Source organism: Gopherus flavomarginatus, chromosome 5 (assembly GCF_025201925.1).
Source record: "Gopherus flavomarginatus isolate rGopFla2 chromosome 5, rGopFla2.mat.asm, whole genome shotgun sequence".
NCBI classification, from domain to species: domain Eukaryota; kingdom Metazoa; phylum Chordata; order Testudines; family Testudinidae; genus Gopherus; species Gopherus flavomarginatus.
In genome coordinates, this window is record NC_066621.1 from 94,737,389 (window position 1) to 95,890,821 (window position 1,153,433).

The 1,153,433-nt window shown below is 42.7% G+C and overlaps 16 protein-coding genes, 4 long non-coding RNA genes and 1 pseudogene across 79 annotated transcripts in view; 10 read left to right on the forward strand and 11 right to left on the reverse strand.

Moving 5' to 3' along the window:
* Positions 1-20,436: 20,436 nt before the first annotated feature.
* PAPLN (papilin, proteoglycan like sulfated glycoprotein) lies at positions 20,437-86,093 on the forward strand. The gene is made up of 28 exons (XM_050957125.1): positions 20,437-20,466; positions 25,442-25,504; positions 42,288-42,403; positions 46,159-46,219; positions 47,025-47,127; positions 47,832-47,962; positions 48,326-48,449; positions 49,297-49,377; positions 50,555-50,727; positions 51,430-51,553; positions 52,970-53,096; positions 54,196-54,261; positions 59,206-59,413; positions 61,742-61,918; positions 63,463-63,619; positions 64,914-65,000; positions 66,088-66,358; positions 66,493-66,610; positions 67,368-67,497; positions 69,185-69,899; positions 71,078-71,215; positions 72,117-72,241; positions 76,304-76,442; positions 81,775-81,912; positions 82,624-82,751; positions 83,299-83,407; positions 84,742-84,917; positions 85,775-86,093. The coding sequence occupies exons 2-28, from the start codon at positions 25,448-25,450 to the stop codon at positions 85,933-85,935; spliced, it is 4,140 nt and encodes a 1,379-aa protein (XP_050813082.1). The 5' UTR covers positions 20,437-20,466; positions 25,442-25,447; the 3' UTR covers positions 85,936-86,093.
* On the reverse strand, positions 68,033-68,133 carry LOC127053010 (uncharacterized; annotated as a pseudogene).
* Positions 86,094-89,719: 3,626 nt separating the features above from the next.
* Positions 89,720-220,081, reverse strand: NUMB (NUMB endocytic adaptor protein). 8 transcript variants are annotated; one of them, XM_050957131.1, is made up of 12 exons: positions 220,021-220,074; positions 208,801-208,902; positions 149,836-149,978; positions 124,950-125,024; positions 117,455-117,487; positions 104,813-104,887; positions 104,073-104,213; positions 102,246-102,447; positions 99,206-99,508; positions 96,373-96,522; positions 95,306-95,449; positions 89,720-91,652 (listed from the first exon to the last, which is right to left on the reverse strand). In XM_050957131.1, exons 3-12 carry the CDS (start codon positions 149,959-149,961, stop codon positions 90,952-90,954), a joined length of 1,950 nt encoding a protein of 649 aa, XP_050813088.1. In that variant the 5' UTR covers positions 149,962-149,978; positions 208,801-208,902; positions 220,021-220,074; the 3' UTR covers positions 89,720-90,951. The 8 variants fall into 8 exon arrangements, with proteins under 8 accessions (XP_050813088.1, XP_050813089.1, XP_050813093.1 ...); XM_050957132.1 differs by lacking the exon at positions 208,801-208,902 and having other exon boundaries at positions 220,021-220,081; XM_050957136.1 differs by lacking the exon at positions 117,455-117,487.
* A 12,460-nt stretch (positions 220,082-232,541) lies between these two features.
* On the reverse strand, positions 232,542-294,995 carry HEATR4 (HEAT repeat containing 4). Of its 5 annotated transcripts, XM_050957129.1 has the most exons (17): positions 294,931-294,995; positions 282,200-283,183; positions 279,648-279,835; positions 277,987-278,130; positions 275,586-275,786; positions 275,067-275,210; positions 274,143-274,325; positions 271,650-271,810; positions 269,140-269,244; positions 261,352-261,470; positions 260,054-260,234; positions 258,996-259,065; positions 249,281-249,470; positions 247,691-247,769; positions 244,095-244,266; positions 241,382-241,440; positions 232,542-234,049 (listed from the first exon to the last, which is right to left on the reverse strand). In XM_050957129.1, the coding sequence occupies exons 2-16, from the start codon at positions 283,135-283,137 to the stop codon at positions 241,403-241,405; spliced, it is 2,913 nt and encodes a 970-aa protein (XP_050813086.1). In that variant the 5' UTR covers positions 283,138-283,183; positions 294,931-294,995; the 3' UTR covers positions 232,542-234,049; positions 241,382-241,402. The 5 variants fall into 5 exon arrangements, 4 of the variants coding, with proteins under 4 accessions (XP_050813086.1, XP_050813083.1, XP_050813085.1 ...); XM_050957126.1 differs by lacking the exons at positions 232,542-234,049; positions 241,382-241,440 and having other exon boundaries at positions 243,509-244,266; XM_050957128.1 differs by lacking the exons at positions 232,542-234,049; positions 241,382-241,440; positions 294,931-294,995 and adding an exon at positions 284,497-284,589 and having other exon boundaries at positions 243,509-244,266.
* Positions 239,429-241,357, forward strand: RIOX1 (ribosomal oxygenase 1). The gene has a single exon (XM_050957140.1). The coding sequence runs from the start codon at positions 239,449-239,451 to the stop codon at positions 241,309-241,311; it is 1,863 nt and encodes a 620-aa protein (XP_050813097.1). The 5' UTR covers positions 239,429-239,448; the 3' UTR covers positions 241,312-241,357.
* LOC127052971 (acyl-coenzyme A thioesterase 1-like) lies at positions 294,851-302,198 on the forward strand. The gene is made up of 3 exons (XM_050957142.1): positions 294,851-295,579; positions 297,313-297,515; positions 301,218-302,198. Exons 1-3 carry the CDS (start codon positions 295,120-295,122, stop codon positions 301,818-301,820), a joined length of 1,266 nt encoding a protein of 421 aa, XP_050813099.1. The 5' UTR covers positions 294,851-295,119; the 3' UTR covers positions 301,821-302,198.
* Positions 302,199-302,275: 77 nt separating this feature from the next.
* LOC127052970 (acyl-coenzyme A thioesterase 5-like) lies at positions 302,276-311,868 on the forward strand. Its single transcript, XM_050957141.1, has 3 exons — positions 302,276-304,422; positions 310,236-310,438; positions 310,877-311,868. Exons 1-3 carry the CDS (start codon positions 303,861-303,863, stop codon positions 311,450-311,452), a joined length of 1,341 nt encoding a protein of 446 aa, XP_050813098.1. The 5' UTR covers positions 302,276-303,860; the 3' UTR covers positions 311,453-311,868.
* An 8,890-nt stretch (positions 311,869-320,758) lies between these two features.
* Positions 320,759-338,436, forward strand: DNAL1 (dynein axonemal light chain 1). Of its 2 annotated transcripts, none has more exons than XM_050956050.1 (8): positions 320,759-320,867; positions 324,442-324,480; positions 329,560-329,669; positions 330,695-330,750; positions 332,695-332,750; positions 334,260-334,386; positions 334,821-334,967; positions 336,674-338,436. In XM_050956050.1, the coding sequence occupies exons 1-8, from the start codon at positions 320,865-320,867 to the stop codon at positions 336,718-336,720; spliced, it is 585 nt and encodes a 194-aa protein (XP_050812007.1). In that variant the 5' UTR covers positions 320,759-320,864; the 3' UTR covers positions 336,721-338,436. The 2 variants fall into 2 exon arrangements, with proteins under 2 accessions (XP_050812007.1, XP_050812008.1); XM_050956051.1 differs by lacking the exon at positions 320,759-320,867 and adding an exon at positions 321,362-321,406.
* Positions 338,437-350,107: 11,671 nt separating this feature from the next.
* Positions 350,108-436,932, reverse strand: MIDEAS (mitotic deacetylase associated SANT domain protein). 9 transcript variants are annotated; one of them, XM_050956034.1, is made up of 14 exons: positions 436,828-436,932; positions 392,527-392,635; positions 375,560-377,246; positions 372,598-372,912; positions 370,416-370,761; positions 369,839-369,905; positions 365,713-365,855; positions 362,078-362,181; positions 360,733-360,808; positions 359,609-359,697; positions 355,763-355,912; positions 354,775-354,933; positions 354,144-354,352; positions 350,108-352,280 (listed from the first exon to the last, which is right to left on the reverse strand). In XM_050956034.1, the coding sequence occupies exons 3-14, from the start codon at positions 377,018-377,020 to the stop codon at positions 352,079-352,081; spliced, it is 3,321 nt and encodes a 1,106-aa protein (XP_050811991.1). In that variant the 5' UTR covers positions 377,021-377,246; positions 392,527-392,635; positions 436,828-436,932; the 3' UTR covers positions 350,108-352,078. The 9 variants fall into 9 exon arrangements, with proteins under 9 accessions (XP_050811991.1, XP_050811988.1, XP_050811987.1 ...); XM_050956031.1 differs by lacking the exons at positions 392,527-392,635; positions 436,828-436,932 and adding exons at positions 402,773-402,894; positions 403,041-403,291; XM_050956030.1 differs by lacking the exon at positions 436,828-436,932 and adding an exon at positions 402,773-403,291.
* Positions 436,933-437,027: 95 nt separating this feature from the next.
* LOC127052435 (uncharacterized) lies at positions 437,028-439,470 on the forward strand. The gene is made up of 3 exons (XR_007774743.1): positions 437,028-437,162; positions 437,540-437,673; positions 439,285-439,470. It is a non-coding gene; the product is annotated as an uncharacterized LOC127052435 (long non-coding RNA).
* An 18,499-nt stretch (positions 439,471-457,969) lies between these two features.
* PTGR2 (prostaglandin reductase 2) lies at positions 457,970-493,152 on the forward strand. 4 transcript variants are annotated; one of them, XM_050956049.1, is made up of 10 exons: positions 457,970-458,115; positions 478,849-478,925; positions 482,010-482,128; positions 484,096-484,287; positions 485,324-485,494; positions 486,974-487,183; positions 489,129-489,250; positions 490,793-490,880; positions 491,556-491,595; positions 492,570-493,152. In XM_050956049.1, exons 2-10 carry the CDS (start codon positions 478,889-478,891, stop codon positions 492,632-492,634), a joined length of 1,044 nt encoding a protein of 347 aa, XP_050812006.1. In that variant the 5' UTR covers positions 457,970-458,115; positions 478,849-478,888; the 3' UTR covers positions 492,635-493,152. The 4 variants fall into 4 exon arrangements, with proteins under 4 accessions (XP_050812006.1, XP_050812005.1, XP_050812004.1 ...); XM_050956048.1 differs by lacking the exon at positions 457,970-458,115 and adding an exon at positions 458,135-458,220; XM_050956047.1 differs by lacking the exon at positions 457,970-458,115 and adding an exon at positions 461,695-461,778.
* LOC127052437 (uncharacterized) lies at positions 476,201-483,482 on the reverse strand. The gene is made up of 2 exons (XR_007774745.1): positions 482,522-483,482; positions 476,201-477,313 (listed from the first exon to the last, which is right to left on the reverse strand). It is a non-coding gene; the product is annotated as an uncharacterized LOC127052437 (long non-coding RNA).
* Positions 485,308-490,263, reverse strand: LOC127052436 (uncharacterized). Its single transcript, XR_007774744.1, has 3 exons — positions 490,166-490,263; positions 489,560-489,653; positions 485,308-485,398 (listed from the first exon to the last, which is right to left on the reverse strand). It is a non-coding gene; the product is annotated as an uncharacterized LOC127052436 (long non-coding RNA).
* Positions 493,153-499,683: 6,531 nt separating the features above from the next.
* Positions 499,684-549,394, reverse strand: TMEM62 (transmembrane protein 62). Of its 9 annotated transcripts, none has more exons than XR_007774740.1 (15): positions 549,011-549,394; positions 541,965-542,076; positions 540,174-540,311; positions 535,829-535,874; positions 531,697-531,838; positions 525,604-525,728; positions 524,142-524,264; positions 521,237-521,392; positions 516,390-516,549; positions 513,064-513,177; positions 511,769-511,853; positions 508,292-508,396; positions 507,276-507,394; positions 504,001-505,134; positions 499,684-500,109 (listed from the first exon to the last, which is right to left on the reverse strand). XR_007774740.1 is itself a non-coding variant. In XM_050956040.1 (15 exons), the coding sequence occupies exons 1-14, from the start codon at positions 549,284-549,286 to the stop codon at positions 504,808-504,810; spliced, it is 2,028 nt and encodes a 675-aa protein (XP_050811997.1). In that variant the 5' UTR covers positions 549,287-549,394; the 3' UTR covers positions 502,837-504,487; positions 504,796-504,807. The 9 variants fall into 9 exon arrangements, 7 of the variants coding, with proteins under 7 accessions (XP_050811997.1, XP_050811996.1, XP_050812001.1 ...); XR_007774741.1 differs by lacking the exon at positions 499,684-500,109 and having other exon boundaries at positions 502,837-504,487; positions 504,758-505,134; XM_050956040.1 differs by lacking the exon at positions 499,684-500,109 and having other exon boundaries at positions 502,837-504,487; positions 504,796-505,134.
* A 3,460-nt stretch (positions 549,395-552,854) lies between these two features.
* UBR1 (ubiquitin protein ligase E3 component n-recognin 1) lies at positions 552,855-719,175 on the forward strand. 6 transcript variants are annotated; one of them, XM_050956026.1, is made up of 48 exons: positions 552,861-552,948; positions 553,978-554,041; positions 574,010-574,266; positions 578,421-578,499; positions 586,790-586,900; positions 591,341-591,471; positions 592,740-592,878; positions 596,763-596,825; positions 597,306-597,429; positions 598,720-598,827; positions 600,233-600,321; positions 602,136-602,234; positions 603,830-603,987; positions 606,416-606,515; positions 606,805-606,933; positions 608,071-608,251; positions 609,722-609,783; positions 614,090-614,200; positions 621,026-621,091; positions 621,736-621,837; positions 622,729-622,792; positions 627,275-627,399; positions 628,971-629,023; positions 630,323-630,425; positions 633,213-633,261; positions 635,088-635,242; positions 636,702-636,801; positions 643,213-643,322; positions 644,982-645,074; positions 647,974-648,161; positions 650,100-650,305; positions 658,668-658,761; positions 661,384-661,536; positions 661,966-662,063; positions 664,341-664,434; positions 671,692-671,840; positions 690,295-690,350; positions 690,657-690,753; positions 691,276-691,343; positions 691,725-691,875; positions 692,738-692,825; positions 694,185-694,318; positions 700,304-700,412; positions 703,964-704,020; positions 704,591-704,668; positions 706,315-706,485; positions 715,504-715,605; positions 715,954-719,175. In XM_050956026.1, the coding sequence occupies exons 3-48, from the start codon at positions 574,091-574,093 to the stop codon at positions 716,093-716,095; spliced, it is 5,115 nt and encodes a 1,704-aa protein (XP_050811983.1). In that variant the 5' UTR covers positions 552,861-552,948; positions 553,978-554,041; positions 574,010-574,090; the 3' UTR covers positions 716,096-719,175. The 6 variants fall into 6 exon arrangements, 5 of the variants coding, with proteins under 5 accessions (XP_050811982.1, XP_050811983.1, XP_050811980.1 ...); XR_007774739.1 differs by lacking the exons at positions 552,861-552,948; positions 553,978-554,041 and adding an exon at positions 565,303-565,630 and having other exon boundaries at positions 715,954-717,965; positions 718,094-719,175; XM_050956025.1 differs by lacking the exon at positions 553,978-554,041 and having other exon boundaries at positions 552,855-552,948.
* LOC127052434 (uncharacterized) lies at positions 559,084-687,628 on the reverse strand. The gene is made up of 3 exons (XR_007774742.1): positions 687,317-687,628; positions 562,907-563,748; positions 559,084-560,594 (listed from the first exon to the last, which is right to left on the reverse strand). It is a non-coding gene; the product is annotated as an uncharacterized LOC127052434 (long non-coding RNA).
* A 16,285-nt stretch (positions 719,176-735,460) lies between the features above and the next one.
* On the reverse strand, positions 735,461-744,257 carry LOC127052727 (photoreceptor outer segment membrane glycoprotein 2). Its single transcript, XM_050956649.1, has 3 exons — positions 743,677-744,257; positions 739,204-739,450; positions 735,461-737,014 (listed from the first exon to the last, which is right to left on the reverse strand). The coding sequence occupies exons 1-3, from the start codon at positions 744,255-744,257 to the stop codon at positions 736,748-736,750; spliced, it is 1,095 nt and encodes a 364-aa protein (XP_050812606.1). The 3' UTR covers positions 735,461-736,747.
* A 20,358-nt stretch (positions 744,258-764,615) lies between these two features.
* On the forward strand, positions 764,616-967,548 carry TTBK2 (tau tubulin kinase 2). 5 transcript variants are annotated; one of them, XM_050956638.1, is made up of 17 exons: positions 765,457-765,476; positions 780,138-780,194; positions 810,911-811,070; positions 820,581-820,728; positions 847,829-847,902; positions 865,107-865,247; positions 871,380-871,484; positions 901,125-901,190; positions 902,535-902,627; positions 904,368-904,493; positions 914,236-914,393; positions 915,155-915,371; positions 916,915-917,126; positions 919,260-919,857; positions 929,433-929,681; positions 958,895-960,183; positions 961,255-967,548. In XM_050956638.1, exons 3-17 carry the CDS (start codon positions 811,002-811,004, stop codon positions 961,721-961,723), a joined length of 4,014 nt encoding a protein of 1,337 aa, XP_050812595.1. In that variant the 5' UTR covers positions 765,457-765,476; positions 780,138-780,194; positions 810,911-811,001; the 3' UTR covers positions 961,724-967,548. The 5 variants fall into 5 exon arrangements, with proteins under 5 accessions (XP_050812594.1, XP_050812592.1, XP_050812596.1 ...); XM_050956637.1 differs by lacking the exons at positions 765,457-765,476; positions 780,138-780,194 and adding an exon at positions 764,616-765,251; XM_050956635.1 differs by lacking the exon at positions 780,138-780,194 and having other exon boundaries at positions 765,414-765,476.
* The window catches only part of STARD9 (StAR related lipid transfer domain containing 9), a 321,608-nt gene continuing 47,425 nt past the window's right edge, over positions 879,251-1,153,433 (reverse strand). The window contains exons 4-35 of one of the 9 annotated variants that reach the window (XR_007774876.1): positions 1,130,953-1,131,069; positions 1,128,577-1,128,609; positions 1,128,418-1,128,479; positions 1,127,611-1,127,723; positions 1,115,925-1,115,994; positions 1,106,786-1,106,858; positions 1,105,815-1,105,882; positions 1,104,273-1,104,370; positions 1,103,643-1,103,840; positions 1,103,171-1,103,268; positions 1,102,884-1,102,961; positions 1,101,936-1,102,010; positions 1,100,623-1,100,802; positions 1,085,485-1,085,536; positions 1,084,385-1,084,522; positions 1,081,529-1,081,611; positions 1,080,676-1,080,785; positions 1,078,105-1,078,155; positions 1,067,433-1,067,623; positions 1,060,857-1,061,343; positions 1,046,712-1,058,150; positions 1,045,702-1,045,899; positions 1,044,056-1,044,239; positions 1,040,516-1,040,662; positions 1,039,910-1,040,018; positions 1,037,819-1,037,961; positions 1,036,786-1,036,850; positions 1,036,484-1,036,689; positions 1,035,334-1,035,413; positions 1,032,294-1,032,452; positions 1,029,467-1,030,472; positions 879,251-879,276 (exon numbers count right to left, since the gene is read on the reverse strand). Coding sequence is in view for 7 of the 9 variants with exons in the window: in XM_050956627.1 (XP_050812584.1) it covers positions 1,030,371-1,030,472; positions 1,032,294-1,032,452; positions 1,035,334-1,035,413; positions 1,036,484-1,036,689; positions 1,036,786-1,036,850; positions 1,037,819-1,037,961; positions 1,039,910-1,040,018; positions 1,040,516-1,040,662; positions 1,044,056-1,044,239; positions 1,045,702-1,045,899; positions 1,046,712-1,058,150; positions 1,060,857-1,061,343; positions 1,067,433-1,067,623; positions 1,078,105-1,078,155; positions 1,080,676-1,080,785; positions 1,081,529-1,081,611; positions 1,084,385-1,084,522; positions 1,085,485-1,085,536; positions 1,100,623-1,100,802; positions 1,101,936-1,102,010; positions 1,102,884-1,102,961; positions 1,103,171-1,103,268; positions 1,103,643-1,103,840; positions 1,104,273-1,104,370; positions 1,105,815-1,105,882; positions 1,106,786-1,106,858; positions 1,115,925-1,115,994; positions 1,127,611-1,127,723; positions 1,128,418-1,128,479; positions 1,128,577-1,128,609; positions 1,130,953-1,131,069 (15,207 nt within the window). In the remaining 2 variants the exon portion in view is untranslated. Of the gene's footprint in view, positions 879,277-1,028,334; positions 1,030,473-1,032,293; positions 1,032,835-1,035,333; positions 1,035,414-1,036,483; positions 1,036,690-1,036,785; positions 1,036,851-1,037,818; positions 1,037,962-1,039,909; positions 1,040,019-1,040,515; positions 1,040,663-1,044,055; positions 1,044,240-1,045,701; positions 1,045,900-1,046,711; positions 1,058,151-1,060,856; positions 1,061,344-1,067,432; positions 1,067,624-1,078,104; positions 1,078,156-1,078,352; positions 1,078,372-1,080,675; positions 1,080,786-1,081,528; positions 1,081,612-1,084,384; positions 1,084,523-1,085,484; positions 1,085,537-1,095,829; positions 1,095,846-1,100,622; positions 1,100,803-1,101,935; positions 1,102,011-1,102,883; positions 1,102,962-1,103,170; positions 1,103,269-1,103,642; positions 1,103,841-1,104,272; positions 1,104,371-1,105,814; positions 1,105,883-1,106,785; positions 1,106,859-1,115,924; positions 1,115,995-1,117,530; positions 1,117,583-1,127,610; positions 1,127,724-1,128,417; positions 1,128,480-1,128,576; positions 1,128,610-1,130,952; positions 1,131,070-1,153,433 lie in introns of those variants that run through there. The other 8 variants (XR_007774877.1, XM_050956627.1, XM_050956628.1 and 5 more) reach the window with 8 other exon arrangements.
* LOC127052726 (uncharacterized) lies at positions 973,992-977,314 on the reverse strand. The gene is made up of 2 exons (XM_050956648.1): positions 976,748-977,314; positions 973,992-974,906 (listed from the first exon to the last, which is right to left on the reverse strand). Exons 1-2 carry the CDS (start codon positions 977,202-977,204, stop codon positions 974,248-974,250), a joined length of 1,116 nt encoding a protein of 371 aa, XP_050812605.1. The 5' UTR covers positions 977,205-977,314; the 3' UTR covers positions 973,992-974,247.
* On the forward strand, positions 977,721-1,075,827 carry CDAN1 (codanin 1). 12 transcript variants are annotated; one of them, XR_007774878.1, is made up of 29 exons: positions 984,067-984,886; positions 987,226-987,450; positions 988,221-988,414; positions 988,948-989,067; positions 991,231-991,309; positions 991,806-991,926; positions 992,978-993,087; positions 993,791-993,880; positions 996,129-996,204; positions 998,404-998,612; positions 999,482-999,596; positions 1,001,334-1,001,477; positions 1,002,196-1,002,362; positions 1,003,041-1,003,122; positions 1,003,800-1,003,889; positions 1,005,265-1,005,319; positions 1,006,448-1,006,581; positions 1,007,444-1,007,547; positions 1,008,342-1,008,491; positions 1,009,280-1,009,343; positions 1,009,904-1,009,982; positions 1,011,160-1,011,317; positions 1,013,257-1,013,364; positions 1,013,747-1,013,810; positions 1,015,361-1,015,563; positions 1,018,987-1,019,094; positions 1,019,943-1,020,460; positions 1,071,711-1,071,885; positions 1,073,824-1,075,827. XR_007774878.1 is itself a non-coding variant. In XM_050956642.1 (28 exons), the coding sequence occupies exons 1-28, from the start codon at positions 977,749-977,751 to the stop codon at positions 1,020,066-1,020,068; spliced, it is 3,987 nt and encodes a 1,328-aa protein (XP_050812599.1). In that variant the 5' UTR covers positions 977,721-977,748; the 3' UTR covers positions 1,020,069-1,021,827. The 12 variants fall into 12 exon arrangements, 7 of the variants coding, with proteins under 7 accessions (XP_050812599.1, XP_050812600.1, XP_050812601.1 ...); XR_007774880.1 differs by lacking the exons at positions 1,071,711-1,071,885; positions 1,073,824-1,075,827 and adding exons at positions 1,036,925-1,037,124; positions 1,037,878-1,039,717; XM_050956642.1 differs by lacking the exons at positions 1,071,711-1,071,885; positions 1,073,824-1,075,827 and adding an exon at positions 977,721-977,844 and having other exon boundaries at positions 984,171-984,886; positions 1,019,943-1,021,827.

The following is a 1,153,433-nucleotide window of genomic DNA, read 5'->3' on the forward strand; positions in this document are numbered from 1 at the left end:
TAGCAAACAGGGCAGGTGCTCAGGGACCCAGGAGCCTTGCAAAGCTCAATTGTTCAGGCTTTGGCTTCAGCTCCAGGTGGTGGGGCTTCAGCTTTCTGCCCTGGGCCCCAGCAAGTCTAATGCCAGCCCTGCTTAGCAGACTCCCTGAAACCTGAGAAAGGCCCCCCAGGGGACCCCAGGCCCCTGATTGAGAACCACTTTTATACACCATAGCTCCTTCTGTAAATCAGCAATGAGCTGAGGCAGCATACAGAGCTGAGCTGAGGTAGCTTTTAGGTGGTGGGCTGAGGCAGCTGACAGTGCAGAGGCAGTGCTGAGACAGGTAACAGCACTGAGGTGGCTTGGGCTGAAGCCAGACAGCACCCCAGCTTAGCTAAGGGACTCAGGTGTGGACTTCCCTATCCAGCAATGAAAGCTGAAATCACTTCAGCTGGGTCAGGTGGTAGAGTTCTTGGGACTGCACTGACAATACTTCCCATAGAGGCTGGAGAAGGACCTGCCTGAATTTTGGGCTCTGCCTATCCTGGACAACAAACTGTGAGTGAGGGGGTGGGGAGAAGGAGGGAAGTGGCTAGAATAGTGGTTCTCAACCAGGGGTCTTCACGGGGGTACATTAACTCATCTAGATATTTGCCTACTTTTACAACGGGCTAGATAAAAAGCACTAGCAAAGTCAGCACAAACTAAAATTTCATACAGACGATGACTTGTTTAAACTTCTCTATATACTATACACTGAAATGTAAGTACAATATTTATGTTCTAAATGACTTATTTTATAATTGAGATGGTGAAAATTAGACTAAGCAATTTTTGAGTCATAGTGTGCTGTGACACTTCTGTAATTTTATGTCTGATTTTCTAAGCAAGTAATTTTTAGGAGAGGTGAAAGTTGGGGGTACGCAAGACAAATCAGATTCCTGAAAGGGGTACAGTAGTCTGGAAAGGTTGAGAGCTACTGGGCTAGAAGGTGTTAGCCACTCACAGCTGTGAGAGGAGGTTAAGACTGTTGCTCGGACACCCTGCAGAACATGGTTGATTAGTTTATAGCTGGCTTTCCCAAGTTCATTCTGTGTCTCCTTTTCCCCACCACTAATAAAAAGATTTTGTTTTATACCCCTGGACTTAATGCTTGCAGATTGGGAATTATTGCCTGCAGTTGAGACCCAGGGGAGGTAATTTAGCTTCCCAGGTGTTTGGCGGGAGCTCAATCTGGTGTTTTGTTTTCAATAGGAACCTCTAGAAAACTGTACCTGGCATGTTTTTGCTGCTGACAATACATAAAAAAAATCCAACTGGAAGGAAGTAGAAGGCATAAACCACTCATAAGGATCCTAACTGTGGAATACAGTGCTGATACTCTTAATAATTAAGGTTGTATGGATGTCATCTTGGTGACTTGGTTGATTACTGTTGTTTCTTGTGGTAGATAAGGGGGGTGAGTGTATGAATGAGAAGGAGATGTGTATGGCTTTACTCCATATTTCCCAGGTTTTGTGTTTTGAGTTGGGTTGTGTTTGGCTTTAATATCCACTGTCATTAATGGACTTTTTTGTTTGGTTGGTTGGTTGCAAATTTAAAAGTCTATTTTCAAGTTGCGCTCCCTGCAGTGTGGAGGAATGCCTGGAGATAGTGTGAGGGAGCACATTGACTTATCCCAGGGGTGTCTCCTGTGCCCCTTTGAAAGAGCCCAGAAACTAAAATGCCCAAGGTACAGTCACTCTAATGGGAGATGAAAGACCTTTGTGCCCCCTTCTTCCAAGCACCCTCTTCCAAGCACATACAGGTATGTGTTAGGTGAGCTTGTGCCTTGGAATCATCTGTCTCTTAGGTGCCCTTCTTGGTGATCCCCTCCCTCCCCCCCTCCCCCCCCCTTGCCTCTGGGGCTGAAAAGGTAGTATGGCTGAGTGTACTGCTGCAGCCAATAGTGGCAGTTCCCAACCAGTACGGAAAACCCCAAGAAGTCCCTTCCCTCAGTCTATGCTAGTCCCTGTAATTTTCTTGCTCCCCTTCTCCTGCCTCTCCTATCCTTAGCACTAGTGCTGCCCATCTCTTGACATCTCTTTCTCAAACGTGCACTCTCCTGTGTGGCGGGGGTTGGTGGTCATTTAGGAGTTGAGGTCTTTGGATATAGTGTGTCTAGAGCAGCCAATGAGTGGCTTAACTCAAGCCTTCTGATTTAGTATGACCTTGACGTGACTAGACTAGCAGCCACTGGTTGTAAGCAAGCCCGTTCTTTAATAATGCGATGGAAGCACTTTTTTGTACTAATCATCTCCCCAGAGCACTTGGGGATTAGGCACGACTGAAAAACAGTCTAAAAAATGTTTTGGACCATGCAGTTATTAACCTTTCCTCATCAACCAATCCTTGCAGCCCACTGATCATTTATGTTGCTCTTCTCTGAACACCCTCCAATTTGTCAGCCCCCTTCAGACAGTGAGATGCCTAGAATAAGCACCAGGTCCTTGGAGTGGTTGTACTGGATCAAACTTCATTGCACCACGACCCCCTTCTGATAACAAAAATTACTACATGATCCCAGGAGGGGGGACCCAAGCCTGAGCCAGCCCAAGCCCCACTGCCCCAGCATAGGGAGGCCCAAAGCTAACGCCCAAGGGCTTCAGCCCCAGGGAGTGGGTCTGTAACCTGAGCCCCAATGCCCCGGGCTGAAGTCCTTGGCCTTTGGACCCGGCAGTGGGGCTTGGGCTTTGGCCCTGGGTCCCAGCAAGTCTAAGCCAGTCCTGGTCACCCCATTAAAGTGGGGGTGCAACCCACTTTGGGATCCTGGCCCATAGTTTGAGAATCGCTGTACTAGAGCTTTAAAAGGAATGATATTAACCTTGCTGATTCATGACATGAAGCCTGTAAGTGATGCAGCTCAGCACTGCTTGATTATTTTTCTCTTCCATACTGAATCTCCAACTCCTGTTGAAGTTGTGCTGTCCCATACCATTCCCCCACATCTTTTTTTCTGCACTGTTGCTAGTCAGTTCCCTCCGCCACTGAATAATTGTGGTTTGAATTATTTTCTCCCAGAAACATTAGCCTGCATTTTTCTAAAAAAAATTTTCATTTTGTTGTGTTTTGCCCATGTCTCCAATTCCTCTGTAAGGGCCCAACCCAACACCTATTGAAGTAATGCCCAAAGTCCCATTACATTATTTCTCTACCCTCTAGGGTATTTGTAGTTCCCTCCCAGTTTGGTATCACCTGTGAATTTCATGAACACACTGTTCACTTTTTCTTCCAGATCATCAGTGAAAACATAGAATAAGACCAGAACTAAACGTGATTCCTGCTTTTCTCCACTACAAACACACACACGTGCACGCATGCGCACACACACACACACACTTCAATTTAATGTTACCATGGTCTTTCAGGAAGTCTTTAGTTCCCAAAACAGTGTCTGTATCCAAGTCAGTTTGAATGAGTTTTGAGAGTAAGATTGTGAGAGACAGCGTGTTTACATGCTGTACTAAAGTCCAACTAAATTACCTCTCTACTGCCTTCTCTATGCATTGGTGTTGTAATTCTATCTGCATTAAATTGTGTAGGGCTGCTTGTGTACGTCTCAGTGCTGGCAGGGATAGTTCCTCACTAATAAAGACCTGCAGTTTTGTAATGCTGTTACATGTTCCAGCCTATTCCATTGCCATGTGTGTCACGTGGGGTCTGGGCTGGAAGCCAGTGCAAATGTTTCTACAAGGACTTTAGGACATATATTTTAATTATGTTTATACTCCCCTCTACCCTCCTTCCCTGTTGTACATAGTTTTCCCTCTAGCCTTTGCAAAGTGCACTGGTCCACCTGCCAGTGCTAGTTTCTTGTATGACTCTGGCCCCTTTAACTTCCCATCATGAGAAGTTCCAAGGCTCTGGCTTGAAATACCAATACTGAACACTGTCAGGCCCTAGCACGATTCCATCTTCCATTGCTGCCTTCAGCTTAAGCTGGCATGGGAGGAGAGGAGCCACTCCCTGCATGAGGCAGCTTTATTGTCTCTGCATAGTCAGAGCTCGGGGGAGGGGGATGACTGTAAAATGAACACCTAAAATTTTCCAAGATTAGAGAGAGAATGTCCTGATCTGAGGCCAATGGATGGAGGGAGAAGGTCTCTGTGGGAATGATGTGTGCACATGGCCTGTCTCTTTCTAACTCAGGCTGGCATTTAACACAAACAGTAGTGCCACAGAGGCCACTTAAGGCTCCCTCTTAAGCAGACCAATTGTCACTAAGCATACAAAATAAGGTGCAATACAAAGAGTTGTGTACCAGAGCATAACTAGGCTAGGGGTGGGTCTGAGGGAAACATTCTCTCTGTCTCGGCACGCATGCTCTGTTGGGTGAATGGGGTTGTGCATGTCTGTGTATGTAGAACACGTGTGAATAGAATGGGTGTGTAGAGGCATGAACTGGAGTAATATGTTATCAACCTTAGAGGGGCTGCTTTTTGTCTTTACTTTGCAAAAGGTATCTTTGCGCCTGTCTCCCAGTTTCTGTGTAGACTGATCAGATGGCCAGTACTAACCTACAGTGAGTTTCCTTCCTATGGAATTGTATGCGACGTCCCTGTTTTAGCTGAATGACAAGTATCAGAGGGGTAGCCGTGTTAGTCTGGATCTGTAAAAAGCAACAGAGAGTCCTATGGCACCTTATAGACTAACAGACGTATTGGAGCATGAGCTTCCATGGGTGAATCCCTACTTTGTCAGACGCATGTTCCGAATGAGTTTCTCAGGGTTAATGTCATTACACTGGATCCCAAGCAAACGAATGATCCTTACTATTTCGGCAAGTTTATTATTAAATTAACGGAATTTCCAGGGAAGTACGCATCATCACCCCCCACACACACACATCGCCAAAGAGTGGGCAAAGTGCTCACAGGCTCCAGTGACTGATGGCATCAGCCCATTGCCCAGGGGAATCTGAGCAGTGTATAGGTAGATTGTTTTTGTGTCATTTATGTGGCTGGCATCATTGGCAAAGCTGAGGTAGCAGGGGGTGGAGGGTGGGACCAATAGGATATTGGGTTTAAGCTTCAGGATGGTGTGAAGGTGAGCAGGGTATTTTGTGCAAGAGTGAGAAGTTTAAACTTGATTCACTAGCTCCCCCTTACCCAGAGCAGAAATAGCTTGAATCTCCTCTTGCCTACGCGTGTTTTATACAGCTGTATGGCTCGCTTCATTGGAGCGACTCCTGATCGACACTGGTGTCTGTCCACAGGGTTGTTGTAGCCATGTTGGCCCCAGGATATATGAGAGACAAGAAAGATAAGGTAATACCTTTTTTTGGACCAACTTCTGCCAGTGGAAGGTGTGACGGGTGAGGCAGGCCATGCTCTTAGCAGGAGCTGAGGAGGGTGCTGGCTTGCAAGAGGCTCAGCTGAGTAATAAGTGCAGTTAGTCTATGTGAGTGATGAGCACTGCAGAGAGCCTCTGTGTGAATCTCCATGGCGAGTGATGGGCGAGTCTGAGAGACTGCAGAGAGGGAGTGTTGTTGGGCCTTTTGCTACACAGCACATATGTTACTGTTGTCAGCACTTCAGCAGATTTCTACAGTGCAGTGAAAATAAGTAGATTAACACAGCAAAGAAGATTAGAGATGCTTTGAGGAAAGGAAAGGGGGAGGATGAGCAGAGGAGAGTATAAAAAGAGACAGCAGGAGTGTGAGTGCCAGGCTTCCTAGTGTGTGTTACTCAGGGTACCTGTCTTTGGCCCCTTCGGTTTCGGGATAGGCCAGCTGAACGGAACTGTACCAGGCACGATGTCGAAGGAGAAACTGGAGTCGCTGGTAAAAAACATGGAGATCATGCTGTCGGAGGTGGAGCAGCTGAAGATCCACTGCACTAAGCAGACAGAGGAGGTGAACCAGGTGGTGCAGGAGTTGCGCCGGGAGAACAAGGATCTGATGCAGAAGTACGAGCGCATCTGCCAGGATCTGAAGGAAGCCAAGGAGACCATTGCCCAGCTTCAGGATACAAAGTTTGCCTTTGAGGCAAAGGAACGACAAGCACAGAAGCTCAACAGACAACTGTGAAGCACTACAAAGGAGATGCATGAGATTTTCCAAGCAGACCTCAAACCAAACCAAAACCTTCTACCACTGGAACCAGAAAACACTGGACTGAACTGGACTACATTATCCCCAGACCAAAGGGACATGGTGGGGAAAAAAGTCACCTATTTGGGGGTGTGAGATCTCAGAAAGGCAAGAGAAGTGCAGCTTGGATTCTTTCCTGTGGGGTTCCTTAGTAATGACTGCACACTTTATCATTCTGGGAGAAGATCCCTAACCCCTATCCTGGATCATAGAGATCTAAATCATAGTTGTAGTGGAGACCACCAAAACCTGAGCATGGCACCATCATATCTGCCATGGAGTTCACACAGGGACAGAGCTGGGGCAAAGGAACTGGACCCACCTTGAGTTTGCTGGAGGGGACTGGACTGTGTGAATATATAGAGGAGAAAGAGAGAGCTCATCTTCTCATCACTCCACTTTGTTGCAGTGTATGCAGACTTTTTTGTGCTGGCATTAGGCTTCAATACAGTCATGGCTTTTGCTTGAGATATAAATTTTCTTACTGCCTGACTGAAATACACTTGCAGAGGTGGCATTGTCTCAGCCTCATGATTCCAAGCACTAGCTACTAAAGGCATGGCTGGCCAGAGGATATTAATGCTATTACAGTCATTCTTGTCCTTTTCCCATTCCAAGCTGAAATGTAAAGCTTTCAGGGATTTCTGTCTAAATTTCTATTTCAGTGTAGTCAGCTCATGATGATTTGGAGTGTTTGGTGTGTTAGAATTAAATCTTGGCTGACTTAAACACTTTTTAACTGAAGGGCTATGTTTTGGCACCAGATTTACATTTATTAAGTCTCAGTAACTGTATATTAATGGACCAAGAATTAGAGGAAAAAAAATGGAGGAGGGGAGGTGGAAAGTACTATCAGGAGGCTGTTTTGCTTTCACTGTCTTTCTGATACTGTCTGTCTTGTCACCAGCACTGCAGTGGATGTTCAGTGCTGAATGTAGCTAAGAACAAGTGACTTTTGACCATACAGTGAATAGCAGGAGGGGTAGAAGGTGGGAGTGTGCGTGGGAGAGGCTGGTTAGAGAAAACAGCCTCAGAGCTTAAACAGAATAGTTGGAGTGGTTCCAGGAGGATCTTTCTTCACATCAACTGTGCTATGATCGGCTTCCTTTTATCCTTCAAAACTTCTCTTTATTATTCTTTTGCAGCAAACTCAAACACACAGTGAGGGCCAAAGGGCAGGCGGAGAGGGGAAATTGAAAGGGAAAACTAATTCTAAAACCCGCAACATCAAATCGTCACCTCTCATAGTCAGTGTGCAGCTGTTGGGTGTGTTTGTTTTTCCCAGACGATTAGCTATCCTGTAAAATATTATAATCTTCGCTTTTGAAGGAATCGGTGTCACTTTTTGATCAGCAGAACAAGCCCCTAGAGCATTGGTTCTTAACCCATGGCCCAATCAGCACACAGCTGCAGCCCATGTGCCATCCTCAGATCAGTATAGGTAGTGTATATAGTGTGTGGATGCAGCCCACATAACACATAGAGAGCTATGCATGTGGCTCACAATGGAAAATAGGTTAAGAGACGCTGACCTGGAGGCTCCGGACAACAACTAATGCTGGGAGTCCTTAGAACCTGTGTCTGAAGAGAGAGGTGGAGTTGCTTAGTTGGCTGCTTTGGCTTCCCAGTGAAAACCCTGTGTTGAAAGATGCAAAACCCCTCCAACACAGAGATTTTCAAAATGTGGGGGGTGCAGAGGAATGTTTGAGGGGGAGGGAGTGGTGATGCCAGGAGGCTTGGGCCAACCCTGTGCAGGGGAGCTCGGGAAGGGCGCATCACCTCCACCTTCTGTCTCACCTAAGTGGGCTACCTAGGCTGTGGGTTAGTGTCAATGCTTCTGCACCCAGTGCTAGCTCCGCCCCCAGAGGCAGTCACACACAGCTTCCCCCACCCTGAAAACAGAAGGCAGGAGGGCAGGTATTGGGGGTGAGGGCACAACCAAAAATTGAAACTCAAAGTGGGGGGAGGGGCTCAGCTAAAAAAGTTTGAAAACCACTGTTCTACTGGGTCCCCATCCAGCACAAGTGATGCCAAGTGGAGTTCTGCCATTGGCTTTAAAGGGTGCAGAGTCAGGCCCAGAATGAGGTTAGATGCATTTTTCTCCTCCAAGACAACCTCAGTTTTGGCCTGATCCAAAGCCCATTGAAGTCCAGAGCATCTTTCCATTGATTTCAATGTTCAGGCCTTCTGAGCAGAGTCACTGTGTCTGAACTGCAGTCAGTACCCTGGGATTTTCTTTCTACTTCACTTTGAACAGATTTCACTCTAGAGCTTAGTGCAAGCAGGATCTATTCCATAACAGTTTGTTCCATTTGTATCATCTGGGCCAGGGTTTAGCTTTAGCTCTTCTGTTCTGGGTGGGGCAGACTAGAATATTTGAAAAACACTTTGGAGATAAGAGATTTTTCCTTTACATTTTAAAGTGTAACCTGAATAGAAATGTCTGGGCCTGACCCTGCATTCCTTGCAGTCCAAAGGAAGTTTGCAGGGCACAAGAAACACAGGATCCAGAACTAAGTTTCTTATGTTTTGTTCTTATGAATCTTTTCACTTCAAATAAATTTTCTAGCCCAAATCCACCTTTGCTTTGTTTTTCTACTTTTTTTAAACAATTAAAATTTAAACCAATAATAAAAAGGAAAACAAATGTTATATGTACAGCCATAGGAGCTTCTGTTCTGCATAAGGTAATTTCTCACTTCATTCATATCCATGGTGTGTGTGTGTGTGTGTGTGTGTGTGTGTGTGTGTTTACTAAAAGATAATTATTCCAGTTTCAACTCCGTGGAACAACAAAGGGTCTAATGGAGACCATGCAGATTACTCAGTGTTCCTAGGGTAATCACTCTAAATAAGATTCTCTCTCTGGATGCAAGCTTCACTCTATATTTAAATCCCTGACACTGGGAGGAAAAGGAAATTTCTATAAACCTGTGATCAGTTTCTTGGCAATTAAGAGAATTCTAAGGCCTTGTCTACACTGCCATTTTACCAGCGCTGGTAGCTACTCCCCTCATAGCGATGAGTTTTTTACAGTGCTGGAATTGCTCTCTCCCAGCGCTGGTGCTGCGACTACACAGCCACGTTAAAGTGCTGTCGTGGCAGTGCTTTAACGTTGCTAGTGAAGACGTACCCTTAGTGTCTGTCTGTCTTTAGGAACAGGGCCAGCCCTAGACCAAATGGCACTCCAGGCCAGGAGCATCTTTGGTGCCCCTCAACCCATTTGTTAAACTTTTGAATACCTTATTTTGTATTCCATTTGTAGCCAATTTAATGGCTTTGATGAATGATTTGCATGTATGATTTCTCTCTCTTATATAAGATGATAAACATGTGGAACCTTCCAGACTTTTTGAGAACTACAAGTTTCTACCAAGGTCCAGAACATTCTAGGAGGTTAGTGGAAAAATGAATCCACACACAAAATACCTGAAACATTTTACCTGAAATATTCCATTTTCCCTTTTGTTGCTAACAACAAAAACAGCACTCTAACCCTGGCACCTCAGCAGTCACCTGACCGTAAATCCTGCCCTGTTTAGGAATGGTGAAATGACTATATATAAATATCCGAAAACAGTGGGTTTGGGATGTGAAATGTATCCCAATGCTTTAAAAACAAAAATGGAATTGAAAACATGCCCAGTGATCTTGGTCTTATCCTGATCTCTTGCTGGTATAACTCAGGAGTAGCTCTGCTGATTTAAAACCAGTGTAAAGGACATTAGAACTGGACCCTTGGTTTTTATATCCAAACCTTCAAATGTCCATCTCCAGCAGGTCATTTCCCCAACTCCACTCTATTTTGAGGTTTCGTTTTCAGAGATACTCTCAGATGCAGAATAGTATCTTCTGTTAAAATTAGTCATGGACTTTGGAAGATTTTAATATAAAAATTATACATACATGTTTCTCCTCTTCTGTTTTAAGGTAAGGACAAGAAGCTTGTGCTTGATTTTTCTTATCTCACCTGGCCTGGAGTCTCCAGGAGATCAGGATTTTAATCTCAACTGATCGGAACTAGAGTAATAGAGTTTAAGGCCAGAGAGGACCAGATCATCTAGCCTGACCTCCTGCACGTCAAAGGCCACCAATGGACCAAATGGACCAAAAATAATTAGAGTGACAGGCTGATCACTTACCTGGCAATGGAGAGGGGCAAGGGCAACTGCCTAACTCTGAATACAAAAGGCCAGTTCATGTACTGTCCCTCTGGGGAAATGCAGCACAGGAGTCAGAACCCAGCTGACAGAAAGGGCTGAAGAAAGGGACAGAATCTGGCTCAAGGACACTAGAGCCCAGGCTGTGCTGTGCTGTGCCTGAGCAGCAGCCAGAGAAGAAAGTAGTTCTACCCAATTAGGAGAGGTGTGCCTCTGCTGCTGCATGTGAGTCCTGCAGGTTACTACAGTGGACCGTTGAACTCATCACCTTCCTAGTCTATAGGTGGCAGCTCTACCACATTAGTCAAGAGAGAACCTCCTGCGGCCTGACCTAGTAGGTGCTAGGCTGAGATGATCTCTTTACATCTCTTATATACCGCTCTTCCCTGGTGGTGCAGGCAGTAGCAGGGTGCTGACTGATTTCATTGGCCTTCACTGAACTGTCCTGTCTTGATGTGCTTGAGTGAAGGATCTGAATGGGAATGAGAGCGGCACCTCCAGCTGCAGGCTCTGCACTGAGATTTTTACGCACAAGCCCATTTGTTTACTATTGATCAAGGCTGTATTTTGAGGGGGATGTACCATAAGCGGATGTATGGGGATCTTGGGCTGGTAGCTCATGTCATTCAGCAGTCATCTTGCTGAGACTGAGTGTAGGATTTTGCCAGATGCTCCCAGCCCCTCAGGGGCATGAATGAACAGGAGTATAGATCTGTTTGGGAGCACTCACCCCTTGCATCTTAGCAGTAAGCCCAGAGCATCCATCCAGTACTGGCCTTCTCTACTCGGCCAGCATGCTCATGCATGGGGAAGAACTCCCAAGGGAAGTGGTGGGTTTGGGATGAAAGCTCAGCACCCCCTAGAAAGCCTGGCCTTACAGTCCCTTGCATCAAGAGGCGAAATAGCCCTAGCTTGTATCCACCCTGGGCAGGATGAGCTAGAATCCCTTATTCCCCACCTCTGCAAATGAAAAACAACCATATGAAAATTTAATTTTAAAAAATGCTGAGTGCCCAACAAGTCTCTCTTGAGATCAGTGGTCATTCCTGGGTATTGACAGTTAGGCCCTAAATATTAACGTACCAGCCCAACTTCAGACTTCTGCTTTGGGAATTGTTAGGCAGAATTCTTTCTGTTTCATTCCAAGCCTGTGTGTCAAAGACACTATAATAATAGCATGACTCACAGATTATTGATTCTTGTGGATGTAGCCCTGGCTAATACTGGGAATTATTTTTCATGTACTTTACCCCATCCTACTCAGATACTATTGCCCCCTCTCCTAACCTGACCAGGCTCCTGCTGAGCCCTATACCCAGGTGCCACAGAAAGAACATATCTGCTAATAATTGTAGTCATACAAAAGTTCTGTTAATTCATCTGATCACATTGCATTGAGTGGGCCAGTCCTCAGCACTCCAGGAGAGAGATCACAGGAGTGCGTAGGTGACCAGAACCCTGGAGCAGAGAGGCATTTATGGAGCAGTGCAAGAATTCCTGGTAAAAAATAACTATTGCAAGTAACTTGTTTGGTATAGTAAGTTATTTCAGACCTTGCTGTAGTCACACAGCAGAGTCCATCTACAAGAGAAGTCTCATAATACTTTCCAGCTTTCATCTGAGGGGCTCAAAGTGCTTCATGAACATTAACTCCTCCTCACAGGCTAGCGCTCCCGGGGGTAGGCAAGTACACCTCTACGTCGATATAACGTGACCCAATATAACACCAATTCAGATATAACATGGTAAAGCAGTGCTCTGGGGTGCAGGGCTGAGCACTCCGGTGGATCAAAGCCAGTTCAATATAATGCGGTTTCACCTATAACACAGTGAGATTTTTTGGCTCCCGAGGGCCATGTTATATCGAGATAGAGGTGTATTGTCATCCCTGTGTAAGAGATGAGGAAGCTGAGAGTCTGAGGGATCAGGTGACATGCTCAGGATAATAAAAAGTGAGTCATGGCAGAGCTGGGGTTAGAACCCAAGTCCCTGACTCTCAGTTCCCTGCTGGAAGTACACAGATATTCCTGGATCTTGCTAAAACAATGAAGGGAACCTTAAACAGCAACAGCCTGTCAGTCATGTGAAGCTTGTCAGGTTCTGTATTCTTATATGAATCAGTCCTTCTGAAAGGAGAAAGGGATCTCCCTGGCAATAAGGGAGTCTGGTGGTTCCTTTCCATCAAAAGTGTTCTGAGGGCTTGTTGGAAGAAAATCTGGTATTGCTGCTGCCAGGACAGACTGCTGCCTAAGAGATCAACAGCACAGTAGAAGGGATCTCCTTCATAACATGCTTTGTACCAAAAATGTTTCATTAACAATATAAAACAGGTGACCTGACTCACCCAAATTCTCCTCCTGATAGTGGTCACGCCTGTGACACTGCCCTTGCCTGCCAATGCATCCCCTGGATGAAGCAGGCTGGTGGAGAGGGTGAGTGTTCTGTGTGTCTGACTAGACTTGCTGCACTGTAAAGCTCGGGTTTGCTGTCAAATTATGAGAATGACCTTGGTGCGTTGTCACCTTTTTTTTTTTTTTTTTTCATTCAAAAGTGTTTCCAGGACTTACAAGGTACACAGGGATCACTTCCTCTTTCACAGAAACTGTGTACACTTTAACTACTTACAATAGCAAGCATGGGATCACCATGCAGAAATTTGTTGCACACTTATACCCAATCATTTGATTGCTTAGAATGTATCCTTAGGGCTCCACTTTGGCCTGGAAATTTTGCAATTTCAAGCTGTCTTGTGAGACCCATAGTACAGATTTCCTGAGATGAGCTGGGCCTGGACTAAAATCCCACAAGAACAGCCTTTGTTTTTCCCATGTTCCTGCCCTCCTGTTGGAATCAGGAAGTATGAGGTACAAGGACTTTTTTGTTTGGCTGGTTGGGGTTTTTTGATGAAATGAACTTCACCAAAGTTTCAGATTGTTTGAGTTTGGAGTGAAAGTTCTGGTCAGTGCTGATTTTATTTCAACATCCCCAGGAAACATTTAGTAGATCTTTATGGTTAAAAGTCTCCAGATGCTGTATGCAACCAGGATCTGCTTTAGCAAAGTAGGCACAGCTGTTTCTTGGCTGTATCCTGGCCAAATTCCAGTGTGGGCAATTACATTCCTCCTCCCAAAATTCCTCCTGTCATTGTCACAAGAGCAGCAATGCCAAACCCAGGCTTTCAAAAATCATGAGATCTCTAAAACAATGCGTATGGAGTTCTGTTGATTTGCCTGCTGGCTTTGGAAGCTTTAAGGATCATGTTTACAAGCTTTTGTCCACAACTGTGAGGGCTAGAATTTACTTTAAAAAATTACAAGCTGAGAGGCTGGTATATTCACACAATGCCAAGGCCTGTGGGGGTTAAGAAAAACATCAGCTAACACAAGACTTGTTATAAAATCATGAGACTTGGCAACACAGGTTTCTGGTAGGCTTGAGGCTGGTTCTCCAGCAGGGCCTTGGGCTGCTACACCCACAACATCTTGTATGCTGGGTTGCTTGGGAAGCGCTTGGTCTGGCCGCAGCGGAGACATCCAGTGCCAGTTGCGGCATCTTCTCTGGAGCACCATGGAGCTGACATCAGGGACCAGGAGGGCCGAGCAGGATTTGCAGATGGTTCTCTTCACTGACAAGTCCTGTCTCAGGATGAGCCTGTGACTGATGCTGCACTGCATGTGACAGTAGAACCGTGCCAGCTCCTGGTTCTCAGGATCTGGGCGAGGACGCAGTGAGCCGCCTGGTAGAGGAAGCTGAGCCTTTGGAAAGCCGCCTTGTCCTTCACCTGGGCCGACATCGCTGGAGGATGAGTGTGTCTTAGTCACCTGGAGACACCAGCAGCTGCAGCCTCTTCCTGCCCAATCCCCAGCTTTGTCAAAGAAGAATTTGGATGGCTGTGTGGAGAGCAGTTTCTGTTGTGACAGGACAATTATTTTTATGTTATTAAATGAATAATTCTCTTATATAACGTGCTGACAAGGGATGGATGAGAGGAACAGCTATTTGGTTGTGTAACTGATGCATTGGTTTGTGTACTGCACCTTTAAATCTACAGAGTTCTGCAGTCTACAGGGACAGGAGGTCATTTTGCTTTCATTGCTGTACAGACTGACACAGAGGAGAGACACACTAGATGCTCTCTCATAGAGACCTTACTGTTTTCTCATGTTTTGTTCACGTAATAGTAATTTAGAGGGAAAGTATAGGGTTGGTTTTTTGTATCTGGAAAAGCCAGAACCATAACTTGGCATTTTAGTGCCTGGGGTGAGCAAGTATATTTGCACCCTACAGTTTTTCATTCTTTTTCTATCTCCCGCAGCTTTGCACACCAGGCATCTTCCCTGCTCGTGCCACCCTGGTTACAGCCCTGGGAAAAGCATACCTGGGTTCTCCTGTGGCACCCATCAGCTTTGTATCTGAGCACCATGCATCATTTGAGATTTGCTTGTCAGTAGATATGCCTCATGGGCAAAAATCTCTGCTGTAAGATTATCAAGTACAGAAGCAGTGTTACCAGCTCTCCGGATTTTGGGGGAGTATTTCCTAAAGCCCCAGCTCCTGGAATCATGTGAACCCATGAGACCCTCAGCTCTCATTTAAAAGTAAATTTCTTTGGGCTAGTCTACACTACTGCGCTACATCAGCACAGCTGCATCACTGTAGCACATCTGGTGAAGATGCAGTATGTTGATGGGGAGAGCATGTCCTGCTGACGCAGTGCAGTATAGACATCACTTTAAGTCTATGTAATTTACATCATTGCTGGTGTGGAACCCATTTTGTGGACCAGTTATCTGGATTCTTAAAGTTATTTTGCCCTGGATAGGGGCCCAAATCAACAGGTGAAAGAGGCTCTGTTTTCAAGATCAAAGAGGGAACTACAAGCAAGAACTCACTGTCATCCATTAGCTACACTGGCATTCTGTCAGCATCTTTCCTCCTGAGCAGTTTTTACTGTTGCTACATTGTTCTCCCAGCTGGTTTTTCACAGAGGATGTAAACTACATGGTGCATGTTAAAGGAGAAAAGAGCATCTCAAATAGAGATGGGCCTGAGCTGTAATATTCATCTCTGGATATAGGGCTAACTCCTCCAAAATGCTGGGACCTTCAGATCTGACAATCTGGTTAAGCCCATCATAGAGATGGGGCCAGCTGTGAACTGGATTTGGATTCAAATTTCCCCCAGTCTAGGGGCTGCCTTGTTGATGACTTGTGGCTCTGGCCCATCTCTAATTTCAAAGGAAATGTGATTACATTCAATATTTTGTTATTTAGACTTGGGAATTTATTGAAAATGAGGAACAGTGAGTGGAACTAGGAATTACTGTATCTGTCTCTTGATATGCTGCCCGCAGCTACAATAAAACTAGTTATGAAGGGCTCCACCCAGACAATAACTTGCAGCACAGTTTTCAATTAAAGCACGCACACATTCAAAGGGAACTGGAAATCGTCCTAAATCAGGCTTTTCCATGTGTGCATGGTTACAACTCTGGCTTTCAAAAGCAAAACAGGAAACTCATAAAGAAACTTTGAGGCTGAAGGGGTTAAATGAAATCCAACTCTCTCCTTTTCCTGTGCAGTAAGGATTAGTAACCAAACAGAAGCTGGGGAGAGGAGAGTGTTGGAGCCACTGATTGAGCTACAGAAGTGGGGAAGTGGACACGCATCTGGGCTACAGGGTGGCTTTAGTGCCTCTAAACCTTACACTCACCTTCAAACAAACTGAGGCAGAAGGTAAGAGTTAGTTTTGCATTATGGGTCCCTTCTTTCCTCTCCTCTTCATCTCATTTGCCACTTGTCTATTTGTCTTTCCTTTGCTGTTTATGGGCTTTTTATTTCCAACTACTTTTTATCAGCCTGGCTACAGTTTAAAGGACAAGAGAGATGTTTGCTGAATGGAGTCCTGTGATTGCAAAATCAGATTTCCTGGCAGAGAGGGAAGAAGACACTCTATATATTCAGTGAATGTTAATCCCTGCTGCTCCCCATTCCCAAGTTAATTAGTCCAGGGGTTAATATAATCAAATAGCCATTACTAACATTCTTGGGGGAGAGGGAAGAGGTATCAGTTAATGTTGGATGAGCCCAGGGGCTTGGTGCCTAAACAGATCCTGCCAGCATAAGTGTAGAAAGCAATATAAGTTTAGCAGGGCTTGTTTTGGTTTGAGAACTGTTACCAGTTTGTGGGAAAAGTAAGCCCAGTGATTAGGACGGTTAAGCTGCAGAACCAGTGGATCCCTGTACCTATTGGCAATTAATACTCAAATAACCATTACTATGGGAGACAGCTGTATGGATTGAAGGAGCACCTGCCTATTTCCAGAGGAAGAGTGTGTCTATAGTGATCATTACACACTCATTTCACCTGTCCAGAACATAGACCTGATCCTGCAGACCTCTTCTCAAGCAAGTAGTCCCACCAAAGCCAGTGCAAGGAAGGGTTTGCAGGATCAGGCCCCACTCTGACATCTTTTGTGGTTTTCCTGTTGCTAAACAAGTGAACATGTCAGCTGAGAAGGCTACTTTGGGAGCTCACTCTGAAAAAGAGATGGTAAAAGGATGGCTAGTGTTGTGACAAGTGCTGTGGTAAATCTAAAGGCACAGGATTTACAAAGTGCCCTGGTATTCTCTGGGGTGAGGCCAGCTCCTCTAAAGGACTTACACAGCTCAGAAAACCCGCATGGCTGTCACCATGGAGTTCCCAAGATCAGGAGGTACAAGACTTGGTATAGGAACATGGAGAGGGGGAGGAATGCTGGCAGAGGTCTGTTTGTAAAGCTTGATTAAAAGTTTTTGTACCTCTGTACTCAGTGATCTTGGAAATTTTTGCACTACCTTTAGATTGTACACTCCCCATTTCTACATTGCAACAACACAGAGCCCTTCAGCAAGATTGTCTGTAGACAGCCTTGGGATTCATACTCCCCTTCCTCTCTGTACTTTGATAGATGTGATCCCTCTCTTTCTGTAATGCTTTTTGATCCTAGAGTGTTTCATAAATGGTATAGACACAGGTCCAGTGAAATGCAGCTGTTTCTGGAGTGGAGGGCAGCAAGCAAGAGCACAGCCCACTGTACAACAGTGTGTATGGTGGGCAGTGTTGTCCAGGGATAGCAGGACAAACACTCTGCTCTTATAGAAAGTGCTCGGGGATTTTTAATGCCTACCAAAACCATACAGGGCTATGGATTTTAAAGGGATAGTAACTTAAATATCATTTAAAAAGAGAAATTGCTTTACCTACATTACTAAAACAGATTAAAATGAACATTAAAAAAATTAAATGAAAATTTCCACTATAGATGTTCTGTGTTTACTTTATTATTTCTCTCTGGCTGGACAATGAAGAGATGTTAGATCCCCCCCCTTTTTTTTTTAAAGTCATTTTCATTCTCAGATTTTCATGCAACAGCACAGACCTGTGCTGATGACACTGCAGGGAGATGTTTTGTTTCTAAAATCTGATTCCATCAGATTTGTAATGTTTCTGATGGTCTTCAGTTTTGTAAAAGTACCTTTTTTCCCTTCCTCCCCAAAAAAGCCTCTAACAACGAAAAGTTTGGGGCCAAATTTGCTTTTACAATGACCCTGTAAGGTTGTACTGCCTCCATACAGTAAATTGTGTGGAACCTGATATACATACATCAGATGGATAAAGGCCTGAGTTAACCCCCCTGATATTGGAGACTCTGATTCTATAGAATCTACACATTTCAAACCTTCAAACCTTATTACGACTAGGCTAATAAGACATCCCCTGTAAATGTAACCTGTGAGACAGAACTCCTGTGTGACCCAAGTGATTTGTGGCAAATGCCAAGCAGGGGTGCAAAATTTTGTCGCTAGGTCTCTCCACATTCTCTCTCTCTATCTCCTCTTAATAGTTTTAAAAAAAATTGAATTTGTTTGCTTTTAAAAATAAGCTGTAAATGACTCTTTCTCTCTAAATAGAAGGACGGCAGCTCTGAGGCTGGGATGCAGCATCAGACAGAAGTTAGAGAATGGATAACCTGAAATGTTGTTGTTTTATAAACTAGGTGCCTTCTGATGCAGTCTGTGTGTTTCTGGTTTTGGCTCACCCCTTTTTGGGTCCAGGTGTTTATCAAGTGTGATGCAAGTGTTCTGCAGTGTCAGTTCATCTAGTCATTAAAGGGTTAGCTATCTCATAAGATATGAACGTGGACTCAGCTGGAGTGCATGTGAGTAGCTGTGTTCCAATTTGCTTGATGTGCTAGAAAAGGTGATACTTTGTTGCTGCCTTTGTGTTTTAGTCTAGAGACCCAGCTGCTCTGTAGAGGAATTTGGGAATTTTTTTATTATTATCAACACTTTAATTATGGTATTGCCCAAAGGCGCTAATCTGGATTGAGGCCCTGTTGTTCTAGGTGCTGTACAAAACATAAAAAAGAGATAATCCCTGTCCTGAAGGGTTTACTCATTAGGCTGCTGGTGGTTCTCTCACTCTTTAGAGTCCTTGTGTAAAATGATAAGCATTTCGTTAAAGAAACCAAGCCTGTGCCTTGAGATTCTTCAGAGCACAGCGTGTGGAAATAGTAAGTCTCATAAAAGAATGAGCTGTTTCTGTGAATAAGAATAACATCTGGTATTACAGTACCTAGGATGGGATTACAAGCTTTATCAATCCTCTCCTTTTAGGCTGTAGGCTCATCGCCACTTGGGATCAGGAGGAATAATTTTTCTCCCAGAGGCATAATACTGCTTTAGCATGAGCTGGAATGGTTTCACTGCAATGTTATAGCCCTGTAACCCGAACCAGGGGTGTGGGCAGGGTGGCCATGGTCCTCCCACTTTTTAACATGGGCATACTAGTCTCAGGCAGGCTGTCAGAGGCTGCACTTTGCGGCAGGGGAGCTGAGAAGATGATCAGCTCCCCTGCCAGTGGCACCTGCCTCTTCCTGGTGGAGGGGCTGAGGTGGGCCTTAGCGCCCCGCCCCCTCATGGGGACCTGCCTCCTGCTCCTCCTCTTCCCCTGAAGCCCTGGCCAGGCCAGAAGCTGAAGCTGGGCTGTGGTAAGAGCTGCCCAGGGAACCCAGGCTGCTGTGGGGAGCCCTGGACCCTCCACCTGCCTTGGGCAGTGTGCACCCAGGGGCAGGGACATGAGCTGGGGGCTGCTCTCCAGCCCCCTGCCCAGAGCAGGTGGAGGATCTGGGGCTCCCTGCAGTGGCACTGGCTCCCTGGGCAGCTCTTACCATGGCCTGGCTCCAGCTATCTGGCCTGGCTAGGGAGTGGGGCCTCAGGGAAAAGGGGAAGAGCAGGTGGTGGCAGGACCTTTGGGGGAAGAGGAGGAGCAGGGTTGAGACATAGTTCTGGCTCTGGTGGTCAGCCCACTTCTATGCAGGTTCCAGCACTCCTGACCCAAGCCCTGTGGCCTGAGTCAGTTGGCAGCTGTGGGTCTTTTATTACAGTGTAGACGTGGATTCCTTTGAAGCATCCAATACTGGTTACGGTTAATGGCAGGATACTGATGCTAGATGGACGACTGGTCTGAGCCAGTACATTCATTCCTAAATCCTTAAAGGTGTCCCTTAATCCTGAGGGATTTACACACTGTTCTGTGAGGGTCTCAGAGCCGTCTCCCATTGTAATCTTTGTTCTGCAGGAGTTCATTATGTGTATATCCACCCACAGTTTGTCTCTTATTTGACTCCATTATTGGATTATACCAATAGTCCATCTAAATCCAGTATCTTGTTTCTGGCAGTGACTAAAAGGCATCTCTGGTTTCTGAAGAGGGGTATATATGAATGGAACTGGATGCTTAACTACACATGTGCTCGTGCATATGTACACACCATGTGGTTCCTGCTCACTCACGCAAATGCACAAACACACTCAACATGCAAACATATGATGTTGTCTGGAAAAACTGTACCACCCATGGATTGTTTGTTTTGCTACTTAGTTCTCAGAGCAGTGACTGCTGTGCTCTGGCTGCTACTGGGGAAGCATGGTGATGGGTCTTTGCAGAACAAACAGCAGGTTTATTTTTAGATGACACAGTTATAATTTTTCTCTGATCATACAGTCCCACATGCGCTTCCTTTCATATCACACTGCAGTGCCAGGAGTGATCACACACTCATAAAGCTATTTTTTTTTAAAGCTAATTTTTAGCAGCTGCTGAAAGGTGCTGGGCTGGCAGCCCTGGAGATGGAAGCTGTTTCTCCTAGCACAGGTACTGCCTCTTAACTATTTTTAGTGGAGTCAAAAGGATTTTTCAGTTCTGCTAGCTTTCATCTCCTCCCACTTACACAGCAATGTAAAACTGGTGTAACTCCATTTACTTCATCAGACATACTTCTGATTTACATCACTAAGGGAGAGGAGACTTGGGCCCCACAGGTGCAAAGAGAGAGAGAAAACTGTGAAGATTATTTTAAAGTTTACACTTAAAGTACTATTACAATACTTGTATGGTTGAGAAAATTGTCTTGTTGTTGGGGAGGGAGGAATAGTTTAATTGGAGGTAATTACCCAGCATCTAGACTCCGGTTAGCTTCTCAATAAGTTTCCTAAAGTTAAGTGTGTTAACCAGAGCCAGCTAACAAGTTTTTAAACATCACTGTCTTTATCCACATTCAGTGCTAGTGTTTAAAATCATGTTAGTTAATATACATAAGCTAAAACTTTTAAAACACCACTCATTTTCCTAATCTATCCAAACCCCAAATTAATGACCCATAGCAGTATTAGAATATAAATGCAAGTCTTTAGCTAGTCTTTTTCATTCTTCTTTTTAATGCTTAGGATTTCTTAATTTTAATTCTCATCATGTATGTTCTGTCTGTCTGTTCTATTGTGGCTTGTGGCAACATTAGCTTTCTAGATTTTTTTTACATGGGGCAATGTAATAGAGACTTAATCAACATTGTGTAGTCAGTGAGATTACTAAACTACAAGTTATAATTAAATCTTTAAAAAAATAAAGGTTTGTAATGGAACCCTGGTTACAACCTTAACTATGGAAGGCTTTCTGCAGAGGGCTAAATCTGAACAGATAGCTTAGCGTCTGCCTATTACTATCCTCATGAAATATTGCATTTTTCCTTGTAATGGAACATTACAGGCTGGGACAACCATCACCTCTTCTCTGATGCACAAGACATATCTACAAATGTGTTCAATCTACATCACTAATGTTACTGTGCTATGAATTTCATGGGGTGGGAAAGACACAGATGTGCAATTTCTGCAAAGACATAGCCTCATCTCGCATTGCCATCCCACCCCTTGGCTGGATGTGGGAGGGTGAAGGCTCACTGTAGAATCCTCTTGGTCAGGAGGTGCCAGAATCTGACCTTGCTGTTGTAGTTGATGATTTTTCAGTTTCTCTTTTCACAATCCCTACGTGGTGGGATTGAAACAAGCTTCTTATCTGCCTGTCCACCCTGGTTCCTGACTCACAGGTCCAACAGTGTCTGCCATGAGTTACTCTTGTTAGATTCTCCTAAAGTTCTGCCAAGCTTGGCATTGTTGTAAGAGTCCCTTGTGATAATAGGGCCCACCCAAGCTGGCCACGTCAGTGATCTAGATATGATTATATGTCCGTAATGAACAGTGCCCCAGATCTCACCATCTCTCTCTCCCAAATTACAGGGGACTTAGGTGTCAGAGTGACAGGGTAGTGACTGGAGACCTCAGTACTAATTGGATCAGAAGCTTGTCTAGGTGTCTTGATTTAGTCCTTAATGCAAACCACAAACATAGCTTTACTCACAGGGCTGAAATTGCCAGGCATGGTTCAGATCACAATAGAAGTGCATTGGCATAGCTGTAGGGGCGGACCGGACTGGAATAGCATGAGGTGCTGCAGGTCAGGATTGAGGTGTGTTGGCAGAGCTGGACAGGTTCCCGATTGGAAAAGCAGGCAATGTTGCAGGTTGAAATTAAGTATGTTGAGAGCTGTGCAGGGGAAACTTACAACGCACCTGCACTCAACCATGAAGTAAGAGAGTGCTCTTACTGTTACTTCTTCGTCAATGTCTTACTTTAAGGTCAGAATTCACCTCAAATCTAAAAACACAACTTCATTTAAGAAAAAAGTTACAGCTGAAAGCATGTTTCAGTGATGACTAATACAAAAATAAAATTACTTTCTTAGAATCCTGAACCTCTTTACAAAAGGTCAAACATTAACAAGTATGGAAATGAAGAGTTAGGGGATCCAGCCAGTTCCCCACTGCCATGTAAACCTTTCTCAAGCACCCAAGTCACCCCACTTTTTATCCTCTGGTCTCCTAGTCATGCTCCATCCCTCCATTCTCTCCTAGCATCTCCAGCCAGTTTATATGTATAGACATTTTAAAATTTTAAACGTTGCTTTGTATTCAGATTAAAAATAGCTCTGTCTGAGTGTGTCCCAGGACTTAGCTGCAGGTAACAGGAGAGTGGGGAGGGAAACACAATACAACATCCTGCCACTTTAACACACGCTTGCTTGTTTTCTATACAGAGTATTTCTCCATCTTGGTTCAAAGGGAGTCAGGACCAGGGCTTGCTTCGGCTTGGTCAAAAACAAAGAGAGAAATGTCAACCGAAGTACAGTTGGCTTTAGGCAGGGGAGAAAAGAAACAGCCATTAAGTTAATAAATCTCTTGGACCCAGTTTAATCCTCCTGTCTAAGGCAGAGGATCAGTTTCTCAGTGCTTCCTGCTTGGTCCTCAGACCTTCCCAACCCTCTTTCCAGCCAGGGGAGAGCTAACCCTCATAGACCTTCTCCCAGCCTCTTTATATCGCTGCTGTAGTGAGCCCCTAGTTGCCTACCTCTGTATAGGACGTGTTCACCCCATCTCATGCTGTTCATGTTATATCTCTAATTCCTATACTAATCCCACCATAAATCCTAAAAAAGGAACCTGATTCTCCCTGGCAAGGCCATCAAACCAAAAAATAAAATAAAATGTGGAGCTGAGCCATATTGGAGATAGGGTGAGTAAAACAACAGTTAGGAACATTTTAAGAAAATAAACAGGGAAACTTTTAAGACATCATGGGCCAGATCCTCCGTTTATGTAAACTTTCAGCTATGACTAAACCACCTTAGGAATCAAGGTCCATAATTTAAAAAATCCCTTTCTGATTTGTTGGTTGGTTGGTATGTTTCTTGGTTGTAGGTTTGGTTTTTTGGTTTTTTTTCCTTCTCCTCCGTCCCTCTTCCAGACTTCCCAGAAAATCTGTCCTTGCATAGAATCTTCAAGGGACCTTGAGAGGTCATCTAGTCCAGTCTCTTGCCTCAGGGCAGGACTAAGTATTATCTAGACCATCCCTGACAGGTGTTTGTCTAACCTGCTCTTAAAAATCTCCAGTGATGAAGATTCCACAACCTCCCTAGGCAATTTATTCCAGTGCTTAACTATCCTGACAGTTAGGAAGTTTTTCTTAATGTCCAACCTAAATCTCCTTTGCTGCAATTTAAGCCCATTGCTTCTTGTTCTGTCCTCAGAGGTTTAGAAAAACAATTTTTCTCCCTCCTCCTTGTAACAACTTTTTATGTACTTGAAAACTGTTATCATGTCCCCTTTCAGTCTTCTGTTTTCCAGACTAAACAAACCAAATTTTTTCAATCTTCCCTCATAGGTCATGTTTTCTAGTCTCTTGTCTGGACTTGTACCATGTAAAGCAGAACCAGGCACTGCTGTCTGTCCAATGATTTTTTGAAAGGACATAGTTTAAAAAAAGAGAGAGAGAGATGGGGAAACCATTTTGAAAAGCAGCTGTCTAAATTGTGTCAGCCATTTCCTCATGTCCAAAAGAGCATGATGTGCAGTGACCCATCCTGAGCTCCTATGGCCTCATTTGCACATGCAGATATGATTTTTGAACAAGCAGTTTAGGCACCCACAGAACTGGGTAAAGGTGCCCAGGATTCCACATGAAGCTATAAATTGGACCGAGGCTGTGTTAGAACATAGACCTGAGCTCGCTGAAAGGTTTGAGTTTAGAGTTTGCAATAAAATGAGATTCACTGAGTTTCTAGTTTCCATTGCCACAGTGTCACACTGATGTAGTCAAAGCTACTGTGGAGGTACAGCTACAGTGCAGACTATCAGCTCTTTCCAGGCCTCCTAAATGCTAGCACTGGGCAAACCTCAAAATCTTCAGTGTTGGGTAGTTCAATATTAAACCTGAGAGTCTGGATGCTTATCCCAGCATTCCTGGGACTGCACAGCTGGGCTGCACATTTCACCAGTGCTTCTCTCATGAAATTGGTGGGATCTCATTCTGGCTAGGCTGGATTCAAACCAAGGAGCCCCTCCTAGTATTCTGGCACTTCTGCTTCCAGGCCCACCCTTTCAAATCTCAAAAAGGGTCAGGTTGGGGCTAAGCTTTCCATATTCGGCCCTTCACTCAAACTCTTGTATCCTGGTGCAGCTGATATGGGGCAAATTTTTTAAACTTGGGTGCCTAACTCTAGAAACCTGATTCCATATGAGGCATCTAAATAAATGTAGGCACCTGACAATTTCTGTTGACTTCAAAGGCAGCTGCAGGTGGTAAGCACCTCTCCAAAATCAGGCAAGATCTTTAGATGCCTAAATATGGATTTTAGACAGCCAAATTTGAAGATTTTAGACATGCAAGATCACCTCCTGTATTCTAAGACCCTGATCCTGAAACTCCTCCAAATCAAACAGGGTGAGTCAGATGCAGAAAGAATCTTTAACCTGGGAATTTCCTGGTTTTGATTGGCTGAAGTCAGAACATTATTATTTTAAATACCTTTTTTAAAAAAACCCTATATATGTTGTATGGATAAATAGGTGGATGGGAGGACAAGAAACAGCATGTGTTTCCCTCTTCTGTCCCCTCCCCTCCATGCCCTGTGATGGTGTTCTCATTATGCCAAAGGCAAGCTTAGGAGAAACGCTGGGGATCAGTAATTACATGCTGGCTTTCTGTGGAGGATAATTTCAGTCTTTAAGTTGCCTTGATTTGTCTGGGATACGTAGTGACAAACTACCTTTTACTTGCCTTTGGTTTCAGTCCATCCCCTTTTCCTGTTGAGTCTCTCTCACTCCATGGTCCCTTCCATCAGATCTCTCACCAGACCAGCTTGCCCCCTCCATCCCTGACCTGTGCTCCACAGAGAGTTCTAGCCAGGAAGGAGCAAGAACCCAGCAGTTCTGATCAATGTTCTCTTTATTCCACAGAGGAAGATGAAGAACTTGTTCCTCCTGCTCGCGCTAACAATGATGTCACTTCCTGCGTCTTCAGTAAGTTAAGCACCTTTTCTCAAAAGTGGCTGCTACCAGGGATGGCACGAAACTTGGGGTAGAGGGTTTCAACTTTTGGCAGCCAAAGTGTTTGTAGAGAACTTGGGGTAATGGGTGTCCTGCTTGAAAATGACTACATACATGCACTTGAAGAAGTTACTACTTGACTGACGTACACTTTATGTTGTATCTGTCCTCCCTGTCTCCACCAAGGAGATAGTGGTACACACGCATGCTAGTCATTGCATTAGAAAGTCTATGAGCTAGCTGAGTGTGTTACACAATCTCTCCCTGCTAGCTGTTAACACAATATGGCTCAAAACCAGCAGCCTTGGCCAAAAAAGAGCCAAAAAAGTTCATCCCATATGAGCAATGCACCACGCTGTCCTATGAAGCAGGAGAATCTCTGGAGGATGGCTTTATGCTGCTTGTCTCTGATATTAGACACTGTGTCCTAAAGTCAGTAACTTCTATTGGCAGAATGTGTAATGAATGGAAATGGTGGTGCATCTGTAGAGAAGGGGAAGTTTAACAATCTGTCCTTAAGTGCCTCTGTGGTGTGAGAGCCATATTGGATGCTGGAACTGCCCAGCTAGGGAGGTGTGAGGAGATGCAGTTTAACAGTAGAGAGAGGAATGGAAGCACCCACGCATTCAGATGGGTTATTCCTAGTTCCTTCCATGACAGATTAAAGGCATGACTCCTCATAGTCATAAAGGGAATTTCATACTTAATCTGCCTCACATGACATTAAAAATGTCCCTCCCCCATTTGTGATTCCTGTAGTCACAGAGATCAGTGAGAATTTGAAAATATCTGTATTGGAAGGTGCACTTAAACATTTTGCAGGAGGGACAGTTTTTCTTTTATGAGAGGTATTGTGTCTTTAAAATGGTGGAGCTCTGTTACTCCTCTTCTGATGTAGTCAGAGCAGCCCTGCTGTTGAGGCAGGAACCCTTGTTTTGTGTTCACTGTCGAACAAGTTGCATGTAGCATAGAAGTCAGGTGAGATGGTTGTATTTGAATAAAGGTAATTCACCCTTCAGCCTTGCCAGAGCAGTATGGACCTCTGGAGTCAATGGTACTCCAAAAGGGGCTTAAGGGACTGTCCAGTGACATGGCAGCATGAAAAAAAAACTAACCGTCATGTGTGGGCTTCACTGTAGACACAGTAACTCTTCTGTTGTAAACTGTTCTCAACCTTTTGCCTAGAAATACAGAAGTTTTTCTGATGAATCAGAGCATAGGCAACTGTCATTGCTGGAGGCTATGACATTTTGTGTTATACAAACACACAATGTTCTGTCCAGGGTTGAGTAACAAACCAGGGCCCTTGGACACACATCTGGATAAACACCTCTAATCACTTCTGTCAGGCACATCTCTTCCAATGGGCCATAAAACAGCTAATACTGCTAATACTGCTAATGTTCCTTCTTCTATAGAAGCCCCAGGTCAAAAGTCCATGCTGTTCCAGCTGACACTGGGTTTTTGCTATTCTAAAAGAGCCCAAATTTAGAACATTTCCCTATTAGGTGCCAGAAAGATAGAACTTTAGGAGTTACCTTCACATTTGCTGGAAATCTAACCAAGGAAATGAATTAAAACCTCTCAATGTGTAGCCTTTTGGAAGGAGCTAGCTCACAGAAAGTAAATCCCCAATACATAAGCATACTTTTGCTGCTATATAATTTAATAATAATATTTTACTTCTTGAAACCTATTTTCATGCTTCACATACATCATAAGTGACATGTATGTGTCCTTACCTAGTCTCAAATCCAACATGTCCATATTATTGTCCACTCTGCTCAGAATAAATGCAGGATTGGAAGAGATGGTATACTGCAGGGCAGAACTGAGATATATTGACAAAACTCTGAGAGGACCCAGAGCTGGAATAGCAGGGGCATTGGCAGGTCAGCTTGATAGGAACTTACAGATATAATATAAATATAAAATGGAGATATATCTATCTCATAGAACTGGAAGGGACCCTGAAATGTCATCAAGTCCATCCCCCTGCCTTCACTAGGCAGGACCAATTTTGCCCCAGATCCTAAGTGGCCCCCTCAGGGATTGAGCTCACAACCCTGATTTTAGCAGGCCAATGCACAAACCACTGAGCTAGCTCTTACAGAGCTACTTATAGAGTTCCTACCACTGCTTAGTGAGAAATGTGCTAAGACTGAAAACATTGTTGGGGTGTCAAATCAGTAAAGAGGTCCATTGCCAGAGTTGTGTAGAGGATTGAATAATAGGGATGATGCAGCTCAGCTGGAGGGGCTCTGGGAGAGCTATATGTAAGAGGCTTGCACTGTGCCTGCCTGCACTGTATTTGCCTTTAATTCTTTCATGGATGATAAAATGAATAAAATTAATTCCCCTGCCTCCCACACCAGTGCCCAAAAAAGAATCTACATGTCCTGCCCTGCTCCCACAGTGTCATTGGCTGATAGCTATGATTCCCCACCTGAATGGGCTAGTATATGACAGTAAACCCCTTATGGCTTAGTGGATTAACAGTATGAGGAGAAGTGCATAAGGAGGATGTGTGCAGGGGTGCTGAAAAGGGTATATGCGGACACAGGGATTATGCCCCCACTTCCCTTATTAGTAGCTGTGAATGTTGTGGAAAATGCAGCTGTCTCAGCTCTGAGAACAGCGAGTGGAGGTTGATGAATCACATCATGGGGCCGAATCCGCTCTCACGGAAGTCAATGAGAGTTTGAACACTGACATGATTGAGAGTAGGATTGGGCCCAGTGTATTCCAAAATTGAGCGTGTGCACACACAAATTTACAAAACATTCTACAGAAGGTACAGTCTGCTGGCTTCTGAAATTCCCTGCCATCATTGAGTGGGAGGGGAATTTGGGAAGAAGACCTTCTGATAATGAACCACGTGCCTCAAAGGACACATGCTGCCTGGCTACACTGATTGGGACCGCTTCCATGTGATGACATTGCCTTAACAGACTGCCTTCAGTGGAGGTGGCTCGAGAGCATGGACTTTGCAACGATACAGACTGATAATGATAATGCACATATAGAAATCAACTGGTGTGAGCTGCAGGCAGGGGTGTGTGCATATGTGTGTGTGCCTGCTTGTGAACAGGACTCCTTTAAACTAATTTGATTGAAGGGTGAGTCCTAGTGGCTGCTCTTTTCCTTCTCCTCTCCCTTTTTGTGTTCCTGTTTTAGTCTGGAGTGGGCAATTTTTTTTATTTTAATGACATCAACTGTCAGATCAGGGAAAGCCCAGATAACTGAGTGGGGAGGTGCTGGCATAGGTGAAAACTGAGAATTTTGTCTGGGTCCAGCCTCAGCAGGGTGTCAGATTCGTGGCCAGAGTGAGCTGCAGATTTAGCTGCTGCCTGCAATAGGCAGCACTGAGGAGGAACTCAGATGCACTAACTGCCTGCAGCACCCAGCTGGCTGATATGAGTTTATCTCCCAATGCTCCATCCTCAGCCGCACCTGCTGTCCCAGGCTTTGCCTCCCCTCCTCGCCAGCCAGAACATGCTGGTACAGTAGTTTCCCCAGGAACTGAAATTAGTGGGAGTGTCAGGGCCAATGAGATATATAAAAAAGATATGAATAAAGTAAATGTTTTGTTAGGATAATGCAAATTTAACATGAGGATAATGCAAGTTACACATAACAGGTCTAGATTTCTAAAAAATATATACTTTTTTAAAAATGTATTTAATTTAAATTTACTTTTGAAAAGTAAACCATCATGGGATAAGAGGGAAGTCTTCTCATGGATCAGTAACTGGTTAAAATATGGGAAACAAAGAGTAGGAATAAATTATCAGTTTTCAGAATGGAGAGAGATAAATAGTGGTATCCCAGAGGGGTCACTACTGGGACCATTACTGTTCAACATACTCATAAATGATCTGGAAAAATGGGTAAACAGTGTGGTGACAATTTTCAGATTATACAAAACTATTCAAAATAGTTAAGTCCCAGGCAGACTGCAAAGAGTTACAAAGGGATCTCACAAAACTGGGTGACTGGCCAACAAAATGGCAGATGAAATTCAATGTTGATAAATGCAAAGTAGTGCACATTGGAAAACAATCTCAACTATACACACAAAATGAAGGAGTCTGAATTAGCTGTTACCACTCAAGAAAGAGATCTTGGAGTCATGGATAGTTCTCTGAAAACATCCACTCAATGTGCAGCAGCAGCCAAAAAAGCAAACAGAATGTTGGGAATCATTAAGAAAGGGATAAATAATAAGACAGAAAATATCATATTGCCTCTATATAAATCCATGGTATGTGTACACCTTGAATACTGTGTGCAGATCTGGTTACCCCATCCCAAAAGAGAGAGATTGGAAATGGAAAAGGTACAGAGATGGACAACTAAAATGATTAGGGGTATGAAACAGGAGGAGACATTAAAATGATTGGGAATTTTCAGTTTAGAAAAGAGACGACTAAGGTGGGATACAATAGAGGTCAATCAGCACAGGCTAAGTATACTTCTACTGACCTTTACTTATACAATAAGAACAACATTTCATTTCCCACGCCCCGCATTCAAATGATTTGTAACCCAACCCCAGCCAAAATCTATCACTTGAGCAACACAGCTCTGTTTGCTGGATACCTAGGTACATTAGGTGTGAATGTAAATACAATCTGGTCCTGAAGCCTTTCTCCCCCAGCTTCCAGCTCATCACTAGCTATCAGGGAGAGCTCATTTAGAATTTGCTTACAAATCATTATTTGAAATTATTAGGTTGGCCAACATCACCGAAATGAATGCACTGACATTGTCATAAAAAATAACAGTGGTATAAGGAAGCTAGTCTATGTTCATACTTTTGAAATCTATTATACTTTTTCAGCTCTATGTATTTTATCATACACTGTATATGCTTTTAAAGTGTGTATTACTGTTTCAGTTTCAATTCAAATTTCCAAACAGTCACTAAATTGGCATGTTTCAGAGTAGCAGCAGTGTTAATCTGTATCCGCAAAAAGAACAGGAGTACTTGTGGCACCTTAGAGACTAACACCTTTATTTGAGCATAAGCTTTTGTGGGCTACAGCCCACTTCATTGGATGCATAGAATGGAACATATAGTGAGGAGATATATATAGATACAGAGAACATGAAAAGGTGGGAGTTGCCCAACCAACTCAAAGAGGCTAATTAATTGATGACCCATTTAAGATAGTTTGACAAGAAGGTGTGAGGATACTTAACATGGGGAAATAGATTCAATGTGTGTAATGGCTCAGCTATTCCAAGTCTCTCTTTAAGCCTAAATTGATTGTATCTAGTTTGCGTATTAATTCAAGTTCAGCATTTTCTTGTTGAAATCTGTTTTTGAAGCTTTTCTATTGCAAAATTGCCACCTTTAAATCTGTTACTGAATGGCCAGAGAGGTTGAAGTGTTCTCCTACTGGTGTTTGAATGTTATAATTCTTGACGTCAGATTTGTGTCCATTTATTCTTTTGCATAGAGACTGTCCGGTTTGGCCAATGTACATGGCAGAGGGGCATTGCTGACACATGATGGCATATATCACATTGGTAGATGTGCAGGTGAACGAGCTCCTGATGGCATGGCTGATGTGATTAGGTCCTATGATGGTGTCACTTGAATAGATATGTGGACAGAGTTGGCATCGGGTTTTGTTGCAAGGATAGGTTCCTGGGTTAGTGTTTTTGTTCTGTGGTGTGTGGTTGCTGGTGAGTATTTGCTTCAAGTTGGGAGGGCTGTCTGTAAGTGAGGACAAGTCTGTCTCCCAAGATCTGGGAGAGTGAGGGATCATCTTTCAGGATAGGTTGTAGATCTCTGATGATGCGCTGGAGAGGTTTTAGTTGAGAGCTGAAGGTAACAGCTTAGTGGCGTTCTGTTATTTTCTATGTTGGGTGACTTCTGGGTACTCTTCTGGCTCTGTCAATCTATTTTTTCACTTCAGCAGGTGGATATTGTAGTTGTAAGAATGCTTGATAGAGATCTTGTAGGTGTTTGTCTCTGTCTGAGGGATTGGAGCAAATGCAGTTGTGTCATAAACAGATAGTTAAGGGTTAATGCCTTTTTTACCTGTAAAGGGTTAAGAAGCTCAGTAAACCTGGCTGACACCTGACCAGAGGACCAATAAGGGGACAAGATATTTTCAAATCTTGGTGAGGGGAAGTCATTTGTTTGTGCTTTTTGTTCTGGGGGTTATTCACTCTTGGGACTAAGAGGGACCAGATGTCAATCCAGGCTCTCCAAATCTTTCTGAATCAGTCTCTCATGTTTCAAACTTGTAAGTAATAGCCAGGCAAGGCGTGTTAGTCTTATTTTTGTTTTCTCAACTTGGAAATGTTCCTTTTTGCTGATAGGATTTTACCTCTGTTTGCTGTAACTTTGAACCTAAGGCTAGAGGGGGTTCCTCTGGGCTATATGAATCTGATTACCCTGTAAAGTATTTTCCATCCTGATTTTACAGAGATGATTTTTACTTTTCTTTCTTTAATTAAAAGCTTTCTTTTTAAGAGCCTGATTGATTTTTACTTATTTTAAGATCCAAGGGGATTGGATCTGGACTCACCAGGAATTGGTGGGGGAAAGGAGTGGGGGGGATGGTTAAATTCTCCTTGTGTTAAGATCCAAGGGGTTGGATCGGTGTTCACTAGGAACTTGGTAAAAAAGCCTCTTAAGGCTGCCAGGGAGGGGAAGGTTTTGGGGGGACAGGAAGTGTTCCAGACACTGAAATTTCTGAATGGTGGCAGTATTACCAGATCTAAGCTAGTAATTAAGCTTAGAAGTGTCCTTGCAGGTCCCCACATCTGTACCGTAAAGTTCAGAGTGAGGGAGGAACCGTGACAAGTTGTATCATAGCGCACGTCCAGACTAACCCGCGGCATCGGCGGGTTAAAATCGATTGCTCGGGGATCGATATATCGCGTCTAGTCTGGACGCGATGTATCGATCCCCGAGCGCGCTTACATCGATTCCGGAACTCCATCAACCCGAACGGAGTTCCGGAATCGACACGGAGAGCCGCGGACATCGATGCCGCACAGTCCAGACGGTTGAGTACCTTGATTTTAGAAATTCGACTTCAGCTACGTTATTCCCGTAGCTGAAGTTGCATATCTAAAATCGATTTTAATACCTAGTCTGGACGTGGCCTTAGAGCTTGGCTGAAAACAGTGGATCATGTGGTGAGTCCAGGATGGAAGCTGGAGACATATAGGTAAGTAAAGTGGTCAGTGGGTTTCTGGTATAGGGTGGTGTTTATGTGACCATTGCTTATTAGCACAGTAGTGTCAAGGAAATAGATCTCTTGTGTGGATTGGTCTAGGCTGAAGTTGATGGAAATTGTTGAAATCGTGGTGGAATTCCTCAAGGGCTTCTTTTTCATGGGTCCAGATGATGAAGATGTCATCAGTGTGGAGTAGGGGCATTAGGGGACGAGAGCTAAGGAAGCGTTGTTATAAGTGAGCCATAAAAATGTTGGCATACTATGGGCCATGCGGGTACCCGTAGCAGTGCTGCTGACTTGAAGGTGTATATTGTCTCCAAATGTGAAATAGTTGTGGGTGAGGACAAAGTCGTAAAGTTCAGCCACCAGGTTTGGCATGTAACTAGTTCACAAAACTGGGTGGGGGGGGGTTGGGGAAATTCGGGAAATTCAGGGGAGGTGTAGGGAAATAACTGTGCTGGTACCAAGCAGAACTGACAGGATCTCTCTCTCTCCTCTTCCCAACACATGAGGGACCCCAGGCTCCATAGGGGAGGACCCAGGGAGGGGACCAGCTGAGCTGCCAGCATCTCCTCTGTTGTTTGTATCAGTAGTGCCTAGGTGCAGGATACGGGCTCATTGTGCTAGATGCTCTACAGACAAGTAACAAAGATGACAGTCCCTGTCTCCTAGAGCTTACACACTAGGTGTCGGACAAGACAGGACAGGTGGACAACACAGACAAAGGCCTTATTGTAGACAAGCCCTAAAGCTGCTTCTGTTCTAGGAAAGTTGGAATTCATGGTAATGATGGTGGAGGCTAGGAGTGAGGCATTTTTTATCATTGAGACTCAGAGCAGAAGGAGATAACACAACAGTAAAACTTCCCAAACTCTGTCTACAGTACAGCTCCACCGCTGCTACTGCATGTGGAACTGTGCTACGGGAGACGAGTGAATTTTCCTGCTGTAGACAAAGCTTCAGATAAAAGCCACTTTCTCAAGGTCTTGCACATGACTAATCCTTCCCTCTTGGCTATGGAGATTTTGATTGTTTGGTACATAATGGGCCTGATTTCCAGCCAGGCCTTGTCCTGGCTTCCATTTGTGCAAGTGTAATTTTGTGCCTCAAATAACTGCACCCTGTATGTTTTTGCCCCTTTAGGGCCAGATTACAAACCCCTTCCCCATGCTGGTGGCAATCCCAGTCATCAAAGCAGTCCCACTGAAGTCACTCAGCTTATTCCAGTGTGTAACTGCTCATCATTTTAAGGGGGACATGATCTGGCTGTTCAGGTAGTTAGAGGATGTCTAATTTGCCCCCACTCTGAATAGCAAAGGGAGGCTGTTTTGAGGCCTGGTTGAAAATCCTGCCCAGTGTGTGTTAATCTGGAGACTCCTGCCTTCCACTGGTATCTCTACATTTACACTTACATGAATAGGTTAATGTGATGTTCTTTAATATGGTGCTCACTACTTCTGCACCATTTAGTGTTTCATCTCCTGCTGCCACCACCTTGTTTTGTTTTAGTTGTTCCTGTTTTGTTTGAATGCATTTCCTTGATGATTTTTGTATTGTTCATAATAATGATACTTAGCACTTTTTGCCTTTAAAGATCTTTACCAACGTGTGTCTCCGAGGCAAGAATAATGAGGAATTAAGAAAGAATTACTGGAAATGATTGCCTGAGTCCAGCCTCAGCAGAGTGTCTGAAACTCATGGCCAGAGTGAGCAGAGATTTAGCTGTAGCCTGCAATATATACAGGCAGCACTATAAGGCAGAAGATGGACTCCTACCTGCAGCACTCTGTGTTGAGGGTTTTTCTTTTGCCTTATTTATATAGGACATCCATTTATTTCTCATTTGTTTTGTTACACCAACAGCCTAAAATGAGTTGCATATCCAAAAGCAATCCATCTGCATATACCCAAATAACTGCACTTGTCATGTTTCTACAGTGAGATGCTGAGCGCCATCAACTCCCCTTCATCTCGATGGGAGTTGAGGGATCAGCACCTTGTAGGATTGAGCCTTCACTCACTCAGGAAAATGACATGCAGATTATTACTACTTAGATGATCATAATGCACCACAGATGCTAGGATTTTTCCACATAGAATCTTAGAAAATCAGGGTTGGAAGGGACCTCAGGAGGTCATCTAGTCCAACTTCCTGCTCAAAGTAGGACTAATCCCAGATAGATTTTTGCCCCAGATCCCTAAATAGCCCCCTCAAGGATTGAACTCACAACCCTGGCTTTAGCAGGACAATGCGCAAACCACTGAGCTATCTGTCCCCTCATTTTAGTCCAACCCCCTGCTCAAAGCAGGACCAATCCCCATTTGGAGGATGACCTGGTCCAAGACCATTAACACCATTTTTTCTCATTCATAATTGCTTTGTTTCTCAGCAAATTGGTTTGCAAACACAATCAGTCACATTCCTTGCTGAGGACTCCATGCACCTCAAGAGTGGACTCTCTGTCAATCCATTATGAAATAAACTGTGATCAACCCGGAAGAATCAGAACATTTTTTTTTGTGTTGAAATAACTGTTCCCCCAACCCCACAATCACATATCTCAACAATGGCCAAATGGAAACGTTTGCCCTTGATTAGACCTCAAGGATGCATCAATACAAAAATAAACTTGATGCCATTAAACAGACTTAGCAAATAAAAGCATGGAAAGTTATCTAAGAAATGCAAAGTACTGTAAGATCAAACTGGATATGAGAAATGACCTATGCAGTCTCTGGGTATGATTGTAGTTTTATGCGACAGATGTTCTACGTGACTTGACAATAAGACATAGGGAACCAAGTCCACATTAATCTTTTATCACTGAAGTTGACAGTCATACCTTCTCTTCCAGCAGGTAACATTGTGCAAACTCTTGTAGCTAGTCCTCCAATGTGGAGGCACTTTTCATCACCACCTTTTTTTGGAAACAAGCTTGTGTGCCCAAATAAGCAAGGTTTGTACCAGATCTATGTAGAGTCTAATAATTGGATTATTGGGTTCAGTGAGCCCCAGAAATGCTAATTATGGCTCAAGTAATGTGTTTGTTTTTTTGAGGAATTTCCAAGGAGTTTTGAACAGCAGTTCACAATATAAAGTTGCCAACTTAGTGGAGAACAGGGCTGATTAGATACAGTGCCCAGTGCAGTTCTTTGGGAAACTTCTGAAGGGGCTGATTCAAAGCTCTTTGAAGCCAATGACATGGATTGGGCCCTAAATGCTGAAAAATAGGACCTTAGAATGTAAGTTCCTTCTTAACCATAAAGTGGTGCTATAATTATAAAACCATTGTGTCTCCAACAGGAATTTTATGCCTGATACCTGCCAGTGCTCCCTCTATTTGCAATATGTAGTGTAGTTGTAGCCATGTCACTCCCAGGATATTAGAGAGACAAGGGGGTGAGGTAATATCTTTTATTGAACCAATTTCTGTTGGTGAGAGAGGGAAGCTTTCTATAAAGTTTTCAGAGAAGAGTTCTGTGTGGCTCGAAGGCTTGTCTCTCTCACCAGCAGGAATTGGTCCAATAAAAGATATTACCTCATCTGCCTTATCTGTCTGAAATACCCAGACTTTTCTCTTTACTTATCTACTTGTCTGTCTCCCTGAGCGGCTGAGAAATCCCCAAAGGGCCTTCTCTAACGCCACACAGGTACTGCCAACATTCTCTACCCCTCCCAGTTGGGTTTCATACCTCCTCCCCGCAGTACCTTGTACTGTAAGTTCAGTTTGTATCCTGCTTGGTTCATGGGCTCCTTAGAGCACTGTGTATATTGGAATCACTCTCAAAGGCAGGGTGTGAACCAATCCTCACGGGAGCTGGAGACATCCCTTTTACACCACTAACTGGTTACTCTGGACACAGTTGTCTTTGTAAGCAGAAGATGCCACAAATCAGGTCAGCAACAGCTTAACCCAGGAGTTACAAATGTTACACTAGACTTAGAAATGAGACCATTGACCTTAAAAAGTTCCACTTGGTTCAGAGCACCACTGTGGGGGTGCTAGCCCATTAGGGGCCATATGCAGGAATGTTTCCTCCCCCTCATATTAAAACATAACAAAAAGCTAATAGGTGGCCCCTTGAGCTGCCCCTAAAGCACTTGCTTAGTCTGCTTATGCCTAATGTTGGCTCTGGAGCACAGCAGCCTATTTACTCTGCCACACTGACCACGGAGAGCTGAGCATGTCACATGAATATCCCACTCTCTTGAGTAATCTTACTCTTTAAAATCCTCCATGCACCTGGAGTACAAGACGTCCAAGCAGAGGAGAGAGTCAGCAAGGGGGGGCATATGCCATTCTACTGCTTTAACCATTCCCACAATGGACGGCTGCCTAGTAAGGAGAGCTAACCAGAGCTTGTGTTTCTGATGCCTTTGTGTGTCAGGCAGGGCAATTCTGTACCCTGTGGTGCTTTCTCTGACATGTTAAAACATGCTCTCCTAGGCACACCCATGGCAAATTAGAGAACTCTGTGGATGTGTGTTGCTGAAGGCAGGAAAATGGAGCTGGGTGGTACACTAATAATGAACGTTGAGGATTCTGCTCGAGGGTCCAGCAGGGACAGGGGTTTAGTCATCATGGCTGACACTAGATGAAAGCATACCAGAGGCTGAGCAGAGCAAAGGAAGGCTGTTGGGACAAAAACTGGATAATGGCGTCTAGAAACAGCTTATTATAAGGATCCTGTAATAATAGATTTTGTATCTATCATAAATACACAGACCTATAAAATAGCTATATATTTATGCAAGTCTGTACACATGCACATAAGACAAGCCCAGTGCATTGTTTTGAATATATGGGAGTAGTGAGCCCAGAATGGAAATTCCTCTGTCACTATACTGCTCAGCAAGGGCTCTTTTGCTGAGATATCCCTTTTGTGCTGTGGCTAAATGAAGTAGTCACAGCACAAAAGTTGAGTCGATGGTTGCCTGGGCTCTGCAGGTCCATACACCTCACTGTGAAGAGTCCATGGGGATGTCACTCTGTGTACAGAGAAGAAAGAATGACAATACTTATATAGCAGAAATGCCTGAATATTTATCACACCAGGCCATGTGCTAAGGGAGGGCTTGAGAGCAGCTGCTGCCTTTCTACCCCCTCCCAGTTATCTGATTCTCAGCCACCTTGAGTCAGGATTTGATCTAGGTGTTTTCTTCTTCTTTCTGCTGACTGAAAGATCCTGTGTTTCCAGAATGAATTAATGCTGCTTCTGAATCAGCCAGCAGGTAGAAAGGAGAAACACCGCAGAGCAACAGATCTGTATCATGTTTCTTTCGTCTGTGTATAGGGACAGAGGATGAAGGAGGAGAGAGAAGGCATATACAGATTGATACCAGTTCAGAGGACAGGAGTAGGGGGCTGGAGGATCAATTTAAAAGATTGAGAGGCCCAAAACTCCACTGATGGGACCATTCCTAAAATGGCGAGGTGGGAAGGAGAGACAGACATCCAGCAGGTTATTTCTGACCAAGGGGAAATGCATGACTGAGTGAGACAGACTGATTAATAAGAGTTCAGCTTTGGGCCCTATGCACCAGCAATGAGTGCTCTGGCCAGGAAGATATTTACTAGAAGGGGAAAAGTGCATGGACGTGCCTGTAATGCAGAGAGAGCAGTTTCGCTGAGTCAGGCATGCTGTAGCTAGGATGAGCATAGGCGGCAGGTTATATGGGCTCGAGGTGCCCGGGCTCCAGGAATATTCAGGGCTGGGGGCCCTGCTCCAGCAATATTTGGAGCTGGGTCTCTCGCCCGGCCCTGCCTGGCCTGGGCTCTGGCCCCCGCGGGTCTTCCCCCACCGTCCCGCCCCACCACGTCCCTGCCTGGAGTGGGTCCCGGCCTCCGCCTTCTACCCCTCCCCCTGCATCCCTCCTCTGCTGCGTCTTTGCCTGCTCGTGCTGCCAGAGAACTGCTCCTGGCAGAACTGCTGTCTGCTGCCCCAGGGTCCTAGCACCTGCCATCCGCTAATGGCAAGGCAGGCTGCCCTTACCCTGCTCTTCTGCCCTAGCCCTGAGCCTCTCCAATGCCCCAAACCCCTCATTCCCAGCCAGAGCCCTCATCCCTCTGCACCCTGATCCTCTTCCCCAGCCAGAGCCCTCATCCCTCTGCACCCTAATTGTAATTCCCAGCCAGAGCCCTCATCCCTCTGCACCCTAATTGTCATCCCGAGCCAGAGCCCTCATCCCCCTGTACCCTAATCCTCTGCCTCAGCCCTGAGCCCCCCCGCAGCATGAACCCCTCATCCTCAGCCCCAACCCTCATTCCCCTGCAGCCTGATCCTCTGCCCCAGCGTGCACCACCTCCCCCTTACTGCACCACCTCCCCCTTACTACACCCCCACCCCCAGCCGAGCCTCCACCCAAACTCCGTCCCAAAGCCTGCACCCCTCACCCCCTCCTGCAAACCCACCCCCTGCCCCAGCCCAGAGCCTGCACCCAGCACCCAAACTCCTTCCCAGAGCCTGCACCCCTCACCCCTTCCTGCACCCCCATCTCCAGCCCAGAGCCTGCACCCAAACTCCGTCCCAAAGCCTGCACCCCTCACCCCCTCCTGCACACCTGCCCCAGCTCAGAGCCTGCACCCAGCACCCAAACTCCCTCCCAGAGCCTGCACCCCTCACCCCTTCCTGCACCCCCATCACCAGCCCAGAGCCTGCACCCAAACTCCATCCCAAAGCCTGCAGCCTTCACCCCCTCCTGCACGCTCACCCCCTGCCCCAGCCCAGAGCCTGCACCCAGCACCCAAACTCCTTCCCAAAGCCTGCACCCCTCCTGCACCCTAATCCCCAGCCCAGGACCTGCACCCCGGACCTCCCCCCATGAAGCCCCACCCAGAGCCTTAGGCAGGTGGAGGTGGAGTTTGAGGGGGCGGAGTTGGGGGGCAGGTTCTGGGCACCACCAACATTTCTACAAACTTGCCTCCCATGAGGATGAGAGAGATGGTCAGCACCAAGGGATTCATCTCAAGGGGTTTGGATTGTAGACTTGTAGTGTAAGAGGTTGAAGAGGGTTGTACATAGCTTGTATAATGCAAACAGGACATCAAAGTGCAAGGAGAAGGAACGACTTCTTCCAGTGCATCCTTACAAATGCTAGGGCATCACAGGAACTAGGTAGGAAGAACTCATGGGGATGTTGCAGAAAGACATTCATGAGTGTGATTCGGTAGCAGTTACAGAAATATAGTGGGATGATTCCTGTGACAGTTGTATCAGCAAAGGGAAACATTCTGTACAGGAAGGAGAGAGGAGGAGAGACAGCTGTGGGTGTTACACCAAGGACTCATATACAAGCAAGGAAATATATATAGAAAATAAAAAAGCCATCTCCAGAAGACAGGGGGAATGTACACACTGTTTTCTGGAGGAGGACTAATTTGATAGTTTACAAGGGCCAGGCCAAGCTATGGCTGGGCCAACAGTCGTACTGGAGATCTGAAACAACCATTTTAGGATCAGCCTGACCCGACCCAACCCAGCAACTATTCTGTTACAACATAAGATCACAATGAGTGATGTCATCATGCTGTGCTGCCAGCCTGCAACAGCTTGTTCTTCAGCAGGAGACCATTCCCGGAGTGCAACTGGAAGATGATGTCTGGGTGCAGGAGAATGCCAGCTTTATCCAGAACACATATGCCTTCATTACACAGGGGTTGCAGTGGCAGTCAGCACACAGGAGGTTAATAGCCTTTGGCTGCTCTTTTCTGCAAGGTTGTAAATAGTGTAAGATTTGACTATTACATGAGTTTGTATTTAAAGTACCAAAGAATGTTTAGGGAAGCTCTGGATATGTTCCAAAAGACACAGTCACCTTTGCACCCCTCCCTTCCAGAGCTGTACCCAATACAGCTTGGATGCAGTCCAGGCTCTGGGCCCTTGAGATTGATGTAACCATTACAGTAGACATCCTGGGTTCATAAATCCTGCCAGATAAACTCAATTGCTTTTTGGATAGAATTATAACATTAAAGGGCAAAGGAAATGGAGTGGTTGTAAAGACAGCTACTGGCTCCTGTTGCAACCTTTTATATCTCTCAGCTCCATCGTCCAGGCAGTAGCAACGTTGGCTTGCTGCCCAAGCAGACACTTAGCCCCTCTCAACTGCAGGATTTGCAAACAGAGCCCTGTGGACACAGACACACAACTCTAGTTACAAGACTTATTTTCAATTACCATTCTAAATCCAGGACTCCTATCTCTCTCTGGGGTGCACTGTTTTCCCCCCTTCTTTCTTCCAAATAATCTCATAGTAAATAATCTCCTTGCCTCCCTGCAATCATTATTCCTTCTCAGACTATCTCCCCCCTCCCCGAGTTCCACATCCTTCTCTGTACTGATCGTGCTGACTGCGATGAGCCAGGTTTCCCCCAGCTACAATATTTTACACCCTTCCGGGGCAATGTTCTCTTACTGATAGCATTGCGCTTAGTACCAATATTTTATCCTAGTCTTAAATGTATCTGTGGGTTCCCTTGACGCCCATACCTCAGTTGTATCATCTAGAATACAAACATGATTAGGACTATCAATGCTGATGCCCAGAGCATGTGGTGACCACCAGGGATAGTCAGGAAAAAATGTTCCTCCCTGGAATCATATTGCAGATAGCTGCATTGTAGGTGTTTTATGCCTTTCTCTTAAGAGTCGGGCCTGGAGACAGGATAAAGGAGTAGATGGCACTGTTGATCTGGTCTGGGATGGTGATGCCTATGTCAGCATATCTTTTTGCCTAATCTGGGAAGTAGTGCTTTGTGTCTAGACCAAATTTCATTGCACTGCAACCCCCTTTTGACAACAAAAATTACTACACGACCCTGGAAATGGGGACTGAAGACCAAACCCCTCCGCCCCAGGCAGGGGAGCCAAAGTAGGAGCCTTAGGCCCACCCCACTAGGTTGGAGGGCAAAGTCAAAGCTTGAGGGCTTTTGTCCTGGGCCGGTGGGAGCTGTAACCTGAGCCCCGCCGCCCAAGGCTGAAGCCCTCAGGTTTCAGCTCCAACTCTGGGCGGTGGGGCTCAGACTTTTGGCTTCAGCTCCAGGTCCCAGCAAGCCTAATACCAGCCCTGGTGACCCCATTAAAAAAGAATCACAACCCACTTTGGGGTCCTGACCAACAGTTTGAGAACTGCTGGTCTAGAGTGTTGGGAGAAACATCCCAAGGAACTGGAATCCTTTCTTGGAGGCAATCGAATCGATTGAAGGTGAATAGAGTTGGCCCATATGTTTAGGCTGCAATAAAAGACTTGTGGCACAGCCATGGTGGGCCCAGATCAGCTGGCTCAAGTTCACAGGACTTGGTCTGCAGGGCCATAAAACTGCAGTTTAGATGTTCAGGCTTGTGATCCCGTGGGTGGGTGGGGCACTGGATGCTTTTTCTAGTACTTAAGGCTTTTTGTTCTTGGCTCTTGTCCTTTTCCCTGTATCTCCTTACCCATTAGCTAGGGAGAGGGAATGGTAACACCTTTGCTTGGTACAGCATGATGTAGTTGGTTCAATTTTGCTGCTTTTGTTCTGTCTCAACGTGTTCACTTGAATGTTTGGTTTTCACAGGCCCACAAGGCAAAGCGGCAGATTGATTTCTGGGGGGGCTGGGGAGAATGGAGCGGGTGCAGTCGGAGCTGTGGCGGGGGCATCAGCTTTCGGCAGCGACGCTGCTACTCGCAAAGGTGAGGGCTCTCTCTTTTTATATTACCGTGCTCTTTCTCCTCCCATAAGAGGCATCACCAGGTAGCTCAGGGTAGCTTTCTAATTTCTCTTGGTGGACTGAGCTGTCAATCACCTACCAAAGAAAGTTTGACCTGTCACTCTTATTCCCTGCATGGAAATAAGGCTAAATCTGTTTTCTGGAAGGCATCTCTAATAAGCAGCTCTCCCCCAAAAGAGTTCATTTAGAGATGAAGTAGAATGTAGTGTATATAAATAAGATGAAACTGAGAGGCAGAGTTTGGCTCCAGAATGGGGCCAGATCCCCAGCAAGTGTAAATCAGCATTGCTCCATTAGCCTCAATAGAGCTTCAACAATTTACACCAGCCTAGGAGCTGACCTTAGGTTTCTTTTATTAGGGTTTAGAGTGTGGCTTCAAAGCTGAACAAGGCTAAAATTTGATTTTGGTGATGCCAAAATTGCATCAGCTTTTCTGTCAAAATTTCAGCCCAAATATCTTAGATCTTGAGAAACCAGCTGTTGCCACTGGATCCAGAAAATAGGCCTTTTCCAGTTTTCAGCCCTAGACACAGCTAAAATTATGGTGGTGGGTTCAGATCCAGGGGAACAAATCCAAACTGACCCACATTCAAGGTGGATTGAGTGGGGTTCTTATCTGAGGTTACAGTTTGGGGCCATCTCTAATATATAATGGAGTCACAGTAAAAACTCTATTATATAGGAAGCTTTTCACATAGTTTTTGTTACAAACCTGATGGAGATTTTCCTCTAACTTTCTGAACAGGCTGGGCTCGCTTCAGTCTGAAATGCCCATGCTAGAGGAGAATGGCATTGTTGGAAAGTTTGAGGTTAATTGGACAAGAAAAGTTGTGTTTGGGGCACAAGTTTGATATGGCAAAATGGTGTCTTTCTGGCCAGGATTATGGTGCCCTGTGGGGGAAACATGCACACCACTGTGCCTATCATTCTCCAGCAGGCAGAAAGCCAAGTCTGTGCTAAGATCTTTCAGACCAGAGCTGGTGGAAGTTTTCCACTGGAATGATTTTTGATGACACGATGTTAACAGTGCCTAAGATATGTCCACATGACAGCTTCCTTGGTGAGGCAGCACTTAATGGGAATCATGGGTGTGAACTATCTGGCCAGAAAAGGGAAACCCCTTTCTGCAAATTTTTTTTTCAAATTTCCAAAAAACATTTCATCTCAAATTGGGACAAAGTCAAAAACACTCCCCCCACCCCTCCCACCCCCCAAGGAAGGGATTCCCAGAAAAATTCTGATTGTCCATCAGGAAAATTAAAACAACCTCTCTGCCAAAGAGGTTCTTGTAAGTTTCATTTTCTGCTTCAGGGAAAAGGTAAAATTGACAAGAGCCTTCCAGGCAGGCTGTTGGTGGCTGAGTGCGCAGGTGTTCCTTTTTCCCAGTGCTCAGCCTTCCTGCCACCTGCCTCACCTGGCTGTGTCTCTGGTGGGGAAGCTGAGCTGCCCTGGTTCTCTTCTCCCTACTGTCTGGCTGCCAGAGAGAGGAGGTGGTGAGGCTATGAGCCAGGAAGTCAGAGAACAGGGGCACTTGGCCTCTGGCAGCCTCAGTCAGATTCTCTTAGATTAAATCCTTCAGTTCTCCCCGAATGGAGTTGTTCTGGAAATCCCTTCCCATGAAGAACTTTGCATTTTTGATACTGGGACAATGTTTCCCCCCAAAAAATGTGATTTTTCACAGGAGGGGATTTCGTTTTTCTGGCCTCTATTTCAGACCCATGTGTAGACGTGCAGACTTACCCCTGCAGCATCTCCTGCTGGTCTGTTCCAGGAATTAGCTCATTCCAGCTCTAGAGCACCCTCTGCAGGCCAGTGATCCTCCTGTCCTCTGGCCCCCATGTCCCTCCCTGGACCCAGTGCCCTTTATTCCCACCTTGCCTCAGTATATGGCTACTGCCTGTCATTGTCTATCCCCCATGCCCTGGGGCAGACTGCAGTATCAGCCTACTCATCACTGGCAAGGAGGGTTTGGATCTGCTGCCTTGGCCTACTTCTGGGCTGCCCTCTGCAACCTCCAATACCTGTTAGTCCAATGCTAGGCCGCAGCCTGGAGCTCCCTGGCTCCTCAGCCTTTCCCCAGCCCTGCTTCACTCAGGTACCCTGTGTCCGGCTTCCTGCAGCCAGGCCCTTCTCCCTCTACAGGCAGAGGGAGACTTTGGGCTTCTGGCTCACAGCTTCTTATAGAGGCCATCTGGGCCTGACTGGGGCATGGTCACAGCTGAGCCTACTTTCCCCAATCAGCCCAGGCTTCTTGCCCCAGCCACAGCCCTCTCCTGGGCTGTTTTAAGCCCTTCAGGGCAGGTGCAGGGGACCACCCTGTTACACCATGATTCTCAACAGGTGCTGTTCTACCAGCAGAAGCCATAAGGTAACAGTGCCTGAACAATGGTCAACATTGTTCTCCCTTCGGCTCCTCAATATCCTTTTAAAATAGGCTTTTTATAAGAGTTCTGATTATTCTGCAGTATTAAAAAAAAAAACAAAATCTCCAAGCATACCTCTTCCCTTTGCTTCATGATCTGGCCTGTCTCGCTCTGTGTTGACTCAGCATTCCGGGAGACCCGCCTTGCTGTGTCACAAGTGTTGAGATGACGGACCGAGAGAGTAGGAGGAGGGGTACAACCAGTGGCAAATTAGCCACTGGGCCAGTAGTCTGTGTCCAGAGACCCTGGCCAATTTGGGGGCCCCCCAGAAAAATGGGCACCCCCACATCCTGACCTGCTTCACCTGCCTGCCAGGTGGGCCCAGGGGCTTGCCCCACTCCACCTGCCCAGCACTCCCACTGGGAAGTGAGGTCAGGATGTGGGGACTTGCCCTGCTCTGCCCACCTGGAGCTCCTGCTGGGGACCTGGGGATGCCCTCAGGCCCAGACCCTGCTCCCCGGCAGGAGTGCCAGGTGTGGGGGGTTAGGGCAGGGCAAGCGCCTGCACCCCAACTCCATTTCCCTAGCAGGAGGGCTGGGGGGGCAGGGTTGGGGAACTGCAGGGTGGGGGGTGGAGAGAGGCCTCCACTTGCTCAGGCCCAGGACCCCACAAATCCCTAATCCACCTCTGGGTACAACAGATGGCTTTTTCAAATCCAATTTCTCCCTGGATATGAACTTGTCAGGCATTGAGCTGTATCCCTCTCATTTTGAAGAGTCAGCAATAGAATCAGGGAAGATGGTTACCTCCCTTCCCTTTGGCCATTCTGTTCTTCCAGCTAATGAGTCCCATAACAGGAGGAATGTGAATGGCAGGGTAGTTTGAAGTGTGCACGTACACTGACTTCATATCCATTGCCACTCCACCCACTCTTCCTACTCACCCCCAGGTAGACATGCTGTATCACACAGGTGCTGTTAGAGACATCAAGCTTTGTGTTAATAAAAAGCCTGACAAAGAATAAAAAAAACTGCCTGCATTAATTGGTGGGGAAAAAATGTTGCCCCCAGAAAATTTAAAAACCACCCTGTGACAATACATAGTGTATATACTACCTGTATCTATAACAAGATTACAGCAAGAGAATGTGCTGAAAGATGCCAGGTTCAGTACTGTAGGAAAGAAATGGGCTATCTTAAGTTGTTAGCTCTTTGGGACAGGGAACGTGTCTTAGTGCTGCATGCTGTGTGCTGATAAATTCACTGTGTTACCTGGGAGATTATTAATAAATAGCAATGGGGATGATATTTACAATCTCTTCAGAACTACTTCACGTTGTTTCTCTGTCTTTCAGGACAGATGGTGGGTCTAACTGTATTGGACCAACTCGAAACTATCACTTGTGCAATATTCAGGTACAGTGCTCAGTATATTCTCTCCCTGCTGCTTCCTCTCCTGAAGGAGCTTAATTTTCTTCAGAAGCCGTGTGCTGAGCCCACTCAGTGCCAATGGGATTCTTCTCCTCCCAGGAGCACCAGAGCCAGTATTGCTGGTGAACACTGTTTGCTTGGGGACGCTCACAGGTGACTAGGCCCCAGGCTAGAATTTGTGCCCTTGTGCAATAGATTCTGGGCACATACCAACTCTGTTTGGTGATTGCAGCATGTAGCTATTAATGTAAATACAATTATCTCACCCTCAGTTTTCTGAAAACCCCAGTATCTGCTCACTACACTGAGAATTCCTTCTACTATCCAGAGCCTATTCAGAGATTCCCAACACATACAGAGCATCAAGGTTGCATTTGAGAGACTGTGGGGAGCAGAGAGAGCAGGAAGACAATATGAGAAAAGGTTTAGGGCTCTGGGTCTGAATTCTTTGACTATGAGGCGGGTCTGGTTTATTATGGACAATGCCATGGAAAGAAATCAGGGAGCACTCATACTGTTGATGTTCATGGTTATAGCTTGGTAGCCATCCAAAGACCTTCTCTCTGGGAAGAGGCAGTTCCCTAATCACCTGCTTTAAGAGAAGAATGAAGCTGGCCTGACCTGGAGACAGCTTAACGCGCTGTCATGTGTCAGAGCTGCATTCAGGAGTGACTTTGTCATTGCCAGTCTGTGAGGAAACTGTGAGGAACACACCCCAGTGAGATCCTTTCCTTTACCTCCATCCTGCCTGTGAAAACGTTATGCGACTGGGTCCTCTCTTCCCCCACAGAGCTGCCCTGAGGGCTCCAGAGACTTCCGAGCAGAACAGTGTGCTGAGTTTGATGGGACAGAATTCCAAGGAAAGAGATACAAGTGGCTGCCTTATTATGGAGGTAATGAATACAAGGTTTTAAACTTGTTTGATTTGGGGGTATTTGGCTTTTCCTGAAAGTAGGGGGTCTCTGTCTGGAAAGAGTCCTAAATGCATAGGTGTCTGTTCGGAGGGGTCCTCTTCTGGAACAGCTATAGGTGTCTGTTGGAATGGATCATCTTCCAGAAAAATTGCATAAGATCTCTGGCAAGGGCTGCCTTCAAGGCACAGAAATCTATAGCTCCAGCAGCTGTTCAACATCTTTGATAATCAGGCAAAAGGTATCTCAGATTGGATCCCCCAAAATCCAAGCTCTTCATGTTTGCTGCCAAAAATCTTGCTACATGTGGTTTGCTCAAGGACACTCAGAGAACCAAGTGCAGAAGCAGGAATAGAAATCAGAAGTCCTAGCTCTCTGCTCTACCCACTGGACTCTACTGTCTTCCATATTCACCCAGCCAGCTCTGAGTTATTGGGGTTTTTTAAGCTTACTTGAAGAATTTCATTCTTTGTTGATATGTTACTGCTGTTCTTCTGTCTTAACATTTGTTCAGTCTCTCCGAAAAGCCTCGTACTACATGGGAATGCATTCTGCAGGAACCAGTCATTAATGTTAATAGCAATCCACTCCTCAGGGCCTAATCCTACATTTCAGGTTCAGGCTCATGGTGTGTTTGTAAGGGATTAACCATGTCACATGACACCTGCTATTTTCTTCCCTTCCAGCTCCCAATAAATGCGAGTTAAACTGTATTCCCAAGGGAGAGAACTTCTACTACAGGCACAAGGAAGCAGTGACTGATGGGACACCCTGTGAGCCAGGCAAACGGGATGTTTGTGTCGAGGGGGTCTGCCAAGTAAGTCATCCTACCACCTCATCCCTTTTCTGTGAGAGAGAGTGGGTGTATGTCAGTCTTCTTGGCATTTCCCTTTGTCCTATCCAGCACTTCCCAAACAATGCCCTTGTCACCCAACAACACAGCAAATGCATTTGGTTTCTAGGGAACTGAAGGGAGAGTGGGGCGCATGTACATACGTTTCTGTGGACTCCTGGGGAGAGTTAACCACCAGCCCAGTCACCCACCCTTTCTACTGCACCCCGGAGCTATCTAGTTTATCCTCCTCCTAGTGATCAGTCTAGGCCCTGGCCTTTTCTTTCTCCATCCCACCCCATGCTCTGGTTTTGGTTTCAGCACATTAATGCCATTGTTTTCTGACAGGCTGTCGGCTGTGACAACATGCTCAATTCTGCCAAGAAGGAAGATAAGTGCCTGCAGTGTGGAGGGGATGGCAGGGCCTGTTACGAGGTGAAGGGTACTTTTGATGTGCTCAGCCTCCCCAAAGGTACAGTAGTAGTGGATTTTCTAGAAGGGTGAACAGGGGAGAAGGACAGAGTAAGCCTAGCCTCATTTTGACCCTTCGCATGAAGCTGGTGGATTTATCTGCTCTTTCTGTTTACTGGAGCCATTAGACCAGTGCACTCACCCAACCCACCCATACAGTAGGCTAGAGCTAGAAAACATAGTGATCACCTCTATGTGGGGGTCCCCTCCTATTTCCCACTGCAGCCCTAAGGTTCTCCTGCTCCCCCTCTCTTGTAGATGCCACAACTCTTCTAGACAAGAGACACTCCATTAAACTATCCCTCAGAGCATGCCTGCTGGAAGTGCTCTTTGCAATGGAGCTGGTTACCCAAGGTCTGCAGAACCTTTCAAAGGAGTGGGAGACTGAGACCAGGACTTGGAAGCTGGCTCTCCCACATTTATCTGGCTCTGAACTACTTCTTCAGCCTAATGATTGCACTGGGATGAATCTTTGTCTGCGGAGTTGCAATCTGATGCATTTTGAAATGTCAGAGATAGGAAACACTGAAAATTAGGGTTTATAATGGAAGCCCAAACAGGCCCCTGACCATATTGTTTTCAGGGTGCGATGCTCTGATAACGCTGCTCTCAGATGTATTTTAGCCATGAAGTGGGTGGACTAAACCATGAGTGAAACAAATCTGGGTGCAGCCATCCTAAAATCAAAGAAGCTGCAACAGCTGGATTGAGTTCTTTCCAGTTATCTCCAAACTCATCCATGCAGCCACTAGTGCAGTTGGGCACAGCTCCCACACACATAGGTGAGCCTCTCACATCCTCCATCACTGTCTGTCAGTACCTTGACCAACTTCCTTCATTTTCTTCAGGTTACAATCAAATCTTCATCATTCCCATGGGAGCCACAAGCCTCCGCATTAAGGAAGTTATGCCCAGCAGGAACTTCCTGGGTAAGACAGACATTGTAATGAATGTATTACGACACCAGAAAAATGGACTCAAGCCACAAAATTCTATTCTGACTTTCAAACACACCGGATTTCAGGGGCATGTGGGGCTGAAGCTTGGGCCTGCCCCCTGCAAAGGGAGGAGCTGGGCACAAAGTTCAATTCTAAATCCAGGTTTGGATATTGAACACCATTGGAGAACTAGGGGTGCTCAGACCTGGGACTCGGACTTGGCCCAGCACCACTACTGTGACTCTACATATGTGAGGATAAAAAGACCAAGCCCTATTTAAACCTTCTGCCTGGAACTTCTAAGAGTCTGGCAAACATGGCAAAGTTTGGGTTGGGATTTATCTGTTTGCCACAAAGCTTGGTAAAGTCAAATCCAAACTTCTGCCACCTCTGCTTTCAGGATGGGCTCTCAGCACACAGGCCTCTTCTGGGCTGGCCAGTTCCTTGTACATTAGGCCCTATCTTCCCTATGTTCTATGGATGGACTCCTGACATGCTCTTGTACAGTACAAACATGGCAGGGTTTTCATTATGGTGTCAAAATGTTCTATGCCACATTGCAACACAAACACCTTTGCCTACCAAACAGAACATGCAATAATCAGATGAGGAATGGAAAGTACAGCAAGGGCTGGAATGGAATCTGTGGCAAAAAGTTGGACCATGCAGTGAAAAAGGCTCACAGTGCAGAAAAGCAGAGAGCCTGAGCAAGACAGTAGGGAGCATCAGTGGGGCTAGAATGTTGTCACAGGATAATGATTTCCTACAGGGACTTGATTTGACTTGGCATTTATTGAAAACAAACACCGAAGGGAAACACAGCTGTTTATCTCCAGTGCAGAAGGTACTGAACACAAGAGGGCATTCGTTTCCCGTGAGTTACCATGTTTGATGCAGCCGTTGCCACTGTCTAATGGACACTGGTATGTTAGCCCAGCAGTTACTCTCAGCTTTTAGGAAGGTTGTGGTGCTTGTGTGAGGAAGCTGGGTTTCAAGCTGTTGAACTGAGGGCTTTGTGAGTTGCTGATGTCCTGTGAGATCTAGAGCAGAGTGTAAAGCCATGTTATATGGCATCTGGTTGAAGTGGTGTCAGCGTATCATGTGAATAGTGGATCTTCCAAATCATTCATCCCCCACCTCCTCTCTTGTGCCCTGTGGCTTTGTCCAGCCATCAAGAATGTGCAGGGGGAATATTATCTGAATGGGCACTGGACGATTGACTTCAGCCGAGACCTGCATATCGCTAGCACAGTTATGCACTACGATAGAGGCTCTGAAGGGGACCTGGCCCCTGAGCTGCTTCACTCCAGGGGTCCCACCACTGAGCCCTTAGTCATTGAGGTAAGCAGCTGTGTTTATCCTCTCTTAATATCGTCCTGCTCTGTTTGTAGGTCTTGGGCTGCACGTCACATTTTGCAGAGATGATGTGCTTGGTTTCTACAGGATAATGTCAGAAGATGGCAGGGGAGGTGATACACCTATACTGAGCCCAGTGAGCAGGGAGATCACCAGGGCCAGCCTTATGATCTGTGGGGCCTTCCCCTGTAAGAAGGGGAACTATCAAGCCATGTTCACACCACTGTCTGCTCTGGTTCTGTTGCCAGAGAGGCAGCAGGAGGAGACCTGCTAGTGACTAGCTGTCTCTTCTTTCTGGTAAAGAAGCTAAAGAAGATAATAGGGGAAGCTCACGATTTAAAGATCTGGTATAGGATGGGGGCACCCAAGTAGCTATTCATTATGCTTATGCGTAAGGCCAGCCCAGGATACCACCTGCTGCCTATTAGAGGATCAGCACAATCAACCAGCTCTGAGAAAGATGCATGCTCTCTCTTCCCTGGAAAAAGTGCTCTAAGTCTTAGAGTCTAAGATGTATTAGGGAGGACACAAAGCACAGAAAATAAATGGCCAATGAACAGGGGGTGCAAGGAGCAGAAGGAGGAGTTTACCTTGCATGGATCCTGAGATAAGGACGGAAAGCGTGGCCAGGAGAGAGAAAATACTGTTTTGTTTTCTGGCTCTTACTTCATTCTCTTTCCTTTGCAGCTCATCAGCCAGGAGCCAAACCAGGGGGTGCTGTATGAATACTACCTGCCCATGCAAGGGTACAGCTCGGGCTACAGCTGGAGCTATGGCTCTTGGAGTGATTGCAGCTCGGAGTGCGGTGGAGGTGAGAGGGTTGGGGGCACCCTCACCAGTGGCAGACAGTACCCAATGCACAGCCAGTATCCAAAAGGGAAGACACTATGTACTGCCATCTGAAAAGCTGTCAGCGGCCCCTTCCCCAGGGCTGTCCCACAGAGAGATTAAGGAGCATTGGCAGCTGCAGTAGGCTATGAAGGGTCTGTGAATCAGAGGCCAGGCTGGGGGTCACTTCAGGATTGTTCCCTGCTTTCTGTTTTCAATGCTTTGTCCAGTCTAGTTTTCTATGTCCTGAGTGATGGTGCTCCCACTGCTTCCCTTGGGGACAGTTTTCCAGACCAATAGATCTCTTTGCCAAGGATTTCTTTCTGACAGGCAGCCTAAGTTTTCTTTGGTTTAACTTCAGCCCTTTACACACAGTTTTGCCTGCTCGAGCCACCCAAAACACATCCTCACCAAGCCCAGCTCCTTGCTGCTCCACCCCCATGTGACTCAGCCTGCCACCGCTAGTGCCTCCATATGGAGCATCCATCCAGCAGAGAGGCTGCCAGAGCTCCCCTGTGGTCACGCTATGTACACATTAACACACTCATGGATTCTCAATGAAAACCAGTTTCACAGTATGCTGAGCTCCTGCCTGCCCTTTCTCACCTTCTTTGCTAGTGGCTGCTGCAGTGACTTACCACTCTTGCCCATAATATGAGTTCAAGGATGCCTCTGTAGAAGGTGACATCACCTCACCTGCTGTTATAATCCTGGAATAGGGATGCAGAGTTGCCCCTTTCCCCAGGGGCTGATCCACTTTCATCCTGGCTTAAACCCAGCCTCATTGGGCTGACCCTCAGCTCTGCTATTGTAACAAGTCCATGTGTTGCAGAAAACAGACACAATTACTAGATAAATTATGTTTGGCCGGGAACACCACTCAGGAGCCAGGATTAGAATCCTGGTTCTTCAACTTCCAAAACACAGGGCACCGCCACCTGAGCTAAAGGAAAATTCCTTCTGGGTCTCTCTTACCCTTCCAGTGGGCCCAGCCGCTATCTAGGGTAGGTACTTCTACAGCATCTTTCACCAGAGTATTTGAGCACCTCACAATTGTTCGTGTGTTTATCCTCCCAACACCACCCTGGAGTAGGATAATACTAAGATCCACATTTTACAGTTGGGGAGCTGAGACACAGAGAGTCCATGGAGAAGCAGGGAATTGAACCCAGGTCTCTCAGGTCCTAGGCTACTGCCCTAACCACTGGACAATTTATGGGGGAACAGATTGTATAGAGACTCCTGGAGGTGCACCTGGCCCAGTTCTCTCGGCAGCCTGCAGATGCTGTGAGGGCTCCAGACTACCTCAGAAATGTGCCATTCCCCAAACCATTGCATTTAAATCCCTTTTATGGAGGGGCCACTTTGACCAGAATATTCTTTTCCTCTTCTCCTTTAGGTTACCAATCACGCCTGGTGTTCTGCACCATAGACAATGAAGCCTATCCAGACTATATGTGCAGGGACAAACCAAAGCCAGCCAATAACCGGACATGTGGTCTTCAAGCCTGTCCTCAGACAAAACGGTGAGACTTTCGTTTTCCACCTCTCTGGATTCTTCAACCCCTTTGTGAAGTATCTTGAGAACCAGGAAAAAGAATGCTGATTGCCTTCAGCTTCCCCCACTGCCGGCCCAGTCTGAAGCTGATGAAAAACACATACACTTCACATGTCAGTGGAAACAAATGTCTCTAGAGCACCCAGGGGTAGGTGATACCTGAGCTGTGACTGGCAGAACAGTGGTCAATGGGATTTAGTGCCTTAGTCACTTTAGAAAGTGGGATATAGGCTGCTAAGTTACTTAGGCTATGTCTACACTACTGCGGTAAGTCGACCTACGCTACGCAACTCCAACTACATGAATAACTTAGGTCTGTACCACAAGGGGTCGATGGGAGAAACTCTTCTGTCAACTTACCTTACTCTTCTCATTGGGGGTAGAGTACAGGGGTCGACTGGAGAGCGATCTGCTGTTGATTTGGCAGGTCTTTGCTTGACCCGCTAAATTGATCTCCGTGGATCGCTCTCAGAGCGTCAATCCTGCTGTAGTGTAGAAGTAGCCTTAGGCACTTTTGAAATGTTTTATCCAAGATGTGAGAATGGATTTCTGTGCCCATAAGGAATGGATCTACATGGCCTGAGTCTGTGTCCAAAACCAGGGGCTCTCACTTTGCCTAGATAGAGTTGCTGGAGATATTATCCTAGCCGAAGTAGGGGAAGGAGAAGGATTAATTAGTGTTCATTCTTCCCTTCACTTAGAGCTGCAAATATAAGAGCGAAGGGAGTTAACTTGCTGCATTCCCCAGGTCCTGGCCCTTTCTGAGAGGGCTGACCTGCAATCCTTCCTCCTATTGGGCTGTCAAGCTCCCCCTTCCATTGCACTTACAGTTGGCTGCCACATGGCTCCAACTTGGGTATCTGTAGCATGTACCATTTTATCACCCTGGGACACCCTGGTGTCACCTCTTTGCATATCCAGTGGAATTAGCGTGAGGCCTGTTGGAGCCCCTGTGTTTTGAGGGCACCTGGAGACCTGGGAACATTTCTGCCTACACAATAAGCTGTAGCTCTAGAATTCTAAATATTGCTTAAAGTCCTTTTAAAACCTTTGTTCTGTGTATAAAGGATATCTTACATCTATCTGCCGGGAGTGTGGAGCCACAGCGGAGCCTGGAGCTCTCAAATGAAGAGGTAACAAGAAGGAGATAGAGATTATAGAAAGCAGAGCTTCCGCTATTCTCTGCCCACTTCCCACCTAGAAAATCTAGTTGCTTGGTGAACCCCACTGGGTGTTTTCATCCTTGGTGATGGTCTAGGCTGGTGCTTTGCTTTTGATTCTCACCCCCTACAGATGATGGTGGAGGGTCCTGAGTACTAGAAAAAGGGAAGCTTTGCTCAGACACTGGTGAGCCCTACTGATTATTTGTTCTTCTGATGTGACTGTTGGAGGGGACACTTCTTTGTATCTTTCTGTTTCTGACCCTGAAATAAGTATTGCCATTTCCCTTGGGCAAGGTGGCTGCTTTTGAAGATTTTGCTCAATTTGTCAAGATGATAAACTCATAGAAACAGAAATGGGGTAGGACTGCAGTGAATCAGATTATTTAAGAACTAGTCAGAATGCCAAACTTCCTTTTGTTGCAACCTCAGGTTTCCTCCGAAGCTCTTCTCCCAACAGTGTGCGCTCCAGTTCAGGTACAAAAGTGCCTGGATGCAGTGTTTACTGTGATGATATGGCTCTCCACCATGGCACTGGAAGCAAAAAAGAGAAAAATTGTCCTCCCAGCAGACCACTCTACTAATGGCTGAGTGGGACTTACCACCACATTGCCCTCTACTGTCAATAGGGTGGTCCTTAGGCATCTTTTTTCATGGCTTCAATCTCACAGGTCACCTCGGTTTACAGATGGCCTATGATGAAAGAAGTGAGGCAGAAGATGCCTTGAGTACCAGTTGCAAAAGCCTCTGGTTGAATTTGGCCAATTATCATAAAGACCTTTTAACACAAGAGCAGCCATGCTGGGTCAGACCAAAAGTCCATCTAGCCCAGTATCCTGTCTTCTGACAGTGTCTAATGCCAGGTGCCCCAGAGGGAGTGAACAGAACAGATAATCATCAAGTGATCCATCCCCTGTTGCCTATTCCCAGCTTCTGGCAAACAAAGGCTAGGGACACTCTCCCTGCCCATCCTGGCTAATAGCCCTTGATGGACCTATCCTCCGTGAACTTATCTAGTTCTTTTCTGAACCCTGTTATAGTCTTGGCCTTCACAACATCCTCTGGTAAGGAGTTCCACAGGTTGACTGTGCGTTGTATGTGTGTTTCTTTTGTTTATTTTAAACCTGTTTCCTATTAAGCATATTATACTGTGGCTTTATGGGAAAAGGAAGAATTGGTTTTTTAACTCCACTATAGCATCTGCAAAATCTTGAACAGTGAGTTTTTGTGTGGTTGGCAGCCTGATTAATGTGACAGTCTGTGCCTGGCTGCTGATTCTTTTTGTGAGGGAATTTCTAGTTATTTTGCAGATTTAGACTGAGTTATTTAAATTCATGGCAGCACAGAATTATATCTTGTGGGGAACAAACACCAGGTCATCTTTGCTCAGATTTCATCATGTGGCACTCACTGAGGTACTGGAGGTGTTGAGTGAATTTTTAACCACAGTCTGTGACTTAGCTCCATGTCCCTCCTGTTTGCTAAAGGCCATTTGGGAAGAACTAGGTCCATTGTTGGTGAAATTGTCATTGCCTCCTTTGAAGAGCACAAGTTGCCATCTGCTTTGAAGGACACTTGCATATGCCCTTTGCAAAAGAAACCATTGCTTGACATTAACTATATGAGCAATTATTTAACCATTTTAATCTTCCCTCTTTTGGGTATGATAACTGAAAAGGTTGCAACAAGATGCTCTTATAGTATCTAGGTGCCCCAGATCTCCTTGGCCCTTGTCAGTTTGGTTGCAGACTTGTGTACGGTACAGAAACACAACTTGATGGATAATGAATGATCAGGTATCCACACTAATACTATTAGATCTATCAACTGCCTTATTTGCAGTTGACTGTGAGTTGTTTATGACTGGCCTACAGTTAGGATGACCAAACAACAAGTGTTAAAAAATCAGGACGGGGGTGGAGAGGTGAGGGTAATAGGAGCCTATATAAGAGACCCAAAAATCAGGACTGTTCCTATAAAATCAGGACATCTGATCACTCTACCTTCAGTCATAGGTAGGAATTGAGTGTGTCTGTTCCTTCCTGGCTGAGAGAATCCAGAGTTATATTGGGAAGTTGCTCATTGACCTTGAAGGCATTCTTGTACAGGATTCTATTGTGTCGCTTCTCTTGCTCAGTAAATATATGGGACCCTTAGTGGAGTTAATGAGGAGGATGGGCTGAGGACTCAGTCTGATTAAGATGAAGGTGATGATGACAGGCTGGGGGAACAAGTAGAAGGAGATGGCAAAGATTATATCTGCCCTCTTGACTAATCAGTGGAGCTGTTTTAGCTGGAGCTCACTTGATTAACTGGAAGGTAGCTGACAGCAGGAAGTTCTCCATGAGCACCCCCTACCTCTGACCAGGGCCGCCCAGAGAGGAGGGCAAGTGGGGTAATTTGCCCCAAGCCCCAGGCCCCGCAGGGGCCCCCATGAGAGTTTTTTGGGGCCTCTGGAGAGGGATTCTTCACTCGCTCCAGGGGCCCTGGAAAACTCTAGCGGGGCCCGGGCCCCTGGAGCTTCTTTTCTCCGGGTCTTTGGTGGCAATTTGGCGGCGGGTGTCCTTCGGCTCCAGGACCCACCACCAAAGTGCCCCAAAGACCCGCAGCAGAGGGTCCTTCCACCCCAGGACCCGCCGCTGAAGTGCCGGGTCTTTGGTGGCAGTTTTGCGGCAGGGGCCGCCAAAGACCCCAGGCCCCCTGAATCCTCTGGGCGGCCCTGCCTCTGACTTTGGGCTCCACTGGGGTCCAAAAGCATAGGCGCCAATGTTGTAAGTGCTCTGGGGCTGGAGCACCCTTGGAAAAAAAATAGTGGGTGCTGAGGACCCACCGGCAAGCCCCTCCTCCCCTAGGGAGGCCCCTGGTGGGCCTCACCAATCAGCTCCTCCCCATCCCCCCAGCACCTCCCTCCTGCCACGATCAACTGTTTGGCGGTGTGCAGGAGGTGCTGCGGGGGAGAAGGAGGAGTAGGGGGCAGGAAGAGGCAGGGGAGAGGGTGGAATGGGGTGGGAAGAGGTGGGGTGAAGAAGAGGCTGGGTGACATCATGGGAGATTTCTCCAGATGCTGGGAAGTGGAAGGGACCAAACCCTTCCGGATTCTGGGACACTGCTCTACAGCATGGTGGGCTGGTTGCTGCCTGAGACAGCCTGGCTGGGGAGGTTGCTTCCACTCCCTGCCTGGGCTTGGGTGCCAAGGATCGGGGATGAGTGAGCTGGAGGCCCCCCCCCCCCAGCACGTTTCCAGCTCTCTCAGCTGTGGTCCCTGGTGGCTGAGCCTGGGCAGGGAGCAGAAGCCACCTCCCCAGCCAGGCTCTCTCAGGCAGCTGGCGGGCTGCAGGGCAGCAACCAGGAAGAGGTGGCTTTAGAAGTGACTCCCTTCTGCTCCCCGCCCAGGCTACCTCTTGCCAGGGAGAGCAGCAGGACATGCAGGGGGGCCAGGCACAGTGGGAGGACAGAGCGCCCCCTTCCTGCAGGTAATGTGCAGCTGGGAGAGCACGGTGGCCCAGGGTTGAGCACGGAGGGGTGGTTGTTCAGGGGGACACGTGCCCTCCCTTTAGATCATGCCTCCCGGTATGGGGAGGCACCAGTTGTCCATGGGGCTCCCTTCAAGGCATGCTGCAAGGCTCATCTGTGTTCCCAGGGTTGGAGCATGGGTAGAAAGGGCTAGGGCAAGGGTTTACAAACTTTCATAATGTAGACCTCATCCTAACAGTGGGATTATCTTGGGGAGCCCTCCTCTCCCAACTTGGTGACAACTACTGCAACTGCTTACATGACAAAGGGTTTGTCTAATGAATGTTTAGCCTTTTTTAATGCAAGTCAGTCGTTGGAAATAAGGACCTAAGCCAGCACCATGTGACAAGGAAGCTGTCCACTGACCGCCAGCAAGGGGTCACCACCCACACTTTAAGAATTGGCTTTGAGACAGAATGGGGTTTTGGTTTGTCTCTATACTGTAGCTTGTGGCTGGAGTTTAAGTGGTCGGGCTGATTGCGTTGCTAGTCTTCTGTTGTGCAGTCCTGTATGTGATGTTTTCATGGATAGGGACCTAGTGTGATAGAGAGATGCCTTTTGTCCCTCTTCCTTTTAGAATAAATAAAAGTGGTGCTCTAAGGGCATGGCTACGCTATGGGCACTGCAAAGGCACAGCTGTAGACACTTCCTACATCGATGGACATGGTTTTTCCATTGATGTAGGTAATCCACCTCCCTGAGGGGCGGTAGCAAGGTCAATGGAAGAATTCTTCCAGGGACCTAGCCTCATCTACACTGGGGATTAGGTCATCTTAACTATGCCACTCAGTATGAATTTTTCACACCCCTGACTAGATCACTCTAAATTTTAACAGTAGACCAGGCCTGAGAGGTCCCCATGCAGTCAGAAAGCCATGTGGGTTGCACTCACAGATTGGTTCCACAGTGCTGCTCCATTGCCCTTCTATGCTATGCAGCAATTGTTCCTGTTTAAACTCACCTGTAACTTTATTCCAGCTACATTTGAGTTTCTGCCTCTGGTAATATAATGGCGATCAGCTCCACACAGACTGTTATGGTGAAATTCACTTAATATATGGTCAGCTTGTGTAGGCAACTGTTAGTTTCATGGCTGCCTCCTGGACATGCAGGTATTATGCACTCTCTCAAATTGCCACCTTCACCAATTTTCTTGAGTGGAAGAGTAAAATATGACCCTGTGATGTCCTGTCATGCTGTGATGGCCCTTTGTGTCTTCCTTCCTCTCTGTTGCTGATGTCACAACACAAAATGAGATTTTTCCCTAACTAGTTGAACTGGGGATTTCAGGGTTAACCTTGGCCCTTTGGGCACCAGCTGTGATACAGCAAGCCTTAAGTACAGAGACTTCCTTGCTAGCCCTCTTTGTTCATTGGTTCTGTGATGGCTTTCTGTTACCTACAGCTGGAAAACCGGGGAGTGGGGAGCCTGCTCAGCCACCTGCGGGGGAGGTACCCAAACTCGCTCAGTTTACTGCATGTCATACGATGGACAAGGCTCCCCTGGGGTGGTGGATGATGCCAAGTGCATGGCCTTTGTGGAGCAACCTCGCAGCACGCAGCCCTGCAACATGCGACAGTGTGCGACGTGGAGCACAGGGCCCTGGTCAGAGGTGAGTTCACACATTGAATGCAATGTACATATCTGACAACCACCCTCTGAGCTAACACACCAGGGATTGAACCAGGGACCTTCAGAGCTAGAAGTGTGAAATGCTACAGCTTGAGCTAAAGAGACAGGTTATCCATCTAGGGCTGCAACAGACTTAGATCCTGTGCAGATGGGGCAGAGAAAGGGACTTGTAGAACATACTCTGTGTAGACGGAGGACCAAATCTGCCTTGGTCTTTGATCTACAAAGGCATTGCACTAAGCTGTATGTCTGGGCAGAGTTCAGCCCATACATGATATTGCAAGTTGGATTGTTGGTGCCTGGGTATATTTGTGTCTCCACAAGGGGGCAGTCTTTGAACCACTTACATGCAGGCCAGCCAATGAGGAGGACATTTGAAATCCTAGAAACATAAAAAGGGGAGAGATGGAGGACACCTATTAAGTCCTGTCTAGTCGATCTTCAGTGCTGGGCTGAAATTTATTCTCCAGAACTTACATTCAGTCCAGCAGTACAGCCTGGCAACATTTGTATTGCTGTGTTGAGACATTGCACTGCCTGAAAAGGTACAGCACCATAGAATCATAGAAGATTAGGGTTGGAAGAGACCTCAGGAGGTCATCTAGTCCAATCCCCTGCTCAAAGCAGGACCAATTCCCAACTAAATCATCCTAGCCAGGGCTTTGTCAAGCGGGGCCTTAAAAACCTATAAGGATGGAGATTCAACCACCTCCCTAGGTAACCCATTCCAGTGCTTCACCACCCTCCTAGTGAAATAATTTTTCCTAAATCCAACCTTGACCTCCTCCACTGCAACCATTACTCCTTGTTCTGTCATCTGCCACCACTAAGAACAGCCTGATTCCATCTCTTTGGAACCCCCTTTCAGGTAGTTGAAAGCTGCTATCAAATTCTCCCTCACTCTTCTCTTCTCTTCTGCAGACTAAATAAGACCTGTTCTCCTGCCTTTCTTCATAAGTCATGTGCCCCAGCCCCCCAATCATTTTCATTGCCCTCCGCTGGACTCTCTCCAATTTGTCCACATCCTTTCTGTAGTGGGGGACGGGAGGCAAAACTGGATGCAATACTCCAGATATGGCCTCACCAGTGCTAAATAGAGGGGAATATCACTTCCCTCGATCTGCTGGCAATGCTTCTACTATAATGCAGCCTAATATGCTGTTAGCCTTCTTGGCAACAAGGACACCCTGTTGACTCATATCCAGCTTCTCGTCCACTGTAATCCCCAGGTCCTTTTCTGCAGAACTGCCACTTAGCCAGTCGATCCCCAGCCTGTAGCAGTTCATGAGATTCTTCCATCCTAAGTGAAGGACTCTGCATTTGTCCTTGTTGAAACTCATCAGATTTCTTTTAGCCCAATCCACCAATTTGTCTAGGCCACTCTGGACCCTATCCCTACCCTCCAGCATATCTACTTCTTCCACCAGCTTAGTGTCATCCACAAACTTGCTAATGGTGCAATCTATCCCATCATCCAGATCATTAATGAAGATGTTGAACAATCTAATGTGACAGTGTGGCATAACATCATGGCGTTACAATTCCTGAAACAAATTCAGGACTCTACATTTGTCCTGAAAGATGGAGAAAAAAATATATGAATATGGTGACTGCTACAGATTCCAGAATGGTTTGGATACTAGGAATCATGACAGTGAAATTAAAAGAGGAACGTGGCATTGAAAAACACTAAAAATATATGTAAAATGTAATTTCTAGCATAGTGATCACAACACAACCCCACAGCCCCACCCTGTGAAAAAACAGGGAGTTCCTCTTCTCCCTCTGTCCTCAGGAGAAACAGATTAGGAGCCAGACTGTGGATCACTTGAGTGGGACAAGGTCTTTGGGCCTGGGATCTGGAGAATGCAAGAACCCATGTCCTCTTTCCTGCTCTGAAATCCTTACCTTGTGCTGATTTCTGGCAGGAGCCACTAACATAATAACCTGTAGCTTGTGTGTATCACTTTGCATCAGTAGATCTCAAAGCACTTTACAAAGGTCAGTATCCTCATCAATGGAGAAACTGAGAGGTGAAATGACTTGCCCAAGTCATCTAGCAAGCTAGTCATAGAGTCAGGAATAGAGCCCAAGTCCCAGGTCAATGCCCTGTCCGTCAGGCAACTCTGCCTCCTATACAGCCTAAGAACGATGGCATCCCAGTAACATACGCGTTAGGCTGCTTCTCCGGTGGTTGTTCGTACTATACATTTTCAAAGCTGATGTCTATTTTGAAATTGGGAGCAGAGCCAGGAAACTTGGAGGTACCTGACTGCATTCCCTATAACAATCAGGGTCCTTCTTGCAGTGCTCAGCTAGCTGTGGAGAGGGCATTCAGACCCGAACTGTCACCTGCAGAACTGAGTTGGGCTCTCAGACTCAAGACTTTGCCTGCCTGACAGAGCCTAAACCACTCCTCAGCCAGCCCTGCAGCAAGGAGAATTGCATCCAGAAAATTGGTTGGCACATTGGAGCCTGGGGCCTGGTGAGTGTCGTTTCCTCATGGTGCTCACTTAATCAATTAACTTGTGCTCATGCAGTTTCTCTCACATATTGTGCTGTAAGTGAATCGGTCCACATGTTGATTGTTGAGGCCAGAAACACATACTCCTTTGTTATCAGCTCCATGGCTTACTGTCACAGCTTGTGTCTGCTCCAAAAACAAGCCCAAGGGAGGATTAACGTTTCAGTGACTGTGGCCAGGACTGGCGCTAGGGGTTTGAGCGCCCTAGGCGCATGGCAATTTTGCCGCCCCGCGCGCTGGTCCCGCGGCTCCGGTGGAGCTGCCGCAGTGGTGCCTGCGGAGGGTCCGGTGCTCCGCAGCTCCGGTGGAGCTGCCGCAGTGATGCCTGAGGGCGGTCCACCGACCGTCCGCAGGCATGACTGCGGCAGCTCCACCGGAGCCGCAGAGCACCGGACCCTCCTCAGGCACCACTGCAGCAGCTCCACCGGAGCCACCTGCCGCCCCCTCCGGCAAAACGGCACCCACCATTTATTCTGGCTCCCTAGGCGATTGCCTAGGCTGCCTAAATGGTAGCACCGGCCCTGACTGTGGCAGCATGCAGCTGATACACTGAAACAATCCACTCCTGTTGCTTTTGTTATTCCCATTTCTGTGACACCACTATCAACATCACAGCTACCCATTTGAATGTGACAGACGGAGTATGAGGTAGGCTCCATCTCTATTGGGCTGGACATCAAGTTTGGTGAATTGAAGTATGTTTCTGAAAGGGTTCAGGGTAACCCAGTTTAAACAGAGGGTCGTCTGCCTAAAATTTAGATAGAGGGCCAAACTGTGTTTAGCCTGACTTGTGGTCAGGATCAACACCAAAGCTAGTAGGCAATTTCCCAAACTCAATTTTGCCCCATCTGTGCCAGCTGAGTTAGCCTGGATTGGCTTAAAAGATGCTAAGCACAGTTCGTGGCACCATGTAGATGGGGTCTCAACAAGGCTAGGTGAGCCCTTACACCTTAATCTGGTTCTGTCTGATGTGTAGGATTCCAACAAAATGAGGGAATGGGTGCTTGGTTTGAGTGCTTAATTTTGAAAATGATGTCCTGTATCTGATTAAAGGCGAGAAGTTTCTTGCTAGGGCAGATGGTTTTTATACAGATACTTGCTCCCCATTCCCCGACTAACTTGCCTTCATTCCTGGCTGCTGCCAATCCCTCCTTGCCACCCCCACCTTACTTCCTAGCAAAGGTGCCAATGCCAGTCAGCTATGCTACCACAACCATCAAACCTGGTTTCTCCATTGTCAGCCCCATTGTAATTTGGTACCTGGCCACAGAGAAGGGGGACTTTAGGACTGTGCCTAGCACGGCTGTTGGACCCCAGTAACAGTTGAATTGCTTCTAGGCATGTTCAACACTTCCATGTTGGTCACACCGTCATTCAGCAGGCTGTCATGGGCTATGCTTTGACATGTTTTGCCAGCTGCTAATCATGTTCCTGGTCAGCATGCCAGGTTCATAGGGTTACTGTGTTCTGTCTTCCTGCTCTCTCTCCTCATCTTTCTGCCCAAGTGTTCGAAGAGCTGCGACTCAGGCATCCGAAAACGCCAGGTCATCTGTGCTGACGGCGATTCCAAACTCTACCCCCCTGAGACATGCAAGGCCAGCCAGCCGCAGACCCCAGCCATGCTGGGAAGCTGCAACACTCAGCCCTGCTATCTGCCACAGCGTAAGTGACATTACTAGACATCTGGATTTTCCTAGGATGTTCCTGCTTTTGAATAAAAATTCTCAGTATCCCATGCCAGCAGGGCTGATTGTTTTGAGGCCTCTGCCTCTTGCCTGCCCATTCGTGCAACTTTCATAGAGCAGCTAGTTTGCTCCATCTTCCTGCAGTGTCTGGAATGGGTTTCCTGCTACCTATGCTGTCTGAAACATGTTCATCAGGCATGTGAGCAACACCAGTGCCTTCTCCTTTTGACACTGATGCTTTTAATTCCTGTATTTCCCTTACCTGTCTGATGGCCTCTGTTTGGCTGACACTGAGGATTGCATTAGGGACCACCAGAACAAAAAGTGTGAGTCTCTGCAGCTTGGGCATGGATCTGTAGCCTAGGGCTGTAACAGTCTCATCTTCTGTGGATCAGGTATAGATGGGGGCACACAACATGCTGACCAGAGTGTTGTTACAAACGCTAGCTCTCCATACCTCTCCCTCCAGCCATATAGGGGAATCAAACCAAATGTACCAAAACCTGTCCTCCTGGGTGTATCGCCACAGAACTAGGGGTACTGTTTTGATGTTCCATCCAGTCCAAGCTGTCCCTCAGCATGGATGCTCTGAGCAAACAAAATTTCTCATTGGCTTCAGGAGCTTTGAGGTCTCCTACTGGCCACATTAATGCTATGGTTCCACTCCCAAAGCCATAGGACCCACTCCTGATTGATAAATGAACCACTTCTTGGCTTCAAGCAACAGCAACCTAAAAATGGGCCCCAGAATTAGTTACCTGAAGTTTTACATGACAGAGCAGACAATGTTTCACCATTGCTTAGCAGTGCTAACCATAGGTATCTTTGTTAATCCATCTTACTGTCTCACTAGCCCCTGCTGGGCAATTAATTTTTGGCACACTGTGAGAGATGGATTCTGTTGTCCAGAGTTAGGATATTGCCCCTCCTGGCCTGAAAGCTAAAGGCTGCAGAGATGCTGGTGTCCACAGCTGGGTCATGGCAGATCCACAGTGTGACATTTTCAACATGTCATCTGGTTGGCTAGGGGCTTTCTGTCCCTCTTCTTGCCTTATAGGAATGTGGCAGTGGATTATGCAGGTTGACAGAGAACAATGCGAAGCTCCTCTCACACTGCGTCCCCCCAGGAGTTGAAATAATTCTGGGGACACTTTATCCCAATCTGAATATTTCTTCTCCTGTCCAGTCCTATGGCACAGGTGACTACAGATACCTGTATTCACTAGTCCAACCCACTGCCTATATTCTGTCATTTTTCCATCTCCTTGCAGAGGTTCCCAGTATGCAGGATACCACAGGGTATGACATCAGCCGAGAGTATTTGCTGACCCGCTACTACCCAGACAGTGGCACAACAGGTTTGGAGGTCTTGTGTTTTCTTTTATGATGCCCTCTTCACTGTTTTCTTTATTATCTTCCTTTATGTGGTTTCCATGAGCTGCCAGGAATCCTAGGGTGAGGAACAATTTATGGATCCTTTTATATCTATATTGAGTTGTATCTAGATACAAATTCACAAAGGAATGTATATATGTATGCATAAATCCTAGACTTCGATATGGGCGGCATTAGGCATAGGGTAAATGGAGTGCCTCCTTGGCAGTCGCGTCAAAGAGGTTGCCAGGAGAATAATAAGTTTACTATGGTCCCTTGCCAGCAGGCCAGTCCCAAACCTTTCTTCACCACCTGCAGACTTTCTCCCCATCTCATCTCTAGAAGAGTTCCCCTGTTTCCACTCAGTTTTTTGCTGCAGGCATCTTTAAGTTTCAAGTCTGTCCCAGAATCTTGCATTGGCAGCTGCAGTGCCTAATTTTGAACTACTGCAGCTGATACAAAAGATATACGGGAACTAAAGACACCCAGAGGATCTGAGAGAACAGGGAACCCCCATTTGGAGGAGGAAGTGAAACAGGTGGGGGGTGTCTCAGGTGTGTTAATGAGCTGGTAGAAGAAAGGGAGTAGCCAGCAAGTGATCTGAGGTGACTGATGCCATATTCATTCTTCACTAAGGTCATCATTCCTTCGAAGGCCAGTCCCTGTGTATTGAGAAACCTGCTAAACACTTGCCCTCAGTCACTTTATAATTGGCAGTTTTGCCCCTCAAATAGTCCTATCTGATGTAGCTAACAGTGTCACCTGAACTAGTGTGAGGACAGGAAGAATATTGTTAGAGACCATTTCTTAAGGGTAATAGGTTATCTGGTAGCACAGTAATCTTAAGGAACCAGAATTCTCTGTGAATGGGAACCAAAGCTTCAGTCAGGAAGTTTTCTGTGACTTTCTCCCAGGTGAAAAATGTATGTTAACAAGTCTGGACTCAGAGTCGGACTGGTAGAGGACTCCTTTCATCTATCTATGTGCTTTGAACAGACGCAGAGGAAACAGAGGCTGGATTTTGATGCCCACCTGAAATGGGCTGCATGCATTAAGGATTTTTCTTTTCAGTTTATAGCAATGAAAGAACAGTCCAAGGTAGCGCCACACACCACCAGTTCCAGCCCAGTGAAGATCATAGCTCCAACTTCTTGCCTCTTCGTTGGGAATCTCACTCAAGCTCTTCAGGATCCCGGCAGTTCAGCTCCCATCAGGATATTGCCACAGGAACTGGCCCTCAGGACTGCAGCCAGAGCCCTCATGGCTGCTGCTCAGATGGTCACACTCCGGCTTCTGGCCCCTTTGGGCAAGGCTGCCCTTTCAGCACATGCCGTCAGAGCAGGTTGGATAAAACAGTGGGGTTTGGGCTGGTGGAACCACCCTCTATGACTGGGTTGATGTTTACAGACTACATTTGTTGGGTCAGGGTTCCAAATAAGAAAGATTTTGCTAAAACCCTTTATCTTTTCCCTGCAGGTATGGATGCTGCCCTGATGGAATATCAGCTGCCCAGGGCCCCAACAATGTGGGTTGCACTCAGTATTACAGTGATGATTATGTGAGCAGAAACAGGCCCACTGCAGCCTCCGCAGCGGTAAGTAAGTGCCAGAACTCTCTAGAACTTTTTGCTAATAATATTGAGATCTGGTTGAAATAGTCCATTGTTTTCAGGGTTTGGCTCTGGCCCTAGAGATTGATGTTTTTGGCTCCTATTCTGCTCTTCCTTTATGTCTCCTGACAATAACTCTGGGGAATTGATAGAGGGAGGATGCTAGATGCCCACTAAGTCAACATTCCTATCTGCTGCCACTCAGTGAGCCCCAGTGGAATTCCTTCGTGACATGGGTCTGGGTGGCGGAGTGGCAGCTGCAGCTTGTGCTGCCAGGTTGACGAGTGGAGCATCCTCGTTTGGGGAAGACTCAATATTCCTCATTGTAGGATGCTGAACCAAACTCTTTCTCTCAAGGCAACCAGAAATCAGCAGCACTGCATGAAGAGAGGGAAGTATTTGATTGTTGTGCCTGTGTTTGACATATGGTTCCTGCCATTCTGAGGCTCCCTTGGATGTGATTGTTTTTTTCTGATAATGTCAGTTGATAGGTCTTTGCAGTGGGAGATGCTAGGTTCCAGGACTGTGTAGAGTCAGTTTGGGCTATTAAGGTGGTCTGCAACAGGTTAGTGGGGCATGCCAAAATGCAAATAGGGGCTGGATGGCTTAGGAGATATGGAGAGTTTCACACTTCAAAGTTGCCCATTTTAACCTAGCCTAAGTGAATAATGACTGACATTCCATATCATACCATACCTGGTGCTGCAGCAGTAACTTTTGGCTTTGAATTCCTTTCACTAAGGCAAGCCAAGCTTTGTCCCAGCAGAACCCGTCTGATGAGTGTCGAGGTTCTTTGTATGGCTGTTGCTATGACAACATTGCTTCAGCTTCGGGACCTCAAGGGGAAGGATGCCTCAACAGACCCAGCCAACGTAAGTGATGTTTTGGCTCCCTGCTTTAGAAATGTGCCTCCCCTGAAAGGAAAGTCCTGCAGAATGTAATAGAAAATGTGAAGCTTTGTATAGAGTGTTTCACCTATCCTGTAAAATGTAATAAAAATAATCTCCCTGCAATAGGATTCTGTATGATGGTTGGAAAAAAAAATTAGAGAAATTCCTATTAACCCATATTAACTTCCTATTGATTTCATCTCTGTTGGAGTCTATAGGACTTCCTCATAAGGGCCACTCTGCAGGCCAGGACTCACTCATGGCATCTCTGCTTGCGTTGATCCCCTGTCATTTGCCTTGATCCATAATATGGAGATATATGTATCTCTTAGAACTGGAAGGGACCTTGAAAGGTCATCGAGTCCAGTCTCCTGCCTTCACTAGCAGGACCAAGTACTGTCCCTGACAGATTACCCCTGCTGCAATCCCTAAAAGGCCCCCTCAAGGCCTGAACTCACAACCCTGGGTTTAGCAGGCCAACCCTCAAACCACTGAGCTATTTCCCCCCCCCACCCCCAAAATGGAATGCTTCACGAATTTGCAAGTCATCCTTGCACAGGGGCCATGCTAATCTTCTCTGTATCATTCCAATTTTAGTATATGTGCTGCCGAAGACAAGCTAGGAATCATCCCATTATCAGTGGGACATATCCCCCCCCCCCAAAACAAGCCTATTGACCGCAGTATGGTTTCAGGGCTATAACTAGGGGTCAAATGTGTCACTTAGGGCTTCAATTGAGGATTTTAAGCCACATCTCTGAGTAGGGGCATTGCAAAGGCATGGTGCCCCAGGAGGAGCTCCAGGGAAATTGTGTCACTCAGTTTTGTTTCTTTAGCTCAGAGAGCTTGCCAAGTGCCCCATTCTAGGATAGAGCTGCCCGATCCCCCAGGACACCAGCTGTACTTGGCAGAGTAGTGTCAGGAGTGTGCTTATTACATCACCTTCCCCAACCCCCTTCTCAGAGCTCAGGGACAGCCACTGGGAGCATTTCTGCCCAGCCACCCCCAGGAAGGGACAATTTCTTGCTCACTCCTCCACATCCCTACAGTGGCCACTCGTAATCTGGGCTGTAACATCTGAAGCTGTTTCTCCGATTCATCGTGGCTTTAGGGAGTCAGAACAGTGCCTGTGAGCCAGCAGAAAGCCCAAGGTTCATAGTGCCACGGAGTTACATTTATTCCTCTGTCCTAGTATATGGGGTCCAGAGCACCTTGTGTTACCCTAGGTTTTGTGACCAGTTCTGGTTTCAAGCCTTGGGCTGGATGAACTTGGAATGACACCCTCCCTCCCTTCCTCCCTCTCCAGTCCTATAGCAGGAACCCCCGAGTACAAGAATAACTCACAATTGTGTAACACTGTGCTGGGCTATAAAACCTAAATTAAGACCAGCAGCTCCTGGGAGGTAGGTGGTGTTATCTCTATTTTACACATAAGGAATTGAGACACAGAGAGGTGAGCGTGTCTTGCTCAAGGGCAGAGTTAAGAATAAAACCCCAATCTCCTACTGCCTAGCTGGGTGTGCTACCCATGAGATCATTCTCTGTCCATGGACAGCAGCCTTGGGTAGCATGGTGATGAAACTATCGGGGCTATGTGCTCAGTAGAAAGAAGATTCCAGGAGTCAACTCTCACAATCAGGTCTCTTTCTTTTCTGCTGTTTGTTGGTAGCATATCCTGTCAAGTGTCTGCTGCCCAGTGCCCAGGGCCCCTGCACAGACTGGACCACTCGCTGGTACTTTGTAACTGCTGTTGGCAAGTGCAACCGGTTCTGGTATGGTGGTTGCCATGGTAACACAAACAACTTTGCCTCAGAGGAGGAGTGCATGAGGGCCTGCCAAGGCTCCATGGGAACAAGCAGTGTGGGGCACCAGCACCACAGGGGGACTTCATACATCCACTCTGGCTCTCACCCACGAGAGGGAGAAGCCCAAGGACACCTGCAGCCATCTGCAAGAGGAACTGAGAGTCATAGCCGAGAAGGAGGAACACGAGGGTCCTTCCACATTGACCAACCTGGGCCTGATAGCCATACAGCATGGCAGGGCACAGGGCTGCACCACAGGGAGAATGGTTGGAGAAGGACCATGAATGTGGATATACTGCCAGAGTCTTCACAGAGGAATGGCACATTGGTTAGCCAGCACTGGGGTTCTCATCACTCTGCAGCTCCTGGGGGAAGAAGGACGGACCAATCAAGCCGGCTGCATGGGAGAGGGGAAACAATGGTGTCTGGGCACTCAGAGAGGCAGCTAACTGTCAATGGGCAGGTGGTGCAGCATGAACATGAGCAGTGGCGGAGTTCCTCTGGAGCAGACACTCCTGGGGTGGATGGATTTGGGCATCAAACCTCGCCAGGTTCCACCTTGCAGCGAAGCTTGTACAGGTGACACTTTTATACTACCCCACTGTGATATCGAAGCACCGAGTGCCATCTTCTACAGGGGGAAATGTTTTTCAATGCACAACTAACTCACTTTTCTGAAATGTCCCACTACAGATTATTTACAATAGTGTGCCTGTGGAAAGCCAACTGTCCATGTAATGGGGATGTCTAGTACCCACTTTACCTCTTCTGGAGCCCAGTCCTGCACATCTCATACAGCCATTGACTTGAGTGGAAGTATTGGGTGTGTAAGGAATGCAGGATTTGGCCCTTAATCTCCATCCTTTATATCAAGTGGGCACTTCATAGGGATCCTTGTTGGCCAGCTGTGGCTCCCATTTAAATCAACAGGAGTTGTGCTTGCTTACACCAGGGTTAAATTTGGTCCTGTCTGCGATTTCAAGACTTTATTTTGGCATGGTAACAGAGCAGCAGTAGGTTAATACTAGAGATGGATCCAGATCCAGCTGATGAACACCCCACATATCAAAGGCATTTGGATTTCAGGATTTAGTTCAATTGTAAGTCTAGAGAAAACACTAGCTTAGTGTCTCCAGGGACCTGGATTCAGATTTGATTTAGTTCTCCCAAACTAAGGGGTTTTAACGGTCTCTGCCTCTACCTCATCAATTGGTTATCCACAGCATTCAACTTCTCAAGATCCGTCTTCTCCCTCCTAGGAGAGGTCTAGCCCTGGATTGCCGAGTGCAGGCTCTCAAGCCTCTAGTCTCTTACAGAGCTGTATATAACAGACCTCTGGGTTACCTTAGCTCACTGTTGTGCAACTCTCATCCTGTCCTGAAAGGCTACCTTATGGGTATGTCTACGCTGGAGCTAGAGGCATGATTTCCAACTTGGGTAGACATACCTGCATGAACTCTGGTTGAGCCAGTGTGCTAAAAATAGAAGAGTAGCCACATCAATGAGAGGGCATAGCTGTCCAAGTATGTACCTATGATTTCAGACAGGATCATACATGGGTGGCGAGTCCCTCCTGCCAGTGTGGCTACACTTCTCTGTTTAGCACAAACGCTCAATCAGAACTAACGTGGGTATATCTACTGAAGCTGGAGATTATGCCTCCAGCTTCAGTGTAGATATACCCTTAGAGAAACCAGAGAAAGGATGGGGGAGCGAGAGATGGACACAGGGAGTGAAATCATCTCTCTGTCTGTCAGAGTCATCCTGGAAGGAGCTGAGTCCTCTGTAGTGGAGGCAGCCTTGGGACAGACCATTCATCTTCTCTGCAAGGCTGGTTCTTCTCCCTTCCCCAGAATTGAGTGGCAGAAAGATGGGAAGCCACTATCATCTGACAGGTAAGTCTGGTCCCATGTTGCAATTCCTGTTCCAACATCACCAACCCCTCCCTCTCCCCCATTACAGTTTGCAGAATCTTTTTTCTAGAACGTTCTCAAAAAACAAAATCACTAGGTAAACTGGAAACGCCTCTCCTAACTGAACCCCACTATTAGGTGATACCAGAAAGACCTAGGCATAGCAATAACAAATAGGACATTAATTGTTCGATGTGGTGCAGCTGAACACTTATGTATTATCAAGTAGAAAAGGATTATCACATGGCCAACATTCAGCAACAGCACCCAATTCACAAGTGGTTACACAAGTGAGTTTTGAGTGCAAAGTCCTTTTCAGTGTTGTTGGAAGACAGTAGAGTTGTCCAGGAAGTGCATCGATAGCCTACCATGTATACCTTGGAGTGCCTTAATGCTGTCAGATTGTGGCCGCTCATCCCATTTAAAATTTAACCGTTTCGAGAAACCCTTCTTAAATCTCAGCTTTACAGAGTTTTCTGGGAGGTCTCCTGCGGCAGTTTGTTGCCCAGTAGTCACCTTCTATTGTAGAAACTAAGGTGGGAACATTGAACAGTTCCAAGTCTTGTTTTACAGTGAAGAGCCACACACTATGGCTGAAAGGGCAGCTCGCGAGGGAGGGGACAATTTAAAACAGTCACTGTGTCTCCTGCCTCCCCTTTGTTTCTCCATCTCAGCTTCCTCTTGACCTCTGTCTCCCCTCCTCTCACCCATTCAATAGCCTGAGGAGTTTTGTATTCCAGTGATGAGGACTCAGCCATTCACCCCAGGAAGGTCATTGCAGTTGTGACATAAACAGGCCCAATTGGCCCATCAGAATGTGGCTTTAGACAATCAGCATCCACAGCCAGGTTCTCTTACGTAACTGCATGTGTTCTATCTGTAGGCATGCCTACCAGTCTGACAGTTCCTTGGTGATAAGCCGTGTCAGAGCTGAGGATGCTGGGATGTACACATGCATAACTTCAAATGGGAAGACGGAGAGCAGACAAATTCAGCTAAGCATCAAAGGTGACTTATTATCTTCCATTTAAAACCAGAATATTAATTCTTTTCTGCCCCTTTTTAAGAGTCATTGATAACAAGAACAATTAAAGTCAGTTGCAGAGGCAACTTGTAATGGAACTTCGAGTAGACACAGCTGTGTATTCTGCTTAGGTATGTGCGCGCCCAGTGCACTGGCATTGGAGAACTTTGCCTGGCAACACTCATAGGAACTGCACTCGCCCCCTGATGTCTTAGCCCCTCCTTTGGCCATATAAGGGCAGCACCACCCCAACCCCCTCAGTTTTTTCGCATGACCTGTGGCTAGATTTGAAGCTCCATCATCACTTGATAATTGCCTGCTCTGTTCATTCCCTCTGAAGCACCTGGCATTGGCCACAGTCGGAAGACAGGATACTGGGCTAGATGGACCATTGGTCTGACCCAGTATGGCCGTTCTTATGATGTTATGTGGTCTTTTTTACCTTGCACTCTTGGTCTTGGTCTGAGAGACTTTTTCTTGTATGTAGTAGTTAGTAGTACCTTAAGTCCTTAAGTTAAGTTTAGTGTTAGTATAATAATAATTGGAGTAGTTGGCTGCCCTCACCAGGGTTCAAGCATTGTCCATCATGTGGGAGAGCCATTTTACAGATTATTTTAAAGTATATCAGGACTTGCAGAGGCGTGTGGCCACTACCCTGGGTATCCAGGCAGAATTTCTGTAGGAGAATACGTTTAAGCTGCTGGATATTCTCCAGTCATCAGCTCCAGAGAGAGTAAGCATCCCAATAAACAAGGCTCTTCTGAAGCCTGCAAATGCACTCTGTTGCCTCCCACAGTGAAGCATTTGGAGAAGCAGGACTTCACTCCCATGCAGGATTCTGAGGGTTTCCACTCCCACCTGGACCCTAACACTCTGGTGGTAACTGAAGCGAATGACAGGGCACGGTAGGGGAGGTATAAGTCTAGCCCTAAGACCAAAGAGTCCAAGAGGATTGACTAATGGGAAGGAATATTTATCTCCCCTCTTCCCTGCAAATGCGCATCGCGGACTAGCAGGCGTTACTCTCTAAATATGACTTTGTCAATTGGTTGGCTGTGTCTGTGTTCAAGGACAAGTTGCCAGAACCCTCCAGGGAAGAGTTTATGGTACTCATTGTGGAAGGCCGTATAGTGGCCACGACCTCGTTGCAGTCAGCTCTGGATGTGGTAGATGCTATGGCCAGAATTATGACATCAGCTGTGACTACGAGGGCCTCAGGGCTGCAGAATTCAGTCATTGAGCCCGATGTGCAGCAGACCGTTGATGAATTACCATTTGATAGACGGGTTTTGTTTTCAGAAAAAAATGACAAAACCCTGTGCTCTTTTAAAGGCTCCTGAGCTACTTTACATTCTTGGGGAGTTTGTACTCTTGCCGTGAAGAGATGCCACTGTAGTGGGCAGCAGCAGCAATACCACCCACAGTATTTTTTCAGACAATCCTTCCTTCATTTAAGGCAGCAGGACTATTCCCAGAAGGGTAGTAGAATCCTCTGGTTCTGGGTTTAACCAGATGGCTCCCCTTGCGCTGCACCCCTGCCCCGGCATCCAGCAAGTACCTATTTTGACTCATGTGTCCAGGACAGCAATCTAGTGGTGTTCTCTTCTTCCCCATCCCCTCTGTTTGGGGACAGGCTGGTGCATTTTTACGGTTCTTGGGAATCGATTACCAGAGAACTGGGTCCAAAGCACTGTCAGATCATGTTATGCCATCCAGTTCTTCCCCCATCCATGTTCCCCCTCCCCTTTTCAGGGACCCCTCTCACAAGATACTGCTCCTTGAGCAGATTCAGTCCCTAATGGCTCTGGGGGCTGTAGAGGAGGTTCCCTTGCGGCATTAGGGGCAGGGCTCTACTCACAGTCTTTCCTGGATCCCAAGCCCAAGGAAGGGGTGAGACCTATCCTCGACCTCTGTGACTTCAACAAATACTAAAGTTGGCTTATATCCAGAATATCTTGGAGTACGTGTTACACCTTCAATCTTAAGGTCTGGCACTTATTTCATTGAGAGTCCACCTGGCAGCAATTCCAGCATTTCATCCATCCATCCATGGGAAGTCAGTGTTTTCAAACTCCATGGCAGTGAGGTTCTTGAAAGGAGTCACTCATCTCCATCTGCTGGTTAAAGAGCCAATTCCTTTGTGGGACCTTAATACTGTCTTAGAGACTTTTATGGGGCCTCCATTCGAATCTCTAGCAACTTCTTTCACCCTTCCGTGTCAGCAAACTGCCTTCTTTGTGGTGATGTCTGCAAGGAGGGTGGCTGGGTTATAGGCTTTAACGGTGGAGCTCCCTTACACACAATTTTTGGAAGACAAAGTAACCCTGCAGCCACACCCTAAGTTTTTATCCAAAGTGGTTTCCCAGTTTCATTTGAAACAAGCTATATACTTACTAGTGTTCATTCCTAGCCACATTCCACCCCAGAGGAATGTCTTCACACACTGGGTGCCAGGTGATGTTTAGCTTTTTATCTGGATAGGACCAAAGCTTTCTGCTCCTGATCTCATTTGTTTGTGTCACATGCAGGTCACATGAAGGGTCAAGTGGTCTCTTTGCAAACAATCTCCAGGTGTCTAACTTCCTGTATCATGACAGCATGCAAAGTAGCCCAAGCTACACCACCTCAAAGGGTGCAAGCTCATTCCATGAGAGCCCAGGCAACATGGACAGCATTCCTAACTGCCATTCCAAGATTGGACAGTTGCAGGGCTGCCACTTGATCCTCTGTGCATACTTTTACAAACCGCTCTGGCCTTACTGTTGCACTCAGATCAGATGCAAACATTGGGAAGGCAATTTTGCAGTCCTTGTGTAAACAGACTCCAAGCCCCACCTCCTATGAGTACTGCTTGCAAGTCACCTGAGTAGAATGCACAGCTGCATCTGCTCCAAGAAAACAAGAAAAATGTTTACCTACCTGTAACATTGCTCTTGGAGGTGTGATGCAGATATGTATTGTATGCCCCACCCTTTGTTCCCTCTGCATTGGAGTCTGTGCTGTACTTCAGATGTTCAGTGCAAAAGAACAGAGGAGGTTGGGACAGTGCTGCCCTTATATGGCATGGGGATTGGGGTATGGCTGCAGGGTGTGTGCCCTACCCTTACAGGTATTACTAGGCAAAATTCTCCAGCTCCAGCGCACTGGGTGTGTGCAAACATCTAATTAGATTACATGGCTGTAACATGTCTATAAGAACAACAGTTACAGGTAGATAACATTTTTTTTTCTCCACTGCAGTGTCTTGCTACCTTCTTCCATGGCAGTGGCCACAACGTGCTGAGAGCTAGCCATAATCCCAGCAATATGTTTCCTCAGCGCAGTGACTGCTGAGTGTTAGCCCTGACACAAGCAGTGAGAAATGCTGCAGTGCCAATCATAACTGGAGCAGTGACTTGCCCAATGCTAGTCACAGCTCCAGCAGGACAAGCTGCCTCAGTACATTTTATCCTGGAGTGTCATCTTCTCTCCCCTAACATTTTACTGGGTGCAGAGAGGGCTCTAAAGAAGGGGAATTCTGCAGGCCTTGGTCCGAAATCACTGTCATGGCTACCTGTCCTACATCACGTCATATTATATGCTCTGCTGGGACGGACAACTCCACTGGGAGGTGCTGGAGTTTTGCCCAGAATGGACCTTCTGGATAGCGAATTATTTACCATGTTTTTTTAAAAAGTGCATTATAAAAAAAGGACTATTTTAATAAAAGAAGGCTAAGCAGCCTCCTCGCACCTCTCCAGACCGTGCCCTCATGCCTCCGCAGGGGGATGGGAAATATCTGGCATCTCTCTGCTATTCTTTTGTGTTAATGGCAAAAGGCTTCCGTGCCTAACAGATACTCCTGCATGCCCATTGATGGAGGAAAGGAAGGAGTCTAATATCCACTGCCTGCATGGTTGTAGCTCTCAGTAATAGGAATCACAGGCTTACAGCACTCATCAGTCAGAGAACAGATGCTTTAACTCCCCCAAGTTCACAGCAACTCTACACAAGAGGTCACAGTGGATGGATCATATTATTCACGTATAGCATTTTATTTCAAATAGAGGACCGTGGATCTCCTCTGACAGAGGGTATTAGAGGTTGGCTCCTTCATGGTCTGAATCACCATCACAGAGATCTCAGCAGAGGAGTTAATACTGTACAGTCACCTGGTTCCTCTGTACACCAGCCGCTCATGTACAGGTAAGGCCAGCAACCATTCTCTGGTATGCCCAAGTGACATCCACCTGGTATCCATGTGAGGAAGATCAAGGTGAGAGGTGCCCTCTTGCTTTGGGGGGCAATGGGAGGTGGTGGTTAGGAGTGCTGGATGGGTGAAAATGGAGTTTAGCAAAGGTCCCAGTCACACTACTCTGAGAGTGACAAACTGTTCCATTCGTAACAACCATGTTCCTGGCTGGGCAGTATCTGGTGGCTGGCAGTAGAGAAGGGTTTAAATGACAGAACACCTGGGCTGTGCTAGCTAACAACTGAATTAATTGCCATAAGGAAAGAAAACAAAACAGGACTATTTTAAACAAGCACAAACCAGACCCATTGAATACAAAAGCACAGCCCCACTCATCTAGAGTCTTGTGAAAACAAACTGTCTTGTGATCCTTCTAGTCCTGCCTGGTTCCCAACAGCTGAGCTGGGTGTTAGGCAAGAACAGCTGCTTACGTGGTACTTGGATACTTCTGGGTCTTGCGGTAAATAGAGAAGGGAGAGAACTTTTTATTCACTTTAACCACACAATTTGGTGGCTCAGATAAAATGGGACCAGTACCTGAGCTTTCCCTGCTTTCAAGTTTGCAGATCCAAACCCCAGTCACTGAGGTCTGCTAAACCCTGTAAAACCCTTAGCCAAACTCTGGCTGCAAGCAGGAGGCAGAAGATGAAGGTATTAAGCTTTTCTGAAGCTCAAGAAGGATTTGGTTTGAATTTTGAGTAAAGGATGGGGGCTGGTGTTTTTCCTTTACTCTAGCCTAGTTTGTCCATCCCAGCATGGCTCATCACCCATCCCAATAGAATAAAACAGGGCCGATTTAGTCCCATCTGAAATGATGTTTGGCTGCAACACCTGATCTTTATGCAGACTGAAGAGACAAATATGTTACTGTCACAGGACCCCAGCCAGTACAGCAGAGTAGGGCTTGATGCAGACATTCCCTAGGAGATGAGGTTCTATGGCTGTTGCTATGGAGAGCTGGTGATCAGAGTGTAATAATTATTCCTGTCTGCCTTTAAATCTATGAATATATTCAGTTGTGTGTGGTGGGCAGGCACTTGAGGGTGAAGCTCGTTTAGTTCCCTGATCCGCAGTGCCTAACATCACTCAGGGCTTGGCTACACTGGAGAGTTAAAGCGCTGGTAGTGGCTTTCCAGCGCTGCAACTCACTCACCATCCACACTTGCAAGGCACATACAGCGCTGTATCTCCCTGACTACAGCGCTGGTTGTACCCCACCTCAGCCTGGGGAATAACGACTATAGAGCTGCTGATGCAGCGCTGCTCCGCCAGTGTGGCCACCAAAAGCGCTGTTATTGGCCTCCAGAGGTATTCGGAGGCATCCCAGAATGCCTACTCAGCCACTCTGCTCATCAGTTCGAACTCTACTGCCCTGGCCTCAGGTGACCCGCCCTTTAAATGCCCTGGGAATTTTAAAAATCCCCTTCCTGTCTGCTCAGCCAGGTGTGGAGTGCAATCAGTGCCTCTTTCCAGGTGACCATGGCTCCACGTGGCAAACGAGCCCCAGCATGGAGCAATGGCGAGTTGCTGGACCTCATCAGGGTTTGGGGGGAGGAAGCTGTGCAGTCCCAGTGGTGCTCCAGCCGTAGGAATTACAATACCTATGGGCAGATATCAAGGGCCATGCTGGAAAGGGGCCATGACCGGGACATGCTGCAGTGCAGGGTTAAAGTGAAGGAGCTGCGGAGTGCCTATTGCAAAGCCTGCAAGGAAAACCACCGCTCCGGCGCTGCCCTCATGACCTGCTGTTTTTACAAAGAACTGGACGCGATACTTGGGGGTGACCCTACCACCAATCTGAGGACCACGGTGGACACTTCGGAGCGGGGGGGGGAGGAGGAGGAGGAAAGCGAGAGTGAGGGTACTGGGGTGGGGGAAGACACCCTGGAGTCCCTGGAGACATGCAGCCAGGAGCTCTCCTCAAGCCAGGAGGAAAGTAGCCAGTCGCAGCAGCCAGTACTTGGTGGAGGACAAACAGAGGAGCGGGTTCCCGGTAAGCAGCTTTTATTTTCATGATGGAAATTTTTCGGTAGAGGAGGGAGGGTTAGGGCTGCATGCCTAGATGCGGAATAGCACATTGATGTGGTCTATCACATTGCAGTAATCTGCCTCGGTAATCTCTTCAAAAGTTTCAGCCAGAGCGTGGGCAATGCGCTTGCACAAGTTTATTGGGAGAGCCACCGTGGTCCTTGTCCCAGTTAGGCTAACGTGTCCGCGCCACTGTGCCGTGAGGCGGGGGGGGGGGACCATTGCTGCACACAGGCAAGCTGCATAGGGGCCAAGGCGGAATCTGCATTGCTGTAGAAGACCCTCCTGCGCTTCCCAGGTGACCCGCAGCAGCGAGATATCTTCCAGGATCAACTCCTGTGGAAAATGTTGGGATAGTGTTCAATGTAGGTGCCCGACAGCTGTTTGCTTTCCCCAAAGACAGTAGAGCCCTGAAGCAAGCAGTCCCCCTTACTCACCATTTCGGGGGTCCTGTGGGTTATGTGCGCTCTCTTTGGGATGGGAAAATTATGCTATTGTGAAGACTTTTACACTCCTTAACTGTGTGGGAATAACTGTCTGATATAAACAATGCTGCCTCTATTAAGTGTTGCATTTTTTGCCTTTACAAAAGCAACCTTGAGATCTCGACTGCCCATGTCATCAACGTCTCAAAGACTACAAAACCTCCCGAAGAAGCTGTCAAAAAGCAAAGAAGACCTGCTGCAAGCAGTTATGAAGCACTCTGTCACAGAGAATCAAAAAGTGCAGGACTGGAGGGAAAGGGAAAGCAGGATCCGCCAGAAAAATGCAGCAGACAGGAAGAAAAGCACAAAGCAGCTGATAAGCATCCTGGCGCGCCAAGCGGACTCTATCCAGGCGCTCGTAGCCATGCAAGCATAGCACTACCGCGCCCGCCCCCCTCCCCTCCGTCCCAAAGCTCTTTCCCTTGTGCCCCAATGTCAGCTCAAAACCCCCTTCCCCAGCATCCAGGTTCTTACCACCAGCTGCCTCCAACACCTGTATGTTCACCAACCAGCCCTGAGAACTGTGACCCTTACCCTCTGCACTCAACCCCCATCACCATGCAGTACAGCCATCCTGAAGTGCAGCAGTCATTGCACAGCACTCCAGACAGGACATATTCAAACCTGTGACTGTACAGTTCCCCACCCCACCCCCCTGCCCTTTTAGGTTCCCAAAAAGTTGTGTGTCTGTCAATAAATAAATTTTCTTTTCAATAAATGAATTCTTGGCTTTGAAACAGTCTTTATTATTGCAGAAAGACAAAGATTCTTTCCTGGGCTAAAGTAACAGGCACTGCAAATCAGCTTAGGAAACACAGATTTCTAACAACATTATAACCACTGCACTTCACTCCCATGCAAGGCACCAAACATTACTGTTGGTGTTCAGCTTCAAATTCCTCCCTCAAGGCATCCCTAATCCTTGCAGCCCTGTGCTGGGCCTCTCTAGTAGCCCTACTCTCTGGCTGTGCAAATTCAGACTCCAGGCGTTGAACCTCGGAGGTCCATGCCTGACTGAATCTTTCAACCCTCCCTTCACAAATATTATGGAGGGTACAGCATGTGGATATAACTGCAGGGATGCTGCTTTCCCCCAAGTCTAGCTTCCATACAGAGATCGCCAGCGCCCCTTTAAATGGCCAAAAGCACACTCCACAGTCATTTGGCACCGGCTCAGCCTGTAGTTGAACCAGTCCTTGCTCCTGCCAAGGTTCCCTGTATATGGTTTCATGAGCCGAGGCATTAATGGGTAAGCGGGGTCTCCAAGGATCACAATGGGCATTTCGACGTCCCCTACCATGATCTTCTGGTCTGGGAAAAAAGTCCTGGCCTGCAGCTTCCTGAAGAGGCCAGTGTTCCAAAAGATGCATGCATCATACACCTTTCCGGGCCAGCCTGTGTTAATGTCAATGAAACACCCACGGTGATCCACAAGCGCTTGGAGAATCATGGAGAAATACCCCTTCTGATTAACGTACTCGGATGCTAGGTGGGGGTGGTGCCCGAATAGGAATATGCGTCCCACCTATCGCCCCTCCACAGTTAGGGAAACCCAAAACCATCCACAATGTCCTGCACATTCCCCAGAGTCACAGTTCTTCTTAGCAGGGTGCGATTAATGGCCCTGCAAACTTGCATCAACACGATTCCAACGGTCAACTTTCCCACTCCAAACTGGTTCCTGACCGATTGGTAGCTGTCTGGAGTTGCCAGCTTCCAGATTGCACTAGCCCCCCGCTTCTCCACTGGCAGGGCAGCTCTCAATCTCATGTCCTTGCGCCGCCGGGTGGGGGCAAGCTCAGCACGCAGTCCCATGAAAGTGGCTTTTCTCATCCGAAAGTTCTGCAGCCACTGCGCGTCATCCCAGACTTCCATGATGATGTGAGTCCCACCACTCAGTGCGTGTTTCCCGAGCTCAAAAGCGGCGTTCCATGGTGCTGAGCATTTCCGTGGATGCGACAAGCAATTTCGTGTCGTATGCGTCATGCGACTCACTATCATCGTCAAACTCCTCATTACTTTGGATCTTAAGGAATAGCTCAAATGCCAAACGTGATGTGCTGGTGAGACTCGTCAGCAGTTCGGGCTCCATTTCCCACAAAAATCGTTGAGGGTGCCAAACGTGAACAGAAAAACAGGGATTGCTGGGATGTGAAGCGATGAATCACAGGGTGTTGGGACAGGAAGCAGAATGACCCGCACCCTCCGCCTGCTTCCCACAACCCGTGGCGCCAGAATGGGAAGAGGTGCTCTGTGGGCTAGCTGCCCATAATGCACCACTCCCAACACCGCTGCAAATGTGGCCACACTGCAGTGCTGGTAGCTGTCAGTGTGGCCACACTGCAGCGCTTTCCCTACACAGCTGTACGAAGACAGCGTTAACTCCCAGCGCTGCACACCTGCAAGTGTAGCCAAACCCTCAGAGTGACCTCTTGAGTTGACTAAAGCCTTATGAAAACTGACATTTTCTAGTCCGACAGCCAAAGGAATGCTTAGGAGGATGTGTATGTAGGTCTGCAGTCTCCCAAGCTTTAATGTGGAGACAATCCATTTCAGCAAGTCACACTCAACCTCAGTTTAACCAAGAGCCAGCTATTTTTTCCAGAGGGAGAGGAGGTCGGGAGCATCAAGATTCTGAGGAGAATGTAGAGGTTCTCATTTCCTCCCCAGGGGGACAAAAAAAGCATGTAATACAACAAAGCTGGATTGATTTGCAAATACTGAACTAGGCTGTCGCTGTATTTCTCTGTGTTTGTGGGGACCTGTATTGCAGATTAATAATGGATAAGAATGATCCTTCGGTGGTGGATGCGAACATTGGAGAGCGAGTCAGACTGCCCTGCAGAGTAGAAGCCTCACCTGCTTTAACTATAGAGTGGCAGAAGGATGCGCAGCCTGTTTCCTCTTCCAGGTGAGTTCATGTGGCTGTGTTGTCATCACAGGCAGCCCTTGCACATGCCAGTGCTGGGACTCCTGGCAGATAATGTATTCTCTACCTGAGAGAATCAAGGCTCTGGAGGCAGGCCTTGCACTGGTTTATAACGATTATGCCATCCAATCAGGGAACAGAAACAATACCATGTGATTTTAGGTGGCATGGCCCACCGTTTAAACTGTGAACATCATTCTGAAGTGAATAGCTGTGGTGAATAATTCACCAGTGATCCAGAGGCTGAAATTTATTCATATGCAAGATTGCCACATGTTGTCATTTGATCAACAAAATTAGTGTAAAAAAAAATCACATTCTGTGGAGAATTCACAGAGAAAGGGGATAAATTTACCTGGTAAGTACAAGGTATTAGAACATTTAAGGGGAACATCAAACGTTACTGAGGTCACCTTGTAGTAGCTTTCCCCCAGAGGGTGGATCTGAGCATTCTCTGAAGATCACAGCACTAAGATATATTTTTGTGTAATGGCTGAGTGATTTGGTGGCACAGTTCCCCTTATTGCTAATTGGTGTATCAGCCCACTTAAATCTTTGTGTTGCTGCTGAATGTTTGCCCAGAGGGTGTTAGCAGAAAAGTTGCTTAAGACCTCACCTGCAGAGCTGCTGCTAACACCATGACCGCAGACTCCCTCCCCAAAACTCAGGGAAATTTGTGGCTTTTGTCCCCAGGCACAGGCAGCAGTCAGATGGTGCCCTGGTGATCAGTCGTGTTGGCTCTGAAGATGCTGGCTTCTACACCTGCATCGCTTCGAATGGCCGTGACCAGAATCAACGGCTGGTCCAGCTTCGGACTCTAGGTATCAAAAGGAGGAAAACGCCCCATTGTATTTTTAGATTATTAAAAGAAGGGAGAGGGAAAGAGTGTAGAGTACCGCAGCTGAAGTCATGGATTTGGCCTCTATAGACTCTACCCTGTGTTAGTCATATCACATTCAGGACTAGGCTAGGAGTAAAGGGGTAGTTATATTGACTGCTTTGCCAATGGCTGTAAAGTCCATATGTGACTAGAGTAGCTGTAGCTACGGTGTGTAATTATGCTGCTGCTGAGTTCTGAGAAGAGCTGCTGACTGTAGCTTCACAGCTGTACCCTAGTGGTTCATTGAAAGGATGGTAGTATGGACAAGATTTCAGCAGGGGTGCAGAAGAGAAATCAAGGGGATTCCCCTTCTCCACCCCTGTCCCACAGGCTAGTGCCCAGCTGGAGGAACAAAGCTGGCTGAGGGCTCAGGAGCCTGCCCAAGTGTTGGTTGAGCATTTAAAGCCACAGTGGAAAGACTTTTGATCCTACCATCAGTGGCAATATAGAAGGGTCTTCCTGCTATTGATGATCTTCCCCCTGCCCAGGAGAGCTGAGGATCACGGGTCTGCTGCCAAGCCTCACTGTGTCTGAGGGAGACAATGCCCAGCTCCAGTGCATGGTGGCAGGCAACAATGTGAACGTAAGATGGTCAAGGTGAGCAGTACAACCCTTGGTAACAGTATTTCCTGTCCCCCTTTCCTCCCTGAATGGTATCATTTATCCCCCACTCTAGGCAGCGTCCAGAACCTCTATGAAATATTAACACAGGGCAGCCAACCAGGCTCTCAGAGCCTCCTGCTATATCTCATACCCCTGTGATTGAGCCTTCCCCAAAGTAGGACAGGAACATCCTGCAACACATCCAGGCTCTGGTGAGCCATGGAAGAAGGCAGATTCTAGAGCTAAGGACCGGTTGCAGAGAAGTTCAGAACCCGGCTAGATTGAAAGACTCTATGATGGATAATAGTGATGTTTACCTCAACAAGAAGTAGAGGCTGACGAACTGAGAGTTTTTGCCAGACCCTTTAACACCTTAATGTCCAGTAAGTCTCCTAGCTCCACTGGAAGGAGCCATTCCATGCCCCATCTTCCTCCATTCATGCCCCTCCTAATTATGGGCAGGGAAGAATTAAAGATCAGTTAAACAGGGAAAAACATTCTTCCCGCTTTTTTTTTTTGCTACTTTACAAGGTGCATTTGAAAAAATAAATTTTTGTGTTTTTTTTCTGCTTAAAAGCCAGTATCACTGTGCTGGTGTTCTTGGTGGAGGACCTAGAGAAGTGGCATGGCCATGAGCTTGGTCCTTAATTGAAGGGGCAGGGCTCTTGAATCTATAACAAAGATTTTCTTCCATGCGTGTTAGGTATTTGAATTAACTAAACAAGAAACAGTGTTGAAGTCTGAATAAAACACCCTTTTCAGTGAATCGGGTTTCATTTAGTTTGTAACTGAGTTTGTAACTCTACTATTCTCCAGTCCAGCATAGCGTATTCCAGGAGAAACAGCTTAGCCAATATCTGACTTTGTGCTTGTTTTCTACAGTAGAGGCTTTTGGATCACCTTGAAAAAGGGGCCAATACCCCAATCTTCTACCCCCTTTACTGGCCACCTTTAAGGCCAGCTGCCTGGGTCTCATGCTCAGAAGGAGCCTTGAGAGTATGAGATAGCAAGCTGCAGGTACCACAGCTGATCACTGCTAGCCAACCACTTAATGCCATTTGAGAATGGAGAGAAGCAGAGGTTTTACGGAGTATGCTGCTGTCTCCTCCTCACTTTGGTGGATTTAGGCTTTAAATATACCCATAATTATAGGGCCCCTGGCATGGCAGAAGAAGTGTTTACCTTAATTCGCTATCTTAGCTTTTCAAAAGAAAAGATTACAGGGATTCTATCATTCACCTGAAAAATTAGTCAGTTCATGTGCCAAAGGAAGCTTAGGCCCTCAAACTCTTATTATAGTAACTGGCAGAATGGGCTTCCCACTACAGGAATGGAGTTCCAATGCGAGCAGATGGTTACCGCATCCACCTGTCACAGGATGGAAGCCTGATTATAAACAATGCTCAGGCCAGTGATGAGGGATCCTACACATGCAATGCCTACAGGGGGAGCAACTCTGTCAGTGCCAGCTCTGAGGTGAAAGTGATCAAGAGCAGGCCTGAAGGTAAGACCAGTTCTTCCCCTCTTCTCCCCCAAAACATCACCAGGCCTTGTGTGGTTGCTGTCTGGATTCATTAATATATTATTGTTCCATTTATAGGCCTGTTTTACTTTGAAAGAGACTGATAACAACAGTTTGGGTACCTTAGAAAAAGCTATTTGTTCACTTCCCTTTGCAGCCCTCCGATCAGGGTTCTGTGCTGGCCCATCACCCACCTCTCCCTCCCCTAACTGCTCTGAAAGGGGGGGAAGGCAGCAGGACTGTAGGTTCTGTTCCAAACTTTGCCACCAGTTTGCTGCTGAACTCACATCAGACCTGAGCATCAGTTCCCCCAGCTGTGAAACAAGGTTGATTAATTTCAGGAGGGAACTGGGAGGCTTAAATCATTAATGCCAAAATGTTCAACTTGGGCAACTAGAAGTTGGCTCTGAAATCCATATTCAGGCATCTATACATGACATGCCTGATTTTCAGGAGGTGCTGAGCACCCACAACTCCCTGTGCTTCTGGTGGGAGCTGCAGGTGCTCAGCAAACCAGGCCACCTACTTTGGTATCTAACTTTTGATTTCTAGAGCCCAACTGAACAGTTTTGGAAGGTAGCGAAGACCTGCTTACAGTGTCAGCATGGGGAAGGCAGGAATATGCTCTCTAAGTGCTTATGGTGTTTAAAGACTAATTAAATCCTGACTCTAGCCAAAGCTCAGTTTATGTGCCAGGACCTAATTATGCATTTAGAAATATAAATGTGTTTGTCAGAAATTATGCTATTAATGTGAGGCACTAAACAGGTACTGATGCTCTCTCCTTCTCCTCCCCCATTTTACCTGTCATTCTCCTCCTGCCATTTGTTTTGCTGCAGCTGTGAACCTGAACAGCGAGTGTGTTGACCAGCCACACCTTGCCAATTGTGATCTGATCTTGCAGGCCCAGCTCTGCACTAATGAGTATTACTCCAGCTTCTGCTGTGCCAGCTGTTCTCAGTACCAACCCCAGGCCAACCCTTCTCACCACCAGGGATGAGAATCAGCTCTAGCCCAGCTCCCAAGAGAAGGCAGCCTAGGACGATTACTGGACAGAAACAGGGACTTTGTCCTTTTTACTCCCAAAACAATCTAGGAGCCTCGCTCTGATCATAACTCAGGTGGGCTGTTCTGCCAATATACGAATGCTACTCAGTGTAATTGGGACAGTGGAGCTTCTGCTGCCTCTGAACAAACACATCACATCCCCTTGTTTTTACACATGCTTTGCTGTAACAGCACCTGCCTTCATTCACAGAAGAAATGCTAAGAACCAAAGAATCCTGTTAGGCTTCTCTAAAGTGACAGGCAGTGTGCAAGAGAGGGAGACACACTTCATGCAAGAGAAAGCTTTCCTAAAAACAAAATCTGTGAGCCACATGGAGAAAGACAACTGCCATCCAGCTAATGCCCTGAACAGCGAGGCTGCATAGACAGTGTGGTGGGCACTGAAGGGGCCAGAACATATTACATGTAAACATGGTGTTCCAATCCCATGACAGCCTCCAATGTTTCTCTAAGGCTATTTCTTTCATCTTAACACACTTTACAAACAGAACTCTAGGCACAGGTCATTTCAGCCTCCACTGAAACATGGCCAGTTTTGGGAAGAAACAGATATTACTTAACTGCTTACAGCAACAGGGGCATTTCAGGTGGGCCAAGTCCCTGTACTTTAACCATCCCTGCACTTAGAAAAGCAGGGTCCTGGTTTTTATAATTCATCCAACACCACAGCACCATGATGGGGCTTAGTGCAAACACTACTTTCTGCCAACTGACTCACTAGTGCTTTAGAGCTCTGTCCTTGCTTAACTGCCAGGAGACTACATGTCCTTTAGGACTCCACCCTCTCTGAGCTGTGGAGGAAGTCATTCCATCAGTGTGGTATTACAGGTAAGGAATTCCACTTACAGTGTAAATAAAACAGAAGCATTCATCATTCTGTGACCAACAAAGGATGCCACCACCAAATGCATACACAGGACTGTGAAAGAAAACTGAGGTGCCTTACTTAAGCCAAGACAGGGCAACATCCCAAAACAGAATTACCACCTCCTATGCTAGTGTATTATGTTTAAAGCTTCCTCTAGAGAGTTACAGGCTTATACAGCACCCTCTCCTTGTTCCAATGTGCCTGCTGTAAGTTGAGTGAGTTGGTCAGCTACACCACTACACAGTATATTCCAGCATGTGTAGAGGCCCAACCTACTCAGTGTTACTCAACCTTTGGTATCTTCTTTTTGATTCTATGCTGGGCCCTGAGGCACTGCTATTCCCTCCCATCCAACTGTCCATACTCTGTGCTGCTGAGACCATTTTATTAGCATAAAACCGGCTTTTGGTCAGTTCAATGGTCAATGTGGGTTGTAGTGAATATAGGTGAATGTGTGCTGGGTGCATGCTGAGGTCTAAACTAGTCAATTCACCTAATAATCCATAATTTGCTAGGAAAGAGTCTCTATTTTCTACTCTTTAACAAGGCTGAGCAAAATTTTACTGTAGTGTATCTATCTCCTCCCATGCAGGATACTAAGCAAAATTGGACATTCTTTGCTCCTGTATAAGGCAGCAATGAAGTCTGCATTCTCTTCCTAGCCTTGTTCTGTGACATTAGGCAAATCCAACCTCTTCTCTGCCTCACTTTCTCCATTAGTGAACTAGGGATAGCACCTGCCACACAGGAGTGCTAAGCACTTTAATTCACTCATGTCTGTAAAACACTTTGCTGGTTTGCAGTCAACAAGAAAACATGCAGAGGAATATAAATTAGTGAAATTCAATTCCTAAAGCTCTCAATATTTGCTGGCTGTGCATGTGCTCTACAGAGCAGAAGCAGGAGAATAGCACTAGATGCTAGCCCTGCCCCTTCTGATTTACCATTGCAATGCCCTGAAGCAAACATATAAAGAAAAGTGAATGAAACACAGTTATAGTGATGGAACTTGATCCGAAACTGAGCGATCACCACATTTCCCACAGGCTGAGTTGAGGAGGATTTACCAGTGTAACAATTTCTACAGTATAGTGTTTAAAACACATTAGCAAGAGTCAACCGTTGGTTAAGTTATATGATTTTGTAGCACTTATGTAAGTGGTCAGCTCCTGCAGCACAGGATTGGTGATAAGATCCACTTGAAGTAAAGGCCTTTTTGCTGGTGAAAGCAGCTGATGTCACTGCATCTAGTTTTGATGAAGTGGAGTCAGCTACATGAAGTTGATCATACTCTCTCTTCACTGTGTAAAGATGGATGGTGGTCAGTTTCAGTATAGCTACTTGGAAGCAGCTGTCCAGATTTGATTTTTCAAATACAGTTTTATACTCTGGCTATTTTCAAATGGATTCCTAAATACACCCGTTACTTCACACAGTTTTAAAAAGACATATAACTACCTTACAAAATGAATGAAGATGTCCTTTCCCCTACCCATTTTATTCTCTATTTGAGAAGTATGAGATTTTGCTGAAGCTTTAATTGTATAGTAACCAAATCAGCAGGCTGTTTAATTTTTTGGGCTGTCTCTAGAAATTATGAAGTAAAATATGTTCACTGTTCAGGGAAGAATGTTAGTGCACTGTAGGAAGATCATATTCTGCTTGGACTGACATCAAAGGGTAGGTGTAGCTGTATCAGCCAAATCTGAATGTTGTATTCTCCTTGATTGTGGATATCTACAAGAGGAGTGAAAAGTTACATGCATGACAGTATTTGTATTTGATGCTGCAGAAAAAGCTGGGTCACTGTTTGAGGAATGGGAATGCTCATGGTATTAGACAACGCAAAGACCAGAGTTAATGTTGCACGTCCAGTCTTAAACTCAGCATTGCCTGACTTGAGAGCTTAGCCATGCAACTTTAAAATAACACGATAAACAGACTTAGCAAGTGCTACTTTTTTTTTGTTTCGTGTTAAGAGAAAAGCCAAGTATTGAGGAACATGGCCTAGAGCTAGGGTGGGTCTTACCCCAGGGTCACATCAGGTTGTAGCAGTCACAGAAAGTACCAATTTATTTCAGTGGAAAAATGAAAGCACAAGTTCCCTTTACCTAGCGTTAGTGTTTGAGACAATCTCTCATCATTCAAGATACATATTATTGGATTCAACAGAATGATGGACTTTTTAGAAAGGGAAATAAGAGCCACTGTTGTATTTTGCTTTCCCTGTGCAGAGAGGCTATGCACATTCACCAGCTCCCTTACTGCATCACCACTCACCTTAATAGCATAGGTAGCAGCTTACATATTTGTGGAATATAAAGAACCTCAGAAAAAAATGGAGACTAGTAAGAGCAGCAATTGATTGCTTTCTCCAAGGGCTGCCAGGATCTTCATGTCTTTACATTGGGAAAGAGAAGAAAAGGTGGTTTTTCTCTTAACGACACATCAAGACTAATAGCTTTGGACATAACTGCCATGGAACAGAAGGGTGTCATCACCGCTGAGTCCACAGCATGGAAGCAAATAAGCACCTAAGACATTTACTCTGACATGTCAATCAGTGATGCAAATCAAGGATCTCACCAGGCAGTGAAAAATACTATCAGTCTGATTTTCAAAATACTCAAAACTTCACATTTAAAAGTCAGGTCCAAGAGGTCTAGGTAACCACTTTTAATAGTATGTAGTAAATATGAGAAAAGCAATTTAGCTGTTGAAAGAATCAATATTTTGTTTGGCTTCCAAGCCTATCAGGCAAGTAAGGGTATGAACTGAGTGCATAGGCTACAAAGAAAGTGTGCAGAGGGAGAAAGGGTATGAAAACAAGGAAAACTTTGCAAAATGCAACCTTTCTACCACCAACATTTATTTCTGTTAAAGCAGATTATAAATCATCATCAGTACAAATATATAACTTACTTTTGCTTGTAAGGCCAAAGTTTAAAAGTAAAGTTAAAACGAGATGGATTTCACAAGTCACCAGAGGCAGAACTTGGAACAGCTGCAGCCCTAATCACAAGGTTTCACAAACAAACAAAAGTTGAAAAAAAAAAACACAAAATGGGTTCCTGGGTAGCCCCAGATTGTAGATATGGTTACAGTAAATCACAGTAGTGTTAAAATTGATAGAATTAAGACAAGGAAACTGCAGCAATACATGAAAGAAAATATACATATTATATAATATTTAGTTTGATTCCATTAAAAAAAGACAATAGAATTTCCCCATGGTTTTCAAACCATGGCAATACTGTTCTTTAATTATTATTTTTTATTTAAAACTACTATATAGTGACTTTATTGGTCATGACTCATGATTGTTGTTGCAATATGCCACTTACAAATGAACTGATACAAGAACAAGCTAGGGACCCATCTCCTCCCTCCCCCCATATTACTTACAATAAGAATCAGTGATAAATCAATCTTATGTACAATTTCTTACATCCCACCCCTTTTCACCTTTGGCAAGATTACTTACAACTCATACAGCTTTTAATAGCCAGAACTATTTAAAATATTCTAAATGCATAAAAATAAAGATTTTGGCTTTATTTTATTCTTTATATATATAATATTTGCTCTGTTCCATTTTGAGTAAGTTCAACTTTTTCCACAAACAGCTTTTGCTGGGAAGTTGACAACTCCACCCTCTCCTAGTACATCCGACAACTCCTTTCCCCATCTTAGAAAACTTTGCTTCCTCTTTCCTCGAGGGGAACGTTCACAATTTACAGAAAAGTAGAAAAATCCTAAAGACAAAGTTGGTTCATTTGATTTTCATCATACAAGATCTCTTGATGTTCGAGCAAATGGGCTTCAGGGCCCAAACCCCACCTCTGATCTGTTACATTTCCTCTGCCATTTAGCTTTCCAAGGGGCGAGGGAGTGCAGAAAGGGGTGTTTCCATGATTCCTTTTTAATAACTGCATAACGGGTTCCTCAACGGTTTCTCCTCCCCATGACTGCTTCCTCTTCATTTGTAGGGATCTTTTGGGTTTATCAAAATGTACTGATTAGAAATAGTCCTCTGTTCCCTCCATCCTAGCACACAACACACCCAAGCCACAGGACTGTTTAAAGTTCAATCTCAAACGTCTTCTGTAAATCACTTGAGAAGGGGTTAGTTGGAGATGGGTTAGTGCGCTGCTTCGACTTGCTTTCTAGTGCTGCCCACTGTGCTTCAAATGGATCTACCTGGTGGGCAGATGCAGGAGGCTGTAACTGCTTGTCCTCAGTGGCCCATTTGCCACTGTCAACTCCATTGAAAGCTGCGGAGCCATTGTGCTGAGCAGGAGATTTGAAGAAGGGGCTGGCAGTAGCATTACTGGTTTCATACTGGGGGAATGTCGGCTGTTTGACAAGACTAGGTGACTGATGGGGATGGGATGCTGGAGTGTGACTTGCCGTTCCAAAAACATTGGCTACCATCTGAGAAGGAGTGATTCCAACCACAGGCACACTGGGAGCAGAAAAGGTCATTCCATTTGCTACAGTATACGGCTGAGCAGGCATAAATGCTGGCTGCATTGGCGGTACCACACCAACTGGCACTGGCTGAGGTGCAACAAAGGTGTTCACTGGAAAAGGTGTTGCTGGCTTGGAAGCTGCAAGGGGAGGCTGTGCTAGCGGCTGTGGGGCCGCTGGTGGTGGCTGCTGGGCTCTGACAGTCTTTGATACCTCTTCCAACCAGCGGTCTGCCTCTGAGGGAGTGCGTCTGTGAGTCATCTGGAAGAGACTTGGTGAAGCCGCACCTGAGGAGGTGCTCCATTCAGTACCTGGAAAGGAAAACATGGTGAAGCCATTAAAACATCAGTTTGCCAGCTACATTCATCTCCTTATCAGAGCTAGTCAAAGGGTTCCAAAGATGTGTACTCAAAAGCAGCCCCAGGCTCTCAACCCCCACAGCTTGTGCGGATGCTGCAATCTTTGCAAGCACATTTTCGTACCAACATGCGTGGCCAGTTGGCTCTACTATGTTCAACTCAAGTGGAAACTGACCTCTTCAGGAACTGGAAAGTAGGCCCTGGGCAAACAAAGGCTTGGGGGTGGTGGGAGTGGGGAGGAGAAGAATTCTCTTCTTCCAGAAGAGATTTTATCTAATAAATTTGCCACTAGCACTCCCATCTCCTCCATTCAGGAGGGGACACTGGCAGCACCAAAGCAGCCTTTTACAGTAGAGCTCTGATGTTGGTTATCTAACACAGGGGAGAGAAGGAAGGTGAGAGGCAAGCAGGAAAATGTAGCACTACCTTCCCTTACTACTTGCTCCTACTTTGGTATAGGAAATGGCAATTTAAGACTTTGCCATGTTCAAAAGCTATTCGGCTCTGAAGAGGAGTCAGGCCTGGTGGACTCTCAGACCTTGTCTACACTACAAAGTTTTGTCAGCAAAGGTTATGCTGCTTTAATTAAAAGCTCTGTTGCATGTCCACACTAATTCCTTGGTTTGGCTGAGTGCATCCACACTAGCAGCTCTTGCATTGACACAGAGAGAAGTGCACTGTGGGCAGCTATCTCACTGTGCAACTGGCCACAGGGTGTGTTGGGAAGGATTTGCAATGCCTCACAGGGCAGGTACAGCATCACATGATGCAGGTTTCTCCATCTCATCATTCCAGAGGCATCCTTCTAGATTGCCAGCCACTTTTCAACTGAAGTGTGTGCGTGGGGAAGGGGGAGGAGGGGAGAGGAGAATGGCTGACAGACCTATCCTGAGGCAGGGGAAAGGGGACACCCCCCCCGCATTTGCCCCTGACTCCGCTCAGCACAGCACTCTCTTCTGAAGTAGTCCATTCTACCTATGGTTCTATGATTCCCACTGAGTTCTCCTACAGCCTCCTCGGCTGCCAGGAGTGGCATCTAGCTCTGTGAGCTCTCTGTGCTGAGGAATGTCAAAGCAGCACAGTGGTCCCTCCCTCCCTCCCCACCCCCAGCAGCAGTCTGCCTGCACCTGTGCTCCTAGTGTAGGACAGAACAGGAGCATCCCAATGATTTGCTCTTTGTTCCCTAAACGGAGCAACATGCTCAGTTGTCAGATACTTCCCCTTTGAAATAAGGGGTGGGGAGGAGGGCACATGCCTGCAGGGCAACAGAGTTCAAAACAGTGAGCAACGTGGTCATGGCAGGTATTGTAGGATACTGATGCAAGCCAGTTATGTCGACAAAAAAAAACAACAGCGTCTACACTGATGCTTTGTCACTAACTTTGCCACAAAAAGCCCTGTGCCTCTTGTCAAGGTGGTTTTGTTTTGTCAGCAAAACAGCAGCGTTTTGCTGCCAAAAATAGCTCTGCAGTGTGTACGCCTCCCCTGTTTTGTCAGCAAAAGCTGCCTTTTGCTGACAAAACTTTGTAGTGTAGACAAGGCCTTAGAATTCAAGCTGTAGCTGCTACGGTGGTAGCAACAGTATTTTTTTTTTTTTTTTTTTTTACTTAAATTAGCAGGATCACAAAATTTCTTTCCTATTCTTTATCTTGTCCCTCATTTTCCAAAACTACTTAAGTGATTGTGAATAGTGCTAGATTGGAAGCCTTGGGGACTAAAGTCCTATTCATCAACAGAACATGTAGATAATGGGCAACTATATGAGTTCTCTTGACTGCTTATGAGCCCTGGGCTGGGAGGAACCATTCCAGTTAGAAAAAGATGGTAAGTCTGTCGCATAGCCAATTCAAGCCTTGGTCTTTCTATTTACAATCCACAAGGGTGCGGATAACCTGCCTACTAGAAATCCTGGCCACTCAGACCAACCACCAATTGCACACAGGGCCAAGGTTTTTAGATGTCAATAAAACCTTAGCATTATAAACTGAGGCCAGATTGGAATCTGGGACCTAGCAACAAAATGCTCTGTCCCCCAGTGACTAAGACTGAACTTGTAACAAATTGCATTATTTAGGGGAGGGGAATATTCTTGCCCTGATGGATTTCAGGATTTTTACAGGAGGCTGGATCTGATGGGACTAGGAACACTTTAGAGGCCTCCTAAGGTACTCATTTTCCATTACCTAAATGTGGGATTGCACATGTATTTTTAAAATAGTAGACAAGATACACACACTTTGTATTGCAAATATACACTCAAACCTTTGGGATGTGTATTTAACAATTTGCAACATTCAATAAAATAGTTAAACTGTACTTACTATGACACCCTTGTTTGTTCTTCCTTCATCTCCACTCTTCCTTTACTTTTTTCTCACATAATTCAGTCTGTTAACCTCTGTCTAATTTTTCTGAAATGTTCAGTTCTCAAGATTTCAGTTTATTTTCCCTGGCAGTTCAACTTTTAACTCATTTCTCAACACAGTTTAGATTCCATGTCATTTCTCCCTCCTCCTATGTTCTTTCTTTCTTCCCTTCTCAAGCTCCCCTCAACCCCTTCTTCCTCTCCCCATGCCAACTTTCCAACCATGAAGGAAAGGGGAACCAGAAAGGCAAGGAGGCAGTACTATAGTTCAAATGCTGCTTAGTGTTTTGCTGAAATAAAAGAGAATCTCTGTGAACAATGAACTATTAACTGTCTAATCCCTAAAATCAGGCAGAGACAGAGCTCTCTGACTTTGGCCAAAATAAGTGGAGACACGGTATCCACAGATCAAGAGTCTACTGCTGTCATTACATGTGAGCTCCGCTGCTGTGTAGGGCCTGGATTCAAGGATCAGTGGTTATTGCTGGATGGGATGCTAAACAGTTGAAAACATTTGAGTGGCAAAATTAAACCCTTGGCTGCCTGGGAAGCTATCAGAGCAGGAGTTTAGGGCCTGTCTGCTAGGAAAGTTCTACAGGTAAAACAACCCTCCAATCCCATGTAGACATTTACTCTGATATAAAGATGGCTTTTTCATTTAGCTTAAACCCATTCCCAAGCAATGTAAGCTGTATCAAAAAGTCACTGGAACAGGAGTGCCCACATGTGGGGTAGTTATACTGGTATATCTATATTAGTTTAAATTCACACCACAGCTTATACCAAAAAACCTTTCCCATGTACACAAGGCCATGGCTAACTCAAGGGCCAGATCAACTGCTCAGGAGCAGCTTTAGTTTCCAAAAGGGTCAGATCATGAGCACTAAACACTGTACAGCACCAGATAAAAACTCCCCTTATTAATGCCAATAAAAAGGGTATTTTAGGTACAGAAACAAATGCAGAGTTTTCTTTGCTCTAGATTTCCATGACTTGCCTTTCTGGCAACTTAAGAAAATCATCAGGTGCTAAGACAAAACTCACAGTACAACCTATAATCCCATAGCCATCCAGTTCATTGCTTCCCTCTACCACCTGGGAAAAAACCTTCTATTTCCAGCTATTGTCACTGTCCCTTCCACTCCTTCAATGAGACAAATCTGTAGGCGTCCCAAGGGTTCAATCATACTTCTGACCCTAAGTTCTCAAAAGAACTCAGAGGACCTATACCCAATCTTACCAGAGAATGTGGCTGCAGCTCCAGTATTAGCAGCAGGAGCATGAGCCCAAGGATTGGTTTCACGAACTGGCATAGCTGCGGGTGCTACAGCAGCTTGGGATGGTTTAACAGCAAGCACACAGAAGGCAGAGGCAGTGCCATTAACTAAAATGGGAGCAGACAACATCATTGCAGTTAATTCATGCAAGGCGTGCAGGTGATTGGAGGAAAGGGCCTTGTCATTCCTGCCAAACATACACCACTTTTACAAATACACATGACAAAAGCTTGTGTAAATTAGCTCAGCGTGGAATAGTGACTAATTTCCAGCCCATTCAAACTTTATAAAGCCAGTTATTTTAATTGTACCAAATCAACTGTTAGCTACAAAGTTGGACTGTGGATTTTCTAAAATCCTATCAGTAAATAAGAAACTAGTTTTATTAATAAAGCTGTTTCAAACTGGCTGAAATAAAAGCAAGTATGCAGAGAGAATCAGAATGAAAGTCAACAGAATACTCAAATGCAACTGATTTTGTTTTCTCTGTGCTTTAAAAAAAATGAAGTTCTCCCATAATAATACTTGATTCCATTCACATGATTTCATATATAATAAAAATCAGTAACACAATTATTTAACTCCTATTCATCACACTTCATGTTAAAATTTCTCCATGTTTTAGAACAAATTGATGATTTGGTGTCTTATGCATGCTTCATTTGTGATTTCCAGTTTGAGGGGCCCTCTGCATCAGACTTGCATACACTGGCACCACATTTAAAACCACTCTGCAATTCAGTAGCCAGAATAGTAAGGTAGCCATTGTCTCTCTCTCCCTCCAACCCCTGGACATAATACAATTTGGTGATGGTGTATGAATTTTTTTTGGAGATTAAAAACAAAACAGAGGAAACAGCTATATGCACATGAGATGAATAAAGCAAAATGTGTCTTCGAAGAGCAGATGATATAATGGTTGTGCAAGAAGAAATCTAAGACATTACAGTGATGGCATGCTACTGGAAAGCAACATTACATATATACAAGCATCATCCAGCATGTCCATGCAAGCTTAAAAGTTACAAACCTTGAAAGGCAGGAGACTGTGGTGCAACTACTGTGACTGGTTTTGTCATAGGAGCAGAGGAGAAGGGATCCTCTGACGGTGTGCTGAAAGCATTAGTAATCTGGGAGCACAGGGAGCTAATGCTGTCCACTTCCCCTTCCATCTCAGGGACTGAAAATTAAACACAGATCATTACTCATGGAAAGTTAAGGGATACAGGAAAGATGAACTAAATATTAAAGCAGTTAAACATGTGCCCAAGTTCCTTATCTCAAGATATTCCTTCTGTTGACTTAGATAGCCTTATATGTAGATTGGGTTTACCACCCTCTCAATCCATGGTGAAGACTGGGCAGTAGAAATACAAAGCCATATCCAGCATATTTGGGGAGTTTTATCCTTGAGAGAAAGTGGAGTATTTGTAGGGTGACCAGACAGCAAATGTGAAAAATCGGGACAGGATGGAGGGTAATAGGAGCCTATGTAAGAAAAAGACCCAAAAATCAGGACTGTCCCTATAAAATCGGGCCATCTGGTCACCCTAAGTATTTGGTTTCCAGTTTTGAAGTGAGTTTCTCACAGCCTCTCTCCTGGTTGATAGGACAGGCCATCCGTTTTTAACATGTAATTGTATCAGGTTTTGTTTCCAGGAAGTTCTGAAAACAAGTTCTTACACAGCCTTGTTACAGACATAAGACAGTTGTACATTATATTGTCTTATGCAACATATCAATGGCTCACAAGGCATCTGATTCAAGATGTAAAATGGATGTTACAATTTAAATGATATGCTTCAAACTGCAGGACAGCAGCTCACAGGGGCTAATAAGATGTAGCAGTAGGTGTAGTTGTCATTCAGGAAATGATCAAATACTTTGCCCTCTAAAAAGGTATTTTGTGGGACGGGCTTTTCTGAAAGTGAAGTTGTAAGGAACACCACTGACAATTCCTTACTTATATGGGGTTACAGCTGTGACAGTTAAAAGCCAGGAAACACAAAGTGAGGTTGACACTTTCTCAAACTGCCGAGGCATTGCAGCTCATGTAGTATAATTCAATATCATCATTTGTTATGGGCCCATTTGATGTACAATGGGAACTCACTTCGATTGTGCCACATCCTTACTACTCCGTCAGCTTAAATTTGTGCATATTTCTTTAATAAAACCATGACAGTTAAGCTTTTATATGTCTATCCCGTAACTAGACTTGATCTCATTCCCCCTGTGTCAGTACGTGTGTGGAAACAGTGAGAGGTACTTTTGGCAAATGGTGCTGAAATGTCAGATTTTCCAGATATTCCAACTTGTATTGCTCTCCAAAAATGCCTCTGGATATCAGCCCCACACCATTCAGCAGTACATGGAAGCAAAACAACAGGAGCGCAGAGATTACAAGTGACATGAAAAATTCATGAAGACTGGGCAAAAGTGAATGGAGTGTACACCACTGAAATGGGACATGCTTACTCAAGATAGTACGTTATCAGGACACCTCCCACAGAACCCATTTAACTGGATACTGAATGGAAAGGACAAATGCAAAAATGGGACAGCAATAGAATAAATTCTTAACATGAATGTATTTAGCTAGTACTAAGCTGTTCATTACCAGATGTTAAACAGATGTGAAACTAGTTGGCAACTTCTGCTTTAACATCAGAGCTTAAAGATGAAAAGATTAAGAATGAATGAAGACATGTAAATACTGCCTGTTATTTTTGCCGTTATTCAGTATTATTTTTCATAACTTTAAGGTTTCAGATTTTTAAAATGGGGCTATAAGAATATAAGCCATGCAGCAAGATATCCTACTTACTGGGATTCTTGTGTGTGTATATATATATTCTATTAATATGTTGCATAATCGTCACTACTTACATTTGTATTGGGATGATTTAGTGTGAAAGCTTCGAAGTTTTCTAGACACGGCACCACACACTACTGAAATACAGCTACTTTGCACCACTTAATACTAAACAAAGTTGTTTTAGTTGGGGGAGGCAAAAGCAGCTCATGTAACTGTTCTGAAGAATTTAGGGAGGCAGAATTTGACAGGGACCTCTAGGATAACACTTGTGAAAAAGGTCACGGGATCTTTAATGATCACAAGTGGTCAAGACTTTAGTGTTTTACATCTGAAAAGCCATTATGAGTACAGAGCCCCCTACCACCACACTCAGCTTTGGTTTAATGACAGAGGGAAGAGTGCCATTTACTAATTCACCAACAGCTCTTCCTGAGCTTTTCTTGGAAGTCTCAAACACCAAGAACAAGTCAGTTTACCTTGTGCTGATGATTTACATATGAAACCCTAATCTCTTTCCTGTCAACATAGTTCTTCTGAGGTGTGACACTTTTGTTAGCAGCAGGCCATCTGAAGTGAAGTGGAAAGAAGGAGCTGGTACATTCAATAGCACTCAGCAAGTTAACTGCCTGGTTAAAACCAGGAGGTAAGAGGCACGCAGGGAAAGGAAGCTTTTGCCTTCTGCACTTGCAAAGGACAATGTTACGATATAGGGGTTCTCAACTTTTTTCTTTCTGAGGCTCCCCCCCCACCAACATGCTATAAAAACTCCACAGGCCACCTGTGTCACAACCACTGTTTTTGTGCATATAAAAGCCAGGGCTGATGTTAAGGGGTAGCAAGCAGGGCAACTGCCTGGGGCCCCATGCTGCAGGGCCCCCCTGCGAAGCGACAACGCTAAGGCTTCAGCTTCAGCCCCATGCAGCTTTCTGCCCTGAGCCTCAGCGAGACTAATGCTGGCCTTGCTTGGCGGACCACCTGAAACCTGCTTGTGGCCCCTGGACCCCTGGTTGAGAACCACTGTGGTAGAACACACTCTTGCTTTTACCTGAGTTCTTCATGGGGAAGTCGGTCTTCCTTTGCACTGTTGAAGGCAGCTCATTTATTCGCAACGACAGCTGGCGTTTAAAGGGGGACATCTTTTGGCTAAGGGCAGGGAAACCTCGGAAAGAGCCTTGCCTAGCAAGTTGCTCTATAGGGGCATGCCTTCGTGGGATAGCATGGGGATGGTTCATCTCTTTATCTAGAGAGGCAGTGAGGTCAGCAGTGGGAGAGGCTGGGGAGCCAGGAGATGGGGTAGTATTACTGGGTGTAGCACTGGGAGCTGCTGTTGTTTTCACTTCTGTTTCAGCTGTGAAAAGAAACAGGACATAAGTTTAGGAAAGCGAAGCACTGTTAAACACTTTTCCTGGGTCAGAAGTATTGGTGTTTTCAGAGGATAAACTTGCTGTAATTATAGTTAAAACTGTCTTTGTTGATCAAAGTGTTAATATTACAACAGAAAAAGCAGCTCTCTACAGCTTTGTTTCACCATTGGCAACTGTTTGCAAACACTTGTATCTAACATTAACTAAGACTATGCAGGTGCTGTGTAAAATGTATATTCCTTTTTAGGTGGTGGTATGTCAAGTGTTCCTAAACCAATAGCAATTCAGTTTTACTTGTGGCTCAAAAAAACCCCAACCAAACACAAAACCTTGTGAGATTAAAAATACAGTCCCATACTTATTTTGTAAATTCGTGCAAAATTGTGAGGTGAACAGCATAGGGACAGAATTGTTAGTGTTACTTCTACACAATTAAATCACTAAAAAGTTTACATGTCCCAGAAAGTAAGCTCTGGTTTATCTCAGAACACAATGAAGAGGCAGATTCTTCAGTTGTATTTACCTTTCCAGACAGAGCAGCTGCCAGTCACTAGTTATATTTACACCAAAAGCTGCTCAAAGAAAGAACTAAAAATTAAGCATCTTTGCTATGTCACTTGAAACCTACTTCCTGGTGATGCAGTGGACCAAGTTTAGTTTTGGACATGTAGAGGTTTAAGCCCAGATTAGGTCACGAGTGAATGCACTTACAAACTAATGTCCACATATCAGATTGATAATACTCTATCACTACAATAACAATTCCTGCCTAGGAGGCACCTCTTACTAGAATACTAGATGTGCTACAACTCATAATGGATGGGATATGGTATAAAAATGCACCTCTCTAGCTGTGGAATAAGTCATTCATGTTTAGGAGAATTAATCACTATTTAAGTAGAGAAACCAATGTGCACAGAACCCTCCCAACTGTAGAATGCTGCTGCTTTCCAAGCATCTCTAAGGCCTGGTCCACACTACGCTGTTAAACCGATTTTAACAGTGTTAAATCGATTTAACGCTGCACCCGTCCACACTACACTGCTCTTTATATCGATTTAAAGGGCTCTTTAAATCGATTTCTGTACTCCTACAAAACGAGAGGAGTAACGCTAAAATCGATATTACTATATCGATTTAGGGTTAGTGTGGACGCAAATCGACATTATTGGCCTCATTCTTTTACAGTAGTTACCCACAGTGCATCGCTCCAGAAATCGACGCTAGCTTCGGACCACGGACGCACACCACCGAATTAATGTGCCTAGTGTGGATGCGCACAATCGATTTTATAATATCTGTTTTATAAAATCGGTTTAAGCTAATTCGAATTTATCCTGTAGTGTAGACGTACCCTTAAAGTCAATTTTTTTTCAAGAGACATCAACAGAACAAATAGAGATCTGAAAGGCAAACACCACTCTGGAGAATCAATATAAGGCTCAGTAGGATAGATAGCTATAAAACTATTAGAATAAACGCTTAAAGGTTGAGTATATCCAACAGTTTTATTAAAAAGGGAAGCAGGCTTTTGGAAAGAAAATAAATAGGTATTAAAAGAAAACTTACTGGGCTGTCCTGCCCCCATCAATTCCTATTAGCCACAACTACTCAGGATGCTGCTCACTCAACTGAAAAAACTTTAAGTCTTCATTGAGAAAGATTTCACACCTTAGAGACGGTATTTTCTATGATTCATTCCCTGGAGTGACATTGACTTCTGAGTTAAAGCTTCATTTAGTAAGTTTTAAAATTAATGTATTGGGAATAATGAATGGCTGATGAAGACTACAAGATATATCAAGATTAAGGTTTAGCAAGATCAGAGTTGAAGTATGAAACTTGTTATGGGACTTTTTATTAGAGATAATCTACTGAATTGTCAAATAGCCGATGGAGAATACTATTTTGTAATATTACTAGGCTACTACAAAATACATAAGGCCCCAACTCATTTAATAGTTTATTTATTTGACAAAAAAATTGGGGTCTGAAGATGGAGCCACCTTTACAGAAACCCTAAAACATTCGAGAACCTTTAACACCCTTACTTCAGATCCCTCATTCTGACTGTGCAACCCTGTATAACCCCATTATCACTTATTCATCAGACTAATGAAGAAAAAGCAACAAATACAACTGACTCAAAGGATACCTTTACATCTCCAATATTTTCTCTTTGGGTATAAAGCCATCAGTTTTCCAGTAAACTGGACAGTGTCATCAACATCAGAAAGATATATATATTTTTGGTGTAAAGCCAGAGTTTAAAACTCTTATAAAATCCAGCCATTTTTGATTTTATCCTTACTGATTTTTTTTTAAAAGCTTTTTAAAAGTTCCTGGACCATTTTTATTGTAAATCCCTTTATCCTGGGACCTACCATCTTCCCTCTACAAGACACCTTTTAACCTACCTTCTAAAAAACAAACACAAAGTAGCAGCTTTTTCTAGTTGCATTCACACATGGATCAGTGCCTTCTGATTTTCTAGGGGCATTTAGGGAAGTGAAGGTAGTTGGGATCATATTTCATATCTTTACGCTGACATTAAATGTTCAGTGAATGACAAGTGTGCTACACCATGTGATTGGCTTTGTTTTGCCCAGAACTGTAGGATTTTGTGAGGAAGTAAATCCTTTATTCTCTGCATAGACTGTGAGTCAGACTTGTACAGATTGTCCATGGTAAGCAAAAATCACACAACTTGCAGTCCTTTACCTTTAGCATCCTGTATCTGTCTCATTATTTCCTCTCTTTCTGCTTGTTCAGTAGCTGTAGTGACTCTGAATGATCCCTCTCTTGTGAATGTGGTTCTGCTGGCATCAAAGGTGGCAGTCACTCCACACTCCTTCTCTCGTTTCTGCTTTCGCTCCAGGCATGCTGCAAACGCACAGCCCACAGCATGACTCAACCGTTCCCCCTGTACAAGAAGACATTGCATCATATAGGAACTGGCACAGACATGTGTTTCATGTATTACTCAGTGATTAGATTCTTCTTGGGGAAGGCACCTTATTAAGGAGCCTCAGATAACTGCTAGGCCTAGTCATACTGCATGGGTTTAAATTAACCCTTTATGTACAAAGACTCACTTCTGTTACTACAGGAACATTGCTGGAAAAGCCCAGTGTAAGAAATTTCCAGATATGCTGTTTAGTTCAACTGCTACTAAGATACTAGTGGAACAATTTGCCTTTGGGTTCAACTGTGCTCAGAGGAACTCTGTAAAGCCATTTTTTGGAGTAGCAAGCACTCAAGGTTGCCACTGTTACAGAGGTAGAAATTTTTCAGAGGGCTCTGACTCACAAATCTTGAGTACTTGTTCCTGTAATGACCCTGATTGCAGGCCTAAACTACTACTTAGAGGCAGACTTTCTGAAAAATGGCTGTCCGTAATATTCTCAAGATTAAGATTTACAATGGTTCCATAATGACCCCAGCTTTAATAAACAAAGAACAAGGCTACTGTGATACAAAAGGGAGCTTCCCCACATCTTATCCCCCCATTTAGAAAATGAGAGGCCAGGAAGGGAGGTTCATCACAACAGCAGTTAAATGCGAAGAATCTTCATGACTCAGTCTAGTTTGACCTTGGCTGGCCTGGGTGTAGGCACACAAAGTGATTTTATTATTGTATAAAAAGCCTTCAAGCCTTCTAAAAAGATAACTCCAATATTACTGCTGATGTCTGGAATTCAAAAAGAACGTACTGTCCTATAAGTACTGACAGAAGTAACCAGCTTCCCAGTCTCCTTTTAATATTTAAAAGCTAAAAGGTGATACAATTTATGCAGTTTAATTTTAATTCTGAGGATTAGAATGTCTTTGTCTTTTATGTGTGTTTGCACACAAGAGGCCTCAAAATCAGGGCTGCCCAGAGGATTCAGGGGGCCTGGGACAAAGCTGCAGCACTTGTACTCACCTGGTGGTGGTCCAGGTCTTTGGTGGCATTCCGGGAGAGTGGGCCCTTCAGTCGCTCCATGTCTTGGGCAGCACTGAACGGCCCCCCACCGCCAAATGCTGCCAAAGACCTGGACCGCCGCCGGGCCAGGGCTTGCGGGGCTCCTGCGGGGCCCGGGGCAAATTGCCCCACTTGCCCCCTCCCCCCAGGTGGCCCTGCTCAAAACACTCACCAGGTCTATATTTAATTACCCTCTATAGATTTTTTACCTCAGAGACTGTCATTTCTATTTCAGTTTTCAGCTGTACACATTTTCAGATACAAGTATCTTCTGTCTTTATTTTTAAATGTGTAGTTCTGTTCTGACTGCCTTCCATTTATACACCGTGCTGGGTACCATCTCTCTCCATAAGATGACTAGGCTACCACAAATCAGGGAGCAAACAATTCAAACAAAGAATTAGAGTTGCAGCCATTCAAATAGTTATACAGTACTTTGGTTTAGGGTAAAAAACCTTTGGAGCATATTCTCTAGGTAAATTTAAATTTTATTACATATAGATTTCCAATATCTGCAGGGTGCAGCTCTTCCTGCTTCTAGCCACAGCAGAAGCTAAATGCATACACTATCACACTCAACTTACTGTGTCCTTTACAGCCATGAAGCAGTGACATATCCAGCGCCGGGTAGTGCCATCTCGGCAGATATAAGAGAATGCCCTGTCAAAATTTCGGTCCGGAGCACAGAAAGAAACCTTCTCTATTGTCTGATCAACTATAAGATCCTAAAGGAAACCCCCCCCCGCAAAAAAACCAAGAGTGTAAAGAGGTGCTTACTTAAAAAAAACCAAGTCATTTTCAACATTACCTACCTAAATCTCAGACAGATGAGTCTCCTTACTGTATGTTTTATTTAACTCCCTTGCTGCATTTTTGGAAGCTTGCTCATAAGATATAATGATCTGGAACTTCAGATGCACTGTAATCTGGACTGATCAATATAAATTTCTTTACGCATTAATCTCTCATGTATCTCTATTAGTACATAAAGGGCATCAGGGTCAGGAGAACTCTGCATGTACTATGTGGACAGAAATGATTAGGCAAATGTGCTTTCCTGGCAGATAAAACAAAAACAGGATTCCAGGCTCACATTAATTGCAATGTTTAGTCAGATGAGCACAGGACACACTGCAGAATAAGACAATAAAAATAAGCATTTCAAATGGTTCACTGAAAATTTCAGTTTATTTTCACTAAGTAATGAATAATTAAACTGGTCATGTGCATGTAGGCCTCTCTTTTAGAGACCTGTACTTGTCCAAAAAAGAACAGGCTACCAAAGATTAGAGGCATTTTGATACAATGTAAAATCAAGTCTCACCTTAGTTTTCTCATCTACAACTCTGAGTCCATCTGCCGAAACCCAAAGGACTGCCTTGACTGCCTTCCTTCCAGTCTTTCAAAGGAAGAAAAGAGAAAAACACAGTATTACAGCGATGTTATCAGACTGTACACCCACTTCCGCTTTCCGAGAACCACAATAGTAAGTGCAGATGAAGTCCAACTTCAGCAGAGATGCCCAAAGCCAGATACTCAAATCAAACTGCAAAACATTCAGAGAACCAAGCCAAAGCCAGTCTTTCAGAAACACAATGCAAATGGGGAGAGACAGGGAAAGGGAAAGGAATAGAACAGGTGAAGTTAAAGACAGGTTAATACATTCATTTATAGGCAAAGAATTCAAGATTGAATTGTTCACCCATTTTAAAAGGTCAACCAAGAAAATTAAAAGTCAGATAACACTAATGCATAAGGAGTTACACCACAGGTAGCTTCTATGGCACAAGTTTAAACAATGTAAGAACTCTTACCTGGTCTTTCCACCACCCTAGCCCTCTTCCCCAATAATTGTGTGGCAGAATCACGGCATCACCTTAAATCATAGTATTAGAATCACCTGCAAAACGTTATTAGTGCTATGCACCTTTAATGCATAATATCTGCACTGAGCATTAACACTAAATGTTTTTCATCTATTAGCTATGCACTAAACGTGCAGTGAGACAAGGCAAGTAGGATATACCTTTATTAAAATGTTTAATATGTCTACAGAGCAATGTGTTACAAGATGAAAAGGTTAATATTTGTTATGGAGCACTTTGGCAAGCATCTAAAATTTGACTGTGGGAGCTTCTACCTGCTGTGAGTGGAGAACAACAAACATGTGAAGCTGAGAGGAAGAACTTGAAAAGCTAAAAGTGCCATTTATTTTTTGGATAGTAAATTTTCATTTAAGAGAAAATTGCAAAATAGTGCATAACACCCATCATCAGATAAAACAATTTTTGAAGAATGACATCTCACATTAGAGATGGAGCAGTTTTTTAGTTTAGTTAAAAATACCATTTTGCTGGTTGTTATTCAGAAGTGCAGCTAGAAAAAAAATTCTTTTCCAAAGTATTGCATTTTCCTACTCATGACTGTTTAAAAAAAAAAATCTATACTTCAGGTTTTCATGCCTGCCTACCTATTCTTTTCACATCTAGGCCCGATAAACAATTTCCCTTCTCCCTGGTTTGTTTTATACACTAGGCTTCCATCACACCACAACGGTCCATACTGTAAACAGCCGTCTCAGTGAGATCTTTGGGTATCACCCCTCAGGCTACAGTGTGGATGAATGAGTGATCGCTGGTGGCTTTCCTGTGTAAGAACTGCGGTTTTTAAAATGGTTCCTCTGTGGCTACATCACTCATTTCCATGAGTTACTTAACCTAATACACAAAGGACTGGAGCACTGCTGAAGTCCACGATTCATCCCAATTTAAAGCCAATGAATGTTCCATTTATGCAATACTGATTTTAGAATTACAGTGTAGGGATAGGATATTTTATTGTGTGCTGGAGTGGTAAGCCTTCACTGGTATCACAGTGGTTACGTTATCAGAGGAAAGATGAAGGGGTGGGAGAGAGGACTTTGCAGTTGGTTGCAACTGACTGTCCCTGATTTCTGAATCAGTGAGATACAAGGGAAGACCAGCACATTAAGATAAACACTGATAATGGTACCTGGAACTGAACTGTAAGGAAGATTCATTTAAAGGAGGACTTTAGGGAAGAAAGCTATGGAAAGGGGCACAGTTTTAGAATGTAGGTTATCAACCAGGGTGAACAAACAGGAAATACTGCAATATATAAATAAAGTGATTTCTAAAATTCTTTGTTTTAGAAGGCAGTAAATATGGGATAGCCACATTCTTTGGGCCTGTGCTCCCAGCTCTCAATCAACAACTTCCATAACTTCAAAATTCTTCACAAATCTAGATGTGCCTCCTTTGACTTGTTTTAGAACAGGTACCAGTTTCTTTTAAACCATCCATCATGTTAATCAAGATCTTTGTTTCAGCAAATATAAAAATCAGGAAAAAACAAGGTCTGTGACGAAGCTGGGTGGGAAGAATAAGGAAAACATAACTTTCTCCAAACAGTAAATACAACCTCATTCCAGGAGAGTAAAGCTTCCAGGAAGGGTCTTTTCAAGAACTACTAAAGAGGGAAAACTTGTTACAACTGTTTTTAGAAAACAAACTCAGCCATGTGCTTCTAGAAGCAAGCATTAATCCCAAGCAAAATATATCCTCATCCTTTCCTCACATGTCACCAAATCCCAATTTAATGAAGCCATGAAACTCTACCACAGATTTCTCATAATGAAGAAACTGGAAGATGAGAATATGTATGCCACTTCTTGCACAGTGCAAACCCAAGCTTGCCAGCATAGGACTGTCACCTCCTAAATCAAGGACTGAAACTTTCCTACCAGAGCCCACCTTTAAGGCTTGCTTCAAAAACAAATTCACAGAATTCTTACTATAGTCCTTGCAGTTTGTATTCCAAATGTAGAGAGACAGCCTGCAGTCTCATAGTACAAGATGTTTGTTTTGCTATTTTTTATACTAAGTTTAAAATTCTTATAGAGGTCCTTGCACTCTTATTCTATCACCTGGTCAAGAATTAGGTAAATAACGAAGCCCAATTATTAAGACTTCTGCAAGGAACTCCCATTTTCACTGGAGATTCTTGATAGTTTCTAAATTAAATGGGAAAGTTTTGGTTATCCTTTTTGCACAGTCCCAGATCCTCTAAAATTCAGCAAGTGACATTTTCCTTTTCTGTCCCCTTAGACATGTGGAATTTCTACAGCTCTTCCATCTGCTGAATCCTTAGCCTACCCTTCCCAGCTTGGTTCAAGATACTAAACTGTGTGAAGGGAATGCTGGCAGCCTGACAAGGCACAAAGCGCAAAGAACAACTCCCATAATCAGTGGAGCAAAGTGAGAGGATTGTGCCAATGGTCAGAATGGAGGCATGAGTATCTGTGCATATGGCACTTACTGTGGTAGCAATATTTGGGGCTGCCAAGACATACAATGCATGAAGTATTGACTCCACCATGACAGAAGATATTCCATTCACCAGGCTATATAGATTAAGTTGTGCCAGAGACCCCAGTGTATTACATAAAGTATAATCAACAGCGTGAGTGAGCAAAAGCCAAAAGTTATAGGTGCTGAAAGTATCAGACATGCAAATGAACAAGCTGGACCAAAATAGTCTCAACCTATGTTATTAGGGAACTCCATCTTGATTTCCACCAAGGATACATGCAGAGACTACAGCAGCCCCTCAACTCCATACAGGTAGCTTTTGGATTACTGTATATCAATGCTGTTAAAGTGCAGGCTTCATAGCCATGCTAAATCAGATCTGCTCTAATTCAGTCTGGAATCAGCCGGAACATCTTACTTCTGAACATACTCTTATGACGAGTTTCTAATCTGTGCCAGTGTGACAGCCACCATTTTGATCAATATTGGAGGACTGAACCAGGTACCTCCAGAGCTAAAAGCATGAGTCTACAAGACGAGAGCTATAAGAGATTTGCATTCTCTGTGGACCAGGCACAGAGGGGATGCATGACACACACTGATCAGTCGGTTACATTAATGCCTAAAAATGGACATCAGTAAGTAGAAGAAAGCAGCAGACTGAAGTTCAAGTTCTTTCCTAAAGAATAGTGTTTCTCATGACAGTTAAGATGTTAAAATTAAGAGGCAATGAGGAATTACTAAGTTACATGTCTATATGCAAGTTTTGTGACATTAAAAGCTTTAAAACAGCAAAGTAAAACAATCCTGACCACTATGCATCTAGCTGACTACTGAGACTCAGATACTGCAAAATAAAATATTTCATTTTTAAATACAAAGTTTCTAGCCAGTTAGATTAAGACAGATTTCTGAATGTCAGCCAGTTAGCACTGCCTTAAACTAAAATAGCAACTCAGGCTACATCCAACACTTGGAGCTGGTGGCGAGACACTCAGGGTAGCACTCATTGAGCTAGCACACGACAAATAGTAGTGTAGCTATGGCACCAGAGGCAGCAGCGAGCAGCAGCATGGGCTAGCCACTCTGAATACAAACCCATCTGGACCCCACAGATTTGTCCGTAGTGTGGCTAGCCCATGCTTCTGCCCATCGCTGTCTGTGGTGCCGAGGGCACACTACTATTTTTAGCATGCTAGTTCAATGAAAGTTAGTGCATGTTTATGCGAACCAGGAATCACACTCCTGGCTCCAAGTGTAGACGTGGCTTAAGGGAATAGCAGTTAGACACATGCGGCTGTCCTGCGCCAGCTGCCTCGGGCTCACAGGGCTAGGGCTAAAGGGCTGTTTAACTGCAGTACAGATGTTTGGGCTTGGGCTGTCAGGATCCTTCCATCTCACCGGGTCCTAGAGCCCAACCTCCAGCCCAAGCCCAAACATCTACACAACAATTAAACAGCTCCTTCCTGAGCCAGTTGGATAGGTCAGCCGCAGGCTTTTAATTGCGATGCAGACACATACCTTAAGAGGTATGAGCTGTTTCCATTCATTTTGTTGCTGTGTCAACTCTGAAGTCTGAACCCTATACAAAAACACACAGATACATTTATAATTTCTATGTATATATACACAGAGACTTGAGAATGGCCACGCTGGGTCAGACCAAAGGTCCATCTAGCCTAGCATCCTGTATTCTGACAGTGGCCAATGCCAGGTGCCCCAGAGAGGATGAACAGAATAGGTAATCATCAAGAGATCCGTCCCATTGCCCTTTCCCAGCTTTTGGCAAACACAGGCATATGTCCCTGACATATGCATGCCTACATTTTACAGATAAATACATGTGCCAGTGGTACACATGTGCTGACCATCTCACCTGAGCTTACTCATCACAACTCCACCACAGACAAGTTTTATTTTAAAAAAATTGCACCCTTCCATCTATAAAGGCAGGACATACATTTATGTGTTGCACAGGGCTCAGAAAATGAAGCTTTAGGAACTTTTAAATGACCTTTAAATAGAATTTTCATACTTAATTTTATGATTTTAAGGTGTACTACCTTGGAACCTTTCAAAGTTAGCCACAAGTGATATCTCCCATAGAAGCACAAGCCTGGATGGTTGAAAGATAGATCTATTAATATGTCACTGGTCCAGGTCTGATTTCTTATCACATCAAGCAAGTGTTTTGCTCAGGTGTTTTTTTTTTTTTTGTTTTTTTTGTTTTTTTTTTTAAAACACTTGTGGTAGTTATAAGCTTCTAGAAGCTTTGGAACACCTGAATTAGTTTCAGTGGAAGCTGATCAGTAGGGAACGTATAGATGAAATAGCCAAAGGTGCATGTTAAACACAATTTATTACAGATATTCCTGGTAAAAGCTATACTTTATTATATGAAAGACAGATTTCCCCCCTAGATTTGCAAGACAACTTCAATGTCTTAATTTAGGCAATTAACATACCAATTTCTTAAATGATACCTCCACTAGTAGTTAGGATAACTGTTTTTAAATGCTGATTGAAAACTTAACGGACTGAAAGGGAACCAAATCTTTTTTTTTTTTGGAAATTGCAAAAAAACAAAGAGCAAGATGAGAAAAAAAATTGTAGCAAAATACTGCCTATCAGAAAAAGGAGTTGCTGAGTCTTATAAGTTCAAGTATTTAATACGCTCTCTTTCCTGAAAGTGTGTGCAAGATATTGCTCTTTAAGAGTTGCTGTGTGTAATTTATGTTCCTGTACCCAATCACATATCTACTTTTTAGCATGACACTGGATAGGAATGCCAATATATAGTAAAGACAAAGCCAACATCTCATTTAATGTGATAACTCTGGTTTCTCCCTTCGCCATTAGGTAAGAAACATCTTTAATTCTAAGCTGTAAACAGCACAAACTTCCAGTCAAAGTGTTGTAGCTGTTTTAGGCAGAGTCTTCTCTAAATGTTGCTTTTACAACAAAGCAATCTAATTAGATCTGTCCTATAAAACACATCTCCCAAATATGATACGTGGGCCTTGAGTCAAAGCCTCTCACTTCATTATTTGTACCCATCACAGCAGAATGTGCGTTTCCCAGCTTACAGGAATATGGATGGAGATGTAGCTGTTTCTCTATGTGGCATGTACTGTAAAGACTGTTACTTACCTCTACTGTAACTGTTCGAGACGTGATACAGAGGTACATTCTTTGTAGGGGTATGTATGTGCCCAGCAGCCAGAGAATCTCGCCTAGCAGTACCTCTATGGTTGTACTCATGGCTGTAGCTCCTCCCCCAGCTATATGATGGGGGAGGAGCCCCAGCCTCACTCAGTTCCTTCACACCAAAGGTCAAGTGCATAGACTGATGCGGAAGGGAGAGGGAGGATTGCGGAATACCCTTCTGCATCACATCTCAAAGAACAGTTATAATACAGGTAAGTAACTTTTTTCTTCTTTGAGGAGATGCAGCCAAGTATGCCATGTAGGTGAAACAAGCAGTACTCACAGGAGATGTGGCTTGGAGCCTATTTAAGCAAGGATTGCAGAACTGCGTTCCCAAGTTTGTCTGCTCTGCATGCTGCGGTAGTGGCATAATGGGTCAGAAACATATGTACAGCTGACCAAATGGCAGCCCTGCAGACATCCAATATTAAAACAGCATTTAAGAATGCCATCAACATAGCATGAGCTCTCCCAGAATGAAGTTGCACCTTTCGTGGGTGTGTTGACAGACCTATTTCATAAGCTGTTTTGATACAGGACGTTATCCACCTAGAAATCACCTGCGAAGAGACTGCTTGTCCTTTCATTCAGTCTGCACATAACACAGATATGGAGAATCATGAAGAGGTTTAGTCCTGTCCAGGTAAAAGGCTAGGCATTACCTGACATCCAGCATGTGAAGACAGTGCTCTGCCAGGGCTGAATGTGGCTGAGGAAAGAACATAGGTAAGCACACCACTAGGTTAAAATTAATTGAAAAACCACTTTAGATAAAATCTTAGTGTCTGGCCACAAGGTCACTTTGTCTTTGGAGAGCTGCGTGTAAGGAGGCTCTGCCATCAAGGCCTACAACTCTCACACGCTCCTTGCACATGTTACTGCTACCAGAAATGCAATATTTTGGCACAAGGAGAGAAAAAAAGATGCTAGAGGCTTAAATGGCGGTCCCATCAGAGCCACTAAGACTGTACCAAGGGTCCACAAAGGACTCTCTCTCTCACTGGTGGGTGGAGATGAGATACTCCTTTCAAGAACCTTGTTACCATAATATTCAAAAATACCAACTGCCCCTGGAAACACCAAAATCGCTGCCAGATGTGCCTCAACTGGGCTTCTGAGACCACTCATGATTCAGAGAAAACATTTGCTAAGACAATCTGCAAATCACTTGACCTGGGGGTAAAGAATCAATCGGCCACCAGAGTAATGTTCTTTCTGATGCAAAACCGCCAGAGCAAGATCACCTCCTGACACAGAACACTATGTGCCCCTTGACTGTTTGCATAATACCGACAATACCACCACGATGTGAGTATGTGAACCACTGAGCCCTTGGTGTGACCTTGGAAAGTGTGACAGTCATTGAAGCTGGAGGATGTTGATATGCAGTGAAGCTTCCTATTCTGACCACAGGCCCTGAATTTTCAGTGACCCCAGATGTGCTCTCCAGCTTCTTAAGGAACTGTCATTGACAATAATCCTAGTCGGTGGGGGCCAAGCAAGAAGAACGCCCTGGCATATATTGCCCTGAACCTCCAACACCATAAGGCATCCCGGATCAGTAGAGGAAGTTGGACAAGTCTGTCCAAGGGATGATGGGTCGGATGATCGACTGACTTCAGCTGCATTTGGTGGGGGCAAAGATGCAATCTGGCAAAATGGATCATTTGTGTGTATAGTCATGTGATCCAGCAGCCTCAGGCATACTCAAGCTGTGGTAGAGGGTTGAGCTCCAGACAAAGGCAACGAATCATCTGAAAACATCTCGGACTACTAGAATCTATTAGGGCCCCAAGGAACTAGATTTTTTTAATGGTGATCATTGCTGACTTCCTGTTTAGGGTGAGGCCCAAGCAATTGAGTAAGTGTACTGAGATGTACACGTAAGAGAGGACCTCTTCCCTGGACTTGCCTCTCAGCAACCAATCGTCCAGATATGGAAGATATGAATTTCTTTTTTCCTGAGTATATAATCACCACAACCATACACTGAGTAAAGATCAGTGAGTTTGGTGTATTGATAGTGCTAGTTCGACACAACAAACCATAGGAATTTCCTGTGGCTTGGGAAAATCGCTACGTGGAAATAAGTATCTCGATGGTCCAGGGCAGCAAGCCAGTCATTGTGATTTAATATGAGGATAGTTTTTAGGGTGAGCGTCCATGAACCTGATATATTTGTTAAGATTGCAGGTCTCACCCCTCCCTTGGACTTGGGAACCAGAAAGTACCAGGAATAAAACCCACAATCCTCTTGCTGCAGAGGAACCTATGCCACAGCTCCCAAATCTAGCAGAGACTGAACCTACTTGAGGAGCAGTGTCTCACAAGAGAGGTCCTTGAAAAGGGATGGGAAGGAGGGAAGGGAAAAAGGATGGAAAGGAACTAGATGGCATAAGCAATATCAGATTGAGTTAGGACCCAGCTGTCCATGGAAATCAAGTTCCAAGCATCGTAAAAATGAGTCATCCTGTCCTCAAATGTAAAAATCATGACTGGATCACCGCCCTGGATACGCAAGACAAAATTGGTGCTTAGTAGATGCCAGAAGATGGGGACAGGGAAAAGTCAGACGGAAACCAGAACCAAAAGGCATTTGCCTCCAGGACATATGACCCTTTCCAGGGTAGTCCTGCTGCCTTGTGGAAAAAGACTGCCCAGTGAAGTGCAGTGAATGGTGCTGCTGCTGACTGCCATAATAGCGCCTCCGCACCACCAGAGTAAACCAGGAGTCATAGCAGGTCACAAGCTAAATATGAGTGAATAGTGTAACACCATTGCAAAAAAAGCAAACATCATTCTGCGATGTATTAGCAGGAGTGTTGTAAGCAAGCCACCAGAAGCAGTTCTTCCACTCTGCTCCGTGTTGATTAAGCCTCAGCTGGAGTAGTGTGTCCAGTTCCATTTCAGGAAAGATGTGAACAAATTGGAGAAAGTCCAGAGAAGAGCAACAAAAATAATTTTAAAAGTCTAGAAAATATGACCTATCAGGAAAGACTGAAAAAAAATGGGTTTGTTTAGTCTGGGGAAGAGAAGACAGAGGGTATATGATTAACAGTCCTTGAGTACTTAAAACAGGGGTGGGCAAACTTTTTGTCTCAAGGGCCACACCTGGGAATAGAAATTGTATGGCGGGCCATGAATGCTCACAAAATTGGGTTGGGATGCAGGAGGCGGTGAGGGCTCTGGTTTGGGGTGCGGGCTCTGGGGTGGGGCCAGAAATGAGTTCAAGGTGCAGGAAGGGGCTCCAGGCTGGGGAAAGGGAATGGGGTGTGGGCTGAGGAGTCTGGGGTGTAGGAGAGTGTTCTGGGCTGGGATTAAGGGGTTCAGATGGCAGGACAGGGATCAGGGCTGGGGCAGGGGGTTGGGGCTCGGGGAGGGGCCCATGGGTGCAGGCTCTGGCAGTTCTTACCTCGAGCGGTTACCAGAAGGAGCAGCATTGCCCCTTCTCCAGCTCCTATGCAGCGGCGCAGCCAGGCAGGTCTGCATGCTGCCCCATCCACAGGCACTGTCCCTGCAACTCCCATTGGAGCAGTGTCATTGGAGCATGTAGGACTCGGAGGGGGGCCATGCCGCTGCTTCTGGGAGCCACATGGAGTGGTCCCTGACCCTGTGCCCTGGCTGGAGTGCCTGAGCAGGGCAAGCCCCAGACCTTGCTCCCCAGTGGGAGCTCAAGGGCCGGCTTAAAATGGCTGGCGGGCCGAATTCAGCCCGAGGACCATAGTTTGCCCAGCCCTGACTTAAAAGGTTGTTATAAAGAGGAGAGAGAAAAATTGTTCTTGTTAATCTGAGGATAGGACAAGAAGCAATAGGCTTAAATTGCAGCAAGGGTGGTTAGGTTGGACATTAGGAAAAAATTCCTTACAGAGTGCTTAAGCATGGGAATAAATTTCCTACAACGATGTGGAATCTTATTCACTCTAGATTTTAAAGAGCAGGTGAAGCAAACACTTACCAGGGATGGGGTCTAGATAATACTTAATCCTGACATGAGTGCTGGGGACTAGACTAGATTACCTCTTGAGGTCCCTTCCAGTCCTACGATTCTATGATCCCTAAAGAATGCAGTGAGACTCGTGGGGGAAGCAGACAGACAACAGTACTCTTGCCAATGAGGTATCAGCACAGCCAGTACTGAATGTGTGTCACCCACTCCCGGTGCTGGGGAAAGCATTGGTAAACAGGTCAGCAGCAGTACAGAAGCAGAAGACAGGATTTCCTATGGACACAACATTGGTGCTGAGGAGTGTACCGGTGTCAACGAATTCCTTGGTGCTGGGCCTGGCACTGGCCTCAATTCTATAGGCCGCAGCGTTGATGGACCCTGTGTCTCTACGACACGACCGATGGTGTTGACTAGACAGTGGAGGCTGTGGCCTCAAAAAAATGCTGGATGAGTGTAGAGTTTGTTCCAGGCAGAGTAAATCTGCAGCCACTTTGTATGCCACCAGCATGGAGACAGTTAGTGTTGGCATTTATGTTGTCAGTACCAGACTCAATGGACACTCTAAAGCCGGAACTGGAATCAACTATAGAGGTTCTTGGTGGTCTCAGCCGGGTACCAAGGAGTATTTGGTGGACCTGCTCAAACCTGTGTGCTGAAAGTGGTATGGTGCTGGCCTGTACCCTTTTTAGAAAAGAAGGAAACTCCACAAGGCCTGAGATGGTCCTGATTAGTTTTATGGGACTTCTTCCTCAGTACCTGCAGAGGCTGAACAGCTCCTCCATCTCTTGGGGGAGACGCAAGCACTGGAATGGGGAGAGCCTCAATCACCCAGTCTGAAGATGACCACCAATCAGATGTGGCCCTCACTGCCAAAACAGGACATATAGCATGCTTGAGAAAGTTCTGCTTCACGCTTAAGTCTCTGGCCACCTTGGTCCTTTTGGTAAACAACTTACAAATGGAGCATCACTCCTTAGCATGTCTCTCACCTAAACCCAGCAAGCAACTCGTACAGGGATCGCTATTCAGCATCCCGCTCCCCTCAACAGGCAGTGCTTGAACACTGGTGAGGGCATAACGCAGGGCAGTAAGTATCCTAACTTCACTAACACTATCTATAGTATTACTGACTATATATACGAAGAGGCGGGGAAAACTCAGAAAATTGGGTGGTAGAAACCGTGAGGTAACCACCACACAGAACTTTGATTCCAGCCATGGGTGGTGAGAAGGAACTGGGGGAGGAGAGCAGCTGTGACAGCACAGCCTCATAGCTATGGGAGTGACTACAGCTACAAGGCATGAGTGCCACCCCTACAGGTACTGCTGGGTGAGATTCTCTGGCTCCAGTGCCCTGGAATACCAGGGGCACCTATTCGAAGAACTTTAATTTTCTCCAAAGGTCTACTGAAAGTACTTCTGCTTTTACTCCCCAAGCAGGGTGGAAGAAACTTCTGATCAGAGAATCTGTCATAAAAGCTTTTCCTCTTTAAGCAGTAAATGTAATAAAAACATTTTAAAATTCAAACCACTAACAGGTGTTTAAGCTAAGCTTACACTTTATAAGATATTTCAAAATCAAATCCTCTCATTTGTCCTGTATAAGTTAAACCATTTTAAAAGGTTTTAACTTTGCTTTAACACAGCTTCCGTTCCCCATGTACAAGGAAGGCACAGATTACTGATGTACTAAAGGAATGCAATTTGATTTGTTAGAGGAGTACAATCTTTGCCCTATAAGAATGTGTGCCCACGCAAAATAACTTGGTACAGTACACCAACATGGAGAATTTATATTCACACACACACACACACACACACACACACACTCTCTCTCTCTCTCTCGCTGACTAAGAGGGTGCTTTCCTGAATAGCATTGCACTGAAACGAAATATCACAGACAGCAGGTTTCTAAGTCCCACAGTGTTATGCATTATCTTAACTTTGGTAAGAAAAATATATAAACAAAACCTAAGTTTTTGCCCCATCCTCATATGGTCTTAATTTAATTTGGTTCTCAGGAAAGGAAGGTGTAATATGGATAGCACTGTGCCTACCAGTATTTTCGCCCTACACTATCGAAAGCTGTAGTTCAGGGTCAACTCTGCAATGATTTCAGGATGTGAACAAACTTCTAATACATCAGTCTGTCTTCCATATGACCTAGTCCAAATCTGAGCTCAGGAGACCAGAGGGGAAGTACTAACAGCATTACCAATCTAGTGCTGCGGTTTTGTCAGGAAGACCAAACCATTTAAAAACTGGAATTTTGCATACCATCAGCCTGTCAATAGATCGTTATTTTGGGCTGCCTTTTACCCAGATTATTTTCTTGACAAGTGTCATTCCAGGTCATCTCAGTCAGAAGTAGACACATTCTGAAATGGATTGCTGTGGCTTCTATAACACTCTGATCTATGACAGTGCTATACCAGGGATGTAACTCCTTATAGTGCAAGCACAAATGAGGCATTAAACTTACTTTTCCAAAGAAGCCTTTGAAGAACTTCCTTTCCTGGAGGAACAGGGGGGACAAGTCGAGTGCTATTACTGTAGGTAGCTAAAGTGTCCCAGAGTTTCAAACCAACAAGTACATACAAGAGTTGGGAAATGGAGGGAAAGTAAGGGGTGTTTAGAGTTAGCCATAGAGAATGCGACAGGCAAATGTGAAAAATCCCATGAAAATGTAGATAAACAGGTTGTACATGGAATGCTAATAAGATCAGAAGCTACAGCCCCAAAACAGGTGAAAAGAGGGAAATGAGAACTGAACTGAACCTGAGACCCAATTCCATGCAAAGTGGTTATTTTGTTTGCAGCAGTCTTCCTGTTTAGTTCTCTTTAGTAAGGTTATAAATCCAACTTGGCAGCAGGCGTGGAGATTAAACAATCCAGATTCTGTAGTTTAAGACCACTGAGAAATGTAAATTTTTAATTTTTATCATAACAAAGAGTTTGCTTCACATGAAATGAGGATTCCCAAAACAAATATTTGCAAACTGGAGAAACATCTAAAATTGCCGGAATAGCATACAGTTAAATACAGAGACACACTTTTGGGACCCCATTTCCACTATAATCCAGTTTTTGGAATTTAGAACTCAGCCATAAAAAACTTGCTCTGGACCAGTGGTCCCCAACGAGGTGCCCGCGGGCACCATGGCGCCCGCCGAGGCATCTTTGTGTGCCCGCGTACTGTCCGGCGGACGAGTATCCGCTGAAATCCTGCTGAGAAGCAGCGTCATCCAAAGGCATCGCCGCTGAAATGCCGCTGATTTTTGGCGGCATTTCAGCGGTGACACCTCTGGATGACGCTGTTTGTTGGCGGCATTTCAGTGGCGACGCCTCTGGATGCTGCTGCTTGTCAGCAGCGACGACTATTGACATTGCCGCTTCTCAGCGGCATTTCGGCAGATGCTCATCCACCAGCCACGGTCCTTGGTAGCTTGTCGTCCGGCGCCTGCCAGACGAAAAAGGTTGGGGATCACTGCTCTGGACTGAAAGTTCTGAGGGTCTGCTTCTGTGTGCTCTCTCAATTTCCTCTGAAAGCAAAGGAATTGTTGCTGTTTTTGAAGTTGGTTTCTTTTTTTATTGTAAATGCCAAGAAGTTCACTTGTTTCAGAAGCCTGTTTTTTAAATTGAAGCTGTTCAAGCTAAACAAAGAATTAAGCTTGGCAAGTACTCTACAATACAGATCATTTTTGTGCCCACCCTTCTCATGCACTTCCCTATGTCCTAGGGTCCTATACCCCCTAACAGAAATCTTGAAGATCCTCTTTATCTGTGCTTTAACTGTCCCACTTTCAAGATGAGTTTCCTCACAAAAATCATTTTGAAGCCTTCCAATGTTACCTCTTTACACAAAAGAGGAACACTAGGCATTCATCGCACTTCCCAGAGCCTCAGGATGAATAAGGGATCTCTGAAGTATATCCAACAGAAGTCAGCTAACAGAGGGAAGGTGATTCAGTGAAATAATTGAACGTGAGTGCTCTAGATAGCTTCACACCATGGGCTTGATTTTGGTGGTGGAGGTGTTAAACAAAAATGGACAAGTTAATTAGGTAAGATGTGCAAATTTCAAGTGTATTTACCATGCAATTTCATTCATTCATATTTTACTGGCTTCACCTTTGGTGCCAAAGTTTAACAAGAGACTAAACACTCAGATATATCTGAGGTAGGTAAAATCTTCTTGAGTTAGAACCCATACACCTGCTAACTCATACCCCCGCTAACTCATACCCCCATGTCTATATGCATGTCCATTCAGTAATTAATGGCAGGCTCCTAAAGAGCATGATGCTGCCTTTGCTATCCCTCCAAAGTATTTGCAGAGGTGGCACACTATGCCACAGTGTCATAGAATTATTCAAGTTAGAGATAATCCAGCTCATCTCTCTGCCAGTGAAAGACAGTAAATCATCCTGTAGGAAACAATCTAATGGTATAGCAGTAACCAGCAGAGGATCTCTCTACCCACAGCAGGGAAAAATCTCATCTCATTCCCCACTGCAGTTTAAGACACCATCTATACCAATGTTCCAATAGTTAAGCCTTTTTATACTAAAGATCTGCATGTTTATACATATCCTGAGAGTCAAACTGATTGTTAAATACAAAATTCTATATTTAAACAAAACTAAGGCTGACACCAGGCAAGCAAAGCCAGGAAACTCAAAAGGGACAAGGGATCATCAATCTTAACCTTGCATTTCCTGACTTCTCCCCACCCGCCCTTCATTCTCAGCCTGTAATTCTTTTCAGATGTAATTATTTCATGTTTACTACACATTTTCCTATCTAAACATACATACATTCTTTAAACTTAGAGATGTTCTTACATAAGGTTTATATCAGCAGAGAGGCTCCAAAGAAAATTTTTTAAAAGCAAGAGCTCCTCTACTTGGACAGGACATACTGAGTATTAGTTGGGGAACTAATGAATTAATCACACTGTGAGGTACCTAATAAGAAGGGGCTGGATGCTGCTGCCAAGTTGAGTAAAATCTATTGTATTAAACTAAGTAACAGCTTTTAAAAGATGTAGCAAAAGCTAAACAGATTCACCAGAAGTGACCTCATTTTTACAGGGATGGTTAATCATTAATTTTGCTCTCAGCAAAGCACTTGTTAAACATGAATTTCTTTGAACAGCCCAGGAAAAAGTTAACTGAAAGACAACATGCAAAATGTTTTTTAAACAGCACTAAGAGTTAATAGTTTAGAGATAAATAATGTATGTTTTAAAAACAATTAAATTATGTTTCTTTTACCTGCTAAAACAAGAACATATATTAAAAGAAATGCATCATTTTTTAAAAATGAACAACAAGTTAGAAACTGCTAGTACACACTAAAGCAACTTAAAACCAAAACAGATATGACATGAGACAAGAAAGTACAGTCTTGTCTTTGTACTGCCTCCTTGCACAGGAGTAACATACAACAGACCTGTAAGTTTAAATCCTGCATGAAGCTAATGATTTTGCAATATACATTTCTTTAATTGACAATAAAGTGGCTTCAAAAAATACATCTATAGTGTCTGAGTATAACACTAATATATGTGCAATTTAAATCCAACTGGTAATGCAGCCAACCAATAGAAAAGCGCAAACCTCATTGTTCACATCAAGAAGAATATTAATACGATGACAAATGGATGTAATGACCCCTTAACTACAAACAAGATTGCTGTGCCACTGCATCAAAATAGGACAAAGGGCTTCAAAAGCAATGAAATTCTAATGTACTCTAAATGTCTATTCTACCGGGGAGACATTGTAAGTACAATTAGCATCCTGACTCTATTAACCTGCAGTAATAGAATATGCTACAGTTATAGATATTTCGTTGACAAATCTACACAGTGCTCACTTTGAAATTTTTTCTTCAAATTAATTTTTCTAAACTTCCAACATCAGAACATGAAAGTACATTTTTAGTTAAGTACCACTCAATCTTAGCTGGCAGGCAACCAATGCTGTAGTACTGCTTTATCTTTTTCTGGCTACAGTACATCTTGTTGACTACTCATGGGACGGAGATAGAAATTATAATCATATGTTTAGATGCAGTCTATTTCTGCATCCAAGTGCAGTTTTAAACAGCACTTCAGATTCATTATCTTAGTGCAATCATTTCATAGGCCATGACCTCACCCATGCAAGATTAATCCTGCATTGTATTTATACTGGGATCTTTGATGTGACACATTCCTCATGTATTTAAGTTTCAAAATGAAGGAGTTATTACTTATCAGTCACAAACTAAATGTTTGGCACAGTGCAGATATCAGGGTTAGCAGGGGCTCACTATCCACAGCCTTTTTTTTTTAAATACACCTCTACCCCGATATAACGCGACTCAATATAACACAAATTTGGCTATAACACAGTAAAGCAGTGCTCAGGGAGCAGGAGGGGCTGCATGCTCTGGTGGATCAAAGCAAGTTCGATATAACACGGTTTTACCTATAACACGGTAAGATTTTTTGGCTCCCGAGGACAGGTAAAGGTGTAGCTGGAGTGGCTCTTTGAAGCTATTCTACTGCAATTAGAAGTCAGACCTGTGAATTTAGTTGTGCAGGATACACTGGTCAATATGCTACAGTCAACTAATAGGTGACAACAAAACCCTCTAAAAATCAGGGGACATTTCCCATCAATGTGTTGGAGAAGTCAATTTGTATTTATTTTTTTTAGGAGGATACTGAGAAAAAGGATTAAAAAGTTATTTTCTCAATGAGATTCCTGTTTTACACTCTTCCTGAAGGATCCCATAAAATTTTGTTTGGACTGATGAGTCAGGCCTAAGAGGTAGAAGACGATGCATAACATATTTGCTAGATTCTTCTGATTGCAGTCCAGAAAACTGGAATTTGGAAAAATCCTACACTATTAAAATAAATTAGGAAGAAAAAATAAGCATAACTACTTGATGAGCTACCAACCAAGCAAGTGTTTTGACAACTCTAGACTGCTATCACCTAGTCCCTCCTGCTTGTAACTAGATATATCTTATGTCCATTCTTCCTGTTGACTGGATTTTGAGAAAACAATACATTCGCTGAAAAAAAGTCAAAGTAGCATAAAATCAGAACAGGCAACATAGATTTGAAGGCATTGTAACCATACGAGAAGTAAACCTTCTCAAGGTCTGACATTCCCTAAACGAAGTCAGAAGATTGCAGCCTGAACTGTTATATTTGGTTATAGGGAAGAAGATGAGCAGCTCAATTTACCAATTTAGGATGAAAGCTAGAATCCCTCTTAAGGATGAATTCCATTGTTGGATGTCAAAATGCTGCTGCTGGAAAAAAGCCTTGTATTTTAGTAATCTTGCACATGGCAGACAAACACAAGAGCCTTAAAAAAAACAAAAAAGGAAAGAGCTTCAAATAATCTGATTTCTAAGATATTAGATGGAAATATTCCAAAAACAAAACCCAAATGATAGTGTCTTAAATTCTAATGACAAACTCCAAATGAACTTCAATTTCATGGAGTTTCACCATTAAAAAAATCCCTGCCAAAAGTAGGCTCAGTAGTCTTACAGTAGGTGGCATGGCTGAGAATTTTATGTCAGTTTCTCAGGTTCCAAGCTGGGAGATAGGACTATGAAGACAGCAATCAGAATAGGCATGTGCCGTTGTCATATTTTCTGTATCTGCCTCACATTAATTAATTCAAATACCTCCTTTAGATTCTTACAAGCAGAAAAGCTATCTCCACCTTGAATGCTGCATTAAGTTTGGAAACTTAAAAATCAGCTATCAGGCTATTTAGGTAATTAAACTATTTACAAGGAATATATTTAGCTGTCCACAGGAAAAGCAGGTAAACCTTTAACTTTTATCTCAATTTAAGTTTGGTATATGAATTGGTAATTCAAGCAAGCTAAATCAGATATCTGCTCTTATATGGATTCCAAAGAAATAGTATGCACTGTGCTTTAAGAACTTTTAATGTTTACATATTTCACTAGTTGTAAGTTTAGCCATACTTAACTGGCTTCTGGGCTTCACGTTTTTTAAAAACTACCAGAACAGAACACTCCATTCTGCACACAATTTTCCCCCTGGGGAGAGGATAAGTAGAAGAATAAGCTACACAACAGATGTTAGCCATGTCACTTAATATACTAACAGAAGGAACGTAGACACTACATCAATGAGGGAAGTATAAGAACCTATATAGAACGGGATAGGACAAAAATGAATGCAGCTTGATTGTGTGGTCAGTCTATATTTGCGTTTTTAGCTACATAAAAAACTAAATCTGATAAAGGACAAAGTGCCTCATTTATATCATCTGTAACCCTGTTTGCAAAAATAGGGACCAATCACTGCTACACTGAACAACAACAGATGGGGTGTAGCTTTAACCTGTTGCTATAAATTGGCTGGGCCAGAAATGAAAGAAAAGATTTAAGATGAAGTTTAATCAAAGTACTGAAATCAGTTCAGAAATTTTATAGTGTAACATGAGGAGGAAAAGGAAATCTAAAACAACCCTCTGTTATGTGTGCCAGCAGAGAAGAAACAAGTGAGAAGCCACGTGACTCGCTAAAAATGAAGTCTGGCAGCAGATGCCTTAAAATTTGCAAAGGTGCAGCAACATCATCTACTTAAAGTAATTTTGCTGCACCACTGAACAGAAGCTCCATGAACTGCTTCACTGAAGAGCTTACACGGCCAAGATGTGCAGGGGAAATGATAAAAGGGACTGGAGTTCTGTATCCATCATAGTTAGCATTATTCCTGTGCTGAATTTTATTTTCCCTTCTAAGCTTCAAGATTGGGTCAGGGAGATAGCTCAGTGGTTTGAACATTGGCCTGCTAAACCCAGGGTTGTGAGTTCAATCCTTGAGAGGGCCACTTAGGGATCTGGGGCAAAAATCTGTCTGGCGATTAGTCTTGCTTTGAGCAGAGGGTTGGACTAGATGATCTCCTGAGGTCCCTTCCAACCCTGATATAATTATATGATTTTTGGAGCCTGATTCCTTGATAACAAACCAATTGACTGGACTTCATTACTTTCACAGGATTTTGTGGCAACAGCACTACAGGATATAGATGACACAATCTCCAGGTACGTCTACACTACCCACCGGATCGTCTAAACTAGACGCGATAAAATCGATGCCCGAGTGCTCTCCCGTTGACTCCTGTACTCTACTGCCACAAGAAGTGCAGGTGGAGTCAACAGGGGAGCAGCAGCAGTTGACTCACTGCAGTGAAGACACCATGGTGAGTAGGTCTAAGTATGTCGACTTCAGCCACATTATTCACGTAACTGAAGTTGCGTAACAGATCGATTCCCTCCCCAGTGTAGACCAGGCTTCCTAAAGTGAGATGCAGGAGTAGAAAGTATTTGAACAAGTGCTGTTCACAGGAGCAAATGTTTATAGAAGCCAAACTAAGAGCAACCCACCATACTGACATCGCAACCAGGTAATCTTTTAGGCTATTTTGAGCAGATCCAAGCTTGGCATGCATGAAGTAATGCTACTAGTCTATTTTGCATAGGAAAGAGGAGCCCAAATCAAGCAGTAGTGCTGTGTGTAATAAAGAATGGATTAAGTCCCCTGTTTAAGGGGTGTAATAGTACTGGCAGACTCCAAAGGGAGAGGCCATTCTTCAAATCTAATCAATATCAGTAAAATAAAATCTCTTATGGACAACAATTCAGTATGGGTCACTGTTGTCTCCATTTTTCTTTATCTAACCCTTGTTTGAAAATATCTACTAGCTACTACAACTAGGAAGAATAAACTTAACTCTCTCCCTTCCCACTCCCAGATTACATGTGCCTCTATAATCATATGCAATGGGTCTTATAAATGATCCAACTTTTTCTTACATAAGGTGAAAAGTGCACAACTTGAAACTGGAATGCTATTGCAGAATCAGCAACTTCTTGGCATAACATTCACAGCATGAGCCAACATTTTGATGAAACGGATATACATACAGCTTTCAATCTCTTCACAGCATCTTCACAGACATGCATTCCTCTGGATTCATCCACTTCCACATGACCCAAGTACTGCAAGGAAAGAGAAAAAAAAAAAGTTAGATTTCATGGCAGCCCCTCTGAATACTTACATGCTTACAGAAAGCCACACTCACCTCCAACCCATACCAATCTAGATGAGATGCTTGATAGAAAAAAAAAATACTGGGTGAGCTGAGACTCAGATTTGCATTGCTACTGTATATGGCACACGAATTAGTGATCAGGTGCATAAGTGGCTTTCTGTATCACTCAGGCCTATACTGGATAGTACTTCTAAGGTGACCCAGCACCAAGAAGGCAAACATTTACTAACCTCAAACCATCTCAGAAAGACACTTGCACTCTGGTAAAGAGCCCTACCCCTTATGTTCTTCCTACTGTGGTTAGAGTACTTTAAGATCTCATACTGCCATTGCAACATAAATTAAAATGTTCAGAGAAAGCACCCAATATGAGACGAGGCTTAAGTTTACTTCAATAACCAAACCTAAAAGTCTTAAGCAGCAAAGAATGTGGGAATGCTGTATGATACTGTTAACACAGGTTACCATATCTTTCGCTTCAGCAATCCATTCTCTCCATTTAATATTCTATTGCAAGGTATCTTTAAAACCTTCAGTTGTAGAATGTTTTGCATAACACAAGATAGAAGTTGGCCATTGAGCTACACAATCAGAAATTTAGGCGTTTACTATTTCACAGGGCATTAAGAAAAGAAAGACATAATACATTCAACTCAGAGGAAATTTTATATTTAAAAACTAAATACTTTAACAAATTTTAAACTGGACATCAGAATTATTTTAATCTAGTACTACAAGCTCCTCAAGATTTCTCCCTGCTGAAATATCACGCTCTAGATGTTGTGAAACTATTAAAGATTTAACTTTAGAGTTACCCAAACAGTGCTGTGAATTCATGATGTTTGGCATTTTTAAAGCCCCAGCTCCTGAAAACAACTGATTAGGCAGGAATCTCAGCTTTCATTAAAAAAAAGTTATTAATCCTTATGGTTGAGGAGAATGTGGGAAAATAAATGAAAAATGCAACCCAAGAAATTCAAAAGCCAGAAGACAAAATACATTTTTTAAAATTTAGTTTTTATGTCAATCCCACACCCAACCTGAGATTTTTGATTGAGGCTTTGTCTCCACTAGTAACTTATTGTTGATATAACTATGTTGCTCAGGGATGTGGAAAATCCATATCCACAAGCAACAGTTATACCAATCTAACCTCCGTAACAGATGGTGCTACATCAACAGAAGTGCTTGTCCCGTCGACATAGCTACTGCCTCTCAGGGAGGTGTATTACCTACACCAACAGCAGAAGCTCTCTCGTCAGCATAAGTAGCGTCTTCACTGAAGCACTACAGCAGTGCAGCTGTGTCACTACAACCTTTTAAGTGTAGACAATCCCTTACAGACGGCAATACCACAATTATGCTCCTCACTTGGCCTTTGTGGAAACTTATCCAAGAAGGGAGAAGTGCCCTGCATTCATAAAACTCTAACTAGAACAGGAAGTTTAATTACTTAAATATGATTATATTTCTTTAAAAATGCATTCAAACAGCAATTACAATACATTTTTAGTAGTTATAAATGCATGCTTCCAGGCACAGTTTTGTATTGCAGCTCTATACAGACTGAGCTTCCAACTTAATCACGACTTGTATGACAATAGTAAAAATGCCTGAGCCCTTCTATGCTTTGCTTTCATGTTTTCTACCACTGGTGGAGCTGCAACAACAGAGAATTATGATCTGAATTTTGTAATTTGACTGACCAAACTGTGTTAAAAATAGGTTAGGACATAATCAATCTTTATAAGCAAGATTAGAAACTATTTCAGTTCTACGTAGAAGTCAGCATAGCCAGGATCAAAAGTATGCCAACATGGTATCAGAGTTGAGTTAGTAAAACCACATCACATATTCATGGATTTTGGCCAATATATTATTTCCAAGGAAACGTCCAAGCTGCACTTATGGGTACAGAATAGTTCAAAAAAATCTTGGAACTATTTGTGCATCTCATTTACAGTAGTGTAGGCAGAATGTTTCCATCTACATAGATCCAGTCAATTCAGTCCCTGTACTTGGCAACTTGTTTATCCTACTGAACTTCTTTCTGAGCAATGGACATTGCCTCATTTCCCACTACAAAAAAGACAGCCATTTTCCAAAATGTTGCCAAACTTCTCCTTGAGAAGTCACATGTTCTGATTTTCACCAGCTCTGTTGCTGCTGTTTTGAACATGAGTTTCAGCAACAGTTTTCAACAGCACTTTCACATCAATGAATGGGACATTATTACATATCAACTGCATCTGCTCACTCCACAAGAGCACAATCCAGACTTCATTCGACAGTCAATGAATTATAAAAAAAGGAGAAATCACACAGCTGTGCCTTCCTCCAAATGTACTGGGGAAGGGACAGAGAATGCATTTTTTCTACACTTGAACTTTGAGATCTTTGGATGAAAGACACAAAGTATTATTTTCATCCTATCATTTTGACAGAAGCCAAAAGATAGCATCTATTGACTTCAACGATGAATGTTACAAGTGAAATTTAAAAAAAAAACATTTCTGCAGTCTTTGTTGTGCTCTACAGAACAAGATTTTTAAAAGAATCTGTCTGCAAAGAACTTTCAACAACGTAGCTATTGTCTTGTTAGCTCAGCCTTGAAGAAAACAGTTTCCAACTGAACAGTAGCAGCTGGTTCTCTCCATTCATTTATCTTTAGAAACCTTATTTCCAACTCTTAAAATGTGGCTTTCACCTCCAGCTCAGAGGAGAGGCATATGACTCCCATATTTAACCAATGCTAAAAACTACATCATGTATCACTGATTTAGGCTATCATGCAAGCATAAGGCTTCAATTTTGCTTCCAGAAACGTGGAAGGTACACCTTTACAATTCCCAGCACAGAGAGAGAGAGAGAGAGAGAGAGAGAGTGTGTGTGTGTGTGTGTGTGTGTGTGTGTGTGTGTGTGTGTGTGTGTACACACTTCAGATCTGAAAAACAAAGTTTACCTTCCTGTCTGATCTTAGATTTGAAATGTTAACAGAAACGGTCAGATACACCTACTAATGAAGCAACAATTATGGTTCTGTAGACCAGTATTTCACTTTCTGATGAAACAGCTAATTAGGTTCCAAACAGGGATTCTCAAACTGGGGGGATGGGACCCCTCAGGGGGTCACGAGATTACATGGGGCGTCGCAAGCTCTTAGCCTCCACTCCAAACTCTGCTTTGCCTCCAGCATTTATAATGGTGTTAAATATATAAAAGTGTTTTTACTCTGTGTGGGGGGGGGGTAGGGAGGAGGGGTGTTCGCATTCAGAGGCTTGCTATGTGAAAGGGGTCACCAGTACAAAAGTTTGAGAACCACTGAGTTAAGACATGGTCTGTTCCCTAAAATTTATGAAGGAAAGTTAATCTACAAAGTTCAGCATTGTGGGTGAAAGGCAACAGAATTCACTGAAGTTCTGTTGGCACTGCAGCAATATATTGTGTTAGAACCAACTAAATTCAGGGGGCCACACAAGAGTCTACAAAACTGGAAGAAGCCCAACAGTCCTCTGCCCAATCTTTCATTGTCCCAAAAATGACCATTCTGGGAAACACACAGAGGGAGAAACATTCAATTTAGATTGTCAAGTCCTTTGGCTGAGGCTTGTTCTTTGTTACACAGCACAATAGGTCTGCATGGTGTTTTACAGAAACACAATGTTCCATTGACATTAAAAGCCTTCAGGAACGCAAAAAGTGTTGGTGGCAAAAGCTTAATGTGCTTTTGTACAAAACAGGTACATGTCTTCTTCATACCAAAGTCTACACAGGGTGAAAGATTTTTTTGACAGACAGCAGAGAGGCAGCAAATTCATTGGTGAAAGGCAGTCACTGATACAAGGATCATGGCATCTCTAACCTCTCTTCAAAAACCTGGATTTTTTTTCCCAGTAGTATGTAAATAGTAAGAACACAGTACTGAACCTGTTTCCATTTAGCTTCCAAGACAACCAAAACCAGGAATGAATGATACTACACAATCACCAACTTGCAGCCTTAAGATGCTCAACAGATTTCACTTTTACACCAGGATTTCACTCACAATGCCTTTATAGGAAGCTAAAATCCCTGTAGACAGAGCCCAGTTCAAACAGGATGTTGTGTATAATACAGGTTCCTAAGATGATACTGTGATGGGTTAGATCACAAAAACCCCCTGGGAATGGTCACCTGATGTGCTGAGACTACCTCTAAGCTCATTTTCCCAGGCAGCTTGGGACTTCAGAACCCTGCCTGGTTGTGCCAGACATGCTAGCCTACTACAAAACATACCCAGGTCTGAACTACGTCCCCCAAAAGCTGCAGGCTTAACTGAAAACAGATTAAGTGCTCCTGTCTCCAGCACTCAGATACCCAACTCTCAATAGGGTCCAAACCCCAAATAAATCCATTTTACCTCGTATAAAGCTTATACGGAGTAAACTTAAATTGTTCGCGCTCTATAACACTGATAGAGAGATATGCACAACTGTTTGCCCCCCAGGTATTAATACATACTCTGGGTTAATTAGTAAGAAAAAAGTGATTTTATTAAATACAAAAAGTAGGATTTCAGTGGTTCCAAGTAATAAGAGACAGAAGTAAATTACCAAACAAAATAAAAGAAAACACATAAGTCTAAGCCTAATACAGTAAGAAAGTGATTACAGATGAATTACACCCTCAGAGATGTTCTAGTAAGCTTCTTTTACAGACTAGCCTCCTTCTAGTCTGGGTCCAGCAATTACACCCCCCCCTGTGGTTACCGTCCTTAGTTCCAGTTTCTTTCAGGTATCCTTTGGGGGGTGGAGGGGCTACCTCTTCAGCCAGATGAAGACAAAATGGAGGGGTCTCCCAGGGCGTTATATAGTTTCTCTCTCATGGGTGGAAATCCCTCCCTCCCCCTGTGTAGAATCCCCTCTACAAGATGGAGTTTTGGAGTCACTTGGGCAAGTCACATGTCCATGCATGACTTAGTTCTCTACAGGAACCTTCCCAGGAAAGCTCAGACATGGATTCGCATCTATCAAAGTCTATCATCATCTTAAGTATTTCTTGATTGGGCACTTACTGAGAATAGTCTTTTCTCAAGAAGCTGACCAAATGCTTCACTGAGGCTACTTAAAAATCAAACAAGTACACAGCCAATATTCATAACTTTGAATACAAAAATGATACAGGCATACAAATAGGATGACTATATTCAGTAGATCATAACCTTTCCAGAGATGTGTTACACAGCATATGTAGCATAAAACATATTCCAGTTATGTCATACTTACATTCTTAAGCATATTTCTATAAAGCATTATGGGGTGCAACATCACAGATACCACTGAAGGTTGTCCTAATAACTGGCCATCAAAATTTTATTTTAACCAGTGTATCTGAACATTTTCAGAAACCAATCTTTATGGGATAGATGATGGAGCAAGTTATTACCCTGAGTCTTCCAATCTAGAGAAGGAGATTTAAACCTTGGCCTGTATCACAGGTGAAGAGGAGTACAGCGGTATCAGGGTAAGTAGAGTTTCTCCCCAAGATTAAGATAATGCTGAGGCAAGTCAAACTGGGTCAGTTATGCCTTCAGTGTGAAAAATGTGAGGCTTGAACTCTTCAAGGTTGGGGGGTGCTTTCAAGAAGGGAATATGCGGGGTAGGATATGAAGTATAGTAAACTGCTACCCGCATGAGATATTGGGGATACAATCCTACTGCTCCCATCGAGCACATCATACCCATTACTTTTGAAGTCTCCACTTGGAAGAGACCTGGGGATGGAATGGCAGGTGGGTTGCAGATCAGAACCAAGATGATTGCAAAGCCCATCCATTTGCAATGTAGTAGGCTCAAGCCAGTGCTATAAGTCCCTAGCTTTTTCCATAAATAAATCCATTTATTCTGGTCTGAATATTGGTGACATCACAGCAGAATTTTTGGAAGCCTTTACAATCCATCACTAATTGCCACCACTCAATAGATGGCCTTCCAGTGATCTGCCAAACACCATCAATCCATCTCCTGGATGTTTGTCCCACACTGCCATGACCCTCAACCTTGAGAAAGTAATGGAAGGAATAGTGATTCCATTCTCTACACCTAGTATGATCAAAGTACATACAGTTTGAGTCTGTCAATTTCCAACATCAACTACTTCTCTCCAATAATATTTCCTTGTCTTTTTTCCCACATCCAGGATATATGTAAGTCTTCACCAGCACCACATTTCAAAAACTTCAATTTTCTTTTTGTCAGCACTGACATCCCACGATTCCCATCCATAAATCACTAAGGAAAAAAGTCACAGGTTTGTAGATTCTGAGATGCCATGGTTTTTCCACACTTTAAGGAAGGCTATAGCTGAGTGAGTCCGCCCTAGTTTTCTAGTTTCTGAATTCTTTGGAACAGTCTCCTTGATTGGATATACATGATCTCGGATTATTAAAATTAATTACTGCCTCTACAGCTTGTCCATTAATTGTGATGTCTGCTTGCACCCTGTTTTTGTTAGTTAGGTCAACATGCATGCATTTTCTTTTCAATCATATTCAGGAATAGTCCATATTCCTCACTAACTGTTTTTACACAGACTTCCATATTTGTTGCATTGCATTGGTGGTTGTAGAAAAGAGCATCGTTTCATCATGTTATCTGAGGCCAGTTAAGATATGTTCATCAATGGACATCCCAGCTCCTTCCACTCTGTCAAAACCTTTGAAGATTTGTCTCATAATAAATTCTGTGTCTATGGTAAAGGTACCTGGGACAAAATCCACCCTTGTCTCTCATTCAGCCCAGTGCAAAACCACTCACTGTGACCACTGCCATTCTCACCATGATCTCTTGGTGGTAGTGACTTCCAATATGAGGCTTTAAACCCTCATGTCTGCCAGCACCCTACAGAGATGCTTGTGTCAGACAGTATCACACTTTAAAGTAGTCAATGAAGCACATGATGAATGGGTGATTGTACTCTTCAGTGATTTGACTAGGGCCGTCAAACCATTAAAAAATAATTGCAATTAATCACGAGATTAAATAGTCACAATTAATCGCATCAACAATAGAATACCATTTATTTAAATATTGGTGGATATTTTTCTACATTTTCAAATATATTGATTTCAATTACAACAAGAATACAAAGTGTATGCTGCTCACTTTATATTTTTGATTATAAATATTTGAACTATAAAAAAAGTGGACTGACAGGTCACACTTTGCTGCACTCCCCTGTCCTCCTTTGGATCCAGGGAACATCCCCTCTTGGACCATTGCTTTTTGTGCTTCTTTCTTGGCATCGGTGAAGGGGAACAGTGCAGAAAGACACATGCCACCAGAGGAGAACTTCGCACAGATGCCGAGGTACCTTGTGCTGAGGCTGACTGGTTTGGCTCCGACGTTGGTCTGAGTGCTGCTTCCATCAGGATGAATCTTAGTCTACCCTCTGTCCTTTTTACATATGAGACTTGAACTGGTGGCAGATCTGGCAACGCTCACACCACATGAGCTTCCCCCAGACAGAAGGGATGAGGGTCACCCACCAGCATGGGCTTGCCACAGGAGACACAGAGTTTGAAGCCTGGAGACCAGGGCATACCTGGTCCCAGGGGAAGAGGATGTCTCTCTAAACAAATGCGAGGGTCTAACTATTTACACTACTACCAAAAGAAAAACTGAAGGGAATGAAACTTGGAAAGAAAGCAAGAACAACAAGAACTACTGATGAACGCCTTGCCGAGGCAAGATAAGCTGTTTTTACAGGCAGTAAGAAGGAACATAGTGTGGTAGGCTGGTCAGGCCCCTTATAAGGGCACGTGAGCGCACAGCAACAGAAGGTGCTAGAGCCAGCCCAATGGATATCACGGAGAGAAAAATCTCTGGCAACTGTGCACACATCGCGCACGCCCCTAACATGGAATGGAAAATGAACAAGCACTTGAAGAAGAACAGATCAGTTTCACTTGGGAAGTCCAACATCTAGGAAGGTAAAAATAATTTGGGTGTAGAGAAGAAAACCATCGAGTCCTTATAAGATCTTATAAACTCTGCATGCTTCCAAGCACTTGACTCTTATGTGACATTCTGACATACCTAATTCAGCATAGGCTAACTTTAAAATATGATTTTCAACATATCAAGTGTTACCAGCTCTCACAATTTTATCGTGAGTTTCTATTCAGGTTTTTACCTCCCCTTAAAGCCCTCAGCTCCTGGAATCTTGTGATGAGGCAAGAGAATCTCAGCTTTCATTTAAGAAAGTAAGTTTCTAGCTCTCCTGGTTACAGAGAAAGGCTTGAAAGCATGACTCCAGGATAACCTAAAGGCTCAAAAACCAAAAGGCCAATATAAAAAGAATCTCGGTTTTAAAAAAAGACCGTTACTCACCTTTGTAACTGTTGTTCTTCGAGATGTGTTGCTCATATCCATTCCAGTTAGGTGTGCGCGCGCCTCGTGCACGTTTGTCGGAGATTTTTACCCTAGCAACACTCGGTGGGCCGGCAGGGCACGTCCTGGAGTGGCGCCGCTATGGTGCCGGATATATACCCCTGCTGGCCCCTCTGCTCCTCAGTTCCTTCTTGCCAGCTACTCCGACAGTGGGGAAGGAGGGCGGGTGTGGAATGGATATGAGCAACACATCTCGAAGAACAACAGTTACAAAGGTGAATAACCGTCTTTTCTTCGAGTGCTTGCTCATATCCATTCCATTTAGGTGATTCCCAAGCCTTACCTAGGCAGTGGGGTCGGAGTGAGATGTTGCGGAATGTAAGATCGCTGAGCCAAAGGCGGCATCGTCTCTAGACTGCTCGACCAGTGCATAGCGGGATGCAAAAGTAAGGACAGAAGACCAGGTAGCTGCGCCACATATTTCCTGGATGGGAACGTGGGCCAGGAAAGCGGCGGATGAGGCTTGAGCCCGAGTAGAGTGGGCGGTGAGATGGCCAGTCGGAACGCGGGCCAAGTCGTAGCATGTCCGGATACAGGACGTCACCCAGGATGAGAGCCTCTGGGAAGAGATAGGCATGCCTTTCATGCGCTCTGCGACTGCTACAAATAGCTGAGGCGAGCGTCTGAAAGGTTTGGTCCCCTGAATGTAAAAGGTGAGGGCCCGGCGGACATCCAGGGTATGTAGCTGTTGTTCCCGGCGCGATTCGTGCGGCTTCGGGAAGAAGACTGGTAGAAAAATGTCTTGATTAATGTGGAAGGCAGAGACCACCTTGGGAAGGAAAGCTGGGTGTGGTTGCAGCTGTACCTTGTCCTTGTGGAATATCATATACGAGGGGTCTACCATCAAAGCACGAAGCTCCGATACTCGTCTGGCCGAGGTGATAGCAACGAGGAAGGCTGTGTTCCAGGACAGGTACAGCAGCGAGCATGTGGCTAATGGCTCAAAGGGAGGGCCCGTGAGCCTAGCTAATATGAGGTTGAGATCCCAGGTAGGGGAAGGGCGCTTAACCAGAGGGTAGAGTCGCTCCAAGCCCTTAAGGAACCTGGAAACTATAGGGTGAGAGAAGGTCGAACTGCCAGATTCCCCAGGATGGAAGGTGGAAATCGCGGCCAGATGCACCCTTATCGAAGAGAGTGCCAGGCCCTGCTCCTTGAGGTACCATAAGTAGTCCAAGATAATGAGGACCGATACGCCTTCGGGAATAAAGTTACGCTGGGCGTATCAATGGGAGAAGCGCTTCCATTTGGCGAGATATGTCGCCCGCGTGGAAGGCTCTCTGCTTCCCAGGAGGACCTGTTGCACCAGGGTGGAACAGAGCAATTTGGATTGGTTTAACCAGACAGCAGCCATGCTGTCAAGTGGAGGGACTGCAGGTCCGGGTGGTGAAGTCTGCCCAAGTCCTGCGTTATAAGGTCCGAGCAGAGTGGCGGAGGTATCGGGTCCGCTAGAGATTGGTACACCATGCTGCTCGACCTGTGCTGCCTCGGCCACGCCGGAGCGATCAGGATTAGCCTGTCCCTGTCCCTGCGGAGCTTGAGCAGGACTCTGTGGACTAGGGGAAAGGGCGGAAAGGCATAAAGTAGACGACCTTCCCAGGGAATTAGGAACGCATCCGAGAGGGAGCCTGGGGAGCGACCCTGCAGGGAGCAGAACACCTGGCATTTCCTGTTCTCTCGGGAGGAAAAGAGGTCTATCTGGGGAAAGCTCCACTTCCGGAATACTGAAAGGAGGATGTCCAGACAGATGGACCACTCGTGGGACAGGAAGGACCTGCTCAGGTGATCCGTGAGAGAGTTCCAGACTCCCGGGAGGAAGGAGGCTACCAGGTCTATCGAGTGGGCTATGCAGAAGTCCCACAGTAGCATCGCCTCTTGACAAAGGGGGAAAGATCGCGTCCCTCCCTGCTTGTTTATCTAATACATGGCCGTTGTGTTGTCTGTGAAAACTGCAACACAACGGCCCTGTAGGTGATGCTGGAAGGTCTGGCATGCCAGTCGGACCGCTCTCAGTTCGCGGACATTGATGTGAAGCGCTAGCTCCTGAAAGGACCAAAGGCCCTGGGTGCGAAGGTGCCCTAAGTGAGCACCCCAGCCGAGAGAGGAAGCGTCTGTTGTCAGAGACACAGAGGGCTGTGACGGATGGAACGGACGACCTGTACACACCAGGGAGGGCGTCAGCCACCAGTCGAGGAAGCCCAGAACACTTGGTGGAACCGTGATCATCATGTCTATGGCATCCCTGCGTGCATGATAGACTGAGGCGAACCAAGTCTGAAGAGGACGCATGCGCAGTCTCGCGTGCTTCGTAATGAAGGTGCACGCAGCCATGTGACCGAGGAGGCCGAGGCAGGTGCGGACAGAGGTTGTTGGGAAGCTTTGTAGTCGTTGTATAAGGGAGACTATAGCCTGAAACCGCTGTGGGGGCAAACTGGCCGTTACAAGATTGAAGTCCAGCATGGCCCCTATGAATTCTATCCTCTGCATAGGTAGCAGAATGGATTTGTCCAGACTGATAATCAGGCCTAGACGGGTGAATAGGTCCTTGATGACGTTTACATGAGCGGTGACCTGAGCCTCGGAGGTCTCTCGAATAAGCCAGTCGTCGAGGTATGGGAAGACATGTATTCGACAACGGCGGAGGGAGGCGGCGACTACCGCCATACACTTCGTGAATACCCGAGGGGCCGAGGAGAGGCCAAAGGGAAGGACCGCAAATTGGTAATGTTGACGATTCACCACAAAGCGTAGGTACCTTCTCTGCGGAGGGTAAATCGCAATGTGGAAATATGCGTCTCTCATGTCGAGAGCAGCGTACCAATCTCTGGGATCCAAGGAAGGGATGATGGTTCCCAGGGACACCATGCGGAACTTGAACTTCCTCATGAATTTGTTCAGTCCTTGCAGGTCCAGAATAGGCCGGAGGCCCCCCTTTTGCCTTGGGAATTAGGAAATATCTGGAATAGAACCCCTTGCCCCTTAATCCATCCAGAACCTCCTCTATAGCTCCCATCGCAAGGAGCCTCAAAACCTCTTGCAGAAGGAGTTGCTCGTGAGAGGGGTCCCTGAAGAGGGACGAGGAGGGAGGGTGGGAAGGTGGGGTTAAAACAAACTGAAGATGGTAGCCACACTCCACCGTGCGGAAGACCCAACGGTCCGAAGTTAGCTGGGACCACGCAGGGAGGAATGCAGCGAGGTGGTTGGTGAACTGAAAATGATCCTGGGAGGTCACTGGTACAGTGCTCTCGGACGCACCCTCAAAAGTTTGGCTTCGGGTCCCGCCGGTGGCTTGGTGGGACCGGAACTGTTACCCCCCGGAGGTCCAGACTGTCGTCTGCGAGAGGTACAACCTCGCCCTCTGGTGAAGTCTTGCCTTGGTCGAGGCGGGGGGTAGGGGCGCTGAGGCTGTGACCGGAAAGATCGTCTTTGAGTCTGCGGCGTATGCATTCCCAGCGAATGCATAATTACGTGATTGTCCTTCAGACTCTGTAGCCGAGGGTCCGTCTTCTGGGAGAAGAGGCCCTGGCCATCAAAGGGTAGGTCCTGTATAGTGTACTGAAGTTCAGGTGGCAGGCCTGACACTTGCAGCCATGATATATGCCGCATGGCAATTCCAGAGGCGACTGTTCTAGCTGCCGAATCGGCGGCATCCAGCGAGGCCTGGAGGGAGGTCCGCGCAACTTTCTTCCCTTTCTCCAGGAGAGCTGTGAATTCCTGGCGGGAGTCCTGTGGAACGAGCTCTGCAAACTTCCCTACTGCCTCCCAAGTGTTGTAGCTGTACCTACTCAGGAGGGCTTGCTGGTTCGCCACCCGGAGTTGGAGGCCACCCGCGGAATAGATCTTTCTCCCCAACAAATCCATTCACCTGGCCTCCCTTGATTTAGGAGCAGGGGCTTGCTGGCCATGGCACTCCCGTTCACTGACAGACTGTACCACCAATGAACAAGGAGGAGGGTGTATATACAGGTACTCGTACCCTTTGGAGGGTACCAAGTATTTACATTCAACCCCTCTGGCTGTGGGCGGTACGGATGCCGGGGATTGCCAGATGGTATCCTGGATTGAGCGGATGAAGGGGAGGGCCACCCTGGTTGGGGCCTCCGCCGACAGTACACTGACAACCGGGTCGTCCACCTCAGGAACTTCCTCTACGGGCAAGTTGATATTGAGGGCGACGCCGCGCAGAAGGTCCTGGTGTGACCTGAGGTCGATTGGGGGCGGTCCAGATGTAGACATCCCCGGCACCGCTTCATCCGGGGAAGAAGAGGATGAAACCCCGGGGACCAGCATGTCTTAGATCGACTCCTGGTCTTGGGGGATGTCCTGAGGTGGCGGATCTTGTGGGTCGGAGATTCCTCCGTACTCGCCGGTGGGAGGTCTGCTCACTGTGGTCTCTGGCGCTTGATGTTCAGAATGGCCGGAGCGCGATGGTATATGCAGATCACCTTGGGTTTGGTGGTAGGCCCAAGGTGTTCAAAACGGCCACTGAGGAGGTCCCTGGTGGTTATCCGAATCCCCATATGATGCAGTGTCTGCATGGGAGGAGCCATCGACGGATGACAAGACGGCCACGGGGGGGCAGAGACCGTTTGATGTGGGTCTCTGCGTCCACTCGAACCATCCCTACACGGTGCCGGAGAACGGTACCAAGAGTCATGATGGTGCCAGGAGTGGGAACGGGACCTGCGACCAGCGCGGTGCCGGGAGGTCGACCGGTGCCTGGAATCGCCATGCAGAGATCGGCTGCGAGAAGTACGGTGCTGCGAGTGGTGCCGAGATCTGGAGCGGTGCCGGTAGTATCTGGACGGCAACTGGGACCTCACGCGACACCACGAGCACGACCGATACCTTGATGGGGAATGGTACCAGGACTGCGAGCGGCCGCTGGACCGATGGCGGGACCGGGAGTGCCTGTAGGACCTGGATCGGGACCAGCGATGTTCCGTGGTACTGGGCGAAGAAGGTCTCATGAGGGCTGGCTTGCCTATGGACTGAGGAACCCGCACCGGCGGCACTGGGGGTTGAGGCAGCTCAGGCTCCGTCAAGGCAATCAAGTCCCGTGCTGTGGAGAACGTCTCTGGAGTGGAGGGCATGATAAGCTCAACCACGGCGCGTGCCGGGGAGCTGGTAAGCACCGGACTCTACAGCTCTTGCGAGGCCGGAATCAACAGTGCGGAGGACGTCGGTGCCGCAGCAGTTGACGGTGCCGGGTGGTCCAACTTGGCTAAGCGCTCAGACTGCGGTGTAGATATAGCAGCCGCAGGAGGCTTGTGCTTCTTGCTCCGTGGTGAGAGCGAATGGTGCCGGGTGGGAGCTTGGGCCGGTGATGGCTGATGTCGAGGAGCCTTCACTGTTGACGTGCGCTCCGGTGCCGAGGAGGCACTTGTTCCCGGTGCCGCTGACGGTGCCGAGGACTGGGGAGTCAACGCTGCCTCCATCAGAAGTTGTTTTAGGCGAATGTCCTGCTCTTTTTTAGTCCGGGGCTTGAACGCCTTACAGATGCGGCACTTGTCCATAAGATGGGATTCACCCAAGCACTTAAAACAGGAGTCGTGAGGGTCTCCTGTGGGCATCGGCCTATGACAGGCCGAGCACAGTTTGAAGCCTGGTGAACCGGGCATGGGCCCCGGTACCAGGCGAGGGGAAGGGGCTAATCCCCGATCCCTCTTAACTATCTACAATAACTACTACAAAACTAATAACTAAACACTAACTATACTTGAAGAAATCCAACTATATACACAATTACAATAGAAACGAGTGAATCGCTAGGGAGGTGGAGATCAGCGAAGCTGCGCTCCACTGTTCCAATGACCGACACGGGCGGTAAGAAGGAACTGAGGAGCGGAGGGGCCGGCAGGGGTATATATCCAGCACCATAGCGGCACCACTCCAGGGGGCGCCCTGCCAGCCCACCGAGTGTTGCTAGGGTAAAAATCTCCGACAAACGTGCACGCGGCGTGCGCACACCTAACTGGAATGGATATGAGCAAGCACTCGAAGAAGTAGTAATGATTTTGGGGGGCCTGAACTCATGACTTTTGATGTTCGTGATACTGGATCTCATTCTGTGCACTAAAAATGCAATGACCTTTCATACAAACTCTCCATTTAAAATCTCAAATAAGGAAAAAACAGGAAGAGGGTTAAAATGGAAGTTGAAATGAACACAGCAACATGAGGACAGTGGCTGATTTGCTACTGAGGTCAAGCCCACTGGGGCCATATAAGTAAGGCTGTGATTTAATCACTGGTATTTTAGTAAACGTCATGGACAGGTCACAGACTGAGTTCTTATTTCTTGCCTGTGACCTGTCCATGACTTACACCATAAATACGCGACTGAATTTTAGGGTGGGTGCGGGGGAAGGGGAGGGAGAATTCCAGTGGGCCAATGGGAGCCCTGGGGGGTCAGCGACGGCCCTGGGACCGCTGCTTGGGCAGTCCCCGAGGCCAGAAACCCATGGCTGCCAGAGCAATGGCTGCAGAACTACTCCAGCCGTGGCCAGTGTGGCTGTACCTCAACCCCCTGACCCAGGCTCAGCCCAGAGTCCCCTCTCACACTGCAAACCCCTCTGCCTCAGCCCAGAGCCCACACCCCCTCCTGAACCCCAATCCTTTCTTCCTCCCTCCTTGTTTTAGGGATCACTGAGCATAAAATGATAAAATTTCATCTCAGTCTCCCACTAAATTGAGGGCTAGTTAAAAAACTGAAGAAAAACATTTACTCTGAAAATTCTGATATATTAATGATACAAATGTAATTAGAAAATGTATAAATTGTCATCAACACTATGTGGAAAATCAAATATTGATGGAAAGCCTAAATCATTTGACACTAGCAGTATAGGATCCAATGTGAGAATGTAAATCCATTCTGCTCTCACTTTTATACAAAAGTTGCACAAGTTTTGCATGTTTCTTTCACTTGGACCTTGCTGGTGAATATATCCTGTATTCCATTTGAAGACTCTAGAATCTGAACACTTCTCTTCGATTGCTCTTGGAGTAAGAGCAACCAAAAGCCTTCTCAGGTGTGTTAAAATCAGAAACGAGTCTCACCACAGAAAAGGATATAGTACAAACGATGGATTAAACCCAGATATATCAGGCTGCTGAGCATTCTAGATTTACAAGTAGGAAATCATTTATTACTGTCCTGTTTGACACATGCAATTGGATAAAAGCACTAAGAACTTGCAAAAATCTGATATGTTTAGTTATGTAGGGAGGGAAATTACCTAATTTTTCTGATATAAATTTCACAGATAAGTTACTCCAAAGTGCACTTGTATGAATAAAAACTAGTATCAGAGGGGTAGCCGTGTTAGACGTTTTGGAGCATGAGCTTTCGTGGGTGAATATCCACTTTGTGCATCCGACGAAGTGAGTATTCACCCACGAAAGCTCATGCTCCAAAACGTCTGTTAGTCTATAAGGTGCCACAGAATTCTTTGCTGCTTGAATAAAAACTACTTACCCAGAAAGACCTTAGAAAAGGCATTTCAGAAAGAAAAAAAGCCATAATGTTGAATACTTTAGTCATTGAAACAGAAAACAGCTGCAAATTCTGTGAGGTAATGTCTGCAGCATGAAAGCCTGTTTTTAAATGTGCATACATAAATTAATTTCACATTTTGTAATGGACATAAGTTTATGGAGCATGTATATAAATATATTTGATGAACTCTATCACTAAATTAGACGGTTTTTTAAAAAAAGCTACTACACTTCTACATTTTAAACTAATGAGAAGTGAGTCACACATGAAGTGAGTTTGTCTCTCCCTGGCACACTGCATATGTTTGACAGTTTTTCCTCTGCTCAAAGGTTAGCTTCACTGTTGCAACATAGCATTCCTGTTGTACCTTTTCCATTTCCCTTCCCCTCCTACAGGATAGCCATCTCTGTAGGGGGAAGTTTTGCACACATTGGCACACAGACTTCCAACAGCTGAAACAGCATGTGGATTTAGTATTAAGGAACTTTAAAGAGGTCTACGAATCAAATGACTATTCCATTCCAAAAAATATTAATAGGATGCAAAGGTTGCGTGTCTAAGGAGATAGTCTGAAAGTCACGTTTGTCTGAACATCTGGCACAATGGAGTCTTTATCCCTGACTAAAGGCAGTAAACCTTCCTGTATAATATACTCAGTTAATTTTAACACTTGTGTACAAAGTAAACAAGTTGAAAGTCAATCTTTCAATTTTAATAATCTTGACAGTACTGTGTTCAGTTACTCTGTCCACTACCATAATACCACTCATGCACCCACCCTCCCCCTAGGGGCCCTTAATTGACAACACTGACAACAACATGTCCTTCTGAACAGGAAGGACTACCTTGCCCTCAGTGGACATCCACTACAAGCACAAGCACCATGCTCTCTTGGGCCCAATGTGGAGCTATAATAATAATAATAATAATAATAATATTTTGGTCGATTTTCCTCGAACATTCCACCAGAGCCAGGAGGTAGAAAGGAACAGGTTCACAGAATTGAGACTCTCTAATAGTTCCATTACCTGCTGAAGGAGATAGCTTTACAGATTCCTATGAACAAATTTCGCAGATGGGCCTACTGGGTTACTAAAATGCAAAGATGATCACAGAACTGAAGGGACCTAGAAAAGGTCATCTAGACCAGTCCCCCGCACTCAAGGCAGGACTAAGTACTACTGACAGGTGTTTGTCTAACCTGCTCTTAAAGATCTCCAATGATGGGACAACCACCTTAGGCAATTTATTCCAGTGCTTAAACATCTAGACAGTTAGGAAGTTTTTCCTAATGTCCAACCTAAACCGCCCTTGCTGCAATTTAAGCCCATTACTTCTTCTCCTATCCTCAGTGTTTAATGAGAACAATTTTTCTCCCTCCTCCTTGTGACAACCTTTTATGTACTTAAACTGTTATGCCCTCCCACCCCCTAGTCTTCTCTTCTCCAGATTAAACAAATCCATTTTTTTCCCCCAATCTTCCTTCATAGGTCATGTTTACTTGACCTTTAATCATTTTTATTGCTCTTCTCTTGATTTTCTCCAATTTGTCCACCTCTTTCCTGAAAATGTGGCACCCAGAAATGGACACAATATTCCAGCTGAGGGCTAATCAGTGGAGTCATTCTTCCAGACAGATCCTCTGTTAACTGAGCTAGTCTGTCTATATGTTCAACGTCCCTGAAATACAAGAGCTCAAGAGTGTGATTATACAGTATATGATAAACCCACCTGAACAACAGACTCATGCAGTAAGTATTTGCTTGTTATCCTCTGACAATTTACAAAGGCAACACTTGTGTGAACCATTCTAGAGAAACCTGTTAATGAATGCCAGCAGGACCAATCTGCCTTCACTTCAAGAAAAATCTTTAAATATTGTTCTGCGTTGGATTCTCTGTGGGCATCACCTCCCCAAACTATAAAACCTGAATGTGCTTTCTTCAGTAGCCACTAATCCAAAGACTTTCACTTTAGAGGTGATTAGGAGTTGTGTATCAAATTTTAATTAAAATCCAAAGGACAGAATGAAATACTGACAATGTGTTTTTCTGCATTTTATTGAAATAGTTTGGTCCTTGATTAACTTAATTATGTAGAATGTTTTGCATTCTCTGAGATATGGAGAAAGGATATTTTTCTTATCACCTCCTTCAAAAATATTTCTAGCCTTGTTCACAAAAGCATATCTACACACTATGAGCATAAAAACAACTGAGTATTCAAATCCATTTCTAAAAACCAATACACGCAAAAGGAATAGATTAGTACTTTCAATGGAATTCACTTTTATATTCATCTCTGGATCTAAAGTCACTCCAATCAATAGTGTGAATATCCCTACAGTTTTAATTATTACAGTCCCAAATGAGCAGATCCAGAGTCTTGAGATAATATCTTCTTAAAACATTTATGTTTGGCTGCTTCAGGTTGTTTCTGGAAGAACATATAATTAATGCTGCTCTTCAACCCCATGGTCACTTATAGTCCTCCCCAAATTCTTGCCCTTAACTATGTTCCCTACCACTGTGCTTATAAATAAGGTTATGATTTAATCACGGGTATTTTTAGTAAAGGTCATGGACAGGTCATGGGCAAGAAACAAAAAAATAAATCACACCCATGACTGTCCATGACTTATACCAGAGGTTCTCAAACTGTGGTCCACGGATCACCAGTGGTCTGCGAGCTCCACTCAGGTGGTCCACGGATAGTTCCCTCTAAGGTGCCTGCCTGGGTGGCTGCACACTAGAGAATGAAGGGCCACCCACCTAATTAGTGGAGCCACGCAGGCATGGCTCTACTAACCAGGTGCCTGGATCCAGGAGAAGATGCACATGTAAGGTGAGGTGGTGACCGTGGGGTGTGTGTGTGGGAGGAATATGGGGTAGGTGGGAGGGAGCAGTGGGGTAAGAAGAGGGGTGGGAGGAATTTGGAATGCGTAGGGTTGAGGTGGCCAGAGAAAGAGGTGATTTTCCCCAGCTCCAGGGCTGCGGCTGTCAAGGAGAGATGGCTCTCCTTCCCAGCCTCAACTCTGTGGCTGCTGGAGGGAGGTGAGGAGAGACCCCCCCCTCCTTCCAAGCCCCAGCTTGGGGGCTGCAGGGCATATCCATCACATTAGAAAGGTAAAACTACTGATATTAAAAGATGAGTTGTGCGCTTTTATTTGTAAAACAAAAAAACATTTATTCTTAAGGGGTTTTTTTATATAGCGCTTTTATCCAAAGAGCCTTACAATGGTTAGCTAACGGCACAAACGACATTTGGAAAGATCCTCAGCAATTTAAGTGGTCCGCAAAAAAAGTTTGAGAACCACTGACTTATGCCATAAAGAGACAGGAATGGGACACAGGGGACCCAGCTGCCGGGAGGTGGGGCTCAGCCACCGCCTCTCCGGCAGCTGCCAGGGGGAGGAGCCCTGGACGGCCCTCTGCTGCTCCATCCACCCTGGGACCACTGCTGGGAGCCACTGAGCTCAGGCTGCTCCCACCGCCCCCGGGACCACTGCTCAGGCAGTCCCCGGAGCCAGCCTCATCGGCTGCTGCTCGGGCAGTCCACAGGGCCATCTACCAGGGGCCACCAGAGCAGCAGTTGGTGTGGCTGGCTGCAGGACTGCCCGAGCGGGCGCCTGAGTGGCTGGCACCAGGGACAGCTGCTTGGGGTGTTGCAGAAATCACGGAGCCCTACTTATAAGTATGGAAACTTATATTATCCACTGTCTGCATGTATATGTCAATACTGAAGACTATACCTGTGATTATAAATATTACAAATCTGGGTGACTGGGCAACAAAATGGCAGATGGAATTCAATATTGATAAATACAAATTAATGCATATTGGAAAATAATCACAACTATACACATAAAATGATGGTGTTTAAATTAGCTGTTACCACTTAAGAAAGAGAGCTTGGCATCATTGTGGATAGCCAAAAAAGCTAACAAATTTTGGGAATCATTAGGAAAGGGATAGATAAGACAGAAAATATCATATTGCCTCTACATAAATCTATGGTATGCCCACATTTTGAATACTGTGTGCAGATCTGGTTGCCCCGACTCAAAAAAGATGTTTTGGAATTGGAAAAGATACAGAAAAAGGCAACCAAAATTATTAAGGGTATGGAACAGCTTCCATATGAGGAGAGATTTACAAGACTGGGACTTTTCAGCTTGAACAAGACAATTAATGGGGGGATATGACAGTGGTCTATAAAATCATGACTGGTGTTGAGAAAGTAAATAATGAAGTGTTATTTGTTCCTTCTTGTAACACAAAAACTAGGGGTCACCAAATGAAATTAATAGACAGCAGGTTTAAAACAAACAAAAGGAAGTATTTCTTCACACAACACAGAGTCAACCTGTGGAACTCTTTGCCAGAAGATGTTGTGAAGGCCAAGACTATAACAGGTTTTAAAAACGAACTAGATCCGTTCATGGAGGATAGGTCCACCAATGGCTATTAGCCAGAATTGGCAGGGATGCAAAACTGTGCTCTGAAGTGTCCCCAGCCTCTGTCTACCAGAAGCTGGGAATGGATCACTTGATGATTACCTGTTCTGTTCACTCCCTCTGAAGCACCTGGCATTGGCCACAGGATACTGGACTGGATAGACAATTCGTTTGACCCCGTATGGCTGTTCTTATGGAAGGTTGCTGGAATGCATCTCTCACCAATGTAATCCATAGAAAGCAACAATGTCAAGTCATTCAACATCCCATCTCCATTCTATTTATCTGAAAAAGCAGCACCTGCCCCTGGAAATTTCCATTACATGCATCTGAGGAAGTGGGTATTCACCCACGAAAGCTCATGCTCCAAAACGTCTGTTAGTCTATAAGGTGCCACAGGATTCTTTGCTGCTTTTACAGATCCAGACTAACACGGCTACCCCTCTGATTCTATTTATCTGTTTCCCTTCTCAGTCTCAAACTGCCTCCTTTCCCTTACCCACAAGGGCAGAGATAGCAATGGTGGGAGCTTTAGTGTAGCTAAGGTGTCAGCTGCCACCAGTCTTTTCTTTATCATATTGCCTAGACTTGCTCTGAACAAGGTGAACAGTGATAAAAGCCAACAGCAGCTTTTAGCTTCTGAAATTGCAGAAGTTTTAGGAAAAGAGACTAGTGTAGCTGCAATTAACTACAGATTTAAGAATTTTAAATCTGACTACAACATTTACAAGAGGGTTCAGAGAAAGCTAGTGCTTTTAAATTTTCTATTTCCCTCTATGCAGTTCCCCATTCCAGAGCAAAAATGACTGCAAAGTAAGCAGAATACCACACTAACATTAGGTAAAAAAGCAGAGCCTGATAGCTACATCTTACCCCTCCTCAATCTCTACATTTCATCCCCTTTACAAAGAAAAGGTAGACATATAGCCAACACTTTAATTGACTTTAGTTAGCCTTTATGCTAGCAATAGGCTCATTTCCAAAATAAAGCTCAGTGATACAGGTTAAATAAATTGTTTAGTACTAATATTTTAAAAATACTAAGCTCCACATAGCTTCAAGTTCCAAGTGTATGTTTTACTTCAGCACAGGACATTTTACAGCCTGTTGTAACAACATTACATGGATGATTCTCAGCTCTCTGCCAATTAGACTAGTAAAATAAGCCTAATCCTTTTAAGACTCTGAATCCATCATCATAATTGTTCAGTAACCTTTTGGGCATCTCAAAACAACAGCTAATGGCAGACCAAGGCAGCAGTATTGTCTCCACAGCATAAGTACACTTTAACACAAATGCTCTCTCTCTCTGCAACATCCACTTATGGGTTATTGAAATGGAAGGTCCGGTTTCTATTTTCACAGTGTATCAGATTGTTGGGATCTTTGGAAAAAAGTCAATTTTAAATGTTTTGTTCTCCACTGATGTTCATCAGGAAGCAGGAACACCCATTTAGATATAAACCCATACACAACAGCATGCTTTCCTGAAGTATAGTGCATTATTGAACAGCCCCAAGAATTGTCTGACAGGATGCGCTCCTTCAACAGGGCAAGGCTATATTCCTCTAAAGAACAAAATATAATTCCACCCACCAAACTAACAATTTCAAATTTGGTTTATCTTGTTTGCTCATAATGGCATACTTCCTCCCTGTATCTGTTAAATACTGGTCACCATCCACTTTAAATCCCAAAGCTAATAAACCATTTTCCATTACTGCCCATCTCAATGCATAGTGTACTGAGACACAATCAGAGCAATTTGCTATCACCATCAATAGGTCTGGTTAACTTCTGCAATTAGAATTCAACTTCTCATCTTAAATCTGAATTCAAATATGAACTCCATTATACACCAGTGGAGCAAGTAAGCCTGCAGAGGGGAACCTACCTGCACAAGTAGTATATTTATTCAGTCATTTTTTCCAATAGGAACACCAAAAACCGACTCAATTCTACAAGTTAGTTACAGCATAGATCAGGAAAACATGGCTTTGATAAAGCTCCAGCAACAGTACATGATGTAAAGAATCATTTATTTGCTTACCTTTTTACCAGAGGATACTCATTTACTGTTGCATTGTTTTTAATCTTTGGGAACACATGCCCAAAGATAGGTGCATCTTACAATTCTATGAAACAAGCATCTGCCACTACAACTGAAGATCCTAACTTGTAGCATAACACTTATGACATGTGAGAAGCTATTCATGCCAGTTCAACATGTACTGATCACAGAAGCAGTTTCACTTTGAGTTAATCCAGATGCCCAATAGACTAGAAGTTAGGAGAGATCCTAGCTTTTATACCTAGCCTCTTACAACATCTTATTAGAACTTTGAATCATGCATATTCTATTTATTACAGCCCCTCCCTTCTAGTCTAAAGCTAAAACACAGTATTTACATAGAAAAGCTTAACAAATAGCCAACATACATGTGCTTCAGAAGCCTCAGTATTTGGGGATACTATATATTACAGTTTTAAAGTAGCAGAAAACACCTGTCTCTCTGAAAGGAGCCTTTAAAATGTCATTTTCCTTTCTGTGTACTGGCATGTAATCCTTTGGTGTCCAACATCTTAGAAGCTGACCAGTTTCTAGAGATTATTGTGGAGCTACTCAGGGTATGTCTATACTGCAATAAAAGATCCATTGCAACAAAAAGACTGACTGGGTTCATAGGGCTGAAAATGTCAGTATACACATTTGGGCTTGGGCTGGAGCCCGGGCTCTAAAATTCTGAGAGAAGGAAGCGCCTCCAAGCCCAAGCCTGAGACCTCTCCCCTCATGGGGCTTCAGAGTCTAGTCCAAAATGTCTACACTGCTATTTTTTTTAGCTCCGCAGCCTGAACCCAAGTCAGGTGACCTGGGTTCAGAATCGCTGCCATAGGTCTTTTACTGCAGTGTAGACACATACTAAGAACGATGTTCCTAGTGGTGGTCAGAAATCCTCTCTTGAGGTAGGGTAGAACCAGGAAACCTTCTTGCAAGTCATCCTAACCATCCCAGCCCCCCCTATATCATGAAGCACCTGCATATCCTGGCCTACCCAACTTGTTCAGCCTAGGAACAGTCAGGCAGGCAGAGGTGGCATATGAGGCTGACTGGGCACTAGAAAAAAAAAAAAAAAAAAAAAACTCTTCACCAGCATTTTGAGACAGGTAAGAAGGAGGAAAAGCCAAGAACTGAGAATACACCTCAGTCAAGGAAAAGCAGGGACCAGTAAAGGGGAGCGAGAAAAGAAGGGATAGAAGTAAAATCTGCTTAGGGTCCTCAGACAGACTGTATTTACAGTACTTGTTCTGAGGGTTCAAAAAGGTTAATTCCAATTTTAAATATTTATATACTTGATCCACTCATTAAGTCGCTGTGCATACAATCTACACATCCTAATATAGCAGCATGTCTTCCCAAGACTGAACATCTGCTCACACACCAAGAACTTGAAAGACTATGTAATACCTGCCACAACAGTAATGAAGAGTTAATACTAGATCTGGAGGCTAAATTCACTCAGTAAGTGTCAAAGAGGGGTTTAGTATTGCTGTAAGTGCAACTCATAGTTCAGTCTTAACATTTGAGTCCCTACTGATGCCTCCATAATATTTTTTTTTAAATAAAACATAGCACTTTCCTGAACAGCCTACAGGTACGCTTGGAAGAATTAGATTTTTATTGTTAAACATCAGTAAACATTGGTTTGTGTGTACCATTGCAATCAATGAAAAAATATTTCCATCAATCAAAATTTACAGATAGGCTAAAAGAAAAACTATGTTTGAGAACTTAAGAGATTGATTTAATGTTATTTACTTTGCATATTTTGACATGCAATGTTGATAATCTGTTTTAACCACTATACAGCTTTAACTCTTTGAATCTCAACATTTGTTATTAAACTGTCTGTCCAACAGGATTTCCCACAAAAGTTTTAAAAAAATAAAAATAAAAAAAAAGTTTTAAACCCATAATTTGTGCATCAGAAAATTTTAAAAAACTGCTTAAAAATTACCAATACTGTCCATTGAAATTATAAAAAAGTAAAAATCGAATTCTGCCAAACCAGTCTACAAGGTTTGCAGACACTTGTATTCAGCCAGAGAATAAAAGCAAACATATTTCCCTGCCCAACTAGAAGACTTCTTTCACTCAGGTAATATCCATACAGAAAACTCCCGAGCAATCCATTTTCCAAGGCATTTGTTGTACAATTCTTTTTAAAAGACTGCATCTAATCACACGAAGAGGTTTGACCATGAAATAGGTCAATATGTAATAAGGAACTCAGTGACTTATGCCTGCCAGAAAAAATGTTTGCCTAGTAATGCATGGCATGAATGGCTAGAATGAGAGAAAGGCACAAACTCTTACCTTAACTGGAAAGCTGCATTTTCCAGTGCGAACCCCTTCTTCATCTGTCTGCCATTGGTGTGGCCTACTAGCCTCTGGGACGTAAACATCTTTCTTTCTCCTAAAACTCTGCCGTAGTTTGTTCATTTCTCAGTTTTCACGTCCTAGAGAAGAAAAATATATTTCAGCAGGTATCAAAATTAAGTTCTTCCACAGTTCAGGCCACCAATATCACCATATGCTATTTTGTGGAGAATCTGGGCTTCTACAAAAATAGAAGGAAGTCTCTCAAAGGAAAGCAGCTTAGTAAACAAGGAGCCAGCTAGAGATGGGATCTGAGAAGGCTCTGCTTGTAGAAGGGTATTATACTCAACTAGCCAACAGCAACATCAGATGGGATAAAGTAATGGTAATCTAGAAGGAACAAGCTTGACAGCCCCCTTCCATCCTGAAATTTCTAGACACTTCCAAAATGAAGTCTCCCTTTTGACCAGGAGGTTTTAGAATGCAAACAAAACCAAAACAGGCAAGCCAGGTGACACTTGCACATGCCTCTTTAGATCAAGGGGTGATTCCCAGGAAGCATGGGGATTGTGTGTCCAAATATGTGAGCTGCAGGGCTTTGAAAGCTCGTTTCAAAAGCAATTTGAAAAGAGTACCATATTAAAAACTTACATGGAGAAAATTTCACAGCTGACATTTTTGCTTTCCAAATAAAACTATCAGACACTGAGCTACATGGAAAGTGATTCACTTTTGTCTGTGTTTACAATTCCTGACATCTCAGCAGCTTGAAATCCTCAAAGAACACAGCTATCACATAACTGAACACAGGCAGGGATTAAAAAAGTTAAAGAAACTTGCTACCAACCTCGCTCCTAGTCAACCTAGTTTTCAGAAGAAATGTCAACCCCTTTCCATCTGCCATCACTAAAGCACTCTGGTGATTCCAAATGACAAAAGGCCTGAGGTTTGTCATTAACTCCCCCCCTCAAGCTTTGTGCAGCTGTCACTTTTTGTTATAAATTAATATGGTAATTGGGCAGAGCCGTTCTCCATTGTTTTACATGGGTGTGGTGATATTAATGAACCCAGACAAAGGAAATGAAATTTTGGATTGCCAGTAAGTATGTTTCCCTAGCATTCTTTATTTTCCTATAGCCTATTTTAAAAAGTGACACTGTCAAAATCATCATTTAAAGCTCTCTTTACTTTTTCGTCTTTATGATTCAAGCAATAAGGCATCAAGCAGTATGCTTGTTCCTGGAATAGGGAATAGGAACGCCTTGCCAGAGAATGCTGTGAAGGCCAAGACTGTAACAGGGTTCAAAAAAGAACTAGGTAAGTTCATGGAGGATATGTCCCTGGGCAATGCTCTGGAACTGCTCCCCACAAAGCCAGTCAGGACTTTGGGGAGCCTCCTCTCCCTTGGAGCAGACTTTTTCAGGGCAAGAAGCTCACACGTCTTCACCTCCTGGGTCTCTCCTTGGAGCATTCAGCATCTTCTGCCCCTCCGTGTGCTTCCCACAGTGAGCCCGCCCCAGCAGGGTCCTGGGGAAGCCAGAGGGTCCTGCACCCCTACTTTGCAGTCAGACATGACTCTCAGCCAGCCAGTAAAACAGAGGTTTATTAGATGACAGGAACATGGTCTAAAACAGAGCTTGCAGGTACCGCGAACCGGACCCCTCGGCCGGGTCCATTCTGGGGCCCAGCAAGGCAAACCCACACCTCTGCCCTCACTCCTTGTCCCCAGCCAGCTCCAGACTCAAAATCCCCCTCCAGCTCCTCCTCTCTGGGCTGTGTCTCTGTCCCAGGCCAGCAGGTTACCTGATCTCTGTCTCCAACACATTTAGCATCCCCTTGCAGGGACGGGGAGGGGAGGGCCTGACCATTAGTTGCCAGGCGACAGAGGGTTGGTCAAGTCCATCAATGGTTATTAGCCAGGATGGACAGGGATGGTGTCCCTAGCCTCCATTTGCCAGAAGCTGGGAGTGGGCAACCAGGGATGGATCACTTCATGATTACCTGTTCTGTTCATTCCCTCTGGGGTACCTGCTATTGACCACTTTCAGAAGACAGGATACTAGGCTAGATGAACCTTTGGTCTGACCCAGAAGGGCTATTCTTATGTTCTCCCCATAACAACGTGCTGCCCCCTAGGGCAGTGGTGGATGGAGGAATCAGACTTGCACCCCAAGATAGTGGGATAGAGTGGGATTGTCTCCGCAATTTGTGATTCCTCACCGGCAGCTACTTGAAACAATATTGTCCTCATTGCTCTTTCCTCTCCCAAAAGTCTCCTTAATTTTAATAAATTTGCAAGGGTTAGTAGTATTGGGCTTATCAAACACGTTGGGAGTAAGCACAGAGCTCAAACACCAGATCAAAAGTGATTTAATCCTTAAAGAATTTTGTAATGGGGGTGACTTGATTTTTGAATTTGTGGTTGGCAAAACTGTAAAGCAGTTTGGTAGTAAAAACAATTTTAACAGACGAGGAAGTGTAAAACTAGTATGTGATATAACTAGAGCAACATCAAACATGGATTTGATTAACTAAAAATAAATAGGATGTGAAAATGAGAGCACCCTCAGCACCTGCATGCAAAGAGATCACATTTCTTATCACACACTCCGCTGACGACTGACAAAGTTAATCACGCCAAACAAGTAACTCCTCCACATTCATGAAGTCCTAACTAGGTAAGTTCAAAGTTCTTTGAATAATAAAAAAAATGCCGAGTGTGCAAAGCAAACTGCAGAACAGTTCTAAAGAGGATAGAGTAACATTAAGTTTGAATTTTGCTTTACCCATGAAAAACCTCTTTAAGATAAAAACATGCAGATTTTAAGAACTGCAGCCTCAAGAGCCTTAGGGAATATGAATTTCTATAGGAGCTGGGCACTTAACTCCCACAGGGTATGTCTGACCTGCAGCCAGCCCAGGTCAGCTGACTCAGGCTCACGGTGCTCAGGCTGTGGGACTATAAAATTCCATTGTAAACTTTCAGGTTTAGGTTGAAGCATTGGGACCCTCCACTCTCCCTTGTGAGGTCTCAGGGCCTAGGCTCCAGCCAAACCCAAATAGTTACATTGCAGTTTTATAGCCCAAGTCCAAATCAGCTGATGGAGGCCAGCTCTGGCTGTGCCGTGGGTCTTTTATTGCAGTGTAGAGGTTGGTCTCTTCTGAAAATTGCAGCCTTCTATTTTGTCTAGGGATTATTTTATACTAAGAGGCAGAGTTAACCAATAACCACAGAGTAGGACTGGTTGAAAGTTTTCCACCTCAACTGTTACTAGAAGATCAGTTAAAAACCCAAACACAATTTTTCGTGAAAGTGTCTTTCTGTAGAAATTTTAATTTTCTGTCAGAAACCCAAATAGGCCAAACCCCAAAATATTTTGGCAAAAAACAATTTTGTTTGCTACATTGCCTCATGGAAGTTGTACTTCGGTTACCTCATCTCCCCCATTCTCCTCTATGGATCAGGCTCCCCACCTGAATTTCTCCCATCTTGCCCCACAGCTATGGGACTCCATGATGCACTTCCTCCTCCAAGATGGGAGACTGATGCATCATTCCAACCAGATTTATTTCAGCCAGAAAGCTCAGCCTACAGAGGAGAAAAGGAACATCAGAGACCCCTGAAGTACATCTTCCATGAGGAACTATGGTAGCATTTTCACCAAAATATTTTGAATTTTCAGCAAAAATATTAACGTTTTGTGCAAAAGACAAGCCCATTTCCCAGGGAGCTCTAGTTATGACGGTGTGCTTTCACAACTTAGTTGCCGGAATTGAAATGGACCCTCTACAGCAATAGAAGCTATTACCTACTTAGGATTAATTTCTGTCCAACTAGTCAGAACAACCATTTGCCGCAACAAAGAAAAACAATGGAGAACTGAAAGAAGCTGAACTGTTATCAGAATCACCTGACAGCCCAAAGTAGTTTGTCCTACAAACAGCCACCTGATTGGCAATGCACATCATCCCTGTCCCGTCAGATTTAAAATTTTAAACAAAGCTAATGTTAAAAAATTATATAGTACACAGGTTAAGAAAAGAGTGTCTGTACATCTGGATAAAGTGCTTAGATTTACTCAGATGTTAAAATAAGCAATTCACACTGGATGTATATCTGAGATTCAGGAAACAAGGACATGGATTGCTGTCACTGTGACAAAATGCTCAAATTCGCATGACAATGTTCTCTAAATGATAATTTAAAAACCCTAGCATAAAAAAAATAGAAACTTAGTGTCCCTCCCCCCTAAGTCATTTGCAGATTCTTGGCACTTTCATATAGTTGTAACAGGTATCCAAGAACATTATTGGAAATCCTCCTAGTCTAGCCCAGGCTAGTGATTTATTCTTTCTGTACCAAATAGATAGACACAGACATATCTATAGAATGGTTTCTATTCCCTCTCAGGGGCTATCATGGCTAAAAATCAGCTACTGATTTCTGTACTTATCAAGTTTAGTGTTTTGCAATTTTAGAGTTTTATACGAACATGAAATCAGCCAATTTCCACCTGCTGGAAGAAGGAAGTATCCCATTTGTCTGGGCCAGGACAGGGAACTATGGAGAAATTAAATTTTATATTGTTCAGAGTTCTGTTTAAGAGCCCAGATGGAAAACTTCCAAGTTTAATGCACATAAATATACTGCAATTTGTTACAAAAAGCTGAAAGCTTTGAGGGAAGCAGAACCACTTGACTTAGGACTTACGTACTTTATAAAAATCAGTCATAACAGAGGAACTATTACAAGAGGTACAGTTCAGTGTGTAGATGACTTTGCCCACTGCAGAAGTAATGAGAAAGGAGGGCAGAGAAAAAAATTCTTAAAAATCAAGGTGATTACCCCAAAAAATAAACAGACCAGTTACCCACTAAATCCCAAATTTCTACAAACTAACCAGAGGTCAAATTAAAAAGTTATCCAAGAAGATGAGCCAATTTAAAAATTATTTAATTTTATTTTGTGCACTTGGCATATAGTCAGTTTCACAGTTATGTATTGTCAGTTAGCCTGTAAGTTTCCCCTTTGTGTAGGTCTTTCACACAGCAACAGAGAAGAGGAAAAATCTCCAAAGGCAACTACAAAAATTAAAGAGTTGGCAGAGGGACTCTGGCAAGTCTGGTGTGGGCACCTGAAACTACTTTTAAACTTTACTAAAGTTTGAAATTAGCAGCAGTACAAGTTTCCTCATTCAGAGAGCTACTAGTTAAATTCTCAGTCTGAAGGACTACACAGCCAACCACAAATCTGAAGACTTAATCTAATGAATTTTAAAGTGAACCGGGGTAGTCAAGCCACATACAAATACACAGCACTTTTTCCAGTTGGACTGGAAAGGGATATGATCCATTTTAGACCAAGTCTTGGATTGTGGGTATGGTTTGTGAAACTGTTCAGGGTGCGTGGTAGCACCTGTTGCCCCACCCATGGATTAAACAAATACTGAATGTTTTCCAGCTCCCTTTGATCAAAAAACAAACAGGTCATATAAGGGCACAAAGCACCAATGAAATCTTTAGCCAACAGAAAAGTAATTAGGAAGATCATGAGAGAGGAAGCTCCCTGTGCAATCCTCCTGTTTTGCAAGGGAAAACAGCCTTTAAGTATAAGCCCCTCGAAAAAAATAGGTCAGATTCACTCATCTGACTCCAAAAGTAAACAAATTTCAAAGTAATGGAAAAAACAAGGTTTAAAAAAAACAATTTTTATTGAAAAGATTCTTCTAGAACTGCATAACTAGTCTAGCCTCCACATTACATTGCAAGTCAGTGCACATTTTATGATAGGGCTCTCTTTAAAACAAGTCAAGAAAAAAAAACCTGCAGTTTTGGCTACACCTATTTTAAAGTCATGCCCATGCCCAGTAAATAAATAATATAGCTGCCACCTATCAATGGATCTTTTTTAATAGCTAAATTAATATACACCATCTCTAGCACAGAGTGACAGGTACGCTGCCCCAGAAATTAAAATCTAAATAAGAGTTGGAGCAACAATCATTCTCCATTATTCTGTCTGTAATATGCTTTGTACCAGAGATACTCCATGTTAGGTGTAAGATATTTCCAAACTTCTGATTAGCTACTTTTTGCGGCTTTCTTTCACAGTCTTCTGACATTTCTGAGCTAAGAGGAGATACAAACTGTTGCAATCTCATTGGGAATCTGGCAAGGGGTGGTTGTGTAACTGATTTACAAGGGAAGTAAACACTTGAGACACATTCTTCTACATTGTTAGGAAGATTTGCATCCCAACACAAGGCTTGTGGTCTGTGTTTTTGCCTGTAATAAGGTGTTATTTGATATCTCAAGTTTCATGGAAATGATACTTTGACTCCACAGAGCTTTCACGATTTTACTATGCAATCAATATTGCAGAATAAGTAAACATGAAAAAATATGCACGTATTTCTGGTTTTCCAGACTTCACATTTTAATCTACAAAGAGTTTATGAGATGACGCAACAACCAAAAAGAGTGCTATATATAGTCTCTTATAGAACCTAATGTTTATTGTTGGTGCTTTAATATTACTAAAGTATTAATTTAAAAGACTTGGTTCATAACAGTATTTCTGTTCATCACAAATGTGTCAATATTAAAGGCACAACAATAAAATGCTTGTTTTGAATATTTAAATACATATACATACATATATAAAAAAACTGAGGTCAATTTAATAATTTCAGAACTATTTAAGGGGTATCATAAAACTTTTTTTTCCGGTAAGAGACAGATACAGGCTAAAGAAAATGTTATAACCAGGTTAGTTTGCCTCCAGCCACACTAGGCTACTAAACTGTTTTTTCCCCTGTTCAAGAGCACTTAAGTCACTCTTAAACATCGTTGGGATACATGGTGGTTCTTAAGCTGAGTCCGTAATGGAGTTTAGTGTGGGAAAAACTGACACTATCCCTTCCCCAGACCTACTGGGAAAGTGAACCCTTATTACATTTTATCAGCATCACTGCAATTATTCTTCAGTGTAAGAATTGTGTGAAAGAATCTGTCCTCGCTTTTTATACTAAAATCATACTCTGTATGCTTTTCAGTGCAGAGCTTTGTTTTGAATCAGTTTATTCTTTTTGGAGGCTTGGATGCTATAAAATCTAATGAAATCCAGCTCTGTTCACACTGATGGAAATGGAAGAATGCACCATATGAGCACTCGTTTACTGAAGCATTGCAGTCCTACTTACGCATCACAGTATCACTAACCACATTATACATTACAGGACTTTTCAACCCATTTACCCTTTCATTACCAAATTAAAATCCAATAATGTACATACTGGGGCAAACTTTCTCCTCTAAGATGACAAAACGTTTGCCCTTCTCTCCATTTTAATAGTATATTGGTTTAACAAATCTGGATCAACTCTTTTAGTATGTTTTGTATTTGGCTTTGAGATAGTCAAGTACTTTTGCTTTTCATTTGGGTCGAGGTGGGAGGAAAACAGGGACGGAAGCAGTAATGGGTACACAATGAAGAGAACAATCCTAAGTAACAGTTTTGGTAGTAGCAGGTTGCATACAATGATTTTTGGGAGACCTGTCAGAAATCAGCTCTGTGAGAAGCAAGAGAGTCCTGAGGTTAAGATTGCACAGGTTGCAGAACTACATTCAGATCAAAGGAATGGGGGGTACTCTGGCAGAATACCGCATGAGACTACTCATGAAAGAGTATCAAGCACCCCAGACACCAACATCCACATATGAATTTTGGAAACAGCGGAAGAGTAAGTGAACTCTGTCCAGGCAGAAATGGTTCAGTTCAAGCCAGAACTGAAGAACCTATGCTTGAAGTCTCACTGTGAACACAGAAATAGATGGTAAAGTAACACAGTTGACTGGTCTAGTCTCATTTCCTTTATGACATACCAAATAATTGAACATTACCTGAACTTTACAAAATGCTAACAATGGCACTATGTGTAAAAATAAATTTATTCTTTCCTAAATTTTTACGATTTTGTTATTAGGTTATTAAACATTAAACTAATTCAGCATTAATGGCAATGCAGTTAAAATACCTGTAACTACTTGGCATCCTGCCCCCCCAAAAGGAAGGTCATACTCAGTATATATCAATAGCCATATAAGCATCCATAGATTGTCAATCTGTAGGTGGAGCAAGGAATGGGTTGGCAGATTCAGATATACATTCAAACTCAACATTTAATATTCCATAAGAGCGATACTTTGAAAATGTTGGCAGTGACATAACGCAAAAAGTTACTCCAGACCTTTGTCAAAAGAAATACAGGTTTACAAGAGACCTTTAATATTCTTCTTGCAAGATAAAGATAAAGGATTAAATGCACTGTAGATGTAACAACTACTTCATTTACATATTGAATCCAGTTGCCTACTTGAACTTGTGCGGAAAAAGGAGTTCAGCCAGTGAGAGAGAAAACCCAAAAGCTAGCCACAAATTACTATTCTGAAGCAATGTCCCAAATTATCACATTCCACTATTTTCGTAAACGCAGTGACATATGGTCCTGTATGACTCACTCCCATTTCTAAGAGGGAATTATTAGAGAAGCAATCCCCTTGTTATATATGCTCAACCTGAAATATACCTAAAATATTTTCCAAGACAGATAGCTAGCTATACAGCAGGGGTAGGCAACCTATGGCACGCATGCCAAAGGCTGCATGCGAGCTGATTTTCAGTGGCACTCACACTGCCTGGGTCCTGGCCACCAGTCCGTGGGGCTCTGCATTTTAATTTAATTTTAAATGAAGCTTCTTACACATTTTAAAATCCTTATTTACTTTATATACAACAATAGTTTAGTTATATATTATAGACTTATAGAAGGAGACCTTCTAAAAATGTTAAAATGTATTACTGGCATGCGAAACCTTGAATTAGAATGAATAAATGAAGACTCGGCACACCACTTCTGAAAGGTTGCCGACCCCTGCTATACAGGGTGCTGTGGAAGCTGCCAGACCCATCAAATGTTAAAAAGTAATTTGGTTTTAATTAACAGTTTATATTATTCTAAAATGGATGTAAAATCTTACCTCTGACCTTTGCTTAGCCTTTTGGGAAGCAGTAAGAGAAGTGTTCCTGCTTGGCTGCAATCATGCATGCATGGAATGCTAACAGATCAAACTTCCCTTTCCAACTGAAGGCCTTCTCTTTTAGCCAGATTTATTTTATTTTATTTATTTTATTTTTATTTAATCTCATGAATCAGAATTGTTTATTAAATTTCAATTATGTAGACCCATGGAATACCTTTGAAGGCAATGGTGTTGTATAGGTGCCACAAACAGCATAATTTGGCCTGCCAGAACCATTATTAATGTGAAAAGATGGAAACAACCCAGCATGAATCAAGAACCAGGCCATGTCTACACTACGAAAAGTTTTGTATCCATGGCTATAAAGTCAGGGTGTGAAAAAAACTACATAAAAGCTGACGTAGCTATGACAGCAAAACACCCACTGTAGACACAGCTATGCCAACAAAGGAGTGCTTCTGTCAGCAAAACTGATGTTGTCCAGGGAACAAAACCTTTCTGTTAGCATACTCTGCATCTACACTAAGGGGCTCTACTAAAGCACAGAAAACACTGCTTAAAGTGTAGTGGCATTCGAAAAAAAATACGTTAGGAACCATTAGGAAAGAGATAGATAAGATGACAGAAAATCATCATACTGCTACTATATAAATCTGTTGTGCATCCATACCTTGAATCAGTGGTCCCCAACGCGGTGCCTGCGGGTTTCATGGCACCCACCGAGGATGTGTGTGTGCCCGCCTACTGCGCCCTGCCGCTGAGAAGCGAGGCTGCTGGACAAGCAGCCACTGAAATGCCGCCGAGAAGCATCATCATCAAGAGGCATCGCCACCGAAATGGCACCAAGAAGCAGCGGCATTTAGGCGGTGACGCCTCTTGATGACGCTACTTCTCTGTGGCATTTCGGCAGCTGCTTGTCCAGCGGCCGCACTCCTCGCCAGCATTTTGGCAGCTAGTCATCCGGCGCCCGCCCACACTCAAAGGTTGGGGACCACTGCCTTGAATAGTGCATGCAGGTCTGGTTGCATCGTCTCAAAAAAAGATTAGAACTGGAAAACATACAGAAAAGGGCAACAAAAACAATCACGGGTATGGAACAGCTTCCATATGAAGAGGGATTAAAAAGACTGGGACTGTTCAACTCAGAAAAGATCACTAAGGGGAGACATGAGAGAGATCTATGAATCATAAATGGTGTGGAGAAAGCGAATAAGGAAGTGTAATTCACCCCTTCATATAACATGAACCAGGGGTCATCTAATGAAATTAACAGGCAGCAGGTTTAAAACAAACAGAAGGAAGTACTTCTTCACACAATTCATTGTCAACCTGTGGAACTTGTTACCAGGGGATGTTGTGAAGGCCAAAAGTACAACTGGGTTCAAAAAAGAATCGGAGAAGTTCATAGAGGATAGGTGGGTCCATCAATGGCTATTAACCAGGATAGTCAGGGATGCAACATCATGCTCTGGGAGCCTCTGAACAAGTGACTACTAGAAGCTGGGGTATATCATTTGATGAAGTGATCTGTTCTGTTCATTCCCTCTTAAGAAAACAGGATACTGAGTTAGATGGATCATTGGTCAGGCTGGGTCAGACCATTCTTATAGCTATACCAGTACAGCTCTGTAAACTGAATCCGTGTTGATTAGCCCCTGATTGAGCTGGCAGTTTGCAAATCCCACATTTAAATGTGATGACTCAAGATGCTAAAAAAAAAAAAATCAGGACACTGGTTTAAAAAAATCAAAACAAAAATAAATTGTCTTCTTTTTATTTGCTTTTTAGTTTAGGTCTTTAGGATGTGTTCAGGTAATGTTGTTCTACATTTCTCTAAAGCTGTAAGGGAGATAAGTACATTAAATGGAAGACGAGAGACTCCCAACCACAGGATTCAAGGAATTTGGGCTTTAAGAAAAAAAATCACCAAATATGGCAAGCCTCAAAATCAAAGCACACAAAAGTTAACATTGATTAAACCCACTTTTTACATGTAAATTAAGCACATTTAATTTGGATATCAATCACTGAGAGAAACCAAAAGACCCACAATGCCATTTTTACATAGTTATTTACTGTGATCTCACTTTAAGTGCTTCCTATCCAATCTTAACATTCAGGCCTTGTCTACTCTACAGAGTTTTGTTGACAACAGTTATACCAACATACCGCAACTGCTTTAAAGTGCTGTTGCATGTCTAAACTATGCTTCTTGTGCTGGCAGAGTGCACCCACACTAGCAGCTCTTGCATTGAGACAGAGCAGTGCACTGTGGTAGCTATCCCACTGTGCAACCGGACATAGGGTACTTTGGAAAGGGTTTGCAATGCCTCACGGGGCAGGTACATCACCACATGATGCAGGTTTCTCAATCCCATGGTTCCATGTGCATCCTACTAGATTACCAGCCAGTTTTCAACTGAAGGGGGAGGAGAGAGAGTGTAAGAGTGAGCATGACCATGCTGACACTCAAAGTTCAGACAACAACTAGAACCAACCAATCTTGCGGCAGGGGGAAGGGGTCACCTCTACAGCTACACACACATTAGCCCCCACCTCCCTCCCCGGCTCTGCACGACACAGTAGTCTCTCCCTCTCTTCCCTCCCCGCAGCAGTAGCCCGCCCTGCCTGCCTGCCGCTGTGTTCCTAGTACCCTCGAGTTCTCCCATATCCTCCTCAGTCCACAAACCAACGATCAATCCCTCCTCAGTACTCCAGGCAGGAGAGCGTGTTGTTGTTTTCCTGCGGGCATGTTCAGCATATGAGCTCTCCATGCAGAGGAATGTCAAAGCCTCCTGGAGCTTTGAAAGGGAAGAGGTGCATGCCTGCAGGGCAGCAGAGTTCAAAACAGCGAGCAGAGCTGTCACCGCAGGCATTGTGGGATTCTGGAGGAGGCCAGTTACATTGACGTAGCAAATGACAGCATCTACACTGACACTTTGTTGCTTTAACTTTGCCACAAAAAAGTCTGTGCCTCTCATCAAGGTGGTTTTATTTTGTCGGCAAAACAGACAAGTTTTGCCACAAAAAGTAGCATTGTAGGGTATGCACCTCCACTGTTTTGTCAGCAAAAGCTGCCTTTTGCCAACAAAACTGTCTAGTGTAGACAAGGCCTTAGGAGCTTTTTGTACGGAATACGAAAACTTTACTCAGTGTGCCAAGTTCTTTGCTCCTCAGAGGCTCAATCTGATTAATGACTTCTTAAAATTTATCTTAAATCCCATGTAAAATTTTACTCTCCACTTTTTTGACCAAATGAAGTTATTCTGTATTTTCAAACTTCACAAAAAGCTTTTGATAATAGGGAGATTTTTTTCCTCCAAAACAGCAACTCCATCAAAGCATGCCTCCCCTCATATGTCCTTGCACTGCTTGTCAGGTCAACATTTTTCAGTTTGAGCATTTGCTTCAGAAATGAAATGATCATCCAAGGTCTTGCTGAAGCTCTATCCTAAGTGAGAGCTCACTGGTACAAATCCACACAGTCTGCAGCATTTTAAAGTTTTATAAAAGGTAACCCATTCCAACCAAATTTGGAATGTGGTGGTTTCAGTGAACCGAAAGAAAAATTTATTTGCACAGTGAGCTATATGCAGTTTTAGTTTCACATGTAGAAAATAGAACTAAATTCAAAGAGTAAGAATTCCCATTCCTTGGAGCAGCCAACTGAACTAGCAGCAGTGGCTGCAGCACTACTCAGGAGGCCCAGAACCCAGTGTACTAGGTCCCCAAACAGAGGCCAACTGAGACAAGAAATAGTATCCCCATAGATACAAGTGTAAAGTACAGCCACAATGGTCTTCAAGAGAGTTTTATTCAATTCTTAGATCACGAGACTGATTAGAGGAGAGAAAAATCTGGGAGCAACAGAAGGGGCACAAAGCAGTTTTACCTATAGTCAAAATAACTGAAGATAAATTGACTCATTTTCCAAGAAGACTGAACATCCAGTAAAAACTGCAGACTGTGTTACTAGGTTTTCATCTCAATTATGCTAGGACAGTGTCCACACTGTCCTAGGCACTTTCCAGATATGACAACATAGTACCTGCCCTGAACAGTTTGCTATTTAATGTTTAAACAATAATTTTATTTTCTGGACACATTAACATTTGTAGGCCTGTCCGCTTCATAACTCTTTTTCAGAATACCTCTTTTTGGAAAATTTACCAAGAACCTGACAATATTTCACAAGTCTGTTTCCTTTAACAAAGGAAAGACAATTGGCTAATTAATTTGAGATATCATAGTTATACCTTCCTCTACAGCCACAACTAACAGTAGAGAAATATGACAGGTTTCAGAGGAGCAGCCATGTTAGTTTGTATCCGCAAAAAGAACAGGAGTACTTGTGGCACCTTAGAGACTAACAAATTTATTTCAGCATTCTGTCTGTATCTGTACGAGTTTTTTCATGAAGTTGATGGATTTCCACTCCATACGGCTAAATGCAGTGCCCTGCATAATGACAGGTTCCAGAGTAGCAGCCATGTTAGCCTGTATCAAGTTTTCAGGTCCCCACAGCAGCAGAAAGATAACGTTTTCAGTGGTAGGAATCTAATTCTGAAAACAAGATTAGAGGTTCTTAACAACCGTCTACACAAACTTAAAAATGAAGTTTCCAGTAAAGGTATCCTTATTTAATAAGATTAAACCCTGGACATAATATTCACCACTTTCAACATTAGGCTACATCTCTTAATAAGTTTCATATAGCCTCAACATGTATAGTAATGATACACATTACATTCTTCATGACTGCACTAGAACATAAAACCTAAACTCTGATCTTAAACTTAACATACATGTCAGCCATATGCGCACTGGTGAAGTGCATTAAGTCCCCCCACCCATGCAGAAGTTATGGGATCTGAATATAACTATAGGGAGCCGGTGCTTAATTTTGAAAGTCATGTCATTTATTGATGTGCCTAAGTAGTATTTGAAAGACTAACTTTAAGAACGCTTTATTTATTGAAGTCTTGACCTAGATGTTTTGTGGCAGGAACTGAGAGATATTTCCAAAATGTCAAGTATGGTATAGGAGAAGTTAATATGCATTATATTGGTTGTAGGAAGTGATGTCAGCTTTTGCAATTTTGTCAGTCTTGCAATATTAGCTGTTTTTCTTAAAATCCCAGCTCCTTGATTCACTTGATTTTATAAAGAATCTTAGCTTTCATTTAAGTTGATAGCTCTCATGGTTGTAGAGAAAGGTTTGAAAACATTAACTATAAAGGCTCAAAAACCCAGAATGCAAGCAAAAATTCAAAGTGTATCCTTTAAGAGTTCCATGATTATTGGGGCCTGGATTATGATTTTTGACCACTGATCAGGAGAAACATTCCTGCATCATTCCCAACCCAAAGTTCGCTGCCCCCTCTCCCTACCTGACAGGGATGCCAATGCTGTTCTCTTCCCAGTTCTCTCTCTCTCTCTCTCTCTCTCTCTCTCTCTCAACCTTCAAAACAATCCCAATTCCTCCTAGTAAGGCAGCTGCTTTTATTGCATCTAGCCAACGTTTGATAGAGTAGGCAAAGAAAATACATATTTCTCCACAATTAGCCACCCAATTTCCATCCATAGCCATCCTGAACAGGAGAATCAGAGGTTTCTAAACCCTGGATTCTCTCGCTCTCAACACAGAGTTGCATCCAGTGAGCAACTAGTATCACTTTAAGAATGGATATCCACATTGATAGCCACAGACACTTATACTTAAGACTACTACTACTGCTTCATGAATACTTAGATGACTTTCCCCAAAGAATTAACCCAATGGAACATAAAGCTGTCACCTAGAGGAGGAGGATCACTCATAAGCCATCCTTCAAAGTACAGATGGAGCAGACTGATTAAAAAAATAAATAAATAAATAAATAAATAAAGCCCTTTCAAAATGGTAGTTCAACTACAGAATAGTTAAGTGGTAAGGTTTCAAATGCAACAAACAATTAATAAGAGCATGAACCGCATAGCCTTTTATATGCTTCTCTGGAGAATCTACCCAGAGTTAGAATTAATTTATTCTTTCTACAAGTCTGTCATGCCTTCATCTGTTTGGGGCTGAATATTCTTTGTTTAGAGGAAATTTATCAGAAATCAAGAGATACTAAAGGCTCATCTCAGACCTAACCAATTGCCCAAGACACTTATCACACTTATTTTTGTATTTGTATATTAAACAACTCCTTAAAACACTGGAGAAGAGACCTCAATTAAATTGTGGAAGTTTCTGAAATAAAAATGAAAGGAACGTGGAGACAAGGCAATAGATACACATTTGATTGATAGAGTTCTTTAAAAATCAAAGTTCATAGACTTTAAAGTCAGAAGGGACCATTATGATCATCTAGTCTGACCAAACAACTTTGAGACAGGAGTGTGGAAAACAAGCACAGCACCCTCCTGCCACCCCTCCCGTATTTAAGTTTATTGATTATAATAAAATCATAATAGCTCTGTTTATGGTGGGAGAGAACAAAAATTTCAATTGCTATTGATATAGCAAGTCCCAAGGCATCAGACTTTCCGGAAATTGGCATCCCTTCCTCAGTTAATTCACTTCATACAAGTAACCATGACAAAGGTTTATTAGTTATATTACTAAAATTAACAATGTCATTACACCTCTGCAAATCTAGCCTACTTCATTGTTTCTGGTGATTAGTCAAGTAATTATGTCATATAGAACAGAGAACTCAATCCCTTTTACAATATGAAACTTTTAATATGAATATTAATCAAAGCATGGGAGGAATAGCCAAAAGGTAGGTAGATAGTATATCAATGGACGTAGTTTCCATAATTAGTCATAATAATTTTGCCTTTGCATCATCATGGCAACAAAACTGTCTCAGGTTTTTGATCAGTTTTATTATACTAAATTGCAAATAGGGCTTATTTAACATTTAACTAGCCAGTCCACATTAGTTCATTAATAAAATTACACCAAAAAACCTATGATTAATCTGTTTTTCCCAGTAACTGAACCAGACTGTTCTGATCAATAGAACTGAACTATACAGTAAATTGCACCAAGGCACACTTCATTGTGTCGGCTTTCAGACAAGATTTAATCTACAGTTATTTGCACTGTAGTAACCAAGTCCTTGAACTACAACTGCTACAGGATCAGCATCACCTGCTGAGAGAGTAAGCGCCTCACCTTTGTTACAGTATTTTTCTAGCTGCATGAGTATATAAACTTGATATAAAGTAGTTCTGTTCCATCAGTATTGTCTTTCACATATTTTATTTGAGACTTCTGGCCTCCTACATTTAGTATACCTCCTGCCCATCTCCCATGTCAATAGCTCCTTTTTTCATGGCAATACAAGTAGTTGTGTTAATTTTACCTCTTTCTAATAAAAGAAATCTTAGAAATGAACACTTCATTAAATCAGTGCAGGTCTTTGCATATATTTCCCTTGCAATACTGTACCCAAATATCTCAAAGCAAGTCTTTCAGAAAAAACCCATAATGTTTTCAGACAAACCCTATAACGAATACATTTAAATTAAATCCTTAATGAAATTTAACATTGATTTGCAAATTTAAATGACCTTGCATTATTCTGCAAAAAGCAGTTTCAATTAATCTAGAAACTGATGAAGCTGCAAGCATTATGCAACCCATGTCCAGCGGTGCCTCCAGGCACCAGCGCTCCAAGCGCGTGCCTGGGGCAGCAAGCCGCGAGGGGCACCCTGCCAGTCGCCGTGAGGGCAGCAGTCAGGCTGCCTTCAGTGGCATGCCTGCGGGAGGTCTGCCAGTCCCGTGGATTTGGCAGCAATTCAGCAGCAGGTACGCCGAAGCCACGGGACCCGCAGACCTCCCACAGGCAAGCCACCAAAGGCTGCCTGACTGCCGTGCTTGGGGCGGCAAAAAAGCTAGAGCCATCCCTGCCCATGTTATAAGTGCAAATACGACAATGAACATGTTATCTAACTAGATTTTAATTTTCCATCAAAACACTACTTGGGGAACACTAAAGTTGATCTGTACACTCAAAATCAGGAAACGCCAAAGTTAAGGTTGCACAAACATTAATGCTGTGTTTTTGCGTTATGATACAGACACTATTTCTGAAACAATTTATAGGGTTGTTTTTCATGGGATTAAAGTAAAGATTAAGAGAATTCTTTGATCACAGCGAGTGAACTGTTTACGATTATCGTTTTTGACATCAAGAATCAGCAAACATCAGGACATACTCAAAGACTGCTTTCCATTTCAGTATGACACTGCAAATCATTTGCATCTTATCACAACTATTGAAACAACCTTCGTTCACCTGTGAACGAACTGAAATACCCCAAGCCACTTGGTAAAGCAGTTTTTAATCAAAAAGCATCAGGTCAAAGCTACAGAAATACTGTATGCTGCTGTAACACACCAACTAAGTTACTGCATCTAAATGCCAATCATTGCAGAATGAGTTGTTGGCTGAACTAAAGATCTCAGAAGGAGGCCTGCAGAGAAAGGCGATGAACATTTGCAGTTTTTTTCCAGTTATAAAGTTACAATATATTTCATACAAAGCATGCCATGTAAGATGATATATGAAAAGTCATGATCTGTTGAAACTCACTGTTCTGCCTAAATACGTATACTGTTTGTGTTAGGACTGCCAGGTGTCCAGGTTGCAACCGGATCACCGCTCAAAAAGGGACCCTGGCAGCTCTGGTCAGCACTGCTGACCGGGCCATTAAAACGTCTGGTTGTGGTGCAGGCAGGCTCCCTACTCACCTCCTCACAGCTCCTGGACATGTCCCTCTGGCTCCTAGGTGCAGGGGCAGCCACGGAGGCTCCAGACACTGTACCCTCGCAGCTCCACAACTGTGGCTAGAACCTGGAACCACCTGAGGTGAGCCCACACCCCAACCCCCTGCCTCAACCCAGAGCCCCTATCCACACCTCAAACCCCCTCATCCCCAGTCCCACACCAGAGCCCACACCCTCAGTCGGAGCCCTCACCCCCCCCCCCCGCACACTCAACTCTTCATTTACGGCCCCACTCCAGAGCCCGCACCAACCTTCCCCAGCCCCCTCCCACACACCAAAGCCCTTATCCCTGGTCCCACCCCCAGAGTCCTCACACCCTCCCGCACCTGCCCCAGCCTACTGAAAATGAGTGAGTCAGCAAGGATGGGGGAGAGCAAGCGACTGAGGGAGGGAGGATGGAGAGAGTAGGGGGCGTGGACTTGGGGAAGGGGCAGGCAGGGGTGGGGCAAGGGTGTTCAGTTTTCTGCAAATAGAAAGTTGGCAACCCTAGTTAGTGTGTATGAAGTTATGAGATTTTTCTGTATGGTTGTTACTGAAATATGTTGTAAATTTGAGAGTCTCTACTGCCACTCCCAGGAGGGTGTTAAGCAACCATTAATCAGCAAGGGAGTTGCAAACAAGGGATTTACAATAGAAGAGAGCTGCACAAGCATCACACAGTGTGGGACTGCTCAACTCTGATTCAGGACAAAGCCCACCAGGACAAGCCTAGGCTAATGTTTTCCAGGCACATGAATTGAGGATCCAAAATAGGGGACAGTGGCATCATGCTTTTACCTTTCTCCTCTCCCACCTATGCTAAAAGCAACAAGAATGCCAGGAAGACAAAGACTTTAACTGAAGAGTTTGGTCCCAGGCTTAAAGGGGAAGCCTGTGTATTAAGAATTATAACCTACATTCAACGTCCAGTGGGGTGAGAAAATTGCTTGACTCAAATACCACCTAATCTAATAAGTATCAGAGGGGTAGCCGTGTTAGTCTGGATCTGTAAAAGCAGCAAAGAATCCTGTGGCACCTTATAAACTAACAGACGTTTTGGACGCATCTGAGGAAGCAGGTATTCACCCATGAAAGCTCATGCTCCAAAACGTCTGTTAGTCTATAAGGTGACACAGGATTCTTTGCTGCTTTTGCTAATCTAATAAGGTTTAAGATTTAGACTGTGCGCTTACCTTTTATTTTCTTTGGTAACTATCTCTGACCTTTTGTGTCGACCATTTATAATCACTTAAAATCTATCTTTCTGTAGTTAATCTGTTTTATATTTTACCTAAAACAGTGTGTTTTGGTCAAAGTGCTTGGGAAATCTCAGTTCAATTTACAAAGGCTAGTGTGTCCTCTCCACACAGAGGGAGGAGTTGACTGGGTAATAAACTTACACTGGTCAGGCTTCTGACCAGGAATGACTACTCAGACACTCCCTCAATTTTATGACTGGATCAACAGTGAGTAGTATATGGACTGCATTGCAGCTGAGATTTAAACCAACAGCTCAAAACCACAAGGCTCCCAAGTTAAGGCATTAAACCAGTTTTTCCTATTACAGAGTATATTTCTCAACTTCATCTACTTAATGTAAGAATTCTCACCAGCTCCCAAAAATGTAAACTAACTCCAACTTAACCAATCCCCCCTTCATACAATTGATTCCTATGGTAAAAGCATTTTCGACTTACAATGCAATTCTGAGGAATGAATAGTATCGTAAGTCCAAGAACTCCTTGTAATACACCTTTTTTGGCTTATGTATATGAAGCACTGGGGGCAGACTGTGGGCACGCTGAAGTCCATTCACTCAACGTCCAGAGTTACTTTGGGAACATTACCAACCTTCATCAGCCACAGATAAACCAGAGCTGTAATTTCCTTGCAAATTTCCATTACCACAGCACTGTCAGTTGATGTGCTAACTAACGCCAAACTGATACATAGTAGGCTGGGGTAGCCAGCTTCCAGGTGGCAACAGCAACCCACATGCGCACTAGAAGACCTTTTCTACTACGTGACCTTGCACTGAAGGCCTGGGGCAAATGCCTCATGCAGCTCCACAGAAGTGGCCTTTTTCATACAGAAGTTCTGGAGTTATTCCAGGTCTGCATGACAATGTAGTCCCACCACTTCGTGCTTGCGGTCCAGAACTTCAGCCATCACAGGGGCATTCCACAGCTATTAAAACCTCCATCATTAGTATCTATTGCTCCACATCCACTCACAGACTGCAATTGCTGCTCAGGAAGGCATGGTGCTGCCTTCTCAGGGTGAAAAGCTGATATGGAAATATCCTCTAGCTCCCTCTTTTCTTGAAATGTGACTTGAATTAACAGATGGAATAGATTAGATCCATGCCTTGCCACCAGTGATTTAATTTACTGAATTTGCAGGCTAAGAGCATTTTCACACAGAAGCTAAAAAGGAAAGACAAGTTTTCCCATCTTACATTCAAAATTAATTCACAGAGCAGTGCAACTTGGCATTGCACTAAGGGCCATGGGATACCCCACGAAAAGTCCAGCCAAGCACATGGGTTAGTACACCACCAGTGTGGATGCGGCTCCATGAGTCTGGCACAAGAAGGGCTTCATAGTGGGCCCACTTCACTAGGACTAGCCAATCCTGGGCTCACTCTGCAATGAAGACACACCCATAATATTACTGTTCACTTAATTTTGTTTGAGCGCTGCTCTGGAAATCCTTTTCACAGAGATGATCTGCACAGCAATATCTTCTCTGTATGGTGCTTGCAGACAAGTATTTGGACTGATTTTTACTTCCATGCTCATGTTCAGTAATACAAGGGCAATGGGGAAGAGAAGAATTTAAGCCTTATGTGGAGATGCATAAATCACATTGAAAAGAGTACTATTACTATGAAGAGAGATCCCTCTTCTAAAGAGCATTGGGTGAGCTTTTTTCTTTTTTTAACGCTACCTGCTGAAGTATGGGAACTGGGGAAAGCACTGACTCGCATGTAGCAATATTAAAAAAGAAAAATAAATCACAGCAGCCTAATTTACTATTGCAGATTAAGAGATGCTTGAGAATTATATTAAAATATCCTATTTAAATAGAAATGGACCAACTTACCAAGTATCAAAGTTATTGGCATTTAAAAACAAAAGTCTCCTTTTCAAACGCTGCAACTAAGTCTGAACACTGACTTTACTTCATCAACTTTTCCACAGCATCGAAATGACAAGTATGACATAACTACAGGCTCAAAGAGGAGAAGTTGCATGGTTCTTACTCAAAAAGGTTGCAAGAGAAAGCCAGGTTACAAAAAAAAAAAAAAAAGTTACATGTATGGTTCCTCAGTAAATTTCCTCTCAATGAAGGTTGCTAAAGTTATGCAACCAACAAAGCATTTGAGATCTTGTGCCTCTGCAAGCCACAAACCATTTATGCTTCACATAAAGCACAGCCAGGAATTCTGCCAAATTGATTGTTTCCAGTGGTTACAAGTGGGAAATTCATGAACATTGCCAGAAAAGACTATTCATGTAAGGAGCAACAAGACATCAAACTATTCTAAAATCAGAAATATTTATACTAAACTAACATTTCCTAAATTAAGCTCATGAAGCTGCAAGGAGACATTTTGAAGACTGCATTCTTTTCTGGTGAACTAGTCTGTCCTTAGAAAAGTTTGATTTACCAGTTATTCAAGAGTTTATATATTTGATAGATGAACTGTATTTAGTATGAGATGGTAGGAGTGGGCATAGTGGTATAAAATTAGGAGTAGTGGGATTCAACCAAGGAAAGCAACATGTAGACTTAATATCAGACAGGCTTCCTGACAGTGACATGAATTTAACAGTGGAACGGTCTCCCTAAGTAAACCTCATCTCTGATTTTTAAAAGTCACAATGGACAATGTAAGAAAGCGTATCTTAGGAAAAATACTGCATTGTCGAGATGGACTATGATTTAACAGTCTGTGATCCCCCTGAGCAGCCATCTTACTTCTATAAGGTACACCACTGAATAATACAGAGGGGGAAGTATTATCTTGAATGTTGTTTCTCTGTACTGGCAAAACTAGAGTTCAGAAGCACATTCTGAACTGACTCAGACACACACACACACACACACACTCAGTCCTGATAAGTCTTGGAATCACAGAAAAGCCATACTCATAGGTACAATGGTGCCCAACTACTTTTGTTAGCATTTCCCTTGTCACAAGATTGGTCGATAGACACCCTGTGCCTGGTATCCTCCCCCCCCCCTTTTTTTGGGGGGGGCAGAGGTTACTTGTTCAGTAGCCTTTTGAGCCTGTAGATCTGTTCACATGACTATCCCTGTAATTAGGCACTGTAGCAGAAAGAAGGAAGGTGTATGTCAAGGAGCTTCTCATAACAGGGAGTTGGAAGAAGAACTGGTTGAGAATTTGACAAAAACTGCTTTTCACTGGAAAAAATGCAGATTCATCAGAATCAGAACTTCGTGCAGGAACGTACCACTTTCAACAACAAACAACAAAATCAATCAGGAAAAAGATCTCAGGTCCAGGATGGAATTTTTGGTAAAAAAAACAAACAAAAAAAACAAAAACAAGACAACGATGACGATGACACTTCCCCCTTGAATATCCAGTAGCCTTGTTGGTGATCAGGGCACTCAACTGGGAAGTGGAAGACTCAGCTTCTGTCCAATTCAGACCAAGGACCAGAACTGGATCTTGTGCATTCCAGACGAGTGCCCTTACCACCAGCAAATTGGGGCTCGGGTGCTCCTTTCTAAAAGTTTTAGTCTCTAGTCGCAATGAATCCTGGCCTCTCTACTATGCTCTCCACTCTCCCGCCCCGGGGTGGCAGGGGGGATTCTGCCCTGCAGTTAAAACTATTTTATTTGCAGTTTGCAAACCCGCTGTAAAGTCTTACACGACAGAAAAGGCTGGATTTTGTGTGTGTGTGAGAGAGTGTGTGTGTGTGTGAAGATGTGAGGCAAAAAAGGAATGTAGGCTCACACTAATTTCATATTCTGGAATGAAAAGCTTTTTCATAGCCTACAATTTGGATTTATAAATTGTGACTGATTGTTGTAATGGAGCCAAGATGACTGAAGCTATCTGCCTCCTCTAGAACTACACTCGAGTATAACATTTGCCAAAATTCAACAGTAGGTCCCTGTCCTGGGCTTGACAAGAAGGATACTAGGTACAAGATCAATTGTTTTGACCATGAAATTGTGCCCTTCTGGTGACTCATTTGAAGGAAATCTGTAACTGTATAGAAACAACCATATGGCTCAATATCTGTACATAAGCTCAAAGAACAGTTGTATATAAAGCAATGTGAGGCAGTAATAAAAAATAATTAAGGCTGAAGAGAAGATTTGGGAGGCAATTGGTTTAGTCATCTAGGGGCAAAACTGCCTTACAGCACAAGATATCTGAATTAGAGTACAGCTTCCTAGAAACTGTATGTGGGGCTAGGCGAGGGTGATTGGCAGTCTCTCAAAGACTAAGTTGTTTATTTTTATTATAGACCCAATTCTGCAAAAATAAAAGGTCTTAATTCTCTTGTCTATCCCAGAGTGGGACTAGGGCTGCAACATGGAAACAGAAGATAACTATTCTACTATTGCAATAAGAAATCCAAGTATGGGTTGCTGAACTAACAATGCACTAACCTTCTGGCAATTCACCTGAGTCAGTGGTTGCCTGCAAGAGTTTAGGGTTGAGTTACTGTTAATATTTTGCAACATGCCACTTAGTCCTTTAGTGCAGTGAATCTCAACCTTTCCAGACTACTGTATTGGTTTCAGGAGTCTGATTTGTCTTGTGTACCCCCAAGTTTCACCTCCCTTAAAAACTTGCTTACAAAATCAGACATAAAAATACAATTGTCACTTATACTAAAAAATTGCTCACTTTCTCATTTTTACCATATAGTTATAAAATAAATCTAGAATATAAATATTGTATTTGCATTTCAGGGTACAGTACATAGAGCAGCATAAACAAGTCATTGCATGTATGAAATTTTAGTTTGTACTGACTTTGCTAGTTCTTTTAAAGTAGCCTGTTGTGAAATTAGGCAAATATCTAGCTAAGCTGATGTACCCCTAGAAGTCCTTGACATACCCCCAGGTAAGTTCTTATAAGATGCATGCAACAGTAAAAATTTGAACAGCAAAAGCTCAGAATCTAGAGCTTAAGAAGATCAAAATGCACAGGACACAAATTGTAAGACTTTTTCTTCAGAGGAAATATATAGAAAATTCAATTAAGCACAAAAACCTAAATGTACTTTTGTGAAGTTGGTAAAAATTTCACAGAATTAGGGCTGTCAAGCAATTAAAAATAAATAAATGGCAATTTAAAAATTTTATCACAATTAATCATGCAATTAATCACGCTGTTAAATAAATGGTATTATATTGCTTATGTATTTTTGGATGTTTGCTACATTTTCAAATATATTGATTTCAATTATAACAGAATACAAAGTGTACAATGCTCACTTATTTTTATTATAAATATTTGCACTGTAAAAAACAATAGTATTTTTCCAATTCCCCCATTACGAGTACTGTAGTGCAATCTCTCAGTCATGAAAGTTAAACTTACAAATGTAGAATTATGTACAAAAATAACTGCATTTAAACATAAAACAATGCAAAACTTTATAGCCTACAAATCCACTTAGTCCTACTTCTTGTTTAGCCAATCGCTCAAACAAGTTTGTTTACATTTGCACAAGATAATACTGCCCACTTCTTGTTTACAATGTCACCTGAAAGTGAGAACAGGGTTTCACATGGCACTGTCATAGCTGGTGTTGCAATCATGCCAGATGTACTAAAGATTCATGTGTCCCTTCATGCTTCAACCACCATTCCAGAGGACATGCGCCCATGCTGATGAGTTCTGCACAGTAAGAATCCAACAGTGTGGACCAACGCATGTTCATTTTCATCATCTGAGTCAGATGCCACCAGCAGAAGATTGATTTTCTTTCTTGGTGGTTTGGATTCTGTAGTTTGTGTCAGAGTGTTGCTCTTTTAAGACATCTGAAAACATGCTCCACACCTTGTCCCTCTCAGATTCAAATTCAAATTTTTAAACCTTGAGTCGAGTGCTGTAGCTATTTTTAGAAATCTCACATTGATACCTTCTTTGCGTTTCGTTAAATCTGCAGTGAAAGTATTTTTAAAATGAACAACAACAAGTGCTGGGTCATCATCCAAGACGGCTATAACATGAAATATATGGCAGAATGTGGGTAAAACAGAGCAGGAAGCATACAATTCTCCCTCACGGAGTTCAGTCACAAATTTAATTAATTTTTTTTACAATGAGTGTCATCTGCATGGAAGCATGTCCTCTGGAATGGTGGCTGAAGCATGAAGGGCATATGAATATTTAGCATGTAAATATCTTAAAATGCCAGCTACAGAAGTGCCATCTGAACACCTGTTTTCACTTTCAGGTGACACTGTAACTAAGAAGAGGGCAGCATTATCTCCCGTACATGTAAACAAGCTTGTTTGTCTTAGCAGTTGGCTGAACAAGAAGTAGAACTGAGTGGACTTGTAGGCTCTAAAGTTTTATACTGTTTTGTTTGTGAGTGATTATGTAACCAAAAAAAAAAAATCTACATTTGTAAGTTACACTTTCACAATAAAGAGATTGCACTACAGTACTTGTATGAGGTGAATTGAAAAATATTTCTATCATTTTTACAGTGCAAATATTTGTAATAAAAAAAGTGAGCACCGTACACTTGGTATTCTGTGTTGTAACTGAAGTCGATATATTTGAAAATATAGAAAATCAAAAATATTTAGTAAATTCCAATTGCGATTGTTTAACAGTGCAATTAAAACTGTGATTAATCTTGATTAATTTTTTTAATCACGATTAATTTTGAGTAAATCATGCGAGTTAACTGCGATTAATTGAAAGCCCTACATAGAATTGCAGGACTGGAAGGGACCTCAGTAGGCCATCTAGTCCAGTCCCCTACACTCAAAGCAGGGTTAGAGTAATAACTAGACCAGGACGTGCAAACTTTTTGGCCTGAGGGCTGCATCTGGTTTCCAAAATTGAATGGAGGGCCGGTTAGGGGAGGCTGTGTCTCCCCAAATAGCCAGGCATAGCCTGGCCCTGCCCCCTACCCAACCCCCTCGCTTCTCGCCTCCAGAAGGCCCCCCTCCCGGACTCCAGCCCCATCCAACCCCCCGTTCCCTGTCCCCTGATAACTCTGACCCAAAACAGAGTACTAACAAATGCTCATCACACCACAATTTAAGGCCAGTAAATCTAGGGCTTCAAAAATAAACTCGATGGTAAGTTTTAACTGGCAAGTGTGAGAGCTAGTTTATCAGTTTCTGCTGAGTTCAGCCTGTCATTTAAAAAAATGCTTCTAACTTTGGAGTAGTAAAAAGACAAAAAACTTTTCAATTAACACCTGACAAATCAACACCAATACCATGCACTTTAAAGAATAAAATTCAACTAATGTAATTCTTTAATGTGTAGCAACATAAAAGAAATGACCTCTGTAATAAAAATACTTCGGGTATAAGGCAGGCTAGCAATCACAGGCTACATATTAGGCAGATTAGTAGATTTTGGGAGTGTCTTTTGAAGTGTTTGGTGCTTTGGTACAAACAGAAAACCAGAATACAACAGGCATATATCCTGCTGCACCTAGGTTCCCCCCACCACCATCCGAGGGGCATGCCTTGCTATTTGGAGTGACCTAATACTTTTAGTAGTATGAAAGGAATTGATGATGCTGTTCCCAAGCAACACTTTGGTTTAGCCTTGCCAATATTTTAATCTGCAAGATTTCTTAAAAATAAGTTCACTAATAGACTCCAAAGCAAGCAAACTCACCTGTCATATCAGAATGCTGATGTTAATGCTTTACAGGAGCTCAGCGAGTTGACTTCTCTGTCAAAGAGAAGCTAACTAAGCTCTTTTAAAATGCTCTTCTTCCGCACCTTGACCACAAGCATTCTAGACAGATGGATATATTTACCCACTTTCATGAACAAAAGAGCAGTGGCTTAATACTATGTGCTATAAACCTCTACCAGCAGTGGAAAGGACACCTGCACACTGCCTGAGTTTGTAAATTAGGTATGTCAGGATTTGGAGCACCTGTCAACTGATCTTTTCTAAGTGATATTTACGGACAAAGCCATTAGGCAAAATACAGAAATACACAAGCTCTCCCAAGAATTAATATGTTCATCTTCCAAAGTTATCAGCTCTCTCAAACTTCCTCAAACCCAGTCTAAAGTACGCTATACAGTACACATCATTTAGAATGAAATCCCAACTTCCTAATGATTATTATACAAGTCACCTAAGAAAAGACTAGGATATGGTAACGTCCATCTGAGGATCGAAAAGCAATTTAAAGTAGCTGAATTTAGCCTTCACCTTTGGAAGCAGTCAAGTCTTTCCATTTTACAATTGGAGAAGTGTCTTATCCTACAGGTGTGTGATCTTGGGTAACAACAAACACCTGTACATGACCGCCAGTTCTATTCTAGCCACTAGACCAAGATTCCATTAAAAGCAAATGCCTCAGAGCATACTGTTGACACAGACACTGGGTCAAACACATTTTAGGTAACTGCAATAAATCAACTCTAGGTTAGGCATTTCCTGGTCAGTAATGACTGACTGGATTGAGAGCACTTAATTCTAGCCCATCATTAAATAATCAGGAAATACCATTGCTAGCACCAATTATTATTTAATTGCATGCTAAAAATTGCATTTCATATTGAAGTCTGAAGATAATTCATTCATAGTGAAATGTCTATAAGAGATAATGGAAACAGGAAGAAAACTTTGCAGGATATTCATAAACTGTTCTAAGTACAGCTCGGAACATCCTTCCCATCTCTGTGTAATGATCCACAGCAGCATTAATTTATTTCCCAGACATCTTAAAGATAGCCAAGCACTTGAGAAAGAAAGCAAGTGATTTCTATTGAATGAATCCATGCAATTAAACAACATTGAGATGGAAACATGAATGATACCACACTAGCAATCCAAAACAGGTAGAAACCAATATTGCTCATTTGTATCTGTATCCTAGAGGGGCTACTTAAATATAACTTTGGCTTTTTGGAGCATAACATCTAAATACTCAGATATAGATTATTATGTAAACAAAACATTAAAGGATCCTTGGCTTCTGTGTCAGCAGTGTTTATACAGAATAGACAAAGTAGGTTTTGGTCAGAAATATATCCATGCCATGTGGACTGATAACTGAGGATGTCTTCACTGCAGTTAGAGCTCTTACCTGTGTATTGCACCTAGCCCTCCTTCCATCCACACACAAAAAACATTTACTGGAATTAAGTGGTGCTTTCAAACCAGGCTAGCTAGCACAGGTGGAGATCTGGGTTAGTGGCTGGGATACCAGTGTGAGTGAAAGTGTAAGTCACTCATGTTGCAGTGAGGACACAGGTTAAATAACTCATGCAGTACTAGTCCTCCAATATCATCCCAAAATTACCCATCCCTGCAGTGTGACCAAAAAGTCAGACATGTTCTTCCACAATTCACTGGGAAAGAATCTAAATGCCTCAGTTTACTGCATAACAATATGCCCCTAAAAGTCCTGGAAACATACACAGCAGAATGCAGCACCAGTGAGGAAGCAAAAGCAAAAGCAGTAACTCACGTATGGCCTTGCAGTGCGGCTGCTCACACCCAGGATAGGTTCAGACCCAGCTGCCAATCCACCCAGGTTCTCTCTACAGCAGGGGTCTCAAACTCTCGGCTGGGCTCCCGTCTGCGGCCCGAAAACCTTCCCAATGTGGCCTGCGAGGCTCAAGCAATTTTGGGGACAGGTCTCTCCCTTGGCTTCACCTACTGCCACCTGGGGGGGGTGGGTTCTGGGCAGCATGAGTGATATTATTGGCCTGCTGGGAGGATTTGAGGACTGGCACTGGCCCTAAGGTAAAATTGAGTTTGAGACCTCTGCTCTACAGCGAAGATATACCATGGAAGGCATGCACCAAAGACAAGCTCCGAGCCTGGAAAGACGACGCAGGTATTTGATCATTTGAAACATTTGCCTCTCAACCTTAATTTTCATTCAGGATCAGTGGGAAGAGTAGTTGATGGTTTCGGAAAGACTGTCTTTAGCCAAGAATCGGTATCAATCCAGTAAGGAAGAGCCAACATTTTACTTATACGTTTAAGAAAGGCTCACTAAAAGGAGAAGATGGTGTCCTCTTCCCTCTTGCACGAGCCAACAAAGTCATTATTTCCTTCCAATGGGAAATCACAACTATAAACCCCCATCAAGTGACTAACAGGATTAAGATTCCATCAGTACAGACAACACTTCACTTAACTAGAAGCTGTATTGTAGAAATAATACTTAAGTCTGAAGGAGTGTTTTGAAAGATTGCTTATAGTAGCCTAAAGAAAGTGTAATAAAATATTACTGGAACAGTTTCCTGAAAATGCAAAAAAAAGATTGCCCAAGGTATCCACTGACACTTTCTGCTTAGTTTTATTAGTAAAACTCCTAGGAAGTGTTCTGGGCCAAAGTATAGCATATGCATATAGCCATGTCCAGGGTAAAAGGCTTTAAATACATTATAGTCTAATATTTGCAAGCTAATAGTCACATAATTTATTAAAAGGACATTGTGTCACTGATTTCACTATTTTTGTAAGCATTCACCACGTATTTGTTTACAAAAAAAATCAGCTGAGTGTTTCAAAATGGATTGCAGGAGCCTTATTTTAAGCACCCACGTTTGAAAATTTTAGCTTCAGCTTTTAAATATATAAAGCGATAATACTTCTTGCTGCACAAATGTGTATTTTTACACTAAGCAAAAGAGGTGAGCAGCTCTCTTTCAAAAATAAATGGCTAGCTTACAGCTGATCCTTAGTTTTGTATCAGCAGTAAGTGGGTCAGTTTTCTGCTCCAATGGACATTTTGTCACTATGTTCTGCTGCCTGAATGGAGTAGCTGCTCCTTCTGGTAAAGGCATACTACTTTGTACTTTCCCTTATTTCCTTCTAAGGTTTAACATTCATGGCTATTCAATCATAGGACATGCCAGTATGACTAAATGTACTACACCATAGTGTTTTATATCACTGCAAGAGAAAAGAAAGCTCACCACCTGTAAATTTTGTTTCTGATGATTTAGATACATAAATCATTCAAAATTCCTTCATCTGAGTTTAGTTAAATTTGTATAAGGCAGCTCCGCTCTATTTGTCTGAAATCCTGTTTCATTAGGGCAGTCACCTTATCATAGGCAGAATATGATTAAGCTTTCTTAGGCCATGTCTACACTAGCACTTATGTTGGCAAAACTTTTGTCACTCTGGGGCGTGAAAAAAAACAACACGCACCCCTGAGCAATGTATCAGAGGGGTAGCTGTGTTAGTCTGGATCTGTAAAAGCACCAAAGAGTCCTAACAGACGTATTGTAGCATTAGGTTTCATGAGTGAATACCCACTTCCTCAGATGCAACCGACGAAGTGGGTATTCGCCCATGAAAGCTCATGCTCCAATACGTCTGTTAGTCTATAAGGTGCCACAGGACTCTTTGGTACCCACGAGCAATATACATTTTGCCAATACAAGCGCTGGCATGTACACCACTATGTCGGCAGGAGACGCTCTCCCACTGACATAGCTACCGCTGTTCGCTGAGTTGGTTTTATTATGCTGACAGGAGAGTTGTCTACCATCGGCATAATGCAGCTACACAAGTGATCTTACAGCAGTACAGCTGTGCCACTGTTAAGTTTTTAAAGGTAGATATGGCCTTAGACAACATTTTCAAGCCATTATGTGGAAGCCCATGCACACCATAATACAGCTACAACTTATTTGTGTCAGATAGCTCCCAAAATATCTTCTCAGAAGTCTTACTGAAAGACTCACTGAAATAAGACTAGTATTCCACTCAGCTGCAGAAGTGAGAGAATTCCATTAATCAAGTAGCAGCATTATTTAGTAATCTCTCTCATCCTACCCAACTGAAAGAAAGAAGATTCCCAAAGGAAGTGGTGAGTTGCTGTTACAATTCCAGCACATAAGAAAAGTATCCTGATTAGAGCCCAAATCCTCTCATTCAAAAAAGTCTGCCAGAAGAATCCTGACATCACATTTCTTCAGATTACTTCCGGTCTTCCCTGAAGAGCTGTATTCTAACATCAAGTTACAACTTATACATCCAAAGCCAAAACGTAGTTATAAAGCCAGTAAGTCTTACTATGCAGAGGTGAAGGATGTAAAACACTACAGAGAATCTGAAAGACTGACATGCTAGTTTATTTTCATTAGGTTGGTTGCTTCAAACGGAGCAGGCTAAACATGTTCTATAATACAGCTACATCCACTAAGAGGTGGGAGGTGTTGAACTGAACAGGACAAAGGTCGTCTTACAGAAATTTTTTTGAGTTCTGCACACATTCCACATTTAGTGGACTTTGAGATGTTCACAATGATACCTTCTGCTGCTTAATTAGAAAGCCATTTGAGGAAGTGTGCCTGTTACTATCAACAGGCAGTTACATATCAGTGTTGCAACACTGTGTAAAATGTATAAGATCTTCATTCCTAGTGCAAATACCAGCGTTTCCATTAAAAAGTCACACCCTTAAACCTACAAAATAGCTTGCCAGGAAAGTAATAAAGGTGTGGAAGGAGAGGCAGTAAAAGGGGGCAGAGGTGAGTAAAAGAGGAGAAGAAATTCACATTATTCTGTGCCTATTTCTTTTGTCCAGACAGATTATTATGGGCTGGGAATGTGGGTACATTGCTTAATCTGATGCAACTTGTGGAGAATGCTCTTGCTTCCTGCTGCTGAAGGGAACCAAGAATGGTATGCCTCTTAATTGTGACACTGATGTTTGTTTTGAATACAGTAGACTAGCAGAATTACAAATTGACCAGTCAACCACACACCTCATTTGGAACCAGAAGTACACAAGCAGGCAGCAGTAGACACACACAAAAAGCAGATACAGTACAGTACTGTGTTAAATGTAAACTACTAAAAAAATAAAGGGAAATTTTAAAAAGATTTAAAAGTTTCCTTATCTTGTCAATGCTTTTCATTTAAATTAAGATGGTTAAAAGCAGCATTTTCTTCTGCATAGTAAAGTTTCAAAGCTGTATTAAGTCAATATTCAGTTGTAAACTTTTGAAAGACCAACCTTAACATTTTGTTCAGAGCTATGAATGACCTCCATTGCCAAGGCATTCATAACTCTGAGGTTCTACTGTAGTTATATATTTCTTGGTCTTAGTTCAGCAAAGGAAAATATTCTATATTGATTATAGTCTACTATTTATTCCTGTGTAGTGCTGTACTATAGAAGAACACCAATGAGGCTGCACCCTACCCTGACAGCACAAGGACCACGTCTGCCTCAGAAACATCCCAGGACCCTGGCCCCTCTGTGCCAGGTGCACCAGATGTTGGCATGCAGGCTCAGCAAAGCAGGATCCAACTGTGGAGAGGCTTGGGGCAGGGGGATCCAGGTGTGGGTTGAGAGAGTTCTGTATGGGGAAACCTGGGTGCAGGCAGCTCAGGGGGGGATCTGGATGCACAGGGACTTATGGGGGGGTTCTGGGTGCAATGGTAAAGGGATTCTGCAGGGGGGCCCAGGTGAAGGTGATTGGGGCTCAGCAGGGGGTGGCTGGGTGTGGGGGGCTCAGTAGGGGGTCCAGATACAGCTAGTTGAGGCTTGGCGGGGTGCGGATCCGGGTGGCATGTCAGGGTAGTCCGGGGTAGTAGGGCTCATTGGAGGGGTTAGGCTCGACAGGAGGGTCTGGGTATGAGGGGGTCTGGATACACAGGGCTTGGCCGGATGGGGGGGAGCAGCTCCCTGTACAGGAATCCCTCCCCTTGTAGCTGAGGAGTGATGGGTGCAGGAAGTGGGGGCAGGGGGAGAAGTTTGCAGAGCTTCCTTCAGCTGGGGGAAAAAAATCTGGGGGTTGGTCTGACTCAGCCCTGGATGCCGTGCAAAGAAGAGGAAAGTACTGTCCTCCCAGCCCAGCTGGGACTAGCAGCTGAGCCTGGCGCAGGGTAGGAGCCACCAGCCAGGTCTTCCCCAGTCCAGCCTCCTGCTCCACAGTGATTTACCTCTCCGCTGGCTGCCCTGGGCTCCCGAAACTTATTGCTGGTGAGGGTTGCATGGCTGCTCTTGTGGCTTCCCTTTGCTTCCCTGTCAGAAAGTCATTTTTCTGCAGAGAAGCAAATAAATCTACCGTGGACATAAATTGTGCGCATGCGCAGTGGCACAGAATTCCCCCAGGAGTAACAGATATTCAAGGGGCCAACCTAGGCAATTACCTTTGGAGCAAATTTTCAAGAATTTGTTGCCTAGAGTGACCATTCCACTCCCAGATGCCTACCAAACTTGGTCAAATGCCTGCTACCCTGACATCACTGCAAGATTTCTTTCCAGCCATTGTAAGTGGAAGCCTAATTCAAATAGGACAAGCACCAATTTATGTTCATAAGCCAGTAGAGGTGCCTCTTTGATGAATACATACAAGCACCTGAGATGCCCGAAGGGTAGAAGGCAATCTCAAAGCAATTTTAATCCTAACAAAATATATAATTGGCCTGATTTTGGAAGTGTCAAGCACCTGGCTCTCCCAGCATCATCCATGGAGTTGCGGTTGCCTATTACAGTGGAGCACCATTAGTACAAATAGCAGCTATGTGAACCTAGACATGAGTGCTGCTACCCTAATAGTGGACGTAAATGGCTGCCATCAAGGCAAAACCCCACCAGATAATGCTAGAGGTTTAAGAGTGCCTTATATCAATTTAGCTTAATTCAGTGAACCAGACTAAGACAGACAAATTGGTTTAAAAGTAGCAAATATTGACCTAAGACAAATATTGCTTTAACAGCATAACACAAAAGTGTTCACAAATTTAAGTAAACTGATTTAGAAACAGAATTAAACTGGTGCAATTTCTGTATTTAGACAAGCACTGGAAAAAAAAAAAAAGCTCCGACTAGAGAGACAACCTTCTCCTCAGCTCTCACCTGATATAGTACAGATCTTGTTGGGAAACAAAAACAAACAAACATACATACATTCTCCCCCACCCCCTGGCCACCCCCTCAAAAAAAAAAAAACACACTTTAGACCTGAGAAAGGACAATTTACCATTACATATATAAATCCTACAGCAGATACTCAAAAGAGACAAAAATCCAACTCAGTAGTTTGAGTCTTTGTTCCATAATCAAATGTCTCTAAAATACATCCCTACATTGAAGAGTATTAAAATCCCAGGACCAAATTACAGCATCTACTTTAAGGAACAAATTGGTATATTAAGTGTACATATCTAAAAAGTGACTTCTGAAGCATGGCATGATCTGAGATGTAGTGTTTTGACAGTTTCTTTAACTGTCATGGATCACAAGGTGTGCTACTCTGTGTTCCTCTGCAGTTTCATGATAGGCCTGGGCCCTTGTTTAACTCAAGAGGGACCTAGAGACCTATAAACGGAATCCCTAAGCTTCAGCTCTCATTTTTCACCATGACTTCTTTAACAGGGCCAGTTTGGCTTGGCTCCATACAGAAGCCTTCTCTCTTGGGAGCTTTGTAACCAGAAAATATATGCAGCAATACAGTTCAGCTTTTTCAAAACATTTATTCATCAACAGGAACACAGCAGTCAGAGAAATGGGTTAAAAACAACAAAAAAGGCTTACACAATAATCTTGCCCCAAATTTGCAAAAAAAGAATGAAGTTTAAGTAACTTCCACTCAGCCCAGATACCTGTACTGCTTAGCTTGGAGAGATAAGACAACCCTGGCAGGATTCTCAGTGTGATCAAATCTCACCTCCAGTCATTGTGGTCTACTCACCTCCTTCCTCTCTAGGACAGAGTACTTAAAAGTTTAGTGTCCCCTTTGATCCTAGGCTCAAGCTTGGGGAAAAATAAGCAGGAAAGCCTGGCTAGACCAAGGCAGATGGGCATTTCCCAAATAACAGCTCTCCCCCTGTTCTGTTGAAGACTCTACTCTCCCTAGAAGTATCTTATCTACCCTCACTGCACCACTGGTTGAATAGAATCAATACTGATCCACTGGGTACAGTTCTTGCCCAGACTCAGGAGCCCTGGGTTCTAGCCATAAACTGTGCCACAGACTTCCTGTATGACCTCGGGCAAATTATGTCACCTCTTCTGCCCTTCTCTCTCATTCTACTTAGATTCTAAGATCTTTGGGACAGAGACCATGTCTTAACATGTTGTACACTGCTTACCACAATGAGCCCTGATCTCAGTTAACGGTGGCGGGTCTCTAGGCACTACCATAACACAGATGGTGTCACCACTAAGTTTTACCTACATGTCAAAGCACAGTTATATGTATTCTGTTCTCCAGAGAAAGGAAAGGGAAGGAGGAGGATCTGGGGAACTACAGGCCAGTCAGCCTCACCTCAGTCCCTGGAAAAATCATGGAGCAGGTCCTCAAGGAATCAATTCTGATACACTTAGAGGAGAGGAAAGTGATCAGGAACAGTCAGCATAGATTCACCAAGGGCAAGTCATGCCTGACTAACCTAATTGCCTTCTATGGAGAGAACTGGCTCTGCGGATGAGGAGAAAGCAATGGATGTGTTATTCCTTGACTTTAGCAAAGCTTTTGACAAGGTCTCCCATAGTATTCTTTCCAGCAAGTTAAAGAAGTATGGGCTGGAGGATTGGACTATAAGGTAGATAGAAAGTTGGCTAGATCATTGGGCTCAATGGGTAGTGATCAACGGCTCCATGTCTAGTTGGCAGCCAGTTTCAAATGGAGTACGCGAAAGGTCGGTCCTGGGGCCAGTTTTGTTCAATATCTTCATCAGTGATCTGGAGGATGGCATGGACTGCACTCTCAGTAAGTTTGCAGATGACACTAAACCGGGAGGAGTGCTAGATACGCTGGAGGGTAGGGATAGGATACAGAGGGATCTAGACAAATTAGAGGACTGGGCCAAAAGAAATCTGATGAGGTTCAACAAGGACAAGTGCAGAGTCCTGCACGTAGGACGGAAGCATCCCATTCACTGTTACAGACTAGGGACCGAATGGCTAGGAAGCAGTTCTGCAGAAGAGGACCTAGGGGTTACAGTGGACGAGAAGCTGGATAGGAGTCAACAGTGTACCCTTGTTGCCAAGAATGCAAACAGCATATTAGGCTGCATTATAGTAAAAGCATTGCCAGCAGATCAAAGGAAGTGATATTCCCCTCTATTCAACATTGGTGAGGCCTCATCTGGAGTACTGTGTCCACATTACAAGAAAGATGTGGAAAAATTGGAAAGAGTCCAGCGAAGGGCAACAAAAATGATTAGGGGGCTAGAGCACATGACTTATGAGGAGAGGCTGAGGGAACTGGGATTGTTTAGTCTGCAGAAGAGAAGGATGAGGGGGGGATTTGATAGCTGCTTTCAACTGCCTGAAAGGGGGTTCCAAAGAGGATGGATCTAGACTGTTCTCAGTGGTAGCAGATGACAGAACAAGGAGTAATGGTCTCAAGTTGCAGTGGGGGAGGTTTAGGTTGGATATTAGGAAAAACCTTTTCACCCAGAGAGTGGTGAAGCACTGGAATGGGTTACCTAGGGAGGTGGTGGAATCTCCTTCCTTAGAGGTTTTTAAAGTCAGGCTTGACAAAGCCCTGGCTAGGATGATTTAGTTGGGAATTGGTCCTGCTTTGAGCAGGGGGTTGGACTAGAGCTCCTGAGGTCCCTTCCAACTCTGATATTCTATGATTCTATGAAAGAACCTCACAGAAACAGGTTTAGTTCCTCTAAGGTAGTGAAGTGCTCCTCTTTCTTCAGGGGTTGAGCACCATACCTAGCCACAATCTGAAAGTGACCTATGAAAAAATGGCTTCCACTATCATATCTTATCATCCTGGTGCCATATTTTACTTTAAACCCCCAGCTCTCAAAAAATGTCTATTATGGGGGTTCACTCTCTCAATACACACACTGTGATTTAGCAATACTTCCCTGAAAAAAACAAAAACATATGGGAGTCATGCTTGCATCCTCCCAAGAGCCTATAGCAGTCAACTCCAATAGTCTGAAACAACCTCCAAAGCTGCTCCTGACTCTGTGATTCCTGAATTACATGAAGACCACCGGCCTGGTGTCATTTTTCTACAAACCCAGCTAGAAACTATACCCCCATCCTGTTCCAAACTGAAAACAAATGAAATAGCAATTAAAGATTACTGACACGCATACTATGTTCTATTTAAGTACTCTATAAGCATCTGCAACACAGCAAGAGCATGTCAAAATAATCTGTAATCAGCCAGTGGTATAGCTGGCACTAAATTAGGGGTTATCAAACTGGGGGTCGGGACCCCTCAGGGGGTCATGTTATTACATGGGGGTCGCAAGCTGTCAACCTCCACCCCAACCACACTTTGCCTCAAGCATTTATAATAGCGTTATATATAAAAAAGTGTTTTTAATTTATAAGGGGAGAGGGGTCACACTCAGAGGCTTGCTGTGTGAAAGGGGTCACCAGTACAAAAGTTGGAGAACCACTGTACTGAGTGATTTGTGTAACCAGTTCAGCACATTTTTTGCACCACAAACAGGCAGAATACACAAATAAACACTGTTAGGTAGCCGTGCACATGTGATTATTATGGCAAAAATTCTACTGTTTCTGAAAACTGAACTGTTACTTTTAGCCAGCTAAGGTAATTATTAGGGCTGATGATTAATTGCAGTTAACTCACAATTCAAAAACACTGTCATTAAAAATTAATAGAAATGAATAGCAATTTTAATCTACTGTAAAACAATAGAATATCAACTGAAATTTATTAACAATTTCTGCATTTTTTTTACAGTTTCAAATATATTGATTTAAATTATAACACAACACAAAGTGTACAGTGCTCATGTTATATTTGTATTCATATTTGCACTGTAAAAATGATAAACAAAAGAAATACTATTTCAATTCACCTCGTACAAGTACCATAATCTTTTTACGGCGAAAGTGCAACTTACAAATGTAGATTTGTTTTGTTACATAACTGCACTCAAAAACAAAACAACGTAAAACTTTAGCACCTACAAATACACTCAGTCCTACTTCTTATTCAGCCAATCGCTAAGACAAACAAGTTTACATGTACGGAAGATACTGCTGACTGCTTTTTATTTACGTCACCTGAAAGTGAGAACAGGCGTACACATGGCACTTTTGTAGCCGGCACTGCAAGGTATTAATGTGCCAGATATGCTAACCATTCATATGCCCCTTCATGCTTCGACCATCATTCCAGAGTTCACGCTTCCATGCAGATAACATTCATTAAAAAAAATAATGTGTTAATTAAATTTTGTCTGAACGCCTTGGGGGAGAATAGTATGCCTCCTGTTCTGTTTTACCAGCATTCTGTCAAATATTTCATATTACAGTAGTCTCAGATGATGACCCAGCAATGTAGTTCATTTTAAGAACACACTCACTGCAGATCTGACAAAATGCAAAGAAGGTACCAATGTGAGATTTCTGAAGATAGCTACAGCACTCGACCCAGGGTTTAAGAATCTTAAGTGCCTTCCAAAATCCGAGAGAGATGAGGTGTAGAACATGTTTCAGAAGTCTTAAAATAATAGCACTCCGACGCAGAAACTATAAAACCCAAACCATCAAAAAAGAAAATCAATCTTCTGCTAGTGATGACTCAGATGATGAAAAGCGAACATGCATCAGTTTGCACTGCTTTATCGAGCAAAACCAGTTATCAGCATGGACTGGAATGGTGGTTGAAGCATGAAGGGACATATGAATCTTTAGCACATCTGGCATGTAAATATCTTGCGATTCTGGCTACAACAAGCCATGTGAATGTCTGTTCTCACTTTCAGGTGACACTGTAAACAAGAAGTGAGCAACATTAGCTCCTGCAAATGTAAACAAACTTCTTTGAGTGACTGGCTGAACAAGGAGGAGGACTAAGTGGACTTGCAGGCTCTAAAGTTTTACATCTCACCAAGACCTCTTAATCCTTGTCAGGAGTAATTTGATTTAATCAGCAGCCTTGGCCAAAAAGTCAGAGACCAATACTAGCAATACCCACTCCCCTATCAGTTATTTCTGATCAAATTACCCTTGTGATCATCCAAGCCAAACAGGAACATAATCAGATAACTTAGTACTTCCTCTGTCTCAATGAATCAGCTGTGCATGGACAGGACAAGTGGCCTCAGTCACATTAGAAAAATTTTAACTGCATGAGTCAAGTTTCATGAACGTCTACAGGAAACATTTTTATCACTTTATCCCTCACAAAAGCTCTGTCTTGCAGTACTAACGTGAGAGCATTTGTTACGGTATTAAGATATCCAGAATCGATTTTACAATCTGTGCAAAAATCTCTTTATCAGTCCTAACCAGCACAGTACTAAAACCCATATGTGCCAAGAAAAAACATTTACTTTGAAAGGATTAAAAGCATCTATACCTTTCAATGATTGGTATTAACCAGTGGTTTAAGAGATGCATAGCTTGAAAAATAGAAGCACTTGTACTCTGTTAATAAAAAGATTCAAGTAATTTAGTTTAGCATCCATGTTAGTACCAACTGGCCAGCTTAAAAAATGTTTAAAAACAGTATGTAAATTTGTTTTTATATTGTGGATGTGAACAGCCTTGCAGCATTACATCTCTTTCAAATAAAGAAGTTTATATGTAGGGACCTCAAGCGACCCAGAATACTTCAGCTATAGCAAATGGCCAGCATCACAGAGAGAAAAGATTCATCCCTCCCACACATTTATGTTACAGGACAAAGAAAAAATGAAAAACTAAGTTAAAAAAACAAAAAAAACCCCACAAACTTCTAGAGAATGGGTTTCATTATTTCTGCTACTTGTCTTTACTACTATATTGCTGATAAAAATGTCACTCAGCAAATTAAGATTTAAGGGGCCCCGCAATAGTTCAGTCATGATGTATTCATGATGACTCAAGATGTGGCATTAATGAACATTTGTTGATCCTGAGCATTTCTATATTTTTAGTTATAGTAGAAGTATTCTGAACTGCAGCTTCCCTCGAGAGCTGGAAATGCAATAAGGTTGTGTGTCCCCGCCACACACACTGAAAACAACCCAAATAGGCTATCAGGAATGGCATTAATTAGGCAATGAAAACTTTGCTCAATTCTTCGAGTCACAGAATTCCAGCAACGAGAGGCTATATTCAGAGAGTTGCGTTTTACCATATGGCAGCAGGTAGTCGCTATGGAAAGATTCAGACATGGCCAGGACACCCTACCGTAAGTATTTCAACTTGTGTTCCCACTAGGTTACCTGCCTGTATTAAGGTAAAGTCACAATGCACTCATCTGGAGTGAAGAGGTCAAATGGAAGAGGAATGGCAACAGAAATTTGCAGGGAGGAAAAGAATTAAAGATCCTAGGCTGCCTAATACATGGAGTTCACTAGAATCTCTCCAGAAAAGTACTGCTGGTTTTGTTTTATAGTACTGTTTAAAAGTCAAAAGGTGCATAAAGGAGCAGGTGGTAATACATAATATACAAGTCTGAAGAATTAAGATAGGCAGTTTACATTATAATATAGTGCAGAGGACAGGTATAAAGAAATTTGGATTCCGTGTGATTCTCCAATGTAGTTTCACAAATAGAAGTACAAAGTGGGGGGAGAAGGGGGAAGAAGAGTGCACTCAGCTTTACAATTATGTTAGTTTCTATCAAAAAAAGGTCTATCATGTTAGTGTCAATATTTAGCATGTTTATGATACAGTACTTGAGGCAAATGACAACGGATCACAAAAATGGAGGGAGTTTACATGCCAATTTTCTTCGTATTTGTGATGGGGTGGATTAGGCCCAAAAGCCTCCTGCTGGACGCTTCATGGCCCTGCCATCCCCCGCCCCAGAAAAGGGCAGTGGAGAAGTCATTCAACCTGTCTCGAGCAGTTGTATGGGATGCAGTCAACCATGAAAGAGGCTGCAGGGAGCAGCCAATCAGGGCTCAGCAGGCCCATATAAAAGGAGCTGCAGGGATAGAGTGAGTTCGTCCGCTGGCAGGGACCGAGGGAGCAAGGGTATAGTTCGCCGCTTCACACAGCCCCCATTGGCCTGGAGCGGCGAACCGTGGCCACTGGGAGCTGCGATCGGCTGAACCTGCAGATGCAGCAGGTAAACAAACCAGCCCAGCCCGCCAAGGGCTTTCCTTGAACAAGCAGAGACCCTAGTTAGAAAACCACTGGTTTAGACAAGGCCTTATTGTATTCCTCTATTCCACCACACAGGTATTCAACATGGACTACTGAGAGTACACAGCGTCTTCCAAGGAGTACATTAACTCATCTAAATATTTGCCTAGTTATATAACAACAGGCTACATAAAAAGCACTAGCAAAAGTCAGCACAAAAAAATTCCATACAGACAATGATTTGTTTATACGGCTCTATATATGATACACTAAAATGCAAGTACAATATTTATAGTCCGTTGATTTATTTCATAATTACGTGGTAAAAATGAGAAAGTAAGCAATTTTTCAGTAATAGTGCGGTGTGACACTTTTGTATTTATGTCTGATTTTGTAAGCAAGTGAGGTGAAATTTAGGATATGCAAGACAAATCAGACTCCTTAATGGGGTAAACAAGTCTGGAAAGGTTGAAAGACACTGGTCTACATTGTTAGCTGAGACATCAGTCTCAAATTTGGAGGTTAACCAACTGTAGTCTTCCACATCAGCAATGAGAATGGTTTCTCTTAATCCATAAAAATGTATCTACATATACCAGATCAGTTAACCTATACTCTCCAGATCTCATCATACTTGCATCAATAGTTTTCCTATAGCTCCTGATTTAATTTTGAATATTTCACTTTCTATTTAACAGAAATAGAGCTGAAATGTAAGGATTTTGCTGTTTCTGGAATCTGTCATTAAAAGAAGAAATTTAGGCCTACACCAAATTGAGATCTGGGTGATGTGTTCATAAAGATTTGAGAGCCTAACACTATTCTCTTTTTAGATGACAGGTGCATGGAGACAATGGGGGAAGCACTGTACAGGGTTACAGCTTGCCAAAGATGTTACTGGACATCTTATAAGGTTAGTAATTTCCATCCATATGAACACTATTAATGCATGCTGTAGTTTAGATGTAGAATAACTCTTTTCTGAGCCCTGTTTCCCCCAACCAAACTTCTGGGGCAAGTAATATTACAGATAATGCTTTGAAACTAGTTTGCTTCACTATTACTTTTAATTGAAGCATGCTTATTGAGGGTTTTGGTTTGTAATGTTCCCAATAAAATGTTTTCAGATGTAAGAAATGACATGTTATGTCAAATTTCTTGGTTTGCTGTTTTTTGCTTAATTTTGAAACAGACTGGAATGCATTTTGTGCTTTAACTTTGATTTTGACATAGCCCTGTCTACTTCTGGAAGAGTGAAATAAATTGAAAATTTGTAAAACAGTTTTGCAGAATACTGCTCAGTTCTATTCCTCTTAACCCTACCCCACAAAAAAGTTTAACCAACTTAGGTGGATCAGTTTGAACTGTACACTACATGAGATTCATAAGATACACTAGACATGTGGTAGAAGCACTCCTTGAGTAGACTAATTGGTGAACACAATTCAGCAAGATCTGCACAAGCTACTTGGTAAGCTGACTGAAAAACTGGTTTTCAAACACCACTTTTTCTGATGTATATAGAACGTTACATTTAATGAGAATGAAATATACAATAAGATGGAGCATTCTACAGGTTCATATATTTGCTTCATATTTTTGAAGAGCTCCTGTAGCAACATATTAGTACTATTACACTATATTCAATGTGTGTCAAATAAAGAAGGTGCCTATTTTTACATTTGTTTCTCAAGGTAATAGTACCAGAATCAACAAAGCCATGTGTTGGCAGGCACCAAAACACTTTTTTGTTTTCCTCCTATACCCCTCACAGCCTCTCCTCCCTGCACCAGCCAAAGAACTCTATCCAATGCACATCTGCCCTAGCCTACAATTTTGCTATTCTTTTAATCGTGAACAGAAAGTCCTAGAGATTTTTGAGGCCAGAAATGACCATCATGATCACCTAGTCTGACATCCAACAACGCACAGGCCATAACATTCACCCAGTAATTCATGCATCGCTTCTTATTCAGCTAGATCATATATCTTTTAGAAAGACATCCAACCTTAAAGACTTAAACTGAAGAATCCACCACATCTTCATGTAAATTGTTCCAGAACAGCCCATATTAAATGGTTAGACACTGGTTAAGTGACAGATTACAAAAAAGTAATTGTAAATGGAGAACAGTCATCTGATAGTTCTTGGTCCAATGCTATTCAATAGCAATCAATGATCTGGAGTACAGAATTGCTATTAAGATTTGCAGATAACAAAAACTGGAAGAATAGACAAGGGGACAGATGAGTCATGCTGACTAACCTGGATCACTTCCTAAATGTATTCATTTGAATAGCATGCATTTTAATATAGCCAAATGTAAAGTTACATGTCTAGAAACAAATAATGTAAGTCACGCTTACAAGAGTATCCTGGGAATCCAGTGACAGTACGTAGGGGAAACGATAGATAGCCAACTGAATATGAGTTCCCAATGTGATGCTGCAGTTAAGAGAGAGAACAAGATCCTTTGTTGCATTAAGCAGGGGAACGTCAAGCAAGAGCAGGAAAGACAATACCTCTGAATATGGTATTAGTGGGACCATTACTGAAATGCTGCCTCCAGTTCAAGCATTCATGCTTCAAAGAGGATGTTGCAAAAGGTTCAGAAGACAGCTACAAAAATTATTCAATTTCTGAGAAATATACCATATTACAGTGAGATCTAGATAAACTAAATTGAGTCCCTTAAGAACAACAAGCAACTTGATCATGATCTACAAAGTTTCCACATGAGGAAGGGGTTTCAAATAGTAGGTGGCTCTTTAATCTGCCAGAGAGAGGCATAATATGATCCCGTGGTTGGAAGTTGCAGCTTGACACAAATTTTGCACTTTATTTTCAGTTTGAATTTAACAGTGAGGGAATTAGCCATTGGAACAACTTATCTGGGGATGTAATAAAATCTCCTTCTCTTTAAGTCTTTAAATCACAACTGGAGGTCATCCTAAAAGTATGCTACAGCTCAAGCTACGGCTTTGATTAATGGGTGATGTACTTGGCTTTGTGTTATACAAGTCAATCTAGTTCAATGGTTCTCTGCCTGAGCCTCCAGGCCACTTGCGGCCCAATCAGCACAGAGCTGAGGCCCATGTGACATCCTCAGGACCATATAGGTAGCACTGGATGCAACTCAATGATAAATAGATTGAGAACCATTGGTCTAGATCATTGTGATGAACCAGAGCTGCTCTGTAATAAAGTATAAATATATTGGTTCAGTTTAATATGGGATATCAGGGAAAAAACATGCAGGAAAGAAAGAGATAAGCCATGTCTCCCCAAACACTTGAAGGACAAGAGACAATGCCAAGACAGAAAGAGACCTGTGCACCCTGGAGAACAACTGTGGCAGGTTTAAAAATCCTCTTTAATTGTTTTGGTCCTACAGTTAAAACCAAAATACTCTTCTCTTAAGAAGACTGTTTTGTCATTGACCATCTGTGACACTCTGAACTTCGGGGGAACGCCCTGCATCCCCATGTTTATCCTTATAATACGACTGTATGGTATCCAATGCAAAGTTTGTCATGTCAGGTGTCTTCGGAAGGCTCATGATGCACTGAGCATTGTTGCTACCGTAAAGTTATGGGTTGTAATTTCATGTATATAATTATGAGGCTGAAAATGTGTCCTCATGGCTTAAAATAAGCCCGGGCAAAAAACTTTCCAGGAGCAGAGGGGCAGTTCACACCTCATCAGGGCATGTACGGAACAAACCCAGCCCAGCCTCACAGGAACAAAGGACACTGGCCAAAAAAGGATCTGTTGGACTCTCGAGTGAGTCATCCCCCTTCCCTTGCTCAGTTTGGGACTACGATGAGGTAATGTTCACCTGACTCTGAAAGAAGAGAAAGCCAAGAAGGAAGAAAATATGATAAAAGGGAGAGATGTTTGCCATGCTCTCTCTTCCACCTCCATCTACAGACACCACCACCAAGCGACTGAAGCGCTGATCAAAGGGGAGCGCCTGGCTGAAGGGCAACCAGCCAGCCTGCAGTGAGAAGCATCTAAGTTTGTAAGGGCACTGAAAGTGTGAGGTCAGCTTAGAATGCGTTTTGCTTTTATTTCATTTGAACAAATCCAACTTCTTGTGCTTTGACTTATAACCACTTAAAATCTATCATTTGTAGTTAATACATTTGTTTGTTTATTCTACCTGAAGCCGTGCATTTGGTTTGAAGTGTGTCAGAGACTCCCCTTGGGATAACAAGCCTGGTACATATCAAATTTCTTTGTTAAATTGATGAATTCATATAAGCTTGCAACATCCAGCAGGCATAACTGGACACTGCAAGACAGAGGTTCCTAGGTTGTGTCTGGGACCGGAGATATTGGCTAGTGTCATTCAGTTGAACAATCCAAGCAACGGCTAGCCAAAAGTGCTCACTCGAGTAGCTGGGAGCAGCTTACATACCAGAGCCTGTGCGTGAACAGTCTTAGAGTAGGGGTTCTCACAGGAGAGCAGAGTAAGGCTGGCTCCCAGAGTCGAGGATGGCATGACCTAGCAGATCACTGGTCCAGATAACACCAGGGGAAAGTCACACCACCACTAGTCCCAAATGGAAGAATCCAAGTGCCAAAGTTCAGTCAAATCTGCTGGGTAAGCATGATGAATACACAAATACTCTAGCCAAGAGCTTAGCGTAAGAGTGGAAGAACTATGGAATTCTGTTCCAGGATACGTGAGGGTACACTCAGAGACCAAGAGGGGGACAGATGCAGCGAGCCTTGCAAACGTGACCATCATAGTGATTTTAATCTACAAGCATAGGAAACTTTAGGAAAGTAGTCAATTATGTCAATTTTTGCAATATAGGACAATAATTCTCTAGGATTTATGAGATGCCAGCCCAAACTCATTTTCATCTGTGACCAAAGCTATGGATTTGAACTGAGAAAACCCTGCATCAAAAAACTGATTAGAAAAAGGATAGTTAACTGAAAGTTTCCAACATATTATAAACAGAATATTGTTCATTAAACTTTTAAAAGCTAGGAATTAGACAAAAATCTGTCAACATGTTCCATTATTCAGTGAAAAACACACTCCCCACCATCTCATTCCACTGAATTGGAGAGGAGACCACAACACAGAGATTTTTACAGTCTGACAGAAAGATGATGAGAAGGTAACTCCCTACATTGCATAGTCAATAGGCTTTGATATATTTAAACCTCCAATAGCCTAATATATCTGGAATGAACAGCAATTTAGTTGGATCTTCTCAGAAAGCAGGTCAGCTCCATACAATAGCCACAAGCCTACCAGTCTTGCAAGTTACACTCGGACTAGACCAAAATGTCCATGCACAGTGTCAAAATGAGGCTGAAATCCAGCATTGTTCTCTGGATTAAATATTTTCCTGCTGCAGTCTGAACCTGCCTCACTTACAGCCTGCAGAATATTGCAACCCCAACCATAATTGGGCAAACTTTGAAGCCAGGGTGAACTGCTCTAGATAGACAAAGCTGCTATTTGCACTATTCTAGCAGTTGGTCCAATAGAGCTACATAGATATTGACGTGATCAAGGCAGATCCTCACAGTAGAGAAGAAGTAATAGCTGTTTAAGATATTTGGTAGTCCTTCTCAGTTCGGTGTTTGAAAACTCAGCACTAGTCTCAGGAAACAATTAGGTGAAATTTACAAGACATATTATACCATTTAGCACAGAGAGCAGTGCAGATCGCATTGTGGGAAATTATTTTTTTTTGGTTACATTATCAATGCAAGCCTTTCAAAAATTAAACTTGAATACTACTGTGTTACTTGGTTTTAGAAAAATCCATGTCAAATAAATTAAAGGAAATGAAGGGAGAAAGTTAGATGGAAGACTGCATTAGTGTGCCCATGAAGCTGGATTAAAGTAAATGAGACTTCATTCCTTTTATTGTGTTACTAATGCTATTTCTGAAACTTAACCTACAGTGCAACTGTGCTTAAGTAGGGTGTAGCTTCCAATATCCACCTGAATGAGGCAAATGAATGGAACTTGCTGGAGATGAAGTAGGAAGAACTGGGGAAATTTCAACTGCCTTTAAATTAGGTAGCATGATGAAAACCCTGATTTGCAAAATGTGCACACAGAGTTTTGTAACCCACTTTGCCAGTGGGTTACATTTCCCTCTACATATGGGTGCACAGAGGTTATGTCTACACTTTGAGCTCAGGGTGCAACTCCCAGCTCAAGGAGACACACTCAGATTAGCTCTCAGACCTAGCATGCTACAAACAGAATGTATCCTATGGCAGCACAAGCAGCAGGATGGGCTAGCGGCCCCAAGCATGTACTCACCTGAGACCCTATGCATTTATTCGGAGTAGCTAGCACGTCCCACCAGTGCAGCTACACTAGTTTTACCATGCTATCTTGATGAGAGCTAGAGGGAACTGCACTCCCAGCTTGAAGTGTATACATACTTATATAGGATAAAGAGCCTGCTTCTACTACCAAAAGGAAATGGGTCCATACTATAGGTCTGCAGGTTCAAAACCTGCTTATGCCCATCTCCTCCACCAAATGGGGAATTTTTATGTAAGTCTCTCTCTGTAAAATGACCCCTAAGTGTAAAGACCCTGTAATAATAGTAATTGTTAGTAACTTTACATTGAAAACACTTTAAAATGAATTAGGATGTTGTGTTCAACATTTGTTTTAGTGTATTTTGAACGGTTTGTATTGTTAGCAAGCTGTCCCTTTGAGAACAGTGTGAGCTACTTAATTGTATAGTGTGATGGAAGCTTTGCCCATACGTCCAGAGAAGAGAAGATCCTGTGCATGTAAGCTCCAAAAAGACAGACCAGAATTTAGTAAGCTTGTCTTTCCAAAAAGCAAGTCTTATTCTTGAAGAAGAAACATTAGCACTTATCAGGGACCTGGATCCCTCAGGATGCTACTAACAAGTTACAGCCTCTCTCCTGGAGATCACCAATCCAGCCCAACTCAGAAGGATTCAAAGCTGTTCCCATCTATAGGGCATTTGGTGGGTCTCAATTATACCTCCTCAGTTAAACTTTGTCCCATGTCACCACACTTTGTAATAACTAGCAGATTCAGACAGGTAAAGTCCTGCAAGGGCCACAGAGACTGAACTGACCCAAAACAAAGTTGCCCTGCCAGCACCACCAACTCACAGGAAGTTTGTCCTGCTGCCAAGTGTTTTTTATTTTACCAAGGCTGTCAAACAACCCCTTTCACAAGCAGTAAAGCCACACTTTGAAGATGAAGTGTCTATAGCTATATGCAAATTTACCAATATGAAAGTTAGGTCATTAATTTTCATAAATTTGTCACACATGGAGCTACTCAAAACCTGGTATCTATACTTCAGAAGGTGAGAGTTTCCTCCTAAAAACCTAGCTAATTCTTTTACATTCTGGATATTTTCAAGAAATCCCCCATCATTGCACCACTAAGTGGCAGTAATGGTAGAATCACTACAGCAGACTGGTGGCCACTATTTTTACTACCATCATACAGACCTGCTCAGAATTAGAGGGCAGTGGAGTAAAAATGCAATCAGCTGGTCTGTACTAATGCTTATCTCATTACTGCTACTTGTAGAACTGCACAAGTGGGAAGTTTCCCCAAAAGCTGCTGTGTTAAGGAATCTGAGGTCCTAAAATAAAAATACTATTTTTGACTCTTTCTAAATTCTAGGACTCAGTAATCTTTTGAGATAATGAATATCACAAGTTTTAAAACTTATTTCCTTTTATTATTTTTAAACTTTCTCCCTGTCTGAGTTGAGAGGCAACATTTATTTATATAAGCAGGACTTAAAACAAGGTCTATTGCACTTTCATATATGAAATTTCAGATTGAAAAAATGTTGCCAATTTACAATTTTGATTCCCCAGCATTCAAGAACTACACCACTTGTCTGGATGGTCCTAACCTCGATGTCAGTTAAGCCATGGACTGTCAAACTTTCTTTCTGAGGCCCCACTCAACATGCTATAAAAACTCCAGAGTGGAGCAGAGAGACTCAGGGCTCCAGGCCGGGAGGAACCATTGGGTATATGCACAGTTTGACTTTATTTTGGGGGGTGAGGGGCACGAGAGCCGGTGGGACTCAAGCCAACTCCACACAGTTAGGTCCACGAAGAGAGTGCCACCTTCACTCCCTGACTCACCTCAGCAGGCCACCCAGCCCATTTGAGTTGTGTGGGGAATGCAACCGAAAAAATACAACTCAAAGGGGACTCAGCTCAGAAAGTTTGAAAACTACTCGGTGCAGGCAGGAGGTAGCTATGGGCTGTGCGCAGCAAGGGGAGGGGTTGCTAGAGGCTGTGTGCTGGGAGAGCTCCTGTGTTGGCAGCTCCCCGAGGGCTCTGCCAACCACCAGAGTCAGGTTTCCCCACCCCCACCACCCCAGCCAGGTAGCTCTTACTGGCTGCCTGAGCAGTCAAAGGGGGCTGGGAGCTGAGAAGCAGCTGCAACACCGGGCACCAGCAGCAGATGGGGGAATGCCAAAGCTGCACACTCCATGGCACCAGCAGTCAGAGGAGCACCTGTCCTGCACCGCCTGGCTCTGGTGTACCCCCTATAACCCAGCCAGAGGACTTGCCTGAGGGGAGCTGGGGTAGAGGCAGAGCTCTCCCAAGACTGCCCCACTCTGGGTAAGGCACTTCAGTTTGAGGGGGCAACACCCTATGCTCCCCCCCCCCAACCCTGCCCATGGGCTCAGGGCTTCAGTCCCTTGCTACTCCCGGCTTCAGATAGAAGGGAAGAGGGGGACCACCACGGCTCCCGGGTTCAGCCCCACAGGGAAAGGAGAGGCATTGCGGCTCGGGGCACCGTGTTTCATTTGTGGGGCCCTGCAGCCTCCCTGAAACGGCTCATGGACCCCCAGTGGAGAACTGATGAGTTAAGCCGTAATTGCAGCGGAGTTTGAGTTTCCGACATACCTTAACCTGATGATACAATATTTTAGGAATTTTACATGGTTAATCATGCACACTTAAGTTTATTGGCTTAAAAAGCTTCAGCTGACATGACTTGAACTAATCACAAGAGTAAACTTGTATGTAGGTTTCACAATTAGTCTTGACTCAAGTAATTTCTCCCATTTGTGATCCAAAACACAGATCTTAAAAGCATCAGGGTAGATCATGACTTCTGTATCCATTAACCATGATCTGCAAAGCTTTATTGAAATAAAAGATAACCCTTATGTGTCAACATTTGTTCAAGTCACCCAAATAACTGTCTTTTTTTTTTTTAACTCCTTGAAGTTTGCATTTTGTATACCCCTTTTTACGCTCACAAAATAGAAATATCAAAGACCTCATAAACACATTAACCACAGAATAGTAGTCAGAGTTCCTAGAAGTCTGAGATTTTGCCTCCTATCACATTCTGGGTATGTCTTCATTTCAGAGGCAACTCAGATGACTGACACGCAGGTCCGAGCACTCAGACCAGCCTAGCCCAGGTCTGAGCAGCCGTATCTAAATTCTGCATCCTGAAATGACAGGACTTCTGGGCTCCTATCCCATGGTTCGTGTCACAGTAACCTGAGCCACTCTGATTCTTTCCCAGTGAATTGTGGGAGAACTTGTCAGTCCTTCTGGGCACATAGGGGAATTGTGGAAAGGCACTGGAGGACTATCAGCAGTCAAGTGATTTAACCTACATCCTTGCTGAAAATTCAATGGGCAAGTTACCAACCCAAGTGAAAGGAGCACCGAAGCTTTACCTAATGCCCCATGATGGGCCAGACAGCTCAGATTGAAAGCACCACTAAACTCAGGTGAGACGGTTTTGTGCATGGACAGGAGCGAGGTTAGGAGCAACATTCAAATAAGAGCCTGAGTTAACTCTGTAGACAAACACTTAAATATTGCTACCTCTCAGTACAGGTTTAGTAAGCAGTGACAGTCCCTCAGGTTTCCCTAGGAGTTTGGGGTTCAGAACCACTGTTTAAATTAAGAATAATAAAGATGAGGGTTTTGACAGTGGATTTTCATGGGTGATGAGTCAAGCTGAAAACATTAATAAATTTAAAAAGCTTTGCAGGTTACCTTTAATGAGTATTAGACATTGTCAGGACTGTTGAAAAACTGAACAAGATAGAGGAACCCCCCAAAAAGTTCAAAGATCCTTCTAAGTTTAAGTTTTCATTTTAAAGGGTCTCTAAGCTTTTATCATTTCAAACTTTCCATTATAAACTTGGACACATTTTCATCTTGCAAACATTTTCCAGATCAGCACAAAGGTGTAATCCTTAACCACAGTCTGACTCACCTAAGAGGTGCTGCAACCTGAACCAGAATTTCAAATTCATGTTTTTAAGTGAGACACTTTGAAAAATGAAACTGGACTCAGTGTATTTTTAAAAATTAATTGCCTTGATATTCACTGCATTCTTCGCTACCTCAGATAGTCTTTTTACCTATCCATTCTTTGAAGTGGGACATCTGGCAAAGATGTCTTAACAACAAAATTTAGATCTATCCACCACCACGTTATCCTTTCAATTTGTCCTTTGCTTAAATTGCTGCTCAAAAAGTTATAGCACCTGCACCTTCCCCCCGACATCTGGCAGATCTCTGTAATTCTCAAACTTTAGAACATCTGTAAAACTAAGCTCAGGTCTAACTGTGGGTTTTCTGTTTCCCTGTCCAAGGTGGCTTGCACTGGTACAAATCAAAGTACACCTCTACCCCGATATAACTTGACCCGATAAAACACAAATTCGGATATTTCACAGTAAAGCAGTGCTCGAGTGGGGAGGGGCCAGGGCTGCGCATTTCAGTGGATCAAAGCAAGTTCAATATAACACAGTTTCACCTATAAATGCAGTAAGAATTTTTGGCTCCCGAGGACAGTGTTATATCGAGGTAGAGGTGTACCTCCTTTTGTGCCCAAGCATACGCTATTTTACACAGTAAACACCTTGCTGACTTAAGTAACTGAGTTATATGGTAATGCAGAATTAACTGGATAAATTCAAGATGACAATCCTGGTTTTGGCTCCTATGCGGGGGAACATAGCTAGAGTTCTATCAAACTCAGTCCATTTTGATCAATTTCACAGCCAGAGGGTTTTTAAATCACCAGTAATCAATTTCACATTTTCAGATCTTTACATCTCAAATGTCATGGTGTTGTAACCCTGAGGGTTACAACTCAAAAGGAGGTCATGGGGGGAGCTTGTAAAGCTGACATGGGGGGTTGTGGGATTGCCACCCTCACTTCTGCGCTGTCTTCAGAAAGCAGCAGCTGTGGAGCTCTCTGCAGCCAGGAGAGATTCCTGGAGGTGGAGGTGGGTCTGATCTCCCCTGTGCTGTGGGGAGCCTTCAGCTGCTGGGAGTCACGGAACTTCCTGTGTACCTTTCCTGGCTACAGAGTTGCGTCTGATCTCCCCCCACAAGAACAGCCTCCAGAGGAAGTCCCATCCTTCCCCAGCCTGGCGGAGAAGCAGCTGGAACCCAGTTAACAGTAGGTGGTCTCCGGCTGGCACACCTCCACCCCGCCCCAATCCTTCAGTAGCTAGATTAGCAAAATATCATCACCCTCTATATCAAACCAATCTACTTCCTCATTAGGAATATAATTAAATATAAACCCTGTCAGAATTTCTAGATCAGCTGCATTCACAGCAAAAAATGTGGAAACAATTAAAAAAAGAGTGAAGCTACACATTTCAAATTTTGCTTTTTGTGCAATTCTGACTTTCCCAATATGCAGCTAGAGTAATGACTAAGCATTACTCTTTAGAAAATAGACTATGAACTGTGTTAGAAAATATAATGCAAAACTATGAAGGATAAACAACTAAGTCTATAAATAGGCAAAGAAGCAAATGCAATTAACACGTAAACATCTTGAAGTTTTAAAAAACTGATTCAACCTGATAAATGTTTGCTTCATACAACATCAGAGCAGAAATTTGTCAGGAGTACAGATTGAAATTAAATGCTTCTTTCGCACCTAACACACATGATGCACACTCTGTAGAGTGTGCAATTATGATGTATCATACTTCTGCTTCAAGTGCTAAAATTGATTAGCACCTCAAGAAAGACATTGCCAACTGCTCCACTAATAGAGAAGTTAAGCCTTGAAAGTTTCAAAGCTAATTAAAACCAAGTAAGCTCATTTTTGCCTTATGTATCCATGCCAGAGCTGTTTAAAACTAACAATTGCTATGCATTTCAGAAACTCTGTCTCTACTGGCAGGTCTTATTGCCAAGTAACAACCATGATATAGTCTACATCACATTTGCTACTAAGATAAAAGTTATTTGATAATGATGCCCATGCACTACAGAAAAAGGGCTATTACATCAAGTGTTTACCTGTTGCTAAAGACCAAGAGATAACTTAGGAGAATCTTACAAGATTTGATGCAGTCATTTGTTATGCTTACAAAGCGGTTATTTTTCCATCTTCTGTCTAATGAATTGGAGGTCTCAGAGTTAAGCATTAGTTTGATTAGCTGTGGCACTTACAACAACAGCTTCAAGACAGAAAGGAACAGAGAAGGACTCCAACAGCTGACCCTATGTAGATGGGCCAAGACTAGAAGAAGAATTAGAGTTTATTATCTCTAACAGTCAAATGGATGCAGCAATCTGAGCCATTTTATGAACTGACTGCAACACGACAAAGTGTGTTATACCCATATATCCTTGGGCACATTTGAGACTTTCAATTGCTGGCTGCTAGCCTTTTCTAAGCAGAGCTCTGACTCAGCTCCTGTATCCATAAAGATTGATTTCAAATTGGGGGGAAAGGTTTTAAGATGAAAATTAAGATCATCAGTAGTATTAGGATAGCACCTTGAGGCTCCCGTTGAGATCAGCACCCATTGTGCTAAATATTGTACAAACACAAAAGAAGAGGCAGTCTCTACCATTAAGAACTTTTTTCTACTCAGACATAAGAAAGAAATGAGACAGACAATGGAAGAAAGGATTATCTCCATTTGCAGATTGAAGTGACTTCCTCCCAGGGCTTGTCTACACTTAAAACATTACTGTGGCACAACTGTAGCTGTGCCATTGTAGCACTTCAGTATAGATACTGCCTATACAGACGGGAGGAGTTCTTCCATCAGTATAGGAAATCCATCTTTCTCAGAGGCAATGAGTAGGTCAATAGAATAATTCTTGTTCGATATCTAGTTTTGATGCACTCCAAATAATTGTCCGGAGCAAGTATTTAGACACATGAAACTTCAAACACAAAAACATGACATTTCAGTGATCATACCAGGCAGGGTGAATAGGTCAGGCAGTTATTTTAAAGCAAACCCATGGACCACCTCTGTTCGGTCTCATGTGTGTCAAGTCCAGCAACTCCTTACATGGCAAAATGGTATTAAGGAAGAATTTATTAATTTTTAGCTGTCAGTGCCAATTTAGGAGAATGAGGAAAAGCCATCTGTGACACCCTGACACCCCAATATTCACCACTGTCATGTATGTAGGATATGTCTTATACAAAGTATGCCTTGTGAAGTATCATTCTAAAAGTCTTGATCTGCTAGATAGTAATATCTCGTTAGATTGTATGTACTATCGTTGTATGCGAAGTTATGAAGTTTGGGTAAGTATGTGTTACTGAAACACGTGAGGTTGAAAATACCCACAAGCAGCCTTTCAGGTACAACAGTAAAAAGGCTAGACAATGTTAACGGCTTATTGAGAAAATGCACACAAGCACAAGGATTACTCCAGGAAATGTGTACAACAGAAACCTCTCAGAAATAGCACTACACAATGGAAACAGCTTGACCTACGTCACAGCAAAACAGCTTTCCAGCAAGTGGAAAGATATAAAAGAGGGGAAATGATGACATGGGGGGAACCTCACTCTACCTACAAAAACATACCTGGAAACACCTGAGAAATAAACTGGGGCAACTGATGATCCTCAGGCTAAAAAGATTCCTAGCCTGTAAATGAAAACCTGGGAAACCCACGCTGAAAAGCCAAGGCATCTTATGCCTTAAGAATCTGCCAGCCTGTTTATAACTCAGGGTGAGAATTTGCTAATTCATATCTTACCTATCTAGTATGTTAAGATCAGTTTGAGGTTTTGTATATTTACTAAGTAATCTGCTTTGATCACTTATAATCATTTTAAATCTATCCTTTTGTAGTTAAACTTATTTTATGTTTTAATCCAAACCAGTGTGCATTTGATTAAGGTGTCTGGGGAAAATCTCAGCTTGGTTATCACAAGTGTGCATGGTCTTCTTTGTATTGAGGGAGAGGCGGATCAGGTGTTAAACCCACATACTGGCCAGATTTGACCAGGGCAGGATAGTACTGCTCTGAGATCCTAGGCTGGCGGTTAGATAGCCCGCATGTGACTGCAGCTGGGTATATCCCTGTGTGAATGCTGGTGAAAGTGAAAGCTTGGAGGGCTTTGCAACTTGTCACATCGGCACAGTGTGAGAGGGAGCCCAGGCTCATGGTTCAGAGGGCTCAGTGGCACCCCACTTCCAGGTGGCACCACCCGGGGGAACCTGTCACACCATCATTAGAAAGTGGAGCACCACTTTAGAGTTCAAAAAAGCCTGTTTTAAATTAGGGGTATGTGTAAAAAGTGATTACAGTTTGTGTTGCACGATCAATATTAATATAACTTGTAACAGCTCGGTAGAGTTTTGGCTGAGTATAGTTTCAGTGAACCATGTCCAATATAGGTCCAGTAGATGTGATATTAAATACATCCTGTACTTGCTCTCAGCCATATGGTTCATCCCAAAGTAATAGAAAGAAAATCTCTCTTTGCTGTATACCAGTGGTTTTCAAACTTCTTTTCTGGCAACCCAGTTGAAGAAAACTGTTGATGTCCATGACCCAACGGAGCTGGGGATGAGGGGTTGAGTGTGGGAGGGGGATCTGGGCTGCAGTAGGGGTGCAGAAGTATGTTTTCATTCTTGCATTCTTGTGCATTTGGCAGCATGAGGTACCTGAGATTGCTTAAATCCAAAGAGTCAAAGGAAGCTAATCTGTCTTGCAAAGCAGTTTGTTTGCAGCCAAAAAACCTGAACCAGAATCGCTGAATGGGTTGGTCACAAAGGAGTACTGAAGGAAAGAGTTTCCCTCACTGAAATTATTTTCAAGATTCTCTGAGAGGATAGTCAGGTATTTGGTTAGAGCTAAGATGACCTTTCACTGCACATTCTCATCCTGACAGCTGAGGAAACTGACCAAGCTTGTTAAAAAAAAAAAAAAAAAAAAAAAAAATGAAAAAGTCCTGTTCTTCTCATAGATGCAGGACAATGTCAGCAATTGTCATTCTGAATGTATTAAATATTTCAATATTGTCAAATATCATTTGCTGAGGTTTCTGAAGCTCTAGATTCAAGGAAGCAAGCTTTAGTAGAAACTCTTTCAAAAGGAGCACACAACCATGTACTTCTGGATCTTGCAGCTTTTGGGACAGTTCCAGTGAAACTATGTTAAAAACCTCAACGAGCTCTTCCTGGAGCTCAGCCAGCCTCTGTACACTGTCATTAAAATTAAGGCAGCAGATTGGATTATAATTCAGCAGCACCTTGTATCTCGCAGCCAGATTTGTATCTCCCTTTACTGACACTGCTGGCTTTGACAGCATTGATGCACTTTTTTACTACGGATTCAACCTCATTCATACTTTTCATTGAAGCCTTGCTGGCAAGTACTTCCTGGTGGGCAAAACAGTATAACAAAAAAAAGTTTGAGCTTTCTTGGAAGCAGTTTAGCACCCCTACTCATGTACCTTGCAAAACCACTGCCCCAGCAGCTGTCAAGCTGTACAGATTGTCAAAGTGAATGGGGGCACTCCTCCACTCTCGCCTGAAAAATCCATTTGCCAGTTGGTCTGTCACTGAGATTCAACTGACATAAAACACCTTCAGAAAAACCAATGGCAATCACAGTAAAAAAAGAGAGCGCATACAATTATCTTGGGATTCCTCGTGACATTAAGGCTCTCATCCAAGCACAGGCTGTAGAAAGGCTCTCAGACTTTTTCAGCTATTTCATTTTGTAGAAGATTCACTAGATCTCTTGTGCTCCCTCTGTAACGTGTTATTGCTCAGTGGTATCTCTCTACAAGCATATTTTCTGGTTGTATGGCCAGGACAATTTTCTTCACAAATTCTTCGTTGCTGAACGGTTTCCTTGCTTTCCCCAAAAGTGATGCAACTTTAAAAGTAGCCATTTGTATATAATCTACTTTACTCAAAAATCCAAGCCATTATTGTCTTTCAAACTCTGTTTTTGCATCATTTAACAGCTTGTGCCTCTGAAATGCCCCATAGTAATTCTGTTCAACTTCTCCTGTATGAATGCTATAAGGACATTGCATTGTGTAAATTTTAATTTGATGAATTTCTTTCTTACAAACTTACTCAGAAACTGAATCAGATGGCTTCAAAACCACGAAACTGCATTTTCCACTGGTCCTAAACGTTTTTCTTCTTTCCATGTTCTGCTTTCTTAGCAGCAGGTGGCTCCCTCTGGGACAGTCTCTGTATTACGTTCAGGGTCATTTTCTGGTACTGATATTTTGAAAAAACGTTTGATACCCATTCATGTTTTTAACTCTCTCACCTTCTACCACGAACAAATCTCAACCTACCCTAACACCATGCAGTGATCTTGCCAACGATGTTGGTCTGTAGTTGCCTACGAAGCTACAGTAGTATGAGATGTAACCAGTAATCAGCCAATGAATACGCTCTGTGACTTGAAAGAAAGTCTGTGTAGTTCAGTTCTGCCTGCACTGTACCATAATACTTAGAAGAGAATGAGTGCGTATTATGATTTATGGCATTTACAAGACATTTTTAATACTTCATGTCTCAGCAATTTTGGGGGCACTTTGGAGACTGTGGTGGCCACACAAAAAAACTGCTGGGGCCACGTTTGAGAAATGCTGCTCTAGTGGCTAGACTATATTAAGAGTTTTGCCATCTTTGCCAGTCTTTACCACCTTTGAACCAATAGGACTGGTCTTTTCAGTTCAAGCAGTAGAAGATCATACGGGCACTACTACACCTGCACGATCATTAGTCTTCATAATTTTCTCTGACAGAGAAAGAGAAAATTGATCCAGCTCTGTAGAATAGGCTGGGTAGCCCACTTTTGTTCAGACAGGGAAACTAAAGTACTCTACTCTACCAAGGACTCTTAAGGCTAAAGCATCTCCCCTCTCAGCCTCAAATCTGATTAACGTATGTACATCCTTTTCTCCAAAAGAATATTATTTTCCTTGTAGAATTAGACATCTTGAACCTGTCCCCACAACAGACTGGTATCTGTATTCACTATACACAAGTCATGTTCCAGAGACCCCTTTAACGGGTGATTCCATCAGCTTCCTTGACAGAAGAAAAGATGCTTCAGGTGCATATTCTCCAGAAGTGAAAAAAAAAAAACAGAAAATTCCAGACTGTTAAAAAGTTACAGGCCTGGCCTTTAGATAGGTTAGTGGAAGACCCCTGTAAGTGCAGTGATCCTTTTGTACAGTGCTGTTTTTCTGAGAGAGGTCCTAAAAAGATATTCAGAGCTTGCCATTCTCCTAAATCAAAGGCTGCCTTTGACCATTTTGACTCAGACTAAGAAGCCATGTAGTAACTAGGGACGTAAAATTTTAAACCATAAGAATTATCTTACTGGTTAACCTGCCTTAATCGTTAACCCCCAGCTGGGAGGAGCAGCCCTAGCCGGCCTTTAATCAGTTAACCGTTTAAACAAAATATTTTGTAATTGTTTAAATGGTTAACTTTTTAAACATTTACATTCCTAGTAGTAACCAGGATTCTCTATTCCTTTCCACAAAGCTAAGACAATAACAATAACCAGGTCAAACGGGGTAGGTCTAGAACCCATGAAATACTCAACATATTTAATGAGGCCAAGCAAAGGTGGAAGTAGGGCTACATCTAATAAGTTACAGACCAAGAGTTTCCTACCTCTTCCGTGGACTTGAGTGGCCCAGACAGGTTTGTAAACTGCAGGAAGCGCAAAGCACAGGCACTAGTTTCTGAGATTGTCTCACCTGATGGCTCAAATTCCTGTGAGTAGGAGACACAAACAGACCCAAATAGCTCTCTGCAATTTAGAAACTCCCTCCCTTTCCCTCACCTCTTGGTTTATAATATATGGAGATACTGGAAGGGACCCTGAAAGGTCATTAAGTCCAGCCCCCTGCCTTCTCTAGCAGGACCAAGTGCTGATTTTGCCCGAGATCCCTAAGTGGCCCCCTCAAGGATTGAACTCACAACCCTGGATTTAGCAGGCCAATGCTCAAACCACAGAGCTATCCCTCCCCCCACCTCATCTTCCTTCCCTCATATGTAAAGTGACATTCTAATCTCTTTCAGAGAGACAGAAATTATACTTTTGTAATTCAGTCCATGGCAAGACCAACCAGGAGACAAAAAATGGTCTCATGGTTAAGGGAAACACTCAAGAGATCAAGGTTCAGTCCCTGGTTCTGTTGAAGACTGTGTAACCTTGACCATGTCTCTTAACCTCTGTGCACACATCATAACCATCTGTAAAACTGTGAACACTTAGTTTACATGGATTTTGGGTGGCTAAACTGGTTAGTATTCGAGAGGTATTCAGATATTATAGTGATGGCATCACACAGACACACTGAAGGTTTAGGAAGAAAGTGGGTATGACTGAGCTCTACAGCACCAAAACAGTTCTGATAGATCAGCACTTTCATTTATCACTTACATGGAACGGACTCAGTTTGATTTATCTGAAACTAACAAAAATACTGCTTTCTTTGAAATCATATTTACTGCACTGTCTCCTACTTTTAAAAAACATGGCATTGTAAATAAACTTAAGGCAGATATAAACTATACTAAATTTTTCAGCATGAGCAAAGTACACTAGTGTAGACAAGCCATTAGTGTCTTGTCTGTCTGGATCCTGATTACTTTGAAAACCTTTTCTCTTGCATGTAAGTGTCATATCCACAGAAGCAAGAGTCCGTTATCTACAGAGTAGTGGAATACAAGCAGTATTTTAATATAATTAATGTATGTTAATTTAATTTTCTGCTTCTGACAGTGTGCAGTCATGTGAGGACACTGTCAAGAAGTTCAGTCACGCCCATGTCAATAACTTTATCGAAAAATAGTTTTCAAACAGCAAGTGTCATTTTTGAGAATCAGACTTTGCATTTTTAAAGTTAAAAATTATTTCTGTTGCATTATGCATTCATACAGCAGACAGACATGTTCCCTACCTGAGAGAGTTTACAGTTTAAATATTTTTAAAAAAAAAAATCCACCATTTCACCTAAAATAAATTTCTACCAAATTAATCTTACAACCTTTCACTTTGCATTGATATTTTTCCTTGGAAGGCCTTGGGCAATTTTGAGTCTTGGTACTGAAAGAAATTCTAGTGACCTTTCATTACCTGGACACCATAACCCACAGACAACCTCTGGAGTTTTCTTTACTACAACTGGATCCATGGTGAAGTGCTGAGGCTGCTCAAATGCAAAGAGAAAAACTGAAGAATTCTCATGATGCAGTACTTGCCTATGATCTCAACATGTATATGTTGAAGACGTGTCTTATGTTTTAGGTGGGTTTACACTAATATCTCAGTTTAATGAGGAATAGTCTAAATTTCCCATTAACCCATTCAATATAGACTATTCACAACGGCAGTTCTCAAATTGGGGGTCAGGACCCCTTAGGGAGTTGTGAGTTTATTACATAGGGAGTCGCAAGCTGTCAGCTTCCACCCCAAACCCCGCTTTGCCTCCAGCATTTATTATGGTGTTAAATATCGAAAAAAAAGTGTTTTTAATTTATGGGGGGGGGGTCCCACTCAGAGGCTTGTCTGTGAAAAGGGTTACCAGCACAAAAGCTTGAGAACCACTGATTTACACATTGCCATGGGGCCTAAAGGCCCAAAGTCAGATCAGAGTCTGGCCTCATACATACTCAATTCCAGCAATATATTTAATCTAGAGCTGCTATGCTGTACTCAGTTATTCCAGTTTTCCTTTATAATATTGCCTGTATTTACCAATTACACAGTGTAGGTTCCAATTTCAGTTTTAACAAACACCGAAGTGTATACAGACCGGGAGAGTACTTGATCTGATCAAGTATGACAGTGCTGAAGAAAATTAGGCCTGTTAGAGATGATTATTCAGGATGTTTACCTGAATGCAACATTTTTTTATTATTATGATCATAGTTCCACTAAGATAAACTCATAAGCATACAGTAATAAAAATCAGAATGTTAAGGCCTGGGAGAGCCTTGGAATACATACGGTTGGCCACCTGTTTGAATAAACTTTTCTAACTTATTTAGATAGCAAAACTAACTTTAACTGGCCCACTCTCTCATGGCACCACTACATTCAAGTTAGGCACTATGTTTCTCCACTTCTCTGGGAAAGTTCTTTTATGTATTAAAGTTAACTTTAATAAAAGTGATGATTTCTGGATGACTACAACACAATAAATACCTAATTTATATCCATCTTTACAGACAACTTTCCTAACAAAAAGATTTCCATATGAATGACAATGTAGGAAGTGGTTTGACTAGACAAATTACTCCAAGAGGAATGGGAATAAACGCACAAGAAACTCTGGTAAAAAAAGATTTTATGCATATATAGTGGACATATATGCATCAGCGGAGTACTGCTGTGATCTGTACCAGAGACTACAGACTGTGGGATAACACAACAAAGCATCCTTTGGTAATCTACCTGGGGCTTCTTTGTGGAAGTGGGTACACCCAAGAAAAGAATTATTATTTATTCAGTACTCAAAGTACACTCACCTAAAAAAAAATCAGCATACCTGTCCAGTTTTTAAATATTGATAGACACACCTGGTTTAGTAAATATGAGCAGTCAGTAGTTTCACTCAACTTAATAAAATTAACAGAAATGTGCTCTGGATAACATGCTGTAATATAACACCACCATGTTAAGCAGAAAGATTGGATTATGGTATATTACTGCACAATGTTTCTCTTTAAAAAAAGGCTTTGGTTGACATTTACTTTGCAGTGATTTTCAACCTGTTAAAAGCTTCTAAATAAGCTGTTACAAATATAAAAATCAGTTTAAGTGGATGAAGTAACAGTGATCTAATTATAGTTGGAGCTCACAGGACAAATAATTGTATATGAAGATGCCAGTTTATGAAAAGGTACAATGACAGCATGTAAACAAACTAAAACAACTACCTGTACAGTAGGAAAACACAATTCTAAATTTAAAAAAAAAAAAAAAACAGTACTTAAACATTTGCTAGAATAATAACAGCAAAAGGCAATGCTGCAGTCACTGACTTCCTTCAAACAGTAGTATTTATGATCCAAATATGTACATTCTGATCATATACTGAGGCTTAAACTCAAACACAGCTTATAAGTCATTAGACAACTAACTACAGAACCATATGGAATTCATGTATGTGTTCATTTTTGGTCTCTAAACTCATCCCTGGATGTGTCAGATAGTTACCTACATAAAACAGATGCAATTTTCTGTACGCATATTTTGAAAGAAACAAGAAACATGAACGGAATTCTAACCTAAAATACTAGTAATACTCCCATACTATACAAACAAAATAAATTCTCTCTAAAGTACTTACTTCTACAGTATACTTACTGATGTTTAGTAAAGTCATTTGTCACATCTTCTCACAATTGAAAAATAGATAAGAGAACAGAAAGTCTTCTAAAGCTGACTTGCAAGTTAGCCACAAAACATGGCAACTCTGCAATAGGAAATCTACACATCTACCCTCATATAATGATAACACACCAAGGATATTGCCCATCAAAGTGATTCAAAAGGATTTTAAATCAAAGTTAAGAAAAGTGAGCAAACCACAAACGCAACCTCCTCCCCTGCCAAAAAATACCTTACGTGAGAAATACTGAACCCTACAGCCACAAAACCACAGAAGTCAGTACAAGTCAAATACATACGAATCATGTTTGCATGAGAAAAAAGAATCAGTTGATTTAGTGATTTTTCCACAGAACTTAGTTCAAGCTCTTTCTGAGGAACAAAAGTGAAGCGGGGAAGGAGTGTAGCAAAAAGTCAATAGCAACCTGATCTGAGGAAGTTGTTTCTTACTTGGCAAGCCACATGCTTCACCTACATATTCTAATGATAGTAAGCTCAAATATCAGAAAAGTCCAAAACAGTTAAAACTATACAGCTAAACAACTACGAGGGACCTAAACTCCTTTTTTTTTTTTTTTTAAGATCTTGAGGAAAAAGTAATACTATCATGAATTAAATAGGTACAGAAGTAAAACATGAAAGTACCCTCGAACTCATGTTTCTATTGCAGCTTTTAACAAAAACAGAACTGTAGCGAGGGGGCCTCACTCCCCCGCGCTCCTGAGGGACATAGGCCAGAGAATGTGTGGCCACGGGCAGAGGCCCCGTCGCCTGTCCTCGCCCCCCCGGAAGCCAAGGGGCGGGACAGGAAGTACAAAAGCCCGGCCCCAGGGCTCAGTTGGAGGGAGGCGGCCAGAGAGAGCAGATGCTAGGGCCTGAGCTCCTGCTGGGCCCAGCCTACCCCGTGCCAGGTACCCGGAGGCGTACTGGTCTGACCTCCCCTGGGGCCAGCACTGAGAGGAGCCGACTGAGCAGTCCGATGCTCGGTCTGTGGAGGAGCTGCCTGGACCTCCCGACGCCCGGTACCCCGAGGAGTGGATCGGACCTTCCGACGCCCAGTACCCCGAGGAGTGGACTGGACCTCCCAACACCAGACACCCTGAGGAACCCATGGTCTGGGACGCGCCGGACGACGCTGGAAGAGGGCAGGTACCCAGTGAGGGGGAGGTTGGAAGTGGCCCAGGGGCAGCTGACCCCAGTCAAGCTGCAGGCTCGCCTGAGCCAATGGCAGTGTGCTTCGGTCAGGATTCCCCACTGTCAGCAGCGTTAACCGCTGCTAGGGCCCCGGGCTGGAACGCAGTGGAGTGGGAGGGCCTACGTTCCCCCTGCCACCCCTCCAAGGGTGGCAGACTCCCCCTGACCTGATGAGGCCGTCTCCACTTGCCTGTTGCTCAGCCCCTGCTGAAAGGCCTGAGCCTAGACTGTGTGTGTTGCCCCGCCCAAGGGCCGGGGTGTATTTGTGTACTATTCTCTTGTGCTCAACCCCGCAGCAAGGGACGGGCCTGAGGCCGAAGGAGTGAGGCAAGCCGGTGTGGCTCCCCTTCCCCCTCAAGGAGGGTCGAGCTCCTGCAGTGCTCTACTACAAGAACCAACTCACCAGTTGTGCAACAAGAGGCAATTTTGTATCATTCCTTTGTAGTGGGAAGAGAGGAATTTCTTAAGCCTCTACACAAAATTTTACTTTTGAAATGAATGGAAGAATGCCTCTGCAGACAGGCTATCTTCCCTCTGATCTCAGGAAAACTCCTCAAAGAAATTCACTTAGCATCTAGGTTAGCCAGAGCTACAAGTTGTCAACTGTTACTGGAAAGACTCAGGCCTGGCCTACACTAAAAAGTTAGGTTGACCCTGCTATATCGCTCAGGAGCACAAAAAATCCACACCCAAGTGACATAATTAAGCTGATGTAACCCGTTAGTGTAAACAGTGCTAGGTCAATGGAAGAATTCTTCCACTGACCTAGGTACCGCCTCTTAGGGAGATGGATTACCTGCACCAGGAAGAGAACCCCTTCCATTGGCATAGGTAATGCATACTCTGAAGCACTGCAGCTGTGCCTCTGTAGCTAGACTATGTTTAAGATTTCCAAAGGGGTCCGCACCTCCATTCAAAAATTTTATGGGTCCACAAACAAAAAATAGGTTGAAAACCACTGCTTTGTTTTCAAGTGTAAACAGGCAGTAGCACTGATTAGGCACAGGGAATGAGAAAAGCTGGGTTCCAAACCTCTCTCTGCTCTTGACTTGGCATGTAGCATTTGGAAGTCATAACCTCTCAGGGTCTGTGTGGATATGGGGAAATGGAATTTTTAAGAGTTATCTACCTAGCATGGAACCAAGGCTAACTTGATTAACAATTTAACACCTTTAAGACTGTTTAACTTTTTTTTTTTAAAGCATCATTTCTCTCCACCTACCCTCAATCTATTTAGTTTGTTTTGACTAAGAAAAGTGGTTGCATTGAGGTCACAATTAGCTGATGTGCTAGAAATTGCTTCTGGCCCAGTCCATCAATATAGAATTTCTTTCTGCCTGATGATGTTGTTTGTGGTTTCTAGATCGCAGCTGGCACGGAAGCCCAAGATAATTGGATATTATACAAAAACAGCTCAGTTTAATAGATTATCTTGGCATACAGACCAACACAGATTAGTGAACAGAGAAGGGCTGTGTTTAGGACCCAACACACAAAAAATCCCTACTTTAATTCTTCAAGAAAAGGTATGCTACCTAGGAACAATTCTGAGCTGTTTTATATATTTTTGCTGATAAACTTTTAGGCTAAGATTTGAAATTACTTAGATTTCACCTGGTAATCTGAAGACTGGTGAATTTGACCTTGAAGTCAGATCCAAAACAGTTTTCCAGCAATGCCCTAGATTTAATACTCTAGAACAGTGACTCTCCAACTTTCCAGACTACTATACCCCTTTCAGGAGGCTGATTTGTCTTGCATACCCCAAGTTGTACCTCACTTAAAAACCACTTGCTTACAAAATCAGGCATAAAAATACAAAAGTGCCACAGCACACTATTACTGAAAAATTGCTTACTTACTCATTTTAACCATATAATTGTAAAATAAATCTACTGGAATATAAATATTGTACCTCCATTTCAGTGTATAGTATATAGATAGAGCAGCATAAACAAGTCACTGTATGGAATTTTAACTTGTACCGATTTTGCTAGTGCTTTTTATCTAGCCTACTGTAAAACTAGGCAAATATCTAGATGAGTTCATGTACCTCCTGGAAGACCTCTGCATAATCCCAGGGGTATGCATACCCCTGATTGAAAACCATTGCTCTAGAATAACTAAGGTTTGTTTCCTCTCTAGAGTCTCAAGGAAGATAATTGCTTGGCTTCATACCTTCAACAAGAGAATTTAGACTGTGGCATTTGCAACCCCAATCAGTTGTTGGTGTACAGAGCATTTGTCCTCCACTACAGAAACTGCTTCCTCAGACATTTTTTTACTCACAATGCTCCAAAACAATGGGCCTGAGGGAGTGGACATAAGTCACTGCCCAGAATCAGCTTCTGCAGACGAGGTAACTCCAAGACATCAGAACTCTTCAGTCTGTTACATATTAAGGATAAAGGCTGACCAGCATATGAATACAAAATATAAAAGATGAAAAGCTTTTCCCAGATTGTTGACAGCTGACTCATGTTTTCATGGACTTAAAGGTCTGCTAAACAGGGAGTACATCAGAGAGTATGCTGTGCAAGTCCTGTAAAGTTACAAGCTTCTCCAGATTCCATGAAATGCCAGATGACCCCTAGAAACCTCACAAGTGTTAGTAACTTATCAGAACAAACTCTGAATCAATTAAAGTAAATAGGGCTGTGTCTCATGCAGGAAATCAAAGCAAGTCAGAAGTTAAAACTGGAAGAAAAATCTTTTCTAATTAACATCGGCTGTCTCTACTGCAACAAGTTTCAGCCCTAAAGTGGTCCCCGATGCACTGTGGAACTAGTTTGATCAAACATACTGGTCTTGTCTTCACCAAACATTAAGATCCTAGCAGACAAAGCAGTTATAGTTTTAATGTTAGAATGTCATGGTAAACCCTAGAATTCACCTACACAAGCTAACACAAATACTTTTGTCCCCTAGCATGGACATGGCTGTTACCTGCCTGGACCATAGGTTGTGCCCAAAGACAACTTACCAGATTTAAAGGGATATTTCAAAATACTTTACTTGAGTCCTTTTTCCAACTGACTGGATTTTCACAGAAGACTGAAAATGAACTTCAGACATTCTGCAAACCTACTATTTCAAAAAGGCAGAAGACTACATTAAGGCTTTGTCTACATTAGGAAAGTACTGGTTTTCCAGTACTGCATCAGTGCTGGATATGGAATGAGTACAACTGTACGCAAGATTCAAGAGATCTCACCATCACAGTGTTGCCAATTCTTGCAGTTTTAATCACAAGACTCAGAACACTGAGTGTTTTTAAGGCCCTAACTCCACAATGCAAGTGATTATACAAGAATTTCAGCTTTGGTTAAAAAAAAATTCTAGCTCTCATAACTGTAGAGAAGAGCCTGAAAACACAACTTGAGTGAATCCCAAAGGCTCAGAAACCAGAAGGCATATCAACATTTGCCATTTCAATCTTAGGATTTTTTTTTAGGGACCAGATGTGATTTTTGAATGCCTGGCGTTGGCAACTGCTACCATAGTACCATGAAAACCTTTTTGAGACATAGTGGCAATAAGATATCTGAATGCTGTTTACCCTATGACTAGAAAACAGGACTAGATACTTTCTAGCTTAGATGCACCATTTTCCACCTTTAAATTGAAAAGAGATGAGAAAGAAAAATAGTATAAAGGTCAAGCTAACATGCTAAAAAAAGCATGGACATTGCAACACAGGCTAGTGAACAGAGTACAAGAGCACATAACCCCCTGGGTCTGTAATCAGGTGGCTAGCTAGATCCTGCAGGCAACAGCCACAGAGCTATTTTTAGAGCACTAGCTCAAGCAGAGCAAGTTCATGGCTTGTCTCTGCCACCATGTCCAGGCTGAGCTAGAGTGCTAAAAATAGCAAACAGAGCTAGCAAATGTCTTTCTACCTAGGCTAGGAGGCATGCTCCCAGCCGCAGTATAGACAAATGCTAACACTGAGGGTTAAGTCAACCTAACTGCATCACACAATCCTGAGCAATATAGCTAGGTCGACTTAAGTTTTAGGCATAGACCAGGCCTAAGAGTTCAGGAAATAAAACTCTCAATGTGAAAAATGTATTTTGTGCAGGAACTGCCAATATAAACAAGTTTAAATTGTGAGTTCAATCTTTGATGGGGCCATTTAGGGAACTGGGATTTAAAAAAACAAAACAAAAAAATGGGGATTTGTCCAGCTTTGAGCAGGGGGTTGGACTAGGTGATCTCCTGAGGTCCCTTCCAATCCTGATATTTTATGAGTCTATGAAGTGCTTGATGCTAATTGCATTTCTTACTTAAATGCTTGAAAAAGCACTCTGTTATGTGATCTTTGAGTTTTGTTATAGCATTGTTCTGCAAATCAGAGGTTTCACTATTTTATTCAGTTATAGATTAAAGTTCAATATAGGAGGAGATAAGCAAAACTGTTCAAGGATGATTGATCTCCCACTCCTAATTCAACTTGTTTAAATTTTGTTCACATGATTTGATATCATTCAAATGCTTCTTTGACAGTTTCCACAGAGAATGGCCAATAAATGAAGGGATGGATAACCTATTTTGAGTGGGAAAAGTAACAAGAGTGCTGCTTTTCTCTGGTAAGTCGGTTAACCCATTTAAGTTTACATTTTATGCTATAAGCAATACCCAGAATAACATTGTAGCTGGACTGTATGAACTTGTTTCCCATTATAACTGTCTCTGTGCTGATGACAGGTAAAAGCAGGAAGACCACGAAACATTTAAGCAACCATTTGTTATAATCAGATAGTTAACAAATGACAGATTTGCTACACTAGGTTCCTGAATTAGAGACACTGAAATTAACCTTGGAAAACATGACAATGCACACATTAAACAGAAGAAATATAACCAGAAGCTCCCTTACAGTTTTCATAAAACATTAATGAGCAGGTTACATAAATCTTGAGGATTAGCAGAGTTTTAGATGACAGCTGCTGCAAGACATGTTAACTGTAGCTAGGGAGACATATCCTTTCATTCTTCAAGACTGTTCACTTTCATTAATGCCACAAAAAAATTAATTAATTCCTTGAAACAGAAGCTGCATTTAAGCCTTGACAAAGTTTCCAGTAGCTAACTAGTTAATAATCAAAGACATTACATCAGAAAATGGTGTTCATTTCAATATAGAGTACTTAAAGAAATCACAAATATTATGCACTTTGTACCTCAATTTCTGTTGCATTTTGCATTAAAAATAAAAATACCCTGTATTTGATTCTGCACTACTTGCAGCCTATTTATTACTTGCACACAAACAGGTGGCAGAAAAGAGTTAATGAAGTCAACAGCAATGCTCTCCCTTACAGGGGGACACACATTTTGAAATCTAGTCAGTTTTACATTATCTCACACACCAATATTTTTGTATCCCTCTCACCAGAAGATTTTAATCTCAGATTTATCAAAGCATATTCCAACCTCACTTCTTACAACCACAACCGCAGTAAGAGGAAAAGGGAGAGAGAATAAAAAAACCCAAACCAAACCAAAACAAAAACAACGTATTCATCTAGATTCAAACACAAGCAAGTTACTCGCCTTTTCTCTCCCCCCTACCCTAGACCTCCAGAGTCCCAAGTCCTAAAACTCAGAATCCAGAAACATTTCACACAGACACCACACACTGTGAGTGCCGGGCATAATAAGCACAAACCCTAAGAGGCGCCCCCCTGGGTAATCTTGCTGGAAAGCCCCCCCAGCCTAGAGATGGGCAGAACTCAGGGCCTAAAAGAAAGCCAAGTGCCAGGCAACCCTAGGAGAGTGAATCAGGAAGTTGAAACACTCCCAACTGGGTAACTCTTCTAAATAAGCTGATGGGTTTGGTGCCTGGGGACCGGAGACCGCGGCTGCCCTCCCACCCCCCTCCACTTCCTCCCTATCTCCAGGGGGCTCAACGCCCCTCTTCTCCCCCAAGACTCTCGTTCCCTCCCTCTTCGATCCCCCCCTTTCCTCAGGCTCACCCCCATCCCGAGGATCAGGCGCTTCGCCCCCTGCGCTGGAGCGCAACCCTATGCGCCCCCCGCCCCCGGGTTTTCAAGCCAACCCCGCCGCTCTCCCTTGGGAGCTCAGGCCCTCACCTCCCCCAGCGACTCTGGCCAACCTGCCTCGGAGTCCGGCCCTGAGCTCCCGGTCCCCGGGGCACCCCTGCCCCTTCCCGGGGCTCGGGGCCTCCCTCAGCGCCCCCGTCTCACCCTCCCTTCTCACCTCCGGCTTTGGGGTCCGTTCCTCACCCCGAGCCCACCGGCCCCTCCCAGTTCCTCAGGCCCTGCCGCTCTCACCTGCCGCCCGGAGCCTCCTCCCTTGCGCGCCGCCGGTCGCCACCAAGCAGCTCGGCCGCCCCCTCCCGCCCCTAACAACCAGTCCCGCCCCATTGCCCTCCGCGCCCATCCTTACATCCCATTGGCCTGCCGCACTGCAAATCCTGACTGTGATTGGGGAAAACATATGTCTGTCAAGGTCTCGACCCCACCCTACCCTCAGTATTTTATTCACTCTAGCGTTTGGAAAGCCCTACCTCCCTTCGCCTTTCTGATTGGCTTAAACTGTAGAGGCTGAGAGTTAGGATAGGATGGTAGGGATGACAGCTGTTGCGATGCACCCGCCTTCCTCCCTCCCTTCTCCGCAGTAGAGGTGCATGTGCTTGCCCCTATGCTGAGTTTGGTTGCACAGTAGGGAGGGACAGGGCGGGAGGAGGAAAGAGAAGAAAGTACCTGGACAGAATTAACTATCTGTTTGCTGGAGATAATTCTCTCAAGCAATTCCTCTGTCCCCATAGAGCTATGGATGCCCATGGAGGTTTTAAGTATATTAATATGCTCCTGGATTAAATCTCCAACCCGCTTTAATTGCGTCATTCGGCGGGCGGGGATGTCGAGCTCTAGATGGGTTTCAAATTCATTAGGCAAGGTCAAACTATTAAAATATTACGGGTTTCAAATGTATGAACTCAACAGCCCATTTCACCCAAAACAATTTGCAATCTGTCTCTAAATTTTCACTCTGAAAGGGGATGCGTGTCCAGCAAAACGGGGCTTCAGATCTGGAATTTTAATACTCACCTGTTTTTGATACCAAATTGTGTAATAAAATTAATTTTTTGAGATGCAAAAGGTCTGAAATGAAACTGATCACCTGCATATTACATTTCACAGAAAATGTTGCCCATTTCCTACATTTCTACTTGTAGTTGTATTTTTCTCAGAGTACAAATCACCATACCTGACTCAGCATGCCCTAGATAGCAGCCACCTTCATCCTCCTCAGAAAGGCAAAAGGGAGGTTTGTATTGTGCTTTAGGCACAGTACAAGGAGGCAGGGTACCTGAGTTCTATTCCTATCTCTACCACAGGCTTCTTGAATGACAGTTTACATAAGTGGTGTCTCCATTTCCCCATCTATAAAATGGAGATAAGAAGACTTCTCTACCTTAAAGGGACATTATGAACTGTTTTGATAACACAATAACAAGTTATATAGAATACTTTTAAATAAAGAAGCCATTAATCCAGAGGACAGAGCTTGACATACAGCATGACCAGAACTGTATGATCAAGAGGGAATACTACATATTCACCCCAGTCACTGGGGTGAACGTAACTTAAAGAATATACCAGTAAGCCAGAGTCCTGGGCAGGGGGGTGAGGCCTCAACCAAAAGAGGCAGGGCCTTTAAATCCCCACCTTTAAATCACCACCGGAGCCTCAGGCTGCCACTGCTACCCCAAGGTTCCGGCAGTGGGGTTCTGGCGGCCATTTAAAGGCCTGAGGAAGCAGTCCACTGCATGTACGGTCGGTGGTGTAATGGCTCTTGCCAGTATGCTGTACCTGACTGTACCGGCTTATTTTCACCGCTGCCCCAGTGGTAGATTAACCCTTTTGATTCTGCATTTTCAAGACTGTTCTCTCTAGTTTCTCACCTAAATTGAGGGAGCAAAAACCAGTGTCCCTCCCTGCAATCTTCAGTTGCTAAATTCAGCAAGGAGACAAAAAAATCAAGCAGAAATGACATGGTAATGTTTTGCATGCAGTGTCCAAGTGACACACCCACTTGGGAGGGGTATGGCCAGAATACATTGTGTGGTATTCTCATCTACTAAAGGCTTCTATTCCAGCCAAAATATAAATTACAGCAGCCCAGAGCCTCCAGTTGCCCCAAGAATAGAAGAAGTGCAAAAGCACCTCTCCCACCATTTTTCTGAGCAAAGTATAGGACTGGAGCAACAGAGAATCAGGCCCTCATGGTCTCAAAATGGGCATCCAAAAATAATTAAAATTAATGATGGTTTATGAAAATTTTGTGCTAAATTAGGTGCCCACAGTCAAATAGGAAGTCTGTGGAAGAAGTGAGACGTGAACTCGGACTTCCTGCCCTCAGTGCAGTGCATTAACCACAACATTATTATTTTATTAACATTAATCATTATTATATAATAACATTATTAACAGTTTTCAGTATTAAGCCTGAAAAAGGTCTTATTTTTTCACTATCCCTTTGCATATCATTCAGCTTGGAGAGTGAAAACAAGCTAGTTAGTTCATTTCTTTTTACTGTCAACTTCTAGTCACTTTCACATTGCAATTCTGATACACTAACACAATAAACCAATGGTTTGGATTCCAAAAGCATATGTTAACATATATTTTAGATGTTTCGGCTGAAATGTTAATAAATCATGGAAACAAATCTATTGATCTTAATTTTTTAAAAACCTTTTTACAAAATCTAAAGCCAATTCTGACCTGACATGTCCCTCAAATATGGTATGTTCCAAGTGGCTTTGGTTGAGTTCTACATCCTATTGACTGAAGCTAGACTCTGGACTCACTATCACTAACATAGAATTTGAGATTAAGCATTGAGCTTTAAACCTTCGGACTCCAAAGGAATGTATTATCTCTATGTCATGGAGTGACTTTCACTTCCATAGATGATGTCATACTTAGTTGGTAAGTATAAACCAAGGGTATTGCTATCAGACGTAAAAAAAAAAAAAAAAAAAAAAGCCCAAATATACATTATGGTTATATTCAATTTATATAGCTATTTATCTTGAAGCCAGTCTTTAGATTTTAAATTAACTCACTGATGCTTCTCTTCTTGGCTCTGCTGGTGCCACCAGGTGCTGAACTGTGCTCCCCTAGGTAGTGTTTTATGACAGAGAAGGGGAAGAGAGGATATGATGGAGAAAGAAAGATGGCTGTAAAGGGAGTCTTTAACTGAATTTCACTTTTGCTCACTGCAGTGGTCCAAGAGCAAATTCCTTCAGCATGTAGCCAAGCTTTATACAGAGGACTTCCACAGATGAAGGAGAAATGAATTAACCCTCAAAGTCTCAGGTTGGGAACAAAGTTCTGAAGCTGCAATTGCTTATGCTTTCTAGGGAGAATTAATGACTGGTAGAGTCTGCATAGCAGAAGATCTAAAAGCCCAAACCCTAGTGTCCCCTGTCCTGTCCCCCAAACCTCATTCGAGGAGTAATCCCTACAGAACAGGGCTCCATGTGATATGCAGGTGATGTGGTCTTGGCACTCAAGTCTTGCCCTTTTCTACCCAGTGGAAATGCTTTGATTAAAATCCATTCCAGGCAAGCCCCTCCTTGGTTACAGAGGAAGAGGTAAGATTTGTACCATCTCCAAGGTCTTTAGAACATTTGCACAAATTTATTATAACTGCATGAATATACTGTACAAGCTTCATATTCTCACTGCAGTATGCCAGATGCCCAGATGGCTCACCTCAGTATAGTATATAGTAGTATACTTGGTCCTGCCTCAGTGCAGAGGGCTGGACTAAATGACCTCTTGAAGTCCCTTCCAGCCCTACACTTCTATGACTCTGATTCTAAATTGTTACTACATAAATCTCAATTATTTAATCACATTATGAATGGTGTAATAGGGCAAGGACTTAAGCGTATTTCAATAAGGAATAATGTAACCAATGAAAACACTTTTATACCAGTATAACTGTGTCCATGCTAGGAGGTGAGCAGGGGGGAATGTTGTACCACTTTGACTATGCTGGTATTGTTCAAGGGGTACAACTTATCTGTGTGGATGAGCAGTGAGAATTTTTCAAAATTTCTGACTATTCCTCTAGTCCTAGAGCAGCTCCACTGGTGTTAGCAAAGGTGTAAGCATGGTGTAAGCAGGCATTTTTGCCACCATGACATCAAACTGTGCTGTGAGCAAATCTAGATGATATGATGGTTAAAACACTGTCATCCCATTTATACTGCTATCACTGGTGGAGCTGCACTGATGGCAGAGGGATGGTGGGAGGATTTCAGAAAATCCTTGATGTGTGCAAGATCTTATAGTCCAGCAGTCATGTCAAACAGGGATCACTAAAATCATAGGATGTTTTCTTCTTCAGAAACTTGCTTAGAGAGTGAATGACAAATTGCTATACAACAATTGGTCACTGTTAATACAAACGGAATTTGAATAATTCCTGTGCCATAAAACATTGCTTAAGGCATGAACAACACTTTTCTATCCTTGTTTATCCTGGGCTGCTTTTTGCATGTCCTCCATGGGATAGGATAAAAAATGGTCTGTGACAAATGGCCAGAAAGGGTTAAGCAGCTTTCAGGCTAATTGACCCAGATTCAATCTTTAGGGACATATTAGTAGATAATGTTTGTGGTTTTGTTTACATATATATTATTAGAGGTTAACAATGTAATCGAGCAGTCCCTGTCTATGCTGTATTCTGTTAATTCAGAGATCAAAAGGAGATCCTAACATCTAAATGAACTGTAAAAAGAGTGAAATCACTGTATTCATCCCTCTTTGAAATGTATAGCAAATCATCTACGAATGGTGGAAAACAGGCAATTGCCTTATGTTAACTCCTGTAGCCAATTACCGGTGATGCTTAGAAAATAGATCTACTATGAAGTCTCCATGATTGCCTATTGTTTTCCTAAGGACTCCAAGTGTCAAAAGAAGGCCTGAAACTGTATAAAAACCCTTGGGTCCTGATCCTTTTTACCTCAGATCTGCTTGATGCTTCATGCAGGGGAAGCTTAAGTTGTAAGGCTGAGATCTCCAGTTCTATCTGGATCACCTGAATATGAACATTGGACTATAACCTATGGATTAATTCTGAAAGAACTCTTTGCAACTACTATGAATCTGATCTCAGAACTGTATGCATGTCAGTATGTATACTGATCTTTTAACCAGTACTCTTTCTCTTTTCTTTTGAATAAAACTTTAGTTTAGATAATAAGGATTGTCTGTAAGCATGTATTTGGATAAGATCTGAAATATTCATTAATCTGAGAGGTAATGTGTCTGATCTTTTGGGATTGGTAGAATTTTCTTATAGGATGAATAAAATTTTCAGTAATCCTCATCACATTTGACTTGGCTGTCTGGGTAGGGGCCTAAGGCTGGGTTGCTTTAAGGGAACTGTGTTCTTAGCTTCTGGGTAACCTGTGAGGTATTATAGAAGCTGTTTTATGCTGGCTTGCTAAATCTAAGTATTGGAATATTCACCAGCTTTGGGGATTGTCTACCCCATTCTTTGCAGTTCACCCTAATTGAGCAACCTCAGCATGGCTCCCTGGGACCCCCGTTACATGGTCTGAAACCAATACCTTTAGCATAGTTATTGGGAGAAAAAGCATTGCCCAAATAGCTTGTCAAGAACATCCTTTGTGCACATTAAAAGTCTATTGTGCTGATACTAGATGTGGGATGGGGGTGGGGTCAGCTAGATTTTTACCTTGTGTCTCAATTGTGCATACACAAGGTAATCCTATAGCACAATTACTTCTTCCAGCTTCTCTTCTCTTTCATTGTATTATGTGGATTTTCCCACTCAGGCACACCTACTCCTCCTCCCTCCCTTGAAAAGCAAGAAGGCTGGAGTCTGGGAGTCTGCAGCTTTGTGTTTATACACTGGCTACAGAGACACTGTGGATGGTATCTGTTCAATATTACCAAGCCTTGGATGATCTGTATTGTGAGCATAAAAATAAACATAATAAATCCCAATAAAATAGACTGCAGGATCCCACTGGGAATGAGATGTGACAACTCAACTGGGGATCCTGCTCACATCTTTTGCACAATTTCAGTTTTATCTTGCAAGTTTTTATGTATTTTCTTTTGATACAGGGAAAGAGAAGTTGTTTAGACTTCTCTCCTCTTCAGTCTGATTATTTCACAGTGACCCTGGGCCTTTTAATTATTTGTATTAATTTATTTTAATTGGACTGTTCAAATTTAGGGAAAACTTATTTTCTTGCTAGGGCTCTGTGTACAAGATAACCAGGATTACAGACCACAAACAGAGGATAAGAAAAATCACTAAGAGAGAAATGCAGCTGGAGATAGGCCAAGATTACTGGCAAGAGATGCTTCATTGAGTGAGTGCATTCATATGATGGGGCGGGATGGGGGGAGGGGAAATTACTGAATAGCTCTTGAGAAACTGGCTTGTGAATTAGCTCTTAGTCTTGTTATCTGGCTGTGGACTTTACAGCAACAACAATAAGGAACAGATTTCACAATCCTGTCCAGTGTCCTTACAGTGCTGACACAGCGGGTGTCATTGGGTTGAATGGAAAGGATTGTCAGGGCTCTGGTTTATGGAAACCTACTGCAGCAGACTTGAAATGCTCTTCTTCCATAGTGGGTGTTTCTTTTGATGCTAGAGCATAAATGATAGTGTAGGGTGCAGGCTGCTAACAAAGTAAGAATGAGAAAAAGAATGTAACTTAATTTGACTTCCTAAAAGTGACTGGTTGGTATTAAATGCTTTGCCAGAAACAGAGAAAGTGCCAGGCCATTTGCTCTATAGTGAGCTGAGTAGGGCTTTTATGGAGTGGAAAAATAAAGCCTACTTTGGGCCCGTCAAATGCATTTCGAACCTAAAGAGGATGCTCTTCCAACGTATAGAGAAGTGAAAATAATTAGACTAATCATGACCCCAGTACTGCAAGGTACCAAGCATTTTCACTTCCATTAGAGAAGGGCACTCATGCCCTGGCATGATCAGGATTCCTGGGAGCTAAGTGTTACATTTTAAAACTCAAGATTTCAATTCTCAGGACAGCGCATTGAATAGAGTTTTTAAAAGACCTAAATCTCTTTGAAGTGTCTTTTATTTCACTGTTCAGAAGCCACTTGTGGCTCTTCAATAAGTAGCTACTCAACATGCTTTAATGTCCTCTTAACTAAAATGTGTGTGGCTCTTGGCAATGTGGCTGATATGCTCATAAAATTGGAGTAACGTTGTGCTAAGCTCTAATTAGAATGTTTAATTGAAACTTCTGTTGCCAGTATGTATGTGCAAGCAGCAGCTGAGGACTACCTATTCATTCACAGGAATTCTATGCTCCTTTCCCTCTATTTATTTAAAAAGCTTTAAGTTACATTATTCTTCCCCTTTAACCACTTTTCTTGAAATATCAGCATATGAATGAAAACAGCAACACAACTCTGAGTTTATGGTTCTTAGCCCCTGATACCTACATTGGTACTAGTGTTTGCAGCTTTTGTGACTGGTTCTCTAGGCTCCCTTTTCCTGCCTGAAACCAAAATGATCTCTCCTTCATTGAGTCATTCAAAGGCTGTCTAGTTGCAACCACTCTGGTTGTAACCACTCTCCGGCTGCAGAGTCAAACTCCATAGCAGTGGATTATTTAGTCCCACTCCTAATTCTTATCTGGCTCATTCCTGTTCCCACCCAAACCCTGCTGCACAAGAAGAAAGGGGATATCCCCACAGAAATGAGCTCCACACCATAGTGAGTGCAAATCCCTTAGTGACCTCCATAAACTCCGTCCTCCTAGATAGCCACTGGTTCTGCTGCATCTGAAGCTTTCCATGACACAGAGGAGAAGTAGGCAGACTTTAGTCCTTAATGAGGAGCCTCTGTGATGGACCTTGTGTTCCTGCTGTCCACCTATTATGAAGCCAGGGCTACTTCAAGCCCTCATGTAAGACTAGTTCTGGAGCAGCACAAGCTCATTTGAAGATATGAGTGTGCACAAATGATGCATAGGATGCTACTGAGTGATACAACTGAGCTTTTTTAGGTGAATTGGTATAGTTGTTTGTAAAGGTTGCCAGAAATACTGGGCCAAATTCATTCCAGATGAGTATGGACCACTATATCTACATACTATATCCAGCATTAAAACTATATGGCATTTAGTCATCCTGAAGATGCAGTAGGTTAAACTGAGCCTCAACTGAGATTCACATTTTCCTCTGTCCCCTAGAGAAGTAGTTGACTCGCTCTTTATTTCTGTCAGTTATTGACATCAGAAAGGCAAAAATCTTGAAACCAGGTCATAGAAAACATTACACCACTAAAGACAAGAGCTCCCTATCAATTCACGCTTCCATTCCATTATAGCCCTCATTTTGGATCTTACTCATATATAAAAAAGGCCCAGGTTAATCAGTTTGAGTGTTGGAGAGTTGAGAGCTATGGTGATAGAAAATGACATACATTAATGTCAGAGCAGAGAAGCTAGGTTCTCATCTCAATTATAGTGGTATCCAGAGTAACTTCAATGTAGTTATTCTGCAGAAGAATCAGTTGCACTAGACTAATTCCAGCAATAATTGCCATATAATAAACTAGGTGGTGAGATTTTTAAATGTCCCCCCCATTGATCTATACTTAGCTGTCATCTACATTCAGTATTCAACTTGCTATAAAACAATATAATGTTACACACACACACTGCTTTCACCTTCATGACACTCGATTCCAAGGCAAACTATCAGTCCTGCCAAGAAAGTTTAAATGCATATATGTAGTCTAAGAATTGTGTTCAAACATTCTGGGAATAGACTATCAAAAGAAGTGTGTGAAATATTATTCTTGATCTGCCACCTAGAGGCAAGGCCTCAAACACCCAGAAAATTAACAAGCCTACAGATAATAACTAAGGCTTTGTCTACACATAACAATTGTACTGCTTTAGCTATAAGAATATAATTAAAGCAGTACAACTCCCCTGGAATAGATACAATTATGTCAGTATAAAGGATCTTTATACTAGTACAACTATTCCTGTTTGGGGAGAAGAATAAGGGTATGTCTACACTACGAAATTAGGTCTAATTTATAGAAGTTGGTTTTTTAGAAATTGTTTTTATACAGTCTATTGTGTGTGTCCCCACACAAAATGCTCTAAGTGTATTAAGTCGGTGGACTGCGTCCACAGTACCGAGGCTAGCATCGACTTCTGGAGAATTGCACTGTGGGTAGCTGTGAGTAGCTATCCCACAGTTCCCACAGTCTCCATTGTTCACTGGGATTCTGGGTTGAGATCCCAATGCCTGATGGGGCAAAAACAGTGTCGCGGGTGGTTCTGGGTACATGTCATCAGGCCCCCCCCTCCCTCTCCTCCTCCATGAAAGCAATGGCAGACAATCGTTTCGCGCCTTTTTTTTCCTGGGTTACCTGAGCAGACGCCATTCCATGGCAAGCATGGAGCCCACTCAGCTCACCGTCACCGTACGTCTCCTGCGTGCTGGCAGATGTGGGACTGCATTGCTACACAGCAGCAGCTCATTGCCTTTTGGCAGCAGACGGTGCATTACAATTGGTAGCTATTGTCGTCATATTCCTGGGTGCTTTTTTAGCCAACCTCGGTGAGATCGGTCAGGGGTGCCTGGGCAGACATGGGAGTGACTCAGCCAGGTCATTCCCATCTTCTGCTGAGCACCCAGGAGATGACGATGGCTAGCACTCATACTGCACCGTGTTCTGGTGAGCAGCCAGGAGATGATGATGGCTAGCAATCGTAATGCAGCATCTTCTGCCGAGCACCGAGGAGATGATGATGGCTTGCAGTCGTACTGCACCATCTGCTGCCAGCCTAAGATGTAAAAGATAGATGGATCAGAACAAGAAATTGACCCGATTTGTTTTGTGACATCAATGGCCTACTAAACCCAGGGTTTTGAATTCAGTCCTTGAGGGGCCATTCTGTGTGACAGTTGTTTGTGTTTCACCTTGATGCACAGCCACCCTTTTTGTTGATTTTAATTCCCTGTAAGCCATGTCATCAGTCATCCTTCCTTCTATCAGAGCAACGGCAGACGATTGTTTTGCGCAAAACCAGGTGAGGAGGCAATGGCAGTGCGGTGACGAGAGGGACATGGTCATACACGTCTCACAAAGTACGGGCTGGGCAACGTGCCCCAACAATGTGCACATCATGCTGATGAGCTCTGCAAACACGCTGACCAAACAGGAAATGAAATTCAAAAGTTCACGGGCCTTTTCCTGTCTACCTGGCCAGTGCATCTGAGTTGAGAGCGCTGTCCAGAGCGGTCACAATGGAGCACTCCGGGATAGCTCCTGGAGGCCAATACCGTTGAATTGCGTCCACACTCTCCCAAATTTGACCCGGCAAGGCCAATTTCAGTGCTAATCCCCTCATCGGAGGTGGAATAAAGAAATGGATTTAAAGAGCCCTTTAAGTTGAAAAAAAAAGGCTTCGTCGTGTGGATGGGTCCAGGTTTAAATCGAGGCAACGCTGCTAGATTCAACCTAAAGTCATAGTGTAGACCAGGCCTAAGGCACCTCTATACCAGTATAACACTAGATATTGTATTGGTATAACCACTTTGTAAAAAATTACACCCCTAACCAAAATAATTATACTTGTACAAAACCTGTGTCTAGATCTGGCAAAATAGACAGATGAGATCTTTTCTAGTGCTGTAAGCAAATACCACAATTGCCTACCTCTGATCTCCTCACTTCTCTAAAGCAGCTTTATTACCCACTTGGTCTCTTATTTGTCATTTCTATTTCTAGAATGGGATTCTTGTTTCTGCTCAGTTCACTGCTGCCGGTGTCTTAATTCTCAAATACACTCCAGATTCCTTTGGGCTGGTGTAGTGGGGTGACAACTCACTGGTACAGCACCTCCTGCTGGTCATCTTGGAATTAGCTCTTAACAGCCCAGAGTGTCTCTGCAGGCCAGTGGCTCGCCCGTCGCTGCCCCCCGCCCCATGTCCCTCCCAGACCCAGTGCCCCTCCACTTCAGGGTTCTGCCCCCAACAGCAACCTGCTGTCTCTGGGTGTCCCCTCACAGGGGAACCCCCCAACCCTCTAGCCCCATCTTGCCTCAGTGGCTACTACCAGTCATCATCTAGCCCCCACTCTGTGGGGCAGACTGCAAACCACTCATCATCGGCAATGGGGTTAGGACCTGCTGCCTTTGCCTATCTCTGGGCTGTCTCTCTGCAGCCCCACTACCCTTTTGAAGGCTTTTAACTAGACCTGCAGCCTGGGGTTTTGCTAGGCTGGAGCCCCCAGCTCCCTCTGCCCTTCCCCAGCACTGTTTTACTCTAGGTACCCTTCTCAGCTCCCAGGCAGCCGGGTCCTTCTCTCTCAGATAGCTAGAGAGAGAATGTCTCTGAGTGTCTGGCCCTCAGCTCTCTTATAGGGCCAGCTGTGGCCTGATTGGGGCCACCTGAGGCTGCTTCCCCCAATCAGCCCAGCTTTCCCCCCCCCCACAGCCCTCTCCCAGGGCTGTTTTAAGCCTGTCAGGGCAGGAGTGGGGTGACCACCCTGCTACAGCTGGTCAAAGGAGCACCTAGCACAAGGCCTTCCAGGGCACTTCTGAAATCACCAATGTCTGCTATAAATGATAAACAAGGGCAGTTTCTTGAACTGGTGGGACTGGGTAGTCAGAAACATCCCAGCTGAAGTAGCACGGTTTGGGACTAGCCATTGATAAGTGACAATGGCATTCACGGTGCTATCCTACAATCACACCTGACATAAATTTGTTGGTTGACATTTGTTTTTCAAATAACAAATATGTATTAGAAATTATGCCTTTACTGTTCACTGCGACAGAAGCTCCTTGTGGATACTAACTGGCTTCATTGTACAATGACAGAAACAAGTCAGGAACTTTGCAGCATGAGATGAACTTAAGCTGAAAGTTCCCATCATTTGACTTTACACACCAAAATAAAGCACAATTTGATTTTTATATGTATATTACTAGTACAACATATTGCAGTCTGTTATGATTAGAGAGTGGATCGAGGGTTTTGATTCAGTCCTAACAACCCTGAATTAGGAAGAATTTTGGATCCAGATCTGGATTTAAATGTTGCACCTAGATCTCATCTTGTATTGGACTAAATAATTATTACTGCTCTGAACATCCCTGAAATTTGGGGAAGTGTGGTTCTGGATACAGATCTGGGGTGCAGTCCTAGCCCAACTGAAGTCAATGGCAAAAGTCCCACTGACTCCAGTAGGGCCAGGATATCACCCCTGATTTTTTGTATATTGGGCCTATCTCTCCTGATAAGTATCCTACACAAGAGTCCTGTATACTTTTATGAACTTTAGCTGTTTATTGTGTATGTGAGTAACTTTGGTATTCATGACTGCAAGACGCTAATAAAATTCTTTTAAGCCAGATATAGTGTAGGTGGGTGCTGAGCAAGTTTCCCCCACCAATGATCTACTCAATTGTCTAAATCCTGAATTACAACAATCTCGTGCTATTGGAGTTACGGATCTCTCTGCCACAGAATGTTTCAGCATGCCAAATCGAGAAGGACTTTTGTGGTGTGGAACAATTAAGCCTACATTAGGCCTGTTAATTGTATTTAGATCCAAAAAAGGATTTGCACTGAGCTCTTCAAAAATACCAACCTAGTACACTTTCCCTCCGTCTAAGTGAGCTGCTCAAGAAACTGTTCTCATAATAAAACTATGCCAGAGGGGTATTCTCATATTGAAATTTGTTATTGACCAGAAGGGCTTTAATGATTCACCATAGTAACACACTGACATTTATTAAACTTGTTAGCCTTGTCCATTTGAAGTGAGTCTTGATGGCTAAAATAACAATTGAATTGGAGGATAAGAGAGTAAAGTTCCCTTAGCGTAGAATTAACCTTGTGTAATTGACATTTCAGAATAGGCAGTATTCTCTAAACTTGTATAAGTTTACAGTAATTTATATATCATCATTCTGGGAAGCATGAAGTCCTAGGAGAGAACAGACAAGGATGAGTGGGATGGGGGTACTTATTTGGCATAAAATGCTATGTAGCCCCACAGTCTTTGGCTCTTGGAAGTCCTTAAGAGGATACAGCTTGTCACCTGGTGTCTCCCATCTCGATTATAAGCAGAAGTTTGGGTCTGAATAGAAATATACGGGAACGTGGATCCTACCCAACTCAAATGCCATTCCTGGTGTAATGTAACCTTGTAAAGTAAGTCTGCCCACATCAGGCTGTTTGGGTACAAAGTAACTGAGCACAGCCCAAAATAATACCTGATGATACTTTGAAAAACCTTTCATAGAGCTCGTATAACACATTAATAGGAAGGTGGTTCCCAGCCAGGGAATATATACTCTCTGAATACCTGAGATTGAGTCAAGTTTATGACTCACCTGCCTTAGCCTTCGTCTCTTAAATACCTTCCTCTGTTTTACATTATTGGTGGAGGTTATGGTAAGACATTATCCAAGATCAGACATGAAGCCATACAAGGCACTATAAGCATAACAATCAGAATCTCTGTGTGAAGCCCATTCAATTAAAGAGACCCATAAGTAGAAATGCAGTCATTCCAGCTACATGCCAAGATGTTAGTCTTCCTGGAAATCTTGTGTCTGGTGTTATATTAGGCTGATGATGTTTCCTGCTGAGCCTAATTCCACCTATGCATTTTAATTAGGAGATATGCAGAAGGATACTTGGTAGGTAATAATTCCTTTACACTGGACCACCATATTTTCAGATGAAAAAGGTTTGAGCAAATCTTTTTAGCTCCAAAGTTTGTGTCTTATATATGTAAAAATAATTTTTTGGTCCAATAAGAAATATCCCATTGTCTACCATCTCCAATGAGATAGACACTGATAGCAGTAATAAAAGAAAGTGTGTATATTCTTCAGCTGCAGAGCAGGATTATTTTACAGATAATCTAGTTATAGAAAAAAATTCCTGTTAGCAAGACAGATTTCATGCTTCCAGCCAAAGGTCATACACAGCTCCCAAAGTCTAACAGGATGTCTTTATGACTTTGGGGACCAGCCAGAATTCCCATACCTTCTTCCCCACAAGGAATATGTGAGGTTAAGCTAAGTAACAATCTGGTCTCTTGTCATGGGCCAAAGAGGTCCGATGGATTCTTCTCCCTACAAAGTGATCCTGATGAGTGCCCCCTTTCCATAGGGTTTAACCATTTATTCATACATGATGACACATCACTGTGGTGAGATCCCAGTGTTGATAAGATGGCTTCTTGTGTCCAGGGCCTTGAAGAGATTTTCACAAATGACTGAAATAAAAGAATTGAAGTAAAATTTGAACTTTAATATACTGAAATGGATAAGAACCGAGTGGCTGCTTCTTTACACTATCACTGCAGAAATATTTTGGATCAAATGCCCAGATAAATATTTGGTACGAATTAAAGTCTGAGTTGATCTAATTTGAGTCACTTTTTTTACTGGAAAGTAATAACAATACAATAATACAAGTAATAATACTTTGCCCTTCTGCAGCATTTTTTATCCGAGAATCTGAAAACACTTTCCATACATTGGATGTTAAGGTCAGAAGGGACCATTATGATCATCTATGGAGCAGTTTGGGAGCTCATATCTTCTTTATAAGCTATACCATATACTTTAGAAAAACATCCAGTCTTGATTTAGAGACTCAAGAATCCACCATACCCTTAGGTAAGTTGCTGCAATGGTTAGTTGCCCTCACTTTTCAAAATTTATGCCTTATTTCTACTCTGAATTTGTCCAGCTTCAGCTTCCAACCATTGGATCTCATTACACCTTTTTCTGCTTGATTAAATCTCTTCCCCAGGGGGTACTTGTAGACTGTGATCAAGTCACCTCTTAACCTTCTCCTGGATAAACTAAGTAGACTAAGCTTCTTAAGCCTCCCATTATACGATATGTTTTCCAGACTTCCAATCATTCTTGTAGCTCTTTTCTGAATGCTTCCTATTTTTTAACATCCTTTTTGAAGTGTGGACACCTGAATTGGACACAGCATTCCAGTATTGGTCCCACTAATTCACACGAAAGATTGAACTGAACTCAGTGGGTTTTCTCATGTGAGTAAGGCAAGTAGGATTTACCCAGCCGATTCCACCGATTCCCCAGAATCAGGCCCTGCACTGAAGAGGGCCCCGCACCTAAGGGGGCCCCACTCTGGGGGTCTTTGGCGGCATTTTGGTGGTGGGGGGTCCACTCCAGGGGTTTTCGGCGGCATTTAGGTGGTGGGGGGTCCACTCCAGGGGTCTTCGGCAGCATTTCAGTGGCAGGGGGTCCTTTGGTGCCGCGGAAGACCCAGAGTGGACCCTCCGCTGCCGAAGTTCCGCCAAAGCTCAGGACCGCCGCCGAGTATTCCAATCAGGCCCCATGGGTCATAAAGCCGGCCTGCCTGTTAACTATTCCTACCTCCATTCATACAATAACACAATCTAATTTATTCTTTAGTATCTTTCATACAAACAAATCACTTTATAGTTCATAGTTAATTACAGTCTTTAGATACTACTGTAAACAAACAATACAGATTTACAACTACACCTGGTTGAATTGTTAGTTAAAAATAACTGATTCAGTACATCCTCCACCCCTTTTATTTTCTTTTTGCAAATTATCCTTGAACAAGGCATGACTTCTACAAATTTGTTCACTACTGCATTTTTTTATGATTAGTTGGTGCAAACAAATTTTAATCTATGGTTTGTTAATGAACTGGTCACTATAAGTATTAATTAATTCACACTACATGTTTGATCATCTAAGTCACATGGTATTGTTTTCATTCCTTGCGCAGTGGAAAATCCAGGCTTGGTGGAAATGCCCTATGTGGTAGTGTGGAAGGTTTCTTGGGTACAGAACAAGGAGGTACAACCAATGGAGACATGACTATGCAAATTTACGAGTCACTTCTAGCCCCATGTGTAGCACTTGCAGTAGTCATGGATTGGTTCTGCTCATCTTCAACATCCTCGGGGAAGGATTCTGTTCCACTAGCCTATGTTGTCATAAACAGATAGCTAAGGGTTAATGTTCTTTTACCTGTAAAGGGTTAACAAAGGGAACCAAACACCTGACCAGAGGACCAATCAGGAAACAAGACTTTTTCAAATCTGGGTGGAGGGAAGTTTTGGGTGTGAGTTCTTTGTTCTTTGTCTTGGTTCGGTGACCCTCTCGGCTCTGAGAGTGATCTCTCTATCTCCAGGCTTTCTAATCTTCTGTTTCCAAGTTGTAAGTACAAGGATAGTAAGACAATAGGTTTATATTGTTTTTTTGTATTTATATGTGTGTAGTTGCTGGAATGTTTTAAATTGTATTCCTTTTGGATAAGGCTGTTTATTCATTTTTTCTTTTAAGCAATTGACTCTGTATATTGTCACCTTGATACAGAGACCATTTTTATGTCTTTTTCTTTCTTTTTATATAAAGCTTTCTTTTTAAGACCTGTTTGAGTGTTTTTCACTGGTTAAGGCTACGAAACGAAGGGAGGGGGAAAATCTCTTTGTGTTAGATTTACTAAGCCTGACTTTGCATACCCTCTGGGTGAGTGGGGAGAGAGATTTGATCTCTTGGTACTTGTGTTTCAAGGACGTGAAGCAGGGAATATCCTAGAATACCCACGGCGGGGAAATCTGGGAGGAGGTAAAGAGGGGGAAGGGAAGTGGGTTATTTCCCTCTGTGGTGAGACTCAGGGCATCTGAGTCTTGGGGTCCTCCAGGGAAGGTTTTGGGGAGACCAGAGTGAGCCAGACACTGGAATTTTCTGGCTGGTGGCAGCGATATCAGATCCAAGCTGGTAATTAAGTTTGGAGGTTTCATGCTAGCTTCTCATGTTCTGAACTCTAAGGTTCAGATCTGAGTAGGAAAGTTGACATATGTGCAGAACCCTTGTTTAAATTAGTTCTGCACAGGAAAAGATTTGGCCCTTAGTGATATTGTTTTGGTCTGTTTCCGCTAATCATAGAAGAATAGTGCCTCAAGTTAAAGGCTGCAGGTTTTCTTCACAGTTAGTGTAACTAGAAAATTAATTTCCTTCAATGAAAAGTTAGATTTTAGGGAAAGCGGTAAAAATCATGGAAAGACTCTAAACATGGCATTTGAGGATTATTGTCCCAGCCCATGAGTGTAAGTGGGATTAATCATGCCTCATAGGCTCATCATTTTCAACTAATCACTTTCCTCTGCAGCATTAGGCGCAGGTCACTTGGTAGGATTATCTCATATATTAATTCCCTGCTATTGCAGGGGCCTCATGCATTGATGCATCTTGGTCCCTCCTGTTCTCTGCCTGTGGCAGACAATAATTTAGTTTCCTGAGGACTTTAATACTTTGGTCTGGTTCTGGTTACTGTCTTGGTGACTGGCCTGTGATATACAGGTAAGACTAGATGAGCTTGTGATGTTGCACCCATAATGCTTTATAGAAATATGCTTATGAGTGTAAATATGACATAACTGGAATATGTTGTATGCTAGATATGCCATGTAACATATCTTTGCAAAGGTTATGTTCTTCTGCATAAATTCATCCTATTTGTATGCATGTATCATTTGTATATCTGAAGTTATGAGCATTGGCTCTATGCTTGTATTTAAAGTGTTTGCTGTCAAAAGCACCTGAGGCAGATTTGGTCAACATAGTGTGAAGGGGTTATTCAAGTACTTGGGAGTGCTTGGCTAACAATGAACCTTGATAGATGCCAATCCACACCTGAGTCATGCATGGACATGTGACTTGCTCATGTGACTCCAAAACTCCATTTTATAGCTGGATTCTACACAAGGAGAGAGAGTGGTTTCCACCCACAAGAGAGAGACTACATATGCCCTAGGAAAACCCCTCTATTTTGGCTTCAGGTGGTTCAAGAGATAGCCTCTCTACCCCAAAGAGATGCCTGAAAGAAACTGGAACAAAGGACAGTAACTACAGGGGTGTGAGTGTTTGCTGGACGCAGACTAGGAGGCTAGTCTGTCAAAGAATCTTATTGGAACATCTCTGAGGGTGAAATTTACTGCATTTAGCTTCCGGCTGTATGAGGCTTAGACTTGTGTATTTTTGTTTTATTTTGCTTGGTAATTTACTTTGTTCTGTCTGTTATTACTTGGAACCACTTAAATCCTACTTTTTGTATTTAATAAAATCACTTTTTACTTATTTATTAACCCAGAGTAAGTATTAATACCTGGGAGGGGGGGACAGCTGTGCATATCTATCAGTGTTACAGAGAGTGACCAATTTATGTGTTTATCCTGTATAAGCTTTATACAAGGTAAAATAGATTTATTTGGCGTTTGGACCATTGGGAGCTGGGTATCTGAGTGCTGGAGACAGGAGCACTTCTTAAGCTGTTTTCAGTTAAGCCTGCAGCATTTAGGGGACGTGGTTCAGATTTGGATCTGTGTTTGCAGCAGGCAAGCATGTGTCTCGCCCAAACAAGGCGAGGTACTGAAGTTCCAAACTGGCAGGGAAAATGGGCTCAGAGGTAATCCCAGCACATCAGCTGGCAGTCCCAAAAGGGTTTCCGTGACCCAACCCATCACAGAGCTAGTGATCCCTTCTAGCCTTAAACTCCATGGCTCTGCATAAAGACATAATTCCAGCCAGGAATATTATAAAAAGACTTGCAAAGTGTTCACAATTCACAAGTAATGGTGTGCAAAACTGACAAAAATTATATTGCAAAATGACGCAAAATAATATTGGCATACTAGTTCTGCACATTATCTCCCTGATGCAGCAGCACACTATTGGGGGCCAGCCAGGTTTCCCCATCTTCCCCTCCCTTACAGGGGCTGAGACTGCACCACTCAGCAGGAGCAGCGCCAGGGTTTTTGGCACCCTAGGCAGGGGTCCTTCCGTGCTCCCGGTCGTTGGTGGCAATTCTGCGGCGGGGGGGTCCTTCCGCGCTCCCGGTCTTCAGGGCACTTTGGCGGCGGGTCCCAGAGCGAGTGAAGGACCCACCGCAGAATTGCCACGACGACCCAGAGCAAGGAAGGACCGATCCCCTGCCGCTGAATTGCCACCAAGGGTGGCAAAATGCCGCCCCCCCCCCCAAATCCTAGCGCCCTAGGCGACCACCTAGGTCGCCTAAATGGAAGCGCCGGCCCTGCCCCTCAATGCCTACAGTCACAGGCTGACCAAGGACCAGACACACCACCTGTTTGTGTGGCTGCTTGAAGTTCAGATTTCAGCGCCACACACACACAACCACCCGGAGACTGCGGAGCTTTTCCTATACAACATGCAGGTTCCGGGGCGGCTGAGGAGGCAGGATGTGCAGCACTGCTGTCCCCTGCAGTCCAGGGGCGATCACTGGAGAACCTGGGAACCTGAGTAAACACATCCCGCCTCCTCGGCCGCCCCGGAACCTGCATGGCACATAACAAGCAAAAATCCGGGGAAGCCCCGCCTCACTCCCAGCCGGGACACACGGCAAAGCCCCACAGAACGCGGAGCTGCGAAAAACAAGCCCCCAGCGCCGCGCAATTTGAAGCAGCGTTTAAACCAACCCCGAGATTCCGCTTGTCGTCAGGCCACCTAGCAATCGGACCCTGGGGCGGGGCCCGGCTCTGGGGGCGGGGCCAGAGACCCCGTTCCCGGGCGCGGGCTGGAGAGGGGGAGGCGACGTCTCTGGCACGAGCGCGCGCAGGGCGAAGGGAACGGCGGAAGCATGGAGGGGGGCGCACGTGTCTCTGCGCTCTGGGTCTATCGCTCCGCGGCGGGCCCCGGGCTCTCGGTCTCCCTGCGGAGCAGGCGCATAAAGAAGCGGCCCAAGCAAGGCAAGAAGGGGGTGTCCGGGGATTGTCCCGCTCCAGCGGGGCCTGGGAAGGCGGAGCAGCCCGGAGGCTCCCAGCTCGGCGGAGACGCAGCAGCAGGGCCCGAGAAGGGGGAGCAGCCCGGAGCCGCCCAGCCCAGCCGAGGCGCAGCAGCGGGGCCCGGGAAGGCGAAGCAGCCCGGAGCCCCCCAGCCCGGCCGGGGCGCAGAAGGAGGGAAGCTGGGAAGGAGCCGGAAGGGGAAGCAGAGAGACGGGTATCCCATGCAAAGCCAAACTTCAGGGCTGCAGGATATCCCCAGGCCGCATCTGGCAGGGGTGGCACCGGTGGGAGTAGGAAGGGGGGCCAGCAGCCCGCGGCCCCAGGAGCTCATCACCGGCCCCTCTCTGCCCGACCTTCTCCAGGAGCTGGGTCGGGTCCAGCACAGCAGGCACCGGGCAGCCAAGCTGTTTGAGTGGCTGATTACGCCCATCTCCCCACAGCAGTTCTTTGAGCAGAGCTGGGAAAATAAACCTCTCCTCATTCGGAGACACAACCCAGCATACTACCAGGGGCTCTTCTCCACGGCCACCTTCGATGCAATCCTGCGGGACAATGATGTCCAGTTTGGGGTAAACTTGGATGTAACAAGCTATGTGGATGGGACGAGGGAAACCCACAATCCTGTTGGCAGGGCACTGCCTGCTGTTGTATGGGATTTCTACAGGAATGGCTGTTCCCTGCGGATGCTGAACCCGCAGGCCTTCTCTGCCACTATTTGGCAGTTCCTCTCCATCCTACAGGAGCAGTTTGGGAGCATGGCTGGAGCAAACACATATCTGACACCCGCGGGCACACAGGGCTTTGCTCCACATTACGATGACATTGAAGCTTTTGTGATCCAGCTTGAAGGGAAGAAGCACTGGCGGGTTTATGGTCCTAGGCATGATACAGAGGTGTTGCCCCAGTTCTCAAGCTGTAACTTTGCTCAGGAGGAGATTGGAGAGCCCATTCTGGAGACAATACTTGAAGCTGGGGACCTGCTTTATTTCCCCCGTGGATTTATCCATCAGGGGGACTGTCTTCCTGATGCACACTCACTCCACATAACTGTTTCTTCATACCAGAGGAACTCCTGGGGAGATCTGCTGGAAAAACTCCTACCAGCAACCTTGCAGATGGCCATAGAAGAAGACGTGGAGTACAGGCAAGGGCTCCCTATAGATTACTTAGAATATATGGGGGTCGTGAACTCAGATGTGGTTGATTCTCGCCGAGGTGCCTTTATAGAGAGAGTACAGAATTTGATAAAGAAACTGGTGGACTATGCACCAATTGATGCTGCAGTGGATCAGAAAGCTAAGTTGTTTCTTCACGACTGCCTCCCTCCCATGCTAACTGAACATGAAAGGGCACTGAGTATACATGGTCTTCCAGCCAGGTGGGAAGATGGAGATGTTCGTGATACTGATATACCGATAAAGAAAGGGACTCAGGTACGGCTGCTCCGTCACGGCATCATTAGGTTGTGTAATGAAAGAAATGGTGTGCTGCTCTATTACACAACAGAAAACTCAAGAGTGTACCACAAGGAGGAGCCCAAGTACTTGGAGATAGATCCTGAGTTTACAGATGGTATTGAATTTCTGCTTTCTTCGTATCCAGAATATGTCTGTGTGGAGACCCTTCCATGTGATACCTTGGATGATAAGATCTCCTTAGCTACCTTCTTGTTTGAAAAGGGCCTGCTGATTACCAAGAAACCTCTGGTGCCCATGTAATTTGTTAAATTATGATCAAAATAAATATACTGATCGTTTAGAAAAATTCTGTTTGCTACGTTACACTTACTGGTAAATTTGAATCGGGGGTTCAGATCTGAGAATCCATCCTGGTGGAACAGCTTTGACCTGGGTAGACAGATTAAACACTTTCTAAGGATATGTACACAAGAAGTAGGTACGTAACCTGTCCACAATAGCATAGAATTAAACTTTGTTTTCCCAGCCATATTAGTGCATCTGCAATACCCTCTGGAAGTTAGTTTGATATGTTCTTTACCTTTTATGCGATAAAATAAGGTGTAGCAGCCGATGATTCCTGGCACTTGCTGAGTGGGGGGCATAATTTAAAGGTTCGCTCCCGCCAACAGCTTGAGTCACACCTCTCCGTGCAGCTCCCAGGTGTTAGCTCTGCATGGAGGCAGTGGCAAACAGCTGGGAGCTGCAGGGAGGGGATGCTGCTTAAGCTGCATGGGGAGAGGCAGCTGCAGCAAAAGCGGCTCTCCCTGCAGCTCCCAGCTGTTTGTCCCTGCCTCTCCCTAGGATCCTAGTTTGCCAGCTCCAGCAGCTGCCATGCAGGGATGGGGTCTGGCAGCAGCATGTGACTGAGTGGGTCCAGCAAACCCTGGTAAAAATCAGGGGTCACATTCCCCCCCGAAGCATTGCCTCTGGCTTCTGCCCAGTTTGTGTGGGGTCTCTCAGAGCTGCAAGAAGATTGAGATATTGGATTATATACACAGTTTAATACCGTAATTGCACTGATGTAGTCTCATTTACATCTACTGATTGACTTATGCATTCCTTATGACACTACAAAGGCCCTCTGAATTTCGTCTGGTGTGTGTAGCAGACTATTGTAAATGTGCACAAGCTTGTAACCTTAGATGTTAACAGTAAGAGGATACTATCAACTTTTTGTTTTAGTCTTACTCTGCATTATCTGTAAAACCTTTAGAAATTTGATTTCTTGATATCTCTCCTTTTTCTATTTTGTAAAGAAATACTCCCCTTCTCCTCTCACCATTGTTAAGAGTGGAGAATTTGTTCACACGGTAGCATCTTGACTGATGTTTGTGCAGTACTGGAAATAATGTAGTCAATAGCTGCTGCAACACCAGTGGGAGGTGCTCAAACTTTTTGCGGGTGTTAATAGAATGATGGATTTTGGAAATGACAGAAATTAATTCTTTGTGGTGATATATTTTGTGCCTTTTTTTTTTTAAATGATTAAACATTTTGAATCCAGATAAACCTCCCCATTAGTTCAAATGTGGAGCCCAAAGTACTACAGTTTATAAATTTCCTATTGTTGAGTGAATTGGTTAAGCAATGTTTGGGTCTAGCAAATGTGAGTGCAGTCAAATCTATTTCACATAAGAGGTAGAATTGAAACAGCTTAACATAAGCATTAAAGTAATGTAAACACCTAGAACATGCTGCTGATTATGATGATTTTTAGTACTGAAATGACAAAGACCAGACCAAATTCTTTTCTCAGGTACTGTAATGCTGGTATTATACTAGTGTAATTCAGAGCACAGGGACACCCCCATTTACCTAAATCTCATTTTTGTTTGCCCTCTAGCGCCCACATAAAGATGTTGTTGTAAATTGGGAGTGATGGATTTCTCAGACTGGTAAGTTTCTGGATTCTGTTGATCTTGTGGTCAGCACTCTAATGGCAAGCCTAATACAGTCATTGCAGGGAAAAGGGTCATTGGGTTAGGGGAAGGCACCCACATTTTATTTCCTTGTTAGCACCATGAAAATTGTGGGACTTTGAGTTTGTCTCCTTAATCTAGGACATCATTTGGGTCTTGTCAGGTGCTCTGATCTCTCTGACCCTTTCCCTGTCCACGATGTCAATCTTGGCCCAGTCCTTAAACCCACCTACTCAGCAATACTCAGATATGAGCGAGGAAACTCTTGACAGATCTATGTTCTGTTCCACGTTCTGTAAAGTGGGGGGATAGTGAAGAAGCCTCACTATCAGCAACTTTTTTTCTATGAGGAAGAGATTTATAGGGATGGCTCCTTGGCTTCCTTCCTAATGAGACTGGCAGTTTCCTCTGCAGATACCAGAACTCTTTTACACAGCACACTCTACTCTTCTGACTGAGAAGTGCTTCTGTATGTGTTCTACCCAACACCGCACCAGCGAGTTGTAGTAGGAAGTCAGTGTTCTTGCACCAGTGGGTAGGGAAACAGCTGTGGGTCTCCAGCCCACAGCTGTAGCTCCAAGTCTCCATATGGAAACTCTGAATACACTTCTAAATGACAGCCATTGCAGATACTTAATACTTGGCCATAAGGAAGTTAGACAAGCAGGCGACCTACTCCTACTTGCATCACTGGGACAAGCTCCAGGACAGACTTTGACAATGTGGAGTATCATTCTCTGTCCATGCCAGAACATGGCCTGGCATCCCCTGTCACATCATGGGTAGGAGCGTGGAGAGCAGCTAGCATAGTGTAGCTAGGAGATGAATGAGAGTTTCCTCTATGCAAGGGGAATACTCTACTGATTTAGTTCCAGCCATTTTAAAGCCAAGCAGTGCAAGGTAGCCTTAGCAGCCCAGAGAATTTTTTAGTGACAGAAATCAAGTTTTATATCCTTTGCATCTACAACTCTCCTATCCTTTGAATGATATGCAATATCTGCTGGGAGAGCTATTGAATGATATAACCTCCCACTGAATAAGTAACTCAAAAGACTGGTATGATCTCTTCCAAAAGGAAGTGGTCCATGTAACGCATCCCTTCTAATCCATGACACACATTACCAGAGAGTGTGGATCCAAGGACAACTATGAGGTTCTCTAGAATATCCTTGTGGGCAGACCTATGCTCCTTTGTGCGATAGATCCTGTTGGCTTCCTGCCACAGATAGCCTATAATCTCTTCGAGTTTCAGCAGTTTCTGGGTCACCAAGTCCTTTTGGCTTAGCCTGGAAATCTGGATAAAAAGTGTGGAACAGGAGACCAGTTAGTCTGATGATAAATCTTAAAATTCGTAATTGCAAAATTTGCCTTGAGTGGTATGAGAAATTTTGGGCGGCAGCCAAATAGCAATTCGTTTTTTTTCCATTATTAATCATTGTAAAGGGGTGGACAAGTATATATATATATTTTTTTTGGCTGAAATGTTAAATCTTGCAAGGTTATTTTCATTAAATCCTGGAGCCAGCAACTTGTGACTAAGCACAGTGGATAGTTCTAGTTATGAGTATCTTTTGAGAAAGTGTGAGTGCCACATTTTCTTGCTCATAAGAAACTCAGTTGCTCAATCTGAAAAATAAGTGTATTAAATATGGGGTAGGGGACTGCTATAATTGCCATGGCCTACACGGAAAATCCAGAAATGATAGTTTTTGCTCATTTGAATGGAAAAGCTAAAGATGCAAATTTTGCTGCAGTGCCTTGGTTTCTGTGGCATACTGGGCAGCAGACTGGAATTTCTGCAGCAACTCCAGATTAAATTAACAAAAATGTCCATTTAAAACTTAATATGAAAATGAAAACTAAACCACACTGCTGTCATCTTTCTATTGTTTCTACTAATTTCAGTTTTTTGCTTGGTCTTTAATTTTTCAATATGCAAAAAGTGTTTTGTATTGCCAAAGCACAGCTGCTTTGTGGAATTTGTCAGGAGGAGTTGCATAAGGGACAACTGGCGGGCTTTGACACTTAGGATATTTTAGGAGGTGGTTGGGGATTATGGAATAAGCACACTGGCACTTCTGCAGTAACATCCTGCTAGACTGTGATACACTAAGGCTATGTCTACACTGGCACATTTGTCAGTAAAACTTTTGTTGGTCAGGGGTGTGGAAAAAAAACACACTCCTGACCGACAAAAGTTTCACCAATAAAAGTGCTGGTGAGGACAGTGCTCTGTCGGCAGGAGACACTCTCCTGCTGACATCGCTTCTGCCACTCATTGGGGTGATTTAATTATGCCAGGGAGAGAGCTCTTTCCCACTGGCATAGAGTGGCTACACAGGAGACTTTAATAGTAGTGCATCTGTAGCAATACAGCTGTGCCACTGTAAAATCTGCAGTGTAGACATAACCTTAGTGAGAGAGGGAGAGAATATGACTCTAGCCTGGTGGTCAAGGCAGCCACCTGGGAGACTCAGAATCTAGTTCCCCTGCTCCTATGATTCTATAATTTATATAATGAGGGAAGCCTTGTAACAGAACATCTCAGTGGCTAGTGCACCCTCCTGAGAGATGTGGCAGACCCCTAATGAAATCCTCTCTCTTCTGGCCGAGGTGCGAAATGAACCTGAGTCTCCTACATCCATGAGGAGTGTTCTAACTAGTACTGGGCTGAAAGTTATAAGATGGACATCACCATTGCTGCCTACTGGATCAGAGCCTAGTAGAGAGAGGCATTCCTCTGCCTAGCTGGTTAGCTAGGAGATAGGTGTCTGGATGCCTATAGTGAGATAGCACTGTGCATGCCCAAAGGCAGCTGGGGAACTTTTACAGTGAGTTTAGATGCTTACAGGGTTAGGCAGCGGCTGAGCAGGAGTTTGGTGGATCACAGTAGCATCAAAACTTGAGGCTTAGGTGCTTAAACCTGGGGTTTAGGTGCCAAGTCCCTGTGTGGATCTGGGCATTACTCCCCACTTAGTTTTGTTGACTTCTATAGACTTACTCATGCTGTAAGTGTAAGGTACTGTTCAGCATGGGTAAATTTATGACAGTCTGGCCCAAACTGATCAGTAGTGGAACAGCCAACAAAATTGTTTAAATACCCTAATGAGATGAATGGGGCAGCTCAGACTTTTCTTAGAGCTATTTGTGCAGGCTGGCTACAGCCTCAGGAAGAAAACAGTGCATTGTGTACTTTCAGTAGACGTTTGAAAGATTTTCATTGCAAGTTCAGATTCTGGAACACATCTGCAGAATACAGCAGTGGTATAACTAGTAGTGGAAATTTGGGTGGGCTCCGACTTTTGCGTGGATGGGCAATGACAGACTTTGCTAGTTCAGCTTCTCCCCTGACTCCATGCCCTCTTTGTAGCTGTGGTGCCCCCAGATACAGGGCTTCACCTGCCGAGCTGGGCATGCGTATGGTGCGGCTCAGAAAACGGAAAGGCAGAGCTGCCGGAGCGTAGCTTTCTGAAGGGTGGGCACATAGCTCTGTCCTGGATTTCAGGTGCCCGAGTGATGCTCCGGGCCGCTGTGGCAGCACTACACCCTTGCTTAGATTTGGGTGGGCCTGAATGCTGAGTGGGTGGGCCACAGCCCACCCATGGCTATGCCCGTGGAATGCAGGGGGAAAAGATGGAATGAGGCAATACAGCCTCATATTACACAGGGCCCTGAATATATGCTGAACTACATATATCTAGGAGAAAGCATTATTTGACAATTTAAAAAAAAATCCCTATTTTTAAGGAGGAAAATGAGAAATATTTTATATTCAGTTCTTTCTGAATGTGGTTGTGCCTAACATTAGATAAAATGCTGTATAGTGCACATAGTATGAGTGATCACATGCATGTGGGACAGAGACTTGAAATTCCTCTCTATGCTGACTTCTCCCTGAAGCAATATTTAATATTCCAGTTCTGAGAAGCTGTCAGTAAATTAATCCAAGGCTGCAGTGTGATATGATAACAAAAAAGGCCAGTGCAGTTTTGAACTGCAGATGTAGGGGCATTATGTCACAGTGAGACTTTATCCACATTGGATCTTATTCCCCCACCTAAGTGATGTCATTTACTATCTCTTGACCAAGCTCTAATGCAGGAGTGGCCAATCTCTTGACCAAGCTCTAATGCAGCGGTGGCCAACCTGAGCCTGAGAAGGAGCCAGAATTTACCAATGTACATTGCTAAAGAGCCACAGTAATACATCAGCAGTACCCCATCAGCTCCCCCACCCACTGGCAGCCCCACTGATCAGCACCTCCCTCTTCCTCCCCACACCTCTTGATCAATTGTTTCATGGCATGCAGGAGATTCTGGGGGAGAGGGGGAGGAGTGACGGCACGGCAGGCTCAGGGGAGTGGGCAGGAAGGCGTGGCGTGCAGGCAGGGCCTGTGGCAGAGCCAGGTTGAGCAGTGAGCATCCCCCGACACATTGGAAAGTTGGTGCCTGTAGCTCCAGCTCCAGAGTCAGTGCCTGTACAAGGAGCCGCATGTGGCTCTGGAGCCACAGGTTGACCACCCCTGCTCTAATGGAACATCCATCCTCTAGCTGAGATGGTGACACCTCCTTCCCCTCGAATTTATTAGCTCTGTGTGCGGGGGAGAGAGATCAGTTGCCTTCTGGCCACCTCCAAATATGAAGTTGTATTCCTCTATGTTCCAACAAAAAGCCCTGACCACATTTCCTCTGTGAGCTGGGCTCTCAGTGTCTCGTCACCTCATTCTTGATCTTCTGAATCATTTCCTGTTCCTCCGTATGTTGAAAATTGAGAACCTTCACAGCTTTATTCATTTCCCTAAACAGAAGTGATAGAGGACTTGTTACTTATGCACAGCAGAAGCTTGAAGGAAAACCAAGAGCCACAAAGAGCAATGAAGTTAATGTGCTACCTGGGAACCAGCCAAGTCCTCCAATCTGTGCTGCCTTCTCTCATTTACCTCACATACATGTGTGAAGCAGCAGCTATCACTATGAGCTGCTGAAGGACTGGATAGTGTTCCCACATGGCATGGCCCACCAGTTGGTCTGGGCTTCAGATGACTGGCAGGGGAGTGAGAACAGTATTGCACAGAGGTAGCAGATGAGATAGGGGAGCAAGGAGGCAAGATAACCAGCTTTAATGATTTGCTAAGTACTGCTGGAAGCAGAGTTAGTAACTCAATACATAGGTATTTAAAAATGTGATTTAACAAACATATTTAAGGATCGCCCCAACCCCTTGTGTTGGTACTGAAGCAATGCCATAGCATGTTAGGGGACATGAGGCTGGGGCACACTTTCAGATGAGAAGTAAAACTGAGGATCTTGACCACTTGTGGCCAGATCTCAGTTACATAGGTATAGCTATGGTGTAACTATTGAAGCCAATAGAGTCATCCTAATGTAAAACTGGCATCAATGAGAACAGAATAGGACCCTGGTCTTTAATGATCTGATAACATCTTTCATCAGGAGAGAGATGTGATGGTCAATTTCCAGTTAGGGCAAGAATCCTCAAATGTTTTCCATAGCACAGAGCATAACTTAATAGAGAGCTTTTCCTATAATACTTACCTTCCTGTTTGGGCCCTCAAAACATACCAGTGACTACTGTGACAATCATTTATATGGGAAAAAAATCATTGGGAAAATCTTTTTTGCTTCATTTAATGTTGGACAAAGACAATAGCTGACACCATGTGACTTTCCAACTCTCCTCAAACCACTAGCAAGTGGTCGATGGACCACAGTTCAAGAATCATGGAATTGGGGTATTTATATTCTGTCTCCCTTGAGAAGTTATGTTCAAATAGAAAAGTCTGCCCAATCCTCCCTACTTTAGTATGACATCCAAGATCAAGTGTGGAATGGGCTGGCCAAGCTGAGTGACAGGAGGGGTTTAATTATGGTACCCATGGAACTATCTCCAGAAGACTTGGTGGATATTGATTCTAAGAGCTTCATGAATAGTGGTGTGACAGAACACTTGTGCCTCCTTCCATCTTCCCCCATCTCCAGCGGGCAAACGTCAGCTACTTTGAAAGGTAGGTTTTGGAGACAGAAAGGGGTTAATGTGGGGGGTGACGAAATTAATCTTTAGAAACCCCTTAGCAATTGACTCGAGCATCCTGGGAGGAAATTGTATGTTCCACCATCCCTGCTATGTTGTGAGCATGCAGGGTTTATTAGGAAAGAAAGCATTCCTCGGAAGGAGAGCACACTGCACATGCTCAAGAGCCCTGGCGAGTATCCACTGACAAAATCATAATAAGAGAGAGGCTTTATTTTGCCCTGAGCATGTTTTCCTTTTGAAGCCTAGCTACTTACTCTCTGACCATCTCATTTGGCTCCAGAATCAACCTCTCCAATAAGATGGCCTGAACACTTTCATCCTGCAGCTGGAGTGTGACGATGCTACGACAGGCCTCTCTTCGTACTCCAGGTTCCTCCTCATGATGAACAGCCCAAAGAAGATGATGTTTCAGCTGGGGGGTCACGTGGCCTATTTGGCCCAGTGCTGCCATAAAAGGGGAAAACAAGCACTTTCTTTGAATTTTTTCATGCCGGGGTTTGGTCGTGTTAACGGATGTGCTTCTTTCTATTTATTGAGATTGCTAAGGGCTTCCTGCTATAGAATCTTAGGAACACGGCATTTGCCAAACAGGGCAGAAGAAACATCCAACAAGTACCTAATATCTCATGCTACAGACAAAGGATAAAAAACAAACAAAAAACCCCAATGTGTTTTGTCAATTGTGCAGTGTTGCTTGGGAAACAGGAAGCGGTGAGGATTCTTTGCTTACCTCTGTAGCAATCCACTTATATCCTGAAGCATGGAATTTGATTACACCTATTTTAGCCTTACACTCATCTACAAATATCACCATCCGCTTCTGTGGCAATCTGGAAGCCTACTTTCGCCGTCTCCGACTCAAAGAGTACTTCCAGGACAACACTGAACAGTGCACTGATACACAGGTGCCCTCCCACCAACAGCACAAGAAGAAGAACTCCACATGGACTCCTCCTGAGGGTCGAAATGACAATCTGGACCTATACATTGAATGCTTCCGCCGGCGTGCACAGGCAGAAATCGTGGAACAACAACATCACTTGCCTCACAACCTAAGTCGTGCAGAACACAATGCCATCCACAGCCTGAGAAACCACCCTGACGTTATCATCAAAGAGGCTGATAAAGGAGGTGCCGTTGTCATCATGAACAGGTCTGACTACCAAAAGGAGGGCGCCAGACAACTCTCCAATACCAAATTCTACAGGCCACTTCCCTCAGATCCCACTGAGGAATACACTAAGAAACTACAGCATCTACTCAGGACACTCCCCACACTAACACCAGAAGAAATCAACATACCCCTAGAGCCCCGACCAGGGTTATTCTATCTACTACCCAAGATCCACAAACCCGGAAATCCTGGACACCCCATCATCTCGGGCATTGGCACTCTCACTGAAGGACTGTCTGGATATATGGATTCTCTACTCAGACCCTATGCCACCAGCACTCCCAGCTATCTCCGTGACACCACTGATTTCCTGAGGAAACTACAATGCATTGGTCACCTCCCAGAAAACACCATCCTAGCCACCATGGATGTAGAGGCTCTCTACACAAACATCCCACACACAGATGGAATACAAGCTGTCAGGAACACTATCCCTGACGATGCCACAGCACAACTGGCTGCTGAGCTCTGTGCCTTTATACTTACACACAACTATTTCAAATTTGATGACAATATATATCTCCAGATCAGTGGCACTGCTATGGGCACCCGCATGGCCCCACAATATGCCAATATCTTTATGGCCGACCTGGAACAACGCTTCCTCAGCTCTCGTCCACTCACGCCCCTTCTCTACCTACACTACATTGATGACATCTTCATCATCTGGACCCATGGGAAGGAGACTCTGGAAAAATTCCACCACGATTTCAACAGCTTCCACCCCACCATCAACCTCAGCCTGGACCAATCTACACGGGAGGTCCACTTTCTTGACACCACGGTGCAAATAAGTGATGGTCACATTAACACCACCCTATATCGAAAACCTACCGACCGCTATGCCTACCTTCATGCCTCCAGCTTCCATCCCGGACACATCACACGATCCATTGTCTACAGCCAAGCACTGAGGTACAACCGCATCTGCTCTAACCCCTCAGACAGAGACCAACACATACAAAATCTCCACCAAGCATTCTCAAAACTACAATACCCGCACAAGGAAATAAGGAAACAGATCAACAGAGCCAGACGTGTACCCAGAAGCCTCCTACTGCAAGACAAACCCAAGAAAGAAACCAACAGGACTCCACTGGCCATCACATACAGCCCCCAGCTAAAACCCCTCCAACGCATCATCAAGGATCTACAACCCATCCTGGACAATGATCCCACACTTTCACAGGCCTTGGGTGGCAGGCCAGTCCTTGCCCACAGACAACCTGCCAACCTGAAACATATTCTCACCAGTAACTGCACACCGCACCATAATAACTCTAGCTCAGGAACCAATCCATGCAGCAAACCTCGATGCCAACTCTGCCCACATATCTACACCAGCGACACCATCACAGGACCTAACCAGATCAGCCACACCATCACTGGTTCATTCACCTGCACATCCACCAATGTAATATACGCCATCATATGCCAGCAATGCCCCTCTGCTATGTACATTGGCCAAACTGGACAGTCTCTACGGAAAAGGATAAATGGACACAAATCAGACATTAGGAATGGCAATATACAAAAACCTGTAGGGGAGCACTTCAACCTCCCTGGCCACACTATTGCAGACCTTAAGGTGGCCATCCTGCAGCAAAAAAAACTTCAGGACCAGACTTCAAAGAGAAACTGCTGAGCTTCAGTTCATCTGCAAATTTGACACCATCAGCTCAGGATTGAACAAAGACTGTGAATGGCTTGCCAACTACAGAACCAGTTTCTCCTCTCTTGCTTTTCACACCTCAACTGCTAGAACAGGGCCTCATCCTCCCTGATTGAACTGACCTCGTTATCTCTAGCTTGCTTGCTAGCATATATATACTGCCCCTGGAAATTTCCACCACATGCATCTGAAGAAGTGGATATTCACCCACGAAAGCTCATGCTCCAAAATGTCTGTTAGTCTATAAGGTGTCACAGGATTCTTTGCTGCTTTTACACCATCATAATGTTATCCCATTCTTTTTAGAAATCCAGTGATAGTTTGATTTGTGCACATCCTATGGCATCAAAATCTACAAGACTCTAGGGTGCTGAAAGTAACATTTACAAACATTTTGTTCTAAATATATTGCTTTCTAATCTTATTGAGTGACAGTGTATTGGGAAGGAAGCTCTAATAAAGTAATACAGGATGTAAATAATAGGCTGCCAAGATACAGAAAAAGGAGGTGTTCAGGGATATGTAAATACACCATTCTGACATTGAAAATAGTAGTCAAAAGCTTAGCATCCTCCATGTCTAAAAATTGCATCTATTGCAACCATAACATTATAACTGTGTTATACATTCCCCAGAGAGGAAGGCTTTTCCAGAGGTTAGGCCACTAGCTGGGATTCAGGAGATCTGGGTTCAGTTGCTTGCTCTGCCACAAACTGTGTGTCTAACTTTGGGCAAGTCACTTAGGCTCTCTGTCTGTGTTGTGAGGATAAATACATTCAAGATTGTGAGGCACTCAGACACTATGGTAATGGAGGATCACTACTCAGGAGAGATAGATGTATGCGCCCCAAATCACTGCCAGCCCATGGAAAAACCCAAAGTTATCCTGGAACTGTCCTCTCTGGTTTGAAGGACTGTACATTTTTGTTCCCTTGCAACTCTATAGATCTATGGGGGCCACATAAGGAAGGGACCCTGCTTCAGTGTGAAAATAGGACTTTGCCTACAGGGACTGCTGCTGCTCTCTGGCTCCGTCCCTGACAGCTGTCATTGCCCCAGGGTGATGTGCTTTTGATGGCTGGAGTTAGATAATCTGCTGCATTGAAGATTAGTTGAAGCTTTAAAAAAAAAAAAAAAAGTTTGTGGGCTCATCTTCTATCTAACTTTAGTGACCTGCAGTAAATCCAACCTGCACTGTACATCACACAAATGTATGGATCATCATGGCCAAAGGATTGAGTGCAATCTTCTAACTAGCCTGAGGTAGAAGAATGCATTTTTTGCAGCTGTAGCTCTTTGAGCCTCTGATATTAATAAGGAGCCCAAGGCTTCAAACTGATTTGACAATCTGGAGGCAGACAGCTTCAATAGAGGGGGATGGGATACTAACTCTTCAAAATGTTTCCTCCTTCCATGCAATATCACCTCCATCTTGCCTGGGTTCAGCTTCAGCCAGCTTCCTTTTAGCCAGGCGCTGGGATAGTTGAAATATAGTGTTATTTGTATCCAGGTGAAGGAGATGTAGAGCAGGGTTCTTTCTTTTATTGTTGGCATTTGAGACCTGAGACATAGATCCTCAGACTTCCCCTCTTGGCTTCATGTAATGATGAAAAAAGAGAGAGGTGGGGAATAGAACTTTGAGGAACTCGACAGGTGAGCATTCTAGAAGGGTACATCTACACTACGGCATTATTCCGATTTTACATAAACCGGTTTTATAAAACAGATTGTATAAAGTCGAGTGCACGCGGCCACACTAAGCACATTAATTTGACGGTGTGCATCCATGGTTCGAGGCTAGCATCGATTTTTGAGGCGTTGCACTGTGGGTAGCTATCCCGTAGCTATCCCATAGTTCCCGCAGTCTCCCTCACCTCTTAGAATTCTGGGTTGAGAGCCCAGTGCCTGATGGGGCAAAAATCATTGTCGTGGGTGGTTCTGGGTACAGCCTCACCCCTCCCTTCGTGAAAGCAGCAGACAACCATTTCGCACCTTTTTTCCTGGGTGAACTGTGCAAACGCCATAGCACAGCAAGTATGGACCCTGCTCAGATCAATACCGCAATAGTGAACGTTATAAACACCTCGCACATTCTCATGCAGTCTATGCTGAACCGGGACCTGCAAAGCCAGGCGAGGAGGAGGCGGCGGCTACAGCAGCGCAGCAACGAGAGTGATGAGGACATGGACACAGAATTATCTCAAACCGCGAGCCCCTGAACTTTGGAGATCCTGCTGGTAATGGGGCAGGTTCTAGCCATTGAACGCCGATTTTGGGCCTGGGAAACAAGCACAGACTGGTGGGTCCGCATAGTTTTGCAGGTGTGGGACGATTCCCAGTGGCTGCAAAACTTTTGCATGCGTAAGGGCACTTTCATGGAACTTTGTGACTTGCTTTCCCCTGCCCTGAAATGCCATAATACCAAGATGAGAGCAGGCCTCACAGTGGAGAAGTGAGTGGCAATAGCCCTCTGCAAGCTTGCAACGCCAGACAGCTACCGGTCAGTCAGGAATCAATTTGGAGTTTGAAAATCTACTGTGGGGGCTGCTGTGATGCAAGTAGCCAAAGCAATCATTAAGCTGCTGCTACGAAAGGTTGTGACTCTGGGAAACATGCAGGTCATAGTGGATGGCTTTGCTGCAATGGGATTCCCTAACTGTGGTGGGGGGCGATAGATGGAACCCATATCCCTATCTTGGCACCGGAGCACCAGGGCACCCAGTACATAAACCGCAAGGGGTACTTTTCAATGGTGCTGCAAGCACTGGTGGATCACAAGAGACGTTTCACCAACATCCATGTGGGATGGCCAGGAAGGGTTCATGACGCTCGCGTCTTCAGAAGCACTGCTCTGTTTAAACTGCTGCAGCAAGGGAATTACTTCCCAGACCAGAAAATAACAGTTGGGGATGTTGAAATGCCTACAGTTATCCTGGGTGACCCAGCCTACCCCTTGATGCCATGGCTCATGAAGCCATACACAGGCAGCCTGGACAGTGGTCAGGAGCTGTTCAACTACAGGCTGAGCAAGTGCAGGATGGTGGTAGAATGTGCATTTGGCCGTTTAAAGGTGCGCTGGCACACATTACTGACTCGCTTAGACCTCAGCCAAACCAATGTCCCCTTTGTTATTGCTGCTTGCTGTGTGCTCCACAATCTCTGTGAGAGTAAGGGGAAGACCTTTATGGTGGGGTGGGAGGCTGAGGCAAATCACCTGGCCGCTGATTACGCGCAGCCAGACACCAGGGCGATTAGAAGAGCACACCAGGAAGCAGTGCGCATCAGAGAAGCTTTGAAAAAGAGTTTCATCACGGGCCAGGGTACGCTGTGACTGCTGTGTTTGTTTCCCCTTCATGAAAGACCCCCCCTTTATTGACTCCTTCCCTGTAAGCAACCCCCCCTCCCTCTTCGATTACAGCTTGCTTAAGGAAATAAAGTCTCTATCGTTTAAAAATCATGTATTCATTATTAAAAAGTAATTATAAAAAGAGGCAGAGAACTAACAAGGTATCCCGGGTGTGGTTTGGGAGGAGGATAGGAGGGAAGGAAAAGGCCATTAAATACATTTCAATGTAATGACAGCCTTTTGGTTGGACTGTCCACTGGGGTGGAGTGGGCGGGTGCACGAAGCCTTCCCCCACGCATTCTTACACGTCTGGGTGAGGAAGATATGGAACATGGTGAGTGGTAAGGGTGGTTACACGGGCTGCAGCGGCACTCTGTGACCCCGCTGCTCTTCCTGAAGATCCACCAGACGTCGGAGGATATCAGTTTGATCACGCAGCAGCTCCAGCGTTGCATCCCGCCACCATTGATCTTCCTGCCTACACCTCTGATCTTCCTGCCGCCACCTCTCATCTCGAGCGTCTCTCCTATCCTCACGTTGGTCCCTCCTGTCCTCACGTTCACTGGCATCTTTCCTGTACTTTGCTACCACGTCCTTCCACTCATTCAGATGAGCTCTTTCATTGCGGGTTACTTCCATGATTTCCGAGAACATTTCGTCTCGCGTCTTCTTTTTCCCCCGCCTTATCTGAGAGAGCCTTAGGGATGGAGTAGGGAGGCTTGAAAAATGTGCAGCTGCATAAGGGAGGGAAAAAAGGGAGAGAAGTATTTAAAAAGATACATTTTACAGAACAATGGTTAAACTCTTTCACAGTGAACAACACTGTTCACCTTACATAGCACATGTGATTTCACTACAAGGTTGCATTTTGCATCTTAATATTGAGTGCCTGCGGCTCTGGTGTTACAGATCTCACAGACGCAGGTCCGCATCAGAATTCAGCTTGCATGCGGCCATGGTAAGCCATTGTCTTTCGGCTTCTCCAGCCTTCATATACACAGTGCCCTCTGATGCTTCTTTCCTGTTAACATGCAGCAGCAGAAGCCAACCCCCCCATCCAATTCTCTAGGATGATTGCTTTATCCCTCCCCCCACCGCATGGCTGGTATCATGGAAGATCACTGCTAATCACCCCCCTTTCCGCCCCCCACCGCGTGGCTGGTAGCTGGGATGATTCCTGCTAGCCAAACGCAAAAAAGCTTAGCGCTATCCTTCCTCCCCTCCCCCTGCTTGGCTACGTGCAAGGAAGGATTTCTTTTAAGTAACAGCCCAGTAGGAAAATGGCCATCTCTGTCCCCTTACTTAAAATTCCTGAATTTCAAGCAGGTTACCATGAACGATATCACTCTGCTGAGGATAACAGAGCGAGATAAAGAACGGATGTTTCTTGAATGCCAGCAATCACCGGGACCATACGCAGCTATGCTTTGTCATGCAATGATACCAGATTACTTGCTACATGCATGGCGTGGTAAAGTGTCCTACCATGGTGGACGGAACAAGGCTGCCTTGCCCAGAAACCTTCTGCAAAGGCTTTTGGAGTACCTCCAGGAGCGCTTCATGGAGATGTCCCTGGAGGATTTCCGCTCCAGCCCCAAACATGTTAACAAACTTTTCCAGTAACTTTACTAGCCGCGAATGCATCCCAAGCCCTCATGGCAAATCAATCATTAAAAAACGCTTGTTTTTAAACTATGTTTTATATTTACAAAGGTACACTCACCAGAGGTCGCTTCCATGGCTTCACTGTCTGGGCTAGTGGCTTGGGAGGGCTGGGAGGGTAATTCTGTCTGAATCACAAAAAGCTCCTGGCTGTTGGGGCTAACAGAGTGCTGTGTGCTCGTTGCAAGGTCGTCGTCCTCTTCCTCCTCCTCCTCCTCATCTTCCCCCTCCACAGAATCCTCAGCCATGGTTGAGATTACAACCCCTACCTCAGAATCCATGGACAGGGGTGGGGTAGTGGTGGCGCAGCCCCCTAAAATTGCATGCAGCTCAGCATAGAAGCGGCATGTTTTCGGCCCTGACCCAGACCTTCCATTTGCTGCTTTGGTTTTCTGGTAGGCTTGTCTGAGCTCCTTAACTTTCACTCTGCATTGCACTGAGTCCCTGGTGTGGCCTTTGTCCATCATAGCCTTGGAAATTTTTTCAAATATTTTTTCATTTCATCTTTTGGAACGGAGTTCTGTTAGCACTGAATCCTCTCCCCATATAGCGATCAGATCCAGTACCTCCCGTGTGGTCCATGCTGGAGCTCTTTTTTGATTCTCAGGAGACTGCATTGCTACCTGTGCTGATGAGCTCTATGTGGTCACCTGTGCTGATCACAGCTCCACGCTGGCCAAACAGGAAATGAAATTCAAAAGTTCGCGGGGCTTTTCCTGTATACCTGGCCAGTGCATCCGAGTTCAGACTGCTGTCCAGAGCGGTCACAGTGGTGCACTGTGGGATACCGCCCGGAGGCCAATACCGTCGATTTGCGGCCACACTAACCCTAATCCAATACGCTAATATCGATTTTAGCGCTACTCCTCTCGTTGGGGAGGAGTACATAAACCAATGTAAAGAGCTCTTTATATCAATATAAAGGGCCTCGTAGTGTGGACGGGTGTGGCGTTAAATCGGTTTAACGCTGCTAAAATCGGTTTAAATGCGTAGTGTAGACCAGGCCGAAGTTGAGGCACAATCACCCATCACCATTTTCTGGGAGGTGTCTGGAACAAAGGGAAGCCACATAAGTTCTCTTTGTTTCCCCATCTACAATATGGAAATAGTACTTGCCATAGGGTTGCAAGACTTAATGAATGTTTGTTGTGTACATTAAGGATTTGGGCCTTAAAAGGTATTTAACTTCCTAACTTCCATTGACGTCGATAGAAGTCAGGAGCCTAAATACCTTTGAGGATCTGGGCCAACGCTCCTCAGAGGAAAGCTGAGGTAGAATTATGAAGGATATTATCATTCATATGATTTTTTTAGACTAATGCTTTATGACCCTGGCACATGCACAGTTTAAAATTCTCAGTCAGCAATAATATTGTTGTGAGTCAATGTATTTTTAAAAACCAAAATAAATCTATCCAAGTCTTCTCGTGATGTTCTAAACCACTTAAAAACTTTCACAGAAGGGAGAGAGGGAGGATGCAAAGCCGATTGAGTTCATTTACTACGTTGGACCCTGATACTTAAAAATTGGTTATTAAGGAATTTGGAGAATTGGAAGGATTGTTCCTCTTAGTGGATTGAGAAGTTTGGGGTTACAACGGTGCCTCATTTGCAAATCCACCAGTGAAGGAGCTTTTTCTCCTGGTATGGGATCCATGGAAGTAGTTACATTTAAAATGTTAAAAGCTACTATTTGCTGGTCATGTAGCAGAGGTTCAGAATTTGTGTACTTTGTTAGACTAGTATTCTATTTCAAAGTTGCTGCTTTAGTATTTCTATTACCATTAGAACTTTCTGTTCACATGTGCCATGTCTGACATTAAACTTGCAGATTTTGAAATCTTAAATATAATTTTAAAAAGTAAAATATTAAAATCCTCACAATAAACAAAGTATCAGGGGGGTAGCCGTTTTAGTCTGGATCTGTAAAAAGTGACAGAAAGTCCTGTGGCACCTTATAGACTAACAGACGTATTGGAGCGTATTCACCCACGAAAGCTTATGCTCCAATACGTCTGTTAGTCTATAAGGTGCCACAGAACTCTTTGTCACTTTTTACAATAAACAAAAAATATCCTATTAAAGCAATAGGTCTTCAGCAACTAACTACAATACCTCTGATGGCAAAAGCCTTGATTTTCCAATGAGGGTCAGTCTGCATCATCTTAAAGAGGCACGTTAGGACCTGAGGTGGAAGGATACAGCTGTTAGTAGATATTATCATCTTGCTTTATTATTTATATAGCATCATATAAATGTGTGATACTATACAGGATGTGACACACACCAAATAATGAACAAATCACTGTCCTAAAGAGCTAACAGCCTAAAGGCACAAGTCAAAAAATACAGTACACAACACACACACACAGTCATAGAGGGTAGAGATGGTGATTTGGAAAGAAGAACCAGAAGACCCCCTCCAAATGGGTTGTATTGCAGGGGCACACCAGGTTTGTGTTCATGAGCAGTTTGGCCTCATGAGTGTTAATTTCTATAGGAACTCACTTATTCTAGCAAAAGCCCCCTCGGCCCTCCAGATAGGACACTGCTTCCTGCAGAATCCAGTACTTGCCTGGATAGTGCTAGAATTACCCATCTGGTTTCTTTTCCCTGTTTTAATTTGCAACTGAAGGCCACCACCTGCATTTGATTTTACAGTGGGACACACACATACTGTACCAAGAGCCTCAGTTCCAGGCTTCTGCTCTGGGTCTAACCAGGGACTGCAGAGTTAATCAAATTTTTCCAAGCCTTATAGAAGTTCCCGTTTGATTAGTGTTCTAGGTGAAGGTTTGTTTAAGTGGGGTGAGAGGAGGCAGTTCTTTTTGGCACAAAGAGGTTCATTGTCCACTAGATCCATTTTATGTACCTGTGGGTAGATTCATAACATTCATGTTCCTGCCTAACATTTTGGAGATACATAATTTTCTTATTGTGTATGGGAAGAAATACTCACAACCCACAATAATTTAACTCTTTAGTACCATCAGTCCCCATCATTTTGTAAGACAGAAACTATCAAAAGTGAATGATGTACATAAGTGCATCCCATTCTGAACAAGGGACACAAAAATTAGAATTAGCAATAATAAAGGAAAAACATCTTGTTTTTCCTTTGTGTTCAGGATCTTTATCAGGCCTTTTTTTTTTTTTTTTTAACTACTACTTACCATTTCATCTTTGATCCTGAGTGCTCCAGCTGTAAGGCAAGCTTCTCTTCGGACTGCAACAAAGTCATTGGAGAAGCACTGAAGGAAGCCTGGGAGCAACTTCGCTGTCATAAGCCGTAGCCAGCCAATCAACGAGAGAGCTTCCACCTTCATCCGGCAATCACCTCTGTTCAGCTTCACCCTGAGAGCACAGAGGAGTTTTGAATAAACAACTGCTGGGCCTGGTCTGCCTGGTCCAGATAGATGCACTCAAAAATGGAAGGATTATCCTGACTGGGCATTATTATTCATTACATCCCTATTGGAAGGTTCCTCTCCTGTTCACCACCCATTAAAAAAAACAAACAAAACTCAGCCCTTTAGTCCCACTGTAATGAGTCCCAGCACTCCAGGGGTCACTCTGTGTAACAGACCTATATTTAACATGTCATATAGGATCAGGCCTGTTATAGCACTGGTTATGCCCAATGTGAGCATTCAGAGACTCCTTACTGCTGGCAAGCATCTCCTCTGAGTATAGAAGGGCTGCCTGTGAATCCTTACCAATATATTCACATATAAGCTAACCCACATATAAACTGGACAGAGCCCATCATTTTGTAAGACAGAATCTAACAAAAGTGAGTGATTCATATAAGTGGGCTCCACAAAACTTGCCCCAAAGTCCTCTCTCTTTTCAGCTGCTGACCCATGACTTGTCTGGCTTTCAATGTTGCCTTGGGCCCCACAGTTTTCTTTTCAGCCACTGGATTAGTTATTCCCCAACTCTGCCATCACCTCGCTCTCTCATGCTTACCGATTGGGGTGGTAAGTGGATTAATATAATTGATCTACAGTACTGGGCCCCATTCTAGGCTGAGCCCATGTTAGTGGGCTGAAATTTTAATGTAAATATCTTATGCACAAATATATACAGTAACTGCTTTCCCATGAGTGTTTCTAGGTCAAGTCAAGAACAGACGTACACATGCAAAGGGATGCGCTTGCAATTATTATGGCTGTAATTGTAAATAAAGAAGCCCCTAAATACAGTATGTATTTGAAAGCCTGGTTACAGTCATAGATTACGATTACAGAATATGCCATAATTCCAAACTATATAGTGCTGTAACAGCCCTGTGGGTAGTCCATTGACAATCTAGTGTCTAACTAGGTTCCACCATTTAGCAAAGGAAATACTAGTGCAATTGTTGCTAGGTAGTGCTACACTGATGGCAAAAGTGACCAAGAAATTTGGGTGATAATAGATCAGATCTCCATTTGCCCACAGCAAATCTGCCAAGATGGTTAAATCTCACCTGAGCTGGTCGTGGACTTCTTTCCCAAGCTTCATCTGTCCCAGTGCCAGGGCAGCTGCCTGGCGCACCTCCAAGTTCCAGTCATTCCACATCAGCTGTGCAAGCTTGTTCTTCAGGTCCTATACACAAGATCATCACAAAGGCTGAGGTTGACTCACTTCAGCATTAATCAGCCATTGGCTTTAATTCCAAAGACACTACTTTAGGATGGGATTTTCAAAAGGGCTCAGCACTGACCTAATTCTGCTGCCATTGAAGTGAATGGCAGAACTCATATTGGACTAACTTTGTTCCCTTTGAAGTCAGTAGGAATTTTACCATTGACTTCAGTGGAAGCAAAATTAGGCTAACACTGATTGCTTTGCAAATCCCACCCTTAATGCACTGCCTTCCAACGGTATGTGGTGAAGACTGAGTCCATCCAGGCTCACTCAAGCCAAGAACCCAAGGGCCACACTTGGAACTCAGTCTTGCAAGGTGGTGAATGTCCAGTTCCTACTGACATCAGTGGGCACTCATCACCTTGCAGGATCAGGTCTCAAGTTTGCATTAAAATGATTGTGTCAAAAATAAAACCCCAATATGTTGGGAAACATTAGGAAAGTAATAGATAATAAGATAGAAAATATCATATTGCCTTTATATAAATCCACGGTACGCCCACATCTTGAATACTGTGTGCAGAGCTACTCGCCCCATCTCAAAAAAGATATTGGAATTGGAAAAGGTACAGAAAAGGGCAACAAAAATAATTAGGGGTATGGAACAGCTTCCATATGAGAAGAGATTAACAAGACTGAGACTTTTCAGCTTGGAAAAGAGACGACTAAGGAGGGATATGACAGAGGTCTATAAAACCATGACTGGTGTGGAGAAAGTAAATAAGGAAGTGTTATTTACTCCTTCTGATAACACAAGAACTAGGAGTCACCAAATAAAATGAATAGGCAGCAGGTTTAAAACAAACACAAAGGAAATATTTCTTTACACAATGCACAGTCAACCTGTGGAACTCTTTGCCAGAGGATGTTGTGAAGGCCAAGACTAACAGGGTTAAAAAAAGAATAAGATAAGTTTATGGAGGATAGAGTCCATCAGAGGCAATTAGCCAGGATGGACAGGGATACAAAACCATGCTCTGAAGGGTCCCTAGTCTCTGTTTTCCAGAAGCTGGGAAAGGTGACAGGGGATGGATTACTTGATAATTATCTGTTCTGTTCATCTCCTCTGAATCACCTGGCATTGGCCATTGTCGGAAGACAGGATACTGGGTTACATGGACCATTGTTCTGATGCAGTATGGCCATTCGGATATTTTCTAGCACTTGATTGATGACTAGAAACTTCTGGTTAAATTCTACCACCTCGCCCCTCAAAAAAACCCAAAACAACCCTCAGCAGTTGATTGCCTTGTTCTCAATTATACAGGCAGAAACAGGGCTGTGGCCACATTTTATTTGTTTACCAGTTTTGAAACCTGTGCCTATCACATAAGTCCCTAGGCATTGAGTAAAAGACATAACAGCATATTAACTAAGTGCCTGAAGACAGACTGTGCACACCTTTAACATTCGCTATAGCTGGTCAGAAATTTTCCAGCCGAACATTGTTTAAATCTATAAGTAAATAAACTATTATTGAAAAGCCATTATAACTTGCTTTAGCAACACAATTCACCATGTACCAAACACTGAAGAATTAATCACTATTCTTGTTATAATGAACATGAGTTTATAAAGTTAAATCTGAGTTCTTCTAGTCAATGGATTGCATAAAAAATAAAAAGGGTTAGATGTACAAATAGCAGTACCGTCTCAGTATGGAATAATTATTTATTTGTATTACGCTAGTTATTATTCATGGACTAGGACCCCATTGTGCTAGGTGCTGTACAGACACAGATCTCTATTCCTTCGTGCTAATGCAATCATTCAGCGCAGAACTGCAAAGCCTTTCTTATGCCATTAGTCCCCCAGCTGGAGGAAAAAACATCAACATTTTTTGTGAAGTTGTGTTGAGGAAAGTCATAACAAGAAATGATGCCTATTTCATAACAAACAAGGAAAACAATTGCTGGTTTTTGGGTTTTTTTGTTTTGTTTTGTTTTTTTACTTCAGTGCTTCTGTTGAAGGTTTTTTTGTTTTTGTTTTAAAATGCCAACAACAGTTTCTGAGTGGAAAACCATCCATATCTTGGCATCAAAGCAGGTGTTTTCCCTCCATATTTGATAACAGTAGCATATTGGGTATTGTTGGTTTGGCATCAGACATGCTGGCTTGTTGCCAGAATACACTAGCTAGGTGATCCTTTAACAAGAGATCCCATCACCACCATTTTGCTTAGATTAAAACACAATTAGTTGATATTTTCTACTCTGATATGTAAAACCTTCCATTTAGAGGAACATAAATAGAGGGCTGCTTCCTTTAGCAGCACCTGTCAGGAAGAGCAGTGTCCTGACTGAACTGTGTAACCTGCAGCTGAGAAAAAAGTACTAGGAGCATGGGCAATAAGAAGGCCCAGTCCTGCTCCTACTGAAGTCAGTGAGAGTCTTGCCACTGACTTTAAAAGGGAGCAGGATCAAGGCCATACAAATCTGTGAGTAGTCAGTACACAAGAGTCAGAAATGTGTATCTTTAACTTGCCCAGAAGGTGTCACTACAGGACAACTCCTCGGTTGTGGAAGGTCAAGAAAAGGGTCCATTTCTTCTATATCTAAAATACACTCTGGTCACAGCAAGCCAGTTCCATTAGGACCCAATTAAGATATTGGGCACCTCTTGAGAGCAGCTGAGCACCCTCCACTTGACTGACTTCAGTAGGAGTGGAGGGTGCTCATCCCCTTCCAGAATCAGCCCCTTCAAACCACCAGGAAGAATTAAACTTTCCTTTTTCTTCCAAATATATTGGACAAAGGAATTATTTTAATCTAATCTTATTTGATGTTCATATTTGTATATCACCCATTCCAAATCTTCTGTGGAATCAACTGTTCCCAACAATGTGTTTTTAGTGAAACACAATGAGGAAGACGGGCCTGGGGAAAATATTGATAAGGAAAAAATATTAAGTTAGTTGGGTTCAGCTATTTCCATTAACATGCCTTTCTCAGGCTTTCTAGGCCAATTTGGAGATCCCCTCTTCCAGGTTAGTGAGGAGGAACTGGAGCTTCATAGACACTGTCCTTTGTGTGTGTGGTGTTGGCAGGAGTTGCAAAAGAAGGTATCAGTGCGTATTTGGATAATCAGGAAGGGGCTTAATCAGGATAGGTCATCCACTGGACCCTCCTGATTAGAGGCAAATCCAGCCCTTCCTCCATGAGTGTGGAGGGCTCCCAGGCTGTAGTGTAGCACTACTGTGCAAGAGAGGACTGGATGTGTGGGAGGGAAGGCGGGGCGGGGGAGAAAGAAGTTGGAGGCGCAACTACCCTGCAGGCAGCCCTTGCATTCCAGCACACTGTGTAGCCATGTGTAGGACGGGATGGGGCATGGAAAGCCCAGTGAAGGGCTACATGGGTCCTTCCATTCCACCTTGGCAGATCTGCATGAGAGGGTCAGAATCTACTGCACAGAATGTCTGTAAAGTTGTTCTGGAGACTGGGGAAGGGGATCCCTCTCCCCAACCCCACATCTCACAACAGCCACCTGTGTGTGAGAAGCCCCAGAAACAGGAATGGCCCAAATCTGGAGACTGTCCACATGCATGAGGAGGCGGATTTAAGGACTAATGTTAACTCTTAGAGTTTGGAATTTTTTGTCTTGCTAGTCCTTGATTTCTTGACGCTAATACTAGTTTTTGCATATAATTTAAGTTATAGATCCTCAGAGACAGAACTGATCTGATTGGTTGAAATACATAACAAGTTAGTTCTCTAGGCTTAGTTCTAAAGGCAGAGCTGAGCCCTTACCTTGCTGCTCTGAGGATATGTCTACACTATGAAATTAGGTCACTATTATAGAAATTGATTTTTAGAAATTGATTTTATATTGTCAGTTGTGTATGTCCACACTAAGCGCATTAAGTCGACAGAGTGCATCCTCACCACCATGGCTAGCACTGACTTACAGAGCAGTGCACTGCAGGTAGCTATCCCACAGTTCCCGCAGTCTCCGCCGCTCATTGGAATTCTGGTTAAGCTCCCAATGCCTGATGGGGCAAAAACATTGTTGTGGGTGGTTTAGAGTATATGTCGTTAGTCGCCCCTCCCTCTGTGAAAGCAATGGCAGACAATCGTTTTGCACCTTTATTCTGCGCAGACATCATACTGCAGCAAGCGCGCAGCCCACTCAGCTCAGTTCAGTTCACCAACACCACTGCTGTTGCGTCCCGGGTGCTGCTGGCAGCAGACGGTGCAGTAGGACTGCTAACTGTCATCATACACCATCATACACTCTGCTCTGCTGCTCTTGCCTCAATAGCAAATTTCTCCATGTTGTCTGTTATGGGCTCCCGGGTACATGTGTTCTTCCTTGGGAAATGTGCACAGTGCTAACTGTCGTCCTCCACCGCTTCTGCTGAAACTCTGCTCTCCTGCAGACGCCATACCATGGCAAGCATGAAGCCCACTCGGCTCACTGTTGCTATTGTGAGCATTGCAAACACCTCATGCATTATCTCGCAGCATGTGCAGAACCTGCATAAGCAGGTGACGAGGCGACAAGAATGCAATCATGATAGCGATGAGGACATGGACACAGACTTCTCTCAAAGCACGGGCTTGGCAATTTGGACATCATGGTGATAATGGGGCAGGTTCATGCCATGGAACACTGATTCTGGGCCTGGGAAACAAGCACAGACTGGTGAAACCACATAGTGTTGCAGGTCTGGGATGATTCCCAGTGGCTGCAAAACTTTCGCATGTGTAAGGGCACTTTCATGGAACTTTGTGACTTGCTTCCCCTGTCCTGAAACGCAAGAATACCAAGATGAGAGCAGCCCTCACAATTGAGAAACGAGTGATGATAGCCCTGTGGAAGCTTGCAATGCTAGACAGCTACCAGTCAGTTGGGAATCAATTTGAAGCTGGTAAATCTACTGCGGAGGCTGCTGTGATCCAAGTAGCCAACACAATCACTGAGCTGCTGCTGTCACGGGTAGTGACTCTGGGAAATGTGCAGGTCATAGTGGATGCTTTGCTGCAATGGGTGGTGGGGAGATAGACGGAACGCATATTCCTATCTTGGGACTGGATCACCTTGGCAGTCAGTACATAAACCGCAAGGGGTACTTTTCAATGGTGCTGCAAGCACTGGTGGATCACAAGGGACGTTTCACTAACATCAAGGTGGGATGGCCAGGAAAGGTGCATGATGCTCGCATCTTCAGGAACTCTGATCTGTTTGAACAACTGTAGGAAGGAACTTACTTCCCAGACCAGAAAATTACTGTTGGGAATGTTGAAATGCCTACAGTTATCCTTGGGGACCCAGCCTACCCCTTAATGCCATGGCTTATGAAGCCATACACAGGCACCCTGGACAGCAGTAAGGAGCAGTTCAACTATAGGCTGAGCAAGTGCAGAACGGTGGTAGAATGTGCATTTGGACCTTTAAAAGCACGCTGGCGCAGTTTACTGACTCGGTTAGACCTCAGCTAAACCAGTATTCCCATCATTATTACTGCTTGCTGTGTGCTCCACAATATCTGTGAGAGCAAGGGGGAGACGTTTATGGTGGGGTGGGAGGATGAGGCAAATTGTCTGGCTGCCGATTACGTGCAGCCAGACACCAGGGCGATTAGAAGAGCACAGCTGGGCGCCCTGCGCATCAGAGAAACATTGAAAACCAGTTTCATGACTGGCCAGGCTACGGTGTAACAGTTCTCTTTGTTCCTCCTTGATGAAAACCTGCCCCCCGATTGACTCTACTTCCCTGTAAGCCAACTGACCTCCCCCCTTCAATCACCGGTTTCAGAGACAATAAAGTCATTACTGTTTCCAAATCATGCATTCTTTATTAATTCATCACACAAATAGGGAGAAAACTCACAAGGTAGCCTGGGAGGAGTGGATGAGGAGGGAAGCACCGGGTGGGGTGGTGGATGAGGGAAGAAGGGAGCGCCAAGGCCTCACTACAGTTCAAAACTTATTGAAGGCCAGCCTTCTGTTGCTTGGGCAATCCTCTGGGGTGGAGTGGCTGGGTGCCCATAACCTCCCCGCCGCATTCTTGGGTGTCTGGGTGAGGAGGATATGGAACTTGGGGAGGAAGGCAGGCAGTTATACAGGGGCTGCAGCGGCAGGCTGTGCTCCTGCTGCCTTTCCTGCAGCTCCTCCACAAGACGCCTGAGCATGTCAGTTTGTTCCCCCATTAGCCTCAGCATTGCATCCTGCCTCCTCTCAGGGCCGGTGCAACCTATTAGGCGACCTAGGCAGTCGCCTAGGGTGTTAGGATTTGGGAGGCGGCATTTTCTTCGGCAGCGACCGGGGCAGCCGGATCTTTTCTAACAGTGGGGATGTTGCCTGAATACTACCAATGCCCGGGCCCATTCGCTGCAATGTTTTGTTCTTCACTGATTCCAGACTAGTTGCTACTGGCTTGGCGTGGCAAATTTATCATTAAACACACTTGTTTTTAAACCTTGTATTATATTTACAAAGGTATACTCACCAGAGGTGCCTTCTCCGGCTTCGTGATCCAGGAGCCCACCTTGGGAGGGTTGGGAGGGTATTGGCTCCAGGGTGATGAACAGTTCCTGGCTGCCGGGGAGAAGGGATTCTCTGCTTTCTTGCTGTGCGCTATCCTCAGCCTCCTCCTCCTCTTCCTCATCCACAATATCCTCATCCCTATTGCATGAGACTCCAGTGGTGGGGTAGTGGCAGGGGCCCCCGGTAGAATTGCATGCAGCTCATCATAGAACTGGCATGTATGAGGCTCTGACTCAGAGCAACCGTTTGCATCCTTTGTTTTTTGGTAGGCTTGCCTGAGCTCCTTGACTTTCACGTGGCACTGCTGTGTGTCCCTGTAGCCTCTGTCCATCATGCCCTTGGAGATTTTGGCAAATATATTGGCATTTCATCTTTTGGAATGGAATTCTGCCTCCACAGATTCTTCTCTCCATACAGCAATCAGACCCAGTACCTCCCGTTTGGTCCATGCTGGAGCTCTTTTGCGATTCTGGGACTCCATGGTCACCTGTGCTGATGAGCTCTGCATGGTCACCTGTGTTAATCAGCTCGCCATGCTGGCCAAACAGGAAATGAAATTCAAAAGTTCCCGGGGCTTTTCCTGTCTACCTGGCCAGTGCATCTGAGTTGAGAGTGCTGTCCAGAGTGGTCATAATGGAGCACTCTGGGATAGCTCCCGGAAGCCAATACCATCGAATTGTGTCCACACTACCCCAAATTCAACCCAGTGAGGTCGATTTTAGTGCTAACTCCCTCACCGGGGACACGTACAGAAATCGATTTTAAGAGCCCTTTAAGTCGACAAAACAGGCTTGGTCATGTGGATGGGTGCAGAGTTAAATCAACCTAATGCTGCTAAATTCTACCTAAACTCATAGTGTAGACCAGGGCTGAGTTCTTGATCTCCATAGCACAAGATGTGCAACACCAGTGTCTGGGGCCTCTTTGGAGACAGGCATTTGCTACAGAAATTGACAGTGTTACACAGATATAGGAGGCAGCCTCTCCAGCTTTTGAAGGAACAATTTGGGAAAGGCTTAGCCAGGTTGCTAGTAGAAGACACATTTTGTTGGTGGGAAGGAGAGGAACTACTTTGAACAGCTGCAATATGATAACATTCTTTGAAAGTCACTTATGTCTAGGAAGCTTGAGGCAAGACTTACCTGGCTTACATACCCACGGATACGAGAGAGCGCTCTGCAAGCCAAAATCCGATCTTTCCACTGACAGCTGTTCAGTTTGGCTGCCAGTAGGGAGTAAACTAAGCTCTGGAAGAGAGGTAAGTTGTTTACAAACAGTGCAGGGTAAAACAAGCACAGTATGAACTGGCATAGCATCTAGATCACAAAGGAGGAGCTCGTGGAGAGGGCTCAGGCTCACCCAGAAAGATCAAGGGCTGTCCACAGTATTTTATAGAAATGTTGCCTTATGCTACTTTGCCTAAGGGTATGTCTACACTACGAAATTAGGTCAATTTTAAAGAAGTCGATTTTTAGAAATCGATTTTATACAGTCGATTGCGTATGTCCACACTAAGCACATTAAGTCGTTGGAGTGCATCCTTACTTCTGTGGCTAGCATCGACTTACAGAACAGTGCACTGTGGGTAGCTATCCCACAGTTCCCACAGTCTCCGCCACCCACTGGAATTCTGGGTTAAGCTCCCAATGCCTGATGGGGCAAAAACATTGTCGCGGGTGGTGTTGGGTACATGTCGTCAGTCACTCTTCCCTCTGTGAAAGCAACGGCAGACAATCGTTTTGCACCAGACACCAGGGCGATTAGAAGAGCACAGCAAGGCATGCTGCACATCAGAGAGGCTTTGAAAACCAGTTTAATGACTGGCCAGGCTTCAGTGTGACAGTTGTGTGTGTTTCTCCTTGATGCAAACCCACCCACTTTGTTGATTTTAATTCCCTGTAAGCCAACCATCCTCCCCCCTTCAAAATAAAGTAACTAAGCTGTGCTCTATCAGTGCGGAAGGGCTGCATGAGCTCGGAAAACATGTAATCGCGAGTGCAGTTTTTTTTACTTCTAATCTGCAATAACCTCAGGGACGGAGATGATACGGGGAGCATAGAAACATTCCACGCTCTACGATTCTGGGGGGACTGCATGGTCACCTGTGCTGCTGAGTTCGCCACGCTGAACAAACGGGAAATGAAATTCAAAAGTTCCCAGGGCTTTTCCTGTGTACCTAGCTAGTGCATCAAGAGTTCAAAGTGCTGTCCAGAGCAGTCACAATGGAGCACTCTGGGATAGCTCCTGGAGGTCAATACCATCTATTTGCCTCCACACTACCCCAAATTTGACCCAGCAAAGTCAATTTTAGCGTTACTCCCCTCACCGGGGAGGAGTACAGAAGTCGATTTTAAGAGCAGTCATTTTTAAATCGACCTAATGCGGCTAAATTCAACCTAACCCCGTTGTGTAAACCAGGCCTAAGACTACTAACTGACTCTTGGTTGGCTAGAGAGGGAAGGGTTTTATGATACACTGTATAGAAAAACCACCTTATAAAAAACCCCAATAAAACCATCATGACAAATGAGAAGAGGATTTTGGCTTCTTCAGAAAGACCAAAGTGAGGGTGATGAAAGACGGTTAGAACTCTGCTAGAATCTCTTTTATTATAAAGGAAGCATCATGGTCATGGCTCACAGACAGTTGGGGGAAGGAAAAGAACCTTTGTACCTTTTAGGGCCTGGGAAATGAAAGCAGCAGAAACTCTTGCTGTGGGGAGTGACAGATGGATAAATAGCAAAATTGTTTTTTCAATTTAATTTACTTTTATTTTATTTTTTTTACTATATTTTCCTATCCAATAATAAATTACATTAAATGCAGAACCAAGAGACAAGTTGCACCTGCTCTCAAATGACTGAGGCTATGTTCTACACTGCACACCTCTTGAAGCGGTGTGTAAGGTATGTGTAACTGCACGCCGCAGTGAAAAGCAGGCTGCATCCAAACTGCGGTATGTAGCTACACGTGTCAGTGAAAGGCTCCAGCAGCGGGCAGGTAGCAAGGAAAGGCTCAGCACTGAGGAGCTGCCAGAGCCTCTCCCCACTGCCTCTCCTTGGCCAGAGCCTTTCCCTGCTGCCAAGTCTTTCACTGTGGCAGGGAAAGCTGTCACGCTGATGGATCCCTGGGTGGAGAAAGACTCCAGAAGTGGGGAGGCAGCAGGACACTACACTGCTAAAAATAGCCATGTAGCCAGTGGAGGCACTGCTTGGGCAAGTAGAGAGCCCTGTAGGATACATACCTGGGAACTTACTTACAGGGTTCAGGCACGTCTTTACTTGCCTAAACAGTGCCTCACCTTCTACACTGCTATTTATACCCACGCTTGGGGAGGGCATGGATTGTATGTATTCTACACACCGCTGAAAGGAGCATGCAGTGTAGACATACCCTGAGAAGACCTGAGATAGAGCTTTGAATAAAGTAAAAAATAAACCATAGCAAAACAGACTCTGCCCAATCATTTCTTGTAAAGTGTGAAAGTCACCCCTGTGCAGAGGTTCAGGATAAGGTGTTAAGTTGTGCTAGACCTCTGCATGGGGTGAATTTCACCCAGAGAGACAGAGCCAGAAGGCAAGGCTGATCCCAGCCACACAGATCCTTCCTCTCTTTCTGTGGTCCTTCTCTCCTCCCCAGCAATGGCACCTACCGAGCGTTCGCTAAGTTGAGTTAATAGAAGACATGCTTGCTCCTCTGTGGTGCCGTCGTTCTTATCAAACATCTGGGAAAGGATCTTTTTTACTACAGGGAAAGTGGCAGTGCCCTCCAATGCCAGGCACTGTGCTGCTGCCCAGCTGTCTGCAGAATTACCTACCAACAAGGGGAAAGAGAGAGGAAGTTACTGTACTGTGCAGGATATATGATGTCAATGCTCTTCCCATAGCACTTTCTTTAGTACATCTCAAAGCACTGAGAGTTCAAACCCGCCGCTCCCTTCAGCACTAATGTCCCATACTGCGTTGTACAATACCCCAAGTTTGGGCAAAGCCCCAGGCTCTCACCACCCAGGTCCTGCAGAGTTGGCAAGTAAGTCGTGATGAGGGCGGAAATATCTTATGCCACTCAACAGTGACCCCATGAGGCTGACTAAGCAACTCTGATGTGCTCCCAACGGAGATATGCCCATGAGGTACAGTAAAATGAGGCCTCTTATTAGGTGGCAGGAAGTGTTACTGAGGTTACAAGAAGTTGTGGTGTGAGGGAATTGTATGGGATCCTTTGTGACCCTGTTTCTGATGTGAAAACTCACAGTAAAAGGGAGGGAAGGAGGGAGTTATGCCACACAGTGTAAGTCTAGCCTTCTAGAAGTGATGTCATGATACCTAAGATTAACCAGGACCAACCTTAAATGAATCCTTGTTGCTAAATACTGTTGCATATGATAAATCCAGTAGTAGGTCTACATGTTAGGCCCATACAATAAGTTTTCCATCAATGTCAGGGGGTAAGCAACATTAATGTTTAGCGGGGGAGATGCCTAACTGCTCTGCTCAGCACCAGGAAGGAGTGTTTAATGACTGCACTAGGAAATTGGTAGCCAGGATTTCCCATTTCTATTGCTGACTCTGCCAGTAACTTGTTCTGGGCCCTTGTACTCGATGATTAAGTTATTTGCCTCTGTTTACTCTTAAATAAAATGGGACTGATACTTACCAACCTCAGAGGGGTATTGTAGCCTGTAGTTCATTAATGTTTGTAAAGCATTGGGAGATCTTATGATTAAAGATACTAGACAAATGCAAAGAGCTGCTATGGATTGGGCTAAACCTTGTTATGGGTCAGGCATTGCTGCCGCCTTCCATTCAGAATAAATGTAAAGAAGCCATTGTAACCTGGTAACTGAAACAATAGCAGTAGCATCCAAAACACAGGCACATGGAACACTAAGGAGAAGCTGAGTCATGTAACCCAAGGGTCTTAAAATGCCAGGACTAGGCTTTGATTGGTGAAATTGTGTGTGTATGCGCGCACATGCACACCAGATTGAGACTCAAGATGAACTGAAGCAAGACAAACTGGGAGAGACAGAGAGACCTCAAGGACAAGCACAATGTATGACTCTAGGAGGAGCGGGGAGGGGACATGCTTGGGGGAGGGGGCAGAACTGGGTGGGAAAAGGGACCTGGGCCAGAGTGAGGCCAGGAAGAGGTGGGATGGAGTGGGGGCAGGGCCTGAGGCAAAGTTGGGGGCTGAGCACCCTTGAGGCCCGGAGGAAGCCGGTGCCTGTGGTTCCTCATGTGTTTGGAGAAGCAGGACTTTGTACATTACTAGTAAATAACAAGATTAAAAAAAAAAACACCACCAGAATCCATCATCAATTTCTACTCCCAACTGAAACACCCTCAACGCTCCAAACTGTGACTCATGCTTGAGTCAACAGAATTATTAATAAAACATTAGTCCAGAAAATGGCACCAAGCGAGTGCCACTGCTTCAACTAAGCCTCTTAGAAATGATAGAGCATTAACCACAATATCACCTTTGAAATGTGATGTGTGTGATGCACCCAGACTCCTGAGATAACTAATTTAAAAGGAGATTCCTCTTTTCCTAGAGCAAAACTAACAAATACCAGACACCTGTTTCTCTTCATAGGAAAGTCATCCAAAATATCTGCAATTAGTAGTTGGGGCCACAAACTTCTTTCCAAAGTATCTCTGCAGGGTATCAGCCGGACACAGTATTCTTCACTTCCTGCCTAAAATGTAATGTAGTATTGCTGTGCACAGCGGAACAGCTGCGAAGCCCCAGCCCAGGAGGAACTGAATGTCTTTCAAGGATCAACCAGATCACCTCTCTTTTGTCTTGAATCAGAATGACATGAAATGGGTGCATGGAAGCACTGGTGGTTTAGCACATTACACTATCTTACAAAGGTTATCAATTCCAGTACCAGGCTCCTGAGGGCTGGCAGGGCATGTAATGTTCAGAGGCAGTGCATTCCAAACTGGGACAGGCCCCCTTCCCTCACTTTCCGGTAACCCACTCTGCTAAAAAACTGAATGGCTCTGGCTGGTTCCACAGGGAGCTGCATCTGGCCTTCTCAGACTGAAGTGTGTAGCTGCAAAGCAGGGATTTTTAAGTTGATGAAGGTGCAGGAGAAAAGTAAACAACAGAGGGAAGTAGCAGTAAAACCACCTACCATGTACCAGTGCTTCCTTCATGATCATTTGTGCCTCATCATTACACATCCCTATGGTGTAGTGGCACACGGCAGCCGCCATTCTCACATGGGCATTCTCATCCCTCAGAGTCTTTCTAAGCAATGGCTGTAGTTCCACAGGCACATCCTGAATAACTGGGGCCTTTCCAATGCCACGTAGTCCTACAACTCAGAAAATAATGAGCTCTGAATAAGACAGCAGCTTCTCTTTCTCTCCCTCTATTACCCATACAGAAACAGCAACAGATTTTCTATACATTTGCCATATGGAATGTTTGACTAAATGTTCGATTTACAAATATACTGCAGTAACAATACTCTGCCTTTCTCAAACACTCCCCCATCTCTCCCCCGAGGATTTGAAAGCATTTCACACCAATAATGAATTAAGCTTCACAACCCACGGAATGGGAGCAAAGTTGATCATCCCCATTTTACAGATAGACACACAGGCAAAGAGAGGGCATGTAACTTGCCCAAGGACACATCAAGAAGTCTGTGGCAAACCTGGGGAGGCCAATCGTATCTCCTCACTCCCACCCATGTGCATTAACCATGAGACCATGGCGCCTCTCTTATTTCAATATATGCAAGATATCACATCTGGAGCCGAGGGGACTTGTTCAGAATTTACATATATTTGAAAATAAGAATAATCAAGCCCTTTGAATTTAGGGCACTTAAAACATGTCATTTATGAAATGGCTTTAAAAGACTAGGCCCAAATGGAGCATTCTTATTGTCTGCCAGTGATGTCATATAACACAGCTTCCAATAATATTCAGTAACTTCAAGGGTCAGGCCATTCCCCTTGTTTTCATTCATAAACTATATTTCATAACAACAATCTGATTCCTCACATTAATAGTGTAAGTCAATAATGTCAAATTAAGCTTCTCTCACCTGACTCCTGACTGTCACTGTCTAGTCTGGGTCGCTCCAACACTGCAGTGGCACAGGTTATTAGAGCTGTGACCCGAATGACTTCATGTATATCTGTAAGGGCCCTCATTAAGCCTTCAATAGTTGCATTCTGCCACCGGGGAGCTGAGCAACAGAAAGGAAGGAGACAGAATAAAATGTGTTCTGATAACAAAGAACTGGAATCTTTAACAGATCTACCAACTGTGAAAAAGTCTCCCAAGGGAATTGGTGGAAGCCTCATCTCTGTTCATTTTGAACTGGACAAAGCATTGGAGAATATACAGGAGAGAACAATCCTACACTGCGGGGACTGGATTACATGACCTCTTGGAATCAAAGATATTATTTATTGTTAAAAGACCTATGAATAGGAAAGAGTTTAAGAAAGGTGATCAGACACTGCCAGTTACTCTTGTGTGACCCACCAAGCAGACTAATGGCTACCTTCAGCCACTATACACTAGAAAGACTGGAATTTCAATAAGCACATCTACTCACTCAGCTTCCAGGCGTTCTTCCACTGCTCCAGCATAGTTCTGAGGATATGTACATGCTGAGGCAGGACTTCTTTAGGTTTCTTGTGCTCATTTCTCCCTCTCCTGGCCTTTGCAGGAGATGACTCCTGGCCCTTTTGTGCAAAGTCATCAGCAAGGGTAGGCAGAGCAATCCAATGGAAGGCTCCCCTCACAGGCCTCCGAGCTGCTCAGACAACATTATTAGAAACAGATTAGCACTAGCCCACTTTATCCCTTGCCTAAAATAATCAGCTAAGAAAGACCACAAACCTCAGTGCTTTTGAATCAAATTGTACGATCCACTTTTTGTACCTAGCCTTCTCTCACTAGCCTCACTGACATTAAATATTTTAAAAACAAAAAAATCCCTTACAGAATAGGGGAGATGAGGAGAAAGAGAGAAATCTTGTGTTTACTTCAGTAAATCTGTAGGGTGATGAGACAAAAATCTAAGTGGATGAAGAGATATAAAGGCAGGACACTGGATACTTTAACACAGGGGATTTAAGGATGGATGAAGACTTGGAAGCTGCCCCCTTAAGTAGAATGAAGAGTTATATCTCAAACAGTGTGTTTTCCAAAAACGTAGATAAGGCATTTTTCTAAGAAAAAAAAGGTGAATTTGTTCAATAGCTCGGAAGACTGAACCCTCTATATACTCATAGAACAGGTACAGCACAGGTCAAAGCAGTGCAAGGGACACTTGTGATTAGAGAGGTGTTTCCTCTGCCCCATGAAAGCTTGTCCATATTTGGCCAAGTTACAAGCCCCTGAAAATTGCCAGTTGCATATGTTTAGTAGAACTTGTTCAAGACTTGTCCTTAATTTTATGAACATTCCAATTGCACTACACGTGCTTCCAGGCTCCAATGAGCCTCCTGCATCATTCTGGAGGAGTCTCAAAACACTATCTCCCTCCAAATAAGACAGAAAAAAAACCCTAACCCTCCTTCTTCTCTTCTTACTACTTGTCCCCCTTGAAATATTCTTTGGCACAGGAGAGGATTCAGTGAACTGTCCAGAAAACCATAAGTTCTAGATCCACCTCTTCTGCTGACTGATGTTAATTTTTCAAACTTCAATTTTTATTGAGTATGGCATCATACCTCTACTGTAAGAGAGAAGTCTGTATCAGTGCCTTTTCATTTTATGGAGGAAATGTGAAAGATTGCAAAAGGTCACAGAGCAGGGAAGGAACGGAACTCAGGTCTCTAATATTCAGATCCAAGTCACATCCACTTAGTCGCACTGCCTCTCTGAAAGAATCTGCCAGATCTATGTATTTGGGTATGCTGGCTGTAACAGGGAGCTACTCCTGCATATATAACCCATTCTTTCAGGTGCTTAAATATCCTCCTCAACTGGCTATTTCATGGAGGATAACAGTCTACTGCTGCTTCTAGCTAAGGAGTTATTCCTTTAGCTTCAATTATAGAGATCTGTGCTGTGAATCTAAAGGTCCTAAGGTCCAAAGTCTGCTGATGACTCTTGTGAGGGCTCATTACAGTTGCACATAATATAATTTATTGTGGGTTCCTCCTCCATGCTTTTTATTATTACATTAAAAGAAAATTATTAAGGTTGCAAACTTAAGCACTCAAAAGTTAGGAAATGTCTGTGTAACCTTAATACTGCTCCTTTGTGGGTCTGCATACAATTTTCAATTACACGATAATATATTATTACAGGACTTGATACAGGGACAGGGGTCTTGCTGTAAAAGAGTGGATGAGTAAAAAACTCTTGCTGAAAGGAACCCTCCACTTCAACAGACTCTGGCTACAGAAAGCCAAATTCTCCGCACAAAAGACTGTCACCTCAGGAATCTATATTTGACCTGTGGAGGTTCCTCAAAAAATCAAATGGAATTGAGAAGTCTAACCTACAGCATGAGTACTCATCAGGGGTGGCTCTAGGGATTTTGCCGCCCCAAGCATGGCAGGGAGGCTGCCTTCGTCGGTTTGCCTGCGGTTTGCCCACTGAAGCCGCGGGACCAGTGGACCCTCCACAGGCAAGCCTGCCTGCTGCCCTCGCGGCACTGGCAGACCACCCCCCGTGGAGCCGCCCCTGGTACTCATCCTCTTTCATATCTTGATCTCACATTCAGCTTCTCTCAACTAATACTGCTCAAATGTACCCTAGAATCCTTGGCACTAGCTCATTTGGCACTTCAAAGGCTATACCACAAAAGTCACCACATTGCTTTACATGGTACTGCTTAGGAGGACTCAGTTGCAAGTAACCATGCAAGTCTACTTCAATGGAAAGCCAGAGACAAGAAACAGGAGTGATTTCCCCTAAACTATCTCCTTTGAGAGTCATGGTCTACTTGTTAAGAAGCAGTTCTCTATTCAGTGTCCCCCAGGCTGGCACAGGTCTCTTACCTGCCCCTTTCTGTGGCTTGAAACTCCAGTGCTCTGGAGGTCTCGGAAAGTGCTGCTGGAGGTGTTTGTAGTACTGATCGTGATTCTCCAGGATGAAGTGATCCTTTCCCCTCTCAGCTACCTGATGGACAATCTTGACTGTCCCTAAATGTACACAGGCACAAATAACTAAATCGGAGAGCTTCACTGTCTATATACACTGTCAGGCTTTGTAGATCAGAAACACATATCAAGAGAGGGATAAATCCATTATTTCTCCCAGTACTTCTGAGAATGCTCTGGAACAGCTATTGTTGCTGCTGGGAGGACCCTCACAATATAGCCTAGGGAGAGTTGTAGGAATCAGTTACAATGTAGCTGTGGCTTTGGAGCTGTTGGGTCCATTTCAGCAATGAATTTTACAACTTTGACCAGCATATCAGCTTTGCAACAAAGCCAGTCCAGAGGTCAATTGACCAGGGGCATTCCTGAAGCTAGATCTCTCTCCAGCAACACACAATTAGTAGACTATCTACCCACTATTTTGTCTCCTTTAAATATGGTTGAAGCTCTTTTTCCACTGAATTCTCTTATCCTGTGGATGATGGGGCAGATCACAACTTCACAGGGTCTAAACAGATAAGAGCAAGGGCTCATATGTTAGCAATACCAGCATGAACTTGGCAAAATTATTTAATGGAAGACTCTCTATCAACCCCAAAAAACAAGTTAAAAATAGTTTCAGGGACTGCCCCAGTGCCCTGCCCTCACCAAATCCTTTAGCTTTACAATCACATTTTTCTTGTTTCTTTAAAATGCTTTTCTCCCCACTGTTGCTGTGTGAAAGACCCACACAAGCTGCAGGGGAAACTAACTAAACATCCATAGGAAACACTGCATCGTACTATTCACAAAATGCTGCCAAATACACACCATGAACAAATTGAAGAGAGAAAACATTTTCTTCAATCTCTTTTTGTTATAGTGATCTTCAGTATTACTTGTAACCATAATAGGGAGATTTTGGACAGAAGTCTGGTTAAATTGATGGTGCCCCTCTAACAACTTCCTACCTCAAGCTCTAGGCACTTGTTCGATTATTTAAAATACACACAAGGAACAACAAACATCCAAACAAACAACTTGTCCATTCAAATCTGCCTCAATTGCCAAATGATAGAATATTAAGGAATATAATAAGATTATCCCGATTCTTAATACTTTCTGTCCTCCACCTTTTCCCATCCCCAAAAGCCCAGAAAAATAGACAGACCTTTCAGTGTATCCTAAAAAAGTCATCTGTAGGACCAATGAAGCGAGTGAGTTCCAGAGTCAAGGACCCCTGATGGTGCAGAGAGCTCTCTGCGTGCAGCAGCAAGCAAGCAGGCTGTCGCATTCTATGCTAACAAGTTTTCCAGATGGGCTCAAGCTGTGGCCCACATAGAGTGCACTTCATTATGAGACACTAGTCCTTTGGGATTAAAAGTGTTAATATGGTTAAATCAAGAAACTCCTACAGCTTTTACAACAGTTGCCCATATTTTTTAGTTCATAACACTTGATTCAAAGTCACTAATCCTCCTGGTTCCAGGTTGCTTCCTGTGTACTCGGGCCTGGCCAGATCATCCATGCACCACATAAAACCATGCATAGGAATTGGTAGGAGTTTTGGTTCACATTACCAAAGTAGAGCTCCTGCTCAAAGGCATTCTTAGTGGAGTAGGAGTATTTCCCAACACGGGAGTTCAGTCGTTCCCGGTTCTTCAAAGAAGACGCTGGTCTAAGACACTTCTTTCCTATTATATGAGCTGTACTGTTGGTACCAACTGGGTCATCTGTCCAAAGCACCCTCGGGCAGTAAGCAGGTACCCTGACAGAAAAGAAACATGCTGTTAGCCTAGCACTGGCTTATAGAGGGAGCAATTAGGGGGAAAGGGGACAGTATGGGCAGGAGTGCCCTTTTGCTGTATTTATCAAAAATTGCATTTAATATCCATTGTCTGCTGTTCTAAAAATATTCAAATAGCTCTCAACTTGGCATTCCAGGAATGCTTACATTACCTTAGTCATTACCTATTTCATCTTGATATGCTGCTTCATTACACAAATGCTTTATTTTTGCCACAGCTCACTCCTCTTTGCTTCATTCAGCACTCACTTCCTTGCCTTCTCACAAAGAAAAAAAAATTCCCTTATGTCTTGGGAGGAGAGATGGGGATACATTTATCTTCTGTGTGCACTTCACAATTTTGAGAGATGCTCAGATAGGTGATAGGCATCATATCAAATACACAGATGTAAGGCCATGCTAGCCACTCTGGGGGGAACGAAGAGATCTCTTTAAGACAGATTTTAAATTAAATCCTTATCAGGATACCTATGCATGTTGGGGCGGAAAATGACCATAAACTGCTGGTCAGGATGGCTTCTTGTGAGTGTGCACTATCACTACACTAGATGAAAGGCCAACCTGTCGCAAAGACTACGAGTATCGCTTTAAACATTTCTGTTCCCTGGAGCAACTTCAAGATCATCTGCGTCACTCCACTGACTATCTGCCATCACAGCACTTTACCATCATCTGAGTAGAATCAGTGAACCCATTTCCCTCTGCAGAGTACCTCTGTATGGAACTGCCAGCCAGGCTGAAAGCACCTCTCAGGGGAGGCTAGCTGAGCATCTGTAACAGACCTGGTCCTCAGTAAGCCACCCAAACCTGCTAGAACTATATGTGTCAGAGCAATAACCAGGTTATATGATTCATGTGGGACCCCATTCCTTGACTGAGGATCTATAATGGCATCAGAAGAAGCCATGTTTTACCCCTCCATCTCCCAACATAAGGAAAAATACTATGCTGGCAGTCACTATTAAATGAGAAGTCTTGCATCTCAGTTACTGCAACATGCTCTTCTCTGGCCTGGACAAATGAAAACTTCTCCTGCTCATATCCATTCAGAATGTTGCTGCAAAGATCATTTTCCTAGCCTGTCACTTTGACCACGTCACCCCTCTCTTTGCATCCCTACACTGGCTCCCCCTTCTCTACTGAATCAAACATAAGCTACTTGTCTTCACTTTCAAAGCACAGTCAATCCCACCCTTTCTATCATCTCTTATTTGCTATTGAGCTGTTGAGGCATGCTTCTGATTGGCCTGTGAAGCCAGCCTCCATTGCCCACTGATTAAATTTTCAAATAAACACTTTCATGCTTTTTCCCATGCTGCCCCTCAAATCTGGGAGAAGCTCCCCATAAATATCTGCAAAATTCTCTCATTGACATCTGTCAAGACCCTCCTCAAAACTTTCCTTTGCCACGATGCATACAAAAAAACTTATCCCCAGTTAGGCTGTTGGTGTGCTGAGACTACTGCCTATCATGCTGGCCAATACTGTCTTATTGATTCCTCACAGTCTCCCTCCTCCCCCCTACACCTGTCTATATCTGTTGTCTCTTGTTTTATATTTAAATTATAAGCTCTTTGGGACAGGGCTTGTCTTTATGTTCTGTGTTTGTGCAGTGCCTAGCACAACGGGGTCCTGGTGCATGACTGGGGCTTCTAGGAGCTATGGCAATATAAATAATAAGATAAGGAGATGGGAGAAAGGGAAGGGTAATGTTAGCCTGACAATGAAAGATGTGGGTATTAGCTCACCTTGAAAAGCCTAAGTTGAGCTAGCTGGGAATTTTCCAATGGAGCATTTTTCGGTCAAAAAATGCTGATTTATTGAAATCAAAACATTTTGTGGGAATGTGTCAATTTTGATTAAACTTTCACAGAAACCTGCTTGTTTCCTCCCAGCTAGCCTGCCTCCCTGGTTCCTGGGCAGGCTAACTGGATGACAGCAGGGCAGCCTGGCCTTTTAGGGTTCCTGCTCTGCAGCAGCCTGGCTGATGGCTGCCAGACAGACAGAAATCCCAGGGCTTTCAGGACTTCCTGGCTCCTGGACAGCCCACCAGGCAGGCATCTGAGGAGCTGGGAAGCCCTGAGAGCCTTGGAGAACATATTGTGTTTTGGAAACACGAATACATTCCTGTTTCAGTGTTTCTGAAACAAAACAAAATGCACTCCCAGTTCCTCAAAGAATTTCTTGGTTTTGGATTTTCAAAGCATCTTCCAAAACGTTGACATTTTTCTACAGAATTGGGAATGTGTTTGCCACTCAGTTCTAAGCCAAAAGAGGGAATTGCATGTACTGCACTATTACACCTGTTGAATGAGTCCTTCTTACCTGTAATAAACTGGAAGCAGTGTCTCTGGTTTCTTCTCCACATGGCTCTGGGGACTGACTTCCATAGCATCTTCTTCTGCTTGAATTGAATCCAACAGTCTCAACTCGCTTTCAGAAGAGAGTTCATCCCTGATTCTGTTCCAGTCAAACTTTTGTTTCTTGAAGCCATGAACATTCTGAATCCAACCACCCCAGGCAGTCTGCTGATTCACAATCCACTGAGCTGTGGACCTATTCAGCTTCTCCAATAGCATTTGCTCCCATCCCAGGGCCTCGCTCTTTGATTCTTGGATGTTATCTGTGGGTACTCTCTTTGCCTGTCTTCTGGTCATGGAGGATGATAATATTTCATAGGATTCTGTTAGGAATGTCTGTGAGGCAGGAGACTCACAAGGAAGAGAAGGAGTAATAGGTGGCAGAGATGACTCTCTGAGTGAGCTATCCAGTTTGGCGCTCGGCAGTCTCTTTTCCATAGTGACTTTAATCCTGGTGTCCTTAGGTGGGGAAAAATCCAATTTCATATGGCAAGGTGGTTGCTTCAGAGGGCAAAGCTTGAATGGTTGTTGCCCTACTTTCTTAGCCATGGGTTCTTTCCTTTTTGGCTTTTGGATGATGTCAGAAGTACTGTAGAGATCCTTGAAATCACACTCTTTATAGGGCAGGCTTTGTAGTCCTCTGTGCTTCACAACTTCTTTGGAGAACTTCAGATCTGTGGCTATATTCAAGAAGTATTTTTTCTGGTAGAGCCTATAGTGCTGCTTGGAAAGGCAAAAGTCTTGCAAGGGCATGGAGGCCTTTGTAGTCTGAGAGCTCACAGTAGACCCGCTGTGCAACACCAAGCGCCCAGCTGGGTCATCACTGTCCTCAGAGACTGTGACCCTCAGTTCAGCATCAAGAGGGAATGGATTATTGCTGTTATAAAAGGCTGATATTTTCATCCTGCCAGCAATGGTGAAACGCCTCAGTGCTGCTGCTGACAAAACACTTTAAAACATAAAGATCAGTTTGAAGAGCTATGTTAATACATCAGCATCTCATAGTTCTCCAAGGCATTGCTGGAGTCCATCAAAATAATGAATGTTACAAAGAAGAAGGCCACCCCAGTTTATCCCATTCCATCATGCAGGAAAGGGGAGCTCCACCATAGCAACTTCCCCTATTGCCAGTTGAAGCATCTTTTAATACTAAAGATGCATTGAGTTTGCATTTCTAGAAGACACACTTTCCTAGCACCAGCTGGTGTGAAGCTGATTTGGCATGGGAACAGGACAGCAGGTCAGCAACAGTGCTGATAGAGCTGGTACAATTAACTCCTTAGCCAGGTTCAGCAAAGCAATTAAATACCTGCTTAAACTCCACTGAAAAGGATCTTAAACATGTGCTTAAGTGCTTTGTTGAACTGGAGCCTACACTTCTGTGAATGATAAAGGAAGGACAAAGGAGAAAAGGAACGGAGAATGGAACAAAGAATAAGCGAGAGAAAAAGAAAATATGCAAAGATCCACTCTTTCCCATTAACTTGTTCTCTTTACTCTCTGATACAGCCATTCCACATCACAGGCAGAGCACAGGCAGATGAAATTCATACTACTCCCACATCATCCTGCCCTGACAGAGAGGAGCACCCATCTAGGAGTAAAAAAGACAAGTTCCATCTACATTATTCATTCAGTCCTACCATATTTTATTGCCCTTCCTCCTGCCCCACCCCTCAATCAACACTGCTCTTCCATGCTGTAAGAGTCCCACAGACATATCTTTTGACTTTTTTAGACCTTTTATAGGGAGTTGTTCCTGCTTGCAAAAGTTGCTGGATTGATAGCCTTGGAAAATGAAGGGCTCCCTTTGTCCACAGAACATGTGGGAGTCATGGAAGCTTTCCCACCCCATCAGGATGCCTCACCCAAACCAGAAGGGACCACTAAGTTCCCCACTCCGTTAGCCTTTCTGCCTATACTTCCATTTAGAAAGGTGGCTTTGTAACAGACAGTTGTCCAATAGGATCTCTGGCCTCCAAATTCATTTCATACAGTTGACTTCATCCACCCAGTGGTAACAACAACTTTTGTTCACTACTACTCTCAGCGGGATTTGAACCAGAAACATTGAGATGAAACACTCAATGCATAACCAATTCCCTGATCCCATACCCCATCTGATTTATTTTTCCTATCAGTCAGCACTTGCTGTTTGACTCATATGCTGTACGATTCCACTAATATCATATATGAACTCTACTGAAGCTAGCAAAAAACAAAAATCACCACCTAGAAAGGCAGGAAAGACTTTGTATTTACCTTACAGAATGGCTCCTACAGTCTTGGTCTTGTACAAACAGCCACAATCAGCTATATCTTGCATGCTAAATCTCAGTTTCTTTGGATCTCAAAGGCCCACCCCCAAGCTGTTTACAGTAGTTGCCTGGCAACTGGTGATGTACTTCAATTCCACCAAGTGTCATTTGTCCCTATAGACAATCAGTTATTCATTTTTAAATAAAGCTCTCTATTTTTAAATAACAGAAACACTTACTTATTATTGAGAGTTACCTCATTTTGTTAGGGATTTTTTTTAATCTTCAATTTTACATTAGCTTTTATTAATTGTTGTTAGAGCCTTTTATGCAACACTATATAAGGTCCAATCAGCATTCCTACATAAATCTGATTTTTTTATGGGACAAATACTTGTGCTTAGCATAAACACAGTGTATAAGTTCTCATTCAGAGACCATTATCTTTGGCTCTCCACTCTCCACAGTATTGTCTTAAATTTTGATCCTACGACAGATCATAAGTTCTGCAGGGAAGAGATTTTTTATATTATGTATCTTGTGTAGTGCCAAACATGTTGTCAGCCCTTAACAAGTGAAAAAATAAGATGGGAATAACTGTTTGAATTTTTTTAGACTAATTTCAAGATGGGTCTACTTTATTTTGAAACAAAACTTGCCTCACTTTTGTTATTACTTTTTATTTGTGACGTTTCAACAGTTTACAAACATTTAAAAATAGAGGGACAGCCCCTTCCTTTAAGTAGGTTACAGTCCAAAAGATCAGCAGAAAGAAGACAAAAGTACATTGGGAAACCCAGAGGACAGCAATAACTTATCTAAGAGAGATAATACTAGAAGAGATTTGTCCAGAATGAATACAACTATATAACCGCCTTTCATTGCAAAGGCACTGATCTCTCACTTACACACTTACTGCAATTTCAGTGGCCTGACAGTCTGTTTGCTGTCTGTAAATAGCCTGAGAACAACATGCTCCAGTCACATCCCCAGCATGCCCCACTCCACACCCCCAACACACACTTGGCTTGTAGAGGTACCAGCACAGAGATATTCTAGCAGGTCTGCTCAAGCCAGGCAACCCCCTTATGCCGGTTTCTGCTCCCTTAATGCCACTCGAGAAGTGTAAAGGGGGACAGGGCAGAACAGAGAATCAGGCCTTCAACCTTCAAATCTTTCCTTTAAAAAAAACACATTTCTTTCAATTTTCTGACCTCCACTTCAGTGCTATCCATTTCTCCTCCTTTGCCCTGCCTTGTTCTCCAGTGTAAAAATGTGTTCACTCATTCAAAACATTTCATACGTTGTTTGTTGGTACTTCCCCTGTTCCTTCATTTGTTCTTCGTCTGTTGTTCATTGTAAGATCTTTGGGACGTGAACAGTGACTTTATTTCTGGAAAGCACCATACAAGCTTTTGTAGTGCTATATAGATATTTCATCCTCCTCATGCAGGCTGACCAGCTCCATTTCTAATAGAGCAATGAACACATAGCACCATGAAATCTCTTCCCCACCTTAACCTGGGTCTCAATCTGCAAGAGATTGCTTTTCCGCCATGATCAAATGGAAGAAGTTTGCTTGAGCAGAATACAGTAAGGATAGAGTCAGGATGGAAAGGAAAACAAGGCAATTAATGCATTCCTACACGCTCAACCCTCCCCGGGAAACTCTTGTGGTTTGTCTACATGGTCAGTTACCTCAGTTTGCCATGCACTATAATCTACAGTGTGTTGCAGGCTAGAGCACTAAGTTGCCATGTGAGCCCTGCTACCTCACACTAGAAGTTCTATAGTGTGCTTTGACCAACTGGTGCTTTACACAGCAGTACATCAAAATGTACTGAGGAACTTTTAGTGCACACCCTGGGTTGCTGCATACTAAGTTCCTGTGTGGACAAGTCCTGAGTTTTTCTAACTCAGCAATTCTTCCTGTGTGTTTTCCCAGTCTGATGTGGTGAAGGGCTCCTTCCCAGTGTTATACAATCACTAATCTGCCTATCAACAACAAGATGTTTATTTCCAATTTTAGTTTCTTTATTAAGGCTATTGGCAAGTGCTTTGGAAATACCAGTTTCAAAACCATCAGGACACTACAGTCTACAATTAACTTAATTGCTTTATAAACTCTGGTCCAATACTTGCCAATATAAAAACCCACCCAGTAATGGGCAAGGCAAGCCACATCCTCTCCAGCATATGCAAGAGGCAGCACAGTTTACAGTATCTAAATTTTGATAGTGTTCCACAATTTCAGTCAGCATTTTGTTTTGTTTCTGAACAGGAAGGAAAAACAGCAATCTTTTTAGCAGCCCATGAACTTGTCTAAACCCAGTTTGAGAATCAACCTCCTGGTTATCACCACATAAGAGATGCAGAGCCTTGAGGTGGGTACTTGGAGACTAGAGCTTCTCCCGCTCAATGAGTACATTGAGGGTATGTCTACACTGCAATTAAAAACCCATGGTTGGCCCATGTCAGCTGACTCAGGCTCATGGGTGTTGGGCTAAGGGGCTGTTTAATTACAGTGTAGAGTCACTTGGCTAGGAAAAAAGGGTATGAGAGTGACTGGGTGGATGGAGAATGTGATTTCTATCAGTAGCTTAACAGAAGGCATATTGCTCATAGAACCATTATTAGGTGACATACACTTCTCTCAGCATGCCAGAAGCACATCCGCACAGCTTATTGGGCCCCCCACCCCAAACACTGCTCACCCGCTGCATCTGTGCCATTCCTGGTATACTTACATACACCACTTGCTCTAGGAGTCTGATTTGTCTTGCGTACCCTAAGTTTCATCTCACCTAAAAACTACTTGCTTACAAAATCAGACATAAAAATACAGAAGTGTCACAGCACACTATGACTGAAAAATTGCTTACTGTCTCCTTTTTACCATATAATTATAAAATAAATTGATTGGAATACAAATATTGTATTTACATTTCAGTGTATGGAGCAGTATAGGCAAGTCATTGTCTGTATGCATTTTATGCAGCCTGTTGTAAAACGAGGCAAATATCTAGATGAGTTGATGTACCCTCTGAAAGACCTCTGCACACCCTCCAGGGGTATGTATACCTGGTTAAGAACCTCTGCTCTAGTCAACAGCCAAGGTCTGTTTCCTCCTGGACCTTAATGCCTTTTTCCTGAGCCTTTCCTTACCTTCTGGCTCTCCCCGCTTCTTTGGGTTTGTCAACCCCAGAATTCCCTTCTTCCAGGGCGTAACTGTAGGCTACCTGCCTCTATAGCCCCTCTTCTGCTGGGTTGGCAATTTTGGTTGGATGTATTTCTTGAGGTTTCATCACAGGACATAATTTTTAATTAAAGATTAATCTCTAATTCCTGGAGACTCCAGGGCAATCCCGGAGGGTTGGCAACCCTATCTGCTGTTCTGTTCCGTGGCTTAATAGACGCCCCACTGTTCCCATACAGATAAGCTTCCCCTAATTAGGTCTTTCCTCTCAGCCCTAATTCTCCCATCTTGTAGCCTAATAGTTTTATTAGCCCATCTCGTCTCCATTAACCCATCTGGGGAAAGTGTGGGGTGAACACCTCTTCAGATCCTCAGTGCTGGTTCACTCCTTGTGCAACCACATTCATAAACACTTCTCTGTGCTCTCCGACACCTACATGATGGCTGCTTGCTCTGCATATCCTATGTTCCTCCCACCACATGTGACCCCATCACTATACAAATGCACATCACTCCTGGAGTCCACCAAAGGGGTGGCAATTTAAATACAGTTGTTACTAGGAGCACAACTTCCCTGAACAATGGGGACAGTGATGTGTGTTTTGTTTCATTGAGTGTCATGCTAGCTAGTCAAATTGTAATTCGCTTATCTACCTTCTCTGATAGCTTGAACTATAGTGGAGATTATAATGGTTCCCTCACTTAGGCATCTAGAGTCCATACAATACATGGGGAGAGTTAGGCGCCTAACAATGAGCCCCTCAAAGGTGCCTAAGTCCAGGCTGGAAGGAAGTGCCTATCTCTGGAGGATGGCATGGACTGCACCCTCAGAAAGTTTGCAGATGACACTAAACTGGGAGGAGTGGTAGACACACTGGAGAGTAGGGATAGGATACAGAGGGACCTAGACAAATTAGAGGATTGGGCCAAAAGAAATCTAATGAGGTTCAACAAGGACAAGTGCAGAGTCCTGCACTTAGGATGGAAGAATCCCATGCACTGCTACAGACTAGAGACTGAATGGCTAGGCAGCAGTTCTGCAGAAGCAGACCTACGGGTTACGGTGGACAAGAAGCTGGATATGAGTCAACAGTGTGCCCTTGTTGCCAAGAAGGCTAATGGCATTTTGGGCTGTATAAGTAGAAGCATTGCCAGCAGATCGAAGGACGTGATCATTCCCCTCTATTCAACATTGCTAAAGCCTAATCTGGAGTACTGTGTCCAGTTTTGGGCCCCACACTACAAGAAGGATGTGGAAAAATTGGAAAGAGTCCAGCGGAGGACAACCAAAATTATTAGGGACCTGGAGCACATGACTTATGAGGAGAGGCTGAGGGAACTGGGATTGTTTAGTCTGCAGAAGAGAAGAATGAGGGGGAATTTGATAGCTGCTTTCAACTACCTGAAAGGGGGTTCCAAAGAGGATGGATCTAGACTGTTCTCAGTGGTAGCAGATGACAGAACAAGGACTAATGGTCTCAAGTTGCAGTGGGGGAGATTTAGATTGGATATTAGGAAAACTTTTTCACTAGGAGGGTGGTGAAGCACTGGAATGGGTTACCTAGAGAGGTGGTGGAATCCCCTTTCTTAGAGGTTTTTAAGGTCAGGCTTGACAAAGCCCTTGCTGGGATGATTTAGTTGGGGATGGGTCCTGCTTTGAGCAGGGGGTTGGACTAGATGGCCTCCTGAGGTCCCTTCCAACCCTGATATTCTATGATTCTATGATTAAGAGCCATGAGCTCTCTCCTGAAGTTAGATGCTTAAGCCAAGTCAGCCCTTTCTTACACAACATGGAGGAGCTGGCTCCACTTGTACTCAATAGTCCAATGATTAGCGCACTCACATACGATGTGGGAAATTGGGGTTCAAGACCCCAATTAGAATTAGGCAGAATTGGTAATTGACTCTTGGTCTCCCACAGTCTGGTGAGCATTCAGACTGCTGTGTGTAAGCAGGGCACCTCTCACAGCCAGCAGGACTTTGGCAGCTTTGTGCAGAGCCACGAGATTAAAGGTGGCACCTACAAAGTAAGATTAGTTTTTTGAGGATCTAAACCAGGGGTCCCCAACACAGTGCCCATGGGCGCCATGGCGCCCGCAGGGGCATCTAAATGTGCCCGCCTCCTGGCCGGCGGTGGAGCATCCGCCAAAATGCCGCCGAATTTCTGCGGCATTTCAGCAGCAACGCCTCTCAATGACGCCCCTTGCCGCTGACAAGCGGCATCATCAAGAGGCGTCGCCCCTGAATTTCTGCAGCATTTCAGCGGCGACATCTCTCGATGATGCTGCTTGCCACCGGCAAGTGACGTCATCAAGAGGTGGCGCTGATGAAATGCCGCAGAAATTCAGTGGCATTTCGGCGGATGCTCCACCACCCCCACGGTCCTTCATCTGGTGCCCACCAGACAAAAAGGTTGGGGACCACTGAGTCATACTGTACCGTATGCCATCCGCAAGGCAAGGGAAGGGAAGGGGATGCTGCTGTGTAGCGCTGCAGCACCGTGTCTGCCAGCAGCATCCAGTAGACGTACGGTGACATTGAAAAAAGGCGAGAAAGGATTTTTTTCCCTTTTCTTTCACAGAGGGAGAGGGGTGGGGGGAGACGACATATACCCTGAACCTCCCGCGACAATGTTTTTGATCCTTCAGGCTTTGGGAGCTCAGCCAAGAATTCAAATGGTTTTCGGAGAGTGTGGGAACTGTGGGAAAGCTACAGTCATCAGTTGCCCCTCCCTCTGTGAGCATCCATTTCATTCTTTGGCTTTCTGGTACGCTTGTCTCAGCTCCTTAAGTTTCAGCACTGTGTTGAGTCCCTGTTGTGGCCTCTGTCCATCATAGCCTTGGAGATTTTTTTCAAATGCTTTGGTATTTCATCTATTGGAACGGAGTTCTTATAGAACAGATTCATCTCCCCATCAGAGATCAGATTCAGTATCTCCTGTACAGTCCATGCTGGAGCTCTTTTTTGATTCTGGGACTGCATGGTCACCTGTCCTGATCAGCGCTCCATGCTGGGCAAACAGGAAATTAAATTCAAAAGTTCCCAGGGCTTTTCCTGTCTACCTGGCCAGTGCATCTGAGTTCATATTGCTGTCCAGAGTGGTCACAATGGTGCACTGTGGGATAGCTCCTGGAGGCCAATACTGCCAAAATGCATCCACATTACCCAAATTTGACCTGGCGATGTCGATTTCAGCGCTAATCCCCTTGTCAGGGAGGAGTACAGAAATCGATTTTAAAAGCCCTTTAAGTTGACAAAAATGGCTTCATTGTGTGGAGGGTTCAGGGTTAAATCGATCTAATGCATGGCTTAGAGACCTTAACTGCACTTTGTTGGCAATGATGACACATTTTTCTCATATACTGTCTGACAATTTGGAGACTAATTTAGTGTGGGAGATCAGTCTGGAGTCCAGGGGTTAGGATGTTGTAACTGTGAGATGCTAAGTGAAAAGTTGCTAAACTGTGTGGTAACACTATGGGTATCTCCAAAGGGAAGTGAATCTACTTCAGAGCTTCCTGATAGCATCCAGTCATTTGCAAAAACTTACAGTTTTGCAACACTGGAAGGACTAACACCAGCCGGAGAGTAGCGGAATGTTTGTTAATTGCATATTAACATATCTTCCAGGACACTTAAGCCACCAAATGACCACATGGGCCAATAAAAAGGGAAATTTCCAGTTCTGTAGTGAAAGTTCAGGTAGAGAGAAACTTGCGAGACTCACCATGGGTCTGACCATGGAATTGTGGTTGCCAAAATCTAGAGAATTTCTAGTATTAGAGTTAGGATCCCTTTTGCTTTTGGAGAAATCAGAATACTTTTGACCAGTTTAAAATCCTAGAACCTTCTCTCGGACATTGTTTACACCTCAATTATGTTTAGTTGCCAAAGTTGCAGATTGACAGCAATGATAAAGACGTAGCGAAGAAGAATCACACACCCCAAATGAAAAAAGAATTTCAACTTCTTCAATGTCATTCAGCTTCCTTCTTTACACATAGGAATTCTGAGAATGTTTTTTCTATCTTCTTAAGAATACATCCAGAGATATTCAGTGGCACCATATCAAATCAATAATTTATCTTGGGATAATGTTCATTTCTACAATGTTAACACGTCCCCACAGAAAAAGATTTGAAAATGTTTACATATTTTGAAAGAGTCTCATGCTACATCTAATGTCAGTAGAGTTTGTGGGGTAGAAAGAGGTGGTTTAAATTGTTGAGCCAAGTAATTTTATTCCTAAAAAAATTATAATCTAAAGAGACAAAAAATGGTTGGCCAAATCTTAATAATTACCTCTCAATGTCCATTTAGGGACGTAAAGTACTCTGTTTTAGTCACATACTATGTCTTAGGGGACACCACAATTATGAACAAGCAAAAGGATTTCAATAATTAACTATTTTCTTGTTAAAGAACAAAAAGAAAATAAAAACAACAAACAATGGTTACTTTGGTTACAACCTCTTTTGTAAATCTCTCTGTGGAGAGCTTTTAACAGAGATTACACCTTTTGACAGTGAGCCCAACTTTGTTAGAGCTGCTCCTCCCTAGATAAATTAAGACCAAAGTATATTATTTCCAAAATGAGTAATAAGTCCTGCTTTATCACAAATAACTAAAATAATTCATAGATGCAGAAAGGCATTTCATTTAACGGCAGGTGAGTCTTGTTTGGTATCTCACGGATAACCTAAATAGTTCATTAATGAGCAAAGGTAAGTGATCTTAACTGAGTCTTTTGAAACAAAGATGATATTTAAATTCAGTTAGTTAAAGAAAGTCATTCAAGGATCCACCTTGAGACAGAATAATTAAAGAATATTAAGAATCTTCATATTAAAATTAGATCCACTATTTCTTTGGCTATGTCTACACTAGAGACCTTACAGCTGTACCACTGCAGCTGCACCGCTGTAAGGTCTTCCGTGTAGCTGCTGTATGCCGACGGGAGAGAGTTCTCCCATCAGCATAATTAAACCACCCCCAACAAGCAGCAGCAGCATGTCGGTGACAGAGCATCTTCCGCCTACATAGCTGTCCATACTGGCACTTCTGTCGGTGAAACTCATTTCACACTCTGATTGAAAAAAGTTTTAGCAAGAAAAGTGCTAGTGTAGACCTAGCCTTTGTTTACAAAGATTAGCAAATATCTCCTTTTCAGCAATACAGTAACTCCTCACTTAAAGTCATCCTGGTTAATGCTGTTTCGTTGTTACGTTGCTGATCAATTAGGGAACATGCTCGTTTAAAGTTGTGCAATGCTCCCTTCTAATGTCATTTGGCAGCCACCTGCTTTGTCCACTGCTTGCAGGAAGAGCAGCCCATTGCAGCTAGCTGGTGGGGGCTTGGAACCAGGGTGGACCGGCAGCCTCCCTATCAGCTCCCTGCTCCCCTAAGTTTCCTTTGCTGCAGCTGCCCAGCAGGCTATCAATCAGCAGTTCAGCTGTCCCAACCCCCACTGCCATGTGCTGCTCCTGCCCTCTGCCTTGGAGCTGCTCCAGAGACTCCTGCTTGCTGTGCAGGAGGGGAAGCAGGGGGGGCTAATGTCAGGGTGTCCCCCTCCCCCTTGCTCCTGCACTCCGCTTACCTTCTCTCTATATAGAGCAGGGAGGGGACACTGACGGAGAGAGACAGAGAGAGCTTTGGGCAGCAGCTGCTGTCTCAATTTCCTGATCCCCTTAAAAAGACAATGCACTTAAGAGTGGTTCAGTTTACATAAAGGGGTAGCGTGCATCTCTCTCTCTCTCCTATACACAAGGTGTATGTCTGTCTCTGTCTGCTATGCTATCTCACCTCCCTCCTGTTCGTGCTGCCTTGATGAGAGGCTACATTAACAACAATGTGTGCTAATTCATCATTTAGCAGCAAGGCAGTCCCTGGGAAATATCCCTCCCTCTTCCACCCTCTAACTTCAACACCTCAACTAAGCTTCACAATCATCATAGCTGTGAACAGTATTAAATGGTTTGTTTAAAATGTATACTGTGTGCATATCTATATAATATATAGTTCAGGGGTTGGCAACCTGCAGCACGCATGCCAAAGACGGCACGCGAGCCGATTTTTAATGGCACACTGCTACCTGCCACCTGCCAGGGTCCCGACCCCACTCAGCCCCTCCGCTCACCTCTCTCTCCTGCAGGGGCAGGAGGCAGAAGCTTGGTCCTGCCAGCAGCCAAGCTTCCCCCTCCCCCGCTTCTTCTCCCAGCATGCTTTCCTGCCCCATCTCCTCTCCTTCCCTGCACCAATCAAATTCAAAACAATTTTCAGAACATCCTGACACTTTTTCAGTATCTCCATAACCACAAATGCAGACGGACTCTCTCAGGAGAAATTACCTCTACTGATCTTTTTCTAGGAAGCGCTCACAATTTGGAATGTGTCAGAGGGGCAAGAAACAATGAGGTGTAGTTACTTAGGGTATGACTACACTTGCAGCTGTACAGCACTGTGAGTTAAACCTGTCTTTGCACAGCTGACTAGGGAAAGCCTTGCAGTCTGTCCACACTATCAGCTGACAGCACACTGTTGTGGCCACATTTGCAGCTACATTGGGAGCAGTGCATTATGGGCAGCTATCTCAGCATTCAAGTGGCTGCAAGGGTGCTTTTCAAAAGGGGAGGTGGAGTGTGACAGGGAGCACGGGAAAGAGACTGGGTTTTTGGGGTGCTGAGAGTGCATAATAATGTTACTCCCCATTTACACTGGAGCAGCAGCATCTCAGCCACTAGGCAACAGCTGCTATTCCTCTGGGGAGGTGGAATACCAGCAGCACTGTACCTGCCTTGCCAGTGTGGCTGGGGAGTGAGGTACAGCGTTGTGGGTGGCTTTATTGCGCTGTAACTCTCCAGTGTAGCCAAAGCCTTACTACATTATATAAAGACCTTTTCAAAGGACACATTTAATTCAGTGTTTAAACTACTTACGTTAATTCATTTTTAATACTATAACACACTTTAAAATAAAACTTTTGACACATTTGGTAAAAAGAAAAAAAGAAAATAATGCAATGTAATTCAGAACAGATCAGAATGACATGGTATCACAGCAACCGCAAGAGAAATAAACAACAGGTTTCAGAGCCAAGGGTGGCAGGGGCCCAGTTGTAAAAGAAAGATCCTGTTGTGACCAACACAAGTCCTCCTTCCTACTGGCTCTTTCGCAGCGGAGAGAGGAAGGGGGAGGGGCCGACAGTGCTACTCTAGAGCCAGTCCGCGCCTCCCGAGCACTCACCCAAGCGCACCCCCTGGGTGGAAGGTGGGCGGCGCGTCAGTCTCCCCGCGCGGCGGCCTTGAAGCCGCCCGGGGCAGACTCCGCGGGGCTGGCACGTTGTGCGCGCAGACGCTGCTGCTCCGATGCCGCCACCGCTTGCTCAGGCGCAGCCCAGCCCGGGCACTGGGAGCCGCCGCCGCCGCCTCCTCCATGGCGCCCAGTGTTCAGTTCTCGCCCGCCCAACGCAGCCTGTTCGATGAGCCGCTGGCCATCGTGGTGCGGGGGCTGTGCCCGCAACAGGCGGTCACTCTCCGCCTGTCTCTGCAGGACGAGGCGGGCGAGCTGTTCCAGTCCTGCGCCCGCTACCAGGCAGAGAGCAGCGGGGAGCTGGACCTCACCAGCTCCCCGGCGCTGCCGGGAGGCAGCTTCTGCGGCCTGGAGCCCATGGGGCTGCTCTGGTCCCTTCAGCCGCAGAAACCCTTCCGGCGGCTGGTGAAGCGGGATGTGCAGAGCCCCTTCTGCCTGGAGCTGGAGGTGTTCGAGGGCCACGGGCCCCTCCCCAGCCGGCTGCTGGCCAGGAGTGCCCACGAGCGGGGCTTCCTGCGGGACGGGGTGAGGAGAATCCTGGTGCGAGAGGGGAGGATCCGGGCCACACTCTTCCTGCCTCCTGGTGAGTAACCGGCTACTGCCCCTAAACCTCCCTCCTCGGGGCTTCCCCCGGCAGCCAGGCCGGGCGCGGCCTCTCAGCCGGCTGAGTCGCGCGTTCCACAGGGCGTCGGGATTTCCCGCCTCATTTCCAGACCGAGTCCCTGTTGCTGAATGTTACACACAACTCAGCCCCGCGCCAAAAGCGAGTGGCCCAGAACCATTCAAAAGCGGGCTTCGCATTAAAGTGCAGCCCCCTCCCGCCTCCAGAAGCAGAACTCCCCCCCCCCCCCCGCTCCCGCAAAGCCTCACATAATGTCACTCCACTAGACCTCACTCTTCCATTCCACATCAGTATAAACACCACACACACAGGAATTTTCATCTTCCAAAATAAACCTTCATACACCCCGGGGGCTCTCAGAGAGTAGCACATTAACTGCCCTGTGGCCCACAGAGCCCCTAACCTAGGGGACACACCCATCGCTATAGTATCTAAGGACCAATGAGGCTGAGCCAAGGATGCAGTCCTCCAAACGCCTTCATAACTTCATTCACTCCATACCCTGAGCATAGCTAACTCCACACAAAATAACAGGGAAGGGAGGTGGTGCCGACAGCAGCAGTGGTCACCTTTATCCTGTGGGTTCTCACCTAAGATGTCGGAGACCCTGGTTCAGTTCACCCTTCTGTCTGATAAGGGATTTGAATCGAGATCTGTCATCTCTCTGAGTGTCCTAACCACTGACTATGGCAGAGGTCCTCAAAGTGTGGGGCATTTACCTTTACTTGTGACTGTAACGTCTGAAGGGTGGGCACCAAGGAGGGCTGCCCCAGTCGGACAGGACGTCCCAGCAGGGGACAGGCGGGGTGGAGGTGGTGAGAGAAAGAGGGCCCTCACACCCCAAAACCCACCTGAGGTCCCTAGGGGTGTGTGGAGAATGTGCAATAACAAATATCCCTTATCAATCATCCAGTTTTGTTTATAACATACTTCTGTAGACACTTTTAGTTGTTTGAGGGCTATTGTCCCTGGACATTCATTCATCCATTTATAAATATATGTAGGGCAATAAATAGATACACAGAATAAAAATGCATGTAATAGAATTAAGCGTGTTTAACTTACAAAAATGATAAAAGTTAATATTTAATAACACATGAGGGACTCCAGCTAACACTCACCACCTGATTATAAAAGGAAGGTAACAACATGTTCTCAGTGAAGTCCAAGACTCTGAAACTTGTCTTCTGCTTTGGTGCACTAGATCTTGGATTTGATTATCTGCAGGACCCATTGCAAGAACCACCTGTTTCTGAGGCCTTCTCTAAGGATGGGGCAAGGTGGAGTCAAACTGAGAGACTGATGAAGGTTTAAAGGAATTGGAGACTTGTATCTGTGATGCGATTGAATTTTTTTTCTTTTTGTTAAATTTTGTTGAATAAATAAGATTTCTGGCACCTAAATCATAAGATAGACATGGGGGAAATCGCAAACAATAATGGCTTGTCAAATAATCTTTGGTTTCTTCAGTAATTGCAAGAATATGTATTATTATCCAGACTGGCACATGGCATAGCAGGTTTTCTATTCTAATCTCTGAAGTATTTAGTAGTTTATGGAGAGCCTAGTGAACCTTAATCTTCTAGTTTTTCTTTACAATCATTTTAGAGCAAAGTAGGTCCAAATGGTTTGAAATTTGGAATGTAAAGGAGGAATTTACAGCTAATTGCATCCCTTTATTTGGTCTCCTACAGAAGAGGGCCCCTTTCCTGGAATCATTGACATATATGGTACTGGAGGGGGACTTCCTGAATATAGGGCAAGCCTGCTGGCCAATCATGGCTTTGCCACACTGGCTCTGGCTTACTATAGCTATGAAGATCTCCCCAAAGATATGAAGGAATTCCATCTGGAGTATTTTGAGGAAGCTGTGAACTATATGTTGCAACACTCACAGGTCAGTTTATTCATGGGTGTTCCCATGATACAGGAACCTCTCATCATAAGGCTGTTGTAAAGCAATATTTGATACACAGCTGCTGTGCTTAAAATCTCATCTCTATCAAAGTCCATTGTAAACAACTTGTATTAGTAATCCTCTGTGACTGGTCTATTTGAGCTTTGCATTTTAGCTGGTACCATTTCCTGGGGCGTGTCTTACTGACACTCCCCAAACCCACCCACCTACACATTATTATCAAATTCTACTGAAGTTGTGTCTGTTTTCTTTTTGAGGGCTGCTGCCGGAGAGTCTCGAGCTTCCAAGGTGGGGGGTGTTTTATTTTTTCTGTAGATTGGCCATAACAGAGTATTTTTATGCATGGCAAGCTTCTGTGATCCACAGCTCAAGGAAGTCCACAAATACTACGTTATCGCCTCTTAGTTTAAGAAGATGTTATGGTCACTACTAAATGTTAAAATTTTGTATTCTGGGACTGCATTTGTTTCCAGTACCTGGTGATGGATATTTTGAGGCCTTGTGTCATAAACAGATAGTTAAGGGTTAATAGAACAGGAGTACTTCATGTCTCTTTTGCCTGTAAAGGGTTAACAAGTTCAGTGAGCCTGGCTGTCACCTGACCAGATGACCAATCAGGGGACAGGATACTTTCAAATCTTGAGGGAGGGAAGTTTTTGTGTGTGCTGTTAGTTTTTGGTGGTTGTTCTCTCTGGGTTCTGAGAGTGACCAGACGTGCAACCAGGTTTCTCTCCAATCTCCCTGATACAGGTTCTTATAGATTCAAAATAGTAAGTACTAGGTGATAAGGCGAGTTAGGCTTATGTTTGTTTTCTTTATTTGCAAATGTGTATTTGCTGGGAGGAGTTTAATTTGTACTTGTATACTTAGGCTGGGAGGGTATTCCCACTGTCTAAAGCTGAAAGACCCTGTAACATATTCCATCTTAAATTTACAAAGATAATTTTTACTGTTTTTTTCTTTAATTAAAAGCTTTTCTTGTTTAAGAACCTGATTGTTTTTTTATTCTGGGGAGACCCCAGGGGACTGGGTCAGGATCCACCAGGGAATTGGTGGGGAGAAAGGAGGGAAGGGGGAGAGAGAGGTTAATTTTCTCTCTGTGTTAGGATTACTTTCTCTCTCAGCGAGAGTCTGGGAGGGGGAGAGAGAAGGGGGGGGAGGTGGATTTTCCTCTCTGTTTTAAAATTCAAGGAGTTTGAATCACAGTAATCTTCCAGGGTAACCCAGGGAGGGGAAGCCTGGGAGAGGCAACGGTGAGGGAAAGGGTTTACTTTCCTTGTGTTAAGATCCAGAGGGACTGGGTCTTGGGGGTCCCCGGGCAAGGTTTTGGGGGGGACCAGAGTGTATCAGGCACTGGAATTCCTGGTTGGTGGCAGCGCTACAAGTACTAAGGTGGTAATTAAGCTTAGAGGAATTCATGCTGGTACCCCATCTTTTGGATGCTAAGGTTCAGAGTGGGGAATTGTATCATGACACTTTGTCTTTGTACAATTTATAATAGCCACAACCACTAGATCCACTCTAATCTACCCAAAAGTCTATTGGTAAAATCCCCTTTCTCTCCCACCATACTGAGCACAGGATGCCCCACCCTCTTTGAAGGCTATCAGTGCCTCCCTCCCCCATTATATTTTATATCATGTTAAAGTTCCATGCCCTTCATCCTTTGAAGGCCCTGCATAATTTTACCCCTACTTCCAGTTCTTTGAAGCCAGTGGAGTTGTAGCTAGTGTTGAAACAGGTGGAGAAGGAGAGTAATCTTAGTAAATTATAGCACAGTCTTTAGTTAAGTGTTCATATTTGAGTGTCTTACACTTGAGCACTCTGCAATCATTATGGAATTAGCCAACCCGGTTAAAATATTTGTAAAGGATTTCATCTATCTCCAAAATCATGCTCCAAATGTAATGAATTTGCATTTATAAATGGGAAACTATATAGGAAAGTACACTGGAAGCACCAGCCACAGTTCAATAGTTATGGTTGAGTATTTTGCACTAAAAGCAGAGGTTCAACTACCAGTATTTGAAGATTACAATGTATCCTCAAAATTACAGCACTTATTCTTTGAGTAAATTCTTATACATTTCTTTCTTTACAAGTACATCATGAGTAGTTTGAGATAAAAACAATAATTTAAATGGGCCCTTCTAAGAATTCTTTTTCTATGAAAAATTATCTTAATAGAATAATATGGACTCTTCAAACTTTCTGAATAGTTAAAACTCACTGAAATTTTGTGCATCAGCTGCAGTTGAAGAAATATTCTCGGGATTAATGTTAATTTTTAGCATTATTATTAACTTAACATTTCTCCTTCAGCGGCAGTAGAATAATAATGATGTTCTACATAGAATTCCATGAAGAACTGGCCCCTTTCAAAATAGCTGCCCTCTCTCATTTTCCCAGGGAGAGTGAAGCCAAGCTGCTTTCACATTGCTGGCCAGGGCAGAAAACATTCCCCTAAGCAACTGAGAAAGGAGGGGCGGGGGGAAGGCCAACCAATCAGCAAAGCAAAAACGGCCAACCAATTGGAGTGGAGGAGAAAAAAGCCAATCTGTGCCAGTGCCCCCTGGAAGAAAGTGCCTAGGGCAGCTGCCCCTAAAACCGGTCAAGGGTGGCTTCCACCAATGACCAGTATGAAGGAGGACAAATTGAATGTACAGTATCTTTAAAAATTGGTTTACTCTCATCTGGGGCTGCAAACCCAATTGAACACTAATTATAATTGTGTGGTTTTTGTATTGCATCAATATAGGCTGTAGTTAAAGTTGTTTGGGTGCCTTAACTGTGTTTTACTATATCTTAATATGTTTGGATTTCTTTAAGTAGAACACTAATTCTGAATTTCCTGGGCTTGAAATACTTGGTGTGAGGATAATTAGTGTGACAACAGCCATCTTACTTGACACCAGGATTCAACTGGGGACCTCCAGAGTTCTAAGCACAAATCTATCTACTGAGTGAGCAAAAGAGCCAGGTTCCATAGCTGGGAGTTGTAAACAACTTGCATCCTCTTTCCCTTAGGCACAGTGGAGGAAGTATAACACACGTCCAGTGTGTACAACAGCATTCTTGAAATGCTTTTCTTTCAAATACCAATACGTACTCAGTCTTAACACCAGTTTATCATAGTTTCTATCTGGGAATTAATATTCAGTACAGATGTCTTCCTCTTCCCCTAACACACTAGATCTGAAAACAACCTAGAATATAGTTGTTTTAAAATGTGTGTATCTGTTTGCAAGGTTTTGTTTTTTTGTTGTTGAGAGTAAGCTCAAACCCAGCTAAAATGCAAGGGACACCCTCGGTGAGCTATAATTAGAAGTGAAGTCGAAGCCATTCCTCAAGCTGTGATCTCAAACTATGCAGAATTGGACTGAGCTAATACATGGATGGAAGAATTAAAGGAAAACCTAGGCAACTACAGGAAAGATTATTGCTGATTCAGTAAGTGGCTTTTCTCCTAGGAGTTATCTGTAATACCATCAATTCGCAATGTAAAAACAGTCACTCCACCCCACTTCACATGTGGCAGCATTCACTAGAGGGTGAATAGATTTCTATTAAGTTCATACAGTTACCAGAGTTTGAGCCCTTTTATCCATTTGGATCTCTATAGAAATGTGAGATTATTAATTTCCATTCAGTGCTAACGAGCTCTCTTTCTCTCCCACTCAGGTTAAAGGACCTGGAATTGGGTTACTTGGAATCTCCAAAGGTGGTGATCTATGTATCTCCATGGCTTCCTTCTTAAAAGGCATTACTGCCACGGTCACCATCAATGGCTCTGTGGCGAATGTGGCTGCAGTGCTTCGTTACAAGGATATTACCATTCCACCTCTTGGCATCAATCTGAAGCGCATCAAGATTGACAAATCTGGGATTGCAGATATTGTGGATGTCTTGAATAACCCACTAGAGGGGCCTGATCGTCAAAGCTTTATCCCACTGGAGAAGGCTGAAGGGCACTTCCTGTTCATTGTTGGCAAAGATGATCATAACTGGAAGAGTGAATTCTTTGCCACTGAAGCCTCCAATCGTTTGCAGGCTCATGGGAAGGAAAAGCCTGAGATAGTCTGTTACCCTGGAGCAGGGCATTATATTGAACCTCCCTTTTCCCCAATGTGCTCAGCCTCAATGCATCTGTTGGTTGGCAGCCCTGTGATGTGGGGAGGTGAGCCCAAAGCTCATTCTGTGGCACAAGTGGATGCTTGGCAGAAAATCCAAGCCTTCTTCCACAAACACCTCAGTGGTAAACAATGTGTAAGAAGCAATCTGTGACACACCTGGCTATAAAGGGCATTTTACAGATAAAATTACTAGTTGTTAAAGTTTACTTGGGTAAAAAAATCTTTCAGGGAGTATAAAAGGGAATTTGAGTGAATAGATCTTTAAGCTGAATTTTTTTGTTCCTCCTCTCCACTTCCCAGGTTGCTGCTGGACCTTAGAGGACCAGAGGGTTTTCTGTTTTCTCAGCCCATGGGACATGACCCACTTGCAAGTCACACCCCACCAGTTGAGGATTAGTGCACAGTAGAGTCTACTGTGAGGGGATTTAGCCATTACATATGATTCTCATTCTAGTCTCATGGCTCGAATTATAAGCAACTGAATTGAAATATCGTCTGTTACTTCTGAATTAAATTTACTTAAACTGTTTGATAAGTTTCAAGATCCAGTGCCTTTCAAATCCAAGCTAAAACTGATTAACTGTAAGACCAAGCGTAGTGTTTTATGGAGACTTTTTTTCATTATCATTAAAATTAAATACATATTTGAGGATTTTCATGCAGTTGTACTATAGGAAGTGCTGGCAGCGACACAGGTTAAGATTGCCTAACGTATTCCATTATAAGGCCCTATATTCAACTGATTGTAACTTTGCCAGACTTAAACTGTTTGGACTGAAATTTTCTGTGCCAGTCATCTGCCTCAGTCTGATTTTGTTTCAGCTAAAATGGGTCAGCCGTTTCCAAGAAAAAGTAGGGAAATTTTTGGTTTTCCTGTGTTTAAAATATTACAACTACTTTATTCAGAAGTTGTAGTGCCTCAGGGATTTGGAGCAGGGACTCAAAATTTGGCAGGTGGATCACCTTAGTATCATGTTGATTTGTAAAAATCTGCCCAATTTAGCTAAATTATAAACCTCTAGAAATTGAAGTTTGCACATGCTCATTAGAGGTTTGTTAGAGGCTGACAGTATTAACCTTTAAAGATTCTCGCTGCAGTGAGCACACCCCTTCCCCATACAGCTCCTCCTGCTGACCAGACTGAGCATGATCCATTCCAAGATTGCATAGGCTGAGCAGGACTTTTCCTGAAATTGCTACTCCTGCCTGCTGTAGCACTAAACGCAAGTACAGAGAGCAGGGAGTTTCAGTCCTTTGATCTCAGTGACACCCCTGCTGGAGCCTTGGCTGTGTAGAGGGAAAGGAAGGTGCAGCCCGAGTTGCTCAAATGCAGAGGGATGAGAAGAGAACACAATCTGTGGGAAGAGATGGAAGCAGGGGAGATAGAAATATAAGGGGCCAGGCTGCGGGAGATGGAGCAGAAGGGTCTATAACCACTAGAGATACTGTGAATGGCTTTCAGGAGCTGTCTCACAGTGCCCTACCCTGACAATACAATCAATCCAAGTGCTGCTGCTGAGGATTATGCTGCCACTACAAGGAGCTAATACTGCGCGCACACAAGTGATGTAACAACTGTGGCAGCTGTATACTGACCTCTCTTAGGTCAACATAATGTTGTAATGTAGCCGTGACTTGGGGGTGGGCGGGTTGCTTTAGCAGTGCTTAATTTATAATGAAATACGTGCAGGGACTCAATTTTTTTCTTTAATTTCGGACGTGGCAAGCCTGGAGGTACCAGAGCTATGAAATGTCAAGCCTAGCGGTGGCTGGGCTCAGCGTGGGCACAAATTAACACTGTTCCTAAGCTCCTAGCTGTTGTGGAGGTGGTCGGTTACGCCTGGCCGGGGGCGATTTTTCCCCTTCTCTTTTTCAAATCTCCCCCCCTCCCCGAAGATCTTCCCGCCCCGTCTGGCGGCTTATCTAGGCTGCGGTTTCACCTTGTCTTCTTCTCACTGCACTGGCTGGGCGCGGGCGCGCTCCCCTTCCGCCCCCAGCTGCAAGAAGCGGCTTCCCTGGAAGAGCCTCTGCTACGGAGGCAGCGCTGTGTCTCTGCGATCGATTGAGGCCGCCTTGGAGGTCTCCCGGCCCGGCCGCAGCGGGGCAGGGGTTGGCGCGTAGTGCCGGCTCCGGGCGGCCCCGTGGCTGGTAGCGCGGAGAGGAGCGGCGAGCGGGGTTGCCCTTGCCCGCCATGTGGCGAGTGGCCACAACCAGGGCCTGGGCCGCCTGCTTGCGGCCTCCCAGACAGTGCCGGCCCCCGGGGCCGCGCTCCGGCAGCAGGGGGGCGGCGACCGTGGCTGTGGAGCCCGCGGCGGGGCTGGCGGACGAGCCGGTGGCGACCAAGGTGCTGGGGCTCGCCCCGGGGCAGCGGGTGACGCTGAGGGGACTCGTGGCGAACGAGCAGGGCTGCCTCTTCGACTCCTGCGCCCACTACCTGGCGGACAGCCGCGGGGAGGTGGATCTGTCCAGGGACACCTCCCAGGGAGGGGACTACACGGGGGTGGAGCCCATGGGGCTGTTCTGGAGCCTCTCCCCTGCCCGCATGGAGAGACCATACCAGAGGCTCGTGCCGAAGCAGATTAAGACCCCCATGAAGGTGGAAGTGTCAGTCCACCAAGGGCACAGTCCTCCTGGCACCATCCCGGGGCAGGTCCTAGCCAAGGCCAATGTGGAGAGATGGTTCACTGCCCCCGGTGTGCGAAGGATTAGGCTGAAAGAGGGCAGCGTGAGAGGCAGCCTGTTCCTACCCTCAGGTGAGTGAGGGAAGCTCTGCCTTTTGTGGGCTGAGGCATTGAATCTCCGGCGGCTTCCCTTTTCTTACGTGTAAAGTGGAATGATGACAATCACTCGCCTCTGTAAAGGGCTTTGACATCCACTGACAGAACGGTGCTTCTACGTGCGAAGTGTTGTTATGCAAAGTACTATCTCATCTGATTAGTGTGGATGTGAGAGAGTGAAAGCATATTTCTCCTGACTCAGAGTTCAATAGAGGTTTACAAGATTGGGCTTTTCATTGTGTAAAAATCTAGAAATTGCTGTGAAGCTTTTATGGTTATTCCAAAAAGGCTGATTTAAATAATTGGAAGACATGATATAGGTGCAAAATATAATTTATCTGAGGACAATCACACACGATTTCTGTTTGCACAAAACAAGACTGTAAAATAGTCCATGTCCTCACACACATACTCCTGCAGCAATAGTTTACTTTTTATTTTTTTAAGTTCACAAGAATAAGATGAATGCTGAAAATGAAAAGGACTAACCTGTGATATATATTACTATAAATAATCCTGCTGTGTATCTTAGATGTTTATTATAACAGTGGTAAAAGCAAAAGATGACAATTAATTAATGCATAACAGAGCAAGAGAAAGGTGGTTGTTATGGAGTGATGATGAGCTGATCTATCTGCATTTGGGATTCCCCATAACTCTGAAGTAAGGTAAAGTGTGGTGGAGTTCCCAAAATTTGTAGAAGAGTGATTGAATTAGTGAGAAGTCATGTTTTCTTCTTAACTGGAGATAGTTATGGGCCCATTTCTTTTACCATGCTAATCAGGGGAAAATCCCCCATGCATTCCAGCGGGAGTAGGATTGTGCCCTATCCGACACTTCTCTTCATCAAATGCATATAAATATGCAGGGCATCTGACGAGATTATAGCAAATACATGCATTTTATACTATAAAGGAAGTATTTTGCTAGATTGAGGCCTAGATCATGATCTCTGGTTAATTTAGAGGGTGATTCAAGGTCCATTGAAATCAGCAGACAGACTCAGATTGATCTGAATGGACTTTGGAGGCCCTTAGTCAGCACTCTCGATTCACCAATTGAAACCAGGGTATTTTGCTAAGAGCCACATCCACTTTACAGGCATGCACAGGGTTTCCACTGAACTTAGTGGTAGCCACAAATCTGCAGCCTAGAACTAAATTTGTCTCTTTAAACATTCCTGTTTTGTGATACTACCATATGTAGCCTAGATAGTACTTTTGTTTGAATTTTATAATGCCCTCAGTCACAAACAGTGGCAATGGAGTATCTTATTCATATACTCAGACCTTCAAGAGTTTCCAAAATGTATAATACAAAAACTTGTAATGCATCTAAAATGTTTTACTATATCCTTCATCTTCCCTCCCAATGGGAACATTCTGTTATATTTCACAAGACACACTTCATCTTTAACTTCTGTTTTTATTAAATTTGTCATTAGTACCGGTATGGAATAGGAAAAATCTTGCATTTAACACTTGTTCACAGAAGCAGAGGCAAAATGTTTGCCAGCCCTCCTGAAAACTACATCCAAATGTACAGGTTTACTATTCTATTTTGATTTCACATTTTCTGCATCCAGATGGAGCAAGGAGGTCAGCTACACATTTTATAAAAAGGTCTGCCTCTCTTGGAATTTGTCCTGCTGTCATCAACAGTAGGGTATACTTTATTAAAGCCCCAATTTTGCCCATTGAAATCATTATGATTTTTTTCTGCCATTGAATTAAATTTGAGCAAGATCAAGACCTAAGATTGTTGTTTTTTTTCCTGTATTTTCTGCAGTCTGTATGTGGTAAATTGGCGATTCCTTCTCTAACTGAAGAAAAACTATATGTTTCTTTGCTGCGATCAATAAAATTGGAGCTAAATATATTTTGTTTAGAGTTGTGTTCCATTCAGTTTGGTACACAACCCAGTCTACTGACATTTATCAGGGCCAAAGCAGATTCCACCTGCAACCTGTGCTTTCTTCAAAGAAATCCATGGCCAAGATTTTCATATATTGATGCCTGAATTTAGGCTCCTAATTCCATACTTAAATACCTATATGAGGGCTTGTCTACACAAGGAAATTGACTGACAGCTTCCTGTGAGGACACCATTATGAAATAATAATCACTTTATTCCAGAATAATTACTGTGTATCCAAATCAGTGTAATAATTTTGGAATTAAAATACTTTTATTCTGGAATAGAGTGGTATCATAACTCTAGTCCCAGATTTGGACCTTAGCGTCCAAAATATGGGGGTTAGCATGAAAACCTCCAAGCTTAGTTACCAGCTTAGACCTGTTACTTGCTGCCACCACCCAAAAAATTAGAGTGTTTTGGGGCACTCTGGTCCCCCTGAAAAACCTTCCCTGGGGACCCCAAGACCCAAATCCCTTGAGTCTCACAACAAAGGGAAATAATCTTTTTTCCCTTCCCCCCTCCAGGTGCTCCTGGAGAGATACACAGACACAAGCTCTGTGAATCCAAACAGAGTGACTCCCCCTCTCTGTTCCCAGTCCTGGAAACAAAAGCACTTTCCTCTTCACCCAGAGGGAATGCAAAATCAGGCTAGCAAATCCAACACACACAGATCTCCCTGATTTCTTCCTCCCACCAATTCCCTGGTGAGTACAGACTCAATTTCCCTGAAATTTCCCAGTAAAGAAAACTTTAACAGGTTTTAAAAAGAAAGAAAAATACATACAAATGGTCTCTCTGTATTAAGGTGACAAATACAGGGTTAATTGCTTAAAAGAAATGTGAATAAACAGCCTTATTCAAAAAGAATACAAATCAAAGCACTCCAGCACTTATATTCATGTAAATACCAAAGAAAAGAAACCATATAACTTACTATCTGATCTCTTTGTCCTTACACTTAGAAACAGAAGATTAGAAAGTAAAACTACTTCTCCAAAGCTCAGAGACAGCAGGCAGACAGACAAAGACCTCAGACACAAAATTCCCTCCCCCCAGAGTTGAAAAAAAAATCCTGTTTCCTGATTGGTCCTCTGGTCAGGTGCTTCAGGTGAAAGAGACATTAACCCTTAGCTATCTGTTTATGACAAGTGGCCACACATGGAGCTATACTGGAATAGTTATTAGGTCAATTCCCCTAAGTGGCCTGACTTTCAAAAGAACTGAGCACTCAGAAACTCCCATTAAAGTTACAGTAAAATTAATGTTTGAGTCAGAGAGATGCTTTGTGCTCAGTGTTTCAGAAAGTCAGGACATTTATGTAGGCCTCAGGAGCCTCAGTTATGGCTCCCATTTATCTTGGCCTGTAATTTTGGGCCAGAAGCTATGTAAATTTGCTGTTATCCTGCTGCATTCCTCTCATACAGCCTAAAAAAAAAAAAAGTCCCTTTTGGTCAGACAGAAGCCACCTACAACTTACCTTTTTTTTTTTTTTTTTTAGTTTCTATTAAGGCTTCTGTGATTACCCATGGCTTGCACTGTGAGAATTCCAGAGGAGTTGGACAGAATACATTAAAATGAATTAGACTTCTGTTAGGTGACTAACTTCACTAGCAAAAGAATACTATGAAACATAGGGGGGAGGTTCTAGGGGAAACATCTGTAGAGATGTCATAAACAGATAGCTAAGGGTTAATGTTCTTTTACCTGTAAAGGGTTAACACAGGGAACCAAACACCTGACCAGAGGACCAATCAGGAAACAAGACTTTTTCAAATCTGGGTGGAGGGAAGTTTTGGGGTGTGAGTTCTTTGTCTTATGTCTGTGCCCTCTCGGCTCTGAGAGTGATTTTTCTATCTCCTGGCTTTCTAATCTTCTGTTTCCAAGTTGTAAGTACAAAAATAGTAAGACAATAGGTTTATATTGTTTTTTTTTGTATTTACATGTGTGTAGTTGCTGGAGTGTTTTGAATTGTATTCTTTTTGGATAAGGCTCTTTATTCATTTTTTTCCTTTACGCAACTGACCCTGTATATGGCCACCTTGATACAGAGACTATATATTATGTCCTTTTTCACTCTTTTTATATAAAGCTTTCTTTTTAAGACCTGTTGGAGTTTTTCTTTAGTGGGGACTCCAGGGAATTGAGTCTGCAGCTCACCAGGGAATTGGTGGGAGGAAGAAGTCAGGGGGAAAATCTCTTTGTGTTAGATTTACTAAACCTGACTTTGCATACCCTGTGGGTAAGGGAGAAGAGATTAGCTCTCTCGGTACTTGTGTTTCCAGGACTGGAAGCAGGGAATCTCCTAGGGTCGTCCAGGGAGGGGAGCCTGGGAGGAAGTAACCAGGAAACAAGGGGGGGGGGGTTATTTCCCTTTGTTGTGAGACTCAAGGAATCTGAGTCTGGGGGTCCCCCAGGGAAGGTTTTGGGGAGACCACAGTGAGCTAGGCACTGTATAATTCCTGGCTGGTGGCAGCTTTACCAGGTCCAAGCTGGTAACTAAGCTTGGAGGTTTTCATACTAACACCCATATTTTGGACGCTAAGGTCCAGATCTGGGAAAAAATGTTATGACTAGGGCCTTAGCTGTTTATGTTTGATTTCTCATTCCTCAAGCAGTATCGGTGAAATTGACATACTAGTCTGTTTCACAGCTGCTCAAAGGGCTGATAGTAGCAGCAATGAAACTGCTCAGTGATTTCCATTTCAATCTGCTGCTTTTATGAATAACTTTATTGCTGAGGAAAAATGAGAACTGTTAGAATCATAGACGCTGGAAATGAAAAAGAGAACTAGCTCATCTAGTCCAGCCCTTGCACTGCCTGATTTTTCCTTACAATATATTTTCAGTGCTTGTCTAATTTTAAATGTTCTAAGCAATGGAGCTCAGCGCTTCCATTTCCAAAATTCCTTAAGAGCCAAGAGGTCTGTTCTTCCATCAGTGCATTATGTTAAGATGCATTCACATGAGAATAGACCTGTTCCCTCTCTCAGCTGTAGATCATTGCAGCAACCTGGATTTGAATGGATCAACCATGCCATTTGATGGCCAGTCAGAAAAATACGAAGATAGCTTGTGCTTCTCACAGATCCAGGGGACAGTATTCTCAAACCTAGGCCAAAGTCTAAACTAGAGGTCGGCAACCTTTCAGAAGTGGTGTGCCGAGTCTTCATTTATTCACTCTAATTTAAGGTTTAGCATGCCAGTAATATATTTGAATGTTTTCAGACGGTCTCTATAAGTCTATAATTAAACTATTGTAAGTAAAGTAAATAAAGGTTTTTAAAATGTTTAAGAAGCTTCAATTAAATTAAAATGCAGAGCCCCCTAGATCAGTGGCCAGGACCCGGGCAGTGTGAGTGCCACTGAAAATCAGCTTATGGCCACCTTTGGCACACGTGCCATAGGTTGCCTACTCCTGGTCTAAACTCATCAGGTATCCATTCTCTACCATGCTAGCAACATGACTAGAAAATAAATGCATACCATTATGCAGTAATTGTGACCCAGATCCACAAAGGCATTCAAGCTCCTAACTTCCATTGATTGCCTAAATACTTTTGAGGATCTGAGCCAACGAAACTGGCTGCAGCAACACATTGGTTTAGCTTATGAGCTGCTTCTTCAGGATGAGAAGGCAAAGCCTTTGGCAAGCACATTTGGGTGCAGTTAAAAAGTACGTTTACTTGTTTGAGCAGGTGCACCATACAGCTGAAATGGGAAATATCAGTAATACTGATAATATCTTGCCAGTGGAAAGGTAATAAAAAGTTTTCTATTAATTGTGCCTCCTGTATTTTGCAGTTCATTCTTTAATATATTCCCTTTAATATCTTGGCCTGATAATATTGTTGTTCTTTTTCTCATTTTTGTAGGGGACGGTCCCTTTCCAGGAGTGATCGACATGTTTGGTGATGAAGGTGGATTGATTGAGTTCAGATCCAGTCTCCTAGCCACCCGTGGCTTTGCTGCTCTTTCTCTGCCCTATTTTGACTTTGAGGACCTGCCCTCTGTCATGAAGGATTTGCACCTCGAATACTTTGAGGAGGCAGCTAGATTTCTACTGCGTCACCCAAAGGTGAGTGTAATGAGATAAATTCCTGTAGACACATTTGTCTGGATGTGGGAACTGGAGAGAAGACTCATCAACAGTTCTGTGTTGGTAGCAATATGTGACAGGGGGGAAGAACAATAGTACATTAATTTCCGTGGTACTCTAGGAAATAGTAATTTCTGCTGGCCCGATCTGAATGGTTATACCCTAGAGTGCAAGAATTCACAATATTTTACCTGAGTTAGCACGTTTTGTGTTCTCTGAAAAATTGGACACAAACAGGGAAAACTGGATTATGATCCTGGTCTGCATTCACAGTTCCCATTTGTAATTTTCCAACAGGAACTTAAATTTTGTACAGTATTCCTGGAAGAATCCACTCTAAACATATTTGATGTCAGTCTCATCAATGCATGTGCTTTTCTTTGCCACCACTCCCTTTCTCCCTCTCTTTGTCTGCAGGTGAAAGGGCCAGGGATTGGAGTAATCGGGACAGGGAAAGGGGCAGAACTGGCATTTTCCATGATTACTTTCCTGCCACAGGTGGTGGCTGCTGTCTGTATCTCTGGCTGTAGCTCCAATACAGTTGCTGCTCTTCACTATGGTGAGCTGACTCTGCCTGGGCTGCGGTTTGACATGAGCAAGATCAGCATTTCTGAGACAGGTGTGTTTGATATTTTTGATGCTCTGGATGACCCAATGGATCCAGCTAATTCCCACTGCCTCATCCCCATAGAAGAAGCAGAAGGTCATTTTCTCTTGGTGGTAGGAGAAGATGATCGCAATTGGAAGAGCTCTTTATTTGCCCAGATGGCAATTGAGCGCCTGCGCCAACATGGAAAAGACAACTTTAAACTCTTGAGTTATCCAGGAGCAGGCCACCGAATCGATCCACCCTTTTTGCCATTTTGCTCAGTAGCCCTAGACTGTGTCCTAGGGTTGCCCATTCTGGGTGGTGGGGAGAGAAGAGCACATGCCCATGCACAGGAACACTCCTGGGGGAAGATCCAGGAGTTTCTGCACTTACATTTGGGATGAACATCTCACTACCTGAAAGCTGACACTAAATTGCAAGGAGCTGAGGAGATGAGCCACCCAAGGGAGTAGAGGACTGGAGGGACAGACTTAGAAAGACAGAAGAGTTAAATATGCATTTCTTGATCAAATGACAACTCAGTGGCAGTGTAAACATGGAGATGGGTGAGGATTTGTTTAAAGTGGTGAAAGGGGCTATAACTAGGAGTATTGAGGAGACATGGAATAAAGGAAAACTTCAGGGTTCATGTTAGTAAAAGTTTCCTGATGCCAAGATCACTTTAGACTGGGAAATAATCACCCAAGGAAAGAGGTAGAAGTCCCCTCACTTACAGCATATAAAGGAGCCAGCAACTTGGCCAGGCCTGCAGAGAATGGCAGTCGAGGAGACTGACCTGCATCTAGTGGAATGATGGCAGCCCAAGATAAGATTTTGAAACAGCCATGCCCTGTGAGCTGGACCTGTTTGGCTCATCCTTTGGGACTTGAATCCAGCTAGTTCAGCCCAGATGTCTTCCACTAGCATGTGTCCCCACATAGAGCACTCTATTTTAAAGCTGTGACTGTTTGCTCTGCCTGCTTTGGAAATCTTTTCTATTTGAATTTTATCTGGGGTGCCTACATGGATACATGTGTCTAACATCTTGATATTGGTTATCAGCTTTCAGCAAGCACAGTTCTTTACACAGCCAATTGGTTGCAGAGAAGAAAGATGAAGTGTTTTCAGTGCCTGCTAGTGAGAGGGGTAGTGCCAGAAGTAATTTACTAGCTGGGTATTCGAGACACTCCTCTCTATCCGTGGTGTCATAGGCTCTTAAGCTGGCATTTAATAGTTGGCTAGTGGATATTATAGTTCCACTGGATAGCTTGGTTAAGTGCAGTTTTGTTATATGCATTGATATATTTTCTTCTTTCTTCCTGCAGTTCAGTCTTCTAACTGCCTGTTTTTAAAGTAATAATGACTTGTTAAATGAGGGATGTGAGGAAGCCAGTTTTTGGAATTGCCTAATAATGGATAGTGGCTGTCAGTAGCCATTGGATATTGAATGGCTGATACTGATAACCACTATCGAGGGGAGCGGAGGAGCAGATGGATGATTTGAAATGATGGAGGGAGCCTGGCCAACAGAAGGCAGTAGAGTCATACGTTAAATAGCTGTCGTAAACAGGGTCCTGCTTAAGTATCAGACAACCAAAAATGAAAAAATCCTAAGATAATTCTCCTGTTACCTGCCCAGGAATGAGGGAGCAATTGTGCCCACACCTGCCAGGGGATTGTTTGATTAATTTTAGGCTAGTGCCTCCCATCTTGCCTGCATATGAGGCCTGCCCCCTCCCCTCATCTTCAGGGAAAGGAATTACAATTTCTTCTTTAATATTTCAGACCTCAGCTAGTCCTCTGAAATAGTGGTAGTGCTGGAAGCCTGGCTCCCAAGTGCCACTGCCAGCACAATTCCCTTTCCAGGGTCCCTGTTGTCAGAGCAGCTTAAAAGAGCTGCCCAAGAGGAAATGGAGCTTTGGCTTGTGACCTTGACTTTTATTTAGTGTTATGGAAACTCCCTTCCCTTTTCTGGTCTGCTGTCAGCATGCTGGTTCTTGGTTATGGTTGAATGGGTGTTGCAGAGGGCTTTGGTGCCTAAAACTTCCCTGAAAATAAGTAACAGTAGCACAGGCCTGCAGCCAGCTCTGATAAGCACAGTAGTGCTTCCTGCACTTATGTAACTTCCTCTTCACCAAAGCTACTCCAGGTTGTGACCAGAGAAGGAGAGGTTGTCTACTGGTTTCCCATGTCTGCACTATCTAACACCCCTTCTCACATGTACCTCCACCAATTGGAGCCAGATGCCCAATTGCCTTAGGTTGGGTAGTGCTTCCTGCCAGCCTGTTGTGTTGCCCACTGCATCTCCATGGTGTCATCTTACCTATGCAGATCCACTACTGCAAGTTCCTGGGACAGGTTTCTAAAATCCAGTGCAATTCTGGTCAAACTGGGCCAGTCAGAGGTACAAGTCCAATCAAACTTCTGGGTTCATGTATAAATGGATTCTGAATGTAGGTATTGTTAGATTTCTCTAATTTTAAATGAATATCACATTTGTCATTAATGATCAAAAAGCCAATGTCAACAGTTGTAAAAAAAAAAAAAAGGAGAAAAAAAACCAGGTGGTTTAAAATACCCTCACTTTATTCATAAAGCAAAATCCTTTAAAAATTTCATTTTAAATTTTAAAAACAGTAATTGGGGAGGAAAACCAAATATTAAAACATTTAATATTGTGTGGAAATTAGGCTTCTGCTTTATTTTTTTTTAAATTGTTCAGATTTTTCAAAGGAGAGAAGGAAGAAACCTAAAAGCACTTAATACTGCAATTTGATTGTGTAAATACATCTCACACTCAGAAGATATCAGTGACCAAAGAACACACACAATGATCTGTAGCAAATTGGTTGTTTATACAATTAAATTTTATTAATTTACAAAAACACATTCTAAAATGCATTTTATTTACCGTGCAGAATGGAATACCATTATAAACATACAGTATGGGTATGTCTACATCTACAATTTTGCAGCGCTGGTTGTTACAGCTGTATTAGTACAGCTGTATAGGGCCAGCGCTGCAGAGTGGCCACACTTACAGCAACCAGCGCTGCAAGTGGTGTTAGATGTGGCCACACTGCAGCGCTGTTGGGTGGCTTCAAGGGGGATTCGGGGAACGCAAGAGCAAACCGCAGGGAAGGAGACCTGCTTGCACGGGGGTTCGGGGAACGCGAGAGCAAACCGCAGGGAAGGAGACCTGCTTCCCCGCGGTTTGCTCTCGCGTTCCCCGAACCCCCCTGCAAACCGCAGGGAAGGAGACCTGCTTGCACGGGGGTTTGGGGAACGCGAGAGCAAACCGGGGAAGGAGACCTGCTTGATTACCAGAGAGGCTTCCTCAGGTATGCTGCGATACCTGCTTATTCCACGGAGGTCAAGAAAAGCGCTGGTAAGTGTCTACACTTGATTACCAGCGCTGGATCCTCTACACCCGAGACAAAACGGGAGTACGGCCAGCGCTGCAAACAGGGAGTTGCAGCGCTGGTGATGCCCTGCAGATGTGTACACCTCCTAAGTTGCAGCGCTGTAACCCCCTCACCAGCGCTGCAACTTTGTGATGTAGACAAGCCCTATGCCTTAAAACAGAGTACCTGGTTATGGCCATATTTAAGACCTTATTTTTAGGCCCTGAGTCTACATTCTTTACTCAGGAAAAACTCCCAAAGAATTTCAGTGGCAGTAGTGTCTCAGTTACAAATGCATGATCAGGGATTTTGGGATCCCTAGATCAAGAAATTAATATTGGAGTTGCAGAATTGTTTTGGAATTTCATTATGTGCAAGAGTGGCTATGGTTCAACCCTTTCACTAGGTTGATAATGCCATAAGTATCCTGCTTCAGCTCTGCTGAAGTTAGTGGCCAAATTCCTATTGACTTCAAAAGGAAGCAAGATCAATCCCAAGGTGTCATATCAACTCAGCTGATGGTTATGCAGTCTGACAAATAAACTACATTGATCCAAATAAGGAGGTTTGTTCAACAAATTACTAGTGATTTGTTTATTTGCAAGTGGGATGATGGAGCCTGTTTGTGTGAACTGACTTTATTTGCAATATTTTATCTTTTTGCCTGTTTTCATGAATAGCTTACAATAAATTTCTAAAAATGTGTTGCTAAAGTGTTTTCTTCTTTTAAAACAAAGGTTTGTGGGTAGGAGGAAGTGAAGGTACTCTGCCAATGAACCTATACCAAATATGTTTCTGCTAAAATGGTCAGCAGTAAAATAGTTAAATGATTATATGAATTTTGTCCCCATGAGGCTCCAGAGATGAATGAGGCAGTTCATACTTCTTGGAGCTTCGGCATCTCTCGTCAGTCTCCAGCCCAAGATAACACTGCCTCAGTTACAGTTCTGTTCCCTTTCGCAGAGATTTTCTAATTTCTAGATCCTTCCAAACTTACAGAAATCCATCTTGCTTTCTGCCTCAGAAGATTCTGGGGGATCCAAGCAAAGGTCCCTAGTTTCTGTACTACTTAATCTATGTTACAATGGTTGATTTTTATTGAGATGAGCTTTACTCTTGTCAGTTTAAGATATCACTTTACTGTTAGATGTCTCTCAGTGCAGTTTGTGTTCAAAGCACTTGAAAATATTACCATATTAACCACTAGAGACGCTGAACTTGCATGACAATAGGATACTCTAATCTATATACTTTTGAAGTGATGACATGCAGAGGGAATGTCACCAAACCATCAAATTCTGCTGCAGCAAATGAGCTGAAGTAGGAGACTTGCAGGCCTCCCCCATAAAGAAACCAAAAGCCACTTTCAGAGGTACCAGCACTGATAAGGATCCCATGTAGGCACCATTTGTTTAGAGCAAGTGCGTGGGGCTGTAATATGCCGTGTGCCTGAATGAGTCAGTCTGTCACAGGCAGCACGTGTATTAGCAGACAGAGAGCCCTGTCCTCTCCTTTCTACCCACTTTAAGACACAGCACCTGAAACTGCTGCCAACCCAACAGCCATACCTGCCAGCATCCTGTCTTGGCCACTAGACACGATAGCAATGTCAGCCAAGCTGGGTGGGGCATCACTAGCCTGTGCCCCAGAGAGGCTGCAAGTGGCAAAGTGAAGGAGACCCAGCAAAGTGCACAGGGCCTGTCAGGATGGGCAGACAACAGCCATCTGACATCCATTGCACACTCACCACAGAGCGCAGAACTGGAACTGGAACTGGAAAGACAATACCTGGTATTCCACAACATGCTGTGCATACCCAGTGAGAAAAAAAAGCAGCACTACATTTCAGAACAAGCCCAACCCATTTCAGAGGAGGTGTTTTTATACAAGTTCCATGAGTTGTTTTTTTTTAGTACTCATAAGTCCACATAAATGTATGTAACCCTTCTCCAGGTAGAGTCAGCAGCAATCAGGACCAGGTTCAATATCTAGTTTTCTTCAAGCCCCTACCCAGTACCTGGGACAATTACATGCTGTGGGCTGCTGCTCCTGATGCTGTGTTACCTTGGTCTGGACAGACAGACAAGAGAGATGCAAAAGCTTAAACAAACAAAGTAAACTAACTGGAGAAGTAGCAAAAAGAAAATGCTCTAAACTCTCCCTTACATTAATATGAACTGTAATCAGTTAAAATAGGCAAACAATTTTCAGAAAATGAGATTTTTTTAAGTTCATAATGCCCCTTTAAATTTGTTTTGGTTAAAAAATAAAAACAAAAAAACTTCTCTTTAGAATAGTAATAAGTATGAATGTGAATCTTCTGTGTTATCTTAACAGGGAGATTTGTGAAAGACGGGTGTGTGTGTCTGTCTGTCTGTGTTTAACCAGGTATGCTATGGCAAAGAAGAGAGTCTCCTGAGATTGTGGGAAACAACTGTTTGTCTGTGCAGAAAAGCAGTTTGTAAGTAGAAGGAATTTCTGAATGTCCATCTTATATCTCAAATGAATGTGGAATTAGATGAAGCACAGGAAGAACTCACTGCTCAGGAAAATATTTCTTTAGAGCAAATTAAAGTTAATAGTCACGTTAAAGACCTAACTGAGGAAGGGAAGGGCAGATTTTTCTGTGGGTGATGGAATGCTGACAAGTAAAGCTTGTGCAAGCAGACCAGAATAAAATAGAAATAATTTGCTTAAAGTAGCTCAGTATGATGAACCACTGTTTGTGGTAAACAGCTGTTTATCTGTTGAGGGAGACACTGGCCTTGGCTACACTTGAGAGTTACAGCACAATAAAGCCACCAACAGCACTGTAACTCACTCACCGTCCACACTGGCAAGGCACATACAGCACTGTATCTCTGTGGCTACAGCGCTGCTTGTACTCCACCTCCTCAAGAGGAATAAAGAGTATTGCTCTGCGGCTGCTCTGGGGCGCCAGTGTAAACAGGGAATCATCTTAGTACGCTGTGCCTGACCTCCGGAAGCTTCCCATAATCCTTTTAAGTGAAGGTTCCGCTCTTTGTTTTGTTGTGATGCCTCTCTCTGTTTTGTTGTGAACTCAGGGAGCTGCTTATCAAACAAACAAACACAGCTCCTGTTTGATGTGAATGAGCAGAGGCGGGGGGGGGGGCTCCCTTTGGAACACCCACAGCTAGTGTTTGCTTGAAGAGAGGGGGAGGGAGGGGGCTTGAGGAGAAAAGCCACGGGAGGGAAGGGGGGGGGTCCGTTTTGGCAGCAGCTGCTTATCTGGTCTGTGAGGAAACAAACAGCTGCTGTTTGCTTTCAGTGAGTGAGAGGGGTGGGGGAGGGGGTCAGAACTTGCAAGGCAGGGAGCAGACACAGTGTCGGCTCCAAAAATCCACTCACTCTCCACCCCACCCCTTTTGAAAAGCATGCTGCAGCCACTTAAACGCTGGGATAGCTGCCCATCATGCACCACTCCCAATGCTGCTGCAGATGCTGCAAATGTGGCCACGACAGTGCGCTGGCAGCTGTCAGTGTGGACAGACTGCAGCGCTTTCCCTACTCAGCTGTAGGGAGACAGGTTTAACTCCCAGCACGGTACAGCTGCAAGTGTAGCCATACCTACTGTCTCCAATTGTTTGTCTGTTGGGAGTGGCAGCTTGCCTGTTAAGAAAGCCTTCCCACTCTCCCAGTATTTATGTCTTTAGTCAATCAGAGGTGCTGGGATAAGGAGAGAAAGGCAAAGAACGTTTAGGGAGCCTAGGCAGCTTTGTCTAAACAATTTGGGAAGGCAAGGTTAGTGAAACAGGAGTATCTCTTGTTGTCAGATGCTACCGGAGTGGTGCTCTGCTCTGTTCAATGTTGATATCAATCGGCTGCGTGCATGTGTTCCCTCTGTGTGCTGCCCCAGCTCTGCACAGATAGCTGATACAGCAGATCCCAAGAGAACCCCCAATGACCACAGACTCTAGTAAGGTACGAAGGCATGTCGGCCAGGTTTATTGTCGAGGAGAAACAGTCTCCAGCTCCCAGGCAAACGAAGTCCAAGGTGCTGATAGCCAGTACATATGTGCCCCCTGGCAATGGACTCAGCTCAGTCAGTGGCGGAACTTTCCACTGCCCTCTAGGCTGGACAAGGACATCCACTCAGGGATGCATTCTTATACAGAGGTACAAAAAAGTTACACATCACTCCTGACGTACTGAGGTGCAACCCCTCTACATAGCAAGGTACAATCCCTCTACGTAGTAAGGTGCTGACTCTCACCTTGTACATATTGGTTTGAACAAAACAACTCTATCATATTACCCTTTTGGCCCTGTTGTTGGGATGGGTCAGCCTGTTCCTTGTTATCTGTGTGGAGTGTACAAGTATGCAAATGTTCTGATATCTGGTGTCCAGTACCTTTTAGGTAGGTCTCTTTTTCCAGTATCAGCCCTTTCCTTGCCAGCTTCTGTGAGCAGGGCCTGCCTCTGGCTCACAGCTTAACTTTGCTTTATGTTAGCAAAGTCTTGACCATTACTTTAGTTCAGGCCTCATACCGGGCCTCCGACAAGGGTTTATGTTTCAGGGCCTCATCTTACTATATCTCTATGCCTTACCTGTTACAAGTGTGAAGAGTTGTGACAATGAAGGAAATGTCCCTGTGTCTGTTAGGTAATGACTCGCCTATGGAGGGAGCTACCCCAATTTCCAAGCAGTTATCTGTGAACAAGCACGTGTGCTGGGACAAGGGAAAGGAAATCCCAAATTGTTTGTCTGTTGAGAATAGTAGCATGCCTGCTGAGGGAATGTTTGTCTCCACTCAGGGCAGGCTTTATTAACTGCGGGGCCCAATTCGAATACCCGGCAGTGGTCTGGGGCGTCAGTGGCACTTCTGCCACAGGGAGGTCCTTCAGTGCCGTGGAAGACCCGGAGTGGACCCCTCGCCGCCAAAGACCTCGGGAGCGGACTGCCGCCGGGTGAGTAAAAAAAAAAAAAAAAAAAAAATTAGAAGGGTCCTAAGGCACGGGGCCCGATTCCAGGGAATTGGGCAAATCGGCCTAAAGCCGGCCCTGTCTCCAGTCTTTTGTCTGTGTAGTTGACAGAAAGTGCCTCTCAGCTTATGCTGGTTGTGGAGTTGTCAGTTGTCCCAGAGTTGGTTATGGACTTAAATGTCTACTTCCCTCCTAGGTTTCAGTTGTCTATGGTCTTAGCATAGGCATGTGCAGCACATTTCATTAGGGTGTGCACCCCAGGGAATTTTTTTTTTTTTTAAAGGCAAACACTTAGTGGATACTCAGTCATAAAGAACGTTATTTTTATTCATCAAATGAAAGAAACCAAAAAACTTAATTTTTTTAAATTAACTTTAGTTAACAACTAAACTTTACTTAAAAAATACAAACTTAAAAAATAACACAGAAAATACCAAATTTTTGCTTTAGTGATAACCAGGCATATACAAAAGATAATGAAAATTGACTCCCTTTATTTTGAACCACATAATGAGCTAACCCAAATTGACCAAAACAAATTAAGGTTTCTTGGGGCTCAAGGCTAATTTCAGCATATCAGGAGACTGTCCCAAGGGGATCTCTGTGACTGAACCCATCACAGGGATCCCCACCAGTATCAGGGGACAGCAGACCCAAGGGGGAGACACGCCAGAAACTCACTGGGGCCCACAATGCCCTCCCTCCGGGAGCAAAGGGTCAGCATAGCAGGGTACGATCCACACAACCCCCGCCCCCCCCCCACACCCCAGCAGCACCCAGCTGTACCACCCCCCTCACAAATCCTAAATCAGGCAGCAATCGACCAACAAACACAACCATGCTGCCTCGCACCCACAACACCCCACCCCACCCCACCCCACCCCACAGCCGTATCTCTGCTCCCCGCAGAGCCCCGAGATGGGCGGCACCACCGCCGCCCCAGGCTGGGATAGCTATTACACAGCCCTCCACGACCCCTCCTCACCCCCAGGCCTGCTATGCCACCCCACAGCCCCACCCAACCCCCTCCCTCAGACAACCCCCCACAGCCCCTCCTGCAGCCCCCACCCAGCTGTGCCACCCCCCAGCCATGCTGCTGCCCCTCCTAGCCCCCATCCGTGCCAGCGCCCCCTCCACCACAAACAGACCCCCACCGCAGCGTAGCACCACGCACGCAGCCGCGGTGACCTACCGCACCGTGCGGGCTGTGCCGAATTCGCGAGAGACCGCGACCCCGACCGCGTCCTCCCATGCACCACTGCGCTCAGCGACCCAGCACCGCTCTGCACAGCGGAAGAGGAGAAGAGTGAGCGCAGAGGGGGCGGGAAAGGTCATGTGATTTCCGGGCTAGGGACTATCTAGTTGCCTGGTGTCTCTATGATCCCCGGCTCCTCGCCTTTACTGCAGGTGAGCATGCGCAGGAGTCGAGCGTGCCATAGCAACCGGATCAGCGACAGTAGCAACCCTAATGGTGAGTCAGTTGAAAGGCGAAGCGGGGAGCTGGGGGAGGGGGCGCTGAGGGGCTGGATGGGGTAAGGGGAGAGGCGGGGCCTGGCCGGCTGGGGTGGCTGAGGGAGAGAGGAGGTGACTTGGCTGGCGGGGGCAGCGAGGCGGGATTGAGGAGACCTGGTTGGGGTGGGGGGAAAGGAGGAGCTGGGGGACCTAGCGGGCCCTGGCTATGGGAAGGGGCTTGAGGGGCTGATTTGGCTATTGGAGCATATTTCACTGAACGTGGTAATGATGGGCCTGACTCTCCGTGTTTCTCGAGAGGAGGAGCTTTGCCCCTCCTGTGTTCTGGGCCCCCCAGCATAAGTTAGAGCAGTCTCAGGGTTATTCTAACTTGCTCTCAGCTGTAGCAGCATCCTAGAGGGTGTTTTTCAGTCCAGAATAGCCAGAGAGCAACTTACTGTTGCTGTCCTCCCTTTCTCCTTGACAGGCCCCTACAGTGGGAGCTGCAAGGGGTGTTGGTGTGGAGTGAACTGCTTGGTAGCAGAGCCAACCCCTGGAGAGGTATAAATGGGCCATAGGGCAACACACAAACTAACTCACTATCTAGGACCTTGAGGTTATTTCCTGCAATTGTGAACGGTTCTTATAAAGAAACAAATAAACCAAAAAAAAAGGTCGTGTCTTGGAAAGAGAGTTATTCCAGGGTTAGATCAGAATAGTGGGAGCAAATGATCTTATTCCTCATCCCAGAGCTGCTTGAGTGCCAGGAATCACCATCATTAAAATGCTGAATTAATAGATGGTTTGAAGACTGTAGTAAATACACAATCTACTTTGACTAGCCTGATTACAGCTCTCTTTCCTATGAAATTCCATGTGGTTTTATTTGACTGAAATGGCCAAGAAGAATTAAATGCATAAAAATGAGGATGAAACCCAGTTATCTATTTTCCCCCTGGGAACATTGCTGTGTGTGTTGAATTTTTGTAAATATCTTGTATTGATTGTAAAAAATTATTCCATGGATGGGGCAGAGCATTGATTATTTAATATTTTTCTGTTATATTTTACCAATCCTCTGGGTGTGCAGATTTTTATTTTTTCCTTAGATTATTTTTTGTTATTCTTGTTCCTGTAACATCAGTGTGAGCTGTCAAGGGTGACATTTTCAGCCCTTGATGATTTGGCATAATCAGCGGTACAGCATTTTGATTACTTGTCTTTCCTTTCGGCAGTCTAACCTCCTTTAACCTGAGTCATTCTGGGAAGACAGGCAGTTCCCAGGTGAAGGATGCCTGGTATTGGACTGGTTCATGTGAGATTTACAGCAAAGCTAGTTAGTGCACCATGCCTGGGATCAGTGAAGCCTTCCTGTATAAGCAGGCAGGCCATATTGGTATTCTTGTTGGAGTGAATTTGAACTCACTCTTAGAAACCCTGATCTCTGATCTGTGCTACCCAGATGACCTATTTCCCTGCTTCTGGTTTTCACCATCAGCATCAAGCCAGGTGTCAGCAATGGAAGAGGCAGGACAGTTATGGGTGCAAATCTGAAGAAGTCAAGAAAGAAACTGGTCACTATATTTAAATTATATCACATGGATTATTTAAATTCAAATTCAGTAAGTTTTTAGGCTAGAGTATGGGAAAGAAACTGTACTAGTCATCTTTTTGTTTAATGGTGAGTGATACAGATCAAGAGTTCATGCTGATTTTATTATATCTGTCACCTCCTTTTGAACCAGTTATTTAATATTTATTATTACAGTAGCATTTGCATGCTGCAATCAAGTTGGGCCCCATTGTGTTAGGCATCGAACAAACATATAATAAATGACACATCATGTCCCAAAGAGCTGAAAATCCAAAAGATATGTACTTTTGTTGGCTCATCTGTGATCCTTCACAGGGATTGATAGAGGTGTGAGAATTTAGTGAGGGAAGAAGAGATGCAGTGTTCTTAATTCGAGAATGATTCTCAGCCCTATAATGCTCTTGGTGTTTGATTCAGCTAGTGTGATGGAACAAATTACCAAATGTCTTTTAGGTGACTGGACATAGATGGCTAGATGGCAGTAACTTAATCTAGATAAGATTGTGTTGATGGTGGAAGGTTGGGGAAGCAACTGGAAGAATTGGTGAGGTTTATATATGTATCCCCAAATGAGGAAACATGCCTGCCAGTTGAGACATAGGTTCACAAGTTTGGAATTTTGTTAGATTCTGGATCGCTTTGACCACTCAGGAATTTTAGCTATGTATATGTTCTGTAGTCTGGCAAAAAGTACATGTACTTTCCTTTTGTATCTAGAGCTGCTGCTGCTGTTGTTTTTATTCTTATCATTATTAGTTATTTGTATTACCATAATGCCTAGGAGTCCTAGTCATGACCAGGACCCTGCTGTGCTAGGCTGTGTACAAACACAGAACAAAAAGATGGTCCCTGCCCCAAGGGTCTTACAATCTAACCTTTCTTCTATTATACATGCTTTGCCACTTTGAGATTGCACTAGCGTAATATACTCTACATGGGGGTTACATGATGAGACCATTCAGAAACTAAAGTTAGTGAGAATGGGGTGACTCTTGCTGAGTGGAGCTTTGGACATAAAGTACATAACACTAGTGTTCTCTGATCTGTTCAGCTACTAGGAAATCTCTCCCTGTGCTGTACTGTACAGTTAAGATCAGCAGAGGTGTTCAAGCTGGAGTCCTCTTGATTTTGAAGTGAGGAAGCAGGTTGTTTGCTCTGTGAGATCCTTGACTCTGAAACATTTCTCCCTCCTTTGTCCTTTAGAGCCTTGATTATTTTTTTTAAGTTTTTGGGAATGCTACAAAATTTCTTTCTTCACTGGCAATAGGGTAGAAATAGGTAGAGGATTTAGTGGAGTTTTGCAATGGGCCTCAATATAGTGGCTGAGGTATTGGAGTAAGATATACCAAGATTCTACTGTTATTGTGGGTCAGTCCATTAAGTGAATATTGTATGGTAGCTTTTATACTTCTTTTTTTAATTGACCACAGTGTGACTTTCAATTATTTGAGGTGCCTAGAAGCGTAAGGTAGTTGATGCAGAAATCAAAATAAAATAAGAAAATCCCACAGGCTACACCTGACCCTGTGCAGGAAGGACAAAGTTTTCCTCAGTATGTTTCAAAAAGGCTTAGCAAATTTCCACATGGGAAATCTCTGTGATAAGCGTGATCTGCTAAGGGCATTAACCCAAATTTCATCACTAGTACAACTCCTTTGGCTTCAATAGAGATTCACCAGAGATGCAGAGAACTTGGTCCAGTAATCCAAGCCCTGTGCTATCCATGCCTACAGAGAGCAGGCAAGATCAAGAAGATGATGTGCTTGGTCTCCCGGGGAAATTGTGCATATATGTATGTTCAAACTTACTGCACCACCTCTAAAATTGCTATTGGACCACTCTCTGAATGAAATTAAAAGCAGCTTTTGGAAGGGGGTTCAATTTCTGCTTCTTAGGATCAGTTATAGGAAGAGAGACCATGGAACTTAAGGGGAAAAAACGCTCTACAATGAACAATTGAGCCAAAAAAATTATAATGATTCTTCTTTTGATTTGTGTTTAGGCAAAAGCAACAACTATTAAAGAAGCTCTAGCCAGATGGGTAAGTACAAGAGAAGTATCTGCAGTTGTCTCAGTGATTCTCTGGCCTGGATCTCAGTTGTAAATAGGATGGCTTCATCTAATTTGATGAATTCATTACAATAATGTAGAAAAAATAATTTTCTTGAAACATCTGTCACTAAAAGAAGCTTCATGAAACAATATTATTTTATTAGTATCTCACTGAAATCAATTTCATTTGAACCCCTGTGTTCTATTCCTAGTAAATTTTCCTGACCACAAAAGCTCTATTTTAGTTTCTGGTCCAATGCTGTCAGACTGTACATTGACAGAAGATCTGATACTACAAAGAGGTTTTCTCTGCAGGCTGTCTTTTGATTTTCTCTATCTAATTATACCCTGTTCAATCTTGATCACCTAATTAGAGTTTATCCATAGCACAAAATAATCAAGGATGAAATCCTGGCCCCATTAAAGTCAATTGGAGTTTTGCCATTGACATAGTTGAGCCAAGTTTTTATCTGAACAGTGCATGAAGCAAAAACTCCCAGAAATAACTTAAAAAAAAAGTCTGAATTCAAAACTAAGTCTCTGTTTAAAATATTTTAACAGTGTAAAGGTTAAAGATGACTTATATCAGTATCATCCATAAGTGTTTTTCCCCATGCATGCAGATCCATTATCCACTCTGCAAAGTTTAAATGAGCAACAAGTTTATTATATATTATTCTTTTTCAATTAAACTTAGTATAGATCTCCATTTTTTGGGATGTGCCTATGGCCTAAGTGCCTTCACACTTATAAACTAGGAACCTTCTAGAAAGCTCTTTTTGTTAGAGATCACTCAGTTCTGATATCAGACAATGGTATGGAAAGTAGTCCAGAGACCTGATCTAAAATCCGTGGGAATTTTTCCACTGACCTCAGTGTGCTTTGAATCATGGCATAAGTGTGAGACACATGCTCAATTCCTTCCAGATACTAGAGAAGGTATTTATACTGTTTTACTTTCTAGAACAGTGGTTTTCAAACTTTTTTTCTGGTGACCCAGTTGAAGAAAATTGTTGATGCCCGTGACCCAACGGAGCTGGGGATGAGGGGTGTGGGAGGGGTTCAGGGCTGGGGCAGAGGGTTAGGGTGCAGGAGTGAGGGCTGCAGGGTGGGGCTGAGAATGAGGGGTTCAGCGTGTGGGGGGACTCTGGGCTGGGGCAGGGGGTTGTGGTGCAGGAGGAGGTCAGGGCTCTGAGCTGGGGGTGCAGGGTCTGGGCTGGAGCTGGGGATGAGGGGTTTGGGGTGCAGGAAGGGGCTCTGGTTTTGGGGTGCTCAGGGCTGGGGCAGGGGATTGAGGCCCAGGGTTGGGGCACAGGCTTACCTTGGGTGGCTCCCAACCAGAAGCACAGTGGGGAGGCTAAGGCAGGCTTCCTGCCAGTCCTGGCACTGCTTACCGCGCTGTGCCCCGGAAGCAGCCAGCAGCAGGTCCAGCTCCCAGGTGGAGGTGCGCAAGCGGATCCATGCATCTCTCACCCGCAGGCGCTGCCCTCTTTAGCGACCAATGGAAGTGCGAAGCCGGTGCTCAGGACAGGGACAGCACGCGGAGCCCCGTGCCCCGTCCCGTCCACCTTCCTCCCTGCTTAGGAGCCGGACCTGCTGCTGGCTGCTTCCAGGGCGCAGTGTGGTGTCAGAACAGATAGGAACTAGCCTACCTTAACTGGCTAGCAGAGCCACCATGACCCAGTGCTTTACTTTCAACGACCTAGTACTGGGTCTCAGCCTGCAGTTTGAAAATCACTGTTCTAGCAGGTTCAGGACTTGATGTGGAGTGTATAGGCACAACTCAAGAGTAGGATAATAGAGCTTTGTTACCATATTTGGATTTTCAGTTCAGGATACTCCTTTTTTCTTAACTATTCTTCTCTGTACTCCCAACCTGTATCCTTGGGAGATGTGATAGAATCTGACTGAGTCCCTCCTGGTTTCAACGTGTTTCTCCTTTTACATGCAAGTTTCTTTCGTTTACAATATAAATATAAACTCTTCAGAACAGGGGCACTGTCAAAATAGCTATGCACATGAACATTCTGAGACTGGGCTAACATCACTATAGCAGCAACAGCAGAAACCTTTTACGGCAAACGCCCAGCTATAGCAGTAGAAGGGGGGAAAGAGAGACAGCCTGTGTTTTCTCACACCCCAGGACCTGGCATGTGGACCAAGTGGCCAATATACCTTTCTGGAGGCATCCATGGGAGAGGAAACATGCCAGGCTCCCCCCCCTCCATAAATGCCTACCCAACAGCCCTAGCACATGGTCCAGCATCCCTTTCCAACCTCTCAGGGCACTACATGGGCCTGAAGTTCCTGGAGGAGAGTGAGGGGAGAGAGCTGGGCTAGTATATCCTCCATCTGCTCCCTATGACCTGCCCCCAAGACCTAGTACTTGGACCTAATGGTCCTTCTTCCTCTGGAATAAATGCCTACTCCTGCTTCTAGTATGTAGTTAATCCAGTAACTCAAGTGGTGAAGGTCTGTGGTTCAAATCGTGATGCTGATGGCATTTATAACTTCTTGTTGCATGTAATTAAACTTGGTTTTGCCTTTTTCCTAACGCCTCCCCACCAAACCCTAGGAAATTACATACAAAAAATTACATTAGAGGGACATTACTTAGGTTGCAAAGTCAAGCACTTGAAAGTTAGGAAATACTAGTTTTTTGTGGTTGCCCACACTGCCTAAATCCAGCCCCCTTCTTCATATGCTTTAAGATAGTCTTTATGACGTGATCACATACTATTTTCTCATAAGACCCATGCCTTATTCAGTGCACAGGATCAGACCTCCCAGTAGTCTTGGGTTTCATGGGACCTAAGTTCACTCTAAGCTGCACGGCCGTGCAGCAGGCTATAAAGGATCGCACAGGCATGCAACCACAGCAGTGTGGGGAGAGGAGAGAGGTAGGCAGGGAGGAGAGCAAGTTGGGTCATGGAGGGCTTCTGCAGGGAGAGGTGCCTCTTTGCCGGTCCCAGAGCTCCTGCTGGTGGAGAGAAACGCCTCTCTCCAAGAGCTGCTGCCTGTGGGGAGAGGGCTAGGAGGAGTCCTCTGGCCCCAGCCCCGGGGCAGCCTGCACCCTAAACTCCTCATCCCTGGCCCCACCACTCAGCTGGCACCCCCATCTGGAGTCCTCACCCCCCTTCACCCAACCCTCTGCCCGAGTCCTGAGACCCCTCCCACATCCTGAACCCCTCAGCCCCACCCCAGAGCCCTAACCCCCAGCTGGAGCCCTCGCCCCTGCACCGAAACCCTCTGCCGCAGCCCTGAGCCCCCTCCTGCACCCCAGAGCCCTCACTGCCAGCCAGAGCTCTCACCCCCCCACACCCCAACCTTCTGCCCCAGTCCTGAGCCCCTCCATGCACACTCTGAACCCCTTGGCCCCACCCCCACCACACGTCACCTCCATATTGGTACACATAACAAAATTCATTCCGTACATGGATATAAAAAATTAGAGGGAACATTGTGTGAGACTGTCCTTCTTTGACCCCCCAAACACCCAGTCCTGGTTGAAATCACTCTTGTCCCATAGGACTGGCTGGGCTTGGCACCCCTCTCTGGTTTGGGCCATCTGATCCTCCATCTCCATCTACAGTGGGGCAGACAGGCCAAACCTGAGCGGTGCTGCAACCTCAAGCACCAGGGACCATAGGCACCAACTTCTGCTGGCGCTGGTGGGTGCTCAATCCGGCCCCGCCCCAACTCCACCCTGGCCCCGCACCCCTTCCAACCCCTTCTCCAAAGTCCCTGCCCCAACTCCGCCCTCTTCCTGCTCCTATTGGACTCCTTCCCCAAATCCCTGCCTCCCCTGAGCGCGCTGCATTCCCGCTCCTCCCCCCTCCCTCCCACAGCTTGTTATGTCGTGAAACAGCTGTTTTGCGGCAGCAAGCGCTGTGAGAAGAAGTGGGACATGGCATTCTCAAGGGAGGAGGTGGAGGTGAGGTGAGCTGGGGTGCCGGTTGTGCAGAGCATCCACCAATTTTTCTCTGTGGGTGCTGCAGCCCTAGAGCACCCACAGAGTCGGTGCCTATGCCAGGGACCAAGTCACAACAGCAGGAGCAGGGAGCCAAGCCCAGGTAGCCCTTTGGTGCAGGAGCCACTGCTGCAGGGTGAATGCAGGGCAGGCTCACTCTGCAACACACACCCTGGCCCCTCCTCTCCTTCCTTCCCCAGGGCAACACCAGTCCTATATTAGCCATTTCAAATGTTGGGAGATACACGAGGTGGAAGCAGAATTAAGTCTACATAAGCATTCATAAATCTGGCATTTCCTAACTTTTGAGTGCTGGACTGCAATGTAAATAATATTCCTTTAACATTGGGTTTTTTGTTTAATTCTTTTAGCACCAAAAGTGAATGTTCCTCAGTTTACTGTTTTACCAATTTAATCTATGCTTTAAGACTTACTGATTTCAGATTATGACTTGAGGCTTTTGTGTCTTACACTTAGACCTTTTGGTAGCTGATTTGTCAGTGATCTGGAAACATGCATTCAGGGTTGGGATTAGGGTGCCAGAACTATGAGGCGCCCAGATCAATACAATTTAAGTCTAACTTCCCCTAAAACTGACCTTTAGGGATGTAGTGGAAAGTAGTGCTACTGTTAGGTATATACTTTTGCTGTGTCTGGCTCCTAATTCATACTGAAATGAGGAGGTGTGAAGGGCAGAGAGGAAAAAGATGCTAAGGGAAACAACTGAGTTTGCTGGAGACTTGAATCCTGAATCTGATCCAGGGATCCTCCCTGTATTTTTATTTTAAATACTTGCATTGATAAGCATCTTAATATCCTGGAAATAAGCCAGTCTTCTTTTTCTTCTTTTTCTTTAAATTAAAGGGGTGTGTGTGTGTGTATTACAATCCCTGTTAATTACACAGTTGAGTGAGGGTCTGGGTTGCTGGAAGTGAGATGTAATTCAGATGAACGACACCACCAGAACAACAACAAACAAGATTTAAAACCCTTTCTCTTCTGTTTTCTTGAAGATTAGGGATAATTTTTGTAACAAATGCAGATTCTAATCAGTGTCTCGTTTTTTTACCCTTTCTTTTCCTTCTTTATTTTCCTCAGGAGGAAAGAAATGGTCAGAAGGCATCGGAGGCCAAGGAGGTGAAACTATATGCCCAGATTCCTCCTGTAGAGAAGATGGATGCATCTCTGTCCACACTTGGTAACTGCGAGTAAGTTCTGTTAAACAAACAAACCTGGAAATAATCCATTTTTAATCATTGCTTCTGGTTTTTTGAAGCCTAGGTTTTCTCCCCCTACATCTGCTACCCCTAGATGTGAGCAAAATAAGCTCTGTTCTTTCTCCAATATAAACATACAGATGGTCTTCTGCTTAGTAATATAGTTGCCACTTACTTGAGAAGACAGAACCTAGTTCTCTCAGACGTTAATGCAAACTCAGCATTTATACCAGTCCATTGAATGGCTGGTAGATGGCATTGAAGTGAATAATTTCTGTCCCATGTCTGGAGTCCACCAGGCAGTGGACGAGCATGTGGTCCCTTTGAAGACTCCTGCACTGTTGTGGCTGTATAACCTCTTTGTGTGAAATTGTGAGCCAAAGTCTACACCACTACATTCAGATGCCCAGGCTTTCTCTAGGAACTGCTGTTCAGAAATAAGCCTTGAGGTTCAATAGTATGGTAATAGTACCGAAATTTATTTGCTGCAGTATTACTTTCTTAACAGCATAATGACTGACTTGTCCTGAGTTCCTGGGTCTCCACAGGACTAGGAATCTTAGTATTAGGGCCTAGAGCATCCATGACAGCTCATAGTGCTGCTGCTACTGGCATTGCTCTTGACCAAAGTAGCTCCAAGAGAAACACTGTAGTGTTAGCTCCATCTGAATGAGGAAGGAGGAGGACAAAATAGAGCTAATTGATAGTGTCAGAAAGAAAAGTTTGAGAAATATTGTAACCTGTCTTTGGTTTGAGCCAGGCACACAAAGGAGGATGCCACACATATGGTATAAAATTGGTGGTGGAAACCCAAAAAAGTGAAATTTAAATCTTACAGAGATCGTGATTTGAGGAGAATAGGACTGTGCATGTATCCAGTGGTTTACTACATAATAAGAGAAGAATAAAATGTGATTTCATTCTAACAAAATGTGATTTGTAAGAGGGCCTTCTTCTGATTCAGCGATTCCTGTTGCACTGTTAATATAAGCTGTTAATTATTCTTGCTTTTAAAGGAAGTTGTCTCTGTCTACAAACTGCATTGAAAAAATCGCCAACCTGAACGGCCTAAGTAAGTGATGTCAATGACTGATTGTGTTTATATTCTAGCTGCTTGGATTAGATATGTTCCATAGCTTGTGGCACATGGCCCTACTGTTCTGATATCACCTTCCATTCCCCTGCTTCCAAAAAAAAAAGTAAAGGGGACTCACCAGGAAGGGGGGAGACCTTGGTTCAGTCCCCCTTTCACATCAAGCAAAATGGGGATTTGAACCCACATCTTTGTTGAGTGCTTTAACCAATGGGCCATTGGCTATAAGGAGGTACGTTGGCTCCATTTTTCTTAAGAAAGTGCTGACCTGGCTGAGGTACCTAACTCTATGAGAGAGTTCAGGACTGTAAATTCTGAGTGATGGGGAGTTGCCTCCCTCCAGCCTGGAATTATGTGCCTAGCTCCCTTTGAGGGATGAGGCTTAGGCCAGGTTGAATTATTTAATTGTGTTTTACTTAATGTCAGTATTACATTGGGGAAAGTCTTGCTTCCTGCAAAGTTTGGGATTTCTGAGTACAAGAGTATTTAAGGAGTAATATTTTCCCCAATTGGACATCATTTCAGATAATATCAGTTCCCCAATATTATATTTTAAGGTTTATAATAACTGAACAGATACTCAAAAGGCCAATGTTATGTGCTTTTGGAAAAGTATCCATAGTTTCTAATCATAGTTTCAAAGAACATGAAGATAATTTGGCTAGATCAAGAGTCTTTTTCCACGGGATGGGAGTTTGGGGAATTCAAGGTAAAACGGTTCCAATAGGCTTCAGATTTACTGTATTTTGAGTGGCATTTACTTTTTCCCTTCCAAAGAGATCACCTAACTACCTTTTGACATTACTCCCTATCATATTCTTCTCACAAGAAGGTAAGGTGTCCAGGACTTGCACAGATCCTGGGATTTCATTAAGAATTCCAGTTGCACCTGAATTTCTTCGTGAAAGCCCATCTATTTCCCCTTCTCTTCCATTTTCTATAAATAGGTCTTCTGTCATCACAACCTTCCTTTACTTACAGGTGTGGCTGGCCAGGACAGGTCACTGTTGACCAACCCAAAGCCCATCCCAGCCACTCTAAACAGCTGATGTGCTTTCTCTGCAGCACTCATTGGTTCTTGAGTGGAATATTCATTTGCCTCATCATTAAATAGTACACACTGTATTTCTCATCATTGTGCAAACAGGAGAAAAACAAGATCATTAGGTAATGAATGCCTAGTTCAAATGCACACCGTGAGAAAGGGCTTGAAATAGCCATGGAAACTACTGATTAGAGGTTAACCTAACTAGACACTATAGAATGATTTTGTGCATGCATATATCTGGAAGAAGAGCTGGAAATGAAGTTTCACAAAAAAGACTCTTTGTTTGTGATAGCTTTTAGATGTTCTGGCACATCACAAGAACAATTTGTGGCTGAACAAGTATAGGCAATTTGAAAATAAATCTCATCAGAGTGGCTGTATTGCTACTAGAATCTCATGGGTCAAAATAGTTGACCTCTTTCTAATCGGACTCTGGTTGCTATAAAGTAACACCAGGTATTGCCTCCTATTCAGGAATTGAGTCTGCCTCCTTAGTAATGGTCCCAGTCCCACCTGGTCTGGGAAGTAAGATCAGGACCAAAAATTTAATCTTGCTTCATGCACATGAGCACTAGAACACCAGAATGGCAGCCTGTTTTGTTCCGTCTCTACCTGGACTGGATGTGAACAGGCAGCCTACAGATGAAAGACTTTCTAATACCCTTGCTTGAGCCATCCACTCCACCCATTCATTATAATCTGTATATAGAACAGTATGTCGTTTGCTTCTGATATGTCATTCTTCCTTAATATAGCCTGTTCAGAATATAAATTTCTCTTGTCTGTGGTATGCAGTATGTTGTCAGATTTCCAAGCTCTTTACATTTTAAGCACCAGTCATTTGTTAATAAGAAGCTCTTCTCCCTCTGTTGCAGAAAACTTGCGGATTCTTTCATTGGGGAGAAACAACATAAAGAATCTGAATGGGCTGGTACGTCCCTTTTTGTTGTTTACATTTATTAAAATTAGCAATGAAGTGCTACATAATTCTTGCATCAAGGCATAGGGGAAGAGTGATTTACCTACCCTTGCATTTCTCTTCACATAATTCAACCTTAGTGCCTAACCATTTATTTTGTTTTCTTCTGCTGCCATCTTTGCACCTTCCTACATGTTGCTCATGATGCTTGGACCAGTCTCCCATTTCCCTTGTGCCAGTTAACCACCCTCTCTTCACTGAAATCTCTCCTTAAAATGCCCTCTGTCTTTACAGACTTTAAATGCTAATCCACCAAATAGAACATTTAAATTCCCAATAACTTAAGAGGAACAATTTTCTTTTTATATATGCATTATCTGCTGCCCTTATTGTCTCACTCAGCCAACTTTCCCAGACCCCTTTGCTATTGCTTTTGTCATTTTTCTAACGTGGGATATAACCTTGTAAGGCCCTCCACATGCAATTCCCATAACATGAGATTCTGCATACAACAGCAGATTGTAAGATCCATTGGTAGAAAATGCAGATTCTCTGTCTGTGTAGAACACCATAAACTCCAGTGGCATTGTATGAATTATAACTTCTACTCCCTTTGCTTATATGAATCTCATCTCCTGCCAGAAAGTGCTTTTGATATTGTGGTCAATCACTGCACTCATTGGCCTGCCTATAAACCACATTGTGACCCGCTACCCATCACAGGGGTGATTGGCACACTGAACAATGGGATAAAAGGCATGTGGCAGAGAGGCAAGGGTAGAAATATAGATAACAAGGCAAAGATCTAGAGGAGAGGAAGCAGATCAGGATCAATTTTATTACCTCTGTGTTAGGATGTCTGTATAATTAAAACCAAAGAAATAAAGGAAAGAGTTTGTTTTTCAAGAGCTTCTGTGCATTCCTGCTTGCAGGATATGGCTTTTCCAGGCAGTTCCTCCACTTAACACCAGGGCTGCTGCATCCCACAGGTGTGAATGCACAGAAGCAACTCTGAAGGAACAACAGTTATGGTAAGTAACCTCTCTTTCTCCTCTTGCTGGAGGATTGCTGAGGATAGAAAGTGAAATTTGAAACCTGCAGAGATAAGCATGCACTTGTCTAAAACTATGTAATCCCTTATATTACAAACTAAACCCTCTGAAACAATTGATGAACTGCAGTCATCTAGCACTGTAGAACTCTGCGTGCAGCTAAAATAGCTCCTTTCTCTCCATATGCCTTGAGTAGAACTCTGCTCAGATATTCAGTATATCTTGTTCATGTCTTGATTTATTTTTCTAAACAAGCTGAGAGATGTATTTCAAAATTTGGGATTTTCTTTCCTTGAAGCTTTGTCATCCAGAATTAGGAACCTGCTTAAAAGAAAACAAGAAATATTGAAATATATGGTTCTGTTTGTTGTGTGACATAGCATCTGGAGGGGAGAAAGGGAGCAGAGATAATCTGGTAAATATAGGAAGACTTACTCTCACTTTTCTGAGAGGTGTTATCATTTTCCAGGAGGCAGTTGGAGATACATTAGAGGAACTGTGGATCTCATACAACTTAATTGAGAAGCTAAAGGGCATCCATGTCATGAAGAAGCTGAAGATTCTCTATATGTCCAATAATTTGGTGAAAGATTGGGGTAAGCCTAGGCTTCTAGTTTCTCTTCTGAAATTCCTTACTGAGTATGGTGAGTGTGCATTAACTGAGACAGCTTGGGTCAAAGTGAGGAAACTGTCTCCTTAAGGTTCTGAGTGGGCAAGTTTAGCATGGAGCCTGCAGAGATGAACAAGCTGTTCCAATTGCCTGCTCATACAAGAGAATTTAAAAAATATTGGGAAAGTCTGTTTGTTCAACTTCTGTGTCATGTGGGGTTTGTTCTTTGAACTATATATCTGACCCATTGCTTTTATCATCTATCACCTGCATTCTTCATCCTGGTACCCAATAAATCCATATCCTTCCTCACCTAAAAACATCCTGGCAGTGTCTGTGCAGGTATTGAAAGGCAGCCTTGGTGCAGATATGCTTTTTGTGTTCCACAATCTATTTCTAACATCTTCTTTGTGACTGCAGCAGAGTTTGTGAGACTGGCGGACTTGCCATTACTGGAGGATCTGGTGTTTGTGGGCAATCCACTGGAAGAGAAATACTCTGCCGATCAGCAGAGCAACTGGGTCGAGGAAGCAACCAAACGCGTGCCCAGGCTGAAAAAACTAGATGGTGAGCTTTAAGCAGCAGCTGGGTGGCATTTATTATACAAGATCTTTTGCTTAGTGTAATGAGACCAGTAAGGTATTGGCTCAGCACCTCAAAAGTACAACGGTGAGATCTGGAGGAGGGGTGGGAACCAACTCGATTAGCAGCATTCTTCCTTTCACCACTTACTCTACTGTGTGTTCACCTCTGCACAAGCTAAATTGTTCAGCCATAGCCTCAACTTCTTCTGAGAGTGGATTTTCAAGTGTTTGAAAGAGGGTGAGTGCTGTGGAGCCCCTCTGAATTGGCTTCAGCCTTCAAAGTGACTTCATTTACAACAAAGCCTGTTTCAAATCAGACCTGTCACTGTGCATCACTAGCGCTTCAGAGAGGGTCTTGCTCTGATGTGTTGAACTAGTATCTGGTCAAAATACTCATAACAGCATAACTTAGAGGTGAACTGAAATGTGTTTTGATTTTTTGATAGACAATATTTGTTAACATTTTTAGTCTCTTATGGAATTCACATATTGACTTAATGATGAGACCCCAGTAATGTAAGTGGATTTATCTCCTAACACCCATGTTCAGGATTCTGGGTTTTCCCACAAGAGATGGTGAGAGGGAAAACACCTAGATCATAGCAACGCTGTATGTATTTTACCTTGATTCTAGGGCTAGGGATGTCATCAGCTCTTTCAAAGAAGACTCAGAATTCCAAGCTCTTGTCCTGGCAGGTATAAAAGGGGAAATGATTTTCAAATATTGAACTTTGTTTTTAAACTTATTTAAAATTTTATGTTAATAGCTGATGATCATAAATCTTTCTGGTATTTATTTAAAAAGCAGCTCACTTCTCCTTTAAGGCAAATCTGAAGAGCTTCTCTGTTTGAATGTCTTCTAAAGGATGGAGAGTTGGTTGGGTAATAGTGGACAGCAAGTGGGAGAAGTGGGCAGGGTGGGTAGCAGCTAGGAGGTGAGTGGTGAAAGCAGCAGTAGGAGAGGCAGGCAGGCAAATGACTGAAGAATACAGTATCAGTGTTGGGAGCAGAGGATTAGAAGTCAGAGCCTGAATTATTGAAGAGGTGGGAGGAATGAGGACACTGAGACATGGCCGGAGAGAAATGTTGATATGAAGGATGGGCTGGAGCAACAGGTGCTGTGTGAGAAGAGTAGACAGCTGAATAGAGAAGCTGGTGTGAGGCATATATTTGTGTGATCAAAGGGGTAACCTTTGTTTACATAACGACACCAGTGCACTGTTAGAGTGGCACACACCGAGGTTTAAGAGTTAATCAGTACCTCATACCCTGTCAGCACGAGATCATGTACCTCCAGGAAGAAGGTGTGCAGCTCTCCTCTTGGGGTGGCTGCATTGTGGTTTCTCAACACAAACACTGTGCTTTCTCCAGTGACCTAGTCAAGCAGAACACTGACCACTCATTATTGGTAGGCCATGCTCTAATATACTGTAGTCCCTGCTACACAAGAAATGGGAGCAACGGCATAGAAGAGAGCTCTTAAGCTGAGGCCTGGGGTAGTGAAGGGAGAACCAACAGTTAGAATGGGGAAGGGAGGGGGATATTCAGACGCATGGGAAGCTTGATTGGTTGTCTTCAGTTAAAAAGCAGTGGCAAAAGGCTGTTTTGCTGGTGGCAACTCCTAGTTGACTAGCATTAGTGGGTCCTGCATCAGTGATTCTCAGCAGGAATTTTCTCTCTGTGTTTTAGGTGTCCCAGTTATTAAACAAGAAGAAGGTGAAGAAGGAGAAAACTAACACAACTCTTTCTTGTGTGGTATTATATTAAGTTTCTTCAGAGCAATTCAGCACACAAAGCTTTTGGATAAATGTTTGTTTCAAAGAAAATCTATGGACAATTTTTTTTAACTAACTCATCTCCATACTCTCCTTTCCTCACCCAAAGAGTTAATTACCAAAACATGGGCACACTACGTTCATACATTTCATGCGCTCTTCTGTGAGGACTATTGAAAGTGAGATTGTCTGTCTGATTAATTTAATGAGAGACTTTAACTAAAACTACATACTGATTTTTATCCCGATTTAGTGATTATTGTAGATCTGTCTTTCTGGTTATGATAGAACTGTTTTTCTTGTTAACTGTGCAGCTGAACATTTGAGACATGGAGACCAGAACAACAGTATTTTGTTTTACACACTCTTTGCAGTCTAGGCTTTGTTATTTTTTAATACCGTCACAGATAAAAACAGTTACTAACTGTAACTGGTTCTTCAAGATGTGATGCAGATGTATGTGTGCACTCAGCATGGAGCCTTTTGTCTAGCAGTAGCTGTAGAGGGGCAGCGTTTGCATCTTGTGGCTGTAGGCGCTCCCCATGCTATATGAGGCGGAGCCACCCTGACCACCCTCAGTTCCTTCGCACCAAAAGCCTATGAGAGGAGACTCCAATGCAGAGGGAATAGAGGGTGGGTCGTAGAATACACGCCTGCATCACCCCTCGAAGAACCACAATTACGCAAGTAACCATTTCTTCTTCTTCAAATGGATGCAGACATGTATTCTGCTTTGGTGACTTCTAAGCAAGCACCCCAATCTGGAACCAAGGCTTGGAGTCTACTGCAGTAGGGATTGTTTTTAAATCTTCCGCCCTTCTGAGGCCTTTGTTCACTTTGGAAGATGCAGCAGTAGCATAATGGTCCATAGATGTATGTGTGGACAACCACGTGTCCACCCTGCAAATGCCCACTATGGAAATGTCACTGAGGAACGCTATGGACAGCAGTTGCACCTTCATGGAGTGAGCCCATTTCCATAGAGGAGGTGAAGCTATCTCATACTCAGTCTTGATACAGCATGCTATCCATCTAGAGATGGTCTGTGTAGAAACCAGTTGCCCCTTCATGAAGGCTGCATGTGACATGAACAGGCGAGGTGAAGAATGAACCGGTGGTCCTGTCGAGATAAAAGGCTAGACATCACCTGATGTCCAGAGAATGGAGATGCACTCTTTCCCAGAAGAACTGCACCTTAGGGAAAAACACAGACAGTGAGAAGCAACTGAGGGGGGTTGGGGCGGCGCCACCTCATATAGTCAGGGGAGGCACAAGGCGCATGCACTACCCCTCTACAAGTACTGTTAGGCAGAAGTCTCTGGTCCAGCGTGCTAGGCACACACACACCAAAGTGGAATACACGTCTGCATTTACTCAAAGAAGAATCACTACTCCATAACACTTCAAGAACATGTGAGGCTGTCTTTTCTGCCCTTCAGTGCTCTGCCAGTTATCTGTAGCTCAGTAGTCCCAGTAGTTGTCACAGGCTCATGTTAGAAAAGGCAGCGAATGGTCTAATGATCTCCTGTCATTAGCAGTGGACCTATAACTGATTATCTTGAACTGCACTGGAACTCAAAACTTCATTACTGAGAAGGCCACGACTACCTTTTGATATATTTGTTTTTAAATGAAGCAATGGAAACTCTTTGCATAGTTTTTTGGTGAAATTTAAGTACTTATTGTTTTTTTTCTTTACATTGTTATAAGAAATTAGGCACTTTAGATTTGAATACATAGACTTTTACTAGCCAGTAGCTGACATGTGGTGCTAGCCTGAGCATGACTTTCTTTTTAGCTGACTGATTAATGTAATCCTTCACAGCTCTGGAATATTCTACTAAACTAAAGAGGTTGATAGCTGTTCAGAAACAAACCAATGTACAAAAGACCTGGACTTGAGGGTATTTTAATAAGCTTTGATTGGGGGGGTATTCATTTGTTTCTAAAGCACAGCTGTAGGCAGCTGACTGAAAGGTTTTGGTAGCTGCTGAGGAAAGGACAGAAGAGATTAGAAGTAGTATTTGGAAAATAAATACTGATAAAGAGCTAAACTGGTTTGCCACATGGTGACATCTTAGTGAAGTCCCCAGATGTGACAAGTAAATCTTTTTAAAATGAAATGCATGAAATGATGATTGAAGAAAGCACCACTGACCCCTAGAAAATGCATAAAATGACCTAAACAGGCCTTTTATCAGCTCAGATTGCTAAAGTTCTGGTTTACTTTCCTATTCCTGGTACCAATTCAGTTTAATCAAATTAAAATGGCAGCAATGAGCATATTGCTATGTGAGGAGCAGAATGCGTGTAGGAGAGAAGTAGAACCTCACTCGTAATTTGTCTTGTGTTCCTAAAGCTGAAGCTGTGGTTGGATTTTTGGAATCCATGCTCAAAGATAGGAAAGTGGTGATGCAGTTGGCCCCAGGCAAGGGCAGTATTCAGCTCCTGTTATGGTAGGCAGTACCATTACTTTTCCCTATTCAAACTCTGGTAGAATTCTAGCTCTGACAATCAATTTCTAAGTGACCAGTGTGAAGTAGAAGACTACAGGCAAAGCAATTCAATGCTATTAACTTCTTTATAGCTACTCTGTACATTCCCACAGGAATATGTATGCCATATATGCCCAGGAATTGCCCGGTCATTGCAGGTAAGACTCAAATCTAATTTTAGGGTCTTTTCTTCCTTTTTAATGAACAGATGCAGAGAGTCCTTTGCCTTTGACATTCTTCACCTAAGATAAAACTTTTCCAGACAGCCTAATGTGCTGCCTTGAATGCAGTCTGACTCTATTCTCAGTGGTCCTGTTGGTCATCTTATAGCCAACTTGCCATTCAAAAGTAATTTTCTAGGATTGCATGCTCTACTGGTGATCAGGACAAGACAGTACTGGCCATAGACAATACTGTTGGGAGATGGGTAAAGTTGGGAAATTTGTAGACAGCTAACTGTTGTTACCAGGCTAATCATTTTGATCCCTTTCAGCACTAAATTCACTGAGAGTTAGTAATTAACAATTCTTTGAACAGGAGGTGGCTTTACACATTATTTTTAAACCCTACATTGATGATATACTCAGCCTCTGCTGCCATCAACTCCTGTGTACAAGAACAGTAGGTTAGATTTGTGTCCTTGAATACTATAGTTAAAATATTAGCATTTTTTGGTACAAGCAAAAGCTTGAGTGAGTATGAAATCTGACTAAATACTGCTAGCAAATGGAATTGCCAAGTAGGAACAGTCCTCTTCACATATTTTACAGACTCCTGTGGAGAGTTGAGGAGGATTTTCAAAGTAATCTCTTAAGGAAAGCATCAGTCAGTGGGGACCTACTTTAGAATTGATTCACTCCTAGTTGCTGAAATGAATTCCCTTCAAAAGTCTCTGTGTCCAGGTTTCCTAAAGTAACACATTCTGAAGCTGTTTGCACATGTGTAGCTTCAGTGCTAGTAGGAGGAGGTGGTTAACTATAGTTTCTGTAATTCCTTTAGAGTCTGCGTAGCACTTCCAGATTGGGTTGTTTGCTGCAGAGCCATGACCAGAGCACAGCTAGCAAAAGTGACTCTGTCAGAGAAGTATGACCTCAGGCACACTGAGCTTTGAGGCTGCCTCTGGCGTAGTCATGTAATGCTATTGCCCTCTGCTTTCCTTCTCCTACCAAGAGTGTATACTCTGGCAATAGGTGGGAAGGAGGGGGAAAAAGCAACTCCAAACAATTGACAATAGCTCTAATACACATTTCAGAAGAATATGCTATCATGTAGCCTGTGAGTATGGCCATCCTCAGAAAGTGGGCACAGAAGTAGCCATTTGGCTTTGTCATTTTAGTTAAGCATTCACCAGTGGCATTAAACTAGCTAGAGCCTCTTAACATCCTTTTTTGTGGATGAAGGGCAGGTATGAAAAAACACTTTCCGATGCTACCCACAGTCCTGCTGGTTCATTTAGCTCCATGTTGCGTCGTTGTAGTGTGCAAGTACACAGGCAGAATTTCCCAAGGCAGCGGCAACATTAGAGAACAGAGTAGAAAGGTGCAAGAGAGGGGATTAGCACAAAATAGTGATACAGTGTAAAGATTTGCAGGATAATCCAGGGTGATGGTTACAGAACAAAGTGCAATTCCTGCTGCCTCTGTCTTAAATATTAACAGTATCTGTACAGCAAAGTCCAAGAGCAGCTCTTACAGCCATTAAGGAGTTGGTAGAATTGTGCTGCTTGTGGATACAATGAAAATTCACTGTTGATGGGGTTAGGCATCCAAGCTCATTGATATTGAAGTACATTTTATAACACAAAATATATTCTGTAATAAATGTGACATGGTAATTTAGCTGGAGTGGGGACAGGAGGGAGATTAACATCCTTTCTGACAAGACAAGAACTGAAATGTCCGACTTATTTGAGAGCATTTGCTAAGGAATGCACCAATGGGTTTCCTTTATTGTCAGCAGAAAAAGCTTTTACCAAAATCTGATTTTTTTTCCCCTAACAGTTGGCAGGAAAGCCCAGCTAAAGTCTTGCCTTGCCTAATGTATATGCTTACACTTATGAACAAATCAAACTTTACATTTGCAAAATAAATTGAAGGGGGTTGATTTTTTTTTAAAAGAAGATTTGCACTTTAAAAATTATGCACTGGATGTTGGTGGCGAGTATGGCAGAGATGTAGCTGTAAGGAATAGGCCTACCATTTAGGAGCCTAAGTACCTTTCAGGATCTGGGCCTAGCAGAGCAGGGTGTTGAAAGGATTTCCTTACTCTCTGCTCTTCATTTTCTCACCACATCTGTTATGATACCTAGCACCTAGTGAGTTGATGATGGGTGAAAAGAGCACCCATGTAAAATTCTCAAGCCATGTGGATTCCTGCTCTCCCCCACAAACATAGCGTGGTGGCCTCTCCCCATGCCTCCCCCCACTTTTTTCTTCTTATAGAAATTTGCTACATTAAAGCGGAGTGTCAATAAATGGGTGGGTGTTTCCATGCTTGCCAACATATTGTCAGTCTCCAAGCAGCCAATGCATTCAGTAATTACGCTGAAAACTGTTGCGAGAATGAGAAAGGATCTTAAAGCCGCAGTGCTCAGTCTGCGTGTGGCTCACTCAGGTTACATGAGGGGTACTTGTGACTAGCCCAAGCTACTGCACATGCCAGCACAGGCGCACTGCTATTTTTAGCATGAGCTAAGATAGCACTGCTGCCTAGGTTGCACTGGGAAGCATGCATCCAGCTGCAGTGCAGACATGAGAAGTCTCCACTTCTAGAACAAACTCCAAGTGGGAGAGCAGTTTTAACACCTAGTTTGTTGGTAATCTTTTATATATAAGTAATTTTGTAGCATGACCAAAGTGTTAAACTTGCTGTGTATTAAGTTATTTAGGCATAAATTCTAAATATTACTTTGTGAAGTGTGTTTATAAATAGTAATAAATGTTATTTTATAAAGAAAAAGTGCCTCCCTGTTGTGTGTGATAATGAGCAATAGTTTGGCTTAAGGACAATGTATAGAACATTATATCTTATCCTCCATTTTTGCTCACATCCCTGTCCTAGCTTTACAGCATAAGGCTTTAGTAAAATGGTTTTACTCCTAATCCTCCTTATCCCTTTACCTTTTGTAATAGACAATGTGACTTGGGCCCAGTCCCACTAGCCCATCACCACTTCCCCTCTCACAGAAAAATCCTCTGTTTAATATTCTGAAACAATTGTAAAATGGTCAGGAAAGCTTACAGAGCCTTGGTATATTTCTTTAAGTTAATACTGCCTTAGTGGCTCTTGCAAAGCCAAACTTCATACTTACCCGTTACCACAAATTTCCTTCCAAGGTCTTGTTTACATTAGAAAAGGTTTGTTAGGCTAGCTATGGCAATAAATTGTCCTACTGAAGACACAACTTATACCAGTTCCTGGAATGAACTAAGCTCTACTAGCAAAAGCATGTTTTTGCCAGTATAACTCTTCCTAAACTATGGGTTGATGGTATAAAAATGTCATTAACCAATATTACTAGATTGACAACATTTTTAAGGACAGCCCTGGCCTTAGTAACCAGCCTAAGTATGGAAAAATACACAAATTAGGTGGGGAAAAGAGTGGGAATAGTTGATTTTAACCAGTTGTTTCCTTTTCTTAAAGGAAGTGGGTCCCATTTTGAGACTTCAAAATTTGATCTCTATGGCCCTTTGTAATGGTCTAAACTTAGCAAAATAAAAAATCTGCATGGTTTAACCACTTCAGGGCTACAGAGTCTACTTTTCAAGGCTGACACTGGGCCCATTCTAATGTAGGTCCAATTTTGACAAATGTCCCATAGACTTTGAGTATATTGTTTAAAAAGCCAGTGTTTAAGTAAGCACTTTGTTTTGCGATCATTAGCAATTCTGTTCCCTCTAAAACAGTTAAACAAAATACTACCTGTGCTTCTTTAACTGCTGCCCTTGATTAGACGCTTCCCTCATTTAGATCCCATCTACATTGTCCCTTCTTCTAACACAGCTTGGCCAATTTTAGTGATGCACCTGTTTTGGTTACTTTGTCACTGCATCTAAGTGCCTTGATTCTATTTAAAATCAACAATGAGCACTATATAATAGGGTGACCAGACAGCAAGTTTGAAAAATCAGGACAGGGGTGAGGGGTAATAGAAGCCTATATAAGAAAAGGACCCAAAAATCAGGACTGTCCCTGAAAATCAGGCCATCTGGTCACCCTACTATATAACCACCTAACTAACTACAGTAACTATTTTTTAAGCCACAGGAATTATATTTATTAGGCATCACAGCTAAGACACCACCAGCTACAGGCAAAGCTGTGCTGGTTCATCAATTTAAAAAGCTCAAATTCCTTCAAAGAGACATAATGATGTAATTTCTGGATTAAAGAACATGTTTATTTCCATGTGGTTAATTGCCAAAATGGAAGTGTTAAAAAAAAAACCACCCCAAACCTGACACTAATGTAAACAAGCAAATTATGGAGCAATATGTAGTTTGCAGCTGGAATAACTGGGTATTTCTGCATCCTGTGCACTCAAGCATCAAACATGGGAGATGTGTTACTGCTAGTTCTAGGACTGTTGGAGGAAGTTATTCTAGCATGTTTTTTCCAATGCTACCAATTTACTGATCTTTCCTGGATTTCATACTTCAGGCACTTGTCACTGAAATGGAGTCAAGCCACCACCATTTCATCTTCTCTAGCACTTGGCATGTAGCTGTGGTTTTAGGAGCTTGTAATGCCAGAAGTAGAATCCTATCACTTATTTACATCTTGGGAGTTGACCTGGAACCACTTTCCACGGGCTTCTGTAATGTGTGCACTAGGCTTTCTAGTTTGCATACATAACCTGAAAGACTGTAAATTTAGAATACCACAATTGGCATCTCTGAAAAGGGTGGGAAAGAACAGCAAACTCCTAGGATCAGTGTGGTGTTAACCAAACAGAATCTGAAACCAATTTGGTCCTTCTCTCCCATGCTGGGAGGGTGTTCAGTCTGTCCTGAAGAACTGCATTTTGAATTGTTTTACTGCAAGCCTTCTGGCTGCTTCAGAAGCAGTACTGTAGACACATTTCTTACTGTTAATTGCTTTCCTGGATATGACAAAGTTGCTGCAGGTCAATATGTTGTCTTGGGAAAAAGGTATATAGAGAAAAATGGAGACAAGCTCTTGAGGATTCCTTGGGGTGACTGGGACTCGCAGGAGCTATTGTGTGTTTTTGGATCACAGATCATACAAGGCAAAAGGAGACTGGTAACATGAACCAGAACCGTTGTCTCTGTTACATGGACCACATTTAAGAATGCTTCAGACACCATAACAGCTGAGATACAGCCCTTTCCACTGTCTATCTTAAAATAGTCAACCAAAACAACAAACTTCAGCTATAAAGCTTATTTTTAAACCTTATTTAATAAAAGGTTTAAAAAGATACAGAGGGACATTAAGTAAATAAGTTACATGGGTACATTACATCACATCAGCAAGATTTCCTTTAGTGTATTAATATTTTATAAAAAGAGCACAAAAAATAAATTCAGTCTGGTCTATCACAACTGTACAGCAAAAAAAAGGTAAATATTTTATATAGATATGTACACTATTTTAATATGTAACAGTCTTGTAAAAGGTGCCCTAAGCAGCAAACACACAGAAAGGCAGTGTCTGCTCATTTGTTAAAATAAAAGTAATATACTTTTTATAATAAAGCATTTATACAGTAATTACAAAGGCTGAGACTGTTCCTGTACAGTACATCACCAAATGTAAAATCAGAACAAAAAAGGGTAAAACACACACAAAAAACCTATTTGTATCAAATTAAGCTACAAGGGGAAAATAATACACTTTGAGAAGCTAGCAAACATGGAAAGAGGTTTTTAAAAATACGCAATTACATTTTATAAAAATATATGCCTTTTCCCAAACTTAAGGAGCTGGAATTTTCAAGGCTCAGCTGTTGATGGAATCCTGTTTGAGAAAGAATTTTTTTTATTTTTTGACAGCTGGGGATTAGAATTTTGTATTTCCCCCAACAACTGACACAGGAAAGAATGCGGGTGAATGAAGCAGCTGAACCCAAATGGAAAATTTACAAAAAACACGCTACTCATACAAAACAAAGCTGGCAGTATGGACACTGCTTCCTAATCTCTGACAAATTTAATAAACTTCAGAAGTGTACACTGGAGGAGAATACAGTTTGTGTTGGCATGTTAGGGAAAAGAGTGCATGGGAAAATGTTCTAGCTTTTAACTGACAGCAGTAATCAGTAAATTATAGAGCTTTACTTAGAAGACACTATCCTGGGGCTAGAACATTGACATAATATCAAGTTTTCCTGCTGCAGACAAATACTGAAAGGAAACAGATATTTATAGACGTAATCCCCACAATATGTATTTTAAAAGCAAGAGACTTATGTCATTATGATTTTGTAGACCAGTGACGGGTAGAATGGGCACACTAGCTAACAGGCAGAGACATTTGTAAAAAGGTGCATTCTGTGTGGCTTAGGAAACACTTGTTTTTGTGTGTCAGCCATTTTATTCTTAATCTTAGTGTACTATAACTAAAAGCTTCATCCACTTAAATTCTTAAAGTCAATAAATAAAGATCAGCCATCCAGAAATCTGGTTCGCTAACTTTAATTTCACATTTCAGCATCATCATAGGGATGAACAGATATTTTTAACAGAGACCTTAGGTTCAGATTTCAGTTACCCTTTACCTGCTGTCATATAACTGTGTTTCTACTAGTCTCTAGCTATCAAATGCCACGCTAGTAAAAATATTTACCCCTGCATAGCCATTCAAAACACTATGTGCCACTGTAGGCTTTTTCATTTGTTTGTAATTATTTTGTAGCATCTCGGTAGACATGAGATACATTTTGCTCAGAGCCAAGTTCTCTCCGAACAGTTTTACTTGTTCAGTCCAGCCTGAAACAGAACTGTGCTGAATAAATAAAAATGTGGAATTGCAGCTAAATTGCAACATACCAGAGTTACAGTAGATTTGCATCTCTCCTTACATAACTACAGCTCTAGAAACAAACACACTGCTACAAAACTGAAATGCTGTCCCTACGCAGATCACACCAGACAGCAGGTGTAACACTGAGTGCTTATAAAGCCAGGAAAAAGTACTGGAAGGCAAACAAGAAGATTTCCCACACGCACCCTGTCAGTACATCTCAATGGCATCCAGTGTCTAGTAGATTCAAATGGGTAATGTTTAAAATACGGTCAAATGGCAGGTAGGTTTACATTCTCACTTTACGTCCAACAGTGAACAGGCTAGTACACTATGTTTACAGATGCAGAATTGCAATCTACAAGGGGATTTTGTTGAAACATTGCATTTGTTCCCATAGAAAAGGCTCTCTCTGTTAAGCAACACACACCCAATGTACTAACTCTACCTATTCCACCTCCACACACACTGAATTAGAACAGTCTGTCAAGCTGCAAAAGGTAGGAGAGAAGAAATCTGCATGGATGAAAACACAACCAATGCTTGATTCATTAAGATCTAATAAATCCACTAATTTTGTGCATTTAAAAAAAAAAAAAAAACTCTACAGAGCAAAATCAATCAGCGCCCATGTCTAGATGGATGTCCCCTGGTATAAGAGAAAGAGGTAAAGAAGATCTAAGTAAGGAGCTAGTCCACTGGCTCCTAGAAGTACATAGTACCAGTGAAAGAACTTGCTATTAATCCCATAAGGAAGACTAGGTCAATGCATAGAGCAATTTCATGGTCTGGTTGTTTCACCCTGTACTTCCTCACCCCTTCCCCTCCTGACTGACTGCTACCATCATCATGTCATAGCTGCAACTAGACTAAGTTCTTCGTGGCAGTGACTAGACTTTATTTGTTCTCTAAAGCACCAAGCACACTTTGGGAGCACTTTAAAAATACTAAATCATGTTACTCAGGGCATAATCAGGGAAGGAGAGTAAGAGAGAAAGAACTGTATTTAATTTCTGTTCAGAAAGGGAGAACAGGCATTTTGGGGGCACAGTAGATGGTGTGTCCCAGAATCCCTCTCCTATATGGAGGATTTTCCACAGCAGAGCAGATTAATGATTCATCTAGTTTGGCATCTTTACCTAGCTTCAGGGGAAGGTAAAGAACCACTCACCTAGCTAACTCTGCACTGTTCTCACTGGGAAAGCAAAAGAACATTTTCTGACCCATACAATTTAATTAGCTGTATCTTAGTTTTCCTAGCTAAGAATTCTAGAGGTTGTGATAATATATAGCCCTTTCTGAAATCCTGCCCATGTATTTGACGCCATGATTTCCAGAGTGGCTACATGCTGTAGTATTTCTTTGTATTTGTTCTAACTGCACTGCCCTTGAATTTTAGGGACTGCTCCCTTGTTCCTTTATTAATTATTATTATTATAAGCTTCCCCTTATAACTTTCATAATTTTCAATACCTCAATCAAGCCTCCTCTCCAACACAATGATCCTAGTGACGGCTCACTCTCTCCACCCATGTAAGTCCAACTGTATCTCCACTTATCTTTGTTTCTTATTTCCGGGCCTTTTTGATCTCCACTTTATAACAGGACAGAGTACTCCAGGCATTCAATATGATGGTCTAATATGTTCTGCATTATTTTCAATCCCTTTTAAAATGCACCTAATTGTCCTATTTGCTTTTTAAACTGCTGCCTTGCTCTCTAATTCTCAGGGTCTGGTATTTATTAGTGATTTCCAGTCTTCTGGAAAGAACTGCCATTTTAAGGCTTAACTGCATTGTAACCTTTTACTGGAATTTACATCCAACCCTGAAAATGGGCCATTAGCAGATGTGAAGAATTCATAAGTGACTTATTTTGAGTAGAACATAATACACAGCTACTTGACTTTTTGCTCTCCTTGACACAGCACTCCAAATGTGCAGTTATTTACAGTGCTGCTGGGATAGCACAGAGCATGCAGAGTGTGCCCAATTTTCAAATGAAAATATTCTTTATTAATCATTAATATTTAAATTCTTAAGATTTGTTGCTTGAGCTTTTCTCATGAAAATTATTTGCTTTTGGTTCTCTGCAGTTTGCTAATGAAAAATTAATAGCAGGTGACAGGCCATCTGCTTCCACATTCCAGTCCAGACCAGTTCACACAGTGACAAATGGTTGTTATATGATTGCACACGGAGATCTGGATTCTGGACTGGAAGCCAGCTTTCTGACTCCCAAACTGGCATTGGCTTAGGCCCAGGCAAGTTACAGAAGCTAAATATGCAAGTGGAAAGAGGGAGCATTTCTTGTTAGTTAAAAAGAGTAACATTTAAAAAATAGTAGCCAATTAACAATATTTATATTTATTATAAAGGAAAAAGCCTCTCTAACTAAGGGAAAGGAGCTGTGCAAAGATGAACAGCTTAAAGAGTAGGGTACCAAATACATGGCTTGAGGACTTAATTTGAGGCAGGTGGCAGGCTAGAATCTGACCTATATTAAATTGTAGTTGAACAAGCACAAAGGCATTCTTATCTGAAACTTATCCAGCAGCTTGGAGAGCCTATTGCAAGTCAGCCAGATCAGGGACCGCCTGCTGTCATCTACTGGAACTAGCCAAGCAGCACTGCTCAGGAATGCACAGGCAATTACAGTAACTCATCTGACCACCAGATGCCATTACTGAACTGCACGTGGATCTGATGTGCATTGCACTGGCACCAGAAAACTGGCAATTCACTGCCACATTTAAACATTGCATTACTAACTAAAGCTCTTGGCTCATGCAGTTAAGTGCAACATAAATATCAGCACATGATGTTTCTCTGGAGGCAGGAGAGAGAACTGGCTGCCTGCATGTACAAATGCTTTACAGTACTACGGATGCTTCACTGCAGGGTGTTGTTGCCACTAAATCCAATTTGCCTCTTCAGTTATTCTCACTGGCTCCTGACGAGCTCCCCATTTCTTCTCCCTATACTTATAATGAAGGGCAGAGACCATGAAAGGAGCCAGTTACTCTTCTGCAATGGATGCAGCACAAGGAAACAACTGGACTAGGTGGGTGAGGTACTTGTATTCTTGTATTGGGCCAACTTCTGTTGGCAAGAGAGACAAGCTTTTGACCCACACAGTGCTCTTCAGAAAAAGAAGAGCTCTGAATGGCTCGAAAGCAGTGGTGCAAACAGAAATAATTTCTTGTCAATACAGCACTCATGAGAGGGACACAAGGGGGGGGAGAACACATGACCTCCCTAAGTGACTCGTCCCCACCCCAAGCCCAGGGCTTCCACGCTCTTCCCATCCCTTCTGATACCCCCCCCCCACCTTTGTATATTCAAACATGTTTAACTACTCACTCTTCCCCCAAATATGTAGTATTCAGTTTGTTTATATGGAATACAGGAGTTGGGTAAGGAGCCATTTCAGCCCATGTATGATTTATTAAAAGACAAAATTTAACTGCTTTATGGTACCCAAACATTGCATTTCAATGGGGGATTCAACTTCCTTTATAGGAACAGAACAGACTCCTGAAACTTTTACCAGCCCACAAACGTGGTCCATAGTCCCGCAAATAGTCCCATTATCTTTAATGGGATTGATCAAATGATTAAAGGGTTTACAGGACTGGTTCCAAGTTTGTAAATTGTTCTGGGTGAAACTGACAATGCCTGAGCTGTCTGATCAGAAGGAGCTTCATTTTAAATAAAGATGGACAAATGTGTGATAAGTCTTAGCTCCATTGCTAAGATGACAAACATATTTTCAGCAGAGTTCTTGTCAAATTCCTGAGGCACCTCGTTTAAGGCTGTAAGTGTCCAGCATTATATAGCACTTATATTTCTCTCACCCACAAAGTTGGAAAATAAGGCATTTGTTTTCTTTGTTTTGCTGCGCCAGTTCCAGTTAGCAAAATGAATGTTAGACTAATTTGGCTGCAAAAAGGAATTCTGTGTATACTGGGGACAACACCCGATTCCCATCAGGCTTCAGAACTGGGCTGACATCAGAATCCAAACATCCACTGGTCAGTGCAAGCAGAGGCATTTCTCTAATGATTTGGACTTGATGTGATGCAGTGTGGCTGTCATGGATAATTCAGGCCAATGGGGAGCAACAGAATCAGAAACACCTTTTGTCCCTGCATCCCTCCTCTCTTGAAAACTCCTGATCAATCTAACAGCACAATATATATGCTAACAAACTTTGTATTGTGCTGTTAAAGCCATATAAAGAGTGAATGTCCTCCCTAGCTGCGTTCTGCTCCTTTAAGGAGCAGAGTGCAGCTTCATCCACTGGGGGGATGTGTTGCCCCAAGTGTTTCCAGTACCTCATACCCAATAAAAATCTCTTGCTGGTACTGCATACTGCACCCCCGTTTGAAAGCTTCTCTCTCTCACCAACAGAAGTTGGTCCAATACAAGATAGAACCTCACCCACCTTGTCGAATATCCTGGGACTGACACAGCTGCAACTACACTGGATTCTTTAGTTTTATGCAATAAAGGTATGTGAACACTATATATGTACGTACAGACAAATTCTGTGCAATTTTAGCATTCAGCTGACCTATTTTTGCTTTCTCTTAACACTTTGCTTGAATACTAGGCCTAGCTGCCTAGACTTTTGGCTAATGGGGCCATGTTAATGCCAGCTCTGCATGAAGAGTCTACATTTCACTGGTAAGGGGGCCATGATGGGATAGCCCAGCATTCTGTGCTGTCCAATCACATCTGCGAAGGAATGAATGGAAAGACACACAGCTTCTTCAGTGCAACTCTTGTAGGTGGCCATTTAAAGGGATGGGTAAATGGAAAATGGGCATCCTCCTGCATAATGGCCCTTTGTGGAAGGGAGTAAAGAAGCCTAGGAAAGAGAACCAAGTCCACCCTTCCCATCTCTGTGAGGTATGCACAGTGCAAAAGCTGTGTCTTGGGTCAAGTCTCATTAACAACCTTGCTCCCTTTTGCAATGAGTTAAAGCCAGATGTGATCGTTAGAGGCCTTTCAAATCACACTTGTGAGGAGGCAAATTCTTCTAAAAAGTGACCCAATAACTACTTCCTTTCCTGTACACAGTGTGGCCAGATCTTTTAGGTTTGTGGCTACTCTTATCTCACAGGATGCTATATGTCCTCTGCTGAGCTCTTAATGGCACAGGAAATATCAGGCATTCCCCCTTGCTACAGGAAAATAGAAATCTCTTCTCAGAGGAGAGGGCTGGGGTGGATTGTTCTTCACTCCTCCCCCTCACACTTCTGTCATACAGTGATCAAGGCTATGTCTCATATTCCACAGAACTTGCTAAGAGCCTAGATAGCACTTGGAGAGGAAGACGGGAAGGGCAGTGACAGGCAATTTTCTATGGAAGGAAATCACTACAAAACACTGGTATCACAGTAACTAGATGCAGACAGTATCAGGGCAGAGCATCTTTTTCTTGCTCAGGTCTGGAAGCCTTTATACTCAAGAGTCTCATTGCCATGATTCTTGGCAAGCATAAGGAGAAAGCCCTGACTGATCCACAGGAGAACTGAATTCCACTCCTGATGACATTGTTCTATTACGTACCTCAGGTGCCTTTATAAATAAAATAGAAATCTGATTTGTAAAAAAGAATATCCAAGTTCACACAAATCTCTTTATCCACTGATTTGGCTCAGTCTATACTGGCAGGGTGAGGTGCAGAATGTGGGATGAGGAAATGGTAGCAATGGACAGAAGCCTAGTATAACTCAGTCCAGATAAGGAAAGTGCAGGAATGGAGGCAAACACACCGAGAGAGAGGTGGGGTCCAGCCTTGCTACTCCCTCGACTTTCCCTGGGCTACGGCTAAATCTCCCCATCCTCATCCGAGCAGCCACTGCCACTGCTGTCACTGCTGCTGCTCCCCTCGTCACTGCTCTCCTCCCGCTGCGCTGCTGCCGCCGCCGCCGCCTCCTCTTTCTCTCGCTGTTTCAATGCTGCTGCCTTCTTCTCCTGTTCCGCGTGGCTCTTCATGTGAGCACTGCGGCTTTTCACCTTGTAGAAGACCCTGAGGAACGTGAAAGTAGAATGAATTATATTGTAAAAATAGAACGGATTAAAGAAATGCTGTATGTACCTTTAAGCAGAAATAAGGCATGTTGAAATACAGGTGTCAGGAAAAGAAACATTAAGGCATAAACAATGAGTCCACAAGCTAATGGTGGAACATTACGGTAAAAGTTAGTAAGGAAATTAAATATGTATGTCTAGCCTCAGGTAAACTTGTCAGTTCTGCTTTCTTTGTCCTCTTGTTAAGTTTGCACCCTTTTTATCTGTATAAAATAAGGTAGTGTGGGTCTTGCATGGCACTCACATGATCTGGGTGTATTAACAGAGCGCTGTGCTAATAAAACAGAGTGGACTGACAAACTGTGAGTCCTGAGTCTGACACTGACAGGAAGAACACACACATGTACCTGTTTGCTCAGTCTCTCCGTACCTCCTCTTTCCTCCCTTGCCAAAGGGGCTGTTGCATCTCTGGTTTGAAGTCAATAGACCACAGAGGAGGATCCTGAATCACCACCAACATGGAACTACTGCAACTACAACTGCTCTCACTCCCATTCCGTACGCAGCAGTGCGGTGCAGTAGATGGGGAACTAACTTAGGACTCAGGAGACCTAGGTTCTGTTTTTGGCAGACAATAATGTGCTGTACGACCTTGGACCAGTCATTTCACCTCTCTATGTCTTCATTTTCCCTCCCACCCTTTATTTGTCATGTCCATTTAGATTCTAAGCTCTTGAAGGCAGGCTCCGTCTCTCACTATGGATCTGTACACTGCTGAGCAAGAATAGCCTCCAATATATTAGGCACAACTGTAATACAAATAAATAAGCAAGCAAGCAGACAAACAATGACCAGTGCCCTCTTTTTTGCACTTCTCCCCCCAGGGTCCATGGTTTTTGCCTTTTGTGGTTTCCATTCTCTCTCTAGCCTCTTCTCCCCTGCAATAATTTCTCAATTTTAGTGAACACCATTAAGATTCTCCTCCTGCTTCTCCCATGAGCGTCCAGGCTAGAAAGAAAACAGTGTGACTTCTCAAAGCTGTGCTATTTCAGTGGCAAGGGCTACTCCATGACCTAGTGGAGAAGTGTCCTGCCAGTGCCATCTAAATGACCCCCCCACACCGTGGAAACCTGTCACCACCACTGATTGAATTAGACAAAGATGTCATTCCTTCTGGTTCTCCTCATCATCCCGCTTCTATATTTAAAATGGGGAGGAACTCCGGGTATTATGAGACTCATTATTCTTTGAGATTAAGCAATTTAGGCAGCAAACTGAACTTTCTTGGCTGGAGCCAGAGAGAGAAAGTAATATACCTATGATACGCACAAGAGACCTGTGTAAATTTAATCAAACCATTTGTTCACCCCTTACCTGGCAGCTGTTGCTATCGTAATAACGCCCTACATGCTTATAGTATTAGTCATCTGAAAAGTTAGTAAAGTGCTTTTTCCACTATACAGCAATCTCTCCACACACCAGTGAAATGTAAACACTGCTGAGGTGGGTCGTTCAGCCATTTAACAGCGCACAGCAACATTACAGCATACAGTGCGTGGGGGGGGGGGGGCGGGGGCGGCGCAGAATGTGATCATTCAAGTTGTAATCTGTTCAGGGCACTTGGGTTAATATGCCCATGATTATGAAAACTACTATGGGGCCTTTGACAACCTTGAGTCATTAAGGGCCGACTGTTTTTAAGATCTAATCTGAAAGACAGCACCAGTGGTGGTAAGTTGTACAATAAATTGTTGAAAATGGTGGCAATAACATGAACATCTCCACAAAAACTGCTTCTCAAGCTAATGTTCCTTTTGTACAATGTTCCTGCGATTGTCATTGTCAATGCATTTACTTTTACCTGCCACATTTTTTACATGGAAACGTGTTCTCTTGGTTCTGAGCTTTACTGGGTGTGTCCGGTTTTGGCTTTGGTTTCCGTCTCCTTCTCTGCACTGGGGGAGGTGGCTTTTGAGGCTTCACTGCTTCCTTAGGCTTCCTTACAGTCCTACTGCTGGCTTCCCCTGGGGCATTAGACTCCTCGGTTCTTGAAACAAGGACCTCATTGACCTACATGGCAAAGAGACAGTTGTTAAAGCAAACTGAAAACAGGGCATCTCTGGAATAAAGGCTGCTGGCTGCACTCTGACCCCAGGTATTCCAATCCAAGCCATCTCTAATGAGAAACTCGCTCTGGTATATCTAGTGCCACTCGTCCTCCTCTCCAAGCATCAGTTCCAGGGCACTGTGTAGGATTTCATCACATTCCTAGTCACTAGCATCAAGTCATATAGAACACCATCTGGATGCTGGTAATACTCAGGAGTTATTCCAGTTCCAGCTCCTTCCACCAGGAAAAGTTAAAGCTGAAGATACTTTGTCTGGAACTGCCTATCTTTATTCAGCGTTTTCCAAACTGTTAACTGGGCGGGGTGGCAGGGGGTACAAAGGACTGGTGGGGGGAAGCACATGCAGCTCAGTGCAACACTGACCACTTCATTGGCTTGTAGTGTCTGCGTGGCCTTGGGAGGCACTGTGCTCTTCCTGTCATCCAACCCTTCCTCCTTCTCAGCCACCTCCTCCACGTGCGTATGTTCTTCACTGTAATTCTCCTTTCTGGGAGGAAGAACACGTGCAAACCTATGGGAACTCTTGACAAGAAGAAATGATAAAGAGATACAGTTAGTATTTTCTTCTTCAAGCTTCAGCTCTATGGCAGGTCAAGATAATTATGTGAAAAAGGATAGGAGGCTGAGCCTAGTGAACTGTAAGAACAGGTCTTCACTACCCCCCGTATCTGCAGGTAGCAATCGATTGCTCGGGGATCGATATATCGCGTCTCATCTAGACACAATATATCAATCCCCGAACGCACTTATATTGATTCCGTAACTCCACCAACCCGAACGGAGTTGCGGAATTGACAGGGGGAGCCGCGGACATCGATCCCACACCGTGAGGACGGTGAGTAATTTGATCTTAGATACTTCGGCTTCAGCTACGTTATTCACGTAGCTGAAGTTGCATATCTAAGATCCGTTTTCCCCCATAGTGTAGACCAGCCCTAAGAGTGCTCGTGCAGCCGCATTATGCTGACTGGAGAAAGCGCTCCTGTCGACACAATAAAACCAGCTCAACAAGCGGCGATAGCTACGTCGGCGTGAGAACATCTCTCACTGACCTAGCACTGTGCACACCAGCACTTATGCTGGCAAAACTTGTCATTCAAGGGGTGTTTTTTTCCATAACCCCGAGCAAAAGTTTTGCCGACATAAGTGGTAGTGTAGACGTGGCCTTAGAAACACAAGAGTTTCTAATCAGACAGTTACTTAAGGAATCTATGCAATAGTTAGGACAATATTTATTATTTCTTGTATATATGTAGCATCAGTAAAATTATGAAGAGTAAACTGTGATTCAGTCCAGGAAGTTTGCATTTGGCACCGAAGCCAAAAGCAGGCAAGGGGTTTGGGTGGTTACCTTGATATCAACCTCAGCTTCATCCTTCATAGACTTCTCATTAGTGGCATCCATGTCCCCAAAAATTAAGGTGCCATTCCGACCAATTTTCACTTGTTTTTTGTATGTGTAGTAAAACTCTACACACTGGGCCACCGTCTTGGTTTTTATCTGGTGTTTAAAAAAAAAGGAGGGGGGAGAAAAAAGAAGGAAAACTCCTTTTAAAGAGTATTTTAATACTCATTAATGGTGTAATTACAAGTCACTTCACAATGTAATTTTCTTTTCCAACAAAATCTTTCTATTACATGAAAACTGTTTTAAGTTCTTTACACGGTGTTACATTTCCCACAAATCTTTTCTTTAGCCTCCACTGGAATTACTTAGGGCTAGATTCTGGCACCTTTACTCACACAGCGCAGCACTTTAGACTGAATAATCCCACAAGTTTCAATGGGGCTACTTGCACAATATGGTACTAGTCAACACAAAGATGGCAGAACTGGCACTGAGACCTGGTCTACACTAGGAAGTTAGGTTGACATAACTATGTCGCTCTGGGGGTTGAAAAATCTACAGCCAAGTAACCAGGGCCAGATTAAGGCAGGGGCTTTAGAGGCTGCTGCCCAGAGCCCTGGCTCACGGGAGGCCCCGCAAAAATAAATCACAGGCTGCAATCTCCAACTCCAGGCTGCTAAAAGTCCCACAGCGCAGCAGAGTGGCTCAGGCAGGCTGCCTGCATGCTGTGGCCACAAGCGGCTCCCAGAAGCGGCTGGCTGCTAGCACATCTCTGTGACCCCTGGTGTGTGTGGGGGGAAGGCAGATCCGCATGCTGCCCCCACCCCCAGCATCATTCCTGCAGCTCCCAATGGGAGCAGCCAATGGGAGCTACAGTTGCGGCACTTGTGGGAGTGGGCAGTGCAGAGAGACATACTGTCTCCCTCTCTGCAGCTGCTTCCGGGAGCAGCGTGGGGCCACAGCTTGCAGGCAGCCTGCCTGAGCCCCGCTTCGCCACAGCCTGGGAGCTGCCTGTAGTAAGTGCCTCCTGGCTGGAGCCTGCAGCTTGGACCCCTCCTCCACCCTCAACCCTCTGCCCCAGACCAGAATCCCCTTCTGCACCCAAACTGCTTCCCACACCCTGCACCCCCTCTTGTGCCCCAGCCCCCTGCCCCAGCCCCCTTATGTGGCAAACTCCCTTCCAGGAAAAATACTTGTATATAGGGGCCCCACAAAATCTAATAGGCCTGGGCCCATAGAAAAGTTAATCTGGCCCTGTGAGTGACACAGTTAAACCAACCTAACCCCTGGTTTAGATGGCATTAAGTTGACGGGAGAATTCTCCTGTCGACCTACCTATAGCCTCTCAGGGAAGTACAGTCCCTATGCAGATAGGGGAACCCCTCTGATCAACACAGGTAGTGTCTTCATTGAAGTGCTACAGCAGTGCAGCTGGAGCAGTGCCACTGTAGGGGTTTATGTGTAGACAAGCCCGAGGATATGCCTACACTGCAGGTAAGGGAGTCTCTCTCAGCATGGGTGGACACACGCGGTGTGGATGTTGTGGCTGGAGCTTGGGCTCTCACACTCATGCAGTCCCCCGAGCTGCAGACTGAGCTGAAATGTCCAGACTATTTTGAGCTCATTAAGCTCAAGCCCTGGTAATGAGCGTCTGTCTACCCAGGTTGAGAGGCTCGCAATCAGCTGCAACTTAGACATACAAAGATAAATGGGTGCTCCCTAAGGTGCAATTGAGTTATCAGGCCTCAGAGCAGACTTACAGCTTCCTGGGAGGTATTTAGTTTCCAACAGCATATTAGCTAAGGAACAACCAGAAAGCAAGTCTAAGAGATAGGGAGGAAGGCTTGCAGACCTTTTCATTTCTGTACCCATCTGGGAACACATGATTATCAGCAGACCCAGCAACAATTACACATTTTCCATCTGCAACTTATTTGAGAGTTTGGAGGCGGAGTATCAGCTTTTGTTAATGCCTAGGCTTTCACACGTTAATACAAAGTTTTACATATTTGTTATTTATTCATGAGAAATTTGAAAACTACTCCTGACTTTCTTTTTTTTCCTGAAGCTTTCCCTCCAATGAAAACATCTTCATGATGGGTTAAAATGGAGAGGAGGCATTTACTAAAAGGACACTTTTACTGTCTCTAATTTTTATAGATCACTGGAAGTAAAACTACTAGATATTTCACCAATCACAAATCCATTTATTACTCCTGTGGGGATTCGGCATCAAAAAATTAAAAATTTTGTGCCAAAAAAATTAAAAATTCTGCCAAATTCTGCATATTTTATTTGTCAAAATAATGCAATATAATCACATCAGTTTCACTTGTTTTGATAATTTATTTAAACTACAATACAGAAAAAAGTCACAATAACTATTCAGCATTTCCTAAACACATGAAAGTTGACTTAAAGTATGGCTACACTTGAAATTTCAAAGCGCTGCCGTGGCAGCGCTCTGCGCTTTGAAGTGTGACTGTGGTCGCAGCGCCAGCGCTGGGAGAGAGCTTTCCCAGTGCTGCATGTAAACCACATCCCTTACGGGTGTAGCTCCCAGCGCTGCAGCACTGATTACACTGAGGCTTTACAGCGCTGTATCTTGCAGCGCTCAGGGGGGTGTTTTTTCACACCCCTAAGCGCGAAAGTTGCAGCGCTGTAAAGTGCCAGTGTAGCCAAGCCCTCCTTACAAACACTTCGTAACTAATATCCTGCATCACAGTTATAATCCTGGATTTTCCTTTAAATTACATTACAGAACGCCAAACAGCAAAAAAGTAGAATGTCATTTTAAATTGCTCAGAGACTTCCACAGATAAAAGTCATACAGTTTTGCTAATCATTGTCATGGACCTGGCTGGGTACTTTGGGAAGTGCTTGCTTCTGATTGTCCTGACTTTTTATTGACTGCTTGGTAAACGTTTTATTTGCCCTCAAACTCTTTTGTTTTTTTAAAGGGTAAGTACAACAAATCCTGAGCTGTAATCTAATCCTATTGTGCCACTTTGGCATAGGAAAAAAGTGAGAAAGCACATAAATCTTCCTAGCTGATTCCCTTACTGTCATTTATAATAAGGCTCTCTGGCATATAATCATCACTCCGGCAATGTAGGTACTTTAACCTTTTACAGGTTTTATGCTCCTAGAGGAATCGACTGAGAATGGAAACAGTTAATGAACAACAGGAACATTAACAATATTTCTACACAGGCAGGCTGCTACATTTCTGCCTGCAGGAAAGAGCTTTCCTCATGCATGATAAAAAGACCTGTCCCTCCACACCCCTGGCGAGCCACAGTAGCAAGTGAGAGGGACAGAGTCTCTCTCGCTTGTTGGCAAGCGCGCATGCCTAGCCCCTCCCCATGATGGTGATCATCTCCCCCGCAGGCATGCCCGCCCAACCCCTCTCCCCCTGCAGTGATTTGCATATCTGAGGCTGCTCCAGGGCCAGGCACATTGGAACTGACTCATTGCCTGGGCTACTGGGGAAAAGGTGCATGTCCCCCTGCAGATTTCTTTTGCATTTTTCTGCACAGGGGGCACAGAAATATGTGGGCCATATGAATTCTGCACCTCTGCAGGGGAATAGAATTTTGTCAGGCGTAATCTATGGGCCATTTTACCACAATGGGAATTTTTCCCATTCAGTTTTGTAACTGGGCTACTTGAGTGTTACTGGAGCACTACCCTCACTTTATAAATATATTCTGTGTAACTGATCTGTGCCCTGGGCTAAATGAGAGAGATTGGATTGATTAATGTGGGTAGGGGGCGGGAAATCAATAAGTAGCACTATGTTTTTAATGTGTTTTCTATGTGTGTTAAATAATTGGCAGAGTAACTTACAAGTTTCTGGACCAGGAAAAAGTCTTTCTTGTAGATTGCAATGCCTTTGTTGAAAAGTTTCTTCTCATCAACTTTCCACCTGTCTGATCCTATAAGTAAAGAAGTTTAAACTGAAACCTATTTCATTTCAAGCTTTTAGTCTTCTAGTTGTTTTTTCTTTAAGTTTCCTTTAAATAAAATCAGCCCAAACTATATGCAGTTCATGACACATCTGAAGTAGTCTCAGTACAATAACACTCTTGCACCTCCAACAAGAAAATACACAATCCAGAATGTCCCTTAGCCCTCCCACATTCTTTCTTTATCCACACAGCCACAGTGGAAAGTACTCTGGTCATGTCAAAGAGCTGTTGTACTTGTAATGTGAACAGATGTGTAATTTTTGTGCAGTAGAGATGGAGCTATTGAGCTTCTCTCTACCCTCACCAGACCAAGGTCTCCCAGGGTTACTTAGGGCCATCCTCAGTCACAAAAGATACTATCTTGCAATTCGTTATATATTGGAGTGAGGGTACAGACAGACACAGCTGCATCGGACATTGCAGTTTTGCTTCCATAGAGGAAACAATGAGATACAATAACCTGCTAGTGTCTGAACTCTCTAAGGTCCTACTATAAGCAGCATAGGTTACTAGCGACTGGAAATTCTCCCACTAATACTCTCTCTCATTTCCCTGCTATGAATTCATGCCACAGAGGTTGCAGTTCTGAGATTTGGACAGTCCTTCCATCACCCATAAGCCTCCCTTCTGTGATCGCTCTCTGTGAAGACATCCAGTCCCTTGACAAGCCTGGGTATACAAAAAAGTGGCCCAGTGACTAATGGACTTGTGGTGCATGCAGCACACTAGCAAATCCTAAGTGTCACGATAGCTGCAGGCAAGAATCCCTGCAATTCACCACTGCACTCATCCAGGCAAGGGATGATGTCTGATTCCTACAAAGCTTCCTGGAAAAAAAAAAAAAAGTATGAGACTATATCAATATTAAAAGAGCAGAAACAACCACCATCGCCTGCTGTGCAAAAGGGTGAAGGAGGATCAGTTAAAATATCCCTATCTGCAGCTAGGGCTGCCAGCTACAAAGGAAGCAGAGGCAGCTGTGCTGAGTTCCCCTCAGCATACCTGTGTAGTGATAGTCTGCCAGCGGGTGGTGTGGCAATCGCATTGGCCTCTTCAGCAGCAATTTGGTCAAAGTAGCCTAAGAGACAGTACAACAACAGAATTAGCTTCATGTAGGACACTAATTTATACAGGTATTACAACAAAGAACATCAGGCAATCCCCTTAGTATCATCCTCTACCAGCAGATTAATTGTATTAAAAGCTCTCTTTCCCACCCTATGCTCTAGCATTTGGAATAGCGAAATGTGAGTCAAGACACCAGCATTCCGATCTTGATTCTCTGGTACCTTGGGCAAGTGACCTCACCTCTCCATGTCTCCACTTTTCCATCTGTAAATTGGGTAAAATACTACTCACCTACTCTAGCTCATAAAAGGTGTTGAGAGACACTATTATTCCCACAGATGAAAGGCCCTATAGAAGTATTATCTTGTGTAGTGATGATCCCATGTAGCATGTGCTCTCTTACAAAGCCAGTTCCCACTGGCTACCACTCCTTTTCAGATTCAGGATACCAGTGAAATGAGTTTAGAAATCTCAGCTCACTTGAGTAAACAATATTCCAAAATAAAATGAAAGGATCACTTCAGCAGAAGAAATTTATCTCAGAGACTATAAAGCAACTCAATTGTAGCCACTTTTTATCTGCACTTAAACTATAGCTACCATTTGTCCTGAAGTTAGAGAAGTTTATGAAAGACTGGTGCACTAAACAGTTACACTTAGTAATTTTATAGCAATTACCAAAGAAATCAGTGTTTTATAAAAATAAATGGTTATAAACTGCTGCAAGGTAGGTAAGTATACCCATTTCACAGATAGGCAAAGAGAGGTTAAGTGATTTGCCTAGGGTCACAAAGAGAGTCAGTGACAAAGGCAAGAATTGAACCCAGGAGTCCTAACTCCCAGTTTCATGCTGTAAAACCAGTAGACAATGTTCCGTCACATGAGACTTGGCTTCCAATTTAGATGGCAAGTAAATTTAGTTTAGCAATTTCAGCCATTTGTTCCCTGCAAGCTAAAACCAGAAACCACATACAGTCTGATGCAGTTCAACATTTTTAGCAGTCTCTGCTTAGGAGAGGCCAAAGACTGAAATAGTGACGATAGTGCAGATCAAAATAGAGGTGCATCTGCAGAGCTGTGAGGGGCCATGTTGGGAATAGTGACAGGAAGAGATGATAAGCATTAGGATTCAGAAGTATTGGCAGAATTGTGTAGTGCTTTGCAAACTTCCTTCTTTCAAATAAGCTTCTTGCTTCTGCAACCAGTCCTTGATTATAGTGAGCATTAAGGTCTCTTCCCACAATCCCAAAAGATAGACAGAACATCAAAGAGGACTCACCAGAATGTTTCCCTTTGCTTCATGCAAGACGTGCAGCGCCAGCTCCTGATTGGTACCAGCCCCAGGAAAAATACTTGAACAGGCAGCAGTTAGCAGATTTTCCACTATTACCAGGTAAGTGCCATCAAATCAAAAAAATGGATGGGGCGGAAGAAGCAAAAGATCAGATTAAGAAAAACAGAAAAGTAGTTGCTATTTTTTCCCATATTCAGTGAGTTTGGTTGGTGAGGGTCTCAGCATAGTTTTTGATGAGCTAGTGCCTACATATATCTTGGGCAACAATAGGATTTGCATTATTTTATCCAAATTGGTCCTTTCCACTCAAAAACTAGAGAAACCAAGAAAGAACCATAAGATTGAATGATCACAGAACTTGAACTCCCTCTCACTCTAAGAAAGGATGGTGAATCCAGGTGATGTTCAGATAAGATATAATAATGCAGGACTAAGGGGAAGGGAAGAGAGCCAAGACTGAATGAACCTCAATGTTGAATTTCCTTCTTACTTTGGGGGGGAGGGGGAGGGGAGGTGGAAGGTATTTCCTCTCCAGGTTAGCATAAGAATACTATGAGAGCAAGGTGAGAAAATACAAATCTGAATGAACGTACAAATACCATTTCCTTCTTTTTGAGAAAAGGCTGCTCAAGAGCTACTGCTTCAGTAAGTGAACAAACCCAGGATTCAGGGCAGCTCTACCCTACATCAGTGGTTCTCAAACTAGGGCCGTTGCTTATTCAGGGAAAGCCCCTGGTGGACCAGGCCGATTTGTTTACCTGCCATGTCCATTGGTTTGGCTGATCGCGGCTTCCAGTGGCCACGGTTCACCGCTCCGGGTCAACAGGGGCTGCAGGAAGCAGCGTGGGCCGAGGGATGTGCTGGCTGCCCTTCCTGCAGCCCCTCATTGGCCTGGAGCGGCGAACCATGGCCCGTGGGAGCCATGATTGGCCGAACCTGTGGACACAGCAGGTAAAAAAAAAAAAAAAAAGGGTGGCCCGCCAGGGGCTTTCCCTGAGCAAGCGGCGGCCCTAGTTTGAGAACCACTGCTCTATATAGTTATGTTGGCACAGCTCTGTTGGCCGGGTGGTGGTGGGGGGGGGAAATCACCTCCCCTAGCTGGCACAGCTATGCCAGAAAAACCTCTAATGCAGGCCCAGCTCTGTAAAAAAAGGCATTCTTCAAAATTCTTTGGCGAATCAAAAAACATCTTTGTTTCCACTTTCCAGCATTTTGACAAAAGCAAAGAGAAGGAGGACTGAGTTGACAAAATGGATGGGGGAGAAAGTGGTGGTGCCACCACCTCTCTTATAACTTTAGCTCACTTGTTGAGGCACTCACCTGGGATGTGGGACCCTGAGACTACACTATGAGTGCTACAGCTACACCATGTAGTGTACACACCTGCTACAGTGACGGAATTATTATTCAGGAGACAGTAGCTAGGTCAACAGAAGAATTCTTCCACTGCGCTACCAATGTCTATACTGGGGCTTAGGTTGGCTTAACTAAGTCTCTCACAGCCCTGAGCAATGTAGCTAGGGGTCAATCTAAGTTTTAGTTGTAGACCTGCCCCTAGATGCAATTCCCCCCTCTGCCTGATACAGAAATGAGATTTGAACTTGGGCTTTCCACACTGCACAAGAGTGCCCCAGCCATTAGGCTATGTGATATTCTGGTGTGGGGCGCTCTCAGTTTCTCCACTGGTTCCACTTTTTATAAATAGTCATTGGAGCAGGGACTTGAACTTGGCTCTCCCACCTCCCAGGTGAGTACTCTAACCACAATGTAGTCACTCATTATTTCTCTGGCCAAACGGCTATCCATTGTCATCACGAATGACTATGAATTGCCACTGTGAATGACAATGGATAGTCATTTGGCCAGAGAAATAATGGAAATGACTCTACAGTCTAGTCATTGGAGCATTCCCCTGGGAGATGGGAAACTTACCCCATGCCATGGGCTGTGTGTGTCCCCCATCTCTCCCTCATCAGACACCAATGTCCCCAAGTCTCTCCTCCATGCCAGGTGCTCTATGTAATCCCCATTCCCCCATCTTATTCCTTTTTCCTCTGTCTAGGACAGAAGTCATTTAGGTGTCAATATTTTTGAATTGTAGTGGGAGGATGGGCAGAGCTGAGATGGGGGCTACTGTTATGCTGGAAGGTGTCAATGGCTGGCTGCCATCAACTGGTTCTTTGATCTTCAGACAATTGAACAGGTGGTTGAAGCTGTTGGGTGCTAACCAGATGCTAAAACTCCATGTTTTCCCCATTTCCCAATTTCAGTTTTTCCACTTTTCACCAAAATCTATAGTGTTCTGCCCACCTCCCACTCAGAACATTCCCTGAAATTTTGGAACTGATATGATACAAAAACATACAGAAGTTATATTACAGACAAGGAAATGCCCTAGAATTGAAAGAGACAATGTAAGTAAAACAATACCTTTTATTGGATCAACTTCTGTTGGTGGAACAACAGATGCAAAACCTGCAGACGTATCTCCACTTCTATGATGATCAATACTACCCATAACACACCTTTCAAGATTCATGGGTACTACACATGCTTATTGTAATACGTAGCATACCTCATCCAGTGCATCACATGCTTCAACAACTGTTTGTGAAACCAGAAAATCACTACGCTCTCAAACAAACTCACACAGAAAAATGATAAAAGACAAATACTCCTATCACCTGTGGGAAAACACTTTTCACAAAGTGATCACTTCATATTTGACCTTTCAATGCTAGTGCAGGTTTCCCTTGAGGAGAACACCTTCAAAAGGTGAGCCTGGAAACTTAAATTCACAATTCTGATAGACACCAAAAGCCATGGACTTAATAGGGACACTGGTTTTATGGCTCATTACAATTTGTAACACCACATGGCCTGCTACCCTTAATTGCCCACTTCAAATCCTTCATGCCTAACAATCTAACTCCCCAATTGCCCAATTCATTTCAAGTGACTGTCTCCCATGCTGTCTTTTCCATTTAACAATCTCTCCCAACTTGTAATTAGCTCAGGCCTGGCGACACTAGAAAATTAGATTAGTATAACTAGGTCGTTCACGGGTAACCGCCCCAATGCTGTAGAGAGAATTCTCCCCAAGACCTAGCTACTGCCTCTCTGGGAGGTGGATTATTTGCAAGGAGGGGAGAGAACGTCTTCTGTCATCATAGACAGCATCTTCACTGAAGCACTACAGCAGTGCCACTGAATCACTGCAGCATTTTTTAAAGAGCAGACAAGCCCTGAGACATTCTGCTTCCTTCCCCAGACCTGAAGAGCTCTCCGTAGCTCCAAAGCTCATACCTTCCACCAACAGAAGTTGGTCCAATAAAAGATATTACCTCATCTACCTTTTCTCTCTCATATCCTAGGACCAACACAGCTACAACACCACTGCAAAAACAGAGTTGAATGTAACGCCTTGCTTCATTCGGTCAATGATCTAATTTGTCCTTTCTGCCCTAATTTTCCACAAGAAGTTTTCAACAACACTCAGTGAAACCTGATCAGTAGTGTGAAGCTATTTAAAATGGAGCCTAAGGTAGAAAACACAGCTACCCTACCAAAGCTGCTACTTTTTGTTTGAGGTCCATTTACCAATCTCTCCAGACCCTTACCATTCTCTTGAGTAGCTTTGTTGATTTCCAGGTCCCCCCATGGCTGCCATACCATGTCTGCCTTGTGCTTGTCAGCTGATGCCAAAGATCTGTCTTGGAGCACAGGGATTTCCGCTTGAAACCGGGATCCCACATTGATTCGCCTGGGAAATGGAGAACAAATAATGACAATGTCCACTTCACAATATCTAGAAGGCACCTATCTTCTAAAAACACAATCGATCCCAAAGAGATCAAAACATAGGCCACATGATAGCTATAAGGCAAGAACAACATTCAGTAACTAGTACTACTTGAGTCAGACCTCAGATGGTGACCTAGAGGCAAAAGGCTCCATGCCCTATTACAAATTTCTAGTGTTGTTTTATTAATTATGTTGTTCTATTTAACGAGAGGGTCCCTTAGAACTGCTGAACTTCAACTCAGTCTCTAATCTGAGGCCTGATTACTTACAAAGCACCCAGCTCTAATACAAATTAAGACCATTCAAGCAGTGTATTAGGTTCTAGTAGTTTTCCCCTGGTTCTCCTAATTGACCAATGTGCAGGATAGAAGCGGTGCTGTCCAGACTCGAAAATAGAGAGATTTCATTACAGGAGGAAAGGAGAAGAAAATCCACAACCAGCCCCACTGAGCACAGCTGCACACTGTACTATTTCATGAGTCCAAATATGAGTCCAACCTTTGACTACCCTCTTTCTCACTTCGTATCTCTGCCATCATTTGACTTACTGAGCAGCATTAACAGGTGGCTTGAGATAGATTGAGCAATTGAACCACAGACAGGCAACTCGAAATGAAGTATAGGATAAGTATGAACTATGGTCACCTGTTGGCAGACCCAAGAATAAAAATTAGTAGATCACACTAAAAATATATTTTCTACAGAATAAAAATGTCTCCTGTCATCCCTTCCTCCATTTTTAAAAATTAGTTCCAAGAAAGGATTTAGAATTAGAATCACATTATCTGGCATACACAGATCTGCCATCTGCAGGGACATGAGGTGAGGCTGAATGTCACAGCACAGGTGGTTGGAGTGCTCAGGAAGTCTGTTTCCAAAAAAAAGCTACTATGCTGCAAAAGAATTTATTTGAGAGATGGGATGAATAACGTTCTGTTCGTCTGAAGACCAATTACGTTACTACTTGCAACAGTTACTGATAATGCCCAATGCCCTGAGTCTGTAAACACTTATGCACATACTAGCTTAACTTCAGTGGGACTTTTCAGGGTTGTAAACATGATTGGGCCAAGTAGAAAAGTTAAGCATGTGCGTTTTTGCAGAATTGGAGCCTGTAGCGAGGCGCCCTGGCTCCCCACCGCGCCTGAAAGGGACGAGCCAGAACAGATGCCAAGGTGGGCAGAGCCATCGCTGCCAGTCCCCGCCCCCCGGAAGTTAAAAGGGCGGGACAGGAAGTATAAAGGCCCGGCCCCAGCGCTCAGTTAGGCGCAGGCCGCCGGAGGCGACAGATGCTGGTGCTTGAGCTCCCGCCGGGCCCAGCCTGCCCTGAGCTCAGTATCCAGAAGAGCGCTGGCCTGAGCTTCCCCGTCCCCGGTATCCAGAAGAGCGCTGGTCTAAGCTTCCCCGTGCCCGGTATCCAGAGGAGCTGCCTGAGCTTCCCTATACCCGCTATCCAGAGGAGTAGCCTGAGCTCCCCTACGGCCGATATCCTGAGGAGCCCATGGTCTGGGACCCACTGGACGAAGCCGGCGAGAGACAGGTACCTAGAGAGGGGGAGACTGGAAGTGGCCCGGGGGTAGCCGACCCCAGTCTGGCTCCAGGGGACCCCGAACCAATGTCAGTGTGTTGCGGCCAGGATCCCCACTGACTGCAGCGAAACTTTGCTGCTGCCAGGGCCCCGGGCCAGGACGCAGTGGAGTGGGAGGGCCTGCATCCCCCCTGGCACCCTTCCGAGGGTGGCAGACTCCCCCTCCCCTTGGCCTGAGGAGGCCTTCTGTACTGTTTAACTCGCTGTATTTGCTCAGCCCTGCTGAAGGGCCTGAGCCTGAACTGTTTGCTGCCCCGCCCTGCCCCAGGGCCAGGCTTAGAGACTCTGTATTTGCTCAGCCCTGCGGGGAGGTCTGAGCCTGAACTGTTTGTTGCCCCGCCTTGCTTCAGGGCCGGGCCTACGGACATTATGTCCGCCCAGCCCCTGTTGAAGGGCTGGGACTCTGACTTGCTTAGAGACTGTTTGTGTACTCAGCTCTGCTGAAGGGGCTGAGCCCTGGACAGATTGCTGCTGTGTAGCGAGGCGCCCTGGCTCCCCGATGCGCCTGAAAGGGACGAGCCCAAGCACCGGACCCTTACAGGGCCCAAGAGTGATTGCAAGCTAGATCCTTGCATCCCACTCCTTGAAATGGAATTGTCCCCATTTCCTGCTCTATCAAGCCAGGCAGGTCATGAGGAGGGGTAAGGTAGGTAAGTAGAATTAGCACTGGAAAGGGAACTCATCTTCTGTATCAATGTCTTCATAAATGTTAAGTGTGTGTGACAAGTTACATTATAAGGAACAGTGAAAATGTCAAACTGCAATTTTGATATATTTAGATAATCCGATCAGTTTTAAAGGGGGACTACGTCGGGCCAAGAACAGATTAGAAAAAAAGAAAAAAGTTTGGAGGCCCAGGAGAAAGAAAAAAGCATCAAGAACACCCTCAATGGATAATAATGCTGGAAAAAAACAAGTCACTACATACCCACAATGAAAAACTCAAATCTACCTTTCATTGGCATGATTTGCGGATATGGACCTAACTGAACCAGAGGGCTCACACCACAATGCCCTATGATGCCAAACACATTTACAAGTAGGCACAGAAAAGAACCATTACTTTTAGTCTTCAACCTGACCTTTCCCATGCTTGTTCCGCTTAAAACAAAAGCACAAGAAATTTTTGGCCATAAGAACTTAAGCGAAATGGTGAATCTGACTGCACCCCGAAACCTCCAAAGATAAGTTTCACAAATTCCAGTGAAGGTTCACATTGTTTGCTGGCATAATTCTACTGATTTAATAAGTTATACCAAACTGAGAATTTGGCCTAAATCAATTACATATTTTGTGACTCAAAGGCCATGATCTAGATGAAGAAATTGATCTCTTGATGACAACAGTAGTCAACACCAGGTTCCATTGTATTGGTGTGAAACAATTTAACAAGTGATTAACAAAATGGTTGAAGCAAGCATGACGGGCTATGTTTACACTACGGAGCCTATGCCCTAGTGTTAATGCAGCATACACCAATAAAAGCAAGTTTTTTGCAGGTATAGGAATATCACCTGTCTGAATAGCTATATCAACTTCTGTCACCACAGCTATGCCTATGCTGGTGGTTTAATCAGTATGACTATGACGATCGGGAGTGTTTTTTCACACTCCTGGCTGACACAGTTATGCTGATATAAGTTCTAAGTGTAGACCAAGCCTCATATTGATGGAATTTGCAGAGGTGTTGAAAATGGTTCCATCTCATGTACAATAGTAGTTAAACCATTTTCAGCACCAGTTGCTATAAGTTCTAGAATCACCAAATAGTAGCAAGATAAAGTAGAGAGAACATGATTAATGCAATTTTTATTTTTAAGGTTAAAAGTTCCCCTTTGTTTTGCTAACTCAGTTACCATTATTTAAAAGAAAAGAAAGAAAGAGAAAGCCCTATGAATTTGTTCCTGAAGCTGGTTACATTCTGAAAATTAACTGTTTGTCCATTCTGTGCTTTGCCTTCCCTTTAAGGAGCAATATTTCCTAACTCTTAAAAAAAAGTATACAAGATGCATAATAATGTTTATGCATGGTGAAATGACAGTGACCTTGTCACCTTTACCTAACTACAGTAGTTCAAATTTAGCCCAGCAACTGAACAGTAGTGATGGAAAATAGTTACCACTGTGGCAACTGTTCAGTGGACCATTAGAAATTATATTTAGTGCATGAAGAAAACCCTACACTTTTAATAAAAAGACACTCATAGCAGCGAGTTTGTAAATTTCTAAAAGATAAACCAACAAAAGGGGACTCTGTGGCACTTTCCTATCCTCCTAAATCTGTAAACTGTGTAAGGAATACATGCTTGCCATCAAGCGAGGTAGAGGATTTTGTATGACTGTATTGATACTTACGGTTCAATGCTGACTGGGGTGGCCTCCCCCATTACTGCAAGGATGGGAGGGGTGACTTCTGAACTATCTGTAAGACAAGCAACAGACTTGCTCAAAACTCATCAATTTTATGTTTGGGGCAGATGTGGAAGTATGTGAACACTACATCGGAGCACAGACTTTCCACCACCCAAAACAGGCATTCAGCTGCCAAAGAACTGTAAGCTGAAGAGGGATTTTTGAACTTTCACCCACCATTTCATTCTGGTCCACCATTTTCATGACAGTAACCCATTCCTTAAAAGCAAACTCTCTCATACTTCAGCTAAACTAATCCCATGCTTAAGAGAACAACTAACTCTTTCAAGACTAAATCTTTTCTTTAGGAAGTTAGTAGGGGGTGCAGGAGATCAATGGTGGGTTGATCCCAAGTAACATCTCTAAACATGGCAGCATCGCTTCTGCTATATCCCACTTCCCTGAGTCTCCCATCAGGAAGCTCCACATCCAGCTATCCATAACTGTCTAAGAGAACGATAATTTCATTCATGTTGGCACTCAGCCTCCCACTCCCAACAGACCAAAGAAAGGAACTTACTAGATCTCAGCAGAGTTCTGTGAGTACTTTTAGGGGTCATCGGAGGTGGAATTGAGTGACCACTAGCAGAGAGAATAGCATTGAAATACAGCCCAGACCCTTCTCTCACTGGGCTGAGAATTGGTGGAGGTGTGTAAGGAGGTAGCTCAAAGTTCCTATCTGAAGGGTGATCTGCAAGGCGCACAGGTGAGCGTAAGTGGCTCTGATATGGAGTGATGTTGGAATAGACTGGAGGGACAATGAAGGTGCCTGCTTTCGGTGGTATGAAGAGTGGTTCAGGTCTTGGGCGCTGCTTTGGTTTCCGGGAAAAGCCCTCGGATTCCTCCTTTGGAACAGCATCTTCATGCTACAAAAAGAAAACAAATCTTTTTAATACAATCTTCTAAACCAGGGGTTCTCAAAGTGTGGGTCACAACCTCATTTTGATGGGGTCACCAGGGCAGAAAGCCCCAACCCAGAGGTCCATGGGAAAAGGGAAGCTGAAGCCCCAGCCAGCCCGCCCACCTCTCCGCAGGCGACTGTGGGCTGAAGCACTGAAAAACAAATAAATACAGGTCAGGTCTCGCTGTTGGAGATGACCTCCATCTTTACCTCAGCCACACAGAGCCCCACTTCAAGAATTTGTGTTCATCAATGCAAGTTCACTCCTCCCATTAGGTGCATATTTATTTTTATTTTTTAACTACTGGATATAAAGATTGTCTTATGATTGTATTGTCCATTAAAATATTTAGTGGCTACTTTTCGTTGATACGGCCCTGTAATGCATTTTTTATTTAAAATACTAACTATTCTGAGTAACACAGGGTACGGGGTTCATGCAGTAACTTCTTGTCAGAAGCGGATTGCGGAGCAATTAAGCTTGAGAAACACTTATCTAAACACTAAATTGTATTGTAATGATGCCTTCAGATTGCTTACAAAATTTGTGACATGACATGCTCAGTGCACTGCAGGATAGAAGCTGGCTAGGGCTTCTTAAGAGGCACTCCATGCAGCCCTAATGGGGAGACAACTATTATTCAGCAACAACATTTCTGGTAGATTATAAAGTTGTATTTACAAGCTCCAGACAGAGGTCCAGTCTGATGCTGGGTTAGAAAGATGGCAGTTGTAACGTGGTGGTCATGAAGGGGGAAGATGGGATTTTAACAGAACTCTGACACACACAGATGACCCCACAGGGTGAGAGAAGGAATGAGTCACTTTCAATGATAGAACAGAAGAAAATCCAACAGTCTTTTCTCAAAAGTCTGCAGCTGCTTAGGAACTATACACTATTTGTTATCTCTCCAGACAGCAAAATTATCCACTATAATCCTTTATCTCAATCTATCTCTTCTGACTAGATGCAATATTTAAATAAATAATAGATATTGAGGGAACCCCAACAAGGGATTCTTATAACATCAAGACAGGTTTCAGAGTAGCAGCTGTGTTAGTCTGAATCAGCAAAAACAACAAGAGTACTTGTGGCACCTTAGAGACTAACATTTATTTCAGCATAACCTACAGCTCACTTCTTCAGATGCATGTATGTATAAATATCTCCTGTGTGTGTGTTCCATTCTATGCATCTGAAGAAGTGAGCTGTAGCTCACGAAAGCTTATGCTGAAATAAATTTGTTACTCTCTAAGGTGCCACAAGTACTCCTGTTCTTATAGCATCATGGTAGCCATGTGAACAAAAGGTCCAGTTTGGGACTTAGAACTCAAAGATAGGCACACAGTTTTACAACTCAAAGTTACCTGTGCATGAATGGTAAAAATGCCCCTTATTTAGAGCATAGCTCTGCTAAATGAAGATCATTTGAATAGAGCAAGCCTTCAACAGCATACACATTATTTAACCAGAGACACATTTTGTCTACCTTCATTTCTTCTATCCTCCAGACTTTTTGTGGGCATTACTTGGCTATTTTAGTACCAGCAATAGGCCTCAAAAAGCCAATGGTTCTCCACATATTAGCCATCAGATGGCAGGGGTGCACATAAAAAACCCAACCCTCTACATACAGGACTCAGATATGGTCTCTGGATCAAATTCAGCCAAAGACCAGGTGCCCCTTTCAAGTTTAGGAGACTCAAACTATTCATTCACAATTAAAAGTTGTTTCAACAGAAAGGATGAAGCTGGGTACATAGATCCAGCAGACTTCTAGGTCTATTAATGTGACCATACCTGGACTAAGGTTTCCATGTTGGAGCTGCGATTGGATCTTCTTCTGGTGACTATCACAGAGGGCTTGCGTTCAGAAAGACCTCGATCATTTGCCAGCACCCTCTGGAGTTTCCCTTCCTCACCCTTTTCCTTCCCAATAGCTTGCAAGTCGAATTTCCTCACTGGCACAGACACAGGCATGATTAGAGGAACAAGGCTGCTATCTTCCCGGGGTCTCTTGGAGGCTTGTGGAGAACTGGCAAATTCCAAAACACTTTTGGCTGCTGCAGGTGCTGCAGCCACCACATTCTTCTTCTCTTTTGAAGTATCCAATTCCTGAAGACAAGAAGAAAAAAATTCCAAATGCACCTTAAAAGTTTTAGATCACCCACCTTTAATTAGACAATATGTCACTTTCAATCTAAATCTCTTATTTCAGGGTTCCATGGTATTCTCAATACATCATCCTCTTAGCTGGAAAGTACTCAGAACTACAATATCTGGGGAAAAGGATACTTTATCTGAATTATCTTCCAAAGTTGGCAAAACGATTTTAGAGTTGTCCCATCTATTTCAACTGGGGTTAGAAACAGTATCGACTATTCTCTTGATCCTTCATTCCCACATCCATAGTTTTACATTTTGTTTTCCAGATTGACTTATGCCCTGCAAATAGCTTCCTCAATAACCCCCAATGTGCTTATGGGGAAGTATTTTCACTATTTGGGGAACATCTGTATATTGCAGTTCCAAGTGTCTGACTTTGATCCTAATTCCTGAACTGTAACATACGTGCTTTCCCTGGTTCTCTCTCTTCTTTGAGAGCTCCTATAATTGAATTTCTTGACCAAAGGACTAAACTGACTTTTGTACTATACTTTATCCAGTGGAAATGTACTTTACTAAAATGAATAAACAAACCTCTTTCATCAGCTCTGTGATCCTCTACCTTTCTTATATATGTTCTTTGCATGAGATACAACAATCAGGTAGGTGCCTTTTGGATTTGTGCTCAGTAGGTTTTCCGATCAGCGGAAAGGTGTCAACAGTGGAAGCAGCATCTTGTATTGTGGGACAGAAAACCACTGGACTAAGGAGAGTGGGGGAGCAGACCACACTCCTACAAACATATGCCTTCTCTCTCTCACATGCATCCACCCACTGATCCACTGGAGTTAACCCCTTAAAAATGTAGGGTTCATTAGCCCTAGAAGGATAGCTTTGAAAATTTCATCTTGAATGTACAAAATTATCTAGAAGAGTGGGGTGTACAGAATCTCTTCCATTTCGGCCACTGTGGAATCAAACCCTCTTCACTGCTCATTGGGGAGAACAAACAGAATTGGTCATAAATACTGCTCTCTTTTGTCCTCAAGTTGCTAACTGTGGCAATAAGCAGGCATGACTAGGGAGTGAAATTTCTTGTTTCAACTGTCAATTCTATATGATCTCCCCAAGCCTTTTCTTAAGTACACAACCAGATCTCTCTAACTGCACTCACCATGCCAATGATCAGACTGCGTGTAATGCAGCTCTACTTGGATAAGTACAAGCATGTTGCGGGTGCGAGGGCAATGGATAAGCAAGAGAGTACATATTTCACATTGCTAACTACTTCCCAGTTTTCTACCAAGCGTGCTAACAAGTAACTTGCTCAATAGGAATGGCGCAGCAAGCAAAAGGTGATCATCTTAACAAGGTCGATTAACTAACTGATGAAGGTTTTTGTTGATCTTCTGTGGAACAGATTTAGTAGCTTGTGTGCACTTCCTCTGACCTGCTCACAAAAACTGAATAAACTACACATCCCTGTATAGAGTGATTAGGCAAAGCAACCACTGAGCAAGCAGGAGATTAAGGGCAGGAAATAGCAAAAAGGAAATGTTTTTATTTTTCTTGTCACTGTTCTCCAATACACCGCTGCAAAGATCCTGAAATCCATGCTTTGTTCCCCACCACCTCCACCCTATTCAGCAATGAAGTCTTCAAAGAAAAGGATCTTTTATCTTCCCATGTGAGGGATTCACTGTAAGGCCAGTCTAAGCAAGGTTGGAAGAGAACATAGCTCTCAGTTATGCCCCTCAGTTCTTGGCCTCCTGTTTCCTCATCTCACCACATGACATGATACTATGCAGCTTATGGCTATGGAACATTAGAGGGAGCAATGGAGTGATTGCTCGTGTGTCTTATTTACCAAGAGATAGTGCGTCTTCCTCAACAAGTCCTACAAAGGCTCTTACAGGCCTTTGTCCTATAGGTTAACCAGATTTCTTCATGGCTGTCTCAATTTGGAATTTTAAAAATTTCAATTTTTTAAAAATATTTAAAAAATGATTTGTTAAAGATGTCATCCTTCATATTCTGACTGAGTATTAGTCAAGAGAAAGAGGTCAGGTGAACAAGGCCATAAGAAACCAAGCCAAGTAGATTTATACCTATTATTCTTGATCAGCCTGAATAGCTAGCTACATTTTATTTTGAGGACTCGGGTCAGGAGTTTTATTCAATACCAGTGGGATAAATTACACTGCTCAGGTAACCACACCGCAGTATGAGGAGATCACTCTCATACATGTAAGAGTTTCTGTAACCAGGTCCAGTCCCTCACCTTGCTACCATTCTGGAGCTGACTCTGCAGTAGTAAACACTGTCTCTCTTTGATTAGGTTAAGTATCGGTGGGTAGCGTGTTAGTCTGTATCCACAAAAAACAACAAGTAGTCCAGTGGCACCTTAAAGACTAAGATTTATTTGAGCATAAGCTTTTGTGCCTAAAAAACCATCTGAAGAACTGATTTTTTTTTTACTCATGAAAGCTTATGCCGAAATAAATCTGTTAGTCTTTAAGGTGCCACCGGACTCCTTGCTGTTTTCGATTAGGTTGACTTCTCACATGCTTTTTTCTCTGAGAAATGTATTTGTAGGATATGACATGGTATGGGGGCTATTTTAGAAATGCTATATTGGTCAGGATGTATCCCTTACTTTGTCATTTTGAAGAGAAGCCAGCTCAACAGCCTTTTGTGCCAGAGTTAGCAGGTTGGCCTCTTGAGAAATACACCGTTTTCTTCGGGTGCTCTGGATCACACCACCTCTCACCCCCACAAAGTCATTATTTCTCCGAGTGCTTTCTTCGGTCATTGCCACTTGCTTCTCCTCATCTCTGCTATTATAGGATGTGGCCGGCCTCTCTGTGTCAGGCTGGTTCAACTCATTACTACTCAGGGTCTCCTTTTGTCCCAGGGGTGTTCTCGTGGGCTGTGGATAGCTACCCTTGTTGTGGCTCAGAGCTTCAGTCTCATGCTGAAACGGCAGTCCTTGCTGCTGTGGTTGCCAGTGATGCAGGAACAGATTGCTAGCTTGTTCCTCTACTGGTTTAGAAGCCATTATTTCTCCTGAAGAGGAGGATGGCAAAATACCTTCCTTGGAGAGTCTCCTTGATCTCCTTGGAAAGGGTATCTGGGTCTGAGGTAGCACAGTCTGTTGGTTTTGCTCTGTTAGGGCTTTCAAGAGTTCCAGGTTCCTCTCCGGTTGCTGGTACTGGTGGGCCATCATATGATGCTGGGGTGCTGTTGCTGCCACATGGGGCTGTGCTATAGAAGCAGCTTGCTGGAGGTTGAAGGCTTGCGTGGTGGCCTGTTGCTGCTGTTGTGGGTAGAAGTTTTCAAACAGTTGCAGCTGAGGAAGAGACTGTTGTTTCTGCTGAGTAGTAAAGACTGGATTGGAGGAAGCTGGGGCTTGTTGAAAGACATGTAACAATTCAGGAAGACCTTGCTTCTGGCCTTGGTGACCGAATGCAAGCTGGAAAGGCTGTAAAGGTAGAGTCTGATTCTGCTGTTGCTGCTTCTGCATCTGGTGATATGAATTCATTTGAGCTTGCTGTCTCATCAGTGCTTGTTGTTCCAGCTGAGCCTTCTGGGCCATCATCTGCTGAACAGCAGCATCTCCATATATTTCTAGCTGCGGCACCTCCATTTCTTTTTCCTGGCTTCTTTTCAGAGCTTCAGGATGCCCATAGAAACCTGGGGAACTGGCATTGTGGTGGACCCCTTTCTGATTGCCCCCATAGACCACACTGTGGTTCCATGCCACAGGCGAAGGCTGCCAACTGGAATCAATCCTCTCAGGCAACCTGCTCCCCATCAATGAGTTCTGCCATTTGACAGCAGCCAGCTGCTGAGACATCATCATGGAATCCCCCCTATCTTGAGTATAAACAACAGAGTTCATCAAGGCAACATTGTTGGGAGCACCAGTTAAACCCCCTGCTTTAGAAAGCTCCATAGTTTGTGAAGAAGGTATTTCCCCTCCATGTCCATAGTACTGTCCTTCCTTCAGCTGCTGTTGCAGTTCTTTCGATGGCACAGCCACATCCTGCTCATTAAAATATGCAATCCGTTTCCCAGCCCTCTTGTTTGAAGACTTTTGTTGAGCCTGAAGATTCATGGTTCAGTCTATTCCCAGTTATACACACAGATTTACAACCCATCCATCTCAAAGACTGGGGGAAGAAAAGACACCAAACGGTTCACTTTCCCATCCAGTTCCAATTTTGTACAAGTCCAGATGTAAGTGTCTCCAACTCCTTTTCCTCTGTGCACCTTTCCCTTTCTTCTTTCTGCTCTTCTCCTCTGCAGTTCAGAGGATGCTGGAGTCCACTCGATCACAATGCCTGAAACAGAGAATGAACATCAATGAGTCCAGTAAGGAGCACAAAACAGCAATAGGACATCAGATAGCATACACACCCTCAGAATCAGCAAACAGTAAGGTGTGTGCCTGTCCCTCCTTCCAAAAACATATGGACCAGGAAAATCTTGTCTCATGAGGAAATGGAGTGGAGGAAGATAAAATAGATCTGACCCTTTGTAGAGTCTAACTGATTTATCCCACTCAAAAAGAAATAAAAAATAATCACAGTACTTTTGTACAACAAGAACAGCAGTTTCAAACAGCACTTCTGATTTCAATAATGAACAGTTTAGCTCAGGAGTGCCCCAATTTAGGGCACGCAGGTCGCACACGTCCCACCACAACATTTCATAAGGCCCATGTCCTGCTTCAACACAATATACTATCGGCCAATTCATCAGTGTTTTGTCATCATATTTACATCATTTTAGTTTATCCAAGTGTATAAATAGACAATACTGTACCTAGAAACAAACTAACTATCTAAATACACACGAAATAAGATGAACTTAAAATATAAATCAATACTGGTGACTAATTCTTATTAAAATATGTAGGATCTGTTTGGTCCACACGACATTGCGTTTAGGTTTATGTGGCCCTCCTGTGTAAGATCGTCGGGTACCACTCCTTTAGCCCACTCTGAAGACTTTTCTGTTTAACATTCCCACCTTCCTCCCTTCTCTCTCATCAAGCCTTTGATTTTGATTTAATTTCTCTTTCTTGTAAGCTGAATGATCTGCTTTTAATTCGAACCCTGAAAAATTAACGACTTGCTAAAACTAAAAAAGGCAAAACAATTTAAATTATCTCAGTATTCCAAAATTTCCTCTCCAAGATGGTTAAAAAAAAAACACACACCAAAATCTTCAGCTGAACATAAAGAAAAGATGCTCCATTCAACAAGGGGGAGGGAGGGAAGAAGACAGTAGCTGTATCGTGGAGAAATCATCTTGCTTCTGAAGCAGCCTATCAGCCAAGAAATCCCTTAACAGCTCACTACAGGCAGGACCTGCCCAACCTGCTGCACTCTCAGTGTCTTTTGCAGCAGTTGGAAGTTGCCATTTCTGCTAAGGGATTTCACACTGAATAGTGGTTTATGAAGAGTCTGGAGGCACCTTTAACGATCTTCAGACTAAATACCTGTCAGTATGCAACAGGAAAAGAAGGTGCCTCAAGCACATGAATACACATAATCAAGGATGAAAAGCCACAATAAAGGAAGCCATCTTCTATGGCACATACTCCAGAATGCTCATGGACTGGCACATTCTCTTGAAATGTGTGCTATTAATGACAGCAGTGCAGCTTACGCCTTGGATAGGAATCTTATTATCCTAAACTTAAATACATAGAAATACCAGCTCCCATGTAATGAGGCTATCCCAAACCTAGATGTCATGTTATCAATATTCTCATGACAGACTCATCCTGTAAGTCACATTTTACAGAAGAATTATTTCTGAAATGGTTTAGATTTAAAATATTAAATTATAATGCTATTTGTATCTTCCTACCTACAAAGCCAGTCTCTCTTAGCGAACAATCTAATTGTTCAGACCTCAGAGGAAGAGAAAATCCTAATAAACGTTATAATATCTAAAATGATCTAGAACAAGTTAATCAAGCCATGATTCCACGGTAAAAAAAAACTTGGGGCCTACCAGGACAAGAAGTGCCACAGATCCCATTGGAAAGGTAGGAATCTTCACATTCCAATAAGAAATAGTAAACATTTCTAGCTCTCATGAATCCAGGACCTTGGATCTTAAATTTGACACTTGCCCAAACCTGAATATCACCTAGCCTACGATTTGGGTGAAAGTAACTAAGTCTCTGTCCTCCTCCTCTTTTTTTTCTGATGGGGTGGGGAATGGACAGGAAGGCAAGGAAGAGATGAGGAAATCCTGCATTTGGAAGGGAAAAGAACCATTATGGCTAATGGTGTAAACATTAAAAAATAAAAAGTATTTAAAATGGCAGCTGTTTGAAACTTAGTTTTGGAATTTTACTAGTAGTCCAGGAAAGATGGGATTAATGGGCAAAATGCGAGAGGCAGTGAAAGATGCTCGGAAAAAAACTATCGTGTGGATATTACTGTGACATATGGGATATGATGGTGCTTTTACTGTATTTTTTTAAAATTATTATACACACTATTTTTATAAATGATTCTTATCTATCCTGTATTTGTAAATGATTTAAATAGATTTTAAATTTAAATATTTCCTTTTTAAAAATAAACCTGTTCAAATTAAATTAGAATTCATGACTACCTATGAGGTCTAAATTTACTATCATTTATTAAAATAATTTTAATTAAAAATAAGCAGAATGAATGAGCTCGCCTCAAATTTAGTAATGAATTATAAGAAATGAGTTAGTCTGCATTTTTATACATAAAAATCAGAGGAAAGCATTTAATTTTTGATGTCAAGCTTTATAAATATGGTATATAATATGTCATATACCACATTAGATATGTACATCATCTTCAGTTTTTACAACTGGAGTCAGTGGTGGTACACCTCTACCTCGATATAATGCTGTCCTCGGGAGTAAAAAAATCTTACTGCGTTATAGGTGAAACCACATTATATCAAACTTGCTTTGATCCGCCGGAGCTGCAGCCCTGCCCCCCCAGAGCGCTGCTTTACTGCGTTATATCTGAATTCGTGTTATATCGGGTCACGTTATATCGGGGTAGAGTGTATTACTTTTTCCCAAAGGGCAGTATTTTCAGCGTCTGTTGCTTAAGGGAAAATACAATAGCTTAAATAAATACTTGGTCATTATTTATGTTAAATAGAAGGAAGAGGTCCCAGGAAGAGGGTAAATTTGAATCCTATCCTTTGTGTATGCTCAGTCTAATTGCAGGATGGTGGGGACTCCACCTGCTTAAACAGTCTACATCACACAAACACCAGTGAACAACATATGCCCAACTCACGGTTTGCGCAGTACACATAAGCATACAGAACCCAACTCCTAGATTCCAGTTCAGCCCCTCATTCCTGGTCTGTGCTTCAGGCGTTGAACTGCATTTAACAGTTTTGAGGACCAATACATGGAGTCTCTTGGGGGCAGAAACATTTATTTGCAGTTGCTCTTTACATTTCCCCACCTCCTTCCCATTGTGAAAAGTCTGAATGACAGCCCACAAACTGACTACTATCTGACTTGCATCGTGACCACAACCTTCCTTTTACTGTCAAAGAGAAATGAATGATAACAGCAAGTTGAGAACTGTGCTCAGTTTGGTGGATTTTGTTTGTTTGTTTGGTTTTGGGCATTGCTAAAATAAGAGTCACCAAAGTTCAAAGCTCCCACCTGTGGAGCTGAATTGGTTGTAGAAACAGTGAAGAAGAGCAGGAAGCGTAGATGCAGACTAGGAGGCCACAATTCTCATAAAATAATGGGAATGGAAAAAAGTACAGAGGGCTTGGGAGAAAGGAGAAAACACTATTAAAGAGTTTGTTTCTTCACTAACATGCTTCCATGCTCAATATTTAACATTTAAATGGTGTTTCTCATCCCAGAGAATCACAAAGCGCTTTACAAACCCACACACAACTTATACTCCATCCAGGATCACTTCAACCATTACAGAAAAGCAGCCTTCTTTGGGATGGCAAGGAAGCAAATGACACACACACATGTTGTGGTGTGTAAGGGAATTCTTAAGCAAGGAAAACAGGGCCATCTCTTATGGAGTCTGCCATGGGATTTTTAAAATCCACACAGAGCAGACAAGACATTTCCATTATTATTAAAGACCCCAACAACAAGGTGCAATAAAATATTTATATATTAAAAACAGAAGTTAAACTGGATGTTCCCCTCTGCCCAAGGTCCTGTAACCTGAATATCCTCAAACCTCACATGGCTGCAGAGCAGATTTTAAAACTGGGAATGGGGGAGGTATGCATGGGATTTATGCAACTTCTACCTTCAATCTAGACCAAGCTTGGCTTCCCTGCAAGTGGAATCACGGCTTGCTGTTTCAGTGAGAACTGACTCACTTCCTCTGCCTGTTTTACTGCTGTTCTCTTCCCTCCTCCTACTCCTTCACCCTGGCCATAAGCAATGGAACTCTGCCACCTAGTATGACAGAGGCCAGGGCGTTCCTTCCTTCACCGAGCACAAACTCTCTCAGCTCATTTTCCAGTCCCCTTTGAACAGCACAAAAATAACTCCAAACGAAATGAGAGACACAGGAGATGGAAAAATTCTCTTTTTAAAATCTTATCAACACACAATATAACTAACCAAACATGTTCAGTGAAACCCTGAAAATCCACATCCCACAAGATAAGAGATGCTTTAAAATGGAACCCAGGCTGCAAACATGAACACTCTTGGACAAAAAGTAATAAATGTACAGGCTTAGTTAAGAGTATTAGTGTTATTTTCCCCTTTGCTTTTTGCAGAATTGCTGCAAATTTAGCAGCACAGTTTAACGACAGTTTGTAAGGTTATACAAATAATAGTGCCTTATGAAATACCACTATACTTTCCAGAGCAGTTGCAAAATATTTGTTTGGAAAAAAAAAAAAACACAACCCAATTCCTTTGCAGTTTTCCTTCCTTTGTCCCTTTTGAATTCCTATAGTACTGACTATTCAAATCTACCCTACTGTTATCTGTACGAATTCATCTAAAACCTTTGCAGTTTCCTGTCCTCTTGCTAATGTTCAACAGACTGTTCTCAAACCAGATACATGACTCCCCTACTTGTTCACTGGTTTAAAATCTCTTGTAGAATTTCTCTTTCTGACTTGCACTTACTTTAGTTAGAACATCTAGCAAACCCCTCCTATTTCTCTTTCAGAAACCATCTATCAAGTGTATTAGTTATTTTTAAGCAATAAATGAATAAAATCCTTCAGATCTCAGATTCTTACAACATGATCAGGGCATGAGGTCTAAAAAGATTTGTTGCTGACTGCAACAGATTTCAAAGCTTGAGGACCTCAATCTTGGAAGGTGAAGGGGGTGTTGCAGTGAAAGAGAGAGGAAAAAAAATCCAAACACCATTGCTCTGCTTTGCATCATCTTCCCAATGATTCCTCCAGTCATGCAATACAGTGAAGTGAGAAACTGGAGCAAACACAGCTGGCTAAAACCCAATCCAGAGGAAATACTGATGTGCAAAGGAAGTCTTTTTTTTGGAGACAGATAAAAATTTGTTCTCACCCAACACTGAAGGCATCTGACTTAAATATGGTCGGGTCGTACTCTGGGTTCCATTCAGCTCCTCACCACTCCTAAAGGCTCTGAAAACTGCAATGATCAGAAATGTCCTATACCTTCTTAAACTAGCCAAACATCTACTAATGAATTTCTACCACAAACTCAAGGGGCCACCTGGAACATCACATCCTCCTCAGCAGGGTCAGCCAGAGGAAACACATCCACGCCACTGGTCCAAACTCTGCATAACTCCCAGTTAAATTTTGCTTTCAGTTCAAGATCCTTGGCCTTTTCCAAGCCCTGTATGAATAACACACCCCAGATTATCTCACGGACTGTCTCTCACTCTGCCTTGCTCTCTTGACCCAGCCTTGTGTTAGTATGCCCAGCTTGGGACATTTGTGCTGCAGTCATTGTTCAACTAAGAGACTCCTCAAGTCCCACTTTCCTGGAGGCTCCCAAGGGTGGGAATCTATATTGACAGTACTCAAAACAGAAAGATTTATTTGGCATTGGAGCTCTTTGAATAGATCACTGCAGATACACAATCCCGACCCTTCATCCCCCTTTCTTTGGAGTCTATTTTAGAGACTATATTTTGAGAAAGTGGTCGGAATTGAGGGCTTGCAGGGCCCTTATAAAGGCGTGCATTGCTCAGGTTACAGTTTCCTCTTTTCCTCCTGGGAATTAGCATGCCTTGTCTAAGGTGCTCTAAAAACCTGGTAGTAAGAGATTGGAGTTCTCAGTGAAGCACAAAACAGTACCACCAAGTCAGCTTTCCATTTGCAAGCCTGAACCTTTAGCATACTGAGTGTATATATTTCCTGTGTCTTGGAGGCAGCCATAAGGAACACTACCCACAAGCTGACAGACAAGGAAAGATTGTTTAAGTTGTATCTTCCCAAAAGAAAGATGATCCTGTACTTACAAAGTGTGGCTCCAATCTGCATCTACCATACAAACACATTTAATATAGTGACCCATTGTGCAGACACAGGGTAAGGCCTGGTAATGAGACCTTCAAAAATAGCTGTCACAGATAAACAACAAAGACCTCTATTAACGTACATACTAACTCTCCAACTCTTTACTTGCCCAGGCCTTGGCTTTTGTTTTTCCATTATTAGATGAGGCCCTTGTGCATGCAGAATGTAATAGTATGTGGTCTGGAGATGTACTTAGCTGGATAAGAGAAGCAACAAATATCAAAATGGTAATACAACAATTATCAAAGTTCAAAGCTGAGTGGTAAAGGGGAAAAAAAGGACTTTTGTCTTTGTATTGTTCAAAGAGGGATTGAAAGGTTGTCAGAAGAGTACACAAACACACACACTCCTCTAGCCCCATATAACGCGACCCAATATAACACAAATTTGGATAAAACGCGATAGAGCAGTGCTCCGAGGGGGCAGGACTGCACACTCTGCCGGATCAAAGCAAGTTCAATATAACATGGTTTCACCTATAACACAGTAAGATTCTTTGGCTCCCGGGGACAGTGTTATATTGGGGTAGAGGTGTATAGAAGAAATTTAGGTCTTGTCTACTTTGGAAGATCATAAGGACTGGAAAACTAGTGAAGTTACAACATCACAAAAATCAAAATACCAAAACTGAGTTATTAAGAAAGGAAGGGAATTGTTAAATTATTAAAAAAAACAAAAAAGTTTTAAATAAAGACAGACATACTTGGGAGAAAAATCTATTTGCTAAAGATTAAAACACTCTGCACCTTCAATTAAGATATGAGAGCTCACAGATCACATTCAAGATTCCTCCAGGAAAAGCAAAAAATTAGATTTTATATTCCTAACACTTCTGAAGTTAAAAACAAACAATACATAAACCAACCTTACAGGCCTTTTTTATACACAATAAAGCAGGACAAAAGATTCTTTGCAGGCCATCTTTAAAATAATAATAAATAATAATAATAATCTATAGCTTAAGATGAAGGAGGTCTATGTTCAGACTGTAGCATCATTGCTCCCAACTGGCAGCTTTCACTGCTGAGCTCTGTTGCCCCAATGACTAAGCAGGCTCCCCTCCCTGATGTCTGGGGATGACCTCATATCATCATCATGTCAGTTAATTTTATTTATTTATTTATTACATTTCTCCACAAGAGTCATCCTGCAGTTGCATTAGGACAGGTTTCTGCAACACATTGTTAAGTGTACTACTCCTCTGAGCAGCAGCATAGAATGCCTCTGGCTGGTAACTGTTGTGGCATACAGCAGTGGTTCCCTGAACAAGCGGTGGCCCTAGTTTGAGAAAGTCCCTGGCAGGCTGGGCCGGATTGTTTACCTGCCATGTCCGCACGTTTGGCCAATCACAGCTCCCAGTGGCCATGGTTTGTCGCTCCAAATCAAAGGGGGCGGCGGGAAGTGGTAGCCAGTACGTCCCTCAGCCCGTACCGCTTCCTGCAGCTCCCATTAGCCTGGAGTGGCCACTGGGAGCTGCGATCGGCAGAACCTGCAGACATGGCAGGTAAACAAAGTGGCCCGGCCTGCCAGGGGCTTTCCCTGAACAGGCAGCAGTCCTAGTTTGAGAACCACTGGCATACAGCATATGCTGGAACCAGCCCCCATGCCACACTCCCTTACCTCTTAATGTCCGAGAGTGCTATGTGGTACTGTTTGTACAAAGGGTGGAGAAAATGCAGGACTTAAAGTTAGTGAAATTAAGTCAAAGACTGTCAGCTTCTGACACATCTGGGCCAACTATTCCATATACTAGGAGCCTCTCCAGGTGAAAAATACCTTTCACAAAGCTTTTCTCAGAGGACTTCTTTTCTGTAACACATTAGTCTTGTACTTCTCATTATACTTTTATTAGTATTTTAAACTTTAACACATTTTTCTTGCTACAGAATCCCCCACCAAGGAACTGTGCACTATATAAACACATAGCACCAATGAAACACTGCAACTTTTGGAGTGGAGGGCAGTAAACACTCAGGATACAGCATAATATTGGGGACAGGGAAGAATTTTAGTCAAGGACTGTCCAACAACTCACTGTGAGCTGCACTCCTCCCTCTGTCCCTCTCATACCCAAAATACAAGGACAAAGAATATCTTACGCACCCTCTCATGAAGAGCTCAAGAACTCTCTGTACCTGATATGGGCAGAAAGGAAAGAGGAAGGTTATGTGATCAAACAACAAAATACAGAACCAATTAGCGAAGACGGAATAATTTAGCTTCTGTCACTTGGTAAATAATTGTGTTCTACCAGTAGTGGGACAATAGACAAGCATAAGAGGGAAAAACAAAGGTTGACAAAGAATTACAGAATATTTCCAGACTAACATTTAGATTTTTTTTAACTACAGCCTTATTATTTAATGTCCATGTCCATATTTTTATCCTAATTAAAAAGCTTTTTCATAATTTTCTTCTTTAAATGTACACCAGTCTAATAATATTTCACACGAATAGAACTTATTTCCAATATGAATTCTATTTTGGAAGGTTTTGCCTGGAAATTTACTATTGCACCCAGTTCCTCTTAATTTCTTTAAACACTGTTTTCCATTTAACACTCTCTCTCTCTCTCTCTCTCTCTCTCTCCCCCTTTTAATATGACAAGTTCCTGACCGCACATTTTGTAATGCCGTGAAACTCTATTCTCTAGCTCTTCTGTTGAGAGTCTCCCTGCAGTTTTATGGTCTCCTCACTTTCACCTGCTATTCCACCCATATTTGGCATCATAAGGAAATTTAAATTCTATGCATTATTGATCTGCTTTAAGGTTTTTGCATACAACTATTAGATCAATGGTTTTCAAACTTTTAGGCTACATACCCCTTTCTAAATAATGTAGTCTACTGCAGTGTTTTCAAACTACGGCCTCTGCTTATTCAGTAGCTGCAATTCTCTGCTCCAGGGCAATGGGGGCGTTGGGAGCTGCGGGAAGCAACACAGACCGAGGGACGTACTGGCCGCCGCTTCCCACTGTCCCCATTGGCCTGGAGTGGCGAACCGCAGCCATCGGCTGAACCTGCAGATGCAGCAGGTAATCAAACCGGCCCGGCACACCAGAGACTGTCCCTGAACAAGCGGCAGCCCTAGTTTGTGAACTACTGGTCTACTGCATACACCCATCTAAGATAGGGTCATAACATACCTATGGAAAAAAAGGTCTTACATTACAGGATTTTTTACATGTACACTCTGACGAGAGCTCGTGTACCTCTAGATGTATGTGCACGCAGTGTGAAAAACACTGTATTAGATAGAAGGCCCCAATACTGAGCTATGAGAGATTCTGTGTGGCCTCTCTTCAGAAAAGTGGATGAAGTATAGGGTGCAGAAAATTACAATAAATAGTGGTAGGTCATCTTCTATTTCACAACTAATACAGAGTCCCAGCTCCTCCATTTTACAAATTATTTCATGCAATACTTCATCAAAAGCCTTGCTGGCATCTAGCTAAAATGCCTCATTGCCTTATCCACATCAATTTTCTTTGTCAGACCCTTAAATAAACTATATCAGATTAGTTTGATGAGATTGGTTTCTTATTTAATCCCCTTGCTGGCAGCTGCTAAGCTTACTGCTCTCCTCTTTAAGAAGTTCAATTTCTTTGTCTCTAGTGAATGAATCTAAAAATTGTTCCTGGAATCAAAATCAGATATACTAGGCTACACAGTTCTCTGCTTCCCTTCTAAGACAGCGTGGTTGCCTCAGATACAACCTTCCTCCAGCCTTAACAATTAGCACTTCGAAGTGCTTTTTATTAGGAGATCTCAAGGGATTTATGACGTGTGGGTAAAGTATCATGACCCACATTCTACTGGATGAGAAACTAAAGACAGAAGGGTTAAGAGAGATCCATGGCAGAATCATGAACAGTACAAAGTCATGACTATTAATCCCCTGCTCTATGTACTATAAAACACTCCCTAAATGTACATACATAGGTAAGTATTGAAATAACTCTAAAAGGCAATAAAACTATATGATTTTTATTTAAGTCACTTTTATAGAATCACAGAAATATAGGCTGGAAGGGACCTTGAGAAGTTATCTAGTCCAGCTCCCTGCAGTGAGGCAGGACCATGTAAATCCAGACTGTCCCTGACAGCGTTCATCCAACCTGTTCTTAACCTCCAATGACAGGGATTCCATGACCTCTCTTGAAAGCCTATTCCAGAGCTTTCAGTTGCAAAATTTCTCCCAATATCTATCTTAAATCTCCCTCGCTGCAAATTAAGTCCATTCCTTCTTGTCCTACCTTCTGTGGACATGGAGAAAAAATCATCACCATCCTCTTTATAGCAGCTCTTAATATATTTGAAGAGAATTATCAGATCCTTCCACGCCCTCTCCCCCCCCCCCCCCCCAAGCACCCAAGTCTTCTTTTCTCAAGACTAAACAACAAGCCCAGGGTTTTTTTAAACTTTTCCTCATAGGTAAGGTTTTCCCAAACCTTTTATCATTTCTGGTGCTCTTCTCTGGACTCTCCCCAATTTGTCCCCATTGTCCCTAAAGCGAGACACCCAGAATTGGACACCAGTCCAGTTGAGCCCTCACCAGAGCCCAGTAAAGTGGAACAATTACCTCCCTGGTCATATGTACGACACTCCAGTTAATACACCCCAGCTGTATAACATTGTATAGCTAACCAATGAGCCTTAAGTGGTGGGGGTGGGGCTGTTTACACAAAGCAGATAGGCTACTTTTATGTTGGTATTGAAGGGGAATAATAGACTAATTCCTCTGACATACAGAGAAAATGGACTGATCCAGGAGCTAACAACAAAAAGTTACGGTACAGTACATATCCATTGCCTAGTGACTACGCTCCATGTCACTATGTGGAAGACAAAAGGTAAGTTATCTGGTTCAGATCTCTCCTTTCATGGTCCAGAACCAAAAGCATCTGGGGAACGCAGTAAGAGAGAAAGAGAAGAAGGAATTTTTGTATTTGCGGTTCCCTCTAGCCAGCAAATGAAATGTAGTTATTTCTGAAAGGAGATCCTTCCAGTCCTCTGGTGCAAAGTTTGTGACTATGATGTAGGATACCAAGGACTAGGAAGCAAAGCAAGGAAAGACATAATATTCTAAGAGCTCCTACGTGCGAATAAATTAACTCTGAGGGGGTGGGAGACACAGACAATACCTGTCAAACTACCAGCTGCAAAGGTGACAGGAACAAGGTCAACTCCATAAACACACAGAGTGAAAGAAAAAAAAAAAATCAATCTTCCCATTTTGAAATGGGAACAATTCTCTCATCCATCAACACGAGGGCAAGTATAGATGCAAAATGTGGCACACTGGTGTTAATTCAATAGCTTTTCATCATTTGAGACTTAGGAGAGGTCATAAGCAGGAAAAATGTTCTCAACCTCAGCTGGAGGTTTATCATCATTAAATCACCATGTATTGTGAAATACTTGGATAAGAAATGATGAAGGCAGGCATGGGAAGAATGAACTCGGCAGAGCTTATGGCACAGCCTCTGCATACATTACACCTAGCCATGAAATCATGGTCTCATAATCACTAAAATTCTACTCCAAAAAACTCTCACATTTTCAAGTGTTTTCTTGAAAGTAGTCGGTCAACACCAACAGAATTCCTGCAGACTGAACTCACCCAGCCTTTCCTCCCACTCACTACCCTCAGACTCCTGAAAGCAGGAAGGACAGCAACACAGCATTCTTTCAATCAGGAAGAGGAGAGGAAAAAATAAATTATCATTGTAAGCTGTGTAAAGTGATCTGGAAGAGAACTGGGTCTATCTTATCCACCCAAGGGGTGGAGCAACAAGACTTGCCAGGGCAATCAGGCACCGAAAATCATACCCTTGACCAGAAAGCAAAAGAAATTAAATCCTGCACTAAATTATGCCATCCTCCCAAATGCCTCTTCTCACCTTACTGCAGGCAGCAAAACCTTTTCCAACAAATATTTAAAAGGCTTCGGTCTAAAGAGATATGTTGCATAGGTGCCCAGTGCAACAAAGTAGAGACAACCTAAACTCAAAGTGAAAAAGAGACGCTGACTGGCAGGACTGCTTCTAGCTTTCTAAGTGCCCAGTGCCGATAAAATACACAGGAGTAGTGTAGGCCTATGGCTGTCTTTCCTGACTGAATAGAATAATTTAGGCAACTGCATTAGGGGAGAGTCCTGGAAATCAATAAGGCATTTTGAAAGACAGGGATCAAAGAGAGCCCCCTTGGGAAAATACTGCACAGCACAGAAGGAACTCTCCAGTGCGTGCATATGTTCGGAGGATGACGGTGTAAGGGGAAACAGTTTATGAGAGACAGGTAATATGGAAGGAGAGGAATTAGCACCCAGGAAATGTAACTGCTGCAGCACTGCTATAAGTAATGGCTACATGGCGCTATCCCCAAGGTTGCTTTTCATGTACCTGACACATCCTTACTGAAGAAAGTAATGATGCAGTAACTTCTCAAGCAGCCAGAACAGCCACCTGGTGCACCTATTTAAAGATACTATTACCACCCTTCTCATTTGTCCAGTCTCACTCACAGCCTGGTAATAAATCAATAAAACCCCATTAAGCAGATGTACCAATCAGGGTCTTTAGAGTGAAGTTCAGCAGCACTGTGATGGCAGACAGAGTGAGCAGAAAGCTATCATACAGCAATCTACCTATCCATTTGATATAGGATCTTCAGGAAATCAGAGATTTAAACATCAAGAATATTGCTATAAATGACCAAAACAAAAAATGAAAGTGAATTTCAATGGGGAATTACTGTTTTGAAACAGGAAGTAAAAATGATAAAAAAAATCAATGCAAAGAAAAATAAAGGACCAAGGATAAACCTCACTTTGATTAACATGAATCGGAATATGGAGAAATTAATATCCTTATTTCTTTTGTTTATATCACATCATGACCTCTCTCACTTTTGGTGGTTGTGAAGAGAAAGGAAAGCACTGAAAAGGAATTATAAAACACCTGTTTTAATTAGGCTGGTTTCTTTTGTTTACATGCAGCTTAAAAAAAAGTCACAATTCCACCCAAACATGCACTCCAATTGCTATTTTGGCCTATCATTTAACTTTATGAATATGCTTTTATTTATCCATTAACTTCACTGACATCTTCCTCATTCCTTCCAAATATTTTGATACATTCTAGCAAAGGGCATGTTATAAAAAGAGAGAATGCCTGATGGGGTTGGAGGGTCAGAAGAGCAGCAGCTGCAACTCAGAGCAGGCTTTCAGACAACAGCTCTATCCAGAGGACATTCTGTACTTTAAAAGGACATGTCAATGTTCCCTACTGTCACAGTTTTTCTTATACCTGTTTGTAAACTCTGAAATTATTCAAGGTTTGCTTTCCTAATGCTTCTGGGTTTTATTTTGGTTTTTGGAGGAAGGAAAGGAATAGGAGATGGATTTTAAGAAAGCAGTGTTCCAATGTGCTGGTTCTGAGCTCAACCCACAACAGCAAAGCAGCATAGGAAGCCCTGCACTTATGACTCACCCCACAAGAACAAAATCAGCATGCATGCAAAGGAAAACAAATTATGTTAGGGAAACATTTGTTTCAAGCTTATTACAAACAATGATTGGGGGGAGGAGGGGAAATGATTGTAGAGGTGACAATGTCCTTTCTAGCAGCTGCAGATGATTTAGAACAATTAGCACAAACCAGATCCTCAGCTTAACTTTCTAAGTGATGTTTCCAAAATAACTAAAACTGAAATTTTTTCAAATCTTGCAAGATGATAACAAAAAAGAAGACTGCTTCAAAGCATCAGTTTCTTATCTCATAAATAGGGCCCTATCAATTTCATGACCATAAAAAAACACACATCACAGATCACGAAATCTGGTCTCCTGCCGTGAAATTGATCTTTTCTGTGCTTTTACCCTAGACTATACAGATTTCTGAGGGGAGACCAGGGTTTCTTAAATTAGGAGTCCTGACTCAAAAGCGAGTTACAGGAGGGTCACAAATTTATTTTAGGGGGGATCGCAGTATTGCCACCCTTACTTCTATGCTGCCTTCAGAGCTGGGCGGCTGGAGAGTGGTGGTAGCTGATTGAGGACCCAGCTCTGCACACAGTAGCACAGAAGAAAGGGTGGCAACACCATACCATGCCATCCTTCTCATGCATCAGCATGCAACATTTAGCATAGAAGAGAAAGCAGCAGACATAAACGGGGTTACTGTGGGCAGGAAAGAGGTAGGAGGGAAAGCACAGCCATATATACGTACAGGAGAACATCACAGTGCAGTATTACACTTCAGTAAAAGTAGGTTTCTGCCATTTGTTTCCTCTAATTAGCTAATGTTTGTAAACTGTATTGAAGTTGAAAGTGCTGTCAGTGCCAAATAAGATGACAGATAATACTAAGAAATAACATGATGTGAAGAAGATTGAGCAGCCTGTGGTGGGGCATGCACACGTAGAAACAAAGAACTTAAGGACATTGTATGTTCTGAGACTACATGAAGCTAGAAAGTTCTGTGCTATTCTTTTCCTGTGGAAATGGGTTAACACTTCTACTAATTGTAAGGCCTTGGAGCTATTTTAGGCTCTTCTGTTTGGAACTGTCAGGGAAGGCAGTTGCTAGCAACAGAGAGAAATGTTTACTCCAGCGTGCAGGATTTGCAGACAGCTCTATAGTCAGAATGGCAGAGAGCTGGCCAAGATGCTCTCCTTACGCTTGCACTCACATAGCTGACATAGCCACACTTCTTTCACTCAGAGTTTCTTTCCAACCGCAAATAAACCAGCCGTGGAATAGGACATGCCCAGCAGACGTGACCAAGTCATTGTGCCTTTTTGCACCGAGAAAAATACATGCCTGACTTTGCAGGACTGCAGCAGGAATATACACTGCAGGGCAAATCTCTGTCCCTTCTTGACCTTTCCTGTCATCTGGGTCAAGAGTAAGAAGCAAGACAAACCTGGGTGTCCACACCGCATGGAGGATCATAGTTCGAATGCTGATCAGATTCCTTCCTCGCACAGGGCTTTGTGGAGGTGACAGTCTCCTCTGAGGGGCGAGGAGGGAAAGCTGGGGTAACTGTACTTTTCATTATTAGAAGAGTCTTCTACTCACTGATATGGATCCAAAATTCCACAGCTATTAGTCCACAGCAGAGACACTGTTCCAATCATCAGGCAGGTATTAGTTGTGCGGACCAGAGGTTAGAGCAAGGGCTGCATGGCTAAAAAGCACAGAACAGGTGTCAGGAGATTTTGGTTCTATTCCCAGTCCTGCCACAGAGTGTAATCTCAAGTAATCATTTCAACTCCGTTCCTTCATCAGTAAAACAGAGATAATACCTGTCTCACGTGGATGTTGTGAAGCTAAATACATTAATGTTTATAAAGTGCTTTGAAATCCCCAGTTGAAAGATGCTATTATTTTTTATAGCACCCACAAGTATGCTAGGCACTTTATAGTACAAATAGACAGGGATTATTCCCCAGAGTTTAATCTAATTTTAGACATGATGCAACAAGTTGGGGGGTAATCAAACAACAGGGAGTAGACAGGTGGAAGGACAAAGGTTACACTAGTAAGATCATATAGTTGCTCATTAGTCATATGTGTATCTGACACCAGGTCTACACTAGAAAATCGTATGGTTTCAGTAATTGGCTTAGCTGAACCAACACTGGACACAGTTTGTCTGTGCCTACACTTACCGACAGACTATCATTTAGCAAACAATTGCTAAAATTGGTGCTGTTTCCAAGAGTAGACAAGGTTGTAGCGGTTCAGTTGAATTTTCTAAAACTGTTAAATAAATAGTGTAGCTTTTTTAAAGTACTGTGGGAAAAAAGTCTGAAGGGTTTTAGCTGACATGAGGGTAGTTGCTGGTAGACTGGAATGTTTGTGGGAAATGTAGACAATGGATTATCAAGGCTGTCACTTTTAGTAGAGCAAAGGAGTGAGCAAAGTGATGCAGTAAGGGGCAAGGTCAGGTAGTTCTGTAGGATATTGAATGGTCAGTGCCTATGACGTGGTCAGGTCAACAGGTAAGTAGGATCATTTCAGTAACTGCATTTTAGAAGCTATGTTTTAGATGGACAACCAGCACTGTGGAGGGCAGATTATTAAGAAGTGAATGCTACAAGTTTTAAGCCTTGGAGATATCTTCCTGGCTATAGATTCAGAATTCCCCACTTCCTCAACCCCCAAAACAACCCCTAACCCCAACCCACACACCTTAAGGGGGGGGGAGGGAATACACTAAAGGAAGAAAAGAGCAGGTTGGTTGGAACCAAAACTATCAAAAGCAAAGCAAATTTGTGACCAATTCTGTAGCAGCTAATTTGTGTCCCTATTAAACCACATTCTGAATCAACATAACAAGAACTGCGGACGGAGGGATAGCTCAGTGGTTTGAGCATTGGCCTGCTAAACCCAGGACTGTGAGTTCAATCCTTGAGGGGGCCACTTAGGGATCTGGGGCAAAAATCAATACTTGGTCCTGCTAGTAAAGACAGGGGGCTGGACTCAACCTTTCAAGGTCCCTTCCAGTTCTAGGAGATAGGTATATCTCCAATTATTTTTTTCAATTAGAGGATGGAGATGGATGGCAGGAGACAGATCACTTGATCACTGCCTGTTAGCTTCACTCCCTCTGCGGCACCTGGCATTGGCCGCTGTCGGTAGACAGATACTGGGCTAGATGGACCTTTGGTCTGACCCAGTACGGCCGTTCTTATGTTCTTAAAAGCAATATCGGCCTCAAGCTTATACAGAAAGTCAGAAGTTTCCTGCAAAACAGACTTATACAAGTGCCAGCAGAGAAAGAAACCACTTGCCCTCCACTTACCAATAAGTCAGGAAAAAGAGTAACATTCTTTACAATTGCACTTGGAACAAATTTTCTCCTGCCTGCAAACCTTTGCAAAAAGTTATGAATCAAGCATCAGGGTGGATAAAAATCAATGATTTAAAAAAAATTATTTTTAGTTTAAATTGCATTTTTTTGATAAAATGCTTTTTGAGGGAAAAACATATCCAAAGATACACTATAGCTCAAAGATATCGCAACATGGAATAGGGATTATAAATTCTAATTCTATAGTATGAGACAATATTTTCTTAAACATTACCTGAATAGTTTTGTAAATGAGTTCCAATAGTTCATGGATTAGGGACCCAACCTTACGTGGTTTCAGGGGCTTCTGTATAGATTAATATTTCTATCTACCCAATGGGAATCAGTGCTCAGCCTAGAAGATACCATCAGAGATGCCTAGCTTTGCAGTTCTCAAACTGTGAATTTGTGTCTCCAGAGCTAACATGCTTGTTAACAGCAAAAAATTTTTTAAATAAATATATAAAATTGAGAAATAATGGACCTCAACCCTCTGCAAATTTGTGTACACAAGAATCAATCCCTTACCTTTCTCTAAAAGTGCAAAGTTTCAAAAAGTTCAGTGAATAGAAGATTGTTGGGGGAGGAATAGATCCGAACAAGGAGAAGAAGTCTAGAGATAAATGTGAGAAGGGAGGGACAGGCAGTAGAAACAAAAGTGAAACTGTCTGAGCAGCATATTCCAGAAGTCTTGAGGTCTTTCTGAGTGTAGCTTTCACTGATTTGAGATCTACTATACACTAGAAGGGAAACCCTATAATGGCAGCAGGACCTAAAAGAGACCCAGTTTGGGAATATTTTAATGAATCTACCTGTGGATAAGACACGCATGTGTGCAAAATGCAAACCAGTGCAACAAAGAAATGCAAGGCCTGGTGCCCAAATGAAACATCATGAGAAGCGTTCCTTCTCAGGAGGAAGCTGTGTTAAAGATGATGAAAGGAACATGGCTGAACATGCAGGATCTCGAGGTTGGTAAACTTTTTTATTTCATACTTCTTTCTTAAGGATTATTCTTGAATTCTCATGTTGGAGCAAAAAATATAGTTGTTACTCTATGGTACTATCATTTTGGATGCAGTTGTGATAAAAATAAACAAACAGCTGAAACAGGCAGATCTTCCTTTTACAATTTCACCTTTAAAGTTGTACTGAGTGTCAGTGAACGCAGTGAGTAATACTAAATGAGCAGTATGGCAATAATAATTGAACAACTGCATTGACTTATTTTGTTTAGAAGAATCTATCCTCAACATTCAGGATTCTGAAGATTATCCACCTTCAAGATCACCATCATTTTCTATAGTTTCAGAGTTATCTGCCAATGATAGTGTTTCAGTCACATCATATACGTCACATAGCCACAGTATATCACCTGTAGCAAAATGGAAAAAAAAAAAAATCTCCATCATCCAGAATGATGGAATTGCACACAACAGAATACTTACAAAAAGTAGCAGTAAAAGCTGTAACAAACAGTGAAAAAAAATTCAAATGTCTAGTACGCAGCTTGGTCACAGACAATGCTGCAAATGTATCCAAGATGAGAAGAAATTTAGAAGAGTGAAGAGAGTCCCAAGCTAACAATATAGGGTTGCAGTGCTCATCTGATGCACCTCCTAGTCAAAGACTTCAGTGTTCCAGAAATAAAGGCTAATGTTGTTGAAACTGCAAAATATTTCTGAAACAACCACTTTGCAGCAGCTGCTCTGAAAAAAAGTGGGAGGAACCAAGCTAACTCTCCCACAAGACGTGCAATGGAACTCAGTAGACAACTGTTTTGAGCGCTGTATCAAGAACTGGCCTAATCCGATGACAGTTTATAAACAAAATTGTGAAAAAATAGATGGCACTGTCACAGCCAAAGCTCTCAACACTGGGCTTAAGAGAAATGTGGAACACACGCTGAGTACCCTGAAGCCTATTTTTGTAGTCTTGAACAAAATGCAAGGAAATTGTTATTTTATTGCTCATGTTGTTGAAATTTGGAATGAACCAAGTGAGATCTTAAAAACATAAATATGCAATGACAGAGTTAAATTACAAGCATTAAAAGAACGAATGGGACAAGTACTATCTCCAGCTCATTTTCTTGCAAATATTCTCAATACTCGGTAACAGGGTCAAACCTTAACTGCTGAAGAAGAGGAGTTTGCTGGATGTCCATGTCATAGCCATCATCCCTCCATAATGCCAACTATAAAAAACTTCAGAGCTAAGGATGAACCATTCAAGAAATATATGTTTGATGATAATTTTTTAAAGAAACTCAAACGAGTGAACTTGTGGAAGTCACTTAAGCACTTGGATTCAGAGACTGTTGAAGTGATAATCTCACTTTTAACAGCAGTAGCTTCTTCTGCCAGTGTAGAAAGAATATTTTCTTCCTTTGGACTAATTCATTCCAAACTTAGAAGTCGTTTGAGACCTGAAAAAAGCAGAAAAGCTGGTTTTTCTTTTCCAGATTATGAACTAATAGGAAAATGAAGGTGAAAATGACTGAGTTAACTGCAGAAGCCAATATTTTAAGTTTCTCTTGTTGACCTGGCTGACAGTCAATTTAAATGAAATATTTAAGAAAAAATTAACTATTTTAGTTAAAAACAATTTTAACAAAAACAAATCTGATTTAAAAAAATTTGAATGTTCAACTAAATTCAAAAATGCATATGCTTGTTTTGTTAAAATATGTTTTCTGTTGAAGAAAAAAATCCAGAATACATAACGTTGTTGTTTTAGTTAAATAAAACAATTTAAATGTCTGTCTGGTGATGTTCTCCTCCTAACACAGCATGGCAAGAAAATCCTCCAAATATTAAATGATTAACCTGTTGAATTGGAGATAGTTCACCTCCCAATGACTTCGTAAATATCTACTTCAATCACCTTTGGTAAATGAAATTACCAAACAATCATTCATTTTCTGATATAGCTGGAAACTAATCTGAAAATTTTTCAAAATAATTCACTTTAAAAATGTATAGTGTGTACCTTCTAAAAATGAAACCTACATCTATCTCTGAGTTGTGAAGAATATGTATTAAGGCTATAACAACCAACAAGAATGCACTTCTATGTAGAAATCCATGATTAAGTTGAGTCTTCCTATCAATTTGATTTAAATCAAATACACCCTGTCAAGCATGAGACTCAATTCTGAACATTACACAAAATTGTAACAATATTTTATCACAATCAAACTGGTACTACAGGAAAAAAAAATAACATCCAAATTTACCTACGTACGAGGGGAAATGTTGCAAGGGGTTAATCAATTCATGTTTGTAAAGCGCTTTGACATTTTACTCTGCACTTCCATCTGTGGATCTTTAAACAAAGTACAGAACATTTATGAATTAATCCGTGCAACATCTTTGTATCGCTACCTCCATATTAGAGATGAAGAAAACTGAAGCACAGAGAGGTTAAGAGCTTGATTTTCCATGGTGCTAACTAGGCACACAATTCCAATTTAAATCACAAGGAGCCACAGATCCTCCTCACTTGTGAATACCTCTATGACTTGGGAAAGATAACAGAGCAGCTTACTCAACAAGTTGGCAATAGAGTCAAGCATCTAGCTCTAATCCAGGGCTAGGCAACCTATGACATGTATGCCAAAGGCGGCACGCGAGCTGATTTACTGTTGCACACTGCTGCCAGCCTGGGGTCCCGGCCACGAGCCCCGCTCAGCCCGTTGCCGGCCTGGATGGACAGAACCCCGGACCGGCAGTGGGCTGAGTGGTGCTGGCAGCCAGGACCCCAGCTGGCAGGGAACAACTCAGCCCGCTGCCGGCCTGGGGTCCCAGCCACCGGTCCACTCAGCCTGCTGCCAGTCTGGGGTTCCATCCGCTGGCCCCTGTAAATGTAAAATGTATTACTGGCATGTGAAACCTTAAACTACTGCGAATAAATTAAGACTTGGCACACCACTTCTGAAAGGTTGCTGACCCGTCTAATCATTAGACCACTTCCATATAAAGCAGCCAAGTGTTATTATAATAAAGTTCTTACATGAAAATTATATCATTTTGCAAACTGTATCAAAAACAGATCAGTCATCCCAGAAGGGGCACAAATTCCATGATGACCTGATCCTGCTTTCACTGAAGTCAAAAGGAATTTTGCCAAGACTTCTATAGGAGCCGCAGGAGGCCTTTCGCTGTCAATACGACCAACAATTTAGTGAAAAATCCCTTTAACTCAGCTAAACTAGATAAATACCCTTCATCTCCCACAATATGCTAGTTTCTAAATTGAACAGAATATTGTATGTCTTTTGGGGGAAGTGAGTGAAGGGGAAGTCCCACAAACACTGTATGAGCACTAACTGATTAAGCCTCACACAACACAATTGAGCACATAGGTAAATATTATAAATCCAATTTTTATAATGGGTAAACTGATGCAGGGAGACTTGCCTATTGCTTCACAGTGAGTCAGTGGTAAAGCAGGGATTATAACTCAGGACTTCCTGGCTCCCAATATCCACTGCTCATTCCTTCAGACCGTGTTTGGAAGGCATCAGGAAGAGGAAAAAAATCTATACTTTGATCATATGGACTAAAATCTAGAAAATAATATGGAGGAGTACAGCTTTCACTAAAAAAAAAAAAAAAAAAAAAATCATCATCATCGAGCAAGCTCATCCCACCTTTGGGAACATAAGAATGGCCATACTGGCCTGGACCAATGATCGATCTATTCCAGTATCCTGTTTTCTGACAATGGCCAGTGAGATTATCAAGTAATCCACCCCATCGTCCAATTCCAGCTTCTGTCAGAGGTTTAGTGACATCCAGAGCATGGCATTGTGCCCCTGACCATCTAACTAATAGCCACTGATGGATCTATCCTCCATGAACTTATCTAATTATTTTTTGAACCCAGTTGTACTTTTGGCTTTCACAACATCCATGGGAACAAGTTCCACAGGTTCACTGTGTGTTGCATGAAGTAGTACTTCCTTATGTTTGTTTTAAACCTGTGTCTATTAATTTCATTGGGTGACCCCTGATTTGTGTGTTATGTGAAGGAGAAAATAATTCCTTATTCATCTTCTCCACAGCAGTCAAGATTTTATAGACCTCTATCATATATCCCATTAATCGTTTCCTTTCCACTCTGAACAGTTCCAGTCTTTTTAATCACTCCTCATAAGAAACTGTTCCATACCTTAATCATTTCTCTTACCCTTCTCCAATTCTTTATATCTTTTTGAATATGGGACAACCAGAACGTCAAGCAGTATTCAAGTTGTGGGCATACCATGGATTTAGATAGTGACATTATATTTTCTGTCTTATTATATATCCCTTTTCTATGGTTCCTAACATTGTTAGCTTTTTGATGGCCACTGCACACTGAGCAGATGTTTTCAGAGAACCATCCACAATGACACCAACATCTCTTTTCTTGAGCGGTAAGAGCTAATTTAGACCCAGTTATTGTATGTACAGTTGGGATTATGTTTTCCAATGTGTATTACTTTGCATTTATCAACACTGAATTTCATCTGCCATTTTGTTGCCCAGTCACCCAGTTTTGCTAGATCCCTTTATAACTCTTCGCAGTCAGCTTTGGACTTAAGAAATTGCTCAAGATAGTTATCACCTGCAAACTCCCACTACAGATCTTTGGGAGACCTCTTGTGTAAATATTAGACTTATGATAGCATCATGCTACTTCAGTATAATTGCAACAGTTTTCTTTACAAAAAAAAAAAAAAAGCCACACACACACACACACAAGCCTGGCTATTGTTATTTACAGAAAAGCTCTAACATCAATAGGACAGCTCTCTGACCAGTACTTTAGACTCAAAGACTTTAAGGCCAAAAGGGACCATCTTGATCATCTAGTCTGACATCCTGCACATTGCAAGCCACAGAACCTCGTCCGCCCACTCCTGTAATAGACCCATAACCTCTGCCTGAGTTACTGATGTCCCCAAATCATGATTTAAATACTTCGCATGTCTGTTCTTCTATATTCCCTTTGTATTTTTTTCCAAAAGCGCTCTCTGAAACTGCAGGCTAAAGAAAATGGCACCTAAAATGTTTGGGTGAATTTAGTGTTTATAAAACTAACATTTATCAGGCTTCAGACACAGAGCAGACTGACTTTTTTGCAACCTTACCTGTTGCCCCTGCACCTCATTCCTGAACAGTAGAATCCACTTCTTCAGGTACTTACTTGGCCCTCATCACCGTTGTATCTGAGCACCTGAATCTTTAATACACTCATCTTCACAACACCTATATAGGGTAAGGAAGTGCTATTATTCCCATTTTACAGATGGGAACTTAGGCACAGAATTGCTAACTTACTTGCCTGAGATCACAAAGGAAGTTTGTGGTAGAGCAGGGAACTGAACTTAGGTCTCTCAAGAGTTAGGCTAGCACACTAATCAGTAGACCCTCCTTCCTCTGTTATCCAGTCCTAGACCTCACCCTAGTCCTTTGCTAACGTACCACAATGTTGGTTTGCAACACCTTTTCTATTCCAGCGTAGGGCCAGTGTTCAGCAGGGACTGCCACTCGTACTAAACTAAGGCTATGATAACACTATATTGCAGCTGAGACAGGTTTAGAATGGGTACTACCAATTTCCTTTTGCCACCAACAGACCACAAAAGACATACTAGGCTCTTAACAAGAGTAATGTACAGGGCACACAGAGAGGAAGTCCTATCACAATCCAGGAACATTAATTAAGTCAACTTCATAGGGCCACAGCTTGTGCACACTCATTATTCCAGTCTCTCCTCAGCAGGAGCTATGCCTTAATTTTGTCTGGGCAGCCATATGTTTTGTAGACCAATGTTAGACAATCTGACCAAATCCTTGCCGTGAAATGTATTTACAATGTAAAGGGGCATTTTCACTTACCTAAAGTTAAAACTAATTTGTTTTAAATGTATTACATTTAACAGATAGAAACACAGATCAAAACCTTTTAAAGTGTAAGAAATGCACTTTGATGTTATTTTTTAAAGGATAAAAAAAATTAGTTATAGCAAGATAGTGCTTTTGAGTGAGGGATCTAGCTTGATTGCACATTACCCTCAACTTCACCACCTACTTCCCTAACCTACTCCAGAAGACGGAATAGTTTCTCTCTTTCCCACCCCCACAGTGCAATTGCAATCTTTGAACCATCAAAATATACAAACTAGCTTCCAGGCCCCCAAGGAACTGAGAGATGTTAGAGCTGAATATTTTTAGAGTCCAGTGGTTCATAGCCAAATATGTCCACCTTTATAATGAGACACTCTCAAATACAGGCCCTAATCATGTTCCCAAGCAAATAGCAAAATTCCCACTGATTTCAACAGGAACAGCCATCAGAGGAACTAATTTAATATTCTCTGAGTAGGAAATCATTGCAGTTACCTAACAAACACTGGTTCACTTTAACCCTCCCTAGCTTGCATCTTATTTCTAACCATAAGTAAACTGATGAGCAAAAATCTTTAGGTGGTAACAAACTGCAGATTATCCTGTTGGCTGCTGCTCTGTCCTTGTGAGATGCTGAAACCAGGTGCCTTACATGCCAGTGTTGAGATTTGAAAGTGAACTGAAGTTTCCCTGCACAAGACATCTAAGATTTGGATACAGGCTTGCAGTTACTGCAATCAAATACCTGGGTGCATGGAGATTTCAGAACCTGAGCCAGAAGCACTGACCTACAGAAAGCACAGAAACCTGTTCCAGGGGACTTGGACACTTTATCAGAAAACAAGCAAGGCATGACCTAACCCCTATTTATACATGCCAAAACCCACCCAGCTTGTCCACTTAAGAATCTGTACTCAAAAGGTCCAGAATTAGGATAGCAGCGTATACGGCTCAGAATTAAGATAAACGTGGTAGAGATTTGGGAGGCTGGGGATGAGGGAAATCTTGTACAGCTCTTACTTGTACTAAACATAAATCCCTCATGTCCATTAACACTAAGTTTACTCTAAAATTTTAAGACAAAAAGAGGGGTATTAATTTTAAATTGCAAGCAGCAAGACTGCAGCAGCTGTCAAATAATGAACAACAGCAATGCAATTTGAATCACCTCTCTGCTCTCATACCTAAGCAACTCCCCATCCAAAGGGCAATTTACCACGTTTCACTAAAATGAATATTAGCCAGAATTCTCTGTACCAAGTTTCCACACTAAAAAGGCAGTCTTCCTGTTGAGGCAGTCCATCAGCAGCGCTGAGCTGCGTAGCTGCACATACGCAGCTTGCATGCATTATACAGATAAAAATAAATAAAAATAAAAAGCAAAGTTACCAAGCACTCAATCTCCCCATTTCCTCCACGCACACAGCTCCTTGCTGCAAACCTTCAGGCTTGCAAAAACCACAGCCATGATTCAAATAGCCTCCACGGTGTTGATTCTAGCCTCAATCAGGAGCAAGGTGCAGGAGTGCGCAGGCCCTTTGGACCTTATAAGAACTAGATTTCAATTTACCTCGTCCTAATATGAGACAGACACTGTCAGAATTATGTAACGGGGCGATTCCTCTCTCTCTTTTTGCTTCACTTCCCAGGAGACGACAAAAAAGTGTTTTCCAGATCCGCTCCTCAGGGCTCCTAGGAAAGAAGCAGGAAGTTCTCTTGCAATCAAGAATATCCCACGAAGTGGTCACTACTCAGCTCCCCTTCTGTGCACAAGCAAAGCGAAGTCCTGCACTGTACTTGGCTGAAATCTACAGCTCCTGTTTTTGATTCTCTCTCACCTCCAGTCCCACGATGCAGTGTCAGGATTGCATGGTTCTGACTCATCGGCTGAGCTCACAGCTTTAAAAAAAACCAACAAGGCGGTGGCAGCAGCAGCGAGGGAGGGCGCTTTCTCCGACCTAAAGGATTGCACAACTCCCAGGCAAGGAAACAAGAAGCACCCGCCTCCTAAACACACATGCACTATGGAGAACTGAAACCAGCTCTTCCACTTCATCAGCACAACTGCCTAAGTCAGGAGCCATCTCTCTCCCGCTCCCACCCTGCTCTAGCAGGCCTGGGCCACGCCCACTTCCTGTTGCCATATAAGGCAGTGAAAGGGTTTAAAAACCACCTAGCAACTCTACAGACTTGGGGATTTCCAGCATATTTTAGCTCTACATAATAGCGTTCCCTCTCACACATCTACTGTTTGATTTGCAAAAAAGCATCCAGTTAGCATCTCTTCAAACCACACCAGGAGGATGACTTTTGGAGAATATTTTTTTACTCACAAGACTACATATGCAGTTTATCTTTCCACTGAGGAAACCTCTCTTTGCAATTTGCTATGTTCAAAATAGTTACAGATGCATTAAACGGAAATTTAGCTATTACAACTGATAATTGGGGTGCATATCAGAGACAAAATATCCAACAGGCCTTCTTCTGGACAAAACAGTTCTGTTTACAAACTCTCCAGGTGCAGGTAGGCTAGGCAAGTAAAAAGAGATACATACATGTGGGATAGATAGAGCATGACTCAGTAGCACAGGACATAGGACAATGTCAGATCAGAGGTCTCAGCAGCTCTGCTGATGACTCATTGTTTAAGTGCTTTACTTAAGATTAAACATTTTGGATCTCAGCACTGCCAACCACAAACATTCAAAAATATAAGTTGGAACCCCCAAATAATCGTGACACTGGCTTCAAAATCACGACAACTTAAAAATAATACAGTATATACATTCAGGGTTGCTTATTTTCATTTGCCCTATCGTTTTGAGATTTAATGTACACTTGGGGCATTTTCAAGCTTTTCTCAGCAACCATGAGGGCCAGAAACTCACTTAAAAATACAAAAGCCAAAATTCTCACAATCATTAGTCTCCAGGGGCTAAGGCTTTAAGAAAAAAACATTAAATGTAAAATTGTGAACACTGGCAAAACTGGTTTCCTGCTTTGTAAGACAGGTGTATCGATAGACACCTATTTAAAGCACTTTGAGATTTCCACATGAGAAAAGCTAAGTAGTAGTATTACTTAAGAACATGCTTTGAACCTGAAACTACTTTTAACTATTTTTTTCTGAATGATTAGATTGTATAGTGGCTATCGCTTTAAATAACTAATTGTTCTCTTTGGTTTTGAGTCTCCTTGACAATTTTTGTGGTTTTCAAAAATACATTTTCTTCTCCCTGTTGTCGTGTGAAAAAATCCTAAACTACAGGAGAAACTGACTATACAAAGAAAACAGTGCTGTCAAAGACAGCAAACAAAACAATTAAATAAATATTTGTTTTCTTTAATCTAAGGTGTGTTACCTGCAAGAATATTAGGGAAAAAATTCTGATGAGTAATTTTTAAGTGACGACGTCCCTTAAAAATCAGATTAGATTTATGCTGCATGGACCGTTCCTAAACTACTGCCTTGCTAAAACCAGCCTGCTTTCTTTTGCACTCTAAGCACAGTCCTGGACCCCAGCCCTGCAAGATGTTCCATGCAGGTGAACTCCTATGCTTGTATGATGCCCCACAATGGGGTTTTGTACAGGCATGCAGGCTTCCTTAAAGCAGCTTGCAGACTCAGGGCCTATGGCTGAAGAATCTGACATTTCCATTACCCCCATGTTTGTTCTGGATATTTAAAATTTGAGGTCAAGCACAGACAACAGCTCATTTCCACTACCGTTGCAATGTGCAAGAAGGCTGCAACTGAGAGCAGAGTGAAATGTCCTAGAATAGAATAATTAGAAGGAAGAATTAACTAACTGCCTTGTGAACCTTGAAGTATGCTGGTTTCTGCAAGCACAGTTGATCCTGCACCTGCATTCTCCATTCCCTTTGCACATTCAGTACAACATGACAACAGTCCAGCATTTATTACCAAATGCCTTTGGTGCCCCAAAGAGATCATGGGAACAGAAATTGTTCCACAACGGATAGCAGAGCATACCCAGTAACATTTTTCTGAAGTGCATCCACTACCACCTACAATTACAAAAGCATCTCCTCATTAAAATCAGTATTTGCTTCCTTTCTTTGTGGGACATTACAGAACACCATAAGGGAAAAAAGCGTCTCATGGAGTGCACTGTTAGGTACCTGTTATGATGTGAAGTGCTGTACAGACAGAACAGAAAAATGGTCCGTGCCCTAACCAGCTTACAATCTAAGTTCAAGACAAGAGACAGCAGATGGATATAGACACATGGGGAATACAAAGAAACAATGAGACATTACTGGTGATAGGCAGTGGCCTCTGCACACCAACAACCTAATTGTTATCAATTTTTTTGTAGGCATCGCAGCAAAGAAGAGTTTTGAAGAGGGATTTGAAGGTGGATAGAATCATAGACTATTAGGATTGGACGAGACCTCAAGAGGTCATCTAGTTCAATCCCCTGTTCAAAGCAGGGCCAACACCAACTAAATCATTCCAGCCAGGGCTTTGTCAAGCCGGGCCTTAAAAACCTCTAAGGATGGAGATTCCACCACCTCCCTAGGTAACCCATTCCAGTGCTTCACCACCCTCCTAGTGAAATATTGTTTCCTACTATCCAACCTAGACCTCCCCCAATGCAACTTGAAACTATTGCTTCTTGTTCTGCCATCTACCACCACTGAGAACAGCCTAGCTCCATCCTCTTTAGAACCCCACTTCAGGTAGATGAAGGCTGTCATCAAATCCCCCCTCACTCTTCTGCAGAATAAATAACGTCAGTTCCCTCAGCCTCTCCTCATAAGTCATGTGCCCCAGCCCACTATTCATTTCCATTGCCCTCTGCTGGATTCTCTCCAATTTGTTCACATCCCTTCTATAGCGGGGGGACCAAAACTGGACACACTACTCCAGATGTGGCCTCATCTGTACCAGATAGAGGGGAATAATCACTTCCCTCGATCTGCTGGCAATGCTCCTACTAATACAGCCCAATATGCTATTGGCCTTCTTGGCAACAAAGGCACACTGCTGACTCATATCCAGCTTCTCGTCCACTGTAGTCCCCAGGTCCTTTTCTGCAGAACTGCTGCTTAGCCAGTCGGTCCCCAGCCTGTAGCGGTGCATGGGATTCTTGCTTCCTAAGCGCAGCAGTGAGGTAGCTTTGTGAATACAGACATCTGTGCTGTAACTATGTGCAATTCATTTTTTTCCTGCAACATACAAGATTAGTAAGTAACAACTATGACATGCTGAATGCAGCCATGGCAGAAAAATGCTATTAAAACTTCTCAGCAAAGCTGGATAGATTATTTATTTAATGGTAATATTTTGATTTCCACCTTGCTGAGAACGTTATAGAACGGCCTCATGCACAAAGCTGGTGTTTAGTAGCAAGTAGAGAAGAGCTGGGGACTTTCTCTAATCCCTTAATGATTATCTGAAACTTACTCCCCACTTTCAAGAAATTGAGGGTTTGCCCCATCTCTTTTATCTTATTTATAAATAAGAAGGGATGTTTCTTATTAGGTTTTTTAATACTTAGAAACACCAAGAATATCAGTAACTAAAACACAAAATTCCCCCTCAATTGCTCAACTTTCCTTTCTCAACTCTTGCAATGTCACAATGTAACTAGCTCTCTACTCTTTGAGAGGAGGAAGACCTGAAATTCTGATACTAAGGAAGAAAAAAAAACAAACCACCCCGCCATACACCAATATCTCAGGCTTTTCATATACTATACTGAAGCAAAAAAAGACAAACTGAACTTCCACTCATCCCTCATGCAAACAACCTTTAACATTATTTCACAATTGTTGTACCTTCTGTACAAACTAAAATCTTGGCATATCTCTCTGACATCTTCTTGTGGATGTCTAGCCACCAGTTCAAGATCAACATGATTAAAACAGGGAACCTAATCTCCCTACCACCATCCAAAGCCCTTCCCCCACCTCCTTTCTCAATCACTCTGGACACCACCACCATCTTGCCTGCAATTTAGGCCTGCAACTTGGACATCATCTTCAACTCAGACTTCACTCTTGGGCCTCAAATCCAGACTACATCTAAATCTTGCTGATTCTTCCTGGATTAACAGATCAAAGATGGCATCTCTCATCAATTCATACATCTAAAAAACCATCATCTCTCCAGACTCTCATCATCCAGCACCTAGATCAGAGGTCCTCAAACTACAGTCTGTGGACCACCAATGGTCCACGAGCTCCATTCAGGTGGTCCATGGATAGTTCCCTCTAAGGTGCATGCCTGGGTGGCCGCACACAAGATAATGAAGGACCACCCACCTAATTAGTGGAGCCACGCAAGCGTGCTCCACTAATTAGGTGCCTGGACCCTGGAGAAGACGCACATGTAAGGTGAGGTGGTGGCCTTGAGGGAATAGGGAGTAGGTGGGAAGGAAAGTGGGGTGAGAAGAGGGGTGGGGGAAATTTGGGCCATGCAGGGCTGCAGTGGCCAGAGAAAGAGGCAACTTTCCCTAGCTACAGGGCTGCGGCTGCCAGGGAGAGACAGCCCTCCTTCTGCTGTTGTGGGGGCTGCTTGGGGGCTGCCACGCTGGGGAGAGAGGGGACATCTGTCACATTAGAATGGTAAGACCACTGATATTAAAATATGAGTTGTGTGCTTTTATTTGTAGAACAAAAAAAACAATTATTATTATTTTTTTTAATATAGCGCTTTTATCCAAAGCGCTTTACACTAGTTAGCTAACAGTACAAACAACATTTAGAAAGATCATTAAGTGGTCTGCCAAGACCCTCAGCAATTTTCAAAGTGGCCTAGAAAAAAAGAAAAAAAAAAGTTTGAGAACCACTGATCTAGATTACTACAACGTCCTTCTCTCTGGCCTGGACCAATACAATCCTGCCCCACTCATATCTATTCAGAATGCTGCTGCAAAGTTCATTTTCCTAACCCATCACTTAGACCACATTACCCCTCTCTTTAAATCTCTCTATTGGCTCCATCTTCTCTATCACAGACATAAGCTGCTTGTCTTCACTTTCAAGATCCTTCACTGTCAATCTCTACCCTATCATCTCTCATTCACTATCAAGATGTTGATGCTCAATTCCCATTGGCCCATGATGCCAGTCTCCACTACCCACCTGTTAGATTATCAAAAAAAGCACCTTCATGCTTTCTTCCATGCTGCCTTTCATGCGTGGGTGGTGCTCCTTGTAAACATCCACAAAGCTATCTCATGATCCTCCTTCAAACTCTTCTTTGCCATGATGCCTACAAAACTTGACAACAGTTGGGCTGTCGGTGTGCTGAGACCACTGTTGATCATGCTGACCAATACAGTCTCATTGTTTCCTTGTACTTCCCCATCTGTTGTTTCTTGTCTTGACACTTAAATGGTAGTGTAGACATGGCCTATGTCAGCAAAACATAAGTCGCCCAAGGGTGTGGAAAAAAAAATCACACCCCTGAGCGACAGTTTTGCCGGCATAAGCGGTAGTGTGCAGTGCTATGTTGGTGGGAGAGCTTCTGCCTCTTATGGAGGTGGTTTTATGTCGTCGACAAGAGAGCTCTCTCCCGTCGGCACAGACTGGCTGCACAAGTGATCTTACAGTAGCACAGCTGCACCGATACAGCTGTAAGCTCGCTAGTGTAGACATGGCCTTAGATTGTAGGTTCCTTGGGTCGGGGGCCCAACTTTTTGCTCTGTGGTTGTACACCACCTGGCACAATGGGGTCCTCATCCATGCCCAGGACTCCGAGGCACAACAGCAATACAAAAAAATAATAATTATTTAACATTTACTTAGTTTGCTCAGATGAAACAGAAATCTGTTGTTCAGAATCTGGTGTTCAGTGCCTGCTCACTGTGAGCACTACCTCTTCTATACAAGAGCCATTTTATTTTTCAAAAAAATCAGGCATCTCTCTCACACTAAAAACTGTAATACTGGCTGTATGGTCCCTAATCCTTGCTTCTCTCTCTGTAATACCATTGGTGACAACTTTAGGCTGGAATGAGGGGTAATCTCCAAAAGCAGTTCACTACTCCTCTCCATGAACTGCCTCCACGCAGGATCGACGGATTTAATTATTTTTTTGGTTGGTTGTTTTGTTGTTTGGATTTTTTTACAAACATAAACTGGCTCTGCAAAAAGGATTGGGGAAGAGAAATAGCCAATCCTGAGACAAGAACTCCTGTACGGGCGCTCTAATTCCCTGAAATGCCTCTCTGCTAGGGGTGAGACACAAAACACCAATCAATGACAGAGCACCTGCTTCAGACCTCAGGATGGGCTAGTCTTGTGGTGCTGGCTCCTCCTCCTTGATCCCAGATGCTTCTAAAGGCCTCCAAGCACTTCATTGCCAACAAGAGCTTGGAGAGATTTATAAACAGCTGGAAATGAGATGAAGCTAGCCTGTCTGCCTTAGAGTGACCAGATGTCCCAATAAAATCGGGACCTTCCCAATATTTTGGGTGGTTGTCCCGTGTCCCGTCCCAATATTTCGCTCCGCCAGCAGCACTATTGTTTTTTTTCTTTTTGCTCTGCCAGCAGCACTCGGCTTTTTTTTTTTTTCTCTGCTGGCGGACCCCCCCCGCATGTGTCCCGATATTTTCTTCATCTCATCTGGTCACCCTAGTCTGCCTAGATGCCTCTCCTAGGACTTCTGCTTCATGAGGAGAAAGAAACAAGAACTAACCTCACGGTCCAAAGCCACTAGCTACCAGTGAAAGGGAACCATCTAGGAAAGCAGAAAGAGGCATCCAGGTGGTATGTCCAGATGGGAGAAGAGGACCAAGTAACTGGTCAACATGTTTAAGGTAACAAGGAAGCAAGTAGCTGGGAAACATGCAGGTGATGAGGAGGACAAAGGACAACAGAACAGATGACGGGGGAGACTAAGTTAAGAGGAGAAATAAACAATGGAAAGGAAATAACACTTCTCACTAGACATAGTTTATAATAAAAATAATACTTCCCTCATATTACATATTACTTTTTCCATTTAAACCTGTGTTGCCCCAAACTGGGTGCAGGAGGCACAAGACAGAAGTGATGAGCATTGCAGCTGGGAAAGCTACAGAATCCCAGATCCATGCTTCTCCAAACATGCTTCTGTTTTTGGTTAAGTGGGGCATACAAAGATCTGCGAAACCCACTTGCCTTCTCTTCCTGCTCCTAAATAGAGCTGGTTGCAGGATCAGTTCACATGGGTAGGCTACTAGTGCAAGCTGCTCTGCTCCTGCAGCACTAAGTTCAGCTTTGGGTGGCACGAGGGGAAGCCTCACTCCCAGCAGCATGTAGCCTTCTGGTAAGCGGAGGAACAGGGAAGGGGACAGAGATGGAATCAAAGGAGACGAGCAGAAAAAATCTACTAAATATTATTACATTTTAAATGTACTAAAATAGATATAGAAAAAATACACAAAAACAAAAGTTAAGAAAATAGACAGAAAGAGACCGGAGAGAAAGAGGATAGAATAAACTAAGGCTAGCAGCATCTGGAGGGATGGGGGCTGCAGCCCCCAGCCACTAATCCATCCCAAGGAGTCGGAGGCTCCAATAAAAAACAGATTGCAAACCAATGACAGAAGCAATTTCTGAGCTGCCACAGGAATGTTATGTGATTCTGGATGTGAGAGAAGGTAATCCCCAGGATTGGGGGTGGGGTGTGTGGGGGTGTCTACTCTGTGAATACTCCTCAAATAGATAAACTAAAAGCTGGAATCTAAGTATTGTAGAGATTAAAGATTTTGGACCAAGAAAGGGATTTTATGGTTAACATATTCTTAAATCTTGCTCCACAATCTTCCTTGTGAATATATGAGATGGAATTTGTACCTTAATTCCATTTTTAAATATTCTCTATACCCCCTAGCCTGCAATCAGATCTATGTGGGTGGACACCTGCACATGTGCAGCACCTCACTGAAATCAGTGGAGCTCTGCACATACACAGCAGTCTCCCCACATAGATCTGACTGCAGAATCAGTGCCTATATGTGGCAGCCTAAAGTAACATGAGTTAAGGTAAATTCCCTTACAAACCACTATGATATATAGTCAAAAGGTTTTTCAAATGAAATGTGTTTTAAAAAGATATGGCTTTTGGAAATAAAGAAGAGGTTACTTTGTGTAGTAACTGCAGTTCTTCAAAATGTATTTCCCTATGGGTGATCCACTTCAGGTGGGCATGTGCCTCTTGAGCCCATGATCAGAGATTTGTCCATTAGCAGTGCTCATAAGGCCCGCGCATGCATGCTATGCCTTCTCATGCTAGACATCGAGGCTATATAGAGATTCATGGGCCAACTGCACTCAGTTCCTGCTCCACCTGAATGTCTCCACAGAAAACAGCCTAAAGCAGAGGGGAGGAAAGGACGGGAAGTGGAGAACCCACAGGGGCACACATTTCAAAGAACTTCAGTTACTGCACAAGGTGAGCAACCTCTTCTTCGAGTAGCGTCCCTGTGGGTGCTCCACTTGAGGTGACTTCTGAACAGTTTCCCCAGAGGGAGGAGTGAGCTTCAGAACTGAGTCCAGAACTGAAGATAGTATTGCAGTACCCAGAGCCACATCGAATCTGACAGCATAGATTAAAGCATGTACTTCTAAAATGTATGTATTGAAGCCCATGTAGCAGACCTACATATATCAGACATTGGTATGTTCTTAAGCAACGCTGTGGACATCAAGAGCTGAAAATCAATCCTCCCTTCTCCACTTATAGCATTTATATAGCTCCAATTATAGCTTTACGAACTTGTTTACAAGTCTTATATCTAAGACTGGTCTCCATCCTCTGTCCTTCTTTGGTACAAGGAAATACTTTGAATAAAACCCCTTGCCTCTGTGAGGAGGAGGGACTGGGTCTATTTCTCCTAACTGGAGGAGAAAGTTTACCTTGTGTCTTAATACAAGCTTGTGAGAGAGGTCCTTGAAGAGGGATGGGGAAGGGAAATTGAAGGGAGGGAGTGACATCAAAGGGATAGTATAGCCCAATATTATGATCTCTGTGACCCACTTGTCTGAGTGATCCATCTCCAGGCATGTTGGAAATGGGAAAAGTGGTCAAAGGAGAGAATGGTGGGAAAATGGGCCACATCTGTAAAACCACAGATGCAGGGGAATTCAAACGCTAGACCAGCCCAATGGTTGGGTGGTCTTGGAGAGGCAGCTCTCTTTCTCTGAATTTATGTCTTTTTTTTTGGGGGGGGGGGGGGGTTGGTGGCTCTATGGAATCCAGAAGACTAAGCAGGATGCAACTTCTGGGCAGTGCATGACCTACTATACCATCTTTTATTTGTAGGTGTATATATGCCCAGGGAACATAAAGGGGTCTAGAGTCCTTCAGTGTATGGAAGAACTCATCAACAGTCTCCAGGAAAAGCCTATGACTGTCAAAGGGGAGGTCTTCAACAGTATTCTGTACTTCTCTCGGAAATCCCGAGAGCTGGAGCCATGATGCCCTGTGCATAACTACCACCATATAGATGGACCTGGCCGCAGTATCCGCTACAACCAAGGATGCTTGAAGAGCAGTCCTGGCCAATATTTGGCCTTCTGAAATGATGACCTGGAATTGCTCCTTATGTTCCTAGGGCAGATGTTCAATAAAAGTCATGCAGCTATTGTAGTTTGTGAAACTGTATTTGGCGATGACCACCTGGTAGTTTGCAGTCTGGAACTGCAGGGTTGCTGACAAATAGGACTTCCATCCAAATAGATCCAGTCTCTTTTGGTCCTGGTCATGTGGAGTAGATCTGGAGAAGTGTTGCCTGCCCTCCTCATTTACCTCATCCACAACTAGGGGTTAGGTGGAGGGTGGGAGAACAAGAAATCAGAGTCTTTACGGGGAACATAATACTTTTTATCTGGCCTTTTTCATGTTCGTAGAATAGTAGTAGGTGTTTGCCACATAGTCTCAGCTGGATCCAGGGACACTTTGTTAATGGGTAACACCACACTGGAGGGTGTTGCTGACTGTAGGATACCCAACTGCTTGTGTTGTGAATCCCTGACATCTTCAAGTGGAATCTGAAGAGTGTTCAACTGACCTCTTTATCAGGTCTTAAAATTGTTAGCCAGGAAAGGTGTTGGAGGTATAACCATTTCATATGGGGACAAGAATGAGATGGGTGCTTGAGGGGTGGCCTCCTTATCCATCCTGGTCTCCTATTCCTCAAATGTCTCCTGTGAGGGAGCTGGTTGGGGAGGAGAGGACTCAACAAGCCTAGTATCCCTTGGAGACAGTATCAGTGGTCTGGATAAATGCTGTTGGTAATCAGCCCAGGGATCCCAGTATGGCCTCTGAGGTGGGGCATACCAGAGTGAGGTGGCATGCAGGGTTCCACCACCCTTGATTACAGTTGCAATCTTCCCTGTCACTGTCAAAGAACAAGTTCCTGACAAGTTATGTTGGGGAATCCTGGACTGAAATTGAAGACACTGACTAGAAGTCCCTTTCATCCTCCTCCTCCTCATCCAATGGAAAAGTCTGCATAGAGAAGGGTGGAGAGTCCTGTAGTACTAGGGAACAATAGCAATCTGGAGACCAAGGTGTTAGTGCCAAGACATGCTTGGTACCCATGAGGAGTGGGGATTCTGGCTCATCCACTACAGACAGGTCCCTCTAACTCTTGCAGTACCGAGTAGGAAAACAGTACCAATGCAGTAGCCGAGGATGTGGTAGTTGAAGATCAATGGCTGGCATACCAACGTAGGTGCCGATGGAGTCTGATGCCATCACTTGCTCTGTACCGAGGGTACTGAATAGGTAGCTGCCAATGGCAGGCCTGAGCCTGATGGTACCAGATCAGGTGATTATGCTTGCCCTCCTTGTCTCTGGTAGACAGTACTGAAGCTCTGTCAGAGCCATGTCTCTCCCTCGAGCTCCAGGGATTTCTGGCACCGCTGGTACTGGTGGAGGAGTCCTTCAACTCAATGGTACTGAGCTCAGAGGTCAAGGTTTTGGAAACTGCAGATCTCATAGGTGACCTGGGCTTCTTTGGAGCCCTCTCAGAAGCCTCCAATGACTTCCTGTTCTTAGGGGAAGCCTGCGCCAAGATGAAAGGGGCACTGGATCTGTCTAAAAAGTTAAAAGTTTACTTTTGCTTTCCCCCCTTCCCATTGTCCCCATTTTGAGTTGACAAAATGGAAAGAGGAAAAGGTGGATGGAAGGGGTGGGGGACGGGTGGAAAAAATAAAGTTTAAAATCCAAAAGTTTCCATAGAAGTTCTTGCAAAACCGCTGTAACAAATTTAAATTCCCTCCCCAATTTTTTTGATCAGCTCATATGCGAGAATACAGAGGTACCCACCCTGCCTATCTTAGCTATTAATTCTTCAGTGACTCACTGCAAACCTGTTTTGTTTTAATTTGTTTGTTCCCTCCCCCAGAGTTATTTATTTTCAGAAACTAGAAAGATAATGTTAATGGAACAAAATAAGTAAGTTCTATTACATTCTTTTATTATTTACATTAATTTCATTACCTATATTATGTTATTTATATAGCACCTTTCCTCTCAAAGAACCCCCAGAGTGCTTCCTGATCTATATATGTTCCACACCAACTGTATGCAGCTGCTTCTGGAGGCTATGCAGGAAGTCAGCTCGCCACATGCTAGACAAAAGTGAAGCAGGAAAGAAACGGGGCAAGCGACAAGCAGGAAAACCGTACTCTTCTGAAAAGTGCTTGGTCATTAAAGATCTCGGGTTAGAGGGAATAAACTCTCTGTTTTTTGTTTCTCTTTAAATAAGTTATCCTCCAAAAGATCCTTCAGGGTAAACTACATTAAGCTCAAATCTGATGCTTTGAGCACTTAACTACCTCTCAGTCTATATGGTTATCTATTAATGTATGCAATATGTATTAATATTTACTATTTTTAAATAAAGTATTCCTCTAGTCATCCTAGATCTTCTGTACTCATTTCCAGCAATAAAGGAGAATCCACACATTGCAACCACTCGGTAAGTAAAATGAACTATCTCAGTGATACATGTTACCAACCAACCAGAAAACTCCAGGACCATATTCCAAGATTTCGCAGCCCCAGAGCAACACAGGCCAAATTCATACATAGTGCTCTGCTTGGCGATAAAGTGAGAAAAGCAATGATCCCACAACATTACATTGCTTTTGGCCACAGCAGTTTTGCACAAGGGAAGGCTGCTGGTGGCAAAGGATATTTTAAGCAAGGGTCTGTTAGCAACACCTGAAATCATTGACTGACCTTGTCTTATCTCTAGAAATGTCATTCAGCATACAAGTTATAACTCAAGAAATGCTGGACAGTGGGGGCAGTTTTGCCAAATATTTTTTTTTTAAATTATGCAAAAAACACACTCTCAAAATAATACAACATGCAAACTAACCAAGGCCATTTGAGAGGTGAAGATCTACACACAATACCTTTTCAGCCATAAGAAACCCTATAAACTAGGGCAAGACGAGGCAAAAATAGCTTCACCATGCACATCTGTGACATATATCATTAATAGGGGCATATGCATGTAGTGATGGAGAGTAAGTAAGGAAACCTTTCAATTACACTTTTTGAGAAGCTATTGGAAACAGTGTCAATGAAAAAAAGTTACTGAATTTTGAAAATAACTTTCATGTGCAACTGGTGGGTTAGCACTCTAATCACTGTAGCCTCAATTAGTTTCCTCCAGTGATGGTTGATTGAACAGTTAGCAAATCAGAAGGAGAGTGTGAGGAAGTAAGGAACCAATTAATCCTCAGATGACTAACATGACAGGAAGTATTCCAAGGGGCGGGAAAGATGAGGATGACGATGAGGGGGCTAGCGGAGCCTAGAATGAAAGAACTCCCTAGAGAGGGAGAACTTTTTTCCCCCTAGGGCCCTAGTAAAGAAAGGCTGAAAGCTCTAGGGATTTAAAATTGGAATGCTGCACTGTACTGCAGTGGGTGGAAGAGTTTAGAATAAAATACAGCCTGAACACTACAAGAAAGTGGGTCTGAGCAGTTTCTGGGACATCAGAGGACAGGGACAGAGCATTGCCCCATGGAGGGAGGGGATTTTGCCTGTGTAAGATATGGGAATGTTGAGACACAAATAGATTCAGCTCTCTTTCAAAGTAAATTCCCAGATACTTCTGTAAACCATTAACCAAAGAACAAACTTACTCCATGCAAACTCATGTCAGCTCTCCAAACTAGGAACGTAGTGCTGGAAAGGATAAGCTTTCTTCCTCCAACCCTTCCTTACCAACTCCACTGGATGAGTGGTGATCATTTTGTGTAACAGTCAGCCAGGTGCAGAGAGTTTATAATGGGGAGGGGAGAGTATACTGCAAGAGTCTACAGTTGCTACTGTCAGTTTTTGACCCTGTTTGCTGTAATATTCTCAGACACAGAGTGCAAAGCATATAGTCGCCAGCCTGAACATCATCAGTGCCATGCAGAATACAATTGTGCTTTTGTTCAGACAGTGCTTTCCAGCAATCTTTCTCTTTGCCTATTCACACTCAGCATTAATAATATGCAAGGAAATAGTAGGGTATCTATGCTTGTTGGAGTAGGCCACACAACCATGCAGCACCTCTTGCCCTGAGCTGATTCTGAATACTACCTATAGCTGTTCCCAAAAGAGCATACGACCCTCATAAGTGGTTATGGATCTGCAAAGTTGCCACTCAGCTCATTTTTCCAGACTAATCCCAAATTTAACACAGAGATCTCCTGTCCCACAAACCTATTAAGTTAAAAGATTCTGAAGTAACTTTTGTTGGCTGCACAGCATCCACGCTATGACTTTGCATAAAGATGTTTTTTAAAAATTTATTGAGACTAAGACAAGAACATTTCTGTCCACATGACAAATGGTTAAAACTCCATGGTCTTTCTGTTGTCAGGAGGAAAAGGTGACAGAAAGCCTTATGCATAGAGATGTATAGCTTTCCAGGCCATTTGCTAAGCATTTCATAAAGCATTTGCTAAGATACCTGCACTGACATGATTATACTCCTTCCCTTTGCATAGGGTCACTATGTCCTGCCAATTTATCAACTCCCAAAAATAAACTTGTTGAGTAACTAAAGATGTCAATAGATTTTCACATTCTCCCCATGCAACCCACATTGTACAGCGGTGATGATTACTCAAATACAACTAAACATTTCATATTTATTCATAGGGGAATATTTTCAAGCAAATTCTGTCATTTTAAAATGTCTTCATTGTAGCTGTCACTAAACCAAAAGTGATTTTATTTAAACTGTGAAGGGAGGTTTCCTCTTACTGTTTTCTTGAAGTGATTTTAGTGCTTATGAAAACTGACAGATTGAGAGTTGTGGATGCTAAAGCCCTATTCATCCTCAGGATGGGTATGGCATGGACAGCTACTGGGGCAGTGGGCTAGCCCCCCATCTCTGCCCTTTCTGTCCTAGCCTCCCCACACCCCCCCTCATGGCTGGAGCCCCAAGGCCACCCCCTTGTGGCAAGGAGCCCCAGGCTGGCTGGAGCTGCCTCAGCTGCGCCGTGCCTCCCCTACTGAGACCCCAAGCTACCCCACAGGAAAAGTTCCTGTCTCTTCCCAAAGAACCTGAGCTTTCGATATGCACTAGGAAGGGTCTGGGGCAGTTGAGGAGACGGTATGTGCTATTCAGCTTCCTGGGTTCACCAGTAATCTCCCTGGAGTCCATAGATTACTGATGAACCCAGGAAGCTGAATATCACATACTGCCTCCTCAGATGCCTCGGAACCTGCATGGGGCATAAAAATAAGCAAAAACTTCCCCTGTGCAAACTGTCAAAACCCACAATTGGGCATCCAGTGGCGGTGGCTGTGCCAGAGGAGGCTTAGCCTCCCTGGCCTATTATACCCACCGCCTATGGCGGCTACTGTGCAAATACCCCAGCCACTGTGCCTCAGTGTGGATGGAGCTGGAGGGATCATCCTCTAAGGAATCAATCTCCTTGTTTTTCTCAGTCCTTGCCCTTTCTGATGAGGTTGCTAATCTCAGCTCTAGCTGATATCAGTTAGATTGGTGCCACGTAGAAACAGATACATGTCACTAGGAACTGGACTGAGACCACTAACTCTCACAGAATCACAATCATTAGATAGCGATTCCTCTTGTTCACTACCAACCTGGTCTGAATTAGAACCAGTGATGTGGCAGTGAAAGCTCTATACCGATTTCTTGTCTCCCAAATTATATTGTTTTTTCCTTTTTTATTAAGGAAAATTAATTTATAAAAATATTTTCACTTAATGTACACAACATCTTCCATCCAAGAATCTCAAAGTATTTTACGAGATGCAAGTAGCCTCACTACAGCTCTGTTAGGTAGGTAATTATCTCCATTTTACAAATGAGGTAATTGAGGCAAGGAAAGAGTAAAATTACGTGTCAACAGTATAAACAAGCGACAATGCTGGGAATAAAAACACAGAATTCAGTTCCCAATTATGTCCTATAACTACTAGACCATACTACCTCCTGATATAGTACAGTTGCCGTCTGTACAAATTATACTTATCTTTTCTCTTAAGTGTAATCCTGTATTTAATCCAACAGATGGCACATTTTAAAATTACAGGCCTATACTGACCCACTTGGCCAGAGCAAAACAGGAAAAAACACCTTTAAGCCCTATATACACATTATTCACTTTCATAGGAAATTTTCATTTCAGTATAAGCAGCTCACTGGGTCTCCGTACAGACAAAACATCAATGAAAACAGTGCAGGATAAAACATTCTTTCAGAACGGTTTCAGGAACATAGCACTGATGTTTGAAAACAAAACCACAGCAACACCAAGTGAAGACAGTGGTGGAAAAGAAAGCATCAGTCAGCTGTTCCTGCACAAATCAGTACTGCTAAGCATGAGATAAATTCAAAGACAAGGCTGATAAAACATTGTACCAGTCTTCTGTTGAGCTGAAAAGGAGGACATGGAAAATATTTTAGCCCAACAGTTCTCCAACTGTGGGTCACGACTTTGTTTTAATGCGGTCATCAGGGCTGGCATTAGACTTGCTGGGGCCCAGGGTTGAAGGTGAAACCCGAGATCCACCACCCCGGGCCAAAGCCAAAGCCCGATGGCTTCAGCCCTGGGTGACAGGGCGCAGGTTACGGGCCTGGGGCTGAAGCCCTTGGGCATTAGCTTTGCCCTCCACCTAAGGCAGTGTGGCTCGGGCTTTGGCCCCCCACTCCAGGGTGGCAGGGCTCACCTGTGCTCAGACTTCAGTCCCCCCTCTTGGGTCGTGGAGTAATTTTCGTTGTCAGAAGGGGGTCGTGATGCAATGAAGTTTGAGAACCCCTGTTTTACTTCAAGACAAAGATACATGTTTAAGGTTTTATATAACACATTTTTAGAAGGGCTAGGTAAAAGTCACTGACTTACAGTGGTCCTGTCTGACTTGGACTTCCTACTGTAATTAATACCTTAGGGGAAAAAAAGTGTGCCTCTCTCTTTAAAACAGAGATAGAATTTGAGCAGTAGGTCCATACAGGAGCTGAGGTCTGCCAGTGCAGACCCAGTTGCTGGATTGTTGCCTTAGCTAACTAGAGTTGCCAACTGTCTAATCACACAAACACAAACACCTTTGCCTTGCCCCCTTCCACACGCCTTCCCAAAGGCCCCACCCCTTCTCTGAGGCCCACCCAACTCACTCTGTCCTTCCTTCCTCCAATCCCTCGCTCTTCCCCACCTTCACTCACTTTCACCTAGCTGGGGCATTTAGGATGTAGGAGGGGGTGAGGGGTGCAAGCTCTGGCTGGGCAGGCTCCTGCTTACCTCAGGCAGCTCCCGGTTGGCAGCACACCAGGGTTAAGGCAGGCTCCCTGCCTGCCCTGGCCCCACGCTGCTCCCAGAAGCAGCGAGCATGTCCCTGCGGCCCCCTGGTGGGGAGGGGACTCTGCGCCCTGCCCCTATCTGCAGGCACCACCCACACAGTTCCCATTTACTACAGTTCCCGGCCAATGGGAGCTGCAGAGTCAGCGCTCGGGGTGGAGTCAGTGCGTGGAGAACCCCCGGTCTCTCCCAGGGGCTGCAGGGACGTGCCAGCCACTTCTAGGAGTGGCGCAGAGTCAGGGCAGGCAGGGAGCCTGCCTTAGCCCCACTGGACTTTTAGGAGCCTAAAATCTCCTGTTTTGGCTTCAGTAGCCTCCAGGAGATAGAGCCTGATTCCAGGAGATTCCTGGCAGAACTGGGAGGGTTGGCAATTCTAACAGATCACTTTGCTGAATCCCCTTTTAAACAGAAGAATTACCTATAGATCCCAGAAGCCATGAGAGCAGACCTCAGTTTAATATACATTGTTTTACATTTAAATTGCATTAGAAGTAGTAGCAAAACCAGATTGGTTCAGAATCCATAATTGTCTACATGGAGGAGCAGTGCACATTATGGAGGTGTGATTTCTGAAGTGCACAGATTGGTCCCTGTAGACCCAGCTGAGACACTAGAAGTTCCCTACTGCGCTTTAACATAGTACCGTGTTAAAGTGCACTAGTCAACTTACAGTGTGCACCAACAGCGTCTACAAGCTATTTAGTTTCAGAGTAACAGCCGTGTTAGTCTGTATCCGCAAAAAGAACAGGAGTACTTGTGGCACCTTAGAGACTAACAAATTTATTTCAGCATGAGCTTTCGTGAGCTATAGCTCAGCTCATGAAAGCTTATGCTGAAATAAAACTATTTAGTGTGCAACATGCTAGTGCATTTTAGAAATCAAAACCCCTGTAGTGCCCACTGCACTGTGTAGACAAGGCCTTAATCTAAGTTTTGAAATGAAGACATAGGAGAATTTTGCTTAAGAGTTTTATAATACAAGAGGAGATACATTTCTTCTTCAGTTCTCATGCTACATAGAACAGCAGAATCTTTCCCCAAAGCAAGTTATGAGTTGAGTAGAAATCATTCAAGTCTCTCTAGTCTACCACTAAAAAGCAACAGAAGATCCCCAAATAGGGAGTAGAAAAACCAAGTTTAGTCCTATTTCATTTTTAGAACAAACTTTTCTCATCTACAGTCATCATGCGTTGTTTTGAAAAAAAGATACTCCAAAGCTGAAAGGCCCACAAATTAATTAACCCTGAAACTTAGTTTTATGACCCACATATACTATTTTCTGTATCAGAAACAAAGGTTGCAAGATTGCTGAAGAGCTGGAATTGAAGCAGACCACCACCACCAACCGGGGCACTTGTTCTCTTGAGAGGGTTTGTTTTTTGTTTTTGGTGTGTTTTTTTTTTTGGGGGGGGTGGAATGTTTGATTGTTTGTTTGTTTTTTTGTCACCCTGTAACTCTCCCAGTCTGCTGTATGTGGAAGTAGGCAGGGAATTATTTAGTGTAGTACTTGAATTTGGGGTTCAAAGTACATGGCTAGAATGAGTACCAATACTCTGAATCAAGGGGACATTAAAATAGTGGGTCTAATCTACATTTATGGCATCTTTCACTATTTTAGTTTTGCAGTTTAATGATTGACACTAACAGACTATCACTATGTTGTATAAGTCCTAAAGAGGCAAATCAATAGTAATTTTGTACTTGCAAACAATATAATTACTAGGACAGGATTAGCTTATTGGTGTAGTCCTGCCATTGAAAGAACATTTTTTGTTTAAAAACACCCAAAAAGCTAATCCAATGTAACCCAAAGCCAGTTACATACAGCACATTAATACACATGTATTCAAACAAAGAGTGTCTTGTGACTATGGTTTTGTTCTATTATCCCTCTAAACTATCAGAGTACACTGGTCCTTTAAATAAGCTATCTTCATGCACATGGTCAGCAGTTGTTTGTTTATGTTGACAGGTACTTGGTACAGTGCCTTTGGTCTCACACCTGCCTAGCCATGCCTGTGGCAAAGGCACTTTGTGGAGAAAACTATGAACTCATGAAAAGCAGCAGCACATCCAGATACCAAATTTAAAAAAAAAAATAAAAAAAATCTAACTTTGCTCTCCAAAATACCAAGATGTAAATTCCTCTTAAATAGTTGTGCCTGCTTCTTTACAGAGAGATTTGGCTGATTTCAGGTCTGTTCTATGCTCCTGGGATACATATGCACAGCACATAAGCAGAGTAACTCATCCAACTCATCCTACAATGGCACTACACACTACTTTGGAGGATTTAGTTTCTTTGCTCAGGTAGCTTTATTAATAGTAATTTATATAAGAATCTCAATGCTACAGAAGAACTACAAATAGGGAATCAGACCTGGGTTCTTTTCCTGGTTCTATTGCCTAACAAGATGACCTTAACTCCTTTGTGCTTTAGTTTATATTATCTATAAAACTGATATCACAATGCCAATTTATTTTTGTAAAGTCTTTTGAGATCAGATGTGAATATTATTAGTTCATCAGAAACATATAAATGAAAGAAAATCCAAAGAAAATGGCATTATCAAGGACCTGATTCTACAGGCACTTCACACTCAGAACTACCAGTGAAATCAATGAAAATTCTGTGCACAGAGAAACTGCAGCATCAGGCCCGACAAATGGATCCTACACTGCGCCACTACTGCCCTGGCCAGTTTCCAAAAGAAGATCCTAGAGTTCTTCCACTGGGGAAAGCACTAGGTCTCTTTAGATGTCCTGAGCCTCCTTCTGAGAGAGAGTAGGCAGGGCCTGGTCTGTATTAGCATCCAGGTCCCACAGAGACTCCTTTATGGTAGTCATAGTCCGGCATGGAGTATGCTGGTGCACATCTTCCTCCACTGGCTTAGAAATAACCAACAGCTATTTTATCTCCACCTGCGGTGTCTGCCCTGAAACCTCTCCAAGCTGCCAGTCTTTTACCAGGACCACCTCTGGACTTGGAAACTAATTTCAGCATCCATGTTCACAGTGGCCACTTAGGGAAAAGACCTCCTCACAGAACCCCTACTATGCAACCCCACCTTTGTGTGCTTGTGGTGGAGACACCCTTGGTGCACCAGAAGATGGTCCTGGCTGATGTCACAACAATCAAAGACCTTCTGGACTACCGTTGGAGGGACTGAGTGGAGCCCATGGTGCACAGCTAGTGCATGGGGTTGCCAACCCTGTGCATCCCCTGTCATGTGCTCCAGGAGGTGAGGACAGCCTTGCCTCCTGCTTCTCTCACTTTTCTCAAGCAGGCCCTGTGGGAGGGCGCTCCCTGACCACCAGAGGTCATCATTGGATCCTTGCCTCACGAGTAGTTCTCCGCCCCAATACACAACCTGAGTAGGCTGAATGCCATCCAGCCAGTCCATCTCTGAACCGCACACAGAGAATATCTGTACATGCTCATGCTCCATACCACCCACTTCTTTGCCCTTATGTTCTACTCCAATACCAAGCGGAAGGACCCACTGCCACTTGCAGAGGGCAGGGAGTCCAATGGACCAGCTTGTTCGCCACCCTGGTCCCACATCCCGGTGAGGATATTAGTTGGTGGCTCCTACGTGGAGCCATGAGTATGGGTGTGTGGTTGGCACAGTTTATGGATTCCTCTAACACCTTCCTCTTCTGCAATGAGAGGGAGACCCTGGCACACACCTATTAGAGTGTGTCAGGCTGCAGCCCCTCTTCCCCTCTTCTGGCTCCTCCAGAACCTCTTGTGGAGGTTCTAGCTGCATTTCTGCACACATCTTCTTATATTTACACACCCTATCTGCGGCCCCACAAAGTTGCAAGATCTCATCAATCTCCTTCTGCCACTGGCAAGGATGGCTATCCATCACACCAGCAGGAGGAAGCTAAATGCAGGGAGTTCTCTATGACTGTGGGGCCTGTTTCCAGTCCTCTGTATCACGTCTTCAGGCAGAGTTCCTCTTGGCACTGGCTACTAAATATTTGGATTCCTTTGTGGAACAGTGGATGATGTCTACGGTTCTTTGCTCAGTGTTCCCATCTGGATCCCCTGTTTTGGTCCTATGACCACTCCTGTTCCTGTTTTTTAATTTGTTGTCCCTCATAATCACTTGCAACTGGGCTCAGTGGTTCCTCCCCCTGAACTGAGGGAGTGGGCCTCTAGTTGTGGGAAGGCCTGGGCCTCCTCATCCTAGTACCTGCAATAGGTACAACACACCATAGGTTACCTCCTGGCTAGTATTTGACCAGCCTGGCTGGTTTGTTTATGGATTTGCCAGTTGCCAGAAAAATAATTTGATCTGCCCGTTTTTTTTTTATGTGGATCTAAAGGTTTGCATTATCATCACAATACACTGGTATAGCTAATGTTAAAAGTTTGTGTCCAGCTAAAGATGTTGCAGTGTTCCCACTTCTGCAGTGTGCAAACATTATTTTCTTAACATATATAGATAAGATTAAGTATCTCTCTAGATACTATAAGTGGCTATTGAGGGGGGTGGAGGGGAGGTTAGAGTGTTGTTTTGTGGTTGGGGTTGTGGCAGGCTTGCCTTGCGGGGAGAGTGGGTGCTGGTTTTTTTGCATCTCAAAGGTGGTAACCCTACCACACCACTAGTAGCAAATATTACATCTTTAAATGTTAGGATAGGCTAGCACAAGCACTATGTCTTCATAGATTCCAAGGCCAGAAGGGATCATTGTGATCATCTAGTCTGACCTCCTGTATAATTCAGTCCAAAAAACTTCCTCAAAACAATTCCTACAGCATATCTTTCAGATCAAACATTCAATCTTCATTAAAAAGTGGTCAGTAATGGAATATCCACCATGACTCTTGGTATAATGACAAAAATAAAAAAACCCAGAATATACTTCTAAAAATTGCTTTCAAGCTTTTATTATAAGTGGGCAGGTGTTTACAGGTTAGAGGAAAAGCACGTGTCTAGCAGTTTCAAACCCCAGATGAATTAAATCTGGAACAAAAACAAGAGCTTTAAGAAATGTAATATTACAATGCAATAACACACAAACAAATTAATCAAATAATTCCCCAATTTGTCTAAACTATCAGGATTATAAATATAAATTTGAGACTTTCAAGTGAGATTTTTGTAAACTGGAGCAACAGCCTCTCTTTTATACCTCGTAAACTTGTCCAATATCATCCACAACATCCAATTTAACTTTTTAGGACTATAAGGAAGCTAAACCTTTTCTTGATTCCAAATCTTCACCTGTTCAGAAAGATGATAAATGAATAATTGATGTTGAAGAAAGTGATATTTAAATATATTTATTTGCCATTGTTTTGAGTTTATGGGAGCGTTTAAATGGTTAGGATTTTTTTTTTTAATTACAGTAGTAAGAGTCTGTGACAACCTGAGATAGAATATTTGCAGCTTCTTGAGACATGCATCCTCTGCTATTTGATACATTAGGTGTGGGGTTTTACCCACTAAAGGGCAAATTGTGATACCTTTACTCATACTGAGCTGTACTTTACAAATAATGCCACTGACTTCAAGAGGATTACTTGAGGAGTACAGAATTGTTTAACGTGAGTAACGGTATCACTCTAAACTTCCTGAGTTTTTACATTTGAATATTTCTTTGAGTGGTTATTCTTTCTATTTCAAATTCAAACTTAATACATCAAACATTGTTTATATTCTATAAACAAAAAATCATAATTCTCACATTTCCCCTCTTGTATGCAGCCACAGCACCCTAGTCACTGCAGAAAAAATGTCAATAATCACAAGTAATCTACAGTGCTCTAGTAGCAAGACGGTTCTGCAGAATGTTGTTTCTGGGATATTCTGCCTCTGCTGAGAAAAAAAATTAAAATGGATGAACATACCAGCACCAAAAGCAGAAGTAAAGATTCAAAACAGCCATCAGTCTTCAGGATATATATTTTAGTGCAATGGGAAAGAAAACAAATCATCTCCTATGTGCCTCATTCTCACACACAGTTTGGGATGCGGGGAAGTAAAGTTTTTGAATGAAGGCCATTTCAATTCTGCGACTAAACTAAAATGCTGCTTTTTGCACAAATGACACAAAGGCACCATAACAATATTATTATTTATTTGTGATAGCACCCACTATGTGCAATGTATAGGCCCTTTCAAATTCATGGCCATGAAAAGCACATCCTGGACCCTGAAATCTGGTCTTTCTTGTGCTTTTACTCTATACTCTACAGATTTCACAGGGAAGACCTGTGAATTCCTCAAATTCGGGGTCCTGACCCAAAAGGGAATTGCAGGGAAGGGGGGGTCACAAGGTTATTTTAGGGACGTCATGGTATTGCCACCCTTCCTTCTGCACTGCCTTCAGAGCTGCTGCTAGAGAGCAGCAAATGTTAGCTGGGCACCCAGCTCTGAAGGCAACGCCCCACCAGCAGCAGTGCAGAAGTAAGGGTGGCAATACCATACCACTCCACTCCACACCACACCACCCTTACTTCTGTACTGCTGCCTTCAGAGCTGGGCAGCCAGAGAGTGGTGGCTGCTGACTGAGGGCTCAGCTCTGCAGCCACCACCAACACCATACCATGTCATCCTTACTTCTGTGCTGCTGCTGGTGATGGTACTGCCTTCAGAGCTCAGCAGCTGGAGAGAGGCAGCTCCTGACTGGAAGCCCTGCTCTGAAAGAAGGACTGTCACCAGCAGCAGCACAGAAGTAAGGGTAGCAATACTGCAACCCCTCTAAAATTGTAGGGATCAGGACCCCTACAATTACAACACCATGTAATTTCAGATTGAAACAGCTGAAATCATGAAATTTGCAATTTTAAAAATCCTATGTCTGTGAAATTGACCAAAATGGACCGTGAATTTGGTATGGCCCTAGCAATGTGCTTGCCAAACACTCAAAAAGGATCATTTCTACTTCAAGGATTTCAAGTCTAAGAACAATAAAAATGCTAGTCCTAAGAACAGTACATTTAATTTCTTAGTATCTTTCATCCAAGCATCTCAAAGCCCTTTACAAGAATTAATTAGTTACGCTTCACAACTACCCTGTGAAGAACCTGAGGCACAGAAATATTGTATGTCTTGCACAAGATCACAGTGTTATGACTGATTACATATAGGAGGTAACGTCTAGAACTGCTTTTGAAAAAATTCGGACAGTTTTTTGGTCAGAATTTGCCAGTTGGCTTAAATTGCAGCCACTGAGACAGTTTGATTTTGACAAAAAGTTCCAGCAGAACCCAGGCAGGGTTCAAAATCTACTTGTTCTCCTCCCAGCTTCCCTAATCAACAGACCAGACTTTCATGTTCTCTGGCTTTGCCACAGCCCACCAGGCAGATTGCCCCAGAGCTGCAGCTCCATCCCCTTTTGCGGAGAATTTAGAAATGTTTCAGCTTTATTTTGCATTAGAACACAACCAAATGTAAAATCCTAGAATCGCTTCGAAAGCATTTTCAACCCACAAAATGTCATATACAAAAGATATCTTTCCAACAACTGTGATGAAAAAAATGGAGAAACAATAGATCAGTATATTGCCTGACTGTGCAAAATGGCCAACTCCTGTGATTATAAAATTTAAAAGATGAACTAATTAATGTGAACTTAGTAATAGAGATGAAAGATGCAGAAGCTCAGATGAGAATGCTAAGAGATCCCACACTAACTCTACCAAGAGCTATAAACATATGCAAAGCTAGTGAACAAGCTCACATCAAAACAGAGAGTAAATGAAGCCAGTAAGAGATAATTCACCAAGCAGCAAAGGGAAAGCATTAAAATACAAGAAAAAGTAGACAACATCCCCAACTGACCTTTGTGCAAAGTATGACCTTTTCACCACCAACTACCTCATTACTATAGACTACTATTCAGACCTCTAGAACCAGATGAACTGTCAGACACTACCATAGGGGCCATCACAGACAAAGCAATGAAGCATTTCAGCAGCATGGTATCCCAACAGCAAATTCCTGCAATTTAACTGGGAAAGGGAATGCCATCATATCACATCATCACCATACAATAGTCAGTCAAATGAGAAACCTGAACTGGCTGTTAAAAATTGCTAAGATTCTACTAAAGAAAGCTGCAAAAAGCAAAGAAAATATATGGCAAACTATTATTGAATTAATAAAAACTCCCACAGAAGGCCTTAATAGCAGCCTATTGTAACGTTTGATGTTGAGACATGCGTACCTTGCTGTCCATAGCCCCAGCATTACTATACTTGTCAGTGATGGAAGGAGTAACAGACAAAAAGGAAGAGAGACTTGCAAAGGCCAAAACCTGCTATGATTGACAAGCTAAAGACCTTCCAAAAATCACAACAGGAGATCCTGCCAAAATCTAATTATTTCCTTGGGCCACATCACGCAATTGGAAGCAGACAAGATATACTGAATAGATAAATCCTCATTCATATGACAACAGGGGATAGACATATATTTAACTGAAACTAAAATACATTGACTCACTATGAACACAAGACGTAGATGTGGAGAACGGAGAAATATACACTGCTCTGTGACTTGATCATCAGGAATACAGGCTCGCAAGCGATTAATAGATATTGGAAAAGATTCTCAACACACCACATCACCAGAAGAAACAAGTTATACTTGCTCCATCATTAACCTGCCTAGAAGTTATACAAAAGACTATGTACAAATATTAAAGCGAAAAACAAACCAACCAACCCTGACAGATCCAGAGATTAGTTTCCAAGCAAGTGAAGAGTTAGTCTAAAAATGTTAGATTTCAGAGTAGTAGCCATGTTAGTCTGTATCTGCAAAAAGAACAGGAGTACTTCTGGCACCTTATAGACTAACAAATTTATTTAAGCATAAGCTTTCACAAATAAATTTGTTAGTCTCTAAGGTGCCACAAGTATTCCTGTTCTTTTTGCAAAAATATGTTGATATTAAGTTTTTATATATAAGGGAGAATGATACATTAATTATGTAAATAGGTTATAGTATACATGTCCAATTTTTCTTTCTGAAATAAAGGTGACAAAAAAGTGTTGTGCCAGATAGCTTCCCCATGGGAGCAGCTGTAGTATGATTATGTATAGGGTAATGTCAAGGAACTAGAGAATTACACTTTCAGGAAGTACTTTATGAGAGGCCAGCATATGTAGAGGAGGAATGAAACCTGAATGTTGCTCTGTCTTGGCTCTCTCTCTCTTTGTATTCAACCACTGAATGCACAGCAAGTCAGTGACAAAGCTAGGAACAGAACCCAGGAGTCCTCCCTGCTTTTTTATGTGTCTCAAAATAGCTTATTTTGACAAGTTCTAAACTTATCTGGGTTCTCCTAGTCTTTATTTTAACTTCATACTAAAAAAAAAAATTACAAGTCTAATTTCATGCTAAACACTAGCCGTCAAAGCAATAACAGGTACCAGTGTAATTTATTAGTACATATGACTGCTTGTCAGATTCAGTGGTGATCAAGAGATATGTACATTCCAAAATGTGTCAGTACAGTTTATGTAGTATAGAATAAATAAAATCAACCATTGTCTATCTGAGTGTGGAAGAGAGGTAGGTGGTCACAATTTAATCTAGACAAGACTGAGAATGTTGGCATGTTGCGGAAAAGCAGTCAGAAGAGTTAGCAGAATTTATCTCAGCATCCCTAACTATGTGACCACTGTCTGTATTAGGGTACGTCTACACTACAGGATAATTTCGAATTAACTTAAACCAGTTTTATTAAACAGATATTACAAAGTCGATTGCACGCGTCCACACTAGGCACATTAATTCGGCGGTGTGCGTTCATGGTCCGAGGCTAGCATCGATTTCCGGAGCGTTGCACTGTGGGTAGCTATCACTATAACTATCCGGCCAATAACTTCGATTTGCGGCCACACTAACTCTAAATCGATAAGTTAATATCGATTTTAGCGTTACTCCTCTCGTTGGAGAGGAGTACAGAAAACGATTTTAAGAGCCCTTTAAATCGATTTAAAGTGCATTGTAGTGTGGACGGGTACAGCGTTAAATCGATTTAACACTGTTAAAATCGGTTTAACAACATAGTGTGGACCAGGCCTTAGAGATGTGCAACTTGGGTGTTTTATTAGATCTTAGGCTGCTCCTGGATGTCCAGGTAGTGGCTATAATCAAAAGCACTTTCTTCATTTCTCGTGGTGAGAACCTTTTCTCTCTGATCTTGCTAGGATTATCCACACCTTTTCCACCTCAAGATTAGATTGGTGCAATGCACTCTATAAAGGGCTACAGCCTGGAACCATTCACAAACAGAAGCTAAGGAGAATGCCGTGGTCTGCTTATTAAGCAGTGTCATGGATGGGAAACACACTCTATCAGTGCTGCAGGAGATGCACAGGCTGCCAGTGAACTTCCACATGGAATTCAAAGTGTTAGTGTTCAACTGTATAGCTTTCAGTGGATTAGCAAAGGAACCATCTTTCTCCAGGGGTCTCACACGTACCACATAGCATGACCTATGCACAACTGATGGACTTTTTGGTTTGGATGCAGGGTATATGAAAGTCATCCTAGAGGGAACACGATGCAGAACATAATCAAAACCACTGCAGCAGACAATCTCCCTTTGCCATATTGCCACAATTCTGATCAGTGGAGGCGCTGAAGAAGGTGGTCCCTTGCTGGAAATAGAAAAGAAGTGCTGGAGATGTGTTCTCTGTGAGAAGTCTCTGTTTTGGAAGTCGCTCCTCACCCTTGATCTGCCAGTGCCAGAATTTGTTAATCTTCCAGGCATGTGTTGCAAAACTTATCTTTTCTTCACAGCTATGAGGAGAGGTGAATTCAAGGTTGAAGTGATTTGGTTGTTTTTTTTTTCATATTACTGGGAAGATTTGTGATGTTAAGGCAAAATGAAGAGTCCTTTGCATTTTAATTTAATCGAATCAACATGCTTTTGAATAAATATAGCAGCAAAAATATCTGTTAAAAATTGCAAACAAAATGAAAGGAAATAAAATATAAAAATTATGGCAAAGTTTACCCTAGCCAGAAATCATTTTACTCTAACCATTTTTTTATTTGATCAGCTGGGTGAAACAATAGAACAGATGTCTACTAGAAGTCAAAAAATATATATATATAGCAATGTAGTTCAAACACAAATAAACACTGACTAGTATTGAAAAAAAACATCCAAGTGTGTGTTTGGAGTTCTTTTCCCTGGGGGATGAGGAGAACTTCAGGTAATGAACTCTGGGAGAGTTGGCTGTATATTCCCCCCGCCCCTCCAATATCTTCATAATTAAGGCCTTACCAAATTCACGGTCCATTTTGGTCAATTTCATGGTCACAGGATTTAAAAAATCATAAATTTCATTATTTCAGCTATTTTAATCTAAAATTTCATGTGTTGTAATTGTAGGGGTCCTGACCAATGTTCCTTCAAATTTTTTGCATGCATGTGCGGAATGAACTTTGTTATGTGCACCAATACACACATCACCTCCATACTGGTGCACATAACAAAATTAATGTGGTGGGGGTGGGGCTGAGTGGTTCAGAGTGCAGGAGGGGGCTCAGGAGTGGATAGTGTGTGTGTGTGGGGGGGGGCCTTAGGGGCTCAGGCAGAGGGTTGGGGAACATGGAGGTGAGGGCTCCAGCTGGGGGTGCGGGTTATGGGGTGGGGTCAGGGATGAAGGGTTTGGGGTGCAGGCTGCCTGGGAGCTACGGCAGGGAGAGAGGACTCCCCCTCATCTCTCTCCCCTTGCAGCAGCACCTGGCTTAGGGGGAGGGGCACCTCCTCCCCAACCACAGCAGGTCTGTGCTGGGTCCAGCAGGGGGAGGGGCCTCCCCCCCAGCTGCAGCAGGTCCGTGCTGGGGGAGAGGCATCTCTCCCAGCCACAGCACTAAGCTCCTGTGCGGGGCTTAATAGGCAGCTGCGCGGCCACACAGCTTAGAGCGAAGTTAGGTCCTGACCCAAAAAGGAGTTGTCGGGGGGTCACAAGATTACTGCGAGGGGGTTGCGGTACTGCTCCCTTTTCTTCTGTGCTGCTGCTGGTGGTGGTGGGACTGCCTTTAGAGCTGGGTAGCTGGAGAGCAGCAGCTGCTGGCCAAGATCCCAGCTCGGAAGGCAGAGCCACCACCAGGAGCAGCACAGAAGTAAGGACAGCATGCTATGGTATTGCTCTCCTTATTTCTGCGCTGCTGCACGCAGAGCTGGGCCCTCAGTCAGGAGCCGCCACTCTCTGGCCGCCCAGCACTGAAGGCAGTGGCGCAGAAGTAAGGGTGGCAGGGTATGATATTGCCATTCTTACTTCTGCACTGCTGAGGGCAGGTGCTGCCTTCACAGCTGGGCACCCAGACAACAGCTGCCACTCTCCGGCTGCCCAGCTCTGAAGGCAGTGCAGAAGTAAGGGTAGCAATACCCCGATCCCCCTAAAATAATCTTGCAACCATCCCTGCAACTCCCTTTTGGGTCAGGACCCACAATTTAAGAAACGCTGCTCTACCATGTGAAAACAGTATAGTATAGGGTAAAAGCACACAAAAAAGACCAGATTTCATGGCAGGAGACCTGATTTCCTGGTCCATGACGCATGGTGGTGAATTTGGTAGGGCTCTATTCATAATAAAGTCCAACAAAGTTTAATGAAAAAAGCATAATCTTTCTAGAGGTTTCTTGAACTATCCTAGAAAAGACGAATAGACAATTGTATCTTTGACACTGATTTGAATAGAATGGTTCAAAAAGCCGCTGTTTTCATATGTATTAAAGTCTAGTCTCTGATTCTGTGAAGATTTATGCACATGCTTAGCTTTATGCATGTGAGGAGTCCCACTGGCTCCAATGGACAACTCAGGTGTGTAAAGTAAAGCATATAGTTAAGTCTCTGAAGGATCAGGGCCTAACCCCCCAATATTACACACTCTTCTGCATGTAACTATATGCCTATGAGTCATCTCATTGAATATCATGAGATTATTCATGGGAATAAAGCTATTTATCTGTGTAAGGATTTGCAGGAACATGGCTTAAGACTTCTTTCATATGAGTTGTAAGTAAACAAAAGATTTCAGTGAGAGCTGATCTTTCTGCGTTACAGCATAAGAAAAAAGCATTTCTGAGGATTTTTGTGTCTTTCTTTCTGGAAATAATTTTGATGTCAGAACACGTGATTATGAGTTTCACTAAATGAGTCAGACAGGAGAAGCTAAGGTGACCAGATGTCCCGATTTTATAGGGACAGTCCCAATTTTGGGGTCTTTTTCTTATGTAGGCTCCTATTACCCCCCACCTCCTGTCCCAATCTTTCACACTTGCTGTCTGGTCACTCTAGGAGGAGCAGGATGAAGAGAAATGCACAAGTACACAACAGTTCAATCATGCACTGATTAAAATACCTTATTTATTTTATTTTAATTTACTGGTGGTTCACTGAGGGAACACTGGCAAGGTTAGTGGATCTCCCATTTGACCTACATATTGTGGTTTATAAGTTATTTGCAAAGTTCAAGTAAATTTCTGCTTAAAACAAATTCAATGCTCTTTGTTCAAGAGAACTAAGTATAATTGTATATGCACTATTTGCCCGATGATAGGGAAAACCTACAGTAATAAACTGATGTGTATATACACATCAAAGAAATTACATTTCTGGTAGAGCTGAAATCTACCCTAAGCTTCCAAGACATTATTATGAAATAACACTTCTCACTTCTATAGCTCCTTTTACCAGGGGGATCTCAAAGCACTTTGTAAGCAAAAAGTAAGCCTGACAGCATCCACAGAGTAGGACAATATTTATCCCCATTTCATATCTGAGGAAACTGAAGTAGAGTTTAAGGCCAAATTTCTCCAGAAGTAGCCTCTGATCTTGGGTGCTCCAATTTCGCAGTGCTTGAGCCACTTTGGACCTGATTTTCATAAGTGGCAAGCACTCACAACTTCAAATGAAATCACTGCCCAGCACTTCTGAAAAGCTCTACAGCGGGGTCGGCAACCTTTCAGAAGTGGTGTGCCAAGTCTTCGTTTATTCACGCTAATTTAAGGTTTCGCGCGCCAGTAATACATTTTAATGTTTTTAGAAGGTCTCTTTCTATAAGCCTATAATATATAACTAAACTATTGTTCTATGTAAAGTAAATAAGGTTTTTAAAAACGTTTAAGAAGCTTCATTTAAAATTAAATTAAAATGCAGAGCCCCCGGACCGGTGGCCAGGACCCAGGCAATGTGAGTGCCACTGAAAATCAGCTTGCATGCTGCCTTTGGCATGCATGCCATAGGTTGCCTACCTCTGCTCTACGGTGTCTCAAGTTGAGCACTTATTAACTTAAACACCCAAAATTACACACCACTTTTCAAAATCTTAGTCAAAGAGACTTGCCTAAGGTCATACAGCAAGTCAGTGGCACTCAGGAATAGAACCCAGAAATCCTACTTCCCAATTCCTTGCTCTAAGTAGGAGCCAACACTACCTACAGAAAAAAGAAGTTAAAAATTTGTTATTGAAAAATCAATGTTCCTCTTAAGTTCTGATTTTCCAAAGAATTGGTAGGTTTGCTGTATGGATCAAACTACCCATTGCTTTGCCAGTATAGCCTAATCCAAATATTTAAAAAATTATGACTTGGGCCCCTCCAAAAATCATTAAGTATCTTTAAAATCATGAGATTTTTAAAAAATAATAAATTTGGGGGGTGGGTTATTTGCCTCTTGGTTTTTGTGGCTTTTAGGGTATACTTAGGTCATGTTTTCAAGCTTGTATGCCTTCAGGAGGTCTAGAATTATTTTTATATATATAATAAAATAAAACAACAAAACAACAACAATAAAATAAAATAATAATAATAATAATAATGGAAACAGATTCTCTGTTATCAAAAGATTCCTGGATCTGTTTTTTAAAAGAACAACACTCAATATTGCCAGATTCACAATAAAATCACCAGAGTTGGGAACATCAAGTCTCTATTACCACTCCTCTTCTGAACCTTTTACTTCTTGTGACAGAACATGCAAACTACCTCTTTTGACTCTCACTCTACCAAAAAAACAGGATAGCTGAATTGCAAGCACTTTTTAATTTTATTGCATTTGTTTTTCGTCACCCAGTATACAAGATACAAGGCCCTGACTAGAGTCATAATTGTACAGCAGAAGTCTACACAAAATCCACCAAACTGCTAGCAAAACTGACTGCTTAGCATCCACTGAATTGTCAGACTGCAAGTCCACAGATTCAATAAGCTTTCAGAATCTTTTACAAGTTCAGACATTGTTATAGGTATTTTCTGTGCAGTACATCAAATCTAGGACTCCTGTAGTAGCACCAGTTTCCTGTGCAATACTTCCCTTCTCCCATTTCTTTTTAGGTGGGGCAATGCAAACAACTTCATTTTCCTCTCCTCTCTTTAACTTTCAGGTGTTTGGTAATATTTCAGGGAGGGATCATCATGACTTGAGGTCAAAAGGCAAAGGGGAACTTAGCCGTTTAGTAAGGGCTACATTTTCTTTTTACTATTTGCAATGCAAATCTACTTTTTGTTCCATACTGAAGTCTTGCACAATAGCCTGTGTATGCACATTAGTTCCAACAATGCCTTCCTATGCAATCACATTGTAATTATACACTCATAAAGCCATGGCTGCTATGAACTGTAATATCCTCCTCTAAACAACTAATCTCAGTCTCTGCATTAGGATATTTCTTCTCTGGTTTCCCCTCTGTTTGCTCACTGCTTTGATGCAGAGAACTTCTGCACTGCTTACAAACCAGCAAACCTGGATTTAATCAAGTTATCATCATATTATAAAATTTTCAACTGTTTGTTTTAGAACAAATGCAAAATAAGTCTACAAAATGCAGTGTGGAAAAAAAAATCCCGTAGGTTTGCAACCTTGCAAGGCTTTACAAAGCAAAAATAAAACTTTGTTTGAAGTGTATTAGAATAAAGGGCGTGTATTATATAAGACATTCACATATGTGCGTGGGTGTATTGTCAGCTTTTACTAGTAAACTGCAAAATATAAGTCCTTTGCAGTTGCAGTCAGATGAAGAATTGTACAACTTAGAATGCAAGATTGTCAAAAATAAGCTAAAAAAAACCCAAAACTGATTAAATCTCAGTGATATTTATGAACGTTGCAAAGCAAGAGCTCCCTTCTGTTTAATTTAGTACTTTAAAAAAATAATGTGGCTTCCTTCCTACATGCACAGGAGGCTTAAAGACAGCACTTTCCCCTCACTTTACACATTGCAAAGGCTAATAAAACATGGAACATTCAAAAATCTTGCACTGAAATCCCGATACGGATCGGATGGAAATTTTAACTGAAGAACAAAAATACGCAAAAGACTGCTTCTTAAGTGTGTGTGTGGGGGGGCAGAATTGCAAACCCATATTTAGAGCCTTGATGTGGCTTTAGCAAAAACAACAATAAAATCCCCCCAAAAAACAAAAGAGAATGGCTTTGCAGGGCCTTCTTTTTAAATGTATTTTAAAGGAATTCAATCTTTCCTATTTTCAAACAGAAGAAACCAAAGCTGTGTTTCTCATCAAGAAAGGAACTGGTGTCACTGCACTTCTGCTATACTCTCAGCCGCTTGCGCCTGGGCCCCCGAAGGGAGAAGTCAGCTGCTCCTGTCATTTGGCAATGCTGAGATGGAGTGGTGGGGATGTCAAGGCCATACAAACGGAAACTTAATAGCAGATCTCCCTCTCTAGTTCTTTTCGTATCATCTTGCACCAAATAACCACAGATCAACCCACTGATTTAAACTAAACAAAACACAATACCACTGACAGGGAAATAATTAACACCAAAAATGAAGCTGCAGGAAAGAGGGTGGGGAATGGAATTTGTTTGCTCACCTTGGAAGCTAAAGGCACTAGCTCTGTTCCCAGCTCTGCTACTCCGAGAAGGGGGGACGAATAGGAAACATTAACAAACAAAACTTTGCTCCTTTCTCTCTGGGGCTCACTAAAAGCGTCACTTCCTCATACTGTAAGTGGAGGAGGCTCTCAGTGAGTCCCTTTAATTCAACTCCTCCCTCCTGCTCCTCTCACAGAAGTTCCAGTTCAGTTTTAGCTGGGAAGCAGCTCCTTCCTCTCTTCCACCCTTGGTTATTGAGGAGTTCTGACTGGTAGTATCCTGATCCTTGCTGCCCTTGCCTTCTCACAGATTTTTATTTGACCTTCTGTGCCTGGTATTTGTTGCTTATTTGTAGAAAAGAGGGGAGGGGAAGGTCTGCTGCACGGATTAGTCAAGCAAAATCTCGCTGTGAAATGCCGCTCTGTGCATGTCATACTTTGCAAAACTTCTAGGTTATATAATGTGTCTTCCCGTTAAGGTTGGTTTATTTACTTATTTTTAAAAGGAAGGATTATCATGTGATTTGTTTTAGGGAGCTATTGCCCCAGAGAATATATTTGCCAGTCCCCTCCCCGCCCCAGCAAATACAGTAGGATTAAAAGTGGGGAACCATAGTGTTCTGTGTTTTTGACAAATCTTCAGCCTATTTCAACAAATGCTGAATGTTTCAAACATCTGAAACTTTCTAAAATAATTTTCTTTTTGCTACAGGAAATTGTTCTCTCATCCAGTGGAATATGTACTTCTGGGATTTCTCAATCTGGAATATAACCCTTTCTGTCACACTGGCCTGAAAAAAAAAAAGATTGCGTGCTGGCAAACAGGCTCACCCTGCTCCACTATAGGTCAGGAAGTAAAGTTCTTGTTCCATCATCACACCCCGTTTCATTAACCACAAGCAAAACTTTAAATATATAAAGCAATGCTTTGGACAGTCTTAAAATGATCAGAAAAATCATCCCGGGGATCGTATAGAAAAAATATATTAACACAGTTTGGCAACCTTTCAGAAGTGGCGTGCGGAGTCTTCATTTTTTCACTCTGATTTAAGGTTTTGCATGCCCGTAATACATTTTAACATTGGTAGAAGTTCTCTTTCTGTAAGTCTATAATATATAACTAAACTATTGTTGTATGTAAAGTAAAGAAGGTTTTTTAAATGTTTAAGAAGCTTAATTTAAAATTAAATTAAAACGCAGAGCCCCCCGGACGGGTGGCCAGGACCCAGGCAGTGTGAGTGCCACTGAAAATCAGCTCGCGTGCCGTCTTTGGTAAGTGTGCCAGAGATTGCCTACCCCTGTACTAACAAGTCAAATCAAAATTAAGATGGAAACATTTTGTGAAAAGACTCCTGCATATCCCTGTTCTCTCACTTTTGAGCACTTGATGTTCTCACCCCCGTTTACTTTTGCTCCAGCCTTGAGTCTATCCAGCACACAAAGGTTAATACAGAATTACTGTACTGTACTCAAACCTGGGGATTTTTCTCATCTCTAGTTTACATAGGTTTATAATGTACAACTGATACAGGCAAACAACTCTACAGTGGGTTTTTTATTTCTTCAACAGCAATATAATAATATCATATGTTCCAATAGATCTCAAAGTGCTTTCCAAAGTAGGTCAGTATAATTATCTTCACACTATAGATATGAGAAAGTGAGACACGGGGCAATTAAATGACTTGCTCAAAATCACACAGCAAGTTAGTTGTAGATCTGGGAACAGAAACCAGGTTTCAGGTGTCCCAGCCCAGTGCTCTGTCTATTAGACCACTGCTGCCTCCCTCTCAGTGCCTGTAAAAAAATGAGAAACCATGTAATACAAAGGATGTAATTTTATCCAGGCATGCTGATGACATATAGTTTCTTACTAAAGACATGGGGTAAAATCCTTGCTCTACTACAGTCAATGGCAAAACTCTCATTAATTTCAATGGAGCCAGAATTTCACCTATGATTTCCTGGTTTAATGTTATCGATTTTTCCCCAAATAGCAAATGATTTTTTTCTCATTTAAATGTTTGTAGTATTTATCTCTTGTTCCAACACCCCCCCATGCAACATTGTACCAACAGTAAAATAAAATAGAAGTTAGTTTTCTCTAGTACCATTAATATTTGCTATCCAAAAGTGCTGTATAGATGGAAATTATAGTCCAGTGACTGTAATCCAATACAGAAAGAATTATGGGTGGGATCATGATGGGATTTATGTGTTGGAATGCTGAGCCTGGCAGGCTGTAACTTTTAGGAACCTAAAAACAATCACAGGAAGTGATCCACAAAGCCAAGTTACATGCCTTGTCTCCCTGCTATACAATCCATGAGACATAGGTGCCTTAGAATGCAATCTACAAAAGCCAGCATGCAAGCCGCAGTGCTGCATAAGATAGTAAAAGGGAGATGCTGTCATAAACAGATAGTTAAGGGTTAATGTCTCTTTTACCTCTAAAAGGTTACAAGCAGTGAACCTGGACCACCTGACCAGAGGACCGATCAGAAGACAAGATACTTTCAAATCTCGGTGGAGGGAAGTCTTTGTTTTGTGTTGTTTGTTTGTCTGTTGTTCTCTCTGGGTTCTGAGAGTGACTAGACGTACCTACGGGCTCTCTAATTTTCTGTTCAAGTAGTAAGTACAAGTAGAAAGGGGGTTTAGTCTTTTTGATTGTTTGTTTTCTTTATTTGCAAATGTGTATTTTGCTGGAAGGATTTTAATTTGTATTTGTGCTGGGGGGAAGGCTTCTCTCTAGTGTCTATAAGCTAAAAGACCCTGTAACATTTACCATCTTAATTACAGAGACAACTTTTACTTTTTTCTTTTTTATTAAAAGCTTTTATTTTTTAAGACCTGATTGATTTTTTCCCCTTGTTGAGGCTCAAGGGAATTGAGTCTGTACTCACCAGGGAATTGGTGGGAGAAAGGGACAGAGAAGGGAGGGGGGAAGGTGGAATTCCTCTGGTTTTAGATTCACAGAGCTTGAATCTGTATTACCTCTTGGGGAGGGGAAAAGAGGAGGTGGGAAGGTGCATTCCTCTCTATTTTAAGATTCAAGAAGTTTGAATCACAGTGATCTTCCAGGGTAACCCAGGGAGGGAAAACCTGGGAGAGGCAACGGTGGGGGAAAGGGTTTACTTTCCTTGTGTAAAGATCCAAGGGGTCTGGGTCTTGGGGTCCTATGGGAAAGTTTTGGGGGGACCAGAGTGTACCAGGCACTGCAAGTCCTGGTTGGTGGCAGCACTACAAGATCTAAGCTGGTAATTAAGCTTAGGGGGATTCATGCTGGTACCCCATCTTTTGGACGCTAAGGTTCAGAGTGGGGGTTATACCATGACAGATGCCTACCAGGGGTGTGTGTGCTAAGCCCAGCTGCCCCCGTCAGAGATAAGCACGTAAGTCCACGTAGCAGAGAGATACCTATCTGTACTGAGCTATCCACAAAGGGAACCAGCTGTCTGGAGTCAGGCAGCTTAGGTACTTTTGAGGGAAAGGTTAGGCAACTGCCTGGCTCTGCACAAAAATGGCAATGAATAAGCTGCTGCTGCCACTGCCACCACTACCACTTTATAACTTTTAGCCCAGTGTTTTGAGCATTTACCCAGGCTGTGGAAGACCCAGATTCAATCCCCTCTCTCTGCTAGAGGGGAAGAAAGGATCTGAAGAGGTGTCTCCAGTTTCTCAGGAAAGTGTGCTAACTACTGAGCTATGGGATAGCCTGGTATGGGGGTTACCTGAGCCTCTCTTGATGAGCGATTGGAGCAAAGCAACTGGACCAGATGCTGGGTTTCCTAAACAGCTGCCGTAGCACTTTACCACAGTCACTCTTTCTCATGTGCATGTGCTCAATAACTGTTCTATCATGGATAAATACTTAAATTAGTCATTGGGTCAGAGAGAGAGAAAGATGACTCTGTAGTCCAGCTATTAGGGCATCTACCTAGGAACCTGGGTCAAGTCCCCTTGTTCCAGTTACACTTTCATTATTTAGCCACATTGGAAGAGCTTGAACAAGAGAACCCCATCAGAATACTCAGTTATTGGAGTATGCTCTTGACAGGTGGGACACCCTCCTGTTCAAATCCTTTCTCTCCTGGGGGAAGGGAATTGAACTTAGGTCTGTCAAATCCCCAATACCTGCTCTAAGCACTAGAGCTAAACGTTACAATGTGGGTGGTGCCACAACTTCCTTGTCTGGCCAGAGTTTAAATGAAACCTAATCCAGCAGGCATACTCAGAGCTCACTCACTGGCTTGTGCCCTGCAAGTAACTTAGGCAGTCAAATGCCTATCTTCACCTAGTTTGTGAATTGCTCTGGACTCTCTGGAGCATAGGTGAGAGTTGGGTGACCAAACATCTATAGGTTGGCAGCACTGTGCGTGTTCAGCCACTGAAACACAGGTGCCAACTACCAAGGGAACTTTTGGCCTGAAAACTTAAGCACCAACTGAATTTAGGTGCCTTCAGGGTTTGGTAGTAGTTTTGTAGATCACAGCAGAGCCGAAACTAAAACTTAGGCACCTAAGTCTGGGGTCTCTAGGAGCCTAACTATCTTTCTGGATCTGGGCCCGTGTGCTTAGCAATTGCTCGCAGGCCAATACATAAAGAAGCAAATTCAAACCTGGTGTAAATGTGGTGAATCCAACGGAAGGCAATTGGAGGTGCACGCATTGGTGCCAGGGTTGAATTTGCCCTAATACAAACTAGTACAATGTACTGTTGTACATTGGAGTTATTACCTGCTCTTTTGCAAAAGTGTCATAGGATCTATATCTTTCATGGAGAATCTGAATGGAGATGGAGAGAACTGATTTAAGTTTAATTCAGCTCATTTGAAAAACAGTACCTACTAAGCCCTCAAACCATGTTGGAACATGCCAGAGCACAGCCCTGCCTCCTAGCAAGGATGAGTGAATAGCACTTCACCTGACTGAGTTTAATGAAGTAAAATATTTGTGTTGTGAACTGCAATGGAAAATGCCACAACATAGTAATGCAAAAGTGACACTGGGCAGAAATGACATGATCCTGCCTTATAGGTGTTAACATTGCAATGCCCAGAATGTCTGTGCTCTATCATCTACCTGGGGTCTTTTAACATGGCCATCCCCTTAGTATGATACTATCTAAGTTTGAACCTATCAGCTGCCAAGGCAACATAGTAACCACAAGGACAAAGTTCAAAGTCACCCTGACATGGCTGTTTATTCACTAGTTACTTTGGTGAACTATAGGTAAGGCTTTATAAAGTGTTTTGTAAAGGTTTTGCCACCGGGCACTATTACGTAGCTCCCCCATTCTTCAGTCTTCACTTCTTACAATTTTGTTTTCTCCAAAACCATAGCCATTATAGATTTTCGTTGCAGCAACTGCTGTGATTGTGCTGTCCTCTTTATTACTACAATTCGCAAGATTTGTGTATGTGTCAAACTATGACTCTACCAATATAACAGCAACAAAGCTCAATATATATGTACTCCCTATTAGATCATTTATTTTATTACTAAATTAAAACATCTTAGCAACTGAGAACATTTCCTAGAAAACATATAAAACCCCTAAATTCTTGAGCTGTATAGGTATATTTTGTGCTGTAATGATATCAGCTCTTATAACCTTAATAAATTATGCCGTCAGAATTTGGATGAAAGATTTGCAGCATATACCTGTGTTCTGCAAAAGTGGAGCTGATATTCAGTAGGTGGCACTCTTTCCTCTGAGTCAGAGCTGAGCCAATGCCTCTGCATTGTGGGGGAGGATATTGTGCTACCAGAGATGCTATCCTTTGAATGACAGGTAAAATCAAGGTCCTGTCCACTTATGATCCCTAAAAGCAGCATTACATTCTGCAAGAGAAGTAGTATTAAACCCTATTGTCCTCACCAAGTTCCAGCTCATGTAGTTGCATTCTGCCTACCTAAATTCTCCCTGCATTTTCTATTGGATATGGTATTCTTCTTCAGTTCCTACCATAAACTGTTGTTTTGTGTTATCACTATTGCATTGTTAAATAGTTGACATGTTCCATCTCACAGGTGTATGGGAGAAATGTTCCTTCTATTTTCTTCACTTACTTTATAGAGGTGGAGGCTTAATTAAATGATTGTAAACTTATGCAAGAACAGAAACGGCCATGCCGTCGGCCTCCAAAGAGGTGGGATGATTTTCTAACAAGGAGATATGGACAAGCATGGCAAAGGATGGCCAGAGCAAGAGAAGATTGGAAGTCATGTTGTGATCGGCTCAGTCTCAACTGATGAAGGAACGACAGTCTACGAAGTAACTGCGTTGAGAACCTCACAGGAAAGGTAATATAGAAATACAAATTACTATTGCATTTCATAACTTAGATTTCTGCAAAGTTGTTTGGTTTTTAATTTCTGTTTTTAATGTTTAATTTTGCCGTTGATGATTTAGGAGTAAAAAAGTATAAATACTAAAACACAAAAATTCAGTTAAAATGAAAAATTGTTAGCTTTCTTTTAATCTGTGCTATTCCAATGGAAAATGCTTTTAAGAATATAGTATTACAGAGGAAGCTAGATTTCCATTACAAGTCCTACATCAACACCTTTCCCCATCTGTATCAGAATTAAACCAATCCACCTACAATATTACATGTGTGATTTTATGCTAGGATAGAATTTTTCTGGGAATTTTGAAGCAAATCAACAAAGATATTTGGAAATGAGCAGATTCAAAAAAGGAGTTGTTTTCACCTTTTGCAAAGTTTCTTAATATTAATTTTGCTCTTCATATCTCAAAAACAGTTTGAGACAGAAACTCTAAATTTGTTTTGTTGGCTTCAGCAAGGGTCAGTTTATTTGTCTAGTTTGAGGAACTTTACTATTTAATTATAAGCAGTTTATGCAAATCAGAAACAAATTGGCTCCCTGAGAATCATGATGAGACCTTGTTATATATGAGAGAGGGAATAAACCACATGTGGCATAAGTTAGTGACATCACCTAATGCACTACTGAAAGATCTCTAGGGATGTCTCTATTTGAACAACTTGCTCCTCTGCACCTGACGACTTTCCCCCAGCCCTTAGTTTAAAAAATCCTCTACAACCTTTTTCATTTTATGTGCCACCAGTCTGGTTCCATTTTGGTTAAAATGGAGCCCATTCTTCCTGTATAGGCTATTCCTTCCCCAAAAGGTTCTTCAGTTCCCAATAAACCTAAATCCCTCCTCCCTACACCATCATCTCATCCATGCATTTAGACCTTACAGTTCTGCCTGTCTTACTGGCAGGGCCGGCGCTTCCATTTAGGCGGCCTAGGCAATCACCTAGGGCGCCAGAATTATTGGGGGGTGGCATTTTGCCGGGAGGGCGGCAGGCGGCTCCGGTGGACCTGCTGCAATCGTGCCTGCAGAAGGTCCCCTGGTCCCGCAGTTCCATTGGAGCTGCCGCAGGCATTCCTGTGGACGATCCGCTGCTCCCGCGGCTCCGGTGGACCTCCCGCAGGCACGGCTGCGGCAGGTCCACCAGAGCCGCGGGACCAACGGACCCTCTCTGCAGGCACGACTGAGGCAGGTCCACCGGAGCCGCGGGACCAGCACGTGGGGCGGTGAAATGGCTGTGCGCCTAGGGCGCTAAAAACACTAGCGCTGGTCCTGGTTACTGGCCCTGCATGTAGAACTGGAAGCATTTCAGAGAATGCTACCATGGAAGTCCTGGGCTTTAATCTCTTACCCGGCAACTTAAATTTGGTCTTCAGGACCTCTCTCCTACCTTTCCCTATGTCATCGGAATGCACATGTATCACAATCACTAGCTCCTCCCCAGCACTGCTTATAAGGCTATCTGGATGTCTCTTGAGATCTGCTACCATTGCAGCTGGCAGGCAATTCACCATGTGGTTCTACTAGTCATCAGAAACCCAACTATCTATGTTTCTAATAATCAAATCCCTCATTAATATTGCCTGTCTCTTCCTACCAACTGGACACAGTAATACCAGGGTACAAAATATAGAGGAATGACAGAGCAGGTCATGTAGAGGCAAATAAGGTGAATATATGAATCAAACTGTACCATAGAATCTGTATGGATAGAAAGTCCATGCTTTAATAGTATAAGTAAAACAGCAGAAATATACTATTGACCACCTAACGGTGATGGTGATTGTGAAATGCTAAGGGAAGTCAGAGAGGCAACAAAACCAGAAAACGCAAAAATAATGGGTGATTTCAACTATCCTTATAGTGACTGGGTAAATGTCACCTCAGGGCTGGATGCAGAGATAAAATTTCTAGACACCATAAATGACTGCTTCTTGGATCAGCTAATCCTGGAATCCACAGGGGGAGAGAGGGAATTATTGATTTAGTCCAAAGTGGAGCACAGGATCCTTTCCAGGAGGTAAATAGCTGAACTGTTCAGTAATGGTGATCATAATGTAATTAAATTTAGCATACCTAGAGGTGGGAAAATATATATATAACAACAACAACAACAACAAAAAACCCCACAATCAGAGTAACATTTAATTGTCAAAACGGGAACTACACAAGAATGAAGAAGCTAGTTAGATGGAAATTAAAAAGACCAGGTCACCAGGATCAAATGCCTGAAAGCAGCATGGAGACTACTTCAAAACACCATAAAAGAGGCTCAAACTAAATGCATACCCCAAATACAAAAAGACAGTAGGAGGACCAAAAGAACACCACCATGGATAAACAGCAGAGTAATGGAGGCCATTAGAGGCAAAAAGGCATCTTTTAAAATTTGGAAGTCAAAATGAGGAAAATAAGAAGCACAAACTGGCAAGTAAAATGTAAAAGTTATAATAAAGTAGGCCAAGAAAGAATTTGACAAGCAACTTGTTAAAGACACAGAAACTTGCAGACATCACATATCAATATATTTCAGAAGCAGCTTGAGTGTGGCGCTTGGACTCTGGTGCAATGAGCCTTAATACTCAATAGGAGAAGTACATCAGCAGCTGGCAGCACAGTGAGATACAATGTGCTATCCCCATTTTGAAAGTCTTTGTGATGAAATGACCTAACTTATTGGAACAACCACCTATAGCCACAAATAAATATGGGTACAATCTGTAAGATTTGGTTCTGTTGGTGTAGTACCACAGGGTTCTGGATACATCCGAAGTATGGAGTTTATTCTCTCCTTGTGTGGAATTTGGCTTTGATAAAAACACAGGTAAGTCAATTGACTGGTTTTAAGTGGAACTCAAAAATCACTTTAGTGCTGAATTTCACACAAGATCTCAGAAACACCTTATCTCTTTGAAACAAGGTATAAGGGGGTTCTGCCAGGAGCATGTGAAGTTTGCTCATCCTTCTGGCTGAGGTGATGGCCACCAGGAAGACCGTTTTGAGAGTAAGATAGTGGATGGAACATTCTGAGACAGGATTGACCAGGAGGAGGGGGGATGGGGCTCAATGAATTTTAGAAGGACGACACTGAGGTCCCATGATGAAGTAGGTTCAGTGACCCATGGGTAAGCATGCATTAAGCCTTTAAGAAATCTGGATATCATCAGATGAGAGAAGACTGAGAGTAAACATATCAGTGGATGATACACTGACATTGCTGCCAGATGGACTTTATTTGGGCTAAGTGAAAACTGTGAATGCTTTTCTGCAGCAAATAGTCTACAGTCCCCAGTGGTGGGGCATGCACTGAGTCTAGGTCACACTGGACTGCCCATATTGAGAACCTTTACTAATTGGAAAAGTACATTTTCCTCATAGATAGCTTCATCTCTGTGCCAGTATCTCCTGAACAAGTGAGGAGCAGTCCTTTTCCATAGTATTCACCAAGCCAACATCCAGGCTGTCGGTTGTAACAACTTTGTGTCGGGATGGAATACTTGACCCTGATCTTGTGATAACAGGTCTCAGCAGTCTGGAAGCCTGATATATGGTTGCAAAAACATCTATAGTAGATCAATCCACCACAACTTCCTCAGCCAGTAGGAAGCTATGAAAATGAGTTTGACTTGGTCTTGTCCGGCCTTGGAAATCACTCTAGGGATTAGTAGTGGGACAGCATAAAGGAGTTCCTGATTCCACTGTAGAAGGAAGACATCTGGCAAAGGTACCAGGCTCATGCCTCCTCTAGAACAGAAGTGTGTGAGAACTTAGCATGGCCCTTGGTGGCAAACATGTCTATTACCAAATCCTCCAATTGATGGAATAACAACTTGGTGATGGATTTCAACAATGACCACTCATGGTTGGTGACAGACTGTCTTCTTAGGAAATCTGTCAGAAGGTGCAGGGCTATTGGAATTATGCCATGTAATTAGCACCAGTTCCATGGTTCGATTGTTTCCCTGCAGAGGGGAAAAAAGAGGACCCAACTTTGCTTGTTTATGTCATACTTTGCTGACATATTGTCTGTCATTATCTTCATTACAGAGTATTATAGGACCGGGAAGAATGCCCCCCTCAAGGTTCTAAGTTGTTTATGTGTAGTTTTGAGTCCTCTGTGGACCATACCCCTTGTATTTATGTGGTCCAGGTGGGCTCCCCAGCCCATCTCTGTTGTATCTGTGACTAATGCCTTGCATCGCAAGTCACAAACAGTACTCCTTCTTGGACATTGTTGAGGGGCAGCCATGTCAGCACCATGAGGATATGAGGTGGAATTAAAATTGTCTTGCTCAGTGATCCTTTGTAAGAGAGTAGACTGATCTGAGCCAGAGCTGTAGGGGCCTCGGACAAAGTTTGGCAAATGGTATCATATATGTACATGTGGACATATGGCCTAATAATGTGAGGCAAGTCCATACTATTGTAGCCAGGTATCACCACGTTCAGTAAAGACTGACGTCGGAAGAATCTGTCCTAAGTATGCCCCGACTGTCATGGAATCTTTCCTGACACCTATGAACTCTATCATCTGTAATGGGATGAGAAGGGTGATTTCTCATAATTCACCAGGATACCCAGCAGGGGAAACAGAGAAGGGGCACAGCTGAGGCTTTTCAGAGTTTCCTGTTATGATCTGCCTCTAGATACGGACAGATGTGATGCCGTTTTCCCTCAGGTGTTCCGCCACTACAGCAACGCTCCTGATGCCTTGGAGAGCCCAAAAAGTAGTACATTGTACTCATAGTAATTAGGCCCCACAGTAAATCTCAGGTAGATCCTACAGGCCAGGTGAATGGAAATGTGGAATTATGTGTCTTATAAGTCAAAAGCCACAAACCAGCCCTAAGCCTGAAATGATGGAATAATGGAGACAAGTTTTAATATCCTGAATCTGAGGTGGCAGTGTATTCCTATGGAATCTTTTTTATGGCTCCTAGAGAAAGCAAAAAACACTTCATTTTGTAAATGGCTTTTGTGAGAAAGGTCCCTAAGGGGGAATGGGAAAGGGAGACGGCAGGCAAAGGAATCGGATGGGGTAGACCTGGGTGACAATGTCCACACTGATTTGTAGCCTGCAATGTCTGCCTATGCTCAGTAAAAGCGGGCAAGGAGATTTCTTAAGGTCAGCTCTGGGGTGGTTGTGATGTAGCTTTCAACCATCTTGGCAACCTGATGCCTCTGAGAGGGAGGCTGGTGTGCAATGGAGGAGGATGACCAGGGCTTCCTAGGATAACATGGGAATAAGAGTGTTCTCTGTCTTTGAGGTGACTGTAACCAGAAAGGTTTGTACTACAGCACTGGAGTATAAATACTCAGGGATCTGAACATGCCCATTGAATCCTTCAGGTTAGATACTCAATAGGTCCATGCCATCAAAATTAAATCCTCAATTCCCATCTGCATTTCTCTCGGTATCTCAGGCTCCTGTAGCAAAGAAGCCTTGTGCATTATGATCCTCTGGCCATGGACCAAGTAGCTGTATCAGACTTGTCAGTTGCCTCTTATAGCACTGTTTTGGGTATCATCTACCTTTCCTTCATTGTGTCTTTCAGTTTTTCCTTACATTGCTTTTGGGGCCTTCCTGGTAGATCAGGTTCTGTCTTGGAGCTCAGATAATGAGCAACAACAGTGCTGGATGCATGCAGAAATGTTTTAAGCCCTTAAATGGGACTTGGTAGTGCCTTTCCACTTGCTTCAAAATTGCAAAAAGTGAGGCCAGGGTGTACCACAAACCTTTCAGGAGGACCAGTAGGACTTCACTGACTGGAATGGCAATTCTTGTGGACACCAAGGAGCTGAGGATGACTGTAATATACAGGGGTATAAACCAGACCAGTAGCGGCCTGCGTCACCTGCGCCCTGTAACCTAGGGTTCCTTACAATGCCTTGCTGTTGCAGTTTCCAACCTGGATTTCTCACAACTGGACACCAGCATGCAAGCTATTTCCAAATGTGTTTGTTTAACTGTAACCTGCCGTCAGACCCTAGCTTTCCTCAGGTCTTGGTTATATTGCAGGATGACCTCAATACCCACCCAGTCCTGGACTTTCCCCCCCAGAAATATTTGTCCTGCACTGTCCAGCCTTCGCCCAGACAGTCCAAATATATTAGGTTTGTTATACCTTTACATGAATAATATACACCAAATTAACATGATAAATGAAGTTACCCAGACACTTAAACACACTGGTTTATTAACCACAAAAAGAGAGATTTTAAGTGAGTACAAGTAATACAGCATAAAAGTTAGCAATGGTTACAAAAAAATAAAGTTAAAACATTTACTAGGGCCTAACAAACAATATTAGATTCAAGCAAAATTTCTCACTACGTTTCCAAGAAAATTACTGACCAAACTGTTCAGATCAGGAATCCAATGGCTATTTCCTTTTGTTTTCCCGCGTGCAAAGAACATGACAGGCAAGGGGAGAAAGATGGGGCTGATTGGGGTGTTCGCCCTTCCTGTTTATAGTTTCAGTACTCCTTTTGAAAATCATTTTCAGGTGAGAACCAGGAGATAAAGAGTCAATGTAGAAGGATATTCCCTGCTGGCTTTTTTCACTTGTTTGAGCCTTCTTTGTTTTCCATTCCTGTTTGATGACTCTGTTTATGGTTTAAATGCAAATTAAGGCAAGCACATATTTCTTTGTTTAGGAAAGACCTGTTTGCTGACTTCTACATAGGCAGGGCTGTGGGGTTTGGAACATATTAATAACATCATACAAGGAAATCTTATAACTTTATCCCCATAGCTACAGATTTTATCAGGACAATACTGACCAGCAAATTATGAGTTTTCAAATGATACCCTACAAGGCATACCTTGTACAACGATTATTACAATAGCGTGTAGGGTGTGAATATAGGGGTGTATTCTGTCACAACATCACACAGCTTGTATGTGTTCTCTTGGATCACTGTTGTCTCAATGTCAAGGTATCTGTTATCCTCAAGAGCAGCTCCTATAAGACCATAAAATTGTACAGCTGGTGTCAGGGCTTTAGTGACAGCCTCATCCGGGAACATGGAGGATTCTTTAGATGGGGAGGGAAATTCACGTCCCTTGAGCCAACTCTGCTTTCTCACTGGGAGGCTCCTCCAGCTCCAGCGATGGTGCTCTGCCCATCAGTGATGACAGCAATTGAGCTCTCTTCTTCTGTTTTTGTTTATTTGTTTGTTTTGAAACACGGACCACAGTTCTGGGAACCAGGACTATATGGTTCTATGCCCAGCTATTGCTGGCTTGCTGTATGGTCTTTGGCAAGTCACAAACACCAGAATAATAAAAAACACATAATCATTACATCTGATTACAAAGAAGAGTAAATCATAAAGGGCCTGATTCTGTTCCTCTTGAAATTAAAGGCAAAACTGCCACTCATGTCAGTGCAAGCAGGATCAAGACCCAAAATATATTTTAATTGTCTTAAACATAATTAACAGTAAAACAGGAAGCCACTATCTTGACAATTTCATTATTCAAATCTATCCAGACAGATAGAAAATAAACATTTTAAATTAATTTAACAGTAGGCTAAAAAAGTTAAATTAATTAAATTATTTTTCAAATTACAGAACTCACCAGCTTTGAAACTTTGATTTCCAGTGTTTTCTAATGGGAAAACCAGTTCTTTCAGTTCCATATTACTCTACATCAAAAGGGTAGATGAACCACTGAACTGTGAAGAATCATTAAAATGATAGCCCTTACTACATAAAAACTAATGGTCCATCTAGCCCAGTATCCACTCTTCCAACTGTGGCCAATGCCAGACCCTTCAGAGGGAATGAACAGAACACGTAATCATCAAGTGATCCATCCCGTCGTCCATTCCCAGCTTCTGGCGAACAGAGACTAGGGACACTTCAGAGCATGGTTTTGCATCCCCTGCCCATCCTGTCTAATAGCCATTGTTGGACCTATCCTCCATAACATATCTAGTTATTTTCTAAACCCTGTTATAGTCTTGGTCTTCAAAACATCCTCTGGCAAAGAGTTCCACAGGTTGACTGTGTATTGTGTGAAGAAATACTTCCTTTTGTTTATTTTAAGCCTGCTGCTATTAACACTCCTCTACAGCCAAAATGCTTCTGAAATAAATGTAGTCCAACTTTACTAATTCTGGGTCACTGAGAACGAAAATGATGCTTAACATTGTTGATTGGCTCTAGTTTTCAAGATATGCTATTGGGTCAGTGTATACGACACTTGACTTGGGAATGGTGGAGGATAAGTGAGTTATAAAGGGAAGGGATCTCAATTTAAACCAGAAATGACTAAAATACATCTTTGACTGGATCTATGAATAAATCTATGACTGGGTTTGGACAGTACTTGCTTTTTAGGCAAAACAATGAATGATGCAATCTGAAGCTAGTATTGCATCATACATGATATGAATTGCATCATGTTATTCCTAGAAGTCATGGATGATGCAATCATAACGAAGCTTACGTCACTCTGCTGAACAAATTGCCCTATATCAGCTCTAGAAATCATAGTGTCGTGCTCACTTCTTTGTCAGTGTTTGATTTTGCAAAGGGACACATTTCTGTTTAGCCAAAGTGAGCAGAGATGCCTCGTACTTGTGTGAACAGTGCAGATAACTTCTGCTATGTTTGTGGTGAAGTGACTTTTGCATCACAAAAGCGCAGTATAACCACTATGGTTAAGAAAGCCTATCACCTTTATTTTGGCTGCAAAATTGGAGATCAGGACAAGAGGTGGGCCCCACACATATGCTGCAACACTTGTGCAACAAATCTTCACCAGTGGTTGAACAGGAAAAGGAAATCTATGCCTTTCGCAGTGCTAATGATTTGGAGAAAGCCAACAGTTCATACCAGCAATTGTTACTTCTGCATGGTGCCTCCAGTTGGGAAAGGTGTGTCAAAGAAAAAAAAGTGGACTGTGCATTATCCAAACATTCCATCAGCTATATGCCCAGTACCCCACGGAGAAGGACTGCCGGTTCCTGATGCACCAGAATCATTCTCACTTGAGTCAGACAAGGAAGAGGAAGAGGATGAAACTTCTGGTCCTGAACCATCAATGTCACAGGACCCACATTTTCTCCCATCCTCCTCCTCTGAACCACACCTCATAACACAAGGTGAACTGAATGACCTTGTCAGGGATTTGGAGCTACCCAAGAGTAAGGCAGAGCTGTTGGGCTCCACACTACAGCAGTGGAAACTCCTGGCAGGCTATCAGGGCAAATGGAAGCCATCAATGCTTGCAGACTATTGCTAAACAGTGACAAGAGATGGTCCATTTAATGAATACAAGAGACAAGCCAAGAAGCACCGAGTAGACACTGAATAGGACTAAACTATGTACATAATAGTTTTTTGCCTTTTGTTTCATAATAAAATTTATTTATATAACCCTTTTGCTGATTTTTAAAGTGTTACATAAACAGGACAGGTGAAATATCATGTAAAGCAACCATAAACACATGAAAAGACCTAGGTTTACAATTTATGATTAAAACTCTACTATCTACACAATATACATAGACATAAAATATAAAAACTTAAATATCTTAGAAACAGTAGCCAATCAGTTGTTTTAATTATATTTGAATTCAGCACATCAAAATATATAATAAATATCACATTTTATCTCTGAAGCAGATGACTTCTGAAAAATTGTAGACCAGTATAATTGCACCACACCAGTCATGATTTTATAGACCTCTATTATATCCCCCCCGTCATCTCTTTTCCAAGCTGAAAAGTCCCAGTCTTATTAATTTCTCTTATATTCCTAATAATTTTTGTTGCCTGTTTCTGTACCTTTTCCAATTCCAATTCATCTTTATTGAGATGGGGCGACCAGATCTGCATGCAGTATTCAAGATGTGGGCAAACCACAGATTTATATACAGGCAATATATTTTCTGTCTTATTATCTATCCCTTTTCTAATGATTCGAAACATTGTTAGCTTTTTGGAAACTACTGCATGACACATATCATGGAAAAACTCAGTAATGGAGAAACTCAGGCAGTGACAGGTGCTAAAATTCTAAACTTTTATATGGATATATAAGCCTTGATCTTATAAACATTTTTGCGTGTGCTTCCATTTAAGCATGATTAGTCCTATTGAAGTTAATATGACTACTCATGTGCTTAAAGTAAAGTAAGCGCATAAATATTTGTAGGATTGGAGCCATAAATCAGTGTCTCAATTGTAAGCGTGTGTGTGGGGGAACCTGACAAATAGATGGAGATGATATCCATTTAAGGAATTGCAGAGCCAAGTGATAACTACGTAATCAATGGTATATGAGAAACTGTATGGAGGACATATATTTGCCAAAAAAATCTGAGTTATTTTGAACAAGTGAACATCTAAAAAATCATTTTTCACTATTTTTTTCAGCAATATGATCCATGCATCATGTGTTATCTACAGTAATATTTTGTACTTACATAGCACTTAAGCTTCATAACACCCACATGAGGTAGATAAATTTGATTATTTCCATGTTACAGATGGGGAAAATGCAGGCACAAAACGATGGAATGACTGACTCATGGACAAACAGCAAGTTAGTGGTTAAGCCATGGTTCGAACTAGGAGTTTTGACTCTCATTCCTACACTACCACTACCCACATTTGCTCCACTTAAACTGATTAGAACAAGGCCTATAATGGTGACAAGGGTTTAAGCCACGGGTAGGCAATCTATGGCACATGTGCCAAAGGCAGCATGTGAGCTGATTTTCAGTGGCACTCTCACTGCCTGGGTCCTGGCCACCAGTCTGGGAGGCTCTGCATTTTAATTTAATTATAAATGAAGCTTCTTAAACATTTTTAAAACCTTATTTACTTTACATACAACAACAGTTTAGTTATATATTATAGACTTTATAAGAGACCTTCTAAAAATGTTAAAATGCATTACTGGCACATGAAATCTTAAATTAGAGTGAATAAATGAAGACCTGACATACCACTTCTGAAACTGGTGTTTTGTTTTTGTTTTTTTTAATATGGCGATATCCCTATCTCATAAAATTGGAAGGGACCCTGAAAGGTTATCAAGTCTAGGCCCTTGCCTTCATTAGTAGGACCAAGTACTGATTTTGCCCCAGATCCCTAAGTGGCTCCCTCAAGGAATGAGGTCACAACCCTGGGTTCAGCAGGCCAATGCTCAAACCACTGAGCTATCCCTCCCCTACTTTAAGGGAGCTGAACCAGATGGACTTTTTATTTTTTAATATACCAAAGACTACCCATGTCACCAAGAGGTGTCTTTGCATAAAAGATATTGTATCTTACCTTTTTATCCTAAAAACATCAGATCACAAAAGCCTTTTATCCCAACGTGCTGTCAAGATGAGATGTAAACTCTTAAGAAACCTTGCATCTGTTGGATTATTTGCCAAGCAAAGCAAAGGCCTATAGTCACAACTTGATGACATTGCTCTGTTTGACTATGGACAAAAAACATTAGTGCATACTGTATCAATCCTACAAAGCGGGATGGGGATAAACTAGATGACACGGAGGACTTGTCTACAATGAACATTTAGTTTGAAGGAAGTTGGGGTGTGAATTTGCCCTCCCACTAGCTTGCTGCAGACTGTGAGGATCCTGATGATGTGGATTAATAACCTTAAATAAGTTTGCTTTAATTTAGTTCTCTTTGAAATGAGAATAGGTCAAAGAAAACTAATAAACTGTTAATGTGCATCAGTAGGTTCCACACAGTCTGCAGCAAGCTAGTGGGGGGTAGATTCACACCCAGCCTGCAGCAAACTAATCGTTCAAGCAGACGAGCCATCAGCCTTTCCTATTCTACCTCTGACTCTAAAATTGATTGTAAGATTATATCCAATCCTGCTGCCCAGAGACCATGTATCCCACACTTCTGAATGGAGGATACCTGGTACTCACCACTGTGTTGCCAGTTGCTCCTGAACAATGGGCAGATATGGGAATAATAGCAGTTTTGAACTCAATCTCCCAAACAGATTGGAAATAATTTACACTTTAGTCCCAGAATGCAACAGAATAGAGAGGGCAATAAGTGAATAATCCCCAGAGCCAGGATCTAGTAGCTATATTAAAGCACACAACCACCTGTTTTGGACATGATGGGTTCAAGGTTTGCGTGATTTCTTAGTTTAATACTGAATGGCTGGACAGGCGTAACACTTTATAACCACATGGATTTTCTCTTGTGAATTACCATTTTATTCATAAATTTACTCAAATGTTTGTTCGGTAGTTTTACAGACCATGTTAAGAGAAATATACCACAGCTCAATTCCACTCAATCTTGTATATTATTATAATTTATACCAATTTACTTTTTTGGTGGTTGGAGCAGTTTAGATATGATGACACCAATTTGTAAACCTATATACCAGAAACATATCACATTAGTTAAACTCCAACACCAATAATATTCAAGATCCATTATGCAAGTGGTATGGTAAGCCATTCTCCTGAAATGCCACTAAGCAGGATAGATATGTTGTAAACAAGGGATCTCTCTCCCCAGGCTATTACTGCCAGTAAGCATTGTTGGAATGAAGCTGCTGGTGGAACTAATAATGAGTGTTGACTAATCTTTTCTCTTACTTAAATATCTTTGGAATTTTGCTGGTGTGTGTCATTTACTGTGATTTTGTGGATGGAATCCATTTTCCAAAATATACTACATTTTCATAAGGGAAATAAGCTAATTTTAATAAACCTACTATACTTGTATTATGCTATGTGTTAATAAGAGTAATTATTCTATTTCCTTCAATATAATTTTCCTTAAAATTATTTTCTTTAAATTGTAATTGTCCATGTACTTCCCCAAGCAGTTACAAATACAGTTATTATTAAAAGATAAGAACATATGCTTTGGAAGGAGCTCAGATTAATGTGTTGATCTCAGATGAACTGCCAACGATATAACTCTGAAAGTGCCTCTTGTAAAGATTTCTTTACCGCAGTTTCAAATGATTTCTAATTTGCTAGCTCTTCAACGATCTTTAGATTTTTTCTCCTTTGAAAATGTGAGGTAGAAAAATGAAAAAAATCATTTTTTTCATGGCCTGAAATCAATATACTATTTAATTAAATCCTGTTAACCCTAATGCAGATTTTATAATGTGAACTATATAATAGTTGACCTGGTTACAAGAAGAAATCTACACCGCTGTATATCTCAAATGCCTTTTGTGTGTGTTTCCATTTAAAAAAAATCCACAAAAGGGTTGTCCTTATGCACTGAGTGACAGGATCATTATTTAAATACTTGATGGTACTGTATACTTTTGCCTAGTTTAATTTCCATCACCACTAGTCATTGAGATATAGCACCTCCAAATTAATAGGGTGGTTTCCATTAATAGAGATCTCATAATCTTTTCCTATTTACTTATGATTTGTAACGTTGTTTTCTGATATAACAATTGTAATTATGCCTGCAATAAGAAGCTATACTCTTTTATTGCACAATGAGGCAATTATTTACTTTACATAGCTCTCCTGCTTACAAAATATATCAGTTTAATACTATAGCAGCATCTCCAGCCCTAAAAAATTCCTTGCACTGTATTAAACTAATTAGCCTGCTTGGTTCACATGCAATATTCTACATTAGGGTGGCACAGATTCCCCATCCAATCTGTCTGTGCTTTGAATGAACTCACTGGGCATACTCCTGGCCAGACCACATTTCCCTTGGATAGTGAGCCACTGAAACAATGTTATAATGCCTGAATGGCATCAATGCTGCTTGAACCCCCTTTGCATCAAAAACACAGGTTTTCAGCTGTTTTTAACCATAACAGCCAATTAATCAATCAATAACATACAATGGGATAGCTATCTTTATCTGGATTTGTACAGTGGCAATGTACCTGACTAGGACCTCTGGTCACCATGGTAATACACCATTATAATACAAATGTTAATAAAAGTTTGTGTTTATAAGGGATACTCACACACCAAAAGTGACTTCAACCACAGAAAAGTGATGGCATGTAGTGTAACTGCACTTCTCAAAATGGTATTTTTATAAAACTTCTGCATTTGTGAGCTGTAGAATGTAATTTTAAACTAGATTATTAGGAGTTGTAGGCCATGTTATATGCAATTTGCCCTAGATTTTGCATGATCTTGATGTCACAACAATATCACCATTTTTAATATACCTATTCCTCAGATGGATGCATCCACTCCCTTAGTAGTAATTGGCTGATAAATCTCACCTAATGGAATTACACCCAGTGCTTGCACAGATCTGGAACTGATTTTATAAAAATAGAAACACACTTCAAGCCGTGAGCCAACACACAAGAATGGCCAGGCTCTTCTGGTGTCAGATGTCAGGTCAATTGGCATGTCATTCTCCTGCCCCACACACAACCGTGGACGTGGTGCACAGCTGGTAAGTGTAATCACATGGGCACCCCTCGTGTTTCACTGCCTGCTCGGTGCACAGAGACATGTCTGCGCACAATAACTATTCACCTTCCCCTGCCAGTTTCATTACAAACTCACCCTCTGTCTTTCGCAACAAAAAATGAAGCAGGCGTCTTCCAACGAGCGCCTTGCGAACACAAATCCTCCCTGCTGGGAGCCCGGGCCCCCGGCACTGTCCTCGCGGAGCCCCCCCGGACAAAGAGCTACGGGGAACACGCGCTCCCGCCCAGCCGACAGCAGCGCTCGCTGGCCTGGCTTCCGAGGGGGCGGGGCTGGGTTTCCACGCGCCAGGGACGAACTGGGCCCCGCGGTCACACGGGCTCCCTGCCAAGAGAGCTGTTCCTGCCCGCTACCACCAGTCCCGGGCCCTCGTACACCCGCGCGGGATCGCTCGCCCCCCAGTACTTCAAACTCAGCCCGTCCGACCGCTCTGCTCCTACTGTGCCGCGCCCGCCTCGCCCTTTTAAGCAGCCGAGCCCCGCACGGCTCTTTTCAGAGGTACGCGCATGCGTGCAGAGAGCGAGCGGAGCGGGCACAGGCCTTGGTTTCATAAGCTGGCGGCTGACCTCGCGCCTAGACGGGTGCGCACGAGACTCGGTCCCGGTGAGTGCTGCCACCCCCAGGCTGCCGGCGCGCGGGCTGAGGCGGCGGGGGGGAGGGGCGTTTCAGTACCTAACTGACCCCCGCCGCGAGTCCCAGTAACCGTCTGTCAGCTCGCGCAACCGCGCACGTGCGCTGGGCGGGGAGGAGAGAGGAGGCGGGCTCGGTGCCTGCCCGTCTCCGCACCGTTCTTCGTTCCATAGACTGCGCTCGTGCCTCCGAGCCCCGGCCGCAGAGCCCGGGTCAGGTGAAGCGGGCTCGGAGCCGGGCGTGCGGGAGGGGGCGGTGTTTCAGTCGGAAATTACCGTCGAGAGACAACGGTCTGATAGTGCACGGACGGGCCCCGCGCGCCTGGCTGCGCTGCACGTAGCAAGGTGGCAGCGCCCTGGTTGCAGCACAGAGTGACGACGCCACCTATCCCGTTGGAGGGGTCAGAGTCCAATAGCGATAGGGGGTGAAGCCGTGGTGCGGCTCGGTGCCCTGTGGGTTGTGTGTTTGTCATAGGCAGTGGGTGTAGCCGGAGTTACCAGGGAGGAGGGGCCCTACTCACTGTTTCTCTTTACCTTGACTAAATGCTGCTGCCAAGTTGCGTAACTGTGACACACAGGAGCGGCGCCAGGGTTTTTGGCACCCTAGGCAGGGGTCCTTCCGCGCTCCCGGTCATTGGCGGCAATTCTGCAGCGGGGGTCCTTCCGCGCGCCCGGTCTTCAGAGCACTTTGGCGGCGGGTCCCGGAGTGAGTGAAGGATCCGCCGCAGAATTGCCGCTGAAGACCCGGAGCACAGAAGGACCCCCTGCCGCCGAATTGCTGCCAAGGGTGGCAAAACGCTGCCCCCCTCCCAAATCCTAGCGCCCTAGGCAACTGCCTAGGTCGCCTAAATGGAAGCACCGGCCCTGGTGATGCGGTGCGCAGCCCTGTGCCCAGGCCTCTGTAGGACTGAGGCCAACAGCTACTGTCTTGTAAAGAATGAACTGAGGTGGTTCCACCCTGATTGCAAACATAGCCACCATCATAGCTGTTCAAGTCAGAAGGGACTGTTCTGATAATCTTCTGTCACGCATGCCGGTCTCTATTACACAGGTATAAATCCAAACTGCAGGTGGAATCCACAAAGGAACTTAGGTGTTGCAACAGTGAGCATCAGGCCACCTAGCAAACCACAAGAATGACACTGCAACTCACAGAGCCGAGTTGTGTGCATCATACAATTACTCCTGGGGGAATTTGGTGCCAAAAAAAATAAATTCTGCACACATTTTAAAATTCTGCAAATGTTACTTGTCAAAATAACACTCACGGAAGGGGTGGAGTAGGGGTGGGGCCAGGGGCAGAGTGGGGGTCGAGCATCCACATGAAAGAGGGGAAGTAGGCACCTATGCCTCAGAACCCAGGGGTCATAGCCGCCAACTTCCCTGCTTTTCCCTGGGTTCTCGACCCCACTCCCCCGGAGTCCCCCAGCCCTGCCCCCACTCCACCCCTTCCATGAGGCCCCACCCCATGCCCCACCCCCAGTCAAACCCCTTCCCCCAAATCCCCACTCCAATTCCGCCCCCTCCCTGCCCCTATTCCAATGCCTTCCCCAAATCCCTGACCCCTCTCCTGAGTGCACCACATTCCCACTCCCTCCTCCCTCCCCAAGCTTGTTAATGCCACCAGACTGCTATTTGGTGGCCTCTGGGAAGTAGGCGGAGGAGCAGGGACAGGGCGCGCTATGGGGAGGGAGAAGGTGCGGCAGGCAGGGGGTGACAAGGTAGGGTGACCAGACAGAAAGTGTGAAAAATCAGGATGGGGATGTGGGGTAATAGGAGCCTATATAAGAACAAGACCTAAAAATCAGGACATCTGGTCACCCTAGGTGAAAGAAGCTTGGCTTCCAGTGGGGGCACAGTACCCACTAATTTTTCCCCATGGGTGCTCTAGGGCTGGAGCACCCACAGAGTCGGGACCTATGCCAGGGATCCAGAGTGGGAAACAGCCTGATGCTCTGTCCTAGGCTTGTGTGAAGTTTCCTGCAGGCCACCATCTCTTTCTCTCGGCATGTGGGGAATTGCAGCTGCCTGGAACCCTTTAGTTCCTTCCGCCTCTCCTCGGCTGTGTCTTCTATATGTGAGCTGGGCTCTGCCAGGTCCAGTGGCCCCTAGTGGCGGCCAGCAGCACGGCTGTCCATTTCAGGGCCGGGGAGAGAAATTCTGTGCAAAAAACATTAATTTCTGACAAATTCTATATTGTGCAGTGGTGCAGAATTCCCCCAGGTGTAATACAATGAATGGGGAGACATAGCCTAAGAATGTGATCCACAAAACCAGCATGTTAGGCTGAGAGCTGCCTGAGCCAGCCAATGGGAGATGCCAACCATGGGGGAGTAGGCACCACTCCTCTCTTGTCGATAGGCACCTAACTCTGCTAATGATTCATAAACAGGAGCCCGCCACCTAGAGTCAGATGGCTTTAGGAGCCTGTCTTGCTCCACACAAAATGGGAGAGGAAAGAGGTACTCACCTTATAACTTTTAGCACAATGGTTAGAGTAATCCTCTGGGATCACATGGAGACCCTAGGTTCAATTCCTCCTCTTTTGCCAGAGGGGGAGAAGGGATTTGAACAGGGATCTCCCTACAGAATCATTCTCAAACTGTTGCTGAGCCAGAGATAGTATGTGTGAGAATGATTCTATAGTCCAGTGGTAAGGGCACCCAGCTAGGAGGTGGGAGACCCTGGGTCCAGTCATCTTACTCCATTCATTCTATTATTACTCATCCTAGTGCAAACAGCTTCAACAGGAGAGACTTAGGGAACCCCACATCAAAATATCCCATTGCTCAGTAAATACTTTCTCCTCCCTCTCTGCCAGAAAGGATGGAATTGAAACTGGATTTCCCAAGTGCTCTAACCACTATGGTAAAAGTTATAAAGTAGGTGGTAACACCTCTTCCTCCCGCAGGATTTTGAATAGGACCTGAACCAGTAGGCAGCCTCAAAGCATTGTAGCCCAGAGAGTTAGCATTAGCATTTATTTTATTTAGCAGTAACGCAAGGAGCCTGTATCCTGTAAGACATTGGCTTCAGCAGTTAGCATAAGGCTTGAGGCCTATTAACTTTAGCACAGATAAATAGCCCAATGGTCACCCCCAAGTTTTGGGAACTGAGAATAGAATGTTTAAGGGGGAAGTTTGTACAAAACAACATGAGACAACCACAGGAATATGAGCTAACACCAGCTTTTGGATATTTTAGGATAGGAACATATGCAGATGTCTGACCACAACAATGCCATGGCAATAAAATGGCATATGTGATAATAAGCTGAGATCATTAATATACTAACTTATAGGAGAAGGCCACCCCAACATTAGTAGGATGAGGAAATACAAATAAGGGAGAGGGGAGAAACCTCTACTGAATATACATTAGGCATAGTGGTGTCAGTGTAACATACAAGTTGTATCCCAGGCTGTGTACAGGAGGAGAGAGATGTAGATCTTGGGAGGTGCCAGGATGATGGTCACTGGTGATGATGAGGAAGATAATGGCTAACATTTCAGGTTGTTCTGCAAGGGATGGTGTGAGTATATGGATGTTCAGATGTACATTCTATATTATCTCTAACTACCTTGCTGGATCAGCGTGTTTGTGACTTTGCTAAATGTATTAATAAACTATTACAAATACAGAAGGGTTCCTAAAGTGTGAGTGTTGCAACTGTACATATTGGGGTTCCCAGCTGTACAGTAATTTTAATAATACTGGGCTTGGTCTTGAGACAAGAACTGTCAAACCTCAGAGTGATAACTGGGAATTCTTAAGTAATCAATATAATTTAATACGTAATCCATAGATCAAGCTACAGAATCCCTACCAGATCAGGCCCTGCAAACAATTTATGCAGCTGAATGCCTATCTTCCTCCAGTTTGTGAATCAGTCCGGGGATTAGGTGGGAGATAGGGAACTGAACTCCTAGAGAGAGGCAGCAGTGCACATGCTGAGGTGCCTAGGTAACTTTTGCTTAGAAAACTTAGGCACCTACCTGGTTTGGTGGGAGTTTTGTGAATTGCAGTTTGAGCCAAAATTGGGAGTTAGCTGCCTAAACCCAGAATGAAAGATATGTCTACACAGGCAGCAGCAGTCTGTGGCAGTGAGCATCTGCACCTGAGTCTAAAAATAGCTGTGTAGATAGCTGCTTTTAATTTGTCTCAGGCTTGAGCTCTTGCTCTTGCTCTGAATCCCACCCATCCCTAGGTTTTCGATCCCAAGCTCCAACCTGAGCCACAACATCTACACAGCTCTGTTTAGCATGATAACTCAAGACCAAGTCTGTTGTCTCGGGCTTGGAGGCTTGCTGTCACAGGCTGTATAGGTGTACTTTAGGCATCTAAATCTGGGGCTTAGCTGCATACATACTTTTATGGATCTGGGCCTTAGTCCAACCCACAGTGTCTTTCCCCCAACCAAGTGCTCAGAGAGGGGACCCTCTGCACGTGGATCTCTAAGCTCCTCTGCAGAAAGTACTCCATCACCTCTGCAGCACTGCCCTGGCTGAATGTTCCCTCAAATTTTTTCCATGTATGTGCGAAAAAAAATTTGTTATGCGCAACAAGGTATGTGCAGATGTGTGTCACCAGTAAAAACAAACAAAAATATATATATATATTTTAAAAGTTACCATAGGGATAATTACTCTAGCCAGGACAGGTTAGACATTTTAAAATTCACTATTCAAAGAATTAAATGTAAGTGTAAGAGAAATAAAAATTATGAAATGCATAGACCAGTCAAAACACTAAAATAACACACTTTGAAATAATAAAATTACAGAGAATATATGTGCATTATGGGAAGTACAAAGAAATAACAACAACAATAATACAAGTATGTGTTGGGAGGTGAGTGTGAAAGAGACAGAGACTCTGTGTGTGTGTGTGACCCAGACTGTGTTTGTGCTGGCTACTGGGGAAGTTTCTGAGAGTCGCCATGCGCTATCTCTTTAAGGCACTCATTGAAAGCTCTCCTGCTCTGTCCTGAGCCCTGTCTCCCTTTCCCCGCTCTGTGGAGATGGAGTATGTGGGCAGGGGGGAGTGTGTGTGTGTAGACTGTGAGCTGGCTGCTGAGGAAGTCTCAGAGACCATGTGCTGTCTCTTTAAGAAAGGCACTCACGGCCCAGAGGCGCCCATCGTTCAGACCGCAGAAACTCTGGGTCCTGAGCCAGACTGCTCCCTCTCCCCTGCACTGCGGAGATGGGGTACAGAGGTGGGGGGAGGGAGACACCCTGACATCAGTGCCCCTCTCCCTCCCCCCACTCTGCATAGCCAGCAGGAGGGTCCCAGGAGCAGCTGCAGGAGCAATGTAGCTGCAAAGTGGTGAGAGGGAGAGGCACCTGAACACTGCTGGATGAGCGTGCTCTGCTAATCAACTGAGCAGCACTTGAATCTCACCTTGGCGGCAGCCCAACTGCACAGTTTAGAGGGAACATAGTGCCCCGTCCTTCTGCCTGTAGGGCCTGTGCAAGGAGATTTCCTTCCTCTGTGTCCCTTCTGTGAATTTTTCCATAGGGGGTTATGCTCCAGGCCTATGCTGTTTAAGCCTTTTTTTTGAATAGGTACTAATATGTGGCCCAGTCCTACAAACTCTTATTCACATAAGTTGTCCTGTTGATTTCAGTAGGGCTACTCAGGTGAGTTAGAATGTGTAGGATTAGACTGTGGCTTAAAATGTAAGGCCTTAATTTCAGTCAGAAAACACCAAACAATTTTCTGCTTATCATTTGTAAAATAAATACATATGTAATTTTTGGAGATTATTTAGTGAGTGTTTCTCAATATATATTTTATTACACACACAAACTATGTTAAAAAAATATCACTAAGGTTGCAAAGTCAAGCACTCAGAAATGAGGAAATGCCAGAATGAAGGTTGCCCGTGCAACTTCAGTTCAGGCTCCTGGTGTCAAATTACAGTATTTAACTGCATGATTACATACTGTTTTCCCCCTGCCTCATTTAGTGCCCAGGACAGATTGTGCTCTGGGAATGAATAAGGGTTGTGGAATGAAGAATACTGTTGTCTGTAGGACCCCTGGCTCAGCTGTTGCAGAAGTTGGAAGGTATGCACATATTGCAGATACTGGGATGGGTGGGCATAGGCCCTTCCAAAATTTAAGGCCCACTGCCTCAAATAAGGGGGAGGAACGCCTCCTGGTCTGATTGATGGCCATCTTGCCAGTGCCAGGAGCAGGTTGATATGGAGGTCTCGTGCCTCTGTAAGACCATGGGTGGGGTGTGCGTATACAAGGAGGTGTGGGGAGAAATGCAGTTAGAACCTCAGCAGGTTCTGGAGGAGCTGGAAGAGGGGCTGCAGCCTGATGCGCTCTACATAGATGTATGCCAGGGTCTCTCTTGGTGCAAAAGGGGCAAGTGTCAGGAGACTTTGTGAACCACACCAACCACATGACCGTGCTCACAGCTCCACAGAGGGGCTACCAGCTGAATTCCCCCGAAGGGTAAGGGACTAATGTAGAATACAGGCTGGGCCACTGTGGCTCCCGGCCTTCTGCAGGTGGCAATAGCTGCTGCCACTTGGTGTTGAGGCAGGACACAAGAGCAAGGACATGGAGCGTGAAGCATGGACAAGTATAGATGTTTTTGGGCATAGTTTAGAGATGGGCTAGCTGAATGGCATTCAGCCTACTTGGGTGATGCATTGGAGGTCTCTAGAGGTCTAGTGGGGTTGGAAGATGTGTCGCAAATGAGGCAAGGGGTGCCAGAATGAGAAAAGATGGTTTCATGGTTAAGGCACTTGAATGTTGGCCTTGAGAATTAGATTCTATCCCTGCCTCTGCCAAACTGTTCCTGTGTGTTGCTGGGAAAGTCATTTAAACCAGACTTTTCTCTGGTGGTCACTAATTGTGTGTCCTCAATTGTTTTTTTATGTGATTTGAGACCCTGGGGTCTGATCTGAAGAAGTGCTGAGCACTGAGCTGCAACTGAAGATTTGGGAGCTGTGCCTTGAACATATAAAGTGGTTTATAATGTTAAATATTCTGAAATAAAAAAAACAGGTCCTAGTTGTCTCAAGTTTGGCACTCAAACATAGTGGATTAATTTTTACTTTAATCTCTGAGTCTCAGGCAACCTTAATTCTGGCATTTCCTAACATTTGAGTGCTTTCCTTTGCAATCTTAAAAACATTCTTTTAAATATGGTTTTTGTTGCAATTTATTAGGTTTTTTAAACCTAATAAACATTTGCCTCTTGAGCTAACTGAATAACTGATAGCAGTAGTGGATTGTCATCCTCTATGTATACCAGTGCAAGATGAAGATGAGACACATACCTTGCTAGTGGGTTGCCACAGATATTTGCTGACTCCAAAGAAATGAGGCTCAGGAATCCTGGATTCCATTCCAAGCTCTGGAGGGATGTGTACTGTAGTGTCCACACAGACTCTTCTGCCCATTTCATCAAAATTTGACCCCTTCTGCTCTGTCTTTCTGAACCTGTCCATAGAATGTCAGAGTTGGGAGGGACCTCAGGAGGTCATCTAGTCCAACCCCCTACTCAGGGCTGATCCCCAGGAAGTTTTTTTACCTCAGTTCCCTAACTGATTCCCTCAAGGACTGAGCTCACAACCCTGGGTTTAGTAGACCAAGGCTCAAACCACTGACCTATCCCCCCCATGTCCTATTCCTTTTTCTTCCCCATGCTGGCTCCTCATCCCAGTTCTAGTCTCCTCATCTAGCCAGTCCTAGTCTCCTCCTCAAAACACGCCATCTGAATCACAGTTCTTTGTGCATCTCCCTGAGGCCCCTTGTCACAATCTATTCCTCCCAACTTGGTCTGGCTCTTGTCCCATCTGCATTCAGATCAGGCACCCTCCTTCTCCTTGCTGCCTAAGCCCAGCTGGGAGAAGCTTTAAGAGCACAGAAGAGACAGGTTCCTACTCTCAGTTCTTGTGCCCAGTTCTGGCCCTGGCACTGCCTGCAGCAGCCCAGAGTGGCAATTGCAGGGAATGCTCTGCTCAGCTCCAGTAGGAAGCATGCTTAGAGCAGACATAATCTTTGGAGACTTTAGCTGTAAAAGTCTAGCATGTCTCTAATAAGCATGAGCATACTGTGATTTTTTCAAAAACTTATAACTTGGCCAAATTTGAGTAGATTTCCCTAAGAATAGCAAAAAGCATATACCTGATATAAAGGCCCATCCTCTGCCAAATTTCAAGTCCCTGCTCCAAAGCAGGAGACACTGGCAGAGTCACGAAGAAAGAGTTGCCAGAACTTTTTAATATGGGAAACATGGTTCCCCAGTCTTTTTCTTGGAAACAGCTGAACCTTTTTGGCTGAAACTTTCCAGAAAAATTCAGCTTGAGACAGACACCTAGCATATAACATTTCAACCCTAGTGGTTAAAGTTTGGCAAAATTATAAGCAATTGAAAGCACTATCTTATAATGGGAAGTGTTGGGAAACCTTAATAATAAACAGTGCTACCAATACACAAATGAAAACAAAAAAGCATTGATTTTTTTCCCCAAAATAAAGCCTACAACATTGTTGTCTTCACTAATGTATTTTAGTCCTTTGAAAGGGTTGTTGTATGCCTGTTTGCAAAAGTGGGAAGGGACATGGGGAAAAGTAAAAGTAGGTCAGAGAATGTAGTTGAGACTCCTCTGGGAATATTGCTGTGACCCTCTCTAATGCTGCTGTTGCTCCAGCATGACTCAAATGATTCTGGCATTCAGTCATGGTTGTTTAACCTTGCTGTAATTTATACTCTGAATGTGATAAAAGAACATTCTCAATTAATACACTCAGTCCATTATTATTTGAAAAGCTTAATGTGTTAAAGTGTGTAGCATCTTATCCTAAAGAACTGAACCAATACAATTTTCCTTAGAAATGGCGTTTATTGAATGATACACGTATTCAAGGCAGTAATGTAAATACTGCTCTTTTTTTTTTCACTTTTTAAAGAAAAATATTTTTCCTTTCAGTCCCTCCAAAAGACTCCCATAATCCAATGGTGCTAAAACGTGTGATCTTATTTTTTTTCTTATGAAGTCTCTATTGCTTTTTAATGTTGGAAGATATTGGTGCTTCATGTTACATTGTGATATTAATGTGTCCAGCATTTTTCACTTGTGTAATGGTTTATTGGCTTGCAGCCTGGAATAAGTGCAGTTGTACTGAGAAATAAATGTCCATCTCCATAATTATCTTTTACTGTGACAGCTGCCATAGAGTGACACTTCAGTCACCAGCTTCCCCCTTATTCTCTCACCACCCACTCACTGTATCAGGGAAGGTCTCCAAATGGCATTGCTGTACAAGTTTATCAACAACAGATTAGTAAGCTGAACTCAAATATTAACAATATTCCTGTCCCCAAGAACTTCAGACCTTCAAATAAGTCATCTAAGATTTTGCTCCTTAGCTGCCTCCCCCTTTCTCTCATTTTCCTGTGCACTACTGCAAATGTGCTGTTTTCCTGTGTTTTAATATTTTTGTTTGTTAATCAGAGATTTTAAAAAATGCATTGATGCTAAGATGGTAAAAATATGTTTAAATAACTTCAACACTTACTAACATACTGGAATTTCCAGATGGGGCTGAATATTTTGAGGTCTGCACTTATTGTGTGCCACAATACAGAGCAGGTGTTAGGGAGGGTAGAAATACATATATATTTAAGAATTATTAATTGGCCCTTGTTAATACTCTTTCCATTCTCATAATACAATTGCGTAGTGACTTCAGAATTACAAAGATTGTCAAAAGTGTGCACATAAAAACTTAATCTCTCTCTCACTTAGGCCCATATTAAAATAACTACATGATGCCTCTGGGTGAAATTCATTACACCTACATAAAACCTGTGTATTTAGGCTTTAAGTGGGTGGAGTGTGGAGAGATTTTTGGGGGTGAAATCCATTCCTTATACTCAAACCCCAGAGCTGTTGAGTGGGGCTGCTGCAGAGACTCCTGTGGCTGCGATTTCAGCCTATGGTTATGAAAGTGACAGCCCTTCTATACTAGTTGCATGGGATGCTTGGGCCACAGGATCAGCATAAATGTGGATCCTTTGACTCCTCCTTAGTTCATCCCCATTGAAGTCCTTCATAAAGGTTTATGCAGTAGTAACACGGTGAACTATTCCATGGTGCATGGGAACTGTGCATTTACTCTGCCTGCAGACACCCCTTTTCCAATTCTATCTAGGGATTAAATTGTGCAGAGGGCCACATCAAGCAAGAGTACGCATGTCAAGGTTTCTTCCCCACTCTGAACTTTAGGATACAGATGTGGGGACCTGCATGGACACTTCTAAGCTTTATTACTAGCTTAGATCTGGTATCGCTGCCACCATCCAGAATTTTCAGTGTCTGGATTACTCCCTTTCCCCCAAAACCTTCCCCTTCCTGGGTAGCCTTGAGAGACTCCTTCACCAATTCCCTGGTGAGTCCAGATCCAATCCCTTGGATCTTAAAACAATGAGAAATTAACCATCCCCCCTCCTTTCTCCCACTAACTCCTGGTGGCTCCAGATCCAAACCCCCTTGGATCTAAAAACAAGGAAAAAATCAATCAGGTATTAAGAAAAAGGCTTTTAATTAAAGAAAAGAAAGGTAAAAGAAAACCCTCTGGGAGAGGTTAGCATACCAGCTACTCTCACAGACAACAGATTCAAAACACAGAGGATGTTCCCCTGGGCACAAATTTAGTTACACAAAAAAATACCCAAATACCCAATTTGATTCTACCTCTAATTGCATAAGACAGTTTACAAAGAAATAAACATAAACCTATTTATTCCTTTCTAAAACTTACTACTCTGATAAGAGGCTGGTTCCTTGATCTTTTTCACTCCAGCTGAAACTTAAACTCTCAACAAAGGAAAAATTTCTCTCCTTCCTTTTGAAACATCTTGTTCCCCCATTGGTTCCTCTGGTCAGGTGTTAGCTAGGCTAGGTGAACTTTTTAACCCTTTACAGGTAAAAGAGGCATTAACCATTAACCATCTGTTTATGACACGCCCCCCAAATCTCAGACAGTATGGAACCACACTGGCAGTGATTTCTTCCTAGAATTTTAGAATAAACAGATTAATAAAACACATGCACCCTTACATATACTACTAATTATATAAAACTACAAGATTTTTCACATTCCAAGGACAATTTAACCAGTTAACTCCGGGAAGCTTTCATGGGAGAGTGCATCAGCTTCTTTGTTAGAAGCTCCTGAAATGTGTTGAATTTCAAAATTAAAATCTTGGAGAGCTAAACTCCATCGAAGAAGTTTTTTGTTGTTTCCCTTGGCAGTATGAAGCCACTTTAGCGCAGCATGGTTGGTTTGTAGCTGGAAACGCCATCCCCAAACGTATGGGCGTAGCTTTTCCAGGGCATACACAATGGCGTAGCATTCTTTTTTACTGATTGACCAGTGGCTTTTCCTCTCAGACAGTTTCTTGCTGAGAAACACGACAGGATGAAATTCTTGATCCGGTCCTTCCTGCATTAAAACTGCTCCTACACCACGCTCAGATGCATCTGTGGTTACTAGGAATGGTTTGTCAAAGTCTGGGGCCCTTAGCACAGGGTCAGACATGAGTGTTGCCTTAAGCTGGTTAAAGGCCTTCTGACATTCATCAGTCCACTTAACTGCATTTGGCTGTGTCTTTCTGGTTAGGTCTGTTAGTGGGGTAGCGATTTGGCTGTAGTGTGGTACAAATCGCCTGTAATATCCGGCCAAGCCTAAGAAGGATTGGACTTGTTTCTTTGTCTTTGGGACAGGCCACTTTTGGAAAGCATCCACCTTGGCCTGTAGGGGATTTATCGTTCCTTGACCCACCTGGTGTCCAAGGTAAGTCACTCTGTTTTGGCCTATTTGACGCTGTTTAGCTTTAACAGTTAGTTCTGCCTGCCTGATCTGCTCGAAGACTTTTTCCAGGTGCTTCAGGTGTTCTGCCCATGAATCAGAAAAAATGGCCACATCATTAAGGTAGGCAACTGCAGATTTTCCAAATCCTGCTAGGAGATCATCTACAAGTCTTTGGAAGGTGGCGGGTGCATTTTGCAGCCCGAAGGGAAGCACATTAAATTCATACACCCCTGCATGGGTGATGAAGGCTGACCTTTCCTTGGCGGGTTCATCTAGCGGTTCTTGCCAGTACCCCTTGGTTAAGTCTAATGTAGAGATGAACTGGGCATGTCCCAACTTCTCCAATAGCTCATCGGTGCGTGGCATTGGATAGTTGTCAGGACAAGTTACAGCATTTAGCTTACAGTAGTCCACACAAAAGCATATTTCCCCATCTGCTTTGGGAACTAGAACCACAGGAGATGCCCATGCACTGTTAGAGGGGCAGATTATACCCATCTGTAACATGTTTTGGATCTCCTGTTCTATAGCAGCTTGGGCATGAGGAGACACCCGGTAGGGTGGGGATCTAATTGGGTGAGCATTACCTGTGTCAATGGAGTAGTATGCCCGTTCAGTCCGTCCTGGGGTGGCTGAGAACATTGATGCGAAGCTAGTGCACAGCTCCTTGATCTCTTGCTGCTGCAGACGTTCCAGGATTGTGGAGAGGTTCACCTCTTCGACGCCACTGTTACTTTTTTCTTCATAATAGACACCTTCAGGCCACTCAGCGTAATCTCTTCCCTGGGCTGTAAACTGACAAACCTTTACTTTTCTGGAATAAAAGGGCTTTAGAGAATTAACATAGTACACTTTAGGGTTGAGGTGGGGAATGCTATGAGATAGTTAACAGCTCTCAGGCACTCTTGGACCGTGATTGGCCCTTCCCATGACGCTTCCATCTTATGGGCCTGTTGCGCCTTCAAGACCATAACCTGGTCCCCTACTTTGAAGGAACGCTCTCTGGTATGTTTATCATGTCAGACCTTTTGCTCTTTCTGAGCATCCTTTAGGTTTTCTTTAGCAAGGGCTAAAGAGTGTCGGAGGGTGCTCTGTAGGTTGCTTACAAAGTCTAGAATGTTAGTTCCTGGAGAAGGTGTAAATCCCTCCCATTGCTGCTTCACCAACTGTAATGACCCCTTAACCTCGTGGCCATACACAAGTTCGAATGGTAAAAACCCTAAACTGGGATGTGGTGCAGCCCTGTAGGCAAAAAGCAACTGCTGCAACACCAGGTCCCAATCATTGGAGTGTTCATTTACGAATTTATGTATCATGGCCCCCAAAGTTTCATTAAACCTCTCCACCAGATCATTGGTTTGATGGTGGTAAGGGGTGGCAAGCAAGTGATTCACCCATGAGCTTCCAACAGGTTTTTTACGGTCCCTGCCAGGAAATTAGTTCCCGAATCTGTAAGAATGTCGGAGGGCCAACCTACCCTGGCAAAAATGTCTGCTAAGGCCTGGCACACAGTTTTAGCCCTGGTGTTGTTTAGAGCAACTGCTTCCGGCCATTGGGTAGCAAAATCCATGAAAGTCAGTATGTACTGCTTTCCTCTTGGGGTCTTTTTTGGGAAAAGTCCCAGAATATCCACAGCTACTCGCTGAAATGGGACCTCAATTACGGGGAGTGGCTGGAGAGGGGCTTTGACCTTGTCTTGGGGCTTTCCCACTCGTTGGCACACCTCACAGGACCGGACATAATTAGCAACATCCTTGCCCATTCCCTCCCAGTAGAAAGACTTCCCCAACCGGTCATTGGTTCTGTTCACCCCAGAATGACCACTGGGATGATCATGGGATAAGCTCAAGAGTTTTACCCGGTACTTAGTTGGAACTACCAACTGTCTTTGAGGATGCCAGTCTTTCTGGTGTCCACCAGAAAGAGTCTCCTTGTATAGAAGTCCTTGTTCTACAGCAAACTGGGATCGGTTAGAAGAGCTGAGAGGCGGTTGGGTGCTCCATGCTGCCACCCAAGCTTTCTGAAGGCGGTCATCTGCTTCCTGCTCAGCCTGGAACTGTTCCCTTGAGACTGGAGACATCAATTCCTCCTTAGACTGTGGACTTGGGCTTGGTCCCTTTGAAAGCGATGTAGGTGATGGGGTTGTTTTTGTTGATTGTGAACCGCTCTCCGCTGCTGCACTATGTGATATTTCAGGCTCTGGCTGAGCTTCTTGGGTAGAGTTGTCGGCTGCTTCTGCCAGTTCAGGCCCGCTGGTGCCCTCTGGCGTTGGAGTTGTAGATGGGTTTACAAGCGCTGGAGTCAGTGCTGGCAACGGTTCTGGTACTGGTTGCTTCGCCAGTTCCAGTTCTGGGACTGGATTTACTATGGCTGTAGCATTCATGGGTAGAAGATCCGGTTCCACCACCTCTGTCTGGGTCTCTGGTAACACAGATGGGGCCCTGGTGGACGGCTCAGGAACAGGGATGGGTGTGGAAGCTTGCTTGGCCTGGCTGCGTGTGACCATTCCCACTCTCTTGGCCAGCTTCACATGGTTGGCCAAGTCTTTCCCCCAGTAGCATGGGGATGAGATAATTGTCATAGACTGTAGAAGTCCACATTCCTGATCAGCCTTTGTACTGGACAGGCAACTTAGCTGTAGGCAAGTTTAAAGATTTTGACATGGATGGGTGAATTGTCACTTGGGCTTCTGGGTTGATGAATTTGGGGTCCACTAAGGACTGGTGGATAGCTGACACTTGTGCCCCAGTGTCTCTCCACGTGATAACCTTCTTTCCACCCACTCTCAAGGTTTCCCTTCGCTCTGAGGGTATTTGAGAGGCATCTGGGTCTGGTATCTCTGGTGTGATTGTGGTGTAATGAACTGTAATTGGTTGGGGTTCTTTGGGCAGTAGGCCTTCATATGTCCCAGTTCATTACATTTAAAACATTTCCCAGCTGACTGGTCACTGGGCTGAGGTGGGTTGCTGGAGACTGGTGAGGTGGGACAATAAGGGGTCTGGGGCTTTCCTTGGGTTGTAGGTGGGGCCTTGGTTTGCCCGTGGTGATAGGGTTTAGTTTCGGTTTGCCCCCTCTGATATTCGCTCCAACTGCTGGTAGTTTTTTTTTCTTTTCTGCCACTTCCACCCATTTGGCTCCAATCTCCCCCGCCTCGGTTACAGTTTTGGGCTTCCCATCTAGGAGGTACCTTTCTATTTCCTCAGGAACACCCTCTTAGAACTGCTCCATTTGCATTAGGAAGGACATCTCTTCCAGAGAGTTAGCACTTGCTCCTGATATTCAGGCATCCCAATTCTTTCCAATGTGGTAGGCTGTCATAGTATAATTCCCAATTCTGAACCTTAGCGTCCAAAATATGGGTACTAGCATGAATTCCCCTAAGCTTAATTACCAGCTTAGATCCTGTAGTGCTGCCACCAATCAGGACTTAGAGTAGAGTGCCTGATAAACTCTGGTCTCCCCCAGACCTTCCCTGGGGACCCCCAAGACCCAAATTCCTTGAGTCTCACAACAAAGGGGAATAAACCATTTTCCTTCCCCCTCCTCCCAGCTCTTTCTTGCCCTGGGTGCACCAGGAGATCACCGTGCTTCAAACTCCTTGAATCACCACACAGAGAGGAATGTTACCTTCCCCCCTCCTCCTCTTTTCCCTTCACCCAGAGGCAATACAGATTCAAACTCCGTGAATCTAAAACAAAGAGGAAATTCACCTTTCCCTTCTCCCCACCAATTCCCTGGTCAGTACAGACTCAGTTCCCTTGAACCTCAACAAGGGGAAAAATCAGACAGGTCTTAAAAGCAAAACTTTTAATAAAAGAAAAAAGAATAAAGAAAATCACTGTAAATTCAAGATGGAATTTTACAGGGTCTGTCAGCTTCTAGAAACTGGAGAAAAAGCCTCCTCCAGCAGAAATACAATTTAAAATACTTCCAGCCAAATACACATTTGCAAATAAAGAAAAACAAATAAAAAGACTATACCGCCTTTCTACCTTTGTACTTACAAAATTGGAATAGAAGATTAGAGAGCCTGTAGGTACGTGTGGTCACTCTCAGAGCCCAGAGAGAACAAAGCAAAACCCAAAAAACACAAACAAAGGCTTCCCTCCACTGAGATTTGAAAATTTTTTGTCTCCTGATTGGTCCCCTGGTCAGGTGTTTGGTTCCCTGTTTGTTAACCCTTTACAGGTAAAAGAGACATTAACCCTTAACTATCTGTTTATGACATAGGCATGTCGGGTAAATGACACATCTGGTTTCCACCTTAGGGCTCTGAACCTCCGACGGGCATGCTCAGGTGTTAGCCCCATTCTGATTCTGGCCTTGATTTGAAAAAGTTTTTAATCGTTCATATGTTCCTTGGGCATTTCAGCCACCACCTCTGCTAAGGGTCCACTGAGCTGTGGCCTCAGCTCTATCATGTACTGGTCTGTAGGGATGCTGTACCCATGGCAGGCCCTTTTGAAATTTTCTAAGAAGGCCTCAGTATCATCACCTGCCTTGTAGTTGGGGAATTTTCTGGGATGGGAAACAGTACCTGGAGAAGGGTTGTTAGGGTTGGCTGGTAATCCTGCTTAGCCCTTGCTAATTCCAGGGAATGCTTGTGGGCCTCCCTCTGGATCTCCATAGCCCTCTGGTGGTCAGCCTCTTTGACTTTCTCTTCTCTTTCTCTCGCCTCCATTTCTTTTTGTTTCTCCTCCATAGCTCTTTTGTGGGCAGCCTCATCTCTGGCCATCTGTCTGTCATGTTACTTTTGGTTCTCCTCAGCCCAGAGTTTGGCTAATTTGAGCTCCTGCAGTATGTGTTTTTTCCCCTTGCTTGACATGTTTCCCTGTTCTGCCTGAGCTATCTTGGTTTGCGAAGTAAAAAACAAACAAAACCCACAGCTTTTAACTGGACTTCTCAGAATGAGAAGAAACCAGAAAAACTGGTTTGTAACTTGTCTTTTGCAAACTGTTAATTACCCTCCAGCTAAGCCCAGCTGGAATCCTTTCTAATAAAGCCTTGTTAGAAAAACCTTTATCTGTTTGCCTTCAGGGTATCTCTCCTTCACTGCTTCCCCAGCATCTCAAAGGAGGAAAAAAAAATCTGGCTTTTGGTACCTAAAAATTCCTCACCGCTGCTCACCATGTCAAGGTTCCTTCCCCACTCTGAACTTTAGGGTACAGATGTGGGGACCTGCATGGACACTTCTAAGCTTAATTACTAGCTTAGATCTGATATCGCTGCCACCATCCAGATTTTTCAGTGTCTGGATCACTCCCTTTACCCCCAAAACCTTCCCCTTCCTGGGTAGCCTTGAGAGACTCCTTCACCAATTCCCGGGTGAGTCCAGATCCAATCCCTTGGACCTTAAAATAAGGAGAAATTAACCATCCCCCTTCCTTTCTCCCACCAACTCCTGGTGGATCCAGATCCAGATCCAAATCCCATTGGATCTAAAAACAAGGAAAAAATCAATCAGGTATTAAGAAAAAGGCTTTTAATTAAAGAAAAGAAAGGTAAAAGAAAACCCTCTGGGAGAGATTAGCATACCAGCTACTCTCACAGACAACAGATTCAAAACACAGAGGATGTTCCCCTGGGCACAAATTTAGTTATACAAAAAAATACCCAAATACCCAATTTGATTCTACCTCTAATTGCAAAAGACAGGTTACAAAGAAATAAACATAAACCTATTTATTCCTTTCTAAAACTTACTACTCTGATAAGAGGCTGGTTCCTTGATCTTTTTCACTCCAGCTGAAACTTAAACTCTCAACAAAGGAAAAACTTCCCTCTTTCCTTTTGAAACATCTTGTTCCCCCATTGATTCCTCTGGTCAGGTGTTAGCTAGCCTAGGTGAACTTTTTAACCCTTTACAGGCAAAAGAGGCATTAACCGTTAACCATCTGTTTATGACACACCCCTTTTCCAATTCTATCTAGGGATTAAATTGTGCAGAGGGCCACATCAAGGCAAGTGTGCGGCAGAGTATGGAGTTGAACTGAGCTCTCCCAAGTTCCAGGCTCGTACCCTTGCTCCTGGGCTACTGTACTTCTTCATAGTTTACATCTGTATGTTTAGTTAGCAAACTCTATGAATATTTCAATATTTATGCACCTTCTCGTAAATACTAATCTCTGTACTTTTAAATGTTAAGATTTTAACTGTAACATTATTTGATAAACTAGCATCCATAACAAAAGTTACAAAGATGTTATGTGTTGTGAACTATACTGTGCTAACTTGGTTTTGTTGTGGCAAGCTGTGTGGGTTACCATATACAGTGTAATTATTCATAGATATGACTTGGGTATAATACCAGCGGCTGATAAATCAATATACAAATATTTAAAATAATCTGTAACATTTATGGTGGCAGATCAGCCACCTTCTTCACCCTCAGAGCAGCCAACTGTCTTTAGGGGATGGATCAGTGGTGACCTACAGGGAAAACAAAGGATCAAAAAAGAGGCTTGAAGAGGAGAGACTCTACGGAGGGCCCATAACAGCAAGCTCACCAAACTGGTATTTAAGAATTCCACATTTCATAGTTTTGCACCACTTGGTAATTGAAATCTCGGAAGAAAACCAGGTCCCATATACTTTCATTCTCATAAACAGCATTTGAAAATGTAAGGCAAATAAACACAAATATTACACCTCATGCATATGTCAAATGTAGATTTATTTTATTTTATTTTATTTTATTTTTGAGAAGAAGGGAGAGGGACCTGCATATGTTCATTCCTACCCCACTTAGGAAAGGAGATGTGCATATTTTTGTTACGATCATTCCCACCCCATTTATTTATATATAATACATGTACGCACACTTGTTTTATTTCTTATATTTTGTAACATTCAAGGATAAAGACGAACAAGCACTCCAAACTAAACAGATGAGTCCAGAAAGAAAAAATCATCACTAAATCTGATTAGTTGTTCTTATCAACAAAATAAACACTGTGACAGAGATATCAGCTAGCATGTTTTATTTTTTAATGCCCTTGATGCTTATGGAGGTTAATGTTTATGGAGCTCAGTTGAGCAAGAAGTATATATGTAATCCAGGGGTTAGCAATAGGAACATTATTATTTTATTCTAAATCCTAGAAGTCCATGAGATTGTAATTTTCTCTTTATTAATTAGGTTTATATCACATCAATCACCATGGCATTTTCAGTAGCATAGACTCAATCAGTGTTGGACACAAATTTCCAGTCCTCTATTTCATTCACCTGTTGAAATACAGGGGGAAACCACTCAGGAAAACAGTTCTAGTGGTGTAAAATTCTTCCTCACCTCTGACCCTTCTCAGAAGAAAATGTGCTGCTGAAGCAGAGACCTGATATTTCCTTTCTTCTCTTCATGGGGAGCAAAACTTGAGTTGCCTTATATTGCTATCTCTTATCTCATATTGAAAAACATATCTTAAGTGGCAGTCTTTAGTGCAATGTAATTATTTTTTATTTATTGCTGTCACTGACATGTCTATCTTTTACTTGACTGTGTCAGACCTACATACATACACCTTAGTTCGTTTAATGTAATGAGCCATCTAATCTTATTTCTCTATATTTAGCTATATGTTTGTGTGTTGGGGTGTATGTTTACCATCCCTTAACATGGATATAATCCATACTGAAATTAGAATAGGTACCTCTGAGTTTTTCATTTTTTTTCATAGGGACACTAATTAACATGAGATTATTAAAAGAGGGCTTGTGGTTGTTGGATTTTTTAAATAAATCTAATTTGTTTTTCACTTTTACTGCTATTTAATTGTCCAAACTGAAAGAATGAAGGGAAAAAGTAAAGTAGACTAGGCTGTTTTACTTCCTGATTTCACATACTGTTACAGTGGTGTTTGGATTCGTGTTGCAATCACTGCAGAGGAATATTTAAATATAAACAAAACCTGTTTCCATTTTTACAGATAATATATATTTAATAAAACCTATTTCCAGCCCCTATTTTTTGGGTCTGAACTATCTGACATTGAGTTGAGTGGGATGGTGCACATATGTAAAATTGCATGTGTGTTGGCAGGATTGAGACCTTTAGTTGTATCCTAAAGCCTTTCCAGAAGATGCCATTGGGCTACAGGGTGAAATCTTGGCTCTATCAAAGTAGATGACAAAATTCCACTAACTTAAATGGGGTCAGACCTTCACAGCTAATCTTTTTTTACTCCCTTTGTTGCTGAAATTTGAATTCATGTTAACAATAATTTTCTATGGAATGTCAGTTCATGTCAAGACAAACCAGCTGTGCTGAAAGAGTTTTTTCTAACACATCTGGTATAACTATCAGCAGAGACAATTAAGCATGGGCTTCATTTATAAGTTTAAAGGAACTGAGAGTGAAACGTTACCTTATTGAAGTCAATAATTTAAAAAATAAGTTAATCATTCATTTTGGGTAAATTGTTCTCTTTTAGCTCTTTTCCTGCTTCTTTCACACTCTGTATTCCTTAATCAGTTTCCCATCATCATCCTTGCTAACAGAATAGTTGCAGAGCAAAAGTGAAGGATGGCAGGGTTCTCCTACCTCAAGAAGCAGAAGATATGCAGCTGTCTGTAGTCAGTTGTGACTTCAACCACAGCCAGTCTATGAGACCATTTAAATGTTATGATCTCCACTGGACCCACATGTGGAATTTAAATGGTTTTTCTCTGGGTTTCAAATTACTGAATACTTCACCCTCAAAATGTTTCTCAGTAAGGAAATTTTATAAATTTGACATGCATTTCAAACAGCTTTTGCTTTGCAGGGTCACTGACGTACAGTGTGGAATTCCTGCTAACGTAGTTATGATTATACAAAGAGTGGTGTTGAACTCACGTCCTGGTATGTATTTTTTTCCAACAAAAGATCAGTGTATTTTGTATAATTGCATAATACTCCTAAATGGGGAGGGAAATGGAGGAAAGTAACATGAGATATTTCCAGAAAGTAATGTGCAATAGAAAAAGAGGTTTATGATAAATGTGTAGTTATTGAGCCTGTATATGCAGTCTTCAAACTTTTAGGCAAGATCATAGAGTTAGGTGTAATATTAGTGACTCAATGGCAATAGTCAAAGGCACACTATCATTTACAGCTTTTTAGCTTTAAAATTTGTTCTCATTTTACTCTGCTGTTTGTAATTCACTCTGAGATGATTGACAATAATATGCTTCTCTGCTGACTTCTGTCTTTTTCTTTTGGCAAACTTTGAATCTCTGTTTCCTACCATATTTCTAAGGACCTTGAAATTTTCATGGCTTTTGTTGTTGTTTGTTGTTTACTTCTTTGCTTATGCACTTGCATCACTGTAGATGTCAGAACAACTCTTGGAATAGTGTTTATTAGTTTGCTGCTGCAGAACTAGTTAACATTTTGACGTTTTTGGATATTTCTGTTTGGAAATAGTTTTTGCAGGTAAAAACGACAGTGGTATCTCCTGTAGATAGGTGTTTCTCTAAAGCGAGTGAAGGATCAATCCATGACCTAAATTTGTGCAGTTAATTCTAAAAATGGCCCCAATTCTTAGATCTGGCTGAGGTGCACTTAGCACAGACCCTGGAGAGAAGCTCTCCAATCCTGGAAATTACCACAGCATCTGGACTTCTCTAATTTAAGCACAGTTGCTTATGGCCCCAAAGGGATTTTGTGTCAGGGAGGAATATCTAAAACATATTGATTGGCACTCTGGCCATACCATATTTTCCCCTGGCAAGACTTCTGCGTCAAGGGAGGCCGGAAAGGGAAGTGGTATAGAGTCCATCCGGCCAGATCCACCAGCTTTCTGGAAGTGGCACAGAGAGGTTGTATCAGACCAGAGAAACTGGCCCAATGCTGCCTCTGTGTTTTAGAGTGCGGGGCTAATCAGAACCTTGTCGCTACACAAGTATGTCATCGTCTTTGGAAAATAAGAACAACTCAATTTTTGTGAGCCAAGTTTGGATTTGATCTCTATCTCATTTTTCTAACCTGCCCTGATGTCCAGACTGTGATACAGTGAAGTGAACTTATACATTATGTGTAAAAAATATTAGCCTGAATAAATTCTGTCCCATATTATATATATACACTTAGTTTATTAAAAGACATATGAAATTATAATTATGTTAAATGAATACAATTAGTGAGTGTGTTTGGGTATTGATTTTTGTTTGTTTTTTAATTTTTCTCAATTACCCTTGACACTTCCTAATTTCAGAATGAAAAGTATAAAAACAGCATAATTCTCTCGTTACACAGGTGCAATTCAGTAGTATTGCGTGTGTGTAACTTAGAGCAAAATTAGGCACAATGGATCTGATTCTTTTCTCACTTACAAAAATTCCATTGCCATAACTGTGAGATCAGAACTGGGACCAGCACTTTTAAAGTATCCCAAATCCAGCTGTCCTTACTTCAGAGCACTGAAATTGTCCTATGCAGGCATTGACATTCACATCCCACTTGAGTGAATGGGGTTGGGGAAAAGGGTGAATTTACCTTTTCTGTGGTTTGTGTGTGGCTGAAGACCATTCTGCAAGGCAAACTGATTTAGGTTATCAAGGCTATCTTTGCAACAAAAAGAAAACTTAGATATTCTTTTTGTTTTGCTTCCTATAGAAACTTAGATTAATCTGGAAAATTGATCTAAGAATAAAATGACTAATAATCATTCATTTATTAAGGAGGTTAATTTTTTAGCCTCCAACTGGTTAAATCAGGCCTGCACAACATACGGCCCATAGTCCGCATGCGGCCCGCGGAGGCTCACTGTGCGACCTGTGGGGGGATTCTAAATCCTGCGCACACGGCGCTCTGTGGGCAGCCCAGAGCCCTTTGAATCCTGGCTGCGGCTGAGATTTAAAGGGCTCAGGGCTCCCTGCCACTGCGGGCAGCCCAGAGCCCTTTGAATCCGGCCGTGGCTCCAGTGGCTGGGCTGGGGCTGGGATTTAAAGGGCTTTGGCTCCCCTCAGCAGCAGGAGCTCTGGACCCTTTAAATCCCTGCTCCGGCCCCGCAAAGCTCCGGGTTCCCCCAGCTGCCGGAGCCCCGGGCCCTTTAATTTGCCCCTGAGGGCTCCCAGCCACCTCTTCAGCTGGGAGCCCCTGGTTGATTAAAAATCAAGTATCACCTCCCCACCCCCAAACTTCCTTTTTGGCCCGCAGCTGTTTTGGTGGGGTGGTGCTGGGGAAGGAGGGTCTGTTTCTGCAGGGCTGGGCGGTGCTGGGGTGGGGTGGGGTGTTTCCGTGGGGCCGGGAGGTGCTGGTCTCAGGGGGGTGGTGTTTCCGCAGGGCCGTGAGGTTTCGGCCCTCAGCTGTTTTCTTTGGAGTAATGTGGCCCTCGCCTCTTTACGAATTGTGCAGGCCTGGATTAAATGTACCTTCTGTGCAAAGTCATATGCTATATTTTAAAAAATATTCTTGTTAACCATTTTGAATGCTAATATGAGAAAATGCAAAGCTACATGTGAGCATCATAGTTCAGTCCAAAAGAACTATGGCCGTGATCCTGCAAACACTAATGCATGGATACTCGAACATAAGAAGTGCTGTATTGTGTCAGAGCAACGGTCCATCTATCCCAGTATCCTGTCTTCCAAATCTGAAGTTAAGCGCATGCATGGATAAGGGTTAGGGTTCTCACCACCCTACAAGATGAAGCTGTAAGTCAGTTTCTCCCTTGCTGAAAAGATCCTTGGAAACATTTACAGGGATACAGAAAAGCCCTTTTATTTCTTTTGTTTCAGAGAAATAAATAATCAAGACATGCTATGCAAGAATGCTATGTCAAACTGGAATTTTGTGAATTTTAGTCCACTTAATTTATTTACTAAAAAAGGAGGCAGAACATTTAAATAAAAGGCCTCAATTTTTTAAAAATAAAGTTAGATCAAAGGTTTTATCACTGATTCATTTGGAGGTTTTTTCTGCTTCACTTTAAAATAATTCTAGGTAAAAATGGTGTGCCAGTGGCAGAAAACTTCCGAATGGAAGCGGTCCCCCTACCAGATAAAATCACAGATGGACAGGTACGAGCTCGAACCCTCTACCTCTCTGTGGACCCTTACATGGTAAGTGAAAGAACTGAGGTAATGTCAGGAGATTTTCTAAAAATGATTTTACCTCAGTGCCAACCATGATGTTTAGTGTGAACTATACAAACCATGAGCCAAACTCATCCCTGATATAACTCTATTCACTTCTGTGGAATTATATTAGGGGGGAATTTGGCATTAATGTGCCTGTGGCTTATATATATATATATATATATATATATAAAATAGCAAAAATCAAAATTCCCTGATATTCATAAAAAGCAGTCAGGTAGGCCCAGACCCTCAGAGGTATTTAGGTGCTGAACTCCATGGGAACACAGTGCCTAAATACCTTTGAAGATCTGGGCTTATTTCCAAGCACAGAATTAGTACACTTAAATTCTATGTAGTTATCCAGTTTTTACTTACATATATTGTGCCAGGTGCTCGTCTGCTCTGGATGGTTTAGGAAGGAGCAAAGAAGAAACAAACAGCCTGTGGAGGGGCCAGTGAGGCTATCTCATGCTCCGTCATCCTTCACCAATACCTGCAAAAGCCCTTCCATATGAACAATATATAGTTGGGAGTGCTGTGGATTTGGGGGTGGAACTAGGCAGAGCCACCCTTAGCAATTTTTGCATGGGCCTGTAAAATAAAATTTTCAAGCTTCACGAAGAAAAGGACTAGACAAACTCTTTTTTTTTTTTTTTTAAGAATATAAAGGAAGGATGAGACAACCCTGACATTTCTAGATTCCCCTAATCATAGAGGGCCCACAGCCATGGGCTTCAAAAGCACCACAGTTTTGCTCTGAAACTGAGTAGCAGCAACAGCTCTATACAGAATAGTCCCTTGTTAATTTGGCAGAAATTCTAATAGAAAATCCAGCAGGGTTAGTACTGCCAGCCCAGCACAGAATCTAGCACAAATAGCTGGGCATCGGGATTCACTCCAGCCTGCACTCTAGGCCTAGGGTGTGGGACAGCAAGAGGCCAGTGACAGCAACCTGAAGGTCAATCCCACATCTGTGCCATTAAAGGAGGTAGCAGCAGCACCATCACCCACCCAACTAGCTCTCAGAAGAAGCAGATCAGGAATGATGTGGAGGAAGGAGAGATGGGAAGGAGGCGTGAAAGGTGGGGGGCATTCTTTTCTCCCAAGAGCCCAGCTGCCTTTCCAGCAACAATTTATGATTCAACATCCATTTTCAATGCTCAATTTCTATTGAAAAAAAAATAAATTTAGGGTCAGATAGGGCAGCTGAACTCAAGTGGCCAAGATATTTTCACTAAAGGAAGAAGTAGAAAATCCTATTCAAAACATTACCATGACATTTCATATTAAACCCATAGTCTCTTAAACCAACCATTCTGGAGTCTGGGTTGGTGGCCTACTAATAATGATTTGCATGGTTACATGAGAGTAGGGTTACCAACCCTTCAGGATTCTTCTGGAGTTTCCAAGAATTAAAGATTAATCTTTAATTAAAGATTGTCATATGATGAAACCTCTAGGAATACGTCCAACCAAAATTGGCAATCCTGTATAAGAGACCCAGCTTTTATTGATCCTTGGCTCTTATTCCCTGGGATGACAGGAGCTATGATTATGCAAGAGAAGTATTCTTGGCCCTCTGTAGTGAAGGAGTACCCCATGTTTCTCTATAAAGTTCTCTTCATCCAATTAAGTAGTGTTAATTGGGTTTGAAGAGAATCTCAAGTCCCTATTGGCTAGAAGTTTGTGTGTGGTGTGGTGCATTTAGGGTGTGTGTTTGTGGTGACACTATTGAGGAAAATAAAATTTCCTCCCTTTGTATCTAAGTGAATGACTGAAAGGAGAAATAAATAATTAAGAATGTGAAAGTGGTGTTCTTACTGAAAATTTTGAAGAAGCCCTTTGTGCTTTGTTATTAAATGCATCCCACGCCAAAGTTACTGAACATGTAAAGGAAGCTCATGTACACCATCATGCAAGAATCTCCTCATTAAAGCCTTGTCTTTTAGCGCTGCCGCATGAATGAAGACACAGGTTCTGATTACCTCCTACCCTGGCAGTTGTCTGAGGTGGCTGATGGTGGGGGCATTGGGATTGTGGAGGAAAGCAAACATGCTAACTTTGCTAAAGGGGATATTGTAACTTCTTTCAACTGGCCCTGGCAGACAAAGGTCATTCTAGATGGAAGACTCCTCCAAAAGGTAACATACTGAACTATAGAAAATTAAGTTAGTGTGTATACTATTTTTCTCCATTTTTAAAAAATCTTTTGTTTGCATGTGACGATTGTTATTTTAGAGATATGTCAAGGACAAAGCAGCGCTAATAAAGCAATCAGTTATTACAAAGCAGATCAAATTAAGTTTGGCAAAGTCTACATTAATTTCTCTTTTATTTGTAAGAAGCAATTAGGAATTCCTTTTCCTGCCACTAAATAATCCAATGTTGATGAAATTGTTAAATTCATCAGCATTTTCTCTGAGGCTGCTATTAAGGTTTGTCCATTAATCATGCAAACTCCAGATCGAACTTTTGACACCCGATCACCAACATATCTTACTACTATGCTCTTAACACATTTTGTATTAAATGCAAAAAGCATACATTAGTGAAACCTTGTAAAATCTCAAGCACACCCACAACGGTAAGGCTATTCAAAGTTACAGTTCTGTAATGGCTATAACTTAGCCCCTCTGCACACAGAGTATTTAATATATATTGCATTTTTACTATAGACAGAAAAGTTCTGCAACTTGAGGTAGATTGGCTTTCTGGAAACATTTGTTTTAGGACTATTGGTGTCATTGACTCAACTCCAAGATATGTCCACCCTGCTGTAGCATTTGTGAGGCCATTGAGGGTGTAGTTCAACATTGTTAACTATTTTCTGTCTCCAAACCGGTATTGACAATAGCGTAATTTTACATCTTACCTTCTAATTTTTAAAAATCCTTAAGTCTCTTGTGAGTGACTTTTTGTTAAAATAGTTTTTTTTTCCAAAATGCTTTTATGTTTCACTTTTTTGTAAACTTGTTATTGAAGTATTATAGTAGATCTGACAGCTGGTGTACAGTAGGCTTCTGAATACTGGTTTATACTTTGTCTGAACTAAACAGCCTGGGTTATTTTGTACTTGTGTTTATTTAAAATGTCGACATCCTAAAATCTGCAGTCAACAAATAATAATAATAATAATAATAATCCAAAATCTCACTTTAATTTTTTTTTCTTGTGTAGCTAGATCCACAACTGGTTGATGGACACCTCTCCTACTTTCTTGGTGCAGTTGGCATTACTGGGCTGACCTCCTTTCTAGGAATAAAAGAGAAAGGACATGTGACTCTGGGTGCCAATCAGACAATGGTTGTCAGTGGGGCTGCTGGTGCCTGTGGTTCTGTGGCTGGTCAGGTAAACAGGTTTAAGATTTGCAAGGGAATGAGCTATTACTTCTAAGTTCTGTCTTGTGAGATGTGCCTTCTTGTAACTCCACTGATTTCACTGGAGTTACACCCACCTGCTTATTTCGTCTGTGAATTTGGCTCACAGTCAACAGTGACTCATGCTGAGTGTATTTAGGTTTTGAACTTCAGATTCTTGAAACTGGGAGGGGAGGAGAAGTTGAGTATGATGATTACTTTGTCACTGGCTTGAAAGTAAACAAACTTATTTATTGCATAGTAGTCTGCCCCCAATTTCTAATTGCCTACCTGTTTACTTAATACACTAATTTTCATATAGAAAAATATTTTACCAGATTTTTATAGTGTTTAGTTGTCAATCTTACAGACTTTGGAACGTTATGATAAAGTACACTCTTACCAAAAGTTGTGTGAAAGGCTACTAGACCAGTGGTTCCCAAACTTGTTCCGCTGCTTGTGCAGGGAAAGCCCCTGGCAGGCCGGGCTAGTTTGTTTACCTGCCACGTGTGCAGGCTTGGTCAATCGTGGCTCCCAGTGGCTGTGGTTCGCTGCCCCAGGCCAATGGGAGCTGCTGGAAGTGTTGCGGGCTGGGGGACATACTGGCTGCCACTTCCAGCAGCTCCCATTGGCCTGGAGCAGTGAACCGTGGCCACTGGGAGCTGCGATCGGCCGAACCTGTGGACGCAGCAGGTAAACAAACCGGCCCGGCCCACCAAGGGCTTTCCCTGCACAAGCAGCGGAACAAGTTTAGGAACCACTGTACTAGAGTATTGATGTGTTCACCCGTGCATTAGGATGATATGGCTAGTGAAAAGCATAGTAAATACTTTCATATGTTGCTTTGGATAACATTATGTAAGAATGTCCAATCTAGATCAGACCAATGGTGCATCTACTCAGGTATCCTGTCTTTTGACAGTGGCTGAAGCCTAATGCTTCAGATAGAATGAACAGGACAGGGCAATTATCATCCCCTGTTGTCCAGTCCCAGTATCTGGCAATCACAGGCTTAGGGACACCAAGAGCATGGAGTTGTGTCCCTGACTATCCTGTTTAGCCATTGATGGACCTATCCTTTCCTATCCATTCTTTATATTTTATTGGTATACAGTTCTCTAAAAGGTAGTAATATTATTTATCCTCCCAAGCTTTCCAGAGTAAAGTGTGTATACACAGCATTCAACAAGTAAACTTAAAAGAAGTCAAATTCAAACACGAACTGTTACACCACAGCATTTGAACAAATACATCAAATTAGAGTATATTTGCATTTTGATTTTCCAGTCTTTTTACTGGAGACCCAATCACTGGAGGGAAAATGGTCCTTGACATTTGTCAGTCTTAAATTGTATTCAGCCCCTAAAGTACTGGTGTCTGTAATTCTGCTAGTTAAAATTCAAGTGATTACAGGGTACTGAAATGTGGGCAGATTGATGGTCTCACTGTTTTGTTTATGGTGTTTCTGCAGATAGGCCGCCTAGAGGGCTGCTCTAGAGTGGTAGGAATCTGTGGTACAGATGAGAAGTGCTCCATTTTGGTCTCAGAAATGGGGTTTGATGCGGCTATCAATTACAAGAAGGGGAATGTGGCAGAGCAGCTGCATGAACTCTGCCCAGCTGGCGTGGATGTTTATTTTGATAATGTTGGTGGAGACATCAGTGATGCAGTTATAAATCAGGTACCTATACCAGCTGTCCTGTTTATACGTCCTCCCACACCCAAATTCTTCATGCATCTTTTAGAATGAGTGTAATATAAACCAGCCTGATGAAAGATAGGAAAACCTTCCATTCCCACATGTACCTGACATGGTATGGCTACATTTGGAATTTCAAAGCGCTGCCCTGGCAGCGCTTTGAAGTGTGAGTGTAGTGAGAGCGGTAGCGCTGGGAGAGAGCTCTCCCAGTGCTGCATGTAAACCACATCCCTTACGGGTATAGCGTGCAGTGCTGGGAGCCGTGCTCCCAGCGCTGCTGCCCTGATTACACTGACGCTTTACAGCGCTGTATCTTGCAGCGCTCAGGGGGGTGTTTTTTCACACCCCAGTTGTAGCGCTGTAAAGTGTGAGTGTAGCCAAGGCCTGAATGTGATTGAGTCAAACTGTCCAAACATCAGACACATAAGCCTATCATGCTGAACTGGCCTGATAGCCTAGCAGTAGCAATTTTGCATTGTGATGCAAGAGTCCTGAGTTTGATTTCTACTTCTGGTGTCTTAATCCTCTAACTAGCAGGGACAGGGGAGTACTTTAGCAACAATGCCTGTCTGAGAGGGTGATTACTGTTGTTTTTCAACTTTGATCATCTCTGGTTTGTTAAGGAGTAACATTACTGGGCTCTAGTGAGGGTCCTAACCAGTCCTCTCTGGTAGTATCACCAGAGTTGGAGGTGGGAAGGGGAGAAAATAGGGGCACTTATCAAGACCTTAGTGAGACAGTCAGTGAAACTCTTCTCTCAGGAAAACTCTTATCATGATAATCCAGTTTATCAGCTGAATGAGGTTTACTCAGTTTGAGAAATGGGTTATTGTTTGTCCACCTCCTGAAAACATCATTTGGAGTCCCTGGGAAGGCGGAAAATGGATTATTCATTCTTACTCAAGCTTTACTAGAAGAACCTTTCAGAGTATTTGGGTAATCTGAATGCTGCTGGGATCAATCAAGGAAATAGTTGGGGAGAATTAATTCCAGTTGTTAAATCACTTCTTATACCTACTGTTATCTCACTGCATATTATGCATTTCCAGGAATCTCTGACTCCTGTCAGCCCTTGAGCGCAGGTACCCTCTGGGATTTGGTGGGCCAACAACAGGAGTCAAAGATCTCCCATTTTTTGTTGAGGCTATTCTACTGCTGGGCTAGAGAGAAGGAAAGGTGTTTTTATTTATTTATTTTATTTTATTTTATTTTAAAACTTGGAATGTGGCAAGGGAGTGTAATATTCTGCACTTCACATGCATAAGTGGTTGAGGGGACTCATATTTTCATGAGTGAGAGACTACATTGACACCGTCTTCCTTACTCCTGTTTCACAAATTAAAAGAATAGAGTAGAAAACTCACACTTCTTAATTGTGTAAGACTGCAGAACAGATACATGGAATGTTTTTTATTTTTCATTACGCAGCTAAGTATGTGGGGGAGGGATAGCTCAGTGGTTTGAGCATTGGCCTGCTAAACCCAGGGTTGTGAGCTCAATCCTTGAAGGGGCCATTTAGGGATCTGGGGCAAAAATCAGTCTGGGGATTGGCCCTGCTTTGAGCAGCAGGGTTGGCCTAGATGAACTCCTGAGGTCCCTTCCAACCCTGGTTTGCACTGTTCTTCCTTCCACAGTAAACATCCTCACTCAGTAAAGTAACAATCCCTCATATTTGTTACCCAGTTAACACCCTTGTTGAATTGTACAGTGGGGTCTTATCCTCCCACTACTGCACTGTTTTTAAACCACCTGCTGCACCATTGCAAGCTGAATGACCATATGCATACAATTCTTCTCTCAATGTCTTCTTCTAAGTAAAATGACTTGTTGCATGATTACCATATATAGTCTAATGAACTTCTAATAAGCTTGTGTCTTTTTGAGGACAAAGAAAGTAGTATTTCTAATTTTATGTTGTCTCAAACAGATGAATCAGAACAGCCATATCATCCTATGTGGACAGATTTCCCAGTATAATAAAGATGTACCTTATCCTCCCCCACTGCCTCCTGCAGTAGAAGAAATACGGAAAGCAAGGAATATCACAAGGTATATTTCTCCTTCCCCACCAGCTTCAGGGTAAACTGAACACAAATTTACAGGTGTTGAGTTTACGTTATCAGTATATTTGATCTGAGGAGAGGGACTCTGGATCCATTGTAAGCATTTTTATGGTAACACTGTGGATTACTGAAAAAGAGGGAAGGACCTGGTGATTTTATGTTTTACAGCTGTTTGTATTATAAACATTTGGTGAGGAGGCCACTAAATGGGCAGAAGGGACACTGAGAATTGTGACTTCAAGTGGTACTAACATTGCAGAATTAAAAATTTTAATTAGCTGATTATATGCCTCACCTGTGGTCACTTGCTTTATTCTTTGGCTGTCTGTCAGTCTTTTCAATATGAAGAAGGTTCTGTTACCAAATGTTCTGTAGCAAGAGTGTTGTCTCTGAATATAGTTGTGTGCGAGGAGAGAAAATTAAGTAGAATCCTGCTTGGAAGGTATTGTGATCACTGCATCTTCCACTTTTTAAGTTACTCTTTTTAGTACTAATTTCCTTTATTAGGGAAGAGGATTTCAAATATGACACAATATATACAGGAAAAAGATTCATGAATGTAAATTAACATGGGCTCTTGGTTAGGCTTACACTAAAATAAGGCTGCAAAGACTAAACTCTACTAGTGCTCAAGGTCCCCTCTATACCCACCCGATAATCACAGGAAATTAATAGATATGCCTATCTGATCCTATAGGATGGTCCTTGTTAGGACCGTCCAGAACAGATAACTAATGCATCAGGTCTAACTTTTTCAGTCTTTTGTTGGCCACTTCCAATCCTTTAATGGATCACCTCCCATCTTACCCACTAAATCTCCACATTCCTTGGAGCATTCTACACCTGAATAAGCTTCAGAAATAAACAGTGTATATACTGGTTTGAGATCCACTGCTCTCACCTTAAGCATTAATTACAGTTGTATACCTCACTGAAGTCAGCGCTTTAATGTGGCTGTGTAGTTGTGGCAGCAGCGCTGGGAGCGAGCTTTTTTGTTCGCGGCTTCCACTTGGGATGGCAAAAAAAAAAAGAGTAGAAAATTACCTGCATTTTACAGACACACATTAAGCTGATCTCTCTAGTACAGGGGTGGGCAAATGTCTGAGTATGGAAATTGTATGGTGAGCCATGAATGCTCATGAAATTGGGGGTTGGGGACATGCTGCTGCTTCCAGGAGCTGCTTTAGGTGAGTGGGAGCTCAGGGCTGGATGAAAACATCCCCCAGGCCATAGTTTGCCCACCCCTGCTCTAGTAGCACTCCTTGACTGCTAGTCCTCCTTTCAATATTGTTTGAAATACAGGCAGGATTACTTGTCTGAGACCACATTATTTCATCTAAAGCTTCCATTGTACCGAATTGTATGAGCAAGCTTGCTCAGCAGCTGTCTGCACTACCTCTAACTATAGCGAATGCTATTAATCTTCTGTTACATTTGCCCACAAAACTGAAAAAATTTCAAAGGCGTTTGAAATATATTGACCAGCCACTCTAGTTATTAAATCATCATCTATTCTTTTCTTTCACAGGGAGAGGTTTCTGGTATTAAACTATATGGACAAACACGAAGCTAGTATTCTACAGCTCTGTCAGTGGATCAAAGAGGGGAAATTGAAGGTAGGAACCGAACCTGTATATTTTATTCATCGGCATGAGCCTCCTTTCAGGAAGTCTATTTTCTTTGCCCATATCAAAATCACTTTGACTGTGGTGCCTCACTTTGGAGAGTAAAATGATAACACACTTGAAGGCTTTTTTTATAGCAGCACTGTTTTAGAAAGGGCAGTATAGCTACTTAGAATGTAGTTTTACAGCAATGTAACTGGGTCCTTTAGAAGCAGACATAACTGATGCCTAGATTCTACCATTCTCAGAGAAAGCCAAATCCTAGTTTTTTTTACATGAGATTTCTAACCCAAACTTGAAAAGTCACTCTTCATTACTTTATGGTGGGTAAGTGCCCTGTGTCCAGCTCTTTTCTCCTGAAGCCTACTGATGTTATGTGGTCCCCCAACTGATCTGCTCATCCTCCCTGAACTTCACATTCATGTACACCCAGAGCTGCAGTAATGTTTTATCTTTCATTTGAAGGGTTTATTAGCCTACAGGTTTTAAACAATCTACTTGAACAATGTAGCTACTTTCATTTTGACCAAAGGGCAAGGTCCAAAAGGAAGCTCCTTCCTCTGTGGAGTAAAAGGATGCCTTTAAAATCTTTGGTCAGTGCTATGGCAATTTCAGATAGACACTGATTTTGGAGGGAAAACTAACAAGACCTATTCTTATTGACAGGTCAAAGAGACTGTGGTAAAAGGCCTGGAAAACATTGGGGGTAAGATGTTGCATCATTTTCTAGCATAATCTTTGTTGAAATATAGTTACAACACAACTTTCTCTCTCCTTTCCTCTTCCCCCAGTTCAGATGTTTGTCCCTCTCCTAGAATATGGTTTTAAAATTATTTGCCTAAACAAGGTCAAAATGTCACTTCAAGAGAGGTAAAATAGTCTGCAGCCAGTGGCTAAAAAACAAAAGAAACAGTAAAAACAAAACGAAAGAGGGGCTTTGTACACCCAAGCTATAAAGCTAAAGAGCCAGCTCATTCAAAACGTGTGGTTTGAAAACAAGCATTCTTACAGCAGGTAACAGTAACTTAGTAAGTTAAGTAAGTCCTGCAGGGTCAGAGGAAAACCCTTGGGAACAAAACATTAGCTAAATCATACAAGTTGGGTTTAATTTCGAACCTTTAGCTTACTGCGCTTCATGGATTTGTTTTAAAGGGACTTGGCTAACTGGACAGCCATATTTCATATTGGGTTTACCCGTGCTTTATTTTTTATGTAAAGTTTTCATGTTTATTTCTAAAGCAATAAATATTTATAAGCTGCCTGTTCACCTAATGGCCAGAGCTTTAAATAAAAGCCTTTGCTGTAGGCTTGCCAGGTATATGCCCGCCTCTTGTGTCTGCATGGCATATCCTAACAAGGCATACAATAATTAAAAATTAACCGCTATTGTTGTAAACAAAGTTCTGATCAGGTATTTTAAATGTTAAAACTAAGTTTTATTTAAATTGCCTTTGGCAACTAGTTGCATTCTAACATTATGGTGTCTGAACTTCCTGTGTTGTGGAGGAATCTGTACGTTTTAAGTCCAAAATTTGATTTCTCTTTACATTGTTATAATCCAGTAAAGCAGGCTCTCAGGATCTTATCTAATATTTTTGCTTTTTTTAAAAAACGTACTACATGCATAAATGTTTAATTGGTATTATCCTAATAATGTGTATTATTCTTATTCTCTTGTAGGGGCTTTCCAGTCCATGATGACCGGAGGCAACATTGGAAAACAGATAGTGTTAATTTCTGAATAAAAATCTTTGCCTCTTCATGTGAGGGTGGCCCAACAGGAAAAATAAACTTGACTCTTTATTTTGACTGCTGAACAAGCATTATTTTATTTAAATTAATCTTCCCTTTTGTTACAGCAGGCACCAACAACTAAAAAAACCCTAAACTTCGATAGCAGAGATTTTTGGACACGAGTACATTTTAAAAACTCTTCCACTGAGAAACTGAAATTTGTATCTGAAGTCAGGCTGTATAGTACCTGAAATACTTCCTTTTCATAGCCTGAAACACTCTTCCGCTGATCCATTTAGTCTATTTCCTTACATGGTGGCGTTTTACATCATGCCTACAAGTCAAGACAATAGAGCATTATTATATGAATCCTACTTTATTCACACAAAGTGCTGGCCTCCAGTTTGTACACCATTGTGAGTTTCATCAGGGATAAATGCAGCTTTAGATTTAACCTTATGCTTAATCTTCAACTTCTATTTGCTTTTCAGGATTAAAAGAGGAAAAAAATAAAAGGCTTTGTATCAGAGTTCTGTATCTCGTCTTTCAATATGCAGATCAGCAAACTTTGCCATTCAGCAATGCTGCTGGCTGTCATAGGGCTGCTTAGACCTAGGAGAAATAGTTAATCAAGGGAGAGGTTGCCTGGCAACGAAGTCACTAGGTAGGGGTCTCTGTTCACCTGAGGAGGCTGATCGGGAGGTCATCTGATAGAGGTGCTGGAAGATTATAAAAAGCAGAAACTGTTCAGTTTGGTCTCTCTCTTAAGCCTTCTTCCATCAGTGTAAGTTGAGGGAAACTTCTGCAGGAGCCAGAAAAGGCAAGGAGAGGACTCTACCTGCTTGAACACAGATGGTCTCCCATGGACAGGGTGAGCTAGAGTAAGGGGAAATGCATGTAGGATTTATTTTTTTCATATAGATCTGTGTAACTCTCATGCGATTAAAGAGCAATATTAGATTAGAACTCTAAGTAAGGTATCTGTATGTTATATGCGACACCTACCAAATGCTTCTTGAGAGAGCTGTCACACACAAGGCTTACACCTTTGGTGGGATTCTGGGGCCAGGTGTGTTTAAGATACTTTGATTTCCTCTCATAGCAGTCTGATGCACGGCTGGCAGGGGGAGCCCAACCGGATCTAACACACTGCTATTAATCCTTACATGTATAATCTGTTTTTTGCTGTACCAGTTACACTAAAGATAGGTTGTGGATTAGGTAGCAGTAGCTGACAATGAGTGATCGGGTTTTCTATGGTGTTCATCTCTATCATATCTAACCACCTTCCAAACACTAACATGTTTCCCGTATAATAATCCTGTGCTGAATAACTGGGATACAGATGAGCAGTAGACGTTCAGAGATTCGGACTTATCCAAGATCATGCAGGAAGTTTGTGGTAGAGCTAGGAATGGAATGTAGATCTCTTACCACAAGGCTGTCCTTCCTTAGAATAGATGTGAGGAACAAGTCATTTTGGCACCAGCATCACCCTAGATTCAAACATGGAGGGGAACTTCTATATGTGCACCTACTCCTTTACCTTCCCCTGTCCCCCTGCATGGAAGGAGTTCAGCTGCTCCCACAGTGCCATTCCCCAGGATCCCACTGCAGTTTGGGGATCCATTCAGGGGAAAGGAGCAGAGGTGGGAGGAAAAAAAACACATACATACTATCCCTGCAAAGGTTCTCCAGGCTAGGTGGTATAATTGTAAGCAACACCCAAAAGTTGCTGCAAATCATCCTCCTCAGAGCTACTAGATCCCAACTTGCATCATAGGTTTGTAGTGAGGAGATAGGACCTTTAAGGGGAAAGAAAAGTCTTATGGGCCAGGAATGTCCCATATTTTATCTGTGGTTGTAACATCGTGGCCTCAGTGGGAAGATGTACAGATCCTAAACTTCACTTTAGAAATAACTGCTAGGAATTTCATATCATCAGTATTGCCCAGTCAAATCAGGGCCACCCTGGGGTGGGGGGGCAATTTGCCCCAGGCCCCACAGGGGTCCCCACAAGAATGTTGGAGGCTCCCCCCTGCCTCTGCCTTCCCCCATCCCACGGTGCCTCACCTTTTTCCTGGTCCCGGAGCTGGATTTGTTTGTCCAAAGTACAAGGCTTGTATTTATGAACTGTGTTTGCCTTAAGGCTGTTTCCATAGAGTGAGCTGTTTATCTGGCACTGTGTGAGCTGACACATCTTACGGCAATAACATTCCTCTGGGAGTCATTTTTTCAAACGTGAGATAAAACATAATACAGAAAATCCCCCGTACTATTTGCTTCACAGTAACTGCTTAGTAATCTACCTAAGTCACCACCCTATCAATAGGTGATGAAGTGAGGGGTAATCCAATGTGAGATCATGCTGCAGTATTGATCCTTTCCTTTCTAAAAAGAAGTTTGGATGCAGCAATATATCTGCAGTCTGTTAGCCTATAAAGATGCTACCAGGCACAAATGGCTAAAGAAGGAAAAACCAAAGAAATTGAAGATTGAAGGAAATCTCAACAGGATGCCACAGTTGTATATGGGAGCCTGATAAAGAAGCACATTTACATATGTGAATCCTGATTCTCTCTCTCTCTTAAACAGTACAAGGGGAAAATGTTTAAAGAAAGTGTCCTACATTACAAGCTATTAATAGAAATCCAGATGTCTTTATTTTAATTGCATATGACTTACTCTATGTGTTTGCAGTATTATTGTAGCCATGTTGGTCTACATCTTTTATTGGTCCAACTTTGGTTGGTGAAAGAGACAAGCTTGTAAGTTACACAGAGCTGTCTGCAGGTCTCTAACTTACACTAACTATGTGATTCTTCAGCAGCCCTTTTTTGCATAGTCCAACATGAGTCTCAGTTAATAAAGGATGACTTAGCACAGATACACAGGACACATGCAGGACTCAGAGTTAATAACAGCAAATGGATGAGGATTTCTTCCATGTTGGTTTAAGTTAGACTGTGGATGGTGGTCTCTAAGCTCCCACTTAAGAGAAAAGGGCAAGTAATCCTCAAGTCTGTCCACTACTTGTGAGGGTATGTGAGTGATTAGATTTGGGTTTGTTTGTTTGCGCACTCCTTTCCTCCTCCGTGTTAGCTCCTTCCTCCTCAGCCCTATTGGTGGCTCTGCAGTGCCAGACAATGTGGCTTCATGACTGGCACAGGAACAGAAAGCCTGCAGCCTACACAGAGAAACTGCTCCTGCAGCAGGTAATAGCATTTGCTACAAGAGCAAAGATGGAAGGTGACTGGTTTTCAAAGAGGTGCCTAGTACTTTATTCCATACTTAATATTTAAAGTAAGGGGAAGGGCAAATGCAGGGTTACATAGTCTTACCCATTCCTAAATTGCTCTACTCCATCTCCATTGCTATACTTCCCACATTAGTCAGGTTCTCTTCGAGTTGGGAAATAGTGCCTTATACAGTCCATAAACAGAAAAAGAACAGCAGGGGAAATAAACCTACAAAAAAAACTATTATTGTTTTACATGCAAATAGCATCACACTGCCCAGAAGAAAGGTGACACAAGCCGTTGTAAATTCCATAACCAGGAACTATTTAGCTAAAGGCTACTAGAAAACCTTCCCCTAGCTCAGGGGTGGGCAAACTTTGTGGCCTGAGGGCCACATTGGGAAATAAAAATTGTATGGCGGGCTTGGAGTGTGGAAGGAGGTGAGCTCGGGTCGGGGGTGCGGGCTGTGGATGAGGAGTTTAGGGTGCTCAGGGCTGGGATCAAGGAGTTTGGAGAGCAGGAGGGAGATCAGGGCTGGGGCGTGGGCAGAGGCTCACGGATGCAAGGTCTGAGTGGCGCTTACCTCAAGCTGCTCCCTGAAGCAGTGACATGTCCCTTCTTCAGCTCCTATGCATGGAGCAGCCCCCGACCCTGCTAGAGTGCTGGAGCAGGGCCATGCAGCTGCTTCCAGGAGACGCATGGTGCAGCCCTCGACCTGGCACCCCGGAGTGGGGCAAGCCCAAAATCCTGCTCCCCAGCAGGAGCTTGGGGGCTGGCTTAAAACGGCCCATGGGCTGTAGTTTGCCCACCCCTGCCCTAGCCACTTGAGTAAGGTCATAGCTGAGGGGGTTCCTTCTCTTCCATGAACTTGAGTACTGAGATGGTGAGGCCTCTTTGTGTTTCTATCAGTGAGTTTCCCTTCTGTGAACTGCACAAAGACAGCACCAGCTCTTCCTAAATCCTTAGCATCTTCCAAAGTCTGCAGCGACAGAGCAAGGGCTTTGTAGGAGCCCTTGATTCAGCCTCAGCATCACTTACAAAGGGCTTGATTCTGCCACCTTTTCACAGGGCTTTGAGTGTGCTATTCAAGGCATATTAGGTGGCAGAATTGAGTGCATAGCAGCCCTTCCTTTTCATCTTACGTGCAGAGCCCTTGTTTCACAATGTCCTCCTTCCCTATGTTTTTTTAAATTTACATCCAAGTTACACATGGTGGAGATGGCCATTCTTCCCAAGCTTTTTGAGAGCATGCACCATTTCAAAGGCTCAGCCATGTAAAACTAAATCCAGTTTTCACTGGAATTCTAAAAGGTCCTTCTCAATGAGGGCTATCCTCCTCCCTGCGTCCCCCACACTTACTTCAGATGCAGACTTTCTGCTGACTTTTTTTTTTATTACATACATTCTGAACTGAACTACTTCTGCTCAAAATTTCAAAAGAAATCTCTTCTTTATACTGAGACCAACCAAGGAAAATTTCAGTCAGAAAAGTGAACATCCTGCAAATCTACAAGAAACTGAAAATAGAGTGTGTTAGAATGGAAACAGTTCTGCAGTCTTAACTATAGCCCTAAATACACAAATACTGCTACAAGAGAGATTAGGACATAAAGAGAACGGAGCATGTGTGACTGGGATAAATGATCGTCTCATGGATTTTTTTTAACCAACTATAACAGCTATACTATAAGGGGAGGGGGGGAAGGGAGGAATAGCTCAGTGGTTTGAGCATTGGCCTGCTAAAGCCAGGGTTGTGAATTCAATCTTTGAGGGGGCCACTTAGGGATCTGGGGCAAAAATCAGTACTTGGTCCTGCTAGTGAAGGCAGGGGGCTGGACTCAATGACCTTTCAAGGTCCCTTCCAGTTCTAGGAGATAGGTACATCTCCAATTATTAAAAACTAACTAATATGGTTTCCAGGCATCCAGTTTTTGACTGGAATGCCTGGTTGAAAAGGGACCCTGGTGGCTCTGGTCAGCACTGCTGACCAGGCCACTAGAAGTCCAGTCAGTGGCACAGGAGGGCTAAGCCAGGCTCCCTGCCTGCCCTGACTCCACATTGTTCCTGAAAGTGGCTGGCATGGTCGTGCAGCCCCTAGGTGCAAGGGCAGCTAGGGAGGCTTTGCGTGCTGTCCCTGCCCTGAGCACTGGCTCTGCAGCTCCCATTGGCCACAGTTCCTAGCCAATGGGAGCTGTGGGGGCCACACCTGTGGGTGTGGGTAGCACACAGAGCCCCCTGGTCCCTCCACCTAGGAGCCAGACATGCTGGCCACCTCCAGGAGCCACCTGAGGTAAGCACTGCCTGGCCAGAGCCTGCACCCCTGAACTTCCTCTCACACTCCAACCTCCTACCCTAGGTTGGAACCCCCTCTTGAACTCCAAAACCCCCTCATCCCAGCCCCACCCCAGAGGCCACACCCCCAGCCAGAGCCTGTACTCTCTCCCACACCCCACCTCCCTGCTCCAGCCCCAAGCCCCCTCCCACATCCCAACTCCCTGCCCCAGCCCAGAGCACCCTCCTGTACACCAAATCCCTCATCCCCAGCCAGAGACTTCCTAAACATTTCTTAGTGTTGGCATAGGAGGCTGTGTCTATTCAGCTTGATCAAGGACTGAAACAGCAGGTCTCTCAGGCTGAAGTGCATTGTTCAAGATGGCAGGATAGTTCACACAATGGATAGAACCAGCCTTTACTACTCTCCAAGAAAAGAAATAATGAGAAGAGCCCAGCAATATGTTGCAAAGCAGGAAAGGACTCTCCTCCATTAGGGTAAAATGGAAATCCTCCTGACGTCAATAGGAATCATTTACATTTCATGGGGGCTAAACAGGGCCTTTTCACATTAGTGGTGAAATCATGACCCCTCTGAAATCAATGATAAAACTCCCATTAACTTAAGCAGGCCCCAGTTGTTTTGTGAAACTGCCATGCAAAGAGTACCCAGAAGGGGCCTTTCCTTCCTAGTAGAGCACCAGAGTTATGAACTGACCGGTTGATCACACACCTCATTTGGAACTGAAAGTACACAATCAGGCAGTAGCAGAGACACCCCCTCCACCCCAACCCCACCCCCAAGCAAAATACAGTGAAGTTTCAAAGCTGTATTAAATCTATGTTCAGTTGTAAACTTTTGAAAGAACAACCATAACATTTTGTTCAGAGTTACGAACAGTTCAGAGTTACAATCTCCATTCCCGAGGTGTTCGTAACTCTGAGGTTCTACTGTACGTTGTGCCATCTGATCTGCTACTTTTATGTAAAGGTTTATTCACTGAAGAGAGTGGACAATACAGATGACAACTGGTGAAAATTCAAGAAAATTCTGCTCTGCATTTGGCAGTTAGGCCTTTTCTACATACTAAGGTTGTACCACCTGAACTACACCAGTACAGTTCAAACTGTACAAGCCAAAGTGTGGATGCAATTATATCAATATAAAGATGCCCTGTACAGATATTCCTATGCAGGAAGTGGAATAAGTTATGCTAGTAGAAAGCACTTTTCTAGGGATAGAATGAGTCTACAGTAGGGGTTGTACCCATTTAACTATTACAGTGCAAAAAAGCACATACCCCCCACAGCCAAAATAGTTAAACGTGCATAGAAAATATGCATAGACCAAGCCTTATCTTATGAAGAGGAGTTTATATTATATTAAAAGATACAGAGTCAACCTGAAAAGACACTAACATCTGAAAATGTTCTATCACCTAAGATTAATGAGGCTGCTTAGTGAGGAGGAAAATTCTCCGTTCAGATTTTTTGTGCATTTGATGGCATCTATAGTCCATTGACTAACAGAAAAGCCCCTTCATAAACAAACAGGAGCAGAAAATCCACTATACACACTTTTTCAAAAGGCCTTTTAATTTTTTTTTCAGACAATACTATGTAAAAGGTGCTCTCATAAAAAGGATTTTTTTTTAAAAGATCAGTCACTTTGAATTAACATTTTAATCCACAGTTTCAAATGCAAGTTAATGATTATAAAGGGCCAGGCTACCGCCATTCCTCCCTCCTCCACAGTTATTTTTTAAAAATCATAGAATACTGCAATTGAAACATTCACAGGGAAAAATTAGTTTGTCACAGCATGGTATTGACGCCTGCTGGCAATGTGTTAAGACTTAACAGCATGTTTCCATGGTCTGTCCTTTGCTTTGCTCTCTTCCAGTACTTCTGTCCCCTCCTAATGAACAGCTTGGCAAGGATGTTCTTGATTTCAAAAGACTGTTGTATTCTCATGCCTGCCCCAGAACAGCCAAACAATATTATGTTGAAGGAAAAAAGAACTGTGTTACCAATAATGAAAGCCAGAAAAAAATTCTTTTGCACAACAAAAAAACAAAACCCTTGCAATTCATGAACTGAAGAAAAATCTGTATCATATGCCATGAGGACTGTGTGATCTTATATTGAGCCTGAAGAATGATCAAATGTATTACAGCAAAATGCCAGGCAGGGCCACTCAGAGGATTCAGGGAGCCTGGGGCAAAGCAATTTCGGGGGCCCCTTCCATCAAAAAAAAAAAGTTGCAATATTGTAGAATACTATATTGTCATGGGGGCCCCTGTGGGGCCCAGGACAAATTGCCCCACTTGCCCCCCCTTCTGGGTGGCCTTGATGCCAGGTTCTCCACTCAAGAGAAATGTAGGTTGGTAACAATGATCAAAAGAGCTTAACTCTGAAATGAACTAAATCACATGGGCAACTTGAGAGGAGGAGGAGGGGCCTGTTAACATTGGGACATCTCACTACAGTCCACTGTGGTTGATTTGCTCCTTTTTCTAGCTAAGATGCTCTTTGTAGGCTGGCTGACTTGTATAATACACAGTAGCCTTTGTATGGATGCCAGGGGGCACAGGTCCACCTACAGAGTTGGTGATGTTCTCTGCAAGAGGAATTTCATTAACATTAATATGCACATCATTTATAGTTTTGCTATGGAATATCACATTTTTTATTATTTGTATTGTTGTGGCACAGAGGGGGCTCCAGTCATGGATCCTGGCCACGGACCACAGCTAGGCACTGTATAAATACATAAGAAAAATATGGTCCCTGCCTCAAATAGCGGAAAGGCTAATAAGTTCAGTGCAATAGGTGATACTCTTCAGTCTCCATGGTAAACTATTGTGATTTTGTTTTATTAAACCAATTCTCCAGCTTTAGATTTAAGGCAAAATTCATGGTATTCTGATTTTTATATCCTCAGGCATATTTTGCATCTTTAAGATTCAGTAAACTATCAGTTACATTCTCCTTAATTTGTACTTCCAGTTGGCTTCTAATTTAGTCGTCAACTTTTTAACATCTAACTTATATTCAGTCTAGGCTTCCAAGAACTTTCAGCCTCAAAAATGGCCTTTTAAGGAACCTTTTTTCAAACTGAGCATTTTAAATTGAACTACTGTATGAACTCTTAAAGGGGAGTAAATATATTTCTAGTAAGATAGCAATGGACAAGGTGGCTGAGGTAGAATAGCCATAATCCATATTTCCTGACAGAATCAAGTTTTATTCTTTCTGTCAGTCAATTAAAAAAAAACCCATATCATATCTATACAAGGGCAGGGGCCAGAGGTGTTTCCTATTCTGAGTTGTGGTCCAGGTTTTTATAATGTGCTCATCACTATGATATCAGGATAGTGGTGGACCCAGTAGAGCTCTGTCATAAACAGATAGCTAAGGGTTAATGTCTCTTTCAGCTGTAAAGGGTTAACAAACAGTGACCTGAAACACCTGACCAGAGGACCAATCAGGAGACAAGATACTTTCAAATCTGGGTGGAGGGAGTTTTGAGTGCGAGTCCTTTGTTCTTGTTCTGTTCTCTCTCTGGGCTCTGAGAGGGACCACAAGAATCTCCAGGCTCTCTCATCTTCTGTTTCCAATTGTAAGTACAGTGGTAGAAAGACAATATAGGCTTTTACATTGTTTTTCTGTATTTGCAAATGTGTAGTCTGCTGGAAATAGTTTAAATTGTATTTTTTCTGGATAAGGTTGTTTATCCATTTTCTATAAGCTAAAAGACCCTGTACTGTTTACCATCTAAACTACAGAGATAAACCTTTTACTTTTTTCTTTCTTTTTTTATTAAAAGCTTTGCTTTAAGACCTGTTTGATTTTTTTTCTCCTAGTTAAGGCTCGAAGGAAGGGAGTCTGCACTCACCAAGGAATTGGTGCGGGGAAGGGAAAGCGAGCGGGGAGGGAAAGGTAAATTTCCTCTTTGTGTTAGATTCACGGAACTTGAATCTGTATGGCCTCTGGGAGAAGAGGGAAGAAAAACCTGCTCGCGGCGTTTATCTGTGTATCTCTCTCCAGGGAAGAAGGGAGGGGGAAGTGGTGATTCAAGGATTTGAATTACGGTGATCTTCTAGGGTACCCAGGGTGGGAAAGATCTGGGAGGAGGTAAAGAGGGGGAAGGGAATGGTTTATTTCCCTTTGTTGTGAGACTCAAGGAATCTGGGTCTTGGGGGTCTCCAGGGAAGGGTTTGGGGACACCAGAGAGTCTATCAGGCGCTCTACTTAAGTCCTGATTGGTGGCAGCCTATCAGATCAAAGCTGGTAATTAAGCTTAGGGGAATTCATGCTAGTACCCATATTTTGGACGCTAAGGTCCAGATTTGGGAATTATACTACGATATGGTGTGCAGCGTGTGGGATAGTAGAATCCAAAAGCCAGTAAAATTATTAATTTTTTTTCCTCTGTCAGTAGAGCTCATGCCACTTTCCCTCCAAATTCCTTATTCCACTACTCATGTAGATATTTAATTCACCCTGTCAGCTGCTTTTCTCAGCATCTGATTCTTATCTGGGTGTCTTGACCTTGGGATATCAGAGCTATGGAATTCACCCAGGAGCACATAATTCTTTATCACTCAGCACACCCCTGCTGGAGTGGCACTAATAGGCTCGTAATTGAATTCCAACCAACCAACCCTCAAGAGCTGAAAAGTGAACCAGACACTGGAATGTTGAATCTATAAAGGTTTTATTGCGTTGTAATGAAAATAAAAGCAGGGTCAACTCAGAGCAGAGTCTTGCCACAGGATATAGAGCAGAAATGTCATACCACTACTTCCTGTTCTCCCTAATCTGATAATAAAAGTATAGTTGCGTGGCTTTGCACAATGAGTAAAAAGATCATTAGATTTTCATTACTCCTCATGGTAGGTAAGTTTTTTGTGTCTGGACTTGTAAACTTTCTTAATTTTGGTGGCTGGTTTACACAGCAGTACTGGTGAGTTGTGGTAAGTTGTGGAAAGTATGCTGTAAACTGTGTGCAAAACACCACGTTTCACATGTACAACTGATTCCTCAGATTTCCTTATATTACCTTCTCCCTCCCCTTGGTAATGCCAGTCATTGAGAAAAACATTAAAAGACAGAAAAGTGTCAAGTTTTAGAAATAACCATTCCATGTTTTTTTAAAAAGTGTTTTTCTCCAAATTCTATTAATAATTTTTCTATACATTCTACTTCATTTACTCCTTTTTTTTGTTTGAATTAGGAGATTCTTTAGTGTACACAAGCAAAAAACTTCACAACACCTGTGTAGATGAGATCTGTGCTCTTACTAGTTAGCGTGTTCAAGTTACTTAAATTTTGCATCTCAAAACAGCCCCATGTAAGTATTCTCTCTACTTTAAAGATAGAGAAAACTGACATGCAGCAGCACAGTGGCTGTCCAAAGACATAAACAAAGAGTCTGTCTACACTTCGAGCTGGGGATGTAATTCTAAGTTTGTGGAGACATACCATGCTAGCTCAATGCGAGTTAGCACGCTTAAAACCAGAGAGGGTAGCCCCAGCCACTGCTCACACCACTGCAGCTATGTTCTGTTTTTAAGTGCACTAGCTCAATAAGAGAGAGCACTAGAATGGCTCCCTGAGCTGGGAATGACATCTCCAGGTGGAAGTGTAAACACATATCCAAAGAGTCACAGATGAGATTAGCATTAGGGACTTCCCAGTTCTAATCCTGTACCTACACTATTCCTCTTTCTGATTCCAGAAGGGATGGAGGAGGGAAAGAATAGTTTATAAATATGAAACACTTCATAGTTTTAATCCATAAACCTCAAAGTGTATTATATCCACCAGCTGGAGAAACTGAACAGTAAAGTTCAACGACTTACCCTGGATCACACAGCAGGTCACATAACCAGTTTCCTGACTCCCACTCCTGTGCCCTAGTCATTGGCCCACACTGCTCCACTTAGATCTTTCATCCCTGAAGAATCCTACCTCTGTTCTTCTATGCTGTGATTCCCCACACCATCACAGAGCCTCCCTTTAACACCAATCAACCCAGCTCTTTCACTAGTCAGGTTTGGGTCACTGTTGGGAGAGGAAAGGCAAAGACAGAGCACACTGCCTCTCTGTAGCACTGTCTGAAGAAGAAGAATAGAGCAGGACTTAGACACACACACACACACACACATTACAATTAGATTTTGAGTTGCTGATATACATTACAGCGTTATACACGTCAAGAAGTGTTTTTAGCACAAACCACAGTGACACCTAGTGTGAAGGCCACGGTTGCAGACCTTTGTTATGGTCAATACTGTCCTTAATGACATCCAATCACACGGAGTGGTTTTGTAGACCCATGTGTAAACACTGAAATAAATAAATAAATAAATAGCAGCACAGTTCCAATAATGCATTATAAAGATCCAATCTTGAATTTTTCCAATGTTACAAAATTAGGATTTTAATTAAAACATTTTTTTCATTCAGTAATCAGGAAATAATTCCATCTGTCAAATACACAGGTCCATTCTGTACCACAGAAAACCCCATTACCACAAAGTTCTGAAGCAATTCAGGGACAGCTTCAGATTTTACCATTTAATTGCTTGGGCTGTACTGAAATGCAGCCATACAAACCTGCAGTTCACAGCTTAACTCCAAAGAACTTTGAATACCTTCATCAGGCATCAAGAGCTCTGACAGTTTTTCATTTCCACTATGTAAGTTCTCAGCTCAGAAGAGCTCAGTGTCCAGGTTTTATGGATCAGAACTAGAGTCAGCACCACCAACCAGGTCTTCATTGGGGAGAGGAAGAAAGCCAGAGTTCCATAGGTCCGTTGCAGAAAGTAACAGGAATAGACTTGCCAGGCCAGCAGGAGCAGCATGGTTAGGTGGATTGGTACAGCCAGGAAGTGCCTGACATGACGGATATGAGAGCAGAAGCTATGCCCCTGGCATCGTAGCAACAGGCACCAGCACAGGTAAGCCATCAAAGGCAAGTTAAAAAATATCATCTGGAAAGGCAAGCAGAGAGAAATGGGGATTTAAATGTGTCAGGAATGTTATATTGAGCAAGTAAGACCATGGGAAGATATAGGAGGGCACAATAACTATCCCATGGACTGGTCTAGTAGCCAGCAATAGTGTTCCAGAGGGTATAATTCCTGGAATTAAGATTCTTCCACAGAGACTGTTCGTGATGGAATATTGGGAAGGCATTAAACTCAGACTGGTGAAAGTGTGAGTTTATCTATTTAACAGTGAAACCTACTGACCAATTTGAAGGGTTTGCAAAAAAATCTTAACCACTCAGTCCTCCTTGGCTGGAACATGGCTCAAATGTGATGCATTGCAGCAAGAGGAAGTGGAAAATCCTTTGCTTTCAATTGGTATACAGAAGAATAAAAGGAAAATTAAACAGAGGGAAGGAAAAGAAAGAAAAGGTTGAGAGAGAGAAGCAAGGTTGCTTTTCCTTTATGCTTGCTCCCTAAGGTAGAGAAGAGGTAGTCCGAATTAACGATTGCTAACAGGAAGCCAAGATTTACTGATGATATTTAAGAAGGAAAACAAAGGAGCATCAACAAGTCAAAACTCCACAAGGGAGTGGGCAAAAATTGATAGAACTCCTCAGTAAACGTTCCCCTTTTAATAGCTGGAGTTTTCTCTTGTCAGTTCTAAACCTTGTTCCTTCCTCCACTTTACCTGGCATAAGTGATTTGGATGTGTTATGTGTGTTGAAATATCACCTCTATAATACAGGTAACTAACACTAAGGCAGTGGCAGCTAGTCTACTAGATACAAGTTAAAACTGCATTCTGCATCACATCCACTCTCCCTAGGACCCAGAAGTGTGCATACCCCCATGCACATTTCAGCTGAAAATTTTAATCTGTTGTCTATGATTCCTGTTGTCCAACTACACTTGGAAAGAGAGCAACAGGTCCACTGGTCTTCCAGATGGAACCAGAAGCCTGTTGAAGGATTCTGCTTTCTTCTGTGGATGAAAGAGGGAAGGAAGAGGAAGCTGAAGGGAAGAAAAAATTAACCAATGGCCAAAGACTGACAAAAAATAGAATTTAAAAATTAAAAAGAAAGCAAATAAAGTTGAGTTTCTGGAAAAACACTTGGGTAGATGTTCTGTTCAGTTTTGTAGAGGGAAACCCATTCAGTTGCATACTATGCTGCCAAGTAGATCTTTTCTATAGTGTTTTTAGTCCCTAAGAAGTTATGTTGTCAGAGGAAGGGAAGGTGAGCTTCTAAATGCTCTTCTGGAAATTCTAATGGCTAGCTGTTTTCTGTGTCATGCATGAGTTTTAACACTGACATACATTGAAAAAGGGATGCTGGAGTTTTAAGAGTCCTCCTTTGGCAAATACTTGAGGGCAAGGTCAGGGGGCAAAATTAGGGGTCTGGTGTGACAATTTCTAGGACTCTGATACTGCAAAGGGGAAGGGAGGAAGGAAAATATTTAACTATTATAATATATATAATATTTATTATTATATATATTATATTATAACTCTAATGAAAGAAATCCTACCTCACACCTGAAGCATAGAAAAAAAAATCTTTCTAATGATCAGGAAAGGACGAACAGTTCTGATATAATTAGCTAAACAAACCAACTAGGAAACAACGAATCTTGTTGGCAAAATACAGGGAATAAGAGCACCAACACATTAAGGATGTTTTCCTAAAAGATATGCTCTAGGAATTATTTTGGGGCAGCTCTATGGCCTGTGTTAAAAAGCCTTCTATCTATCCTTAATCTGACATCCAGGTTATAATGCCATCTCTCCTGCAGTATCTCAAATGGCCTCCATATTTGTTAGGCAGAAAGCTCCAGGGTTAGCTCACATTTTTAACTCTTTGACTCCAGGACAACAGATTTCCTGACAGATATCACTATAAAACACCTACGTTGAATTGGCTAAACAGACAAAGAGCATAAACTACTAAATGTGCTCCATTTAACCTACCAAATTCCACTTAAACTATGGTCTCAGTTTGAAAGATCAGAGTCTTGACCACCATATCATCACTTCACTAATTTGCCACAACCCTCCTCCTGCATTATTTCTAAAATTCAAAGATCTTGGAAAAAAAATCTCACAGGTTAAAGCAGCTTGCCAATGTCCACATCTAAATTCTCACCTGTGAAATTCCAACCACGAATGTCAAGCCGCCTTGCAGGAAATGTCCACCAACAATTACTCCAAAGGAAAAACAGGTGCCCACCTGACCGTCTATCACCTCGCCAATAAACCAAGGTCCTGTAGGGGAGGAAATAAATTCAATAGCAATAGTAAATACAATAAGAGATGACTTACTCCACCAGCCCAAAGCATGAGCTAGTATTAGGAAACCTACTTGTTTGTCTAGTGAATCACTTTAGAATAAACACCATGTATTGAGCCTGATACACATTCCTGGGTGAAACTAACAAAGCACAGTGCATCATCAACTGATGTCACCTGACACGCTGCAATGAAAATATTTTTATATAAATCTAATCTCTAACAATTCTTATACCACACAGAACATTTTTGCTGCAGGTAGAAATGGTGTATTCATAGAAACTATCCTTCTGCAACACAAATCTTTCACCAGGGTTACAGTGCATTTATGCACTAGTCTTTCACATCTTGATTTAAATCTGGCTTGGATTACAAATGAAAGTGAGCTTGGCACACTCAGTTTTAGTGGATGTTTATCTGTGTTACAAGTCACCATATAATTTGATACCATGTTCTTAAGCAAAGACCAGACTAAGTAAGCAGGGTGTTTCGAGGCCAAAGCTGAGGTGCCTTCGTAAGCTATAACATGAAATAGACATGCCATATGCTCACACTTTGGCAAGTCATAACCAGGCCTCAGTCTTTTATTTTAAAAGAATAAGTGAGCCCTGAGTGAAACAAAGTGAATTTGTTTTAAAATGTTCACAGAATAATTTTAGAATACAAAGTCATGACATTCTAAGTTTGGAATATTTAACAAACAAGCCTTCGGTTTTATTGTACAAGAATTTTAAAAGTCACAACACAGCTTTGTAACCCACCTAACTTTTTTATTTTTATATATAATCTAAAGTTTTTATTGAGAAACCTCTGAACACTTCTGCACATTTTAAAAATTACAATTTACATCCTCTAGTATTCTAAGCTACATACCCAGAGCTGTATACAAACTCAGTATCAGAACAGAGTAATAGAAGGTGTTTGTTTTGCTCAAGACGTGAAGTGAAAAGGAAGTCAGCATTACTAATCCTGGAGGTTCTGAATGAAAGAAGCAGTTCAGAAAAATTATTAATTCAGAGCATAAAGGATACATATAAAATGTGCCTGTTTAAAACAAATCTAAACATTGTTTAAACAGAATATATAAAATAGGAAAAAAAATTTAACAGACTATTGAGTAAGTTTTGAGCACCAACACAAGTGAATAAACAGGCAGTTTCTCTAAGAACATAAGAATGATCATAGTGGGTTGGACCAATGGTCCAGCTAGCCCAGTATCTTGTCTTCTGACAGTGGTCAGTGCCAGATGCTTCAGATGGAATGAACAGAACAGGCAGTTATGAGTGATCCATTTCTTGTTATCCAGTCTCAGCTTCTGGCAGTTGGAGGTTTAGGGACACCAGGAGCATGTAGTTGTTGTCCCCATCCTGGCTAATAACTATTGGTGGACCTATTCTTCATTAATTTATCGAATTCTTTTTTGAATCCAGTTATACTTTTGGCCTTCACAATATACCCTGGCAATTAGCTCCACAGGTTAACTGTACATTGTGTGAAGAAATACTTCCTTTTCTTTGTTTTAAACTTGCCACCTATTAATATCAACAGGTAGCCCTTAATTCTTGTGTTATGTGAAGGCGTAAATAACACTTTCCTAATCACTTTCTCCATACAATCCATGATTTTATAGACCTCTATCATATCCCACCTTCAGTCACCTCTTTTCCAAGCTGAACAGTCCCACCCTTTTAAATCTCCTTGTATGGAAGCTACTACATATCCCAAATAATTTTTGTTTCCCGTTACTGTACCTTTTCCAATTCCATTATATATATATATATTTTTTAGATGGGGTAACCCAAATTGCATGTAGTATTCAAGGTGTGAGCATATCATGGATTTATATAGTAGTATTATGATATTTTCTGTTCTATTATCTATCCTTTCCCTAAAGATTCCTAACTTTCTGTTAGCTTCTTTGACTGCCCCTGCACATTAAGCAGATACTTTCAGAGAACTATCCACAATGACTCCAAGATCTCTTTCTTGAGTGATAACAGCTAATTTAGATTCCATAATTTTGTATGTATAGTTGGGATTATTTTTTCCAACGTGCATTACTTTTCACATATCAATGCTGAATTTCATCTGCCATTTTGTTACGTAGTCACCCAATTTTCTGAAATTCCTTTGTAACTTTTCGCAGTCTGCTTTGGACTTAACTATTTTGAGTAATTTTGTATCATCTGCAAATTTTGCCATCTCTCTGTTAACACACCTTTCCAGATCATTTATGAATAAGTTGAACAGCACATGCCCCAGTACAGATCCTTGCAGGACCCTGCAATTTATCACTCTCCACTGTGAAAATGGACCATTTATTTGTACCCTTTGTTTCCTATCTTTTAACCAGTTACTGATCCAGGAGAGGACTTTCCCTCTTATCCCATTACTGCTTAGTTTACTTAGGAGCCTGTGGTGAGGGACCTTGTCAAAGGCTTTCTGAAAGTCCAAGAATTTTATATCAATTGGCTCATCTTTGTTCATATGCTTGTTGACCCCCTCGAAGAATTCTATTAGATTGGTGAGGCATGATAAACCTTTGTAAAAACCACATTGACTCTTCCCCCAACATATTGTGTTTATCTGTGTGTCTGATAATTCTGTTCTTTACTGTAGTTTCAACCAATTTGCCTGGCCCTGAAGTTAGGTTCACTGACCTGTAATTGCCAGAATCGCCTCTGAAGCCCACTTAAAAAAATAGGCATTACATTAGCTATCCTCCAGTCATCTGTGCAGAGGCTGATTTAAGCGACAGATTACATACCAGGTAGTAGTTCCGCAATTTCACATACGAGTTCCTTCAGAACCCTTGGGTGAATACCATCTGGTCCTGGACTTATTACTGTTAGTTTATTAATTTGTTCTAAAACAGCTGGTGCTAACTACGGCCCACAGGCTGGATCTGGCCTGCCAGACGTTTTAATCCCAACCTCGAGCGCCTTCTGGGGAGTGGATCTGGGGTTTGTCCCACTCTGATATGCCAGACGGGGAGCAGGGTCGTGGGCTGCACCACACGGCTCCTAGAACCAGCGGCATGTCCCCCCTCTGGCTCCTATGTGTAGCAGCAGTCAGCTGGCTCTGCTCCGCACGCTGCCCTCATCCCAAGTGCCCAGGGCTGATGAGGGGTGGGGAGAGAGCCGGTACAAATTTCCGGGGCCCGGCTTCCCCAGCTTTGTTGGCCCTGTTTAGCCAGTCTGTCCTTGCTGGGGGGCCCAAAAATTTTTTTTCCCTGGGGCCCAAACCTGCTCTCGGAGGCCCTGCAAGCACCGTCCCTGCAGCTACTGCAGATGAGGCAGCACGCAATGCTCCCTGGCCGTGCCTCTGCATAGGAGCTAACGGGAGGAAATGCCACTCCTTCCAGGAGCCGCTTGAAGTAAGTGCTGCCCAGAGCCTGCACCCCTGAGCCACTCCCACCCTGCCTCAACCCCTTGCCCCAACCCTGATCCCCCTCCTGCCCTCTGAACCCTTCGGTCCCAGCCTGGAGCCCCCTCCTGTACCCCAAATCCCTCATCCCCAGCCCCACCCAGAGCCTGCACCTCCAACCAGAGCCCTCCTCACCCCGCACCCTACCAGCCCTGCCCTAGCTCCCTCCCGCACCCTGAACTCCTCATTTCTGGCCCCACCCCAGAGCCCCGCACCCCCAGCCAGAGCCCTCATCCCCTCCCACACCCCAGCTCCAACTTTGTGAGCACTCATGGCCTGCCATACAATTTCTATACCCAGATGTGGCCCTTGGGCCAAAAAGTTTGCCCACCCCTGTTCTAAAACCTGCTCTATTGACACTCCAATTTGGGAGAGTTCCTCAGATTTGTCACCTAATGCGGTCGCCAGGGCTGGCTTAGACTTGCTGGGGCCCAGGGCTAAAGCCAAAGTCTGAGACCCACTGCCTGGGACCGAAGGCCAAGCTCTGGGCAGTGGGGCTTCAGTTAAAGGCCATCAGCCTGGGGCTGAAGCCTTTTGGCTTCAGCTTTGCTCCTCCCCAAGGGTGTTGGGGTTGAGTGGGTTCAGGCTTCGGTCCCCTCTCCTGGGGTCATATAGTAATTTTTATTGTCAGAAGGGGGTCGTGGTGCAATGAAGTTTGAGAACCCCTTGACTAGACTATATTTTATTTTACATATCAGAGGTTCTCTGAGCCCTCTTGGAAACAAAATGTCAGCTTCAAGGGACTGAATCAAGTTGAGAGGTGCTACATGCAAAAGCTTGCACAGTGAACAGTAGTATAATGATTATTAGGGTGTTTTTTTTTTTTTTGCTGTCTTCATGTCACAGGATAAAATAGAGAATTGAGGGTGGGGAAAAAAAAATCAAAATCCCCTTAAAAAATACAGACAAAACACTGGCTCTTACCTCTGAGTGTTGGCTTTTTAAGATACCTGAAAATAAGGAGCAAGGTGATCTGAACCAGAACAGTCAGCCCAAACAGTACTCGAGTCTGAAAACAAGCACAATTATTCCAATAAATCAAAACTTTAAACTGTAGCTATCTTCTTAGTACAGCTGTGTGAATGCGAGAAAAATAAATGGTTTAATTAAAACAGGTATTTTGAGATTCCTGGTGCCATCACATTTCAAAGTAACAATGAGACTTCAGAAACAGGGGAACTTGAGAAAAGTCAGTAAATTCAGGTTAGTTCTGGTTTCTATCAGAAATACTTTCATAGTGAAACAACACTGACTTTGGTAATACATTTATAATAATTTGCAAATTAGCACAGCAGTTGTAAGAACTACAAGTAATTAATTTTCCGTATCAAAGCAAAATGGAAGAGGAATTTTGCAGTCGGTTTCATTGGGTTTCTAAGCTATTGGTATCACACACATGCCTTGCTTTCATCAATAAAGAAAAAAATAAAAATTAAATTAAAATATACTTCACACAGGAAGACACTTATCACCATATACATTTTCAGACTGCTGTGCTGAATAAAACTACAGTATTCTTTTAAGTGACTATAGTGAACATCAGAGTTACAAATTTAGAGAACTAATATCAGAGTTTTGAGAGAGTCACAGGTGCAAAATGAAGCTTCTTTCATATAATTCTATTAATATACATTAATTATAAGATTCCATCCTCCTGTTTATTCCAGTTCTGGTCATTTGTAAGGGTGAAATCCTGTACCTGTTGAAATCAATGGGATTTTCTACTTTAATGGGCCCAGCATTTCACGTTTGGTCTTTAGCTTTGCTAAAGGCGAGCACAACATGAGCAGATGATGTACAAGTTCTTCCTATAATCTTGTTAGTGCACCTCTGTAGTAATCTATTTTCACTACTCTTCTTTAAATTTAGTTTGGGCTTCACTTTTATGCACTTTGTGGCTTCATTTTTGTATAACCACTCCTACAAAATACATACTTAATTCATGCACAAAACATGCATGTGTGCAAACTGGACAGCTGTGGATGCAAATGTGAGGGTTTTTTGCATGTCTAATCAGTGCATGTTCATCTCTGATTGGTGCAACTTGAGAAATGAAGTCTGAAAAGATCTGTGAAGGTTCTTATATGGCCCCATCACTGTAATATCTGACCAACTCAAACATTAATTAATTTATTCTCAATGTGAGGTAGAAAAATGTCTCCGAAAGTCTCTAGCGAAAGAAAGCAGGCATGACAGCTATTTTGGCTGAAAGCACCCACCAGGATGTAGTGGTCTGTAAGGAGAATGAGAGATGACAAGAAGCCAAATCTAAGAGAGAGGTTTTCGTTCACAGCGAATGTATGACCTTGAGTGCTGCTCTTCCCAATGGCATCCTGGTTGGGAATAAAACAGAGAAGTAATCAGATGTAAATTGTGCCAAACAAGTGTCTTTCAAACCACTTTCCAGAATAATTCAAAATTTCAGGTTAAGGCTCTAGGCTAGGATTGCTAACTTCTCTGGAAATATCTGATTAGTATGCATGCAAATTGCTGTACTAAATACATATTATTGCACAGGTATATTCTTTTTAGGTTAATTATGACAATGTAGTTTTCTGTTGCAAGTAAATGTTTGGCCCTGAGTTTATAATCAGGAAGCATTGCATGGGAAAGGGACCCTTTGAGAGACTCAGCAACTTTTGGAAGGGGGCTACCTTCAGCCATCAGTTTTTTGTTTTTTTCAACTCTGGAGATCCTCACCTCTGAAACAAGTCTGGGAGTCATGCTGTGTTCCATTTTTGATATTTTCTTTAACTAAATTGTAATTGCTGCACTCTCAACTATAAACCAGAGTATGGTAATGCATTTTTCTTCAGTGCTGCTAGTATATTTATTCAACATAATTCCATGATTTTTGTTCATACATTTGTAGCACTGAGAACCTGTCTCCCAGGACATAATAAATAGGATATTTATCAAATTGTCAGGAGTATGTAGTATGTTTTATAATATAGATGTGATCACAAGGATTTAAACTTTGAACAGTCCCATAAAATTGTGAATATTAAATATTAGACAAATTAGAAAAAATTATGAGTATTCACATTTTCTCCAGCTAAATAATCAGTGTTAAAACCTGACCCCTCTGCTCCTCCACTGGGATATTAGCTTTTCAGAGTATTCAGTTACTGGATGTGTTAGTAATGTATGACTGGAGAGGACTAGAAGTTCATTTTTATACAGCTCCATCCTATTAAAATGGTGGTAAATGCATATATTTGCACACTGTACTACTTGTAGATAGCCAGCCCCACTCAACTTTACTTACATGTTATCTTGTGTTTGTGCTGCTGTATGTGTGTGATGGGGCACAGAGGTCCCACACTGGCAAGGAGGAGGGTAAATGAAGGCTTGTTGACCCACCTGGCCCCACCCAACTACACTTGCAGCAGATATCAGCTGTGGAGGTGGGAATTAAAAGGAGAAGGCCCAGCTCAGTTCACAGCTGGCCAGGAAGAATAGAGTTTGGCTTGTCCCATGCTGAGGGAAGCTTGATTTCAGCCAAGAGTCCGAGGCAGCTTGCTACCTGAGCAAGTCTCCTGGTTGATGAGACCACAAGGCCCAGGGAGACTGACCAAAAGGACAGAGTGCATGAAAACAAGTCCTGCGTAGAAGGGTGAGGTCCTGCTGACGACTTGTCAGGTGATTCTGAGTTTGTAGCATTTCTTTATTTTTGGATGCAAATATTGTGGAAAGGATGAGGCTCAAGTGTGTTTGTCTTAGTTGGAGGGCTAAAGCACCATTGCAGTGGACCTCATGAGAGATGACAACCAACTGTTGGAGGTCCTGTGACAGAGTGAGTAGTGCCCTATAGAGCCACAAGAGGGCACCGTGGAAATGAGCCCTGTAACAATGGTGGCTTTCCTGCTCCATTTGAGAAGAATCAGTTCTGAAATTTTAATGCTTTCTTTAGGAAGAAAAAATAAAAGGTTAAGAACAAGCTAGGATGCCCAACGTTAACAGTACAGCAAGTTGACTAGAGAAAATCCTTACTGTCCTTATCTTGCTGTGTTACAAAGAGAGAAAGTTACATATATGGATGAGTACACTTACACAAACCATTAAAATTTCCAAATCTGAAGTATGACTCCATTAAAGAAGAGAGGTTTTTGCCGTACAGAAATGCTGTCTGGCTAGGCTATGCATGGTCATGGTGAGACAGAAATTTACTTTCTCAATACTATCGATTTCTATGCATAAACGTATACAAACATGGAAGAGTTTGCTCAGTTTCCATTAGAGCTTCTTAAAGGAACAATATTAAACTACAGCTGCCAGAAGGCGAACTGTTCCTCATAATGTTATATTCAAACAACATAATGTCAATAACGATTTGGTGTTCTGTGATATAAAAAACATGTTAGGTGTTAGCCTTTGACAAATTTTTAGATCAATTCCAAGCAAACAATTTACTACAACTTTATCTCCAAGGCCCTCCAGATTTGGATCCTTGCCCTTAGTAGGCAAGGAACTGCCTCTTTCTTAACTGTCTAAAAATTTGCTTGAAGAAACATCACATTAACATATTTCTGGTCCAAGTCAGAGTGCCCCTCTTTTGAGGCAATCTTAAAATAGCACTTACTTGTTATTTGAAAAACCTTGTTTACCAATGATCTGATCTCCCCTTGTATCTGACATCAATACATTTTCAGTTTGAAGTGTAAATCCTTTTGTACATACCCTTAAATAAAGTCTCAATGTTAGGAATTCAGACTTTTTCACTGAATAAATCTGATTTCCATTTCTGCTGCCTTGCAGACAAAACTGAAATGTACAAATATTTATTTAAACTAAACTCATCCCTACTTACATGATGCAGTATGTTGATAGTCTAGGACAGTGGTTCTCAATCAATGTATCACTGTGGGCTGCATATGCGGCCCACAAAGTGTTACCTGGGCTGCAGGTTGAGAACCACAGTGCCCATCACCTAACTCCACCTCCCCTCTGCCCCCACAAACCCCTATGGCCAGCGCCCTCCACCCAGAGGCCCCAACACAGAGTGGGGCCAGAAGCAGAGGGGCAGGAACCCCAAACCTGGACCCTGCAGTGCGGGGCTGGGGCTCAGTCAGGACCCTGACCCCAGACCCTACTGCAACCCTGAAGCTCGCTGCGTGGGGCTGGGTGGCAGCCGGGACCCCAGACCCCGCTGGGTGGTGCCAGGCAGCACCCGGTAGCCAGGACCCTGCCATGTGGGGCTAGGCAGCCAGCTAGCTCCTGGGACCCTGGACTCTGCTGTGCAAGGCCAGGCAGCAGCCAGGACCCTGGACCTTGCTGTACAGAGCCAGGCAGCAGCCAGCAGCCTGGAGTCTGACATGTGGGGCTGAGCGGCATCCGGCAACCCGGACCCCGCTGCACAGAGCTGGGGGCAGCAGGCAGCCCGGACCCAGAAGCCTGCTGTGTGGAGCGGGGAACCCACAGCCTTTAGCACACAGCTGAGCTGGGCCACAGCTGTGTGCTAACTGGGATGCATGCGGCCCGCAGGCTGAGAACCGCTGGCTTAGGCAGTATAGGTTAAAGTAATGAATGCCAGTAGATAGCTAACCTGGACAGTTACATCTATGTGATGTAACCCTTCACTGTAGTTTTGAGGGTTCCACTTCAGTACGTAGAGAGGACCAGACACATGACGAGCATCCCCCAAATGAATTCCATCAATACTGACCTTCACAGAGGTGATGAAAGAAGGAGAGAAGACCAAAATTCTAAGAAGTAAAAACAAACAGGTTCATCATGAGATTTGCAGGACGGTTTACCACCACCCCTTGGAGACAAGTCATTAGGTTACACTTCCTAATGTTTAGAAGTTCAAAGGATTAAAAAAGGGAAGAGCTGGAGTTATTGCAGACAATCCTTGAGATATTAGATCCTGGCTGTAATTTACATAAGAGGGGGGCACCCTGCTCAGCTATACCCCTAATCATCCCCATCAACTTACTAGGAGCCAAGAGTGAAAAGGAATGTGGCAGCCCTCTCCCAAAAAAGTGGGAACAGTCTATGAGGAGAAGTTTTTCTGACTACAGAAAAGAAAATCTTAACAAAACCGTTAATACACATGGTATATGTAGTTCTGCTAAATCTATATATGACATCAATTCACATGATCTTCTCAAATACCTTTTTACTGAAATGAAAATTTAATCAAAGTCTGTATTGGTGAATTACTGGTAGCACAATGCCATGCAAGAGATTCAAGTGTAATTCTCAGCCTGGATTTTTGACTCTCTATATTGATATCCCCAAGGAGAGAGGCTGTGAAAAGGAGGCTTTTTTATAGTATTCAACTCTGTCTAAAATCTACCTTTGCCAGGGTCAGATGGTGCAAAACTGGACTGTAGAATTGATAAAGTTATAGCTATTCTCAGCAGTGCCGTAACGAGGGCAAGGTGAGTGAGGCCTTGCCTCAGGCACAGAAGGTGAGGGGCATAGAAAGTCTCTCATTTGGCAGCAATTCAGCGGCAAGTCCTTCCCTCCAAGAGGGAGTGAGGGACCCGCCACCGAATTGCTGCCCATCATTGGCAAGGGAGAGGGGTGGCACATCCGGCTCTTGGGCGGAAATTTGGCGGCAGGTCCCTCAGTCCTTCTCGGAGGGAAGGACCTGCCATCGAAGAGCCAGACATGCTGCCCCTGTCCCTTGCCTCGGGCACAAAAATCCCTATTTACGGCTCTGATCCTCAGGACCCTAACTGGAACAGACTTAGCTAGACCACATAAAACCAAAGGGGATCCATTTATGTCAAATATTTCATACCACAATTGGCAGACACAGGCAGACACGCACGCACACACACACGCATAGAGATTTTGCTGACATTTGTCAGTCCTTTTTTAAAGTTCTTTTTATTTCTTTCCCCCCCACAGGAGTAGAATAATTTGGTGTATATAGCTCAATTTTATGAGAAACATTCACACCCAAGTAAACAAGAGAGGGCAATTTTAATTGTTTTCCCTTCAGTACTGTTGCCATTTCAATTAAAGTGTCGCAGTTTGCTTTTTCCCCCATGGTAATTTTGTACCCTAAAATCTTTCCAAGTTCTTTCATTTCTGATTATGCAACAGGAAAAGTAGAGTAGGGCTCCCTCAAATGAAGCAGGCTATCATGCACATATGGTGAAATACAGTTGTGTTTTCCACCAGTTAATATACGACGTATTGTTGGGATGATACTGAATTAGTTGGATGAAAGGTTCTAACAGGATCAGCTAATTGGAGGGGGCAGGAATGGACAGCTTTGCCTGGGCACTCCTTCCTAACCGAAGAGGGAAACACATTTCTGTACATTTAATTCTACCCATACATGATTTAAATAAAGAGCCAAATTCAAATATTGTAGAGCTTTTAAGAGGAAACCCCACTCCATCCTATCAAAGGTCCTGGAGTCTAAACTTCAGATAGCTCTTCTCGTTGACTGAGTCCTCAGTTTTACTTAGCCTACGAATACTGACTACAATTCCTTTCCGCTACAAAGCCTGCTTAAGTTCAATGTACAAGTTAATACTTCCTCAAGTGTTAAGACTACAATTTTCATGCAAATATCAGAATCCTGATTCAACATGGAGATTGTTCCTCAAGATGCACATCTCACTGGATCTCTATTTTGTTTTTAAAATACAGATTGTAGACAAAGTTAACTGTTGAGAAGAGATTTCTTCCTTAATGATCTAGCTGAAAGTGTCCATGAGATTGTAGTGATTTTGGCAAGTAAGCACTTGTAAAATTCTGTAAAACTATCTGCTTCAAGTGCTTTCACCAAATTAAGATGAAATACAGCTTTGGAAACTTCAGCAGGTATAAGGCCTTTTCATAGTTTTTATTTCTTTTCCTTTGTAAGTTTACCTTTTGCAAGTTATTTTATATCTGTTGTTGATTCTTGGGATTCAGATGTGTAATAAGACTTGAAACATCATCATACACTGCAGACTCATTTTTTATGGATCTGGTAATTCCCCGAATTCATCCAACAGCTCATTAGTTGTATTTAAAGTTTCTTTCTTAAATTACTAAATAAGAAGCTTTCATATTTTATTCCCTCAATCAAATTCTCTTGCTTTATTAAACTGTAATGTGTTCTTCTGCCATTTCAAGGTTAATTTTCCTATATTCTTGCCTAATATAAAGTTATAAACATTCCCATTTGTGTGTGCGCGCATGTACGTGCATGAGCATGCCCCAAGAAACCCTTAATGCCACCTGGCAAGGGGGTTACAGGAATGTCTTGATTCTGGTACGTACATTCTTGTTCACCAAAGAATGTCATGTGAGGTGTCAAATGAAAGCCAGGGTCTCACTGGACATCAATATCATTGTGAAATGTAAGTACAGATACTATGTAAAGAATATGTTTTAAAGTCTGTATTAAGGCAGAGTTGACAAATAGGTTTTCTGTCAGGCAAGAGTTGTTTATTCACTTCTCTCTCTGTTGAGATGTAAATTAAGCATTGTAAACTAACACAATGAATGTCTATTACATATAAAGTCAAAAGGGAGATGTGAAATAAACAGGAAAGCAGCACATAGGAAAAATAATCCATGGATAGTTATTCTGACTCTGAGAACAGTAAATATAAGTAGAAGATACCTCTTTATCTTGCACCTAGGTAAGTAAGTATTGATTACGTTTATGAAAACAGGATCTCAACCAACCTTGGTTGAAATGATGCAGAGAACTTGGCAGGTGAGATAAACTTCTTTAGACAGGAGGTTAGCTTGTTAAATTTAGTGTCTAGAAAGCATGTTATAATTTTGTTTTATATGTAACCTTTGGTTTCCATTATCTTTACTCAATATCTCTTTAATCTTTGGTAATAAACTTATCCTTGTTTTCACTATAGATATGTCACTGCTGTGATCTTTAGCAAGGTGCCGATCCTGAGTTGATTCATACAACCTGGTGTGTACACTGTTCCCTTGGGAATTTTCTGGTATTCCTGTGAGTGTTCAGTAGATAAGGGACTGGACACCACAGAGGAACGCTTCAAAGGAGCTCGAGGACTGGGGTACACCTATTGTTAACCTGCAAGGCAGAATAAGGGCTGGCATACCCCAGAGGAGAGTGCTTGGGTGGCTAACAGACTGGCGGTGTCAGAGAGTTGACACCAAGGTAAACACAAGAAAAGTCTCCCTCATGTGAGAGGCGGGGGAGGATACCAAGGTGACTCTCAGTCCTGGGTACCCCAAGAACTCTGTGTCTGTGTGTGCGCGCGTGTGTGCGTTTTTTGCATTCTCAATTGGGAGCAGCACAGAGTGTACCGGATCCCCACAAGAAGGTCTCATCACTGCCCTCCTTTTAATCTCTAAAAAGGCTTCCAGGGAAGTAGATACTGAGCCACATCCCCCTCTCATATGAGGTGAGCACACTCTCTCAGGGAACAGCTTATGAAGGTACTTACTCCCCTCAGGAGCCCCAGTTACGTTATAATTTTATAACTATGAATGTTTTAAGAGAATTGTCTGTCTGTGGAGGGAATTGGAAAGGACATGCCCAGGAGAATGGGAGTAATCAGGAAACAAACTGTATTATTCAGTATTCCTATAAATCCAGCCATATTAACAATTTAAAAGTAAATGAAAATAGAAATAAGTAGTTCAGGTTTAAAAATACAAAATATGGAAATAGGCAGAGGTGGAGGGGTTTTTTTTATTGTATAAAAAAACCTGAAAATAGGCAGATGCAGGCTAAAAAAACCTGATGAAAGCAGAGGCATAAACACACAGAGAAACACTTAGATGAATATAAGCAAACATAAAAACTGAAATTGGTAGATGCAGTGGTATACTGAGAGATTAACAACTATTATCAAGAACTGATTATGGGCCTAGTTCTGCCTGCTTTGATCACACAAATAGTCCCATCAGTTTCAGTGGGAACATTTGCATGAGTAAAGCAAATGTAATATGGATCTATATAGACTGCTTTTATCATACAATAACCTCCTAGAGAATTGGATTTGAAGAGGAATGAACATATGTTAACTTAAGATACATCTACACTGCAAAATAAAACAAACAAAACCAACCACCCATCCACCCACCCACTCATGGCAGCAAATCTCAGAGCCCAGGTCAACTGACTCAGGCTCATGGGGCTTGCATTACAGGGCTAAAAATAGCAGTGTAGATGTTTCTGCTCAGGCTGGAGCCTGGGCTCTGGGACTTCCCTCCCTTCACCAGGTTTCAGAAGCTGAAAGGGAACATCCACACTGCTATTTTTAGCCTTGTAGCATGAGCCCAAGGCAAGTGACCTGAACTCTGAGGCTTGCAATGGGTGGGTTGGTTGGTTGGTTTTTTTGCAGTATAGACATACCCATATAGACACATCTACATTGATTAAGTCACAGAGAAACATCCAATTGTAAAAGAACTCACTGAAAGTTTCAAGAGACCCCAGGATACCTGATGTGGGTGGAGTGAAGAATTTTCACTAGTGGTTCATGAGTAGAGCTGCTATAAAGTAACGATTTGGGGTTGGTGATGAGAACAGCTGGCCACTCCTCAAAGTTCAGATCTGCAAAGCTAAGGAGGTCATGATCAAATGCAAGGATCCGGTACCTGATAAGAGGTTAAAACAAGACAATTTTGTTAATATAGGCTATTGCAAGGGCAGAGAATTCACAAATTTCCCCAAAGCTTTATTTTCCAAATTGTGTGTTTGTGTGTGTAATGAGTAGCAGGTGATACAGTTTTTAGACTGAGACTTTCAAATTCATTTTACTTATTATGGAAGTGCCATGTGCAGTCCCATAGTTAAGACTGAGTTGAGTTTTGACCTTGTAGCAGGCATTCAACTATTCTGTTATATATGAAGAATTATTATTATTAATTATTTGTATTACCATAGTACTTAGAGCTCTAGTCATGGACAAAGATCCCATTGTGCTAGGTGCTGTACAATCACACTTATCATTCCTAAAATCACAGCATTGACTTTTTGAGCACAGAATGAATTTTCTGATAATTTACAAATCAAATGGGTTAGTTTAGGAATTAAAATGGGTCCTTTTGAGATATTTACATCCCATATCACAAATTATCTTAATAATAGGCTAAGGTGGATGCTTCACACTTCCGTTATAGTTAAAACTCACTGAAATTTTGTGCATAGGCTACCTGTGAAGACTTAAAAAAACCACAAATGATTAATGTTCATTTCTCCACCCTCCCCAACCTCCCATTCTTCATAATTGAAAGTTTCTCTTCGGCGGGATCTGACAAACTATGTTCTACTACAGAAAATTCTATGTAAAACTGCCCCCTTTCAAAACAATTGCCATCTCCTGTTGCTCTCAATGGGACTGAGGTCATAACTTGCCCACAATTAGATGCCCTTCTGAAATGGTCACAGGCTGCTCATGAGGATGGCTGTTGGCTTCACTCTCACTGGGAACAATGAGAGGTGGTGGCCATTTTGAAAGAGGACACTTTTCCTTGTAACAATACAATGAGGGTTAGAACAAAAAAGGGAAAATCCAATGCATTTTTAAAAGTTAGTTTAAATCTAATCCACAAATACTAACAAGCTTTAATTATATTGTTATTGCATAGTGTCACTACTTGACAAAGTTAAGGTTGCTTAGGTACCATAACTGTGCATTTCCACACCTCAACATGTTCAGATTTCATTTAAAATTAACCTGACCTCAGAATTGCCTCAGTTTTATAATGATTGGGTGTTAGGATAATTACAACATTCCTGCATGACAGAGTGTGCAGCCCACACCATCCCTAATGTGGGCTCTCACTAACTCTTAAGGCCAATTAGGTTAGCTGGCCTCATAAGCAAGAGGGAGGGCCAGGGTTAATTTAAGAATGAAGCCCAGCTGGAGAAGGGGTGGGACAAGACTATAAAGCTAGGTGGCTAAAAGCAGAAGGGGGCTGCAGGGGAAGGGTATACAGTCACACCCTGGGATGAGTGAGGATATCAAGGACAAGAAGAAAGTCCAGGGGGAGAGTAAACCCTAAGATCCGGTCCTGGAGTAAGGAGTCTAGCAAGAGGCTAGGAGGGGGTGAAGTAGCCATGGGAAGTTGAGTAGACTCCCATGGTAAACCCAGAACCCGTCAAAGGAAGTGAGAAAAGCTGGATAGGAAGGAACCCAGGGAAACACCAACAGGGATGGGGATTGAGCAGACCTGGATTGTTGTGTATAGGGTCCTTGGGCGAGAACCCATGTAGTAGGTGGGCTCAGATTCCCCTGCTAGCCACTGGTATAGTGGCAAAGAGTCCCAAGCAGGGACTGAACACATCCAGAAAAGGCATTTGGACAGTGGTCCTGTTGGACTTTGTGACCCTGGAAGGGGTGGACTGAATGGGGATCTGACTTGAAGGCCAAGTTACCAGAAGAGTAAGTACTGCAGAGAGAACAGAAGGGGGCACCCTACTCTGCGAGAGCTAACTTTCCCAGATCTGGAAATGAACAGGCACACTAGCAGTGAGTGGGAATCCTGTTACATCATGTAATGTGTTTTACCCAGGGCTGGCTCCAGGCACCAGCTTATCAAGCAGGTGCTTGGGGTGACAACTCCAGAGAGGGGCGGCACTTTCACGTATTGGCCGGCAATTTGGCGAAGGGTCCCTCACTCCCACTCAGAGCGAAGGACCTCCCGCTGAATTGCCGCAGATTGCGATCGTGGCTTTTTTTGTTTTGTTTTGTTCGTTTTTTGTTTTGGCTGCTTGGGGCGGCCAACCCCTGGAGCCAGCCCTGGTTTTACCCTCCATTACCTGTATTTAGTTTGAATTGTAACACTGTTTTAACAGTTTTTATTTGGTATTTTAATCCAGATTTGACTCTTAGCCTCCAGAGATTAAAAGGATAGCATGCCAACCCACTAGATCACACGGATTCCTTGCAACATTTATCACATTTCAGTCTATTGATGCTATATTTATCAGTTAGACTATTTGTTATTGAACAGAATAGAGTTGATGCAAAGCAATGACATTTTAAAATACCAATACTGATATTTTAATTACAGCTCGCGTAGCAATTTGTTGCTGAACACACAGATACACACTATTTAGATTTCCTGTATTCGATTTCTAAATATACAAAATAAGGGGAATAGAGTGAAGAAAAATGTTTCTTTGACATAATGTATTATAATTATTTCAAACTGTTAGCATAGGGGGAAAATTCCCAGTGTTACATATGAAGGTATTTTTCATAATCATTAATGGTAGGAGCTAATACAAGAGGGACATCATGTCTGTTGACCTCTCCACAAAGAATAAAAAGAAAGGTTCACCACTTCACCAGGTAGTATCTGTGTATAACACTTGCTTTTTCACTGGGGGTTTACTTACTTCCTATTTTCCATCCAGTCTCCCAGCTCCAGTTCCAGAGTGCCCTGAGGGTGCCGACTATGCAGGACTGGCATCAGTCCACCCAATGTATGGAGGTGTCCACACAAATAGGCTGTGGCAGAGCTAGTCAAAAACAATATGATTATTACGCTGCTCTACAGCCAAAATGCTTCTGAAATAAATGTAGTCCAACTTTACTAATTCTGGGTCACTGAGAACAAAAATGATGCTTAAAATTGTTGATTGGCTCTAGTTTTCAAGATATGCTATTGGGTCAGTATATACGACCCTTGACTTGGGAATGGCGGAGGATAAGTGAGTTATAAAGGGAAGGAATCTCAATTTAAACCAGAAATGACTAAAATACATCTTCGACTGGATCTATGAATAAATCTATGACTGGGTTTGGATAGTACTTGCTTTTTAGGCAAAACAATGAATGATGCAATCTGAAGCTGGTATTGCGTCATACATGATATTAATTGCATCATGTTATTCCTAGAAGTCATGGATGATGCAATCATAACGAAGCTTACGTCACTCTGCTGAACAAATTGCCCTATATCAGCTCTAGAAATCATACAGTGTCGTGCTCTCTTCTTTGTCAGTGTTTGATTTTGCAAAGGCACACATTTCTGTTTAGCCAAAGTGAGCAGAGATGCCTCGTACTTGTGTGAACAGTGCAGATAACTTCTGCTATGTTTGTGGTGAAGTGACTTTTGCATCACAAAAGCGCAGTATAACCACTATGGTTAAGAAAGCCTATCACCTTTATTTTGGCTGCAACATTGGAGATCAGGACAAGAGGTGGGTCCCACACATATGCTGCAACACTTGTGCAACAAATCTTCGCCAGTGGTTGAACAGGAAAAGGAAATCTATGACTTTTGCAGTGCCAATGATTTGGAGAGAGCCAACAGATCATACCAGCAATTGCTTGCAGACTATTGCTGGACAGTGACAAGAGATGCTCCATTTAATGAATACAAGAGACAAGCCAAGAAGCGCTGAGTAGACACTGAATAGGACTAAACTATGTATATAATAGTTTTTTGCCTTTTGTTTCATAATAAATTTTATTTATATAACCCTTTTGCTGATTTTTAAAGTGTTACATAAACAGGACAGGTGAAATATTATCATGTAAAGCAACCATAAACACATGAAAAGACCTAGGTTTACAATTTATGATTAAAACTCTACTATCTACACAACATACATAGACATAAAATGTAAAAACTTAAATATCTTAGAAACAGTAGCCAATCAGTTGTTTTAATTGTCATATTTGAATTCAGCACATCAAAATACATAATAAATATCACATTTTATCTCTGAAGCAGACGACTTCTCAAAAATTGTAGATCAGTGTTATTTTACTGGGAAGAAAATGCCACCTTAGGAAAGCTGATTGTTGAAGTAGGGTAATGCTGGAAATATGTAGAAAGAAGAGAGATCTTACCTCATTACCATTCGTACTCCCGAGGACGGGGAGATGATTGTTGAAGTGGGGTAATGGCCAAACCAGATGGTCTGGTTGCTATGATGACTTTCTGTGGCCAAGGAAGACAGCTCTTCCATTTGACTCTGAAATGGCAGACAAATTGAAAATGCATTTAATTAGCATTCAGGCTATTTGGATCCAAGAATCAAACAACAAACACCACCAATCACCCTTTAAACTATAAAGAGTACTTTTTTTAGTTCCTATAGAATCATGTGCATAAATGGAACTTTCAGAACTGCTGTCAATATCCCCCAATTCAAACAAAATAAAAAGATCAGACACTGGAAAAAATAAAGCTACATAGGAGTCAAAGTATTCCTTTTACTTGAGCAGTGGCAAAAGCAGCATAAAGATCTGCATGAGAGTCTCCCCACCCCCACCCCAGGGTTTTTTTGCCCATTTTTGCTTCAGCGTAAAGAAGGCATGCAAGTTGAGAGAGGTGACAGAAGTCCTGGGGAATGCACTAAAATGGTGACCCTCCTTCCTGGAGAGCAGGGTGCATTTGATTTAAATCATGATTTAAAGCACTAGTCAGGAAGACTTGATTTAATAATGGATATCTACATAAAAGTGCATTCTTGTTGGTTGCTATAACCTTAATACATATTCTTCACAAGCAGAGGAACTTCATTAAAATATTTTCAAACTGGGTCTCTTTTACGGCCTGCTGCCGTTATAGGTATTCTCTTCTAGTGAGAGTATGGTGTGGTAGATCTCAAATCCATGAAGGCTACACTCAGAAAGACCTCAACACTTCTGGAATATGCTGCTCAAACAGTTTCACTTTTGTTTCTACTGCCTGTCCCTCCCTTCTCACATTTATCTCCAGACTTCTTCTCCTTGTCCAGATCTATTCTGCCCCCAACAATCTTCTATTCATTAAACTTTTTGAAACTTTGTTCTTTTAGAGAGATGTAAGAGATTGACTCCGTGTACACAAATGTGCAGACGGACAATAGGGTTGAGGTCTGTTATTTCTCACCTCTATATATTATTTATTTATTTAAAAACATTTTTGCTGTTAACAAGCATGTTATCTCTGGAGACACAAATCCACAGTTTGAGAACTGCAAAACTAAGCATCTCCGATGGTATCTTCTAGACCAGGGGTAGGCAACCTATGGCACGCGCGCCCAAGGCAGCACTTGAGCTGATTTTCAGTGGCACTCACACTGTTCAGGTCCTAGCCACCAGTCCAGGGGCTCTGCATTTTAATTTAATTTTAAATGAAGTGTCTTAAACATTTTTAAAACCTTATTTACTTTACATACAACAATAGTTTAGTTATGTATTATAGACTTATAGAAAGAGGCCTTCAAAAACATTAAAATGTATTACTGGCATGCAAAACCTTAAATTAGAGTGAATAAATGAAGACTCGGCACACCGCTTCTGAAAGGTTGCTGACCCCTGTTCTAGATTGAACACTGAGTCCCATTGCGTAGACAGAAAGATTAACCTAAATAATCTATACAGAAGTCCCTGGAACCCCCGTAAGATTGGGACCCTAATCCATGAACTATTGAAACTCATTTACAAAACTTTTCTTAAATATTACGTGAATATATTGTCTCATACTATAGAATTAGAATTTATAATCCCTATTCCATGATGAGATATCTTTGAGCTATAATGTATCTTAATTAAACCTATCTTTAAATAGTTTTTTTCCTCAAAAAGCATTTTACCGAAAAAATCTGATTTAAATAAAAATCCGATAAATTGATTTTTATCCACTCTGCTGGAGAGACACCCCAAAAGCAGTGAAGATAAACTACACTTCCACCATTAGAACCCTCACTGGTAGAGTCTCATAAGGATCAATTCTCTCTCCAGTCCTTTTCAACATCTGCACATAGCCATTAGGTGAACAGACCCTAGTGTCAGCAGTATGTAGATGACACACAGCTCTACCTATTCTCTACACGTGACCACACTGCTAGCATCAAGATGGCCCATAATTTAAATGAGATCAGCTCATGGATGAAGAGAAGCTGGCTGAATCCAAAAGACAGAAGTGATGCTAATGGGTAAAGGGAAGCATTTTGGAGAGTTGTAGCTGCAGTGTAGCTTCTGTTGGTTGAAAGTACACACCCACAACCGGCCAATTCATTCCATAGCTTAGGACTACACTTCGATTCCTCACAGATGCTAAAGCTCTCACACAGCAGCATCCATAAGTAATGCCTTCTATCATCTCCAATTGGCTATGAGACTGCTCCATCCCAACAGATGGAGATCTGGCTTTATTTATTCATATCTTTGACACCTCTCAGCAATAACGTTATATGCCTAGGCACAAAACCTTCAACATTTGGGAAACTCCAACTAGTATAAAACGCTGCAGTGCATCTGCTCAGTAACACAAGCTACCACAATCACATCAAACCCATTCTCCATTCCATACTCTAGCTTCCCATAGAATTTTGAATCAAGTTAAAAGTCTTGCTCCTTATAGACTCATAGACTCTAGGACTGGAAGGGACCTCGAGAGGTCATCGAGTCCAGTCCCCTGCCCTCATGGCAGGACCAAATACTGTCTAGACCATCCCTAATAAACATTTATCTAACCTACTCTTAAATATCTCCAGAGATGGAGATTCCACAACTTCCCTAGGCAATCTATTCCAGTGTTTAACTACCCTGACAGTTAGGAACTTTTTCCTAATGTCCAACCTAAAACTCCCTTGCTGCAGTTTGAGCCCATTGCTTCTTGTTCTATCATTGGAGGCTAAGGTGAACAAGTTTTCTCCCTCCTCCTGATGACACCCTTTTAGATACCTGAAAACTGCTATCATGTCCCCTCTCAGTCTTCTCTTTTCCAAACTAAACAAACCCAGTTCCTTCAGCCTTCCTTCATAGGTCATGTTCTCAAGACCTTTAATCATTCTTGTTGCTCTTCTCTGGACCCTCTCCAGTTTCTCCACATCTTTCTTGAAATGCGGTGCCCAGAACTGGACACAATACTCCAGTTGAGGCCTAACCAGCGCAGAGTAAAGCGGAAGAATGACTTCTCGTGTCTTGTTTACAGCACACCTGTTAATGCATCCCAGAATCACATTTGCTTTTTTTGCAACAGTATCACACTGTTGACTCATATTAAGCTTGTGGTCCACTATGACCCCTAGATCTCTTTCTGCCATACTCCTTCCTAGACAGTCTCCTCCCATTCTGTATGTGTGAATATTATCTTCAAGGTGCTCCATGGCTCAGGCCCAGGATATTTAAAAGTTTGCCTAAAGCTCCAGAATGAAAACAGTGGTTGACAATTACACTCTTCTGGCACAGTTGAACTCTCTTCAACAAAAGTAAAGCTTGTTGTGTGGGGAAGTGTGTTGGAAGCAGGTGTGAAAGTGTGGAATGAACTTCTCCAGGAACTAAGGACCATCACTAACCTCATCACTCACCTCTCCAAGTGCCTTCTCTAAGATAAATACATCACAACACATATTTATTAAAAAGCCACCCAACTCTCTATTGGGGAGAGAACAAACACATGACAGCTGCTAGTCACACCGCTTAACGCACTACTGGAAAGTGCTCAAATATGATGGTGATGAGTGTGGTATAAGAACCTAACAAAATAACATAGAAGCTTTGGGTTTTGTTTCATTTTTTAAATCGGTTTATTTTTTACCTTAGAAGTATCAAGTCTGGTCATCTTTGGTACTGCCAGGGACCTACTATAGGGATGAAAGGGCTCAGAGAATATGCACTGTCAGCTCTAATGCCTTAATTGAAGAGACATAGGTGCTGAATCTTTAACAAAGACATTCTTTCTCCAAAATGTTTGACATTGGAGTTAAAATATTAAACAAATTTTAAACAGTGACTAAAATTCCCTTCCCTTAGTTGTTCAGCTTTCAATCTCTTGACTCTTATGATAAAATTTCACAATTTACCCAATTATCAGAGTTCAGAGAGACTTCCAGGATTGATAACACCTCAATTTCTCACGTAAAATAGTCAGAAAAAACAAAACAGGACACAAGCCCATTGATTTTCCACCTTTGCAAGTGCCCTTTCAAAGTCCAGGAGGACAGACAACATATTTTTCTGCCTTCTCACCTGAAGGTAAATGTTGCAACACATGAGTGGAGAGGAGAGAATCTGAGTTATCATCATACATAATGGGATGAATTCTGGACGTCAAATTAGGTAAGCATAACAATGCTTTAGTAGCTACAACTAATATTTCATTTGCTTTGAAGGATTTGTGTATTTTTTGCATCCTTGTTAAAAATCCCAGATGTACAATCAAGTCACCGATAAAATCATAGATACATCTTTAAAACCTGTGGCTTTAATCAAAAACATAGCAACAGATATTCACTGATCCTGAACTACCTATTTTTTCTCAATCCAACAGTTTTGTGCAAATGTTTGCAAATGACACCCTTCTTACTCTCAGTTTCTTGCTCATAAAGTAAAAGCGTGCTTAATTCACTGCAGTCAAGACAAAGAGATCAGACTCAGAAATCAACAGTCTCATCTTGAATTCTGCCTGCAAAGCTACTGCATCCAGCATAAATTAGAACAAACAATAAGAACAATACTACTGTATTTTGCACTGCTATAGCACCTTTCCTACAACTATCTCCAAGAGCTTTACAAACATTAACTTACTTAGGGCTTGTCTACACACCTCTACCTTGATACAACGCTGTCCTCGGGAGCCAAAAAAATCTTACCGTGTTATAGATGAAACCACGTTATATCGAACTTGATTTGATTTGCCAGAGCACGCGGACCCCCCCGCCCGGAGCGCTGCTTTACCACGTTATATCTGAGTTCGTGTTATACCGGTGGCATTATATCAGAGTAGAGGTGTACATGGAGTAATTCCAGAATAACTGAATAGTGTGTCCACTATTTTGGAATAACTTTTTGGCTTTAAATTTAGACCCAAAATTATTCCAGAATAACTTGCATGTGCAGATGAGCCCTTAGCCTCAACACTCATTTGAGGTAGGTAAAAGTTAGGGAAAATTTTACTCATCACTGAATGCAGTCATCTCAGGGGCAGAAGATGACATCTGTTTAACAGAAAATAGCTACACTAAACAACATTTTAGGAGAATAAATCAAAAAGAATATCATATCCATCAGAAACTAGAGAGGGAATTCAGGGAAGCAAAATGCAACTATTTGAATTGGAATTTGACCTAAACATTGGGATTAATATTTCTACTTTTTCAAATATTGCAATAGCATCTTTAATGATCACAAGAGAACAGGACCTCAGTTTTACATCTCATTCAAATGGTCCAAACCTCTATACTTAGGATACAAATCATCTTTCACATAAGCTTCATGGACTGCAGTACCACATCTTCTCAAAATAATTGATGATGTTCGTGCACAAATAAGAACATAAACAAAAGAGAAACAAACACACAAGGAACATGTTTAACAAATCAAAAAAGACAGAACTGGGAAGGAAAGCATTTTTTATTTTAAAGCTTCAAAGGGGCTGATACCAACATTGATGTGCAACAAAAACAAAAAACATAGGAAGTTCTTGACAGTGTCCTTTAAAAAAAAAAAAAAAAAAAAGCCTTTCAATCTATGTTTTGGTATTGGAATGACAAATTATTCCTTGCAAAAAAGAGAAAAAAAAATTTGTCTCCTACTTTTAGAGTATGATGTAAGAAACATTAATTTTCTTAAGGAAAAGACAAAACAATATTAACATACAAAGACTATCTTTTAGATGAATGGTAGAGCTTGAAGTGTTATAGCTCTGTTGGTCCCAGGATATGAGAGAGAAAGGTAGGTGAGGTAACATCTTTTGTAGGACCACTTCTGTTGATGAAAGACAAGTTTTCAAAGTACACAGAGGAAGAGTTCCATGTAGCTCAAAAACTTAGCTTGTTTCTTTCATCAACAGAAGTGGTTCCTTTAAAAGATATTACCTCATCCACTTTGTCATTCTCATTAGAGTTTGAGACATTTCTCTCTTTAAAAAAACAACAAACAAATACCAAACCATATATTACAGGAAGTACCAGCAGCTAGTGAACTGGAATGCAAATTCTTCTACAGTACCATGTTTAGAATCCCAAAGAAATTGTATGGTCTCTTGGGGCCTGGGCTGAGGGTGGCATCCACACAGATGAAGGAATAGTTTCCAAAAGGCGTCCTATGCACGTAATGGAAAGAGCCATCCTTATGCCAGGCAGAGTACTTCCTGCCAAAACAAGATGGAAATATTGCAGTCAGAAAAGTTTGGAGCAGTGGCAAAAGGGAAAAGATATAGAACAAATGTAAGATTTCCCATTAAATTCCATCTTCCTATTGAGGTGAAGTCCATTCTAAAAATCTAACGGCATTGGAAGATCTGTACTTCAAAAAGGACAAACATTCTGACCCATGTACCACATACTAGAGTTAAAACCAGGTTAGCATTCAAATGGTTAAAAGAAGGGTCAGAGTAGATGTTTTCCCTGTACAAAATGGTGCTCTTTACAGATAAAGGACAGGAACAAATGCAGGACAACACCAGGCAAATCATCTGAATGACAGTGTAGCAGAGCCACTTGCAACTCTAATTAAAGGAGACCTGCAGAGGAAACAAGTTGGGCTTGTATCCTGTGTTTATTTTTGGTATACAGAGAAGGCCTGAAAGGACTTTTTGGGGAAATTTTTTTTTTTTGCTTACTTCCTTAGAAATATCAGGAATGTCAAATCTTGTCTTCCCTATGTTACTAGAGTTCTTTCCTAGATGATTTTAATATGGACTATAAAAAAATTTAAGCCATTAGCTGAAAGGATTGGGTATTGAATTGTTAAGTGTTTTCTAAACACTCCCAAAACAAAACAAAAAACAGCACACCACACAAAAACTTTTAAACAATGAATAATAATAACTCCTCCTATCACTCAAGTTTAACTTTCCTGGTTGTTGTGCTGTCATAATCCTACCAGTTCTCCAGTCACCCACAGAGTCACAGGAAAAACAAGACTTGAATTTCTTATGTAAAATACAAGCAGATTTTTAAAAAAAAGCCAACAATCAACCAAACAAAAAAAACACCTTTCCAGACCCTACGGGAAGCAGAAGGAACAAACAAATTGGCTTTCCTTTTCACATTACTTAATACAAGTGTTGGAATTAATTTATTCTGAAAAGAGGTTTTTAAAAATAGGGAGAGATGGAAATAAATGTTCCTGTTCAAGGCATTATACTAGTTTTTAAAAAAAGAAAGAGGTATAGAATAAATGTTTCTTTCTGGTATACAGGTGTCCTTAACACTAGACATTGCTGAGTTCTAAATAAAGATTGATGAAAGTATCATTTTCTTGAAAGAGACTTTAGTCCTTTGCTACATTAGGACAAGAAGTCAATCTTCCAGCCAATGACATTTATTAAGATGCGCAAATGAAAGTTGATAAATTTTTTAGGACATCTAAATTATAATTGTGTAAAATTCTAGGATTAGCTGAGTTTTTTGTTTTTAATTCTGGTATTTTCTAAGTCCCACAGTATGTACTGGCTAAAATGTCCATCAATTTAAATATGGAATATAATTTGTTCTGTTCAATTAATGCACCCAGAAAATGGAATTTGTAACCTCCACCAATTAGAATAATTGTAAAAGGCCAGAAATCTAGGGTTGAAGAGAAGAAAAAAACAATACCTTAAAAATAAGTTTACTGAGCATGTATCAACACTGCAATTGGAATGATCATCTTTTAATACTACATAAGACTATTTTACCAAATGTACGGTTTAGGACTGCCTTAACACAGCACCTCACGAATTGCAATAAGAAAAATCTGGAGTTTGATATCACCGCCCTAAGCAGGCTCTGTTTTTACTCCCACTTAAAGTATGTTGAACAGATTTGAGTTTTACCCCCTTTGTTCATGGGGCAGAGAAATAATAGGCACTGCCATTCTTGAGTTAAAAATAAAATCATATCATTTTGCTAAACCTTTCAATTCTAAGTACAATTGCTGCCTTTTACAATTTTAATATTGAACAGTTAACAGAGGCATGTAATGCTGAGAAAGCACATACTCCCCCACCTTTTTTGTTTTTAACATCCTGCAAGCTACAGTACTATAAAGGTGTGCAACAAAGAACAATGTTTTCCTGGAAGCGTACAGAGACAGGGGATGGGGGTCTCCCTTTGACCCAGACAAAAGAATTATTGTTCTGAATCATTGCCTAGTCCTGTTTAATTTGAGGAAAATGCCTCCATAATCCTTCCTTCTACTCTGCCATCTTCTTCTTCTCCCTTCCTCCCCACCCCTTAATCCTAATATTATTTCATTTGGACACCAGATGAATGAGTCTTATCCTCCTATATAACAGCCTGCTTTTTACTGATGCTTAACAGTATTTAAGGATTTCAGTGCAGTTTTTCAGTCCAATACAGGAGGCAACCAGAGTCTCATCTTCAGGACCTGCCGCAAGCAGCAAGATAACTAAACATAGTTATAAAAATTTACTAAAACTAATGTAATTTATATTTAAGGATGAAAAACATTTCCTTCTCCCACTCCACCTCCAACACTGGAGTGTTCAGAAACTGACCATCTGGAATGGTACCTTTACATAATTTTATAATGATATATCCAAAGGAGTTTACAGTGTATGGGCCAAATATAGTCTTGGTGTAAAGCAGGTGAGGTCAGAGACATATATGCTTAAAACATATATGGGAATATCAATCTGCTGTTAAGTGGACAAAATGCAGTTACTTAAGGAATTTATCCAGTGCCAAAACAATTCCATAAAAACAAATCAGCTCAAATTTAAAGAGCAGAATTCAACCTCATCTCTCCTCCTCTGTGCTTTTCCAATCTCCTTCAGCAAGGATATGTCTTTACAGCAGAGGTAGCCCGCATGATCTGCTCCCAGTTCTGAGCAGCTGGCTTACCCTAGAGGCAAGGAGCAAGACTGCAAAGCCATACCAAAGCTACCAGGTCTCAATGGTGCTGCATCCCCTATGTGTTTCGCTAACACTTGTGAGGACATATCCCATGTTTTTGCGCTACAGTAAGCTCAGCTGCTCTGATTCTTTCCCACTGAATTGTGGGAAAAACTCATCTGTCCTTCTGGCACATGGAAGGAATTGTGGGAAGGCACTAGAGGGCTATCTACACTCTAGTGATTTAGCCTGTGCTCTCCCTGCCAAGAAGGTGGGTTTCCAGACCAAATGAAATTAGAATCTGTGTTCTAACCTACATCCTCCAGCTGTTTCAGCTAGCCCAGTTGAAAGCATCACTAAATTCAGGTGACAGGTTGATGTGTAGGTAGGGTGACCTGATAACAAATGTGAAAAATCAGGACAGGAGGTGGGGGGTAATAGGAGCCTATATAATAAAAAGTCCCAAATATCAGGACTGTCTCTATAAAATCGGGACATCTGGTCACCCTACGTGTAGAGACAGGAAGGACCTGGAAGCAACAGCCAGATAAGACCCCAGGCTAATGCAACACTGAAGACTCTACCTAGGAGGCTGACAGAATTAGAGTTTAAGCACTTATGTATTTTTCACATCTTTAGCCTACCAATGCATTGTTGTAGTCCTACTTACTAATGGAGAATGATTTTCTTCTGACTTTCATCTGCTATTTATACATTTCCTGAACCATTCCACTAAAATCTTTATATTTGAATCTCCAATTTATTCCTGAGAGTTATCTCTTTTTCTCACCTATGTCTATATTCATTTTCGTAACTCCCTCAGAGCTGATGAACCAGCTCGGGTAGGGTCCCTCCTTTTGTGCAGATGTAAATATTCTTGGGGCTGCAGAAGGGAACACCAGAAAATGAAAAGGATGATAAGAGAATCCTTCTAAAATGCCAATGGCACACAGGTTGGTCACTCAAGTGCTCTGGGGGAGAATGAACACACGATGTTCTGAGGACTTCCTAGTTAGGGCAAGAATTGTTAACAGGCACAGCTACAAAACATACAGGACGGAGAGATTAAAAGGGTGAGCAAAAGATACTCTGCCTTCTTGTAGCACCCCATTCAAATGTTAGTGGATAATAGGGGAATATTGGGACACCAAAACCAAACAGAGCCCTATGCTGGCAAAAAAAATCAGTCATGATGTGTATTTGGCAGAGGTGAGCTAAAAACAGACTATTCCCTGTCTGCAACACAATTCACTTTGCTCTTGGATTTATGGACTCAGTGAGGTATTAAAAAAAAAAAGTACCTGTAGTAATTTTGGATGCTGTCCAAGTGTGGAATGTTGAATGAATCTGCAGTAAAAGAGAAAGAAAAGAGACCATTCAGATGAAGCCAACTATTGCTCCAAGTCTTCTATTGCTCACTGTTGGACAGCAGTCTCAGCAGGCTTTGGCATATTGTATTGTCTGTAACTTCTCTCTATTCCCATTAAAATTCATGAAGTATTGTTGCTTGCCATGTGAAATCATCTGGATTCAGCAGCCTTCTTCTTAACTCTTTGTATCTATGCATCTGGAGATATAGAGCATACCTCTGACAAGCTCAAAGCACCTGTCTGGGTGATAGACTAGTGTGCTAGCTTTTAACCTCTGGAGACTTGGTTAGGTCACAGCAAATTTCTCTCTAAAGGCTTGTCTACGCAAACACTTAGTTAATGACAATCTGGTATGTAAATCTAACCAGCACTAATCTGCCATGCACTAAGTGTCTGTGTGGAACCTGCTGCCACATGCTAAAAGTTTCCCAATGTGCTTTAATCTATTCCCTTTACAAAGCCTGGTAGGTCAATACACTCTAGGTACATGGCAAAGCACACAAGTATGATGGGCAAGCACACAAAGCTATGGCAACAAGGTCCAAATGGACACAGTCTGCAACACGCTAGATTTATACCACAGTTTGCTGCAAACAAGACCTAAGACACATGCATGCACAGCTGCAGTGCCTGCCACAGAAAGAAGCTTTCTAGACTGAGGTATCTCCCTTTTTGCCAGTGGGAGCTCTAAATGCACTGGCAGTCATATAGCTATATAAGCTGGAAGACAGACACAAGTATAGCTACCATGATGCCATATGGATATTGCTACCGGAAAAAGATAAAAGTAGAAGTAACTGCTCCTGGAGCAGCTTCACACAGTGGAGCACCACTTTTGAGCTTGGCCAACTATCACCAACTTGCAGGACAAGATAGTAATGCAGAACTAGGATGACCTGCAGTGGTGGCAGAAGTTCAGGGTGCAGAAGACTACTTTCTTAGAGATTTGTGTATAGCTCACCACAGAGCTGCAGTGGTGGAACACCAACATCAGAATTTTCATCAGCATAGAGAATGCATGTCTAACAGCACCTAGTAGCCTACCACCCCAATTGCTACAGATCAGTAGCTAACCAGTTTGATATTGGTAGATCAATTTTCAGGTTTGCTGTCATGTAAGTTTGTGCTGATATTGAGAGGGTGTCGGTAACCCCACATCTATGCACAGAGGCAATGACCATGAGGTTTATGGATTTGCATGATTGGGGCTATTAGTGCTGCTATACAACTCATGTGGGATGGTCTGAAAAGGTCTATAGTCTTTAGAACTTATTTCCACTTTATGCAATGAAAAAAAAAACGGGATTTTTGCTCCAAAGACCATCATAGATATTAACGGTGTTGTGATCTCCTGTCATTCTGGGAAACACAGCTTTCTGAAGTTATGAAGCCTTTTACTGGACACCTGAATAGGAGAAAGAAATTCCTGAGCAGCTGCAGAACGACAACAGAGTGCACATTTGGAAGAATGAAGGTAAGGTGTTGGTGTCGTATGACAAGGCTGGATCCTTCTGAGAAATATATGCTTCATGTTATAGTTGCTTGCTGTGTTTTGCACAACATCTATGAGAGCAAGGGAAAGAGCCTCATCAAAGCAGGAGTAAAGAGACTTGTAGAATTTTATCATCCTGTGATGGTGCCTCTGCAAAATGCCCCAATTGGTTAAAGAAGCATTGTACTCCTACTTTGAGATCAGGGTGTAGCAGAGGAAAATGTAATGTAACCAAAGAAAATTAATACTCTTTGTGTGATATTATTTAGGAACTGATGTTATTAAATGGGAGTTGTACCTCAATGAAAGTAGAGTTGTAAATAAAAAGTCCTTATTGATTTAAACAAACACAGAACAAAGTTAAAACCATTGGAAATAGGGCACACATGCTCCAAATGCTGAGTTCAAACATTTTTATGCAGAAAGAGTCATAAAAATGTGTAAATGGGTTTGAAGCTGTTTTCCTTCTCTTACGGAATGAAGTGGCATGGGAAGGGCCTGTCCCTTGTAACTGTTCCCAATACCTGTGTTCTCAAAAGACTACAGGCCGTGGCTAGGCTGGAGTATTGGGCATGATTCAAGCAACACATTGTTTTCCAGTAGGTTGGTCTGCTTCTGTGATCATGTCCAACATCTTTTCCTTGATGGTCCCTTTCTCTGTATATTCCCTTGACTAATCCCTGTCCTCCTCTCTCCCGTTTTTATTCTGGAACATGAAAAATTCTCTCTAATCTTCTGTCTTTTTGGCGCTCTGCTGGGATGCTGTCACAAGGTCAGCAACTGTTTCCTCCCTTGTACTCTTTCACTTCCCTTGAAGGTTTGCCAGGCATTCAGCAACTGATAGTGCTCTCTCTGTGAGAGCCATTGCACACTGGGTGCTTAATGCCTGGGTCTCAGGAGCCATCTCAGGTCCAGTCTGTGCCTGGGTCTCTCGCTCAGGTTGGGCGTACAAAGAGATCTTGGCTGTCTTGCCGAATCTTCTTCTCGCACAGTTCTAGGATTGATTTCTATACTGAAGTAACTCATTCTGATATGAAGTTATGTCACTTCCTAAGTGGATTAATTAAAGTGGAATAAAAAGCCAGAAAAACTGAAAAAATAACTTGTGTGCATGGGCACAAGGCAGTTTATGCTGAAAAAAACTAGTTATAAGGAAAAAAAACTTTAAGAAATGGTTGGTCAACAGTTGATTTTGGGAGGAGAAGGGAAAAAGAGGACACAGATAAGATGAGGGAGAATGTCAACGAGGAAAAAGATAACGGATGGGAAAATGAGCAAATGAGAGGAAAATAGTGATAAAAGGAGAGAGTAGTGAACATAATGGAATTTAGGAGGGTGGGTAGGAATAGGAGAGATTGAACAAGAATAAGTGAGAGTGAATAAACAAACAAATGTGAACATGGAGGGGGAAAGAGCATGTGTTCCTAAGTATTTAATTTGCACTTACACTCATTCCTTACACAGAAAATAAATTAGAAGGAACATTTGTTACCAATGAAAATTAATCTGGGTGATCTCAGATTAATCTTTAGCAATGTTCTTGACAACTAAAGAAAAGGCACTGAAAGTGATCTGAGAGATACATGTCCAGCCCCTCACAGTGAAGGGAATTCACAATGATGAGGGGCCTTCAGGGTGTGAAGAGTGTGGAATAATGAGAAGAATGCGGCATGCAGTCTCAGTACAGTCCTTTATCGGTGATCAGTATGTTTCTGAATTTCCCTTCACAAGGAATTTATTGTCAGGAGAGTGATGAGTTGTTGAGACTCCACATTGTAGTGTTCAGGGATATAACCAATACCTTTTCATTGAAGAGGAAAGGTACATCAGGTTTCATCTCTAAATTCATTAACGACATAGGAATACTATCACGCGGGAACAAGGGAAGGAGCTAAAGTAGAAACTAATGAAATTGTGAAGCTGCATAACCAAGTAGATACGAGAGGAAAGGCAGAATTCATTCTCTCTCACTTAGCACTGACTCACATACTGGGAGCAGGTAAAGAGACACTCTGGTAATAATCTGACAGAAGATTCACTTCTGTATAATTTGTTTTTCTGAGGTTCAATGTTGTAAAACAGTTTTAGTCTCACAATAAGAAACCTAAAGGAAACATTTACAAACAAAAATCCCTGGTGCAATGAAATTTGTAAACTGATCAGAAAGCCTGTCCGTATTTGAAAGCTGAACCTTTTTGTTTATTTATTTGTTTGCTGCCATTATTGCTGCAGTTAATTTAACATTGGAAATAATTTGACTTCTCATTTGGGTTTAAGCTCAAAGAGAAAAAAGTAGTCATAAGCTAAAATGTTTTACAAGTGGAGGTAGAGAAACTAAGGTAGTTCAGTTTTTTAATTGGTCAAAAAGGTGTTATTTGTGAAAACTGCAGAAGTGTTTCAGGAACTCCTTCAGAAATCCCTTCTGTGTGTCAGGAGCTAGACCTATCTATGTGATTGTTTGTTTAAATGAGTTCCTTTAAACATTTTACTCAGTTATTAGCCAGACAGCAGCAAGAAGCAAGGGAAAGCCTTTCTCCTTGTTCTCTAAAGGCCCAATCCTACAATCCCTATAGACAAAAAACACTTCCACTGACTTCAGTGAATTGGGCCCTCAGTTGGCAACCCTATCTTAGGAGGTCATAACATATACCAGTATCTTAATGAATATTAGCATCTTAAAATGGAAGGCTGACTACAACTTTCATTTGACTAGACTAGGTTTCTTATTTTCCTGGGATTATTTGGGTCCTTCATTAAACTATTAGTTTCTTGGCTCTCTCTTACCATGATTCCCTTTGATGTCTATCCACTTGGTTTTCTCCATGACTCTCGATCTCTTCAGGATCAACTGGTAAGTCTGCCACTCTACCTCAATCTGCTCAGAGCCCAGTTTATCTTTTGTTTTGGCATCTGTCAAATCACCTGTAAGTGCACAAGGCCAAGACTGAACCACATGCTACATTCTTCATAAATCACACAGAAGAGCTATATAATGCAAGCATGCAGCGTACATGCCTTACGCTCAACACAATGACAGGCCTTCTGTGAACACATTCTAGTGCTTACTGCCATTTGGTACTAGATTTATTACTATAAGGTAAAGCCCTCTTACACAATAGGTGCCCTGACTTGGCTATCAGTTACATTCAAACTTGTGTTTAACATGTCATGGCAGCACTCTTTAATGCCACATTCTTGCCTATAAGCGAGAAAGATTTTACAAGAAAGCATTACATTTTGAAAACACTAAGGCAGAATCCTCAATAAGAAATAATGAAAACATCTTGTCACAAAGTTAACTGCTATATTTCCTAGTATAGAAGATCAGCCATCGCCTGTTTCAGTACCAATTAAAATATGAGGTGTCCCCACTGGCCCCTTTGTTCACATTTTCATTTTACTTTCCGTAGGAGTCTGTATTTTAAACCCTTCTTCCTTTACTTAAATGATGCACATTGTTTAACTATCTCTAAAAATAGATTAAAATGTTTCTGAACTGCTATAATTTACGCAAAAAGCTATCTGGGAAGCAATTTTGTACAACAAATGAGATATTCATTTACAGTACAAACTCTGTCTAGTGACCCTGCTAGCACTTAGATTCTGGAGTCTTTCATACAGCTGTTACTGCAAAGTCTCCTCAGATCATTTAATAAATACTGATCCTTATTGATAATTGTGGCAGAACAGTTAAATAAACAGCTTATGTCTCTTTTATTAGTCCTGATATGACATATGGTCAAAAGAACATGAGCAATGCAAATAAGTAAAAATGAGTTCTCACAATTACAAAAAGGTTATATAACTGAATAGGGGTTCTTCTTTTTACCCTCAGAATATACACATACTGAGCTCTACCACCAAATCTGTGCTTGTTTTTTAGTCTGTGTATGAAATGAGTTGATAGGATCTGTACTAAGACCCAGGACTGATGTGCATTGGCAGAACTGTAAGGAAAACTTCAGAATGCACCCGATGTATGCACTACCTAGTCACAGTCAGTGGTGATGAGCACTAAAAATTCACTATTAACCTTCTGCTTGCACCTGTAGAATAAATTAAAACAATACAAATTCTGCTGGGAATAGGAAAGTATCTTTTCTTGGACTAACAACTGTTTTTTCAGCTGCAATTTGATTTTCATTAATTAAGATGCCTTAAGCTTTGACATTTTACTTTGAGAAGCTAGACCAGGGGTAGGCAACCTATGGCACTGGGGTGCCAAAAGTGGCACGTGAGCTGATTTTCAATGGCACTCACGTTGCTTGGGTCCTGGCCATCGGTTCGGGGGGGCACTGCATTTTAATTTAATTTTAAATGAAGCTTCTTAAACATTAAAAAAACCTTATTTACTTTACATACAACCATAGTTTAGTTATATATTATAGACTTATAGAAAGAGATCTTCTAAAAACATTAAAATGTTTTACTGGCGCGCGAAACCTTACATTAGAGTGAATAATTGAAGATACCACTTCTGAAAGGTTGCCGACCCCTGAGCTAGACATTTTTCTTGTCTGAATGTATTACCAAGGAAGGGGCAATAGGAAGAAATATAATTTCTGAATTGCTTACCTGTCACTAAAACAAGCACTGGTTGAATTATATCAATTGTTTCAGAACAGAACTTTTCAAAGTCAGGAACTCGTTTGGGATCCCGAAACCTACTGATGTGAATGTCTGATACCTACAGAAAGAATATATTGGATAAAGATATTGTATCACAGAAGAAGAGACCAAAAAAATATATTTAGGGAAAGATCACTGCCAGAAACAACTCTAAATGTTTTGCCAAGCAAGAGCCATCTAAAACTAAACAGGACTTGAGAATAAATTAGTAGTTTCAGACCAGGACTCAAATAATTTTCCAATAGCTTTGCTCAAAGATTTCTAAAAATCACCCATGCAGAGATCAAGTGACAAGTCTTATCTCAAGAATGACAGATGGTTATTAAAACTAAACAAAAAGTGTACTGGATCAATTAGAAATGCCTTCATCAATGTGAGGGCTACCCAAAAAGGATTACTAGACCTTTTATATATTTTGAAGGTAGCTTTTCTTTTGAACCAAGACATTCGAATAATTCCACATTTGAAAATTATTAGGTTAGATAGGATTGAAAAAAGACCAGACAGAACAAATTTGTTTGAATTATGGTTTACTTTGTCAGCAAAGACTTTCAATCACATTTCTTTAAGCTAGATATAATGGATTACTATACATTAGTCTTTCAGCTCAGGAGACCTGTGTTCAAATCCTGAATACCTCACAAATGAAAATTAGATTGTCCATTTCATAGCTCTTCATGGACATTTGTAAATAAGGCAGGTTAGGACTGAAGTGCCTTGTGTAGAAGATTGCACGGTACTTGCCAACAATAAACCAGGCTCTAATTTAAAGTTATTAGTTCATTTTTATAAGAACCAAACTCACACAAACACGTATAGCTAATCTAAAAAACAGCTGAGGTGCAAAATAATAAAAAATAAATAGTCATAGCTTCCTCTCTACTTTTCAGCCATTTGAAGGAAGACTGCAATGATAAGAATTCTTATGTCTTGGAACCTGATTCTGCAGTACTTGTACAAGAAAATCTCCCACCAACCTCTATGGGAGTTCTCTCTATATCAGAGCCAGACCCCAAGACAAGTAAATGTATATTAAACAAATAATAATTGTTATATTTCATAGCTATTTCAAAATATTATGAACCTCACTAATTTGTACTAATGATAGTTATGCTGGTCGCAAATTAATGAACTAGAGAGTAAAGAGATAGCACAACAAAAAAGCAAAGGTAATGCATCATAAGTATACCATATTCACTATTTGACATGTTATGTTTGATGCTAAATACTAATAAATATTTTGTGAAAATAATGAGGTCTTAGTAACATGAAACCTCACTACAACAGCTCAATTACACCTTCACTGAGAAGTGCGGCAAAACTGTCATCTTTGGTATGCAAAGTAGTGAAGTTCTACTGATTCTACAATTTGCTCATTTTTACACCTAAATAAAGTGATAACACTACTGAAAATAAGTTGCAGTTTTCCTTTAAATCAGGGATCCAAAAAAGTCATACTGCAAAATAAGAGTTTAATTCAAACTTCTCTCTCCATCTAGTCCTGTTGTCATCGCATGTGAGACATAACTGATATTAGTAAAATGAAGACTCGCTGTTTAGTCACTTATTTGGTGAAAAATTAAAGGTAGGTAATATTTTATTTGTTAAAAATATGCTGATGTAACGTTGACATTTTGTCCATGTGTTCCTCACGCTTATCACACATTGCATTACTGATCTATGGTAAGAAAAAAAATGTAGTTTTCCCTACTCAATTTATACATCGTACTGTCCCCTGGAATGCAAACAAGAACCCTCCCTGCTATCTCCTTGAAAATAATCATGAACATATAACAGGGCCTGGGAGCGCTGCACAGAAAGGAGTGTTTTTCTTACACAGCAGTGACATGATCAGACACTGGAAAGAATCAATTTCAGTCCTCCTTAGCTAAAAGAATGTTGACTGTAATGTGGAGTTGAAGTGGAAAGATTTGAAAGTTATGGAGATCCTCAGGACCCCATGAGAATCACAGAAGATGGCAGGGATGGGAGGAGGAAATAAATCTCAACATGTGCCAAAACAACAGCTGAACTGGAGGAGTGATCATGTGGACAAGGGAGGTGATTCCATCTGGGGGAAAAACAAATCATATATGCAAAATATCTATAACGTGACAGTTTAGACTAGTGCACAACTAATACAGAAATGAAAGACGTCACAGGAAACATTTACAGAACTGCAGGATAACAAGAGAAAGCAAAGCAGGAACTGTTCATGCAGATAAAGGAAGGGCTGTAAAAAAGGTCAGAATACTGATTGTGTGGATTTATATCTAGACACTGACCTGGAATTAGCCTTGTGGAATCACCAGGGAGCCAGAAGCACATTTCCCCCAAGATCAGAAGTTATTTTGGATTTAGCCGTTGGAAATTAACCAAAGCGGGTTAATGATAAAGCAGCTGTTAAAGATTTATACATGGTCGACAAGATTACAGATTTAGTAAAGACATATTTGAAAGTCAGGAACATTTCAATATTACCGAAATTAAAGACAAAACTCTCTCTGCAGAGATAACTCAAATTACCTACACTGAAGTTAACACCTCTTTAATTAGCCTAGCTTGAGTGAGAGCAGCCAAGCTGCAAAATAACACTCATAGAAACAAACAAAGGGCCGGAAGGGACTCAAGAGGTTAGCTCAGCAGTTCCCAAACTATGGGTCATGACCCCAAATGAGGTCATGCCATCAGCAGATGGGATCATGGGTCCAACAGGCTAGAGTTGCCTGCGAGACAATGCCATCTGCCCCTGAACCTGGCCAGACTTTCTCCACAATTGCTAATGCCAAGTGGCTACCATTTTTCTCTACAGAACTGTGGCCCCTTCATGGTGTTACCTCACATGTATGATGTGTGCAAGGTCACATTGTGCAGAGGCCACTATTTTGTAGATCAAAATGGCGGCCTCATGGGGCGACATTTGTGGAGCAGGTCTGGACATGCTGGCTATGCAAACACCAACTTGGACACTTGCACTGTGTAGCTATGTAGGGACTTCAATACAGAAGATCCTTATCTGTGGGCAGCAGCCTTATCAACAGAGCATCTTCTCTGCTGGAACTGTCAGGAGTCTGTGATAGCCTTTTCTGAAATGGGACTCTGCAGTGGCTTGTAAGCTTCTTAAGGTGGAGCCTATATCTTCTTTTATGCCATGCTGAATACCCTGTTGGCACTCGATAAAGAATCATTCTAAGGGTATGTCCAGACTACCCGCTGTATCAGCGGGTAGCGATCGATTTATCGGGGATTAATATATCATGTCTCATCTAGACGCGATATATCTATCTCTGAACGCACTCCCGTCGACTCCGGAACTCCACCAGAGTGAGCGGCGGCAGCAGAGTCAACGGGGAGCCGCGGCCGTCAATCCCATGCCATGAGGATGGGAGGTAGGTCGAAATAAGATACGTCGACTTCAGCTACGGTATTCCCGTAGATGAAGTTGCGTATCTTACATCGACACCCCCCGCCTAAATCACTGTCTTTGTGCTGCCCTAGTATCACAATGCAGGCTGTTCCTAAGTCCTGGCCTCATTTGCATAACAATGAATTCCTCTTGCTCATTTGTGAAAAGAGGCACAATGGACTCATTTTTACACAGAGTATCTGCTTCAACCTCTGGCAGTGAGTCTAGTGCAAAGAAACGTGTTTCCAAATACAACAAGGCTTTCTCTGAGTATTGCTTCACCAGTGTTTTGGTTAAGAACGAAGAAACGCCAAAGTGCCTGCAATATCACACCATGTTATCTAGCAAAAGCATGAAGCCTAATAAACCTGAGTCACACTATGAACCCCTTCAGAAGGAACACACTGGAAAACCAAAGGTCATTTTTCCAGTGCTGAAAAGAACTTTTCATATCAACAATCACAATTCTAGAGAGCCGTGTCAGCCTCTGACCAAGCTCAAAGGCATCCTTTGAGGTGAGTTACCACATCCAGGGCCAGCGCTACCTCTTAGGCAGCCTAGGCAATCGCCTAGGGCGCCAGAATAAATGGTGGGCGCCGTTTTGCCGGAGGGGGCGGCAGGCGGCTCCGGTGGAGCTGCCGCAGTGGTACCTGCGGAGGGTCCGGTGCTCCGCGGCTCCGGCGGAGGAGCTGCTGCTGTCATGCCTGCGGACGGTCGGCTGCTCACGCGGCTCTGGTGAACTCCTGCAGGCACAACTGCGGCAGCTCCACCAGAGCCACGGAGCACCGGACCCTCCGCAGGCACCACTGCAGCAGTTCCGGTGGAGCCGCGGGACCAGCACGCAGGGCGGCGAAATTGCCATCCGCCTAGGGCGCTCAAACCCCTAGCGCCGGTCCTGACCACATCGCACATGCCTCAAAGCCTCACAATCGGGTGGGAAGGGGCGGGAAGAGGTGGGGCAGGGGTGGGGCCTCAGAGAAGGGGTGGAGTGGGGGCGGAGCCGATGGCGGCACAGGGGAGGTGTCAGTAAATGCGGCCCTTGGGCCAATGTACTACTCCTCATGTGACCCTTGTAGTTATTTTAGTTTGAGACTCCTGCATTACAGCATATTAATTAATGTACTTAATGTGTAAATTCCTTGGATTCCTCATCAACTATGTTGTTTTGTTCCTGTATGAGGTAACAGGAAACAATAAGTCTCAAAATGGGGTCACAAAGGCAAAAAGTTTGGGAACTTCTGGGTTAGCTACAGAGTGACTACTGAATAGACTGACCATGTTAGCAGCTGACAAGTTGTGTTAACTTGAGCTGTAGCTGATAACTCAAAGTGACTGGCCCACCAGAGGTAAAAGCACCACTACACATTGACTTAAGGTTTTTCATATGTGGATGGAACTTGAGTTGTGGCAGCACTTGATTTATAACTTGAGATAACTCTACGATGATGACAAGCCCTACATGAGTTGAAGAAAAGTAACTTAAAATAACTTAAAATATGGGAAAACCTATTGAAGAGGAGTGGGAGGAAGAATAGGAGGACAAAATAACACTCTTGATTATGCACAAGGAGTTCCAGCTGAAGTTAGTACATTGTTGAGCATATGCAGGGGCAGATTTTTTCCCTAAACTTACCAGAATAAAAGTGAAGTGTCAAATGTAGCATATAGCTCAAAAACAAAAACACACATCAACAATAAATAGGAGCTATTACAAAACCACAGTAATCTATTAATAGACATGAAAGGTGGATGAATCATTACAAATTAGTCAAAGAAAAAATAATTACCAAAGAGTATAACTAAACAGCAGCAATACAGAACATCTCAGCTGAATTTATTTTAAGTACATAAAAAATTGGTGCACATTAAAACACTAAGTGCTGATGGATCTAGACGATCATAATAGTCCCTTCTGACCTTAAAGTCAATGATTCTATGATCTAAACATTTATACAAACTTATAGATGTGCACTGGACAACAGAGACTTGAGAAAAAATGAAGACCAAGGAAAGATTTCAGATATGACAACCCAGTTCAGATGCTATCAATGAGTTTTACATTAAAATCTTAAATTTGGTATTTTTAGGAAGTTTTATATAAAAATCAATATGAAATAAAAAGTGTTCTAACTTTTAATTATATTTAGAAGTAATAACTAATAATATTTTTTGAAGCTAGAAAGGAATTTAACCACTTCCCCTGTTATATAATTCCCAGAACAGCACCACCATTGAGGGCAGGACTCTGGATGTATCACTAGGGTATTAACCCCTGACTTAACTGGATGAGCTCCCTCATCTTTCATATCTACTTCAAACAAAGCGATGTAATCCTCCAGCCAGTCTGGTAAACTGGTCAAGCCCCATGACTTACAGTTAATTGTGAGAGAGATTGGGAAAAGAAAAGTATTTTCCAGTTTACTAGGGGAAAGATGCCAGAACTTAGCCTAAGGAAGATCAACACTGTCAACTTGTCAAGAGCTTGAGAGCTGCAAAAACTTGCATAAATAGGAACAGCAAGCAGACACTCTCATCATTTATCTAGAGCAGTGTTTCCCAAACTTGGGATGCCACTTGTGTAGGGCTGGTTTGTTTACCTGCTGCATCCGCAGGTCCAGCCGATTGCGGCTCCCACTGGCTGCAGTTCGCTGCTCCAGGCTAATGGGAGCTGCTGGAAGCAGTGCGGGCCGAGGGATGTACTGGCAGCCGCTTCCAGCAGCTCCTATTGGCCTGGAGCAGTGAACCACAGACACTGGGAGCAGCGATCGGCCAGACCTGCGGATGGGGCAGGTAAACAAACTGGCCCGGCCCGCCAGGGACTTTCCCTACACAAGCAGCGTCCCAAGTTTGGGAAGCACTGATCTAGAGGAATAACCCACACATCACACCTCCACACGTAACAGGAGGCCACAAGCCACACTTTGCTCACCCCAACACAGGGCTGGCACCTATGCTGATATTTTTGATAGCGCCTCAAGGCTGCTAAGAGATCTTGCATCCAGGAACCTGGACTTGCAAGAGTATAACACTTCCAGGGCCTGCAAAACTTCAGCACGTTGCGCCATGATGACATTTCGATACACCATTCCCCCAGTACAACAGGAGTGACATGCAAATGGAACATCACACCCCACACCACTGCCATTTCACCCTGATATAGTCAGGCCATCACCACACAACTTCAGGGCAGAATCACCACGAGAGCCGGTCACAACAGATAGACATTTTGAGAGACTTTGAACATGAAATATATTTCAGCCAGACACGTCCAGTCCTTAGCTCTCAAGGCTGTGCATCACCGTGGCTATGACATCCCCCGAAGTCACACCAGTCACTGCCACATTGCTATGCCACCCCACCGCCGCGTCACGCTGCTCTATTTCAGCGGAACCCCTCTGCAGCCAGTAGGCAGCCGCCAAGCCAGGCCAGACGGCCACGCTTCCCCGCCCCAAGTCATCGCCATGGTAACGCGCAGGCTGCCCCGCCCTACAAGCCTGGCACCAGCGGCCACCGAGAGGGTAGCGCGGCCTGCTGCAGCCACCGCCTCTGAACACGGAGGCCGGGATCCTGCCCCGCCCCCACTCACCTGCACCACCCAGAAGAGGTTGGTGGCCTCTGCCCCGGGGACCGGCTCCCGAGCGAAGGAGCGGCGCCGGCTCAGACGCTGAGGCCCCGCTTGGCCGTACCAGTCCAGGAGCAGCGCCGCCAGGGCCGCCGCCAGCAGCCCCGCCAGCAGCCGCAGCATCCTCCCCGGCCCCACAACCATTGACCCATCCACCCACCGCGGGCAGCACCTGTCGCTGCGGCCGCCGCCTGCCCTTCTCCGGGCAACCCCGCCGGCTTCACCGCTTCCGCCCCGCATCTGCCGGGCCAGAGCGGGCCCTCGCGCGATGGCTTGTCAGGCCGCCACTTCCTCCCTTCTATGGTCTTCTTGGAGGACTCCTGTTTCTCCCTGCGCTAATCCTGTTCCCGTTGCAGTCAGTGGGGGAGGGGAGAGGTGCCAGTTAGTTGAATAGGGCTAAGGCTCAACTCAGTGAGTGCAGCAGGCCTTGCACAGCGTTAATATTGTGGAGGAAGGAGGCCTCCTCCCCGCTGTTACATCACTTGCCATGTTTTAATTCATGTACTCCCCTCAGGCTGACGGATTTTACTGCAAATATTTTATCCTTGATTGAAACATCTCACTGATCATTGTGTGAAATTTCCCCCACAAGTGTTGTTCCCAGCTTTGTTCCCACTGGAGTCAGCAATGAAAGTGGGCCGATACAGGCCGGTATGATGTACCGGTAAAAAGTGGCCGCTGGTACCAGTCTGTATGCAGCCAATGTTAAAAGTGCTATTGCGGCAAAGGACCCTGCTTAAAACCGCTGCTGCGGCAGTGCATTAATGTTGCCTCTTATGGCCCCGGCCACTGAGGGGGGGCGGGGAAGGGACAGTTGCCCCAGGGGCGGTGATTTAAAAGGCCTTGGGCTCCCAGCCACTGCCATTGCTACCGCAGCAGCAGCAGCAGCAGCAACAGCCAGAGCCTCAGGTGGTGTGGACCAAGCAGCACGGATGGGCTAGCTGGGGGATGCTGACCCCCAGCCCTTCTGCCTGAGGCTCCGCCCCTTCCTCTGGAGGCCCAGAGCTAGGCCGCCATACCAGTAAGTGCTCAATGTTACTTTCACCCCTGGCTGGAGCCCTGTGACTTGCTGCTCACATACTTGAAGGACATCAGTGCTGACTCTCCTGGTAGAGGATGATTTTCTTAAAACCTTGTTGGTTGTATTAGCATATGTATTATGGCACTAGAGCCTAGGGCTTGAAGAAGAAGAAATCTCAGTTTACTACTTTCAAAAAAAGAAGTAACTTTCTAACCCTCGAAAAACTTGAAAATCTGCACCCAATGGGCTCAAAAGACAAGAAAAAAATAAAAAGAATTCAAAATATATTAATTTAAAAATCTCACTTTTTAAATTAATTTCATGAATTGGGGGGCAGAGGGAAAGAGTCAATTTTTTAATACTTGGAGTTGACAATATTAGGATTCACCCCCTCTTACTTCTGTATTACTTTCTTGCAACAACCCTCCTTGAAAAAGGATGGCTGCATGGAGATTCCTTTAGAATTTATTGGCAATAGCCCTTTCTTGGCCCAGGGAAAGAATTGCTTCAAAGCAACATTTGTGGGGACTTCCTTTGCTTGACTAGCAGATGTGTTGAATGCTTTTTTAGCTTTTCTCAAAAACAATATTAGTGCAGAGGTCTGAGTCATAGTCATTTATTGGACAAATGGCCAGCTTAAATTCACTTAAATCACTCTCCCCAGCATAGTAGTTGGAGTCACTGTGTATTCTGCACATTACTGCAGCGAAGACTTGAATTTTAACCCTTGCTGGATCACGTCCTTTATAAGTTTGTGTTGTTCAGGGCAATTTTGTTGCATAAAATGTCATTTATTTTTACAATGATACTCTGAAAAAATGGTACATCAAAATGCAACTTCATTGCATGAAGTATCAAAACACAATGTATGGTGATACCATATGTTCCATTTTAAAATAAACCCCCTTACTTCCAACAACCTTCAGCCTGTTGCTGCAGAGTAAATTAAAGAAAATCAGAATGAGCCTTTTTTTTATGCTAGTGGTTGTCATTATACATTTAAGTTGGGAGTTAGCTAGAGGGCAGTAAAACACATTTGTCATTGTTATATTAGTATGCCTGGAGTACAAGTACAATAGTTTGTTATGCCTGAAATAAAAAGACCATTTTAGGTATATGGTGCAGTTGCTTTGTCCCAATTACAATATAAAGGCCATATTCTTCAGCTTTACTCACGAGTAATTCTTACTCAACAACACAAGCAGTTATATTGACTTCATTAGCATGTAGGTGAAACAGGAGTTGCAAGGCTATGCCTATTTTGTTGACTACTTAAACTGTGTCTCTTTTCTGTTAAACTGGTGATTGATGTGGAGGTGAAACAACAACAATATGGAGTGGCAGCATTCACTATAATGTAAATTACTTTCTGAAACCTTTACTTTTCAGGCTGGAATTTCCCTAAAGGTGACTTTGAAAAAAGGCTTAAGATTAAATTTAATCTGTTTTGAGACTGAGCATAAACTTTTTTTTCTTCCAATTCTTTTTAAAGGTGACTTGCAAAGGAAAAGAATGGACTTGTGTGTTTTTTTGTTTCTTTATGATATGTAAAGAAAACCTAGACTTTTTTTTTTTTTTGGGGAAGTATGGGAAGTTTTTTTACTAGTTGTTTTACATTAGGAATTAAAATCTTGTCTATCCTGACAGACTATAGTTATTGAAATAGTGAAATCATCACATCACAAGAGACTGAACTGAGCAAAACCGAATAAACTGACAGTCTATGAGGAAACGGGATTTTTAGCTAGGCTATTTAAAACTGTTGTTTCTTTTTGTTAATTCCAGTAAGTAATGAATGCACAGTTGAAAAAGAGATCTGTTAAAATTTAAAACTCTTGCACCTTTAAAGTGAGAATGTTCACACAAAACATATTTGAGAGCCCAAAAAAATCAAACAAAATCATACTTGACATTCCTGATATTTCAAATATAGAAAAAGAAGAACAAACCTTTAACCTATATTTTTCAGGCCTTTATACCTCATAAAGAAACAATAAAGTATATAAAATTAATGTTTTAAGACTCCTTTGCAGGTCACCTTTAACTGACAGTGAAATAGCTGGAGGTAGCGACTTGAAATTTGACAAAGAAATATCCTTATTTGGAGAGAAATTTATTTGAATAATCAAGTGAAAATTGGTTTTGATTTGACAAACTTTTGACTTTGACAAAGTCACCTTCCACATGCAACCTATGTTCTGCACTGTGTTTTCTTGCTAGGCTAATACAACACACAGCTAAGACCACACTGCACAGTGGATTCTGAATATATGTCAGGATTATAATATTTAGCAATTACTCAAGAGTCAGGTAGGCACCGCATTTTATTAAAATATGTAACTTTCAACATTAGTGTGACAGTCAGCAGCGACCCCATAACAGCTAGTAGCCTTATAATAGCTGGCAACCATTAGGAGAAATTGGATATCTCATGGACATAGTAGCCTGAACTTTTGAACTGTCTTTCCTTATCAGTCTTGAGGCAGTTGAAGCTGGTCCTAAGCTAGTTTTTGCGGAGCAGATTGCAGAAGTGCAGGGTTTGCTAACCACCAATCAAATGCTAACACGACCGAAACCTGTGTGTAAGTGTGTATAAAAGATTCTTGTTTTTTGTATGGAGTAGAGTTTTTTGTACCAAGGTACAAAACTCTCCTTTCTTCTGCAGAATAAAGCAACCTTTCCTTATCCCTGTTTGGCTGTCACTGGCTCTCAGCTAGGCGGACCCGACATTTCGATAACAGTTTCTGGCACCCCAGATGGGACCCTCCTAGCTCGGACATCAGACTCCGGACGGCTGCGGTGAACTAGAAACAGTGCCACCGGGGTGCTTAGACCCTCCCCCTCACTTCACCGCGGCCCTTGGGGTTTGTGCTCCAATAAGGTGAGCCCTAATAAAATAAGAAAATAATAGGGTTCTGGTTATATTCTGGTTACCTGGTTACTATATTTCTGTCTTATACCTTTGGGTGTTAGGTGTGTGGGCGGAACTGAGCTTCTTGTTCGTAATTCCTCAGGGTGGAAGCCATAACGTGCAAGGAAGCGCTGAGGTTGTATTAAGATCCTTCTGTTCCGTCCCCTGTAGCAGTCAGTGTAAGCAGAGATTGCTGGCTTGAATTTTTTGAATTAAACCATTATTCCCTCCTTCTTTCTGTTTAATTCTCTATTTAAGTGCCAGAAAAGGGGATGGGTGGGTCTCAGCAGAAACCCTCTAAAAATAGCCCTTTGAATTACATGTTAAATAAATGGCCTTTACCCGGTGTTCAAAGAGGAATGTCAAAGAGGCGTTTATTGCAGCTTTGTACCCAGGATTGGCCAGCCCTGGGTACCGATTGTCCTGAGTTCGGGTCTTTTGACATTCCAGCTCACTTAACTCCTCTGCGCCTGGTGCTGAAAAACCAGGCACTGGGACAAATGAATAATTTTCTTACTTTTCTTTCTATGTGTTGTTTGGGTAATGTTACAATGTGCAAAATGTTTGTGTAGTGCTGTTACTAAGGGCTCTACTGTCCATAGAAAAACACAATATTTCACCCTCCAGCTTGATCGCAAATTGCATAACGGGCTTGACAATTTGGATTATCAGGCCTGAAGGGGGGACTGTGACAGTCAGCAGCGACCCCCTAACAGCTAGTAGCCTTATAATAGCTCGCAACCATTAGGAGAAATTGGATCTCTCATGGACACAGTAGCCTGAACTTTTGAACTGTCTTTCCTTATCAGTCTTGAGGCAGTTGAAGCTGGTCCTAAGCTAGTTTTTGCTGAGCAGATTGCAGAAATACAGGGTTTGCTAACCACCAATCAAATGCTAACACGACTGAAGCCTGTGTGTAAGTGTGTGTAAAAAATTCTTGGTTTTTATATGGAGTAGAGTTTTTTGTACCAAGGTACAAAACTCTCCTTTCTTCTGCAGAATAACGCAACCTTATCCCTGTCTGGCTGTCATTGGCTCTCAGCAAGGCGGACCCGACATTTCGGTAACATTAGCAAAATTAACACTTTTTTGTAATTTAATTTGGTTGTCAGTATGAAAAATAACCTTCAATATTAAAGATTGTCAGTCTAGAAACCAACTGTAATTGTGTTACCAGTCAATTCCATCCTCACAATTACTTAAACGAGCAAAAATTCTTCACTATTAATATACAGATTTTAAGCATCTGGTTTATTTGCTGACTTTGGGCAAACTTAAGAGCTTCATCTGTTGCAGTAAATAGCCACCCTACCAGTGAATATTTTAAAGATTACCTGTAATGCACAGTCCTCTTGTCAAGAAAGGGGAATAGAAAAGCTAAGGGAAAACAAAACACTTAACAACCGTAAGAGAAAACACAATAAACAACAACTAATAAAATGACCAGCATAAGGCAGCAGCTTCTCCTTATGCTTTATGGCAAAACAGAATAATCTATTGCGTATGTAATTGCCACCTACTATACTCCTCATTCATTCATGCCATTACACTCTCTTAGCCTGCCCTATCGCCTTAAAAAAACAGCAGACTTTTTTGAATGTTACCCCATTTTCTCAATACTCTCAATAATCCCTTATAATATGTTGTCATCTTAAATCATGTAAAATTCTTCTTTCCTGGGAATACGCCCTGCATTCCCATATCAGGTGATCAACTGTTTCTCTAACCTTACATGTGTTACATTGCCCATCTTTGTGTTTATTCGATAAATATAAATTACTAGTAAAACCACAGTGATCAGCTAACAGTCTAAATATGAGTACTTGACTGATCCTTTCATAACTTTGGAGTAGTGCATTATCCTCTATTTTTGGACATACTTCATAGAATCTTTTTCCTCTTTTCTCCTTGGTCCACAATTCTTGCCATTCCTTTTAAAATCCTTTTTTAACTACATTTTTCTCAAAGGTATATCAGTGTCTCCATTTTTAATGCATTTTTTCTTCTTTATCCACCATTTATTGTCATGTATCCCAGTATGTGCTTGAATTCATACTAGTAGTATGTTCATGACTGAGCTTACTATTGAAAAAAACATTTTTTAGAGTACTTCAGCTTTCTGAGGTACAGTACCCTTTTTAAATGCCAGTATACTTGATAATGAATTTAAAAAGATAACAGCTGTGGTAGGCTGAACATTTCTTATCCAGTTTAATGCTAACATTAGTTCCATCAGTTCAGCTGTCCTAATGGCTACAAAATTAGATATTCTTTTAGATTTCTTAACTCTAACCTCAAGGATCCAAAAGGCTGCTCCCACTCTACCTGTTTTTTCCTCTGCAGATCTATCAGTAAATACTTAGCAATGGTGACTCCATTTACCATATATAAACCCATAAACTTTATCTGTCATATAGGATGACTCTTTCTTTCATTTGTTATTATATAATTCTAAATCTTAATCCAGAGAGACAATTTTCCATGTATAATTTACTGACCTATAACTATAGATATTAATATTTTCTAATCCTTCCTTTTCAATTAATTCTTTTACCCACACTTTAACCCTAAGAGTATAAGGGAGTTTATTGTGACAAGCTACATTTCATCTGCTTAATTCTCAACATTCCTCACATATTTGTCCAGTATTTTTATTTGTGCTTTTTCCATTGACCTTAGCCGAAAATGTCAGATCTAGCATTTTCATTCGTAAATTGATAGGCATTTCTCCAATAGCTATCTGCATTACACACACAGGTATTGTAAGAAATGCACCACTTACAATTCATAGCACCTGAGTGTGAATTGGGTCTGACTTTTTAAGTTCTGATCTGGGCACAGAACTAAAGGCTTGACAGCCAAAATCTATGACTGATTTTATTAATGCTCTATATAGCATAATCAGCACTTCTTATCTGCTACCAAATTAATCCCAGCAATACTTTTAAGCAAATGAATCCTATCTTTATATTTATTTGTAATACTTTCTGTATGACTTTTCCAAGTACGTTTATTATCAAACAATGCACCAAGAAATTTAAAACTGTTAAAAACATGCATAATGGAATGCTAAAATGTATTATGCTGCTGCGTGACGTATCTTATTTAAGCTAACCTCAGCCATACCTGGCAGAACATTAAAGGATCTTATGGTAAACACATCTGATAAGTATGTCTCTGAGAGGAAGCTCTGTAGTCAGTCCATATCTGATACAGAAGCCTGTCCTACAACCATGTACAAAAAATACATGACATGGTGTCAGAAGTAAACTAGTGCCAAAGGAGAACAGAAACGGAAGGAACAACAAAGGTTGCAAACAGAAAGAACAAAGCAACAAAGGTTGCAAATAGAAGGAACTGTGACGACATGCACCTGTTCTCCATACAGATATAAATTACACTAATCTTTAATCTTTCTTCTAGTGAAGAGGATTCCCTTTGTTTTAACAAGTGAAAAATTAAGTCCCCATGCATCTCCACAATCTGATACCTCCTTGAGTGCTTCATTGATTTTCTCTTCAGCCATTTTAATTCTTCTGTGTTTAACCCATATAGCACACCCATCCTCAAATAATGTAATGCCTATTCCTGCCCTTACACATTTTGGAAAATCATTTATCATAATATTAAGCAAGATAGGGCTGATAATGCTTCCCTGCAGAGTGTCATTGGCAATACTATAGATTCCTGATAAGACTTTCCCTACTCTAACCTGTACAGTCCCCTTACTCAAAAAACACCAGAACATACTTCCTTTTATCCCTATCATGACCAGCTTATATAACAAATCCTCCTCCATAATATATCATATGCTTTTTTAATGTCCACAAAAATTATCAAATACTTTGTTCCTCATATTTTTTGTATCTCTGTTTCTAATCTTACAATATGATCAAGCATGCATCTCCTCGTAAAACCTTTTTGCACATTATTTAGTATCTCATTTCCCCCCAAGTACACAATTAGCCTCTCATTTATCATTCTTTCCATAACTTTACCCACACAAGATGTGAGGGCAGTTGGTCTATAGGCCTCAGTTCTCATAAGTAACTTGCCTGACTTCCCTATTGGAATGATCACTGCATATTTCCGTTCTACTGATATTACTCCTTTTCCCTGTATACTATTGTATAATTTTAATAAAATCCTTCAACTCCCTTCAGGTAAGCATTTAAGCATTATATTGCATATATTATCTTTATCTAGAGTTGTTTTTGCTTTTATCTATAGCTTTTTGTAGTTTCTGCATACTGAAGTTTTCATTTTGTATATTATCATCATCTCCACAGCCACTTAGAATCTCATCATTTTCTTCAACTAATTTCCATTTCCATCCCCCCCCCCCCCCCCAAAAAAAAAAAATCTGTACTTTGATTCTCATCATTATTTACTTTCTGGAACACTTTTGCTAGGATTTCTGGTTTTCTTTTGTTCAAACTTACTGTAATGACCCAACCATTAAACAAAGACTGGGAATGGTTGGGTCATTACACTAATTTAATCCATTTCCCCATGTTAACTTCTCCTCACACCTTCTATGGGTCATCTCGATTATCACTTCAAAGTTTTTTTTTCTCCTGCTGATGATAGCTCATCTCAATTGATTGGCCTCTTACAGTTGGCATGGCTACTTCCACCTTTTCATGTTCTCTGTATGTATAAATATCTTCTTTCTGTGTGTTCCATTCTACGCATCCGAAGAAGTGGTCTGTAGCCCTTGAAAGCTTATGCTGAAATAAATTTGTTAGTCTCTAAGGTGCCACAAGTACTCCTGTTCTAAATGTTAAGGAAGTTTTATGGAATTTAATTTAGGTTGTCTAACACTTTTGTATAATTAAAAGAATCTTCTGACCTTTTGTGGAAAAGCTGTAACACCTCCATTGTTTGCAGCAGATCTTTGAAATTCAGTAGGTGGTAACCCCTTGGGTTAGAGAAATTCCTTTCTTTATCCCTTGACATTCTCTTCAGGTTTTGCCCTGGTATTGTCTATTTGAGAAATTCAAAACAGTTTAATTTAAATCTGTTGAAAAGCAATAAAGCGTTTGTCTACACAGGAAAACTATACTTATAACATCAGCCATTTATATTCACATCTTATACCAGTATGACTCCCTGTGTGAACACTCTTATTCCAGAATAATGTCTGGTCTACATTTAAAACACTGACTAGATGCAGCTGCACCGATGCAGTTGCACCACAGTAGCTCTTAAATGAAGATGCTCCTATGCCAACAGAAGAGCTTCTCCCACTGGTGTAGTTAGTCAACCTCCACCAGAGGCAGTAGCTACCTTGACAGGAGAAGCTCTCCCAGTGACATCGCATTGTCTACACTGGGTATGTCTACACTACCAAGTTGTCAACAAAACTTTTGTCTTTCACAGGTACTTAAAAAAGTGCCCCCTCCCCCCCCAAAGACAAAAGTTTTGTCACGCAAGTGGCAGTGTGAACAGGGCTTTGTCAGCAGGAGCTCTCTCCCGCTGACAAATCTAATGCCGCTCACCGGGCTGGAAGTATTTTGTCAGCAAAAGTGCCAACAAAGAGCATTTACACACCCTTTTAGTTGACACTGCCCTGTTGCTAAAAGCTGCATGGTGTAGACAAGCCCACAGGAATGTTGCCGGCAGATAACTGCCTGAGGCCAAGCAACAGCGGGGGGGGGGGGGGGGGATCCGTCGCCTGGTGTGCCGCGCCAATAAACACACCAGAGTGGAGAAGCAAACCAAGTTTATTTGAGCTCAAATAAGGTGCAAGGGAGAAAATCTCAAATCCTGCCCCCCCTAAAACAAGCAGTTTCTTCCTTTTATATCCCAGTTGTTTACTACAAAACTTTTTCGTGCTGACTAGCTACTCTCTCACTCCCCGCTCCTTTCCCATCCAGCTGCAGTATCATTCCTCATTCAATCTTTTGTCTTCCCCCTTCCTCCCCCGACTCCGCTGCTGAGACATGTATACAGTATCTTAAAATGGCCTTGAGCGTGCTTTAGCCTAGCTTTAATGTATTACAGCAGAGAACTGGCTGTTACAACCAAAAACTAACTGCTAACACTACATTTTTCCAGCTATTAGTACATTAGGTTACACTAGGTTACCTAAAGGTTAAAGTGTTTAACATGGAGGAACATTGGTTCATTGAGGCCTACAACAGGAGGGCTTCATTGACACTTGTGGTCTACCACCCTCCCGAGTTACCTAGGGTTATGCCAGAGTGACACCAATAACTCCCTCCTTTGAGAATACTCAACAAACTTTTGGCTGAGTGTTCTCACATTTAAAGGATAATGTGATTAAGCTCTAGGGAGCTGGAGTGCTTTACAGCAAGCAAGCAAGCAAGCGAAGAGTAACAATACACAACACCACACCAGTGAGCAGGAGGTGAACAATACCTTCCCCTAGTTCTCCCAGGTTGAGTAACCAGCCCCAGAGAGAATCAAAAATAGTAGGTTTCCTTTCCTGGGCCTTCCACTGTTCAAAAGCCTGTTTGGCTGACAGGATGTGCTTGTTAATATCCTGTGCACTTTCTGGGACATAAGTACAGTATTCATCCCCTATAAGGGCGCACACCCCGCCCTGGGAAGCCACACTTCCATCCAGGAAGTGTCCACATATGTCTCCATGATCACAGATCAGATGGTATTCCTGATGCGTCTGTAAGGGCAGTGGGCCAAGTCTGGTACTCAAGATTACTCCGAATGGCCATCAGCTGGTCATTCAGGAAATCCCGAATTCCTAAACATACTAGATCCCACTGCAATGCCTTCCCAGCCTCAGTTATATTCAATACCATCTTTTCTTGGTGTAGTACTATAATACACCTGTTATTTAACTATTCTCAGGTACTGTCAAAAGGCATTCCCATTAATAGTATACATTATTAGTCACTGGAATGGTATCAATACGGGTAAAATTTCTAGTAGCAGAACAAACTCTTTGGGTACTTGTTATTTAAAATCCAATTAGAGAGAGCAATACATGCTGAAGGATTTATCCAGAACACAGGCCACAGCCTGTAGAATAAACCCTAAAATCCAATTAATACCACATTCCCAAACATGGGTCCCACAAATGTCCTCCCACCAGTGTATAATTCTTTGTTTCGTCACCAGGGTCAGTTCTTAATGTCCTTTCTAGTCAGGAATTCCTGGACTTTGGCAATTTCAGTGGAGCGAGTGTTCCTTCTTCTTTCCCAAAACAGTCGTGGTGCAGCATCCTATAGGGGAGAGGTTACCAGCACATCACCCTGTAATGGTTTTGATTCTTCTAGAAAAATTCAAAGGCACAGTAGATCTGTCAGTGGACAAGGGAGAGGTTACTAGCACTCCACCTTGTACTTTTTCCCTACTGTCCAGAAGGCACAGTGGAGCTAGAAGGTGAAATAGGCTAATCATCAGTAGGAGAATTTTCCCGATGTGGAGGGGTCTTTTTGCAGTGAGAATCTTGGGTCCAAGCAGTCAGTCTTTGACATTTTACAGCGATGTTGGTAGTCACCGGGACTTAATAAGGGCCTTTCCAGGGTGGAGCCAGAGCAGACTTTCGTTGGTGGACCTTTACATCAATCCAGTTTCCTGATTCCAAGGAGTGGCAGGGCTGCTAGGGTCTTTGGGTAGCTCTTCTTTACCTGTGAGAAAAGAAACCTAACATTTATTAGTGCCTGGCAGTGTTCTGCAAACCTTATAGCTGCGTGGACAAATTCAAGCCCTCCTTTTCCTAGTTGTTAGCCAAGTCTTAACTGTGAGCAGTGTCCTTGAATGGAGTCAGTGTCTTATCTATAGCCTGAGCTTGCTAGCTAATTCTTTTTTTCCAGTTAACTCATTCTGTTCTTTGTCCTTCCTTTTTTGGCTTCTTTTAACCTACAAAGGAAACTTCCACTTTTCACTTATACACCTTTTTCCAACAACAAATACATAAACATTGCCATTATATACAGTACATCAGTCTTGTTATTCAAGATATGCCACACATATCCTTTTACTAAAATAACCTTATTACAGAACTTTGGAGCAACAAGCCAGAACAAGCACACCCACTTTGAGGAGTTCATTCAATTCAACCTCTAGTCCAATAGCTTTCCACCATCCCCAGCCCTCTGGCTAGAAATCTGAGGTAGCCAGAAAGATCCCATATACAATATGGGAAGTGGGTTAACTTTTATGTCCTTGCTTTTAAAGACTATTGGTATGCAAATTTTAACAACAATTTTTGCAATTAACAGTTTGGCCAATGAAATTTCTTTTTCTTGAGGAAATGCATTAGACCTTAGTATGTCACATTCTCCTGATTTATTCAAACACTTTGTATTCCAAGTTGAACAAAACAAGTATCTGCATTTTAATTTAACCTTTTTGTTTGATTTTAAACTAGACTATTTTATAAAAATATTAAAAACAAAAATTCCGCCACAAGACAAACACCGCAAGACAGAGCATAGAACACAAAACATAATTTCTATTGTGCCAGTAAATGCACGGTACGTTGAATGGTGTTCAGCTGGCATCAGTTTTCTCTGATTATCTGAAAGACAAAAAAACAGAGGTCTACCCACCCCTTCTGGGCCGACAATCATCGCTTGAAATATACAAATACCCTTGCTGACTTCAGGCAAAACAGAGGAATTACCCCATATTTTCTTGTATTTGTTTCATAGGCAGCCCAGGTTTTCAATTACATAACACTGTATACATTCTTCAGCTAATATAACTAAATTGTTCATAGCCAAACCAAATGATTGCAATCCAATAATTTCTTTGCCTGAATTTATTTACAAACATTTCACAGGCACCAAGAACTTTTTTTCTTTAGCATTTTTACAAAGTTCAAGTGCTGTTCCCTCCAGCAACTACAGAGTTCACTTCTCACTCTCCCTTAAATCACTTGCTTGTCTCCCAACAGCCACTTTTACCAACTTAAATCACCATTCCAAGTAAGTCCTGGGTATTTGAAATCCCCATGCTTACACTTACTGACTCCTTCCTTCCACTACACCCTTAAAGTTTTCCAACCTGTTTTCCAATCTCTCTGTCTGTTGCCTGCCCGCCTGGGCCCGATCCTGCTTTTCTTGCTGAACCGTCCCGTCCATGGGCACCAACTTGTTCCACTCCAGTTTAGCTAGAAGGGTAGGCTTCTCAGCTAGCCCCCACCCCTCCTGGTCTCTTCCCTTAAACATTCTTACTCACAAGACTACCTGAGTCCTCCCTCATGAGGTTTGTCACCTGGACAAAAACACATGGCCCATTGGGCAAAGGCCATTTACTTAACATATAATCCAAACCCCTTTAGAGGGTTTACCCAAAGACCCATCCATCTGTCTGCTGACACTTAAACAGAAGAGAGAATTACACAGAGCAGAGGAACTTACAGTCTAAGCCAGGCTTTCCCACTTCTATACACTGACCGCTACAGGGGACGGGACAGAAGGATCTCAATTCGACCTCAGAGCTTCCTCGCATGCATGGCTTCCACTCTGAGGAATTACGAACGAGAGGTTCAGTTCCGCCCACACTCCTAACGCCCAAATGAACAGAGCAGAAAAACAACAGTAACCAGTTAAACAGAACAGAATCAGAACCAGATAGCGTTTTCTTATCCTATTAGGACTCACTTTTACTCATGCAGTTCTCAACATATAACACCAACAGTACCAAGCAAAGCAAACATAAAATAACAAGGGTAAAACAAATAGATGGTGTAAATTCTGCAGGGCTCCCCCCTTCTTAATTGCTCACCAAACTGTGACAAATTTCTGTTACCAATCTATCCCTTGTGTCAGGTGATCAGGCTGACACTACAGGATCGTTGGGGGAAGATAAAGAAAACGCACCATATAACTGAATTTTAAAGCTTCGTTAATAAAATAATAAAAACAACAACAGAGTGTTGGGAACGCTCCCTCATCACTCAGGAAAACATTAATGCCCCTAGCCCCTTTCATACCCACACATGTACGTCCAGACTGGCCACTTCTGTGTATAATGTTCAGAGAAGGGGGAGAGGTGGACGGGAGATTATCCTGTATACAGCTTGTCCAGAATTTCCAACATGCTTCTGCTCTTGGGAGGGCTGTTCTCTTACACCCTGGAATCTCCTGCGGCGTCTCTTTCAGAGATTCCAGTCCAGGTCGGCTGTCTGTGGTTTCTTTGGTGTCACCAAGCCACACCGACTCCAGGGTCACAAAGGCACACTGTTGGATCTTACTGGACAGTTAATCTTTGCAAATGTAATCTCAGTTCTGTAACTTGTATTGCCTTTGGTTCGCCTCTGTCTATATTTTTTCACAGCCAGCTGGGGCCGAAAGCAGTTTTTCTTTGTACTTAGCATAGTCTGCGTTGATTCTTGACCTTGAACGCAGAGCAACCACCCCCCACTTCCATCCCTGGGCCAAGATGATTTTTAAATTAACCCGTTCCTTTCCTCAATAGACAAATTTGCTCATGCTGTGTCAGGGCTTTTTGGTGATTAAATGCTCCTCTTAGATGTATGATCTTATCTAGATTGAAGTACCTTCTAGTGGGCATTGTTTAGATGGATTTTCATGCGTGTAAATATTCCAATTCTCTAAATAACTGCAGGTTGTTGAACCATAATGTACGTACATGTAATATGCTGGGGTACCCTGGGGGTGAGGTGGAATGTTTAGACTGTCCCCCTACCCATTTTCCACTTACACACACAGGGAGGGTGCCCTGTCCACGCTAGCGGCTCATAAACTAAGGATTTTTCCCTACAGGGTACTCACACAGGAGAGGCTAACGAGGATGGCCACGACCCTCCTACACCTCCCTTCAGCAAAGAGCGTCAGCTAGTCTCTGGGAGATGGCGCCGCTTACTCTGATTGCATCCAGTGAGATGATCAGACTGTCAGTAGCCCACACGGAAAGGAAAGGGGGAGGGAAGATGGGTACACACACTCCTAGACCCAGGTAGCTTCCTCAGTGGACGATACCAGGCCGAGTCAGCCCACCATGGGTCGGACCTCCTAAAGATCCACTAGTTACCGGGCTTGTGTTAGAGTAGTCCTGGTCACGAGCTTTTGCTTCACAGAGTACTCTGGGCGTCTTCTGGTAACAGTCACTCACACTGGCCCCCAGTACCATTCTGCATCTGATCTTTCTTTTTAGTTACAACAGGGAGAGAGTGCGCTAGGACATAGGATCTCCCCTTTCTAGACAGGTCCCTCCTTTGTCCCTGCACTATCCCTAACCTGCTTTTGAATCCTTGCACTCCGCCAGACAGGGGAAGAACAGGAGCTACGGTGGGGGATTTTTAAAAGAGCTCTCCATACAAACAGCTTCAGAAGCTACCCGTTCACTGATAAAACAGGAGTAATTGGAGGATCGTGTTATAATTAAGCGATCCTTCCGGTGGCTACCTTTTCTGGTCCTCTAGTTGATATTGAGGCCAGTCTACTGTACAGAACTTTTTCAGTTTATTCTTAGTCATCGGATCTGAGCCAAACACCTTCCAATTCACTAGAATGCATTCTAAGGGTGTACACCTTACCTGGTGCCCCATACCATGCCCTTGACCCATTATATGACGCTCTATCGTCTAATGGGAATTACAACAACTGGGCGTCCCCAGCCTCGGGCCTAAGTCCACACTACTGGACTGTTCCTACCTTATCCAAGGGACCGGTTCCTTACTGTTGCCCACAACTGCTTCTCCACTACTCGAGCGCTTTGTGCCCTCTGGGGTCGCTCACACCGCGTCTCCGCCGAGGCCCCTGGTGAAGTCACCGGTGTGCGCTGGGCGTCGGTCGTCGCTGCAATCCATCGACCACCAGAAGGGATCCAGGCAAGGCTAATTTTAGCCTCAATGCCCACCGTTGGGCGCCAAGAGGGATGTGAATTTTTCACATCCCTGAGCAACATACTTTATACTGAGATAGGTCTGTAGTGTAGTTCTGGCCTTATTCCAGAATATGTATCAAAACAAGGAGTTATATAACTGTATCAGTTTAACTATACCTGTATGACTGATAAAACTTTCCAGTGTCGACAAGCCCTTGGTTAAACCAATGCAGACCTCTGTAAAAACAATCTTATTTCTGTTTAAGAACAGCTTATTGTTAATCAATTTAATGCAAACCAAAATCCGAGTGGCCACACAGGGCTCTGCCCTGGTTTAACATCACAGTGCAGCTTCCTCCTATGGACCAGCCCTGAAGAGAGGAGCTGCCTTTTGCGCCACAGCCTCGCCGAAGGGGTGTCGGGAAGAGTCACCGTCCGTCTGCCCTTCACCCCCATTCTGGCCACCCCCGCTGGCTGCTCCTATAGAAGTTCGCTTCCGCCACCACTAGCCGTATGAAGCTCTGTCCCCCGCCCTTCCCCCTCCCCTGCCCAGGACGCAGGAAATGGGATCGGATCTGAGGGCAAGTAAGGGCAGCAGCTTCAGCAGGTGTGACTGAGCATGCGCAGATCGCTGGCACATGCTCAGTGGCAGCCAGGTGCGCGCACTGCCGGGAGGCGGATTCGGACTCTACAGCTTGGCCCGTCTGCTCCGGCAACCAGTTTCCGGTCGGCTCGGTGGCAAAGGGGCGGGGCGCGGCTTGCCTTGGCGGCGGTGTCAGTGGCCCTCAAAATGGCGGATGGAGGCAGCGGAGGAGCGGGATCGGGAGCGAGCGGCGGGGTCCTTGTGCAGCCCCGGGAGCGGGCCATGGTGAGACTCCTGCCGTGTGGATCCTCCTGGGGTGACCTGGTAACCTCCGCGCGGACAGGCTGGAGCCTCCAGCGGATGGGAGCCCGACCCCCTGCCCGCTTGGCGGAGCAGCGGAAGCCCAGGTTGTCTCCCTTCAGGAGAGGTGAGGGCCCCCATCCGCTGGGGGTTAGCGCCCCGGGCGGGGAGGTGCTGCTCAGCGTGGACTCATCTCCACTTTTCCCCATTGTCTGCCCTGCGGTCAGTGGCTGTTTCCTGGTGGCACAGTCCCATGTGAGGGTGACACCTGTGCAATGTATAGTTACTGCTAAGCCTGAGTTAGGTGCCAGCGACCATCAATTGTCTTGTAGAGATGATCTTCAGTGACGGGTGGAATAAAGTTTTTATTGGGCGGGCTTGAGATAAGGGATGATGGCGATATTTTGCTTAAATTAAAGTTTCCCTGGGTTTGTATACCAGGAAGGCTGCTCGGTAGGCTTTAAGGAGCCTGTCAATGGCATGACAAGAATGGCCCTGATGCACCAGTAAAAGCAGAGATGTAGTCAGCTACTCTCAGCATATCTTGGAACAGGCTGTTAAAAGAAGCAGTTGCCTAATAAAGGATGATCTCTTGCATAGGTTTGGGTCACTAGTGAAAAGTAATATTACATCATAAGGTCAGTTGTTAAAAGTGATAAAATTCAATCACCCACCTCATCATTCTGATCTGAAGGTTGTCTTGGAGAATAATCTGTTGAAAGGCTCTGTGATTCCCCCTTTCAATCTTTTTAGATCTGCACAGCTCAAGTCAGAGGAGAGGCCTGTTTTTCAGAGGCAATACACTTCATGCACCAAAGAAGTTGTGTTTAGGTTTAAAATGAAGGGAGACAAATATTCACCAAATTAAGTTCTGGGTTGCTGTATGGAATTTACTCTGGGGCAGGTACATTTAGGGGGCCCTTTATTTGTTATTGTTGCTTTATTATTATTAGTGTCTATATGCCCGTAGAACTGGAACTCATTTTCTTTCATCAGACACTGGAAAGCTGATGGCTTCAAATGAAAATAAAGGGAACGGTATTGAATCCAAAACTTAAACATAAAATCTTGCCTGAAAACACTAGTTTGAAAATTTTTTAAAAGCATAATAGTCTACTTTCCTATAACAGGACAATGTTAAGTGGGAGCTGCACTTTTGTCAAGTAACTGTTTATCTTATACTTTTAAAGTGTAAGTAGTATATAACTTATTTATCTTAGTCTTTTAAAGTAGACTTTAGAACTACCCAAGAAGGCGGTAGTTCTCAACCAGGGGTCTGGTGCCCTGTGGGGGGCTGCAAGCAGCTTTCAGGGGGTCTGCCAAAATAAACCAGAGAGCAGGGCTGGCGTTAGAGTTGCTGGGGCCGAGGGCAGAAAGCTTGGGCCCTGCTGCCTGTGATTGAAGCCTAAGCCCAAGCAATTTAGCTTTGCAGAGCCCCCTGTGGTGTGGGGCCCTAGGTTTGCTACCCTCTAACACTGGCCCTGGCTTTTAATCTACTGGATATGCAAAAAAACAGTTGTGATGGTACATGTGGGCTGTAGAATTTTTATAGCATGGCGAGGGGGGTGGGGCGAGAGGGGCTCAGAAGGAAAAAGATTAAGAACCCCTGCAATAAGGTAGTCAGTGTCCAATGCTGAGAGTCTTCTGAGCTATATAGACTGGGCTCCAATGTTCCGCTGGCATCTACTTTAACTAGCAAAACAACTGTTTAGTGCACTAAAGTAAAATTCAACCTTAGAAGAGTTTATTTTTATTTCCCTGCTATTCTGTCAAGCAGCTGGAACTGGGTTGGGAATTCTAGCTGCTTAACAGAGCAGCAGGGGAAAGCAGAGTGTTAACATGATTGGTAAAATGCAGTAGGATTGAACTGATTGATACCATTCAACTCTCAGCCCCCAAATTCACAGAATAGGTTATGAAATAGAAAAATAGACTTGGTGTCATTGGATTTAAATTCAATATGTGGATTAATTTAAGTAATAAGCCTATTGCAAAGCCTAAGCGAGAGGATTCCTTTATCACAGCACTCAGAAATCTCATTTGATACTTCGTAATCTACAGAAGAAAATCATCTTATAAAAGTTTGTTTGTATTCCATTAAGATATCCACAAGTAGTTTATGGAGAGGTGACGACCTTCTTCTCTGTGCATTATACCATCATAGTCTCCCTAAAGGGATGTTTCTGTATCCAGACAAGTGCAATTCTCTGTCTCCCAACCCCTTCCAAGGTAATGATCATTTAAAAGAGGTTTGGTAAAAACACCCATAAGTCATTCTCTTCTCTTCAGGGCAAAACTGCTCACCATAGAGTAGAGATTAATTTTTTGAAAGGTCTGAGTACATTTACATCTGGAAAGACATTTGTCTGTTTTTACAGAAAAAGTGTCTGAATACAACATAAAGAACGAGGAGTACTTATGGCATCTTAGAGACTAACAAATTTATTTGGGCATAAGGTTTCATGGGCTAAAACCCACTTCATAAGATTCCTCTCCCAAGGATTCTTAGTGATGTGTAATGCCATAGCACAACACTTCTGTAAACTAAAAACCATATCCTTCTAAAGTAGGGGTGGGCAAACTTTTTGGCCCGAGGACCACATCAAGGTTGCGCAACGGTATGGAGGGCTGGGTAGGGAAGGCTATGCCTCCCCAAACAGCCTGGCCCCTGCCCCCTCCCACTTCCCACCCCCGACTGTCCCCCTCAGAACCTCCAACCCCCCCACTCCTTGTACCCTGACCACCCCCGTCCAGGACCCAGTAGGAGCGGCAGGCCAGAGCACAGCAGCATGGCTGCAGGAGAGGGGAGACAGTGGGGGAGGTGCCGGGGACAAGGGTCACCGTCCGGGAGCTCGGGCTGAGCAGGACAGTCTTGCAGGCCAGATGTGGCCCACGGGCCATAGTTTACCCACATCTGTTCTAAAGAGACACTTAAGTGACTGATTAATGCTTCATTACAGCGAACAGACCAAATGCCCTAAACAAACTGGGAGTTCTGCCTGAGCTCTTTTGACAAAAGTTACACAGTGAGAAATCCCAAAGTTAGTCATTTGCAAAGCAGCACACTGGGTTCAGGAGGAATAGCCAAAATCCAAATCCAGATGCTGGAAGGGGGGAAGTACCAAATGGGGAGGGAAAGAAAGAAAATGATGTTGTAGATGCAGCATTAACAAAAGCCAGGAAATATGGGAATAAATGCCATATAATAATCCTCCCCAGAGACCCCAGCTTCTTCTGTACACTTAACCACTGATATTTGAATACAACTTGTGCTGTTTATGCTGGATGCAAAGTTGTGTTTGAAACTGTTAAACTGGGGTAGCTAATGCATTTTTAAATCGATCGTTTTTTGTAGTTTAGATATTCTCTGTGAACGATTAGAAGGCAAAAATAATACCTTCACTTTATTCATTTGATAGTACTGTGTGTACAAAAAGTTACAGTTTCACTGCTTCCCTGTAGAATTGGTCCATTTCCTGCTTGGGTTTTTCCCACAGCAACAGAGAAGCAAGAACATTTTTAAAATATAGGGAAACATGATTGTAAACTGTAGGAAAACTCAGGGAAAATTTAGTACTTGAAACTGCTGAAGTTTTTGAGACTTCATTATTACTTTTTTTTTGTTTTCTTGTTTGACTAGATTTCAAGTTCATGGTGCCCATTACAACAGTAAACTGTTCTGAAGTGATCCCATGCCTTGTCAGGGATCTGGTATTGAATTACCTAATACATCTCTCTCTTTTCTAACTCCTTATTAGGGTGACCAGATGTCCTGTTTTTAAAGGGACAGTCCCATTTTTTGGGACTTTTTCTTATATAGGCGTCTATCACCCCCCACCCCATTTCCCATTTTTTCACAGTTGCTATCTGGTCACCCTACTCCTTACAGCTACTACTCTGATTTTCTTCATTTGCATTACTAAAACTCAGGAACTGGACATGCTAAGCTAGGGGTTTGGAATCTCTGACAAAGTACACGGAGGCAAAGAGGATTTGTGCTTAGAAGCATGAACAGGACTCCATGATCTCTGAGAAGAGATCAGATCAATTGAAAGTCAGCATTTGCACTACTACACTCTGCTTTGCTTTCAGATTCAGTAATTGCAACACTAAAAAGCTTACAGAATACCTGTTAAATTTAAAGTATAGCTTTGATCTTATGACTGTGATTGCGTACAATGAAAATTGAAGGGAAATCTCTCATAATTTAAACTCTGCTGGTGAGAACAATGATGGCCAATGATTTGTTTGCCACTGTGTCATCTAACTGCAGGCAGACTATGCTAGGAGTCTCATACACATGGGCCACATGCGGCCCACGGGGATCTTCTGTGCGGCCTGCCAAGCTCTCTGTGCCCCCCCGCCCCTCTGCCTACCTCCAGGCCAAGGGTGGGCAAACTACAGCCTGCGGGATTGCCCCCTGTGGCACCACAAGCCCCACGTCACTCCCTTAAGCGGCTGGCAGCACGTCCCTTCGGGCTGGAGGGGAGGAGGAAGAGGGCTCCTGCATTGCCTCACTTCAAGGTACCACTCCCCGCAGCTACTATTGGCCGGGAACAGTGAACCGTGGCCAATGGGAGCTTCGTGGGAGGTACCTGGCAGAGCAGCAGCACAGCCCTATGCCCCCCTGCTCCCCCCAGGGGCCGTGGTTCTGGCCGCTTAATGGAGCGGAGCGGCATGGTGTGGGGCCAGGAGCCTGCCTGGGCCCTGATGTGTGCTGCTATCACCCCGCAGCCGCTCTAGGTAAGCGGCGCCGGGCCAGAGCTCGCACCCCACACCCCTTCTCACCCCAGCTCCCTTCCTTGAGCCCCCTGCCGCACCCCATACCCCTCCTGCACCCCAACTCCCTTCCCTGAGCCCCCTGCTGCACTCCATACTCCTCCTGCACTCCCTACCCTAAGCCACCTGCTGCACCCCAACCCCCTGCTGCACCCCTCACCCCTCTTGCACCCCACACATCAGCTCCCTGCTCTGAGCCACCTGCCGCACCCTGAATACCTCCTGCACCTCAACTCCCTACCCTGAGCCCCTGCCACACCCTGCACTTCTCCTACACCCCCTGGTGACAGGGAAGGGGCAGCGTTGGGGTAGGGACTTTGGGGAAGGGGGTGGGAAGGGGTGGGAAGAGGCGGGGTAGGGGCAGGGCCTCATGGAAGGGATGGAGTGGGGTGGGGCTGGGGGCAGTGAGGGTGGGGTTGTCAGTGATGGGGCCTTGGGCCAATGCACTAGACCTCATGTGGCCCTTGTGGTCATTTGAGTTTGAGACCCCTGGACTATGCAGTGGTAAAAACACTGGTGGTCAGTGTACATTAGACCTTTCACTACTGCCAGCACTATTGATGGGAGATCACCTAAAGTTCTCAGTGTGGGCAAGGACATAGGTATACTGATGCTGAGAAGATAAGACACTTTATAGAAAGTATGGAGTTTAATAGTCTGTTAAATATGGGTGAGTTTAATAGCATTGCCTGTTGTTAAGGTTGCTCAACACTTCTCGTGATAAGATTCTGTTCTTAGTTGCTTAGAACTTTGTTAGTTTTTACCATTTGGGCTGAAAATTTCTCAATGGTATCTGGTTCAGGTTGAATTTTTTGGAAAATTCCAGTCAAAATAGTTCAGCTGTTTCCAAGAAGGAGGCTAGGGGAAAATGTTTTGTTTATGTTACATTCTTGTCTTTGAAATGCTCTCATGCTTTGGAGCAGGGACTTGACATTTGCCTAGCGGCAGATTTTGTGCTCTGCCTTTTGCCCTCCCTGTGAAAATCTGCCCAATTTTGGCCATGTTACAAACCTTTGAAAAAATTGCAGTTTGTACATGCATAAAGACTTACTAGAGCTTAACAGCTAGAATTTCTCAAGAGTCTATCCTCACTGAGCCCACGTCCAGACTATCCCGCCGTATCGGCGGGTTAAAATCGATTGCTCGGGTATCGATATATCGTGTCTAATCTAGACGTGATATATCGATCCCCGAGCGAGCTTATATCGATTCCGGAACTCCATCAACCCCAATGGAGTTCCGGAATCGACACGGAGAGCCGCAGACATCGATCCCGCACCGTCTGGACGGGTGAGTAATTCGATCTTAGATATTCAACTTCAGCTACGTTATTCACGTAGCTGAAGTTGCGTATCTAAGATCGATTTTCCTCCCCTCGTCTGGACGAGCCCTGAGAATGCTCTAGCCCTTCACAGTTCTTAATACTGAGCTGACTGTACATGGTCCATCCCCACAAAGGGATTGAGCATGGTCCAGTTTAGGGCTATGGGGGCTCAGAAGGACTACGTTGTAATGGCTGCTCCCAGCTGCTCAGGACCAGGTTGGGGATGAGCATGGGAATAGATAGCCTGTCTCTTCTGTTTTCTCAGTGAATCCCTGTGGGCACCCAGATTGAGTGGAGAAGGAAGCAGTCTGATTTGAATGCAGAGGGGCCAAAAGCCAGACCAGGGGGAGGGAAAGGAGTAAATAGGGACAAGTAGCCAAGGTGAGACTGGGACTGAGGGGTTGGGAATTGGAGACAAATCTGACAAGGAGCTTGGTTATGATTGCCTAGCCACCCCCAGTTCTCTCAAAGAGACTGAGACAAGAAGCCAGGGCAGGGGTGGAAGTGAGGAAACTGAGACTGGATGAGGAGTCCAGGGAGGGAGCCTGGGACTAGAAACCAGTGGGGGATGGAGAGACACATTGGCTGAGGACTTGGGAGCCAGGGGTTGAGCAAAGAGATTGGGAACAAGGTTTTGGGGTCGGAGGAAGACACTGAGACTGGCTGGGCAAGGAGACTGAATCTGGGTGTGGGGAGAGACTGTGAGTCGGGGAAGATTGGGAAAAGGGACAGTGAGCTCAGAGCAGGAGACAAGTATTGGCTGGGCAAAGAGACTGACGAGAAGCTTGAGGAATGGTAACTGGGAGTGGGTATGCAAGGAAAATGGGACTGGGACAAGGAGCCAGGGATGGGCTAGAGATATGACTCGGACGAGGACAAGTTGGAGGGGAGAGGAGCAGAAAGTATCAAGTTTGGGGGAAAATAGACGCGTCTGTACTCATCACAGCACATTCCCTTTCAAAGCCTGAAATGGAGCCCAACATTCCAGAGTCTCAACAATCTGCTGCTGTCAGCACGTATCCGTGAAATCCACTGGCAAAGAGTGACACTTCTCCCTCTAATGCTGGTCTACTGAGAGGATGACAACCTACTGCTGCTACCCGTTATTCTGTTACTTCAAGTGGTAGAAGTCTGTGTGGTGAATCTAAATGTTCCAACCCTGTTTATGAACCATGAAGGTGTCAATATGGTGCCCCACGATTTTTCTGATTTTTTTTTTTCTTCAGTTGCTGGGAATAATTAAGAAATGGATAGATAACATGATATTTTCTGTCCTATTGCCTCTATATAAATCCATGGTGTGCCCACATCTTGAATACTGTATGCCGATGTGGAAAAGAGACGGCTAAGGGGAGATACAATTGAGGTCTATAAAATCATGACTGGTGTTTAGAGAGTAGATAAGGAGGTGTTTTTTAGTACTTCTCATAACACAAGAGCTAGGGTTCACCAAATGAAATTAATAGGCAGCAGGTTTAAAACAAATAAAAGGAAATATTTCTTCACACAACACACAGTCAACCTGTGGAACTCCTTCCCAGAGGATGTTGTGAAGGCCAAGACCATAACAGAGTTAAAAAAAGAACTAGATTAAATTCATGGAGGATTGGTCCATCAATGGCTGTTGGGTTTTATCTTTAAGTTAAAAGTGAAGTTTTTTTGTCTTTCCTGTGACAGATTTTCTTTAGTTGAGTCCACTAACAAGTTGAGCAGTCTATTCCTTCCATGTCAGACTCCCACCCTTTCCAAATTCCAATGGACTTGTACTTTGCTTGCTGGCCTAGAGAAAATTTTATTGAGGGAGGATCATTTGTGAAAATAACTTGTATTTATGGGAAAAATGTGTGTAGCTACCTCCTGACAGATGTATTTTTTGTCTTATGTTCACTGGAAATGCCTCCCACTTTAAAGAGTGGGAACATTATGAAAGAATGCATGAAGTTCAGAACTGAAGAAAAGAAATCGAGCAGTTGGAGAGCACCTGTAGGAGTCTAAAAAGCTAGAATAAGAGCAAATAGCAGAGATGTATTTTGGGGCAAAATATTAAAAGCCTCAAAGGTTCTAAAACTAAATATAAACTTTCTGTTGTTACATTATCCTGTAAATGTGGATATACATTTTTCCTGGTGCACAGAACTTCAGATTGTTGAAATGGAAAATGACCCTGGTTTTGTAGCAATCATTGTTTTTCCTTAGATAGCCTCATTTCCTTAATTTTATTTCTCCACTGACATGTTACCCCAACTCTAATTTTCTTGTAGTGCTGGGATGAGAGAGTTGACTTTCAGGCTGCCTTTTTACAAAAACTGGCAAAGTATGTGCCAAACATCTACTCTGCTGAAATGGACCCCTTGCTGGAGAAGCAGGAAGAAATGGCCCAGATAAAAATATTTGACCCTCTGGAGTGGTACTTGTTTAGGGAAGACCCAGATGTCTGCCTGGAGAAACTGCGGCAGTGTGGAGCTTCTCAACTCTGCGGGAAGGTATTCAAAGGTGGGGAGACTACATATTCTTGCAGGTAAGGCACAAGTCATCGTGAATATTTCCTGTGAGGTAACTCAGGAATAATAGACTTTATAAAATTATTTTTGCTGCTAGATGTATCCCATTAGGATCCTTGGGTAAGTGGCTATGATAATTGCTTTGCTATCACAATCTACTTTAAATTTAGCACAGATTAAGTTAATATGATAAGCAAAAACTGAAGTTATTTCTCTGTGTGGTACTGGCTTGTTTGCAGCTCATATCGCATTTCTTTACTTTAAATTGTCAGTAGGTGTATAGAAGACTTAGTCCCCAAAGCACAAGAAGTCTTTCAACTTCACCATGGTTTGATCTACAGTCCTCTTATCCTATTTTCTTCTTTTGTCATACTCCCACAATGCACTTGGATGGGATGGGAACTGAGTTACTGCAGAGAATTCCTTCTTGGGTGCTGGCTGGTGAGTCTTGCCCACATGCTCAGGGTTTAGCTGATCGCCATATTTGGGGTCGGGAAGGAATTTTCCTCCAGGGCGGATTGGCAGAGGCCCTGGAGGTTTTTCGCCTTCCCCTGCAGCGTGGGGCATGGGTCGCTTGCTGGTGGATTCTCTGCAGCTTGAGGTCTTCAAACCAATTTTGAGGATTTCAATAACTCAGCCCTGGGTTAGGGGTTGTTATAAAAGTGGATGAGTAGGGTTCTGTGGCCTGCCTTGTGCAGGAGGTCAGACTAGATGATCATATTGGTCCCTTCTGACCTATGAGTCTATGAGATCCCATCCCTCTTTTTTAAGACACTGTACAAGCTGCAAAAATTGAAATAATTGTAAAATTTAGCTATATTTTCTGATTTTTTATTTTAAACTTAGCTTCTTTTTTGATTTAGACTAATTAGGTGTGTGGGATGAATCAAATTTAAAATAGAAAAGTGTGAAATATACTAGTTTATAGTAATTTCCATTCAATGACTATTTCATTATATGAGCCAACTATTATTATCGGTGAGGCTGGGAGCACTGCCTGTTATAAGGTTTCCTGACATTTCCCTTAACATTTCATCTGCACTTAGCATGCTCCATCGATCACCTCACCACTCCTACATGTGACCAGACCATCCCAACAGAGCAACTGAATGTGCCTCATCCTGGGACAGGGCAGGACTTTCCCTGCAGTTGTAGCTCTGGGCTGATGCAGGTCAGGGTGGGGACTGTAATTGAGAGCAGGGAGTCTGTCACTACTGTGATCTCAATAACTGCTCTGCTGGGCCCAGCCAGAGTGGAAGCGGAAGCTTCCTTATTCAAATGCAGAGGGGTCAAGAGCTGGACTTGGGTGGGGTCAGGGAAAGTAGATTGGGACAAGGAGCCTGGAGGGAAGATGACTGGAACTAGAGAATGGTGGCTGTGGCTAGGATTGGAAGCAGAGGGAAACTGGGAATTGGGGCAAATAGAGGCTGGGAATGGGAGATTGTGGTGAAGGGGACTGCTAGCTATTGGAGGAGGGACAGAAATTGGATGCGGAACCAGGAGAGAGGGAATTGAGACCTGCTGTTGGGAAAGGGACTGTGAGTGTGCATGAGAAACTACAACAGGAAGTCCAGAGGTTTGAGGCTACCAGTTACTGGGCAAAGCAACTGGTACTGGGGTGAGAAGCCTGTGGAGTGGAGACTGGAACTGCCTAGGTGAGGAGAAGGGAACTGGGTTCAGGAGTAGGGGTAGGGAACAGACAGGACTGGATAGGGTTAGGTTGAAGGATACGGGGCAGAAATGATCATGTTTTGGGGTAAAAGGCAGAAAAGTCTGTGCTGGCTAGAGAACTCTCCCATTCAGAGCCTGGAATGGATCTCATGATTCCAGAGTTTCTCCATTCCTCTGCTGTTAACAAGTCTCTGTGAACCCAGTGGCAAATTGTCTCTCCCCACCCTCGTTTCAGTGCTGGTCCACGTAGAGGATGGCAGCCTGCTGTTGGTATCCATTACTCCTTTAGCTTAAGTAGTAGAAGTCTGTATGGTGGACATAAAGGTTCCAACCCTACTGATGACCCATGTGGGTGTCATTGTAATGCTAGATGACAGAATGCCAGTTTTTTTGTTTTGTTCCAACTCGTGTTTAAAAACTTAGCCTTTTTTGTGTAATTTCCTATGTTAAAATAATCTTGTTAAGATTGCAAAGTCCAGCACTCAAATATTAGGAAATGCCAGAATTTAAAGTTGTCTGTGCAACCTTTTTGGTTATAGGTGTGCATTATGATATCATTTGTTACATGATCACATAGTATTTTCTCCACTGGATCCCTTCACAATTCAGTAAATGGGAAGGACAGTTGCATATCTTCCTTATTCAGTATGCAGGATGAGCATCTATTCAATCATTTGTTTTATCCTCTTTGTTTTAATGTGTGGCCTTAGGCCATATTTACTGCACATAATTAAAATTGTATTCTGAAGAGACGGCTATTAATTTCCTCATGGGCTTTTTCTGTGATGGTCATCACTATAGTATCTGAGTGCTTCACAAACGTTAATTTTGTTTTCACAACACCCTTGTGAGGTAAGGATATGGTATGTCCATCCTATGGATAAGGAGCTGACACACAGAGATATTAAGGTCAAGAGTATCCACTAAGCTTGGGTGCCCAATTTGAGGCACCGTGACCTGACTTTTCAGTGTACTTAGCAATAAGAAGCACTTCGTATATTCAAAACATAGCTTCCATTGACTTCAGTAGCACTAGTGAGTGCACAACATTTCTGCAGATTAGACCCAGGGTCTCAAGTCAAGCACTCAGAAAATGAGGAACACACCATTAATGATCAGCTGTGAAGAGTTTGTTTTAAGTGACTTTCCTAGCAATAGAAACTCCATGGTACTGGCAGAATCTAGTTCTCCAGGGCAGCATTCATTTGCCTGAGCCATGAGACCATCGTTTCTCTTCCTGCAATCCTCTGCCTCATTCACTACACACCTCCCAAGTTCTGCATAAATGAGGCAGGGTCCTACAGATGACAGCCTTCTCTTCACAACAATAATTCTTTCCCAGAACAGGTCTGTCCAGTGCACTGAATGAGGCAGAGGGTCTATGGGGGAAAAAAATAGTATGAGCTCCTGTAATTTAAGACTGTATCATAATGTATACATGGTAGGGGGCTGAATTCAGGTTGTACTGCAAACATTAATTTTGGCATTTCCTAACTTGAAAGCTTGACTTTGCAACATTAAAAACTACACTAAAGGAACATATCATGTGTAATTGTATTATAAAGGGACCCTTTCCATATTATAAATTGTAACTGTTTTGAAATTTTTTTTATGTTTACAGCCTAAGACATAAGACATAGCTTTTGCATCAACATCTTGCATTGTTAAGATGATTACAACTCTATTCAGAAACCACATTATAAACTACCCAAGAGTAGTCTCTAACATAGAATCATAGATTAGTAGGGTTGGAAGGGACCTCCAGAGATCATCTAGTCCAACCCCCTGCTCAAAGCAGGACCAATCCCCAAATCCCTAAATGGCCCCCTCAAGGATTGAACTCACAACCCTGGGTTTAACAGGCCAGTGCTCAAACCAACATCTTGTTTTTAAAAATTCCTGTCCATGTTAGGCAAGGGAGCACCTGTACTAGCAACTATTGTTGGAAAATGGTAATCAAGCTAGTTTTAATAGAACCCTGCTTAAGGATGTTTGAACAGTAGCGCAGCTAATATGATTCAAACTTAATGTGGAAGCGTTGGAACATTATTCTATATCAGGGGTCGGCAACCTTTCAGAAGTGGTGTGCCGAGTCTTCATTTATTCACTCTGATTTAAGGTTTCGCGTGCCAGGCATACATTTTAATATTTTTAGAAGATCTGTCTATAAGTGTATAATAGGTAACTAAACTATTGTTGTATGTAAAGTAAATAAGGTTTTTAAAATGTTTAAGAAACTTCATTTAAAATTAAATTAAAATGCAGAGCCCCGGGGACCTGTGGCCAGGACCCAGGCAGTGCGAGTGCCACTGAAAATCGGCTTGCGTGCCGCAGGTTGCCTACCCCTGTCCTATATCAATAGCATAGAATAGCTGTGATTTGATGCCTGAAATTGAGTTTGGCACCAGCCATAAAGGTTTAATTATGGCAGCAGTTCTAGTATATGAATATTTCATTATTTTATTTTAGAATGGTATCCAAGTTAGTATTTTTGTTGCAGAGACTGTGCAATTGATCCAACTTGTGTACTCTGCATGGACTGCTTCCAGAATAGCATTCACAAGAACCATCGTTACAAGGTATGAAAATCTGTACTGTGAAGTTGTACATGTTGCTGTAGGGAAGTTTTCTTGTGTGTAATAGCAGTACACACAGATCATGAGAAACTTAAATTCCTACCCCCTGAAAATTACCAATTTGTTGAAATGAGAGCCAGAGCAAAAAAGAGCATGTATTTCATAGATCTAATTATTGTTATCCCTTTTGACCAGAGCAGTTAGACAAAAAAATGTGATCTAGTAGGTTGCTCCCTTAGGAGGGGAAATTGGTGATAAACAAGATTGCAAGTAAATAAATATCTGACTATTTACAAAAACTGTACAAAGCCCTCTATCTCTGAACACAGAAGAAATCAAATAGCAGGAAACTGCTTCTTTTGCTCTCAGAACTCAAGAATATGTTTCTAGACTGCATGTCTGACCCAGAAAACTCTTCTCTGGTTTCTTCCAGGATCAAATGCTGTGCTTTCAGCTACTCCGTCAGGCTGTCTCTCTGAGGACTTGTGTCCCTATGTGTTAATATGCACTAACATGTTTGTGCGCCAGTTGGTCCATGTAGACACTGCTGGTGCACACTGCAGTGTACAATGTCGTACTGCACTATGTTAAAGTGAACTGTGGAAAGCCAGCAGAGTTTACATGGACCAATTAATGCACAACATGTTGGTGCACTTTAAAAGTCACACACCTGTAAGTGCATTTTATCCAACCATGTAGACAAGCTCTATGTCTTTCCCAGTTTTTTTGTCTGTTCTGTCCTACCTATCTAAAACAATACTCGGAAAAATCTCCTGGGTGGGTTCACACCCTCCTTTTGTTCTAGGTGAGGGTTTATCCTTACAGTTAGATGTGAACTCACCCTTCAACAAACATATCAGTCTCAATGAGGTTTTGACTCAACACATAAAAAGGTTTCATTCAGCTCATAACACTATAATTGCATATTGAAAAACTAGTTTCAGGAAACTTAAATTGCAAAGTCAGGCACTGAAAAGTAAGGTAATTGCAGAATTAAAATTGCAGGGACAACCTTAATGTGACTCCCTTATGTGTTTGCATTATGATAGCTTTGTCCAAAATCATGTACAGGAGACACCCACAGGCCAGCCAACTCGGGCTCGCGGGCTCCAACTAGAGCCTGGAAGTCTACACAGCAATGAAACAGCCTAATAGCACACACCCGAGTTGGCTTGCACAGGCCAGCTGCAGGTGTCTAGTTGCTGTGTTCATAGGCGACGAGTTATATTCCCTCCTGGTGCCCAGGCACCAGCAATATTCAGAGCCCAGGAGCCCAGCTCCACCAATATTTGGGGCTGGGTGTTCCCGCCTCCCCTGGCTCCACCTGCCGCCCACGCCTTCCATAAGTGTCCCCCAGCCCCCTCTTGCCTTCCCAGGCCTGGGAGCAGAGAGTCCCTGTCTCTTCTGTGCAGCTCCATGCTGCCTCCCTGCAGCAAATGCTGCCTCAGGGTCCTAGCGCCCCCCATATCGACTTTCAGGGCAAACTGACTCTGAGCCTGCCCTTCCACCTCAGACCCTTCCCTTTTCCAGCGGGACCCCCACCAGCACAGGCGGCCCCCCCGCCTGCAGTCACCGCTCCTGCCCCATGCTGGACAAGGAGGCAGCCCCATCCCTCACTCCCAGTGAGGCTACAGTCAGAGACAACAGCAGGGGAGGAAGGCGCATGCAGCACCTCCCGACACCCATAAAGGGGGAGGTGAGGGAGATTCCTGGACCTGAGAGAGGCCCTAGGAGCACATTTCTACAAACCTGCCACCCCTGGCTGTGTAGACATACTCATAGTAAGTAAGTGGCAGAGCTATGCTCTCTTGTCCTGAGTCCCAGTCCAGTGGTTTAAACAGAAGAGAATGTCATCTCCCTACAACTGTCTTACTCTATCTGTTTTGTGTGCAGAGCAAACCGTATGTGATCACATAGTTAATAACTATATAATAACTAAGGCTACGATTTGGTCATGGCAGTCATGGATTCCATGACTTTACCAGACCTCTGTGACTTCTTCGGCTTCAGCTGTCAGCGACTGGAGCCGGGGCCCTGCACCCCTGCCCTGTGGCTTGCGAGGGGGGCTGGAGCCGGAGCCCTGCGCCCCTGCCCTATGGCTTCCAGGACCATGCATGTCCCACCGTCCCTGCTTATGGCCGATGCTACACACCTGTGGCTGGGGTTGGAGCTGAGAGTGTGAGGCCCTGCCCTGCACTGTGGCCAACTCTGGAGCGGGGGCTGTGCCTGCTCCTGCTGTGGCTGTAGCTGCTGTAGCCGGGGCTGTGGTGGCACCCCCTCATAGCGAGGGGGCTCAGCCTGTCATTCCCTGCGCCATGAGACTCCAGGTGTCATTCCTCCCACCATACCTAGCCCTGCCACCCGGTTATTTTTAGTAAAGTCACAGACAGGTCATGGTCTCATGTGAATTTTCATTTATTGCCTATGACCTGTCTGTGACTTTTACTAAAAACAGTAACAAAATCTTAACCTTAATTACCACACACACACACAGGCTGAACTAAGGTTGCATAGGCGATAGTAATAATTTTTGTAACTGGTAGATTATTCCAAAGAAATTAACAGACAGGTAGATTGCCTATTAGATATAGAGGCCAGACTTAAATCTCAGAAATGCAGTGCACATGTTGCATATCTCAGTTCCATTACTATGGTTAGGGGTGTAGGAGCAGGTTTTTTTGGTTTTATTGTAGAGGGGTCAATTTCCATCTCCACATCTGAGATTTGAATCTGCCTTTGATTTAGTAGAGTACATTAAACATGCAAAATAATAAGTGGGGAAAGGCACTTTTTCCTCTTCTCTTCTTGAGCTCTTAGTTGAAAGAGTAGAAAATACTGGAGCTCTCTAACCTCCTTCTTGTTTTGAAATTATGTATAACTTTTGGGAGTGCTTATCTTTTGCACATTCTCAAAAAGCCATATCTTAAACTCTTCTATTGGTTTTGCTGAGCTAATCAAGCAACTTTTTAGCAAATCTGAAGAGGATAATCCAATTCATAGGACTGAGACCTTGTTATAACTTAAAATTATTGTTAATGCATAAGAGATTGTTATTTACTAAGGGAACAAGCAATCAGAGTAACAATACTGAAATTTCAGTTACAAAGCTCATGTTTATAGCGCTTGATACAGTACTATAAATAGTACTTACAAAATGACTTGTTTGCAAACTGACCATGATAAAGAGGTTTCCAAGCCCATATTTGGTAACAAAATAAAAAAGTATGCACAGGAACCAATGCAGTCTTTTCACCAGTCAGATCCCTGCTGCAATCTGCATACTATTTTGTCTATTTCTGCATTTGGATTTATTTAGTTTTTTTAAATTGTTTTGGGCTTGAGCCATGGGGGACGGGAGAAGAAATTAACAAATGTTAAATTTCAAATGCAGGAGATTGCTTTAGACCTGGATCTTCTCTTCCTGACAGCCTTTTGATAGTCTCTGAGCCAAATGCATGTGACCAGTGAGAAATTCCAGCTGTAGCTCTCTTATTTGGGGAAGGATCATTTTAAGTAATTCCTCTTGTTGCTCTCTTCCTGAACTGTCCTGTGCTGTCCCCTTTTCTGTCTGACTTCACTGGTGGTTGTTCCCTTTCGAGAGCCATTGCAACAGATGCTTAGTTTTGTGAATGGAGTGGGAGCATACAGGGATCATGAGCCTTTAAAGCTGATGTACCTCTGCAGCAAAGTTACACTAAAGAGCATCTAAATCACCATATATTCAGCTTAATGGTAATTTTTCATAGTTTAAAAATGTACTAGCTTTTATTGAGCTTCATTACTTTGGCTGTTGAAATTGCATCCACTTCAGAGGCTTTTTCTACCTGCATCAAACAGCCATGACTGCCCTTTAAAGAGGAAGTGCTGACTATGCGTGCACTCATGGATTTAGTGAGTGCATCTTTACAGATAATCAAGTCAAGCATGCTTATCTAAGTGTCTTATCCTGACAGTAGGATAGTCAAACAAGGTGGGTGAAATAATATCCTTTATTGAACCAACTTCTGTTGGTGAGAGAAATAAGCTTTCAAACTACACAGAGCTCTTCTTCTGAAGGGTAACCTGGCAGTTTTGGGAATAGGTTCAAAGAGCCTCCTAAATACGAGGGAGTGGTAATGAGGCAGAAGATGTGCTGAGAACAGCCAGATAAAGTACTTCTGTGAAACCCTTGATCTGGTGATTTTAAAGTGCATTACAAGTATTCTTTAAGCCTTAACATATCCCTGTGAACTATGTAAATAAAATATAAGTAGCTTTTGGGGCACTCTGGTCCCTCTGAAAAACCTTCCCTGGGGACCCCAAGACCCAAATCCCTTGAGTCTCACAACAAAGGGAAATAATCCTTTTTCCCTTCCCCCCTCCAGATGCTCCTGGAGAGATACACAGACATAAGCTCTGTGAAACTACACAGAGTGACTCCCCCTCTCCGTTTCCAGTCCTGGAAGCAAAAAGTACTTTCCTATTCCCCCAGAGGGAATGCAAAGTCAGGCTAGCAATCCAACACACAGATCTCCCCTTGACTTCTTCCTCCCACCAATTCCCTGGTGAGTTCAGACTCAATTTCCCTGAAGTAAAGAAAAACTCCAACAGGTCTTAAAAGAAAGCTTTATATAAAAAGAAAGAAAAATACCTACAAATGTTCTCTCTGTATTAAGATGATACAACACAGGGTCAATTGCTTAAAAGAATATTGAATAAACAGCCTTATTCAAAAAGAATACAAATCAAAGCACTCCAGCACTTATATTCATGCAAATACCAAAGAAAAGAAACCATATAACTTACTAGCTGATCTCTTTGTCCTTACACTTAGAAACAGAAGACTAGAAAGTAGAACTACTTCTCCAAAGCTCAGAGAAAGCAGGCAGACGGAAAACAAAGACTCAGAGACACAATTCCCTCCACCCAAAGTTGAAAAAATCCGGTTTCCTGATTGGTCCTCTGGTCAGGTGCTTCAGGTGAAAGAGACATTAACCCTTAGCTATCTGTTTATGACACCTGTGAACTATGTAAATAAAATATAAGTAGCTTCCATATATTTTAGCTACATATATATGTAGAGATGGATGAACTGACTCCCATAAAGGATTCATTAAAAGGATAAATAGAAGCCAGGAATTCAGTTTCCAGTCTTCTCTTCCCATCCTCTCAGTAATGGCTTCTTTAAAGCCAAGTAACAGTAGTTGGAACATGAAGATGGCAGGTAAGGGGTTGTGATGTTTCCCCAGTTTGTAAATATATTCTAACCCTTTAAATTATGTTGTTGTTTTTTTTAATTTGAGGGGGCATTTTTAATAGTAAATAACATTTTTAAAAGTATTTTGTTTTGAGAAGGCCACTTATTAGAAGGAATAACTATTTTATAAATATTTTCGTAGTTGGAATATCAGGCAAATTATGTACAATTACTGGTCTTTCCTGCACTTCATCTTAACTTTATGCTGGACCACTGGCCAGTTCAGACTTTTCAGAAAGCATTGTGGAAAATCAGACTTGGGGCATTGCATTTAAACCCTGAACTTGGTCTTAATATCTCACAAAACTAGTTAGAGAAAATGCTACACAGCTACTTAGTATACAAATATATATAATTGGTTTGCTAGAATAAGTATTTTAAACAGTACTTTGAAATACTTGTAAACAAAGCTATTAGACAGCTTTGGTATCTGTAATCTTGTCTGTAAAGACTTTCTATAGCAGTCTGTTTTTGCTACTTATGTAAAAAGTACCCCTGGAACAAATATGATTAATAACCTGCATCACAGCTGTAAAGGTTTCAGGATATTGGCATTCCTTTTTGATGGAATGCACACACATTTTCTTTCATTCAGAATCTTTTCCAGAGATGAACTTGTGATTAATTGTGGAACCTAAGATTTAATGTTTTTTATTGAGTTCTCAGACACTAAAATGAAAATGACAGAGTCCTATGGCACCTTATAGACTAACAGAAGTATTGGAGCATAAGCTTTCGTGGGTGAGTACCCACTTCGTCAGACATATGCATCTGACAAAGAAGCTCATGCTCCAATACTTCCGTTAGTCTATAAGGTGCTGCAGGACTCTTTGTCACTTTTTACGGATCCAGACTAACACGGCTACCCCTCTGGGTAAAATGAAAATGTAGTCAGTCCACAGCAAAAACAGTTATGCCTTTCCAGCATGTAAAAGAAAACTCTAGTGCATGATATCCTTTCAGCAACAGTTCAGCCTTATGCTGATGGATGATTCTCTTGCTTCCCTTTCCCTATCTGATAGGAATTCTTGCTTGTAGCCGAAACATTACCTGTTTTGAAATTCCACACACAAATTAATTCATCTCTTGGATTTCTGTAGTGCACACAGTCTGTAGCGTACTATGCTAAACCACACTTAGTCAAATAAGGAATCGCTAACCCAGGGGTCGGCAACCTGTGGCACGCATGCCAAACATGGCACGCGAGCCGATTTTGAGCAGCATGCAGCCGCCTGCTGCAGTCCTGGCCCTCAGCCCCCCCATCCACCACTCTCCCCTGCGGGGGCAGGAGGCAGAAGCTTGGTTCTGTGGCAACCAAGCTTCCCTCTCCCCTGCTTCTTTCCCCAGAGTGGTTCTTTCCTGCCCCTTCCCCTCTCCTTCCCTGCGCCAATCAGCTGATGGCCCTAGCGAGGGGGAGGGAAGAAGAGCAACAGTGTGCAGGCAGTCCCCTAGAGGATGCAGAGAGAGGTAGGGACGGAGCCTTGGGGAAAGGGAGGAACAGGCATATCTCTTCCAGCCCCCTGCCCTGAGCCGCTCAGGTCTGGGGGCTGGGAGCACCCCTACAAGCCGAGCACTCCAACCCTCTGCCCTGACCCCCCCCAACTGTCTTCTGTCCTACACCCCCCACACTCCTAGCCCTCTGCCCTGACCCCCCCCACATTCAGCTTTCTGCCCTGAACCCTCCAACCCCAACACACACACAACCCTCTGCCCTGAACCCCCACACATCCAGCCTTCTGCCCTGCCCCCCACACCCTCCAGCCCTCTACCCTGAACCCCACACATCCAGCCTTCTGCCCTACGCCCCCCCATACCCCAGCCCTCATCCCTGAATCCCCTCCCCCATGCCTGTGCCCTGACCCCTGAAACACCCGTCCCACAGGTCTGGGGTCCCGGCTGCAGGCCCTGCTCAGCCCGCTGCCGGTCTAGGTGAACAGAACCCCAGGCTGGCAGCGAGCTGAGCAGGCTGGCAGCGTAAGATCATCATTTTAGTTTAATTTTAAATGACGCTTCTTAAACATTTTGAAAACTTTGTTTACTTTACATACAATAGTTTAGTTATATAATATAGACTTATAAAAAGAGACCTTCTAAAAACGTTAAAATGTATTACCAGCACGCGAAACCTTAAATTAGAGTGAATAAATGAAGACTCAGCACACTGCTTCTCAAAGGGTGCTGACCCCTGCACTAACCCGTATCTGTTGTGTTGTGCTGTGCTCCTTTCTCTCACGTGGATACAGAATCTCAATTTAAAACAATATAGCAGATAACTAAATGTGATTTCTGTAGGCTTTAAGGATAATAAAAGCTCCTCTCCCTGTAGGCTCACACATTGTTTTTATTAAGGGTTTCTGTGGTGTCTTCAGGCTGGCATAAACACTTACCTGTAGCCAAAATGTTACAGGCTTTCAGATCTGCCCTTGAAGTAGTCACATTCCTGGCCTATTTTCCATCCTTGAGTCAAGTTTAAGGGGAACTCTGATTAGCTCCTCTAGATATATTTCCCTTATCTGCCCACAAACCGTCAATGGCTCTACCCCAGAGTCGAAGGCATGTTGAAATATGTAGAACTGCTCTTAATGGTCACTTATATACTGGCTTCAAGCAGCTACCAGGAGCTTTCAGAAAATACTGCAGTGTCTCACTCTTCATTCCATCCCTCTGGTAAGCTGGGGTTCAATACATAGCCCTGCTAAAGGCAGTGTGGCTCCATGCAAAATCAGGGTTCTGCCTATGTGGAACAATTTGCAAGTTTAAGACACAGCTGTGTTCCTACTCTGCTCTCTGCACATATGTAGACAGATAGATAATTCCAGCAAATCCCATCTTCCACCCCACTGAAGTTCTCCCTTTCTTAATTACAAAAAAATATAATGCTGCAATATAAAAGCATATGGTTTACACAATGACACTTCTTACAGCATAGCTATTTATCACGGTGTTGGAGGCACATAAAATGTGGATGTATTGGCTTGACAAATGTACACTTTCCTTGTGTTCTTGATTTTTTTTTAATGCATATTTGTATGTCTGAAATACCTCTTAATTTTTCAGATGCATACTTCCACTGGAGGAGGGTTTTGTGACTGTGGGGATACAGAGGCATGGAAGACTGGACCACTTTGTACTAACCATGAACCTGGAGCAGCAAGCACTACAAAAGCGGTACAAATAATACATAAAGAAAAGCAAATCTGAATATTGTCTGTAAATCTTCAAGCTTTATAACATGCTCCCTACCTGTCTAGAAAAGTTACCATTTGCTCAGCAAAAAAATATATCTTTTCAGGGTTGTCCAGGCCTGTGTGCCTAGAATTAGGTTACATGTACAGAATGCATCTTTCTAGGATGCCTTTGGGACTTCAATATTCTGCTTGATAGGATAGAAACAAGAGGGGGAGAGGAATGATGGCAGTATGTTTCTGCTTCTGTGATGATGGAAAAAATGCACTCAGGATCAGGCTGCTGGTTTTTAAAAGGGTAGACTACATTTTGAGTCTGCTGAATGACCTTTTCTAAATGGTAACGAACAAGTTCAATACACTAGACACTTTTTTTAAAAATCTTGTTTGTTGCTAGCGTTCACAACATAATATAAGGCATGCACATGTAAAATGTGGTATCCTTGAGTTGGGATGGGGGGGAACCAACCCAAACCCCTCAAAAACCAGAACTTGCAATCAAAAGGTGCTACACAAACTTTCAGACATCTAAGTCTGGGAAATGGAGCCCAGATGCTCCAAACCAAACAGTGGCTAAAGCATTGTTGTTCTGCTCCTCTAGGCTTTCTCAGGGCATTGATTGCTCATTGTTGCCTCCCAGCTCCAAATGCCCTGAAGAACTCCCCAGTGCCTAGTATCCCCTGTCCCAGACTCCCAAGGGTAGCCTGCTTCCTACCATCAAATGCATGTTGTAAATAGTAACAACATTTTTGAAAAGCTTTAAGATAATTAAATTTGGGTATACATGTCTATAACTTAAGGGTAAAATCCTTTTCAGGAATATCATAGGGATTAAAAATACACGACTACTAGCTACCCAAGTAAATCAGTTAGTTTTTAAACTTAAAATCCAAACACAGTTTTTCCATACTTTCAAATATTTGCATTTCTTTACGTTTTAACCTAAACTTTGTGTTTTGTGACTTTCTAATAGTTCTTCTGGGTGTTTTTTTTTAATTTTTGCACTTTAAGTTAGTGCTAGACACTCGGTACCTTAATTCCATCTTCATACAGTTTTTGTAACTGAATACGATATAGTATCATTTATTTATTGCCTTTTATTATCAAGCTTTCCAAGGTTCTCTACAAACTGATACTTACCCTACAAATTGTTGCAGGGGTGAAATGTAGCAGTTGTTTAATAAACATTGTAAAGTTAGCACAGGAAGTGAAGAATATTCTGTACAATTGATTACAGGATTGGATTCACAGGTGTTTTTTTCTGGTTTATGCAGTTAATTCTTAATTATCCTCAAGCTTTATAGTAACAGTTCTCACAATTTCACCAGAAGAAAAGAGAGGAACCAAACTGCCATTGCGGGAGGGAACACACCCTCTGCTTCATTTCCTGTAAGTTTGTAATGGGGAGAGAGGAAAGAGATCCTGTCCATTCTGGGTTTGTTTGGGTTTTTTAGTCCCTTTTTAGGGACCCAGAGAAACCATTAATTTACTAGGAGCTTTTTGGTATCTATTAAAGAGCTAGATATGGAAGGGCTCTATCTGCATACTTTCCTCACCTGAATGAGAGAGGGTAGAGAGAGATTGGAGGGGGCGGGAAGTCTTCTCATTAAGGGTTGATTGCCTTTTGTTTGGAATATCCTTGTCTACAGCAGCCTGTTTTTATCCAGTTCCCAAAGGTCTGTGCTTGGTACAATTTACCCCTCCAGATGCCAAACTCTAACTGAAATTTAACTCAACACAACAGTGCTTATATAAAGCACAATTCACATAGCTTCTGCCTAACACTTATCCTTTCACCTCCAAATTTAAGAGCATAAGTAGCATAGTTGGAATAGGAAAAAATTTAAATCCAGATATTTAAGACCTCTGGTTCCCAGGATCTGTAAGAACCTGATTTCAAATAGTGTCATGAGTGCAGATGAAGACATTTTTTAAAACCATCTGTAGACATTTTAGATGGCAGCCTTGATTTGGAATTCGTCTTCTAAAGCTCATCAGGACAGGAAAAGTTTTTAGCAACTGTGAAAGCCATTGGTCATTTCAGTTCATTATTTGTTTCATTTCTGTTCCAGGTTTCCCACCACATGAATGCTGTTTTATTTTGATTTTTTTTTAATGCCACCTAGAAACTTGTGATCTAAGTGAAACTGAATGCTGCTTTAGGAAGTTTCTAAAGTCATGGTTCTTGACAATTTCAAACTACATCACCAATATGTTATATCCCCTTCTATCAAACCGTATACTATTCCATGTGAATGGAATCTGGATTTGAGATCTTGGTTTTGGTAATTCTCTTTTCTCCCCATTTTCTTTCCTTTCTCCCCATACAACATGTACATTTTGAGATTTGCAAGAAGTTTAGTGCAACCGTAAAATTAATAGAAAATGTGTCCAAATATGCTAACCGCCTTGAAAATTTGAGCCTCTGTGTCTAGGTCACAAGTCTCTGAAGTTTCTCCATTTACATCTCTAAACATGGATACCAATATAAGAAGCCATTCCAAGTATTCAAAAGATGTAGTAGTCCCTCCTTATTTAGGTCCTCTGTATTCAATCCCTTCTTTTCATAGGGAAGGGTGACAGTGAAATAGATCTGTGGCTGAGGGCTGTATCTGTACGTTTGGTTATATAGTGATTCATGGAAGGGAGACTTACAGATGTTTGGGGAGAGTATGCAAACAAATTGAAAGGATGAGACATCAGGGATTGCAGTTCAGGCCTGGATTTGTCATCTACGAACATCTTCATATAAGTCAGAAGCAATGTTACCATCTTTTTACTTTTGTAAACCAAGTTTCCTAACCCATTTAATGAAGCTTTTCACAGCCTGTGCTTAGATAAGAGAGGTTTACATGTTTTTCTGTATCTTATTTTCTTAACTAGTATCTTTTAAAAATGCATCTATATCATGTTTGATTTGGTGGATAAAACTGCTGTTGGACTATTTCTGAGAAATCTTTTGGGAAGTGTTAGCAAGGAATTGAAAAGTGTTGCATTTCACTTTCCCCAATGTCACAAAGAGGCTTCAGTGGGGCTGTGGTCTTGTACAAAAGATTTTATCTTTCTGGTGGTGCAGTTCTCATTCATTCTTCTCAGCTTCATTAGTCTTGCTCCCTGTAGTGTAAAGTGACTTTACCAGACTGTATTGTAGGGCAATACATTTACCATTATTCCTGAGGTCATTATACCTTCTAATCACTCACACACACACACACACACACACCCCTGTAATATGATTTTAGCTCTGCATTGCATATAATCAACCTCAGTACTTCTGGCACCTTAGAGACTAACACATTTATTTGTGCATAAGCTTTCATGGGCTAGCCCATGTACAAGTACATTTGTTAGTCTCTAAGATGCCACAAGGACTCCTCGTTCGTTTTTGCTAATGCAGACTAACATGGCTACCACTCTGAAACTCGGTACTTCTGTTGTTTCTTTAAATTATATGGCAAGGATACTGTCAAGGTATTTTTCCCCGAGTTTGAACTTCAGCGTCCAAAAGTGGGGACCTGCATGGACCCTTCTAAGCTTAATTCCTAGCTTAGATCTGATAGCGCTGGCACCAGCCAAAATATAGTGTTTGGCACACTTTCTGTTCCCCCAAAACCTTCCCTGGGGAACCCAAGACCCAAACCCCTTGGGTCTTAAAACCAGGAGAAATAAACCATCCCCTCTCCTTTCCCCGTCCCTGGGTTACCCTGAGAGGCTACACTGATCCAAACTCCTTGGATCTAAAAACAGAGAGGAATTAACCTTGCCCCCCGCTCTTTCCCCCCCACCAATTCCTGGTGAATTCACACCCAATCCCCTTGGGTCTTAAACAAGGAAAAAAATCAATCAGGTTCTTAAAAAAGAAAGCTTTCAATTAAAAAAAAAGAAAAAGTAAAAATTATCTCTGTAAAATCAGGATGGAAAATGTTTACAGGGTATTCAGATTCATATAGCGTAGAGGGACTCCCTCCCCCCTAGCCTGAGATTCAAAGTTACAGCAAACAGAGGTAAAAATCCTTCCAGCAAAATACACATTCACAAGTTAAGAAAATAAACATAAGATTAATCTGCCTTTTCTAGCTAGAACTTACTATTTTGAACATGAGAGACTGTTTCAGAAAGATTGGAGAAAGACCTGGTTGCACGTCTGGTCCCTCTTAGCCCCAAGAGCGAACAACGAACAAAACAAACAGCACAAACAAAGACTTCCCACCACCAAGATTTGAAAGTATCTTGTCCCCCCATTGGTCCTCTGGTCAGGTGTCAGCCAGGTTCACTGAGCTTCTTAATCCTTTACAGGTAAAAGAGACATTAACCCTTAACCATCTGTTTATGACAGATACAATAATCAGCTGTTATATTACCAAATCTTTTTTCCATTTTTGTATTTCTATATTCCATATTAATATCTTGTCCTATCTTATAGAATTCTGAATGTCAGTTAAATGAAGAGTTAATGGCACAAGCAAAGAAGATGTTCCCGTCGATATTAAAATACATTGTAGATATGACTATTTGGGAAGAAGAGAAGGAGTTGCCTCCTGTGCTCATGACCAGGTGGGAGATATTGCCAATGATTTCTAAGTGTTAGAATTTCCGTCCACGTTTATTGCTACCGTATATAAACTTGCTAATGCCGAGATCTCTTTAAATAGAACTATAACATTCCTGGACTATAATCTCTGTAGAGGTACAACGCTTCAGGGAACATTTTGCATATGTTAGTGTCCAATTAACCACAATAGAAATTGTGCAAAAATCCTCCTCTTCCAAGATGGAAAGAGGCCATTCGTTTGATTGGTGACAAGAGCAGAATGGGATCCTAAAGTGCAAGGGGCAGAGGAGAGACAGTTACAGAATTAGCAGATGACATAAATACCTTATTGTACTTGGGCTGGCTTAGTGTCCGAAGTAGACAGCTTGGGTGAGGTAGGATGGGGCAGGGCTTTTTTGCCTGGTTTTCATTACGTGGTGCTAAAAACACTTGAGTCTTATCCATATACTAATACTAGCACTTACACTGGTGTCAGCAGCACAGAGTAGCTGCACAGTTTCTGGAAACTCGTACAAAACTTCCTAGGCCTATAGGAGAAATGGAAATTGCCAGTCCTTTAAATCTGTTCACAGTTCTCAAAACTTCGCTGGACTGACCTCAAGTTTGAGCTAGGTGTGATAGTAAAGACTCAATTACTAAATTTCTAGGTGACATTAATTAGGTGGTCAATATTTTTATGCTATCAACTGCAAGGAAAACTAGCATGTAAAAACTTTCATTTGGGATGGAAGTGTAGTTCACAGATCTTTTAGTCTCAGATTTCCTCAAAACATGTTACTAGTTTGTGTCACTAAGATGGTGATGTCCCTCTTGTAATAAGTGGCTAGTGCATAGTTTCCATGCTCTGTTCTTGTCTCGGTGAGGGGTGGAACAGCTTTCCTTTTTTTTTTTTCAGAATCTGTAGATGATTAACTTATTTTTCCTCTACAATTTATTTGGTTATATTTGAGGGATAGCTGTGTTAGTCTGGATCTGTAAAAAGCTACAAAGAGTCCTGTGGCACCTTATAGACTAACAGAAGTATTGGAGCATAGGCTTTCGTGGGTGAATACCCACTTCGTCAGATGCAGTGTCTGAGTGGGTATTCACCCACAAAAGCTTATGCTCCAATACTTCTGTTAGTCTATAAGGTGCCACAGGACTCTTTGTCGCTTGGTTATATTTGTGACTTTCTCCCAGGAGTTTGCAAGTGATTTGTTGCCAACATCTGGATAGATTATTTTCATTTTCTCTTTGCTCATCTATTTAAATAATGGCTTCTCCCCATTAGAGAGAAGACAGACCACTACTACTGTGTTCTTTTCAATGATGAGCATCATTCTTATGACCATGTCATCTACAGTCTACAGAGAGCGCTTGGTTGTGAGATCGGGGAAGCCCAGTTGCACACTACTGCCATAGATAAAGAGGTCAGTGCACTCTGTGTGAAATAGAAATTCTTTTTTTAAGGATTATATGCTGCTTCTGTATATTCTTACTATGATCAGAGAATGAGAGAAACTGTTGCTGTGATGTTGAAGCATGAAAAGAGACAATGACAGATAATGCAACCTAATTGTTAATTGGTAGTTGCATGGAATATGAATACTATTAAAGAAGGTGATCGGGTTTTCGTATTATGCTTATTTGTTGTTCAAGAAACAAACCAGGGTCCAGAGGAGGTGAGAAGCCACTGATTTCTTACCTGAGGTTGATCCATTTTCATCTGTTGTCTAACACAGCCAACTTTCTCTAAATTTGTTGTAAAGGTTAGTTTTATCTTATCTGATTTGCACTTCTTGGATGAGGAAAGGACACATTCAGACATACCACTAAAATAAAAATATATTAGTTTGCATATTCAATAGTATTTGGTCAAAACAGTAGGTTACATTGCGCGAACACTTATTTTTCTGTCCTGTGGCACCTCTTAGACTAACAGATGCATCTGACGAAGTGGTATTCACCCACAAAAGCTCATGCTCCAATACAGCTGTTAGTCTATAAGGTGCCACAGGACTCTTTGCTGCTTTTACAGATCCAGACTAACATGGCTACCCCTCTGATACTTATTTTTCTGGTTCAGTTTCTGTCCTCTAATAATCTTTAAAGTTGTGATGCAAGTTATTAAAACCAGGGAAATTCCATGATGAAGCTGATGCTGACACTTCCACTTTTTTTTTCTCAGAAAACATTAAATATCTCTAATTATCTGCCCAAAAACTACTTGGGGGGGGGGTCCTTCTGTACTCGTCACAATCATGAAATGTGCACGTACATACACGTAGGCAAAGATTTTATACACATACACACACCCTTATTAAAATTAGAAGAATTTTTAAAAACTTTCTTTTGACCATTAGTGCTGTTTACTTTCAATATTTGTCTTTGTTTGGACTACGAAAACATTAGTTTATTTTTGTCTAGTCTCACTTTCAGCTTCTCATGTGCTAGCATAATGCTGCGTTGCTTGGGCTGCGTACACTACAGAAGACGGTCTTCCAAAAATGGCTCCATAGTAACTTTTAAAAAAGTGGGTTTTTTTGTTTTAAAAGTGTATATACATGGTTATTTTTAATAATAAAACCTAACATTTAGATCTAACTTGACTTGAGTATGCTTTTATAGTGCAGTGGAAATTGTGGTGTTTGTTACACAAAATGTACCAGGGAGTACTACTTTGCTTTAATGGCAGTATGTTTACAGCAAGTTATTGCTTTCTCTTCATCTCTTCTCAAATTCTGCAATGTGGAAGGGCCATGTTAAAGGCCATACTTGTAACTTCTTTTTGGGGAGATTTGGGACCAGACAGTTCTTGTCAGTGTTGTTTCAGACCATTAAGAGTGATGCTGCATGTTGCTCTGAACATTCCCACTACCTGATCCTCAGAACTAAGAAATCACTTGATAGGCAAAGGGTCTGGGTTGGAAGAAAAGAGTTCAAGACGAGTTTACTTTCTACTGGGATGAAAACTGACACTGCTTCTGGATGGGAGTATTTTGCAGAAGTCCAATTCTTCTATTTTGTTGCACCCATTTGTTCCTCTTATATGATAATGCGAATACATTGTTTTTAACTTCTCGTTTTAATTTAATTCAAATTGGTAAGGTTGTCCAGAGGCTGTTTGTTAGTAATCCACTTGGTACAATCTCAGAATTCCTAGAGCACTATACTAAATGGACGCTAGGCACCACAGAGGAGATAGGGCAAAGGGTCTGATTTTTTGGCCCAAGTTTATGCAATTTTAATATTCTTTTACTGAGAAGTTATAAGGTAATAAAGCAGTGAAAAAGCTCGCAGTTGAATCATGTATTCTTGTATTAAACCCTAACAGAAACCTCAATTTTAGGTCAAGTTACCATCAGTTGAATCCTGAGATGTTTTAATTGGTTTTATTACCCTTTTTCCTACATCATGAGCTAACAGACCTTTCTAACTATATGAATGTTATTTTGTTATCTTCAGGAGAAATATATGGTTGTAAGGCCAGAAATAAACAAATGCCTCTTAGTCTCCCCACACATGCCAGACTGTTCCTTCTCCTGCTCTCTTCATTTAAATTTCTGTTTAACACTTTGAGTAAACCTGCATTAAACTAAAAAACTAAAATCAGAAATGAGATGTGACACACCAAAGGGTCTCGAAATATAATTAATATCAAAACAGAGGTTTCAATTCATCTCCTAGTAAGTGTCACAGAAATCACACATCCTGTCCTGAAGTGACATGTTCCCTGTCAATATGGTGTTAATTGAATTCCCCTTTATTATTGGATTTTCTGTTTTTGGAGTCTCTCTCACATCTAACTCAACTTTTCTAAACTTGGGTAAAATTGAAGCCACCACCTTACACAATACTTGCGTAGACTCTGTTACTATCTTTCATCATTTCCAAGCTTTCGCATATTAATTCAACCAATAAAGAGAGAACCCTACCTGTTCCTTACTTGAGTGATTTATATCCCAGCTCGGGTATGTGGTATTACAACCATTTCCAGCTTGACAGCTGTGTCTGAACATTGATTAATGGTGAGCTGTAATTGTCATATGACCTTGAATTCATTTAGTTAAATCCTTTGTTTAGTCCTAGAATTCTGATTTCTTAAGATAGAGTTGAAAAGAATTATTAGTTTTACTAGTCTTGTTTAAGTTGTTGTTGTTCTCAAGTACACTATCATATTTATTTTTGCCAGTTTTATTACTTTTCTTTAGTCTTAAGAGATTTTTTTTAGGTAGTTTTGTAACCTAATTTACTTTTCTTGAATTTGCCTTGGTTACTTTACACTTCATGTGTTTACTGAAATATTAATGATGCTTAATCATTAGTCTCTCTCAGTAGGAGACTAAGGGTATGTGTTCACTGCCAACGTTAAAGTGCTGCCATGTTAACGTGGCTGTGTAGTTGTGGCACCGGCACTGGAAGAGAGCTCTCCCAGCACTGTTTTTAAAAAATAACCACCAAAAAAAATAATAAAACCACTCCCAGTAGGGGAGTAGCTGCCAGCACTGGTGCACTGTTTATATTGCCACTTTACAGCGCTAAAACTTGCATCACTTGGGGGGGGACTGTTTTTTTTCCACACTCCTGAGCGAGAAAGTTTCAGCGCTGTAAAGTGACGATGAAGACAAGGCCTTAGGGTTTATCTACAGGAACAATTAGACCACGGCAAGCCAGGGTGTGAATCTGCCCTGCAGTAGTTGATCATGGCCTGTGTTAACAGTTTATTGAAATGCATCTCAGAGCATTCTAACAAACTATTAACAGAGATCAACAGAGTGCACATGGATGGTTAGACCTCATTCATAGTAGTGCCAGCATAGATTCACACCCCAGCTTGTCATGGTTTAGTTGATGTAGAGAAGTTCAAATACCCATTGATGTATTTAGTGCCTTGAGTAGATGACTTAATAGCATGGTTGTTGATTGTCAGAGCATTGAGTTTTATTCTTCTGTAATAGAAGTTTGCCAATATTTAATCAATGTTGTAATTACTTATGTAATTCTAAAATGTAAGAGAAAAATCACAAGTTGATTTAAGTATTAATACTTTAACCTAAGAGAGTCTCTTGAATAGTCTGAACTAATTTCATTAGAAGTGATTAATTATTCTATCTATTTAATTGTGTTTCACCCACTATCAACTTTGATTGAATTGTTTTTGTTTAGTAATTTTTAGATAAAATTAATTGGTGTTCAGATATCTGTTTCCTCACCACACCTGCCTTGTGCTGCTTGCTTATTTTGAATAATGTCACCTAGCAGAGACATGGTTGCCTTTTTCAATATTTTATTAATTCATCTCTCATTTAAACAGGGTCGTAGGGCTGTAAAAGAGGGACCTTATGTATCCTGTCAGGAAACAAAGGAAGAAATCAAGGTAACTTCCTGAAATCTTTATTCCTCACTTAAAAAAATACAAAGAACACCACATTTTGTATTGACTTATTTTTGTTATTTGCAGTGATGATGTAGCCGTGTTGGTCCCAGGATATTAGAGAGGCTCTGTGTAAACTCGAAAGCTTGTCTCTTTCACCAGCAGAATTTGGTCCGATAAAAGATATTACCTCGCTCAGTTTGTCTGTCTATATTTTTGTTATGTAATCTTTATAACTTAATATATGCAGGGTTTTTTTATAATCTTCCTTTAAACCCCTTGAGATACACTTTATCCCACCGTCTTTGGTCAAGTTAGATACACGTGTTCAACACTGTCCTAAATCAGAAGTCAGATGGTTTAGGTGACTGCAGCAAAAATTTGCTTAAGTGAGAAGAGGGTTCGTGAATGGGTTAAGAAGGTTAGAACTTGTGGGCCTTATCTTGTTCAAACTTAATTTTCTTGTTTTTACCTGATTTGTAGAGGCACTCTGAGAATGTCTCTCAACGACCACTTCATGTGGAGGTTCTGCATGCTGATGTTATGGCTCATCAGAAATTTGCCTTGCGCCTTGGTTCCTGGTTGAACAAACTTATGAGCTATTCAAGTAAGCATATAATTAATTTTGTTCCAGTAATGGGCTGCCAAAACTTTAGCAAGAGGTACCGTCAAAAAATATCTCTTAAACAGCAATACATGTGATATTCCTTTGTTTAAAATACTCCCATTTTCTCCCCTTAAAACAAATCATCTCTGTCTCTTCTCCCTTGCAATAATATATCTATCTTTTCATCATTTCACTCCTCGAACTGTTATGGTGTGCCCCCTCTCCTCCACGCCTCCAGCATCTCTTGGAGACTCTTTAGGTGGCTTTCCTTTCTGTGTGCTGATTCTCTGGGGAACATTCCAAACCTAACTGACTAATTTTATGTAAAGTGTGTGTGTGTGGAGAAGAGATCTTTGAAGTGTCTTGCTGCAGAAGTAGAAAGCAGCTGCTTACTTCTTTCAGTGTTTCTTTTCAAGATTCTTCAGAATGAAAATGGTTAGATTGTTTGTTTGTTTTTTGAAAACTCAGATGCTCCTCCCTGAGGCCCAAAGGCTGGCTATGTTAACAAGAGAGTCTCACAAGTCCACTCCAGGCTCGTTATTTTTCCAAATTTAGGATGTTGCTTAGAAAATAAAACAATAAATCCATTCATAGGCCCCTTTCTCTTCTCAGAGAAGTGGATGTTAGGTTTAGTCCTTATTAAACTTCAATCCAATCACCAAAGTTTTTGCTTCATGATTGCGAAATTGCACTGCACATAAGAAACCTCTAATGTAAGGGCTCATTTCCTAATTAAATAACCCCAATTCTTCTCTTTCACCAATGCTTTTGTCTTTAGAAAAAAGTCTATCATGCATTCATCCCACTTCTGCAAATAATTTGTTTATCAATAGCTTTCAAGAAATATAAAATGACATTTTGGTATCTTACACAAAGCCTATGTAATCCAACTTTGTATGAGTACCCTGTTTAGAAGCCAGATGAGATTAAATCACATCCCAACCTGGCCTGCCCACCTGTGTTCAGATCTAGTGTAGAATTTTCTGTGCAAGGCTGTCTTGACCCCTTCCTAGTGAAATGTCAGTCCTCCACAACCTCCTGAATTTCTCTCATAAGTAGGTAACTCTACTCTGTGGAAATTAGGGAAGTTATTCTGCAGAGCAACAAGTTATGATGAGATCACACTTGAGTAGAAATATTAAGATTAATTGGTGATCTGTGATTTTTGTTTTTAAGATCAGAATCGAGAAGTAACTTTTGTATGAAACTAGTTAAACAGACTTGTATTTTCTTGGGTGGACCCCTTGATTATACAGTGGCATTACCATACTAATGTACTTCTCTCTCTAGGTGACTTCCGCCAGATCTTCTGTCAAATATGTCTCAAAGAGGAAGCTGACTCCGAAAAGCCCTGCCTCATAAGCATGTTGATGCTTTGGGATGCAAAACTTCATAAAGGTGGGTGGATGTATGTAAGTTGCTCTGAACTGAAGTGGCAATCCACTTTAATATATTTGTTAACTATACTAAATAAATAATTGCCCTGAAATGAAAGCCATGGTAGTATAAGTTAAGTCTTTAATGTAGTTCTTAATTCTATAGCAGCTGAAGTTTAAGAATATGATTTATGTTTTTGGTACGTGTCTGCCTCCTATCCTTTCCTTTCAAATTTACATATTGTGCAGGATCTACTGTGAGACTATAACTTGACTCTGAAAACCTGCTCTCAGTTTTCAAATGTAAAATGTTACAAAATAGAAGGTCTGATAACATTTCCTTTACAGTGACGTAAGTATAATTGTTTATATACGTATCTATAACAACTAAGTAAAGGACAACGGGAAGATGCACCTTCATTAATTGAGAGTGGTAAAATATTCCATACAAAATAACCAGAGTAGAAAGTGTCTTGAGAAGAGAATGGTATGCCTGATGGCATAAAAGATTTAAGAGCTCAGAAACTGTTCACAAATGGAGAAGCAAACCCTGCAGAACTAGAACATTCCTCCTGTTTCCAAACTAATTAAAACCACAAAATGTCAAAGACGATCTGTTGAATTTTCTTAGCTTCCCTGTTTAAGAGTAACACGCATGACTTGGATGATTTAAAGAAATCTGGTTTTAGGGCTTGTCTGTATACGAAACTTATGTAGTTACACCTCTTCCCTGATATAATGCAACCCAATATAACATGAATTTGGGTATAACATGGTAAAGCAGCGCTCCGGAGGAGGATGGGGGGAGGGAAGGGGGTATCTGTGTGCTCTGGTGGATCAAAGCAAGCTCGATTATAATGCGATTTCACCTATAATGTGATAAGATTTTTTTTGCCTACCAAGGACAGTGTTCTATCAGGGAAAAAGTGTGTGTTGGTTGTAATCCTGTCATGTGGATGCAGCTACACAGGTATATCGGTGCTCATAGCATGTTAGCTTATTCGTTTCTAAATTCTATATAGTGTAATTGGTATAAAAACTAAATGTAAACCGGTCCTTGAAAGCCAAGGAGCGAAGGTCTAAGAAAGCTAAAAGGAAGTTGAGCTCACTGGGTCCCAGGCAAGTGGTGGGGAAACAGAGCCATGTTGGACAAATGGATTCCTGTATCTACCAGAATTCTGAAGCAGTTCTCTAATGAATGTTGTTAAAATGAATAATAGGCCACTTGCCAGTGGGTTGATTGTGTGTGTGTATGTATGTATGTATATATATGTGTGTGTATATGTATATATAATATACACATAACTGTCTTAATACTTCTGATGACATGGAGTTTCCTTCTCTTTCCACCTGCTCTTTTCCTGCACAAAACCAAAAAAATAATGTTTAGTGGAATAAGAGTAAAACAAATTTTATTATCTTCACAGGGGCAAGGAAGATCCTTCATGAACTTATCTTCAGCAGTTTTTTCATGGAAATGGAGTACAAAAAACTTTTTGCTATTGAATTTGTGAAGGTAACTAGATGTTCATCCGACGAAGTGGGTATTCACCCACGAAAGCTCATGCTCCGAATCTTCTGTTAGTCTGTAAGGTGCCACAGGACTCTTTGCTGCTTTTACAGATCCAGACTAACACGGCTACCCCTCTGATAGGTGTTAAAATTTATAACCACAATTTATAAGAAAATATGAACAGGTGATGTCACCAGCAAAAAAAAATGGAGAGTAAAAATTATGAATGAAATCTTAAACTGTTTTTCATTTCCTAACTCTTCTTGTTTGTGCTTCCATGCCCATGGAATTTTAACATAATTAACAATATATTTTAGCTTTTTTAAAAAATATATTGAGGAAGATATTTATGAGAAAGTGGAATGCTTACTAAGAGAACACATGGTATGTTTATGCCCTCTTTAAATGTACATTGACTTAATAACCCCATAAAACCATCTGTTTATGGTCTTTTATAAATATTTTGCATGTTCACTGGCCTAATTTCAGAAAGGTTGTTCGTTTTTTTCACGTCAGTACTGATACCCGTTTTAAGATAACTTGCGGTTTGTACAGAAATGCAATGTAGATGCTGTCCATCTGGAATTCAGGATTCTAAATAATCCTTGACAAAACCTTATTGAGATACAATATGATAATGAATAAGTTACATGTGTATCAGTAAAGTTCTGTAGATACTGGCTCCAAAACAGTTCTTCATGGTCAACCCTTGAAAGAAGTTGCTGAAGTGTCTGAGAAGCAACACTGTAGCCATTTAAGGATACAAATTAGTATACAACAAAAAACAAAACATATAAACAACTTGTATGCTGTATTCACTAGTTGAGATGAGTGTTAGGCAATTTGGCCCAGAGAACCAGCAATCTTTCTCTAATCTAAAATGGGGTGCAAGTTCAGCCATAACCTAATGGCATGAACAGTAAAAGCCATAGACTGGCCATTCTGGTGTTAATTTTAGAACTACTGAGAATTGTCTTGATTGTAAACTTATGAACTTTCAACATGGAGCGCACTTGCAACTCTCCTAGCTCAGCCAAAAAAGTGAGAGTTCAAGGTCCTTGCTTCAGTCCCATTTCAGACGCGTAGGTGTAGGTGCTAATGTGCAACAGCGGTGATCACAGTATATATTGCTTTACTACATGCTTCTAGGTTTCTGCTATCATTGAAGCAGTGGATAAACTGGAAACTATCTGATTTTTTTTTTTAAGGTAATGCAATATTTGAGAAATGGACATGAAGTAAGGGCTAGCAGAACATTTTTTTCTGTTATGAGAGACAGTCCACTTACATTGTTAGTCAAAAATGTGAGTGACGCTCAATGTTCCTCTTTGGAATGGACATGAAAGGGAAAGAATTATACTGAATCTATAGTGCTTTTGGTGGCAGGTCTTCAACAGAACAGTCCATATTCTGTTCTGTGGAGGGGATAAAGACCTGTGTTATGATTCTTATAATTTCAAGAGCTAAGAACCTGACTTCTTGGTGTGTGTGTGTGTGTGTATTTTATTTCCCTCATTGGAGAAGGATGGCAGTATGGGAAATAAAGGAATTAGGTTCCATCCAGCAAAGCACTTAAGCATGTACTTAACTTAAAGAAGAATCAGTGGTATTACTCTTGTGTACAGTTAACCACATTAAGTGCTCTGCTAGATATGGGGCTTTGTGCAGTTCATGTGTGTTGATCTGGAGCTGTTAGGGAGCGATAAAGACATCTATTTTAACTGTAGTGTTTCTTCCAAGTGAAAATTAAATTAAATGTTTTTGTTTTGATTTGACTTTAGCTGTTAATCATTTTCCCAATGTTCTTCTTCTCACAGTATTACAAGCCATTGCAAAAAGAATACATCAGTGATGACCATGATAGAAGTATCTCAGTGACTGCTCTCTCAGTTCAGATGTTCACTGTACCCACTTTGGTATGTATAGCCAGCAACTCAGTAAATCTATCATGATCATGGAGTGGTTTATCATGATCCATATCTGTAGACTGCTGCTCTAATTAGTAGGCAGTTTCCCTGCAGTTGTAACCAAAGCAAAAAGGGTATTTAGAGTTCTGCTAAGATAAAAGGGTAAATAGTTGTTTTGTCTGAAATGTATATGAAAATTCATCACAGAAATGAGAAGAGATGCAAGTAAATGGAGTTCTTCACACAGTCATTCTATAAATCAGCTAAATTTCTGTTAGTCTGCAGCTCAAGATTACCTTTTCCATGCAGAGGGAAAGAGTGTGTGGGTGTAGGGGTGTGGGTGTAGGTGTAGAAGCCCTAAAAGACAGGAGGAGAGAGGGGATATCTGTGTGTTTCAAAGGTGGAGGTCCTGCTTGGTTTTTACATTAGAAATTCAGATCTCTTCTACCTTGTCTTTCAAGGAAGTCTTAATAGATGTCTGGGGAGCTAGTAGTTTGTCACTGCAGCTATTAAGGAAGTAAAGCATGATCAATTGAAATGAATGAACTTTTGTTCAGCTTGTTAACAAATGTTTTGGACACCTGTGTAACTTGGACTCTTGCCAAATACTTAGACTCTCTAGGTGAAAAAAGTTGGCACTGCACCCTCTTCAACAAAAGAATGAGAGAGATCCCACTCCAGTTTTCTGTTCTTCTAGCACAAAAAAAAGACATGATTTGATGTTTGTTTGTAACATTTTTAAAGTAAAAATTAATGAGGCTGTGTGTGTATGTGTGTGTGGTGTGTGTGTGTGTATTTATACATCAGAGCGAAACAAAGGATACAAACACATTTTCTTTCCTTTACAGTTTTGCCTTTCAAGTCAGGCAGTGAATGAAAATACCAGCATACAGAAAATGAGCCAAATTCAACAGAGCTGGCACAGGGAGCGATTATACCTGTGCAGATCAGGGAATTCACCCTGGCATAGGGCACTTCAGTGTTGTGGTCACACTTTTTCCTCAAGGCTTTAATGAGCTTTAACTCACACCAGCTCTGACTTACCTACAGGAGATTCATTGGTAGGAGCCACTGAACTGGCACACATCCCTCCTCTCTGGCCACACTCTCTGCCAGCCACAGCCATCCACTTTTCAGGTGATAGGACTATTAGAGCCCTACTGCCTGGCATTACTGCTATTACAGTAGCATAAAGCAGCCTCAGTCTTGTCCCTTGGCAAACTTTCTACTATAGAGGACTTGTACTGGGTGCCTCTGTCCCCAGATATAAGGGAATCTCACTTCTCTGAAGAGAATGGTATGGAAGTTGATCAAAGGCTGAAGATACTCTTTTTCACTTGGTGTCTCATAGTTCAAGTTCTGGCATTGCATACTGTAATTGGGGGGTCAAAACTGCAATATGGCACTATAGGTTTTTATACACCATCCTCTTTACTACATGTGTGGCTCAGCTGACACACAGAGCTAGAGAATGTTTGGCAAACTATAAGCTGCTTTGCCACAAGTGTCAAACATCCAAATGATGAGTTAATAGGAGTAGAGAGAGTCTGTCTGTTCTTGCAGCCAGGCAGATTCCTATTGTTGAAACACCATTTCCCACACAGGCACGCCATCTTATTGAAGAGCAAAATGTAATTACCGTCATCACAGAGACACTACTAGAAGTGCTGCCAGAGTACCTGGACAAGAATAACAAGTTCAACTTCCAGGGTTACAGCCAGGACAAACTGGGTCGGGTGTATGCAGTCATATGTGACCTCAAGTAAGTGTACATTTGAGCAGAGAGTATGAAAATCTTCCACAAACAAATTTCCTTTTTGTCACCATGCTTTAAAGTAGATCCCAAATAGTTTAAATTATCAAAAGAAACTGCAAAAAATGCAGTACTGCAACAAACCAAGTGAGGACATAACTTTAATTTTGCTCTCATGTGATGGCTCGACTAGTGTTTCATGGTGTCTTTGATAATGCCAGCATAGTCATGGGGGTGAAGGTCCATGCTAATTGTAAATTAGAGATAAATAGTGGTGATGGATTGGTTTTAAATTGTTAATGTACCTAATGCCACACTTCATCTGGCTATTGAGTAGATGTTCAGTAAGTAGTTCAGTAGTTGATAGAATTTTGTGACCATTCTTTGGCCCATCATTCTTAACATAATTTGTTCAGAAAATTAAGCAAAGAGATTTTAGTTGCTTAGATCTCATTGGGTATTGTTTGTATATTCGCACGCATGATCTCAATTGTAAACACCCATGACAGTGTATTGTGTTCAGAAATAGATTGATATTACCAGTTAGAATGATAAAAGTATACGATGGAAAGATAGAGTTAGTGGATCATTGCTAATGGAAATAACTGCCATGAGACCATTTTTGCACATTTAAAGTTGCTTTGAATTTTTTTCATAAAACTATTCGAATGGCAAATATTTTTCTTTAATATTCTTGGTTTTATGGTCAAAATAAAATTGAAGTTTTACAAGTTAGTGTTACAAAGACAAGAAAAATATGAAGTGAAAATCAACCAAGAAGTTGTCCAAAATCCTTTTATTTTATGTACAACAATGAGAAATGCAGTATTTCCTGGAGTTTATCAGGCTATCAATTATTCTAGCACACTCGTCAGCCTTGATTTTTTTATATAGATATCTATAGATATAAAATAATACTAATACTAGAAATGACCTGTTGTTTTAAACCCATGTCCTTGCCAATGCAAGATTCTTCCCTACAGTATAATCTCCTCTCTAGCAAAAGAAATAAGACCCTTTTGTTTAAAATGTTCCACTTACTGAGAACCTTGTTATACATCTCACTTCAAGGCCCAATCCCATTTCCCTTAAAACTAATGAGATTATTCTCATTGAATGCACTGAGAGTTGGATCTGGTTCCTTTTCTGAAGTTATTTGGGTGACAGCAGTGAAGGCTTAAATCCAGCATGATTCTTAGTGTAAAAAACTTAATTCAGGCCATAATCTCAAAAAGCAGAATGAAGAGTGGCCATTGTGCTAGTTCTTTATACTGCTAAGACTGCTTAATGAATGAGGTCAAAGTTCCCTAAACTCAGACAGTGGTGATACTCCTAACATATCCTGTAGTTTTATTCTGGCTGCTGGGATGTGCAACCCCAAAAGCCTTCCTCCTAACTAGTTTAGTTTTTAGAAACTATTGGGTTAGGTCAAGCAAAGGGCATATTTTCAGTTGGTGTTAGGCTAAAAAAAAGTATATTTATTTTCATATCAATATTTTTATGTGATTTAAACCACTTGCCGCTCCCTTTGCTCAAAAAGGCTTGGCAAAAATACATTAACTGTGCAGATGATAGTGATGGATCCTGAGTTCACTAGAAAGTACAAAACTGCAAAATTTATTAAATTATACTTCTAGGCTCTGCCTTATTACTTCCCTTTTATATATTTCAGTATAAAATATTCCCGTAATTGAGGATGGGTAATAAGTATAGCTAAGTAATATGTTCTTGCAAAAAAGGTTTACAGCTACAAAGTGTTGGAGGTCTTAGAAGCCCTTTAGTTAGGGAAGACTATCTGAAGAGAAATTTAGCACTAGTAAAGTATTATATGGACCAGCATCTTTTCCTGTATCTACCCTGAAAAAAGCTGCATTGTTTATATTCAGAAATCTGAGGTGGCACAGTGGATGACTAGAGCTGGTAAAAATTTTGTGAAATTCCAATTTTTGGTGAACTATCTCATAAAAATATAAAGGTCTACAAGAAAAACAAATGTGACAAATGTTGATGAAATTTTCCTGGCAACTCCCCTTTCATGTGTTTTTGTTTTTTTTTTTAAACTCGCTCTATGGATAAAAAACATAGTAATACCCCTGCAGTAAGTCAATCTTGGAAACTTGACTCTTTAATCCTTGTCATTCTAGTACACCTGGCAAAACTTCCCAAGTTACTTTTTACACACTAGATTAATATCTTAAGAGTAAGATACCTACAGCCTATAATACCTCTGCCTTCAAATTATAGTAATTCCAAACACTGAAATCCTGTAGCTGGTACCTCTGCTAGTTTGGGAAGTCTTACTAAGAGTTTTTGAGATAATGGATGGTGGCATGACATGATGACGGTGCTAATGACTTTAGAATGTTTCAGATTCATTAGATATAAATATGGGCAAAAGAAAATCCTAAACTATGAGCAATACTGTTTTTTGAGACAGGTATATCTTAATCACTAAGCCTACAGTGTGGACAGACAGATTGAGGGTACGATTTTTGGAAGGATTCCGGTCTTTTCTGAGGATTCTGACTTGCATGCAGGTACTGTACATTTAATGTTTTTCTAATGTGCCATTCCAGAGAGATTGGAATATTTGTCATCTGTTCACATAGTACTCTCCATGGTAATGTTCTACATGTTGCAGACACAAAACTGAGATCACAGATTGTTAAATCTGTATCTTGGGTGAGTGGGGGGTAAATGTAACACCATACCTGTTTTTAGCCATTTGTGAACAGCCTATGTTTTCCCTTCTGTTTATGGGATTTTCTGTTGTTTAAGCATTTGATCACTTAACCCTGGTGAATATTCTATGGGGCCCTTCTGCAGGGGATGGAGGAGATACAGAGACAGATTGGTCAACATATTGAGGTGGACCCGGATTGGGAAGCAGCCATTGCTATCCAGATGCAGCTGAAGAACATTCTTTTGATGTTCCAAGAGTGGTGTGCCTGTGATGTAAGGAAATACTGTTTGTGGTTCTTATGCACGTGGCTGTTGAGCGTGTTGTTTAGTGAACTAGAAGCTTTTCTGAAAAGCTGCACTATTGCACGATACAGAACCTTATCGTTCCCCTTCTTTAAAAACCAACCCATGAACAGATTATTTTTTAACAATCTGCAGTTTGTTCTTTTATGAAGTTCATACAGCGTGGTTACCTGACTACTTGTTTGTTTTTGAAAGGAAATTTCAGGCCTGCAGAGACTTAAGTTTCTGCAAAAAAATAAAGTCCCGTTCCACTTCTGGATAATAATATAATCTGATACCACGGTGGGTATGGCAAGAACCTAGTTAGGGAGCATAGTTGTATTTAGACACTAGTTTATAATTACCTGTATATATTGTAGCTGTACCTGATATTAAGCACCACCATCGTGAAGTCTGTTAAGCATTTCCATTGTAATCTCCTCTTCTGACAGGTTTATAACTTGACTAAAACTAAACTCACTTCAGATTGAAACATAACATATTGGGTCAGGAAAAGAATTAGTTTCTCAAACAGTGGAGTTAGGAAATAGTCTACTAGAGTACATTGAAAGATGTAGTACATATGGGCCCTTTGCTATTTGTCTGATTTTATTTAGCAGTGCAGGAAGGGAAGGGGATGAAAACTTAAAGGGAGAGGAAGGAATCCAAAAACTGAAAATGAGAGAGTCATAATCTGTGTTTTCAAAAATCAGAACTAAATGAGATTTTAAGTCAAAACAAAATGGACAATTCTTACTTTGAATTGTGGATTTGAAATGAAATTTTTCATTTCAGATTTGACAGTCAAATTCAAAGAATTTTATAAAAATTCACATTTTTCCTTGGAAAATTTTGATGAAACAACATTTCTGATGGGGAGGAGGGTGGGAATTTTATGCAGGTAAATAGTAACGATTAATATGTAGGTTTAACAAACAGGCAGAACTTTGTTTTCTGTAGCTTTCTACATGTACATTAATATATGGACCTGTACTAAGGCATAAGGAAATAACTGTCATGGATTTTTAGTGACCTCATTAAACCATGAAAACAATGGCAGAAGGATGAGAGGTGTATTTGTGTGTGGGTTTTGTTTAATGAACTGCATAAAAATCTTTTCAATTCTAGGAAGACCTGTTGCTGGAGGCTTACAAAGAGTGCCATACAGCTGTGATGAGGTGCAGCACAAGTAGCCATTCACGGGAGAAGACAGTGCTTCAGCTATGTGGCCACACTCTGGAAAGCAAACGTTACAGAGTGTCAGTAGACCCTGTCAGCATACACCTGCCACTGTCCAGGACGCTTGCAGGTGAGAGTCAACATGCTTTACTTTTTGAATTGCTTTTTGTAATTGGAGTTTCATCTTCCATCTCCTCTTTGTCATTCTTCAGATATCTTAATTAATCTCTGGCATTGTCCAAAAATGTATTTATAGTTTAAATGTGGAAAAGTAGTCTTAAATTTGTTAATATAGTCATTGCTTTGTACTGAGTTTAAAAGTTAAATGTGGTTTCTCTGGAAATTGTTACCCAAGTTAGTGTTTTTATAGCATCAGAGTAAGTATATTGAATAAATCATGTGACTATAGTATATTTTTAAGAGGGGGGAAAGCTCACTACATAGGAAATGATTTTCAAATTTTACTGTACTTTAAAAACAGATATTTGAACTTTTTTTTCAGAGGCAATGCTCTATTCCCCTCCACCCTGAGTTTCAAATTGCAGAGAGAGTGAGTGCAACTTGGCTTATCACCTGTGGCAGTGTTTCCCAAAGTTGGGACACCACTTGTGTAGGGAAAGCCCCTGGCGGGCCGGGCCTGTTTGTTTATCTGCCGCGTCAGCGGGTTCGGCTGATTGTGGCTCCCAGTGGCCGCGGTTCGCAGCTCCAGGCCAATGGGAGCTGCTGGAAGCGGCGCTGGCCGAGGGATGTACTGGCCGCTATGGTCATGGTAGTCAAGAAGTCTTGGGCTAACTCAGAATAATCATCTATGTGGATTGCAAAATTCCTGGGCACTATTGGCCTTGATGATTTCATGTTCTCATAAGTCAAGAGGAATTTCATCAGCTCATACAGGGACTTTGTGGGGCAGGAGGGCAATCTATGCACTGAGCATTTGTACTGTCTTAACTTTATCACAGGATTTACAAGCCAAATAAATTTACCCTATCAGACTTAGTTTTGAGGGAAGAGTCTTCCTACATGTAGGTTGCATGTAAACAGCAGACCTACACATCCTTTTGACCATCACCACTATTTAGCTCTTTGCTGCAGAGTGCCTAGCTGAAAAGAAGGAAAAAGAGTTCAGCACTAGCAGCCACTGCCTTATATCTTTCTACCATCAACATCTCTTCTCTTCCCCCACCCCTTGCAAAAAAAAAAAAAAAAAAAAAAAAGACACCATTTTTCATGCCAGTCCAGATTTTCAGGTTGAACATGAAGGACCTATGCAGTGAATAGCTATTGCTTTCCCTAAAGTCCAAATGAAACCAGATGCTGTTCTTAAACTGTATTTCTTGTCACTGCACTGGCCAAGAAGACAACTTGTATCAGATCTCGTAATCTTTAGTGAAAATACTCCCTTGATTACATAATACGTGACCACAGATTGTCACTTAAGCAAGAAATCGTAAGTTTGTAAATCCTATTTAGCAAACTCTGCTTATAGCTTGTCAGGTTTGTCTCAGATTTGCAACACTTTGGTCTAGCATTTATAATCTGATTGAAAAGCTAATTTGGTTGCCTTTGATTCATGTTGACTTTTCTCCTCTTTGTTCTATAGGCTTACATGTACGATTAAGCAAGACTGGAGTAATCTCAAGACTGCAGGAGTTTGTGCCTTCTGTAAGTGTCTGCTTCAGATGGTAACTAAGCTTGGCTTTTATTGCTGAATTACTTTCTGGTGAGCATCTTAATAGTGAGGAAAGAGAAAAGATGGTTAAACACTATTTCTAATAGTTTTCTAGAACAAATTGTGCAGACAAAAGAAATGGTTGGTTTGGTTTATTTTTAAATACCAGCGAGCTCCCTAGGAATCCTCTGCACTAAATCAACATTATAGGAAGGAAAGGACATACAACCTTACGTTAGAGGCATTACTAATGTTCAAGAGAGAGTGCTAAATCCTCTGTGGTTAACTTATTCCCTGAAAAATAATAGTATCCCACCTGTCAACTGTTCTGTCTGTACCAGCTTAAAATTCCTTAGATGACATTTGATCCCAGGCTTTCTGTATGGCATTATAATGTGCTGCTGTTTTGACTCAGAGTTCAAACTGTTCTCTTTCTCAAGGGATGATATCTGTTATATGTTTTGAACAAGTACTGCTTTTCCCTCAGTGTTCTTATATTTGTACCCCCGGTGTTGTCTGATTCAATGCCTAGTAAAATCCTTCCACTGTAGCGAGATCAATGGTACTACACTATTTTCTATTGTTACTACAGCAATTGGCACTAATTTTTCTTCTTCAAGTGTGTCCCCAGGGGTGCTCCACTTCAGGCTGCATCTTTGGAGATTTTTGATAGTTGTCATGTGTCCCATACTTCCTTGTGCCCTGCGCCAAGGCTATATAGGGTTGCGTGGTTGAACTAACCCCAGTTCCTTCTCAACTGCTTCTGCCTGCGATACATCATTAGAGTACCTTTCTATTTGAAAATACACTGTCTCCTGCACTCACCCAGTTGTGGCCGAGCTCACACACAAGTCGAACATGGAGCTGAGCTGAGCTGGGATTCACCCAGTTATGCCTTGTTAACAAAGTCCATGAAATAAATAGATAACACCATCCAGAGCCTTTGGCAAACGTTGAGGGATGCAGAGAACACCTTGCAGATGTTTGGGGGGGGAGGGATAGCTCAGTTGTTTGAGCATTGGCCTGCTAAACCCAGGGTTGTGCGTTCAATCTTTGAGGGGGTCATTTAGCGATCTGGGGCAAAAATCTGTCTGGGGATTGGTCCTGCTTTGGGCAGGGGGTTGAGCTGGATGACCTTCTGAAGTCTCTTCCAACCCTGATATTCTATGATTCTGTGTTGGTCCACAGCAAATCTAACCTGGAGCATGACCTGGCTGTCAAAGCTAACTCTGTTCACTGATCAGGAGAAACATCTGAGAATGCATAAGACCTTCCCTGATACTCTTAGGCTAGTGGGATGCATGTACGCCAATATAGTCCTAAAGGTGGTTCTGCACTGATTAATGAAATCATTTGTGGGAGAGGTTTCCTCAGTTGCATGCAGTGTTTTAATAATATGTGATTATATTTTCACTTATTAAAAGATGCACTAAATAGGAATAAAATTCTATTTGTCTCCCACTCTCGGTCTCAATCATTTCCCCCCCTTATAGGATGGAGGAGGGACGGGGCCTTTTCTTCAGATCACTTTTGCTCTCCAGGCTTCAAATGGTGCCTCACTTGCTGAGAAGCTATCCTGGTCAGTGATGGGCATTTCTAGTGTATCCACTGCCTGAGGGAGTTGCATATTTCTCAAAAGTGCTCTAGCTGTTCTGCTTTTAAGGGTAGGGTCAAAGAGAAATCATGAGATAAGGCTCAGACTCTTAATGATGGAGCATTTTCTGCACCCAGCTTCAGATCTAGGCTAGGACAAACCCCCTGACATCAGCCTGGGAGTGAACACCGTGCCCCTTTGATTTTTGGCATGTTCACCTGGATCTACTTGAGGTAAATCCTCAAAGACCCATAAAAAGGTGACCATTCTCCCCAGAAGGAGTCTACTTAAAAGAAGTCTTGGTGTCCTGAAACTCAATAACTGGGTACTGTTGAGTCTCCAGGTACTGTCAGTATTAACCTCATGTGCGTGGCTCCAGGCTCTTCTAAGAACAGAGGCACCAAACGTGCTTTCGTACCAAGACTGTCTATATTGCAGAAGCAGAGCTCAGGAGTTTAAGCACTCCTTTTCTAAGAAGATGGTACCTATAACTCCTTTGGTAATGTCTGTACTGACGTCATTCTCCAGTTCATTCTCGGTACCAGGAAAATGCTGTGCCTCTCATACAATCTCAGTGCCTTCTAAGACATCCTCATTGGTACTGACTGCATATACCAGGAGAGGCCTATTGGAACAGCTTATGTCTGCAGTGATCATGCAGAGAGCATCTTGGTTTCAGCTTAAAGAATTTCCAAGGGAGGCCCAAAACACTGTTGAATATGGTGGAGATGCTTTGTCAAAGAAGAGAGACTTGCATTGTGACCTGAAATTTTTACATTCTGGATTAGTTTGATCTGTGTTTGTTCAGTCCACAGCTGAATTCCAACAACTGCAAATGTTTTACTTACAGCTCTTAAAATCTTCTTGAATTTTATAAGATGCTTGTCTGTGAGGATTGCAAGTATCTTGACGGAACACTGATGGAGACAAAATTGCTGATGTCTCTGAGTTGAATTGATGGCTTGGTAGATGAAGATCGAGGCTTAGAACCATCAGTGAAAATATATAGGAACCATTGACGAGATCAGAATACTGGGGAGATGAGCTTAATTTGGCCCTTCCTATTGAGGAGATTGCTTTCTGTATAAGCTGGAGCTTCTTTCTTGCAACCAGATAGTGATTTACAGCATTTTAGTTTAGACATGAGGAAAATATGGATCACTGTGACTAGATTCTTGTCCTGGAAGAAGGAGTGATGTTCCCTATCAAGGTGCAGGTGGAAGGCACTTTTCACCACTGATGCTGCCTGATTATATATAATTAGGAACGACCTTGAGGATTTACACCACTTTTATCAATGGGGAGTCTGGAGCAAACGCCTTACGTGCAAGCGGAGACCAAAGTTCCAGCTAGGTCTTCAAAAGTTTTTTGTCCTTCTGACCAGTATTTCTTCACTCTTGGATTTAGTTTGAGCCAGCTGTTCCCCATCTGTGAACTGCTCTCTTGTACAGTCTTGCAGTGGTGCCAATTACATGTTGAAAGTGAAGTATGTAGCAGAGTGTCACCTGCTAGTTTTTGGGACTGTAACATGTGATGGCTTACCACCTTTTCAAGTTGTTCCATGTGGACTTTGAAGAAGGAAAGGATTGCTGTGGGATCTCTGTGTACCTTCGGAGGTCCTCTTGGAGCGGAATGGTTGGAGCCACTGTAGTGCTGAGATCTACTCCGGACATGTTGTAGGCAGGTCAGTACTATGTTTCGATCAGCTCTACGGAAAGCTGCAGAGAGGTCAAGCAGTATGAGCATTGAGATGTGGTCTTTATTGCCACAAGGAAGACATCTTTTAGTGCTATAAGTGCTTCCTCTATCTTGTCCCTTGGTTTGAAGCCTAACTGAGTAGCATCCAGAATGTTGGCAGATGTCATATATTGTTGGAACTTGATTTCTACTTTCTTGATTTTTATTTAGTTGTAAAGCTGGTCTGTGTTAAAAGTTGACTTCCTGAGGATTGAGTAGACTGTTGCATTTTTCAGGAAGGTTGAAAGGTTCACTTCTTGGAAGATAATGTTGAAAATTTCCGTGGAGTGGACAATATTATTATTCCCTGGGTTTCCCAGCCAGAAAGGGAATGGGTCTGCCTTGCAGGTGGTGGCTCAGATATTTCTGTGGGTTTCTTGAACTTCAGTGAGTGTGATGTGGCCAGACTCAGGGGTAGGAGTGGGACTTAGTGTTTCCTGGAACAATTTTAAAAGGTCTGCCTCAGAGTTACTTTCCTGTTTGCGTTATCTTTCCTACTAGTAAGAGAAGGATTCCTTACAGTGGCTGCTTTGGGGCTGATGTTCGGATTACATAGCTGAATTGATTATTCAGTTCACTCTACAGAACAGCAATTGTCTCAATGTAACATGGGCACTGATACTAGAGAGAGGCTGCAGAGCCCCTGCACCCCTGTGAAGTCCATTTAAACTTACTGAGGCTTCACATAACCACCTACCTGGTTCAGTTTGCTTAATCAGGGCTATGGTGAGTACCAGAGCAGAAAATAAATTATGTTGAGATCAGAAGGCTTTAAAAGGGGATGCCAAAAGGAAAACTGAGTTCAAAATATCCCTCTGTGCTAAGTACTATTTTCTTTTGTGTCCAAATTGGATCTTTTGTATTATTTTGTAATCATTGATTTTTATTTTTTTTATTCATCAAGATTTCTACTGTATTAAATCTATTGACGGCTTTAACTAATTTAACTTTTTTTTTTTTTTTTTTAGGAACAATTCCAAGTGGAGCTGCTAATGGAATACCCTTTGCGCTGTCTAGTGTTGGTTGCTCAGGTTGCTGCAGAGATGTGGAGAAGGAATGGGCTCTCCCTAATAAGCCAGGTACTCTCTGTAGTATGTATTTGTGATTGTGTCCTATTAGTTTGTGCCAGTATTTCCCATTGGTACTAAGGATGACTGATCCACCTGATGCAGAAGAAGCTCATGTGGTAAGCTTGCACAACATAAGTATAAATTACTCCTGGGGGAATTGTGTGCTACTACATGTGCGCAGAATTCATGTCCTTTTCAGATTTCTTTGCATCCCTGCAGAAAAATGACTTTTTGGACAGGGAAGCAAAGGGAAGTTGCAAGAACAGTCATGCACCATTCTCTTGCTGTGCAGCTGCATTGTTTCAGGCACCCAGAGCAGCTGGTGGATAGGTAAATCACCACAGGGATGAGGACACCCCAGCCAGTGGCTCTTACCCTGAGCCGGGATCAGCTGCTATTGTATTTTGTAGCTTACATGTGTGGAGGCTGGTAGGGGCAGTGTGCTGGGAGAGAAGCTGAGCTCTGATTAGGGGGCGGGGCTTCTCTGCTTAGGGGTCCTGTAAAGGTAGCCAGCCAGTCAGGCAGCGGCATAGACAGCTGCAGCGGCACAGGAGCCAGCAAACAGAGCAGTAAACAGGGGAGTTTCAGTGGGAGTTTACAGGGGGAGGTTGTGAGGGAGACTTAGAGACCTAGGCAAAGGAACTGACAGGTTAGTGAAGGGTAGAGTTTAGAAGGTGGTCGGAGCAGATGATGGAGCAAAGATATAAGGAGGCTGAAGGGATAAGCTCAGACTTGCAGATGGAAGCAGGACCAAAGAATTCTGAGGGGAGACTGCTGAGTGAGGAAAGTGGACAATGGAAGCATGTGACTAAGTGAACCAGGCAGAGGAAAAGACGGGCCAGCGAAGGAGCAATAGAGCTCAGAAACAGGTTTGCAGAGTTGGAAAATGAAGAGGCACAGCAGGTGGTCGCTGAAGGTGAGAGAGCAAGGAAGAAGAGAAGAGCAGCTGGTCCTATAGGAAGAGGGGAAGAGTCAATGGAGACAGCACCAAATATGAGCCCCAGGAGGATATGGGATGGGTTGCAGAGGATTGCAAGGGTGAATAGGAATCGAGAGAACTTGCAGCCAGTGGGAGCAGGGGATAGACCGGAGAATCACAATGTCACCAAAAAAAGGCAGGTCTACATGATTGGGGACTCCTTACTGAGAAGAATAGACAGGCCTGTAACTGGAGCTGTTCTGGAGAACAGAAGAGTGTGCTCTCTGCTGGGTGCTAAGATACAGGATGTGGACCTGAGGCTGAAAAGAAGCCTCACGGGAGTGGGAAAAATCCGTTGATTGTCCTTCATGTGGGAACGAATGATAAGGCTAGATTCTCGCTGGAACATATCAAGGGAGACTATGCCAGACTGGGGAAGATGCTTAAGGAAATTGAGGCTCAGGTGATCTTTAGTGGCATTCTGCCTGTTCCTAGAGAAGGGCAACAAAGGTGTGACAAGATTATGGCGATCAACAGATGGCTCAGGCAGTGGTGCTATAACGAGGGCTTTGGGATGTACGGCCACTGGGAAGCATTCATGGACAGAGGACTGTTCTGTCGGGATGGACTTCACCGAAGTAAGGAGGGAAATAGACTTCTAGGATGGAGGCTGGCACAACTGATTAGGAGAGCTTTAAACTAGGAATTTTTGGAAGATGTCCAGGTAATCTCCACACCGGAATTTAACATTGAAAAAGAAGAAAACAAAGTAAGAGGAGATACAGCCGTGGGCAGAAGAATGGACATAAGGAAGAAGGGTAGTGTAGATACCAGTCTAATAGGTGATACTGGTGGTAGAATGGCTGTGCCTAACCCGGTAAAGAATGTCAGTGAAGCCAAATGGCAAAAATTAAGATGTCTGTACACTAATGCGAGGAGCCTAGGTAACAAAATGGAGGAACTGGAGTTACTGGTGCAGGAAGTGAAACCGATATTATAGGGATAACAGAAACATGGTGGAATAGTAGTCATGACTGGAGTACAGGTATTGAAGTCTATGTGCTGTTTAGGAAAGACAGAAATAAAGGCAAAGGTGGTGGAGTAGCATTGTATATCAGTGATGATGTTAACTGTAAAGAAATAAGAAGTGATGGACTGGATAAGGCAGAGTCTGTCTGGGCAAAAATCACATTGGGAAAGAAAGCTACTACAGCCTCGCCTGAGAGAGTGCTTGGGGTGTGCTACAGAGCGCCAGGATCTGATTTGGATATGGATAGAGATCTCTTGAATGTTTTTAATGAAGTAAACACTAATGGGGATTGTGTGATCATGGGAGACTTTAACTTCCCAGATATAGACTGGAGGACAAGTGCTAGTAATAATAATAGGGCTCAGATTTTTCTGGATGTGATAGCTGATGGATTTCTTCACCAAGTAGTTGCTGAATCAGCAAGAGGGGATGCCATTTTAGATTTGGTTTTGGTGAGTAGTCAGGACCTCATAGAAGAAATAGTTGTCGGGGACAACCTTGGTTCGAGTGATCATGAGCTAATTCAGTTCAAACTAGATGGAAGAATAAACAAAAATTGATCCGGGACTAGAGTTTTTGATTTCAAAAGGGTTAACTTTAAAGAATTAAGGAAATTAGTTAGGGAAGTGGATTGGACTGAAGAACTTGTGGATCTAAAGGCGGAGGAGGCCTGTAATTACTTCAAGTCAAAGTTTCAGAAACTATCAGAAGCCTGCATCCCAAGAAAGGGGAAAAAAATCATAGGCAGGAGTTGTAGACCAAGCTGGATGAGCAGGCATCTCAGAGAGGTGATTAAGAAAAAGCAGAAAGCCTACAAGGAGTGGAAGATGGTAAGGATTAGCAAGGAAAGCTACCTTATTGAGGTCAGATCATGTAGGGATAAAGTGAGAAGCCAAAAGCCATGTAGAGTTGGACCTTGCAAAAGGAGTTAAAACCAATAGTAAAAGGTTCTATAGCCATATAAATAAGAAAAGAAAGAAAGAAGTGGGACTGCTAAACATTGAGGATGGAATGGAGGTTAAGGATAATCTAGGCATGGCCCAATATCTAAACAAATACTTTGCCTCAGTCTTTAATGAAGCTAATGAGGAGCTTAGGGATAATGGTAGGATGACACATGGGAATGAGGATATGGAGGTAGATATTACCACATCAGAGGTAGAAGCCAAACTCAAACACTTTAATGGGACAAAATCGGAGGGCCTAGATAATCTTCATCCAAGAATATTAAAGGAACTGGCACATGAAATTGCAAGCCCATTAGCAAGAATTTTTACTGAATCAGTAAACTCAGGGGTTGTACCGTACGACTGGAGAATTGCTAACATAGTTCCTATTTTTAAGAAAGGGAAAAAAGTGATCCGAGTAACTATAGGCCTGTTAGTTTGACATCTGTAGTATGTAAGGTCTTGGAAAAAAATTTGAAGGAGAAAGTAGTTAAGGACATTGAGGTCAATGGTAATTGGGACAAAATAAACATGGTTTTACAAAAGGTGGATCGTGCCAAACCAACCTGATCTCCTTCTTTGAGAAGGTAACAGATTCTTTAGACAAAGGAAATGCAGTGGATCTAATTTACCTCGATTTCAGTAAGGCATTTGATATGGTTCCACATGGGGAATTATTAGTTAAATTGGAAAAGATGGGGATCAGTATGAAAATTGAAAGGTGGATAAGGAACTAGTTAAAGGGGAAACTACAACGGGTCATACTGAAAGGTGAACTGTCAGGCTGGAAGGAAGTTACTAGTAGAGTTCCTCGGGGATCAGTTTTGGGACCAATCTTATTTAATCTTTTTATTACCTTGGCACAAAAAGTGGAAATGTGCTAATAAAGTTTGTGGATGACACGAAGATGGGAGGTATTGCTAACACAGAGAAGAACCGGGATATCCTACAGGAAGATCTGGATGCCCTTGTAAACTGGAGTAATAGTAATAGGATAAAATTTAGTAGTGAAAAGTGCAAGGTCATGCATTTAGGGATTAATAACAAGAATTTTAGTTACACATTGGGGACACATCAGCTGGAAGTAACGGAGGAGGAGAAGAACCTCGGAGTGTTGGTTGATCACAGGATGACTATGAGCCGCCAATATGATATGGCTGTGAAAAAAGCTAATGTGGTTTTAAGGTGCATCAGGCGAGGTGTTTCCAGCAAAGATAAGGAGATGTTAGTACCGTTATACAAGGCACTGGTGAGACCTCATCTAGAATACTGTGTGCAGTTCTGGTCTCCATGTTTAAGAAGGATGAATTCAAACTGGAACAGATTCAGAGATGGGCTACTAGGATGATCGGAGGAATGGAAAATCTGTCTTATGAAAGGAGACTCAGAGCTTGGCTTGTTTAGCATAACCAAAAGAAGGTTGAGGGGGGATATGATTGCTCTTTATAGATATATCAGAGGGATAAATATTAGGGAGGGAGAGGAATTATTTAAGCTTAGTACCAATATGGACACAAGAACAAATGGATATAAATTGGACACTAGGAAGTTTAGACTTGAAATTAGATGAAGGTTTCTAACCATTAGAGGAGTGAAGTTCTGGAGCAGCCTTCCAAGGGGAGTAGTGGGGGCAAAAGACATATCTGGCTTTAAGACTAAGCTTGATAAGTTTATGGAGGGGATGGTATGATGGGATAGTCTAATTTTGGCAATTAATCTGGCAATTGATCTTCTATTATCAGCAGGTAAGTATGCCCAGTGGTCTGTGTTGGGATGTTAGATGGGATGGGATCTGAGTTACTACAGAGAATTCTTTCCTGGGTGCTGGCTGGTGAGTCTTGCCCACATGCTCAGGGTTTAACTGATCGCCATATTTGGGGTCAGGAAGGAATTTTCCTCCAGGGCAGATTGGCAGAGGCCCTGGAGGTTTTTCGCCTTCCTCTGCAGCAAGGGCACGGGTCGCTTGCTGGAGGCTTCTCTGCAGCTTGAGGTCTTCAAACCACAATTTGAGGAGTTCAATAACTCAGACATAGGTTAGGGGTTTGTTATTAAATTAAATTAAATTAAATTAAATTTATGGAGATATCCTATCTCCTAGAACTGGAAGGGACCTTGAAAGGTCATCGAGTCCAGCCCCCTGCCTTCACTAGCAGGACCAAGTACTGACTGTGCCCCAGATTCCTAAGTGGCCCCCTCAAGGACTGAACTCTCAACCCTGGGTTTAAGCAGGCCAGTGCTCAAACCACTGAACTATCCCTCCCCCAAAGTGGATGTGGTGAGATTCTGTGACCTGCCTTGTGCAGGAGTTTAGACTAAATGATCATAATGATCCCTTCTGACCTTAAAGTCTGAGTCTATGCTAGTCCAAGCTGGGCTGGAGGCAGGAGAGGATGGGACACTCTCCCGCTGCAAGGAGTGTCTGAGGCTGTGTCAGACCCACCCCCAGAAACCTCCCCCAGCTGCAGGAAGCTCAGCATCCTCCACTGCTTCCTTTCTCCATAGCTCCTCAGCTGCAGGAGGAGGGTGACTGTACAGGGAGCTGCTCACCCATCCACCCAACCCCCATGCATCCGGACCTTCCATACCCAGACACCCCCAACAAGCCTCACCCCGTACACCCAGAACCCCCCTAGTCCTCCATACCCAAACCCCACCCTGTTGAACCTCAGCCCCTGCATCTGGAGTCTCCTGCATCCAGATGCCATGCCTCTGGAGCCCCACTCCTGCACCCAAACCACCCCCAACTGAGCTCCCTGCACTCAAACCCCCCACCCTGATGAGCCCACCTCCCTGCACCACCCTGAACCCCCACATCCAGACCCCCACCAAGCCCCACTGCCTTAGCACCCAGCCCCCCTGCTGAGAACCCCACACCCAGACCCCTCCACGGAGTTCTCAACCACTTTCACCTAGAATCCCCTGCAGAGTCCCATTGCCCCTGCATCTGGAACCCCCCCAGTGAGCCTCTGTGCATCCAGATCCCTCCACACCCAGACCCCCCACTGAGCTGCCTGCACCCAAATTGTCCCAGACACCTGGATCTTCCCCATAGTGATCCCCCTCCACACTTGGATCCTGCCTGGTTGAGTCGGCCTGCCCCACACCTGTTGCACCTGGCACAGAAGGGCAAGGCCTCAGGGATTTTGTGGGGCAGGTCCAGGCCTTGTGTTGTGTTAGGATCGGGTGTAGCCTCACCACTGAGTCTGTGTCCCAGGGGTGGGAACGTTGCAGGGTGATCTCCCACTTTATGCAGCCAGTGTCCTTTGCTCCCCACTGCCATGCTGGAGCCTCTGCATTTATTTATTGACAAATAAAACTTGATTTTTTTTTTTTGTCACAGAATTTTTAATTTTTTGTCACAGAATGCCATCAGTCATAATAAATGTAAATACCAGGGTACTACTTAGCCTAGAGTTATCATTGTGTGAAAAAATGAAGATCTGCAAGTCCCAAAGGATTCTTAATGGGGTACCTCTTAATTATCAATAACAATCACTTCTGTAGTGCATTGTATTTTGTAGATGCCATGGAAAACTAAAGGCAAAATTCTGCCCTTTAGATACATGGATATAATCTCCTTTTGCTTCAGTGTGAAAAAAGAATGCTCCACAGCTTTGGAGAACCTGGGATGTTTAACGGGTGAGGAGTAAGTGGTTAATAGCTGAAGATGTTACATGTACCTTATTTTCCCTATTTAGTGGGTGCATGTTAATCTAGGACTATGAACTGAAACAAGAGGTGCAGTATATGTGTAATCTAATGGATTGTACAAAGACTTGAAAGCCCCAGTATCCCAGTATAGGCTCACTTTAAACTTCTGGGAACAAATGTTTGAAGCTTTTTTTTGTGAAAATAGAACGTGCAGAAAATATAAAGGAATTTTTTAGATGACTGTTGTTTCTCTAGTGAAGCCTTGTTTGTATTATTTGTTTACACAGGTGTTCTATTACCAGGATGTTAAATGTAGAGAAGAGATGTATGATAAAGACATCATCATGCTGCAGGTAGAAACCTTTTAAATTACTGCCGACACAAAGTACTTTCCAGTGTCTTGTCTCATTCATCAAATTTTGTGTGGTTTTGCTTTTAATTTTAATTAGTGCTATGTAGCAACACAAATTATAATAAGCTTCCCTGTATCTGGATAGTACTGATTGCACAAATGACCCAGCCATACATTGCAAGTCACATGATGTAGAAATTCTTCTCTACCTTTTATTGTCATTACTTGTATTCTCTGCCCCTCTCTCCCTGTCTCATGTTTGCCCAAAACACAGATCCTCTACCTTGCCTAGTAGTTGAAAACAATATACTTACAAAGATGGCCAGATAGGATATTTAAGTCAGTTCTTTAGTTCTGCTTTTGGGTGTGGCTTTTAATGTCTGGTAGCTCCCTTTCAAGGGTTAAGACTTCCAAAATATCCAGAAGCTATGCATTGATTTTTCAACTGAAACACTTTATAACATTAATTTGTGTAGCCCATAATTTTGTGGTTTAAATCTTGAACTACTGTCACTGTGTACTTAGCTCTGAATTTGTTAGCTTTATTTCCTATTTAACATTGATGTTGAGAGAGGGATATTTTTCATACTTTAATGAATAAATCTGATACTAACCAAAGCGCTTGGGATGTGGGGTATCTGGCAGATTGGTGCATCGTTTATGGATCCAAACCTTTTCCTGTTGCTGATACTACAGAGGTATGAGCTTGTCAGTGCCTTCAAGAAGATCATGCCCACCAAAGACCAGGTAAACAGCAAGGAACTATTCATGAATTCTCCTCTTTCAAGGTTACAGAACATCAGCAAGGAAACTAGCTGTAGCTGTTTCACTGCAATCATAAGACCCTACCAAAAATAGTAACATAAGTTACAAGTGATCCAGTGGTTAGCTAAGTGATTTTTTTCCCCTCTATAGTAGATATTTTCTTGTTCTTCATGTAAAACAAGTAGGTTTTGCTGTCTTCAATGTCTCTGTCCAAATTGCTTGCTAGTTACTGTGCAGTTCAAAGAATGTTAATACTGGAATGGCATATGATTTTTATCAAAGAAAAGCAATGTGTCTTTCTCATCTAATTCTCTCCACATTCTGTGTTAATATCTTGCTTCAGGATGTCTTTGGTTTGCATCCTTTATCCTCTGTATGCAATAAGTAGCATTACTGTTTGTATATAGAACAGGTCTCTCTACCAGTACTGTTATTTCATAGGTTGTCTGATAAAAATCAGGAAGCTTTTCCCCCTCAGCACATCTGTGTCCTTAAAGGCATATTCATGTATCTTTTTATTCTTAATGCAGTTTTTCTGGTTTCTCCTGTCAATTCTTCAGGGTGTGTAGGGTTTTCACCTACCTCTTCATTCAGGACATAATTTTCTCAGTTATATCCCTTCCTACTATGTTAATTTGCATTTTATTCACAGAATAATACCCACAGATGATCGTCTAGGAGTTTCTCCAGATTATAATGCTTCAGGTTGGAGGGTGGTTTTTCTATTAAAACAGTAATTTGGTCTCAGCTCAAATGTTCACAGTGTCATCTGTGGAAACCCTTAAGTTAATTTCAAGCCTGGGTTTCTCACTTAACTGTATTATTCCCTGACCCAGCAACTTTTTTGTTTTTGTTTTTTTTATAAACCTATAGGATTTGACCAAGCAATATAATATATTAATAGAAGAAATGCTGCAGGTTCTCATCTATGTTGTGGGTAAGAAACTCTGTTTACAGTAAAAATGAAATCTGATTTTTGTGGTTTGGGATTTCTTTTGCGTTTTGGATTGGCTGTAATTTAGCTTCTTTCCTCTTTGCAGGGCAGTAGTTAAAAAGTTATGGATATTTGCTGCTGGAAAGGACAGACTTGATGGATGACCTTTTCCATTAGACAATTCTCTGTATTTTAATTTAAATGGTTGGGGTTGATGCTGGATAACTCTTAAGTAGGTGGTTCTGTGACACGCAAATGTGACATCTGAAACTAAAGTGTCTTGTATACAGTATAGGCTGTTAGATAATTCCACAATTTGTTATTCAGGTATACTATGAAGAGAAGAACCTATCCCTTAACTTTATGCCTGATATCCATTATCCTGATGTGGTGATGTAACTAACTAAAAATATTTCTAATGTTGTTTACATTGCTGTACCATATAGGTGACAGTATTGAGAAAGCAAAGCAAATTCCTATACCTCACCAAAGAAACTTTATTATAAGAACACACTGATAACCTTGAATATTTGGGTTTGTGATGAGCGGGAGATAGCGTTTCCCAATTTCAATTGGATGTATTCCTGGAGGTTTCAGCACGTGACATAATCTTTAATTGAAGATTAATCTTTAATTCCTGGAGACTCCAGGACAATGCTGGAGGGATGGCAACCCTACTGGGAGAACCACATGGTGAATTGCCTGCTGGGTGCAAAGATTGCGGACCTCTCAAGACATCTAGATAGACTTGTGTAGTGCTGGAGAGGAGCTGGTGGTTGTGATACATGTAGGTATAAATACTTAGGGAAAGGTAGGAGACAGGTTCTGGAGGTCACTTGTTAGGCAAGAGATGAGAGTCCAGGACCTTCATAGTAGCATTCTCCAAAATGCTTCCAGTTCTGCATGCAGGGCCAGTTAGACAGGCAGAACATTCAATGCATGTATGAGATGATGGTGTTGGGAGGAGGGATTTAGGTTTATTAGGAACTGAGGAACCATTTGGGAGATTAGAGAGGCTACAAAAACAGAAAATCCAGTAATAATATGGGACTTCAACTGTTGCCATATTGACTGGGTATATGTCACCTCCAGATGGTATGCAGAGATAAAACAAAACACCATTTAAAAAAAAAAAGTCTCCATTCAAGAAAGAGATCTTGGAGTCATTGTAGATAGTTCTCTTAATGATCAGCCGTGGTCAAAAAGGCTAACAGTATGTAAGAAATTATTAGGAAAGGGATTGATGATAAAAAAAAAAAAAAAAATCCATGGTTAAGCCACACCTGGAATACTGTTTGCAGTTCTGATCTCCCTATCTCGAAAAATATATTAGAATTGGAAAAAGCACAGAGAAGGGCAAAAAAAATGCTTAGGTGTATGGAACAGCTTCCATATGAGGAGAGATTAAAAAGAGTGGATCCGTTTATCTTAGAAAAGAGGTGACTGAAGGGGGATACAGCAGATCGATTAAAAATATGAGTTGTGTGAAAAAAGTGAGTAGGGAAGTGTTATTTACCCCTTCACGTAACACAAGAACCAAGGGTCACCCAATTAAATTAATAGGCAGCAGGTATAAAATAAACAGAAGGAAGTACGTCTTCACACAACACAAAGTCAACCTCTGCAACTTGTTGCCAGTGGAATGTTGTGAAGGCCAAAAGTATAACTGGGTTCAAAAAAGCATTAGATAAGTTCATGGAGGACAGGTTCCATTAGTGGCTCAATAATTGTCCTGTACTGTTCATTCCCTCTGAAGCCACTGACTCTGACCACTGTTGAAAGACAAGATACTGGGCTAGAAAGACCACTGGTCTGAACCAGTATGGCGTTCTTATGGGCAGCAAAAAAAATTGACAGTTTAAAAAAAAAAAAAAACTTTCTCCCTTTTGCCCTCAAATATCGTTCGGGGGATAGTTTCACAAATTTTGTCCTATGAAATATCTGTACAGGAGTATAGTTCTTTGATTGCACATGTCCATTCCACTTCAAGTGTGCGCACGCCCGGTGCACTAGCGTCAGAAATTTTTCCCTCCATGTACACATCAGTATCTTTTCTCATGGTGCTGTGCAACAGTAGGTTGGCTCCAGCCTTTGTCTCAGTTCTATTTATCGCCTGTGATGATTGTCAGAGTGTTTTATCTTGCTGTTTGTAGGTGTATCCCATTTTCTTAGTGTTTTATTGTTTAGTAGTTGTTTTATGGTCTTAGTTTAGTTTAATTTTCTACTGTTAGGTTTCCTTTTTTACTAGTTTACTTAGTATAACTAGTTCCCTCTAGATTGGGTTCTGATGCCCAGGGCTAGGGCATGCTTCAGTCCCCAGTTTTCAAACTTCGCAATGCATGCAAGAAACCAGTGCCAGTTAGCGACCACACTATGGGTGCCTGAAGTGCCTGGAAGAAGCTCACATTAGAGACAGGTACCAAATCTGCAGGGACTTTAAGCCAGAACTTGAAAAAAACAAAACAGGGAGGTCAAACTAAGCATTTAGGAAGACAGCTTTGTTCTCACCCTTGGAGTCTTCTTTCTCAGGGTGGGCACCAAATGCCTCTGCTTTGGTCAGGAGAGAGTCTCAGCTCCAATCTCCTTCTCTAGTATCTAAGAAACAGCACTGGAGACCTGTCATCCCAGATGAGCAAGGTTCACATCCGGTGATCAAACTGGGAAGAAGGGGAGAATAGTATCTGCACCACAGAGTGCTTCAGCACCAAGTGCACTCTATGCTCAGCATCAAGAGAGCCTCCTGATGCCATCAACATCCAAGGGATATGCCATGGCACACAATCTTCTGAGTCTCTCTCTTGGTGCTAGTTTCTCTGGGAGTCCAGCAGACATCTCTACCATTACCGATGGACAATGTCACAGATTTGCTGGCTACTCGTGTTCAGTACCCAATACCATGGGTACCCTGTGGACACTCTGGTACCCCCTCATACACCACCCAGCTATAATTTCCCCAATGCTGTCCTCTAAGGACTCCTGGCACCAAGAGACACCTCTCTTCCCTGGCTAGATAAGTTAGAAGTGGGGTCTTGAATGTCATGGCTGCATCACATAGGCCTTCAGTCTCCTCTGAGAAGTTTTCACCTTTGGTATCCAGCAGAGTCTCCCTGTTGGCTGGCTAGTAGGGAGCCATGATTGGGAAGAAATTGGGCTTCAGTGCCTTATCAGTGGCTGTATTGGAACTCATGGATTTTCCTGCTGTCTCCTAATTCTCTCCATTCCCTTCCTCCTCTACATTCTCTGGTAGACATTGTGAACCTGCATGGCAAGAACTTCAGGAAGCCAGTCCCAGTGCCAATCCCAGTACTGAACATGGGGAACCTGCCTCAGTGAATCTCCATTTGGAGGGACTGGGCAAATCTCCACCAACTAGTGTTGGATTCCTCCTCCTCATTGTCCGACTAGTATCTGGTGTTTCCTCACCTGCTCCAAACAATTATTGGGCCCACTAGGACCTCTTGCAGAGGGTGGCTTCCTTGCTAAATATTCAAGTGGAAATAATTCACAAGAGCTCATGCAGATTGGTTAATATCTTGGGATCTTGAGAAGTGCTCCCAATAAAGGAGGCTGTTCTGGAACCCACTGCAGTGTATTATGGCAACCACCATCTTCACTCAGCGCTTTAGGAGGCAGGGGGAGGTATCATGTCCCCTTCCAGGGGTTTAAAGGCCCCCCCCACCCCCCCACCGGTGAGGCAAACCCACAGTAAGACCAGGGCTGCTGTCTCAGCTGCCAAGACTCGCCCCTCCAACAGAGCCTGCAGTGACTCGTCATTAAGGCTGTGCCTACACAACTGCATTAACTCGATCTGCTCTACGCAACTCCAGCTACATGAATAACATAGCTGGAGTTGATGTACCTTAGGCCGAATTACCACGAGGGGTCGACGAGAGAAACTCTTGCATCAACTTACCTCACTTGTCTTGGGTAGAGTACCGGGGTCGGCTGGAGAGCGATCTGCTGTTGATTTTGGCTGGTCTTCGCTAGACCCACTAAATCGACTGCCGGTGGATCGATCTCAGAGCACTGATCCCGGCTGTAGTGTAGACCTGCTGCAGCAACTCAGCTTCACTGACTTATCCCATAAGCAGAGCCTGCAGTGACTCAGCCCTCAGGTATACTGAAGTAGCTTATTCCTGAGCAGATTCCTGGGTCAGATGACCTCCAGGCACAAGTATAGGCTGCTGCCCCGAATGCGCAGTCCCACAGTTTGGGGACCATTGGGGTAGAGTGTGGCTCCACCTTTTTGTAACACTGTGTAACAGTAGGAGGCAGTAGAGAGGGCATGCACTGACCTGATGTACAGCTTCGGGACGCTAGTGCACTGGGTATGCACGCATCTGAAGTGGAGTGGACATGTGCAATGCATTTTGAAGAAGAACAATTACAGAGCAGGTTAGTAACTGTTTTTGTGTATGAGTGAATCAGAAGTGTATTTTTAACCTTTGTGTTCTCCGTTTTTCTCTTTTTATGGCTTCCTGGTAGGGGAAAGATACGTGCCTGGAGTGAGTAGTGTGACAAAAGAAGAAATTACAATGAGAGAAATTATTCATCTGCTCTGCATTGAACCAATGGCTCACAGTGCTATTGCCAAATCTTTGCCTGAGAATGTGAGTCTATTTCTTTTGCTTCCTTCCCTCTTCTTTCCCTTTTCTACTCCCTGTTTCTTTAGATGAAAATTTGACGTTTTTCTTTTGCTGGAAACCACAGATTTTGGATTTAGAGTTACAGTGAAGTATGACTACATATTGGTAAGATGAGTATCTCCCCACTTCCCCTCCCCCCGCCCCCCGGTTAAAGATAAATGCATGGTGCTCTTCAAGGGAAATGTAACAGTCCACAGTTACTTGTGTGTGTATGTGTGTGTGTGTCCTTTAGACTGGCAGCCTGCAGCCAACAGCATCCTAGAACCAGTCATTGTCCTAGTACGATATACACATTCATAGTATGGTTCTAATCTGAAAAACTATTGTAGAAGTTTTGGTAATCAGGGAGCAGGACTATTGAGTTTATTCTTAGTCATAGCTACTAACACAGGGCTGGTTCCAGGGGCTTTGCCGCCCCAAGCAACCCCCCCCCCCCCAAAAAAAAAAAAAAAAAAGCCACGATCTGCAGCAGTTCAGCGGGAGGTCCTTCTCTCCAAGCGGGAGTGAGGGACCCTCTGCCAAATTATCACTGAATACCGGAACGTGCCATCCCGCTCCGGAGTGGCCGCCCCAAGCACCTGCTTGCTAAGCTGGTACCAGGAGCTGGCGCTGGCTACTAACTAGACAACAATTTTTTTTTCTAAATGATTTCTTCTGTTGGACCTGCAGAGCTAGTGCAGCTGAAAGAGGGGTAAATTCTATTCCATCTTATGCATCAACAGTATTATTTACTAAATTCTAATCAGTTACCATTGTGCAAATCTATTTGAAAACAATTGCACAGGTGTAGTTGAAAGTATAGTTTTGTCCTGCTGAAAAATTTACTTCTGATAAAGAACAAGATGGAAAGAATTCATTTCAATTGTCACAGCCCAGACTGATTTTTATAGGGCTGTCAGGTAGGAGAAAAAAACCCTCATTTTGCTTTCAAGCTGAGTATATTATGAAAATTATTGTAAACCCTAAACATAGATTCCACGGATGCCATTTTTAGAGACTACCTTTCAGAATTAAAAACTGTGTGGCCTGCCCTCCCTTAATAGTAAAGTGAAAAATTTGCTTTTTGAATGGGGCACAACTCTGATAAAAGTAATGTCTGAAGGTAGTTCAGTGAGCAGAGGAGGCTTGATGTTCTCTCTTGGACATCCTTTTACATTTTCCATTCCAGGGGTGGGAGTACTTTATTATTTTACTCATCACCAAATTTGTAATTTGAATATCTGAATTTTGGATGAGCATTACAAAATACATAAGTCCATAAGTTAAATATGGAATTGATCTAGATGGCTCTTCATATTTCACCATGCAAACTGTCCGTGGGTTTTTGTTGCAAAAATAATGGCGTATTTCACAAGTGATTTGATTTGAGGTGATTTTCTGAGAGTAGATACAGGCTGGTATAAATTCTGATACTGATAGATTAGTCTTGCATGTTATGAACTGACATATTTTAGTCATAATATTCTAGAGTGTAACCTAATACTGTAGTATATATGCGTATGTAAAAATATGCTCTGTGTTAAATGTTTTAACAGGAAAACAATGAAACTGGCTTGGAGAAAGTAATAAACAAAGTGGCCGTATTCAAGTAAGTTCTTAATACTACTTTATAGATAACATTCAGGTGAAGGGATGAGAGCTCTAAGGATTCGTTTACCCTGCAATAAAAAAATCCACGGCACTGAGTCTCAGAACCTAGGTCAATTGACTTGGGCTTGTGAGGCTTATGTTGCCAAGCTAACATTTGCAGGGTAGACACTCGGGCTGGAGTCCAGGCTCTGAGACCCACCCCATTCGCAGGGTTGCAGAGCCTGGGCTCTGGCTCAGGTCAGCTGACTCAGGCCAGCTGCAACCATGCTGCTAGTCTTTTATTGCAGTATAGACATACCCTAGTTAGACTGTTGGTCATGCTACACAAACTCCTTTCCTGTTTTGTAAGCTTGAAATACTTTTCTGTACACAAATGAAAGCAAATGTAAGTGTAAAATAGGGATATGGAAGGCCTGAGGGTTTTTTCAAATTCAATTTGACAACTCTTGGGACTCCTGGAGTCCCCCATAGTAATGGAGGAGATTTTTAAAAGCTCGTTTTGTGGTAGCTGGCCACCATACTGCTACTTGCCCTTTTTACCTTTTGAAAATCTCCCCTAATGTTTAGTTTAGACTGCTCTTTACTTGTTTACTTGCTTTTCTGCCAGAAAACTGTTGGCTACCAGCTGTGGGTAGAAAAGATCCTTTTCGTAGACAACCAAGGAAACCATCATGTATGGTACTTTGACATCTGAATTGATTTTGATCAGTTATGATTCTGTCCCAAAAAAAAACCCCCACACAACAAAAACTTCCAATTCAATTCTTGAAGTCTCCCTTATTCTGAATTGCGTGTGGCTTTCTCTGTTTACATTTAACCAAAGGGAACCATAGATATGGCTAGGATTTTTGTTTTAAGGGTAGGATGAGGGTTAAAAGAAGAGACCTTTCAGTGTACTTCACTAGGAAGCATATAATTGTTACTTAGATTAGTGCCTTGCTTGAAAAAGAATTGAAGATTATACAGTGAGGCCAATGCAGGCCAAATGCCTGAAATTCTAGGTGAAAATTTTAATTAATTCATCTGTGAATAATCTCCTGGTGCCATGTGTCAGAGCAATGGGCAGGATCCATAGGAAAGTGTATTGCTGGTAGTTAAAAACTGGTAACTGAATTCTGTTTGTACTTTGTAATGTAATGAAGTTGCCATCCTTGTTTAAATATGCAGAGCCAGGTCCAATTGTGTTCTATTTCACTCTTAACGTTCCCTTAGGAAGTAATTACATTACTTGCTGCTTGTGCTATAAATAAGCACTGAGGATGTGTTGTTAATCCATGTATTGTAAATGTTTTTTTAGGAAACCGGGTGTGTCAGGCCATGGAGTTTATGAATTGAAGGATGAATGCATGAAAGAGTTCAATATGTTCTTTTATCACTATACCAAGACCCAGCACAGCAAGGTAGACAATGTGAAGGGCAGAGGAGAGCACGCACTTTTGTTCTCTGCCTAAACAAACCTGGTGAACTGAAGGGAGAGATATAATGGAGTCTCAAGATGTTAAAGTGCTTAAAAGAAATGAATCAAAGCTATATTATTAATGTATTCTACTTAACCCTCGAACCATACTCATAGGGAAGCTAACTTTTGTTTTTTTGACAGAGGAGACAGCGAACACATTTTTCATATGACAAAAACTGGTCTATAATTAAGCTGTAAAAAACTACCATCAGTCTTCTAGTAAAACATTATTCAGATTCACAAACACAATGATAATCCTGAGAATTTCCACTCCCATGCAGCACGAGAAAATACCAGTGTGGGTTTTTTTGGTGTATGTGTAGCTTAAAAAAAAAACACAACCGTTTTAATGCATGCTGAGAGTCCAAAACGTTTAGACTGGGAATTTTGAAAAGCACCTAAAGCATTTAGGTGCCTGTCTCCCACTGAAATTCAGAGAGAGTAGAGTGCTTAACTCACTTTCATCCCTTTGAAAACTCCAGCCTAAATTTTCAGTTTTTTAACAGGTGACAAGCAATGTAGGTTAATAAAAGCATTATCAGATTGCATACTGGAGACAGACTCCATCTAGGGTACAAATTATAGAAAGTGTAGTGAAGACATGATGGGACAGCTCCTCTGCCAGTGTAAATCCATGGAGCTGTGATAAATTACACCAGCTAAGGATCTACCCCAATGCATTTTAAGAGCAGTGCCTATGTGGTTTTCCCTTCTCCAGCCCCGCATTACAGGTATTTTTTTCCCTCTGTTTCTGCTATGAAGTTTGAAATCTCCATTTACTCTCCATCTTTTAAGTTCAGCTAAACCTTTAGTTGCACACTACAGCTTCCTTTTGTGTATGGCAGTAAAAGGACTTAAATCTCTTTGGGATGCCAGATGTCACACAAGACTGTTAAGCTCTAGTAAAAATACCTGTTAGGAAAAATAAGATGCCAAGTCAAAAAAAGACAAAATACTAGCTCATCCAAACTGGGGAAGAAGCATAATTTAGCCCTAAATAAATGTGCATAGTTCCACAGTGCATTTAAAAGATTTTTTTTTTTAAATATTATCTAGTCCTGGGCCAGAGGCCCTCAAAGTATGGGGTGTGCTTCACTAGGGGGGCGTGGAGGACTGTCTGTTGGGTGTGTAGGGGGAAGTGAGCACCATCCAGCCCCTCCCCGCCCCCAGCTCTGCTCCGGTCCCGCCCCCAGCGGCATCCCCAGCTCCTGGCCCCAGCCCCGGCCCCAGGCTTGGCATAGCTCCGCTTCCAGCCCCACACAAGCCTCCTGCAGCCGCAACTCTGTTCCCAGCTTGGGGCAGAGGCTAGGAGCAAGGCCAGGAGTGGAGCCAGACCTGGCCGCAGGCCCAGCTACCAGCCTTCACCACAGCCTGGCTGTGGTTCTGTCCCAGCTTCAGTCCCACTCCCAGTCCCGCCCCCAGCGGCATCCCCAGCTCCTGGCCCCGGCCCCGGCCCCAGGCTTGGCATAGCTCTGCTTCCAGCCCCACACAAGCCCCCAGCAGCCGCAACTCTGTTCCCAGCTTGGGGCAGAGGCTGGGAGCAAGGCCAGGAGTGGAGCCAGACCTGGTTGCAGGCCCAGCTACCAGTCTTCACCACAGCCTGGCTGTGGTTCTGTCCCAGCCTCAGTCCCGCTCCCAGTCCTGCCCCCAGCGGCGCCCCCAGCGGCATCCCCAGCTCCTGGCTCCAGCCCCGGCCCCAGGCTTGGCATAGCTCCGCTTCCAGCCCCACACAAGCCCCCAGCAGCCGCAACTCTGTTCCCAGCTTGGGGCAGAGGCTGGGAGCAAGGCCAGGAGTGGAGCCAGACCTGGCCGCAGGCCCAGCTACCAGCCTTCACGACAGCCTGGCTGTGGTTCTGTCCCAGCCTCAGTCCCGGTCCCAGCCCCACCCTCAGCTCCATCCCCAACCTCAGCCCCCTTACCCCTATCCACCCCTCACCCCAAGCTGCAGCCCCACTCCTGGCCCTGGCTTCAGGGGTGGGGAAACATGGACAGAGATAAGGCGGGGGTGTGACCCTCAAAAGTTTGGGGACCACTGTTCTGGGCAAAGTGAAGTAATTGCGTTGCTCATTTGTAGTACACTACAAGTCAAAGCAGATCTTTACAAATTATTTTTCAATTTCTTTCTATCTTTTAGATTTCCCTGGATGAGCAGTATTGTACTGAAGTAAAAAAAAATCTAACTAATATAAATTTGCAAAATATATTAAATATGGTTATGCCTAAAGATATTTTGTTAGGTGGAGAGCTATCTTCACAAGATTTTTTTTCTTCTTTGAGATGTGCTGATCAAAAGAAATACTATACAGGAGCAACACATTTTTTAAATTCTTGTAATAGAGGAGAGTTTAAATGCATAGGCTCTTTTGGGGAAAAAATGACTTCCTCATAGATGTTCTCAAGAGAATATGTTGAATTTATGTTTGTATAAATGGATAGGTAATATACACAGAACCTCAAGGGAATAATTGTAGTTTTCCACACACTGTTTTAAAATGTACTAAGAAAAGTTAAACTTATTCCTACTATAGGTTTATTGTAGCGTTTGCACTAGTTTTATTATCCAGGCCCACAACATGTTTTCATATGCTGATGTATTATACAGTGTGGGTGGAGTGTCAAAGTAAATCTGTGGATCTTGCTATGTTTGTTAGTCTATTGTCCCTGATGGGTTTCACTGAAGAATCCTCCAGTGCTGTTGGTACAATAACTTAGGCCAACTTTCTTACAGGCTGAACATACGCAGAAGAAGAGAAGAAAACAAGAAAACAGAGATGAAGGTAAAAGGTTGGACTGAATGATAGACCAAGTGCTATGGTTCAGTGCACTGGTTTCCTTTGTGCTTATAAAATAAAAACTTTATGTGGCTCAGGGGTTGATAATGGGATAGAAATTGTATTGAATCCAGGGTCACAGGCTGGAAATAGACCTAGATCTTTATTGACCATAACGTGTTACCACCAGACATCTTTTTGGTGATTTGAATTTTTTTTTTTTAACAGTTGGGAGGGCTCTCAGTTTAGTTTCTAGTGGACAGATGTCCACAAATTCAATTCACTGTCAAAACAGGCAAACTTGTTGACAATCTAGAGAGACTAAGGAGACTAAAGTAATTTTTCTCCTTTTGTAGGTGGTTTTTCTGGGATAGGGTTGGTAGGGTAGTGTAGGGAAGATTGTACTGCTGCTGCCAGTGCTGTGGCTGTTCTATGGATGACTTCATTGTAAGCTACCATAAATCTGATATCTTTCACAAACAATCAAAATTCACTTTAAAAGTCGCAAACTCCGTGTGTCAGAAACTTAGAAATAAGACTCTAATGTTTCATTTGTAACAGAACTATTGTCCCCTCTTTCCCTAACCTCTCTTTTTAATTCCACAATCACAGTTTAAGTCATGAACTGTAACTGAAGAGCTTTGGGAAAAACTGTTGGTGCCCTGGGCTGTTATTTGCGTATGAACAATTTCATTATGTTTAAGACCAACGTCTTGCCCACTCTTGTTAATTCCAGTATACTAATAAAATGGTATTTGTCTAGTTATTCTCCCCAAGTTTTCAGCTGGATACACTGGTCTTCGCTTTCCGTTCTAAACTGTGGTTTAATATTGTGTACTTTTAAGCAGCGCTGCAGAGTTCTATATCAGCAGTGTGTGAAATTATTTCTTTTAAAATTGTATAGTGTGCTTTGGGAGCCTTTCAACTGAAAAATGCTGATTGAAGAAAAGTAACCTGACACTTGTTTAAAAGGACACAGTCGACTTGGAAATTGCATTCTGTCTGAATTTTATATCTCCATTGTTTATAAGTAACACCCCTGTCCCTCCCCGTTTGTTTACTTTGTACATTGACATTTACATACAATATCTTTCACTTTCCCCCACTACTGGAAATAGCAGGAGTGCAGAAAACAATTATACATTTTTGTAAGATTTTTTTTTTAAATCCTAACTTTTATATAGTGCCTTGTCAAACTGGATTTCATGTAAATTGGGCAATTCAAATAAATGTAAAGTTTAATGTCTGTAAGGTAATACGTATTCCTATTCCTTCACTGGCATGTGTCAGGCTCTGTTTAGTGCTTCGCATGCAAATTTCTACTATAAAAATTTGAGAACTTAATGTCAAATATTACAGAAGCAAAGGAACTGAAGAACTGTACTGTTCTGTATACCATATTGCTGCTTGTGAAAAGGTAAAATATTCTGGCCCTCAGCTGTATTGGAAGACCATTATGCATGTTTTTAAAACTTCGTTAACTATCTTTATAAAACTCAGGCTATGTGAAAGCTGAGAGACCATACAAAATATTTAAACTTTCAAAAGTTCAGAGCTGTTATTTCGAAGCATCTGCAGCTGTTTGTCTCTCATGCACACTCACTTTTTTCGGACGCTGTATTTTACATACAAACTAAATGGAGGTAACGGTGAAAACTTCCTTGAAAAGGCTAGTGCATGTGATCGGAAACTTGCTCACTGACTGAAATATACTCAGACTCCCCCACCCTCGCACTTGGTAGCAGTTTACCTATTGTCTCCACTTCCTGCTCACAATCTGGTAGGAAATATTAGGACGTTATTAATATGCCTGCATGTGACTTCTTTTCTAGCACTGCCACCTCCTCCCCCTCCTGAATTCAGCCCAGCGTTCAGCAATGTGGTGAAAGTTCTGAACTGTGATATCATGATGTATATCCTCAGGACTATCCTTCAAAGGGCAGTACAACTGGAGACCCACTTATGGACTGAAGCTATGATCCAGATGGTATGGATTGCGTTAGTAGTTTCCTCCTTTATTTGGGTTAACTACTGATGCTAAAACACTCTCTTGTCTATTTGTAAACACGCAGCACACTACAGTAAACTGTAATCTTACATGTCTCTTGAACATTGGCATAACATACTAGACTTGATTTGAAGATCATTCTACATTACACCTTAATTAAATGGCACTGGATGACACTTTTAAAGTCAGTTATTTGTGGTTTTTGGTAGATAAGCATAGGCTTGGTAAACAGAATCTTACTTCCTTTCTCTCTTACAGTATTACCATTTCCAGTACATTGTTTAGTTTTATCTTAAAGGCACATTGTGTTAATACTTCTAAACTTATAAATGTGGTTAATCAATATTTTAATTGGAAGAAAGGGACCTCTTTGATCCAAAAGGCTGTTTTTATAAATTTTACTGATCCAGCAAAAGGTTTCCCATTATCTTCTTCCTCCTCTATAAACTTTAAATGTAATTTACAGTAGTAATAAGCACTTTGCAAAAATAAGTATTGCAGTTACGTAACTTGAAGTGTTTAACAGTCTTGTCTTGTCTCATCTCTGAAAGCTGTTTCAAGACAGTTGCGTTGTCTGGTTTTCTGACTTACAACTGCATGTAAAAACAAGCTTGTTAAAGAAGCAAGGTGGGATAACTTGGCTCTGTAACACTGATATGTTGTGATGAAGTGGGAATTTTCTGTAATATTTGTATGACCTGTGTGTGTACCTCAGTTTCCCCTGTATGCTGCATTGTTACCCTGTGTGTGGAAAAGGACTGTTTACTCTCAGGGCAGACCATGAAACATTGGTATGACTGTCACCTAGCTGTCTGAGCCTGGATGGGACATCTAGCAATCAGTGATCCAGGAGTGATAGATTTTTCCACCTCTCAGCAGGGAAGCTGAGCACTATGCCTCAGCTTGAGAACAAAGAAATGGGAAGGTGTGAGGTTGAGAGATAAGAATTGGTTGCTGGAAGGAGTCAGACAGCTTCAACAATGTGGTTCACTACAGCTTGGCCAGGCTGTAGGCTAATCAGAATGGACTTAGCCAGTGCTTTAACTTTCCTTTCTCTATGCTAACCTAAGGACTTCCTCTGTTGTGCTCAATTGACTAATAAACCCTACTGTTTTAATAACGCCGTTTGAGCATCACTGCAAATGCTTTGAGGCACATTAATTCATTAAGAGTGTGCACTTTTGCTGATGATGACTTGTAAAGCTTGTACATGGCTGATGTGAAACATGTAAGGATCAACTAAGCTTAATGCAAGGAAAAAGCAGGGGTCATGCCTAGTTAAGTACACTTGTGTATTCTGTGTGTGGTTATTGAATCTTCTATTTGAGATCCATGCACTATTGCGCTGTGTGATGTATTCCTTAAGTTCTGCTGTCAATATGTCCAGTTTTACAGCCCTCTGGTAGCAACTGAGTTTTATTATTTCCATCTTTCACAGGTACTTCACCTCCTTTCTCTGGGCTTACTGGAAGAGAAGCAGCAGCTAGAAAAGGCTCCAGAGGAAGAGGTGACCTTTGACTTCTATCACAAAGCATCAAGTATGTTTCACTTCCTCTGAAGTGGGGAATGAATTATGCTAACTTCTTATTATAAGGACAATATTAGCCTCAAAAGAAAAGTTAAATCATTGTGTTCAGCAAGGATTTATCTTATCTTTATTTTCATTGTAGCATTCAGAAACTAAGTGAGACTGCTAGAGTTCTGCTTTGCAACAGTAGAGAAGCCAGATCAGGAATTACATGTCTATGCTCTGGCTTAACAAGCATAGTGAGGACAGGATGTGCTGGGTCCCAGAGAAGGTGCTAAGAGTAACATTGGTGCCATCGTATTGAAGATAGTTGTGGCCATCTGTGAGGGTTACAGAAGAGGTGCCATATTGGGTCAGACTGTTGTCCTGTATCCTAGCTCAACAGTGGCCCATACCAGAGCTTCAAGGGGAGGGTACAAAAAATGGCAATTATGGAGTGATCCACCCCATTTTCCACTTCCGGCTGCTGGTTGTCAAAGGTTTACGGTCACCTTGACCATGGGATTGCAACCCTGACCATATTGGCTAATAGCCATTGATGGACCTGTTCTCCATGATCTTATCCAGTTCTCTTTTGAACCCAGTTATAGTTTTGACCATCACGAAATCCCATGGCAATGAGTTCCATTGGTTAGTTGTGCATTGTGTGAAAAAGTGTACTTCCTCTTGTTTGTATTAAATCTGTTGCCTGTTAATTTCATCAGATGACCCTGGGTTTTGTTTTGTGGGAAAGGATAAATAACACCTCTCCCTCTCCACTTTTTCCAGACCATTCATGATTTTATAGACCTATCATATCCTCACTTAATCATCTCTTTCCTAAACTGAACAGCCCTAATCCTTTTAGTTTCTCCTCTTATGGAAGTATTTTCATAGCCTTGATGGTCTTTGGTGCCCTTCTCCAATTCCATTATATCCTTTTTGAGATGGGGCAAGCAGAACTGGACACAATATTCAATGTGTGGGTGCACCATGGATTTATAAAGTGGTATTACGATATTTTCTATCATATTTTTTTATCCCTTTCCTAATAGTTCCTAACATATTGTTAGCCTTTTTGACTGCTGCTGATCATTGAGCGGAACTTTCAGAGAACTATCCTCAGTGACTTCAAGATGTCTTTCTTAGATGGTAACAGCTAATTTAGAACCCATCACTATATGTGTATAGATGGGATTATTTTTTCCAATATGCGTTACTTATCAGCATTGAATTTCATTTACCATTTTCTTTCTCAGTCATCCAATTTTATGAGATCCTTCTGTAACTTCTTGCAGTCTGCTTTGAATTTAACTATCTAGAATAATTTTTTTATCTTCAAACTTTGCAATCTCTCTGTTTACCCTCTTTTTCCAGATTATTTATGAATGTTTTGAACACGACAGGTCCCAATAAAATTCCTTGGGGGACCCTGCTGTTCATCTCTCTCCATTGTGAAAACTGGTAATTTATTCTTACCCTTTGTTTTCTATTTTTCAACCAGTTACTGATCCATGAGACCTTCCCTCTTAAATTCTCTTAGTTTACTTAAGAGCCTTTGATGAGGGACCTTTGTCAAAGGCATTCTGAAAGTCCAAGTACACTGTATCATCTGGATCACCCTTATCCCCATGCTTGTTGACTCCCTCAAAGAATTCCAATAGATTGATGAGGCATGATTTCCCTTTGCAAAAGCTGTTTTGACTCTTCTCTGACAAATAGTGTTTATCTCTGTGTCTAACAGTTCTATTCTTTACTATAGTTTCTACCACTTTGCTTGTTACTGAAATTAGGCTCTCCAGCCTGTAATAGCCGGGATTGCCTCTAGAACCCTTTTTAAAAACCAAAAATACATTAGTTGCCTTCCAGGTATCTGGTACAGAGGCTGACTTCAATGATAGGTTACATACTACAGTTAGTAGTTCTGCAATTTCGTATTTGAGTTCCTTTAGAACTCTTGGGTGGATACCATCTGGTCCTGGTGACTTAAACTAAACAGTAATAGCAGTTTGTTTTTAAAATCTACTCCATAGACACTTCAGTGTAGGACAGTACTTTAGATTTATCACTCAAAAAAATAACTCAAATGTGGGTATCTCCCCCACATCCTCTGCAGTGAAGACCAATGCAAAGGATTAATTTAGCTTCACTGCTATGTCCTTGTCTTCTTTGAGAGCTCCTTTGTCATCTAGTGGCCCCATTGGCTCTTTGGTAGTCTTTCTGCTTCTGATGTACTTAAAAAAAAGAAATAAATAAAAAATTGCTGTTAGTTTTTGTGTCTTTAGCAAGTTGCTTCTCAAATTCATTGTTGGCTTGCCTCATTATACTTTTACATTTTACTTGTCAGAGTTTATGCTCCTTTCTATTTTCCTCATTAGGCTTTGACTTCCAAATTGTAAAGGATGCTTTTTTGCCTCTTAATGGCCTCCATTACTCTGCTGTTTAGGTTCTTGGAGTGTTCAGGACCATGAGTCACCTTGATACCCCCTTGCCTCCAGTGAAAGAGAGACTTGATTGTGTTTAATTGGGTGTCCATTCCCTGATTTCACCAACCTGTTAGCTACCCAGTCTCCTCTGGGCTATGCCAGCCCTTACTTTTTCTTACAGAATTATAGGTGTACTCCAGTCTCCAAGGCCCTTTGAAGTATTCCCTTGTAGTGTTCAGCCCCTTATCCACTGAAAGTTCACAGAAATACCAGCTCTGCTGTCCCCAAGGGAACAGTATGCACATCAGCTTGAATGATTCAGCTAAGGATCAGCTCCTTGTATAATATCACAACACTCAGATATATTTATAGTGAAAACAATGATACGTTTATTATCAGTGGTTTGAGATTCGTGAACTAGTGAATAAGGATAACGAAAACAAAAAGGTTACATATGAAACTATTTCTAGCAACTAAACTTAATTTAGCAGGCTAACCAACTGCCTTTAAAGAATTTTCTCACGCAAATTTTTTTTGCAGTATTTCAACTCAGTCTGATTGTGATCCTGTTTTCATGAATGAAATAAGGGTCTCCTTTCCTTCTACTTATATTCCCCAACGTTCATTGTCTGTCCTCAGGACAGTAACTCCTCCCTTTTCCCCCCACCCCCTTGGTTTTACTGAATCCTGCTTCTTCTCTGTTGACTTCCTATGTAAATAGGCCGTCCATTATGTTGGCTTAAAATGCTTAATTTACATGCTGTCAGAGAGTAAAGTGAATAAACATCTTTTATCTGACAGTAAATCTGTTTGTCAACTCTGCCTTGATGCATGCAAACTATAGGAACATATTTTCAGCATACGTACGTAACTCCTTTCATAGCATCTATACATACATTTCACAATGATATTAATTACCAGTGTGATTCTGGCTTTCATTTAAGATCTCCCATGATATTCTTTGGTGAACCAGAATGTACATACCAGAATCAGGATATTCTGGTAAACTTTTTGCCACTTGATATTGAGGGCATCTTGGGTCATGGCATCCTCCTTCCACTACAGGATTATCGTGAAGGAGAAGAGGGAAATGTGAATAAGAATTCCTTGTGAAATGACAAAAATAAACTAACCACACATTTTTGTGCCCTTTGACTTGGACAGATCTTAATTTATCTCCGAATTAAGGATTTTTATTACTCTAGTGACAACAGGAAAAAAGCCAAGATTTCACTTATAAGCTATATGCAGCATGCTCTTGTGCTTCTTTCTGTTGACTCTAAACCTTATCATTTGTATCCAGAAGATCCTTTTGCTTGCACTAAAATCTGCTTAGGTTGAAGGTGGAGTCCAAATTCTTCGCATATTTAATCTTCCATTCTTTTTCTCTTGTGTAGAGTTGCCACTACATTGTGTAAGGATAAATAGAAAGAGTCTCTTTTGCAAGCTAAACATTATTACCTCCTGTGATATGGATCAAAAATTAGAAATATGAATCCAAGCCACTGAAGTGGCTTTTATTTAAAGCTTTTGAAAACACTGACCTTATGAATAAGGCTAAGATTTAATTGTGGGTATTTTTAGTAAAAGTCAGAAACAGGTATCAAGGCTGATTCCCCACCCTGGCACTTCGAGTACAGAAGGTGGGGGCCCACAAGGATTCTTAAAATTCATACTGGCCACTCCAGGCTTGTATTAAACTCCCAAGGTTACAGCTTCTCTCTGACCTTGGATAGGTAGATGCTGCAGCCACCCAAATGCAAAAAACCCCTTTGAATTCAGGAAGGCGCACTTGTGAATTCCTCCAACCCTTTCACCCCCCCACCCACCAGGAAAGAGCTGAGAAAGAAAAGAAAGGAAATCAACTGTTGTGACCAGCTAATTAAATAACATATGCACAAGCCTCTTAGGACCCAAAAACCCAATCTTGTTCTTAAAGAAGGTAAATTTTATTAAAAACAAAAAGAAAGAAAATACATCTGGAACTTAGGCTATTGCTAGGTTTTAAAAGAGCAAATATAATAATTAAGCATAAAGAATGGTTTTCTTGAGGTCCAGCTTAATGGTTATAAACAAAAGCATTTGGGGGTTAGCACGGAGGAGAGCACAAGCCATAAGGAGATAAACCTAATTGCGTCTTTCTGGGCATTTCCTGATCTACTTATGGGTCTGGGGTTTCAAATGAGTCAGTTCTAGGTATAATTTAATGATTTTTCATACCTTGCTTAAAGCTTTTTACTGCATAGTTCCAGCCTTGTTTTTGCTCTGTCCCCTCTCTTCAGAGAACAACAGACAGACAAAAGAGGAGTCTTGTTTCAATTTTTAAAAGTTCTAGTCTTCCCATTGGCTCTTTTGGTCAGGCGCCCACCCCCTTCCTTTTATCTATGGGCATTTTTAACCATACCAGTAAAGCAAGTAGAGAACAGCTACTCACAGGGATTTTGTAGCTAACTGGCTGGCTGGGTGTCCATAAAAGGGAGCTATCTTCCCCCTTCATTTATCCCAACAGGTCGTGGGCAATTCACAAAAATTCATGGCCTGAGTTTTACTATAAATACCCATGACTAAATATCTGCTCCTAGGGCACTGTTGCTCTGGAGGGCCCCTGCTCCAGCTGTGGAGGCTGACTGACCCCAGTGGCCTGCTGCTCCGAGGACTCTGGGGAATAATCTTCCAACAGCCTCCGAGGCCTCCCGCTCCGGCAGTCCCTGGGGCCGATGCTTGGGCACTCCCCGGGGCCGCTGCCTCTGAGGAGCTCCCTGGGGCCAGCCACATGACTGGTGTGGCCCAAGAAGTCGCCTTGGGGTGTCTGAGCAGCTGGCCCCAGGGTCAGCCACACCAGCCCTGCAACTGTGGAGTGACGAAGATTGCAGAAAGTCATGGAATCCATGACTTCAGTGACCTCCGTGACACAATCACAGCCTTATGAACAATATGCAGTGAAAGGGGGGGATATTAGTGAGTCTGAAAAGTACAATCTCTTAATCCCCATTTTTTATCATTCATGTCTTTTTGTTTGTCAAGCAAATTAAAGGGATACAATCAAGTTGAATATCACACTTCTGTTTGGAAAATTTTAATACCTACTGTAATTACAACTTCACCAAAGATTACTGTTACTGAAAAATGTCAGTGGATGAATTCTTTGTCAGTATGTTTTTGTATATGACCCCATATTTTGTACAGTGAATTCTGTTGTTTTCCCCTGCATAGTCAATTATGTTGTGATCCTGCAAACTGCTCCTGCACCACATTGAACACCGTTAAAGGCAATGGAATTCAGTATGAATGCAAGGATTCACCTGAACTGAGCAACTTGTCAGATCAGTGCTGGCCTTAGTCAGCTTCTTTCTTGCTGAAAAGTCTCTAATAAACATCATTAGGGAAACAGAGAATCTCTCCTTTAAAAAATCCTCTTAATTTTTTTTTAAATTCCAGAGCCTACTATTCAAAGGGTGCTCTATTGGAAGCTGGAGTATTTCAAAATTGTTGGATTTGGAAAAAAAAAAAAATTGGGTCGACATAGTCTCTTTTTAAAGTTGTGAGAATTCAGTTTGCTCATTCCTCCTGTAAGGTGCTGTACGAAAAGTTCAAATGAAGAGAGTGGTTCTTAATTCTTTAAAAGCTACTTTTTAGCAACAAAGTACCATCAGAGTTTTGACCAAGAGGTCTGGAATTATAACCACCTATTCTGACAGAAATGGGCTTCTATAAGATGAGCTTTCAGCAAATTAGGTAAAACGTGACTTACAATAACAGGAAGGAGCATAGATCTGAAAGTCAGGTCTGTGCTATCTATACTTCTGCTTTTGGAAGGAACCTAAATTAAAGTGTAAGCTGTGTTTGATCTATGTAGAGCAAAGATTTAGCTACATGTGTCTAGAATTGAGGCAAATCTAAGGCAGCACGGTGACTATAATGTGTATTGCCAGTATTTTAAATCATGTTTATAGCAGCAAAAATGTTAGCCAGTATTTCTGAAAACTTGCACGTTTACACTTCATCTCTTTGTGAAGGAATGGGAAGCTCAGCCTTGAATGCTCTGAACATACTAATGCTTCTGGAAAAACTAAAATCAGTTCCTCAGTTAGAAGCACAGAAGGATATGATCAACTGGATACTGCAGGTAAACAATGCAGAAGCCAAGTGTGATTTGGCTTTAATAATTCAGCATTTTAAAAGAGAGAAGTTTGTGACTGCTTTAGCTAATGCAGTAGACACTGTTCACACCTGCCGTGATCTCTTCAGTATCCTACTGTGTTGAAAAGATTATTTTTTCAGTTGCTGAGATGAGATGACTTTTTTCTTATGTACATACACCATGTGCTAATACAGAATCCAGTGCATAAGTTAACATTTTAGCTAAATAATATTTAGTAGTGACTTTCTAAAAAAAACTTTCCAATTGCCCTAAATAACTCAGTATTTATATTTCTGTAACTTCATTATTCAAGATATTTTAAATACTAGAGAAGTAAAAAGCAGCTTTGGTGACATCTGTCTGTATTAGTAAAATTGGAAAGTGTTTTTTAAAGTCTGTTAATATCTTTTTTTTTTTTTTTGAGGGGGTTAAACACTTTGTAGAATCAGTCTTCAAATTAAATGGCTAAAGTGGAAAATTACTTTATAAAAAGCACAATGTTTTTAAATGGTGTATAAATTAAATTTAAAGTGTTTAAATTAGAGCTTTCAAGATTTCTGGTAAGATAAGAAAATTGCTGGAACAACAAATCCAAACTTAAAAGGACAACCTTAACTTTCACAATTTTTTTGCTTTTTTTTTAATGGGGTTTTGGATCAATATATGGGGGGTTTTTTGCATTTAATTTTCTATATTTTTTTTAAAAGAGGAAAATTTCAGGCTACCGTTCAGAGGCAATTTCCAACTGTAGACTTCGTTGTTGTTGTTGTAGTGTTGTCTAATTCACCTTCAGTCAAATGTCAGTCTGTGAAATTGTCAGACCAAAAGACTAATGTCTCCTAGTTAGGAATATGTGAAATTGAAGATATAATTTCCCCCCTCTTTTCACCCCCCCCCAAAAATTCTTCTATAAAATTCACTTAACATAACATTAACCTAACCTGACATTCCGCAAAAAGGAAGCAGCTGGTATTCTTTTTATGAAATTGAGTAGCTAGAAGAAATATGCATCAAGTTTCATAAAGGGAAAAGTGGTTTAATATTAAGGTGTGTTGAGGACGTCTATCAAATGATCCTTTTGATAGTGTTTCAGAAGCATAGTGTTGATATTGAAAGTTAAGGCTAATTCTCTAAAACTGAATAACTGAGATTACTATGCAGAATGAGGTTTAGGGAAGAGGTTGTTTAACCCATGACAAATTTCTTAAGAGAGCCTTTCACATCTGGGTTTGCTAGTTTAAATAATGCCCTGGACGGTAGTGACTGAACATTATTACCATATGATGTCCCTTTAGTAGCCTATATGAAATGATTTGGAATTGGTGATCATTTCTTAGTGAATAGAGATTCTTATGACAGAACGTCACACTAATTTCCACTAATTAGCATCTTTGTTAGTAGTTTTCGCAATGGCTAAGGACTGAATAGATCCCAGTTGTGGGGTTGGAGGCACATTGGTATTGTGGGAAAACTTGCACTGACTCATTAGAGGCTTTCCATACTCTGATAGTTCCAAGTACATTTTTACCAACATGAAATTCTCAAAAAATGTTTAACCTTCTAACAGCCCTTAGGTTCAGTTATACGGCATGCACAATCCAGTCACATTTTACATTCTCTTAACACCTAAATCTCTATTCCCAGATGTTTGACACAGTGAAACGATTGAGAGAAAAATCAAGTTTGGTGGCAACAGCAGCAACTACATCAGGATCAGAAACTACAAAAAGCGATGAGGTAATAACAAGCAGGGAAGGAACTGATGAAATGCTCCACAGGGAGACATTTGTATTTAGTTTTTTAAGGACCAATTTTCAAACACAAGTGCTTAAATGTAGGTACCTAAATCCATATTTGAGCATCTAAATAGCAGTTTTAGGCATTAAGTGATGATGTAACGTCTTAAACTGGTATTCTGGGGTGTATTAACAGGAGTGTTGTCAGTAAAATATGAGGGATGATTGTCCTGCTCTACTCAGCACTGGTGAGGCCTCAGCTGGAGTATTTTGCCCAGGTTTGGGCGCCACACTTTAAGAAAGAAGTGGACATATTGGAGAAATCCAGAAAGATTAAAAAAAAAATATTATTAAAGGTTTAGAAAACCTGACCTATGATGAATTGTTAAAAAAAAAAAAAAAGAGTATATTTTGTCTTGAGAAAAGAAGTCTGAGAGGGGACCTGAAAACAGTTCAGATTCATTATAAAGAGGAGAGTGAGTGTTCTCCTTGTCCACTGAAGGTAAGACAAGAAGTAATGGGCTTAATCTATAGCAGGGGAGATTTAGGTTAGATATTAGGAAAAACTTTTTAACTATGGTACAAGGACAGTTAAGTACTGGGATAGGCATTTGTCCAACCAGTTATTAAAAACCTCCAAAGATGGAGATTTCACAACCTATCAGGGATGGCCTAGGTATACTCAGTCCTACCTCAGCCCAGTGGGTAAGATGACTCCTCAAGGTCCCTTCAGTTCTGTGATTCTGTGGTTTAAGTACTTAAATCCAAAGTTAGATACGCAAGTTTGAAAAGTAGGTGCTTACTGTTCACTTGTTTCACCCTGATAATGATAGCTACATGGTTTCCGTAGAGAATTTGTTACAGTACAACAACTGCAAAAGAACAAGAAGAAATCTTTCCTCTTATCACTAACTCTACTGCATGCCAACATTTAGTTGGAATTTGATAGATATTTAATGTGTGCTTCCTTGGGCCATAGGTGGAGTTGTAAGGGGTGGTGCATGGTTTGATTTATGCAGTGTTGTAGCCGTATTGGTCCCAGGATATTAGAAAGACAAGGTGGGTGAGGTAGTATCTTTTATTGGAGTGACTTTGTTGGTGGGGGAGAGAAGCTTTCAAGCTTACACAGAACCTTTCTTCAGGTCTGGAAAATGTACTCAGAGTGTCACAGCTAAATACAAGATGGAACAGTTTACTTAGCATAGTAGTTAACACACATATCAAGGGACCATTCAAACTGAAGTGACCTGCTGAAATCCCTCTCATCATAGGGAGGAAAGGAGGGGCAGGGGGAAGCAGCTGGGGTTTGTTAGTGGCTTATAGATTGTTGTAATAAACCATAAATCCAGTCTCTCTCTTTGGTTCATAATTTTTAATTTCTAGCAAGGTTATGAATTTAAGCTCCCAGGCTCATGTTTTGAAAGTATTGTGCAGGTTTTCTTTGAGGATGAGGACTGATATCTCAAATGTAGCATGATCACTTTGTGAAAAATTTTCACCCACAGGTGATGTGATGGTTGTTGTCTTTTATCATTTTTGTGTGTAAGTTGATTCATGATCATAGTGCTTGTCTGGTTTCACCTACATAGTTGTAATTGGGGCATTTAGGGTAAAGGATGAGGTAAATCACATGTTGTGATAGGCATATGTAGGACTCATGGATCTTGAAAGGTGCGTTGTGGAAGGTGTTTGATCATTGTAGTGGAGATACAGCTGCAGGTTTTGCATCTATTCTGGCAGTGTCTGATGCTTTGAGTTGGTGTGTCCTGGTCTCTGGGGAGCTTGCTTCTAATGATGAGCTTGGAGAGGTTGGGGCGAGAGGTTGTTTGAAGGCCAGAAGAGGGGAAGATTTCTTTCATTATGGGATCCCTATTGAGTTTGGGTTGTAGTTGTTTGATACCCCATATGGGTATCCCCAGTTTGGGGTAGCAAGTGATAACTGGAGTGTGCAGTTGGAGGGAGTTTTATTTCTGTATTGCAGATTCTCTTGAGATATTTGGGTGATCTGTTCCATGATACAAGCTACTTCTCTGGTGGATTGGCCTTCTTTGGTGAGGGTGGTTTTGAGGCTAGTAAGGTGTATATCCTGGACTTGCTGCTCAGAGTGCCTGGCTGTAGATAACTGATTTCTGGGGGTGGTTACTGGATCTGTGAAGGTAGGTGTGGTGATATATGGGCTTCTTATGTATATAATTTGTCTGTAGGGTTCTATTATTGAAGCGGATGCTCATGTGGAAGTGTTCAAGAGAGTGTTTAATGGACGGTGGTGGTGGTTGAAATTGTGATAGAAATTTGTGAGGGAGCTTAAGTCATCTGTCCAGAGGATTAAAATATCATTGGTTTCGTGGTGTATTTGTCCAATGCTGAGAAATAGGGGTCCGCTTAAAAACAGCTGTAAAATGTACACTAGCCATCAGCAGGTCAATCTTCTAATCTGTTTCAGACCATCAAAATGTAGCTCTGACTTGATTAACTGTAAGATCTACTCAACATTTAGCTAACGCTGGTAAAAGGGTGAACAAGAATTGGGCTGCTTTGATTACACTGTATAAGTCAGGTTATTTTGATGATTTCATCTTTTGCAAGGGTATTGTGTAATTTTGAATTTGAGTCTTAAGTAAATAAAGGATGACTGGTGTTTCAGTTGTTTTAATTAAAACTTTCTGTATTTTTGAATTCATAAACATGCTATACTAATGCCTTGAGAGCCTGATCAGCTTTTAAGATTTGTTTTACAACTTTTAGATTGTTCTGGGTTTTGCTTTTTTTTACCATCATGGGATGCCCAGTTTATTGGGAAATTTGATGGGAGCAGTTAGAATTCTACTTTTGAGAATACTACTTGGTATTTTTTAGTTGTTCTTCTTAGTCTCTAATTTTTACTACTGTTTCCTAATAAGACTCAGAGCACTCAAGAGAAAGAGAAGGCTGAACGGAAGAGGAAGGCAGAAGCTGCCAGGCTGCATCGCCAGAAGATAATGGCCCAGATGTCTGCTTTACAGAGGAATTTCATTGAAACTCATAAACTCCTGTATGAAAACACACAAGAGACACAGGGAAGAGAGGACTCTGTTATGGAGGAGGAGAGGTGAGACAAGACAGATATCCAGAGTTTTGATGGAAAAATTTAATTTCCTAAAAAGCAGTTATAGCTACATAAGGTTTAATAGTGCAGTTGGTGGATAAAGTGCATCATCCCAATCAGAAACCCTGTATCTCTTACTACTTATATTTTTCAATGCCCTGGTTTAGAGAATCCTGTGTAAACTAGCAGCTACATGCTAATGTCAGAAGGCCAAATCAGTTAGGGAGACACCAGACCTGCTTGCTACATAAGATGAACTATGGAAAAATATTCTTCAGGTAAAAGATGATATGTTACCTAACATTTCAGAAAACAATGACTTCATTATAAAACACCTCTAGTTGATGTTACTATAGCTTAGATGATAATGGGCTTTCTTTTTGAAGACCTAATTTGAGTGTTTAATTCAGCAGAACTTAACATATAAGGTCCTACCCAGAAACAGGTAAATTGAAAAAAAAATAACTTATTGCGCTCATAACCCAAACTGCTTTTTGTCAGAATGTGATTTTGTACATCATTAATCCCCAGAACTGTTTGGTCTCTTTATAATTATAGAAGGAAAAGAAATAAAGACTTAAAAAAAAGTCATATTTTAAATGTTATGATCAGCAATCACATGTAATTACACATCCCAGAACAGAGATACTCAAATCCTCTGCTGTAGTGCACAGACTGATCACTATAAGGTTCAGGAAAAAAGTCCTCTTGTACAGCATTTATTTGCCTAGGTGCCAGGTGCATTGTGGATTTCTTTTGCCTTCCATTGAAGCATCAGATACTGGCCACATTAGTTTCTGAATTTGATGAACTAATGATTTGACCCAGTATGACAAATCCTGCTTTTTACTGCACAATCTTTGTTCCTCATTTTGTAGTATTTATAATAAAGACTTCGTACTTATCCATCTCTTTTAGTCCCTATGTTATCTTGGCTATCTGGTTACATTATAGTCTATCTGCTAAATTTTAGTCATGTGAAGTGTGGGGATTTTGTTTTATTATTTTAAAGTGGGTCTAGTGGGAACAAAATGTGCTCCAATTCAGGGGACTGAAATTCAGATTCAACCACAATAGGAAGCTTCTCTTGTCATTCATGAGTGACTGTGTCTAGTTGATGCTAGGAGCAGAATTGTCAGGCTTGAGTAGGAGCAATGGTGACTGCATGTGCGAGACAGGGAGAGAGAGAGTGTTCCAAGTTTGCACTACAAAATTTGTCAATCTGGGTTGTAATGAGATATGATTTATGTCTGATATAGCTGTGCTGGTGAAAGTTCCTGCTGTAGATGCAGTTAAACAGTCAAAACAGTGTGTTAGCCAAGGTAGCTTATTTTGCTTGGGGAGGAAGGCCTGGAATAAAATATGCAAGTAAAAATACAATTTTGCTAGTATAAGCTATGTCCAGACCAGGAGCACTTTTATACTATGACCAGCATAGCTATATTGACAAAGCAGTCCTACTGTAGATCCAGCCTAATGTATGATTTGTGAAAAAGAGGGTGCATAAGATAAAAGGAGGAGAACAAGATAACTCAGATGAATGATCAAAAACCAATACAGTAATTTCTGCCTGCTTTGTCATTTAAAAATTCAAGACCTATAAGACATCCTCAAACATGTAAATGTAAGGAAGCACCCTCTTAACTATTTCTCTTTGCATCTTGCCTGAAAAATGGAAGTAAATTTGTGGCATCATCAAACAATAAACGGGATTTATTTCAGTATACCATAATAGATAGCTGCCACATTCCGTCTTAAAGATGGTTGCATTTCAGTGGTGACTGAAGCAATTCTGGTACGTTTACGTAAGGATTTTTGCAGTAAAGTTACTGTTAAATAAAAGCAGTAAATTTTGGTTTTAGATGCCTTCAAGAGGATCTTAATTTCAATACAGGGAGTCTGCTAATCATTTGTTGATCTTTGTCTTTGATGTTCTTACAGCATACCTTTGGCCATTGATTCTTCTAAAATTGTCTTGGGACCCAAGCGAGGTCCATCTATTACTGAAAAGGAAGTGTTGACCTGTATTCTATGTCAGGAGGAGCAGGAAGTGAGGCTGGAGAGTGCTGCGATGGTATTATCAGCTTGTGTCCAGAAATCCACTGCCTTAACTCAGCACAGGGGGAAAACTCTTGAACTCTCAGGTGGTAGGTATATCTCTTCAGCTGAGAACATCAGCTGTTGCTGTTCTCTTCTTAGAACTCACTTCAGTGATGTTTAACACTTTCAGCCAATCAGATGACTGAATAATTACTTTTTTTAATGAAAAGTTAGCTAAGAATTTTAGTCATATATTTTAGATGGGCTTAAAATCCTTGCCATAAAACTGAAAATCAGCTGTGGAGGAGAATTTACTGCCATTCTCCCTTGTAAAACAAAGATGAATTCCATGTGTACATGACTCCTACTTTGAGTAAATAAAATGGTACAGATTAATCTTCCAGGTTAATTTGCTGAAGCAGTTGAGTTTTGTTCCTTAAACCAAAGAGCATGTATTCTAGCTCTGAAGATAAAAGATGAGTGGCTGTTTCTCTCTATTGTATATTGATCCAACTGTAGAAACTGATTTTTAATTAGCTGTCCCTGTCTTGTTATAAACCCCAACCAGTCATTTGTACAAATCCTGCTTATTCAAGTTTGTTATCATAAACACAAGAAGAATGGCCCAAACACTGGAGTGTGTAGAAAGATGAACCAATAACATCCTTTTTTTAACTGTTTTTTCTTTATTGTTTGTAATATGCTAGTGCCTAGGGACTCTAGTCGTAGATAAGGGCCCCATTTTCCAGGTGCTTTACAAACACATCTTGGTACCAAAAATTTAGGTTAAATCACCAATAAAGATGCCATTGTATCCAGTGAAGCTCATCTCTACTAACTTTTCTCAAATCCTTCCTGTAATAGGATGCCAGGTTACCAAAGTAGTTGGGGAAAGAAGGAAACAAATCTTCACTTGCCCAAGGCCACTTGCAGATAGATATTTTAGCTCCCCTTTAGCAGCGTATTTAGTTCTTCTGTAGCTCACCTAAAGGAACAGGTCTTTAAGTGATTCTCCTCTTCCCCCCCACACTTGGAGTGCTGCAGAGTGGGGAAAGTGTATATGCCTGTGTATATGTTCACACCAGTATAAAAGTGGTCTGACACCAGGGTGCATTATATTATCACATTCTTCACTTGACTTCTAGCACCTGTAAGGTATAGTTTACTATTACATGCAAGCAGAGCAGCAAAGAATCCTGTAGCGCCTTATAGACTAACAGACGTTTTGGAGCATTAGCTTTCGTGGGTGAATACCCACTTCGATAGATGCATGACCTCATGCAAGCAGGGGTCTTACTTCAAATTCTTTTCTACTTTTTGTGTTCATGTTATAGTGCAAGCATATGTGTTCAAACAGAAAGAACTTCTTATGTAAGCTGGGTAGAACTATTGCCATTCAATTCTGTACAATTCACCTTTTTCTGAAAAATTAAATCCTGTCCAGACTGCATATTGCAACACAACAGAATCTGTTAAGTTTTCATAATGGTGTTGCCAATGATTTCTTGTATGTTAAGAATTACATAAGGCAATCAAAAGATAGTCTTTGCTTTTGGATTTGGTACAGTAGTTCAAATGCTTGCTCATATCCATTCCAGTGACAATGCTCAGGGTGAGCACACACCTACACTGGAAAGTGGTGTGGTTTTGGTTTTGGTTTTCCCCTAAGTGGTATCCATTGGGTTGGCTCTGGTGCCCCCTGGACTCGCACCCTCATAGTGCTGGTATATAGGGCCCCGCCGCCCCCTCAGTTCCTTCTTACCACCCGGGACAGTCACTGGAACTGCTGCTTGTCCTTGCATTTTCCTGCACGTACCTCTCTCAGTGGACTTTGTTGATTATCTGTAGATAGCTCTTTATCTAGAGTTTGTTTCAGTTAGTAGCTGATTCTGTTTAGCAGGATTAGCCCTTCCCTGGCACGGGGGTATGCCTTGGTCCCCAGGGTTCAAGCGGTGTGCATTCTGCCATAAGCTGATACTGGTTAGTGACCGATATTTCAGCTGTCTCAAGTGTTTGGGGGAGATCCACGTGCAGGAGCATTGCAGGATTTGCAAGAGCCTCAGGCCCAGAATGGAGGAGGACAGGGACACTTAACTCAAATTCCTCCTTATGGAAGCAGCACTTTGTCCCCCTTTGGCACTGAATCACGTTACATGGCACTGAGTACTTTGGCTTCAGTAAGAAGTGTCCTGGTGTCTCTAAGAGGGATGCAGTGCTGTTCTGCTTTTCTGGGGCCCAGGGAGGGCTCTCAGCACTGACACTCATCTTTAGTGCCAGCTTTGGCATGAGATTCTCGGCATCACTCTCCATCGCCAGCACCAAGAAAGAAGCAGAGAAAAACTGACTGAGGGCATTCCCCAACACCAAGTTCTGAGGGGCATGGAGACGCTGACAAAGTGCAACCCGTGCTGGGCCACTCAGAGATGCCAGTGGTACATATGGTACCATTGACTCCAGCCTGGGAAGGACACCATTGAGTCCAGCACCTTTGGACTCTCCGCCAAGAGAGAGCTACTGGAGTTTGACAGCCCTGGTGCTACCATCCCCAGCCATTCAGGAGCTGATAACGGTGGAACTGGAGGCGAGGACTGCCACGGCACCAAGACCTCATGTACCGTCAAAGGATAAGCCAGCAATAATGTCACTGCACTGATCTCCTCCCTCCTGGTACTGTTCTCCGGCACTGGTCAGCACCTGGGCACCAAGAAACGACTCCTCAAAGTCAGACTCTGAGGTGGAATTGTACACTTCCTGCAGCAGCAGAAACCGCTCGATTAGCAATGCCTAAGGCTACAATTTTATCATGGATATTTTTAGTAAAAGTCAACACAAAATCACAGAAGCCATGACCTGACCTTGACTTCTACAAAAAACATCCCTGATAAAATGGGAAGGGAAGAGGCTCCAGTGGCTGGCAGCTGCAGGGACCCCATTTCCCAGGGTCTGGGAGGGGTCCCCCTGCCACCCTGTGAGGCTTGGTGTGGGAGGAGGGTAGTTCTCTGCCACCCATGTCAGCAGGGGAGCTGTGGGGGACCCATGCCAAGGTTAGAGGCTGGGGAGCTGTGGGGGCCCCCTGGCCACTGAGCAGCTCGGGGGTCCCTCTGGTGCCGCAGCTGGTGGCTGGGAGCTGCACGGGGTCCCTGGCGGCTCGCTGCGGCTGAGCTGCTGCAGTGGGGACCCACTGCCAGCAGTGATGGCTGGGAAGCTCTGGTTACTGCCAGCAGAAACTGGGCTGCTGAGGGTCCCCCGCTGCGGGCAGAGGCTGGTCAGCTGTAAGGCCCCCGATGTCACAGAGGTCACTGGAAGTCACAGATTCCGTGACTTCCACAACCTCCATGACATAATCTTAGCCTTAGCGATACCCAATGGCTGAGATGAATGAGGGCATCCCACTGACAGTCTGGCCACCAGGGCAGTGGCAGATGCCACTACAGTGGCCATTGTGGAATTCCTAGGCTTTTCAGCCAGTCCAGGGTCTACACTCGAGGAGGTCCTACTCGGTTGCATTGGAGTCAAGAGCTCTTGCACCACCTACCTTGGAGCAGGGACCAGGCCTCGATAACCAAGCCCAGTACCGAACTGCAAAACCCAGCACCACAGGATTTAGCTGTTGCAGAGGCTGAGGAACAAGGCTCCTTACTGGTAAAGGCACTGGTGGGAACAAGTATAGCACCTTCCCAGGATGACTACAGGGCACACCGGGAGCTCCTCAAGAGGATAGCCCAGAACCTGCGTATCCAGGTGGAGGAGATCCCACTATCCTTCCACGCCTCGGTGGACATCTTAACGGCTTCAGGGCCATCGTGGGTGGCTCTGCCTTTGAACGATGCCATTTTGGACCCCATCAAGGCCTTATGACAGACCCCTGTGTCCCTCCAACCTACTGCAAAGAGGATGAAGAAAAAGTATTCTGTCCCTCCCAAGGGGTATGAATTTATGTTCACACATTTCCCCACCACCACCACCACTTGGCTCAGTTGTTTCAGCTGAAAATGAGCAGGAGCAGCAAAGGCTGACTCCCAAGGCCTAAGATGCCAAAAAAATAGACCTTTTTGACAGGAAGGTGTACTCAACTGACGGCCTCCAGTTCAGGATGCTAAACCAGCGAATGCTCCTGAGCCAGTATGATTTCAACTCCTGGAGTGCAGTGGCAAAATTCAAGGAGCTTTTGCCGCAGGAGTTCAGGGGTGAGTTCTCAGTCCTAGCTGAAGAGGGGAAATCAGTGGCAAAGAGCATCCCTTCATACAGCTTTGGACATGGCAGATTCTGCAACCTGATCCATGGTATCAGCTGTGGTCATTAGAAGAAGCTCATGGCTTCAGTCCTCGGGGTTACCCTATGACATGCAGCAGACTGTGCAGGACATTCCATTTGAAGGCAAGTTGCTCTTTTCTGAGCAAACAGACTCTGCAAGACAAGAAGAGCCACCCTGAAATCCTGGAGGGAGCCGGTATATGGAACCCCAGGGAAGCACGATAAGCTCCAACTGACAACCCGCTTCTGCTTGCCACAGCAGAGACAAGACTGTAGCAGGAGAAGGAGTAGAGGCTATAAGAGGAGGCCTCTGTCCAGTCATCATCTGTCCCGGTGCCAGGCCTCCCCCGCCCACTGAGACATGGTGTGGTCTAAACAGGCCTTTTGATGGGACGCACAAGGGTGGAATACCAGGACAATGTGTGGATCTGATTTCCCCTGTATTTGTGAACCAGTTATCCCACTTATGTCGGGCATGGGCCCATATTGCCTCAGATTGCTGGGTGCTTTTGCATAATAGAACTGGGATATACCCTTCAATTCAGTTGTTTTCCTCCTTCCCACTCTCCCTCCTTCGCCCTCTTCAGGAACCCTTCTCATGAGCAGCTTCTGGTCCAGGAGGTGCAGTTGCTCATCAGGGTTGGTGCCTTGTAAGGTTACATTGGAGCTGAGGGGCCAGGAGTTCTGCTCCTGTTACTTCCTAATTCCAAAGTCCAACAGTGATCTCAAACAGGTCCTGGACCTGCGAAACCTCAACTGATTCATGGAGAAACTGAAGTTGCATATGGTCTCCTTAGCTGCCATTATCCCTTCTCTGGATCCAGGGGATTGGTACGCTGCCCTCAACTTGAAGGATACATATTTTCATATTGCAATCTTTCGGGAACACGGAAGGTTCCTATGATTCGTTGTGAATCACATGCACTACCAATTTACTGTGCTCCCATTCGTCCTGTCAGCGGCCGCTCGAGTGTTCATGAAGCGCATGGCAGTTGAAGCCTTCTTGAGAAGACAAGGGGTTCAGGTCTACACTTACCTCAACAACTGGCTGATCAAAGGTCAGTCCACGGAGGCAAATGTCCAGTTAATACTGTCAGCTTTTCAGGATCTGGGACTATTAATAAACATGCAGAAATCCATCCTTTTCCAGGTTCAAAGAATATAATTTGTTGGGGCAATCCTTGACTCAACCTAGGCCAGAGCTTTTCTTCCAGAAAACTAGTTCAGAACTCGGAGGGTCCTCAGAGAGCACCCGAGGAATCACCCCATCACCACAGCAAGGAACTGCTTAAAGTGCCTGGGGCATATGGCATCAGGTGAGACTATGGCTCTGATCTCTCCAGGCTTGGTTAGTGTCTGTTTACGCACCGAGCCGACATGATCTGGACAGGGTGGTCTTGCTTCCCCCATTGGTGATTTCCACCTTCCTTTGGTGACTAGACTCCCCAGACAGTATGTGCAGGAATCCCAGTCCTGAGACCCCAGCTGTCAACGTCTCTTGTTACAGATGCATCGGTGATGGTAAGAGGGGTCCCAGTTGGGGACGCTCAGGACCTGTGGTCCATGGAAGAGCTGTTGTTACACATCGGTGTGAGCGAACTGAGGGCATGCGCCTAGCCTGCCAGGCATTCCAACCCCAATTGGAGGGCAACTGCATGTCGGTCCTTACAGATGACACAACAGCAATATTTTACATAAACAGGGCAGAGCACGCTCCTGTCTCCTATCCTAGGAAGCTCTTTGCTTATAGGAATTCTGCATAGCTCACTGAATCCACCTCAAAGCCTTTTACCTCCCAGGGTTGCAGAACGAGTTAGTGTATCATCTCAGCAGATCCTTTTCCCACCATCATGAGTGGTCCATTCACCCACGGACCACGGTTAGGGAATCTCTGATCTATTAGGTTTCACCTAGCTGCAATCTCGGCCTTTTCACCTGTGGGTGAATGGCTGGTCGATCGTCTTGAATGCAATCTGTGGTCATTTTTTTTTAAGGGTTGAAGGGGCTATACCCCCAGGTATGCCACCCATTCCGTCCCTGGGACTTCAACTTGGTGCTGGCAAGGCTAACAAGTACCCCATTCAAACTGCTGGCAAGTTGCTCCTTGCTCTGCTTGTCCTGGAAGGTGGCCTTCCTGGTCCATTAGTTCTGCCAGAAAGGTCTCAGAGATCCAAGCTCTTAATTCAGAACCACTGTACACTGTCGACTTCAAGAACAAGATGTGCGCCTGGCCTTCCTGCCAAAGGTGATCTCACAATTCCGTAGTAACCAGGATATCTTCCTACCAATCTTCTACTTCAAACCACATGCTAACAAGGAGGAACAGAGACTCCAAGCATGCACTAGCATTTTACATAGAAAGGACGAAACCCTTTCTGAAATTCACTCAGCTCTTCATAGCCAATGCAGACAGAGTGAAAGACTGTCCAGTCTTGGCCCAGAAAATTTCATCATGGTTCACTTCCTGTATCCACACATGCTACGACCTAGCGAAGGTCCTGGGTCCTCCCCGACAGTCCATTTTACAAGAGCTCAAGCATCATCTGAGGCGTTTGTGGTGCAAGTTCCAATTCCGGACATCTGTAGAGCGGCAACGTGGTAGTCAGTCAACCTTCTCCACCTTTTTCTTTGAGGCCCACCCAACACACTATAAAATATCCACGGCCCACCTGTGCAACAATAACTGGTTTTCTGCATATAAAAGCCAGGTCTGGCATTAGGGAATAGCAAGCAGGGCAATTGCCTGGGGCCCCACACCACAGGGAGCCCTGCAAAGCTACATTGCTTAGACTTTCACTTCAGCCTTGGGTAGTGGGGCCCAGGGCTTCAGCGCCATAAAGTCAGGCTTCAGCTTTCTGCCTTGGCTTTTTAATGCTGGCCCTGCTTGGTGGACCCCATGAAACCTACTCACGGTCCCCTAGGAAGCCCCGGACCCCTAATTGAAAACCACTGCATTACACCATCACCCGACAAGCCAGAGACAATGTGGGTTTCGGCCGAGTGGTGTTGCAGTCAGCATGCCAATGAACTCCGAACCTTCCACTGGTGCAACGGCTTCAGAGTCACCTACATTGGAATGGACACAAGCAAGCACTCGAAGAAGCAAAAATGGTTACTAACCTTCCATAACTGTTGTTCATTGAGATGTGTTGCTCATTACCTCCCCCTCCTGCCTGTCACTCTGTTGGAGTTAGCTGACAAGAAGGAACTGAGGGGGCAGTCTAGCCCTATATACCAGCGACTCCAGGGGGCCCCAGAGATGACTCGATAGATACCACTGAGGGAAATACTTTCTGATGGCAGCAGTGGTGGCTCTAGCTTTTTTGCCACCCCAAGCACAGCAGGCAGGCTGCCTTCGGCGGCTTGCCTGTGGGAGGTCCCCGGTCCTGCGGATTCGGCGGCTTGCCTGCGGGAGGTCCCCGGTCCCGTGGCTTCGGCTGCTTGCCTGCAGGAGGTCCGCCAGTCCCGCGGCTTCGGCGTACCTTCCACTGAATTGCCGCTGAATCTGCAGGACTGGCGGACCTCGCGCAGGCATGCCGCTGAAGGCTGCCTGTCTGCCACCCTCACGGGGACTAGCAGGGCTCCCCCCATGGCTTGCTACCCCAGGCATGCGCTTGGAGCGCTGGTACCTGGAGCTGCCGCTGGGTGGCAGTGCTCGAGGCTAGCACACAACTACATTGGAATGGACTTGAGCAACACATTTCAAAAAACAAGCTACGGAAGGCTGGTAACCTTTTTTTCACAACAACTTCGTGATATTTACTGTTGAAAGTGTAGGTGATCATTTGGAGAATCTTCTGTTGCTGACCTCAGTCAGCAAAGCACCTCCATCACCAAATACTGGAACAAAGACAGTACAGCTGAAATCCCAGGCAGATAAAGTGATTGAACACTCTGATGCCTTTTTCCAAAAGATAATTCAACAGAGAAGGATGTTCATTTATTGACTGACCATTGATTTCAGATTTCATTTTTTTTCTTTAGTAATTTCACATTAAGATAGGGCTTGATGGAACAAGGGGTAGAACTGTGGCAGCATAGTTTTTGCTTGTGTTCACCTGTCAGGGCATTATTATAAAGAAGTTTGCAAAACCAGATTTTTAACTTGAATGTGCTTACTGTGGAAAAATGAAAACTTAGTGGGGTTTTTGTCTGTATTGACCAAATGTACACTAGTATTCTTTTAATCTTTTTGCTCCCCTTCTGTCTTTCCAGATACATTAGATCCTCTTTTCATAGATCCAGATTTGTCATGTGGAACCCATACAGGAAGCTGTGGTCATGTAATGCATGCAGCCTGCTGGCAGAAGTAAGAGGCTATCTTTGCAATACTCTTTTTCATATTTTATCTGAAATTGGTGTCTAAAGTTTCTAAGAGTATACCAGCACAACAATACAAAATATTGACGTTCAAATAAGAAGTCAGCCAGTCCAAGTACTCAACCAGAAAAAATCAAAGAAATCTGGTACAAGAGCAGTCTCAGAAACCAACAAGAGGAGCCTAGTCCCCATTGGCCTAAAGAATAGTCCAAGTGGGGTAAAACTGGTCAAGAGCAAGAAGTCAGCTCTCCTAAATGGGACTTGCATCATGCTCTTAAGGTATCCAACAAGGGACTCTGATAAATCTCCAAGAGAGTTACACAGCACATAATCTTTAACCATGCATACATGTCACTAGACCAGGCCTGACTACACGTAAGGACCAAAGAAGGCCTACAATTTCCTCTAGACTGAAATACTTACAGACTCGACTACGAAGGGCTTTTTGTCTATCAATGCTTTTATATCACAATGAGTAACATGTTGGTTAGAAAGACACACAAATATTGACAAAAAGCCTTAGATTCATTTCAGCTGTGAAAAATAAAGTTAGAAATTTCATCACAATGAGATATCAGAAAGATGTGAAGAGCTGGATCACCCTATTATAAGTTACTTTGTGATATCACATGTTACAGACAATATCTTGGAGGCTTTTTTATTTTTATATTTGTATGTGTCAGTTGGCTATAAATAGTCTAGTTATACTTTCAGTGCTTATCTATTTTTAATGTTTTATGGTAAATATCAGCATAAAACAAATAAGCACCCTAAAATCATACAGAAAAATGTTCCTTGAGTATTGTACATGAATGACTTCTATTCTTGGCAGATCCTATCCACATGCATCTAAATAGAACAACAGACATTGGAACCCAGTTTCCATGCCCTTATTAAGAAAAAGTTAGCTTACTCTGTGGAGTCCAGTGGCACCTTAAAAACTAACAGTTTTACTTGGGCATAAGCTTTCATGGGTAAAAAACCCACTTCTGATGCGTCTTCAGACGCATGGGTTTTTTACCCATGAAAGCTTATGCCCAAATAAATCTGTTAGTCTTTAAGGTGCCGCCGGGCTCCTTTTTGTGGATACGTACTAACACGGCTGCCCGTCTGATACTCACTCTGTGGGTAGATAGGATTGAAATAAATGGACAGAAGACTCTTCCCTTATACTAGATTTTGCAGAAGGTTTGAGTATAATCTTTTGCTTATTACATAACTAACACATTAATATATTAGTTTTACTCAAAAGGATGCCTGCCACTTACATTTTAAAGGAATATATATACAGCAGATAAAATACTGCAAAATACGCTTTGTCTAACAGACTGTGTTTGGAATGTATGCACTACCTATGGAATTTCCATTTTACATTTATTGCAACTCTTCTGCCTGTTATATAATTTGGAAAGATAAAACGTGTTTTGATTTTGTAGAGAGTAGTTTCATAAAAATTTTGTATGTTGAGACCATTTTTTTCAGTTCTTTTTCATCTTTCCTTTGTTAGATTTGCTTGCCTTTTCCTTCATTGCTTTTAATCGTCATTTAATTAGAAGATTTTTAGTTTAAATTTAGACCTAAAGTTAGACACACATCCATCTGTAAGCTGCTTGTGTATCTGGTTTTCACATAGGTGCTGATTTTAGATGCTCAACTTTAGGCAAACAGATTTGAAAATTGGGTTCTTTCTGTACTAATGGAGGTATCCAGGCCATCGAGACCATGGGTGAAATCTGCGGGCTTACTGCATATATAGAGAAAATTTACAGTGAAACCTGGAAAAGATCATGCTTATTATACCATCTCCTATTTTAATAGACTGTCTCAAAGTATTCCCATATACATTGAAAAGTAATCTGCTCCTGCTCTTTATTGGGAAAACTATCTCAATTAAACAACTGATTTTCTTTCCTTTGACCACATACTTAATGTGGGTTTCATTGTGTTTTTTGTTTTTAAATTTACTTTTACCACAGTTCGGTGTCTATCCAAGGTGAATTTTCTGTAAGGATATCTTTGAAATATAATATAAATAATCCACTTCCATTTTACTTCATCAAAAACAAGGATATATTTTTGTATCTGGTGGTGAGACTGGATCCTCACAACAGATAAGTCACTTATGGACATTTATCCGTGAAATGCTATTAGTTGTTAAAATAGCATTTATAGGATATTTATATATTTACCTTTGAATGCTGTGGCTTAACTTTAAATTTATGATCTAGGAATATGTGTATATGTGTGAGGTGCTTTATGGTGTAGCATTAGTTTAAAATGTTGGGGGGGTAGCAAATTTCAGAATTGCTTGAGTGTAAATAAATAAAATACACACTTATATGGAGATTAAAAGTAGAGAAAGCTCTCTGCTGTTCTTGCCTGGAAGGTGCTCTGAAATTACCTGGTTCGCATACCTGTTCAAAGATCTAGTTTTGTTTTGCTGTCCAAGCATGTGGAACATCTATGTATTAGTTGTGTAGCAGAAGAGGAATCTGGTTGTTGGCATAGAAAAGTACACACCAGACATACCATTTTGCTCTTTAAATTCTTGTTTCTCTGTTGCACAGAGGCAGTTCTCCTTGCTAGCTGATTTTTCTTTTTAATGTTGCAGGTACTTTGAAGCCATGCAGCTGAATTCTCAACAGCGTCTTCATGTTGAACAGATTTTTGACTTAGAGAATGGAGAGTACCTCTGCCCACTCTGCAAGTCTCTGTGCAACACTGTGATTCCCATTATTCCTTTGCAGACTCAGAAAATAAGCAGGTGAACTCCAGGGACAGTCTGTTTTATGATTCTAGGAATAAAAGTTATCTAGTGCTTGTAGGGGAGCCAACCTCTGATGGAAAGTTTTTTGAATAATCTTTCCAACTGCTTTATGGGGCTGCTTAAATCCTTACTGATCGCCCACCTTGTTGTCTGTCCTGGCATCCAAAATCTGTTCTTGGAAAAAATTTCTAATACCATAGACCACTTAGGTTTCTTACCAATGAGAGAGTATTTCTAGTACTTAATATAAATTCTAAAGTTTAGGTTAATGCTTGCTTATGGTATCTAAATAGTTGTGTAAATGCTAACTCTGAACTTGTTCTTTGTCACAGAGATATGCTATATGTTTTTCAGAGATTAGGCTTCAGGTCATCTGCTTACCTATGTTTTAACGTAACCACTGTTTTTTTTTATTTCTATTCTCAGTGAGGATGCAGAGGCAGTAGCTCAAATTCTGTCCCTGGCTAGGTGGTTGGAGATTGTCATGGCCAGGATATCGGGGTACAGTGCAAAAAACGCTAAAGGTTTGTTATCTTAGCTTTTGAGCTTTACGCTAAGATCATTTCCAGAAAAATACCCTTTGAATTTTTCATTATTATAGCAAGAAAATTTAAATATTTATGTAGAACAGAAAGTGTTCTGAATACAGAATAATCAGCTGGTGTTTTAAGTACAGCGTTTGCTACTTAATTCTTCAGTCATGTGGTCTCACTATGAGGAAATACATAAAAGAAATTTAAGTATTAGTATACTTTTCCTTTGTGAACTGAGGATTCAAACACATTGTATGATCTCTTCTCATCTCTGAAGGCCTCTGTTCTGAAAAATGATGATCAAGGGAAAAAATTTCAAAAATGCTTAGGTGATACAGCAGCCCAAGGGCTTGTCTACACTGCTGCAGATGCGCCACCATAGCACTTCAGTGTAGACATTACCTACGCTGATAGGAGGGTTTCTCCCATGGTCATAAGTTGTCCACCTCCTTGAGAGGTGGTAGATAGTTGGATGGAATTTTTCGGTCAAACTGGCGCTGTCCACGTGGGGGATTAGGTCAGCTCAACTACATAGTTCAGAGGTGTGGATTTTTTGTACCCCTGAGTGGCACAGTCAAGTCAATTAAATTTTCTGGTATAGACCAGGCCTTCGTCTTACAGGGGATTTAGGCTCCTAAGTCATTCCATACTTTTGAGAAATTTACCCTTAAGCTTTAAAAATAGCTCTAAATAAATGAGCAACTGCATTAAATCTTTGAACAATTTTATTAAAGCGGATGATGACATTTTTCCCCTTAAAAAGTAATTATTCATCCCAAAAAGAAACAGAGGTCATTTTCAGTTAATTTTCTAGGCAATCCTAATCTGAGCAACACTTCTGTCGTAGTCTGACTGTGCAACTGTCATGCATAAGTTGTCAGTAATATACAACAAACTGTTTTTAGATACATTCATTTCTTATGGATGTACTTTTTCAGAGTACCCTTAAGTCAGTGACCATTTTTGACACAGCCATGTGTCTGCACTAGTTAATTGAAGCATAAGAGAGCTCCAATAAGGTATCATTAGCTGCAGTCATGGCTGCCTCCTAGCTATCTCAAGAACATTCAAGGAAATGATGGTCTAGGTCTTTAAAAGCAGCACTTCAGTGAAGGGCATCTTTAGGTTACTCTCTTGCAGTGTGAGATACGTATTTTAAAACTGAAACTCACTATGTAAACATATTCAGGTTATGTTGCACAGTGGCACAGCTATTTACTTCACTGAGTGGCATCTTCATGTGTACTTCCACTTTCTTATGACTGGAAGGACTGTGACTTTCTACAATAAGGTATTCAGTGAATGTGACTGTGCTGAGAACTGTAAAGTGAAACTTGACCTTGTTCTGTTTGAGTAATCACTCAGTCAGAATAAAAGGAGAGGTGCTTTCGCATAGTGCAGCATAGGTCTACTTATGCATAGAGCTTCACACTTATTACTCTGTTGCTTTAAATAAGAACGTTAACATTAACTCATTGGAATTAGAGATCATCACTACCTACAGTGAAGCAAAAATATATAATGCCTGTACAGTAACTCTGGAAACTCTGGCTCTGGTATCAACAAGTCTTGGTGTCCAGGAGACACCAGGAATCTGCATTGCCCTAAAGCCTTTTGATTTATATGAAAAGACCTGATACCCCTTAGATCATACTCTGATCCATGTGCCCACAATGGATATCACCAGCTTTATGGTGCCATATGTTTGAGAAGCAAAGTCAGCCTTTGCTAAGCTTCTGACATTTCCAGATATTTATGCTTACAACATTTCCAGAAATTTAATAACTCCTTTCCCTGACCCCCTTGGAAGACCATATTATAACATGCACTTGGCAGGACCAGCAGGAACACAACTCAAAGACCCTATCAGGCTTTTTTGGATTAAAATGTTTTACTGGGAATTCTATGAAAATGAAGAGGGGAATTTAAAATAAAAGGCCAAAAATAAATCTATCTATGAATATTGCAGAAAGCATCAATATGCTTAGTTATAGAATATTGACACATTCCAGGGACCCATACTTAGCAGGACAATTCTCTTTGGCTGTTTCTCTCACTGTCTCCCCTACCAGCCAATCACTGCTTTTGTGCCCCAAATTTCTGAGAACAGAAGAAAATGCTATTTAAGAAGGAGGTTTAGAACACAGATTGGCTGGTGAGAAAGCAGTGGTCTGCTATAATTATTTCAAAAGCAGTTTAAAAGAAAAGGGAAGTCTGTGTATATTGATGCAGTTGTGTTTTAATATGATCTCATTTTTTTTCTGGAAGGAGAGAAGCAAAATGCTCCATGTTTAATCAACAAAGGAATGGGAGACTTTACTTCAGAATTCCATTCCATCCTTAGTTTTGGAGTTCAGCCTTCGTAAGTGTTGCCAATCGTTTGTATTTTACTGGAGGAATCTAAAAGTTCTCTGTTCTGTGTTTTTCTAAAATGATCTAAATGTGTCTCACGATTTTGGAACTTGCCTTCAATTTTTGTACTGGAAAAAGAGTTGTTTGTGTTCTGAGCACAGAACTGGGAGCCAAGAACTTCCTAACTCCATGTGCATTTAACTACTCTGTGCCTTAGTTTTCTCAGGCATCATGTTTCTCTATTTTGTAAGAATTAATGTTTTTGAAGTACTTCATTGATGAAGTTGTTTGTTACAGATTTACTGTGGGGAATGGGATTGGGATGTCTAATATTGTATGGAAAAGAAAATTGTCTGCCCGTTGGGATAGAAAGATTGACTTGACAGATTCTTTGGCTTTGGATCTCTCTAGGGTATGCCTTGGTATTTTCCCTCCCCTCAATATACTGCTCCAGCTAACCAGCCCGCTGTACTTCTACTGCCCACAGCATGCTGAATAATGTAACAGTTCTTCACCCCTTGGATATCTCTGCTATCCAAGCTTAGTGTGGTTATACTCTGAAAAATGTAAAAAAATGCATCAATAGTTCCATATTTCTGTTTTGTTGTTCCATATTAGAATTGCTTCAAGTACAAATAAAAGCTTTTTCCCCAGCTGCTGCTGCAGCAAATGCATTCTGGTCAAAAAGCTAAATTGGGTTCTTCTTCGAGTGATTGCTCATATCCATTCCAGTTAGGTGTGTGCGCCGCGCGTGCACATTCGTCGGAAAAACCCTAGCAACTCAGTGGGCCGGTAGGTCGCCCCCTAGAGTGGCACCATCATGGTGCTCGATATATACCCCTGCCGGCCCACCCGCTCCTCAGTTCCTTCTTACCGCCCGTGTCGGTCGTTGGAACAGTGGAGTGCGGCTTAGCTGACCTCCACTTCCCTAGCTACTCGTAGTTCTCGTATATAGTTATGCAGTTATAATCCTTTTATATATATATTTGTATAGTTATATGTTTTTTCTTTGCTAACATAGTTAGTTTAGTAATAGTTATCGGGGTTCAGGAAGTAGCCCCTTCCCTGCACCCGGTGCCGGAGCCCATGCACGGCTCACCGGGTTTTAAAATGGGCTCGGCCTGCCAGAAGCCGATGCTGAAGGGAGATCCACACAACTCCTGTTTGAAGTCCCTCAGGGAATCACACTTGACAGCTAAGTGCCCCATTTGCAAGGCTTTTAAGCCGAGAACAAAAAGGAGCGGGACTTTCACTTACCACTCCACCTTTGGCACTGAGCGATGATCAAGCGGCTGGCAGAAACGCCTCCTCGGCACCGGACCCCGCTGGTACTGCCAAGGCCTTTCGGCACCGGCGGTCGCCAGCACCGGTCGACTCGGCACCGCTCCCTTCCTCCGAGGTCGAGAGAGCCTACAATTCCTGCTGGTGCCTGACAGCTCCCCGGCACGCGCCGTGGTTGAGCCCCCTGCTCCTGCTGCTTCCGTGCCACCTGCATCGCAGCCAGAGAGCTCGTCTAAGTCGGATCGACCGGCACCGACACCTGCAGAGGCACCGATGACATCGGCACCGTCGATTCCAGTCCCCCAGGGCCATTGAATCCAGTGCTTGACAGCTCCCCGGCACGCACCGTGGTAGAGCTTACTGCTCCCGCTGCTTCTGTGCCAACTGCACCACAGCCAGAGAGCTCGTCTAAGTCAGATCACCCGGCACCGACACCTGCTGAGGCACCGACGACGTCGGCACCGTCGATCCCGGTCCCACAAGGGCCGTCGAATCCGGTGCCTGACGGCTCCCCAGCATGTGCCATGGTTGAGCTTACTGCTCCTGCTGCTTCCGTGCCAACTGCACCGCAGCCAGAGAGCTCGTCTAAGTCGGATCGCCCGGCACCGACACCTACCGAAGCTCTGACGACCTCGGTACCATTGATCCCAGTCCCACGAGGGCCGTCGAATCCGGTGCCTGACAGCTCCCCAGTATGCACTGTGGTTGAGCCTGCTGTTCCCTCCACGCCGGAGACATTACGAACGGCGAGGGATCTCATTGCCATGACAGAGTTGATGCTGCCTGACCCCGTCCTCTGTCAGCACAGCAGAGCGGCACCGTTCATGATCACGGTCCCGCAGACGCTCCAGGTCCCGTCGGCACACCCGACACTACTTGCAGTCCCGGTGCTGATTTCCTCATCGGTACTGGTCGCACTCGCTGCACAGGTCGGTATCCCATTCGCTGACCCGCTACTATTGGCACTGTTCCGACTCCCGGCACCGCGACAGGTACGTGACTCCCGTAGACTCTCCTCGAGCCTCGAGATCTCGGTCGACGTCCCGGCACCGTTCTGGTTGCAGGTCTGGATCTCGTTCCAGGTACCGGTACGCCTCCCGGTGCCGCTCCCCGGTGCCGAGTTGGGCAAGATCCAATAGAGTCAGAGACTCTGCCCATGCTTTTTTTTTAGTACCTCCATGGCCATCCAGACACGCATCCGTGTCATCCCACATGCGCAGATCTTATGCGCAGGACCACGATTCTGATACGCCCCCCGACAACCTGAGGTGGAGGAGGTCCCAGAGGTAGAGGACCCGGTATGGTGCCCTCTAAGGGGTACAACTACTCGTCTGTCCGCTCTCCTCTCTGCTCACTAGTCTTTCAGTCTGTTAAGGAGAGGTATTGGCATGGCCAGCGGGCGCCAGCCCCGAAACCGAAGGAGGCTTGGCGAATGAACCTACTTGGCCGCCAGGTTACTCTGCAGAGGCCCTGCAGCTCTGGGTAGCAAAGCATCAAGCCTTGCTTAGCTGCTATAATTATAGGACCTGGGTGAAGGTAGTTTAGTTTATGGAGTTTCTCCCTCAAAACTCCCGCCAAGAGTTCGCTGCCGTCTTGGAGGACGGGGAAAAAAGGTACCCAGAGCGTCCCTCTAGGCCTCGTTGGAGGCAGCAGACTCAGCAGCCAGGACTCTGGCCTTTGGTGTCGCCATGAGGTGCATCTCATGGCTTCAGGTTTCAAACCTCCGGCCGGAGCTGCAGTATGCCATTCAGGACTTACCCTTTGTTGGTAAAGGCCTCTTTGCGGCAAAGACAGCCCCAGGCTGCGAAGCCTGATGGACAATAGGGTCCTAATGCGCAGCATGCATATGCCAGCGACCAAACGCAGGCCTTTCTGTCCCCAGCCGCCATACTCTGTGCCTAGCCAGAGACAGGACTTTGGCAAACAGCGAGGCCAAGGTGGTCGCAGACAAACGTCAGGACCCCTAAAGAGCCAAGGTCAAGGTCCCTCGCAATTACCACTGGGACCAAAGACGAACCTTCCAAGGTGCGCCTGAGGGCAGTGTACCAGTCACAGGCCGGGATCCCAATCCCGCTTTCTCCTGGCGTGGCCCTAGTTAATTTCAGATCGCTGGGTCCTGCGCACGGTGGAGCATGGGTACCACCTCTAATTTGTTCCAACCCTGTCCCCCTTCAGGGACCCCTCTCACGAGCAATTCCTCGTACAAGAGGTGCAGACGCCGACGGACGAAAGGGGCAAGGGGGTTTACTCCCGTTATGCCCTAGTCCCCCACTCGAACGGAGGTCTCAGACCTTCCTAGTCCTGCGCGGACTCAACCAGTTTAGGATAAGGTTGAAGTTCCACATGGTATCCCTGGGAACCATTATCCCATCCTTGCCTCCTGGGGACTGCTATGCCGCCCTCGATATGAAGGACGCGTACTTTCACAACGCCATCTTCCCTCCGCACAGGAGATACCTCCGCTTTCTAGCCAACCGTCAGTACTTCTGGTTTACGGTCCTACTGTTTGGCCTTTCTGCAGCCCCACAGGTATTGACCAAGTATGTGGCCATAGTCGCCGCCTACCTTCGCTGATGTCGGATATGCGTTTTTCCTTATCTGGACGATTCGCTTATCCGAGGAGACTCCGAGACACAAACCACTCAGCACGTGGGCATCGTCACGGTCTTATTCACAGGTCTAGGCCTGATGATTACTATAGAGCAATCCACTCTGGTTCCCACGCAGAGGTTGGACTTCCTAGGGGCTATCCTGGTCTCCGACCTAGCCGGAGCCTGCTTATCACAGCCGCGGTTTTAGGCGATGGCAACAATCATCCGAGGTCTGCAGACTTTCCCAACGACCTCGGCTCGCACTTGTCTCAGTCTCCTGGGTCCATGGCTGCCCGCAAGTTTGTAACCAAACACGCCAAGCTCCGCCTCCGTCCTCTCCAAGTCCGGCTCACCTCGGCGTACCGCCCGGACAGGGAGCCAATGGTCATGGTAGTCACCGTTCCCTCGAGCACCTTAGGCTCCCTAGAGTGGTGGCTAACTCCCTCCCTGGTGTGGGCAGGGATGCGGTTCCATCCGCCCCAGCCCTCACTGCCCCTGACGACGGACGCGTCATCTCTCTGCTCGAGTGCTCATGGTCACCTCCGAGCTTAAGGCCTTTGGTCTTCTCGGGAGCTGGCATTCCACATCAATGCCCCAAAAATGAGAGTAGTCCGCCTGGCGTGCCAGGGGTTCCAGCGGCAGCTGCGAGGCCGTGGTATCTCGGTGTTTACAGCCAACACAACGGCCATGTGCTTCATAAATAACCAGGGAGGGACATGGTCCTCCCCCCTTTTGTCAGAAGGCCATCCATTTCTGGGACTTTTGCATGGCCCACTCGATGGAGCTGGTGACGTCCTTTCTCCCAGGCTTTCGGAACGCCTTGGCGCTTTGACTCAGCAGGTCTTTCCTGTCTTACGAGTGGTCACTCTGCCCCATGTGAGGCGTTCTGCTTTCCAGAAGTGGAGATTTTTCCTCACATAGACCTGTTCGCTCACCGCGAGAGCAGAAAATGCCAGATGTTCTGCTCCTTCCAAGGTCTCTCCTCGGGATCGATCTTGGACGCATTCCTGATGCCGTGGAAAGGCCAACTCCTTTATGCCTTCCCACTGTTCCCACTGGTTCATTAGGTCCTACTCAAACTCTGCAGGGGCAGAGCGCGCAACATCATGATCACTCCAGCGTGGTCCAGGCAGCACTGATATACCAAGTTGCTTGGCCTGTCAATAACCAACCCAATTACCCTGCCACCCCACCCAGAGCTCATCACTCAGGGCCACGACAGGCTTCGTCACCCGGAGCTGCAGCCTCTTCGCCTCACAGTGTGACTGCTGCGTAACTGAGCCGGGGTGGCAGGAAGCCTTCCACCTGGTCAACGTACCTGGCCGAGTGGAAGCGTTTCTTCTACAGGTGCAATACGCTCGATCTTGCTCCTACTGAGGTCTCGATCCCCTCTATTTGGCCTGCCTCTGGCCTTCAGCGGCAGGACCTGGCGGTATCATGGCTGAGGGTACACTTGGCAGCCATCTCTACCTTCCAGCCAGGCTAAGGTGGACGTTCTGTGTTCTCACACTCTATGGGTTCGAGGTCCCTCAAGGGCTTGGAGCGCTTGCACCCTCGGGTGCGCCGCCCAGCCCCAACCTGGGACCTCAACCTAGTTTTAACCAGACTTATGTCTCCCCCATTCAAGCTGTTCGCGACCGGCCCTCTGCTATACCTGTCTTGGACGACAACTTTCCTCGTAGCTGTTACATCGGCCAGACGAGTCTCCGAGCTCAGAGCTCTTACGGTGGTTCCGCCGTACACTAGGTTTCACAAAGGCAAGGTGCAGTTATGACCACACCCGGCTTTCCTCCCTAAGGTGGTTTCGGCCTTTCATGTTACCCACAGCTGAACGCAATGGGCGCAACAATTGCACTCCCTGGACATCTGTAGAGCGCTCGCATTTATATTGCGCTGACAGAACCATTTCGTAAGGTGCCCCAGCTCTGTCACGGTAGCAGACCAAAGGGAAGGCTTGCTTGTTTTCCTCTCAGAGGATCTCATCTTGGGTGATGGCGTACATCCGCACTTGTTATGATTTGGCTCATATTTCCCCAAGCCACATCACCGTGCATTCTACCAGGGCTCAGGCTTCATCTGCCGCCTTGCTGGCTCGTGTTCCTACCCACGAGATCCGTCGCGCAGCTCCATTGGTCCTCGGTCCATACCTTTGCTTCGCAGTATGCCCTGGTTCAACAGTCAAGAGATGCTGTAGCCTCTGGCTCAGCAGTTTTCATTCTGCCACATTTCACTCCGACCCCACCGCCTACGTAAGGCTTGGGATTCACCTAACTGGAATGGATATGAGCAATCACTCGAAGAAGAAAAGACGGTTACTCACCTTTGTAACTGTTGTTCTTCGAGATGTGTTGCTCATATCCATTCCACACCCGCCCTCCTTCCCCACTGTCGGAGTAGCCGGCAAGAAGGAACTGAGGAGCGGGTGGGCCGGCAGGGGTATATATCGAGCACCATGACGGTGCCACTCTAGGGGGCAACCTGCCGGCCCACTGAGTTGCTAGGGTAAAAGTTTTCCGACGAATGTGCACGCGCGGCGCACATACCTAACTGGAATGGATATGAGCAACACATCTCGAAGAACAACAGTTACAAAGGTGAGTAACTGTCTTTTCTTTGTCAAGCTCAGGCATCATTTTCAGGAAGAAATATTCTGTTTGGAACTTAGTCCAGATCATTGTGCCGCAGTTGTTAGTTATACTTATGCTTACACTTTGAACACACGCAGAGCAGATCTGTTCATTAAGATTGTGCTGGTTTTGCATAGTCACTTTTCTGATCAGAGTTGTCCCTTTTAAGGACTAAGCAGGTACTAACTTTAAGGAGCTCCTGTCTTTTTTAGCAAAATTTCAGAATTTTTAAATTTAATTTTAGATTTGAAATTCTGTTCCCCATTGCTAGTCCTTTATGAGAGATGAATGAGAGGAGAGATGTTTTCAATGTGACAATTAAGTTTCTCTTTTCCCACAGTGTAAGTTAATTTCCCCAATATATCACTTTTTGTAGTAAATAGTTGTTTGTGCTCTTTTCCTGAATACGGGGTATAATATGCCATCAATACTGAGGCCTATATTTTCCCAAATTTGCCCCCAGCTTATTAGCTCTCATCCTTCTTGGTTCTCAGACATTTGCTTGTAGAGGTCACTAAATCAATGCATGTGTATACCAAGGAGAAAACTAAAGTGCAAGAATCTGTACTGGTTCTTCATGATGCATTAGGACTTGTTTTATGGATACAGTCTCTTCCTTGTTTCAGATAAACAGTCTTGGTGTTCAGTAGTTCTTTCACAAGGAACCATTTATCTTATTATTAATGACCTTGTTAACTAGCCATTGACCTTTAAATTGCAAACTGTTACTAGTTCATCAACTGAAGTTGTCCTTGCTTTCCTTCACAGAGCCAAATACTCAAACAGTATTAAGGAGATGCTGGTTCTCTTTGCCACCACTGTTTACAGAGTTGGATTAAAAGTTGCTCCCAATGAGGCTGATCCTCGCATTCCTATGATGACTTGGAGCACGTGTGCTTTTACTATCCAATGTATAGGTAAAGTTTTAGTTTGAATAAGGGTTTATTCAAATGTGAGAGCTGGAGTCCCAGTCATGATAAATGTCTAAGATGATCTGCCAGAGTACAGTCCCACCCACAACTCTGTGTATGTACACAGGTGGCTAGCCTGTGTCATCCCCCATGCTGCTACAGCTACACTGCTATTTTTCACAAGTGAGCTCAATTGAAGCTAGTTCAGATATTGCGTGCACATACTACAGTTGTGCCTCGTGATTGCTGTGTAGACATACACTGTGACAGCTGTCCAACAGGGTTCATTAAGCTGTATAATCTCTTGTCGTCTTTAGCAAAATATGTTAGAATTAAAAATGAGGTTGAGTGCTCTTCACCTCGATTTTGCCTAAAGAAGAATTTCATGATGGTTGCCTTTATAATTAAAGGAATTGTGGGGATGATAGAGATGCCTAATTGAATTGAAACAACAGGGAAATCCTGAGGACTCTTCATTGGACCAGTTTTTGAGTTAAGTTGCAAAAAATGCCACTTAATCATCCCTGAATGAATTGTATGGTGTTTTTCATTACTTCCTCGGTGTTACTCCCAATGGAACTTTCTCAGAATTGAAGCAGTGTGGACTTGCCTTGACTTTCCTTGAAACTGCTCTCTGGCAAAGATGCTAAGAGGGTGCCTTGTAGCAATTTTAAAAATGATGTCTAGTTTCTCCCTGAAGAAAGGTCTGTTTTTACAAAGGTGAAATAATCTGTACCGATAAAAAGTATTGCATTGCTTGGCTAATGTATTTATTGTTCAGCTTTCAGCCTCACTTCATCTGTTTGCACCGTTTGCATAGCTATAATCCCCCGTAAACATTATTTAGTTGGATGTGCCATTTTGCCTCAACATAGCTGATAAGATGCAAATTCAGTCCACTCTAAATATATAGTGGACTTGATCCACCTGGAGCAACAGCATTGCAAATGTGGAGCACTGGGAGCCCCCCAACTGGGTTAGAATTAACGTGCCTCCTTAACTACTGTGCACGTTGCATTCAGCTGATCTCCAAAATAGGATAGTGGGCTGACACACTCCATGTAGGAGGAAACCTGTTGGTTGTCAACAAAGAAATAAAGTGAAGTGGTAGTTATTCACAGATGTTAGTGGTAGAACCGGCTATGGAGTAAAGTGAGAAAATCAGATGTATGATCAGGCAAAGCAGATATAATTTTTACAACCTTTCTGAAAGCTCTCTCCTCCTTCTCATAAATCTCTGAAGATCAGTATATGTGGGAACATCCAGCAGTAAAACACAGGGAAACTATTGCAGGCCTCCATGCAGTTGTAAAATAAAATTGTCTGCTTGGTTTCTTGGGACACATGCTATTTTTTAACCTACTCATAACATGCATTTTGAGTGAGTGCTTGCACACGTATTTCACGCAGGTATGTGCATGCTGGAGCCAGAGAATTTTCTGCAGATGTGTGTCAGCCACACATGAGACCTGCACATACTTGTGGTCCCTCCAAAGGCTATATAAGAGTGGCACCAACCTGAATCCCCTCAGTTCCTTCTCATCACCTGTAACCAGAGCTAGAATTCCCCATATGGTTTTTAATTCTGCATAGTCAGCAAGGTTAGTTCACTACTTTACCTCGAAGTAGTTAGTCAGCAGTTATTACCCAGTAGTTAAGTTTCATCTTTGTTTTTTTTTAAGTTATTTTAATAGTTATATTTTGGTGCAAGGCACTGGTGGCATGCAGTACTTGCTGGGTCTTTAGCCATTGCCCATCATATGGAATGTCTATCTTGAATAGTGACTCCCAAGACACATGCACGCACTGCCTTTTTTGCCTCAGCATTGGACACATTGACAGGTGCATCTGCTAATTATTTGAAGAAAAGAATGCAGATTTCCAGAGATTTGTGCTTCAAACCCCATCTTATGAAGCAGGTGATAAGACTTGCTTTGGTCCCAGGGCCCTTGAGTGAAAGTCCTACTGCACACATGCAGTCTATTACCATGGCTGCTGTGGCCTCGGACAGACCCCTAGACTCCAACTCTTCTCTCCAGGGAAAGAGGGAGTCAGTCTTCTCCATGACCTCCCCAAAAGAGGACCCATAAGACAGACTGGAGCCACTCAATTTTTTTTTTTTTAAGGCTCCTCCTCTTCAGAAAAGGACTTGGAACATCACTGAGGGTCTTTGGGTACTCAGGCTGGCTTATCAGCCTATATCTCTTCAGTCCTGTGGCAGGAAGATATTGATAGCATCCTGACAACTGTTACCATGTGCTGGTTGGTAGCCACTGAGTCCAGTACCAATGGGGACACAGTTTCAGCTCTGATGTTATTGGTATCAGTGGCCCCGCAAGTTTATGAAGCAGTAAAAGACTTGCTCTGCCTCTCCATCCTGGACTCTCCTATGATGCAGGAGTCCACTGCATTGGCAGCACTTTCTGCTATCCCAGGCCCATCTGGATCCTCCGCTCCAGTGCAAGCAGAGCCAGTGTTAGTATTAGCTAAGAAATATTGCAAAGACTCTTCCCCGGTACCATCTTTGGCATTGGCGCCACTACAGTCTTTGACGTCGGTATCAGTTATGCTACCTGCCTTGGCATCTGTGGCTTGATGCTAGAGTGTTCAGCTGAGTTGATACCAAGTATAGCCTGTGCTTCAGCCCTGATTATGACATCTTTCCCAGCATCAATTTATGGCGCCTCAACACCTCAGGATGCTTTTGCAGTACCGTCTACCTTCCATGCCTCAGTATTGAGGTTGCCTCTTCACAATGGGCTGTAGATAGTCACCTCATCAGGCATTGCACCTCCCGATGCCCACTGGATACTCTGGCTCCTCAAAGTCTGTTTCAGAATCCTCCAGTACTTTGCCAACCCCTCTGAGGTGTACTTAGTCACCTCCTGAAGGAAAGCATCGTTACCCACCACTGGGAGTGGGACCAATTGTTGTGGCCTGGTACCTACTGGACATCTATGACGTGTTCTCCCTCAGTGGCCTTTTTGGAATTACGGGGGTGTTTTGCAATCCCACAGATCTCAATCACCTGCCAATTGAGAGGAAGGTTCCCAGAGAGTTTGACAGAGCAGGTTCCAGAACCACCTAAGTTGGAAGCATGCAGAGATACCGTTCCCTCTGAGCAGCTAGTGCTGCAGGAAGAACCACCGGAGGAGCAGCCAGCTCTTCTACAAGAGGATCCATGCTGTCTTTCTCATCACCTGATGACTCAATGATCCCAGACTCCAGTTCCTAGGAATTTTTAAGCCTTATCAAGAACTGCTGAGGAGAATGGCAGTGACTTTAGGCACTCAAGGTGAGTTTGTGCAAGAGAACGTTCACAGGCTTTTTGGATATTTTCCAGGTGGCACCTGGGAGAATAGTCCTCCCAAATTATGAAGCTCTTCTAAACCTTACGGCACACATCAGCCTCCTTAGCTATATACACTGGGATATGGTATCATTTATCCATGCAAGGCTTTGAGTACTTTTATTCCCATCGTGCCCCAAACTCCCGGGTAGTTACATCTGCCAGTTGGAGATCACATCAAGGGTGATGTAAATTAATCCCGCCCCCCCCCCCAAAAAAAAAAAAAAAAAGAGACCAAGATAATTGATTTGTTTGGGAGAAACATTTATTCCACCTCCTCTCTCCAGATGCGGATAGCAAAATATAACTTTCTAAACTGGGACATAATGTGCAAGTTTACTGACGGACTACCAGAAGATGCAAGGGAGGAATATAAGGCTTTCCAGGCAAAAGGTTTTGTGGTGACCTAGACATTGATCCAGTCTGCACTTGATGCAGCAAACTTTTCTAGAGCAGTGGTTTTCAACCTTTTTTCATTTGCGGACCCCTAAAAATTTTCAAATGAAGTTGCAGACCCCTTTGGAAATCTTAGACACAGTCTGCGGATCCCTCAGGGTCAATGGATCACAGGTTGAAAACCACTGTTTTAGAGTGATGGCCTGTGCAGTAACACTGAGGATAGCCTCCTGAGTATTAAACTTTGGCTTAGCCTTGGACAGTGTCTCACTTCTGTTGTTGGGTTTAGTGTGCAGCTCCTGAGTGGTTTTGGGGACCTTTGTTACTCACAAGGTCGGACTAGATGATCTGATGGTTTTTTCTGGCCATTAACTCTGACATCCAGCAAACCATAGAGCAGTGGTTCTCAACCAGGGTTACATGTACCCCTGGGGGTATGCAGAGGTCTTCCAAAGGATACATTAACTCATCTAGCTAGTTGCCTAGTTTTACAACAGGCTACACAAAAAGCACTAGCAAAGTTAGTACAAACTAAAATGTCATACAGACAATGACTTATGTATACTGCTCCATATACTGTACAGTGAAATGTCAGTACAATATTTATACTAAAATTCATGTATTTTATAATTATATGGCAAAAATGAGAAGCAATTTTTCATTAATAGTGTACTGTGACACTTCTGTGTTTTTTATCTCTGATTTTGTAAGAAAGTAGTTTTTAAGTGAGGTGAAACTTGTGGGTATGCAAGACAAATCAGACTTTTGAAAAGGGTACAGTAGTCTGGAAAGTTTGAGGACCTCCCATTTGATAGGTTCTGGTTTTCAGATAGAACTGATGGAACTTTACAGTCGTTTAGACTCTTATGCTACCCTTTTGTTCATAGGGGTTCTATACCCCAACCTCCAAGAGGCATCAGTACAGACTCCTGCAACAGTATCAACATCAGTACTATAGGTAGCATTTATACCCACCAAGGCAGCATGATTTTTCTAGAAGGAAGCTCAAATCAGAGAGAAAGAGGCACTCCAACTCCAGCTTGTCCTCAGTCAGCTGTGGGAAACAGCCTATTTGACTGCTTCTTTGAGGACAGCAATACAGGTGTCAGTGATCTTCCTATTATCTCCTTCCTCCCCCCTATATTGGGACCGATTGTCCCATTTCCTCAGTGCTTGGGAAACCATAACAATTAACAAATATTCCTAAGCATTGAAACACTGTCTACACTGGCAACGCTGAAGTGCTGCTGCACCAGTGCTTTAACATGCCTTGTGTGGTCACAGTGCAGAGCTGGGAGAGAGCTCTCCCAGCACTCTAAAAAACCCACCTCCATGAGGGGCGAAGCTACCAGAAGAATTGGATACAATATTTAAGGGCTTGTCTACACTGGCACTTTACAGCACTGCAACTTGCTGCACTCGGGGGTGTTTTTTCACATCCCTGAGTGAGAATGTTGCAGTGCTGTAAATTGCCACTGTAAACAAGCCCTTAAATATTGTATCCAATTCTTCTCCACACACCTTTCCCACCCTCCTACCCCTTCCCTTCTCAGTTACCCTTCTCACAAGTCAGTGTTCTTGCAAGAAGATCACACCTGCTCACTCTAAGGGCCATTGAAGAAGTTCCCCTTCAGCACTAAGGAAAAGAGTGTTCATCTCAATACTTGCTGATCCCCAAGTTCAAGCGGGCTCCGAGACCCATATTGGACTGTTGAAATCTCAACAAGCATATTATGTATGCAAGATTTCATATGATTTCCTTAACATAAGTCATACCTTTCTTAGATTTCAATGACTGGTTTTCTGCCCTTGATCTCCAGGGAACTTACTTCCATGTGGCAGTACTGCCAAGTTACCGAAAGTCTGAGGTTCGTAGTAGAGGCCGAACGCTATTAATACACAGTACTTCCCTTTGGCCTGTTGTCAGCCCTGACCGTGTTCACCAAGTGAAGGGTGATGATGATGTCCTATTTGAGGAGAACGGGAAGTCACTTCTTCCCTTATGTAACAATCAGCTGAACAGATATTCCCTTGGACAAGTTGACCTGAATTCCTCCTGCAGTCCTACATTTCCTAGAGTGGTGGATGGATCAGAACAACTTATGCTGGGGTGTACCTTTTTCTTCCCGCTTCCATCCAGGACAGTTATTACCACCAACACCTCTCTTGATAGGTTGGAATGCTCACCTAGAAGGGTATTGAACACAAGCATTATGAACAGAGCACAAAGTGACTTCATATCACCGCACCTGAGCTCCAGGCAGTTCACAAAACTTTGCTATGTTTTTCTCTCTCACATCAAGGGGTTGTTGGTCCAGATACTGACCAACTGTACAACTGCAATGTACTACCTAAACAGATAGGGAGGGACATAATCCAATCATGTTTGTTGAGAAGCTATGAATCTGTGGGACTTTTGCATCCAGGAATGCATTACTCCCATTGCCACTTGCATAACTGCTTCCTAGAATCAGTTGGCCAATCACCTCAACAGGAGATTCTCCCAGAATCAAGAGTGGTTCCTCAAGAGCAGTGTGTTCAGGACCATCTTCCAAGTTGGACATATTCCAGCAGGCATCCTTTTTGCAACAAAAGACAACAAGAAATACCACTAATTCTGCTCTGAAGTGGGTTACAATCCATGCTTACTGACTGGTACCTTTCTTCTGAGGTGGGGATTGAGTCTCACGTATGCATTGCTCCTTATTCCACTTGTCCCACAAGTTATCCTCAAATTGAAACAAGATCAATTCTCACTGCACCAGCGTGTTCAAGACAGTGCTGGTTCTTGGATCTTCAGAGTCTCTCAATTTAGCTTTCATGGCCTCTGCCGCCTCCTTCCAGGCTTGCTCTCTAAGCAACAATGATGGCTATTGTACCCACATCCCAAAAGAGTGCACCTCACAGCGTGGCTGTTGAGTGGTTAGATCAAGTTGAGGAGGACTGCTCACAAACAGTTCAGGAACTATGGCTTAATGCTAGAAAGCAGTCCACTAGATCCACTTATTTGAACACTAAGTGGAAATGTTTTTCAATCTGGTCCATTCCTCAGTGAATATAGCCAGTAGAAGCTAAGATTCAGGACATTTTAGAGTATTTGTAACATCTCTCATCCTTGGGTCTTTCTCTGAGCTCCCTCAAGAATTCACTTAGCAGCAATCTCAACAATCCATCCCCCCGTTCAGGGGCAACTGTTTTTTCGCAACCCCATGGTCTCTAGATTTTTAAAATGGTTGCTCAGCCTTTTCCTCCCATCACTTTGGACCTTAATATCATATTAGTTGCTTTGATGGGTCCCCCATTTGTGCCTTTGGCCACCTGTTCATGGCACCACCTCTATCAGAAGGCACTCTTTCTCATTGCCTTTATGTCAGACAGAAGAGCGGGTGAGCTTCAGGCTCTGATGGCAGGACCTCTATATAAACTGTTTTTTAAAGATGAAGTAGCTTTGAGGCTTGTTGGAGAAAAACTCAGTTCTTGCTTTTAGTTTGGGTGCAGCAAAATCAAATACTTTATTATTTCTCAAGCAATATTAATTGAGGGAGGGAATGCCCTAGGACACTGGGTTGCCCCAGTCCCGGACAGGTCTCTCCACAGGTAAACAGTTACAGCAAGCATTTATACTTTTGTTACAGACAATAGCAAGCAATATTACAGACAATGATGAGCAACAGATGCATTTTGTTTATGCATAGGCTATCCTGCTATCTTATTTTTCTCAGCTTCTGGGCGCCAGCCTACAGATTTAATTATCAGTGCAAGGTCGTAATAACTTCTCACACAGTTCTTTTCTGCTCGCCTCACACAATCCTCGCTTCTACAAGTCTCACGTCATTAGGGTTACAGCTGGCCTAACTCTTGTTAACAAACTGACATGCATTAAGATCCCCTACAAATCCTTGTCAATTCTTTCCCTTCTTCCACACTCCCCGCTTTTGTACTTCTAGTACAATAGATATTCTCAAATCTCTATTTGCATTAAGCCATCGATTTCTGATTTTACATCAGATGTTTCAACCGTAGGGGTTTTCATTGGATGAAATGACAATGCATGATTAGCATGGACATGAAAGGTATTACTATTACTACATCTTTTACAACAACAATAACATAATCCTAAACTGACTAACAGCAATGCAAGCAATATTATACTCAGAGCAAGCATATGATGAGGTTGTTGTACAATTCTGGTTACAAAGCATAATACATCATACTTAGTACGCAAAGTAGATACTCTATAAGCTGTATGAAAGGAATTCTTTTCAGCTTGATATATATTCTGAAGTATGTGAATTTGTCGTTGTAATTCAGAGATTCTTTGAACCTCTGGTAACAATGAAAGCAAATTTTGAAATCGATCAGGCATTACTTTAATCCAGTTAAATGATACCTGAAACCTAAGAGCTACTTGCAACATTCTATCTGCAGGCCAGTAAATGATATGATTGCCTGCAGCAGTGGTAAGATTAATGTGTATATCTTGCAATGTGGTGGCTTTGACATACACACAGCTATCATTAGCTTGAAAAAGTGAGTGTCCTGTCAGGGTAGTTCCTTGTCCTCTACCCTCCCAGCAGACGCTATCATAAACAGTGACAACTTCCCCTGGCTTCAGTTTCCATACACACTGAAGCTGTGGTGGTTCTAATGGCCAAAATGTCCATTGATTTCGTAATCCCATCCGAATATCAGTTGTAATCCCAGGAGCACTAACTAAAAATCGATTAGGCAAATCAGGTGGTCTAACTTCCCAGATATCTCGATGAATCACCCAATCCCATAAGCATCCTCCCCGTGGACCTGGTAGGATTCGGTATGTGGGAGCCCACGCTCCCTTAACCGGTCCATATGCTTGGAAGAAGCACTGTGAATGTCCACACTTCCACTCAGAAAGTTTCCAAGTATGTCTCCATGGCCACAGATCAGATGGTATTCCTGACGTGTCTGTAAGGGCAGTGGGTCAAGCCTGGTGCTCAAAATCACTCCGAATGGCCATCAGCTGGTCATTCAGGAAATCCTGAATTTCTGAACATGCTAGATCTCACTGCAATGCCTTCCCAGCCTCAGTGATATTCAATACCATCTCTCTCAGTAATTTCTGGGTCATAGAACTAAGGGCGGAAAGAATATGTAACTCACCCACTCCAGCCTCTACTTGGGTTAGCTGAGCTCCAGAAATAAGGCCAGTAGCCTTCTGTAGTTGACCCAATTGCTCATCATGTTCTTGGTTCTTAAAAATATTCCAAACTGTTGCTGCACTGTTGGCCCCATCCCATAAGGATCCAGTCAGGTCCCTTTTCTTTCTAGAGGAAATAACCCAGGCCCTCTGTTGTGCTAATCTAATGGCAGCCCCTTGTGAACAATTTGGATATGTAGAGGTGATCTGGAAATTAGATAAGGGCAATGTAAACTTAACAGTCCCTAGTGTAGTGTTGATTATAGTCCATCGATATTCCGCTACATCTCTCTTTGGTGTAGGGTTATACCACATCTGTTGGTTGTATACCTTTATATATTTCCGGGAGGCATTAATATTAATAGCATAAGAGGGTGTGTATTGCAATAAGGTACAGGTTACATTATCAATCACTGGAATGGTTTAAATACAAGTAAAATTTCTAGTGGCAGAACAAACTCTTTGGGTATTCGTTTGATCATTCACTAATTGGGTGACCAAATAACAATAAGGGCCTCTTTCAGGTAGCATAGTACAAATTCCAGGAATAGCCATCATATCTACTTCACTATGAAACCCATCTATTCCAATTATAAGTTTTTGGGGTTCATTTGCAGTAATATTGTGGATCTTTATTTCTACTGATCCATTTGTTTTCCACTCAATTATTCGCTCATATGAATTCCTGTGAACCTTAAAAAATAATCTTTCTGAGCAATATTCTAATAGGTCACTAAGATGGGAAGGCCTTGGCCAATAAATTTCATTAGAATGTACAATTTTGTTTGTATCTGGATAAATTACAGAGGTGATGGCAAGGGTTGAGGAGCTAGTGGGGGTAACAGTTGTGGTAGCAAGGTGGTTTCGGTATTCATCATCTGAAAGCCAATTAGGGAGGGCAGTACATCCCCGAGGTACTTGTCCATAAGCACAAAGCCCTTCCCCTGGAAGAAATCCAAACCACCATTCAATCCCACATTCCCAAGAATGATCACCACAGTTTCCTCCTTGCCAAGTAACAATGCTTCGTTTCTTCCACCAGGGCCAGTTCTTAATGTCTCTTGTAGTCAGGAATCCTTGGACTTCGGAGGTTTCTGCAGAACGAATGTTTCTTCTTTTCTTTTCCCAGGATAATTGTGGTTTAGCATGATATAGGGGAGAGGTTGCTAGCACTTCACCCTGTAATGTTGGAATTCCTTTAGAAAAATTCAAAGGCACAGTAGGTCTGTCAGTGGACAAGGGATAGGTTGCTAGCACTTCACCTTGTCCTCCTTCCTCGCTGTCCAGTAGGTACAGTAGGGCTGGAAGAAGTAGTACGTTGGTCATCAGTAGGAGTGTCCTCCCGAGGTGGAGGGGTCTTTTTGCAGTGAGACGCATGGGTCCAGGCAGGTAGTCCTTGACACTTCACAGCAGTGTTGGTGGTTAACAGGACTTGGAAAGGGCCTTTCCAGCGTGGAGCCAGAGCAGTCTTTCGTTGATGGACCTTTATGTAGACCCAGTCTTCTGGTTCCAACGAGTGGCAAGGTTGTACAGGATCCTTGGGTAGTGCTTCTTTCACCTGTATATAAAAAGACTTAACACATTTCATTAGTGCCTGACAATACTTAAGCATTATGTCATCCATCAAATGAATGTCCATCTGAGCTAGGGTCAGTGGGGGTGCAGCTGGTAATCGAATCGGGCGCCCTGTTAAAATCTCATGAGGGCTGAGTCCAGTCTTTCGATTGGGAATGGCTCTCATACTCATCAGTGCTAGAGGAAGAGCATCTGGCCATTTTAAGTTTGTCTCAGCACAAATCTTGGCTAGTTTATTTTTTAAAATCCCATTCTGGTGTTCCACTGTCCCAGCAGACTGTGGATGATGAGGGCAGTGAAGGTTGTGCTGGATCTTCAAAGCTGCACATAACTCCTTTACAATTTGTCCAGTAAAATGAGTTCCACGATCACTGTTGATACTCACAGGGATGCCAAACCGTGGTACAAAATCTTTAAGCAAAAGTTTCACAACAGTCCTGGCATCTGCTTTCCTGCAGGGAAAAGCTTCAACCCAATTGGTAAATACATCAACTAAAACTAACACATATTCATAACCACAACATTTAGACATTTGAATAAAATCAATCTGAATATTTACAAAAGGTCCCCAAGGAGGAGGGTGAGCTGCCCGCGTAGCTTTAACAGCTTTACCGATGTTGTGTTGTTGACAAATCACACAGTGTTGACAGTAGGAATGTGCTACAGATGGGAAACTGGGTGCACACCAGTCTCGGTTAACTGCAGCAATCATCCCCCCTTTGCTCACGTGTGCCATTCCATGGTATATGCGAGCAAGATAGGGCATTAACATCTTCGGTGCTACCAGGCGACCATCTGGGGCACGCCAAAGATGATCAGTATGTAGAGTGCATCCAGCAGCACTCCAAGAGCGTTTCTCAGTTCCTGATACTGCCTCCTGGATCTTAGCCAGATCCTCAAGGGAGGCTAGTGGAGGCTGCTCAATTAAGACACAAGTATGTTCAGCCTGAGGTGCAGAAAGGGCCGCTGCTTTGGCTGTAGAATCTGCCAAAGCATTTCCATGGGTAACTTTATTATGAGGGGTTTTGTGAGCAGCACATTTAACAACAGCAATAGCCTTAGGCAATAAAAGAGCATCCAAAAGAGCAGATACATAAGAACTATTCTTAATAGGAGAACCAGTGGATGTAAGGAAACCTCTATATTTCCAGAGCAAACCATAATCATGTACCACTCCAAAAGCATAACGAGAATCTGTATAGATAGTAACTGTTTGATCTTGAGCCAAAGTACAAGCTCGAGTTAAAGCCACAGATTCAGCCACTTGAGAGGAAAACACTGAAGGAAGAAAAGCACTTTCAACAACAGCATAAGCAGTACATACAGCATAACCAGCAACCAATTTACCCTTAGAATCTCGTAAACACGAGCCATCCACAAAATAAAGGAGATTAGGATTTTGCAAAGGCACATCTAGCAAATCATCTCTAGGACGGGTGAGGACAGATGTTACAGACACACAGTCATGTGGTTCTTCGTCTTCTGACCCTGGCAATAAAGAGGCCGGATTAAGAACAGGGCAGCGAACCAAAGTAATATGAGATGAAGATAGTGAAATAAGCTCATATTTTGTAAGACGAGAAGTGGATAAATGCTGTGTCCTAGATTGTACCAGAAGTGCAGCCACAGCATGAGGAACAGCAACAATCAAAGCAGATCCTAAAACAATAGATTCAGATACCTGAACAGCAAGGGCTGCTGCAGCCACAGCCCGAAGGCAAGGGGGAAATCCAGTTGCCACAGCCTCTAGGGCAGTACTGTAATAAGCAATGGGACGGTGTTTATCTCCGTGCTTTTGCTTTAGTACAGCCAAAGCAAACCCATTACGCTCATGACAGAAAAGAGTAAATGGTTTAGCATAGTCAGGAAGTCCCAGGGCCGGTGCACTGGACAGTTTCTGTTTGATAGTAATAAAAGCTTTCTCAGCTTCTGGTGGCCAGGGAAGTGGCTCAGGGGTACCTGACTTAGTCAGATCTTGTAAAGGTTTAATTACTGTTGCATAACCCAAAATCCACTGTCTGCAGTATCTAGTCATACCAAGAAAAGTACGCATTCGAGAAACAGTACCAGGCCTAGGCATATTTAGAATAGCTGAAATACGAGAATCCGATAAATGACGTGTGCCATGGGAAATATCATGACCAAGATAATGAACTTTAGGTTGACATAACTGGAGTTTTTCCTGGGATGCCTTGTGACCTTTGGCAGCTAAAGCAATTAAAAGTATTAAATTATCAGCTTTACAAGATTCAAAAGAGTAAGATGCAAGCAAAAGGTCATCCACATACTGTACAAGTACTGATTTACCAGGGAAGAACACATCATCCAGATCCTTCTTCAGGATCTGGGAAAACAGAGATGGAGATTCAGTATATCCTTGGGGTAATCTGGTCCAGGTATACTGACATCCTTTGTAAGTGAAGGCAAATAAATACTGACAGTCTCGGTGAATGGGAATAGAAAAGAAAGCTGAACACAAATCCACGACAGTAAAATAAGTGGCTGATGGGGGAATACAAGAAAGAATTGTAGCTGGATTTGGAACCACAGGGAAAGAAGGCAAAACAACAGCATTAATCGTGCGAAGGTCTTGGACAAAACGATAAGTGTTCTTTCCTGGCTTCTTTACAGGAAAGATAGGAGTATTACAAGAACTAATCGTGGGAATAATAATACCCTGTTGTAACAGAGACTCTATGACTGGAGCGATTCCTTCCTCTGCTTCAGGACGGAGTGGGTATTGTGGAACCTTTGGTAAAGCTTTAGCAGGGTCAACAAAAATTTTTACTGGCTCGGCTGTCCGAATCTGTCCCACTTCGTTTGCATGTCGAGACCAGAGATGGGAGGGTACTTGTGATAGCAAATGCACAAGATCGGGGCTGAAAGCTATCTTTGATTTAGCTGGCTCTGCTATATGGAGTGTGGCCAACACCAGATTAGTATTCTCATCAGGAAATTGTAAGAATACGCCATCTGGTGTACAATAAATGGTACAACCTAATTTACACAACAGATCTCTTCCCAGCAAATTCACGGGAGAGGAGGGGCTGAGCAAAAACGCGTGCTCATCGGCAAGGGGCCCTAGCGAAACAGCAAGGGGTTTTGTGACAGGATGCGAAACAGGACAGTTTGAAATGCCTACAGCATTAACAGACAAAGTTGACAAAGGTACAGAGGGAAACTCTGAGGATCTTAAAGCAGATCTACTAGCTCCGGTATCCACAAGACAAGTGACAGATTGTCCTGCAATTTTACAATCAACATATGGGCCTTCCTGATTAATAGGAATTAAAGGATTCATGATGCAGTTACATTCCCTCAGGCTGTCCTAGTAAGTGTTATTCTGTGGTGAAAAAGCAGGCGCTTCAGGATTTGAGAACGAAGGGTTTTGAGACAATCGGTTTGGACACTTATTTTTCCAGTGTCCCTCCTGACCACAAAAGTGGCATGCAGTGTTCCCTGTCGGGGCAGGATACTGGGTAGGATATGAAGAACCCTTCCCTCTACCTCGCCCGCGACCTAGTCCTCGTCCTCCTCTCATTCCCCCACGGCGCCTGTTTTGATAAGTCTGTAATTGCAAAGCCATAAGTTTTGTTTCAGTATTTTCTTTCTTCTGCTCTATGCAAGCTGTACAATGATTGGCAACTGTCACCAATTCAGAAAGGGGTTTAGTTTGCCAGCCAATACAAATAGTTCTTAACTGTAGCTGAACTTTTGGTAAGAGTCCCTGAACAAAAGCAGCTCCTACCGCTTCTCTGGCATTTTCAGCTGGCTGAGCAATTCCTGAATGCTGTTCAAAGACCTTAGTCAGTCTATCTAGATAATCAGCAGGGGACTCTCCTTTGTTCTGTTTGCAGTTAGTAATTTTTGTCCAATCTGTTTTCTTAGGACAAACCTCCGTAACAGAGGTTAAAAGACGGTTTCTAGCCTCTCTTAACTCACACTCAATTCCAGGGTCGGCATCAGGCCAAGCAGCCTGTCTGCTAAGCCGTTGATGAACTTCAGCTGGCAGAACTGCCCTCAAGAGTTGATTAAAATCTGCCCAAGATGGATTATAGCACTGAATTACTGTTTGAAGCTCGTCTCTAAACTTTTCCGGTTCCTCTCTAATCTTAGGAAATTCCTTTACCAAGTTTCTAAGATCTCCGGGTGTCCAAGGGGCATGCACTGTAACTAACCTCCCATCTCCAGGCAAGTCTCTCAAAGGAGCCTGGAGTGCCTGTGCCCTGCTTCTAAGAAAGTAGTGGGCATTTTCATCAGAAGGATCAGATTCGGGTGGACTAGTGGGAGGATCAGAATCACTCACAGGTGGAGAAGAAACTCCTTCCGTAGGAGAGGAAAGAATTTGTGTAGGGGAAACTACCGGGGCAGGGGGATGTGACAGCTGTGGCCGTGGAATGCTGCTGAAAAAATCTACTATGTCTTCAGCAGTCTCCTCCTCACTATCAGCTTTAACTAACTGGGGATAAAGAGGAGCAGAGGGATTTGCTTGAGCAGGAAAACTTTCAGATGTCTTACATTTATGTATCAAACCCTGTACTTGAGTTTTTAATTTTTCTTGGGAGTCCTTTAGACTCCGCACTCGAGACTCATGGAGTCTCTTTGTTGCTTCCTCCCACCAATACATAAACTGCTCCCGCTGTGTATCAGAGGCTTTTTTTGAAGTTAGGATTCCTCTGAGGTATGTAAGTTTATCTAAATCGAAGGTACCTTCTAATGGGCATTGTTTAGATGAATTTTCACGCGTGTTCAGATTCAAATTGTCTAAATGTCTGCAGGTTTCAGGACCATAATGTACGTACATGTAATATGCTGGGGTACCCTTAGGGGGTGAGGTGGAATATTTAGACTGTCCCCCACCCATTTTCCACTTACGCACACACGGAGGGTGCCCTGTCCGCGCTAGCGGCACATAAACTAATGATCTCTCCCTACAGGGTATTCACACAGGAGAGGCTAACAAGGATGGCCACGACCCTCCTATACCTCCTTTCAGCAAAGAGCGTCGGCTAGTCTCTGGGAGACGGCGCCGCTTACTCTGATTGCATCCAGTGAGATGATCAGACTGTCAGTAGCCCACACGGAAAAGGAAAGGGGAAGGGAAGAAGGGTACACACACTCCTAGACCCAGGTAGCTTCCTCACCGGCCGATGCCAGACCGAGTCAGCCCACCATGGGTTGGATCTCCTAAAGATCCACTAGTTACCGGGCTTGCGTTAGAGTAGTCCTGGTCATGAGCTTTCGCTTCACAGGGTACTCTGGGCGTCTTCCGGTAACAGTCACTCACACTGGTGTGTACACACACACACCAAGGCCTTTATTTCCTATTACCACGATGCATCTGTACCTTATGTCTGGACCCAATACTATGAGGCGGTATGACAACCCCTCTTGAGGCGGTAAAAACCCCTCAGCACCGGTGCATCTCTAATGCATCTCACTATGCATTACCTAATGCATTACCTTATGCATTACCTTGTTGACCAACCCGGCAGTTTCCCAGTACTGCTATAAACTAACCTGATTGGGGCTTTCCCCCAATACCACTCTGCATCTGATCTTGCTGCACAGTCAATAAGTTCAGATGGCGTGAGCCCAACAGACACAGACATCCCCACAGACAGTCCTCCTCCGACACCCCAATAGAGATTTCAAAAGGTCTCTTACCTCTATTGTGGCGCCATGGAGTTCGAAGGGGAACGATCCGTAGCAGCTGCCTGTGGGTCCGTGGGCGTTGCCATCCCGGACGAGCCCCCAAATTATCGGAGAAAAACTCAGTTCTCGCTTTTAGTTTGGGTGCAGCAAAATCAAATACTTTATTGTTTCTCAAGCAATATTAATTGAGGGGAGGGAGTGCCCTAGGACACTGGGTTGCCCCAGTCCCGGACAGGTCTCTCCACAGGTAAACAATTACAGCAAGCATTTATACCTTTGTTACAGACAATAGCAAGCAATATTACAGACAATGATGAGCAACAGATGCATTTTGTTTATGCATAGGCTATCCTGTTATCTTATTTTTCTCAGCTTCTGGGCGCCAGCCTACAGATTTAATTATCAGTGCAAGGTCGTAATAACTTCTCACACAGTTCTTTTCTGCTCGCCTCACACAATCCTCGCTTCTACAAGTCTCACGTCATTAGGGTTACAGCTGGCCTAACTCTTGTTAACAAACTGACATGCATTAAGATCCCCTACAAATCCTTGTCAATTCTTTCCCTTCTTCCACAGGCTACATCCTAAATTTCTGACTGTTGCAGTATTGGCTTCTTATTTGAACCAGACAAACTATTCATTTTTTTGGTTGGTTTTGGTTTTACTGAAGTCGCTTTCCAATAGAGATGAAGATTATCTGCATACTTTGGACATAAGGTGCCCATTGACCTTTTATCTGAACAGGATCAAGTTTTTCAGGCTGTCTCCTCGGCTCATTGTTTCATATGCTGAAAGAAAGTGAGAGCAAGCAGTTTCACCATAGACAATTTCTAGATGGATTATTTTCTGTATTATGACAGTGTATGGGAGGCAAACACCCCTTCTCCACAGACTATAGACCAGTTCAACAAGAGCTCAAACTACTTTGGTAGCTTTCCTAAGCTAAATCCCCATACTGGATATACATAGGGCTGCTACTTGGTCCTTCATGCATAACTTCACTCATTATATAATCATGACAACTTCAAGATCTGATGCAAACTTTAGGAAAGCAATATTGCAGTCACTATTTAAATATATCCCAAGCCCCATCTCCTAATGGTATTGCTTGTGAGTCACGTGAGTGGAACACACGTGTGCAGCCACTTGAAAGAAAAAATTAATATCTGGACAGTAAATGTTCTTCCAAATGTGGTTACATATGACCCATCCTCTGTTCCTTCTGCATTAGGAGGCCTGAGGCAAACATAGTTCAGTGCAAAAGGAACAAGATGGGAGGTTGGAATGGCACGGCCCTTCTATGGTCTCAAGAGGGGCCACAAGGATGCGCAGGGCACATGCACCACCCCAACACATACTGTTGCACAAAACTCTCTGGCTCTGGCATGCTGGACTACATGTGCAGCTGAGTGGAATATTTGTGTGCAACCATACCTCAAAGAACAACAATTAAGTAACCATTTTTGTTTTCTTCTTCCCTTCCTCCCCTTTTCACAATTTGGATGTAAAGATAACCTAAATAAACCATAGATGACAAGATCTAAATTAATGCTTTTGGTCTTAAAAAAAAATGAAAATTTTGTTCACACTTTAAAGGTTTTAAAGTGTGGATCATCTCTAAAAAATGACACCTCTTCACTCAACAGGTTTGCTCCCTCTGTGTGTTCAGAGGCATTAGTGACAAAAATATGTTGGATTTTTAGTGTGTTTGTTTTGGTTTGGTTGGGTTATTTTACTCCTATTACACCTGAACAAACACCACAGTTGTGAGAGAGAAGAAACTGTAATCTATTCCATTGTGTACAAAGAATTTTTAATAAGTTCCAAGCAAATATACCTGTGCAAACCCATTGAAGGCAAAGTGGTTGCATAGGAGTCAATGTGGATATACTTGGAAGGCAGTGGGGGTTGCACAAGTGTAATGAATATGTGGTTTGACCCGTAGAACCCTATCACCAGTGTTGACGCACAAAATGGAAAAAACCCAGGTGTGACCCTTAGAATCTAAGTTAAGTTTGCAAGGTCTGAAAGATGGTTCGTTCTTTCATTTTTTTTTTAACTAGTTTTACTTTTAAACTAAGCACATTTATATGGAAATCCTGGAGAGACAAACGTGGAACCTTACAATAGCAATTTTAGAGTCACTTGTCAGAGTAAAATTGCATTTTAATAGCAGCCCTGTAACTGGAGACAGGTTGATATTGGACAAGCACAAGTGAATGGAATATGTGAAGACCAGATAAAGCAGCTGTAATAGTCTACATAAGAGCCCATAACTTATCACTTATTTTCTCTGTTTTAATTTAAAGAAAACCTTCTAGAAGATGAGGGCAAACCTTTATTTGGATCTCTGCAAAATAGACAGGTATGGATAATCCAAGAAGTAATTAATGTTAATAAACACTGGACAATTGGAATTGCTGGCACCAAATACAGTAGTAATGTCCAAAGAAATTCTCTGTCATGATCTATGGAGTTTTTAAAATACTTGTGCTTTCCGAAAAATGGGTCTGATGTAGCATACATTCCTAACTCTTGCATAGAGGTTCATACTTGATTCATTTATACTTCTTCAGTTATACTGGACTTGAAAAGGGAGGTATTCTAGCACTGTTGTGTTTCATTAATTTATTTCCTCTTCCCTGCCCCACGTTCTCTTCTTGTGCTCTAGCACAGTGGCCTTAAAGCATTAGTGCAGTTTGCAGCTGCTCAGAGGACTACATCACCACAAAGCCTGATTCAGAAACATCTGGTTCGTCTCCTAGCAGGTAACACATTGTTTTTGTTCTCCACCCCCTTCTAGCCAATCTCTGCAGTGATTTTAAGTAATGTTCTTGTAAACTTTCCTTAGGAAATGCCAAACACCAATAATACAGCATAGAGAGGAAGGATGTTCCAGTGGTTACAGTTCTAATCTGGAACTCTGGAGACCTGAGTTCAATTCCCTTTTATGCCAGACTTCCCATCACCTAGTCTCTTATGTGCCTCCTTTCCCCATCTGTAAAATTGGGATAACACCACCTCACCTCACGATTGTGACAATAAATTCATTAAAGTTTGAGGTGCTCAGATACTACAGTAAGGATAGGTTGATAGTTACACAGTTCAGAAAATGTGCCCACTCAGGTGGGCACGGGGAGGCTTTTATTGCTTTTGTAGCTGGCTAGGCAGAGCCCTTCAGGATGGTAGAGGTTATATAAACAATGGCCTCTCAACTTGCCATTATAATTCCAATACAAAAAGCAATTCACATTTTTAATCAAATGTGTAATTAACTTTTGTTCTTGTAGTTGTTCTACCAAACTTAAAAATGGAAGACACGCCATCCATTCTAGATGTAGATATGTTTCACATTTTGGTAAGCATGTTCAGTTTATTTTTACAATTTAAGCATCTTGCCTCTGATGCATTATCTGTGAATACCATTGTAGATCCACATGCAATTGCTGCTCTTTGTAATCAATTAATAGGCATTTTTGTGTCACCTCATGATTAGACTTTGTTTGTGACTTAGAGCTAGAAAGATCATCAAACTAATTTAACTGAAAACATGGTCTCAGATGTTACAGGTTTGTGCTAAATAACTACACCACCGTTAGAGAGGATTAATGAATAAGCCTAGGTGATTGTTAACTTATTTTCTCATTATCAGGTTTATGTGGTGTTTGTTTGCCCCTGGAACTACTGAGTCTGATATTTCACCAATACTTTTGGCTGTTTTTGTCTTTTTCCACTCTAGGTAGGTGCTGTGTTAGCATTCCCATCTTTATATTGGGAGGATACTGTAGACTTGCAACCTTCATTTATTAGCTCTGCCTATAATCACCTCTACCTCTTCCATTTGGTCACTATGGCACACATAACACAGATCCTTCTGACCTCTGCAACAGGTAAGGGTACCTCCACCTTTAGATTTTTTTCAGGCATTTTATTCAGTTTTTGCAAAATGACTTGGTAGACAATTTAGTGGAAAACCGTTAACGCCTTCTAGTTGTAAGAGCTTCATCATAATAATAAACATTCAGTGTTAATTGTTTCCTTAAAAAAAAAACCAAGTCTTTTCACTTGCATAGCTCTGTTTATGCATCACTTCTGTGCATTGGGCCTCACAAAACAAAGCAGCCATTTATATACCAGTCTAACTGAGGCAGCCATATGAGACTAGTAGCATTCCACATACTTTTTGCTCCCTAGAGAAAACAAAGCATTGACAAAGTGCAGACAGCTCAGAGCTAAAGGTTTAGAAGGGACTTGGTGACTCTGGTTTTCTGGCATGGTGGTGGCCTGTGAATTTAGAGGTGAAATATGAAACTTGATTATCTGATTAGGATGGGAATTGCACTGCTCTGTGTACTCACTGCTATGGAACAGTACTAACAGTAGCCTCACAGGACTCCTCTTGTTATGTTTCCCAAGAAACCCCACCCCCATTTAATGTCGTCATATCATGGAAGAAGAAGATATTGAATCCTATGTGGTTACTAATGTAAGGGAGTAATGTCAAAAGATAAAGGAGAGGAAGCAGTTCTGTAATGAGGATGAGCAGTCCCCACATTTACATAATGCAGTTTTGTGAGGGGATATTTTTTTTTGTTTGGGTTGAGCACAAATAGGAAATGATCCAATAAAATGAAATGTAAATTTTTTTATAACTTGTATGTAAAAAGTTGAAAGTAATGGAGATGGAGATTTCTTTTCTATATACATAGAATCAAAGTGCATTTACAACAGGATTAATCTTTGTGTGCACAGAATCCCCCACTGCTCAATCACAAGATAACAGTGAGGAGGCTCATACTGCTGAGTCTTTCTGTAGAGAAGTTTGCCAGTACACGAGTGGGTAAGTAACACTTCAGTTGTAACAATAATTGTTTTGCAAGATGCATTGAAAAATTCTTGGAGATTCACTTGAGAAATACAAAAGAATAATGGTTAGACATACTTTATAGGGGGTTAGACCAGGAGTCCATGTGCTGCGTCAGCAGTGTCTCCCACACTCCTAAAAACTGGAAAAGATCTAGATCTTCTGTCTGAATGTGAAGTGTTTTTCCCCAGAAAATATGGGTATTGTATACATTTAAAATGGGTTGTGGTGTATCCAGGCTAAATTTTGATAACATACATTGCAAGAATGTTAGTAGTGCTGATTATAATCCAGCTTTTTTCACGTATAATATGAGTAACCTTTCCTTTTTTGTCTCCGTGTCTACTACGATTGTATTGTCAGTTGTGACTCCCCATAATTAAGTTTAAGGTATGGTTTCTTCACACTTATTCCCATTCTCTCTAAGATGATTTGAGGGGTTTTTAACAGAATTTCAGGAAGTTAAGTGTATGCATATGAAAACCAATTTAATTTTGCAAAAAAAAGTCATTGGCTTTCTGTAAGAAAAGGACAACAATGATATGATTTAATTGCTGTATATGACATGCTTTGGAGCTGCCAACATCCTCCTCAATCCCAGGAAAAAAAGGTGAAGAAACTAAATGAAACCATCTTGAGCCAGTTTTTAGTGATGGATATCTGCTTGTTTTTAATAAAACTAAAAACACTTTTGTAGAAACAATAGCAACCACTTGACAGATAACAAAGATATTCTAAACAAATTTAACTCTCATAAAATTAGAAACTAGGTCTTGGGGGCTGTATCTGACTGAGGAGTTTAAGCAATTTCCTCCTGTTGCGCTAACACTACTGCAGCTGCACCAGGGTTAACAATGGTGGGAGCTAGCGATGTAAATAACATCTTTATAAAAAAAAAAAAAAGTAAACGTTTAAACCATTAAAAGTTTAACCATTAAGCTCTGCTTCCTCCCCGCATGCCTGGAGACTCTGTTCGCTGCTGGCCATGGGTCCTGGCTGCCGGCCCCCCGCTGGCGCGTCCGGCTGCTGGGACCCTGGGGACAGGGTGGCAGCCAGGACCCAGGATGAAGGGGATGGCAGCTGGGGGCAGGGCGGCAGCAGAGTCCCGCAGCCAGAGTTTAAATGTTATCCAGAATATTTTACCAATAAGACTGATGCTTATCGGTTTATCAGTTTACTGGTTAACATTTTACATCCGTAGTGGGAGCACTAGCCATTGACCAACACCGGGAACTGACCTTGTTTTGAAAATTGCCAAAAATGTTCAGTATAGTTATGGCCCAGGAGAGTATGTGCACTGAGCTTTTACAGATATTTCTGATTTGTGTGTTATAGCTGCTTTAGCCGTGATGTTCCAGGCTGGCATTTGTGGGATTGTGTTAAGAAAGGGATCACACCTTACCTTCGTTGTGCTGCTTTGTTTTTCCATTACATGCTGAGGGTGTCTCCACCTGAGGACCTGCTGTTAGGTAAGTAGAAGAGGGTAATAAGTTCAGTTTTACTTACTTACTTTTCCTTGTTGCATAGTGGAGTGCTTAAATGTTCAAGGTACGAGGTATATATGTTTTTACAGTAGCTTTTGAAGCATATTCAAAATAGAACTAGAATGATTTCTTAACATTAGTTATACCATTATAGTATTGCTTTAAAAAGAAAAAACTAAACAGTTTATGTGGAAGGGATACAAGCGAGGAGTTAGATTATCTGGGCATTGCCCGTATGGAAAAGTTTTTCTTTTAATATAAGCAAATGTGTGAATTTAAATTGGTCTAGTTATACTAAAGAATTTCAGCTTATGTCTCGTGGGAAGGAGTTTGAGGTATACTGAAAAAAGCCATTTTGGATTATGCTGGTAGATCTGTTACTATAACCTGTAAGGCTTTTCCATGTAGACTATCCCCTAAGAGGTGTGCAGATAGAGCAGAATGAAATCCAATAAAGAAGCTAGAAAGTAAGATTATCTTGTGTTATAAAAGTGCTGCCTCTCATTCTGAAGGATCCCAAAGCACTACACAAATGTTATATAGGGATTACATCATCCACTACTTAAATGTAGTGAAACATAGCAACAATCTAAACGCATGCAGCACTGCCACACCGCATTTTGAAAAGAGATGAAAAACAAAAGTGCTATAAACTATTGAAACTAAGTATAAAATCTTAAACTAATGATCCAAGTTTGAATTTGGCTAGGACACTGTGGTTAGCATGCTGCCCTACCCCATGCTGATGCTTGTGGAAAACATTATATAATGCCTAGAAGTCAGGAGCTCACCTTTATGGTACATTCCGTTGCCTCCTAACACCAGTCTGGAGCACTGGTTCTGTAGAAAGGAGTGTCCCCTGGTGAATCATTAGCATCATTTTCTGGGGTCCCTAAGCATCACTGAGGACTTTCCTGTATTGGAAGAGACTGCTCTTTACAGGGGTGTGATTTCTAAAGAGCACTAACGTGCTGCACATTAATCAGTCTGTGTAGACCCTGCTGGTGTGTGCCGAAGGTTCCATAGTGCATCTTAATGTGGTGCTGTTTGAAACAGTTAAAGCACACTAGGAAACCTTTTATGCGCACCAGCAGAGTCTACACCAACCAATTAATGCACAACATGTTAATGTGCTGCAGAAATCTTATGCCCCCCATAGTGTACATTACCCTACTGTTTAGACAAGCCCAAAGAAATCTCCCAATCAGGTACAGATCTGACACAGGCTCGTTTAACCTGTAAATTCTGACTGGATCATAGCAAAATTGAATATGATTGCAAGCCAAAAACGTAATGAAATATATGATGATTAGAAACACAGTATAAAGTTCTTCTTTGAGTAGTGTCCCTATGGGTGCTCCACTGTAGGTGTGTCTGCATCCCTGTGCTGCTGATCGGAGAACTTTGGTAGCGGTGTCCATTGGGCCTACACATGCACTGTCTCTCCTTTTGCTGTGCCATGAGGCTAGTCAGCGCGCACAGGCTAACCCTCCTCAGTTCCTTCTTAACTGCCCTTGATTAAAGATGGAACCATTAGCAATCCTCTAAGACTAATTCTTCTCCTGTTTGTATTCACACTTAGTTTTCCACAGTTCTCATTATAGCTTTAGTTATTTCTGTTTATTCCCACCCTTCCAGAAAAAAACCCACTTCCTGCCTTTCCCCACTAGGGACCCGTCCCCATAGTGGGGTACACCCATCTCCCTGGGCTTCAAGAAGCACCGCACCTGTAATAAGGCAATCCCAGTTGTGGATAAGCACTCTCAGTGCATCCTCTGCCTCATCAAGGACCACATACATCAAAAGTGTACCCTGTGCCAGCAGCTCTGGTCAAGATCCCGCAAGGACAGAGAGCTCTGCCAAAAAATTACCTTCATGGAGGCAGCTCTCTGACCTTAATTCCTGGTGGACATGAGTCTTCCCCACAACCTTCAACTTCTAAGGCCAATAGGTCAAAGAAGCAGGCTGGTGACTCCTCTCTCAAGTGTAAAGAGAGAGTGGGAAGTCCCCTAAGTAAGCTTAAAGAAGCCGCAAGCAATCACCATGTCGCTCAGTATCCTTGGCACCGTCCGCACCAAGACCACAGTCAGGCACTCATGCCTCACCACAATCATCAGTAACCGGTACTGCTGACAGGCCCCGTAGTGTTGCCCCTCCCCAAAGAAGTGGGTGGGAGGGGCAGGAAGTATAAAAGGCGACCCAGAAAGCTCAGTAGGGAGGCAACCACTGGAGAGACGAGATGCCTCCTGAGCTGGGAAGTGGCAGAGCGTGCCGAGGGAGCAGAGGACTGGCCTGGCCCACCAGGGCCACTAGCTGATTCAGACCTGAAGAAAGCATAGAACTGGCCCAGACCACCGATGGACCAGACCCCAGAAGACTTGCTTACGGTCCCGGAAGCCGTCATCAACCTCAACCCTCCGCACAGCAACAGGTACACCAAGAAAGGGAGTTTAGAAGTGGCCCGGGGTAGCAGACACATCTAGCTGCAATGGTGACAGAGGTGAGTCAGCATGTTGTGGCATGGATCCTGGCTGACCCAGTGACAAAGCACTTTGTCACTGCTAGGGCCCTGGGCCGGGACACAGTGGAGTGGGAGGGCCTGCATCACCACTGCCACCCCAACGCAGGGGTGACAGTCTCCCCTTCCCCAGGCCAGAAGCCTGAGCCTCAGACTCTTTTTTTTGCCCCGCCTTGATCCAGGGCCTGGGCTAATAGACTGTTTCCTACCCAGCCAGAGCACAGGTCTGGGCCCCAGCTACGAGAGGAGACCGCTTCATTCCCCACGGCAGCTGATGTATCAGTGAAGTAGTGAGGCGGGGTGGCCTCCTGAGGACCTGGAGTGGGAGGGCCCCCACACTGAGCCACCACAGCCCACAGATCCTTTGGGCATGAGCAATCTTTGGTACCAAGAGATAAGGGCAAGCACCCTAAGAAGACATTCCCGGTACTCGAGTCATCCTAGGTACCACCAATGGCAGCCTGCCCAGCACCAGAAATACCAGTGCAGAGAAGAGCTCCATCTCCCTTGGCACCACCACCGGGAGCTTGGCACCGGCAGAATTCCACCAAATCAGAGCCTTCTGCACGACAGATGCACCCACGTCCCTGCCTCTCAGTACTGACATTGCGACTCTGAGCCTTTACAGGGCATGGGATATCCCTGCAACCATGCCATGCCCCTCCGCTGTCTACTGAGGAGTTGGACAGTGAGCCAAAGGAGGTGGTCTCACAGTTCACCTCCCAAGCTCCATATGAGACCCAATACAAACAGGGTTGAGAATGTACCCACAGATGGCTCCACCACCACTGCCATCTTGGTACAGCCACCCATGGGCACCTCCACCAGGCCCTATGCAAACACAGTGGCCATATTGGGACACTTGAGTGGCACACCAACAGCTTCAAGCCTCGCCCGAGAACCCTCCCAGCACACTCCCTCGGCCATGGCATCTAGGGCTTCAGGAGATGGAGGAACAAGAAGCTGGTACTGAGGAGGATATGCACAAAAGGCCGTATCCTCCTCCTCCCTGGACGAAGCAGTCATCCCTTCCCCACCTTCTCTGGTAGACAATTTCCCTCTTTTTCAGGAGCTGGTAAAGAGTGTGGGGACTCTCCCCACATGCCACTAGAGAAGGTCAAGGACACCCATGATCAGTTCCTTGATATCCTCCATTCTTCGTTGTCCTCAAAGATTGCCCTCCTAATTAGTGAAGCCATCTTAGACCTGGCTAAAATGATGTGGCAAACCTTGGAATTGGCATCTCTGATGTGTAACGCACCAAAAATATGGTGTCCCCCAATAGGAATCAAAGTTCCTTTTTCTCTCACCTCCATCTAATTCTGTTGTGGTGGACACTGTCAATTCTCATAGCCGACAACACAAATCCAGGGCAGTGCCCTACAACAGGGATTGGAAGTGTCTTGATCTTTGACAGAAGGGCATATTGCTCAGCCACCTAACAATTCCATATTGCCAACTATCAGACGCTCATGGCCAAATACAATTATACAAACTACAACAAATCTCCCCAACATCCGCAGCTCTTCCACACATCTTGGACTATGCTCTGACCCTTAAAGTCATGATTATCCCTAAACTCTCTTAGGGTCCATCTAGCAGCTGTAGCATTCACCAACCTGTAGAGCAGGGGTAGGCAACCTATGGCACGCATGCCGAAGGCAGCACACAAGCTGATTTTCAGTGGCACTCTCACTGCTAGGGTCCTGGCCACTGGTCTGGGGGCTCTGCATTTTAATTTAATTTTAATTGAAGCTTCCTTGAATTTTAAAAACCTTATTTGCTTTACATACAACAGTAGTTTAGTTATATATTATAGACTTATAGAAAGAGACCTTCTAAAAACATTAAAATGTATTACTAGCACACGAAACTTTATATTAGAGTGAATAAATGAAGACTCGGCACACCACTTCTGAAAGGTTGCTGACCCCTGCTGTAGAGAGAGATTCAGTGCTGTCACACACAACCACTAAAAGGTTCTTCAAGGTTATAATAAACCTTTTCCCTCCACCCAACTTCCTACCCCTATGTAGGACCTAAACCAGGTACTGAAAGGGCTGACTAGACCTCCCTTTGAACCCATGGCCACCTGTTCACTGATGTACCTGTCAATGAAAACGGTCTTCCCAGTAGCAATTACCTTCGCCAGACCAATAGGAGAGAGAGTATCTCTGATCGTGCATCCCTCTTACACAGTATTCTTTCCAGGCAAGATTACACTCAGGCCACATCCAAAATTTATTTCAAGGTAACCTGTCCATTTTGCATGAATCAATTGATTCACCTGCCAGTCTTCTAATCCCCGAAACTCATCAAGACAACAGGGAGGCTATACTTCACACCCTAGATGTCAGGAGAGCCCTGGCTTTCTACCTTCATAGGACAAGAACCTTCAGGAAGTCCCTTAGAGTTTTTCTATCCATTGTGGAAAGATCTAAGGGGTCAGCAATATCAGCCCAAAGACACTCTAAGGGGTCTCAAATTGCATCAGACAATGTGACCAAATTCACAACATGATTTGATTCATACACAGTCCACAAGATTGATTTCCTCCTCTGTCGCCTTCTTCAAGAATGTCCCTTTCTCAGAGATCTGTAGAGTAACGACATGGGGGTCAGTCCACACTTTTTTGCAGAATGTTATTGTGATCTCTGGGGACACCGCCTTGGAAGCCATCTTCAGCTTGAGAGTACGGTTATCTATAATTGACCCAACTCTGAAGCCCCAGCCCTTCGGAAGGGATACTGCTTGGGAGTTACCTCCAGTGGAGCACCCATAAGGACACTACTCGAAGAATAAGAAGTTTACTCATCTTGTGCAGTAACAATGGTTCTTCGAGATGTCTCTCTATAGGTGCTCCACAACCCACCCTCCTCTCCTCTTCTTCTGAGTTCTTGTCTATGTCTCTGTGGTAGAGAAGGAACAGAGGAGAGTTAGCCCATATGTGCTGACTAGCCTCGTGGCACAGCATAAGGAGAGAGCGCATATGTGGGCCCAGTGGACACTACTATCAAAGTTTTCTGATCATCAGCACTACAAGTAAGCAAACATACCTATAGTGGAGTATCCATGGGGACATAATTCTGAGAGTCATCATTACTGTACAAGGTAAGTAACTTCTTCTTTTCATACTCAAGTAGCAGAATCCTGCTGCTGTAATGTATGTACAATAAACTGTATTCTACAATAATCCTCAGCCAGATCCTCAACTAGTGTAAATTGGCATAGCCCCATTTAAAGTCAGTGGTGCTACATCTAGTTATACTAGGTGAAAAGTTGCCCTAAATCTTTAAGATGGTCATATGAATAAGTTGCAAATGGAATCAGAAGGATTCTGGTTTTCCATTATGTCTGCTGCTGATTGTATGCCCTGTTCAGAAAGACCTTTAGGAGAATGGACTGGCTGAAACTGTTTGATGTATTTCTAATACTTCCTCCTTCTTTTGCAGTTTCCGAGGAAGGAGAGTTCAAGGCACTCTGTAGTTACCTATCTCTACCCACCAATCTGTTCCTGCTTTTCGAGGAATATTGGGGCACTGTAAGCCCCTTGCTCCAAAGGTACTTGATGAATTTGGGGTGGCGAATGGAACCATCCTTCCATTTTGTGATGGTTGTAAGGGAATTTCAGATGAAATTAGTGAATAATTGGTTACACTCTGACCAATATCATATTGCAGTTGCAAAAGAATTGGCTTGATGAACAACTTAACAGAGTTTGGAATTTGGGGGAGATGGTCATGTAATCTCCACACCTGATTCTAATATTGACTGGAAAGAAAACAGAGAGAGAGAATACAGCCGTGGGTATAAGAATGGACATTAAGAGGAAAGATAGTGCCAATACCAATTATTCTAACAGTCAGGTAGGCAATATTAGCAATAGAATGACAGTATCTAATTGGGTGAGGAATCTGGGCAAAACTAAGCAGAAACAACTAAGGTGTTTGTATGCCAATGCAAGAAGCCTCAGTAACAAAATGGAGGAACTAGAACTACTGGTGCAGGAAGTGAAACCAGATGATATAGGGATAAGAGAAACCCGGTGCAATAGTAGTCATGACTGAATTAGAGATATTGAAGGGTATGTGCTGTTCAGGAAAGACAGAAATAAAAATAAAGGTAGTGCAATAGCATTGTATATTAATGATGAGGTAGACCATGAAGAAATTAGAAGTGATAGAATGGATAACACAGAGTCTAGTTGGGTCAAAATCACTTTGGGGAGAAAGGGTACTAGAGGCTCTCCTGTGGTAGTGCATGGGTATGTTACAGACGCCCCAGTATCCAATTTGGATATGGATAGAGACCTTCTTAAAATTTTATTGCAATAAATACTACTGGGAATTGTGTGGTTATGGAAAGGACAAGTGCTACTAGTCATAGTAGGGCCCAGATTTTCCTGGATGTGGGAGTTGACTGATTTCTTCACTAAAAAGTCACCAAATCTATGAGAGGTGATGCCACTTCAGATTTGGTTTTGGTGAGTAGTGAGGATCTCATAGAAGAACTGGCTGTAGGGGACAACCTTGGTTTGAGTGATCATGAGTTAATTCAATTTAAACTCAATGGAAGGATAAACAAAAATAGATCTGCATCTAGGGACCTTGATTTCAAAAGGGAAAACTTTAAAATATTAAGGGAATTGGTTAGGGAAGTGGGTTGGACAGAAGAACTAAAGAATCTGAATGTGGAGGAGGCTTGGAATTAGTTTCTTTAACTTTGACTTAAAATATCTGAAGCCTGCATCCCAAGCAAGGGGAAGAAATTTGTAGGGAAGGAGTGCAGACCAAATGCAATGGGCAAGCATCTCAAACAGGTTCTTAAGAGAAAGTAGAAAGCCTACAAGGAAAAGAAGTTGGGATGGATCAGCAAGGAAGGCTTACCTCTTGGAGGTCAGGAAATGTAGGGAAAAAATGAGAACTGCCAAAAGCCAGGAAGAGTTAAATGTTGCAAAGGAAATTAAAACCAATAGTAAAAAGTTCTGTAGTCATATAAATAAAAAGAAAACAAGGAAAAAAGAAGTGAGACTGAAGATGTTGGGGAGAAGGGATAGCTCATTGGCCTGCTAAACCCAGGGTTGTGAGGTCAGTCCTTGAGGGGGCCACTTAGGAATCTGGGGCAAAATCAGTACTTGGTCCTGCTAGTGAAGGCAGGGGGCTGGACTTGATGAACTTTCAGGCTCCCTTCCAGTTCTATGAGATAGGACTGCTAGTAGCAAATAACCCCAACAGCCGTTGATGGGACTCTAGAGGGGAAGGCTCTGATTTACTTCAGAGAATTCTTTCCCAGGTGTCTGGCTGGTAGGTCTTGGCAAAATGCTATAGTCCAGCTAAGCTATATTTGGGGTCAGGAAGGACTTCCCCTGGGTCAGATTAACAGAGACCCTGTGGGGCGGTTTACCTTTCTCTGCAGCATGGGGCACAGGTCGCGTGGAGGTTTTAAACAAGTGTAAATGGTGGATTCTCTGTAACTTGAAGTCTTTAAATCAGGATGTGAAGACTTCAGTAGCTCAGCCAGAGGTTATAGATCTATTACAGGAGTCGGTGGCTGAAGTTCTGTGGCCTGCAATGTGCAGAAGGTTAGACTAGATGACTATGATAGTCCCTTCTGACTAAGCAGTTGGAATATCTTAGAATAATTTATCATGACTGTATTAAACCAGAATAAATGACTCATTTGGAATTGGTGCATATAGAGGGGATTGTGATCAGCATTCATGAAGGAAGTTATCCTGGAGTGTTGCTTTTGTGTTACACAATTCCTTGCTCATTGGTCTGTCTTGTCAGCCCTCTCTGCCCCCAGGACAGGCATCAGCTGTGATGGTATCTGAAAGCAGCGTTCTTAGTATGACGTAAAGTATAACCTGCCAATTCTAGCTTTGGGCTATACCTGCTTGATTTCGAAAACTGAGTCTGATTAGGTGCTGTAGTTGACCTACTAGTTAAAAGTAGGGTATTACCCCAACAATATGGATGTAGAAATCTGTCTGTAAAGGAAGGATTGGTGATAACTAAGAAAAACTACTTAAACTTCCACATCGCTATCTTGAAGAATGTCCACATTCAGTTGAGTACACTGTGTGTAATATTAAAATTAATATATTCTGTTATAGTAATTGGCTTTCTTGGTTCCTGGAGAAATTCTCTGCTTCTCTTTTTCTCTCTTGCCCTCTGTCATCATGAGGCCTCTGTGTTGTCCTGCGTACTTCAACCAAGGAGATATTTTGAGCCTATTGACTCCAACCTTCTGTCTCAATACTGCTTCAGATTATCCCCAGATATACTGAATATAATTTTGCTTCATTTATTTGAAGAACAACCTCCAGTAAGCAACTGGGTTTTTAAGTCCATTAAGTGGTTGCTTATAAGGAAAAAAGTGTGTTTGTGATGTAATACAAGACATTCCTTCTAGCTGAGGCTGAACACATTATCCCCACAATAGCACTCAAAGGAGAGGGATTCCAAATGTGAGACCAGATCTTTTATGTAGTAATAACGCTATTGCCTGTGTGTGTTTGTGTTTATAAAATCAGTTGTTTTTGAGAAATGCCGCTGATGAACATCAGCTAAAATGACCAGTTGCTGTAGGTCCCTCTTCTCTTCTGCTTCGTAGAAGTAATATAAAATAACTGTCTCAGCAAGAATACCAAAGCATTCATTTCATTCCTGTGATCAGCAGCTTGACGGTACAGTAGCTTACTACACTCTGTAAATGGATATGTTTTGCCATTATAAACATAAATACAGTAAACATTTTTCAATGGTGCATTTTAAAAAAGTGTTTGAAAAGCAATCACTAGAAGCAATAAATACTACATTTAAAATGTAGGATATTTTAATATACAACCTTCATCAATAGATATTCCAAGGGAAGCAGTGTGTGATAGTCCACTTTCACATTGTGAGAGAATCAGTATTTGCAGATGGTGCGAACATCTTTTAAGTGTGTTTCATTCTGGTGAAATCTTTATAATTTGTGTTTCTAAAAATAGATTTCTCTCTTGCATAAACTTTCAAGATTTTTCACTACTTCTTAGATCTGTGTAGGTATGCCTATTAATTATATATAGTGTTCATACAATGTAATCTGTCAATATTTGTCTGATACAGGTGGTGTGCTGACCCTGCCGTACTAAGTTTTCTGAAAGGGAAAAACATTTCAGTAAGGTTAGTTTCTTTTTTTTCTGGGCTTTGTTTTTGATCTGTAACAGCTGAAGGAGCTGGGCTCTGGGTAGTTAAAGGAGGGCAAGTCTTGCAGTTACGGATTCCTTGCTTCCTCTTGCACCTTTGCCATAAACACACCCCCCTCTTCAAATGACTTTACAGGATTCCTTTATCAAGACTAAACAATTACTATTCTCTCAGAATATCAAACATTTTACCACTCCAGCCAGACATCAGCTTTTTTCTGGGGTGGGCTAATGTAACAATTGGTAGCATGAGATAACCTTCATTGGGTTGTAAAATATATGCCCATTCCATGCAAACTTAGTTTCCTTACCTTTGTTGTACATTTACTGTGGAAATGTTTCCTGTATGGTTTGTCTTGTACCCTTATTTTGTCTGTCAGAGGTTGTGATGTGATTCTGGGCCCTGGGAGTTGGAAAGAGAGGACAGGAAGTTTACTAGAGTGGTGAATTATTGGCAGTATATGTCCATTCTGTTTGCTGTGATCTTGTGTGGTTGTATCCTTCATTAATATTTCTTACAGTATTTCTTCTTCCACTTATTTACTAGATATCCAAGGAAAAGAAATAATTTGGTAGAGCTTCCAGAAGACTACAGCTGCCTCCTGAATCAAGCCTCTCAGTTTAGGTAAAAAGTAGCAGTTTGATCTGTCTTCTTGTCAGTGTTTTCTCCTTTTCATATTCTTGCAGTTAGTGTAACCCATGTGACACGTGGCAAAACTATTACAGAAACAATTCTGGGATGGAAATCAAATGCTGCCACCTCATCAATCCAGGAAGAACCGTTGTCTGGGAAGGGTATTGCAAAATTTGAAGTGAACATACTGTTTTGTTCCTAACCATCAATAACCAGCTGTCCATTTTAAGCATGATGCTGCTTACTTTTCACATCATGACTATATATAAAATATTACAGCTTAAAGCACTGACACACTTCAGTAAACAAATGTAGGTTTGATATAGCTGACAGTTGTTTTCACCATTGCCCACTCCAGGGCCAGAGGTTTGGCATCGGCTTTGAATAGGAATACTGAACCTTTCCCACAGATGAAGTGTTGGTAGCAGAGAAGACAGAGTGAAAATATATCATTTCACTTTAGTTATTCTTCCTGTGAAAAAGCATTGAAACATGGATATAGTCCAATGTGCTTTTTAATTCTTTCTAAAGAGAATTTTGCTCATGGAAGTTTGTTTTGTGTTTTAACTGTAGTGAACTTAATGCTCATGAATGAACCACTGTGAACAGTGAGGAATCAGGCTCCGAGCAAGTTATGCTATGTCACCCTGCCAGTGCTGCTCCTAACCTACATCACCTTACCCACTTTGGCATCCTAGTACTGTGCCTGTGTGTCAGTTTTGTTATTTGTATAAATGGGCTAGAATTTAGCTGAATTTACTTCCCCTTTTGACTTGATTGAGTTCCTAATCCTGCATTTCTCAGCTTTTAGTTTTAATGAGGCACATTTCTTGAATTGGGTATCTGCATTATTGATTTACTGGAGAGAGGTACATTATTCATGGAGAGGAGGAGGTTTTCTCACTCCATGCTGATTTAATATGCATTTTAGCAGTCTTTGGGTCCTGTTGGAGTCTATATGCTGATGCAGCTTTCTCCTTTCGTTTGTTTCCATTAAATATAGCAGGAGTTTTTCAATGTTTATAGTGCGATCCACATCTTAACAGAAAGATTGTTGCCAACCATTCCCTTCCATTCACAGTTGCATGGGTCACCTTATCTGCCATTTGCAATTGAATAAGATTCCAATGACAACTACAGCCATTGATTACATGGGACAACTAATAGGAAAATATTAAATGTAGTTTTAGCTGTGTTAGCAGTTAGTAATTCTCTTCTTCATTTCCTGTGATGTGAGCAGGCCTGGACTTGGAGCAATGCTTTGCAAGACCGTAGCTTGAGAACCCCTGCAACATCACTTGGTAGATGTAATGTTGGGAAAAATAATGTCCCATGTGATCACAAAATTGACAGTTCCTTTAGAAAAGCTTTCACTGGGTTTATATCAATTTTCCCCCATCCCCAACTGATCTATACTAGAGAGAAGGACCTCTTCCTTCTGAGAAAAATTAGAACGAATTTTACCAGATAGCTTTTGAGGAAACATTGTGATTAACGGTGCCTCTTTTCTGAAAAGGGCCTTCTGGTCAAAACAGCGTAACTGCCTCTATTTTAAAAAAAAACAGCTTTTCAGTGTATTTGCAATAACTATTTTGGTTCCATACTGCACTTAATAATTACCACCTTTCTCTTTACAGGTGCCCACGGTCTTCTGACGATGAACGAAAGCATCCAATGTTGTGTTTGTTCTGTGGCACCATGCTATGCTCCCAGAATACCTGCTGCCAGGAGTTGGTGAATGGGGAGGAGCTGGGAGCCTGTACCTCTCATGCTCTCCAGTGTGGAGCTGGAGTGTGTATGTTCCTCAAGTAGGTAACTGGCCAGTAGGTAATTTTTTGCAGAGGAAAATAACTTAAGAAGACCAGATGACACAGAAGGGCAAAAAACCTCATACTCTTTGGGACTGAGGAGAAAGAGCCAGCATTTTGATACACACTGTAGGCCAGTGGTTCTCAACCAGACTGCTGTATCCCTTTCAGGCGTCTGATTTGTCTTGCGTACCTGCAAGTTTCACCTCACTTAAAAACTACTTGCTTACAAAATCAGACAAAAAATACAGAAGTGTCACAGTGCACTATTACTGAAAAATTGCTTACTTCTTTTTACCATGTAATTATAAATCAATTGGAATATAAATATTGTACTTAAATTTCAGTGTATAGTATATAGATCACTACAAACTAGTCACTGTGTGTATGACATTTTAATTTGTATTGACTTTGCTGGTGCTTTTTATGTAGCCTGTTATGAAACCAGGCAAATATCTAGATGAGTTGATATACCCCCTGGAAGACCTCTGTGTACCTCCAGGGGTACGAGAACCACTGTTCTAAGCCACCAAAAGGTTAAATAACCCTGCAGTAAAACTGAAATGTTGGTCAATGGGCAGTGCTATAGTCTGAAGATGTCCAGTGCACTCTTTGTCATGTGTTTACAGAACACCACAAAACCAATGTCTATATTAACAGTAACTACTTTTCAGGTAAAATAACAAGTCTGTGCTGCAGGATCTTGCATTTGGCTTTCATTTTCAAAGTATTGGGCGCTCTACTCCTTTAGGCTTGTTAGAAAATCCTAGCCTTTTATGCATGTTTAGTGCCAAGTTGTTAGTGTATGTGATGGACAAATTACTTACACTTTTAAAAATGCAGCTTTTTCTACATTGTTGAGTACTGTAAAGCGGCTAAATCTGATTTTTGTTTATTTTGTCTATTTGTCTATTTTGTTCTCTGTAGCTTAAAAATGGCTGAATTGACATTAGGGTGGGACCAACTTGTTCAACAGGCTTGAGGCATAGGATCGAGTGGTTTTGGAGGGAGCAACATGCACACCTCCTCTGAGAGGTTTGCTGTAGTGTGGAGCTCTTAAGGGGAAGAAAGAACTCCAAGAGCATCTGGAGGAGGAGGAAATTATTTCCTGGAGGTTTCAAAACAGATTTAACTGGCATCTGAGCTTTTACTCCTTGCACTGCCCATCGGGAGTGAGTTTGCTCACACATAGACACAGAAAAGGAAGGAGAGCAGTATTTATTTTTTTAAAAGACTGCAATAATTAACTAAAGTTTCACAGTTTTAATAAACATGGCTAGCACTTAGCACATTCTCTGTATAAGTGGTATCCTCCCAGTTAGTAAGATTAGCATGGGGGGGTCACTATGAAATTTCAAGAATGGTCTAGTAGCCAAGTGAAGAGGCAGTTGGCTGACCATACCTAGATAACAGAATAGTGCAGTCCACAAAATAAAGAAATGTAATAGCTGATGATTCTTCAAATGATTTCACGTGTCCATTCCACTCTTGGGTGTCAGAATGCACAGCACACGGCTGTCAGAAACTTATTCCATCACTGATACCCATTGGACAGCTCAAGCTCAGCCTTCTGCTGCACACCATTGTGCAGAGGTGTAAAGGGCAGAGCTGCCCCTCGCCCCACTCAGTTCCATCTTACTGCCAGTCGTTGGAACTCTACGACACCAGAACAGTTCTCTTTCTCAGCCTTTGTGAATATTTTGTATGTGTGTATTGTTAGTCCAGTCTTTAGCATAGTTATGATAGTTAGACTTCTTTTCAAACTTGACTTCCTCATTTGTGGGGTCTTCTGGTTGTGGTACTGGAGTATGCCCCAATCATGGAGCTTCAAACTGTGCACTTCTTGCTCAAGGACTATGCCAGTGATCGAGCCGCATAATAGCTGCCTGAAGTGCTTGGGCAGGTGCACATAAAGGACTTGCAAGGGGATTTCAGGCCTAGGACAAAGAAGGATAGGGAGGCTAGGCAGAAATTCTTGCTGATGGAGGCAGCACACAGGCCTCTGTCAGAGCTGTCCCAGTCTGCCTCAGTGCTGAGTGCTCCAGCTTTGTTGAGAAAAGCGCCTCCAGCTTTAGAGGAATCCCAGCACCATTCTACCTTGCCCACACTGAGGAAGAAATACAAAATTCCAAAAAAAACCCAACCAGGAGAAGGTGTCCACCTTCTAAGTCTGGTGAGAGGGGCGAGAAGGAGTCGAGTAGAGTACACCTGAAACCTAAACACTCCTCCCCCAAATTGGTGCCTAAGTTGTCTGAGTTGACTCCAGCACCACAAGGAGCATTGTCAAGCCTGCCGGAAGAAGTGGCACTGTCAACTTCTTGGGCACTGCAGCAGGAGATCACCTCCATGTCAACTACCCCGGAAGCACTTGCAGCAGCAAGAAATCTGCTTTGCCTCTTGGTGACTGTCTCCTTCCTCATAGGAGTCCAGTCCCTCTGTATTGTTGCCCCGTCTGCCAGCGATTTAACCTCCAGTACCCCAGTTGCCTGCTTTCTGGATAGATGGGCCCTTGGTACCCTCCAAGGGGAAGCATGCAATGATGATGTCGCTTCATCCATCGCCAGTCACTAGGAACTGGTCACCAGCACGACTGGATCAGCCTTGCCATTGTCAGAAGAAGGGGAATCTTTGTTGTCTAGCTTAGAGGTGGGATTTGATGTCTCGCATCCCCAAAGCAAGACCCTCCGGGCCCCTCAAAGATCCTCTCTTCCAACCTACCACCATGACCTCTGAGTGGAACTTGCCACGGGAATGTGGCCAGGACAATGGGGCCTTGTCCTGTACCAGTGGTTCTTTTGGAACAGTTAGAGGTTTCTCCCAACTTTCAGATCTTCCCCACACCATGTATACTTGAGATCCTCATCTAGAAAGGCAGAATCTGCACACTGAGAGGCTCCGTCCCCAGAGTCCAGTAACAGGTCTAGTATGAAGTACACCTCTACCCTAATATAATGCGACCTGATATAACACGAATTTAGATATAACACGGTAAAGCAGCGCTGGGGGGGGGGGGGAGGGGGCAGGGCTGCACACTCCGGTGGATCAAAGCAAGTTCGATATAATGCGGTTTCACCTATAATACGGTAAGATTTTTTGACTCCTGAGGACAATGTTATATCGGGGTAGAGGTATACCAAGAAGAGGTTCCAGAACCAGAGCAGCAGCCATTAGAAGAGATTTCTACCCCTTTCGGTCTTGACTTCCTCTCCAGGTGAGGCTGTTTTATCTGGGATAACTTCACCTCCTCCTCCTGAGGATTTTAAAGGTTATCAAGACTTGTTAAAGAAAGTGGCTGAAGACTTAAGTGTACAGGTCGAGGGGTTAATCACCAATCAATGAGTCCAATCAACGAGGCTATACTAGAGCCTATAAAGGCTTTATGGCAGACTCCATCCTCTTTGGCTTCCACCTCTAAAAGGGCAGAAAGAAAGTACAATGTTCTCGCTGAACGTTTTGAGTACCTTTTAGACTCGCCCACCTCTGGGCTCATCAGTCATCACAGCAACTAATGAGAGGGCATGACAGGAGCACCAGGCTGCCATGCACAAGTCAGAAGATGCTAAGAGGCAAGGCTAATTCAGCAGAAAGATTTATTTGATGGGGGCTGCAACTGCATACTTCTAACCATCGGGCTCTGTTGGGGTGTATAATTTTAATTTGTGGGGCTCCATGGAGAAGTTCAGAGGGCTGCTCCTGGGGAACAGTAGCCAGGAATTCTCTCCCCTGGTCAGTGAAGGCAGACTAGTCACAAGAATGTCACTGCAGGTGGGGCTGGATGCAGCAAACAGAAGCCATGACTTCTGCAGTTGCCAAGCATAGATCTTCCTGGCTGCAGTCTTTTGGTCTTCCCTGTGAAGTCCAGAATATTATCCAGGGCTTGCCATTTGAAGGTCCTTCTCTTATCTCAGACCATCAGCAAGCTCCATGAACTTAAAGACTTTAGAGCCACCTTGAAGTCCATAGATCTATACACACCTGTCCTGGTCAGGAAGCACTATTGGCCCCAGCAGACATACAGATATTCCATTTCTCCTTCTTAACAGGACCTGTCAAAAAAAGTGGTCTGGGGTTATATGCATAGGCCTCCCCATCCTGTTGCTTCGGCTCCAGCAGTGTTCCCTCTAATTTTTCCCACCCATGTGTGGAATGAATTTTGTTATGTGCACCAATATGGAGGTGATGTGTGACACAACAAAAATCATGTGGTGGGGGGGGGCTGAAGAGCTCTTGTGGGATGGGGCTCAGGGCTGGGGCAGAGGATTGGGGTGCTGGAGTGGAGGGGGGTGGGCTCTGGGGTGGTGCTGGGGATGAGGGGCTCAGGGCTGGGGCAGAAGGTTGGGTGCAGGGGTTGAGGGATCCAGCTGGGAGTGCAGGCTCTGGGGTGGGGCTGGGGATGAGGGTTTGGGGTGCAGTAGGGTGCTCTGGGGCTATGTGAGGAGAGAGGACTCCCCCCAGCGCTTTCTCCCTGCAGCAGCACCTGGGCTGGGGGGGAGAGGCACCTGTCCTCGCTGCAGGAGGTCTGGCACTTCAGGATAGGTGCCCTTCCCTCAGGCCAGGGGAGGGGAGGGCCGCGCCTGGTGCCACTCTGGCCGCAGCAGGTTGGGGCTGCAGGGTGAGTTGGGGCCAGGGGAGGGACGCCTGTTCCCCAGCTGCAGCAGGTCCCCGAGCAGATTCCCTAAGTGCCTGTGTGGTGTTAAATAGGTTACTGTGTGGACATGCAGCTTACAGGGAACTTAGGGCTCCAGCTCCAGGCCCTTCAAGATAGCCTGGAAGTGCAATCATTCTGATGGTCAGTTGAGATTGACATACCAGTCTCCATCTCTTCAGATCCTAACTACCTCACCCTTGCAAACCATCTGTCCCACTTGCACTGTGCTTAGGCCTGAGTTACTTCAGACCGTAGGGTCCTGAACACTGTGTAAGTGGAATATACTCTCCAGTTTTTCTGCCCCTCCTCCAACCTTCCCTCCCCATCATTCAGGGACCACTCTCACAAGAAACTCCTTATTGAGGAAGTACAATAGTTCCTTCACTTGGGAGCCATAGAGGAGGCTCCATGTAGTCACAGAGGGAAGGGTTTTTATTCCAGATATTTCCTAATCCCAAAAATGAAGGGGGATTTCAGATCAATCTTAAACCTGCATCCACTCAACAAATTCTTAAAAAAGATAAGTATCAGGGGGATAACTGTGTTAGTCTGGATCTGTAAAAAGCGACAGTCCTGTGGCACCTTATAGACTAACAGACGTATTGGAGCATAAGCTTTTGTGGGTGAATACCCAGTTTGTCATATGAATATAGTGGAGGTTTCCAGAGGCAGGTATAAATATGCAGGCAAGAATTAGTCTAGAGATAACAAGGTTAGTTCAATCAGAGAGGAAGAGGCCCTCTTCTAGCAGTTGAGGTATGAACACCAAGGGAGGAGAAACTGCTTTTGTAGTTGGCTAGCCATTTACAGTCTTTGTTTAATCCTGAGCTGATGGTGTCAAATTTTCAAATGAACTGAAGCTCAGCAGTTTCTCTTCAATGGGAAGAGGGCCTCATTCTCCCTGACTGAACTCGTTATCTCTAGACTCGTTATCTCTAGACTGATTCTTGCCTGTATATTTATACCTGCCTCTGGAAATTTCCACTACATTCATCTGACGAAGCGGGTATTCACCCACGAAAGCTTATGCCCCGATATATCTGGTAGTCTATGAGGTGCCACAGGACTCTTCGTCACTTTTAAAAAAAGATAGACGCTAGGATAATCATGCAAAACTATTACCCCTTCCCTGGATCCTGGGGACTGGTATGTCATCCTCAATTTAAAAGATGATATTTCCATGTGATAATCAATCAGGGTCAGAGGAAATGCCTCCAATTTCTGGTAAATCAAAATCATTACCAGTTCACTGTACTGCTTTCAGCGAGTAAGCAGCTCCCAGGTCTTTACAAAAGTCATGGCAGTAGTAGCTGCATTACTCTGAAAACTGGAAGTTCAGATTTACCTCTGTCTGGACAACTAGCTTGTAAGAGGCCCAGTCTACATTGCAAATACAGAACAGTGTTGACCTGATCCAATCAATGTTCAGTGCAGTGTGATTGTTATTCAACCCAGAAAAATCTCTCCTTTCTCAGGCCCAGAGGATAAAGTTTATAGAGGCTGTATTGGACTCCTCTCAAGTCAGGGCCTTTCTTCCAGTATCCAGATTTTGGGCAGTCTGTTCTGTTGTTAGACTTTGAAGGCTTTCCCTGTCACAACTGTACAAAACTGTTTGAGGTTTTCAGGTCATATGGCCCCTTCTACCTCTGTTTCTCAATACACCAAACTGTGCCTCAGAACACTGCATGGTAGGCTGGCATTGGTCTACTTGCCAAGTTGCCATCAGTTAGACTTGGTGGTAAGAGTGCACTCACATATCCTCACCTCCCTACATCGGTGGACAAATTCTGCCAATGTACGTGTAGGCGTTCCATTTACCCACCCACAGCCAACTCTCATGCTAGTGACAGATGCTTCTGATCTGGGGTGGTGAGCCCACCTGGATTCTCAACAGACTCGGAGTCTCTGGTCCTCAGAAGACTCAGCTTTCCACATCAGTGTCAGAGAACTGAAACCTGTCAGTCTAGCATGCCAGTTATTTATGTTGTAGATCAATGGAAGCAGCTTGTTAGTCCTCACAGACAACGCAATGGCATGTTTTACCTCAACAAGCAACGGGGAGCCTGCTGTTCTCCGCTCTGTCCAGAAGCAACTTTACTCTGGGAGCTCTGTATTGCCAGCTTGATAGATCCTATCAGGCCACCTGAGCAGATCATTTACAAGTCACCACAAGTGATGTCTTTGCAAGATATGGCCAGGTACATCTTCCAGCAGTGGGGGCTTCCCCAGATAGACCTATTTGCAACAAAGTCCAACAGAAAGTGTCCACTAATTCTGCTCCCTACGGAGCAACCTATCACCTGTTATGGAACCTGTCCAGGTTCCATAACAGGTGATAGGCTTCTCTGTGCTTTTCCACTAATTCCATTCATTCACAAGGTGTTACTAAAGGTAAGACAAGACCAGGCCAGAATCACATGTAGAGCCCCAGCATGGACCCATCAGCACACGTTTTCCACTCTCCTGGCACTATCAGTGAAACTTATTTCAGTTTCTGGGTTAAGTCCAAGTCTAGTGGATCACAGTTGCCTACTCCACCTGAGCCTACAGTCCTTTCACTTAACTGCAGGGATGCTCCATCACTAGGCACTAGAGAGCAGGCCTACTTGAAAGACATCGAGATCCTGCTGAATAGCCGAAAGCCTTCTACAAGAGTAACTTGCCTCTGTTGATGGAAGTGTTTTACCATCTGTTCTCACCAGTGTGAATTATCACCAACAAGTTCTTCAGTTCAACATATTCTGGGCCTGAAACACAAAACCAGGTTTGGGGGCAAGTTCCTTCAAGGTACATAAAACAACTATTTCAGTACTCCATCCTAAAGTGGACAATCACTTTATTTTCTCTTGTGATATGTCAACGTTTTTTAAAGGCTTAGTCAAATTAAACCCTTAGGTGCAAGATCAAGTTGCCCTGTGGGCTCTAAACTTAGTATTGTCAAGATATATGGGTTTCCCATTAAAGCCATTAACTACCCACTTTCTGCTGCATCTGTCAATTAAGGTGGCATTTTTGGTGGCCATTACCTCTGCCAGAAGAATAGGGGATCTATGTGCATTAATACCTCGTATATGATCTTTTTTAAGGACCTGCATTCTCTCTCAAAGGTGGTTTCTTCTTTCCACATAAACCTGCCAGTTTATTTGCCCATAATTTACCCAAAGCCACACATGAGCAAGGGAGAAGAGCATTTTACATACCTTGGACATGAGGAGACCCTTAGCGTTTTACCTGGACAGAACCAGACACTTTCTTAAATCATCCCAATTGTTCATAGCAGTGGCAGACAGAAAAAGAGATCAGTCTCCGTCCAGAGAATTTCTTCCTGGATCGTATCCTGTGTACATATGTGCTATGACTTGGCTAATGTTGCTCTGCCTGACAGTGTCTCAGCTCATTCAGTGAGGTTGTAGTTGGCCTCAGCAGCCTTTCTAGCACAGATTCCAGTTGTTGATATTTGTACAGCAGCAGCCACCTCAGTCCACACATTTGAGCCACAGCACAGTGGGAGGCAAGACTCCAGAGAGGATTCTAGAGTCTTTATTGAAATAGACTCTGATCCCATCTCCTGTTCTTATGGCTTGTGAGTCACCAAGTTTAGAATGCACATGTACAATCACTGTTTTGTAACTATTGTTGCACATGTCCATTCCATGACCCACCCTCTTGTCCCCCTCTACATCGAAGTTCCAGCAAGTAGGAACTGAGAGGGGGCTAGGGGCAGCTCTGCTCTTTATACATGCATGCAGTGGTGCACTACAGCAGGGGGAGCTCGAGCTGCCCAACAGGTACCACTGAGGAATGCATTTGTGATGGCTGTACAGTGGGCACACCAACCCCAAAAGTGGAATGGACATGTGCAGCACATCTTGAACAGTTACAGAACAGGTTAGTAACCATTTTATTCTTACTGATGATAAGGCCCCTTGTGTCATGGGTATCTAATACAATACAATCACTTACATATTTATTGCTTTTTGTGAAAGGCTGTAAGGGCTTGTCTGAACACAAAAATTGAACCAGTTTAGCTCAACTAGATTTTCTAAATTTATTTAGTTAAACTCGTGCAACCCCCTGAGTGCATGCTCCTTTATGTTGGTTTAGATCTGGATTATATCAGTTTAACTTTCAGCTAATTTACAGATGTCAACTAAACCAATATAGGCCAGGTTTAAACCAATATAGGAGTGTTCTCGCAGGGGGTTACGCTAGTTTAACTATATCTGTTTAGAACAGCACTTCTAGTTAAGCCAGTGCAACTTTGTGCGTAGACCTGTCAAAGTTTAAGCTTTCTTTAAGGCTGCTTATAAATAATACCTGCAAAATGATATGGTTAATAATATTTTAAATGTGATTATTTTTGCCTTCAGAATCAGGGAGTGCAAAGTAGTCCTGATAGAAGGTAAAACCAGAGGCTGCTTATATCCTGCTCCCTATCTCGATGAATATGGAGAAACAGACCCAGGCTTGAAGTAAGTGCATGTTTAACTTTTTACTTGCTAGGAGTCTTAATTTTTTCCCCTTTCCTTGTTGTTCCCCTTATACTGCATGCAGTTCCTGCATAGTTCTGAGCAGCCCCACTTCTGATAGCCCGGTGGTGAAAAATAGTTACCAATCACACTGTCATTCAGTATTTTCCATGGTGATTAACATGGGTAGTTAATCTGGGACTGTTAATAGACACTTTGCCTAGACTTATTTGCACTTAACATTGTCATAGAGTCAACCAGGAAAGAGAGCAGAAAAGAAAAGGCCCAAAGATGGGGATATGTAATGTTGTAACGTGCCTAATGAATGTTCTCATTATTTCTCCCATGAAGAAGAGGTAACCCCCTGCATTTATGTCATGAACGTTACCGGAAACTCCATCTTCTATGGCAGCAACACTGCATCATAGAGGAGATTGCCAGGAGCCAGGAAACCAATCAAATCGTCTTTGGATTCAACTGGCAGCTTCTCTGAGTACTAGCTTTTAATTAAATCCCAATGACTATGGATGATGTTTTGACAAAGGAAAAGGGGGAGTATTACAGAGCCTTCTCTAAGGGTTCAGACACATGACTGATGCACTGAAACAAAATAATTCTCATTTCATAGGTTTTACCTTTTAAAAAAAAAACAACACACCCTATGTGGTGACTGTTGTAGAATATTCAGGAACAGAAATATCTTTTTCCAAAGGTTGTAGGCTCTACTGATTAGATGAGTGTAGCTTCCCGCATTCACCTGCCTTCCATATGCACACATCAGAAGTCCCAAACTGCCATTTACTGGCACTGGGAATACACCTGGAGGTGTGTTGCTAGGAAAGAACCAAGTAAGAGAAGCTGTTAATATTTCCAGTCATGTGGTACAATAGGTATATGAGGGTTGATGTAATTTCAGGACACAAACCATTTCAGACATCACAACAGTCTAGCTGGAATTATGTACAATCTCTCCTCCTCCTTACTGTGTGTCTGAGTTCCTTGCCCTGGCTTACAACTTAAAATGGCCAAGGTCTGTAGCATATTTTTCAGAGGGAGAAGTGGTGCCAGGCCTCTGCTAATCCATGGCAACAGGCTCAGCAAGCATTAAGTGGTGCAGCAGAAACCTGCACTGTGCCAGACCCTGGGATTTATTGGAGAGTACTTTCAGAGGAATGATGTTTCCACTAATCCAATCTTTAAAAGAGGGGCAGAAGGAGTGAATTGTGTGGGGGCATTTCCATCTTGCTTGGTGCATGTAAAATTAAACTGTGTGCGCTTGTTGCATTGCCAGTACTGCACCTTATATAATGTAGCTTTAGTCTACTAATTCTGGAGACGACCCCAAGGAGTCCAGCACCACACTTCTGTGGTGTGGCTGAGATCAGCTTTACTATGTTTGTAACAGTACTTGGCAGTCTGTGCAGAGACAAACTCTAGACTGCTGATCCAGTGGTTTAGCCATCTGTCCGCTACAAAAAACATAAACTGCAGTAAAATAAAAGTCATTTAAAGTTGAATTAAAAAGCAAGATCCTGTAGAAGATAGCATGGCAATATTATCTATTTAGAATCACTAAACACAGGCATAAATCAATACTTTGTATCTCCATGTTGGAGGGGCTTCCCACTCTTCATTCTTGTGTTATCTGTTTGGCGCTGTCCATAAACTGTCTGTTTCTGGAGTCAAGCCAACCAGACGCTCATTGTAACTTAAAGGAAAAAAAATAGTTGTCTGTCTCTTTTTCAGTAACTAATGGCATATTGTGATTAAACCATTTTTCATTAGCTCATTGTTCTGTTTCCCAGATTTTAGCCATAATAATTTGCATGAAGGGATCTTGTGATGTGACAGGTAAAAGTTCTAAATACATAAATTCCTTATAACTATTACTTTTCCAGGCAATGCCATCTCTATCTGAAAAGCTGAACTATCCAGAGAAGGCATTTTTAGATCTGTGTGTTCTACTTTCCCCTTTTGGGGGGTGTGTGTGTGGGGGGGGGGGGTTATGTTTTTTAATGCTCTGTTAAGGCTTAGAAAGGGAGGACTATAAAGAATTTTGTGACCTGCTGTTTGAGAGCACGTGTACACACGTGTGTGTGTGTGTGTGTGTGTGTGTGTGTGTGTGTGTGTGTGTGTGTGTGTGTGTGTGTATATATATACACAAGAAATATATGTGTGAACACACACACACACACACTGCTAAAACTTGGGGTTTTGGATCCATGCACGGTCCCGTGTTAATGCAGGGACCGCATTACCATGGATTCCAATGACAGTAATTAAATTTGGGATCCATCCTCTGTCCCACGCTATAACCAAATTTGCGCTGTATGGACGCACATTCTAGCAAGGGTCAGCTGTGTGTGGGGGGGTGTATTATATATTTTCTCCCTCCCACCTGGCATGTCCCCTCACTGCACCGTTAAAAGAATGCAAACGTGTGTGTGTGTGCGCATTCTTTTCTTAACGGTGCAGTGAGGGGACATGCCAGGTGGGAGGGAGAATCACAAATCATGATTTCATGCTTAAGTATAATAATCCTCCTCCTAGTTTCTTGAAGTCCTTAGTGAACAGCAGTCACTACTCATTTAAAAGTGAAATTCAAATGGGTTGGAATATCAAATCATTATTTTCTAGCATTCAAATAGTCCTTGACATTTTTGCTCATTTTTCAGCTTATTTTCCCCAAACAGTGTAAATAGTTATCTTCAGTATCTTTTCCTATTTTCCTCTTATTGCAATGAAGAATTCTCTCTTCATTTTGTTATTTTCTGTTTTTTAAACTGAAGGTAAATCCCTCTGCAAAGAAACAGTTTTGTTAGTCTTGTCTAATCTGTGATTAAAACCTTGGGTTAGGAAAACAAGCTCCATGGAGACTTGTGTGCAGTGGCTAGTTCAAAGGTTACCAATAATAATGCTTACCAGCCAAAGCACTGTATTGCAATTAGCAAATGTGCTTCACAGATTTCAGCACTGACTTCATAGCTGTGTTCACTTACTGTTTCCCTGTGGTTTATCTAGTCATGTATCAGATATTTTCAGTACTCCCTGCACTTTCAAAGATGCAAGAAATTTAGACTCATGAAGTTCGGCTAACAGACATGCAGCAAGATCACTATATTTTGTAGTGTTGGTAATGAGCAATTTAAACAGAGACAGGGTCTCGTTTGAGCAGGCAAACTCTTGCTTAACATTCCCAAATGTCTTTCAGTACTTGGGAGAGGTAGGAAAATGAGGGCAAAGAAAGAAATGTTGCATTGTTTTCTGTACATTTGCACTTATTCTAGCAAATGGGCTCCCAGATCATCACTAATGAGTGTGGTTATTTCTCATTTCATAAATTACTATGCAGTTTGGTTCACTGTATTATCTGTATTGAGTGATTGCAAGATACTTATGCCACTGATTTGAATTCTGTCCAAGATAAACTGAAGAAGTTATTTGAATAATGCATATATCGGTATCCTTAACTGCAAAAATGTAAATTTGAAACTTGTATAATGTTATTGTGCTTTTGAAATAAAATATCTTGTATATGTATATTTAAAAGAGGAAATAAAGTAACTTCTCATACATTGTTGGGCTTTTATTGGGAGGCAATTTAGTATTGTACATTTCTCTTGCAGTGATGCCATCAGTATGGAAGAGGAAGAGGTGGTTAGTAAATAATTGGCAAACAGTACAAGTTACCGTTACTGCTGATTAGTACTAGTTAACGGCTACTTAGTACTAACATCATAATTTTTGTTTCATGTTAGAGAAATGGATGCAGCCTTCTATAGCAATTTTCAGATTAAAGTAAAGCTCTCAAACTATCTTTTTAGCTGTACGTGCTACCAGCAGCTAGGCATCAGCCCACTCACTGGTTTTAATGTTCACATCAGCCACCATTAAGAAGCATAAGAAAATTGTGAATTATAACAATGGCCTATGTGATCTTTCCTGGTGGGTCAAAAAATTACATAATTTTTTAGAATCAAGCTGGGAGGTTGGAAGAGAGAGAAGTCTGTAAGAATCTTCTTAAAAAATGGTCTAAAGCAGGGTTAGGCAACCTATGGCACGAGTGCCGAAGGCGGCATGCGAGTTGATTTTCAGTGGCACTCTCAGTGCCCAGGTCCTGGCCACTGGTCCGGGGGCTCTGCATTTTAAATTTTAAATAAAGCTTCTTAAACATTTAAAAAACCTTATTTACTTTACATACAACAATAGTTTAGTTATAATAGGCATAGAAAGAGACCTCAAAATGTTAAAATGTATTACTGGCACGTGAAACCTTACCTTAGAGTGAATAAATGAAGACTCGGCACACCACTTCTGAAAGATTGCCAACCCCTGGTCTAAAGTCTATTAGAGATGGAGAGCCGCTGGTTTAAAAAAAACATGGCTGTTTCTCTTACAGAATAAAAAATTCTTACATATTTCACATATCTTGGGATACAACTTGCAAAATTCCAGATACAAGAGTTTAGCCAGCACACACTTTGATTTAGTGGTTGAAGTCCACTTTATTCTCTGGACTTGAAGATTTCTGGACTTCATGGAGTATAATTGTAAGTCTCTTCTTTCAGGTATAGGATGAAAACCTAAATGAGTCATCCAACTCTCCTAACTATTTGCCTAGTTCATATTTATATTCTTCTTCAAAGAAAGTATTGGCCTAATTCTTCCATTCAGTCTCCTAATTGTGATGGATGGTCAGTTTGAACTATTTTAACTGTATTTTGCTGTTATACAAAATGTAATTTTTGAATACAGAAAATATAAATTACCCTCGACGGCAGGCTGCTACACTTCTTTTCTGTGGTTAGCTATAGCCCTTTGAAAGTCACCTTTTAGGGTTCCTGAGCTGGTAGAACTGTGAGAAAATACAACCCTGAGGAGAAGGGGGTTAAGTTGGAAGAGCCTTGGTACTTGTAGTGAAGAGCACAGAGGGAGGCAGGACGGGAAAGTGTTAAAAGAGGTGTAAATTGGGGCTGAAATTGGTATCTAGTTTCATTGGTTTTTCATCTCTGGAGATTGGGTTGTCAAGGATTGAGAATCCCAGTTTTCAGTATGTTGTTTTATACTAGGTTGGTGATCAATATGCCTTCTACCAAGTACAATTTGAGGAGGAGGCTTCAGACTTTGCACTTGGTTAGATGATACTGCATGGCGTGCTCTGGTGCAGCTGGTGATAACTGGGAATTTGATGCAACATGAGCCATAATGGGATCAACATTGAGGGGCTGTCTCTCTCTCAGGATGTCTCTCACCTCTAAAATGCATAAAATATACTATATTAATATTGTGAGAGTTCTAGAATAAGATAAGAATAGGTCTAGTTTTCATGCACAGTTCACCCCAATGCATTGTAGAATCGCTTGAACTAATGGAGTGCAGCAGGCATTGACAGTCTGAGGTAGGAGCACCTGACTTTAGCTGCTGAAGTCTTGCGATTTCTTATCCCATTATTGATCTTTCTGCAAGTCATGTTTCTCATTGGTGACGATGAAATTAAAATGTCTTAATCAGTTATCAAAATGATCTAGGCATGTGTATTTCCCTAATTCAGTGCCGTGTGGAAGCCCTGGTCCTGCACTGGTGTGTGTGTCTGAACAGGAATAAGAGTCCACCTGTGTGTATTGGAATAAAGGATCATCCATCTAAGTGATCTAGGACCGTCTTATAGCTGAAGACTCCACCTGTACTCGAGTATCATTTACTTTAATCTGCTATCACTGGATGAAAAATACCTTCATATGTAGAACCTAAAACATTGTCCTGGATGTATTTTGCAGCAACTTGTTACTAACTTTGAATGTTTCATGTGTCTTGGGGAAATGTATTATAGTAAACAAAATTTTAAAATTTAAAAAAATTAAGAGAAATGTTGCTAGATCCTAAAGAACAAATCAGTTTAAAACTTTATTAGATGGTATGAGGAGCAGAGAATTACAACAATGCCCTTTCCAACTAAAGATATTTTTATATCCAAGAGGTGTATCCACTTTTAAAAAAAAAAATCTGTTAATCATGTAAGTATTTTTCTTCCATTTCATTATGAACCCAGAGCAAGTTTGAAGATGGATTTTTATGACAGCATCCTCAGTGATGACCAGAAACTTTTAAATGACTAGAGATCATCATCTTGCATCTTATTAGGGAACTGCTGTAATTCCTTCACCAGAAGAAGCTGAGTATTAAATCACTGGTTTTATTTTCAGCTCTATTAACTAAACAGATTGGGGTCTTTTTGAGGCAGAAGTGAGTTCCTCACCCAAGAAGTTTCAAGTATTTAATGCAGAAATTTATTGTCCTTGTTAATTCTGATTGGATTAAGCATTGATGACAAATAGGATAAGAAGTCTCCTGCAAATCGTATTTATTTTTGTACCTGAGCAGATGCCATGGTTTACAGGCTTGGCTTGCTAACGCTTTGTGTCTTTGTAAATTAATGAGAATTAGGGAGAGGGTCTGTGCTGCTAATTGAGTTTGTTATTCTTGGTACAGTAGTTATGATATTAAAAACTCAGAGAGCCAAAACTGCTTTGCCGGCAGGTTGCAACACAGTAGGTTAGATCTCTGGGATATGACAGGTTCACTGACTAGCAAATCTAATAAAGAGGAAACAAATAATACATTGTGAGTTTCATGAAATTAATCTTCAAAGTAATGAAAATGTTCATTAAAAAGGTATATCTTTTTGTCAACGTGTGGTTGACGTTTCCAAATCAGTGCTAGAGATTTATCCTAAAGTCTTCGGGGCAGGGGCCATCTTTTCATAATACATCTGTACAGTGCCTAGCTATACATGGGTCTTAAATCCTGACTGGGGGCTGTCAGTATCACCGCTATACAATAACAAATAATTTCTGCAGCAAGCATCTCCCACAGTTCTGGACTTCTGGACTGCTCTTCTCTCTCTAGCTTCATGGAGGCGGATCACTGTTTTGGCGCTCCACTCTCTGGCCACACGTCCTCTGTTTCTGCTTGCCACCAGATTCTCTGCCTTTGCAGCAGAAGACAATGGCAGTTTCTGTTGCTCCCACCTGACTCTTCTATTTTTAGGTTTTTTTCTGCCCAGTTTTTGAGCAGTGGAGAGCAGCATTCTCCTTCAACATTATTCCTCCTCCCTGGGTCAGTTAACTCCTCCAGAGTGATTAAGACACTGCTTTCATCTAAGATAGTATCAACGTTAAAAGCATACTCTTATCTAGTCTAGATTCTACAGAAGCACAGTGCAAATCCCAGCAATCCTGGAATTCTGACCATTCTGGATATTCTCCATGAAGGCACAGACAGAGACTTTCATTGCAGTACAGTTGCATGTCAGCTGTCTGCTCTTAGTAGTGTGCTATTTGAAGGATCCTGAGGCTCCCTGGAAGACAATCCACAGATAGCCAGATTCCGTCAAGCAGTTTGTTTTGCCAGACCAGTGGTCAGAGCACTCTTTCTGCTGATTTTGAGAACCTGACAAGCCATCCCTTTGAACCTTTGACGTCAGTGTCAGTCTTTTACTTATCCAGTAAGACTTGTTTCTTAGTAGCTGTCATGTCTATCATGTGAGTGTTGGAGCTGGCAGCCTTCTCTATGCAGGAGCCTTACTTTGTGTTTCATGAAGATATGGTGGTGTTAAGGACACCAGAATCCTTAAATAACAGAGGAGCCTTGAAAATCTATCTCAGGAGTACAGAGAGCATGAGAAAATCAGGCTCTCTATTCATGTCTTTCCACTCTAAATGCCAAGGACTTAGCGTTTCCAAGTCTCCTGTCATTAGGTGGATTAGACTATGTATTGTGGAAGCCTGCAAATCATCAGATATTCCTGTCTCAGAAGGGATCAAGGTGCACTCCTCAAGATCCTTAACCTCATGGGCGGAGCAAGCTAGTGCATCCACTTTGGAAATCTGCAAAGTGCCCATGTGGCCTACAGCTAAGCAGTTCAATGTGGACTTTCTATCTTTGCAGTATCTTCCTGCCAAAGGAGGACTCTGCAGGTCAGTGGCCCAGAAATAATATGGACTTTTGAACGAGTACCTAAAAAGGGGGTGGTATTTTTGTACCAAACTCTTGTTTCATAATCCTCCCTACATATGATCACTGCTTGCTGCTTTCCAGACATCCAAAACTGTTGGGGACACTGGGCTGCAGAACAGAAAACTTCTTACCGATAATTTCCTTTTTGCAAGCAGCATCTCCCACAATTCTACGCACCCTAGATGGCTAATGAGCTACAGGTCATTTATAGTAGAACCTCAGAGTTATGAATATCAGAGTTACAAACTGACCAGTCCGCCACACATCTTATTTGGAATCACAAGTGTGTAGTCAGGCAGCAGCAGAGACAAAACGGGGTGGGGAGGGAATACAGTACAGTACTGTTTATTTTTTTAGTAGTTTACATTTAAGGGAAAGTTTTTAAAAAAATTGACAAAGTAACAAAACTGTTTCTATGCTTGTTTCATTTAAATTAAGACTGTTAAAAGCAACATTTTCTTCTGCACAGTAAAGTTTCAAAGCTGTATTAAGCCAATGTTCAGTTGTAAACTTTTGAAACAACAACCAAAACATTCAGTTACAAACATTTCAGAGTTACAACCAACTTCCATTCCCAAGGTGTTTGTAACTTTGAGGTTCTACTGTATTAAGTGGAATCATTACCATAGAACCATATTCCTTGATCTAATGTACAGTTATTTCATTATCTCTTGAATATTTGTTAATTATATGCAAGTTTTACATTTTGGGAATAACTTGGATGATGGCAAGGAGAAGCAGAGGGGATGTGGCCAGAGTGTACAGTGCCAAAACGTGATCCATCTCTGTGAAGCTGCAGAGAGGGGAGAGCAGCCCAGGATGCCCAAAATTGTGGGGGTGACTGCTTGCATAAAATAAATTATCGGTAAGAAGTTTTCCAATCTTTACCAATAGTGATCAAAAGCATTGCCATGTTGCTGTTTATGAATGGACCTCTGTGAAATGTGTACTGATCCTCAATTCCATACCCAGGTGTTCACATCACAAAACCATTCTCACAGCTGGTGCCATTGTTGGCATCATAATCAGAGAGATGAAGGATTAAACCATGAAATATTAACTAGACTTTACTCCCAGAGCAGGTCCTGCCAGTATAAGGCTGGATAGAGTAACCACAGTATCCCCACTGGAGGATGTTTGCACTACTGCTCGCACTATGCCTCTGTGGATAGAGGACAGAATAAAGTAAGTGTGGCTTTACTCTGAAAGTGACTATGTAAAATGGTATCTTTATGCTAAACAATCTCCTCCTTACATGTAATAACAGTCAGATTTGTTGACTTTAGTAACCAAAATTTGATGGATCTTTGCTCCTGCTAGCCTTGTAGAGACAAAAGAGAGCGATATGGATGCAATTCCTCCTCCTGGAATAAAATAAAGAATTTTATTGATTCAATCTTTTGTGTAAAGTCAGTGAAGGCAGTGGAACTATATGGGTGTTACTGAAGGCATAATTTGAAAATAATGGGGCTGAGCAAGTGTTAATGAGGTCCTAATCTGGCCCTCAGAACCTTTTAATACTGGTGACAACACAAAAAGAAAAAAAACATTTAACTTCCAGATGAGTCTGTAGGGCTAACAGTTAAACATCTTTTTACTGGTAAACTGAGTGCATCTGATATGCAGTCACTAAGATTGTAATGCCCTTTAATCTAGCAGACTAAGGGTATGTCTACACTACGGAATTATTCTGATTTTACAGAAACTGGTTTTTTAAAACAGATTGTATAAAGTAGAGTGCACGTGGCCACACTAAGCACATTAATTCGGCGCTGTGCGTCCATGTACCGAAGCTAGCGTTGATTTCCGGAGTGTTGCACTGTGGGTAGCTATCCCATAGTTCCCAGAGTCTCCCCCCACCTTTGGAATTCTGGGTTGAGATCCCAATGCATGATGGTGCAAAAACAGTGTTGCAGGTGATTCTAGGTAAACGTCATCACTCAATCCTTCCTCCGTGAAATCAATGGCAGACAATCATTTTGCGCCCTTTTTCCCTGGATTGCCTTGGCAGACGCCATAGCATGGCAACTATGGAGCCTGTTTTGCCTTTTGTCACTGTCATCGTATGTGTACTGGATGCTGCTGACAGACGCGGTACTGCAGTGCTACACAGCAGTATTCATTTGCCTTTGCAAGGTAGCAGAGACGTTTACCATCCCTATTGCACCATCTGCCATTGTAAATTGGCGATGAGATGATGGTTATCAGTCATTTTGCACCTTTTGCATATGGAAATTGGCAATGATGGTTATCAATCCTTTTGTACCATCTGCTGCTGTCATGGGTGCTCCTGGCTGGCCTTGCTGAGGTCGGCTGGGGGCGCATGGACAAAAATGGGAATGACTCCCTGGGTCATTCCCTTCTTTATGTTTTGTCTAAAACTAGAGTCAGTCCTGCCTAGAATATGGGGCAAGTGTACTAGAGAACCGGAGAGCACTGCTGCTCTGGGTCAGAGCCCCAGAGATCCTGCAGAAATGATGAACTGCATGCCATTCTAGGGGGTGCCTCTGCAACAACCCCACCCGTTGCTCCCTCCTCCCCCAACCCTCCTGGGCTGCCATGGCAATGTCCCCCAATTTGTGTGATGAAGTAATAAAGAATGCAGGAATAAGAAACACTGAGGTTTTTAGTGAGATAAAATGAGGGGGAGGCAGCCTCCAGCTGCTATGATAGTCCAGGCAGTACAGAATCTTCTTTAGACATGAAAGTGGGGGGGGGGCTGATGGAGCTCAGCCTCCCTCTGCTATGATGACAATTACCAAGCCTTCTGTACCATCTGCCGGGAATGACCAAGAGTCATTCCCATTTTTACCCAGGCGCCCCCGGCCAACCTCACCGAGGCCAGCCAGGAGCAGTCACGGGCTGATGATGACAATGGATACCAGTCATTTTGCACCATCTGCCACGGGGAAGGGGATGCTGGTGTTCAGCGCTGCAGCACCCTGTCTACCAGCAGCGTGCAGTAGACATAGGGTGACATTGAAAAAGGGTGAGAAATGATATTTTTCCCTTTTCTTTCAGGCGGGGGGGGGAAGGGTGTAAATTGAATACATACACCCTGAAACACCCGGAAAAATGTTTTTAACCCTTCAGGCATTGGGAGTTCATCCAAGAATGCAGATGCTTTTCAGAGACTGCAGGGACTGTGGGATAGCTGGAGTCCTCAGTACTCCCTCCCTCCCTCCCTCCATGAGCGTCCATTTGATTCTTTGGCTTTCTGTTACGCTTGTCACGCAGCACTGTGCTGAGTCCCTGCTGTGGACTCTGTCTATCATCGCCTGGAGATTTTTTTCAAATGCTTTGTCATTTCATCTTCAGGAACGGAGCTCTGATAGAACAGATTTGTCTCCCCATACAGCGATCAGATCCAGTATCTCCCGTACAGTCCATGCTGGAGCTCTTTTTGGATTTGGGACCGCATCGCCACCCATGCTGATCAGAGCTCCACGCTGGGCAAACAAGACATGAAATTCAGAAGTTCGCGGGGCTTTTCCTGTCTACCTGGCCAGTGCATCCGAGTTCAGATCACTTTCCAGAGTGGTCACAATGGTGCACTGTGGGATACTGCCCGGAGGCCAATACTGTCGAATTGCGGCCACACTAACCCTAATCCGACATGGCAATACCGATTTCAGCGCTACTCCCCTCGTCGGGGAGGAGTACAGAAATCAGTTTAAAGATCCCTTTATATTGATATAAAGGGCTTTGTTGTGTGGACGGGTGCAGGGTTAAATCAGTTTAACGCTGCTAAATTCGGTTTAAACACGTAGTGTAGACCAGGCCTAAGGCATAGCAAATTCCTGTGGCTGGAAACTGAAGTGAGAAAAATTCAAATTGGAAAGAAATTGCAAATTCTTATTGAGGGTAATTAATCATTGCAATGTCTTACCAAAGAACTTCATTTCCCTTGAAATCTTTACGTTGAGACTGGAGGTCTGTCTAAAATATATGGCCTACTTAAACTACAAATTAGAGTACTTAATAGTGTTTAATGTACATAGCAATGAAGAAAAATTCCCTCAGTTGCAGGAATTACTGGGTGAAATTGTTTGGCCTGTTTTATGTAGGGGACCAAACCAGATGATTATAGTAGTCCCCTCTGGCTTTAAAATCTAATCTATTTTACAGTCATATTTTCAGACTAGAACTGGACTTTACATAAGTTTTTAATGAAATCTCAACTAATCATAATGTTAGGGGAAGTATTTGAATCAATCATGTACAATGCTCCTAGATATGGATTTTGTATATTTTGTATTCTCTCTACCAATTGAAATTGGTTGGTTAGTTTTAAAATTATTTTACTCAATATGTTTGTCACTTGAATTCTTTTCTCAGAAAATATATTAGTTTTAAAATTCCCCCTAGTGTTCTGTCTGGCTATTTTCTTAAGATGTCAGTTCCATAGCAGTATTTTGTCCATAGAAGAAATCATTGTTTTTGCCAGTGGAGTCATGAATTAAACAGTCAGAATCTTAAAAAATCTGGGGTTTTTTTTTGACAATGACATTTGTTAATAGTAGCGCTAATAAAAGTGAGGGATTAATAATAGTGGCTAGAGGTTTTTGTGAGCTTCCCCACACAGCTCTAATAATGTACCTCAATCCTGATATGCATAATTGCCAGTAGTCTAGTTCTATATCGTAGTATGGTACAACTGTAGAGAGGATAGATGAATAATAGAGACTGAGATTAAAAGCAAAAATATTGGTTTCAACCCAGATAAATATAAACCCAAACCTCCAGAACTGAGACTAGTTTAGTTGCTTACTGCAACAAGAACAGGACTGCCAGCGCAATATAGCATGTTGTCAGCAGCAAAAAGTAAGGGGGGGGGTGTCCTTTTGCTTGAGAAGATGATTTAAAATGGACTTTAGAGTCAATACATCAATAAAATTAAGAAGAGATTTAAAATACATCCCTGGCCCAGTTTTTTGTTTAGGAATGGGCCCTGTGCATAGAAATAAGAACTCAGACTATCAAGGATTAGGGTTAGGGTTTGGGTTTCAGCAAGGGTCTGCCAATTTTCTGTTGCATTGAGGGAGAGATCAGTACAAACTCTGCCTAACAATTTAGGCTACATCCACACCTGGAGCTATGGGTGTGATTAAAAAATAGTAGTGTAGCCGCAGTAGCTTGGGTAGTGGCTAGCAGTAGCATGGGCTAGCCACTCCAAATATATATCCACAGGGTCCAGGGTGGGGGAGATGTACTCATAGTGGCTATCCTGTGCTGCCACTTGCCGCTACCACAGCTACACTACTATTTGTAGCACGCTAGCTCCATGAGAGCTTGCCCAAGTATGTCAACTCAAGCTGGTAATCACACCCCCAGCTCCAAGTGTAGACATAGCCTTAGTGTGTAGCCCATACTATCATGGCTTTTTTAAAATGAAATTTTAAAAGCATTAAAATCAAACTAACCTTTCCCCAGTATCCCCAACTATCATCCTCTTTCTGTTCTGGGGATTAATATTTAAGAGGAAGAGATATCTGTATTTGGATTATACTGAGGTCCTTGCTGTCCTTCCTATGACCCCAAAAATCACTTCGTATATCATAAAATACAAATGGATGTTTGTTTACATATGAGAAGAAAAGGATAGGTTTTTTGTTTTTTACTTAATAGTGACGTGCACATTTTATGGAATTGTCTTGCATCTTAAATATTTAATATTTAGAAGTTAATCATCACATAATATCATATTTATTTCAAAGCTGCAAAATACCAGAAGTTCTCATTCTCCCTTTCTCAGCATGTCTCTGTACTTTAATTAGGGCCCTGATTTTTCTACAGTCTGTGGCAGCACAAAAGATTAGCCTTCGGCGTTCACACAAGAATGAAATTACATATGCAGTCTGCAGCAGGAGGGATGGCATATATAGGTAAGGTCAAGGACATGGATTTTAAATGGCTTTTAAATAACATTTAAGTAGTCTCCTCTCTCCAATTTATTAATAAAATGTGTTTTATAGTAATGGCCCAACTAAAACACTCTAGTACCTCTATTGTAACATGTAGCATGTTAAGACTATTAATATAGAATACTATGTTGCTTAAAGGGCCACAAATAATTTTCATCTGGTTGTTCTGGAAAAAATTTTATATCAGCCTATATGATGAAGAATTTACCAGCTCTGTTAGTGTGGGACTGGCTATGTCACTTTTAAACTACTGGACAATTATCCCTGCTATAGTGGAGAAGGAAATACAACAAAGAGCATCTGGTTGTGTTTTCCCCCATATCTGAATGTGTTTTGCCATGCCAGGCAGAACATATTTCTTTTCATATACATGTTGTGTATGTGCATGTGAACACAAATACCCAATTTAAATTAAAGGGTAAATTACAGCTGAAGTGCCAGGAATTCTGCAGCCAAGCATGCATTCAGAGATGGATAGCAATATTTTGTAGCTTTGGCAAAATGTATTAAAATCAATTTCAAGGATCATCTTAGTAGAGAAAATTGCACTTGAAGTCCTGTGAATTTCTAGGGACCTTCACAACTATCTGCATGCTACTTTTCCCTGGGTGCAAAGACACTTCAAAAAGAGGAAGCATTCAGGCCAAAGAGGACACCAAAGCATGCCATACTACCAAAACAAAACCCATGAATTCAAGAGGCATATTCATTCCTCATTGTTTGGTTTGTGAGATAACTCAATTTAATAGAAGTAGAATGCAGAGTCAAAGTAGAAATGTCAAGGTTCAGTCTGGCTAGTGGAGCTAGGACTCATAACTTGGATATGAGGATATGGAACAAGCTCAGCAAACATTTTGGGGGCCTAGTTTTAGACATGTAGAGGCCTCAGAGGGGCTGAACACTAGCAGCTCCCATTTACTTCAGGTAGAGAAATGAGTACTCAAGTACTTCTGCAAATCAGGCACTAACTTGGGATTTATAAAGGATCCTAAGGAGATTGGGTATCCAACTCCCTTTCAATGGGATTTGGAGCCTTTGGATCACTGAGGCTCCTTGGGAAATCCCAGCCTCAGAGTCTCAAGTTGGGAACTCAGTTAGAGAACACATTTGAAAACTGATCCTTAGGACAAGATTTTTCAAAACTGGGCCCTTAAAGGTAGCATCAGTGGGAGCTGAGGGTGTTCAGTGCTTCTGAAAATGTGGCTGAATTTATTTAGGATCTTCACTTTAGGGCCTTAAGTCTGAAAATGTTGCCTGTTGTGTTCACTGCAAAGACAGTGGAAGGTTCAGCCTTTCTTCACACTGAACATACCCCCCAAAGCTCCTTTCTTTAAAAAGGTTTTGTGAGGGGAAACAATTGTCACAGAAATTAGAGATGTGAAAAAAAAATTATACTTCTACCCCAATATAACGCAACCCGATATGACACAAAATCGGATATAACTTGGTAAAGCAGCAGATCAAAGCAAGTTCAATATAATGCGGTTTCACCTATAATGCGGTAAGATTTTTTTGGCTCCCGAGGACAGGGTTATATCGGGGTAGAGGTGTATTAAGTCACCTTCTCTAGGCTAGTACACAATTTTTTCCTTCACCTTATCCTCCAGTTCTTTTCCAGGTATAATAATATTGACATACATTACAGAAATGTCAGGAGAAGTTGTGGTGTGAAGTTTGTGAGCCACTCAGATGATATGGTGATGGAGGCCATATTTGATAGACTTTTTTTAAAAATAGCACAAGGGCTTGTGCTTCCTCCTTTTCCTTTGGGGAAATATTCTACATTCAAATATATCTTAACGTTAGGAAGCTTTTCATATAGCTTAAATTTTCCTTTTCTAAAATTCATGCTATTATTCCTTGTTTTATATCCATATTTATCATGCTAAAAAGCCCACAACTTTGTTGGTGTTTAAGCATTGCACCCTTTGAATATTTGCAGATTCTTGCACAATCATTACTTACTTACTTTCTGATCTTTCCTCATAAGTCAAACCTACAGCCTTTTAAAATAATTTCCTTTACCTATATCTTTCTGTTAATCATAGAATCATAGGACTGGAAGGGAACTTTAGAGGTCATCTAGTCCAGTCCCCTGCACTCATGACAGGACCAAGTATTGGACCATTCCTGACAGGTATCTGTCTATCTTGGTCTTAAAAGTCACTGATGGAGATTCCACAACCTCCTTAGGCAATTTATTCCAGTACTTGACCACCCTGACAGGAAGTTTTTCCTAATGTCCAACCTAAACCTCCCTTACTGCAGTTTAAGCCCATTGCTTCTTGTCCTGTCCTATCAGAGGTTAAGAAGAACAATTCTTCTCCCTCCTCCTTGTAACAACCTTTTATGTTCTTGAAAACTGTTATCATGTCCCCTCTCAGTCTTCTCTTTTCAGACTAAACAAACCCAATTTTTTTCAATCTTCCCTCATAGGTTGTGTTTTCTAGACCGTTAATAATTTTTGTTGCTCTTCTCTGGATTTTCTCGAATTTGTCCACATCTTTTCTGAAATGTCATGCCCAGAATTGGACACAATAGTCCATGTGAGGCCTCATCAGCGCAGAGTAGAGTGGAAGAATTACTTCTTGTCTTGCTTACAATACTCCTGCTAATACATCCCAGAATAATGTTTGCTTTTTTTGCAACAGTGTTACACTGTTGACTCATATTTAGCTTGTGGTCCACTATGACCTCCCAGATCCCTTTCCACAGTACTCCTTCCTAGGCAGTCATTTCCCATTTCGTATGTGTGCGACTGATTGCTCCTTCCTAAATGGAGTACGTTTCATTTGTCCTTACTGAATTTCATCCTATTTACTTCAGACCGTTTCTCCAGTTTGTCCAGATCACTTTGAATTTTAATCCTGTCCTTCAAAGCACTTGCAACCCCTCCCAACTTGGTATTGTCTGCAAACTTTATAAGCGTACTCTCTATGCCAGAGGTGGGCAAACTACAGCCCATGGGCCACATCCAGCCAGGGGCCACGTCCTTCCCATCCCTTGCTCTCCCGGACGGGGAGGCTAGTCCCCCGGCCCCTCCCCCATTGTTTCCTCTTCCCCCTGCAGCCATTCCACCACATGGGCAGCGCTCTGGGTGGTGGAGTTGCGTGCTCCTGCCGAGCAGCACGGCAGCGTGTTTGGCTCTGGTTGGGTGGTGAGGCGGCCAGACATGCTGCTCTGAGCAACACGGTAAGGGGGCTGGGGCTGGGGGGTTGGATAAGGGGTGGGAGGTCTCGGGGGGCAGTCAGGGGACAGAAAGCAGGGGTGGTTGGATGGTGCAGAGATTGTTGGGGGTGGTCAGGGGATGGGGGAGGGAGTTGGATAAGTGTGGGCGTCCTGGGGTGGCCTGTCAGGGGCGGGGGTGTGGATAGGGGTCAGGGGATGGGGAACAGGGGGTTGGATAGGCGTGGGGTCCCGGGGACCCTGTCAAGGGGCAGGGAGTGTGGATAGGGGTCAGAGCAGTCAGGGGACCGAGAGCAGGGGAGTTAGATAGGGGATGGGATCCTGGGGGCAGTTAGGGCCTGGGGGTCCTGGGAGTGGACAGTTAGGGGACAAGGAGCACGGGGGCAACCTATGGATAGATTGGGGGTTCTGAGGGGGGCAGGAAGTGGGAGGGGTTGGATACGGGGCATGGGCCAGACTGTTTGGGGAGGCACAGCTTTCCCTACCCAGCCCTCCATACAGTTTTGCAACTCCAATGTGGCCCTCAGTCCAAAAAGTTTGCCCACCCCTGCTCTATGCCATTCACTAAATCATTGATGAAGATATTGAACAGAACAGAACCCAGGACTGATCCCTGCGGGACCTCGCTCATTGTGCCCTTCCATCATGACACTGAACCATTGATGACTACTCTCTGGGAACGGTTTTCCAACCAGTTTTGCATCCACCTTATAGTAGCTCCATCTAGGTTGCATTTCCCTAGTTTGTTTATGAGAAGGTCGTGCGAGACAATATCAAAAGCTTTACTAAAGTCAAGATATACCACATCTACCTCTTCCCTCTATCCACAAGGCTTGTTATCCTGTCAAAGAAAGCTATCAGGATGGTTTGACACAATTCTTGACAAATCCATGCTATTACTTCTCACTTTACTTTCTTCTAGATGTTTGCAAATTGATTGTTTAATTATTTGCTCCATTATCTTTCCAGGTACAGAAGTACTAATTCCAGTCTTCCAGGTGTGGTTATCTCAGTTTTGTTTTGTTTTGTTTTTTAAGAGGAGGGAATTAACTGCAGGAGTGGTGGAAGCTCTCTAACAGCAGGGGATCACAAGTGGCTGAACTGTGGCCTCACCCCCTGCCTGATGCCCTGTCCCTGGCTTGCCTCTTCCCTCAAGATTCCGCCCCCTGCTCACTCCTCTCCGCCCTTTCCTCACCTGTTGCTTGACCGTACAATACGTAAAAAGTCATGGGGCCATGTCCCCCTCTCCCCCACTCCCCCATTCTGATGCTCTTGACTCCAGCTGTTGTACCTACATATTCAGCTCTAAAACATATTTATTTTTTTCACCATATTCCATTGAAAATTCTTTTCTAATTTGCTATCCACTACTGTATCAATCCTAAATTTATTTTAGCATTGCTGTTGTCTATGTTCATCCTTCCCATTAATTATTAATGGTAAATATTTATATTATGATAGCATCCAAAGGTCTAGGTCCCCATTGTGCTCAGTGCTGTATAAAAACAGAAAAGAGACAATCCCTGCCCTGTGCTCCAGATTATTTCCCCCAGATGTTTTATTTATATATATTTGAGGATTTTTTCCCAAACTGAATCTTATTTTGTTTCTGTCTTCAAGGGCATGCACTATTTGTCCTAAATTAGTAGCAGTTTAGTAAGCCATTGCCCAGAAAAGCTAGACTAATATCTCTATTGTTAAAGCTTTTTTAATGAGGGCAAAGTACCATTTCTTCATTGAACCACATGGCAAATTTTACAGGAAACCATTTAAATTTCACAACACATTTTAATGGTCAATGTACAATGATGCATTTATAAAGTGTTTAAAATTGTTTTAGTACCCACCTAAAGAAAAATATTTTCCATGTGCTTTTAGCTTGTTGGGTTTTACTTTGAAAAATTCCAGGAATCAAAAACTAGCTTGAGTATAATCTGTTTAAAACAAATTTTAATCAAATCAATTTAAACAAACATCCTAGAGTTGATATTGTAATAAAGTTTTTGTTCAGTTAAAATGATTGAACTACAGCTTGATGTCTAGATGCAAATGGTCTGGTTTTACACCTCTACATTTCTCATGAAGCAATGCAATATAATCAGAAAAGGAATTTTCAGCACTTGCACTGAGAATTGGCACACAGACTACCAAATGGAATGTTTGCCAGTTCTGGGAAACATTATGTGGTGGCCTGCCAAAGCTGAATTATATTTTCACTCCAACTGAGCTGATTTATTGAATTGCTCAAATGCAGATTCCAAGTAAGTAATTGTTACAGTAAATGAAAAACTGGCAGAGAATTTGAATGCCACCTTTTCTCCAGAGATTTTGTTTTTAACTGCAAATGCTTATTTTAGTGTTTTTTATTAAATAAATGATGACTATGAAAATAAAAGTTTAACTCAAACTATGGACATTGTAACTTGAATGTCATGTTTTCAGATAGGATGCACAGATGTAAATTGCTATGAACAGTTATTCCAGGGACCCTCAGATCTTTGGAGTCAAGGATTAATGTTGGCTGTGTATAGTTTCTCACTGTTCTAACTAAGGCTCCAATTCAGCAATGAACGTAAACCCATACCTAAACATTTGAGTAGTCCGATTTATAATCCAGACGTGCGCTTAAGTATCTTGCTGTCAAAGAGCCTAAATTATCACAAAATACATCTTATCTACAGTACATCCTTGATTACTCTGTTATAGGAGACATTGAATAAGTTTGGATATTCAAGGGAATAGTTTCACTGTAACTATTGTACAATATAACAATGGGATGCAGAGAGATACAGAAAAATGTTTCTTTATTGTATTTGGTTATTTAAATGAATGTATTAGGTGCCCAATACCCCTTTCCAACAAATAAGTTAACAAAGTATGAAGTAAAAATGTTTTATTTGGCCTGTTCTGTATCTTTAGTTACATATTAATCAGCTTAGTATGTGATGTGTGCAATATATTGTCATGCTATTGATGAATCTCACACCAACATTCAAAGGACCAGGCTGGTCATCTAGGAAAGTGACAGAATGGGAAAGAGAGTGCCATTCTGTCTTCACTGGGCCCAAATAATCTCCAGTATTTCACCTCCCAAATCTGTAGCAGTTATTTGGACAGAGTAGGGGATTTTTGTGGGGGTGAGGGCAAGAAGTGATTATATCTTATTCTACAATACATCTGCTTATGAGAAGTGCTGTTTGCTTTCTGTTAGTGTGTTTTATTGTTGGTACAACTCTAATTTCAACATTTAATATCCTTAGCATTAAGACTTCAATTTATTTCCTGTATAAAATTTCATTGAATGGGATCTCTTTTAGCATCTTCCATTGACTTTGAAAGACTAAAGATTGTTGAAATCCTCTAAAGTGTGAGAAAGAGCAGTCATAGTTGAAGACAGATTTCAGGGTTTTTCTTTAAAAATTATATAAAATTAACTTGCTTTTTCTTCACTCTATCATTTCAACTTGATTGCAGTTAGCTAATAAATTCCCTTTGAAGCTCCGTAATATACTGGGAATTAGTCCAGGGTGCTAAAATTTAGTAGGTTCACTTGGATTTTATTGTAGCAGCACTTTCACTTGATGATAGTTTGTCATTTATTTAAGAAAGTTATAATTCAAGTGTAGAAAGACTGAAATAGTAGCTCCTTTGTAGGTGTTCATTCTGACTTTCCTCTGCTATATAGTCTTCACTCTGATTTTCATGTTTTTCAGACCATGCGAGGAATATGTGGGGCAGGGTATGCAATGGAGAAAACTTAATCCATGCCATATCATTTTATGCAGTATTAAAAAGCGGGGCTTTCACAAGAGTGAGTAAAGAAGCCATGGAGACAGGAACTCTGGCCTACAGAAGCTATATCCAGCCCCAGGATTCTCAGCTTGCCACCATGCTGTGATTTGTCCAATTATCCAGTTAGTGTTCTCATTTTGTCCACACCAGTGAAAAATCTGGTAACTTCAGGATTGCAGTTAAGGTATCTCACCATATTTAGATCTTTAATAAAGCATCTGTCATGTCTAGCTAGCTGTGGGGATGGATTTTGATTGAACATTTTCTGGACCATAGTTTGCAGTTTGAACATCCATATTGGGATCATTCATCTCTGAGACAGTAGAGATCTGATTAGCTTTGCCAAGGTTCTTAATGATGCTAAAGTTGTATTTGGCAGTTTCTACAAAGCTGTTCTCCAGTAACCAGCCATCTGACTCACACTCTGGATCACCCAATAGGAGAACATTCTTCATTGCCGTTTGCAGGTAACGGACCCCAATAAGTACAGAGATCTGTAAGAAAAGGATAATAGTTAACTATGGAGTGCATATTACAGCCTGAATTCCACTAGTGACAACTGGCTGTGTCCTTAGTGTGATTCTTAGTATTGGGTAGAACTGTTGAGATCCAGTAATAGATCTAACAAGTCTCCTGAAAGTGTTAGAGAAAATTATACCACAGACAGTTTTATTAGACCTCTGTACTTCAGTTAGAATTCTCAGTACAGCAAAGGATAGTATAGAATTTCTGTTGAGTACTTCAGACAGAAGAGCTACCATTACTTACTGGCACCATTAGGCATAGGGGTGAAATCCTGGACCAAATGAAGTAAATGCAGCGAGTGGGGTGTGGGCAGTTAGGCCTAGTGGTTGGGGCTGAGTCACACCTAGTGGAAGGCAGGGGAGCAGGGACCTGGAGTAAGGCAGGACAGCAAGAACTGGGAGTGAACAAGAGTCTGGGAGAGGAAGACTGGAACCAGAAGCAGGTGGGGAAACAGGAACTGGGATCAGGGAGGAATGTAGGGCTCAGGAGTCAGGTAAGCAGGAGGGGTCCATAGTAGCAGCCAGCCAGGGATTCCTCTAGTTAAGTGGTTCTCAACCTATTTACCATTGTGGGCCTTGGGGAGAAGAGACAGGGCAGGGGCAGGGCCTCATATGTCTGGTATCCAGCAATTAAAAAGGTGGTAATCCTACAATTAGGCTGCAAATGGATTGCAGGTTGAGAACCACTGCTGACAACTTCCTGTTGTTACTTCCTGGTTTATATAGAGTCCCTCAGCCAATTGGAGGGCTGGATGTTCCCACGCTTGAGAGTTTTGGGGGCAGGGCCCACTATCAGCTAAGGCTTCAGTGGATCTTTCCCTAGTTACTCATATGAGCAGCTGGGAGGCAGTTGTGGACTGGGCCCTACCTGGACACCCATGGGCCTGGGTTTGAAGCCTATGATTCCTCTCAGTAAATGGGAATTTTGCCATTCGCTTCCATAGAGCCCCAGTTTTATTAATGAGCTTTCATCATTCAGGATTCAGTCATGTACCTACATCTCAATGCAGGAATTGAAAGGGGATAGCCTAAATGTAGGGTAAAGTTTACTCTTAGGGGAAAAAGCTTCCCACTCCCATAGATCAACGACAACCTGGAGGGTAGTTTTCCTGGTGGATTCCTGAGACTGAAATTTTCAAAAGTATCCAAAGGTTCATTGGAACTGAAGTGGTGGCTGTTTTTATAAGGCAAATGAGCGCTGTTTTAAAAGGCAGGAAGAGCAGTACTGATAATTTCTGGAACCTTTAAAATGCATAGTGAAATTCTCAGAGGCAGATCCTTCCCCAGAACATAAATGCATATTGCATGAATGCATTTCAGTGAAGATGCAAGAAACTGTCTTATCTGAAAATTGTTACTGTGTAATGTTTAAAACAGAATGTTTAATGCTTGTACAATAAAGTAACAATCAGAAAAAAATCAAACTAGTATTAAAGAGGGATGGAAACTGGGTTTAATCTCTGCCATTGGGCTCCTTTGAACGTGGCTCAAAGCTTCCAGTCAGTTTTCTCTGCAGCCCACAATAGCATGAATGCATTTTTGCAGATGCAAGCACTTTGTCTACATGGTTATCTTGGTTGCAGAGCTGGATGCTGCAGCTGAATGTGTGTTCCATAATGGTATTTTCTAGCTGTTTGATAACCCCCAGCAGGGCACTCTGAGATATTGATTTTAATCCAAACCTTTATTCATAGATAAAATTAACAGTTTATTTTAGTCTTTCTCTCTTTCCTCAGATTTCTTCTTAAAATTCACTTTTTCAAGCCATTTTTCTCTTTTCCCATCTATAATCCTTACACCTACCTCACCTAATCTGCTGTCCTGTTTGTCTCAGATTGTAAACTCTTTAGGGCAAGGAATGTGTTTTAATCTGTTTATACATTTACAATGCTATATACATGATTTCTTGTAGTTATAATTTTCAGTGAGATTTGCTTCTCCTCTTATGGACTTGGAGAAAGCCACCTGTACTCAAGAAAGAGTTTCTGGAATTGTGTTGGAGACATTAGATGATCAAGTCACTGGATGATTGCAGATGTGCCTCTCATGCATTACACTGTAGTCATTCCCATTCCTATTTCCAGAGATCAGGCACCCTGAATGTATTCATCTCCAAGTTCTGATATAGGAATCTCACAACCCACCTTCTCAAGCCTTACCTCAAACAACCAGATGATGAGCACTGTGAGCCCAATTGACCTCATGATATCAGTGTAGTAATCCAGAAGGGCCTGCCTGCATCCCTTCATCCAGATATTGAGTTCCTCCATCAGAAAATCATAATTATAGTGAGCGGTGTTATTTGTAAGATGGTACTGGATACAAGGGCGTGGTGAATTTGGATTGCAGCAGCTGAAGGGCACTCCGTCCACCAAGAACTTCCCATCAACGTTACTTTTCAGACGGCTGCAACAAGATGGTAAGTAAAGGCATTATAGAGTTGGTAGCAGCAGCAATAGATACATTGGCAATTTCTGTTGCTGTTGTTTAGAAGCTACATCCTAACTCTGGATAGCTGCAGACCTTTCAAAGTTGGAGTAGGGAGAATGAGAATACATTTTCCCAATATGCGATGCTGCTCAATGAGGAAAGGAGAAATTTCTCTTCCGCTGAAGTGTTTCCTCAAGTGTAGCATCAGTTCTGTGTTAAAGATGACCTCTGATGAGGGGCTGTGTCCTGCATTTGCAGGGAGTGGATTCAATGATGATATGGAGAACAGGACAAGGTATCTTTCTAGACACCTGCACTGAGAATATTAAAAAAGCAAAAACTACAATTTGGTTTTCTTGGTGCAATTCCAGTGCAGGACAGAGCATTATAATGCTGTGTTTTGCTAGCATCTCTGCTTCTCTAGTGATTTTTTTTTTAACATAAGGATGTCTAAAAACCATCACCTAATACAGGAACACATGTGGGCCACAGTAACCATGAGAGATTGCTTATTGACTGTTGAACATTGTATCCATCTGACATGGCTGGAATGACATGTATTACATGACCATTTACTATACATGAATGTCTGATCTTTTTATTTTGCTAGTGGTCCTATTAGAAATACTGAAGTTGCTTGTTTAACACCCTGTCAAAATGTTATCCTGCAGTGAGCTACTACCAAGTCTCAGGGAGGTTTCCTGCCATATCAACTACAGGACTGAGGTAAGCATGAACTTCTCCATCTTGTAAAGTCTCTACCTTAATTTTGCTTCTCTGATTCTCTGGGCTATTCTACTCCTGCTAATGGGAGCAGAATGAAACAGAGATAGAAGAACCTCATCAGTCAAGTGCCTGAAAGTGCATGGAGTATAAGTAGTGTAAGTGTCACAGAGCAACAAATTGGCAGGAGAACAGGAAGGTGAACCAAAGAGACATGGAACTGAGGCCAGGAAAGAAACCATAGTGGAGGGGAAAGGAGAGGGTGGACAGATCAAATGGGGAAGGAGAAGGTTCCTACTTTGGCCTGTAGTTCCCTTTACTCATGAGCCTCACTCCCAATGTCCCCTGCCACGTCTAAAATGATAGAATAATGGCTCCTGTATCTCAGTGACATGACTCCATTAGCTACATGATGAAGGTTAAAATTCACTCATTTTCTGGGGCCTTAAGCATTCTTTTATTCCTAGCCATCATTTTTTCATTTCCTTGTTACTCCAAGTAGCTGTGGTGAGAAGGGTACTCTATTTCTAATACCTGCAACAGAAGGTTCAAAAATCTGCCATAGTATTTCCCTCAGTGATGACAAATAGCAAATTCTGACAAGTAATGTTATAGGTAAGAAGACTGGACAATGTGGGGAGATGCTCATTAGAACTTACTACCTTAATTCAGTTTAATCAAATTACGTGGGTTCTTGTGGCAGGCATTTATGGTGAACAAAAACAGATAGATAACCCCGTTTACTTTTATACTCCAACAATGTGCTTGTCACTAACCAAAGCAATCTCATGATCTTGTTGTTAGCGCCTTTGTCCCTCTTCTACAACTTCCAGCGTTTGTTACCATTTCTTGTCCCAGTGTGGTTTAATTTAGATTGGAGGCTCTTCAGAGCAGGAACATTATTTTATTTGTCTACACAGTGCATCATGTGCATTAATGGTGCCGTATAAGCAAATATATTCAGCAGATCTGCTCTCCATGGGAACGCCAAACAATATCGGCTGACTTTTTGAGACAAAAGTAAAATGAATTGCTTTTTCACTCCTATCAGTCCTGCAGAAACAACACTGTTCTGTGTCACATCTCATCAAGAACATAAGTTTTATATCACTTTTCAAAGTAGAACCATGCTTTAAAACACTTCTACAATCAATCTGCCCTCTCTGGTCAATACTTCCCACATTCTCCTTCTCCTAAGCAGTTATCCTAAGCCTTATTTTATTTACATGGTAAACTGCTCTGGGCAGGAAAGGTGTCTTATCTATGTGTAACACGGACAGACTCTGATCATCATCGGGTGGGATCTAACCTGGGACCTCTGGAGCTTAGTGCATGAGCCTCTACTGCATGAGCTAAAAGCCAACTGGCTGTTAGCTAAGGCGGTAGAGCAGACTCATTAATCTCTCTCTAAGTGGTCTTGGTGCCACTAGATGGGACAGAACACCACACCCAGGGGGTATGTGGGTTACATATGCTCTCTAAAGACCCTGGTAAACCTCCAACACTATGTAAATGTTTAATAATAATAATTGCAATTTTGATTTCCAAGCTTTATGCAAACTGGATCTTTGGTTTCACATCAACTGGGTTCATGCCCACTGACTCTTGAGTTCAAACACAGCCAGAAACTCACTCCAATCCAATTAAAGTGTGTTGTTTTCCGTAGCTTCATGTTGAAATGATCAAAAGTTGAGTTTTGAATGGCTTTGACATCAACTTGTCAATCAGTCCAGAGTTGCTCAGACCTTGGGCCAAGGTTTTCTGGAGAGGTTTTCAAATCTTTTGACAAGCTGGCCCACATTCTGAGCTTGATATGAAAGCTGAAACCAGGCAGGTTTCAATAACATTTGCACAGCCTTGGCTAACCCTTCTTAGTTCTTTCATCAGAGTCCTGCTCTCTCCCCACCAATCATGGAGTTATCTCATAACACATTTTTCTCTTCCTGCTGCTTGTGTATTAAAGAAAAACTGCAAATAATGTTGATTTGCTTGAACCAGTGAAAAGCATAACTTCTTTAATTTACTTCTTTGAAGAGTCGTATGTATGTTTAATTATTTTATATAATAGAGCAGGAAGCAGCCAAAGTATCAGTTTGATGACTTGTAAGAAGACAGGAAGAAGAGAAATGCATTTTTTTCCCCCTGGGTTCTTATGCAGACTTTCTAGGCTTCTGGGAAATTAAATGCGGAGGGGAAAAAATAAAACTTCCTGTGTCTAGCTGCATCTCTGATCTTTCTGTCTTGATACATGTCATCAAACTAGGTTTCCTGTTGGAATTATCATTAATATGGTCAGCTGTCAGAGGTTACACAGCTACACAAATCTCCTCAGTGAAAATTCTTGAAAAAGGTTTTAAAAAATTATTACTGCTTTGTCAGCTGCTGCTTTAACATTCTGATTGTTACTTTTTATGTTAAAAGAAGACTGCAGTAATTCTTTCTTAGATAAGCGAACAACTCTTCATGCTTTTCATGGGAAACCAGCACCAACACATGCAACTTTTCTCCTGAGATTTCCAGTCACCCCCACATCTTTTTATGTAATGTATATGGTGTTTGCAATGTCATTAACTCTCCAGAATGGAAGCGCACTGAGCCTCGAACTTAAAGTTGTAGAGTCGTGTATGTGAAGGAAGAGCTTTCAATTTTTTTAAAATGCAATTGATGACCAGACAGTGTGGTGGCAGCACAATCAATGGTTTTCCTTCACTTCCAGAAAACTCACTAGCAGTCTGCTATGATTGAATTTCAGGGTAGCTGACTTGCCACCTTACAGAGGGAGTGAACATTTCAATGCATTGTGTAATATACCCAAAAGATTTTTTTTAAAAGGCAACTTTTTATCATCCACATAGTTAACACATTTTGTAGATAGAATGATAATTCCAGATTTGACTCTACAGCTCTTATTCAAAGAGAGAAGTCCAGTGGACTTAGGGCTTTCTTCTGCTCCCTTGTAAGTCCATCAAAACTCTCAGTGACTTAAAATGTGAGCAAGATAGTGCCCTTAAGGGCTACCACACTAAGCTTATGTTCATCCTTGGTCTTATTGTGACCATGTGGCCTAAACAAAGTGCTATTACTGTCATTATCTATCTGGCTGATACCATCAGATGTATTACACAGACTCTGCATGTGTTATGTTGACATCTCTGTGCAGATCTGATCACAGAAGTACTTCCTTTCCTTGAGATGGACACACCACCAGAATTGATCAATGTGATCTTTGGAAGAACTCTTCTTTCCCTCACCCCCAAAATGTCCTAATCTTAACTACTGGAGTTTGATCTTCAAATGCAGGTGGAACAGCCAGCTATGCCCTGCTTTCCCCACCCTTCAGTGCTTATCCTCATATATTAACTCTTTAATGTGCCTCTACCTTTTGCTCAATACAAATTCTTTTTGAGTGAGATGGGTTTTTTTGCGTCAGAGAGATTTATTCCTTCTCTAGCTTTCTATCATGACCAATGAATACTTACTCCAAAACCTCTTTGGAGGCCATATTCAGATAACGAACGGATATCCACTGAATTTCAAACCAGTCTCTGAAGCCATTGTTTCCACAGCACTGGAATCCAATTTGTAATAGGTCTATGGTTTTCTTTAAGAAGCACCGTCCAGGGATGTCTGTGTCCTTGTAGAACTTAATAGCATCTCTCAATCCCAGATAAAGAGACTCCTCCAGCTCATTCCTCATGGTGTAGCACATGAGAGCACCCACCAGGATGCAGAAAGTGAAGCAGAAGGTGCATACAATGTAAGGGAGCATGACTAGCCTCCATCGAGAGAACTTGGTGGTGTCTGAACAGTCATAGCAGATTTTGCCACCAAGGAAGTTGATGATGCAAGCTATGACCCCTACTGAGATGAGCATGTTGGGAACAGAATTAATCTCTCCTTTTGCCATCACCTCACTGCGCTTCTTGATCTCTATTTTCAGAAAGAGACCCAGGCTGAAGAGAATGACACCAGTCGCTACAGAAATCCAGTTGAGGATCCACAGGATCTGAGCCAATTTGTCTCTCTTAGTTTTTGTGAATTTTACTTTGAAGACAGCCATGGTCAGATCAGCATTGGAAAAAGAAGCGTAGATCAGGGGAAGCTCATAAGCAGATTAATAGCATGTATCTAGAGTGACGAAGGCATGCTGTAGATGCCTGTGAAGGAAAGGAAGAGAGATTACTGTCTGTCCTTTATTGTATATTTATATAACATGTGCAGGGAAATTTCTATACACTTTGAAGTCGTATTGAAGATCTGCCAGGAGCACCACAGCTCCTGCTTGAATTTCCTCCATGAGGGAGGTATTTAGAAAGATATAATTCTAGCGAGAGATTGAAAACAGATAAAACAAACAAAACAAAACCAAAAAAGAGCCTTTCAAGCAAACAAAAAACACAGTATACTAACAAGGGTGGTTTTAAGATTTTCACTGATGGGGGAGTGCTCACTTAATGTAGTGAAAATTTTATTTTGTATGCCCAGACCAGGAATACTGTGGTCAGTTCTGGTCACCCTGTCTAAATGAGGCTAGAACAGAAACGGAAGGGGTTTAAAGCCCAGCAAAAAAGATGACTTCAGTGCAGTTACACAAGGAATAAACTTGCTCCGTTTTGTTAAAATACCATTTACACGGCTGTTTTTCTAAGACCAAACTTCTCCAACTTTTGGAATATCTAAAAATATATTTTATTTTTATAGTGTGAAAAACTGACTGAATTCCTCATGAAAGATGATAAACTCCCCTCCCCCACAATTTATTTTTAATAACTTGATCTGACATAAAAACTCTGTTTCCATCATCTGAAAAAAAAAAGTCACCCCAGAAAGAATAAACAAATTCTCACAAATTAAAAATGAAACTAAATCATCTAAGATTATCTGTCTGACTGCCTTTTCTCTGCATTTAAAGGTATTTATTAAAACTGAATGTGTGGAACAGTGCAATATATTAGTTGTCTATCATGTCTTCTCACAACCACCGCACTGTCCTTTCCCTAGACTTTTTTTTGAGTTCCCCAACTTCCTGTCAAAGCCCTAAAAATCCACCCCAAATTTATTTAACACCTGTGCCACCGTCATGACCCTTGAGAAGGGCTTCCATCTTTCTGGCAAAAGAAGACTGGAAAATGCTGTCTTCAGATGCCACCCATATCTTAGTCACAGAGGTTGCTGGTTTGATCAATGTAAGGAATTCACTAGCTACTTGATACCCCATCATTTGCCTATACCACTTTCTTACTTTTGATATATTCTTTTCCCTTTCTTTATTAACCTTCATTTTCCTCTTTAAATTGGATATACGTTGAATTATCTTTTGGATGAAATCTAAGGTCCTAATCACTTGTCATCAAATGATCCATTATACTTTCTCCAAGAGCAGGGTTTTTATAACCCCAGTGTTGTGGCCAGATTTAAACTAAGATAATTACATTCCTCCTATCTCACCTCCCCCTATAGATTCATTTAGATAAAGAATTCTTCATTTCCCTTCCCAGGCTGTTGTATAGTGGTAGTGTTAAAAAGTTGCAGTGCTCCAGGGGCAGGTTGACTGAAGTGGAGCCTGGATCCTCCATGGATTCAGCACCTTAACCCAAATTCTAGTATCTTTGCCTACTTCCTCCCATCTCTTTCTTTCTCCTTCCTCCCAGTTCCCTACCTTGTGTAATAATTTTCCTTTTCCTCTTTCCTGTCCATCTTACTAGTTTGCCACTCTTTTGAATGGACTCCTGGTAGTGTGGGAATTGCTTGGAGCTGGACAGGATCACAGCTGATGCCAGCCTCCTGTTTTGTGTCAGGTGTGGGCCCTCTTCCACAGCTGATGCCACCTGCTGGGGGTTCCTGGAGGAGTTTCCACACTGGTTACCACTGCTACTACTGCTTCAATCTACTGGAGATTCCTTGGTCCTATCTGTCATGATGCTTCCAGAGCTTTTGAACTCAGTGCTACAAAGTATCTGCATCTGATCCAATTGAAGGTCTTCTCTGTCAAAGCCCTCAATTTCTTAGGGCAAAAATGTGTCTTCCTCTGCACCTCTCTCATAACATTCTTTTCAACAGATATAATGTAAGCTGATGGTGCCCAGGGATAAAGGTTGCTGAAGATGAAAACAAGGGTTTCTTCATGGGGGGTACATGGCTGTGGAACTCTGCTGAAGCAGATTAAAATCAGCTCCTGTTTTACCTCCTTTAGAGCACAAGACTCAACTGTTTGCAATAGGCTTTCCTCTGCAGAGGTGATGACATTGAACTCTCTCTTTTCCTTTCGTCCTGCAAAACATTCCACCCTGAGGCCTGGTCTACACACAGTTTTAACTAGGGATGAGATTTTTATACTGATATGGTTAAATTGGTGCAACCCCAAATGTGGATGCAGTTATATAAGTATGAAGATGTTTATCCTGGAATTGTTTAATCCCATATATTTATAGGAATAAGATATGTTGGTGCAAATGTTTTTATGCAGCTATAACTGCATCCACATGAGGGGCTTATATTGCTTTAACTATACCTGTTTGAAACCAATACAGTTACAGTAGTACAAAAAACACGTGTAGGCAAGCCCAAATGAACTGACAACCCACAGAACTAGAACTCCATAGAATAGAGAATATAGATGTGTCCTGAAGCTTAAAAGACATGTATTTAGTACCTAGACACCATTGTGATTGGTGCATTATAAATACATATGTATTAGTTACAAAAACGTAATAGAAACAAACCAATTGTTGATGATACTCAGTTGATTTCAGTTGCACATGTGAGAAGAGAGCAGTTCTATTTGCACATCCATGGAGTGGGTTGCTTTGTTTTTATTTGGATGTGAGTGTGTGTCCTCATGATCCTGAATACTACTAGTGTGATGCCTTAATGTGTATGAGACCAAATTAATTCCTGGTGCAACTCTATTAAATTACACAAGGGATGAATCTGGTCCCAGGATTACACGTCTGTGATTTTCCTAAAAAGTTAATGGCTTGATTTTTAGAGATGCTGAGACCTGCAACTCCCTTTGACATCAAATGGAGTTGTACCCGGTCAGCATCTCTGAAATTCAGGTCCTAATTTTAATACTCATGAAAGGTGGCAAATTTTGACAGGCCTGGAGATTAAAGCTGTTTGTCCACAAAACAGCTGTCCAAGGAGCAGCAAGAGAGTATGCTTCCCTCACACCATTCTTCAACAATGTGCCTCAACACTGTTCTGACAGGACCGTCTCTACAGGTGAGCAGATAGTTTAGCCTATGTATAAGCTGAATACTGGGACTGTCTGCTGAGCCTGATGACAGTATCTTTGACTGTTTCACCAATTAAGCTGTTCATGACCTGAACCTAAATAGCTGTATGCAGCTGTTGCAAATGGGTTTATCTTGCACTGATACTCAGATCTTGCAAAAACAATGTCAAAGAGAATCTGTTTTAAAATCTCTTCACCGCTGACATGCAGTGCACATTCAGGGGCCAGGCTACTTTAATGCATTTCCATAGTTTCTATGAAATGTGAGGAGGCACTTACATCAGGCCACACAGGTGCCTCTTTGCTGGCGGTATTAGTGTATGTCTGCAGCACTGGATAGACCACTTAAATCTTTCTTTTACATCTGAGCAAAATTTGCAATCTAAAATTTAAATTTTGTATTCCACCTTTCCCTTCGCCTTTATCCACTTGAGTTGAGATGCATGGTTCACAGTGAAAAAACTGAACCAAAGTAAGCGCATGTATTATACTCCAACAATCATAGATTAACTCTGGTTGAAATTCACTGCAGTGCAGGGGGACCACTAGAGGCCCTGTGTAATGGGGGTGACTTTAATCTTACGTAGCTACTGCCACATCACTTAGTTCCCTGTTTTTTCATCCCTTGAGGTTGCTTATAATAATTCAATTAAATTTTCATATTAAGGAGTGACTCCACTAGGCAACCCCTCCTCAAGTAACTATCTCCCTATAAACTATCCCCAATATTTCTATTTGATTTTAGTTGAAGCATTTGATACACTGTATATTTCCACTCGCATCTTCCAGTGAAATCCATGCTGCAGACTCCTAGCAACAGAATGTCTGCCTGGAATGAGGGTTCCGTTGTGAGCTATACTATTCTGGGAAAGAAGGGGAAAGACCCCATGGAAGAGTGCAATGAGCTCTGTGTGACTTCCATTGTTCTCCACAAGTGTTGTGAAATCTGTGGCATTTCACCACAGATTCCTGGATGTGTGGCAGCTCTCGCTTTAGCTACCCCGGGACAACCCTTCCATCCATACCTGATAGACTGATCTGCAGGAAACTTCAAACTGAAAGTCAGAGTTTCCTAGACCCTTTGAGGATATTTCCCATATAGGAACAATTTGTTCCTATGCTAGTAATCTTATTAAATTCCTTAGGGAGTTAAACTTTTAAACCAGGTGATGCTTTCCTAGCATTCCTCTCCATTGTAATAATTTCTGTAAACATATATTTTATTGTTATACTTCCACTAACAGTTCAATTAAATGGTATATGCAGGCATCTAGCTCAAAATGGAATACAGCATTAATAGTGCCCCATGTCAGCCTTTCTTAATGCATCACAGTGAAAGACTCATTCTCCAGCATACAAATTAAAGTGCAGTTATGGTGTAAAAAACGACTGCAAAAATTATATTCTCTTACACTTCACCATCAGTTCCTATCTGTTTTCAAGTTACATATGCAAATTTTCTGCTATAAATCAGCTTGTATTCCTTTTAGCCATTCAGATCTCACAAAACTGTCTGTCTAGACTATGGAAATACACATCACCACTGATTCCCTTCCAGAATTATAAATGTGTAGACAAAGATTTATTTATTTCTCCCAGTTATGGGAGAGCATTCTGGGTTCTGTTCAGTAAGAAATATTTCTCTTCCAACAGCTGAAACTCTTAAACAGGGAATCCCTATGATACCATTGTCACACTTTTCCTATTTTGACTAAAATTGCCCTTAAAAATGGGGCCTTCTGCAGTTCATTGCACCGTCATTTCAGGATGTCCACTACATACTGCTTGTGCTATGTCAAACTACACTTGCCTGTCACAGGACAGGCACTAATTGTTTAGTTTTAACTTATTTACGGAATGGAAATCAACACAGGAAAATTGCCTCAAAGTTTTATGTTACAAACTAGCTACATCTTATCTCACAAGCTTCACTCAAACCTGCCTCTTTAGTCACACATGCCTTCTAGGTTTTAGCCCACAAAAGCTTATGCCCAAATAAATTTAAGTCTCTAAGGTGCCACAACGACGCCTAGTTTTTTCTTATTTATCGTACAACTGTTGCAAAATAAACCACTAACCTGTTTCAGACTATTGGAGACCATCTCAAAACTGGCACCTTCCTGATAAAGGGTAACCAGGTATAGGGGGTCACTGGATCAGGCATCCTGAGGAAGTGTCAGCCACCAATATCCAACCATCTAAAATCTTTACACAACACTTACCCAGGGAGATGGGGAAAGACTTAAACTCTCCTACCCATACAATCCCTGCTGCATTTCTAATCATGGCTAAGAGATTTATTGCAGGGTTCTTATGCCACCAGGTTAAATCCTGCAAAACAGGCCACTTAACCAAATGTAATCTGAGATCTCTGTGACATACTGTACTTATGGCAGCTTCTTTTATCAGCCATCTCTCGGACTGGGGCAGTAAGCAATTAATATTGCCCCTTCACATAGAGTACCCTGATTCATTCACCATCTCTTAAACCACTCTTACACACACATTCTCTCTCTCTCAAATATAAATATGCCCCAATGCTAAAAGGCTAGAGTAATTAAAGTCTCAGCTTTTTCTAGAATGGAAAGTCAGCTCAGGCCTTCCTCATTTATGTGAATTCTAATGTTGCTTACCCATAGTTCCACGTGTGGTATTTTGTTGCTTTAGTTGGAATTTGTCTGAGTATATACAAAATTGTTACTGTAACTGTAAACATGGAGGGCATAGGAATTGTACAGGACATACCCTGGGGTGAGTGGTCTACCCTGACTGTACAAGTAATGGGTTCTGGTTTGGGAATGGTATTCAGATTCAACAGGAATATGATAGAGGGTTTTGTCCCAGAGACAAGGAGCAGTATACCAGACAGCAGGGACTCTAAGGATCCTGTTTTGTTCTGGGGTCTCCATGTGAAGCTTTTGAACCCTGCATGGAGTGATTCAGTGAGATTGTACCAGATGCAACCACGCTGAGCTGTCAGCGCTGGTGGCAGAGAATTAACTTCACAGTAAGGCTTGACCAGACTAATGGAGGTGACACAGAGCTGACTTTACAGTGAAGCCTGACTGGATTGGTGGCAGCGACAGCACCAGATCAGATGTCACAGAAGTAGACCATAGACTGGGACCTGCAGACTTCTCTGGGCTGGAACAGACCAGTAGAGAAGACAATTCCCATGACTCCTCCCCATTTATAGTTCCAAATCCCTGAGGACTTCAGAGTGGTTGTGAATGGGGAAGAACTACCTAGAAAGGTGAACAGGGAGTTTACCCAGAGACAGCAGCAAAGAGTCCTGTGGCACCTTATAGACTAACAGACGTATTGGAGCATGAGCTTTCATGGGTGAATACCCACTTCGTCAGATGCATTGTCAGGATTGACTTGCATCTGATGAAGTGGGTATTCAGCCACGAAAGCTCATGCTCCAATACATCTGTTAGTCTGTAAGGTGCCACAGGACTCTCTGTTGCTTTTACAGATCCAGACTAACACGGCTACCCCTCTGATACTTGATACCCAGAGACAGAAATAAGTGTTCAGCTGTGGGTTGGGACTTGAAGCCATTGTTTTATTTATTTTAGAAAAGGATCCCTGGGCAGTTAAACCTGGCCTTTGTTTCTCCCATTGACACCTGTCAAAAGGGTTACACAGATAATGGCCATACAAAACATTTCTCTCACTTACAGATAAGCTTCAAGTGTGTTTCTGCACAGAGCAAACACTAACAGCCAGGAACCATAAGTTAACACAAAAGTTACATCCAACATATACAAATCTCCCAGCATTCACATACTGCTATCATGGCATTCATCACACCAATGCACTAAGACCATCTGTAAAATATTCAATTCCAGTGTGTTACCACCTTCCATGCATTCATCAAAGAACTGCATTGCACAACATTGTGAGAAACTGAAGCAGAGAAAGGTTGAGGACAAAAAATGTTAAATTATCCTCTAATTTTGGGTGCTTGCCACCTAGACCCCTAAGACCCATCTTTTACAGGTGCTGAGCAGCTGCAGCTCCTGTTTATTTTTGTGTTGAAGGTGCTCAGCACCTCTGATAAATGAAGGTGGCTTGATTAAGTGCATAAGCACCGAAGCTTGAAAATTTTGTCCTATGACTTTATAGCACCATGTGCATCTACATTATGTCCATTTGTATTAGTAATATAGAGTAGAGAGCTGAAACCAAGGTTATCTATAGTTACAGCAAAGAATTGATCCTGGATTTCAGTCTGGCTCTGCAACTGTCCACCCATGTGATGCTGGGCAAGTTACTTAGGCCCAAGTTTTCATAAATGGTCTCTAATTTTGGGGTGCACCTATTTATACACCATGGGCCTGGCTTTCATAAATACTGAGTACCCAGAACTCCAGTTGCAGTTGATAAAAGCTGGAGATGTTCATCTTCTCTGAAAATCAGCCTGTTTTCTCAGGGTAGACACTCAAAATCTGAAGCAAACAAAATTGTGGAATTTAAATGTAACTTTCCTGCACTTCTGTAAAATGATACGTCCCTGTCTCACAAGGAGAAATCATGTTATTTTAGCTCTCCCTTCCTACTACTGCCTCCTTACTGCTCACTGTATCCAAAGTGTCTTGGACTGGAAAAGTTGTTCCCTGATTATTTCTTTTCTGGAACTTGCCTCTTTCCATCTAGCTCCTACCCTATTAGGATTGCCAGCCCTCCAGGATTGTCCTGGAATCTCCAGGAATTAAAGATTAATCTTTTAATTAAAGATTATGTCATATGATGAGATCTCCCGGAATTTGTCCAACCAAAGTTGGCAACCCCATACCTTATGTCACTGAGTTAAGGTGATGTCCTCTGCAGAGTCCATTTATGTAGTTAATGTGGTAGATTAAGATGTGGTTAAGAAGTTTGATAACAGTATTAATAAGAATTTAGGGTTTCCAGAATGCTTTGGAAGTGCTCATCTGAAATAAGACCTAGAGCCTTTCAAACAAGTGATTACTCTAGTGTTTGCTGGAAAGAGGCATATTCCAAATGTGTCAGAAAGGGGGAGAGGTCAGCCCCAGAAAACAAATCATCAATAATAAATTTTATATCATCAGGTTAGGAGAGCTGCCAAAGTTCTAAATTATTATTTTTAAAACTTCCTTCACTTCCTAGGATCTCAATGTACTCTACAAACATTAATGAATTGTGTTTCTCACACCCTGGTGAGAAAGTTAAGTAGTTCTTCAATTTTACAGATAGCCTCTCTGTGCCTCAAGTCACTGTAACTGATTTGCCCGGTGTCTCATGGATTCCATACTAGAGCTTGGTATAGATCCTTAAAGTCCTGACCCCAAGTTTCCTGCACTAGTCATTAGAGATTTCCTCAGAGATGAGAGATCATTGTTAGGTTCTACTATAATATAAAATAAATGGGCTTATCAGCATCAAGGTCTCATTGTGCTAGGCATTGTACGTAGTCACAGTGCCTGAAAAACTTGCATAAATAATACTGTCAATGCCAGCATTAATTTACTCAGGAAAATCTTCATGTTTCTTGGAGGAGGATGCCATAGAGAGAGATTCTTTTCCACTTTTATCCCTTCCCAGTACAGCCAAGATAATATTTTAACTAATTTTTATGCTAAAAATTTACACTATCCCCATCCAAAATATCTGCAGAACCCAGCTACAATAGGAGTGGATTTTCCATGCCTTTCACCCCCTCCAGGGGGAATATCTAGGGATGATATGGCCTCAAATGCCTTGTGCTAACAGACCATGGCATCTTCCCTTTTACTTTGAAATGTAAACCTGGTGCTTGTCTGCAGTGAAGGAGAGGGTCCAGCCAGTGGCAGTGTTGGTGCATGTACCAGCCTATAGGTGCTATAGGAAGACTGCATTTGCTAGTTACAGAGAATAGAGTAGAATCCACCCAAGTGGATGCTCAACGAAGCACCACTTCAAGAAATAACATAAATCCAACCTTGCTGCTGTTAGAGGCCAAGGATATTGGCTTTTTACCCCTTAGTTTCTTAGCTAGTGATGAGTTCAAGCTACAAAGTGAAGATGCAAAGCAGGGAGCATTCAGATCTAGGATTTTGGATCAGGAGCAAACCTGATTATACTTAGGCTTGGCAGAATTTGATTTTTTTTAAATATAATTTTGACAGATATCAATGTTTATTTTAAAGTTATTTTTTATTTTTAATCCATTTTATTTTCACAGTTGTGGGAACTTATGGGGGAGGGTCAGATAGTGAAGGTCAGACAAGAATTATTTAATGACAGTGGGTGGTAAGATTAAAATAGTTAAAGCTTTGTAACCATTAAAACACAAATTGTCAACATCACATGTTAAAATATAAAAAGTACATAATCTTAAACCAAACTCTAAGTTCTCAAGCACATTTTTCTTACCTGGCTGATCTGTAAATTTTGATGATTATCAATGGAAAAAATCATTTTGTGTGTGTGTATGGTGAAATGGATGTTTACCAATAAAAAGCTAATCCTTCCAAGCCTAGGTATATTTGATGCAGTTTAGTAACATGCTTGCTGGGAGTGTCTGTATGCCAAGTACATAATATGCTAGAATAGCACTTTGGGACCCAGCAGGAGCAGTTGTATGTGTGTGTCTATCATCTAGTGCTGGAGGCCTGGATGGAGGATAAGTTTAGTACTGCTACTGAATGCTAATGGTGATAGCTCTGCTGATAGAACAGTGGCTTTGGGATCTGAATGAAAAATATTTATCATTTTTCAACAAAGTTAACAAATATATATTACTTAGCTGCTTAGCACTGATAATCCACATGTCACTACATACCTTTGTGTATGTATTAATCCAATTAACCACATGCATGTGAAAATGGTTTATGCTGCAAAAATACACAAGAAATCTCTTTCCAGAAGCAAATATTTTAATATTACACTTCAATAGCTTTTTTTTTTTTGCTTTTTTTTAATGTTGTGAATTTTTGTGACTGGTGAAAGGTGCTAGAATGACTGACCTGGAGCCTGAAACCACAGAGCAGGTAAAATACAAGTAGATGTCATGCAACCTTCCTCCAACATGCCTCAGCCTCATGGGAGAAGAATCTATCTTTAGGAAAATTAATTTTTGGGGGAGTATGGGGTGGGGAAGAGTTAGGACTTCATGATCCATTAATTCCTTGGCTGCTTTGCTTAGATTGTCAACAAAAGTTGGTATGCTAAATATGGTGGTGGTATTTTGATGAGGAGACATGTCTACTAAGAACTGTTCTTAGACCATCAAACTTTGCTAAAGTTTTCCAAAGAAATGCAGAGAGAGAGGGAAACAGAGGTAATGCTAAAAGTCAAAGGTAACGAGCATGGGGATGGTGGAAATTAAAACAAAAAAACCCACCTAATTTGTGTGCTAGAATGCTGCAAGGCAGATTGCAAACACGGTCATTTATAACGTATTTATTTCACAGTAGTGCTGAGAGGCTCAAATCATGATTGAGGCCCCCAAGTTCTATACAGATGGAGTAAGAGACAATCCCTTGCCCCAAAGACCTTCTAGTCTAAACAGAGGAGACGGACAAAAGGCGGGAGAAAGGAAGTTGTTATTGTCCCCATTTTATAAATGGGGAATTGAAACATAGAACAAGCTTGCATCAGAAGTTTGTGTCAGAGCTGGGAATTTAAACCATATTTTAGAGTTGTTAGCAGGCTAAAATTTGCAGGCCAGGTCCGGCTGTCTTCCATGGCAATTGCCCACTCCTGTGGCACTGGACCCAGTCATGCCAAGCAATAGCCTTGGTCTTCACACTCATGTTCTACAGTTAGGAAAACATCAGAGGCCAATAATCAAGAAATCTGTTTTAAATGGAATTGTAACCTCATTCTCAGGGCTGTCAGGAAGCCTCCTTTTAAATAACCAAGGCAAGTTCCTTATGTTACTTTTCCTTTTAAGGTTACCTTTCTCAATGCTACACCTCATAAGGTCAGTCAGTTAGGAGCCCTGTACTATCAAGGAACTGTTTTTCCTCTGATAAAGTTATCCTCAGAACCTCTCCTGAATTTCTTCTCAAGGTCAACTCAGCCTTCCACATTAATCAAGACATTTTTCTTTCGTCAGTTCATCACAAACCTTCTCCTAAGGTTGTTCATCGCTCCTTAAATGTCATGTGAACCATAAAATATTACCCAGATAGGGCATCCTGTTTTAGAAAATCTGAGGCAGTCTTCTGTAGCTGTATCCTTCAAAAAGAAAGTCACATGGTCCCAAGGCTGTCAGCTCCATGTGTGTTTGGAGAAGCCAAGTATCCATAAATTTCCTCTGAAAGAGATCTATGTGCCATTGCCAGTTTAATGACAACCTCATGGGCCGAGAGAAATGTGACATCTTATGAGGAGCTGTGACTTGGGTATCTCTCCATACTTCTATTAAACTACATAAAGCAGATACACTATATTTAGCTGGTGCTTCCTTTGATCACTGGATTTTGAAGGATGTCCATCCTGTAAAATTTTCTCTTCTGTTCTTCACTTAAAGCATTCCTTCCTGCCTCCTTACTTTTTAAAAGTGACCTGTTACTTCCAACAAATTATAAGACTGGCAGATGTTCGTTTGCTGGGTAGTCAGATGACTTTATCTTAATTCTAAATTTGTCTTCTCTTGGGAATTAACATGCATCAATCTTGTGCATCTCTGCCTTATTCTTGATCAATTCTCTTTTGTTTCTCCTTGCTTTAATTTTTTTCTCTGAGGCTGTGCTTGCCACATACAGGGCCAGTGATTGAGCATAAACATATTCATGTAAGTTTGTCAGCAGTTACAAGATTGGTAGATGTTCTATGCAAAAACAAGACATATTTGGACACAAGACAAAATTATTTCACTCAAATAATTACTGCTGAGATATGGGTTTCCCTTTGAAATTATCCACCTATAGAGTTGTAAACAAATTTGAAGAACTTCTGAATCCTAATCAAATAAAAAATAGTAGCTAGCTTGCCAGAGAGAAATTCCATTAAAACTACTTGACAATAGTGTATTTTTTTAGAACGGATTATTTGCTTCCATACACTAATTCATTTTACGAAAGGTAAATTTATCTCCTCAGCTAGTATATTTCAAGAGTTTCTACACATTGTTAATCAGTTGCTGAGTTTCTCCCCATGGGTAGATGTGTGTGCATGTTTGTATACAGGCATGCCTGGAATTTTTAAGGCTTAGATAGTGATATGCAATCGTTTAGGATATATGTATTCTATAAATTCCAGGCAGAAAAATACTAGAGAAAACAATCTCCTCTTCTTCCACTATTCCTCTGTTAAAAAGAGTTGCCCATGGAAATCCTGGAAACTATATTTATCATCCCATGTTTGTCCATATAAATCCAATAAAGCAGCAGTTGAAAACCTTCAGTGGGTTGTGTTCAACCTATAGAGAACCCAAGAGTTTTCTATTCTAGTCCATCAAATCAGAAGAATCCTCCTTGGGGTTTGTCCAGCAGATGACTCCGTTCTCAATTTCTGAAGAGAGAGAGAAATTATAAAAGTTTGTGTCCATTCTTCCCTTAAGATTGTGCCAAAGATTTTGTTTGCACTGTTTAAATTAAGATAAAAGATAACATATATACTCTTTGCACTTAAATAAAAGAATGCAGTATTGTCTAGTGGTTATAGTACAGGACTGATCATCGAAAGTGCTGGATTCTATTTCTGACTCTCTTCCACTGACTTGATATGACAGTCACTTTGCCTCTGATTCAGCTTCCTCTCCTGTAAAACGAGATTACTGCTACTTACATTTGTAAAGGATCCTTGGATGGGAGACTTGTTATTAAATAAGTAATTTACAATTGATGTGTAAGGACCTATTTGCAATATTGGGCTGCTTTCTCACAGTTGCACAAACTAGTAAATTACATTGCCTTCTCACACACTAGCCCTGCTAAACTTTTTATTCCTTCCTTTACTTATAACTTTCAGTAGTAACATAAGTTACAATGAAGTTTTGACAGATGAACCTTTGGGCATTTGCTATAATTAATGGCATCTATCCTCTTGGCTCTCCATCTGAAGTTCTGATCCTCAGCACTTGACTTCCCTCTCCTTTCAATTTGTAGGCAAGTGAGCTCTTGAATATAGCCTTAAGACATGACAAGGCATGTTTTATTAGTCTACTTCATGCCTTTGGCCACCAGAGAGATTTATTAATCTTCAGCACATGCATAGGTTTTCCATCTCTAAAGTTTTATAAATATTAATAAAACATTCCCAGTTGTTCCTCAAGGTTGCTATTATAGGACTACTGCATTGTAGAACATTTAATACAAAAATAATGTAAATAGAATCTCTTGTTTTTGAGTAGATCTTTCCTAACAAACAAAGAGGGGAATAAGGAAAAATAGCAGAGATGATTGTGGGATTTTTTTGTTTTTGGCACTCAGTTTGCAAGTAAAAAGATGCCTTGTTTTGTTGCCAGGCCTGCCAGCTCCTTTTGAGATTTGAAAGTCAAGCTAGATTCTCTCATTCCTAAACATCATAGCACGGAATAAAGATTAAGCAGGTCAAATGTTGTCCTCTGTTAAATCGGCGTAACTCGATTCTCTTCATATTATACCCTCGGTGACACTTGCACAACCTCAGTACTGCCAATAGGTTTGCACATGTGTAATTGATTTGGTACATTAGTAATCAATTTTGTTGATCATGCACAAACAGGAACAGAATCCAGCTCTCCCTCTCGCTTAGCTGTGTTTATTGGCTTTGTAGGGCTAACAGGAGTAAAGTGCAGTTAAAAATTATTTTTTTCACTAAAGTCAGCAGATGTGATAGAAGGATCTGATCTACTGAATAAGAAGGTGTCTTTTTCAGAGAGTCAGTATTCAGAGACATGCACTTTACATTTTTGGACTTCTCTTTGTAAAATAGTTGTATTCCTGGCAGTACCTGAGCATTTCCTTACATGTATTCCCCACTTGGGTCTCACCTTGAATCTGAAGAGCATTCCCTCAAAATGTCTTAAAGTTAAGTCCATTAATTTAATTCCTTTCTATATTGCTATATTTAGATCAGGGGTTGGCAGCCTTTCAGAAGTGGTGTGCCAAGTCTTCATTTATTCACTCTAATTTAAGGTTTCGTGTGCCAGTAATACATTTTAATGTTCTTAGGTCTCTTTCTATAAGTCTATAATATATAACGAAACTATTGTTGTATGTAAAGTAATTAAGGTTTTTAAAATGTTTAAGAAGCTTCATTTAAAATTAAATAAAATGCAGATCCCCCTGGACCAGTGGCCAGGACCCAGGCAGTGTGAGTGCCACTGAAAACCAGCTCGCGTGCTGCCTTCGGCACCTGTGCCGTAGGTTGCCTACCCCTGATTTAGATGTTGTCATGCTGTTTTCTGATCTTCATCATTTTTGGCAGGAATTTGGGTAGGGGTAATGACATGCTAGCACAATACAAAGAAATATCTGAAGGGCTCAAAGGTGGGATTCCCTTGTGAGATGTTGCTGTATGTTTGAATCCTTTTAGATTATGTAGCAAGGATGGTTCTCTGAATGATAGTCTACTGCTCTACCAACATCCATATGTTGGTAGCTCACAGTTAAGTTTGTGGCCTACATAATTCTCTCAGGGGAGAAAAATGTGGGACACCAGTGTTAAGATCACCATTGTTGTTTCTGTTTGTCGTGTGTTTGCCTCTCCCTCTATCTTTCTTACTTGGGTTTGGCTCTTCTATCCAGTCCTCCTTCCCAATGAGTTTTATCTTTGCAGGTGGCTATATCTGTAAAGTGTTTCCCTGCTTGAGCACAATTTTGTGCTGGTGTTGGCTAATGGTTATTATGGAGAGAAAGTATGGCAAAAAGACAAGCTACACTGGCTGAACAAGTAACTCCACAAAGGCCTGCCTCTTGCATTCATCATAATAAACTACAGATGCTGAACCTAACAAAAACCCATGCCTTGAAATCAGTCCACAAAGGTGGAAGTGCTGAGCTGATGACCACAGCCACCCTGTCTAGACAGGTAAGAAGATGCTTTTTTTCAATGGCGCAAACTTAATTTGATTGAAATTCCACTTAACACCGAAGTAGGCACAGTTCAGTGCCTTTAGCTTGATTTTAGTAGGTCAACCTATGGAGACTCTGCACCCAATTCTTGCTTCTTTAATGGCTGTGAAATGGAAACTCATTAGGCAGGAAATTCTGAAGTGGGAGCTGATGTGGAGGAAGGGAGTTTGTGGGGTTCCAAGCCTTCCTGACTATAGTTGGAGCTACACTGGCACCTGATGGGACAAGAATAATCCAAGCTTCTATCTCTTTTTTTGTTCTGTTTCCAGTACATTTCCCCTCTCTGCCAACGTGGCACAGAGGAAAAAGAGGGACAGCATATCACATCCATCCACTAGTGCAATTCTAGGGGAAACGTAATGGTGCTAAAGTCTCTGTCACTTCTTGGAGCTCTCTAGTGAGGTTTGTGGGAGGGCAGGACTGTTGGGAGCACAAACGTTGTTTTTACCTCTTTCATGTTCTGTATAAGTGTACATACACGCTTATTCTCTTAAGTCTGTCTGGCTGTGGGTATGCTTAGGGACACTGTCAGTTTCCTCCCCCCTCTGAGCTCTAGGGTACAGACATGGAGACCCGCATGAAATACCCCTAAGCTTATTTTTACCAGTTTAGGTTAAAAACTCCCCAAGGCACAAATTCTCCCTTGTACCTTAGATTAGGTAATGCTGCCATCACCAAGTGATTAGACAAAATTTAGGGAAAGGACCACTTGGGAGTTCCTACTCCCCTCTAATATCCTTCCAAGCCCTACACGCCCTTTCCTGGGGAGGTTTGAGAAAAGATGAGCATAGACCAAGCATTTTTTTGGACAGTAAAAAAAAAAAAATCAGATTCTTAAAAAACCAGAACTTTATTAGAAAGAAAAAATGGTAAAAGAAGCACTTCTGTAGAATTAGAATGGAAAATAACCTCAAAGGGCAATTAGATTCAAAACACAGAGGATTTCCCTCTGGGCAAAACTTTAAAATTACAAAAAGAAAAGCAGGAATACATCTCCCTCTCAGCACAGAGAAAATCACAAGCCGAAATAAAAATAAACCAACACATTTCCTTACTAGTACTTACTAATTCTAATGGAGTTGGATTGCTTGCTTTCTTGATCTGTCTCCAGCAAGCACCCAGAACAGACAGACACAGAACAGACAAACAAAGCCTCTCCCCCCTACAGATTTGAAAGTATCTTGTCCCCTTATCGGTCCTTTTGGTCAGCTGCCAGCCCAGTTACCTGAACTTTTTAATGCTTTACAAGTAAAAAGGATTTTGTGCCTCTGGCCAGGAGGGATTTTATAGTACTGTATACAGGAAGGTTGTTACCCTTCCCTGTATATTTATGATAGACACAGACTTCTTTCAGATATGTTTATTGCCTTGTCTCAGTTCTCTTCCCTAGGCCGTATCCCACCACACAAGATAATGCAATGACACTTCACAGGACATCAACCCCATAGTAATGTACAGTCACAACAGAGGTGAGCTCCACCTCCTCCTATTTTGATAATCTTCACCCACTGAGTGATGCTATTACAAAACTCCCAACAATTGTGATAGTTCCCCTCTCTGTTGGAAAACTAGGCCACCTTCTCTCCTGGCTTAATTTCATTGACTTGTGAGGAGTTACACCAGCAAAGATTTAGGCCCCTGCCTGTCCTCCTTCCCTAGGTGAAATTCTCCCCACCAAGCATCTAGGCCTTCGCTGAGACAGAAGTGCAATTTGCTCTTTTTGTGCCAAGCAGAGTGAACTTGACATTTGCAGAATAATTTAGAATTAAAAATATAAACAAAATAATATAGTGTTTTGGACAATGTTTTGGAACAACAAAACTGATGTGATAGTTATAGGAAGAAAAGACATTCCTAAACTGTTTACAAGCATAAGGAGAGTAAATTACAAATGTGCACAGTAAAATCCACTATAGTTTGCATAAATGTTCATAGCAGTAATAGACTCTGAGACCCACAATACATCTGAAATTAGAATCTAGGAAGACAGCTAGAATCCTTCACTTAGGAGAGAAGCATCCCATGCACTGCTATAGACTAGAGACCGAGCAGCTAGGCAGCAGTTCTGCAGAAAAGGACCTAGGGGTTACAGTGGACAAGAAGCTGGATTTGAGTCAACAGTGTGCCCTTGTTGCCAAAAAAGCTAACAGCATTTTGGGCTGTATAAGTAACATTGCCAGCAGATTGAGGGATGTGATCATTTCCCTCAGTTTGACATGGTGAGGCCTCATCTGGAGTACTGTGTCCAGTTTTGGACCTTGCATTACAAGAAGGATGTGGAAAAATTGGAAGGACAAAAATGATTAGGGCAACAAAAATGATTAGGGGGCTGCAGCACAAGACTTATGAGGATAGGCTGAGGGAACTGGGATTATTTAGTCTGCAGAAGAGAAGAATGAGGGGGGATTTTATAGCAGCTTTCAACTACCTGAAAGGGGGTTCCAAAGCGGATGGATCTAGACTGTTCTCAGTGGTTGGCAGATGACAAAACAAGGAGTAATGGTCTCAAGTTGCAGTGGGGGAGGTTTAGGTTGGATATTAGGAAAAACGTTTTCACTAGGAGGGTGGTAAAGCATTGGAATGGGTTACCTAGGGAGATGGTGGAATCTCCTTCCTTAGAGGTTTTTAAGGTCAGGCTTGACAAAGCCCTGGCTGGGATGATTTAGTTGGGGATTAATCCTGCTTTGAGCAGGGGGTTGGACTAGATGATTTCCTAAGGTCCCTTTCAACCCCGATATTCTATGATTTTTGACAACTTCTTGCACAAATTAACAAATTGAGAAGTTTGTATCTAGTTTTTCTCATTTTATAATCTCTGTCACATGTAAAATCAGTAGGTAGTAAAAGAAAGTTCAAATATGGATGAATAGCAGCATTGGAAACTGGATTACCTTGTCTTTGCATGGACTAGTACTAGTTAAGGTTAGTTAAAGTGACTTGATGAATTCACAGCCAAGTTAGAGTTAGCTAGAGTTAACTTGCTAACCAGTGGCTTTTTATCTGTGCTACTGACTCATTCACTGCAGCTTAAGATCCCCCTTTTCTGGCTCTTCCAGAACCTTCTCCTAAGCTTCTAGCTGCACTTTTGCCCACATCTTCTGATCTACGTACACCCTGTCCGTGGCTCCATAAAGTTGCAAGATCTGCTCATTAACCTCCACCTGGCACTGGCCTAAATGGCCACGTAAAATACCAGGAGGAGGATACTGGATGAGGGGGTGCTCTGTGACTGAGACCTACCTCTGTTCCTCCCTTGGCTCATGCATCTGGGCAGAGGTCCTCTGGGCCGCATCTGCTGGCTCCTTACACACCTTTTGAGGAGCAGTGGGTGCTGTCCAAAGTTCTTTGCTCAGTGTCCCTTTCCTGATTCCTGGTTTTGTACTTGTGACACTCACTCCTGATCCTGTTATTCATTAGTTGTCCCCTGTAATTATTTGAACCCTGGTTCCAGTAGCATCTACTTCAGGGTAGGGGAAGGGTCTTCAGACACAGATTTCAATAGATGCAGCTTAAGATCTTTCTGTTTAAACAACTCATCACTTCTGGCAAATAGATACAGAAGTGGCACTTACCTCAATTATCTTTGATTTATTAATTTCAAAGGCTGCATGACAAACTTGCATATGCAGCGTACAATAACCAGACTAGGGCAGTAGTGCACATTGCTACGTCTATGTTTTCACTGCAAAAAGAGGTATGTTTTTACATCAAGATAACCAAGTCAATTTACACTCTGCTATTCTAATCTTGGGCCCCACATGGCTCTTATGAAACACTTTAAGCCTGACCTGCTACTTCAGTAGCTTGGGCATCTCTTGAGCAATCCATTTATTGATTTCAGTGTTGATTTTTCTGGAGGACTAGTAGACCAACATACTTACTCACTCTATTCTAAACCCAGTTTTAAACTTTAGAAAAATGTTCAATTGGAATTTTCAAAAACAAGTTCATTGATCTTCCTTCTCTTTAAGGGAAGTAGCAAACCTGGGTTCTACTTTCAAGTCTCCTGCAATCTGAAACATTGCTCAAGTCACTTAAACCATTCAGTTTTCCCACTTGTAGAATGGGGATCATACTGACCTAGCATTCAGGAGAGTTGTGAGGCTAAATTAATGTATGTAAAGTTTTTTAAAATCCTTCCTATAGAACAGTGTGAAGTATTATTGTTAAAGACACAACTTATTTGACCACACAATTGCCAATTGTTGTATGAGGTAGTGAGTGCTATCAGTTTCTGTGCTTTAGTAATGCCATGTAAATATAAATAAAAATATAAATGTGTAGAGAAAATTAATGTACAAAAATTAAATATAAAAATAAATACACACCCTCCTCCAAGCAGAACTTTTCACTCTGCTATTATTGATTTTACGTGGAGGTGTGCAAGTACTGTAGTAACTGGTGGCAATATAAAACCCTGAGATAGAAAGGTTAGAATCTCTAAACTGAGTAGCATATGTGCACCATATAGTATAGCTATGAATATGGTTCGTGGGGAATAAGTGGGATTGATCCTAGAAATTAATGGAAGTAATTTTGGAAAGGCTACTATCTATATTTTTGGGAGGAATTTGGAAAGTGGTGGTTTGACATATGAGAAGAGGTAAGAAGCAGGCAACTCCAGCCTTCCTATGCGGGGGAGGATACGTGACCCCCCCCCCCATGTGCTTCCTCTGTCCAGCAGCACCACCACCCCTCCATGCCCAGCTTGGGGCTGCCATGCTGTCTCTGCCCCACCAGAGTTACCTGCGGGGCTGTGTGTGTGGGGGGGTGTCCTTCTCCCAGGCTGGGAAGGTGGTCATAGCAGGAGCAGGCCACCCCTTCTGCTCTCTGCCCAGGCCTGGCTGCTGGGCACAGGAGCTGAGCACGCTGGAACCATGCTAGGGGGGAGAGGGGATGCCGGCATGCTCGGCCCCTGTCCCCAACTCAGTCGCCTCCCAGCCAGGCTCTCTCAGGCAGCAGCTGTGCTGTGCTGCAGAGAGCAGCCAGTGTGAAAAGTGGCTGCTCCTGGAGTCCTGCCCCTTTCACCGTGGGCCTGGGCCTGGCTGCCAGGGAAAGTGGCATATGGTGCCCGGGGGCAGATGCATCAGGAGGAGGACAGAGCCCCTCTCTCTTCCCCTCCATCCCCCACCCCCCTGGCATGCCAAGCAGCACTCTGTGGGGGCACTTGACCCTCCAAGTCCCTCCATGCCTCACCTATGGAACTTTCTACTATAAGGATAAGGGCTCGTCAGTGCTGGAGAGATGGAGCCTAATTCAAGGCTGGCCAAAAATACAGCTGGAACTCCCACAGGAGCGAAGAACTGTTACAAACCTCACCACAAACTGCAAGGTGCACTCTTAAACCTTCCTTTACTATAAACACAGAGCAGCGTGTACCTACAGAAAACAAACCCTACCCCCCACTCCCGCAGACGCAGGTGGAAATGGAAAATAAACTACATATAACAGCTGCAAGTCACGTCTCTTAGAGCCTGTCTTCACTGCAGTGTTAGCACAAAGCATCATTCGACGGTTGCACTAACCCCACTCCTGTGCATCCACACGCACCTCCAGCAGAGGTAACACTCAGCTCGCCGGCTGCTCGGGGAGCGCAGGCTGGAGCTGGAGTGCTGCTGAGGGTGGAGCTAGCAATGCAGTGGGGACGCAGCTACTCCGCTGCTCTCACTCGAGCGAGGGGAACCAGAGCCCGGGCTGCAGAGGCGAGATGCTCCAAACGCACCACGGGAAGGCGCTTGGACGCTGTGGTGATGCCAGCAGACTGTGACCCTGCACGGAACAGAGGGCACCTCACTGCGCCTAGGTAAGTCACAGGAAATCAGGAGTCCCGGCTCCTAGCCCTGGGCTTTAACTATCATCTCCAGCCTCCTTCAACGCTTCCCGGCCACCCACCATCTCCGCAGCGGCAGCCGGAAAACTACAATACCCAGAATGCATTTCTGCCGTGCGCATGCGTGCAGACCATTGTGACTCTGTTAACTGGTTACCGCTGCTCTCAAGCAAACCTGAAGACAGCGGTATTTCCAAGGTACGCCCTCCTTTCATCATCAGTGATATTCCTGTCAGCCAATCGGCGGGCGAGAAGCTCGGTAGCCGTCAAATCAGCGTCCAGCGTGACTGCAGATGGGCGGTGCTCTCAGAGATGGCAGGCTAGTTGGCGCACGGAGCGGGGGGGCGTGTATTGCGACGGTAGCGAGACCAGTCGGGTCCGGCGGGGACTGCAGCAGGCATGGGAGAGGCGGCAGAGAAGGGGTTAAGCCTGCTGGGGCGGGGCACGGGCCCCGTAGTACCCCACTAGCACTCCTTGCCCCACGGCACTAGTCACCCCGCCCGGCGGGCTCCCTCCCAGCCTGCCAGTCACCATAGAGACCGCACGCGATGGGCAGCCGGCTGAGGCGGGCCCCGCGGCGCTAGCCCCGACTGCAGCTGAGGGGCCGCAGGCGTTAACCCGGCCCCCCGCCGTCTGACTCCCCATCGGGGAGGAGCCGCCGCCGCCGCCGGCTCGGCCGCGTTCCAGGTGAGAGCCGCCCGCGAGGCTCAGATGGTCTAGACCTGCCCCCCGCCGGGCCCCGCCGCCTTACTATTGTGTTGTTGTTATTTATGGCTGGTCCTTTGTCTCCACGCTGGGGACGGGGGACCAGGGCGGGTGGGATGCCAGGGGAGCTAGAAATATCCAGGCATTATTCGCCGGCGCATCCCGCAGCGCAGTGGTTCCCAAATGTTTGTATTGGTGACCCCTTTCACACAGCAAGCTGCTGAGTGCGACCCCCCCCCCCCTTATAAATTAACCACTTTTTAAAATATTTGACACCATTGTAAATGCTGGCTGCAAAGCGGGGTTTGGAGTGGAGGCTGACAGCTCGTGACCCCCCATGTAATAATCTCATGACCCCCTGAGGGGTCCTGACCCCCAATTTGAGAACCCCTGCTTTAGTAGATGGTGACGGGGGCTGGAAAACGAGTGGGACCATTCGAGATTGGCCGTGCCGGAGCTAGGGGAGAATTGTTAACAGGCACACACAAATTACGGGTAATCACCGATGACATAAGGGTAGTGAGCGCTAAGGGGCAAGGGAGGAGCCTTCCGGGCTACAGCAAGATAAGATCCCCTTGCTAGATAATTTCCCGATTGGTTGCAGATGGACTGCTAGTGACGAATGGGTTTTTGCTGCATGAAAGCACTTTGGGTCGTTTGGATGAGAGGTGCTGTTATGTATTGTAAGACGATTATTAGTGAAATCTTAATTATGGTGTAATGCTGCAGGCATAAAAGGTGCACAGAAGCTTTGGCATGCTACAGGACATTCTGAAAGATATTGTCATTACTATACAACATAGATTGTCTAGATTGGAGGGGGAGAATAGTTATTCCTTTATTTGATATAAAGTCACCAGGTACTGGAGTCCTCCCAGCAGCTTTACTCTCCACCATGGCCTTTCTACTCTGAAGTTAAATTTATAGGCACATGATTATGCTTTTTAGTTTCTCTTACTAGAAGAGGATATACAGTATTATTAGCAGATATTTGTCACTTAATGTTGAAACAGCCAAGTTTATAATAGATTTTGGCTGTTTCCTTTTCTTACGCAAATATGCTATGGACGTGTGTATTACATACATATATGGGCAAGGATGGATGGAGAATCTGTCTGGTGTCTGTCACATTAAGCACTGGAGACATTAACAACAGTTTCATCGATACATGACTACAGATATGAGATATGCCTCGGTAGGCCACAGTTGTAACAAATAAACAAACAAACCTAATATGGCAAGGACCTTTTAAAAATGCAATTTTATCTGCCACTGGTAGTATTTAAGGATGTAACAAAATATATTATTTCTGAATGTATAGATGAGGGTTGAAAGCTATGTTACAGCATCCTTGCACTTCTGTTACCATGAGAGCAAAAGCAGTGAGAGGACAAAGATTGGTATGGAATTTCTAACCTTGACGGTATATGCTGTGGAAATAGGGAACACTCTTTAGTGTAGACAGGGATGGACTTACAAATTCTAATCAGCTATTGTATGCCAATTGGAAGAACAAAAGAAGTGGCATGTTTCTAGCTTTACATCTTCTATACAGTGTATAGTATTTATGATGAAGGTGAAAGGAAATGTGTGAAATGGATTATAGTGAAGACATTTCTTATGCAGACAGTGTACATGGAGAAACAATATTTAAAATTAACAAGCTGCTTTTATTTTAAATGAGAGAAATTTATTAAGTGCCTTGATACATTTGTTGCTATATACATTTTTTAATATTAACAAATGAGGTCCTGTAAAACCTCAGAATGAGTGGAGATTCTGAAGTTGAGCGGTGAAGTTGCATTATCAGAATAATAATTTAAAGCCAATAAGATATATTGATTATTGGGGTGGGAGATGCAAAGAACATTGTACTGCTTATTGTTTAGTTTAGTATCTCTTAAATATAATTAGCATTGAAAAGAGAGAATGAATTCCATGTTGCAGGTCTGCCAAAAGCTTAGTTTTTGTTATAAATCCTCTGTAAGCAATGCTGTGTCTTTGTTGGAGTGTATCTGGGTGTGTGTTAATTCATTTTTGCTACAGTACTTGAGAGAACAAGAGGTTAAAGGTGATATGGTCCTGCAATTTTTTTCTGTGTCCGCAGTAGCATTGACTCTCAACAGTGAAATGTGGGACAAATGTATTCAATATTCTGTGTAGCTCAGTACAAAATCTTTTCACCTCTTGACAATGACTTCTCAGGATTATACAGTGAAATGCCCTAGTAATATATTTGAGTAAGCAAAGTACTAAGTCTTAAAGTTAAAGTGTTATTCCAGAGGTAGTCTTGTTAACATCAGTTTGATTTGCAAAGGATGAACAAAGTGATTTGTGATGTGTATAAAAAAGTGACTATGTACTTCTTGCTAATGCTTTTTATTTGGCTTTCATAAAGTTATTTTTGGCACAGTATATCTAAATACTGTGTACAATGGAAATGTATTACTAGCTTTCTTCAGAAAACATTTCCATTTTTATTTTTATTTGCTTCAGATCTGCTACTGTGTACTTGGTAGCCACTGTGTCTTTAACCTCTTTGTGGTATTTTGGAAGCAGTAGGGAAATTCAGACTGATGGCAAATGTGTGAGTGGAAGTCCATGAGACATTAATCAGGTCTGATGGAGTTATATAGTACTGCATGTTGCATTTTCTGTTAAATTGTAACGTGCAGTTTTCAGGCCACAGAGGTTTATATGTATACTAAAATAAAAGTTGAATTGTTTCTAAAAGGAAAACACTTTTTTTTTATCCATAACCATATTTTAACTTTTATTGCAAGAAAATTATAGAGAGCCCTGATACAGCCAGTTATTTTTGTATATACAATATTGTACATCAAGTTGGAATGTACAATCAACAACATTCTTTTTATATCTCCTGTTAAACTAAGACCTGATCCTACTATAAGAATACACTGACAATTCTAAAGCTGGTCTTCTATATAGTTTCTCTGTATTCCCATTTTCTGCATCATTGTCACCTTCTGCTCTCTTAAACCACTATTCAAAACTGTAGAATCTGGCTAAAGGGACAGAGAGACAGCTGCATGTTCAATTTAAGACAATACTATTCTTTGCAATCTCAGAGGAATGCCTGGTATATGGACCAGCCAGCCACTGTTTCCCCTCCCCTTTCCACCTCTTGAAACACCCTCTCCTCCAGTGACAGATAAGCCAGGAACCTAACAGACCGTTCAAAATTTATCATGTTTAGTAGACAATGTACTAATCATACAAGAGTTAAAGTTTGCAGAATCAGTTTACTACAAATTGCACACTAAAATAGCCAAGAAGTGTAGATTATGCTTTGGTTAAAAATGACTTGCCATCAACCAGACAATGTATTGATTTGTTCTTGGCATTAGTGGTGAAAGAGATTTGTTCATCAGATTAAAATAAAATATATATATTTACCTCTTTTGACTTGTTAGAATATTAACATAGGAATTAAATATCTGATTTATCTTTCATAATTTTTGTATCTATTACATTTCACTCAGTTTAGAAAGTGAAACTAGACAGAATAATATAATTTCTTATGCACCCACCCTGTTCTTTATTGGTTGGACTGTGTATGCTACAGGACAACATTTAACAAAGGTCTTCATTGAAAATCTTGAACACCACATAATGTAAATAGTGTTTTTTAAAGCAAAATTTAGGCCTAGACACTTTTTTGCACCATGCCTTGTGATGCCCCTACATATCCCTTCTCTCAAAACATCACCCAGCCTTTTACTTGGTCTAAGTTTATAATCAAAACCTTCAGGATGTTGTGTTTTGTTTTTTAATTGTCAGATTTCTCCAACTTTTGATATATGTATACTCTCCATTTGACAGCTTCTTCCACCCCGTTTATTACAAATTTGTGGTATGTGCTGAATCCCATTACATTTTTCATCCTGAGCTAGGTATGGAGTGCGGTATGCTCATAAGAATACAATACATATTGTTATGACTGAGCTGGATGAAGCCTTGTTATGGGCTGAGTTAAAAAAACTCAGTGAGGTTGATGTGTTTGAATGCACACACCAGTTGGCATAACTGTTGGGAGAAGTTAATCACAAACCCCCAACTAAAAAGGAGTTTTAGGCTAGGTGAGTCGAGGGGCTTTTGTTTGAGTATTGTTTTGGGGTAAAGTGTGTGGGGGAGGAAAGTTTAAGAGGTTTGGGACCGTAAATTAAGAAACTATTCTTGTGTTTCTGGTTCCTCCTGCATTTGGAGAAGTAGGACTTTGCACATTGCTTGTAAATAAACAAGATTGCATCGAAGAAAATATGGGACTCTATTGTCAATTTCTGCCCCCAGTTAGAATATTCCCATGGCCTTGAACTTTGATGAGCTGCTACAGTTCAAAAGGGACAACACTACTAATGATATTTGATGTTGAGATCTCCTATTCTCACATTATATCTGATTCTGAATAATGAGTTCTGGAATCACAGAATGATGGATGCCAGAAAATGGTATAACTTATCCAGGGCAGTTGGATTGTTCTGGGTCTTAAACATGGATTTAATTTTTTTTTTAAATAACCTACTCTACTTTTTAAATAGCATTGGTGACTTTTGTGAGGAGTTTGTCTATTTATTATATTTAATATATCCTCTTAGATGTGAACCTGTTTACTTATATGATTATCACCACCGAATCACGTTACCTTGTTTGCCATGTGATAGTCTTCTCCTGAGCATGTTCTCTCTGCAGTAGAAATTCAGTTCATGCCGGTTTTGGCATCCTCCTTTCTGCATAATGCTTTCAAAATGGTGAAAAATTTATTAAGATTACTTGTGATTTTTGCTGGTGGAGCACTCATTGCTATAGGTAACTTTAGAAATTATAAAATGCTGTACTACTATTAGGGTTGTGTCATCATTATGCAAACACTTTTTTTTAAACTGATTCACTATCCCATAAAAACGACCTTAGATTTTTTTTTAAATTTACAAATGAAAAAAACTCTGTTCAGTCTCTTTTTTAAGTCAAAACCTTTATTTCTTTTAGCCTTTTTACTTTTGACTTTTAAAATATGTTGTTCTGTGATACATAGGGGCTTACCAGATTCACGACCATAGGAAACGAGTCCTGGACCTTGAAATCTTGTCTCCCCCTGTGAAGTCTGGTCTTTTGTGTGCTTTTACCTTGTACTATACAGCTGTCATGGGGGAAATAAGCGTTTCTCAGATCGGGGGTCCTGACTCAAAAGGGAGTTGGGGGGAGGGGTGTCTCAAAATTATTTTAACGGAGGCGCGATATTGCGACTGTTACTTCTGCTCTGCCTTCAGAGCTGGGCAGCTAGAGAGTGGTGGCTATTGGCTGGGCACCGAGCTCTGAAGGCAGCACTCTGCCAGCAGCAGTGCAGAAGTAAGGATGGCAATACCATACCATGCCATCCTTACTTCTGCACTGCTGCTGGTGGCAGCACAATACAATACATACTTTAAAATATAGTATGAATATTTAATATTGTTTTATTTTCTAAATATGGATTGCATGAAAGGCTGTAATGGCTTTGAGGAAACTCTTCTTGTCTGTTAGATTAATAATGGGAGTAGGTTTGTTTGTGTGTTTGGCAGCTCAGCTGGTGAAAAAGAACATCTCTGCTTGGACCACGACTCTTCTGTTTTGTAAGAAATTGTGTGACATGACTTCTTTGGCATATTGAACCGGATGTTTGCAATACACAAATTGAACTACCGAGAAGGTCACCAAAAGACTTACAAGCCTCTTGGTCATCTGACAGCTGGACTATTAGGTATACTGTTGTGGTCTAGGAGCAGTGTTGTGGCAAACTAATTTACATGGGAAGATTATTATTTGATTACTAATGCTACTTCGTAGTCATCTTTTGATGATCGATACAGACTCTTCACCCATCTCATCCTAAACACTTTCTTGCTGTGAGAAAGTGTTTAGGATGGAAATATATATATAAAAATTAAAAAAAGGCCAGAAGGAGACCATTGTGATCATCTAGTTTGAGCTGCATAACACAAATCATGGAACTTCCCTGAATTAATTCTTGCTTCAGGTCCAATAACTGTGGTTGAACTAGAATATATATTTTAGAAGAACATCTGATCTTGATTTTAAAAATTCCCAGTGATGGAGAATCCACCATAACCCTTGGCAAGTTGTTCCAATGGTTAATTACCCTCACTGTTAAAATATTTGCATCTTGTTTATAGTCCTGACTTTGGCTATCTTCAGCTTCCGGGCATTGGATCTTGTTATACGTTATCTCTGCTATGTAAGGATCTGAAGGAGGTGGGCCTAGAATCTGGGGCTTTGAGGACACTTGGTCACTAACACTCCTTTGTCACCACCAGGAGAGACAGATGAAGCAGCACCTCACTAATCTTGAAAGGTCAGGTCATACAGGAAGTCCTGTCAGTACATCCAAGGTCTAGAGTGCCTGATTGGCTTGCACTCATGACTTAAGCCAGGAAATGACCTGGTTGGATTGTCCAAACAACTGAGCAGACTTCCTATTGCTGCCAATTGGACCCCACTCTTTGCTTGTGTCCTATGATCTGCATCCAGTCCTGTTCTTGGTTCCTGACCTGCTTCTGTTCTGTTCTTGGTTTCTCCTGCCTTACTCCAGCACCCAATCCCAGTTCCTGCCTTACCGCTGCTCCTTGTCTCATATCTGGTTCCTGCTGCTATGCCTGACTTTTGACCATCAGCTCTGATATCTGACTCTGACCCCTGGCTCGATTCTTGACTCTGACTTCAGCTCTGACCTCTTAGTTTGACTCCTGATGCAGACTCTGGCTCTGATCATTAGATAATGATCTTCCACTGTCTAGGAAGGAGTATGGCAGAAAGAGATCTAGGGTTCATAGTGGACCACAAGCTTAATATGAGTCTACAGTGTGATACTGTTGCAAAAAAAGCAAACGTGATTCTGGGATGCATTAACAAGTGTGTTGTAAACAAGACACGAGAAGTCATTCTTCCGCTTTACTCTGCACTGGTTAGGCCTCAACTGGAGTATTGTGTCCAGTTCTGGGCACCGCATTTCAAGAAAGATGTGGAGAAATTGGAGAGGGTCCAGAGAAGAGCAACAAGAGAACATGTCTTGAGAACATGACCTATGAAGAACATGTCTTGAGAACATGACCTATGAAGGAAGGCTGAAGGAATTGGGTTTGTTTAGTTTGGAAAAGAGAAGACTGAGAGGGGACATAGCAGCAGTTTTCAGGTATCTAAAATGGTGTCATCAGGAGGAGGGAGAAAACTTGTTCACCTTAGCCTCCAATGATAGAACAAGAAGCAATGGGCTTAAACTGCAGCAAGGGAGATTTAGGTTGGACATTAGGAAAAAGTTCCTAACTGTCAGGGTAGTTAAACACTGGAATAGATTGCCTAGGGAAGTTGTGGAATCTCCATCTCTGGAGATATTTAAGAGTAGGTTAGATAAATGTCTATTAGGGATGGTCTAGACAGTATTTGGTCCTGCCATGAGGGCAGGGGACTGGACTCGATGACCTCTCGAGGTCCCTTCCAGTCCTAGAGTCTATGAGTCTATAAGGCTGCCTATATCCTGGTTCCAAACATGTTAAATTGAAGAGCCCTCCGTCATTACTTTTTGATTCCCAGTTTGAGAACCTACAGTCTGTAGTCAAGTTAAGTTTAAACATTCTCATGGCTCTTTTGAATCCTCTCCAATTTTTCAATATCCTTCTTGAAGTGTAGACACCAGAACTAGACATTGTATTACAGCAGCGGTCGCACCAGTGCCAAACAAAGAAGTAATATAATGAGGTGGCCAAGCCGCAGCTCGTGAGCCTCATGCTGCTCTTTTACAGTGAAAGTGCGTCTTGCGGTGCTCCCCCATACTCCTCTCATTCTCCACCTACCAGACTAGGGAGGGAGGGAGAGGCTCAGGGTTTCTGCCCTCCTGCAGGGTGGTGGGACTAGGAGCCTCTGGCAGAGATGACTAGTGCCCGTTGAGAGTGGGGAGACACAATTTAAAGCTTTGTCCTCCCCCCAACAGCTTGAGTCATGCCCCCCCTCTTATCCTCAGTGGTCCCTCCCTGCAGTTCCCAAGTGCTAGCTCCCTGGGGAGTCAGCCACAAACAGCTGGGAGCTGCGAGGAGGGCCCACTGCTTTAGCTCTGTGGGGAGAGGCAGCAGCAAAAGCAGAGGCTCTCTCCTTGAAACTCCCAGCTGTTTGCCGCTGCCTCTCTCCACTGCCACAACTCCCAGCTTGCCTGCTACAGCAGCTGTCATGTAGGGAGGGAGTCCTGTGCCACCATGTGATCGAGGGGGCAAGCAAACTCTGGGAAAAATCTGGGGCGTATGTGACCCCTCCCCCATGCCTCACCTCTGCTTAGCAGAGAAGAGGGTCTTGAGACTTCAGCTCCATGGGGCATGTCTGCTGAATCTTGGGGCTTTCAGCCCCATGGGGCGTGCCTGCTGGGGCACAGACTTTTTCAGCAGGAGCAGGGCAGAGGGCAGAAGCCCCAAATCCCCGCAGGTGTCTCCCGTGCAGCTGAAGCCCTGAGGACCCCGCCACCACCACCGCAGGGCTGAAACCCTGAGAGGCTGCCCTGGCTCTCAAATTTCTGAAGGTTGTCATGTGCATCTCAGAGGGTCAGTAAGTTTGGCCACGTCTGTAATATAACTTTCCCACTTCATATTCTTCTGTTAATACATGGTAACAGGATGTTCTGCTCCTTTAAGGACCTGGGCCAGCTAGCGCTGCTCAGTTATCAGACTCAGCTGGGAAGTGTTCAGGTTAGGCCTGGGAAGGGCTGAGAGCTCACTTGACAAGGAAGCTGTAGGAGGCAGTTTGACTTCTGTGACTGGCCCTGGAGCAGAGGAAGAGGTGTAGAGTAAAGTGACTCTGGGCCCCTTTAGATTCTCTTGGTCAAGGGTTTTTGTATCTCATTTATTTAATAAACCATGTCTTCACAGAACATCCTGAAACAGACTTTGGCCTAGTATTAGTCTTTCCTGGAGTAGGGAGACAGGCCAGCAGCTTACATATATCCAAGGATCACACAATGCCTTTTAGCTACATTATTACACAGGGAGCTCCTGTGCAGCTGACTATCCTCCCAAGTCTTTTTCAGGATCACTGCTTCCTAGGATAAAGTCCCCATCCTGCAAGTGTGGCCTATATTTTTGTTCCTGGATGTATGCCCTTACATTTGGCCATATTGAAATGCATACTGTTTGATTGCTCCCAGTTTACCAAGTGACCCAGATCACTTTGTATGAGTGGCCTATCCTCTTCATTATTCACCTCTTCCCCAGTCTTTGGAGAGGACACAAACGGAAGCTATTAAGTAAAATATTTAATATCATAGGGCAAAGGGCTGATCTGTATAGGACCCCACTAGAAACAAACCCACTTGATGATTCCACATTTACAGTTACATTTTGAGACCTATTGTTAGCCAGTTTTGAATCTGTTTAATATTCACCGTGTTGATTTTGAATCATGTTAGTTTCTTATTCAAATGCCTTATGTGAAGTTTAAGTATATTGCATCAAGACTATACTTTTATCAACCAAACTCATACTCTCATCAAGATCACATGTTATGTTGACAAGATCTGTTTTGCATAGTCTTATGTTGATTGGCATTAACAAAATTACCCTCTTTTAATTCTTTATTAATAAAGGCTGGTATCCACTGTTCCATTATTTAGCCAGACATTGTTGTCAGTCTGACAGACCTATAATTACTTTGGTCATCTTGTTTACACTTTTGAACTAATAAGACAGCGTTAGCTTTCTTCCAGTTCTCTGATGTCCCAAGACTTACTAAAATCAGGCCAGCTTTTTTTAAAACTCTTGGATGCAAATTACCCAGACTTGCTGATTTAAAAAAATCTTACTGATATTTCATCATCATCAGGTATGATATGGTAGCTTTTTCCCCAGAACAGACCAGAAATATTTATTGAACTCTTCTGCCTTATCAACAGTTCTACCATTTCAAGCTTATAATTGACCAATAGTATTGCTAGTGTTACTTTTTCCTGATATACATATGATTCCTTTTTATTGTCATTAATTCTGCTGACCATAGATTTTTTTCTGTGCTGCTTTGATCAGTGTCCTGTAATTGACGTCTAAAAGACAGCCTTTTTCTCACTGATAATCTTTTAGCAGATCATATCTACATAACTCTGCTGTCTTGCATCTGTTTTTTTAAATGACTGTCTTGTTCATTAAATAAACTATTGCTAGTAAAAAATTATCAATAAACCCATCCTTCAATTCAAATTATCTTGTCAACTATTGCAATATTTTTAAGCTTCACTATCTGAGTTTGAGTAAAGTTATTAAAGAGCTATTAGCAAACTGTCTTAAGCAGCAGCCTCTCTTCTGCTTGTTCTAATATCTATCAGACCAGGTTATCTCCTTAGTCTCATGGACAGAAGACAGATTTAATTGTTGATACTAGATGTATGTGTCTTCAATATCATTAGTCACATGTTGCTGTTGATTTGCCTTCAAGAGACCTATCAGGAATTGGATGAATTACACAAAGCTGGCTTTCCTGGTTTCTTTTGATTAGGTAACCTAAAATCATGATGGGCTCCTCCTTCTCCCCAATATCTGACCTTTGGTGTCACTCGGAGTTTAGTTCTCTCGCATTCTCTATTCAGTATAGGTCCGAATAACAAGGGAGATCATGAGAATGTGTGGACTTAGGAAATTGACACCCAGATCCAGATCTCATCTTCATCAGACATAGCCAGCACTAATACTTGGATGTTCCAGTGGCTGAATGAGAAAAGTATGAGAATGAAAAATAGTTGGCTCAGGCTCACGCTGAGAAGGATGGAAGCATTGCTGGATGAAAGGGACTAGCAAGAGCTCTTGCCTCATCTTCTATAGAGGGTATTTATTTGCCTTCCTGTGGTCAAGGTGATGAGAAGACCTGGGTAATCATCTTAAATCCTTGGCAATCAAATAGAAACTGTAGTCAGGAACGCATTTTACCTTTTTTGCATCTCATTCTTTGGATCCAGATGTAGCCACAGTGATCCATGTCTTTATTGCCTCCATGCTGAACTGCTGCAACAGGCTGCTTCTGGTAGCCAAGTCTCAGGCCATGTAGCAATGGCAAATGGTCCATCATGAAAAGGCTCATTTGTGCAACGTAAACTGATGAGTACCTCACATCTTTTTTGTATATACCAGCTCCCCATCCAGTTCTAGATCTTCTTTGAAGTGTCCTTATATTACTATAATGTTTTCAATCAGTTGTAGTCAGGCTCTCTTAGAAACTGTTTCTTGTTCCAGGTTTCACTCGGACATCTTAGAGCCTAGGTGTTCTTAGCTGAAGTCTTCAATTGTGGAATTCTTTACCAAAGAAGGCCAGGTTGAGCCTGGCTATTACCACCTTGAAATACAAAGCAAAAGGCATCTATTTGTTCCCTCAATAATGATGGCTACAGAACAGCTGATGTGGTCTGTCAAGGAGACAAAGCAAAAACATTTCACAGAAGAGAGTGATGGAAATTAGTTCTCTTTCAGATGACAATGATACTTTAAAACTTGTAAGGGGTTGGCACCACAGGGGTGAGTCCCCCTGCCGCTTGTCTCCAGGAATTAGCTCATTTTCCAGCCAGGAGCACCCTCTGCAGGCCGGTGATCTGCCTTACCTCACTCTGGCCCCGTGTCTCTCCCAGGACCCTGGTGCTCCTTCACTGGGTTTCTGCCCCCCTTCCAGAACTCCTCAGTCTCAGGGTCTCCCCTCCCAGGGGAACTCCCACCTCGCCTCAGTGTACGGCTACTGCCAATCACCATCTAGCCCCACTTCCTGGGGTAGACTGCAGTACATGCCACTCATCACAGGCAAGGTTGGGTTGGACCTGCTGTCTCTCTCTCTAGCTGGGCTGCCCTTTGCAGCCCCGGTACTGGTCTTAGGCCCTCAGCTAGGCTTGCAGCCTGGAGGTTTTCCAGGCTGGAGCTCCCTAGCTCCTCTAGCATTCCCCAGCCCTGCTCCACTCCCAGTACCCTGCTCAGCTCCCTTGCAGCCAGGCCCTTTTCTCTCTACAAGCAGAGAGAGACAGACTGGGTCCTGGCTCATTGCCTCTTATAGGGGCCAGCTGGGCCTGACTGGGGCATGGCCACAGCTGAGCCTACTTTCCCCAATCAGCCCAGGCTTCTTGCCCCAGCCACAGTCCACTCCTGGGCTGTTTTTAAACCCCTCAGGGCTGGAGCAGGTAACCACCCCGCTACAGACCTCTAAATGCCACTGAAGTGGCTGCATCAAAAATGCCAACCGTAGATACTGTCTTTAAGACTCACAAAAAGAATGGTTTGTATATATTACTTTTGCATTCTCGTAGGCTGCAAGTTAGGGATGGTATGGTGTTGGTTTGTATTTGACCCCGATAAACCTGTCCAGTCTCTGCCACAGACCATTACGTATGCTTCCTTTATATCTGAATGCCATGGATGAAAATTATGTTTTTTAGCAGTCTTAGGGTAGCAGTTATGCAGAAGCCCTTGCACCCACTGGCTGAACACTTACATGAATGTGATGAGTGACCATCCATATTTTGATTGTTGTTGATAGCCCTTTGCTTGTTCTGGGTGATTTTTTTTTGTTAAAAAGTTCACATAATGTGCCTTCAGTCACTTGTGTTTAAATGCATTTTCTTGAGTTCCTCAGTTTGAGAGAGTTTTTTGAAGTCATTCTCTCATTTGGCTACTGTCTAGTTTTTTAATGACGAGTGTTCTGTGGATGCCCTATCTACAAAATTCCCTCTTTTGGACTATAATTTGATTGATTTATTTTCGGATTCATTTTTATAAAAATACTTCCCCAGTACTAAGGACAATTGAACTTCTAAAAGCTCAATCTTAATTCTTTTAACTCAAATTTTAGCTGCTTGTTCTCTGTCTGTCTTCTGTTTTACCAAAAAGACTCAGGCTCTAATTCCTTTTTGTTGATATTGGACAAAGTTCACTTTCAGTCACTGTCTGGAGTTCTTGCTCCACCTTGAATCTCTGCGGAGCATCGTGTTGAGATAACTTGTTTATTGCTTTGAGTGCCATTGAAAGAAAATCTGATCTGAGTATTTTTAGCACAATCTTTTTATTATAAGGATTAAATGTATTTTTCACTTATGCAACAGTTTTATTTTTCTTTTATAGAGTTTTATGCTCAGTGGCTTTTTAATATGTGTCCATTCTTAACTCCTCAATTTTGTAATGGTTCTCCAATATGGTGAATTTGCAGCTCTTTTAACTGGTGAATGCCTTTAATTATTCTCTCCTGTAATAGATCTAGGACTGAGTCTCCCCTTTCCTCTCATTCACTTTCTTTTCCCTTGTTTTAGTCTTTGTTTTTCTGTCCCTGGAGATGTTTCAGTTGCATCGCTATAATCAGTCTTCTTCCTTCGGTTTAAAAAAATTGTGTAAGGAAATCATGAAAAAGCTACATTTTTGATTGTTTGAGTAGGCGTCCAAAATACAGGAAGCATGATGCAAACTTGTAGAAATCAGGGTTATAATCAGCTTTTTCATTTTTTAAATAAAACGGTAAATGTCAGTGCAATCCAAGAAGAGATGAAAAATTCCTATTGTAAGACTTGCTCATGAAAATTAGTCTTCGCTTTTAGCAAATAAAGACCATTTTGCAACAAATAAATTGTCAGTGTCCATTTGTTTTGGGAGGGAGGGCAATGATTGTGGATTTGCTCCTGAAAATATAATCAATACACACACAAAGTATAAAGTAGTTGGGCTTTCTACTCATACAGCGTATGACCCACAAAATCAAGGAAATGAAAAGGTAAATAACTCTTCTATCTACAAGCTCATACCTTACCATTACCACAATTTCTGTATACTGGAGGGGAGCCCAGGCAGCGCAATTTAACTCCCCCCCCTTCACCTTTCTGCACACGCCACTGTACCAGATTATTTTCCCCCAACACTAGTAGTTGATTTTGTAGGGAAAGGATAATTTGGTGATGGGTGGTAGAAGACTGGCACCCCTAGAGTGGCAGAGTTGAAGTTTAGTACTTGTGGTAGTAGTAGTAATTTGTGTGTTTGTAGGTGAAAGCGTTATTTACCATTATGTGGGCTAAATTTTTGTTTCCTTTGTGGATTTGTGTTGAGCAACTTTAAGTACTTCACAGGTAATTTTTTTTTTTGCATATTAATTTCCTAGGTTTTTTAAATACTTGATGTGGGGATTGGAGAAGGTGAGAAGGTGGTCCTGTTGGAGGTAAAAATGCAGATGCTGATGGAGAATTTTATCTGTCAGTAGCTGTGCATTAATCATTCTTTGTTGTAGGATAAAATCTGACAGGAAAATAGTGATCCCAAAAGAGAAGATTTCAGGTGAGCTTGTCCCCCACCCACTAGTCAGTTTTACATGCACCTGACCACTGTCAACTAATTGGGTATGTATGGTTATTCTTTTTGGTTAGAATAGGAACAGCAGTAAAAAACTAATATAAATCTAAAAACTTTTTTTATAAAACAACTAGTTCTGGTGCATCAGGTAATCAGGATCCATTTCTTTACCAATTTGAGTAGGTAAAAATGTTAAAGACAGAGAGAGTGATCAGCATTCCTAACTGGATTTGCTAACAAGTGTCTCCATCATGTTCTAAATTCTTATTGCAGATGGTAGGGGCCAGTGAGGAAAGAGACATATTTTCTGGCCAAGTGGCTTCAGCTTTATTGAACCTGGATATCTCCTAAAAACAGCACAGCAGAGGAATGGTAAAATGGAAGAGCATGGGAGCATCTACATGCCCGGATACCTAGCCCAAGTCTTCTGTAACCTGGTGATCATGGAAACAATCTCCAGTGGCATAAGATATCCTGCTACTATTTGTTTCCTGTGATAAGGACTAACAGATCTCTGATCAGGGCCTGGGAAGAAGCATCCAAAACCTACTTGTGGTTGTGAAATGTTCAGGCCTTAGAGTGAGTTGCAGTTGCTAAACCTCTTGGGACACCAGGTCCATAGCTCCTCCTTGTTGTAGTGACCAACCTCTTTTCTGGAGCAACTACCAAAACCTTTTCTCCCTGGCAACAGGAAAAGGAAAATTAGCAGTGTTGTTAGCAATGTTCATTACAATCCTATCCCTAAGAGTAGTGGTTCTCAAACTTTTGTACTAGGGACCCCTTTCACATAGGAAGCCTGAGTGTGACCCCCCCCCAATGAAAAACAATTTTTACATATTTAACACCATGATAAATGCTGCGGGCAAAGTGGGGTTTGGGGTGGAGGCGGACATTGTGATCCCCCTGCCCATGTAATAACCTCGCCATCCCCCCGGAGTCCCGACTCCCAGTATGAGAACCCCTGCTTAATCGTAGAGTATTAGTGTTAGACGAGAACTCAGGAAGTCATCTAGTCCAGTCCCCTGCTTAAGGGATGTTGTGGCCTCCTCTTATGAGGTAAGGCTCCAGTATCTGACCTTTAGAAAACTTCACTTACGTACTGCTACAATTTGAAACCAGACTCTCTCCTTGAATGGGTGCAGGGACTGGTTTTTCGAGCACTAACTGAGACTCATGGAATGGGGTGGGAGGAGGTGCTCAAACACATCAGAAATAATATCCCATTATTAAAGATGTGCCAGACCCATTGTTACAGCTGAGTACATTACAAACATTGTACCATTAAAGCATGGTCCTGAGCCCCTTAAGTCTTTAGTGGATACTTAAACCATTAATACCATAACCTGCTGGGGAGCAGTTCCTATCTGAAACATATGCTAAGGAATTGATGAATTATTACTGTGTGGGGTCATGGCACAAACCCGTACTAGTTTAATTACTTTCTTTAAGCATTTATACAAATTCACACAAATAATATATAACCCAAGGTTACATTTTGTTTAAAAATAATGTGTTGCAAAATACACAGAACAAGTTCTCCAGTTATGGAGGAGAGAGAGGGCCTATGCCAATAAAGTGGTGAGGCTGATATTGTAGAGAGTGAATACAGTTTCAGTCCTTAATTTCATCTCTGTCAAAGTTCTTGCCCGAAGCACTATCTTTAAGTAATCGGGTCACTGATGTCAAATCCCAGAATAACTCTCATTTCCCATCAAAAGCGGCCTTAAATTATGATGGAGAGAAAAGTATTCTGATCTTTTCTTCACATTTCTATTATTTCAGAATAGTGAAGTCCCTTCTAGCCTTTGTCGCTGTCCTGAGATCTCAAAAATAGTATTTTGGCCCCTTTATAGTATGTGCAGCGAGCAGAGTTGTGTCAGTTATCCTAATCATATAGTACGACGACAACGATGATTCTTCCATGCGAATTTTTGTGGCTCTTTCCTTATGGGAATATGATAAGCATTTTAAAGATAGATAGGATCTTCTTTCACATCCAGGTTCAGAACTTTGATACAAGAAAGTAGGTCTGAATAGACTTTCCCTCAAGGGAAACTTGCACTTCTACATTTCTGACTCTTCCTTGTCTCTCTCTCCCTGTATTCCAGTTGAAAATCTGTAGCCATAGTGTCTTTCATTAGTTTTGGAATCTATCATTAGTTTCAGTTCATTTTCAGTTCATTTTAAGGTGACCAGATGTCCCGATTTTATAGGAACAGTCCCAATGTTTTTGGTCTTTTTCTTATATAGGCTCCTATTACCCCCTGACCTCCTGTCCTGATTTTTCACACTTGCTGTCTGGTCACCCTAGTTAATTTTATTATGCTGTCCAAGTTCTGCACCCTTTATTTATTTATTTTTTAAAAAAATCCTGGCTTCTCATATAGTGCAGATTCTCCAAATTTTGTTTTTCAAAGAGGAGACCTTGTGTTGCATTATTCTGCTCCACTGTTCTTTGCCAGAAAAATGCTATAGTTGAATGTTGCTGAGTGAATCTGTGTGGTGCTTCCTCTGAGCCCCAAGTTCAGGTACTACCTCCAGTATCTTTTTTTTTTTTTTTTTGAATACAGATTCCCCTTGGTTTTGGGGATACTACCATCTGATTTTTAAAAGTGTTCTGGTAACACCTCACTTACTTCAGACTTGCAGACCCAATGCTACCTTTCAGTGGAAAAATCTAATTTAAAATACTGGAGCAATTTTTCTTTTAGGTTGGAAGGTAAAGATTAATGACTTCAGTAAGAATTCTAAGGAGCATATGCAAGGACTCAGAATCCCCTGGGAAATTGGGGGCTGTCATCATGGAGCTCGGGACATGGGTACATACCAAAAGCATCGGGTTTTTTTTAGTCTTGTTTTTGTTTTTTTGCCCCTCCAATGCATCCACAAATGCACTCAACATGACAATCGATGCTCCTGAGTGTGTTTGTGTACATTTTTTAGTTTCTTCATACTTTTTAGTTAGAATGTATTTAAGGAATTGTTTAAAAAGTAGAGTTACAATACTAAAAAACAAAAAACTTTCCCCTGCATCATCTGCCATGTGTGTCCTGTCTTTGGGCTAATGTATATAGATAAGAAAGTGAAACTGACCAGGCTGGTTTCACTTCTGATTATAAGGAAATGCAAGAAGTAAACTCCATAAATACTGAAAAATGAAAACTATAGTATATTAAACTACTTCAATTTTTAATCATTTCATGAATTATTAAAAGCACGTATTAATTTGTATTTAAAAATGACTGTGTTCCTGTAAATGTTAGTTTGTATACTTCTGATGAAATGTACATTCTGAAGTTTTGAAAAACCCTTATGCTATAATATAGTAAATTGAAATATTTTGCATTTGACCTTTTTCTGTAACTATGGAATAATTTATCATTAATATGTTACATCACACTACCCTCTACAAGGTTGAAAAACTAGTAATGTTACAGGACGATATCAGATATTTACTTACGGATATAAATACAGTAAGATGTTTTGGTGACATAATAAGTCAGTGCTTATGATGTCACCAAAATGTAAGACTCATTTAGAATCTTGTGAACAGCTTATCTCCTGCTATTTTTTAAATTTTGTTATGGAGCTCATGACTGCTTGATTATTCAAGCCATGTTTCCTTCCACTTCCCTTTATGTAAGGTGATGTTTTTAATACTAAAGAGATATATTAGTAGTAAGAGATATTTGTGTAGGATTGCAACTCTTAATTGTTTTTCTATCCAGCTGCTGCCCATTTTTCTGTGGCTATTTCCAGCTCCTCTCTCAGAGGCTATTTTCTCCACTGCCCATTCTCTGCGGCTCTCCACATTTGGTACTCTTGTTCTTGTTTCAATTTCCTCAGCACTAATTCAGCCAACTCCAACTGAACAGCTGCTTTGTTGAGCATTATGCCAGGCTGACCTCCAGTGTTCCTAGGGGACATGTACTTCTGCATTCCCCACACCCTTATTTCTTTCTGAGGGGTTTGACTGCTCTACATGTTACTTACCTTGTGCCATGAGCATAATTCTCATCTCCTGTATGTTTCTTTCCTGCTGCAGTTAATCCGTGTTCTGTGCACAGATGCTCACACTGCGCTTTGGTCAGTTTGGCATATGTTTCTTGTTTGCTTATTTTGTGCTGCCTTTTGTTCTGTTGTCCTTTCTTGAAATAAACAATCAGAAAACAACAAAACAACCTTTTTCTTTCCTCTCCAACCTTATTACTTATGAATCTTTAGGAGGTGTGTATCAGTATACTTTGTAAGTGACCTTGAGTGTGAACATTGGTTAGCTCATAAATTGGGTTCAAATCCTGTTGACAATGCTACTGTGACACATTTCAGGGTTAGCTGAGGTGTCCCGAATGAATCGCTACCATCTGCTCACAATGGGAGGGAGCCCTGTCTGTGCTCACCAGGTGAAACTCTCTCCAGCTACTGGCAATGCAGGCACTCTGCTCTGGGCTCCATGAGCCCTGCTCTTTCTCTTTGCAGGCTAGCAATTTACATATTCCACTCTGTTACAATGGAGTCCCCCATTCCCTATCGTCTTCACACCTTAGTGCACTCCTGGTGTCTGCAGCCTCTGGAAACAGTGCACCCTAGTTCACAGGTTTCACTCTCCTTAGCACGAGGTGCTTTGATAGGTAAAACCAAATGGAAGTTTATTTAACAGAGCTTGGGATAAAGATTCAAATAAAAGCAAGGATAAGAGTTTGAAAACAAAAGGTTACAGATGAAAGAAAAACATAAAACATTCTATAGCTTATATTTATTAACAAGTTATTTCCCTGTCTTATAAAATACTTCTCACTCAGTGGTTAGTTCTTTCAGCACTTGTCCAGTTTTGAAAGCTGTGATCCACTTTTCATGAGTCACTCTTGCTTTCAAAGTCTTTCCTTTGTAGTGGATCACTGCTTGGGCCATTTCTTCTCTTATACAGTCACAAGCTATTGTTTCTTAGTCCCAGAGGGCCAGCTCTTCTGAGAACTCTCCTGGGGTTGGTTTGTCTTTGAGTATACTCAAGACTGCATCTTCCCCAAACAGTAAACATAAACTGGCTCAGCTGAAGGATGTTCATTGTTCTCATGTTGGTTGGGTCTGCTCTCAGACTTTCCTTCTTGGGTGATAGCTGTCACTCCCAACAGATTTGGAACATACATATCCTACATGTTACATAACTCTAAAATTGATTCCTATAAAAACATCTTGCAATAGTCGTCACAATCAGCTAGTTCTTAGCTTTTGGCAGAGATCACACATTACCTTCTTTGGTGTAATATGGAGTAAATGGTTGGACATGTAATACAGGGATTCTCAACCTTTTTCTCTGAGGGCTCCTCTTGACATGCTATAAAAACTCCAGGGCCCAGCGGGGGTGGAGGAGCCTCATGCCAGGGCCTTGGGCATAGGCATAGTTGATTGGTGGAGTGGGGGGGGGCAGGGAAGGGGCTAACAGGGCTCAAGCCACCTCTGCATGGCAGGGTCCAGGGAGGGAGTACCATCTCCACCCCCGACTCACCTCAGCAGGCCACTCAGGCTGCCTGGGTTGGGGAGGGGTGCGCAACCAAAAATTATAATTCAAAGGTGGAGGCTTAGCTCAAAAAGTTTGAAAACCACTTAGGGTGCAGGAAGGGACTCACTAGGGGCTGTGTGTGGACAGGAGATAGAGAGTCGCTAGGGGCTGTGTGCAAACAGGGGTAGCTCAACTTGCAGGGAGGGGGTTGTTGGGGCTGTGTGCAGGCAGAGGGGTAGCACAATGTGCAGGGAGAGGGGTACTAGGGGCTGTGTGTGAGAAGGGCGTAGCTCAGGGTGTAGGGAGAGGGGTATTAAGGGCAGTGTGCTGGGAGGACTCCTGGAGGGGTCTGCCAGCCATGGGGCTGGGCCCCCCCACCTGGGGCTGGGCCCCCCCACCTTGGGGTGCTCTTACCGACTGCCTCTGTGGAAGCAAAGTTGGCTGGGAGCTGAGGAGCAGCTTCAACCTGGGGCACCAGCAGGAGAGGAGGGAATGCTGCCATTGCCTGCTACATGGCACCAGCCAGAGAGCAACAGCTGCCTCGCACTGCCTGGCTCTGGTTTCCTGCTTTTGACCTGGCCAAGTGGTGGGGAGATGGGGTGGGGGTGGGGTGGGGAGGTGTGAGCTGCCCCCAGGGCTGCTGTGATCTTGTGCTGCAGTTGGTGGCGGGAGATGCTCCCCTTGGGGCAGAAGCTCTGAGTGCATGGGCAGAGTTGAGGGCATGGAGGGCATCAGGGCTTGGAGCACCAGGATTCAGCCCCACATGGATCCCCAGTTGAGAACCGCTGATGTAATATACCTGCCAGGGCAAAACTGAGCATATCTGTGTCACAGATACATTGGTAGGCTCCTTTCTTTTTTCAATTTACTTCTGTGTTGTGTATAGTTGAGGAACTGAAGCTTTGTGGGAAAAGTATACTAGCTTTCATATGGATTATTTATATAGAAACCTGAGATACTCTATACTGTCTGGGAATTTCAAAAATGCAATGATTGTTAAGCATTTCATTTTCTAAGTATTGCTCAGATATGTTATATACAGATTTACAGACATTTCAAGTTTGTGAAATAGGCCACTTTGGAACATTGCTCGTATGCATTTTCATGTGGTTTAATCGTATGAGTCATTGCAACCTTAGTTGTGGAGCTGCTAGGATGACTTCATAACGTGTTATGCCAGTCTTGCAAAATTGTCACACACACATACACACTAATTCAGGTGAAAATCTACTAGGCTGTCTGAACCATGACAATGCAGTGTGGCCCATCTATCCTAGTTTGTGCACATCTATGGGGAAGAAGAAGGGTGAAGACTGTGTGTATGTTTGGGATATTGTGCTGCGAGGGAAAAAAGGTGCAGGAAAGGGGATCCACTCTTGCTAGCTTCTCTTTGTCCTCTGCATCACACAGTCCCCTGCATTCTCCTCTTGTTTTACACGGGATGGAGCTGTGCTCTATAAGGCATCCATGACACAGCTATAGAACACTATGAATTCTGAACTGGTTCCAAAATATGCTACAGGTTGTGGTTTTGTGTTACGAGATTGAAAACCTTAGTCTCCTATTGTCTGCCCCAGAACTTAGTGGTCCCAAGTGAGCAGGTGAGTGGAAATTTGTAAGGCAGAGTATAGATTCAGTTAATAATCTTTGCTCCCCTCACCCTCCTCAAAACCACCACCGAACGGCTACCATGTTTCCATATCAGCTTTTCAGAGGTGGGTGAAGTGACTTCTGTAAAACACATTGGAATCTTTTGGTATGGGAGATACTGTATAATATTTTATATAAAAAGTGGTTTGATTGCCAGGAAATTTGGAACACATACTAAGTTCTCATCTATATAATGGATTACTTTATAGAGAGTGGAGGTAGGGTTGGTATCTGTCTGTGCACAGTTTAATCAAATCTTTTTTGTTGTTTTATCAGCATTGGTAAAATTGTTTTTTGTTTTCTAAATTATTGTAACAATTTTTTTTAATGCTCTGAAATGAATCTAAATTTATTTCCAAGTTGAATCTTGCCTTGCTGGAGATATCTGAAATTGGAATAGAGCTGTGACAGTAGTCAATCTTATTCCAGTAGGAGTCAGCTGTTGCTACTGTCCCTTCGCAGATTCTTGTTGGTGCACTTACTGGCAAGTTTGAAATGGAAGATAGTATGTGATATTAGGTGATTTCATAATACAGCTCCAGTGTAAATTAGTGCTGCTTCCTTGAAGCTTTAATTTACATTGCTTCCACTAGCTTTCTACCATTGTAGAGGAGTTCTGTGATGGCTATCTCTAGATGGTTGAAAGCCACTTTGTGCCATTTGTGGCTTGGCTGTCTGAACCCACAATATGTGGAAATCCTATTTGTTAGCATTGTTCCTCATTCTCAGGAGGTAAACAATAGACATGTCCTGCCTTGAATCAGGTAGGATTTTCTTGACAGGGTTTCGTAATAATTTACAAATACTTCTGATTTTTCACAGCTGTAAAAATTTACTAGCCTGCTTTGATCCTCCCTGAATATTTGTGTTATTTGCTAAATTGTTGAAAGAAAAATTATTATTTTGCCTACTGTACTGTTAACGCAGGCGTTGTTGTTTTTAAAAAGCCCGGGGGGCGGGGTTGTTCACCAGCTATCTCTGAAAAATTATGACATAATCTCAGTCAAGATACTAGTAACTTGGCTACAGCGTGTTTCTATGCTGTTACGAAAATAAATAAATCCCATCTGCCACAAGGAGAGCTTTTATTATTTTCTGTCGGGCAGATGATATAGAGAATGTTCTTTGCCATCTCCTTAAAAGGAGTTGAGCATATATTAAGATAACAGTATGCTTATAAAACCTTTAATATAGCCGAGTACTTCAGTACTGATGTCTGGATTAATGACATCTTTCTCACACTTATACTGGAGATTATATTTCAAGCTATGTTTCTAACAGTTCTTGAGAAAAGAGAATTATTTGAGTATAAGACTTTTGGTTGCAGGGATCACACATGGCTGTGTTACCTCAAATATGTGCTGAAATCTAGTCTTTATTACATTTTTGGACATATACAGTAACAGTCACTGGGTATGTCTATGCTGGCAGAGTTACATCGCTGGCAGTTACAGTGCTGCTCAGAGAGCATTGAACGGAAACTGCTGTTGTGTGTTGACACTGTCAGTTGCCTGTGCAATTGCATGTTCACACTTGCAGCACTTGCACCAATGTTCGTAGCGGTGCACTGTGGGCAGCTATCCAACAGATCATCTCTTCTTCTTCTGGCACTAAGAGTTGTGGGAAGGTGGAGGGGGTTTTGGGGCATCCTGGGTCCTGTCCCAATGCCCTGTGATACATTGCTTTGCATCCCAGCAATCCCTGTGCTTCCATCTGCATTTGGTGCCATCTTTCAATGGTTTGTGTACTGCGTGCTCTGCCTCTTCGATCTGCAGGAATGGATCCTGCACTGTTGACCAGTATGCTGCTTGTTCTGACCAACGTGTCAAAGTGACAGTGGAGTTATTCCTTAAACTACAAAGGCAAGAGGAGTTCGACGTTGATCTTGCCATGCGTAGCGGCTATGACGCAAGATTGCATTCACGGAGGTGCTGACTACAGTGGAACACCACTTTTGGGCTCGGGAAACCAGCACTGAGTGGTGGGATCACATCATCATGCACATCTGGGATGGCTAGCAGTGGCTGCAGAACTTTTGGATGAAGAAAGCCCCATTCATGGGACTGTGTGGTCAGCTTGCCCCAGCCCAGAGAGTGAGAGCTGCCCTGTCATTGGAGAAGTGTTTGGCGATTGCACTGTGGAAGCTGGCTGCTCCAGACTGCTACTGATCGTTCGCTGACCAGTTCAGAGTGGGACAGTCGACCGTTGGACTCATGTTGATGTAAGTGTGCAGGGCCATTAATTGCATCCTGCTCCAAAAGACTATGACTCTGGGCGATGTGCATGACATTAGGGAAGCCCATTTGTGCAAAACCATCCACAATGGTGGAGGGCGATAGATGGTACACATATTCCAATTCTGGCACCAGACTATCTAGCCACTGAGTAAATTAATTGGAAGGGATATTTCTCTATGGTTCTCCAGGCGCTTGTGGATCACGTGGGCCTTTCACAGACATTTAACACAGGCTGGGCCAGAAAGATGCATGATGCAGTCTCTTGGGGACACATGGGAAAGAGTCTTGTGACAGTGGCTGCAGGGGAGGGCGGTCACAGAGCTGTTTGGTTTGTAGTGCTAGTAGCGCCTGGAGCGTGTCTGCTTGCAGCTCCATAACTTTTAAGAGCTGCTCCGTGGCTTCATTCTGGCGTGCCGCGTTCTCCTTTTGGTCCCTCTTCTTGCTGTCCCGCCACTCCTTCAATTCTTGCTTTCTCATCCGTGGAGTGCATCATGACATCATGCAGAAAATCCTCTTTAGTTCTTCGTGGCCGCTTTCTACTTCTGCGCAGCCATTCAGCCGTTGATAACAAAGAGGGAGGCTGTACTCCCAAGGTCATATCTGTGAAGCCAAAATGCAACATTTTATAGAAGCAGTATTGTTTGCAACACACAGGCCACTGATTCAGTGATTTAAAATATAGCCACTATGCAGGGGCAGGGGAAATCAGTGTTCCAGGACCGTACTGTACACTGGGCACGTGGCTTTTGGGGAGAGTTGGTACTATAAGGGGGGGCCTGATAATCATTACTGTCCCCACATTTTCCACAGGCTGTGTTGATTATGGAAGATATCTTACTGCTGAGGATGAGCAGGGAATCAAGGGAGGGTCTTCTCCAAGACTGTGGCTTCTGCCCTGGCCCTTATGCGGCTCGCCTGTGGGCAGCAATGGACTATCCCCTGTCCCTCCCCCAGTGACGGTAGAGTGGTGTGGGAAAGTTATTCTTAATGGGGCAAGAAACAGCAGCTCTGTCAAAGAACCTGTGGCAGCAGATTTCCCAGTATCTCCATGGGAGTTCCTCAGAGATCTCCATGAAAGATTGCTGTGAAGTGAGGGAGTTAGTCAACACCCTGTTCCGCCATTCAGACTTGGCATGTGGTGGTATGGGCATCATACAGACACAGTCCTGCTTTCTGCAACCCTCCTGCCCTCAACAACTTGCTTCAGTGATTTCCAAAATCAAAGCCACTTATCAGAGGCCTCCACTCCTGTTTTGTGCTTTGCCAGGCTCTGACTGCTGTGACTGGCTAGCCTCCTCTGGGGTAGAAAAGAGCTCCTGGCTGCATGCATCTCTGACCTCTGAGTCATCTTCTGCCTCTGGGTCTCCCTCCCCCTTCCCCCTCCCTCCTCCTGGCTCGGTGCACTCTGAACTGGAATGTGAGCCACCAAAGTATCCACAGTGGCCTTCACAGTGGAGGTGGGTCACCACTGAGTATTGCATCCAGCTCTTTATAGAACCGGAAACTCATGGGCGCAGCACCGGAGTGGTGGTTTTCCTCCCGCACCTCATGGTAGGCATTCCACTGCTCCTTCACTTTGACCCTGCACTATAGTGTGTCCTCATGGTCGTTTTCTGTCATGCATTGTGAAATTTGTCCATAGCTATCATAATTCTTATGGCTGAAGCGCAGCTGGGACTGGACAGCCTTCTCTCCCCAAATGCTGATGAGGTCCAACAGCTTAGCATTGCTCCAAGCAGGGGATCGCCTGATCTGTGGAGAAGGCATAGTCACCTGGAAAGATGTGCTGACACCATTGCACGTGATACTGAGCAAACAAGAAGAGTCTTTCAAAATTCCCAAGGAATTTAACGGGTGGGGCTCAGTGTTGGTCACCTGAGGGCAAGGCAGTAGAGTTCTAACTGACGACCAGAGAGATAACAGGCGTTGTGGCACACCTCCTGTAGGCCAATTGCAGCGCTGTAATCGAGCAGGGGGTCTACACTGGCACCACAGCTCTGTAACCCTGGTGCAGAAAGCTGTACGCCTCTCATTAGGGTGGATTTTTTTTAAACAGCGCTGCAGCTGTGCAGTTTCTGTGCGCTAAGTGGCTTGGCAGTGTGTACACCCCAGGAGTTACACTGCAGAAAGCTGCTTTACTGTGCAGAAACTTTCCAGTGTAGACAAGGCCACTGTCACATACCCTTCTCTGTGCCCTGTTAACTCTGTCCTTGGTGGAACATTCTAACTTCTCTGGAGCCTAGTTTGTACACCTCTTGTACAGTCTCCAGGCAAGGAAAGGTCTATGATAACTGCTTTTTGATTGTTGTATTTTGGAGACTTTGGGTAGGATGTTAATATTGTGACAAAGGAGTAGCTCTCTCCTTGCCTCTCTCCTCTTCTGCACCTGTTGTTGGTAAATGGTATTGGGGTGTGAGAGGTAAACAAGCCAATCATCTTGTCTCTTTTTCCCTTCCACATTTCCTTTTATTCATTTGCATACCATTCTTCTATTTTCGTATTGTTTGAGTTGCTCCAGTCAAACAAATCCACAGCTGTTACAGAGTCAGAAGTGAATGCTTATGACAGTGGCAGTGTCGTGGGGCTATTAGAGAAACCACTTCTGGTAACACAGAATAGAATAACATTTTACCACATATCTTCAAACAGTACTCCATTTACAGCTTGTAACTGTAAAACTTTGATGCACTGGTCTAGAGTTTAATCCTGTTATTCGTTGGTTACTGACTTACTGTCCGTCTATATTTCTTATCTCTCAAATATTGGGTACTGTCTGGTATTCTATTGCAGATCTAAATGCTGAGTTTCTCTGACACCGATATATATGATTGTAACGGTTGGGATTCACCACCTGGCGCCTCCTGCTGGTTGTCTCTGGGAATTAACTCTTTCCAGTGGAGCGCCCCCTCTTGGTGGGGTCCCGTCCATCATCCTGCCCTCAGTTGGCATCTCTGGACCCGTGTCGCTCCCTGCTCGGCGGCGTCCTCTTCGAGGCCACTGCCCTCCAGCAGTGCCCCCTAGTCCATCCACACCCCCTTCCGGGTGTGTGTGTGTGGTGGTGTTGCTCAGCAGTCTCTCTGCGCCCCAGCCACCACGTACAACCCCCCCCAACGTCTAATCCCTCTTGTCAGGGAACTGGCGTAGTCTATGATGGCCACTCCCTACAGCCGATGGCAGGGTGTACTGGGAAGCGGGGGGGGGGGGAGACACAGGCCCACCCTCTACTCTGGGTCCCAGCTCAGGGACCCTCTGATGGCAGCCTCACTGTCCTCCTTCTCTCCCCTCCTGTCTGCTTCCCTGGGCCGCTTCCCCTATGGCCCATTGCACCCGCTAGGCCCTTCCCTTCAGGGCCTGCAGCCTGGCAGGCTACGGTCTAGAGCTCACTTTTGCTCCCTGAGCCTGGCCAGCACTGTGCTGTCCGCGGTGCTAGTCTCCCACCTTTGGAGACTGACCTTCCCCACTCAAAGGCCTGGGACAGACTGACTGCTCCCTTCCTGGGCAGCCTTTTTATAGGGCTGAGCCTAGCCCTGATTGGCTGTCTCCAAACTGGGCCCTGACTGGCTCACAATAAGCCCTTCTTTAATTGGCTCCCTGTCTGCGCAGGTGCCCTGGCCTGCCGCAGCCCAAATTTTCAGGGAGTGGGGCAGGTGCCCCACTACAGTGATGCTTTGAGCAGCCCAGCCTGGTCTCCTCCTCTCCTGTGTGGTTATCCAAATTCTATTCTGCAAGGATCTTTCTCTCTCTCTCTCTCTGTATTTTTCTCTTTAACTATTTGTTTTTTTCTTTACTACCTCTATCATTGCTATATTGCAGAAATCTGGAAGGAATGCCACAGATACTAAGTCTTGCAATTTTTCTGACCTAAGAAGTTGCCTTTTATCTCTGCCTCTAATCCAGTGTTTCTCAAACTGGGGTTGCCGTTTGTGTAGGGAAAGCCCCTGCTGGGCCTGGCAGGTTTGTTTACCTGTCTCATCTGCAGGTCCGGCTGATCACGGCTCCCACTGGCCACAGTTTGCTGCTCCAGGCCAATGGGCGCTGCTAGAAGGAGTGCGGGCTGAGGGACATGCTGACCGCCGCTTCCAGCAGCTCCCATTGGCCTGCAGTGGTGAACCACAACCAGTGGGAGCCGCGATTGGCCAGACCTGCGGACAGGACAAGTAAACGCATCAGCCCCACCTGCCAGGGGCATTCCCTACACAAGCAGCGAACTCAGTTTGAGAAACACTGCTCTAATCTTAGGTATACCTTGGTTCCGAGGAGCTTTTCATTCAGTGTTCAGATGCAAATCAAAATAATGTTGTCTATTTAGAGAACTTCAAAAGATTTGGGTCATCTAATCAATCTAGGCACATGCTTTGTTTCTAGTATGTGTGTTTATTATTTGTTTTAAATCTCCAGCATATTTTCTGCCTTGTCAGAGGAGATTTCTGATTTTTTTTTTTTAAACAGGTATGTGATGCTGATACACCTTTTCCAAAATGTTCGGCTTTCAGTTGCATATAATATTGGGTCTGTCAACATACATAAGTGGCCCCCATCACTACAATTTCTGAGCATCTCTTCAACACTCAGCAGTGTATTATTTTGAGAGAGTAGTTTCCAGCGTTTTCTCTATTAATTTTTTAATTTGAGATTAAATCAAGTTTACATATACTGGATGAATCACTTACCTCAGCTGCTAATAGTGCATAAATATTAGATATCACTAATCACAGTGAGGGTAGTTTATGGCTCTTCCAGACATTAGCATTGCACATCATTTTAGTGGGTCTTATATTTGAACCACCAATATCTGATTAAAATTACTTTTGACTATTTATGTTCAACGTTTTTGCATAGTAACTCTCTCCTGGTCCATATTTCTTGTTTGTTATAATATACTAGTTACACTGATCATAACACTGCTGAGTTTTTAGGCTTTGCAAGCCTTCACCTCTGCTGCTAAATTGCTGGTGAATTAGCCTTCTGAGACATTGACAGTTAAAAAGACTTACTGAATGGCATGAAAATCATATGGTAAAATAAGTAGGTAGAGATGAGAGAGGCTTGGTCACTGTTGCCAAGAACTGATCTTTTAGTAGAGTGACTGACATTTAGGCCCAGCCATATGAACTTCAGTCAAAGAGATGATCTTAACCTGTCAGACCAAGGACTTGGATAAATAACCTAGCACAGAGGTGGCAAGCCTGAGCCTGAGCCAGAGCTAGAATTTACCAATGTACATTGCCAAGAGCCACAGTAATGTCAGTAGCCCCCCATCAGCTCCCAGCACCTCCCACCCACCAGCAGCCCTGCCGATCAGCATCACCTCCTCCCTCCCCACACTTCCCGATCAGCAGTTTTGTGGCGTGCAGGAGGCTCTGGGAGGGGCAGGGGGAGGAGTGAGGGCATGGGATGCTCAGGGGAGGGGGTGGGAAGGCGTGGAGTGGGGGCAGGGCCTGTGGCAGAGCCAGGAATTGAGGAGCGAGCACTCCTCGTCACATTGGAAAGTTGGCACCTGTAGCTCCAGCCCTGGAGTCAGTGCCTATTCAAGGAGCCACATATTGATTTCTGAAGAGCCGTATGTGGCTCCAGAGCCACAGGTTGGCCGCCCCGACCTAGCATATGCTATTCTTTAAATATTTTTGATACTGAGAGGTTGAAACTATTGCCACTCATACACTCTGAATGAGAGAGAGAGAGAGTAAAGTTCTGTTGTATGTACTTAAGGGAACTCTAAATAGATTTGGGCATATTGGAATGGTATCATTAGGCTGGTTTACTGTCTTGTACTTGCAGAGACTATTGCCAAAATAGTATTTTGGTAATGTAGTACATAATCCTGAAAGGATCAGAAAAGACAGTCAAAATCTTTATAAATTACATTTCCAACTAGTCAAAATCCTGACAGTATACCCCATTAATTATATTCCCTCTTTCAGTCATCCTGCCATCCCACCTTTCTTTTCATATCCCTGTAATGAGGGATCTGCCAGGCTTCTGACATTGTTCCAATATGATCTTTGGGGAAATAAATATCTGTGAAGTGCTGTGTGTCAACACACACAACATAGAGCAGTGATGCAGTGTTAGTGATGTTGAATGTCAGGATTTTGGTCAAGTTCCAGTTTACTGGGTTTCTTAAATAATGCACTCTGTGTTTGTCACGCACTGTGCATCAATAGTGCAGTTTTCATTTACCCTGCCTGACCCCAATTAGAATACATATAAAGAAGCTATTCTCTTGAGGCAGTGGCTCAATGCATCTGAGCCTGTCTGAGTGAGGTTTGTAGAATGTTGCTATACCCATTCTTTCTGGATTCCTTTGTCTTCCTCTCCCTTATAATCTTGTCAGATGTATCCACTTAATGTGTTATTGGGTGGGTGAGCATGTGGCTTCAGCAGAGGCATAGTACCATCACTCCACAAGCTTTAGTTTTTTCAAGGCAAAAACAGAAAGCTGACCCTAAGAAGCAAAGTTTTGAGGAGGTCTCTCACGCCCCAGTTTAGTACGTTAATAGGTTAATTTGGTTGGCTGTTCATTAAGATGGATATTTTTAAATTTTTGCTTGAAATAAGTGTTACTTCACCATAATGAAGGACTTCATTTGTCATAAAAGAAAATACCTTATGTATGCCATTAGCATGGGAGAGAAGTTTATTCGATTGCAATCTTAACGAAAATGCCACTGTCTCTGGGGAGTAGGCTGACACCATAGTGCTGCTGACAGAACTCTCTTGTTGGTGCTAAAGAATATGATAATAAATCATCCCAGATTGTGCATTAACAGGATATGGGTGGATGTTTGTGGTGTTTTGTGAGCTGTTAGCTTCCTGAGACGTGCACCAATAACCTACAAATGGGTGTCCTGGTATGGTTTTGATACTGTTAAAATATGGCTTCTTAGTTTTCAGTTTAATTTTATCAAATTTGTTTGTTCTAGCTTTCTAAGGCCACTTTTTCCCCTCCAATGTATGAAACAGATCTGTGACGGTATATTATGTTTCTCCTTTGAGTGATTGTCCATAAGTACATTCCACTAATGATGCACATGTGCCCTGTGTGCTCAAATTCAGAGTCTTTTTGCTATCAGTGTCTGTATGACCACATATGTGCCCTGAGTGTTCTCTGTGGCTTGTGTCAAGGACATGAAAAGGTAGAGTGCGACGACCACCACTCAGTTCTTCTTCCTATCTCTTGGCTTCAAGAGGGAACAGCTTGCAATCTGTGGTTCATGAACTGCTAGCACCTTTTTCAAACTTGTATATAGCTAGGCTTGGAAAGATTAGTTTTTTTATCAGTAAATGTCAATTTCACTATACACACTCAAACTGATGAAAAATATTTCCATCCGTAATAATAGAAATGTGCAGATATGCGGAGTAAGAAAAAATGCTGTTTGAGAACTTACTAGAGTTTGATTTAAGGATATTTACTTAGTATATTTTGACATATGATGTTGATAGTTTGTGTTTTAACAGTGTTGAAGCTTTGACTTTTTGAATCTCAACATCTACTGTCATTGAATAATTATCTGGCCTCCCTATTGTCTGATTCCTCCACCCCCAATATTTTCTTGCAACTATGAATATTTAATTAGATTCAAATAAAAAGAAATGCTTAAAACCCAGAATTTTGCACAACTGTGAACATTTAAATTGATAAAAATTGAAAAAATAGTTAAACATAGATATTATCCATTGAAATTGTAAAAAATAAAAATTGAATTCTGCCAGGCGTATCCATAGAATCATTATGATTGTGTATTTTAGTTAGTTGCCTGTTAGTGCTTTATTTTTCCAAAATTAAAATTCTGCTGCCACCATGATGGCCTCAGTCCAGATTCAAATACTGCCCCTCATGTGAGGGTGCTGTGCCCATCATTAATGGGCCTAATATTAATTGGGCCTAATATCTGACATCCCAGTTTTAGCTTGTCAGCTATAATTTTCAGCTTCAAATATTCTGTCTTTAGCAAGCATAATTTTAATGCAGTCTGTAAATCACATTAACTCGATTTTTTTTTTTTTGTTTTAGATTCAGGTATTTTAACTCCCTTTCATACCTTTTTCCATTAACATTTGTTGTTATAGATTACTGTAATGTCTTAAGAACTTTTACATACTTTTTGTAGTTGAACTCACAATTTGGGTAAATTTGTAGGCCCAGTTGTGACAACAGACCCACAGGAATGCTTGCAAACTCTTGCATCTCTTCTCTAATCCAAAACAATAGTGACAGTTGCCTCAGTCTAGAGGAGAAGCATGCATGGGTGATCTACAGGCACAAGGCCTTTGGACCACACAATAACGTGAATGCACATCAGCGTGCTAGAACTTGGGCCACTGCATAGTATTTGCGAGTCCTTTCTGCATCACATTTGAGGATAGTCTGTCCAAATAATAATGGACAATACAACCACTTTGTTCTGCATCAGCAAACAGGGTGGGGCAAGATCTTCCTTGCTATGTTGAGATGTGGTTAGACTGTTGGTATCTGATGCACCAGTTCCAATCTCCCTCTCAGCATTATGCTTACGTGGTCTGCAGAACAGCACAGCAGATAATCTGAGTAAACATTTCTCATCCAGTTACAAGTGGGAGTTCAAGGACTCTATCCTCCAGGATATATCTTTGAATTATGGTTGTCTATGGATAGACACATTTGTGACACAAAACAACAAGTGTCAGATTTTCTGCTGGGGGTAGGGGAACCCATACTCCCTGCTTGATACCCTCTTAATCTCTTGGTCAGGAATCCTGATGTACATTTACCCACCGGTCCTACTGATTCCCAGAGTGCTTTGCAAGATCAGAGAGGACTCAGCCAAGCTAATATCAATAGCTCTCTGTGTGATCAAGCAGGTTTGGTTCCCAGACATTCTGTTGACCTGCCAGCCAAGGACCTTGCCTCTCTTTCTGGACCTGCTATCACAGAATGAAGGGAAGGGAAGATTATGCATCCAGATCTGTAGTTCCTTCATCTCACATCTTGGCCACTGGATGCATATCAAAGGTAGAGCAATCATGCTCCTTGTCTTTCTGGAATATCTTAGTGAACAGTAGGAAAGAGCCTTTAAGATAAATTTACCTGGTGAAATGGACGATGTTTTCCTGTTGGTGTCTCCAAAAGTCACTGTCTTTGCAAGAAGCTTCTGCATCCGAGATCTTAGAGTCAGACTATGTGCTTGACTTGAAACAGCATAACCTGTCATTTAGCTCCATCAAGTTCACCTTGTGGCTATTTCTGCTCATCCTCCAGTGAATGGACACACAATTTTTTCTCATCTAGCTGTGATCAGATTTTTGAAAAGTCTTGCTAAGGTGTTCTCGCCTGTTTAAAGAGCCAATCCCACCATGGGACTGTAACTTGGTGTTCTTGGCACTGAGAGGCCTACTCTCCGAACTGACAGTGTTGTCAAGTATCAGAGGGTAGCCGTGTTAGTCTGGATCTGTAAAAGCAGCAAAGAATCCTGTGGCACCTTATAGACTAACAGACGTTTTGGAGCATGAGCTTTCGTGGGTGAATACCCACTTCCTCAGATGCATGTCAGTGTTGTGTTCACCATTACACTTATCAATGAAAACATCATTCTAGATGGCTATTGCCTCTCTGGATGTCAGAGAAATCAAAGCTTTAACTCCTTGTATACCATCTTTTATCCAGAGAAGGTATATCTGAGGACACCTTCTAGGTTCCTGCCAAAGGTAATCCCAGAGTTTCTTCTGAACCAGCAAATTGGCTACGCTGCATTCTGTGAACATCAGGCATGCCCTGACATTTTATCTGAAAGGAACAAACCCTTTTAGATCTTTGCCAGGATTTCTTTGTCTCCATCACAGAGAAGATGAAAGTCAAAACCATCTCATCTCAGAAACTATGGAGGTGGGCTTTTGATAGTGTGAGACCTGGTTATGAGGTGGGCGAAGTAAACCTTCCTGCCACACTGAGTTTTCTCTCCCTCAGCAGCATCACTGAAGAATACATATATTTTGAATATTACATATAAAGCAGCCACTTGGGGTTTGGTCACATGTTTATGACACATTAAGTTATTACTGAAGCCTTACAATCAGATACTGCATTTGGCAAGGGTGTTTTCCAATCTTCGTTCTCTTAAGATTCTGAGCTCTTCCATTGCGGTGATCCACTGCGGTGATCCACTGCTTAGGAGTCAGCACTAGTGGAAAGTGCACATGGACAACGCAGCTCAATGAACTCCAGTTACTGTACTTGTAAGTAATTTTCCTATGTGGAATGTGTGGTAGATGGCCATATCAAAAAGCCCCAGAGTTTCTGGCTAGGACTCTGAGCTGGGACCCGAACAGCTGAAGCACATTATCGTCCAAGGAAATCAGCTGGGAGCATACATCAAAGAGGAAGAGGAGATCAGGAGTTGGATGCTGGGTGTGGATGCAAAGCCAAATAGATTCATCGAAGGCTTGTCTAGAAGAACAATTAATGTGCTGCAAGCTGGGATGTACATTTACCTCATGCTAGCCTGCTCACTAGCTGTCAGTATGGACCCTGCTGCTCTACGCTAAAATTTCCCTAGTGTGCTTTGATTTTCCACCTCCTTTTTCAGGGGCTTCTTGTAAACCTTACAGCTCTCCTCCCTTTGACAGGGGTGTGTCTCTCCCATGTCTCCTTCCATTATACAAAGCTCTTCTATTCCAGGTGCACTGTTTGCACCCCATGGCAGGAGCTCTGTGTGCCTCCCTATTTCTTCCTCCCCAATATCACGATCTGATATTCACCTTCCCCATGCCAAGGACTCTGTGTGAGCTCTTTTATCTCCTGCCGTTCTTATTCCTTTTTTCTGTCTGGGATAGAACTCATTTAGGATGTCAATATTTTAAACTCTATTGGGAGGATCAGCAGATCTGAGATGCAGGATATTGTTATGCTGGAAGGTGTTAATGGCTGCCATCAACTGGTTCTTTGATCTATAAACAGTTACAGAGGTGGTTGAAACTGCTGGGTGTGCTAACCAGATGCAGAGGACTTTGTGTATTCTCTGTTTCCCCACTCTGGTTTTCAGATTTTCATTAAAATCAATAATATTCTGCCCACTGTTGCCTGGAAAGTTTCATGAAAAATTGGAATAGATTGGATGTGGTGTCAAAATTTATCATGTTATATCCTACAGACAGAAGTGCTGCCAAGTTGAGTGTAGAACCTCACTTCACTGGGCCAACCAGTCCACACAGCTGCAACTCTCTATCTGTGTACTATTAGGTCTTCACTGCCAAAGGTCAGTGGAGCTGTGGAGAAATCTTCTAGACTAATTGATTTTTTTTCCCTTGAGAGAAACACAGATTACTTAAGGAGCTTGTCCAAGAGCTTCTGATTTTGGACTGTGTTGGATCAATGTATTTTCCCAAAAAGCTTAGCCATCAGCATTCCTTAACGGTAAAGGCTGGGAGAACGTGTTCCCCTACTTGGACAACTGACAGATCAAATAATACAAATAAATGGTAGTACTAGTAAGGACAGTACATTGTAGAGTGTCAGAACATCAATCTATTTGGAGTTCCTAGGGTTCATGATAAATGACTCAGTCTCTGACTTTTATCTCTAACAGAATCGATGACTCCAATATGTAAAATGGTTATGGACGTAAGAAATTTTGTTCTGATTATATGGTCCCAGCTCTGAACCGTTAGAAGTTGTTACACAGTTGTGTCATCAAAAAAGGGCCAATCAGCCAATGAAAATGTATCTTAGGACTACTGGTGTTTACATCATGTTTTGATAACACTTAACTCTTCTATTTTGCTGATGTTTTTGAAGAGCTCAAGAAATATTGCAATACTGTTCGTTTTAAGAACTGGTAAAATTGGCCTACGCTTCAAATGTTGGAAAGTGCATGCTCAAGGTAAACAAGCAAAGAAATGGTTTCTTTATGGAAAGCTTCCCTGGGAGATAAATTAGAATAAAAACTGTATGATAAAAATTGAACTATCCTCTTCTAGCTTAGTTTAGGTTTGTAGATAACAATACATAGAAATATAGCTTTCTGGCCAGTAAGATTTTATTTTTTATGGCTGTCGATTAATCGCAGTTAACTCACGTGATTAACTCAAAAAAATCAATCACGATTAATCACACTGTTAAACAATAGAATACCAATTGAAATTTAATAAATATTTTTGGATATTCTTCTACATTTTCAAAAATATTGATTTCTATTACAACACAGAATACAAAGTGTAAGTGCTCACTTTATATTATTGTTTATTACAAATATTTGCACTGTAAAAATGATAAAAGAAATAGTATTTTTCAGTTCACCTCATACAAGTATTATAGTACAATCTCTTTATCGTGAAAGTGCAATTTACAAATGTAGATTTTTTTTTGTTGTTACATAGTTATGTAACACTTCAAAGCCTACAAGTCCACCCAGTCCTACTTTTTGTTCAGCCAACCGATAAGACAAACAAGTTTGTTTACATTGATGGGAGATACTGCTGCCTGCTTCTTATTTACAAGGTCACCTGAAAGTGAGAATGGGCATACGCATGTCACTTTTGTAGCCAGCATTGCAAGGTATTAACGTGCCAGATATGCTAAACATTCATATACGCCTTCATGCTTCATCCACCATTCCAGAGGACATACTTCCATACTGATGATGCTCATTTAAAAAAAAATGCATTAATTTAAATTTGTGACTGAACTCCTTGGGGGAGAATTGTATGCCTCTTGCTTTGTTTTACCCACATTCTGCCATATATTTCATGTTATAACAGTCTCAGATGATGACCCAGCACATGTTCATTTTAAGAACACTTTCACAGTAGATTTGATAAAATGCAAAGAAGGTACCAATCTGAGATTTCTAAAAATAGCTATCGCGCTTGACCCAAGGTTTAAGAATCTGAAGTGCCTTCCAAAATCTGAGAGGGATGAAGTGTGGAGTATGCTTTCAGAAATCTTAAAAGAGCAACACTCCGATGCGGAAATTACAGAACCTGAACCACTGAAAAAGAAAATCTACCTTCTGCTGGGGGCATCTGACTCGGATGATGAAAATGAACATGTGTCAATCTGCCCTGTTTTGGATCGTTAGCAAGAAGAATCTCTCATCAGCATGAACATGTCCTCTGGAATGGTGGTTGAAGCATGAAGGGATGTAAGAATCTTTAGTGCATCTGGCATGTAAATATCTTGCGACACTGGCTACAGCAGTGCCATGCAAATGTCTGTTCTCACTTTCAAGTGACATTGTAAACAAGAAGTGGGCTGCATTATTTCCTGCAAATTGTAACCAAACTTATTTATCTGAGTGATTGGCTGAAGTAGGACTGAGTGGACTTGTAGGCTCTAAAGTTTTACATGGTTTTATTTTTGAATACAGGGGTGTGTGTGTGTGGTGGTGTGATATATATATTTTTTTTTAAATAATTCTACGCAGACCTAGAGGTCACAGTGGATGAGAAGCTGGATATGAGTCAGCAGTGTGCCCTTGTTGCCAGGAAGGCTGACTTCATTTTGGGCTGTATAAATAGGGGCATTGCCAGCAGATCGAGGGATATGATCACTTCCCTCTATTCGACATTGGTGAGGCCTCATCTGGAGTACTGTGTCCAGTTTTGGGCCCCACGCTACAAGAAGGATGTGGAAAAATTGGAAAGAATCCAGCAGAGGGCAACCAAAATGATTAGGGGGCTGGAGCACATGACTTGTGAGGAGAGGCTGAGGGAACTGGGATTGTTTAGTCTGTAGAAGAGAAGAATAAGGGTGGATTTAATAGCTGCTTTCAACTACCTGAAAGGGGGGGGTCCAAAGAGGATGGATCTAGACTGTTCTCAGTGGTTGGCAGATGACAAAACAAGGAGTAATGGTCTCAAGTTGCAGTGGGGGAGGTTTAGGTTGGATATTAGGAAAAACGTTTTCACTAGGAGGGTGGTGAAGCATTGGAATGGGTTACCTAGGGAGGTGATGGAATCTCCTTCCTTAGAGATTTTTAAGGTCAGGCTTGACAAAGCCCTGGCTGGGATGATTTAGTTGGGGATTAATCCTGCTTTGAGCAGGGGTAGGACTAGATGACTTCCTGAGGTCCCTTCCAACCCTGATAGTCTCTGATTTGTAAGCTCAACTTTCATGATAAAGAGAGTGCATTACAGTACTTGTATTAGGTGAACTGAAAAATACTATTTCTTGGTTTTTACAGTACAAATATTTGTAGTAAAAATAGGTCTGTCAGTTAACGCACAGCACAATTAATTTGTTAATTTTTTAATACACGTTAATTGCAGACCTATGGGTGGGAGGGCAGCATGAGCTGCTCCAAAAAACCTGTCTGGTCAGGCTCAGTAACACAAGTGGCCACCAGATTACAGGAAGAGGAGGCTACAGAAGGTAAGGTACTTCTCATCCTGGCATTTTCAAAGTAAAAACATTTTGTTGCTGAGTTCTATTTCAAACTGGAAATTGTGTGGCTGCTTCAAGTGTATGTTGTGCTTTCTTGTTTATTTTTTTACATTGAATTTAGTATCAAAATAACATTAATTTATATAATTTTGTCCTCAAACTGTGAAAGTGCTACAGACTCTTGTAGTGACAACTTAACTGTAATGCAGAAGTTGCCAAAAGGGAAGCTAGAGGTTTTGGCAGCTGAATAGGAGACAGTTGGAGCTTTTTGCACCCGTGAGCTTGAGGAAGGAAGACACAAGATTGCATTAATTATGTTTTATTCTCATTTGGAAGGTTTTCTTCACAACCATTAGGGCTTGTAATTCAGGGTTAAAGTATAAGACATATATCCTACCTTTTGGAATGACTAATGCAATTCTGGTTACAAAAGGTGGATGGAAATCTTGAGTCCTTATTCAAAGAGGTTATGCACACTGCATTTTTGTACAAATTCATGTATTCTCAAGTTAAATTTATTCTGCAGTCTAAATAGTGTGTTAGAGGAAAATTGGTGTTCATTGCATAGTCATATGTTGCACTGCATTTGGCTCATTCACTTAAAAGATTTATCAGGTCTTACTTTACTTCAAGAGAATTTTAATACTGAACAGTGTTATTACTAGGGCCCTATCAAATTCACAGTCCATTTTGGTCAGTTTCTTGGTCATAGGATTTTAAAAATTGTTAATTTCATGATTTCAGCTACTGAAATCTGAAATTTCATGGTGTTGTAATTGTAGGGGTCCTGACCCAAAAAGGAGTTGTGGGGTGGTCGCAAGGTTATTGTAGGGGAATAGCAGTATTGCTACCCTTACCTCTGTGCTGCTGCTGGTGGGATGCTACCTTCAGAGCTAGATGCTGACCAAAAGCTGCCACTCTCCGGCCACCCTGCTTTGAATGCAGTGCAGAAGTAAGAGTGGCAATACAACAGCCCCCTTAAAATAACCTTTAAACCCGCTCTCCCCCGCAACTCTTTTGGGTCAGGACCCCCAGTTTGCGAAATGCTGGTGTCCCCTGTGAAATCTTGTGTGCTTTTATCCTATACAGATTTCACAGTCTGTGAGGTGTTTGTTTTTCATGGCTGTGAATTTGGTAGGGCCTTAGTTATTACTTTATCATTAAATCTGTTGAAAAGAGACCTCTTGCCCATAGAATTAGTCCTATCAAAACAGTTTTGAGGTATTCTGTACATGTGGAGAAACTTCTATTGCTGTTGGCCATAAAATAGACAACTTAATACTCCTGATCTGTCAAATACAATGGCAACACCAAATGTGTCTGCAGCAATAAAAAGATGTCCTATGTATAGCTCTATGGCTGTACATATTGGTGAGGCTGCATTTCATGCAAATTAATGATGCTGCATTAAATGCAGTCAGGATCCAGAGTGAACAGAGTTCAGCACTCAAAGGTTCATTATCATTAAGGCTAAGATTTTTGTCATGGTTATTTTTAGCAAAAGTCACACAGTAGCGTAGCTTGGTGGGGGAGCACTCGGTGCTTCCCAGCACATCTGGGTCGTCGGGCTCCTCTGTGTGCATCTTGTGGCTGCAGCTCCTGCTCTCCCTGTCCTCCTTTTGTAGCAGCCAGGTGATGCTCCTCCCTGTGCCCTCTGGGGGGCGCCTGCTACCTTGTGCCTCCAGCACAGGTTTCCCACAGGCAGCTCCGGGTCTTCGGCAGCAATTTGGCCGTGGGTAATTCAGCATGGCGAGTTCTTAGTGACTTCCATGACCTCCATGATGTAAATGTAGCCTTAATTATTATACATGTGATGATAAATTTGTAATTGAAATCAGGATTGGTAGCAGTATTGATATAAACTGTAAAACTGCTTGCTTCATAACACCTTAATTTCACAGTTTAGTAATTTTAGGCAGACATGGTTGGTGTCTGTCCAGTAGTAATTTTTATTTTCAAGTTTGAGCAAAATACTTTCTGCTGGTTTTGGGTTATTGGGACAGTGAATGGAATACTTTCCCCATTGTAAAGAAATTTGAACTACACCTTTCTGAACAGGGCAGACAGCAAAACTGAAGCCTCAAACCGGGCATGGGTATGTTACGTAGTAAGGATAATTTACTTTGCTTTGTGTGTTGGAGGGGGAAGAATAAAGATTTAAGTTAATGAAAAATCACTGAGAATGCTCAGTGGGCATCTAATTTGAGAAGAACTTAATGGAGCGCTGCCCTTTTTATGACATTATTACACGTTCTGTCTGCCTAGCCCTGACCTGTTTTAATCCTTGTCTACATTATGGAGCTTTATTTAAAAAAAAAAAAAAAAAAGTCCATTGTTTGTAGCATTGGTTAGTAACATTGGAGCCTGGAACAAATGAGACTCTGGCTTTTGCATCCATTTTCAGCATAGCTTCAGTATGACCTTTTCTAATGGGGGTTAGAGAATTTACTGGCATTACTCTATGGGTGTAATAATACCAGATTAAATCACTGTGGGGAATACTCCTGAATAAAAGTAGCCTTCATTCGTTTTATCTTAATTCACTTGAATTAAATTAAACAAAATTAAGACTACTTTTATTCTGAGCGAGAGCATCCGCACAGGGACTTATTCCTATTTGAATTCATACTTTTTGTTAATCCAGACTAACTTTCCAGCGTAGACAAAGCCTTAGACTTGTTTAGAGTAGGTTTAACTGACACAGCTGAAAGCAAAAAGCTCTCTGCTAGGATCTCAAGGTTGCTTGTACAAGTACAGTTGAAAACATTTTAGCAGTGGTAGAAAATTTTTGTAGAAGGTTCCTAATGTAGACAAGGCTACTGGGGCTGTTGAAAAGACCAGCTGAATCAGAGAGATTGTAACAAACTTTTAAAAACACGCATACAATTACTTACCAAGAAAACCAGTCTCACAAATTGGGAAAGGATGAAATTATAGATGTGGGTGGGAAAAAAACTCCCATTATATGATTTGAGGGTCTATGTCTTCACAATTTTTGCTGAGCTGTGCAAATTCTTAATCCTGGGGGCATTCTGTGCCAAAAAAATAAAAATTCTATGCACAATATTTTAAAATTCTGCAAGTTTTATTTGTCAATAAATAAATGCAGGCTCCAGCATGGCAATGGGGAGTACATGCAACTGATTGTATGAAGGTGGGAGATCACACTGCAGCCTCCCCGCCCCAGGACACAAACTCAGTGGTGAGGCTGCACCTGACCATGACACAGCACAAGGCCTGGGTGTGCCCCGGAAACACCCTGGAGCCCTGTCTCTCTGCACTAGGCACACCAGGTGTGGGGCAGACAGCCTCAACCAGGCAGGATCCAAATGTGGAAGGGCTCAGTGTGGGGGAGGATCCAGGGGCGGGGTGGGAGGATTCTGTGTGGGACAATCTGGGTGCAGGCAGTTCAGTGAGGGGGTTGCGTGGGGGGATCTGGATGCACAGAGGCTTATTGGGGGTGGGGGGGGAGGTTCCAGATGCAGGGGCAGTGGGACTCTGGAGGAGCTTCCAGGTGAAATTGGTTGGGGTTCAGCAGAGGGGTCTGGTTGTGGGGGTCTCAGCAGGTGGGTCTGGGTGCTGGGGGAGTCGGGCTTGGGTGCAACTAGTTGGGGGTCAGTGGTATGAGGGTCTGAATGTAAGGGTGCAGGGGGAGTGCGGCTTGTCAGGGTGGGGATCTGGAGACAGGAGGTCTGGGTGCAAGGGGGTTCCAGAAGCAGGGGTTGAGATTCAGTGGGATGGGGTTTGGGTATGGAGAGCGAGGGGGTTCTGGGTGTATGGAATGAGGCTTGGTGGGCGTATCTGGATATGGGAGGTCTGGATGCACGGAGGTTGGGCGGATAGGTGAGCAGCTCCCCTGCACAATGACTCCTCCCCCTGCAGCTGAGGAGTGATGGGGGCAGGAAGCAGGGAAGGATGCTGAGCTTCCTGCAGCTAGGGGAGGTTTCTTGGGGTGGTTCTGACACAGCCCCAGCCACTCCTTGTAGGGGAAGAGGAAGTCCCGTCCTCTCCTGCCTCCAGCCCATCCAGGACTAGCAGCTGATTCCGGCTCAGGGTAGGAGCCACTGGCTGGGGTGTCCCCAGTCCTACAGTGATTTACCTCCCCACCGACTGCTCCGGGTGCCTGAAACAATGTACCTGCACAGCTAGGGAGTGGTGCGTAACTGCTTTTGCTGCTTCTCTTTGCTTCCCTGTCAGAAAATCATTTTTCTGCAGAGAAGCAAAGAAATCTCTGTGGCACATGAATTCTGCCCACGCACAGTGGTGCAGAATTCCCCCAGGAGTAAAATTCTAAGCTGTAATCAACAGGGAAGGGGTTTAAAAAATTCCATCTTTTTTCTGTAACCTTTGAAAAAAATTCTCTTGCCAAAGCATAGTAGTAGCAAATATGGAAACTGGTGCTCACTTGCCCATTCATCTGAATGAGGAGTTAACCTCAAAGTCTAATTGGGAACATTACCATTGTTCTGTTAAGAACAAACAAAAAATCAAAACCTCAGACAAATACTGAGAAGTTAAATGTGCACAACAACATTATGTGTTTAGAACATAAGAATGACCATACTGGGTCAGACCAAAGGTCCATCCAGCCCAGTATCCTGTCTGCCTACAGTGGCCAATGCCAGGTGGCCGAGAGGGAGTGAACCTAACAGGTAACGATCAAGTGATCTCTCTTCTGCCATTCATCTCCACCCTCTAACAAACAAGAGGTTAGAAACACCATTCCTTGCCCATCATGGCTAATAGCCATTAATGGACTTAACCTCCATACATTTATCTAGTTCTCTTTTAAACCCTGTTATAGTCCTAGCCTTTCCAACCTCCTCAGGGAAGGAGTTCCACAAGTTGACTGTGCACTGTGTGAAGAACTTCCTTTTATTTGTTTTAAACCTGCTGTGCATTAATTTCATTTGGTGGCCCCTAGTTCTTATTTACTTGTTCCCATAATATGACTTTCGCTTATTCACTTTCTCCACACCACTCATGATTTTATATTTCTGTCATATCCCCCCTTGGTCTCCTCTTTTCCAAGCTGAAAAGTCCTAGCCTCTTTAAGCTCTCCTCATATGGGACCCATTCCAAACCCCTAACCATTTTAGTTGCCCTTCTCTGAACCTTTTCTAATGCTAGTATATCTTTTTTGAGATGAGGAGACCACATCTATATGCAGTATTCAGGATGTGGGCGTACCATGGATTTATATAATGGCAATATGATATTCTCCATCCCTTTTTTTAATGATTTCTAACTTCCTGTTTGCTTTTTTGACTGCTAGTGCACACTGAGTGGACATCTTCAGAGAAGTATCCATGATGACTCCAAAATCTCTCTCTTTTGATTAGTTGTAGCTGACTTAGCCCCCTATCATATTGTATGTATAGTTGGGGTTATTTTTTCCAATGTGCATTACTTTAGAGTTATCCACATTAAATTCCATTTGCCATTTTGTTGCCCAGTCACTTCGTTTTGTGAGATCTTCTTTTTTGAAGTTATTCAATCCTAACAATCCTAAAAATATATAGGAGTGGCAAGTTTAGATTAGAAAATAGGCTGTGCTTAAAAATTGTAAACATAATTTTTCGCCTCAGGTAGACAGAGGGCGTGTCTACAAAGGAGAGTAATACTAGTATAAGCTAAGGTGTGAATTTAAACCACAGATCTATATTGCTGTAACTCCCCATGTTGATAGTTATTCTGATATAAGAGGGCTTTTTTTGTTTTAGCTTATGGATGATCTTTGGAAGGGTTTAAACTAAACAAAAAAAAATGTGATTCTTATTCTGGAATAAGTGTGTCCACTGGGGGAGTTAAACTGGTATAATTATACTATAACTATGTAGACAAGCCCATAATTTATCAACTTAAAAAACATATTAGCTCAGGGGTTCTCAAACTGGGGGTTGGGACCCCTCAGGGGGTCATGAGGTTATTACATGGGGAGTCGTGAGCTGTCAGCCTCCACCCTAAACCCTGCTTCACCTCCAGCATTTATAATAGTATTAAATATAAAAAAAGTGTGTTTTAATTTATAAGGGGGGTCGTACTCAGAGGCGTGTGAAAGGGGGTACCGGTACAAAAGTTTGAGAACCACTGTATTAGCTCATCATGGTTAATCATATGGGGAGCCATTGATTTAATTGGGAATTGGACTAGGCTCCAAGATACCGCATTTATATCTAAGATAAGATCACCAAAAGTCAGTAAATTCATAAATTAAACTGGCTGCCTTGTTCATGTTTAGAATTTTTTCATATTTGTATTTTTCTGGCTAAATGTGCAGTTTAATTTGTACTGTTAAATAATAAATGTGCACACACACATGCACGCACAGAGCCACCCACCCACCCCAGGCATAATATACATGATGTCCAACAGTATAGGAACCGTGACTTCTAAATTTTAATTTTAACTTCTTTAATTTCCCCCATTTTTTGTGTGTGACTTTTAATTGTGCACGTTAAAGTTGCATTTAAATGCAATTTTTTTGCATTTAATGGTGACTTATAGCTGTTTCAAACTCCCAATGTGTTGTGATTGCTACAGAATATAACTTTTTTTTTTGGCTCTTTGCTCCTTTAAAATGGTTTCTGTCCATTAAATATCATTTTAGAGCTAGACTTGGGTTAGTTCCAAGTAGAGCTGGCTGAAACCCATTTAAAAAAAGGGGCGAGGGGACAGATTTTTTTAGTCAAATGCCTATTAATTGGAAATTTTCTAAGTTTAGTTTTTCTACATCAGAATGGCCTAGCTCAAGTCTGTTAGATTAGGAATACAACTAATGCTTAGGGGGCCTTTGCATTAATTAATGACATCTGATGTGCTGCTATTTGTTTCTCTAGCCTCAGGTTAAATGGAATCTACCTCTGGGAGCTGGATGATCTGTACTGACAGAGACTCATCATAGCAGCTCCACCACATCTGGAGATTGCAATGAGTGGGGGAGGGGAGCAGCCAGACATCCTCAGTGTGGGAATCTTGGTCAAAGAAAGATGGAAAGTGGTGAGTATGTCTTGCTTTCATTTCTTCAATTATTTAAAAAAAAAACAAAACTTTGAGGTGGTTTTTGTTTAGTACCAAAATGTATATTTATCTGCCTGTACCAAATTCCTCTTAAGTCTGATTTCCCTTCCTTTTTATTGGAGTTCTTCACTAATGCTTACACTGCAGTATCACGAAGCCCCAGTCTCTAATGGAAAATGCATTGAATTACCTGTTCTCATTTTAAAATGAAGTTCAGTTTTGCATGGATTTAAGAGGTTTTCACTGGTTGATGAGGATCTGAGAAAACTTTTTTAAACCCAACTGCAAAAAAACATTTATGACGAAAGGGCCAGATTCTGATCTCAGTTGAAAAGGTTTAAATCCTGAGTGAACTCGGTTACCTCCATTGTTTTAGCGCAGTTTTAAAATGGTCACTGAGCACAGAAGGTGATAATAAATTTATAGTTACTTTTTCATGATGGATTTGAAAGTATTTCCAACAATCTGTGTCTAGTCCACACTGACTAGGAAAGGTACCTTAAATTTCAGTAAGGCTGATTCTGGTTTTATAACCAAGTTCTGTCTAACATGGATTGTTAACCCAGTATAAATGGGGCCTAAGGCACAACCTTTGGAAAGCAAATACATTTGTATTTGTAAAGAAGTATTGTTAAGAAAGAGAGCAATTTAATGTAGGTAGAAACTCTAGCAGTAGTTTTAAATCAGATCATATTCTATAAGAGTATGTTCTGCCTCAATTTTCCCCTTGGTGAGGCAACAATGAGGTCACTTCAATTGTCTAGTCAAAGAGAAGCCAAATGCTGGACTTTTCAGCAGTATATCTCCCTTTAATAAAGCCTTCTGAAAGGAACACTTGTATGGTGGTTTTATAAGGTCTTATTTCAAAGTTCAGACAAAACTTAACAGTCCCAAAACAAAAGTATCTAGGCTCTAGCAGCAGCTCCTTCTGCTGTAAGGCATCAGGCTTCTCCACTTCCTAGAACAGTGGTTTTCAAACTTTTTTTCTGGGGACCCTGTTGAAGAAAATTGATGCCTCTCGCCCAACGGAGCTGGGGATGAGGAGCTTGAGGTGTGTATGTGGGGGCTCAGGGCTGGCACAGAGGGATGGGGTGCAGGGGTGAGGGCTGCAGGGTGGGGCTGGGAATGAGGGGTTCAGGGTGTGTGGGCTGGGGCTCTGGGCAGGGGGTTGGGGTGTGTGGGGGGTCAGGGCTCTAGGCTGGGGGTGTAGGCTCTGGGGTGGGGCTGTGGATGATGGGTTTGGGGTGCAGGAAGAGGTTCTGGGTTTAGGGGGCTCAGGGCTGGGGGTTGGGGCACGGACTTAGCTCTGGCAGCTCCTGGTCAGCAGCGCAGCTGGGGTGCAGAGGCAGGCTTCCTGCCTATCCTGGCACCACAGACTGCAGTGTGCCCCAGAAGCGGCCAACAGCAGGTCTGGCTCCTAGGTGAAGCCGTGCAAGTGGCTTTGCACGACTCTCGCCCACATGCACTGCCCACCTCCCAGTTCCCATTACCTGGTGGTTCCTGGCCAATGGGAGTGCAGAACCAGTGCTCGGGCAGTGCATGGAGCCCTGTGGCCCCCCTGCCTAGAAGCTGGACCCACTCTTGGTCGCTTCCAGGGCTCAGAGTGGTGTTGAAACAGGTAGGCACTAGCCTGCCTTAGCTGGACAGCACCACCGATGGGACTTTTAACATCCCAGTCGGCAGTGCTGACCAGAGCGACCCAGTGTCTGACATGCCAGTTGTGACCCAAAGTTTGAAAAACACTGTCCTAGAGAGTTTTTGCAGTATTTCCCCTGCTTGTTTAGGGTCTCTCACAGGCCACCCGACCTAGAGAGTTTTGTAATCTGCTCACTGTCCCTGCTTTTGGAGCACAGTTTCTGCCTGGCTTAATCTCTCTAAGAGCTCCTCTTCTCCAGAGCTTCCTTTCTTCTGAGGAGCCTTGTCTACAGTGGAGCACTTCCAAGCCTTTGATTAGGCCCAGGAGCTCCTTACTTAACTGCTTTCAAGCTGCTTAGTTAATGATCCCCAGGTGAAGCTGGGTTGGATCCATCCCTTCAGCCTGCCACAGGTAGGCTGGGCCTCTGACCCACCTCTTAAAGGCCAATCCTGTGACACAGATATAATTATGAGTTCAGGACTGCCTAAAGCCCTAAAGTTTCTTGTGGGCAACTCCTCCCTGTAGTTGCTAATATTCATGTTTTGGGGTAGGAAATTCAGCCAATTAACTGTTTGCACTCAGGATTTCCCTGCAAAATGTGCCAGTGAAAAAGGCAGTAGAGGGCAAATTTCAAAATTACCAGACTGCCTGTGATGTAGAATTCTTCACTTGGCTACTAGAAACTGACTTTTTTTTGCTGTGCAAATGCAGTTTTTAGTTTTTAAAAATTGTACTTCCAGGAGGTGGAGAGAAGCCTGGTTTTTACATTTATGATGGCAATATAAATGCTGTTCCTGATTTTTTTGGGGGACGGGAAGGGCAAGTGTCCCCAGTTCAATGCTTTTCTTTCCCTTTGGAAAATCCCAGAATTTGCTGCTTTAAATAATTCATTGTGTATCTCTAAACATGTAGAAAATGATACATCTGGGAATTAGGTAAAGATTTGCAGTAGAAGTACATTTTATCAGAATTTTTTATGACTGAATTTTCTCTTTTTGATCACATAGAGTAGTCACAAACTTAGGTTTTTGCTGCTGAATTACACATATGTTAATTCAGAGTTCAGGTTGCTTGTTAGTGTGTTGTCCACTTCAAAAAGTTGAGTTAAGCAAAACCTGAATTTCATGGCCAACCTTACCTCTGCATTTCCTGGTTTTCAGAAATTTTAATTCTGCTCAACTCAGCTTTCTGCAAGGGGATGACACCACCACACAAATTTTAACTCTGCCTTAGTGAGTTCTGTTCTGGTTCAAAAATATAGGAAATTAATGGCAAAGATATATTGTTGGTAGGAGTTAGTAATCTTATACGTATCATGTCCTGCAGTTTGCATACTGAGCCAGCCAGCCCCCTCTTCCTTCCCCCTCTTCCATCCCCCCCATCAGCTGGGCCCCAGCAGCCCTGTTACAGCACACCTTTCCAGCTGTGCCCCTGCCCGTTATCTTAATTCCCCCCTCCAACCTGGCCCCTTTTCCACTACTGTACATACCCACCCCATGCCTTAAGCAGGAAATGCATCTTCCTGAAGTCTTTACTCCCTGATATACAAATTGTTTCTGTTGCAGTTATTACCCCATCCCACTCACAATAACCCAACTCACACGGAGAGCCTGGAGTTAAAGACAACATACCTCCTACACCTTAAGCAACAGGGTCTATCCCTTTCCTCCATCAGAGTATACCTGGTGGTCATTTCAGCTTTCTGTCCAGGGGAGTCTGGGTGGTTAGTGTTTTCAAATCCCATCATGGGGCGATTCCTCAAAAGGCTGGAGAGGATATTCCTGTGTTCTCGCCCACCAGTCCCAAACTGGAACCTGAACTTGGTCCTCTCCAAACTCATGAGCCCACCGTTTGAGCCCCTGGCCACTTGTTCGCCCCTCCTAGCTTTCTTGGAAGGTGGCATTCCTGGTAACCATTTCACTGTCAAGGAGGGTGTCTGAGCTGAGAGCCATCACCTCCAAACCACCTTACACGGTGTTTCATAAGGACAAGGTGCAGCTTAGACCACATTCCAAATTTCTCCCCAAGGTGATCTCCCAATTCCACATGGGTCAGGACATTTGCTTACCTGTGTTCTTTCCAAAACCTCACCTGAGCCCAAGTCACCGCAGCGTACACACGCTGGATGTCCGAAAAGCCTTGGCATTCTACATAGAGCGCACAAAACCTTTTTATCAAGTTGACCCAATTGTTCATCACCGTAGCTGACAGAAAGAAGAGCCTGCCTCTCTCTGCGCAACACACATCGTCCTGAATCACAGACTGCATTCGCATGTGCTGTGAGCTGGCCAAGGTCCCAGCCCCAGCGATTATAGCCCATTCAACCAGAGCACAGGAATCTTCGACAGCCTTTCTAGCTCAGATCCCCATCCAGGAGATCTGTAAAGCAGCCACCTGGTCTTCAGTGCACACATTTACAGCCCACCGTGCTGTTAACCAACAGGCCGGAGATGATATGGCGATTGGCAGAGCTATTCTTCGATCAATCGGTCCATGACTCCTACTGCCTCCAGTAGTAAGCTTGGAAGTCATCTAATTGGAATGGACATAAACAATCACTTGAAGAAAAGATGGTTACTTACATCTTGTAACTGTTGTTCTTTGAGATGTGGTGTTCACATGCATTACAATACCCACCCCCTCCTTCCCCTCTGTCGGAGTCAATGGCAAGAAGGAACTGAAGGGAGGTCGGGCCGGCAGGGTAATATATACACTGCCATAATGGTGCCACTCTATGTGGCTCACTTGCCATCCCGATGGGAGCTGCTGAGGGAAAAAGTTTCTGACATCCATGCATGTAGCACGTGCATACCTAATTGTAATGGACATGAACAACACATCTTGAAGAACAACAGTTACGAGAGGTAAGTAACCATCTTTTCCTCACTATTATGCATCTCATACGCACGATCTCGGTTAGCCTCCGAATACAGGCACGAATTTGCCTACAGCTTCTTGGTCACATGGCAGCCACCACCTTCATGATGAAATATGCCAGGCTGCACATGAGATGCCTTCAGGGTTGGCTCAACTCCAGCTACAAACCCAGCACACACAGTTTCTGCATAACACTGACTCCACCACCAAACATATTGGCCTATCTATGTTGGTGGACAAAACAGAAAACTTATGCATGGGTGTTCCCTTCATCCACACCCCCCAGTGCTCATGCTCAGCTCGGACGCTTCCCTGATAGGTTGGGGAACAACCACAAGGTACAGGGCCACTGGTTCCTATCAGACAAGTGTCTACACATCGGTCTTCTAGAACTCAGAGCCGTCAGGTACGCTTGCCTTCACTTTCTTCCCACTGTAAAGAACAAGTCCATCCAAGTTCTGACGGACAATATAGCATGTATGATTTACATCAGTAGGCAGGGGGGAGCACAATCTCACTCCCTAGGCACAGAAGCCATCCGACTATGGAATTGGTGCATACAACATCACATAGAAATCACTGCTTCCTACCTGCCTGGGTGTCACAACACTACTACTGACACACTCAGCAGACACTTCTCTGAGGAACACGAATGGGAATTACATCCCATGATACTCCGACAGCTCTTCTTCTATTGGGACACTCCATTGATAGACCTGATTGCTACTCCTCAAAACCACAAATGCCATCTCTTTTGCTCCAGAGCGGGTCTCAGGAATGCATCTCTAAGGGATGGGCATTCCTCGGAACAATTCCCTCGTGTAGGCTTCTACACTGATTTCACAGATACACAGGGTTCTATGCAAGATCACAGCGGACAAGGCCTGGGTCATACTTATTTCCCCAGCTTGGCCCAGACAGACATGGTATCCTTACCTGCGACACATGTCCATCCGTCCTCCAAAGACTCTCCCCGACAGACCAGATCTCCTCTCCCAGAACTGCGATCAGCTTCTTCATCCACAGCTCCGGAAACTCCATCTGATGGCTTGGTTCCTTCATGGTTTCAATCCCATGAATTAGCCTTCTCGGGGCAGGTCCAGTACGTCGTCCTGCACAGTAGAAGGGACTCCACTCGGAAAACTTACCTGCAAAAGTGGAAATGCTTCTCCATCTGATGCTTCCACAGACGCCTGACACCCCAAATTAAAATTGACAAATTAAAATTGTTCAATGGTTAAATATTTTCACTGTCATAAATTTCTGCCTTACTTCCAGTCTGAATTTGTCTAGCTTCAACTTTCAGCCATTGGATCATGATTTTGTGCTGTGTGCTCTATCTTCCTTCTTTTTACCTTGTCCTTTTGTTATTAGTTTGATCTTTAGTCTTTATAATTTCCATCTTAAAAGTGACCTGTAAAGGACTTCTTTTTTTAAAATTGGACTTGTCTTTTATTTTCTGAATAACTGGGTTTGTTTTTTTTTCACCTTTAAAGTATCAGGTTTGGTCTTCTCTTTAGTCCTTCCTCATCTTCTGCCTCCCCCACAAAGGCTCTTATGCATACGCGTTTCATTTATGCACGTACATGTTATGCATATGAGTATACAGTAACTCCTGGCTTAACATTGTAGTTATTTTCCTGGAAAATCCGACTAAGCGAAACAATATTAAGCGAATCCAATTTTCCCATTAGAATTAATGTAAATGCGGGGTGGGGAAGGGCTAGGTTCCAGGGAAATTTTTTTCACCAGACAAACCACCACCAACCCTGGTTCCAAGCCCCCACCAGCTAGCTGCAATGGGCTGCTCTTCCTGCAAGCAGTGGACAAAGCAGGCAGCTGCCAAACAACTTTATAAGGGAGCATTGCGCAACTTTAAACAAGCATGTTCCCTAATTGATCAGTAACGTAACAGTGAAACAACGTTAACTGGGATGACTTTAAGTGAGGAGTTACTATACATTGTGTACTCTAACATTTTAAATGAAAAAGAAAGGGGTGTTGAATCATTAAAGGGACATTGACATTTTTAAAAGTTTCCGATGTCTCAGAGCACCGTTATGTCCCTGTGTGTGTGTGTGTGTATAACTCCTTATATTTAAGGGTTTTTTTTTACTCTGCTGATGATTATACGGGGTCTTTCTGCAAGGGAGAACAAGTGAGAAACCAATTGACTAAATACAAAGCACTGTCAAATGAATAAAATAAAGCGGGAAAACAGAAAATATTTGTTTGCATTTTTTTGGGGGGGGGGTTCTTGTAATCATAGTAGGTACAGATGTGATGTTGATTTGTTTTTTTTTATTTCAAGGTGACAGTGTCCCTTTAATAGACTTTTTTTTTTCTCCTAATGTTAACTTGGTGTTGAAGTTAAATAGGTGTTAAAATAGTTATGAACAGTCTGGCTAAAAATCTTTTCCCTTCCAAAATGCTCAGTTTTCAATATTTCATGCCACTTTTATTCGTCTGAAAAATAGTCCAAACTCAGTTTTGTGTGTGTGTTTGTATGTGTGTGGTTTTTTTTGTTTTTGTTTTTGTTTTTTAAACAAACGCTTTGCAGGTCATATTCAAGCCACTGACTTAGGAGTACCCTCGTTAATTACAGAAATGAACTGCTTCTTCTATTCAGTAATTCAGTATGGCATATTATAAATGTATGCAAACTGTCCAGAGCCCAGGCAACCAGTAACATGTTTTACTCAAAATGATATATGCTCTTAGCAAAGAAGAATATAAATTATTTATCTGATAAAGATTCATGTGACTTATGAAGGTCCCTATCTGGAGATTTTGGTGTACTTTATTCTTTATAGTAAAGGAGACAGTTGCTATGGACTGCAAAAAAGTGACCTAATAAACCTGTCTTCTGAAAGGTGCTGTGATGTGAAACTCCCAGAAACTCCATATTTGGCATTCCATGTCCTCATTTTTTTGATACTTGATACAGACAGATGTATTGGGGTGGGGTGCTACAGTATATGAGCTAAAAAATAAAAGTAAAATTTATGAATAAATCATATTTCATATATCATAGATTCTTCCTTCTTAGTAGGAACTGAAGTTATTTTAAAAAATTACTCTGCCCTTCACCATCAGGTTAATCACATACAGTAGATCTTGTTAGATCCATCTTCAAATCCTAAAGAGAGGCTAATGTGCTGACTGGATTTCTAGCTGGATGATTTCCAGATTCGCAGAATACTTTAGATGGCATTCAGGGTAATGTAGTCAGATGACCCCAGCAAATAGTGCTTAGAATATGATGACAGCCCTTTCAGAGCAAATGTAATAGGGTATATTTCTTAATATGACCCCTTCTCCTACACCCCCTCCCCCGGCCCTGCACCCTTCTTCACTGCATTCCTACTTTAACAGCTTTGGAACAGTAGGGGTGGAAGGAGATAGTTGTACAAAATCAATTAAATCACTGGCTGAAACAAATCTAATTTTTACCATACCAAAGAACAGACTTGCCCATTGTGAACCCCAAAGCAGGGGCCGAAAGGCTACCCTCTAATACTGTCTCTGAACATATCATGTTACAGCTAAATATTCTGTGACATTTCTTGTTACTTCCTCCTAATGCTGGTATTATAATGCTATTATGTAAATCTGTACACCCATTCCTTGAAAACTTCATGCAGTTCTGATTGCCCCATTTAAAAAAAAAAAGGTATATTAAAATTGGAAAAGGTACAGAGAAGGGCAACAAAAATCATTAGGGGTTTGGAACAGCTTCCATATGAGGAGAGATTTAAAAGACTGGGACTGTTCAGCTTGGAAAAGAGATGACTGAGGGGAGGAATATGATAGAGGTCAATAAAATCCTGAATGATGTGGTGAAAGTAAATAAGAAAGTGTTGTTTATCTCTTCAAGAACCAGGGATCCAATGAAATTAATAGGCAGCGGATGTAAAACAAACATAAGGAAATACTTTCACACAATGAACAGTCAACATGGGGTACTTGTTGCTAGGAGATGTTGTGTTCAAAAAAGAATTAGTTAAATTCCTGGAAGATAGGTCCATCAATGACTAGTAGCCAAGATGATCATGGATGCAACTCAATGCTCTGGGTGCCCCTAAACCTCTGCCTGCCAGAAGCTGGGGCTGGACAACAGGGGCTGGATCACTTGATAGATTGCTCCATTCTGTTCACTCCCTTTGAAGCATCTGGCACCATTCACTGTTGGAAGAGCGCATACTGGTCTAGATAGCTTGGTCTGACCCAGTATGGCCATTCTTATGTTCTTTATGAGATTTTGTATTGTTGTTGTGTAGTGTATTGTTGAAATTTTTGTAATATGCCTTATGTTAATATGAGTGGAATTAAGGGATGAAAGTACTGTGAGCAGTAGTGAAAAGTCAAATTTAAAGATCTTTTCTAAATTGTGGTAGTTTTATTTTTAGCTATTATGCAAAGGTTATTGCACACAATAAAGAATGCTACGCTGGTTCTGTTCAGAGACCCAAGGAAATTATAAGTGTGTGTACACTCAAAGCATATATTCCTAAAGAAGAAAGAGGGTATATTTTTAAAAATGTCATTGTACATTGATATATGAAATTTTTTGTTTGTTTTGGGGTTTAGATGCTATTTTAGTATATGAGGAATGAATATATTGGGTATACTGTGGAGTCCTTTCTTTGGCCATCTCTACATTAGGAGATTTTATTATGTTACTAATACATTTTAACTAACATGATGGTAAACACTATGTAAAACCTAGTGTAGATGGAGGGGACATGGTGGTTTAGCTGATAGTTGTTAACCTTAGGGTCCTCTTATGGTACCACAATGAGCTAAAACATTTTTAAACATGACTCCTCTTGCCCACACTAAAGGTGAAATTGTGTTAGTTAAAAAGTGGTAGTAACATGATATAGTTTCCTACTAGGAGAACAATTTATAGAAATATTAATATATTTTGTTTCCTTTGTCTTTTTGTCTCCCCTATATGCTTCTTTTTAATGCAGTTGAGGAAGATAGGAGGTGGGGGGTTTGGAGAAATTTATGATGCTCTGGACTTGCTCACCCGGGAAAATGTTGCACTAAAGGTCGAGTCAGCTCAGCAACCAAAGCAAGTCCTGAAAATGGAAGTGGCTGTGTTGAAGAAACTGCAAGGTAAGGTGGTTTCCTTGGTATACCAAAAAGCTAGCATACGGTAGGTGGCTAAGAGCCACAACTGCATTCCCAGTCACTAGGGTCCATATTCTGCTATCTTTTCCTTATTCTGTAAGTAGTACCATTGAACTCAATGGGGTTAATCAAGGTAAGGGTGAATCTGGCCCTTCATGTATATTGATTTTCAGCAATGGTGAGGAGAAGCTTCTAGTTCTTGGCATACTGAGCAGGGAAATCATTCACTTCCAGTGTGTGGAAGCTTATGATGGAGCTGCTCTTATGATCTGAATAGGATAAGAGAAAATTAGCAGAAAGGTTCAATTGTTTTAGAAAGCGGGAGTTCTCTTAATCTGCAATTTTAGCTTCTTTCTGGATCTTGTCTCTTTGTTGTTAGAGACTCTGCCCCAGGGTTGTGTGTTTGTGTGTGTGTGTTTTGGTTTTGTTTTGTTTTTTAAACCTTTTGCTTAAGTCTGCCTCTTTTTGGTTGAGGGCCTCCAGCTGACATCCAGCACAGGAATACTTTTACCAGTATTTCATAATTTCTGTCTTTTCAAAGGGAGGGTTTCTCAATGGATTCTGTGATACTGGTTAGAGCACATCTATATTCTTTATGGCTGTTTCCACTTTAGTTAGAGAGACAGAAGTAATGATATTTAGAATTCTGAAGCACTTTTGGATGGTCAGCCAGTTAGAGCTCAATTGGCTGAGCATTCAGAACTACGTAGTTTGATTGACTGGTGATTCTTGTGTGTTCAATAATTAGATCACCTCATTAGCTTAACATTCAAACTTTTTAAAGGCAAAAGCAGGCTACTTGTACAGAGAGAAAGGTAATGGCTTCTCTTTATTATTATTCAGAGCAGTGAAGTTTAAAACATTACCTTATTTTTTTAAACAATACAATTTTCTGTAAGAAAACAGAACTAAAGACTGCTCCAATATTCATCTGTGCAACTGCCAATCTCTCTTGCTGTTTATAGTTTGTTTTTAGAATCTTAGTTTGGACAAAACAAAAACTGCAAGACATATGGTGTTATCCAATCTGCTGACAGGGTCACATTACAGGAGCAATAGCAGCCTCTGCTCCATACAGATTTAATACACCAAGCACGCTCATGCAATTATACAAGTACTTTAATAGGCCATTTCATTCCAAGAGTGGAATTCACAAGGGGGATTTAGGCACTGCAATACTGAGTGTTGCAGTCCCTATCTTTTAGGCACCTATCCAGCTAGTAGAATTCAGAATGCCAACTTAGGTGCCCAGGCTCTTGATACAATGAAAGGGAGAATTAGGCACCTAAGAATGGGATCTACAAAAGCCAGTAAGCTGACTGGGGAGCCACCTAAGCATGCCAGTAGGAAATAACAAGCAGAGAGGTTTGACCTAAACAAGAGATGCACAAACTATGACCCGCAGGCCACATCCGGGTCCTTAAGCTCCCGGCTGGAGAGGCTTGCCCCCAACCTCTCCCCTCCTGTCCTAGCTCCCTCACAGCTATGCGGCTGTCTCCAACCAGCATGGTAAAGGGGTGGGGAGCGTGGGGGCTGGATAAGGGGCAGGGAGTCTCAGGGGGCAGTCAGGGAAGAGGAAGCAAGGGACAGTTGGATAGGTGTGGGAGTCCAGGGGGGCCTGTCAGGGGGTGGGAATGTGGATAGGGGTTGGGGAAGTCAAGGAACCGGGAGCTGGGTGGTGGCGGTGGTGGTGGTTGGAGTAGGGGGTCCTGGGAGGGGGTGATCAGGGGACAAGGAGCAGGGGGCTTGGATGGGTCGGGTGTTCTGAGGGGGGTGGGTAGTGGGAGGGGGTGGGGGCCAGGCTCTTAGGGGAGGCACAGCCTTCCCTACCTGGCCCTCCATACAGTTTCACAACCTCAATGTGGCCCTCAGGCCAAAAAGTTTGCCCATCCCTGGCCTAAACCCTGCCATGCAGAGGAAGTTAAGTACCTGTCTCCACTCAGAATTCACAGTTACGAACCCTGTTCCAGAGTTAGGTGCCAAAGCCAGTTCAGTACTACTTTGAGAAACAGAGAGGTGAGGGAGGTACCCTTACAAATTTTAACCCAGAGGTTAGAGCATTATAATTTTTTTTACTATAAGGGATCCATACTATGGATAGATATATAAACACATCACCATTTTTTGGATCCAAGTTGATAGGATTACTTCTTGCTTGACAGACAGGAAATTAGACAAATGACAGAAAATGTTTTTGCTATCTATCTTCTAGCAGCAAGAATCTCCACTCATTTTTCTGCCTCACAGGTTTTCAGTGTGCACAGACTAAAGGTTTCAAATAGGAAAAAAAAGAAAAGTAAAATGGATAGAAAATGCTATTTGCAAAACAGTGTTACAGCTATTTATTGCAGAATATTTTTGTCCTGTCTGCTGTGTGTCATGTGTCCCTAGAAAGTGGACTTGGGCTACTAATTGCAGGATTCTGATTTTGCTGTTGTTGAGTGTTGTCTGTTTGCTGCTGAATTAATACATAAAGGAAGACACAGTCATTGTCTCAGCACTGATAGTACCACACAGAATGCTCTTACAGGTGTTTTGGTTTTGATTGTGTTTTTTAAATATATATTTCATTCGTAGATTAATTCTCAGGGGATTTGTGGAAGTTGTAAGCTTTAAGGAATGCTTTGAAAGAACAGAAGGTGGCAGTTTGGCCTCAATCCAGCAAACAGATAAGCACACGTGTAACTTTAATCACACACACAGTCCAAATAATTTCAGTGAGACTACTCACATGCTTAAAATTACATTTGTTCCAAAGTACTTTACTGGATCAGGGCCTTATTGCACAAGAAGTGAGAAACTATTCCAAGCACAGAACTTGGCATGGGAAAAAAATGAAAATACATGAGAGAAGGTTTCAAAGGGAGTGGTGAGGGAGGAATAGTGAAGTGGGTGAGAAGGGAAATAAGAAGAAATGGAACAGGAATAAGAAGATAGGTGCTAGAGTGCAAAATCAGTATTTTTAATGTTATACTGTTAGAATTTTTCAGTAATACAATGGGCATGTTTCATACACTACAATAATGAAGTGAAAGTAGTAGTAGCATAGGTATAAAGTACAGTAAGTAATGGAGAGCTGCAAAGAAACTGTTTTATAGTCTGATCCAGCAAAGCAGTTATGCACATGCTTAAGTATGAGTAGTCTTCAAGTGCTTGCTCATGTTGATTCCAAGTAGGTGTGCACCTGCCACATGCACAGTCATCAGAAGGTTTTTCCCCTAGTGGTAGCTGTCTGTAAGCTGTGGAGCCCCCTGGAGTGCATCTTCATGGCAGTGTATATAGGTCCTTGCCCTACCTGCTGCCTCTTCCTTTCCTTTTTTACCGCCAGTGACCGTCACTGGAGCAGCTCTTCTCTTGGTATGGGAAGCAATCCTCTAGTGGACTCTTTCTTGTGGTACCTGTAAATAGTTGAAAATTTTGTATTAGTTAGTTCAAGTAGTTCTTAGTTTAGATAAGTTTCAGTTGAGGGGTTCCCCCATCTGGTTCCCCTCCTGGGGACTGTGGCCTGTCTCAGTTCAAACCTTGTGGGTCTTGTCCGAAGCCTATGCCAAAGGGAGACCCACAAAACTCCTGCTTAAAGTGCTTGGGGGAAGCCCATCAGACTCAAAAGTGCAAAATCTTTAGAGGCTTCCGCCCAAGGACTAAGAAGGAGAGGGACTTTAAGCTGAAACTACTCATGGAGTCAGCCCTTTGTCCCCAGCTGGTACAGGCGGCATCTGACCCTAAGCCCAGCACTTTGGTGCAGAGCTCACTGGCCTTACTAAGGGAGGCTGCAGCACCAAGAAAGGACGCTGGCTCCAGGGACTCTCGGCACCACCATTCCCTGGTGCCAAAGACCTCCTCCAGTGTGAGTGCCTAGCACTGTTCCCATTTTCCAGTGCCACACAGAAGAAGGAAGACTAACAGAGGTCGCTCTCGCACTAAAGCAGTGGAGTGAGAAGGCACCAGCGGGGTGCATCCTGCACCGGGACACTCTGATCTGGCTCCGACTCAGCTGGCACCATCGACTCTGGCCTCACAGGAAGGTCCGTCGAGTCTGGTTGTAATGGACTCCCCAGTGCGGGAGTGTCAGGAAGACGACCTAGACCTTCCCTCCATGTCAGACACCTTTGAGACAGATAGGGACCTCATAGTGATGACGGTGCAGTCCCCTGCACAGGCACCAGCACCGCAAAGAGGCACCCTGCCCTCTAGGGGGAAGCCAGCGATGATGCGGCACCGCTCACCCTCACTTCGGCACTGCTCCCTGGCACTGTCTTGCTCTGCACTGCCTGGGTTGCCAGGGTCTGAGTCCTCGTTAGACTTGGAGGTGGAATTGTATGCCTCTAGGCGAAGCTGGCGCTGCTCTCTGCACTGCTCCAGACAAGAGGAAAGGCAGCCATTGCCTATGATGTCATGCCCCGCAGTGGCAGGCGCCAGCTCAGTGGCCCTTCTGGACCTCGTGGACCTACCACTAAGCCCAAGGGCCCTGGTCCAGATCCTTGTCAGTGCTTTTGGAGGCATAGGCCCCTCCATCATCAACATCTGTAGTCCGGGAGCCTCCGCGAAAACAAGAGATGGGCATGTAGGCCAGCACTGAGACTGCAGCAGGACCCGACACCAGGGCTGGTACCGAGATGGGCCTGGGCCTGGAGACCAATACCATACAGGACATCTTGGTGCAGGGGGATCCCACAAGCCAGAGGGTCAGGAAGACCCAGTGCCCCTGTGTGCATCTTCCTCATCCTCCCCTGATGAAGTGGTGGCGGGCGTATCCACTATGCTGTCAGCTATGGACAACAGAGCCCACCAGGAGTTGATCAGAAGGGTGGCTCCAAATTTGGTCATGCAGGCTGAGGTAGTGTCAGAGGAGACTGACCCCATGGTTGTCAGTCTGCTGCTTGAAAGACACTGAGAGTGGCTTTGCCCCTCCATGAAGACCATTCCATAACACTAGTAAAGCATTCTGGCGAACTCCCGCCTCTGTTCTCTCCCCCCCCCCCACAGCTAAAAGGGTAGAAAAGAACTATTTTGTGTCTTCAAAAGGGTATGAGTACCTGTTCACTCACCCTCAGCTGGGCACTGTAGTAGAGGCTGCCAACCAAACGGAAAGGCAAGGACAACTGAGATCGACTGCTAAGTCCAAGGAGGCGAAGAAGCTGGACCTCTTCGGTAGGAAGTCCTTAGCCACTATAGTTTTAATTCTTGGAACATGTCCAAATTTCAGTAGCTACTTACGGTTGACTCCTGATCGGAGTTTGCTGACCTCTTTACAGGCCTCCCTAGATTCGGCAGACTTGGTAACCCATACCATGGTGGCAGCCATAGCCATGAGAAGTTGCTCATGGCTTCAGGTATCAGGACTCCCGCATGAGGTCCAGCAGACCATTCAGGACTTGTCTGTCGACTGTGTAGGAATCATGTCGGAGCAAACTGACACTGAGCTCCACAGCCTAAAGGACTTACTGGTCCCTGGGTCTTTGAATGCCATCCCCCCCAAAGGAAGCATTTTAAACTGCAGCCCGCCCCTCGCTTCTACCCAGCTCCTCCTAGACAGGACTATAGTAGGAGGCAAGGCAGGAGTAACAGACAGAGACCCTCTCAGTCCTCCTCTAACCAGGGTCAGGGCTCAGCAAAACAGCCCTCAACCTCCAAGCCAAACTTTTGAAGGCACTCCTGGGGGCAACGCACCAGTTCAGATCCCAGATCCTGGCCCTCCCTTCATGAATAGTCTATCCCATTTCTACCTTGCCTAGGCACAAATTACCTTGGACCAATGGGTCTTGAGGACAGTAGAATTGGGATATTCTCTCCAATTCTGTTTCCTCCCACCCTCCTTCCCTGTCCCTCTTCTCACAAGCAGCTTCTCATGCAGGAGGTGCAAATGCTCCTACAACTCGGGGTGGTAGAGGAGGACCCTCTAGAATTCACAGGTAGGGGGTTCTATTCCTGGTATTTCCTAATCCCAAAGGCCAAGGGATAAAGTTCTGCATGGTCTCTCAGCTTCTATTATCCCCTCCCTGGACTGGTATGCTGCACTTGACTTGAAGGATGCATACTTTCATGTCCTGTCCCATCCAACAGATGATTCCTTCATTTGTGGACAACAACACTCACTCTCAGTTTACGGTTCTCCCCTTTGACCTCTTGGCGGCCCCTCGGATGTTCACCAAGTGCATGACTGTTGTGGCAGCCTTTCTGCAGAAATGTCAGGTTCAAGTATTCCTGTACCTTGACGAGTGGCTAATCAAAGGCCACTCCTGGCACTGTTCTGGTCTCAGGTCCCGGTCTCGTTCCTGGTACCGGTATAGCGCCCGGTACCGCTCTCCGCTGCAGCGTACAGACAGACTACTCAGGAATGGAGACCATTCTCAGGGGTTTTCACTCCTCCTTGGCCAGCTTGCCATGCATCTATGTCATCCCATGCGGATAGTGCTTCCTGTGCACAGGACCATGACTTAGATGTCCCCAGCCGTGTCTTCCAAGAGACCCAGGCTTAAGACCAAGGACCTCATCAGTGGTCCTTCTGGACGCCTTGGGCATATCACCAAGCCCAAAGTGGACCTCCAGTGCCATCACGCTCTGTACCGTCGGAGCACCGGGTGCCGGAGGCTACTGTTAGCCGCCCTCCTCCTGCGGGTACAGAGGACGCTCCCATTCAGGCACCAGACCCTCTGGTGCCACCGGAGCCGGACGTCGCCCAAGTCCATGAGACAACGGAGGACCCGATTGTCCCTGGCCTTTCCTCTTCCTCTTCTCCAGATGAAGTGGTGGTGGGGACATCCTCCTCGGGCCCTCCTCCAATTGCCCTAAGGTCACATCAAGACCTCCTGAGACGGGTGGCCTTGAATATGAGCCTCCAGGTGGAGGAGGTTCTGGAGATAGAGGACCTGGTGGTAGATATTTTGTTGGCTGACACTCCCACAAGGGTGGCCTTACCATTTATTTGGATGATCCAAGCGAAGGGTGATACCATCTGGCAGTCTTCAGCATCTATTCCGCCCACGGCTCGGGGAGTTGAGAGGAAGTACATGGTGCCCTCTAAGGGGTACGAGTACCTGTACGTACACCTTGCTCCCTCATCGTCCAATCGGTTAACGAAAGGGAGCGCCATGGCCAGCAAGCCCCTGCCCCAAAAGCAAAGGAGGCTAGATGCATGGATTTATTGGGACGTAAAATCTACTCTGCGGGGGACCTCCAACTCAGGGTGGCAAACCAACAAGCCCTGCTTAACTGCTGTAACTATAACACCTGGACGGCGGTTGAGAAATTCACAGAGTTAGTCTCCCAAGACTCGCGTCAAGAGTTTGCGGCCATTTTGGAGGAAGGAAAGAAGGTGGTGAGAACCTCTCTCCAGGCCTCGTTAGACGCAGCCGACTCCGCAGCCAGAACTCTGGCTTCAGGAATTGCCATGAGGCGAATATCATGGCTTCAGGTGTCAGACCTTCCACCTGAATTGCAGCATACGATACAGGACTTGCCCTTCGAAGGTCAGGGCCTATTTTCAGAAAAGACTGACCCTAGGCTGCAGAGTCTGAAAGACAATAGGGTGATCATCCGCTCCCTTGGGATGCACACTCCGCAGACTCAGCGCAGACCCTTTGGGGCCCCAGCCTCAGCGCCCTTACCCCCTGCCTAGACAGCGGCAGGACTTCGGCAGAAGGTGTGGCCGAGGCAATCATAGACGGCAGTCCGGACCCCAAGGGGGTCAGAATCACAGCTCTGCCAAACCACCCTCGGAACCTAAACCAAACTTTTGAAGGCGCACCCGAGGGCGACGTACCAGTTGTTCAACAGGATCCTTTCCCTCCCTTTTGCAACCTCCTTTCCTCTTTCCTCTCTGCGTGGACCCAACTAACTTCAGATCATTGGGTCTTATGTACGGTAGAATTTGGATACCGCCTTCAGTTTATTTCGCCCCACCCCCCAACCTCGTCCCTCTTCAGAGACCCCTCTCACGAGCAAATCCTCTTGCAGGAGGTACGGTCCCTCCTTGCCATGGGAGCTTTAGAGGAGGTACCCGAGGACTTGAGGGGCAAGGGGTTCTACTCCCGCTATTTCCTAATCCCCAAGGCGAATGGAAGTCTCAGACCAATTCTAGACCTGCGGGGACTCAACAAGTTCTTGATAAAGTTGAAGTTCCACATGGTATCCTTGGGGACCATCATCCCATCCTTGGATCTGGAGACTGGTATGCCACCCTCGATATGAAGGATGCGTATTTTCACATTGCCATTTATCCTCCGCACAGATGATACCTCAGGTTTGTGGTCAACCGTCAACATTTCCAATTTACAGTCCTTCTGTTTGGCCTCTCCACAGCCCCAAGAGCGTTCACAAAATGTATAGCCGTAGTCGCTGCCTCCCTCCGTCGTCGACGCATACATGTCTTCCCGTATCTCGACGATTGGCTCATTCGCAGGACCTCTGAGACCCAAGTAACATGGCACGTGGGCATCGTCAAGGACCTATTCATCCAACTAGGCCTGATGATCAACCTAGAGAAATCTACTCTGGTTCCCACACAAAGAATGGACTTCATTGGGGCCATTCTGGACTCCAATCTCGCCAGGGCCTGCTTACCACAGCTGCCGTTTCACGCAATGATATTGATTATACAAGGCCTACAAAAATTCCCAACCACTTCGGCTCGAACTTGTCTCGGCGTCCTGGGTCACATGGCTGCCTGCACGTTGGTGACCAAGCATGCCAGGCTACGCCTATGTCCCCTTCAAACTTGGCTCTCCTCAGTATACGACCCAGGGAGACAAAATATAGACAGGATCCTCACGGTTCTCCCGAGACTCCTAGGCTCCCTCGACTGGTGGTTGACGCCGTCCCTGGTGTGTGCAGGGATGCTGTTTCATCCACCCCAGCCTTCTATGGCCCTGACAACGAATGCGTCATCTCTCGTCTGGGGTGCTCACCTCGGACATCTTCGCACTCAAGGCCTTTGGTCATCTCAGGTGCTGGCCTTGCACATCAATGTCTGAGAGTTGAGAGCAGTCCGCCTTGCGTGCCAGGCGTTCCAACAGCATCTGCAAGGCCGTTGTGTCTCAGTGTTCATAGACAACACAACGACCATGTATTACATAAACAAATGGGGGGGACACAGTCCTCCCCCCTTCGTCAGGAAGCCATTCAACTCTGGGACTTTTGTATAGCCCACTCGATAGACCTGGTAGCATCCTTTCTCCCAGGGGTTCGGAACAGTCTGGCGGATCAACTCAGCAGATCCTTCCGCTCTCACGAGTGGTCAATCTGTCCGGACATTATTCATTCTGTTTTCCGGAAGTGGGGATTTCCCCACATCGACCTCTTCGCTTCCCACGAGAACAGGAAATGCCAGATGTTCTGCTCCTTCCAAGGTCTCTCCCCGGGCTTGATCTCGGACGCTTTCCTGATACCGTGGACGAGCCAACTGCTTTACGCCTTTCCACTGTTCCCGCTGGTTCACAGGGTCCTGCTAAAGCTCCACAGGGACAGAGCTTGCTTGATCATGATTGCCCCAGCTTGGCCCAGGCAGCACTGGTACACCATGTGCTCGACCTGTCGATAGCCAGCCCAATTACCCTGCCTCTTCACCCTGACCTCATAACTCAGGACCATGGCAGACTTCACCGCCCAGACCTGCAGTCCCTTCACCTCACGGCATGGCTCCTGCATGGTTTAGCCAGTCAGAGTTACGCTGCTCTACCTCAGTACAACAAATACTCCTGGATAGCAGGAAACCTTCCACTCGGTCTGCGTATCTGGCCAAGTGGAAGTGTTTCTCCTGCTCGTGCAAAACACAAAATGTTACTCCCGCCGAGGTCTCGATCCCCACCATCCTGGACTACCTCTGGTCTCTCAAACAGCAGGGCCTAACAGTACCATCATTGAGGGTGCACTTGGCAGCCATTTCTACCTTCCACCCAGGGGAGAGTGGCCGCTCCGTGTTCTCACACCCTATGGTTTCCAGGTTCCTCAAGGGCTTGGAGCGCCTATACCCACAAGTACGCCGCCCTGCCCCTGCCTGGGACCTCAACCTGGTCTTAACCAGACTTATGTCTCCACCATTCTAGCCGTTAGCAACTTGCTCGCTGCTATACCTGTCCTGGACGACAGTTTTCCTCGTAGCCATTACATCGGCCAGATGAGTCTCCGAGCTTTGGGCGCTTACGGTGGACCCACTGTATACTGTGTTTCACAAGGACAAGGTGCAGTTGTGACCCCACCCAGCGTTCCTCCCTAAAGTGGTATCGGCCTTCCATATCAATCAGGACATCTTCCTTCCAGTCTTCTTCCCGAAGCCACACTCATCACAATGGGAGCAACAGTTGCACTCCCTAGATGTCTGTAGGGCGCTCACATTTTATATCGAACGGACGAAGCCCTTTCGTAAATCGCCCCAACTCTTCGTCGCAGTGGCAGACCGAATGAAGGGCCTACCTGTCTCCTCCTAGAGGATCTCCTCTTGGGTGACGGTGTGCATCCGCACTTGTTATGACTTAGCTCATGTTCCCTCGAGCCATCTCACCGCACATTGTACGAGGGCTCAGGCTTCATCTGCTGCCTTCCTGGCTCATGTACCAATCCAGGAAATATATCGTGCAGCTACCTGGTCCTCGGTCCACACCTTTGCCTCACATTATGCTCTGGTTCAACAGTCAAGAGATAATGCAGCCTTTGGCTTAGCAGTTTTGCATTCTGCAACATCTCACTCCAACCCCATCGCCTAGGTAAGGCTTGGGAATCACCTAATTGGAATCGATATGAGCAATCACTCGAAGAAGAAAAGACGGTTACTCACCTTTGTAACTGTTGTTCTTCAAGATGTGTTGCTCATATCCATTCCAAACCCACTTTCCTTTCCCCTCTGTCAGAGTAGCCGGCAAGAAGGAACTGAAGGGCCATTGGGTCAGCAGGAGTATATATCCGGTGCCATAACAGCGCCACTCCAGGGGGCGACCCAGTTGACCCACCGAGTGTTGCTAGGGTAAAAATCTTCCGATGAACGTGCATGTGGTGTGCGCACACCTAATTGGAATGGATATGAGCCACACATCTCGAAGAACAACAGTTACAAAGTTGAGTAACTGTCTTTTTCTCACCATGGGTGCCATCATAGAGGAACTCAGGCAATAGCCCACCCCTAAGGCATGAAGCTGTTTGGCCATTTGGCTGCAAGCATGTAGTACGGCACACTAGGCTGCGGCTCCATCCCCTTCGGCTTGGCTGGGCTTGGTGTACAAGCTGAACTGAGACCACCTAGACAAGCTGATCACACTCACTCCCCCAGTTATCAAGTCCCTCAAGTAATGGCTCGACCTGCAAGCAGTGTGTGTGGGAGTGTCCTTCTCCAGACCCCAACTCTCACCGTGTCTAGTATCGGACGTGTTGGCGATAAGTTGTGGGGAGCACTTAGGAAGACTCAGGGCCTCTGGTCCCAGGCAGAACTTTCACTGCACTTCAACGCCTGGGAGCTAAGAGCGGTCACCTTGCTTGCCAGACGTTCGAGGTCCATCTGGAGGGCAGATGTGTATCAGTGTTGACCGACAACACGACAACTTCAGCCAGGAGGGTGTCTGAGCGTAAGGCCTTAACATTGGAGCCCCCATACACGGTCTTCTATAAACTGCACCTGGCCCTACTCCCAAAGGTAGTTTTGCAATTCCACGTGAAGCAGGACATTTTTCTTCCTGTATTCTTCCCTAAGTTGAAAGCTAGCAACAGGGAATGAATGTTCCACTCCGTGGATGTCATGCAAATATTAGCCTTCTACATTGAAAGAATGAAGCCACTTCGAAAACCAACGCAACTCTTCATTGCAGTTGTAGAGCAGATGGATCGGCTTCCAGTATTGTCCCAAAGGATCTCTTCTTGGATCATGTCCTGTACCTGGGTGTGCTATGATGTGGCAAAGACATCTGCCCCTGCACTGATGGCACGCTCCACAAGGGCGCAGGAATCCTCAGCAGTGTTCCTGGCACAAGTTCCTATTCATGACATCAGCAGGGCAGTTACGTGGTCATCAGTCCACACCTTTATGTCACACTATACCATTACAAAGCAGGCCACAGACGATGCAACATTTGACAAAGTGGCACTACAATCAGTGATTTCATTAACTCCGACCCCGCCTCCTGGGTAAGGCTTGGGAATCACCTACTTGGGATAGACGTGAGCAAGCACTCAAAGAAGAAAAAATAGTTACCTACCTGTCATAATTGTTGTTCTTCAAGATGTATTGCTCATGTCCATTCCAAGACCCACCTGCCTCCTCTTTGTTGAAGTATCTGCCAAGAAGGAACTGAAGAGGTGGTGGGTCATCAGTAACTTATATAAACTGCAGTGAAGGCACGATTTTAGGGGGCTCCACAGCCGACCCGATAGGTGCTTCTCAGGGGAAAAACCTTCTGACAACTGTGCACGTAGCCTGGGCACCTTCTTGAAATGGACATGAGCAACACATCTCGAAGAACAGCAGTTACGACAGGTATGTAACTGTTTTTGTTACTGATATCAGTCGGACTATACAAGTGCCTAAATTCTTTGCTGAGCCAGGGCCTTAAATGAGTATTTGAAAAGTTTACTAGAGAACAATATGTTTGTACTATAGTTTGTTCTGATAGTAACTAATACATCTACATGTAGAAACCAGATCTGGACTTTGGGACCTGGTTTACTGGATTTCACATATACATTTATAAATAATGCTTCACAAGAAAGTCCTTCCTAATCTCTAGAAAATATAAAAAAACTGGAATTATTTATTAAAATAATAGATCCCTTAAGAGCAATAAGTCTTGAAATGTTCACTTTAATAAACAAAGTTTTAATCCGTACCGTCATATTGTTTCATACCAAACAATGGAAGAACAAAATAAATGACTTCAATCCTTTTTTCACTTGCCTATTGATGCAAATAGCCTATTATATACACAGTACAGAACAGTCAGATTGAAAAATACCCCAAATTATGGGGACACGGACGTGAGATACTTGGCAGATTAATAAAGAAAAATGGGAAGAACATTATGCTAATCTTTCTGTTTTAGTCACACAAAATTCAGAATGATTGTTTATAAATTACTTCAAACACATATTGTACCCCAAAAACATATTGCTTATAAAGATGCCACTTGCCACTGGAGCTGGCTTCTGTGATTCTGCCTCCTTACTTTTGTGTTCTGGAAGCTGGCCAAAGTTTAAATAAAGACTAGGAGTGGATGGGTCATTACACAAAGTAATAACTATTTCCCCATGCTAGTTTTTCCCCTACTGTTACTCATACCTTCTTGTCAACTGTTGGAAATGGACCATCCTGATTATCACTACAAACATTTTTTTTCTCCTGCTGATAATAGCCCACCTTAGTTGATTAGTCTCATTATAGTTGGTATGACAACACCCATTTTTCATGTTCTTTGTATATGTATCTTCCTACTGTATTTTCCACTGCATGCATCTGATGGAGTGGGTTTTAGCCCACAAAAGCTTATGCCCAAATAAATTTGTTAGTCTATAAGGTGCCACAAGTGCTCCTTGTTCTTTTTGCTGATACAGACTAACACAGCTACCACTCTGAAACCTACTCTTCTTTGTATGGTTTCAGCCTTTCTTCTAAACTCGGGGGGGTTTACATTTTGAAATAATTTCCTCTAAAATGAACACATTCTTGGATTTTCCAGAGCAAGTCTGATCCAAGATAAATTGTACTATACATACTGAAAATGTGCTTCTATAGGAAATACTGTTAATTTTTAAAAAGTATTTTTTGTATCAGATAGCCCCTGACTTTTTTTTTTGTTTTGTTCTAGATGAATACATTCATTCATAGATTTTAGGGGCAGACAGAACCATTAGATCATGTAGTCTGACCTCCTGTATATCAGAGGCCATTAAATTTCACTCAGTCATCTAACCTTCTGTATTGACCCCAGTAACTTCTGTTTGGTTAAAGCATATCTTCTAGAAGGGCATTCAGTCTTGATCTGAAGACAACAAGAGATGGAGAATCCACCACTTTCCTTTATTGTTTGTTCCAGTGATTAATTACCCTCACTGTTTGAAAAAAACAAAACAATTGTGCCTAATTTCCTATTTGAATTTGTCTGGCTTTAACTTCTAGCCCTATTGCTTCTTGTGAAGCCTTTCTCCATTAAATTAAAAAGCTCTTTAATACCTGGTATTTTCTCTCTGTGATGGTCATTATACACTGTAGTCAAGTCACCTCTCAGTCTTCTGTTTGATAAGCTAAACATATTGAACTCTAAATCTCTCACTGTAAGCCATTTTCTTCAGCCCTCAAATCATTTTATGACCCTTTTCTGCATCCTCTCCAGTTTTTCAACTTCCTCTTTAAAATGTGCGCACCAGAGCTGTGTGCAATATTCTAGTGTCTGTCTCACCAGTGCTATGTACAGAGGCAAAATCACCTCCATACTCCTACTCATTATTCCCCTGTTTATATACCCAAGGATTGTATTAGCTCTTATTGCGACCACATTGTACTGGGAGCTCATGCTGAGTTGCTTGTCCACTAAAGACCCCTAAATCATTTTCAGAATCACTGCTTTCTAGGATACATTTGCCTATTCTGTAGGAATGGCCTACATTTTTGTTCCTAGATGTGCTTTAATATAACCAAATGAAATATTATACATTTTGTTTGAACAGGCCCAGCTTACCAAGTGATCCAGTTCACTATGCATGAATGTTGTATTCTCATCATTATTTACTGCTCAGCCGATCTTTATGCTATCCGCAAATTTTATCAGCAGTGATTTTGTATCTATTTCCAGATCATTAATAAAAATGTTAAACAGCATCAGGCCTAGTACCGATCCCTATGGAATCCCACTAGAACAGGGGTGGACAAACTTTCTGGCCCAGGGGCCACATAGAATCATAGAATATCAGAGTTGGAAGGGACCTCAGGAGGTCATCTAGTCCAATCCCCTGCTCAAAGCAGGACCAATCCCCTCCTGCACCCCGGAGCCTGCACCCCCAGCCAGAGCCCTCACCCTGTCCCGCAGCCCAGCTCCCTGCCCCAACCCAGTGAAAGTGAGTGAGGGTGGGAGAGAGCGAGCCACCAAGGGAGGGGGAATGTAGTGGGAGCGGGGCCTTGGGGAAGGGGTGGGGCAAGGGTATTCGGTTTTGTGCGACTAGAAAGTTGGCAACCCTACTATCTGGTGACAGGTTTCACTGCCTTCACCCTTCTCTGGGTAAAACCAAACAGTCCTGCCACTTAGGAAGGGTCTCTGGGCTGCAGCCCACATTGCGTACTGGCCCAAATGAGTTTACCACCTGTAAGGCCTCTTTCTCTGGGAACCTCTGACCAGTGGCTGATTAAAGTGACTCAAAACAAAACATTAATTGTTCACCCACAGATATGGGGAAAAGGGATAACACAACAAAAGGCCTATTAAACTTACCTTAAAGTTGTAAGGAAGGAATAAAGTTTTTTAGATGAGACCACCAGTCTCCTGAGCTAGCAGAGAGAGAGAGTCCCTGCAGCATTCTTGGAGACTCATCTCCAACTTTTGATGCCCATGCACCCCTCTCTCCCTTCTCTAGGTCAGGATCTCTAATGGTTTAATGAACCTTTGATCCTAGGCTTGGGCGTGGGAAAAATTAACCTGCTTGCCTGGTTGGTATCAGGACTGGGGCCAGGGGGTAGGGGCTGAGGGAGAAGCTCAGGGGTGCAGGCTCCAGGTGGCGTTTACTTCAAGCGGCTCCCGGAAGCAGAGACATGTTCCTTCTCTGGCCCCTATGTGGAGGCGTGGCCAGGCAGCTCCGCATGCTGCCCTGTCTGCAGGCACTGCCCCTGCAGCCCTCATTGTAGTGCTGGAGGGGGGCCATGCCACGGCTTCCGGGAGCCACGTGGAGTGACCTCTGACTCTGCACCCCAGCTGGAGTGCCGGAGCGGAGCTGTGCGGCTGCTTCCGGGAGCCGCGTGGAGTGGCCCCCGACCCTGCTCCCCAGCTGGAGCGCCAGAGTGCCGGAGCAGGGCAAGCCCCAGACCCCACTCTGAGCTTGAGGGCTGGCTCAAAATGGCTGGTGGGCTGGATCTGACCAGTGGGCTGTAGTTTGCCCACCCCACACAAGAAATAATCTCATTAGATGGTGATTTGCTATTTACATCTATTTTTTGAGAACTGACAGTTCTTAATCCATTTAATGTGTGCTCGATTGATATTATATAATACAAATTTTGTAATCAGAATGTTGTGTGAGCCTAAGTCAAATGCCTTACAAAAGGCTAAGTATATTACCTTTATGCATTTGTCTTTATCAACCAAACCAGTAGAAGTGACTGCAGAGGAAGCCTGTCATAAACAGATAGTTAAGGGTTAATAGAACAGGAGTACTTCATGTCTCTTTTGACTGTAAAGGGTTAACAAGTTCAGTGAGCCTGGCTGTCACCTGACCAGAGGACCAATCAGGGGACAGGATATTTTCAAATCTTGAGGGAGGGAAGTTTTTGTATGTGCTGTTAGTTTTTGGTTGTTGTTCACTCTGGGGGCTCAGAGGGACCAGATGTGCAACCAGGTTTCTCTCCAATCTCCTAGATACAGTTTCTTATAGATCCAGAATAGTAAGTACTAGGTAGATAAAGCGAGTTAGGCTTATGTTTGTTTTCTTTATTTGCAAATGTGTATTTGGTTGGAAGGAGTTCAAATGTGTATTTGGCTGAAAGGAGTTCAAATTGGTATTTTGCTGATTAAGATTTTAATTTGTACTTGTATACTTAGGCTGGGAGGGTATTCCCAGTGTCTATAGCTGAAAGACCCTGTACCTGTTCCATTTTTTAAATTTACAACGATAAATTTTACTGTTTTTTCTTTAATTAAAAGCTTTTCTTGTTTAAGAACCTGATTGTTTGTTCGTTTATTCTGGTGAGACCCCAGGGGACTGGGTCTGGATTCACCAGGGAATCGGTAGGGAGAAAGGAGGGAAGGGGCAGAGAGGTTATTTTCTCTCTGTGTTAGGATTACTTTCTCTCTCAGGGAGAGTCTGAGAGGGGGAGACAGAAGGCGGGGGAAAGGTGAATTTTCCTCTCTGTTTAAAGATTCAAGGAGTTCGGATCACAGTGATCTTCCAGGGTAACCCATGGAGGGGAAGTCTGGGAGAGGCAACGGTGAGGGAAAGGGTTTACTTTCCTTGTGTTAAGATCCAGAGGGTCTGGGTCTTGGGGGTCCCTGGATAAGGTTTTGGGGGGACCAGAGTGTACCAGGCACTGGAATTGCTGGTTGGTGGCAGCACTACAAGTACTAAGCTGGTAATTGAGCTTAGAGGAATTCATACTGGTACCCCACCTTTTTGGACGCTAGGGTTCAGAGTGGGGAATTATACCATGACAAAGCCAAAGCAAGGACTACTGCACTGAGGGCAGAAGGTTAAAAATGGTATCCAGCTGAGGTGACCCCTACCTCCAGCACATTCTTGGACCCAGAATTATGCAAGGGAGACCCACACCACCTGTGGGGCACTAGGACCCATGTAATGCTTCCTTTCCTTTCCTTTCCACCATGTGGCATTGGGGGGAAAACTCTGGGAGGAATCTGTCAGGTATTTCAGGTAAGAGCAGTTGCAGAAGCAGCCAAAGCAGTGACCTTCAGACAGTCATAGAACTTTCTACACTTTTGACTGGACTTTCTGTCCTGTACTGATTGGCTGCTTACTCCAGTGCTCCCCTTATCCCTCCCTCACAATCACTTCACCTCAGATTCACTCCACCCTGCCCCTCTTATTCTCATCTGCCCTGCCCTGTGTGCCTTATCTCCCCTCTCTTCAATGTCCCCTCTCCCTTCAGTTTGCCTTCCATTTAACTTATTCTTTTTAACACCCCACCTCACCCCACAAAATGATGGGACTAACATGTTCGCTGCCATCACACAGTTAACTGTGCTTGTGTTCTGTCTATTTTCCCCACCCTGTGTCTGTCTTGTCTATTTATATAGTAGCTGCCTTGAGTAGTTTATAGTCTGTTAACTTTTTTTCGTACAGTGCTTAGGAAAACGCAGCCCCATTCTTGTTTGGTCCTTAGGCACTACTGTAATAAACGTTATTATTTAGAGCTGTCAGTTCATCACAGTTAATGCTTGTGAATAACTGAAAGCAAAATTAACTTGTTGATTTTTTTAATCTGTTAATCACATACTGTTGGGTAGGGTGGGAGGCATGGGTTCTGGGGGGCTGAAGCCTCAGCCCTCAGTTCTGGAGGGTGTGTGTGTGTGTGTGGGGGGGGGGGGCAAAGCAGCCCAGCTCTGGAGGTGGCGGCGGGGTTAGAGCAGCCCCAGCCCCAGCCTGCAGCTTCCCAGCCTGCAGCTTCCCAGGTGGCAGGGGTGGGAAAGGGGCTGGAGCCTCAAGCCCTGTGCTGGGCTGAAACCCCATGCCAGGCTGGAGCCCGTATCCTCACACCTCTAGAGGGGCTGAAGCCCCAAGCCCTGAGGAGGCTGAAACCCTGAGCCCGACACCCGGCTGAATTCCAGAGCCCCCAGCCCTAACCCTATATCTGAAAATTTAGAAAATCCAAAAGTATTTAAATAAATTATATTCTAATATTGTTTAACAGTGCAATTAATCACAATTAATTTGAATCACTTGACAGCCCTATTATTATTGTTGTTATTTTATTATTAATAATCCTATCAAAGAACGAAATCAGGTTTGTTTAAGACCTATATTCTATTATATATTTACTCACAAAAGCTGGGTATATAATATTCAGTGAAGTCTTGCTTTTTCTCTTTTATGGCAGGTTCCCATGGATGGATTCAGTTATATTCCTAAAGCATCCTATCCTAGGCTCACTTGTGGTTTCTGCTATAATAAATAAGACATTTGGAGCTATGAAGGTGTCTTCACTCTCTATGTATGGAGTGTAGTTGTAGCTGAGTCAGTCCCAGGATATTAGAGAGATGAGGTGGGTGAGGTAATATCTTGTATTCAACCAAGTGGCTTTAAAGCTTGTCTCTCTCATCAACAGAAGTTGGTCCAATAGAAGATATTACCTTAGTCCAGTAGTTTTCAAACTTTTTTTCTGTCTACCCAGTTGAAGAAAACTGTTGATGCCCGTGACCCAACAGAGCTGGCGATGAGGGGTTTGGGGTGCGGGGAAGGGCTCTGGGCTGGAGCAGGGGGTTGGTGTGTGGGAGGGGGTCAAGGCTCTGGGCTGGGAGTGCAGGCTCTGGGGTGGAGCCGGGGATGAGGGGTTTGGGGTGCAGGAGGGGGTTCTGAGTTTGGGAGGGCTTATGGCAGGGGATTGGGGTGCAGGGTTGGGGTGTGGGCTTATTTTGGGCGGCTCCCAGTCAGTGGCGCAGCAGGGGTGGTAAGGCAGGCTTCCTGCCTGTTCTGGCACCGCAGACTGCATTGCACCCTGGAAGCAGCCAGCAGCAGGTCCGGCTCCTAGGTGGAGATGTGCAAGCAGCTCTGCACAGCTTTCGCCCGCAGGCACCACCTCCCCCAGCTCCCATTGGCTAGCAACCAGGGCCACCCCGCCTAGGAGCTGGACCTTTTGCTGGCCGCTTCTGGGGCACAGCGCTGTGTCAGAAGACGACGAGACTAGCCTGCCTTAGCTAGGCAGCAAGGCTGACAGGACTTTTAACAGCCTGGTTAGCGGTGCTGACAAGAACTGCCACAACCTTGGTTGTGACCCGCAGTTTGAAAACCACTGCCTTAGTTCCTGTGAACAGGCATTCTAAGGCCTGGTCTACACTGGGAGGGGGATCGATCTAAGATACACAACTTCAGCTATCAGAATAGCATAGCTGAAGTCAACGTATTTTAGATCGAATTAAAATTACTTACTTCGCATCCTTATGGTGTGCCGCAGCTCCCCTGTCGACTTTGCTTCCTCCTTTCGCCAAGCTGGAGTTCAGCAGTCGATGGGAGAGTGATCGGAGATCAATTTATCGCATCTACACTACGTGCAATAAATTGATCCCCGATAGATCAATCGCTACCTGCCAATCCAGCGGGTAGTGTAGATGTACCCTTAGTGACTAGATCTGTTTTGATGAAAGGTTATTCCTTGGCTGCTCTAGTTTTAAGAGGTTCTAATTATTGGATAGTTATGGCCAGATGTTACCTTTCACTTAAAATTGGTACATTCCTGAGGACAAAAAAAAAAAAAAAAAAAAAGAGTTTCTGGAATTCTTCTGGGAAGAAGAGTGGGCATCCAAACATTACCTTAGGGCTTCCTTTGATATTTCAGTCACAATGGTCTTGTATACCTCTGTCTCCATTAAGAGATGTTCCTGGCTCAGGAGTTGTAGTCTTACTGTGAAGGCCCAGGCTAAAATTGTGAATTTGTCTGACTCAGACCTGAGGGTCTATGCCTTCAGAAGACAAGTTCTGGGAAAAGATGAAATCCACAAAGTCCCTGGCCAGGTCTCTGAGCTCAAAACTATTTATTTCCATACAAAATCTTACAGATTATCTAGGGGTCAGATATTACAATCTTCCTTTGGAATTGGCCATCAGCCCAGCAAAGATCGAAATAATTTTGGAAGCACTTCTTTTCCCATCAGAAGAAACAAAGATGTCTTAACTTTTGCTTGCAGAGTGCTGTTTAACTCTTTAAACCTATCTCTGCTTTTTAAATGAAATCTGCTAAAGCAGATGGTTCTTCCTAATCTGATTTTAAAAAAGGCTTTAGAACCAGGTTCAACCACATCAGAGTGTAACAATGGCTGTAAAACTCAGGTGTTTTAACTGTGTCAATATGGCTTCTGTCCACACTGTACCATTTCCTCAAATTGTTATAAAAAGTAATTTCAGAAGCACTTGTCAAACTGGCTGGAAAGAGTTATTGCTCCAGTTAAGAAGTGGTTTCCCAGGGCAGTCAAGGTTTTGGATACCTGTTTTGCACTTGGCAGAAAAAGCAAAATGCAGTAATACATCTCCAAATATGTTACTCCAGAATACTACAGCTGCTACAAAATAAGTTGTAAATATTTGAACTGAGACCTCATTAGCTGCAAAATTGCAGCAGAGAAGCTACACCGTTGTATTTTGGGAAGTTTGCTGCAAACTTTTTCTTACAAAGAGCTATTATAGATAAATACTGATTTTGGGACTTAATGAATAATGCTTTCAGCCATAACAAGATAACTAATACTTCTGGGTAACAGTGTTTAAAAAATGATTTACCTGACTTTTTCCCTGGCTCTCCTTTAAAAAAATAAAGGGGGAGGGTGCAGGGGAAAGAGGGAGGGGTATGGCTGGGGTTCCATTATTGCTCAATATTGAGGTATGGTGCTTTATTTTTAAGGATCCCCCTCATTACTACCTTTCCAGCTTCCCAGAAAATACTTTAATTGATCTCTTCCTTATTATTTTCTTCTATATATTTCTGATTTTTTAGCAGTTTTTGAATTCAGATGGGATTATACAGAAAAGTACTACTCTGTTGCCAAGGTCGTTTGTTTTTCCACTCAATCCATCCAGTCCTTTATTCTAATATAAAAAGGGGTATAATCAGACCAATTTATAAATCCTAGATTAGCTTTTTTGACCGAATTAGCCAAGGTGCAAGAACTAAAATCATATCAATCCTGGCATAAGATCTGTGAGTAGCAGAATAATACATATAGTCCCTGACATCAACATTCATCTGATGGACATCCTCCAGATTCTCATTTTCTAAGTGATATGACAAATTTGCACTTGCTCTTCTTGAATGCACTCTGTGTACATTCAATTGATCCAAAGTGGAATTAAGCACTTCATTTAAATCTCCTCCAGAATAATATCCCCTTCCCTGAAACTTCCTAGAGCCCCTTAATTAACTTCTTAGGGCCCCTTAATTAAAATTAACCTTCTCAGAATTCAATTTGTATTTGTTTTAATTTTGATGGATACTTGTTATTTTTAAGCATTTTTTCTGATTTTTATCTTATTAAATGTTCACAATTGTGCAAAATTATAGATTTTAGGATTGGGTTTTTTTAGATTTTTACTGACGTAAATTTTCACAGTTATGGAAAATTATTTGGGGAGAATGAGACCATGGGGGAGTCAGACAACTATTTAATGACAATAGATGTTGAGATTCAAAATGTTAAAGCTTTATAACCATTACAACACAAATTGTCAACATAAGAAAAGTAAATATCTTTAAATCGAATTCTAATAAGTTCTCAAGCAGCATTTTTCTTACTCTGCCTATCTGTACATTTTGATTATTCTTGATGGAAATATTTTTCCCTTGGTTTGTGTGGGTACAATGAAATGGATGTTTACCAATATTTTACCAATAAAAATCTAATCCTTCCAAGCCTGATTAAAATATATCTGTCCTCCATATCTATGAGTTGGGCTGAAACAATAAAAGGGAAATGTTTAGTAAAAAGAATTGCCATTGCTCTCCTATTAATTTCCCTGGAGAGACATACAATAGCTGTGTCCAAGAAGTATTTGGGTGTTTATCATCATATTTCTTCAAGGGTGTTTCCTGTAAATAGACTATACTAAGAAAATCCTTTTTTTTTCAATGAGCCAGAATACCTCTTTCCTTTTTGTTAGCAATGACATTGATAAACTCACCCATGAGTACCACATCTTCTGTCACAAAGTATATTACTCTTTGTTAAAGGCAATGAGACCCTCCAGCTAGATGGCAGGTCTCTATTACGTTTGCTCCTCTTTAAATAAGACATTTTAGATATAGGTCCCATCATATACACAATAATTTTAACACTACCACATATATTGCTTTCCCTTTCTTTAACAGCTATATTATTGTGCCCTGACCCTAGGTCTGATTTACTGTAGGTTTAAAAATTCTGTGCCCTAACATTTTATTATAATATACTCTTTTATATTAAAACGTGTAACAATATTTATCATCTCTTTCCGATCTCGTGTTTCCCTTCCTGTGTACTGCTCCATTGTCACCATGTCCCTTCTAGCTGTGGAAGCCTGAGCTCACCTTCCTTCCTTCGTGGACATGTTAGTAGCCTGTTGTGTTGGGGAGGGTGTATTTTTTATATGTTCATAAGAACCAATCTTTATCTAAATCTTATTAAACATAGGGCATTATGAGATTATTATACCATCTCTGAGTTCATATAGTCTTAAAATTTTTCACCAGAGGTGACCCTTCTCCAGTTTATATACATTTTGGAATGTTTGTGACAACTCTAATATCGAACTTGCTTCACTTGAGGAGATCTGCATCTCCTATTTTGTTGTTAACTTTTTTTCATAATATAAATCACAACGTTCAGTTAACTATAATATTTACCCATTAAGTATACTGTATTCACATAGAGTAAAATATCCTCCAAGCTATACAGCCCAGTTCCCATTTAACAATACACCTTTATCATTATAACCTCATGGATATAATATCCATTATCTATTATAATGTCATAGCCCATATACTAATATTATTCTTTTGGATCAGAACTCTTTCTTCTACTCTCATGATTGTCCTATTATCTTAATGATGCATCTTTTTGAGCTGTTCTGGCTCTCTTTGATCTCACTGCTTCCCAGTGATGTCTTGGTGACCTGTAGGACTGATGCCTTTGATCCCATTCAGATTGTTCTTGAGCTGATTTGCGTATTCTCATGTCCAGAAGTACCTGTTTTCCTTCATTTGGATCTGAAATAGACATACATCTTTCCTTCCATTGAAAGGACAGTCTAAATGGGAACCTCTATTTGTATCTTACATTGTTCTTTCTAAGAATTGTGGTGGTGGTCTCTTTGCCTTTTAAGGGTTGAGGTTTCCAGATCTGGGAAAATTTTTATGTGGTGGTTAAGAATCATTAATGGTTCAGCTCTCTCTTCATCGCCCTCAGTATTTTATCCTTGTCTTGATAGTAGTGTAGATAAATGATGACACTTCTTGGTCAGGAGCCAGCTGAGGCCCTGGGGAAAAGGTATCTGTGAGCCTATTCAGTATGAATGCAATCTTTCTTTCCCAGTTTTAATATCTCATGGACAATATCGTTCAATGCATTCAGCAGAGTTCTCCCTTCAGTTTCCTTTGTAATATCATTAATCCTTATGTTAGTCATGTGTTCTTTATTTTCCATGTATTCCAGCTGTAATTCTATTTATTTTTCTCTTTTTTCAGTTATTTGGATTCTTTGATCTAGATTAAACATGCTGTCTGATGGCTCATTTTATCCTGTTTCCACATCTGATATTTTTCCATTAATCTCATTAATTAAAGTTTTTTATCTCTAATGTAAGCCTAGAACTCATCCTTCATCTCCTTATTCATCTTTTCAATTTTTAACAGTAGATCTTCCAGGTAAGTCTTAGTGACTTGTGATTCTCCATCCACTTGCATAGTTTGTTTGCCGGAGTGGGAGTTATTCTCTTTCATGGCCATGTCTTTGGGTTTTGTTGTTGTTGTTTCGTTTTTTGGAGGAGGGGGATGGACAGGGAACAACTGATCTTTGTATTGGAAGATTTCTTTCCTTTCCCAAACATCCAGATCTTCTTGTGTTTCCTTTTTTCTTGTTGAGTCCCTCTCAGGATGGCTGCTGCCACATTTCCCCTTTGTTTGTCTGACCTTTCCAAATGGCTGCTGCCATATTTACTCCCCCACCCACAATAGTACAATTTTAATTATTTTTTTAAGTTCATTGCACTCACCCACTCTCTCTTTGCAGGATAATGAGGGTCCAGTTCAACATCTCTAAGCTTGCAGAGGCATTTTTAATATGTTCTGCAGGCTGGTGGTACTGTATTCTGTTTCTGGATATTCTCCTCCTGAGGCTGCTCTGTGGGACTGAGATCTGCAAGTTTTCTTCATTCTTCTCTTTTTCTTTTCAGAGCTGGCTTCATGGGTGGTTATTCATATTTATGGCTCAGATCAGTGGATTCAGAATGGCTGCTTCTTTTTATCTTCTTAAATTGCTTTCATTTTTTTCCCCTTTATTGCAGAGAGCTGGATTAAACCACCATCTTGTTTGCTGGTTTAACCATGCCCCAGAAAGGGGTACTTTTCAATGGTTATATGAGTGCTGGTGGATTACTGGGGATATTTCACTGACATTAATGCTGGCTGGTCAGGAAGGTGTATGATGATTGCATCTTTAGGAATAAAAGACTTTTTGAATGGATGGAAACAAAAACTTTTCCCTCAGATTGGCACATTCATATATGTTAGATTACAATGCTAATAGTGATTCTTGCGGACCCAGCCTACCTTTTTGCTTCCTTGGCTCGTGAAGTCATACATAGACTAACTGGACAGAAGAAAGGAAAAAATGTAACTACCACCTGAACCGGTGCAGGATAATTGGTGAATGTGCATTTAGTAAATTGAAAGGATACTGGAAATGTCCTGAGTGACTAGGCTAGCTCTCATTGAGCCAAATATTCTTACTGTTATTTCTGCATGTTGCATTTGACTGTTTTACATAATATTTGTGAAACAAAGGAAGAAATGTTGCTTGTAGGGTGAAAGGGGTAAGTGGAAAGACTGCTGACTTTGAACAGCCAGATGCATGGGCAGGCACACGAGGACTTTGAGATGCTGTATGGCTGAGGAAGCTTTGAGAGTGTACTTTGAATAGTGTGTCATAGCATGAAAGTGTGCTGCTGTGTGCTATTTTGTGTATTTATGAAAAACTTTACTTTGCTTCTATATGAATTGTACATGTACTGTTAAAACCCAAGATGGGAGAGATGCTTCTTTTGGGGATCAAAAATGATATTTTGTAAGACAAAGTAAGTAAATATTATTTTCACAAAATGCAACTTTATTGAACAGTAATCAACAATTGAAGTATTTAAAGAATATTTACGAAGTGCATAGTGAAAATGCTTCTATATGAACCACGTCATTGTACTCATATAATTTTTCTTGTTTTCTTCCGGGGTTGAGTGGAAGGGTTTCTGCATAGGCTATGCTGGTGCCTTGCCTGGGTTGTGTGTTTATGGCACATGGCCAGGGAACATAGAATTGTCCATACATTGCAATGGCTTTAGGGTGTCAATCTTCAGACATTTTACTCTGTAATGATTTTCAGTATCCGAGTTTGTTTGAGGCACCGCATTATGTTTGGTGTGCTTCTCAATGCATGTCTCATTTCTTCGGCCTTTCCTCAAGCATGCATTTCCTCCACTCCATTCTTTCTTGTGAGTTGGCCTCAGAACTCCTGAGAAGATCTGACAATGTCTCCCCTGTCCATTCTTCTTTCTACTGATTATAGTCAGTCTTTCAGCAGAGATGGAGGGGATGCCTGTCAATGGTACCCTGGCTTAGGCCACTGATAAACAACAAATGAGAAGGATATTGTTAGATTTAAAGGCTTACTAGATAGAAGAAAAGTCAGAAACTCCCTAAAAAGTTCCCATAAAGATATTCATAAAAGCATGAACTGTGTCTGACTTGCTTCAGGGATGCTTGCTTTAGGAAGATGAGTATATGGGGCACTGTTCAAAGCCTGTAGCCATGTGGGATGGAGGGTGGACTCTCAACTGTCCTGGTAATAAGCGTAGGCATAGTTCAGTAAATATTGCAGGACTTATAATCATAAAATGTTGACATGGCAAAGGTCATCTAGTTCTTTCCCTGTACTGAGGCAGGATTAAGTATACCTAGACCAGTGGTCCCCAACCTTTTTCCGTCTGGCGGGTGCCAGATAGTGAGCCACGGAGGACTGTGGCGGTGGACGACCATCCGCTGAAATGCCGCCGACAAGCGGCAACTTCAATAGGTGTTGCTGCCGAAATGCCGGCGACAAGCAGTGTCATCGAGAGGTGTTGCCGCTGAAAATCGGCGGTATTTCGGCGGCAATGCCTCTGGATGATGCTGCTTGTTGGTGATATTTTGGCAGATGCTCGTCCACCAGCCAGTGTGTGGGCACTCTTAGATGCCCTGGCGTGCGCCGCGTTGGGGAACCCTGACTTAGACCATTCCTCACTACTAAGGGAGCTGATGTTTGTGGCAGAAGGGAGTTTTGTTTCATTGGAGGCAGAACTGCCAGTGGGTTCACTGCAGTTTTAGTGTGCATGCCTTTTTAAAAGTTTGTTAAAGGCACTTAGAGTAATACATAGGCACATTTTTTTCATATTTTACTAGACATGTAAATGAAGAAAGACAGAAATAAGTTATTATTGGCTAACTTGTTTCTTTTTTTCCCCTCAGGTAAAGACCATGTTTGTAAATTTATTGGCTGTGGAAGGAATGACAGATTTAACTATGTGGTCATGCAGCTGCAGGTGAGTTGAACTAAATAGATTTTAGGGATTTATTTTTTCCCCAAGCATGTATTTAGCAAAAAATAACAGTGAAATTTTAGAGCATGATGTATAGTAGAAAACAGGCTATTGTTATAGTGGGGTAGTGAGCCAAGGTAAACTGAATATTTCATATTGTTACCATCCTCTGCCAGAAAGAAGGAGAAATCTCACAGATCTTCAGAACAGACTGAATATTTTAGTGAGAGAGGTATGATGTTTTCTGAGATAAGTTTTCAGAGAGATGTAAACTTACTTGAAGTTGGAAGATAGCTTAAGATGTGCCCAACTGCTTCTGGAATAGATTAGTTTTTTCAATATGAGTTTTTGATCACTTCGCTAATGAAAATACATTGATAAGAAACTTCCCGTGTAGGTTAAGACTCAATCCAGAGGATCAGAAGACCTATTCTGAGTGATTGTATATGTCAATTATACTAGATGTATCATGTACCTGTGCTTTTCCCAAGCAGTACGTGTAGGGGTGGCCATGCCTGTGCCCTGAGCAACTTGTGCTTCAAACCAAGGGTATAGAATGTGGAGCCACCCTACTCTCCTCTCTCTTCCTTCTTACCATCTGTTGTCAGAGCATGCTGCCAGTTGTTCCTTTGTGAACATGTTGTAAGTATTTTGCTTCTGAATGGTACTCATTTTGGGGTTTCTTTTCCTTTTCTTTTCTCTCTCTCAACTCAGAGCTCTGCCCAATATTGGGGGACCCTATGCCTTGGTCCCTTGGGTTTAAACTTTGTTCAGGGTGTTGCAAACTGACCGTGACCCTCACTCTTGTTCTCTCATGTTTTTTGATGAGGGTCATATCAAGGACACATGTCCAGTTTGCAAGGGCTTCAAGGGCAGAGCCAAGTTAAGAATGCCTCAGGTATATCCTCATGGAGGTCTCCATTTGGCTGGCATTGGTACTGCCTTGGTCAGCTAGAGGGAGTTCCTCCCCATCCAGGACCACTCCCCTGCTTACCGGAAGGCAGGAAATGGAGGAGATCTCCTTCACCAGGATGCTCCTTGAAGAAGCATAAGTGTTCAGAGCTCTCTCAGCATCTGAAGTCAAAGAAAGGAACAGTTTCCATGGTATCAAAGTCTTCAGTGCAGGACTCTTTAGCTGCAGATGTGACCCACTCCAGTACTGAAGATAGAGTGGATCCTCCAGCTTGCTGCCCTTGGTATTTCTTTCTAGTGGCTCAATCAGTGCAGAGCCATTGATTCCAGTTCCCCAGTTGGAACCTTAAAGGCTGGGTATTTCTTCAGAGCAGGTGCAGGAGGAGGGTTTATCGTTACCTAGCAGACACTTATTTCAGTACTGACCTGGAGGCTACGTGGCTGAGCCTTTCGGTACTGCTCTTTCAAGTTATTCAGACCAGTAGTGTTTTGCCAGGGCTGTCGTACAGTATGCACATGTTGCTTCCCATGCCGGTATCCAGTACCACATCCTTTTACTGTGAAGCTGGTTTTGAGACCGTCAGCAACCACCACCTCAGTGCATAGTACCGATAGACAGGAAGCCACTGAGGTTGCCACTGGTACTGAAGTCTAGTCAAAGATATTGGACCTGATCTCCAATGTTGTTTGGTACTCCGCCTCCCTGGCCAGCAGAGTACTCATATTCCTCCTCAGACTCTGAAGTGGGCTCCTACGTCTCCCACAACAAGGAATATAGGATGTTCTCCAGTCATTGTTACCCTCTCATGTGAGTTGTCCTGACAAGAGCAGATCCAGGCATTTGAGGGCCTAGTTTAGGCATGATTATCCTTCAGAACTGTACTGGCGCTACCATTGGCCTTACTAAGTACAGTGGTGGATGCCTCCAGAGTCTAGATAATCATCCCAGCTTCACTGCAGAAATCAGCCCTTGAGAAGATGAGCCTCTCCACCCAGTATCGACAGACTGTAGGAAGTCGGTACAGAGCAGCTGCTACATTACAGAAATATATCCCTTAGCAATGAAGTCTCCCCACGTGGTATCAATGGACCTCTTGATCCTGGTTCTGACCATCACTGATGAGGTGAGGATCACAATGGCTTCTTGTTGGCTTTAGACAGGACTTCTACATCTGCAGTTCTTGACCAGCGCCAGGAGGGTTCTAGCCTGCCTCCTTTGTATACATACTCCATCTCCTCTCTGGAAGAAGCACTGGTATTGAAACCCTTTCTCAGCACCAGATGATTTAAAGGCCTACGAAGAGCTCCTGAAAAGGATGGCTACAACCCAGGGATACAAATGGAGCTTGTGGAAGAAAATCCACACAAGCTCATAGACATTTTACACCTGTCTACATCAGGGAAAGTTGCTCTCCCTATAAATGAGAAAGTTATGCAGCCTAATAAAACGTTGTGGCAAACTTCATCATCTCTCATGCCAGTGGCAAAGTACCCAGAACCCAGTACCAGGTTCTATCTCAGGGGTCTGAGCAGTTTTTTCATATTCCATAGGGATCCCTAGCAGTGGCAATTGTAAATGAAAAGCACCACTGTGGTAGAGCAAAAGTGACTCCTAAGGATAAGGACACAAAAAAAAATTGGACCTCTTTGTCAGAAAAATTTGAGAGAGAGTTGGGAGGCTATGCAGTTGCAAGGTCTGCAGTACAAGCTTCCTTGGATGCAGCAAGCTTCAGCTGCCAGAGTCATGACAACGGTGGTAACCATGCACCGTGCGGCTTGGCTCCAGGATTCCCACTGAAGTGAGCAGACTATCGAAGACCTCTTCTTTTAGGGCTGTGAATTGCTTTGTTTGAAAACAGATGATTAACTGCATACATTTAAAAAAAACCTATAGGACAGTGTTCAAGTCCCTGGGTCGGTAGTCACCAGTCCCCAAAAGACTGAAGTTTTGTTCTTCTTCGAGAGCTTGCTCATATCTATTCCAATTAGGTGTGTGCGTGCTGTGTGCACGTCCGTCGGAAGATTTTTACCTTAGCAACACTTGGTGGGTCGGCTGGGCGCCCCCTGGCGTGGCGCCGCTATGGCACTGAATATATACTCCTGCTGACCCGTCCGCTCCTCAGTTCCTTCTTACCGCCCGTGTCGGTCGTTGGAACAGTGGCGCGCAGCTTAGCTGATCTCCACCTCCCTAGCTTTTCGCTCGTTCTAATACTTATTGTGTATATAGTTTATTCTCTCTAGTTCTAGTTAATAGATTTTTGTAAACGTAGTTAGTGTATATAGTTCAGAGGGTCGGGGATTAGCCCTTTCCCTCTCCCGGTGCCCAGGCCCATGCCTGGCTCACTGGGTTTCAAACCGTGCTCGGCCTGCCACCGGCCGATGCCCACGGGGGACACCCACGACTCCTGCCTCAAGTGCTTGGGGGAATCCCACCTTGCGGACAAGTGCCGGATCTGCAAATCGGTCAAGCCACGGATGAAAAAAGAGCGGGACTTTCGCCTTAAGCAGCTCCTAAAGGAGGCAGCCCTCACTCCTCCACCTTCGGCACCGACTGCCGGACAGTCCGTGCTGGGGAGAAGTGCCTCATCAGCACCGGAGAGCGCTGGCACCGCGAAGACAGCTCGGCACCAGCCGTCACCGGCCCAGAAAGCGGCCCAGCACCGCTCCCTCTCCCCGCATGCCAAGAAGCTTAAAGCTCCTGCGGCCCCGCTCTCTGCACCGCAGTCTGAGCAGCAATCTAAGTTGAGCCACCCAGCACCACTAACTGCGGCGGCACCGACAATCTCTGCACCGTTGATTCCAGCTGTGCAAGAGCCGTTGAATCCGGTGCGTGACAGCTCCCTGGCACATGCCTTGGTAGAGCTTCTCATTCCCACTATGCCAGAGACATTTGCTACGGCGAGGGAACTTATTGCCTTAACAGAGCCCGCCCTGCCTCAACCCCCAACACCACCGGTGCGGGTTATTCAATCGACAGGCAAGCCTGCCATGGTAAGACCACCTTCCATCGGCACCTCAGGGAGACAGCGCTTAAGATCGAGGTCCCACCAACTTTCTTGATCTCATCATCGCTCCAGATCCAGGTACCGCTCGCAGTCCCGGTACCGATCTCCTCCTCGGTACCGGTCGCACTCGCGGCACCACTCGAGGTCCCGCTCACTGGACCCATAATCCAGGCACTGGTCCAGCTCCTGGCATCGTTCCCACCGCAGCCGTTCTCATCATAGGGCCTCAAGATCCCGGTCGACCTCCCGGCACCGCTCCGGTCGCAGGTCCCGATCACGCTCTCTGTACCGGTACGGATCCCGGTACTGCTCTCCGGTGCGGCATGAAATACAGTACCCTAAAGACAGGGCTTATCCTCAAACCGCCTCCGCTCCGCCATGGCCATCGAGAGACACGTCTGAGTCATCGCACGCTGATAGTGCTGCCTATCCTGATTCAGAGACACACAGCCGGGTTCTTCATGAAGCTCAAGGTCCAGACCAAGATCCTCATCAGTGATCCTTTTGGACGCTTTGGGCATATCACCAGGCCCATGGTGAACCCACGGTACCATCACGTTCCTCTCCGTCGGAACATCGCACACCAGAGGCCACTGTTAGCTGCCCCCCTCCAGCGGGTACAGATCACTCTCCTCAGGCACCGGACCCTCAGTTCCTCCCAGACCTTGATGTACCTCCGGACCAAGAGTCCCTACAGGAACCACTGGTACTGGGTCTGTCGTCCTCCTCTTCACCCGACGAGGCAGTGGCCAGTACATCCTCCTTGGGCCCGCCCCCTATCGACCTCCGAGCTCACCAGGACCTTTTGAGGCGAGTCGCCTTAAATATCAATCTTCAAGTGGAGGAGGTCCCGGAGGTTGAAGACCCGGTGATAGACTTACTGTCGGCGGATGCCCCAACCCGCGTAGCTTTGCCATTTATACGCTCCATCCAAGCCAAAGTGGACACAATCTGGCAGTCCCCGGCGTCTGTCCCTCCTACGGCCAGAGGGGTGGAAAGAAAGTATATGGTACCCTCCAAAGGGTACGAATACCTATATACCCACCCTCCTCCATGGTCCTTGGTGGTTCAATCCGTCAATGAGCGAGAGCGCCATAGCGAACAAGCCCCCGCCCCAAAATTGCAGGAGGCTAGACGGATGGACCTGTTGGGACGTAAAGTCTACTCTGCAGGGGGCCTCCAACTCAGGGTGGCGAACCAACAGGCCCTGCTCTGTAGATATAATTATAACACCTGGCAGTCAGTGTGTAAATTCACTGAGCTGGTCCCACCAGACTCCCGCCAGGAATTCCAAGCCCTTCTTGAGGAAGGAAAGAAAGTGGCTCGGACGTCCCTGCAGGCCTCCCTCGACGCTGCGGATTTGGCGGTCAGAACCATGGCCTCGGGAATTACCGTGAGGAGGATCTCGTGGCTGCAAGTCTCAGGTCTACCTCCTGAACTGCAGCACACCATCCAGGACCTGCCGTATGGACCCTAGGCTACAGAGTCTTAAGGACAATCGGGTGATCATGCGTTCCCTTGGGATGCACACCCCACAGACCCAACGGAGGTCCTTCCATAGCCAACCTCAGCGCCCTTACTCCCCGCCCAGACCGCGACAAGACTTTGGCAGAAGGCGCGGTCGTGGGAACCGCAGACGACAATCTGGGTCCCAAGGCGGACACAATACCGGTCCCGCCAAACCAGCGACGGGCCCGAAACTGAACTTTTGAAGGTGCGCCCGAGAGCAGAGCACCAGTCCTTCCCCAGGATCCCCTTCAGTTTTCCAACCGCCTTTCCTCCTTCCTCCCTGCGTGGTCCCAATTAACCTCGGATCGTTGGGTCCTACGCACGGTGGAATTTGGATACCACCTCCAATTTATTTCGCCCCCTCCCTCTCATCCCCCCCGTCCCTCTTCAGGGGCCCCTTTCACGAGCAATTCCTCTGGCAAGAGGTTCACACGCTCCTCTCGATCGGAGCTATAGAGGAGGTACCGGAGGAATTAAGGGGCAGGGGATTTTACTCCTGATATTTCCTAATCCCCAAAGCAAAAGGAAGTCTTCGACCCATCCTGGACCTGCGAGGACTCGACATGTTTTTAAAGAAGTGAAGTTCCGCATGGTATCCCTGGGGACCATTATCCCTTCCTTGGATCCCGGAGACTGGTATGCTGCTCTCGACGTGAAGGACCCATATTTCCATATCGCTATTTATCCCCCGCACAGACGATACCTACAGTTTACGGTGCATCGCCAACTTTTCCGATTTGCGGTCCCTCCGTTTGGCCTCTCTACAGCCCCTCGCGTCTTTACAAAGTGCATGGTGGTAGTGGCCGCCTTCCTCCGTCCTCGGCGAATACATGTGTTTCCTTACCTAGATGACTGGCTTATTCGAGGGACCTCTGAGGCCCAGGACACCTGGCACGTAGCCATCATCACGGACCTATTCGAGAGACTGGGCCTGATGATCAATCTAGAGAAGTCTACTCTCGTACCCACTCAAAGAATAGAATTCATTGGGGCCATTCTGGACTCCAAACTCACAAAAGCCTGCCTGCCACTGCCCCGGTTTCAGGCACTAGTCTCTGTTATAAAAAGCCTCCAAACCTTTCAGACGACCTCGGCTTGCACCTGTCTGAGCCTCCTTGGTCACATGGCCGCATGTCCCTTTGTAACCAAGCACGCAAAACTACGTATGCGTCCCCTTCAAACCTGGCTCGCCTCAGTGTACCGTCCAGCCAGAGATACCATAGACATGGTGGTCACCATTCCTCAGAGCATCTTAGACTCCCTCAACTGGTGGCTAACACCCTCCCTGGTTTGTGCAGGACTGCCGTTCCATCCGAGGCAGCCCTCGGTGTCCCTAACGACGGACGCGTCATCTCTCGGCTGGAGGGCTCATCCAGACCATCGTCGCACGCAAGGCCTCTGGTCATCTCAAGAGCTAGCGTTGCACATAAAAGTCCGGGAGCTGAGAGCAGTCCGCCTGGCTTGCCAGACGTTCCTACAACACCTGCAAGGTCGTTGTGTTTCAGTGCTTACCGACAACTGTGTTTCAGTGCTTACCATGCACTACATAAACAAGCAGGGAGGGACTAGATCCTCCCCCCTTTGACAGGAGGCGATCCAATTGTTGGAATTTTACATAGCCCACTTGATAGACCTTATAGCATCGTTCCTCCTGGGAGTCTGGAACACCCTGGCAGACCATCTCAGCAGATCTTTTCGGTCTCACGAGTGGTCGCTTCTCCCGGACGTTCTGCATTCCATCTTCCAGAAGTGGGGCTTTCCCCACATAGACCTCTTTGCTTCCCGCGACAACAGGAAGTGCCAGAAGTTCTGCTCCTTCCAAGGTCTAGCCCCAGGCTCGATATCGGACGCCTTCCTAATCTCATGGAAGAACCAGCTACTGTACGCCTTTCCACCCTTCCCACTGGTGCACAGGGTTCTCTTAAAGCTCCGCAGGGACAGGGCTCACCTGATCCTGATCGCCCCTGCGTGGCCCCGACAGCGCTGGTACACCACGTTGCTGGACCACTCGATAGCCAACCCGATCCCTCTGCCCCCGCATCAGGATCTTATAACGCAGGACCACGGCAGGCTTCACCACCCGGACCTGCAATCCCTCCATCTCACAGTGTGGCTCCTGCATGGTTAACCCAGTCGGAGTTACGTTACTCTTCCCCAGTGCAGGAAGCACTCCTGGGCAGCAGAAAACCTTCCACCCGGTCTACACACTTGGCCAAGTGGAAGCGATTTTCTTGCTGGTGTCAAACACAAAATGTAACACCCACGGAGGCTCCCATTCCCACTATATTGGACTACCTCTGATATCTTAAACAGCAAGGCCTCGCTATCTCATCATTGCGAGTGCACTTGGCGGCTATTTCTACTTTCCACCCCGGAGAAGGTACTTACTCCGTCTTCTCCCACCCTATGGTCTCGAGGTTCCTCAGAGGTTTGGAGCATCTATACCCCCTAGTACGACGCCTCGCCCCTTTCTGGGACCTCCACTTGGTCCTGACGAGACTTACGACTCCTCCATTCGAGCCATTGGCGACCTGCTCGCTCCTATATTTGTCATGGAAAACAGCCTTCCTTGTGGCCATCACATTGGCTAGGAAAGTCTCTGAGCTTCGGTGTTTCACAAAGACAAGGCGCAGTTACGTCCACATCCAGCGTTCCTCCCTAAAGTAGTCTCGGCCTTCCATCTCAACCAGGACATATTCCTCCCGGTCTTCTTTCCCAACCGCATACATCTCGTAGAGAACAGCAGTTGCATTCCCTTGACGTCCGTAGGGCACTTGCCTTCTACATTGACTGAACGAGACCCTTCCGCAAAAAGCCCCAACTTTTTGTGGCAGTGGCAGATCGGATGAAAGGCCTACCCGTCTCCTCTCAGAGAACTTCGTCATGGGTAATGACGTGCATCCATACTTGCTATGATCTAGCTCATGTCTCTCCTGGACATATTACCGCTCATTCTATCAGGGCTCATGCCTCATCGGCCGCTTTCCTAGCTTGAGTACCCATCCAGGAGATATGTTGAGCAGCTACGTGGTCTTCAGTACATACCTTCACTTCCCATTATGCCCTGGTGCAGCAATCCAGAGAGGACGCAGCCTTCGGCTCTGCGGTTCTACACACTGCAATATCTCACTCTGACCCCACCGCCTAGGTAAGGCTTGGGATTCACCTAATTGGAATGGATATGAGCAAGCATTCGAAGAAGAAAAGATGGTTACTCACCTTTGTAACTGTTGTTCTTCGAGATGTGTTGCTCATATCCATTCCAAAACCTGCCCTCCTTCCCCACTGTCGGAGTAGCCGGCAAGAGGGAACTGAGGAGCGGACGGGTCGGCAGGGGTATATATTCGGTGCCATAGTGGCGCCACGCCAGGGGACCCCCAGCCGACCCACCGAGTGTTGCTAGGGTAAAAATCTTCCGATGGCCGTGCAAGCAGCACGCACACACCTAATTGGAATGGATATGAGCAACACATCTCGAAGAACAACAGTTACAAAGGTGAGTAACCGTCTTTTCTCAGCTTCCACCAAGTCAGCAGTACGGTTGGCGTAGACACCTGGATCAGTATAAGTGGGCATACAAGCAAGAAAGGAAGAGACTTCCCCCTCATCTGGGCAGCCACACCTCTCTAAACAGCCTATTTGAATCTTCTGTCAAAGCCAGCATACCTACAATATAAGATCTTGCAGACTGTCTTCCTCCGTTTGGGAGTGGGTTGTCATATTTCTTAAGTGCATGGCAATCCATCATCTCCAAGAAGTAGGTGCTACAGCACAATGGAATCAGGATATACCCTCCAATTCCTGTCCTCCTTCCCTGTTCCTTTTTGGGAACCATCTAACAAATAAGTTCTGAGACAAGAGGTGCAGACTCTATGTTCTTTGGAAGCCACAGAAGAAGTGCTCTCTCAGTATCAAGGAAAAGGATTCTACTCAGGATACTTTCCAATACCCAAAGCAAAAGAATGTCCCAGGCACATTCTGAATCTTCAAAACCTAAACAGATACATCAAGAAGTTGTGATTCCACATGGTCTCCCTCACAATTATTATTCCTTGTTAGATCTGGGAGATTGGTCTGCTGCCTTTCACTTGAAAAATGCATGTTCCCACATCCATATGACCATTCACCATGTCCACAGGAAATGTCTAAAGTTTGTAGTAGGAGGGGACTACTTTCAATTTACAGTTCTAGCCTTTGGCATTTAATCTGCCCTGAGGGTTTTCACTAAGTGCATGGCTGTGCTGGGACATCCAAGAATATCTTTACCTGGACAACTGGCTGCTGTGAGGAGTTCCTGTCAGCAGGTATAGGAAAGCATTCATCAAACATTCCACCAGTTTTCATGCCTAGGCCTGATAATGAACAGAGAGGAACTGAGTCTGTCACCCCTCCAAAGGATGGAATTCATCAGAGCAGTCCTAGATTCAGTTCTAGCCAGGACCTCTCTGCTGCTTTCAAGATGTCTAGCCATATGAGACATCTGCCTATCCTTCAAGAACCATCTTCATACATCAGTAAGGCTCCTGGGGCATATGGCAGCATGCACATATGTGACCCCACATGCCAGGCTGGATCTCAGGGGGTTACAAACATGACTTAAGTCAGTATATCAACCCCATATACATCACCTGGACAGTCTAGTATGTATCCCTGGCAAAATCTTACCCTGGTTGGGTTGATGGAGGATCCAAGACAAGGTGTGCAGGGGAGTTTTTTTGTACCTGCCTCTTTTTTCCATAACTGGTAATGGACACTTCAGACATAGAGTGGTGAGTGCATCTGGGAGCCATGTAGGTTCAAGGCTTGTGGTCCACTTCAAAGACGAGGCCTGCCCATAAACATTCTCAAGCTATTGCATGTTGTTACCACATATATGTGGCAGAACTGTTTAAGCATCTGCCAACAACACCACAGTTGTGTTCTACATCAGTAATCACGAGGCCTCCAGATCAGACAGTGTGTGCCAGGAGGCAGTCAGGCGGAAGAACTTCTATATACAAATTTGCTTGATATTCGTAGTACCACACCTGCCAGGGGTTCAGAATGATGTAGTGGACAAACTAAGCAGGTCCTTCATCTTGGATCATGAGTGGTCCCTCAACAAGTCTATTCTAAGATCAGTGTTTCAAGTAGAGGAGGGAAGGACTGTTTTTTCTAATCCAGTGACTACTAGGTTCTTAAAAGATCTAAATAGACTGTTCTCACATTAGGGACCTTTTCCCAGAGTGGGATTTGAACTTAGTGTTATCTGCCCTCGTGGGTTCCCCTTTTGAACTGTAAGCCACTTGCTCATGGTGGCATCTTCAATTAAGGTGGCCTTTTTAGTAGCCATCATGTCTTCTAGGAGAGCTGTGTGGCCTAGTAGTGGATCCTCTATGTACTGTTTTCTTCAAGGATGAGGTACAACTTAGGCCATGTTGCAAGTTTATTTCCAAAATAGTGTTAGACTTTCATCTCAATCAGTATATGTATTTACCAGTTTTCTTTCCAAAGCCACAGAGTCATAGGGGCAAACAAAAGCTCCACCTGCTGGATGTTCAAAAAACATTTGTGGCTTTGTATTTAGAAAGAACAAAGCCCTTTTGGTTCTCTTTCCAATTATATTTGTCTCCTTTGCAGAATGAATGAGGGGTCATCCTGCAACAGTGCAGTGGCAGTCCAAATGGGTCACCAGTTCTGTTGTCATGTGTTACAATGCCATGGGTGTTAGTCCTGTAGAAGAGTTGTCTACACATTCAACCAGAGCTCACTCAGCACCCACAGTATTTGAGTAACATCCCATTGTGGTGATTTGCAGAACAGCAATGCAGTTCAATCCACAACTTTGCTAGACATTGAGTGATTGCTACTGCATCAAGGGAAGATGCTAATATAGGAAAGTACTTTTGTAGTTTCTCTTCCAGTGAGACTCCTAGCCCCATCTCCATAGGAGATTGGGAGTCACCTAGTATAATGTACATATACAGTCACTCAAAGAAGAAAGAACGGTTACTAACCTTTTTCATAACTGTTATTCTTTGGGATGTGTTACATGTGTTCATTACATGACCCTCCCTCCTTCCTCAATGCATCAGTTGTTCATCTAAGGGTCTGGTGTGAAGGAACGGGAAATGTGGCTACTCCCTTTATGCCTTCTTGCTTCGACTGTGAGGAGCCCAGAGCATGGGTGTGACCACCCTTCAGGGTATCGTTTATGAAAACTCTTCAGCGCTGGTGCTCGAGATGCTCTCACACCTAATGCAATGGTCATGTGCAGTGCATGTCAAAGGACAACAGTTACAAAAGGTGACTAACCTTTCTTTCCTGTTGAAAGGGGTTAAAATGGAGATTAACATTCAAAATGATAAAAAGAACGAGGAGTACTTGTGGCACCTTAGAGACCAACAAATTTATTTGAGCATAAGCTTTTTTGGGCTAAAACCCACTTCATCAGATGCATGCAGTGGAAAATACAGTAGGAAGATTATATAGATATAGATATAGATAATAATAAATATGCAGAGAACATGAAAAAATGGCAGTTGCTATACCAACTCTGAGACTAATCAATGAAGGTGGGCTATTATCAGCAGGAGAGCAGCAGGAAAAAAAAATCTTCTGCAGTGATAATCAGGATGGCCCATTTCCAACAGTTGACAAGAAGGTATGAGTAACAATAGGGGAAAATTAACATGGGGAAATAGTTTTTAGTTTGTGTAATGACGCGTCCATTCCCAGTCAGCATCACTTGCCCCATAACCTCAGCAATGCAGAACACAACGCCATCCACAGCTTCGGGAACAACTCTTACATCATAATAAGGCTGACAAAGGAGGTGTTGTCGTCATTATGAATAAGTTGAAATATGTACGAGAGGCTGCTTGGCATCTCTCTAACTCCACATTCTACAGGTCATTACCCTCTGATCCCACTGAGGGTTACCAAAAGAAACTACACCATCTGGTCAAGAAACTCCCTGAAAAAGCACAGGAACAAATCTGCACAGACGCACCGCTAGAACTCCAACCAGGGGTATTCTGTCTGCTACCCAAGATCCATAAACCTGGAAATCCTGGACGCCTCATAATCTCAGGCATTGGCACCCTAACCGCAGGATTGTCTGGCTATGTAGGCTCTCTCCTCAGGCCCTATGCTACCAGCACTTCTAGCTATCTTCGAGACACCACTGACTTCCTGAGGAAACTACAATCCATTGGTGATCTTTCAGAAAACACCATCCTGGCCACTATGGATGTAGAAGCCCTCTACACCAACATTCCACACAAAGATGAACTACAACAGTATTCCTGATAATGTTATGGCAAACCTAGTGGCTAAACTTTGTGACTTTGTCCTCACAACTATGTCACATTTGGGGACAACGTATACCTTCAAATCAGCAGCACTGCTATGGGTACCCGCATGGCCCCGCGGTATGCCAACATTTTTATGGCTGACTTAGAACAACTCTTCCTCAGCTCTCGTCCCCTAATGCCTCTGCTCTGCTTGTGCTACATTGATGACATCTTCATCATCTGGACCCATGGAAAAGAAGCCCTTGAGGTACTCCACCATGATTTCAACAATTTCCATCCCAGCGTCAACCTGAGCCTAGAGCAGTCCACACAAGAGACCTGCTTCCTGGACACTACAGTGCTAATAAGTGATGATCACATAAACACCACCCTATACCGGAAACCTACTGACCGCTATACTTACCTACATGCCCCCAGCTTTCATCCAGACCACATCACATGATCCATTGTCTACAGCCAAGCTCTAAGATACAACTGCATTTGCTCCAATCCCTCAGACAGAGACAAACACCTACAAGATCTTTATCAATCATTCTTAAAACTACAATACCACCTGCTGAAGTGAAGAAAGAGATTGAAAGTGCCAGAAGAATACCCAGAAGTCATCTACTCCAGGACAGGCCCAACAAAGAAAGTAACAGAATGCCACTAGCCGTCACCTTCAGCTCCCAACTAAAACCTCTCCAGTGCATCATCAAGGATCTACAACCTATCCTGAAGGACGATCCCTCACTCTCACAGATCTTGAGAGACAGGCCAGTCTTCGCTTACAGACAGCCCCCCGACCTGAAGCAAATACTCACCAGCAACCCACACCACACAACAAAAACACTAACCTAGGAACCTATCCTTGCAACAAAGCCTGTTGCCAACTTTGTTCACGTATCTATTCAAGAGACAGCATCATAGGACCTAATCACATCAACCAAACCATCAGGGGCTTGTTCACCTGCACATCTACCAATATGATATACTCCATCATGTGCCAGCAATGCCCCTCTACCATGTACGTTGGCCAAACTGGACAGTCTCTATGCAAAAGAATAAATGGACACAAATCAGACGTCAAGAATTATAACATTCAAAAACCAGTCGGAGAACACTTCAGCCTCCCTGTACACTCAATTACAGACCTAAAAGTCACAATTCTTCAACAAAAAAAACTTCAGAAACAGACTCCAATGAGAAACTGCAGAACTGGAATTAATTTGCAATCTGGACACCATTAAATTAGGCTTGAATAAAGACTGGGAATGGATGGGTGTGATGGGGTGGTGCCCCACCTCCTGAGAAAAAGGCTGGAACAGGCCTTTGACTCTGGCTGCCAGCTTTTGCAATCAGCAGAGGCCTGTTTGGTTGCCTCTGCCTTGCCCTGATTGGCTCCTATCAGGGCCGGGTTAGGCCCTATATCGGGGTCAGCAACCTTTCAGAAGTGGTGTGCTGAGTCTTCATTTATTCACTCTAATTTAAGGTTTCGTGTGCCAGTAATACATTTTAATGTTTTTAGAAGGTCTCTTTCTATAAGTCTATAATATATAACTAAACTATTGTTGTATGTAACGTAATTAAGGTTTTTAAAATGTTTAAGAAGCTTCATTTAAAATTAAATTAAAATGCGGATCTCCCCAGACCAGTGGCCAGGACCCGGGCAGTGTGAGTGCCACTGAAAATCAGCTTGTGTGCCACGTTTGGCACAGGTGCGATAGGTTGCCTACCCCTGCCCTATATAAAGGCTGCCTAGCAGGAGGAAGGGGAGTTTCTCCCTGACTGCCAAGGGAGGAGGACTGGCTCCAGGGCTGAAGGTAGCACCTTGGACAGAGCAGTGCTGGGGAAGGGCAGAAGGAGCTGGGGAGTTCCAGCCAAGGAAAACCCCAGGCTTCAGACCTGGCTACAAAGGGCTGAGCAGGTGCACAGGGCTGAAGGGGAAGTGGCCCAGGGACAAGTCTGATAAGGGAGGAGAGAGCGCAGGGAGGCTGCTGCTAGAGGGTCCTTGGGTTGGGACCCAGAGTAGTGAGGGGGCCTGAGTCCCCCCCTTCCCCTTGCACTATACCTGGCTGAGGAAGAGTGTGGCCTGATACAGGCTGTGGCTGGCCCCTGTGACAAAGGGGCTAGACTTTGAGGCTGCAGCCGGCCACTAGAACAGGAGCAGACAACGGACAGGACACCACTGGCAGAGGGCGCCCTGCAGAGGACAAAGCTAATTCCCAGGCATGCCAGCGTGAGGCACTGCAGGGGTGAGTCCCACACCTCTACAGTGGGTCATTACACAAACTAAAATCTATTTCTCCATGCTAATTTTTCCCCTACTGTTAATCGTACCTTCTTGTCAACTATTTGAAATGGGCCATCCTGATTATCACTACAGACTTTTTTTTCTCCTACTGATAATAGCCCACCTTAATTGATTAGTCTCCTTAGAGTTGGTATGGCAACAGCCATTTTTTCTTGTTCTCTCCCTATATATATCTTCCTACTGTATTTTCCACTGCATGCTTCTGATGAAGTGGGTTTTAGCCCACGAAAGCTTATGCCCAAATAAATTTGTTAGTCTAGAAGGTGCCACAAGTGCTCCTTATTCTTTTTGCTGATACCGACTAACATGGCTACCACTCTGAAACTTAAAATGATGGGACTTTTCTTTGGAGAAAAATGTGCTGATAGTTAAAAGAACCTGAAAAAGCAGTAGGCTCTGATATACATTGCTAGTCATTCTGCTACTTGGATATTCAAAAAGAACGGCATGTAAGGATTTCTTTAAAAACTTGTATTGTGTTTTTATTCTCTGTGGCTGCCAGGTACTCAGAAGGTTGCAGATAAAAGACTCTATTATAACTAGAGCTGCTTTGTTGGAAATACAAAAAAATAGTAAAACCTCTTGTTTCAGGTTGAATCGAAAAAGTCTTTCAAAATTTTTAGCAAATTGAAAAGTTAAACTTTGAGATGAGTTGAAACAAAATGTGTTTTGTTCTGACTCTGATTTTATCATTTCTATTTTGGTGAATTTGAAAAAGCTAAGGAAAACTAGTTCCACAAGATGGCAGGGAAAGGAGGTGGTTCCACTTTCCTCATGACTGTTCACCCAATGTTAGGGCACTTACCTGAGACCTGAAAGGGCCACGTTCAATTCCACCCTCTCTGAAATGGAGAAGGGATTCGAACTTGGGTCTATCACAGTGCAGTAGAGTACCTTAGCTATGTGGCTATGGAATATTCCAGTTGGGTTCTTCACAGTCTCTCCTGTTGAAGCTGTTCCAAAACTTATAAATAATTAAATAATCATTGGAGCACAGACTTGAACTTGTGTCTCACATATCCTATGTCAGTGCTCTAACTACCAGACTAGAGTCATTCTCACCCTCTTTCCCTGGCTTCAAGACTATCCATTTTAATTCATAGTGGCAAATTCACAGACTCTCTCTCTCTCTCTAGAACATCACATAGCTAAATGGATAGGGCACTCCCCTGAAATGTGGGAGAGACGAGTTCAAATTTGTACTTCACATCAGAAAGAGAGAGGAACTGAACTTGCATTTCCCACATGCCAGGTGAGTGCCTTAACCACTGGGCTAAAAGATATGAGGAGACCACCTCCTCATTTCCCCCTCCAGCCGCTTTTGAATCTAGTCCTCCTTTGTTTTTATCAAAATGCCCAAAATCTAAAATGGAAAATGTTGAGTTGGGTCAACATGAAACGTATTGTTTGGACATTTCCAAAATTTTTTGGTTTGGTCAAAACTATTCTGCGAACTCAAATGTAAATTTACAAATAGTTTTAGGTGGACCGAAACTGAAATTTCTCCCCATAAATGTTGTCCAGCTCTAATCCTAACTGACAAATATGCCAAAATCACTTTTCTGCTAGATCCAAGTTGGTGTGCTTCAGGTTATCTGAAATCAGAAACAGTGAGTCACATTTTCAAAAACATCTTCTAAATTTAATGTCTGAAATATATAGAGAATTTTGCATATAAATTTAGAACACCTTCTCCATTTTTAAATCAAGATTGGATGCTTTTCTAAAAGATATGCTCTAGAATTATTTTGGGGAAGTTCTGTGGCATGTGTTATACAGGATCTCAAATTACATGATCATAATGGTTCCTTCTGGACTTGGAAACTATTCATCTATAAGATGTGGTGTCCTCAAAGAGTACAATGGATGAGGGGCGAGTTCTAAGATGCATTTCTTAAGACATCCATTGTGAGCAGTTTAAGAAAACCATCCAGTGTTGTAGCTATATTGGTCCCAGGATATTGGAGAAACAATGTGGGTGAGGTAGTATCTTTTATTGGACCAATTTCTGTTGGTGTGAGAGATGTAAGCTCGACACCTTGTCTCTCTCACCAGCAAAAGTTGGTCCAATATAAGATATTACCTCACTCATCTTGACTCAGTTTAAGATAAGATAAGTAAATAATTTATTAACGTTATCTGTGAATACTGTTATTGGGACTGCTCCTGAAAATGTTCTTATGTTTTGATTAGGGTCGGAATTTGGCAGATCTGCGTCGGAGCCAGTCTCGAGGGACCTTCACCATGAGTACCACCCTGCGCCTGGGAAGGCAGATTCTTGAGTCCATTGAGAGCATTCACTCTGTGGGATTCCTGCACAGAGACATTAAACCAGTAAATTCCTTCTTAAACCAAAACCAGTAATGAATATGTTGGCCTTAGCTGACAGTATTAAGAAGAAAGGGCAATGTATTAGATGTTAATTTGAAAAAGTTAGAAGGGGAAGAGAATTAGATATGAATCTTTCAAGATGGCATTGAAAAATTTATTTAATTTGTGCCAGACTGCAACTGGTATAAATGGCGGTCGTCCTCCAAGTCATCTTGAATTAGCATTTTCATCTGTCAGTTATAGAGACCTTATATAGCAGTAACTCCCACCGCAGAATAAAATATGATTAGAGATTATTTGGACTATAGAAGCAGACTCTTAATGTAAGAAATCAAAGGGAGTAAACTTTAACCATAGGAAATATTTGTAAGAGTTTTAATAGTAATTTCATAATATTGAATTAATTTAATTTAAGTTGTGGTATGGAATCTAATGTATGAATAACAAAGAAAAACAAACCATCTCTGCATATGGAAGAAAACTGTTGTCGCATGCATGATATGCTACGTTGTCAAAGCCCAAGCTTTGGATAAAACCCACTAAAAATAGAAAGCTTTTGGTTGCTTGAGTATAGTGTAGGTACAGAAATTTTATTTGGGAAAAGCAACATACTGTACATAATTCTAAAGGAATTCCTCAGCAGTTATTATGGTGTTCTGATAATTGATTATTCTGTAATATTATGCTTGTTTTTGTTTGGAAGTCTTATTCACCAACAAAGACACTGAGTTTTCAATTTCAAAAAGTATGCACAAATTTAAATAGAAGATACAGTATTAAACAAGCAGGATATTTAAGACATGGTCAGCTCTAACAGGGAAGACTAACTCCTGAAGATCTCAGTGCCTTTAAAATTAAATATTTGCCTGATTATGTTTTTTAAAGTATTTTAAATACCATGTAAATACCATTTTGTTCCAACCACAAAAAAAGATAGCTACAGTACTGCCTTTACATCACTTGCAAGCTGGCAGTTGACTAACATAAAATGATGAATAATAAGCTATGCTTTACTTAAATAAATTAATAGCTTATTATAGATTGTATAGTGTGGGTATAACTTATAGGTTGTTTTAATTTACAAAGTGTTTTCATTTGTTTTTTTCTGTTATCTCTATTGAAGTGATTTTGCATTAGCCATTGTGAATATTCTTTGATGACGTTTTTTTTAGACAACACTCTAGTCTTGCTTATCTCTGACCATCTGTTCATTTATTACTCCTACGGTTTGTTGTTAAATTTCTCTAAATTACAAAGTATATATTTTCTTTAGAGAAGTATAAAAACTACAGATTGCCTGTATTTTAAGGTGAACAGCAAGTGTGTGTTAATTTTTTTTTTTTAAACAATGAACTAAGGTTAAATTGCAGGCATTTAGTATTACGTTCAGCATATAATTGATTTTAAACATGCCTTTTTCCTTTGTAAGATTATAACCTATGACTGTATTATCCTTGCTATTTAGTGCATTTCATATATTTTTTTAAACATGGCTAGAAATGAGCTCTTTATGGTTCCTTCTATGTCTCGTCTGTTTTACACTGCTGAAGAAAATACTATTATCCTCCTCCCTGTCACACAGATTCACAACCCCTAAGTTATCTTTAACTCCTCCTTCTCCTCCCCACACATGCAAGGGGTCACTAAACAGTGTTCCTGCTTCCTCCACAACGTACAGAAAATCTAACTCTTCCTCTCTTGTCTGAAAGTCAAAACACTTGTCCATACCCTGGCCACTTCTATTTTAATTAATGCATCCTTCTTCTCTTTGGAGTCCCTGATAACTACATCACTGACTAATTTTGTCAAAATGTAACAAGTTCTTTTCCTTGCCAGTTGCTCTGAACACATCTTTCCTCTATTTGAAACCTCCAGCTTCTTGCCCTTTGTTCACCTGATCCTTCCTTTCAAAGTCCTACATGACTAAGGTTCAGTCTGTATATCAAATCTAATTTCTTATTGTGTCCATCCTCTCCCCTTTCACAGCTGTCAGTGATGTCCATTCTGCTGCCCTCATTTATTCCCTTCTTGCACTCCCATGTTTGTGGCTCTTCTATGCATAAGAGACAACATGGGACTTCACCAGGCTCTCACATTTAACCTAATGACCCACTTATTCCATGAAGCCTATGAACACTTTGCCACAATAAGCCCCATTCCCACTGCTACCTTACTGAGAGGAAGAGATGGGATTTTTTTTAAAAAAATACAAAAAATTCCCTTGCCCCTCTTCTTTTGTGCTCTTCTTTTGGTATTACACTGTGGCCTCTTTTCTATGAATGTCAAAAATTGTAAGCTCCTTCATGCAGAGACTTTCTTCACGTTTTTGCATTGTACAGCAATGAATGCATTGTTAGCCTTTAATAAACAACAATAAATTGAACTATCTTTTGAATGTATAGTGTAATAACTAATAAGAATTACTGCCTTGCCCAATAAATTGTAGTGTATTTTTTGATCATGCACTTAGTGAGAACCTGAATTATTTTTCTTTCATCTATTGGTTAGTATCACATAGTATACTTTTCTGCTGTGAAGTAGGTCTTATTTTTGGTATTTGACTTTTCTGGTTTCCTCTGAGATTATCACTGCATTTGCTACATGCATACTATATATTGCTGTACATTTAAAAATATCAGACTCTACTGTGACCATGTACAATTGAATTCCATACATGCAAAGGTCTTCTATTTTTTGTCACCATTATTTTCATCTTCTAACTTAATGTTATCTGACAGTATTCACTGAATTTCATGCCCTAATTATAATGCCCAGTTCGCAGGATGGTGTGATATAAGTCCTCTTTGAAGACACTTTGAATTAAGAAATTTTCATTTTTATCCTTCATTCTTGCATTATATTTTAAAAAAATGGTATGTCTCCCGTGACTTGTTTTGGGTGGTGAGTGGAGCCAGAGTCAGGTAGGATTGAGTGAAATACTTTGAGAGGGAGATAGGTGGAGCATCAAACTTGAAAGGTGCGGAGACTGTGAGGTAGCTGGGAAACGGAAGGTGATGTGTGTGTGATGGGAGGGCAAGGGATGGATGGAGGCAGCCTGGTAGCTGTAGGGAGAAGAATTTGGATGAAGCCATTGGAGTTGAGGAGTGATTGAGAACTTAAATATTGACCCAGGACAGGAGCAGGAGCAATAGGGAGAACCACAAATTTATATTAGAACTATTCCTTCCTTCTAAGAGAGGTGCTACATAACACCAGAACACATCCCCACTTGCTAGGGATAAGGTAGACTTTTGACTTGGAGTATTCTTTACCTACAGATAAAAGTACACATTATTAATGGAGAAAAATGCCCAAAGCTTAGACCTTCAGCGTTCCAGAAGCAGTAAGTCCAGTGGTGGATACAGACCTGTAGACATGAACGAGAGGGCATTGAAACTCTCTCTGCATAAATGGAATACTGCTGAACACATACATTTCTGCTCCTGTTTTATTTTTATTTTTTTCATCTACCCATTGGACCTGAAACTGCTATATGTTTCTAATATTTTTAGTTTTTTCAGCTTTATTCAGCAGAAATGCTTTTTATGGTTTTTAGAAAACTGATAGTTAAATTTATCATTTGGGCTTTGTGTTTGTGTTTTTCCTGACACAGAACTTATAGGCCTAAAAGCTTGTTTCAAAGTGGTTGGCTTTGAAATAATAAAAAAAAAAATAGTTTTAAGCATTGTAAAAAGCGATGGGCCATATTCTTTGCTTGCTTCTCATGGGAAGCCAGAAACAAATGTGTAGTTCCTGGTAAGTGCCTTCATGCTAAGTCTTCCAATCTTAGCCTTACTTCAAAAGCCTTGATACTATATGTGCACCTGCGGATGAGTGATCTGACAAGACACAGAAAAAGAAAAGAACAAAGTTATGAAATCTTAGTTATCTTGTAAAATGGATATTTTAGGTGTCCATGCCCTCTCTGTACAGTTCTTACAATGCAAGTTTTTGGTGCTATCTTTGACACATCTCAAAGCAAAATTCTACTGTGGAATTTCTGCTAGCATCCAAGTCTGATTTATAAAGACTATCCAAGTACTCTTCTTTGACGTAGTATTCCTTATCTATTTTATTTTCTCTGATCTCAATGGCAAGCCTTTCTCAGTGCAATCCTTTGGTGTACAAAAAATAAATAATTTCATTTGTCTACAGTCTAAATTCATCATCAGGAAATGTATATGTCCCCAATTGTCTCTGTTTGTATCTGTCCTGCATGGAGGGAGACAGGTAGTAAGCATACCCCTCAATGGCAAGCCTTTCTAAGTTGGCCATGGCCCATGTGGATCTTCATTATAACATCTGTGAATGGTTCCTTCTGTTTACAGAACCACTTAAGTTAGTTCACATTAGAGTCTTTTTATAAATTCTTCTAAATTAATATCAAGCTTTTGTTCATTTCCAGAGTGAGAGTATCTCAGATTCTGTCTAGATTTGAGTGGGAAGGTGAACTTGACAGGTCCTGCCATTCCTGAAGATTAAATTTTTGTTTCATCTGTTCATTTCTGATGGATGATGTAAAATCTTACAAGTGACAATTTGGCAGCTCTCAGATGCTTTAAATAATCCTCTTTCTTCATTCAGGAGACTTGCAACCAGTTAACAAGCTTAAATCTGACATAGACTAGAAGTTAGGTCCTCCTATCGTTTTAAACTCTGCCGATATGTTACAGACTCACTTGGCAACAGTCCAATCTATGGTTAAAATGCTTCCCTGTGTAGGTTTTTAATGTTTTTTTTTAATTGACTCTTCTAAATTCTTTGGGAGTGAGACCAGGAAATGATAGATTTGGAATTCCAAGGATTTTCCACCTTGCTGCACCTAATAAACAATATAGAATATTAGACTGCTTAATAGCTAAATAAACACTTTTTTCCTTTGGCTCTTTTCACAAGAGTGGCAAATTACTAGGTTCTGGTAATTAGTTATGCCACTAGAACATTTGCCAGTGAATTATGACAACTTAAGCAGCTAACTTATAAGAGTCAGAATTGTCTGACGACTCTTTTATACTAACTTTCTCTGATACACCTATAAACTTGTGCTCTGCCTCTGGCATTATTCGTTGTGGCTTGTATCTCTTTCCAGAGATACAGGAGTTCAGTCTCTTTCTTGTAGAACTTCATCTGCTTTGCTCCAAGATGGATGATATCCTGGCCAAAGTTTATAAAGACCAGGGCTACTACTGGATTCATTGGTTTAATTCAAACTGGGTACATGAAGTACCAGGCAGTAGAGAATCAGAAATCAACAATAGTTTTTCCACAGTCATCAGTGCCAAATTTCCAATATGGTGAGTTCTCTCACTTGTACAGGGGTTTTACTCAGTGCACAGACTCTTGTTTCAGCTCTTTGGGCTAGCCCTGTTCTTTTCTATTGATAATTTTTAGGGCTTGTTGAACAAGTCTATGTCATATGGTTAAAACACAAGTGATAGGCAGACTGTTATATTAGAAATGTTGCTGACATCAGAGGAGCTGAACCAGTGCAGTGTTGAGAAATTTTAGGAAAAAAGGCTATGTAGACAAAATCCAAGAACTATGAACTCTAACTCAGTGGTTCTCAAAGTCAGTCTGCCACTTGTTCAGGGAAAGCCCCCTGGTGGGCAGGGCCGGTTTGTTTACCTGCCGCGTCCACATGTTCGACCGATCGTAGCTACAAGGCAATGGGGGCTGCGGGAAGGGCGGCCAGCACATCCCTCGGTCCACGCCACTTCCCGCAGCCCCTTTTGGCCTGGAGTGGCGACCTGTGGCCAGTGGGAGCCGCAATCAGCCAAACCTGCAGATGCGGCAGGTAAACAAACCGGCCTTGCCTGCCAGGGGCTTTCCCTGAACAAGTGGCGGACCGGCTTTGAGAACCGCTGCGTCTAACTGAAGTTTTCAGATTGTACTGCCTCCACAAATGCACACTCTCTCCCTCCAACCCATTTGTCTTTAAAGATTTTTTTCTAGGCAGCCAGAAAAGAGGAGGGAGCATTCTGCATCCCTGTTTTGGCATATACAGTGCCAATATAATGTGTTCTTTTCTCCGAAGTGAATGGAACATGGGCAGAAGTGAAGATGTAGAGTAGTGGAAAATGACATGGATTAATATGTATATATCAGTAATGTATACTTTTTTGTTTCTTTTTCTAGTCAAACTTTGCTATGGGACGTTTCCCTAGCACTTGTAGGAAGTGTTACATGCTGGATTTTGGCTTGGCACGACAGTTTACAAACTCATGTGGGGATGTCAGACCGGTAAGAATTTTTTTTCCACAATTATTGTAAATGATTATTGATTTGCTGTGATAATATACTAAAATTTTCCTGGAGACTGAATTGATACAGTATCTAAATTTGGTTCATTCCATCCCAAACAGAGATGCCATATGATCTAGTGGGAAGTTCAAAGGACAGGAAATCAGGAAGAATCATGGGTTCTTTCTTTGGCCTAAGATATGGATTTATTGTGTGCTCTTGGGCAGTACTTGAATGCCTTGTAAATCAATCTATTCAGCTGGAAAATTAGGCAAAAAGCAGATCCTTGCTGAATAACGGATGTTACAACACAGCTAAACTTTTCATAGTAAATAAATTATAGAAAATAATATAGAGGAGAAACTCAAACAGTACATTGAAAACATACAGTGGTTTGGAGAGGAAAGAATTGGGTGGAATGGTAGAATGAAACAGAATACAGCTACATTTAGTGACAATATGGCCATAAGAAATATAGTAATTTTCAAATATGAATTAGGAATTGGGGAATGACTATGATTTAGAAAGGATCATAGATACAGGGATCTGAATAAGAACATCGCAATAAGTACAGTAGAGCCTCCCTAATTCACTGTTGATTGGGAGTCCATTGTGAATTCCTGATGTTTGCAAAGTGGGAAGTAAGTGAACACAATGTATGACAATACATGATAAAATGTAGTTTATATGTTTGACTAGTTTTAATGTTTATGGTAATAATGAATAACGTAGTAGTCAATATTATTTAGAATATTTTGTATATGTAATGAAGTTGAATAATAGGAAGATTCTCAATAGCATTTACAATTCAATCTTGGCTGAGATGGGGTAAAATGGCTATTTTTGTGTGTGCAAATTCTGAGGTGTGTGGATTAGCAAAGTAAATTAGCGAGGTTCTGCTGTACTCTATTCCTTCAGTCATAATGCTGGACATTGCAATGAAAACAAAGAGCAGGGGAGACCAACAGAGTGGCTGCAGCTGTTGGAAAGGTGAGCAAGTAGTTTTTTATTTTCATAAGCTTTTGTCTTTTTCTGTGTGACTGGTTTTTATGGTTGTTTTTCTGACTTGTAATTTTGAAATGAAACAGATACTTAAGATTCTGTAAGTTCAAAAACATACATCCACCAATGGTAGTATTTTCAGGAAAATTGAGAGAAATACTATATTTTCTGTTGCAAGCAGTAAACACATACATGTTTCTCTTATAATATCCCATGTGTTGCCGTTGTTTTTCATTGTAGTGCCCTGCAGTATAACTGAAGTAGTTATTTAATGAAATGTTGTCTATTTTCAGGCTTTTCTGATGGTATAATGCATACTGTAATGATGACACAGTATCAACAAAGAAAATGCATATTAGTTTTTATTTGCACTAATCAATCACTTGTGTCTTTCAGTTAGTGCAACAAGAAATACTTGCTATTTAACAAGATGACTACTAATAAAACTGAGTTGCATTTTCTTTAAGCAAAATATCCTCTGTGTTTACATCATCTCTTCACTGCCGTATAGTGATTCTTATTCTGATCTTCACTAGATTTCCTTATAGATTTTCCTCAATATATTTCACAAATAATGAGATAGTAAAAAAAAATCCTTCAAAAATTTTGAGTTGTATTATTTTTAAAAATCTAATAAAATATGATAATAAAAGTCAACATATGTTATGGAGTGGTGGTTGCTGCTCCATAGTTAAGGTTGATTCTGGCTTTTTATAATAAGCCTGATTTTTCAGCACCCCTAACTTCCCCCAAAAGAAACCAATCTCACTGAAACATCTCATGCCATGTATTGTCCTTGAATCCTTGAATTGTAATGGGAAGTTTAGTAAAAATCAGAAAAGGACTTTTAAAGTTATGGTGCCAGGTCCTCAGCTCTCTGGCTCCTTTGTGCTGCTTAGGCAGTGCAAAGTAGCTAGACAGCTTCCCTATAGGGCACCTGGGGCTGGGAATTCCTGAGGGTCATAAAGCCATTTTACCAGCTGCAAACCAGTTGCTTCCTATTACAGTGTAAAGGAAGTTGTGGCATGACCTGGAGCAGGAGGGGAAATGACTGGGCCATGCTTCAATCAGGAGATTCCTGATCAGCAGAACTGTGTAAATTAAAATGGGTAGAACCCACCTCTAGTTAACCCAAGGACTGGGATAGCAGAAAGGTGTCATAGAGCCTAGATCCTGACCTGAATGCAACTCAGCCAGACCTGGGAATCTGGTCTATGCTATTTAAGAATTTCAGTTACTGACTTTTTGAAAGTTTTTGCTAAATATTATTTTGACTCATCATATGTCCAAAATGTCTTTGTTTTCAAACTCTGAAGTTATTTTGTTTTGTTGACCTTGGTGAGGAGAAATGCCATGGAAATGGGTTAGAGCAGGAGGGAATTACAAAAATATATAATTCAAACATTATAATAAAACCCCCATATTTAAAATGGGCACGAGGTTCAATATGGGATTATTGGAGCAGGGATACAAATAGAGGGTGCATGAAGGCTAGGGAGGAAGGCTTTAAGGGAAAGTAGAAACATTATCCCTTGGAAAACCCATGGGAGGAGGAAATGGGGAAACCCACCAAATTGTCGTACTAAAGAATTTTGGTGAGTTAAAGAACATTGTTTAATTCCCAGTACACTGGACTAAGGCAGAAAAATACTGTGCAGAGTTTAATATACCTTTAAAATAACAGGATCCTGTAATTTGTTTCTGTTTTTGGTGGCATTACAGGCTGAGACTCTTTTCTAACTCATTGGGAGTCATTGGTAGATATTTAAAGATGAACTTTAAAACCAGGGCCAGCTCCAGGCACCAGCGAAGGAAGCAGGTGCCTGGGGCGGCCAATAGAAAGAGGCGGCAGTCTGTCTGTTATTGGGGCAGCACTTCTCTTCCTCTTCGGTGGTACTTCAGCGGCGGGTCCTTAACTCCCTGTCTTCCTCTTTGGCGGCATTTCAGCAGCTGCTCAATAATCAGGTTTTTTTTTCTTTCTTCGCCGCTTGGGGCAGCAAAAAAGCTGGAGCTGGCCCTGCTTAAAACCTAGGACACCACCTCACTCACTTGCATTTTCCAAAAAAGCCAGCATGTCGTCTCTATCTCCTCTGCTTCTGCTACTTTGGGCTACTGACATTTCTGACATGGTTCTGTCTGTTGGTCAGTAGCAATGACTCTCTTGTTGGAGTCTGAGGAAGTACAATGGGTTGGAGATATGGAACAACTTAATCCTGAATAACAAGAAATGGCTATATTCATCTCCCCTTCTTTGAAGGATAATGCCATCTCCACATCTGATAATTTCAGACAATTTCAAGAGCTATTAGGGTGTGTGGTTGAGGCTCCTGAATTAGAATAATTTTCAGCTCTGAAGACCAGAGGCACTCTTATTGAACAATTACTGAGAACAAAAATTCTATAAAGGAGCTGATGACTTAGGAGCATATAGCATCCAAATACAAATTGAGAGGCTGTACGTTTGCTCAAGTCAATGGATCTTTTTAATGAGGCCCAAGCGTGAATGGAAGATTTCCCATGTGAGAAGGGAGGATTTCTTCAGTTTCAAGATGGATGAGATACTGGAGAAGATGAAGTGTACCAAGTCCATCGCTAGGACTCTAATACTCCTTCAGCCACCTCAAACAGAAAGGTTTGCTTGCTGAATTCTTTTTTGTACCAGAGATTTTCCATTTGTCCTTGGGTTTCCAGCCACAATTTCAGGAAAGGTAGCCTTGCATCAAGAGAAGAGGTACTTTGGGTAGACAGCTGCTTTATCTACCATTCATGTGTCTACTGCATTAGTGAGACGTCAAAACTGATACCTTGCTTTGTGGCACAGAGCTAGGTTTAACTTTCTTATCTACAACTCCCCTTGGGGACGGTTTGGTCTATTTCTTTTCTGTGTTGGGTGGAATTGCACAACTTGGATACATTGTCTAATTCCACTCCATGCTGCTTGACAGTCTCTGTGCCTCATCCCTTTTTAGAGATTCCTCTCATAAGAATCTGTGTAGAGCAGATGGGAATTATAAAGAGTGCCTCAACAATGGAGAGGAAAACGCATGAGTTACAAGGATTCCTTCTAATTTCTCCAAGCAGGTAGGAAGCAGAGGGACAAGAGGGAGACATCCACGATAAATCATGCCATAATGTCCAAATATTGCATTCTGATTTTTGTATCTGTGTATTAAAATGTTAAAAGTTGTGATGATGCAATTTCATAATGCAAACATTGTCAACTAACGTTAGGAAGTCAGTGGTGTCCTCAATATTTTATTCATAGAATTATAGAATATCAGGGTTGGAAGGGACCTTAGGAGGTCATCTCGTCCAACTCCCTGCTCAAAGCAGGACCAATTCCCAGGGCTTGTGTCAAGCCTGACCTTAAAAACCTCTAAGAAAGGAGATTCCATCACCTCCCTAGGTAATCCATTCCAGTGCTTCACCACCCTCCTAGTAAAAAGTTTTTCCTAATATCCAACCTAAATCTCCCCCCTGCAACTTGAGACCATTAGTCCTTGTTCTGTCATCTGCTACCACTGAGAACAGTCTAGATCCATGCTCTTTGGAACCCCCTTTCAAATAGTTGAAAGCAGCTATCAAATCCTGCCTCATTCTTCTCTTCTGCAGACTAAACAATCCCAGTTCCCTCAGCCTCTCCTCATAAGTCATGTGTTCCAGCCCCCTAATCATTTTTGTTACCCTCCACTGGACTTTTTCCAATTTTTCCACATCCTTCTTGTAGTGTGGGGCCCAAAACTGGACACAGTTCTCCAGATGAGGCCTCACCAATGTCGAGTAGTGGGGAATGATCGCGTCCCTTGATCTGCTGGCAGTGCCCCTATTTATACAGCCCAAAATGCCGTTAGCCTTCTTGGCAACAAGGGCACGCTGTTGACTCATATCCAGCTTCTCGTCCACCGTAACCCCTAGGTCCTTTTCTGCAGAACTGCTACCTAGCCATTCGGTCCTAGTCTGTAGCGGTGCATGGGATTCTTCCGTCCTAAATGCAGGACTCTGCACTTGTCCTTGTTGAACCTCATCAGATTTCTTTTGGCCCAATCCTCTAATTTATCAAGGTCCCTCTGTATCCTATCCCTACCCTCCAGAGTATCTACCACTGCTCCCAGTTTAGTGTCATCTGCAAACTTGCTGAAAGTGCAGTCCACGCCATCCTCCAGATCATTAATGAAGATATTGAACAAAACTGGCCGCAGGACTGACCTTTGGGGCACTCCGCTTGATACCGTCTGCCAACTAGACATGGAGCCATTGATCACTACCCGTTGAGCCTGACGATCAAGCCAACTTTCTATTCACCTTATAGTCCATTCATCCAGCCCATACTTCTTTAACTTGCTGGCAAGAATACTGTGGGAAACTGTATCAAAAGCTTTGCTAAAGTCAAGGAATAACAAATCCACTGCTTTCCCCTCATCCACAGACCTGGTTATCTCCTCATAGAAGGCAATTAGGTTAGTCAGGCATGACTTGCCCTTGGTGAATCCATGCTGACTGTTCCTGATCACTTTCCTCTCCTCAGAATTGATTCCTTGAGGACCTGCTCTATGATTTTTCCAGGGACTGAGGTGAGACTGACTCCTCCATTTGATAACAAAGTTGGTTCTTCAAGGCTGAGAAGTACTGCTGTATTCTAGTGAGTTGAAAGGTTTTTCTCTGCTATTGATAAGTGTTTTGTTTTGTTAGGTAACTACTGGCAGTTCTTTGAACATATATGTGTAAAACGAGCTAACTACTCAGTTAAAATAGAAAATCTGGGCCAGAGGCAGCATCTTATTTAAAAGTTGTTTACTAGGAATGTAACTAGTAAATTACATCTGTCTTTCAAAGCTGTTCTGGAAGAAAACTTCCTTCTTGGCTTTTGTGTTTTCCTATTTTATTGCTAATAATTAAGGCTAAGATTTAGCCATGGGTATTTTTAATAAAAGTCATGGACAGATCAGGGGCAATAAACAAAAATTCAAGGCCCTGACCTGTCCATGACTTGTACTAAAAATACCCTTGACTAAATCTTAGCTGCTCTGGGGAGCTCCGGGGCACTGCTGCTGCTCTTCTGTGGGCTCTGGGGTGCCCCTGCTTCTCGAGGGGGAGGCAGCCCAGGGCACCACTGCTGCTCCAGGGGAGGTAGTGGGTGGGAATATGGCACCGCTGCTGCTCTGGTGAGGGGGGGCGCTGCTCCTGTGCCAGTGGTGGTGGGGGGTGCCACTGTTGCTCCAGGGCCGCTGTTGCTTCGGTGGCCCCTGAGGCCAGCTGCATCAGCCGCTGCTCAGCCGGCCCTGGGGCCAGCTGCCTAGGGCCGCCTGGGCAGCAGCAGGTACAGCTGGCCCTGGGTTCATACCAGCTGCTCGGGCGGCCCTGGGGTCAGCGGTACTGGCTGGCGTAGCTGTGGAAGTTACAGAGGTCCTGGAAAGTCACAGAATCTGTGACCTCTGTGACAGACTTGTAGCCTTACTAATAATAATTTAACATAGGGCATATCTACACTGCCCCACAGTTTGATATGAACAGAAATGTGCATCAAAGTGCTGCACTTTAACTTCCCCGTATGGACCCTGCGATCATGAACTAAAAGGTTCCTAGTTTACATTAATTTAATCCTCCTCTAACAGGACTGCAGAGGCAGTTCCCACACCTTGCATCTGACTTTTATAGAATAGCTAACCCTAGAGCATGGATTCTCAAACTGGGGGTCGGGACCCCTCAGGAGGCTGTGAGGTCATGAGCTCTCAACCTCCACAGCAAACCCTGATTGCCTGCAGCATTTATAATGGTGTTAAATATATTAAAAAGTGTGTTTAATTTACTAGGGGGGGTTGCACTGAGAGGCTTGCTGTGTGAAACGCTTCGCCAGTAAAAAAGTTTGAGACCCACTGCTCTACAGTGTACAAAAACATTCATCACATTGCAGGTAGAATTGTTGAATTTAATGAACCTTTAAACTGCCAACCCTTCGTTAGTTATATTGTCTTCAGTGGAACAGAACAGACTGAGCAAATTTAAAACCCAATATAATTCTTAGCTCTTCAGAGGGATGAGGGAATTTTGTTGAATTACCCTATTGTTACATAATATAGTACAGCTCCTGTCACTGTCAAAATGAGAAAATAATGTTCACTAAGGCTACAGTGCTGCTGTTCTTCAGTTTATGGATTCTTCTGAACCTATCAGCCCGTAATAGAATCCCTAGCATTATTAATGGCCACCATTTTAGGTGCTGACAATTTTTTGTTGTTATACGGTCCATCTCTTAAATTCACTTTTAAAATGTTATGTATCCTCACAATATTTGGGGATATTTCCTGCTAGTATTTAACTATTTTATGTGCTTTTATGCCCACACAATATTTGCCTTCATTTTTGGAACTGAGAAACATTCTGCAACAAAAGTTGACTAATTTTACATGCCTTAAATGAAGTTTGTTTACCTAAAATTCTCTGTAAAATAAAGGCCTCTTTATTTTACTTTACAGGGACATATGACCCTCTCAGTCAGTGGGAAATCTGTCAGTTGTTTTTGTTGTCAAAAACCATTGACCAGGTAGAGGAGATAGTTCACAAATATTTTAGATCACATGGCCCCATGTCTCTTGCCCTTACATGTAGTCAGAATGAATGCAAATTGTGACAGTACCACTTCATCACATATGTAGAAATAAGTACCAAATACTAAAGTTTTGCTAACAGTATTCTTTTCTCAGATATTTTCCCGCCTGCATAGAACAGGAGATGCATATTTTCAACAGCAAAGACAGTTCCTGAGAATTAGCACAAAGCTAAACTTTTGAAACTTTAATTTTTATCATTCTGCTAGTGTGGAGAGCTTGATTCCATTTGCTAACAGCTAACATAATCTGAACAAGTGATTAATCTTTTTTCCCATTCTATTGGGTGCCACTAGATTTGAAATGACTTCTAGTGCACAGGACTCTCTGAAGGCTTGTCCACACTGGCACTTTACAGCGCTGCAACTTTCTTGCTCAGGGTGTGAAAAAACACTGCCTGAGCACAGCAAGTTTCAGTGCTGTAACGCACCAGTGTAGACAGTGCCCCAGCTCTGAGAGCAGCGCCCTTCATGGAGGTGGTTTTTTGAGAGCACTGGTAGAGCTCTCTCCCAGCGCTGCGCCACGACTAAACAAGCCATGTTAAAGCACTGCCACGGCAGCACTTTAACGTTGCCAGTGTAAACTAGCCCTTAGTCTTCTCTCCACAATTCAAAACTGTGGTTTGACTACTTCTGTGTTTATTTAATCACACAGGACATGCTGAACCCTCAGGATAAGGCTCATTGGCTGTAATTTTGTCAGTAGCCTTGATACTATTGATCATGAGATGATATTGACACATTTGCAGACTCTGGCAGGCATAGGTGGAATTGTGTTTGAACAGGTCCATTTTTCACCCCTCTCATACGGGACCATTTGCTCTTTCTCCTCAAGGACATGTAAAATTTGCAGTTTTCAGGTCTCTGTTCACGGAAACACACAATTACATACCAAAAAAACAAAAAAAGACATTAAAAGAATATTAAGGCTGAAAAGTCAAGAATGCAAAAGTTAGGAGATGCCAAAATTAAAGTTGCCCATGCAGTCTTTAATGATATGATCATTATTACTTTTTTCCATAGGATCTCTGCCTCATTCAGTGCCATAAATTCAATCCTGTTGAACCATATTAACTTCCAGATGGTTCATTAATAGTGTTAGAGAAACCGTTAGGTCCAAAGCATAGATTTTTGCCTCTTGAGCTAAAAGAGTAATGATAATAGTAGAACATAAGAATGGACGTATTGGGATAGACCAAAGGTCCATCTAGCCCAGTATCCTGTCTTCCAACAGTGGCCAATGCCAGGTGTCCCAGAGGGAATGAACAGAAAAGGTAATCATCAAGTGATCCCTCCTCTGTCACCCATTCCCAGCTTCTGGCTAACAGAGGCTAGGGACACCATCCCTGCCCATCACAACCCTTACCCTAACCCTATCTTCCATGAATTTGTCTAGTTCTTTTTTGGAAGGCTGTCATCTTCTTTGTGGGCAGTCACTAAAAGGAAATGAGGCATGAATTTTGCCAGTGGTTTCACAGTATTTGCTGATAGCAGAGGAATAATGAGACATGGGAATCCTGAGTTTATATTCTATGGGGGGAGTGAATTCTAGTGGTAATAGATCTTCTGGCCTTACCCTCCACTTTCCTTCCCCCCAGGCCTGACCTTTTCTGCCTCAGCCCCTCCAGACTATCCTAGTGACAGTTCAAGATAGTATCCTTGGGTTTGGCTACACTTGCAGGTGTGCAGCGCTAGGAGTTAAAGCTGTCTTCGTACAGCTGTGTAGGGAAAGTGCTGCAGTGTGGCCACACTACAGCTACCAGCGCTGCAGTGTGGCCACATTTGCAGCATTTGCAGTGGTGTTGGGAGTGGTGTATTGTGAGCAGCTATCCCAGCGTTCAAGTGGCTGCAACGTGCTTTTCAAAAGGGGGGTGGGGTGGAGTGTGACAGGGAGCGTCGGGAAGACAGAGAGAGTGAATTTTTGGAGCTGACGCTATGTCAGCTCCCTCCCTTGCAAGTTCTAAGGACTTGAAGATACACAGCACCAACCTTCAATCATTTAAAAAGTTTCAACCCCTTCCCCTACCCCTCTCTCATTCACTAAATGCAAATAGCCTTCAGACCAGATAAGCAGCTGCTCCAAATCGGACCCCCTTTCCCCCCCTCCGGACTGCTTCTCTCCTCAAGCAAACACTAGCTATGGACATTCATCCCTTTGCCTGACTCTGCTCGAGCAAACAGTAGCTGTGTTTGTTTTTTAGATAAGGAGCTCCGGGAGCCACGAGTTCACAACAAAACAAAACAGAGGCATCACAACAAAACAGAGAGTGTTATCTTTACTTAAAAAGCATTATGAGAAGGTTCCGGAGGTCAGTTACAGCGTAGTAAGATTAATCACTGTTTACACTGGCACCTCAGTGCCGCAAGAGCAGTGCTGTTCTCTTTATTCCTCTCGTCGAGGTGGAGTACATGCAGCGCTGTAGCCAGGGAGATACAGCGCTGTATGTGCCTTGCCAGTGTGGACAGGATGTAAGTTACAGCGCTGTAAAGCCACCACCAGCGCTGTAACTCTCAACTGTAGCCAAGCCCCTTGTCTCCCCTCCCAGCTCTCTTGCCTAGGCCTAGCTCCTAGTCCTTGCATTCCAGTGAGGCTATCTCCTCTGTTTCCTTCTCCCTGCGTGAGTACCAACAGAGGGAATATTGTAAGTCCAGAAGAGGCAGTCTCCTTGTTCTCAATTCCTGTGCTCTGTTCCACAGTGGCCTATGGCTGTCCAGAGGAGCAATTGCAGGAAAGGCCTGCTCAGCACCGTAGCGCTAGGATGAAGCATACTTAGTACAGATGTAATCCTTGGAGAGATTAGCTGCCAAACTTTAACAGCTTTCTGTTGGGTATATGTGAACTGAGATTTTCAGAAGCTCATGCTTGTCGAAATGTGGCCAAATTATCTGGAGAGAACGAAAGGCTTTGATACCATAGTGGCACCCCCTTCTTGAAAAATTTCAAGACCCTGCTTCAAAACTTGGAGGTACTAGAGCCTCTTAATAAAATGTTGTAAGAATTTTTTAACATGAGTAAATTGACATAATTTCTTATCACTTTGTTATGAAAAATGATTGAGCTAGTATTGCTGATGTTAATAAATATATCAATCAGCCTGAAGTAGACATCTGGCATGGGAAATTTCTGCCCAAACAATTAAAGTTTGCAAAGTTATAAGGAATTGAAACAAGAGCTTGTAATGGGCAGTGTCCGGCAACCCTACCATTGGTGTCTCTACCTACACCGCCTATAATACAGTGTAAATGAAGCTCCGAAGGTGGCAGCCAGGCAGAAAACCATTTCACAGCAAGCTCTGTAACAGTTAAGAGCAGGGAATTTTGGGCCAAGCTCAGGAAAACCTCCATTAGAAAGTGTTTATGTTGCAAAGTGGAAATGGAGATTCATTCAGTCCAAATGAATTGATTAGCTGTCTTTTCCAGTACCTACTTACTATTGTTTAATGTTATTGTGGTAGCTCCGAAAGGCCCTAGTCATTGTGTTAGGTACCTTATGAAGAATGAAGGCACAGTCGCCTCCCGATGACTCCTCTTTATCTTCTGTTTCTATGTGTATAAAGACAAAAATCCTAAATGTCAACTTCTGCAGCTGCACTTAACTGCCTGTAATGCTCCAAATCCAGTTCTTTAGAAATGATTCCCCTACCCATCCTATTAATTTAATCACAGGATCTTAATGGGAGATCATAGACTCTTTTTGTGCAAATTTTACAGCAGCTTTGGACATTTTCTAGTTTAGTGCAGCTTGTTTTTTTATATCATCCTCCTCTACCTTCGTGAAATGGTTGTAGAATTAAGTTAAAAGCAGCTACTGCTTCTGTAACAAATTAAATTACTCGCTATAGTAAGGAGATGTAATTAAGGGAAAAATTGCTCCCATGATGTTTTAGAAACCTGCCTTACCATAGAAAGCATGAAATCTGACTAAGTGGTGTAGCATGAGTGTAAGATTTAAATTTTTCTATCTTTATGTAGATTGGTTTTTTTAATACTGATTTGATCTTCATCCATCGGAGAATGTATTTCTCCTGTTAAAACTGGTGCTCTACATTGAACTGAATGAGCCCATGTTTTAAACTTTTATATTATGGTTTACAATGAGATAAAATAAGGACAAAGGATAATGTGATTGTTGTATTCTCTTCTGCTCCCTAGCATAAGTAATGAGCATGACGTAAATAATGCTATGAGTACACTTACCCTGGTTCAGTTTGCCTTGAAAATATAGTAAAGAACAATAGGATACAAGACTGAGATGATCATATTTTCCATGGCAAATACGATTTCAGTCAAGAGAGTGGATTTTGCAAAGAAAAATGACAGAATAAATGGATGATTCTATACTTCAGCAATAAAAGTAAAATAAAAAACAAAAACTCAGTTGCTTATTGGAAGAGGTTAGGATGCAGGATTTTGGCAATTCTACAAGTTTACCACTTATTAGCATTTGTAAGCTGAACCTTTTAAAAATAATCTTATCTCTCTGTAGCTACCCATGATGCTTCTTCGAGAGATGTCCTGTGGGTGCTCCACTCTAGGTGTCGGTGCGCCCCTGTGCCTTTGATCGGAGATTTCTGCAGCAGTACTTGTACTGGCCACCCATGCTCAGAGCCTGGCCCCCGCTCTGAGTATACCTCTAGCGAGCATGCGTGGCTGGTTCCCTCAGTTCCTTCTCTACCGTCCCTGGCTTGAGACGGAGCTCAGCAGACTCCTTAAAGAATTTCTTTCCTCATCTTAAAATAACTTGTAGTTAGACAGTTTCTTGTTAGTTAGTGTTACTTACCCTTTTTCTCCTGTTTAAAAAAAAAACAACATTGTTCTTTCAGCCGCTTCAGATATGCCTGGCTCCACAGGCTTTGAGCTCTGCTCCTCCTGTAAGGACGCTATCCCTCTCTCCGATGGACATTCACAGTGCATAAAATGTTTGGGGGAGACCCATATTCCCCAAAAATGTGCTCACTGCACTAAACTAAGCTCCAGAGCGAGAAAGGACAGGGAGCTAAAACTTAAACTTATTCTACTTCAAAAATCCCTAGGGTTCACCTCAGACCCTGGCGCGGAGTCTGCCTCCACTCATCGACACCGCTCTCCCACTTCTAAAAAGCAGAAGAAAGCAGCAAAACCGAGGGCACCTTCTGTCAAATTCAAAAGAAGCCCTTAGACACAAACCTTCTCCAGTCAGATCCACAGTCTCCTTACCGGTGCTCCCCCGCCTGAGCACTTTCGACGAGCTGGGCTCCTCTGGCACCGTGTTAAACCCGCCTGTGCTTTTGGCGGCAGCGTGAAGCTCCAGTGCCAAGGTGACAGGCTTTCAGTTGTCTGCCTCGATTATGGCACCTGTCGCAGTGCCGACATATCAGGACCCCTCCTCGAGGCACTGCAGCCTGCTATTAATGGCATGGCACCGACTCCAGCACTGGCATTAACAGCGCTACTTGGCACGGAGCCAAGACTAAGAACTCCGTGCAAGCCTGGGTTCCCTCACAGCAATTCTATCAGCCTTCACCTTCAGCTGCCTCAGTGCTGCCATTTACCCAGTCAAGTGATCTCTTAGTGTCACCTACGCTGCAATTGCCCTTCCTTAAAGACTGCTTCTCCCTTACGAATGATTCAGGGTCCGAACAGCCATCCTCCAGTGAGGAGGAGTCTGAACTACAGGGTGATGTTTCAATGCAATCCGAATTCCATCGTCGGAGTCCTGTCACCCGCGGGCATAGGAGAATTGTCTCAGACTATCCTCGAGACCCTGCCTCCTGGTGCGTTAACCCCTGGATGGCACCACCTATGCCTTTTCCACCACCATGGCAGTATTGGGCCCCATGGGCACCTTTCCCTTGGCAGCACACCCGCTATTCCAATCCGACGAGACGCGAACGTCCAAATGATATGACTCACTTGGCAGCACCCTCTCATTCTCAGGATCAATCAGCTCCTGCTCCTGACCCAGTACCAACTGAAGTACCATCTGAAGTAATGCCTGAAGAAGCTTTACTTCCCTCTTTCTTCTTCTTATGACATCCTTCCCTTCCTTTTCTCACATCATGCACCAAACTCACTGGTAGTGGATGCAGCCAATGAAAGGAACAAACAACAGTATTTCCGCCATACCCCAGCCAACAAGGAAGGCAAACATTTAGACCTGCTGGGTCGCGAAGTGTATGCCTCTTCAACCTTACAATTTTGAATTGCCAATTATACCGCAATTCTGGCAAAGTACGACCATAGAAACTATAACAAGTTCATGGACTTTATTGAACACATTCTAGACCAGAAGAAACAACAGTTCACAGCTTTAGTTTCCGAGGGCCAAATCATATTACGCACAGCTCTTCAAGCAGCTCTAGATGCAGCCAATACTGCAGCAAAATCCACTGCTACAGCGGTAGTCACGCGCCGAGGTTCATGGCTCTCCTCTTCCCTCTTTCCTCGTGAGGTTCAGAGCACCATAGAGAATCTCCCTTTTGATGGTGATAAACTCTTTGCTTCCACCATGAATGAGGTGCTCCACTCAATGAAGGACTCAAGGGCAATCTTCGATCCTTAGGCATCCAAACCCCTGCAACCAGAAGGCGACAGTACAGATATCAACCTTACCACCGTCCACGCTACCCCCCATATACTCAGCATTTCCTAAGATCTCAGGATCAACAATAGCAACACCAACGCCAGAGATCCAGATACCATCGGCGTCGCCCCAATTCTTCCGGGATGCCCCAACTTCCTCCAGCTAATAAGCAGATTTGAACTTTTGGTCGAGGGTCTCGTAAACATCGTCCCAACTTCAGCATATGCACTGCCTACAACTATCTTTGGACACCGCCTACAACCATTTTTGCACCAATGACAGAATATTACCACCGACAAGTGGGTTCTAGAGGTCATCACAACTGGGTATTCTATCCCCTTCCTCTCCTTACCTCCCACCCACCCCCCCATCCTCATTCCTCTGCAGGGACACCTCTCATGAGCTACACCTCCAGCAAGAAGTACAACATCTCCTTCCCCTGGGGGCTATCGAACCTGTGCCTGAATGCCACAAGGGGAAAGGGTTCTACTCCCATTATTTCTTAACAGAAAAGAAAACTGGAGGATAGTGACTGATCCTCGACCTCAGGAAACTCAACAAATTTGTCAAAAAGCAAAAGTTCAAGATGGTTACTCTCACCACCATAATTCCAGCACTAGAGCAGGGCGATTGGTTTTCAGCTCTCGACCTACAAGACACCTACTTTCACGTCACTATCCACCAGGCCCACAGATGTTTTCTTCATTTTACCCTCGGCTCAACACATTTCCAATACAGAGTTCTACCATTCGGCCTTTCCACTGCCCCTTGAGTTTTCTCCGAGCTCCTAGCAGTCGTCACTGCCTACATCAGGAAAAAAAGAGTCATAATATTCTCTTACCTCGACGATTGCCTCCCGAAAGCCTCCATGTTCGACGAGGCCCTCCGCTTCACACAACTCACCATCGATTGCTTCCTATCCCTGGGCCTGCAAATAAACAAAAGTAAATCCACATTAAGTCCTACCCAGCACCTGGAGTTTATAGGAGCGAGCCTCCACTCCACAACCGGACTGGCATCTCTCCCACCCAACCGATTCAATACCATAAAACTGCTGGCTATGAGACTTTGCAACAGCCCCCGGGTCACCACCCGAGACTGCCTCCAACTACTAGGGCACATGGCCTCGTGCACCTTCGTGGTCCAGAACGCACGTCTCTACATGAGGTGCTTCCAAGCTTGGCTGGCCACAGTTTACAAACCAAACGTGCACTCACTAAACAAACACCTGGCCATACCCTACCGAGTCAAAGACTCTCTCTCATATGGTGGACAGTCCCCTACAACCTCTGCTCTGGAGTCCCCTGCCTCCAGACCTCCCCAACTCTGATAATAGTGACCGATGCATCCCTCATGGGCTGGGGGGCACACATCTCTCACCAAACAGTCCCCGGGCTATGGTCTCATTCCGAGACCTCCGTGCACATAAATGTTCTAGAACTTCGAGCTATACGGAATGCCTGCTGCTGCTTCCTTCCACTAATCAAGAATCGGCATGTACACATAATGACAGACAACATTGCCTGCATATTCTACGTAAACAGACAAGGAGGGACTCGTTCCCACACTGTTTGCTCAGAGGCCATAAAACTCTGGAATTGATGCCTTGCGAACCACATCCGCATATCAGCTGCTTATCTCCCAGGGGTGATGAACACCACTGCTGATGAGTTAAGCAGACGTTTCCCTTCGGAGCACGAATGAGAGATAGACGAGGGAGTCATCTACAACATATTTCGCACTTGGGGTCACCCAACCATAGATGTCTTTGCAACCGTGAAAAACACGAAATGCCTCAATTTTTGCTCCAGGGCGGGACTGGGCAAACACTCCCTCGGAGACGCATTCATGATCCCATGGCACCGGGACTTAGCTTATGCATTTCCCCCAATACCATTGCTCAACAAGGTCCTCATAAAGATACGAACGGATCTTGCCAGGGGGATCTTGATCGCACCTTCATGGCCGAGACAACCGTGGTTCCCTTTCCTAACCAGAATGTCAATCCGACCACCAATCTCCCTGCCTCTCATCCCGAACCTTTTATCACAGCAACACGGCCAGCTTCTTCACCTCAATTTCTCCATGCTTCATCTCAAAGCCTGGTACCTTCATGGTTCTCGCAAGGAGAACTAGACTGTTCCGATCAAGTTCAGAGGGTACTTCTACAAAGCAGAACACAATCCACCTGTACCACCTATCTCCGAAAGTGGAAACGATTCACAAAATGTTGTTCAACTAAATAACTGTCTTCTACCTTGGCACCTCTTCCCTGCATACTCGACTATCTATTGGACATTAATCAATCCGGCCTTTCCTTCAGCTCCATCAGAGTCCACTTAGCTGCCATCACAACCTTTCATGGTACAATTGACAATACCTCGGTCTTCGTTCATCCCATCACCAAGCGTTTCCTGAAGGGACTCCAAACCTTATATCCAGACATTAAGTCACCTACCTCTCCATGGGATCTTCACCTAGTATTGTCCTGTTTAACTCATCAACCCTTTGAGCCCTTAGCCACCTGCTACCTCTTGCACCTCTCGATGAAAACAGCCTTTTTGGTGGCGATTACCTCCGCCAGACGGGCAGGCGAGATAGCAGCCCTTATGGCAGATCCACCATATACGCTCTTCTTCAAGGACAAAATTACTCTACGCCTACACCCAAAATTCCTTCCAAAAGTTCACTCTTCATTTCACATCAATGAACCAATACATCTACCAACGTTCTTTCCAAAACCACACGCAAACTCCTTCGACACCACAATGCACACACTTGATGTGCGCAGGGCCTTATCCTTCTATTTGGATAGAACCAAACCATTCAGAAACTCTCCTAGACTCTGTCTCCATTGTGGAGCACTCCAAAGGCATGCCTATCTCTATCCAGAGACTTTCAAACTGGATCTCCAATTGCATACGACTCTGCTATCAGATAAAAAACGTTACACCTCCAGCATTGATCAGAACACATTCCATTAGATCTGTATCTACCTCTGTAGCCTTCTTATGTAAAGTATCATTGACTGACATTTGTAGAGCAGCTACTTGGTCCTCTGAGCACACATTTGTCAAACACTATGCCCTTACTCAGGGCCCTCTCTCTGATACTTGATTAGGCAGGGCAGTATTATCTGCTGCATTCCTGCCAGATCCGAAGTCCCTACCTCCTTGAGATACACTGCTTCGAAGTCACCTAGAGTGGAGTACCCACAGGGACATCTTTCAAAGAAGAAGAGGAGGTTACTCACCTTGTGCAGTAAGTGACGTTCTTCGAGATGAGTGTCCCTGTGGGTGCTCCACTACCCACCCTCCCCCCTCTACTTTGGAGTTGGGGTAGCCTTCGTTGTAGAGAAGGAACTGAGGGAACCGGCCGCGCATGCTCACTAGAGGTATACTCAGAGCAGGGGCCAGGCTCTGAGCATGCGTGGCTGGTACGAGTACTGCTGCAGAAATCTCCGATCAAAGGCGCAGGGGCGCACTGACACCTAGAGTGGAGCACCTACAGGGACACTCATCTCGAAGAACGTCAGTTACTGCACAAGGTGAGTAACCTCCTCTTCTCCCCACACTCCTCATCTGTATTCTGGCATCCATGTTGCTGTCCTCCAAATTCCATCTGCTGTCCACCAAATTCCTCCCCGTCAGCCTTCCTTTCTGACTTGAACTCCTGGCTCTCTTTTTTTCCCCTCCTCACAGTCTCCCTCACTGATCCTTGGTGACTTCATTTCCACGTTGGTGACCCATCTGACTTCTTGGCTGCATATTTCCTTACCCTCTCACCTTCATTAGACCTTCAGCATGGGTTCAATGCTTCCACTGATGAAAAAGACCATTGTTCACTTGACTTGGTCTTCACTGAGCACTGCTCTCTCTCTGATCCCCTCTCTGACTCATGTCTGTTCTCTTTCAGCATTACCCATCAGCCCCCACCCCCACACTCGTGACCTGTCAGTTGGTCTTTCCGTGACTTCCAGTCCATAAACATGGATGACTTGTTTGCTCTCAGCCCTCTTTCCTGACCTCTCTTCCCTTTCTTCCTTTGATGTTATTGCGAATTCATTCCTTGGTTCACTGTCCTCCACCCTTGACACTGTTGCCCCTCTATTCCATTGCAAGGTCACCCTGCCCTCCCCAGCCCTAGCTTACTCCCAGCATCCGCTTCCTCTGCTCCTCTAGTGCATCTCTGGTGGAAATTATATGAGCAGGCCGGTGTCCTCCACTACAGATTTGTTTAATCCTTCAGTTCTGTCATCTTCTTAATTAAACAACTCTACTTTTCCAACTTCATTGAATCCCACAAACCCAGCCGCCTTTCACCACCTTTGACTCATTCCTCAAATCCTCCCCTATCCCTGTCTCCATTTCTCTCTCTGTAGAGGATCCTGTCAACTTTTCCCAAGAACAGAATATGAGTAACTTTTCCCTTTCCCCTCCTACAACTCTCTCTCCTTTTTCGCCCCGTCAGAGCTCTTCTTTGAGTGATGGTCCCTGTTGTATTCTGCTAAGAGTTATACGCATTGTGCGTCTGGAGCCAGAGAATTTGAAAGTAGTAATGTCTGTTGGTCTGCACATATGCCATTGCTCCGCCTCATGGTTTTGTCTGAGGCGATAAAGGGCAGGGCGGACTGACTGTGCCCTCAGTTCCTTCTCACTGCCACATGGTCCAGATTAGAGTTTCTGCTTTCCTTCTGTGTCTCTGTAACATACTTTAAAAAAAAAAGAAAAGACTTTTTAGTATTGTACATAGGTGGAGTTTTTTTGTTGTTCTTTTGTTGTAGTTTTAATATTAGTAGTAGTTTTAGGATTTTAAGGATTTTCAGACACTGTTTTTACCAGTTTTCCCCCAGTCTGCGCCCCTGGACCCATGCCTGGGTACTTGATTATACTGAAAACACTGGGGTCAAGATCTGCGCTTCCTGCCTTAGCTCATTCATTTAATTTCACATTTCATTCATGTGCAGTATCTACCTTTACCTGGGTGTTAAGTGAACCATCCGTTGCGGGAGGCTAGCCCCCATGCTCCCCTTTGTCCTGAGACTCCTCCTCCCTCTCTCCCCCCCACCAGAGCCCAGAGAACCCCCGCGGCCGCCATTGGCTCCTTGCCCCAGTCCACCTGAACGCCCCTACCCCTAGAGTGCTGGGCAGATGGCACAGCTACAGCTCCCCCAACCCCAGCCCTGGAGTGCCTTGCAGGCAGCACAGTCCCAGTGCCCCCCCCAACCCCAGCCTCAGAGTGCTGGGCTGGCAGCACGGTCTGGCCCCAGCCCCCGCAGCCCCAGGCCTTGCGCACCAGCCCCAGCCTCCCTAATCTGCCCCTGCCCCTGCCCCAGCTTGGGCCACGAAGAACAAGAACTGGAAGCAGGCAGGAGGAGTTATGGGGGCGGAGCGTGGATGGGGCTATGCCAGGCTATTTACGTGGCCTATGATACCCACTGCCCATGTGCCTCCTTCCTTCCTTTTGGCCACTGTTGGTAGACAGATACTGGGCTAGATGGATCTTTGATCTGACCCGGTACAGCCGTTCTTATGTTTATGTTCCCAAGCCGTACCTGGGAGGGCTGGACTCTCCACCTCAAGAAGCACGTCATGGAGGTTATTATGAGGCCACAGTTATATCCAGGCTGGGGAACACCCCCACCTCATGTGGCAATGGAATGGGCCAGGCAACAACACCCACACTTCATTGTGGTACATGAGGAGGGTAAGTGGCTGGACCTTCTGGGCTGCGAACTCTTCTTCTTGGCCAGCCTTCAATTCTGGATTTCCAATTACCTGGCGCTATTTGCTAAATATGACTTTTTAACTTATGGCAAGGTGGAGGACTTTGCAGACAAGCTTTCCCAGCAATATTATGCACACTTCCAGGCTACCTTAGAGGAGGGCAAACTGGTGGCAAGGACGACACTCCAATTCCTCTGTGGACACAGCAGACACCTCTTCACACACAATGGCTACAGGGATCATCATGAGGAGGGAATTGTGCTACCTCTCATATCATTCTGTTTTATATCGTCTGGTTTCCCATGGGAAGTATGGAATACCATAAAGGACCTCCCTTTCGATGAGCCTCACCGCTTCAGTCAGAAGACTGACAATTCCCTCCACTCTGTCAAGGATTCCAGAACCACTCTACAATTGTCGGGTATTTATACACTAGCACCCAAGCGCAAGTTCTACCTCATGCCACTGACATGATTCAGAACTCCTCAGTTTTTCCATCAACGGTCCTACGAGCATCCTCTCAAGCGACAGAAGACCCAAGGGCCCTGTCCTCCAGGCTCCACATCAAAGCCTCCAACATCTTATGCGCAGTCTTTGCAAAAGTAATATTTCTGAGTGCACCTAGATAGCCGCAACGACCTTGCCTCCCACCGTACACCTGACCCACTCCCTTTGGGAGGAGCCTTGCACTCTTTTTACCAGCTTGGAGTGTGATAACGGACAAGTGGGTCCTGGATGTCATTCAACATGGCTATATGATTGAGTTCACAATGCTACTTCACCCATGATTCTGCTTTAGCCCTACCTCAGGGATCACTCTCATGACAGTGTCGTCGGCTTAGAGGTGAACTCTCTTCTATAGAGGGGAGTGGTAGAACTTGGTCCAACAACATGCCACGGTGCATGGTTCTATTCCACGTATTTCTTCATGCCCAAGAAGAAGGGTGGATGGAGACCAATCTTGGACCTGCGTTGTCTCAATCAGTTCATATGCAAGCCCAAGTTTCATATGGTCATCTTTGCAGCCATCATGCACTCGCTGGAAAAAGGCATGTGGTTTACAGCTCTTGATATGCAGATGCCTATTTTCATATAGACATCCATCCAACCCACAGAAAATTCCTGATATTTGCAGTAGGCCATCAACACTTCCAATAAAGGGTCTTATCATTCAGACTCACCACTGCTCCATGAGTCTTCACTAAAAAGTTTTCTCCAGTGTCAGAATATGGGTCCCCATATTCCCCTCCCTTGATGACTGGCTGCTAGCAGTGCAATCAAGAAGGGTGGGATGAGCCTTGATTTCCTTTCTGCTCAGATTCCTCTCCTTCTTGGAGGCGAGTGTAAATGTAAAAAATCGACTTTGGATCGCACACAGACACTGGAATTCATAGGAGCCTGTGTCACCCACACGAGCATATTGTAGCAACCGATCTTCCAGGGACTCAGAACGTGATTGCAGACTCTGAGCAGGAAATTTGTGGCCTACCACCAATGATAGCTCCATGACACCATATCCACCAACATTTTCACCCAATGGAGGACTCCAACATGGGACCTCTTTGCCTTCCATGCCAACAGTAAATGCATCAAGTACCCCCTTGATGCAGGTCTTGCCCCTGAGGACTTGGACATTCTCCTTCTTCTGGACTACCTTCTATCCTTGAAGGTGTCAGGACTTGCTCTCAATTCCATTAAGGTGCATGGAGCAGCTATTAGTGCTTTCCACCCCTTGTGGAAGGGTACTGTGTGTTTACACATCCATTGACTATCAGCTTTTGGAAAACCTCCTTTGGATGTGTCCACCCATTCAACCTATGGCTCCCCAGTGGGATCTCAACCATGTACTCTTAAACTTAATGAATTTGCCCTTTGCACCTTTGGTCTTATGCTCCCTGTCTCTTCTTTCCATGAAGGTTGTCTTTATGTTAGCTATTGCTTCCGCGAGAAGGGTAGGTGAACTGGGGCCATGATGGTGGACTCCCTTTTACCATGTTCCATAAGGACAAGATTTCTTTGCATCTGCATTTCAAGTTTCTGCCAAAGGTCATATTTCACTTTCACCTCAAACAATCCGTACACTTACCTGGTTTCTTCCTGAAGCCTCACAATTTGGTGAAGGAGCGTCTTCTTCACTCCCGCTACGTCTTCAGGGCCTTAGCCTTCTATCTGAAGAGGACAAGACCATTCAAGAAATCCCCTAGACTGTTTATTCCAAAAGATGAATGGATTAAGGTGCAGGTGATTTGTACACAGAGGATTTGTAAGTGGATTTTGGGGCTCATTATGCTCTGCTGTTGGTTGTCAAGACTGTCTCCACCCCTTGGGATATGAGTCCATTCCAGGAGAGCACAAGCATCAACTATGGCCATGCTTCATAATGTACTGCTTTTGGACATATGTAGGGGGCCATGTGGAGGTTGGTACATACCTTTGCTGTTCATTACACCTTGGTGCAAGACTCTATGATGGATGCCTCATTCGATGTGGCTCTCCTTCGTTGAGCAGCTCTGTCATCTTTCTCACGCTCTCCTCCTAATTAGATACAGCTTGTTAATCACCCTCAGTGGAATACAATAGGGACCACCACTCGGAGAAGAAGAGGAGATTACTTACCTGTTATTGGAGGTTCTTTGAGATGCGTGGTTCCTATCTGTATTCCAGTCCCACCTCCTCCCCTCTGCTGAGGATCTGTTTGATTTGTGGTGGAGAAGGAACTGAGGGTGCAGTCAGTCCACCCCACCTATTATTGTTTCAGAAGAAACCATGAGGCTGAGCAAGGGTTCATGCATGGATCAATGGACACTACTACTTTCAAATTCTCTGGCTCTGGACACATGGCGCATGGGTATAACTCTCAGTGGAATATAGATAGGGACCACACATCTTGAAGGACCTCCAGTTACAGGTAAGTAACCTTCTCATTTCTCATCTGCTCTCTTCTTGTAACCCCTCTACTTGCCCCAGTGGACCCCATCCCATCCCATCTCTTTATCTCCATTGCACTTGCTCTCATCCCTGCCCTTACTTTTCTCGTAAGTCCATGTCTACACTACAGAGTTAATTGGACTTAAGTTATGTTGACAATCATAAACCACTGTAATTATATTGCTTGTGCATGTTCACACAATGTTCCTTGTGTCAGTGGAGCATGTCCACAGTTGGTGCTCTTCCTCTCCAATGTGATTTGCTATTAGGAAACATGATATTTCACCTTTGGATTAGATTATCCCAAATGACCTCTATTCCATTTACAGTAGGCAAGAGCCAATACGAATGATTCTGGGGGCTATAAAAAAAGGACTCCCAGGAGGATTTCTTGATGGATAAATACTGTGACATTTGATGGAATCCAAGAAATCACTACTGTAATTATTAACTCTGTCTTCCCTTCTGCATATTCCCTCATCCACAACCTTCCTTCCCACCACATGTCTATTTTCTAGTACAGTGCAAAACAATCCCAGGGATTAGCCCCTGGGAGTTAGCAGATACTAGTTCCTCACATAAACTGCTGATGCAGAATGCACTGATATGTAGCCATCTGCAGGGCCAGTGAATTAATGACATATCCATTTGTCATCCTGATAATTAGTTAGGCTCTCCTGACTCACTAACTCAGAGGCCTAGCTTCTTATCTCCTCTTCGGGTCATTCATTCCATCTTATTCAGAGTTTCTGTACAAAGTGTGACATGACACTGAAATAGCTGAGGAGTTTACGTGTACTTGAAAATGGGAACATATTGCCACATACTCAGAAATCTTCACATGCTTGTCTGTTTAAAAATCCAATACAAAATTTTTTGTTCTTATTCTTCACAATCCTCAAAACTTTCATTCAGACCTCTCTCATCTCTGTTTATGGTTGTTGAACTGGAGTGATGGATTCTTCTCCCGTATTGTATCTGACATAGCCTTTGTGTGCCTATTGCCCCATCTCTTGAGATCATCCTTTTTCTTCTTATTATGACATCTAATCATTTATCATAAAACAATGAAATCCTATTTTCCTAATGAGTTCCTGTTTCATTCCTCAAAACGTTTTTCACTGCATCCCTCCATATTCCACTCTCTGTTAAATGAACAGATGCTTCTTACAATCTTGTTTTTTGTGTATTTGTGTGTATATTCAGTAATTTATTGCAAAGTGTGATTTTTGTTAAAAGAAACACCATTCAAAAATATATGTTACCGCATTGAAGAGAAGAGTTCTTGTATTCTATGGAACTCTCTGAATTTAACTTTAAATTTAACATATTCCTAGTGAGCAGGGAAAAGTAAAAGTTTTAGAAAATTATGGAGAGGGTTGTTGGTTGAAAGGCTATCTTGCTTGAATAGAAATGTTTTGCTGCTACTCTCTTGTTACTCAGCCTAAAATTTGTGTCTCAGGCTCAATATCTGAGCGTATGTCTACACTACAAAATTAGGTTGAATTTATAGAAGTGGGTTTTTTAGAAATCGTTTTTATACAGTCGATTTTGTGTGTCCCCACACAAAATGCTCTAAGTGCATTAAGTCGGCAGACTGGATCCACAGTACATGCCCAAGAAATTGATTAGCTATGTATTATCTTTATATACTTGAGGCAAGGGAGAATTGTCCCAGGAAGACTTTTGAATTCCTTAGGTCTTGGTATTCACTCATATTAAAGCAACTATTGATTTTTAATCCCAATAATATAGTTATATTTCTTCTGTAAATGAAATATTGATCTAATTGAAACTAGAGAATGTAAAACTTAGTATCAGAGGGGTAGCCATGTTAGTCTGGATCTGTAAAAAAGCAACAAAGAGTCCTGTGGCACTTTATAGACTAACAGATGTATTGGAGCATAAGCTTTCGTGGATGAATACCCACTTCGTCAGACGCAGGTAATGGAAATTTCCAGAGTCAAGTATAAGTATGCAAGCCAGAATCAGTCTGGAGATAATGAGGTTAGTTCAGTCAGGGAGGATGAGGCCCTCTTCTAGCAGTTGAGGTGTGAACACCAAGGAAGGAGAAACTGCTTTTGTAGTTGGCTAGCCATTCACAGTCTTTGTTTAATCCTGAGCTGACCCCGGGCAGCAAGGGACCAGCAGCTAAGCAGATCAAGATTTAAACTTAAGACTCCTTATAAGAAATGGAAAGGGAGGTGGATATTTTTTGCTGTTTTTAAAATTAAATAGGCAGCTAGTATTGTTTTAAAAATTATTATGAAGAACAAGTTTAAGCTTTGTTGTAACGTGCGTTGTTGGCCTGGACTGCTCAATCCCTGAATGCTTGTGTAGGAAGAACTTTGAGTTGGCTTTTTAAATATCTTCATGCTATTTCACATCTGATACTCCTTGACGAAACATAGGAGCCTTGTCTTATAACAGGCTTATTCAAAGTGATACAAGCTGCAAAAGTGAGAGGAATGTTGCCATTTTCATAGTGTAATAAAAATACTGTAGTGATAAATAATAATTAATAGTGTGTAATAAGCATGTCATAAAAACAAATTTTATATTTCCAATATCACTGCTTTTATAATTTATACTCGGGTAAAGGAGAAAATACCTAGAAATATTCATTTTTAGGAGGGGGTTTGCAAGACTTAACATTTTATTGGAAGGGATTCACAAGTTGTTAAAGTTTGGGAACCACTGCTCTAGAATTACAGTCTAGATAGATACAGTCTGCAAAGTCCCAAGTGAAAAAGCAGCCGTGCACTTATGAGGTCTCATAAAGGCCTCTCTTCTTATGGAAAAAGACACAGATGTGATCCATTTTAATCAGAAAGCTCAGCTGCTGCTGAAGCAGATTTCTTAGAGCTTGAATCTGAAAGATAAAATTGTGGATCCTGCTTCTGGGAACTCAGTCCTTTCTGGCATCCCATAAGCATTCTGAAGTATTGTCTATGCCTTAATTTGGAAGTACCAGTTTTAAAAAAAATAACTAATCATTTTATAGTGGCTGCATAATAATCTATGTCCTTTACATGTGGAGAATCCTGAGTTGCTAGTAGATGAACCAGTATTGGACACATCCATTTTGGGGATCTATAAACAAATAAGCATCACAGTTGGTGGTCGAGGGGGGTTTCTTTGAAAGCTCCAGTCAAGTGGATGGTTTGAGAACTTATCAAAAAGCTTCATGTAATAAAAGATATGCATCAAGAATTCTGATACAGCAGTTTCAGAAGTTTAGTAAATGCCCAGAGGGCCGTAAATCCCATTTTCAACTGGCCCAACAAACTCTACCTCCAAAATAATCAGTAGTTTTGTGAGTGATGCAACTTAGAGTTTAATTTAAAATAGGTGTTTTAACATTCAGTAAGCAGCTGGCATAGTGAGAAGTTCCCTTCTTTATATATGATAAGATAAAAAAGACTAACTCCTTTTGTCCTGGTGTAGATCTTAGCTACAACAGACCAATGGATTCAATAGAGCGTGGAGAAGCTTGCGCTTTAAAATTTGCATCAAAACTCTGAAGGAACTGGTTTTTTTTTCCAATCTCCCTGCCCAAAGTCAAAAAAATGGGAAATGATTTGGTGTGTGCTAGTTATCTAGTGAAAATGAAGGGCATTACTCTAAGATGGGTCCCTGTCCCGTCCAGTCACCATGTGTATTTCATTATCCTCATGAAAAGAGAAATATTTCAGTTGGTAATAGGAAATATGTTCCTGACCTTATTTAGTCTATGTCTACACTACATCTTATGTTGGCATAACTTAGGTCCCTTAGGGGGGTGAATAAGTCACTCCCCAAGTGATATAAGTTACACTGACATAAGTGCCAATGTGGACACACCTATGTCAGCAAGAGACCTTCTCCCGCAGACATAGCTTCTGCCACTCATGGGGGTTGGAGTAGTTAAACCAATGGGAAAGCTCTCTCCTGTCAGTTTAAAGCAGCTACATTAGAGAGCTTACAGCAGCACATCTACATCAATGCAGCTGCCTGGCTGTAAAGTCTCTAGTGTAGCTGTGCTTTTAGATTCTAACTGGAGACTCTGAAGTCAGTAGTGCTTCTTAGTTCCTGCGCTGTTGACATTTACAGGTTGCATCTCTGCTCATACTGAGGACACTAAAGCATTGGCATTTTAGGGATATGATATATATCAGCATCCTGCAAAAAAAGTGCTACCATTCAGCGTATTTACATCCTTGTGGAAATTTATCTAAATTATAGCAGCCTTAGAAACAGCTGTAAGATAAACAAATCGGTCATCCAAGAGACCTTCTTATCATTAGGACTGCTGGGCTAAAAAAAACTTTTTTTAAAATCGGAGCTGAGATTTTCCTGAAATCTTACAGAAAGACCCTCCTTAAATTTACACTATAGCATGGAATTTCTGCAGCATGAAATTATGTAGCCCTCTAACTCAGGGTAAAATCTGAAGCCAATGGCATACCAGCTCTCAGAGAGTCCTGACTGGGTGTTAGATGAAGAAGAGCATGCATAACATGCAACCACTGGCATATCTGTTATAAAAATTTGATAGAAGGGGCTAAATCATGATACCTCCCTTATGGGATAGCAAGGGACATATAAGACTCAAACATAAGTGCTCTTAACTTCAGCAATTCTGAGGATCCACTGGCCTGATAGGGGATCCATATCTAATATGTGGAGCTGCTTGGAGGAATCCTCATGTATGGTCTTAATTAATGACAATTTGCACTTACATAGTGCCTTTGATCCAAGGATATGCAGAAACTTTGACCCCAGAGTTCTTGTGCAGACGGAAAACCCTTTGAAGTTAATGGGATTGAATAAGTCAATGCTGGGACTACAGGATTTGGACCCACAAAGATTAGCTATACTCCACTGCTTTTGTGAGAGGTTGTTAAAGATTATTATTCCCATTTGACAGAAAGGTTAAACCAAAGCACAGAGAAGTGAAGTGATTTGCTCAAGATGATGCAGAGAATGAGTGGAAGAGTCAGGCTTATAGAACCCACCCTGTAATCACTGTACCACGTCCTTTCCCAGGGGTTTTATACTTGTACCTTTATTTATAGACCTCTACCTCGATATAACGTGACCCAATATAAAATGAATTCGGATATAATGCGGTAAAGCAGTGCTCCGGTGGGGGCGGGGCTGCGCACTCCGATGGATCAAAGGAAGTTCAATATAACGCGGTTCCACCTTTAATGTGGTAAGATTTTTTAGCTCTTGAGGACAGTGTTATATCGAGGTAAAGGTGTACAAGTTAAAGAGTCATTATAAAAACCTATGGGATGGTTTACACTGTAAAACTAATTTGGCTGAAATTTAAACTAAATTCTCTAGTAGACCTAACCACAAAATTACTTCCAAGTGTCATTTAAAGGTTGTTTGTGAGAGTGCGAAAAAAACCCAGTCTATTTACAGTAGACTCAAAGACCCTGTCTACATTTACAAATTTTTGCAAAAGATTTCCCACCTTTACTAATCCTGATTCAGCTTCACTATTGTTTAGATGGGCCACTGGCTACTGTGGGCATTTATTTATTTTTTTTGAACACTGATATGGAATCCTACTTGAGAGCAGATTTAATCAATGTGGTGTTACAAACAATGACAGTAGTTGCTTGCCTGCTGATGTGAGGGCTCCCAAGGTTGCTCACAATGGTGGACGTGAACTAATGATAGCCATGTTGGGTAATTTAAATTTTTTTTCCTGATTATGGTAATAATTTTATATGGTGGTGGTCTCCAAAAGTGTATAAATAGAAACTTTTCATCATATTATTTTTGAAAAATATGTTCCCAGGCAAGTAGAGTTCACCCTCACTCCCTCTCAGATCAAGTGAGAACTGATGTAGGTTATACAAGTCTCTTGCATTAATTTTTAGAGTAAACAAAAAGAAGAAAGAGAGGGATGCTGCCAGTTACAGTGCCAAGGATGGCCACTTTAGGGCTACGGTTGCTTGGTTCTGCCAAGTTTAAATGACCAGGACCAGAAAGGCACACTGGAAAAAGTTCCCATAAAAGAGTAGCCTATTCTGTGGAGAGATAGTAGGGACCAGGAAGCTGCCAAAGAAGGAACTTCTGGCCCTGTGGAAAGAGGTTGATTTGGTATTGTGCTTACTGGCTTACAACATCTGATGCAGCAAATGCATTTCTTTCAGCAGCTATATTTTGCCTTTTGTTAGCCTAATGAGGTGCTCAGTACGTGCTGTTTATTTCTCAGCCCACAGCCTTGAGACTTTTATATGGGTTCTCCCTCTCTTGGAATTTCTCAAATCATTGACCTCTTGATCTGAAAAATAATTGTGATGATAAAAATAATTTTAACAAATGCCTAATTGTCCCTAGCTGTTCTCTGATGTAAGATAGCTGGGACCTAGCAGTATCTTCAGATTGTTCAAAGATACTTGTATGCTTCTGTTCCTTTCATAGTTTAAACTTCAGACTTCCTGAGATTTAGAACCAAGCCTCAGTGGAGAAATATATTAGTAAACCCACCATGCATCTTGTTTTTCCTAAGAGGCCTTTCTGTGAGGGTTTGACACTCTTCAAAACAAAAGCTAACCTAGGTGGAGGATAACTTTCCCCTGGAGCTAACCCATATGCGGATGTGTGGCACGCCATCTTGTCATGTCCATTTGAGCCCCCAATTAATCTCTTGCAGTGGTATTGTACTAGAAAGTAGACAGAGGATCTAAATGACATTTTCCTTTGCTCCATCTTCTGTGCTGTAGTAGGTTTTACATGTTGTTGTGTGTAATCGGGAGGTTTATCTTCTGTAATACTGAAAAATCTTCGATTTTTTTGTCTGTGTTTTTCTTTGATAGCCACGAGCTGTTGCGGGTTTTCGAGGAACAGTGCGATATGCATCAATCAATGCTCACAGAAACAGAGTGAGTATCTGTGCTTACATCACACCTGTCTGAGTTTTCTAGTAATTAAAAACACTGTCAGTTGTGTGTATAGTATAAATCTTGCTTCATTTTCTGTGTCCCTCTGTCATTATTATATAGAAAGATGTTAGACTGTGGGAAATATTTAGAAAAGAATAGATCACTTTTACATTACTGTAGATAGTTGAATGTCTTATCTTCATAATGGTGTTCTGGTTGCAGAAATCATAATAGTTTTTTTAGTTATTACCATCACTGTTTTAATCATACCACAAGAGAGTGGAACAGGGAAGATGAAATTATCAGGTGATAACATATTATATTTACAGTATATTCCACTTATCATGATCTCAGGGTATTAGAGAATTTTGGACAAACTACTATTGCCAGTGTGATGACATTTCACTTCACGGTAAAATGATGTACATCCCTGTAATCCATATGTTAACATGCTTCCTCTTCTAATTTTTTCTGTGCTTTTTATTCTTCTATCTCAAGTGATGAGAGAAGGAGAGTGTGTTTTCCTATTTTCAGTATTATAGGGATCTGTTTTGCAGTTTTTCTTCTAATCAGTTTTATTGGGAATATACAATAGTTGAAGTCTCTGGAGCAGGTGTGAGCAAATGTTTTGGCCCGAGGGCCACATCTGGGTATGGAAATTGTATGGCGGGCCATGAATGCTCTTGAAATTGGGGTTGCGGTGCAGGAGGGGGTAAGAGCTTTGGCTGGGGGTGCAGGCTCTGGGGTAGGGCCAGAAATGATGAATTCGGGTGCGGGAAGGGGCTCCAGTCTGGGGGAGGGGGTTTGCCTTGAAGGGCGGTGGAACTGAGGGCTCCAGCTGGGAGTGTAGGCTCTGGGGTAGGGCTGGGGATGAGGGGCTTGGGGTGTAGGAGGGTGCTCTGGGCTGGGACCGAGGGGTTTGGAGGGTGAGAGGGGGATGAAGGCTGAGGCAGGGAGTGAGGCACGGGAGGTGTTTCAGGAGTGCAGGCTCCGGGCAGTGCTTACCTCAAGTGGTTCCCGGAAGCAGCGGCATGTCCACCCTCTCGCTCCTATGCGGAAACATGGCCAGGTGGTTCTGCTGCATGCTGCCTTGTCCACAGGCACCGCCCCTGCAGCTCCCATTGGCTGCAGTTCCTGCCCCAGACCCCACTCCCCAGCAGGAGCTCGAGGTCCAGATTAAAATGGCTGGCTGGCCAGATGCAGCCCATGGGCCGTAGTTTGCTCTAGAGCAGGGGTGGGCAATACAGGATCTAGCAAAGCCCATTAGCTCTGGTGGCATAGTAGTAAGGTAAAGTACAGCAGTTATGAGGAGTAACAAAATTCCATCCCTTTTCTTTTTCACAGGAAATGGGAAGGCATGATGACCTTTGGTCCCTGTTTTACATGTTAGTAGAGTTTGTGGTTGGACAGCTGCCTTGGAGAAAAATAAAAGACAAGGTAAAATCTATAAATAAATGTCTTAGATGGGCATTGCACATAAACACCTTCATGAAAAGTCTACTCAAGAATCATTGGTTCATAAAATTCTAATGTTATATTTTAGAGCAGTTTCTAGTGATTTCCCCCCTCCCTCACTTCACAGTGCTAATGTCATGGCATAAAGTGCTGCGGAGTGTTACAAATGGTCTTAGTTTGAAAGTGAATTGAGACAGAGCTTACAATTTTTACAGATTCATTATAGAGGGCAAATATAAATGTACATACGTTAATTCATGGCCCTATTTTGAAACCAGTGCTTTTTGCCTTCACAAAACTTTTGTACAAAATTTTGTAATTTGACATTTCATCTTGGAAACAGACATTTAGTATTTGCTATTAGACAAAGTTAGCCCAGTGGATCTGTGGTCATGCTGTTGGGCAGATGTCTTATGGGAGATATGCAAAGACAACACAACCTCTGATGGCCTGTGTCCACTACTTGTTTCTACCTATTTTGAAAGTATAGCATAATCAAAAGCACTTTCTGATTAACTTAGCTATTTTGATAGATGAAGATGGGCCATACAAAGACTGCTTCTATTCTTCTGACTTTGGAAACCACAGATTAATTGATATTGGACTGAATAAAAATACTAATAAAAAGTCTACTCTGAGGAGTAATTATGTATCAGAAGTGAACTGAAGTAGATGACATAATAGAACTTTTAAATCTCTGTCTGTGATTCTAGTAGAGTTGTAATGCCCAATTATAACCAGTGGTGTCAAACAGCAACACACACACACACACACACACACACACACACACACACACACACACACACACACACACACACACACGATTAGACGCCTCACTTAATGTTGTAGTTATGTTCCTGAAAAATGCAACTTTAAGTGAAACGGTGTTAAACTAATCCAATTTTCCCATAAGATTTAATGTAAATGAGGGTTTGGTTCCAAGGAAATTTTTGGGAGGCTGACAAAAAGCATTATATACTGTGCAGTACTGTACTGTGGTTGGGATGTGCCCCTGGCTTACCCCACACAGGCACAGCCTGCTGCAGGCAAGGATGCTAGGAAGCACCTTGCGCAGCAGCAGCAGCATCTTCACCCCCAGAAGAACAGGTGCCAACTTTGCCGGGGGATGCTCCAGCCCCATCTCTTCCTGTCCCCGCTCCACTCCAGGCCCACCACTTCCCACCCCCACTCCACCTCCTCTCCAGAGCACACCACTTCCACACTCCTCCCCATCCTCCCAGAAAGTCCTAAGCGACGCCAAACAGCTGTTTGGTGGTGGGGGAAGCTGTGGGAGGGAGGGGAAGGAGGCGGAGACGAGGAACTTATGCAATGCTCCCTTGTAAAGTCTCTGCTCTTCCACAGAATCTTACAAGCAGAGGACAGAGCAGGCAGCCAAACCACGTTATAAAGGAGCATTGCACAACTTTAAACGAGCTTGTTCCCTAATGGAGCAGTGACGTAACTTTGAAACAATGTTAAGTGGGAGGACGTTAAGTGAGGAGTTACTGTATAGAGTTGGAGGTATAAAGGACATTTTACATTGGTGCTAAAGGCAGTGGCAGGATCTCTAGCCCTGCTATAACCTAAAGGATTAATCTCCTTTTCGTATACCCTTCAACTCTGACCAAAAATATTGCTCTTAATGCCTGTGATGTATGGTGTGAATATTCTGCAGTTGGGAATGGTGGTGTGCTAATGCTTTTTTATGCTAACTGTTCCTAGGAGCAAGTGGGCTCCATAAAAGAGAGGTATGACCACAGGCTCATGTTGAAACATCTCCCCCAAGAATTCAACATCTTTCTAGATCACATCTCCAACTTAGATTACTGTACAAAACCTGATTACCAGGTAAGCGTTTTTACTTTTTTGTATTTCTGATTTTTAAATAATATTGTTTTGCCTTATTTTATCATAATTATCCTTCCTTTGATCTGATCCTGTGTCCATGACAATAATGATTATGGACTGTCCCACTGTAGAGCTATTTTAATGGCCATAAGGTACTTTGGTGAAGTTTGGCAGTTTGATACTAAGATAGTTTGAAGGCTACAGCGTTGATCTGTTGGATGACCTGCAATGGGACACTGTATCAGTAATCTAGTTTTTGTGAAGGTGGGGTAGAGCCAGAGTGTCATGTGGAAAGCCATATTTTATCTACAACTGTGATGTGAGGGGTTCCCTGCAGACAGAGGTCTGCATACTGTTTGTAAACTCTTTTGGCCAATTCTAGGTGGGCTTTGAACTCCTCCTAAATGCAGTGCAGGTGTTCAGCTAAGTTGGATGCTGTAAGTATGTGGGAGACTTGTGGCATGGACAGGTGGAGGAAACTGTAGTTAATGTAAAAAGGACTCTGGTGGGTTGATCTGTGGTTGGAGTAATTGTACACAAATTTGGCAAGAGAGAGAAGCGAAATCCAGTCATTCTGGTGGTAACTGATAAAGCAACAGAAGTATTACTCAAGAATTTGGTTCACTCATTCCGTCTGTCCATCAATCTTGGAGTGATAAGATGAGGAGACATGTAGCTCCACATTCAGGAATGTCACGGGGTGCACCACTCACTGCTGAACTGGTGCCTCCTTCTGGTACTCTGGGGATTAGCTTGAGGCCAACGCTCCCCCATCCGCCATTTCCACACTGTCGTCCTGCAGCTCCTCTCGCAGCCTTAGGAACCATAACGTCCTCTTCATGGCTCAGCCCTCTGGGTGTATCACTGTCCATGTTTCCCCCTTGTGGGGAAGATTAACTTCTCAGTAGTCCTCTTGCTCACTTCCTCTGTGCCACTTGCCAGTGGCTGGTAGGGGAACCAAGGCCCACCCTCTTCTCCAGGTCCCAGACCAGGGACTCTCAGCTCAGCAGCCTGGGCCTTCTCTCTCTGCCCTCACTGCTCTATCCCAGGGCTTCCTCCTACCTCTGGTTCTCCTATTCTTCCTGGGCCTACCAGTTCCCAAAGTCTCCTCCCTCTTCCCAGGGAGTGACTGCAGTCTCAACTCACTCCTCCCTTTCTCCTAGGAATGTCTGCCTTTTCCCAGCCACTTCTTCTCCTCTCAGCTCCTGGGCTTTATAGGCCCTGCCTCTTTCTGCCCAGCTGAGCCTCCTTAATTAGCCACCTAATGGGTTAATTGGCCCATCTGGCCTGCATTAGACCCTGCAGGGTGTGTGTACATTAGTCACCTCATCACAGGGAGCTTGAACAACTCTTGCCAGAAATATGAAATGAACTGTGATCCTCGATCAAATGTTATGTTAGATAGTTGACCATAGAGTTGGAAGACATAGATGAAAAACAGTTGGGATATATGACGGAATGCACCTCTGCATCCGCACCCTACACACTAGGTGACTAGTGTTTGACCGGCATGCTCAGTCAAAAAGGGACCCTGGTGGCACTGGTCAGGCCATTAAAAAATCCAGTCAGCAGCGCAACAGGGCTAAGGCAGGCTCCCTGCCTGCCATGGCTTGGCATGGCTCCAGGAAGCAGCAGCATGTCCCCCCTCTGGCTCCTATGCGTAGGGACAGCCAGGGGTCTCTGCTGACTGTTTTTGAGGAGCCCAAATAGGGAGCTACAGTAGCAAAGTATTGTGAGACACCCCAGGTTTGAAGGCAAAGGTGACATAGCCCCTCACTGGTCTTGATTGCACCCTGGAATGGCATAGGTTGTTTCCTCCACAGAGAGAATTTGAAGTCATGGCACGAAATGTGACATTTTTTAAAGTAGGTTGACGACAACAACTAGCAGCGTCGAGTGGCAATGGGAATTGGGAAAGTCAGTGATAAACTTCGTGGAAATGGACAATCAGGGTTGAGACAGAGTTGGCAGAGGAATCAAAGCACCCAAGAGGTTTGGTGCAGGGAGTCTTTGTTCAAGCGCTCATGTCACAGGAGTTAATGTAGAACTCAACGAACAAACGCAGTTTTGGCCACCAGAAATTTCAAGAGACCAGCCTCAATATTTTCAAGTGACTGAAATGGAAGGCAAGGGGAGAATCATGACATAGCCAGGGCATCACTAGGCATGATTGACTGTTTGGAATATAAATCTGGTCCTTAAACAAAAGGTTCCTTTTCTTGACTGAGAATTTCGAGTCAGGAGCTAGATCCTTACCGGTCAACATAAATTTCACCAAAAATGGATCGAAGAGTAGGAGGGATTTCCCAAGAGAAAGCAAGTTACTGTATTGTTTATCACCATGTTAGTGAAGTGGCAGGGTTTCTGGATTGTAACTGCTTCTAGAGTCCCATCTCCTTTGTCCCAGTACTTACTCTTATGAGGCAACTTGTTGGGTTTACCATTCCTGGTACTTGGGCAATAGTCATGGTGAAGTCAAACGTGGAGGAAAAAAATGGGTCAACAGATCTGATATTGGTTGAGAGCTTTTGCTGTTCTCAGGTTTCTAGGTTCTTGTAATTCGCATATGCCTGCAGTGTGGTATAAAGGTGATAAAGCCATTCTTCAAAAGCAGGCTTTATGGCCAGAAGTTCTTTGTCACATATCTTACAGTTTTTCTCAATAGGAGTCAGTTTCCGGGAATAAAATGCAGTGATAGATCCTGTGCTGCTTTGCAGAACTGCTCTGATCACATAGTTGGAAGTGTCTGCTTCAACAGCAAAGGGTTTTGCCAGGTCTCGATGTACCAAGATGGGCACTGATGTAAACATTTCCTTTAATTGATTGAAGGCAATTGGAGTTTTGTCATTGACCTGGGTGGGAGCAGGATTGAGTCCCTGGTTCCTTCATAGGTTTAAAGTGGAGAACACTTTAATTGTCCTCTGTTATAAATTTCCATATTTTGTTCTATGGCAAAAGAAGAGACTAACCCCTTCTTCCCACCCCCTCCACACACTTTCTCCACCCTTTAGGATGTGTGAAAAATACAAGATCTAATTAAGAGTCAGTAAACCCCCTCCTGCTGGCCTTTCAAATAGACTTGTTTGATTTGTAGATAATGATATTCTATGTACTGGCTGGGTCGAACACTGCAGAGAATTAATCTGAATAAGTGCCTTATATTAACTAATTCTGGAATTACAGCTTCCAGAAGACTACAGATAATTATTTATCACCACCATTAAATTATGTTTGGGCATGTGAAATTGATTAGTTTTCCTCTGGAAAAATTTTCTTTCATACTGTTCCATATTCATACATGCGCAGTTCCAAAGTAGAGACTATTTGTGTAAAATCAGTAAAATGTGCATTGGTTCTCTTGTTTTCACAGAGCATATTCAGACAGATCAAAGCCGATCTTATTAGATGGTCACTAATGTATCACTGTTTATTCTAAGAAGGAAGAAAACAGCAGCAACTGAAGCTCTGTTGTTGCATCTGTTTATCAGTTTATTCTGTTATATTTATCCTATACCTTTACTGTGTCTGTCTCTAGGAGACCAACGTTCTCAACATTTTTCTGTGGAGTTTTGTCTGGGAAATATGTTTCTTTCTCACTGCAGCCTTTTAGCTATTATTTACAGTAAAACTGTTTCTTCTGCTGGAAACCAACTTCCTTTATCTGTCATCGAGATTGCTGATCAGGCAGCATAGCATAATGCCAGCTGCTTTTTTAATTTGTATTGATTGCTTGGGTTGCTAACATTAACAGATAAATCAAGATCTAGGATTTTAAATAAGAATTGGAAATATCAAGTGATATCAAGTTCCTCATTTGCCAGTGCATCTTTCTTTCTGTCTTTCTTTCTGTGTAGGTCTGCTGTATGTACACCACGCCCACCTTTCTTTATACGGCCCACCCTGTTGTAGATACGGAAACTCAATAAGAGATTAAAGTGATCCATTTATAGATTTTACGTCTTCCAAGGCAAATCAATGACAGTCCTGTAGACTAATGTTGTTTGATTATTCATAGAATTTTTACAGCTACAGTACAACCTTCCCTACACCACCCTGCCCATGTGCCATAACTATGAACTGGATAGCCATACCTTTAGGGTAAGAGTGTATCGTACTTTCCATGCCCATTCAATACCTGGACTACCTGAATTAGTGTCAGTTGTAAAAGTACGTTTGGTAATGCGGATTTGTGTCCTGGTTCTTTGTTGTTGTTTATTTATAGAGTCACAGAAATGTAGAACTGGAAGGAATCTCAAGAGGTTATCTAGTCCATCCCCCAGTGCTGAGACAAGTATACCTAGACCATCCCTAACAGGTGTTTGTCTAAGTTGTTCTTAAAAACCTTTGATGGACATTCCACAAACTCTCTTGGTAACCAGTTCCTGATTCTTAGAAAGCTTTTCCTGATATCTAACCTAAATCTTCCTTGCTGCAGATTAAGCTGATTGTTTCTTGTTTGATGATGGAGGACAATTGATTACCATTCTCTTTATAACTGCTCTTAATATATTTGAAGATTATCAGGTCCCCCATCAGTCTTCTTTTTTCAAGTTTTTTTTTAACCTTTTCTCAGAGTTCAGGATTTTTAAACGTTTGATCATTTTTATTGCTCTCCTCTGGACTTGCTCCAGTTTGTCCACATCTTTTTTAAAGTGTCGTACCCAAAACTATACACAATACTCCAACTATCCTCACAGCTGCCGAGTACAGTGAAACAATTGTCTCCAATTTCTTACATTCGACACTCCTGTTAATGCAGCAAAGAGTCCTTCGTCGGATGCATTCACCCATGAAAGCTCATGCTCCAATTCGTCTGTTAGTCTATAAGGTTCCACAGGACTCTTTGTTGCTTTTGCAGACTAACACAGCTACCCCTCTGATACTTGATTCCTGTTAATATACCCCAGAACTATATTAGATATTTTTGCAACTGCATAACATTGTTGACTCGTATTCAATTTGTGATCCGCTGTAGCCCGCAGATCCTTTTCACCAGTCTACTGTCTAGTCATTTATTCCCCGTGTTGTAGTTGTGCATTTGGTTTTTTTTAAAGGATATTAACCATGTTAGAGAAGGAAATTAGGTTGGTTTGGCATGATTTGTCCTTGACAAATCCATATTGGCTATTACTTGTAACCCTGTTATCCTTTAGGTGCTTACCAACTGATTGTATAATAATTTGTATTGAAGTGTGTCTGACTGATCTATAATTCCCTGGTGCCTCTTTGTTCCCAATTTTAAAGATAGGTACTATATTTGCCCATCTCCATTCATGTAGGACCTCATTCACCCTCTGTGAGTTCTCAAAGATAATTGCTAATTGTTCCAAAATGGATACAGCTAGTTCCTTAACTATCCTCGCTTAAATTTCATCGTATGTAACTTATCTAAATATTCTTTAAACTGATCTTTCCCTATTCTGACTTGTTGTTAATATTAATTGTGGAAGCATTTTGCTGCCATTAAACTTTTTATTGAAGACTGAAGGAAAAAAGGCATTAAACAGCTCAGCCTTCTTGGTGTCATCCATTATTACCTGTCCTTCCCCATTAAGTGAACTTATATTTCCCTTTGTCTTTTTCTTGCTTTTCGTGTATGTATATAACCTCTTATTGTTGCCTTTTATGTCACCTATTTAATGAAGGGTATAACGAGTGGGGTCCCACAGGGATAGTTCTGGGTCCAGTTCTGTTCAATATCTTGATCAATGATTTAGATAATGGCATAGAGAGTACACTTATAAAGTTTGCGGATGGTACCAAGCTGGGAGGGGTTGCAAGTGCTTTGGCGGTTAGTATTAAAATTCAAAATGATCTGGATAAACTGGAGAAATGGTCTGAAGTAAATAGAATGAAATTCAATAAGGACAAATGCAAAGTACTCCACTTAGGAAGGAACAATCAGTTGCATGCATACAAAATGGGAAATGACTTCCTAGGAAGGAGTACTGTGGAAAGGGATCTGGGGGTCATAGTGGATCACAAGCTAAATATGAGTCAACAATGTAACGCTGTTGCAAAAAATGAAACATCATTCTGGGATGTATTAGCAAGAGTATTATAAGCAAGACACAAGAAGTAATTCTTCCGCTCTACTCCGCGCTGATTAAGCCTCAACTGGAGTATTGGGAGTTCTGGGCACCACATTTTAGGAAAGATGTGGACAAATTGGGGAAAGTCCAGAGAACAGCAACAAAAATGATTAAAGGTCTAGAAAACATGACAAAGAGGAGGGAGAAAAATTGTTGTTCTTAGCCTCTGAGGATAAGACAAGAAGCAATGGACTTAAATTGCAGCAAGGGCGGTTTAGATTGAACATTAGGAAAAACTTCCTAACTATCAGAGTGGTTAAGCACTGGAATAAATTGCCTAGGGAGGTTGTGGAATCTTCCTCATTGAGGATTTTTAAAAGCAGGCTGGACAAACGCCTGTCAGGGATGGTCTAGATAATACTTAGTTCTGCCTTGAGTACAGAGGACTGGACTAGATGACCTCTCGAGGTCCCTTCCAGTTCTATGATTCTGTGAAGTTAGGATGGTACCCAGAGGGCCCAGTCAGGATTGGGTTCATATTCTTAAAGAGCACTGAATAAGCATGTAAATTGACACAGTCCCTGCCTTGTCTAAAAATATCAACAACTTATGACAGGAATGAGAGAGCAACAGCATAAAATGCGTTCAATTTGTGCAGTTGTTTGTGTACATATATATGGATTTTTAAAACAATCAGAATAAATATCAGCTATCACTTAGTGTCCCTCAGTCTTCACCCATCGTTATTTAGTTGATATTGTGTAAGCACTGCAGTAGAAGTGAGTCTTGAGAAGGGCTTTCAAGGAGGGAAGGGAAATGACCTTATGGATTAGTTCAGAGAACATGTAATGTCTAGGGAGTAGCATGAAAGAAAGTAAGAAGATGTTTGTGGCAGAAATGAGCAATAGAGGTTGGCAGTGCTAGCTGAGCAATGAAGCAGTGGACAATGCAATAGGACAGAGGTTCTCAAACTTTTTTGGTGACTGACCCCTTTTCAAATGTAATATTAATCATGGACCCCCAGCTGAGAAACTGATTGACAGAAGCATATCTGGTCATGTAAACACGTACTGTTAGTAATGCTTTAAGAAAAAGAACATACGAGTATTTATAGATATCAGTGAGATGGGTGTGCCTGCTTTTTACTGAAGTCTACCTATCCTTGGTGTGATAGTTGACAAGCAAACTCGTAAATCATTCTCCACTTCCAGTCGGGATCTGAACTTTGTCGTCTTAGCTGTCATGGCAGAGAATGATGCTTCACATATATATTTTACTGGGAATGGTAGCAACGCTTTCATTGCTTCTGTAACTAAAACTGAGTTGTACGCAGCAACAGTTGGCCAAAACTGGCAAGGTGTCATTTCCTGAAACTTAATTTTCAGTATGTGGGCACAGGATATTTTGAGCAGCTCTTGTTCTGTTTTTTCCACTCAAATGGCAAGATCACATATTAAAAGTTGAGAATGGATCCCAAACCCAATCATATTCCTCCACGTTTACATTTTAAAGTAAACAATGAAGTATTCTGCCAAAATTTGAAAGATGAGCAACAGTCCTGTCTCTCACACAGTCAGTTGTTATGTTGTTAGTATCCAGAAATTCTATCAGTAGCGGAAACGTATCTGAGATTCCACAGCTCAGTCTCGTTTTCCAAATGTCAACTTTCTTCTGAAATGCTCCGCTTGTCACTCGCCTCAAGTATGGTTTTGCCACTCCCTTGTGTGAACAGGTTCAGTGCATTCAACAAGTTAAAAATGTCTGCAAGATATGCAAGCTTTGCGATCCATATTGGGTCAGAAAAATTTGTGGCAATCATGGGATTGTGCTAGAAAGAAAACCTAGCAGCTGTTTGCGAAGCTCAAAAACTCTTTCCAACACTCTGCCGTGAGATAGCCAACACAATTCCATATGAAACAATAATTTATGTCCTGCACCCATTTCTAGACACAGCTTTGCAGAAAGGCATGAATTCAAAGGCCAGGACTTCACAAAATTCACAACTGTCACAGCTGCATTTACCACATCATTCAAGTTGGGTTTCATTTTCTTTGATGCAAGATCCTGGTGATGCACAATATATTGTACTATTACTTGTAGGTTTATGACTCGTATTCTTGCTACACCACCACTCCTATTGCCTGCCATAGTGGTAGCACCATCCATACCAATGGTAGTGCACTTCTCCCAATTCAGCAATTCAGCTTGCATGAAATCATCCAATAATTTGATTGTTTCCTGACCTGTTGTCCATTCTGCTAACTCCTGACAGAAAAGAAAATCTTCCAAAATTTCCCTCAGCCAGATATAACGAACAAAAACTAATAATTGTGCTGCATTACCAGTATCAGTAGTCTCATCAAGCTGAATTACAAACTGTTCACATGTACATAGTCTTTCAGTAAGGATTTTACATCATTTAAAAACTCTTCAATTCTCCTTCTAACTATGTCATTAGAAAGTGCCGTGGCCTTAAGTTTCTTCATTGCATCTTTGCTTACCATCACTTTGCACATTTCTACAGCAGCTGGAAGACTCAGTTGTTCTCCGGTGGTAAGGGATTTTTTACTCTTTGCAGTCCGAAGTGCTGTTAAGAAAGATGCTTTCAAAACCTTTCCCAGAACCGATGTAATGTTTGTCATTTGAGTTTTCTATCTATTGTACTCTTCTTTCTTTAACTGAAGAAAGTTCTCTGGGTTTATCTTTACACTCCAGGTGACTTGTTGTGAGGTATCATTTCAGTTTTGCAGATTTCATCGCTTCATTTGATAGGATTCATAAGCATACAATGCATTGCAGTCATCCATCATTAAATTCCATAGAACCAAAATCAGTATAATTTCTGTCAAACTTTCTCTTCATTTGTTTCTTCTTGGCTCTGCATTGTCTATGGGTTCAGCAAAATTAGCAGTACTAGTATGAGGACGTTTTAAAAACTTATCCATTTATAGTGTAATTTGCTTGCACACTATAAAAATATATTCAACTTTCATCTGCCAAAGAAGTCTCAGTTATCAAAAAAACCAAAACAAACAAACAAACAAACAAAAAACAACCACCAGACATCACTTCTAATTTGCTGTCACAAAGCAGTGAGATTTTTTTGTTAACACTTATGCCATGTGAGTATTACAGTGTTGTTCATGCACCATGGAATATGTTGTGTAAGTAGAAATAGTAGATCTGTCAGTTTTAATCATTAGGCAATGCAGATGTGCAGTGAGATTATTTTTTTTATTTTTCTGCAACCCCTTAGACATTCCTAGTGTGCTCTTATGTCTCCCCATTCCCACAGAAGCCCATGATTACTGAAACTCCCACAGTCCTCTGTAGAGACTCTTGATGACCACACTTCTTCATAGATACTGATGGCTTCCTATGCACTACCCATATAGGCCTCCCAGTGTGCTCTTTTGCTTCCTTTTTCTTTAAGAAGCATAGCTTTTTTTTCACAAAACACAAGTAATGCTACCCAAGCATTACAAAAAGCTATTTCATAATTTTCAAGTGCACTGTTCTGAGCCACAGATGAGGCAGTGGTGATATAGCACTTTTGATAAACCTTACCTTTTTAACAATTAATTGTCAGATAAAGTCTTAAAGGAGAACCAGATGTTAGAAAAGTCTTGAGGGGAAACTGACTCTGGAGTGCTTTGTCTTTCTCTCATTCAAAGAGAGAAGAATTAATTAACTCTTTTCTTTATCTTTAGCTTCTCATGTCTGTGTTTGACAACAGTATGAAAACTTCTGGAGTCATTGAAAGTGACCCTTTTGACTGGGAGAAGAGTGGAACTGATGGCTCTCTGACGACGACGACAACATCAACAACTCCTCAGTTACATACTCGCCTGACCCCAGCTGCAATTGGGTATGTTCAAGCATTTCCTATATTAACCTAAACAGACAACCACTTAGCACCAGGGGAAGGTCATCTGTCACATCTGTTTCTCCAGGGTGTTAACTTATAGGGTATTGCAGGATACTAGGTCTCCCCTTGGTCACTATTGAGCCTCTCCAAAAAAAAAAAAAATGCTGCTGTTCTAAATATACAGAAGTATATACAGAATTATATATAAAAAAATAAAATGTCAGTTTGAATGTTGATACATACTTGGGTTAAGAAATCACTATTAGATTACCATTCTCCATTCAAGCTTTTGCTAAGGCCTATGTTAAGAACCTATGGCTTGAACCCTAGCCCACTGAACTCAATGAGAGACTTCCGTTGCCTTTTGTGGGCTTTAAATAGTCACTAGTGAGGAGCACTTGCAAATCTCTTTGAGATCCAAAGATGAAAAGTATTGTACTTATGTGAATGCAACATACTATAATAGGATATAATATAAAATATAACATATGTTCACCAGATGATCTCTTTGACATAAGGAATCAGGAAGAATGTGATTTCCAGCTTTAGAAAGTAACTGCAAAGTCAGTAGAAAAATAGCTTTTAAAAGATTTGCTTTATTCTCATAACTGAATTACGTATATACAGTTTTATGGTATGATGTAATTTTATTTTTCAAATTTTATGTTGACTGGAAGTTTTGATACTGAAGTCTGTGTCTTGAGCGCATGGGAATACCAGAGTCATTTCCACTGCATTATTTTTCACTTCTTCCTTTGTAGAATAGCCAATGCCACACCTATCCCAGGAGATTTGCTGCGAGAGAACACGGATGAGGTGTTTCCAGATGAGCAGCTCAGTGATGGGGAGAATGGTATTCCTATTGGAGTCTCACCAGAGAAACTGCCTGTGTCCCCTGGACATCAACGTCCTCAGGAAAAAGATGTCTGGGAGGAGATGGATGCCAACAGAAACAAAATAAAGCTGGGGATCTGTAAGGTATTTGTAGAACTGCAGTGGGAAAAACCTTTCTCAGCAATTTCCTGGCATCATCAGCAACATGATAATGTGGCATGATGAGTAATAGAAGAGCAAATGCTCATTTGGCACTTTAAATATTCTGCATTTTGACCAGAGAGAATGTTTTTCCAAAGCAGAAGGCTGCATAATTCAATGGGTTAGTGCTCTTTTCACTTCTAAAGGCCATGATTCATATTGGGTTCAAAGATGGTTTTATTTCCTAGTCACTGAATAAGGTCAGAAGTGTTTTCTTGCACTTTCCATGGTAGTAATTAAGGGTGAAGATGTGAAAATAGATCAGAATTAACTGTCCAGTCAACAAAATAAATGATTGGTATTCTCCATTTAGTCAATATTGCATGCTTGTCTTCATAATGTAACATATCATTCAGTTTTTTTTGAGTAGAATCCCGTTACTGGAAAACTAGAAGTACTAAGGGTCAAAATTGAGATACCTTGACAAAATTAATAGAAGGGAAACTTGCTCAGTGCTTGTCTGGCTTATAGCTGGCTCTTGAAAGTGATCCCAGTCTCTCACTATCATTACTTCTATTATTCTCTCTCTGTCTCTGTCTCTCTCTCACTCATATTCAGACAATTGTAGCCAGTGCTCCTCTGATGTGAAAATGTCATCAGTAGCTGAAAGAAGGTGTTACTGAAATGTTCTTTAAGCTGAAATACTATCTAGTGGCAGGGCTGTGTATTATTTTTCCGGGTATACGTAAAATGTGTTGGGGGGAGGCCAGACTGCTGCAATACTTATTTTTGTACCTGCTAATGTGTATTAGTTTTTTAAGGGGAAATGGCGGAAAACAGATGGACTTTTTCTCTTTTGGGGCCAAATTCAGCTCAGATATAAGCAGATACAAGTTTCATTGATAACAGTGGGAGTTACATCTGGGGATCAGAGTGATCCTTCAACACTGAATTATACCCAGTTGATCTGCAAAGTGAGATGCAGTTGGACATCTGATTTTAATTTCTAATAAACATTGTTTCATATAAAAACACTACCTTGTAGACTTTGAGTGCAATGGTATTGCATGCCTCAGATATGCATAAGGATGAGTTAACATGAAGATTAACCTTTCATCAATAAACGAAAAAGAGGCTATGACTGCAAAGCAGTATGAAGAACTTCGTAGGCTTCTGGATTCGGCCAGTTATTGATGAGAATTCCAGAAATGGGAATGGAGATCAATATACATCTAAAATCTGGGAAATGTAATGTATTATTTTCTTCCATTGACTCCTTCCATCCTGAGACTTAATGAAAACAAGTGTTGCTGGCAATTAATCCCTAATTTAGATTTATGCCTTAGGAAACTGGTAGCTGATGATCACATATAAACTACATGAAATATGGCATGAACTTCTGCTGGAGGAGCATCCTCAACATGAATTGATTTGTTATAGGATAGAAGCATTGGGTTATATGCACTGCATACACTGTTGTGTCTTCCTCGATTTCAGAACTCCTAAAAATTACATTTTTATTGCTATTTGTGCTTTATTTGTACAGCCTTCTACAGAGGAGGAAAACAGCCATGGACCAGTGAATGGAATGCTTAATGCACCAAGCCTTGATTCTCCAGTTCGAGTCCGCTCAGAGACCACCCAGCCAGACAGGGATGTCCCACTGATGAGAAAGTTACGTTCAATCCACAGCTTTGAACTGGAGAAACGCCTGACCTTGGAGTCAAAGCCAGACACTGATAAATTTCTTGAGACCTGGTAAAGAGAAAATTTCTATCTCACTTTTATGCTTGGATTTTTTAGGGGCTTGTTGGCTTAGACTGTATTTTCTTTTCTCTAGTACTATATCCATGGACAGTGGTCAGTGAAAACCAGAAATAGAGTTGCTGAGCTATGCTTATGCCAAGTATGGCTAGTAATGTCTACTGGATTGATAGTATTTGTTCTGAGGAACGTCCCTGGCTTCTATCCCATTTTGCATTTTTAAGTTACATTTTTATTGAATTTTTATTACTATTTACACTAAGCCAAAGGTGTTCATGCCATTTTATAGACAAATAAAGACAAAGTCCTTACCTCAAGGAATTCTTAGTTTAAGTGCCCATTTCTATCACACTTCTGCTGATCACACTTCATGAATAGTCCTGTTGACTTCAGTGGGACTTCTTGTGGGAGTCAGTGCAACTTAACTTGGATAAACATTACAGAATCAAGCACTAAATTAGATATAGGCATAGATTATCTCTGGTAAGGTGTAATGTGTATGAGGAGCAGGATTTATGTAAAATAAAATGAGTTGACTTGTTTCTGTAGTGCATGTGTCATTAATTTCACTTTTATATTTCAAAAGTTGTCAGGAATGCAGCAGTGCTGGAAAGCTTGTTAGGAGGGGTGGGTTTTGAGAAAGAATTTGAAGGTGGAGAAGTAGGTTGTGTGAGTACAGGATCAGGGAATTTAGTCCAGTTGAAGGGAGTATTATGGAAGGATAACACACAGGGAGGCTAGAGAGAGGGGGTGTTGGCAGATCATAAAGCTAAGTTGGGAAGCAATAGAAGAAGAGAGTTGAAATCTAGGCATTGGTAGAGCTGTGCAGAGCCTTGAACATGAGAACAAGGAATTTGATGCAAAGCTTACATGAGTAGAGGAAGACATGATCAGAGTAGACAGAGAGGAAGAGAAATTTAGTAGTATTTTGGATAAACGAGAGAGGTTCAAAGATTGAGTCATGTATAAACTAAAACTCAGACATAGAGTTGTACATCATACTTAATTAAGGACAGAGAAAGGCAACTATCACACACCAGTAATAGAACTTAAGTTTCATCGTTTCCTTAACACCTCCTCATTCACAGTGGACAACAAAGGGAGAGATTTACATTCCTGAGTAATAAAAACTCATTAGTGTTCTTCAGACAAAACGAGAACATTCCGTGCTACAGAGAGATGGGATGAACGTCCATGTTTGTCACAAAGCAAAACTGCAGCAGTTAGAAAATCCTTGCAGGTAGATAGCAAAGCTATATTTAGGCTGGCTTATTACATAGTAATAACAAAGTTATGAAACAAAAAAAGTTGATGTGGTGCATGATTATTCTTATGTCATCCTCGGCCTCCCAACCTCCTTTTTTGCCTTCGATAGCAAAAGGGAAGTACTGAATCTAGGCTGAAATGTTTTGGCATTAGTTCATGCAGGTGAGGAGCTGGTTTCCATTTTTATTTCCAGTTTTCCTCTGACTTTTTCAGTAAGATTGCTGTAGAGCCCTTATTTGGCAGGAGTAACATGTTTACATGCGAAACATTTGGTTGCAGGCATCTCCATAACGGCTGCTTGAAAATTGTTTCTTATACTCATCTTTGGATCTGTAAGACACACTATGACTGGCACTGCACTGGCCATCTGATACCACCCTGACTAATGTCTAAGCTCTGCTCTCTCTTATTTTCCCAGTTTAAATACATACATGAAATTTACATATGAATCCCTAAGAACTTTCTTCCATCGTCACCAGATGCCAGAACTATCTTTTGGTAACTGGGAGGTAAAAATTAATTTAAAAAAATAAATAAATAATTCCCTTTCTTTCTCTCTATATATCCCCAGCTTTCTCTGGCTTGGGACAGGGAGCTCTGTATTGTCCAGCATTTCCCACCTTACTCACCATAGTCATACCACCTGGCTGATGCTGCACATGCTTGCAAAGTTAACTCTGTGGATTATTTTTGGTTTGTTTTCCCTCCCATTTTTTGAAGGTTTCAGCTGTTGAAGGCTAGTTCTAAAAAGTGGTAGGAAACACTGCAGTAGACTCTGAAGTGAATTTAGCTTGGCTCTTATGGCAGAATTCAGATAGTGTAATTCATTCTTAATGAATTCATATATCTTTCTCTCCTAAGCTTGCAGAAGATGCAGAAAGATTCAAATGCTGGGAAAGAAACTGCTGTTGCTGCTGCTCCTCTTCCTCAGAAAATGTCTGTTCCTGCTGTGGCTGCCCGCGCTGACCGTGTCTGGCATTATGATGAAGAATATCTTCCTGATGCTTCTAAGCCTGCTTCAGCCAGTTCTCCAGAACAAGTTGATGGCATTGTTAGTAATGGCTTTGTGGCTGTCAACTTAAGCTCCTGCCAGCAGGAGGTTGATTCCAAGGAATGGGTGATAGTAGATAAGGAACGGGATTTGCAGGATTTCAGGACCAATGGGGCTTTAGTACATAAAACAACTGGAAGTCCCTCAGATGAGGAGCCTGAGGTGCTACAAGTCCTAGAGGAATCCCCCCAAGAGGAACAGCTGAGACTGAGTACTTGGGCAGAAAACAACGTCCATGCCAAGAATGAGGCTGTAGGTGTGGGGTTAGATCTGCCTGTTGATCATGCTACTGCTGCTTCTGAACAATTTTCAGATAAATTAGAATTTATGGCTGGAGTTGCTGGCCAGCTTCTTGCAGCCACACCTTCAAGTCCAGTGGAGGCCCAAGCAGAAGGAGCCCTCACTCTGGTAAGAAAACACAGAGTTGTAATCATATCTTTACTCTCTATTCAGAGCTATATGAGAATAAAGCAGTAAATGAAAAGGCAGTGGCTAAAGTGTAAGCAGAGTTTTGGAATGTTTAGGTTATGGGATATGGGACTTGACTCTGCACCAGGGATTTCCCAAGATCTGCTAAATTTGTGTCTAAATTCTGCAAGAGGTTTGCTATTGGTTCAGCAGTGAACAACCCTCAGAACTGGGCTTTATTAAAAAATATACATTAAAAAGAACCTTTTAACCAATGAAATATACACATATGTATGTTCTTATGAGTAAATAGAAAGTCTAACAAATGTGTAAAATACTATACAATAATATGTTATGTCCTGTAGAAAAAGTCTAAAAGGCAGAAGCTAGTATTGTACCAAAAAAACCAAAGTTCCTTGCTCCCTCCATCCTATAATTAGGTTCTTCCTTCTGAATTTTCTTTGCTGCTTTCTGCTCCTGAAACAACTTTTTGGCTTCCCTGTTTGACTGGCTATAATCTGTTTATAGATCGTAGGAACTTCTAGTGCACCGACACTGTAATAGTTATGTTTCTGCAACCCCTGATATCTTTTGCACGAGCAACAGTTCCTTACAGGCTTCTCTAACTCCACTGCTACTTCACACTTCTGAAATAGTTCTGTAATTGCTTGTCATCTGCCTCTCTTCTGCTGGACAGATTGCTCAACAGATTCCTCTGCACCTTCTCCAGTTGGCATGTTTCTCTTTTCTCTCTCATACATCCCTCACCTGCACAGTTCCCAATAGTTTTCCTTCCCCCTCAGACATCTCCATCACCAAATAATGCTCCCTCCAACTTCATTTCTCCCTTCCTTTCTTAAAGAGACAGTGTGGTTTAGTGGTTAAACCAGGTATAGGGACTCAGGACTTGTGATTTCAATTCTTGCCTTTTACACTTACTGTGTCATCTGGGTCACACAGGTCAGTATTCTCAAACTTGGGTGCCTTAAGTTAGGCATTGAAATCCATATTTAGGCACCTAAATTAGACCAATGGCATCTGTAGGAGTACAGTATCTCTGAATATCAGGCCACATTTATTTAAGTACCTAACCTTAAGTACCCATATTTGAAAGTATTTGTCTTAATCTCTCTACTCCTTATTTTTTCTATATTATGGTTAACTGCAGCATATTGCTTAGAAGAGACTTATTTTCAGTGGGGGTGGCAATATTCTGTTTTCCAAAATAAATCCCAAAGTTAAAAGTTAAAAAGATAGGTTTCATAAATCCTAATAAACCTGGTTTCACTTCTTTCTTACTTTATACCACAGTTTTAAAAAGTCAAAGTCCTTTTTGCCAAAAGAGGGGCTGCAAAAATATATGTCCCTTAATGCTCCTGATCACTTATAATTCAGGAATCTGAAATTGTATTACTTTAGGAAAATTCAGAGACGCAATTAAATAGTTCTACTTAATCTCTTCTACACATATGCAAATATCCCCATGTTGTCATGGAATATTAAAGACAGTAGAAATGTTTTATACATGGTTATTTATTTTTAGGCACACATTCTTTGCAAATTGTGTAATTTGCAGAAAGATTAAATATACAGAAAAGACCTTAAAATATCCAGCTGCTGCTAAGCTAAAGAGAACAAGAATTTTGAAACATACATGAGTAATGTGATCAACACAAAATATTGCAGTTTTAAAGTCGGTTGAGAACTCCATAATGATGTAGCACTGATTTACAGCTCAACTGTTGCTTTTTAACTATAGCCATAGTAGACAATGTTTGTGCAAAATGCTAATTTTTCAGTTCTTAGGTCCATGCAAAATTACAAACTTCTTCATACAAATGTACTAGTTTATGGGTAATGGTTTGCTTACTTAAACTCTTGAGTATAGGTGGGATTGAAATTGTCTTGATTCTAGTGGAGTTGTCGTTCACTGAAATAGTAGTGAACAATGTGAATTTCTGGAGAGAAAAGTGAAGGTGTACTGGGAAATGGAGATATCTGTAATCTAGGTTTTTGAATTGGACTATGTAGAGGAACAAACTTTTGCTACAATGGTAAATGGGGTAGGATTATGGCCTGAAGTGGAAAAAGAGAGATTTACAGGTAAATTTAAACTGCACCAGGAATGCTAGACATTTCAGAGAAGGTCAGTGGAGGAAATTTGTCTGCCTTGACAATGAATAAACAGTATGAAATTGAAAATGGAAATGAAATTGGAAGTAAGAGTTGAGGTGATTTGGGTAACTTAATGTAAATTTGAAAAGGATTACCAAACAATGTGTTTCAAAGAGTCTGATCCCAAAGACCACTGAAGTTAGTGATTGTCTTATTTCAGTGGCCTTTGAATCAGGGTCAAAGCGAGGCTGCTGCACAAATACCTAGTAGGTAGCATGGTGCTGCCTCCTCCTTATTTCTAGCTGCTTTTACAGCTGGTAGGCTTTTTATTTCAAAGGAGACCTGGATTCCTGTTTAAAGCAGTTGAAACAAGCAAGAAGAGTTTACCTCTAGTAGGGTTCATAGCCACTTAAGAGAGGGGGAGGAAACACTGATTGATAATCATGGGGGTCACACACATACCTAGGGAGACAGAAATAGAACTAGTCTTCAGGGTCTGAAGTCTTTGATGGAATGTCCAGGGGAGCAGAAAACCACTCCATTGGATAGTATGCCCTGGGGACCAAGGAGAGAGGGAAATAAAGAGGTTGAGAAATATTACAGGGAAGAGGGAGGAATGGAGGTGGGGAGAAGAAGAGATGAAAAGTAAATGGTTTGATTAACATTTTTCCAAAAAGGCAAAACACTTATCACATTCAAAACAATTAGAAATGCATATACATTTCTCTAATATAACTGTTCCATGTAAGCATTTGCTTTAGTTGACATACATACATATAGTGCAAACGATAAATGACATGTCCACTAAAATATCTTTTTATTAAGATTTGGTCCAAGTTATGAAAAAGTATGAGAGCCCCTAGCCTAGATATTATCTAAAGGAAGAAGGTAAACTGAGAACTAGAGACAGTAACTTCTGTGCAGTTCTGAGAGAGATTAGAGTTTGACTAGAATGGATCAAGTCTGTGACTAGGGCCGCAGTTCTTTGCCACTAATGTGAATGGGACCATTGATAAGCATTTTGGATAAATTTTTAGTACATAAACTTTTTTTGTGCTTGAATTAATCTCATCTTAAATAATATTAAGAATCCAACTTAAAGGAAGAGAATTCATGACTAAAGGTATAAAATTCAGCTTGATGCTGTAATTTAACTTCCGCATCCCACAAAACTGTGCCATTCCTCCTTACTTTGGGCTCAACTTTCTGAAAAATAGTCAAATCTAATATTTTGACAGCCCACCAAAAATGGGCACGTATCATTGTACATTACTCATCTCATCAGATGTCTCCTAGAGATCTGAAATGCCAATCCTGGCACTGTAGCTGAAGGGCTTTATAACTTACTAACTGTCCGAAATAATAGGGAAAGCAGAATCAGTTGAATTTCTAGCCACTTCAGCAGAAGTATTAAAACAAATCACAGCTCTGGTGGAAAAGACAGCGAGGAATAAACTAACAAGGGAGAAGTTTGGATGAAGAACAAGAGATAGAAAAATGGGCACATAGTGGCAGAGATATAGAATGAAATAAAATCAAAGGTAGTGAGAAACAGAATAGAGTGATGATGACAGATGTACATGTAAGGAGAATACGAAAATAATGAACTGAAGTAACTGAATTTAATTTGAGAGACAGAGAATTTTACTTTTATATAGCACCTTTCATACAATACATAAATAACTGCACCACTGAAATGCAGCTACTTCTGGGGCAGAAGGTATTCGCAAAGCACACAACAACCAGAACAAAAGGAGGGAGACAAGAAGGGGAAACTTTCTGCTGGCTTGGATTGTGACCTCTTTTTGAATTCTGACTTATGCTGCCTACAAGAAGTTCAGCAAATTCATGTGGAGAATAAACCATCCGTGAAAAAGAACTCTACCTTAAATAAGTTTTTCTTGTTGGTCTCTAATAAGGGTTCTGATTTATTATTATATTATGGTAAACTTGTACAGTTCCCTTACTTTTAAACTATTTCTGATCACTCAGATACTCTGATCGATCTTTGAGTGGTGTTAAATTCCATCTGTCAGCCATATCTGGATTTGTTTCTCTAGTATAAGAATCCTAAATTTTGCACATTCTAGTGTAAAAAGGTTTTAATAAGGATGGTTGCATGTCTACTCACCTATTTGTGAGTCTTCACGTTCTTTGGATTTGGCTTTTGTGCCTACATAACTCATGAAACCACAGTTTGACCCCTTGCTTTGTAGAATGCATCTTATTGTATTTATCCATAAAGATTGCAGTTTTTTATTGGCTTAATCATTAGTTAGAATAGGCAGTGAAATCTGTCCTGATAACTGCCTTATTTGAATTTTAAAAAGAGTTCTTTCAGGTCATCCGTAAACTGTCATTTTTAGGCCAGTTTAGACTGTAACATTTTGCAATAAATCAACAAACTTATTTTCATACAAGATTGGTGTTTTTTGAAGTACAAGCAGGTTTATTGAATCCTTCTTGTGCTGTGCTATTCAGCAAAACTTAGGCATGTTCTATAGTTGTCAGTATCACTGTCCACAGGCCCTGTTGTATGCTGTCTCTATTTCTAGATGGAATATTAAAAATATGTTGTTTCAGGCAGGGGCGGCTCCAGGCACCAGCGCAGCAAGCACATGCCTGGGGCGGCAAGCTGGGGGAGGGGGCGCGGCCTGCTGGTCATCATGATGGCAGCGGTCAGGGAGCCTTCGGCGGCGTTTCTGCGGGAGGTCCACTGGTCCTGCGGCTTTAGCAGCAATTTGGTGGCGGGTACGCTGAAGGCGCAGGACCAGTAGATCGCCTGCAGAACTGCCGCAGAATCTGCATGACCAGCAGACCTCCCACAGAAATGCCACCAAAGACTCCCTGACTGCTGCCGTGCTTGGGGCAGCAAAATACATAGAGCCGCAGCTGGTGTCAGGGCACACTATATAGTAACTGTAACTCTGGAACTCTGTAGGGTAGGCACTATGGCTTTGAAGAGCCCATTACCAAAATAAAATTGCTTTAGTCAGTATCTTCAGTTTCCACTGTTACATTCCTCCTTAACAAGGTTCACCAAATGAGTGCATCTCATCCACATACAGCGGTATCTGGGAATAAACAGAAAGTGCATCCCATATGTATTGTAAAATGCTATCCTAAAATGGAAGAGTGGAGGAGATCCAGTGACTTTCATTCATAGTGGCTTCATTTGAAACTCTTCCTTGGGAAAGTTTCTGTTTCATACATGCTGCGTTGTGATTGTAGTTGAGGATTGGTCTGCCCCATAGGGAGGGGAACAAAGGAATGTTGCGGTATTACACAGCGACAACATAGGAAAATAACTATAGGGGGCGACGGAAACAATAAAGACAGGAAAAATAAGGATATCTTTGCATAATTAAGAAGTGGTGAGCAGCACTTTCATAGTTAAGGTTGCAACCAGTATTACATGTATAAAGCTTATTGTAACCTTCCTTCTAATTTTTTAAGTGAAGGTGATAGTGATCTGAATTGTGTATTTTCAGAAGTGTAGCATCCGAATTGAGTTTATGGCAAAGAGTAGAAAAAAATGACTTTCACGATGGAAAAAAATAACTTCATGATATTTGAATGCTGGTTGGTTGAAAAAGTTTGGAAACTCATTCTAATATACTTTATAATGCACTGTAATGTATGCTGTGATTTCTTTTCACAGATTTCATCATTATAAAATTTACTTTAAGTTATTTGTGTTTCTGCATCAGAGATACCATTGTATATTTGTTGACCAATGAGATTGTCGTCTCCAGATTTAGATGACACAGCATTTGGCCTTTAAAAGTGTAGATGAAAATGGTATATAAGGTGTAAAGTGACGATAGTTTGGATTCTAAAGAGCGTGAAGATTAAAAATAGTTTAATAGGGTATAGAAGGTGCTTAGGATACATAGCATCCATGGTGTCTGTTGGTCATATAGGGTTTATCACTTAGTCTCTAACCCAGCTCTTGATAACATTCAAAAACACTGTAACATATTTTTTAAAAATAAGAAATTAAATAACAAAAACTTTATTGTAGTTAAGGTTGCAATGTGCAATTCAAGACGAGGCATACAATTAAACACATCCTTAAGAAAGCTCAAAATAGTAAAAATATGGAAATTGCAAGCTAAAGTTTAAAAAATGACAAAAAATCTTAATACCTAGTATGTTCCCACAGACTATTAGAGACTGCATTTTAATATTTAATATTAATCACCGCAACTCAAAAAACTTGGATTCTGCATCTGTAACAAAATATTCAGAATGACTAAAAAGTAGAAGTTAACCTTTATCTGTTTATCTCATAACTTCCCTCAGAATTGTACCTAAAAACTTTAATACTGTATCTTATTCATACAACCGTAAGCAATCAACAAAATCAAATATATTTTAACAACTCAAGAACATATGAATACCAGATATCTCATTTTAGGTTTCTCTATCACTGTAGTATGTAAACAAATCCAGATAGCATTCTTTCTTTACTAAGCAAAATAATTTCATGTACCCCTAATTAGACTAAAATCAGTAGAGACAAAAGCTACTGTATGAACATAGAGTAAACATCACTATTATGTCAGATGAAAAAACTACGTCTAGTACATTAAAACAGGAGCTATTTATGTCATAAGCGCCAGTACTCAGTTATCCAAATGTATGATGTTTAAAATGTACATAAGGGACTGGTCGAATTCCTAATAAAGAGAAAGAAAAGACTAGCATTCCTTTCAACAGATGTTAAATCAGTCCCTAAAATAGTAAAGCAAATCCAGGGATAGAGCAAATGTCATTTGAATGCTGGTGATTTAAAAGTTGTGTGTATGGATAAAATCAGTAATAATGTTGGTATCGGAATTGTTTGTGTAATCATAGCAACCTTAAATGAAACTTATTGATATTTAGTTGTTTTCTGATTTAATGTAGATAGTGTGCCCATGTGAAAAATTACAAACAGGCAAAGGGACAAATTTTGCTCTTGTTGATGCTGATTTCAGTTACATTGCACCTGTGGCTATGAGCAAAAATTGCCTGAAAGAATAAAATTTCAGTATAATACTACAGAGCCAAATAAAGTGTCAGTAAAAAGGGGTAAAATGGATCTAGAAATAGGAAATAGTACAGTAGGTGGAAAAACACTGGGTCTGGGGGATTTAATATAAGTTCTGAAACAACTCAGTTTCTTCCTTCCTCCAGATGATTCTGAACACTGCTCTGAGAATGCTGAACACGAGATGCTTTGGGGAATGAAGAATCATTCTGTCTGTCCCCACATCTGTTTTATGGTACAAACCATGTAGTGAAGTTGAAAGATCAGAAATTATTTGGAAAAAATTATGTAGCCTTTTTGTGTTGCTTTTCAAATAGTAATAGTCATAATCCTGTGGAAAACTGTAGGAAGTGTCAGAATTGACAGCAGGTATGTGTTCTCCGCACTTGCACTCTAGATTTCTGGCTCATTATTTCCATACCATTGCTTTTTTTTTTTTTTCCCTTGTCATTGGACATCCTCAAGAGGGCTTCTGAATTTGGTCCCTATCTCTTGTGAAGAACTGATTGATTGAGGGTGATGAAACAGCTATGATTGTGGGAGGGAAGAAGAGAGAGATTATGTGTATATAGAAAATTGGCAGAGTAGGTAAGTGGAAGGAGAAATCTTTATGTAAGAAAGAGAAGTGGGAAATGCACACATGTGGAAAAAAAAAAAGCAAAAAAACCTAGAGCTGATTAGTAGTAACACACCACAGGATGTGGAGGGCAGTGAAAACTGCCAGGATAATTGCATACCTTTGGGCAGTATGGGTCATGAGACCAAGGTTCAAGCGTCTTCAGCCATCCACACCAGAGGAGTCACACTGTATAAGCTTATTTCTCAAAGTGTGTTTCTTTTTTCTTTTTATTTTTTGTAATCAAGTATTGTTTTTAAATATAATGGGGACAACGTCTCATATGTGAAGTTGTAATGGGTGTTGGTCAGTTATAATCAGGTGTTGGTCAGATTTATTATTTTATAATTATTTTATCTATTTTATAGATCCACAGAGAGAGAAAAAGCACCTGTTAATAAGTTACAACAGAAACTCCTGTTCAGCCAAAACAATGCTTGTATCCCCTCACAGGCTGTTTACCTGTTGTTGTATTGTTACTGTATTAGTATCAAATTGAAACAAGCTATACAATTCTACCTTTCCTTTTCCTTTGAAATGTTCTTCCCTTTATTTTAGAGTTCCTCCTCTTTTAATTTTAATGTATCTTCCTTCTTCACACGCTGTTTTTATGACTCATTAGGCATAGGTTTTTTTTGTAAGTGAACGACAGCTGTACTGTGTGGGAACTGAAGTTCTAGGAATGATGCTGTTGTTAACACCTTCTCCTTGGAAACTGTGCAATACATCCACAGTACTCTCAATATCCAATCATAATAGGAAGACAAATGGGATTCCCAAATACCAATGAAAATGAAAAGAATAGCAGTAATAGAAGTAATCAAATCCAATAAACTTTAAAGGAAATTTTTCCATATCTCTTCCTTTTCTGATTTTGTCTAAAAGTAATTGCAAAAAAGGAGATAAATAATAATCTCATCTGATCATTTTTAGCAATAGATATTCAACAGTTTTGCTTCAGTGCTTCTTAGGACTTGCAAAGATGTAGTTGGCTTCAGAGTTGTGCATCCAAGGGCTATAGGTTTTATTGGAGCTTTGTCTACCCGAAGTGAAAAGGTGTTCCAAAAAACTGCTAGCTGGAAGGCTTTGTTCTTACAGTTCCTGTACATTGCCTATTCTACACACCACAGCCATCCAAGCTCTTTCCAAGGATTGTTTTTTTCCTGTTGGTTGCAACATTTGGGATGAAATCTTTAGCTCAGGCCTGATCCAGACAGTACAGGAATCCACAATTGCTATAGCTTCACCATTTTGGTTTGTTCTTTAATTTCATCCCATGATTTGGAAATTTCCCAGAAGTTGCTGCGTTTTGCCTCAGTGCTTATCCTTATAAATTGGGTGCTTCAGCCGTCCCATTGGGCTTTGGTTCCACCACAGTTGCAAAGCATACTGTGTGTGGATCTGCAAAAATAGTTCGGTCACAAAACAATGTTGCTATGTTAAACAGTAGAAAAGACAAATGCAGTGATCAATAATTTCATGCACTCATTATCTTTGCAACAGTTTCTTTGCTTAATGTTTATACCTATTCTATAGGTATGCTTGCTGAATATATGAGTGAAGTTAGAGGACTAGAAGGCTGAAGAGAAAAAGGATGCTCACTTCTTACTGTGATACTAATTTTTTTAATGGGATGATAAATGTGGAGGCTTCTGATTTTTATCTCTCTTAAATTATCAGCTTTTAGCCTGAGAGAGAGATGTGATTCTGTCACTGTAAGAAAGCTACATGGGCAATAGGTAAAAAATAAATTGTTAAAATAATATATTTGAAAAACTTACTTTTTTCCCCACCATGTTGTTCTCACAGCTCAACTCATGTCACATGCTGCATTTCTCCACTCCGAGAATTTCAAGTCCCATCCTCCGCACCCTGAGCCCTATTGCCCATCTATCCTCCCACTCGGACCCCAAGAAAGAGGCTGGGTTACCCAGGAGTCAATCAGCAGAGAGCCATTCCTCCTCTTCCCGCTCAACTGGCCGTAGGCAACTTCCTATCATTCCCAGTGGCAACAAGTTTCCCCCTGTCATTCGCATCTCAAAAGCACAACTCCAACAGGTGAATAAGTCTTCGTCTTCATAAAAGCAACTGCACTGTATCAGTCATTTGCTAAGTTGTATGGTTCGTAGCTGCTTTGCAAAGCACAGTAATATGGAGGTGCTAATCGTTCTGCTATAAAATTTCTTTGTGAAAGCATATTGAGAAGATCTATTAAAGGAGCACCCAGTGTACTGCATCAAAGAACAGAGTCAGAAACATTTCCTGAGAAAGATAAGTTATTACCACCTAAAGAGGTAAAAATAGAGTCAGAAATATTTCTTCTTCTGGAGAGGATATAGGCAAGATCACTTAGGGATCTGTTGTTTGGGAAGTCATGATCAGGAGGTCCTGTAGATCTGCCGTTACTGGTGAGGATAGATTCAGGTTCCTTCAAGGGATTTTCAGTGGGAAAAGATGGGAGCATAAATCAAGAAGTGGATTCTTGGTTTAAAAAATAAAACCAAGAACTCTCCATTTGTGAAAATAGGATCATTTAGGAACATCTGATGAATTGTGGGGGGAGCAATATACAATTTGCCCTTCCTGGAAGGCTTTCAGTGGAGAAAAATAGGATCAGGAACCACCTGTGTCCTTTATTTGGGTATCTGTAACACTTAATAATCTAAAAACATTCCATTGCTTCCGGGGGATAAAATAATGTTGGGACCAATCAATGAGAACTGCTGTTAGCAAAGTTAATAGGGAAACTTGTGTCCTCATTCTGTACTATGTCCAATTTTTGCAGCTGCTTTCCCGTTAAAAAGAGATTAGCGTTCAGAATTATACTTTGTGTCTCATAATTTATGTTGTGGTTACAAAGACGTTATTTGAGATTTGCCGAGCAGCTTCAGCTTGCAATGACTATTAAAGCAGTGTGACATAATATTGATTACACATGGATCCAAACAGCTCATCATTCACCATTACACCATAAATGTTAATCTAGTCTAAAAAGAATGTCCACATTGTCTTCTGTTTTCTGCATATTTATTATTATAAATAGCATATATCTAATGTTTGTTTTTTTCTATAAAGCATGCGCAAATATATTGATTTGTTTAATGGTTAGCTTCTCTCAGTAGTTTAATAGGATCGATGGCTGGTGATGACAAGACAAACAGTGCGGTATGTATAATTATGTCAGAATTTTGTCAGCTAATCCAGTAATCAGTGTTTTCTCTCCAGCACCAAGCTTTTTTTCATCTCCGTATAGAATGCTAGCCCCTCTTCCCAGCTGGACCCCAGGTGCTTGGAAATGGGCAAATGTGCCGTCAGTTAGAAAGTGCCGGTACTAGATACATGGTATTGTGAAACACATGGGAAGCCAGAATATCCAGTTCCTTGTGGTGGTTGAACTGTATATACTAGGATATGAAAATGTTAGAGAAATAAACTCATTAAAAATATGCTTTAATGCTATAATGTTTCTTAGAGTTGCTTTTATCCCAGGATGCAGATTGGCCTAATTTTCGTATATGTGCGTGCACAGTTTAGCTTCAGTTTTTTCCATCACAGATATAAAGTATTGCAAGTACAGTTAGCAAATTGTTCAGGCTGGCTCTCAGGTGGAGGAGGAAACTCTTTTCTCCTTGCAGTGAAGCTCTGTTAGAGTCCTGCTAGCAGCAACTTTGTTTAGACACAGTAGTAGCTAAAATGATTGTTATCCCTTTGTGGACAGGGTTGTAGGCCTCCCTCTAGATTGTACTGAAACAGTGTCAGAATTATGCTTAAATAAGGGTTTTCCCAGAAAGTTGCTAATATAGTTTCCTTGGATAAGAGTAGATCAGGTTTAATCGTGATAGAAACTGTAAGGGTTTGTTCTAGCTCACAGCTGATAAGTTTCTGTCCATGAGTAGATTTAGTCTTTGCAAAGCAGGAAAGGTGCATTGAAACTAAACTACCTCCTTTTGTGAAGAGACACTGCCAATTTAAAAATAATGCTTTTGTCTGAAAATTGTCTGTCTGCTGTGTCACATAATGTAAATGAAAGTAATTAGGAAGGGGAAAAATGTCTCTATCTTTTCATTTTTTTATTTTGTCCATTTGACAACACTTCTGACTGGAATTTCAAAATAGCTCGGCACAGAGCAGCTCTCATTGGTGGTTGCTTCTGGGGACTTCTGAAAATCTGGCTGCTAACGTCTATTCACCAATAAAAGTTTCTTTGTTGAAAAAGAAACTGTCAGTCAGTTTCCCCTGTTTGTGTGAATAGGCAACAGAGGAGAGAGAGAAATTCTCAGAATAGGAAAATGTGATTTTAAAATCAGACATTTGCAGGGAGACCCAAAGACACACATAATACCTGCAGTTAGGGTGACCAGATGTCCCGATTTTGTAGAGGCAGTCCCAATTATTGGTCTTTTTCTTATGTAGGCTCCTATTACTCCCCACCCCCGTCCCGATTTTTCACATTTGCTATCAGGTCATCCTACCTGCAATTACCTTATTTTTTTAATTAAGTGGATTTCAGATTGGTGGTATCCTTTTATAAACAGTTGTGGCCAACAAACTGTCCTCTATTGCAGACAGGTCTTTAGAAAGTTCTCTTGCTTGTTTAATGTGTCCAGGTGATACATGCAACTGTTTGGCATGTTGAAATGTAGTGCTGCAGGGTTTGTTTTTTGGTTGTTTATTTTTTTAATTCTGGAAAATGGAGAAGCTCTTCAGGCACTTTTATCACATCTGTCTTTGGTGCAATGAAAAATTCAAATTTACAGCATGTTAAATTAGCTGTGCCAGGATAGAGGCTTTCCAAGTTGTAAATTTAATGAAGAAACAATTAAGGGCAACAAGACAGTTAGTATGAGCCTGTTAATTTTTTATAAGTGTGACAGGTTTGGGCCCTTTGGGGTGTCACCTGATGTGCTGGGATGCCACTGAGTCAGCCTGTTCTGCCAGCCTGGGTCCCCTTTACCTGGCCTTGCTGGGTTAGACTCACAAGCCTCTTTCCGCCAAGCACACAAGCAGGGCCCTCAGCGAGACAGAGATCTACTTTGGAAAAATTCAGTCCTAGGGGCTTGCTCTAATGCTCTGGTGCCCACTCCCTTTATGGCAGTGGTCCCCAACCTTTTTGTGGCCAGTAGCACATTCATGTTTCATTTTTCAAGGCTTATTTTGTATTTGTACATTAAATAATACAAAAACGATCATATTTAATATAACATAATATATGAATCCATAAGATACAAATGCTAATTTTACATGTAAAAGGTATTAATTAAATTATTCGGCAATTACTCTTTCACCTTACCATGTGAATTTGCTCTTTTTTTATCTACCTGTAAGAAAAATTAAGGAGTTTTTACAAAATACATATCGTAAACAGTTTTTCATCTTATTTATTTTAAAAAAGTAAAACATTGTTGAACTGCTGGTCCAAATATATTTATTATTCTTACTTTAACATAGAATGAAGCCTGCAGCCCCGGAATTCTCTGTCGCCGGCTTAAGGCGCAGGGCCGTGGCTTCTCTCCGGCTTAAGGCGTGGGGCCGCGACTTCTCTCCGGCTTAAGGCACGGGGCCGCGCCTGCAGCCCCCGAGAAGCCGTGGCCTCATGCCTGCCAGGGACAGAGAACACCGGCGCCTGCAGCCCCAGAGTTATCTGTCCCCAGCAGGCACAGGGCCACGACTTCTCTCCCTTGCTGGGCACTAGGCGGGTGCCCACAAATGCCCCAGCGGGCGCCATGGCGCCCACGGGCACTGTGTTGGGGACCACTGTTTTATGGAGTACAAACCCAAAGGTTTTATGAAATTTGCCCCCTCCCTCAATGTAGAGGGAGATATGCACAACTTCTTGCGTCCTCCTCCCACTAGAAATTACATAAACTGGGTTCTATAATAAACAAGAAATAAATGTAGTAACTACAAAAGGTGAATTTTAAGTGAATATAAGAGATAACAGAACAAAGCAGATTACTTCCAAATAAAGCAATGTGTAAACTAAGCTCAATATACTTAAGAAACAGGTTACAAAATGTACCCCAAATGTTATTTTAGACAGGTTGCAAAGTGTTTGTGGTTCAAAGTTCCAGTTATATTTCTTTTCAGACTGGATCCCTGTCTCAGTCTCAGTCTGGACTCCCCCCCGCCTTCGTTTCAGGTGGCTTTAGCAGTCTTTCTTCTTGGGCAGATAGGCCATGGAGAGGAGGAGTTGTGTTTGCCTTCCTCCTCACCCTTAAATAGGATTTACGTAAAGCGGGAATCCTTTGTTTTCCAAACTTGACCCCTCCCCCTTCCCTTCAAGTGGAAACTTACAAAAGTCCCAGGGTAATGTAGTGTTAGGTGACAAAACCACCTGACTCTGTAGTATCACAGCATTCATGAGTCAGTAGCAGTATGGAGCCTCTGCAGGAAGGCCAGGCCTTTTCACAGTCCATTGTCCTTGCTGATGGGCCATCCGCCCTGTCTGGTTTTTCCATTGTTGTACCTGAAGTGTTAGCAGTGAGCGTCACCCAAAGTAGCATAGTTGAAATACAGATACATAGTCAATATTCCTAACTTCAAATATACAAATGATACAGGCATACAAATTGGATAATCACATTCAGTAAATCATAACCTTTCCAGTGATATCTTACAAGACCCATCTTGCATAAAGTACATCTCAGTTATGTCATATTCATATCATAAGCATATTTTCATAAAGAATATGGAGTGAAATGTCACAATAAGTACTGTACTATCTGCAGTGAAAGCATCCATTTTCAGTGACAAATTCTTCTGGTCCATTTCCCCCAACCTGCAGCTTTCTCTGATGGCAGCACAAGGTCAGAGTGAAGATTAGCAGAGTAAATAGTAAAAGTAACAGCATTTACATACAGCATTACTAGCTTTCTGTGTGGAAGGACAAGCCAAGTATAGGAGGAAATGTATGTGTGCCTAGTGGTAAAGTTTAAAAAAAAAAAAAAAGCACTATGTAAAATGAGTTTTACTTTTTTTACTGATATTTATAGTTCCTTAAACCCACAGTCCTTCCAAGACCTCAGTATCTGAGGGAGCAAAATTCTACACCTGCACGTCTAGCCATCCTATCTATCCCTATTGTAATCAGTTTTAATACCAGTCCCCAATCAGTTCCAAAACAACTGTCATGTGATACATATTCTTTGCATCATAAATCCATTATTATAGGTAGGGGGAAGGCTGGGCCAGGAAGTGAAATGATATATGGAGCTTTTCAACTCTACCTTGGTAGCCAAAAATTGTTACCATCTGATGGTTCATTTAGGCCTAGGTTTGTAAGGGTATTTAGTCATTGCTGCGGTCAGCGTTGCAATGCTTAAGTGATTTAGGAGCAGGTCTCATTTTAATACGAGATTTAGGCACTTAGGAACCTAAATCCTATTGACATATGTGAAATGAGTAGGTAGTTATGATCCTGTGCTTAGTGGCCTAATACATCATAAAACCATTATTCTGCCTGTTACTGTCTGATACACTTGTTGGCAGCTTCAGCCGAGATGCCAAGGACTGTCAGACTTTAAAAAATCACATTTCTGTCCGAAAATATTTTACCTTCTGTTGTTACAATTGACACCTAAGATCACTAAAACGGAAAGAGATTGGACAATTTTTTTTCTGCTTTTAGTTTGTTTACTCTGTGAATTTACCAGCGCTTTCTGCATAGTCAGTTCTTCCCCTATTGTGTGTGTAAGTTTTTCACACAGCAAAAGGAGTGAGAAACCATTTTTAAAAATAGGAGACTGCAGTGTTTTCCCCAGGAATTGAAATGGGCAGGGTGTTTGAAGTTACAGGGGTGGGGGTCAGGGCCGATGAGGAGTGAGACCATAAGGGTGAAGGTGGGCTATATGGCGCCATGGTAAAAACTGAAAAATGTTTCATGACCATTTTATTAGATTTAACTCATGTTTTAAAATCATCACACAAATTAAAGTTGGCTACTCAAGCCTTCTATGAAGCACTGCATCTACATCTTTCTTGGTTTCTTGTTATAATTTTGCACAACTCTGTTAATGAACTTCTTGAATGCAATGCATTCATCTTTGGTGGCTTCTCGTGTGTCCGGTACTTCCAGTCCTTCAATTAATATGCTCATTAGTTCATTCACATGATCAGGCAGAAGGCCAATTCTTTCAGAACGCACATTTCTATTCAGTGATGAAAGAGAACGCTTGACTGTAGCTGTTGTGATTGGGAGTAGCAAGAGAAGAATTCCTACTTCTTTCATCCCAGGAAACATAGCATAAAGATTCAGTCGAGCCACTAGTGAAAAGTCAAATCTTCAATCATTTGTTATGATATTCCAAACTCTGTGTTCAAATTCTCTATTCTGTTGAGCATATGGCAGCCCCATTGCTGGTAGTGTCTCACTTCACTCAACTGTCGGTGTGTTATAGGACAGCGATCTGTAAAAGCTACATAGAGGTTGAGTAAAATCTAGAAGTTGCTGTTGTAAATTTTTAAGAATCAAGTCTGTGTACTTTTTCAGTTGTCTTAACAAACACTTCTTGTCCTCTTCACTTATGGATTCAATATAAATGCCTTCATTAGTCAACTTCTTGACTGAAGTCTTTGCTTCTTCCAGTACTTTTTCAATAGATAGCTCTCTGATCCAAATGTAGCTCCTATTGCTGGGCAAAAATCTACTACTGTTGTAGCAGATGCTTGGATGGCATTGTTTAATGACCCAAGTGGTTTCAAGAGTAGACTTACAAGAGAGAGAATGGAAATAGTCTTCTCTTAATGTAGTAGCAAAAGTAATCCACCAGCCTCACTACTTAGATCCATCCCATCTTGGTAGATACTCTCCAAAGCCAGTAATAACGGCTGGAGTAATTTGAAGACAATAGCCAAGGATTGCTCAAGAGAAAGCCAGAGGGTTTTCCCAGGTTGGACTAATTTGAACTTCAGTCCCAGTGTATCTTCTGAATTTTCCAAGATATTCAGTCCTTTTGGACTCTTGCTGAAAAAATAATAGTATGAAGACATTACATTTATAGCTTTTAAAATGTCTTTTGAAGAGTCTGCAGCTTGTACTAGCGCTAGTTGGAGTAGATGGCCTCTGCAGTGTGTATAGGAGAGATTAGGGTTACACTTTCCTCTGAGCAAAGCTTGTATTCCACCATGTCTTCCAGAGGAGTTTGCAGCTCCATCAAATGCACAGGCAGTCATCTACTTGGGGTCCAGTTGATAAGCATTTAACTTTTCTAAGATGTGGGTTGTCACAGATGCAGCTGATGTGTTTTCTATAACTTCAACATCTAGAAAAGCATCTACTGACCTACTGCTGACATCAAGATAATGTACACAATGACTTAATACTTGATGCCCATTTGCAACGGTGCATTCATCAGCCATGTGCGCAAATTTTTTGAATGTGGTGAGAGTTCTTCACTCTTTCAACTGTTGAGTCTTTCACTGTTGCACCACATGCTTCTAGCCAGTTAGTTGAGTTTTTTGCAGAAAGAGAATTTGTAGTGTGTGGTATCTCTTGCTTAAATAGAAAGTATGATGCCACTGCCAGGTTTGTTCGCATGAACTGTGTTGTGTCTCCAGCATTCTTAACAGCCTCATTAACGCTCACCGGTACTGTCCTTGGTCAGTGGAGACTCAGAGTTCAGAGGTGCTTTCACATGAGTTCACCTCCCAGGTGGGGAGCAAGAAGGCATCTTGCTCATTCCTCCAGCTTCTCACTGTTCGCTCTGGCCACTGTTGTTCATTGTGCTACCATTCACTCCACTGCTTCGTTGCCAGTGGCCCTGATCCGTTATTTTCTGCTGCCACAGTGACTTCTGTGAGTTGGTCTCTTGAGGTTCCACCCAGTTCTCAGTGATTTCAGCTGAGCTCTTAGTGGGGGCCATCTCCTCCACAGAAACACTGTCTCACAGCACGTCTAAGCACTTAGACCTGATTATCAGTGATTTCAGCTGTAGTGGTCACTTAACAAAACAAAAGACTATCTATGGAGCTTAAACAGCAATGTCTGTAAACAGTGGAGAGGGGCAGGTCAAATAGTACTTGTGACTCAGGCAGACCTTCGAGCAAAACACTTGTCCCCACCCTCTTTCTTGATGTCCTCAATCAGCACAGGCTAAGTACAGTTCTACTGCCCTTTACTCATAAAATAAGAATAACAACATTTCATTACCCTGCCCCCCCATATTAAGTGATTTGTAACCCAACCCCAGCCAAAATCTATCACTTGAACAACAGAGCTCTTTTTGCTGGCAACTTAGGTAGACTAGGTGTGACTGTAAATACAATCTGGTCCTGAAGCCTTTTCCCCCCAGCTGGCAGCTCATCACTAGCTGCCAGGGAGAACTCATTTAGACTTTGCTTACAAATCATAATTTGAAAGTATTAAGTTGGCCAGCATCAGCAAAATGAATGCACTGATGTTGTCATAAAAAACAACAACTGTATAAGGAAGCTAGTCTATGTTCATACTTTTCAAATCTATTATACTTTTTCAGGTACATTATTTTATGATATACTTTATATGCTTTTAAAGTATGTGTTAATGTTTCAGTTTCAATTCAGATTTCCAAACAATCACTAAATTGCCAACACTCTATGTAACTAGTTCACAAAACTGTGTGTGTGTTTGAATCCCTGATGTAGTGTTAAAACCACAAAAAATGGCAGGGGGGTTAGGTGGAGATGTCTGGTACCTTAAACTATACCTAATTCTTTGCAAACTGACTCAATTTCAAGTTGTTAATAATAATAATAGTAGGGATTCAACCCTATTCTTATACATGGACTTAGTTGGGTCCAAAAGGACACCGTTTACCACATATACGCAAACATTCAAGATCTAAGTACAAGCTCTGACCAGTTTTTGACAACTTCTAAAACACTGAACATGATGAGTGCCACTAGAGGGCTCAAAAATTACTTAGAGGGATACTACCCATTCCTGTACACTACAGTAGTCCTGATGTTTGTATTACAGTAGCACCCAGAAGACCAAAACAGAATCAGAGCCCCACTGTGGAAAATACAATATAATATTTTTGAAGACGCGGTCCTGTCCCTGAAGAGCTTGCAGTCGAAGAAAGTTTCTTCCCCCACTTTGAACTTTAGAGTACAAAAGTGGGGACCTGCATGAACACTTCTAAGCTTAATTACTAGCTTAGATCTGGTAACGCTGCCACCAGCCAGAAATTCAGAGTCTGGTGCACTCCCTGTCCCCCCCCCCCCCCCCCGACTTTCCCCTCCCTGGGCTGCCTTGAAGGACTTCACTAATTCCCTGGGGAACACAGATGTCCCGTCCCTATCAGTCCCGAGAGCGAACAACGAACAAAACAAAAAGCACAAACAGACTTCCCTCCACCAAGATTTGAAAGTATCTTGTCCCCCTATTGGTCCTCTGATCAGGTGTCAGCCAGGTTTACTGAGCTTCTTAACCCTTTACAGGTAAAAGAGACATTAACCCTTAACCATCTGTTTATGACATCCCTCAACAAGTCTATTCTAAGATCAGTGTTTCAAGTAGAGGAGGAAAGGACTGTTTTCTCTAATCCAGTGACTACTAGGTTCTTAAAAGACCTAAATAGACTGTTCTCACATTAGGGACCTTTTCCCAGAGTGGGATTTGAACTTAGTGTTATCTGCCCTCATGGGTTCCCCTTTTGAACTGTAAACCACTTGCTTGTGGTGGCATCTTTCAATTAAGGTGGCCTTTTTAGTAGCCATCATGTCTTCTAGGAGAGCTGCATGGCCTAGTAATGGATCCTCTATATACTATTTTCTTCAAGGATGAGGTACAACTTAGGCCATGTTGCAAGTTTATTTCCAAAATAGTGTTTGACTTTCTTCTCAATCAGTATATGTATTTACCAGTTTTCTTTCCAAAGCCACAGAGTCATAGGGGCAAACAAAAGCTCCACCTGCTGGATGTTCAAAAAACATTTGTGGCTTTTTATTTAGAAAGAACAAAGCCCTTTTGGTTCTCTTTCCAATTATATTTGTCTCCTTTGCAGAATGAATGAGGGGTCATCCTGCAACAGTGCAGTGGCAGTCCAAATGGGTCACCAGCTCTGTTGTCATGTGTTACAATGCCATGGGTGTTAGTCCTGTAGAAAAGTTGTCTACACATTCAACCAGAGCTTACTCAGCACCCACAGTATTTGAGTAACATCCCATTGTGGTGATTTGCAGAACAGCAATGCAGTTCAATCCACAACTTTGCTAGACATTGAGTGATTACTACTGCATCAAGGGAAGATGCTAATATAGGAAAGTACTTTTGTAGTTTCTCTTCCAGTAAGACTCCTAGCCCCATCTCCATAGGAGATTGGGAGTCACCTAGTATAATGTACATATACAGTCACTCAAAGAAGAAAGAACGGTTACTAACCTTTTTCATAACTGTTATTCTTTGGGATGTGTTACATGTGTTCATTACATGACCCTCCCTCTTTCCTCAATGCATCAGTTGTTCATCTAAGGGTCTGGTGTGAAGGAACGGGAAATGTGGCTACTCCCTTTATGCCTTCTTGCTTGGACTATGAGGAGCCCAGAGCATGGGTGTGACCACCCTTCAGGGTACTGTTTATGAAAACTCTTCAGCACTGGTGCACGAGATGCTCTCACACCTAATGCAATGGCCATGTGCAGTGCATCTCAAAGGACAACAGTTACAAAAGGTGACTAACCTTTCTTTCCTGTAGAAAGGGGTTAAAATGGGGATTAACACTCAAAATGATAAAAAGAACGAGGAGTACTTGTGGCACCTTAGAGACCAACAAATTTATTTGAGCATAAGCTTTTTTGGGCTAAAACCCACTTCATCAGATGCATGCAGTGGAAAATACAGTAGGAGATATATATAAAAATATGCAGAGAACATGAAAAAATGGAGGTTGCTATACCAACTCTGAGACTAATCAATGAAGGTGGGCTATTATCAGCAGGAGAAAAAAAACTTTTGTAGTGATAATCAGGATGGCCCATTTCCAACAGTTGACAAGAAGGTGAGAGTAACAGTAGGGGAAAATTAACATGGGGAAATAGTTTTTAATTTGTGTAATGACCCATCCACTCCCAGTCAGCATCACTTGCCCCATAACCTCAGCAGTGCAGAACACAACGCCGTCCACAGCCTCGGGAACAACTCTGACATTATAATAAAAAAGGCTGACAAAGGAGGTGCTGTTGTCATCATGAATAAGTTGAAATATGAACGAGAGGCTGCTAGGCATCTCTCTAACACCACATTCTACAGGCCATTACCCTCTGATCCCACTGAGGGTTACCAAAAGAAACTACACTATCTGCTCAAGAAACTCCCTGAAAAAGCACAGGAACAAATCTGCACAGACACACCGCTAGAACTCCAACCAGGGGTATTCTATCTGCTACCCAAGATCCATAAACCTGGAAATCCTGGACGCCCCATCATCTCAGGCATTGGCCCCTAACAGCAGGATTGTCTGGCTATGTAGGCTCTCTCCTCAGGCCCTATGCTACCTGCACTTCTAGCTATCTTCGAGACACCACTGACTTCCTGAGGAAACTACAATCCATTGGTGATCTTTCAGAAAACACCATCCTGGCCACTATGGATGCAGAAGCCCTCTACACCAACATTCCACACAAAGATGAACTACAGCAGTATCCCTGATAATGTTATGGCAAACCTGGTGGCTAAACTTTGTGACTTTGTCCTCACCCACAACTATTTCACATTTGGGGACAACGTATACCTACAAGTCAGCAGCACTGCTATGGGTACCCGCATGGCCCCACAGTATGCCAACATTTTTATGGCTGACTTAGAACAATGCTTCCTCAGCTCTCGTCCCCTAATGCACCTGCTCTGCTTGTGCTACATTGATGACATCTTCATCATCTGGATCCATGGAAAAGAAGCCCTTGAGGTACTCCACCATGATTTCAACAGATTGATTCAGAAAGATTTGGAGAGCCTGGATGTACGTCTGGTCTCTCTTAGTCCCAAGAGCGAACAACACCCAAAACAAAGAGCACTAACAAAGACTTCCCTCCACCAAGATTTGAAAGTATCTTGTCCCCCTATTGGTCTTCTGGTCAGGTGTCAGCCAGGTTTACTGAGCTTCTTAACCCTTTACAGGTAAAAGGGACGTTAACCCTTGACTATCTGTTTATGGCATGTCCCTTTAAATATGGAGCTTTATACATGTTAGTGACCACCTGTGTTATAATATGACTTGATCTTGCCAGCATGGTGGGGACCTAACCATGTTATAACTATGTCAAAAAGCTATGCTCTGCCCCTGGCCTTGTATCCACAGAGGCAAAGCCATGCTACGTTATAGTTGGGTCTCTAAAATGTTTAAGTGCTGTGCATATATACACATTTTGTATTGCAAACTGGACCATATAGTAATTTACCATTGAGGTAGGAGGAACTGGGCTCTAATCACATCTCTAAAGGCTTGTGAATGAGGGGGAGAAGTTAAGAAAACAACAACAAAATACCTTCCCATTTTGAAAGTGGTGGAAGTCCTAGTGTAGACAAAACTCCTGCCTCCTGAATCATCTTCTGAAAAGGACATTGACTAAATGTGGGGGTAAAAATGCAAGGAGCTGAAGCCTTGTCTTTATTAGAGCTCCCACTCCTGCTAACATTGGTTCAGCTTATTTTAAAAATACATAAACAGAGAATGAGAGAGAAGAGAAAAAGTTACGTCTTGAGAAAGGAAAAAAGAGTATGAGAAACCTATCAATATCAACAAGCTCCTAAAGATTGTGTCACTTCTTATCAGATTTTCAAAGGAGCCTTGATCTAGATTCTTAATTTTCACCTGTAGTTTTGTGTGTACAATAGTTTTAATGTTACAACACACAGAATTTGTATGCAAACTGCACTTGCATGTGCTGATCAAATATCCTGAGATCTGTTTAATTTATGCCTGCAAATGCTGTTTCTGTTCACAAATTCTCCCATTTTGAGGCACAAAGTAGTTGTGAGCAACAAGTGTAAATTTAATGCCAGTCCTACGACTGAATCCATGAGAGGGTATCACTTTGCAGAGTCCCATTTAATTTAATTTAATAGTGCTCAATGCAGATGAATGGGCCTGCTATCTGACTGAAGGATTTGGGGCCTTACAGATCTCTTTTGGCCCTTAATGTTTTGCAGCTGAAGGTCCATATTTTACATTTTTATAGTGCACACAGTTAAAACAAAAATACACATGTAGAGGAGCAATAACAAAAATTAAAAATGAACTCAAACTTATGAGCACCAAAATGTTGGGGTGTTTAATATCGGAACCAGGATCTGAAGTTTGCAAATGTCTTCTACCTTTATATTTGACCTGATCACATCTCCAGATCTGAAAAATCTTAAACCTTTTGAAGGCATTCAAAATCCAACCCTAAGTTTGCTGCTTGAAACCAGCACTATTAATGTATAAAAGCAGTTTTCATGTGATTGAGTGCCAGGGTATGTGTGCACTCTCATGACAGATTAAAACTAGAGTTAATGGGGTCCCTCTCTGGGTTTAAAAAACAGAACAATTAATTTTTTTAATCTTCCAAAACAGATATCCAGTTTGGAAAACTGTAGCTCTTTAGAAATGAGCTATAGTATAGCCTTGGAAAGGAAAATCAGAACGTTTCTGAATAGTGTTATCTTATGCTTTTAATGTTTCTGATAATTATACATTTTTCTGCTGGAGAAGGGACTAATAAATTGCTTAACTTCAGTGGTATATTTTATATATAATGAAACCATCTCAGAACTAGGGAAAATATATATATTGACACATTCCACACTCACTGCAGTTACTACTCAACTTGTTTAAGTTCAAAATACAGCTATATAAGTAATATGTGTGTTAAGCAAACGAGCACCAATGATTTCTCATTTAAAATACAGTAAACCTTTTAATTTCAAATGGACAGTGTCTTATATTTCAGCTGTAAAGCCTCTGTGATTGAGTTAAAATGTATTATTTTGTACTTTTGAGTGTTTTATTTTACTTGGGTTGCTTCTTAATTAGAAAGGCAGAGTATGTAGATAAGAGTTATGAAAAACCTTCCTTTGGGAACTAATTAACATCCTACTGGAAGTTATTAGCTATTCTGTAAAGTCTAGATTTAAAAACACTGAATAAAATATGCTACTAAAAGTGTGATCTGTAGTTGCCCGTCAGTTGATTTTGCAACAGAATCCAAAATCTTGTTTTATGAAGCCAGTAGAGTCTAACTTTCTAGAAGGAAAAGCAATGACTTGGCCATCCTTCTGGCTATATTATAGTCTCTACCTCAGTCATTGTTACAGAAGGATGAAAGCAACGGTGAGGAGAAAGGAATTTGGTGACTCTAGAGGTGAAAATGGAAGGTTGAAATTTTGAAGGTGAAAGAAGCTTAGGGATACCATCCTTTCAGGCCTTTTGAAATTAAGGTCAAGTGAAACCCTGGACTTGCATGTTTAGAGACAAGTCCACTGCACTCAAGAAAAATATTACAATACCTGGGCTACTTTTATCATCATTCTGTGACAGCAGGAGATCCTGTAATACTATTATTATAAATGCAACTGCTTCCCAGTTCTCCATTAAGAGTAAATACATGCTGTGCCCATTCTATAATTTTTAATACATTTTCCAGAAAAATATTCTAATTTTGTGAGTATCTCTTGTAGTCATATGGATACCTATTAACCACTTGTTATAATGATGTAACTAATATTCTCTAAAAGCAGTTACTCATTTCATTTCATTTCATTTCAAGTGCATTTATATTAGGTCACACAACAAAAGCTTCCTTAATGTAGAGTTAAGATTGTACATTTGTATCAATAACTAAAGGGAGAAAGCACCTTAAAAGAACATTGCTGTTTTCAAACCAGAGCAACTGTAAACTCAGAAAATTTTACCTTCAGGTAAATCTATAAAAATACCCTCTCCCCCAGCTCCCACCGTCCAATATATTAGAAAATATGGAAATACAGAGCTATCACAAACACTCTTTACACTCCCTCCTCTCACTCTGTGATCCCTCTATGTAAAATAGATATATAAAGAAATAGAGTGTAACCTGGCAGAAGGGAGAAATCAGAACACAGTTGCTCAGAACAGCTTGTTGCTCTCTCCAAGCAGGTGTAACTGAGGCTAGATAAACCTACAGTTTAAAGTTACTTCTGCTCTGAGTAACATTAATTTACGATATACAGCATTTGAAATCTCAACAGAGGAGTGTCATGCAGCTGGGATGGAGCAGCAAATTCCAGTATAGCTACTGTGCCAGCAGTGTTGATAGTGCTATATAGTTTAAATGGTGAAAAACACAGAGTTAAGGTTACCTGGTGACACCATATGCCCTTCCTTAACTCTGCCCCCCAGAGCTGGCAAGAGCCATGGGAAATTGTCTGCTTGCACTCCAGTTGCTTTCAGTGTTTTAGATGTAGATGTTGAGAACAGTGGAGGTAATAGGTGGAACAGGTTGATAGAGGTGTGTTTCGGATACAAGGAGATCTGCGGATATTTTGAGGAGCTTCACAGAGCTGTGATTATGGCAGCGGTTCTCAAACTGGGTCGAGACCCCATTTTAATGGGATCGCCAGGGCTGGCTTAGACTTGTTGGAGTCCAGGGCCAGGGCCAAAGCCAAAGCCGGAGGGCTTGAGCCCTGGGCAGTGGGGCTAAGGTATCAGGCATTATTAACCCCATATAATTTCCTGAATTACAGTTATTTCAGGGACTTTACTGATAACTGCCACCACACAACCAAGCTTGTTTTCAAGAGCTTATTGAGGAAGGGAAGCTGATAGACAGGACAGTCCTCCAATCAGCAGTGGGTGCAGCAGATACTTCTTCCAGGGCCATAGCTATGCCATAATTATGTGTAGGGAATCTCGGCTCCATTCCTCTGTTTTCCTGAGGGAGGTACAGAACACTATTGAAGACTTCCCTTAACCAAAAAACAGATGAATAACTACATACCCTCAAGGACTCCAGAGCCACCCTTCATTCACTGGGCATCTACACTCCTGTCCCAAAGTGCAGATTACACCACCCACCATTCATCCAGTGCTATAGCTCCCCCCATTTCTATCCTCAGAGACCTTGTGAGCCCCCAAGAAAACAGCAAAAGACTCAGATCTTGCTTTCCGGGGCCCCTTTCATGGCCTTCAATGTCACAGATACAATCTCCAGCCAGGTATTTCTGAGGCAAACCCAAGAGCCACCAACTGCTGCACCTACCACCTGATGACCATCCTATCCCCTTTGGGGGTTATTTAGCACTCTTTTCACACACTTGGAGTGTGATAACAAGGGTCAAATGGGTGTTGAACATCATCCGCCATGGCTATACAATTGAATTTGTCACAGCACCTCCTCCAATACCCCCCTCCATGTGCCTCTTCAGTGACCACTCTCATGAGAGAATCCTCACTTAAGAAGTGAACTCCTTATTACAGTGAGGATCAGTAGAACGCGTTCCCCCAGAATACTAAGGAAGGGGGTTTTACTCAATGTACTTTCTGATATCCAAGAAGAAAGGTGGGTGGAGACCAGTCCTGAATCTCCGACATCTCAGTTGCTTAATTCACAAGCTCAAGTTTTGTATGTTCACACGGGCAATGATTATCCCATGCTTAGAAAAAAGACATGGTTTAAGGCTCTTGATATGAAGGACATGTATTTTCATATCGATATGCATCTGGCCCACAGACGTTTCCTGAGATTCACAGTGGGCATCCACCATTTCCAGTACAGGTGCTCACCTTCGGAATAGCCACTGCTCCCAAAGTCTTCATCAAAGTTTTTTCTGTTGTAGCGGCCTATGTCAGATGTTACAGGGTCCTCGTGTGTCCATATCTTGATGACTGGCTTCTAGCTGTATGGTCTAGGCAAGAAGCCCAAGCATCAACCTCCCTGTTGCTCAACCTTCTTTCATCCCTTGGAATCAGCATCAACATTGAGAAATTGATTCTAGATCCCACACAATTGGAGAGAACTATATGCTATTTAGTATAAGTAAGAAATTGTGCTGTGGATGCCAAAGGATTTATGTCTATAACAGAAACAAATTAATTTCTGACAATTCAATGAGTGGGGAAGAGAATATCTTATTTATCTCACCATTTGTTTGCTCAGCATTGCTTTCTGAGACATATTTAAACTTTTGCAATTGTAAGAGATGCTGATTAATGCCCCTGGACTTCTTAACTGAGACAGCAATCTGCTGAATCATAGATAGAGTTTGTAGAGAAAAGCCAGTAATGATGATGATTGGGTAGATAATGTTTTCTAGTGATTAGCACAGTAGACTGGGAATCAGAACTTCTGGATTCTTCTATTCCAAACTTTGCCACTGAGGCCTGGTCCACACTTAAAAAGTTCACTGGTATAAATATGTTGGTTAGATGTGGGGCAGGTTTTTAACTGGTGTAGCTATACCAGTGTAGATGTAGCTATATAGGTTTAACTGTGCTTATGCTGGTATAGGTTATGCCTGTCAGGGTATGTCTACACTACAAAATTAGGTCAAATTTATAGAAGTCGTTTTTATACAGTCGATTGTGTGTGTCCCCACAAAAATGCTCTAAGTGCATTAAGTCGGCGGACTGCGTCCACAGTACCGAGGCTAGTGTCGACTTCCAGAGTGTTGCACTGTGAGTAGCTATCCCACAGTTCCCACAGTCTCCGCTGCCCATTGGGATTCTGGGTTGAGATCCCAATGCCTGATGGGGCAAAAATAGTGTTGCGGGTAATTCTGGGTACATGACGTCAGCCCCCCCCCCCTTCCTCCTTCTGTGAAAGCAATGGTAGACAATCCTTTCGCGACTTTTTTTTCCTGGGTTACCTATGCAGATTCCATACCACGGCAAGCATGGAGCTCGCACAGCTGACCATCACCGTAAGTCTCCTGGGTGATGGCAGATGTGGGACTGCATTGCTACACAGCAGCATCTCATTGCCTTTTGGCAGCAGACGGTGCGTTACGACTGGTAGCCATCGTCATTGTATTCCTGGATGCTCTTTTAACCGACCTCGGTGAGGTCAGTCAGGGGCTCCTGGGCAGACATGGGAGTGACTCAGCCAGGTGATTCCTATCTTCTGCTGAGCAGCCAGGAGATGATGATGGCTAGCAGTCATAATGCAGCATCTGCTACCACCCTAAAGATGTAAAAGATAGATGGAGTGAATCAAAACAAGAAATAGACCCGATTTGTTTTGTATTAATTTGCTTCCTCCCTCCCTCCCTCCGTGAAATCAAGGGCCTGCTAAACCCAGGGTTTTGAGTTCGATCCTTGAGGGGGCCATTCTGTGTGATAGTTGTTTGTGTTTCTCTTTGATGCAAAGCCACCCACTTTGTGGACTGTAATTCCCTGTAAGCCAGGTCGTCAGTCAGCCCTCCCCCTCTCAGAGCAGACAATCATTTCACACCTTTTTTCAGCCCGGACGCCATAGCACTGGGATTATAGAGCCTGTTCAGATCACCAGAACAATTATGAGCACTGTAAACACAACGCGCATTATCCTGGAGTATATGCAGAACCAGAACCTGCCAAAGCAAAACCAGGCGAGGAGATGACGGCAATGTGGTGACAAGAGTGATGAGGACTTAGACATGGACATAGACTTCTCGGAAAGTATGGGCCCCGGCAGTGTGCACATCATGGTGTTAATGGGGCAAGTTCATGCTGTGGAATGCCGATTCTGGGCTTGGGAAACAAGCACAGACTGGTGGGACTGCATAGTGTTGCAGGTCTGGGATGATTCCCAGTGGCTGCGAAACTTTTGCATGCATAAGAGCACTTTCATGGAACTTTGACCTGCTTTTCCCTGCCCTGAAGCACCAGAATACCAAGATGAGAGCAGCCTTCACAGTTGAGAAGTGAGTGGCGATAGCCCTGTGGAAGCTTGCAATCCCAGACAACTACCAGTCATTCAAGCATCAATTTGTAGTGGGCAAATCTACTGTGGGGGCTGCTGTGATCCAATTAGCCAACGCAATCAAAGAGCTGCTGATATCAAGGGTAGTGACTCTGGGAAATGTGCAGGTCACAGTGGATGGCTTTGCTGCAATGGGATTCCCTAATTGTGGTGGGGCGGTAGACAGTACCCATATATCTATCTTGGCACCGGAGCACGAAGCCAGCGAGTACATAAACCACAAGGGGTACTTTTCAATGGTGCTGCAAGCACTGGTGGATCACAAGGGATGTTTCACCAACATCAACATGGGATGGCCAGGAAAGGTACATGACACTCGTGTCTTCAGGAACTCTGGTCTGTTTCAAAAGCTGCAAGAAGGGCCTTTCTTCTCAGACCAGAAAATAACTGTTGGGGATGTTGAAATGCCTATAGTTATCCTTAGGGACCCAGCCTACCCCTTAATGCCATGGCTTATGAAGCCATATACAGGCAACCCTGTACAGTAGTCAGGAGCTGTTCAACTATAGGCTGAGCAAGTGCAGAATGGTGGTAGAATGTGCATTTGGACCTTTAAAAGCGCGCTGGTGCAGTTTACTGACTCGGATAGACCTCAGTGAAACCAATATTCCCATTGTTATTACTGCTTGCTGTGCACTCCACAATATCTGTGAGTGTAAGTGGGGGGACATTTATGGCAGGGTGGGAGGTTGAGGCAAATCATCTGGCTGCTGATTACGCGCAGCCAGACACCAGAGCAGTTAGAGGAGTACAGGAGGGCGTGGTGTGCATCAGCGAAGCTTTGAAAACCAGTTTCATGACTGGCCAGGCTACGGTGTGAAAGTTCTGTTTGTTTCTCCTTGATGACCCCCACACACACCTTGGTTCACTCTATTTCCTTGTAAGCTATCCACTCCCTTCCTCCCCCCTTCGATCACCACTTGCAGAGGCAATAAAGTCATTGTTGCTTCACATTCATGCATTCTTTATTAACTCATCACACAAATAGGGGGATAACTTCCAAGGTAGCCTGGGAGGGGTCGTGGAGGAGGGAAGCACCGGGTGGGGTGGGGTGGTGGATGAGGGGAGGAGGGAAGGACAAGGACACACTGCACTTTAAAACTTACTTATTGAAGGCCAGCCTTCTGTTGCTTGGGCAATCCTCTGGGGTCGAGTGGCTGGGTGGCCAGAGGCCCCCTCACCGTGTTCTTGGACGTCTGGGTGAGGAGGCAATGGAACTTGGGGAGGAGGGCTGTTGGTTACACAGGGGCTGTAGCGGCGGTCTGTGCTCCTGCTACCTTTCCTGCAGCTCAATCATACGCTGGAGCATATGAGTTTGATCTTCCAGCAGCCTGAGCATCGACTTTTGCCTTCTGTCAGTAAGCTGATGCCAGCTATCATCTTCAGCCCGCCACTTTCTCCCCTTAGTCCGCCACCTCTCCTCGTGTTCATATTGTGCTTTCCTACACTCTGACATTGTCTGCCTCCATGCATTCTCCTGTGCTCTGTCAGTGTGGGAGGACAGCAGGAGCTCAGAACATTTCATCCCGAGTGCGTTTTTTTACCTTCTAATCTTCACTAGCCTCTGCAAAGGAGAAACATTTGTAGCAGGTGGAGGAAAAGGGAGAGTGGTTAAAAAAGATACATTTTAGAGAACAATGGGTACACTCTTTCACCTTAAACCTTGCTGTTCACATTACACAGCACATGTGCTTTCGTTACAAGGTCGCATTTTGCCTCTTGTATTGATGGCCTGCCAGTTTGGTGTGAGAGATCACTCACGCTTCACCCCTCCCCCCACCGTGTGGCTAACAGTGGGGAACATTTTGGTTCAGCCTCAGCCAAGCAGGAACAGGCACCTCTGAATGTCCCCTTAATAAAAGCACCCTATTTCAACCAGATGACCATGAATGATATCACTCTGCTGAGGATAACACAGCAAGATAAAGAACAGATGTTGTTTGAATGCCAGCAAACACTGGGACCATATGCTGCCATGCTTTGTTATGCAATGATTCCCGACTATGTGCTTCTGGCCTGGAGTGGTATACTGTCCTGCCATGGCAGATGGAATAAGGCCGCCCTCCCCAGAAACCTTTTGCAAAGGCTTTGGGAGTACATCCAGGAGAGCTTTATGGAGATGTCTCTGGAGGATTTCTGCTCCATCTCCATACATGTTAACAGACTTTTCCAGTAGCTGTACTGGCTGCGAATGCCAGGGCAAATTAATCATTAAAGACGCTTGCTTTTAAACCATGTGTAATATTTACAAAGGTACACTCACCAGAGGTCCCTTCTCTGCCTTCAGAGTCCGGGAGCACACCTTGGGTGGGTTCGGGGGTTACTGGCTTCAGGTCCAGGGTGAAATACATATCTTGGCTGTTGGGGAAACTGGTTTCTCTGCTTCCTTGCTGTGAGCTGTCTTCAGTCTCTTCTTCATCATCTTCTTCGTCCCCATAACCTGCTTCCCTGTTGCATGATTCTCTATTGACAGAGTCAAAACACAGGGTTGGGGTAGTGGTGACTGCACCCCCTAGCATGGCATGCCGCTCATCATAGAAGCAGCATGTTCGAAGCTCTGATCCGGAGCAGCCATTTGTGTGTCTGGTTTTTACGTAGGCTTGCCTTAGCTCCTTAATTTTCACATGGCACTGCTGTGCGTCCCTGTTATGGCCTTTGTCCTTCATGCCCTTTGAGACTTTTTCTAATGTTTTGACATTTAGTTTACTGGAACAGAGTTCAGCTAGCATGGATTCATCTCCCCATATGGCGAGCAGATCTGGTACCTCCCATTCGGTCCATGCTGGAGCTCTTTTGCCATCCTGGGACTCCATCATGGTCACTTCTGCTGGTGAGATCTGATGAGATCTGCACTCACCTGCACCTTGCCACGCTGGCCAAACAGGAAATGAGATTCAAAAGTTGCGGGCCTTTTCCTGTCTACCTGGCCAGTGCATCTGAGTTAAGAGTGCTGTCCATAGCGGTCACAATGGAGCACTCTGGGATAGCTCCTGGAGGCCAATACCGTCGAATTGCATCCACACTACCCCAAATTCGACCCAGCAAGGCCGATTTCAGCACAAATCCCCTCCTCAGAGGTGGAGTAAAGAAATAGATTTAAAGAGCCCTTTAAGTGGAAAAAAAGGGCTTTGTTGTGTGGATGGGTCCAGGCTTAAGTCGAGGTAATGCTGCTAAATTCGACCTAAAATCGTAGTGTAGACCAGGCCTCAGTGGAACTGACATAATTTATATTGGTACAACCAATTTTATATCCACTATAACTGTCTACACTAGAAGGTTTTGCAAGTGTTGCTATACCAGTATAACTATATTGGCAAAAACACTTAGTGTAGAAAAGCCTGATTTACTATATTGATCTTGGGCAGGTTATTTAACAGCTCTCTGTCTCAATTGTACCATCTATAAAATTGGCATAATTATACTTAGCTATCTCACAGGGGATTAAATTTTAATTAATTAGTGACTGAAGAAAGGGGCTATGCAAGTGCAAAGTATTATTATTTATGATTATTTTTTGTGTTTAAACTAGTTATTGTTCTCTTATGTCTGCTAGAGCACAGACGCTGAGATTTCCCTCATCACTGAATCAGACAGGTTGATGATCAATCACAATGAAGTATTTTTATGCCCTTTAGAAGTCCCTCTTCTCCTGTCTCTTTATTTTTTATTCTTAACTCGCAAGTGAGAAGTCTGCCTCCAGCCACCTTGTGGCTACTATCTTGTTTTGTTTTTATTCATGGATTCCAAGCCTGTGTAGCCTTCAGCCTCTTTCCTTGTCTCCTGCATTCATGGCATGAATCAACCAATCATTCTTAGTGGCCTAGACTAGAATGGAGGTTGTGATTCCAGAAGAACTCCCAATGGGCTTCCCATCCTCTTCAGTAATTAGCAGCTGCATCCAAGTTGTTCCACCTGAAAGCTGTGTCTGAGGCTACACAACTCTGCACAGGTCCACTCTGGGTTTTTTGCATCCTCTGCTACCTTAGAATCTCTTTGAAGGTTGGAGAGAAATGTTATCACATTCAGAACAAAATCTCAACTGTCAGCTAAAAGTCTCTCTCAGAAAGACTGAGATTTGGTCAGAAGTATAGTCACCACTATGAAATCGGAGTCGTCCTAGGGAAAAATTGATTCTAAGGGCTCCCTTTATTCTTGTTGGAAGGAAATTTGGATGAAACACTCCCCTTTCACCCTTCAGTTCACAAAATTATGGAAACACTTCACACATCTCTAAACTTCTCAAGGACTTTTCAGGCCAGTGGTTCTCATCACCTAAACTTGATTCAGATGTTATGTCATGCTCTAAGCCTTGCTTGTGGAATCTAATGTCTCACTGCAGAAAAACAAAAGGAGTCAAAACACTAGAAAGATTTTTTGAGTGCTTTAAAGTTTTTTCCATTGCATTTTATTCCTTGCATACTCAGTTCTGCCATCTGCTGGTTGTCAGAGGTATGGCAGGATGAGGACGTTCGGGAGGGTTGGTTTTTTTTAACATCCTTTGCCTGAAAAGTGAGAGAGGCTTTTTCTGTTTTGTTTTGTTGTTTTTTTTTTTCAAGTTGTTAATAACTTTAGTGACTTGATCCATGATTCCCTCTACCTAGCAGCTAACACTCTTATCTTGTTTTCAGTAGCTTGCAGGGCTTTGTAGAGTAAACTGGGGGGAAGTTATAGCTTCCTAAATCAGGAGATTTTTCTAATGAGATTTCAGATGCCAGTCTCTCTGAACTTTCAGATAATAAGGATTCTCTTCCAATCCCAGCTTCCCAGTGTAAGAAATCCCAAATCCTCTTTTGCAGCTAAGAGTCATTATTTTCCATCCAGAAATCTATCATGAAGTATGGACCTAAGAAATCCCTGTTGCCCTTGGTGATCTCAGTAAAGGACTTGTAATAAATGCTTCTGATAATCTGCTTTCCTCAAACCCACAGGCACTGGTGATGGACAGTAAGAAGGAAAGATTTCCAATTGGTTGGCTTATGAATTTCCTCACTGAGTTGTGTTCCGTCCATGGTGTCCCAGATTTATATTCTCAAATTTCTCCAGTTTCCTCCTCTCCCCAAGGGTAGTGGCATGTCACCTTCCTCTTTCTTCAGCCAATAAGGAAGATTTTCTTCAGAGGTGACCCACTTCTTGGAGGTCAGAGCCATCATCTCTGTGCTAAGGGAACAATATTTTCTAGGAATTTGTCAGGTACTTTATAGTCCCCAAAAGAGCTGTGTAGGGGACAGATTTATCTTGGGCCTTAAGCAAAACCAAAATTCAAGATGGAATTCCGCCATTCCACCCTGACTACTAGAGACCAAAAGGATATCCTGCTTCTGTGATGTTAAAAAATAATTCCCTCCACATCCTTATAGTCTCATCTGATCTAATAGGTCTAACATTTCCTCTGAATAATTGGCTTTTTAAAAAATGCATCTCTTCTTTTGGACTGGTGTCAGTTCTGCAATGGGGTATTTAAGACCCACCCTGGGACAGAAGGAGTTAGGAACCAGATGACTCGCCCCTGCCACACCTGCGGAGTTTGCTCTAGCTATTGGAGGAACTTAAAAGGGAGCCAGACAACGCAGAAAGAGGGGGAGGATGGTAGAGGAGGAGAGACCTATCTCATGAGTTCCTGAATAATGATGAAGCTGGAGCCCTGGCTACAGAGAGGTTCTGCTAGCAACAGCTACCCCAGGCCCTACCAGGAAGGGCTAGACTTTCCCTAAGACTAGGGAAACATTTGCTCTAGCTTCTCTAGAGGATTATTGGTAAGGCATTTGACCACACCATGAACCAAGGAAGCAAATGGTAGGAAGTGGCATTGGGAGGCAGCCCTGAAACACTTTGGGGTGCTTGCTATCACTGCCTCTCACAGGAGTCAGAGCCCAGTGAAGAGGGAGAGCCCAGGCTCCCCTACCAACCACCCTGTTTGTGGAGGAGGCATAAACTCCTTCCCATCTTTCCCCCTGCTCTTGGCAAGAAAGAGAGGATAGAGACATTGTAAGCCCTGTGTCAAGGGCATGGCACCCACAGGGGCTTGGAGGTGGGATGAAGACCCTTTCTTTTGTGGGGAAGTTGAACTATATATATTTTGTTGGACTCTGTTACCTTGGAAGGGGGAGAACTCAACTGATGACCAGCTGGAATGGCTGAATCACTTCCTACCAAAAGTGGACCTCCCCAGTGTTGGAGTGATTGCTAGTGAGGGATGCTGGAAACGGAGGAGAGGTGGAACCCAGGGACCAAACAACTATGCAGCACCACTGATAAACCCAGTCCCCATTACAAGCTCCTTTGGATTTTATTAACACCTTGTCTGAAGTTGCAGCTGCCCTCTTCAGGAAAGTCTTCTGCATAATCAGCTATTTAAATCACTTGCATATGTGGATAAAGTCTAAAGCCCAAACTCTGAGGAGAGTCAGTGAGACAATGGGCATTTTTTACTTGGGTTCATGGTGAATCACAAAATGAGTGCTTCCTTTCACTGTGAGCACTTAAGCCATGTGTGTTTGCTGATGAGCTCAAGGAAGGATATTTCCATTCAAGGAGAGAATTGTGCAGCTATAAATCATTTAGCAGTTCTAATTCTATGGTCCTGCTCAGTCACTCAGAGAGCTATTCTCTTCTTTTTCAGCCTGATCGTATCCTGTCACATATTGCTCTTATCTGCTCCAGGGTTCTTCAACAACCAGCACTTCCTGTCTCCTGGGCCTAGGGAGAATATCTGGACTATTCAGTAGTAATCTGAAAGAACATGAAGCTTGCTCTCCTCTGGTGGCAAAACCAATAGGATCTGTTGAAAGGCTTCCCATTTCAAGGACAAAGCAGGCTTCACATCACAGCCAGTGTAGCCTGACAGATGATTCTGTTGACTCAGAGAGTGCGCTCAGAGAGAGACGATTTTCCACATAAACAGACTTGAACTAAGGATGGTTAAAATATCACTGCTGTCCTTTTGGAAATTGATAAAGGAAAGAGTATTCTCATAAAAATAGACAACACAATGATGGTTACCTCTCACAGGGGGCACAACAACCCAAGTCTTCTAAGAGAGTGCCATCTTTCTCTTCAGATAAATGGAAGAGTACTCAGTAAAAGCTCTCTGGATCCCAGGTGACTTGAATTGCCAAGGAGACCGCTTGCTAGGTCAAAAATATCATCAAGGGATTGGTCTCTTAAGATTTCTGTCATCAGCAAAACAAACTATTAAGCTGTTTTCATTACTATGGCATGTATCCATTTCTATGGCCTCTACAGTCTGACACATTTGCCATTCCATGGAACAGCAACCTTGTTTATGACTTCCTCCTATATTGCTTGCTTGGAAAATACTTTAAAATAAAAAGACAGTTCTTCACTGGACCCAATTGATTCTTTTGGCTTTGGAGAGGCCACGTAGGACCTTCTTTACTGATCTTCTGAGTCTCTCAGGTGGCTCAGTTCCCTCTTCTGAATGTGTTGAGGATTTCTGATAAAGTGGGTCAAACTATGCTCCTCTCTCACGAGAGCAGATCCTCCATTGCCTGCTATTTAGTATAGTCTGTTTTCTCAGCATGGTGTAGGGCTAAAGAGTTTCATCCAAGAAGGCCAGGGCCCTATTTATCTTAGACTTCTTTCAAGAGGGTTTTCATAAGAGTTTAGCTCCTAGTTCCTTAGAGGTACAGACATCAGTTCTTAGTGCCTTAAGGAACTCCATGCATGGAGGAGGGGAGGTTCCTTCTTCTAGTATTTTGGGTCCTCACAAAAATCTACTTTCTTTAGTTCCTCCCAGGTCTTGTAGCCCTTTTGAGTTTTAGTCTTATTTAAAAAAATTCTATGAGAGCCTCTGTTGCATCCTTTTTAACATTCTTGTCATTCAGCTTGCACTTCCTGAACCTTAAGGCAGTGGCTTTGTCAGCAATCATCTTTGCTTAAAAGGTAGCTGGGGACAGAAGCTCTATTTCATGCTCCTGCATATTTGATTTAATTTGGACCAGGACATTGTTTGGCCTATCTTTTTCATTTCTAAGAAGAAAATTCTGGCAAAACCTACCATAGGAGGATTCTGAAAATGTACATGACTGAGTTGGATTCTTTTAGAGAGAGTAGATTAATTTTTGGTCCGGCTTGAATGATCTAGAAAAAAACCTCCAAGTGGATCAAAATCCACTTCCAGAGGAGTGTACAGAATAACAGAGATCTCTTCTCTCCTCAGGATTAAATCACCCTCAGCCTGCACAGTTTTTAGGCCTCCTAGATAGAGAGGAGTAAATAAACTTTTATAAAGTGACCAGATGGCTTTTCCTCCACACCTTTACAAAGGTGGGCTGTATGTTCAAGTGAGCAGCTCCAGTTTTCAGACATAGAATACGTAAAGATGTGATCCCTTAGAGAGATCAATCAGAGACAGAGAGGGAATGGGAGAAAGAATTGTCTCATTTTCTTAAGCCTAATGTCCTTTGTTCCTTTTCCTTTACACCCTGAGTGCTTGCTAGGGTATTGCTGTTTAAAATGCAGGATCTGTGCAGTAGTGAACCTAGTCATGGAAAGGCAAATTTTATTCCTGCTTTCTCTTTGCTTTTTGAGATTGGATCAGTACAGCACAAATACCCCCTCCCACCTGAAAGATCCTGGATTTTTCCTTGAATCCTGGAGTAAAAAAACGCTTCTCGCTCAAAAATGGAGATAATGTTTCTTTCATATTAAAGACTCAAACTAAGATAAGAGAAGAAGTGAGGACTGTCCCTTAGGGTGTGAATACTCTTCGGTTTAATAGGTTGTCAACATGCCATTCTGCTTCAGTCAACAAGAACAACCCAGGACTGTGCATATTGATCCAGTCACTGAAAGCAAATTAGCAGGTAAATGAGAAAAAAGTTTATCTCTTGCTGCAGAAGGATTCCAGACATCTGAGTGTGGGTTATCCCTTGCTCCATTGATCCTGGCAAATCCTCTGTAAGAACACTAAAGATACAGCTGAATCAGTCCCATTTGGAAATGCTTAGGATGCCTTCCTTGCTGTGCTACTTCCTGCTTTCTCTCCCTCTGCACTCAGTGAAAACCCCATTTTCTCTGCCCTGAAAGTAACAGGAAAAATGCTTGACTCTCATGCTGTCTGTGGAACTACAAAGAAACAGCTTTGCAAATCACTGCTACTCTGAGACCAGTTACACAGTGCAAGCCAGACCTCCCATTTCTAGCTTGCCCAACCCAGCCTCAAGCCCAAATATGGAACAAAGACCCAAAAGTGAGGCACATTAGAAAATCAGTGTAATAAATCTCAGAAAGATGTGGTAATAATTTCCTTAACATAAATGACACTAATTTCTATAACTTCAGTATCATGATGCAGCATGACTAATGTTCCATATTCTTCCTGTGAATGATTTACATCATCAGTTGGATGTTTGTGTTTGATGATAGTAAGTTTGACTCTATAATAATGGATGTTTGTTACATGGGACTATTAAGAGGATGTACAAAAGGAGTGAGTGTCTCCATGCAGCTGTTGAATTCAGATTCCCCAGCAGGGTGCATGTCACAATCAAATCCCAGTTTGCTTGTTTTTCACAGAAGTAGATTGAATATCACCAGTATTAAATGTGAAATGTGTTCCTGGGACCTAATGGATGAGTTTGATTTTACCAGCCAATGGTGTCACTATGCTAATTATGCTAAACGCCCTTTGAGCTTTCCAGCACTTTAAGACTATTTCTGCAGCAAGTGCCAGTGAATGTCTGTGATATAAAATTGCAGATTTGATGGCAACTGTCATCAGCCTCACCTTCCAGCAGAGGTGAATCCAGGAGGCTTTTGTGGCCAGACTCACATTCCATAATCATTTCCACTGCTGATGAACATTACAAGCTCTGACTATATATGTCTGTACACCATGGTGACTCAGTGGGAACTATCTGCTGCCTTGACCAAAAATCTCATTTCTTTAATCCTAGCCTATGAAATACTATTCATCATCTTCCATCCCTGACTGCAGGGTCTTGTAATTTTTATATAGCTTGTTAAGGATTACTTTTTACTATGAATTGAATGTGTAAAACTTTTATAAAAATACGCAAAATTGTATAAAAATAACAAACAAAACTTAGTTTACTCCTTAGGCTGGCTCTGTTCTCCAGCAGGGTTCTTGGTGAATGTGACCTTTTCAGCAGAGATAATGCTTGTTTTCACATGCCATACATTTTGTCTGAGGATGGTAGAGAATTTTATTTTCTAGTTCTGTAAATCAAATGTCATTTATGAAATTAGCTGTTACTTTTCCAATATGAACATAATGATTGATGGGAACAATAACACTTTGAACATACAGTGTCAAGTCTCCATGTTAAAGAATATGATCTGTATAAGATAATATTCCTATCTTTTTTAATTTTTTCTTTAATTTTCCAATATAGATAACAGTACCCAGACCATCAGTGGCATCCGCCCAATCTGCCTCTGAGAGCTTTCATTATGGCCACCAGCTAGAGAAGAGGGACAGAAACACTCATCCTATGGAACACATTGTGGAATTTTCCTCTCCTAAGGAGACTTTGCCTGGATTGGTAGTGACAGAGGGTGCGCTTCCCACTAGTACTAGCAGAACAGATCTGGTACTTCAGTTAAATCATATCAACCATGAGGTGCTTGAGAGGGAATGGCACGTCAAAGAATGTGTCAGACTCGCAGACTGTGGCCAAAAGGACCTACCTGAACAATGTAGCAGTAGGGAGGAAGAAAAAGAACCTGGAAATCTCGCTATAGAAACTGAAGAAGTAAGGCTTCCAGTGGTTTCAGAGGATGCCATAAAAATGTCTCACAAAGGGCAGAGTTCTTCTCCACCAGGGAGCTCAAAATTTGTGGAAGGGAAACCTCCAGCTGCTATTGAATCTGCTGATGAATCACAGCCAAGGACTTCCTGCTTGGTGCTAAATTCAGATGCAAACTATGAGGTACTGAAGTCAGCAGCAGCTGAGATATCAGAGGTTTCACCATCAAGAGTCATAGACCTATTTGCTGATAGACAGAAAAGTCAAATAGTAGTCGTGCAGGAAAATGGTTTCCATGATAATGAAGAAATTGATCATAGTGAAGACTTGGAATGCCACCAGATGGACCTTTCTACATTTTTTCAGCAGGAGGGCAAAAGAGAGAAAAATATCCCCAGAAATGGAGAGCTGTTTCATTGTATGTCCGAGAATGAGAGTTCTCATCAATGTAAGAAAGACTTAGTTAAGTCACCCTTTGTAGTCAGACAAAGTCGCATACCAGTTTTAGCACAAGAAATAGACTTGACATCAGAATCCACTTCTCCTGTTTCAGCAAAGGAAAAGCTTCTCCTAAAGAAGGCCCATCAGACAGATTTGGTCCGGCTTCTTGTGGAAAAGAGACAGCTCAAGACTTTCCTTGGTGACCTCTCAAGTGCCTCTGACAAGTCACTGGAGGACAAAGTGGCTGCTGCTCCTGTACCGTTTTCAGAGGATGAAATCTTATCCTCCTTTTCCAGAGTGACACTGGACTCTCATTTGGGCAAACAATCTGAGGATGGCTCTTTGTCACCAAGTAGCTCTCAGTCCAGAAAGAGCAAGATTCCAAGGCTAGTATCCTGGGCTACAACTGATCAAGTCCCCAGTTCAACCTCAGCTCAATTCTTTCCTCGTCCACCCCCGGGAAAACCACCAACTAGGCCTGGGGTAGAAGCCAGGTAATACAGATGAACTAGAAATACATATTTTATTTTAAAATAGCTTTGATCTAGCTTGCAAAGAGTATCGTGTGATTGTCCAAAACGTCGGTCATTTGTAAACCGATTTCTTTTTAAAAATCCTGGATTTGAGTTATCTGACCACAAGAAAGCATTTGAGAAATATCTTAACTGTTTTTTAAAAAGCTTTAGGTTTAACACGTCAGTTAGATATTAATAATATCTTGAAGTGTTACGGAAGAATGTGACAGCCTTCCAGTGAACTCTCCAATAGATACAGATTTAGCCAGAATTTTCAAACCCAGTTTCTTAAAGTTATAGCTATATTTAGACACTTAAATAAAAACGACCTGATTCTCAAAAGTGCTGAACACTCACAAAACCTATTACCAAACAAAGCACTCTTATTTAGAAGCCTAACAGTTTGAAAATTTTGATGAACAATATTAGACATAATTGGTTAGGATCAAATCATGACTGATTATGCACAGGAATGAAAAGGAGCACAGAGAGAATTCCAGAAGCTCTTCTTCACCCCTGGACATCTATGCATGGGCAGCCATAATCCTGTTCTGTGTATGAGTAGACTACAAGTATAACAAGAGTGTAAGTGTCACCAGTGATGCAATACCCTCTGAAGGAAGGTGTAGTAGGATTACTTTGCCCTCTTCCACACTGACAGACTGCAGCCACAGTGGTAGACAGGGACTGTACGCTACCCTTCCAAAAAAGGAGTTGATAAGCACCGCCCTTCAGTATGCTCCTTCCAGTATTATCGGCAAAATAAGTATGCATGTATGCACTTTGACACCTCTGTCTAGTACTTATAAAGACATTCTTGTTATGTGTTGGGGCTTACACAAACATGGGTACTGTATCCGTTTGAACTGGACACAAACTAAAACCCTAGATCCAGATACCTCTGAACTTTAGGTTAATTCAGATCCAGATATGAACTCTGCAGCTAAGGCCCATCTCTAATTTCTACTTATATTATGTTTGTATATATTCATTGTAATGGACAAAGCACAATAAAATGGTGGAAATAATCTCTCTTCATTTCTTTTTAAGATTACGCAGGTACAGAGTTCTAGGGAGCAGCAACTCAGACTCAGACCTTATCTCTCGTCTGGCTCAAATCCTTCAGAATGGATCTCAAAAGCCAAGGAGCTCCACCCAGTGTAAGAGTCCAGGATCACCACATAGCCCAAAAACGCCCCCTAAAAGCCCTGTCATCCCTCGACGCAGCCCCAGTGCTTCCCCTCGGAGCTCTTCCTTACCCCGTACAGCCAGTTCTTCACCATCCCGGGCTGGACGGCCCCACCATGACCAGAAGAGTTCATCCTCACACCTTGGGAGGAGTAAATCGCCTCCTAGCCATTCAGGCTCCTCATCCTCTAGGAGGTCCTGCCAACAAGAGCACTTCTGCAGCAAACCAAGCAAGAATGGTCTAAAAGGATCCAACAGCTCCTGCCACCACTCCCCAAACACTAAAACCCCCACAGGAAAGAGCAAATCTGCTAGTAAACTTAGCAGATAGGAACTGAGCCTTGACAGGTGTAAAAGCCTTCTTGTAATTTGATGCATGTTGTGTCTATGTACTGTGTATTTAAACAAAAAACAAAAAAACCCAAAAAACAAAACAAAAAAATCAGTATTGAATCCTTGCTTTCAAAAGAGAGAAAATATATGATAAATTATTTGACAAGTCCATAGTGTGTAAATGAGTGGGCAGGCATTGCCTAAAGACAGGCAGCAAGCAGATCAGGGAGGGTGGTAGAGGCCAGATAAGGACAGACAAAGATGTGTGGAACATTTGAAGTTAAAATGATCTCTAAGGTGAGTGTTTTAATAGGGTTTTTTATTTATTTATGGTTTTTATGTTGTGTACTTAGATTAAGGCCTTTCTCAAAGAATATGTAATAGAACGTGAAACATCCAGTTTTATTTCCACAATGATACCACCACCACCTCTGAGACAGGAACTGCTCAGGCATTTATTTGTAGAATTTTAAATAAGCACATTATTTGGAAGATATTTCTAATTTGTGAGTCTTTTCAGTGTCAGGCTGTGAACATCTCTTTCTGTGTCATTCAGTGTCCATCCCATCCCCCCCTCCTCCCCAATGGCACAGATTCCCGTATCTAAAAAAAAATTATACACTTCACCTGTATACTGATGACAATTTAAAAATAAGTTTTAACGTTTTCTGAGTTTTATAGTGTTATTTTGCAGGGCATTTGTCTTTTGTTAGTATTCAAGAACCTTTAAACATCAATCATGTTGATTTTTTCCTTCTTAATCCATGGTTCTCCTCTCCAGGCCTGTATTATGTACATTCTGGAGACAGTCATTCCAATCTGAGTTATGGGAGAAAAAAGGAAGAGTCTTCAGGCTGGAGGGTTGTTGCAGACTTACCATATACTGCTGTGTGTATTTTGGTCAGAAGTATGTAAACCTGTTTGTCTGAGTGCAAAAGAGAGCCTTTGTTACAACAATCATTTTCCTATTAGCTATGGACTACTTAAACCTTTATTGACCTTATTCACAATGATGCTGTCTTGACATTAAACCCAAGATAGTGAAGCTGAGAAGGAGTAGAGAGAACTACAAACTCAGATTCATTTTTTACCTTGGAATTTAGGTTAAGTCTAGAAGATGGACTGTATGTATGTTCTCCGTGCTGAAAGGTGAGTGCAGAGCCTGTACACTTGCTAGGTTATAGATAAGAGGAATAAAGCCCTTCACTCCCACTTCCTACAGAATCGGAATGAGAATATTTGGCAATATAACCAGAAAGAAGAAAAAAAATATCAGAAAATTTATCTGTTGGGATTTTTGTCTTCCCTTTTGACCAAATGTCTCTTAGGAAAGCCAGACCCCTTCACTGTGAATAAAGTCCATGGTGCCTAGTTTCCCCAAACAAGTTCCTTTAGTACTCACTTAATATGCTGTAGAGGATCATTGTAGGACACTTTAGGGATATGGCAACTTTTACTGTGTTCAGAAATGGATAGTGGATCAGAATAGTTTAAAACACGGGAATACAAGTCTGAAAGGGATACATTAGCATCCCGAATACTACCTGTCCCAGGGGTGCTGGATATGTGGAAGCACTGTCAGTTACTGATCTGCTTGCTGTAGTTGTATGCCTTCCTAGCCAGCATCTGTGCTTTTTATTTAACCTCTATTTGCTGCCAAACTAGTACCTTTGAATTGAAAAGGAAATATTTCCTCTCTCAGCTAACACATTTCTGATGCTGCATCACAGCTGCCCTGAAGCGGCACTGAATTTCACTTGTTCTGTCAGAATGTGTTGGGATTTTCTTCTTCCTCCTGTGTATACTGTTTTCCATAAGTAATGTAGCACAGTATGGAACCTTAGTTTAATTCAGGTTTCAAGCACTGCAGTGGAATGCAAAAGGTAGGGCATACCTGCTCTTTCTGAAGAAACTATACCATTGGAAACGCTTATTCCTGTGTATTATATTGTATTATAGGTACTATACTAATGATTGCATGTCCTCATGGTAAATTATATAATATAAATATTTATAAATATATATATATACATATGCTTATATAAATTCACTTACTCTTTCTCATTCTCCATTTGTAATTTATGATGCAATTCTTTTTCTGTTGCGTGTCTGAATACTCTTGGCGTTGCATCTCTCATTTCCTGAAAATAGTTTCCTGGCATCCACAAAGTCAAGTAGCCTTCATGCCTCAGTACAGGGATGAAGGGTTGGTGATGTGTCAGCAAGCCAGTGTTTTGTGTCTCAGCCTTTTCCTTTTATTTATATTTTTTGTGTGTTTGTCTGTTTGCGTGTGAAACAGGAGCACAGACTCAGAGGTACTGTATCTTTGATTATAAGATAGGATTTGTAATTACTGTTTTTTCATTTCACAATGTACATTTTTAAGCTGCAACATTGCTCATGATACAGTAGCAGTGACAGTTAATAAATACCTAATAGATGACTATGACAAAAAAAAATCAAACCCCATCTTTTCTTTTTTGATTTCCTTACCTGTCACCTTGCAGTATACACTAACAAGAGTTGGATCCCATTGTAGACATCTCTCCCCAAGGCTCTGCTGATACTGTCTCTTAAGGCATTGTGGCAGCTTATGATAATTTTTCATTCTCAATTTTCTGAGGAGCATTCGCTTTGGTCTTTGAGTTTGTCCTATATGAGTGAGGTGTATGGGAGTTTTGGTATTAACTTCAGTGGGGGCAGGTTTGGGCTCTGTGCCCTTCCCCTGAAATATTGAAAATAAAGTATTTACATTTTCTCCCTGATACAACAGGATCCAGAACCAGGTAATCACTGTTATTGTAAGAATAGTTTGTTTTACGGGTGAGGGGAGACATAAAACTCAAGATATTTTCCTTCTCTCTGCCAGAGTAAAATATATCCATATTGTTCAATATTACGTACTAATGAATAAAAGAGAGAACATTGATCTTGTAGAAATATATTACTATTTGCACTTTTTGCCAATACAAAGAGAGGAACTACATCAGAATGGGGGAAAGCACAAAGAAGAGGATGGTGCTTTTGGCATTTTCAGTGCAATGATGGTAAAAGAACTTTATGTCCCTGGTAGTGGCTTACTGCCACAGATTTTGTAGCTGGTTAGAAATAGAAGCAACTTTATGTTTATGGATAGGTCAAGATTACAGCCTCTCGTACTTTTCTTCCTACTTTTACTTTGTTGGTTATATAACTCCTCCCCCGTGAAGGTAACACAATTGAGTATTATGAACTAAACTATCAGCAAATGTAGCTATATAGTAATCAAGCCCTGTGTAATTGCCATCCTTGTAATATTTCTAGAAGGGCCTCTGTAATCATCAGTGACCCTATAAAGAATAAATCCCAGCAGTGTAAATATATAAATTATTATACATTTAATTCGTTATTTAAAGCACCAAAGGACAATGGCCCTGTGTAAAGTCTAAGTAAATGGCTTTGTGCAGGGAAGCTCTGCCATGCTTAGAAAAGGGAGAATCTTCCCCAGGGCCCAGAGAAGCTGCAGCCATTCTGCATGGTTAGCAGAAGCTTCCCCTTACTCTAAGGTTAGTTCATGGACCCACTGGCTATACCCTCCTTCAATCCTAATCTCCATTTCTATGGAGAGAACTGCCATGCAGCCAAGACTTACAGGGCTTTCAGATTCCTCCTGCACAGTTCCTCTTCAGTATTCTCCATGTGTTCTGAAACTGTGGCAGTTCCATTGCTTTCGGGGGGCTTTTGTGGCCAAGTGGGGGAAGTTGGGAAAGGGGCAGAATTTCCCCCTGCCTAAATGACTGCCAAGCCCTCCAGAGCATTTTTTCACAGCTGTCAGTATGGATCCCTTAATGTATTAAATGAAATAAAATCCAGCATTTGATATTTCACTTCCAAATAACAGATTTTTGAGCTGCTATTTTGCAGTGAGCTTAGTTTGTATTTTTTTAAAATGTATCTTAGTATTGGCAAAACCTTTTCAGGGTACACTGACTGACTATATTAACTATAGGCAGAATCCAGCTCCTGACTTAATGACTTATGCGACATGCTGGAGTTGGCAGAGAAAAGGATGCTAAGCATACATCTGCCACTAGAGCAGGGCAGGGTGGATTAGGGTGGGAATAGGTAACATGCTGCTAGGTGAACTGTGCTACTGCTCTGAAAAAGGAGTCATACTTAGCCCCAGCTACTAGTATATATGTTAGCTGGCTGGGTGAGTGTGGCGGGGCAGGGCATTCCCTGTAGCTGGTAAGCATATCCTCTCTGGGAACTACAAAGCAAAATCCTGTCTTGATGTTTGCATGGGTGAGAAACAAGCTCCCTATGCCCTCACCTCACAGAATACTCATGAAGCACAGGGCTCTATCTTGTCCTATATGTTTAAAAGTGGGCTGATGGGCTTTTCATCTTTCAAGGCCTGAGTTCTGAGAGCTCCATTCCATGCATTGCTGGGGCGTTTGTGATCATTAACTATAGCAAGAGAAACACTGAAGTTGGTCTTTAAAAGTAGTTCCATTCACCTTCCATTTTTTGGATAAAAGTGTGGAAACTACCTTAGCTATTGCCTCCTCTTTGTTAGAATTCAGCTGCCAGAACTAGCTGAGGCCCACTGTACTTTCATTTAGTTTGACCTCCTCCTTGAACTACCCTTACTTATCCCTGGCGTAATTGCCACACCGCCCCCCTTCCAAATCAGGCATAATTTGGGCAAAATGCCCATGCTCCCTATAACTGCAGTAGCATTTGTGGCAGTGACTGAACTGTAATGTGCTATAAAACCATATTCTTCTCTCCCTCCCTAAAGTAGAACTTAGGCAATGTCTGACTTATACTACAGTCTCCCTGACTGCCAGCAAGTGACCTTTTCCATAACGAATTGTACATTTTCCCCAGAACTCTGAAGGACATGAATTCTAGTAGCAATATCAACATGAGAATGAAGAGCTGCCAGAGGGTAATTATTTCAATCTCTTAAAAATGAGTTAGTGGCAAAGAACTGATGCATACCTCCCGCTACTGTTTGATACAATGATTTTTTCTTTGTTTCACCTAAAATATTTTTGCACATTTCATTTCGGTGACAAAATGAACCTTCCAAAAATGAATGGGAGGAATGAGTCGCAATCACAGTCCAATTGACTTCTGGTCATTCGGGTATAAAATAATTATTTGCTTTCTTATGGGCCTGGTCCTGTGAGTTGCTGAATGCCAACTCCTGTTGACTTCTGTTAGAGTTGAGGATGCTCAGCAGCTTGCAGAATTAGGCTCATAAAGTATACACCATCATTCCAAATGTCTTTTGGTTCATCTATGCTTCCACTGTAACACAGTCAGGGGACCTGGTTACAATATTGATAAAAGCTGTAGTATTTAACCATGTCCCTGTGTTTAACTGTTAAAAGCTATGGATGGCCCTTACTGTTAATGGAGCTTTCAGTACAATGCCTAATCCTTTCATGTATCTCTTTGGTGCAAATGCAAGGAAACTAGACAGTGAACAAATGAATCTTAAGGAATACTTAAGTCACCACAATATACATAAACACCCAATCTGTACTTTTCTGGCCTCCCACCTGAACTCCCCTTCCCCTGAAACACAAACACACAAATCTCTTTGGGAAAAATAAATTAAATAAGGGGGAACTTGGATTGTGTAGTGACTCGTACTACCTGGGTTTCCTGTAGGACGCTGTCTAAAGCAGAGGAGTTTGTATAATCACAAATAACAGCAGGCTCTATAGTCTGATGCTTTAAATCATTTGTCTTTATTTAATAGAGTCAGATATCCCTTTAAGACAAAAATATATAGAAGTTTATTATATCTAGGTACTGTATGTTAACTTAGTGGCTACTCCATTCAAGTTTTGTTTTATATTTTGACTTTCATTCCATCCATTGTCACTAATAGTGTCTCTTAAGAGTAACAATGACAAACCTCTAGTACTTGCAATCTTTCCTGTATAGTATAGCTGTTTTTTGTCAGCCAGTCACTTTCCAAGATGCTCAGCATGCATGCCAGAAAATCATGGGAATGACTTTCTCCCTTTGCAAAAGTTGTTCATTGAGGGGAAAATTATATTCAGAAATTAGTATGTGGCTGATGTATAAAGCTAGCACACGAGAGTGTTCTGAACTGCAAGGCTCAGATATTGACCTGAACGTTCTCAAAGATTCATGGTATCTGGAGCCTCTGTTTTGGTTCAGGGTCCATCTCTCATTAGTGCTAGAGACTGTGCAGTGCAAAACTTGAGCTTGAATATAACAAAGGCTTTAACCGAAATGCTGAAATAAAGAAGCCCTGCTTATATACAAATGGGTATATGATGATTCAAATGTTTTGCTTCTTAGGCCTTCATCAATATCCTTATCCAGTGCAAATGTTGGCTTATATGATCTATAAGTTTTACTGTCTACTACTTCCATTCCTCCTGCATATGGGTAACTTAGATTTTGGGCTGGTCCAGCCATTTTCATGCAAGTGAAACTCTCATTGAAGTCAGTGGAAGTTTTGCCTGTGTGTGGACTGAAGGAATGGGTCCACCGTGAGGATATTTACCGTTGCTGGTTATTTTATTTGGAAAATGAATGTGATGTGGCCACCATGCAGACCTGTGTCCCCTCCTAGTTTATTATAGCAACTGCTGTGACCAGGGGTATAGAGCACATGGTCTCGAAAGCAATATCATAAACAGGCTGCCCATAAGAAGTGTTGACCATCCACAACTCTCAAAAGGAATTTAACTACCTCCAATGGGAGTTGCAGGTGTTAGCCTCCTTTCAGGATCAGTTCATCTGTGAACTGGCCAGTGTACAGGGTGCTCTAACAGCAGGACAGTTTGCATCTTCCCCCAAAGATACAATGTTGATGGGCCTTGTCTTCCCATGTATGGAGAATGGGAGTCATTTGGGGTCTCAAACCCCTATCTACTGCATGGCAGAGTAAGGTCATGATAATTTGACACTGGAGAAGTCAGCCTTTTTTTAAAAAAGCTGTTTCATACCCCCTGTGCCTCCACCTGCCTGAAAGAATCCCAGAAGTAGGTTGCTTGGAAATCTTCCCTGGCCAGAGCAAGGTTCCAAAGTCTTCCTCTGATTTCCCCCTTGAATTAGCCCAGACACAAGCTGTTATGATTTTCAACTGCTTTCCCACAAGTATCAAGTCCAATAAATAAAGGAAATCACCAGCAGTGCTTAGGCACAAGTAGTGAACTTCTGAATCTGTGAACCGTTGGCTGCTAATCTAAAATCTTGGAGCAATACCACAAAGAAATGAAAATCTGTAAATCAACTAAAGATAGAATGTTCAGTGAATCCAATAAGAAGACATTTAACAACTCAAGATTTAGTCTATGGTATAATTCATTTATGTTTTTCCCAGAGTTTATTAGTTACCATTTTGAGAGGCAATTGTTGAGTCCTCCAGACTCTCTTGCCCTGTACTTGTCCCCGTTTCTCCTCGCACCCCCAACCCCCCACCCGTGAAATCTTGTAAGCCATTTTTTTTCTTTTTGCTCAGGCATCCAAGAACATAAGTTTTGGCAGAACAGCTAATATCCTTGTAACAGTCATTTGTATATAAAGGTGTAATTATTTATTTTTTTCCCATTTGTACCATATCAAGGCTTTGTACAATGTTTTATGTTCTGTTTTCAAATTATTTTATATTTTATTTTTATAAACTGGTTCTAAATAAAATATTCATTCAGCATGCAAAACTGCAATCGTTGACTGCCTATGAATGATGAGTTTACTGTTTATAAAGCTCCTAACCAATTATTTTTATAGCCTATTTCTTGACTGTTATAACTCTGAACTTATAAATGGAGAGAAGCAGCACCAATTATGTTATGACATACTTTTTTGTTACTTAGAAAGTACACAGTGGAAATGTTGGTCCTAGAGCAAGCAACAGTGAGATGTTCATGTTGCAAACTGGAGTAGTTGAACCAAAGAGCTCCTACTGATTCAGCAGCCTCATACTCCTTATTACAGTGGAAAGGGTAGACACTTTAGCTTTGCTCTATTTCTTGCCCCACTCCTTCCATCCAACCAAGCAATGATTCTGCTACAGGTCAGGTTCAGTGTAGTAAAAATATAGCAGATTCCAAATATGACATTCTGAGGCCTGGTCTACACTAGGAAGTTAGGTCAATATAACTGTCATTCAGAGGTGTGAATAATCCACACCCCTGGGCGACACAGTTAAACCGACCTAACCACCAGTGTAGATGGTGCTAGGTTGATAGGAGAATTCTTCTGTTGACCTAGCTACTGCCTCTCATGGAGATGGATTACCTATGCCATCAGGAGAACCCCTCCCATCACTGTAGGTAGTGTCTTCATTGAAGCGCTACAGTGGCATAACTGCAGTGGTACAGCTGTGTTGCTGAAGCAGTTTATGTGTAGACACAACAGTCCCCTTGTTTATCTTCCCTCCAGTCAAAACGATCTCTCTGGTCAGTGTTCATAGAGTGATGTCAATTATTCTCCGTAAGATAGCTGGCTCCGTAAGATGGTCCTGGCCTTGCAGCCCCATGAGGAGACCAGCCTCATTTGTGTACAATATATCTAAGATGCAGCAATTAGGGAAGTGAAGGAAATAAGGCTCTTGTAGAATCCAGACAATTTTCAGTAACAGTGTTACGAAGTCACAGGTTGGTCTAATTAATGTTACTTCTGTTATTCAGAGAAGATTTTCCTCCTTTCATCTCTCTCTGGTAAAACAGGTGCAGATAGGCTTAATTCAGTTATTATATTTACCAGTAACATATGTGCATTTCTCATTCCCTATATGCTATATGTCTGGTTTGTTACATGGCAAAATGGAATATTTTTGAAGTCCACAGCAGCAGGGAACAATTCCAATCAGCGCTATTACAGCTATAATACCACCTATGTATGCTATGCCAGTGCTATGCTAGGTAATGGTAACAAAAATTAAGAGGCCAGTCCTGACCCCATTAAAATCAATAGTAATACTCCACTGGCTTCCACAGTAGCTGGAACAGGCCCTCACCTATTTTCTTCAATGCAAATAATCTCAAGCCACTTTACACGATAGGAAGCATATATCCGGAATTCATTTACACTAATAATCCCAGAAAATGATGTCTTGGTTTAAAAGCAGGAAGGAATTTAGTGGCATGCTTCAGGAGGGAGAAGTTTCCCAGGCAGGCCTGCTAAAAGGAAAATCTTGGATGTTGTGTATTAGATCAGATGAGTACATAAAGGAATGACTGCTCAGGCATATGATGATAGGTCAAAATAGCAATTCTATACACTCTGTACTGGAGCCAATTTACAGATCTTTCACTGCTCAAAAACTTGGTTTAAAAGTGGATCATATCACAAGTGAAGGTGTTTGGTCTTAATCTGACCCCTGATTAATGTAAGTAAATGACATAACTACTATAGTGTCTCTCAGTATGCCTTGGTCATGATCACACTGGAGGTACTTGTCCACCTACTGTTCCTAGAGTCTCAGAAATTCCACAGCACTTGTTCTACAAACATTAGCTGCTTCTGAATTGAAAAATCCAATTGCTCATAGCAGGGACTTAAACTTCAGGGTGATAAAGGCTCAAGCTAGGCTCTACCAAGCAATGTTGCCACAGAGCAAATGCAGCAATTCAACAATTGGAGAAATGGCCTCAAAAGAATGTTGAACAGTGAAGAAGTGGCTGCTGTAGTCTGGACAAGTTGGCAGTCACTGCCCAGAATGATTAGGTGAGCTTTAGAGCACAACATTTCACTAATCTAACAATGCTACAGAAGCATTAATCACTACTTGTCCTAAAAGAACAGAAGAGAGGCGAAGGCTGCTTTTCAGTTAAAGGAAATACAACTTGATGAAGCCCACATCTCAATGAATGGAATCTGAATATGTGAACCCCCAGCATGTTGATACGTGCACATCAGGCAAACAGGAATCCTATGCTATTCCCAAGCAATAGGAAGCTTTTAATATCACAGGCCTCAGAAACTAGTTTTGGACTGGGTCAGTTTAAGAAAACCTGGTAAGTGATTAGTAAAATAGTTGTACCAATCACCTGCAGCAACTGCTTTTGCGAAGTAAAACTTCTCAGAAGCCAGACTATCCCTTCATAGAAGGCACCTAGAGTGTATTAACCCCCATTGTAAATGTACTGTATGCTTGTGTTACAGTATAATTGTGCATACTGTACACAGACTAGGGCAATGAGGAAGAACACATCCCAGCAATACTACTACTGCAGGTTTGCTTTTAATTAGGGAGCAGGTGCTAGATTAAAAATATATATATACATGCGCTGAAGTTAATATAAAGGAGAATAAAAGGGAATCTTTTCATCAGAAGTAAAGGGAAACTAATGAGCTGAAGAAAGTAACGCAATAGTTTCCAAAGGTGATGACAAAAGAACCTTACTTTTGCATTTGTGATCCTAGCATCTAATACTGATAGAATACCTCTAAGCTCCAAAGTCTAAACTACTTCAACCATGGTGCCAGCAGGTAGCACACATCTTTGTGCTGGTGTAGGGTAACAGTCCATCCTTGTCTCAACCTTTGGTTTCTTTCCTTCTGCTGTAGAAAGTGAAGTGACTGCTAACAGTAACTATTGTGGGGGGACAGAAGGTTAGCTAAGTCCCCCTCTCCCCCTTCTGTATAATACTAGCTGGAAAAAATGTCGATGGGAGTATTTAATTTTGACACTGTATGCTCTTGCCGATTTTTAATTTTTCAGATATTTCCTTTCAGTCATCTGGATAGTTTGTTTGAGATTCGTTCTTCAGCAATTCCTGCCTGACGAGCTGCCAACTAAAATCACAGAGCTCTCAACATGATCAGGCCTCCTTCTACATAGCTAGTCCCAAATGCTGGTTGTGGGAACTCTGTACAGGCTATGCGACTGAGATTTGCTCAACTTGCTCACCTGGAGTTGAAGTTTCACAGTCTATAATAAGGGGATGTTATTTTGGAGCCCGAGGAAAAATCCTTGCACCACTCCCAACTGCTGGAAGCTGTTGATATCCTCTCAGCTTTATCATAGTTTAAAGCAAATGGCTTCATCATTTCCTCAGGATTAACAGAAAGGTATCTCCTTAAAGTGCAGTACTACTGTCACAACTGATTGTAAAAACGATGTCTTAACAGAGCCACATGCTTTCTCAGCTAGGAGTGGAGAGAGCTGGACTCTGGGTATGTGTACAGAGCAGGCATATGTACAAGTCACAATTAATTTAAGAAGAGGTGTTAAATAGCAATAGTTTTCCCTATTTTGATATTCAAACTAAATACATTGTTATTTGCATTTAGTTTGAATATCAGTCGAAGTAATGGCTCTCCTTGGCTCTTATTTGCTCCTGTGGTGGCATTTAGGAATTGTTTTCTCCTCTGACTCTCCTTGCCCCCATCCTTTCTCTTCCCTCAGAATGTAGTATGGAACTATCTTTTTCTTCTATGTTTGTACAGTGCCTAGCACAATGTGGTCCTGATCCATGACTGGGGTTCCTAAGTGCTATGATATAATGATAAGGGAATGGAAGATCTTCTATCACTTCCACCCAAACATAGGCCCAGCAGATGGAACTCTTTCAAGAGCCAGGAGAGAGCACTTGCTCTTCCCCAACCTAAGCCCAACCTTAACTAGTATACTCTGAGAAGTAAGTCTACTGTCAGTTCTGGACAATATAGGACAGGGGTTTCTTTTCTACCTCTTTCAAACAGTGTGACCTTTGTCCTCAGAAAGCATGCTGGCTCTGTTGAAGACAGAACCTGGTGCTAAGTTATACCAGCAAAGATTGTTCCATATTGAGAGCAGGCATCACTCACTAGAAATGATTTTTTTTGTTATATTTCTCTTTTTTAAAATTATATGACAGATAGCCTCCACTTTCATTGCAGTTAAGCAAAATGCTTCTGCAGGGAACGTGCATCTGAAGAGCTGGAAATGAACAGTGACCAGATGGCTCAATGCTGGATGAAATCTGAGCAGCACATTCATGGATCAGCAGCTCTGTGGCCTAGTTCTACCCTGTCCCCCCAGGAGGTGAAGTTGCCAAACCCTTGTGATACCTTGCACAGTTCAGATTTTTTTAAAGTCTTTTTAAAAAAAAATAAAAATAGCAGATACTAAACTTAAAGTCAACTATTTTTTCGGTTGGATTTTAAAAAAATACATACCTTGCGTAACTAACAGATTCTGCTTCGGTTATTCAATAACTGTAACATTACCTTTGCACCCCACTCCATCATGCCTTTTATGTTCAAAAAGTCACATTAACCCAAAGAGGATACAGACAAGAGTCTTAGTCAAAATAAATTTGATTTTTTTTTTGAAAGAAGACGGTGAAGAAAACAGAAGAGAGACATTAACCAACTGCAACAGTTAGTGTTAACAAATGGGAGATTGGTAGTTAGTGTCAAATGCCACCTAATGTGAAACTTTCCCCACTGGGGAAAAAAAAGCAGGAGGCAAGTCCTATTTGCTCCATTATAGTCACAGGGTGGAGCAGCGCATACAACAGCACCTCTAACATCAGTCACTTTACACATATTCAAGTTTTAAACATCTGCAAAACAGAAATAGTAGCAGCCATTTGGATGTTCTTTCTTAATGGTTCTCAGGGGGGGTCTAGGAAATTCTGAAGGGCCTGGTTCTTGAGACATAGAGCTGGAACTGCAGCTGCTGCTTCTGCTGCTGCTTCCAGCCACCTGTGCTCTGCCTCTGTCCTCAGCTGGGGAGATCTGGGGAGACCCAGGACTCAGGTACCCTGCTGTGGTCTGAGTAGAGGTGGTGGCGTAGGTGGTTGGGCCAGTGTTGTTTTTCACATAAACATTTTTGATAGCCACCAGAGTGTGTGCCATAATACTGAGGCTGTTGCTGAGATCTTGCATGCCTTGCTGCAGCAGCCGAAGGTTGTGGTTGACACTGTCAAAGCCAGACTGGATCACCTGCATCTGGTTCTGCTGGATCTGCATTAGGTCCTCTTCAGTAATTTCATTTTGGTCTGTCTGAGACCGGCCTTTTGTTTTGGCTTTTACTTTCCCAGACAAGCCACCCCCAGCTGTTCCCAGAAATGGCAGTTGCTCTTGGCTAGGTGGAACCACAGCCATGTCCTCAGAACTTTCTTCTGGCTCTACTACCTTCACTACTATTTCCTCTTTTAAGTTCATGTTCTCAAGACAGGGTTGGTGGGATGGACCAGGATCATCTGTAAACCCTAAAAGGGCATGGAGGAGGGGAAAAAAAAACAAAACCAGAAACAGGAGTCATCAGACTTCATTATCTTTGTGGTCAATCAAACCTCTACCTGCCCAGTGAGCACTATAGGCATTTATGTGGTAGATAGTACTACTGCTGTCAAGACCCTATAATGATGACCTGTACTGAATTATCCCCGAAACCTGTAGCATAGATATCATCTCCTTTGGTAGGGAAAAAAATTGAAACATGCTCACTGTAAATGACATAGCTCTAGGCGTTGCAAATCTCAGATTGAAATCACTTACTCCCCAAGCATTTGCTACAGAAGAGATTAAGTTCATTCAAAGCTCCTATTTTCCTCTCCCCCAGTTCAGCACAGTATCTGCAAGGCAGAAATAAAGCGACATCCTATCTGAATTACTCTTCCTTGCCTGAAGTAAGTTTCACTGCACTAAAGCTCATACCTTGCAGACCCATGCACAACAGGGTGTAATTTACCAGTTGGCTGCAGCTTACAAAGGCTGGAATTTGTATGGTGGAATGCAAGTGAGTGGAAGGAATGATCCAAATTTGTACATATGCAGCTGGGTCTAATGCACCACATCCAAAATATGTCCGTTCATTTTTCACAACCTATCTGCAAAACCTGCCAACAGTTCAGCATCTATGTGACTTGGGTGAGAGGAGAAAACCACTATAAGCAGAAATTATTTTGAAAAAATTGGTTTGTTGTACAGTAGAGCATCCCTAATTTGCACACAACTGGGACCTCTAGCGAATCAGTAAGTAAGTGAAGACTTTTTTTTTAATTGTTGAAGATAGGATCTGCTTCTCCAATCATGTTGTGTTCTTTTCTTCTGACAACTATAATTACTTGTGACTTGATACTTTACACAGTCTACCCATAAAGCCAGATAGCGTTCTATGAGATTTTTTCCCCCTCTTGGAGGCACAGAATGAGAAGGTGAACTGATACTGCTTAAGACTCTGATCCTTACATTGCTTACCTTGACTATTAAGAGTAGTCCCACTGAAATCAATGGGACACCTTACAGGAATAAAGTTAAGCAGGTAAATAAGTATTTGCAAGTTGAGAGACTAACAGTGCACTTTGCAACTAGATGTGCTGAGCACCAGAGAAACAGATTTAACACAAATAAAAAAAAAAAACCTATACCGTAAATTAATTCTTCACACAAACAAGATATACATCTTGGCCCCTAAAACACTGGAAGAGGGGGGCCACACTGGAACAGAGACTGGCATAAGCAAACACATGAAGCTTCAAGCCCAAGGCTGCCTGGGGTAAGTCCCTCTTACATCTGTGTGATCTGCGGTGTCTCCTGAGTAAAGGGGAGTTGTGGGGGCGGGTGGTCTCAGTGTTGCTCTGGATCTGTCTCTTAGGCTGCACCTTAGGGACAGGCTGCAGACCAACATGTACCAGCGCTTAAAGTGAGGGAAGGAATCACACGGGGTCACCGACAGGGCAAAAAAATAAATAAATCATTAAGAATGAACCAGGTCACTGGCGGGCGGGCTGGAAGGAAGCCGCGTTTTACCAAAGCTGCTGCTCCCAGCTAATGACAGGCGCCCCCTCTCCGCGTCCAACGGGGGGAAATAAGCACCCCGCCCCCCCAAATGAGGAGCCCTCCCGGCGCTACAGAGAGGCTGAGCTGGCCTCTCTGCGGGAGGGACGATCCGCTCTTCTGCTCAAGACAAGTGACCTGGAGGGGCTAATCCCCCGGCTCCATGGCAACGCCGACTCCTGCGCGCCGGAGGCCCAGACCGGCGGTGGGAGGCGGGACCCGGCGGGGGTGCATGGGGCCCCGCTCCCCCCTCACCAGCCCCGGAGCTCACCGATGTCCACCACGGAGGCTCCGGGCAGGTCCAGCGTGTCGATGCCGCCCACGATGGGCACGGCCTCGGCGGGGCCCAGCGCGGAGCCGTAGGCCCGGTGGTGGTCGGACTGCGGGGCGGGCTGGGGCATCTCCTCCGTGCACAGCAGCAGGCCGAGCCCCCCGGGGTGGCCGGCGGGGCCGCAGCCCTGCGAGAGGCGGCAGAGCTTGCTGCGGTCGCGCCGCTTCAGGTCCCTCCAGCGCTTCTTGAGATCCTCCACGTCGCGGGGGCAGGCGGCCACCGGGTTCACCTTGTGCCGGATCAGCTCCCAGACCCGCCGCTTCTGGCCCGGGGAGGCGCGGCCCGGCCCCGCCGCGAACAGCAGCTGCTCGTGCTTCAGCACCTGCTCGATCAGCACCTCGGTCTCCGCCTCGTTGAAATTGGCCTTGCGCCGCTTGGGCGAGTCCTCGGCCATCATCCTCCCCGGCGGGCGGGGCCCGCGGGCCGCCGCGATCGCTGCGGGGCCGCCGCTAGGCCACAGCCCGAGCCCTGCTCAGGAGACCAACGCCGCGCACGAGCGCGGGGGACGCGCAAGCCCCCGGCGCAGGCGCCCCGCGCCCCGCTTGTTGACATGGGGAGAGGGCGGGAGTCGGTGTCCGGGCGGCCCCGCCCCGCGCAGGGAGCCGGCGCGCGCAGCTCCCCAATGGGAATCCCCGCTGCGACCCGCGTCCGCCCGACCTAGACCCGCCCACCACCGGCACAGAGCGTCCTGGACCCGCCCCTTTCTGGCGTCACAACCACACCCCACGGCGCAAATCTGATCCCAATCTCTCCCCCGGAGTAGGCTGTTGGCGGCACCGCCCCCTCCCCCGCCCGCGTGGTACAGCATTCTAGCCCCGCCCACAGCTCGTGTCCCTGGCGCTCGGGGGTAGGCAGGTTCTACCCCACCCGCTGCCGCTCTTCTCCGCGCGCCGCGACGTGTGTTGTGCGCCTGCTCGGCGGGCGGGCGGCCAGGGCCGGGGATGGCGGCTGTTTTGGAGCTGATACTGCGGGAGGAGGTGGCGCCCAGCGCCGTGGTGCGGTGGCTCGAGCATGGCCCCAGCCACCGCCCAGCCGAGGTAACGCGCAGCCCGGCAGCATTGTGTGACGCCGCTCAGCCCGGCAGCGCGGGGCCGGGGCCTGCTGCAGCCCGGACTCCGCGGCCCGGCCGGGCCGGGCCAGGAGTCCTTGTGGCGGGGGCGCCTGGAGGCTGGCGTCTTGGGCTGCAGCCTGGCTGCCCCGGGGTGGTCTTTGGGCCACACGCCCAGCCCGCCGGGGCGCCGTTCGCCTGAGCACGGAGGGCTGCTCCCGGGGGCTGCCGGGCTCCTTGCGCACTCGGGCCCGGCGTGAGTCCAGGCGTTCCGGGCGCAGCGTCCCTGGAGGGGAGGGAACCTCGTGTCCTGCTCAGCACTGATCTGAGGGAGCCCGGACAGCCGAGGGGCTAAGGCGGGGACCGGGGCTCTCCACGGCGCAGGGCAACGCATGAAGTTGCACCCTGTGTGCTGCGCCCTGGCGGTGGCCAGTGCTTCCAACAGGCAGGAGGAAAATAATGCGGGAGGAGCAGCGGCGCTGGTGAAGAAGCGCTTGGAGCGTGTCCCTCCTCAGCAGCCCAGCCCCAGTAATGCCTGTATAAATAAAGTGCCAGATGGGTGTGATCCCCTGCGCCCTCCTCCCCCCCCCCGCTTTCAGCACTGTCCGCAGTTTCCATGAGCTGTGTTAAGAGCAGGGTAGCTAAAGTTACACCTCACGTTAATTAGGTACAGCTTGTCATTTCTGGCAGTTTGCCAGGCCTGGTGTGACCCACAAAATTGCTTGGTTATTGTTTTGGTCTGTAGCCGCTGAGGAAGGCTTGGGCGAGTGAGAGCTGAGGAAGGAGTCCAGATAAACTCAGCCTGAGCTACAGAGCCAAGTGTGTTACAGAACCCTCACACCATTCTCTTGTCTTCCTGAAATATGGCCGTCCCTGTAGTTTGTGAGCGCCATCTGCTGGTTTTGCAGCAAGCTGTTATCAAACGCTATTTTAAAGGCACATTCTGTTATAACCTTCTCATCAACCTGATAAGCTAAGTGAGATCTAGCCTGGTTATTACTTGAATAGGAGACTTCCAAAGAAATTCAGAATTTCAGAATGCTGCAGGAGGAGAGTGGCAATTTAATAGATGGCACTGATTCCCTCCGAGTTAGTACTGACTAATTGCTCCAGTGGAGTGCTTGTGGGTACTGTGCTGCTGTCTGTGCTGTCTCTTGCATGAGATGTAAAATGCTTTATTAAAACACCTTGGCATTTCTCATAAGTCAGAGGTGGTAAACACTATCTTTACCAAAGGCCACCTCAGATAACTGCACTATGTCTCCTAGCTTCCTTTCTAAACCTGTTGTATAGCATTGCTGCTGAGCAGGTGCCACTTTCTAATGCAACAGTTACTGTGAATCAAGGAGCTGAATTGATAGTAATTGTTAAATACTTTTATGTTTGTGATGTATTTAGAATCTTTTTGGGAAGAAAAGTACTGTATAAATGTAGTTTAATTACGTGATTGTAAATAAAAGCCACCATGGGAGAAAAATCTACATCCTGTGGAAAAGAAGTCAAACCAAAAGACGATCACTGCAGTTTTGAAATAAAAATTAAAGCAAAGGGAAAGAGAGAAAATTGAGAGATATTGTGAAGTCATTGTTGGTGCAGCTTTGCCAGCTAGAAGAATATTGCTTAAAAGGGAGACTAGAGGTCTAGTGAGAGGGCACTGGACTGGGAATCAGGAGACCTGGATTATATCCCTGGTTCTCCCACTGCCTTTCTGTGTCTCCTTGTATGTGTAGAGTGCCTAGCAGTGAGTCTTGGTTGGGGCCTCTCAGTTCTGTTGTAATACAAATAATAAATGTTGGTTGTGCGTGATTGTGTTTTTGGGATTGTATTTGAAAACAGGCTTTGCACTTTATAGCATTTTCTGCTTAAGGACGTCAGTGTGCTTTACAAATATTAACTAACCCTCACAGCTGTCTGACTCATTAAGACACTACCCCTGTAAGGTAGACAAGTAATATTCCCATTTTCTTAGATGTTAAGGCCAGAAGAGAGTATTCAATCATTTCGTCTGACCTCCTGTGTAACACAGACCTTAAAATTTCACCCAGTTGCTCTTGCATTGTGAGTCCATTTTACAGCTGGGAAACCTGATGGTCTGACAGGGTAACTGTCTTGGTAAAGGGCGCAGTCCTAGGATACATCGGGTGTGGTATTTCTTGTAGAGATAGGGAAGTGTTAGTATCCTTATACAAGGCACTGGTGACACCTCATCTGGAATACTGTGTGCAATTCTAGACTCCCGTATTCAAGAAAGATGAATTCAGACTAGAACAGATACAGAGAAGAGGTTCTAGGATGATCAGAGGAAGGGAAAATCTACCTTACGAGAAAAGACTTGAGGAGCTTGGCTTGTTTAGTCTAACCAAATAAGAATGGCCATAGTGGGTCAGACTAGTGGTCCATCTAGCCCAGTATCCTGTCTGCCAACCGTGGCCAATGCCAGATGCCCCAGAGGGAGTGAAACTAACAGATAATGATCAAGTGATCTCTCGCCTGCCATCCATCCCTACCCTCTGACAAACAGAGGCTAGGGACATCATTCCTTACCCATCCTGGCTAATAGCCATTAGTAGACTTAACCTCCATTAATTTATCCAGTTCTCTTTTAAATATTGTTATAGTCCTAGCCTTCACAACCTCCTCAGGGAAGGAGTTCCACAAATTGATGTGCACTGTGTGAAGAACTTCCTTTTATTTGTTTTAAACCTGCTGCCCATTAATTTCATTTGGTGGCCTCTAGTTCTTATATTATGGGAATAAGTAAATAACTTTTCCTTATCTACTTTCTCACATCACTCATGATTTTATACATCTCTATCATATTCCCGCTTAGTCTCCTCTTTTCCAAGCTGAAAAGTTCTAGCCTCTTTAATCTCTCCTCATATGGGATCTGTTCCAACCCCCTAATCATTTTAGTTGCCCTTCTTTGAACCTTTTCTAGTGCCAGTATATCTTTTTTGAGATGAGGAGACCACATTTGGGAGAGGGATAGCTCAGTGGTTTGAGCATTGGCCTGCTAAACCCAGCATTGTGCGTTCAATCCTTGACGGGACCACTTAGGGATCTGGGGCAAAATCAGTACTTGGTCCTGCTAGTGAAGGCAGGGGGCTGAACACAATGACCCTTCAGGGTCCCTTCCAGTTCTAGGGGATAGGTATATCTCCATTATAAAATATTTTAAAAAAAATCTGTATACAGTATTCAAGATGTGGGCATATCATCAATTTATATAAGGGCAATAATATATTCTCCATTTTATTCTCTATCCCCTTTTTAATGATTCCTAACATCCTGTTTGCTTTTTTGACCGCCTTTGCACACTGCGTGGACATCTTCAGAAAACTATCCACAACAACTCTTTTTCCTGATTTGTTGTAGCTAAATTAGCCCCCATCATATTGTATGTATAGTTGGCGTTATTTTTTCCAATGTGCATTACTTTACATTTATCCACATTAAATTTCATTTGCCATTTTGTTGCCCAATCACTTAGTTTTGTGAGATTTTTTGAAGTTCTTCACAGCCTGCTTTGGTCCTAACTATCTTGAGCAGTTTAGTATCATCTGCAAATGTTGCCACCTCACTTTTTACCCCTTTCTCCAGATCATTTATGAATAAGTTGAATAGGATTGGTCCTAGGACAGACCCTTGGGGAACACCACTAGTTACCCCTCTCCAGTCTGAGAATTTACCATTTATTCCTACCCTTTGTTCCCTGTCTTTTAACCAGTTCTCAGCTCATGAAAGGACCTTCCCTTTTATCCCAAGACAACTTAATTTATGTAAGAGCCTTTGGTGAGGGACCTTGTCAAAGGCTTTCTGGAAATCTAAGTACCCTATGTCCACTGGATCCCCGTTGTCTACATTTGTTGACCCCTTCAAAGAACTCTAATAGATTATTAAGACATGATTTGCCTTTACAGAAACCATGTTGACTTTTGTCCAATGAAGGCTGAGAGGAGGTATGATTGCTCTCTGTACATACATCAGAGGGATAAATACCAGGGAGGGTGAGGAGTTAAGTGCCAGTGTTGACCCAAGAACAAATGGGTATAAACTGGCCATCCACAAGTTTAGGCTTGAAATTAGATGAAGCACAGGCATGGACTTTGTGATTTCCCTGGGGAGTGCTCAACACTCTCTGCTCCCCCCCCCCCCCAACCCCATCGCCACTCCACCCCTTTCCCCACCCCAGGCTGCCTCTTCCCGCCCTGTTCCACCCCTCCTCTGCTCCTCCTCCACCACCCCACTCCTGCTCCTCCACCCCCCAGTGCCTCCTGTATGGTGCTGAACAGCTGGTCACTGGTGGGTCAGAGGCACTGTGGAGAAGGGGGACGAGCTGATCAGCACGGCTGCCAGTGGATGCTGAGCACCTGCTATTTTTTTCTGTGGATGCTCCAGCCCCAGAGCATGCGCAGAGTCAGCACCTATGAAATGAAATGAAGGAGGAGTGAAGTTCTGAAGCAGCCTTCCAAGGGAGGAGGGGGGTGCAAAAACCTAACTGGCTTCAAGACTGAGCATAAATTTATGGTGGAGGGGATGGGATGATTAGACTGCCTACAATGGCATGTGGCCCATCTGCGACTGCTAGTAACAAATATCCCCATTGTCCAGCGATGGGACACTAGATGGAGAGGACTCTTGGTTGCTGCATAGAATTCTTTTGCAGGTGTCTGGCTGGCAGGTCTTGCCAATACGCTCAGGGTTCAACTGATCGCCATATTTGGAGTTGGGAAAGAATTTTTCCCTAGCTCAGATTGACAGAGACCCTGATAGGTTTTTGCCTGCCTCTGCAGCTTGAGGCATGGGCACTTGCTGGTTTGAACTAGAGCAAATGGTGGATTCTCTGTAACTTGAAGTCTCTAAATGATTACTTGAGAACATCAGTAACTAAGCCAGAGGTTATGGATCTATTACGGGAGTGGGTGGTGAGGTTCTGTCTCTTATAGTGTGCGGGAGATCAGAGTACATGATCACGATGGATGCTTCTGGCCTTAATGTCTGAGTCTAAGGGCATTTAGCAAGTCTGCATCAGAGCTGATAAAATCCAGGTCTGTTTTGTGCTCTAATTAGTAGAGACATTTTTGGAAAACAATGAACAGTGGAAAAGCAGAGAGAGACTGCAGATTTTTCTTACTTGAGCAGGGAAACTGAAATTCATTTGCATTCTCAGCCAAGTCTCCCAGCATGTGCTTCTTGAAGGGGCACATATATGAAGCAAAGGAAGATAGTGGTTCCGCTACCTCCTCTCTCAAGAAAAAGCTCCATAAAAATAAAGTACTTGCTGTCTTCTGAAATTCCTGCTTTCCATTTCACCAGGGTCTCACTTAGGGAAATAAAGCTTTTCCTCTTTGGATAGGGCCTAAGAGAGGAGAGCACAAGTATGACAATGTGGTTGCCAGGTCTCAGTACAAAAAAGTATTAGTATCCAAGAGAGTTCTTCTGGCACTGTGTCTAACTTTGCCTAGTTCTCTTGTGAGGAAAATAGAAATGTGATGCACTGAAAGAGCAGAGTGACTTTTTTTACACTGCTTACAAAGTTTTACAGTATTATAATAATTTTTAAAAGCCAATGGTAGAATTCTCAGATAATTTACAGATGTTACCCTTTTAAGGATTATGTTCCCATGAAGATTTAAAATATATTAATGTTGCATTTTTATTTCGCTTTCTTGAATATTAGTTTTGTGCATCATAGAAGTTGTAGCATACTATATTTGGAGCTCTGTGATCTCTCAAGTGAATAATATGACTTTATTAAAAGGTAGTAAGAGCTTTTCTCTTTTGTTGTGTTCTGCATGTGAGGATGTCAAAGCATTATACAAACAATCATTTATTTTTGGAGCACCCTCTGAGGAAGGAGAGGGTATTAGTAGGAAACTGGAGCACAGAGAAGCTACAGGTTTAATAAATTGTCCTCTAATTTTGTTTGCCTCAACTTTTTGGCACCCTACTTGAAACATTTTAAAGGGGTCTGATTTTGAGGTTCTAATCACCCACAGCTCTCAATGACTAGGTGCAGTGGTGAGTGCTAAGCATGTCTGTCAGACAGGCCCCAATTGTTTCCAGCTGGGCAGCCAAAATTAGTGGCTGCTTTTGAAAATTTGGCCCTGAGGAATAATAGTCAGACTTGGGAATTCTGTAGAACCAAGAACTCCTGAATCTCTGTTCCGTGCTATAACTACTAGAGACACTCCCTCAACTTAAGTGTTAGAATCCATGATGAGGATGAATTTATGCCCAGTATTTGAGAGAAAGAAACAGATTGGAGTAAGTCCACGGGTATCTTTATTAATGTTTTGTTCTCTTTCCTTGCAGGAGAACCATGTCCATGACAAGCTGGTACCTCATAGTTTGCTTCAGAAAGACTTTGTGCCTTTCCTGTTGAATTTTTTAAGGGAACAGACTAGTCAGATCTTGACCAATGGGCCCTCTACCCCTGCTAAAACCCCAAATTCTAAGGTCCTCAGGAGCGCAGCTAGCCATGGGAGCCAAAAGACAGGGTCAGAAATGAGGGCAGGCAACTCAGCAGGATCATGCAGCAGCCGAATGCAACTCTTTTCCCAGAGGACCCCAGCTAGCTCCTGTACCCCAGATGCTAGTTTTCCCTCCTCTGCTGCATCATGTGGCTCTTCTGCCTTTACTGGGTCAAGCTTATCTCGCCCCGGCAGTGATTTCCTCAACACCAGCCCAAGCTTTGGTTGCAGCCCTGTGCTCAACCACAGCGAGAAACGTTCATCTCAGAAGGCCAATTTGGGCAGCTTCCTTATGCCCACACCAGATGTCCAGCCAGTGAGGCGAGGCAGAAGAAAAGGCAACAATTCTGCCAGTGCCACTGGCCGGCAAGTGGCTCGGGACATAGGGCGAAGCCTCACTGAAGAGGAGGATGGGAAGGGTGACAGCGCATCGTTGAGTGGCGGGAGGAGGAAACGGAGTGAGGTGGGTCCTACCTCAGCCAGTTCCCCACCTGATCAGCTGAACCTCAACAACTTGGAGGAGTTCCCACCAATGAGTGTTGCTTCTGGCTTGACAAAGTAAGAGCAAGTCTTCCTTGTTGCACTCTTATTTTTCTGATCGTGCTGGCAGCATTGAGTACTGCAGGTTATTTATTGGGAGCAGCTGACATTGTTATCTCACAGGTAATAATGTATAGGTGGTCTTATACCGTCTCAGTTATAAAGATTTTGTAATAGATTGCAGATTGGGGGCTGTTGCTATGCTGTGCAGCCTATGTTTCTCAACTTACCATGCTTCCCCCTCCCCAGTATCCTTCTGAAGCTCCTCTAGGGGCTCATCTTCATTAGGAAATCTTACCATTAAACACAGTTGTGAAGAGTTGAGACAGTGGTAATGTGATGCTGAGCACACCTTTGTCCTTGTTTGCCATGACCAGTGAATCACAGTCAGTCAGCATTAACTTGACTCTTTACAGTTGTATTTAAACATGATAGGGCTTATCCTCAGTATGAAATCCTAGGTGGCTCCTCTACTTTGCTGCAGCTGTCTGGAACAGCTGCCAGGATGGCAAACAGGCATTCTGAGACCGCTGGTGGCAACAGCATTGGCAGGTGAGGCATCGTATGTCTCTGGCTCTGTGGTGGCGGTTAGAGGAAAGTGGGTCCCCTGTGGTAATGGGCTGGGTGGATGGATGGCATGTGGGTTCTGTTTGGCTCTTGAAGTGCATGAATTCCCCCTGATTGCTAATGATCTCTTCTAGCTGGGCTATCTAGGGGTGCAGCTCTTCCTGGTGGTACAAGCTGTTGGTTCTTTCTCTCTCTTTGTTTTTTAATAAAAGCTAAGATTCACTGCTAGGTCTCAATAAAGGAAAAATCAGGCCCTTTAAGGTCTCTCATGTTTACCACCTAAAATCACTTTTAAAAATTTAGGTCATGTCTATCTGTGAAAATCTGAAGGATGTGTGATTCTGAAAGACTTCTTCAGATTAAGGCAGGGGCTTCTCCAGCTAGACTTAGCTGAATGTAATGTAGGTCTGGCCCACTAATCTTAGCCACCTTTACTCTCCTTCCCTTTAGTAGACCTCAAAGTACATAGGTTCAGAATTCCGAACAGTTGCTATAGTAGCTGATGCACAGCTCTCCATGCCACAGTATAGACTGCCAGAGTTCTTTTCCTGTGAGTCAGTGGTCTCTTTCTCCGTGAGGGGTGGGATAGGGAATATCTGCTCTCTTTCAAGGAGGTATAGTTACAGTTGAATCAGTACTTAGCAATTCCTGTTAGACCCGGTCCATCTACACCTCTTCCCCCCCACCCACACACTCACACAAAAGTAACCACCTTGCAAGGAAAGTCAAGCTTCTGCTGCCTGGTCTGTGCAGTTCTAACGTCAGTTAATTGAAGTGATTTTAGAGCTGGTTAGAACTCTTGGTTCTCCTGAGAAATAGGGTCCCATATGGAGGGTGGGGATTTAAAGATGGGAAATCCTTATGATGCTCTGTTAGATGGCTTTGGCCTGCAGGATATGGTGCATTTCCATCACAAGCAGTAAGTTTCAAGCTCTGCAGAGTGTGACTGATGTGAAAAGTGTGAGGAGACTGGTCAAATATAAGTCTGGAAGTAACAGTATAAGTAGTCTTTTGAGGTCCCTAGCAGCTAACATTGTAGCAGGCAGCAGATTCATTGGGAAAAGAGATGTCAGTTTTAGAACACTGATTTTTATCATAATTTCTACATTTCATTTAAAATGACATATTACTGTTCTATGGAGCCTTTTTCCCAAGAATCTCATAGCACTTTACAAATCTTATGCCTCGCATCACCCTCGTGAGGTGAGTAAGCAATATTATATGAATAGGTAAACTGAGGTGCAGAGAAATTAGGATTTGTCCAGGTTACAAAGCAGGGTGGTGGCAGAGGCAAAAATAGAAATCTCGGAGTCCTGATTCCAGTGACCCTCTTTGGCCGCTATGTCATGCTTTCATGAACATTTTGGGACTATGTGATGAACTGATGAGCAGCCAGAACTTGGTATATCCTAGGTTAGCAGTCTTACAATGTAGGACAAGTGGGTAGATAAGTTGAGCAGTATTCATTTTTCATCCGTTTTCCCCCATAGTGATCATAGTTACTTTTAAGTCACAGCAGTGGTGTAGCAGGAAATAAGTTGTATTTCATCAGGTTCATTGAAGTTTATATTTGTAGGATATACCCACTCTTTGTCTCCTGACCGGGGTAAAATCTGCCACCCTGCCAGATGCGATTACAGTTGCACTGTATTTTGATTCTCTCCTTCCTTATCAATTTTACACTGGCATCAAAATGCTCTGAAAGAGTTTGATGGATTTGACTGCTATTTTCTCTCTTGATGATCTGTTTATGCTTCATTTAAGAGGAAGCCTCTCTTAAATTGTTGCAGCAAAAGCAAGCCATCAAGACGAATCAACCCAACTCCAGTGAGTTCTGAGCGCTCTCACTCAAAACCTAAGATGTGTTTTACTTCCACGCCAGTCAGCCAGTCTCCAGCTGCTCGGTTTCCATCTGGGACCAGTCTTGAGACCTTTGCTGCCATCCAGGAAGGGAATGTTACCTCCATAACAGGGAGCAGCCTTCAAGAGGAGAGGGAGATGCTGAAGAAAGAACGGTACAGTATGAACAGGGGTGGGAACATATCTGCAGGGATTCATACCTCTCCCTTTATTAGGACATTGCCAATAAGAAGTTGTAAATTAACAGAAAATATTCAGACCAGATACTAGTTGTTTAATCAAAAATTGACCTAAAACCAGATGAGATGAAAATGAACCTGGTATCAGACTAACAAGTTTTCAGATTCAGCCTTCACTCTTCACTTAAAGGTGTGCTTCTACTCTGCAAAGTGACTCTGGCATCATACTGGTCCTGAATTTATTGTATTTCAGTTGCTCTGTATTGCATTAATGCAAAGTTCTGTGGGTCAGACTGCACCCTCGAACATACCTATGTAACACCATTGTCTTCAGATGAGGCTCTGTTTTACCTATGCAAACCTACTGAAAGCTAGTAGGGTGTGCAGAGGTGTAATGCAGTGCCTATCAGCCCATTTTAGGAAAGGGAAAGCTATAGGACAGAGAGGTTGAGTGACTTGCCTAGGATCACACTCTGAGCCACAGCAGATTTAGAATTTGAACTCAGTTCTCTTGAATTCCAGTTTTCTGTGCCTTAACCACAATCTTTTGTCATTAGGCGGAAATTGGGTATTGGGTTATTTAACCCATCTCCTGTATGGAAGCTGCATTAGATTCTGTAAATGTTGTGATCAGTTCTTGTAGGAATCCCAGCAAACCATACAGTGAAGAAGAAGAAATCTTCCTGTGTTGAATGTGGTGTGTGTCATCTTCAGTTCCTCTGTAAGTCATTGACTTTGAATTTCAGATGCAAGTTGCTGCACCAAACATCATCTCCTGCAGGCCTGTCTCTGGATCCCAGTACACCTACCAAGCCTAATTACAGTTGGAATGGAAACCTCACTACTGATAGTCAGGTAGTGACCTGTGCAGATCTCAGTAAAGTTTCCTGCAAGAAACAGCTGGAACAGCTGGCTCAGCTCTATTCAACTTGTATAGCAGGTAAAGAACTGGGAGTAGTGAGATGACCATGGTGTGGAATATCTTCTTTAAATACATACTATTTCCAGAGTGCACAGATGACCTAATACGAGTGAGTGCTACCTGGAAAAATAAACAGAAACCTCCGTCCTGCTCAAAAGAGTATATCCATCCCTTACTGGACAGAAGCCTAGAAAACGAGATGGGCCCTACACAATTCCCTGAACCCCTCAGGGGACTCAAACTGCATTGGCCCAACTGGAAAAGTAAATACCAGAGGCCAGGACTCTTCCATGACCATGCTTATGAGGTTGAAGTGGTTTATAAGCTGTTTTAAACTGTTACCCATGGTTTAACTTTTGGGGGAAAGGAGGTAAAATGCTTTCTATAATGCACCTACCCAAATGTGCATGGCTGTGTATCAGCATTGTTGAGTCCTGTATGGATCAGCTGAGACTGTAAGCTTGAGATTTGATTATCCTTATTGTTATCTTGATTTATTAACATAGATGAATGCTGAGCATCTAACCATTTTATCTCACTTCCTCTTTCAGAAAATCTGGTTCCAAATATTTTCCTGGAGCTCTTCTTTGTCCTGCAGCTGCTAACATCCAAGGGAACAACTTCTTCGGAAGATGGTGAGAATGACCTGGAATTCAATCAAGAATGTAAAGGTCAGCAATGCTCTTGAATGGAGATTAGATTGTTCCCAGGCCTGGTAATGGGATACAGAGCGTATCACCTCTCATTCAAGGGGTTCAAATCCAGCTTCAGGGATTTAGTGACCAAAAGTCATTACACTGAAGACTTCTGAGGCCTGCATTAAGTTGCATTAGAATATCTCAGTGAGTGGTATGGAATATGGCATTCAGTGGTATGGAATATGAACAAATAAAGAACCCTAAAAGCTTAGTTACTACAAAAAGACCAGTGTCTATCCTTGATCTTGTATAACCCTCCTGTTGATATGAGGGGATGTTCCACTATGGAGTTAAGGTGGTATGTAGCCCACAGCTTATAGACCAGGTCACCAAATTAGTTTGACATTTGGAATGAATGGTTGTTTTATAATCTAGTAGGCTATTGAAAACCAGGTTATGGTAGCTCACTGCTATTGTCTATGAACTCCATATTTACCTGCTAAAACAAATTTTCAGAGAGAAGAGTGATTCACCAGATTTCCTCCTCCCATCATTTCCTTCAAACGCAGAAATACTGTTGAACTCATTGTAAGTTTAAGGTCTAATTCTGCCTGGGGACACGTGTGCAGTTCCCATCAGTGGGAATTGTACACATTTTTTTTGGCAGATTTGGACCTTACGCTAAGTTAGTCAGCATCTTGATTTTTGGGTAAGGTATGCAAAGACTGATTTCTAGCTGAGAATGGCTCCTGTTGTCTGTTAGGAAAAGGCTCCATTTTTGGCTGCTCTTATTGTTCTGTCACCTAGAGATCTGGAGGACCCCAGTTGGTCTTGACTTTGGTAGCACAGTGCACCCCAGCCACTGTCTGGAGGAGTCTAATAATTGGTTGTATTTGCTCGATGTTTTGGCCCACAGTTGGCAATCTGTGGACATAGTGCTGCCAATGTGTTCATCCTGTTCCAAATCAGTTTGAATTGATTGTTTCGTTAAGGAGGGGATGGGTAGAATCCCATTGAAGCTGTCTCAGGAGTCCGAAGCTGTCTCAGGAGTCCACATCTGTCTTGTAAGGGCTCACTCCTGTAAGCCCTGTGCATGTCTAACTCCCATTGACATCAGTGGAAATTCCATTACTTGTAGGACTGACCCTTAAGAGATAAGCAGCCTCTTGTCCAAGGCTGAGAGTTAAGGCGTTAACATGACCTGATCTAGTTGATTACCCACTACTAACTAGAAAAGGTGGATAATTTTGTCCAACAAGAATGCTGGTAGTTATACCTATTAAAATAAGAACAGCTAAATTGGGTCAGAACATGGTCCATGTAGCCCAGTATCCTGTCTTCCAGCCGTAGCCAATGCCAGGTTCTTCAGCTGATCCATCCCCTGTTGCCAATTCCCATCTTCTGGCAAACAGAGGCTAGGGACACTTCAGAGTATGGTTTTGCATCCCTGTCCATCTTGGCTAATAGCCATTGATGGACCTATCCTCCATGAACATATCTAGTTCTTTTTTGAATCTTGCTATAGTCTTGACCTTCAGAACATCCTCTGGCAAAGAGTTCCACAGGTTGACTATGCGTTGTATGAAGAAATACTTCCTTTTGTTTGTTTTAAACCTGCTGCCTATTAATTTCATTTGGTGACCTCTAATTCTTGTGTTATGTAAAAGAGTAAATAACACTTCCTTATTTACTTTCTCCATACCAGTCATGATTTTATAGACTTCTATCATATCCTCCCCTTAGTTGTCTCTTTTCAAAGCTGAATAGTCGCAGTTTTATTAATCTCTTCTCATATGGAAGCCGTTTCATACCCCTAATAATTTTTGTTGCCTTTTTCTGTACCTTTTCCAATTCCAATTATCTTTTTTGAGATGAGGTGACCAGATCTGCACAGAATAATGGCAATCAAATATCAGGCTTCAGAGCAGACTCCAGATAATTGCCTCAGAGATCAGGAAGAATCCTCCCCTCTCATGCAACATTGCACAATTGGCCAACTATGTTAGAATGGGGTGTTTTGCCTTCATGTTACATGTCAGGTAATGGGCACTGATGGAAGGAGGCTGCTGGTCTTGATGGACCAATGATGTGACTGGGTTTGGTAATTCCTACATCCCTCTCAATTAATTGCATTAGATTTTTCTATTTGGCTTCTGAATTTTCCACCAATTGTTGTTAAATGCGGTTTGTTTTCAGATGCAGTAGAGCGGCAGCATTTTCAAAATGTACACAACTGTGTTTATTTCGCTGTGCAGGTTTTGGATTGTCAGTTTGAGTAAGTTGAACCTTTCTCTTTCTTTGGATGTAGGTGGGTTGTGTGAGAGTGCGAGAGAGCATGCATCTGGATTTCACTGAGGTCATTTTAGGGGCATGGTGTTGAGTAGTTTGTGCAAAGTCATGCACTAAGTTAATGACTCAATTGAATTAGAAAACTAGGACCTTTCTTTGTGGTGGCCTCTACATCATTTTGATTCAGTATAAGTGTCCCACAGGGAAATGGTGGGTTATTAGGTAACACATCCAAAATGCAGTGGGAATTTGGTAGGACTGGTGTTTTGCTTCAGATGCCACCAGAACAGGAAAAACTCAATGGACTTTTTCCTTCATGTCACCTCCGTGCGACTATGGCATTTGCAGTGTGTCCTGTTGATGCCAGTAGGATCCAGATTCCAGGTGGCTAGTGGTTAAATCTTCATGTTTTTTGTAAAATAAATGTACACTTTATTTAGATTTGCTCTCTGTGTTGTGTTCTGTGTCTGTTCTCTTTGCAGAATTATTTCTCATTTAGAAAGGGGGACATTGAAACTTTTGGCTGAGAATGAGCGAATTGCATCCTTTTCCCCTGGCTTGCATGCGAGGCTTATGAAAGCTTATGAAAGCAGCACAGCCAAGGTAAAATATGAATAGTCCTTAGAAAGTTGAATGTGTGAAATTCCAAGGGGTTGCCAGTAGTATGCTTGCCTATCTCTCCCTTGCCACAGTGAGTTTGATGGTTCTGATATCAAATCCTGTTCATCCTGCTCTGGGGCTTCGTTTTTCAATTTATTGGGAGACTATGTTAAAATGACCCTATCCTTTCCAGATTGAGCCTGTGCATTGCTAGGGCCAATGACCTGTAGCTGGGGATTCCTTTAACTTGTATTCCAATTAGGGTGAAATCCTGACTCCATGAAAGTCTGTGGCCAAACTCCCAGTGAATTCAGTGAGGCCAGGATTTCACTCTTACCCTTTTCCTTGTGGTGAGTGTCGAGGTAGGAAGGCTGGCCTAATGGATATGGCATTGGGTTGTGACTCAGGAGGGTTGGGTTCATTTCACAGCTCAGCTACAAACGTCCTGTGTTGTTTTGGGCAAAACACTTAATGTACTCTGTGCCTCAGACCCCAGTCTGTTCTAAAAAAATTAGAATATGGAGTTGTACTTCCCTGCCTGAAAGCAGTGTTGTGGGGATAAAATCAACTGATAATTGTAAAATGCTCATGTGATGAGGGCCGTATAGATAGAGGTAGCAGCTGTTTTACAGATTGAAGGGATTCTCTCTCTTTCAGAAGAGGGGAGGAGAGATGATGACATAGGAATCGCCAGCTGTTACTCTCACCTTCTCAGAATCCCTGTGTTGAGCTGACACTCATTAAATGATTGCACAGGGCTCTTTCTCCAGGGCATGCGCCTGCTAGTTCTGTTCTCCTGGTCTCAGGAGAGTTCCTCAAAAGTGATAGGAGATGCCCCCTTACCATCCTACTGAGTGACTGTGTCTATGCCTTTTCTGCACTAGTGCTGACCAGCAGTTACTCATTAGTGGTTAGGAAATGGTTAGTGTCTGAACAGCTTGACTCTGGTAATATCGAAGTTCACGTTCATTTCTTTTTACCCTTCCAACTGTTAGGCTGTATGTCAAATCAGAGAATTACATTATACTAATGGACTCTGTTATATGTTCAATAGGTGTCCCTCCTGCTGCCTTCATCTGTCCAGTCCGTTTCTTTCCAGCCAGAAACGGACAATCGTTCTAACTTTCCAAGTGACAGGGCTTTTCATATATTTAAGAAGCAAAGGTAAATGTCCTCCAGTTTTAGTGTGTGGGGGGTATGTTCTATCCATGATTGTGAACAACTGGATTACATAATATCCAGCTATACTGCATATATACAGCATAGGGAGGATAGACTTAGGGATGTTTTGCTCTGAAAACACAGGCCTTTACTATTTACAGGGAGTAAGGACTTAATCTCTTTAAACAATGGAAGCCTAAATTCTGCAGAAGTTGTTGACGTGAAAGTGCAGCACAACGCAGTGCTGGTTCAGCTCAGCCTTTGGAGCTACTCCTTTTGTCTCTTTTCTATTTTGTGGTGGGAGAGTAGGGGAGCGTCTCCTCTCAACTTGTTCTTTTTTTCTTGTAGACATAATTTCATGTGGTTCCTATTCATTTTGCTTCATTGAGGGATCCACCACACAGGTTCATCTGCTTATCTGACCCTTACCCTGTCTAATAATGGGATGAGTGTTTTGGTCGTTATGCCTGAGCTCAGGCAGAGCACCTGTAAGTGGTGGGCTGCAGATTGAAACTAATAATCTCAGTAGTGATGGTCACTGCTGCAAAATGGTAGGATACGTGAGGCTTTGGAGATGTGACTTTTATTCAGTTTGGAGTGTATTCAGTTAGGGGATATCTTGTGAACTGTTGGCTGGGCATCAGTTGCTATTGGTTCAGATGCTGAAGGCCGAGGACTTGACATGTTTGCATCTTTTGTTCAATAGGGACATCTTTTATGAATTGCTGCGTGAGTGGGAGGATAACCATGAAAAACCAGGCTGGGACTTTGAAAGAGTTCTGGGCAACAGGATCAGGTAGGAGACTGGTGCTGCAGCTCTGGTTTGCTAATAGGAAATCCAGTAAAAACTTATTTTTGTCCCTGAAGCCAGTAGATGCACAGAAGGCACAGAGCTAATTATAAAGATGATGTTGCTTTACAGTCTCATGTTTTGGAGCAGAATAGACTCATAGACTTTAAGTTCAGAAGGGACCATTGTGATCAACTAGTCTTACTGACCTCGTGCATGTGGCAGGTAACAGAACTTCACCCACCCACTTCTGAAATAGACCCCTAACCTCTAGCTGAGTTACTGAAGTCCTCAAATCATGGCTTAAAGACTTCAAGTTACAGAGAATTCACCATTTACACTAATGTACACCTTCATGGGGCAAGGGGTCACTTGCTGCAGAGGAAGGCAACACACACCCCCACCCCCGTCCCAGGGCCTGTGCCAATCTGACCCAGGGGGAAATGCCTTCCCAGCCCCAAATATAGCGATCAGTTAGACCCTGAGCATGTAGGCAAGACCCACCAACCAGACACCAGGGAAAGAATTCTCTGTAATAACTCAGTCCTCCCCATCTAGTTTGCCATCCCCAGCCATTGGGGATTAAATCTTTGCCTAATTTTGAGCCTAAACTTGTTGATGGCCAGTTTATATTCATTGTTCTTGTGTCTGCATTGGCACTTAACTTAAATAAGTCCTCTCCCTCCCTGGTATTTATCCCTCTGACGGATTTATAGAAAACAATCATATCTCCCCTCAGCCTTCTTTTTGTTAGGCTAAACAAGCCAAGCTCTTCGAGTCTCCTCTCAAAAGGTAGGTTTTCCCTTTCTGTGATCATCGTAGTAGCCCTTCTTTGCACCTCTTCCAGTTTGAATTCATCTTTCTTAAACATGGGAGAAAGGAACTGCACACAGTACTCCAATGAGGTCTCACAAGAGCCTTGTATAATGGTACTGACAGTTCCCTGCCTCTACTGGAAATACCTCTCCTGATTCATCCTAGGACTGCATTCACCTTTTTCACGCCACATCACACTGTCATAGGCATCCAGTGACCAAATAATACACCCAGGTCTTTCTCCTCCTCTGTCGCTTCTAACTGATGTCCCCATCTTACAGCAAAAATTATTGTTGTTTTTAGTCCCTAAATGCATTACTTTGCAGTATTAAATTTCATTCCATTTCTATTACTCCATTTTACAAGGTCATCCAGCTCTTCTGGTATGATATTCTGATCCTCCTCTGTATTGGCAATACCTCCCAACTTTGTATCATCTGCAAATTTTGTTAGTGCACACTCATTTTTTGTGCCAACATCAGTAATAAAACTGTTAAATAAGATTGGTCCCAAGACTGATCCCTGAGGAACTCCACTAGTAACATCCCTCCAGCCTCATGGTTCACTATTCAATATGACACTTTGTAGTCTTCCCTTTAACCAGTTCCATATCCACGTTTCAGTTCCCATATTAAGCCCCATTGTCTCTGATTTAACTAATAATTTCCCATCTGGAACTGTATCAGATGTTATACTGAAATCCAAGTAGATTAGATCTACTGTATTTCCTTTCTCTGAAAAATCAGTTATCTTCTCGAAGGAGATCAGGTTGGTCTGGCATCATCCACCTTTTGTAAAACCATATTGTGTTTTGTCCCGATTACTGTGCACCACTATGTCCTTAACTATTTTCTCTTTCAAAATTTGTTCCAAGACCTTTCATACATTTGAGGGCAAACTAAGAGACCTGTAGTTTCCTGGATTACTTTTTTTCTGTTTCTTAAAAATAGGAACTATATTAGTAATTCTCCAGTCTTAGGATATGACCCTTGAGTTTACAAATTCATTAAACATCCTTGCTATTGAGTTTGCAATTTCATGTGCCACCACTTTTAATATTCTTGGCTAGAGGTTATCTGGGACCCTCGATTTAGTCCCATTAAGTTGTTTGAGTTTGACTTCCACCTCGGATGTGGTAATTTCTACCTCCATATCTTGTTGCCATTAGTCACCCTGCCACTATCTCTAAACTCTTCATTAACCTCATTAAAAACTGAGGCAATATTTGTTAGGTGTTGGGCCATGCCTAGATAATCTTTAATCTCCACCCCATCTTCAGTGTTTAGCTGTCCCACTTCTTCTTTCCTTGTTTTCTTATTTATATGACGTTGGAAGGCATTGGCTTTTAAAGAAATCACATTGTGCTTCTGCTATAGCTGTATGTAGACTCTGTTTTGACTGGCTCTTTATGGTTTTAGCCGTTTGTTTTGTTTCCCAGGGCTATGATGAATCACCTCACAGCAGCCTATAATCACAGCCACTTTGCCAGGCTCTTTCAGAAACAGCTTATCCAGGTAAATAATTTATTGTATTTTCCATAAACAGAACAATTTTGCTAAGCTATAGCAAAATCTAACCTAGTATTTATACATTTGTACACATATTTTTTGCTGTAATTGAACCCTTTCCAGAGTGAATAGAATTATTTGAGGGGGCTGGGAAAATGGATATCTCCCAGGGATAATTTTATCAGTTCAAATCCGGCACAGATCAGTAGAAAGCTACGCTTATCTAATAACTTTAGAGTGGGCTGTGTAAAATAAGTTTGTTCCCAGTACATTTCCTAGTGGACATGTATCCACACCACAATGGACAGACATACCAGGGAATTAATTGATGATGGAGATTGGATTACTTAATCTTTTCTACTTTAGAGATGATTTTTCTGTCAGGTTTGTGGCACACTAATAGGGCTGTGTAAGGAGCTGTGACTACAGAGGGCTTTGGTCTCGACAGCTGTTCACCTGGCATGTTTTACCAGCAATAAAAATTCACACATTTGGAAATTTTAAAAAAACGGTTAGACGTTGATGTGTATCTGATTCAGACTTGCCTGGTTATGTTTGTTGTGTTTCTCAGTGGAATTAACTGTTGCTGCTGGATCCTGGTCTGGATATGATGGCCCCTGATTTTGGTTTGTTTATGCCCAGAAGAAGACTCGATGCTGTCTGACGCATTATTGTTGTTCTATCTAATTTTTTTGCCTGCTGTTGTTCCAAGTAATGTGTGAGATCACTGTGAGAGAGAATTTTCTGCTCGTTTGCTTTGTGTGTAGTCCTTTCCATTGCTGATCCTGTATAGTTGATCAGTTTCCCTTGTTTGTAGGGGGTCTCCTTTCACACAGCACTGTAGAGAGAGATTTAAAAAAAAAAATAATCTAAACCGCAAAAAATTGTCAGAGAGGCTTGGTGAGGTGTAGTACTTGAAACTATTTTCAGTGCATACTTTGAGATCAATGTCCCTTTAGGTTGGGATTTTCAAAGGAGACTAAGGGAATTAGGTACCCAGTTTGCAAGTTGGGCACCCAACTTTCTTAGTCACCGCTGAAAATCCCACCTTTTCAGTATATTTCTAATCTGAAAAGAGACTGTACAAATGGCATCTTATTCTGAAGATGTGCTCCCTGTGTGTCTCCACAGTTGTCATCTGCTGACTTTAGTGAGCAAAATAGGTTTAACTGCTCTCTACTTCTGTTAGCCTTGCAGAACCATCGTAGCTAAGAGACTGGGATCATCAAAAAAGGTGTTAACTAAGTTCCAATTGCAAGGCCAGATTTCTCCCTCAGTTACATCTTTGCATTCCTGTTGAAGACCATAGGGTTTCATAGGTGTAACTGAAGACTTAAGTTGAAAATGTTTTGTCTGCAATGAGGTATGAGTGTAACTGACCAGAACTTGGCCTGCTGGACTTGTGAGATTTGTGATACTTGAGCAGGAAGGAATCTAACTTGATTCTCAGAGCCCAGGGTGAGTTTACAGGGTTGGCAGTTGTAAAATGATTTTCCTTTGTAAACTTGAGTATATTCAGTTTAGAATTATTGAGACACAATAAATGTTAACCTCACCATACTGTATTTTAAGGAGTTTACTGCTCAGTGTGGTGCCAGGAATTAAAGTTGCATCCTTGAGGTGCCTAGGTACCTGATTAGTTCTGAGGGCTTGAAGACCTCTTCCTTTGAGTGCTGAGCTGTAGCTCTCTGTGTGGATCTACAATGTGCAAATAATACTTAAAATCTGTGAAGCACCCGGGAGCCCCACAGAGTCTGGTCCAGGAACATGCAGTAGATGACAGTAAGAAAAGCACAGTCTTAAATAGCCCTGAGCGGTGGGCTAAACCGTGGAAGACTGAACTCTGGTTCATGCAGGTGGTACAGTTTATCCATGGTATTTATATTCTCTGTGTAATAGGAAGGCAGGCTGCCCCAGCAGCCTAGGGTCCTAGTGTTAATATGTGGGATCTGGATTCCATTCCTGAGACCACTAGGCTGGGAGGGTAGCATGTATCGGCCTTGTACGCTTTTCCATATGTTCTCCTCTCCCTTGATTGGCTGAAGCAAGTAGCATTCATAGGCTCTATAGGGAGCCACATTCAGTTCCTTGCATTGGATAGAAAGCTCCTACACCAAAAGTCTTTTTATGGGGCAGTGTGGGTGGGGCAAGATAAAAGAAAATCTTATAAATTTCCCATCTCCCTCCTTTTTCCCCCTCCTGAAGATGTGTAAAGGTCCTATTGGTGGTGGCACAAGTTGGGGAGATACCCCAGACCAGGATGTCCTTAATATGCTGGGTTCCGATAACCTGAGCCGGCTGAAGAGGCTACAGGAGAGATTTGTCGTTCCTCAGAGCATCAGAGGGCCCTGCCCGCCCCCTGCCTTCCCAGGGTGCCAGCAGTTCTTCAGGGACTTCATTCTCAGTGCAGGAAGGTTAGCTGCATATCACTGCTTATGCCTCGGCTAAGTTTGGATGGTTGTTGACTAATACCACTGGCTTGTGCTGCAGTTGGGGAGTCAACTCAGAAACTGGTCTTGGAACTCCAGCTCTTTGGGACAGTGGAGCCCAAGTGGGGACCTTTTCAAACTCTGAAGAAGGTTGCCGTTTGCACTGTCCATTAAGTACTCCTGGCTGGTGTAGTTACCAAGTTGCTCTTGTATCCACTGGAACAATCCATCTTCTTCTCCTAAGAGCTACATCAGGCTAGTTCCTAGTTAGCTTACTACAGAATCAAACTGAATGTCTTGCCAGAGGGGGTCATAGTCCCCTAATACCATGAGGTGATGCAGCAGCGAACAGCAGGAGCTGTGCACAGCTGAAGTGTTCCTTACAGGGTGGTGGTCAGTGCCCTGCGGTGGAGTTTGAGGCTGTTCTGTGGTTAGCCTTTCATGTTCCACAGCATAGATTCTGATCTCCCTTAGACTGCACCTGAAATGAGTTTAGGGACCTCACAGTCTCCTCTATAAATGTTTAGCCGCAGCATTAGAACCAGCAGCTGTTGGAGAATAAGAGAAGTCTCTCTTCCAGAGAGGCCCAAGATTAGAATGGAAAAGGTGGTTAGTCAATGTTGAAGCTGGTTAGTGCACTGACAGAGCTGTGTGGCGAGACTTGTATGGAGTCTGCCCAGGCTCTGTCTGGCTGTTAAACTGTGCTGTTCTTGGCCACACTTTGCACTTGGAGTTCCTTCCTTTAAACGAGTTGATGTTTTGTATTGGCCATCCCCAACTTCCGTGATTAAGGCTTAAATGTTAGTTGAGATTCCACTGCTATTTTCAGTATGACTTTTCATCTTTTGCTGAAGCTACCCGTTCAACCAACACCTGATGGATAGCCTGTGTCTAAAGATACTCGAGCTGGATGGCCTTACTTTGGTAGAGCATGAACCTAGTGATGGGGAGGCAGATATGGATGAACAGGTAAGTAATATATTCCAGACACCTACTAAGAACTTGTTCATTGGATCAGTCCAAGAGCTGGTTCATGATGAGGGTTTCCTAGTTGCTACAGTGATATAAATAATAATAAGACTTGTTTAAAATTGTTATAGTTGCAATTATTATCCTCTTTAAACAGTATTTTAGAATATTTTTTTAAGTTACATCAGTATGTTTGGAAGTTAAGAAATTCTCCACTAAGGTTCCAGTAGCCACTTTAACTCCGCCTCTGTATCCTGCTACCATTTACATGTGCTCAGTTATGGTAACAGCAGTAGCTATGGAAACTATGGGGCCTTTTGGTGTTTAGCAACTCTTAAAATGTGGTTCTACTCTGAAAAGGGTCAAGTTTTGTGTTTTAAAAGATGTCTTAGTAGGTCTGTTCACTGTGTGTTGAGTCTGATGGTCTGACTGCAGTACAAATAAAGTAACTTTTAACTTTTTTTTAAAAAAAAATCATGTTAACCCTGTGGCGCTAACATACCTATGTTTGTAAGGCTAACTATGCAATCCCATTGTTCTCAGATTTTGCCTAGTTATACCTGTGCAACTCCACTAAAATCCTGAGGGTTGCACAGATCTAACAGAGGGCAGAATATAGCCCGCAGGATCTTTGATAATCATGTTGCACAAGCCACAAATTTAGTTTAGCTGAGATCCCAGGGTGTGTTTGTGGTGCCCACAGCTTCTAAGATGAGCAGACAGTCTGGAGTCACTGAGACAGAACACATGTAGGACCCCAGGCTGCCATCTTCACCAAGTCACTTTTCAGAATGAAACTGCTCTCTAAATTCCAAGAGATCTGCAGCTGCTACTCAGCTGATGTTGGCTATGTGCTGATTGCTCTTGCTTCTTTGCCAGAGATGGAGGAGTGCAGGAATATCAGGTTAAGATTAGTAATATGGAAGTATGACTGTTTGAGCAGCTTCTTGTTTTCTTTTTTTTAAGAAAAAGATCTTGGATTCATTTGTTGCTTATGGCAATAGTGGGACTATCCCTTAAGTAGCCGGTGCAACAGTGAAGACAGGAGCTGTGTACAACCATTTATGTATGTAATTTAAATGTGCCCATCACCACAATATCTAGTTACATTTATACTGATGAAATGTACTCCACTGGTCTCTCTGGAGGAGGAGCCAGGTCTCCACTTGCACTCAATTCTAAGCTGTTTTTGTAGGTCTAAGTGGCATGCCCCCGGAGCATGTTTCTGGGCTGTATTGCCATGTGATTCAGGGAATGCCTGCTGGAAGAGGTGAGACTTTGAAGGCTGGAAGAGGTGGGCTCAGGTTCATCTCTTGTAGCAGTGAGTTACACAATTGAGGGTCATCTGCTGAAAACGCTCTTAAACTGAAATCTGGACTCTGTCAGTGGAAGCATTTTTGTGGAACCCAGCTACCATGAAGAAAACTAGAGAGACATGAGGTCACATAGCTCAGCCTCTGTCCATGCAGGGCTTTGAAGAGAAGAGCCAGGTCCTGTAAACTCCCCCCTTAGAACTCTTACCAGTGCACTTGATTGCTGAACTCCGCTTTTGAAGGAGACTTGAATATTGCAGAGTGCCCTTCTCTGTGTTTTAGGGGAAAGAGTATTTTGGAGAGTGGTGGGGAGGATGAAACTGTGAGGCATTTCCCATGCATGAAGAGGACAACTCTGGTAGATAACTGCTTCCCAGTTTGGTGTGGTGGTGTCCCTGACCAGTTTTCCTTCTCTTCATTTCAGGATGAAAAAAAGCGATTCACTGCAGCCCTTATGACTCTCCGACTCCTGGCAAAGTTTCTAGGATTTCTTGTTTTCCTGCCATACCAAACAGTGGAACCACCAAGCAGAGACTTGCAGGAGTCTGCGGTGACATTAAGGAACCAAGTAAGTAACCTGCTAGACAACCAGCCTGTGCTTTTGCTTGGCAAGTAAGTTTCCTTTGCCCCAGATGAGGCAGATATTTCTCTGCTGCCTCTGGCAGCAGCATTTTATGAGGTGGAACAGACTTCAAAATGACATTCCACACTGTGCTGTGCCCTGTCTCCTATGTGTGTGTCCTGTTGGGTGAAGAAGAGCGTATGAGATAGGGAAGAGGGAAGTGTTAGTAAGTGGTGCAGCGCTGAACTTCTTGATGATGCTGTTGAAGCATGGCCATTGTATCGAAGACCTGAATACACTGGAAAGACGTCCTTGGCATTGTGTCAGGTTCTACTGCCAGAAACGCTTTCAGGAGTGTCTCAGGTCTCTGCTAAATACTTCCACTAATATGTCAAACCAAATGAAAATTGCCTTTTGTTGTCTGTAAGAATTGAACCCAGATCTCCTGATACCGGGTCAGGGTTCTAGCCAGAAGACCATCTTCTCAAAGCTACAGTGGGATCTCCGTTAGCTATTACTAGCTGGGTATTTAATTTTATACAGATCTCCAGTGACTGGAAGTTACAGATATAAACACTAGCCATTTTGTTACCACTTTAATTGTACAAAGAGTTAAATCATGGAAAGAAAAACCATAAGGTAGATGTGGATTTTTCTTTTTGAAGTAAGTGTGAAAAGTTAGCCTCAAACTACTAAGTTGACTTACTCTGTGTTGCCCATCAAGACCCTGCCTGTACTGGATGTATTGAAGCTCCTGAGACGATCTATCTTGAACCGACGTACTATCCTTACCGTTCCTTGGATTGTGGAGTTCCTTTCCCTTGTGGACCATTTTGCTCCATTCCTTGACTACTACGGGAGGGTGTTTTCCCTCCTACTGCAGCTGTACAGGTGAGAGACTGAGCAAGGATACCTGCACTTGCTTGAAAACATTTCTTTGCAATGATAATCACATCCCACTCTTCTTCCAAAATGGTGGCTGTGAGGCTGCATGCTGGCCCTCAGGTGGGACCATTATAAAAATCACTTAATTCTTCTATCCCTGTTACAGCTGTAAAACAATTGTATTTCTTTTGATGTTATACTGTATTAAGAGGAGTCCATCCCAAGCTTTGGGAACTTGAGTCTTGATTAAAATAGAGTTTGACCAAATATATACAACTTCCCATGTGTCTGCAAGCGGTGTGCAGCTGCAAAATATAAACTTAAGTCCCTCCACAAAGTTCCCCACTGCCCAAATATTCTCAATTCTTCTTCCCTCCATAAAAAACAGTGCAAAGAAATGGGATTTGTATCATGTCCTAAGGTCACCAAACCGTGGCTTCTGCAGACCAAATGTACAATGCACTTTATACCACCACCCACCCACACATACTCACTCACGCATGCACAGGCTACGACACCTTCCCTGCTCAAAAGAGCCTGAGATTTAGGGTAGACAAGCCAGGGAACAGGTCAAGGAAATGGAGAACATGGAGACAAGTTACAGTATAGCGAGAATATATATCTTTTTCTTATTAATGCAGCTGAGGTTTAATGGTCTCTTCTATTGCCCTTTCTCCACGGCAGGTGCCTGGTTCTTTCTGAAGATAAGGAGATGAGTTTCCTAAACAAGCTACTGATACTTGCCGTGCTGGGCTGGCTTTTTCAGGTACAGAAGCTGGAAGTGTAAAGGGCTGGAGGAAGAGTGTGATAGAAGTTAATAGAAAACAATTGAAAATGAGATAAATAAAGTGAGATAAAATAAACATGAGATCTTTTCTGTAGAGAGTTGAACACTCCTGTATAATTCCCTAGTTTATTTCTATAGATCTCATCTTCATTAAACCATATAGTACTTTTCTTCAAAAGCAAAGGGCTTTGTCTGTTACAAGTGCACACATTAGTTCCCACTGAAATTGGAAATTGTCTTGCACTGCAAAGGCAATGTGCTGAATGCTGGGGAGGTGGCAGTGCTTTGCATTAATCAACAGAGAGCTTGTCCAGCTGATTAAGAAATGGCATTGATGATACTCCAAAGGGAGACCCATTCTGTACTCAGTTGGGAGAATGCTGACTGTTTTAATGGGAATGAGAGACCCCCTGAAGTTTGGTGAGAGAGATGAAAGATCCCTGGTGGGAGGCTGGGATATGTGAAATGTAGGGTAATAAACTTTTGGTTTATAGAAAGAAGCCACCTGTGTCGTGGTGGGTCTAGCGGAGTATGGAAGATTAAGTGGCAGGATATATTTTTTTAGAACATTGAAAGACTGTCCCACCCCATAGCTGAGACTGTATTTCACTCACTGACTGCTGGTGCATGGCAACTATTGAGGGTTTTTGTTCCAGGTCCCCTCGGTCCCAGAGGAATTGTTCTTCACCAGTGAAGTCAAACAGGAGGGGTTGATGAGGGACACTATGACATCTGCTCAGGCTTTGGTAAGTTTGTGTAACAGTAGCTGCTTTAATATTTGCTGCTGATTGACTGAGGCATGGGTGACCTGCGGGCCAAGTGCAGCCTCTGGATTTCAACAGTGTGTTTAGTGGCTTATCTTCAGTGCAAATGTGTTGATGCTGTAGGCTCCAGCATGCAATGCTTCAACTTGTCTGACTGGTCAGATTGCATTTTATACCGAGACTTGTAGTCTCCATAGGCTGGACTTCAATATTAGAAACACAGGCAGCTGCAGTCTAATTGTTTTATGCAAATTACCCCTCAGGGCTTTTGGTAAACTGCCAGTATGACTCTAAACTGGAGAAAGCGTGGACAGTATGAACTGGGGGTGCTTTGCCAAAAAGATGAGGCCTTGCTAGGGCACACAAGCATGTTTATTTACGGACTCTGATCTACTGTTGATAGACTATCCACAGTGCAGTGTCTGTGTGAGAGTTACAGCCTGGCCCATGTGCTAGGAGTGATGACAGAACAGAAACCAGAAATAGGTGACTCAGATCTTTTTTTAAAGAAGTCTGCTGTATTGGGATTCCCTACAATCCACCTGGCCTGGCAAAGGGTATTTAGCACCTGAACCAAAACCACTTCAGAGGGTAAAACTAATTCAAGCCAACAAATAGGCAGTTTTCAGATCCCACCTCCCTTGCTGTGTGTGGGAGCCTCCAGCCTGTCTCACCGCTATATGAGAGTATCTTGTTACAGTGTAGTATGTGCCAGTTGCATCTCCAGTGACAGAAGGGAGATGCAGAACTCCATTGCAGCCTCTCCTAAATATGTACAATATACACTGCCCGCAATGATGGGATGCTAGGCCCTCCCTTGATCCCCACCCTGCTTGGCTGTGCCAGGTGATAATATGGTGGCAGGTGTGTGTCTGTGGTCCTGTAACTTCATAGGTCAGAGTCTAAAGTCAAGTAGACTGATTCTGTGTGTCTGGATGGAAGCAGTGGTAGAGCTTTAATTTTTAATAGTTGTGAATTCTTTACCCTCCTAATTTGGGCTTCTCCCCCAGTCAGCGGCAGTGAGGGCAGCAGGCCTCCACTGGGGTCCCTAATCCCTTTTTACAGCCATCCACTCTCAGTGGGGTATTGACAGGGATCAGGACTAAAGCTCAGGCAATGGCAGGTCTTTCTGAAATGTGTCACTGTTCACTGCACATTTGAGGGCGGGAATGAGCTCTGTGGGTATTCACATTTTATATCTCCCTTCAGAAGCACTTGATCTGGATTGTGATTAGCTCCATTTTTGGGGGGTAAGGTGCCCTGAGACATCTGCGTGATATGGGGATTTCTAACCCTCTAAATATGATGCCCTTTTGCAGCTGTTCTGTCCTTCAGCTTCCTTTTCTTCCTTTACCAGGATTCTGTGCCTTTGGTGGATCAGCAGTTACTTTATACCTGCTGTCCCTTCCTTGGTGAGTATTGTATTGATGTTAGTGCCAGCATTCTTTGGTCCCATGAGTCAGGTCATCTTTCTTACCCCTTCCCACAACCTTGAATATCATACTCTGACCTTGATGAAAAGACCAAGTCATGGATACTCCAACCACAATTGATAAAAGTACCTCTCGGAGACAGGGAGGCTGCAGATTGACTGATCTGGCTGTGTAGAGTTAGTGATTCACAAGAGAGGGGGAGTCTTGTTCTCCATGTAAAGTCAGACTTGAATGGGGGAGTGCCAGGCTGTCCCATGCTGTGTTTAAATGGGAAGGGTTTGGATTGTGACAGTACCCTGGTCTCTAGGCTGACACTTACTGAAGGCAGAGGGGAGGGATCCCTTCGTACCTTGACATCATATACCGTCAAGCTTGTGTTGTCGGGATTGCTAGTGACCCTCTGGCATTGTTTCCTTGAGAGACTGCCTCCTGGTGTCTGTGCACTCATACAACGGAGGCGCCCACGTGCCCATTGTGGAGGGCCAGTGCTGACTTTGAAGATGAAAGTGGGAGGCTTTACCTCCTGGGGCTGCACTGCTGTGTATGTGGCTGCAGGAAAGGCTGGTACAGTCAGTGCAATGATTCTTACGTGAGAAATGTGCACCAAAATTTGAAGGGTTGAAATCCCCCGCACTGAGCTCACCTCTGGCATTCTCTTAGTAATGACACCGGAGTGCTGAGGGTCCTTGATTCTCCCAAAAACCCTGTGGCCCTTGCAGAGCTGCCACTTTCCATCCTATGGTCTGAGGAGGACTGGGTGGGATTGTCGTGTAAACCTTGTCCGAGTCACTACTCTGTAATCCTTCTGAAGGATCACTGTTGAATGTTGGGAAGCAGTGTGCTGCCTTCTGTTCCTTGCTGAGAGTGCAGTTTCTGGGGGTGCCTTGCCACCCTGCAAAGGTCGAGGCTTGCAGCCTGCTTTCCTCACCACCCTGGGTATGTGGGATATTGGGACTGCGCTGGCCTCTCCTTGGATCCCAAACTTGCTCTTCTCTGCTATTGCAGAACCTGGTTCAGTGAATTTCTCTATGCACATCTAGCATTGTTACCCACTGTCAGGACTGTATATGTGGGGACTACTCTTCACACCTGTTTTTCTCTTTACAGGTGAACTACGGAAGCTGCTGGCTTCCTTTGTGGCTGGCAGTGGAGCAAAGAATGGTGGCTTTATAAGGAAAATAACCCCAACTGCTGCAGAGTCCTTGACACCTAAACCTTCTGTCACACAGCAGAAATTGCAGGTAGAGAGAACCTGATGAGTTGTGTACTGACTCCTTGCACAAGTTAGGGATCCACTCTGTTTCCATGTAATGAAATACTCTGAGCATGGTGAAGTGGCTTTTCACAGCAGATATGCAAAGGGAGGGAGTGTTCACAAGAGGGCAGGATGCACAGTGTTAGCCTAAAACTATATTTGGAGGGAAGTGAGGGGGACAGCACAAGGATAGGCAGCAGGGAATCTCTTGCTTAACAGTTATATATACTGTCTGCTTGTTAAATCTTCTGGCGCTGACACTGGGTGGTCTCTAAATTCTAGAGAACCTGAATGCACAAGCCTTTCCTGTCAAACGCTCAGCTGATTCTTATATACCCAGTCTTTCTTCCGGCCTCTTCTTTTTGGTGTGTACCTCTGACTTTCTTTTTACACTGCTCTGACTCCCCTATAACCATGGTTGGACACATGAGGGTTCTGTGTGTGGTACAGTGTTGTCCATTCTGTAATTAAAGGGGATAAAGCAACACCATTGTCATACAGTGCTCCCAGCTGCAGCCTGCTGTGAAAAGGTGCTGCTCTCAGAATGGACAGAGCTATCCATGTTTTTCCTTCCTCCTTTATCAGTCAATTGTTTTGCAGTTTCTCAAGTCAAAATGAATAAGCTTTGGGCTAAAAGGTGAAAGGAAGATTGGACATAAGCATTTTACAGGGTGTGCCGGGGTTGTGGTCATAAAATGCTCTAGTATAAACAAGTTTTGTGCCTTTACTGTGTACGGTGCACAACAAAACCAATGTGCCCTGGGCCTGTTTGTTCCTGTAGTGCAGAGGGGAGGATTGGTGTGGAGTGCCTTGGTCTGTTTGTAGTGCTTGTTCTTCCTCTTGAGCAGGTGGAGCTGGAGCAGGCCTTCTTCCACAACCAGCCTCCATCCCTGCGGAGAACGGTGGAGTTTGTGGCAGAGAGGGTGGGATCCAACTGTGTTAAGCATATCAAGTAAGTGCTGGGTTGGGCATCTCTGAAAATCCCTGCTTGCCTGTTGAGTGTTAATCTCTGAGGCCAAGTATTTGGGTTTTCAGTTGCCTGTTGAGTTCCATACTGCAAGTTCCTGGTGGAAACTAATTTGAGTGCTAGTCTAGGCAGGGTGCTGGTGACTGGCTGCCTGAAATCCTGTCTGCTCCAGCACTCTCAAAAGAGCTTAGTGTCCTAGGGTGTTTCTGTGAGCATCTTCAGGGGAGAGGTGTGTATCCCTTGGCGCTTTGGATTATATCTGCTTGGAGTGAACATAGAGATTGCCATGTTGGATCAGGCCTGTAGTCCTTCTAGCCTAGTGTCGTATCTCTGATAGTGGCTAGCACCCAGATGCTTCAGAGGAAGATTCAAGACACGTCACCGTAGGCAGATGTGGAATAATCTACCCCTCATGTTGGGTATCATTGTAAACCCTAATAGTTAGAGATTGGTTTAGGCCCTTCCAAAATGTGTTAGCTATAACTGATAACTTTGGATATTCCTGTTAGCCATAGAAACCTATACTCCCTTTTTGAATCTCACTGTTCTTGGCCTCAACAACATCCTGTGGCAATGAGTTCCAATGAGCTTGAGATGATAAGACTCTCTCATGGTGTGGGGTGGGTTAGATTAATAAAATAACGTGATGGCGTTTTTAATCTCAGTGTTTTGTTTCACCTGTGATCTAAAGGAAAATGGTGCCCTCTGGAAGCAGGATATAAGGACTATATACTGATTTCCTGGCTTGTTCTCTCTGTTGTCTCATTGGCTTGTAACAGGGCAACACTGGTAGCAGAGCTGGTCAAAAGGGCAGAGGTCATGCTGCAGGATAAGGTAAAGGAAGAGGATGCTAATCATAGCAAACTGCTGGACAAGGTGTGTGCTCAGCTGTATGAAGAAGGGGCGCAGGCTCTCCACAAAGGCAGAGAGTAAGCAGGAGAAGCTACTTAAATGAGTCATTTCTCTTCCTTTTCATTGTAGAATCCTTAATGATGTGCAGGCTTTGAGATTACACTGGTATTTTTAAAACTCCCATCTGCTTCAGACACGCTGGTGTGTTTAGCTGGATCCCTGTAACCTGAGCTCAGTTTCCCTTTGGATGCTTCCTGTTCCTGGAAAGAAATTGAGAAGGATATAGTCCTGTGTACCCTAGCTGCCTTCAGCTCCAAACTGACTTAAGCTCCAGTCATTGTATTTTCCCCTCTTTTGGGAGAGGAAGGAAGGAATCCTGGATGTTACAGCTCAACTGCCTATAGCAGGAGCCTGTAATTAAAACTTTGCTTACCTGGTTCTGTCTGGTTGTGGTCCCACTATGATGTTCAAGTGGTGAAATGTAACAAAGCAGGCGGAAGTCCCTGCAGGGACATTTCTGACTGTCACCCTAGAGCTGTGGCTCCCAAACTGTTGGTCAGGACCTCAGAGCTGGCTTAGACTTGCTGGGGCCTAGGGCTGAAGTCAGAGGGCTTTGGCCTTGGGTGGCGAAACTCAGGATACAGCCGCCTTGCCTGAGACTGATGCCCTTGGGCTTGGGCTTTGGCCACTGAACCCAGGACAACAGGGCTCATGCAGGCTCAGGCTTCGGTCCCTCCTCCAGGGGTCGTATAGTAATTTTTGTTGTCAGAAGGGTGGGGGTCTCAGTGCAATCAAGTTTGAGAACCCGGCCCTAGAGCATTGGCTGACACAACAGTATATTTTCTTTGCCATTTTTTCTTTGCAGATTTTGCAGGTTGAAAGGGCCTGAGGCTGTGAGAGTGCTGCTGCCAGAGGAGACATCAGCAGCAGTATGTACCATGTCTATTACAGGCCTTGCCTTTCAGTCCTGATCGGTATCCCTGTATCGCCATTGCTGCCACTTTTAAACCCTTCCATGATAGGACGGTCGAATTTACTTGACACATGGATGTAAAATCACTCTGAGCCTCATGCCTGCTCAGGTTAACTGGGCATTTCTGTCAAAATGATCCAGCAGCAAAATAGTTAACTGTTGTTTACATCATTATCATTTGACTTCATAGTTAACTCCTGTTACGATTAATGTGATTTGTTAATCATTAATGTAATACATCTTTCTTGGCCCCAAATACTGCCTGAGTCAATGGGCTTCACAGAGAGAATGTATGTAAAGGGGCCCTTTTGGTCATTTGAGAACCCAGTTTCCATGACAACAGCCTCATCCCATTTGAGTTTATCAAGAGATGTACATGTTGACTCTGAACACGATGTATGTTGAAATGAAGACTCTTCCCTAGAGAGTTTGTTCCTTTGTCTCTCCCTGCCCAGCAGGGCAGGGCTGTCCTGTGAATGGCAGTAACTGTAATGCTGCTGCTTATCCATTCCAAAGGTTTTGAACAGTGCAGAAGACATTGCGGTAGGACTGGCTACTGAGAAGGCCTGCACCTGGCTGTCAACCAACATCACAGGTAGGCCTCAGCTCTCTGCACTGTGGCTGCTCCTGACTTGAAGGCAGGGACTTTTGTAAGATCAGAGAGGTCTTTCCTGTGTAATGAAGTACATGCTCTCCCTGCTTTTCTTGTCAAAGGTTTGTCCTGCCCATCCATACCTGTTTAGAAGCAGGGGAAGGGGTTGCTGTTCTCACCCATCTGGTTTCCAACCTTAAGTGCATGTTACAAGGTTTTGAGTTCTCAGACTTTGGCATTTAGGTCACTTCAGGATCTGAGGTCAGGAGTCTGTCTGGGGCATGCTGAATTCTGCAGTATGGGAGGCTTCCTCCTAATCTGTCACTTGGGCTAAAGTCTTGTCTGCACTAGACATTTACAGCGCTAAGATCTGCTTGGTCCCTTCAGTGTGCTTCTAAAATACCTTGTGTCCACACCAACAACTACTTCTTAGGGCTTGCCTCCAGAACAGGTACCACTCAAATTGGAATTGCTTTCAGTAAAACACCAGTTTAATCAGAACCATTTCAGACTGCATTGGTTTACTGCTAGCATTGATGGCAGTGAAATGATTCAAAGAGAGTTCTCCAGCTACTGTCCCATAGTGCCTTGGTAGCATTTCAGAATCTCGCAGAAGTCATTGCTTCTGGGAGTTGTGCCAAGAACTATGGGATAGGTACCCAGTAGGTGTTGCAGCTAAAATGGTTTAGAACAGCACTAACGTGGCTGCTGGGCTCAGAACGTGAATTGATGTGATTGCTAGTGCAGCCATGCTAAAGCATTGATGTGTAAACTGGCACAACGCACCAGTTCAGCTTTCTAGTGTAAACACTACCTAAGAGTGATGCTAGTTTATCTCCTGCTTAATTGATGTGCACAGGACACACTGAGATCCTCTAATAGAAGGCTCAAGAGATGGGCTAGGTATTACCACTAACCTATACTTCTGAGAAGAGCTGTGGGTGCAGCATTGGCTCTGCCTGTGCCCGGGTTCGGGAACCTGTGATTACATGAAGGAATAGGAGCTCAGAGGGCTGGAATGTTGGAAACCTAACACATTCCTCATGCTGGTCCTAAGACACCACTTAATGGAGAAAGATTTGAGGGAACACCCCATATTGTGGTTTCTGGAAACCATTTTCTCCATATCCCTTGTGTGAAAAATATGAATGTAATAAGCCCTGTTGTTTGTTCCTTACAGCACTGATCAAAAGAGAAGTGAGAACTACCTTTAATCGGATGTTGAGAGTCCAGGGTCCGTCCTTGTTCAGTGAGGACACACAGGGGGAGAGGAAAGGTTGTCCCCCCAACTGCCAGCACCATGCTCCGTTCCCCTCTCAGATCATCAATGAGATTAAAGTATAGAACTTCCACTGTCTCCTTGGTTACACTGATACTTTTTTGACTTTTCTCTCGTGGGTACAGTTAAGCTGTCACAGTTCCAAGGAACAAGCTCTGAGCCTGGGTGGGGTGGGAGTGGAGGCGGGCGCGCCTATGTTGCGTCTCACTCCCTTCCAGTAGCTGCTTAGAGATCAGCATTCTGGTCTCAAGGAGCCCTGTCAAATACAGTCTTCGTGGTGACATGGCCGTGGGGTGAGAGGGAGATGTCCATCTGACTCCACTTGCATAAGTCCACAGTCCCTGTTTTAGGGATGTAAGAGCCATCCTGCCACAGTGAGAGTTTTGTGCAACTCTGTTATGAAGAGTGACCATGTCAAAATGGGTTCCTCCTTACACTGCAGATCTGCTCCCTGAGTTTTTTTCCAGTGATCTCTGCTGACTTCAGGGACTAAAATAAGTATTTCCTGGTCTTTATCCCAATCAGCCCTGCGGAGCTAGTTGGATTCTGTTTCTTCTTATGCACCAACAGAATTGTTTGCTGAGTTCCAGTCAGCTACATCAATGCAAATCCATGGGAAGGGGTTTGCCTGCCTGCCCCACATAAATCTGGGATCTACTAATCTACCAGTAAAATGATTAATGTAAAGTGTACAATTTTTTTATTTAAATGTTCTATTTAGTTAAAGTAACCACTGCCTTTTGTAGGAGTGACAGCTACATCCCATTCTGTTAGCAATAAAACTAGCTACTAGTTATTAGTCTGTCTTCTCCCAGCTTTCCCTCTGCATTTAACTGGATTTAGGGGGAATTGAGGTTAGAGAGAAAGAAGGAAGTGGTCAGGTGGCTTGATTTCTCCAGATTTCCTTCCTGTTAGAACTGATATAAAATGCCTTCCCACCTCTCTTGTCCCAGGCTTAAATGGATGCTGTTCTCCTAGAAATTATATAATTAAAAACCCCCAAACAGTTCTCTCACCATCACCTGAAATTATTAAGTGAAAGAATATTAATAATCTCATCTGCTTTTCACTATTTGTTCTGCTTGTTTTTTCGGAGTTAATTTGTTTACCTGGGTACTGAAAGTAGAGTAGCTGTAGTCAGATTCCTATCAGTTTCATATGTACTAGACCACTGCCTCCAATGTTTTGGTTCTACTGGAATTACAAAAAAAAAAATGTTATATGAAGATCTTTTTTTTTTAATTTTGCTTTTTACACAGCTTAAATTTGGAGTGACTAGATTTGACATAGTCCTTTTGAAATTCTAAAACACAGTTGTTTCCATGTCTTCTAATTGAAGTTTGGCCCTTCAGTTGTCATTCAAGGATACTAGTACTGGTTGGTAAGTCACTAATGATGCTAGGTGTTAACCACACACAGCATCAGGAAAAATATGATCCAAGGAACCAGACAGTTAATGCTACACATTTGTTTTGAGTGTGATATAGCGCTCCATGTAATAATGGCGTTGTCTCATAATGAGGCAGAAGATGATGTCGTGGCTGAGACACAAGATGGTGGATGGAGGCAGGGGTCAGAAGACCTGAGTTCTGTTACCAGCTGTGCCATTGACTCTCTGTGACTTCTGGCAAATCACTTAGACCAAAACTTTGAAATTTGGGTGGCTAAATAAGTGATGTAATTTGCAAGGGTGGTGAGAAGCTGTTGCCCTTATTGACATCAGTGAGAGCTACAGGCAAAAGTCAGGCCACTTATCATATGCCTATAGATTTAGGTGCCTAGATTTAGGCACCCAAGTTTGAAAAAATTGGTGGCAATATTTCTATTTCCTTTTCCTAGTCTGTAAAATGGGGATAATACTAACCTCCTTCATGGGGGGCGTGTGGGTGTGTGTGTGAAAATTAAGGAATGGTTGTAAATCACTTAATCTTCAGTCCAGTGGTCTCTCTAGAAATGCAAAGTATGAGTTGTTAGATGAGCTGTTGCCTTTTTGTCTAGGATGTGCTCTGTATTGCTGTGGGACCCAGGGATGAAGATGAAGGAATTCTCTATGTCCAGCTGGAGTGCTTGCTGAAAAGACTGAGCCAAACGCTTCAGTGCAGAAAGGTAGAAATAAAAAAGTACGCAGTGCTTTCTGAGCCATCTGTATACCTGCTAGTATAATGAACCTGTCTCAGCTTGTGTTAGGGGGATACCTTTCATCTGAGCTCAGACGTGGCAAAGATAAGTTTCATTCTCTGACCCTAGATATCTGCATGTGATATGCGGGGTATGTGAAGATTGATTATTTTCGTGGAGAATTTCCTGAAACTTTCCGACAATGCCGCCTTTAATGACCCTGAATCAGCAGCTCTGTGGTTCCTGCTGTTGCTGCTTGTGTCTTTCCTAATTATTTTTAATGCAAAGCTCCTGTCTGATCAGTCTGAACCAGAGGCTGCAGGTTCTGGGATGATTCCCTGATGGTGACATGCCAATTTTATGTTTTCAGTTCATGTGTCCCACATCGGAGCAGCAGCTGGCTAGGTGCACTGTAGAGTTGGCATCTCTCCTAGGTAAGCCAGTTCTGATGCCTGTGCATTGTTAATGCTGACTGCTTTCCCCTCACCTCTGAGTGCCCCTTAGGTCTCCCTGCTTTTCATTCAGAGTTTTGTTGTATCTCTTGTAACAAAGGTGTCACTGAATCTGCAAAGACGTTCCATTGCAAAACCCAGAGGGTGACTACTGGGAGATAGCATTTTTAAAATCCCTCACAAACATCAGCGTTTTGAGCTGACCCTCCTTCAACTACATATTTACCTCATTCACCCTTTCTTCCCCTCCCAGTTCTTGGCCCCCTCATTCAGACATACAGTCAGCTCTGAGATCCCTGTCTCTGGATTTTTGGAATTGAACATTTTCCTAAATGTAATGTTTGATTCCAGTTTTCATGCCTCACTCGTGAGAAAGAAAGTCAGTAGCTCATTTCATGTGGATCAGTGACTCCTCTGTGCAGGTTCAGCCAGTGCAATACGCTCGATCTCTTGGCAGCAGCTATCTACTGTGTGTGATTTCCCCTCTTGCTAAATGTGTCATTATGGTTTCTGATACCTGATGTGCATCTACACCTCACACACTTGTAGCTAATGATGTGGGTGCAGAGCTTTCCCCCTGGCCAGTCTCCTAATCTCCGCTATCTAGAGAATTCAGAGGGAGTAGGGCTCCCCTTGAAATAGTCCCCTTTCAGAGAGCAGTCTGCTGTACCTTCGAGGATGAAACGCTTACACTGAACTCTTTTCTGGGGCTGGAAATGCAGTTCTGTCTTTCCATGAGATGACAAGAGACTGCAAGGAAGGTCTGAGAGTTTTCTAGGATTCATTGTTTAGCTGTATTTAGAAGTACTGTAATAAGAATAATTAAAAATGAATATGTTGTCCTTAGAGAAAACAGTTCATCCACTATAAAGTGAGAGTACAGCAGCCCCACATAAATCTGGGATCTACTAATCTACCAGTAAAATGATTAATGTAAAGTGTACAATTTTTTTTTATTTAAATGTTCTATTCAGTTAAAGTAACCACTGCCTTTTGTAGGAGTGACAACTACATCCCATTCTGTTAGCAATAAAACTAGCCACTAGTCTGTCTTCTCCCAGCTTTGTGGGCAATAGGCCAGTAGAGAAGCATTAGTCAACTTCAGAACAGACTTCTATTTTTTGTCTGTGGTGTTGTCTTCTTCTTGGGTGCAGAACCCAGAATTTTGCATGTTCCAAGATTTATAGAATATTAGGGTTGGAAGGGACCTCAGGAGGTCATCTAGTCCAACTCCCTGCCCAAAGCAGGACCAATCCTCAGACAGATTTTTACCCCAGTTCCTTAAATGGCCCCCTCAAGGTATGAACTCACAACCCTGGGTTTGGCAGGCCAGTGCTCAAACCACTGAACTATCCCCAAACCTCCTCAGTTGAAACTGCTGCTCTGCATTGCCTCTTCATGAGTGTTTTCACCTTGGTGTTTGTATTGGTGCTATCCAAGCCTGTCAGTCACTAACAATGTGCTGCATGTACCAAGATGACTGTAAATGTAATAGTAATAAACTGTATTGGTCCATCCCCTCCATCCCATAGTTTCAGATCGTGTTCCTATCCAGGGCCTTAAGCCTCAGACCCAGAAGAAACCTGAAAGACAGCGAGGGAAGAAGAATGCTGTCTACGGCCTTCTGAAATCGCTGCTGTCGGTTTGGAAGGAAGATTTTTGGACACCTGTTCCTGTTCAGCTGATGTTCAGCAGGAAGAATGTCGGCTACATCGCAGAAGTTGAGCAGCGTGAGGTGGGACTTCTTTAGCTCTCCAGAACCAGCTGCCCAATCCTGCTCGCCATACTCTCACTGGAGTCCTGTTGACTTCTGAGACTGTCATGTGAGTAAGGCCAGCAGGATTTGGCTCTCTGTTCAGCTGCCAATGAGTTTCTTTAGGGACAGCGGAAAAGTAAGAGCAGTATATAATGTTGTCAAGAAGGCAGACTGTAATACTTATGTTTGGGGAGATGCAAGTGACACTAGAATTTGTTCAGTTTAATGCCAGAACACATGATAAAATCGCTGATCAACCTGAGAGATTATAGGACTGTAAACGTAAATCGCCCCAGGGTTAACTTTGGGTCTGAAGAATTTTCCTGTCTAGGTCCAGACCAGGATATCAGCTTTTGTCGAAAATTAGACAGGCATTCCCAACCTCTCCTTGAGCTGGGCAGGAAACACTTATTCTACTTCCAACTGGGAATCCAGAACTGAAAATGAATGTAAGAACAGCCATACTGGGTCAGACCAATGGTCCATCTAGCCCTGTATCCTGTCTTCTGACAGTGGCCAGAGCCAGGTGCTTCAGAGGGAGTGAACTGAACAGGGCAATTTATCAGTTGGGGGGAGGGATAGCTCAGTGGTTTGAGCATTGGCCTGCTAAACCCAGGGTTGTGAGTTCAGTCCTTGAGGGTGCCATTAAGGGATTTGGGGATTGGTCCTGCTTTGAGCAGGGGGTTGGACTGGATGATCTCCTGAGGTCTCTTCCAACCCTAATAATCTATGATCAAGGGATCCATCCTCTGTCATCCAGTCCCAGCTTCTGGCAGTCAGAGGTTTAGGGATACTGGGAGCCTGGGGATGCATCCCTCTCATTTTTTCTAATAGCCATAGTTGGACCTATCATCCATGAACTTAAGGAATCTTTATTTAACTCAGTTATTGCCTGGGGATATTGCGAAGGCGAGAAGTAGGAGTTTCACTGGTTGACTGTGCATTGTGTGAAGAGAAGTACTTCTTCATATTTGTTTTAAACCTTCTCCCGGTTAATTTCTTTGGATAACCCTTGTTGTGAAGTATCTGAGGGGTAGCCGTGTTAGTGTGGATCTGTAAAAGCAGCAAAGAATCCTGTGGCACCTTGTAGACTAACAGACGTTTTGGAGCATGAGCTTTTGTGGGTGAATACCCACTTTGTCAGATGCATGTAGTGGAAATTTCCAGGGGCAGGTATATATATGTAAGCAAGCTAGAGATAATGAGGTTAGTTCAATCAGGGAGGATGAGGCCCTGTTCTAGCAGTTGAGGTGTGAAAACCAAGGGAGGAGAAACTGGTTCTGTAGTTGGCAAGCCATTCACAGTCTTTGTTTAATCCTGAGCTGATGGTGTCAAATCTGCAGATGAACTGAAGCTCAGCAGTTTCTCTTTGAAGTCTGGTCCTGAAGTTTTTTTTCTGCAGGATGGCCACCTTAAGTCTGCTATAGTGTGGCCAGGGAGGTTGATGTGTTCTCCTACAGGTATTTGTATATTGCCATTCCTAATATCTGATTTGTGTCCATTTATCCTTTTCTGTAGAGACTGTCCAGTTTGGCCGATGTACATAGCAGAGAGGCATTGCTGGCATATGATGGCGTATATTACATTGGTGGACGTGCAGGTGAATGAACCGGTGATGGTGTGGCTGGTCTGTTTAGGTCCTGTTATGCTATCGCTGGTGTAGATGTGGGCAGAGTTGGCATCGAGGTTTGTTGCATGGATTGGTTCCTGAGCTACAGTTACTATGGTGCGGTGTGCAGTGACTGGTGAGAGTATGTTTCAGTTTGGCAGGTTGTCTGTGGGCGAGGACTGGCCTACCACCCAAGGCCTGTGAAAGTGTGGGGTCATTGTCCAGGTTGGGTTGTAGATCCCTGATGATGCGTTGGAGGGATTTTAGCTGGGGACTGTATGTGATGGCCAGTGGAGTCCTATTGGTGACCCCACACTTTCACAGGCCTTGGGTGACCGGCCAGTCCTCGCCCACAGACAATCTGCCAAACTGAAACATATTCTCACCAGTCACTGCACACCGCACCATAGTAACTGTAGCTCAGGAATCAATCCATGCAACAAACCTCGATGCCAACTCTGCCCGCATCTACACCAGCGATAGCATCACAGGACCTAAACAGACCAGCCACACCATCACCGGTTCATTCACCTGCACATCCACCAATGTAATATACGCCATCATATGCCCCTCTGCTATGTACATCGGCCAAACTGGACAGTCTCTACAGAAAAGGATAAATGGACACAAATCAGATATTAGGAATGGCAATATACAAATACCTGTAGGAGAACACTTCAGCCTCCCTGGCCACACTATAGCAGACCTTAAGGTGGCCATCCTGCAGAAAAAAAACTTCAGGACCAGACTTCAAAGAGAAACTGCTGAGCTTCAGTTCATCTGCAAATTTGACACCATCAGCTCAGGATTAAACAAAGACTGTGAACGGCTTGCCAACTACAGAACCAGTTTCTCCTCCCTTGGTTTTCACACCTCAACTGCTAGAACAGGGCCTCATCCTCCCTGATTGAACTAACCTCGTTATCTCTAGCTTGCTTGCATATATATACCTGCCCCTGGAAATTTCCACTACATGCATCTGATGAAGTGGGTATTCACCCACAAAAGCTCATGCTCCAAAACATCTGTTAGTCTATAAGGTGCCACAGGATTCTTTCCTTGTTGTGAAGGGATAAATAATATTTCCTTATTCACTTTCTCCCAGCCATTCATTATTTTATAAATCTCTATCATATTTTGCCGCAGTCATCTCTTTTCCAAGCTGAACAGTCCCAGCCTTTTCAGTGTCTCCTCATATGGTAGCTATTCCATATCTCTGTATTTTTTCCAGTTCTAATATATCTTTTTTGAGACGGGGCAACCAGAACTGCACTCAGTATTTGAGATGTGGGCATACCACGGATTTATATAGCGGCATTATTATATTTTCTTTTTATCCCTTTATTATGGTTCCTAACTTTCTGTTAGTGTTTTTGCACATTGAGCAGATGTTTTAATAAAATGCTTCACAATGACTCCAAGATCTTGAGTGGTAGGTAGTAGCTAATTTAGACCTCATCATTTTGTATGTATAATTTGGATTATATTTTCCAGTATGCATTACTTTGCATTTATCAACATTGACATGGTGTGATTGTTTTATTGTAGAATAGACTACATGAGCTGCAAGGGACATTTACGTCATTCAGAATGGTAGACAATATCTACCAGGTGCAGCTTGTCCCCAGAACCCAGGGACAGAGTTTACTTCCTCCTTTCACCTTTGTTTTTTCTCCATAATACAGATTTGAGTATATTCAAAACATAACTTGTACAGTGTTCTTACAAAGCAGTAAATAGAAGCAGGCCAAAGCCCATCTTGAGGAACTTGACACTCCTTGTTCCTTTTGCAGTGGGATTTGTTCCTTTTTATGCTTCATGGTCTTGTTGACCATGGTCTGATGGGAAATGCAGAGATAGAGAGCTGCTTGCATAGCCTCCAGGAACTTCTCTGGTCCTCAGTAAGTATTTATTTATGTTTCATTTAATATTCAGGCATGACTATGAGGATGCTGTGTCAGTTTGGCATTTTTGCTTTAGTTTTTTGTACTACTCTCTTAAAGACCTAGGCCCAGATTCTTGTCTACGCAGAGTTTCGGCTTGGTGCAATATGATGTGTGTAGGGTTGTCTTAGGCTGGATCTGTGCCTGCCCTGCTCCAGCATAGATTAGAAAACCTGCCACTGTACCAGCTGACAGTGGTCCCCAAGAAACCATAAACTAGCTGGGGACAGCTGAAGTGCAGCACACTCTGGCCATCCCCTGATCTGGCCAGGCTAACAGGGGGCTGGGTATGTTGGCTCTGCTCCAGCTCAGAACTTCTCTATGCCAGGGGAAATTCTCAGCTGCCAAGATCTAGCTGCTTTTCAGCCTGTTTGCCATCACCAGAATGCACCAGAGAATCTAGCCTGCTGGCCAGATGTGTCAAATGTGGGTGTCTCAAGTTAGTCTTCTGACAAATGTGGTCTGATTTTTGATGTGCTCAGCACCCATAAATTTTACTGCAGTTAATGGAAACTGCAGGTGCTCAGCACCTTTAAGAATCAGGCAATGATTTTTAGCTGCTGATAGGTTCGTATATAAACTAAGATGGGCACAGGGATCAAAGGGAAGGCTTGGCGTGCAAATTTGTGTATCTTATTACTTCGGCAGCTGTGGTCGCTAGCTGTGTCATTGTATTAACATCACAACACAAAACTTTGACCCCATTTTTGCCTGTGAAATCTCAACTTTGTATTATTCAAAAGAATTTTGTATCCCTTTGTTCACACTTTTAAAAGATGGTCTCTGATTTGCATTGTTTGTTGCAGGATTTCTTGGAAGAATTGGAAACTATTTCTAGAATATTTATATCCGAGTATCATGTTGCAGAACCCAGGACTAGGCCTTGTGAATTGGTGAGACAACCAAGAGGTACTGTGGCAGCACAAAGCTAGTGCAGACAATCTCTGTATGGATTAAGGAACTGAGGAGAACTCGACATGTGAAATTTGATAATGCTGCTGAGTCCATGCAGTAAGCCCCTTGCTTGGATCGCAATGCATTGAAAGGTCACTTGTGTAAAAACTGCATCGAACTTTTCCTCGAAGGAGGGTCACTAAGTGTGACAGGAACACACATCCCTACATCTGCAAATGGAAATGCTTCTAAAAGTTGCTCTCTAAGTTTGGAACTCTTAACCTGACCGTGGTTCACAGCTGATGCTCTACACTTGTAGTGGAAACACATCATGTACTCCTGCAGCAAGAGGCTCTGAACAGCGTTTGGAATCCGTTCTCGTGCACAAAACCTGCTACACTGCTGGAGGGATTTCTGGTGGTTTCCCAAGGTGCTATCTTTTATCTTAACTTAGTGTGGTTTTTATAGTGTCTTTTAGGAAATACACTGTGCTACCAGGAGAGGGAAGAGGTCAAACTATAGCCCAAGTTGATGAACGGATATTTATTTTTCACCATGAGCTCAAGCTTGAAGGTTTGTTTTTTAAAGTTTTTAAGACTCATTTTAAAAGTAAAATCACAAAAACAATATTTTGGAGCATTGGATCAGATATTATTTTAAAGGACATTCATGCTTATGTTTGTGTCTCACTTAACAAAAGCAGCACTTGTATTTCATGTTTTTTATAGAATTGAGGGGGAGATTATCTGGTTATCTTTTTTACTGGAGAGAGCTGACAGTATTTTAAGAGGCATTGTTTTTGTAGTGTGAGCATAAATGCCATGTATCTGTTACTGTCTTTAAAATCCGTATTGCCTTGAGTTTGGGGTTCTTCCATAGAAATATTTGTGTCTCATAAGCTCAGACTAGAGTAGTTAGATTGAAAAATGTAACTGAACTCCCATGAGGTAGCATCACTAGGATGTTGGAAGGAAGCAGTCCTATTCATGGCATGTCTATCCTCATGGATTCACCTTAAAAGGGGAACTGCCAGTATCTTAAATGCAATGTTCCAAGTGTTGAGTGACTAATATGTTGTTAAAATCCAGTCCCCATCAGAGAGTTTTGCATAGGATTTGCCTCCCTGTATAAGGAAGGATTTTTTTTCTTTTGCCTAACAGGTTGATGGAGTGTCTTTTCCTCACTAAATACAGGTTATTCAAAAGCAAACAGCTAGACAAGGTAAATCCTAGGCTGTTTGCATGGCCATTTCTATTGCTAATTAGCCTATCTCTCGCTGGTATGGGTAGGAATTCCTGGGGTAGAAAATGAAATGTCAAGCAGTTAAATTGTTTTTAAAAATCAGACTAACTACATAAAGCTGGCTACTACTAAAGCCTACTGGACACAGAGAAAATGAGGGAAACCAAAGAGGACACTGTGCGTGTTGCAACTTTTTTGGGTAGTTTTGTCACCTACTCAGACCGTTGGATGCTGGATTGAAGGAGACTGCAGATACGAGGTATCTGCCTTTTCAGTGTTTTTTGTTTGCTGTCATCATGCTCAGGCTGATGTTCAGTAATAACATTATCATGTGAACAAAGTGTGTGGACAGGAACAGCTGCCACAGTATGAACTGAAAGAACAGGTGTGTTTCATGCTACAGCACACTCGCTCTTCAGGGCTTAGTATAACAGGACCATTTCACTGTTGATACCTCAGTGAAGCTGCCAGATTTGCTATAATAAACAGATTACCTAAATGCAGCCCTGTTTTGTTTCTGAACTGTAAGTATATAAAGCTAGAAGTGCAGAGTCACTCGTTTTTGTTTTTTTTTTTTAAACGTGCAAACCAAAGCACTCAAGGATACCCATCTCTAAGAAGCATGGCTGGGGAGCTGCACTCATCCTGTAAACACTCTGCAAGGCTTTTGTTGCAATAGTGAAGTTGTTGGGTCTCTTTCAGCCAACTCAGGTGTAACAATGACTTTGCCAACATGTTGTCCCTGCGCTGGCTGGTGAGTTGTGGTGTTCACATTGCTTGTAATCAGTTTTTTATTCTGAACTTTCCCCAGCCCAAAACTGTTGGGCTGCACCTCTCTTCCTGCGAAGGCTGGAGGCCTCTCCTCCAGGGTTTGTCTGTGCCATGGCATCAGATTATCTGCCGCTGATGGTGGAAACAGAGTGGTAGTTCAGGCCTTCTTCCTTGCCCTTTAGCCTCTTGATTTTTTAAAGTTTCTTCTGGGGCAATAACAAGCAACATCATCTTTTCCACCTCTCATCTGTTTTCTCTAGGCTCCTCCTGGGTAAGTCCACAAGACATCTTATAGTCAGTATAACTGCAACAGAGCCTGCATTCATATGGAGATAAACTTCAGGAGCTGCTTGGTTCATTTCCCAGGCAGATGGTTCCAGTCAACTTTAGACAGGTGGACATGAGTGTCATTGCAATATGGATGCTCTCTGGAGTGCCAGGCTCCTCAGCTTCCTTCATCCTTTCTCCAAACCCCAGGAATAAGAAAACATTAAGCCATTCTGATGGAAATCTTACACCTGCTAGAGCTAATGGCAATAAAACCTGTTCCAGGAAAGAGATTCAGGGCACTGCTCTACTTACTTCCTAGTGAGAAAAGGGTTAGGAGGAGACTGGGCCATCCTAGACTTCAAGAAGCGTGGTCAGCAAGGATGATCCATACAATGGACATTCTAGCTTCTCTCGCTGTAATCTCTCCAGGAGACCTTTTCTACTGTTGGACCAGGAAGAGGTTTATCTGCATAATCCCATCAGAGGCTGTCATTGGCAGTTTCTCTGGTTTGCTTACAGCAATTGCTCCTGTCAGTACAAAATGCTATTCTTTTATCTGTTAATCCACAGGGCACTGACAATGCTACCGGCCTGGGTGAGGAGTCTAGGAATTTAATTATACCTGTTCTTAGACTCCATGCTAATCAGGACATGATCTTCGGATACCTCATAAGAATGGCCCTACTAGTCAGACCAAGGGTCCATCTAGCCCAGTATCTTTTCTGACAGTGGCTAGTGCCAGGTGCCCCAGAGGGAATGTACAGAACAGGTAATCATCCAGCAGTCCATCCCCTGTTGCCCATTCTCAGCTTCTGGCAAACAGAGAGAGACTACACTTGTAGCTTGTGTAGATAATTTATTCCAGATACCAGGAACTCTTTGCATCCCTACAAGCACCCTGTGTTCCACCACATTATCCCCTTCTATTTTAGGAACTTACTGCAACTCCCTCACTCTCAGGGCTTTTGTGTGCCCATTACCCCCTCCTTTATGTGAGGGTCTCCTTGAATCCCAACAACCACCACTGCCACCATCAATGACTACTATTTACTTTAGGGATGGGGCAGATTTTCTCTCCTGTCCTGCCCTGCATCTTCCCTTCCCCACCATCATTCTTCATGTTCCAATGGCCTCTGCAAAATGTCCTTATTTCTTTTCTGGGACTGATTTCACCCTCCCTGCCCAAGGTACATTCTTTGGGTATCTGTTCCATGGCTTCCCAAGAGTCCATGTAGTCCATCACTATCATACTTTATATTTTTCAGGAATGTATGTAGTAACGACTGTGTTCCTATACAGTTTTAGAAGCTATTATTAGGAGGGCCAAGCCCTGTGAAGAAGTTGAAGTGCATCCAGTATTTGCAGGAAGACAGGCACAGCCTAACTCTCTCTCTGGGTACGTCTACACTACGGGATAATTCCGATTTTACATAAACCGGTTTTATAAAACAGATTGTATAAAGTCGAGTGCACACGGCCACACTAAGCACATTAATTCGGCGGTGTGCATCCATGGTCCGAGGCTAGCGTCGATTTCCGGAGCGTTGCACTGTGGGTAGCTATTCCATAGCTATCCCATAGTTCCCGTAGTCTCCCCTGCCCCTTAGAATTCTGGGTTGAGAGCCCAGTGGCTGATGGGGCAAAAATCATTGTCGCGGGTGGTTCTGGGTAAATGTCGTCAGTCATTCCTTCCTCCGGGAAAGCAATGGCAGACAATCATTTCGCGCCCTTTTTCCCTGGATTGTCCTGGCAGACGCCATAGCATGGCAACCATGGAGCCCGTTCAGCATTTTTTTTTTACGTTCACCGTATGTGTACTGGATGCCGCGGACAGAGGTGATACTCCAGCGCTACACAGCAGCATTCATTTGCTTTTGCATGATAGCAGAGATACTTACCAGTTGTTCTGTACCATCCGCTGCCAGGGTAATTTGGCAATGAGATGACGGTTATCTGTCCTTCTGTGCTGTCTGCTGCTATCGTGGATGCCCTAGTCGGGGGCGCAAAAGCAAAACTGGGAATGACTCTCCGAGTCAATCCCTCTTTTATGGTTTCTAAAAATAGTCAGTCCTGCCTAGAATTTGGGGCAGGTGTACTAGAGAAGCAGTGTATCAGAGAATACAGCTGCTCCGTGTCAGATCCCGCAGAAATGATGAGCTACATGCCATTCATGGGAGGTGCCCCTGCCACAACCCCACCCGTTGCTTCCCTCCTCCCCCAACCTTCCTGGGTTACCGTGGCTGTGTTCCCCCCCCATTTATGTCATGAAGTTATAAAGAATGCAGGAATAAGAAACAGTGACTTGTTAGTGAGATAAAATGAGGGGGAGGCAGCCTCCTGGTGCTATGACAGTCCAGGCAGGACATTAAGCAGTGCAGAGGAGAGAAGCCCAGCATCCCGCTGCTATGATAGTCCAGGCAGTACAGAATCTTTTCTTTACACAGGAAAGGGAGGGGGCTGAGGGAGCTCAGCCCCCAGTTGCTATGATGAGGATGTTTACCAGCCATTCTGGCTCATCTACTGGGAATGACCAGGAATCATTCCTATTTTCACCCAGGCGCCCCCAGCTGACCTCACCTGAGGCAAGCCAGGAGCACTCATGGGCTGATGGTGACAACGGATATCAGTCATATTGTAGCATCTGCCACCAGGAAGGGGAGAGGAGCAGATACTGGTTTTCACTGCTGCAGAATCGCGTCTACCAGCAGCATTCAGTAGACATAGGGTGACATTAAAAAAAGTCAAGAAACGATTTTTTTCATGTGGGTGGGGGAGGGAGTAAATTGACGAGCTATTCCCTGAACCACGCTGGACAATGTGTTTGACCCTACAGGCATTGGGAGCTCAGCCAAGAATGCAAATACTTTTCAGAGACTGCTGTGGACTGTGGGATAGCTGGAGTCCTCAGTACCCCCTCCCTCCATGAGTGTCTGTTTGCATCTCTGGCTTCCCGTTACGCTTGTCACAGAGCACTGTGTAGCCTGTAGATTTTTTTTTTTCAAACGCTTTGGCATTTCGTCTTCTGTAATGGAGCTCTGATAGAACAGATTTGTTTCCCCATACAGCGATCAGATTCAGTATCTCCCGTACGGTCCATGCTGGAGCTCTTTTTGGATTTGGGACTGCATTGCCACCCGTGCTGATCAGAGCTCCATGCTGGGCAAACAGGAAATGAAAATCAAAATTTCGTAGGGCTTTTCCTGTTTACCTGGCTACTGCATCCGAGCTGAGATTGCTGTCCAGAGTGGTCACAGTGGTGCACTGTGGGATACCGCCCGGAGGCCAATACCATTGATTTGCTGCCACACTAACTCTGATCCGATATGGTAATACCGATTTTAGCACTACTCCTCTCGTTGGGGAGGAGTACAGAAACCGATATAAAGGGACTCGTAGTGTGGACGGGTATAGCGTTAAATTGGTTTAACGCTGCTAAAATCGGTGTAAACACGTAGTGTAGACCAGGCCTCTGACTGGCCTGGCCTAGAAAAGAAATAATCAGGTAACAAACTTTCAATTTTCAGTCTGCTCCCTAGTGGGGTACATCTAGTTTTTCTGTAGTTTAAGATTAAATAAATCACCCATTGAGCATTATGTTGAAAGCAGGGTCCTCGTCTTCAGTGTTGTAATAGAACCTCAATTACAAGCACCCCGGGACTGGAGGGTGTGTGTAACTCTGAAATGTTCTTTCAAAAGTTTACAACGGAACAGTGACTTAAAAGCAGTGTTTTTCTTCTACATAGTAAGTTTAAGGACCTTAATTGAAATGAAACAAGTACAGAAACAGTTCCTTTACCTTGTCAAATCTTTTTTAAAGGGAAAGCGTTTTTTTTTTAATAGCTTACATTTAACAGTACTGCACCGTATTTTTTTTTTTGGGGGTGAGGGGAGGGGGAGCGGTCTCTGCTAAAGCCTGATTGCGTACTTCTGGTTCCCAATGAAGTGTGGTTGACTGGTCAGTTCATAAGTGTGTTCTACTCAAGTGAATCCATCTGGAGTGAGGTGCCATGTGGGGGGAGGGGAGGAGTGTATGCTTCTCTTGGGAGGAACCCTTTCTGCCTCCTCTGAGTCTAGCTAAGCATGGGAATGTCCTGTTCTCTCCCTCTCCAATTTTCCTTACACAGGCATTGGAGGCTCTGTACCAGGGGTTTCAAACTCCATTTACCTTAGGCTCAATGCCAGTCCTCAAATCCTCCCAGCAGGCCAATAATGTCACTGAAGATGGTGTTCAGAAAAGAAAACATTCATATTGTATTTTTTTATTTCAAATTTCTTAGAAATAATGAAACTGTCATATAACTTTATACAATTCTTCGCCTGCCAGAGAGTTTTTAGTGTGTGCCAGACACTTGGCAACATTTCAGTTGTCAGTTTGTTGATGTTTGGTCCCAGTGACTGAGCAGTTGAAACCTTCAGGATTGCATCAGATAGTTGTGTTGAGTATTTTGACTCGTTTATATTCGTTGTGGAAAAAAATGACACTGCCTGGCAACTAATGATGGTATCTCTGCCCCCTGCAGCTCTCAGTGGCTGGGGGAGAGGGACAGTGTCTGAATGTATCTCCCCTCTTTGGGCCATGACTTTGAAACCCCTGCTCTATGCCTACTCTAGTGGCTGCTGCTGATGGTGAGAGGTGAGGAACTAGTGTGGGGGAGGAAAGGGGTCATGTGAGGTGGGAGGGAGCACTCATTCCTACCAAATCCCACTAGCTAGAAGCTTTCCCTCCCCTTCTGTAGGAAACAGTGGCCATCCAAAAAATGTGAAAATTAGCTGCTACTCAGGTGGAGGTCAGCTAGGAAGTTGTTAGGGTTGATACTGTAAAGTGCATCTTGAAAAGTCTGAACAAGACTCAGTGCTATACTCCTGACTTCAGTATCTCCAAATTAACAGCTAGGCGTTGCTTTGTATGGAAAATGCTATAATAATGCTTTGAAGGAATTGCAAGTGTCTTGTGCTGTTTGTATTTTTGATAGAGAATTAGATAATTTATAGAAGTTAATAAGTAACTTCTCATTAGAGGATGTTATATCGAAGCCCTACAGAATTTTATCATCAAGTAAGCCTTTTAGTTATTTCCTAAATCACTTTAATGACCATAAACTCTCACATTTTGTGAGGAGCTGAGTAGACAAAGCATGTTGAGTCAAGACCATGAATGTCAATTGGAGCATTTTCTCTATGTAGAAAATACCATTTATTATGGATATGAAAATAGCAATCCTTGCTGAGAGCGAGATGGGATAAGAGATACAGTACGCCTGATTTGATTTACCATCATTCAAATCTACTGCTATGATAGTAAAATACTGACAGGAAGTTTTTGCCTAGTCTTGATAAATACATCAGCTAGTTTTTGTCCCACTTTTCTTCTAAACAAACCAATCCCACACATTAACAGTATCATAAAATGTTATTTGCAAAAGAAAACATTTGTATAAATAGGGCTATTTAGTATCTATTGACAATTGTATTTAAAAAAAGCTTATTAATTAGATATCAGTAAAAATAAAAATTAGCTTCATCAGCATATAAAAAACTTCAAAATAAGCGCATATATATAAATAACTTAATTTGTAAACATAGAAAAAACAATCATATGTATTTATAAAAATAAACATCTGATGCACTGTACAATAAGACATTATCCTTCAATAGGCACGGTCACTGACCTCCTTGAGTCATCCTAGATGTTGTTCCTGAAAATACTGGTTTTCTCATTAACAGAGTGCCATGTCCAAAATAATGGAAAACAAGCAAACTTTTCACTTAAACAGCAAATATTTTATGGGTTATATGAAGATTTCATACCTTTCACTGTCTAGCTGCATTAAAATAGCTTATTGGCACTTTCCCGATTTGCAATGTGCTGTAGCTACTGCTAAGGCCTTGGCTACACTGGTGCTTTACAGCACTGTAACTTTCTCGCTCAGGGGTGTGAAAAAAACACACACCCTGAGCGCGGCAAGTTATAGCGCTGCAAAGCGCCAGTGTAAACACTGCCCCACCGCTGGGAGTGCAGCTCCCAGTGCTGTAATCTAATCCCCACAGGGAGGTGGAGTACCTGTAGCGGTGGGAGAGCTCTCTCCCAGCGCTGGTGCCGCAACCACACTCGCACTTCAAAGCGCTGCTGCGGGAGCGCTCCGAAGTGCGAGTGTAGCCATACCCTAAGTCTGAATTGAAGGGTTCTGGGGTACTTAGAGCCAGGAGGAGGAATTTTGCTTCGTGCACTTAAAGTCCACCTCCAAGTAACAAATCAATACATGATGGCTTTTTAAAGTGGAAAGCAGGAAATAGGTTGTTATCCCTTTAAACATTGGGGAGTGCAGCGTGGGGGCTTGTCACTTGCTGAAAGCTATTTCTGGAATTTGTTTTCTCTGGCAGGTGAGTGATTAATGAAGTAAACTTAACAGTTGTTGAGTAGGTGCTAAGCAATCACTCATCCCTGTCAGACTAGAACAAAAATTTGATCTGAATATTTTACTTTAACTTTCTGGAGCATTTGACACAAATGGGTGTCTAATTTACTGAGCTTAAGGACTGGATTCTGCCCTGTTAGGCATGTGCACCCTCAGTGAAGTCGGTGGATCGCAGAGTTGAACTGAAAGCGCAGACTTTAGCCCTCCGATTCTAAAGGTGCACTGGACTTGCTGAAATTAAGAAAAACAGCCATGATTTTTTTCACCCCAACATGGCCCCTAAGGCTGGTGGTTTAAGTTAGATGCTTTATATAGGTACCCATTCATCACATTTAAAGTGCAGTTCTACCTTGGACAGCAGGGACCTTTACCCCTTACAAGCAATAAAATGCCTTAAGTGGTTCTCTGCTATAGCAATGTTGAAGAGCTTTACCCAAAATAATAATAATACAGCTCAATGAAACCTAGTCCCTTAATTATTTTTAAAAGAATTTCATGACTGAATTTTATAGGAAGAGGGTTTTCTGTATATAAAGCTTTAAAGCAGGAGTTTCAGACGAAACTCAGCTGGAGATTTTCTCCCAGCCATGAGCTCATAAGTAATGCTACAAGGGAACTGTGAACAGAATGGCTACAATGGGACAGTTGCTAAGGTACAGAGCCTATGTCACAGGCTAGAGAATCTAGTTGGTACAGGTGAGAAAAAGAATGGAACAGCCATCAGGACAAAGCTAAACTTTGCAGGATTTTAATTCTAGAAACAACTTGAATCATCAGTTCTATTTTAAAAATAATAAATAGTCTTGCTTTACAACTGTGAATTTGGTTTCTCCACTTCAAAGTACCTAATTCTGCATTATGATGATCGTGTAGTAGCGCACTAATAAATTGCATCTCCTGAGGTATGTTTTTTTTGCCACTGTTGCTCAATAGTGACGGTTTGATATACTGGATTTAGCTCTTCATTCAAGCGGGGTGTAGAATGATTAGTTTGTCATGCTGTTAACATTTTAACCCTGCCAAGATGAAGTGACTCCTCCAGGTGGGCAAGCTGACTTTATCTACAATGTTTATTACGAAGCTTCTATCTGTAAGCATAATTCTTGTCAGATGCTACAAGGTGCAGTACGACAGATTTGTTTCTCTATTAAGGGCTTGTAAAAAGCCTCCGGCCATGATATACTCTTACACCACTTCTTTTTTCTTGGAAGGACTGCACTTTGAAATGGCTATAACCTGCCTTTTGCACCCAAGCAGATTTCTGCATATAGAGGTTGATTGCTTGCAAGGTGACCGCTCTCTGCCTTTGCTGACAGAACTTCTACAGGCAGTACTTTTTCCCACTACTGAACAGCAAGTGCAGTTAGGGACCTACCTCTGGTAAGGACAAGTACCCCAGAAATGTTTACTCTTTGAACAGTGATTCCTGGAGCTCCTGATCTTCCATTTGTTTGTTTCAGTAATAGCTTTGTCCATGGCTGGTTAGCCTGTGGCGTCTCATCTCCAGTTCTGAAGTGGGACATGTTTTCTAAGCCAAAATGTTACTTTGTCTGGAAGATAAAGACTTTCACATCCATTCCTTGGTACTTAGTAGCTGTCACCCACTGTAACTGTGTCTGGTTCTGTTGTTAACTAACATTGTTAACTAGCAAAAAAATGTGCTAGTCTAGCAATCACCAGAGGCTGCCGCTTAACAATGGAGCTCAGAAGCTGTGCAGGGATAGCTGGGGCGCCAAGATCAACCTGCAGAAATTAAAATAGAAGGGTTTTTGTCAGTGCTCTTGAGCCAAGACAGTTTTTTCCCACTGTGGGTTTCCAGTGGCCAAATGGTGTAAGAGTACCCAGTAAAGTCCCTGTGTCACAAAATGTGCCAGCAGGCCACAAATAACGATGAGTCAGGAAAAAGGCAATAGTGTTTAATAGTATGATTGAAATCTGAAGTTAAAATTAAGTCTGCCTACTTCATACTGGTGTTGTATAAGAGAGACAGTCAACTGCAGTGCATAGGTATGATTTGAGCAAATGTAATTTGTGGTTTGATTTATAGCTTGTGACTTTAAGTCAGCCTCAAATTCATAAGAACAAGCTGCTCTGACAAATTATGCAAATTCAGTGTATACTATACTGCAGAAAATTAAGTAGGCAAACTAAAGCCCTTAGTCACTGAAAGTACTGTAAACAATGATTTTACATTAAAATATAGGGAGAGCATTATACAATAGAACAGACAATTGAAAAATGGGGATGAAAAGTTCTTTGAGGAAAAATATAAGCGTCATTAAATTTTAGCTCTCAGGGTATAACATTCCTACACAGTCCTGTTCCTTTTTATTTTTAACATGCAGGTGAAAAAACAGAATTAGTTTGGATGCTAAGAGCATAACACAAACTTCTGTATCACAGTTCATCGAAATGAGGGGGATCCTGTTTTCTCTTTTAAATACTCCCTAGTCTGGTCACTCAACTTGGCAACAGGGGATTGAGTTTTTCAATTCTTTGCTTCCTTGTAGCTGGCACCATAATACTAGTCCTATGTTGTAAGAATGGAAGATGCAACTATGATAGTAATTTTCCATTTTACTGTTTCACTTTTACATTTGTTGGCTGTCAGGTTCATTGACTTCCCCCTTGCTCTTGTATTATTATCTCAAAGAGTGAAGACTAATTTGTCATCTCTCCTGTACTCACTTTCATCACCTGGCTCTGATTCCTTTCTGCTTGAGATAGGGGCTGAAATGAACATCATACGCTCAATGGAGGTCTTGCATAATGGCAGTGTATTACAATGGAACTGTATTATTTTCAATCTCATTCTTTATACATTTTGGCATTTTATTTATAATAGCTGCAAGAAAATACACAGACTACTGTGGTGATTGTTTACTTTCAGTTGCAGAGCCACACAAATGAAAAATTATAGTTTGCATATAAAGTCACCTTTATGGAAGGCTCTCAAACCTGTTAATTAGCCTTCTGACATCTAGGTAAGTATTATATCCATTTTACAACTGGAGAAACTGAGACACAATCGTTAGGAGAGTGGAAACTATAAGCTTGGATTCTGGGACTTATTAGACACCATTACCTTTCTAACCCTAGACAGATGGCACTTGTTGGAGCTCAATACATTGCAAGTATGTGCTGTATAGACTTTGCTCACTAAAAATCTTATGTGTTCACTATAACACCTTGTGTAAACCAGTCTTTAGATGCTGTAATATCAATAAAGGGATCTATCTACATTACATATGGAATCAGGTGCCCTGACATGATTGTAACAAGGTTGTCTTCATACTAGCTTAAACAGTGTTCCAATATGTAATATAGGCTGGAACTTAAGTCTCTCTTGTAATCAGGCTACCATTGTGCTCCCAACAAACTCACTGAATTTAGTATGATTTAAAATCTGTCAACATAAGACTGGCAAAGTGCTCATGCTAGTATATTGAGACTAATGTTAGTTGTCCCTAAGCCATTTCTGCAGTGAGAGTATTGTACATCAGAAAATGCTTAGACTCAACTGGACATGTAACTGAATCAAAACATTTGCAGGGAATCTCTCACCTGTGCCATGTAAATGACTCTGGTGATGTCTTTTCCATTTACTCTATCAGGTTCCAATATCCAAGCACTTGGCAGAATCTCTCCTCGTACCATTTCTTTACAAGGACGAGGCATGGACTCATCGTAGATAGATTGAATAGCTAAAATCGACAAGTTTTCCTGCATACAATAGAGTGCCAAAACCAGTTATTTATTTACCATAGAGAAGGCACAGTACAAGTTACACAGATGAAATAGTTTGGACACACTACACTGAGACAAAGTCTGGTCCAAAGGGATACTGATACCTATTAGTCCTGAGCAAAGGAAATGCCTCAGCCAGCTCATACCTATTCATTTAATAAACAAAAAATGCTCTTAGGTATGTCCTGTTACCTGTGAGGGGATCCTCTCCAAGAATCCCACTTCCCTCTAGCCAGAGAGAAGAAAAGTGACAGTCTGTTTACAATATAAGGTACCATTGATTTGAATCACCTACAATAAAGTTAGCTAAATTCACTCACCTTTCAGTGCAGACAGCTCAATCTGTTAAGGCACAGTCCTAACATAAGCAATATAAATTGTGATACATTTTAAAGGTAAAACAACACCATGTGCTGTTTATTCGAGGCAATGATTCATACATAAATACTGTAGTACTTAAATGTTAGCTTAACCTAGTTTTTTATAGAATGTGAAAGCAGAAGGAGAAACCTGGACAAGAATGCCAACCTCTGTAAGACACTTATAATAATCAACTGGTGGATGCCACAGTCTCCTGCAGCTGGAATATAGGTAAACAAAAATGTGTAACATCAGGTCATCTAAAACTGAATGTCAAGCAGCTATGGATCCTGGACTTCATTATACAGATGAGAGGTGGGTAGGGAAGGAAGAGAAAAAACTAAGTTTCATACAAGTCAAAGAAAAATAAAAACTAGGGGGTTGTCTAGACTAGATTTAAAAAAACATCTTTTCCCCCCCCCTGCCCCCCAAGTTGAAACACCATATTGCTCCTAATCTTGGTGCAGTTTAAACAATGATATGTTAGGTTGATGGGAGTAGAGTGCACCCTAGAAAATAAGACATTCTGAAGTGGGGAATAATTTGTGATAGGCAGAAAAGAGAAAGGAAGGCATTGCTGATGAAAGGGACTCCTCACAGAAATAAATGTCAACTATGAATGCAAGCTAACACCTAGAACTTACTCAAGTTTTGGTATGTCATGTCTTCTGTATGACACAGACAGTATGTAAGAACGGCCATACTGAGTCAGACCTAAGGTCCACCTAGCCCAGTATCCTGTCGTCTTGACAGTGGCCAATGCCAGGTGCCGCAGAGGGAATGAACAGAACAGGTAATCAAGTGATCCATCCCACTGCCAATTCCCAGCTTCAAAAAGTTAAGTCCACTGGGTTGGAAAATGTATTACAATAGATCAGTGCAGCATTACTTTTAACAGGAAACTGAATGCATGCATACAGAGGTCTTAGCCAGCCAGGGTGTGAATGTACACAGCCCTAGCCTTCCTCAGCAAAGTTGCCATAGGGAGTCTGCTACCACATATTTCAAAGTATACTACTGAACTTCTGGCATGCAGAAGCAAGGTCCACACAGCCAGTTAGTGCATGGCAAACTAGTAAACTAGTACTTGTTGCAAACTAAGACTCCATGTAGCTCTTTGAGAGCAATTTAACCAAATTTTTAAATAAAGTGACAAAACTTGAAGTAGGTTACGGTTAGAGGTTACATTTTTATACCTACTGGTGAATCTGCAGAGAAAGTAAAGCTAGTTTAAAATCATTAGTGTCTCAGTCCAGCAACTCACTAAGCATATGCTTAATGTTTAGCATTTGAGTAGCCCCACTGACGTCAATGGGACTCCTCCTGTGCTTAAATGTGGTGCTGGACTGCAGCCTAAGTGCATACTTGGTATTAGTGTGTGAGTCTTTAAAGAGGAACCATGGCTACGAATACTCTAGGAAGGCTATTTTGAACTGACATTTCCATTTTAAGCTATTACCTAAATTTAAAATTGCATTTGGTTGAGGCCCTAGTAAATCAAGTGCATATAAAAATAAGTTACTTGAATGCTAACTGATAAAAGGACTTGTATCAAGTTTCATTTATTTAAGTTTGTAAACAGCATCATGTACACTTCTGTGTTGTTAAATTGTATTTTCACTAATAAAATTTAAGGTATCTTAAGTCTATGCTTTAACTAACTAAATAACCTGAAATTCAATAAGTTCCTGAGAGACATGATATGGGCAGCTGATAACATAACCAATGGTCCCTTCTGGCCTTGGAATCTATGAAATGTTACTAGATGCTTAGTTTACTTTTTTCATATTTGTTTATTCTAATAGCCTAAGGGTCATTGTTCAGGCATTCCTCACTCCAAATGTGGTGCGAGATAAAATCTGCTGTAGTTCCAGATATTATACACTGCTCTCTTTACTGACACATTATTTTCATGTGTGAATACTGAAGCTTTTTGAACTACGATTCTTTAACAATCCTAATGGCAATACTTCTGCTTGCATCTTGGCTCTGGCATCCTCGCTATGCTGGGTTATTCCACAAACCATGCTCCCATATCAATAGAAGTATAAAATCTTTGTGCTGGGCCAACAAGCAGCACCTCCATGCTCTGCTCACTCCTTCCAAATGAATACCAGAGCGGTTTGTTGCCAAAGCATTTTACATTGTGCATCAGCAAATATGTCTGGAAATCTTCCCTCTTGTATTCTACAGACTTAACTTTACAAGGCACTGGCCATACCCGCTGTTCAGGCTGCAACCCAAGTTATTTTATTCTTATGTTCTGATAAATCTACCTCGTAATATAAGGAATCAGGTTAGAATTTGAGAATCAGCATCTGAACTCTCAACACCAATAAGGACTCCAGGAGCACAAGCAAATCTGTCTTCGCACCTAATTCATAAGGGTGTACAACTGTGGACCTTCTTCCCCATACCCCATCTTTTTCTTGAACAGTAATCTTAAACAATTTAGATTACTGACGGGCTACATCTTGGAAAGTACTGATAAATTTACCTCTTTGGCCTCTACGGTGATGCAGCAGAAATCCCGTGGTTGCTTTAGGTAACACAATGAAGTATCACTCACCAAATATACTGTAAGAAATTGAGGGGGGTGAGAGGAAAAAAAAAATCACACTACAGCAACTATACATGGCTACCTGCTTTTGAATGTTTCCTCTTTAGAAGAAACTTATTCCTCATCTGTACAATTCTCCACTGCCTTCAAAGCTTACAAATGCCTGTATATTAACTTGTCCACGCTGAAAAGCAGCATAGACTAATGCAAAGACAACCTATTGCACCCAATTTCTACAGTTTCTGCCACTGCTGACTGAGTTCAGAACTCTGTCCAACAGAAATGTTGAGACATATGTATGGATTAGAACTGAGGGGAAAGACAGCGCCTTAAGGAGTTGGTGACATGAAACTGTAATGAGTCAAATCAGCTATTTAAAAAGCCCCTTGTTACATATTTATTCTCATAACTTTCAAGCCCATGTCTTTATTTTTTCTGTCAAAAGCCATGCACACCAGTAGTACTATAGATGAATATTTAATAATAATAGTTACAAGGATCTTCCAAGAGGTAATAATATGTATTTTTAAAAGTAGCAAAACATTTGTTTTCCAAACTGCTCATTGTTTCTATAGAAGCCAGTATGTTACAGTGGATCAATAAAATAGTGAATATTCTGGGCACACTGAGCATAAGATGAACTTTTTAAAACACAAGTAACATTCTAAAGTAACACCTAGGTTCTGGCTTTGAAATTCTTCATTACAGAGGGTCTGAGATAAGGGTGAATCTGTCTCCTTTATTTATTGAGCTTCTATGGTCTCTAAGAGGTGGGTTCAAAAGTTCCTGGGTCTCTATGAATCAAGGGTGCTACATCAAATTGACACCATCGGAGGATCCGGCCCTACATGTACAGCATCAGAGTGGGTATTTACCAAAAGCATCTCACTTCATATGTCTGTTGTTCAGTTTATGATGGGGTTTTCATTACAGTAGGTTACATTTATTCTTTGACTTTTCAACCTCATCTCTTCTGATAAAATGGCTAGCAATGGGAATTGATAACATTCTTCAGAGGACAGAGACAGCTATGAACCAATTGCCATAAAGTTCCCCTTACACACAGCAATCCCAATTGATAACTCACCCAGCTGAATATGGCTCATTACTTTCTTATGTACTTGAGCTGTGTTAATGGTTTTGTCATATAGATGCCTTTTGCCAGGGTCTTTCACCATGCACCACACCTTGGGAAGGGGTCTTTCAATCACTCCAGCTCCCAAAAACCCATGCTTAGTTGCTGATGGGAAGACTTTGTAATAAACCAGTACCTCTTTTTCTGTACACTGGTATCTAAAGAAAAAAGACACGCTTCAGGTATTTGCACTAAAGACAACATAGAAATGTGTCCAAGTACCCCAAAAAGGAAAACATTTGGCATATACTTACTTCCAACCAGCTGCTGCCTGGCATTTGTAAAAGTTCCTCAGGTTATTTGAACAGGCTGCCATAACCTTAAAAATTACAATTCAGAGATGTAATCAAGGGAAAGTGCCTGATCTATAAATTGTGTTCACCTGTCTTGCAGCACAGCAGTTTGCCTCAGCCAGACTGAAGAGTAAGTCTTAACTGTTTGCGTGTGAATTAAGTGTATACAACCAGTCATGCCACAGTGGTAAGACCACACCTCCCCATTGCCTATTGTGGGAGGTTGACAGGACAGTATATAACTGCCCCTCCACTTGGAGCACAGTTGATGTTCTCCCAGTGTGATTCCAAAAGAGGTATGTCAAGTTTGGCTCTCCCACCCTGTGCATGCACGCACACACGCACACACATTCCAGTCATGCTGGATGCAGCCTGGTCAATAAGCCAGGAAGCATTAGGCAGAAAGCAGAATGCTTTCAGAGAAGAGACCAAGATGGATAGACAGAAATTCCTTGGATCTAGTATTACTGTATGTATCCTTTGCACAGTGTTAAAACTTAATGCTTTTCTCCCCAAATTTCAGTTAAGTTTAAAATCCCCATCCCAGTGATGTTGAAATGGTCAGCTACAGTGCTACAATGAAGTTTAAGTCTGGTAAACTTGTACAATTGCCTAAAATGATTGAGAACAAGCATGTTACAAAATCTGTAGGACTACAGCCTGTTGCCCTCGCCAAACCTTCACCATTATGGTGCTCACCAATGTAGGCTATCTGGTTGTTGTTATTTTAAAATTCTAAATAATACACAACAGTCAGAACCCCATGGCTGCAACCTGGCTTGCTTCACTTCTGCCATTTCAATTTCTCTGAGCATCCTTATATACAATTGACCAATAAAAAAGGGCAGGCCACAGTGAGCTGTCATGGTCAAATCAGCTTTCTAGATAGCTGAGCAAGGAGTGCAACCGATGTTCCAGACAGTGTGTTGTTGGAAACCTGCCGCACACTGTTAGGAAATACAGAAATAGATAATGATCATGCTCTTTTACTCACCTCAGTGGTAGCATTAGCCAAAATGTGTTTGGATAAATCCTGGTATTCTTTTGTAGGAGAGGAGCTGACTGAAAGAGTTAGTCCAGGACTGAACCTATGGCTGATGCTAGCAGATGGAAGTGGTGGCTGAACTCTGCTGCTCTCTGTGGAAAGTGAAGAAGTTAAAGGAGACGTCTTTGAAATGGAGAGGAAAAAAATATTCTATTCAGGCTACTATACCATCTCCATCACCGTGGTACCCAAGTACCGCACAGTAATACATTCAGCAATGTGACTACTATCATGTGCAGCTTTCTCAAGGGGAAAATTGAATGTAGATATTTCAAAATAATCTGAGTGCTGTGCGATGTGTCTATATCAGCAATGGCAAAGAAGTGCATCTTACTCTTAGAACACAAAAGGGATGGGGAAGGTGGTGGTTCTTCAGCATCTCCCTTCCTATAGCAACAAGATGTATACTTCGCTACAAGTTACGAAAGGCACAAAAATACTCTTTAAAAAAAAAAAGAGAGACTGCAAAGGGAACTGTGCCTTAAAACTGACTACCTTGATATCTATCCAGTTCTGAAACGTCCGTCACATGATTCACTCCACATATATATTCAATGACATTATTCTTAAATGACCACTCTTAGAATCTTGGGTTGTATGTTGATCCACCTGCAGCTGTTAAAGGCAGATGTAAATTAGAATAGCCCTCATGATGCTCTAGAACAGCACAGGGGCTGTCACCATGGAGAGACAACACCAGGACCTGGGCAGTGTCAAGGAAAAATTTAAGGCTCCTCTCCACACCACCCCGATTTGCACTCTGTTAATTTAGTCCAAACTAAGGCTATGGCCTAATGTGTCAGGATTTTCTGGGATGATCTCACCTATTTAGTGCTGGTTTCACTGAGTGTGCATAATACACTTCTAATGCTGCTGAAAATATTTAAAGAAATAAGTAGCGGGCAGAGCTACTCATGAGCTGGCAGATACGCTAAAGCAGAATTCTACTACAAAAAGTTAAGCCCACATTAGACTTCGCTTCTTTTAAAATACTCACTGGAAGTATGTGTTGACATCTGCATGTTCTCCTTTAGTTGTGTAGGCCTTAGTTGCAGATTTTTTCAAACCTCAGTTGAATACTGGAAACTAACTAGGTAAGACAGCATGCTAGGGAAAAAGATTTCATTCCCTGCAGCTTTTCAAAGAGGAGAGGATTAAATCTAAATTGGAGAATGTCCATCAAAATCAGTAACTGAAGAAGGGCTAATAACTCAGAAGGGCTAAAAATCAAGAAGGGCTGATAACTCAGAAATAACCAAAAGGCTATTAATACTTTTCACTTAAATAGAGCTTCTCGTGATACCGTATGTATTATTAAGATAAGTATTATTAGGTCCATTGTGCAAATAGGTAGATTGAAGCAGAAGAGGTAAATCAGTAACAGAACTGAGAACAGAACCCATTTAACTCTTAATCCTCTAACCACTCAATCACATAAATGTAAGCAAGGCAAGATGGGAGGGATTGCAAGAACTACTGATGCACAGCTTGTTTTTATCATCTCTGCCCATAAGACGACCCACTCATAATTAAGTTGCAGTTTGGTTTAAAGGGTATCGATACATATATACGCAAAATAGCTGTGCACACAAGTCAGTGTGTGTATAATGCAATTTGCAAGTCTACACTTGAAAATCTAGCCTCAAACTTCTTTGTTTCAAGGCATTTATACTCTGGTCCTCCTATCTGAATATGTTGCGTTGTTACCTATATCCAAGTACTAACATGGGAACTGCTTCATATGAACCTCTGTTTGTACAGTGCCTAGCAAAATGAGATTCTGGTCCCTCACTGGGGCTCCTAACTTCTACGGAAATGTAAATACATAAATAAAGTAATAATAATACATCCTATTGCAGTTTTCCATAAATTTCACTGTAGACTCTGGACACTGGTAGTCAAGATTTTTCTGAAGATGCATAGTAGCAAGATAGCTTCAAAAAGCTAGAATCAAATCAAAATTGGATGATTGCACAGATAATAAATCCACACAGATTTATGATGTGAATCCCAGTTTAAGCACATATTTTTTCTACTTACCACATTCTGATTTCTTTTGTAGTTGCTCTAACACATAAAGTTGACTATTTCTAACAGCTGAGCGACCTCTTGTATCTCCTCTTGGGAGCTCTGCACTTCCAGGAGAAATCTGTTATTCAAAAGAGGGCAAAAATAGTTTGTAGTGAGGACTAGGAAAAGAAATTAAACTACCTAATTAAACAAGTACTATGCTTATAGCCTGAAACCTTCTTTACAAAGCTGGTATCTACATATCAGTTTAGGGAGACCCTTTCCTTCTACTTTGCTCTGAGAATGCTCTGGTTACCTAACTTTTAGCTAGTAAAATTGTTAGATTTGTTAACAGTGTAATGCAGTGTCTTGAAATCAAAGTTATACAAATCTTGGGTCATATTAAAGAAGTGAAGACTATCATTTCAGTCATCTTCCTCTGCAGTTATAATGTGGTGACCCGCATTTAACATCTTCGGAGCATGGCACACACTTGGACCTTGACAGGTTGAGAGCCCTGATTGACCATTAACCTTCCCCAAAACAAAGCCGCCTGCTATTACATCCCTCCTCTCACCACCAAAGAATCAGAAAGGCATTACCCTCATTGACAACCTGTCAGCAATCTGCTCTCACCAGTGCTTCCTGTTTGCTGAGTTTACTCGCAGCATAAGTAGCAGCATTGCTGCTGTTATAACCAGATGTTGGGCCAGAGGAAAGACTGAGGCTGGAATCTGTACATAAAGTGCTTGTGCTTACAAGTGTCTTCAGCTTTGCTTCTTCCTGTGAAGGATGCCACAGTGTTAAAAACATACTAGAAAGTAGGAGTTGTCTACCTTCACTAGCATCTAGCCAAATAAATGAGTGTACAGTAGCTCTGCAAAATGAAATAAGAGTGATCTTATTTGGTGATTTAAATCCAATTCTCTGTGGGTGACTGTTCACATTACAAAAAATACGACTACTCCTAACACTAACAAGCACCCTGATTCTTAGAAGCATAGAAATGTAAGGCTGGAAGGGACCTCAAGTGGTCATCAAGTCCAACCCCCTGCGCAGCAGATGTTTGTCTAGCCCAGTGGTGGGAAACCTGCGGCCCGTCAGGCAGGCCGTGAGACAGTTTGTTTACATTGACCGTCTGCAGGCACGGCCGCCTGCAGCTCCCAGTGGCCACAGTTTGCCGTTCCTGGCCAACGGGAAGCATATCCCTGCAGCTCCCATTGGCTAAGAATGGCAAACCGCAGCCACTGGGAGCTGCAAGCGTCTGTGCTTGCAGACAGTCAATGTAAACAAACTGTCTCGTGGCCTGGCTGCGCGTGGCCCACAGGTTGCCCACCACTGGTCTAGCCTCGTCTCCAATGATGGGGATTCCACAACCTCCCTTGGAAGCCTATTCCAGTGTCACAGTCAGAGTTTTAGCCCAGAAGGGACCTCCTGTGTATCACAGGCCACCAGCACCACCCACACAGTAAATTCAACAGCTGAAAGGAGACCACAGTATTATAGCCCACTGGAGACTAAACTGTTATGTGCCACAGGCAGAGAACAGGAGGGAGGGGAGGTGCACCAATGTTTGAGACCCCTGCAATGGCAGTGCTTAACTATCCTTATAGTACAAAAGTTTTTCCTAATATCTAACCTAAATCGCCCTTGCTCCAGACTAAGCCTATTGCTTCTTGTTCTATCTGCACTGGACATGGAGAACAATTGATCACAGTCCTCTGAATAAACAGCTCTTAACCTATTTAAAGACTACCAGGTCTCCCCACACACTCCTGCCCCCCCCTTCAGTCAGTCTTCTCAAGACTATACATGCTAAGCTTTTGTTAACCTTTCCTCACAGGTCAGGTTTTCTCATTTTTTTTTTCATTTTTGTTACTTTTATTTTGATTCTCTCCAATTTGTTCACATCTTTCTGGAAGTGTGGTGCCCAGAACGGGACACAGTACTCCAGCCAAGCCTGACCAGTGCTGAGTCGAGCAGGACAGTTACCTCCCGTGTCTCACGCACAACACTCCTCTTCATACACCCCAGAACGATATTGGCCTATTTAACAACTGCATCACATTGTTGACCCATTTTCAATTTGTGATCCACTATAACATCCCTCCGCCCCTGATCCTTTTCAACAGTACTACCACTTAGCCAGTTATTCTGTTTTATAGCTGTGAATTTGACTTTTCCTGCCTACATGTAGTACTTTGCACTTGTCTTTACTGAATTTCATCTAGTTGATTTCAGACCAAGTCTCCAATTTGTCAAGGTCATTTTTATCTCCCAAAGAGCTAGCAATCGCTCCCAGTTTGGTGTCATCCAGCAAATTTTATAAGCATAGTCTCCACTCCATTATCCAAATCATTAATGAAAATATTGATTAGTATGGGACTCAGGACGAACCCATGCAGCACCCAGTTTCCCCAGTTTGACAGCGTACCATTGATAACTACTCTTTAAGTTGGCAAATTCAGCAGAAAGTCCAAGACTGTATGGATTATGGAAACTGAATGACCATAAAAACCATTCATGTGGACACTCTAGGTCAAGAGTGTGGCAAGCGGGGGGTTGGGGGGGGGGAGAGAAAAAGAAAAAACAAACAATCTCCTTGAAATTCCAATTGTTCCTCTTTCCATCTCTTCAAGTGAGTCCTGGCCTTGACATAACGCACTGGTAGGGAAGGTGTAAACAATAAGTTTACATTTCATCACAGGGACGACTGAAACCTCACATCCACAATGAACTGTGTGTCACCATGACTCAGCAAGGATGCTTCTAGCACAAGAAACTGAATTATAAAGGGAGAGAAAAACACTTGACTTCACCTCTCCTTCTCTCATCTCTGCTCATGACATCAGCGACTCTCAAAGAACTAAGCTAAGGAAGGAGTGGTTCCAGGCTGAAAGGAGACCTAGCTTATGAAATTTACAACAGTGTACGGTGACACAAAATCTTTGCTTTTAAGTTCACCTAGCTTGTTAAGTTAGGTATTAGCTTGACTATTCCTCTTATTTTCTTTTGTAACCAATCCTGACTTTTATACATCATCACTTGTAATCACTTAAAATCTTTCTGTAATTAATAAATTTATCTTATTGTTTTATCTTAACCAGAGCGTTTGAATTCAAGTGTGTGGAGAACTCCACTTGGGATAACAAGGCTGGTGCATATACCATTTTCCTTTGATGAAATGATGGGCTTTCTATGGGCGTGCATTGGTCAGTAGTGTGCTTGACAGTACAAGATACACATTTCTAGGGGAACAAGACTGAGATTGGAGAGCTTGCAGGTGTTGCTTTGTATGTAATTCATGAGTGACTGGTCAGAGTGCTCATGTATTTAGCTGGGAGTGAATTTACATGCTGAAGGATGTGTGAGCAGGCCAGGGGTGGCTGTGCTGACCCCAAAGCAGTGTAAAAGGCACCCCAGGTTAGAGAATTAAGGGAACACCATTGCTCAGCAGTCCAGATTGTACCCTGGGGAACATCTCAGAGGGTTACTGCAGCTTCTGCTCAGAAGAGGTGACAAAGCAGTTGCTATAGGAAAAATATGGTCACAAATTAGGCAGAGTGACCTGAAGGTAACATGGTACCATTCCAAAGTCAGACAAAAAACCCCAGCAAAACTGTAACGTGTACAGTAAGGGTGACAAAATACAAAACAAATGGAAGAGGCAAACGCAAACACACACACACACACACACACACACACCAGACTAAGGAGAAAGCGAGAGAAGCAGACTAAAAAGGATGGCAAAAGATTTTCTTTTTATCTTGTCATTTTAACATACAGAATTCAACCACATTAAGCCTGTATCAGTAGAGTCACTACATGCGTTCATATCCAGCACTCGTGGCTTAAAGACATCTTCTCAGACAGTGAGTGAAGCTTAGGAGACTTGGCATACTGATTGTCAATAAAATGACACTATTGCACAAAGGTAGGCCAGAACCACCACCAGTGAATCAGTATGGGGTTGTTTGTTTTTAAATACAAGTTAACAAGATTATTCCTTATTACCTTTACCTCCTTAATAGACAAAATTAAAGATAAAGATCTGCCTTGGGCTTAAGCACCATCACGGTTACTTTAAAAAAAAAAAAAGGAAAAAAAAAAAGAAAGAAATTGCATTAACATGAGTCATGCAGAACAGTTCAGTAACTACAGTAATTTAACACTCACCTTCTGTAGATGAGAAAATATTTGCTCTCGTATACGTCTCTTTTCTTGCTCAGCTCTCTCCCGAAGTTTGTCCCTTGCTCTTGCAATTTCAGTCTTGGCCTCCTCTCGTGCCCTCTGATAGTCTCGGAGTAGTAGTTCAATCTCTGAAGGATACTGGGCAATCCTCCTCTTTGGTTCTTGGACTCTAAAGATTGGGGGTGGGAAAAAGACACACTAAGAAATGTCTGATACAATGCCATGGGACAATGGTAAAGAATCACAGAAAGAGTTGCTTTCTTCCAACACTGAACAAGGAACTTCATAATAAGGAAAACAGGATTATTCCTACAAAATACGGTCTCTCCTTGCTTCACGGAAGAGCTTCTGAATAGCTACCTAGATTCTCTCCACCCTGCTGAACATTTAAAGAAAAATGTGCACATGGTCACCTGAGGCTTTATTTAAATACAATATCTTCAATATGTATGATTATGTGTGAAAGAAGAATTGTATCTGCAGCAGTAACAAAACTCACCAATACATGTTCTACTGAAACAACAGCCCCATCTCATCACCCCACTATGCCCCCTCTTGCCTCTTGGTTAACCCCTCACTCCCACCCCCTCTCCTCCAAACACATGCCTCTAATTCTCTCACTCTCTCTCTTAATGGGCAGCATGGAACTCCCACGGTGAGTCAATTCAATGACCACCCCTGACATGATCTTCTCACAGGGACCTGGAAAGCCTTGGCATGAGTTGCATCACTTATCCTTTCCCACCTGCTGTCCCCAGTTCCCAGCCTATACAATCACCACATTCACATCTCCTTTGCACTGAGCTTGAAAATTGGATTCAGGGTGCATGTCTGGTATTCACCACAGTGAGAATACTTACACCTCTGTGACATCCTATTAACATATAGGAGCAACTTAAGATGCTGATTTTGATCTATTAAGCTCAATAAAACAAGGGTCCCAATTGTCTGTTAGACTGCCTCTCTCCCCATCTACCACCAGGGCTGCAAAGTTCAGCTGGGCAAGTCTCTAAATTCAAACAACTTGGGGCTGGGGTTCCCAGCAGACAGCCCTTAGACCCTGGAATTAACTTCTCTCACTGGTCTGACAGAGCTCAAGTTTGTTGATATTTAGAGCATAATGCAAATCTCATCTCTCTTCCTTGTCCCTTTGGATGGGGAGTAAAAGGAGAGGTTGGTGAGTAATTTATAATAAGTGGGGTGCGATCTTGCTTTTGCTTTTAAGAAAGTCTTTTGCTAAACATTGTATATGTGCAAAAATAAGTCCATGGTTTACTACTTTAGACTATCAATTAAAACTAGGTAGATATGAACTATGCGGCATTTTCTTTGGAGTGGGGAATCTTAGTTTTCCCTAAGTTCTGAGAATCTTTTCTAGGTTAATAGTTTGAAAAGTGAAATCAAATTGACCAAAACTTGTACAGGAAGTTTTTGCCTTCTCTAGAACAAAATAATGAACAACTCTCCTGTCCCAAAGTTCACCTCTTCTACATCTGGCATACCATATGAGAATCTGTGTGTTCATTCTACCACAGACACATCACTGTCCACCTTACTGAATAAAATGGGAGTTGCGCATGTACACCTGAGAGCAGCACGGGTTCCCAAAGCTGAAGTTTATGTGTCCCTACCTAGTATTTTCTACTACATTTCTTCTCAGTTGCTGCAAGTATTCTCGGCGTCTGCTGGGGAGATCCAGATCCCGCTGGTTTGTGTCCAACGTCTGCATCAGGCTCAGATGCTTTTGTGGACTGAGACTACGGGTTCTCCTAAAGCTCTGAAGCCTTTCCTCCCTCTGCTTTCTCAGGGCATCAATTGTCTTCATGTGCCTATTAAAGGGTACAAGGTCAGAGTTACAAGGTATGCACCTGGTAAAGTTACAAAGCTCAGTTTTCCAGAGTGATATATTCCACTGCACAGGACTCCTGCACAGCCCCTCTCAGTGACATGATCACAGGAGCTGCAGAAATGCTAAACCATTAAAATAGTAAGAAATGAGTACAAAGAATTAGAACTCACTTTCATGTTTTTAAAAACTGGAGGGAGGGGGGAAAATCAAGAGATAAGCTCAATACTGGTCTTAAACTTATAGATTATAATGATAACTTCCTGATTTTCAATACAAATATTACCCTATTATAAGAATTCTATAAAAAGGGCTTAATTTTTCCTAGTTTCTCCACCATCGTCTTTTTATTATTTGTTTTTGCCACCTTCACATAGCAGTATTTGCTAACAGAAACAAGAATGAAATATTGTTATAAAAATACTGAGGTGTCAAATTTTTTACACTGCAGTAACTCAACAGAATCCTACTCTGATGGCTCACAGTGCAGAGGTATGTGCGTGTGATTCTCAGAGCTGCTAATGATTTTGGTTAACTTAGTAGAAGGAGGACGTTAGACCTGAATAATCTGTAGCTTGTACTTCTTCCTATTTCCATTATTACAGCAAAAGCCTTGTTCTTAATTATCATTTACTATGGGTAAGAGAATCTTAATGTTACACTTGTTCACACAAATTTTTCTGTTCTCCAGTTAAGATCTCTTAATAAACTGAATATTTAACACTTGTTATGCTTATTATTAAAGTGTATTTAAAATGCATGAGATTCCACACAAAACTATTTTAAGTAATTTACCTTTCATAAAGTTGCTGCTTTATGGGAACTGAAGTCAGATCCTCCCCTGTTCCATTCTGAAGAATTCTCAGCAGTGCATCTGTTTCCCCAATTCCATAATTCAGTTTTGCTTCAGTAAGCTCTACAGTAAGAGGGTGCTGCTTCATATCCAGATGTATGCCAGACATAATCTGGGCACGCTCTCTTTGAAGTCTCTCAATTTCTCTTGTTCTACTTTCCCAAGGCTGGGATTTCCCTTCTGTTTCAGTTCCTTGTTTGCTGACTGGCTTCTTTTCCATTTGATTTTGTAAATCAGCAGCACTGCCAGTCAAGCTAATTATTGAGGACGGAGGACTGCCCTTCACTCCACACCAGTTGATAAATTTATTGTGTAGGGGCAAGTCACGAAGACTATAGCTTCGTGGCCTGTGTGTCTTCACTAAGGAGGCATTCTCATTTAGTAAAATTTCAGTATTACATTCACTTGCAGAAGCCGATGCTGCATCATCATCTTGAAGGGGTACATGCATGTCACTCATTTTAGAAAGCGGAAAAGGGCAACTATTTTGATTTTTCCAAAAGGAATGGTGGAACTGTGCAGAAGAGGCTTCTATCTGATGTTCTGGAGATCCATCAGCATTTGTCTTGCTTGACCAACATGTGCTAATTTCTTGATTAAAAAGCAAGTCAGAATTTGGAGGGGAATGTCTACATTCCTCAACAAAAGAAGTCTGAGAGTGGTTTTTAATCAAAGAGGCATCAGAACTTCCACTGGTTTTGTCACATCTGATTCTTCCTGAAGAGCCTCTTCCTCTTCTGCTGACATACATACAATGTAGTGAACGTTCCATTGGAACATGCTCTTTGAGATCATCAACTAAATATTCCCCACGGCCAGAAACCTCTAAAGTACTACTTGAATGATACAGTCTTTTTGCACGAATTGTAGTGTGTGCGTCAACAGTGAATCTGTGCTTTTCCTTCAATTCTTTTGAAACACCTATTCCTAAGAACTCTTTAGCTATGTTCTTATCTGAGAAACTTCCAGATTTCTTGCTCACTTCCTTGCTATTTCTAGAAGTGGTAGATTCATTGTCTGTTTCTGTTTGTGAAGAATTATCTACATGAGGCTCCAAGGTGCCAAAGCCAGAACATGACCGTGATCCTTGCTTTTTTTGATTGCTAAGCAAATTTGAAGTATCAAGAGGATGTTCCACAGATCCCTTGATAGAACAAATGGACTTCCTACAGGTAACCTGGTTGCTTGGTTTTGCACTAAGTGTCAGAATAGGGGAAGAGGCTCTGTCAACTAATAAGGTGTTTTTATAACATAGCTTCCTTTCTACTGCAATATCAGATTCATCAACAGTTCTCTTATCCTGAGTGTAATGTGCTGGAGATTGTGATGTACTAGAAGTAGAGCTGCTAACTACTGTGCATGAAGATTCATCTTGTCCTGAACTCAGTGAAGATGATACAACAGGAGAAACTCTAGGACTGCCAAAAGCAACATTCTGCTGTGCGCTGAATGGTGGTTTCTGAAAATCTAAGATAGGAGTGGAGGCTCTGGCTAACGAAGGCAGATGCATAAAGGAATCTCCCAAACTATTAGCAGCAGAATCATTGAAGTCAGGCATGCTCTGCATTCTCATTTCAATGCTTTCTGGAGTTCTCGCTTGAACAGTCAGACCTACATCTTTCTTTTCCTGAGACCTACATACAGTATCTGAACCTACCACTTTCACAATCACATTCACTTCCTGAGTTTTCATCAATTCATTTTCAATTTTTGCCTGCAATAGATTTTCTTTGTTTTTGCTTTGTGGATGTTCTGAAATATCAGCTTGAATGCCTACATCTCCTGTAGTTTGAGTACAACTGTCTGACATAGCAGCCCTTGCAATCTCTTCAGCAATTCCTCTTTGATTGATTTTGGCATTCTGCTCGTTATCTAGAACATTCTGATGGGAGAGGTTTCCCAGCAGCTCGGAAGTGTTATGAAGAAGCTGCGATAGGTGCATGGACAGATTCTGCATGCTCGCCCAAGAAGAAGGTCGCTGAAATGAACTCCTACTTGCATCTTGTTTTCTTGCAGAAACATCTGTATAACTTCTCCGGTGCCTTTTCTGTCTTTTATACCTTCCTGTAGCCATTGTTTGTGTTCCCTGCTCACAAGTAATGCCTTGTGGTTTTTTGGAGGCTGTTTCTGACTCAGAAGGGTAGAGGAGTACAATTTCGTCAACTTGCACGGAAGTGTTTCCAGGTTGCTCAGAAGGATTCTCAAATTTTGAAATTCTGTTTTTGGGGTTTGTTTCAAGTATCTCACTGGATATATTTACATAATGCTTGCTGTTGTCACTTGAATATGTAGATTCAAAACCCTGTCTCGCATCATCCCATCCCTGGGGGTCTTCAATGCTGCTTAAAGTGCTTGATAGTACTTTTGCATTAGCATAAGAACTGAGATGAGAGTGAAAAGGGGAGTTTTGAGAGTTCAGTCCATTATCCACACTGGAGCATCTCATAACCTTATGATTATCCAGGCTTACAGGAGGCTGACTGCAAGAGACATCACTTGCACTACCAAAAACATATTGCTTCCAACCAATCTTGCAGAGTCCATCTTGCTGCCATGGATGAATGTATGGATTGATATCACTTGAACTAAAATGCATTGCATCTTTATTGTCCTGTAAAAATAAATCTGTTTCTTCTGGTTGATCTCTCAATTCTTCAATTGTCTCTTCATCGCACTGTGGTAAAGTAGTATTATTTGAATGTTTTTTTGCTTCTATATCCATGGAACGACCAGCTCTATGTGCCAAAGCAGTTGAATAGTGAATAGCAGAGGGCTCTAAGGAGTTGCTGCCTCGGCTTCTCTCCCCATAATTTTGTGAGCTTTTTGGATCATAATTAGCAAGTCTCTGAGTTTGTACCAATCTTTGCTGCAATCTAGGTTTATATTTAGCCAGTATGAAATTATCTGACTCCAATTTTGAAAATCTTTCAATTCCATGAAGATCATCTTCAGTTGGAGATGGAGGTTCAACACTCATATTCAATTCTTGTAAAGATTTAGAGGCAAGATACAAAGAAAGATGTGCCTTAGACGAAACTTTGGAAGTGTATTCAAGATCAGGGATTGCAGAAATAGCTGGGGCTGACAATATGTGATTCTGTAAACAATTTCTTTGTTCATCTTGTTTGCAATGCTTTGTATTTTGTGCAGTAAAGTATGATTTTTCATTCCTAAGTAATACCAACTTGGGTTCCTGTGGAGGCAAAGAACTGTTTTCTGGTAAAATTTTGAAGGACATATTCTCATTTTTCATGCCAGAAAGATTTTGCCTTTCTGATTTTGAAGTCTTTTGCTTAATCTTCATTATACTATCTGCCACTATCTGAAAATTGTCAGGACTATCAACATTTGAACATGCATTATTTTTGCAGTGTACCATATCTTTTCCACTGCTTACATTTGCTTTCCTTTGATCTTTTTCCCTGGCATGCCCAACCTGCCAATTGTCTTGTAAATCTGCACAAGAATTTATTTCAAAATTTGAGGCAGTGTAATATGTTTCTTTGGGATCAGCAGCATTGTTATTTGTGGGACATACTCCCCCATACAGATTGTACATGTACTTGGAATCCACACCAATGTTTCCTGAACATGGGTTTTGCGATATTGTAATTCGTGGGTCCATTAACTCATTGGCAAAAACTGATGGCGCTATGGCTTGATTTTCAACAGGATCTTTTCTTAAAAATGTTCTTCTCTGCTTCCTGTCTGTTGCAGGAAGTACCTTCTCTATGTTTGAATGCAATTCCTTCTCATTTCTGCTAATTCTCTCTCTCATATTTTCTTGTTTATTAAGAGTTGCTCTTCTAGCATCCCCAACAGCTAATGATGATGACATAGAAACACCATCTTCTACTTTCCCTAAGTTTTCTAAAAATGCTTGTTGTAGCGAAACTTTATCCCAGGGTTGTTTATCAACTTCTGTTTCATTGTTGAGTTGTTCAGAGTTACTTTTATTTTTTGATTTTCCATCTTCAGCAGGATATCCTTGAGAGGTAGATTTTGTATCAGCTACTGGGAGATGTCCCTTTTCATTTGTAAGAGAAACTACAATACTGGTTGAAGCAGATGGCTGCTGGTCAAATATCACAGCATCATCAGATTGACTCTCTTGCATTTGTGCTATATCAAATGCAGAACAGTTTGAAGTAGTTGTATGTGAAACATCGTATCTGCCAGTTTCATTGTAACCAATGTCAGCAGTAAGAGGATATTCTGAAAACATTTTTAATGATGGGTAAGAAACTTTTGGAAATGCTCGAGGAAACTCTCTCTCTTGATTTTCTTGTAGAGAATGAGGATTTGTAAAAGTAGATGACAACCGGTCAGTCAAAGAAATGTCTTGCAATGAGTTATCAAGATGCCTAAATTTCAGAGATTTTGAATTTTCTGGCACATTAGAGGTTTCAAAGGTACTAAGCTTGTTGGAACTTTTAAATGTTGAATAAGCTGGAACATCTTCCACAGTGCATAAGGTAAGAGATTTTGTTTCCTTATTGCTAATTTGTTCAAGACTTTGATAAGTAAGCAAGCTCTTCTCTGGTAGTTTCATGCCAGAACTACCAATATAGTCTTCTGGGTATAAACACAATATTTTTTCTTTTATACCATGGCAAATCTGGAAAGAATTTTGACTTTGTTCTTGCTTTTGATCTACTCCAACGACCTCTTTAGTGATTTCATCATGCTGTGTGTCTGTTCTCTCTCTCTCTCCAACTGCAGAACAAATTTTGCTTTCATCATCTTTCTGATTTACAGAGAGATCATCAGAAACAAGTATAGGCACATCCAAATCTACTGATTCACTTTCAAAGTATTTTGTTTTTCCAAAACAAACAGCATCAATTTTACATTTGTCTTCTCTGCTGTCTACCAACGCATTTGCAAGTGTAGCAGGGCTATTCTTCAGCAGACCAGCAGAATATTTAGAAACACAAGAATTCATATTATATCTTGCAGAGCGTTCATCATAATGAGCATTTTTCCACAAGGGCTGATTAATACTTTCTAAAAGGGTCTCAGAAACAACTGCAGAGTTGTCTGGATATCCCACACGGAGATCTCTAGAAGCCCCATATGCCTGAATCTCACTGGGTTCAGTTTGATATCCAAATACATCAGGAATCCTTTCACTATTACTTGTACAGTCTGTTTTAATATAGTCTGCAGCTGAACATTTCTCTGTCTGATTGCATTGTGCTAATTCTTTCTGACTTATATTAATATTTTGAAAACCTTTCTGAGAACAGACCTCTGGTAGTGATTGCTTTCTTTTCTCTCTCATAGCATTATCTTTCAACATTGAAGAGGAAAGCAGATTTTGATTATCTGAAGTCTGTGGACCAGACACATCCACTGATGCAGTCATACTTCCTTCTTGAACTATATCATCTAAGGAATTAAAACGAACTTTTGATTTTCCTCCCACATTTAAGCCTGTGCTTAAGCTGTGCTCTGCATCAGAATTGCTCACGTTTTGAATTATATCTTCAGGAGAATCTAACCCTCCCAGGGAAACTGAATTATTTCTTGCGCCTTGACTAGGTGTAACAATTATGGATTCATGACACTCTGCAATAGAGGAAGTTGAATTTATGTCATCACTATTAGGAAATTGCCCAGATACAGCATAATTAGATGTGTTGTTTAATACAAAGTGTCCTTCCCTCTGCTTGTTCTGCATGACCATCGTTAGCAGAAAATCACGGTCTTTATTTTGCATTTTGTCAGACAATGATTCATCTCTTCTCTCTTTGATAAGTGTACTGGGTGCTCCAACATGCACATCATTCTCCATTAATGTTTCATAATAAGGAAGAACAACTCCAGTACCAGCATTGCTATTAAATGACTTTACATGTCCTCTTAACACAGTGGGATCATTCTGCACAACTTCTGTGCTGTTATTTATTCCAAAATATGAAGGATGAGTTAAAGACTGACATGGAAAGACTTCAAGCAAACACTGTTGAGTTTCTTCAGAAGACTTTATAGTTTCTGGGGTACGCGGTTGTTTATTAGGTACTGAGGAAACATTGGCATCATTTCTAGAACAATCTTTAGATACCCAATGACTTTCTTTTAAGATCTCATTTAATTTATTATTTGTCAGTTGGTGGCTGCCTTTGTTTTCAGGTGGAACTTCATTTTGATTTTGTGAAGCAGTCAGTTCTCGACTCTCAATGTTTTCTTTGAAAACCTTCCGTTCTTTATCTGTTCTAAAAACAGATGCATTGTATGTTTTCAAACTTTCATTTATTACATCTGCTTTAGCCATTTGTTCCAGTTTTATCTGATGTGTTTTCTCCTTCTCTTGTGCTATGAAGCGCACTGGATCAGATTCAAAATTATCAGGTCTGTTTCCAATAAAATTTACATCCAAATCTTCAGACACCCTATACTCGGAATAAGAACTCTTATCTGTATTGCTATTCTCTTTAATAAGTCTTCCAGATTTTCCTCTGATTACATTTTTCTCATTTACTGCACTATCATCAACTGAACTGCCACAGTTATTGATGTCTTCCACCAATTTATTCATTAGATCTGTCTTGCCCTTCTTTTCAATTGCATCATGGCTACCTCCTGTCAACCCTGAAGTATCAACTGACAAAACATCTTGTTCTTCTAAGTTGGAAGCTGTAAAGTATCTTTCTGGGATCTCAGATTCAATTATAAATTTTTCACTGTTGTCTCTGTCAGAATACATCTGATCTAGAGCTGGAATCTCTTGCATAAATGAAACATTTACATTTGTGTGCAGTTCACCTCTCCTTGTGCTAACCAACATCTCACGGTCTTTTACATTAGTTTGGTCCTCACTCTCAATCATTTTGGAGTTAGTTATGCTTCCATCAACTCTGTTTTCTTGAAAAAAGTTCTCATGGGCCATCACCAAGCAGTCTGTTATACAAATTTCACTTGTATCACTAGAAGCATTTTTTTGTTCCTTTTCACCGTTTTCTAAAGAGTTCTCTTCTCCAGAACTACCTGGTATTGTTCTGGCTATACTTTTAGTATTCAACACATTTTCTATTATTCTGTTAGTCTGCTTCAACTCCTTATAAGTATCAAGGAAGCCTATAGTATTCTCAGTGAAATCTGACGAGCTGGAACACACTGATGAAGGAATGCTTTTAGAAGCAGCTTCAGTCTCTGTTGAACAATAATTTATTTTCATGTTTGCTTTCCTTTTATTTTCATGAAAGCTACTTGTCTGAATGCAGCTGTCAGAAATCTCCTCTGTTTTTGATCCATCAGTGTGTCCTACACCACCACCACTATATACACCTGATTCTTCTTTCTCTGCCTCTTCACGCAGTACTGTTGTGTGCAGCTTTTTGTAAAACTCATGGTGATCTTTGCAAGCCACAAGATCACTGGGCTCTTTTGATCTCTGAACTAGACTATTGTTTTCCAAATTATTTCTGCTCTTTTCTCCAATATCACATTCGGCTTCAACTACAGAGTAGTTATGTACGGTTTCAGTCTGTCTAGCTTTAATTTCCAAAATATTGCTTTCCAACTTGATGACACTGTTAACCAGTTTAGCAATTTCTTCAGTGGTGTTTACTTTTTTACTCTGATAGGGAACCAGAGTCTCTTCCAGGATAATTTCATCTTCAGGATCAGCTGCCTTCTTTGTGCATTCAGATTTGTTATTCAAACTTGGACTCCCTTCTTGGAAAGCAGTGTCTGATATAACTGTATTGTGTTCAAGCACTTTTCCAAAGTTTGTTTTTACATTATTACTGGTTCCTCCAACAAACAAAACCTCTCCTGAGAAATCACTTTCACTACGAACCATACAAGAAAAAGCAGTTTCACTCTCTCCTCTTGATTCAGGAAAGGATTTGTTCTTGGTCTGGGTATCATCAGAGAGAAAGGCTGCATCATATCCCACAAGACCTTCAGCCTTTTTATACATATTGTTTCTCTGCTCTTCAGATTTTAAGTAGCACATTGTGCAGAGGCAATTCGAATTAGTACCAGAACAACAACTTTTTTCAACATTGTATTCTATACTGAGATTAGATCTGGTATCACAAATTTCATTAATCGCTGTAAGATCCTGCAGTTGTGTATTATATTTCTCAGTTTCAGAAGCACGTAGGAAAAGATTAGTTTTTGCTGTGTCATAGTAAAATTCATTTGAGTTGGACTGTGAGGTGGATTCATCTCTAATTTCACAAGTAGCTGCAGTTGAAAGTGCAGTGTTTTTTCCATTTAAATTCACATTAAGATATCTTAATTCATCTACCACCAAATTTCTATATTTGGATGAAGACCTTTCCTGGCCTACAGGGTGAGAACTCAAATTATGTTCTTCTTTACTTTCTCCGCTTTCTTTTCTTATAGTCTCAGGACATAATGTGGTGTTTCCCAAAACCTGTAGGGATAAGCAACTTTCAGGATTGTCAGCCTGTAAACTTTCAAGAAAATCATTCTTTAAAACAACTTTCCTTTGAATTTCACAATTATTTTGTGAACACAGATTTTCTTCCTTCTGTTCATATTCTTCAGTATCTCTGAATGAAGGGGCCTCCAAGGCAGTTTCAATAAGGATATCTCTACTTGTTGTATTACAGACCAATTCCTTCTGAAAAGTGTCTATTGATATTCTGAATTGGTCATAATTAGCATCCTGGGGAAAGGCTGCAGAACCAGTGTGACAGGGTTTTCTTTCAGAAGAAAAATCTTTGTCTATGGTTATTTCTCCTGCAGACAACTGTTGGTAATCCATCTTCTGCACAGATTCAAAATTATTCCCCCTGTAACTGAGTAGACCTACTTTACCAGCAGAATTTTCTCCTTGTTCAACAGAAGTCTGAAGTATATAACGTTTTTTTATACCAGTATTCCTATTCTTGTTTGACAGGTCACTGAGAAAGAAACCCTCATCATGGGATGTTGATGTTCCCTCTTTTGCAAAGAGGTGGCCATATTTTTCATATATTCCCTGTTTTTCTGAAGACGTTCCTACTGTGGGTATTGAAGTTGAATCAGGAGACAGCCCTTTAGGCAATCCACTGGTAGCTGCATTGACAGATGCATCTCTAGTGTTTGGATCTATTGTTTTTGATTCCATTATCATATTATCACAATCATTATCTTCTAAATCAAAATTTCCATGATCATTTCTCTGCTGTAAAACATATGTAGATGGTGTTGAAATTAATGATATTTTTTTAGAATCCTGATCCTTGGGCAGTTCAGGATAAATTGTAGGGAGAGAGCCCTCTTCTGTTCCAGATACTGGTAACAAACAATCTGTCATGGAGGTTTTTTTCAAACAGCTATACTGTTGTGTGTATTCAACAGTAGATCCATAAGTAGATGATACAGTAAGCTGTTTGTGTTTAGGATGAACTGACTTGACATCATAATAACCATGTTTTGCTGAAAATGTTGAAATGGGAACACATGAAGTGCTCGGTCCTATTGAACTGACAAACAATGACCTAACACCTTGAGATTCTAAGACAGAATTTTCATCAGAATTTGCATTTTCTTTGACCATCTTACTTAATAAAGATCCACTCTCAGGAACTTTGTTTTCATCTATCTCAAAATGTGTTGTTTCTGGTAATGGTATTTCTGATCCATCAGAGGAGAAAGTTGCATTTATCTCATTTACGCCATGTGATACATGAGAAATACTATGTAACTGCTTATAGCCAGAGACAAAAGATACTTCAGCAGCTGACTGCTTTAGGTCATCTTTCTTCAGCCAACATTCCAGCTTGCTCAGATGAGCACCACGAAATCGTAAATTTTTATGAAAAGAAGGTACAGCTATTCGGGGGCTGCTGATTTCACTTTTTGAGTCATATGAAGACAAAGCATCAGTGAGCGTCAGAGAGTTTCCACCTGTGGAATTAAGTCTTTGATCAACAGACCCTTCTTGCTCTAGAAAACAAACCTTCATCTCTTTCAATGGCTGTTTGCAAGTCTTATTGCAAATGGACTGTGTTTGAGTATCCAGATAAAAAGAACTGCTCTGTTTTAGATCATAATTTGTTCCTTTTACATCTGTGTCACAGGTTCCAGGCTTCTGGTATTCCTCAGTCTGTATGGCTGAGGACCTAGGACTCTGCAGCCTCCAAAATATCTCTGCAGGCACTTCATCGGATGAATCAGATTTGGATTCTTCTACCAGATCTTCTGCTGACACCTCTTCTGCATCGGCTAAGCTATCCAGAGAAAAGCTTCTTTCAGTCTTTCCCAATCCACTGCGTGATGTGGATGAGGTCACCAAAGGTGAGATATGGTGGTCATATCTGCCTTTGTAAAACTTAACTGGCTCTTGGTGAACCATTAATTTGTGAAAACGTTTTTTACTTCGTTTTTTGGCTTTATTTTCTTTTTCTATCAGAGAGTCTTGAGACATCTGACTATCATCACTTTCGGAATCTTCTGGGTTGGTGATACACTTATTCCTGTCTGAATCTTCCTGTTTCAGTTGCTCGGTCAAGGCTTTTGCATAAGCACAGGAGAGAGAATCCACAGAGTAGGAACTATCAGTATCAGAAAAGTCATTTTCATCATCCTCTTGCCAGTTCCCTAGCAGATCTGTGGCTGTTTTTGAGATTCCAACACTCAACACCTCAGCACTGTGCCATTTTTTTTCAATGTAACGGAGTGGTGTCTGGATGTTTATCTTATTAAGGTTCCCTACTGAAGTAGCTGTCATGAGAAACTCCTGCTTTTCCACTAACTGCCTATCATGACTTGGCAAGGATGACTTTGGCTCTCTTTTCAAGTTCCTTGCTGTTTGACTTAGATAACCTGATGGTGGCTTTCCAAGCACTATTGATTTTTTCACTTCCTTAATAAAGCTTTCTGGAAGTGAATCTTGGTGCTCTCCTCTTAAATTCATTCTAGACTTTTTATGAGATGCCTGGGCTTCACTTTCTTCTAGCTGTTTCCCTGTAGACTGACTTGAATCTCCTAATACCTTCACTTTGGTCACTTGTGTCCCTGTAATAAAGGTTTCAAGTTCACCTTTCTTCTTAAGCTGATTGGGAGAGAGGTTCCTAGAGGTCTGGCTTTGAGGTTCAGTTTGTACTAGTCTATCATCTAATTTTTCCATTTTTTTATTATCTTTGTTGATATGTAACATGATAACGGGATCATTACAGTCTTTTTCTGGCCCTTTTTCATTTCCAAACAGTGATGTCTTTTGTTTTTTAGTTAGCTGTCTCTGTGTTGCAAAGGACCTATACCTCTCATCATTACGGTCATCTCTCCTGGAATTGTCTTTAATTGTTCTGGGTAGATATTCTAGAGACAGCGTTTTCCGTGGTGCATTGCCTTCATGCCATTTATAGGTATTTGGTGAGGTAGATAATTCAGAGGTGGTTTCCCTCTTCAGGAAAGAGCTGTGAAAATAATCCAAGACAAAAAATCAGAGGCTATCATACACTGTGTGACTATATAAGTATATATTATGTCCTTGGCCCATGGAGACTCAGTAGCTGTAATCACTATTAATCACACTATAGCCCTGAGTCACTGAAATCCACTTAACACAAGTCTAATCATGCCCCCTACCCTTACCCTGTGGTTCCCAAATTTCAGAGAGCCCTCTGAGGAGATTCCCAGCTAGTTTAGTAATGGCTGGCCAGCTTCAAAATCTGAGCCAGATACAGCACTTTAGTCAGTGATGGGCAAAAAGCAATGCTGTTACTATTAATAAATTATTTCAGAATGCCCACAAGAGTGCTGGGTGCTTCATAGGAAAACAAACAGAAGACAAGTCCCTGAACTCTAGAGCGTACAGTCTAGTGAGAGACTTCTCAATCAAGTTAAAATATCAAGGAAAAGGGAATGATGCAGGGTTATATGTACAATCAGATTGCATATGTATATATTAGGGCTGTCAAGTGATTAAAATAATTAATCGCGATTAATCGCACTGTTAAACAATAGAATACCATTTATTTACATATTTTTGGATGTCTTCTACATTTTCAAATATATTGATTTCAGTTACAACACAATACAAAGTGTATAGTGCTCACTCTATATTTTTGATTAGAAGTACTTGGCACTGTAAAAAACCCAGAAGAAATAGTATTTTTCAATTCACCTAATACAAGTACTGTAGTGCAATCTCTATCATGAAAGTTGAACTCACAAATGTAGAAATATGTGTAAAAAAAAAACAACAAAAAACACAATTGCTTTCAAGCATAAAACAATGTAAAACTTTAGAGCCTGCAAGTCCACTCAGTCCTACTTCTTGTTCAGCCAATCGCTCAGACAAACAAGTTTGTTTACATTTGCAGGAGATAATGCTGCCCGCTTCTTGTTTACAGTGTCATCTGAAACTGAGAATGGGCATTCTCATGGCACTATAGATGCTGGCGTCGGAAGATATTTATGTGCCAGATGCACTAAAGATTCATATGGCCCTTCATGCTTCAACCACCATTCCAGGGGACATGCGTCCATGCTGAAGACAGGTCCTGCTCGATAACAATCCAAAGCACTGCGGACCGACACATGTTCATTTTCATTATCGGAGTCAGATGCCACCGGTAGAAGGTTGATTTTCTGTTTTGGTGGTTCGGGTTCTGTAGTTTCCACGTTGGAGTGTTGCTCTTTTAAGACTTCTGAAAGCAAGCTCCACATCTCATCCCTCTCAGATTTTGGAAGATTCTTAAACCTTGGGTTGAGTGGGTAGCTATTTTTGGAGATCTCACATTGGTACCTACTTTGCGTTTTGTCAAATCTACAGCGAAAGTGTTCTTAAAATGAACATGTGCTGGGTCATCCTCCAAGACTGCTATAACATGAAATATATGGCAGAATGCAGGTAAAAACAGAGCAGGCAACACAAAATTCTCCCCCAAGGAGTTCAGTCACAATTTTAATTAACACATTTTTTTAACAAGTGTCATCAGCATGAAATATGTCCCCTGGAATGGTGGCCAAAGCATGAAGAGGTATACCAATGTTTAGCATATCTGGCACATAAATACCTTGCAATGCTGAATATCTGTTCTCATTTTCTGGAAACATTGTAAATAAGAAGAGGGCAGTATTATCTCCTGTAAATGTAAACAAAGTTGTTTGTCTTAGCGATTGGAGTGCAGTTATGCAACAAAAAAATTCTATATTTGTAAGCTGCACTTTCACGACAAAGAGATTGCACTACAGTACTTGTACGAGATGAATTGAAAAATACTCATCATTTTTACAGTGCAAATATTTGTAAAAAAAATATACACTTTGATTTCAATTAGAACACAAAATACAATATATATGAATATGTAGAAAAACATCCAAAATATTTAATACATTTCATTTGGTATTCTATTGTTTAACAGTGCGATTAAAACTGTGATTAATCACGATAAATTATTTAAATCAAGATTAATTTTGTTGAGTTAATCACGTTAGTTAACTGTGATTAATCAACTTAATCATATATACATTTTGGTGGTTCAAATGCTGTGGGTGTGTTGGGACTGATTAAGGGTACCCTTACTCATCTTTTAAGGTAACACTGCAGAAGTGAGTTTTTAGGAGTGGTTTGAATCAGGCAAAAATGGAGTTCTGACCAAGAGTCCAGGAAAGGGATTCTAATGTATGAAAAAGGTGCAGAGGCATGTGTGAGAGCCAGTGAAAGGGGTATCAAGGAGGCAGGCAGGGCTGCCCAGAGGACACAGGGGGCCTGGGACAAAGCAATTTCGGGGGCCCCTTCCATAAAAAAAAGTTGCAATACTATAGAATATAGTTTGTGGGGGGCTGGGGCAAACTGCCCCACTTGCCACCCTCTCTGGGCAGCTCTGGAGGCAGGGGCGATGTGAAAGAAAATTAGGTCAAAGATTTAGGCGGGGTGCAGTGGCTTAAAAACAAGGACAAACCGCTTGAAAATATGTCATAAAATAAGTCTGGAGACTTAAAGGGAAGTGATAGTGGTGCAACTGCTTTTATAAGATGGAACAGGTTTTGACTTATACAAAGTTTGGGTTAATATACCCTTATAAAAATGTTTGTAGTACATTACCTGATACTAGGGCAGCAAATATTTCTTAAACTTGGAACAAATATGGAAAATTCTATAAAAGTTTACTTACCTGTAAATAGGTACATGCGGTGGGTAAAGATTACAAAAAGAATGCCTTCTGTGTTGCAAGGAACTTGAACCCAATGACTTCCTTCTCCTTTGCAACTTGTAATCCCAGGAGGTAATTGTGGTATTTTGGTTCAGGACTTGGGACTGTTTCAGGTTATCCTCACTGAGCCAGTAGCTAGCCTCTAGCTGCTCTAGGTTTCTCTTGGCTTCCAGTAATTTTTGCTTCTTGACAATCCTCTCCAACTGGAACTTGACCTTTTTCCGCCCTATGTTTCTTTCAGCTTTCTTTAAAGAGTATCTCCGCAAAAGCTCCAGTTGTACCAATTTCTTCCTGTTCTGCTCTACCAGGGAAGGACAGATCTCCAAATCCACAGTATTTTGCACTTCAGCTTCTGCATATGACTTAGATTCTGTCTGCACAGCAAACTCCCTCTGCTGCGGCTGGAGGGAAGCCAGTCGTTTCTTCTCATTAATAAGCCACTGTTGGTCTATAAGCAAAATCATAAAAGAAAAATATTAGAAAATGTCATTATTATCCTGTTCCTAATTTCAATCAGCAGCAAAGACCCACTTGAAGAGTGTAATCAATTATACATTAATACTTCATATGAATTATTTAAACCAGACCAGAATATTTAAAATGGCTGCTATCAGATATCTCTTCTGTTCTGCCTCAGTATATTGTTGGCCTACCCCCACTGCTTTTCTTAATTCTAAGATCCCTTCCTTCTCTAAGGTAGAAGGTGTGAAGTCTAAATGGTACACAGATGGGACAGAAGCAGGTAGCCAGATTAAAGGCAGAAGCAGGCAGCCAGACAAAAGGCATTCTCTGATTTGTACTTCCTGGATACCAATGGAGGATACTCATGATCCAAAATGAATCTAGAGAAAGTGGATATGTCACATCCCCTCTAGCAGCAGCATTGTGCTGAATTAGTAATGGCTCAGGGTTTAGCTGATCGCCATATTTGGGGTCGGGAAGGAATTTTCCTCCAGGGCGGATTGGCAGGTACCCTGGAGGTTTTTCGCCTTCCCCTGCAGCGTGGGGCACGGGTCACTTGCTGGTGGTTTCTCTGCAGCTTGAGGTCTTCAAACCATTTTTGAGGATTTCAATAACTCGGTCCTGGGATAGGGGTTGTTACAAAATTGGATGGGTTGGGTTCTGTGGCCTGCCTTGTGCAGGAGGTCAGACTAGATGATCAGATTGGTCCCTTCTGACCTATGAGTCTATGAGTCTATGAGAGACCTCCATCTGGGATAAGACTTGGAAAGCTGAGTACAAGTATGCTGCATCAGTGGTGGAGTTGGTTTTAAAACTAAGGGAGCTGATGGGATAAGGTTTCTCTAGCAAGAAGCTGCAATGGCAAGTAACTTCTATATGGATAAGCATCTACACATCTGAGTCCTAAAAAATCATTCAAATTTTGACCTGAAAATGCAGTGAATACACTTAACGTTTCCTGCTGGTTGGAGAGGTGTTACCAAGTTCTACTGGTATTCCTCATTTAATGTATATGTCTCCAACAGTACTGTCTTTCAAAATGGAAGAAACTTCCTATACTTCTACCAAAATTTCTGAGATCAGATTATGGTTTGTATGTGTGATTTTAAGGAACTGAAAATGTGCATTGTGGGTAGATAGACGATGGAACTGAAAGGCAGTGTGTTCTGGAGCCAAGGTGCCCATCAAAGCATTTGGGTGTTACATTTTGGCTAGTAAGATATGGGAATTGAGTTTTGCTTACATGTTGACTTGTCTTAACTAGTAATTTCCTGGATTTTTAGTGACTCCATTGAAAGTATATGCATTTAAACAAACTAACTCTCTAGCTCCTCTGTCTATAGTCCATATCCCCATAGTATTTGAGTGCTTTGAAATTATTTAAAAATAGAGAAAATAATAGTTCTCTATATTCTCCTTTCTTTCCCAACCTGTAGTAGAAACAACTTAATTAATGTATGTATTAGATTTCTTGGTTTTGTTTTGCTCATTTATGCTGATGTGTATGTGCATCTAAAGTGAGGGAAAGCTAAGTCAGTAAAATGGATTTTACATTTAGCTCTGAAAGTAGTTAGTTCCATGGTCATTCTTATCTTTTATGAGTTTCATAAACTAGTTCCAGATCTGAAAGTTCTGTCTCCTGTGCTCATAAGTCAACTGCTTCATTGTCCCTGTGGAACGTAACTGTCATGAGACGTCCGCAGGGATCAGTTCTGGGTCCGGTTCGGTTCAATATCTTCATCAGTGATTTAGATAATGGCACAGAGAGTACACTTACAAAGTCTGTGGATGATACGAAAGCTGGGAGGGGTTGCAAGTGCTTTTAGGGTAGGATTAAATTCAAAATGATCTGGACAAACTGGAGAAATGGTCTGAAGTAAATAGGATGAAATTCAATAAAGACAAACGCAGGAAGGAACAATCAGTCACACACATACAGAATAGGAAATGACTGCCTAGGAAAGAGTGCTGCAGAAAGGGATCTGGGGGTCATAGTGGACCACAAGCTAAATATGAGTCAACATTGTAACACTGTTGAAAAAAAAGAAAACATCATTCTGGGATGTATTAGCAGGAATGTTGTAAGCAAGACAGGTAATTCTTTCATTCTACTCTGCGCTTATTAGGCCACAGCTGGAATATTGTGTCCAGTTCTGGGCATCACATTTCAGGAAAGATGTAGACAAATAGGAGAAAGTCCAGAGAAGAGCAACAAAAATGAATAAAGAGCTAGAAAACATAACTAAGGCTGTGAAGCATGAGCCACCCCCCACCTGGAGCAGTAGTGGTGGCGGGGCCCTAGGCTAACCCTACCCACACGAGCAGCAGTGACTGCCAGAGAACCTACCTGCCCCCAGCACCTAAGATTTAGGCATGGGTATTTTTAGTAAAAGTCATGGACAGGTCACTGGCTGTGACTTTTTGGTTATTGCCCGTTACCTGTCTGTGACTTTTACTAAAAATACTCATACCTAAATGGTAGCCTTAAACATGACATATGAGGGAAGATTGAAAACATTGGGTTTGTTTAGTCCAGAGAAGAGAAGACTGAGGGGACATAAGTTTTCAAGTACATAAAAGGTTGTTACAAGGAGGAGGGAGAAAAATTGTTCTTTAACTTCTGAGGATAGGACAAGAAGCAATGGGCTTAAATTGCAGCAAGGACAGTTTAGGTTGGACATTAGGAAAAACTTCATGTCAGGGAGGTTAAGCACCGCAATAGATTGTCTAGAGAGGCTTTGGAATGTCCATCATTGGAGATTTTTAAGAGCATGTTAGAGAAATATCTATCAGGGATGGTCTAGATGATACTTAGCCCTGCCTTGAGTGCAAGGGACTGGACTAGAAGACCTCTCGAGTTCCCTTCCACTCCTATGAGTCTATGGTTGCAAAGGGAGAGGCAATCTTACAGGTGGCTAGAGGACACTCCAATAGAGGCCTTTGAATATCAGAACAGAGATCATGAATTTTGTATTCAATGGAGAACCAAAACAGAGCACTCAGTTGATGTGTTATTCAGCAGACAGGATTTTAGCATTCTGTATCAGCTGAAGCTATTTCAAGGTGTGTGGCATCATTTCCAATATGATGAATTGCAATAATCAACCCCGGAGTTTACAAATGGGTAGATCACCACAACCTGGTTTGTGTCTGATAATACAGCAGAACCTCAGAGTTATGAACACCTCAGGAATGTTTGTCCGTCTCTTTGTTTTTCAAATACCCTTTTTCAACTTTTTTGTGTCTTCACCACCGCTTATTCTAATTTGTCAACAAGGCCAGAAAACCTAGGTCTGTCTTCGACAACCAGCTTCTTCCCAGTCCACATCATTGACATGTCATTTAGGGATAGTTGTGAATACGCTCGGAGCATTTTCATCAGTAAAATATCCTCCAGTCAACAAATCGCTTTCACCTGATGAACAGAACAGAAATGGTGACATTCCTGTAACAATCTCTCTCTCAGGCTGGCCTATATGCCATGTATGCAGTAGGGAGGGATAGCTCAGTGGTTTGAGCATTGGCCTGCTTAAACCCAGAGTTGTGAGTTCAATCCTTGAGGGGGCTATTTAGGGAACTAGGGTAAAAATCTGTGTGGGGACTGGTCCTACTTTAAGCAGGGGGTTGGACTAGATGACCTCCTGAGGTCCCTTCCAACCCTGATATTCTATGATTACACACCACCAGGCCATCTTTGAAGATCCATAAATCAAGACCCTAAAAAACTGAGTTCTTCCATTGTAGTTTCCATTTGAATGTACAGACAGAGAAGAGACCGTAATGTTGCAGTTTTAACTTATAATTAATTAGACTCTGCTTCAACTACTGCAAGGCACTTCTTGCTCAGTACTGACAAAGATATGAAAGCATTTGGCTGGAAGGCATCAATCACATTTAGAGAAGGTCAAAATTAATAATTTTAGAGTCCAACAAAATGAATTATTGTACAGAGCAGCCATCAAATTTTTGAAACCTAGGTGAAATTCTTGTCCCACTGAAGTCAATGGCAAAACTCACTTTTACTTCAGCAGGGCCATGATCTTCCCCCTAAACTCGAGTGTCCCTTGTAAATTTCGTATTATATATTATGTGTTGACCGAGATTTTAAACAAATTGTCTCCCTTCTTTTTCATGTTTGTCCCTCTTGTCATTTTTGGTTCTCTCTGTATTTAATTGGTTTCATTGTTTAGGTTTCACACGGAATTCGCAGATGATTTCAATCAGTGCCATGGGCCTATACACAACATTTTACTGTGAACATCAGTTTGAGAGTGAAATTGACTATGAGTGGGTGAATATGATCTATGCCGTTTTACAGGTGATACCGCTGGCAAAGTGAGCAGGGATACAACACCCACAGATCTTTGCTGCAGTTGCAAGCATGAGTTGTTGCATTAGTGTGTGTTGGTGTGTATAACTGTCTATCTCCAAAGGGTAACTCCCCACATGCCTTTCATCAGGAATTATCTCAGCCTTGAAAGGCCTTCTTGGGTTTCAACTTCCCAGGATAAATTCAAGAGATAACAGGAAGACATTTAAAAAAAGAAAAAAGCCCAGATAGCCAAGTCACTCCACACTGCCATAAGGGGCACTTGAGTTAAATTCTTAAATAGAGCCATGCAAGACAAACAGTGACCAGAAGTATCAGGAGAGGCATTCAGCTCCATGCCATAAAGCAAGTAGTACTACTCCTGTGGGGAATTCTGTGCCAAAAAATTATAAAATCTGCACACATTTTAAAATTCTGCATATTACTGGCCTGCCAAGCCACATATGTCAATCTTTAGAAGTTTGAGGGTTGGGGCACATCTGCCAGGAGCCAGGGGTTGGGGTTTCAGCCTCACTCCTACTGAAGCCCTGAGCCCTGGCAGGTACACCCCCCAGGGCTGAAGTCCTGAGACCCCTCCTCCCTGCTGGGCAGAAGACCCTACCCCACCGCTGCACTGGAAAGCAGAGGTCCCGAGCTCCCCCCCCCCCCCGGCCCAGACTGGTACCTGGAGAATGGGGGAGGTATGGGGGGCACCACAAGCCACACTTTAATGGCAAAAGACTCGCACGTGGCTCGCGAGTCATCGTTTGGCTACCCCTGCTATATAAGCATGCCAGTTTCAATTATTTTGGTAATTCATTTCAAAATACCTCCCAACAATACAGACCAAAAAACAAACAAAACAAAAACCAAAACCCATGAGCAGAGAGTTAAAGAAACCCCTATGACAACCAAGTTCCTGTTTCTCTGCCCCTCCCCCCTCCCCAAGCCCAGCTACAGGGCCAGACACCCACATCCCCTCTTCTCAGAGCCCAGCTGTGGGGCACCCCCACAACCCAGACATTCTCATCCCCTACACCCAGAGCCCAGCTGTGGGCCAAACCCAGCTACAGCCACCCCTTCAGCCTAGACACTCGCATCCCCTACCCCCCACAGAGACCAGCCATGCCTCCTCCTCCACCCCCCACCCAGACACACACACTCTCAACTCCTCAGAGTCCAGCCGACACTCTCCCAGAGATCAAGAGGGAGAACAGCCTGATGCTGGGTGCTGGGCTTCTGTGGAGTTTCCTGCATGCTGCCTCCTTCCTTCAGGACATGCTGGGAACTGCAGCTGCCTGGAACCTTGCAGCTCCCTTCCCCTCCCCCAGGCAGTGTCTTCTACTGTATCTGCGAGCTGGGCTCTGCAGGGTCCAACAGCCCCTAATGGTGGCCAGCAGCTCTGCAGTCCATTTCTATGAGGGAAAAGGAAATTCTGCGCAGAATAGTAATTTCTATGCAAATTCTGTAGTGCACAGCAGCACAGAATTCCCCTAGGAATAGTAGTACTTCCACCACTCAGCAGTGAACCCCAAAGCTAATAAACCACTGCTGCAGACAAGGTGCTAATGAACTCCATTTCGTCCTCTGTTAGCAAAAATTTGATAACTGTCCTCATGAGGAGGACAATTATAGGAGAAAACTAGTTAACTATCAAAGACTCCACCAATGGTCCAAAAATGTAAAAAGGGGAGAAAAATGAAAACAGCAATGAAGGAATGCAGTAAAAGAAGGGAAGTGAGAGAGAAAGAGAGAATTACACCCACTTTCTCTGATCTGCTGGTTGATTAGTGCCTGGTCATATTCTAGTTCCCGCTCTGCTTTGATCTGTCCTGACAGGATCTGCTGCTTTAAATCCTCAATGTAGAGCTGCTGCTGTTGAATGTGTTCCCTGTGGAAAGCTTCCTGATCTCTCAGCTTCTGCTTGTACTCTTCGTGCACAGAATCTCTCTCTCTGCTGTTAGAAATGTTGACAATGATTTTAAACCAAGAAACAAACAATAATTTTTTGTTAAGACACGTTTCTTTATGCTAGATCCTTAAATCAGACAAAATTCAAGCTATTTGTGTGTACAATCAAACACATTCAATAACTAGAAAATTATGCCAAGATCGTATGGTGCTAAGGGAATTGCATATGTGATGTCATACATAATATGTCACAATCCCATATAAATCAGTAAAAGCTACCACACATGAGGTTTCTCATGGTAAAACAGAAGATCCCATCATTAGAAAGTTAATAGCAAAGGTAATTTGTTAATATTGTCACTGATCATATTTGTTTAAAGTCATCCTATAAGGAGATCCTTTTCTTTTAAATATGTAAAAATACTTTTCATGCTGTGTGCCTTTCATCTGAAGATTTCGAAGTACTTTGCAAAAGTGGCAAGTTATTATTATTCTCTTGTTACAGGCCAAAACCCCCCTGAAACCTAGGGAGGTTAAGCAAGTAACCCAAGGTTACACAATCAGTCGCTAATAGAGTCAACATAAGAGCCCAGATCTTGTCACCAAATTCTCTGCTCTAACCACTAGATAAGGTTGCTTCTTCTATATTTTAAGTGCAGTTATGGCCAAAAAGGTGACTGTGTTAAACAAAACACATGAACACTTCTTCTTCAGAGTGCATTTCAAGATATGCCAAAATATTTTTTTACTACTTTCACTTACATTAGTACCGTCAAGCCACTCATAGTTATGAAAGAGGGAGCTTGATTCCATTCTGGTTGTCCATCAACAATACAATTAACAATAAAGGTTCAACTGCAGAATATTTACAGGAATGATACATGAACCACATTTGGATTTTTGCTTTTGAAAACCATTTTTTACTTGTAAACTTAGCAAATTAAATGTGTAAAACATTGAAAAAGAATAAATACGGAAAATGCCATTTTTACAGATTCATTTTAGGAAAGACTAAATCTTTTATTTACAAAATTATAGCTAATTTAACCATTTTAGACTTGATTCTGACCAAAAGGGATGAATTGGCAGTGAATAGGAAGGTGGACAGCAATTTGGGTGAAAGTATTCATTAAACGATAGATAGGAAAGAAGGAGCAAGAGTGACAGAATAAGGACAATGGTCTTCAAAAAAAGCAGACTTTAAACCAGGGGTCAGCAACCTTTCAGAAGTGATGTGCCAAGTCTTCCTTTATTCACTCTAATTTAAAGTTTCGTGTGCCAGTAATACATTTTAACATTTTTAGAAGGTCTCTTTCTATAAGTCTATAATATATAACTAAACTATTGTTGTATGTAAAGTAAATAAAGTTTTTAAAATGTTTAAGAAGCTTCATTTAAAATTCAATGAAAATGCAGAGCCCCCCGGACTGGTGGCCAGGACCTGGGCAGTGTGAGTGCCACTGAAAATCAGCTGGCATGCCGCCTTCGGCACCCATGCCATAGGTTGCCTACCCCTGCTTTAAACAAACTCAGAGAACTGGCAGGTAAAGTCCCTTGGGAAGAAAATCTATGGGAAAAATGTGTTCAGGAGAGCTGGCAGTTTCTAAAGGGGACAGTATTAAAGGCACAACTGAAAACTATCCTGATGCGAAGGAAAATAGGAAGAATAGTAAGAGCCCAATATGGCTCCATCAGGAGCTCTTTAATGACCTGAAAACCAAAAAGGAATCCTACAAAAAGTGGAAACATGGACAAAGTGCTAAAGAGGAGTACAAAAGAAAAGCACAAGCAGGCAGGGACAAAATCAGAGAGGCTAAGACACAAAATGAGTTACACGTAGCAAGGGACATGAAATGGACTAAGATGAAATTGTTTAAATACACTAGGAACAAGAGAAAGATGAAGAAAAGTGTAGGTCCTCTACTTAATGGGGAAGGAGAGTGAATAACTGATGACATCAAGAAGGTTGAGCTGTTTAATGCCTATTTTGCTTCAGTCTTCACTAAAAAGGTTAATGGTGACCAGATACAATACAATTAATATTAGCCACAAGGGTGAAGGAACACAAGTCAAAATAGGGAAAAAACAGGTTAAAAAATATTTAGATAAGTTAGATGTATTCAGGTCTGCAGGGCCTCATGAAATACATCCTAGAGCACTTAAGGAACTAACTGAAGCAATCTTGGAACTGTTAACAATTATCGTTGAGGGTGCTGGGAGGATGTTATGTCCGAGAGCTGGAGAAATGCAAACATAGTACTTATTTTCAATAAGGGGTACAAAGGAGAAACTGGGAATTATAGACCAGTCAGCCTAATTTTGATACTTGGAAAGATACTGGAACAAATTATTTAACAGTCAATTTGTAAGCACCTAGAGGATAAGAGGATTATAAGTAATAGCCAACCAGTATTTGTCAAGAACAAATCATGACAAACCATCCCTAATTTCCTTCTTTGACAGGGTTACTGGCCAGGTGGATTGTGGGGGGAGAGGGGAAACAGTAGATATTATAGATCTTGATTTTAGTAAGACTTTTTAGACAGTCCCATATGACATTCTTAAAAGCAAACTAGGGAATTGTGCTCTAGATTAAATTACTATAAGGTGAGAGATCATACTCAAAGAGTAATTATCAATGGCTCGCTGTCAAACTAGGAGGGTGTATCTAGAAGGACTCTGTAGGGGTGAGGCCTGCGTCTGGTACTATTCAGTATTTTCACTAATGACTCAGATAATGAAGTGGAGAGTATGCTTATAAAATTTGCAGATTACACAAAACTGGAAGGTGTTAGCACTTTGGAGGACAGAATTAGAATTCAAAATTATCTTGACAAATTGGAGAGTTGGTCTGAAATAAACAAGATGAAATTCAAAAAAGACAAGTGAGATGTGCTACACTTAGAAAGGAAAAATCAAATGCACCGCTACAAATGAGGAATAATTGGTTAGATGGTAGTAAAGCTAAAAAGGATCTGGAGGTCATAGTGGATGACAAATTGATAATGAGTCAACAATATGATGCAGTTGTGAAACAGGTCTATATCATTCTGGAGTACATTAACAGGCGTCTTGTACGTAAGACAGGAAGTAATTGTCCTGCTCTATTCAGCACAGATGAGGCCTCAGCTAGAGTGCTGTGTCCAATTCTGGGCACTACACTTCAGGAAAAATGATCAATGGTTTAGAAAACCTGACCTGTGACAAAAGGTTAAAAAAACTGGGCATGTTTAGTTTTGAGAAAAGAAGACTGGGGGGCAGGAGTGACTGATAAGTCTTCAAACATACTAAGGACTGTTATAAAAAGAATTGTGATCAATTGTTCTCCATGCCCACTGAATATAGGACAAGCATCAAAGGAGATTTAGGTAAGATATCAGGAAAAACTTTCTGACTATAAAGGGCAGTTAAGCCCTGGGACAGGCTTCCAAGAGAGATTGTAGAATTTCCATCACAGAAGGTTTGTACGAACAGGTTGGACAAACAGCTGTTGGGTATTGTCTAGGTTTACTTGGTCCTGCCTCAGTACAGGGGGCTGAACTGGATAACTTTTAAAAGTCCCTGCCAGACCTCCATTTCTAAGATTGACATTTTTGCTCTCTTTAAAGGAAACTGTAAAGCTTTAAAGAGCCTTTGATGCCCCCCAATGAAAACATTTTAAAAGTTTTATGTAGTGATAGTTTTGCTGTACCAGCAGCACTAGCATATCCCCTCACATGAGTTTGTTTTTGCTGAATTGGCATGAAGCTACTGATCCTCCCCAACGTTAACCATTTTGAGTTTGCACATTCAGCAGGACAATACTAGCCAAACCTACTTACACTATTGAAAGCTCCGTACTAGGAATATGTCCCTAAAAGACACAGTACACAGAAGTATACCCATACCCCACTGCATTAAAAAATGCTTTGCAACACTTAGAAAACACCATGACTACAATTGTTATCATACTGTTAAAATCCTATGTTTTCATTATGTGGACAAATAGCTATGGCTCTTTACCTCTCTGAGGTTATTGTTTCTGTAATAGTGGAAGGGAATATTGTCCTATTATTGCTAAAAGAGCAAGACATACATGCTAGTTACAATTCTGTTGCTATATTGGTGTCTCTGCCTTCTCTCTCTGTTTTTAGTAGTATAAGATAAAAGTCAGACATGGCAATGAAGAAAGGCCCGAGTACCCATGTGCAGGCTAGGACTGAGCACCAACCAGTCTTTACACATTTACAGCCTGACAACAGTTTCTCTGAGGAAGAGGAGGAGAAAAAAGATAATGAAAATTCACAGACTGCTGCTTACATAATACAGGTATGGCAGAACATGGAGTGATTTTCCACTGACAATGAGGCTTGTGATCCTGAGTATAATATGATTAGCTTCGATTTGGGATTCGGATCTGTCAGTTCGCATTCAGTGATTAAAAACAATGATATGAATGCAAAATGTTTCCCATTTACTTTTTGAACGTTTTACAGTCACCTCGAATTATCCTTGATGGTTTGTGAATATGATAGAGTAAAGTGAAGTTACAAAGGAGTGACATTAGCAAACGAGAAAATAAAATGCTAACATATTTGGTAGCTGAATTTTCCAAACAGACGATTTAAAGTCCAATTAATATGTTCAAAATACATTTGAATGATTAACTAAAAATGAAGGTCATCTTATGTTACAAAAACAAATTAGCATATTTGGAGATAAGTACAGGTGTTTGTTTCATTGGTCCACTGAAACACACCCTGAACTGGACACTCCAGTAAGATTTCATCTTGTTTCAGATATTCAAAATCTATGTATTTCAAGCAGGGATCAGTTCCCTCTATTGCTTGCATCCCCCCTTCTCTCCCAAATGCACATGCATATATAAACAGTTCACATAGCACTATTAGGTAATAAAATAATTTAACATCAGGACAGGCATGGGGTAAGCAGTTTAAATTCTGCAGAGCTGAGCATCTATCTCTGAAACAGAAACCCAGATAGACAACACCAGCATTTAGTGGTGCACAGCATGTCAAAAAGCAAGCTCAGAATAAAGGACAGCGGTTTCCCTCTGTAGAATTGTACACACACTGACACACCCCAGATTTGCCAAATACAATAGAAATATTAACAGTTCATCTTCCTCCAAGTAAACATTTAAAACAATTAGAGTAAGCAGCCAAAAAAAAATATACCAACCTTAACCTAAATTTAATAAATTTCTGAGAAAATCTTCATATTGTAACAAAGCTGGATTGTTTTTCATCTCATCTTTCTATCCACAAAGTTTGCATTAGGCACACTAAATGAACCTGATATAGATCCGCATTTTCTCCAGCCTGTTTTGTCGTCAGCTTTCTGGAGTCCTATTGTGTAATTCCCCTCCCCTCTTCCCCAAACACTTCCAAGGCTGATGCAGAGGCTGGAGGCTTCTACAGCATAATGCAGTTTTCAGTAACTATGGCAGCGACAGCCCTGTAATGAAGCAGAGTGCTTCCTGCAACTTAATATTAAGGCTCAAAACAAGAAACTCAAGCAAAGTAGTATTACAAAAGAAAAAGAAAAAAAAATACTGCCCCTTAACACCAGTTTTACTGATTTAAAAACAGAAAAACCATCACTCAAATCAGACTGTTTTCCCCCTTCTTACTGCCGATTTAGATTCCAGTTAAATTTTTCTTTATTATTTAAATAAAAAAAACAAACAAACAAGCAGATTTTTTTTTCACTGCATGTTTGCAAAGCAAGACAGGCTGGCAATAAAAGCAACTACAAGTCCAGGTTTCTAGCCCATCAACTGATTTGCATTTTTCTCTACTATATTCCCTCCCCGGCACATTTGTCCAATCAGAAGGCTCCTTTCCCACACCACACCATAGCCTCAGAGTAACACAGAGCAAGTAGAGGATTACAGCAACTGCACAGGACCACCCTAGGAAACTAGTTATATATCTACTCACATCACAGAATTAAAAAAAACTTACTAGCTCTTAAGGGAAAAGTGATAAAATGGCTATGAACATTTTGTGTTATCTCCTTCCTTAGTCTCTTGAGATACTGCAAGTTATACAATTATATACAGAAAGAAAATGAATTAAAAATGGTAGTAGAGCCATATGTGACCTTTGAAAACAAGCACATAAAGGGAAATCCCTAAAGGTTAGAGAAGGGAAATCATCATCCTGCAAGACAAGCATTTAGCTCTTTGACAAGCTGATGTGCTTAAAAGAAAAAAAAGGTCTGCTGACTAGTGCGATTGTTCAGTTGTCTTAGGTTCTCCTCTTAAGAGTATGATCAACTCCTCCCACTGCCTAAATATGCAGACACAACACCACCAGCCAGGAGTGACATACCGACAACGCATCTGAGCATCTCTATAAGACAGCCCTACCCCTCTGACCAGCAACGAGACATACACACACTGCCTCAGGAGAATAATCAGGAGAACAAATGTACAGTCCTTTCCCTAGGCCAGAACAAGACTCCTGTAAGTCAACACACAACATATGCTCCACAGAAGACAGTGGTATCTCTGCAAAATTCTAGCTCAGCTGGAACTATACTCTATCTCAACTACCGCCTGTGATTTCAACTGAATATAGCATTCTTCAGTTCGTGTGCTGAAGTGCTATATAATGTTGCTGTGCACTGTTACTCAGCTGCTGTATCCCACCCTAGATGTGACAGTATTTCACAGGTGGGTGAAGTGATCCATTACGTACTTCAGAACTATAAAGCTCTGAGATGTCCAAATGGGAGCCATTGTTAGAATTTTAAAATAGTATTATGAGAATATTACGAGGAAATTCTCCACGTTCACCATATTGCAATGGATTAAATATGTTAACATGAATTACAATGTCTTCCAATAGCTATAAATAAACAATTTTTTTAAAATTCTTTTAAACTGGATGAAAAAACACCACCATTGTAATTAAAAAAACAGAGGCGGGAGGCAGAGGAGGGGAAGAAAGAGAAAGGAGGAAGCTTGGAGGTGTTATATAAAAGTTGATTATTTCTCCAAGAAACTAAAATGCAACTTCAGTGTATATTTCTGGGATGCTGCTTCTTTCACTGTCTAGTTTTTTGTATTTTTTTTAAATGGATCTGATTTTGATCTTAAACACTTGGACTTCTTAAACACTTTATTCTATAATGCCATCCCTTCCTCATCAAAACAGAGCACAATTTATCAAGGAAATTTGGGATATATTGTGATTATCTGAATATCTGAGACCCCTAATGATAAAGCATAGGTTTTGTTTTAAATCCATTAATTCTGATACACAGTATTTATGTAATGCATTATTCTGAAGCTACTTTTTATTAGTATTTTAAAAACAGACTGACTTGCTTTGCTATGGCCCTTTCTTAGTAAAAAAGTAACATGCTTTCTTTCTCTTTCAGTGAAATCCTGGCCTTACTGAAGTCAATGGTAAAACTCTCTCTAACTTCAGTGGCACCAGGATTTAACTTTTATACCTATTGTATTGGTAGTTCAACCAGTATTTGTGACGGTGCCCCGATATGGCTTTATGGAATATGCTTATGATTGTATATGTGACATAACTAGAATATGTTTTAGGCTACATATGCCATGTAACATTTCTGTGTAAAGGTTATGATCTACCGAATATATTCATCCTATTTGTATGCATGTACATTTTTTGTACTCGAAGTTATGAATGTTGGCTGTGTACTGGCTTGATTTTAACTAGCCTAGTAGAGCATTTGGTCAGCATCTTGAGAAAAGTGCAAATTAAGTGCCCAATCAAAAACCACTTAAACCAACAATGAACTTGAAGATGCCAATCCACATCTGAGCCTTCCCAGGAATGTGGCATAGCTGGTAAAAACTGAGTCATGCATGGACATGTGACTGCCCATGTGACTCCAAAACTCCATCTTGGAGCTGGACTTTGCATAGGAGTAAGGAGGGAGTCTCCACCCACAAGAGAAAATCTACTTAAACCCCCAGGAGACCCCTCCATTTTGTCTTCATTTGGTTAAAGAGAGAGAGCCTTTCCACCCCCAAGGATACCTAAAAGAAACTGGAACAAAAGGACAGTAACTACAGGGGGTGTGAGTGATTGCTGGACCCAGACCAGCAGGAGACTATTCTGTAAAAGGAAGCTTACTGGAACTGGTGAGGTTTTATTTGTATTTAGTTTCTTAGACATAGAATTGCGTGTTCTATTTTATTTTACTTGGTAATTCACTTTGTTCTGTCTGCTATTACTTGGAACCACTTAAATCCTACTTTCTGTATTTAATAAAATCACTTTTTACTTATTAATTAACCCAGAGGATGTATTAATACCTGGGCAGGCAAACAGCTGTGCATCTCTCTCTATCAGTGTTATAGAGGGCAAACTGTTTATGATTTTACCCTGTGTATCGGGGTTCTCAAACTGGGGGTCGGGACCCCTCAGGCGGGTCGCGAGGTTACTACATGGGGGGTTGTGAGCTTTCAACCTCTGCCCGAAACCCTGCTTTGGCGCCAGCATTTATAATGGTGTTAAATATATTAAAAAGTGTTTTTAATTTATTGGGGGGGGAATCGCACTCAGAGGCTTGCTATGTGAAAGGGGTCACCAGTAAAAAAGTTTCAGACCCACTGCTGTACATGCTTTATCCATGGTAAAACAGATTTATTTGCGGTTTAGACCCCACTGGGAGTTGGGCATGTGAGTGCTAAAGACAGGAACACTTCTGTATGTTGCTTTCAGTTTAAGTCTGCAGCTCTGGGAAATGTGGTTCAGACCCTGGTTCTGTGTTGGAGCAGACAGGCATGTCTGGCTCAACAAGACAGGGTGCTGGAGTCCTAGGCTGCCAGGGCAGGAAAGCAGGAGCAGAATTAGTCTTGGAACATCAGGTGGCAATTCCCAATGGGTTTCTGGGATATAACCCATCACAGTATTCACCTAGTATAAGCAGATATTGTACCAGACCCTATACAGTTTGGAGATCCCTAGAACCACCAGACATAGGGCCCAATTCTACAAAACATTAATCATATGATTAGTCCTTGCACATGCAATTAGTCCCATACAAGTCAGTGGAACTACCTTTCGTGAGTAAGGACTACTTACAAAAATAAAGTTTGCTAAATTGGGCCCAGTACATAAGGAGAAACACATCTGGCATTACATTTTAATTACCTGCCTTTGTCAGACTGAGTTAGAGCCTTAATATTATTTCACTGTGAGTGTTTGTACTTACTCTATTCTTATCATGGGAACAAAAAGTACAGGCTTGACCTGATTACACATAAAAGTCTAAAATGCATTTATGAGAACACTTTACCAGATTGACACTCATAAAAATAATACAATTATAAGTGAAAATGGCATGATGTTCTTTATGTGTTTATATATTCCAAATGGGCGAAATTCAGCCCTGGGCAGAAAGCCAGCATATGGCTTACACATCACTTTGAGTTCTGCTTGAGTCATGTTTAAGCCCCTACTTAGAAAGAACAAGGGTGCTGACTCTTTGCACAGGTGTGAATTTCACCCATCCTGAATGTTTTTGACACTATTCAGTCCTATGTCAGCTGGAATAATGTTGGGAGTTAGTCAACAATTGCTCCACAGCTCCTTCCAACTGCAGTATTTGACTTATAGCATTCTGTCCCCTCAAAAGCAGCATTTTCACACTTACAGTTTGACTGAAAAAAGACCCTGAGATGAGATAAAGAAGCTTTGCAGGGTCATTTGCAATCCATTTGTTAAATTGCACTTACAATATTAAAAAACACACAACGATTGGTCAGTGCAGCTTTAAGGCTAGATCCATTAGAATGTTAGGTTGGTCTCACTTGGGACTTGAATTTAATAGCTTGGCAAGCTACTAAAGCAAAAAAAGCCTCAAATGTGAAATAAGAATAGCATCATAGCAGCAAGAAACAGGGTCTCATCTGTACTTCAATTGAAATTTGCCATTCTTACACTTCAATGTGATGAAATGCACTTGTATTATCATGGTCCAGACTGCCTCCTCCCACAGTGGCTAACAGGGAAAGGAAGGGCTAGAGAGGCCAGAAAATCAGCATGGTTTTGACACGATCCTAATAATTCTAACTTGTGATAGTCATAGCTGAGAAAGCCTAGAAAATTAAGCAATTAAACTACATTATTGCTCTATGAAATTCTGTGTGAGATGAAGACCTAATGATTACAGAGGAAGGAACTGACTGCATCTTTGCACCAGTATCAATTTCCCAAGCCTCACATATCTGTAATTCCCAAAGTTTGCATGAGGATGCATACTCATTTGCAAAGACTGGAGAACTGTGCAAGAAATGTCATGATGAAAGGTACTATCACATACACCTTCACCTCGATATAACGCTGTCCTCAGGAGCCAAAAAATCTTACCGCGTTATAGGTGAAACCGCGGTATATCGAACTTGCTTTGATCTGCTGGAGTGCGCAGCCCTGCCCCCCTGGAGCACTGCTCTTACTGCATTATATCTGAATTTGTGTTATATCAGGTCATGTTATATTGAGGTAGAGGTATACTAACTTCAAGCTAGTCTCTTACCTCATCATTTCAGCTGAATGTTTGCACTCCTCATGGCCTACATGCTTTTGGCTGTGGAAAAAAGAAATATATTACAGTCAGTACTGTATTTCAGATACACTTCTACTAGGGGACATTGATTTGCTCTGTAGAGAGGGCCTATGAAACATCTACAGGCCACTTCAGTCCCATTTTAGCCCTATATTATAGACCTTTGTGCTGACCCTCTTAGGGGGAAACATTTCAATCATATGAGCAAATCCACTTACCTGGAATAAGAGACACACTTAATCACTTAGTGCAAGGGAAGAAAAAGAAAAAATATTGTTTAACTTTGTGGAAAGACTACAGAAAAGAAAAGATTGCTGGATTTCTTCAGGTAAAACACAGCTAATAAAAACTACATGCACATTATATCTCATCTCAGTAACAGATAGTCATTAATAAAAATTCAAATGAGCAGGACACCAAAAAGTTTCATTTTCAGAGTAACGGTTTAAGATAATCATGGCAAAATGGAAAACATTATACACTATAATATATCATATTCCCGTCCTAAAGGAATCTATCATCTATACATAATCGGGAAATCAGTCAGAAATAGTCCTCAATCCTGTTTGGTTTATGAGGGCAACTCAAACACTCGCTAAAAAAAAAAAAAAAAAAATAGTGATGTACAATCCTATATGCCTTGAGATGTGTGCAATATCTGATACCCATCACTGAGAGCCTACAACAAAAGTTTCTACCTCTTTTATATTCAAAACTGTGTAGTGAGTCTCTTGGCATCATGTAGATCATTAGCAAAGTCTTATTTGTAAACCTTTCCATTCTGGGGGGAAGGGAGGTAAAAGTGACATGACCTGGTATGATACATGGTACAAAACAAATAAATACTAAAGAAAGGTATCTCTGTATAAAATTAAAAGAAATAGTTTACGAGGATCTAAGGATGTTATCCTGAGAGAAGAAGAGCACACAGTGCACACCTGGAGCCAGTAACACAGAAAGAGTGCACAAATACTGTACAAGGATGAATGCTTCGTGTTCATAAATATAAGAAGGAAAAACATTCCAAGAGAATTTAAAAGATGCTGAATTTTGCTATTCCGTTAGAATAACTCTAGCAAACAAATGGGTTGATACTTGAGGTGAACTATGGAAGCAGTTGGTTCTTTCCCCAACAAGTAAATACAAATCACCATTGCAAGACAGCTCTTCAAGCAGTAGTAGTAAATGGTTATATTCCATTTTATAAATACACCAAATTGCATCCTCTTTATAACTGAAATTACACACCAAAATTAGCTTAAAAGAACATTAAGGTTGCAAAGTTAAGGACTCAAAAGTTAGGAAATGCCAGGATTAAAATTGCCTGTGCAGCATTAATTCAGCCCCCTTGTTTGTAATGCATTATAGTCTTTAATTTCACAATCACATACTATATTTTCCACCGCTTTATTCAGCGCACACAATAGACATGCTCTGGGGATGAATCGAAAGTGTGTAGTAAACGAGGCTGCTGTGTGTAGGACCCCTTTGTTGCAGAAGTTGGAAGGCATGTGGTGAATGAGGCAGGGGATTGGAGGAAAAGAAAGGATAGTTTCATGGTTAAGAAAGTTGAATGCCCTGAAAATTGGATTCAATCCCTGCCCGTGCTACAGAGTTTGTATGCGATGATGAGCAAATCACTTAAACCAAACTCTTCCCTGGTTGTCACTAACTGTGTGTTCCTCATTTTCTGGGCACCTGAGTTGAGACCCTGCAGGGGTCTGATTTGCAGAAGTGCTGAGAACTCACAGTAGCAACTAAAGTCAATGGGATCTGTGATTTGAACATGTAATGTACTAACCTATGCTAAGTATTCTGAAAAATCAGATTCTAGTCATCTCAGATTGGGCTCCCAAAATCAGTGGGATCTTTTGACCTTAATCTCTTTGGGCTAGACCCACAAAGGAATTTAGGAGCAAGTAAGATTTCTGCTCAACTGCTACCTCTCCCTGGAGGTACCTAAATTCCCTAGAAGACTAAATTTCTGGTGAAAATATGCCTACGTTTCTGGCTTTGAGCATGTGCAAAGTCACTGAAGTCCTGACGCTGCTAATCAGTTCAGCACCCTAGATCATGCCTAAATCCCAGAAAGATTTTAGAACTTTACCCACCTATCTCATCTGCAGGGCTCAGTCCAGTAGGTGTTCTCCAAGCATGCATATCAGATTTGGCCTCATACAAAAGACTGCTGGGGGGTGACCATATAGAGCATATTTGGGGGGCTGGTGGTGTGTGTATTCCAGGATACCCAATAGCCCATGCTTAGGGCACTCATCTGGAATGTAGGAGACCTGTTTTCAAGTCCTTACTCTGCCTGATTTGAAGGACTTGAACTTGGGTCTTTTATAGCCCAGGTGAGTGCCCTGACCACCAGAGTGGTTCTCTCTCAATCTCTCCTGATTGAGCTGTTCCGCTCATCATTATAACTTAAATCTAAAGAAGTAAATAAAATATGATGGGACCTATGCATTCCACTTCTCTTTGAAATGAACCCAGGCGCCAGGGAAATTCCATTCCAGTGAATACTTCTTTTAAACTTACCTTTCTTTTTCAAGTGGAGAAAAGATATAGGGAAGGGAAGGAGTGAAATCTCCACCCAAGTCCAGCCATTCCAAATATTTGCTGCTCAGTATGGGGGAGGCTTCACTAATCTATTAAAAAAACAAGATGGGAGCAGGAGGAAGGATTACTAAAACAACCTAGCAGGTTTCAGCTTATTATTGCTGCTGTTAATATGTGCCTCAGAATAGAGGCATGGTCCTTGTCCCAGTGACCCTACAGATGTCTACGTCTGTTTGGAAATCTGAATAAACTATTTTCTAAATAATATCTTGCAGTAGTGAGTTCCCTTTTTATACACCATATAAAAAGTATTTCCTTTTATCAATTTTTAATTTCAATCTCTAACTCTGATACTTGTAACAACAGCTACATGGATAATCATACTGGGGCACTCAATATACTAATTCTATAATTTCGCCATCTAAAATGGTTTTTAGTGTATTTAATGCTGAACGGTGAGCTAATACCATAAAGAGGATAACTCAGAATATTATTGATCATGGAAAGTTTTTAAATTGTCTTTCCACTTTAGTATTCTGCCTTTAGTTATATTGTTTCAACCCCAGTGAAGTCATGACTAGAAAACAAGGACATGTTAAATGATTGAAGAGGATCTGCATTTTCTTTTGCTAAGCAACTCTGCAAACAGCACCGGTGTCTATCCACAATGGTTTAGTGTTACTACAGACCATTAGAAGGAGGAAATGAGGCAACTAAATAAGTAGATATGAAGAAACATTATACGTTTCATATTTGCTTTTAAAATGAAATAAGAAGGTTGGTCACCAATGAAGAAATTTAGGAAAGAAAAATATGAAGTCTCAAAACTTACCAATCTTCTTTGTCTTAAAATGGCAGCCTCTGCTGGGTGGTTGAACCTAAATTTATGAGCCTTGCCCAGGACAACAAGACCTCCTGTTTCAAAAAAAAACAAACAAACGGAAACTATGAAGATAAATTTTATCAAACATCTGGAATTTGATGTGTATCCATGATACATACAATGTAAACCACTCCTAGTAACACTTCACAGTAATGCTGGCAGCAACAGTCAGTGCTTTATAAAAAAACTTAAACCCTGGAGGTCAGGGGCAAATCCACTACTGGAAATTTCTTTTCATTCTGACTCCTCCATCTCATAGACTTTAAGGTCAGAAGGGACCATTATTATCATCTAGTCTGACCTCCTGCACAATGCAGGCCACAGAATTTCACCCATCCACTTCAATAACACACTCCTAACCTATGCCTGAGTTATTGAAGTCCTCAAATTGTGGTTTGAAGACTTCAAGCTGCAGAGAATCCTCCAGCAAGTGATCTGTGCCCCATGCTGCAAAGGAAGGTGAAAAACCTTCAGGGCCTCTGCCAATCTGCCCTGGAGGAAAATTCCTTCCCGACCCCAAATATGACGATCAATTAAACCCTGAGCATGTGGGCAAGACTCACCAGCCAGCACCCAGGAAAGAATTCTCTGTAGTAACTCAGATCCCATCCCATCTAACATCCCATCACACACCACTGGGCAACTTACCTGCTGATAATCAAAGATCAATCGCCAAATTAATTGCCAAAATTAGGCTATCCCATCATACCATCCCCTCCATAAACTTATCAAGCTTAGTCTTAAAGCCAGATATGTCTTTTGCCCCCATTACTCCCCTTGGAAGGCTGCTCCAGAACTTCACTCCTCTAATAGTTAGAAACCTTCATCTAATTTCAAGTCTAAACTTCCTAGTGTCCAGTTTATATCCATTTGTTCTTGTGTCCACATTGGTACTAAGCTTAAATAATTCCTCTCCCTCCCTAATATTTATCCCTCTGATATATTTATAAAGAGCAATCATATCCCCCCTCAACCTTATTTTGGCTAGGCTAAACAAGCCAAGCTCTTTGAGTCTCCTTTCATAAGACAGGTTTTCCATTCCTCGGATCATCCTAGCAGCGCGTCTCTGAACCTGTTCCAGTTTGAATTCATCCTTCTTAAACATGGGAGACCAGAACTGCACACAGTATTCCAGATGAGGTCTCACCAGTGCCTTGTATAACGATACTAACACCTCCTTATCTTTGCTGGAAATACCTCACCTGATGCATCCTAAAACTGCATTAGCTTTTTTAATGGCCATATCACATTGGCGGCTCATAGTCATCCTGTAATCAACCAATACTCCGAGGTCCTTCTCCTCCTCCGTTACTTCCAGCTGATGTGTCCCCAATTTATAACTAACATTCTTGTTATTAATCCCTAAATGCATGACCTTGCACTTTTCACTATTAAATTTCATCCTATTACTATCACTCCAGTTTACAAGGTCATCCAGATCTTCCTGTAGGATATCCCGGTCCTTCTCTGTGTTAGCTATACCTCCCAGCTTTGTGTCATTCGCAAACTTTATTAGCACATTCCCACTTTTTGTGCCAAGGTCAGTAATAAAAAGATTAAATAAGATTGGTCCCAAAACTGATCCCTGAGGAACTCCACTAGTAACCTCCTTCCAGCCTGACAGTTCACCTTTCAGTACAACCCGTTGTAGTCTCCCCTTTAACCAGTTCCTTATCCACCTTTCAATTTTCATATTGATCCCCATCTTTTCCAATTTAACTAATAATTCCCTATGTGGAACCATATCAAATGCCTTACTGAAGTTGAGGTAAATTAGATCCACTGCATTTCCTTTGTCTAAAAAATCTGTTACCTTCTCAAAGAAGGAGATCAGGTTGGTTTGGCACGATCTACCTTTTGTAAAACCAATGACAAGGAGCACATAAGAGAAAGTTTTCAAGTCCTAGTGCTCAGTAATTAAGATACTCAAAAATCTTTAAAGTGAAAATGCTACAAAAAGTGAGAAAAAATCCAAAGCACAAATTAAGTAAAAAAAAAAATTCAAAGAATAATTTAGAAAGGCCCCTACATAGAGCCATATTTTAATCCCACAGCATCATGATCTTGGAACTTTGAAGTATAATTGAAAAAAAGTGCCAATAAAAGACTTGTCCTAGTAAGCTGAATAAGACTGTCTCGTGGTGGTGTGTGAAAGAAGCAGCATCTCCTAACAGCAGAAGATCTGGGCAGCCAAGAAAAGTGGCTTTCCAGTGTTTGCTTTTGAAACCACAACAAGGGCCTGTTCCACCAACATCAATAGAGTTTGTTAGGTGCTTTTGTAAACCCTGCCTTAAATCTCTAACCCTAACTTTGAATTCAGAGACACTCCCCTGTACTCTGTAGCTCAACATTTACAATTTTGACAAAAATCTGATTCCAATGAGAAATGAAGTCTAAGATAGTTCAACCATTCTAGTACAGACCACAGAAAGCCAAGCCCTTATGGCTTTTGCAGTGGACATGTTACAGGAGTTCTACCTAACCCATTACCTTACTGGTCAGGAGCAATCCTGAATAAGCCTTCCGTTTTCAGAGAACTAAGAATTACTGCAGCTAAAATTAATCTTAACATTACCATAACACTTTCATTTTAACATAACACGTACGCCCATCCATTTAGCAGAGATGTATGACTTCAGTAGATCCTAGTTTCTGAACTCAGAGGGTCATTAGGTTGTATTGTTCCACCCTAAGGAATGCTGAGTAATGGATTTACAGTATTTACTCTCTCAGTATTTTACTGTATTCACCTGCTGATACTTGTATCATTATATCAACGCCACAAAAAGGAACCGCAAGACTCACCTTGTGACAGACGACAAGCACCAGTGACTTCCTGTCCATTTACAGTACAATATGCTCCCTGGACTGGCCGCAGTGTCACAATCCCACACTTGTTGTCTATAATACAATGGTTCTTTTCAATCCACTGACCCTGCAGAACTAAAAATTGTAGGTCATTTTTACTGGATATTTTAGGTTTATTTTAAAAACTCTTTTCCACATTTACTTTAGAACAAAAGCTTCCAGGGCAGGTAAGTATACTAACTACACAGTACTATGGTCAAAGAACAATCCTATGCACCATATAGAAACCTAAATTTCTCCTCTGATTACTAGTTCAGGATCGGTTTTTGGAAAAGTTTACTGGTCTGAAAGTATTTGTACTGTTCTTCCAAAAGGTTTCTATCCCTACCAAGTTGTAAGCTATCAGGACCTGTAATCATGCTATATTTTCTATTTTAACTGTGACATTTTAATAGCTGATATTTCACTAATTACTAGAACTAGAGACTGATGATTTAATCAAAGATGAGATTCCAAGCTGTTTCCAATTTCAGTATTAAAAGTCAGTTTCTACTAGTTTTGGTGCTTCTTGAAATTGTGGCTGCTAAAAAAAAATCACATCAGAAACGAAAGGAGGGAGGGGGAGACAATGAAAACTAAGTAATTTTAAGATCCAACATCCATGACCCAGCATAGCTGGAAAGAAATATATTGAACCACAGGAAAGCCAGTTTGCTAGTTTCCTTCTCTATAACTTTTTAATTTTTATTTTATTTTATTTGTATTTATTTATTTATTGGGGAGGAGGGTTAAAACTGGAATGAATAGAGCAAGCTCTGGGCTTTGAACCACAATAATTTTCAATCCCTAATGTAAATTTACCCTACTGCGGAAAAACTTAAGTAGATTCTCAATTACTTTCATGGTGTTTCTTGACCCAATAAATAGCAGCAACACTTTATTATACAGCAAACCTACAAGCAGTTATTCTCTTCTCAACTTCTCACATGGAGATTGCTGGTGAAGAAAAATGACTATTAGACTGTTATGCTAGACAAGCAAAAGCACCTGGGTTGACAGAACACATTATAAAATCCTCTGTAATCTCAGTCTCTTACCAATATCCTGCTCCTGGTCTGAATCACATCTTCCAATTTTGGTTGTTCCTTCCTAAAAGAGGGAAATAACTATTGTAAATGAGGTAAATTAAAAGTAAACTATTGAAAATGAAAAATGCATAAAAGTTCTCATTAATTCTGCTACAGTATCTAGGTAAATATTTCAGACAAGTTATCCCTTCCTGGGTTGATTAGAACAGACTTTAGCTATTAGTTGTAATGTGTATGGAGTATTAAGCCTCAACTGCCCTCAGCTTTGTAATTGCTACAAATCACACTTAGTACTTCCTCTGTTGTTACTTAAGCAGATGCTGCAACCAGCTGGATAATTTTTTTTTAAGTTGCTTGAGTTAGATGTTTTGCTTGCATGGCTGCTCTCATACACAATTACTGTATTTAAACATGCACACTGGTATCTGAGTTTTTCAAATGGGCTACTCAGATGCCCAGTGACCCAATCTGAGTAGGTAATTATGATAACTGCGTGCACAAATAGCTGTATGCACAAAATAAGAAGCCAATTTTGAAAACATAGCCCAGAATGTAAATCTTCAAGGAGAGAGAGAGATGATAGACAGACAGACAGACAGACATAATCCCAACCTTTGAAAGGAGTTGGGCACAAAGTACAGATGCAGTAAACTCACTACAATCAGAGAGTAATCTGTATATGTAAATTTTCCATGGATGAATAAGTTCTAATAAATCAATATTCTTGTTGATTATTAAAGTTTGTGTCCCTATATATAAACAAATATTATATACACTCACAATTTTGAAAAAAGAAAGAACAAAGTGCTACATAAAAAAATTCTCAGGGCCATCCAGTTCAAAAAATAAATTTTGGTACAGTTATGGAAGTGAGTTAATATTTAATATATTTTGACAAAGGAAATGTCAATAAAACATAAGGTCGCTAATCAATATTCTGAATATGTAAAGTAGCAATAAAGGCAGTGGACTCACATCCTGTCCATTTTGTTCCTTGTATTATTCCTTAGGAAAACAAAGTCAGGACATGTCTTAGTTCTGACAAGGCACAATATCTATTTACTTCTAGCACTATGTTTCAATTGTTCAGTAAGCTGATTTGTAACAAGATTATTTAAAAAATATATTAAAACACAATCACATCTTGATAATCAGCAGTTTAGATTATATAAAAGTTAATTATTATTATTTGTACAGTATCTGAAGTTTTCTGTGGTCCAACCAGAACAAATGAAAATATGGTCCTCGCCCCAAATAGCATACAATTTAATTCTAAACACGAAGCAACATGAGAAAGCAACAATCCATAAGGGCAGAAAAAGGAAGGATGAGGTTTATAATAAGATGACAAGGTTACTTAAGGAGTAATAATGAATTACATGTAACCACGAGCATGTCTTACTAGTCTCCCAGCATCTGATGGGGAGGGGTGCTTGTCACTCTCACCCCAGGGAGCTGAGATAGGGTTGCCATCTGCGCAGTTTTTGTAGGAACTTTCCTTTTTTGAGGTAGCTGTCCCAGGAAATCTGTAAAGGTGCTCAGTACACACTGCCAGCTGTCCAATTTTATAGGCCCAGGATCATCTTGGATGCCCAAGTTCTTATATCTCGGGGATGACAATCTCAGCTTGGGTCCCTGTACACAGGGGTTGGGTAACAATTCCAAACTGCCAACCCAGCACAACCTTATACTTGGGTGGCTGAGAGGGGGTGAAGCTCATACACAAAGCCCTCTGCTGAGAGATTGAAGGCTCTCTCCTCAGGGAGAAAAGGGGTTTAAAAGGCCAGCTACTAAGCAACCAAAGGAGCTAGTGAAGAGGAGCAGCGAAGAGGAGTTTTGCGAGGGAGTTGAGAGAGGCATTCCTTCGAGGCAGAGCCGGCTCCAGGCACCAGCCGAGCAAGCTCATGCTTGGGGCGGCAGATTCCAAGGGGAGGCATTCTGGCCACCTCTTTTTTTTTCCTTTTTCTTTTTGGTTTGTCGCTCCAGCCACCCTGTAGGGGGCGGCGGTGGGCGAAGGAGGGGAGCACCCTGCAGCAAACTCAGCAGGGCAGCCCACGTCCTTCCCTCCCTGCCTAACGGAGCGGTGTAGGACTCTCCCGGCAGGCGGTGCGGCAGGAGGGGCTGCGTGGCGAGTGCTCCACTGAAGCCCTGGCCGCCCTCCTTCTCTCTCTCTCCCCCACTCCCTCCCCCCCTTCCCCCCCGCTAGACCGGGCGTGCACTCCGCTGCACATCTGCAGCACAGGGACTCTCCCTGCACCCTGGCTCTGGCCGCCCTACAGGTTTGTTTGTTTGGTTTTTTTTTTTGCTTTGCTTTGCTGCTCCGGCTGCCCTGCAGGTTTTGTTTTGTTTTTGTTTTTCTTCTGCTTTGCTGCTCCAGCCACCCCACGGGTTTGTTTTTCCCCTCTTCCTGCTTTGCCGCGACGGTCGCCCCGCAGGTGTTTTGTGTGTGTGCGTGTGCTTTGCCACTTCAGCCACCCTGCAGATGTTTTGTGTGTGCATGTGTGTGTGTGTGTTTCGCCACTCTGGCCCCCCACAGTTTTTTGTTTGTTTTTTTTTGCACTTGGGGTGGCAAAAAAGCCAGCGCCAGCCCTGCTTCGAGGTCCAGCTCTCAAGCAGAGAAAATCCTGCAACAAAATAAAGACAGCACAAGACAAAGTAAGCAACCAAGGTAAGCAGAGTTTGGCTGCAGTAGAGTTCAGCAGCAGGAGGAGGAGGCCGAGGGACTATAAACTAACTATTAAGAAGAATGACAGAAAACCCCTAGTAAAGAAAGGGAGAATGAAGAAGAGATAACCCAATACATCTAACAAACATACTCTAAACTTAGGCCAATAAACCAACTCCTCCCCACCAATCAAAATTAACCAACTTTAAAAAAAGATGCAAGAGTAAAAATAGTGCAGGCAGAAATTCAGTTGCAGAGTGGGAACTATCCAGTTTATTAAACTGAATGCAGCATGTGAGACTACCTGCCTCAGGGGCAGGTGGTGTATGCGTGCATATGGTGCAAGTAGCTCATGGCCCTCAGAGGGAGTGTTTGGGCTCTTGAGGCCAGAGTAGCTGTAATGCAGGAGCTAAAGGAGACAGAGGTGTATGCAGAGGACACTTTCAGGGACACAACAGAGCAGTTCCACCCTCAGTCTGACAGCTTCTCTTCAGAAGGATGAAAGTCTCGAGGAATGAGAACATCAAGCTGGAGCAGAGAAAAAAACTATTCAATATTTTGGACCCTCCTTCCAGATGATGTCATGGTTTCCTCTTGTACTGAGGAGATCCCCTCAGGGGGAGAGAACCCCAGTTACTAGGAACAGCAAGGAAATAGTAACAGAGGATTTGATTATTAGCAATGTCAATAGTTGGGTTTGTGATGACCTGGAAAAGCACATGGTAAATTGCCTGCTGGGTGCAAACATTGTGGCTCTCACAAGACATCTGAACAGACTTATGTACACTGCTGGGAAAGAGCCAGTGGTGGTGCATGTGGGTACCAATGATATAGGCAAAGGTAGGAGAAAGGTTATGGAGGCCAAATTTAGGCTGCCAATTAAGACACTAAAGTCCAGGACCTCCATGGTAGCATTCTCTGAAAAGCTTCCAGGTATATGCACCAGGCCAGAAAGACTAGCAGAACTGCAGGATCTCAATGCGTGGATAAGCCAATAGCATACGGAAGATGGTTTTAGGTTTGTTAGGAACTGGGGAACCTTTTGGAAAAGAAAAAGCACAAATAGGAAGAACAGACTCCACTTACACCAAAATGAAACCAGACTGCTGGCATGTACAATTAAAAAGGTTGTAGAGGATTTTTTTTAAACTAAGGGACAGGGGAAAGCCAGCCAGGCAGAGATGTCCCTTAGGGATGAGTTTATTAAAGGGAGAATTGTATATCCTAGTAAAGATGATAGGAAAGAAATTGTTAATGTACAGGTAGGAGCCAGTGAGTAGTAAAAGAGCTTATATTAAAATGCTTGAAGTCTAAATACTAAGATGGGTGAACTAAAATGCCTGGCATTAAATGAGTATATTGATATAATAGGAATCAAAGAAACTTGGTGAAATGAGGATAGTCAGCGGGACACGGTAATACAAGAGTACAAAATACATAGGAACAACAGAGTAGGTTGCGCTGGTGGGGGTGTGATACTATATGTGAAAGAAAGCTTAGAATCAAATAAAGTAAAAATCTTAAATGAATCAAACTGTACCACAGAATCTCTATGGATAGAAATTCCATGCTTGAAGAATAAGAAAACAGCAGTAGGAATATTTATTGACCACTGGACCAGTATGGTGATGGCGCTTATGAAATCACTCAGTGATATTAGACAGGCTACAAAGGCAAAAACTACAATAATCATAGTGCATTTCATCTATTTTCATATTGACCTCAGAAAGGGCTGCAGAAACAAAATTTCTAGATACCATAAATGACTGCTTCTTGGAGCAGCTTGTCCCGGAACCCACAAGGGAAGAGGCAATTCTTAATTTAGTCCTAAGTGAAGCATAGGATCTGGTCCAAGAGGTGAATACAGCTGATTGCTTGGTAATAGCGACCATAATGTAATTAAATTTAACATCCTTGTAGGGGGAAAAATGCCAAATAAACTTACCACAGTAGCATTTAACTTCAAAAAGGGGAACTACACAAAAATGAGGAAGGTAGTTAAATGGAAATTAAAAGGAACAGTAGCAAGGGTGAAATGCCTGCAAACTGCACAAAAACTATTTGAAAACATCATAATAAAGGCTCAAACTAAAAGTATACCCCAAATTAAAAAAGAACAGTAATAGGACCAAAAATGCTACTATGGTTATGTGATGGGGTGTTCATCGCACACCAGCCACTGAAGGGATTAAATTGGCTAATTGGGCTAATTATCCATCTAGGCTGCAGTTTGAGGAGGAGCCAGGGAGCAATGAGGACTAATTAAAGGATGAAGCTCACCTGGACAGGAACAGGCATGGTTTGTATAAAGCCAAGTATCTCGGGGCAGAAAGAGGCTGCTGGAGAGAGGCTGTAGTCACTCCCTGGGAGCAGAGAGGAGAGCAGAGGAGAAAACCCAAGAAAAAATAAGCCCCAAAAGGGTTAACCCCAGAAGAGTTATAGCGAAAGGAAGCCTGAGAGGGCAAGGTAGGAAGAAGTCCAGGGAAACAGCAGCAAGGGGTAGGATGGGGCAGACCCTGAGTGCTTGTTACAGGGTTCCTGGGCTGGAACCCAGTGTAGAGGGCGTGCCTGAGTTCCCTTAACAGTCACTGGGAAGTGGCACAGGATTGTGAGAGGTGCCAACCAGACAGCTGGTTTAGAGAGACCAAAAGAAGGCTGCGGGGGGATATGCTTGCTCTATATAAATATATCGGGGGGTTAACGTTAGGGAGGGAGAGGAATTATTTAAGTTTAGTACTAATGTAGGCACGAGGACGAATGGGTACAAACTGGATATTAGGAAGTTTAGACTTGAAATTAGACGAAGGTTTCTAACCATTAGGGGAGTGAAGTTCTGGAACAGCCTTCCGAGGGAAGTAGTGGCGGCAAAAGACTTATCTGGCTTTAAGACTAAGCTTGATAAGTATATGGAGGGGATGTTATGATAGGATAGTTTAATTTGGGCAATTGATCTTGGATTATCACCAGATAAGTCTGCTCAATGGTCTGCGGGGAGATGTTGGATGGGATGGGAACTGAGTTACTGCAGAGAATTCCTTCTTGGGTGCTGGCTGGTGAGTCTTGCCCACATGTTCAGGGTTTAGCTGATCGCCATATTTGGGGTCGGGAAGGAATTTTCCTCCAGGGCGGATTGGCAGGGGCCCTGGAGGTTTTTCGCCTTCCCCTGCAGCGTGGGGCATGGGTCGCTTGCTGGTGGATTCTCTGCAGCTTGAGGTCTTCAAACCAATTTTGAGGATTTCAATAACTCAGTCCTGGATTAGAGGTTGTTATAAAAGTGGATGGGTAGGGTTCTGTGGCCTGCCTTGTGCAGGAGGTCAGACTAGATGATCATATTGGTCCCTTCTGGCCTATGAGTCTATGAGACTTGGCTATCCAGAAGGGGAGGACTACATAGTGATCTGGCTGGAGGGCTGAGTCACAAAGAGAGAGAGACAGAGAGAGAGAGGGGTCACAACTTGAGTAACTGATGGAAGGAAGCTCTCACCAGACTGGGTGAGAGCTGATCCCCAGAGCAGCCACAAGGAGGTACTATTTGCAGTGAGAGAACTCCCTTCCCAGGCTAAACAGAGTAAAAAAGGTGGTTAGAGGCAAAAAGAAACCCTTTAAAAATCAAATCCTATGGAGGAAAATATAAAGGAACAAACTGTGGCAAATCGAGTGTAAAAGTATAATAAGGCAGACCAAGAAAGAATGCAAAGGGCAACTAGTTAAAGAGACAAACTAATAGCAAAAAATATTTTAAGCACATCTGAAGCAGGAAGCCTGCCAAATAGTCCAAGTGGGACATTGCACAATCCGGGTGCTAAGGAAACACTCAAGGAAGACAAAGCCATTGTGGAAAAGCTAAATTAATTCTTTGCATCTGTCTTCACTGCATGGGATGTGGGAGAAATCCCCAAGCCATTTTTTTTAAGGTGACAAATAACAGAAACTGTTCCAGGCTAAGGCATTAGTAAAGGTGGAACAAAATGATAAACTAAATAGTAATAAGTCACTAAGACCAGATGGTATTCACACAAGAGTTCTGAAGAAACTGAACTATGAAATTGTAGAACTACTAATTCTAGTATGTAACCTATCAATTAAATCAGCCTCTCCTAGGGTGACCAGATAGCAAGTGTGAAAAATCAGGACAGGAGATGGGGGTAATAGGAGCCTATATAAGAAAAAGACCCCAAAATTGGAACTGTTCCTATAAAATCAGGACATCTGGTCACCCTAGCCTCTGCACCAGATGACTGAAGGATAGCTAACGTAATGCCAATTTTTTTTAAAAGGCTTTAGAGTTGATGCTGGCAATTACAGGCAGTAAGCCTAACCAGGCAAACTGGTTGAAACTATAGCCAAGAATAGAATTATCAGACACCTAGATAAACACGATATGTTGGGGCTGAGTAAACACAGCTTTTATAAAAGGAAATCATGCCTCACCAATGTATTAGAATTCTTTGAGGGGGTCAACAAACATGTGGACAAGGGTGATCCAGTGGACATAGTGTACTTGGACTTTCAGAAAGTCTTTGACAAGGTCCCTCACCAAAGGCTCTTAACCAAAGTAAGGAGTCATGGGATAAGAAGGAAGGACCCCTTATGGATCAGTAACTAGTTAAAAAGGATAGAAAACAGAGGATAGGAATAAATGGTCAGTTTTCACAGAGGAACGAGGCAGATAGCCAGGTCCCCCAAGGATCTGTACAGGAACCAGTGCTATTCAACATATTCACAAATGATCTGCAAAAGGGAGTGAACAGTAAGGTGGCAAAATGTATAGATCAGGGGTTGGCAACCTTTCAGAAGTGGTGTGCCGAGTCTTCATTTATTCACTCTAATTTAAGGTTGTGCGTGCCAGTAATACATTTTAACGTTTTTAGAAGGTCTCTTTCTATAAGTCTATAATATATAACTAAACTATTGTTGTATGTAAAGTAAATAAGGTTTCAAAATGTTTAAGAAGCTTCATTTAAAATTAAATTAAAATGCAGAGCCTCCCAGACCAGTGGCCAGGACCTGGGCAGTGTGAGTGCCACTTCGGCACATGTGCCATAGGCTGCCTACCCCTGGTATAGATGATACAATGTTCAAGACTGACAGCTGAGATTTACAAAGGGACCTCATAAAACTGGGTGATTGGGCAACAAAATGGCAGATGAAATTCAATGTTGGTAAATGCAAAGTAATGCACATTGGAAAAAATCATTCCAACTATGCATATAAAATGATGGGGTCTAAATTACTTGTTACCACTCAAGAAAGAGATCTTGGAGTCACCCTGGATAGTTCTCTGAAAATGTCCACTCAACATGCAGCAGCAGTCACAAAAGCTAACAGAGTGACATAGCCATTAAGAAGGGGATAGATAATAAAACAGAAAATATCATAATGGCACTATATCAATCCATGCTTGAATACTGAGTGCAGTTCTGGTTACTCCATCTCAAAAAAAGATGCATCAGATTTGGAAAAAGTGCAGAGAAGGGCAATGACAATAATCAGGTGTTTAAACGTCATGAAAACGAATGGGATGTTACTTTAATTTTTTTCACTTATCTATATCCCATTATAATGTACACATTTACATTGTGTACACACCTGTAACTAAATAACCCATCAAATGAGAAAGAAGCCGTGTGGAATGCAAATGAAGTGCTAATTTCAAAGCAAGTGGTTATTGTGCATGACAACTGGCGGTCAAAGACTCTGAATTTATTCCTCACTCTCCTTCATTAAAGAAAGAGCCCACTTGGGTAGTGACCCTGTCAGCTTGTTTTCTGTGAGAAGAAGCTATAAGCAAGTCTGAGAGTCTGTCACGGAGGTCACGGATTCCGTGACTTTCCAGGACCTCCATGACTTCCATAGCCACACCAGCTGCTGCTGGGGCAGCCCCCATGGCCAGCCACCCAACCCTAAATTCCCTGTAAGCTACAAGCAGGCTATCAAGTGTTGCGCAGTTCAGGTGTCCCTCCACCCACTGCCGCATGTTGCTCTTGCCTTCTGCCTTGGAGCTGCTCCCAGAAGCCTCCTACTTGCTGTGCAGGTGTGGGGTACCCTATCCCTACCCTCAAGCATATCTACCTCTCCCCCTAGCTTAGTGTCATCTGCGAACTTGCTGAGGGTGCAATTCATCCCATCATCCAGATCATTAATAAAGATGTTGAACAAAACCAGCCCCAGGAACGACCGCTGGGGCACTCCATTTGATATCGGCTGCCAACTAGATATCTAGCCAGCTTTCTATCCACCTTATAGTCCATTCATCTAATCCAAACTTCTTTAAGTTGCTGGCAAGAATACTGTAGGAGACCATATCAAAAGCTTTGCTAAAGTCAAGATCTATCTCATCCACTGCATTCCCCTTATCCACCAAGCCAGTTTGCCTTCTATGATGAGATATCAGGTTGGTCAGGCATGACTTGCTCTTGATGAATCCATGTTGACCATTCCCGATCACCTTCCTCTCCTCCAAGTGCTTCAAAATGGATTCCTTGAGGACCTGCTCCATGATTTTGCTGGGGACTGAAGTGAGGCAGACAGGTCTGTAGCTCCCCAGGTTCTCTTTCTTCCCTTTTTAAAATATGGGCACTATATTAGCCTTTTTCCAATCATCTGATCTACTTGCTGACCTACTTAAAAGGGCAACTGATCTACTTAAAGTGGAGTCAGTATACTTCAAGGGGCAATATGCGCGCCCGCAGCACGTCTCCGTCGCGCGCGCACACTATCTTTCACACTCACTTCCCAACACATACTTGCATTGTTATTATTTCTTGATACTTCTTTCAAAGTGTGTTATTTTAGTTTTTTTTACTAGTCTATGCATTTCATAATTTTTATTTCTCTTACGCTTAAATTTAATTCTTTGAATAGTGAGTTCTAAAATGCCTAACCTGTCCTGTTGGAGTAATTATCCCTACGGTAACTTTTAAAAAACACATATTATATCTAGGCTTTTGGTTTCTACTGGTGGTGCACATTCGCATATTACCTCGATATGATGCACATTCATTCCGCATATGGATGGAAAAAATTAGAGGGAACACTGCCCCAACCCCCTGCCCTGAGCCCCCTCCCGCACCCAAACTCCCTCCAACAGCCCATGCCCCACATCCCCTCCCGCACTCAGAACCCCTTGTGGCCGTTCCTCCGCCTAGGAGCAACAGGGACATGTCGCCACTTCTGGGGAGCCACACGGAACCAGGTAGGGAGCCTGCCGGCCCCACGCCAACCAGACTACAAGCCAGACTTTGAATGAAGATCAGAAATGCCAGTTTAGAGAGTTTTCTGGCTGGTAAAGTACCGGATAACACAGCTTTTACTGTATTCGGGAATATATTTTTGCACTTCAGTTTTGAAAACACATCATCTCTCAAAACACTTTACTACACAAATGGACTAATCCTTTTTACACCAATACAAATAAATCCATCAATTGAAACTTCAGACACTAATGAGCTATTGAAATCAAGAGGAAAGATACTCTTCACAAAAAAGGCTGTAACAATATGTCGCTGAGCTGTTGTAAAATCTACTGTATATGAAAAGTATATGAAGTAGGACACAAGAAGAGAATAATGGATAACACACTGCTTGCACAATATGATTAAAAATTGGCTGCCTTTTCCTTCCCTTCAAAAAGTACAGAATGATAGTGCAATGCTGTAGCACAAAAACATAAAGAACACTAAATTTTACCTTCTTGTTGTTCAGATGGAAGTAACAGACACCAGAGCCTAAAAGAGGCAAAGCACAAAGAAAAGAAAAGGCAGCATCTAGGAGCAAAGAAAGAGGGGACAAAGATGTTAGTGTAAGTGAAACAAACTTAATAAGAGGCTTTATATGAGTCCTATCAGTGAGCCTTCCGACTAGCTTTTCTCCATTAAAATGGAGTTCTGTTAACCATTTTAGGTTTTGTCAAAAGTAGCATGTGGAATACTCCACTGTTTGCAAATCAGTATATAATAATATGGAAGGACTAGCTTTAAAAAAAGTGTGCTTTAAGTAGTAGTGACTACTTTCTATATACAGTTGAGATTAATGTCAAAATTCAACATGATTGTCTACTAACATTGACATTTACAGCTGCATCACTAATACTTTATTTTGAAATGGCTAACAAAAATAATTCCACAGACTACGTGCCAGTGACAATATCTATGTATTCTATGCCACTCAGTGGAGGGGACCTTTAGTTGCATTCACCTCACTGGTAATGCACCTTCATAGTAGTAATAAAACTCAGCCTTTGGACTGCAGCACCAAAGTTGCGGATATGCAATTTACCATTTTTTTTAAACTATGAAAGAGAGGGTTATGTCTATATATTTAGTTCAAATAAAAGCATTCAGCCAGAAAATCAGGTACTTCAGACCAAATGTGAGAATGAATCACTAAAAAGATCTACAAGCACAAATTCCAAATGCTACTATTTCCAAATAAGAAAAATGTCAAAGCAAAGAGCAAGAAATCTTGAAAGATGTACCTTTGCAAGAAAGAAATCTCCTAGACCAATTTTTCAAAAGGGCCCCAAACCTACACCTGCAAATTGAATACAAAACTCCATGTAACTACCTGATCTGTATGTATCTGTTCGGTATTTGCAGGCTCACATATAGAAGGTAATTTAAAAATTTGGTCTTTGGTATCTGAATTTGTTCCACAAAGAACACTGTGCAGGGAGGGCATGGCCATTAAATGCAGGACTCATGCTGAACAACAACATACTGACCTAAACCGTCTTGCAACTACAATCAGGGGCCAAATATAAAAAAAAGTTGGCAGAGAAAGTGGTAAGTTATACCTCCTTGCACCAATTATACCCCTTTGTGCCTCATGGGTAATTTACCCGTGTGGAGTGCAGGCACTGTTTATACTATTGCCTTTGTAGGGTTTCTGCATGGGGCAGCTTTAATTTCCATCACCACTCCATCAATGCAAAGCTGATTGGAGGCGCAGAATCAGAGCACACACTGGCTGCCCTGACCAGGCTCCCTTTCTAGCCAGTTCTGGCCACTTTTTCAGTTGTCCTATACTCAGAGTAACTGAAGTTACAGTTACTTTGAGCAACTGCAATCTCACCTAATACAAATTTTGAACTCCTCAGGAACTCCACCAGAGGTGCGACCTGATGCCTTCTATGGCTCTGATGATGTTAAAAGTAGGGCTGTCAAGCGATTAAAAAAATTACTCGCAATTAATCGTGCTCCAGCCCTGGGAGGCATGGGGAGGGCGTTTCAGGTGAGCCCTGCAAGGCAAGGGGCCGCTCCAGCAAGCCCCTGACCGTCCAGTTTTTACTTTAAAAACGCAGGGATGAGAACTACCTTACTTTCTAAGCCGCCTCTTCCCGCCCTCTGGTGGCAGCTTGTGTTAATGCACCTGACCAGACAGGTTCGTCGGAGCAGCTCATGCTGCCTTCCCACCCAGAGGGTCTGAGATTAACATGCATTGAAAAAATTAACGCATTAATTGCGCTGTGCATTAATGGCAGTTAATTTACAGCTCTAGTTAAAAACTATACTATTTTTAAGTCAAAATCACATTTTAAACTAACAGTACTTTTCTGTTTTCTGAAACAAGTTTCATAGGCATCTAAAGCAGGTTTTTGCTCCAGTGGAGCAATATATTCTTCCTCCATGGCAATTAACACACATAGCAGAACAGCATAATTGCATTCACAGTATGCGAATGACACAAAATGTTCTATGTGGTGAAATAGTAACTGTGTTGGTTCTAGGATATCCGAGAGACAAGGTGAGTGAGGTAATATCTTTTATTGGATCAACTTCTGCTGGTGAGAGACACAAGCTTTTGAACAACACAGAGCTATCTTCAGACCTTCAGAAGAGCTCTTTGTGGATCAAAAGTTTGTCTTTCTCACCAGCAGAAGTTGGTCCAATAAAAGATATTACCTCACCCACCTTGCCTCTACAAAATGTTCTAGCCATTTGAAATGGCCTGTTGATCACAAGCTAGTTTAAGACAATGAAGGAGTTAGTTTAGAAAAGGAAGAAGAAAAATACATTGCTCATAGGTATTGTTAATACAGATATTGCACACTGCTCCTGAACTGAATCCCAGCATACAGCACTCTTTTATGGGAGCTCTCAGGTACAGTTGCTGGACTTGACAACTGGATTAATACATTTAATAAGAAAAGAAATCATGTAATAAATAAGTAATTTGAATGACAGTTCAAAGTCTACACCATTGTTTCCCATAACAACAATTGCAGTTACCATAATGATTGGTTTTGAATTTCAGTTTTAGATGGTTGAAATCAAAGAGAGGAAGACATAAAACTAGTGTTACGGAGCAAAATATTTAGACCACAGAGATAACATTAAAGGACAAGAGAGCCAGTAACGCTTCCCTCAAACACATTTTTGTTTGTGCTGGAAAACCAGGTTAACAGATAACCTGACAGGCTATTCTAAGGATGAATTATCCCAGACAATATTCTCCACAACGTCACACAAAGGAAAAAACATTGCCCTGGTCAATAATTGTGATCATTGTGCTGCCTTGATCTCCAAGTCACGTTTACTGTCACAAAAAAAGAGTTAGGATTCTTAAAAAGGAGGAGGATTTGCAGCATTTTATGTCATAAAGATAAATGACAGTAAAACAAATGCATGTTGCAAACCGGCTTTTTGTCTATAGCAGGCAAGCTAGATGTGCCATGTCATTGCATGCCAGTACTAGCTTGTGGCATCAAACAAAGTGGCATGCTGCAGCCAAAAAAACAGGTGTCTAAAAGACTGGGTAAAATTTTCAGAAGTGCCTATGGATCAGATTTTTAGAGATATTTAAGCACCTAAAGATGCAGACAAGTGCTTAGTGGGATTTTCAAAAGCAGCCAGGTAGATAACTCTCATTGGTTTCAATGGGAAATCATAAAAGTCAATGGCAGCTAGGTGCTAGGCACTTTGAAAGTCCCACCAGATGCTTATCTGTCAGTTTAGGTGCCTAAATACTTTTCAAAATCTGACCTGAGTGACCTAGAAGCTTAAGTCCCATTTTAAAAAATGTTTTCTACTGGGAGGACTTGCAGTGAGACTTTGCTCCAAAGCAAAGTCCTGGGCTTCCTGTGCAGCTCTTACCACAGCCTGGCTCTGGCTTCCAGCCTGGCCAGAGGGTAGGGCCTCAGGAAGAAGAGGAGGTGCCAGTGATGGACCACAGTTCTAGCACTGGTACCACCTACTCCTACTTCTATGCAGGTTCCGGTGCTCTTGGCTACTACCCATCACTCATTCCATGTAAAGGCTGTAATAACATGTTTATATTAGAACAGCTGGGCAAATTTTAAGCTTCTGCATGCATACCTTGATGCAAACAATTAATCCTGTGACAGATATGGCAATTTCCTGCAATGTTTTAGGGAAATCTTATTGTATTAAGCTTATGGATCATTGTGCACCAGGGATTGTATGTAATACCATGGGGGAGGCTGACCACTGCCTTCCAGAAACTAAGTACTGTGGAGGGTGATTAGGCAAATTCATTCCAGAGAAATACCAACACCCGGACAGGGGCATATAAAGTATTTCAAAAGTTGATTCTGCAGAGACCCATAAACAAAGAAGAGACTTTTGAATAAATAGCCTGAGTTCAGACTGACTCAGGCCTTTGTTCTGATCCAGCAAATGGACAGAACCTTCTACTCCAGGGGGTCCAATCCCTGGGAAAAACGGGAAGGACTTTGGCATACTACGGTCCCATAAAACAGATGGGTAACCTCTGGAAAGCTCTTAGCACACACACAAAAACTTTTATTCTTTTCTATATGTTTTTTCGATAACACTTTCACCTTAAGAATAAAAGTGCTTCCTTAAAAGGGGCTGTGTGGTAGCTTATAACTGCTGGCAATTATGCTAAAATGCAGATGTTGGCTTGTTTAGGCAGTCTGACTTGCTGGGGATATCACAATGCAGGCAGGAAACTGTGCAGCCTGGAAAAAAAACTGGTCAAGAGGGAGAGAAGCATGGGTCTCTGTCCAAGAGAGGTGACAGTCTGAGGAGCCTGGAGCCTAGAATGGGTGCCCATGCTGGACCATGGAGGGAGAATACAAGAGCAGTTGCCCTGAACTGCGACTGAGCCCACAAAGAGTGAAAGGCACCCATTCTGTGTGTGCAAACCGTTACTTGTATGCATATTTGGGTAGCTGGACATCTAGTTTGCTTTTGCATGCATGCACACACACTTTTCAGTAAGTTTTGTATATGCACTGATAAAGGTCATCTTAATATTCAGCTGAACGCATCTTGCTTTGTACAGATTGTGGAGAACAGATGGTTTCCCCTTTGTTTTTTTACTGTTGTCCTGTTACCAATGTGACTGACTTTTTGTAGAGTTTTTGGTGTGTGACTCGCAATACAGCTTTTTGCTGTTTGATAATTGCTGTTCTAATGCCACCCAATCTGGTTCTCTACTCCCAAAGAAAAGACACCTATTGAAAGTCAGACAAAATGAAACAAGTGATTATGTCTCACCCTGAGATGATAAAGCACAACTCCAGTACTGAGGATATCATCATTCACTGCCATTAAATGAGGTAAATTGGAATCTATTGTTACTCCAGCTTTTTCTTTGTTGATGTCCACACTGTATTCTTCCATTATGACTTTTCTGTCAGTCCACTTATCGCTCCAGTCTTTGGTTAGCTGTTCAATCTTAAGGAACGTCAGAAAAGGAAGTTAACACTAAAGATTTTATTTACATAGCAAGTTAGGTATATCTCAAAAATCATTTTTTTCCCAAAAGGACAGCTTCCTTTTTGCAGATGCAATTTACTCTTGCAAAATTTCTATCTTCCACTGAATTGTAGGTGAAAACCTGGATACTTCCAATTCTAGGTGAAAAGCACATAACTAGACATGCAATTAGAATTGCACCTGCAATGTATTTTAGGTGTGCAAAAATGCAGGTGCATGTTGCACCAATCCAAGGGGAAGCTGGGACTTAGCTCAGAGGTTCTCAAACTGTGGTCCGTGGACTACCAGTGGTCTGCAAGCTCCATTCAGGTAGTCCATGGATAGTTTCCTCTAAGGTGCGCACTTGGGCAGGCGCACACAAGAGAATGAAGGGCCACCCATCTAATTAGTGGAGCCACCTGGACCCTGGAGAAGACGCACATGTACGGTGAGGTGGCCGCCTTGGGAGGCATAGAGGGTAGGTGGAAATGGGGTGAGAATAGGAGGTGGGGAAGGGAATTTGGGATGTGCAGGGCTGCAGCGGCGAGAGAAAGAGGTGACTTTCCCCAACTCCAGGGCTGCTGGGGAAAGACGGCCCTCCTTCCAAGCTGAGACCCCCCTCCTTCCCAGCTCCAGGTTGGGGAAGGCCACAGCAGGGGAGAGAGGGTGTGACTCCCCTCCTTCCCAGCCCCCGACAACAAAATTCTCACTTTTCATTGTTTCTGTCTTCCTAACCACTTCAGAGAGAAGGGTAGAAAACTCTCCTTGAAGTCCACTTGGTACCTCAACTCATACATCTAATTTACCTGAGAAGCACATTGTTACTACAGTGATGGGTGCTACAGAAAACTCTAAAACGGCCAGATTACAGAGATATGAAAAATATACCATGTACTATTAAGGACATTTTAAATGCTTGTTGTGAATTGAATGCACTATACCTGCCATTCAGTAGAATGGAAGTTTTATGAAAGACTGTTGCTGAAAAATATGAACATTCCACCAGCAGGCATGCAAGCGTTAATATGGGAACATTTTCACTGTTGTTTAAAAAAATGTGTCAGTGTCCCTATCAAAGTGTGTGTGAGGGGAGACTAATAAAATATACCCACCTTCATTTCATTCTGAAGAACCAATTCTGTCAGATTTCCATCTCTGTCATCACTCCAAGAAGGGCTAGAATTCCTCTGTACAAACAAATATTACAGACATCTCTGTGTTTTCTTACTCACAACTCAGGCAGGCAAGTTTTGTCAAATACTCTGATTTCAGAGAAGTGAAGCAAGAGAAGTAAAGATAATCTAGGCAGACATTTGATTTTACCCTTCAAATTTACTCAGGAAATACCTTCTAGCCAGATACTGCTTGTATGATACTGTGAAAGAATAGTTTAATACTGCTTTTGCACTACCCTATCTCTGTGTGGGGAAGCTTAGGGCTAGTGTAGTCTTGGCCTCTACTTGCAAGAGGAGTAGAGACACAAACGTGCTAAAGCTCACAGCTGGTCCAAATAAAGCAGGAAATATGGAGGAAAACTAAGAATGCTAGCTGTATATTATGTCTCAGAGTTCACTCCCATTGTCTCTCAGGGAGTGCAGGCTACGTTCTAACCCTAAACTACTCAAGGCCTATTAGTCACTTCCTTAGAAAAGTACGATGACAAGTGTGGGGTGCTCTTTATTAATTATTAATATTGTACCTGATTTTGTTACTAGCTTGGTGCTCCTGTACTGTATAATGGAATGTATATTTCACCATAGGGGTCTGCCTGGGTAGCCAAGTCAGCCTATCCATCCTAGAGATAGAGAGGAGGCCCTTTCTAATAATTGCTTAACAGCTTACGCTTAAGGGTCATTAAGAAACAATACCAGAGAGTGTAGCCTTTTTGGCAGAGGTGCAGCTGGTGCAAAACCATGATAAAGACACTCAAAGAATTAATAGATTCATTCCCTCCCAGTCCCATTCAACAAATGTAAAGAAAGGTGTAATAGATAAAATTATGTTTATATAGCCAGCAAAAGCACTACTGAGGGTTCACGTAGATAAGAATTCATACATACCAGTTCAAAGCTCATCAGCATAGTTTTTAATCTATCTATTTCCTCTCGTAGTTCTCTAATCAGTTTTACATTTGCATCCTGAAACATTTAGAGATGATTATTAATCATACTTAAAAATAATAATCTAGTAAAAGAAGACAACGACTTTCCTTACAGATGGTTATTTCAAAACAACTCCTCAGAAAGGACATTAAAATAAAATTGAGATTTTCTATTGGGGGAGGGATATGCTGAATACATTTAAAACATATATAAAAATGAAATAAAATCAGAAGTCGGTGTCTCACCTCATTCACCCGGGGCTTGTTAATAATGTTTTTGGCATTTGAGGCATATCTCAAAGTACTCATGGTCTCATTGTAGCTGGAGCTAGCAGGAGAGATGGCTTTAAATGAAGAACAAAAACTGATTTAAAGAGATTACTGTTTTTATAAAGAGAGTAAATTTATTAAAAACTTAGAATATCTTTAGGGACTTATCTCAAGTTCACAGAGAATGACTTTCAAAATCCCTTAATTTATAAACACATCCTATAATAGTGCTGATCAAAGTCCCAATCTTAGAAAGATACATGTTCAAGCTTAAATTTAGTTCCACTGACCTCCTTCAATGAGATTACTCCCTGCGCATGAAATTAAGCGTGGGTGAAAATCTTTGCAGGATCAGGGCCCAAATGATGCAATGGACCTCACACCACAGTAGTGGCTTATTTTTCAGTACGCCATACCACATATAAAGCGAACAGAGAGCTGAACTCACTGGCGATCATGATGGTCTTGGAGTTGCCCCCTAGACTGTCCTTCAGAAGCCAGGTGAGGATGGAGTCACGGTACGGGATATAAGCCTGACGCCTAGTCCCGCTGACACTGCCTGGAGAGTGACTGCTCGCATGGTTGTCCCCTTCACTAGTTATGCTGTTTATGCTCTGGCAGCTGCTGAACATCTGAGAGTTTTGTGCTATAGGTAATACAATAGACATTTTCTTCAATGGGCTCAGATAGTAATTTCTTGTCTTCTGCATTTGGTGTGTCTTTACTACTCTCAATTCTGCATCCCAATTGGCTGAGATAATAAAAATATAATTAGTATTGTATTTTACACTATCCTGCTGGCTGTCCTCTGATATTAACGTATTTAAACCATTATCAATTGTATATTCGAAAACGCTTTTCTAGAAATCAGTTTACATATCACTACATTTTTTCTAATGATGGCTATTTTCATTCTATAATGTCAAATTAGTACATGAAGGGGCGACAGAGCTGTTCTCCTCAGCTCAGTATTCTGAATCTAACACAATTTTCAAATACAGCACACAATAAGGGGTCTTGTGGTACTGTGCATAACTATCTTCCAAAATTAAAAAAATATTATTTTTATTACACGTACCTAAGGTGGAGATGACAATTCCCAGAGTAACCAATGACTTGTTAATGTTGGCACCTTCTGTAATTCGATCTTTGCAATAACTGGGATCAGCTCTTTCACTAAGACATACATCAGGAAAAAATATACAAACTGCGTGACTATACTTAATATTTAACACATGCCACAATGGGCCTGAGCGAGAACATGTTCTCCTCAGGTACAAGAACGGAGGAATTAAAGCCTCAGAAGTAAACAGTATATGCTTTGAGCATTTTATAGAAAATACATTCCTCTTATGCTACTTCTTAAAGGGCAGCAATTCAAAGTTCCACTCTCACCACATCCACATGTACCCTTTTTAAATGCAGAGCTCAGCAGAGATAGAGACAGAACAATGGCGCTGCAAGTGGCTAGTGGTGGAGAAACATAGAACATACTTTCTTGTTCCCTCAGTGCATCCTGCAACCCTGTTTGGCACTGAGCCACTGAGGATAGCGACCTCGCCGGGGACCTCTTCTTTTTCTGAGTGTCCCTATGACGAAGTAGTGGCTTGCTTCCTGGAAGTTTTGGAAGACTGAGCACTCCCATTAACAGAGGTTTTGCTTGGGGAACCATCTGCTGGTGTTGATTTTGGTCCTTGAGAAGTACGCTGAAGGGACCTTTCTATTAAAATCATCTTGAGGCAGAGATCTCTGTCACGCTGTGCCCCGGCTTTCAGATTATTACAGCAGGCACACTTCTGAGGGATAGGAGTCTCCCCCAAACAACAGACACATGACGAGTGGCTGTCAGAGACTGGCACTGCCTCACAGCAAGAGTCACAGCATTTAAAGTCAGGCGAGCCAGACATCGCAGCTGATAGAAGTTTCGCAACCGGGAAAAGGGGGAGGAAGAGAACAATTAAAGAATTTTGGGGTGGGAGGGGAGAAAGAGTATCTATCTAAGAAAACGAGACTTACTAAGCTACAATTAATTTAGTTATTTCTATAGAGAATAAAACAAAGAGGCAGCACTGCCATGGAGCTCTGTCTGCAGCCGAGGACAGTTGAGGTCGTGCGTGTGCTACATGAGGTGCCAACAGCACTGCGAGACTACTACTGCGCACACATGCCCCGACTGAGCACTGCTACCAAAAATCTCCCATCTGCGGTGCAGACACACAGACACCTGACGTGAAGCACCCACAGGGGGACACACATCTTGAAGAACTCTCATTACTGCACAAGGTGAGTAACTTCCTCTTTTACTCCCTTCTGTGCTGTGTGGTAGTGGGGAGAATACTGGTCTTAGATCACCGTTATTGCATATGGTTTTGGTGAATGCATTGCTCGTAATGGATATCGGTCCAGTGAAACTCTACTCCCAAAACAAAATGATACATGACAGATTGATAACTTTAGCTCAATATCCTCCTTGTTTTCCTATACAGAAGTCATACTTCGCATTATTTTAATGCAGTTTTTTACACGTAATTTCCTTTTTTTAAATCATCAGTGTCATCAATTGTATGGAACACAGCAGTTAATATTTTAATAGAGCTTTTCCCCCTCAGTTCATTATTACCTGCCTGCAAGGTCCACCAGGTTGATCTTGCTTGCAATTTCAGAGGGGAGATTGTTCTCCAGTATAGCCTGAAGGAAAAATAAATCAAAAATTTTCAATTCAAACTTATGAAAATACAAGAGGCTACGGGTTCTATTGAAGAGTTGTATTTCTGGCACTTCTACTTATTATGTGACCTTGGGCCATACAGTACAGTCAAACATCAACCCAGTAGTTCTCTTAACTTACATGCAAAGCCCACTCTTATGATCATTTTCTCTTGAGCAAATGTCACTCACTCATGACTGTATGAAAAGATTTTCTTCTAGACCTGACAAAATCACTATTACTGTATTCCAAGGTTCTTTTGTGCAACTACTGAAAAATATCTTGAGTGTTCTAAAATTACAGGATGTTAGAAGAGTGAGATGGAAAAGATCTATTGGATCATTGGAGACCATCTTCCTGACAGTATAGGATACATTCCCCCAGAAAAAGGATGTATTATATCAGATACAGCACACTATGCACCAAGGTGCTTAGGAGGTGAATACAGAAATCCCAGAAAGATCATAATGCAGAGGAGGCATTAAAATGCTACTCTTTATATTAAGATCCTAATCAGTAAGTAGTAACTACAGAGTACAAAAGGTAGTGAAACTGCCAACATTACCACACAGGAATTTTCACAACATTGTTGGAGTGGTATTGCAATATAAAGATCAGTTTTCAATTTATTTATTTTTTCCTTTCACGAGGAGCCTTTGGCTTCACTCCTAACCATAAGATAGCACAAGGAAACAAGATAACTTCAACAAGTACAAAGCCTTCAAGCTGATGTAAGAAGTGAAACAAAATTTGCAGTATGATCCAAAGGAATTAAGTAGCATAATTTCTACCAAGGTTACTGAAAGCAGAACAAACTCCGTACAGTATGCTAAACAACGTTCTTTGGGAGAGGGAAAAAAAGCAGATTGGAATTTTTAGCTAACCTGAGTGTACTGAATGGTGAAGATGGCATGGGATCTGCTGCTGGCATCATGAACATGCGTAGCTGCTGTGATTCTACATAAAGAAGTGCACAAAAAACGTTCAGTTGGGACAGTTCATGTTTCTGAAGTACAAATACAAGATTCAAATGATTAATGAAGGCTAAGACTAAAGAATTGTAGCTTTAAATACAGTGGCCAGATTCTTAGATCTGGCCAAACTGTGCCCAGTACAGCACCTGAGAAGGTGGAGGGCAAAAGTGAATTAAATCCACCTTTGCATTTTGATCCAGGGGGCAGTTGAGGGACATAAATTAGAATAGCCTTCAGGTACATCTTTATGGTGTTAAATAAGAGCAGATTACAGCTTGAAAGTATAAAGCAAGGTTACTCCCCTGTACTGTAACTGGAGTTCTTCAAGATGTGTAATCCCTATGTATATTCCAGTGTGAGGTATGCATGTGCTACAGGTGCTTGAGACTGGAAGATTCTTGCTAGCAGTATCCATTGGTCCACACCTGCACCCTGCTCCTTCTCCTGGGCATATGGGGAGGTGCAGACCAATCGCCTCTCCAGTTACCTTTCTACCACAAATAGCCATAACACAGGCTCTGCGGCAGAGGAGGAGGCAGCCAGATAGTGGAATACAGATAGAGACCACACATATCAAAGAGCTCCAGTTACTGCACAAGGTAAATAATCTTCCTTTCTTCTTTAAGCGATGGTCCCTATCTGTATTCCACTGTGGGTGATTCACGAGCAATATTCGTTGAGAAGGAGGGTGTAAGGAACTGTGCTGGATCAATGATCGGAGGACTGCTCTTCTGAAGAATGCATCAGCTGTAGAAGCTTGAACCAGGACATTAAGTCTTGCAAAAGTGTGAACAGAGCCCTATGATGCTGCCTTACAGATTTTCAGGAGAGACACATCTTGAAGTGAGACTATTGCTGCAGCCTGAGGTCTAGTTGAGTGGACCCTGAAACCTTGTGGGGGAGGGGTCATTGATAACTCATAACAAAGCAACGTGCACCCTGAAATCCATTTGGAAAAGTCCCTGAGAAGAGAGCTCTTCCCCTCTCATACGTTCCACAAAAGATTCAAATAGTCTAGGTGGTTTCCTAAAGGATTCTGTCCTTTGCAGGTGGAATGTCTGGGCATGACAGATATCCAGACAGTGAAGTTTCCTAATCTCAGTGGTGGCACATAACTTCAGGAAGAACACAGGTAAGTGAGTAGTCTGTGATGAAATTCCAAGATTACTCTGGGGGGTGAATTTTGGGTATAATTTCAGGGAAACTTTGTCTCTATGGAAGATAGTGCAAGGAGGATCAGCCAAAAGGCCCCTGGTTCACCTCCTTTTCTGGCTAAAATGATGACAACTAGAAAGGCAACATTCATAGCCTCATTTGCCTTAGCCCACTTAGCGAAGTGATCAAATAGAGCCTTCATTATAATATTACATTAGTTACATTTACTTAATGATATATTAATATTTTTGTAGCTTATTTAGCTGTTTTATTAATGAAAAGGGAAATGGTTTTTTATTTATTATTTAATATTTATAATTAATTTTTTTTAATGTTTAAACTTTGTAAAAGCACTGAGACACTCAAAAGGTTAACTAACAAAGTTAAGACTGACAAGATGGGTGAGGTAAAAATCTTTTATTGGACCAGATTTGTTGGAGAGAGACAAGTTTTTGAACCACTGAGAGCTCTTCTTCAGACCTTCAAAAGCCAGACATTCAGATACTCAAAAGCTTGTCTCTATCACCAACAGAAGTTGATCCAATAAAAGATATTATTACCTCATTCACCTTGTCTCTCTAATGTCCTCGGGCCAACATAGCTACAACTACACTGCTGTAGACGATGCCACAAGACGATGTCTGCTGCCCAAAAAGTATGTGTGTTAGCTTTGCAGTTTTGAATTGAAGATTTAGATGGATTTTTAGTGGATTTTTTTAAACGCTAATTTATTTTATCCATACATTTTCTTATTGTTTTTAATTTTGTGGGTTTTTTGTTATGTTGTAAATAGTTTATTACGAGAGACTAAAATATTTTAAAGTTGCTTGGCTTAGCTTTGCTTTCTGAGCTTTTGAATGTTTTTTAATCGGTTTTATACTTTTGGAAGATTTTTTTTTAAATTGCAAGTTATGAGCAGCTGATGTATTTAAGTTGCTCACATTTTTAAACTGCAATATTTATTTCTATATGAAAGCTTGAAGAAGTGTTTTTGTTTTTTGGTGTATTTTTTTTTAAACAGGTGAGAACTTTTTTGACCTGAGCTTTGGCAGTTGCCATATTTTAGCAAAAGACTGTTACTTACCTCTCTGAACTGTTGTTCTTTGAGATGTGTTGTTCACATCCATTACAATTAGGTGTGCACATGCCACGTGCACAGACATCAGAAACTTTTCCCTTGGCAGCTCCCATCGGGATGGCAGGGGAGCCCCCTAGAGTGGCACCCTCATGGCAGTGTATATATTACCCTGCTGGCCCGTCCCCACTTCGGTTCCTTCTTGCCGTTGACTCCGACAGAGGGGAAGGGGGGTGGGTATTGTAATGGACGTGAACAACACATCTCAAAGAACAGTTACAAGAGGTAAGTAACGGTTCTTCCTTCTTTGAGTGATTGTTCACGTCCATTTCAATTAGGTGACTTCCAAGCTTACCATTGGAGGAGGGTAGGAGTCATGGAACAATTAATTGAAGAACAGCTCTGCCGACCGCTGCATCATTTCTGGCCTGTTGGTTAACAGCATAGTGGGCTGTAAATGTGTGCACTGAAGACCTGCTGGCTGCTTTACAGATCTCCTGGATAGGGACCTGAACCAGAAAGACCGCTGAAGATCATAGATCACAGATTATCAGTGTTGGAAGGGACCTCAGGAGATCATCTAGCCCAACCCCCTGCTCAAAGCAGGGCCAATCCCCAAATGGCCCCCTCGGATCGAGCTCACAACCCTGGGTTTAGCAGGCCAATGCTCAATGCAAGTGTTCTGGTTGAATGGGCCATAATCGCTGGAGCTGGGACCTTGGCCAGCTTGTGGCAGGTACGAATGCAGTCTGTGGTCCAGGACAATATACCTTGCACAGAGAGAGGAAGGCCCTTCATTCTCTCAGCTATGACGATGAAAAATTTGGTCGACTTGCAGAAAGATTTCGTGCATTCTATGTAGAACGCCAAGGCTCTCCGGACACCCAGCATGTGTACACTGCGGTGTCTCGGGCTTGTGTGGGGTTTTGGAAAGAATACCAGTAAGCAAATGTCCTGACCCATGTGGAATTGGGAGACCACCTTGGGGAGAAATTTAGGCTGTGGTCTAAGCTGCACCTTGTCCTTACGAAATACCATGTAAGGTGGTTCGGAGGTGAGGGCTCTCAGCTCGGACACCCTCCTTGCTGATGTAATGGCACCATGAACGCCACCTTCCAAGAAAGGTAGAGGAGGAACAAGTGGCCAGGGGCTCAAACGGTGGGCTCATGAGTTTGAAGAGGACCAAGTTCAGGTTCCAGGTTGGGACTGGCGGGTAAGAATATGGGAACACCCTCTCCAGCCCTTTGAGGGATCGCCCCATGATGGGATTAGAAAACACTGAGCGCCCAGACTCCCCTGAATGGAAAGCTGAAATGGCTGCCAGGTGTACTCTGATGGAGGAAAGGGATAGATCCTGATGCTTAAGGTGTAGGAGTTAGTCTAACATAACTGGGATGGGACCCTGGAGTAGTTGAAGGCGCTTGGATTCACACCAAACAGGAAAACGTTTTCCATTTTGCCAGGTAGGTAGCCCAAGTGGAAGGTTTCCTACTGCCGAGGAGAATGTCTCATCGACTGAGATCACTGGCTCTCCATGGGATTTAGCCATGGAGTTTCCACACCATGAGATGCAGAGAGATTGCAGGCTCGGGTGATGGAGGCGCCTTTGGTCCTGCGTGATCAGATCCAGATGGAGGGGCAGGGCAATTGGGGCATCTACAGATAGCTCTAGGAGGGTTATGTACCAATGCTGTCAGGGCCAAGATGAAGAGATCGTGATTACTGTCACCTTGTCTCTGCGAATTTTGAGGAGGACCCGGTGGACGAACGGGATAGGAGGGAAGGCATACTTCAGACCCTTGTCCCATGGTATTAAGAATGCATCAGCAATGGAGCCTGGACTGTGGTTTTGGAATGAGCAGAACTGAGGGCACTGTCTGTTGCTCTTGATGACAAAGAGTAAAACCCCTTTCCCCTTAGCTCCTGTGGAACCTCCTCCACCGCACCTTTCTCAAGGTGCGAACGAACGTCTTGCATAAGGAGTTGCTCGTGAGAGGGGTCCCTGAAGAGGGATGGGGAAGGTGGAGGGGAGGGAGGGAAGGAGGAGAACTGGAAAAACTATCCCACCTCATAGACTTTAGGGTCAGAAGGGACCAATGTGATCATCTAGTCTGACCTCCTGCACAAAGCAGGCCACAGAACTCTACCCATCCACTTCTATAACAAACCCCTAACCTATGTCCAAGTTATTGAAGTCTTCAAATTGTGGTTTGAAGACCTCAAGCTGCAGAGAATCCACCAGCAAGTGACCCATGCCCCACGCTGCAGAGGAAGGTGAAAAACCTCCAGGGCCTCTGCCACCTTTACTGTGCATAGGACCCAGCGGTCCAATGTTATATAGGATCTCACACGGCAGAAGTGAGATAGCCACTTTAAAAACCATGGGGATGGATCCGGGAACTGGGTTGGTACGCATTCCTCAGGTGTGCCTTCAAACTCCTTGCTTGTTTCCAGGCTGGGGTTTATCCTGGCCTTGTTAGGCGCATTTTTCTGTTTACATCTGTTATTTCTGCCCCGCCTAAGACATGGCTCCTGCCTGAGGCGGGGCTGATACTGCCTCTGCTGCGGAGGCTGAGGCCTGAAGGGCTTTCTCTGGGTTGCCGGCATATGCATCCCTAGTGACTTCAGGGTGGCCCATGAATCCTTAAGGCTATGCAGCCTGGAGTCTGTTTTCTCCAAGAAAAGGCCTGAGCCCTCAAAGGAAAAGTGTTGGAGGGTATTCTGGACCTCTGGAGGGAGGCCCAGTGCCTGGAGCCACGCTGAGCATTGCATGACTACCCCCGAGGCAATGGTTCTGGCCACAGAGTCAGCTGAATCGAGGGAGGCTTGTAGCTAAGTCTTAGCCACCGCCTTTCCTTCCTCAATTAAAGTCGCAAACTTAGAGTGAGAGTCCTGGGGCTGGCGATCCTTAAACTTGGACACGGCCATCCAAGAGTTGAAGTTATGTCTATTAAAGGATCACTTCCTGGTTGGCTATGCGTAGCTGGAGGCCTCCAGAGGAGTAGACCTTCCTACCAAAGAGGTCTGAATGCTTAGCCTCCTTGGCCGTTGGGGCTGAGGCTTGTTGGCCCTCTCGTTCCTTTTCATTGACTGCTGAAACAACTAGGGGACAGGGATTCAGATGTCAGAACAAGAACTCGTGGCCCTGGGAAGGAGCAAAGTATTTCCCTTCTACCTCCCTGGCCGTTGGCATGATAGAGGCTGGGGTCTTCCATACAGTGTTGTAATTCGTCTGTATGGTCTTTAAGAGAGGGAGCGTGACCCTGGAGGGACCTTCGGGCATCAGGATGTCCACCATCGGATCCTTGTGCTCAACCATTTCTTCCGCCTGGAGGCCCATGTTGAGGGTGATCCTGTGGAGTAGCTCCTGATGAGCCCTGTGGTCAACTGGTGGCGGTCCTAAAACTGATCTGCCTGCCAGTCTCATCTGGGGAAAAGGAGGAAGTGAGGTGCTGTAGGTTGCCCTCATCTAGAGCCTCCTGTGTGTCCCCATATGCCTGGGTCACCTCTTGGGGTGTCGCAGTGCTTGGCACCGCCTCAGGTATTGGGCCTGAGAGCACCAGTTGCTCTTGGTGGTCCGGGGCGGCCTAGAGAAAGTAGCCACCCTTGTCCTTGATGCGTGCCTGTGTGGCGATCTGGAATGGTGTTGCATAGATTGCCTGTACCTAGAAGCTCTGGAGGACATGATCTGTTGCTGGTGGTAGGCCCATGGGGTCCAGAAGACACACTGGCCTGGAGGAGGCCATTGTGGCTGCCATGCTGGTTGGGATTCTCTGCTGGCTACGGTTCGATGTCTGCTGTAGCTAGACTGACTTGAGTCAGCCTTGGAGCCAGAGGATGCCAACAGAGAGGACCAGGGCAGTGCTGAGCGTAGAGCGGCCACAGGGTGCTGGGGAGTGGTGCCTGGCTGGCTGGGACCGTGAACAGTACCAGGAATCTCGGGACCAGGACCGGTGTCTCACACTCAGTGCTGGTGACGTTTTTGGTGCCGTACTCTGGTGCTGGGCGACCAATGGTGTCATGGATTGGCGAGCAGTTGCTGTGGGTGCCACTGGTGGGTTCACCTCCAGAGCCATAACCTTACACTGGGTCACGGGTTCCAGGGAATATCTGAACACTGAGCTCTAATGGGAGCAGTGCCAAGATGGTGACCTCGAGCAGCGCACTATTGCCGGCTTCCCTCTGGATGGCACCCTTTTGGGTGGTGCTGGAGGCTTCTCCCTGCATGGGAGGGGGTTTGGCGCTAACAACTCAATGAGGTCTTTTGCTGCCTCGAAAGTGTCAGGCATGGAGGGGTGTTCAAGGACCTCCTCCAGACACTTGTCGGCACTGAATCCACTGGGTACCGGACTCAACAGAGCCTGTGGCACTGGAGTCGATGGTGCCAGTTCTTGGCTCGGGTCTGCAATCTGTCTTTACATGCTGGGGACTTGAGCGGCTTAGTAGCTCTTCGGAGAAAGCGCCCTCTTTCCCCTTTCTTGTGACACTTGGTGCCAGAGAGGCCAACCGGCGCCGAGGTTGGTCATCCCATCTTGGTGCCAGTGATTGTGGTACCTGGGTGGTGCCGGGTCGTGCACAGATGCTGGGGCACTTCGCTCCGAGAAAGCCGGTGCTGTTGCCAGTCGGTCAAGTGCCGGTGGTTGCAATGCGGCCTCCATGAGCAACTGCTTAAGGCGAAAGTCTCTTTCTTTCTTAGTGCGTGGCTTGAAGGTCTTGCACATTTTGCAGCGCTCTGCCTGATGAGATTCTCCCAGACACCAGAGACAGGAGTCATGGGGGTTGCTGTTAGGCACAGGCTTGCGGCATGTGGCACAAGCTTTGAAACCCTGTGCTTGCGGCATGCCCCACAGCCCAAGGCTAGTGCTGGAACTAGCTTCTAGATACCTGAATACAATAGTATTTAACTAACTGATAATTATCTAAGAACAACTCTAACTAGAAGACTGAAAGGCTAAGGGATCACTCGCAAGCAAGAGAGAGAGAGAACGTTCCAACGCTGCCACAGACAGCAAGAAGGAACTCAAGAGGGGTTGGGCCGGCAGGGTAATATATACATCGCCATAAGGGTGCCACTCTAGGGGGCTCCCCTGCTGTCCCTACGGGAGCTGCTAAGGGAAAAGTTTACGATGTGTGTGCATGTGGCACAACATACCCAACTGAAATAGACGTGAACAATCACTCAAAGAAGAACATTATGTTTTACTGCTGATTATTTTATAAAATTGCATTTTAGATATTTAGGACTTTAGAATAAGCTTATTGTTACATTTAATTTTTTTGACAGGCAATTTTAGCTGTTTTATTTTTTAAATTTAGCAGTAAATTCTCTTTTTTGCATTCAAGTTACATTTTTATTAGCACAATTAAATATATTTATTAGTACAATGTTTTATTTGTGTTTCTGCAATGGTGAGACTATGCTCTGATTGCATTGATAAATACATACAATGGAATTTCATTGAAGACTTATTTGGGAAATTCCCTTTTGATCATGAAATGATATCTAATGCTTACTACAAGTCTTGAGCGGCAAAATTAAATTCCACTGCACATTCTTTGGCTCAGTAATATCCTTTTTTAATTTTTTATTTACAGTGCTTAAAGTGTGTGCAATGTCCTTGATGTTTTAGCCCAGTGTTTCTCAAATGCAGCCACCAGTGGCTGGATCCACGCCCAATTAACTTTAATGAACCACTGACTTTAGTAAGTTGAAGTAGGAATATTAACCAAGCCTCACTTTATCCCCTGCACCCCACCCAATAAATAAATAAAAATCCTGTGCAAAAACAACAAAAAAAAACGCACTTAGCTTTGTTTTATTTATGCACTATGGGTGAAAAACAGCTGCATGCAAAGAACCCTAGCCTAGACACCAATTAAATCCCAATTAAACCCTCAAAATACAGTTTATGTGGTGTATAGGCTAGCTGTGGTCTCTGCACAGAGGTGAAATTCACCCTACGGTTATGGAAACATTTCAGCAAGAAATTGTGGGTAGATTTTTATACACCTAGGATTTTTGCAGACACAATTCTGTGCACCTACAGTTTTGCTTGAAAATGTTGCTATGACTATTTTTTTGCATGCAAAAGTTCCAGTGTTTTCTCCCAAATCAGGTAATTACACCTAGCTGCTTGATTTGTGTACAAACACTGCATCATAATTTTAGAGGCTAGTTTAAGGACCCTTGAAAATGTGTCCCTTTATATTAAAGACATTAACCCAACATAATTTTAAGTTTCTGCTATTTTTATTAGGTGTTTCCCATAGGAAAGGATGGCACCAATGGCTTCTGGCCTGTTTTTACAATAGTTCTACCCTGGAGTCAGCCTGAACCACATGATAAACATACATCAAACAGTTTGTAGTAAATCACAAATGTGTTTTGATTTCAGTAGTCACAAACTAAGCTATGCTGAAATTGAATTGAAAACTATACCATCTGAAGAATGGAGTATATGCAGCATACAGATTTACTTGGTTAGAGCAAAACATCTCCCTGTGGTTCACTTTTGATCCTATATCAAAGTAATATTATGCATATACTATGTGTAAGTCAGGATACAATCAGTTTTGTAGTAATATCTATGCAAATAATCTTTTAATGAGCCCTTGTAACAACCATTTAAGAGCTAAGTTATTATATATAGTTTTTTTCAGAGAGTAGTTTGGAAGCCTGATGTCATCACATAGATCATTCTTCATTTCTGTTTAAAGTTAAATGACAAACATGTAACATTGTCAGAAAAATCAGTATTTGTGCTGTCAAAACTGGGAAAAACAGCAGATACAGAAAAAAGGTTGATTAAAAAAAAATACCTGTTGGCTATTCCTTCTTCTAGAAGTCCTATGGCTTGTTTGTAGTCTGTAACTAAATGCTGAGACAATCCTGTCAGAGGTTTAAAAAGTGAAAGAGAGACCATTAAAAAACCAGGTTTTACTCAGGAAATATTGTTTCACTCTAGTCTCTTGGTTCATCTATGCAATAGGGTTACTACTACAACTGGAGAGTACAAACATTCTGTCTGAGACTTAGACTTGGTCTACACACACATTTTGTATCAGTATAACTACTTTGATTAGCAGTGAGGTTTTTGTTTTGTTTTGTTTTGTTTTGAAACCAAACTAATTATACGGGTACAACCCCTAGTGTGGATGCAGTAATATTGGTATAAAAATGTCCTATACCAGTCTAGTTTATTCCTCTTCCCATATGTGAATAATTTAGAGTGGCATAAACATTTTTATACCAATATAACTGCATCCCCAAGAGGTTGATTTTTTGTCACTTTAACTATACAATCATAGTTAAAGTGATACAATTTTTGTGTGTAGACAATCCTTCAGCCATTGATTCTGCAGATGTAAAGTATAAGGTTCAGTCCAAATGAATCAGAGAATGAGGAAGTCCTCTGTCTGGAGTCTGTGATGCACACTTCATGAGCTAAATACCATACTGTGAACCTGTGACATTTATCTGTAAACTAAACCCTGTATAAAATTCTGTGCCCTACTCCACACCAAAGTGCATCCTGATTAGATCCTAGAAAGAATCAAGCATTAATGTAGCTGCCCTGAGGAAACAAAACAAAACAAAAGGGATGAAAGGGGGAGGAGTCCACTAGCCAGGAATGAAAGAGATCCTGCATTGCAGAAACAACTGGAGCAAATGAGTAGCAGTGACTAATGTGGCCCCCACTAGAGGGCAGTATGTGCTATGGTGTAACTTCATTACTAGCATCTTATAAAATGTAAATTTGTAGCAGACACACTCAGGGCTTGTCTACACTGGCAATTTACAGCGCTGCAACTTTCTGGCTCAAGGGTGTAAAAAAAAAAAACACACACACACCCCCAGTGGAGCAAGTTTCCATCCTGTAAAGTGCCAGTGTAGACAATGCATCAGTGCTGGGAGCACGCTGGGAGCTACACCCATCTCGTGGAGGTGGAGGTACTTTAGAGCACTGGGAGAGCTCTCCCAGTGTTGCACCGTGACCACACAAGGCATGTTAAAGCGCTGCCACGGCAGTGCTTTAGCATTGCCAGTGTATACTAGCCCTTAGTTGGCTTCAATGGACTTACTCCTTGGATGAAATTGACTTCACGTTTACTCTCTTACTTTTGGCAGTTCTAGTATCATGGGTGGCAACTGTACAAGGCGCTATAGAAAATACTCTTTTCTTAAACTGTTTCTCATGGGGTAGAATGAAGTGCTCCTCATAGTTTTTTTGTATTTCACTAGTATTTCACAAGAAACATGTTTTCTTTTTAATATGTGCCATAGGAGTGTGTATGGGGGAGGGAGGGGAAAGAGAGGGAGAGGAAGTGAGGAAAAGGTATACTTTGTTACCAGAAAATAATTTATGGTAAGAATATCGTTTCTTAAGACTAATTTAAATATGCTAGCAAATTTACAGATACACACCTGTTGGCACCATGAAAAACAAACAGTATATAGTTCCATTGGAACATCTTATCTCCAGGAAACAAAGACTTTCAGTGATAGGTATCAACACCTAATTCCACACGTTCTAAAGAGACACCCTTCTAAAAGGTCTAATTTTTCTAATTAAAATGATTTTCCTATCAACTATCAAGTTAATATCAATTGCTTACCCTAGTCAATAATTTAAAAGCTCAGCAAGACTCAAAGGGTTATTTCAGAGATAGTGGGACAGAGTCTGTCCTTAGATACTAGTAGATAAACAGACTGTGAATGAGGTCAGAATTTAGCCCAAAGATAGGTGATTTGTTTTAGCCCTTTAAAACCTGACCCAAAGAAAACAAAGTCTCACACCACCATCACATTCACCCAAACTAAAAGAATCTCAGGGTACGTCTACACTACAGCATAATTTCGAATTAACTTAAACCGGTTTTATAAAACCGATATTATAAAGTCGATTTTATGCATCCACACTAAGCACATTAATTCGGCGGTGTGTGTCCATGGTCCTAGGCTACCACCGATTTCCGGAGCGTTGCACTGTGGGTAGCTATCCCATAGCTATCCCATAGTTCCCACAGTCTTCCCTGACCCTTGGAATTCTGGGTTACTACCCCAGTGCCTGATGGGGCAAAAATCATTGTCGCGGGTGGTTCTGGGTACAGCCTCACCCCTCCCTTCCTGAAAGCAGCAGACAGCCATTTTGCGCCCTTTTTACTGGGTGAACTGAGCAAACACCATAGCACAGCAAGCAGGGACCCTGCTCAGCTCAGTAGTGCGATCGTGGATGTTGTAAACACCTCACGCATTCTCATGCTGTCTATGGTGAACCATGAACTGCAAACGCAGGAGAGGAGGCGGCAGCTACGGCAGTGCGGCGACGAGAGTGATGAGGACCTGGACACTGATTTCTCCCTAACCACGGGCCCCCGCACTTTGGAGCTCCTGATGGTAATGGGGGAGGTTCTATCCATTGAACGCTGATTTTGGGACTGGGAAACAAGCACAGATTGGTGGGACCGCATAGTTTTGCAGGTGTGGGACGATTCGCAGTGGCTGCGGAACTTTCGCATGCGTAAGAGCACTTTCTTTGAACTTCGTGACTTGCTTTCCCCTGCCCTGAAACGCCATAATACCAGGATGAGAGCAGCCCTCACAGTGGAGGAGCGAGTGGCAATAGCCCTCTGGAAGCTTGCAATGCCAGACAGCTACCAGTCAGTCGGGAATCAATTTGGAGTGGGAAAATCTACTGTGGGGGCTGCTGTGTTGCAAGTAGCCAAAGCAATCATTCAGCTGCTGCTACGAAAGGTTGTGACTCTGGGAAACGTGCAGGTCATAGTGGATGGCTTTGCTGCAATGGGATTCCCTAACTGTGGGGGGGGCGACAGATGGAACCCATATCCCTATCTTGGCACCGGAGCACCAGGGCACCCAGTACATAAACCACAAGGGTTACTTTTCAATGGTGCTGCAAGCACTGCTGGATCACAAGGGGCGTTTCACCAACATCCACGTGGGATGGCCAGGAAGGGTTCATGACACTCGCGTCTTCAGAAGCACTGCTCTGTTTAAACGGCTGCAGCAAGGGACTTACTTCCCGGACCAGAAAACAACAGTTGGGGATGTTGAAATGCCTGTAGTTATCCTGGGGGACCCAGCCTACCCCTTGATGCCATGGCTCATGAAACCATACACAGGCAGCCTGGACAGTGGTCAGGAGCTGTTTAACTACAGGCTGAGCAAGTGCAGAATGGTGGTAGAATGTACATTTGGCCGTTTAAAAGCCCGCTGGAGAACGTTACTCAGTCACTCAGACCTCAGCCAAACCAATGTCCTCTTTGTTATTGCTGCTTGCTGTATGCTCCACAATCTCTGTGAAAGTAAAGGGGAGACCTTTATGGCGGGGTGGGAGGCTGAGGCAAATCACCTGGCCTCTGATTATGCGCAGCCAGACATTAGGGCGATTAGAAGAGCTCACCAGGAAGCGGTGCGCATCAGAGAAGCCTTGAAAACGAGTTTCATCACGGGCCAGGGTACGGTGTGACTGTTGTGTTTGTTTCCCCTTCATGAACCTCCCCCCCTTTATTGACTCCTCCTGTAAGCAACCCACCCTCCCCCTTTGATTACAGCTTGCTTCTGGAAATGAAGTTACTATCGTTTAAAAAGCATGTATTCTTTATTAAAAGCCATTCCCTGTAAGCAACCCACCCTCCTCCTTTGATTACAGCTTGCTTCTGGAAATGAAGTTACTATCGTTTAAAAAGCATGTATTCTTTATTAAAAGCCATTCCCTGTAAGCAACCCAACCTCCTCCTTTGATTACAGCTTGCTTCTGGAAATGAAGTTACTATCGTTTAAGAAGCATGTAAATTATAAAAAGAGGCAGAGAATTAACAAGGTATCCCGGGTGTGGTTTGGGAGGAGGATAGGAGGGAAGAAAAAGGCCATTAAGGACATTTCAATGTAATGACAGCCTTTTGGTTGGACTGTCCACGGGGGTGGAGTGGGCGGGTGCAGAAAGCCTTCCCCCACGCGTTCTTACATGTCTGGGTGTGGAAGACATGGAACATGGTGAGTACTGAGGGTGGTTAAACATGGGCTGGAGCGGCACTCTGTGACCCCGCTGCTCTCCCTGAAGATCCACCAGACTTCGGAGGATGTCAGTTTGATCACGCAGCAGCTCCTGCGTTGCATCCCGCCACCACTGATCTTCCTGCCGCCACCTCTCATCTCGAGCGTCTCTCCTATCCACGTTGGTCCCTCCTGTCCTCACGTTCACTGGCATCTTTCTACTTTGCTACCACGTCCTTCCACTTCCCCAGATGAGCTCTTTCATTGCGGGTTACTGCCATGATTTCTGTGAACATTTCATCTCGTGTCCTCTTCTTCCTCAGCCTTATCTGAGCTAGCCTTTGGGATGAAGTAGGGAGGCTTGAAAGATTTGCAGCTGCATGAGTGGGGGAAAATAGTGATAGAAGGATTATAAAAGATACATTTCACAGAACAATGGTTATACTCTTTCACAGTGAACTACACTATTCACCTTACATAGCACATGTGATTTCACTACAAGGTCGCATTTGGATTCTTTTAGTATTGAGTGCCTGCGGCTGTGGTGTAACAGAGCAACACAGACGCAGGTCCGGGTATCACAATTCAGCTTGCATGCGGTCATGGTAAGGCATACAGCTTCTCCCTGTGCTGGTGCTTTTACAAGGAGTAGCAGACGCCAAACCCTAACCCTAACGCTGGAATTGCTTTACCCCTCCCCCCACCGCATGGCTGGTATAATGGCAAATCACTGCTAATCACCCTCCCTTTCTCCTCCCACCCTTCCCCCCCACCGTGTGGCTGGTAGCTAGGAAGATTCCTGCTGGCCAAATGCTAAAAAGCTCAGCGCCATTAACCCCCCTCCCCTCCCGCCGCTTGGCTACCTGCAAGGAAGGATTTCTTTTAAGCAACAGGCAAGCAGCCCAGTAGGAATGGCCAGCTCTGTCCCCTTAATAAAATACCTTAATTTCAACCAGGTTACCATGAACGATATCACTGTGCTGCGGATAACAGAACGAGATAAAGAACGGATGTTTCTTGAATGCCTGCAATCACCGGGACCTTACGCAGCTAGGCTTTGTCATGCAATGATACCAGATTACTTGCTACATGCATGGCGTGGTAAAGTGTCCTACCATGGTGGACGGAACAAGGCTGCCTTGCCCAGAAACCTTCTGCAAAGGCTTTTGGAGTACCTCCAGGAGCGCTTTATGGAGACATCCCTGGAGGATTTCCGCTCCATCCCCAGACATGTTAACAAACTGTTCCAGTAACTTAAATGCCTGCTAATGCATGCCAAACACTCATGGCAAATCAATCATTAAAAAACGCTTGCTTTTAAATTATGTTTTATATTTACAAAGGTACACTCACCAGAGGTCGCTTCCATGGCTTCACTGTCTGGGCTAGTGGCTTGGGAGGGCAGGGACAGTAATTCCGTCTGGGTCACAAAAAGCTCCTGGCTGTTGGGGAGAATGGAGTGCTGTGTGGTCTCTGCAAGCTCTTCCTCGTCGTCATCTTCCCGCTCCGCTGAATCCTCATCCATGGTTGAGATTATAAACCCCACCTCGGAATCCACGGACAAGGAGGGGGGTAGTGGTGGCGCAGCCCCCTAAAATTGTATGCAGCTCAGTGTAGAAGCGGCATGTTTTTGGCCCTGATCCGGATCTGCCGTTTGCTGCTTTGGTTTTCAGGTAGGCTTGTCTGAGCTCCTTCACTTTCACTCTGCACTGCACTGAGTCCCTGGTGTGGCCTCTCTCCCTCGTGGTATTGGAAATTTTTTCAAAAGTTTTTTTCATTTCATCTTTTGGAACGCAGTTCTGATAGCACTGAATCCTCTCCCCATATAGCAATAAGATCCAGTACCTCTCGTGCGGTCCATGCGGGTGCTCTTTTTCTATTCTCAGGAGACTGCATTGTTACCTGTGCTGATGAGCTCTGCATGGTCACATGTGCTGATGAGAGCTCCACGCTGGCCAAACAGGAAATGAAATTCAAAAGTTCGCGGGGCTTTTCCTGTATACCTGGCCAGTGCATTAGAGTTCAGTTACCTGTCCAGAGCGGCCACTGGTGCACTGTGGGATACCGCCCGGAGGCCAATAACTTCGATTTGCGGCCACACTAACCCTAAATCGATATAGTAATATCCATTTTAGCGTTACTCCTCTCGTTGGGGAGGAGTACAGAAATCGATTTTAAGAGCCCTTAAAATCGATTTAAAGTGCATTGTAGTGTGGACGGGTACAGCGTTAAATCGTTTTAACGCTGTTAAAATCGATTTAACTGCGTAGTGTGGACCAGGCCTCAGCTGTGGCCTAAAAACATGCAAAACTACAGATAGTTTACAAAGCAAAGCATTTATTCTACTGTTTGACATTGTATTAGCTAATATTGAACTCCAAAACATGTAATGACATTTTCCTGTCTGAAAAACAATAGCCAATTACTGTTTAAACAGCACCAGCATCTGCAAATCTACAGAGTATGGAAAAAGCGCCTTATATTGTTTCTCTAACTCACTTTCAAGGGTTTGTAATCTTGTGAATATACAACTAGCTATGTGATGGGAAGGCACAGTTATATTTATTATAAAGTTGCCACAGTTCTTACCCATTACATCTATGTTATTACTGATTCTATACTGGAGGCAATAGTAACTAGTTGATCACAACACACAAAGGTTTATTATAAAAAGGCAAAAGAAAAATTATTAATGCTGTTGTAAAACGAATGCCATTAAGTACTCTCTCTGCTACTTGGAAAAAGAAAGTCTGTTTTCAAGGATCACAGAAAGATCACAAAAATACCTGTGTCTGGAACAGAAATCTATCTCAAACTAAAACAGAATCTGCCTCAGCAATCTGTCTCAGAGTAACAATATAGATTGCATCATTTCCTGATTTAAAAGAGGCTGATTCCTTAACAGTGCAACCATCTGGAAGAGAGAATTTTGAAACCATTCCAATCTGAAGCACTGAAACACTTTCAGCATTTTAAATGCTAGAAACGTGCAACCTTTGCATCCAAAAAATGATAGTCTGGAAACTATTCAAAATACTTAGTGCTTGGATTTCCTGACTGGACTTGCAAATGGAAAATACATTACCGCTAATATGAAAGTAACTAGGCAACACTAAAGGGTTTCCTCTTTGGTTCTCCGCCTTGTCTATTTTTCAACCATGTATTGGCTTCTATACACTAGAGACTACTGAAACAAACTATGGAAGTGACACGTGCAGTATATAAGGGAGCCCTTCCCCAACAGTCAAATTTTTCTGTTACCCCTAAACTGGTGACTGCTCATGCGCAACAAGTACAGATGCAAATACTGACATACTGCAATGTGCTGTGAGATAATGGGAAATCTCGGAACTTTGCCTATATTCATCAGTTTAACAATACTCACTTGTTCCCCATGGAGCAAACTGCCTGGTAGAGGGGTGCAAAGTAAACCATCCTCCTATGCAACTACAGGCTATAATTATATGGATGTAATTCAGAAAACATGGTGTGGCAAGGCAGGGGTAAAACCCCTTTACAGCCCTGCCAAAATGCTGGCTATAGTCTGCTTTCTGGCTGCTAGGCCAGGAGTAGAGATGCAGGTCCTCAACAGGGAGCCCAGCTGCAAGCCCTAAGGAGGGCTGGCTCAGATGAACCTGCTGGGCTAAGTAGTGACAGCTGGGCTGAGGCAGGAGAAGGCTGTAAAAGCCTTGGGCAAACCTCAGTGGGGAGGCTAGCCTGGAACGAGACAGGAGGGCAATATCTCTGTCTCCTTGCCAATAAGGAAGTCTCAAGGGCCAGGAGACCCTGGGGAGGGTCTGTGGGGCACTAACTGTTGGGGGATCTAGGCACTGCATGAGCACTGTAGATAAAGACACTGGGGTGATTCAACAAAAGAGAGAGTGAACACTCTTTATTAAACCAGCCTAAACACAGGGTGCAGGCACAAAAGTGGGAGAGTCTGTGCTCACCCTGTGGCACATGGCCATCCAGCTATCAGTAACATGATTCCTAGGGCATGATCCTGCAGAGACTCCACATGCAAAACTTCTGTGGATTTCAAAGGACAAGGGCTCACATAGAAAGACTGCAGGATCATACAGTACATTATTGAACTCAGCAATTATTGGTTTCAGCAATACACTGTAAGCAGTCACAGAGGGGTAAACCACTTTATCTTCTGAGTTAGAAGTTCTTTAAAATCAAGCCACCTGTACTGATCTGCAGTGTGAAAAATGTTTGAACTCTCTCACCCTTCATCTGACATGTGAGCTAACAAACAAGCACACTTCTGCAGGAATCCATGTGATCAGCTCCTCTATCAATCTCCTACCAAAAAAACAAAATAATGCCACCTCCCAAAAAGAAACAAACCACATACACAAATGCAATACATTTGACATAAATGGTTATAGTTGTTAAACACACAACACACATAGTATCATACCCATACAGAATGATGTCATCTGATTACAGACCCCATGACACTGATTCATCAGTATCAATTCTATTCATGTGGTACAACAACAGCACTGTAATGATATCACATGACACTTCAGACAAGTAGCTATTTCATTTTTAACTCATCCAGCCATTTCTTTCTAAAATTTTGAATCATGTTACTTATTATAAGAAGAGCTGCAAGTTCCTTGCAGAGATTTTTATAGGAATGTATGTGTTTGTCATGGGACAAAAATGGCAGGAGTAAGGCTAACAGAATGTCCAAGTTGGATTTTCTCATGTGACCTGAAATGGCACTTTTTGATTTTGTTAACAGATTTATATTATACTTTTCTCATAGTGCAAAATAACAAAAATTCAGAGAAGGGAAAATTTTAAGGGAAACAACAGAACTGCAACATTATAACGTCACTATCTTAATTACAAACAATATTCTAGGTAACATCTGGGTATTGAATTCTTCTTTAAAGAACTAACAATAAATATAAAATATCAGAACTAGAAGACAAAGGATAGATTTATCTCATGAGGAACTATCTGGGAACAACTGCATAACTTCCTACCACAGTATCACAGGGTGAGTTGGGACATTAAGAGATTTACGTCCCAGATCTGACCTGGTTTCCTCTCAGATCAAGAAAATTCTGGGATTTGCAGCCTAGGAACCACTGGAGGTGTATGCCTGACAGCACAGCAAATAGAGAATGAAACAGTCTAAAGCAGTGCTTCTCAACGTGGTGGTCCGCGGACCAGTGCCAGTCCGCAAGCCATCAGCAGCCGGTCCGCAGTGAGTTTCCTCGTACAAGTGTCAAATAGGATACTAATATGTCACAGGTCCCTGGCACATTGGAAAAAAAAATTGCCAGTCCCCCACATCAGATAGCTTGAGAAGCACTGGTCTGCGGCACTCTTCTCAATCTGGGCAACGATCAGGAAAAAGCAGCAACTCCTTGTGGGGCTCTGCAGTAACTAGGCTCTGGGTCAGATCTGTAATGAGGTTAACAGCTGAGAGGGAGCCAGGGAAGGAACCCAGAAAGGGCCAGAGTGAAGGCCAAATGTGTATGCTTCTCCTAGTTTTCAAAGGATTACAGGTTTGCCATACTGGATCAGACCATCAATTCATTTATTTTCCAATCCTGAATTTAGTAGGATGCTGGTGGTATAGAAAGTCATAGTTAAAATAACCAGAATGCTACCTGGCCAATCCTGTGTAGGAGGTTTGTGTGTAAAATCTATTGGCTCTGCTGGTGATCAGTTTATTCTCTGAGACATGAAAACTGATAACAATGATCAGGTGCTAAATGCAATATTACAAGACATATTGATTAGCGGGGAACTAGGCATCGGGATTTCATGTTTCTTTTACTTGGCTCTGTCACTGGATAAACCTGGGCAAGTCACTTAACCTCTCTTCTCTTCAGTTTCACTATCAGTAAATTATGAATACCATTTATATATTTCTCAGAGCTTTTGAGAGACTTAACTTATGTTTGTGAATCATTTTGAGATTCTTGGATGAAGAATGCTATGTACTATTATTATATCTTGTAAAGCCAAGTTAATTGACTACAAATGTTAATAGTTCTAAAATTATCCAGCTTTCAAAAATCCAGCCACAGTATTTATCTTGATTTTCCCTTCCCCTCCCTCTCCTAAAAAAAAACAACAACACCTGAATAAGCCAGGTGGCACGATAATGGCAAACAGTGGTGGAGGGGTAGAGGAGAACAAAGGAAATTTACAAAACGGTATGGAGATGTTTTAAAAGCAGAACAAGCTAGTATTTGATCTGACATGACACCACCAATACAATTCTGTCTTATGTGCATTTTACACATCAAAGGAATACTTTGTAGGTGTCAAACATGTTACAATCCACTTGGCCAACAGACAAGAGTTGGCACTGTCAGTAATTCCAGAGGCAATTTGGAGTCCTGCCCAACGTGTAGACATAGTGTTTAGCAGCACATTAAAAAGGAAATGGGTGTATTTACTTTCCAGACAAACCCACCCATATTTAAAGTTTGCATCAGTTTGGAAAGATCTTTTCTTTCATTCCTGACCATTAATATGTTTTATAGTTTTTTAAAATCACTTACTCAGTTACTTCTATGCCTGTAGTGCGCTGATTCTGTAGAAACCACTTTCTGTCAATCACTGACCAAATGTATTGTTTTTCAGAGGGCAAACTCAGTATAATGCACTATCAAATGACTTAAGCACCGACAGCTGAGAGAGTTTACTTTAAAATGATGTTACACTTCTGACAAACGGCAGAGGCAAAGGGGAAGGGAAAGAAAAAAGGGAGAGGAAAAATTGGAAAGGCAAAAACAGGTAAGAGAAAAGATGAGGACTGAAAAGAGGAAAACAGAATGGAAGAAACAATTTTACAGAAAGATGTAAATTTGGAAACAATGTAAAACTGCATTAGAATGTTTTTATAACTACAGCAAACATCCATGTGAAAGTCGGCAGATTAGAAGTCTCTAATCTAGTAATTCCAGTGGAAACAAGTACATTGTTTCACAAAAAGTTTCTGACAGGAATCTGAAGCTTCTGAGGATTTACAGGCAAATTGCTATCAACTAAAAGGCCATGTTAGTAGGGGGAAAAGGGGTTACTCCTGTTTTCTGCTATGCTTAGTAGGAAAGAGATTTCTTTCTGCTTTTAGCAGTATGGTTTTACATTCTCATGAAACATTCATTGCAGCCATTGTTGGGGGGCAGATTATCAGGCTAGACAGATGAATGGCCTGATCCAATACAGCAAAACTTATACTCTATATTTTTATTTAACACATTCACTACACACACGAAATGAGTCCTTCCTCTAGAATTTCACCCTCTTCGTATATTATGAGTTAGATTCCATGTTCTGCCATATATTTTTGCTGGGAGGATTTTGAGTTCCTCAAACTACATATTTCATGTTGGCTGTTTAACAACTGGAAAGAGTGGAAATAATAAAGAGCATATTAGGAATGCAAGTGAACATTCAGAATAGGCACATAGGCATTCATCTATAACCCATGCAGAAACTCACTCTCACCTTGCACATATGGACCTGTCTCAGGATGCTCTCGGACACGAAGCGTATAAGGTTTCTTCTGGTTTGATTGCTTTAACAAATCTCGGACACGCTCATTATAGATTTCAAGGAAACTGAAGAAAAGCAAATAAAATGTTGTCTTTCTGGCATCCGCTATTCACAAAAAAAAATTATTTAAAGTTGTTCTTTGGATAATGAAAATTTGCACCTGCAGCCTGGCACAGATATTCCACATCAAAAACTAAAGCATTCATCTTCATTACCTCTCAAATTACCTCTTCTTACATGTTGTGTGTACAGACACTTAGAAAGGAGCTGAGAAGCAATCAACTGTCATGAGGCAAGAAAACAGCTGTCCCCTGCTGCTGGCTGGTTCAAAATAGTGCTGACAATAAATCATCTGTATTGCCAACACAGCGTTATTTCCTGCACTTTTAATTAATGTTGTTCCCAACTCTTCAACTGCTCAGAGCACAAAACTCCACAAAATTAATGCTGTTTATGAATAAGAACTGAATGCAGTATAGGGTCCAAATTTTGAACAGTTAAACAAGCAAGACATGGACTCTTAACCCACTATTATTTAGATGCATATTCTTTGGGATCTAACAGTGAACAAACAGCACCCAAGGAACTATACTTGGATTGAAAACCGAACTGCAAGATTTTTCCCACACCAGCAAAATTATTGACAGCCCTGAGAAAGAGAAATAAACTTATCAAATAACATTTGTGTGCTTTTGCTACGGAAATACACATTTGAAAATATTTAGAAACATATGGCCAAAAATAATAAAACACTCCTACCTGACTTCTACTCTGCAAGATGCTGGCTGCTCTGAATAATCATCCTCCCTTGAGAAAATGCCCTGCATAAACCAAAAGTTAATATTTTTCTCTTAAAAAATAAAAAAGAAAAGAAAATTAAGAACAGTTTAAATAATTTCAAGTTCATAAAAGAAATACCTCACATATACGAGGTGTCAACCCAATGGATGCCTTTAAACAAAAGAAAAACAAACAAAAGAAGAACAATTACATGATATGATCACAGTCCCAGTTTCTCGTGTAAGAAGTCATTTTAATAAACATAAACAAAACTATGGGGAATTCCCAACTATTCCAGTATCAACTTCCCACTAAAACATGGAAAGAGACACAAGCAGTAACTGTGGAGATCACAACACAATCTGTCCTGGAGCATTCTCAGTGTTAGATCTGACAACTCAACTATTCCAGTTGCAGCATCTCTAGAAGTAATCACTTAAAGCAGGGGTTCTCAGACTTTTGTACTGGTCACCCCTTTCACATAGCAAGCCTCTGAATGCAACCCCCCCTTATGCATTAAGAACACCTTTTTATATATTTAACACCATTATAAATGCTGGAGGCAAAGCAGGGTTTGTGGTCGAGGGTGACAACTTTCAACCCCCCATGTAATAACCTCACAACCCCCTGAGAGGTCCCAACCCCCAGTCTGAGAACCCTTGACTTAAAGGGATGATATACTCTGGCTAGAATGGTGACTGTACCCATAACTGTCAATCTTACCCTCACTGGAAGTCATCATAGGGCATTTTTCATAGGCAGTGGATGCTGAAGAGTTCAAGGCTAAGATGACTCCACTTGCTACAGCACATGGCTTACGTAAAGACTTGGAGCTACCTTCAGGCTCAGCCCCTCCCACTCGGAATCTCTTTGCAGTAGGATGCAAAGATTTTTAGAAGGTATATTTGAAATGGAACAAATTAAGGGGGAAAAAAAACAAAAACAAAACAGCTTTCCCTAAATAAATGCATTTTTGTAAATGTGGAAGTTCTCTACAGACCAAGCAGGCTGATATTCTAGCTATTAACAATGCTAATAATGTAGTACAATAAATGAAAATTATTAAGTAGTGGATCAAAGTGGGACTCTTCCTGTCGCACAAATCACTTTTACCAAAGAATCCAGCAGCAACATTACTACAATGAAAGTGCCATAGGAATTAGTAATGATTTTTAAGATATGGTCATTATAAACTGCTTTTATACTTCCAAGATCATCAGACACTAGTGACCTGATTCTCCTCTCACTTACATTAGTTTTACATCACTATAATTCTTCTGACTTCCATGGCAATAGTCTTGATTTAAAACAGGAAGAGAATCAGGTCTTAAGATATCAGATGGGCAAAATCTCCCTGCAGATGCCTGTCAGGTGGTGCCTTTAGTAAGTTAATACGGTCATTCTAGGGACAGCAGAACCAGTTCAGTAAAAATAAGAACCAAATAGAAACTGTAATCAAACTTCAGACCAAACTTTAACCATTTTTATAGGTTCAAAAAATTTTATTTGAAGAGTGTCTCTCTCTCCCCATCCTTTACCTGAATCAGTGGTCCTCTCAGGGGGCAGGAAGTAGTGACTTGCTCTTGCTGTCTCCTTGAAAAATGGTTCTCTCTTTTGCAGTGATTCTCAGACTGCAGCCCATTCAGCACAGAGCTGTGGCCCATGTGACATCCTTAGGGCCATACAGGTAGTATTGGATGCAGCCCGCATAACACATATGCGGCCCACAATGGTAAATAGGTTGAGAATCACTGCTTTAGAGACAATTCACTCCCCTTCGATTTAGATAGGTTTTCAGAGAGATTATCTACCTTTCCCTCTGGATCAGCAAAGCCAGTAACCCTTTCAAAGCACTCATTGGTTTGGGTGCTTTAACATATAAAGGCACACTAAGTGGGGCCCCATAAACAAATATCTTAGAACTGACTGGCTTTGAGGAGCACACGCTAATGTTTCACCCCCAAAACTTCCATTCAAATTCATTTAGTAATTGGAAATGAAGCAAGTATGGTCACCTCAGACTGTTCCCTAATTGACAGCAAAGTCTTCTCACAAAAATGCAGCAGAAAAGACTGCACAAATAATTATTCAAAATTTTAATTAGTAAAATTAATTTAACTTCAACATGGCTGTCTGATTGTCAAAGAAAGTGACATTAAAATATTTTGTAGAGGCGCAGGCTGACTGCTACGAAGAACAATAAGTGTTCATGGTGGAAAACTTGTTTTCTTTAGATTAAAAGGTAAACCACACATATGCAACATCCAAAGAGCACAGTTTACAGAAGGAATTTTATTTTTTATACATATATACATACACACATCCATACTTTTATGATTTTAGCTTGTGCTACATTATTTAGCTAGGTACTTAAGCATGTGCTTAATTTTAAGCACAAGTAATCCCTAGCAAAATGTGCTTAAACATTTTGCTTAATTAGGATCTTAATCAGGAACTTCAATTTAACAAACAGATTTAAAAAAAAAAAAGAGTGTAATCAAAGCTATGACTCACTGGAGTTCCCATCATCGTGTACGTTTTTCCTGAACCCGTCTGTCCATATGCAAAAAGACAGATGTTGTACCCCTTAAAAGCACCAGATAGCACTGAGGTGCCGAGGTCCTGGAAAACCTGCAACGATCGAAAGAAAAAATGCACTCAGTGAGTCATTCCCTCCTTCGTAACACGCACTGCCATTCAAACATTATTTAGTCTTTTTTTCACAAGTCTAAAAGGATAAGAAATTCTATCCCATTAGTGTATCGACTTATTTCATGGGACTAATAAACGTGGAAAGTGGACAAGATAAAAAAGGTAGACTGTAACCAGCGCCCACCCCCATCTCCTTTTCTCAAGACTAAACATGCCCACTTATTTTAACCTTTCCTCACAGGATAGGTTTCTAAACGTTTTCTAAAACATTTTTGTTGCTCTCCTCTGGATTCTCTCCAATTTGCTCAAATCTTTCTTAAAGCGTGCTGCCCAAAACTGGATACCATACTCCAGCCGAGGCCTCACCAGTGACAAACAGAGCGGGACAATTACATCCCGTGTTCTACATACGACACTCTTGTTAATATGCCACAGAATATTAGCCTTTTACGCATCTGTGTCACATTGACTCATTCAACTTGCGATCCACTAACCTCAGATCCTTTTCTGCAGTATTACAACAGAGACAGTTTGTAACTGTCCATTTCGGTCTTCCTTCCTAAGTGCACTTGTCTTTATTGAATTTTGTCTCTCATTTTCAACCAATTTGTCATGGTCATTTTGAATTCTAATCCTGTCCTCCAAAGTGCTTGCAACTGCTCCTAGCTTGGTGTCATCTGCAAATTTTATAACCATACTCTCCACTCCACTATCAAAGTAATTCGTAAAAATATTGACTAGTATCAGACCCAGGACAGATCCCTGCAGGACCCAGCCAGTGCGACAGTGAACCATTGCTAACTGCTCTTTGGGTAAGGTTGAATTCCCCTTGTTTCCCCAATCTGTTATCTCTTGTTTTATACTTAGATTGTAAGCTTGTTGGGACAGGGACTGTCTTTTTGTGCTGTGTTTGTGAAGCACCTGGCACAATGGTGTCCTGGATCACGACTAGAGCTCCAAGGCACTACAGCAATACAAATAATTAATAAAGGAGCTGGGCATCACATTCCTCAAGGCCAAAAGCTGGCCACTGCTAGGCATGGCAGAAAGTAGCAGATGTTACCTTTTGCTCGGTTCCTACTTTGTTTTTTTCCTGTTTGGACTGGACTGCGCCCAAACCCACTGACCCTATCTCCAACATACCAAACACCCACTCCACAGCAGTGTAAAGAGTAGTAATCTCCTCTGTTGAGTACGTTGGACTATGGAGTCCCCTCTGTACTGGCTGTCAACTGCTAAGCCCTCCAGCACAGGATAAATGAACTCAGTACGGCTGAAGTCTTTCAAAGAAAATATTATAAGTATAAAAATATTTTCTATTCAGGTAGAAAGTTAACCTGTATATACACACAGTTACATACCATACTCTGCAAAGACTCAGCCAACCTTTGTTTCTTTCACAGACAGGTATATGTACTAAATTTAGCAATGGTGGATAAAGACGACAAATATACTGCAGGGAACACATCAATTTACCCCAATCCCAAGCAAAGGTAACAATCAGAGCTATCAAAAATAAACTCTTGAGACTTAATTTGCAGTTCAAATCACAACAGATGCCAATTTTTTGCAGAAAATTCATTATAGTTCCAACTCCACTGAAGGCTGAGACTATATACACAGATTTCATTAATCAAGGACAACTTGGCTATTTGTGTTCTCTGATAATAAACCATCTGAGCCAGAAGTCAAATGTCAGCTCATCGTTGGTGGATAAATGGCAGTATGTCTAACAAAAGTATTTTATGTCAGGAATGACAGCCGCTGGAAGGTTCAAACATGGTACAATGTAAATAGGAAGACAGACCTGCCTAACAACATATAACACCTTTACCAAAGTATACCAACCTAGCATAGTGAAAACACAGGCAGACACTTTAATATGATGGACAAGACAGCTATGCTGAACAGGTTGCCGTCATCCAGTAGGCTGAAACGGCATGGTTTTTTTACCCATTGCCACATCAAATGCAAACTCCTTATCCTCACCTACAAGACCCTCTGTAATCTCTGCTCTATTTTTTTCTTCCTTCCCTTCTTGTTCCCATTCCCTTAGCCTCCTTTTCCAGTCTCTGCTCCATGTCTTCTTCCTGCTTAGAAGGTGAAATCTTGGTGCCACTAAAGTCAATGGACATTTTACCCCGTGACTTAATTGACAGGATTTCACCCACTCATGTACTGCTGTCCTGTCTCTTATCCTGCACTTTTTTTTATTAAATAAAGATTGTAAATTATTCAGGGCAGAGAACGCATTATGTTGATGTCTGTAAAAACACTGATGTATAAATGTTATTAATGATTATCCTTTCCTCTATTAAAAATATATTTTCTTTTTGCCCAGCAGAATGCAGTTACAACTTCATATTCTCTCAGGGCACTGGGAAACTGTTCTCTTGTAGCACTGTTCTCTCCTAAAAGAACCCAGACACCACTAGGCTTTTCAAAAATTTGCTCCTTGTAATCAATCACACACACTTGAAACATAAAATAAGATCACAGGCAGTATTTTGCCCATGAGGCCTTCTTTGAGGTGTGGGAAAATATAACGGGAGGGATTTGGTTTGAGGTTAGAGTATTCTTGGAAGTTGCTTTGTACTAGTGTTTCAACATCTGTTTTTTATTTAACTCGCTGGTTTCTATGGAAAAGGCAACGCTCTTTAAATATAATTGAATAAATATCAAATCAGAATATGGGTCTGATCCTGCAGTTCTTACCTCGCACTGTCAGTTCTATGAACTTTAAGGGGACTGCTCAAGAGTAAGGAATGCAGAACTGAGCCCTGTATGTGCTTCAGGGAACAATAGTTTACTAATAGAAAAGTACTTCAAGTCTCCCAAAACTCTGATATAGCAATAGTTGCTGACTGGTGGTCCTGCTGTGCTTTGACAACTGTGACATGTTTTTGTTTCTTTAACCATAGTGCTGTTGCAGCTTAGAAAGTGGTTGATGCGAAATGTATCCCTATTGTGTTCTAAAATAGTTCTAGATTTCACCGAAGTGTTTTCTGAACTGAGAATCACTGTATTTAGGTCTAATTGCTCAGCAACAGCTCCAACAGTGTTCTAATTAAAGAAGTACTTGGAAGTAACTGACCTGGGATCATGGCAGCATAGAATGTTTGATTTACTGTTAGCTACCTCTGCTTTAGAGCACAGTGATCAATCTCAGGCAGGCTATTTATTAAACACGCTGACTAAAAAAGTCTGTAAACCAAATTCTTCTCTAAGATGCTCTGTTGTAATCTCATTATTTCTGTCAAGCACTGAAGGAAGAATTTGGCTCCATGTTTGTAGACTCATTACATCAGCACAATACAAATTAGGCCATTTTTTCCCTAAAAAGTTACAATTATTTGTAGCATCTGAGTTTTAATGATCACAAGTCAACCCATAATATTTGTGATTCTTGGCCTGAGTCATCATGGTAGGAAATTAATGCAGGCTCCTTGATGTGACAGGGCCTATAGATCAATCTCACAAGGTCAAAATGTGCTTAACCTTTTGTACTAAAATTATACACTGACCAAGCGTTAAAATATCTGCGAAGCACACCCTATTTCCACTCTTGCCCATCACATTTAGCAATCCTCCATATCCTTGCTAATGGAAATATGGGTCTGGTTTGTTTTTTTATTGACAGGTAAAAGAACAGAGATCTTTTTGGGATTCCTCCCCCTCCCCCCAATCTTTTTCTTCTTATGTATCTGCTCTTGCCCACCCCCATTTTGAGGTCTAGTTTAGGGGAAATTTGTCCTTCCAAACAAGGAATGGTGAACATGGCCTGGGGAAGAGCTCACTTTATGCTGACCACAAAGTGTTGGTCAAAAATGATATTCTCCTTCCTAGGGGTTGAATGTGCTGCTTCTACAGCAATGTCAAGGCCCTGTCAAACTCTGAAGATACCCAGGGTTGAGAGCTGAAGTAAGAGTTGTTGATGTTTTACTGAGTGGCATAAGAACCGATTATCTAAACATCTCAAAAGCCTCCAGGCCCTATTTGAAAGTACAAAACAAGATGAAACTTTAAATATTTGAATACCAGGTAAATCTTGTGATCCACACGATGAAAGCTTATGTGTGAAGTTGTACTGCTCCCAAGAAACAGAGAGTAAGACTGCAACAGCCCTTAAGAAAACAAAAGGACAACCTGACTGCACAAACTCTATTACACAGAAAGGCTTAAAGCAGCCACCAGTCTTACTTAGCTGTTAACTTAGCATACAACCAGAAACCCGGACACACTAACCACCTGCTGGGAGAGAGTTATAAGTAATAGTCCTTGTCTATGCTAGAAAGATATACCATTTTAAACTTAAATCTACATCTTGTTTAAGCAGTATGTGTGTGTTTACATTAGGGGTCTGCATCAGTTTAACTAGTGGCTTGTCTATACTTACAAGGCTGCAGCAGCACAGCTGCACCACTATAGCCCTTCAGTGAAGATGCTACCTACGCTCACAGGAAAGCATCTCATGTGGGTGTAGATACTCTACCTCCTCAAGGGGCAGTAGCTATGTTGATGGGAGAAGCCCTCCTGTTAGATCATATAGGAGTTAGGTCGGTATAACTACGTCACTCAAGAGTGTGGATTGAATTTTTAACATGCACTGTTTCCCACTGCACTTAGAAAGAACAATCTTGTCTCTTTCTCTCCTCCTCCCTTCACAGCAAGACCCCTATTTCTCCACTCTTCATTGTTTTTCCCCTTTTCTAAACAAGTCCTCTCTTGCCAACTTAACCTTTACACAACCTCCCACTGAGCAACAGATCATGCCTCCCAAGCAGTCAGAAAGTGAACTAAGCTAAAGTACACAAAGATACTTTTAGTGCAGCATAAAAGTGTCCACGTGAAGAGTTAGGGTCGAATAGCTATTGCACTTTAAATTCACACTCGAGCTTATTCCACACAAACCTCTTGTGCTTGTATTTGTGCCTGCAGAATCTGCTGCCTCCACGTGGTTCATTCCCAGTTTCAGATCTTAATACCTTCCCTCTGCTAGTTCCTGATTTGGGAGGTTGGGTCATGTCAGAGCCACAAGCTGGGATGGAAGGAGAAATTGGTGCAAACTGGATGGACCTAGTTCCTCCCACGAGTCCAAAGCTAGCCCCAACTACCAGAAGCCAGAACCACTCTCTCTCTCTCTCCCTAGACCTGCAGACAGGTGGGCCCTCAAGATGCTAGAGAGTTAACTGGGGTGATTCAGTACCCTAAGTTTCTACGGCACTATTCTTCTGACTTGCAAAATCTACATTTCTTTGCAGATTATAGGAATTATACTGTTAAAATGGTAGGTAAGTCCGCACAAAGACTGTGTCTTTGTTATGAAAAGCAACATGCACACTTATGGCACGGTATAAAAATGTTAACTAATATGGTGAAGCGTGGATCATGACAAAAATATTATTCAACATTCTTTTTGGGGCGGGGGGGAATATAAAACATTTGTCTGGAGCAGCACTCACCTGACTGTTGTGGCAGAATCCAATGAATGCTTTGGATTTTTCTTCTTACACTTTATATCATAGGGCAAGGTGAATGAGGTAATATCTTTCATTGGACAAACCTTCTGTTGGTGAAAGACAAGCTTTTGAGGTTACAGTAAGCTCGAAAGCTTGTTTCTCTCACCAACAGAAGTTGGTACAATAGAAGATATTACCTCATCCACCTTCCCTCTCTAATATTCTGGGACCTGCATACTCTACATCATGTCAGTCACCATGCATACCTTCCCAGTGTTCTACCCACACCCATCTTATTCATTGTATTCCTTTCTGTCCTTCCTTTCTGTCCTTCCATCTTTTTCTCCTGCCATTTTTGAGCTCACCCCTCATTTTTCCGCTTGCTCTGACTCATAATATTTATTTTTTAAAATAAATTGAAAGTTTAAGAAATACCACCCCATAAGCCTGTGGTCACAATTCCTCTCCACATATTCCTCTAATCTTCTTTAGTTTGTAATGTTTGGTCTGTCCTTAGATTATAGGCTTTGCAGCAGTGGTCATTTCCTTCCAATGTTGTGTAAAAAATGACCAGCATCATTTAGATACAGTATAAATGATATAAAAACAATAAATATTAGTAATTTCTCAAGTGAAATATAAACACAGTGTTCTTTTCTATAAGTAGTCTGTGTTTGCCACTACAAACAGCTAGTTTTTACCTATTACCCAAAATTTAAAAAGGAGGGTGGGGTTAATGTAGAAAACAAAGGTATTCAATTAAGTGTGCCATGTGTCAGAGTTCCAATTTAGCAAATTATCCTGAGCTTGCATAGATATGAACACTTTGCATGTTAACTTTGAAAGGACTAAAACCCACCCTCAGACAGTTATCACAGAAACAAATTAAAAAAACAACACACATCTCTCTTTAGTGTCACTTCTTTTCAGATAAGTTGTTCCAATAAACAACCACTACAAGACCAAAGAATCTCTCCTAATTCTGTAGTATCAGACGCAAGGTTCATCAGACACCAACAATAATTTTAAGTCAAGTGGTTCATAAGCAGTAAGTTTAGTTAGTGATAACAGCCCTGGCATATATGTTTGCAACTGTGTTGCTAAATATTATTCAACAATGAAAGGATAAGTTAAATATCTTGTTTCTCTTTTCAAACAGATTTACAGTTCACAAGTGGATTTATTTATATATTGGCTATTAATTCTCATCAAATATAGTCCAAATAAAATGGCTCTTTACAAACTTAAATCTTATGTTTTCATGAAAAAAAAAATCACAGTAGCTATCCAGGATTATAAAATAACTATTTTGTGAATAACATATTACAAATAATGATCATTTTTGAGGGGGGAACATTGCTGAATAGAAAATATATCTTGTTTGTGTTAGAATTCCCTACATCAGTGGCTGATATTTGTTGAAACTTCTAACCAAAGAGGTTTGAACACATCACAACAGTTGTCATAACTGTACAATATTTTTTGGGAAACTTTGACCAGTAAAGAAAACTTGCTTTTAACTCGATTTAAGGAGTATATTCTCAACTCAACATACAAGGTTTAAAGACAAAGAATTCCTTAATAGAATTTTTGAAGCTGAAATCCAGCACTTTGTGTTCAGAATACAGGGCCAAATTCATAACTTGAAACTATCTACTTCAGTAGTTACACCTGAGATGAATTTGCTCCCTTTCTTAATTTATGTTGCCTCTTCCCCCTTGATCTGCATGCTAGTCTCTCTCCAGCTTCTCAAACTGTTTTCTGCCCTTTTCTTATATTTCTGTTAAGATTTGTTTTTCTTTTCTTCTCATTTTCACACATGCTCACAAGATGTTAAACAAGCAAGTATAAACAGTAGTTGCTGCTTTCAAGAACAGTCCTTCCTGTTAAATTTATCTCACAGTTGAACTATCGCTATCTACTGTTAAACACACTGGCATAGATATTAGAAAAAAAAGCAGCTCCAGGGCAACTTGAAAATCAAGACACAAATTAACTAATTCTGCATTCAGTTACACCAGGGTATTCATAGATCCATTAATTTTAAGACCAGAAGGGACCATTATGATTATCTAGTCTTGACCTCATGCATGGCACAGGCCACAGAATTTCACCAAGTAATTTCAGATATGAAGCCCATAACTTTTGGTTGAGCTAGAGCGCAGCCTGCAGAATGACATCCAGTCTTGAGTAAATTCATAGTAACTCCATTAGAACTGATGTTACTAAGAAAAATTTGGCCCAATTGATGTTACTTGAAACTGTCATCAATTAGACGATTTTTTTCAATCAGTTTTATCATCTGTAACAGCGATTCTCAAACTTTAGCAACCTGAGGACCCCCATTTTGATTTTAAAAATTTTGGGGACCCCCCAAAGCCCTCTGCTCAGCCCCAGGCTCTGCCCCCACTCCATCCCTTCCTCCAAGGCCCCACTCCTTCCTGCCTCCTGCTCACTCCATCCTCCCTCCCTCCATCACTCGCTCCCCTCCACCCTCACTCACTTTCACCAGGCTGGGTCAGGGGGTTCTGGTGCAGGAGGGGGTGAGGGCTCTGGGAGGAAGTTTGGGTGTGGGCTCTGGGCTGGGACAAAGGTGGGGGGGGAGGGGTGCAGGCTCCAGCCAGGCAGCACTTACCTTAAGCGGACCAGCACATCTCTCCGGCAGTGGCTCCTAGGTGGGTGGACCAGGGTCCCTCAACGTGCTGCCCCTGCAGCTCCCATAGGCTGCAGTTCCTGGGGCCACAGGGATGTGCCGGTTGCTTCCAGGACTGGCGTGGGGCCAGGGCAGGTAGGGAGCCTACCTTAGTCCCGCTACGCTGCCAGACTTTTAGCCCCTAAAATCTCCCAGTTTGGCTTCAGTAGCCGCCAAGAGATAGAAGGAGAGGGAGAAGTTGAGGGAGGGGGAGGCCCTGATCAGCGAGGCCCACAGACCCCCTGGAGTACCCTAGGGGAACCCCAGGGGTCCACAGACCCCAGTTTGAGAAATGCCAAACTATAATCGATCTAGAATATAATACTTTGCACATATTAAAAGCACATTTTTTAGGCAAAAATCTCTTTCCAGGAGCCATTTCCCAAATACTAATGAGAACAACAGATGCTGATGTCAGCCAATCATTAAAGCAAAATCAAATCCTATGTCACTGTTTATCTTGAATTCTGACTAGCTAATGTGCCTGGAAACTCCTTTTCACATATATGTAGGAGAATCTTAAAGACATCTAAAAGGACAATTTTAACCTCTCTGACTTTCAGGCATGCAGTAACTACCTCTTGGCCCAGTTAATCAAAATATCATCAGCAGACTTTTAAAGGAATTTTCTTGAAGACAGAAAAGTTAGGCCCCAACTCCTCTTTGCACCTTTTAAAATTGCCTCTTAATCTTTTTGTCTCCCTTTTATACATAAGTAACCTGACACTAAGACTCTTTTGTATTACTCAACAGTATTGTAAAATATCTTAAATACATTGCCATACAGAGACTAGATTATGCATGCAAAATGCCTAATCTCGTCATTGAAATTTTAACCTGAACTGTGACTGCAGGAAATGGCCCTAAATATTTCATCTGTGCCTCCTCTTTCCTGAGGCCTATTAATTTAGGTTATCATCTCTTTTTTTCAGTTCCTCTTTGTACTCTTTTTACGCCAGGGTTTCCCAGGGCTTTGTTTGTTTGGTTGGTTTTGGTGCATTATAAATACATTTTGCCCTGGCACATTTAATTCACCTGCCCAAATAATGAAGGAAAACCATGCAAGGAAGTTCACATGAATATTAGAGCTGTAAACATATTCTTCACACTGCTGAACATAATTCATGTATATAATTCATATTCCAAGAACGGAGGATAAATCATCCCAAAACTATAGAACTTTCTGTTTGTATTTAAACAATTAATTAAAATTAGGCCAGTACAGGCTTCCATTGCTGTTCTTTCTGCAAATTAATTTAAAAAACATGACTAATTTGATGAGGCCTCATGATATACTGCTGAGCTACTCCTCTTTAAAAGGGAAGGCTAAAAAATGCATTGTACTGTATGCATAAAGCCATCCTTCTGAATACAAACATATTGCAAGTCTGTATGATGCTCCATTATAAAAAGGATGCCTAAATCTCTGCTGAGTCTGAAATGAGGGACTACAAAATGCAGTGAAACTTGGAACACAAACCACAGTCTGAGCATAACTGATCTTCTCACATCAAACTGGTCTTGGTAAAAGGATGTGGATTCGTTAACAGTACTACTTGAAAAGTAAAAATTAAATTGAAGAAATAGAAGAAAAATTGAAGCAAAGTTTTTGGAACCTTTTCACAACAAAGGCACGAGTTTTAGCCTTTGACTTCCACTGATATTAAAAGCAACAAAGCTTCACAAAATTTACCACAGTTGGACCTAAGTGAACAAATTGAATTTCTTGATTGCAAGTGCACTCTCTCATTGGTGCAGGACACAAAAGCACTGATACAGAATTTGGTACCAGGACACTTTACTTATACTCACTCCAACTGGCTAAAAAATAATAATTCCCAAGTGAATGCCAGCAGAAGCTTTCACCGTAGACCAAGGTTGCTTTTGGTGGAACCAGGGAATTAATTTGGCTCTATACATTTAGAACACTTATATGACACAGATGTCACTTTTGGAAACTGGGATTATAAAATTCTCCAAACCATCTGAGCCTAAAATTAACAAGGCACCTTTACGTCTAGAAAATGGATAGTCAAAAAGGGGCACAAAACTCATTTATTGTTCTTTTTCCACTCTAGACAAGAGAATTAAAAATCTTCCAAGGAGGCAAGGTCTTGAAAATTTCTTGCAGTGGATTTAAAATCCAGATTTATAGTGACTATACTATGACTTTCTTTAAAAAACAAACAAAAAAAAAGCAACGAGTTTTCAAGATACTAAGAAACACACTGATGTTTGGCTTTGGAACACGGCATTCTCTATCATGCAAAACTTAAGTATTTATATAATGAACATGTTTGTATTCTCTTCTGCAATGCGTATCAATATATTTTTGGAATGGTGCCTAGAAGACATGGAATCTAGGATGGAGAGTGTCCAATCCGACATCAAAAAGTTATAGACATTTAATGTTAAGAGTAAGGGTATGTCCAGACTTCCTGCTGTATCGGCAGGTAGTGATCTGTATCGGCGGGTCCTGTCGACTCCAGAACACCACCGGAGCGAGCGGTGGTAGCAGAGTCGACACGGGGAGCCGCGGACGTCAATCCCACGCCGTGAGGACCGGAAGTAAATCAATCTAAGATACTTCGACTTCAGCTACACTATTCACGTAGCTGAAGTTGCCTATCTTAGATCGATAGCCCCCCCCCCAGTGTAGACCAGCCCTAATAATTTGAGAGCAAGTGGGACACTTGTATTTTTCTACTGAGGCCTTTGCCTAGCCTTAAGATGTTTAGGCTGCTTTTCTTCATTAAAATACCCACAAAATTTGAATGTTTACTTTAACTTTGTAAACATGTGTTGTAAACATTTGCTGGATAATTATATTTTCCCACTATCCTGCCATATTATCAGGCATCACTCTGTCTTTACTGTGGTCTTGATTACTAGTAAGCCAGCAATGTATGAATAACTTCTGTAGTCTATATCCTCTCACTTTTCATTGTATTAAAATGAACTGAAGTAATTCTTGGCCAATTTAATAGGATGATTGATACTAAGTAGTGTATCCAGTCTTGATAGTATGAGTTTTAAAACCATGAGACAGCTGATCTTTTCTTTCCTGACTCAACTAGATCTTTAAAAGCAGATTATTGGAATTACAAAAGGGAAAAGAGCCAAGTGCTTTAAACTACAATAGCTAGTCTCTTGGAAAAAAATGGTTTGTATGTCAGGTGCTCTGTATGTATCTCAAAGAATCATACCCAAATATAAGCCAAAAATCTCAGAACAACATCATGGAAGAAAAATATAGTAGATCTTTAGAGACAGTGTTGAAAACCAAGTTTGCAGATCCAGGGGAATACTATGAGCAATCAGGATTGTTTTAACTCCATGTTATCTATGGTAAATAATACATCTATTTTGCTTAAAGTACAACTTGGCATTTTGCCGGGACCAGCCCTAACTTATTGTCAGGCACCTGATACAATGAGAATTTCAGGACATCTCACTGGTGCACTAAATTAATCTGCCTCACAAACTGCAGACATTTCAAAGAGGCAATGAACTTATGTGTAACATACTCAGTGAGAGGTGAGAGTCAAAATTTTGATCAATTTTTTAAAAGTCACTGCTGGTCCCCTTATGTATTCTGTAAACAGTAATAGTGGTGAGTAACTTGCTGAAAGCAACCTGCTTCTTCTATAAAAATTTAGGCTTAAATTAGGGGAGCAATATGACCTTATACAAGTTAAAGTAACAGGGAAATGATGTAAGTAATCACCTCCATAAATAGAATACTTTTCAAAAACATCTCAAGCAACTGTGTTTATTTTTATAAAGGGAGGAAAAATGGGTTTAAATGGCTTAAGGGATCAATAACTGGCTTTTCACCACATGACAGACAAGACCAGCTCCATAAATCAAAAGTTAGAAAACTCGTAATTCCTCAAATTCCATTATAAATGTTCATGTTAATTTTCACAAAGTGAACAAAGAAAAAAAGAGAACACATCTCACCATCAGCTAGAGACAAGCCCATAGATCATAACTTAAGGAAGAGCTTCACGACTCCGTTGAAATTTTGATGGACTTTTTATATATTTTATTAATAAACATAAGCAAGCATATACAAAACTAAACAAACATAACAGAGCTAGCTAAAAATAAAACACCATAATCAAATCACTGTGTGCTACTTTTGTTGGAAAAACTAATAATTCCTTGACTTTGTTACAAAAATATACTAATCCAAACTGTTCAAATATTTATCCTTTGTAAATATCTGAACAATCCGTAATCCTCAAGCAACAGCAGAGCACCATTCAGCATATTATCATCAAACTAATAACCCCATTTTAGCTTTTTTTTACTTCAGTTGTCAATAGTTAATTTTTTTCCTTACTCAGATGATGCAAGATTACCGCACTCGAAAACACCTCTTAACCCTATAAAATATACATTCATAGTTACAAACTGGCTTCTCCCCCTTCAAACTAGATCAGCTGGCACTGCTGTAAATAAATAAGATATGTAAGATGTAGAAAAAGGAGAACAGAGGATTACAAAAAACACTGTCATGTAAACAAATCTTAACAAACAATAATAAGGAAGTCCTATGAGACAGGGTTTCCATTTTTAAATTTAATAGTTGTAGCACAGTTCTTGTCTATTTGGAGCAGAAACAAGTTTGCTCCAGCTCACACTGCTGGAAGTGAATTTCCTGTGTTTGGCATTGTTTAGTCTGAATGGGCCTCTTGAGGGTGCTGTACATAGACTCATAGACTCTAGGACTGGAAGGGACCTCAAGAGGTCATCGAGTCCCATCCCCTGCCCTCATGGCAGGACCAAATACTGTCTAGACCATCCCTAATAGACATTTATCTAACCTACTCTTAAATATCTCCAGAGATGGAGATTCTACAACTTCCCTAGGCAATCTATTCGTGTTTAACTACCCTGACAGTTAGGAACTTTTTCCTAATGTCCAACCTAAATCTCCCTGGATGCAGTTTAAGCCCATTGCTTCTTGTTCTATCATTGGAGGCTAAGGTGAACAAGTTTTCTCCCTCCTCCTGATGACACCCTTTTAGATACCTGAAAACTGCTATCATGTCCCCTCTCAGTCTTCTCTTTTCCAAACTAAACAAACCCAATTCCTTCAGCCTTCCTTCATAGGTCATGTTCTCAAGACCTTTAATCATTCTTGTTGCTCTTCTCTGGACCCTCTCCAATTTCTCCACATCTTTCTTGAAATGCGGTGCCCAGAACTGGACACAATACTCCAGTTGAGGCCTAACCAGCGCAGAGTAAAGCGGAAGAATGACTTCTCGTGTCTTGTTTACAACACACCTGTTAATGCATCCCAGAATCACGTTTGCTTTTTTTGCAACAGTATCACACTGTTGACTCATATTAAGCTTGTGGTCTACTATGACCCCTAGATCTCTTTCTGCCATACTCCTTCCTAGACAGTCTCTTCCCATTCTGTATGTGTGAAACTGATTGTTCCTTCCCAAGTGGAGCACTTTGCATTTATCTTTATTGAACTTCATCCTGTTTACCTCAGACCATTTCTCCAATTTGTCCAGATCATTTTGAATTTTGACCCTGTCCTCCAAAGCAGTTGCAATCCCTCCCAGTTTGGTATCGTCCGCAAACTTAATAAGCGTACTTTCTATGCCAACATCTAAATCGTTGATGAAGATATTGAACAGAACCGGTCCCAAAACAGAACCCTGTGGAACCCCACTTGTTATACCTTTCCAGCAGGATTGGGAGCCATTAACAACTACTCTCTGAGTACGGTTATCCAGCCAGTTATGCACCCACCTTATAGTAGCCCCATCTAAATTGTACTTTCCTAGTTTATCTATAAGAATATCATGCGAGACTGTATCAAATGCCTTACTAAAGTCTAGGTATATCACATCCACTGCTTCTCCCCTATCCACAAGGCTCGTTATCCTATCAAAGAACGCTATCAGATTAGTTTGACACGATTTGTTCTTTACAAATCCATGCTGGCTATTCCCTATCACCTTACCACCTTCCAAGTGTTTGCAGATGATTTCTTTGATTACCTGCTCCATTATCTTCCCTGGCACAGAAGTTAAACTAACTGGTCTGTAGTTTCCTGAGTTGTTTTTATTTCCCTTTTTATAGATGGGCACTATATTTGCCCCTTTTCAGTCTTCTGGAATCTCCCCCGTCTCCCATGATTTCCCAAAGATAATAGCTAGAGGCTCAGATACCTCCTCTATTAACTCCTTGAGTATTCTAGGATGCATTTCATCAGGCCATGGTGACTTGCAGGCATCTAACTTTTCTAAGTGATTTTTTACTTGCTCTTTCCTTATTTTCTCTTCTAAACCTACCCTCTTCCCGTAAGCATTCACTATACTAGACATTCCTTCAGACTTCTCAGTGAAGACTGAAACAAAGAAGTCATTAAGCATCTCTGCCATTTCCAAGTCTCCCGTTACTGTTTCCCCCTCCTCATTGAGCAGTGGGCCTACATACTTCATAAGAACTCAAATGCACATCAAGTTCTACACTTTGGCATACCCCAACTGAGCCAATAGATTGAGGGAGGTATAGAAGTAACTTGGGAGGCAGGCCAGTCCTCGCCCACAGACAACCTGCCAACCTTAAGTATATTCTCACCAGCAACCACACACTGCACCATAGTAACTCTAACTCAGGAACCAATCCATGCAAAAAACCTTGATGCCAACTCTGCCCACATATCTACGCTAGTGACACCATCACAGGACCTAACCAGATCAGCCACATCATCACCGGTTCATTCACTTGCACATCCACCAATGTAATATATGCCATCATGTGCCAGCAATGACCCTCTGCTACGTACATCGGCCAAACTGGACAGTCCCTACGTAAAGGGATAAATGGACACAACTCAGATATTAGGAATGGCAATATACAAAAACCTGTAGGAGAACACTTTAATCTCCCTGTATCCACAATAGCAGATTTAAAGATAGACATCCTGCAGCAAAAAAACTTCAGGACCAGACTTCAAAGAGAAACCGATGAGCTTCAGTTCATTTGCAAACTTGACACCATCAGCTCAGAATTAAACAAAGACTGTGAATGGCTAGCCAACTACAAAAGCAGTTTCTCCTCCTTGGTGTTCATACCTCAACTGCTAGAAGAGGGCCTCATCCTCCCTGACTGAACTAACCTCCTTATCTCTAGACTGATTCTTGCCTGCATATTTATACCTCCCTCTGGAAATTTCCATTACATGGAGAATAATGTCAGCCTAACCTAAAGTTGGCCCAAAATGTAAAATAGCAAGCTAAAACAAACAGAAGTGTTCAATAATTTTTTTTTAATTCCAGTAAAAAAGTTGTTAATAAACAAATAAATATTCCTCTGCAGAGTGTAATAACCCAAACAGTGCAGAACTAAGTGCCTAAAGGTTAACCTGCCTGTAAATCAAAATGAAACTGAACTTCATGGATTTCATTATTTAAGCTTAAAGAAATATACAAAATAAAGAAGTACTTTTCAATTTTCAGTTTTAATAATTTAAGGTATTATTAACAGGAGATGTAAAAAAAGTTTTTGTTTGCAGCATAATTTAAGTTGGTGACACTTTTAAAAAGATACAAATACTTATGTCGTCAAGGTGAAATGAAAACCTTTTTATTTACCAAGTTTATGATTCATGGTTATGTGTTTTTCATGCAACAGTTGAAGACATCGCTAGCAAGTCAGCTGTTTGCCATGTACAGCTTTCCACTTGGTCATACATCAGCTTTTTCAAGAGGAAGTCATATTCTTTGATTCAGGTATTGACGGCTCAGTTAAAGGAAGGACTGGTTTTCAACTGTATTCTGCAATATGCTTTCTCGTGATTTAAGTTTAGGCATGTACTCTGTTTATAATCTAGGATCTTAACAGTTTTTTATTGCTTTTTTATTAAAAAAGCATTTCAGATCACCTATAAGCAATTCCTGTTACTGTGTGATTATTACATGAATCTTTGAGGAGAGTTGCTGACAGTTGAAGATTAAGTGTCTTTGTGTAAAAATTGTTGGCCCACTAGAGTGGCCAGACATCTGGACTCTGGCGGCTCCGGTCAGTACTGCTGACTGGGCCCATTAAAAGTCCAGTTGGCCGCAGTAGCTGACACCCAGAAGTGGCTATGCATAGGGGCAGCCAAGGGGACTCTGTATGCTGCCCCCGCTTGCGGTGCAGGCACTGCCCTAAGCACCAGCTCTACAGCTTCCATTTGCTTGGAACCACAGCCAATGGGAGCTTTGGGGGTGGCGCCTGCAGGAGGGGTCAGTGCGTGGAGCCCCCAGGCCACCCTGTGCCAAGGAGCAAGAGGGACATGTCGCCGCTTCACGGGAACCACCTGAGGTAAGCACCACCTGGAGCCCACACCCCAAGCTCCCTCCCACACCCTAACGCCCTGCCCAAGCCCTGAGCCTCCTCCCATACCCCAACTCCCTTCCGGATAGCTCCAAAAGAGTGATATGGAAGGTCACTTCCGTGAAAAGCCATTTGCCCTGAACCTTGTGGTTGTGTAGGTGAGCTCCCCAGCCTATTAGGGAGGCATCCACCCCACAGTGGTGAGTCTGTGTAGCTGGAGGAATATGCGTGCTTGCAATTGCATCAAGGTTGGTGCTGATAAACTCCAGCTGCTGTATTGGGATTAGTGCACCACTACAATGAAGAAAACTTTGGAGAAAACCCTGGGTGAAGCAGTCTGTACTGATAATGATCCTGCCCCAAAGGTAAACCGTAGGAAATGTCCTGTAAGATGGTTGTATTGAGATATGGAAGTAGACATCTTCTAGGTTGCGGTCTGGAAATCAATCTCCTAGCTCTAGAGCTGGAATAATGGCTACTAATGTAACCATCTTGAATGTCTGCATCTTCCTGTATTTGTTTAATGGCCTTAGATCTAGAATGGGCCTCCATCCTCACTTTGCCTAGGGGGATCAGGAAATAATGAAAGTAATACTCCTTGCTCCTGAGTTGCACCAGGACTGGTTCAATGACCCCAATGCATAACAAATGATATATTTCCTGATGAAGTAGGTTCTCATGATAAGGGTCCCTGAATGGGGACAGGGAAGGAGGGTTGGAATGGGAGGAGGGACATGAATTGATAAACAGCCTAGCCTATCCACTTTTTAGCATGGGCCCACCCCCTGCCCCACCTCTTCCCCTAAGGTCCTGCCCCCTGGCCAGGCCAGAAGTTGGAGCCTGGCCCAGGTAAGAGTGGCAAGGGAGCCCAGGCAACTATGGGGATTGCAGACCCTGCACAAGCCTGGGGTAGGAGGGCCCGAGAGCAGCCCCCTGGCCCATGTCCCTGTCCTCCAGACCCCGCACCCAGGGCAGGTGGAGGGTCCACAGCCCCGCACAGCTGCCCACATGGCTCTTACCCTGATGTGGTTCCAGTTTTCAGCCTGGCCTTGAAAGAGCTGCCTGGGCAGCGGCCCACCCTCTCTCCCCGCAGGGTGGGAGGACCGGAGGGAAGGGACACAGGACAGGTACTGCTCTTCATCCCCCCAGCCAGGGAGGTGGAGGGGCCTGGGCTCCCCACCCAGGCATCAGTCTGGCTGCGGGCAGGCCGCATCCCCCCACACTTTTAGGAAGAATCCATGGCCCCTGGTTCAAAGAGACATCCAACATCTAGTCGATAGAAGCAGCAGCCAAGCTGCTGAGCAGGATATTCTTTTGCAGTCTGGTTTAACACTTTAAGACTTTTGTTATATTACTGTTTTGCAATTCACTGTTGTTACTATGTAAAAAAGCAAACATTCCACATTATTTCCCACACGCTTAATGAAAAATTGCTTTGAAGCTCGGTAGGCTCCTTGAGAAGAAGGACTTTTCTAACTAATATGATTTAAGCAGTTTCTTGTAGAATCTGAGTCAAAACAAGAAGTAATTCGAGGTCACTTGTGAGTTCATGAAGAGAACTTTTGGTTTTTTAATGCATAACAAAGTTTGCCAGAACCAATGTTTTAGTAAACTGCTCATCCTACTCCTTAGCCAGGTCAGCTGCTTTCTTGCATTCCCAATATGAAAGAATTGGGAAACTAACATATTAATGGATGGTTCTTATAGGCTGCAATTCTCAGTCACAAGGCAACTACTTAGGGGCTCTACAAATAAAAACAGAGGCTGCAATCATTGCTGATTTTCTCCAGTTTCTGTCCACAATGACAGACTATGTAGGCTGGACAGATAGCACATGGCAGGCTAGCATGGGGTAGATTTACACCCAGTTTGCTGCAAACTAATTGTTCGTGTAGACAAGCCCTTAATTCCTGTGAGTCAGTGCACCAGTGCAATGTTTGGATGCATTCTGCTGATAGAGATGCTGTTTTTTGGATGATATATAAAAAAAAACCAAGGCCTTGTTATTATAAAAAACAAAAACGGTGCTTTTCTGAGTAAGAGTTTTATCTCTGTGTCAAGGCCACATTCCAGTTCGGATAGTTACATTCTGTCCATCTAAATTCCTTCTGATGTGTCATTTGGGAACACTATTCTTCTGCACTCCCTGTCCCTAAAGTATTACGTAGCATTGTACACTGCTGAACAGCAATTGTATTCTACCCCACATTGGCATGCATTGCAGTGGTCGGCAAAATCAGGCCTAAAGACCTCCTAAGTACCTCCGAAGAGGCATTATGAAGCTTGTTTTTAAAAATACTCTGAGATCAATGATGAGCTTTGCTACAGAACTACTATTATTTTTTATTAATTATTATTATTACAAAAATAATCCTTCAGTTGAGGAAAGGAAACACCTATTAATTCCAAATTAGTGAGCTGATGGGTAACGAAGGATCTTTTGACTTTTTTGCTCCATTTCCCACCCCCTCCTTCCCCATGACATTCAATTGCAGAAAGCCTTTCAAATTCATATCCAATGGAACAGAAAAGATTACATTCCATATACTGTAATCAGGGAATAAATTTATGCAAATTACACACAGTAGGATGTGAAACAATTACTGCATTGTGCTATGCTGAGCAAAAAAAAAAAATAAGTCAGAGAGACAGAAATGGCAAGGCTAAGAGTGAAGGAAGGCAATGGGAAGAACTGAAACAAGCCTAGTTTTATAGTCTGAAATCTTTATGCTGTTCAGTAAATGCAGCTATATTTTTTAGTAGTTCTTTTGAGCTACTATTGGATTGATAGACTCTAATTACATTTGAAGATATAAAAGCCACTTAAATCACCCCAGTTTCTATTTCTATATTCCAGAGGATTTGAAAGAAATTTAGAAGAAATACCATATGTTGCTCAAATACAGTATTACTTGAAGGCTCGCTATCATGTGCCAGCAATGCCCCTCTGCCATGTACACTGGCCAAACCAGACAGTCTCTACGCAAAAGAATAAATGGACAAAAATCTGACATCAGGAATCATAACATTAAAAAACCAGTAGGAGAACACTTCAATCTCTCTGGTCACTCAATAACAGACCTCTAAGTGGCAATTCTTCAACAAAAAAACTTCCAGAACAGACTCCAACGTGAAGATGCAGAACTGGAATTAATTTGCAAATTGGATACCATCAGATGAGGCCTGAATAAAGACTGGGAGTGGTTGGGTCACTACAAAACCTAAACTTAATTTCCCGATTACTAATTTCTCCCTACTGTTACTCACACCTTCTTATCAACTGCCTGCAATGGCCACTCTCTTACTACTATAAAAGTTATTTTTCCTCCCTTAGTATCCTGCTGTTAACTGATGTATCTCGTTAGACTGACCTCACACTTAGTAAACCAACCCCCATCCTTTCATGTATTTATAACTGCTCCTGTATTTTTCACTTCATGCATCTGATGAAGTGGCTCTAGCCCACAAAAGCTTATGCCCAAATAAATTTGTTAGTCTGTCAGGTGCCACAAGGACTCCTCGTTGTTTTTGCTAATACAGACTAACACTCTGAAACCTATCATTTTCTTGTTTTTATGCTATGTCTTATATAGAAACACATTGATTAAAAGGGTAAAGATTGCATAAAATTCATGGGCCAAACAAAAAAGTAAAATATCAGTTATTTCTACTCTACAGATGAAAAGGAGATTTCCCGATTACAGAAGTGACAGGATTTTGGCTTTAAAATTCTGGTTAGGTTCCAGTGATCACTATCATTTAATTTAAAAAAAAGGATTGTTCTGCAGACCAGAGAGAAATCAGCCACTTATGTTCATATTCATTAGAACTCTAGATGAAAGACATCAGACCACCAAAGTTTTTGTTCAAAAGTAACTTTGCAAAAATATTCTTGGTTAAAAACCACCACCACAGCTAAAAGAAAAATATGAAGGGTAAGAGAAAAAATGTTTGAAAATACTTTTAATCAGTCAACTGGTTAGTGAATTCAGGTAACTGACAGCTCAGAAGCACAACTGGTATGATATTAGAAAACAAGATAGAACATGCAATAAAACAAAAACAAAAACACAGAAGGAAGAATAAGTCACACACATAAATTACTGTAGATCTTATTTTTAATTGTTAAACACCAGCAGTGTATTCAGTGGTATAGAGAGAGGCTTGCAAGAGCCTGTGCATGCAAAAAAAATCGAATGAGATAATGATTTTCCTCTTGCTGTTTGGCTTCTGGAGGTAAAGCGATCAGCTAGGAAAGATCTCTCTTCCAGGGTGGAGGAAGAGAACAAATATTACTGTAGTTTATGAAGCTTTTGCTCTTTTCATACTTTTGACTCACTGAAAAAAAAAAAAAAAAAAAGAAAGTGTCAACTACTGACAGGAATATAAGTTGACAGAAAGTCCATTTATTGCCAGCACCAAAGATAACATGAGCCAACGGAATACAAGAAAAGCCACCTGTTGTACCGCTTTCAAAGCAGTAATCTCTTTTCTGCATGTTGTTCCAAAGAGATGCAATCCAAATACATTGTAAAGGGTCCTTTGTTCAAGTTAACAGATCTGTCAGGATCCTCAAGAAAGCCATGATTTTAGAAGATTTAAGCTACTAGTCAAAAAGGCATTAAAAAACTAAAACCCAAAACATTGCAGTAATAGGTTGAGCTCCTCTTCTTTTTAGTCATATTCCAAAAACAAAACATACGACTAATAATTAAAAGTCGAGGAAGACTGGACAGCAGTTCCTTTTCAAGTATGTATTTGAAATGAAAATGCAGTATATATAATCTCCCAAAAGAATGAATCAGAATTGAGGCTATCCTTGATTTTAGCCCATTTTAGCTTGATTTTAACGTCTTTAATCTTAACTGAGGATGGGAGATGCAAATGCTAAGATAAAACTTAGGCAGAAACACAGTAAGGATCTGCCTAAAAGGAATACAATTGGCAAAACATACTATTTGCCTAATGGTGTCACCCAGTTACCCCACTGTCTGTATAAATAAATAAATGCACAAGTAAAAAGCAGGCCTAACTAAGGCAGACTGGAGTAAAGGTGGGAGAAAACCAAAAGCATTTTGATTAATTGGCAGAAACCATGACACCCTCCCCCACCCCCAATCTAATGCCCTTTGACTGAAAAGTAACAGCTCTGGAGTCCTCCTTAACTTATCTCTACAACTAGATTTCCAGATAGCAGCACTGCCCATGAATACGTTCTTCCACTTGCTATTAAAGAAACTATGCCACTTTTTGTGATAAAGGACTAATGCCCATTTAGCTACAACAGACACTGTTGTTACCTCAGGATAAATTATGACAATTACATCGAAAACAGGAACCATAGGGCAACATGAAAACTTCTACTGGTTGAATATAGAATTATAGGACTGTAGGGATGGAAGGGACCTCAAGAACATAAGAACAGCCATACTGGGTCAGACCAAAGGTCCCTCTAGCCCAGTATCCTGTCTACCAACAGTGGCCATGCCAGGTGCCCCAGAGGGAATGAACAGAACAGGTAATCATCAAGTGATCCATCCCCTGTTGCCCATTCCTAGATTCCGGCAGAGTCTAGGGACACCATCCCTGCCCATCCTGGCTAATAGCCATTAATGGACCTATCTTCCATGAATTTATCTAATTCTTTTTTGAACCCTGTTATAGTTTTGGCCTTCACAACAACCTCTGGCAAGGAGTTCCACAGGTTGACTGTGTGTTGTGTCCATACCCTTGTGCTGAGAGGGTCCATATGAAAAAGTTCATCTCCTGACTGGAACTGATCAGCAACACGACATCACACCAGTGCTCTGTACTGCATCGCCACAAAATGCAAGCTTCACTTT

What these genes read in the sequence shown, in the direction of transcription:
- PAPLN (XM_050957125.1), top strand. Translation starts at nt 25,448, where the DNA reads ATGAAGAACTTGTTCCTCCTGCTCGCGCTAACAATGATGTCACTTCCT. An exon ending in CGACGCTGCTACTCGCAAAG is followed by an intron (nt 42,404 to 46,158) that starts GTGAGGGCTCTC and finishes TCTGTCTTTCAG; the next exon opens with GACAGATGGTGGGTCTAACT. An exon ending in GTGTCGAGGGGGTCTGCCAA is followed by an intron (nt 47,963 to 48,325) that starts GTAAGTCATCCT and finishes GTTTTCTGACAG; the next exon opens with GCTGTCGGCTGTGACAACAT.
- NUMB (XM_050957132.1), bottom strand. Translation starts at nt 149,961, where the DNA reads ATGAACAAACTACGGCAGAGTTTTAGGAGAAAGAAAGATGTTTACGTC. An exon ending in CTGTGAAGAGATTGAAAGCT is followed by an intron (nt 117,488 to 124,949) that starts GTATGTATATCC and finishes CTGTTCCTCCAG; the next exon opens with GAAAGGAAGTTCTTCAAAGG. An exon ending in ACAGTCTCCTGCCTTTCAAG is followed by an intron (nt 95,450 to 96,372) that starts GTTTGTAACTTT and finishes CTCCCATTTTAG; the next exon opens with TTAATGGCACTGCCTCTGCC.
- RIOX1 (XM_050957140.1), top strand. Translation starts at nt 239,449, where the DNA reads ATGGAGGGGGGCGCACGTGTCTCTGCGCTCTGGGTCTATCGCTCCGCG.
- HEATR4 (XM_050957126.1), bottom strand. Translation starts at nt 283,137, where the DNA reads ATGAAAATATCAGCCTTTTATAACAGCAATAATCCATTCCCTCTTGAT. An exon ending in CTGCTTCCAGTTTATTACAG is followed by an intron (nt 279,836 to 282,199) that starts GTAAGAAGGACT and finishes CTTTTCTGTCAG; the next exon opens with GGTACCTGCTTACTGCCCGA. An exon ending in CAAGGCTTTTGCCATCAGAG is followed by an intron (nt 249,471 to 258,995) that starts GTATTGTAGTTA and finishes CTTTTATGGCAG; the next exon opens with CACTGGGCCAAATAGGCCAC.
- LOC127052971 (XM_050957142.1), top strand. Translation starts at nt 295,120, where the DNA reads ATGGCGCCCAGTGTTCAGTTCTCGCCCGCCCAACGCAGCCTGTTCGAT. An exon ending in CACACTCTTCCTGCCTCCTG is followed by an intron (nt 295,580 to 297,312) that starts GTGAGTAACCGG and finishes GGTCTCCTACAG; the next exon opens with AAGAGGGCCCCTTTCCTGGA. An exon ending in ATATGTTGCAACACTCACAG is followed by an intron (nt 297,516 to 301,217) that starts GTCAGTTTATTC and finishes TCTCCCACTCAG; the next exon opens with GTTAAAGGACCTGGAATTGG.
- LOC127052970 (XM_050957141.1), top strand. Translation starts at nt 303,861, where the DNA reads ATGTGGCGAGTGGCCACAACCAGGGCCTGGGCCGCCTGCTTGCGGCCT. An exon ending in CAGCCTGTTCCTACCCTCAG is followed by an intron (nt 304,423 to 310,235) that starts GTGAGTGAGGGA and finishes TCATTTTTGTAG; the next exon opens with GGGACGGTCCCTTTCCAGGA. An exon ending in TTCTACTGCGTCACCCAAAG is followed by an intron (nt 310,439 to 310,876) that starts GTGAGTGTAATG and finishes CTTTGTCTGCAG; the next exon opens with GTGAAAGGGCCAGGGATTGG.
- DNAL1 (XM_050956050.1), top strand. An exon ending in AAGAAGCTCTAGCCAGATGG is followed by an intron (nt 324,481 to 329,559) that starts GTAAGTACAAGA and finishes TATTTTCCTCAG; the next exon opens with GAGGAAAGAAATGGTCAGAA. An exon ending in CAGGCTGAAAAAACTAGATG is followed by an intron (nt 334,968 to 336,673) that starts GTGAGCTTTAAG and finishes TCTGTGTTTTAG; the next exon opens with GTGTCCCAGTTATTAAACAA.
- MIDEAS (XM_050956034.1), bottom strand. Translation starts at nt 377,020, where the DNA reads ATGAATCTTCAGGCTCAACAAAAGTCTTCAAACAAGAGGGCTGGGAAA. An exon ending in CTTCTCTTCAAAATGACAAA is followed by an intron (nt 372,913 to 375,559) that starts GTAAGGGATACA and finishes TCTTGTCTTCAG; the next exon opens with GAATTGGATACTTCAAAAGA. An exon ending in CCATGTAAAAAATGTGGCAG is followed by an intron (nt 352,281 to 354,143) that starts GTAAAAGTAAAT and finishes CACGTTCCTCAG; the next exon opens with GGTCTTCTACAAGGTGAAAA.
- PTGR2 (XM_050956046.1), top strand. Translation starts at nt 464,241, where the DNA reads ATGAATAAGGGTTGTGGAATGAAGAATACTGTTGTCTGTAGGACCCCT. An exon ending in TCTCTGTGGACCCTTACATG is followed by an intron (nt 482,129 to 484,095) that starts GTAAGTGAAAGA and finishes CTTGTCTTTTAG; the next exon opens with CGCTGCCGCATGAATGAAGA. An exon ending in TCAAAGAGGGGAAATTGAAG is followed by an intron (nt 490,881 to 491,555) that starts GTAGGAACCGAA and finishes TCTTATTGACAG; the next exon opens with GTCAAAGAGACTGTGGTAAA.
- TMEM62 (XM_050956040.1), bottom strand. Translation starts at nt 549,286, where the DNA reads ATGCGGGGCGGAAGCGGTGAAGCCGGCGGGGTTGCCCGGAGAAGGGCA. An exon ending in GACTGGATGGAAAATAGGAA is followed by an intron (nt 521,393 to 524,141) that starts GTAAGTAAACCC and finishes ACCTCTTATCAG; the next exon opens with GTACCGGATCCTTGCATTTG. An exon ending in TAAAAAGCCAACACTCAGAG is followed by an intron (nt 508,397 to 511,768) that starts GTAAGAGCCAGT and finishes TCTTTCATTCAG; the next exon opens with AACCTCCAGGATTAGTAATG.
- UBR1 (XM_050956023.1), top strand. Translation starts at nt 565,382, where the DNA reads ATGCGCAGATCGCTGGCACATGCTCAGTGGCAGCCAGGTGCGCGCACT. An exon ending in CATGCAGCCTGCTGGCAGAA is followed by an intron (nt 658,762 to 661,383) that starts GTAAGAGGCTAT and finishes TTAATGTTGCAG; the next exon opens with GTACTTTGAAGCCATGCAGC. An exon ending in CCTTCTGACCTCTGCAACAG is followed by an intron (nt 691,876 to 692,737) that starts GTAAGGGTACCT and finishes TTGTGTGCACAG; the next exon opens with AATCCCCCACTGCTCAATCA.
- LOC127052727 (XM_050956649.1), bottom strand. Translation starts at nt 744,257, where the DNA reads ATGGCTGTCTTCAAAGTAAAATTCACAAAAACTAAGAGAGACAAATTG. An exon ending in GCCTCCAAAGAGGTTTTGGA is followed by an intron (nt 739,451 to 743,676) that starts GTAAGTATTCAT and finishes ATCTTGTTGCAG; the next exon opens with CCGTCTGAAAAGTAACGTTG. An exon ending in TCATCATCTGGTTGTTTGAG is followed by an intron (nt 737,015 to 739,203) that starts GTAAGGCTTGAG and finishes CTTTTCTTACAG; the next exon opens with ATCTCTGTACTTATTGGGGT.
- TTBK2 (XM_050956637.1), top strand. Translation starts at nt 811,002, where the DNA reads ATGAGTGGGGGAGGGGAGCAGCCAGACATCCTCAGTGTGGGAATCTTG. An exon ending in ATGTGGTCATGCAGCTGCAG is followed by an intron (nt 847,903 to 865,106) that starts GTGAGTTGAACT and finishes TGTTTTGATTAG; the next exon opens with GGTCGGAATTTGGCAGATCT. An exon ending in GGAGAAAAATAAAAGACAAG is followed by an intron (nt 902,628 to 904,367) that starts GTAAAATCTATA and finishes AACTGTTCCTAG; the next exon opens with GAGCAAGTGGGCTCCATAAA.
- LOC127052726 (XM_050956648.1), bottom strand. Translation starts at nt 977,204, where the DNA reads ATGATGGCCGAGGACTCGCCCAAGCGGCGCAAGGCCAATTTCAACGAG. An exon ending in AGCCTCCGTGGTGGACATCG is followed by an intron (nt 974,907 to 976,747) that starts GTGAGCTCCGGG and finishes ATGCCCTTTTAG; the next exon opens with GGTTTACAGATGATCCTGGT.
- CDAN1 (XM_050956640.1), top strand. Translation starts at nt 984,072, where the DNA reads ATGATGAGGATGAATTTATGCCCAGTATTTGAGAGAAAGAAACAGATT. An exon ending in CTCCTACTGCAGCTGTACAG is followed by an intron (nt 1,002,363 to 1,003,040) that starts GTGAGAGACTGA and finishes TCTCCACGGCAG; the next exon opens with GTGCCTGGTTCTTTCTGAAG. An exon ending in CAGAGGAGACATCAGCAGCA is followed by an intron (nt 1,009,344 to 1,009,903) that starts GTATGTACCATG and finishes TCCATTCCAAAG; the next exon opens with GTTTTGAACAGTGCAGAAGA.